Genomic DNA, 1,153,433 nt, shown 5'->3' on the forward strand with positions numbered 1-1,153,433 from the left:
ACTAATTTGCTTATTTGTTTAAAGATTTCTTTAAAGCTTAATACGACTTGTAAAAACTTTGATTAGATTAGCTGTAAATACAATTGTAAGCTGAGGGAATAATTTTTACGTTACAATTTCAGTACAACAGCGCATTCTGATTGCAAGACTTTGATCTACAGACAAAGGCTATTGTCTCGATACATGGACGGTATTCATTTGAAGTATTGTAGTGACGATAAGTACATAGCGCCTTGTTTAAGCCATAATATTTTACGTTACAACAGAGTACGTTTATAGAGTTACAACAGAGAATAAAACGTTTACAACGAACAAAGGCGTTACAAAGGCGAACAAATAACGTAAGAACAAATAACGTTACAAAGGCGAATGTATTCCTGTTGTAACCATTACATATAGCCCTCACACCTGCCCAAATACTTAATTATATCACTTAGGGTGTCCGCCGATAACATCGCGGACGAAAACGTCGCGGAGAAAAAACGCAAGGCGAAAACGTCGCGGAGAAAAAACGCAAGGCGAAAACGTCGTGCTACAAAACATCGTGGGAGAAAACATCGTAGTTCTAAAACATCGTGGTACAAAACATCGTCGTCGAAAATAAAGCGGTCCAAAAACTTCGCAGTTTAAAAACATCGCCGTCGAAAATATCGTGGTAAAAAATAAAGTATCTACAAATCATCGCATGACGATAACATCGCAGACATGCTTTTTTCAGGCTTTAATAACTGTAAATGGATATTCCCATAATGATTGTGTGAGTGTAAGTGATGTAAAAAAGGATAATTTTTACTTTCATATTTTTTTATTAAATATTATATTTTTGATGAGAAAATAAGAAGGAAACTTAAGTATAGAAAATTAATGCAACTTATAGCACTTAATAGAATTTTAAACCGACATAGTTAACTAACAAAGACAATTAATAAATAATTTTTTATAAAGTTTTTACAGGTAATTTTTCATAAAATGTATAATCTATCAAGTTGCATTTAATTTTCTATGCTTAAGTTTCCTTCTTATTTTTTCAACAAAAATTTATTAGTTAATAAAAAAATGTGAAAGTAAAAATTATCCTTCCTTACATCACTTGCGCTCACAAATCATTATGGGAATATCCATTTACAGTTTTTAAAGCCTGAAAAAAGCATGTCTGCGATGTTATCGTCATGCGATGATTTGTAGATACTTTATTTTTTACCACGATATTTTCGACGGCGATGTTTTTAAACTGCGAAGTTTTTGGACCGCTTTATTTTCGACGACGATGTTTTGTACCACGATGTTTTCTCTTTGCGATGTTTTCTCCCACGATGTTTTGTAGCACGACGTTTTCGCCTTGCGTTGTTTTCTCCGCGACGTTTTCGTCCGCGATGTTTATGCCGCGATGTTTTCGGCTGTAACCATCACTTAGACATTAGTTTAATACATTATTATCGTGCAACCACAGTGTATATAAGATTTATAACTCCAAAATCTGTGTAATCCTCTTATAACAATGGCACGTGTACATTACATAAGTAAACAAAATATATGACCATATTTAGGCATAACAATTGTTCACATATAATGAACACTTCAAGTACCAGTGTAGTACTGTTACAGCCTCTGCGTGTATACACTGCGTAAGCTGCATGTCCAGATCTCTTCAGTGTTCAGTGTACGAAAGCAGATTCAGAAATTACCCGCTCCACCTGTTTAGAAATGTCTGTATTCAAATAATAATATTATGATATGATAATCGTTGTGTGTAAATAATATGATTTAAATATTAATGTAATTATAATGTAATCATTGAATGCATATCTTGTACCTGTGAACAAATTGTATGAACTGGTATCTGCATATTTCGTGTTAAAAATTGTTAAATATCCTATGATTTGTACGCAACTGTAGACGACAGATGTTCAATCTGATTAGGTTTGCTATAGTGTAATCTAAATCATGTAACAGCTAAGCAACCATTGAATGTAAATGATGTAGCATAAATGTTTCGGTCGACATCAGACGAGGCGGATATAAGACGGACCTACCAGCGGTGGCAGAGCTCACGATGTCGGTTTCAACAGACAACAGTAGCAACTAGGTACCAGAACGGCATCATGAGCCCCAGGAAGGTGTTCGTCATCTGGATAGCTACAGTTAAGAACCTTTACTTACTTTCTCAGGGTAAATAAGATGTGGCCTCTGCACTTATACCTAAAGTAACTTATGTATCTCAGATTGACCTAAATATAATTTTAATAGAAGGTTTTAAATTTATGCTTCCTCAGTTTTAAATTTCTGGAAGAAGGGGACAATTTAGTCTTTGAAAAATAAAGTGAGCAATCATTTAAATTATTTCAGAAAGCGGAAGGAAACATGATTGATGATAAAGAAAATCAAAATCAAAATACAAAAATTAAAATATCAAATACTGCTATAGGAAATAGGAAATAAAAATACTGCTTACTTCTATAGTAAACAATGTAGTAAATTTCCTAATAATTTTGAGCAATATTTGTTTAAAAACACTTCGAATTTGTATTGATTCATCAGGGAAGTCTGCATAATTACTGGGATGCCCTGACATTTCTCATCAAAAGTTTTTATTACTATGCAGATATTATTTGGTAAATCTTATTGCAAAATAATTGACGTGGTTTATGTTGCACTTATTTTATCATGTTGCCATAGCATTTAGAAATTTTGAGAATATTTTGAAACTATATAGATATAGTCTTGAAATATTATATCACTGTAACTGATGATAAACTGAGTATTATTAAATCTCTGTATTTGATGATACACTGAAAAATTACTTTACTTGAAAGAAATAAAATACGCGGTAATCATATAGTATGCAATGTACTGGGTTTAGTTAAATATATTTCTTAGATGGCGGCAATAAAATTGGCTGTTATTATAATTATTTCTTTTTCTCGCCATTTTACTCTCGTTCGAATTTAAAAGAAGCATTTTAATGGCTCCATCTAAGAAATAATTAAATAACTAAATGTAGTAGATTGCGTAATACATACTTATCAAACACACCCTTTGGAACACTTTCTAATAGAAAAAAGACATGACACCTAAAACTGATGCAATATTTTATTTCTGAGAACGTTTTACAGATATGCTCTTGGTAATATATCCACATAAAGAACATATAAACATAACATAGATGTAACAACAATTGAGACAATATAGGTCGTGGAACTTTGAACGAGATCTGCGGAGCCCCAAAATTCACAGATCTTGCACAAAATGCAGATATTTATTCACTTAAAAAATGCAGTATTTACACAAAAGATAACACAAACATGCATAAAACCTCAGAAAGTCCTTCAAAAAGGAACCTAAATATTTCAATTATTCACATAATTAAATCTTACATCAAAACACACTATTTATTACAGAATAAAATGAAATGTACATTTTGCAACTTGAAGGTTGGCATAAAGTGACGCCTTCCATACATATAAACTGTTATTACAGCCTAACAGTTACGGTAAGTTTACAATATCATGTTTCAAACTTCTTCTGGTAACTTCAAGTAACTTCTTCTAGTTCTAAAATTTTGATACATTGCCTACGAATATATCCACATTTTAACTTATTATTAGAATAATTTATATGAGCCGATATCAGATAGAATTGATATTAGAATAATTTTGTGCCACTGAAGCTAGTGTTTGAATTTTAGTGTTAAACCTAGCTAAGGAAAGGATGCTGTAGCTAGAATCAACATAAAAAATTACATTTAAGCATTCACCTAGAAAAATGAGGCTGTAATGGAAAAATAATACTCATTATTATACTCTATTTTACAATATACATATCATTTAATAAGGAAGCTTATCAAAAGTTTCGAGCTAAAAACCGGAATATATTGCCGTATATGCATTGTTTTATAAAATAAACATTCATTAATGTAATCCTCCTTTATTCGCATTTAGGACATTAATTAAAGTAATAATCTTTCAGCTTTACCAAAATTCATTTAACCTCATTTAGAATTCATAAAGCTTGAGTTATAAATGCAAGTCAAAACTAGGTTTATCACGTATCATTAAATAACACTGTAATTTAATGGCTTGATGAATAGTCATAAAAATGCAACCATTTTCATCTAGTTCCATTAAATGTTCGCATTTTATTTAGCAAATCATTGGATTAGATTTTAAGTTGCAATGATGATTGGATTTGTGTGCTTAATCCTAAATTTGTTGAATATTTTTAGAAGATACAGGTGGGCATTTGAAAAAGAAATTTAACATGTTACACGAAGGATTGGTGATACAGGTGGGCATTTGAAAAAGAAATTTAACATGTTACATGAAGTAACATGAAGGATTGATATTATTTGGTTTATAATTTTGTTATAAAAACTGTTATTTTCAGTAACACATTTGATTTATAATCTTTATAGGTGCGATTTTGACCATGGTTCGAAACTAAGCCACACTAATAAGGTAACTGCTTCAAACTCAGGGCCAGCTAACAAGGTAATAAAACTTGTGATGTACACCATTACCGTTTCAGCAAAAATACTGTTTGAAAGTTGAGTAATAAAGCAGAATATAGAAGTTTAATAACCGAAACTTTAAGCTATGGAAATATTTAAATAGAAATAGTGATTTCTCAAGTAGCAATTATTACACAATTTTTGAAATGCGGTAGCTTCGAAAAATGTGTTACTTATAAAAAACCATGGCTTACTTTAAATACGTTCTATCAAACTGTTTTACTTTAATTTGTGTCTCAGCATGAAACATCATAAAATCTACTGAAAAGAGACGAAAATAATGTTTATAACATTTACTTTTTTTCCAATTTTTCTTTTAAAAACAAGTTATTCCCAATATTAAAGTCTGTCCTTCACATCTACTGTTTCCTCTGATTCACCAAAACATATAAAATAGGAAAATTTTAATTAGGAGAGAAAGGTTTGGCAATATCAATCTTTCGTAGTGATGCTGTTCTGTGATTATTTATAGTCAGCATCGTTACTGCCAGCTCAGATATTTTTTTTTCTTTAAAATTATATTCTTGCCTTCAAATAACAGATATTGGTTGTGATGATTTAAATTTAAATTTTGATTAGGAAATAATGTTTGGAATCATTATTTCTAGCCAGCTTTTTTTTTGCTCAATCCAAAATAACAGTTTTTAGGTTGCTGTATTTAGTTGGTGTTTTGTTACTGACAGGTCGAAACGGGATGAGGATTTCTCTAGCAGTCCAAAAGTTAAGACTACAGTTCACTTTTAAGAGTTTAACCGTCATAAATTAACTTTAATTCTATCGATCTTTTAATAAAAAACATGTATTTAAAAAAATTAAATTCAAATAATTTCTCAGTCTTTTTCTCCATTTTTATTGGTCTACCTAAGCTCATGATGTACAATAGCATATTCTTTGTATCCCAGCATTGTACTGCCAGAATTAAAATTTGCTACACCTGAGAGCGATTTTCAAGCACCGCTCTTTAATAATTTAAGTACAGGCAGTTGCCTATTATTCACAAAGTGTTTACGTTAATCTATAGTTTTTAGACTAAAGAATACATCATTTTATATAAAATGAAAGGATAAGAAGAAACGTAAATGCAGAATTATCATAATATTAATATCTCATGTTATGTTTGTCTGTGATACTTAATTATTAATTGCTAGCAAAAAATACGTGTTTCATTCATTAAAATTTAATATAAATTCAAAATTTTAAAAGGTTTACTTAATTTATTTAAGGATAAGATTCACTATGCAGTGTAATTGTATATATTTTTTTAATTTCATTATTTAGAGTTAGGAAGTATACAGAAGTTTTGGTGTGAAATGAAAATTCAATGAATGTTGTGTCAGAGTAAATTACTTCATGCAGATTCAAAGTTTGTTTCATAAAAGAGCTTTGATGTAATTTAAAAAATATTAGAGATTTTTATTCATAATATAATATGCAACATATATTTTGGGGATGAACTTAAAAAATGGCTTAAAAACAAATTAAAATTTGAGCGAGTATTTTGAGTGGAAATGGTAATATTTTATTTTTTAATTTTCACTGCTTTTAACTTAAAATAAGAAAAATTAAAACTCTGTATAGCTAACGCTTTAATGGTTACATAAGCTTTCCTTGATGTAAATACTCGAGGAAATGGGAAGCTTTTCCATGAAAAAATAGAGTAACTTTATAAATATGACGCATTAAAATTGTTATACGATCTTATTAAAATTGCTTTTAAAAATTTAATACTTTAAGCCCTTTCTCAGAAAATAATTTTTTATATTTACAATTGACAGTTCGACTTTCGAAGGTTAATTCCTTAAAAAGCAAAATTTTGTAACGGAAAGATTTAAAGTACCGTACGTTAAAATGATTTCTCGTTCTGTTTAGTATACAAAGAAATGAAATTTCGTTTTACTAAAACATTTTTGAAAGTTAATTATGTTTATTTTGCTAAAATTTTATGCATGAGTTATTCAAAATTTATTTCTGTATTTTCCGCTCCAGTTCTTGTTCATATTTATGTAAATTCCATCTCAGTAAAAATTCAGCCACTGTTTTCATTTAATAAACGAAATATTTGCAGAAGAAATAATCTGCCTTTGCATTAACTGCTAAGAAAATTTTTTAAAAAATATTTTAAGTTGTCTGTTATATTTCTATACTATTTGGAAAATAACTGAAATCTCTTTTAGATTTCAAAGATTGCCCAACAGGGTTTGTTAATGCTTTTTAAGTTTTGGCTGAGCTCGCTGTCTACCATCTGCTCTTGCACTAAATTTTGCTTTTTATTTATTTATTTTTTTTGGCTTTTTATATCTGATTTAGTTTTTGAATATTGCCTCCGTTTTCCTCCGAAAAGTGCTTCTAATGTATATATAAAATATATCCTAGCTGATGTTATATGATATATATAAAATATATCCTGTATATCCTATCTGATGTTTTAAAAATTTATTTCAAATATCATTTTGGTTACCAAATTACATAAGATTTATTTACATAAAGAATTACATTGTTTTTCTCATTAATTTAACTGATATGTTTATTAAACCCAGCCTTTGAGAAAGTATATTCATGAAAAAATGTCTCTCAGGCATAGTAATAATAATAATAATAATAATAATAACAATAATAATTGTAAAAAGGAAACAAAAGTCTGATAGGTATCAGATTTTAACGAACACTCAAAAGTTTAAGACCTTTTAGCTTTTGCTGTCTATTAATCTGCTCTTTCACGCAGTCTTGCTAACCCATTTTTTTATCTTTTTAGCTATTATTAGATATAGTTTTCTTCGCACTTATGCCATACACACTTCAACAACAAAATCACAACATTTTTAAAAGCTGCATAGTAGCATATGATTAGAATTTCCGAAACAGTGTTAAGTTGGCATACATTTGTATATTTTTTTAGTCTTTTCTTAGTTTATCATATCATTATTTAGTAATCTTAGTAAGATGGCTAACAAATTTTTTTGTCTTTTTATTATTTACTTTTTATCTGTTAACTTTATTTATTAAATATTACGTTCTTCGCAGTTACGCCACATAAAACAGAATTCAGCCGCAAAATCATAAAATATTTAAAAATAACATAACTTCAGATAACTACAGTCTTGCGCGCTAAAGATAGAAAGTTTTATCCCTTGCAGTGTTGTTAATCAAACACAAAGTTGTTAATAAAAAAATTATTAAAGCTTTAGAAAATCTGAAATAAATCATAAAAATATAAAATGATATAATGTGAAAATTTTTAATATTTTTAATTATATAAATAACTTTAAGTGGTTAAACGTATTTTTAACCACTTAAATCAATCCTATTTAAAAGTAAGAAACTGATATTGTTAAGAACTGCATCTTTTGTTTTCAAATAGCCTAATTTGTTAATCACAACAGACAGATTAAATTTTTTATTCTGCGGAATAGCAAGACTAGAATGAAAATTGAATTGACGCATAACGCAAAATATTACTTCGAGAGACTGATCCTTTATGGACTAATATTACTAATAATAATCATGACAAAAATAAGAATAATAATAGCGTTTTTATTTTCTGGTACTATATGAAATAATTTAGTAAATGCTTTAATTCAGCTAAATTTGCCTGCAATATAATTAATTATTTTAACTAATTAAAAATTAGTTAATAAGAAGGTTATATGGTTAATAAAATCTTCAAATTTAGCTGATTATCCATGCGATGTACCTAATAGTTTACTTAGTTAAGAAAAGGCTATGGTGAATGACATTTGCCAGGTTTTAATTACCTCCATTGTTATTCAGATGATCGCATCTAAATTTCGAAAGAGCGTCTTGAAATGTTACTTTATTTATCAGAACCAGTATCTTTTAAATATGTATCAGAATTATACCAGATTTCAATTTATTGCAATTTAATGACTAAGGAACAATAGTTAACACATTTAAGCACTTCAACTTCACACAATTCAGTATATTAAGAATGCATACAAAATTTACAAGAAGTTTGACAAAAAACGATGATAAATTTTACGATTCCTATTCTAAAGTCACACAGCATGCTAAGTGCTTAGCACACAATATACATGTAATAAAGTTTTATTGAAATGTGGCATGTGTTGAAAAGGCAATTCATGTGCATTTGCGTTGCCTTAAATACCAAACACTTTCATTTATTCTAATAAACAATCATTTTCATGAAAGGGATCAGTACATATATCTAATTTTATGAAAGATCTCAAGAAAGTTTTTCATTTAAAGCAAAATATTTATCTTGTTTCATCATTGTGAAGGTACGAAATGTCTTTGCTTTCTTCGAAAATAATATAGCTGTTACCTTGGTATCTGTCTTGTCAAGATGGTTTATTTCAAACAGTATAAAGTTTATCGGAGAGAAAATATATTTTTCTTACCTAATGTGTCTTACAAAGAGAAACCTTTAGAAAGCTCATATGCGTAAATATTTTCATATTGCCATCAAAATGTGTATTTTCTTTGGTCTAGATAACGATGAATAAAACTTGTCTTCCAACACTTAGATTATCCTGTGAATAATTATGTTCACTAAAATTTCGTATATAGTAAAATAGCATATTAAATGTAAATTATAGTACAGTAAATGGTGCCATATATCGTACTAAAAGTCAAGACTAGTAAGTTTTGACAGCACAAAAGTTTTCATAAATATATTATTTGTAGTCAAGTACACGCTGTCTTCTTTCAGCATACTGTTGCAACATCTGCAATAGTTCAATCTTCCTAATTACTAGTAACAAACGTATTCTTGATATGTACAATTATTTTTCATTCTCAAAGGAGGAGTTTTTAGTAAGTGGAGTATGGAGATACACGTGGATGAGAATAAAATAGGGCATTTATTTTTAACTTACTCAAATTTTGGGATTATATTTTTAATGATATGACAGATATTTAATATATTTAGTCCCAAAGCAGTCACACGAACTGAAAATGCCCACACTGGAAAAAAATTACAGTTTCTTAGAAATATTCGAATGGATGCATTTGACATTTCCCATTTCCATAATTTTTGCGCTTTGAGTTTTAGAGAATATCATTTGTAACTTTCGTAGTCTTAGTTGCACACGTACCAGTGTCACGTTCGTTTCTTTCGTAATCCCTGCGCCTGGGGTGATTATTCCTTGGATGGCAAGATATCACTTTTCTGAACGCCTTTCGGAAATTGTCAGATAGGAAGGCGTAAAGTATTGGGTTGACACAAGAATTCATGTAAGCCAGAATGTGCGACGTAATTTGGATGACTATATTTGCCGGATTCAGCTCATATGCACTCACACTCTTGAGTACCAGCACAATCTGTATAGGACACCAGCAGCAAGCAAATATGACTACGACTACCACTACCATTCGGGTGACTCGTTTTTTGGATTTGACACTTTCTGCGCTCACACGACCACCTGGAGCTACACCAAACCATAATCGTTTCAGCATAAGCATATACAAGCAAAATATCGAGCTCAGTGGTATGATGTATGAGGAGAGAAAGAAGCATATTTGGAATGCAGCATAATTATAACCGTTGGTTGCTAAGAAGACGCATACTGAATACTCAGTATATGCAAACATGTAGGTAAGTTCCCCGTGACTCTGAAGCGCTGGAACGCAGCAAAGTAAAATAACTATCCACATGAGACCTATAGCAATGTAGGCGTTTCTTTCTGTTCGTATGGACATAGAAGTAACAGGATGGACTACGGCCAGAAATCGATCCAAGGACATTAGAACTAGGGTATATATACTGGCATATGCACATACAATAACTAGGTATTGCACAACTCTGCACCAAGCATCACCAAAGGGCCAGTAAGGTAGGGCATAGTCCCAAGCAGTAAACGGTACGCAGAAAACTATGAAGAGGAGATCAGCCATAGCCAAGTTGATGATAAGAAGATTGGTGGTAGATCGCATTTGTGGATTACAGGTAACAACGATGACCACAAGCGCATTTCCGAAGAGCCCTACTACCACTATCACTCCAAAAAGGATGGGTACGACGATGCTTAGGATGTGTTCCATGGCGAATGCATCACTGTAATCGTGTCTGCCGTAGTCGTAGGAATCGGACATATTGGCACAATCTATGCTGCTGTTTACTAGAGACCCATTGCAATTTATTAGGGAATTCATGCTTGCATTAGTTGGTTTTAAAATTCCAGTAATATCTTCAAATTCCACCAAAGGTGGTGTTTCTCTGATTTCTGCCTCCATATCTAGATACTCATTTCCGATCATTATGGTATTGGAATAAGGTTAATTAACTTTCAAAAAAGAATTTCCGGAGTAAATATAGCTAACAAAGAGCTATAAACGCTTCTTCATGAAAAGCAATTGTTTTTTATGAGCAAAATATGTTGTATAATGTTTTCTGTTGCAGTTTATACTCAGCAAAGTTTCTCAGATTTTGTTTGCAAACAGGAAGTTCTTCACAAGCAAGACAGTGATTTTAATCTAAAATTTGTTGTGAAAAGTCTTCAGGAAAATTTCTTTCAACGCTTGAAAATGTCCTATAAACAAACAGGTTTTAATGCAAAAGCAAGCTCTTGTTCTTTTATTGCCTTCTTTTTCAAGATTCATCAAACTTAATATGGAAGATAATCACAAAGGTTGCTGATGAGGAAACTGATCTCTTTCTTAGCATACATGCTGTGACACCCTAAAAAAATAAATATTAACATTTAGCTTTTTAATAGTGATACACATATGAAATAAAATTAATATATATTAACATTCATCGTTAATGAATCTTTAAAATATTTTCTTGATTGTTTCACAAAAGACTGCAGAGTGTTAATTTACTTTTACTAACTAATTATTTTGTGACAAAGAGCTTTTCTGCATTTCTCGCTGCAGAGTATTAATTTACTACTAACTAATTATTTTGTGACAAAGAGCTTTTCTGCATTTCTCGCTTTCCCTTTACCTGCCAGAATACTAATTTCCATTTGCACATATCCAAATGAGATAGTATTTAAAGGAAAGTTTTTAAATGGTGGAATCCGAGCGTGGTCCGCCTGCTAAAGGCCACGTTACTAGTTGATTCTCTTGAGAGCAGTTAATCTGCTGTATTGCGTATTATCACCATTAGGCTTGTCACGTCAATATTAGGTCTGAGCCAATTTGCATGTTTTCTGTCTGTAAAGTCTTTGAGCTAAATTACAATTTACTTAGTAAAGTTCAATTCATTCTTTTGATTTAAGCCATAAATGCTGGCTAGTTGCGTAAGCCTCAACAGTGCCTCCTGTTAAATACTGATTTTAACAAAAGGGTCTCTTACACCATTTATAAGCAGCTGTTGTAATTTTCAAGGCATAGAGAGAAGCCACTTATGTCTTTCAGAGTCCTGAGTCAGTTTATGTTACCACAGAGCGAAAAATTCTATGAGGTAAAGTTAAAAATATTTTAGTGATTTAACTTGATATATTTTAATAGGAAGAATATTTATCATTTTGTGTGAAAATACAAAATTACTAATGATTATTATTAGAGAATGTTAAAATACACTCATGTCCATAAATTAAGGATAATACGGAGTCACGCGGAAATCGAACTCTAAAATACATATATCACCTGTAAAATCAATACACACATCTTCAAGAATCATATGCAAATTTCAGGAAGTAACCAGATGACACCGATGGTATGTCACAATGACGAGAGTGTTAGAGAGTGATATATAAGGAATACAGGCAAAGAAGTAAAATTGTTCGCAGGCGCTTTATAAGCATTTCAGTGCAATAACCGTATAGTTATTACACAAAGGACGCATTTGGATGATTTTTTACGGGGTAGAATTATCGGCCGTCTGGAATGTGGGCGTACCCAACTGGAAGTATCAGACGAACTTGGAATTGCCCAGAGTGTCATCTCCAGGCTTTGTCAACGATTCCAAGATGATGGTAATGTGAGTAGACGTTACAGCACAGGTCGCCCCAGAGTTACAACGCCGAATGAGGACCGGTATTTGGCAGTTACTGCCAAAAGAAACAGGCGGAGCACAGCCTCAAACCTGTCTCGTCGGCTCTCTTCAGCCACTGGTACAACAATTTCAAGGCAGACCGTGTACAGACGCTTAGGGCAGATTGGTCTATATGCCCGTAGACCTGTCAGATGCGTTCCACTTACTGCAACTCACTGTCGCCTGCGGTTAGCCTGGTGTAGAGAGCATGCATTGTGGACACCGCAACTGTGGGCTTGTGTGATGTTTTCCGACGAGTCCAGGTTTAGCTTGCAGTCTGATTCTCGCCGGGCCTTCATATGGAGAGCTCCAGGTACCCGTTACCAAAAAGAAAACATCACTAAACGACACCGTTACGGTGGTGCAGGAGTGCTCGTTTGGGGTAGAATTATTCTGGGTTCCAGAACTGACCTGCATGTTCAAATTGGAACCATGACAAGCCAAATCTATCGGGACGTCATTCTGGAGCAAGATGTATGAATTATTTACCTCATAGATTTACCTCATAGAAACGCGTGTTTCGGGGCGCCATGGGCGCACAATTTGTGTTTATAGATGACAACGCCCGTCCTCACCGTGCAAACATCGTAAACGAATGCCTTCAATCGGAGGATATCACCCGTATGGACTGGCCAGCATTCTCACCTGACTTGAATCCAGTAGAGCACGTGTGGGACATGCTTTGCCGACGAGTTGTAGCCCGTCAACCTCCTCCTACATGTCTACCGGAACTTCGGAGAGCATTGGTTTTTGAGTGGTGTAATATCCCCCAAGATCAGATCGATAATTTGATACTCATCATGCCTAGGCGTTGTACGGACTGTATTGCATCGTCTGGGAAACATACAATGTATTAACACTCATACCAACCACTTAATATTGGTTTTTTGTAAATAGGTTTTATTTGTAATTTGCTCCAGGGAATAAAAATCGCTAATATTTTTAATAATATCAAACATATAGCATCCTATTTTGCTCTTTACCTTTTGTTTAATAGGTAAGCTTTACAAATAAGTCAAATTTGTTTTGCTTCTAATTTGTTTTGCTAAACATCCGGTCCTTTGCCTGATTTTGCATTATCCTTAATTTATGGACACGAGTGTATATAGCTACCAAAGGAGAAAATCAGATTCACTTTGTGAATGGTTTGTTTTTATTTAATTTATCCCTAAAAAATTCGGGGTATTTTTTTTTATTCTAATAATTGATCACTTTCATTTTATATGCACTTTTATTGAAGTCCGCAAGAACTAATAACGGTTTCCTTTACTAAAAGTAGAAGAATGCATTGAATGCCTCAGGTGAAAAATGCATTTCTTAGAAACATTTTTAATATTTCCTGACCTAAACTATCTTGTGAAAAAAAGTGGTGCGGTGATAGAATCGCTATTATTATATAACGAAAGTGCAAAGTTCTTTTTAGAATAGATCATTGCTTCCTATAATATGCATCACATAGTAACATCTCTAAAGGCTAAACATCCGGTCGCCTGAAGGATAACAAACTTCTAGCCAATAAAAATAGGAAAGCAAAAATGAGACTTGTAGAAAAATAAACGGATGCTTTGGGCATACTAGACATTCTACAATAACACTGAAAGTCTATTTTATGCATGTAGCTATTTATTCAGCATACATTTTATGGGTTATTGTTATTTCGTAAATGCACAATAGCCATAATATTTATAAAGAATTTCCTAAACATATAGAAAAAGGAAGAATCCTAAATTGTTTTGAACCAGGGTATGAATATTAAAAGCCTGTTGAATTTCTCAAAGTCGATGAAGAATCTTGAAACGTTTACAATTATCTCGAATGATTTTTACAAAAATAATAAAAGAAAAAAAAAGAATATTAAAAACTTAACACTTATTTCAACTCTGAGCTTAAGAACATTTAAAATACAGTTTTTTACATCTGTATTTTTTAAAAGATGCAAATAAAGTACTTATTTAAAATTCTTAAACCTGAAGCTGAATCGCCTATATAATGTTTGACAAAAATATTCGAGTAAAATAAAAACATTTGGTGCTTTAGAATATTTTAGAATTATAGCAAGTGTAGACAAGAAAGGATTAATTGAAGAGTTAACACAGATAAACAATAAATATGACACACATTCTCTACAGAAGATTTAGAGTGTGGCATTTAGGGTGGCCACGAAGTAATGCTGTTCATCAATGTCCACTAAAATTATAAAAATCGCCTTTATTTTTATATTACTCTTCCGCTGGATGTAATAATGCATATCAATGCTTGTTTGAATGCTCATTTGAATATGTGTGAAAAGGATGTTTATAAATGCTTTAGAAAAAAATCTAATGTGAACACCACATGACTTCTTTTTACGGAATATTAAATTATACGGAATATTTTTTCCTGCATTTCATTTACAGGAATATTTTTTCCTGTAAATGAAACAGAATTCCAGAACACAAACAGTAAATGAAAAGAAAATTCCTTTTACGGAATATTTTTCCTGCATTTCATTTAAACTTATTTCCTCGAATTTCATTAGAGATATATTTCTCATTCAATTAATACAGTTCTAACTTCAAGATACGGCAAAAATACATAAAACCCAGAATATGTGTACTAAAAATTGAAAGATATAGAAAAACATAAAACACCAATACAGTTAAAACAATTGGTCTCATTCGGCAAAAAGACACTGAAGGCGTAGAAACTGACTTAACTTGTTGTGGATGCTATGCTGACTCAATATATGGGACAGTTTAATAACTTAAATGATAATTCTAGAATGGATTACGCATAATTCAATTCGCAATAATAAAAGAAGACGTTACTTTATTGTTGCGCAGCTTAGTTTCTCTAGATTGGCAACAAATCCACTACTCTGCTAAGTTTCAAATGCAAACTGCTGTGGTAAACAATATTAGGTTAGCGGCACTTAAAGAACTTTTAAATTGTTGATAATTTTACAACTATAACATGCAGGTTATCTTAAGTCATAAAAACCTTAACAGAAAGATAAGAACGACATAATTCAATCATTTTTAAAGCAAAAAATTCACAATTTACAAATATATAAGAATAAAGAAACTGAGCTGACTGAGCCGAGTAACAGAGTGAATATATAAATACACATATATTTATATACGCAACCCAAACGGGAGCTGCACATCTACATGTTGTAGCAATCGCACATACAAAATTCCAGCGTTCTGAAGCTATTCGGTTTTGAGTTATGCGAATACATACATACATACGTACGCAATCACGTACGTAAATACAGACGCCACGAGAAAATCTCTTTTGAATCCATTTTAAATCAGTTTTATAACTCGTTTGGGGAAAATAAATCTTTTAATCTGTCTTTGCGTATAAAAATAACAGAAAAACATCGTTAAATTGCATTCGATAGTGGTGAAAATGGATATTTTCTTTGAAATATGGTACCCGGAATTTTTCGTGATTACAGTATTTCCTTTATTTCGTACAAGGTAGTAAAAAAAACTATAATGATAATGAATTTTCAAAATAATTAATGAACTGCGTAAAACTTACGACTAAATTTGTTTTAATTTTGAAGAGCTAATATTAAGTAACATTCACATATATTTTTTTCTACCAACTCAATATATATTATTGCTTTTAATGGAAGCAAATTTAAAAATCTTATGATACTTCACATTTTAATCAATGACATGTCAATGAGGAACAGAACTTTATTAATGGCATGATAAATTTCAAATATCAAGTTTCTCAAAAAATACTGTAAAATTAAGCAACAAAGTGTCTTAATAGACATGCTACCATATGATTTTTGCTAAATAGATATTTTGCAACGAGTTGCAGTTTCTTGTTCCTGAACAAACTTATTTTATTATAGATTTGAGTTAGGAACAATTATGATAATAAATTATAATTTCTTACGTAAAATACGGTAAATTTATATTACTGATTTAAGCATAAGGCAGTAATTCAGAAGTATTAACTTCAAAATTAAGTTTATATGTAAAGAAATTAAATTATAATGAATAGTAATAATTGACATATTGAAAGATATACATGTTAAAGTTCATGCAGCGTCTCAGTATTAAAGAAGAGATCGAATGCATCAATATTTGATTTTCTGATTCCTTTAAAGGCAACTAAAACGGAAACGAAGAAAGAAATCGCATATGAAATTGCAGCAAAAAATATTGGCAGAAAAATTAATTGAAAAAAGCAGGAAAATGTTCAGCAAATCTAACACTGACTGCTATTTCACTAGCTATGGGCACTGAAAAATGACGAAAAGAATCCAATAAAAGTTGATAAACAGTGCCACAGTTCACAGCCTTCAGAAATTGGTTTTCACGCTTTGTACTTCTTTTTAAATCAAGAAAAATGGCATTGAGAAAACATCAATCTCCAAAAGTATAATGACAATAAAATAATCTTCCATTGACGAAATTGGCAATTTGGTTTCCTTGAAGAAATGCCTTTCAAAAGAATGAAAACTATAAACCCGTAGCTTTGAACCAGTAATTCCTCTTAAATTTTGTATTTCACGAGAACTGAAAGAAGAATTTCTCAAAAAAGTGAATTATGCTTATGTAATATAATATCGCATCATATCCTTTTATTAAAAAATAATTTTCTCATCCTTCCATCAATTTTGCGTTTATTTGTTTAATAATAATTCTTTAATGCTTGAGATTACAAGAAAACACTGGCTACCAATAATATCTCTATATACAGTATATGTATATAATCTGAAGAGGCAAAGGGTGTATTAACGTTTTTTTATACACTCACTGAGCTCGCAGTCTACCAGTCTGCTGTTCCCTTACTCCTACTAAACCAATTCTTTTTGTCATTTTAGCTTTATTATTTAAACGTAGAAAATTTACCTTAAAACTTTCTCCATGAAACTATCCTCCCTGTGTAGCTCCCCTTGCATGCTTTAATGTAATCCAGCGTATCTAAAAATAAAGAAAGTGTGTATGTCACTCAATTGCTCATCAACAATTTTTTCGTCATCGACAGACCAGCTGATCCATTGGGATAGGTGCTCATCAGCCTGTTTGATCAGGTGGATGGAAAATATATATATATATATATATATATATATATATATATATATGTCAGATAAGTATAGAATATGTAAAAGGTAAATTATAATTTAAATTAGCTGCGTAAATTAATTTCTCCTATTCTAAAAATAGTAATATATTTGCACTGCTTCATTTCGAGACTAATGCATGTCATATAATTCTTACGTAATTTTGGTGATGTAAATGGAACTAAAATTCAAACGGCCGATAATAATTTTACAGCAGTATTAATTATCCAATCAGACTGTATTGAGAACCAAAAGTAACTCGAACTGCGATGAATTAAGATTTCATCTTGAATATAACGCAGTTACTTTCTACGCTTTGGCCTTGCTGGACAGTGTAACGCCGAAAACATAGCGGCAAAACGCATGTGTGCGCTGTTATCGTCATGCGATGATTTGTAGGTGCTTTATTTTTTACCACGACATTTTCTACTACGATGTTTTTGAACTGCGAAGTTTTTGAACCGCTTTATTTTGTACCACGATGTTTTGTACCACGACGTTTTCACCTTGCGCTGTTTTCTCGGCGATGTTTTCAGCTGTAACCCTTCTTGCTGCACGACAAGACTCCCTCTCACGCGGCTAGGGTAGTGTTGCAGTTTCTAGCAAAATAACATGTGCCGATTTTTAACCGCTTTCCATATTCACTTGCTTTGGTGCCAAATGACTTTTTTTATTTCTAAAAATCAAATTTCACTTGAAGAGTCAACACAGACTAACATTAATGTTTTAACAATCAAGTACTATAAATTTAAATAAAATTACCATACCATTAATTGATAGTTTATATACAAATCCATTGTTGTATAACATAAGATTCAATAAATTCCTCATATCATTGATGCGCATTACATTCGCCGACAAACAATTTTTTTATTATTTAAAGTTTTAAAATGGGGATGCGCATTAGATTCGATGGCGCATTAGATTCGCATAAATACGGTATGATATCTAAATTTAAATAAAATTATCATACCATTAATTGATAGTTTATATACAAATCCATTGTTGTATAACATAAGATTCAATAAATTCCTCGTATCATTGATGCGCATTACATTCGCCGACAAACAATTTTTTTATTATTTAAAGTTTTAAAATGGGGATGCGCATTAGATTCGCATAAATACGGTACTTAAAAAGCTTCAAATCTTTAAATCCGTATCTCATTATTATTTAATTACTCAATTTATATCATTATAGTTTGTACCACGATGTTTTCTCTTTGCTTACTTTTCTCCCACGATGTTTTGTACCACGACGTGTTCGCCTTGCGTTGTTTTCTCCGTGACGTTTTCGTCCACGATATTTTTGCCGCGATCTTTTCGACTGTAACCTGCTTGATAGCAGCCTGTCTGCTCCTTCTTTTACTGCAAATGTATCAAAAATGTAAACCTCTTGAAATAGGCACAAATAATATGTCAAGTTGTTTGTGGCCGGAATATGATTACTGAAAATAAAATGAAGATTTAATGTGCCTCAGCTGCCAGTCTTTTATTCATTATAGATTAACATTTATACAACATCAAAATTCTCGCTGTTCATTACGGTTTCAACCGCCTGCGTTCTATACCATAAATAATGTAAAGCCCTTTTTTACGTATATATTATTTGTAAATAATGTAGAATCATTGCGTTTTTTTTTAAAGCAGGAGATATGAAAATTGAACAGTGCTCTCTCCAAGACCCGAACCTGGACCTCTCGAATACGTGCTGTGCTACGTTACACCACGAAGGCATGCTGGAAGGAGGGAGAAATTATATATACTTCCCTTTTAAAGAGCGCCTGGTGATTAGAGCACGTAATCGCCAGATCATGGTAGTGACGAATTAATGTCTAGTACCTTTTAGTTCGGGCGCCACTATAGAGTCATTAATATTTTTTTTTGAAGCAGGGGACATGAAAAATGTGCAGTGCCCTCGATGGGCCTCGAACCTGGACCTCTCGAGTACGCGCTGAATGTGCTAGCGTTACACCACGAAAGCATGCTAGAAGTAGGGAGAAAATACCTTGCAATATATTAAAAAAAAACTAGCATTTAGTATAAAGTTTTCCGGAACATGGCTATATGAAATAAGGAATAATGGAAGTACTGGAATAAAATGATCATCAGCACGTAAAAACTTCAAAATATGTAACTCTTTGAACAGAATTATAAGCTATAGATCAGGCCTTGGAATTTTAAGAGCAACGGGTCACCGACTGACAATTCATAATAAGTGATTCACAATTTTAATTGATCCACTTGAATTTTGAAAATAAAGCATAATATATAAAAAATAAATTATAAAACATAAATATGAAACGAACAGTTGAGGATGCATAAAAATTAAATGAAAATGAATAATAACAATGATATTTTTGTTTTAATACAAAGTTGCAGTAACAAGCATGCCTTTTATTTTTAAAATATAAAAACTGTGACATAATTTCAGGGAGAAATCGATAAGTTTGGCAATGACGATCCATAATTTCTTGACAGACATTTGGCAACACTTATGTCGTTATCTTAGTTCGCTTTAGTTCAGTCTCGGTTATAGCACTTGTTCAAGAACGAGAGAATAATATCAGTAGCGAAAAAAAATTAGCTTTGCCATTTTGTCAGCATTAGGTTCTACTTATAAATGCGAGCAAATACGTTTGCACATGAAATTTATTTAAAATAAGAACAGAAGGAGCTTAACTGTTGAAACTTCAGATGCTTAGGACACAATAACACGCCGAATAAATACTAATTCAGAAGTCAAACAACAAAAATCATCGATATATTTACAAAATTTTCACAGGACTAGTTTCGATGGTTTTTACCGAACCACCATCCTCAGCTGCAAAACCGCAAATGAACAAGATAGGAAATAATTAGTAGATAAGATAAGAAAGCCTGGACAAGAATAAGCAAGTGGCGCCGTCTGTTGGTGAAACCAGAACTAAAACATAATTTCTTTAAAGGCCGAAGGCAAATTTGGATTGGAATTAGGATCGTTAACTAGAACAGAAAGATTTTTATGAATGTGAAATGCCTCTAGAAAATCCAGTTCTCCAATGGAAGATGTTTTTTGAATAATTTTGGCAGCAGAAAAATTGAAAGTGTGGTTTTCGGACCAACAATGTTGAGCAACAGAAGACTTCTGTGTTTCCTTTTTTCTAACATATGCCTCATGTTCCTTGACGCGAAATTTTAAGGCTCTCTTAGTTTTTCCAATGTAAATTAAACCACACTTACAAGGAATCCTATAAATACCCCAGGAATTCATATCCGGAATGGGGTCCTTGAATATGGAACTCGGAATTTTATTGATGGGAGAATAAACAACTCGAAAGTTAAATTTCTGCAAAATATGTGCAACTTTATAGCTAATTGATGGAAAGAAGGGAATGACAACAGAAGTTTTATAATCTCCTAAAACAAGAGTGTGCCTTTTAGTGTGTTTAGATGAGAATTTTTTAACTGCTTGATTAATAATGTTGGGTGAAAAGCCCCTGTCAATAGCTATTGCTTTTAAATAATTTAGTTCTTCATCAAGGGCTAGTTTGGAGGAGCATCGAAATTGATGAGCTAATTTATCTCACTCAACTCTGTTTGAAACAAACAGATTTTTTCCAAAATAAATATTACAAGCAAACTGATGGATTAGCCATGGGAAGCCCCCTCAGTCCCATCCTGGCTGATATCTACATGCATTATTATGAATCAAAATTGTTTGAAACTTTAAACTTCCCGGCATGGTTCCACTACGTAGACGATACTTTTACCCTGTTTGAAGGTAATAAAAATGATTTAAATAAAGTTCTTTCAACAATGAATTCTATTGATCCTGCTATTCAGTTCACTTTTGAACTTGAGACTTGCAATTCTCTTCCGTTTCTCGACATTCTGGTCACACGTAACATATCCAACTTCAGTACTACAGTTTGCCGTAAACCTTCATCGGTTTGCCTTCCACCACACTTAAGATCATGTCATCCGACTAAACAAAAGTTAGCTTCATTTTATTCCTATGTTTTCCGTGCTCTTCAAGTTTGCTGCTCAAAACTAGCCCTTGATGAAGAACTAAATTATTTAAAAGCAATAGCTATTGACAGGAGCTTTTCACCCAACGTTATTAATCAAGCAATTAAAATATTATTCAAAAAACATCTTCCATTGGAGAACTGTATTTTCTAGAGGCATTTCACATTCATAAAAATCTTTCTGTTCTAGTTAACGATCCTAATTCCAATCCAAATTTGCCTTCGGCCTTTAAAGAAATTATGTTTTAGTTCTGGTTTCGCCAACAGATGGCGCCACTTGCTTATTCTTGTCCAGGCTTTCTTATCTTATCTATCTAATCATTATTTCCTATCTTGTTCATTTGCGGTTTTGCAGCTGAGGATGGTGGTTTGGTAAAACCATCGAAACTAGTCCTGTGAAAATTTTGTAAATATAACGCTGATTTTTGTTGTTTGACTTCTGAATTAGTACTTCAGATGCTTGTATTCGTCTTAAGATTACTAACTATAAGCCACATTTGACTAAAATTGATATCTCAAGTTCAGCATCAAAGAAACCACTGATATCAAAGAGAAAACTAAAGTTCGGTCAGTTAAAAATGTTTGCCTTTATAATAATTAGAATTATAATTTAATTTTGATGTTTAAAGTGCATTGTAATTATTTGTCTAGAACATTTATCTTCTTACTCACGAAAAAAAAAAATACTGTTTTAAAATGAAATACCGCTAACCATAAACGTCTTCTTAACACATACATTTTGGTTGTGTTAAGAACCAAAATGTAATTCGCAGCCAAAATGGTTTATAGAACAGTTCGCGGAGGGCTGTTTAATGTTAATGATCCCAATATTTATTATCTTGTGAGTCATAAAATTTAAAAATTGAAAGCAACATAGAGCAAAATGTTTCTTGCACTTAATTTACTGTTAATAACTTTTACATTATACCAACAAAGAGCATTTTATATAAGACAGAAGGAATTTTTTGTTCGAGAAAGAATTTTAATAAATATTAATTTTGTGTGCATCTGCTTGGTTTTAACTAACTTAATTTGAAGTTTCGAGCTTGCTATATTTAAAAATAATGCTCTATATACAGTAAAATCTATATTAATTTTATATATCACGAATTCTTATTGAATCGAACTAACGAATTTATTTAATAATTCTATGATAAATCAAGATATCAAATTATATAATTATTTTATAGTAAGATAAGCAACAATTTGTAACACAATTATTTTAATTATTTTATGATGATATAAACAATCAGATTTATCAGACTTATTTATGGTAATTCATAAAATTATTAAATGGTGTATTCGAATTAGACGTTAATACATAGTTGAAAACTATTTATTCAAACTTTAATAACATGCTTCTTCAATTGGGTGCTAATACCAAGATAATAAAACTTAATGACCTTGCATGATAACAGCGCATATCCATCACTTTCAAAAGAAAAAACTGTAGTTAAAGCATTAGCTTCCATAAATAGGTTGTAAAAGGACATGGCCTTTTGACTTCTTGAATCTTTTACTGGTATAATCTGCTAGCAGAAAATTTCAAGCTTTATGAAATGAGTTTGCACATTAAGATCTAAAATTCGAATGATTAACTAGCAAAGTTTAATCATTATAGAATATCTTAGCCGTTTTTATTCACTAGCTGGAGTGTATTTCAGATAATTTTAAACGGAAAATATCGAAAAATTAAGTCAAAAGCAAAACTAGGAAAGAAAATGAAAGATTTGATTTCTCTTCTTATTCGCAACTAACAAGTGAAATTATAAAAGAAACCCAGAAGTGTTGGAAATTTTAATTCACCTTTTAAATTGAATAAAAGAAGTAATTTTACATTATTCTATTTAGAACTAGATTCAAAAGAATTTCCTTATTCCAAAATAAGAAATATACTTCTTGCATAAAATTATTTAAATTATCTTTTAAGATTAAAAGTACTTTTTTTGACCTGAATTTAGTTGTTCAGTTTCTCGACACTGTTCCCTTATTTATTGAAGAGCATAGCACGCTTTCTCCAAGATCTGTATTTTCGTATACATCAATTCTCCAATTTGTAATTTGGTTCATTATGGCTCATTGCGGTAAAAGTTTAAAATGATGTGGCTTGATCTACTAGGTAATAGTGGCTTGATCTATGACTGAAAGAAGAATGAATCTATTGGTCACAGTTTTTGAACATCAGAACAGACTGTAAAACTGCCCAATTCTTAATAGAGAACATCCCAGGAGATGGAATCCAAGAAATGTTTAACCTATTTCCCGATATCATATACAAAGAAAGTATCTAATAGATATGGATAGTTCATCCTTTCCATAAAGAAACTGCATTCTGAAACATCTAGATCTAGATTATATCCTAAAAACTGAACCTAAACCTATCGTAATAGCAGCCATCTTCGCCAACCAGCCCATAAGCAAGAAGTATCGTAGATAGATAACCATCCTAAAAAATAGCATAAAAATACTTGTTAGAGCTTTAGAAAAATACTTGTTAGATAACGAAATGTCCTTCGAGAATATAGCACTAATTTAAACAATCTCTCCGCATTAAAAAGGTACTTAATCATGTTAAAACAAACACTTAAAATCCAGCTCTACTGAGTTCCGGGACGAATTGTTATTTAAAGCAACGTTTAGCTAATAAATAAGGCAGGAAGGCAACAGAAGAAACAGGAAAAATAACCACTGCGACAGTGATAAATTTCAAGTATAATTTCGAACATTCTTTCAAAAAAGAATCAGACTATTCTATGGTTAAAGCGTGTCGTAGCTTCTTAATTCATTATATATGAGTCTTCTCTTGAACGCACTTTATAAAGCAAATCTTCAAACAGTATCTATCAAAACGTTTTCAAGACATTTAATATGATTGTAAGATATTTGAGACTTTTGGCAAAAAATGAGAAATTTAAAATCATATTAAATAACTGGAAGATATAATATTAGTTATTCGAGATTTCATATATATAATGTACAGATAATACCGTATAGCAGAGGTTCTCAACCTTTTGACAAACGCGTACCTTCTAAAGACAAATTTAAAACACTTTAGTATCATCACTACAGTTTACAATGATTATCTTTCAATCTAATAATAAAAATATTATATATATATATATATATTGCCATTTTTCACAACCTAGTGGCTATTTATATTAAATACGCACACATAAAAATATTAGATAAAAGATTGGTTACAATTTTAATTATCAAAATTTAAGTTATAATGCTTTAATTCTAAAATTTAGTGTGAAAATTGCGCCTGTTTAAGAGAGATCAATTTCTTTATGCCTTGCCTCATTTCACTTAGTTTTAACCGTAAATTAGTAGCATTTTAATATTGTTCTGTATTTAGTTTTCAAATATAACATGGAAGAAAATTCGTGTTCACACAAATAAATTTGCAAAAATGCAATAAAAATTTAATAGCTTTATTTTATACCTTTAATTTCTTTTTTTTTTTTTTTTCAGTCATCCAAAAGTTAACAAGTGTGTTATTTTTAAAATCTTCAATTAAAGTTCGATCACAGGAAATTTCCATCAATTTTTCCTCACGAGATAAAATTTCAGGTACGTTTGATGGATTTCCAATCCAATTTTCCTTTTCATAATTCACGTTACACGTTGAAATTATTTATCAATGGAAAACAATGATTTTTAATGTCGTATGCTAATTCTTCTCTTATTTCCAATAACTAGTTCTTTGATTATTAGCTCGAGTCTTTTTATCAATCTAAATAAACATTTTATCTAATTCACTAAATAGGCATTTTTGCAATTGAAATTTCGAAGTAGAGGAAAATTTGAATATCCCATCGAAGTTCAAAGAGACGATTTAAAATCTTTTCCCTGGATAACCACCTTACTTTGGAATGTAGCAAAAGCGTTTCGTGCTCTCTGTCCAGCTCTTGGCATAAAATCATAAATATTCTTGAATTTAAAGCTCGGCTTTTAATAAAATAGCAATTTTCTCAGCTTAATTCTAAACGATTTCGGGTAGAAAGAGATTAAAGGTATTTCAAATAAACGACTTCGGGAATTGTTTTGACTATTAAAGCTTCACGATGAATACAGCAGTGAGTAAATTTAATTTCAGTTAGCTTTCTTTAATTTGAGAAGTAACACTGAAATGCTTTCCTGTTAAAGTCCGAGCTCCGTCACTTCATATGGCAATGCACGTATTCCAAGAAACATTGTTCTTAGACATAAAATTGTCAATTACTTTGAAAATTTCACTGTAATTTCATTTGCTTTATATTTCATTTGTTTTATCCTGAAAAGATTCACAAAATATTCTTCGGCATTTCGTTTATTTTCTTCGAAACGTATGTAAACTAATAAATGAACAAATAAACTAATAACTGAATTAACGTATGTAAACTAATAAAGTTGGTTACATGAGTATTTTCATCCAGTTGCAATGCGTAGTACTTACTGTGTTTTATTTCTGGGATAAGTGTCACTTTTATGGAATTTGTCATTTCATGAATTACTATATCATAGGTACCATATTATTTGATAACGGGATATTATTATGTTTGTAGGGTTTATATTTATTTTAACTAACATTTATTTTAAATTTAAACTATCTTTCCTGTCAAGCCTTACTTTGCCCTGGAACTGCTAGTGCCAGAGTATGTAAATTTTAGTAGAACGCGCAAGGATTCAAATTATCAGCGGAAGTATTCTGAGTTAAATAGAAAGGAAACGAGTTCGAGGTGTGCTGTTCTTACTTCACGAGCGCGGAGGTAGTTAGCCAGGAATTGAAGAACCCCGCGTTTCGGCCTGTGTGCTTGCCTGGAAGTATTGTTAATCGTTCAACGTGATCTTCAAGTTTGCTGAATTAGCAGCGGTATTGTAAAACGCGGTGAGGTTAGTTACGTTTAGAGAGCCTCGTAGTTAGAGTCTTGGTATTATTTCTTTTCAGGTTCTTATTTTTATTTTATCGCCGGGTCGGCGTAGTTTGTGAGCGTCAAGAGCACGCCATTGTAATTTCTTAAGTTGAATAAAAAGGGACTTAAACCCTTAGCAAGACTCTGTCTATTTTCCAGTTTCAACAGTCACCTCTTGGTTGCGTGCAGGTTGGAGGCGCGCAACTCTACATTGGCGCCCGAACACTTATCGAACTGAAATGGCCGAAAATCGGAAGGAAGCCGCGGGACAACACCAAGAAATGGCAAGCCACTTGGAAGGATTTGGATACCTGGTCCAGACTTTAAGAGCGTCAATCAAGTCAAACGTCAATTTCGACGGAAAAAATTCGGTGGCGATATTTCTAGAAGGCCTAGAAAATCACTTTCAGCTCTACCCTGTGCCTGAAAGACAAAAAGTTGCCATCGCCACATCTGCACTAAGAGGACAGGCCGCGCTATGGTGGAAGAATATAGGCAAATTTTTATTAGGGGAATTTGGAAGCCAGACATATACATTTGCAAATTTCAAAAAATCGTTAGTAAAGGCCTTCCCCATAGTGAAAGATCGAGCAAGGCTGGAAGCCGAACTATATAGTTTCTATCAACGGGATATAGAAGAGTTGAAGGACTTTATTCTACGAAAAATTAAGCTGACGGATATGCTGTATGGGAAGAAACCCGACGCGAAGATTATTGAAATAATCTTACCAAGATTGTTACCTGCTGTTCAAGACTACTTCGAAATTAGAAACCTAAGCACATTGAAGGAGGTCTTCGAATTGGCGGTGAAGTTTCAAAATCGCAGAATAGCGGAAAAAGCTAGAGGGGCATCGTATTCTCAAAGTACCCGAAGGGAATAATCAAATGAGCAAACCAGAAATGCAAACCGCTCTTATGGGGGAAAGAGCTATCAAGCTAACTAATCGAACCTCGAAGGTGAAGGCCCAAAAAGAAAATTCGAAAACAAACATCCGCGTACCCAGAAGGCAGAACTTGAAAGGAAAGCTTTAAACGAGTAGAGGGGCTTGTGAAAGCGAGGGTCCAGACCCCGGAAGTTTTAAAAAAACCCTCAAAAAGACATTTAAATACGGTCATCGTAAAGAACTCACATCTACCAATTATACAAATCCTGGTTGGCGATGTACCAGTAGAAGCCATCATCGATACAGGAGCAGAAGGAAATTTTATGAGTGAAACAATCTTCAAAAAGAATTTTTATAGGTTACGATTATTCAAAACCAAAAATACCGAAATTATAGCGGCACAAGGAAAAACCTGTCACTGCATCGGGAAATTATCATTAAACATACAGGTAAAAGAGGAAAGCCTCAAAGTATTAATTTTTGTAGTGAAGAATCTGCTAAATCCTCTTATTTTAGGTATGGAGTTTTTAAGGGCCGCGAAGGCCAAATTGAAATTTCAAGACAGTTCCGTTGTGCTGGAGATGGACCAGAGGGTGGTGGAACCTGTGGAGCAACCGCAAGTTGACTTTAGCCATCTGATTGACCATGAAAGTCAAGCCATCCAGAAAGTGGTGAGTAATTTTTCTAACTTGTTTTCAGAAAAGCCTCGTAGTTGTCAAATAGTTACGCATCAGATACAGTTAACTGCCGAAAAACCTTGTAGGACTAAACCATATCGTTATGATAAACAAAAAGAAGCAATCATCGAAGAACATATTCAGGAGATGTTAAAGAATAAAATAGTAACGCCCATAAATAGTGAGTACGCGAATCCAGTCGTACTATGTAGGAAAAAGAACGAGTTTCCTCCTTCGGATAAAAGGGCTTGAAGGTTTGCTATCGATTACAGAAAACTCAATAGTATTACTAAAATCCTAGTTTACCCTTTGCCGGTTATAGAGGAAATTATTAGAAAGATCAAATCTACAAGATACATGTCTACTTTGGACTTAACGTCTGGTTACTATCAAATAGCTATGAGACCCGAAGACATATATAAAACCGCGTTTATAACAAAATCGGGCACTTATGCATTTTTACGCATGCCCTTTGGGTTGTGTGGGGCCCCATCAACATTCCAGAGGTCTATGAACATTGTTCTAAAGCCTGCCCTAGGAAAATCAACTTTAATCTATCTAGATTATATAATTATAACGAGTAGTACGTTGGAACAACACATTAAAGATCCAGAAGAAGTTTTTAAATTATTAAAAGAGGCCGGTCTTACAATTAACGTCTCAAAATGCAAGTTCGCAACTAAAGAACTTAAATATCTCGGTTATAAAATTTCGCAAAAGGGTATAGAAATGCAAGATTCAAAAATAAAAGCAATCAAGAATTTCCCACCGCCCAACACCGCCAAGAAACTTTCTTCTTTCCTTGGGTTATGTTCTTACTATCGGTTTTTCATAAAAGATTCGCTAATATTGTTGAACCACTCTTAGTAATTAAAAGAAAGAGAAGTAAATTTACGTGGACAGCGGAAGCAAATACAGCATTTGAAAGATTAAAAGAAGCGCTCATCAATGCCCCTGTTTTGAAATTCCCGGAGGGGGACGAAAACCTGGAAATTGCAGCAGATGCGTCGGACTATGCGGTGGGTGCGGTTTTTATGCAAAATAGCCTTCCTCTGGCATTTTTTAGTAAAACGTTGAATCAGACACAAAGGAATTACACAGCTACAGAGAGAGAAATATTAGCCGTATTAATGGCTGTACACAAATTTCGAGTTTATTTCGGCAAAGCGCCAGTAAAAGTCTTTTCGGATCATGCGGCTTTTGGTAGACTTTACTCGGGGAAAAACCTAACGCCCAGGTTAATAAGATGGGCTTTAAAACTCCAAGAATATAATCTAATAATAAAATATAAACCGGGTAAGGAAAACAATATAGCTGACGCAGTTTCTCGTATAAAACTGGACGATGAAGGAAATGAACTTAAATGCGCTGTGTTGACTTCAAAAATTTTAGATTCTAGAGATACGATTATCACTGAACTGAAAGCTGATCCTGAATTTGGAAATATCTATGCATATTTGAAAGACCCCGAAAGCTTTGAGCACTCAGATATCGATGCGATAAGATATAGAGCAGAAAACTATGAAATAATAGATAATTTATTATTTTATACGAAAACAACAAACGAAAATCTCGAGTACAAACCAGTCATCCCAGCCTCGCTTCGATTAAGCATTTTGAAGGAATTACACGACGCGAAAACAGCGGTTCATTTAGGAGTCAGAAAGACATTAAAAAGGGTACGCGAGGCGGTATATTTCCCGCAATTATACAAAAGAGTAACTGCGTATGTCAGGTCCTGCAATCAATGTCAGTTAATAAATGATAATTATTACAGCCCGGCCGGGTACTTAAATAGCATTCGCGCTACATTTCCGAATGAAATTTTAGGCATAGGTCTTCTTGGTCCCTTCCCCCAGAGTGAGTTAAATAAAAATCGTTTTCTTTTAGTAATAGTAGATCATTTTTCAAATTGGACAGAAATTGTTCCACTTAAACGCGCGTCAGCCAAAACACTCGCAGATGCATTCTTACACAGATACATTTTAAAATACGGTGCACCGATAAAAGTCATTAGCGATAACGGAAAACAATTCATTAGTCAAATATTTGAAAACATATGCACTGGACTTGGCATACGCCATATCAAAATGGTTCCGTATAGACCACAGGCAAACATAGCAGAAAGAGTGAATAAAAACATTGTAAAAATAATTCGCAGTTATGTTAGCACACATCACAAGCGCTGGGATGGCTACATAAATGAATTAGCTTATGCTTTAAGAACGGCAAATCACGATACTACGGGAAAAACCCCAGCAGAATTATTTTTAGGCCGAAAGTTAATTACGCCTTTAGATAAATTATTCTTTGTGCAACAAAGAGAGCAAGAGTTTAAACAGAAAGATGTGCAAAAACTTATTGATCAGGCGCTTAAATGCTCGGATACGGCAAGAAATAAGCAAAAAGTGTATTACGATAGAAAACGCCGTGAAGCAGATTTTAAAGTTGGGGATAAAGCATTGAAGCGGAAATTTTCTTTATCAAGTGCCCCAGACAATTTTACTGCAAAGTTAGCTTCAAAATTTGAAGGCCCCTATGTAATTCAGGAAATCAAAGTAGTCGTATTGTACCTTAAGAACCAGAGAGGGGAGATCTATAAAGGAAGTCCCGACCAGGTGAAAAAATACTATAATCCAAATGATTTTGACATCCTTAAATGTTTCTTGCAGGACTCAAGCCTAAAAGAAGTAGAAGATCCAGAAATAACGACAACCTTTAACCACCCAAGCAGAGAACTGAAGAGAGACCTAGCCCTTCAACAACCCAGACGACGGTACCAAAAAGAAAAAGTGAAAACTTTCAGACTCCAGTATTTAAGAAAAACAAGAATGCAAAGCCACCGCGTAAAGAAACCTTGGTAAAGAGGAAAACACCACCTACAACGTATCGCAGTAGAAATTATACATCAAGGAGAACGCTCCCAGGGCCAGAGAGTCAGGTGCAAACAAGGCTGCCGTTCCGGAAAATAAAACGACAGCAGGAGGAACGAAAATCCCAGCAACAACAGAAGAAATTCAAGAAGGACTCCAGACCGGAGGACGTCAAGACCAGCTGTCCAATGGAAAAACGAAAAACACAACAACCCGGCGATTGCTACGCCAAGAGGCCAGCATGCAGAGGACGCAAGAGAAAAACTAATGTGGAAGACACTCGGAGGTCAGTAAGGAGAAGATTGACGTCCATGAAACCTATAACGTGGGAACAATTTTGCTAGAAAAGAATGACGGAGTTTCAATCATCGAAAACTCAAAGATAAGTTAAAATCTTCTATAAAATTTTTTTTCTTTTGTTCCGAAATGTTATGCATAAGTACGAAGTTCTATGTTTTGACGAAAGTCAATATGTCTCGGTTGAGACTTAGTTTTGTTTTTCTTTATTTAGCTAAGGCAAAAGTATTATTTTCTTTAAGTACAAATCTAAGAACAAGCATTTTCTGTTGGTCGAAAGACTAATTCTGTTATGTTAAAGCCAAAATTTGGCCGAAGATAAAAATAACTTCGTATTCTTGTATTAATAAGAATTTTAGTTTCAGTGCCGCCAGCTTGGCGAAGAATGAGTAAAGTAAAAATTTATTTTCTCTTATTCATTTTATGGTAAATTGTAAAAATCATATGTATTAAAATTTTGTAAATATACGTAAATACTTGAAAGTTATGTAAAAGTAGAATTTAGTCTAGAAGCATAAAATTTTAGATGCTAAAAGTAAATGCTTAAAAGCAATGAATTCGAATTTAAGTATTAAACTGTAGATAAAATCATGCTTTAGAGCGAAAGCCTGCATGTCTAAATATGAATGAGGGGGAAGTTAGAACGAATGTGTTTTGTAGGGTTCTGCACCTACACTTGAATTATTAAGAATGTTAAAGTAGCTCATCGAGTTGTAGAATGTCGAGTAAGGTGTGTCTATTTGGTCGTTGAATTCTAACAAATCATGGTGGTTAGGGGAAGTGTTGTAAGACTGAAACACAAATATTCCCGTTTGACACTGCACATGGTGGAGAGCCAGGGTAAAGTTAAATAAATGTTAGAATAATTGAATGAATGGGAATTAAGCAATAACTAAGGAAAACGAATCGTTTAAAAACAAAAATTTATTCAGTGTCAAGAAAGTGTAAATTATAATGTATTTAGAAAGATACTGATACTTATTCCTTCCAGATGCTGGAAGGAATAGAACAAGATTGATTGATGAAGTCCAGGAAAAGTTGCTGTAAGAAGAGAGAGATTTATATAAGTATCGACAGAAATTTAGTATACATTTTGTTACATAAGATTTTTTTTGTGTAAACGAGGCTCTTGAGAGTTAGTTCAGAATTCTAGAAACCTTACAACAGGTCGTTTGTAGGACCTGCTTCCAAGTTTTCCAAATTCTGGCAGCGGCAAATGTAGGGTTTATATTTATTTTAACTAACATTTATTTTAAGTTTAAACTATCTTTCCTGTCAAGCCTTACTTTAACCTGGAACTGCCAATGCCAGAGTATGTAAATTTTAGTAGAACGCGCAAGGATTCAAATTATCAGCGGAAGTATTCTGAGTTAAATAGAAAGGAAACGAGTTCGAGGTGTGCTGTTCTTACTTCACGAGCGCGGAGGTAGTTAGCCAGGAATTGAAGAACCCCGCGTTTCGGCCTGGGTGCTTGCCTCGGAGAATTGTTAATCGTTCAACGTGATATTCAAAGTTTGCTGAATTAGCAGCGGTATTGTAAAACGCGGTGAGGTTAGTTACGTTTAGAGAACCTCGTAGTTAGAGTCTTGGTATTATTTCTTTTCAGGTTCTTATTTTTATTTTATCGCCGGGTCGGCGTAGTTTGTGAGCGTCAAGAGCACGCCATTGTAATTTCTTAAGTTGAATAAAAAGGGACTTAAACCCTTAGCAAGACTCTGTCTATTTTCCAGTTTCAACAGTCACCTCTTGGTTGCGTGCAGGTTGGAGGCGCGCAACTCTACATGTTCATTAGCCGCTTTTTAATGTTCTTTAATGTTTGTTCAATTTTAAAAATGTTTATGCCTTATTTTATCTTTTTCTATAGATGGCGCTGCCCTCGTGCCAGATGTTTAAGTCGCAATGTATTTTTTTCAATTTTGCCGTGTGTTTGTGGCTACAGATTAAATAAAACCAAACGACTAGTATTAGATGCTAAGAAAGAATAAACTCATGTAAACAATTCTAACAGCTGTTAAAGTCAAAACCTTATTTAATTCTTTGTGTCTTTTTATTATGTCAAATTCAAGTAACAATAAGTTGATGAAAATTCAAGGTAAGCTATTTAATAATTATTAATTATTGAACTTACCAACAAACACTGTTTTTAATGTTAGTTTTTAAATTTCATTAGTCACTTTTTAATGCTAATACGTGATCTTTAGCTGTTGGTAATAAAAGGTTTTCTTCAATAGCGTCAGCCTGCCCAGTCTTGGGAATTCTTGGGCTTTCTAGGTAACTAGCTTCCAAAGCGTTTTCACTTGAAGTAACAACACCTTTCATTATTTGTTTACTGTGATTGAACTCCGAAAATTTCCTCTTAAAATATTCTTCAGATTTATCCTTTAAACTGGTATGCTTAGATTCAAGATGTCTTGTAAGAAACGATAGTTTCATATTTTGATTGGATAATAGTTCACCGCAAACAACACTTTGAGTTTGAGGGTCCATTTCATCTCCATTCCATGTAAGCCCAAATAATAAAGGACTTTCATTATACTTTATATAAACAATTTTTCTTTTCTTTTCAGTATTCTTATTGCTAGAAGATTGTCCTGGATCCATCACCTGTGAATCGTCACTTTTCCGCTTAGTCAATCTTAGCCATTTTTCCATTTTGAAAAATCTACGTTTGTTTTATTATTTTTTCACAAATTTTTAAATGCACAGTATATTACGATTTTTCAAAACCAAAACAAAAAAACAAAAAAAAAATACCTACTGTTAGAGACAGCAGATCGACGTAAAAAATATTCTAATGGAAAATACAGCAATATGAGCCCGGAAAGTGTGGCGACATAAAGTGTAGGCATGCTAATAAATCGATCAACTCTAAAAGAATGGAGATGACTCTAATGAGATACTATTATCTTTTCATAGGCACTTATTTTTATTTTCTATTAAATACAACTTCAATTTCTTTGCTCCTTTTAAAAACATCTTTTATGACAAATTTTGTTATGTATATGGCTAAAAGAATATTTGTGGAAAACTAAAGTGAATTATTTTGCGAAAGCCTATGAGCAGCTAATGATCTTGAACAAAGTAAGCTCAGATCGCATAAATTTCCGAGTATTAGAGAAAAAAAGGAATCAGGATGTTAGAGTATTTCATTTTTTTAATTTAATATTTAAAAATATTTTGTTTCTTTGCGTACCAACTATTTTTTCTCTTGCGTACCACCGGTTGAAAATAGCTGCTATATAGACTATTCCAAATGTGGTTGCACGACAAAGTATACTTATGATCTTCAATACCTGACCGTCAGGTCTGAGAAATGAATATAAATTGTCCCATGACAATATTGTCATACGCTGTTATGACAAACTCAAGTGACATCTTTAAGAAAACATTACTTAAAATTTATATAAGAGACATATTAATAGAAAGCATCAATAAAGGTGTTTTTTACTAAGTAATGGGTCAAAATAAATTCCACCCTCGTATGATAAAAATTATCCGATGTGTAATTAAAATGATTTAGAACTGTACACATGTAAGGATCTTAAGTTTTACTAACGTTTATTTTATTTTAAATCTTTACTATCACTTCTTATTTTCTACTTCCGGCCAGAATTAAAAGCTTTAACTTATTTATGCAAATTTGTCTTGCGAACGCCAAGTACTTAAGTTGTGGCTTTTTGCCAAGCAAGAGAGAGGAAGGAGCTATTAGAAGCAGGCCGCTTCCCATAGTAGGTTTACTCGGTTGCTGGTTGCCTTCAAGGCCAGAGGTTTAATCCTCTTGATAATTTTAAACGTATCGTAGTGTTAGCAGTTCTCTGTACTACATACGGCTTTTTGTTAATATACGGCCAATCTTGGAGTAGGCACTTGTTTGATTAATCCAAAGTTAAGTTTAGTTAGAGTTTAGTTAAAATTTTCATATTCTTACGTTCAGACCACAAGTGGTTGGTCTCTGTATTCCGAAGTCCGGAAATCATTGTAAAGAGAGAAAAATAAAGGGTTTCATATACCCTTCCTGTGTGTATTGTCTACTTCCCAAATTTATTGAACATAGCTTTAGTAAGCTCCCTGTTCCGAGTCAGGGCATTTAATGTTCCCAAAGCAAGTAAGGAGGAACACAGAACCTGATACACAAACTTTGCTAAATATGCTATATTTTGAAGTAAGAATTTCTGAAAAAAAAATCTTTTATAACTTTTCCTAAAATTTCCTAAATTCTATATAAATTTTTCCTAAAATTCTATGCACTTAATGGCCTATAAGTTATATCATAAAATACGGAAATAAAAAGTTGCTTTGACTAAAACTAAGCGTAATGAACTGCAGATTAAAAATCAGCAATTTCGTATTTGACTATAACTTATGGGGGGGGAGGGAGAGACCTGCCCTGCAGACTATGCAAATATCAAAAGCTCTTAAACCAAGATACCTGTCTTTACCTAACCAGCTACAGACGTTTATCTTCATTTAGTGAATGCAGAAGACTCAACGAGATACCCCGCACTACCGGTTTTTCTTTCCAAATCTGGAGCTGACAGCAGTTAAGAAGAGGCTTCAGGAAAGATGACATAAATTACAGCTAACTTTCATTGCATTTAAATTTCATTCTTTTTGCATTCTTCATTTTCTCACTTCATTCGTTTTACTTTGTATTTACATAAACTTATGACCGGGGAGTATATTTGTGATGCAAGTCGAAGAAAAGATAGTATTTATCTCAAATTTTTATTATTAGGTTACAAAAATATTTATATAGAAGCTTTGATTTCAAATTAACCTTTGAACAAATTCTGAAACTTGAAATTTTGCATGGAATAAAGTTTCATAGCATCTCTAAGTTTACGTTTCTCGCCATTCTTTTTATCATACGATAGTGGGTAAAATTATTCAATTCTGACAATTATTTGGATGGTACAGTTGTTGGATGAACAATTACTTAGACTAAAAGGGAATGGAAGTGAAAGTGCTATAAAAAAATTCAAATATATTGAATTTTCATTGAAAGGTTTTCCAGAACTATCTGAATATTTATCGTATTGGAATAAAATTCGAATATGGATCTATGAGACTATGATAAAAAGTTGAAGAGATATTTAATACTAATATGTTTTTGAAACACGTTAGTATTAAATATCGTATAATATCTTATGTTAATTAACCAGTTATTATGGTTTAGGTCTTTTCATATTCATTTCTCATTCCATATTCCTCACTAAAAGGCAAATTAGTTTTTTTTTTTGTGTCTAAATTAGGGTTTAGAATCTTTAGATTAGAGTTTCTAGCAGGTGACAGGTGACGGAGGACGGGGACACCTAGTGTCTAACAAGGGTAAAGCAGGTGTATATCCCACGCTCTCCACTATCTCACACCGGCAACTCCCGAGGCTAAGGAGGCTTGACTCAGGAATACATTTGCTTCTCTGTGAAGTCGCATGAACAAACTGGGACCTGTATGATGTTACATGGATGCGTTAGTTGCATGAATATGTAAACTTAGCTGTCAGAATGCATTGGTGATGATCTTAGGCGCACATTGCCATAATTGTTACGTTCATCAAATCCTTATACTACTACTACTACTAATAATAAAACGTGTTTTGCTGACAAACAACATTTGTTAGCAAGACGTTATTAGACATACTGGTATTTGTTAGCAATTGTTTGTCTTGCTGACAAAAAGAAAATAATATAATATTTGACTTGCTGACAACCGTTTCTTGCTGTAAGCCTTTTTGCCAGCTCTGCTTAAATTATATTCCAGCTTAACATCTCCTAACCGATGTTTTAAAACAGGTAAAATATCTGAGTCACTTAAAATTAATCTACTTTATCTCTAGTCTTTGACCACATTTCTACGTTTGAATTTAATTTTTATGCTAATTTAAATATCCAAAAGTATTGGAAATTCACCTGTAGCACAGTTGTTCCTGTTTTGTTCTATTAAGACTAAATAAAAAGGTTATTTTAACCTACTTCACTGTTTGTGAGTTACTTAAGACGAGGGATGATACTCGTTATTAGACTAGCAGAGTCTGCAGGACTTTAACCCTAGCTTCCAGTTACAGCAGAATTCCTACAGATACAATTTAGATTTGCTGTTGTACATTTAGCACATTTTCAGTCTATGTTTTTCATACTCAAGCCTTGGAAGCCTTATAAGTGACACGCCATTTTTTTAACAATGACCGTTAAAACCATTGTTAAGAAAATGTTCCTAAATGTTTTGCTTTAAGAAGGAAAGAATCTGATTTATAGTTCAATTCTTAAGAATAAACTTTAAATACAATATATTACATTCTCCTGCTATATTCATGTATCGTATTGTAATTCTGATGATGGATTACGGTCCAACGGATTCACATGGACAAGAATCCAGATTTATGATACTTTATTCTTGTTGTAAGCGGGACTGGGGAAGTCAAACTGATTGATCGATTTCCTATATTTCTGAACAAGATTTTGTTTTCACATTACAGATTTTTTTTTTGGCTTGTCATTTTGTGGTTTGCTCAAAAACACTTATCAATCTTCTCAAAATAATGTTTCTGCAATTTAAATTTTTAAAAAGCTTCAACAAATTTATTTATTTATTCATATTTTCAATAAAAAAATCTGATGTGTACACCACGTAATTTCCTTGAACGGAATATTAAATTATACGCAATTTTTCTGCATTTCATTTAAACATATTGAATTAACAGTTAACGAATTTTTAATTGAAGCTACTTAGTCGATAGCGCATAAACCACAATAGAATAAAGGCAATTTTTAAAGTTCACTATATTTATTTACTCTAGGGACACTTCCTCGCTAGGTTCACGTAAGAGCGTTACATCTTATTCATTTCAACTCAGAGAGCACAAAAATTATATCATGTTAAGAATTACCACATGTTCTATTCAAATACTATAATAAATCTAAAACAATGTTTAAAAGAAATTCAACAAAGAATAAAGAAACAGTTTTTCACAGACGATAGCGCCGCTTATCTAATGCGCATGCGCTACTAATTAATTCAGTTCTCATTTCGCGGCAAGGCAAAAATATATAAAAATTCAAAATATTTTCATTAAATATTGAAAGATATAGAAAATCATAAAACACCAAGTATAGTTAAAACAATTAAAAAAAACAATTTTTGCAATTAAAATTACAGTTTCTACGAAAACATTACCTAATACCTTAAGTGATAATTCCAGAATAAATTAAGCATAATTTAATTCGCAATAATAAAAGAAGACATTACTTTGTTGTTGCGAAGCTTAGTTTCTCTAGATTGGTAACAAATCCGCTATTCTCCCAAGTTTCAAATGTAAACAAATATGGCTGACATACTAAACAAAAGTTTGGCTTAGCCGCATTTAAAAAAAACTTTAAATTGTTGATAATTCCACAATTATTGCATGCAGGTTAACTAAAGGTATAAAAACTTTAACGAAAAGGTAAGAGAATAACATAATTGAATAACTGTTTAAGCAAAAATGCACAATGTACAAACATATAAGAATAAAGAAACTGAGCTCACTGAGCCGAGTAACAGAGTGGATATATACATATATTAAGTTATAGCAGTCCTATATACAAAAGTTCAACTTTCTGAGGCTACTCGTTTTCGAGTTATGCGAGATACGTACGTACGTACGTACAGACACCAAGGAAAAAAAACCTCTTCGGAAGTCATTATAAATCAGTTTTATAATTATTTGGGGGTCAATGAGTCCTTTATTCTGTCCTGACGTACAGATTACACGCAAAAATATCGTTAAATTTCATTCGATAGCGGTCAAAATGGATATTTTCGTTAAAATGTGATATACAAAATTTTTGCGATTACAATACTTTCTTTTCACTTCGTACAAGGAAGTAAAAAGAGGACACAAAGAGTGGAGGGGATAGTAAAATAGAATATCGTTACTATTGAACACTGTCTGAGGTTCAAGTTTCTTCATTCTGTGATTAGAATTTCTTGCGAATTCTGTGGTTAGAATTTATCCAAAATTTAACTGCGATAAGTATCATCTCAGTTTGCAGCTGGTAAATTCATTAATCATTCCGAAATCATAAATATAAAAAAAAGTTTCGTACTTCGAAATCCAAAATTAAAGGTAATTATAATTTTATACAACACTGTAAAATTTCCGTTGCTTAAAATTAGAACTATTTTCAGGCTATTTAAATTGCTGAATATTTATGAAATACAGAAAGAAAATGTCTGTTATCCAATTATTATTAATCTTTAATTTTAAATCACTCATTTTTTATTCATGGACAAAATCCCATGTACTCATGACATCACACTTTTTGTAAAATGATGGATCATTTTCTGTCTCTTTAAAAGTGCACGAGTTTCCTTATTATGAAATTTGAGTAGTAGTAAATTATCTCAAGAACTTTCAGCAATCAAACTGCTAATTATACTCATTTCTAACTGTGTTACACGTCATGCCTTTCCCGAAATACATACAGAATTATCATTTCTTTGCTGTATGTTTTAAATTTATTAGATATATATAACCTTTTTACTACACATTTCCTTCCTCATTTTGACATTTACATATCAGTTCATTTAATTTTTATAATAAAATGAAGGAAATTTGTCTCCAAAATTTATTTAGGTTTCTTTTGATGTTAAAACTCTCTAGAGTCATTCGGATTTTTTTTTCTTTGTGGAAGCAAGAGACATGAAAAATGTATAATGCCCTTGCCAAGACTCGAACTTAGACCTCTCAAATACACACAGTGTGTGCTAACGTTACAGCACGAACGCATGCTAGACGGAGGGAGAAAATACCTTTTATACTTCCACTTTTAAAGTGCGATTGAGGATTAGGGGATAAAGTCACCAGTTTCTGGTAATGACGAATTTTTGTTCCCGACCTTCTAGTTCGGGAGCCACAGTAAAGTCATAAGGATTATTGTTTTGAAGCCGTAGACATAAAAACTGTGTAATTCTCTCTTCGGGACTCGAACCGGGACCTTTCAAATACAAACAGAGTGTGCTACCGTTACCCTACGAAGGTATGCTGGAGTTAAGGAGAAAATACCTTATAACAATACGTGCCCTTTGTTTTGATGAATCAGCAAAATATTTGGAAGAAAGTCTTTAAAATTATATTCCAGAGTTTTTACGCTTATTTTATCTTAAAGGTCTATTCTCACCTTCTTGGGAAGCATAGAGAGACTCAAGCTAAAGTTAAGTGATTTATCGCTATGTTCAATAAGAAGACAAATAATTTAAGAAAGGTCAAAAGATCCTTTTATTGGTAATTTAACAGAAGTCTCGTCTTGTGCTTACAAAACCAGCCAGTATTTATCGTGTAACTCAAAAGCAGTGAATTTCAAATTAAACTAAATTAAGTGGTAAATTAGCGAAAGGCTACGCAGAACGAATAATGCGCAATTGGAGTCAAATCTGTGTCGGTGTGACAAACCCTGATATCAAGAATAACGCAAAGCGGCTGATAGACAGTCGTCGTAGAAATTCAACTAGTTACGTGGCTTGCAGCAGGCGGAACACTCTCTGAGTAAACAATCCAAAACTTTTCCTTTAAATGATATCTCTTTCTATGTCATTTGAATACGTGTGAGCTAAAAATTTGTATTCTGGCAGAAAAACGGAAAGAATGACAGTAAAGGTACTGAACATAAAATAACTGGATAGATAAAAATAAATAAATCCTTACACTTATTTCATAAGAAATATTGTAAAATCTAATACAATAATAATTTGTATTAGCGATAATATGGAAATGCAGTTCGTCAATAACTCAACAGAATATTATAGAACAAAAAATTAAACATATAAAGATAATTCTTTAGACAAGATATTTTATGTGAACTTCCATCTTGCAAGTGTATATGTTACATACGTCATATACGTATACTTGTATGTTTATAACGCATCTTGTATACGTTAGTTCTTATTTAAGAAGAATTTACAATGGAATTCTTTAGAGATGATGAAAATACAAGATATAATTCGTTGGCCGATTTCATCTCTTCGGTTTTTAATGAAGAAGCATGTTTAGAGTATTTTAAAGGGGTTGGGTTGGGTTATTCAATTATGGCAAAGCACACGAGGGCTATCTGCCTAAAGAGAGGGATGCCTTCGTGGAGGACTTTCTAAGGGAAACTGGCTCGTATACACGTTACACATGGGGAAAATTTCCAACATCCAACATTAATTAATTCCCAACATCCACAGTCCACCCCCCCCTCCTGAGTATAGAGAAAATCGTGGTGTAAAATTTATATTTTAATCTTGACTTTGAAAATATTGCTTTGCTACAAATTTACCACCACTACACGGCGTATGAAAAATTAACTTGCTTTTGTTTAGAACCGGGAAAATAACGGGGAGTGAGAAGAATATGTAAATGGAAATTAATGGTACAAATAAAATATAAAAATACAAGACATGTTAAAGCATCAAAACTTAAAAAGAAAGATTGCTCAATCTAATGAAAGAACATAAATTATTCGAAAGTTTTAAAAACTAATCCTGATTGAACAGAAAGTGGAAAAGCAAATGAAAAGACTTCAGTATTTCCGTTTTTATAAAAATTAATTACTTTATTAAACCGCTTAAGTTCTAGTAAAGAAGTAAAACTGTACTAATTTCCATACGAGTTTCGTAAATAGCTTTCAAAATTTACTTAAATGCACTCCCAAAAGACACTAATGTAATTCAGATAGTAAAAAGCGAAGATTGATTAAAATAAAGCATCTAGAAAGAAAGTTGAATTACACTGATAGCAGAACAAAAGTTTTGAAATTTGAATGCAAATGATTTACAAAGTTACTTATTATTCCTTAGAAAACAGAAAGCAGAAGAAAGTATGATTAATTTTTTGTTTCTTGTTTTATAGTGCTTTCAATTTTAAACAAACTACAGTTGAAGAAACTAATTGTTATTTTTTCACTTGTCATGCATTAGTCGAATTATCAGCTGCATACCAAAATCACGGATCTACATAATTTTAATCTTTATATTCAGTTATGTTGCTACATGTCAGTGCCTTACATTGCATTAAAATAAAGAGGTGTGCATAACAGATATATCAGAATTATTGTTTAAGAGTCACAAGCCAGTTTTGTTTTGAAAAAAAGTGCTTATTGAATGTTTTCAATAAACTGTTTAAAAATGTTCTCATCATATCGCCAGTTCGTGATTTTGCTGTGAAAGAGATGATACAGTAAACTAAATATTAACGCTGTGTATAACTTTCGCAAAAAGCATTTTTTCCTTTTTCTAATTTTTTCTTTAAAAAAAACTGGAAGTTTTCAGATATTAATGATCACATAAAAGAGTTTGCTAAGGTTTTTCACACTGAGCTCGCAGTCTATCAATTTGCTCTTACGCTTCCTCCTGCTAACCCCCATTTTGTCTCTTTAGTTTTACTATTAAGTTTCTTTTTCGCAGTTAGGCCGCATGCAGTTAAGCAACAAAATCACAATATTTTTAAAGGCTTCTTAGCAACATATGTTTAGAATTCCCGATGAAGTGTTAAGCATATTATTAGTATAGTATATTCTTTCAGTCATTTCTCAATTCATCATATCAATATTCAGTTTTCTTAATAAGTAAGATAACAAAAGATTTCTTTTTGTCCTTTTGTTATGAACCTTTTATGCGTTAACTTTGTTTATTAAATATCATATTCCACATAAAATTCAATTCAGCGGCAAAATCGCAAAGTATTTAAAAACAGCATATTTTTAGAATTACCGATAAAGCGTCTAGAGCGATGGAGATAAATATGTTTTAATTCGTACAATGTGGCCATTGCTGGCTTTTAAACCGCTGAGTTTGCCAATCAAAATTTCATTAAAGTTTCACAAAATATGAAATAAATAATAGAACGTATTAGAAATTCAAAATTCAGGCTTACTGGCGCACATGCTCATGTGGAGAACTATATTATTCAAAATTGGATGGCTCTGAGTAGTGTGTTTTTTCATAATAGTAGGAACGTACATATATGCATATTCTTAATTTCTTTAAAAATAATACAGGGTGGTAATATCTAGTGGCAACAGTTTGGAAAGTGATACGCTGTTTATAGTGAACCGACGCAAAATCCCATTTCGAGACTGATAGAACCTTTTGGCCTGAAATGATGAAAGAGCAAGCTTTTATAAGCAATAATTGCATACTGTATTTCTCCCACCGTCTTAGCGTACCTTCTTGGTGTAGTAGTCTGCATGCTGGGCGCGTATTCCAGAGGTCCGTAATTCGATTCCCAGCGAAGGCGTTGCTCATTTTTCATCACTCTTGCCACAAAAATATCCTAATGTCTGTACAGTGACGACCGAACTAAAAGGGTGGTGGATGATGATTCTCCACACCCAGGATTTGGCGATTGGGTCCCCTAAAAACCCCAGTCATTCTTTAAAAGGGGGAGTATATAAGCTATTTCTCCCGCCTACTTAGCATGGCTTCGGGGTGTAGTGGTCTGCATGCTGAGCACGTATTCCAGAAGTCCGTTGTTCGATTCCCGGCAAAGATGTTGCTCATTTTTCATCTTTCCTGCATTCAAATCACCTAATGCCTCTACAAATGTGAACATGAAAGTACGGAATCAAAATCTAGACTATTATTAATATGACATTTTTAAAAAGTTCATAGTATCTACTCAATTGTAAAGGATTTTAATATTATAGGAAGAGAAAAGCGAAAACCATAAATCACGAGAAATAGTAAAACAAATGAAAAGTAATTAAAAGTGTTTACACGCAATTTAACTTTTAAAACCATAAAATTACCAAGCTATTAGAAAATTAATCTTATGTCACTAAAAATGAAACAAAAAACAGGAAAATTTGCACATAAATAATTTCTTAGAAAATTACAGCTTAAATTTTTGAAGCAATAAAGGATTCTGAGTAGTACATATTTTAATCACCATCATCATCAGTAATGAGATTAAGTTTAACCTCAAATTAAGATACTTGGTCTCATATTTTTATTAAATCCTTGTGTAGTTCCGTTGTGTTAATTTAACCAGTTACAATGACTTAGATCTTTACTATCACTTCTCCTTTCTGTTTCACTATCAGAATGCAAATTTGAGAGTATTTTCAGGACTGTGGAGTCGGAGTCGTGGAGTCGAAATGGGAGTTCCGCAGATTTTGGGGTAAAAGGAGTCGGAGCTGGAATCGCTAGAAACAGGTCGACTCCGACTCCAGTTTTTGTTGGACAGCTTGAATTTGAAATGAAATTAAAATGAATTAAAAAAAAATAATGACAAGCTGAGTTTTCATTTTTATTTATGAACTATATACATTAATAAATAGTTATTTTCTATTTTATTGACATGTTAATAAATAAATATAAGGAGGAGGATAGATGTTATATTTGTCATTCATGATTAAACTGATTTATTTGTTACAAATTTTACTGGTAAATTTACGTAAGCAGCAAGAACTCCCAAAATTGATGCCATTCTTAGGAAGCAAACAGGAAAAGGAGCAATTATTGATCAAGCAACGCAATAAGGAAGCACATATTTGAAGATAAAGAGGTTGTTAGAATTAAGAACTTTTTAGAAGATGTAGATAACCCTAATGTTTCACTAACAGAAAGACTGGAATGATCGCGCAGAATTGGAAACTCTTCTTTCTACACTGTATATAGCCACAAAAAAAGCTGCAATCTGAAGAATTGACAGGAGGCGAGAGTGGAAGAATGGGATGTTTGTTCTTTCTGAAATCGAGGGTGTATTGCAGAAGGAATCATTTCCTCAATGAAGAAAAGAGAAAATAGTTTGCTAGACAATCAGACCTTCATGGGTTCAATATATGTGGATTCGAAACATCGAATTTTCTTGGATGACGAACAAATTAAAAAGGCAAAGAAAGCCATCTATGAAGTTTCATTAAGAATGAAATTATTCCCAGAACAATTGGAGAATTCGAATCAGTACAGTCACACTGATGACATTTAAAATGAGTCTTTATCATCCTCTTTGAGTGATGAATTAGATTTTGAGAAATATTTTTGGATAATATATAAAAGGCTAAGGCAAAGCGAATGAAAATAAAGAACCAAGAGCCTTTAGATATAAAAATGAAAAAATACAAACAATCTACACGGCGTTTGAAGAAATAGAGAAATATGATTGCGCTTGCAAGACACCTCTTTTCGAACTTATAAAATCTATCCTGAAAAGTTAAAAGAAGTGGCCCTAACAATAATAGCTCTTCCTCCTACTCAAGTTAGTGTGGAAAGACTCTTCTCAGCTCTGAAGTTTATCAAATCGGATCTATGGCCCTTCAACAAAGAAGATTTTGCCGAAGCTTTTCTTAGAAATAACTAATGTCAGTTTTTCCATTTCACAAACATTAATTAATATAAATAATTTGCTATGATATCTATCTATTTTGTTTTTCTGTAGCATCTATTACTTCTTTTATTCAAAAAAATAAGCTGAAACCCATGTGTATATGTTTACTTAAATTATGTATGAGGGAATCGGAGTCAGAGTCTTTAAAATTCCAGGAGTCGGAGTCGGTCATTTTCCCTACCGACTCCACAGCCCTGGCAAAGCGAATGGTGAGGTTTTTCGGATTGTCAGACAGGGCGCGTTTCTGCCTGTTGAGGCTATGTTATTAGGTTTCTGCTAGCTTATATAAGGCAGTATTGTTACAAAATGTCCAGGCGCGGTAAGATAGCTTCTCCGCAAAGCAGTTTTAGGGTTGCCATAAAATGCAAGGGAAGGGTTGCCAAATTTGGGGAGAAATCGCCCATTTGGCGACAAAATTGGCGATGTGGCATGGACGCATGGAGAACCTCCTGGAACAAATTCTTACCGGTTTAGCCAAGAATGTTCTCGAACACAAGCCAAAAACTATATAAACCCTGCTGGCACGCGGAGAGTCAGAGTGCGAGATAGTGTCTCGTCAGTTAGTTGTCCGTGCGGAGTCGATCGAGTTGATAGCTGTGAAGCGAGTGCCGTGTGGGTCGTCGAGTGCATAGAAAGAGGCTCTTAGTATACCGCAAGCTCCGGGAACGACACAACCGAAGAGTCGGGAGCTGTGCTCTCTGTGTCGTCGAGTGCATCGCGAGTTGTAGCGTGGAGAGTCTCGAGAGTACGTTTAGTTGCATCGCTAGAATTGTTTTAAGTTGCATCGTTACAAGTGGTGGTTGATTTGTAAGCACGAAACGTGCAGCTTTTGGTCAAATTCTGATTTAATAAAAATGTTTGTTCTTAAACCTTCTTAAGACTTTGCAGCTCTTTCCAGATACAGTGATAATTCGCTTTAAGTCTGTAAGGAGATTGGACTTAGTTTATGCTATCAAAGATTCCAAACTCCATATCCCCAACAACTTAGTGCCGAGGCATTTATTTTACAATCCTCAATAGAATCTGTAAGCTATTGCTCACAGTAAAAACCATAACGGTTAATGAAAAGTAGCTTTTGTTTGCAGTAGTATGTATACCTTGCACACAAAAAAGACAGTTCTATATCCTCGTTCTTCTGGACCGATTGTTAAATTTAACTTGCATTTTCCATGTGTCGAAAGGGCTTATTAGGTTATTTATTAAAACAGAAAGCCCAGGAGTCATACGAAATGAACACTGTTCTAGACATTATAAATTGTAATTTATAATTATTATTATAGAAATTATTGTATTGTTATAAATTATTGTATTGTTATAAATTATTGTATTGTTATTGTAACCATTTCAAAACCAGATGATTGCTAATGAAAACAAATGTTCACGTTCCCCTTGACACGCTCAATTTGCGTTCAGTTGTAAACCATTTCAAAAACAGATGATTGCTAATGCAAGCAAATGCTAACGTTCCCCCTGACACATTCAATTTGCGTTCAGCTGAAAATTCAGTTTAAAATACAATGTCGGAATAAACATTCCCACTTTTCAGCCTGGAAAATGGGGGAAAAAGACATGGCCACTAAAGTGGACAACCCCGTCTTTTCAAAGAGAGGACTCTATGGCCACTATAATGGCCATCCCGTCTTCAAAAGGTTAAAATACAATGTCGGAATAAAATTGGACAAAATTTTAAACTCTTTACGCGAAAGGATATTAAGCATAAGAATTTGCGTAAGTCTACCTGATAGGATGTACTACGCACAACGTGTTAGTTGGTTTCGTCTCTTTTAATTTATCAACGTTTGCAAGTTCCTAGGTAATTCACATGTAAACATACTAAATGCATAATAAGCAACAGTTGTATGAATTCAAAATATTTAAATGCTCTTAAATACCACGATTATTTAATTAAAACAATGATAACTGCATGTATGGTATCAGTGTATATGGACTATTTGAATGCCGTGGCAACTTCACTCCATTGGCTAGTACAGTACGCAAGCAACCAGTGAACTATCGGCGACAAACAGACGCTTAAGCTGCACATAAGAAAGATTTATATATATCACTGCTCTAACATAGGTATTTTGACACAAAATCGGACTTTTTCTGAAATAGCATACCAATAGTTTTCCAAATTTAGATTCTACGACTCATATTATGTCAAGGTGCGAAGTTTTGTAAAAGTCGCACGAGTAGTTTTTAAGAAATGAGCTCCTCCATGTTAATTGAACTTGGTATGTATTTATTAATGTCTTTTTTTATTAAACGTATTTGATTCTTCCCTTCGTATTTCGAAATCTAGGTTCATTCCAATTAAAATTTGTCCATTTTTGATGATTTATTTTTTAAATTTGTATTTTAAAATAATTTTTATAAATTTTTTGAAAATGATTTTGAATTATAACCTATAACATTTTTACCATCATCTTAAAGTATATGTATTTCTACGAATATCTGCAAAAAATTTGAGATTTTCTAATTCAAAATTTTTTATTAATATATACGCGAATTTACATACTGGGGTGTTTTGAAAGTTCGCATAAGCGATAATAACGCCCAATGTGTTTTACGCACTTTGTTGAAATTATTTGAAAGTATGAAAGATGACTTTTTTTCCACTTGTGTACAATGCAAAAAAAAAAAAGAAAAGAAAAGAAAATAGGCTGCTATAAATTAAGAATTTCGCCAAGTGAATTATTGAACCAAACTAAAAAAAATGCGCCAAGAAAAATTTTAAAATTTATCCATAAATTTCTGACGAAAAATTACAACATTTAATCTCTAGACATAATTTGAGTCGTAGAATCTAAATATGAAAAAAACGAGTGGCACGTTATTTTAGAAAAAGTCTGATGTCTGATGTGTCAAAATACTCATGTTAGAACAATGTAGTATTAGTATATAAATCTAATATATATCCTAAATCACGCTTTTGAGGGGGCGAAAACGAAAGTTAAATTTCAACAATCGGTTCAGTAGAACGGGAGAAACAGAACTATCCCCCCCTTTTTTTTTGTGCAATATGCACATATTCCCTATATGCATAAGCGAAAAACACCCAAGTACCCATGTAGCCAACGCACTGGCTGAAATCAGAATCTGTGTCGAACTAACAGTATGCAGGGATTATCAAGAGGCCTTAATGGATGAATTTTTATAAGAAACGGACATACATTCCGATGACACATAGAGAAAGAAGCGAAACAGACCATGCAAGCAATCCGTTCACCAAAATCTGAACCGTGTAGAACAGAACTCAGTGGTTCCTAAGATGAAATGTGTCTTCATAGTGGAATGTTTAACAAAAACTGGTACATTATCCATTTAAACATGGGGCAAAACACGAAATGAACATGTAACCAATCCATTCTCCAAAATCCAAATCCGGGTCGAACTAACAGTATTCAGCGGTTATTGGTGGGTTGCACCATTTAAATCAGTTTATATAATTAGTAGTATAAATCTAATACGAAGGTTTTTCACACATTTTTTAGACGACTTTCATTACAGCTATAGACTTATTTACCTAAAGTTTTACTGTTTTAAATGCTCCATTTGTTAACCCTTATTCCTCACTATCTTCCTACATAGTAAATTCCAAGATAATAAAGTCTTTTGTAGTATCGCAAAAAGTATTTTATCCCATTCCTTTCTTCAACAGCTTTCCAACGTGCAAGGAGGAAGCAGGTCGACGTTTGGACAATTCGGTTTTTAAAAGTCCAAAAGCGCAAAAAACAGTGGATGGTACAACAGGAGATTTAGTAGAAATATGAGTGAAGGGTATGGCATTGACACACGTTTTTTGCTCCATTTATTTCAGGAAATTAACAATGGAGTTTGACGTTTGGCTGCTTCCTTTGTCTTGATGCAGCTCTACTGATTGATGGCCCTGTGGATAAAGAAAAGGTATTTCATGCGTGAAAATTGGGTGTAAAATACATTTCTGATTATATGTGGAGTTGACCTTAATAGATTTTTGCCCTCGCTTTACTTTTTATTTGTCGTTATACCAAAAATCAGCAACAATCATAATTCCCTTTGTAAAACTTCCTTTAGATTTTTTGAACACGTTCTAAGATTTTTCCTCCTCTTTATGATAATAAATGGACCTTATTTTATTGCGGGAGGCTCATTGGCACAGTGGCTAGCGCACCGCGCAGCAGCACCACAGGTCCGGGGTTCGAACCCCGGGCAGGCCAAGGTCGACTCAGCCTTTCATCCCTTGATTTCCATCCCTTGGGTCGGTAAAATGAGTACCAAGTTAGCTCGGGGACTAAACACTGGGGGTCCCGCGACAAGCTGACCATTTGTTCAGGGCATATGCTTACGGATCCCGGGGCCCACTGTCAAGAAAGCAGATTTCGTTGCACTGCAGGTCTTGGGCCATTAGGGCTGTTTGCGCCTTTTAGTTTTAGTTTTTATTTTATTGCGGTCATTTAAATATAACCAAAAGTATTGGGACAACAGTTTTTCATTTTTGACCGAATAATTGTTTCTCATAGAGAATTCTGCAACTCGTTCCGCTTTCGGCGATATGTCATGGAGAAGACGATGCCTATTAAGTTTTTTCGCGTTTTTCAGACTTAAATCACCATTTAATCACTTTAATTGCAGTTCACACTGAGATTTTAATGATACCGGAACTGTCCTTTGACTTCGAATATTTTCTTTTCAAAGTTCTTGCTTTTGCAACATTCGAAACGTTCCGGTTTTTTCCTGGATATGTATTTTGAACAACTTTTCTCATTGAATCCAAATTTTGACGTTTTGTTGCTTTCTTATTGACAATATTATTAATCGCTGCTTTAAATACCGAAAAGTCACGATTTCCCAGCATTTTTTAATAACTGAATTAATAATAATTTTATTTGGAAAGAGCCCAATCATAGCCTTCCGTCCGAGCGCCATTTTTCATGAAAACAAAATTGTCAAATTGTCACTTTTAAATAATTTACAAATAATTTACACTTTTAGGAATGTAGTCAAATAATTTACACTTTTAGGAATATAGCTGCAGTTAAAAAATAATTTACTAAGCAGGCGAATTTTTTATAGCAAAGCAAAGTTGTTTAAAAAGTGTGCGACTCTGTACCAATAGTTCATAAATTACAACTGCAATTAATAACTTTGAAGCACGTTTTGATAGAGAAAAAATAATCTTATAATCTTCATAAGAGGTACTTAACGTTATTGCGAATTTAATGCAGTACAGCAGCTAAAACCACTTCTGGCTGCGAAATTAATCACAATCCAAGCGATGAGATAAATAAGAAGATACTTGACACTTTCGTACTCGCGAGAAAAAAAAAACTAATTGAAAATTTAATATCACAGATATTTTAGAGGATATCTCTTTAAACGAGGCAGTCCAGAAAAGCAAAGAAATAGCTCATCGTTATTTCAACTTTAGCTAACCGTAAGTTTCACTCACCCCATGACATTTTCCAATAATTTCGTTTATATTTGCTTCAATCGCTTCCTTCGCGAATTTGAATTGCAAACTGCAAATTTAATCTCCTCTGGTCCCATTCTAGGCTCGTTTATTGGAGAAAATTGCGGCTTTAGCGCAGCACCAAGATGCAAGGAAATGGATTTGGATGTTCGAAATGGACACATAATAAGCGTTGAAAAAAATGCTATATTTATTTCAGAAGTTTATTTCTCCCATTTGCTTTTATGCCATCGTTTTAAAGAGTGGTAGTTTCATTTCCTAGGAGTAATACATTACTTTTGTAGCATAAAAGTGATCTAAACATAGCAGTTTAACACTTTTCCTTAAACAAAAATGGAAATTGAATTAAAGGAATTTTCAATACATGAAAATTTTTACGATTTCGTTATAAACATTCAAAGGAGAATAATCAATGAAAATTTTAAATTCAAGTATTGGAAAAACTAAAGCATAACGCATCTTATTTAATAAGAAAATCTTTTCCTTTTCATGAGAGCTGTGCTTTAATATATATGCATATAAATAAATTTGTTTGGACTTATGTAGTTCTTTAGAAAGCTTTGTTCGACTACCTGAATGAACTCTAACTTCAAATAAATGTGTATTAATAATGCTTTCGGAAAAAAATTCATGGAGACTCACGTAAGAAACTGCAAACTTGTATTCGGAGAACTTATTCGCATTCGCATTCAATAAAGATGCCAACAAAACTGATTTTTGATTTAAGCATTCGGTATTATTGAATTTTGTTTAACGAAATAGTTTACTTATCGAAGTAAAAGGAAATGTCGATTTTGACGGTGCAGTTATGCATTGTATAAGCAGGTTATCACTGATATTTCATAATGCGTATATATTGGGTCAGTCCATAAATTCATGCGCATTTTTAGTAAATTTTTAGATAATATAAAAAAACAGAATTTAACATTTTAATCAATTACATATTTTCCTCCGTTATCGCCTCACCATCTTACAGGCACATTTTTATGCCATTGCTGTAGAAAGACTCTGGTTTTGACTCAAACGAATTTGAAAGATCATTGTGTACATCCTGTTTAGAATTTTTTTCCCAGTAAAAACTTTTGTAAGGCACGAAATAAGTGAAAATCACTTGGGGCAATATCTGGGGAGTAAGCAGGATATAGCAAAAGCTCCCAATTAAATTCACTATTTTTTTTTTTTTTTTTTTTTTTTTTTTTTTTTTGCAGCGTTGTTCGAGCCGTATACGGTCTAGCGTTATCATGATGAAACAACACTTTCTTGATATTCACAAATCGTGGGCTTTTTTGATGAATTCTGAGTTTAGACGACAAAGTTATTCACTATAAACTTCTGAATTAATCGTTCGATTTGGTTCTAACAGTTCAAAACGTCCTGAATGGGGTTCATCATCAATGCTCCTTTTTCGAACTTTAAATTTTTTAAACCATTTCTGGGCAGTCCTTACACTAATAATGTGTTCACCATGTACCCTATTAATTTTTATTGTTGCAAGCCTGGCAGATTCACCACACGAAAATAAAAAATGTAGCGCAGCACGTTTATACTGATTATCTATATTCATCTTCTGTGGGTACTAAAATGAGTTCGATATTTACGAAAGTTGGTGATGAGCTGAAAAATATGTTAGTCAAACGATGACAAGCTTCAACAGGTTCAAAATTGTATTGTTTTAGTAAATGCGTCATAGTGAATTCCACGCATACTCTTAATGCGCATCAACTATAGACTAACCCGATATATGTAATGACAGCACAATATATTTGAATAGTCGATGGAATCTTTTAGAATGATGAATTTGCAGATACTATTTTACAGAAATGCAACTGAGAAATAAATGTTCCATTGAGGTTAGTAGCATAGCCCAATCCTGTATGACTAATAAGTGTAATATTAGCACAATTATGGAAGCATTGAATTTAAGAACACTACGATGTAGATGGATAGAAATACTAATGGCGTAGATACTTGATGCTTAGGGCGTCCATCCATTTTGATGAATAATAAGTTGAACCGAATTAAATTCCATTATTTATTTAAATTCAGATTTGTGGTCACAATCACTTGGCACTCTATTCGTGCTATTAAATTATTACATTTACAATTTTGATGCTATGGCGATAAAAGAGCGATTGCATCAGCGTCTGTACAGCATGAAAACTTAGTGTCGCAGTACTTTAGAGAAAAAGGGGCGGGAGTCAAGTGATAAGTGATAAGTGACGGTGGACGTGGGCACTGTCCCTTTGCTGTAAAGATTAATCAGTACAGCACCACGTCCACCCTTATCTAAAAGTTGACTAGAGAGGAGCCTCACGAGAGCTATACATTTAACATGTATACTATAATTTGTACTTGGCATTACTGGGTAATACAGGACGGGAGTCAAAAAAAGGTTTTGGTTTGCAATTATTTTGATTGGGCAAGAGATGTCTGCATTAATGGTTACGTAAGATCGCATGATTGAATTGAATGGTGTAGTTTAGATTTATAGCGCTGTTTCTAAGACAGAGAGATGAAAGCTTCCAAATGAAATAAAAATAAAAGGGTTTATAGTGAATTAAATTTAGAAGTTTGTTCATACCTTTTACTTACATATATGTAGATAAAATTAAAAATATGTAACTCAGTTTAATAATTTAATTTAGTAATGGCCTCTTAATTCCTCATTTTTAATTTCGGTTTTTCCTTTGTGTATCTTAAAAATTGTAACAACTTTTCTAGATTGCGCCATTTCTAGATTAATCTATGTCACATGGCTTGCGTAATGCTCACGACGTAGTTAATTACGAACTTGAACTTAAAATTTCGAGAACTGAAACCTTTCGAACCTAAACCATAACCTTCTCCATATCGATTATTGCACAATTGAGGCTTTTACATGTAACTACTGTATTTGAGCATCCCACAGCCATTAGCAGTTCGTTACACTGATTTGCCCCGTAGAGGACCTGCCCATTTTTATCAAAGTTTATTTTATTATTGTGTTCAATTTTGTTACTTTTCTATATAAATTTAGTTCTAAATTCCATTTTACATTGTCTTGGAATTAAGAAATTGTTGATTATTTTGTAAATGTGAAATAATTAATTTTAATACAAATTTCTTGAATATCTAAAAGAAAGTTCTGGTTATATATTGACAACAACAGTTTTTACGAAAGGCTTTCAGGCTAAGGATTGCTGAATATTATGATTATGATATTCAAGCAAGATTTTACAGAACTTTGAACTTTTACAGTCATTTCTTGAAAAATTTAGGACATTCTTTACAGTATTTTTACAGAAAAATGAACTGTCAGACTTTCAAAATTTCATTATAATTTTCAATGTTTTTTGTTAAAAATATAACTACAGGATTTTGTTAGTTAAAAAAATATTTATATTAAAATTTTATGATTTCTTTTTTTACAATTGCATTTACCTTGTTTTTCTAATGCTTTAATGGTTTTCTCTGAAAACGCTTTTGTGTCTTTGAAGGTGGGAATATGCAAGATAAAAAAATTAAGTAAATTAGATTTATAATTTAATTTAGCAATAGCCTATTAATTCCTCATTTTAAATGTGGGTTTTTCCTCTCTGTATTCTAAAAGTAGCAATAACTTTTCTGGACTGCGCCATTTATAGATTAATCTATGTGACATGGCTTGCATAATGCTGATGGCATAGCTAATTAGTAACTTGAACTCAAAATTTTGAGAAATGTAAGCTTTCTAACCTAAACCAAAACCTTTTTTTGATGAACCTCATATGAGATAACTGCGCACTTTAGCTTTTGCCTACATCCTATCGCAACAGTATAAAAAACGTAAATGTCCTTGAATAGGTACGATTAGAATGACAAGTAAATTGTGGCCACAAATGCCATTTGAAATAAAAAATGAATATTTAATATTACTGAGCTGCCAAGTTTTCTGTTCATTACGGATTCAACATTTTAGCATTTTACACAATCAGAATTCTTCCTCTCCAATACGGATCTACGTTCTAAGCTATCTACATGCTACGTTATCAACTGCTCTTTTTCATCGTATATAAACTTAAATAATTTAAGCAAAGGATAAATTAAGCTCAAAAACTAAAAAACTAAAATTTTGCGTTTTAAACTACATTAATTCAGAGGCAGTAATTATAAAGTTCAAAACATAATCTAAGCAAATTCAAATATCATGATCAAATTTGGAATAATAAACTGTCAGAAAAAAATGGTTATAGCAAAATCTTTTGTAAAAAACTAACAAACATACGAGAGCTATTTCAAAATACTAAGACAAACCAACTCTATAACAAAAAGACAAAAAATTACCACATACACAAAATGAAAGAAAAGGATGCAAATGTTAAAACAAAGGTATTTTACATCCCAGTGCGTACATATGCGTCAGGCGTTTGGTATATCAAGAAACGTAAAATAAAAAGCTGGCTTATGAACCGATTATATATGAAATTAATCTTACGTGTGGAATAATATGTGAAATTATAATTAACTCGGGAAAGTATAAATTAAATAAACACGTGCTTTCATCAATGCAACCTCTACAGCGAGGAATCGGAAAGGCCCATACTTAAATAATATAAAAGAATTAAATAGGAAAACTGAAGCGAAAGCTAATCTAAAAGTAGAAAATGCAGTAAAGAAATTTTAAAAAATATAAATTTATTAAAATGTGCAGTGTAAAGAAATACTGTAATTTGGAATGAAATTCCATGTGTTTTGACAAGGAACAGTCGTCTTCAAAGGAATTTACAAGTCTATCGTTTTCATACATTTATATTTTACCAGATACATTATATTTAGTTTGGAAGGCATTAATTTACTTCTGATGCAAGATATTAAACATTTGCCACGTATAAATGAACGGTTTTATTAATCAAAACGAATAAATAAGATAATGAATCAGAATGGATAAAGAGATTCCTTTTCAGAGAGCAAATGATGATGATTTGTTAACATCTTTGTATGCAACTAATCATATTTTCTAATTTACACTAAAAAGCAGTTAAAAAAAAACCTAAAAATTTTCAGATTTTATATTGTGCCCAAATGGGTGTTTTTTTTTAACGTTTGTGTGTTACTTTATTTATTAAATGTTATGTTCTCCGCACTTAAATCAATACAACAATTCAATACAACAGTCAAATCAATACAACATTTCAACAAATAAATTCAATACAACAGAAATTTAAAAAAATAATTTAAAAAGACCACATCTTTGAAATTTCCGATACAAAGTCTCGCGCGTTGGAGGTTAGAAAGATGTTTCTTTTTTCTGTGCAGTGTTACCATTATTCGTTTTGAAATCGTTGCGTTTCTTAATTAGAAATTGGTTTAAACACATTCACATTTTGTGAAACTATATGTGAAATAGAGAATAAAACAAATTCCAAATTTGGACTTCCAGATGCCCATATTCGAGTGGAGGACTACGTTGTTCAAAATTGGATGTCTCTAGGTACAGTTGTTTTTTCACAATGCGAGAAATGTACATACATTCATGCAGATTCTTCATCATTTAATTCGTTTAAATATACTGCAGGGCCCTAATATTTGGTGGCAACAATTTGAAAAGAGAAACTCCGTTTATAATGAACCAATGCAAAATGCCAAAATGAAATAGCCTTCTGGGCAAACTGCCCCGTTAGTCTAATAAATATAATATACACTAAATATGAAGTAAAATTAGATAAATATTGCTTTAGCTTTTATATACCTAACTAATATTGCTTCTCATAATTAATATTACTAAAAATTGGTGCAAAATTAAAACTGGAATTTTACCTTCACTTTCAAATTTTCATTTATATACGGATATCAAATTTCAACGAAATTCAATTATTAATACTCTCCACTTATAACTAAAATCATTACTTGACAAAAAAAAAAAAAAAAAAAAAAAAAAAAAAAAAAACGATTGCTTAAGAAAGACATACGTACTCGTTAAATAAATATCAGAGCAATTAGCATTAATACTTTAAGTTGAACAATTTATTCTGATTCAATTAATTTCAAATCTTAGTGAATCACATTTAACTTTATATAATTCTTTTTTTAAGCTTTTGCACTAAAAAGATCAAATTATTAATATTTTAAAAACTAAATATCTAAATGTTAATAATGTATTTAATAAAACTAAAACGACAAAGCTCGTTTAAAGTAGAATGTTATAGTATGACCTAGTTTTATTTAAATTTATTTAACAATTCATATTTATGTTGATCTTTTTCTTCTTACCTCATTTCATCACGTATCGCTCAGTCCAAAGGTTTATGCAGATTTTAGGGCAAGTGGTGCAGCTTTAATTGAAAGGACCAAACCTATCCGGCAATTGGACTGGCAGGGGTAGAGACTTGGCTTTTGCCGCTGATGTTGCCCGTTTAATTGAAAGGAACCGACATTCGAGACTAGATGTGAATGTCGATATTTGACACGGGTTGGTAAATGTGAACAATAGTTGAATTTTGCTTTTCCCATTCAGTTGGCGTTGTATCTTCATGGCGAGTTATTGATGTTGTAGTCAGTTAATTTATTGTTAATTTCCAAGCTGCAGCAAGTAGTAGAGTAGACTTGAAATTTGTGTTGCACCATAAAATTGAACTCTAACATCATGGTTTAACTCTAACACTTGTGTTGTATATTCTGTTTACAGCTAGCCTGAGTAAAAGGTGATAATTTGCAGACACACAGAGGTAACATTTAAGAAGTGTTAATTAGGTAATTAAATACTCCTAGAAGCTACAATATGATACAGAAGGCATACAAAAAATTGGTCTAGAAAATATTCACGTATATTCAACTATTCATTTCTAACATTATCTCGATTAATGCTGATTTGATACAATGTATTTTCCCCTCGAGTGCTAAAGAAACGCTTGATGTAATATAATTCGTTAAAAAATCCTACATCAATATCCCTCTTCCCATAAAGAAAAACAATGCTAATTTTACATTGTTCCATTAATATCGGAACTATCGAATGATTTGATATATCGATAAATAGTAGCTGAATGGGTTAGAATGTCGAATTATTTCATTCAGTTGAATCAATGAATATATAATGATTTACTGCTGTTCTCGGCGCAAAATTAGCTTTAGTGTAATGAGAATACTAAACACGATGCAAATTGTTAATTAATTTTCCAGAAGACGGTCTTTTAATAAAAACAAAATCGGCTACAGTTGTACTCCAAATGAACGTAAACTCTGAAGGGCTGTTAGTTTCGTAAAGGGATTTTGAGTTGAATCATTGTAAAAGCCTGAATTACGTTTCAAATTGTTGCCACCAAATATTATCGCTCTGTATTATTTCAAAAGAAATAAAATAAAGGAGAATGTACATGAATGTATTTTTGTTTCTCGTTTTGTGAAAAACTGACGGTACCTAAAGCCATCAGCTTTTGAATAACGTAATCTTACATCCCAACATAGAACACTTGGAAGCCAGAATTTTGAATTTCGAATTTCCTTTATTATCTTTTTTATATTTTATAAAACTTTCACAAATTTTAAATTAAAAACTCAACGATTTTAAAGCAAACGATGGCAGCACTGCACGGAGAAAAACATTTTTATATCCAGCCGGAAAGACTGTCTATCATGTTAATTTAATAAATAAAGCGTTACAAAACGCCCCTTTGGACGTAATATAAAATCTGAAAGTGTTCAACTTTTTTTTAAGTATAAACGTGCAACTTTTCTGGGTAAACGGAAAGACTGCTAAGTGAAGAAGTTACAACCATTAATTTATTATGGAGCGCCTATCAAAATCATGCTGCTCTCAAAATCTAAAACGCCATTAAAACAAATAATGGCATGGCAAAATACACAATTCACATAAGTAGAAAAAGTACGTGCAGCAAAACTTAAACTGCCAATAATAGGGAGGGAAAAAAACGTACATTAAAGAGTCTTAACATCATGGGATATGACACCTTTGCGCTAAATCGTCAAAGATACCATGGTAAGAAACAAAAGACGTGCGGTGAAGGAAAGAAAGTATAAAGATAAGCTATTAGTATTTTACCTTTATTTGTATAAGATAAATATGTCTACAGCTTCAAGGCCTCCATGCTGAAATAAGGTAACATACCTGTCTGCGAAGAGTGACGCATTTTTTTTCAATCAAATAAATTTTCACAGGTAGTGGAAATATCTTGTAAAAACTTTCTTAATCTTTTTTATATACTATATAATTACTCGCATGTTTTCGGTATTTGTAACATAGTGAAACCCTGATTCAGTTTTCAATTCTTTGCCTCCCCTTCTAAATAATCAGTAAAAAGGATTATTCGATTTTCACACGGTTAACATAGTGGTAATCATTACTATAAACCCCAAAATTTTATTAAAGTGTTTTAATTATTATAGAAAATATGATGGTAAAACTAGAATGCTACTACAATTTAAGTTTTGATTTATTTTTGATGATACTGTTGAAAACCGTTCTTCTCATCATTCAGGCAAAGTCCAATATTGCAAACTATGCACTGCCATTTTGTGCGATGCTGTTCAGCTTTTGTCGAAATTGCCTCCAAAGAAAAATATAAACATTAACATTTCTGTTTTCACCAGATGGCTCGAGGAGTGAAATGTTATGTTTTTTTATATCATTAACAGACAGATTTAAAAAAAAAATGTAAGACGTCGGCTGTAAATCGTTTTTGATCGCCTGGAATTTTAGCCCAAAGGGCATTAGCCCAGAACGGCTATTAATTTCCTTTTGGGATTTTGCATTGAAAACTTTCGAATTGTTGCCACCAAATATTTTCGCCCTGTGTTATATTTAAAGAAATTAAATAATGAATCGTCTTCATAAATATATGTATGTTTCTCGCAGTGCGATATAACAAAGGTACCTAGAGCCATCAAATTTTGAATAAGGTAATCCTCTCACACGAACATGGACACCTGGAACCCGGAATTTGAATTTCGGATTAGTTTTATTACCTACATCCTGTTTTGTATAACTTAAACGAACTTTTGATTAATAATCTCAACGATTTCAAAGCGAGCAATGGCAACATTGTACGGGAGCAGCCGTACACTGAAGCAATGGCAACATTGTAAAAATTATCTCCAGCGCGCGAGACTGCCTATCATGTTTTTTTTTTACATATTTTGTGATATTGCTGTTGAATTGAATTTTATGTGGTTTAAGTGCGAAGAACGTGGTATTTAATAAATAAAGGTTACACACAAAACGTTATTCCGCTTTCCTACCGTGCCATCGTGGTGTAGTGGTTCTGCACGCTAGGCCGTGAGATCCAGCGGTCCGTGGTTCGATTTCCGGCGAAGACAGTTGCTAATTTTTCATCTCTCCGGCTTTTCCAATTAACCTAATGATTCTACAACGTTAAAAAAGTCTCTTTGGGTGTAATATAAAACCTGAAGGCTTTTGAGATTTTTTAAATTTATTTATTGTTACTTAATATCAATTTGAATCCTAAGCTGTTGTAAGAAAAATGTGTATTTTTATGTAAGTCTATAATTGCTATATTAATTATAAGATATGATAAAATAATCTTCCTTGTGTCTCGTGACATGCTCCCTTAGTTGTTGTTTTTTTGTCTATAAATGACGTCATTTAATAATTTTCATTTCTTCGGTGTTCATCCTAAGTATTATTTATTAGTAAAGTTCCATTTTATAGCCGTGGAATTCATCTAAAATACTTTGAAAGGCAGACTTTTTAGGCAATGTCTAACAAGAATGAAAACTGCCATTTGGTATTCTTTTAGAAAACTTGAAAAAATCTTAAAGAAAATCAATAAAACTATCTGTAGTAGCTATCGAAGGAAAGTGTAACATTAGAATTCTGTAAGGAAAATAAGAAATAAAAATTCCTTCAGCGTTTTTCAAAAATAGTAGCGTAAGGCGACGCAAAAATACCTTCGGAAAATGTTCTGAGCATTCAGAAAAAGAAAAAGATAAAAACTATTATTGTAATCTGGGTTGTGAATTTCTTTTTATTATTTATTTTGCCGTGACAAAGCAGGTAAATGATTTCTAGGCATTTAAAGATTCTTGATAATGGACAAATCAGAGATTTCGAATTAGAAAATTAAACCTTAAAAGACAAATCTAAAAAAAAGTGGGACTACATATATCAGAAATATCTTGCTTAAAAAAACAAAAATAAAAAATTAATATCGCATATGTAAATTGAAAACTTCAGCTATCTTGCAAGGAAAATTTGATAAGAGTATACGATTAATATAATTATAATATAATTACCGTTAAAACGAAATATGTATTTTTTCATAAGAACCATAATATATTCTAAGATCGTGAACTACAATTTGTTCATAAAACTTCAATATTTACTTCTAAAATTCTTTAAAATTTTTTGTTTTAAATTGTAGAGCATTCATTTATTTTTGTTAACCAGTTATTTTACGTTCATTAGCTTTTCTGTCTCTTTCGTTTTATGTTTTCCTGCCAGAATGCTAATTTATAGTTCGCTCGCATTCAAATGAGGTAGAGTTTAAAAGTAGTTTTATATGGTAGAATTGTAGAGCATTCATTTATTTCAGTTATTTTAAGTTAATTAGCTTTTCTGTCTCTCTCACTTTATTTTTTCCTGCCAGAATGCTAATCTATAGTTCGCTCGTATTCAAATGAGGTAGAAAGAGGTAAAAGTAGTTTTATATTGTAGAATTGTAGAGCATTCATTTATTTCTAATAACTAGTTATTTTATGTTAATTAGCTTTTCTGTTTCTCTCACTTTATTTTTTCCTGCCAGAATGCTAATCTATAGTTCGCTCGTATTCAAATGAGGTAGGAAGAGGTAAAAGTAGTTTTATATTGTAGAATTGTAGAGCATTCATTTATTTCCTAAACTAGTTATTTTACGTTGATTAGCTTTTCTGTCTCTTTCGCTTTATGTTTTCCTGCCAGAATGCTAATTTATAGTTCGCTCGCATTCAAATGAGGTAGAGTGTAAAAGTAGTTTTATATGGTAGAATTGTAGAGCATTCATTTATTTCAGTTATTTTAAGTTAATTAGCTTCTCTGTCTCTCTCGCTTTATTTTTTTCTGCTAGAATGCTAATTTATAGTTCGCTCGTATTCAGATGAGGTAGAAAGAGGTAGGGTTTAAAGGTAGTTTTATATGGTAGAATTGTAGAGCATTAATTTATTTCAGTTATTTTATGTTAATTAGCTTTTCTGTCTCTCTCGCTTTATTTTTTTCTGCCAGAATGCTAATTTATAGTTTGCTCGTATTGAATTGAGGTAGAAAGAAGTAGAGTTTAGAAGTAGTTTTATATGGTAGAATCACAGCGTGTTCTGCTTTGAAGGCCACATTGCTATTTGTTACTCTTGAGAACAGTTTATCTGCGGCATTTCGTTATTCTCGCCATTAGGCTTGTCAAGTCGACATTAGGGTTTTGCGCACACTCGCGCGCATTTCATATGTGTAGCCTTTCCGGCTAGCTTACGAGTAACTTAGTGTACTTTCAATTCATGACGTGTTTGATTTCGTCTTTAATACTGGCTTTTGTAAGCACGAGCAGTGCCTTTTTTTAACTTATATGAGATAAATAAAAGAGTCCTTTACACCCTTCCCACGCCTCTGTTGTAATTTCGAAGATATAGCAACAAGTCGCTTATGTTTTAGTTAAAGTTTTTATCTAATTTATGTTACCAAAGAGACTGAGACTATATAAAAAATGTATACTTAAAGAAAGTTTTGATTTATGAAGAAGGGAAAGCTATATCAGATTTCTCAAAACCTTTCTTTTATACAAAGATATACAATTTTTGTGCTGAGAAGTAAAAGATATCGGTCGAACAGAAGTGCACTAACATCAGGTATAAAGTTAGACTAACCTTCCAGCACGCGCGCTGGGCAATTTTACATGGGCACGCGCACGTCGTATTTTTTACGACATCCGTTATTTTACCGTTTTTGGCACGAAAAACAACAGAAATGAGCGAATATTGATAATAAATTAAGAAATAAATTATTAATCTTATTATTGCAAAATACAAATGATATCACATTCAAATATAAGTAAATTATTTTTAAGTTCTTATATTAGTGAGATGGATATGCAATGATGTATTCCATTATAGAAAATTTTAAATTTATTATTTAATAAATTTTATTTTAAAAACGAAGCTAATTTTAATATTCCTCAACGGCAAGTATAGACAATAAATTAGCATTACTTACTTCTGCAAAGAAATTTACTTCTTACTGGTTAAAAAAACGCACTTTAAACTAACTTTAATATTTTTATTTATTTCTAAAAAATATAAATAAAAGAAAATAAGGAATAGAAATCGCTATTGTTCTCCTTCTGCGAGCAAAATCATCTGGTTGCACATATGTTTTTGCCATGAAAACTGGTATAAAATTTACAGAGCCAAATGCATTCAAATTTAAATAATACACGGCAATTAATAACACAAAATTACAAAATATTTGAGAAAAAAATATTTTCCGAATTTTCACCCACGAGCACGCGCGTGTCGTAACTTTTACGAAAAAGTTGCACGTACCACAAATGCCCAGTAAAAAAATCTGATGTGTACACCACATAACTTCCTTGTACAGAATATTAAATTATAAGCATTTTTTTTCTTGCATTTCATTTAAACTTATTGGATTGAATTAAATCTACTTCGCCGACAGCGCATAAACCACAATAGAATAAATGCATTCTTTAAAATTCACTCTAGTATTTGTTTACCATAGCGACACTCTGGCGATAGATTCACTTAACAGTATTAATAATTATATAACAGTTAACTTATATAATAATTATATAACGGAAGCTAAGTTAACTGTCATATAATCCAATAATTATATAACAGTTAACTTATATATTTCGTTCATATTATAACTCATAATGCACAAAATTTATATCATTTAAAGAATAGAATTATCTAATCGTTGCCACATGCTTTATTCAAATACTATAATAAAGCTAAAATGATGTATAAAAAAATTAAGCGAACAAAACAAAAAAGAAACAGTTTTTCACAGACGATTGAGTATTTCTCATTTAATTAATTCAGCTCTCACTTCGCGAGAAGGCAAAAATACATAAAAATTCAAAATATCTATATTAAAAATTACGAAGTAAATCTTAAAAACTTATTTCCTCGAAAAATTACAGAAAGAATTAAGCATGATTTAATTGGCAATAATAAATGAATGCGTTATCTTTGTTGTGGCGAAGCTAAGTTTCTCTAGATTGGCAACAAATCCACTAGTCTTCTGTTTCAAATGTAAACATCAATGGCCACCATCAAGACAAGTATTAGACTTAGCGGCACTTAAACAACTTTAAAATTGTTGATAATTCTAAAAATATTGCATAGAGATTTACTAAAGGCATAAAAAACCTTAACCGGAAGATAAGAACAACATAATTCAATCATTTTTAAAGCAAAAAATGTACAATTTACAAACATATAAGAATAAAAAAACTGAGATCACTGAGCCGGGTAACAGAGTGGATATATATATAAATATATTTATATACGTTTGGTGCGGCCGATTGCAACCAAAATACGAGGTGCACATCTACATGTTATAGCAGTCCTATATACAGAATTTCAACGTTCTGAGGCTACTCGTTTTTGAGTTATGCGAGATACGTACGTAAGTCCGTACGCACGTACGTACATACGTACGTACAGACGCCACGAAAAATTCTCTTCAGAATTAATTTTAAAGCAGTTTTATAATTTTTTTGAAGGAAAAGAGAATTTTATTCTGTCCTTACGTACAGATATCACGCAAAACCATCGTTAAATTGCATTCGATAGCGGTCAAAATGGATATTTTCGTTGAAATATGCTGCCTGAAACTTTTCACGATTACAATACCTCCTTTTTACTTCGTACAAGGAAGTAAAAAAAAATCAAATGACTTCCTGTTGGCACATTCCATGGTGTGGGGAAGGGTAGAAAGGAGGAATAGAAATGACATTCAGGCGTCTCAGCTTCGGTATGCGAAAAATGTGCATTAAAACTGAATTTGTCGTAAATTTTGCTCACGCGTGCTGGAAGGCTAAAGCCAAATTTCAGCAGATTTTATAGGAAAACTCCATCGATACTGTATTTCTAAAAAAACAAACCACAATCTAAATTGATTTTTGCTGAAATTTATATGAATTGTAATTATGTCATAGGAATGCGCTATCATACTTCGAACATCAGGATTTTTAATACAAATGAAATGATGACATATTTCTAAAAATGTTAGATTAGCATTAAATCACAGAGAAGCAAATTGAAGCTATGGACCATAAATGGCGCGTAAGTAGAAAGGGATATACTGATTCGCTTTTCTTTCCGTTAGACTTGAAGAAAGCTATTAATTTCAAATGTAGTTTATCTCTTTTGGATGGAAAAATCACGACAAATATATTTGTATTTGTTACGAATTCTGTACGTAGATAAATAATTTTAGTGAAATTATATGTGAAATTGTTGCATTTCTTTTGTATGTATAATGTAACATGAAAATCTAAAGGAGTGAAGCTTTCCGGAAAGGTAGGAAAACAGGGGCAAGTCTATTTAACATTGAGTAAAGGAATATCTCGCTGATTTAGAGAGATATGCAACAAGGTGGCAACGGTTTTTGTCGCCAAATTTGGCTGGCATTTAGCGACATTTTAGTTCGGTCCCTATATTACCTTAATAGGTACTGCAATTAAACAACTGTAATTGATTTTAGATGAACCGTATCGGCCTGCCTTCCGGCAATTTCGAGAAACAGAAAGTACTAGAAATATATCGGGGGCCGTGTGAAAACTATATAAGAGCGGAGAGTGCATCTGATCTGCTCTTAGTTATTGTTGCGGGTTATTAGTTACTCGGAGCATTGAGATATCTTGGAGTTATCTTCGCTCTTTAGATGCGCTTTGCATTGAATTGGGTTTGAAGCTCATAGTTTTAAGTGTAACTACTGATTGTTCTCTGTGATACTGTGAAGAGTCGTACGACTATTACTGTGGAAAGTTCTAGATATCTGAATTCTTTCTATTAATAAAAGGAATTTTATTAACCTATCATGGGAGCTGTGTGCATTGCTATTGTAAACCCGTACGCAGGCAACAATATGCACATGGTTCTGGGATATTCATCACCAAAGGTTCTATCACGAGAAATTTATAAGTCTATATTAGAAGCTTGTTGACAAGAGGCTTATACAAATATCATCTAATTTTAAGTAGTATAATTTTCCGTTAATTTTTATTCTACTTCAGGAAAAATTTGCGTTTTAAAATGTCCGACAATTTAAATTAAAAAAATAATGATGTGATTATTTAGCAAAACAAGAGAAAAGTATGTAATGAAATTAATGAAAATTCTAAGATAAGTATCATCTTACTAAATGAGAAAAACAAACGAATTGAGAAGTAGCGCAAAATTCAAATTGACATATGTGCATGTCAATTGATTCTGACTTAAAGATTTCTTCTACAAGGAAATATCACATTCATTTGGATTGAATGCAGATTTTCTAGAAATGCAACCTCTCTCTGAAGCTGAGATTTACCTCATTTTAAAATAATAACTTTTATTACTTTGCCTCGTTATTTTATAATTTGTCTGGATTATTAGATATAATTTTCCAAGCGAAATTGTATTTATTAGGATACATTGGCTACCTGTTTTGTGCAAATGAAATAACTTCTGAATTTTTAAAATATTTATAGAAATAAAATTACTTGAGACTTATTTTAATTTACTAATTTCGTATATTTCAATTTATTATATGTATAGAAATAAATATACATATAATAAATTGAAATATACGAACTTTATCTTTTAGTAAACATTATATAATTTTGCAATAAAATCTGGATGGTTAGCTTAGATATGAAAAAAATTGTAAATGAAAATGTCTCGTAAAAAGTAATATGAAGTAGAAATACGTATTATCAAATAAAATATCGCATGAGAGAACGAAAAATAAAGTAGCGATACAATGTTTCAGAATAGTATAACTGGCATTTTCGGTTTCCTTTTTTGCTTACAAAACTACTCAAACATACTTTTTCCATTATGAAACAATGGGGAATTTTTTAATGGAAATATTTATCTTTAAATTGACAATGTATCACGCGACTGCTTATTACTATATTAGAAAATATATTGAAGTGGAAGGTTTTTATTTGCCTATCTTTAAACAGATAATATCACATAACTGCTTATTATTATATTAGAAAGTATATTGAAATGGAAGGTTTTCATGCGATTGTTTTTTCGAGTTTATTTTAATGCATACTTAAGCTGCATGTATTATTTTAAAACTTGAGGATATTTCTTACAGTTACGTAATCCCACAAACGTGGCGTTTAGTGCATTACTGTCTTTTTGTGATTTCTAGTTTATGTACTATAGTTGCCGATGCAGTGAAAGATTTCTTTTCTGTCGCTGCCTCGTACACATTTTATGTAGCATAAAACGAAGCTTTTGAAAATAACTTGCAGACTTTTTTATTTCTTGGAGTCGGAAATACGAACTATCAGGAATGCTCTACACAGGATTCATACCACAGATTCTCCAGTTGCTAGCTGGATGTATTGCAATCTACACTACGAGAGTACAAACGAGGAAAGGCGATAATTCCTCATAAACTGAAATATTAAGGGAAATTTAACATGATTATCTTGTTAAGCAGCAGTAAAACATTTGCATTTTCCTCACAAAAATTCCAACTGTATTTTCGAAAGAGACAATAATTGCTATCGCATAGAAATTAAATTACGAAAGCATTATATATAAATATATTAGGTTTATTAGGTACACTGAAAGTATGTCAGCTTAATAGAGCAAGAAAATTTCTAATCAGTCCGAAAAAATTTGGATTTTCTTTGATTCGAAGAAAAGAACTGTAACCTTGCAGAGACATCAGGTATTTTTGTGGAAACAGGAAACATGAAAATGAGCGACGCTTCCGTCGGAAATCGAACCACGGACCTCTGGAATACGCGCCCAGCGCGCAGACCAACATACAATGGAAGGCATGCTAGGAAGGTGGAAGAAATACCTTATATACTCTTTCTTTTAAAGGTCGACTGGGGTTTTTAGGGGACCCATTTGCCAAATCCTGGGTGTGGAGAATCATCATCCACCACCCTTTTAATTCGGGTGCCACTGTAGAGATATTAGGTATTTTTTTTGGAAGCAGGAAAGGTGAAAAATGAACAACGCCTTCGCCGGGAATCGAACCACGGACCTCTGGAATACGCTTCCAGCGTGCAGACCACCATACCACGAAGGCTGGAGAAATACCTTCTAACCTTTCATATTAAATAACAAAAAACAACGGCATTTGCATTAAAAAATTCTCTATTTAAGATTCGAAAGTCAAGTTCCTTAGTTTCTGCCAGTATTTACCAAGTTAACCCTTTCACTCGTCTATTACAGACCACGTGAGTATTTGTCCCACTCGAGTATTGGACTTTGACTAAAGGTTTTCTCCGAATTTCGTCATGCTCAAAGCACATCCAGCTACAAAGCGAACATGTCCTAACATATACCTTCGACTCTGCTTATCAGTTTTTGATGCTTTTTTTGCTGTAAATCGGAGGCCAAAAGTGCTAATTACTTTTAAAATGGAAAGGTAAGTCAATTATTATATTTTTATTCCCTTTTTTACTGAAAATTTTAACATGGGACATAGACGTTCCTCTGAAATTCTTATTGGGGATAAATGCGTTTCAGTCGGTTTTTGTTGTTTGTGTGCTCAAATATATTCATAAGTATACATTTGTTTCACAGAGTGGAAGATAAACGACAGAGAAATACAACAGCCAGCTGATCGTTTTTGGAATGCGTCTGAAATGACGATGAGGGTCTATGTCAAGCTAGTGGTTCCGAATATTAACTTCCCCCTCAGAGGGGACTTCAGAATGCGATATAGTTGAAAGTAACTTTCTTCAGGAGAATACGGAAAGCTCAAATAGTGATCAAGAAAATACTGAACCAGAATTAGATGGTGGAACCTAAGGAAACATGAAGGGACATTTTATGTCCCATGTGAACTTTTTAAAAATGAAAAATTGAAATAAATAAATAAAAACATTGGTCCTACATATTTGTGTTTTAATTTTATTATTTAATTCAAAAATATTAAATATTTTTATAAATAAAAAATTGGCGTGAAACGGTTAACAAGATACAAGTATTTCATTAATATGTAGCGTCAATAGGTTATTTTAAAGTAGGAGACACGAAAAAAAAGAGACGAAACCTCGCTGGGATTAGAACTTGGACCTTTCTAACACGCATCGAGTGTATTACCATTACACCATGATGACATCTTGGAAGAAGGAGAAAATACCTTTTAAATTTTAAAATGCCTTCAGCCAAATCCTCGTAAGTATTTAGTTGCAGAATTTAGTCTTGTCTTTTAATTTAATATAAAGCTAAAAATTACTTCCCATATTTGCACATTTCTATATTTTGAAATAATTTTACAGAATGACGAAAATAAAAGTGATGAAAACCCCAAACATACATTACTTACCACCAACATATACAAAAAAAGAGGAATAACGAATGATCTTATAATACTATACTGTAACTAACCAGTTTTGATTTTAATTTTTATCTTTCCTTTATGTCTCCTTTCGTCACGTACTCGCTCGCTCCAGAGAATTATGCAGGTTTCAGTAGCGAGCAGGTTTTCAGAAAGTTGCGATATAAGTTGCGAGAAGTAAAAGACGGCATTTCGATTAAATTTAAGCTGTCTAAAGAATGCGTTCGAAGACTGGTCGTGAAGACTAAATTTTAAATTAAAAAAACACTTAAAGCATAGAAAAATATATTTTAATCATTGCATTTTTTTCTTCTATTAGCTAAAATTGTAAGCTTAAATAAAAAGTAAATAATATCAGTGTAATACTTTTTACAATTTTTCAAAAATATGTTTTGTCAAAAAAACTCAGAAATTCCCTCCAATAAGTCTGCGTACACTTTCAAAAAAAGCAAAATATAAGTTTTTTACATTACTTCAATACTTTGTAGGATATCCTTTATTCTTCAAAACAGTTTGCAGACGTCTGGGCATTGACTGAACTAGGTTTTCAGTGTCATACGACGTAAATTTCGCCCATTCTTCCTGCAATTTACAAATTAGCTTATTTCGCGACGTAATATTGTGTTTTCGAATTCGTTTCTCCAATTTTGCCCACAAATGATCGATTGGATTGAGGTCTGGTGACTGTGGAGGAGTACGCAACTGTCTTGGAGTGTGATAGAGGAAATATTCCTTCACAATTTTAGCTGTATGTTTCGGGTCGTTGTCTTGTTGGAAAATAAAGGTATTAGAAAGGTTTAAATTTCGAGCACTGTCTCGTAGATGTTTCTTCAGAATATCCAGATAAACATACTTATCCATGACTTTATCAATAACGTGAAAATTTCCAACTCCTTTCGACGACATACACCCCCATACCATCACAACGCCAACTCCATGTTTGACAGTTGGATTTAAATTTCTCAGATTTAGTTCTGTTCCTGGTTTTCCCCATTCAATAGGGTGGCCATTAACTTTAAATATTGTAAATTTACTTTCATCTGACCAAATTACATTGTTTCAGAAGTCCTGCGAAGAGTTTAAATATGTTTTGGAAAAAGCAATTCTTTTCTTTCTATTTGTCTCGGAAATGTATGGCATAGTCCTAGGTTTGCGTCCATGATAATCGGACTTTCGCAGCATTTTTCGTATAGTTTCAGGAGAAATTTCCTTGTTGCTAGTTAAAAAAATGTCTTTTGCAATGCTTGCAGCAGAAAGTTTAGGATTTTGTTTAATTCGTAAAAGAATTTTTCTTTCTTTTCTCTGCGTTAGCTTCTTCGGTCTCTCACATCTTGATTTTACAGCAAGACTACCAGTGTCAAGATAGTTTTGAATAACTCTTTGCACACTAAAAAATGGTTTTCCAATGGTTTTACCAATATAACGAAGAATTTTACCTTCATCTCTCAATTTAATAATTAGTTGTCTTGTAACTAAAGGAATTTCTTTATTGGTTGTCATTTTCGTCAAAGAAAATAGAAATAGCAACTTCCAATCAACGTGAAATTTGCTTCGGAGGTCAATGACCTTGAAAGTGTAACCTTCTTTGCATTCTCAAATTTGAAGTTTGAAAGTTAGATAAGAAATCCCCCTCCTCCTTCGCGCTGTACGCAAACTTTATTGGCTTTGATTTCTAGCCACTTATCTTTTAAAAATTAGTGCGCATAAATTATTAAATATGAAAATATTACAGTTAAATAATTTCAAAGTCCCTTATTGAAACTAAATATTTAAAAAGCAAAACTTTAAGAAACTACCCTTTTCGCACCTTAAAATTTGGATTTGATATTACTTTTCTTGATGTACGCAGACTTTATTGACTAACTGTATATATACGAGTCAGGTTTCCTTAGAAAGTCCTCCGCAAAAGTCTCCCTCCTCTTAGGCAGAGAGCCGTCGAGTGCTTTACCATAATCAAATAAACCAAATCAAACCAATCGGATAAATTATCAAGATAAACCCTGAGTAAATGTGCTTAGAAATGGCGTGTTACTTTCAACTGTATCGAATTAATAATTATAAAATTACTTTCTTACAGTGATTTTATGTCTATGTTGAAACAATTCTGTTTATGAAAACTGTAAAAATCATTGCTGTATAAAGTATTTATTTCGATACCTAGTGAAACTAACGAAAAGCAAAATGGGACGCATAAACGTAAAATTATTTATCCTTTGCACCCGCTGAGCGCATATTTTTATATTTTCAAGATCATCAAATCATCGTTGTAGATTTGATTTCCCAATATTTACTTGGTAGCATTTTTGTAAGATATCTCATGTAGGCACCACATGACTTCCTTGTACGGCGCGTGCACCTGGAGCCATTGAATTTTGAATAATAGTCCTCCATCCGAATATGGGCACCTGGAAGCCCGAATTTTGAATTTCGAATTTATTTTATTATCTATTTCATGTTTAACGAATTTTAGATTAAGACACTCAACGATTTCAAAGCGAGCAGTGACACCACTATACGTAATAAAGCATTTTTATGTCCAGCGGCGAGACTGTCTATTCGCAATTCCGATGATATGCTGTTTTCAAATATTTTTAGCCCAAAGGAGAGTTAGCCCAACTGCTCTCGAAACATTTATGTGCATGTAAATGAAAAACATAAACGCCTTTTTGGGTGTAATATAAGATTGAAAGCTCTTATGTTTTTTTTAATATTTTTTTTAAATCTTTAAATTTTTTTATGATTTTTTAAACTAATGAATTATAATCCAATGTAAGACTCTATTTTTAAAACGAAATGCATGCTGAAGCATACATTAGCTAGATATTATTATAAAAGTTATCTGAAATGGCAATGGCATTGTTTTCATTTGTTACAGGAATTGCAGGTCAAAGTGTAATAAAAGGGAAACGAATCCAATTAATTCTTGTAGTTAGCGAAATGACACGTGGAAGAATGCGAAACTTAAACACGACCTACACTGTGAACATTTATTAACAGGGAACAGCGAAATACGTTTGGAATATTTAAAGTAGAACGAAGGCAGCGCCATTTCAGGGCTAAAACAGAAAGCAATGGAAAGCGGAACAGTATTTTTGAATGTGACAAAACATTTTTAAATATTTAGAGATGTGAAGAGGTTTTCATAATCTAATTTATAGCTGTACTTTAAAAGCAGGAAAAAAAGTGTAAATACGAGCCAATTTCCCGTAGGAAATTTTCCAAGAAGTTCTACTGATTAAGAGTGCTGCACACTGTCAATCTAGCATGGATTCGACCCCAGGCGAACGGGCTAGTTTCCTGGTTGGTATTTCTAGGCTTTCCCATATGTAATGTGAATACGAGCTGCTTTTCCTTAGAAAGATCACCACGAAGGCATTTCCTTCCTTAAACAGATAGTCTTTGTGAGCGTTTCCCTATTTCAGTGTGTAACTTAACTTCTAAAACGGTATCGTTTTCCTAAAACGTTCTTCTCTAAAAAAGTATTGTTTTCTCTTATGTTTTCCTGTATTCCCGTTTTCCAGTATTAAACAAAGTGAACCAACATGAGGCTTGTCGTCCATCTACCCTCGATAAAGTCCATTTGGAGGAGGAAATTAATCGTGATTAATGAGGAGAATCCTCAAATCCTCAATGAGGAGAATCTTCATTAAACTTGCAAGGAGTTTGCACACAGGTTTGAAGTACCTGAGAAAACCATTCGATCACATCTTCATAACTTTGAAATGACAAAGCTAAACATGTAGGTTCCTCACGTTCTATCCGATGAAAACAAGTTCCAACGGTTGAACATCTGCTTGTCGTTGCTGTCGATAAGTAATTAAGCTTCGTTTGTGGATCAACTCTTGACATGTGATGAAAATTGTATCTTGTATGATAACCGGAAGAGGAAACATCATTGGTCGACTTCTGGTTCGGTTCCATTGGTCGATATACCGGCATTCACCGAAAGAAGATAATGCTGTGTATCTGCTGGGCTAGCGCTGGTATAGTCCACTATGAATATCTAGAAAACGAAACAAACCGTAACAGCCTAGGTATACACGTCATAGTTACAAGTTTTTCTGCTTCACTGCACCATAAGCAGCCGACACTGGTTAGTAGAAGAGGAATTCTCCTCCTCTACAATAATGCTAGACTTCATACGGAAAAAGCGACCAAAGAAGTCATCAAAACAATGGGCTGGAAAGTCGTGCTTCAACCGCTCTATTAGCCGAACATCGGCCTCATGGGATTGTTACCTGTTTTTGGCCATGGATAACCATCTGCGAGAATTCCGAAAACGCGGCAATGTCACGAAGGCTGTATCGCAATTTTTGGACTCCAGATAAAATTATTGTTTTTAAAAAGGGTATTTATAAGCTTGTGTCATGTTGGGAACATGCAATTGAAGTCAATGGGGATTATTTCAAAGAACAAAATGGGCTGTGGACCGTTTTTGATAAGTGATGAAAACCGCACGAACTTTCTTGGTTACCTGGTATGCTTAATACAATAAAATGTTTCTTTGGTTTGCGGATACTCTGAAAATAAGCTTTTAAAGACACCTGAAAATGAAATTAATTTGCTTCCCAATAAATGTTTGAGATTCCTGTTACAAAGGAGAGATAAATCATTCCTAGATGAAAAACTAATGGTGTGTACACATGCTTACATCATTATATTTATGGAAAGTTTTAAAATTCTGGTACAAATCCACTTTCAGAAATATGCATATCGTGTATGGGAAAAATTCATACATTTCTGGTATGACGCAATAAAAATGCTAGCATGAGTGACATTTATTTTGAAAAAGGGGAGATTAAGTACAACAATATTAGAAATTAAGAAAAAGCACAGTTACTCTGAAAAACAGTAAATTATTTCTTGTTCATAGTCAAAAATGTTTTAATGTTTTTTTTTCATAAAAATAAGCCTTTCAGGCGTTATTTAGCTTCTCATACCATGATTAGTTATCATTAAGTTAAAAATGTATGCTGGTAAAAAATTCCTTCTTTAATGTTTCATCCTGATCCACCGTTTTCTTTCTTCCTTTTTCCCTCTTTTTTACAGTATAAAATACTGGGTATGAAGACGGGTTAAATGAGATGAGGGTTTCAAACTAAAAAAGTTCCTCACTTTTATGAAATAAATGAAAGACCTCCAAATTTTTTTTGTAATGCTTGGTTCTTTGGTTAATGATATATTAAGATTTCCCCTTGAATTTTTGAGTTATAATACCCAGAATAAAAACTATATATAATGCATCATTGGGGTAATGAAAATAATAAAAATATTATAGGTGCTGGAGAGAATATAAATCAATTTTCTATTAAGCATTTCTTTTATGTGCCTTGATTATATTTTAAAGCGATTACGAATTTCACCTATTGTATAAAAAATTCACTGCTGTTTAATGTCCTCTTTTGCCTTTCGCTTAATTTAATAGCTGAAATTAATAGGTAAATTTAAGATATTTAACAATCGCATGCATTCGCTAGGTAGCTACTGCATGTTATTTATACTTCCGGCAGCTGAAAGGCATCCGCAGTTTAAACAAATCTTGCACGATTTAATCAAATTAGCTACACCAGTTTAGTCTTCCCTTAACTCTAACGAATTTTCGTTTTCCATTAATAGAATTTCGAATTTAGCACTAACAGAAGTTTAAACGTGAACATACATAGGAAGTAGAATTTAACTGAAAAGTCTATCAAAAACTACGAATTATAATAAAACTAAAAATTAGCAAATACTAGTAGTTATTGCCTAGAAAGTTTCTGAATCTCAAATATGTATACCAATAATAATAGTGAAGCTAACTTTCAACTTCTAATAACCGTTGCTTGCAAAGTTTCTGCAATTCAAATACTTATATAAAATTGTAATATTCCTCACTCTTTTTGTCTATGATAAAATGTTGAGACTTACAACAACCTTTTTAAAGCAAAACATTTAGGAACATGACATTAATAGTCATTTAATAAGCATTAAGAACAAGAATAAGTAATAATAAAGTTAAAAGAAATACACTATAAGTGATAATAATGTGGCATATCACTTATAAGACTTACAAGACTTGAATATGAAAAATATAGATTGGAAATATGTTAAATGTTTTACTAGCAAGTTTAAACTGTTATATGTAGGGTTTCTGTTGTAACTGGAAGCTGAAGTTCTGCAGATCCTGCTAGACTATAATGACCAGTTATCGCTCTTCTTAAGCATTTTATGAAATATTGAAGAAGGTTCGAATAACGTTTCTATTGAGTCTTAAGAAAACAAAAGAGGAATAACTTGCGCTATAGACAAATGTCCAGTACTTGGGGTTATTTAAATTAGCATAAAAAATTAAATTCAAACGTAGAAATGTAGTATAAGACTAGACATAAAGTAGATTACGTTTAGCTGGCTGACGTTAACAAATACAAAAATTTACTTCCCAAAATACAAATTGGCTAACTGGGGGCTTCATGCTGGGGGATTCTGAGAGCCACAGTACTTATCCTAATCACAAATTTGCTTGCTGTTTCAGTTGATTTCTGGTGATAGTTGTCGGAAGGAACAGAGTAATACTAATAGAGTATGCAGAAAAGAATTAACAAAAAAATAATACATTAACTAAGCTGAAGTCTACATTTTATGTAGACATTCACTTTTTTAAGCGCAACAGCATTCAAACAGCAAATGAGACGTTCTAAGTGAAAAAAAAAAAGTGAAAAGTATTTTGAGAAAGCTAACAGGAATGAGAAGACACATTTACAGTCTTCAAAGAAAAAAAATCTAATTTAAAAACTAAAGAAAGCTATTCATAATTTAGAACGTACAGCTGCATGATCAATTTTACAGCATTTTTCGAAAAACTAGATAGAGCAGCTCGCTGCAAATAATAATCTCTAAGGGAATTCGAAGGAAATCTAAAGACTCAGGAGGAAGCCACTACGCCGCATAAATCATAAATTACATACAAGCTACTCTTAACCTGTCCCGCCTAATAAACCTCACTGCATGGAGAAGAAAAGCAATCAGAACCTAAGTAACCGAGAAACTATCCTTCGTACTAGCTAACGTGTAAGATAACTCGATTGCTGAGCTATAGGATGAAGAATTATTACGCGATCAGCCTCCCAACACCACATTTTTTCTGTAGTTCTGTGATTTCCAAAGTGTCGTAAACCTATTGCAGTAAATGGTTTCGCTGATAGTAAATTAAATGAAAATGAACTTGCACAGTTTGTGTAACTAGTCATGAAATACTGAAGTAATTAATGATCTAGTTTTGAGAAGGCGTGAAGAAAGGCATTATATCGATATCTGTTGTTCAGTTAGGCAGATAATGGTTTCGTGCCTTACTCTAATTGATGAAAAAGCGATACTGCTTTTCTTGGAGCAAATGAAGTTTCATTGAAATAACAATAAATGATGACGTTAAAAAACTGGGAAAAATTTCCTTAAAAACAGTGAATAAAATTCTGCTCGAAGATTAAAAAGCGATTTCTTGTCATTATCAGCAATTATGTTTGTCTTGCTCAAATTATCATTAAAAATGAGAATTTAAAGCATTCAGAAAACAAAATTTAACACCAAAATAGTGAAGTGATTGATTTAATAACTGGATTTATGGTATTGATCGATAAATACGCCATGATAAAGCCCATTTACGAATGCCTACCCCATTTACGAAGTTTTACTTTTAAAAGTTGAGAAATATTGAAATCTGGTCTTGAAACTCATTTTCATTGGATGAATGGTTTGAATGCTTGGAAGTTTTGTGGTATTTCCAAGTTTAATGTGAATATTGAGCTTTCTTAAGAAATTTTGAAAATAATTCTTTTATAAAATCATTCGTGAAGGACAATTAGCTTGACAATTAAGCAGTTCTTCTGTTATGCGTTTTTCTTCAGACATATCTCAAATGTCTTTGACAGTTCTTACTATTAAAATTATTATATCTCTTTAACAGTCCTCACTGTATAATACTTGTACTATAATGACCTGATCTGCTTTTCGCTATTCAGTCAAGAAGTATTATGAAAGAAGAAAAGTTAGAAGAACCTCTATGCATTTTCAGCATTGGGAAAAACATTCTGATGAACATCAAGATCAAAGACACGATTACAGATGTCATTATCTTAACTTTCTCCAGTGTTAAGTAAGGGACATTTTCTTTTTCAGAAGAAATGTAAAACACTGACTCAAATTCTTACTTCAATTTAATGCTGGGTTTCAATTTTTATCACGTTCTTAAGAATGAATAAAGAAGCGACTTCCTTTTGAGTTCGAAGCAACAGCAAGTTGATATAATATTCTATTTATCTCTGGCGCGTTGTACATTTATTTATTGCTTGATTTCAATAATGTGCTTTTTAATGGTTCTTAATTTAAGTGATTTTAGAGGCTTTTCTGGCAGTTCAGGCTTTCACGATTTGCACTGCATTGTTTCTAGGTAACACAGAGAGAAATATTCTAACTCTTTAGAATTCAAAAATAGATACAGAAGTAATAAAATATCTTCTATTTAGAGCAAAAATGAAAAAAAAAATATATTCACCACTTTATTTGTTAATTCATGTAAATTGAGCTAGTGCAGAACAATCTAGCAAATAAATCGATTCGAGCTAATAACGAAGTTATGAAAAAAGAAATGAGATCCGAAATAATTACAGTCCAAGTAAGACAAGCACATAAACAAATAAGGTAACAAAAACACAAAAAATAAATTTTTTTACGAATAAAATTTTATAAAGAAATGACTAGAGACACAAAAGATATAAGAAAAATTAAAATTACATGTTTAAAATTTAAAAAAAATCTCTCGTTCTCCTGGGTCGATTGAACTTGCGATTTTCATGTCTCGAACGTGCGACTTACAATGTGCATTAAATTTATATATAGCATTTTTCTGTTGACACAAAATCGGGCTTTTTCTGAAATAACATACTCATTTTTTCCCATATTTCGATTTTACTCTTCAAATTGTACCTAAATATTAATTTTTTAAAAATTTGGTGAGAAACTTACCGAGAAAGTTTAAAATTTGATTTTGCTTCCTTTTTTCAGCTTTCGTCAAGAATAATTCTCTTGGCGAAATTCTTAATTTATGGTAATCAATTTTCGTTTCCCGTTCACCGTGAACGAGCGGAATAAAAGGTGCATCGTTCATTCTTTCAAATAATTTCAATTTAATTTTAACACAGTGCGTAAACCAAATTTGGCGTTATTATCGCTTATAACAAATATACCAATTTTTAAAACGTACTAATATATAAACTCACGTATATCTTCGGAAATTTTAAATAAAAATATTCTATTTTTTTCCAGGTGTGCCTAGAAATAAATTTACTTTAAGATGATAACAAAAACCTTATAGTTCTACTTAAAACGTTTTTTGAAAAATGTAAAGAAATTACTAAAAAATACAAATTTTAAAAACAAATCAGAAAATAACTGCGAATTATATTTGGATTGAACCTAAATTTCGACCTGTGAAAGAAGAAATTCAGTAAGTTAAATAAAAAAAAGAGATATTACTAAATATATAACAAATTCAATTAACATTGAGAAGCTAAAGTTTTGAGATGTAATTTTTTAAAAACAAATCTTACGATTTTTACAACACTCAGAACTTTGGCGTATTTAGAGTCGTATAACCGAACCATGGAAGACAAAATTAGTATATTATTTCAGACAAAGTCCGATTTTGTGTCAAAATAACTAGGTTAGAGCAATACTTTATATAAATATAAATCCTAAATTGTGCTTTCGAGACATGAGAAACTCAAAGTAGATTTTGCCAATCAGCCGAGTAGAAACGGGAGAAATGGAATTGTTCCATTTTTTTTTCTTTTGGGTAAAACGTATACACAGATTAGCCAAAACATTATGACCACCACTGCACTACGTTCCTCACCGGAATAATGTGGAAAGCACGTGACATAGTCAAAATAATAGCGGCTGCCGGGAATTTTAAGGTTTGATTTTATCAACTACATAAACGAGTAATGTAAAGGTTGCTGCTTAAGTGACTTTGATAAAGACCAGATTATGATGGTCCATGAATTTCTACGAAATGGCACCGCATTTTGGCTTTTTATGATCTGGCATTTTAGGTTTTATGAAATGTGAAAAACAATGACACTATTAGTAAACGCCGTGATGTAAGATGTTCGTGCTTGAACAACGAATGTGGTATAATCCCAGACTAATGTGCTTCACGAAGGTACATAGACAGCTGTATCGCAGGACAATACCAACAACATCAGCATTTGATAAAATATTGGTGTCTTATAAACTTACTCCTGTCATGTTATTAGCTAGCGAATGTTTCGTCAAGTCAAATTTAAGGTCAAATTTTTTTGTTTCGTCATGCAACAAACGTGTAACGGATCTTAATGCCCGGTGAAGGTTGGAAAACAAAAATAAGATTATTATATCAATTATTTATCAAAATAAATAATTGTTGGAAATCAACAACAATTATTTATTTTCCTTTTCAAAATTTCAGATATAATGATTATAAGAGATACAATGATGAGAGTTTACAACATCTCTCTAGGATAATTCAATTCTAATGTAAAATAATGTATATTTATTTACGTATTTGTGTTTAGGTAATTAAAGTACGGTATCTTAATTTTATTTGTTGTGAGCATATTTTTTTCTGAGAATGTATATCACTTGTGATATGTACAGTACATAAGTGATGGATATGGTAATTTCATACGTGATGAATATTTGCTTAAGTTCAAAAATCATCTGTCCTTGATTAGAAATTGAAAATTCGGAATCAAGAACATAAATATATAATCATATTCATAAAGAATTTTAAATTTCAATATATATTTATAAGGTACTTCTTCCTCCTTCCTAGCTTGCCTTCGTGGTGTGGTGGTCTGCAAGCTGGGCCAGTATTCCAGAGGTCCGTGGTTCGATTCCCGGCAAAGCCGTTTACTTATTTTTCATCTCTCCGGCTTTTCCAATTAACCTAATGTCTCTACAGTGTCGCCCGAACTGAAAGGGTTATAATACAGGGAAGACTCAATCCTCCTAGTCCCACTGGACCATATGATTATAAACGGTCGACCCCCTCAATAAGAACTAAAAGAGGGTGGGATGATGGTTCTCCTCACCCAGGATATGGCGAATGGGTCGCCTTTTAAAAGGGGGAGTATATAAGGTATTTCTCCCGCCTTCCTAGCGTGCCTTCGTGGTGTAGGGGTTCTGCACGCTGGGCCGGTATTCCAGAGGTCCGTGGTATGATTCGAGGCGAAGTAGTTGCTAATTTTTCATCTTGCCTGCTTCCAAAAATACCTAATGTCTCTACATATTAATCAATTATTATTCGTAAAGAATGCAAATATATGAATATACATTACATAAACAACTAAGAGTACTGATTTTTTAAGCTATTGATAAGATATATTGCAGAACATTTCGCTAGAAGTTACATTCTTAATGCATTAAATTACAAATAATAGTGAATAATTCTATGTAAGTAAACGTCTTGATGTTTTTTGGTAAATAGATTGAAGTTCATTATTTCAGAATTCTTGATAAATATTTTGTTATTCAGAGTTATACTGCATTCGATAGCCCTCTTTTTGTTATTTCAGAGTCTCCATAAGATCTAAAATTTAAGTATAATAAAAGTAAGCATATTTTAAGAATAATGTACTTTATCCAAAAATCAATAGATTAAATTTAAAACAAGAAGTTTAAGAATTTTAGCATGGGAATGTGGAAGGAAGGAATGGAATGTCATATATCTGTGGATTCTTTTCCTGATATTTTCTCTACGACATGCAATTCGGTAATAAAACCTCAGGCAATTATATTAAAATGATTTGAATAACGCAACCTTTTCTTTTCCCTTTCATTTTTCCTAAAAATTGCAATTTGTAATTTCGATATAAAAAATATTCTAATTTGTTCATAAACTGCTGAATTATATATTGAGGAAATATAAACTTTTGGAAAAGTGTAGAAAGTATATATTTCCACATTGTGATGCAAGAAGAAAACTCGAAGAAATTATTTTAATAAGTATTTGTAAAAGGTTAGGTATAAATTTCATCTGTACATTAAAAATTATGCTTCAAATTTTAAAAACTAACCAGTGTACCTGATTTTGAATTAAGTTGCTTAGATACGTATAGCAGAAGGAACCAAACATATTATTGCGAAATACCCATCTGAGGTGAGATAGCTTTCCCGAAAAGTGGACTTAGGGTTGCCAGAAAGTGGCAGAAAAAGACAGGGTTGCCAGATTTGGCGCGAAATTGTTCATTTGACGATGTCCGGCGACAAAACTGGCGCTATGTCATAGGCGGAGCGAGAACGTTTTAGAATACATTTTTAGCGCTTTACTCGAGAATATTCTGGAACGTAGGTTAAAGCTATGTATGCCCTGCCTGTCCTGAGAGAAAGTAGTTTATTTTCAGTTCAGAGATTAACTTGAGAGCAATCGACCGGTTAGAGAGCTGTACTTTAGTGCTTTGCCGCGAAGCTGTCTTCACCGTTATAGCCTGAAAGCTGTGTTGCCGAATGTTTCTGCGTGTGTGTCGTAGTTTCTTAGACGTATGTAAAATGTATCTTTCGAACTGTCTTGTATAATAGTGCTTACTGGCGAATAAAGTGTGTTTGTATTTTTCATCAAGTGTTATCAGCAATTACTCCAAATCTACGAACCCGTAGAAGTCAACAATATAAAAGTATAACGTTTTATTATACTATATCCCATTTAATAACATGAACATCTATTTGCGTTGATCAATAAGTTTCTTAATCACAGTTGCACGGATAAATGAATTTATTCATTGCATGTGTAATCATGCAAAAGAATAAAGATAACATAAAAATTCTTTTTTTTATCATATATAGTTATATATGCAAATATAAAATATTTCTTTACATTTCGAATTAAACAAAGTTGGTAAAATTCTCCTGAACATAGCGTAAATAAACATTAGTTGTCCCCTTATATAGTTATTTTTTAGACATTGAAAATTAATAAATAGTATCAGTGCTAAGAATACTTGCTATTGATTTGTTATTTACTATGCGAATAAGACTCTCTAATGTATATCAAAATGCATTTTGTATTATGGCTACTTTAATAGATACATCATAATTTGACAGGTTTTCTATAATATATTCAGTGGACAAAAATATGGTATAATACAGAATAAGAGATAGAGAAAAAAATGGCTGAATTTTATTCAGCACTTCAAAGAATTTTATATTAATACGCTTAACTATGAGCACCATTAGTTGCTAAGACACAATAAAGTCTGTTCTAGATTTCCCTTCAGAGAATATTAAGAATTTGATGAGTAATAGTAGCTGTTTCTGTGGTAACTCGATTTTTCAGTTCTTCGATGTTCGAATCTCTGCAGCATAAACTCGGTTCTTTAGATATGCACAGAAAAATAAGTCGCGTTAAGGGACGTTTGCAGAACGGGGTGACAATGAAATTGGTCCACCTCTACTAATTGAACGATCTGAGAATGTTTCATCAAGGAACACGAATACATATGTAATAACCCAATGTCAGGGGCCCCCATCCGGTTGGAAAAAGGAATGTTTGGCTGCATTTCTTCTTATCTCGGTACCGAAAATAATCTTAGTATATCGAATTAACCAACCGAATTAATGGCTGACTCTAAGAAAAGAAGAGACAATTCACTTTGTCATGAGGTAATGCGCATGAAACATTAACTTAAAAGCTACTTCATTTCCCTTATAATTGCTTCATCATTGAATACGACCTTCAGAAGAAACTGACCATCATTACTGATACGGGCAAGGATTGACTATAGAAAATTCGTTATGAACGACTTGATTACTAGGATTGAATTGTTGAAAAATCTACAATTTATACGCAATCAGTTTCAACCTTTCATAAACAACTTTATGAAAAGTCGACCTGGAAATTCCCATTTAGAGGCACAGTGAATGGATTTGCTGGGATTGCACACAAACACATCTCAAATGACGGAAAAATTTTCATTACTGACGTATGGCCTACTTGCACTTCTTTTTTACAAAACATTTCCGGTCTCTCAAAAATATTTAACCACCTTTTAACTGATTGTTCCATTGAAGGAAGTTTATTAAATTCATGTCTAAACCGTTTTCACAGATTTCGTGTCCCATAATCAGAGAACACACTGCTTTTTCAATGCATGACGCCATTTTGTCTGCAAACAAACAACTTCCCTATTGCCATTCACAAAAATTAAAATACAGAAAATTTCTTGAGCTAAAGATTACATATTATTTTCTATTATTTCGTGAAATTAGGTTTCAGTTTTCAATGTTTCAAGATATTTTAGGAAACGTTTCAGTTAGTTCGGGTGCAAACGATCGAGAATAAAGTGTTATATTATTATTAGTAATATCATCATAGAATTAGAGAAAAAGGATAGCTTTACTTTATTCTGACGAAATATTCTCCTTTAGTCATCATGAGTAATTCAAGAAGAGGTAATGAACTGCTAGATAGAATAGTTAATATCAGCGAAGATTGCTCTGGTACACGCTCTGTAAGTATGTTAACACTCAAACAAAACTTCTTTCACACCGATGGATACACCTACAGATTCGTCAAACTGGTGGTTATTGGTAGTTCTAGTATTAAGACTGCGTGTGTTTGTAAATTAAATTATTAGTTTTTAAAGAAAATGCGTGGTTTTCTATAGTTATCAATTTGATGGGTGTTCGTAAATACAGGTATATAAAAATGTCCATAAACATAATGCTAATCGTGTCGATTGTATGCTCATAGCTAGGGCCATGTCGACGCAATGCAGTGCTGATATGGTATTTCAGTCACTGCCGGTATATAGGTTGTATACCACGTGTACGCTACACAGAGCCCATCCGATTCAACACAGTGTTGTTCCTTTGTCGTGTTGATTGTATGCTGTGTCGTGTATATAAGAAAACCCTACTCGTTATATTAGCACTTAAAATACTGTCGAGTTTTCAAATCAAGCAGGAGGCTATTTGATGCCAAGCGAAAAAATATAGATTCAGAAATCCATATCTTTTTCTTTGATATTCACGAAAGCAACATTTCTGTGTACTTTCTATCATTATAATAAACATAAAGTTCTCCATAAAAATATTCCGATTTCGATCATTCCCCTTAAACTAGAAAGATGCGTGCAATGAATTTCTTCCTCGGGAATCGAAAATCGATTCAGAAGTTTTCGTTTTCGTTACAATTTATACTAAGCAGTCTTATTAAATGCGAATTAGTATATATAGTTCTCGAAAAATCTTTAACATTATGAAAGAAACCTAATATTTTTTTTGTCTACGCAGAATAATTATATATAATGTAAAATATTCATTATATGATATTCAATTCTGCCATAAGAGTAAACCTTTTTGTAAAGGAATGTAAGATTTTATACGATATAGTTATTTTTTGTGGCGATTTTAATAATTTATATATAATAGTTTGAAAATACATTGATCTAATTACTTATATATAATAAGAAATGCATAAAACGAATAATAGTGTATAATTTTCATTTTATCAAGGTGCAGAGACATAAGGTTATTTCAAAGTAGGAGACATGAGAAATGTTGAATGACCGCTCCGGAACTCGAACCTCGGACCTCTCGAATATGCGCCGAGCGTGATGACCATTACACCACGAAGGCATGCTAAGAAGGCGAGAGAAATATTTTACATACTTCTTCTTTTAAAGGGCAACTGGAGATTAGGGGACTCAATCGCTAAATCCTGTTGGTAGAGAATCATTATCCACCACCTTTTTTAGTTCGGGCGCCACTGCAGAACTATTATGTATTGTTGGAAAGCAGGAGACATGAAAAATGAGCAGAGCCCTCGCCGGGACTCGAACTCGGACCTCTCGAATAGGCGCAGAGCGTGCTGACAATTACACAACGAAGGCATGCTAAGAAGACCTTATAAGAGAATATAAAGTACTTTAAAACAGATCAAGTATTAGCAGTTATTTATTATGAGGGTTACGTTAGGATAGGTTAATTATTAAGTACTCGAGGTTTTCTACCTCAGAAGTGAGGTTTTCACGGGAAATTTCCTAAGGAAAACTAGTTCGAGAAAGGCAATAAAGCCCAAAATATCATATTCATTGGGTATTAGCAGCTGAAAGTGGGGCGAAGGCACACTGTTCAATGGTTTCTAGGGTACCCTAACAGTAGGCAGCCTTCATAATGGCACGTATTAATTATTAATTAATACGTGCTTATTACGTTATTTGGATAAATAATGTTTAATTTGTTAAGAAACGGAATATTTCTTGCTATATAAAAGTAAAAACTAATTATAAAGAAACATATGTGAATTAGTACTTGTTTCAAAGTAATGTTATAATAGCTTAATTACGAAACAGAGCTATTTGGAAGATAAGCTGATTTAACTCTTCAGTACTTCTTTGCCGTTAAATTTTCTGAAATAAAAACAAAACAAAAGACAGAATTTGCTTCATAATATATTTTGTTTGGACTGATGCCTTGAAAACCAATAACAAAAGCAAGAATAGAATTGTTTTTATAACAAATATTTAAACAGGAATTTCATAAAGGTGTCAAAACATCTAGCTCAAAATATTATGTTGAAAAATATGAAAGAAATGAAATTGTAAAGCCTTTTGAGAAGTGTAATGAAGTTTGTAGTATCTGGCGTCCCTAAACTTGTTATTATTATTATTATTTTATTTTCTAAATAATATAAACAGTGAGTAATATAACTGAGGCTATGTTAAATCTATATACTGCTTACTTTATTGGAGAATACCTTTATAGATACATTTTATTGTTGTATTAAAATATTAAATTTATATTACTTCAGTGTAGACAAACTTATAAAAGCATAACAACATATAGTTTTATAATACTTCGCTACACAGTAATGTATAGAAAATATTCCCACAGACACGTAATTTAGGTTATTATTTGATGAATATCAGACTGACAGTTTTCTGCTGTTAAGTGAACAAAATGAAAATTTGCTCATTTTACAGCATCAAATGAAAATATATGAAACTATTTTCATTTTGTTAGAAGTTAAGTAAATCGAGTTGTTCTGGAATTCTGTCTCTACCCGTAAGTTAATGATAGTTCAAAATGCTTCAAATCGGACAGTTTAGTTCCGATTTAAAGATGATAAAAGTAATAGTTAAATTTCGTAGATAAAAGTTTTGCAAATAAAATCATTTTTCTTTTCTAAACGTACTGTAATAATATAGGAAATATTTCTCATCATTTTACAAACAGTTTGTGGATGGAAAAGGAATGGAATTCAGACAGATTTAGATCACTGAAATTCACGAATAGACTTTTAAAGAGCTATAACACTAATTGAAATTAATAGTAACTAATGTAATATTTTATATGGCATTAGTTACGCATGTTAATACCACGTTAATGGTAACACCTGTTAATGTTAATGTAACGTGTTAATAGTAATAGTTATGCTGTTACCCATGTTAATGGTAAAAGCCAAAAATCCTTCTGGATGAATATATTATCGCTATATTCGTCTATATTTTACAAAAAAGTAAAAAATGCACATATACGCATTGGCGTTAATGTTTATAAAATATACGCATTTACATCAATATAAGAATGTACACTTAATCTATTTCAGTAAATTATGATTGAAGCTAATGTTTAAATTCGTCTTTGACTGAAGATTCTTACTTAAAAATGTAAGACATTGAAAACAAGTGTTAAAAAGTAAACCGAATAAATGCTAATGTATGATATTATAATTAATCTTATTTAAAACGCTGTTTACGAATATTCGACATTATTTCGCAAAGAAAATCAGTAGTATTTTAAACGCACTTTGGTACGTTGTACTGCACCTAAATATAGTAATATTTATTCGTTTCAGTTTCGAGACTAAAATATCTGATGTGGACAGAGCACATGATCTCACATCAATTCCACATTTTAAATAACAATGAATTATTTAAAGCTATAATTATAGCTTTAAATTTTTAATTATTTAAAGCTATAATAATAACTTTAAATACTATATTTCTCGTTGCATTTGGCAAAATTCTAGGGATACATTTAATACGTATAAATGTAATACGCTGTTCTCAATCATAAACATGTTTTAAATACCGGATTTTATAAGTTTGGGATTATCTCATTACATACTTGTTCACGAAAATCTGCTTAGAACTTCAAGTAAAGTGTCATTAACATTTTAAACCAAATCTAATATTTGCTCCCATCGAATAAAGCCTTAAAGGTATCCGCCGATAACATCGCGGCAAAAACATCGTGGACGAAAACGTCGCGGAGAAAACAACGCAAGGTGAAAACGTCGTGCTACAAAACATCGTGGGAGAAAACATCGCAGTTCTAAAACATCGTGGTACAAAACATCGTCGTAGAAAATAAAGCGGCTCAAAAACATCGCAGTTTAAAAACATCGTCGTCGAAAATATCGTGGTAAAAAATAAAGTATTTACAAATCATCGCATGACGATAACATCGCAGACATGCTTTTTTCAGGTTTTAATAATTGTAAATGGATATTTCCATAATGATTTGTGAGCGCAAGGTGTAAAGAAGGATAAATTTTATTTTCACATATTTTATTAACTAATAAATTTTTGATGAAAACGTAAGAAGGAAACTTAAGCATAGAAAATTAAATGTAACTTATAGATTATACTTTTCATGAAATATTACCAGTAAAAACTTTATAAAAATGATTTATTAATGGCCTTTGTTAGTTAACTATGTCGGTTTAAAACTCTATTAAGTGCTATAAGTTGCATTAATTTTTTATGCTTAAGTTTCCTTTTTATTTTCTCAGCAAAAATTTATTAATTAATAAAAAATCTGAAAGTAAAAATTATCCTTCTTTCCATCTTGCGCTCACAAATCATTATGGGAATATCCATTTACACTTATTAAAGCATGCCTGAAAAAAGCATGTCTGCGATGTTATCGTCATGCGATGATTTGCAGATACTTTATTTTTTATCACGATATTTTCGATGACGATGTTTTTAAACTGCGATGTTTTTGAACCGCTTTATTTTCGACGACGATGTTTTGTACCACGATGTTTTAGAACTACGATGTTTTCTCTTTGCGATGTTTTCTCCCACGATGTTTTGTAGCACGACGTTTTCGCCTTGCGTTGTTTTCTCCGCGACATTTTCATCTGCGATGTTTTTGCCGCGATGTTTTCGGCTGTAACCGCCTTAAATACTAAAATTGGAAACTTTTAGATCATTAAACTCTTCTATGAACTTCAAATAAAATACTACTTGTGGTTGTCTATTAAAACCTACTATGAGCTTAATATAAAGTACCAATTCTGTTTACTCAGTTTTAATCCAAACCTAATCAACTCTGTATTTCAAAACAGAAAGCTTAAAGGCGGAAAACGGAAATTTTTTTAGATTTCATATAAGAGTTACAGACGTAACAGATTTCACACATGTACATATAAACATATATACATCATTCTAAAAGTAGTAAAAATGCGCTTTAAGGGATACTACGTCGTGCTTATTCACTGAAAACATGCTATCGAAATTTTGGACAGAAAATATTACCTTCCTAGTATATAAATTAGCGAGAGGTTAAAAAGACTATGCTCTTCTTTTGTATGCATTTGATAGGGCAGTTTGCATCTGAGCAATAAAATACAAAGCATACCGGCAATAACAGATAGAAAAAAGAAATAATCTGTAATGATTTAAGCTGTTTTTGCAAATTTTGTTTAACCTTTTTTAAAGCGTTAGTAACTGATCAAAATATTATTTTTGTTTGGTGTTGACATCAATTAAAAAACTCCAGTGTTTTTTAAGAAGATTAAAAACACTAGAAGCAAATAATAAGAGAAATATTTTATATCAAATAGAATTATCTGGGGAGGAGAGGAACAGGAAAGAAAAAAATAAAACAGCTATTTTTTCAAAGCAATGGGAAAAATATTATTTGTTTCCCGTTTCGAAATGCAATGAGTGTTTTCAATTAATATCAGATAGGAAATTGCTTTTTTGGCATTCACTAGCATACCTTTATATTTACTGTTTTCACTCGCGATTAATTTTTCTCATGCTGTTAGTTGCATTACCCTAATGGTAAAATTATTATTCTCATGTCCTGATGGCAATTCGTCTTTCTATCATATTTATTTTCACTTCACTTTTTATACATAAAAGTTTGTTTTATATATGCACTACACCAAAATATAATTTTTTAAAAGTCATTAAAGAGGATCCCGCTATCGTGTGGAACTTGATAGCATGCTATCATAGTAGAAAGCAATCATGCAGAATGTAAACTCTCTAAAGATAGTAATCGCTGTCTTGAAAGTAGAGAAACAGTCATTGTCTACAGCTAAAATAAATAACCTTAATTGTACAAGTTGATTAAAGGTTGAATGGAAGTCCAATTTTGAGTCAAAATAGCTGTGCTAGAATAATACTATATATAAATCTAATACTATATGCCATATATATAAATCGTGCTATCGAGACATGAAAATACGCCAAGTTAAACTTCCTCAATTGGCCCAGTAGAATATAGAACTGTCCCTTTTTTGTGCAGGCTGTACATTCTTAAAAGTAATATATACCAAAGAAATTGTCGAAATGTCCTTCGCAAGCAGTAATTTAGCCCTTACAACTCTGGCGCATGGGATTCAGAATATTCTGAAAGACTGCGAGAATGTACCGGACTTTCCCTGCAGATACTGCGGTGCCTGAAGCCTGTTCCTCAGTACTCTAATAATCCAGTCCAGTGGTTCTCAACCTTTTGACTAACGCGTACCATCTAAATAAAAATTGAAAAGCCTTTAGTACCACCACATCAAAGTACTACTACCACTACCACTTTTGAACAAAGCTCAGATCGCATACATTTACGAGCGTTAAAGAAAAAACTCAGTCAGGATGTTGGAGTTCTATTTTTTGAATTTAATACTTAAAAATACTTTGCTTCTTTGCGTACCACCTATTCTTCTCTTGCGTACCACCAGTGGCATCCGTACCACCGATTGAGAATCCCTGCTCTAGTTCTTTTATATATTCCCAGAAGAAATAATTATGGTAAGATAGTCAAGCCAATCCACCGGGCCATCACGCCTAATCCATTTTTATCCAAATGTACCTACGAAATTGCCTCATTTACCAGATGCATATCTGCTAACTCTACGTTCGTGTAGTCACCCATCCTGTGACCATTGTATAATTAATCATTTTTGATCTTTGACCATGATGATTATAAGCAATTAGACACTGAGGGCTTTTAACTATTGTTCGCAAGTGCTCCAAGGCAATTTTGTAATAAGCGTTAATTAGCGTCCCCAAAGTGTGAAAAATAGGCATATGTTCGAGGTTGTGAGCTATGATGCAGAATTGGGAAAGTTACTGATCTATAAAAATGTTATTTCGAGCGTGGTTTCGGTCCTAGTAAACACACAGAGCTCAGCTGAGGGACAAAATAGAAGACTTGGTATACCAGTCACACTCTTTAAACCTGGAAGACTGCTCATCAAAGATTATTGATGCATCCGCTAGCGCTGCGTCTCTCAAAAGGATTTCTAGCGTGATATTTGTAGAATCAAAAGGCTGGTGATTGAATGTCTGAGGCTATAGAACTCCGGTAGACTTCTCTCATTCGATTTCCAGAATATGTTCAAATTGGTCCTGCTTGAAACACGTGCTCAAAGGGTACTTTGGTAGATTTTACATTTGTAAAGCAACCAGCAAAGTTTGCTCACAAGTTTATTTATGATTATTTTACGCGCTTTCTGCAACTAGTCATCGGTGCTCTGCTCAAACTAGTCATCCAGAGCACCTCTAAGCTGTGACATTATAAATACATTTTAAAATAAAACCATTTTATATGCAATTTTAAAAAAGTGTAATAGCCGATATAGGATTAAGAATTTGTAAACATGCAGTATACATTTTTAATACGAATAATATCGCTAAATCAAGTCTTGTTAAAATGAAGAATTTAACATTTTAGGGAAAAATTTCCAAAAATCTTAGTTTTAAAAAATTTAATAATTATAAATTTAAACCATGAGAAGAATGCGACATGATACAGGAGTTCAAATACTTAATGTTCTAGAAAATAATGAAAGTTTGAAAAGGCTATATGTTTATCGAAATCAGATATTTATATTTCACAAAAGTACCCTTATACATTCTTTGAATTTAAAAGGGCTCAATACGGTTTGAAAATAATTTATATTCCTATCTGTTTTGTGAATTTGTTTAAGCAAAAATTTATGATAAAGGCTAATAATATATTTGCCAATGCTCCGCATACGTAAAGTTTCTTGAAGTTATCTTTTTCCGCTTGATGAAATGCAATTGATTTTCATTATCTGAATATTTTATTTAAAAATTTCAAAAATCCTTTCGTTAGTGGTAGAAATTGGATTTTAATATTTCAGCTTACAAAAATTTCCAACAGATCTTAATGTAAATAGAAAGAAGTTAAGGAAATAACATACTTATACATACTTTTTTAATTGCGCTAATTTCTTTCTTAAGAAGGTAAATTGCAAATTCTGGCAACAACATTGCAAAATTCTCAGTCTAAATTAAAGAGGAAGAATAAGTGAAGAAAAGGTTCTATTCATACTTCAGGTAATATTATATCGACTAAAATATTGAAAATTATATTATATACACTGAAGGGAAAAAAGTCATGGGATAGCAATATGCAAATATACAGACGGCAGTAGTATCGCGTAGAAAATGTATAAATGCGAAGTGCTTTGGCAGGGCTTTCCTTTGTGTTCAAGTTATTCATGTGAAGAGGCTTTGACGTGATTATGGCCGCACGACGAGAATTAACAGATTTCGAACGCGGAATGGTAGTTGGTGCTAGACGCATGGGTCATTCCATTTCGGATATCGTTAGGGAATTCAACATTTCGAGATCCACAGCGTCAAGAGTGTGCCGTGATTATCTAATTTCAGGCATAACATCCCACCATGGACAGCGCAGTGGCCGACCACCTGCACTTAACGACCGAGACCAGCGACGTCTTCGTAGAGTTGTCAATGTTCACAGACAAGCAACACTGCGTCAAATAACCGCAGAAATCAATGTGGGACGTATGAGGGACGTGTCCGATAGGACAGTGCAGCGAAATTTGTCTTCCTTGGTCTATGCCAGCAGAAGACCGACTCGAGTGCCTTTACTGACAGCACGACATCGCCTGCAGCGACTCTCGTGGGCTAGTGAGCATATCGATTGGTCCCTAAACGAATGGAAAACCGTGACTTGGTCAGATGAGTCACGATTTCAGTTAGTAAGAGCTGATGGTAGGGTTCGAGTGTGGCGCAGACCCCACGAAGCCATGGACCCAAGTTGTCAACAAGGCACTGTTCAAGCTGGTGGTGGTTCCATAAAGGTCTGGGCTGTTTTTACATGGCATGGACTCGGTCCTCTGGTGCAACTGAACCGATCATTCACTGGAAATGGATACCTTCAGCTACTTGGAGATCACATACAACCATTCATGGACTTCACGTACTCAAACAACGATGGGATTTTTATGGATGACAATGCGCCATGTCACCGAGCCACAATTGTTCGCGATTGGTTAGAAGAACATTCTGGAAAATTCCAGGGAATGATCTGGCCACCTAGATCGCCCGACATGAATCCCATCGAACATTTATGGGACATCATCGAGAGGTCAGTTCGTGCCCAAAACCCTGCACCGTTAACACTTTCACAATTATGGAAGTCTATAGAGGCAGCATGGCTGAATACTACTGCAGGGGACTTCCAACGAATTGTTGAGTCCATGCACGTCGAGTTGCTGCACTTCGCCGGGCAAAAGGAGGACCGACAAAATATTAGGAGGTATCCCATGACTTTTGTCACTTCAATGTATATATTACCCTATGTTTTAAAAAACATTTGCTTATATTTTCCAAGTGTTCTAAGCGTTTTCAAAGAAAAGATTACTGCATACAAATATTATTCAAGGATCACAGAAAACGAATGTCTACTTCGGCAGTAATACGTTAAATATTTTATATTTCTTTAAAAATAAATCTATAAAATAGTTTTTGTGGAAGACATGCTACAGTATATGCAAAATAAGGATTTTACTTGGAAAAGGAATAACTTCAGTTGACATAAAACTCGACGCTTTCGGATACGTTTATACCGAGAAAAAGGATTTCATATGAAAATTATTCAGAAAAATTTCATTTTGGTAAAATTTTGACAGTTGTCACGATATTAAAAATTTGGGCATAAGAAAGTGTTTACCTGTGACAACAATGGCATGACAGATTCCTCAGAGAATAGTTGTCAAAACACGGTCGCCTTTTAAGAAGTAATTCTTATATATTAAAGTTTTTCAAATATTTATTTTCTCACGCTATGCAAAAACCCCTGTATATTATGAATGTATCTAGGTTTATTTATCTAAATATTCATATACTGTCACAAAATTAAAGCCATAAATTTAAAATCAAAATATTTATAATATATTTCTATTTGTGTAAGTTTTCAAATTCGGAATCTTTGCTTGAGTATATTCTATTTCTGAGTTTCATCTAAGTAGGAAAGCGAGGAAAAAACTATTATTTCCTTACTTTTGCTCACGATTTATACTCCTGTACTTTAGATAGCTTACTTTACAAGCCACGTTTTAATGAATGCCTGATTTTAAGCCTAAAGTAAAATTTTAATTTTTCACTTTCAGTTTAAATAATTATCTAATGTTTCCTCATACATGAAAGTATACTAACTACAATTCCATTGAAGGAAATGTGGTATAAAGTATTTTATCCCTCCTTTATGCATGCCTTCGTGAAGTAACGGTAGCACACTCGACACGTATTCGAGAGATCACGGTTCGAGTCCGGGCGAGGGCATTGCTCATTTTTCATGTCTCCTGCTATAAAATAACTTAATGACTCTGCAGCGGCGCCCGAACTAAAAGGCGGTGGATGATAATTCTTCATCACCAGGATTTGGAGACTGGGTCCCTTAATCCCTAGTCGCCCATTAAAACAGGTAGTGTATAAGGTATTTTCTCTCCCTTTCTGCATAATTTCGTAGTGTAACGGTAGCACATTCTGCGCGTATTCGACAGGTCTATGTTTGAGTCCCGGCAAGGGCATTGCAAATTTTTCACGTCTTCTTCAAAGCACCTAATGATTCTACCGTGAAATAACTTACACTGTCTTCTTTGTTCTCATATTTAGATCATTTATAAAAAAACATGTTTATGCGTAGCAAAATGTATTATTTAAAACTTCTTATTTAGTTTCTTTCCTTTCATAAAAGTTTGCGTGTTTTATGATAATTGCATCGCTACTTGCATTTAAGAGAAAAGAACACTTAACTTATAAATTATTATACAGTTTAATGCAATGAAAATTTACACATGAAATAATAAAATTAATACGTATATATGAGAGTTGCATTTTACCTTATTTTCTATGTTATCTTTCCCTTCTTTCTAAGGATTCGAAAGATACCGGATACCTTGTAGAAATATTAGGACATTTTTTTTGAAGCAGGAGTCATGAAAAATGAGCATTGCCTTCGCCGGGACTCGAACCTCGGGCCTCTCGAACACGCACCGAGCGTTCTGACCATTACACCACGAAGACATACTAAGAAGGCGGGAGAAATATCTTATATACCCCCCTTTTAAAGAGCGACTGGTGATTTAGGGGACCTAATCGCCAAATCCTGTGGCCGAGAATCATCATCTACCACCTTTTTTAGTTCGGGCACCACTGTAGAGATATTAAAATATTTTTACTTGAAGCAAGAGTCATGAAACACGAGAAATGCTCTCACTGGGACTCGAACCTTGGACCTCTCGAATACGCGCCGAGAGTGCTGACGATTACACCACGAAAGAATGCTAAGAAGGCGGGAGGATTACCTTGTAACCTACATCAAAAATTGTATGCAGATAAGGAACAATATGGAATGCAGAGACAGAGAAAGTACGGAACAATGAAAAAATTAAGAAAATTCATTCCTTTAAAAATGCAAGACTAATTTATGAACCTGCTTTACACCTAGGTGATATTTTTGTATATGTAGCTGGATAAGGAACAATAACGAATGCAGAAACAGTACGAAGCAGTGAACACAAGTAAGAAAATTTGTTCCTTTAAATTAATAATTAAGACTAATTTATGACCCTAGTTTACACTTAGGTGATATTTTTGTATACGTCAGCGACCGTTTGTGAAATTAAACCGAATGTAAAAGCCATGTTGCTCGTGATTTTGTTTTGGAGGATTAAGACTCGTAAGACAAATTACAAGATATGATCTGTTGTATCATTCGTTAGGTCCTATTATTATTAAGTTGTAGCGTTGCGCGCCTCCAACTTGCACGCAACCAAGAGGTGACTGTGAAAACTGGATAAAAGACAGAGTCTTGTTAAGGGTTTAAGTCCCTTTTTATTCAACGTAATAAATTACAGGTGCGTGCTCTTGACGCTCACAAACTGCGCCAACTCGGCGGTCAAATAAAAAATAATAACCTGAAAAGAAACTAAAGACAAGACTCTAACTACGAGGCTCTCTAAAAGTAACTAAACTCACCGCGTTTTACAATACCGCTGCTAATTCAGCAAACTTGAAGATCACGTTGAACGATTAACAATACTTCCAGGCAAGCACACAGGCCGAAACGCGGGGTTCTTCAATTTCTGGCTAACTACCTCCGCGCCCATGAAGTAAGAACAGCACACCTTGAACTCGTTTCCTTTCTATTTAACTCAGAATACTTCCGCTGATAATTTGAATCCTTGCGCGTTCTACTAAAATTTACATACTCTGGCATTGGCAGTTCCAGGTTAAAGTAAGGCTTGACAGGAAAGGTAGTTTAAACTTAAAATAAATGTTAGTTAAAATAAATATAAACCCTACAAAGTTATCATTTACCGCAGTTAAAGAACAGTTGATTGGATGAAAGTATATAAAATGTAATGACGGGATAATTTTAGTGATTAATCAGTATCTTTACACTTATTCGCAGTGTTACAAACACTAGGTGTATTAATTAAGTTTACAGCAGGAGCTGGACTGATGTGATCAAGCTTTCAGTTTATTTATAATTTAACATTCATTTTGTTATTGAATTGCTTCGAATTTATTCGTTTGACCGTAATTTGTAATCTGACAAGAATGCAAGAAAAATTTAAGAGTTTCACTAATTTGAAAAACTATACTGCCCGTTTATGCTTATACTTCAGTAATTCCAACTTGTCTTGGAACAAGTTTCCGCCACATGATGCATTAACGACACATTGTATTAAGATAAAAACTAATTAGCAGGAGAAATGTGGGAAAGTAAATACAAGAAAGCACGAAGAAATTATTTTAGAAGGCACTAAAATATAGCTTTTTATCTACTACGATCAATCACGTCATGAAACATTAATTCAACCAGCAATTATTCAAAGATATTTCACCAAATTATTTTCTGACAAATAACCTTTGCATCAATGCATTAAACACTTTAGTGAAGGAGCTAATTGCAGTTCAAGAGTTGATTCCTAAATGAAATTTCCTCAAAACAACTACCATTTATCATGGCCAAATCCGATGACTCAATATCTTGTTTACAGTATAAAGTTTATGCTTTCCATTCGTAACACGTGACAAATCTGTGCTTAAAAAAGAAATCATTTAGCTAGCATTTAAAATAATAAATTTTTAAAAACATTATTCGTCAGTTTCTATACTCGAACAAATATATTCTGATAGTTTAATTAAATAATATATTTAATCGAATAAATATGTAACAATATTAGACATGAATTTGATATTATTTATTCAAGTAATTCGATGCACTTAAATAAATTATTAATAGTGCGCAATCACCAAATACATTTTTATTTGCGATTTATTTTCTATTCCTACAATTGGCATAAATGAAAATGGATCTTAATTGATGTACAGCAGTATTTTTATGCTTAGCATTAATAAATTTCTAATATCATATATATGAAACTAAATACAAGTGAAAACACAAAAACAAAATTAGGATTACTTTCCGCATTTAAAGACATTTAATTTTACATCAAAAGGAAACGAAAATTATGAATCTGACAGATTATTTGCTCACACTTAGAAATCGAAGAGAATAGAAGAAAGAACTAATGTACTATTTTACTCGCATAATTTTCACAAGAAGCATTGCATCTATAGATTTTACACTTTAGATAAGAAATTTAAGAACTCCATTGCTGGTCATCGAGATTGATACAAGAACATCGCAGAGGCAAAAGATTAAAAATAACACTTTTTCATACAAATTACTTATAATAAGAGAGTGAAATGATTAAAATTTCAGGGATTTATAATATGCGGAGTGTACTGAAATCAACAGACATGGGATAATGTTTCGGGATATTGTAGTCCATGCGGTTTCATTTCTATGCCTATCTATCGTAGTTCATCTATCGTAGCAGTTGCTATATGTATGTTGTCGAGAATGTCTCTCTGCAACTACTGACGAGATACTTCCAGTTTGCCAGTTGTTATATGTTGTCGGGAATGTCTCTCTGCAACTACTGACGAGACACTTCCAGTTTGCCAGAGATCTGGAGAGCACATTGTTGAAAGTAGAAATCGGGCACTCTATGTATTTAGAAAACGTACGACAACGTGAAAAAGATGCGCTTTTAAGATTGGGTGAAGTCCCTAATATATGGCACAGCCACAAACATCAAAATCTTAGTAAAGTAATCGGTGACTCGTTACAGTACCAAGATGCCGCCCACAGCTGAATGGTACGTGTTTTCCGTGGCACAATGTTGTTCATCTAGGCCTGTTCACTTGGATAAGGCTTATACGATGCCGCAAGCCATAGCCAGATTCATGAAAAAGGGCAGCACATTCATTAAAAATGGCAACATGGGCCTCAGTAAAGGCTGAATTTTGTTATCCTTACAATATTGCGCAAGCTATCTCATAGTATTCAATCTGTTCCATTGCAACAACACCGCCCGTGCAGTTGAAAGGCCATTTGTACCCATGAACGAAGGCACCCTCCACTGTTGTCCAACTGAAGCACTTATTAAAAAAAATATAATGATACCTCCATATATGCACATAGATTTCTTAATTTTGTTAATACATTTGCTGTGAATTACTTTTTATGGATCTTATTGCTCCTGTTTTGAATTAAAATGGGAAAAAACCTTTTCTTTTAGTTTTTGGAGGACAGCATTATTTTACTTTTTCATTTACTATTAATGCTTTCACTTTAATGAATAATGCAAGCAACAGATAAGAATTTTTATTCCATCCACAAAACCATTTTGCTGTCTTTAACTTTTCGTTTTTTGGTTGAAATTTCAAGCATTAAATAATGAGAAAAATATGAAATAGTAAAACTGCTAATACTCTAAATAAAAGTATTTCTGTGCTTATTAATATTTTACAATAAAATAAGTACTTCATGTTTAAAAAGTATATCAGTTACCATTAATCTTTCAAAACCTTTCAAAATAATACTTATGTTTTTTATAAAGCTCAAATACAGCTTTAAAATAGGCGAGCTAGTTTCAGAAAGAAGTTTAATATCTCGCGTGGGCTTACCAAACAATTTTTCAATCAATATTCTCAGAGTACAAACGTAAATTAAATTGCTCCATCTAAGGATAGAGAAAATGCATACAACCGTCAAGAAGTATTTTTAATAAGTTATAATAAGTTATACACTTGTTAATATTGATGTTACTTCACTAAATTTGAAAGAAATGAGTTTGAGAAAATTTTGTTAACATATGTAAGGGATAAAAATTAGCACTATTTGGTCGTTGCGAGATTAAGTAATTCTTTCTTCCCAAGTACTCGCGGTATCCATCAGCCGTAAATATGTAATGCGAATTGTACTCGTTTGCGGTGCGTAACTAGAATGCAGGCTGAGCTTATTGATGAATAACCAAATGGTTAATATTGAAATATAAATATTTAAAAAATATAAAGTAAACAGATATCTGCAATTTATATTTCCGGACTAACATTCAATACAGAAAAATAGTTGTTTGAAACGAAGATAAGCAATTAACGTTGCTGCATTTATTTAGATGAAATATAGTATTTGCATTATGTCTGTCTAGAATCCGGAATAAGTTTGGTATAGCACAGAGAATAATTAATCCCTGAATTTCTGAATTTAGATACCATACATTAAAACGTAGAAAAACATGGCGATATCTTGGACTTCGGGAACGTGTTTGTATTTAAAGTGATCGTGTCAGGATAAAATTTTAGATGTCAACAATCGCCTTTACTCAAATCTATGTTGGTGAAAAAGTAGGGTGAAATCATCTTAAAAATTAATATTACCAAAATGTAACTTAAAGATTTATTTTTGCAAGCACACGTATTGAAAGCGTTACTTAGTTCTGCATATACTAGTATTTTCAGCTTTTGTTTAAAATCACAGATTTTCTTTGTCTGACCATTAATATTAAAGAAGACAATTATCTACCTAAAAAAGTTGTTTTTATGGCAAACTTTTAAAGGGAACTTCTACATATTTACTTACACAAGAGGTTTGGATAGGTTTAGTTGATTACACATGTGGGAAACAATGAAAATACTATGCAGTCATTTGAAAATGAATACTATTTCATGTCCGTAGCGTCCGACTGTCGTTGGCCTTCAGAGTTTTAGTAGGATAAACAAATCATAATACAAAAAATACTGGTGATTTTGTGGTAAAAGTGGTAATATTTGAAACTCAAAGCATATTCATATATATCCATTTTAATGTATCAGTTCAATTAATATGCAAATTTGTGGTCAATATTTGAAGTTTTCATTTCGTGGAGGAGGGGACGTAGTTAACCGATTTCAAATCACACCGCGACGATTCGCTATTAATGAAAGCCTTCATAAAGAATATTTAGACATCAATCTATTTAGACATCATATATGGCGTGACGTTGTATGCGGCGATTTTATTATACTGTGGTGTCTATCTCTTTGCTCTGGACATCTTACAAGGCTACACATTTGATTTTTATATCCATTGTCGCCAAATATGACCAACAGCTGTCGCCTCAACCTGCATTTTCTATGCCGTACAAAGCAGCGGAACCCTTATATGAAGCAAGTCATAAATTTGTCCGTTTGCTGACAGTGAGTCCGGTGATCTTTAAAAGGCATCATTATCTTTTCTTAGTTCCCCAGACTCCTTGAAGGGGGAATAGGAGGGAAACATTGTGCATAATAGCTACGACTACGCCCAAACTAATGGTTTTTCTTGTTGTTTGGATGAGTATATCTATTTATTAATTTTATGATCTGATTGGTTTACAAAAATTCGTAACCAGCACCACGGCACTTCTGCCGAAATGTTCCATGGCAATGGATTTATTTTTCATGGTGTGACATTTTTCTTTTATCAAACTGTGTAGTTTATCTCAAGATATTTCCGTACTTTAGTGAATTAGACAGTATGCATATTTAGATATATGCTAAGCCGAAATGCATAATTTATGCTTTTAATATTTTGAACTTCTGATAATTGAAAAACTGAACTTTCGATAATTATTTTGGAAAACAGATTTAGAGTTTTCAGAAATGCTTACTTATGCTGTGATTTATTCTAAAAGTAACACTAATTTCTTAGTTATTTAAAATTAAGGAAAATCCATTACTGTTGTCTGCCAAATTGCAATGTGGTTTGTAAGCTAGTGGAAAAACTGTTTGCTACTGAAAATGATACCAGTAACGAAAATATTGACCTTCATTTTTCCTCAAGGTCAACCCTAACGTGAAAAGATCAATAGATCTTCAGTGATTAAATAGAATTTTCAGAAATCCTTTCCCGAAATTCTACTGGTAGTCAACAAGCTACAAATTTGAAGTAATATAATATTTTACTATGCAGAGTGTTTCCTAGATCATGGGACAAACTTTGTAGGGATAGTGAAGCGTAGTAAAACATGCATTTTTTTATTGGAATGTAGGGTCTAAAGTGACGGGTTAAGGCAGGAACGAAAAAAAAAAAAAAAAAAAACGACACGAGAGAAAAATGTGTTTATGTATAAAATCAACGCAAAGTGCTTCTTTGCAGCAATACAGTATTCACAATAAATGTTCAAAAAAGGGAACACTAACAGTAATAGGAACTACAGCTATGATTGGCTGGCAATGCAGCGGTAGAGGGCGGTAATGAGCCGGACAAACCACGATCCGATGCATCAGAGGATCATTCGCAACTCTGATGTCGAGCTTGATGGGTGAGTTAAAGCACAGAGAAAAGGCTGACATGCATCTCATGTATGGTGCTGCTAATGGGAACGGCAGAGCAGCGCTACGGTTGTACCCGGAACGGTTTCTGAACATTCGTATGCCGACGCACACAATGTTCGAGAGGTTGCATCGGTGTCTGCGTGGAAACGGGACATTTGAAGTCACCTCTGACACTAGGAGTGGAAGAAGAAGTGCACAACCTCGCATTGAAGAATCCATCTTGAACATTGTGCATGAATTACCTCAGACAAGTGCAAAACCTTCTTGTTCATTCAAATAATTCGGAAAGAAACTGCGTTATATGTAATTCGCCACATTCTCTTTTTAAATGTAGTAAATTCCTTGATATGAAATTTAGTGAAAGATTCACGCTAGTAAAACGAAATAACTTATGTCTAAACTATTTGGGAGAAAAGCACATTGCGTCGCAATGTCGATCGAATCATTTTTGCAATATTTGCCATTCAAAACATCATACATTGCTTCATAAGGATGAGTCATCGAATTCGTATTCTGTTTCAAATAAACATCCGCAGACGATAGAGCAGCAGACAGCTGGCGGGAAGGATATTCCTCCGACGCCTAATGGGAAAGCGATGAGTCTTTCAAATTGTTTATTAGCTACGAATAAAAGTGTTATCTTGCCATCTGCGATTGTTATGATAAAATCTTCGAAAGGGGCATTCAAGAAAGGAAAGGCTCTTCTTGACAGCTTTTCACAGATTAACTGAGTGTCTACTCATTTTGCAAAAATATTAGGGATTAAAAAAAACAAAGGTTTCCACTCCGATTTCAGGATTAAATGGAACTGATATTACTTTAAATTATAAATTGAGGACTTCAATCGCTAATAAGAAAAAAACATTCTCTAGAGAACTTGATTTTTTTATTGTTCCCAAAATTACAGAAATGACTCCCCTTACCCCCATACCTATTGAAAATATTGACATCCCCAGGGATATTTCCTTAGCTGATTACAGATTTAACACACCTAAGGAAATTGATTTATTATTGGGTGCAGAATGTTTCTTTGACTTGTTAAAATCGGGTCAAGTTCGCAGCGCGACAAAAGACTTATTGTTCCAGGAAACGGTTTTTAGATTCGTAGTTAGTGGTATTGTGCATAATTTACCACTTGAATCACAATACTGTGGTCTGCTTCCGCAAAATGAAAAATTGAAGAAACATTGCAAAAATTCTGGGAGGTAGAAAATATTAATTTTCCGGATTCAGCACTTAGTCCTGAAGAGAAATATTGGGAAAAACATTTTAATGAAACTCATTATCGAACCTCGGAAGCTCAGTACGTCGTATGCATGTCCATGAAAACTCTGAATTGTTGGGCGAGTCTAGATATTTAGCAGAGAAAAGACTTAATCAGGTTTGGCAGCGATTTGGTCATGACTCGAATTTACAACGATTGTATTCTGAATTCATGCAAGAATACAAGAATTTAAAACATATGGAACTAGCTGAGGGATCTGAATCCATAAATGATTCATACTACCTGCCTCACCATGGGGTTTACAGACCAGACAAAAGTAGTACACGTTTAAGAGTGGTTTTTAACGCCTCAACTGCCACGACATCGGGATTGTCTTTAAACGATATTTTGTTGAAGGGAAGAATTCCACAGCAGGAATTATTTTCTATAATGGTTAGATTTAGAAAACATCGCTACGCCTTCACAGTAGATGTACAAAAATGTATCGACAGATTCTAGTACATCCTCCACAAAGAGACTTGCTCAGAATTCTATGGAAGAACAGTTTTGATGCACCAGTGCAAACTTATAAGCTCAACACAGTAACGTATGGGACGTCAAACGTTCCCTATCTAGCAACTCGAGCTCTTAAACAGTTAGCTATAGATGAAAGCCAAAACTTACCTCTAGCATCGTATGTCGCTCTTACTGACTTCTTTGTCGGCGACATAGTTTCTGGAGAATCATTACTCGAAAAGGCTAGAATTCTACAATACCAATTAATAGATTTGTTAAAATTACACTTTTACAGAGCAACAAGAATCTTCGTCCGTGAAAACTCTTGGTGTCCTATGGAATCCTCAGACTGACTGGTTTTTGTTTGAAATGACCATTCCTCACTCTAACAGTTATAGTAAACGAGATGTTCTGTCATTTCGAACATTTCGAAAATGTTCGATCCACTTGGTTTAATTGGCCTACGACTGATAATGACTATGTCAAGGAACTAAAATGTTTATCAGACTCTAATTTTGCAATATTAGAAAATAATTCTAGTTTAACATCTCTCTTAAATCGAACAAATAATTATATGAAATTAATAAAAATTTGTAGTTTTTTATTTTTAGGTTCTTCAGAATCATTAAGAATAAGGAAGGGGTTTCAGAGCCAATATCCTTAGAGGAACGGAAAGGGGCCGAGTTAACATTGATTCGGGAAGTGCAGAAAGGTGAGTTTTATTCTGATATTGAGTCACGTAAGAGGGATACAACAAACTCTTATAACCGCTCCTGCTACTGAAAGCAACTGCGGTGTTTTGTAACTATTCTAATTGTTACAAAACGATTGTTAAAGTGTAACGATTGCTGCCAATAAGTGGGGTTGAATCCACGCTTCTAACCACTCCGTTATCTCACTCCGGATTAGGCAGGAGGAGACAGGGGCTAACTAACAAAGTGGGCAAAAGCCAATAGGCTAAAACAGGGCAAAGCACGTCAACTAAGCAAAAGATCTTACCAAAAAAAAAAAAAAAGCCAAATGGCTAAAAGAGGAGGGGGTGCCTTTCGGCCAGAAAGGAAAGAAACAAAAAGCTAAAAACTAGTTTAAGAAGGGGAGAGCTATTATAGCTAAAAAGAAGGGGAACAGGCGAAATGAAGCAAAGCCTATCGACTAAAAGGGGCTGAGAGGGAAGGCTAAACGGCGAAAGGGAAAGAGAAAGCTTTGTAAATTTAAAACATAAAAGGGGGGGAGTCATGACGGCTAAAACAGGAAGTGAAGGGACAGCCAGTGAAGTTACAATGCTAGCGTAATTTAGGGAAAAAAAAAAAAAAAACTAATTTTTTACATAAATGAACAATTAATTAAAGCAGAGTAAAATTAAAATAAACATATATACAAACAAAATAATAATCATAACAAATAAAATAATAATCATAATCATAACAAATAAATAATAATAATAACAAAAATAAATAAATAACAATAATAACAAAATAATAGAAAAACTCAAATAAACTTATAAACAGATATACAATTTCCTGCAGGTGTATACACTACACCACTACAGTAAACATTACACTACAGTAAACACTACAGTGACTAAATAAATGAGCATTACATTGAAGTGAATGGAAGAAAAATAACAATCAGAATGACATAAACATTTTAGGATTAACGATAAACAATAAAGTCTGAGTCATTTACATGTATAAGTTGCATAATTGACTTCATGGCATTAAGAGTAGAATTACATTTTGCCAATATTTCCAGTGAAGGCAATGGTGATGGAAAAAGAGTTGTTCTTTCTTTTACTGTTAATGGACAAGACGTGATGTAATGGAGAGCTCCTGCAAGCTCTCCACTTGTCCCACAGCCACATCTTGTGTTCTTTTTATGAAATCTTTGAATATATTGCGAAAATTTACCATTATTTGTCAAGACTTGATTTAAAATGTGATCTGATTGTATACGAGAGAGAGAAATTTGGGGAAAAAGGGCATAAGTCGAACGTCCCGTAGAGTCCTCATCCCATCTTTGCTGCCATGTTTTAAGCGATTTTTGCAGGATTTGATGTTTGGCCGAAATCTCTGAAAGTGGCATTTCAACATCTATCTGATCTTGTTGTGTTTCTCTTTTTGCTTCGGAATCTGCTCTTTCGTTCCCTGCGATTCAAATGTGAGCTTTAATCCAATTAAGCTCTAGAGAATGGGAATCTAAAAGAGTTTTTATGATTTCTTTTTAACTAAGAATGCTTCTTTTCGTAATTTTATCGCTATTTAAACTTTGAAGGGAACTACGACTATCTGTAAAAATACGAATAGGAATGTTGTCAGTTATTGTGGAACCTATCCAGATGAGTGCTTTTTTTAAAGAAGGAACCTCTGCTTGGAACACGGAAGCCGTATCATTTAATCTATAAATTTCTGAATGAACTTCGTGCCCATTGTTGTACATAACGAAAGCCGCACCTACATGTTTACCAATCTTAGATCCATCTGTAAAGATTTAGATATTTTCCTGTGATGGAGTATTTTTATGCCAGGGAATTATGTCTTGATGAGCAGGGTGTATGTGGAAGTGCGAGACTTTTTCTTCTAAGGTATTGTACCATATAACAAGATTGCTTATTTCCAAGTTTTCCTTATAATGAATTAGTTTAAAGAATTTTCTCTCCATCTCAGCTTTTATGTCTAAAGGCATAACGCCCGAAAGAACTTGCAGGGCTGATGTGGGAGATGTTGAATAACACTTGGTAATACATAAAAGAACTGACCTTTGTGAAAGTTTTTGCTTTTGACGTACGGTTCCCGTGAACCACAAGGGACATCCATAAAGTATTATCGCTCGATAGCTCTGAGATAAAGTATTTTAAGTAATTTTTCTTTCTTACTCCAGTTTTGAGAAATGATCCGATTTAATTTACGAATTAAATTTTGTGATTACTTTTAAGCTAAGAATGCTTCTTTTCGTAATTTTATCACTATTTAAACTTTGAAGGGAACTACGACTATCTGTAAAAATATGAATAGGAATGTTGTCAGTTATTGTGGAACCTATCCAGATGAGTGCTTTTTTTAAAGAAGGAACCTCTGCTTGGAACACGGAAGCCGTATCATTTAATCTATAAATTTCTGAATGAACTTCGTGCCCATTGTTGTATACAACGAAAGCCGCACCTACATGTTTACCAATCTTAGATCCATCTGTAAAGATTTAGATATTTTCCTGTGATGGAGTATTTTTATGCCAGGGAATTACGTCTTGATGAAGTACCCCTTTCTGATAAGAATGTGAGATATTGACTCCATCTCTTTTATATTGTATTTACCGGTTACTCAAATAACTTCGAATTATGCGAAAAAGATTTCTTGGACATTTGACTTCATTTAACCTTGATAGCAATCCAGGCCACCAAAGGTTATTGAACGCTGATGCAACGTCTAAAGAAATAACACAAGTATGAAGATTGTTTATTCTATTGTTATGAATTCATAGGTTATTTACTGCATCAATTGTGCTACGACCCGTTGTGAAATCATACAGTTGGCTATTGAGTATTTACGTAAGAGGAATAGCCAAGTACCTTGTAGGAGCGAGCTTAAGTCGTTAAATCCATTCATTGATAATGATGGAACCTTACGCGTCGGTAGCAGACTTGCGCAATCTCAGTTAAGTTATGATTGTAAATATCCAATCATTTTGCCAGCTAGACATAGGTTGACTTATTTGATCATGTACTATTATCATCTGAAATATTTGCATCTTGGACCAGAAGTTCTATTGAGTACTGTTAGACAAAAGCTTTGGCCCATCAACGGCAGGAATCTTGCTAGAAAAATAGTACATGAATGCGTACAGTGTTTCACACACAGACCTGTACCAGTAAATCAGATAATGGGTGATCTGCCTGCTGAACGAGTGTCAGTTGAATCAACCTTTAACAAATGTGGACTCGATTTTTGTGGTTCGTATCTTATAAAGGCAAAAAATCAAAGAAAAGGAGTTGTTCTAAAAATGTATGTTGCAATAATTGTGTGCCTTGCTACAAAAGCAATTCACTTAGAAATTGTCTCAAACTTATCTTCGGAAGCATTAATTGCTACCCTACAGAGAAGTTTTGCTAGGAGAGGGAAAAGTTCGACCATATTTAGCGATAACGCTACAAACTTTTGTGGAGCTCGAAATGAATTAAGCAAGCTGTTTAGCCACAGCACCAGAACAAGGATTATCCTACTATTTGTTGTCAGAGGAGATTGAGCGGAAATGTATACCCTCTAGAGCTCCACATTTTGGTGGGCTTTGGGAGGCGGGCGTAAATTGTTCAAACCGCATTTAAAAAAAAAAAAAAAAAAAAAAAAAAAAAAAAAAAAAAAAAACGTTTGGGAATTCAAAATTCATTATGGAAGAATTTTTAACTTTAGTAACACAAATAGAGGGAATATTAAACTCCAGACCAATTTCTCCTCTCTCTTCAGATGCAAGGGATTTTAATGCGTTAACGCCTGGGCATTTTTTAATTGGCCGTTCTATAACAGCCCCATGTAGAACCAGAAATTATAAATAAATCTGACAACAGATTGTATAGATGGGAAAGAGTCACCAAAATGACTCAAAATATTTGGAAAAGGTGGCAACTGGATTATTTATCGCAACTTCATGAGCAAACGAAGTGGCAGTTTAAAAAAGATAACGTTAAATCAGGAAATATGGTGCTTGTGAAGGAAGACAATTTGCCTATTTGTCACTGAATTTTAGGGCGAGTTGAAGAAATTATACCCGGATTGGACAACAGAATTAGAGTAGTTAGTGTACCCACGGCAAAGGGTCTCTTTAAAAGGCATGTCACAAAATTAAGTAGTTTGCCCATACCACACAACTATCAGATATAAAATTTCCATATTATGAATGGACACAATATTCATTTAGTGCAAGTGTAATATTTTTATGTGTGACATTTTTATTTCTTATTATATGATACTGAATTTAATTGTAATTGAAATAATTAGTGTTAAATTGCATTTCATTGTGTATTTCATATGTATGTCTAAATTTGAATTTGATTGCAAAACTTTTATGGCATTATTGAAACTTGTTTCAATGGGGGGCCGGAATGTTCAGTTTAATATAGCGCCGTGAGAGGAGCCAAATTTAGTTGAGTTGGTTGTTGAAGAGTGTACGCAGCGGACCTATGGTGCGTTCGCTTGTTCCACTTTGTGCTAATGGAGCACCTAACATGTAACCTTGTACATTATGTAAATAATTAAATATTTGTGTGGCCTAACTTAGCTTTACTTTGGAACCAGCGCCAATTACATCTCGTAACTCATCGCATTTTATATCAAACACCCGCGCTGCAAATAATTATTGTCCAGATTGACTGTGAGGCCAAAAGACAAGTTTAATACTATGTTGTTGCTATCAGCTACGAGTAAATGGAGAAAAACACTGCTCACAAGGGAAACATCCAGAAAATAAAACTGCAAAGTTCATAATATCATCTGAGGACTTGACTTGACAAAGGTCCTACCTCATTTCTTTTAGTCATAATACTGCCATCAGATGATGAAATTAAGTATGTAGACACATGTTTCCTAACCGAACACGTAATAAATTTATATGATATATTGTTACTAATAATCATATTAACTTTTCTCTATAATGCCTTCTGTACATTTATACTCAATAGCCTTATTATTTATGGCTGAATGCACAAGTAAACGAATCTACATGCTTCCCCTACCAGAATTTAAAAATTTATTCATCCGTCTGAAGGTAATTTTCTGCTATTATTAAAATTTATCTGATCATAAATTCTAAATGTATGAATATTTCCTCGTTTACAAATATTTTTTTAAATTTAATTAACAAATTGATAAAAAAGAAAGTTGAAATTAATGGTGAAGTAAGTTATTTCTAACAAAGATTTCCTTTGAGAAAACATCTGTATTCTGAATCTTTATTTATAATAATGAAGATTAAAGTATTCTTAGTTCGAAGTTTAACTAAAGATCTCTTGAGCTACACTGGGTATAAGGCAAGAATGCGCTGAAACTGTTGGAAAGATCTAATATTTGTTTCAAAAGTCAGGAGCATACAAAGTATTTGGGAAGTGTGTAAAGTATCTGAAACTTTACAAGCCTTATTGAATTACTGCGGTTACATTGAAAACGGCTTGCATTTTATTTAATTAAGCTCTCTAATGAATCGAGCCTGAAAGGCAAATTTTGAATTCTCCCGCTACCTTTAATTATACATAAGTATGCAAGTACTCTATATGATGCAATCAGACATCTTGCTAAGCAAATAGTCAGTTTGTTAAGTAATAAATACATATATTTTAAGCATATTTTCTAGGCATTTACTATATTAAACATTTTATATATCTAAGAAAGTTTTTTCTTTGAAGTTAATACTTTTATTCAAGTTTTAATTCAATAGTTTATAAGGTTTATAATTTTCCCTTACTTCTTTTCATATGCCTTCGCGGTGTAATTGAAAGCATAATCGACGCATGTTCAAGAGGTCCAGGGTTCGAATCCTGGCGAGGGTGCTGCCCAATTTTACGTCTTCTACTTCAAAAGTTCTAATGAACTAAACAGTTGTTGACAAAAATTCGTCACCACTAGGATTTGGCGATCGAGTCCCCTAATCCCCAGTCGCCCTTTAAAAGTGAGGAGTATATAAGGCATTTTCTCCTTTTTTCAGCATACCTTCATGGTGTAAGGGTAGCACATTCGGCGCGGATTCGAGAGGTCCAGGTTCGAGTCCCGGGGAAGGCAATGCACATTTTTCATATCTTCTGCTGCTTCAAAATAATCTAATTACATATCTAAACAAATTACATATCTGTCATGAATTAATGAAAGCTCTTTTTAACCTGATCTACAAGAAGATCTGAAACACCAGAATATTTATAAGAGTTTTTACGATCCTAATGTTTGCAGCTGAATGAAGATATCTCAGAGAAGTAAACTTTTAAATGCCGCAATAGCTACTAATGTAGCTGTTTGTAGTTGCAGTCTAGTGGTTACTGGCCTAGATGTGTCTGGCTTGTCCACAAAGGATAACCTTGCATTATTGATCCCATTTACTATAATTAACTGTAAATCATAACAGTGCTTTCATAATTTATTTTTATGATATGTAATTTTCATTGATATTTGTGACTTTAAATAATAGAATAATAAATATTAATTTAAATAATAGAATTTAAATAATATTAGAATTTCCACTTAAATTATTTTGACTTTCATATCTAATCTGTCTGTTATTCGTTAGCAATCTGAAATGTTTGAAAGCAATGTAGATGAAAAATCTTAAAAATATTTTTTTTTACGTTTTACTTTGATTGATTTAAATTAAATATATACGTAAATAAAAATATTAAATATTTTTATAGAATTGCATTACATATTTGTTTTTCATTTTAAGTGAACGGAAGGTATATAATTTTTTCATGGTAATTTAAATGCATACAATATCCTATAAAATGTTTCTCTGTTCCACTGAGGCATGTCTGTGGATAATAACTACTGATAAACCGTTGAACTTTAAAGAAGCCCTTTTGGGCGTTCGTTAAAATCTAAAATCTTTCAGAATTTTTACCTTTCAGATTTGTAATCTACATATAAATATATGAAATCAGAAAACTTAAGTCTTTTTTTTTTGACTCACGAAAGGAACATTTCCCCTTTATTAGGAAACATACCGTTTATGCGTTTCAGAGGATTTTGTTATGGTACGCAGCATCTGATCGAATATTCAAGCGTGAATCACTGGTGATGCTCGTTGAATGATGGAAGATTCAAACGTGCCGCCTGATGGGAGACTCGAATGTGGTTCACTGGGGTTGCACGCTGGCGTGGACATGTTGGGCAGAGCCCTCGTGTGCTTTGCCATTTTCAAATAACCAAGCAAGACTACCTATAGTCACAATCATTTGGAGAACTGGTTCTGGGATTTTGTTATTATATTTGTCCAGTAATGGCATTTGTTAGTAATAATACGGGGATGTTCTCTAACGGAATATTCTGAGAAAGGTTTTCGCATAAGCGTTCCATTTATGCAATCTTGTATTCGTGAATCTGTAATCAAGAAATTCCTTTACAAGAAAACAAAAGAACTCGTCTACTTTGCAATCGTTTATTCTGCGTTTTCCCCCTAAAAACAGAAACGGCAGAAAATTTATCTCGGATAAAACAAAAACAAAAACAAACAAACAAAAACAAAACAAAAAAAAATTAAATTTAACTTTGTTCTTCTTCGATTATCTAATCTGCATACCTGACTAGAAAGCAATGGCTCTTTTTCTGGCGATCTGATCTTATCATATCTCATCACTTATTAAATTTCGCACAGTAAAAATTATAGTTGCTTTTTGCTTTTAAAGAATTTAATTTCTGAAATAATTTCGGGAGAAACGTGCAAATACATTATAAATACGCATTGAAAATACTACAAATTGTTTTAAGTTACAAATATCTATGAACAATGCTCATAAACACTAAGTAACTTTATAATGTTATACTACGAGTATAATTACACTTAATCTAAATACTGAACAACCTTAAGACCTCTGGACGAATTTTCTTCCTATTCTTAGCTTAAAATGTTTCTAAAAACAACTGGTAACAAACAAATATATAAAAAGCAATTAAAAATTTTATTGGTATTTCGGCTTGAAATTACAACTAAGGAAATTTAAACAAATTAACTTATGCTGCTTGCACTCAGAGAATTAAAACGTAGATAAAATTTATTAATAAACAAAATGTTGAGAGTTAATTCTTTTTAATATTTTATCTGTAAATAAACATTTGCGTTTTGGTAAACACTACTTTTGAATTTTGGTAACTGATCCTTTTAATGAACTTCATACTTTACTCCAAGTGAAAAATTTACTCATCAGCCAGAATGCAAATTCCCTGCCAGAAAGCAAATTTCCAACAAGCCAGATTTTCAAATTAAGTAGAAGGAAGGAAATATTTAAAGCAAGGTTTTGAAGGTGAAATCAGAGAATGTTCTGCCTGCTTGAAGGCCACGCTGATAACATTGATTCTCTAGAGGTTAGATTTCTCTGGCGTTGAGTTATTCTTGCCATTAGGTTTCTTTATGTCAACTTCGAGTCAGAACCAGCTTAAGCGGTAGTTAAACTGTGAAGCCGTTAGGCTGTACTTAACTTATAATTTTTAAGTTATTCATTACCTTTTGATTTAAGCCATAAGCGATGGATTTTGGGATCTTGGTGCGGACTGTTAAACTTTATTCGAATTAATAAAGAGTTATTTACCCTTTTCTTCTGACTTTGTAGTACTTTAAAAGACTTGATGATAATTCAGCAATAGCTTTCATCATCGCGAACTTTTATGATAACTAAACATACGCGGCATTATACATTTCTTAAGTAGAATATGTCCGATACAGAGTCACCGAATTCATCTCGCAAGGTATTCAGGAACGACAAACCACAGGTGCCATCTTCCTCGATGTAGCTAAAGCCTTTGATCGTGTTTGGCTGGAGGGCCTTATGTACAAAATCATCACCCTGGGTTTCCCAGAGTACATCACAGCCATCACCTACTCCTATCTTAAGGACAGACACTTTATCGTTCGTGTAAACAACACACACTCTACCCCATGGGCTATCAGGGCCGGCGTCCCGCAAGGGAGCCTCCTTGGGCCCATCTACTATAATATCTACACGAACGATATCCCACAATCACCACACACCGTTCTGGCAATGTACGCCGATGGCACGGAAATTCTTTCAAAAAATTCATCTCCTGGCCCAGATATACAAGCACTCCAATCACACATCCACACACTTGAGTCCTGGCTCAACGCCTGGAAATTCAAAATCAACGTAGAGAAGTCCGAGGCCATCTGGTTTACGAAAAGGACCAGCATCCATACTGAAGATCGCATATGTATGTACGACATCCCTATCCAGTGGACTAAGCAAGCCCGATACTTTGGTATTACTTTAGATAGGCGACTCACCTGGACCCCACGCATTACACAGCTTATTGCCAAGTTCCGTGCCCGTAAACGGACACTTACCCCCTTAATTTGCCGGAACTCCGTTCTCTGTATAGATAACAAATTGCTCATTTACAAGACCCTTTTGCGTCCCATACTCTCTTATGCATGCCCTGCTTGGGGACATGTAAGCTTTACAAATGAAAAAAAAAATTCAAGTGTTGCCAAATGTTACACTCCGACAAGTAGCGAACTGTCGCTGGTTTATTAGGAACACGGCAGTTCACCAGGAGCTAGAAATTCCTACCATTTACGCCTACTTTGCTCTGCTTTCAGAAACGTTCTATAACAATATTCCTAATGTAAACAATAGTACCATCCCAGTTCTAAATTATTACTTTAATGATGTAACAAATAGCAAACGACGGCTTGCGGTCCTCAGATAGCTTCAATAGTGAATTTCCTAAATTTAAATATTCTTGTACACCCTCCTTTATTGATCTGTGGTTGTTTTGGTGTTGCTTTGCTGTATATATTAAACGCTTTGTAAAAAGCTTTACAAATATGAAATCGATAATAAAACAAATTCCAAATTTCAAATTTGGTCTTCCACATGCCCATATTCATAGGAGGATTACATCATTCAAAATTCGATGGCTCTAGATACCGTTGTTTTATCACAATGCGAGAAATAGACATACATTTCTGCATATTTTTTATTATTTAATTTCTTGAAATATAATGCAGGACTTTAACATTTGGTAGCAACGGTTTGAAAAGTGAAACGGACATTTATAGTGATTCAAAGCAAAATCACAAAACAAAAACAATAGTCCTTCAGGGACAAAGACCATTTGGACTAATAAATAATAAAAGTGAGTGAGTTTTTAAGCTACTTAGCTCGCGCGAACTGTTCCAAGTCCTAACTCTTTAAAGTTCGTTGTCACATAATGTTTAAGAAAAAAGAATGTTTATTATATTTTGGGGAATCTTGCATCACGTGACCTAGAACAGACGCTCCGTTTTAAGAATGACTCACGACATATTTTACATCATCATATTTTATACCTTGCAATTGATATCAAAGTACCAGATGAAATTTTTGCTTCTATGATTTGTTTACCGTGTCTCATGACTTTATCTCTCACATGTCTCAACGTACTGCAGTAATTTACATACACATTCAGTTTCTGGGAATCGATGTAATCCATATCTGATACCCCCACTTGTTTTATGTCTTGCAAAAACAGGGAAGGTGTCAGAGGTACGAGCTCGTCCGAATCATCATAGATGTACGTTAAAGGACGGTTGTTTAATGTGGATTCAACATCACACAGGACGGTCAGTAACTCCTCGAAATTCACCGACGATCTCCGTAGAATTCGCACGAGAAGAGTCTTGGTAGAACGAACTAAGCGCTCCCACCATCCACCCACCGCGCAGCCGTAGGGGGGGGGAATTTCCATTTTATTGGAAAACACTCGTTTTCTGTGATTTTTCTCCAATCCAGGCATCTCAGAGCATTGTCTGCTCCGGTAAAATTGGTTCCGTTATCTAAATACACGGTCGCAGGACGGCTTCGTCCGACAATGAACCGTCTCAGAGCCTGTAGAAACGTTTCGGTACTCAGAGAGGTGATAGGCTCCAGGTGAACTGCCCGGTATACGGCGCAGGTGAACAAGACGATCCAAGCTTTACCCTTTGGTCTCAGAAGTAAAGGTCCACAAAGATCGACTCCAGTTGTTTCAAAGACTGCCGAATCTCTTATTCTGTCAAGGGGTAACTGGATCAGAGGGGTAGATCAAGCCTTAGCGGTAAATCTCCTACATACTACAGATCGACTTACGCAAGATCTTATATTATGTTTCGACGAAATGATCCAGTATCGCTCTCTTAACTTAGCAGCTAATATCTGCACTCCCGCATGACAGTTCTTTTCAATATACTCTCTTATGAGGCATTCAGTTAAATAATACTTGGACGGAAACAACAGGGGATAAAGGAAGCAGAATTCATCATCACGTTCAATGATTTTAGTCTTAACTCTGACGACTCCGTCGTTGTCTCTCACTACCAAACATCCATGGACGGAATCTCCTTTCTCTTGAAAGTGCTTCCTTTGCTCTAAACTCCACAAAAATGTTTCGGCGTTAGTTTTTTCTTCTACTGTTAAGGTATCTCTTTAGGAGTTTATTCGTAAAGCGTAGAACCCAGCAGAATACTCGAACTATTTTAAAAAAACTCGAAAAACGTTTGTACCACTCAGAATCTTCTAATTTTATACTCAAATTGACAATTACTCCCTTCTTAATTTCTGCTGCAACAGAATTTTCGTCTGGAGTAAACTCAAAGTCTGGCCATTCTTTCGGAGAGCTTTTCAGAAATTCGGGGCCCTCCCACCAATTGCATTGCCGCAAATGTTCAGGCGTACAGCCACGAGATGCCACATCTGCCGGATTCAATTTCCCAGGGATATGTATCCAACATTCCTGCTTCGAGAGCTTCCGAATCTCCTTTATTATTCACAAATACTCCCCAGTTTTCCTCTCGTTGTATCCAGCTAAGAGCCACAGTAGCGTCTGTCCAGTAATATATCGGGACATCGACTAAGCACAGGATTTCAACAGTATACCATGCCAAGCGTGCACCTAGAACACAGGCTAGCAACTCCAAACGTCGAATTGTTATTTTCTTTAAGGGCGATACGCGTGATTTTGCTATGACGAATTTCAAGAAAACTTTGTCTTCTTCCTTACTTCGTAAGTAAATGACAGTTGCATAAGCGGCTTGACTGGAATAGCAAAAGACGTTTAGAGTCCATGCATCCTTAATTCCATGACCCATACGACGAGGTAATTTAAGGCTGGAAAGACTAGGCAACCTTTCGTACCATCTCCCAAATCTTGTTTGAAGTTCATCTGGTAATGGCTTATCCCAGTTCGATTTTGTTGCCCAAGCCTCTTGAAGAATTAATTTCGCAGGTAATATGACAGGCACAAAGAAACCTAGCGGGTCAAAAACAGCATGGATTAGAGACAATAGTCTCTTTTTTGATAAGTCTCTTTTAACGATTTCTCTTTGGACGGATATTGTAAGGCTGTCATCTCGTCGGTCCCACTGCAAACCTAGAACTGCGGAGATTGGATCACTATCTTCAACTGCTAGCTCGTGATCACCATATTGATTAAAAGTCCACATTCGAAGATCCATTTTGGCTTTTGCCATAATAGTAATCGACTGGCTCATAAAAATCTTTAGCTCTTCGTTATCATCGACTGACGTCACACAATTGTCAACATAAAATAATTTGGCAAGTTTATGCGCAACAGCTTTGAATTCAGATGAAACGTGGGACAAATGAAATGAAATCACAGCTGCCAATAAATAGGAGCTACTAGTTAACCCAGAAACAACCCTCTTGTGACGAAACACTTTAATTCTATTTTTTACCCACCACAAACTAATTTTTGCAGATGAACTCCTTAACTACACTCATGGACACAATCGTATTTTAGGATATTTTCTACTTCTTTTCCTTTTCTTTCTTTAGGCCCTTTCTTTTTCTTTTTTTTTCCTCTATTATTTCTGGGCCATTTATTTTAAATTTTATTTTGTCCCATCTTTTCTTTCTGGCCTTTTGAACTCGTAAAAAATGTACGAAGTTTCTTTTTACTCTCCTCAAATACGAAATTGCCCCCCTTTCTATATACCTTTCCTTCGCACCTATGCTTGATTTTTCGCTCATCGGTGCAGAAAAACTTAGCGGGTGCAAAACAAGACATCTGTCTACTTTGTCTGTCTGTCTGTACTAGATATTTCTATAGAACTAGATATTTAAAAAATAAATAACCTAAATAAAAAAAAATACTCTCATGAAATTCATAACAGCCTCTTTGATTTTCTTGATTTGTCATATTAAAATTTCTTAGATATAAAAAAATATAACATTATAATAAAATAAAATATTTGCACTTTTTGAGCTTCTACTCTAATTATATTACACAGCGAAATTGATTGCGGGATTTTAAATGATTGAAATCCTCCAAGAGGCCAAGGTTTTTTTTTTTTTTTTTTTTTTTTTTTTTTTTTTTTTTTTTTTAACAAGACCGCATATTTCCCCAACCTGCGAAGAGAAAGAGATATGTTATATGTTTTTTTAATGCTAAATCCGAGTATAAATGCTAAATCCGAGTTTAAATGTAAAACCGGCCTTTTAATGCTGAATCCGAGTTTAAATGCATAAATACAAGTTTTAATGTTAAATCCGAATTTTAATGCTAAATCCGAGTTTAAATGCTTATCAGAGGGTTAAGATGAGTATTAAAGAAAAGTTAAAAGAGTAAAAAACTGTTTAAATGCTCAGAAATGATTTTATTTAGGCCTTCTGATCATACTTGCGATCATCATTACGCTATCCCACTTTGATGCTGACCACAGCTGTAATCGAAGACATAATTAGGATTACGTGGTTCTTGAGTATTAGAAGATTTCACATTTTAACAAATTAACTATTTCTGAACTGTTTAAATTATTATAAAATAATGTTATTTAATTTTCTACGTAATAAAATCATGGAGTGACAAGTTTACACATTTCAAGTAATTTCAAAGAACAAATATTGGAAATTTAAAGTGCGTAATAAGTAAATTTCGCTCACCTTTCAGAAGCACACGGAATTTTTTTCTGAATCTCGAATCTGTTTTCACTAACAATGTAAATAATTTGCAATATCACAACTTTTGCTACACATCTAATTTTTAATTAAAAGTTCCAGATCGAAATCAAATTCTACTGCTATTATCAACACAAATATACAGCAATAAAATAAAATAACTAAACCTTACAGTTATGATCTTTCGATATACGTCACTTGTTTTACTTTGTATAACTAATTTTAGTTTTATCTTCTACTTCCCTTTCAAAGAAGAGGTAAAAGTAATACTTAATACTATGTGAGTATATACGAGGGCTATCCAGAAAGTAGATTACGTTTTGGAATAAAAAAATAAACAAAGTATAGGAAACAAATTTTATTATATACAGATGAAAGCCACACTCAAATACTACTTTTCTACATAGTCACCATACAAATTAAGGCATTTATCGTAGCGATGTACGAGCTTGGAAATTCCTTCGTCGAAAAATTCGGCCGCCTGCGCCTTCAACCACTTCGTTACCTCTTCTTGCAGCTGTGCGTCGTCATCAAAACGCTGCATAGCCAGCCACTTCTTCATTGCTGGGAATAGGTGGAAGTCGCTCGGTGCCAGGTCGGGACTGTACGGCGGATGAGGAAACAACTCCCACTTAAAAGATTCAAGAACTTTACGAGTGACATTTGCCGTGTGGGGCCGGGCGTTGTCGTGAATCAACAAGATCTTAGAGCTCAACATTCCTCTGCGCTTGTTTTGAATTGCTCTTCTGAGTTTTTGGAGAGTTTGGCAATACCTTTGAGAGTTTATTGTAGTGCCTCTTTCCAGGAAGTCCACCAAAATTACACCTTTTCTGTCCCAAAAAACAGTCGCCATCATCTTCCTTGCCGACATTGTTTGCATGCATTTCTTGGGTTTTTGGGGAGAACTTGTGTGCCCCCACTGCATTGATTGCAATTTCGTTTCACAGTTCACATGTTTCACCCATGTTTCGTCACCAGTAACGATGCGATCGAGTAAAGAGTCACCATCCTTATGGTAAGCGTCCAAAAAGTTCAACGCTGCAGCCATTCGCTGATTTTTGTGGTCCTCTGTCAAGATTTTTGGAATCCATCTTGCACAAAACTTGTGGTAACCAAGCTTTTCGCTGATGATTTCGTGCAACAAACTTCGCGAAATTTGTGGAAAACTCAAAGAAAGTTCCGTTATTGTGAAATTTCGATTTTCACGGACTTTAGCATCGACTTTTTCGAGAAGTTCGGCGGTCACTATGCTGGGTCTCCCACTTCGATCTTCGTCGAGAACATTGGTTCGGCCATTTTGAAATCTTATGACCCACTGACGCACTCCACCTTCAGTGATAATGTTGTCCCCATACACTTCACGAAGCTGCCGATAGATTTCTATCGGTTTACAGTTTTTTGCAGTCAGAAACCTTATTACTGAGCGCACCTCGCAGCTCGCGGGATTTTCAATTAACGCAGACATTTCAAACCGTCACAGTATCTGAACGGAGCACAGCACGAACCTCTCACTAGCACGGCTAGATGCAGACTGAGCTGCGCAACGCTCTGACCCCAAGATGGCCGCGCTAGCCCCGCCCCTAGCGGACACAGACGGAAACGTAATCTACTTCCTGGATGGCCCTCGTAGATAAGTTTATTTTATTCTTTCAAAGCTGTTAAGAAGAAAAAAAGCTAAGATTAAAAAAACATCTCATCTGCAATTGCTTTTAAATAGAGATTTCCGCCGGAAGCGACAAGAAAAGATGTCAGGAAATGAGCTTTTCTGTCAATGGATATTTTCTGTATTGATTTCATCGTGGCTAGGAATTAAATGTTTTTTCGTAATACATTACCAGAACTGAAAATATCACATCATCAAAATATGAATGGACATGCATTATTCTTTCTACATAAACAAATAACAGAGCCATTAAAAATTAATTAAAAAAACAACGATTAGATATTTAGATATACAAGGCCTAATAAGATTTTTTTGCCTTATTTCGAGCAACAGATTTCTGTAAGTCTTTATATTGATTCAATAAATATCCGAATTTTATCCTGTATCATCGGAGATGTTTAAATCGCTTAATATCTGGATATGGACCCTTTTCCACTTATTATTGCGAGAGAAATATCTCTTCCTCAGAGAGCAGTTTTGTGGCGAAAAAGGATCTCCAGAACACTACCTCTTCTCATTAACAGAAGCACATCATTGAGTCAGACAAGTTACAAACGAACTCAAGTTTCGTAGATGTATAATAAATGCGAACTCGGCATCTAGGGGATTTCTAGGCTGACGACACACATCTTTAGGTGACTAAATTATTTTATTTAGGTATTGATGGAGATACATTAATACCTATTTACAAAATGGAAATGGAAAAAAAAAGAGTGATGATTGAGAGGTTACATCATTGTTGATACATCATTTAGTCTTAGTCGGAAGATAGCATACTCGGCGCGTATTCGACAAGTCTGAAGTTCGAGTCCTGGCGAGGGCATTGCTCATTTCTCATGTCTCCTGTTTCGAAATAACCTGATTATTTTGCTTTAATTGATATTATAATTGATTTATTTTTTTAAATGAATTTTAGTATTATATTATTATATATATTCCTTATTGCGGAATATGAGGAATTTAGCATTTGTTTTCTTAAATAAATAAAAGTAATATCTTTCCGAATGAATGCAGTGGGTAAAAAAAGGTATGAGTGTATACTAGTTATAGACATCTTTTAATCGTAATAAGCTATAAATAAAAAGTGGCCTCATTTGTTACTCTTTATTAGAGAAAATGGTACATTTCAAACATTGAATTTTAAACATCAGAAGCTTAGCAGAAACAGAAACAAATACGAGTATAAACTAGTGTTTAAAAATATTAAATAATAAGCTTTTTGTGAATTCTGTGTAATGATTTTCAAGAAGACATATTTACGTTATTTTTATTAAGAACAAATTATTCCTACATTTTCTATTTTTGTTGCTTCTTTTACAGTGTTGACACTAAAGGAGTTCAAGAATGATAAAACATTTCCGAATTTCGACTGAAATTTAAGACTCGATTATCCAATATAAACGGTACTGAATAGCACGGAATAACTGAACATCGGTTATTAACTTACTGTACATCAAACCAGCAAGAAATAATCCTTCTGTAATATTATGATAAAAGTATAAATAAAGATTATGTCTATTACGATATTAGAAGAACCTTAGATAAAAGTTATACTAGAAATACAAGTATACTGGGATAAATAACAGAAGAAAGATATATGTGCTCCGTAAAATCCAATAAACTGCTTTGAGAAAAAATTAGTGCCAAAGTTGGGCAATGGACACGGTCCCTGTTCTGAGCATTCGATAAAATACAAGGAGAATAATATGTATTGAATGTGATGCTCACTTCTGCAATATTAATTATATTAATACTAATATAAATCATAACCATAATAACAATATAATAATAATAGATATTATCTCCATAATAATAATTTGACAAGTTTCAATACGGCATATGGAATGAAGCAAAAAATCGGATAACCGAAAGTTAGTACTTCGAGACTTGCATATATTTTGCAGTAGTTGCATTTATTTTGCAGTAGAAAACAAAAAATCAACTATGCCCTCACCAAGAAACTTTGATTGCTAGATGGACGTTCTTCCCAATTACATTCCGAAGGCAAGCTATAAATAAGGAAGGACAAAATTCCTTACATTTTCACTACTTTAAAGGCAAATAGGGAAAAGGGTTCATTTGCCAAATCCTCGCCAAGCACATTTTAATTCGGAGGCCACTACAGTCTGTTATTTTAAAGTAGGCACTACAAATTTGTAGCGAACCTCTCCTCGTTTACGCATGTCGTCATCCCACGTAAAGGAAATTGGGGGATTTGTAGAGACATTAGTTTTTTTTGGAAGCGGGCAAGATGAAAAATTAGCAACTCCTTCGCCGGGAATCGAAACGCGGACCTCTGGAATACGCGCACAGCGTACAGACCACCACAGCACGAAGGCATGCGAAGAAGGTGAGCAAAATACCTTACATACTCCCCCTTTTAAAGGGCGACTGGTGTTCTTAGGGGACCCAATCGCCAAATCCTGCGTGCGGAGAATCTTAATCCAACGCCCTTTTAGTTCGGGCGCCAGTGTAGAGACATTTGGATTTTTTTGGAAGCAGGCAAGATGAAAAATTAGTAACGCCTTCGCCGGGAATCGAACCTTGGGCCTCTGGGAAACGCGCTCAGAGTGCATACCACCACACCATGAAAGGCATGCGAAGAAGGCGGAGAAAATACCTTATAACTTTAGCAAATTAGAGGATTCGACCATTTTTCCGAAGCAATCGTTGAACTGGCTGTGGATCGTGACTTGGGGAAAATAACCTTGGAATGCGTATTTTACAGATAAAAACTATTAAGGACTTAAAGTAAAGGACTTATTAAGGGGAGGAAATTTAAAAATTATAAAGGCTAACACCGAAATTCGAACTCCAGATCTTCCCACTGTTACCCGCACTCGCTTTCTAATCCTTCATTTCCTTACCTCGGCACGCGGTAAAATCGAGGAAAAAATATCTTACAATTATTATGCGATTTATTAACCTTTATTTCCGTTTAATTACTTGAAAAGATATCACTTGCTAGTTATAAGATTTCTTTTAGCTATCACGTTATTTTTATGCTAATTCTTTCTTATGCCTCCCATTTCTTTTGTCAGCCATTACCAAAATGCAAATTAAGTAACATTTAAAATGAAAAAAAATATGGAGAGAGAGAGAGTTCTGGCAACTCGCCAGAAAGCTACTTATTTTCTGAGACGTCCATCTCTGGTCCGATATGGGTTTCACTACTTTTACAAATATGAGGGCTCTGTCTAGAAATCAAATTCATAATACTCAAAATTCAAAATTAATAATATATTATAATAGCAGCGAAACTTAAAACATACTTCATTAGTCTAATTCAAAAGTTACACTTTAGTTTACAATGCGTATTACTTCATTTATATTGATGTAAAGCTTATTTTAACTAACAGGGTTTGTTTACGTTAAAGTCTGTCCTATACGCTACTATTTTGCCCACTTATCCAGACTAAGTAAATAAGAGATGTCATTAATGGAAGTAAATACCTAATAGTTAAAAAAAGGAGACCTTGCATTGTCCACCGGTTATGAGAACTCTTCACGTTGTATCCGTTACGAGTAGTATTTCTCCTAGTTGATGAATTTTCCAATCACTTGTCAAATATTAGGCAATTAGTTCACGAAATCTTACCAAGCCAGAGGCTAGGATAATACTTAATTAGTGAACTGTAAATAGTTTAAGAGCTGTCTGTTATTATCGCGAGCGGGGTGAAATAAATTTGAGTTCGGTAAGTTTAGTTTTGTATATCAAGCCAAAGGCATAATAAATTAGTTATTATTTCCTGTTGTAAACTGTTTAGAGTTTTAGCTCTAAAATAAAGATTGCCATGAAAATTAGTCTTTCAAGTTTAGATGTTAGACTAGTTTTAATTTAAGCATACGTTAATTTAATATTTTTCTCCAACAGTGGTTAAGACAGCTGAATAGGACTTTGACCCGGGATCGATCCCAGGCAAATGGGCAAGCTGCTTAGTTGATTTTCGTGGGTTTTCCTGCTGTAAGCTGAATGCGACACTTTCCTTAGAAAGTCCTTCGTGAAGACATCCCTTTAGTTAGGTAGCTCACGTGTGCTTTGACAAATTCAAGAAAAACCTATAAGGTATCTTCCCCGCTTTCTTAACGTGCCTTCGTAGAGTAGTGGTCTACACGCTGGGCGCGTATTCCAGAGGTCCGTGGCTCAATTAACGGCGAGGGTTTCGTTAAGTTTTCATCTCTCCTGCTTCCAATTAACCTAATGTTTCTACAGTGGTGCTCGAACTAAAACGGGTGGTGGATAATGATTCTTCCCAACCAGGATTTGGTGATTGGGTCCCCTAAAAACACCAGTCGCCCTTTAAAAGGAGGAGTATATAAGGTATTTCTACCGCCTTTTGGCGTGCCTTCGTGGTGTAGTAGTCTGCACTTTGGAAGAGTGTCCAGAGGTCCGTGGTTCGATTTCCGGCGAAGGCGTTGCTCATTTTCATCTCTCCTGCTTCCAATTAACATAATGTCTCTACAAACCTAATTTAATCTTTTAGTATGGTTTAAGTAACTTAAGTTTACATTTATGTGCGAATTTTAAAATAAGTCTTTATAACGAATGTAAGGTCTCTCAGAAAACCTCATATTTGCAAGAATTTTGAAACTGCTGCTAGATTTCGGGGATTCAAGATGGAATATAGAATTTACTACTTAGCAAACGAAGATTTTAGAAACACCTTTTAACTTTTTCTGCCATTTCATTTTTAATATATTCCGCATTAGTAACACCACTTATCAGTTGTCGTGTTACAGTTTTACCGATATCAGAATGACACAGATATTTCCCAAATTATTTTACTATACTGACAAAATGCTAACAGGGTAAGAAATATGAGAGCTGAAATTGAGCGAAAGTGTGAAAATCTTGCTTAATTATTCCTTACATTATCAGCACGAATATTCCAAGACTCACCTTAAAAAAAGTAGGAACATTCTTGTCTTTTAAAATGATTACTGTCCTGACACGGAATTTTCTGCTACATTATTTAACGAAAGCTTTCGGCGAATTAGAGCAAAGAGCGTCTGATATGCATCAGAATCTGAATATTTAACCAGAATCTCCTGAGACATTTTCTATAATTATATCAGCATCCACAGTAATTGAAGGAATCATTTGAAATGCAAATAACTTAATTCTAATAGTTAAGGCTTGTCGCAGTTTCAGTTTAATAATATAATCGTCTGGTGTTAAGATTCTGTGACGTTCGGTAGAAACTGAAACAGATAATTGAATTTCAGTGATCCATTGAAAAGTATAATTTATTTATAGGTGTTAAATTTCTTAAATGATGAACAGGAGGCAGTAAATGCAGCATGGATAGAACTACACACACTTAAATAGCTCTCGTTTGTATTCTTGAACTTCTCAAAAGAGCTTCAAGAAAACAAAGGAGTTAACTTAGGGTGCTTCTCTCATAATTTATTTGAAAAGAATAATAAGTAATCCGATCAGTTAACATGAATCACAATTGAAAATTTTAGTAACGTATATAATTACTTTATAATAGTTTTAAGTTAAGAATTTGGAGTATGAAGACACTTTTACGTAGTTCTAATCACACGTCAAATAACAATTTTTTTAGTTTGAGAACTTTATGTATAATTTCGTTAGTTTTGGGATTTTAGTGAATGAATTTCAAGAATGAAGGCCTTTTTATGTAATTCTAATCACATATTAAATAAATATTTCCTTCTTTTGGGAGACATTAGTCAGTAATACACAACTTTTGGAAATTTTCATAAGCTTTGAGTTATCAAGATCATACACAAACAAGATAACAAGATTTATAGTTACTCGCATTCCTTCATTATTGTATGTAAGGACGTGGGCTGATGGCTTCCTCTCAAAATCAATTTAGTTAATGCAAAAGGAAATGAGTATAGCAAAACGATATGAGCTTTGATTATGTCTTTATCGTGTTATGCTCACTAATTTCCAGTGTGTATTGTTGAGTGAAGTTTTTCTCTCAAAATTCTCGAATTAGATTGATTTAGAAATAATTATGAAATGTATTTCGTTTTCTAAGGAAGAGGATTGATTTAGAAATAATGTATGAAATGTATTTCGTTTTCTCAGGAAGAGGATACACTAGATGACGTAGGTACTTGCCATCGTTTAGTTTTGTTAGCGTGTTTCATATCTTTAATTAAAACATGAGATGTGTAATGTGAATGCGAATGAGGTTTACGAGAAATGGACCTCGGTTGTTTCATTATAATAAACAAACTTTAATTAATTTAACGATGCATTTATAATATAACGCAGCTGGGACAATGTGCCATCGGTAAAAGGTCCGTGTTGCCACTCTACAAAGCATAACGTACTTACGTTTTAAATTTAATCCCCAAAATCAGATATTACCACCATCCAAATTAAAGTAGTTTTATCTTCCACGCGAAAGTGCTTTGTTGCTCAGTAATGGGTAAGGAAATTAATTAAGGGTATAACAGAGGAAATTTAAATTGTCTTACAAATTTATTCTGCTATTAATTAACAAACTAAACAATTTAAAAGAAGCCAAGAAATTATACCATTTGGGTTCATTAAAAATTTCGATATATATAAAGAAGAGTATAGTGTGTCATCGTAAAAAGAGAGAGAGAGAAAAAGGCACTATCTACGTAACAGTTCAAAAAGCCATCTCACAGGCTCCACACTCAGAGCATTGATATCGTAATTTTCCTCTCACATCCCCAATATTAGTTTCACATCAATGAAGTTAACTTTCCACTCTCAGTTTTTAATAAAACCGTCAGATGGAGCCGTGTTCGTTTACTCTTTAGAAAAGTGCACTCTTCAGAGCCCTTAATGCAGAATTTAACTGCCATCTCTATCAGGGTTTCGCGAATGTTTCGAAAACGATGAAGTAATCGGCCAAAGTGGATGGCGATTTTGTTAAAGCTCATTTCCGAAAAAAAAAAAAAAAAAAAAAAAAAAAAAAAAGAACCGATTAAAGAAGGGTAAAATCGTTTTTTATGTCATCAGATCAGAACCATTCACTTACTGAGATTAATCAGTTCTTTTTGTATGACTTTCCGCTCATTAAAAATAGCCTTGATGTTCTCATCAAGGCTATTTTTAATGGCTATGGGAAACGAGGGTATAATTAAGAGCGGTCAGAGAGGGAGCCAATAGCAGAAAGAATCGAACTAGTAGTGGAATAGGTAGAATCAGTTCAATGACATGCTAACTCGATGAGGACTTAGTGCAATACGTCACTTGATTCAAGCTCCTGAGCGATAGTCGCTTCCTGTATAGAACATCGTAGAGCTAGCATAACGTTTTACTCATAACGAACATAACGAACATGAAGTGTTCATGACTGAGAATGAATTTCTCGGGAACGAAATGAACTGATTTCTTTCAGCTGTAGTTTTGGTATTCTCAAATACTATAATAAATATATACTATAATATATATACTATAATATATATATATATATATATATATATATATTCTATAAAGAATTAACAGTTAAATTCTAGACTATAATTTTTACAAAATGCTGATTGGAAAATGATAAAAATTAAATTCACTTTTAATATGCGAGCATGAAAATTCTTTTTTCCCTAAAATGGGTATAAATGGATACACGTTTCCAACAAGTGCCGTGAACGCTCTTAGTAAACTGAATCAGCTCCGTGAACGAAGAGCAAATTTTCATTTTTGGCACGCTTCCAATTACAGCTCTCCTCTCTGAGAACTGTAAATTAGCTATTCTTCCATTTTCTGGAATTGAACCAAATTCGCTAAATAAAGTAAATCGTTTTTTTTTGAATCAGTTCGAGAGTGAATCGTCCAGCTTTTCAATCAATGACAAAACGGTACCAGTTTTTACTAAAGCCGTTACGTGGTTCAGTTTTAGTCTCCACTGTTCTACAATTTTATTAAAACTTGGGAAAGTTTTGCAGAGATTACCTTGAATCAAAATAAGATGAGAAACCACTGTGTAGATTAGACTTTAAAGAAAACTACCCCCATCCCAGAAAATGGAACGGCTTCACTCTGCTTAAATATAGAGCAACCCCGTGTTCTTCACTGTAGCGGCATATTATAATATAACGTAGTATACACTGGTGTGCAAAAATTAAGGACGAGACGGTTTTTTCAATATAACTTTGTACAAAAGCTTTCCAAATCAACACATTTAACACCGTAAGATCCCCAATACGTAAGAACATGAGTAATGTAAGCAACACTTACTAAAAGAGAAATCAGAGGGATAAAAAGAAGCTTTATTGAAAAAGTAGCATGGAGCGCAATGCGTATGAAGGCCGAAACATCCCTGTGATGGGTGTCCAGCAAGAAACATCCGGTCTTTTATAGGGGATATGATCTCCCCTGACTGCTAGGTAGGTTTCACAGCGTCTGCCCATGCTGAGAATGAGGGTGTCAATGAGTTGTTGAGGCATTGCTGCCCATTCGTCTTGCAGCTCCAATCGAAGCTCCGGAATCGTTACTGGTGGTAAGGTACGAGCTGCCAAGAGCGTCTGCCTAGAAAATCCCATACATGCTCGATGGGATTGAGATCCGGAGATCGTGCCGGCCAATCCATACGTTCAATATCCTCACTCTCTAAGAGCTGTTCGGCAGCTACTGTGCGACGACATGGTGCATTGTCGTCCATGAAAAGGAACTGCGGACCCATAGCACCTCTAAAAAGACGCACATATGGAAGAAGAATCTCGTTACAATAACGGGTCCGGTTGACTGAACCTGCGTCGAAGATGTGAAGGTCTGTACGACTACCAAGCATGATGCCTCCCCAAACGAGAACACCGCCACCTCCATACCTGTCCCTTTCAATGATGTTCGAGGGATGATTGCGGCTTCCCCGCTCTCTCCAAATGAGTATGCGATGAGAATCGCTAATAAGACTGAATCTGCTCTCATCTGTAAGGAGTACTCGTACCCATCCATTGTCTCTCCAATTCCGGTGTTCCCGGCACCACAGAGAACGCCTTCTCCGATGTGCAGGCGTTAGAGGTACACACCGTACAGGGCGTCTTGCAAACAGACCACCACCGTGCAGTCTTCTGGCCACGGTAAAACGCGATATCGGTCGTCCAGTCGCCTATGTCGTGTGTCTAGCGATTTCTCCCACTGTCTGCCGCCTGTTTCTTCTGGCCTGTAAGGCAATATACCGGTCATCTGCGGGTGTGGTTCCTTGTGGACGACCACTACTAAACCCCTGGATAGCTGTTCCTGTAGTTTGAAATTATCTCCGAGTCGTGAAACGATGCTGTGAGCAATTCTGAACTCTGCAACCACACTTGTCACACTGCGGCCTTCCTCCAACTTCCCAATGATTCGACCTCGGGTAAAAGCGTCCAGATGTCGTCTAACAGATTGATTATTCGCCATTTCTTGCTGAGGCAGCAACTCGGTGTGATTTTAACTGCTATACGGCGTGCTATCTCTTTGCCAGAAATACTAATCTTACACCGACAACATGCTTTATACTACTCAGACACTTCCCCATTACTTCTAGCTGCATATCTGCGCATGTGCTACCGTACATCACCTTACTTAATCTCCTGATTGGTCTTTCTGTCCGCTCTGCCTCTTCGTTCAGCTGATATGCTAATTTTTCGACTTCGTCCTTAATTTTTGCACACCAGTGTATACAGTGTCACCGGTATGCATATTTCACAAGTGCACATCTGTGTAGCCATCGAGGGAGTGGCTTCTAGGAAGGACCAATGAGCATCCAATAACATTTCTGTCATGTCACATGACCTTTCGCGTGCTTTAATGTTTAAGCAAGATGGTTGAAAATATTCTGCCACGCAATTTTCTGTACTAAATCGAAGTTAGATCATTTATAGGCAATTATGAAGATTGCACTATCTGGTTGAAATAAATACAAGCAAATGTCAGATACTTCGCAAAAATATCGATGTGAACTATTACTTAATAAGTGGGTGAAGAAAGAAATATGTGATAAACATCTGAGCCCAAATGCAATCTTTACATAAAACTATGCGTATGAGAAAAATATTTGCACCAGTTATAAATGTAAATAGAAGTCAGCACTTTTTATTGCAGCCTATATGGAAAAGATCTATAATAATAACCAATGCAGAATTTTATTCAAACTGACCTTTACTTATTCGCATTCGTATACATTTATAGTGTTAAATTTCACATTGAATAACTGCTGACTCTTAAATGTACTTTCTATACAAGGAATACTCATCAAACAGAGTGAATTTATGTAATTCACAACGAATACATTTAATTTATTTACATATAATTTTTCTTTTTAGCAATGGGTATAATCAGATTATATGTATTCTGAATCTTTAAAAAACAAAAGAATGCAAGCACTGAAATAAGAAAACACTAGATTCATTGTAACCGTTTCAGTCATTCTCAGCTCAATTAAAAAAATATACACTTGAATTCTCTTAATCCACATAATATGCCGTGAACATCAATCCAAATATTAATATGTGATAAAAATTGCGAGAGTGAAATGTCAGCGATTAATTAAACTGAAAAAACGAAAGCGCTTCAAGATTTCTACTATTACGCCATATATTTATAAATGTGAAGCAAATGCAAATTAAAACGTAAACAACACATGCTCACATGCACTAACATTTAGCGTCATAAGAGCAATAGCAGCTCATTGGTCCATTTTCGAAACCCCTCCCTCAGTGGCTACGCTGATGTGCACTTGTTAAATATGCCATCGGTATAGGGCGTTGCAGGATAAGTGAATGAGGAGAAAGAATGACTGAAAGGGGAGAAGTGAGGTTGGGAAGCCGGAAAGGGGCAACTGGAAACGCTAGTGTGCCCATTATTTTCTGTGCTTAATTTTATGTGAGTTTTTCCTTGAGCTTTTATTTAAAAAAAAGTTTTTTAAGTTGTAGAAACATTAGGTTAATTGGACAGCCGGAGAAATGAAAAATTAACAACCGCCTTCGTTTTTATTGAGACATTAGGTATTTTTTTTTGGAATCAAGCAAGATGAAAAAATGAGAAATCGCCTTCGCCGGAAATCGAACCACGGACCTCTGGAATACCGACCCAGAGTGCAGAACCACTGCACCACGAAGGCACGTTAAGAAGGTGGGATCAATACTTTATATACTCCTTTTAAAGGGTGACTGGGGTTTTTAGGGGACCCAATCGCCAAATCCTGGGTGTGGAGAATCCGGGCACTTCAGCTAGTTAATGCAGAGAAACAGAACATTACGATTCCGCCTTCTTGTCAGGTAGCACTTTCTTTTGTAGCTAACATTTTACAAGCATTTATGCTGCTTTAAACTAACAAAATGTTTTTCTAAAAATCAGATTCAGCATTGCGATTAGGTTTCCCTAAATCTTGATTCCTAAACCATCCCGAAACAGGCTCTCACTCTTTTGAGCAAATATTTAGGTATCTTTTCCAAATTCTTTTAATTCATTCATTGTGATGAAAACCATTGCTGTAATTTGTCGAGCAATATCTACAAAGTTACTACACTGCTTTAAAATCTTTCTTCTGAAGTTCAATATAATTATTATTATATGGGAAAACTGCATCTTATGACGGCATTTGGGGAACCTGAAGAACTGCTCTGAATTTTGCTTTTCCAAAGTCAATAGAAACAAAATCAAGGGAAAGAGGCGGGGCTATATTTGCATGATGAAACAGTGGATAAGCTAAAAATGTTAATTTTTGAAGTTTTGGGAATTCTTATAGATATACGATTTTTATAGACAGAGAGTATCAGACATTTCTCAGCCAACAAAATGGGAAAATATCATCTCTGTCTTCCCTGATATTCGAACCACCATTCATGATTATGCTAGCAACTTACACCAGGAGAATACGTCTGGGGAATGTAATACTCCGTATATACGTAAGTTAAACGAATGACTTTTAAGCTTTTATTAGAAAAGGATAACACAAAAATAAAATTAAAAAATCATTGATTTTATATATATATCATAGATTCCACCTTCATTACCTAGCAGTCAGTATTTCCTTATGAACTAGAACTGGAAGATTTCAGTTAAATTTTTTAACCTTTTAAACATGGAATGCATACACATTTCATGGGTTCGCATTCAGATGTCATAACTGGTTTTCTAAAAACAGGTAATTGCTTTTGCCCTACAATGAAAGTCCGTATTACTTTGTACAAAAATATAATAATCAGTTAGATTTGATTTTATTCTCAAACTAATACCGAAAATTGCTTTCAAATAGTAATACTTTTTACCCAAACATGCAGCAATTCGGTTGTGACTTTTCTATATTCATGCGGATATTTAAATTTTCGTTCATGTACTTTACGCGTTACACCCCAAATATTATGTGCCACTACGAAGTATATTTCAAACGGATAAAGTTAATCTACCTGAAACGACATTGCGTTTCATGCTGTGCTTAAGAAATACTCAATAAGCAGCCTAGTGTCCATTAGAGCAAAATGCGAGAGTCACAAGAGAGGAATAAAAGAAATTTACTACTCTTTGAGGGCATGACACAATCTCATTCATTAGAAAGTAAAATGAAGCACAATAAAATGAGAAGAAATTGTTCAAAGTGTGGTGATTATGTGAAATAAAAAATTTTATACGCATGTTACATATCACGCATATCCTACCATCCATTTCATACAATTTGCTTTTCTTTTTAAATTTATTGCATCATTGAATACAACAGTTATCTTTTTTATGCGCAATTAAAGTATGTTATTCAAATGTATTTAAAAATTAAATATCTTTAAGCATAAAAAACTATTTAGTTTCGTTTTTAAAATTTCTTATTTTTCACAAATTTCAATTCAACTCTTTCTTTATTATTTTTTTAATGGCGGGCATTAGCCATGTTATACTACTAGGCCACTCCAAAGGCGAGAGTAATCAGGGAGGCACCTAAAAGGTGGCCACCTTTCACCTCCTATGAAGGGACACATAATTTTCTGAATTCGAAACCGAGCCCTTTGGCACAGGAGTCACAAACAGCTTTCCCGTCTGGGCATCTATTCATTTTAACAGTTCTTAATTATTAATTTTAGGACTTATATTCTACACACAATATTTCCCATTTTAGGAAATATTTCCCACTTTAGGTAATGGCATTCTATTCTCAACAAAAATACAAATATTGACGTTAAAAATTTCATTGCTTTTATTCTGTAGCAGTTTTGCTATTTCTTAGATTTTTATATTTTGAAAACTATTAACTTAGTTTATTGCATTTGATTTGACCAATGCCATGTTGATGGATCCAGAGTTCTTTTTCTCTTCGTCATTAATTTCTCGAAAGAATTCCCATATTAATTTTTAAATTAATTCTTTTTTATAATTTTAAGCCTTCTGCTTTCTGAAATATTTCACAATTCAGGGTAATACCATTCTCAAAAGAAAACTATATTTTTCTTTACTTAAATATTGACTTTAAAATTTAAGTTCTTTTAATCTGTAACAGTCATTTCCCACTTTTGAAAAATATTAATCTAACTCATTGCTTCTTATTTGCCGAATTGTTTATCTGATTTCTAATTTCGAAATTCTTTCTCAATATTGTTTAAATTTTATGCAATAATTTTTGTTCTGACATCACGGCGGAGCATCATATCTTGATGATTTATTAAAAAAATTTAAAGAATTTTTTTCTAAATTTATATTTTATTTTTTTGCATATTTTTGCAATAGTTTGTATTATAAACATCTTAACGGCCTTGTGTTATTTTAATTTTACCTGTCTATGTATCTATCTATCTATAAATAACACGAAAACAAAGATCGATAGAAGAATGAAACAAAATATATGTTTATTTGGACAGAAGTAAAAATCTGATGCAGAAGTTTCACGTTTAGTTACAAAAGGTGCCCATTCAGGCGAAAATGTGCTTCAACTGTGAACATATGCAGCCAACATCGTATAAGATGCACCGGCCTATAAGACATAGTCCCTTTTTTATACACATGTTTGAAGAATAAAACTTTATTGCTGATCATTATAATGAATTTACAGTACTTTAAATACAAAGTAATATTTTCTGCAAATATCCAATCTATCTAGGAAAGAACACCTTTTAATCTTCTTCGTCAAAACCCAGACACTCAGCTCCACAACGAAATGAAACCTCCTCTAAATCAAACATCTGAGTTCTCCTACAACAAATTGTTCTCTGTACCATTCAGTGCATTACTAATAGCATCCCATGAAAATCGCGTAACTCCAAAGAGAAAATTTCCAGAGATGAATGTAATCAAAAACTGAATATCGACGTATAAGACGCACCCCATTTTGCAGACCAATTTTCAAAGGAAAAAAGTGATGTGTGTGTGTGTGAGTAAGATAAAAAATGCAAATCAAAATCATAATTTAAAATGCCTCCTTAATTGTTCCTTTTTAATTTGGGTACTTCCTCTCTTTTTCTAAAGTGCGTCATATCTGAAAACTAATTCCGCCTTATGTCGTCTTAAGCTTCTCACCTGGGGCAAGGTCGTCCAAGAGCCACGGCGGCCAGAGAAGATCGCTATTTGTCCATTTTAGCGAGTCCTAACAGTGGGGCTACAGCTTCGGAACCTGTATGCAGCTACAGGAACCCGTGTAATAAAGGTAACTGTTTCCAAAAAAATTGAATGAGAGAGGGTTGTTTGCCAGAAGACCGGCTGTTTGCGTCTTGCTCACGTCTACAGACAGGGGAGTCCGATTAGCATGGTGCTGGCAGCATAGTGATTGGAGTACGGAGCAATGGGCGACCGTTTTGTTCACCGACGAGTCCCGTTTTAGTCTAAATACCGATTCTCGTCGTACTTTAATATGGAGAGAGTCAGGGTCTCCTATGTGCGCGAAATCAACAATTATGGCGGTGGCGGTGTAATGGTCTGGGCAGGCATCATGTTGGATGGCTGCACACCTCTCCGTGTCTTTGACAGAGACTCTGTGAATGGTGTGAGGTATAAGGATGAGGTCTTGGAGCCCTTTGTTTGCCTTTTCCGGGGTGCAGTAGGTTCCGAGTTTATCTTACAGGACAATAACGCGAGGCCACATAGAGCTCTTCTGGTCGACGAATTTCTGGAGAGTGAGGATATTCGCCGAATGGATTGACCAGCCATGGCTTCGGACCTCAACCCTATAGAGCATGTCTGGGATGTTCTGGGGAGGGTAACTCCAACTCGCAACCTCCCTTTGAGAACCATCCAGGAACTGAAAACAGCGTTGCTGAATGAGTGGAACCAACTGCCACAGACATTGATAAACTGCCTTATTTCCAGTATGACATCACGCTGTGAGGCCTGTATGGCTGTAAGAAGGGACCACACCCCCTATTAACCCATTTCTTTTGTGTCTTCTGCAACCACTGTTTCAAACCTTCAGACTCCCATGGGTGTTACACACGAACATGTGTGTCTATTATAACTGAATATTTATTTTGTTTCTATTATATCAACCTATTAGTATTATATCAACATCTGTCCAGTAGCTCTGGAGATCGTAGATCAAATATGAAAATTCTCTTAATTTCTTACACCAGTGTATATAATATATTTAGCAAATTAAAGAGGTTTTTTTCGAATACCAATAATAAAATTAATTATAATAAAATTTCCAGCCTAATAAAATTAATAATAAAATTTCCAGCCTAGCACAAACGCAGATACATAATTTATTGCTTAGCAACTAATTCTTGAGACAAATATTCTAATTCGCACATCATTATGGGCATAATGCAGCCTACAATTTTGGAAGCGTAGCACATCTTCACACACTGGGCGAAGGAAGGAGCGGCGTGCTGGTTTGAAGGAATGAAGAAGAAAATTGTGGACGCATTCAGAATTTAAATCAGTTAAATGTGGATTTCAATAGAAATCTTACTCAGTGACTGGACAAGATGGATCTTAAAATTTTAATTTCAAATTAATTTTGAAATGATGCGGTTGAGACGGTATGGTATAAATAGCTACTTTTTGTAGGACAAGATACTTAAATTACAGCGAAGAATAAAATAAACTATTGCCAATTAAAATTAGAAATTCGATTTTTTTGTGTGCGGTTTATGTGCCTTTTTGTATGTATAGTGTATCACATTACGTAATATTCGTGTATTTGCATGCATTTCATACATACAAATATTTTTAATACCTAAGGTGTGTTGAGATAGCTAATGAACGTATTTAATTTTTCCGAAGAATTTCCGTAAATTATTTTCCAAGAATTAGTCTTGTAATGAAAGCGTACCGATACTCCTGTGAGACCTTCATATAGCTGTTACGATTCGAATTTCATAACGAGTAAATGCGTAAACATTAAAGTAGACGGAAGTCAGACTATTTAAGTAAACAGTTAATATACTAAATTTCTAGACTATACGCATCTAAACAAAGTGTTTCGTCTAGTGCAGTAAAACATGATTGCTGCTGAATGACTGCGAAAATGAAGTATTAGAAATTCAAATTCACTGCATGTTTTGTTTAGATATTCTAAAATAAGTTACGATCTTTTATTTCCTATGCGTAAGAATATATACGATGGCGATTTATAAATTGCCGGCTTTAACTTAAAAATTCATTACTATTAATTGTATTAAAATTTAACATATAATTATGGCCTTTTCATTAATTTTTAAGTTTTAAACGAATATTTGTTGTAAAGAAAAAGTGACTTAAAATTGAAAATTGACAAAGAGCTGGGTCCTTGCGCATAACAAGAAGTGATTTTGATATGGATGTGACATTTGAATCTTAAAATCCTTGCATCTAATGAACCTTCTAAAACATTAGAAACTTGAAAACTCTAATTTATGGCTTTCTCGTTATCTGAACCTTTAGATTCCTAACCTGAAAGAATCATAAACGTTTTAACTCCAAACGTTGGGATGATTAGTGTTAATGACTTCCATAGAATCCTTATTGAAAAATAAATAGATTTTCGTAAAATTTGTGGACTGGATCATCAGTTTCAACTCTTATTTCAACTTTAAATTCTTGAGATCTTCAGTTGTAAGGATCTTAAGTTTTACTAACGTTTATTTTATTTTAAATCTTTACTATGACTTCTTATTTTCTACTTCCGGCCAGAATTATAAGCGTTAATGTATTTATGCAAAGTTTGTCTGGCGAACGCCAAGTATTTAAGTGGTGGCTTTTTGTCAAGCGAGAGAGAGGAAGCAGTTAGTCGAAGCAGGCCGCTTACCTTAGAAGTTTTACTCAGTTGCTGGTTGCCTTCCAGGCCAGAGGTTTAATCCTCTTGATAACTTTAAACGTATTGTAGTGTTCACAGTTCTCTGTACTACATACGGATTCCTGTTAATATAAGGCCAATCTTCCACGTTTATTATTTTAAAGTTAAATTAGAGTTTAGTTTTATTTTTATATTTTTACGTTTAGACCACAAGTAGTGGGTCTTTGTATTCCGAAGTACGGAAGTTATTGTAAATAGAGAAAAATAAAGGGTTTTGTATATCCTTCTTGTGTATCCTGTCTACTTCCAACAGTTATTGAACATAGCTTTAGTAAGCTCTCTGTTCCGAGTCAGGTCCTTGCATGTTCCCGAAGAAAGTAAGACGGAACATTGAACCTGATAGTGGCGCCCAACGAAGAAGAATAACCATGGCCGAGTTTCAAGAAGAACCTGTGCTGCCTGCAGAAGCGGCTCAGAATCCAGAAATGCCAGCTGCCGCCCTGGAAGGATTTGGTTACATCGTCCAGACCATGCGCGCTTCGATGAAACCAGAAGCAACATTTAATGGAAACTCACCGGTAACCAGTTTTTTGGAAAAATTGGATGACCACTTCATGCTCTACCCCGTGCACGAATTTCAAAAAGTTACCTTACCTACCAGCGCTTTGAGGGGCCAAGCGCTTAACTGGTTCAAATGTATAGGCAGTAGTCTCTTGGGTCAAGCAGGAAGTCCCACCTATACTTACGAGAATTTCAAGACTGCCCTAGTAAAAGCCTTCCCTGTTGTAAGAGATCGTGCGAAATTAGAAACGGAACTTTTCAGTATATATCAGCAAAGAATCGAAAACCTCTCAAGCTTTATTTTAAGAAAAATTCACGTCTTCAAACTCTTGTATGGAAACCGTCCGGATCCTGAGATAATTCAAGTGATTTTGCCGAGGTTACTGCCCCAAGTGGAAGACTTTATTGAATTAAGAAATCCGACTACACTGGAAACGTTATTTGAGCTAGCAATCCAGTTTGAAAGTAGAAGAACGGCGGACATTGAAAGAAGACGCCTATATCAACAGCGAAACCAATTTGGTGCGCTAAGACTACAGCAATCTGAAGCACACGGCTACGGAAGCAAAGCGAATCAGTGGGCAAGGAAACCCGAGCATTCAAAAACAGCCGGAGAACGTCGACAGTTCAATAGCAATCCAGGAAAAAAGTCTCAAGGCCAGTGGAAAAAGAAGGAAAGCACGGAAATGAAAAATAATTTAAACTAAAACGGATTTCTGCTGACGGGAGGGTGCGGAAATCCGAAGGCCACGAAAACCCCTCTTCCTTCAAGTTAAATAGAGTAATGGTGAAAAATTTGACTCTTCCGAAGATTGAAGTGTTGGTGAATAATATCCCAGCCACCGCACTCCTGGATAGAGGCGCGCAGTGTTCCTGTGTGGCAGAAGATTTTTTTAGGAAGTATTTTCGGAAATACCGCATATATAATTCGGATAATACGACAGTGTTAGCGGCGCAAGGAGAAAATTGTAAGTGTATAGGTGAATTACCGCTGTATGTCCGTATCAAGGACGAACAAGTAAAGGTGATGTTTTTCATAGTAAAGAATCTGCAAGCACATGTTATTTTAGGAATAGATTTTCTTTCAGATACACAAGCAACGCTGGATTTTAATGAAGCGTCCCTTAAGCTCACGATGAAACCAGTTCGTGGAGAAAAGGCTGAACCGCCGATGTTAAATCTTGACCACCTGCCTAATGAAGAACAGCGAAGAATCCGACAAGTGGTAAGTGAATTTGCTTCGTTATTTAGTGATATTCCAGGATTTACTCAGGTTACTAACCATAGTATTGACACCGGAGATTCAATGCCAGTTCGCCACAAAGCATACCGGTATGATAAGAATAAGCAAAAAAATTATAGAATGGCATATCACCGATATGCTACGTAAAAAGATCATAACGCCCATCTCAAGTAGTTATGCTAGCCCGGTGGTTTTATGTAAGAAAAATAATGACTATCCTCTGACACATCCAAAAAGGTGGAGATTCGCAATTGACTACCGTAAATTAAACTCCATAACAAAATATCCGGTATATCCGTTACCTATTATTGAAGAAATTCTAAGGAACATAACGTCGAACAAATATATGACGACTTTAGACTTAACGACTGGTTATTTTCAAATAGGGGTTAGGCCTGAGGACGTGCCTAAGACTGCTTTTATAACCAAGTCTGGCACTTATGCATTTTTGCGTATGCCGTTTGGCCTTTCAGGGGCGCCGGCAACATTTCAGCGATGTATGGACATTGTGTTAAGACCTGTTCTTGGAAAGTCCACATTTATCTATTTAGACGATATCATTATTACTAGTGATAATCTCGACCATTAGGATTTAAGACAGGTGTTTCCTTTATTAAATGAGGCCGGTCTAAAAGTTAATGTCAAAAAGTGCAAATTTGCAGCCCCTGAATTAAAATATTTAGGTTACAAAATATCTCAGAAATGAATCGAGACAGACGAATCAAAAATAATCGCTGTACAAAAGTATCCGACTCCAAACACGGCGAAGAAGCTCTCTTCTTTTCTAGGCCTTTGTTCATATTATAGGTCCTTTATAAAAGATTTTGCAGCTATTGCTGAACCATTGTTAAAATTAAAAAGGAAAAAGGCAAGATTCTCGTGGACCGCCGAAGCCAATACTGCTTTCGAAAAATTAAAAGAAGCATTAACGCAAGCCTCTGTGTTGAAATTTCCTGAAAAGGATGAGAATTTAGAAATTTCAGCGGATGCTTCGGATTATGCGGTAGGAGTGGTACTTTCGCAAAATCAACAGCCCGTGGCATTTTTTAGCCGAACTTTAAATCAAACACAAAGAAACTATTCCGCGACCGAGAGAGAGGCACTTGCAGTTCTGTTAGCAGTGCAAAAGTTCCGAGTCTATTTTGGAAAGGCGCCAATAACAGTGTACTCTGATCATGCGGCGGTAACTAGATTGTACTCAGGGAAAAATTTATCCCCAAGGTTAATAAGATGGGCACTCAAGCTGCAAGAATATAATCTGGTAATCAAGCATACCCCCGGAAAGGAAAATATCGTAGCAGATGCCCTATCCAGAATTAAAATAGATGAAGAAGGTAATACCGTAAAGGTGGCAATGCTCACAGCATGTACAATAAATTCCCGAGAAACTGTAATAACCGAATTGCGTAAGGATCCTGAGTTTGGAAGCATTTATGAGTATTTAAAGGAACCTGAAAATTTTAGCCACCAAGATATTGTGGCGATAAGAAATAGGGCGGCCCATTACGAACTAATAGATGGTCAATTATTTTATACAAAAACTACGAATTCCAACAACGAATTTAGACCTGTTATCCCAGCTAGTCTTAGATTAACTATCCTGCAGGAGCTCCATGACAGCCCTTTAGCTTCTCATGCTGGTATTCGAAAAACTATCCAACGCGTACGCGAGGCAGTCTATTTTCCTGAACTGCAAGGGCGTATGTCCAGTCCTGCCCAACATGTCAAGCAGTTAATTATATTAATTTCCGCCCGGCCGGGTTTCTAAATAGTATTAAATCCGAATTTCCAAATGAAATAATTGGCATCGATTTATTTTCCTTTCCCAAAATGTCAGTTAAATAAAAGTCGCTATCTCCTTGTTATGGTTGATCATTTTAGTAAGTGGACCGAAATTGTTCCCTTAAAACGAGCCTCCGCGAAATTAGTTACTGATTCTATTTTAAATAAATATATTTTAAAATACGGGGGCGCTCCTAAAAGTTATATCGGATAATGGTCCTCAATTTGTAAGTAATGTATTTGAAGACATGTGCCAAAAACTGGGCATACGTCATTTAAAAATGGTCCCGTATCGGCCGCAATCAAATATAGCGGAACGGGTCAATAGAAATATAGTGAAAATTATCCGTAGTTATGTTAAAAATTTTCATAAAAGCTGGGATAATTATGTCAATGAATTTGCTTTCGCCCTTAGGACCGCAAAACATATTTCAACGGGCAAAACTCCTGCTGAGTTATTTTTAGGCAGAAAGATTATAACGCCGTTAGATAAATTATTTTATGTGTAACAAAGAGCCCCAAATTTAAAATGGGTGATATAGATTAACTAATTAAAGAAGCAAAAAAGAATACGGAAGTAGCACAGAGAAAACAAAAGCTGTATTACGACATGAAACGACGGGGAGTAACTTATAAAGTAGGGGATGAAGTATTAAAAATTAAGCATTGACTTTCTTCAGCACCAGAAGATAAAACTGCTAAATTTTTTCCACGATTTGAAGGACCATATGTCATAGAAAAAATAACTCACGCTGTAGTAGTGTTAAGAGCCAGAAATGGTGAAACCTGCTCCGGAAACATTAATCAAATCAAACTCTACTATGATCGTAATAAAATGCAAATTTTCAAAGATCTTTTGCAGGATCCGGCACGGCAGACACCGCAGGCACAAGCTCCAGAGGTGGAACAACGACAAGCACAAGGGCAAGCCATTAAGAGGCAGGAGCAAGTGAAAAGAAAGTTTCATCGCGGGAAAATTTAAGGTAGCAAGAAAAAGAAGCCGTTCCACCGTCCTGAAAAGAGAGCTCACGAACACACCCAGAATGAAGAAGGGAGAAGGACGACGTACGCAAAGAGAGCCAGGAGAAATGACGGCAACTATAACCCGGCTCTAAAACGGAAGATCTACTCATCCGACAGGACTCTCCGCAGCAAATGTCGAAGAACTGCGGAAGGGGCACCAGCGGCGGAGGAAAAGTTACAAGGAAAATTTGAACGGCCAGCAACGAGGTCCAAGCAGGAACACGAAAGAAGTTTCCCGGTTTCGCCAAGACCAGCTGCCATCAAACGGCCAAGACCACAGGCAGAGGCGAAAAAGAAGGTATTCAAGGGTGACCGAACTGGAAAAAAAAGAAAGCTTCTAGAGGAAGGCGCTGAAGGGCGAGCCCGCACACGAAGGGGGATAAATCAAACAACAATCTACGCTACTTTCCAGGACTGGGCTCAGAAAAGAATGTCCGAATATCACAAAGATAAGTAAAATTTTATGTTACTTTGCAAACTTAAGTTAATCTTTCATTCTTACTGCAAGTGGCAGATTTCAAGAAGTTTTACCTCATGCGAGGTCTACTTTTATCGCCAAAAGGGCGAGAAATGAGTTGTTACCGATTTTGGTATTATGTTTTTCAATTACTCGCGCGTAAAACTAAAGTTGATGTATAATAGCGATGTGTAAATACTTAAATATTGTAAAAGTTATTGTATAAATTTTATTTAAAACTTTCTGGCAAGAAAGAAGTTTTAGTCTGAAAGACTTTTTGAAATGTAGTATTTCAATGTAGAAAGAATTGGCACTTGCTTTGAAAAGAATAGAAGTTAACAATGTACTACTAATGTATGTTGTCAAATGCGTAAAATTAACGGCATGTTAATATGTTCTTATATACAATGTGAACTGTTATTTCAAATGTTAAGAAATACCGTGATATGGTAAATGTGAAAGGAATGTTAAAAAATTTTTTTATTCGTGTGACTGTAAAAAGACTAAATTGTGGTGAATATGTGTTAAAGGTTGAATGAATGTAGTTAGGCTCTCTGACAATACACTTCAGAGTTAGCCACTTTCAGAATAGTACCTCAGGGTTTAGAGTTGAAGTTAGGGTGTGTTACGAGGTCTTGGTATGTTGAATTTTAACACGTTAGTGTTTTGATTGTAGGAGGAAGTGTTGAACACGTAGACATAAACACATTTGTGTTTGGTGTTCTTTTAGAACACATGTCAGAGAGCACGGGGAGAGATAATTAAAATAGTCATGAATGAAATAAGAATGTTAAGAGAAATATAATTATACATGTTACTTGCCATTTCATTGTGTAACATTTCATTAAACTAGTTTTCCTTCCAGATCTCTGGAAGGAACCAGATTTGAATAAAAGCTCCTGTTTAGATGCAGTACAGATGAAAAAATTGCGTGTCCTGGGAGCTGCTATTGTAAAAACAAATTTATTTCTTTTAAATTTCTAGTTTCTAGCGAAAAATGTTTGTAAAAGATTGGCCTCGCGTTAGATTCTAGAGCTAAAAGTTTTCAACAAGGTCGTTTTAGACCTCAGTTTCAAACTAATTAACTCTGGCGGGAAGTATGTAAGGATCTTAAGTTTTACTAACGTTTATTTTATTTTAAATCTTTACTATCACTTCTTATTTTCTACTTCCGGCCAGAATTATAAGCGTTAATGTATTTATGCAAAGTTTGTCTGGCGAACGCCGAGTATTTAAGTGGTGGCTTTTTGCCAAGCGAGAGAGAGGAAGCAGTTAGTCGAAGCAGGCCGCTTACCTTAGAAGTTTTACTCAGTTGCTGGTTGCCTTCCAGGCCAGAGGTTTAATCCTCTTGATAACTTAAACGTATTGTAGTGTTCACAGTTCTCTGTACTACATGCGGCTTCCTGTTAATATAAGGCCAATCTTCCACGTTTATTATTTTAAAGTTAAATTAGAGTTTAGTTTTATTTTTATATTTTTACGTTTAGACCACAAGTAGTGGGTCTTTGTATTCCGAAGTACGGAAGTTATTGTAAATAGAGAAAAATAAAGGGTTTTGTAAACCCTTCTTGTGTATCCTGTCTACTTCCCACAGTTATTGAACATAGCTTTAGTAAGCTCTCTGTTCCGAGTCAGGTCCTTGCATGTTCCCGAAGAAAGTAAGACGGAACATTGAACCTGATACAATGACAGTTGCTTATCATTTTGGAGGTAATTTAGCGTTTGGTATTTATTATTCGTCTATTTTAAATCTTGAAACTACGTCTACCTTTATGCATTTGCTCCCTTCTTTCCCCTTCTTATTCTTTTTTGAAGGATTTGAAGAATTATAGAAACTTTTAAGCTTGGGATACATGGAAATTTACTTTTTTTTCTTTGCCTAGATTTTAGGATACGAGAAGTAAGTTTGATCACCAGCTATATTTATTTACAAAGTTGATTTGTAAATATACTTTGCCATCATATGTAAAGATGTGTACGAGTACCCATTAGTTATGTGAAAACGTTTTGTTTATACGTGAGAGGTTTTGTTTGGAATGCTGAACACACAGGAATCTGTAGACGATTCCTAGGATGAGTAATCAAAGATTCTCATATATACAGAACTCACGTTTTCACCTGGTTAAAAAATCTTTGTCGAACATTCTATGGTATTTTTTAAGTAATGTTTTAAAATTCTGCTATGCTGTTGCCATCATTTTAATACAAAATTGTATCCTAATACAAAAGACTAATTTAAAGTGGATTTAATAGTTGCCACTAAAAATAATAGATATTCTTAGGATGTACACATAGTATGATCATTGGTATGATCATACTAAATGACGGGACTTTAAACAATGATGATGGGGATCGCCTACATTTGTATACATTGTGACGTTATGTTGCACCTGGGTGGTCCCTTACGGGTGGTCATGCTTTCCTGAAGATTGCAACTAAGGGTAGAAATCTTAAAGAAACACGTGGACTCAGTTAGTTGAGTTCACGAGTTTATTTTTCTTGCTCTCTCGTTACTTTTCACGAGAAAAATAATACGGTTATTTTCAAAGCACAAAAAAGTTACTTAGGAACAATTATTTTTGTTGTACTGAATTTCCCTTGATCACTGGTAAGTAATTAATGTATTTATATATTATTTATCCTCATACTGTAATTTGGATGGGTACAATGAACCTAGATATATCGATTCCCATTTGGGGATCATGGCTGATACTGACTAAAATTGTAAAAAAAAAAAATGTTTATCTTTTTTTTCCAGGAAATGTCGCGTAAATGATATCTTTCTTTAGAAGAAATTGTAAATTCTGATGAATTTTTTGCATCTAACGATAATAGCCCCATAGATATTGTTGAAATTCCACCAGAGCGGGTTGATGAGATTTCAGATAATGAGGACATTGGATGACAACGTAATTGATGATGAAGAACCACTTGTTGTTCCCAGGTGTGTTGAAATTCACCGTGTGGCAGGATTTGAGGAATATGTTTTAGTGAATGGAACTGAATCTTCAGCAAATGATGTAACAAAAGGTACCGGCTTACCACCTGATAAAAAGAGAAAAGAAGTGTTGACTTCCAATTGGAAAAAGAAATAACCTAAGTACTCGAAACTATATGAAAATTCTGACGTTATAGAGACAAGGCGAAATGATGTCATTAGAAAACTCAGGGGAAAATCCCAGGTAGAGTGTTTTAAAATACGTTTTGATAATGAAACTGTTACCTATATTGTCCAACAGTCTGTAATATACGCCAGACAGAAAAACAATCATCAATTTCAGCTTTCTAATAAGTGCCTAAAAATTTTATTGGAATAATTCTTTTGACTGGCTATCATTCACTTCCGCAAGAACAATTACGAGTGAATTGGTGTGAAGATGAAGACATGAACATTCTGTGTGTTAGAGCATGCATGAGTCGGAATAGGTATCTGGAAATTAAACGGTTCCTACATATCAGTGACAACTCCGATTTAGAAAGGATTCCACTAGATGAACGTGATAGCCTCTTCAAGATTCGCCCATTGATTGACAAGTTGAATGACGAATTTCAAAAATTTGGGGTGTTTTCTGAAAGTTTGAGCATTAACGAACAAATGGTTCGTTACTATGGACATCACTAGTTCAAACAATTTATACGTGCTAAGCCAGTGCGGTTTGGGTTCAAACAATGGACTATCTGTTGCTCACAGACTGGATATTGTTATCAGACTCAAGTGTATGAAGGCAAATCAAAAAAATTAGGAGATGATGAAAGCATCAGTGGGCTTGGGACATCTGTTGTCCTTCAGATGGTACCTATTATTCAGACACCAAATGCTCATAAAGTTTACTTGGACAATTTTTTCATAGGGTTTTCTCTGATGAAACATTTGCAGGCCATTGGCGTTAGCGCAACAGAAACTGTTCGATTCAACAGAATGAACAAATGCCCTACTGCAACAGACAAAGAGATAAGGAAAACAGAACGCGAGACATATGACTACAGATTTGATTCCTGTAATGAAACTTTAGCTGTCACGTGGAATGACAACAGTTATGTAACGCTTCTGTCTAATCATGAAACTATCGAACCAATATCAGAGGTGAAGCGATGGAGTAGAACAGAGAAGAAAGATATTCAAGAACCACAACCCAAAGTGATATCAGAATATAACAAATACATGGGTAGAGTAGACAAGATGGATTGGAATGTTCAAAAATACAGAATCAGAATAAGGGGGGGAAATGGTATTTCCCTTTGCTTACTAATGCCATCGACGTAACACTGGTTAACGCCCACGCACTGTATTGTATTTCAAATGTTAAAATTCCATTGCTATATTTTAGGAGGATGGTTGCTAGAGGGTATCTTGCTTTATCTTCTGAACTCTCAGATGCAAAAAAGGGTGGAAGGAATTCTTTCACTAAAGCATCAATTAATCGTGTTCCTACTGTTCTCAGAACATCTGGTATACATTATATTGAACGGATCGAAATGGTAAACAAAGAAAATGTGCTGTGTGCAAAACAAATGCAAGAAAACAATGTGGGAAATGTAATGTTGGATTACACGTAGACTGTTTTGAACGCTGACATTAAAAGTAGATAGTATCAACCATGACCCCATTTGGGGATTGGACTTAAATTTAAAATTTCTGAAAAAAAATTGACGCATTTATGAGAAAAACATGTTTTTCTTATTATTTAGATATAAACTAATAGAAATAAAATAAAAATTGATGAAATAAAAATTTGGCTGTTAATGGGTTAATGTAGCATTAAAACTTTCTAGGAATGTGCACTTACGTATTTTAATATAAATGCACTGTTAGTTAAGTTATCAAGAATTCTGTATTCAATGTATCTAAGATTTTAGACTGTAATTTGGCAAGCGTTGCCATCTTGCATTCCGTAGATGTTCATCTAGTGCACACGTGAAGAACGTTCAGTAAAAATCGGTTTTCTTTTGTGAGTTAGAGATTTTAAATTAGTATAATATTTGCATCCTCAACGTGGATTTACAAACATAAATAAAAAAATGGCTACCTGCTTTGCGTAAAATTTGATAAAATCTCTTCAGAAACCACTGAAAAGCTAAAATCTGCCTTCATGAGTGAAGCACGTTTTCATGCTAATGATTTCATTTAGCATCGTTAGTTTGGTGATATGTCGTATATGTCGCCTATGGTTCCAGGAAAGAAGTTTCCTCGGCCTGAGGATAATGTTAAAAAAATTCAACAAAACACAATAAATGCATAATTCTAAAAGATATATGCATAATGCATAATTATACAGGATCTTGCATAATCATAAGGGATTACTGCTATGGAACTTGGTATGCATGAAAATCCATTGCATAAGATCTGTTTGAATCTTGTGGTTGATTGCTGCTGCCCGACAATGCGACATGCGGCAATGCAAAGAGAGTGACACCTCGTTATAAGTTCTCTTTGAAATAAGTACAACGTGATTTACGTCCTATTTGGACGCAAAAAGTTGTGTTTTCTATACAGTATTTGCTTGGAATACGCTTCGAGTTCGATGAGTCAGGACCGGGCGCACTGCTATTATTTACCTTTGCCGAGACAATACCGATTACTCATGAGCGTCAGCTAGCTTGCTGCTATTATTGTATAAACAACTCGGACTTGCATTCTGAATTTTCACGCGATTTTTGTTTTTCGCATAACTGATTTATAACTTTGTTAACAATAAGTTTAAAGTAATTAACTTTTCAAGAAACTTATTGAGAATAGTCAAGCAATGAAAAAATGTTAAGATCTCCATGGAGCTGAAAAAAGAGACTGTTGATAACACGCGTAACCAGGACTTGACTATTGCATACTCTGTGCCAAGAACACTATAGCTACGCTTGTGAAAAACAAATGCGCTATAAAATCGGCTAGCGTTTCGAATGGGGTGAAATCGATTACCATACAAAGCTAAGAGACATTAAAGCATGTTCAGAAATTATTTTAGATCTGGATAACAGAAAACAAATTACCGTATATACCCGCGTATAAGTCGACCCCCCTACTTCGACATAAAAAATTCGTAGAAAATAAGAAACCCGCGTATAAGTCGACCCCCCATTTCCGAAATCGATTGAGAAACTTCGAAAAATTTTTTTTAAGTACTACATTTATTCAAAATCATCTGAGAAAAAAAGTTAATATACGATAAAAATTACCTTGGTAAATAAACAAAATCAAAATCCTTCAACGTCCGATTCATGGTCAGATTCGCCAAACATTTAATAGAACGCTTCTGTCGTCATTGGCTCGTCATCATACATATTTTCAGTCTCTTTTCAGTCATTTGTTACAATCACTACTAGAGCCTTCGTCGTCATTTTCACTTTCAAAAACAGCATTATCTTCCGTGCCGTCTAGTTCGTTGCTAATACAACATTTTTTAGATGATTTACGCGTACGTAAAATCTATCTGCATTTTCCCTTTTTAAAAGTTAAAAGAAACATTCAAAACTGTTCAGTTATTGCGTGGGCTATTTTTTTTAAATTTTGACGTGTACGCCTGTTAACAAAAGTATTTCATGAATGAACAATAACTATTATAAAGACTTATACGTACGTAAAAACTATCTGCATTTCTCTTTTCTTGGCGTGTTGGCGAAACATTTTTATTGCTCGATATTGATCGGTTGTTCGGGGGCCGAAAATTCTTTGGTTTAATCGAAACTTACTCTAGTTAAAGTATGAAACTCTGTGATTAGTTCGTCACATAATTTAAATCATGAAATTACTTCAAGTGACTCATTTGATAAGTCGTCCAATTTGAGTGCGAGAAGAAAACAACTGCATTATATAAAGAAATTTTTGAACTTCCGATTCTTTTAGTTTTTATGGCCCCGCGTATAAGACGACCCCCCCCCCACTTTGAAGTCTTTTTTTTGTCCAAAATATCTCGACTTATACGCGGGTATATACGATACAATATTTTATTTACGTATAGCATATATTTCACTCACAGTATTTCTATTTTAAAATTAGTCAGTATTATAAAAGCAACAATAAGTTTTTTGACAAGAAAGGATTAATTATTTTTCCTTTATTTCTTATTGGAAAAGTTTGTTTGGTATACGTCCAATTTAGTGTAATTCCACGAGTACTCTATTTTCTAAAGCTTTCTGGCAAAGAAACACACAAGTGTGATAAACTATCCAATGTAGCAGTCAAAGTTAGCACAAATGACTATCTTTAATATCAAAATTAAAATCCTGCCTGAATGGCCAACTTTTAAATTCCGTTTAGGGAATCGAAGAAGCTGTAACGAAGCGCTTAACACAGTTATAAAGATATCTAATGAAATTAAAGATCAATTACGTCTGATCATTGTGCATTATTCTTAGGAATAATTCCACGGAAATATCCGCAAAGGCACGATGGTATTTTCCTAGAACTTCGGACTCTCCATTTTTACTATGTCTATGGACTCATTTAGTGATTAAAACATGAACGCATATTATTGCCAAAAGTAATTCCCCACGAATAATCGTAGCATTCCTATGCAAGGTGACTAAGCAACAATAACCTGCCCTGTCCATGAAATTCTTCAGTGACGACGAATAAAGCTACGTCTGTCGGTCCTACCCTGAGATTCTTCGATCGAACAGGCTTCATTCCGCATGGATCTCTAGGACGAAAGCCTGCTCCTTGGCGTACAATAAGTGATGAAAATAGTATGTTGAAAAGTGAACAGCTAAAAGACCTCGGGTTGCCGCCCAGTCCGTATGATGATTGATGACACTTGACTGCCATGCCGATGAGCCCGAGTTCGAGTAGCGGAGAAAAAGTGGATGTTTGTTAGCGTATAATATACGTGGGGCACTCAAAATAGTACAAGGCGAGTCGAAAGTCCTCTCTAGAAATTTGGTAGTAGGGGAAGAAAGATGGGAGACCCTTGGATCGCCTTCTAGGCTGTTCTCCCTAAAAATTGGAGTGGAAGCTTAACAGTTAGCTAAGTTCGAAAATAACTCAATCACTTATGGTACTACGGAGATGATGGCCTGGCTTCTACCTGTACCTGCGCAACCGCGCCACTAATTAGGAATGTTTAGGAAGGGTGTGTATCGAAGATTAATTAAAGTTAAGTCTGACATATTTATACCTTTTTTATACCAGGCTAAAAACGTAATAGATGGGCTATGTATGTTATTTCACTCCTCTATTACTTCTGAAAAGTTTATAAGTACACGTAAATATACGATTTTGTGAATCGTGTATTCGCTTACTATAATTACATTTATACAATGATTATACTACAACTGCAGTTTATATAACATTAGATATAATCATTCCATCATAATGATAACTAAGCGGAATAAATAGTTGCTTGAAATTTGGGTTATTGTTCAGTAAATATAAGCATAATTGTAGACAAACTGTAATCATTTGCAATACTAATTACGATAATTAACATTTACAAATAGTGATAATGTGTTAACTATTTGCAGTGTGCTCATACAGACTGTGCTTCATCAGTAACAAAGAGGTTCCGGTAGAGAACACTAGGACATTTACAGTTTCATAAATTGTATTTTGTATCACTTGTTGAAATTTCCTGAATACGCAAATTATTATCGCATATAGATCCATTTATAATACTAAACCATAAATATTTTAGAATGGAAAGTTACATCCATCAAATCCTTAATCACCCAATTCTGAAACACGGATGCATATCCGATATATCCCATGACTTTTCGAAGCATTTGCAGAACAAAAGACTTCGCAGAATTCACAGAGGAATGTGTCACCTAGTGCTTGACAAATAATCATTTTATGCAGCACATATAGCCGAGCATATGCCTTCCACATCAAAGTGAGATAAATGGAAGCATTATCTATGTTTCAAAATCATTTTCGTTAAGAATATTACGTGCCACAAGTGTTGAATCGATAAAAATATCTAAATTTCGAATCATCAAATCTTATTTTGATCATCTATTATATTTTCATTACATCATTCCGTAAATTACTTAAACGGAAATGTTTCATATTACTTTAATAACATTATTCTAATAAGTTTATGATGTTGAAAACGTCTATTAATATTTTCAGTAACTGGATTTCTTACCTCTAGAAACGTATCGCAACCTGCTGGAAATTTTCTTTGCAAACTTCTTGTACAAACGATTTAAGGAACCCTTTGTTGAATACAAATAATCTAGAGAAGTTAAACGAAAATGTTTGTATTTTTTCTACATAAAATAATCTTAGTAATAATAAAAAATAATTTTATTCACAGTTCGTTTTAAATAATTGCTACAGTTTGTTCACTATACAGTGGACAGCATGCATATGCGTACATGCATACAAATCTCTTCCCAACGATTTACGGTCATTGCATTTGAAATCATTTTTTGCCTTCTTTGCAATGATCATTACCATCTTCTAAATGATAAATCTACAACTGACATGTACATACACATCCCCCAAAACACCTTCATTTCGTCGATTGTGATTGAATTCATTTTGATATGATTTTGTAACCTGTACCTATTAGATTCAAATCTCAAATATTCTAGAAATTCTTCGCCAAACATAAACATTTCCAGTGGTGTTTTGGCTTAATAACCAGTACATTTGGGTTTCAATTCACTCTTTTCGGTAGATCTTTATCTACCCACTCTACAATTTTCTAAAACTGACATTTAAAATAAAATGTCTAAAATTACTAATTATGAATAAGAAATGGAAGTATAAGAAAATGCAAGCAATATTATATAATGTTTACTATGAGAAATTGTACTAACTTGGAAACAGAAGTACAGCCATTTTACAAATAGCTATGCTTTACTTAGTGATGCTATACAGCATCTATGATCGACACTTGAAAGTTCGAATAATATAGAATGAATAAACACAGGAATGGAATCTGTTAAGGCATTTACAGAAAAATAAACAAATTTAAACTTTTGTCTACTAGAGTGGACATGATGCAACAAAGGGTTAAGCTAGTTGGCTTATCATAACTCCTTAAAATTATTTAAGGGATTAATAACTTAAATATGCATACTAAGATATTATTGTAGTCTTCTTTCAATTTTATCATTTTAAAGTTTTAATAATAATTCCTTGATTTTTAAACTTTGAGACATTAGAGAGCAATCTGAAATCTCCGGAGAGCAGTATTTTCAACTCTGGTTTGTCAATGAATTCCGCATATACAAAGATAGCATAAGAAAGTATATTTTCAGTATAAGATTTTAAAATATATACTTTGCGTGGATTTAATATCTTTTCCACCAACAGGCTTTAAACTATATACCATACTGGTCTGAACACAGAAACATTTCAACACATCCAACAAACATATACATAGCTATCTCGTACGAAAGTCTCGTTTTCTTTCCTTGCACTACAAAGGACTTAACGTATATTTTCACAAATACAGAATCTACGTGTACGTGATAACATCTTGTATTGGAATCTTTGAGGTAAAAATTACATCTACATATACTTTTCATAGATAGTGTTCAGGGTAGATTTTAGATACACAGTCCCTTCAGACATAGTTATAAATCATCTCTAAAATGCGGCTTGCAGATTCGAATTCAAAACTAGTAGCTTGAATGTGGATTTATCGGAGCAGAAGTATCATGATCCAATAATCTTTAATAAAATCAATATCTTGTCCACATCAATTCGATGCAGTTAATCCCTTTAGCCGAGACGCAGATACAGATAATCAATTGTCTTATACCAAGATAAATTTTCGTACAGTTTCCTGAATCCGTTCGCACTGTAACACATCAACGAATACATGATATTTAAAGTACATACACGGAGGGATTTATAGGGTTGGGATGGATCCCCAAATAAGTGTAATTTATATATAAAGAAAGTACTGTAATTTCGACTGTCATATTTCAAATGAAATACACATTTTGACTGTTTCCCAATCTATTTGGAAAATTTTTTGTGTGACATCTGTACGTACGGACAGAATAAAGGATTCGTTTTAAGAAAATGGATTATAAAACATATTTAAAATAGATTCAAAAGGATTTTTTTCGTGACATCGGAGCATACGTATGTATATCGCATAACTGAAACAGGATTAACGACAGAACGTTTAAATATTGTACAGGGGACTAGTATAACATCTAGTTATGCAACTCCCTTTTTTTATCGCAATTGGAAGCATCAAACGTACGTATGTATATCCACCCCCTTAGAGAGTTTAAAAAGTCCTTAACCGGTCTTTATTTTCGCAATTGTTGGCCGTTGTCATATATTTCCTGCTACAGAAGTGCTTTAAAATCAACAAAATATTCATGCTTTGGCAATGTCGAATTAAAACGAATAATTTTATACAAAAAAGAAATCTATCTTTCACTGCGGTCTTTTGGTTTCTATATCTATATTTAGGAACGTTTCATGCTCGATATATAAAAAAAATTAAAAACAAATCTGAAAGCATTCAGATTTTACATTACGACTAAAGGAGCGTTTTTTTAAAGTTTTGTGTGTTACCTTTATTTATTAAGTACCATGTTCTTCGCACTTAAACCATAAAATTCAACAGCAATATCGCAAAATAATTTTAAAACGATCATATCTTTAGAATACACAGTCTCGCGCGCTGGAGATAAAAATGTAAAAGAGGGAGTATATAAGGTATTTTTCTCGCCTTCGTAGCTTGCCTCCGTGGTGTAGTGGTCAGCACGCTCGACGCGAATTCGCGTCCTGGCGAGGGCATTCCTCATTTTTCACATTTCCATCATCGAAATAATCTAATGTCTCTACAACTTAAATAATTATTCTGTCTTAAATGTCTTTGAATTTTTGAAAATAGAAGCAGTTCCTGTTACATTTATTAACAAAACAATTTATATCATTTATACAGCTCCAGAGGAGGAGTCGCTAAGACAGCTCACCTCAAGTAGTTCGACTTCGGTTCAAATCTTGTCAGTAAGTCTGGCTGCATCGTTTGGTTTAGTTTAGTTTTATTACGGCAAAGTACACTAGCGCTATCTGCCTAAGGGAAGACATGCCTTCGTGGAGGCCCTTGAAAAGCTCACACGTTACACATGGGGTTTATTTTATTTATTACAAATAAATAAACTGAACGTTATGTTAAAATTTAAAACAAGTTTATTTAGTCTAATTACTCTTCTCTCCTGCACCTAAGGTTAACAATTTGAGGCATCGAAATATACCTGATGTGGTGTATTTAAGTATGGCAAAGCACACTAGGGCTATCTGCCTAAGGGCAGGGATGCCTTCGTGGAGGACTTTCTAAGGGAAACTGGCTCGTATACACATTACACATGGGGAAAACCACGAAAACGCCCATGCCGCCAGCCCGTTCGCGGGATTCGAAACTCGGACCGGACTACCAGTGTTCAGCGACTTTACCGCTCGGCCGCTGGTGGGCCCGAAATATACCTGAACTTGAGTTTGAAGAATTCAACGGCTGTATTATTTCTGTCAAGAAAATATAGTTTTCTTGATATTAAAATCCTCAACAATGGCCGAGCGGTTCGCAGGTTCAAAACTAGGCGAACACATTGGCTGCATAATTGGAATCCGTGATTTTCCCCATGTTAATATGTACTATATGAGCCTGTTTTTCCTCAAAAAATCCTCCACGAAAGCATTCCTAACGTTAGGCTCACAATCTTTGTGTAATTTGTCATCTACAAATAATTCAACTTAATGTTAAAAAATGTATATACACTTTAACAAACCTCTATCGAGGACGGAATTGTGAAATACTTGTTTCAGGCATAAAAACAGAGGGCGAAAAATAAAAACATACCTTAGCAGTATTAATGGGAAAGCAACAAAATAAATTTAGGAATAACAAATCTAAGATTTCTCTCTGATGTTTAAACTTAGTCTACGTGGTTTCGCATTTTGTTACTGAGGAGATTTTAGTAAATTTATTAAATCTCTCGTGTCAAATGCAAGCACAGTTTTTTGTTTTAACTTCTGAAAAGATAAAAATGTTAAAAACTAATGAATTAAATTAAGGATTTACCTTTTTTTTCGTTCAACCCGTCTCGTCAACCAACTTTTTTTTTTTTTTTTTTATTTATTATCCCCAAATACGTTCAGAATTTATGTTTTGCATAAAATGAATATAATTTACTAAATAAATAAATTTAAGAAGATTACAGACCCCATTTTTAAATAAATTGACTGAATTTTTATCTTGCAGTATAGGAAGGAAAAAGAAAGAAAACAAAATTGCGGTCTTACAGAAATAATTCGACAGTTTTGAGTGTTTTAAATGTGTTTGTTGAGTTTAGTTGTTATCTTTCTTTAAATGCTAATTTTTCACTCAACGATTCATTTACAGCATTACTTAAGCGCTTACTGATTACATTAAAAAAACTTAGTATAAAGGGAAGGAATTTAATTTTAATTTTATTTTTAAAAATAATTGCAATTACATGCTGAACTTGGTTTATAAAAATTATGATGTAAATTAAGTTCATACGTTTCTGTAGATTACCTTAATTTTTTTCTTCTCCTGTAACTGTAATGAAAAGCTTTTTTAGTACATAAAACGATTTATAGTTATGTCTGTTGGTATATACTATAATTTGCACTGAATCTAAAATCTTAATTTATGTAGATCAATATTACAGAGCCTGTCGTTTTCCTGTTTATTAGAAAATTTATCTTAAAATAATAAGCTTTAAATAATAATTTATTAGTACAAAGGGGCTTTGTCCCTGAAGGACTATTGTTTTCGTTCTGCGATTTTGCGTTGAATGACTATATATAAATGTCTGTTTCACTTTTCAAACTGTTGCAACAAAATGTTAGAATCCTGTAAAGAAATTAAATAATGAAAAATCTGCATAAATGTATGTATATTTCTCGCATTGCGATAAAACAACAGTACATAGAGCCATCGAATTTTGAATGACGTAATCCTGCTGCGAATATGGGCATGTGGAAGCTCAAATTTGAAATTTGTTTTATTATCTATTTCATATTTTGTAAAACTTTAACGAATTTTTGAGTAACAAACTCAGCGATTTGAAAGCGAGCAATGCAACAATCTACGAGGGAAAAAAACATTTTTATCTCTAGCGCGCGGAACTGTGTATCGGAAATTTTAAAGATAGACTCATTTTAAAATTATTTTGCGACATTGCTATTGATATTGACTATAATATTGAACTGAAATTTATGTTTTAAGTGCGAAGAACATGATATTTAATAAATAAAGGTAACACACAAAACGCCCCTTTGGACGCAATTTAAAATCTGAAACCTTTTAGAGTTTCTTTTTCTTAAAATTTATCTTAAAATAATGAATTTCGTGTTTTCTGCTTCACTATATCAGACATTTTTAATTGAGTCTCTATGATTTGCCCTTGGAATTTGTAGATTTTTAATTACCTTATAGCTGACTGAAAATTGACGTGGAAAAGGAGCACTGAATTTCATTCTACTAAATATGAAAATATCATCAATAGTCTTCCTCGAAATGCTAAAAAGTGCTTTTGGAATAAGTTATAAATTCAGGAAAAAAATGTGCAAACAATTTTTATGCATTTCATTTCGTATGGCTTTCGTGCTTGGGGTCGTCTTCTTGCTAAGAAGATCAAAAGGAATGCAAGAAAGACCCAAACAAGAATTATTTTTCGTATTACCAGTAGGTATTAGGATGATGAATAACAAGGCTGCTTTTGTTCTTGAAGAAATTCTACCTAATTACTTTGAAATTGAATACAGAAATAATATTTTCAAGACAGTGTCAAATCATATTCTTTGTGAATATTCTATTAACTCTTTTGTGATATTTCTCATCCACCTGCTTTTGGACGCATAAATTCCTATGTTTATGAGGAGATTCTTTCAAAATGTTTTCATGCTGTTTTAGAGGTGATAGCAAAACAAGTAATAAGGTTTGCCTGGCATTTAGTGTTTCTAAACACCAGTCTCAAATTTGATATTTCCAGCAACGTATTCAAAATGAATGCATATTTTATCAACTAGAATAACTCTGTATTTATCCCGCAATCAAGTGAATCGAGGATAATACGATTGCGCCCTCAAAGTAGTTTATTTGTACTGATTATTTTTATATTTATCGCATTTTAAACAGTATTGCGAACAAAGGCAAACTGGTAATCGAGGCATTCTTAGCTGCAAGTTCATTTAAAGAAACGGGTTGAAGTTAAAAAAGTAGCACTGATATTTGGTTTGCTTATGCTCATCACAGCATTTATGAAAATGAAAGATTTGGTTTCTTAGCTAGAGGTGCGAGGTGCTTTAAATTTATCCAACGACATCAATATTAATATTCCAAAGATCTTTTGAGAGATCTTTTATTATATAAATTTTTATCTAAGTGGAATAAAGGATGTAATTCAACCTGTAATAATATACACGCTAAAAATTCTTCTAGCAAAACGCACTAATTCGAAGTCATTTTGTTTCTTTGTAAATGTGAAAGCATCAAAATTTAAATCTGGCTGCGGTAAATTTGCAAATTACTTGTTTCGCATGAGTTTAAGGTCAGCTTGTGTGATGCATGTAGTGTTTAATTAATTAATATTTGCAAGCTCCATGTGATATATTTGTTTGAATGTGTTCAAATAAAAAACGCATCTTTTAGTTTTAATAACTGTTCAATTACTGTATTATTTAAAAGCCAAATTAATTGTGGTTAGTAAAACATTGTACCTACCTATGTTATAATTTAAGCTAGTGGTTTGTAAAACCCATACTAAGGGGAGACTAAAAACAGTATAATATATGTAATACAATCTATCAATAAAGAGACAACAACAGCCATTTTCATTCAATTTTCCTAAACGTTCGAGTTTAATTTGCACGAAAACTTTCGGACATAAAAGCAGATTTTTGTTTGAAATGTGAATACAATAATCCCTTTCTTAAGTTGAAACAAAGAAATAAGGATTTTGTTTCAAATATGAATACAGCAATCCCTTTCTTAAATTAATTATTTACATTAATTAACTTTTATGTAATATTTATTCTCTGCCCAAGAAAACCAGAATTTATGTAATTTTTATCTATTTAGGAGATCATTATGTGTAAATGAGTGTTATAAAGTGGGAAATATAATGACCTAAAATAATTATAGAAAATAATTTTGAAAATAACAGCGCCGCCTCTAGGTGTAACCATAATTCAGAAAAGATAGATTGCACCATAATTCAAAAAAATTTAAAACCAGTGTTTAGTTTGAAAACGCTATAACAATTTTCAAATGGAAATAAATATAATTTCATTATTGCGGAAGTCTAATTTATAAACGGAAATAATTATCTGGAATCTGCAAATAACTAAAATTTTCTAACTAAATTTAAAATGAAACATTTCTGACATTACTAGTAGGACCCTTAAGTAAAGGTCATTTTATTTCTGACGTCACTTCAGAGCCCATTTTGAGTTACCGTATTTATTTTAGATGCTAATTATATACGAATGGCTTGAATTAACTTGAATTTTATTTGGAAAATTTAGCACAGGACGAAAACAAAATTACTACTATACCAAGAAGACAAAATATATATTTTATTTACTCATTGGATTTTTTAAACATTCATCTAATTTCTCTTAGTTATCTGCTTTCATGTACGAAGAATTTCAATTTTTATTTCATTAGATATAAATATCTGGACAGTGTGATTAGTGTAAATTGCTTTGAACGCAGTGTACATTTAACATGCTTTGCAGATGTCAAATGCTTATTTTTATAGGACTGAGGTTTAACATCCCTTTGTTTCTGCACTTCCCCACCTAATATTATTGCTGCATGGTGTATGGTATCGTTTAAGTGGAAGTTAATATCTTTTTCCCATTCGCTTCAGACACGTCGCCTTTTTATTAAATTTATGGCTACACTTCTCTTTCCAGATAACTAAAACGAGATCATACTTCCTGCATTTCAAATTACTCAGAGGATTAAGCAAGAGGGCATTTACCCTCGTATGCGATTAAACTCAAACTGCAATTGCATTTAGTTTCTTTTCTTATTGCTGGTCATCACGAGAATCAAAATGGTGGTTTAGAAGTGTAGGTAAAAATAATAAATAGTATTTTGTTTCGATTAAATGAAATGAAAATAGTGCAAATTAAGGATGCTAAAATTTCGATAAACAAAGCAGATTATTTTTCTAACTTACAAGATGAATTTGTAGGCACAAAAGATAATATGAAATAATATCAGCAAAAGCTTAAATATTAAGGTATTTAAAGCCTACAAGTTAACTGAATGCATACATTAAAGTATACATTCAGTTAACTTGTATATGTGGATTTAATCAATATACACTCTTAGACAAAAAAAAAAAAAAAAAAAAAAAAAACGACGCACCGAGAAGATATAAAGCAAGTTGGACACAAATTCATATGCATACAGGTTTCGACCAAAAATGCAAATTTTACATTTTGGCTGCCAATGAATAAACGGTTGTCGCTACAGCGCATCTGATCAGCGCAACTGGCAGGATATTTAAGAGGAGAAATTAGGATCATGAATTTCATTCCCTGTTATTTCTCCCCTCAGAGGAAACTCAATCAGGAATTTTCTAATACCAGGCTCCACATGGAACTCTTTGCATGACTGGGAAGTATTGCTCCGGCAATAGAAACCCAGTACAATACAGTATATCGCAGTATCACGAATTTCATTCCGGATACTCTGATAGACAGTAACTATGCCTCGCATACAGGTGTGCGAACGATATGCGCAGATGTCAGAATTTGTGAGAGGTCGTGTAGTTGGGTTCAAAGAAGCCGGTTGGTTATATCGGCGAATAGCTCGACATTTGAGCAGGAGCGATGCCACATTAGACGATGTTGGCAGGAATGAGTGAACCATGGCAGCACACAGAGTCAATTCTCATCGATTGTACTTGCAACTAGTGCTTCAGTGACCACAAGGACCATTCATAGACGGCTCACGGCGAGATCACGGCGCCCCTTGCGCCGATTATACTATTGACCTCTGTACAACGTCAAGCCCGTTTGCAGTGGTGTCGGGCTCATTCGCACTGGAATGTCACTGACTGGAGTATAATGGTCTTTAGTGATGAGTCCCGCTTTGAACTGAGCCCCGATGACCAGCGAAGGCGAGTCTGGAGACGGTGTGATACCAACTTAACTGTCTTCCAGCAGAAAGCAGTGTAATACCAAACTAACTGTCTTCCAGCAGACAGGCCGACAACCAGGAGTGATGGTCTGGGGTGCCATTTCATTTCATAATAGGACCTCTTTGGTTGTCATCCGTCGCAACCTTATAGCACAGCGGTACGTCGACGAAGTTCTAAGGCCCGTTGTATTTCCCTTGGAGCATTATGGGCAGGGCCCACCAACCAGCTCGGGATGTTGACGATCTAATGCGCCAGTTGTACGAAATTTGGCGCGATATCCCTCAGGAGAACATCTGCAACCTCTATCAATCGATGCCAAGCCGCTTGCATAAGGGCCAGAGGTGGACAAACGCGTTACTGACTTTTTCACTTTGTGAAGCTCTATCACTTCAATAAATTATCCGATTTTTCTCAAACTGTTATCATTTGTTTTTCTGTACATGTACATTACTTCTACTGATTTTCGTCCTATTCGGATAACTCCTTCTTGGTGCGTCGTTTTCTTTGTCTAAGATTGTATGTAAAAAATTGTTATACGTATCTTAAGGTGTAGTAGCATTTTTCTATATTGTTGTGTAATGCCCAGCAGCTATGCGAAGAGATAGCTTTTCCAGAAAGCAGGCGAGTTTGGGGTTGCCAGAAAGTGGGTTGCAAAGGCATGGTAGCCAGAGTTGGCGTGAAATCGACCATTTAGCGACAAAATTGGCGGTATGTTATAGACAGACAGAGAACATTCTAGAACGCATTTTTAGTGGTTTTTTTCGGGAATATTATCGAAGGTAGTTTAAAGCTATATATACACTTCCTGTTCTGAGCGAGAGTAGTGTTTTCAGTTTACAGATTAGCTTGCTCGCGATCGACCGAGTTCGGAGCTGTATTTTAGTGCTTTGTCATTGAAGCTGTCTTCATCGTTGTAGCCTGAGGTTGTGTTGCTGATTGTTTCAGGGTATTTGTGGTAGTTTTTCGACGACTCTAAACCTGTCTTTGGAAATATGCTGTGTAATACTGGCGAATAAATTGTCTTTTAATTCTTCATCAAATGTTGTCATCAACTATTCCAAATCCACGAACCCGTAGAACGCAACATAAAATAGTTGTAAATAAATATATTTAAAATGACGAAAATGTTACTAGAAGTTTTATGTCAGAAACCAAACTGCAAGTCATGACTTAAATTTAGATCTTTTCAATTGCAAACGACTAGCTAGTAAGGTGCAATCTTGCTCTTCTTGCCACTATGAATTTCGTGGATATTTTATGATGTTACTGTCAGACAAATGAGATAAGCCACAACTCAACAACAGCATAATGACCATAATCATACATTTAATTATTTTTGCGATGCAGACTGATTAGCTAATAGTTAACTCAAATTTAATTGATAAAAATGAAAGATTTTAAGTTATACTCGATACAGAAATTCTGTGAGAAAACATTTAAGACACCAGATTAGAAAGTACCTTGCCTTAAGGTATCATGGAGTTAACTGCATCTAAAGTAAGATTTACAAAAAACACGTCAGACATTGTGAAATGTAATGTCAAAGCGATTGCGATTGAAGCATAGCAATGTATTTATTTTCTTGTACTTAAAGTGTCTCGTCCTTGAATTACTAAAATGCATTTAGTTGACTGTTATCCTTGAAATTTGTCATCATTTTAGATATTAATTTGAATTTCTTCTAATTTCTGACATTTTACTGCTTTACGACTCATTCTTGCCTTTCCTTCCTGAATAGGTGAGTATAAGCAATTTCTTCTGACTTTTAAAGGACAGGTAGCGTAATGTAAGAGTTTGTCGAGTTTCCATGTAGTAACTTGTCGCTTGCTGCCAAAAAGGGCAAATCAACTGCTTTCTAAGAGCATCCAACGCTTTTTTTTTTTTTGGTCACGATAAGCAACGTTTACTGTCAATATGATCATTTTCTGCTGAAAATAGTTACCTTGACTATGCCAAAGCAATCAATGGCTATCTGTCTAAGGGTAGGAATGCCTTTGTGGAGGACGTTCTAAAAGAAACTGGTTCGTATACACGTTACACATGAGGAAAACTACGAAAACGCCCATGCAGCCAGTCCGTTCGCCTGGATTTGAAACGGACCGAGCTAACAATGTTCGACGACTTTCCACTCAATCGCTGATGAGTCCTGCTGAATAAATATTACATTATTGTGTACTTTGTATTATTATCAGAAAAAATATAGTGCTAAAAATGTAGTATAGTTATAGAGTTTTCTAAGGAAAAATTTACTTTAAAATGAAATGCGAATACCAAAGCAAATTTCAGTCATCTAGAAAGTAATTTTATTTTTAAATTCGATTTTTAATTTTTTTAAACTAAATTCTTTTGGGCTGGTTAGAATCTATTTTGAATGTCTGTACTGTAGTTGTAAAGGCTAAAAAAATTCTCTCTTTCTCTCTTCCTTAATATTTGTACTAGTCACGAACAAATGATAATTAAATGTTTCCAAAGCTTATTATTTATTTTCAGAGGTAGTATTACGGTTTTGTACTTTGAATTAAATGTAAGCTATTGTAAACGGGTAGAATATAAAAGATGCGGAAAACTATAAACAATACATAATGAAAATTAACCTTATAAAATGTATGATGAATTTTATAATGTTAATGAACGCAAACGTGCAATTTTAAAACATGCTAAGAAAAGAAATTAAAATTGAGATTTAAAACAAGTTACGTAAATCAACTGACTGCAAAAATATTTAATTTACTGCAGACGTGAACGAATACGCTTAGGTGAATTTTAATGACTGCCTTAAATGAAGGTAATTATCATATTCCAAGCATTACATTATGCACAATAAAAGTTGGGGTCACAACAAAAATTGTAAAATAATTGCTTTAGAGTAAAACTCGTAAAGGCTTTGTTCACATTTTAGCTTTAACTCTCAAAATTATGCAAATTAATGATTAAGATAGCCAGCATATACAACTCCAAAATGTTACAGAAAAATTAAATTTTAAAATGCTGTTAGATTTATGTATTGCATTAAAAATAAGCTTTTAAAATCATTAACGCTGAACACAACATCGTTGTTTTTTTACACAAATGCATTAAACAAGGAATGGTAACTACCTCTTACTAATGTATTCTGTTTTCATATTTTGGAGTTAATTAAGTTAATCCAGACTACGTAAAGCCGATAGATGTTTTGTGACGGAGCGTGGAATAAAAATGAGAATGTTTGTTAAAATTCTAACACATAAAGAGATGCATTATTTATTTCAATGCTGTTTAATATTCTGGAATCAAAGAAACATTATCAAAGGAGTATAACACAAATACCGTTACATAAGGCGTAGTATAACCTTATTTAACCGAACATCGGATGCATTTAAAAAGAGAAAGAAACAAAACACGAAAGTAAACTAGAGCATAACAATATCAAATATTTAGATTTTTATGAAAACAATGTAATGATGTTCGAGAAGAGAAATTTACGTTATTTGCATTACAAAAAAAAAGTATATTTTTAATTTTAATTTTTTTTTTGTCCAAATGAACTTTGTCCCTTTCGTTTTGCGATTTTGCGTTGAAAACTTTAAAAGGCTGTATTACTTTTCAAATCGTTGCCACCAAATACTATCGCCTTGTATTATATCTGAAGAAATTAATTAAAGAAGAATCTGCATAAATATGTATATGTTTCTCGTATTGGAATAAAACAACGGTACCTCGAGCCATTCAATTTTGAATGACGTAATCCTATTGCGAATATGTAATATGTCCATTTGAAGGCCCAAGTTTGCAGTTTGGAATTTGTTTTATTATCCATTTCATATTTTGTAAAACTTTAATGAATTTTTGAGTAAGAAACTCAACGATTTGAAAGCGAGTAATGGCAACACTCTACGGGGGTGGTGGTGGTGTATTTAATTATGGCAAAGCACACTAGGGCTATCTGCAAAAGGGCTCGTATACACGTTATACATGGGGAAAACCACGAAAACGCCCATGCAGCCAGCCCGTTCGCGGGATTCGAACCTCGGACCGAACTACCAGTGTTCAGCGACTTTACCGGGGGGGGGGGAAGAACCTTTTCATTTCCAGCTCGCGGAATGTGTATCGGAGATTCTAAAGATAGGCTCATTTTAAAATTATTTTGCGTCATTGCTATTGAACTGAAATTTACGGTTTAAGTGCGAAGAACATGATATTTAATAAATAAAGGTAATACACAAAACATTAGAAAACGCCTCTTTGGACGTAATTTTAAAATCTGAAAACTTTCAGATTTTTTATTTATTTATTTTTTTCTTTGTTTTACAGCGTCGACTACAAAGAAGAGCAAAAATGATAATTCATTCTCGGATTTTTACTCGGATAAATCTCGATTATCCGACACGAATAGGACGAAGCGTAATTGAATAGCATGGAACAACTGACCATCGGTTGTTAACACACTGCACGTCAAAATCAGTAAACAATTAGATTTCTATGCGAATTATTATATAATTTTTTATTACAAAATAAAAATTAGTGCCATTACGGTGTAAGTGCACTTTGTAAAAGTTACATACAAAAGAAAATGAAGTGTATTGGGATGAATACCAAAGGAACGTATATAAGCAAAACTCCGTAAAATTTCCGTCCGGTTAATAAACACTGTTCCTGTTTTGAGTAGTCGACTACAAGCAATCAGGTAAATGCCTATAGACTGAAATACCCAGTCGTCGTAGTAGTAGTAGCAGCAGCAGCAGTGGTAGGAATACTAGTAGTAGCAGTAGTAGTAGTAGTAATAACAATAATAATACTAGAAATCATCATCATAATAATAATCTGAGTGAAGTTTCCATACGGCATATCGGGAAGAATGAAAATAAGATCAGTATTTCGAGACTTCATTAGATTTATACAGTCATTTATTACAGTCAAGTCATTAGATTTATTCTGTAGCAGAAAACAAAAAACCAGCTATGCCCTCTAGGGCAGCGGTTCTCAACCTTTTGACTAACGCGTACCATCTAAACAAAAATTAAAAACCTTTAGTACCACTACTACAAAGTTTCTCTACCACGACCACTGTTGAACAAAGCTCAGATCGCATAAATTTACGAATGTTAGATAAAAAACTCAATCAGAATGCTGGGGTTATAATTTTTTTAATTTAATAGTTTACTATTATACTTTACATCTTTGCGTACCGCCTTGTAAGGATTATGTTAATTTTATGAACAGTTAAATTTCTTTTCCTATCGCTTCTTAATTTCAGCTTTTCACTTCGGGCCCAGAACGTAGTTTGGATCCCGTTTGGATGCAAATTGAGGAAGAATGTTTGATTGTTTTATTTCCCGTGCAGTGCAGGGCGTGAGGAATATTATGAAAAAGCTAAGCCGGAAAAATTAAAAATACAAGAGCACGTGAATGTAACATTCAATAAACAAATTTAACCTCTATATATAATAGAATTCAGAAATATGCAACCGACAAAAACCGGCAACGATGAAAAAACAAATAAAATGAAATAAATAAATATCTTTATTATATGCGGCTTAAGTGTCTGTTCGTCGCTCATAGTTTATTGGTTGCTTGCGTAACTGTACTAGCCACTGGGGTGAAGTTGCCACAGCACAGGGTTGCCGTTTCAATTGAGACGTAGATAAATTCCTGTAAAACTTGCCTATGCTATGACCATCCATAAGTCTCAGGGACAAACGCTTAAGCGTGTTGGCATTTTTTTACCTGAGTCTGCATTTGGACACGGTCAACTTTATGTTGCCTGTTCCAGAGTTTGTGAAAGAACGGACATAAAATTAAAAATAATTGATGGTCCTCTGCAAGGCGAACTTAAAAATGATGGAAAGATCTACACAGGAAATGTTGTGTACAAAGAGATCTTAGACATGTGAATTAACATTTTTTATTATTTATAACACCTTTATTTATTGAGCTAGCGGTGGCTCTTAAAAAATGTACCGCCAGTGGTTTTCTTCATTGCCGTCTACTTTAAGCAATTAAGCAAGTAGAAGGGGGAACCCCGTGGCGCAGCAAGCAAAGAGGCGTCCTCGCCGCCTGCCCTGGGTAATTCAGTTTAAATTAGCAGAAACCTTTGCACAAATCATTTTAATTACAATTTATAATATCTAGAGCATCGGTCATTTCATATGACCGCCGGGCTTTCTAGTATTCTGTAAGCACAAATGAAATAGAAGAAATATAGGAAATAAAATAAAGCTCGCAAACATTACACACCGGTAAGATGTTATTCTTGTTGAAACTACCATTTTTTAACGAGCTGAATGTTACTATTTAAATATGTTTGAAAATGTGAATTTTTCAGAATAATTTATTTTGATTTTGGCATTATTAATGAACCTACCATAGGTTTAAATTTATTGCAACAGACTATAGAGAGGGTGAATTTCTGTTATATATTATATATTTAAATATTCACATTATTAGAATCGATACACTCGGATACTCGTTTATTGTAATAACTAACTTCTTACTTTCTCAGGAAAGAAATAAAAGCTTAATTAATTAAAGCTAAAATTTAATCAACTAAAGCTAATATTTCATTAAAATTAATCACATTTTAAAATTTTTTAACAAAATTACGTCAGTATTTTATTTTGAGTCTTTTAGTTTTTACGTTCTTCAACGGTTTAAAATTTAATTAAAAGTAAGCTGACATTGATTAAATTTTTATCCTTTGGATAGAAAAAACGAATCGATATAAGAAGATCAGTAGAAGGAATTATATAAAGGATTTCATAAATTAAAATTGACAAAATTTGGATAATGTTCAGGGTAATATTATTCTTGGAAGGTGTCATAATTTTATAAAAAAGAAGTCGAAGAAAAATACAATTAGGAACGTTCACTTTTACGAAAGTAAATTTTTACTTTTACCTTACTAGCCATTATAATATTAAAAATTTGTTAAAAAATTTCGGTTATTGGATTATTTGCTAAAACGAATGAATTTCACGAGAGTTAAAGTATCGATCAATAAAAATGATTCTTTTAAGAGGATGAAAAACTTTGAAGAATTGCATTTTAATTTAGATTGGTTTCCTTAAAAAGGCTATTTTTAGTCCTTTCATAAACGGCTTTAACCTTTCACTTACAAAATGAAGAGTTTTACTATTTTCTTCATCGTAAAACTTCCTAAAAAGATAGAAAAATAAAATATTTTTTCCAAAAAAAATTTGCAGTCAGAGATTTTTCAGAATGATTTATTCTGAGTTTGCATAAAACATCTCAGAAGGTACTTTTCAAACAGTATTAGCAACTCCAAGTAGAAATATTTCAGAAAGATACATTGCAAGGTCTTTTTAAGAACCATTTCTTTCCCCTAGGTATGCAAACCCGAAGCAGTGTGTAATTGAAAGGAGTGGTATCATTTTCATTGCAGCTGCGTTATCTACATGTGGGAAATGCAAGCGAAACCTCTTCGTTTTGAACAAATACCATGGATACCAGAGTGTAACTAAGGAAACACAAGGGAGAATTATTAAGAAAAGGTAACATAATTCAATGAAAATACTTCTAGGGTATTCAGGTTGAAGATAAATTTGTCTATTCAAAGCGAGCTATATGATGTTCTATTGTATGACGTTAACTTTAAACATAGTGCTCTACAATTGTGATTGACTCTTCTAATGCAAAAATTTCAGATTCTTCCTGCAGTTTTTATTTAGTTTTGTTATTTTCTTTATTTTATGTGTTGAGTGAAGTATTAGAATCAGGTTTATGCATATATGAGTTTTGAATTTTATACGTAGTATTCCTGCGCCTTTATATGGAAAATATTATACATTTTTTTGCCTTAAAAATGAAAGGCTTTTTTAGACAACCTTTACTAGCTGAGAACTTTTCATTCTCATATGCAATACATAAAAAAGTATAAATTTAAAATTAACAGTTAGGCTCACCAGCGGCCGATCGGTAAAGTCGCTGAACACTGGTAATTCGGTCCGAGGTTCGAATCCCGCGAACAAGCTGGCTGCATGGGTGTTTTCGTGGTTTTCCCCATGTGTAACGTGTATACGAGTCAGTTCCCTTAGAAAGTCCTCGACGAAGGCATCCCTCCTCTCAAGCAGATAGCCCTCGAGGCTTTGCCGTAATTACATAATCTAACCTAACCTAAAATTAACAGTCATAGAATAGTTAACGATGTGTATAATGTAATAAACAAAGTTTTTATAATCTTTCTGGATCAACCAGAAGATTTTGTTTGACAGTTTTTAACAGTTATAAATATAATTTATAAACATAATGATAAATATTTAAGACGGACTATATTAATTGTTGATCATAAAATTTTAAAATTGCTGAAAACAATACATTGTACATGTATTAAAGTAGATAGTTTAATCTATTAGTTTTAGCTTTTTAATGCGAGATAATGGGAAAAAGAAAATATTTTCCCAGTGTTACTTTAAAACACTTTCCTACTTTGTTTATATAATTAAAAAAAAATTGTATATCTTAGACGATAATGAATTCTTTGGAAGCAAAATATGACATAAATAAATAGCTGCAGTTACACATAAGATATTTAGTTGTTTTACATTCCAATAAGTTTAATTATACAACCCTAAAATATACTAGTCTAAATTCGTATATAAATTAAATTATATAGTAGCTTATGCAATATTTGTATATTAGCATATGCACTTGTATAAAGGTGCGTTAATTTATAAGTAGTTGCGTCTTTATGAATAATTTCTGCGTAGAATTGTTTTCATATAATGCTAAAGTTATTATTTGCTTTATCTATTTTCGTAATAGTAAAAAGTTTTTTTAAATTTTTAATATCTGATGTAAGTTGCGACCAAGTCAATGTACTTTTAAACTTGAGGAGATTGATTTCGGTGGATATGCTTTGAATAACTTCATCTTTCCATTTAAAAAAGGTATCTATAAGTAAATTCAGTTGATAGCTTGCTTTGACTATAAATTCATTGAAGTTGTTTTCGAAATCTTGCAACAGTAATTTTTAGTTATATTTCTGACTGGTCTAAATTTTGCACCATAACTCACTAGTGTTTTTAGTTGATGGTTTTGTATGACATTCAGGTTGCCAGCAATTATGTGCTGGTGATGAGAATCTACGTAAGTACTGTAAACTAGTGACTTGCAATGTCATTCTTTGCTGACTCATCTATTATTTCATGGTGGTTAGTTAGCAAGTTGCTTAAGGTTCTTTGATATTTAAATGCAACTATTGGTATGGTGTCTACAGCTGGGAAGTAAACTTTACAATCGTTGATGATTCTAGAGAATGGAATATTGTCAAACTGAGGATACAGAAAATTGACTTTAAAATAAATTTTGCGTTGAGCCAGACAAAGGAGCCAATATTCACCATTCTTGCTTGATTCTTAATTTAACTAATACTACACATGAAAACTCAACACTTTAGATTTACATATTTTTATCACAAAAAGAAATAAATGCATTTGTATATTTGCATAGCTGATCCCAATATATATATATATATGGCTTCTATTTTGAAAAAAATAGAAGTTAATATTTACCATTCTTGCTCTATTCTTAATTAAATAAATACCACGCAAGAATAAAACAACAGTTTATATTTACATATTTTTGATAACAAAAAATTAAACTCTCTGACAAAACAAGACATTTCAATTTTAATACAATAAAATTAATTGATTGGATTCTGGCATTTCTAAGGAAATATTAAAAAAACATAATTCACAAGCAACTGTTTAGGATAAAAAATATTTGTACATATGTTAAAAAACTTTCAAAAAGTGATACTACACTTAGTTAACGCCTTAAAAAATGAACTTCTAAACTCTTTATAAATCTTTCATTTAAAAACGCAGACACTAACAACCAAGTTCAATATCTTATTTTATTGCGATATAATAGCGTTGTTCATCCTTAGAGAGGAGAGTAAAGCATGATTATAACTAAAGTACTGTAATTAATTTTTGATGTAAGTTTCTGTGTAAATATTTCTCGCTCTATACTTTTATTAATATTACCCGATTTTCACTTCATCAGATACACGGAAGCCAACTTGTGTGAAAAACTATATTCTTTCATCTTATTCTTTTCGATTTCCGTTATTTTTCCAGAATATTTTAAAATCATTTTAACAATTTTGTTTCGCTTTCCCTATTTCTACATTCGTTACAGCAACCCTGTTTTTCCACAGGTTCAAATATTCTTCTTCGGAATCAATTAGCTGTCTTCTCTTTTATGCATAATTTGACGCCAACGCATTATAGTAATCAATCTTCGATTAGTTTTTAAAATATGGTTACAATATCAAGGATGCCAATCTCTAACTATAGGTCGTCAAATTTAGTGAAATAATTCTTTATAATTTTGGTAAACCCGTTTGTTTCCCTTCCTCCACATTCTCAGCAAAATGTTAAGAAGTAATTTGCGCTGTTTTCAGTATCCATTGTTTTTATGAACACGGCTTTAAGAAAAATTAGTAAGTTTTGAATATATTTTCAGATTTTTATTTCCCTTTTACTTGTAGTTAGGATATATTCCACAACAAATACTTTAATAAAAAATATGATGTGTACACCACATGATTTCCTTGTACGGAATATTAAATTATACACATTTAAACTTATTTTCTCGAATTTGACTAGAAATATATTTTTCATTCAATTAATTCAGTTCTCACTTCGAGACAAGGTAAAAATATATAAAATCTCAAAATAGCTATACTAAAAATTTAAAGATACAGAACAGCATAAAACACCAAATACAGTTAAAACATTAAAAAAAAATTGCAATTAAAATTACAGTTTCTACTCAAAAACAAGCAATTCACTCAGGAGGCAAGAAGGCAGATCTTTCGATGCATAAGACTGAAAGTTTCTTCTTGATCTCACTCACCCAAAAGACATTGAAGGTGCGAAAAGACTTAATTCACTATTCTGCTAAGTTTCAAATGTAAACAAATGTGACTGCTATGATTAACAAAAATTAGACTTAGCTGCAATGAAACGACTTAAATTGTTGATAATTCTACAGCTATTTCATGCTGATTAATTGACGGCATAAAAAACTTAACCGGAAGCTAACAACAACATAATTCAATCCTTTTTAAAGCAAAAAATATAAGAATAAAGAAAACTGAGCTCAGTTTCTTTATAACTTTCTGAGGCTACTCGTTTTCGAGTTATGCGAGATACATGCATACGTACATACCTACAGACGCCACAAAAACATCTCTTCTGCACCCATTTTAAATCAGTTTTATATGTCGTTTGGGTAAAAGGAGTTCTTTATTCTGTCCTTACGTACAGATGTTATGCAAAAACATCGTTAAATTGTATTCGACATCTGTCAAAATGGATAATTCCCTTGAAATATTGATACACGTAATTTTTCGTGATTACAATACTTCCATTTTGTTTCGTACAAGGAAGTAAAAACAAGTTACCCCTTTAACAGAGTAATTATCATACATTAAAATATTTTTATGCGGATTAGGCTTTCAGTTTCTTACTTTTTTTTTCGTCCACAAGTCAGGCTTATTTGAAAAATAAGTAATTTCATAGTGAATCTTTTTCCTATTTTGGCTTTTTGTACTTTTTATATTTATATTGTAAATTTGACGTGATTTTAAATCTAGAATTTTCATTTCAATTAATTGCATTTTAAAATTTTTTCATGTTTTCCTTTTTGTATAATTTTTATTTCTCAACTTTATTTTCATTCGAGGTCTGAATTCCCGTTGGGATACATATTTGACTGTATGGGAATAGGGTTATGTTTAATGTAAAAATGTCTGCATAATATTTTAAGCTTTTTCACGCAAATGATCAGAAAGGATTAAATGTGTATGCAGAACTCCTTAATTGTTATTGCTTAATGTTTTAATTAATTACCCCCTGATAAGTCACTGAATTTGAACATTGAAAAATAAATAATTATTTTAGAAATTCTCAAATAATTAAAAAAATTTTTAAAAAAAAATTAATGTTTATTTTAAATATTGTTTAAATAATTAAAGCGATACATTCTTGATTTATTTTCAAAACATTTCCTTTTAGAATAGATTTTTCAATTTCCAGGATAGTGTAATCTTTTTCTAGTACAAATGTTTTGTTTTTTAAAATCGATATAGTCTTAAATCTAAGACGCTTAAACCCTAGAATTTCTTATTTTATCCTAATTATTCTCTCTCTCTCTCTCTCTATATATATATATATATATGAGTGTGCATTTTTGCTTGTAAATTAAAAAGTATGTAAAGGAAACTTCTAATTTTAATTCAGCAATAATACTTAAAGATTTATCATCTTAATTTTATTTAGGTAGTTCCTCTTTTCAACATTTATACAGCGCTGAATGATGTAGCTAATTCGGATCTTTATATGTTCCGAATTAGCCCGCTTATTGAAGTCAGTTGACTAATGTTGGCCTATAGACATATTTAGCCAACTAGATAAAAAATAATATTTAGGTGTGCTTAGATCTAAATTTTTCTTTCTAGCTACATGAGTTCAAGTGTATGGATGAACATCTGCGCAATCAACGGCATTTCTGCACAGACACGCACAAATACAAGTATATACGAGCATAATTATAATTTATAAATAATTATTATATAATTAAGTTTTTCATTTTGTTTCTATTTAAAAAATCAAACATTTCTGCTTCCTTTGTATAATTGTAATTTATCATACATTATACTCATAAATAATTTATAAATAATCAATATATATTATAAAAGTAAGTGTATAATGTGCGTGCCGCTAAAACTCAGAAACGAATCTCGGTAAGGTCAAGGGTGTGGTATGCCCTCTATGCCCCACCCATGAAGAAGGTTCCCATTTTTACCTGAAGGGTCTTTTGAAGATATAAGGGCTGGAAGTTTCACTCTCCAGAAATTTCTAGAACAGTTCAAAACATTGGAGAGCATTTCAAAACATTCCAGAACATCCCGGGACGTTGTGGCATGTTCGGGAATAGTCTGGAACTTTCGGGAACATCCTAGATCTTTGCGGAATATTCCAGAACACTTTCGAATGTTGTGGAATGTTCTGGAACACTGGAACATTCGAAACATTTTTTTGTATGGGTGGGGCTGTTCGAACGTCAGTTTCTTTCAGTGAAGTGCACTTGTGAATAAAAACAAACGGTGAAGAGTAAGTAATCAAAATGATACAGTGACTGAATATAAATCGAAAAGAAAGTGTGAAAAGTGTACTTAGTGTATTTCTTAATAAAACGTTCATTTGATTTATATTTTATAGAATGCCTAAACGTAAAAGAGAAGGAGATCTTGCCAGTTCTGAAGCAAAATGGCGAAAGCAAAAAGAACAGCGAAAAATAAAGTTTATCCTTTTATTCCAACAACCACACAATCTCATGTCATCTCCTTAAGTGAAACCGGTTACCCCAGCTAATTATCATATAGCTGTAATTTTTTTTCATTTTGTTCCCATTTAAAAAGTTTTTAACATTCTGTTTCTTTTGTATAATTTTAATGTATCATACATTAGTTCATGCAAACTATAATAGCATTTTATGATTACTATTCTTCAGGCCAATTCGACTTTTCTATTTCACACTTCTAAATTAATTGAGTTGCATATTATTTTTTCTATTTCATTTAAGTTACGATAATATAGAAACACTATTCATAAGAGGTAATATTGCATATATACATACATATTATTGTTTTCTATTATTATTTTTATTCGATTTTAACTTATATATATATGCTCATGTTCATCAGATTTTATATAATTTTCTTTGAAAATTAGGTTATTTTACAATACCAAGTATGACATATTCAAATGCTTCTCTATAGATTTCCTATAACACTCTATCTGTACAACATAATGCAAACGATTTAGAAAATTTCAGTATAGAGTTAGTAATAATAACAAACACTGGAAGCAAATTAAGACAGTATAATAAGACATGGCTTATCAAATCATAAGTAAATAAATAAAAAAAAATATTTACTTGGGATTTACAATAATATTAATTTTCTTTCTCCATATTTCCCTGCGTGTTGTTAACGTAACTGCCTCAAATCCATATATACTTTTCATTTAGTTTCTGGCAACACCAAGTAATTCTGAAATCTGGCAATAAAATAAAACTAGACATATTAAAAGCCTATTTTCTAGTTTGCTGAAAGCATGTGTGATTGTCAAAACGAAAACTATTCAAGCAAATGACAAAGAAGATACCAAGAAAATCTAGAATCACACATTAGAAGGAACCGTAAGTAATTATAATTTTTCTACTTGAAGTGGCAATGCAAATGATTTTGACATCAAATACAAAATGCTTCCAAACTCTTTGCATTTCCTCTTTGAAATAATGCTACTGTTGGAATAACATAGCGCTAATTTTAGGATCAATAACCTAGCTGGCTGTTTATTCAGCATTTTATGGCCCCAGGCCATAGAACAAGGCTGAGCTGAATAAACAGAAAGAGAGAAACAATTGGTTTCTAAGTAATTAATGTGTTTTCCTACCACATCTTTATAGGCATATTTGTCTATCATTTAATCTCTAGCTAGAGACCAAACTTTCAAATATAAAAATTTGCAGCATTCAGTATGTTTCGGTTGTGGCTTTTCCACAAAATGTTTTGTGCCTTATTTACATGCTTAAATGACAAAAAGAATTTTTCACGACCTGATGCTGATCCATAAACAGATATTCCTATATTTTGTACTTCTTAAATTTTATTATTATTCATTAATATTTATCCGAGGAAAATGTTATTAGCCGTAAGCTTTAAAAAGGCCTATTTTACTCTTTCAAATCAGTTTTAAATACCAATTTTTATTTTGTTTAAATTGTTTGACATTTTTATTTGTTTCATCTTCGAAGACGAACTTTTGCAGTCATGAAAAAATTTTTATTACAACTCATTCATTTAATTTGCTGCTTCATTTTTATTTTCTCACTTTCATACATATATATTTGTCTCTACATATTATATGCACGTTTTTAGCAAACTGCGCTGAAGTTTAGTTAGGTTAGTTGATTATAGCAAAGCACAACAGCGTTATCTTTTCTAACAAAGTATGCCTTCGTGAACTAGCTCGCATTAATATTACGCATAGAAAAACTACGGAAACCAGCCATACAAGGTAGCCCATTCGCCTGAAAACAAACTGGGGTAGAATTCCCAATTCAGCGGTTTTGACCACTCGGCCAATAGAGAGGCAACTTATGCTAAGATTAAAAATCATGTATCAAATAATTTCTGTTCCTTCCTACGTTTATATGTTTAAATATATATATAATTTATTTACTAAAGAAATATTGATTATATTATCTTTTAACAATAATTTTAGCAGAATTATCTAAAAAGAGTGAACCCAAAGGTAGTAAGTTTAATTCCGAATATTGTTTTAAAGTAACTCGAATGTAAATTGTTGAAAATCTTTAACGGGGACTTGAATTAAATCATGAATAACAAAATTTCAATTGGAAAAAAAAATTAAATTAAAATCAAGGAATCATTGCCATTGATCCGAAATTAGTTGACTTTTCAAGCGGAACAAACAACTCTCATTCAATGAATAATAATTAATAAATAAATACGAAGGTGTTTCGTCCTTTACTCAAGTAATAAGGCGATGCCAAACTGGCAATTTAATATATATATATATATATTATTCAACATATATAAACATATAAATATATATATATATATATATATATATATATATAAACGTTTATATGTTTAATACTTTTTATACGCTTATATATTAATATATAATCTGAAAAGTTTCAGATTTTATATTACGTCCAAAGGAGCGTTTTTTTAAAGATTTGTGTGTTACCTTTATTTATTAAATATCATGTTATTTGCACTTAAACCATAAAATTAAGTTCAATAACAATGTTGCAAAATAATTTTAAAATGAGCCTATCTTTAGAATTTCCGATACACAGCTCCGCGCGCTGGAGATAAAAAGGTTTTTTTTTTTCCCCCCGTAGAGTGTTGCTATTGCTTGCTTTCAAATCGTTGAGTTTGTTACTCAAAAATTCGTTAAAGTTTTACAAATATGAAATCGGTAATAAAACAAATTCCAAATTTCAAATTTGGTCTTTCACATGCCTATATTCGCAGTAGGATTACGTCAGTCAAAATTCGTTGGCTCTCTATATACCGTTGTTTTATTACAATTCGAGAAATATACCTACATTTATGCAGATTTTTTATTATTTAATTTTTTCAAATATAATGCAGGACTCTAACATTTGGTGGCAACAGCTTGAAAAGTGAAGCGGACATTTATAGTGATTCAACGCAAAATCGCAAAACGAAAACAATACTCCTTCAGGGAGAAAGCCCCTTTGGTTTTGGTTTGGTTTGGTTTATTTAATTATGGCAAAGCACACTAGGGCTGTCTGCCTAAGGAGAGGGATGCCTTCATGGAGGACTTTCTAAGGGAAACTTGCTCGTACACACGTTATACATGGAGAAAACTACGAAAACGCCCATGCAGCCAGCTCGTTCGCGTGATTCGACCTCGGACCGAACTACCAGTGTTCAGCGACTTTACCGCTCGGCCGCTGGTGGGCAAACCCCTTTGGAGTAATAAGAATAAAAATATAAATATGTATATATATATATATATGATTTTATAATCGTATAAAATATTAAATCAAGTGATATTTATAATCGGCATTATTTTAAAAAATTACTTAAATAAGAATTCTTTCTCTATATAACTCTTATTTCTTTTATAATATAAATAACTGTTGTGCATTGAGTTAGGTTAAGTTAGTTTAATATGGCAAGGCAAAGCATAGAAGAGTTATGCATTTATCTAAGGAAGAGAGGACTTCATGAAGGACTTTTTAAGGAAAACTGGCTCGTATTTACGTTCAGTTTCAAAACAAGTGCTCAGCAATTATATAGGGTGTATCATAGATCATGTAACAAATTTGTAGGGTTAGTGAAGCGTACTAAAACATGCATTTTTTTTATAGGAATGTAGGATCTAAAGTGACGGGTTAAGGCAGGAACGAAAAAAAAAAAAAAAAAAAACACGAGATAAAAATGTGTTTATGTAAAAAGTCAACGCAAAGTGCTTCTTTGTAGCAATACAGTATTCACAATAAATGTTCAAAATTGCGACCACCAGCAGTAATACATGCTTGGTAACGTCGCAGAAGGGATTGACGAACTTTTTGAAAAACGACAGGCATTTCGCGCACGCTTGCAGCCGCAATGGATAGTCGTGCAACGAGGTCCTCCAGTGAGTCAACGGGAGTTTCGTAAATGACGCTCTTCAGATGGCCCCATAAAAAAATACAAGCTGGATAAATGTGGCGAACGGGGTGGCCATCGAACGGGTCCACTACGGCCAATCCATCGGCCCGGAAATGTCCCATCCAAGTAATTGCGGATCCGCACGTGTTTATGGGCTGGTGCACCATCATGCTGGAACCACATACGATCACGAACGACAGCCAGAACATCATGTAGCAATTCCGCTAGCACCTCTTGCAGAAAAGTATGATACCATAAGCCATTTATACGTGCAGGTAACAATACCCGCTCACACATTCACGGAGAAGCGAGTTTGGAATGCTTGTGGACGTGTGCTGTGTGGATTATTGGTTGCTCACACGTGCATGTTGTGGCTATTGAAGATGCCGTCCTGTGAGAAAGTTGCTTCATCCGTAAATAGCACATTCGATGGGAACTCCGCCTGCGCAGCACACTGCTGTAAGAACCAATGACAGAAATGAACTCGAAGAGGGTAACCTCTATCTTGCAAGGCTTGAACTCTCTGCAAATAGTATGAGTGCAAACCATTTTCATGCAATACTCTCCAAACGGTGGAATCACTCAGCTGCAGACGACGTGCAATAGCTCTTGTACTTGTCTGAGGCGATGCGAGGTTGTCGGGCACTTCTTCTTCCACTCCTAGTGTCAGAAGTGGCATCAAATGACCCGTTTTCACACAGAAACCGATGCAACCTCTCGAACAATGTGGGCTTCGGCATACGCCTGTTTGGAAACCATTTCTGGTACAACCGTAGCGCTGCTCTGCCGTTCCCATTAGCAGCACCATACATGAGATGCATGTCAGCTTTTTCCCTGTGCGTAAACTCACCCATCACGCTCGACATCAGAGTTGCTAATGTTCCTCTGATGCATCGGATCGTGGTTTTTCCGGCTCACTACCGCCCTCTATCGCTGCATTGACAGCCCAATCACAGCTGTAGTTCCTATTACTGTTAGTGTTCTTTTTTTCGAACATTTATTATGAATACTGTATTGCTGCAAAGAAGCATTTTGCGTTGATTTTGTATATAAACACATTTTCCTCTCGTGTCGTTTTTTTTGCGTTCCTACCTTAAACCGTCACTAAAGACCTTACATTCCTATACAAAAAATGCATGTTTCCTCCAAATTTGTCCCATGATCTATGAAACACCTTGTATATATTCCGAAAATGCATTACACATTTAAAATACAAAACCTGTTTAAAATTTTTAGAAAAGCAAAATTTGAATTTTATACAAATTTTAAATCTTGAACATAAATTCTTCTTTATACAGAATACAGTACCATTCCCCAGTTAGAAAATAAAAAAAATTTAAATTCGTAAAATCTAACCTGGCTGTTTAGTAAAAACATAACATATGTGACATATATAATTATTTAAGAACATAATAAACTGTAGAATGTTTTGTTTTATTAGTTCCAACTATGTTTTTCTATGAAAAGAAATTTCAATATTTTTTAAGCACAGTTTCTATTCATTTTGGTAACCCATAGCCAATCAAACATCCATGGACAAAATTTTATGTGAATTACAAATTTTAGGTTGTTTATAAATTTTATCCAAAAAATGCAAATAATCAGAAATTGAAATTATTTTAAGTATACCGAAATCGTATCTCAGTTTGGTAAAGTACATTTCTGAATTAATATTTAGTAAATTAACCACGTTTTTGGAAGAATCTAATTATCAGCACATTTTTCAGTTGCACAAAGGAGGAAATGTGTCAACACAATTTAAAGAAATTCTAGAAGATTTTATTGTTTGACGCATAATTACTTATCGCAATAGCAAAAGTTTTACCATAAATAATGAGTATAGATAAATGCAGCAAAGAAAATAAAAATTATTTACACTTTGAACTTAATATGCATATTGAGCGATTGGGCGGAAGACGTTTAATAAATTACACACTTTCAAATGGATTGAGATAAAATCGACTCATATTCTAGTTTTTCTCTTCCAGACTTAAGCACCTGTTAGCGCTATTATCTATTAATTTATTATGCTCAGAAGTAAGTGAGAACGGAACTCCAGAAATCCATCTCATACTGTTTAACTACCGCAAAGTCTCTGTTTAAAAACGCACAAATAGTTTTGCACGTTTTTTTCCAATCAACATGCAATTCTTGAATAGTCAAGTAATAATAATCATGAATAGATCGAAAAAAAAGTGTGTTGTCCCATTTCACTGAAATCACTAAAAGGTATGGCGTAATGGATCATAAAATTACCCACGGCATTACGATATTTTCTCCTTCTTTTCCGCATGCTTTCATGTTGTAACTGGAAACACACTCGACTTGTATTCGGAAAGTCCGGATTTCGAATTCCGGTGAGGGCACTGTACATTTTCAAGTCTCATGCACTTGAAAAACTAATTACGCTACAGTGGCGTCTGCACTAAAAGGCGGCGGATGATAATTTGTCACCACCAGGATTTAGTGATTGGTTCCACTCATCCATCTCCAGTCGCTCTTTAAAAGGGAAAGTTTTTTCTTTTTTTTCTAAAAATCCAATGCCCTTGCCTATACAGCATTGGCCACACGTAAGGCTAAGGCCAGAAGTAATGGTCCTTTTATTATGGAAGCACCTAATAGACAGCTACCGTTGCCTTCTGTGAAAGGACAGACAGTTACAACCAAGCCTTCTCCGGGATTAGGACCCGGGTCCTTCGGTACCACAGTAGGCTCCCCTAACCACTATACCGTCTGAACGGTTTAAAAGGGAATGTACATAAAGTATTTTCTCCCCCCTTTCTGCATGCCTTTGTGTGTAAACGAAAGCACACTCAACTCGTATTCAGGAGGTCGGGAGTTGGAATCCTAGAAAAGGCGGTGCACAATTTCACGTCTTTTGCATCGAAATAATTATTGAACGCACATATTCACAGACCTTTTTCTTTGAAATACAGCGTTTTTATCAACCAGAAAATGTACAGGATAGCCCATAAGTCCTTACCCATTCGTATATCGTATGCATCTCTGTGATGCTTAGAATAAACGCTCATAATTTTAGTGACACCATATTCTACGAGACATTTTCTCACCATAGCAGGGCCTCCCATTCAGATGTTATTATGTTATGACATGTTAAGTTATTCAGTTATGTTGCGCTCATTATAAATTTTGTTTACGTTCTTTTCCAGATAACGACCGACTTATGCTCAATTTATGATTATAAAGCTTTTATGAATGAGTAGAAACTTTTGTTTTGTCGTAAGTCTCCTTAGACTCGCTTACTATGGGATGTGTTCTAGACTTTAAAATTATCTAGAAAGTATGAAGACCAGAGTCTATGTTAAGAATAATCACAAGATATGGAGACCAGAGTCACACTATCCACACTTTTCTTATGATTTGCTTTCTGGATTAAAATGTCCGATAATAAAACAATAATATATCAAACCGTTTTGTTAGATTTAAGTATAGTGATTATAATTCAATTAGGTTTTAAACATTTCTTCGGAAAAAACATTTTTATCATACTGTAATTTAAATTAAATCGAACGCGTAATTTGGAAATTTTTCTAAAAGCGTTTGAAGAAGGTCTGAATGTTAAAGGTGAACACAATTTTCTTATCTAGAAATTTGCGTGTTTAATATTTACGGTAGTACAATACATAAAAATGCCAGCCATGTTTTGCATGCATAAGAGTTTAAGGAATTTTGTAAATTACTTTATTCTAATTAAAATTGAAAAGTTTAAACAAAGAATATAAAAATGCAAAACTAATTTTAAAAAGAAAGCTCAAATGTTTTTAGGCAATCAGTACAATACGAAAATTCTTTAAAAACTATTCTCAAAATGCTAAAACAAGCAATTTCATATTAAAATTAAACAGACTTTCCAGACTCATAAAAGCAAAATACTTTCTGGTGAGAGGAAAAACTGCATTATAGAAAATGAAATAAACTCTGAATTTCGAAATTATTTCTTTTTATAAGAAGAAAAACATGCCAGTTTAAAACAAGAGAAAATTTTCTTCCAGGAAGTATAGCTCATTGTTAATCTGAGAGCAAACAAATTTGTTAGAATATAAAACTTTCAATCATGATATTGAAAAAAAATTGTATAGAAATGAAAATGCATAAAAGTATATCAAAGGTAAGTTTTCGACTAAGTATTAAGCAATTATGCTTTTGTTTGAGCTATGTAAATACGTGCTGCACTTGAAAGCCGAAAAATGTATATATCTTCTCTGAAATAAAATGTACAAATTGGTGCAAAAGTCTTACAGAAGCTTGTGTAAATATGCATTCCATGTATCTGAAATCGTTTTAAAAAGTAATGTTTGTTCTTAATGCAGAATATCGTTTATCATTTTGAAGGCGAATTTGTAAGTCATACAAACTCATTTGTTAATTTGAAATATGCGTAAACTTTGCCATATTGTGAAAAGAATATTGTGTGTTAATTAAGAAGAGCACACTATTTGTACCCAGCTCACAAACTTTTCAAGAGCATCATTTTACAATTAAACTATAATTAGTGTTAAATTATTCCTGGGAAAACCCTTGAACTATTAATTAATGAAATATGAACCTGCTTTTTATTATTTTAAGTTGTGAAGGAATCTGCTGGGTGCGTTGACCCAAAAAATGCTTTAACTGTTAGTGCACACATAAGTATGATTTTGTATTGAATAAGGTCAATTAATTAATTTAGAAGTCAATTTTATTTAGTTTTTATCTGGCACACAAATGCAATTCCCCTTTACGTTCTTATGGTTGTCTTCTATATTAGGATTAGAGTCGTTTTGTGGCTTGGGGAGCCTAAAAACAGGATTGTCGGCTACCAGGTGCTTCTGAGTCACCGGTTAGACACCTTTCATATACAGCATACAACATAATTCATAACACAAACAATTGCACATAAGTAACTTAACCATCAAACTAAGAATAGGAAAAAAATGAAAAAAAAAAGATACATTATATTTGTGTTTTATTGTTTTTTGTATTGTTATTATTTTTGATTTTACGAATATAAAAAAATTTTCAGAAACAAAATCATAATATCTAATCATACGAAAGCTCGATTTTTATGAACGTGATGCGTGCGCTTGATGTCTTGATGAATGTTTTTTTTAATATTTCGCATAAATGTATTAAACTGAAGCCAAATAATTTTATTTTTATAGCTTTGCGTTCTTCAGATTTTGTAAAATATTTTCTTGTGTTTTACTTTTTTTATACTGTGGTACTGCTTAAAAATATTAATGAATATTTTCATATATGAAATTTATATATGAAATATATGGAAGAAATACTATTAATTTTTAAAATAAATAATTTTAGTGCATTTTTCATTTATATATCTTTTATACGATTTCTTATTTATATGTGATACAGATTTATATCAATAAACAATTAATTATGAAATTTATTAATATTGTTTTCTTTTTTTCCTTTCCTTTATAATCGTAACCAATGGGATCTTCTTGACTATGCCACTCAGTTACCTATGCATATTCGGCTATCGACTCCTAGATCATCACTGATGCCCACTAAAATTTAATTGACTCCTTGGGGACCCTCTACCGATCCCTCTGGGAGACCTTAAATTAGGTACTGAAATATGTATTAACACAGATGAGTTTCTGGAAAAAGAGAAAGCAACTTAGACAGCAGAGAGTGTTGAAGTTGCTGCATTAGAATGAGATACATTCCGCAAGAGAAGAAGAGGAAGAATGACCTTGTTTGTTTGCATTAGCTGTGCATAAGTCACGTGATCTCTGAGGTCATCTGCATTGTTTGCTTACAAAAGGTATACGTAAGTCACGTGATCAGTGAGGTAATCGGAATGTATCTCATTAACAGCTAAACAAGCTGAACAAATAGCAAAATTTATTGGAATATTTGAAACCTTGTCAAGCTTTTTTCTAAGGCTACTTATGGGAAAAGAATTCACCGGCAATTGAAAAGAAAGACGCATTTTCATTATTATGATCAAGAGTGTCTGCAACAGAAGTGAAGCATAATTTTTCATTAAAGCCTTTAAAAAAATTATAGCCTTAGAAAAAAAGAAAAAAGAAGAAAAATGCGTAACTATTCAATATTGTATTTTTTAGAGAATAAAATCTTACAAAATGTATTTTAAAAATTATTGCTAACAGAGACATTTAAATTTGTTGATCGTGCTTTTATTACTAAAAACCGGAAGAACTAAATTTAAAACCAATTATCAATTTGTGTATGCATTTAGTTACTTTATTATGCTCTTGATTATACTAGTTTCAAACAGGCCAGGATATTAGTGAAACCGATTACACAGACTATGAAATGTTTTGTAGCGTTCAGTTACTTGTACAGATTTTTCGAAATGACTGACATCCTGAAACAACTTGTGAAACAACATCGTGTTTGCAATTTTCTAATGATACAGCTTTAAGAGCGTAATACAGCTTTAAGAGCGTTCTTGATTGTAAACTGTATAATGTTAACAACACACATTGATTATACTCTTCGAAATTTAGATAGCTGAAAAAATACTGTATCAGACTGAGTTGACAGCTATCGAGTTTCATTAGTTATTCTTGCTTTTTTCAAGAAAAATCTTTTTGCATTTCATTTAAAGTGGTTCTGATACTCTAAATTCGTGAAATGTTTTAACTTGAATATAAAATTATCTTCAAACAGATGTATTATTATTACGCTTGGAACGTTTATTGATTTTTTAAATTAATTTAACAGTTTTTTTTTTAATTTTTCCTGCAAATATAATGTGTCATAGGAGTTTCGTATCAGGCAGTACTATATTTGAGTGAAAATAATTAAACATTTGTTCCCTGGTATGTGAAATGGAAAAGTTGTGAATGTATTGTTCTTTGTTTTAATCATGTGTGATCTCATACTTATCACATATTTATCTATAAAATCTCACATTTTTGCCAAGGTGATTTAGTTGACTAAGAAAAATACAATTAGTTCACGCCGGTTCATTTCGTGGAAAACATAATGATTTTTTTAATGTTCCTATATGTAATGTGAATATGATGCCGTTTCTCTCTTAAACACCTTTACAAGGGTATCGTGAAAGCTATCCTAACATTCACAAGTACTATAACTTGCAATGTATCTGAACCCCATGGCAACAACAGGGGCAAACCTACGCTTCTCGCTCAGGTGAAATTCACGAAATTATTCTGATGTTACTATCCTAAAAGTGAGATAAGTCACAACAATAAGTCTAGGATAAACTGGTCTGGCCTACGATAATATATTCTGAAAATCCCACGTACAGCTTTCATCAAACTAAATGCTAACAACTGTATTCAACACCCTCAATGACTTTTTACATATTTTCTAAATTTCCCCACTTCTGGAAAAGGTTGATTAAAGACAATATCACAGAAAGGCAGAACCAAATAAAACCTTAACAGTTAATTTAACTAAAATTTTCTAGTGCTTTAGTTAGAAAGCAAGATTTGCGAAAATTCGGTTGACTTTCAGCCTGTTTATGCTCCGATGTTATCTTTTGTAAAAATTTCTAGAAATATATTGTTGTTGCCATATAGCCAATGTTTAGTGGATTTGAAAATAATTAATAGTTATACTCAGTCAAAAATTTATTAATCTTACAGCAAACAGCACACTAAAAAGCATTGGATTTATTTGACAAATGACCTCATCCAAGCCTCCCTTTGAGTTAGTTCAACAATATATTTTTGCTGTTAATAAATGGTTTTATATAACCATTTGTTACAATGAAATCTGCCCTATTCATCGTAGCAATTATACTTTACTTCTGTTGTAAACATTATTGATCATAATAATGAAAATGTGTCTTTTCTTTCAACTTCCGGTGAATTCTTTTCCTCATAAATAATAATCCACTGTCTATGCGGAAAGGAAATCGTTGAAATATATTATTTAATTGTCGAAACAGGACTTGTAAAAAACTATTGATTTCAAAAAAAGAAGAAAGTTATGTTTTTATTAATAAAATATTGCTTTAGATCTATTACGCTAAAGATAAAAGTCGATAAAAACAAAAAGTGTAAGAAATTAAGTGATAACTGTAATAGTAAAAACTTAAATTAAGCAATTCAGAGACCCGTTTGCAAATAAAACTGAACAAATATCAAAATACATTAATTAACCACCTACTATTTCATTCATAATAGATTACAATATCACACTGCATCCCTTATATCCTGTTGCATAATTTTTTCTAACTTTCCGAAATCTTTGTTATTGAAATAATCTGAACACTAGATATTTTAAATTACCTAAATTTTTCAAATACCGAAACAAATGTACCGTACATCAAATCACGGAATTTTAATTCAGATGGATTTTATATTTAAGTGACTTTATGTATAACAGGCGTAGCCAAACTTCATGTAAGAACCGGATGTTCGAATTCAGGAAAGTTTCAGATCCAGTTCGAATTTAGGAAAGATCAGATTCTAGATATTTGAAATACCATAAGACCCCATTTGCAAATTCACCAGAGGCTTAACGGCAAAATCGCTGAACACTGGTAGTTCCGACCTGGGTTCGATTCCAGGCGAACGAGCTGGCTTCATGGGCGTTTTCATAGTTTTCCCCATGTGAAACATGTATATTAGCCAGTTTCCCTTAGAAATACATCCACGAAGGCATCCCTCTCTTTAGGCAGATAGACCTTGCGAGCTTTGCCATAATTAAACGGTATTTACATCATTTTAAAAGTTGAACTGGAAAGAAACAGATTCTTGAATACCATTCAATGACAATTTTACTTATGACCTTACTTTCTTTTGGGCATTGAATACTTTTAGTCTACCACATTTCATAAATATATTTTAACTGCATAAGCGATGCACCACTCGCCTGCGAGAGCCATAAAAGGCCTTTCAGACTAAGGTTTATCTGATCTAACGGAGACAACTGACGTAACCGACCCATCTCCAAAATCAGGTTTCCCCCATAGCGTAGCGAGTTTAAAAATCTGAACTGCACGCATAGGGAAGCTAGTCGACGCAAGGAACTGACTCCGTTAGGTCAGGTAAATCCCAGTCTGAACAGCCCTTAAAAGGGTCTCTTAAGCCATGCTATTGACACACACCCCGAGACACGATACGGACACCACCTACTCTATATAATATTGAGATATAGAATATATAGAGATATAGAAAGAGCTATAATAAATAGTAAAGAGTAAACTATTAATTATTTCTTTTATTTTCGCTAAATTACACCAGATTTCAGCACATGGTTTAATTGAGTTTCTTTTTAAATGAATAATTACGAATTTCTTTTTTATCAACATATATGTAAAATTAAAAAAAATAGTAAAAAATTCCAATAAAAGGGAAGTTAAATCAGTCGCTGAAAGCAGCTGTAATTTAGTGGTAATAATTTCAAGTGAAATTAAAATTAAAAGCAAATTCAAGTATCATATCCAGATTGAACAACTTGGAATCAAATCCAAATTCGTACAAAAAAGAGTAAGCAATCACTGCAAGAAAATGATATGATTGCAAAAATATTTTAAATTAAATAACTTTGTGGTGATATAAAAAATTGGTTGATATTCCTTTCGATTTTAATTTTACCAAAAAGTAAAAAAATCATTCCGGTTACTAATTTTATGCTGTAATTGTTTACAATGTATTGTACGAATTTCGCTTTGTTTGGTTCTACTTCCATATTACAAATATGACATTGTTACGTGCTCACAGGCTCGTAATGGATTAAATGCCTATAGAACCAATGATAGCTTGATGAAATGTACATTTCCAAAAACATTTTACAATTCTGGAACAATTCAGACAAAGATATCCGTACTGCACTTCTAAGTATAACAGAGCAGGATCAGTACTTTCCACCTCAAACTACTAAGAACGTTGAGCACTTGAAACAAGTGGGACATAAAATAAAGCCCACTTCAAGAATTCAAAAGAATGAATCTATTTTATATACTATAATTTTACCATTACGAAGTAGTCTACTTATTTCGAAGGAGAAACATAGTTTCTTGTCCACTTGCTAAAAATTAATAATAATGATCTTAATAATGCAAGAAGATATACGGAAGTACAACTATAACATCTATTCTTCTTTAGGTTTTTAAAATCTATCTGCATTTAAACTTTAAAAAAAAAATATAAATTAAAAAAAAATCTGAAATCTTTCAGATTTTAGGTTACGCCCAAATGGCCGTTTTGTTAAATTCTTTAATGTCTGAGAAAATATGAAATAAATAATAAAACAAATTCCAAATTCTAAATTAGGTCTTATGATGCCCATATTGGGTGAAGGATTATGTTCAAAATTTGATGTCTCTAGGTACCATTGTTTTATCCCAATGCGAGAAAAATACACACATTTATGCAGATTCTTCATTATTTAATTTCTTTAAATATAATACAGTGCTGTAATATTTGATGGCAACAGTTAGAAATAGGAATCAACGCGAAATGCCAAAATGAAATTAGTAGATCTTCTGGGATTACGCCTTTCGCTCTAAAAAAAATCTGTAAGCTTTCAGATTTTTTTATTGCGCTCAAAGGGGCGTTATTTTCCCTTTACACATACATACACGTTTTAAGAGCATTTGGCCTAACGCCTCTTTGGGCTAAAAATATTTGCAAACAGCATATCTTTCCAGAATTTCCGACAGATAGTCTCGCTCGATGGAGATTAAAATATTTTCCCCCCTACAGTGTGTTGCCACTACTTGCTTTGAAATCGTTCATTTCCTTTTAAATCGTTAAAGTTTAAAAAAAAGTGAAATAGATTAAAAAAAAAAAACTCGAGATTCGGGCTTGTAGGTGCCTATCTTTGGGTGGAGGACTACATTATTCAAAATTTGATGGCTCTAGATACCGCCGTTTTTTCACAATGCGAGAAGCAAAAAATTCATGCAGATTCTTCATTATTTAATTTGTTTAAATATATTACAGGGCGATAATATTTGGTGGACACAATTTGAAAAATGATACAACGCTTTCGACGCAAAATGCTGTTTCGTGGCTGGGCAAACACCCATTTGGAATAATAGTACTTTAATATAGTGTTCTCTAATTTAAAAAAATGTCTTTAAAAATAATTTTATTAATTTTTAAAACTGCAATATTTACTCTTTTAATGAACTCCTCTTATTAGTCTTTATTATTAAATAACGAAAAATTTTCTGTAGGTATGTCTGTATATATTCTTCGCATTGTCGAAAATACTGTAGCACCTAGGACAACCGCATTTTAAGCACACGCAATCTTCTCCTCGAACATGTAAAAGCCGAAGCCCAAATTTTGAATTTTGAATTTCGATTTTACTTATGACACATTTTGTTCTAATTAATTTTAAATAAGAATTCAACGACTGAAAATTTTTGGTTACACTCAGGAAAAATTAAGATTTTTTTTTTTTTTTTTTTTAATGTAATCAGAAATCTCTGGGATGTGTAAGAAAATTGTTGCTACTCGGGAATATCTTCCGAATCGCATTATAGCGAAATAATGACCAACTACAACCACCAAATTTTGAACACACGTAATCTTCTTCGGGAACTTAATTTTTGATTTTCTTAGCCATAGGGAGGTAGCTCAGAACGGATATTAGTCTCAAAACGGCATTTTGTGCCCTACTGCGCTGGCTCCTGAATTAAGGTATAACCAAGCATTGGAATGCCTGCGGCAAATACAAGTTCCAGTAATCAGTGTACATCAGAGTTTCTTAAACTGTGGGTCGCGACTCTCTGGGGGTCACGGGACCTGCAGCAGGGGGTTGCCAAAAATTTTAGCAGTTTTGATATTTCTTTAATTTATTGTAATAATTTTACAATTACCAAATATTTTTACACAATGTATCTGAAAATAGATAAAGATAAGACAATACAGACAAAGAAAAAACAAAAACGTTTCGACGCATTCATTTTATACTATAAACGTTCATTTTATTTGCTTTGCAGGTGACGCTGTCATTTCGTCTGTTACTTATTTAAAATTTTCACATTGTTCTATTTCTTAAAATTAGAAATTAAAGCTAATGACCTAAAACTGCAACAGTATATTACAGTACAAGTGAAAAAATGACAGTTTCACTAACGCATGTGTGGGATTTGCGTAATACTTATGGGGTCCCACAAAATTTTTCTAAATATTATGGGGTCCTGGGGGTCGCGAAAAAATCTCAGTGATAAAAAAGGGTCGCGACTGAAAAACGTTTAGGAAACCCTGGTGTACATAAACGAAACGTAGACATCTTTGCACTATCGTGTGACGTGGGACTAAAGGTATGTTGCTGCACAAGCAAAAGTAATGTTCATGTAATTTGCTACAGCAAAGGCCACCTTCAACTATTTAGAATTAACATCAAAGTATAGTCTTACAAAGGGTCAAAATACTCATTTGTACAATCTTTCAAATACAATAGTACAGTTAATATTCATTAAATCTCTACAAGGTCCAAAAATGTTCATACTAAAAATCTCTACGAAACTTTATATAGTTCGCAAATAACAGTTTTTTGTCTATCAACGTTCATAATTCACAAGATCATAATCATTACGTAGACATGTAAGTCAAATTATATAGTTCGCAAATTGAAATTCTGAGCCTGTCAAAGTTCATAAACTAATAATATAAATCACATAATCACTATCATTATATAGACACCTAAGTCTAATAGAAAAGGTCTTTTGACATCAAAATCAGAATAGTCTTCAGTTAATTGGCAGGCACGTCCCATACGATTAATTCCATATGTCCATTGCACATGTGTATAACAAAAATCATATTGACCTGTAGTATATTTAAAGAAAGTAAACAATGAAGAATCTGCATGAATGTATGTATGATTCTCGGTGACCAGATAAAAGACCACTGGACGAAAGCGCAGGCCACAAAAGCCCGCTAAACAAACCTCACTGTAATAATTGCCCACCCGACAAGTACCCACATCGATGAAAGCGGACATTGATAAAATCCATACCGACAAAACCTTACACCGATGTATATGTTAAGTTGAAATTAATAATTTTTCCCAGTTACACAAAAAAGAATCATAAAAAAGATTAAATAAAAACTTAATTAACTATATTAAGTTAATAATAAATAATTGGAAAATAAATTATAGTAATGGGACATGGTACCTAGAGACATCAAATATTGAATAACGTAATTCTCCGCCCAAGTATGGGCACCTAGAAGCCCGAATTTTGAATTTTGAATTTGTTTTATTATCGATTTCATATTTTGTAAAATTTAACGACTTTTTGATTGACAAACTCAACGATTTAAAAGCGAGAAATGGCAAGACTGTACGGAAAAAACATTTTTATCCGCAGCGCCCGAGATTATCTGTCGAAAAAAGATATGCTGTTTTTAAATATTTTGTGAAATTGCTATTGGATTGAATTTTATGTGTTTTAAGTGAGAAAAAACATGATATTTAATAAATAAAGTAACACACTAAACATTAAGAAAAGTCCTTGTGCGCGTAATATAAAATATGAAAGTTTTTGGATTTTAATTTTCTCCTTTACTTTATTTCGTACTTTGTAGGAATTTAAAACCTCAGTGCTACAAAACCCACTTGACAAAGCGTATGATGTTTTAAGTTTCAAGTTCACCCAGGAAACCCGAGGACTTAAAGAAATTTCTTGCCCGGGTCCTAAATAAAATATTTTGTCCTCCATGCACCAGAGCATTGCCAGTTGACAAAGCATAAAATATTTAATTTTTTTTCAAACCTAATTTCTGTGGTATAAATTAACAAATCAAACCATCTAAAAGCAACAAAAGCAGTTATACATTGCAAGGAATAAATATCTGAAGTTCCAAAGAAAACTGGTTTTAAGAGAAGTTTGTTGTGTAATTTACAGAGAGTAAAATACTTACTATGCACAATTTATTTTAGCTGTATTTTTTAAAATGATAATATATTATCTTTTTTTAAAATAATTATTTTAGTTGTCTGCCCGCGAAGGCGACTAGTTTCTTAAATAAGCAACATTTATCTTCCTTTTGCATTTACAATGTTAAAAAAGATTAATTAATTAAAAATAAAAATTTAAAAAAAAATCTTAGAAATTTGTTATTACAGCCCCTGAAAACCATTTTATTCATAAAAATGTGGATCAAATGAAAAAAGAAAGCAGATCTCTCTTGTCATAGTTTGTAATAAATATGTCGAAAATGGCTTTCTTTGGCCATTAACTTTCTCACTTAGCGAACCATTAACCCAGGAGGCGGTCTCCTACCCCCCCCCCAAAGTCACCCTTCTCATTGACAACAAGACATGCAGTAGACATGGTTTCTAACTTAGAGAACAAGGGAAGCCGTGTTTACGCCATAACTGTTCGATTATTTCTCTTAGCCAGCCGCTGTGACAGAGGATTTCCCCCAGCTTACGTTTCCGACGATGTTTACCAATTCCTATCAAATTTACGAGGGAAGCAAAAAAGGAGATTTAAACGGAAGTTCTAGGCAAACGTAGGCACAACAGAATGTGAAATCCAGCCGTTTGCAATATATTATTTTTTTAGTGTTAAGCATTTCTGCGAAATAAAATGGATCTTCGGAGACAGTGAGCGACATTATAGAAAGCTAGAGTAGCGGTGATATATCGCTTTAATAGTTTTCACTTTAGTATGTAGTTACATAACTATTATTCTTATATATGGTGTTTTGAGCTGGACTGTTTTCTTAACCACATTTTATGTGAAAAAATAGTGCTCAGTTCACAAATACGCAAAACGTGTTCTTTCAGAAAATCTCAGAGTTAGATTTTCTCTGAGGATTTTCGTCTCTATGGATGCAAAATCTGATGTCTACACCACATGACGTCCTTGTACGGAATATTAAATTATACGCATTTTTTCATGCATTTCATTTAAACTCATTCAATTAAATCTACTTCGTCGATAGCGCATAAACCGCAATAGAATAAATGCACTCTTTAAAATTCACTATATTTGTATACTGTAGCGACACTCTGGCGTTAGGTTTACTTACCAGCGTTATATTTCGTTCATATTATAACTCAGAATGTACAAAATTTATATCATTTGAAGAATACTATAATAAAGCTTAAAGCTAGAACGATGTATAAAAGAAATTAAGGAAACAAAACAAAAAAGAAACAGTTTTTCACAGACGATTTAGTATTTCTCATTCAATTAATTCAGTTCTCACTTCGTGACAAGGCAAATATACATGAAAACTGTATTAAAAATTGCGAAGTAAATCTTAAACACTTATTTTCTCGAAAAAATTCCAAAATAATTAAGCATGATTTAATTCGCAATAATAAATGAAGGCGTTATCTTTGTTGTTGCGAAGCTTAGTCTCTCTAGATTGGCAACAAATCTACTATTCTGCTGTTTCAAATGTAAACAAGCAATGGCCGTCATGGCAAAAATTATTAGGCTTAGCGGCACTTAAACACCTTTTAAATTGTTGATAATTATAAAAATATTGCATACAGATTTACTAAAGGCATAAACACCTTAACCGGAAGATAAGAAAAGCATAATTTAATAATTTTTTAATGCAAAAAATGCACAATTTACAAACATATAAGAGTAAAGGAACTGACATCACCGAGCCGGGTAGCAGAGTGGATATAAAAATAAATATATTTATATACAATTGTGCGACCGATTGCAACCAAAATACGAGATGCACATCTACATGTTACAGCAGTCCTATATACAAAATTTCAATGTTCTGAGGCTACTCGTTTTTCAGTTATGCGAGATAAGTACGTATGTACGTACATACGTTGGTACAGACGCCACGAAAAATTCTCTTCAGAGTTCATTTTAAAGCAGTTTTATAATTTTTTTGGAGGAAAAGAATCTTTTATTCTGTCCTTAAGTACAGATGTCAAGCGAAAACATCGTTAAATTGCAGTCGATAGCGGTCAAATGGAGATTTTCATTGAAATATGATGCCTGAAACTTTTCGCGATTACAATACTTCCTTTTTACTTCGTACAAAGTAAAAAAAAAAGCGAAAAAAAAGGAAGTAAAAAAAAAGCGTCAGACAAAAAAAAGGAATTTATTGGTAGTTATTTAATTAAGAGTCATTTATCAGATGATATGTTTAGATGATAGCTTGTAGCTAAGAAATTCAATAACTCAGGGAAACACAATTTTTTTCCGAGAATTAACAAAGGCAGCATGATTTTAGATAAGTGAAGACGAAAAATATAAATCTACTTTGCAAATACTTTTAACAGTTTGAAATCAGTTCAACAAAAGATATAATTTTTTACTTCCCTTTGCGGGTAAATTTCTACATTCTGAATTATTTGTAAGGCAAACATGGAAGCAATTGTTGACTAATACCCTTACTTTATGCAGTTTGCCTTCTTTGTGTTGTCTCAATTATTTATCCACTGGTTAGTCATTCCGTATCTCAAACATTTTCAAACAGCAAGCAGCTTGAAGGTAAAAATGCCCCATAGAATATAACCATATAAAACCCATAGTTTTATGGGTTTCTATCGACGTTTACTGGCTTTTGTTGGTCTCTGTGGGTTTTTCTTACTAGTTTCAAAATGCCCCATAGAAACCAGTAAAACTTTCTACTGATACCTAGAGAATTTTTGTTGGTCCCTACTGATTTTTACTGTTTTTTATTGATCTCTGTGGGTTTTTCTTACTGGTATCAATTGACATCCATACGACCAACATCAATGTCAGAACTTTCTATTGGTTTGGATTGGTTTAAATTGACTTTTACTGGTTTTCTTACTGTTATCAATACAATAATAAATCTTCTGTTGGTTTATATGGGTTTATGCTAATTTTCTATCTGACGTTAATAGACTTGTAAAAAATAAAATTAATAGAATGAAAAGATCTTTTTATGACCATCAGAGTAACCTGGAAGCGCAGGTGGAGGTTTTAGAGAGGGTTTTTACTAAATACGCTTATTTATTTGATTTTAATTTTTTTTCGGAAACAATAACAGTAATCATATACAACACATACAACGAGGTCTCTCTAAGGCGACCAGCCGCAAAAAAATGCATATTTGCAAGTGGTCGCCTTAGAGAGGTGATGCTACATACCAATATACACTCACGTTCTCAGAAATAGGTTTATCTTTTAGAGGTAATCGTCTTAGGGAGGTTGCATCTACGAAATGAATCTCTCTAAGGCGGCCAGCCACACTTGCAGAATTTTCTTTGGGAATGGTCGCCTTACAGAGGGAATGTTCAATACCAAAAAATACTTATGTTTTCAGAAGTACTGGTTTCTTTCAGAGGCGGTCATCTTAGGTAGGTGGTTTTTGCTACGAGTTGGTTCTCTGAATACACACACATATGCACTTACATTTCTGATATTACAAATAAACACCGGTATCAACCAATATCTCTTTAACGCGGCCAAGTTCATTCACAGTCGTAAAACTATTTTCTCCGTGTTAACGCTGACCATGAGGGTAAAAATTTCCCTCCCTTCCCCGCTCTCAGAAGTTTCCCAAACATGCAATGTGGCGCCGTTCTGGTTAATATTGTGCGACGTTTGTGTTATGGTCTTCGTGGATGTAGTAATGCAATATATAATTTACTATTATTTACTATATTACAAATTTTCTATGTTTTACTGTTTAGAAATTAGTAATAAATAATAAAATACCAGCACTGACTATGAATGTGAAAGAAAGTACCACTAAAGCCATGCACGTGTAATCGTGTCTAATGTTTGAGAGAACTTTGCTGATATCTGACTAATTCTGAAATAGAGTTTCTGTGCGGGAAACTGATTTTCCATCTTTACTTTTATCCTAAAAAGCAATGTGCTGAAAGATTGAAAAGTGATAATTTCAGCCTTGATAATTTGGATCATTGTATTTACGCCAGATGCACAATAAATTTTTTGCATTCTACTGAAACTGTATTTTTTAAAATTTGTTTTTTTGATTAAAGTTTAGAAATACTTTTTAAAGCTTGTTCATGTAGATGCTTTATCATTTGAATATTATGTGTTGAATATTTAACGTGTTTATTATTTATTGAATGAGGTAGACAAGACATACAAGCTTAAGGAATCGTTTTTCCTCATTACTAAAATTATGTGAAAAGTTTTCACAGATTAACTGTGAAAATTTAAAAATTTAAAGCTGATTTTTGTTGTTTGACTTTTAAACTAATATGCGTGTTTTGGAGTTACCTCAAACGGAGTGAAAAAGTGCTTCGAAAATTTGGTTTAAACGCATGCAAAAGTTTATTGATCTTCATAGACACTTTGAAAAAGAATAAAATCAATTTCGATCATAATTGCCTTTTTTCATTATAGGGCCAAAAATATAAATAGCAGCCATCCTGTAATTGGTTTATATTAACATTTAATATCTTCATTTTTTTAAATACTAAAAATTTTACAAGCATATCAGAAGGCAGAACTACTAAGGATAGGCTAGTAATACTGGTTTTCAAATTAAAGGATAATTATAAAAGTAATGCTAACTGTACAAAGACTGATTAAAATTCCTGACAGGACCCAAGCTAATTATCTACCGGCTTGATAATGGTTTCTTCATACCACCTTGATAAATGGCATTCCAGTGCTGAAATGAAAGATGATGATTTTGACCGGCAAGACAATTAACTCGCTCCATGTTTAAAAATCAATTTAAAATTCTTTAGATAAGCTTTGGGAATACTCAGGTATTTGGAGACGTTTATCTGTAGTCTATAGGTACTTTACTTCTCGCCTAAATACTATCTTTCTCACAAACATAAGAAATTTTGATCATTTTCAGATGTAGAGCAATTTACGTTCAATAAAATTATATGCGCATATCCGAAACGTAAATTCGGATCCCTTTCTTAAATAATTTGTTCGCTTTCGACTTATTTGCGTATTCTGTTTTGGTATTCAATGGCCTATAATTACCATAAATATTCAGTAGAATTTTAGTCAGGCTTTGTATAATTGGCGTCTCGTCTCAGGATTTACAGATTCTCTTTAATTCTGAACACTTTGAGAAGTGTGTATTTATTCACTTTTCTATCATGAAATAAAAATTACGCATCAGAATAAGTTTAAATTACTTTAGAGCATAAAATGGACTAAAGTTGCTCAGATAGGAAATATTTTAATCTATTAAAAACAAAATATTTATGAAAAGAATGTGATTTTTTGAAGTTATTATCGCTTAGATCATAGAAATGAAGAGAAAAGTACTGAAGACTCAACTCAAAACTTTATTCTAACTGAATACGTCACCACTTGGCGAACGAGCTGGGTCATTCTAGAAAATGGAGAACATTCTCCAATAAATGGAACATAAACTAAATAAAGTAAGAGAAAGAAAAATTATACAAAACCAAATTTTATGTGACTTTCCTTTGACGAATTTCGAAATCATGACGTCCCGTTTCCGAATATGATGTTACCCACAGAGCCACGATGTACACGGCCGAAAGGAACAATTGTCGCTACAATATTATAAAAATTATCCTTAAATTCAGAAATGTCCGACTGAGATCGGAAGATGGGACTGAAACACTATCTAAAATAATTAGTTATATTCAGTCTCATAACACGTTAACAAGGAAATATAAAGTAACCTCAAATATTCCAAACCAAATCCTGTGTTCAATTTAATAACTAGTATGACACTGTATGCTAATCCATTTTTATGTATAAAACATCAGGTAACTCAGCTTTGAAATCAGGTAACACACATAAAGCTATACTAGCAACACATAATTATTCTTTGAAATATTTTTAACGAACAAATTTATGAAATGTAAAAATTACAACCATTCTATAAGTAAACGTATTGATGATAATATTTTCTATTATTTGTAATTTAAGAAATTTACTTTTGAATTGTATTAAAATACAGACATTTGCTGTAATAGTTTAATTTCTATAGTAAATAAACTTACTTCTTTTTTGTTTAAAAGACACATTTATTTTTGATTCCATGCTTCTGGAGTACATAATCCTAGGATGAGATACGTTTATAAGCCAACACTCTGTGTAATGAAAAGACATGATGAAGTCATACAATGATATGCGTATGTCCAGCTCTGTTTAATGAATATAAAACGCTACTGCTTTAAACAACAGTGGTTCCTTGAGATACGAATGCCCAACATACGAGTTTTTTGAGATACGAGCAGTCACTAGGTCCAGTTTTTGGCCAGAATTTCAAATCAAAATTTGAGCGTTGGTGACATCACAGTAGTTTGCGCGAGCAAGAGTCGCTAATCTAAACTTTTAAGGATTTAGACCTGAAGAGGAAGTGCTGGAGAAGATTGTGTATCTCGAAAAGTCGATGGGCCTGGAAGTGGATGAAGGGAGATATTAAAGAGCTTGTCACCGGACAATCCAAAGGACTGACGACGGAAGAGTTGATGGAACTACAGACAAACAGCAAATGGAATTTCTGTAAGAGATTGTAGAGGAGTCAGAAGGAGAAGAGGCTATCTCTTCAAGCGAGATAAAGGATGTGTTGGCAATGTGGAAAAGTGTTTCTGACTTTTTCGAAAAGAAGCACCCCGAAAATGTTGTAATTGTTGGTCGTGCAGCGACGCTATTGAATGACATTTTCTAAACTCATTTCAGAAACATTCTAAAAGAGAGAAAGAAAAAAGCTCTTGGGGCAGGTTTTCTATTGAAACTACCTTCGAATGAAAGTGACGGAAGATGGCAAAAAAGAAATGAACTGCTGTAGAAGAAAATAAAATTAAGCAAACATTAAAGAGTGGGGAATTTTAATACGTATGTCATACACTAATCTAATACGTATGCATCAGTTTATTTCTTTAAATTATATTTTAATAGGTTTTATTAAAAATTATAGTAGTAGGTTTTATTTTTTTATATATAAGATTTGTTCATTATAAATATATTTTTTTATGTTGAAAACATTTACTAAAAAAAAACAGGAAATGATTTTTTTTCGGGGGGGGGCTGGCATGAACTAATCACATTTAATTTTATTTCAATGGGAAAAACTGATTTGGAATATGAGAATTTTAATTTATGAGCTCGAACACGGAAAGAAGTAAACTCGTATCTCAAGGTACTACTGTATTAGCATTAATCTATAAAAATGCTGTGATATTTTATAGCTGTGAAAGGTTTTATGATACTGTGTATTTACATAAACTAGGAAAATTATTATAACATTCCTCCAAAGAGAACATAAAAAATACTTAAAGAAATCTAGCACTGTATAAGATATTGGACAATAGTTTTCAAACGAAAAGTAAGTATCTTATTAAATTTAAAAGTCAAGAAGAGAAAACTACAAACAGTTCATTTCATGATAATAATAACTCTTGGATGATTCAGGGCAAAGTAATTTTTATCCTGCTAAAAAAATTAATGAGCTTAATGAAAGGAAATGATACATGTATCATGAACATGTAAAATATTATTTTGATGTATGAATTAATAATGGAAATTATTAATTGGAAGGAGCAATGAGTGAATGCAAAGCATCGCACGAAAAGGAATAGTATAATCTCTGAAGTCATATTTGTCAGGCGAAGCAACAAAAAACGAACGGGTTTTATGATAATGCGTATTGTTATCATCGACTATAATTCGATAGTATTAAAAATTATTAATGATGACGAATGAAAAGTTTCTTATTTTCGTAAAGTTTAATTTTAAGGATTGGATTAATAAGTTCTGCATTATAAAATTTTCTCGCTATTTCTCATCAAACTATGAAAATAACTATTCAAGAAAAAGATCGTAAATATTAAAAGCACAGCTAAAATATTTAATTTTTTGAGCTCGGATTTGAAGTAAACTTCAATCGAATTAAATAAAAGATGCTGCAGCTTTGAGCGAGAAAAAATACTCTTCTTAAATTAAGACTTTTATGCAAACTTTTCGAAATCCGTAAGAGAGGCAGTTGGAAAGAATGCATTAAGTGTTAAATATGCGTTGAAAAAAATAGAGAATGGATATGCATTTTAAGTTAAGGGTACGTCACGTTCATAAACGGATGCTGCGCGTTAATAATATTTATTCAGTTGCATAAATAATTTAGATTGCTTAGTAAGTATTCTTTCATGTTCCTAAGAGGATTAGAAAATACTTTTTTCCGTTCATTTTCATTTCAAATTTCAGTCAGAATAAGTAATAAATTTATATACGATTTTTTGCAATAATAGCTTCCAACTTAGAACGTAACTAAACTATTTCAGCCAACATATTAGAACAAAGAACGCAAACTAATTAATTCTCTCCATACGAAAATGAAGAATGAAATAATGTATGCTTTACAAATTAGACATGAAAGAATATTTAAAAAAAAGGAAAAAAATCTGAAAGGTTTCAGATTTTAAATTGCTTCTAAAGGGGCACTTTTTCTAACATTTTGTGGGTCATCTTTAATTATTAAATATCATTTTCTTCGCACATAAACCATAAAATTCAGTTCAACAGCAATATAAAAAATAATTTTAAAATGAGCATATTTTTAGAATTTCCGATACACAGTCTCGCGCGCTGGAGATAAAAAAAGCTTTTTCTGTACAAAGTTGCCATAGTTCGCTCTGAAGTCCTTGAGCTTGTTAATCAAAAATTCGTTAAAGTTGTACAAAATAAGAAATCGATAATAAAACAAATTTCGAATTTGGGCTTCCAGATGCTCATATTCGCAGGAGGATTGCGTTATTCAAAATTTGATGGCTTTAGGTACCGTTGTTTTTATCTAAAACATACATACATTTATGCAGATTCTCCATTATTTTATTTCTTTAAATATAATACAAGGCGATAATATTTGGTGACAACTGTTCGAAAAAGGAAACAATGCTTGTAGTGAATCAACGCAAAATTCCAAAACGAAATTAATAATCCTTCTGGGCAAATTGCCCCTTTGATTTAATTATATTTGAAAGTTATATACAAAATAATAGAAAAACTATTATAGAATATATAAATATGTAATATTTTAAAATTTCTAATGTACAGTGCATTAGAAGTTTGTTTTTCTGCGCAGCTTAAGTAGTCATACAAGATGACCTATTCAGAATACTTCCATACTTCCTCTGTCTCTGCAGGACATGATATTCTAGACGTCATTTGCTAAAGGTACTAAATGTAGAAATTTGATAAAAGAGGTAAACTTTACAATTTTTTTTATGTAATTTCCTATCAGAGTGATAATCAGACTTTTGAGCTAAGGATGCCAAAATCTAGGAAAACCCTAGCGTAATTCTGGTGTTGTGCTAAATACAGACTATTCGTGACGTCGGTCTGCCAACAACGCACTCGAAAGCACCCAAGGTAAGCGCAGCTTGGTTTGGTTCGGCTTACTTTGGTTATGGTAAAGCTCTCGAGGCTGTTTGCCTAAGGGAAGCGATGCTTTCGTGAAGGGCTTTCTAAGGGTAATTGGCTTGCATACACATTACCCATGATAAGAAATGACCATCATACATGACCACGAAAATGCTTATGCAGCCCATTCGCCAGGATTCGAACCTTGGACCGAATTACCAGTGTTCAGAGACTTTACTACTCGGCCGCTGTTGTGCTTAGAGGTAGGCGCAGCACATATAGACAATTACGAAGTCGTTGCTTAAAACAAATATTTTTTCTATTTTGCAATTTTTTGTCTCCGTATAAGGCTCTGGAAATGAGTGATGAGTGTCAATTTAATGGATTTAGTGTCACATATGACACATGTGTCATAGGTTTGCCATAACTGTCCTGCCATTAAGCTAAGTTTAATTATATATTCAAATTAATTTAATAATGATGTGTATACTTCATTATTTGAGTAAGCTGTAACATCTCAGTTCTAATAATCCATTAAAAGTCGTAATAACTGCCTCTAAAATACTTCTAACGCAAAAAGGTATGGGAGACATAAAAGTAATTGCTACAGGGGTATGTAGTAACACGCAAGTTATTCAGTGTTTTTATATAAAAAGAAAGTGAATATTAGCATTTTCAACTAAATATGATTCTTAAAATGAGTCCTCTCACATAATGAGCCCGCTGAAGCGGGTAGCGAAAGGTTGCGTGAACATGTTTCATGTTAATGGCAATAAAATGTTTTCTTAAATTTTGATTTAGGGTTAAGTCGATCGTTTTGTAGGATACCTCTTAGTTCACTAAACAATTATTTTAATTTTGGTATCTTTTCTGAATTCTCTATTTTCCCTCGCATTTCCTTGCTAGGATGCAAATTAAGTAGGTGTAGAGAGTATTTAAACGGGTGAAACGAGACTGTTAGACAGAGCGTTATTTCGCTAGTGAACGCACGCTTGCTATTTTATCCTTAGTAGCGGCTACGTATTCTGACCGTCTAGGTAGTCCATCGCTGGTTTAGGTTGCTGAATCAGCCTGTTAGATTAAATTAAATTGTGTAGTCTAGCACTATCTCTTAACTTTTGCATTTGTTGTAAAATAATCATTTAAGTTTTCACCGAAAGTAGTCAGTGCTATTGTAAGCACGAAGTTTGTGCCTCACTGTTAAAGAGATAACTAAAAAAGGGTTAGCACCCTTTCCCAGTTGTAATTCACACCTGTGCGAGAATTCACTAGGTCGAACTTTGAGATTTAGACACATTTTATGATAGCAAAGAAAGTCAGATCTTATAGTTTTAAAATTCGAGTTTACCAATCTGTTTTGTATATATATTAAATTTTAAAATGCTGCTGTAACTTGTTTCTAAACGCAATAATTTTTTTTTAATAAATTAACAAAAATATCCCAAATCATACGATGAAGTAAGTCGTAGCGAAATCTCGGTAGGAATTCGTAACATGTTGCATTTTGCCACGAGATTTTAATTCATGCAGTTATATGTTCTACATTAAATGATTCTAAAAATTACTTCATTCTGTCTAGTTTTCTTTTCCAAAGTAAAAAAAAAAATATTTTTCCTCCTTAAATATTAGACTTCTTAAGACTTCTCCTCCTTCACTTGAAAAACAATCTAACAAAGCCCGATGCAGAATTATCTGCCATGCTAACTGACATGCCCGAATAAGCAGCATTGCAAACAGAATATTGAAAAAGAATAAATAATAAACCAAAACCAACGACAGAAAAATAAAGCAAAGAACTAGGGATAGAAAAGGTTAAAGAAAACATTCGAAAAAGAAAGCTAAGAGATAAAAAGGGTAAAAGAGAGGATTTTGAACGCAGGTTCTGAGATTTTGAAACAGAAAAGCGGTTTTATCTAATTTACAACAATGTCTACAGCAATCTCGATTAAGAAAAATGGGTGTAATTTGCTAATTGTGGGCAAATTTTAAACGTGTGAGAGGAAATAATCTATCATTTGTCTGCGTTAGCTGAAATTCGGATGAAGCCTGTTTGTTATGTTGATCGGTTTAATAATTTTATTTTATTTTAAACGCCTTGATATAATTCATTGTCACTCCACCAACTGATAATTCGAAATGTTTTTTCTCATTTAATTTTTCAAAAAAAGGACAACGAAAAAATATCTTTAACCAATGACGCGTTTATGTTACTATTTCTCCCACATGCGAGGCAAATTGTAAGAGATGAACACTTTTGAAAAAGTGTTTCTGGTGCTAAAATCAACAAATTTGCCTTTTTTATCTGATAAATTAATAGCAATGCAATTAAAGATGAAAACCTCATGTGGTCACCACACGACTTCCTTGTACGGCCTGTTCAATTATACACACTTTTCGTTCCATTTGATTTAACGTAGTTTTAATAAATTTTTAGTAATTTTTTGCATTTAATTGTATTTTCTATACAATTATTTTTCTTGAGTTTAATTAAAGTGAACTTTTATATATATTTAATCGTCTTTTTATAATGAATGTTGTTTGTATATAATTATTCTTATTCCTTTCTCACATTTGAAATTTTATTTTTACATTAACGTATTTTTGTACATTTAGTTTGTATATAATTGATAGTTCTTCACATCTTTGCATTTAATTACATTTTATGTATTTAATTTGTACATAATTATTTCTATTCTGTTAAATTTCGTTTGAATGCTTTCCTTTAAGTTTCCTTAACACTACAGCTATTTTATTACAGCGTTAAGTGTGTGTGTGTGCGTGATTATGGCAAAGCCTCGAGGGCTATCTGCCTAAGAGGAGGGATGCCTTCGTGGAGGACTTTCTAAGGGAAACTGGCTCGTATACACGTTACACATGGGGAAAACCACGAAAACGCCCATGCAGCCAGCCCGTTCGCGGGATTCGAACCTCGGACCGAACTACCAGTGTTCAGCGACTTTACCGCTCGGCCGCTGGTGGGCCATTACAGCGTTAAGTATTCGGCCTCTTCAAAAAGTTATGGAAAGCTTTTATAAAGCTATCCATAAATTTTTCTGTTCTAAATTTCTGGCATTATCGAGGTGCAGTTAATTGCAGTGGCGGCAATAGTCCTAAAACACATTCATTTTATTACCAGTAATTTATTAGAGATCATGAAATAGTGCTCTGTAGCAATCAATCATTGTTCTCCCCTATGAACTCCTTTTGTTACAAGTTCGAATTAAACAAGTAAAGATTTATTTATCAACTAAATTAAGAATCATATAACAATTCTTCTCATCAATTAGCAGCGCCTCTGCATGCGCGTTTCGCATGACAGCTTGCTGCGCACGGCGAGAATGAGTTTGAGATCCTGCCCCTGAAACCTCACTTTTATACTACTTGTAGAAGCCTTTTTAAAACATTTTTATACATAAATCAAAAACGTAAACATTGAGCTGAGCATGGCTTTTAATGGTGAAAGCTTTCATTTATAACGGGAAATCGTTTAAAACTTTCCCTTCAGTATATTAGAAATATCAAAGTATATTTTATCAAAAGAATGAAAAATCAGTACTCATTTTGGGATTGATACATACTAACTGTGTTAAATATCAGATAATGTACAAAATAAATCTATATATATATAACACGGAATGTTTTGAAATATTGAAATATATATTTTGTGACATTTAGTAATAAACTTTTAACATCGAAAGAAAATTAAGACACAAATACATATATCACAAAAGCACTTTTATAAAATATCGGCTTGATCTTTCAGCTTTAAGCGGTTATGAAAGACTTAAAATTCAATAAAAAAGAGCATCAGTATAACTTGAGATATGCTCTCGTTATGTAAACTGAAATAAATCCAGTATGCAATACATAGTTTAAGATCAAGGCATGCATTAAAACGTTAAATATCTTAAATAATTTTTAAAGTATTTTAATGAACAAATTTCTTTCGTTAGTTATATCAGCACAACAAAGAAAGCAGCATATATATAAATTTCGCTATTTGTTTTCAAAAACTGGACTTCGTAATTTTATACCAGAATTTTGTAAGATTAAGAAATACTTCCTGTTCAAGGAAAGAAGGTGAGTTTTGAATATAATATTCATTAATTTGCATTGGAGTTACCAATAATAAAACAGTATGCATAATGTAAAAGTTTTTATTCATGAGTATGGATAACTTCGAAGTTTTCATGTATGAAAACATAAATTTTTAACTTTTGGTAATGAGAAAACTGTTACCTTTCTGAAAGCACAAAATTCTCTAGGCGAACATTTCATGAAAAGTACTTTTACCACAAAATGACTTCAAATTAAGCACACTCTGTAAGAAATAAGAAATTTGAATTTAAAATTAAGGAATTTTATGTTGAAAACAAAAAACAAAATAATTTATAATAGACACAGATAGTATTTACCGCGTTATAACTAAATAATATTTAAACTCATATACCAGTGGAAGTGAGGCATATGGTCTATCTTCGATAGTAATTGTTTAATTGAAATTCCATCTATGTTTAATATTCGATTTATTTCCACTTCACAAACACCCAGAGACTAATGAGACTAGTCACATTTAATATTTAATATAATGATCAAATGATTCACACATCTTAATGTTCAATAACATTCAATATTTTCTGTAGCGTAACTTAAATGCTGCGTAGCTTAGAACAGTAATAAATTATCCCGATCACAACATTTAAAAAAAAGCGTCAGATAAATACAAACAAAGCAACAGAAAAAACTGTTAAATAATATCAGACGGGAAATGCTAACCTTAATAAGAATAGCAGCAGTAGTAAAATTAAAGAGTCAAGAATAAAGAATCACATATACGCAGTTAAAATTTAATTTTTCATCATGCAGCGATTCCGAAAAATAAGCATTGCCCTCGCCGGGATTCTAACACCTCTCGAATACGCGACACGAAGGCAAGCTAGAAGAAGGAAGAAAATACCTTATATAACCCCCCTTTTAAAGGGTGACTGGATTTAGGAGAACCACATACCAAATCCTGGTGGTGCCGAATTATTATCCACCACATTTTAGTTCGAGCGCTACTATAGAGTCGTTAGGTTTTTTTGAAGCAGGAGACAAGAAAAATAAGCAATGCCCTCGCCGGGACTCGAACCCGGACCTCTCAAATACGTTCCGAGTGTGCTACTTTACGCCATGAAGACAAGCTGGAAGGTAGGAGAAAATACCTTAAACCGAAACCCCTAGGAATTAAAATAATTAATTCGTTCTTGAACATACAGATAATACATACTGAATTTTAGCAACTATACCTTTTATGGAAAACACCAAAGAACTTATTACATCTAAGGGAAAAAATAGAAGTATTAAATAGATAAGAATAGACGGAAACTTAATTTAATTTTTCAATAACTGCACGAAAAGGGGCGAATGGGGTAAAGTGATGAGGAAATGGGAGGGAAGAGCTAAGAAATGATGAGGCAATTTCTTTCATTTTTTGTCTCTTGGAGCCAATAGATTGCTTGAGACTCATTGGGCTCCATTTCATTAAAAATTTGTCCCATGTGATTTGTTGTTGCCTATCTTTCAATTTTTGTTTTCTTAAGAGAGTATGGCATTGTCATTAAAAATGCATGTCCTGCACTTGTTACTGGTTCATCAGGGCGATATCGTTAAGCGAAAGCTTTGCAACATGCCTATCCTACAAAATTTCTCGAGTAAAGAAATAGGATTATCTTTTCTTTCTTTCTCTTCCTCCGAAGACATTTCTCTCACAATTGCTTTTCAATGATATTTTTGAAATGGTTAGTTTCTTCTCGTTGAGGTAGTTTATCGATCATTTCCAAGACCAAGCCTAGAAAAACGCTATCGTACTCAGCAAAAAAACGCCCTAAAGCACTCAAAGTCTCTGCCTGCAGTACTATCAGGTTATTTATCAGGTTATCAGGTACTCTTATCAGTGGTTAATGAGACTTAGGCTGCGGAAAATATTAAAATAATGTTTACTGAAGTATTTGAGTTTTAACTGTGCAACAAAGCTACCTCAAAAACTTCTGAAAATTATTTATTGCAAACTCGTTATCAAAGGTTTCGTTCATAACTCGTTATCAAAGGTGTCTTTTGTGAGGTTAATATGTTCGTGAACTGATTTTTTCTTACTGTGAGGCGTTCGTGATTCGAAGTTTCATTGTATGCGCATTTCAAAGTAAATATTTTCTTTATAGTTCAGTACGCATTTTATTTTCTCAGTTACTTACACCTTCATTAAGAATTACACATTATAAACTCCTCTCCACAAATGTGATATAAAATTTCTTTGTCGTTACATTCATGCAGAAAATTTTCCTAATTAAATTAAGAAATGTTTAAAAAATGCGGACATATTATATACAGTTCATCACATTACCTGAAGTTGCAGTAAACTAAAGCGCATAGAAGCAACTGGAATATGATGAAACCAGTTAAATTCTTGCACGCAAGTAGTAATTATCTAGAAAATATGCTTTGCGTTCACATAATCAAAACAAAGGGGATTTTTATCCACGTTTTTCCAAAAACTTCGAAATAAATCCGAAGAAATAAAGGATTGTGAAAAACTGAGCTTCAAACGTTTTTTCTATGAAGCGGGAATGGCGAAACATTAAACTCTTTTATTAAAACTACCTTCTGTTTAATATTTGATGAATTTTCTTTACTGCAAAATCGGGCTTAGGTTTGATGAATTTTCGATCAAACTGCCATAATATGACACTGTTTCCTAAATGTGAAGATGTATTTTTGATGAAGAAAGTATACAAAATAACCCTTATCAGATTAGATTAGATTAGATTAGCTTGTTTGTAATTGAACATAGCAAAGGTATAATTTCCTTGCTGAAACAAAGGTATAATTTCATTATGATTTTTTTATTATTAAGAGTTACAAGTCAAATAAAAGTGCAAAATTAATTATTCAGACAGAATTATGGATTAAAATAAGTGAACCCAAATGAGATTTCCAACTTTCCAATTAAAGAGACACGATAATTAATCATCCAAATAGTGCTTTAATGAATTAGTGAATACTGCTTAAAGCTACAAAGCGCCCTGAGAATAAAATGAATAGTAGGTTTATAAATTCTTCGAATCCTGCTTTATCTATTCTCGATTAAAATTCATATTTCCGCTAAATTCGGTGATATAGCATTTGGATTATATTTTAGGTACCTTTTCACGATAGGAAAGTTGCAGAAAAGAAATTTTCTAAGTAACATTTTTCCATAAGTCAGCAAATGAGTTTCGATCTTCTTTGAACGATTAAAGCTCTGTCTCTTTGTTCTTCTTTAAGACTCAGCAGATTTTTTTGCTTTTATTTCTAGACAGAGGTTACGTTGTGCGCCGTCTTAGAACTCAAAATTTCTTTGCTTTTCATAAGAGGGAATCACGTAGGAAAGGTTTAAGGATTTGGATATTCTATGAAGATTACATATGCATTTTGCTTTCGAAACGAACGTAGAAATCATTGAGTTTGATGCATCACATGATAATATAAAGCCGCTTATAAAACGTGAATAATCAAAAAGCGAAAATAATTAGGAAATATTAAACAGTTTTATTCATTTTCAAACATATTTTCATTTTATCAAACGTATTCTACGTATGGAATAGAGGTTTAATCTAAAAGAAACAGATGTAAATTGATTAATGCTTATAAATAGAAAAGTGTTTGTTTTTTCGAGAAGTATTTAGTACCGGTTTGTAGAATACGTCTCAAGTTTATGATCTTTTCCTTTTGTTTGGCTTTATAACATAAGCGTAATTGACGCCATTAGAACAATACACCTAATAATAAAGTAAATCAATCTTATTGTGTGCTTTAATAACTAAAAGCTGTTTACAACTGCGATCATTGTTATCACTGCGATTTCTGTTTTTGTGGAGATAAATCAAGAACCGTGTATTCGTTCCTCTGCTTTCGTTGGTAATTTGAAGAAAATTTATCATAAAATGTTTTGTGTCTGGTGACATCGGCATTCTGAGATGCGTTTGAGAAGAACCTGAAGAGCGATTTAATATCAATTGTGTTATAAAAGGGTCACACGTAGAACGCGTGTAATTTAATCTTGGAAATTTCTGATCTTATTCTTCTGGTACTGTTTTTCAGGTGTGCTATTAAATTCATTCTACTATAAAGCTTTGAAGGATCCTGTTTCACTTCGCTTAGACGAATCCTAAACTTAAGCTAATCAAGTATTTAATTTCAAGCAATTAAGCATTTATTTTGGTTGCTCAAATATTTATCCAAATATGAATTTAAATTTTAGCTAAGAGTAAAGAATCTACATAAGGTTGATTTAAATTTCAATTCTGTATTTTTGTGTTTATTTGATCGCAAACGCTATTGAGCTTAAATGCAAAAGTGTTGAATAATTTCCATGAAATACGTCTCTTTTGTGGACAAAAGAAAGCGAAAATTATACATATATACTAATCAGAGAAAATGCATGTTTTGAAATTAGTAACATATTTGGTTAAAGGTGATATTTCCATTTTCTTAATAATCATATTATTATAAATATATATAATGCAAATATTTATTTTGGTTTTTATGTACGTTTTTTATACATTTGATTTGTTATCAATTGCTTTTACATTATAAGCCATTAAAATTCCTACAACACAAATGCGGCATTTAACAAATTGTAAATTTGCATGAAAGGTATTAATGCTGGAATATGCAAATGATTGGGATTCTAGCTCATGCGTTCAAAGCAGGTAGGAGTAACGCCATCTATATAGTGTATAAATGGATCACACAGCGGGTTTCTCATTTCGAAATGATATACGGACGTTGGTTATTTGCGTAAAAATCATGTTATGCTTCGTGAAAGAAGAAGACACTCTTAATAGCATATTTCGGAATTGGAAAGGAGAGACAGGATTGTGTACTATTTGGACTGAGTTTACAATACATTCTACAATATTGCTGCTCGTATTGGGCGGGATCTCATGACTGTAAGACAAATATAGGGTCACTGGGTCCAGGAAGAGCATACTGAACGCTTAAGATGACAAACATATTGTCCTCTCAGCATTCCGGGATCGTACAGCCACATTACATATACTGTGTCAGGAGCTTGGCTCAGGTGCAGTTTCCGCATGGACAGTGCAATTATTATTTCTTTTATTTTCGCTAAATTACACCAGATTTCAGCACATGGTTTAATTGAGTTTCTTTTTAAATGAATAATTAAGAATTTCTTTTTTATCAACATATATGTAAAATTAAAAAAAATAGTAAAAAATTCCAATAAAAGGGAAGTTAAATCAGTCGCTGAAAGCAGCTGTAATTTAGTGGTAATAATTTCAAGTGAAATTAAAATTAAAAGCAAATTCAAGTATCATATCCAGATTGAACAACTTGGAATCAAATCCAAATTCGTACAAAAAAGAGTAAGCAATCACTGCAAGAAAATGATATGATTGCAAAAATATTTTAAATTAAATAACTTTGTGGTGATATAAAAAATTGGTTGATATTCCTTTCGATTTTAATTTTACCAAAAAGTAAAAAAATCATTCCGGTTACTAATTTTATGCTGTAATTGTTTACAATGTATTGTACGAATTTCGCTTTGTTTGGTTCTACTTCCATATTACAAATATGACATTGTTACGTGCTCACAGGCTCGTAATGGATTAAATGCCTATAGAACCAATGATAGCTTGATGAAATGTACATTTCCAAAAACATTTTACAATTCTGGAACAATTCAGACAAAGATATCCGTACTGCACTTCTAAGTATAACAGAGCAGGATCAGTACTTTCCACCTCAAACTACTAAGAACGTTGAGCACTTGAAACAAGTGGGACATAAAATAAAGCCCACTTCAAGAATTCAAAAGAATGAATCTATTTTATATACTATAATTTTACCATTACGAAGTAGTCTACTTATTTCGAAGGAGAAACATAGTTTCTTGTCCACTTGCTAAAAATTAATAATAATGATCTTAATAATGCAAGAAGATATACGGAAGTACAACTATAACATCTATTCTTCTTTAGGTTTTTAAAATCTATCTGCATTTAAACTTTAAAAAAAAAATATAAATTAAAAAAAAATCTGAAATCTTTCAGATTTTAGGTTACGCCCAAATGGCCGTTTTGTTAAATTCTTTAATGTCTGAGAAAATATGAAATAAATAATAAAACAAATTCCAAATTCTAAATTAGGTCTTATGATGCCCATATTGGGTGAAGGATTATGTTCAAAATTTGATGTCTCTAGGTACCATTGTTTTATCCCAATGCGAGAAAAATACACACATTTATGCAGATTCTTCATTATTTAATTTCTTTAAATATAATACAGTGCTGTAATATTTGATGGCAACAGTTAGAAATAGGAATCAACGCGAAATGCCAAAATGAAATTAGTAGATCTTCTGGGATTACGCCTTTCGCTCTAAAAAAAATCTGTAAGCTTTCAGATTTTTTTATTGCGCTCAAAGGGGCGTTATTTTCCCTTTACACATACATACACGTTTTAAGAGCATTTGGCCTAACGCCTCTTTGGGCTAAAAATATTTGCAAACAGCATATCTTTCCAGAATTTCCGACAGATAGTCTCGCTCGATGGAGATTAAAATATTTTCCCCCCTACAGTGTGTTGCCACTACTTGCTTTGAAATCGTTCATTTCCTTTTAAATCGTTAAAGTTTAAAAAAAAGTGAAATAGATTAAAAAAAAAAAACTCGAGATTCGGGCTTGTAGGTGCCTATCTTTGGGTGGAGGACTACATTATTCAAAATTTGATGGCTCTAGATACCGCCGTTTTTTCACAATGCGAGAAGCAAAAAATTCATGCAGATTCTTCATTATTTAATTTGTTTAAATATATTACAGGGCGATAATATTTGGTGGACACAATTTGAAAAATGATACAACGCTTTCGACGCAAAATGCTGTTTCGTGGCTGGGCAAACACCCATTTGGAATAATAGTACTTTAATATAGTGTTCTCTAATTTAAAAAAATGTCTTTAAAAATAATTTTATTAATTTTTAAAACTGCAATATTTACTCTTTTAATGAACTCCTCTTATTAGTCTTTATTATTAAATAACGAAAAATTTTCTGTAGGTATGTCTGTATATATTCTTCGCATTGTCGAAAATACTGTAGCACCTAGGACAACCGCATTTTAAGCACACGCAATCTTCTCCTCGAACATGTAAAAGCCGAAGCCCAAATTTTGAATTTTGAATTTCGATTTTACTTATGACACATTTTGTTCTAATTAATTTTAAATAAGAATTCAACGACTGAAAATTTTTGGTTACACTCAGGAAAAATTAAGATTTTTTTTTTTTTTTTTTTAATGTAATCAGAAATCTCTGGGATGTGTAAGAAAATTGTTGCTACTCGGGAATATCTTCCGAATCGCATTATAGCGAAATAATGACCAACTACAACCACCAAATTTTGAACACACGTAATCTTCTTCGGGAACTTAATTTTTGATTTTCTTAGCCATAGGGAGGTAGCTCAGAACGGATATTAGTCTCAAAACGGCATTTTGTGCCCTACTGCGCTGGCTCCTGAATTAAGGTATAACCAAGCATTGGAATGCCTGCGGCAAATACAAGTTCCAGTAATCAGTGTACATCAGAGTTTCTTAAACTGTGGGTCGCGACTCTCTGGGGGTCACGGGACCTGCAGCAGGGGGTTGCCAAAAATTTTAGCAGTTTTGATATTTCTTTAATTTATTGTAATAATTTTACAATTACCAAATATTTTTACACAATGTATCTGAAAATAGATAAAGATAAGACAATACAGACAAAGAAAAAACAAAAACGTTTCGACGCATTCATTTTATACTATAAACGTTCATTTTATTTGCTTTGCAGGTGACGCTGTCATTTCGTCTGTTACTTATTTAAAATTTTCACATTGTTCTATTTCTTAAAATTAGAAATTAAAGCTAATGACCTAAAACTGCAACAGTATATTACAGTACAAGTGAAAAAATGACAGTTTCACTAACGCATGTGTGGGATTTGCGTAATACTTATGGGGTCCCACAAAATTTTTCTAAATATTATGGGGTCCTGGGGGTCGCGAAAAAATCTCAGTGATAAAAAAGGGTCGCGACTGAAAAACGTTTAGGAAACCCTGGTGTACATAAACGAAACGTAGACATCTTTGCACTATCGTGTGACGTGGGACTAAAGGTATGTTGCTGCACAAGCAAAAGTAATGTTCATGTAATTTGCTACAGCAAAGGCCACCTTCAACTATTTAGAATTAACATCAAAGTATAGTCTTACAAAGGGTCAAAATACTCATTTGTACAATCTTTCAAATACAATAGTACAGTTAATATTCATTAAATCTCTACAAGGTCCAAAAATGTTCATACTAAAAATCTCTACGAAACTTTATATAGTTCGCAAATAACAGTTTTTTGTCTATCAACGTTCATAATTCACAAGATCATAATCATTACGTAGACATGTAAGTCAAATTATATAGTTCGCAAATTGAAATTCTGAGCCTGTCAAAGTTCATAAACTAATAATATAAATCACATAATCACTATCATTATATAGACACCTAAGTCTAATAGAAAAGGTCTTTTGACATCAAAATCAGAATAGTCTTCAGTTAATTGGCAGGCACGTCCCATACGATTAATTCCATATGTCCATTGCACATGTGTATAACAAAAATCATATTGACCTGTAGTATATTTAAAGAAAGTAAACAATGAAGAATCTGCATGAATGTATGTATGATTCTCGGTGACCAGATAAAAGACCACTGGACGAAAGCGCAGGCCACAAAAGCCCGCTAAACAAACCTCACTGTAATAATTGCCCACCCGACAAGTACCCACATCGATGAAAGCGGACATTGATAAAATCCATACCGACAAAACCTTACACCGATGTATATGTTAAGTTGAAATTAATAATTTTTCCCAGTTACACAAAAAAGAATCATAAAAAAGATTAAATAAAAACTTAATTAACTATATTAAGTTAATAATAAATAATTGGAAAATAAATTATAGTAATGGGACATGGTACCTAGAGACATCAAATATTGAATAACGTAATTCTCCGCCCAAGTATGGGCACCTAGAAGCCCGAATTTTGAATTTTGAATTTGTTTTATTATCGATTTCATATTTTGTAAAATTTAACGACTTTTTGATTGACAAACTCAACGATTTAAAAGCGAGAAATGGCAAGACTGTACGGAAAAAACATTTTTATCCGCAGCGCCCGAGATTATCTGTCGAAAAAAGATATGCTGTTTTTAAATATTTTGTGAAATTGCTATTGGATTGAATTTTATGTGTTTTAAGTGAGAAAAAACATGATATTTAATAAATAAAGTAACACACTAAACATTAAGAAAAGTCCTTGTGCGCGTAATATAAAATATGAAAGTTTTTGGATTTTAATTTTCTCCTTTACTTTATTTCGTACTTTGTAGGAATTTAAAACCTCAGTGCTACAAAACCCACTTGACAAAGCGTATGATGTTTTAAGTTTCAAGTTCACCCAGGAAACCCGAGGACTTAAAGAAATTTCTTGCCCGGGTCCTAAATAAAATATTTTGTCCTCCATGCACCAGAGCATTGCCAGTTGACAAAGCATAAAATATTTAATTTTTTTTCAAACCTAATTTCTGTGGTATAAATTAACAAATCAAACCATCTAAAAGCAACAAAAGCAGTTATACATTGCAAGGAATAAATATCTGAAGTTCCAAAGAAAACTGGTTTTAAGAGAAGTTTGTTGTGTAATTTACAGAGAGTAAAATACTTACTATGCACAATTTATTTTAGCTGTATTTTTTAAAATGATAATATATTATCTTTTTTTAAAATAATTATTTTAGTTGTCTGCCCGCGAAGGCGACTAGTTTCTTAAATAAGCAACATTTATCTTCCTTTTGCATTTACAATGTTAAAAAAGATTAATTAATTAAAAATAAAAATTTAAAAAAAAATCTTAGAAATTTGTTATTACAGCCCCTGAAAACCATTTTATTCATAAAAATGTGGATCAAATGAAAAAAGAAAGCAGATCTCTCTTGTCATAGTTTGTAATAAATATGTCGAAAATGGCTTTCTTTGGCCATTAACTTTCTCACTTAGCGAACCATTAACCCAGGAGGCGGTCTCCTACCCCCCCCCCAAAGTCACCCTTCTCATTGACAACAAGACATGCAGTAGACATGGTTTCTAACTTAGAGAACAAGGGAAGCCGTGTTTACGCCATAACTGTTCGATTATTTCTCTTAGCCAGCCGCTGTGACAGAGGATTTCCCCCAGCTTACGTTTCCGACGATGTTTACCAATTCCTATCAAATTTACGAGGGAAGCAAAAAAGGAGATTTAAACGGAAGTTCTAGGCAAACGTAGGCACAACAGAATGTGAAATCCAGCCGTTTGCAATATATTATTTTTTTAGTGTTAAGCATTTCTGCGAAATAAAATGGATCTTCGGAGACAGTGAGCGACATTATAGAAAGCTAGAGTAGCGGTGATATATCGCTTTAATAGTTTTCACTTTAGTATGTAGTTACATAACTATTATTCTTATATATGGTGTTTTGAGCTGGACTGTTTTCTTAACCACATTTTATGTGAAAAAATAGTGCTCAGTTCACAAATACGCAAAACGTGTTCTTTCAGAAAATCTCAGAGTTAGATTTTCTCTGAGGATTTTCGTCTCTATGGATGCAAAATCTGATGTCTACACCACATGACGTCCTTGTACGGAATATTAAATTATACGCATTTTTTCATGCATTTCATTTAAACTTATTCAATTAAATCTACTTCGTCGATAGCGCATAAACCGCAATAGAATAAATGCACTCTTTAAAATTCACTATATTTGTATACTGTAGCGACACTCTGGCGTTAGGTTTACTTACCAGCGTTATATTTCGTTCATATTATAACTCAGAATGTACAAAATTTATATCATTTGAAGAATACTATAATAAAGCTTAAAGCTAGAACGATGTATAAAAGAAATTAAGGAAACAAAACAAAAAAGAAACAGTTTTTCACAGACGATTTAGTATTTCTCATTCAATTAATTCAGTTCTCACTTCGTGACAAGGCAAATATACATGAAAACTGTATTAAAAATTGCGAAGTAAATCTTAAACACTTATTTTCTCGAAAAAATTCCAAAATAATTAAGCATGATTTAATTCGCAATAATAAATGAAGGCGTTATCTTTGTTGTTGCGAAGCTTAGTCTCTCTAGATTGGCAACAAATCTACTATTCTGCTGTTTCAAATGTAAACAAGCAATGGCCGTCATGGCAAAAATTATTAGGCTTAGCGGCACTTAAACACCTTTTAAATTGTTGATAATTATAAAAATATTGCATACAGATTTACTAAAGGCATAAACACCTTAACCGGAAGATAAGAAAAGCATAATTTAATAATTTTTTAATGCAAAAAATGCACAATTTACAAACATATAAGAGTAAAGGAACTGACATCACCGAGCCGGGTAGCAGAGTGGATATAAAAATAAATATATTTATATACAATTGTGCGACCGATTGCAACCAAAATACGAGATGCACATCTACATGTTACAGCAGTCCTATATACAAAATTTCAATGTTCTGAGGCTACTCGTTTTTCAGTTATGCGAGATAAGTACGTATGTACGTACATACGTTGGTACAGACGCCACGAAAAATTCTCTTCAGAGTTCATTTTAAAGCAGTTTTATAATTTTTTTGGAGGAAAAGAATCTTTTATTCTGTCCTTAAGTACAGATGTCAAGCGAAAACATCGTTAAATTGCAGTCGATAGCGGTCAAATGGAGATTTTCATTGAAATATGATGCCTGAAACTTTTCGCGATTACAATACTTCCTTTTTACTTCGTACAAAGTAAAAAAAAAAGCGAAAAAAAAGGAAGTAAAAAAAAAAGCGTCAGACAAAAAAAAGGAATTTATTGGTAGTTATTTAATTAAGAGTCATTTATCAGATGATATGTTTAGATGATAGCTTGTAGCTAAGAAATTCAATAACTCAGGGAAACACAATTTTTTTCCGAGAATTAACAAAGGCAGCATGATTTTAGATAAGTGAAGACGAAAAATATAAATCTACTTTGCAAATACTTTTAACAGTTTGAAATCAGTTCAACAAAAGATATAATTTTTTACTTCCCTTTGCGGGTAAATTTCTACATTCTGAATTATTTGTAAGGCAAACATGGAAGCAATTGTTGACTAATACCCTTACTTTATGCAGTTTGCCTTCTTTGTGTTGTCTCAATTATTTATCCACTGGTTAGTCATTCCGTATCTCAAACATTTTCAAACAGCAAGCAGCTTGAAGGTAAAAATGCCCCATAGAATATAACCATATAAAACCCATAGTTTTATGGGTTTCTATCGACGTTTACTGGCTTTTGTTGGTCTCTGTGGGTTTTTCTTACTAGTTTCAAAATGCCCCATAGAAACCAGTAAAACTTTCTACTGATACCTAGAGAATTTTTGTTGGTCCCTACTGATTTTTACTGTTTTTTATTGATCTCTGTGGGTTTTTCTTACTGGTATCAATTGACATCCATACGACCAACATCAATGTCAGAACTTTCTATTGGTTTGGATTGGTTTAAATTGACTTTTACTGGTTTTCTTACTGTTATCAATACAATAATAAATCTTCTGTTGGTTTATATGGGTTTATGCTAATTTTCTATCTGACGTTAATAGACTTGTAAAAAATAAAATTAATAGAATGAAAAGATCTTTTTATGACCATCAGAGTAACCTGGAAGCGCAGGTGGAGGTTTTAGAGAGGGTTTTTACTAAATACGCTTATTTATTTGATTTTAATTTTTTTTCGGAAACAATAACAGTAATCATATACAACACATACAACGAGGTCTCTCTAAGGCGACCAGCCGCAAAAAAATGCATATTTGCAAGTGGTCGCCTTAGAGAGGTGATGCTACATACCAATATACACTCACGTTCTCAGAAATAGGTTTATCTTTTAGAGGTAATCGTCTTAGGGAGGTTGCATCTACGAAATGAATCTCTCTAAGGCGGCCAGCCACACTTGCAGAATTTTCTTTGGGAATGGTCGCCTTACAGAGGGAATGTTCAATACCAAAAAATACTTATGTTTTCAGAAGTACTGGTTTCTTTCAGAGGCGGTCATCTTAGGTAGGTGGTTTTTGCTACGAGTTGGTTCTCTGAATACACACACATATGCACTTACATTTCTGATATTACAAATAAACACCGGTATCAACCAATATCTCTTTAACGCGGCCAAGTTCATTCACAGTCGTAAAACTATTTTCTCCGTGTTAACGCTGACCATGAGGGTAAAAATTTCCCTCCCTTCCCCGCTCTCAGAAGTTTCCCAAACATGCAATGTGGCGCCGTTCTGGTTAATATTGTGCGACGTTTGTGTTATGGTCTTCGTGGATGTAGTAATGCAATATATAATTTACTATTATTTACTATATTACAAATTTTCTATGTTTTACTGTTTAGAAATTAGTAATAAATAATAAAATACCAGCACTGACTATGAATGTGAAAGAAAGTACCACTAAAGCCATGCACGTGTAATCGTGTCTAATGTTTGAGAGAACTTTGCTGATATCTGACTAATTCTGAAATAGAGTTTCTGTGCGGGAAACTGATTTTCCATCTTTACTTTTATCCTAAAAAGCAATGTGCTGAAAGATTGAAAAGTGATAATTTCAGCCTTGATAATTTGGATCATTGTATTTACGCCAGATGCACAATAAATTTTTTGCATTCTACTGAAACTGTATTTTTTAAAATTTGTTTTTTTGATTAAAGTTTAGAAATACTTTTTAAAGCTTGTTCATGTAGATGCTTTATCATTTGAATATTATGTGTTGAATATTTAACGTGTTTATTATTTATTGAATGAGGTAGACAAGACATACAAGCTTAAGGAATCGTTTTTCCTCATTACTAAAATTATGTGAAAAGTTTTCACAGATTAACTGTGAAAATTTAAAAATTTAAAGCTGATTTTTGTTGTTTGACTTTTAAACTAATATGCGTGTTTTGGAGTTACCTCAAACGGAGTGAAAAAGTGCTTCGAAAATTTGGTTTAAACGCATGCAAAAGTTTATTGATCTTCATAGACACTTTGAAAAAGAATAAAATCAATTTCGATCATAATTGCCTTTTTTCATTATAGGGCCAAAAATATAAATAGCAGCCATCCTGTAATTGGTTTATATTAACATTTAATATCTTCATTTTTTTAAATACTAAAAATTTTACAAGCATATCAGAAGGCAGAACTACTAAGGATAGGCTAGTAATACTGGTTTTCAAATTAAAGGATAATTATAAAAGTAATGCTAACTGTACAAAGACTGATTAAAATTCCTGACAGGACCCAAGCTAATTATCTACCGGCTTGATAATGGTTTCTTCATACCACCTTGATAAATGGCATTCCAGTGCTGAAATGAAAGATGATGATTTTGACCGGCAAGACAATTAACTCGCTCCATGTTTAAAAATCAATTTAAAATTCTTTAGATAAGCTTTGGGAATACTCAGGTATTTGGAGACGTTTATCTGTAGTCTATAGGTACTTTACTTCTCGCCTAAATACTATCTTTCTCACAAACATAAGAAATTTTGATCATTTTCAGATGTAGAGCAATTTACGTTCAATAAAATTATATGCGCATATCCGAAACGTAAATTCGGATCCCTTTCTTAAATAATTTGTTCGCTTTCGACTTATTTGCGTATTCTGTTTTGGTATTCAATGGCCTATAATTACCATAAATATTCAGTAGAATTTTAGTCAGGCTTTGTATAATTGGCGTCTCGTCTCAGGATTTACAGATTCTCTTTAATTCTGAACACTTTGAGAAGTGTGTATTTATTCACTTTTCTATCATGAAATAAAAATTACGCATCAGAATAAGTTTAAATTACTTTAGAGCATAAAATGGACTAAAGTTGCTCAGATAGGAAATATTTTAATCTATTAAAAACAAAATATTTATGAAAAGAATGTGATTTTTTGAAGTTATTATCGCTTAGATCATAGAAATGAAGAGAAAAGTACTGAAGACTCAACTCAAAACTTTATTCTAACTGAATACGTCACCACTTGGCGAACGAGCTGGGTCATTCTAGAAAATGGAGAACATTCTCCAATAAATGGAACATAAACTAAATAAAGTAAGAGAAAGAAAAATTATACAAAACCAAATTTTATGTGACTTTCCTTTGACGAATTTCGAAATCATGACGTCCCGTTTCCGAATATGATGTTACCCACAGAGCCACGATGTACACGGCCGAAAGGAACAATTGTCGCTACAATATTATAAAAATTATCCTTAAATTCAGAAATGTCCGACTGAGATCGGAAGATGGGACTGAAACACTATCTAAAATAATTAGTTATATTCAGTCTCATAACACGTTAACAAGGAAATATAAAGTAACCTCAAATATTCCAAACCAAATCCTGTGTTCAATTTAATAACTAGTATGACACTGTATGCTAATCCATTTTTATGTATAAAACATCAGGTAACTCAGCTTTGAAATCAGGTAACACACATAAAGCTATACTAGCAACACATAATTATTCTTTGAAATATTTTTAACGAACAAATTTATGAAATGTAAAAATTACAACCATTCTATAAGTAAACGTATTGATGATAATATTTTCTATTATTTGTAATTTAAGAAATTTACTTTTGAATTGTATTAAAATACAGACATTTGCTGTAATAGTTTAATTTCTATAGTAAATAAACTTACTTCTTTTTTGTTTAAAAGACACATTTATTTTTGATTCCATGCTTCTGGAGTACATAATCCTAGGATGAGATACGTTTATAAGCCAACACTCTGTGTAATGAAAAGACATGATGAAGTCATACAATGATATGCGTATGTCCAGCTCTGTTTAATGAATATAAAACGCTACTGCTTTAAACAACAGTGGTTCCTTGAGATACGAATGCCCAACATACGAGTTTTTTGAGATACGAGCAGTCACTAGGTCCAGTTTTTGGCCAGAATTTCAAATCAAAATTTGAGCGTTGGTGACATCACAGTAGTTTGCGCGAGCAAGAGTCGCTAATCTAAACTTTTAAGGATTTAGACCTGAAGAGGAAGTGCTGGAGAAGATTGTGTATCTCGAAAAGTCGATGGGCCTGGAAGTGGATGAAGGGAGATATTAAAGAGCTTGTCACCGGACAATCCAAAGGACTGACGACGGAAGAGTTGATGGAACTACAGACAAACAGCAAATGGAATTTCTGTAAGAGATTGTAGAGGAGTCAGAAGGAGAAGAGGCTATCTCTTCAAGCGAGATAAAGGATGTGTTGGCAATGTGGAAAAGTGTTTCTGACTTTTTCGAAAAGAAGCACCCCGAAAATGTTGTAATTGTTGGTCGTGCAGCGACGCTATTGAATGACATTTTCTAAACTCATTTCAGAAACATTCTAAAAGAGAGAAAGAAAAAAGCTCTTGGGGCAGGTTTTCTATTGAAACTACCTTCGAATGAAAGTGACGGAAGATGGCAAAAAAGAAATGAACTGCTGTAGAAGAAAATAAAATTAAGCAAACATTAAAGAGTGGGGAATTTTAATACGTATGTCATACACTAATCTAATACGTATGCATCAGTTTATTTCTTTAAATTATATTTTAATAGGTTTTATTAAAAATTATAGTAGTAGGTTTTATTTTTTTATATATAAGATTTGTTCATTATAAACATATTTTTTTATGTTGAAAACATTTACTAAAAAAAAACAGGAAATGATTTTTTTTCGGGGGGGGGGCTGGCATGAACTAATCACATTTAATTTTATTTCAATGGGAAAAACTGATTTGGAATATGAGAATTTTAATTTATGAGCTCGAACACGGAAAGAAGTAAACTCGTATCTCAAGGTACTACTGTATTAGCATTAATCTATAAAAATGCTGTGATATTTTATAGCTGTGAAAGGTTTTATGATACTGTGTATTTACATAAACTAGGAAAATTATTATAACATTCCTCCAAAGAGAACATAAAAAATACTTAAAGAAATCTAGCACTGTATAAGATATTGGACAATAGTTTTCAAACGAAAAGTAAGTATCTTATTAAATTTAAAAGTCAAGAAGAGAAAACTACAAACAGTTCATTTCATGATAATAATAACTCTTGGATGATTCAGGGCAAAGTAATTTTTATCCTGCTAAAAAAATTAATGAGCTTAATGAAAGGAAATGATACATGTATCATGAACATGTAAAATATTATTTTGATGTATGAATTAATAATGGAAATTATTAATTGGAAGGAGCAATGAGTGAATGCAAAGCATCGCACGAAAAGGAATAGTATAATCTCTGAAGTCATATTTGTCAGGCGAAGCAACAAAAAACGAACGGGTTTTATGATAATGCGTATTGTTATCATCGACTATAATTCGATAGTATTAAAAATTATTAATGATGACGAATGAAAAGTTTCTTATTTTCGTAAAGTTTAATTTTAAGGATTGGATTAATAAGTTCTGCATTATAAAATTTTCTCGCTATTTCTCATCAAACTATGAAAATAACTATTCAAGAAAAAGATCGTAAATATTAAAAGCACAGCTAAAATATTTAATTTTTTGAGCTCGGATTTGAAGTAAACTTCAATCGAATTAAATAAAAGATGCTGCAGCTTTGAGCGAGAAAAAATACTCTTCTTAAATTAAGACTTTTATGCAAACTTTTCGAAATCCGTAAGAGAGGCAGTTGGAAAGAATGCATTAAGTGTTAAATATGCGTTGAAAAAAATAGAGAATGGATATGCATTTTAAGTTAAGGGTACGTCACGTTCATAAACGGATGCTGCGCGTTAATAATATTTATTCAGTTGCATAAATAATTTAGATTGCTTAGTAAGTATTCTTTCATGTTCCTAAGAGGATTAGAAAATACTTTTTTCCGTTCATTTTCATTTCAAATTTCAGTCAGAATAAGTAATAAATTTATATACGATTTTTTGCAATAATAGCTTCCAACTTAGAACGTAACTAAACTATTTCAGCCAACATATTAGAACAAAGAACGCAAACTAATTAATTCTCTCCATACGAAAATGAAGAATGAAATAATGTATGCTTTACAAATTAGACATGAAAGAATATTTAAAAAAAAGGAAAAAAATCTGAAAGGTTTCAGATTTTAAATTGCTTCTAAAGGGGCACTTTTTCTAACATTTTGTGGGTCATCTTTAATTATTAAATATCATTTTCTTCGCACATAAACCATAAAATTCAGTTCAACAGCAATATAAAAAATAATTTTAAAATGAGCATATTTTTAGAATTTCCGATACACAGTCTCGCGCGCTGGAGATAAAAAAAGCTTTTTCTGTACAAAGTTGCCATAGTTCGCTCTGAAGTCCTTGAGCTTGTTAATCAAAAATTCGTTAAAGTTGTACAAAATAAGAAATCGATAATAAAACAAATTTCGAATTTGGGCTTCCAGATGCTCATATTCGCAGGAGGATTGCGTTATTCAAAATTTGATGGCTTTAGGTACCGTTGTTTTTATCTAAAACATACATACATTTATGCAGATTCTCCATTATTTTATTTCTTTAAATATAATACAAGGCGATAATATTTGGTGACAACTGTTCGAAAAAGGAAACAATGCTTGTAGTGAATCAACGCAAAATTCCAAAACGAAATTAATAATCCTTCTGGGCAAATTGCCCCTTTGATTTAATTATATTTGAAAGTTATATACAAAATAATAGAAAAACTATTATAGAATATATAAATATGTAATATTTTAAAATTTCTAATGTACAGTGCATTAGAAGTTTGTTTTTCTGCGCAGCTTAAGTAGTCATACAAGATGACCTATTCAGAATACTTCCATACTTCCTCTGTCTCTGCAGGACATGATATTCTAGACGTCATTTGCTAAAGGTACTAAATGTAGAAATTTGATAAAAGAGGTAAACTTTACAATTTTTTTTATGTAATTTCCTATCAGAGTGATAATCAGACTTTTGAGCTAAGGATGCCAAAATCTAGGAAAACCCTAGCGTAATTCTGGTGTTGTGCTAAATACAGACTATTCGTGACGTCGGTCTGCCAACAACGCACTCGAAAGCACCCAAGGTAAGCGCAGCTTGGTTTGGTTCGGCTTACTTTGGTTATGGTAAAGCTCTCGAGGCTGTTTGCCTAAGGGAAGCGATGCTTTCGTGAAGGGCTTTCTAAGGGTAATTGGCTTGCATACACATTACCCATGATAAGAAATGACCATCATACATGACCACGAAAATGCTTATGCAGCCCATTCGCCAGGATTCGAACCTTGGACCGAATTACCAGTGTTCAGAGACTTTACTACTCGGCCGCTGTTGTGCTTAGAGGTAGGCGCAGCACATATAGACAATTACGAAGTCGTTGCTTAAAACAAATATTTTTTCTATTTTGCAATTTTTTGTCTCCGTATAAGGCTCTGGAAATGAGTGATGAGTGTCAATTTAATGGATTTAGTGTCACATATGACACATGTGTCATAGGTTTGCCATAACTGTCCTGCCATTAAGCTAAGTTTAATTATATATTCAAATTAATTTAATAATGATGTGTATACTTCATTATTTGAGTAAGCTGTAACATCTCAGTTCTAATAATCCATTAAAAGTCGTAATAACTGCCTCTAAAATACTTCTAACGCAAAAAGGTATGGGAGACATAAAAGTAATTGCTACAGGGGTATGTAGTAACACGCAAGTTATTCAGTGTTTTTATATAAAAAGAAAGTGAATATTAGCATTTTCAACTAAATATGATTCTTAAAATGAGTCCTCTCACATAATGAGCCCGCTGAAGCGGGTAGCGAAAGGTTGCGTGAACATGTTTCATGTTAATGGCAATAAAATGTTTTCTTAAATTTTGATTTAGGGTTAAGTCGATCGTTTTGTAGGATACCTCTTAGTTCACTAAACAATTATTTTAATTTTGGTATCTTTTCTGAATTCTCTATTTTCCCTCGCATTTCCTTGCTAGGATGCAAATTAAGTAGGTGTAGAGAGTATTTAAACGGGTGAAACGAGACTGTTAGACAGAGCGTTATTTCGCTAGTGAACGCACGCTTGCTATTTTATCCTTAGTAGCGGCTACGTATTCTGACCGTCTAGGTAGTCCATCGCTGGTTTAGGTTGCTGAATCAGCCTGTTAGATTAAATTAAATTGTGTAGTCTAGCACTATCTCTTAACTTTTGCATTTGTTGTAAAATAATCATTTAAGTTTTCACCGAAAGTAGTCAGTGCTATTGTAAGCACGAAGTTTGTGCCTCACTGTTAAAGAGATAACTAAAAAAGGGTTAGCACCCTTTCCCAGTTGTAATTCACACCTGTGCGAGAATTCACTAGGTCGAACTTTGAGATTTAGACACATTTTATGATAGCAAAGAAAGTCAGATCTTATAGTTTTAAAATTCGAGTTTACCAATCTGTTTTGTATATATATTAAATTTTAAAATGCTGCTGTAACTTGTTTCTAAACGCAATAATTTTTTTTTAATAAATTAACAAAAATATCCCAAATCATACGATGAAGTAAGTCGTAGCGAAATCTCGGTAGGAATTCGTAACATGTTGCATTTTGCCACGAGATTTTAATTCATGCAGTTATATGTTCTACATTAAATGATTCTAAAAATTACTTCATTCTGTCTAGTTTTCTTTTCCAAAGTAAAAAAAAAAATATTTTTCCTCCTTAAATATTAGACTTCTTAAGACTTCTCCTCCTTCACTTGAAAAACAATCTAACAAAGCCCGATGCAGAATTATCTGCCATGCTAACTGACATGCCCGAATAAGCAGCATTGCAAACAGAATATTGAAAAAGAATAAATAATAAACCAAAACCAACGACAGAAAAATAAAGCAAAGAACTAGGGATAGAAAAGGTTAAAGAAAACATTCGAAAAAGAAAGCTAAGAGATAAAAAGGGTAAAAGAGAGGATTTTGAACGCAGGTTCTGAGATTTTGAAACAGAAAAGCGGTTTTATCTAATTTACAACAATGTCTACAGCAATCTCGATTAAGAAAAATGGGTGTAATTTGCTAATTGTGGGCAAATTTTAAACGTGTGAGAGGAAATAATCTATCATTTGTCTGCGTTAGCTGAAATTCGGATGAAGCCTGTTTGTTATGTTGATCGGTTTAATAATTTTATTTTATTTTAAACGCCTTGATATAATTCATTGTCACTCCACCAACTGATAATTCGAAATGTTTTTTCTCATTTAATTTTTCAAAAAAAGGACAACGAAAAAATATCTTTAACCAATGACGCGTTTATGTTACTATTTCTCCCACATGCGAGGCAAATTGTAAGAGATGAACACTTTTGAAAAAGTGTTTCTGGTGCTAAAATCAACAAATTTGCCTTTTTTATCTGATAAATTAATAGCAATGCAATTAAAGATGAAAACCTCATGTGGTCACCACACGACTTCCTTGTACGGCCTGTTCAATTATACACACTTTTCGTTCCATTTGATTTAACGTAGTTTTAATAAATTTTTAGTAATTTTTTGCATTTAATTGTATTTTCTATACAATTATTTTTCTTGAGTTTAATTAAAGTGAACTTTTATATATATTTAATCGTCTTTTTATAATGAATGTTGTTTGTATATAATTATTCTTATTCCTTTCTCACATTTGAAATTTTATTTTTACATTAACGTATTTTTGTACATTTAGTTTGTATATAATTGATAGTTCTTCACATCTTTGCATTTAATTACATTTTATGTATTTAATTTGTACATAATTATTTCTATTCTGTTAAATTTCGTTTGAATGCTTTCCTTTAAGTTTCCTTAACACTACAGCTATTTTATTACAGCGTTAAGTGTGTGTGTGTGCGTGATTATGGCAAAGCCTCGAGGGCTATCTGCCTAAGAGGAGGGATGCCTTCGTGGAGGACTTTCTAAGGGAAACTGGCTCGTATACACGTTACACATGGGGAAAACCACGAAAACGCCCATGCAGCCAGCCCGTTCGCGGGATTCGAACCTCGGACCGAACTACCAGTGTTCAGCGACTTTACCGCTCGGCCGCTGGTGGGCCATTACAGCGTTAAGTATTCGGCCTCTTCAAAAAGTTATGGAAAGCTTTTATAAAGCTATCCATAAATTTTTCTGTTCTAAATTTCTGGCATTATCGAGGTGCAGTTAATTGCAGTGGCGGCAATAGTCCTAAAACACATTCATTTTATTACCAGTAATTTATTAGAGATCATGAAATAGTGCTCTGTAGCAATCAATCATTGTTCTCCCCTATGAACTCCTTTTGTTACAAGTTCGAATTAAACAAGTAAAGATTTATTTATCAACTAAATTAAGAATCATATAACAATTCTTCTCATCAATTAGCAGCGCCTCTGCATGCGCGTTTCGCATGACAGCTTGCTGCGCACGGCGAGAATGAGTTTGAGATCCTGCCCCTGAAACCTCACTTTTATACTACTTGTAGAAGCCTTTTTAAAACATTTTTATACATAAATCAAAAACGTAAACATTGAGCTGAGCATGGCTTTTAATGGTGAAAGCTTTCATTTATAACGGGAAATCGTTTAAAACTTTCCCTTCAGTATATTAGAAATATCAAAGTATATTTTATCAAAAGAATGAAAAATCAGTACTCATTTTGGGATTGATACATACTAACTGTGTTAAATATCAGATAATGTACAAAATAAATCTATATATATATAACACGGAATGTTTTGAAATATTGAAATATATATTTTGTGACATTTAGTAATAAACTTTTAACATCGAAAGAAAATTAAGACACAAATACATATATCACAAAAGCACTTTTATAAAATATCGGCTTGATCTTTCAGCTTTAAGCGGTTATGAAAGACTTAAAATTCAATAAAAAAGAGCATCAGTATAACTTGAGATATGCTCTCGTTATGTAAACTGAAATAAATCCAGTATGCAATACATAGTTTAAGATCAAGGCATGCATTAAAACGTTAAATATCTTAAATAATTTTTAAAGTATTTTAATGAACAAATTTCTTTCGTTAGTTATATCAGCACAACAAAGAAAGCAGCATATATATAAATTTCGCTATTTGTTTTCAAAAACTGGACTTCGTAATTTTATACCAGAATTTTGTAAGATTAAGAAATACTTCCTGTTCAAGGAAAGAAGGTGAGTTTTGAATATAATATTCATTAATTTGCATTGGAGTTACCAATAATAAAACAGTATGCATAATGTAAAAGTTTTTATTCATGAGTATGGATAACTTCGAAGTTTTCATGTATGAAAACATAAATTTTTAACTTTTGGTAATGAGAAAACTGTTACCTTTCTGAAAGCACAAAATTCTCTAGGCGAACATTTCATGAAAAGTACTTTTACCACAAAATGACTTCAAATTAAGCACACTCTGTAAGAAATAAGAAATTTGAATTTAAAATTAAGGAATTTTATGTTGAAAACAAAAAACAAAATAATTTATAATAGACACAGATAGTATTTACCGCGTTATAACTAAATAATATTTAAACTCATATACCAGTGGAAGTGAGGGATATGGTCTATCTTCGATAGTAATTGTTTAATTGAAATTCCATCTATGTTTAATATTCGATTTATTTCCACTTCACAAACACCCAGAGACTAATGAGACTAGTCACATTTAATATTTAATATAATGATCAAATGATTCACACATCTTAATGTTCAATAACATTCAATATTTTCTGTAGCGTAACTTAAATGCTGCGTAGCTTAGAACAGTAATAAATTATCCCGATCACAACATTTAAAAAAAAGCGTCAGATAAATACAAACAAAGCAACAGAAAAAACTGTTAAATAATATCAGACGGGAAATGCTAACCTTAATAAGAATAGCAGCAGTAGTAAAATTAAAGAGTCAAGAATAAAGAATCACATATACGCAGTTAAAATTTAATTTTTCATCATGCAGCGATTCCGAAAAATAAGCATTGCCCTCGCCGGGATTCTAACACCTCTCGAATACGCGACACGAAGGCAAGCTAGAAGAAGGAAGAAAATACCTTATATAACCCCCCTTTTAAAGGGTGACTGGATTTAGGAGAACCACATACCAAATCCTGGTGGTGCCGAATTATTATCCACCACATTTTAGTTCGAGCGCTACTATAGAGTCGTTAGGTTTTTTTGAAGCAGGAGACAAGAAAAATAAGCAATGCCCTCGCCGGGACTCGAACCCGGACCTCTCAAATACGTTCCGAGTGTGCTACTTTACGCCATGAAGACAAGCTGGAAGGTAGGAGAAAATACCTTAAACCGAAACCCCTAGGAATTAAAATAATTAATTCGTTCTTGAACATACAGATAATACATACTGAATTTTAGCAACTATACCTTTTATGGAAAACACCAAAGAACTTATTACATCTAAGGGAAAAAATAGAAGTATTAAATAGATAAGAATAGACGGAAACTTAATTTAATTTTTCAATAACTGCACGAAAAGGGGCGAATGGGGTAAAGTGATGAGGAAATGGGAGGGAAGAGCTAAGAAATGATGAGGCAATTTCTTTCATTTTTTGTCTCTTGGAGCCAATAGATTGCTTGAGACTCATTGGGCTCCATTTCATTAAAAATTTGTCCCATGTGATTTGTTGTTGCCTATCTTTCAATTTTTGTTTTCTTAAGAGAGTATGGCATTGTCATTAAAAATGCATGTCCTGCACTTGTTACTGGTTCATCAGGGCGATATCGTTAAGCGAAAGCTTTGCAACATGCCTATCCTACAAAATTTCTCGAGTAAAGAAATAGGATTATCTTTTCTTTCTTTCTCTTCCTCCGAAGACATTTCTCTCACAATTGCTTTTCAATGATATTTTTGAAATGGTTAGTTTCTTCTCGTTGAGGTAGTTTATCGATCATTTCCAAGACCAAGCCTAGAAAAACGCTATCGTACTCAGCAAAAAAACGCCCTAAAGCACTCAAAGTCTCTGCCTGCAGTACTATCAGGTTATTTATCAGGTTATCAGGTACTCTTATCAGTGGTTAATGAGACTTAGGCTGCGGAAAATATTAAAATAATGTTTACTGAAGTATTTGAGTTTTAACTGTGCAACAAAGCTACCTCAAAAACTTCTGAAAATTATTTATTGCAAACTCGTTATCAAAGGTTTCGTTCATAACTCGTTATCAAAGGTGTCTTTTGTGAGGTTAATATGTTCGTGAACTGATTTTTTCTTACTGTGAGGCGTTCGTGATTCGAAGTTTCATTGTATGCGCATTTCAAAGTAAATATTTTCTTTATAGTTCAGTACGCATTTTATTTTCTCAGTTACTTACACCTTCATTAAGAATTACACATTATAAACTCCTCTCCACAAATGTGATATAAAATTTCTTTGTCGTTACATTCATGCAGAAAATTTTCCTAATTAAATTAAGAAATGTTTAAAAAATGCGGACATATTATATACAGTTCATCACATTACCTGAAGTTGCAGTAAACTAAAGCGCATAGAAGCAACTGGAATATGATGAAACCAGTTAAATTCTTGCACGCAAGTAGTAATTATCTAGAAAATATGCTTTGCGTTCACATAATCAAAACAAAGGGGATTTTTATCCACGTTTTTCCAAAAACTTCGAAATAAATCCGAAGAAATAAAGGATTGTGAAAAACTGAGCTTCAAACGTTTTTTCTATGAAGCGGGAATGGCGAAACATTAAACTCTTTTATTAAAACTACCTTCTGTTTAATATTTGATGAATTTTCTTTACTGCAAAATCGGGCTTAGGTTTGATGAATTTTCGATCAAACTGCCATAATATGACACTGTTTCCTAAATGTGAAGATGTATTTTTGATGAAGAAAGTATACAAAATAACCCTTATCAGATTAGATTAGATTAGATTAGCTTGTTTGTAATTGAACATAGCAAAGGTATAATTTCCTTGCTGAAACAAAGGTATAATTTCATTATGATTTTTTTATTATTAAGAGTTACAAGTCAAATAAAAGTGCAAAATTAATTATTCAGACAGAATTATGGATTAAAATAAGTGAACCCAAATGAGATTTCCAACTTTCCAATTAAAGAGACACGATAATTAATCATCCAAATAGTGCTTTAATGAATTAGTGAATACTGCTTAAAGCTACAAAGCGCCCTGAGAATAAAATGAATAGTAGGTTTATAAATTCTTCGAATCCTGCTTTATCTATTCTCGATTAAAATTCATATTTCCGCTAAATTCGGTGATATAGCATTTGGATTATATTTTAGGTACCTTTTCACGATAGGAAAGTTGCAGAAAAGAAATTTTCTAAGTAACATTTTTCCATAAGTCAGCAAATGAGTTTCGATCTTCTTTGAACGATTAAAGCTCTGTCTCTTTGTTCTTCTTTAAGACTCAGCAGATTTTTTTGCTTTTATTTCTAGACAGAGGTTACGTTGTGCGCCGTCTTAGAACTCAAAATTTCTTTGCTTTTCATAAGAGGGAATCACGTAGGAAAGGTTTAAGGATTTGGATATTCTATGAAGATTACATATGCATTTTGCTTTCGAAACGAACGTAGAAATCATTGAGTTTGATGCATCACATGATAATATAAAGCCGCTTATAAAACGTGAATAATCAAAAAGCGAAAATAATTAGGAAATATTAAACAGTTTTATTCATTTTCAAACATATTTTCATTTTATCAAACGTATTCTACGTATGGAATAGAGGTTTAATCTAAAAGAAACAGATGTAAATTGATTAATGCTTATAAATAGAAAAGTGTTTGTTTTTTCGAGAAGTATTTAGTACCGGTTTGTAGAATACGTCTCAAGTTTATGATCTTTTCCTTTTGTTTGGCTTTATAACATAAGCGTAATTGACGCCATTAGAACAATACACCTAATAATAAAGTAAATCAATCTTATTGTGTGCTTTAATAACTAAAAGCTGTTTACAACTGCGATCATTGTTATCACTGCGATTTCTGTTTTTGTGGAGATAAATCAAGAACCGTGTATTCGTTCCTCTGCTTTCGTTGGTAATTTGAAGAAAATTTATCATAAAATGTTTTGTGTCTGGTGACATCGGCATTCTGAGATGCGTTTGAGAAGAACCTGAAGAGCGATTTAATATCAATTGTGTTATAAAAGGGTCACACGTAGAACGCGTGTAATTTAATCTTGGAAATTTCTGATCTTATTCTTCTGGTACTGTTTTTCAGGTGTGCTATTAAATTCATTCTACTATAAAGCTTTGAAGGATCCTGTTTCACTTCGCTTAGACGAATCCTAAACTTAAGCTAATCAAGTATTTAATTTCAAGCAATTAAGCATTTATTTTGGTTGCTCAAATATTTATCCAAATATGAATTTAAATTTTAGCTAAGAGTAAAGAATCTACATAAGGTTGATTTAAATTTCAATTCTGTATTTTTGTGTTTATTTGATCGCAAACGCTATTGAGCTTAAATGCAAAAGTGTTGAATAATTTCCATGAAATACGTCTCTTTTGTGGACAAAAGAAAGCGAAAATTATACATATATACTAATCAGAGAAAATGCATGTTTTGAAATTAGTAACATATTTGGTTAAAGGTGATATTTCCATTTTCTTAATAATCATATTATTATAAATATATATAATGCAAATATTTATTTTGGTTTTTATGTACGTTTATTATACATTTGATTTGTTATCAATTGCTTTTACATTATAAGCCATTAAAATTCCTACAACACAAATGCGGCATTTAACAAATTGTAAATTTGCATGAAAGGTATTAATGCTGGAATATGCAAATGATTGGGATTCTAGCTCATGCGTTCAAAGCAGGTAGGAGTAACGCCATCTATATAGTGTATAAATGGATCACACAGCGGGTTTCTCATTTCGAAATGATATACGGACGTTGGTTATTTGCGTAAAAATCATGTTATGCTTCGTGAAAGAAGAAGACACTCTTAATAGCATATTTCGGAATTGGAAAGGAGAGACAGGATTGTGTACTATTTGGACTGAGTTTACAATACATTCTACAATATTGCTGCTCGTATTGGGCGGGATCTCATGACTGTAAGACAAATATAGGGTCACTGGGTCCAGGAAGAGCATACTGAACGCTTAAGATGACAAACATATTGTCCTCTCAGCATTCCGGGATCGTACAGCCACATTACATATACTGTGTCAGGAGCTTGGCTCAGGTGCAGTTTCCGCATGGACAGTGCAATTATTATTTCTTTTATTTTCGCTAAATTACACCAGATTTCAGCACATGGTTTAATTGAGTTTCTTTTTAAATGAATAATTAAGAATTTCTTTTTTATCAACATATATGTAAAATTAAAAAAAATAGTAAAAAATTCCAATAAAAGGGAAGTTAAATCAGTCGCTGAAAGCAGCTGTAATTTAGTGGTAATAATTTCAAGTGAAATTAAAATTAAAAGCAAATTCAAGTATCATATCCAGATTGAACAACTTGGAATCAAATCCAAATTCGTACAAAAAAGAGTAAGCAATCACTGCAAGAAAATGATATGATTGCAAAAATATTTTAAATTAAATAACTTTGTGGTGATATAAAAAATTGGTTGATATTCCTTTCGATTTTAATTTTACCAAAAAGTAAAAAAATCATTCCGGTTACTAATTTTATGCTGTAATTGTTTACAATGTATTGTACGAATTTCGCTTTGTTTGGTTCTACTTCCATATTACAAATATGACATTGTTACGTGCTCACAGGCTCGTAATGGATTAAATGCCTATAGAACCAATGATAGCTTGATGAAATGTACATTTCCAAAAACATTTTACAATTCTGGAACAATTCAGACAAAGATATCCGTACTGCACTTCTAAGTATAACAGAGCAGGATCAGTACTTTCCACCTCAAACTACTAAGAACGTTGAGCACTTGAAACAAGTGGGACATAAAATAAAGCCCACTTCAAGAATTCAAAAGAATGAATCTATTTTATATACTATAATTTTACCATTACGAAGTAGTCTACTTATTTCGAAGGAGAAACATAGTTTCTTGTCCACTTGCTAAAAATTAATAATAATGATCTTAATAATGCAAGAAGATATACGGAAGTACAACTATAACATCTATTCTTCTTTAGGTTTTTAAAATCTATCTGCATTTAAACTTTAAAAAAAAATATAAATTAAAAAAAAATCTGAAATCTTTCAGATTTTAGGTTACGCCCAAATGGCCGTTTTGTTAAATTCTTTAATGTCTGAGAAAATATGAAATAAATAATAAAACAAATTCCAAATTCTAAATTAGGTCTTATGATGCCCATATTGGGTGAAGGATTATGTTCAAAATTTGATGTCTCTAGGTACCATTGTTTTATCCCAATGCGAGAAAAATACACACATTTATGCAGATTCTTCATTATTTAATTTCTTTAAATATAATACAGTGCTGTAATATTTGATGGCAACAGTTAGAAATAGGAATCAACGCGAAATGCCAAAATGAAATTAGTAGATCTTCTGGGATTACGCCTTTCGCTCTAAAAAAAATCTGTAAGCTTTCAGATTTTTTTATTGCGCTCAAAGGGGCGTTATTTTCCCTTTACACATACATACACGTTTTAAGAGCATTTGGCCTAACGCCTCTTTGGGCTAAAAATATTTGCAAACAGCATATCTTTCCAGAATTTCCGACAGATAGTCTCGCTCGATGGAGATTAAAATATTTTCCCCCCTACAGTGTGTTGCCACTACTTGCTTTGAAATCGTTCATTTCCTTTTAAATCGTTAAAGTTTAAAAAAAAGTGAAATAGATTAAAAAAAAAAAACTCGAGATTCGGGCTTGTAGGTGCCTATCTTTGGGTGGAGGACTACATTATTCAAAATTTGATGGCTCTAGATACCGCCGTTTTTTCACAATGCGAGAAGCAAAAAATTCATGCAGATTCTTCATTATTTAATTTGTTTAAATATATTACAGGGCGATAATATTTGGTGGACACAATTTGAAAAATGATACAACGCTTTCGACGCAAAATGCTGTTTCGTGGCTGGGCAAACACCCATTTGGAATAATAGTACTTTAATATAGTGTTCTCTAATTTAAAAAAATGTCTTTAAAAATAATTTTATTAATTTTTAAAACTGCAATATTTACTCTTTTAATGAACTCCTCTTATTAGTCTTTATTATTAAATAACGAAAAATTTTCTGTAGGTATGTCTGTATATATTCTTCGCATTGTCGAAAATACTGTAGCACCTAGGACAACCGCATTTTAAGCACACGCAATCTTCTCCTCGAACATGTAAAAGCCGAAGCCCAAATTTTGAATTTTGAATTTCGATTTTACTTATGACACATTTTGTTCTAATTAATTTTAAATAAGAATTCAACGACTGAAAATTTTTGGTTACACTCAGGAAAAATTAAGATTTTTTTTTTTTTTTTTTTAATGTAATCAGAAATCTCTGGGATGTGTAAGAAAATTGTTGCTACTCGGGAATATCTTCCGAATCGCATTATAGCGAAATAATGACCAACTACAACCACCAAATTTTGAACACACGTAATCTTCTTCGGGAACTTAATTTTTGATTTTCTTAGCCATAGGGAGGTAGCTCAGAACGGATATTAGTCTCAAAACGGCATTTTGTGCCCTACTGCGCTGGCTCCTGAATTAAGGTATAACCAAGCATTGGAATGCCTGCGGCAAATACAAGTTCCAGTAATCAGTGTACATCAGAGTTTCTTAAACTGTGGGTCGCGACTCTCTGGGGGTCACGGGACCTGCAGCAGGGGGTTGCCAAAAATTTTAGCAGTTTTGATATTTCTTTAATTTATTGTAATAATTTTACAATTACCAAATATTTTTACACAATGTATCTGAAAATAGATAAAGATAAGACAATACAGACAAAGAAAAAACAAAAACGTTTCGACGCATTCATTTTATACTATAAACGTTCATTTTATTTGCTTTGCAGGTGACGCTGTCATTTCGTCTGTTACTTATTTAAAATTTTCACATTGTTCTATTTCTTAAAATTAGAAATTAAAGCTAATGACCTAAAACTGCAACAGTATATTACAGTACAAGTGAAAAAATGACAGTTTCACTAACGCATGTGTGGGATTTGCGTAATACTTATGGGGTCCCACAAAATTTTTCTAAATATTATGGGGTCCTGGGGGTCGCGAAAAAATCTCAGTGATAAAAAAGGGTCGCGACTGAAAAACGTTTAGGAAACCCTGGTGTACATAAACGAAACGTAGACATCTTTGCACTATCGTGTGACGTGGGACTAAAGGTATGTTGCTGCACAAGCAAAAGTAATGTTCATGTAATTTGCTACAGCAAAGGCCACCTTCAACTATTTAGAATTAACATCAAAGTATAGTCTTACAAAGGGTCAAAATACTCATTTGTACAATCTTTCAAATACAATAGTACAGTTAATATTCATTAAATCTCTACAAGGTCCAAAAATGTTCATACTAAAAATCTCTACGAAACTTTATATAGTTCGCAAATAACAGTTTTTTGTCTATCAACGTTCATAATTCACAAGATCATAATCATTACGTAGACATGTAAGTCAAATTATATAGTTCGCAAATTGAAATTCTGAGCCTGTCAAAGTTCATAAACTAATAATATAAATCACATAATCACTATCATTATATAGACACCTAAGTCTAATAGAAAAGGTCTTTTGACATCAAAATCAGAATAGTCTTCAGTTAATTGGCAGGCACGTCCCATACGATTAATTCCATATGTCCATTGCACATGTGTATAACAAAAATCATATTGACCTGTAGTATATTTAAAGAAAGTAAACAATGAAGAATCTGCATGAATGTATGTATGATTCTCGGTGACCAGATAAAAGACCACTGGACGAAAGCGCAGGCCACAAAAGCCCGCTAAACAAACCTCACTGTAATAATTGCCCACCCGACAAGTACCCACATCGATGAAAGCGGACATTGATAAAATCCATACCGACAAAACCTTACACCGATGTATATGTTAAGTTGAAATTAATAATTTTTCCCAGTTACACAAAAAAGAATCATAAAAAAGATTAAATAAAAACTTAATTAACTATATTAAGTTAATAATAAATAATTGGAAAATAAATTATAGTAATGGGACATGGTACCTAGAGACATCAAATATTGAATAACGTAATTCTCCGCCCAAGTATGGGCACCTAGAAGCCCGAATTTTGAATTTTGAATTTGTTTTATTATCGATTTCATATTTTGTAAAATTTAACGACTTTTTGATTGACAAACTCAACGATTTAAAAGCGAGAAATGGCAAGACTGTACGGAAAAAACATTTTTATCCGCAGCGCCCGAGATTATCTGTCGAAAAAAGATATGCTGTTTTTAAATATTTTGTGAAATTGCTATTGGATTGAATTTTATGTGTTTTAAGTGAGAAAAAACATGATATTTAATAAATAAAGTAACACACTAAACATTAAGAAAAGTCCTTGTGCGCGTAATATAAAATATGAAAGTTTTTGGATTTTAATTTTCTCCTTTACTTTATTTCGTACTTTGTAGGAATTTAAAACCTCAGTGCTACAAAACCCACTTGACAAAGCGTATGATGTTTTAAGTTTCAAGTTCACCCAGGAAACCCGAGGACTTAAAGAAATTTCTTGCCCGGGTCCTAAATAAAATATTTTGTCCTCCATGCACCAGAGCATTGCCAGTTGACAAAGCATAAAATATTTAATTTTTTTTCAAACCTAATTTCTGTGGTATAAATTAACAAATCAAACCATCTAAAAGCAACAAAAGCAGTTATACATTGCAAGGAATAAATATCTGAAGTTCCAAAGAAAACTGGTTTTAAGAGAAGTTTGTTGTGTAATTTACAGAGAGTAAAATACTTACTATGCACAATTTATTTTAGCTGTATTTTTTAAAATGATAATATATTATCTTTTTTTAAAATAATTATTTTAGTTGTCTGCCCGCGAAGGCGACTAGTTTCTTAAATAAGCAACATTTATCTTCCTTTTGCATTTACAATGTTAAAAAAGATTAATTAATTAAAAATAAAAATTTAAAAAAAAATCTTAGAAATTTGTTATTTACAGCCCCTGAAAACCATTTTATTCATAAAAATGTGGATCAAATGAAAAAAGAAAGCAGATCTCTCTTGTCATAGTTTGTAATAAATATGTCGAAAATGGCTTTCTTTGGCCATTAACTTTCTCACTTAGCGAACCATTAACCCAGGAGGCGGTCTCCTACCCCCCCCCCCCCAAAGTCACCCTTCTCATTGACAACAAGACATGCAGTAGACATGGTTTCTAACTTAGAGAACAAGGGAAGCCGTGTTTACGCCATAACTGTTCGATTATTTCTCTTAGCCAGCCGCTGTGACAGAGGATTTCCCCCAGCTTACGTTTCCGACGATGTTTACCAATTCCTATCAAATTTACGAGGGAAGCAAAAAAGGAGATTTAAACGGAAGTTCTAGGCAAACGTAGGCACAACAGAATGTGAAATCCAGCCGTTTGCAATATATTATTTTTTTAGTGTTAAGCATTTCTGCGAAATAAAATGGATCTTCGGAGACAGTGAGCGACATTATAGAAAGCTAGAGTAGCGGTGATATATCGCTTTAATAGTTTTCACTTTAGTATGTAGTTACATAACTATTATTCTTATATATGGTGTTTTGAGCTGGACTGTTTTCTTAACCACATTTTATGTGAAAAAATAGTGCTCAGTTCACAAATACGCAAAACGTGTTCTTTCAGAAAATCTCAGAGTTAGATTTTCTCTGAGGATTTTCGTCTCTATGGATGCAAAATCTGATGTCTACACCACATGACGTCCTTGTACGGAATATTAAATTATACGCATTTTTTCATGCATTTCATTTAAACTTATTCAATTAAATCTACTTCGTCGATAGCGCATAAACCGCAATAGAATAAATGCACTCTTTAAAATTCACTATATTTGTATACTGTAGCGACACTCTGGCGTTAGGTTTACTTACCAGCGTTATATTTCGTTCATATTATAACTCAGAATGTACAAAATTTATATCATTTGAAGAATACTATAATAAAGCTTAAAGCTAGAACGATGTATAAAAGAAATTAAGGAAACAAAACAAAAAAGAAACAGTTTTTCACAGACGATTTAGTATTTCTCATTCAATTAATTCAGTTCTCACTTCGTGACAAGGCAAATATACATGAAAACTGTATTAAAAATTGCGAAGTAAATCTTAAACACTTATTTTCTCGAAAAAATTCCAAAATAATTAAGCATGATTTAATTCGCAATAATAAATGAAGGCGTTATCTTTGTTGTTGCGAAGCTTAGTCTCTCTAGATTGGCAACAAATCTACTATTCTGCTGTTTCAAATGTAAACAAGCAATGGCCGTCATGGCAAAAATTATTAGGCTTAGCGGCACTTAAACACCTTTTAAATTGTTGATAATTATAAAAATATTGCATACAGATTTACTAAAGGCATAAACACCTTAACCGGAAGATAAGAAAAGCATAATTTAATAATTTTTTAATGCAAAAAATGCACAATTTACAAACATATAAGAGTAAAGGAACTGACATCACCGAGCCGGGTAGCAGAGTGGATATAAAAATAAATATATTTATATACAATTGTGCGACCGATTGCAACCAAAATACGAGATGCACATCTACATGTTACAGCAGTCCTATATACAAAATTTCAATGTTCTGAGGCTACTCGTTTTTCAGTTATGCGAGATAAGTACGTATGTACGTACATACGTTGGTACAGACGCCACGAAAAATTCTCTTCAGAGTTCATTTTAAAGCAGTTTTATAATTTTTTTGGAGGAAAAGAATCTTTTATTCTGTCCTTAAGTACAGATGTCAAGCGAAAACATCGTTAAATTGCAGTCGATAGCGGTCAAATGGAGATTTTCATTGAAATATGATGCCTGAAACTTTTCGCGATTACAATACTTCCTTTTTACTTCGTACAAAGTAAAAAAAAAAGCGAAAAAAAAGGAAGTAAAAAAAAAAGCGTCAGACAAAAAAAAGGAATTTATTGGTAGTTATTTAATTAAGAGTCATTTATCAGATGATATGTTTAGATGATAGCTTGTAGCTAAGAAATTCAATAACTCAGGGAAACACAATTTTTTTCCGAGAATTAACAAAGGCAGCATGATTTTAGATAAGTGAAGACGAAAAATATAAATCTACTTTGCAAATACTTTTAACAGTTTGAAATCAGTTCAACAAAAGATATAATTTTTTACTTCCCTTTGCGGGTAAATTTCTACATTCTGAATTATTTGTAAGGCAAACATGGAAGCAATTGTTGACTAATACCCTTACTTTATGCAGTTTGCCTTCTTTGTGTTGTCTCAATTATTTATCCACTGGTTAGTCATTCCGTATCTCAAACATTTTCAAACAGCAAGCAGCTTGAAGGTAAAAATGCCCCATAGAATATAACCATATAAAACCCATAGTTTTATGGGTTTCTATCGACGTTTACTGGCTTTTGTTGGTCTCTGTGGGTTTTTCTTACTAGTTTCAAAATGCCCCATAGAAACCAGTAAAACTTTCTACTGATACCTAGAGAATTTTTGTTGGTCCCTACTGATTTTTACTGTTTTTTATTGATCTCTGTGGGTTTTTCTTACTGGTATCAATTGACATCCATACGACCAACATCAATGTCAGAACTTTCTATTGGTTTGGATTGGTTTAAATTGACTTTTACTGGTTTTCTTACTGTTATCAATACAATAATAAATCTTCTGTTGGTTTATATGGGTTTATGCTAATTTTCTATCTGACGTTAATAGACTTGTAAAAAATAAAATTAATAGAATGAAAAGATCTTTTTATGACCATCAGAGTAACCTGGAAGCGCAGGTGGAGGTTTTAGAGAGGGTTTTTACTAAATACGCTTATTTATTTGATTTTAATTTTTTTTCGGAAACAATAACAGTAATCATATACAACACATACAACGAGGTCTCTCTAAGGCGACCAGCCGCAAAAAAATGCATATTTGCAAGTGGTCGCCTTAGAGAGGTGATGCTACATACCAATATACACTCACGTTCTCAGAAATAGGTTTATCTTTTAGAGGTAATCGTCTTAGGGAGGTTGCATCTACGAAATGAATCTCTCTAAGGCGGCCAGCCACACTTGCAGAATTTTCTTTGGGAATGGTCGCCTTACAGAGGGAATGTTCAATACCAAAAAATACTTATGTTTTCAGAAGTACTGGTTTCTTTCAGAGGCGGTCATCTTAGGTAGGTGGTTTTTGCTACGAGTTGGTTCTCTGAATACACACACATATGCACTTACATTTCTGATATTACAAATAAACACCGGTATCAACCAATATCTCTTTAACGCGGCCAAGTTCATTCACAGTCGTAAAACTATTTTCTCCGTGTTAACGCTGACCATGAGGGTAAAAATTTCCCTCCCTTCCCCGCTCTCAGAAGTTTCCCAAACATGCAATGTGGCGCCGTTCTGGTTAATATTGTGCGACGTTTGTGTTATGGTCTTCGTGGATGTAGTAATGCAATATATAATTTACTATTATTTACTATATTACAAATTTTCTATGTTTTACTGTTTAGAAATTAGTAATAAATAATAAAATACCAGCACTGACTATGAATGTGAAAGAAAGTACCACTAAAGCCATGCACGTGTAATCGTGTCTAATGTTTGAGAGAACTTTGCTGATATCTGACTAATTCTGAAATAGAGTTTCTGTGCGGGAAACTGATTTTCCATCTTTACTTTTATCCTAAAAAGCAATGTGCTGAAAGATTGAAAAGTGATAATTTCAGCCTTGATAATTTGGATCATTGTATTTACGCCAGATGCACAATAAATTTTTTGCATTCTACTGAAACTGTATTTTTTAAAATTTGTTTTTTTGATTAAAGTTTAGAAATACTTTTTAAAGCTTGTTCATGTAGATGCTTTATCATTTGAATATTATGTGTTGAATATTTAACGTGTTTATTATTTATTGAATGAGGTAGACAAGACATACAAGCTTAAGGAATCGTTTTTCCTCATTACTAAAATTATGTGAAAAGTTTTCACAGATTAACTGTGAAAATTTAAAAATTTAAAGCTGATTTTTGTTGTTTGACTTTTAAACTAATATGCGTGTTTTGGAGTTACCTCAAACGGAGTGAAAAAGTGCTTCGAAAATTTGGTTTAAACGCATGCAAAAGTTTATTGATCTTCATAGACACTTTGAAAAAGAATAAAATCAATTTCGATCATAATTGCCTTTTTTCATTATAGGGCCAAAAATATAAATAGCAGCCATCCTGTAATTGGTTTATATTAACATTTAATATCTTCATTTTTTTAAATACTAAAAATTTTACAAGCATATCAGAAGGCAGAACTACTAAGGATAGGCTAGTAATACTGGTTTTCAAATTAAAGGATAATTATAAAAGTAATGCTAACTGTACAAAGACTGATTAAAATTCCTGACAGGACCCAAGCTAATTATCTACCGGCTTGATAATGGTTTCTTCATACCACCTTGATAAATGGCATTCCAGTGCTGAAATGAAAGATGATGATTTTGACCGGCAAGACAATTAACTCGCTCCATGTTTAAAAATCAATTTAAAATTCTTTAGATAAGCTTTGGGAATACTCAGGTATTTGGAGACGTTTATCTGTAGTCTATAGGTACTTTACTTCTCGCCTAAATACTATCTTTCTCACAAACATAAGAAATTTTGATCATTTTCAGATGTAGAGCAATTTACGTTCAATAAAATTATATGCGCATATCCGAAACGTAAATTCGGATCCCTTTCTTAAATAATTTGTTCGCTTTCGACTTATTTGCGTATTCTGTTTTGGTATTCAATGGCCTATAATTACCATAAATATTCAGTAGAATTTTAGTCAGGCTTTGTATAATTGGCGTCTCGTCTCAGGATTTACAGATTCTCTTTAATTCTGAACACTTTGAGAAGTGTGTATTTATTCACTTTTCTATCATGAAATAAAAATTACGCATCAGAATAAGTTTAAATTACTTTAGAGCATAAAATGGACTAAAGTTGCTCAGATAGGAAATATTTTAATCTATTAAAAACAAAATATTTATGAAAAGAATGTGATTTTTTGAAGTTATTATCGCTTAGATCATAGAAATGAAGAGAAAAGTACTGAAGACTCAACTCAAAACTTTATTCTAACTGAATACGTCACCACTTGGCGAACGAGCTGGGTCATTCTAGAAAATGGAGAACATTCTCCAATAAATGGAACATAAACTAAATAAAGTAAGAGAAAGAAAAATTATACAAAACCAAATTTTATGTGACTTTCCTTTGACGAATTTCGAAATCATGACGTCCCGTTTCCGAATATGATGTTACCCACAGAGCCACGATGTACACGGCCGAAAGGAACAATTGTCGCTACAATATTATAAAAATTATCCTTAAATTCAGAAATGTCCGACTGAGATCGGAAGATGGGACTGAAACACTATCTAAAATAATTAGTTATATTCAGTCTCATAACACGTTAACAAGGAAATATAAAGTAACCTCAAATATTCCAAACCAAATCCTGTGTTCAATTTAATAACTAGTATGACACTGTATGCTAATCCATTTTTATGTATAAAACATCAGGTAACTCAGCTTTGAAATCAGGTAACACACATAAAGCTATACTAGCAACACATAATTATTCTTTGAAATATTTTTAACGAACAAATTTATGAAATGTAAAAATTACAACCATTCTATAAGTAAACGTATTGATGATAATATTTTCTATTATTTGTAATTTAAGAAATTTACTTTTGAATTGTATTAAAATACAGACATTTGCTGTAATAGTTTAATTTCTATAGTAAATAAACTTACTTCTTTTTTGTTTAAAAGACACATTTATTTTTGATTCCATGCTTCTGGAGTACATAATCCTAGGATGAGATACGTTTATAAGCCAACACTCTGTGTAATGAAAAGACATGATGAAGTCATACAATGATATGCGTATGTCCAGCTCTGTTTAATGAATATAAAACGCTACTGCTTTAAACAACAGTGGTTCCTTGAGATACGAATGCCCAACATACGAGTTTTTTGAGATACGAGCAGTCACTAGGTCCAGTTTTTGGCCAGAATTTCAAATCAAAATTTGAGCGTTGGTGACATCACAGTAGTTTGCGCGAGCAAGAGTCGCTAATCTAAACTTTTAAGGATTTAGACCTGAAGAGGAAGTGCTGGAGAAGATTGTGTATCTCGAAAAGTCGATGGGCCTGGAAGTGGATGAAGGGAGATATTAAAGAGCTTGTCACCGGACAATCCAAAGGACTGACGACGGAAGAGTTGATGGAACTACAGACAAACAGCAAATGGAATTTCTGTAAGAGATTGTAGAGGAGTCAGAAGGAGAAGAGGCTATCTCTTCAAGCGAGATAAAGGATGTGTTGGCAATGTGGAAAAGTGTTTCTGACTTTTTCGAAAAGAAGCACCCCGAAAATGTTGTAATTGTTGGTCGTGCAGCGACGCTATTGAATGACATTTTCTAAACTCATTTCAGAAACATTCTAAAAGAGAGAAAGAAAAAAGCTCTTGGGGCAGGTTTTCTATTGAAACTACCTTCGAATGAAAGTGACGGAAGATGGCAAAAAAGAAATGAACTGCTGTAGAAGAAAATAAAATTAAGCAAACATTAAAGAGTGGGGAATTTTAATACGTATGTCATACACTAATCTAATACGTATGCATCAGTTTATTTCTTTAAATTATATTTTAATAGGTTTTATTAAAAATTATAGTAGTAGGTTTTATTTTTTTATATATAAGATTTGTTCATTATAAACATATTTTTTTATGTTGAAAACATTTACTAAAAAAAAACAGGAAATGATTTTTTTTCGGGGGGGGGGCTGGCATGAACTAATCACATTTAATTTTATTTCAATGGGAAAAACTGATTTGGAATATGAGAATTTTAATTTATGAGCTCGAACACGGAAAGAAGTAAACTCGTATCTCAAGGTACTACTGTATTAGCATTAATCTATAAAAATGCTGTGATATTTTATAGCTGTGAAAGGTTTTATGATACTGTGTATTTACATAAACTAGGAAAATTATTATAACATTCCTCCAAAGAGAACATAAAAAATACTTAAAGAAATCTAGCACTGTATAAGATATTGGACAATAGTTTTCAAACGAAAAGTAAGTATCTTATTAAATTTAAAAGTCAAGAAGAGAAAACTACAAACAGTTCATTTCATGATAATAATAACTCTTGGATGATTCAGGGCAAAGTAATTTTTATCCTGCTAAAAAAATTAATGAGCTTAATGAAAGGAAATGATACATGTATCATGAACATGTAAAATATTATTTTGATGTATGAATTAATAATGGAAATTATTAATTGGAAGGAGCAATGAGTGAATGCAAAGCATCGCACGAAAAGGAATAGTATAATCTCTGAAGTCATATTTGTCAGGCGAAGCAACAAAAAACGAACGGGTTTTATGATAATGCGTATTGTTATCATCGACTATAATTCGATAGTATTAAAAATTATTAATGATGACGAATGAAAAGTTTCTTATTTTCGTAAAGTTTAATTTTAAGGATTGGATTAATAAGTTCTGCATTATAAAATTTTCTCGCTATTTCTCATCAAACTATGAAAATAACTATTCAAGAAAAAGATCGTAAATATTAAAAGCACAGCTAAAATATTTAATTTTTTGAGCTCGGATTTGAAGTAAACTTCAATCGAATTAAATAAAAGATGCTGCAGCTTTGAGCGAGAAAAAATACTCTTCTTAAATTAAGACTTTTATGCAAACTTTTCGAAATCCGTAAGAGAGGCAGTTGGAAAGAATGCATTAAGTGTTAAATATGCGTTGAAAAAAATAGAGAATGGATATGCATTTTAAGTTAAGGGTACGTCACGTTCATAAACGGATGCTGCGCGTTAATAATATTTATTCAGTTGCATAAATAATTTAGATTGCTTAGTAAGTATTCTTTCATGTTCCTAAGAGGATTAGAAAATACTTTTTTCCGTTCATTTTCATTTCAAATTTCAGTCAGAATAAGTAATAAATTTATATACGATTTTTTGCAATAATAGCTTCCAACTTAGAACGTAACTAAACTATTTCAGCCAACATATTAGAACAAAGAACGCAAACTAATTAATTCTCTCCATACGAAAATGAAGAATGAAATAATGTATGCTTTACAAATTAGACATGAAAGAATATTTAAAAAAAAGGAAAAAAATCTGAAAGGTTTCAGATTTTAAATTGCTTCTAAAGGGGCACTTTTTCTAACATTTTGTGGGTCATCTTTAATTATTAAATATCATTTTCTTCGCACATAAACCATAAAATTCAGTTCAACAGCAATATAAAAAATAATTTTAAAATGAGCATATTTTTAGAATTTCCGATACACAGTCTCGCGCGCTGGAGATAAAAAAAGCTTTTTCTGTACAAAGTTGCCATAGTTCGCTCTGAAGTCCTTGAGCTTGTTAATCAAAAATTCGTTAAAGTTGTACAAAATAAGAAATCGATAATAAAACAAATTTCGAATTTGGGCTTCCAGATGCTCATATTCGCAGGAGGATTGCGTTATTCAAAATTTGATGGCTTTAGGTACCGTTGTTTTTATCTAAAACATACATACATTTATGCAGATTCTCCATTATTTTATTTCTTTAAATATAATACAAGGCGATAATATTTGGTGACAACTGTTCGAAAAAGGAAACAATGCTTGTAGTGAATCAACGCAAAATTCCAAAACGAAATTAATAATCCTTCTGGGCAAATTGCCCCTTTGATTTAATTATATTTGAAAGTTATATACAAAATAATAGAAAAACTATTATAGAATATATAAATATGTAATATTTTAAAATTTCTAATGTACAGTGCATTAGAAGTTTGTTTTTCTGCGCAGCTTAAGTAGTCATACAAGATGACCTATTCAGAATACTTCCATACTTCCTCTGTCTCTGCAGGACATGATATTCTAGACGTCATTTGCTAAAGGTACTAAATGTAGAAATTTGATAAAAGAGGTAAACTTTACAATTTTTTTTATGTAATTTCCTATCAGAGTGATAATCAGACTTTTGAGCTAAGGATGCCAAAATCTAGGAAAACCCTAGCGTAATTCTGGTGTTGTGCTAAATACAGACTATTCGTGACGTCGGTCTGCCAACAACGCACTCGAAAGCACCCAAGGTAAGCGCAGCTTGGTTTGGTTCGGCTTACTTTGGTTATGGTAAAGCTCTCGAGGCTGTTTGCCTAAGGGAAGCGATGCTTTCGTGAAGGGCTTTCTAAGGGTAATTGGCTTGCATACACATTACCCATGATAAGAAATGACCATCATACATGACCACGAAAATGCTTATGCAGCCCATTCGCCAGGATTCGAACCTTGGACCGAATTACCAGTGTTCAGAGACTTTACTACTCGGCCGCTGTTGTGCTTAGAGGTAGGCGCAGCACATATAGACAATTACGAAGTCGTTGCTTAAAACAAATATTTTTTCTATTTTGCAATTTTTTGTCTCCGTATAAGGCTCTGGAAATGAGTGATGAGTGTCAATTTAATGGATTTAGTGTCACATATGACACATGTGTCATAGGTTTGCCATAACTGTCCTGCCATTAAGCTAAGTTTAATTATATATTCAAATTAATTTAATAATGATGTGTATACTTCATTATTTGAGTAAGCTGTAACATCTCAGTTCTAATAATCCATTAAAAGTCGTAATAACTGCCTCTAAAATACTTCTAACGCAAAAAGGTATGGGAGACATAAAAGTAATTGCTACAGGGGTATGTAGTAACACGCAAGTTATTCAGTGTTTTTATATAAAAAGAAAGTGAATATTAGCATTTTCAACTAAATATGATTCTTAAAATGAGTCCTCTCACATAATGAGCCCGCTGAAGCGGGTAGCGAAAGGTTGCGTGAACATGTTTCATGTTAATGGCAATAAAATGTTTTCTTAAATTTTGATTTAGGGTTAAGTCGATCGTTTTGTAGGATACCTCTTAGTTCACTAAACAATTATTTTAATTTTGGTATCTTTTCTGAATTCTCTATTTTCCCTCGCATTTCCTTGCTAGGATGCAAATTAAGTAGGTGTAGAGAGTATTTAAACGGGTGAAACGAGACTGTTAGACAGAGCGTTATTTCGCTAGTGAACGCACGCTTGCTATTTTATCCTTAGTAGCGGCTACGTATTCTGACCGTCTAGGTAGTCCATCGCTGGTTTAGGTTGCTGAATCAGCCTGTTAGATTAAATTAAATTGTGTAGTCTAGCACTATCTCTTAACTTTTGCATTTGTTGTAAAATAATCATTTAAGTTTTCACCGAAAGTAGTCAGTGCTATTGTAAGCACGAAGTTTGTGCCTCACTGTTAAAGAGATAACTAAAAAAGGGTTAGCACCCTTTCCCAGTTGTAATTCACACCTGTGCGAGAATTCACTAGGTCGAACTTTGAGATTTAGACACATTTTATGATAGCAAAGAAAGTCAGATCTTATAGTTTTAAAATTCGAGTTTACCAATCTGTTTTGTATATATATTAAATTTTAAAATGCTGCTGTAACTTGTTTCTAAACGCAATAATTTTTTTTTAATAAATTAACAAAAATATCCCAAATCATACGATGAAGTAAGTCGTAGCGAAATCTCGGTAGGAATTCGTAACATGTTGCATTTTGCCACGAGATTTTAATTCATGCAGTTATATGTTCTACATTAAATGATTCTAAAAATTACTTCATTCTGTCTAGTTTTCTTTTCCAAAGTAAAAAAAAAAATATTTTTCCTCCTTAAATATTAGACTTCTTAAGACTTCTCCTCCTTCACTTGAAAAACAATCTAACAAAGCCCGATGCAGAATTATCTGCCATGCTAACTGACATGCCCGAATAAGCAGCATTGCAAACAGAATATTGAAAAAGAATAAATAATAAACCAAAACCAACGACAGAAAAATAAAGCAAAGAACTAGGGATAGAAAAGGTTAAAGAAAACATTCGAAAAAGAAAGCTAAGAGATAAAAAGGGTAAAAGAGAGGATTTTGAACGCAGGTTCTGAGATTTTGAAACAGAAAAGCGGTTTTATCTAATTTACAACAATGTCTACAGCAATCTCGATTAAGAAAAATGGGTGTAATTTGCTAATTGTGGGCAAATTTTAAACGTGTGAGAGGAAATAATCTATCATTTGTCTGCGTTAGCTGAAATTCGGATGAAGCCTGTTTGTTATGTTGATCGGTTTAATAATTTTATTTTATTTTAAACGCCTTGATATAATTCATTGTCACTCCACCAACTGATAATTCGAAATGTTTTTTCTCATTTAATTTTTCAAAAAAAGGACAACGAAAAAATATCTTTAACCAATGACGCGTTTATGTTACTATTTCTCCCACATGCGAGGCAAATTGTAAGAGATGAACACTTTTGAAAAAGTGTTTCTGGTGCTAAAATCAACAAATTTGCCTTTTTTATCTGATAAATTAATAGCAATGCAATTAAAGATGAAAACCTCATGTGGTCACCACACGACTTCCTTGTACGGCCTGTTCAATTATACACACTTTTCGTTCCATTTGATTTAACGTAGTTTTAATAAATTTTTAGTAATTTTTTGCATTTAATTGTATTTTCTATACAATTATTTTTCTTGAGTTTAATTAAAGTGAACTTTTATATATATTTAATCGTCTTTTTATAATGAATGTTGTTTGTATATAATTATTCTTATTCCTTTCTCACATTTGAAATTTTATTTTTACATTAACGTATTTTTGTACATTTAGTTTGTATATAATTGATAGTTCTTCACATCTTTGCATTTAATTACATTTTATGTATTTAATTTGTACATAATTATTTCTATTCTGTTAAATTTCGTTTGAATGCTTTCCTTTAAGTTTCCTTAACACTACAGCTATTTTATTACAGCGTTAAGTGTGTGTGTGTGCGTGATTATGGCAAAGCCTCGAGGGCTATCTGCCTAAGAGGAGGGATGCCTTCGTGGAGGACTTTCTAAGGGAAACTGGCTCGTATACACGTTACACATGGGGAAAACCACGAAAACGCCCATGCAGCCAGCCCGTTCGCGGGATTCGAACCTCGGACCGAACTACCAGTGTTCAGCGACTTTACCGCTCGGCCGCTGGTGGGCCATTACAGCGTTAAGTATTCGGCCTCTTCAAAAAGTTATGGAAAGCTTTTATAAAGCTATCCATAAATTTTTCTGTTCTAAATTTCTGGCATTATCGAGGTGCAGTTAATTGCAGTGGCGGCAATAGTCCTAAAACACATTCATTTTATTACCAGTAATTTATTAGAGATCATGAAATAGTGCTCTGTAGCAATCAATCATTGTTCTCCCCTATGAACTCCTTTTGTTACAAGTTCGAATTAAACAAGTAAAGATTTATTTATCAACTAAATTAAGAATCATATAACAATTCTTCTCATCAATTAGCAGCGCCTCTGCATGCGCGTTTCGCATGACAGCTTGCTGCGCACGGCGAGAATGAGTTTGAGATCCTGCCCCTGAAACCTCACTTTTATACTACTTGTAGAAGCCTTTTTAAAACATTTTTATACATAAATCAAAAACGTAAACATTGAGCTGAGCATGGCTTTTAATGGTGAAAGCTTTCATTTATAACGGGAAATCGTTTAAAACTTTCCCTTCAGTATATTAGAAATATCAAAGTATATTTTATCAAAAGAATGAAAAATCAGTACTCATTTTGGGATTGATACATACTAACTGTGTTAAATATCAGATAATGTACAAAATAAATCTATATATATATAACACGGAATGTTTTGAAATATTGAAATATATATTTTGTGACATTTAGTAATAAACTTTTAACATCGAAAGAAAATTAAGACACAAATACATATATCACAAAAGCACTTTTATAAAATATCGGCTTGATCTTTCAGCTTTAAGCGGTTATGAAAGACTTAAAATTCAATAAAAAAGAGCATCAGTATAACTTGAGATATGCTCTCGTTATGTAAACTGAAATAAATCCAGTATGCAATACATAGTTTAAGATCAAGGCATGCATTAAAACGTTAAATATCTTAAATAATTTTTAAAGTATTTTAATGAACAAATTTCTTTCGTTAGTTATATCAGCACAACAAAGAAAGCAGCATATATATAAATTTCGCTATTTGTTTTCAAAAACTGGACTTCGTAATTTTATACCAGAATTTTGTAAGATTAAGAAATACTTCCTGTTCAAGGAAAGAAGGTGAGTTTTGAATATAATATTCATTAATTTGCATTGGAGTTACCAATAATAAAACAGTATGCATAATGTAAAAGTTTTTATTCATGAGTATGGATAACTTCGAAGTTTTCATGTATGAAAACATAAATTTTTAACTTTTGGTAATGAGAAAACTGTTACCTTTCTGAAAGCACAAAATTCTCTAGGCGAACATTTCATGAAAAGTACTTTTACCACAAAATGACTTCAAATTAAGCACACTCTGTAAGAAATAAGAAATTTGAATTTAAAATTAAGGAATTTTATGTTGAAAACAAAAAACAAAATAATTTATAATAGACACAGATAGTATTTACCGCGTTATAACTAAATAATATTTAAACTCATATACCAGTGGAAGTGAGGGATATGGTCTATCTTCGATAGTAATTGTTTAATTGAAATTCCATCTATGTTTAATATTCGATTTATTTCCACTTCACAAACACCCAGAGACTAATGAGACTAGTCACATTTAATATTTAATATAATGATCAAATGATTCACACATCTTAATGTTCAATAACATTCAATATTTTCTGTAGCGTAACTTAAATGCTGCGTAGCTTAGAACAGTAATAAATTATCCCGATCACAACATTTAAAAAAAAGCGTCAGATAAATACAAACAAAGCAACAGAAAAAACTGTTAAATAATATCAGACGGGAAATGCTAACCTTAATAAGAATAGCAGCAGTAGTAAAATTAAAGAGTCAAGAATAAAGAATCACATATACGCAGTTAAAATTTAATTTTTCATCATGCAGCGATTCCGAAAAATAAGCATTGCCCTCGCCGGGATTCTAACACCTCTCGAATACGCGACACGAAGGCAAGCTAGAAGAAGGAAGAAAATACCTTATATAACCCCCCTTTTAAAGGGTGACTGGATTTAGGAGAACCACATACCAAATCCTGGTGGTGCCGAATTATTATCCACCACATTTTAGTTCGAGCGCTACTATAGAGTCGTTAGGTTTTTTTGAAGCAGGAGACAAGAAAAATAAGCAATGCCCTCGCCGGGACTCGAACCCGGACCTCTCAAATACGTTCCGAGTGTGCTACTTTACGCCATGAAGACAAGCTGGAAGGTAGGAGAAAATACCTTAAACCGAAACCCCTAGGAATTAAAATAATTAATTCGTTCTTGAACATACAGATAATACATACTGAATTTTAGCAACTATACCTTTTATGGAAAACACCAAAGAACTTATTACATCTAAGGGAAAAAATAGAAGTATTAAATAGATAAGAATAGACGGAAACTTAATTTAATTTTTCAATAACTGCACGAAAAGGGGCGAATGGGGTAAAGTGATGAGGAAATGGGAGGGAAGAGCTAAGAAATGATGAGGCAATTTCTTTCATTTTTTGTCTCTTGGAGCCAATAGATTGCTTGAGACTCATTGGGCTCCATTTCATTAAAAATTTGTCCCATGTGATTTGTTGTTGCCTATCTTTCAATTTTTGTTTTCTTAAGAGAGTATGGCATTGTCATTAAAAATGCATGTCCTGCACTTGTTACTGGTTCATCAGGGCGATATCGTTAAGCGAAAGCTTTGCAACATGCCTATCCTACAAAATTTCTCGAGTAAAGAAATAGGATTATCTTTTCTTTCTTTCTCTTCCTCCGAAGACATTTCTCTCACAATTGCTTTTCAATGATATTTTTGAAATGGTTAGTTTCTTCTCGTTGAGGTAGTTTATCGATCATTTCCAAGACCAAGCCTAGAAAAACGCTATCGTACTCAGCAAAAAAACGCCCTAAAGCACTCAAAGTCTCTGCCTGCAGTACTATCAGGTTATTTATCAGGTTATCAGGTACTCTTATCAGTGGTTAATGAGACTTAGGCTGCGGAAAATATTAAAATAATGTTTACTGAAGTATTTGAGTTTTAACTGTGCAACAAAGCTACCTCAAAAACTTCTGAAAATTATTTATTGCAAACTCGTTATCAAAGGTTTCGTTCATAACTCGTTATCAAAGGTGTCTTTTGTGAGGTTAATATGTTCGTGAACTGATTTTTTCTTACTGTGAGGCGTTCGTGATTCGAAGTTTCATTGTATGCGCATTTCAAAGTAAATATTTTCTTTATAGTTCAGTACGCATTTTATTTTCTCAGTTACTTACACCTTCATTAAGAATTACACATTATAAACTCCTCTCCACAAATGTGATATAAAATTTCTTTGTCGTTACATTCATGCAGAAAATTTTCCTAATTAAATTAAGAAATGTTTAAAAAATGCGGACATATTATATACAGTTCATCACATTACCTGAAGTTGCAGTAAACTAAAGCGCATAGAAGCAACTGGAATATGATGAAACCAGTTAAATTCTTGCACGCAAGTAGTAATTATCTAGAAAATATGCTTTGCGTTCACATAATCAAAACAAAGGGGATTTTTATCCACGTTTTTCCAAAAACTTCGAAATAAATCCGAAGAAATAAAGGATTGTGAAAAACTGAGCTTCAAACGTTTTTTCTATGAAGCGGGAATGGCGAAACATTAAACTCTTTTATTAAAACTACCTTCTGTTTAATATTTGATGAATTTTCTTTACTGCAAAATCGGGCTTAGGTTTGATGAATTTTCGATCAAACTGCCATAATATGACACTGTTTCCTAAATGTGAAGATGTATTTTTGATGAAGAAAGTATACAAAATAACCCTTATCAGATTAGATTAGATTAGATTAGCTTGTTTGTAATTGAACATAGCAAAGGTATAATTTCCTTGCTGAAACAAAGGTATAATTTCATTATGATTTTTTTATTATTAAGAGTTACAAGTCAAATAAAAGTGCAAAATTAATTATTCAGACAGAATTATGGATTAAAATAAGTGAACCCAAATGAGATTTCCAACTTTCCAATTAAAGAGACACGATAATTAATCATCCAAATAGTGCTTTAATGAATTAGTGAATACTGCTTAAAGCTACAAAGCGCCCTGAGAATAAAATGAATAGTAGGTTTATAAATTCTTCGAATCCTGCTTTATCTATTCTCGATTAAAATTCATATTTCCGCTAAATTCGGTGATATAGCATTTGGATTATATTTTAGGTACCTTTTCACGATAGGAAAGTTGCAGAAAAGAAATTTTCTAAGTAACATTTTTCCATAAGTCAGCAAATGAGTTTCGATCTTCTTTGAACGATTAAAGCTCTGTCTCTTTGTTCTTCTTTAAGACTCAGCAGATTTTTTTGCTTTTATTTCTAGACAGAGGTTACGTTGTGCGCCGTCTTAGAACTCAAAATTTCTTTGCTTTTCATAAGAGGGAATCACGTAGGAAAGGTTTAAGGATTTGGATATTCTATGAAGATTACATATGCATTTTGCTTTCGAAACGAACGTAGAAATCATTGAGTTTGATGCATCACATGATAATATAAAGCCGCTTATAAAACGTGAATAATCAAAAAGCGAAAATAATTAGGAAATATTAAACAGTTTTATTCATTTTCAAACATATTTTCATTTTATCAAACGTATTCTACGTATGGAATAGAGGTTTAATCTAAAAGAAACAGATGTAAATTGATTAATGCTTATAAATAGAAAAGTGTTTGTTTTTTCGAGAAGTATTTAGTACCGGTTTGTAGAATACGTCTCAAGTTTATGATCTTTTCCTTTTGTTTGGCTTTATAACATAAGCGTAATTGACGCCATTAGAACAATACACCTAATAATAAAGTAAATCAATCTTATTGTGTGCTTTAATAACTAAAAGCTGTTTACAACTGCGATCATTGTTATCACTGCGATTTCTGTTTTTGTGGAGATAAATCAAGAACCGTGTATTCGTTCCTCTGCTTTCGTTGGTAATTTGAAGAAAATTTATCATAAAATGTTTTGTGTCTGGTGACATCGGCATTCTGAGATGCGTTTGAGAAGAACCTGAAGAGCGATTTAATATCAATTGTGTTATAAAAGGGTCACACGTAGAACGCGTGTAATTTAATCTTGGAAATTTCTGATCTTATTCTTCTGGTACTGTTTTTCAGGTGTGCTATTAAATTCATTCTACTATAAAGCTTTGAAGGATCCTGTTTCACTTCGCTTAGACGAATCCTAAACTTAAGCTAATCAAGTATTTAATTTCAAGCAATTAAGCATTTATTTTGGTTGCTCAAATATTTATCCAAATATGAATTTAAATTTTAGCTAAGAGTAAAGAATCTACATAAGGTTGATTTAAATTTCAATTCTGTATTTTTGTGTTTATTTGATCGCAAACGCTATTGAGCTTAAATGCAAAAGTGTTGAATAATTTCCATGAAATACGTCTCTTTTGTGGACAAAAGAAAGCGAAAATTATACATATATACTAATCAGAGAAAATGCATGTTTTGAAATTAGTAACATATTTGGTTAAAGGTGATATTTCCATTTTCTTAATAATCATATTATTATAAATATATATAATGCAAATATTTATTTTGGTTTTTATGTACGTTTTTTATACATTTGATTTGTTATCAATTGCTTTTACATTATAAGCCATTAAAATTCCTACAACACAAATGCGGCATTTAACAAATTGTAAATTTGCATGAAAGGTATTAATGCTGGAATATGCAAATGATTGGGATTCTAGCTCATGCGTTCAAAGCAGGTAGGAGTAACGCCATCTATATAGTGTATAAATGGATCACACAGCGGGTTTCTCATTTCGAAATGATATACGGACGTTGGTTATTTGCGTAAAAATCATGTTATGCTTCGTGAAAGAAGAAGACACTCTTAATAGCATATTTCGGAATTGGAAAGGAGAGACAGGATTGTGTACTATTTGGACTGAGTTTACAATACATTCTACAATATTGCTGCTCGTATTGGGCGGGATCTCATGACTGTAAGACAAATATAGGGTCACTGGGTCCAGGAAGAGCATACTGAACGCTTAAGATGACAAACATATTGTCCTCTCAGCATTCCGGGATCGTACAGCCACATTACATATACTGTGTCAGGAGCTTGGCTCAGGTGCAGTTTCCGCATGGACAGTGCAATGAAGTCGCAGCACCACGGACTGTCAGCAGGGCGAAAATTATTGCAGCCTTCCTTGTAGTTGCAGCAGAGACAGACGCGCCTACAAATGGCGCAACGAATGACGATACTAGACACACAGAAGTGGCATCCCGTCGTCTTTTCAGACAATGCAGCATCATGATTGGTTACAGCATCATGATGCAGTATATATATGTGGAGACATCGAGAAGAACGAGAGCTACCAGCTTGAACACGTCAACGTTATTCGGTCTCAACACGTGGGCGTACTGGTATGGGTGCCACTGTGTACATATCTTAGTCAATTCTTGTTCGCATAGCCCGTGTAGACAGCCGTTGTTGCAGAAGATCCGTAGCAGTGTTCTAGATTCGAAAACTTTGTTACGTCATTCATCAACAAGACAATGAACGACCATATATTTCCTGTACTCTCCTCATATCCCATGACACAGAGGGTTTTCGTTTGCTGCTTTGTCCAACACGTTCTCAAGATCTCTCACCCTTTGAGAACATATGGTTATATGAGAGTTTGGCAAGGAAGTACTCCTGAGCCATTACGACTGAGGAACTCTGCTGCACAGTTGAGGCCACATGGAATAATATAACCCATGTCTGTCATCAAAGCTGAGTTCGACTCGATGCCCAGCCGGATTATAACCGCCGTTGCTGATAGAAGTGAGCTCTATATTCTGAATTCTGCACGGTGCATACCTCAAAACATCTACAAATCTAACCACGACTTACTTCCATTATATTGTATATGAACAATAAATAAGATTCTGCTAGTTTCTTTTCTTCCTGAAGTAGTAATTTTAATGGCTAGCAGTGCATTTATTTGTTTGGGACATTCTATATACAAATTTCACTGCGATTTTTATTTAATCGAAATGACAGTCTGTTTTGTAAGTGTTTATTTCTTTCCTTATGTTATTTATCTTGTGATTTTAAACTGATCAATGTTTGAACAGTATAGTGATGCCTCAGTTAGAACCCAAGATACGGGCAAAAACTTTTCTGATGGACATTAGCGACGAATTTGGTTGATGACATTTAGCGATTTCTCACTAAATATATGCATCTTGTAGACCTTCTGGAAGTTTTCAGAAAATACATTTTCGAAGCACTCCAGGCCATTTACTAGATGCTTCTAGAAATTCCAGGACAATCTTATATTTGTGACCATGTTGGAAAAATCAGTTAGTGAAATTCAATCATGAAAATGCGACTGTATTGAGCACCTTGAATTTCAGATATCGCTCTATGAGTATTCTTGTGATATGCGATATTTATCGTGTCTTAAAAATAATTTTATTTATCTTTGTTTTTTGTTCCTGAGCTATTTATACACGTTAACTTTGAAGGAACTCTTATTTATTTTGACAAAGTATCAATTTCTTCTTGCTCAGTGTCATTTATTTTTAGAGGATCTCGACGAAATCGCAGTTGTCCAACAATATATATATATATATATATATATATATATATATATAATTTATCAAGCATAGCAGTAATAACAATTTTGGTCAAGAAAACATCTTGCGCAATATGCTGCAAAATAAGTAAAAAATAAAAATTGTAGAAAGCTCGCCTAAAAGTTACCAAGAGCTGCTGCTCCAAAAGGTTAAAGACGTTTTCAAAAATTAATGGCCAAGTTTTTATAGTTTAATGGCCAAGTTTTTATAGTTTAAGCTGAATTTGCCATTTTCACTTCGAAAGAATTTTTTCCTTCCTTCTACAAGCCAAACGCCATTTTTTGAGCTCTTCACACGGTTCCCGAGGTTTCCGGCCCCCTCCGATAATAGGAGACGAGTTACAGATAACGAAAATCACTTCATTGGCTAAACGCCCACAACTCTTCGCTCCCCCCTACCTACGTCATCCAAAAATAAGACGCTTGAATTTAGCAGCCATTTTTCTGCATGTTTCCAGAGGGACAGCTTTACATCGCCAAAGGTCAGTTTTTTGTTTCTTTTGTTACAACTTTTTCTTGGTCTTAGCAAGACCCACTGAGTTGTTCTTTTCTCAATTTTATTTTATATTGATTATTAACTACAGGTTTTCTTACAGTTTCATAAAATCTACAGTTTTTAAAAATTAAATTGTTAATCTTTAAGCTTGCAGGCCCAGCCCGAATATATTTGTATTTTTAGGACTAATAGCTCATCGCTATTTATTTTCGTTTTGATTTTAATTCTAGACTAGATTTAGAAAGTTTGATTTTGATTTACATATTTTAACACCTTAATGTGTCTTTCTGAGCGGACGCGTCGGGAAATTGGAAGAGAGAATTGAGACTATTAAAATTTCCAAGACACTTTGTCAAAAAAGTTTTTAGCGAAAAAGTTTCAATTGTCTGTTTCGGCGAAACGCGTAATGGGGTTAGCTTGATTCGACGTTCAAATAATTGAAATTTCCCTTGAAAAGTCTGTTTGGATGTCGAATTGGGCTAATTTACCATTTTCCGCTTACTTTTTAACTTTTTCTGTTATTTAATTTTATTGTATTTATGTTTTACATGTCTAATGATTTGCTTTTCATGTGTATTAATTTTTGAAAACGTCTTTAACCTTTTGGAGCAGCAGCTCTTGGTAACTTTTAGGCGAGCTTTCTACAATTTATATATATATATATATATATATATATATATATATATATATATATATATATATATATATATGCTTCCAAAATATACCTTGTTTGTAACTATTGAAAGGAATCAGTGTTGTAGTGTCATTATTATTTAAATAACCGTAATAAACTTATTTAAATATTTGGTAGTTTTTAATTTCAGTAATTATATCAAATTTTCAATGTTTCATTATGTAAACTTGAAAATTTGTATTTAACTTTAAGAAAAAATTAGGTGAGCATTCAGTGTATATGCCCTGATTCCAGGAATTAAAATAATTATAAAATTACAAAATTATTTAAAAATAATAGTTGATGCACAAAAAGCACAGTAACGGTAGCCTTCACATGTTTTACAAGTAAATAATATAATAGAGCATTATTTTTTACTTGCGAATCCTGATTTTGCCTAGGTAAATATTGCATTCTTACAAACAAAGCCTACCAGTGGCAAGTGGGCAAATACGTTAAACCCTGGTAGTCCGGTTTTTCAAATACCAGCTTTCGAAGTGCCTGCCTGGGAATAGGATTTCCTGATTTGCCAATCTGTAACATGAGCACAAGCCAGTTGGTTTTAAAATATCTTTTAGTTGGTTTTAAAATATCATCCCTCAAGCAGATAACCGCAATGAGCATTATGGTATTAAAATAATCGAATCTTACAATGTTAGATGTACCACTTTAAAATTCATCCTTACTGTTATCCACATTACTACAAGAGAAATTCGTCTCCCATTCCATGCTAAATAAGAAAATTTAATTGTTCCCATTACTTGATTTTCTCAGCTACATATTATATTTCAGTAATGGTAAATGAAGAGTGTAAAGGGCTAAGTATGATGAACAAAGTAATTTAATCTAAAATGGGAATTCTAAACTTTCGAACTGTAGATTAATTAGCTGTTGCTACTGTTTAATACTTAGTTATTGGCATACACGTAATGATCAACGATAATCTGTGAAACTGAGGTGCTGATGTGAGCAACAATTAGTGCATTAAAATTTCCCTTTCAACTTCTTTGAGAAATTAACACTGTCGGAATTGCTTCTCAGAAACTATTCGCAAATTTAGTTAAATTAATTCTGCTTAGTTAAATTAATTTTGAATTAAGCGTTATTTTGGAATAATTTTGAAGTAAATTTTGTGTTATAGAAATTGAACAACCACAGGGATCAAACTGCAAATATTGAAATTTTAAACAAAATACAGAAATAATAATTTCAGGAATGTTTTATGGTCTAGTACTTAGCTTCAGTTCCTAAATTATACGCAAACTGTTAGATGCAGAAAACACCCTAAAACACAGAACCAATATATTTCTAACGTTGATTATTTTAATTAATATGATGGTATGAATCAAACTTTAAAATTAGATAAAAACTAAATATTAGATAGACTTTTGCTGCTGTATGAAATTTTTAAGAATATGAAACCCTTGCAAGCGCAAAAGTATTCTGAGTTCAATCTATAGTGTTGCTTTACCAAGCAATATTCGGCCATTTGTTGAGCCTTGTTTTCCATGCAGTTGATATAATATATCAAAGAGCATCTAAATACTATATAATTTAATTATGTTTTCAATAATTACTGCAAAACACTCAAGAATCACTAAATTAGGCCTATTTCTAATACTATTCTTTTATCTAAAAAGAGGAATTGAAGGTACAAGTAAAAAGTCTTAAGTAACTTAAAAATAAATCAAAATTATGAGTGTCAGCGTATTTGTTCACATGTAATCCTTCGCTAATAATGCTGATACTCCACATTTTTGACTTCGCTTTTAAATTGAAAGCCCATCCATATTGTTTATACGCTATCTACAAACAAGTATTTGAACACCTGTGATAGAAAAGAAAAACAAAATTTATTCATTAGTAGGTAGAGCCTCCACGAGTGGAAATTACTGCCTCAATCCTTCGAGGCATGTTTTCTATAAGTCTTTGTATGACGACCAGTGGTATTTTCTTCCACTTGGCTTCGGAAAGACATGTAAGTTTCTTCACCGATATTGGGCGGTTGTTGCAATCGGCAATATAACTCGTTCCAGAGGTTCTCGATAGGGTCAGGTCTGGGCTCTGTGTAGGTCAGTCCATTTAGTTAACCATGCCAGTTCATGTCGTCCTGAAAATAACATTGTTTTAACCCGTAAAACTGCTACAAAACAGGAAGAATGTCATCCAAAATAGTGCGGTAGGCGTCGGTATTCAGCTTACCATGAATTTGGACAAAAGTTTCAGCCATACCAGGAGAAACACCTCCAGATCATAACTTCACTTCCGCCGAACTTTAGTGTGGGCAAAATGCATTATGGCATAAGGCGTTATCCATGCACACTCCAGAGGCAGACCCCGCCATCTGAACGGCAAAAGGTGAACCTTGATTCGTTGTTCCCGAGAGCCTATTTCCACATTTCATTTTCAAAGTTTGAAATTTTGTTACTCATGATTTAAATCCAAGTCCCCTTAAAAAGTTTTTTTTCATGATTTACATTCAAGTTCCTTTAAAAGACAGTTTTCGGAATATGGGTTCCCTCTTTTTGATATATTCTACTAAATTTATATTAGGAGATAATATAATCAATATTTCTTTATTAAATAAATTATTATTATCTTACTTTGCAGCTATTGTGCAGGTATTAGAAAAACTTGTTTTCGAATTCATTAGTATATATATATATATATATATATATATATATATATATGTATGTATAATAGGAAGAAATTTTTTTGATATCACTAGTCAGTTTCAGCTCCTGATTAAAAGAATGTACATAAAACATAAAAATCTAATAATATGGTAACATAAAAAATCTATTGTGGAGACTGTATGACTTTGTACAGCATATAAAATTATGAAATTTTTTGCTGCACTTCATTTAAACATTTTTGCTCAACGTATTGTAACTTAGCTAACCGATTCCTCAAGGCAAGTTGAAAATGGTTCCAAAAATTGCAAATTTTAAAATTAAATATCTCGATCAATTATTGTCATACTGTGGTGTTGCTGGTCGTGATCGTATAAAGTGACGATACTAAGAATATCAAGTACCAATTAATTTTGCGTAAATACTTCAACTAAACTTTGGTGTTTCGTACATTGCATAATCATTACTAAATAGATTAACAAGACTTACCCACTGATGCATGCATGAGCCGATTATTTTCTTTTTCCAATCACATATTTATTTCAATACACATACTTTCTGGATTAAATAAGACACATTTATCACACACATATACATACTAAAATATCATAACTTAGATACTCGCAATGCGATAACTCAAATGGAATGTCCGTGGAGTGCCGACGCGTGACTATTCGCGCAATCCTGTTCCATCGAATAATTTTGCGGTTGAGACTTGATCCATTCTATCTTCATATTATCGCGCTGTCTGGTTACACACTTATAAGCTCTTCTTTTTTCCTTTTACATTCATATGATTTTTACACACGTCGCACGTGGTGACACATTGCTGGTCAATCACATCTTGAAGTCGAACAGTTACTTATATTCTGCTTGCGCGTTTATTTTATTCACAAATTCCACACACTTGCGCGTATATTATATTATTCACAAATCAAACTTCTACTTTAAGTACTGGATTTCTTCATTCTGCTTCTTTCTCGGCAAAATTAGACAGGAACAAATGGCGACTGCTGAGTGTGTGTGGCCCGAAGGCCCACACACTCGCTAAACTCGACGTCAGGCTCTGAGGGGAAAAACGAAAAAGAGAGAGAGACAAACCAGTCCTTCCAGTATTTATACCTTTCGACGCACGTGCTCGCGCGTGATACCGATACAAGAATCGATGTAGCCACAATGCTCTCACATTCCCTCCGGCCGAAGAAAAAAAAATGTCCCATCACTGGACAAATGAAATCCCTCTCTGCTGGACACACTTGAACTTTCGTCTGCATTTCACACCAATCTTTACATCATTTGCAAAGGCACTGCAGTTCATCATTTCGTTGGCACTCCATACATTCCTCATTCTATGAACACAGTTGAGCTTTGTATGCACTATCACACATATTTCACGTTAATATTTCACATTGTTTGAAAAAAAAAACACAGCATTTTAAACATTTTGTGATATATATTTTTTACATTAGTATTATTATTTTACATACTCATGCATGTCTACTCTTTCCTAAAATATCACCACAGATGCGATTCCAGGCAATGAAAATTTGGCATTTACGACACATAATTTACAATTCACATATGATTAAATATCCAATCAATCACTTAAACTAAGAACATTTGCATTATCAATTTTGATGGAACTCCTCTTAACCATTGTTTACCTTATTTCATTCTTTACATTTTAGAATCACATTCACTATTCCATTACATAGCTACTTTTATCATTTGATCATATTCATTTTACATATACATTTCATATACCAATATGTCATGACATTGTTACAAGCTACATTTGTATTAGATCCACTACTAAATTACATACCTTCAATTTGATTCAGCAGTAAGACAAGGAGATTAGAACCACACTCTTTTTTTTTTTTTTTTGCTACCTAGTAATCAATGAGACCCTGCATAGTACAACTCAATTCTTCTGGTATATGGACCAGCCAACTCTACCAAAATCGTGCAATTAGCGCTTTATTACACTAAATTGACCCATACCACACATGATCATCATTCATTATCTAGCTTGTACACATGCTACATTCTAATCATAATCACGTCTTTACATTTTTTTTTTTTTTTTTTGGATTTGCTGATCTACAATTAACAATTGTGTTACACTCCTAATCCTCATTTTGTGTTGAATCTACTCTTGAAGGCTTTTGTAAAAACAATTTACTTACGTGAACTTTAGTGGTTTTATTCTCTAATTGTATTATATAATTATCATTTCGTAGCTTTTTAATGATCTCATATGGCCCCTTGTATTTTGGATGTAGCACCCTCCGATCAGTAAATTCCTGCATAAAAACTTTATCCCCTGATTTCAATTCTGGAATTTTTCTCCCTTTCAAATATTTTTTTGCACAATTAAAGTATTCATCCTCATTTAATTTTACTTGTTGCTTATCACTACTCAATTGTTCCTTTATTCTTTTGGAATATTCCTGGAAATCTTCTGCTAATTTATGAGGATCATTGCTATCTATGGGAGTATTTAATGTTCTACCAAAAAATAGTTCTGCTGGTGAAAATTGAGTTACAGAATGTTTAGCATTATTATAATACAGTTTAAACATCAGTACTTTTTGTGGCCATTCAAATATTTTGTTTGATATTGCTGCAATTGATTCTTTCATTACCCTGTGAACTCTTTCAATCAACCCATTGGACTGTGGATAATAAATTGAACTTTTTCTGTGTTCTATTTTAAGCGATTTTAAAAATTGAGTAAATTCTGTGGAACAAAAATAGGAACCGTTGTCTGATAACAAAATTTTTGGAATGCCAAATCTGGCAAAATAATCATTTAAAGATTTTATGATGGATTGAGAAGTGCAGTTGTTTAACGGAACTGTTTCCAAATATCTGGAATAATGATCAATGATAGTGAGTACATAAAACTTATTATCTATGGATCTTGGCAGTTTACCAACTATGTCTATAGCTATCATCTCTCCAGGAGCAAGATCTTTCTTAGGAATTAGACGTGGCAGAGTGTTGTGAGGTCTAGACTTATTTTGTAAGCAATCTGAACAATTTTCTACAAAACTTTTCGTATCGCTGTACATACCTTTCCAATAATACTTTGCCTTTACAAACTCGTATGTCTTTTGAATACCAAAGTGAGGCGCATGAACTGTCTGTAATACATCTTTAATTAATGCCTTAGGAATCAGAATTTTATTCTGGATACTTCTGTCTTTCTTTCTCATATTTACAGGTTTTAATTTTATCATTACTACATCTGTATGACTATCAATAAAATATTGTTCTACACTTTCTTTGTGGTTATCCTGTAATTTTTTTATAATTGATTTTATGTCTGGATCACTTTGCTGTTTACTAATTATGTTTTGAATAGACAAATTATCATTGGTCTTAAATATATTTACATTGTTTACCACTACATCCTCTGAAACTCTTGACAAGTAGTCTGCTGGGTTATTTAAACCTAGGAATATGCTCCATCCTGTATTGAAATTCCTGTAAATATAACAACCAACGTGCTACAATATCTGGCTGTTTGTCAAGACTAATATGGAAAGTCAGAGGTTTAGCATCCGTTAATATTATAAATTTTTTCCCATACAGATGTTCGTGAAATTGCTTTACTGATCTGAAGATTGCATAAAGTTCTCTCCTAATTGAAGGATATCTAGCCTCAGCAGGTGTTAAAATTTTTGAGTAAAATTGTACTGGGAAAAACTTTTCATCAGTTTTTTGCATTAATATGCCACAAATGGCTGATCTAGAAGCATCGGTTACTAAATATAAAGGTTTATCATTTTCTATGTTTTTTATTGTGGGTTTTTCTAAAATTAATTCTTGTATTTTATCTAATGCATTTTGGCATCTCTCGTTCCACACGAATGGTATATTCTTTCTTGTTAAATTTACTATTGGCTTGACAATTTCTGCATAATTAAAAATTAAGTGTCGAAAATAATTTACCATGCCTATGAATGTTTGAACCTCTTTCACATTTCTTGGCCTAGGAAATCTGGCTACTTTCTGAATATTCTCCTCTGAAGGAGCAAAACCATTCTTATTAACCGAAAAACCTAAATACGTAATCTCTTGTTTACATAACTGCAATTTGGCTGGGTCTAATGTTAAATTAAATTTTTTTAACTTGTCAAACACCTTTTGTAAAATAATTACTAGTTCATTTATACTGTTAGCTGCAACAATTATGTCATCTAGAAAATATTGTAAATTTGGACCCTGCAATTCACCTAAACATTTTGATATTAGAGTATGGAAATAAGCAGATGAATTTTTTGCACCAAAAGGTAACCGAGTTGGTTGAAAATTGCCAAGTTCCGTGCAAAAGGCTAATTTTTCGTTATCTTTCTGATCTAACTTTATTTGAAAAAATGCTGACTTAAGATTTAGTACACAATAATAACTTTTACCTGCTATATTATGCAAAATATCTGAAATCTTAGGTAGACATATTTGATATGATTCAGTTATGCAATTTAACAATCTATAATCTACTGCCATTCTAAATTTTAATTTGCTAGGATCAGTATTCGGTGGTGCTTTCTTTTTGACAAAAATTACTGGAAAACTGTAACTCGATGTCGATGGCTCTATAATACCTGCTTCTAACAATTTGGCTATCTCCTCTTGGGCATATTTTTTAGCAATGCGAGGAATAGTGTATGGTCTAGTTTGAATTGGAAAGTTGTGTAATAAATTAAATTGTGGCACGACAGCATCAGTCTCACCCAGAGTGGTGTAAGATTTTGAAAACACAGCTGAATTTTTCATGAGCATTTCAATCATCTTATTTTTTTGTTCTGCTTCTAAATGACTTAAATCAAAATCATCTGGGCTTAATTCCTCCTTTCTTAATTGTTTAATTTCTTTTAAAGTTATATGGTTAATCTGCAAATTTTGTTGCTCTCTAGGTTTTTCAAATTGTTTTTCTTCGACTTTATATACCTTACCAATCTTTTCACCCTTTCTTAGAATAATTGCGGCATTGGAATTGTTTTCAATTATGGTGAATATATATTGCCTGTCACTGATCTCATGAATTGAATCAGTCATACCTATCTTGCCCACTTTTCGCCTGTCTGGTGAGAACATTATTTGCTTTTCTTTCTGCATATTAATTGGAATGCTTAACTTTACTATCTCTGCTGTATTTGGCGCAATTCTGGTATTCAATACTACTCTTACAATACCCGACTCCTCTGGTCTACTATTCTTGTCTACCTTTTTTGCATTAATATTAGTACAGTTTTTTCTTTTGTCCAAAAGATCAAAATATGTGTTATCAATGATTAACTGTCTTTTATCTGCATCTATAAGTATCTTATTTTTTTTGAATGAAATCATACCCTAAAATCATTTGATAATTTGTGTTCCAATTATGTTGTGTAACAAAAAATTGGTTGGCAAGCCATTTATTTCCTAAACGAAATTTTAAGTTTACAGCAGATACATACGGGATAGTAGCATTATTTAGCGTATGTATTCTTACAGATCTGCTTAAGTAATGAATCTTTGTGTAATTTTTTATTACTTGCAAGGTGTCTGGCTGTATTAAGCTTAAATTTGCACCTGTATCAAGTAATGCTTCTACCACAAAGTCGCCAAATTTGATTTCTATTACTGGTAATTCTGTGATACTATTAGTCTGGCAAGAAGCTACCAATTTTTGTTCATTACTTTCTTTAATTTTGTGTCGGAATCTTTCATGTGTATTTGGCCTATTTGAGTTCCTTATTTTTTTTTTATTTTGTCTTGTTTCCCCCAAATTTTTTTATGGGCACTTGAGTAATACTTTGTGTATCTGGGAGATCTGCAAGTACCCTTCATTAGTTTAAATTATTTGTACGAGTATTGTATCTTCTGTATTGTGGCCTATTTCTATTACTGTTCTGTAGTCTATTACCTTGCGTGAAAGCATACCGACTATTATATCTATTCCTTCTATTGATAAAGTTACCCCTATAAAAATTTCTTCTGTGGTTGTTTCTAGCCTGTCTATAATATTGAAAATTATTGTTTGAAGGAAAATAAGGACACTCTATAGTCCAATGATTCTGTTGGCAAATATGACAAGACTCTCTATTACTACTACTTTGTGTAGCATTATTTTCTAGGCTAGTTACATTGTTTACACTACCATTAGGTAAAATTTCATTGAATTTTTTTGACAAATCCTCAATGGCTCTATTATTTTGCATTTGTTGCATAATTAATGTATTTAATTCAGGTGAAAAATCATGTGTCTGTGAGCTATTACCAGAATCCTCCAATGCTTTTTCTATGTTCTTTGCCTGTTTAACAGCAGTAGCAAAATCAATAGGTCCTAGTTTTTTAACCTCCAGTCTTAAATCTGGTCTGAGAGCTTCTAAGAATTTTGAAAGCATTGCTTTTTGAGTGAGGTTATGTACCTCTTCACTCGAACTAGGATAGCACCCAAAATATTTTGTGGCATAAGTATTCACTTTTTCCGCTAAGTCCTCGACTGACTGATCTGGGGTCTGTCTAATTGAGTTAAAGTTATTTTGAATTTTGTCAAATGACTGAGATTTTGCAAATTTTTTACTTAGTAATGCTTGTTTCATATCATCAAATGACATATCTTTACACGATTCATTATCAATTACAAATTTTAATGCTTTACCCCTCAATTGAATTTTTAACACCAAACTTTTTCTGTTCTCATTCCAGTTCTCTAAATTTGCCATTTGGCATAACTGATCTAAAAAAAACGTTATATTTTCGTCATGCTCCCCTGAAAAAGTAGGCAGAGCAGTAGCCAGACTCATATTCATTACATTATTTTTCTTAGCCATTCTGAATCAATTTACTATACTTTAGTACCACTCTAAATTACTATTATTATTACTTCTAATGTATAGTACATTCATAAATACACTATTGTAACTTATCGAAATTTTTCACATGGATACAAGTTATTACATACTCCTTACCACACAATATGATATACATTCAGGAATAATTTCTTAAATACTGACCAATTTTGAATTGATATTACCATTTTCACATATCTATTTTTTATCATTAAATTATTTTACATTAGCAGGAAACAGTCACATGGAATTCTATATATATATTTATTTTTTTTTCATATGCAATTTTCAACTTTTTCTTAATGATTCATATCAGATAAACACAAAATTCAAAATTTTATCCAATCATTACTAATGTTCACCTATTTGATATCAGACATCATCACAAAGTTCAAAATATTTAAGCAATTATCAAACTGGAATCACATGTGTAGTTATATTTTTAGGCATAAGCATAAAATGGCTCTCTACCTGAAATGAAACAGTTAATATTTAATTTCCCATTTTTTTTTTTTTTTGTCACGGCACCATAATGTGCCTTTATTATTGTAATCCTGGTCACGGCACCATAAATGTGGTGTTGCTGGTCGTGATCGTATAAAGTGACGATACTAAGAATATCAAGTACCAATTAATTTTGCGTAAATACTTCAACTAAACTTTGGTGTTTCGTACATTGCATAATCATTACTAAATAGATTAACAAGACTTACCCACTGATGCATGCATGAGCCGATTATTTTCTTTTTCCAATCACATATTTATTTCAATACACATACTTTCTGGATTAAATAAGACACATTTATCACACACATATACATACTAAAATATCATAACTTAGATACTCGCAATGCGATAACTCAAATGGAATGTCCGTGGAGTGCCGACGCGTGACTATTCGCGCAATCCTGTTCCATCGAATAATTTTGCGGTTGAGACTTGATCCATTCTATCTTCATATTATCGCGCTGTCTGGTTACACACTTATAAGCTCTTCTTTTTTCCTTTTACATTCATATGATTTTTACACACGTCGCACGTGGTGACACATTGCTGGTCAATCACATCTTGAAGTCGAACAGTTACTTATATTCTGCTTGCGCGTTTATTTTATTCACAAATTCCACACACTTGCGCGTATATTATATTATTCACAAATCAAACTTCTACTTTAAGTACTGGATTTCTTCATTCTGCTTCTTTCTCGGCAAAATTAGACAGGAACAAATGGCGACTGCTGAGTGTGTGTGGCCCGAAGGCCCACACACTCGCTAAACTCGACGTCAGGCTCTGAGGGGAAAAACGAAAAAGAGAGAGAGACAAACCAGTCCTTCCAGTATTTATACCTTTCGACGCACGTGCTCGCGCGTGATACCGATACAAGAATCGATGTAGCCACAATGCTCTCACACATACGGAAGCAAATTTCTTCTTAGTCCAAAGGAGCGTTACCTCAAAAGGGCTATTAATTATGTTTAGGCATTTTGCATTGGTTCACTATGAAAGTTTGAATCACTTTTCAAATTGTTGCCACCAAATATTAGAGCCCTATATTATATTTAAAGAAATGGAATGATGTAGAATCTGCATGAATTTATGCATGTTTCTCGCATTGCGAAAAACAAGGGTACCTTGAAACATGAAATTCTGAATAACGTAGTCCTCCACTCGAATCTAAGCATCTGGAAGCCCTAATTTGGAATTTGGAATTTGCTTTATTATCCATTTCCTATTTTGTATGAATGAATTTTTGATTAACAAATTCAACAGTTTCAAGGTGTTCCATTAACATTAACCTCGCGTGCATCTTCTTTATGCACGAGGTTTCTTTTCGTGTGATATAGCTGTTGTATTGTATTTTATAGTTTAAGTGCATAGAACATGGCATTAAATAAATAAAGGTAACAAACAAAACTTTAAAAAAAGTCCCTTTGTGCGTTACATAAAATCCGAAAGATTTTATTTATTAGTCCAAAGTGGCTTTGCCCGTGAAGAACGTATGTTTTTTATTTGCGATTTTGCGTTGGTTCACAATAAATGTCCGTTTCACTTTTCAAACTGTTGCCACCAAATGTTAGAGTCCTGCGTTATATTTGAAGAAATTAAATAATGAAAAATATGCATAAATGATATGCATAGTTCTCGCATTGTAATAAAACAACGGTACATAGAGCCATCGAATTATGAATGACGTAATCCTACTGCGAATATGGGGATGTGGAAGCCCAAATTTGAAATTTGGAACTTGTTTTATTATCGATCTCATATTTTGTAAAACTTTAACGAATTTTTGATTAACAAACTCAAGGATTTTAAAAGGAACGATGGAAACGTTGTAGAGAAAAAACTTTTTATCTCCAGCGCGCTCGACCCTGTATCGGAGATTCTAAAGATAGCTTAGTTTAAAACTACGCTCATGTCCATAAATTAAGGATAATGCAAAATAAGGCAAAGGAAGAGTTAGAAGCAAAACAAATTTGACTTATTTCTAAAGCTTATTTATTAAGCAAAAGGTAAAGAGCAAAAAAAGATGCTATATGTTTGATATTATTAAAAAAAATAGCGATTTTTTCTCTCTAGAGCAAATTACAAAAAAAACCTATTTACAAAAAACCAATATTACATGCTTGGTATGATAGTTGATACATTGTATGTCTCCCAGACGATGCAATACAGTCCGTACAACACCTAGGCATGGTAAGTATCAAATTATCGATCTGATCTTGGGGGATATTACACCACTCAAAAAGCAATGCTCTCCGAAGTTTCGGTAGACATGTAGGAGGAAGTTGACGGGCTGCAACTCGTCGGCCATGCATGTCACACACGTGCTCTACTGGATTCAAGTCCGGTGAGAATGTTGGCCATTCCATACGGGTGATATCCTCCGATTGAAGGCATTCGCTTACGATGTTTGCACGGTGAGGACGGGCGTTGTCATCTATAAACACAAATTGTGCGCCCCTGGATACCCGAAACAAACGTACATGTTGTTCCAGAATGACGTCTCGATAGATTTGGCTTGTCATGGTTCAAATTTGAACATGCAGGTCACTTCTGGAACCCAGAATAATTCCACCCGAAACGAGAACTCCTGCACCACCGTAACGGTGTCGTTCAGTGATGTTTTCTTGGTGGTAACGGGTACCTGGAGCTCTTCATATGAAAGTCCGACGAGAATCAGACTGCAAGCTAAACCTGGAATCGTCGGAAAACATCACACAAGCCCACTGTTGCGGTGTGCACAATGCTCTCTACTCCAGGCTAACCGCAGGCGACAGTGAGTTGCAGTAAGTGGAACGCATCTGACAGGTCTACGGGCATATAGACCAATCTGCCCTAAGCGTCTGTACACGGTCTGCCTTGAAATTGTCGTACCAGTGGCTGAAGAGAGCCCACGAGACAGGTCTGAGGCTGTGCTCCGCCTGTTGCTTTTGGCATTAACTGCCAAATACCGGTCCTCATTCGGCGTTGTAACTCTGGGGCGACCTGTGCTGTAACGTCTACTCACATTATCATCATCTTGGAATCGTTGACAAAGCCTGGAGATGATACTCTGGGCAATTCCAAGTTCATCTGATACTTCCAGTTGCTTACGCCCACATTCCAGACGGCCAATAATTCTACCACATAAAAAATCATCCAAATGCGTCCTTTGTGTCATAACTATTCGGTTATTGCACTGAAATGCTTATATAGCGCCTGCGAACAATTTTACTTCTTTGTCTGTATTTCTTCTATATCACTCTCTTACACTCTCGTCATTGTGATGTACTATCGGTGCCATCTGGTTACTTCCTGAAATTTGCATATGATTCTTGAAGATGTGTGTAGTGATTTTACAAGTGATATATTTATTTTAGAGTTCGATTTCCGCGTGACTCCGAATTATCCTTAATTTATGGACATGAGTGTATTTTGCGATATAATTCTTGAACTGAGTTTTATGGTTTAAGTGCGAAGAATGTGATATTTAATAAATTAAGGAAACAGACAAAATGTTAAAAAAACGCCGCTTTGGACGTAATTTAGAATCTGAAACCTTTCAGATGTTTCTTTTCTTTCTTTTTTTTATTTTTTCATAACGCTTATGAATTTCCTCAAACATAAGTGTAGGAACCAGGACACAGCATTAATAATTAGACTTCTTTATTTGACAAAATTAATTATTTAACCAAATTTAAATATCAAAACATGATTATTTTCGTCATTTAAAAACTTCTGAAATTTGAAGTATATGACTACGACCACATGAGGAAAACCACGAAAATGCCCATGCGACCAGTCCTTTCACTGAGACTCTAACTCTAAACCGAACTACTAGTATTCAGCAACTTTACTACATTTATTAAAAGTAACTTTTTTACGAGGCAGAATGTATTAATATTATTAAACTTCTTCATTTTCGTTTTTTAGCCTGTTCATTTCTTCATTTAAGCCTTCTTTTCAGAACTGTGTACATTAATATTACGATCCTGATTTCGGAAGGAAAAGACATTAAAAGAAAAAGGAGGGGAAGTATGGAAGTAAATATGCTAACAGTTATAATATGAAAAGTAGCTTGCTTTGAAACTAAAGCAAAGTTCTTTAAAAGCGTTTAAAATTTGTTCTAAATTCTGATAAGTAACAAATTAGCAAATGACATGGATCACAAGAAACAAATTTCTTACTTCCCGAGGATCATTCAGCAGCAAGTGGTAATGTTGCTATCTTGTCTTTCAAGTGATCACAAAGCAATCAGTAACTATACGACGATTTTCTTTTTGTGTTTTTATTTTCTTTTTGTGATATTTGAATTTTTCTTGCTTATTTGTACATTCTACCTATTCCAGAAAAAAGCTATGCAAGTAAAGGAGGAACAAAAAATTTGATCTTAAAAGCAAACTTAGTTTAAAATGAATAAATTTACAATTTAACTCCTAACTTAAGATACAAATTGTCGGCTTTATGTGTTAATGGAAAAAGTTTAAAAAAATCACTTTTGATCAGTTTTTGATGTAAGCTAATTTCGGTATTTTGACTTTATTTTAATCTTTATAACATTTTTTTGTTATGCATTCCTTACATAAAATTGGTTTGGATTTAACGATTTTCAAAAGAGCCTCTAGTCTGTTTTATTAAACTCCATTAACACTAAACATCTACTTTTTCTCATTAGCCTTCATTCGTTATTATGACTTGTCTTGTTATCTTCACCATGAAATTCGAAAATGTCGTTGGCATGGCGTTATGGACGACGTATATATGTTAGGAATTCCTAGTACATTTCCGCCTCAGATTTGAAGGAGAATCACACAGAGCTCGAATCAAAGGTCTTCCATCTGTTTTTCCCTATTACAAAAACCTTTCGACGGAATTTCGGCTTCCCGTCCTCATGCCGCAAGGTTACGATAAACTTAAAAGCAACCTACAGATTCCGTGTTTGCAACAAAGGCCCACGGTACGGCAGACAGCATCATTAATGACTATAACTGGTCAGCATATTGTTTAATTTATTCTATTTATACCGTTCTAATGTCTGAAACGTACTGCAGAATTTAACAGAATATTTTCCTAAACTGATGTTTACAAATTTTATCGCAAATTTATTTATTACCTTAAAATTTTAAGATATGTTACATATTTCAAAATAGTATAGGTATCGTTGCGATGGTATTGATACTCCTCGCCATACCGAACAGGATTTGCAACTATAAACGCAATCTACATGAATATTTGCCGCCCAACCGGTGTAGTGGTTAGCTTCGATGACTATTGCCGAAGGACCTGGGATCGAATCCCGGAGAAGGCATGGATGTTTGTAAATGCATAGTATCCGTGCGGCATAATGACACTCTAAATATGCGGGGAGCCGAAAGTCATCTCGAGAAGTTACCGGTAGGGAAAGAGGGATGGGAGACCCTCGGAACAGTCCCCCCCGGGGTGATCTCCATCAAAATTGGGGGGGACAGAACTGAGCTAAATCACTCTGTCACGTGTAAGGGGTTAAAGGCTGTTGCCAACGGTTGCTTGGGCTGATTATAAATCAGACAAGCGAGCATTCGTCAACAACAACAATATTAATAATTCCAACGTTACTGAAATGATGGGATAAAGTATAGCTGTGATTTTTACGTCAGCACTGCAAGTTACATTCCTCTGATACTGCGGATATCACTTTGTGCTACTATTAATGAATGAATTTATAATAAGCGATGTCTGATCGCGTTATAGAATAATTATTGTTAGTAGTAATTAAGATTTGCTGATAAGTATGTTCCGTACTTTTTCTAATGTATTAGAGTGCATCGAAGATTAATTTATTACGAGAAATCATTCGCAAGGTGGATTATAATAGAAGCAGGTGATATAATTACAGACATTCTATTGCAATAAATATCAGTAAATCTCTAATAAGGCACATATTTGAATAGAAATATATGCTCGAGCAAAAATGTATTCCACTAAGCAATGTAATACAATGGAGGATAATATACTTCTGAATATTTATATGGTAATGAAAAAATAAATGTCTTTACTCTACCACAGTTTCAGCATTTAAAAGTATTATTCTCTTATCTAATGTTTAGTTCCTAGTTACAAAACAAATGCTTTGTCTGTAAATGTAAACATTTAAGTAAAATGCAATTAAGGGATTTCAAATATTTGATTTATTACCTGTAAAGAAAGACAATGAACAATGAATTCTTCGGAACCTGTTGAAAACAGCGACTTTTGAAAAAATTAAAATGCAGGCGTATCATTAAAAACCATTTGAATGCCGTCTAATTGGTAACTTCTGTAACGAAAAGCAACGAACGATGATTTCTTCTTCAAAACCTGTCGAAAACAATGACTTTTGTAATAATACTCCTACAATACAAAATATTTGAATGCCGTGTAATTGATATGTTGCAGTATAGAGATGATTATTCTCCTAGCAAAAGGCGAACATTTGAATTTTCAGTCAGGATAAATAAAGGTACGCTTGCAATAGCAAGAGTAAGTGTCCAATGCTTGTCTGACCAGTATGTCTAAGCAGTTCAACGCTTGTCTAATCAATATAAGATTTCTTAACATCCTTTTACATGAAAGGCTCAGGAAAGTGCTGATTGAAAGTGAAGAACTGCGTAAAATTACAGGATTCCACCACTTGTAAGAAATATCGATGTCAGCTATGTGAAAATGAGCCAATCAGATGGTCATCACTGGAATCTGGACTAAATAAATAAAGGCTTACGCAATCATTGCCTCACCTATTACTGCTCAAGAAACTGCCCTTAGTTTTAAGAAATATGCAAAAGCAACAATCCATCGCAAAGTATTCAGGACTCTGACATGCAGTTAGAAATAGGTATTCTTTCATTATCTAGGGAAATTCATTCATTAAATATTAAAGAGATAGGAATTAATATTTTATCAAAAAATCTAACATAATTTTATTAGCCTGTAATTGAGATTTTCTGTCTTTGGTAGTAAACTTGTAGAGCTGTTAGGTTTTTCGAAGGTGTGAAAATTAGCAGTAACCTCACCACAGTTCAAATCATGGATCTCATAATTGCCAGCAGAATCTGCTACTAGTTACACCAGCAGAGCACGCAATGGAAAGGCAATAATTTTCCATATTCTACCTCATTTAAACTGTGATTGGGGAGAAAGTGATGAGAACCAATCATCGAAATCCAGGTAATGACAAATTAGCGTTCACAACATTTTAATCGAGAGCCAGATAATTAGAATTTTAGGAGAGTAAAAATTTGGTAAACAGCTTGGCTTTCGCTGAGATATTCTCATTTATCTTTCGCATCCAGCCTTTCTTATTACCAGTTACATTACAATCACACGTGCGTGGGAAGGTGATAATTCAATATACTAATGTTCTGAATTTGAAACTTTTTAGAAATCTATGAAAGAAGTAGGAAATTTTGTTCAGAACTACTCACACGTAGTATGCCAAATAAATGTTTAAGAAACCTTGGCACCACTGTATAAAAGTGATTGAAAATACCCTGATACCCATCGTGTAAAATTGATTGTCCGATTGGACGTGCTGGGTTCTTTGCTGCATCATTTTTTTTCTATACTAATTTAACTCGTGAAACCTTAATACGTTTCAATGTGAAATGCAATTATAATTAATGTATATTTTATTTTTGTTTTCTAAATTCCGCATAAATAAAATTCGGAATTAAGAGGAATATGTAAAAATATTTTATTAGCCGCTATCAATTGGAAGATATTGCATTGGTGCATTTTTTTATCGCCTTCCTATTAGAAGTGTTTGCCAAGTATTTACATCCGCTACCTTAAAAATTCTCACGTTTTTACGACAACATTTGAGAATAGTCATAGCTTCAATAAACCCATAAAATTCGGAGCTAAAGTACAGTATATATTTTGCGCGGTGTCTGCTCTTTACAAAATGCACGAAACTGTGTGTCGCTTTCTGCTTTCTGATAAAAATGAGTAAGCGGTGCGAAAAATCCACCTAAACCATTTTATCACAATGACACACATTTCATGTTACCAAACTTTATATCTCTAATACACTTTTTATAGCCTTTTCGAAGACGCACTGAATGTATTGATCACGTATAGGCATTATTCATATGAAGTGAATTTTATCACCATATAAAATGTTTTATTTCTTCAGTCCTCTATAACGCGTTTTTATTTATTGTAATAAAAGGAAACGAAAATTTGACTAAATATTTGCTAAACAAAATGCTATTAGTTCAGTTTAAAAAAGAATTACTTTTGGTATCGATTGATAGTTAAATTTGCTAAGCAAGGACACATGTAACATATAATTCTAAGAATCTATGTGCATTAAAATTATCTGTTTATTCAGTTATTTATCCATTAGTTAGATTTGTTTTTCGATAATAAAAATAATACAGTATTTTCTTAAAAAATAATATTTCAAAAGTAATTCTAGATTTGGCTCGAGATAACATTTTCTCCTTCCTGTATGTTCCTTTATCTTGTATAGAAGTTTAGTATTTGCTACAAATATGTACTAATTTCATATGCAATTAAATAATTTTATATCGGATAAGATTAATTAAATTTATTAAAAATATTTCCAATAATGCGTACTAGAATTTAATTTTGTGCGCACTTATTATTTAATATAAACGAGCTATTTCTCAAAAAATTTTCCTTTTGATAAACTTTCGAATGAAATTTGCTTATATTTTTTATACTCAACAAGTAAATCGAAAATTACGAAATTTTCATCGCAAATAATAATCGCATATAATTTACATATGTGTATATTGTACAAAAATTTAGAAATTTTTATACTTCAAAAAGCTTACTGATTAGAATGAATTAAGACAACGCGTACTAAAATTTGTTTTAGTGCGTACTGTATAGAAACATTAGTTATTTTTTGGAAGTAGGCAAGATGAAAAATGAGCAACGCCTTCACCGGGAATCGAACCACGAACGTCTGGAATACGTGCCCTAGCGTGCAGACCACTACATCACGAAAGCACGCTAAGAAGGCTGGAGAAATACCTTATAACTGTAATAATTATTTTATTGCGAACCATGTTGCAATTTGCTCTGTAGTATGAATAGTCTATTTTCTAACCGAAGATGAACCTTCGAATGAAATTAATGCATTTGCTTGTGAAAACCAATTCCCCTTCTTATGACCAGTTCTTGAAAAGTGTTCTTTATTGCATATAATTATTGTATTTATAGCTGAAGTACCCGATGTTGCCCGGGATTTACACAGAGTGAAGAGATTTAATTGAGGAGTTGGGGGTAGTTTTTCGAAATCTCTGGTAGATAGTTATTGTTCTCTTATTCTGATTCGATGTGAATTGTGAAAAATTTTAGTAAGCTCAAATAAAATTGTAGAAGCTATTTTAGCAGAAAATAAACATTATACTATTCGCACCTATCTTCGCAAATCTTGAGGATACACAATGTTTTGCGTCTGTCCATCCAGAGCCTAAAAAAGATACTATTCGTTTATATCGACTCCTCAGTATAACTGACCATGGAAAAAATATGGTGTTTTAAAGTTACATGGTGCTTCGACGTCAATATCAGCTACACAAAGTGATAATCATAGCAAAAGCAAACCGGAAGGGAAACTGTGATGCTTAAAATTTAAAGGGTGTATTAAAAAATCATGTATCAACGAAATGGGAGCAATGAATACAGTTTGAACTCCAGAACACTGCGTGATGAGATTGGCCTTCCATAACAGAAGGTTTTTTGGTAAAGTTTCCAGGGGTGTTCATTTCCACTCCTCTTCCATAGTTTCCATAGTCGATCGATCGTGATAGTTTTGCGCTTAGAAAAAAGTTCTTTTCAAGAAACCAAAGGCACAACAGTCCATAGGTGAAATGTCAGGGAACGTTGCAGGAGTACGTCGAAAAGGTATATATGCAATATCTAGAGCAATCCTCATTTTTCAAGCAATGCTGTGGTGCTTTCCAAAACATTGATTTGTTGCCTTGTCTTCATGAAGTTTCAGTCTTTGAAAATCATTGGGAAAAAGAAATGGAAATTCTTCTGTAAATATGAAACGCAAAACTTTCTCTTGATAGTACCTTGAGTTAGTTTTAACACTTTTTTCAATCTTCTTATCTTTAACTTCCGATTCTAATATAATCCTGAGCCAATCACATAACTCTTATTGAAACTTTCTTTGCATTGACGGAACTAGGTTTGTACATCTTTTCTCTTTGTTTTCGATAATAAGCAGACCTTTCATAATGCAGTCATTTAGCTGAATCCATATTTCATGAAGAGTCACAACGCATTTCCATTTATCTCCTCCTAAACAGTTTTCATACAGGGTTCTAAATTTTGTTCTGCGTTGAGCAACATACATTGGAGAAAGGTCTTCGACATTATATGTTTTAGCTTTTCTAAGTTGTAAATCTTGGTTTGTTATTTTATTTATTTTTGTTACTTAAAGACTATATTAATTGATTTTCTCTTGCTACCGACGATTTAACTTGAAAAACGTACATTTTGGGTATTCATCTAGAGGTTTCTTTCCATGTAAGAATTAATGATTGATAGTTTTTTTCTTTATTTTGCACTCGTAATTTTAATAACATGCATTTCACATCATTTTAAATTATGGTATGTGAACATCTTCCTTCCGAAAACTGTTAAAGGATATCCTTTTATCCACAGCTTGTTTACATGACAGACATTATGTAAGAATAAATTAAAAAGTAACAGAAAAGATTTCTCATTTAAAATAAAAAGCTGTTGACAAAAAATTTAATTTAAATACATTTGTTTTTTGAACTCTTTTTTCGAAATCGTTCTAAAAGTGTGCAAACAACCTCTGTGATAAAAATGCCGCGAGTGTAGACCCCTGAGTGTGGATTTTGAAAAATGTGAATTTATGTGAATGGCACGCACAAAAAAACAAACGGACACACAGCATTTTATATATGCACATACTTGTAAAGAAATACAAGGAGGGGGGAATACGAAAAGTTAAAGAATTTCAGAATTTATTAAAAATCTGTTGGGGAGTTGGAACTTCAAAATCTTCAAAAAACTGCGATTTCGAATTTTTGCATTTTCAAATTCTCTACACTTTTATCTTTCTAAAAATACCATTCTTTAATCTCTATGAAACATAGAACTTCAAAAGAAATCTGGTTTTAATTTGTCATCTACTGCTTTGATTAATGAGGAATTTTTACATAAAAACGCGTTTTTCTCCAAACGTGATTTTTTTTATATTCGATGTACCTTTTCTCAGGAACTACAGCTCACAGGTATCTAAACTTTTTATGACTTATTTATTAGGTTCCCTAATATTTACTGAAATGGGCTTTTTGTAATAAACTTAGAAAAAAATTAATTTTTTTTTTTGTGTGTGAGAAAAGTGCTAAATTTTACTATGCCTAACAAAATATCCTGTAATTTACTCTAAAATTCAAAATGTTTCAAAAGCTCATTTCAGTATAATCAAATAAGTATACTGTAATTACATAAAAAATTTCAAGCTTGTATCTACAGCAGATTTTGAGAAAAGGTACATAAAAAATGGCCAATTTAACATTGTCGGTATAGGGGTTTCTGATACCCCTTAAAAAGTAAAATTGCTATTGCTGCTAAGATTAAAGCATTTTAATTATAATACAGATAATAAAATTTGAGAAGAAGTATAAGGAGAATTAGAATTAGTAGAATTGCAATTTATTCTACTGTAACAAGTTTCGTTCGAAATTCATCGGAACAAGTAACAAGTGGTATACAGTTCGTAAACAAATACAAGATATATATATATATATAATCTTGTATTTGTTTATATATATATATATATATATATATATATATATATTTGTATATATATATATATTTGTATATATATATATATATATATGTATACAAATTGTATTGTATTTGTTTATATAAAAATATATATATATATATTCTTGTATTTCTACATCTTTCTTGGATCATTCTTGGATATATATAGATATATGATTTTAATGAACCCAGCTAGTGTTATTTCACGGTTTGTGCTAGTAATTAATAATAATTGAAGTGAATCAGCGTTTATTGCTTTTAAATTGATTAGTTTGTTAATAAATAACATAATAAATTTGTAAGAAAAATTAATTATCTTACGCTTTGCTGAATCATAACACACTTCATGCAGTGGCAACACATTACATCTATGACTGAATTGGTTTATTAAATTCGAAAAACAAATATATTGTGATTTTCTAACTGCCAGCATACTTCTTTTATATTGCTGAGTTTTCGGATTAAATCGGAAACGCAAATATTTTACATTTTGCAAAAAATGCAAAACATATCTTACAAATCGCTAAGATTTACTCAAATGTTCATTGAATTAATGTATATAAAGATTGCAAACCCCATGGGGTTGTTTTGGAGAAACTTATGTATATACTGAGCATCTTCTTGTTTTGAAGATCAAATGTGCGAAATATCATCGAGATGAAAATAAAACTATAGAACAGTATGGAACACAAACACAAAGATACTGTTCTTTATTTTTATAGATGATTTTAATATAGCCAGCCAGTGTAATTAAACGGTTTTGGCTAGTAATTAATAATAAACGAAATGAATCGGCTTTTACTGAATTTAAATCGCTTAATTTGACAATTAATAACAGGATAACTGTGAAAACAATATTAAATATCTTACGCTTTGCTAAGCGGTAAACAACGCTTAAAAATATTTTAATTTGGGTTGTGGAAACATATTTCTCGTAAATTCTCGAGTTTCTTTATTAAATTCGAAGCACCGATATATTGCCTTTCTCTTTGTGGCAGTATACTTATATTGTTAAGTTTTCAGATTAAATTTGAAACATAAGTATCTAAATTAATTAAATTTGAAACATAAATATTTGCAAAGTGGCAACACAAAGCTCTGAAATCATGGAGTTTTTAATCAAAAGTTCGTTAAATTAGCACAAAATTTATATATAAAAAGAAGTGCAAACCCCGTATAATAGCTTTGATAAAAAGAACGACCTCTTGTAATTTCGAAGGTCAAGTGTGCCAAATTTCATTAAGATCGGAATAAAACTGTAGATTTCTGTGAAAGACAAACTCACTTATACTCTTCTTTATTTATTGAGTATGTGTACATTTAATATGCAATTAAATATTTTTATTCTTCATAAGGTTAATTAGATTTACTACCACAATTCGTAATAAAACGTGTTTTAATGTGCATTGGGATAATTATTTTAGTGAACACTTTCGTTAAGATTTATTTCTTAAAGTGCATGAGTACCTTTTCAACAGGATACCTGTTCTGATGAATTTCGAACTGCATTTCTATATTAATCGAAAAATAAAACCGAAACTAGTTCACATGGGATATATTTTTTTTTATTTATTTAAAATATGTATCTATTTAATGCGTAGTCAAATGAGTTTTATATTTTATAAGGTCAGTTACATTTATTAAGTGAATCGTGTTAAAGTGCACTAAAACAATTTTTTTAGTATGGTTAAGTAAATCATAATAATAAAGTGATTTATTTTGCATTTTATAAGACAAAAAGGAAAAAGAGATTATCTGGAGATTATCTATGAAAGGGAAAATTTATTCCGATGGGCCAATTCCAATAAATAAAACGGAAAACTAATGTAAAAAATAACAGATAAAGATTTAAATAATTATAAAGCAAAATCGTTGATAAATATAATATGTAACATCAATCATTTAAATGATAATTATAGTACTTAATATGCAGCCCTTAAAAAATGCCGCAAAAAAGGAAAAATAATAGATTTAAGAAAGCTGAAAAAAAATTAAAAAGATAAAATAGAAATAAATTACCGTAATTTCCGGAAGAAAGGCCGCATCATCGTAAACGCCGCACTCGAGAAAAATGGCGGGAAAAAATTTAAAATTACACAGAAACGCCGCAATAGATTAAATTGCGCGTGACATCGTCGTGGGCCGTATAGATGCAAAAACTCAACCTAAGTCCTGATATATGACATACCAGTTAAGAAAAATGCATGAAATGAAACCATAACTCAAAAATAAATTAAAGGTAAGAAATGTATAGCTTCTGTGCCGTTTAGAGACATTTTCAAAAATTTTCCGCTCCCTAATTAAAAACTATCCAAGAAGTACTTGTACCCAAACTGATGGGATCTGTATTTGGCAGAATGCTAAGAAAAATCCATTCATGCTGAAGGGGAAATATTCAGAGTTCGTTATTGCGAGGCAGGTGGAGTCGTGTCCGCCTTTGAAAAAAATTGCAGAAAAGGCAGGGTGGTGAGAGGATGGGTCCTAGAAGATTCATGGAATGGCAGAGGAGAATGTTGATTTGAAAGGGGGAAGAATGTTATTGTTCTGAGATTTCGTTTAGGGTGAATAAGGCATGTAGGTCCGTTCAAGGGAAAGAATGTAAACAAAATAACGTTCGCAAAAAGCAACTGAGTGGTCTTTTGTGTGGGAACAGCACCAGTCTATGCACAATGACAAGGCCATCCAAACAATGTACAATGACCATCATAGGAAATATTTTATTTTTAGTGCACTTAAACGCCGCATGGGTAGAAACGCCGCACCCGCTGAAAATTTAAGTTTTAAACACGTAAACGCCGCGGCGTTTCTTCCGGAAATTACGGTAAATTAAAGATGGAAACTGAATTGGGCATAACTTCTCCCTTTCTTCCCCTTTAATTATTAATTTATTTTTCATGCGTAATGATTTTTTAATGGAATCAACCTCTGCTAAATTTCGGTCTCCATTATTGCTTCCCTATAAGTTTAAACAAATGTATTGTTACTATTATCTATCATTTAAATTAATATTTGCTGGTTGGATAATTATTATTAACATTAACGTTTGTCACATTTATGTGCTAAGTTAACTATATTGATTTAAATTTGATTTGTGTACTTAATTTATATCATTTGCCAATAATGAATGATATTTGTTTCGTTATCTGTTAAGAAAGAGTATTGTAAATCCCTTTATTATTAGAAAAAAAAAGAATAATAATTTTTTTTCACCAGATACAATACGTAATTTAAAAAAAAAAGTTTAAAGAAAATAAATAACTATTTCTTTTAACATTCCTGTAAAAACTTTTCACATCTTTATTCAATTATACTAATTATAAATGTACAAAGTAATTGTTTTAGGAGATGGGAAATCTTGCATAGTTTAAAAGATTATCATTATTTTAGATCGTGATTTTCTAATAGGATTTGATAAATAGACAACTTCGTAATAATGTGTTAGAGTAAAAAATACTCTAACACATTTATGAGCATATTTATAAAGAAAATATTATTTTTTTAAACTGAAAGCTTTCAGATTATTATTACTTCCAAAAGGCTTTTTTATAACGTTTTGTGTAATATTTATTAAATACCATGTCCTTCTCTCTTAAACCATAGAATTCAATTCAACACAATATCACAAATATTTAAAAAGTGCATATCTTTAGAATTTTCGATACACAGTCTCGCGCGTTGGGGATAAAAATGTTCTTGCTTTGGTAGTGTGTTGTGATTGCTCGCTTTGAAATCGTTGAGTTTGTTAATCAACAATTCGTAAAAGTTCTACAAAATATGGAATAGATTATAAAATACATTCTAAATTCCAAATTTGGGCTTCCAGATGCCCATATTCGAGTGGAGGGCTACGGTAGTCAAAATCTGATGTCTCTAGGCACCGTTGTTTTTCACAATGCGAAAAACAAACATAAATTCATGCAGATTCTTCGTTATTTAATTTCCTTAAATATAATACAGTACTTTAATATTTGGTAGTAACAATCTGAAAAGTAAAACGTCGTTTTATAATAGATGAAGCAAAATGCTAAAAAGAAATTAATAGGCAAATTCCAGGCAAATTTCCCCTTTGGGCTAACAAGAAAATATAAATATTATTATTGTTGCATTTATTATAATTTACAATAATGTTTTATTATAAGTTGACAAATATCATCTCAACACAGTTTACAATATTTCTGGCCTCTCGAGAATTAGTAACTCGGGCCGCTCATCATGACGTCATCACAATCACATACTTCTTATAGAAACTTTTTTGCATTGACTGAACCAGGTTTGTACATCTTTTCTCTTCGTTTTCGATAATAAACTGACCTTTTCTGATGGTCAATTATGTCTCTCATGGACTCATCGTTCCCATGTTCGCATTCGAGGGATCTTGACAAACACAAAAACAATATCGCAAGACGAAAAACCGCAATTTCGATAAGCCACAATCCTGCCACGGGTTAATTCAGACAAGTGCTGGCAGGAGTTTTCGGTCTTACACGAGTTATAACACGATCTTTATGCAAACAACCAGCGTTCAAATGCCATTTGCAAATGAGAACTAGACTGTGAAATCGTTCCTTTTATACGCATTATAGATAGTATTACTCATACCTGTAGTGTGGGCAAGTGCTTAGCTAATTATTTGCATTTCCCAGCATGTAGTATCTCTCATGTAAATTTAACACTTGTTTAATGCCGCTTGTATCAATATTGTAGCAATTTTAATGGCCAGCAGTCTTTACATAGAAACGCTTGTCCATTTTCATAATCAGAAGGACCTTAATATGATATAAAGTTCTTTCATTTTCAGTTAAGATAAAAAATGGGTATGCTTGTTCTATTCTAGTTCTTCTCTAATGTAAGTAGAATTGGGGAAGATTAAAATTTTTAAGGCGTCTCTTGAGGCAGTAAAAGAAAGATCAGATTTTTAAAATCAAGAAAAGGAGGTATTCGAACCAAGATTTCATACAAATCTTAGCGTGATAATTTTTCATTTAATGATTTTGGATTGGGAAAAGCTCAACAAATATACTTTATACCGCATTCACTCTTAAAATCATGCTGTAAAATAGAAGTATTAAATTCGACAGATTCATATCTGAAATATTTTTAAAAAAACTGGATTTTTTACATAAAAAGTCTAATAAAATGTGCATAACTTTGTGATTTGAATTTAATAAACACCATTGTTGTAAGCTAATAAAATCCGATACCTTTTCTAGTTAAAGATGTTGCAGAATGGATACTAGTAAATTTTACAAGTAAAATACAAGCAAATGTTTCTCGGAACAGAAATAACAAATTTTTTGTTTTCATATTGTTACTAATTTTCTAAATATGAAAATAATTTTAGAGAAATTATATGTGAAACTGCAGTATCTTTTGTACAATGTAACAAGAAGCGTTTAAAGAGATAAAGCTTTGCAAGAAAAATAAGATTATAGGAGCACGTCTATTTAACATTCGGTTAAATAGCTAACTCGTTAAATTGGCGAGATATCGCAAAGTTGGCGATGGTTTTTGGCAACTACTTTTTGACGGAAACTTAGTGACTATTTGGCGACATTTTGTTTCGGTCCCTGTGTAATTGCAATTGACACTATAATTTAATAACTGTAATTGATCCCTGTATGTAAATGCAACCATATTTATAAGACATTTTAACCGTATATGCCTTTCAGCAATTTCAAGAAATGGAAGGTACTAGGGATTTCTCGGCGGCTGAGGGAAAATTATATAGGACCTGGCAGAGCATTACTTTCGCAGTTGTTTAGTTCAGAATTGAGTTCCGTGTATTGACTCCAAGTGAGCTTCGCCTTTCAGATGCGCTTTGCATTGCGCAGTGTTTAACGTTCTCAGCAGTTAGGTGTAACTACTGATTGTAATCTTTGATATTGAGAAAAGCTATACACGTACTTTTGCGGAAAAGTTATCTCATGGTAAGAATAAATTTTCATTCAAGCCATTACGAACCATTCAAGCCATTACGAACTCATACGCACGCAACAATACTTTTTCCCTATTAAATCCCTAATAATTATGAAGATTGGTTTTGTATGAAGTTTCGTTTGGTATGGCTTATTTAATTAAAGTAAAGCACTGGAGTATCTGCCAAAGGGTATGGAGTCATTCGTGGAGGACTTGCTAAGGGAAACCGGCTTTTATATACGTTACACATGAGGAAAACCAGCAATAACGCCTATTCAGTCAAACAAAGTAACAGTGTTCAGAAACGTTACCGCTCTGCCCTGGTGAGCCGTTTTCATAAAGTAAAACAGAAAGGCCAATTGATTGTAATTAAGAGTTTGAACCTAAATAATTTTTTTTATAAAATGTACAATATTAATATTGTTTTTTCTTAGGCAGTACTTAAATAAATTATTTTAAGTATTTGCACTTAATTAGAAAAATTTCAGAAAAGGGATACTAACCTTTATAAAACAGCAGCAGGGCAAAAAAGAAAATGTTATAAATAATCAATTGAATGTAGTAAAAAATTACAAGAATCTTTCCTTTTATTTAGGTGCGGTATATACTTGTGTTACCAACTGAAAAAGAAATGATGGAAAACATTCATTCTTCTAACGAAGAGAAAAAGTATCTGCTACTGCTCCAGAAAGGATTGGAATGCTTATTATAAAAGAAGTGAAGTTTGAGTTAAACACAAAAAAGATTTTATCTATCTGTATTTTGTTATTGCGCCATAGTCTTGCACAAAATTAAAAAAAAAAAAGTTAGTTTTAAACAATGGATAAATAATATAAAAATATGATGAAGGGATTATGTAACAACGCTATTATCAAAGGAAGAAAATAAAAGAATGATCAATGATAGCATATGTGAGAAAACATTTATGTAGCAAAAGTAATGAGGCAGACTTAGCTTATCCCTTCCATATTGTAATCTAAAATTACAAAAGGTAATCTTAGATCAAAGAAAGCAGAATATATTACTACCACACGTGGCGTAGGTAGAAGAAAAATAATTAAGTTTGCTGGTAATTGTATTGTAGAGACATTAGGATTTTTTGGGAGGCCGGAGAGATGAAAAATTAGCAACGTCTTCGCCGGGAATCGAACCGCGGACCTCTCAATTACGTGCTGAGCGTGCAGACCACTACACCACGGAGGCTCGCTAAGAAGGTGGGAGAAATACCTTATATACTCCCCCTTTTAAAATGCGACTGGGATTTTTAGGGGACCCAATCGCCAAATCCTGGGTGAGGAAAATCATCATCCAGCACCCGTTTAGTTACTAATGTTACTAAAACGTTAGGGCTTTGAATGTTTTAAAACATGAGAAAAATAATTTATCGGATATTCTGTTATTAAATATCGTACTTCAGAAACTAGATTTTGAAACGCGCAAACAATTTGAACTCAGCATTAATGCTACGGAGGTTCCTACGTTTGATGAATTAATTTCATTTTTAGAGAAAAGATGTCAGTTATTGGATAACAATGCTAATAAAATGAAATATCCGTTAGAAAAAAAAATCGAAATCAAAGGCTCTGATGGTTAAAACCGATAGTGTTTCGACTTGTGTTATATGTAAAAATAATAATCATCCACTGCATAAATGTGATTCATTTTTTAAATTAAATCCAAATCAAAGATATGAAATAGTTAAAAGACATAAACTGTGTCTAAACTGTCTCAGTAACGAACATTTAATCGCAAAATGCAATTCTAAGTTCAGGTGTTCGGAATGCCATAAAAAACACCATTCATTAATACATCTCCTGCTCAGAAATGGCGCCATCGAACATAAGTTAGACAAAGCAAAAACGGAAGCATTTCGTTTAAAAATGAAATTATAAACAAGAACGCAGATGTCTCTAATAAAAATCAATCAAGTTGTCTTTTGACACGCAGAAAAAACGCCTTATTGGCGACTGCAATAATATATATTTGCAATTCCGAAGGGAAAAACAAATCCCAGTTCGCGCAATACTTGATAACGGCAGCATGAGTTGTTTCCTGTGTGAAGGAGTTGCTAATTTGTTAAATATAAAGAAAGAAAGAATTTATGCATCTGTATCCGGAATTAATGAGAACGTTATAAATATTAATTATCAACTAGATGTACAGATTTCGAATAAGGATTTAACATATGTAAGATCAGTTAATTGTTTAGTTATTTCTAAAATAACCAATGTAATTCCATCAAGGAATTTAGATGTGCAGTCATTAAATATTCCCATTGATATTGAATTAACGGATCCGCAATTCGGAACACCTAACAAAATAGATATGATACTAGGGTCCGAATTGTTCTTCTAGATTTTAAAACAAGGAAAATTTCAATTAGAAAATCAACCGTTGATATTCCAAGGAACAGTTTTTGGATATATCGCGTCTGGTGCATGCAAGAGTAACTCAGAAGTGAATTATTATGGTTTAGTTCTAAATAGTGAAGAAAGAGTTGAAGAAATTTTGCAAAAATTTTCTGAAGTTTTAATCCATTGAGAATATCGAGGATGCTTTCTTTGAAGAAGAAAAATACTGTGAAGAACATTTCAAGCGTACTCACTATAGACAAAATGATGGAATATATGTAGTTCAGTTACCCATAAGGGAAGGCGTAGAATTAGGAGAATCGAAAACGCTGGCTGAGAAAAGATTGCATCAAGTGTGGAATCGACTAGAAAGTGATTCGAATATGAAAACATTATATAAGAATTTTATCAAGTAATATAAGGATCTGAATCACATGGAAGAAGTTCAAGAAATTGAAACATCGACTTGCAATTATCTTAGTCATCATGAAGTTTATCGGCCAGAGAAAGCCTCTACCAAGCTTCGCGTTGTGTTTAATGCATCAGCGGTTACTAGCGATGGAAAGTCACTGAATTCAATATTAATGCATTAGGAGCTGATGTTCAGAAGATGTACAGACAAATACTTATTGAACCATCTCAACGAAACCTGCAGTTGATCTTGTGGAAGGAATCAGTTGGTAGTCCTGTGCAGACTTATCGTCTAAGGACTATAACATACGGAACAGCAAGTGCACCATTCCTTGCAACAAGTGTCTTGAAGCAGTTAGCAATGGATGAAGCAACTGACTTTCCTCGTGCCTCAAGAGCCATACTGAAGGACTGCTACGTGGACGACATTATCACTGGAGCTAATACGCTGCAAGAAGCCAAGGAGTTGCAGACACAGTTAACCTGTCTTCTAGAACGTGGTGGAATGCAGTTACACAAATGGTGTTCAAATAATCCAGAACTATTGAAGAATAAAGAAAGTGCAAATCAGGATTACTCTTTTCAAGTTACGGATAAGCCTCAGATTACAAAGGCCTTAGGAATGTCATGGAATACATCTACAGACTGTTTTTCTTTTTACGATTTAAAGATACCAGACTTTGAAGAAACAGTAACGAAAAGAGATGTCTTATCAACGATAGGTCGCCTCTTTGATCCGTTAGGTTTAATTGGACCTGTTACGACAAAAGCTAAAATATTTCTACAAAAATTTTGGCTTCTAAAATTAAATTGGAATACACCTCTTCCTAAAAACTACTTTGAAGAATGGAAAGAATTTCTGCATAGTCTAAAAATAGTCAACGATTATCGCATCCCTAGATTTGTTCTAACTAATGGATTACAGCAAATAGAAATTATAGGATTCTGAGATGCTAGTCAGAAAGCCTATGGTGCTGCAATTTATGTGAAATGTATGTCATCTTCGAATGAATGTTCATCAAGACTTCTGTGCAGCAAGTCTCGTGTGTCACCTTTGAAGTCAATTACCATTCCTCGTTTGGAACTTTGTGGTGCAGTTCTATTGGTAAAACTAATGAAAAGAATATTAGAGGCCATTCAGTTGCCTATAGTCAAGGTGTATTTCTTCACTTCGTCAATAGTGTTAGCATGGATTGAGAAGGAACCTTATAAACTAAAGACATTTGTTGCTAATAGAGTATCTGTTATTCGAAGCATGACTGCTGTTCATGAGTGGTACCATGTTAGCACTCACAATAATCCAGCTGATTTGATATCACGTGGAGCTGAACCTAAAGATCTTCTTCATAATGATTTATGGTGGTATGGATCAACGTTTTTGACCAAGTAGAGGTTTTTGACTAATCCTTGTAAAGTAATTTCATCTCATATGGATGATGTGGAATACGTCAAAGAACTCAAATTTAAGGATAATGACTTAGTTAATTTGAATGTGAACTCTAATTCCCTTATTTTAGATCATATACTTAACATCAGTAATAACTATATTCGTATTATTCGTGTATTAAGTATTGTTTGTAGATTTATAGCCAATTGTAAGGGAAAAATTTAATAGGTTCACTAACTGTTAAAGAATTAGATGACGCTGAGAAAATCATGATCAGGTATGTACAGTTACAACATTTTAGCAAGGATATTCTATTTTTAAAAAATAAGAATTGTGTTTCTTCCAAAAGTAAGTTAAAATTTTTATGTCCATTTCTAGATAATGATTCTCTTCTGAGAGTAGGAGGCAGACTTGCCAATAGTAATCTTAATTACAACCAAAAATTTCCTTATGTAATGCCAAAAGATCATGTATTTACTAGATTAATTTTTCAGTATTACCATGTTAAATATTTACATCTTGGTGCTCAAGCACTATTGCATCAGGTTCGTAGTAAATTTTGGGTTATTAATGGTCGAGATATAGCTCGAAAGGTTGTACATGAATGTGTAACATGTTTTAAGGTTAAACCAATTGTATGTGAACAACTTATGGGAAATTTACCTGGTGAGAGAGTTAACCCAGGGTTTGTATTTAATACTTGTGGACTCGATTTTTCTGGTCCATTCCTCATCAAGTACAAAAATCAGAGAAAGGGCAATTATGCAAAAGTGTACGTTGCTATATTCACATGTTTAGCTAAAGCAATACATTTAGAGGTAGTAACTGATTTAACCACCGATTCATTACTTGTTACTATTAAAAGATTTATTGCTAGACGTGGAAAATGTAATACCATAATGTCAGATAACGGTACTAATATGGTTGGTGCAAAATCAGAACTGAAAAAATTGCATAGCTTAGTCCTTAAATCCAATTCTGATATAGCAGATTTCTTAACATCTGAAGGTATAAATTGGAAACTAATTCCACCTAGAGCATCAAATTTTGGTGGTTTATGGGAAGTAGGTATCAAGTCATTTAAATATCATCTTCAACGTACAATCGGCAGTTATAAATTGACTTTAGAAGAATTTTGGACTGTTGTCACACAGATTGAAAGTATTCTCAATTCTCGTCGAATTTTACCTTTATCAACAGATGCGAATGACTTTGAAGCCTTAACGCCAGGTCATGTTTTAATTGGACGTTCCATTACTTCATATCCTGAACCAGATTTGTCTCATCTTACAGACAATAGACTTTCTAAATGGCAAGTTATTACCAAGTTCATTCAAGTTATTTGGAAGCGTTGGCAAACTGATTATTTAAATCATCTACAACAACGCACCAAATGGTTTATTAATAAAGAAAATTTAAAGGCAGGTATGTTAGTTGTGTTAAAGGAAGATAATCTTCCCCCATTTAAATGGTCTTTAGATAGAATTCTAGAAGTTTTACCTGGTAAAGATAATAAGGCCAGAGTTGTTAAAGTGAAAACATCAAATGGTGTGTATATTCGATGTATTAGTAAAATTTGTTTATTGCCTATTAAGGATAATAATGCTTATTACATGCCAGAGCATGTATTACATCTGAATAGCTAATTACTGTAAATAAATTAGTTAGTTCTTTTGCTATACAGTCCACTTATTAGTTTAGAATCATAGTACATAAATGTTTTTGTAGAAGATTTTTATTTAATTAATAAACCATCTATAGGTGCATTTTCCACAATCGTATCGTTGTTATCTCCAAGGAAATTAATACCAGCTATTAATAATCACGCATTTTTATTTTCATTTGTTTTATAACAGTCTCCTGTAATAACTGAGACGTACAATCTGAGAAAATCAAAATAGTATGTAATCCAAAATTCTCTAATCACTTTCACATGAAAATGGAGCCTAACAGGGCCAACCGGTATAATCAATGAACACTGTAGTTCGACATGATTCAACTCTCAGCCAACGACTGACTACTTAACATGATTCTTAGTTTACTCCAGGGCTTCTTAAACGTTTTTCAGTCGCTACCCCTTTTTATCACTGAGATTTTTTCGCGACCCCCAGGACCCATAATATTTAAGAAAATTTTGTCGGACCCCATAAACATTGCACAAATCCGACACACGCATTTGTGAAACTGTAAATTTTTTCACTTGTTCTGTAATATACTATTGCAGTTTTATCTTAACTTTAACTTCTAATTTTAACACATAGAACAATGTGAAAATTTCAAATAAGTAACAGACGAAATGCCAGCGTCACGTGCAAAGCAAGTAAAATAAACGTTTGTATTATAAAAAGAATGTTTCGAAACGTTTTCTTTTTCTTTGTCTGTATTGTCTTATCTTTATATATTTTCAGATACGTTGTGTAAAAATATTTGGTAATTGTAAAATTATTATAATAAGTTAAAGAAATATCAAAACTGCTAACTTTTTGGCGACCCCCTGCTGCAGGTCTAGCGACCACCCTGGGAGTCGCAACCCACAGTTTAAGAAACGCTGGTTTACTCCATATATTACGTGAATACGACTTTACAGAGAGGATTCTTTACTCTTAGGAGGATAACCACCAAGAGTAATATAATGTTATAATGTAAATAATCCAAAATGTACTCAAAAATGTACAGAGTGGTTAAACATGTTTCAACTTCAAAATAGATTTTATTCAACGTCTGTTGTTACTATATTGAAGCATAGACGAAGTAAACATGACACTCTAAACTCTACTTCATGAAATAAGCATTGAACTCAAATATCCTTTAATATACAACTCAGGTACTTTGTTAAGATTCTTCAAAATCCATGCAAGCTCTTTTAGCATCAAAGCAACCAACTTAATAACAATGCACTTATCTTCACTTCCTAAGATCTAACGGCTCAAATTCCACGAAGAAAGTCAGAATTTGGAAAGGTTATTCACTTGATAATAGCGGAGGGCAGTGGTGCATTTCTCGGAAAAGCGTGCATAAAGAGCTAATTGAAAGACACCGGAATTTAAGAAATGCTTCTTCAGTTTCCCTTTCTGCCAATTAATCTATTCCAAATAATGACATAACGTTAATTTAAATCGCTCTCTTTAGATCCGTTTTGAAATGAAGATTGCTATTTTCAAGGAAATAGAAGTATTTCCATGGAAAGCTAATTGCAGACGAAATGCTATCTTTGGAATTTACAGTTCTAATTAAGAAAAACGAAAATATTATGGAAGTAAAATTCAGGAAAGGAATAAAATTTAGCATGCAAACTGATCGTTATAATATGTTTTTCTAGGATTTATCGTAAATGTTATTAATGAAATAATTTCGTAAATCCTGGATAGAAGCGATATTTTCCAAAAGTAATTTCTACTACACATAAATTTATTTCTGATAGAAAGAATAATTCAGCTCTTATTACTTACTTGTATGACGTAATGGAAGTATTATAATCGTGAAAAATTTCGAGTATCATATTTCAAAGGAATATCTATTTCAGGCGGTCTCGAAGGCACTTGTACAATGTTTTTGTGTGATATCTGTACATACGGACAAACTAAAGGACTGTTTTTGCCAAAAAGGACTGTAAAATGGATTTGGATTCCGAAGAGAATTTTTCTAGACACGTACGTAGAGACGTAGGTACGTACATATGTACGTATGTGTATATCTCACATAACTCAAGAACAAGTAGCAGTAGAACGTTGAAATTTTGTATATGAGACTGCTGTAACCTCTCGTTTTCGTTGCGCACCTCTCTTTTTCGTTGCAATTGACTCAATATATATATATATATTACATACATTTTCAATCTGTTACCTGGCTCGGTGAGCTTAGTTTTTTATTTTTTATATGTTGGCAAATAGTGCATTTTTTGCTTTAAAAGGGAATGAATTATGTGTGCTTTATGTTTCTGCATGCAATAGTTGTAGAATTGTTAATAATTTAAGTTTAAGGTGCGAGTGAAACCTAACGAACCGCCATTTGTTTACATTTGAAACTCAATGAAATAGTGAATTAAGTGAGTTTCTGCACCTTCAATGCCTTTTTGCCGAGTGGGACTGAAATTAAACTTTCCGGTTTGTGCAGCGGAAAATCTGCCTTCTCGCCGCTGGACGATTTGCTTTTTTTTGCGTAGAAACTCTAATTTTAATTAAGCGTTTTTTAAACTGTTTAACTGTATTTAGTGGTTTATGTTTTACAATTTTCAAAAAAAGATGCTTTGAGTTTTTTTTTTTTTGTTGTTGTTGTTTTTTTGTTTGTTTCTCTTTTGTGTTGCCGCGAAGTGAAAACTGAATTTTTGAATGAGAAATATATCTCTAATGAAATTCGGGTCAAAAAATTTAAATGAATTGCAGAAAAAAATGTGTATAATTTAATAGGCCGTAGAAGGAAGTTATGGATTGTTTACGTCAGTTTTTCCCCCATGTTCTTAAATTATTAACCAATCCTCTGCTTTTCGTCTCACTTCAAATAATAGGGGGGGGTAAACATATAGTATAGTTCTTTAACACATAAATGTTTTGGGAACAATTCATGGTGAAAGATTCCCTATTTATTCCACCAGACACGCAAGAGGAGCTTTTGCGGATGGGCACTGAACTCAACCACTTTTTCTCCTTCCTGACGTTAACGTATAAACACTATTTTTCGTTAATAGTCACTATTTTGCCAAAAATATGTTAAGGATACTTTCTAATAACGAGCTCATGGGTAACAGGCAGGAAAATACTCACATATCCTCTGACTTTTATTCTCCTTCACCTAACGCATGTGGTATCAATAAACCCGATTAAGATGCCATATTCATAGAATGGAAATGATGCTCATTGTTTGAGGGGTTGTATTCCGTAAGTTATATTCACTCCCGAGTTGTTCGATAAGGGTTCTAATGAAAATATTGACTTAGAAGATCGTCAAAATGACTCTCATCTTGAATGTCATATCGCATAAGTCATATGACCTCGTATAAGTCAGATCGCTTTCGTTTTCGACGTTTCTGATGCGTTTAAAACTTGGTTAAACTTGAAGAACTGAACATTACGAGAATTTCATCCATTTGATACTTGTAGAGAAATCATTTATTTTTATTAGCCAGTTATTTAAGCTTAATGATCTTTACTGTCTTTCCATTTTCCTGCCGGAATGTTAATTTCTAGTTCCAGCATATTCTAATGAGGAAGAAAGAGGTAAAATTTAAAGGAAGTTTTAAATTGTAGAATCAGAACACGTTACGCATTCTAAAAGCCATGTTACTAGTAGAATCTCTTGAGAGTAGTTTATCTGCGAAGTAGCGTTATTCCCGTCATTAGGCTTGTCATGCTGATATGAGGTTTGACACAGCTTCGTGCATTCTTTCTTTATAGCCTTTGGGCCAAGGTTAAAATAACTCAGTTAAATATGAATTCTTTAAATTTGATTTACGCCATAAATGCTGTATGGTTCTGTAAGACCAAGCTGCGCATTCTTTTAATCTATTTATTTTAATAAAAGAGTCTTTTACACCTTTCCAAGTCTTCGTTGTAATTTCAAAGACATAGCGAGAATTCGCTTACATATTCCAGAGCTCTGGCCTAGTAGTTTATGTTACCAAAGAGGATCAGCATATATACATTCAATGAAAATTGTAGAAACATGTTCTTAATTGCAAGAATAAATATCTCAAAATTATAACTTCTGTACCTTTTGATGCTTTTACTTTTAAAATCACAGCATGATAGAATCTACGTTTCTCTTGTAAAGATTTTTATCAGGCTGAAAGCCATTTTCCTAGAAATTTTCCTAAACCGTTTACTCTTTCATTCACAAAATGTAAGCAAAATTATGTTTGACAGCATAGACTGCTTTCTTTTAAGAATTGTAAAAGCAATATTTACAAATAAAAAATTCACATATTTGCCCATTAATACGTTCAGATGGGTGATATAGTAAACAATTTAAACCGAGAACTTGTTTACAGACGGAAGAAATATACCGATGGATCAAAGTATATAGCAATTTTCAAATGGCAGTCTCAGATTTCCGACGTAATCCTATCTCAGTAGAATCTCCTGAATGCAAATTTTAAGTTGCATTATATTTGCTTAATGAAACTAAACCGTAAGAATAATCGCTTTGTGTAAAGACGCATTAGGTCGGCTGCAGAATGAACTGACTGTGTTTTCAATTAGCTGTGACCTTTTGGACATGAATAATAAATGAGTCGGCGAAACACGAGGAAGGCTAATAAATATAAGATGATACGATAATACTGTGTTTAACTAATGGAATTCATAGGCGAATCACTGTGCAATATCATCCTTAGTATAATCTAATTACACCTGTAATGCGGTTTCTTTACGTAACTGCAGTGAGATGCAAAAATTACATTCAAAGAGCATTTATTTATTGGCTTGAGATTATTTCGATGACTACGTGCTCCAATTCCAGCATTTCCGCCATCGATACGCTTCTTACGTTTTTTATGAACCTTTAGATCAGTGTTTCCTAACCTTTTTTGTGCTATGACCCTCCTAATCCTCTCTAAAAATTTTAAGCTTTCCCTAGCATATACATAATTTTTAATATTCAAAAATTGAAATTTTCACGAAAGAACCTTCAATGATAGCTTTTAGGAAGAAATGACTACAAATTTTATGAGCAAACCCAGTAAGTGAACTTTCAAAACATGGAGAAGTGAAATTCAAGAAAAAAACTCATTTTAGGAAAAGTTTTTTTTTTATTTTAAGTATTAGTAATTTTTATTATTTAAATTTAGCGAGTTTCTTGCGCTTGATACTTGCTGCAAAGAATCCAATTTAGAACTTGAGTCTCAAGTCTCCCGGTTTCATTTATATCCAACCGATTTCTTTAAATCCTCATTCAGTAAAAGATGGAGACGGTAACAACAGTTCTCTTGCAAATTTTGTTGCATTTGAATATCTGATTCTGGTTTCCTCACAAAGCTATGTTCTCGCTTCTTTTATAAAGTTTTAATTGACTCATCATTTTGCATTTCTGCGAGTTCTTTTTACTGCATATTTGAAATGTCAGCCAAATCTACTAGCATTGGCTGCATCATCCAAGTTGGAAAATCAATTTGTTTTAAGTTACAGAATCTTTTAAATCAGCCGATAAAATTTTCAGATGATCAACAATAAGAAGTACAGTGGTAGTCGCGTCACATGTTTGGAGCCAATGAGACTTTTCAAACTTTTTGTGGTAAATAATATATGCTTGACATAATTCAACAAAGATAATGAAACCAAATACATTCCTTTTGCATCATAAGTTTTATTTGCTCCTTGAAGTTGTTTATTTAATATATTTAATTTTTCAAAGATATCGGCTAAATAACTCACAATTGCCTTGTTATCATCCGTTAACGGATTTTTCATTTCAGGTTTGTCGCTTAAAATATAACTAAGAGTATTGTTAGTTATATTTTAAGCGACAAACCTGAAATGAAAAATCCGTTAACGGATGATAACAAGGCAATCAAATAGTTCCATAAATCTTTCCAAGCAGTTCCCTTTCGACAGCCTTCTTACTTCAGTGTGAAGTACAAGTCTCATATAGTCTTCATTTTGTTCTTCATAAAATAACTTGAAAAGATGTTCACATTTGTCCCTAACTTTAATAGCATTGATACACTTTATAACTAAATTTAGTACTACATTTAGAACAGGCGAACTGTTTTTAGCTACCAGGTTTTCTCTACGAATAACACAATGCACAAGAAGCAATTCTGGATTCTCATCTTTTATCAGTTTAAAGCAACCCTTTTTCTTATTCCGTGCTTTTCTTTATTTTTCAACTATCATTTTAGGAGCACCATCAGCAGTACAAGAGGTATTATATTTTTAGCTTACTATAAATATCTTTGGAGGTAATGGTGCTTTCTAATGATGTACAGAACATTTCTTCGGCAAAATCCCCTTTATTAATATATCTTACACAAGTTACAAGTACGGCCTCACTGTCTCTTAAAATCGGTTCATCCATTTGCACCGAAACCTTTCTTGTTTTTAGCTTTTCAACAAGTTGTATTTCAATATCCTCACTCATTTAATCTTTCTTCTGCAAACAGTATTGTTATTTAGTGGCATAACTTTAACGTCTTTGTCATCTTTTTCTAGAACAGTTTTAAATGCTGAGATTGATGGTTTGATTAAATTCTGCCCTATAGTACGGCTTTTTCCAGATTAAGCGATGAGCAATGAAATTTGATAAATAGCCTCAAGAGCACGATTAAAAGTTGAATTATGAGCAGAAAATAGACACTTTAATATTACTCTTTCTTCAAAAAATTTTTTTAAAGTGTGAAAATAATTCAAATCTGAATTAATATCAGCATTATGTTTCGCCTTCAAATGTGCCTCAAAACGACCTAGTTTCATTGATTTGCTGGTCAGGCATTATTGGCATAAAAGGACAAAAGGTGACCGTTTATGGACCGGATATGAAACCAAATATTAAACATGCCTCCGAATACTGACAAACGTTTTTTCTTGCTTGCACCCTCATTTCACTAAGGGCTGAAAGAAATAAATATAAGATCAATATAAACAAACCTGAAAGCAGCTACTGTTGTCATTCAAGGAAAGAATAATATACCGGTTGCCATTCCCACAGTAAAAAATAAGGTACATTTGTTGGCTGAAATGTGCGAGAAACGTCTGGAAAGCATAATGTGTCAATTATTTAAATGCCTTTAAAAGCATTTAAATGTCCATGTCTAAAGCGAGAATTCTTTATAAAATATTTAAAATGCACCGCAATTTGAAAACTTTTTTACGTATACATCACTTACATTTTTCTTTATTTTGGGGAATAAAAAATGAAATTTCGAAACATTTTGACTTCATTTAACACGATTAGAAAGTTTTTTGTCTCCTTAAACTCTGTATGAGTCCATTTTCGAATTATCCCCCTTAACAGTCGCATTGCCCCCTTGTGGGGCGTGGGCCTCACGTTGGGAAACAGGGCTTTAGATCCTCTACGCGCAAAACATCTAAACTAAGAAAAAGCACTTTCAACTGCAAAAATCTCTTATAGCCTTAAGCACTGCTTCAAAAGCTGCACCTTTAATATTTTAGATCCAAATGAACACCGTGAGGTAAGATTTCATATAAAGGTGCGTTTTTCTATGATGCCTTTTGTTCGCATTTAGCTAACTCCGCTTTCTGAGCTTTTATTTCCAGAGGATGTGATCCCCAAGTGTAGTCCTGTTGAAAGACTTTCTGAAAGATCTTGTTTCAGAAGATAATACGCTGCGCTTTTATAGCAAATGGATAATATTTTAGTCATGTCGTAGCAAATCCCAGGTTCTCATCTCTTTCTTCATTTTACCTGAGCCGAAAAATAAATATATGTTGTCTATCTGATCTTTAGTCAACAAAATTTTAAAATTAAATCTTTCATAATCTTGCCCAGAAATTTCTGCGGATGACTAAAAATATGAGAAAGAAAAAGCTTCGAATATTTTATTATTTTTAAAAAATTTCACTTATTTTGAACATTATACTGTTATACATTTTCAATCCTTTGAATAGAATACTACTTTTGATAAAAAATTGGCTTTAAAATAAAAAAGTAGTATGGAAATAATATCAAAAAATTCAATTCTGAACATTTTTCGTGTTTTATTATATATGTTTAGCTTTTTATTACTTTGCATATGTTTTAGTTATTATATTAATGGCAATATATAACTTTTACCTTTACAAATGTTATGTATTTAAGAGGCCTATATCTAGTGCATCCACTACAGATATGCCAGAAATTTAGCTTGCCTACTGCTAAAACATAAAAAGGTAAAAATTTTAATTTTTTTAACAAAAAATGGAATATTTTTTTAAAAATTTTATATAATAATTATAATAGGCGATTATTTTGGAAAACATTAAAAAGTATTTTAAGATTCTCTGAATTTTCAATGATAATTGGTTGAACTCTCTTAAGTGACCCACTACTAGTACTTTTGTAAGGATCTTAAGTTTTACTAACGTTTATTTTATTTTAAATCTTTACTATCACTTCTTATTTTCTACTTCCGGCCAGAATTAAAAGCTTTAACTTATTTATGCAAATTTGTCTGGCGAACGCCAAGTACTTAAGTTGTGGCTTTTTGCCAAGCGAGAGAGAGGAACGAGTTAGTATAGCAGGCCGCGTGCCTTAGCAGTTTTACTCTGTTGCTGGTTGCCTTCCAGGACAGAGGTTTAATCCTCTTGATAATTTTAAACGTATTGTAGTGTTAACAGTTCTCTGTATTATATACGGCTTCCTGTTAATATACGGCCAATCTTCCACGTAGGCCCTTGTTTATTATTCCAAAGTTAAGTTAGAGTTTAGTTAATATTTTTATATTCTTACGTTCAGACCACAAGTGGTTGGTCTCTGTATTCCGAAGTCCGGAAATTATTGAAAAGAGTGAAAAATAAAGGGTTTCGTATACCCTTCCTGTGTATCTTGTCTACTTCCCACATTTATTGAACATAGCTTTAGTAAGCTCCCTGTTCCGAGTCAGGTCTTTGCATGTTCCCAAAGCAAATAGGGCGGAACACTGAACCTGATAGTGGCGCCCAACGAAGAAGAATAACCATGGCCGAGTTTCAAGAAGAACCTGTGTTGCCTGCAGAAGCGGCTCAGAATCCAGAAATGCCAGCTGCCGCCCTGGAAGGATTTGGTTACATCGTCCAGACCATGCGAGCAGCGATGAAACCAGAAGCAACATTTAATGGAAACTCATCGGTAACCAGTTTTTTGGAAAAATTGGATGACCACTTCATGCTCTACCCCGTGCACGAGTTCCAGAAAGTTACCTTAGCTACCAGCGCTTTGAGGGGCCAAGCGCTTAACTGGTTCAAATGTATAGGCAGAAGTCTCTTGGGTCAAGCAGGAAGTCCCACCTATACTTACGAAAATTTCAAGACTGCCCCAGTAAAAGCCTTCCCTGTCGTAAGGGATCGTGCGAAATTAGAAACGGAACTTTTCAGCATATATCAGCAAAGAATCGAAAATCTTTCCACCTTTATTTTAAGAAAAATTCACGTCTTCAAACTCTTGTATGGAAACCGTCCGGATCCTGAGATAATTCAAGTGATTTTGCCGAGGTTACTTCCCCAAGTGCAAGACTTTATTGAATTAAGGAATCCGACTACACTGGAAAAGTTATTTGAGCAAGGAATCCAGTTTGAAAGTAGAAGAACGGCGGACATTGAAAGAAGACGCCAGTATGAGCAACGAAGCCAATTTGGTGCGCCAAGACCACAGCAAAGTCAAGAACACGGCTACGGAAGCAAAGCGAATCAGTGGGCAAGGAAAACCGAGTATCCAAAAACAACCGGCGAACGTCGACAGTTCAAAAGTAATCTAGGAAAAAAGAAAAAAGTCTGAAGGCCAGTGGAAAAAGAAGGAAAGCACGGAAAGGAAAAAACAAGATTTAAACTAGAACGGATTTCTGCTGACGGGAGGGTGCGGAAATCCGAAGGCCAAGAAAACCCCTCTTCCTTCAAGTTAAATACAGTAATGGTGAAAAATTTGACTCTTCCGAAGATTGAAGTGTTGGTGAATAACATCCCAGCCACCGCACTCCTGGATACAGGCGCGCAGTGTTCCTGTGTGGCAGAAGCTTTTTTTAGGAAGTATTTTCGGAAATACCGCATATATAATTCGGATAATACGACAGTTTTAGCTGCGCAGGGAGAAAGATGTAAGTGCATAGGTAAATTACCGCTATACGTTCGTATCAAGGACGAACAAGTAAAGGTTATGTTTTTTATAGTAAAGAATCCGCAAGCACATATTATCTTAGGGATAGATTTTCTTTCAGAGGCAGAAGCAACGCTGGATTTTAATGAAACGTCCCTTAAGCTGACGATGAAACCAGTTCGAGAAGAAAAAACGGAACCGCCAATGTTAAAACTTGATCACCTGCCGAAGGAAAAGCAACAAAGAATCCGACAAGTGGTAAGTGAATTTGCTTCGTGATTTAGTGATATTCCAGGATTTACTCAAGTTACTAACCATAGTATCGACACCGGAGATTCAATGCCAGTACGCCATAAAGCATACCGGTATAATAAGAATAAAGAAAAATTATAGAATGGCCCATTAGAGATATGTTACTGAAAAAGATCATAACGCCCATCTCAAGTAGTTATGCTAGCCCGGTGGTTTTATGTAAGAAAAACAATGACTATCTATTAACACATCCAAAAAGATGGCGTTTCGCGATTGACTATCGTAAATTAAACTCCATAACTAAATATCCGGTATATCCGTTACCTATTATTGAAGAAATTCTAAGGAACATAACGTCGACCAAATATATGACGACTTTAGATTTAACGACTGGTTATTTTCAAATAGGGGTTAGACCGGAGGACGTGCCTAAGACTGCTTTTATAACCAAGTCTGGCACTTATGCATTTTTGCGTATGCCGTTTGGCCTTTCAGGGGCGCCGGCAACATTTCAGCGATGTATGGACATTGTGTTAAGACCTGTTCTTGGAAAGTCCACATTTATCTATTTAGACGATATCATTATTACTAGTGATAATCTGGACCAACATGTACAGGATTTAAGACAGGTGTTTTCATTATTAAATGAGGCCGGTATAAAAGTTAATGTCGAAAAGTGCAAATTTGCAGCCCCTGAATTAAAATACTTAGGTTACAAAATATCTCAGAAAGGAATCGAGACAGACGAATCAAAAATAATAGCTGTGCAAAAGTATCCGCCGCCAAATACGGCTAAGAAGCTCTCTTCTTTTCTAGGACTTTGTTCATATTATAGGTCCTTTATAAAAGACTTTGCAGCTATTGCTGAACCATTGTTAAAATTAAAAAGGAAAAAGGCAATACTCTCGTGGACGGCCGAAGCCAATAGTGCTTTCGAAAAATTAAAGCAAGCATTAACGCAAGCCCCTGTGTTGAAATTTCCTGAAAAGGATAAGAATTTAGAAATTTCAGCGGATGCTTCGGATTATGCCGTAGGAGCGGTACTTTCGCAAAATCAGCAGCCCGTGGCATTTTTTAGTCGAACTTTAAATCAAACACAAAGAAATTATTCCGCGACCGAGAGAGAGGCACTTGCAGTTCTGTTAGCAGTGCAAAAGTTCCGAGTCTATTTTGGAAAGGCGCCAATAACAGTGTATTCTGATCATGCGGTGGTAACTAGATTGTACTCAGGGAAAAACTTATCCCCAAGGTTAATAAGATGGGCACTCAAGCTACAAGAATATAATCTGGTAATCAAGCATACCCCCGGAAAGGAAAATATCGTAGCAGATGCCCTATCCAGAATTAAAATAGATGAAGAAGGTAATACTGTAAAGGTGGCAATGCTCACAGCATGTACAATAAATTCCAGAGAAACTGTAATAACCGAACTGGGTAAGGATCCTGAGTTTGAAAACATTTATGAGTATTTAAAGGATCCTGAAAATTTTAGCCACCAACATATTGTGGCGATAAGAAATAGGGCGGTCCATTACGAACTAATAGATGGTCTATTATTTTATACAAAAAGTACAAATTCCAACAACGAATTTCGACCTGTTATCCCAGCTAGTCTTAGATTAAATATCCTGCAGGAGTTACATGACAGCCCTTTAGCTTCTCATGCTGGTATTCGAAAAACTATCCAACGCGTACGCGAGACAGTCTATTTTCCTGAACTGCAAAAGTTAACAAGGGCGTATGTCCAGTCCTGCCCAACATGTGCAGCAGTTCATTATATTAATTTCCGCCCGGCCGGGTTTCTAAATAGTATTAAATCCGATTTTCCAAATGAAATAATTGGCATCGATTTATTGGGCCCCTTCCCAAAAAGTCAGTTAAATAAAAGTCGGTATCTCCTTGTTATGGTTGACCATTTTAGTAAGTGGACCGAAATTGTTCCCTTAAAACGAGCCTCCGCGAAATTAGTTACTGATTCTATTTTAAATAAATATATTTTAAAATACGGGACGCCCCTAAAAGTTATATCGGATAATGGTCCTCAATTTGTAAGTAATATATTTGAAGACATGTGCCAAACACTGGGCATACGTCATTTAAAAATGGTCCCGTATCGGCCGCAATCAAATATAGCGGAACGGGTCAATAGAAATATAGTGAAAATTATCCGTAGTTATGTTAAAAATTTTCATAAAAGCTGGGATAACTATGTCAATGAATTTGCTTTCGCCCTTAGGACCGCAAAACATGATACAACGGGCAAAACTCCTGCTGAGTTATTTTTAGGCAGAAAGATTATAACGCAGTTAGATAAATTATTTTATGTTCAACAAAGATCCCCAGAATTTAAAATGGGTGATATAGAAAAATTAATTAAAGAAGCAAAAAAGAACACTGAAGTAGCACAAAGAAAACAGAAGCTCTATTATGATTCGAAACGACGGGGACTAACTTATAAAGTAGAAGATGAAGTATTAAAAATTAAGCATTCACTTTCTTCAGCACCAGAAGATAAAACCGCCAAATTTTTTCCACGATTTGAAGGACCATATGTCATAGAAAAAATAACTCACGCTGTAGTGGTGTTAAAAGTCAGGAATGGTGAAACATGCTCCGCAAACATTGACCAAATAAAACCCTACTATGATCGTAATAAAATGCAAATATTTAAAGATTTTTTGCAGGATCCGGCACGGCAGGCACAAGCTCCAGAGGTGGAACAACGACAAGCACAAGGACAAGCCATTAGGAGGCAGGAGCAATTGAAAAGAAAGTTTCCCCGTTGGAAAATTGAAGGTAACAAGAAAAAGAAGCCGTTCCACCGACCACAAAAGAGAGCGCACGAACACCCCCAGAATGAAGAAGGGAGAAGGACGACGTATGTTAAGAGAACCAGGAGAAATGACGGCAACTATAACCCGGCTCTAAAACGGAAGATCTACTCATCCGACAGGACTCTCCGCAGCAAATGTCGCCGAACTGCGGAAGGGCCATCAGCGGCGGAGGAAAAAGTACAAGGAAAATTTGAACGGCCAGCAACGAGGTCCAAGCAGGAACACGACAGAAGTTTCCCGGTTCCGCCAAGACTAGCTGCCATCAAACGGTCAAGACCACAAGCAGAGGAGAAAAAGAAGGTATTCAAGGGTGACCGAACTGGTGAAATAAGGAAGCTTCCAGAGGAAGGCACTGAAGGGCGAGCCCGTACAAGAAGGAGGATAAATCAAACTACTATCTGCAATACCTTTAAAGACTGGGCCCAGAAAAGGATGTCCGAATATCACAAAGATAAGTAAAATTTTATGTTACTTTGCAAACTTAAGTTAATCTTTCCTTCTTACTGCAAGTGGCAGATTTCAAGAAGTTTTACCTCATGCGAGGTCTACCTTTATCGCCAAAAGGGCGAGAAATGAGTTGTTACCGATTTTCGTATTATGTTTTTAAATTACTCGCGCGTAAAACTAAAGTTGATGTATAATAGCGTTGTGTAAAGACTTAAATATTGAAAAAAGTTATTGTATAAATTTTATTTAAAACATTCTAGCAAGAGAGAAGTTTTAGTCTGAAAGACTTTTGAAATGTAGTATTTCAATGTAGAAGAATTGGCACTTGCTTGGATAAGAATAGAAGTTAACAATGTACTACTAATGTATGTTTTAAAATGCGTAAAATTAACGGCATGTTAATATGTTCTTATATACAATGTGAACTGTTATTTTAAATGTTAAGAAATACTGTGATATGGTAAAAGTGAAAGTAATGCCAAAAATTTTAAACTTATTCGTGTGACTGAAAAAAAAAAAAAAAAAAAAAAAAGAGAAAAGTATTGTGAATATGTGTTAAAGGTTGAATGAATGTAGTTAGGCTCTCTGACGCTACACTTCAGAGTTAGCCACTTTCAGAATAGTACCTCAGGGTTTAGAGTTGAAGATAAGGTGCGTTACGAGGTCTTGTTATGTTGAATTTTAACACGTTAGTGTTTTGATTGTAGGCGGCAGTGTTGAACACGTATACATAAACACATTCGTGTTTGATGTTTTCTATTACAACACATGTCAGAGAGCACGGGGAGAGATAATTAAAATAAAGTCATGAATGAAATAAGAATGTTAAGAGAAATATAAATATTCATGTTACTTGCCATTTCATTGTGTAACATTTCATTAAACTAGTTTTCCTTCCAGATCTCTGGAAGGAACCAGATTTCAACTAAAAGCTCCTGTTTAGATGCAGTACAGATGAAACGTAATTGTCCATGGAGCTGATAATGTAAAAACAATTTTTTTTTTTAAATTTCTAGTTTCTAGTGAGTAATGTTTGTAAAAGATTGGCCTCACGTTAGATTCTAGAGCTGAATGTTTTCAACAAGGTCGTTTTAGACCTCAGTTTCTAACTAATTAACTCTAGCGGGAAGTATGTAAGGATCTTAAGTTTTACTAACGTTTATTTTATTTTAAATCTTTACTATCACTTCTTATTTTCTACTTCCGGCCAGAATTAAAAGCTTTAACTTATTTATGCAAATTTGTCTGGCGAACGCCAAGTACTTAAGTTGTGGCTTTTTGCCAAGCAAGAGAGAGGAAGGAGTTAGTATAGCAGGCCGCGTGCCTTAGCAGTTTTACTCGGTTGCTGGTTGCCTTCCAGGCCAGAGGTTTAATCCTCTTGATAACTTAAACGTATTGTAGTGTTCACAGTTCTCTGTACTACATACGGCTTCCTGTTAATATACGGCCAATCTTCCACGTAGGCCCTTGTTTATTATTCCAAAGTTAAGTTAGAGTTTAGTTAATATTTTTATATTCTTACGTTCAGACCACAAATGGTTGGTCTCAGTATTCCGAAGTCCGGAAATTATTGTAAAGAGTGAAAAATAAAGGGTTTCGTATACCCTTCCTGTGTATCTTGTCTACTTCCCACATTTATTGAACATAGCTTTAGTAAGCTCGCTGTTCCGAGTCAGGTTCTTGAATGTTCCCCAAGCAAGTAAGGAGAAACACTGAACCTTATACTGTAACCCTAACTAAAAATAATAATTTTATATTTCTATTAAATTCAATATTACCTAGTGAAACATTCATTTGCAATCATATAGCCGAATGTAAAGCAGATAGAAACTCATATTTTTTATTCTTTTTAAAAATATAATTATCCTTAAATGTAATAAATATTTCTCCCTCTTCACAGCATGCCTTTGAAGTGTAATTAAAAGCACACCCGACTAGAAGTCCGAAGGTTGGGATTTCGAATCCCGGTGATGTTATCCCTTAATTACCCGCTTAAAATACCCGTTTAGAAAAAACTAATCGCTTCTACAAACGACATAATTAAAAACAAAAATATATTTGTGTATTGTTCAAGAGTTTGTAAGGGAAATATTATTCAAAATTGATATTTGTTTTGAATGATTTTTCAGTATCATAGCTATTTATTCTACCGCAATTAAAATAACCACTTTTAAGGGTTATTTTGATTTTCTAACAGTTATAAGTTTTGAAACCCTTTCCGTTAAATTCTTGCTGTCCACTTTGCCGCCTACCGGAATGAATTTTGTATCGCGTTGTATGTAAAGGATTTTTTGCTTAGTTCAGCAGAAGCGTTTAGTGGTCGTTAGTGGCGCGTGTTTGCCGTCAGCCTACTTCGTTGTTAAGTTCACTTCGCTTGATCATATTGTACGTCCCTTCTGATATTCGCCGGTTAATGTAGTCAAAGGCGAACTATGTTAAGCAGTTGCGTATAAATTTGGTTTAGTCAGTTTAGTTTAGCACCAGATTAGTTTCTTACTTTATATATTCATTTAAAGCTCAAGTGGAAGTTTTCTTGTAAGCATCAGAAGGTTCCGACTGACGTTATTATCGAGAGTGAATAAAAGGGTATTTTAGCGATAAGTCGCTGCATAATTCAGTAAGTTCCGCTACATTCAGCATACGCAATGTTGTTAGGAACGTTACCCACAAAACATGCACAGTTAATTTCATAAAAAGATGTGTGACATTAATTCCCCCCTTGAAATAAATCATAGAATGCAGTTAGCTGTAGTTGATAATGAAATGCGACAGAAAAATTCTGAAGCACTATTTTAATAAGTCAAATGTATCAATATGAAGTTTCCGATTTTAGGTTCAAAAACTCTTTACTTTAAGCCATATAATATACTCCTACGTATATTTCTGATACGTTGTAAATGAAACAGAAACGGTATCACTAACGGAAGGAAAATATGAAAGGTTTAATTAAAACCGTCAATCATAGACGAATTCATTTAGAATTCATTAAAATTATCTTGCTTTTCAAACCTAAAAACGTTTCCCTCACAAGAATTACACTGTGAATGTTTATTTTTAACACGAATCTTTCTAATGTAATGCAATACATTTACACACTTTTAAGCAGTACCGTTCCTAGACTGTCAGCCGCTTACGTGCAAATTAACCGGCCGCCTTTTTTTACAGAAATATAATATATAAGGTATTTCTTCCGCCTTCCTAGCGTGCCTTTGTGGTGTAGTGGTTCTGCACGTTGGCCCGGTCTTCCAGAAGTCCGTGTTTCGATTCCCGGCGAAGACGTTTGCTCCTTCATCATGTTTCCTGCTTCAAAAAAAAATCCTAATGTCTCTAGAAATATGTTTCATAATAACTTCGCTGCCCTTAAATTTTGCCGCCCACGTGCTGTGCACCATCTTGCCCCCCCCCCACTAGCATTGGCCCTGCCCTTAAGTGTTCAGTAAACTTCCAATTTACTGTTACAATATTGGAGGCAAAGTCTATTTTCACTGAGAATTACTGTATTACTATGCTAACATGAATTATACTGTGAATCTTTCATTTTACTCCAATTTTTCTAATGTAACATTTAAATGTAAATCTTTCTAATGTGCGAACATATTTGCACACTGCCCACTTTAGACCCTGAAGTATACAGTATATTTCCTATTACTGGTATAATATGGAAGACAAAGTCTACTTTCACTGAGAATTACTTTATATCTTCGCTAATATGATTACACTGTGAATCTTATATTCTTACTACGAACTTTCTAATGTACTGTAATATATTTACACACTGCCCACATTATATCTTTAAGTATTCAGTATACTTCCGATTTGCTGTTATAACATGGCAGATAAGGTTTACTTTCACTCAGAATTACGGTTAAGTTTCTATGTAGTAACAACACAAATAAAGAGCAGTAATTCACGGGTGAAATTTAAAAGAAAGATATTGTTAACAATTTACCTTGTATTTTCAAGCAGTTTAATTTGGAGGATAAATTCTTTTGGCGTCAAGCCATTCGCTATTAAAATGTTTTGTGTCTCATACCGTTTGCATTACCCCCCTCGCAGATGGTTTTCTTTCTTTGTTTCTTCCTCAAATGCACCGCGCATCTGCTGCTTGTTTTTGTTTCTATTATTCTTGTATTTCGATAGGAATCAGTTTGAAAGAGAAGATTAATGATTGTACATTTCATTTATTTTTGGTATTGAGTAATTTACTTTTAACGGATGATCTCATAATATTCATACATTGCAGGTTACGTACAGTAAATTTACATAGTTTTGCGGATAACTCAACTCCCAAATAATATCACATTATCTGCTATCACTACCTCTTATCTCATACATTTTTATTTCATTGCATTTTTCCTAGAAAGCTGTTTTTTGGCCCAACGGAGCGTTAACTCAGAAGGACTATTAGTCTCGAAACGAGCTTTTGCGTTGAAACACTTTTCAAATTGTTGCCACCAAATATTACCGCTCTGTATTATTTTAAACGAAATTAAATACAGCCATCAAATTTTAATTAACGTAATCCTCCGCCCGAACATGGGTACCTGGAAACCAGAATTTTGAATTTCGAATTTGTTGTATTATCTGTTTTACATTTTGTAAAACTTTACAGAATGTTTGTTCAACAAACTCACCGGTTTCACAGCAAGGAATGGAAACACTATACAGGAAAAAAAAATATTTCCAGCGAGAGAGACCGTCTGTCGGAAATTCCATAGATATTAGATATGTTGTTTTAAAATATTGCTATGGTATGCTGTTTCTGATATTGCAGTTAAATTGAATTTTATGTGGTTAAGTGCAAAGAACAGACTATTTAAATAATGTAGCACACAAAACGTAAAAAAAAAAAAAAAAAAAAAAAAAAAAAAAACTTTGGGCATAATATAAAATTTGAAAGCTTTCAGATTTTTTTTATTATTATCATTTATTATTATTATTATTATTCAGGCCCGGTATCGCAGTGGCTAGCATCGCGCAGCAGCACCACAGGTCCCGGGTTCGAATCCCGGGCTGGGCAAGGTCGACTCAGCCTTTCATCCCTTGATTTACATCCTTTGTGTCGATAAAATGAGTACCAAGTTCGCTTGGGGACTAAACACTGGGGGTCCTGCGACAAACTGACCACTTGTTCAAGGCATATTCTTACGCACACCGGGGCCCACGGTCAAGAAAGAAGATTTCGGGGCACTGCAGGGCTTGGCCCATTAGGGCTGTTTGCTCCAGAGTTTAGTTATATTATTATTATTATTATTATTTTACGTTTTCTGTTATGATAGTAATTTTTCATGTATGCGCAATAAACATACTTAAATTTTTAAATTGGGCCGGCTTAATGCGCGGTCCCTGTTAAATGGGGGTTGATTATAATCGTTTTTGTTAAAAACATTAACCGAGAATAGATCTAATTAACGAATATCAAGTAAATAAATGCTTCACTCTGGTAATTCGTTACACACATTTCGTTACTTACATTTAAAAGCAAATCGCTTGTATTAATAGGGAAATACTGTTAGAATGAGAAGTTAAAAATAGAACTAATTAACAAATATTAATTATAGAAATATTTAATTATAATAATCTTTGACTCACTATTTATTTCTTATATTTAAGTATACATCCTATTTCGTAAGCAGGAAATATTATTAGAAACTGAAAAATAAAGAATAGGGGTAATTAACAAATATTAGTTAAATAAATGTTTAATTACAAGAATCCTTTGATCACTGTTCGTTTCTTCTACTTAATAAATGCGAATTGTTTTTGGAGAATAAAAAAATAAGAAACTAAGGAGCTAATCAACATAATACCAGTTTAAATAGTAGAATAACAGTCTTAGCTTTTAAAAACTTAGCATTATGATGGTAATCAAAAAATTATATTTTCTCTTCAAATCCCAAAATAATTTACATTTTGAACGTTTTATTTCACTTAGGAACACTTAAAATTAGTTAATTACAAATTACAAAAATTAGGGAAATATATTTGCATATGGTATATGTATATAAACGTAACCGACACTTCCTGAAAAATTACTGGTTCATTCGCAAGATTAACGTCGAAACATCATAGCTACTCTCTTGAACAACTTTGCTGCTGCTCCACCAGTTATTAATTTCATGTAATACTGAATATTTTAGATTATATCTGAACAACAGTTCGATATTTAACATATGATTCGTCCTCTCACAAAGGACTTTCAGAAACGCACTTTTTTTGACGTAACAAGTTTACATAACTCAAAACAGATCACATCAAATTCGCCCTTTGAGTACTTAGGCGAAGCAGAATAACTGCTTTCCCCAGACAAACAAATTTTAAGTACTTCCGGAAAAACAGCGTAGTAAATGTGGATCTTTTCAAGAAAAACAGGATATACGGCTGGGTGTCGATGACACATCCTCATCATTATAGTACTAAAGTTATAAATAGGTCACGCTTTGTTAGTCGTATAAATTTAGGTTTTTTCCTTCTTCCCTGTCGACGACAGAAGGAGACATTTGACAATGCAATCCAGCTGCAAGTAACATTCATCATAACAAAAAGCTCCTTTGCGATTCTCTTAAAAAATAGAATAATACTGAACTGAATTTAGGCATTTTTTTAATAAATCAAAGCAGTCTCTGTATTTCGTAATGTATTATAATCAATATAATTTAATGAAAGGCTTAATATCAATTCTTTGATTTGTTTTGCATATTTTGGCTTATTTGATTATGACAAAGCAAGCTAGGGCAATCTAGCCTAAGGGAAGTGATGCCTTCGGGGAGGACTTTCTAACATATACAGGCTAGTAGGCACGTTACACGTGGGTAAAGCCACGAAATCGCGTATGTAGACAGTTCGTTCACTTGGACTCGAACTCAGGGAGAGCAACCAGTGTTTAGGACTTTAACTGTCCTGCAGTTAAAGAGCACTTCAGTTCCGTGAGTTGATAGTACTTCACTACATAGAGAATATCTTAAAACAATGTAAGCAATATCTTAAAACTATGTAATAAAATATCAATGAAAACATTTGATTGCATAATTAAAAATATATTTCAGAAGATTATTGTAATAATAATCAACTTCGTAATTTATAGGATATCAACTTAAGTCGGTCAATCAGCTTAGTTATTTATGTCGCAGATCAAGTCAGACAAGTCCACTTCAACGTTATAGGAAACCTAAGCGAAAACTACAATTGGCGGCCTGTATAATTTTAGATTGCTATTAATTAAAAGGGAAGTATACCTTTGTTTTATAATTTTTTTAAAAAGAAGGAAGATGGCGTCCTCCGAAAAATCAGCGTTTTAGCTTGTGTCGTTCATGCTTATAAGTAAAGGTAACTAAAAAAATGTTTAGCCGGTAGCTAAAGAAAATCACATGCAAGTTTTATTTTTTTTTCAATCGAAAAGTTCCGTTCAGAATGAAGATATTTATAACCGTTTAATTCAGAATAGCTCTGAAAGTAGAATACAAATGCAGAATCTAGGTAAAAATTATCTAGCCGCTTTAGGATGTAAGGTGAAGAAGTTAAATGTGCAATCTACAATAATAAATGTGCAATAACGTCTATTTGTCCACTTTTACTCATCTAAGATCTTCGCTAATAATGCTTAGTACAGAGATCAGTTAAAACAAAGTGACGAAATGGAATCTAATCGAATTGCCTTCATAGCGCTGGGAGAATTTAAGATATTGTTAAGTTATTTATTTATTTATTTATTTATTTTTTTTTTTTTTTGCCTTCACGTACGTACGCGGTTCGTAGATTTGTAGTGAATAACGACGGTACTTGATGATGAAGTATCGAAACACACTTTATTGGCCAATATTGTCAGGACAGCTCCAAAACACGTTTACAGTCGTCGAAGATCTACTATACACTTGCTGGAACAATCAGCGACACAGCCTTCAGGCTATCACAGTGAAGACAGCTTCACTGCAAAGCACCAGAGTACAGCTCCCGACTCTACACGGTCTTTCTCGGAACTCCACGTACTCTCGAGACTCTCGACGCCACAACTCGCGATGTACTCGACGACACACAGAGCACAGCTTCTGACTCTTCGGTTCAGTCGTTCCCGGAGCTCAACTCGCTCTCTCGACGATGCACTAGCCGCGATACACTACAAGACTCTCTCGGAGCACTCGACGACCCACTCGGCACTCGCTGCCCGGCTGTAAACTCGATTCACTCCGCAGGGATTGACTCGCTAGATGAGATACGAACTCGATACTAACTATCTCGCACTCGACGAGGCACACTCTCTCGCCCTCTCGACGAAGCACACTAATTGACTGCGGACTAGCAGGCTTTATATAGCTTTCGGCTTGTGTTCGAGCACATTCTGGGCTAAACCGGTAAGAATTCGTTCCAGAAGGTTCTCCATCCGTCCATGGCACACCGCCATTTTTGTCGCCAAATTGGCGATTTCTCGCCAAATATGGCAACCCTGCCTTCCTTTGCCATTTATGGCAAAACTAAGACTGCTTTGCGGGAAAGCTATCCCACCGCGCCTGTACATTTCGCAACAATATGCTACCACTTCTGTATAGATTTCCTCATATCTTCAGAAATAGTAATAACTTTAAAAAAGTTAAGCGGCAAATTTCATTGGATTTTGTGGAGTTACCAGTAATGAGCAACTCAGCTTTTAATGTGAAAAGATGAAGAATATCTCTGGATTTCATATTATTTATATTTAACTTAAACTTTTCTTCTGTAACTCTTTTGCACCGTCTCAATATATCCGTATTTTCGATTTGCAAAGATGTGCTGCTGAATGCATTTAATGCATAATTAGAACGATCAAAGCTCAAAAGTAACTTTGAGTGTGAAACCTGACAGTTAAAATACAAAAACATGTTTTTTCTAAAATTTATCTTTCTATTACGATTGAAATCCGCATAACACATTTTGACCTATTTATTCCTGATTTTCCAGAAAGAAAACAAGTAATAAAATTAAATTGTTAATTTTTACGTTCTTGTAAGAAGTAAAGGAACTATCAGGATTGCAAAAATCTTCGGAATTTCAACTAAGTTCGAAACATTTTTTGGCATATTTCAATGAAATATTCTTTTTGGCCATCCCGAATCAGTTTAGACGATTTGGTTTTGTGTGACATTTCTACGTACAAACAGAATAAAGCACTTGTTTCTCAAAATGGATTGTAAAATGGATTTAAAATAGATTCAGAAGAGAATGTTTCGTCACGTCTGAACGTAGATACCTTCGTTTCGTACATACTACGTTTTATGTATCTATCTCACATTTCAAAAGCGATTAGCCATAGAACGTTGAAATTTCGTATATGACATTGCTATAAAATCTTGTTGTGCACTCCATTTTTATTGTAGTTAGCAGTTTTTATTTAATTATTTCTTTTAATTTCAATTTTTTGAATATTAATTTTTAGTTTTTTCTGATAAATTGGTTCTAAATTTATTTCTTTATGTATTTACTGATCAATTTTCAGCAGCATTATGGGCTAAAATTCTTGAAATGATTTTATATTTCTCTTTATAATCCTTTTGCGTTTATATATACTTGTATAGAGATATATCCATTTATATATATATATATATGTGTGTGTGTGGGTGTCTTTATATGCATTAATTTATATATATATAATTACAATATATGTTTCAAATCTAATATAACCGTATCTAGTATTTTGGCGCATTAAGCTGCCGAAAAATATCAGTAAAGACATAAAGTAAGAAATTTAGAACCAATTTTACAAAGACCAAAATTTGAAATTCGTAAGTAATAAATTTCATAAAATCCAATAAATGCAAAAAAGAATTTCATCAATGTTAAAACTAAAACTTTTAAACAAGTAATACCCTAATTAAAAGAAAAGAACATAGTAGAAGAGGAATTCAATCAACTGCGATGCTACTTCGTCAGCAGGAAGAACACTGAAATCAATTGGAATCTCACTTCTACAAAAAATCCTTTCTTTTCTGTATCCAGAATTATCCGATGAACCATTCTAACCTATTTTAATTATAATAGTTCACTCGAAACTTCTGGCCTCTCCCGAAAGCAAGTTAAACAGAGTAAATTCTAAACATAATTCTACTTCGAAACAAAGAGTTCAATCCAAAGAATTGAAACCGAAAAAGAAGAAATAAATTTATATATGTTTTTGTGTTTCTATATTTATAGTTTTGGTTCTCAACGTATTTTGATTAGATAACTAACAGCGCTGTAAAGTTATTATTGGTTGCTTGAATTTTAGTTCCATTTACATCATCAGAATAATGTAAGCGTCGTATTACATGCATTAGTCTCGAAATGACGCAGTGCAAACAGAGATTGCTATTTTTAGAATTATCTTTCACATATTCTTTATTTTTGTTAGACATATATATATATATTGTTAAACATATATATATATATTCTACTAAAATTTTGAAGACAAGTTTGCTAGTTTTAACTTACTAGTTATAACTTTAATTTTGAGGTTGTATAATTTTTTATCTTCTTTTGACTTTGAATTAACTTTTAATGTTCTTAATTGTTTACTTCTGTTTTTGAAATTGAAAGGAGAGTGTAGGGAATATGTCTTCTAAAGAAAGCATCTCATTCAGATTAATTGTGTTCTTAATAGAAACTTTAATTTTAAGATTATTTGCTATTTTGTTTAACAAGATTCTTGGCTTAAATGGACTAATGTCTTTATTTGGATTGAGTATTAATTTTGACTTAAGGTTTGAATCTAGCAAATAATTTGATGCTTACTTAGAATTAAGATGAAGCACTTTCTTAATTTAGATTTTAATTGATGGTAGATTGGTTTATCCTCTTGATAAGTCGATTAATCTACGATTAACGACAATAAATACTTCCTCAATATTTAGAATTTACTTTTGGTTTTGGTATTTTTCCGGGTTTATATTTTTATCTGCAGATTTTTTTAAACAAGATGAAGTTACTATTTAAAATATTAATTTAAATTCTGACTATTTTTTCTTCTTTTCTTTTCATGTTTTTAAATTGAGTTTGTGTTCCTTGGAGCTGGTATCTGGAAAGTTTTCTTATTATAAATTATTATGAATTATGAGTTTATTACTTTGTAGTTTCAGCGCAAGTCACATGCTTTTTAATTTATTTTGAGTTTATATAGATTAACTCAACATTTTACTCGGCTTGAAAGTCCTTGCCTGGCTTTTATTTTCTCAATCGTTGGTCGTGCTCATATACTTGCAATTACAGAAGTGTTTTAAATGATGAAAATATTTCTGCTTTGACAATGTCAAATTTTGAAAAAAAGTAATTTTCGACAACAAAAATCTAACTTTTAATGCAATCTCACGGTTTCTCTAATTATGTTTGGGAAAGTTTTATATTCATTATGAAAAAAATAATTATGACACGTTTGACTTCCATGCGGCAATAATTGATCGGGATACATAACTTAAAATTTGCAGGTTTTGATTTCGTTTTCAACTTGCCTTGAGGGAATTGTTAACTAAAGTAGACCAGTTTGAGAGAATAAGTTTAAATGATGCCTAGAAAAAATAAATATTATTTAATAGACTGTACAAGGATGTCATGTGGTGGCCACACCAAGTATTTTTTTTATCATTCTGGAAGCTGTAGCACTTTTTAAATTGTTGCCACCAAATATTATAGCTCTGTATTATATTTTAAGAAATTAAATAATGAAGAATCTGCATGCATGTATGTATGTTCCTCGAACTGTGAAAAAATAATGATATCTAGATCAATCAAATGTTGAATAACATAGTCCTCGACCCGAATATGAGCACCTGGAAGTCTAAAACTTGAATTTCGAATTTGTGTTATTATCTCTTTCATATTTTTAAAACTTTTAATATATAAAAATAAATTTAAATGAAATTTTTGATTAAGGAACTCATAGGTTTCAAAGCGAGCAGTGGCAACACATTATATTGAATAAAATAGTGTTATCTCCAGTGAGCAATACTGTCTATCGGAAATTCTAAAGATATGCTGTTTTTAAATACTTGTAGCCCAATGGGGCGCTAATAAAAATGCTCTCTAAATGTGCATGTAAATGTAAACGAAAGAGATGCCCCTTTGTGAGTAATATAAAATGTGAAATCTTCCAGTTTTTTTAATAAAACATTTTATTGACCTAAAAATAATCCACTTTTTCGCTTATTAAATATCTGTCGAAATACACATAAATAATAATTATAAGATCGCAAAGGAAAAAAATTAAAACTTACATTTATTTTCTAATACGAAATCTGATGTTTGGTACCCTCAAGACATTCTTGTTGGTTAGACTTTGTAATTAATATATGCAGACAGCTAAATGTTAAATTTTCAAATTAACATTTATTTCAAATAATAGTAGCATGTTTAAGCAAATCATTAACTAATTTACTTTTAAATTAAACCAAAATTACGCAAATTATTAATTATTAAACAAATTCAGGGTTTTCAAAGAACATTTTCTTTGTGGGCGCAAAATTTGAGAACAAATAATGATAACCATGTTTATTTGTCTTATTTATTAAAATTTTCTTCGACGCATAAATAAAAATGCATATATTTTTAAGTAAATACTAATTATAAACTTCTTTATTTCGTACTACAACTTGACACATGATGGCGTTTCGGTTTCGATAAAGTTAGTATTTATCCTCATCATGGACTGTTGATGCTCCGCTGTCAATCATTTTCATTTCTTATTAATTTTGAAATACGAAAAAAAGCTATTCTGATGTGAAAATATTCCCGAATAAAGTGATTTTTTTAGTGCAAAAATTCGCAGTAGAACTTATACAGTTTTTGGCTATTGATAATAAATGTGAATAAAATTTGTATTTTCACATATTTGAATAAGATTTATATCATATTGTACATTAATGAGCTTCATTTATAAATTTTCTGGTGAGTTATTTATGTTGGTTTTTAATGGTAATGTAAATACTCTAAACTCGGAATTTAAGTAACTAAAATCCTGATATATTTGGAACAAGTGCATGATTGAAATTTATTTGTGAGCCCACATAAAACTGCTTTGCGCTAGTTTGAGATTACTGTACTAGGTAATCAAAATGGCGAACACAGCGGTAAAAAAATAAAAGAAAATAAAGGAAATTTCGAAATAGATTTCAATGGCATATTGCTTCAATGGATGGACACGCATATACTATCGCAAGAAATACATTTTTAGTTGCAGTTTATGCTGTTAGATTTGAAAAAGTTTGCTTGGTGCAAGGTGGAGATGAATTTTTCCCAAGTATAAAACTGTTTTATGACTTGAGTATTTTTCATCACATTTTCGCACAAACTGTTTTATGACTTGAGTAATTTTCATCACATTTTCGTAATGGAAAGTTCTTGAAACATTTAAAAATACCTTTCCAAATGTTTGATCCTAATAAGACAACAGTGTTTTGCTTGGTAACATGATTTCAAGAAATTAGAAACGTTGACCATAAGAAATGATAGATACACTACACTAAATTTGATTGCGGTGTCAGTTTTCTCGCATTCTTCGTAAGGGGATGAAATATGTCAATTCAGATTTCTTTTATTTCGCCCGAATTAAGAAAAGACAAGAGTCAATCTTCTAGGCTCTAAAATCAGGTTGCCGAGAAATATTTCGAAATATGTCTTCAACAATTCATTCGCTTCAACAATTCATTCGTATAAAGGTGTTGCGAAGTAATGCTCAATCATAAAAATACTTTCTGATGTTTAAAACTAATCTGCATCTTGCACTAAACAAACAACTTTAAAGCATTCGGAATGAATTACATTTGAAATGTCAAGTCCTATATTACTTCTCGCAGTATAAGGATGGCATCTATTGAAATAATTTGCCGGTAATATCCATTTTGGAATTTCCAAAAGTTTTGGCAATTTGATGTATGCGAGACTTACTGATCGGCCAGAATTTCTATATGTAATGCCTTAACAGGGAAAGACGATTACACACAAGTGAACACCAAACTCTAGGAACAACGTTATAGAGACAGGTTATTTCAAAGCAGGAGACATGAAAAATGATCAATGCTCTCGCCGAGACGAGAACGTCGGTCCTCTCGAATACGCGCCGAGTGTGTTGACCATTACACCACCAAGGCATGCTGAGAGAGCTGAAAAAATACATTATAACGTCTGTTCAACTCATTGCAGAATGTTTAGAGTTGTAATGCCAGATATTTGGATCAGCATACAATTAGGAGTTGGAACATCTGAAGCTACAAATTTTGCGTATCCTGAAAAAACATGCGAGATTCAAAACTCGAATATTCGCTCCTTTTAAATCATTCGAATTCTTAAAATCCTAATCTTTACATAAGATGTTAAATTCGTTAAATTAAAATTTTGGAAAGACTAGTTTTATTGATGTCTCTTAGAAGCATTAATTCCAGAAAATAACTTGATTTTTGCAATTTCAGTGGTACTGGCAATTCCATTACAAATATTACCACGTGACACCTGCAAGTCCAATACTTTTTCTGCATGACATCTAGCGGAATATGTTGTAAATTTCAAGTTATCGGTTTACTAATCTTTCTGGAAATAAAATGTTGAATCTTCTTGACAGTTATGAACATAGATGGTATAGTATTTATAGGTACTAGATGGTACAGTATGCCATGATATATAAATTTCGTCTCGCATACTTGATTTCATTTGTTTACTCAGCCTGGCGTTGTGAATTTTGAACGTTTCACGGAGATTTGACCTGTTAATTAAGATACAACAACACGCCGAGCGAGTATTAGAAGTCAAACAACAAAAATCAGCGTTATATTTTAAATTTATTTAAATTATAACGCTGATTTTTGTTGTTTGACTTCTAAATTTATGACCTGTCAGTTAAATATTTTCTGTCCAGTTATGTTCAGTAAATGAGCCTTAAAATCCAAGAATTTGAATGAAGTTCTTCATTTGTAGCTTGTAAGTTACATAGGTGAACTTCAAGGACGTGTATTTGGACACTTGGTTTCTAATAACCACAGATTCCGAATTTTGTTTTCATTAACATTAAAAAAACAAGTAAACTTATGTTTTCCTTTCTTATTTTAATTTGAAAAATTCCAAGTTCATCAGAATCGAGAATCATTTAGGATTCAAATCGTACAAAATTAAGAATTCATCATTTCTAAAAACAAATTCATTAGATTATATTATACTAATGCATATTCAAACAAAAATACCATTTGTATTTAATTTGAGGAGATAAGAACAATAAATCATTTTGACTCAGAAAAGAGGCTAGTAATAATTGTAATCTAAGAACTCAGTCAGCTAAAAGAATACTGCTATCCTAGATATGACTTTTGTTATTAATATAAATGCGATTCTGAAGGAAAAGAGCAAGAGAAAAAAAAGAAGTTATAATACATTGATATCTTCATTTAAACATTATTTTCCTTTTGACGGTAATCGTAATTAGGTGCTTTAGCGATCTATCAATCTCCTGGTTAATACTTCTCTTTGATAATTATTAACGATCTATCATTCTGACATGTTTATGTATTCAGTTTAATAAATCTCTCAGACTAGAAGCATTATGAATGATGATCTGCAACGAAAATGTATGATTGGAAAAAAAATTCTGAAAGCGCTGAATTATTTTTAATATAATTACTCCTGAAACAGCTTCATTAAAAATATACTTTCTTTAATTGTTCTATATTTTTTTAGAAATTCAGAGGATAGCGTTGTTAATTAATTCAAATAGCACAATTTGTTATATAAGATTAAACAAAAATATTTCTTTCAATTTACCTAAAGTCAGAAGGAAATTCCAAAACACGTGTAAGATATTTGAAAACACATACAGCAACACTTCGAATCCAAAATGTGGTCGTTATAACGAAAGCTGGATATAATTCTAACCGCTCTTGAAAAAGACAGAGTTCTATTATAGACATCTCCAAACTTATGACTGTACTTTAGCATAATTTTAAATACGCTTATCGGTCGATAAGACTGAGCACTGGTCAGTACAATAGAATAATCGTTATAATGAGCAATCATTCTAACGACAGCAAACTTCCTTATGTTATGCAACGTGTGAATATATCATCAGAACCATGAAAAATGAATCTACAAATTCGTTTAAACGTTTTCCTTTAGGAAAATTCGATTTATGACCTTTAGTCATCATTCTCTTACAAGAAATTTAGAAATTATATATATTTTCAATTTGCAATGCATGAATTATTGAAATAAACCTGTAAAACACATTTATGTGTAACCAATAGAAAATACAAAGTAGCTATTTCGTCGTTGTCCTGACGATTTATGCATAAATATTTATCTAAATTCCGTTTTTAATATCTCAAGTTAAACAAGCTACTATACATTTTTTGACAAGATAAAAGTTACGTAGAGGAACTGATATATATGTATCGAGGGAGCAGGACTTCTTGTTTTCCGTTTATATCGACTTCACATTAAATGCCATACTGCACATATACTGTTAGAGTTGATGTGTAATTTTCCTTAAACATAATTACATTTTATGAGTGAGAAGTGTTGAGAATTGCTAAAATATTTCTTTGGTAAAACTAGTGTAACACATTTCTTATTAAGCATATTAAAATAATTTTTTGGGTAGACATTTATAAAAATTAAATAAATAAAACAAAAAGGACTCTTAAGAAGGTAAATATTTTAGTAAGAAATGTGCAAGAAAGTTTATAATCGAAGGGCAAGTGTTGTGTATTTTAACATTGGTCAAGAACTTCAAAAAGGCATTAAAATGTTTGATCAACGTTTTTCACAGCGTATTAGAATAACGCTCATTTCTACACCAAGAAGTCCCAGCATTCAAAGCATTTCTGAACAGAGTTTTTGAAATATATGCAGTACCAATCCTAGATCATAGTCTGCCCACTAACAAATTAAAATTGGTTTCCCGTATTTACAGAAATATAAATATGTTTAATAATCGATTCGCCGCCCTTATATTTGGCCTCCCACGGGCTGTGCATCATCTTGCTCCCACCCCCGCTAGAATCCGCCCTGGGTTTATGACTATATGATAGTTTTGAAGACTAATCCATGTTGCATATAATCTTATCAATTCTTCCTTCAAAAAGAAGGTGGTAACGCAGTTTACGAACATTAAGTGAAATTACGAACAATCAGGCAATAATTTCACTAGCGGTGTACGTAAATCGCGGCATATGTGGACTCTATTTACTTTCTATGGGGCAGCATTTTCGAGTTTTCGTTGAAGAATAATTTTACTATACATAAGATTTTCAAACATTTTACGTAGCTTAACTTATGTGGATTTTGTTTTACTATACTTATTGAAGTTTTACTTAATTTTAAATGCTCTTTACATTTTAATTATCTCATCTTCCATTTCCGACTGATAATTAGTAAGTGTGTGAAGGCAAGACATTGCTTGCTTCACACACTTACTAATTATCAGTTATGTCTTTATTCTTAGGGATATTTATATGCTTTTGATGCTTGTAGAGACATTAGGTATTTTTTGGAAGCAGGAAATGTGAAAAATGAGCAACGCCTTCGCCGGGAATCGAACCACGGACTTCTGGAATACGCGCCCAGCATGCAGACCGCTACATCACGAAGGCACGCTAAGAAGGTGGGAGACTTTACATGCTTACCAGAGAAGGAAAATACAGCAGTTAGTTTAGCACAAGGTGATCAGAATATTTTTCCAAACAAATTTTCATCAAGGCAATGTTTAGTACAGGAAAACCCCTCGGTTTGGAACATACTGAAAGAGTAATATATTTCGTTAGATGCTTTTTAACTATTCAAACACTGCAGTGAAACATTTTAAACAGATGTTTGGAATTTCATTTCTGAAACCCCAAATTTCTGAATTTAAAGTTCCGAACTAGTTTGGTCTTCAGCAGATGTGCTCGCCTCAGAAAATGTAACATCGGATATGTTGACTACTAAAGTTTATTTATGCTTTTACATAAACTGTCCATCTTTAAAGGATTCACTTTGACAGATTTCACTGCATTTTTTTATCGAAATAAGAAGATGCTGTATTGCCGCAGTTTTTCTTATAGAGCGAATTTAAATTCTTAATGTTACATGTTTGAAGAAAGTGTATTGTTCTAATTATTAGAAAGTACACTTACTTCCAAACGTTTAGCATGCAATGATAAAATCAACGAAAATGGGAAAAGTGAAAGCTTTATTAACACCAAACTGCACATGACGTCAGCGAATGCATTCATGGATAAAAGAAAACAAACATCGTGAATAAAGATTGGAGCAATATTTAATTTTGGTAAATTGTATGAGGACCTCATGCTTCGATCATTAACTAATTGATGGTATATGCTACAAATAAACAAACTAAACAGACATTTATATGGCATGTGACCACATCCCGACTTTCAGATAAATTCACAGATATTTACCGTGCTAGAATTTCCTTAGCTGGTGAGGTGATCAAACCTTGCAGATGCCAGAATTAGTGATTCTTTCATTAGGGCAGTTTTTAACTAACAGGTACTGACTGAAGGAAGTAGACACGCGGAGAGAGCATCCTAAAGATTTTCAATGGAAGTAGGGGGAATTCTACAGGTACTCTTTAACGATATTGGCACGACTGCGATGCACATTAGCATCCATAAGAACAAAATCAGGAGCAATTGCTACAGTTTAGAATCTCAAACTGGGATGTAGAACTTCATCCCGATACCATGCAGCAGTCACAGAACGAGTCTTTAAAGATATGCAGTTGGTGCGATATGCCACAATGTCTCCACTTCTTAATACGTGATGTTTGCTTATGCGTGACCTTCTTAGGCTTGATTCCGTGTACTTTGTTCTGTTCACACACTTACACGCCTATCAACAGATTCTGGAATAAATATGGACTCGTCTGTAAACAGGAGTTGGCGCCAATCCGACACAGTCCCATTGAGATATCGACAACACCACTTTAATCGTACCCATCTGGAGAGGACGGTTAGTGGAACACAAAAACTTGCTACTTGGGTGTACAATCCTTTCATGTGCGGCTTTTGCAAAGTACTGGCAGATATTACCTTACCACATGACGCCGCAAATCAGATGTATCATTTTCTTGCCTACTTTTGTTTTACTCTTACGCTGCAGAAGAGGACTGCTGATCCTACGGCTAAAATATTTGCCTCACAGCATTATTGTCCACCTTGCAGAAACGATCTAATGCTGCTGCGCCCTCTCCACAGGAAAGCCAGCAGAATAGACTGCTACAAACACGCGAAGAATAAGAAGTTCACAAGGCTATTTACAGCAATGCATAAGTCCTCGGAGGCTACACAGTATTGTGCTAATCACCGACTAAGTGAGATCACTGATGGTCCTCTGTTCAGATAGAGATTAAATTTAGGACTTAACGAGCATCGTTCGAATTTTTCAATCTAAGATACATGAGGCTGAATTACAGATATATGACTTAAAGTCTAGAATACTTATCATATATTATTCCACTTTCAGGCTAACTTCACAGAGTGCTACTGAACAATGCATTGACGGTGCTATTAAAATGACTTGCTCTGTTGAATGAATCAATTATGATTTTAGGATTGAACAAGGTAATAATCATAATACAATTAAAGCAGATTGAATTCCGTTGTTACAATAAGCAGCAAAACGAAACAAGGATTATACATAGATGCAGAGTGTATATAATTGCAGTTACAATTAAACACACACAAAAAACAGCATTGTATGCAGGAACTATTGAAGGAGGTGTTTATACTACTAATGAAACTTTATGTAATGAGGCCTAGTGTTGTGCTTCTGCTTTCCAGAGTGTCATTACATTACAAAAAGCATAGAGACTTATGATGTTCTGAGAAAAAGGTGCACATAGCTATTGGTTAATTTCTGACAGAGCAAGATGCCAAGTGCTAGGTTGCCCTGTTGTGGCCACTTGCAGTTAGTTCTTTGTTGCGCAGTACATAATAAGTTTTCTCAGCTTTACTCTATGTTATTCTTAATCAAACTTTCCGCCCATTGGGGCCGAAATTACTGGCTTAGTTTCTTTTAATGAAGATGAACAATGTCGGGGCAAGAGAAGAGATAATGATCTGGATCACCCACTTCTCCACAGCCACAAGTATTTGTTTCACTTAGGTCGAAGTGATGTAGATAAGAGTCAAAAGGGACATGACATGTGAATTAGCGGGTTAATTCACCAATATTGACTCGGAGTGCTTCCCTCACTTTCGTATAAAAATCGTATGTTCGTCTGCCCGTTGTTGCTATTTCCCACCTCTGTTGCCACTGTGCAATGACCTGTTGATGTGTGACTCTTTTAATTTGGTAGAATGGAAGTTTCACTGGATGTTCAAGTAGACTCACATCATTTTGCTGCCTACTTCGCTGTCCTGTCTGCTTCTTCATTGCTTTTGATCCTATTGTGGGCCGGGACCCAATGAAGACTGGAACGGACTGCTTGTGGCTCCTGAAGGAGCAGACGGCAGATTTCCTCTACTTGTGGACTCCGACTTTTATGTCCTCTTATGGCCTCCAGGCTGGAGGTAGAATCACTAAAAATGGCTATTTTTCTGTCTGTATTATTTCTCACATATACTAAGGCTGCCTTTCGTGCGACTAATTCAGCCTGATATACTGAGTTGGATTCGTTCAGTCGTCTTCTCCACTCATACAGGATCACTCCATCCTTTATAGCACAGACGGCACTTCCTGTACCTTTTGCAGCCTTGGATCCATCTGTGTACAGTGAGGGTGCCGCCCTGCGTGGAGTAAAGTAATTAAGAAAGATGGCAGCACTCAGATCAATGTCCGCTGTGTGACCCAATAGCTCCGGCCTGTGTTTTTCATAATCCCTAGCTAAGTAGGTTTTTGCCAAAGTGTACCATCCTCCTCAAGGCGGTGCACTCTCAAAATTAATGACTCTCTTACTGCAATTAGATCTAGCAGCGGGAGTCCTGCTAGAACCTGCAGTACCGTGGTTGGCGTAGTTCTATATCCCTTGCAGATCAATAGCAGCTACATTCTTTGCATGTTTAGAAGTGCCTTTCTCATACATTTGTGACCTTTTTGCCACATACTGCGACTCCATACAGGATAATCTTTTCAGTATTAGTTTTGTACCATGCTTTCAGAATTCGGGGTGGTGTGCCCCACTGTACCCCCCTTTGTACGGAGCACGGAGTTTGTTAATCGGGCACAACGTTTCTTCAACTTCTGGAGGTGAGGCATGCATGAAAGATTTTTAGTGAGTGTGAAACCTAAATACTTTAAAGATAAAACACAGTTTAATGGGACTCCCCTGAGCTTGACTGTGGGGTTTCTTTGTGGGATACCCTTAAGTCCAATGAAAAGTAGTTTCGTCTTCGTCGAAGACATTTCCAGTTTATGTTCTTTGGCTCATTCCATGAAGTAATCAATTGCATTTTGGGCTTTGCTCTCTGTGTCCGTTCTTCCTGTCATGACTATCAGAAAGTTCTCTGCAAACGCCCAGAGCTTGATTTGACATTGTATTTCTAAACGTTAGAAGGCTGTATTTGCTACAAGGTTCCATAAAGTGGGCCCCATACATGAGCCTTGAGGACACCCTCTTTCAAGATCTAGCTCCCCCATCCGTTGTAATCTGTACCATCTTCCCTCCAGGTAACTTCTCATAAGTATTATGATTTCTTGTGAGCAATTAATTGCGTTCATGCATTCGATTACGTCAGGCCACTACAACATGTCGAACGCCCCTTTGATGTCTATAGAGATAATTAAAGTGTGGAGGCCTACTTCTCTACTTGCCTGTATATTGTTAATGAGGATATTGACCACGTGTACTGTAGAGCTCTCCTTCCTGAATCCAAGCTGTAATTCACTTATAATGCTGTTTCCTCTAAGTAATTTAAACGATTCAGGATAACCTTCTCCATGACTTTACTAAGAGAGGGCAGGAGACTGACCGGTCTGTAGGATTCTGGGTCTGCTGGGTCCCTTCCTACTTTAAGAAAGAGAGCCATTTCGGTAGCTTTCATTTGATCAGGGAAAGTACCCACTCTCCAGCAGGCTTGACATAATGTGAGTAAGAGCTCTGGGAAATCTGACTCTAGCACTTTCAGCATTGTATTGTCAATGCCGTCTGGACCTGGAGCCTTGTCATTAGAAATATTGTGTATAATTCTATTTAGTTCCGAAAGTGTTGGTGGTACCTTGTCTCTGTTACTGCTGCTCCTACTTCGGGTATAGAACTTATGTCTTATTCTTTTCTGTGCCTACTATAGCAAGATACCGTTCTTTGAAAGGGGTAGTGACTCTTGATTGACTAGGCATACATCTCCGGACAACTCTTTGATTTTTAAATTTTTTTTTTCACATTCGAGAAATTACCGAATGAACGACACCAAAGAAATGAGAGACATCTTTAATTGGCTGTTTTGTTAAAATGCGTCTGACATCACACCACCCCTTACTATCTCCTGCTTTTTTTCAGCGATAGAAACTCAAATGTCATATAAAATTATCCTTATAGAAGTCATAAACATTTGATGTCGTCATTTAAATTAATCTCTTCAAACCTTTCAGTAGGCTGGAGTCTTTATTCTTGAATGGCTGCAACGTACGATATTTGAATACTGCTATCCACATTCGCAGCAATTTTCAGCTACTCAATTTCAAAAATTGAGTAGTTAAAAATACTATCTTGTATTGCCTGCTTAACGTTAGGGCATCAGTGTACTTCGGTCAATATACTATATTCGGACAAATGTGACATAATTTGGATTTTCCTACTCCTTATTAAAACATTGTATTAAATAATATTTATTACATAATTATTATTAGTCAAAGCATTTGATTCTGGAATTTAAGCTTCTCTTCATATGTATAATTTCAATAACAGTTTCAAAAGAAAAAGTTCTTCGGTTTACTAAATTCCGCTACCTATTTTTAAGCTAGAAAAGCAGCTGGAATAGAAATCTAGAAATTCTTCTTTCGCAAACCTTTTCTTTCTTTTCTCCATCGACAGAGCAGCTGGGTTCAGACTGCTGGATATCGTCGATGGAATAAGTAATAAAAAAATTGCCGATTTAAAACATAAATCTAAAATGTACGATTATTTGGCAAATGAATGCATTTCTGATTCCACATAAAACTGTAGCCATATGAAACGATACTAAAACTTCTTACCATTTATATTTATAGAAAATGCACGAATATTTTGTGGAATACATAACAATTCCTGAACCAGAACATCGTATTGAAATTTAAGATTGACCCACAAAAGCAGGTCGTCGAGATACTTGATATTAGCGCAATAATTGCTAAATGATATAATAATTTTAAAAATGCTCCCCGATGCATTTGCAGTTAATGTTGGTGTTTTGTGAAGAGTGTATTAGTAATAAATATCATAAGTTGTATAACCTCTGAACGAGGCAAGGAGGAGATATGAAAGTTTAAATAATTGCTGTTTATAAGTTGCCGTTGAATTAAGAATGACAAAACTTATTTCAAAAGGGACAGAATAGAGAATACAGCATCAGGCTAAATTTGTTAAATAATTATTAAGTTTATTAATGCTAAATTTGGTTAAATAATTACTTGTATCGAATTTTACCTTCCGCTTTAGGACAAGCGATAGCGAATATTCCGGATTTTGTAAATATGGACTTTTGGAATTAATTCACCGAAATTTAGTCAGTACGTTCCACTAGGATTCGGAGACGCTTTTTTATGAACTAAAAACACATCATCTAATCAAATAATTATGCGTTACGTATTTATGCTTAGGAAGCTTAAGATATATGTAAAATGAATGGTTCAGGGAAGCGTTTAAGAATTTCTTATTAGATTAGGTTAAATAATTAAGGTAAAGCACTCTAGGACTACCTGCTTAAGAAGAGATTTGCCTTAATTATGGATTTTCTAGATTGGTATTTATGTTACACATAAAGAAATCCCAGAAATTCTCAAAAGCTAGTCAACCAGTTTGCTGGGATATTAAAACGAGTTGAACCAGCATGGCTCAGTGGCCTTAGCTGCTCAGCCGCTGATGCGTATGATTTTCTGTTCCAATGGCATTTCGTGTTAGCGAATATGGGTAATAACGCTAAATTATTTGCACAATTTAAATGGCTGAACTTTGGAAAACATTGTAGAAAGATAAATCGTAAAAGCTTAATTTTTGAGAGAAAATATTTTGACTCACCAATACAAATTCCTCAATAAATTTTATCCTTAGAAAAATACAGAAGTTCTGAAAAATTAAGAAAAACTCATGTATAGAGCTAAAAACTAAGCATAATGGACTGAAGGTTTTCCATTTTCAAACTGTAGGTACATATTTCAAACTGTAAGCATATCTTACAACACGTATTGAAAGAAAATTTGTTTCGATAATTGTTGAAACGAAACTCTTACTAAAAATTATTTCCCGTAGATTACGGCATCTAAAAATTGACACATTTTTAAGGCTTTGCATTAATATTATAAATTAGTATTGGTATTGAACAGGAATGAATGAGAGTACCCGGTGTTTCATTCATTACGCGTATCTTCTTTTTAAATAAAAAAAATATTGGGAAGTTGCATGTAATTATCTTCGACATGTCATTCGAAAGATGACCTTTTGAGCAACTTCTAACGCATGATTCAATATTTTCATTTCCGGAACCAAAGCTAACTTCATCAATAATTAAATTACCTTCCGGAAATAGAAAATTGGAATTTACGTTTTGCACACGAAGCAACTACCTCGGGTATTCCATGCCATTTTTTGACAGCAATCATAGTGTTTCTAAACTTCTTGAAGTTCCGAAAATGGTAATATAGAACGCATAAACTGAAAATTGTAGTTCTGCACAGAATAGGAACCTCAAAATAAATTAAATTAATCCTAAGCAATGATACATTCATTTCTACGTATAGCAGTTAATAGAATTTTAAATGTATTCATGTTCCTCCTTCTTTCATACCATAATTTTTCCATGAAAATCTACTAACACATCTTTACAAAAGAAGTTAATTAAATGATGAGTTTTAATAGTTATCAACATATGTTTAGAACTCTAATTACGTGCTACACGTAGCATTATATTTCAATTTGAATATTTGAATGTTTTGTTCTTGCTCTTTCATTAAAAAATATAAATTAATACAAAAAGATGAAAAAGAAGTTTAAGTTAAAAATATTCCACCATTTTTTCTTGCCCTCACAAATCATTATATGAATATGAATTTAAAAATTTTAAAACTTAAAAATACACGTCCGCGATGATGCGATGATTTGTAGATGCTTTAATATTTTAGCACAATATATTTCATGAAGATGTTTTAAAACTTGCAAAATGTTTGCACTGCTTTATTTTCTACTCTGATGTTTTAGAGATGCAATATTTTATCTTTGCTTTCTTATTTTCCGCGACCGTTTTTTCCCTTCAGTTGATTTTTTCGCGATCTTTTACCAGCAATGTTTTCCGAGGACACATATCTAAATCAAAATGGTGATGAGTTATTATAAAGCAAGCAGGAACAAAATTTAAAATCCTGTTGAATATTATTAAAAACTAAGAATATCATTAGTTTGGCAGCAAAAAATCTCAATTGCAAAGATGCGATAATCTCCTGTACCAATCTTTTTCTGTCATTATTCGATTCTACAGTACAGCACATAATAATAATAATAATAATAATAATAATAATAATAATAATAATAATAATAATAATAATAATAATAATAATAATAATAATAATAATAATAATAATAATAATAATAATGATGATGATAATAATATTAATAATAATGATAAAGACAATGATAATAATTATATTAATGATACTTTTGCATGTGTACGAGTTCGTAATAGATTGATAAAAATTATTCTTATCAAAAAATTATAACAACACGCTGGAATTTTCCAGTATCCTAATATCACGCAATATAATCAGTAGCTATAATTTAAACTATTGAATCGTTAAATAAAACGCAATCCGCAGTACAGAGAAAGCTAATCCAATCAACAATAATAACAGCAGTTAACTAAACAACAGTTGATATTAAATATTCTCCGTCTGGATTTTTATAGCTTTAAATTGGTAGCGAGAGATTCTAATAATTTTTGGCCTCTCGAGATTTATGGAAAGTAAGTGTAGAATTAAGGTTAAAGCTAACATAGTAGTCAATTTCAATTATTCCAATTAAATATAAATTATCAAGATAAACTTTTGTTCAATGTTAAATACATGTGCTCCTGGATTTAGCTGTGCCTTAACTGTTGCTCTATTGCTCTTGCTATTTGCATTCAACGCAACTTCGACACCAAAAAATGTTGCGTACTACGGCTTCTTAATAGATTGAATGCACAAGTCCAATAAAAGATTAATAAAATTTATTCTTATCAAAAGAAATATAACAGAACGCTGAAGGTTTCCTCAGAGATATTCGTACAATATCACGCAATATAATCAGTAGTGATACTTTAAACTACTAAAACGTTAAATAGAACGCAATCCATAGCGCAGAGAAAGCTAATCTGATCAACAATAATAACAGCAGCTAACGAAGCATTAACTGAGGTGAGATGTTCTCTGTTCAAATATTTACATAGGTATTTTGTAGAAATTATATAAATACCTATATTTACATAAATTCAAATACTTACATAGATATGCAACAATATTGTACAGACTATTAGCAAAACATCGACCAACCTTTGAAATCTTAACTTCCACTGTGAAACTATTTTCAAATTAAGGATGAAAATCTTTGCCTATTACTAATAGCCCAAGTGAAATTTTCGTGTAAATAAAGACATGTACACTTCTAAATAAATTTTAAATCTCTTTCATTTGAAAGTACATTCCTAAGTTTATTAGGAGGCCTTTTTACGCTAAGTAACGTTATTAAGTAATCATTTCATACTTAAGTATAATAAACCTCTACCTCAATGAAGGCTAAGATTTTATTGTTTGCTACCACGAGGATAAAACTGCATTCAAATTTAATCGTTGCTCCTTGTGCAATATTTAATTAGTTTTCACCATACACATATGGTTCTAGTGACTGTGTATATTTGCATTTATTTAATTTATTGGTCGATCTGTTGTCTCAGATAACTTAAAAAGCCAAAAGTAAACAAGTCTATTTGTTTAAATCAAAAATTCTTTAAAACAAATAAATCTGTTCGCTTTGTTGAGATTTTCATTATCGAAAATCGTCTGGATCGAAGCGTGAAGTTTGTTGTTTTATATTATACAAGTATTTTCTTGTTTGTTTTGTGAAAGGCAATTTTCCAATAAAAATATTTTTATGATTTTGATTTTACTGTGAATCCAATATCGATAGCGATACTGACACCGTTGTAGCAACCTTATTTTTAAACCTCTGTAGAACACTGCAAGTCCATTATCGGTAGTATCGAATAGTTTTAATTTGGCCTTTAAAGTATGAAAGTAATGAAAAATAAATGGACTTCCAAAACGACAATGAATTTCTTTTATCAAAGTGATAGTGAATAGCAATAGCAAAGTTTTCGAAGAGTAAAACAATCCTATATGGTTTTTGTTTATGAATAGTCTTCTAAATCTCTTCCGAAAATGCTTTAAGAAATTTTAAAACTATCTTTTTAATGTTTCATTTCCTTCTTACATTACAGAAGCGTACATATTTATCGAAATTCCAGACATAGTTAATGTCAAATTTCATGTAAGTCATTAAAAAATAGACCAGAACGTCATCTGTTTGTGCTTAATTTGGTGGATTATCGTAATGGAATTTAGTCAAAATTTTCCTTTCCTTAGAGACCCAAACGTTTTACGGTTTACAGTTTCCAGAAGGCATATCAGACAATATTAGGTAATTTAATAATTTCGAAAAAATAAATAATTTTAATTTTAGGGTTGGAAATAAATAAAACGCAGTTGCTGAGAAGGTCGACGTTGCATTTGAAAAAGCATATCTGATCAGCGAAATTTTACGTTTTCAATGCCAGCGAGAGAGAAAAAGTATTTAAGGAACAACATATAAAATAAATTCAATTTTGAGATATACTGAATAAACATTATGAAAATTCTATTTCGAAATTTCCTACTGTTGAGAAACTACGGAACGCATTGTGCTGAATATTTATCTTAAGTTCAGATGCATCTATTGTTCAATCCCTTTTGGAAACTGGGGCCTTTGTAGTATGCGAACTACCATTTTTTAGTTATATATTTATATTTTTATATGCAAAGACTAAAATTCATTGTAGTTTTAATCATTTCCTTTGCTGCCAGTTATTGCACTTTTGAATACGACAGCTGTTGAATTTTGTATTTAATGAGGGTATTTGACTACTGAATTAGGAAGTCGTTGAACTTCACGATACTAAATTAAGTAATGACAATAAGAATGGCCTTTTTATACAGGACTGTACCAATTAAGAAACGATTATGAAACCATGAACCACCAAAAGAAATTATTCGGTCCTGCAGACCGTACTAATAATCAAATGAATTTTGCTGGGGGTCTCTGAAGCTAAAGGTTCCACACAACATACGGAATAGACTGTATATACTTCTGTATTATTGCGCAGAAATTAAATCAGTAAATAAAAGTGATGACTTTTTAGCAATGCTGCGCGACATTCGTAATGTATATGGTTGACCGTTTTATAAAAACTCTCCTTTTCAGGATATTAGTTTTGTAAAATTGGAAGGTTTATAATATTAATGAAATTAAATCTTAATGGGTTATTAGATTTATAAGGTAATTCTCCCACCTTCTTGTCGTGCCTTCGTAGTGTGAGGGGTCTGCGGTTCGATTCCCGGTGAAGGTGTTGCTAATTTTTCATCTTGCCTGCTTCCAAAAAATTTCTAATGTCTCTACAGGTTAATAAATGATATATTTTTGTTAGATGTACGCTTAATTATTTGTATTAATTTACATATTTAAAAAAAGTTTTAGTGGTGTCCTCTAAGAAAAAAGAATTATTTAAAAGTAGTAGATCGCATCATTCTTTGTAACGCTTACATATGCATTACAAGGGAAAAAATCATGTCATTAAGAAAGTACTGGAGTACTATTAAGTTACGATTACGAAAGTACTGAAGCGTCTTGAAATCTTGTAAGATGATATTATGGGGGTTGATCTCACTACTGAATGCAGCCTTCCGTTGATATGCAATTCGTTGAAATGCATATCGACGGAATGCATTTCATTACATGCATTTCGATGAGAAACAATGCATTTCTTGTATTTCTTTGTATGAAAATATCAAAGAATAAAAATGTGCAGACCTGAATATTGCAATGTTTAGAGATAATGAATTATGCAAAATCTGCATTTTAAAAATTATTTTAAGCATATGAATTTATTGATCGATTTTTTAATCAAATAATATTTAATATTTTAATATTTTTGAACTTATTATTTTCAACGTACGTTTATATCACAGTCCAGGATGTTGGCAGAACTGATAACCCGGACTATACGAAGTATAGATTGATTTTTACATTAAAGGGTATACTGGGTATTAAAGTATACTGATATTACATTAAGGTTATTAAAGCATATACAAGTCATTGTTTTTTACATTAAAGGGCATGGTTTTAGAAAGTCCAAATAAATTCATTGCTTCTACTCTAATATGTCAAAAGTTTCAATGTGCGTTAAATAATGTATTATAAGTTCTATTACATATTGGTTATCTAGTATTCGCCGATAAATCACGAAAAATGTCACCTGTGACTCTAATTATTGCAAGTGTTCAGGAGAACTAAATCATATTCCCGATCCTTCTTTAGACTTTTTACTTCTTTTAGAGTTAAAGTTTTCCTTCTCTTTTATCTTTTGTTTGGAGAGGGTAGGTTGGAGAGCGCTAGAGAAGTAAATGGTGATTTTCATGTATTATAGCGACAACTTCCGTCCCTAGCCTAGTGTCGATATGTAGAAAATGGAACGCGTGTGGAGATCAGCAAAACAGGGCAATTGCTATCACTTATTCTTCTTACCAGATATGAAGGCAGAGACAAACTTACGATAATTACTATTGTTTTGATGACACTTTGAATGCGACTTTGAAACAATAATCTTTTTAAATCAAAAAACTGTATTTCATCGCCAATGTATTTTCTTAATACTATAACTCCATACCGGGCAAGTAAACAAGTACTGAATTTTTAAGCATGAGAATCAAACGCGATGGACTTGATTTAATGATTTATACATGAAGCATCCTTTTAATTACAGATTCTATCCTTTTACACACTTAATGCCTTCTTCCTCTTAATTAGTTTTGTATACAACTTTCGTTTCCGTTTTACAATCTTTTAAAGTCCGTTTCTGCTTCTGTTGCGCTTGTTTTTGTTTCTGCTTTCAAGGCAGGAAAGCTTTTTCATAAATATCTTTATGCTCATAAAATGAAATATTTTTAATCATATGAAGGTAAATAGTTGCTCTGAAAAGTCTTTCGTAAAAGAAAATAATCGTTGCGAAAATAATGTTATGCGAAGCCAATTTTTATTTTCCTTTAAAGTGTGCTACAAATAATTAAAGTTTGCATAGCTAAAAAATTTCTCTCTGTTAGGAAGTAACTATTAGTTGAATAACTGAAATGAATTTTTTATCGGTATAGTTAAAAAATCAGTATTTTTAAATCCTCAGTACATTTAAAACTTCTAAGGTACACATTTATAAAATGACTGATAATTTTTCTATATAGCTAACGAAATATGAAATGATTATTTTTACCTGACTTAAGGGCAAAAGTTTACCCGAAGTTAATTTGAAATATTTTTCGATTTCGAATATATAGAGTCTTTTCAGAAATATTCTTTAGAAAACAAAATTTGCTACTACTGCTTTTCAGGTCTATGTTTATTTTACCCCAAGCCAGGAAAGAAAACGAACTCTAATTTCAAACCAGGTTTCTTATTCGATCGATATTTATTTATCTTTCTTTCAAAATTGTTCAGGTGATGATGAAATCCATTTATTTCTACGCAGCAGGGGTAAAATAAACAGATTGTTTATTTTTGTAGTATATGGAATTATTCAATATATGCGAAGTAAAGAAATTTCTAGTAATGGAAAACAACTTTTAAAGCTAACAGTTTCCAAATATAAATATTATGACAAACGTGGAATATATGAAATTATTAAAATGCGCCAACATTACTACGTTTCTCTTATGATATTAAAGTGATTCTACTAAAAATGATAACATAATATATATAAATTATAAAAATTTTGGAAAGTAAATGTTTGTTTTCCATAACTTTTAACCATTGACAATTTAATGACAATTGACAATTGTCATTAAATTATTTGACAATTTGCATAATAAGTAATTTCTTTTTTTCATTAAAAAATTAAGAACGGAATGGGGCTTTTCTAGAGCTTTAAATGAATAAAGTATTTATTTGGGGGGGGGGACAATCTTTTCCTAGAAATACAAAAATAAATTAATAATAAAAATGTAAATAAATAAATCAGAATTTAAAAAGCATTACGTTAAAAAGTAAATTATCTTTCATGAAATAACACTTCTAGTTAAGAAATTGATGTCAACAAAGGAAAATAATTTTGTCTCGACAGATAATTCAGTTTTTAACAGAAGTTCTCCATTTCAAAATGTGTCTGATTTCTTTCCAGCATGAAAGTAGCAAACTGCTAACTCGAATTTGCATTCATACTGTGAATTCTGCCTTAGAAGAAAGCAATGGTTTTCGCCAACGTGTGAAAGAGAGTAGTTGAAGCATATGTAACCGCATACATTTGAAATAGAGACTTCAAGGTGCTTCCATGAATAAATGATTTACTTCCATGGTAAAATATTCAAAGTAGCTAATTGTATACTCATTCAAGGGAACTTGCATTCATGCAGTAAATTTTGTTATACACTGGTGAAATAAATTAAGAGAATTTGCATATTTTATCGAATTGCATGAAAAGAACTGAACTGAAGGAAAAATCACTGCTTCTAGATAAAAATGCAAATCTTGTACGGCAAATACGTAAGCTTACACTTGTGTCTAGGCGGAGCCAACAGAAAAACAGGCTTTATAAGCGCGTGGAAGGCAAGACGAATTGCATTCGCTAGCATCCCTCGGCGAATTTCTTGGTATTATCTTGCAGCCATCGGTTAAATTCACATCGGAACAGTAAAAATGAGTAACCACCAATGTTCAGATGATGAAATGAGGTGACGAACTGTGGGGAGGCTAGAGGCAGTCGAATCGCAAGTCCAGATATGCAGAGAAGTTTAGTTTAACGCCCAGCATCGTGTGTAACCTATAGAAACAGTTCCAGGATACTGGATCCATCGAGAAAAGGCCTGGGCAAGGTCTCGGGACCTGTATGCAGCCACAGGAACCCGCGTAACAAGAATGACTGTTTCCAAAAGACTGAATGAGTGAGAGTTGTTTGCCAGAAGAACGGCTGTTTGCGTCTCGCTCACATCTACGGGCAGGAGAGTCTGATTAGCATGGTGCAGGGAGCATAGTGATTGGAGAACGAAGCAATGGGCGACCATTCTTTTCACCGACATGTCCCGTTTTAGCCTAAACACCGATTCGTGACGTACGTTCATATGGAGAGAGCCAGGGATACGCTACCTACCCTCTAATGTCCGCGAAATCAACAATTGGGGCGGTGGTGGTGTAATGTTCTGGGAAGGCATCATGTTGGATGGCCGCCCACCTCTCCACGTCTTTGACAAAGGTGCTGTGACTGGTGTAAAGAATAGCGATGAGGACATGGAGCCAGATATTTGCCTTTTCTGTGTTCACTGCCCCCCCCCGCGAGTTCATCTTACAGGACAATAACGCGAGGCCACATAGAGCTCTTCTGTTCGACGAATTTCTCGAGAGTGAGAATATGCGTCGAATGAATTGGCAAGCCAGGTTTCTAGACCTCAACCCTATAGACCAAGTCTGGGACGCTCTGGGGAGGGCAATTGCAACTCGCAACACTCCTCCGAGAATCATCCAGGAACTGAGAACAGCGTTGCTGAATAAGTGGGACTAATTGCCACAGGCACTGATAAATTGCCTTATTTCCAGTATGAAATCACGTTGCGAGGCCTGTATAACTGTAAGAGGCGATCATACCCCCTATTAAACCATTTCTTTTGTGTCTTCTGCAACTGCTTTTCAGACCTTTAGACTCCCATGAGTGTTACACACTAACATGTGTGTCTGTTATAAATGTTGAATATTTATTTTGTTTGTATTATATCAACCTATGTTCACACCAAATTTTATTAAACTCTGTCTAGTAGTTCTGGAGATCGTAGATCAAATATGAAAATTATCTTAATTTATTTCACGAGTGTAGAAGAAACGGTTTCCACCAGCGGACTGGCCGAAGAAAAGAACTGTAAGTATCTGTAATCTATTACTTTAAAATGGGCCCTTCAAGGCCTTTCTTATACTTCTCCGTCTGCGATCATAACACGTATCATCATCATAACACAGCATTTGTTTTCTCCACCGCATTTTAGGTCAGCTTTCATTCGTTCGAATTTCATTCTTTCATTTTTCACGACGTGAAACACTAAACGGGGAGGGGAATAGAAAAATTGATTATTTGGCTGTCGTTATCATGGTTATGAGGCCCGCTAAGCAGCGATAAATGACTCTGAAGTGCCTAATTTAAAGTAAGAGACAATCTAATGTTCCAGGACATGCATGATTGGGATGTTTACCTCTGCTGCAGGATCAAAGGAATTCTTATCAATATTGAAGTAAGCAGTATAATGATGTTTATCTTATTACTTATTTTGTTTCATGAAGATGCTTATCTTAGTTAATGTTTATTAAATTTATAGTATGATTTTTGGATGTTAAAATGAAAGAATCCAAATGAACTAGTGGGTTTTTTCAAACAAGGCAGTGATGAGCTAAGTACAGCTATCACAGTTCATTGAGAAATTATTTCCGACAAAATGAAAGATATTCTTAGAAATTGGCAGTACGTTTCCTTTACACAGTTTCTCTCGGGAGCAAAGAATAGTATTATCATTCAAATAAATATTTAGTTTATATATATATATATATATATATATATATATATATACGCATGACGTAGATAACTTACGCAAGGTTTTATTGAAATAATAATTTTAGACAGTTAAGGTTATCCAATCAAATTACAGCTTAAACAAAACTATTGTAAATCATTCTGAATTGAGTTTTGAACTGGAATACGCCGCATTTGGTCTCCGGTTCTGTTGCTAACTGGACATGTTATTTTTCATTTCTTTAAAAAATGCGAAAAATTCTAGAGCACGCATTTATTGCGACATTTTATTTGTGCTGATTAAATCATTTAGACGACAAGAATAAAAAGAACATTAAATTAACCACATAATTGCAAGCTTTATTTTTATGCATCAACACATATGATTTCAAAATTCTAAATTATTATAATACTTATCTCATTATATTTATATATATGTATAATCTCTTTATCTTTTCTGTTCTTTCGAATTTAATGGCTTACCAGTTTCATTTATTGTGACCCAAAATAAGTATATTTTTTATGAACAATTTTGTATTAAAATTTATTACATGATTTCAAATGAGCAGTCAAAACTGCTTCAAGTGTTGCATTTATTAATTTTAAGTTAACTTTTAAATACGGAAGAGAATAAGCGTTTTTGCATTAAGTTGCCTTTTTTTATCTGACGAAGCTGCAGAACAAGATGGAAAACTTTACAAGATATAAATATTAAAAAAAATGTATTTTTTAAATACTCACATTTTTACTTCTTTTTTAAAATTCAGCTTTAGTACGATATATTTTAAAACATGGAAATCAGCAAAGCCAAATATCAAAATCGGGACAAAAATATGTGGTTTCTTTATTGACAAGTTTTCTGCTATGTTTGCTTTTCGAGCAACAATCAGTAAAATACCCGTCTTTGAACTTGTTTTACAACCCAATCTCTCCTGGATTACTAGAGACATAAAAAACAGGCAAATAAGCTGATTGGTCTAGGAAAATATACAGCCCGAGCGATGTACAGGCAAATCAGAGAAGTCGCTTTTCGCGGAAACCGAACCGTGCTCAAACAAAATTGTGTAAGCGGTTAACTTCCGAAGAATAACCTTCGTGAAGAGCCTTTTAAGTGTGATTAGCATATATTTAAAACGCTATTAAAGGAGAAAGAAGTATTAAGAAATATGAACAAATTCCCTCTCTCATATGTTACCGTCAAACTAGCGATAACAAACTTCCAGTACGTTAACCTAAATATAAGTTTTAAATCTCAAAATGACAAATGAGCAGCAAGCATTTACACTTCTAAAAGAGACATTTACAGATGATTTTTATATAATTTTGGTTCACTACCCATAAGAATCAGTAGTAGCATGGGGAAAAGGAAAATATTGTTACGAAATGTAAAGGCGCGGTGAGATCGCTTCCCCGCAAAGCAGTATCAGGGTTGCCATAAAATGGCAAAGTAAGGTTGCCGAATTTGGCGAGAAATCGCCCATTTGGCAACATTTGGCGATATACAAAATTGGCGATATGCCATGGACTGATGGAGAACCTTCTGGAACGAATTCTTAACGGTTTAGACCAGCATGTTCCCGAACATAAACCGAAAGCTATATAAACCCTGCTGGCCCGCAGTAGTATTGAATGTGTGTCTCTCATCTTTTAGGGTTGCCGGCAACCCTAAAACTGCTTTGCGGGGAAGCCATCTCACCGCGCCTTTACATTTTGTAACAATATTAAAAACGACATTTTCACTCTCGAATCTGACGACGGACTAAGATAACTGTACTAGAAGGAATGTGATGGATAATCAATCATCCCTTTGTTTTAATGCTATTTGCTCACACTATAACGGATTAGTTATCAGCTTAAATGTAGAACTCCTATCGTGTCATTTTGGCTTAGGCAATGCAAGCATAATAAAAGGAATATCATGCGAGTATAATAAAAGGAATGTTGATAAGTCAGCTTCAGACTTATCTTTTCAACTGCTAACAATACAGGAATAAGAATGATGAACAAATTGTCCTCGTTGTAAACGTTGGTTTTTCTACGAATCCTAGAAGAGAAAGTTTTCAAGTTATTTGTTTATGCGTAAATTAATTAATTTTTTCCCTTTGCTTTTTAGAAATGAGTTGTTTTGCCTTTAAGATTACATTCCATACCATCACATATTTTATATATAAATATTAGGTATTTTCTCCCTTTCTGTATGCCTACGTGCTGTAAGGCTGTACATTCGGTGCGTATTCGAAAGCCAAGTTTCGATTTTCATTGAGGCCATTGCATATTTTTCACAGCTCCTGCTTTAAACTAATGACTCTACAATGGTGCCCGAATTAAAAGGTGGTGGATGATCATTGTTCACCACCAAAATTTGGCGACTTGGTCCCCTAATCACCAGCCGCCCCTTAAAAGGGGGAGTACGTAATGTATTTTCTCCCTCCTTTCTGCATGCCTTTGTGGTGTAATGGTAGCACACTCATAGCGTATTCGAGGAGTCCAAGGTCGAGCGTCATTGTAGAGTCATGTTGGAATATTTTTGAATGCAGAAATTATGACAAATGAGCAATACTCTGATAGGGGATCGAACATGGACCATTGTTGTCAGAGGTGAATACTCTGTGTGTTCTGTACCTCGAAATTACTTGAACATTTAATCATTACATCCTCGTGCTCTAATATAATTTAAAACAAATATGACTCTGTTTAGTGGTTTTCTTCCGAGTTACGTAATTTTACTAGCCAGCATGTACTTACTTAACAGTAAAAGTAAAAAATGAGAATACTTACATGATTGCATAAGCGAAAGTAAGATGTTTTAAGCAATTATATTCAACCATTACTATATCAGTGATGATCAGGTGATTTATGCCACGCCATTCGACATTAAAGTAACTTCAGCATTCTTAATTGTCTGTAGTCATATTCTTCGCCATGCGAATATGCAGTCTGCAAGCTGCGAAAATTACCGTATTTATTACGACTGCCTCTTGTGGAAATTCAGCTTTACTTGCTTCAATAATGTGACAGAATTCAGAGGAATGTTTCTCGAAGTTTCTGATGAGGGATGTTATACAAGACACAATGTCTAAAATTTGGATGGAAGACACAAACGAAATCTTTTCCCATCTTACCTATGGCAGAAAAATATTAATTACATTCGCTTACTGCAAAATAAAATTGTAATAGCTCTGGAAATAAAAGAGCAATATTCAAGCTAGGAACGCCATCCTGGCATTTCTCTGGCTACATTCATTTTTTCTCACCGTTGCAGAAACAAAGATTTTTTGAACGTATGCATAAGTGATGAGACAATAAAGTATAACAACAGCGTTTTTAGTATTTTAGAATCACATATATGCGAGTATGGTCTTCTCAGAAAGGAAATTGACGAATAATTAAATGATCTGTAGCTTCTCTATGACAAATAATTAGATAATGTTAATATTTTAGGGAATATCCGTTAATAATATGAAAAATATCAATGCTTGAAACTGATACATGGTGCAAACAGTACTAATTTTATATAGTGTTCATCCTTTGAAAGATTAAAAGACTGAGTTTACTTGTAACTGAAACAGCACTTCGAAGATAGAGGAAACTAAAAAATATGTAACTGATAAAAAACATTTGTATCTATTATGCCATTAGAAATTTTATGCCAATAAATTTGAGTATCAATATACTTAATTTGAAGATATTAGAAATTGGCTATTCCTGATGAAATTGCTGTAACACTTTGAATAATATAAGAAGGTATAAAACATGAAGCTTGGCTCACTATTGATTGGTATACATCTACAGATCACGAAGTACATCTGATGACGCCACAAACTTCCATCTCTCTAGTTATGTGACATTTCTCGCATACAAATGGATTTTAGAAGATATTTATGCAAGATAAGAATAATAATAACATTCGTCAAATTAAAAAATTTTTACGAAATATGATTGTATGAACTTTAAAATTTTCAGTGAGAGATAATATTTTTTATTATCTACTAATTATTATCAAACGAAAATTGTCTTTTTAATCATTGGTGCAGATGTAGTACTTAGTATTACTCAAGGCTTTTAAAAATGAATAACCAACGATAAGTTTCCAAAGAAATGAATTCCCTTGCTGAGCCTTTAAGCGTTTCTGTGACATATTTCAGTTACTTACTATTTTATCCATACGAAAAATGAAAAAATGTACGAGAAACGTTACGTGATCTTTTTTTTTCTGGTTTTTAGCGTATCTTTTTTAAAGTTTAAATACAATATAAAATTAAAATAACCCTCAGTCGTATTTTCAATTCGCATTAACTAAATTGAAGCCTCTTGAAAGATAAATTAACTGTCTATTGATGCGGAAAATCACTTTCGAAAAGCTAAAAGTAAATTTCAAAAGTTATCGAATGTACTTCAAAAGCTTATAGTTGACATAAATATAAATTGAAAAAAATTAACTCTGAATATAATCTAATGAGAAACTTTCGTTACTTTCATAGAAACACTTTCTCATCACATCACATTCCGATATTTCACTAGAATACCATCAGAGTGCATAGTTTAGAAAATATATTAAAATTTATTCAATGGCAGGTATCAGCTTTAATGACTTTATTATTCGAAATTTCATTTACTCGTACTGATGTGATACATCTGAATTCGATTCTTGAAATCATAATAATTCGCAGAATAAATAAATAATAATAAATATAATATGGCAATTTAGGTATCACCACTTCTTGCTGTCTGTTGCATTTTAAAATGTAAAAATTCGAATATGTTAATTTAATAAAGGATATTTACATATTTGGGAAATGTAAGCAATAATTTGAAATGAAAACAAACTAAACTGCTATTTTTCCCCTTTCTAATTTTTCATACTATGATAACAAGTGTTTATTTATTCGTGTTATTTTAAATTATTTTCTAACCTCTTCCGGAATTGTAATTTAAAGGAAGTTCAAAATATGATTAGTAACTAACGTTTTTAATCAAAATATTGTCGCAGTGTGCTTCAGTCTGATCTTAAAAAAATTAAATGCAAAAAAAATGTAAATCTGAATTTTTGTTAAATGCGGTACGTGTGATAATAACAATACATTTATTTATTAACTATGTTACTGAAATTTATAAGAATACATGATATGGACTTTAAAAACATATATAATATGGTTATTTAAATTATTTCGGCTCTGCATTTCTAATGTACTTCTGCTCTATCTCGTGCAGTTTTATTACGGAAATCCAAAATTCTGAATGTACATTTACAAAAGAGAGGCAAAATTTTGCGGAAAACGTTCATATAGTACATATAATATATATATATATTAACATATGTTACTGTGAAAGACCGAAACTTGAGAATGTCGACATTCTCCGGTGAATGCCAACACATTCCAAATAAGAAGGTGAAAGACCGAATATTTGGTTATACTTTGGACATTCGGACCATCACCGATGTATGTCGACAATCACAGATTTACCGTGGTGGAGGTCAAAAAGAGAAATCGACTTCAAAAGAGGGGCGACTGTCTGTCGCAAAATCCTTTGCTCTGCTGCTATGTAGCATGTATTGTTATACTCTGGAACACTGTTTGTCAGTCTCATGCTAGGTTTGATGGTACGCGCAACGTTTTCTTAATTTTTTTTTCATCCGATACTCTCATTTATTTTGAATGGATACTGCAGTGAATCGTGAACTTTTCCTTGAAAGGTTAAATGCATTAATTGCGTATAAACGAGAAGAGAAATGTTTTTATTTTTCAAACACATCTCTCCTCACTGGGATTGATTACTCCTTATGAAGCTATGTTTGGCATTAAACGAAGAAGAGGCATATCATCGTCTTTTTTGTCTGGCTAACAAATTGCAAATATTGAAACCGAATAACAACTCTTAACAAATTGCTAATACTTTTGAAACCGAAGAACAGCTTGAAGGAACTGCTAATACTTTTGAAGAAAATTTGAGCAGTGGCCATACCGAAAATCATATTCCAAAGAAAAATATTGAGGAGGACCTGCAACCTACCACGTCTTCGTATCAAGCCTGGACTGAGCAACACGAGTTAATTTCTGTGAAAAGATCGGTCGCGAAACAGAATCTTTTACTGCAAGCAACTAAAATGTTAGGAATCTAAAAAAAAATTTTCTCCTGCTGAAATTGGTGATACCGTACGAATGCCTGATGTCGACCGTGGTTGTACAGATGGCCGAAATGTGTTGACATTTGTTGTTGGAATAAGACTCCGGCTTTTATAAACTAGCAAATAAAAATGACACCTTCAAGCAGCTTTATACCTGTAATCAGTTCGTAATTTCTAAAGAAAGGTTACTTTCCGTAGATGAGATTCCTTCTCAAGTAAAATCTCTGAGAGAAGCAGCTGCAGCTATTTCGAGAAGTAGAGGACAAGGCTATATACGCTGTCACAGCAAAAGGAAGTGTTCCACAACTAAATGCAGTCGTAAAAGCAAGGAACTCTTGTGCAATTCAAAATGTCATAAAAGTTTATGTTGTTGCAATAAATAAGATTTCAATCACATAATTAAGTATTTTTTGTATTATTTTCTTTTCTCATTTAGAATATACTGTTTAAGTTCAAAAGTTTATTTACATGTGCTGTTGCTTAAGCTTTTTCATATTTTGACATATAATGTGTAAAAGTAAAATACAAAAGTTCTTTATTGACTAAATTTAGAACTAAATGCTTAACATTTATCCAAGAACGACTGCTGTCATTATTAAGAAGTCAAGTAATATCGAGTAGTCCTTCTCGCGTTAGAATCAAACGTTACATGTAACGCAGTGAAAACACCACTATAGAGTTACGAACAACTCTTCTCACAGGGATTGGTTACTCCTCTCAGCAAGACAGGCGAAAACGTTACGTCACCCTTGAAGTTTTATGGCGCCTGAAATACGGAGAACAAAAAGCTAATCTCCGACGTATTCAGAATTCACCATTAGTGCATGGTGAATGTCGGCATTTGCCGGCGTAAATCAGAAATAAGGATATGTGGCAAATATTTTGGACATGCACCAAGCGACTATGTGAATGTTAACATTCACCGGTGAATGCCGACATTCTCCAAATCTTGGTCTTTCCCAGTAACATATACATGTAATATGCATATGATTATCAATATAATAAATAGCTGGCTAAAACAGTTTCAAACAAAACAATCACACAATTTCCAAAAAAAAATAATAATAATATTGTTAATAAGCTTACACTTCAACTGAAGATCTGGTTACGTTATCAAATTTAATTTTCCTTCTACCTTACTCAATGTGACTAACTTGGGAAAAAAATTACCCAAATATTTAATTAATGGAAACATGTAGGAAATGGTTTCCGACGAGGCAAAAAAATAAGGGAAATGCTGTGCAATCTACCCTCAGTTTAGTGCTATTGATTTTGACTCTTTAAGTCGTTATTACTAAATTCCAATGGTACATTACCAGGAATGATGATTCTTTTCTAGGAGAGTGACAGATAAATTCGGTTATTAGTATTACCAAAACATGATCTATATAAAATATTTTGATAAGCTTGTCGGTACTCTGAATTTGATTTCAGAATTCATGTCGTTGTTGTTCAGATCTAACAAACATATTTTAATATACGTTAATTCTTCTGATCAAAAGTTTACTTCTAATTATTTTACCTATCATGGTTTTTTGTATATAATATTACCTAAAATATTTCGAGCTTTTAATATTCATCATAAAATTCTAACTTTATTGTATTTTCGTGATGATTTGCATCGACATAGACATGTTAACGCAATTGTGCTTCTAAGCTATTCATATAATTATCATACACATAGAAATTTCCATTTAACGTAGAGAAAGAAATTTACCAAAATTCACACATTTTATTAATGCCAAACACAATATAAAATGAAAAATTAAATGCGATTAAAATTAAATTTTAAATAATGATCATCATTTAAGATTTTGACATCTATTCACAAACTACAGAATCTCTAATGTTGTTTTTAGCAAAGTATTATATTTCAAACTTATTAAATTTCTAATCTTAATAGTGTAGACTAAGGTGATTTTTTGCCACTAGATGGCAGGCGTTCTTCCCTTTCTCTTCGTATTTTTTTTTCGGACGTGCTCTGAATAGGCTTGAAAAAAACCGCTGAGTTAAAATACCATTAATGTGACAGCTACCTTAAAATGTTTGATACCATTTATGTACATAGTTTAGTTCCTTCCTTTGAATAAATTATACATAAAGACAAATTTGACTCTCATTAAAAAGAAAGCAATTTTTTTTTTTTTTTTTTTTTTTTTTTTTTGTAGCGCTTGGCAGAAAATCATAAAGACGTATCAGGTAAGAGAATTTTATATTACATTTTTATATGATGAAGATAATGATGCAACATTTTATGATCCCCGAAAAAGGGATAACAAGTTTTGAGATATGTAATAAACTCAATTAGAACGCTCAATATTAAATTTGAAAATTTTAATTCTGTTCTTGAAATATTCAGCAGAAGAATAATTTTCTTTTCGAAGAGAAAGTACATTATTTCTTGTTCTAAACGTATTCTAAGAAGAAAATGTCAGGAAAAAAAATTGGTTAATTTAAAAAGAAAAGAACAGTTTTAAGAGCTGCAATACTGTACTATTTCAGACAATCGGATGTGAATCAGATAAATCAGAAGTTTGTGCTAATGAGTCCTCAAGCCTTAATTACGATTCAGCAAATCAAATCTTAAATCATTGTTTTGACAGGAAGCACATTCTTATTAATAATTTGACGAATTCAGACGCATAAAAAGTGCAAATGATACAAAAGGATTTCGCTAATGATAAAATACAAACAGAGATGTGTCGAAGCGTTGGATGCTGTATTGGATTCTTACAGGACTTTGCCTTATCAGATTATTCAGAAATTATTACCTTCGGCGTTGAATGAATTTAATAGCATGTAAAACACCAGCGCCAATTACGATAGAAAATATGCAATGGAAATTTTACATAGAGAGTTGTCATCCCGCGAACGCAGATGGTCAACGATTTCGCAACAGCAAACTGAACCTAGAGTCCATTTATTGATTTCAATAGCAATCCCTTATAGGCTTGTTGTTAAAGAAAACGAACCAGAGGGATAGTTAAGTAAGGTAAAGTGATCTAAACCTCTACAGACACGTTCTCATAAGAGATTATATTTCCTGATGATACAGAGGCTTCAAGGAATAGCTTGTTGCTCAGGTTTTAACAAATTTTCTACAGTCAAATACATAAGATGATGAACATAGATCATAGAACATAATGTACGCGGCCGTACCTTTATAGGAAAGAAATAAACACCGTAATCCATATGAAGTACAAAATAGGTCACTCCCAAGTAGGGTAAGGGGCTCCTATCTGTTTACTTTAGGTAAACAACATATGACCCCTACATTTCTATGTAACATAAGGTCACATTACCTGATAAGTGAACACATATAATAAATAACCAGCATTCAGTTGGTTATTTATTATATGTATGCATTATTTATTATAAGTATCAACAATGTAATGTATCATAGTATATAATTCATGTAAACTAATTATTGTAAAAACACACTTAATTGCATACAATGAACTGACAAAAATAAGTTGGCAATGTATTAGCAAACGTATGCAGATATATCTAAAAGTGCGTAGTACGCATTCGTATGCAGATGAAGCTATTTTTTTTCTTTTGTTTTCAGACTTATTTATTTATGCCTTTTTTTACTATTTTATATTTTCTATTTTTGACAGCTGTTTGTAAACAAAATATGTAAACAAGTCATGATTGTAGGCATGATCTATATACTAGAAATAAGTTGCTTCTAGCCACCTCAATTTATAATGTCATGATCAATTTTTACATGCAAATAACAATGTACTACTAGACAATAATGTAATTTCTGAAAATCAATTAACACAAACACATACGTAACAGCACATAATGAATCGTCAAAATTGAGCTGTTAAAGTTTCAGCACAACTTTACAACAGTACTTAAATGTAAGCTTTGTAAACAATTTTTTAGTTCTTAATTAATTCTGATAGTAAACAGATCATGTTTACAAAAAATGATTTGAAACGTGAGAACATTCCGCCTGTTTCTAATGCAATATATAATGTCCTGGAAACATGTTGCCTGTACCCACTACAGTAGATAACATCTTCAAAATATGCAAAAAAAAAAAAAAAAAGGAAAAACTTTTCCTTTCATATTGATCGAATGCTTTCTTTGTTTAACAATACAAAATGAGGTACTTCTTTTAAATTAAAATATTGAATATATGACAAGAATTCCTCAGAACACCCTAAATATACCTTTTTGAAAAAGTAATTATCATAACTCTAATATTTTTATATTAACTGATTGTAAAGCACATTTAGCAAGCATCTGTGTATGCTGTCTGAAATTATAATGGATGAACCTATAATATAATATTTAAGAAGACTTTTTTTTAATTTAACCACACGCTGAAGAAACGGATTGAAAAAAAGAAAACTTTAGAATCTATTCTAATTCTTCATTTTTTTTTTCATTATATCTTGCATTTATTCTGTTTTTAAAGTAATGAGGTAAAGCATCCGACTTTGTGGTAAAAAAAGAAAAATATAATTAAGTAGACAACCAAAAAAAAAAAAAAAAAAAAAAAAAGCTCCTTTTGGATTACTCTCCTCTTATATGTTTTGAATTAAAAAAATGATAATAGACCATTTATTCTTCTTGAAATAATCCGTTTTTTACCTTATCGCATTTTGTAATTCTTTTTTTAACATACATGTATTATTGAGAGAGAACCTTAAAAAGAAATGTATAATAAACTGGAAAAAATAATTACATTTCGAAGGGTATTTTTTCCCTAATTTAAATGCAATTTGCTTTCTTGTACTTTAAAGTAATTTAAGACTTTATTCATTGCCAACTTGGTAATTTTTCGTTACTTTTCTCATTTTATTGATATTGCAGGAGTGTTATGAGTTTATGATAAGTACTACTAAATAACTGACATTCTCTTTATGTTTGCATTAGTTAATATCGTTTCCACTGATCTTATCATTTTGGAAATTAGTCCAAAAGTGACCGGTCGTATCTCTTTCTTTTAAAGGAAAATGCATAATTTAATATTTTTTCTGTTTGCATTAGCTTTTGGTTAAATTTAGAGTATAATGTTAACTTAAATTCATTTACGAGCAGCTAAATATTACTGTAAATGTTTGTTTCTATTGACTATATTTTTGTTTTGGGGAATTTTCATAGCTTATGTTATTGTTTTTAATCAATTATTTTTTATTTATCGCATTTTATGCAATACTTTTGCTATATATATTTGCTTAAGCAAGTCTGTATACAATTTTTGCATTTAAAAGTTTTATTTTTTGTATTATGTAACTTCGCAATTATGAACTGGCCGATGTTTGAATTGTGAATACATGTCGATTAAAAACTGGGATATGGTTAAAAACTCCTTTTTAGGGCAAATTTTGACGCTTTGTTTTCAATTTGGCGACAATCTGGAAGTTTACAGAATACATACCTTTTGAAGAAATATTTTCTGAAGATTTCAGAATGGCTGTGGAAACTTATATATACAAGTATATTTAGCTCGTAAGGTGTATGATTTCTCAAAATGAGTTAAGAATTCCGCGATTGAAAATTAAGCTCTTGCTGAGTAATTATTGCGAATTTACTTTGTGAGTGATAGTTGAATTGGTGGACTAAAACTGAAAGATAAGTAACTAATGGCAACAATCTGTCGCCCTAGAGATAAAAATGCTTTATTCTGCTGCATGTATTGCTACTGCCACTTCTCGTTTTCAGATCGCTGAGTTTGTTAAAAAATTTCATTAAATTTGTAGAAAGTGTGGAATAAATAAATAAAAAAAAAACGAAATTTAAAACTCAGTCCATGTAAAAAATAAGGGGTCCATGTTTAGAGGGTAGAAACTCTAATTTTAATTGTAAAATTTTTTAACTGTATTTGGTGTTTTATGTTTTTCTGTATTTTACACTTTTTAATGATGATATTTTGAGATGTTATGTGTTTTTCCTTGGCCGCGAAGTGATGCAATGATGCAATTTAGATGAAATGCAGTAAAAAATGTGCATAATTTAATCGGCCATACAAGGAAGTCATATGGTGTCCTTATCAGATTAAAAAAATATATTGCGATATCCTTTGGTGGCAAGAACTTGAAACGTGATTCGGAGACAAGAGTGATATGGACAGAAATTGAGTTTTGAGACACCTCTTGTGCTAAAAATCAGTCGATTTTTAAAAGCAATCAGGCACTAGACTCTCTTGCTCAGTAGAAAAAAAAAAAAAAAAAAAAAAAAAAAAACTTTGTAGCAGTGGGGAAGGAGTGAAATGATTTATATGGAAAGTATTGGGCGAACCACAACAAAAAGGTATGTAGCGTCATCCGTCGAGGATGGAACAGTAAAGAAACATGAACAAGTTAAAATGTTAGAACTTTGAAAGACTTGAGAAGATTTAGATTGTAATAATTTCAATAAAAAGAAAACTTTTTGTTAATGTATTGTGAAGCCCATCAGCGGCCGAGCGGTAAAGTCCCTGAACACTGGTATTTCGGTCCAAGGTTCGAATGCCGCGAAAGGGCTGTTTGCATGGGCGCTTTTGTTGTTTTCCCCATGTGTAACGTGTTAATACTAGCTAGTTCTCTTTAGAAGATCCTCCACGAAGGCATCTATCCTTTCCGTGCAGTACATTAGGGCGCAACACGTAAGTAATAATAATGCATTGTCAAAAAGTCATATCCTTATAATTATAAAAGTTGGCTGATGAATTTTATTATTCGTGATGTAAAATTTTAAATTAATTTTGTAAAGAAAAAGAATTATTTGATCTCTTGTTATCATTAAGTATAAAATACATTATTTTTCTGCTTTTAGATAATTAATCAAGCTTATTTTATAAATTAAATAGAAAAGTACTTTATTTGTATTGCTAGAAAAGAATCCCAAGAAGAATGCTCTTGGAAATATGTTGTTGCGTATTTTTTTTCTTCTGACACCAAGTGTTGGGTTATTTTCATCCTTCACGTTCTTACCGGGTACGTGTGGATTTGGTGTGAATAACGACGACAGAACTTGATGGAATATCGAAACACACTTTATTTACCAATATTAATCAGGACAGCTCGAAAACACTTTTACAGTCGTCGAACTGTTATAAACACGCTGACACGTTCAGCGACACAGCCTTCACAATCTCGGGCAATAACGGTGGAGACAGCTTCACTGCAAGGCACCAGAGTAAAGTTCCCGACTCTGCTCGGTTGTTCTGGGAACTTCACGTGCTCTCGAGACTCTCCACGCTACAACTCGCGATGCACTCGACGACACACAGAGCACAGCTCCCGACTCTTCGGTTCAGTCGTTCTCGCTGAGCTTAACACAATCTCTCGACGATGCACTAACCGCGATACACTAAGAGGTTCTTCGATGCACTCGACAACCCACTCGGCACTCGTTGCCCGGCTGTCAACTCGATCGACTCCGCACGGACTGACTATCTCGGCTTTCGAGGCACACTGATTCGCCCTCTCAATGAAACACACACACACACCCACTGAGACAGACACTTCCGGACTGATGACCAGCAGGGTTTATATAGCTTTCGGCTTGTGTTCGAGAATATTCTGGGCTAAACCGGTAAGAATTCGTTCCAGAAGGTTCTCTATCCGTCTGAGCGATTTCTCGCCAAATGTGGCAACTCATCCGTCCCTTACCATTTTATGGGAACCCTAAAACTGCTTTGCGGGGAAACTACCTAACCGCGCCCTGATATTTCGTAACAATATTATGTTATAATCTCCTAAATTTATTTGTCCCCAACGTCTAGTATTAAGTGAGTTTTCAGACATCAAGATAAAATGAAGTCTGAATGTTAGTACTGTTACGAAATGTGCAGGCGCGGTAAGATAGCTTCCCTTCAAAGCAGTTTTAGGGCTGCCATTAAAATGGCAAGGGAAGGAAAGGTTGCCACATTTGGCGAGAAATCGCCCATTTGGAGACAAAATTGGCGATGTGCCATGGACGGATGGAGAACCTTCTGGAACGGATTCTTACCGGCTTAGCCCAGAATGTTCTCGAACACTAGACGAAAGCTATATAAACCGTGCTGGTTCGCAGTCAGTTAGTGTGTCCTTAATTGCTCAAAATAGCGTTTTGCCTATAGATAACAAATTGATCATTTATAAATCCATATTGCGACCATTACTTTGTTATGCTTGCCCTGTATGGGCGTACTCTAATAGTAACGATAGAAAAAGATTGCAAACTGCTCAAAATAGCACACTGAGACAAATTACAAATGCACAATGGTACATAAGAAATCAACGCATTCACGAAGAGCTAAGGATCTGCCAACTTAGATCCCATTACTATAATATTGCCAAGAAATTTCATGCCAAACAGAAAAACAATAACAACTCTGTTATTAAAATTGCCAACTACAACTCCAATGATCTTGCTAACATTAACCGTCGTTTGGCCATCTTCAACCCCTGGATCATGTAACTCTCTCACTAATATCTGCTTTTGTTTGTGCTTTGCCACTGATTATTTTTGTGCTTATGTTATAACTTATTTTATACTGCAACCCATGCCTCTGAACTTCTTTTGAAATTGTTTATTGTTTTTGTAACTATGCTTGTATAACAATTGTGTAATATTTCCTTTAATCTCTCATGTTTGTTATCATGGATTCGAGATGCCATTACTCACACTTAACCTTACTAAAAACAGTTATGAAAATATTTAATAATACAAATATATGGTATATAAACATAATAATAATAATTAAAAAAACTTCTCTATACCTTTTACCGGTTATTTACTATTACTGTTCGAAAAGATAGTTAATATTCTACACGGGGTAAGGTTTTTAGCCTAGGTACCCAGGTGTCCAGAAGCACCGTCTCACTGTTGAAGTTAGTTAGTGTGTATCTCGTCGAGAGGGCGAGTGAGAGTGCCTCACATAGAGTGCGAGTTAGTTAGTATCGAGTTAATTTCTCCTCTAGCAAGTCAATCCCTTCGGAGTTGATCAAGTTGACAGCTGGACAGCGAGTGCCGAGTGGGTCTTCGAGTGCACCGAAAGAGTCTCGTATTGTATCGCGGTTACTGCATCGTCGAGAGAACGTGTTGAACTCCAGGAATGACTGAGTCAAAGAGTCGGGAACTGTGTTCTGTGTGTCGTCGAGTGCATCGCGAGTTGCAGCGTGGAGAGTCTCGAGAGTACGTGAAGTTCCGAGAACCACCAAGCAGAGTAGGGAGCTGTACTCTGGTGCTTTGCCATGAAGCTGTCTCCGTGATAGCCTGATAACCTGAAGGCTGTGTCGCTGAACGTGTCAGCGTGTTTATAGTAGATCATCGACGACTGTAAAACGTGTTTTGGAGCTGTCCTGACAATACTGGCTAATAAAGTGTGTTTCAATACTTCATCAAGTAGTGTCGTCATTATTCACTCCAAATCCACACGAATCCCGTACGAACGTGAAAGAAGAAAATAAAGTAACAACTGGTGGCAAAAGTGGGATAGAACGCAACAACACTAAGAAAAATTAAGTCGGCAGGTTATTTATTCCTCAATTCTTAACGTTTTCTTGAATAAAACAAATTATAATTTCTGTAAAGATATTTTTTTTACTCTTAGAAAACCTCCCCATATAATTTTTTAAGCATTTGCAATTAAGTCTTTGCGTATGAGAAGGTCATAAGACAAATGGGAGCAAAGCAATCAAGAGAAAGCATCCCTTCCGCGTTCTTGCTAAGAAATCTAAAAATAAAGTGTCTTGAATGCTTTCTTCACGCACTTGTGGAGATTTGTCACTAAAAGCGTTAACGGTAATTGATGTTCCTTCTGCTGTTGCTTTAGTTTCTGGTTACTTACGCTACAAGGTAGCGGAGGTATTTATATTGAGGCGAGTTTTTCTTTTCCCTTTAAATCATTTACAGTTGTAGCTTTTGCAGCTTTATGTAAACATTTATAGTATGGAGCCACACACATTAATTTAATTATGTTTTAAAAATATTCATTGTACTGAAAAATCTTAAATATCAAGAGGGAAATTATTCTGAAATTACTCTTACAATTACTCTGTGGTTTTAATGCAAGTTACCGAGGAAATGGGATCAGATGTAAAGTTGCATTATAATAAAGAAAGAAATAAACTTCGATTAAGTAAATCTTAAAATATTTATGTATTCATTTTATTAGCCTATATTTTAGGAAATAAGTATTGAAATAAATTCATGTTAAATTAGAATATATATATATATATATATATATTATATATAATATTTTGACCCAACAATAAATTTGTAATCAAGAAAGTCACAATTCAGTCCAGTATTTTGCAAAACTACTTAGTCCAATTATAAGGTATTTCTCCCACCTTCTTGGAGTGCGTTCGTGGTGTGGTGTTCTGCAGGCTGGGCGCGTATTTCAGAGGTCCGCGGTTCGATTCCAGGTGAAGGCGTTGCTATTTTTCATCTCTCCTGCTTCCCCCCCCCAAAAAAAATAAACTTATATCTCTGCAGAATAAATTACGGTAAAATGTATTTAGCAGCAAAATATTTTCTTGGTAAGAGGGATTTTTTTTTCTCTCCACCATCTATATTATTAAAATGTGCACGCGTATGTCCGTTCGTTTGTTTTTATGTGGCATCATTTCCTCGGGAACGGCGAGGAGTTGAGTTTCGAGGGAGGTACTTCCAGATTCCAAATATTCGTGAGAAGCCATTTCTAACATTCTCATTCACTACCTTATATTATTGAAATATGTGCGCGTATGTCTGTTCGTTTGTTTTTATGTGGTATCATTTCCTCCGGACATTCCAAAATTCGTGGGAAGCCATTTCGAACATTCTCATTTTGTACGACTTTAGTCAGGTATGATATTAATTAACAACTGAAAACGTTAATTTTCGCACTTATTTTTCCGAATGGCAACAATCTCGTGCGCTGGAGATAAAAATGCTTTATTTCGAAAAGTGTTGCCACTGCTCGCTTTCAAATCGTAGATTTTGTTAATCAAAAATTTGTAAAAAATTGTACATTTTACGAAATATGAAATAAAAATAGCACTGCCGAGTATTAAATATGATATATTATATAACGTCATATTCTGACGTTGAAGAAAGCACGCGGTTGCATGTGACGTTATTTGTATATCGAAAATGTTGCATATGACGTCATTGTATGTTAAATGTGACATCATTATATATCGAAAATGTTTCCCAAGATCAGCATTTTAAATAAAGAGCTGCTGTTAGCAATTTGTTTGTTTCAGGTTATGATAATTCATACGGTATATTGTTGCCACGTTAAGTTTTTTTATTGATGTTGAGAAAGCTGTTACATTACATTAAATGAAAATTATAAATTACGTATACGTATTAATCTGAGGAGTTAAAAGTTTTTGTTTCCTGGTTTGGCAGCAAAAAATTTAGTTACGAAATGGTTGTTGCTTGGAAACAATGAACTGATTTCATTCACACTGAAATGCATTTTCAGCTGTATAGTATAGAACTTAAAAAATTTGCTTTGGCCGCAACCCGCTAGTATTTATATAAAAGATGACCTAAAGCTATATACAAATGTATTAGTGATCATTCTCGAGCACTGACCAAATATGAACTAAGATGCATAGATAGCAGAATTGATGTGCAGGAAACAATTATTACATGCCATTCCATAGCGCATTTTCACGATTCCAAATGACTGTTGAGTCTTGATTGAGGACGAGATTACTGTCTTTTGTCCTACGTTCGCCACAATCCAGTGAGAGAACACCCCGCAGAGACCACAACATTTATTAGCATGTTATACACTTAGGAATCACCGTTATGCTACAAAATATATGCTATTATATCTGTTATGGCTTGAGTTCCATTGTTATCTAATGTAATACACAGTGCCTCTTCGTGTTGAGGGGACACATTACTTGCAGATTTTCTGTATTATGTGCTGTTTCTGAATTAGATATCTATTGAATACTCAAAGACTGTTGCTCGAAAACTTAACATGGAAACCTAACGTTATTTGGAAGCTTGTAAAGCAATGTTGTGGTGTACCTTGCTCGCCATATGTGAAAAATTCAGTATTTGATATCCTGAATTTTTAGAAATATGCTGGAAATGGTCCGTGCCCTATGGTATATATTTACTTTTGGCATCAAGAATATTAAATACTAGACTTCGGCAGACACAGAGGTTAACAAATGCCTCTAGTAGATGATATCTGTAATCCCTTAGTAAGCCCAAAATAAAAACTATTCTCAGAATATTTCAGTACTTCTGTAGTTCTTGATCACCCTTCCCATGGGAAAGCGAATTAGAAATATGATTGAAATGTGACAGAAATGAGGTTTGTATTCGTTTGTGAAATGCGATTTTGAGCTATAAGCTTTGTTTCCACTGTGAGGCTAAGGCCAGGTCAGTGGTCTTCCTTAGTGGCGCTCACTCACTCACTCACTCACTTTCTAGTATAATATTGATTTCCCAATACTCGGGTACCTTGGCGTGATCGGGTGTTCCCTCACAAAAGACAGTTCAAAGCCTGAGCAGAAGAGCCTATTACTATACTGACTTGGTGTGAACCTCAGGTTACTGCAACGTCTGAACACCCGTGATGGGTGAAAAGAAAGAACAGCTATCTTTTAAATATTTATTTAAAAAAAAATCTTAATAAGAATTTCTTGAATACTAAGTAAAATAATCAAATCGTTACAGCCACAATGCATACAATGGCCGCTGGACGCGGCCACGACGCTGGCAGCGTATGATTTTAACTCGTTCACAGCATAAAAAGTTCACACAAAAAGCCCTCTCTTTGGTTTTGTTAAAAGTCTTATCGGAAATACTTGGAATGTGGTAATTACTAAGTCGAGCACTGGCCAAATATGAGCTAAGTCTTATCGGAAATACTTGGGAAGCGTATGAAGTGTTCTCCCAAAATAATTGCATATGATATCCCAAAGGATATTACAATGGACGAGGTTAAACAAGCAATCATTGCTCAAAATGACGGATTAAACGGGAATGGACTAATAGTTAAGTTCCCCATAAAGCAAAGGAACGCTAACCATTGGGGTTGCGAAACTTCTCCGGTAGTTTTTAAGCCCGGAAACCGTACTAGAGGATTTTCGTCAAAGTTCTAACTGAATTAGAGACAAAACAGGAAGTTCTTCTCATTAAGCACCTGTGTATCAGCAGTGTACATATGTTACAATACCAAGTCGGTAAACACCCTAGTGGCTTATTTGTATATAATAAAGTGATCTGATTAAAAACCAAAATGGACTCAAAGACATTGTAAAAGAAGGTCAGGCCTATATAGCCAACCTAGAGACAATCTTAAAGAACAAGACATCTGGTCTTAACAGATCAGTTACTGCAGACATCAGACATGAGTTCCAACTGATGTTTAACATGCTATCTGAACAATGTGTCGAAACGGCACATCTAGAAGGTCAAATACATTCCATAAAAGATAAAGATAAGGACTCATATGCGGATGTTTTAAAACGTCCTCCTCAAGAGAGATTGAAATCTCGTAAGAGACCAGAGAAACAATTTGTTGCAATAATATGACCTTCAAAAGAAAGGATAAAGCCCGAAATGATTGAAAGGAAATTGCTTAAAACAATCGATCCATCTAAACACCTAATCGGAGTTAAAAGGGTCAAGCAGGTCTTCAAGGGAGGCCTCCTCATTGAAACAAACAAAGAAACAGATTTAGAAATACTTGAAAAGGAAATAAGCTCTGTCCTAGAGCTTAAAGAAGAAATACAAGACCTATGAAGCGTGCGTTCTCCCAAAATACTTGTATATGATATCCCAAAGGATAATCACAAAGGACGAAGTTAAAGAAGCAATCATTGCTCAGAATGACGGATTAGACGGGAACGGTCTAATAGTAAAGTTCCCCATAAAGCAAAAGAACGCTAACCATTGGGGTTGCGAAACTTCTCCGGAAGATTTTAAGCATCTAATTAAAACTCGTAAAGTATGTATAAACTGGGAACAGTTTATCCTTAAAGAATATAGTCGCCCTACACAATGATTTAAATGTTTCTACTTTAGGCAGATTTCAAAACGATGTCAAACTGAGGAAGCTTGTGGACATTGTGGAGAAGTGGATCATAGCCACAGAAGCTGCGAGAGCACTTACCAGAGATGTATAAACTGCGTAGAAAGAAACGCGAATAACGATCAGCAACTAAATGACCAACATTCTAGCTTTACAAAAGACTCTCCCAGTCGAACTTTGGAAATAGAAAAGCTCAGAAAAAGAATTAATTATGGATAATAATTCGAATAATCGACAAATAAATGTAATTCAAATAAACGTAGCAAGATCACACGTAGTAACTGCACAGTTAAAAACATGCATTTTTGATTATGACATAATTTTCGTACAAATCCCGTACTGTATTGATGGAAAACTAGAAGGTTTCCCAATACAGTCTAAGATATTATAATCGTGTAGCCAACTTCCAGAAACGGCCACTATGGTGGTAAGCCCACAAATCATTGTATTAAATACTATTTCAACGCCGAACTTAATCAAAACAAAGAACTCTAACAATCTTTAATTGTTATAGCCGACCAATAACGGATTTGACGGACTTATTAAATCTCTTAGATTTGATGGAGAGGACCTCATAACCAAGATATAATCATCTTGGGAGATTTAAATACAAAAGGGAATTATGGGGCTCTCCTTTCGAGGAGCCAAGAGGCCGAACAATAAAAGAATTCTTAACATCTCAAAGATTTGTATCTCAATGTAAACATAAGTTGGAAAAAATGGAGTAGTTCTTCCTTAAGGAAACGCTTAGCAATTACTTTGGCAAGTTAAATCCACAATTAATAAAGGACACAGGGGATTTAAATGAGCTCATAGTCAAATGGACTAAAAAGTACAAGAATTGTGTGATTTGGCAATTAAAGCCAAACGAAAAACATTAAATACTTAGCATAAAGGTGTCCAATGGTGGACTACTATCAGGAAAAGAATAACAGCAGAGAGCAAGAGATACTAGAAATGTACTCAAGATGAAGAATTCAGAGAAATCTACAAAGGGATTTATAAAAAGGACCTTGCGAAATACAAACGAGATTTATTAAAGGCAAAAACAAACTCATGGAGAACGCACCTGAATAAAATATGTCCAAGTTCTCCTTTTGGCATTCATTATGATATTGCTAAGGGCAACATACAATCTCCCCTACAATTTAAAACTCTAATAAACCAGACAATACAAAGATCTAAACTATAGAAGAAACAATTCAGTTACTATTGGACCATCACTTTCCGAAGGATCGCCGAAAGGGCGATCGAATAGAACATACTCAAATTCGAGATAACCTACTGAGGAGGTATGGAGCACCAGAGGACATTCCTTTTTCCAGACAAGAGGTTGAATTTACTATTCGATCTCTAAATCCTGGAAAAGCTCCAGGAATAGGTAACCTGCGAAGAAAAATCATACTTGAAATGTATTACGCTATCCCATCCCTCCAAACTGCATTGTTCAGTTAACTTTTCATAAGAGGCATCTTCCCAGAATGCTGGAAAATAGCTAAACTAGTATTTTTCTCTAAAGAAGGGAAAAATGGAGAGCTACCAGAGGCCTATAGGCCCGTTTGTTTCCTAAACTCATGGAGCAACGTCTACGATAATTTAATTGCAAACATTAAAGTTTCTTCCTGCATTCAAACGGGAAATTAAGTAATAAACAATATGGATTAGCTGCTGACATCAGATGCGATAAAGGACATAATAGCTACGATTGAAGAAAATAGAAGAAATAACTGCTATCCAAACATAATATCATTAGACATAAAAAGTGCGTTTAAGCCGTTCTTACTACAAGAACTTCAAAACCTAAAATGCCCTATAAATATATATAAAGTAATATAAAATCTACTGGAAAATCGACATATAATGTGAAATTGATAAAGTACATTATAATGAAGGTCAAGGAAAGGGATGCGTTCATGGTTCAAACTCTGCACCTCTCTTTTGGAACATAGTAATGAACACCGCCCTACAGATAGATTATGGAGAATGTATTCAAATTCAAGCTTATACAGATGACGCGTTACTCCCAGTAACTGGATCAACACATCTGCAAGTTCAAAATAGAGCTAAAACAGCATTACAAAAACTATCTGATTGTCCAAGCAGATGTAAATTACAATTCTCAACAGAGAAATCAACTTCAATGTTCGTAACAACTAAGAAACGAGGTTCGGCATACTCCGCCCCAACGATTCAGTGACCATCAAAAGGCAAAAACATTTTAAATATCTTGGCGTAGTAATAGATGAATGCTTAACATGGCTACCACACCTGGACTACATAAAGTCCAAGGTGTGTAAAATAATAAATAATGTAATGAAAATGTCTGGACTTTCTAAATTAGTTATAAAGGAGTTATACAAGTGAGCTATAGAAAGAGTAGCTGTTTATGTTAGTTTAGCCTGCTGCACCCATCCACTGTTAAATTGAGAAACAAAGCCAATACAACCCAACGTATTGTTTATTAGCTGTGACCAAAAGGTACAAAACAGCGTCAGCATCGTCATTACAAATAATAGCGGATTAATCCCACTAGATATTAAACTAGATCTTGAATATACAATACAAAGAACGAAAAGAGCTTGGACGGAATTTGATGAAATTCATGTTCCAGGAGATGAAATAGACTTCCAAATGAATAGATGGTATCGACACCCAGCGCAGATTAAAATATTCCACTAAGACGATCAACCTCCAGTAAATAAATAACTAGAAATATATACAGATGGATCTAAGAACGACGACGGAACGGGCGCAGGATTTTGTATATTTTGAAATGGGGAGCTCAAAAAGAATATTCGTTTCAACTGGACAAAAACTGCTCGGTATACCAAGCCGAAATTCAAGCAATGAAATCACCATTATCTTGGCTTATGTCTCACAAAACGTGGACAAATATTTATACCGGCAGTCAAACAGTATTGAAATCGGTTGACAAATATGATATTTACAACAAATATATAATTGATGTTAAAAAGCTCTTATCTGACACTAAGGCTAAGCTACACTGGATTAGGGGTCATCAGGGCTCCTTAGGAAATGAAAAAGCCGATGAATTAGCTAAGAAGGGCATATATTATACGGATAAAGTGGACTGTAAACTTCCGTTGAATTACGTAGCAAGAATAGCCAAGGAGAAAGCCCTTGCAATCTGGCAAAAAAGATGGTAGGAGGAGGAAACTGGTAGAAACACGTACAGAATTCTACCAAAAGTCGGCATTATTGTGACTTCTTCCTCAATCAAGTTTATACTAATCATGTTGCATTTCTCTCTTATATCAACAGATTTAAGCTGAAAGTTTCAATATGCAAGTGTCGATGTGGCTTAACAAAAGCAGATGTTATTCACAAGGTAGTTGAATGCCCAAGCGTTGATTCATAACGTAAAGAACTTTTTCCTCAAACTTTAACATCTGGCCTATTATTTAAACTTGTTACAAACGATAAAGGTCGGAAATTATTGTCAAAAATAATGGAATTTATCTGTGTTAATGAAGTATTATTTGTATAAATTCACAACTGTATAATCGAATGTATAATATGTTTGAAAATCGTAATGGCTGTATTATGTAAAATCTATCTTTAAATGAAGAATTGTTATCTGCATATTTTCATACTTGTATTTCCTGTATTTATCTTGAAACGCATTTGTGAATATTTATGATTACTTTTCCCTATGTTAGAAAATTTTACAATTGTATAATGAATAATACACAAATGCGAATTCTCATTCAATTCCTTATCCTGTGTCTGTATGTAATGTATCATTGTATAATGTTATATCAACGTTTGTTTGATTTGTAGCGATGTAAATAATGTAAATAGTTAGAATTCTAGTTAGAATAAATCAAAATTTAATGCTAGAATACTAAAAATTTTTCTAAATTAGAAACTCTTTAGCATATTGCTGGAAAGATAAGATATTATAACTTAGCCTATGGCTCCGATGATGCCCTCTGAGGTGCGGACTGGATATTCCATTTTTATATTGCAGTTCTTGATTATCCGATCTCAGTGTCTTCAGCACAGGGTTTATTGGTTGATACTTCATTCCGTTTGAATAAGGCATAAACGCAGATCTCTTTTCCTGTCGTTGTTTCATAGTTAAAATAATTTTGGTGTATCAAAATCAGAGTCATAATTTCATTCCAAATTCGTAAGCACAACAATGTTTGTTGCAGATTATTATAGTTGAAGTAATTATACATAAGAAATATTTTTTAAGTCACAGCCCTGTTTACATTAGTATACCCTGAAAAAGAGATGAAATATATAAAATTTTTTAAGTTTATAAAACTTTTATATTAGTACTTCTCTTGCTCTCACTCTCTATATATAGTGACGTGAAAGTTTATATATATATATATATATATATAATGCATATTAAGTAATACTTTTAAAATTCATTCCATATTCAATCAGAGATAAACCATCCACATAAAAGCAAAAAGCAGTAGCGCAGCGGCAAACTGCAATAAAAAGGGTGGCAAAACATCCCCAAGCAAAAAATGAAAAAAAGAAATTTACAGCTTTCGCTACATCATAGTATAACGAAACAAATAAATAAATCAGTATATTTCTGAGCCAGTAAAGGTATAAATTAAATTTAAAACTTAAAATAATTTGTGTCTTTATCAATCCAGCTGCTACAAGCCGAAGTAATCAGTATAAAAATAAAATTACAGCAGCAAAAACGAAAAAAAAAGAAAGTAGATAAGGTAAAAATATGATTTTGAAACTGTACTGGCAGGGTTAATTTTTTTTTTAATTTACAGAAACGAAATCATAAATATATAGAAATTTTTAAAATCTAATTCTTCTCAATTTAAAGAGACCGAATATAGTAAAAGAGAAGCAAACCAACATACGAAAAAATAATAAATGGGAATTTGATCTAAAAAAACTTATATAAAAATAAAAAAAACAACAAAAAAGGAATTTGTTCTTAAAGTTTGCAACATTAAAGCAATAAAAGTTTATATTCGTACTGTTTAGAAGCAAAATAGAGTTTCCGAGTCTATAATGAGCCAAATAATGAATTTAGATAAGGTACCAATTTTAAACTGATTATTAATGATGTTAAATAAGAAAAACCTATGTTTTGATTCTATACTTTGCCGAAAAATCATGGGCACTAATGCTGTGTTACAACTTCCTCTTAGGGAGGAAACTAATGCAGAAACAGACAGGTGAAACCGCAACTAGCTAAATATCAACTGAGAAACTAAACTCTTAAGAGTTTCCCAATTACCAAACTTTTAGTGATCGTATAGGTAAAACGGTAATGCATTGCATTGTGAAAATGCATCCGGGACCGCGCCATGAGAGGATCGAATAAACAACATGTAAAATCAATAAATATATAAGAAAAACACATAAAAGATAAAAAGAAACATAAGTAATAGGTTTCCAGATTAAATACCAGTTTATTCAAATTCTTCACAATTAAAAATTAATCTTATCCTAATCAGAGAGTCAACTTCTTATTTTTGTTACAGTTACAATTTACTTATTTTAGACACAGGGGAATTCTTCAATTTGTCATTTACTTTTTGTTACATTTAAATTCATGATTTGCAAATCTATTACATGACTCTTTTAATTTAACGGGTACCCGTTCTATAATTTCTAAGAGGTTAAGGAAAACATATTATTTGCAATTCACATCTGTTCTAAGGAAGATTACACAAACAACTTAAATTATTACATCCTAATTCATATAAAAACCTTAAGGTTTGTCTCGGTAATTTAGAAGGGGAAAGGGAAACAATTGAAAGCCTGAAAATTAATTTAAGATTCGACGTTGTTATTTTACATTCCAAGGAAGTCGTTGAAACCTTACTTAAAGTTCAAACACAAAAAAATATAACTTATCTTGTAAGGACGTCTTGAAGTGGAGGACTCGTATCCTAATAAGCGTTGACGTCGGCGGGGCTGATTTTTACGGTCACAAATGGAAGTTTCAGAAGACATCGTCCTGTTCTGGCACTATTGGCGAAACACACACGCAGGTAACTGGTTTTCATAACGACGAAGCTATTTTTACTCTGGAAAACAGAAACAGGAGCACTGCTGCCCAGCACGGCTGTCCGCCTGGTCTTGAAAGTCTTAAGTCACTCGCCCGGTTCAATTTCGCCTTTTAACCAGAACGCGGCAGGGGAGCATCTCTCTTCGTAAATTACATCGTTTCGAACACTCAATCCCAGAGCAAGTTTCAAGAGTAACGTCCAAAGTAAGTTCCGCAAGCAAGTCTTGCCAAGTCTCGCACGAAAAAGAAGGTTAAAACTCGAATTTTCTTCCTCTCCTCCACAAAACGCGGGCTCCCACTATGGCTTCAATTATCGCCCCCTTAATTTTGGCAAAATTTGCGTTTTCAACCCCTGAATGCGGAAATAAGGGTGATCGCTCATGCTCGCCCTTCATCACTTAGCCAACAACCGGACCCTCATTCGCCAAAACCTGAATGACTTACATCGAAAGTCATGTGGCAACCTCTGGCTCTTCTGTCACGTACTTCCTGTCCTAAGGTCAACTGCACAATGAAATTCCTTCTAGAACATTCTAAAGGACAAAGCGCGCGAAATCATGACTTAGCAAAATTGCCTCCCTTTCCCTGCTTCTTTTCACAATGAATCAAAGCTTGTACAAAAATTGCAAATAAAAGAAAAATAAATAATATTTTTTTAAACTAAATAATATTCCCAGAAGCATCTGTTTTTCCCCAAGATTAAAGCATTAAAATAAATAATTCAGAATCAAATAAAATTAAGATTTCCATAAATCAGAAAATCATTCACCTAGTTTTTATAACGCGATCAGACAAATTCTCTACACAACAATGATAAAAATAATTAGAAAAAACTCCTATTCTAAAATTAAATATAATGTAGTAAAAATGAATAATTTGTAAAAGGAAAAAATACATCTGTAGGAAAAGATGTAACTTTAATCCAGTTAAATTCAAAGGTGAGACACATCTGTAGAAGAATTACATCATCTGATGAATTATATCACCTGATGAAGAATTACATCAGGTGAGACACATCTGTAGAAGAATTACATCTGTAGAAAAAGATGTAACTTTAATCCATTTAAATCCAAAGGTGAGACAATCCTTAAGAATTTGAAGGAAGTGTTATTTTTATGGATTTAACATTTGTAAAACGACATAGGATAGTTAAAAAAATAATTTATGTAAATAATATACTAAATATATAAAACAATATATTTTTATCAATGAAGTATGCACTTAAATGGTTAAAGCTATGTTTAAATTAAAATTATATGTATTTTGCAAATTATGTTTGAGTAAGTGCTGATAATGTACTTCAAGCGCACTAACCAAAAAAAAAAAAAAAAAAAAAAAAAAAAAAACAGCCTTTAACCTTTTCCCCCAAAGAGTATGCGTTAATCAGTTTATTCGTAATAATTGCAATCAAATGCTTTTAAATGCCAAATCAAATGCTCCATCTGCCTATTGAATTATATATTTTCATTTAAAAATAAAGAATAAGAACGTAAGAATGGAAAGCAATAAGTCTCACTCTTTAAGCTTAGTTGTAATAAGCGTCCTAAGGGGCACAACGTTTAACATTTGAATTTAATATTTTGTCACATGTATGTGTCCCATGCATATTTACTTATACATTTAAGTATATTTCGTTTATTCTTATTTTTATTTTATTTATAATAGCTTTTTTAAAAATAAAGTGAACCTGAAAGTTTAAAAATTAATTCGTCTTTGGGATACAGACTAAGAATTTTAATAAAGACTTTAATAGGAGCTTCTTGTGATATTTTATTTTTAATATTTCATAAAACGAATAATTATTTATACTTCATTGCCTTTAATATGAGTGATACTTTCATTTTTATTATATTTAATATTTAATTTTTTCATTCATTGCACAAGAACATAAATCCACACTTCTATACCAGTTTAGCTCATCCTAACAAATGTGTTCATGCATTTTTTGCTCAGTATGGTAAATAAAGCATCATTACTTTAGCATGCTACAAAGACAGAAACATAAAACATAAACTTAATTCTACCGAAAGGAAAAAAAAATGAACTTTTCTTTGTCCTGTGACAGCAGTTTAAGGGGTAAAATGGAAATCTGTATATGCTACATCAACAGTATAATAATAAAACAACAAGTTTTATCTTGCAACAGCAAATTTATCTTTTTTATCTACATTGTATGGCCTGTTTTAAATTAGCAAACACTGAATATTTCTTCGAATGGAAGATAAAAAATATTTAACAAAAGAAGAATGCGACTCGATACTCGTAAAAAAATGAGTAAAACGTGTTGACACGTGAAGAAAGCTTCCTCTGCAGCTAGATGCAAAGCTGCATCAAGCTCTGTCTTAATCTAAAACCAATCAAAATATAAATTTTAAATTCATAAGAACGTAAATTGTTTTTTAAGCGTAACATCGGAAAAAAATACACAGGAATCTTTGAAATACTCTTCTACGTTAAAGAAATTAATATATTTGAAGTGCCTTAAATGCCTGTAAAAGATAGCTAATACATTTTGTATCGTTGATATAAAAGTGAAACAAAGATAGGGCAAAAAATGGCCTAGATTTAAAAAAATACTCAAATTTCTATTGAAGAAAAGTATGGGAATCTATGTAAAAAACAATTTAATTTCTTTTACTTTAGAAAGATCTTTTCTGTTTAACTTTTTCATTTAATTAAATATAAAGCTTTGGCTGTATTCATAAAAACTGGATTGGTAAAAATGTAAAGTCGTAGGTAAAGGAATTTAATTAAATATAATACGCTTTTACAATTACACTAGAAACCTATGAAAAAATGTTTTTGTTCATTTTTCAGTAATCCTATTATATTTTACATCGAATTTTGAATTATGCTCATAAAATTGCTCCTCGTTTACCTTTAAGAGTATTAAAGCTAATTCCCATTTAATTATAAATCTACGTAAATTGCATTTCTACTTCTGTTTTCATTTTATTTACATTGCGTAAGTAATGCATTCAAAATCTGAACTTTTGCATAGTAAAATTCTAATTAAATTCAAGTGATTCGAGATATAAATTATGTAAGATTGTAAATGAAAGAAATCATAATTAAATCACTGTTAAATAAATATGTCTTTAGAAAATAATCCAATTAGTGAATAGGATGATGGTGTACGTTATAAGGAATCTGCTAAATAGTTATCAGAATATATAAATAGTCGAGTTTTTAAAAATAATTCATATTAAATTTAAACTAATTTGCGAGACATATAATTTTTTTCAAAAGAAGTTAATATAAAATTTAAATTATTTGGATACGTACCGGATAACAACTCTTTTGGCCTCTAAAACTAGAATCTGAGATAAAATAGTACTTGATGACATCAAAATTAACTTAAAGAGCACTTGCATAAACCTTTTACAGGAAGAAGATTAATGCACTGGAAATTGATTAGAGAAGACTAAAAGTTTTTCCCTAAAAACTGGATAATTTTTACTACCAATAATTTAAAGTATACTAACATATATTAGATTACATAAATTATCAAGGAGAATGTGATTATGAAAGAGATAAATTTAGTTTTCAAAAAATATTTTGAAGTTACATTGTAAACGAAATTAATGAGTTATGATACCAATTACTCTGTAACTTGCATGTTTGGAATGTTATTGTAGAAGTGTCGATGACCCTTGACTAAACGTTGATGAATGAGTTTTAAAATACACTTTTTTATAATAATTCTACACTTACATTCTAATCAAACACTATTAAGTGTTCTCTGCCTCCTTTCTGCTTGCCTTCGTAGTGTAACGGTAACACACTCGGTGCGCATTCAGGAGGGCCAGGTTCGAGTCCCGGTGACGGTATTGCACATTTTACACATGTCTTGCTTTAAAATAACCTAATCACTCTACAGTGCGCCCGAACTAAAAGCTGGTAGATGACGATTCTTCACCACCAGGATTTGGTGACTGGGTCCCTTAATCCCCAGTCGCCCCTTAAAAGGGGGGTATATAAGGTATTTTTTCCTCCTTTCTGCATGCCTTGGTAGTGTAACAGTATTACACTCGGTGGGTACTCGAGAGGTTGAGGTTCGAGTACCGCCGAGGGCATTGCACATTTTTCATGTCTCCCGCTTCAAAATAACATAATGTCTCCACAGTCGTGCCCGAAGTAAGAGGTGGTAGTTGATGATTCTTCACCACAAGGATTTGGCTATTGGGTCTTCCAATCCCCACCTTCTCTTTTAAAGGAGGAGTATATAAAGTATTTCCTCATTCCTGTCTGCATGCTTTCGTGGTGTAACGGTAGAACAGTCGTGGCGTATTCATGAGGTTCACGTTCGAGTCCCGGCGAGGGCACTATTTATTTTTCACGTTCTTTGAAAAAAAAAAAAAAAAAAAAAAAAAAAAAAATATTACTCTACAGCGTTAAGCAAATTTAAGGCAATTAAGCAAATTTTTAGGCTTGCTCTACCCTGTTATTAATATTACCTGGAAACTTTCCAACGATCACATATTTGCCTATAATAAAATTAATAATTTTGTAAAATTAAAGATAAAGTTATTGGAAAATTACTTTTATCGAAAAGCGGTTGGTTCTTTAGAATGAAGGAAGTTTTACAATTCGGTGTTCTGATAGTTTTCTATTTCCTTCAATATGACATTTTACTTGGAAGTAAAATACTTGGAAACGTCACTGACATTTTACTTGGAAGTAAAATTTACTTGGAAGCGTCACTGACATTTTACTTGGAAGTAAAGACGCCTCTTTTTTTGAGGAAATGCGTGGCGTGGTTCTGCTATTCAAACTGTCAGCGTGACGGCTGAGAGGTAAGCTGATATGGTACAAAATCTCATCATCTCTAATCTGACTGATAAACATTTGTTGGAAGGCAGGAATTTTATGCAGGAGCCGCTCCACCCCGTATTTCTTAAACGGGCGAAAGTTCTCTTGCACACATCGTTTGGTTAGGATTGCGTGCTGAGCCTCCACTTCGTCATGCTTGGCCTCTCACATTCGTATTCATCTAAACTCTCTAAGAGCTCCAGGGAGTTGCACTTTCAGCCAGAAGACGACGTTGGACGTATATCTGCTTGCCTTTGTTAGAGGCTAGGTGTCTCCGCTCTCCATCACTTGTCTATAAAATGCACTTTCATACTGTACTAATGTTTCATTGCACTACTTATTTATTTTATTATGTGATACTTATGTACATTTATATTGCACTACTATTTATCGCATTACTTTTACGCTTTATGTTCTCTGTTTTATATTCTCGCATTCAAATCTGCGGCCATTTTACAACCACCTAACCCCTGTAAGGCCATGGTACATCCTTAAATTCTTCAATAACCTACATCCTTAAATTCTTCAATAACCGCTGGATAATGGAGGAGGAGGGGCATGCACCTGCTTAGGTCTGATAGACGCCAGGTGCTTCCTTTCTCCGTCACCTTCACTTGGTCTCTCAGGTCCCCAGATCTCAATCCGCGTGATTATTGGTTATGGGGTTACCTGAAAACTCAGGTCTACCGCAATCGTCCGACCTCCTTACGGATGCTAAAATACAACATCCGACGGCAGTTTCCCACCATATCTACAGATATGCTGTACACAACATTGTCCCTCACCAAAGAACGTCTATGTAAAGAAGGAAAGGCTCTATAGACGTAATGTAAACCAGTTTGTCTTCTACGCCGCTAGAAAGAAGAGGAAAAATTCGCCAAGGGATTTGACGACGGAACCTGTTGGCGAGAATTTCCCACTCTGTGATGTACCCGAACTGGCCGACATTTTCCTCCTTCGCAACGTGCACCGGAAATTGACGAACACGGGTTAAGATGAATAAGAAAATTAAGTGAAGTTTCACTTTCACTGGCTGTTGAACTTATCCATATCGCAGTTTGATATCGGATTTTATGTCCGTCAATATGGAGGAACAAAAAATGGAGTCGCACAGATTTAAACTCTTCATAAACGTGACCGTCGAACCTATTCGAACTTCGACATCAGCTTTGAGCTTTGGCGGATTTTGGCGACATATATTTCACGCATGCGCAGCTGTTTCCATTTTCGTTCGAACGGGGCCACTCCTGATGCGAAGTTTTCCTTCTAAACAATGCATATTCTTTGCCTCGACTACAGGTATTGTTGATGAATGACGGCCAACGTGATGAACGTTTAAAGTAATATATTTATGCTTAGAAAAACTCAGCATATATATCCGCATGACTGGAAAGAATCATATGGATTCACACTAGGAAAGAATCACATGTAAAATGTACAAAAATCTAAGGACATTACATTGAATCAATGCTTACGATTTTTAATTATAATAACAAATGTGTCGTAGGAAGTTTATTTTTGTGGAAAGAAAGGTCGACCGACTATAACTGTTTTTGTGACATGAATGTATTCATGTCCTAGAAATTAAAAGCGATAATCTCGCAGTAGCTTAAATTATTTTTAGAATTCACGGTTTTTAAATCCCACTATGATGATATGTTGCTTATACACTTAAAGATGTTGTAATGAGGACACTTTTCTAATTAACTCCCCTTAGTATTTTCGTTTTATTCATAGCTAATCTTCTATACTAACAATTTGTTTAAAATGCGAAGAAGATTTCGAGTAAGTATACAGGATCTGCTGCTAACATAATTAAAAACAGCATTACATGAATGTTGGTAATTACAGTGGAAATACTAGTGTACTTGAGTTTTCATAACTGATGAAAACATACAATTGAATAAATTATAACATTATAAGATATTCATAATGCAAAACTGAAGAAAATCCATTTAGTTTAAAATTTCATGCATGTTTACTGTTTCCAGGAAAAGCCTGGAAACAATTATCGTCACCTTTTCATAAGAATAGTGTCGCATAATCAGAATTATACAGTATTATAATATGAATTTTTTATATGCTACTTTTCCATCTAGTTAAAAATTTATGCATCAGCAACATACTAGAGCCCCTTTACAAACAAAACTAAGGTTTCGTAATTTGAGCGTAGAAAGTCTATCAAATATTGCGAAATGAAAAGTCTGGGAAAATGGTACAATTTTATATGATAAAAGCATAAAACAACTTTCGTTTTTCTTCAGAAAACTCATTTTTCTTGTGGTAAAAAGTAATTACTTCGCTAATGTATGAAGTATAATATAATTAATTTACTAATTTAATTCGCAGCAAATTGTGTAAAAACTAGTTAAAGCTGACGTACCTAAACTGATGTAGTAGATGTTATGTTTTTCAAAGCTCGTTTAAAGAATAACGATATGCTAATAAGTAAAGCTTCTTTGCTTTTATAAATAATTTGGTCATTTTCCAAAAAAACTTAACTTTTGAATTCTGTAAATGCGGTGGATAAGAGTACCTAATTTTTGTAATGGGTTCAGATAAAAATACCCTTAAATTATGAGCTCTTATCGTGAACTGAATATGTTTTAAATAAATCAATAGGAAAACATTTTGAATTCTAGAAAATGTAGAGTAAAAGCAATATAATGTAACAAGAATCGCAAAGTGTAAAAATGAAAAAGTTTGAGGAGGCTTTTGAGAGTTAATCTAACATTTACATGTGCAATATCCGTAGAAATACGTATTTATTATTTAAATCAATGCGATTCAAACTAAGAAAGGAATATGCTTAAGAACTGTATCTATTGCTTTCAAATAGCTTAGTTTTCTAATCCTTAACAGAGAGATTCAATAAGATAGATAAATATTTTGAATTTTGCCAAATGGGAACAAACTCGAATGAAACGTGGAACCACGCAAAATCGTATTTAGAGACTAATAAGCTCTTTTGGGATAAAAATTACGTTTGCATATAATTTATTTACGTATAGAGTATTTCTCCCGCCTCCTTAGCCTTCGTGATGTAACGTTCAGCACGTTCGGCGCGTACTCGAGTGTCCGTGGTTCAAGTCCCGGCGAGGGCATTGTTCAGTTTTCATACTTTCTGTTTCAAAATAACCTTATGACTCTACACACGTATTTCTAATTTTTAGTTGTAATTTAAATAATGTACGTTTACCACTGTAAACTGCGACCAAACCTTTAGTAGAGTTCAAGCGAATTATCTAGTTGTCTAAAAATTAAGTACAGAAATTTGAGACGGGTGTAAAAGACCCTTTTATTTTAGACTCGCGTAAATTTAACTCTCGACAAGCATAATGCAAGTAAGACAAGTTATCTACAATAGCAAAACTCGTAATGTAGTCATCAAAAGGTAGAACGAGCTCTGACGTAAAAGTTTCAAATATTCACATGAATACACTCGAGCTAATTTGCATTCTGGCTGAAGAACAAAAGAAGAGAGGTCAAAGTAAAGATTCAAAGCATAAACTCTGCGGTTAAACAAATTAACTAAACTTGATATGTTCATGGAAACAAATTATTGTTTCGTTGGTTCATATTAATGTTATACGTAAATGCTTTTTATATTTTGTTATAGGGAAAAAGAAATATTAAGCATTTTAACGTTTTTCGTGCTTATAAGTATCAATTTTAACTTCAAAAAGGTTAAAGCATTTATTCGACATTATTATAAATATTTTATAAATTATTTTCATAACAAGTGCTTTTATATTCGGTTAGCTTTAATTTTAATTTCCAAAAAAGGAAAATAATTGTCAAAAACCTAAATAAATCTTCTAGCGTCAGAATTAAAACATAGCACTTGTTTTGCTAAATTTGAAGGCAAAGGTATTTATTTAATGCTGAGTAATTGAGCGATACATAGACTTGACAAAAGTAATAATGTTTCGAGTTTCCAATTCTGTAGGACATCTAAAGATGTGTTTACCTGCCTGTGACAACATATTAACTCAATTCATTATATTCATGATATGCAGCTAACAAACTGCGTGATAAATCATCAAATAGCTCTCATTTTACAGCTATATCGAAATATGTCATGCTTCAGATGCAGTCTCTGAAGGGCAAATAGCGAATATCTCTAATCGTACTCGATTAGACACGAAAACTGTGCAATTACGGGTAGAATATATGCTGGACAGAAGCTCTAAACTAAGACTATGAATTCGGCCATGACAGTACGAGATTTATAAATCTAGGAACAAATCTTTAAGTATATTTTATTAACATTATAATTTAAGGGACTGTACCAACCTACTGAAAGCAGTTGCAAATATTTTCGCAGTGCCGTTTCAAAATGTGATTAATTAATCTCTGTCAGAAATTGATTAGTAGGAAACGGAATGATCCTTAATATACTGGGAGTTAATCTATTAATGAAGTATAAATATTAATTCGTAACATTAACTCTATTTTATATAGTAAATATCTTACTTTAATGTTGCTCACATGATATATCTTACCATGAAAGCCAATTTAGTAATGCAATATTCAATGAAATTCACAACTTAAAGTGCTAAGAAAAACGCACACATAAAATATTTGTTAAAAACATTGAGTTAAAAGTACGCTGGGTGAAAAAGATATTAATTTTAGTTTGCTATTTGCACTAAAAACTAGATTCTAATAGAAGTTGAAACTATAGCTGAAACTTTTATGAACAAACAGTCAGTCATAACATGCTTTCTAAATATCCAAAAAGCCTTCGATCGTGTCTGGCATTCTTAAATTATTATTAATATATCACGCAAGTTAGTTTGGGCATATTTCATTAAAAGTGTCATCTCTTATGTAAAGTGTCAAAATTTGTTATTTAAAATCGGTGCTGCGCCGTCTACCAACTGCGCAGAAAAATCATTCCTGCCGTTGTCCACTAAAGATCACACACTTTAACATTTACGTAGTTGACTTTCACTGCGACTCTTAAGCAATATGGCAGTTTATGCGGATGACAGGTTCAACTAAAATAAATCTGTGAATCTACAGAGAGCAGTGTTGAAACTGTATTTCGAAATCATGTGAATATAGCTATTAACTACTGAACTATTTGGCGTATCATGTTAAAATGTGACGGAATATTGTTCTGTAGTATTTAGAACATAAATCCAAGAAAAATTATCAAGTTGATCCGCTCATAATATTAACAATGAATATATCACAGTGAATGAAAATTTTAAGTAACTTAAAATTAAGTTAAAAAACTAACTTAGAAAACCAAGTAAAGATACTTTTCAGAAAGCTAATTCACCTATTCTGCTACCTCCCGTCTAACGGCAGAAAGCCGAAATTAAATCTTTGTCCTCAAAGGACTTAGAGTTAACCTCAATAATCAATGTACTTTCGGAAACTAAGTAAAATACATTCTTCAGATAGCTAATGTTACTTATACGATTACCCTCAGTTTAAAACGTTTAGAAAGCCAAACTTGAGTCTTTCCCCTCAAAGGATAGTAATTTTTACCACTTAAAAGATCGACTCTTTTTCACTCAGCCACCACATAGGCAACTGATCCAATAACGTGTAGGGAGAAAATTGATGTTTTCCATAATAAATTAATACCAGGAATGGAAAACACACCGTGATTTGTGAAACATTTATGAATCAATACAAACATTAATATTCTAAATTTTTATGATTGATTGTGAGCCCTAATATTTTAAAGAAGATTAAGAAGTCCAGTTATCGTGCGATAGCAAACTCACAGATTATGATCTAACAATAGATATCCCACACAAGATGAGAACGGTGTCCGTCGAAAACGTCGCGGCAAAAGCATCGCGGACGAAAACGTCGCGGAGAAAACAACGCGAGACGAAACCATCGTGGGAGAAAATAAAGCAAAGAGAAAACATCTTGGTACAATATATCGTGGTCGATGTATACATGAGTTATTCGACTAATGGCTTTGTGGTGGAAATTGATGGTATAAGATTGATATACCAGCAATTTGATTGCTGAATATCGGGGTCGAAAATAAAGCATTTCAGGAACTTCGCAATATAAAAATATCGTATTCGAAAATATCGTGGTAAAAAATAAACTACCTGCAAATCATCATATGACGATAACATCACATAAACGTGTTTTTCAGGTTCTAAAAGCTGTGAATTCATATTCGCATAATGATTTGGGAGCGCAAGAAAAAAAAAGAGGAATATTTTTATTTCTGTATTTCGTATTTTTTAATAAACTAATATATTTTTGTTCAAAAATAAGAAGGAAACTTAAGTATATAAAAATTGAAAACGAGTATAAAATTAATGTAACATATAACATTTAATAGAAATTTAAATTTATATAGTTAATTAACAAATGTCATTAATAAATCAATCTTTTTTAATAAAGTTTTACTGGTAATTTTTCATGAAAAATACAGTCTGAAAATGTTTACAAAAAGGAAGATAAGTAACAGCATCAGATTACCTCTATAAAAATTGCTTAGTTAATTATCAAATTATTTTTTCACGTTTTTTAATATGATTTTGATTTAGTGAAAATTATATCTTGTTTCCACTTATTCTTAAACATTTTCATGTATAGCGTGGAATTAATTATTTGAATGTCCATTTATTAGTTATGATGAAATTCAATTACATAATATGCCAGTATGGAATTTGGATTAATTGGTTTATGCCAAGGCGCACTAGGGCTATCTGCGGAAGAGGAGGGATGCGTGTGTAGCATATTTTATCAGGAACTTGCACGTGTTTGCGCTATAGATTAGGAAAATCACGAAAATCTCATGCAACCATCTCGCTCGCCTGATCGACATAGCAGTGATCAGCGACTTTACCGCTCGGGAACTAATTTTCAGTTTTTAAATACTTAAGTTTCCTTCTTACTCTTTCAAGAAAAAATTATTAGTTCCTTCAAAAATATGAAATATAGAAGTAACAATTTTCACTTTCCTTCTTGCGCTCCCAAATTATTATGCAAATATGCATTTAAAGCTTTTAAAACCTGAAAAACGCATGTGTGCGATGTTATCGTCATGCGATGATTTCTAGATACTTTAGATTTTTACCACGATATTTTCAAACACGATGTTTTTGAACTGCTTTATTTCCGACCGCCATATTTTTTCCACGATTTTTCTTTTGCTTTTTTTCTCCTACGATTTTTTTAAACTGCGAAGTTTTTGAACTGCTTTATTTCCGATCACCATATTTTGTACCACGATGTTCTCTTTTCTTTTTTTCTCTCGCGATGTTTTGTACCACGACGTTTTCACTTTGCGTTGTTTTCTCTGCGACGTTTTCGTCCGCGATGTTTTCAGTCGTAACCATGCGAACAAATATGCACCCCGGCACAACTCAAATGAGGAAAATGAATAACTAATAAAAACATTCGTATTTATTTAGTTTCATACACCTTTTACAAACACTCCTAGCCGAAACCAGAAAGTAGAAAAAAAAAATTCTACTCAGGCAGCAATCCTCGGAATCTCTGCTTGGGTGGAAACTATAGAAATTGAAAGCAAGCTAAAACTACCAACCCAGAAATCTGCTACCTGTCAAAATCTTATTTCTTCCCTGAATAATCTTATCTCTTAATGATAGTGCTTTTGCCTTTTGATTTATTTACAACTGCGAAAGGTAAAACAAAACAGCACAGGCTCAGACTTAAAAGAATTAATACTTTTACCAAAAATAAGATCCAAAATGTCAGTATTTCGTAAAAATAAAGTGTACGTTAGTTTAAGCTTGAACTTAGAAAGCTCCAACTCCAAATGTTTTAAGCATATTGCCATGATTATACTCTGACATACTTTGGTTTCACGATTTTTTTTTTAATTTTTCAATTTAGGAATGACTTTTTACCTCTAAAGTTCAGCTTTTAAGGATTTGAGTTTTTAGCTGAAAACTTTAACAGGGATTATCGCGTGAGACTTCAAAATAATATATCTATCAGAAACTGCTGCTTTTTTCAAGTGAAAAGTAGTATGTATGCTATCTATTTGAAAAAGGGAAGGTTTTATCATTAATAAAGTCATTTTTTTTGAAGAAAATAGAATCCTAAAATATAAACAGGGCTTTAAAAATATTTTATTTATTTATTATTTTTTTCGCGAAGTAGAAGGTGGGTTGATTTGACAGACGTTAATGTAATGACAACACAAAAACGAAACAAAGTTTCTTTAAGATTTTCTCTACTATTATTCAGGTCGTAGATTATAACTGACAGTTAGTGAAATTATAAATGACGCTAGAAACATTAATCACTCTCAAATCTTTTTCATAATCTTTCCAGGATTACGTCATTACTTCTTAGCAACAAAAGAAGTGATCAATTGTTCTAGTTCTCATCTCAACAATAAATCTTTTAAACAGTCATAAGAATTCTGTGTTTGTAAGTGTGATTTATTGCTCTAGTAAAAACAGTTTTTCAATTTCAATTTATTCTGCTAAACCAAAAGTATTATCATTATTAAATTTCAAAAATTAACAGAATATCCAGGCAGGAAGATTATTCATCTATAAAAAGTTTCTAAAGGCTATATTTAAGGAATTCTAATATGGTTGTCCGGTTGTAAAACCGAACTCTCTCGGGCATCATCCACTGTTAAACTCCATGCAGACGTTACGCGACTTATCGCTAAATATAAAGAAAGTGAGAATGATGTTAAAGGCCCTTTATTTAAAATTAAATAAGACGAATAGAAGGCACTTCTTGTGCTTTGAACTATGCTAGCATTTATCGCGAGAAATTCAAAAGTAGTAGATCAAAGATAAAGCATAAACTCAAATAAACTTATAGCTAAAGAATACACAAAGAAAATTAACGCGAAGTTGGCTCAGAACTTCACAGGCGTGAATTTTCAACTTCGGCAACTGCAATGCATGGCCGAAGACAAGAACTCTTATATAAAACAACAAACCTTGTAACTTGGCCATAACAGGTAGAACAAGCTCTCTCAACTATCTCAAAACATCACTAAAACACAAGCGAAGCAATACACATTCTTTCGGGAAAATGGGAATAGAGATGTGATAGTACACATTTAAAACACAAAATAAAGGGTTATTCAAATTAAAGGAATCTCACATAGTTCCAAGCACATGGGAATACATGCATTATCGAATAAAAGATTCTGCCCTTATATATTCTTACTCATGATCTCAAAAGAAAATCAAAATACTTAGCGGCATTTTATTGAATTAGAAAAAAAAAACAATTAACTACTCAGAGGTTTATTGAGGAGCCCATCAACATTAGGAATTGATATATCGTGAAGCAGTCAGTTGAATATAGTTCCGAAAATTAAACAGAACCTTTCAAGTTCAGCGGTAGAAGGGACGTCCCTGTTAATACTCCTTATGTTTAGCAGATTTATTATTATACTTAACATTTGTTTCCAGGCAAGTTCTTTCTTATTATATTTTCTGACAGCTTTTTTATGAAGTACTCGTGATTAAGTGCCTGAACAAAAATTATTGATAAAAAGTGCATAGCATAATCTATAGCATTTATATCAATAGTATAAATGTATAGCATTTATCTCAATTCTAAGTGATTTAAAAATTAAAGAAGTGACCTGATACATGGTGTCCGCAAAAGTCCTTACCCTGCCCTTTTTTCCGCAAACGTTGGTCATAGACAAAATAATATGTTACAAAAATGGGGTCAATTTGGGAGTCGGGTACCCCTTGATTTGGCACCACGTTCTGGCAATAATTTCGATTTTCTGGTATCCCTGATGTAGCTGTTTCTGGCCAATGTTATGGCATCTTCACGAGACTTATTTCTGTTGTTGCTAGTGCTCATTTGTCTGACTTATAGTAAGCCCAAGCCCATGAAATTCCTTGTGGCAAGGAGCGCAAGGTTACACCTGTCGTTGGCAACAGCCTTCCCCACCTTACCGGTGACGGTACGATTTCGTCCAGTTCCGCCCCCAATTTTGATGAAGAGCATCCCCGGAGGGGACGGGTCGGAGGGTCTCCCACCCCTCTTCCTCTACCAACAACCCCTCGAGAGGACTTTCGGCTTGTCAAATATTTAGAGTGCCCGCATGCAGCATGGACACTATAGTACATTTACAAACATCCGTGCCATCTCCGGAATTCGATCCCGGGCCCTTCGGCACGGCAGTAAGCGACGCTAACCACTATACCGATTGGGCGGCTGACTTATTCCTTTCTATTTGATTGGAATTTTTGAGTTTCGCCTGGGAGTACGTGGTAGAAGTTTGAAATTTTAGCTCTACCGCCGTTAATTTTAGTTCACTTTTGGTGTTGTATGTTTGTTCACATTAGCTGTGGCATCATATCCTCAAAGAATAATGTCTAGGGAAAAAGTATGCATTTTTTACATGAGTAAGAGAGCAATAACTGTTTGGTATAATGCAATGTAATATCCGAGTGTGATGCAAACACACTCGTATAACAATCAGCCTCATGGTTTCAGCGGCACACTCAACAGTTTAAAAGTCTGTAAGGAAGGGTACTTGCTTTGAACATAGTTATATGAGTTTAATTGATATTTTGATATTTTCTTATTTTTGGGTGTATGAGGCCGGTACTTATCTGATTATGAACGAGGTGAATGTTTGTAATAATACTGTGGTTTATACTAGAAATTATTTTTAGAGAAGTGTGTATGGATATATGAGCAGAAAAAAGTGAAATGGTTGGTGATTATATTGTGGAAGTGGGAATTTGGGAAAAGAAAGTATTATAGGTGTACAAGAGTGAATAGAAAATGGGTATTTTAAATCGGTCGAAAAGAGGAAGCGGAAGGTGATTTTTTGAAGTTGTGAGAGATTGTACGAAAAAAAAAATTTCCTGTATTTGATGACTCGGTAAAATTTTACCAGGGACTACTTTTTTTTCCGATTGCTAGAAATCGTACCATAAACATATGATAGTTAATCATTCTCCATAACTTTTAAGGATCACGAAACTGGCGCCCACACAAATACTCTTGAGAGACAGTAGGGACAGATTAAAGAAATAATTTCGAAGTAAAGTTTCACGACAGTCTACCTGCAATATTTTTATTTGTATTTTGCTGAATTTATGTGGTGTCGCCGGTACATAGACGAAAAAAAATATACCGCGAATTTTTTAAACCTGTTAACTAAATGCACATTTCGGGTTCATCCGATGCTGTTAGAAATATATAGGTGAGTAGTTTTATAGTTGTTTCATGTACATTTAATATTTTTTCACGGATATTTTGCTCCATTATTTCATACGATATTTCTTTATTTCAAATTTGGAATCTGGAGATTTTCGTATGTTTTATATGTGTTTATAATTCTCTAATAACCTAAAATGAATACATAATTTAAATTCGAGTGTATGCATAATAAAATTATGGCTAATATAAATGAAATTTAGTATTTAAGATAAAAATTTAAATTTCACTTTTACAGCTCATATTTTCGTATATAGTTTACTGTAATGCACTTGCGATTCGAAATGGCGGAAACGTTTGATAAAAAGCCTTCTTTTCAGTACCACCCATCTTGGAAACACTGCTTCTTTACGCTATTTATGATGTCAAGAAACAAAATGCCAAAAACCAGGGGATAGTTGACTCTTAATTTTTATCCAAAAATGTCTTAAACGACATCAATATTCATGTTTTGTAATTTTAAATTTTAAAATAAAGTTTTCTAAGAAATATGGATACTAACTTTTTTACACCATTCTTTGTCTGTATGCGTCTTCTCTTCATACAGTATCCCAAAACTATTTATTTAGAAACATCATCACTATAAGTATTTCCACGTATTATGCTGCTGAAAATATGCTTTTCTATACCTTTTCACTGCAATATGCTTGTCTATACTTTCTCTGTAGAATTATACACCGACTACCAATAAGTATTTGGACACCTATGCGAAAGACGATATCTGTGGTCCTAAGGTACGTCACGGACTCCGCCGGTATATATCGTGTAGGAAACAGCATCGGCTTTAGTCGCATGCAAAATGCCTCGCAGTTTGGAGCTTTCTGATTTCGAGAAAGATATAATTATCGGGTATCACAAATGAGGCCGATCCTTAAGGGACATATCTAGCAATCTGAAGTATCCAAAATCGACAGTAGCCTATGTGGTTAAGAAGTTTCAGGTGATCGGTGATTTTCGGAATGTGCTCCAAGTCGGCAGACCAACGAAACTGCGAGATAGAGACCGACGAGTGCTGTCCAGAGAAATTCGGAAGAACCACACCCAACCGATGGCCCTCATCCGCGACGAGTTTCAGCAGGCATCCGGGAGTATTCTTTCAATGAATACCATCCGTAAGGAAGCACATCTGCTTGGTTTTCATGGTCGTGCTGCTGCCCATAAGCCTTTGATCACAAAGTCCAACCGCGCTGCTCGGTTAATGTGGTGCAAAGCACATCGAAAGTGGACCGTAGATCAGTGGAAACGGGTTCTTTGGAGTCACGAATCAAGGTTCACCCTTTACCGTTCAGACGGCAGGGTCTGGGTCTGGCGTCTACCTGGAGAACGCCTCCTGCCAGAATACATTGTGCCAACAGTCAAGTTCTGGAGGTGAAATTAGGGTCTGGGGTGTTTCTCCTGGTATGGGCTGGGACCCTTGATCCCCATTCATGGTAAGCTGAACTCCGATGCCTACTGCACTATTTTGGATGACAATGGCAGTTTTACGGGTTGGACCCCTGTTACGTTCAGGACGATAATGGCAGATGTCATGTTTCGACGTTAACCAAAGCTTGCTATGGTGCCAATGGAGTTCATTGAATTGACTGGCCTGCCCAGTATCCAGACCTGAACCGTATCGAGAACCTCTGGGACGAGTTGCATCGCCTAATTCAGGGGTGCACTACCCGTGTAAAATCGGTGAATGAACTTCTATTCCTTCTCCAAGCCGAGTGGAAGAAAATACCACTAGCTGTCATACAAAGACTTGTGGAAAGTATGCCCCGGAGGATCCACGCTGTTATTACCTCTCGTGGAGGCTCTGCCAACTATTGATTTTGAATAAAGTTAGATTTTCTTTTCTATAGCAGGTGTCCAAATACTTATTGGTAGTCAGTGTATTTAGGAAAATGGTTCAGTAGTTATAGGTATCCTTGTTTCTTTACAATGTACTTTCGGTCTCCATACACTTATATTTAAGAAAATGGTTCAGTAGTTGTATAGTATTTTTTGTTCCCAAACGATTTACTAGTGTGTATTTGCAACAATAGATGGTGTTGCTGCCTGATGGTTCAATTCTGGTTTCTATGGTAACGAACTTTCAACTCATAATTTATGTGATTTGTATTCTATTCATTTTTGTTTTATTAATTGCTAGAGTGCTTGGAGTGATGTGAGCTGTGTCGTCACGTGGACGGCATTCCTTCTATTTCAAAGTGTTATGTAAAATAAATTAGTGATATATTACAGTCCGCTTACCTTTTTTGTGAAATTATTCTTAAGATTCCTGGTCCTAGCGACCGGAGAGAAGAGTTAGCGATCTTTGGATATGATGTGATTTATTCAAATATTAGCAAGTTAGATCACTTCCAATTTGTGGATTAATAAACAGCTTAGTGTTCTTTCGAGTCGATTTGTGGATTATGCGTGTGTCATCTGTGGTGAAATCAGTTTCGTTTTGTGGAATATTCCCGTGGTATGGTGTAGCGTAGAAACCTCAAAATTGGGGTGAGTACGTTCCAATATTTCATCTTATTTTGCTAGAGTTGTTAGTATAATATTTATTGTTATTCATAATGGTTGATTTGAAACCAGTTTTAACTAAAAAGAAGGTTCTAAAAAGCAATATAACAACGTTTAAAAGCAAGGTAAATTCGAATTTAGAACAAGCAGAAATTTTAGAGCTAAAGTTGTTCGAAACGAAACTAAATGCTTTTAACAGTGAGCTTCGTTCTATTCATGAGGAGATATTTTTGTTGTGTCCTGTAAAAGATTGTGATACATTCATTACGGAACAACAAACAATACAAGAAACTTTAGCTGAATTATGGATAACTATAAATAAAAAGTTACAGAAACTTTCCAGTGACTCTGTTACCGAAACAAATAGTGTAGCAAAAGTAAATTCGTCTGACGTTCGATCACCAAAATTAGAACTTTCTACCTTTACAGGGGAAAATATAGAAGAGTGGATTAGTTTCTATGATCTTTTTAAGGCTAGTGTAGATAACAATTCGACTATTTCTAAATGTCAGAAGTTTCAATATTTAAAGGCTTCTTGTAAAAAAAAAAGGCTCTGTCTATTATTGAGTCAATTCCTATTTCTGATGCTAATTATGATATAGCGTTGGAACTTTTACAGGAACGTTATTCTAATAAAAGAGAATTAACTAATGCATTAATCCGTAAAATGTTTAATTCGCCAAATGTTTCTGATTCAGCTCAAGCTATTTTATATTGTGTTGATGTAGTGAATGAATGTGTACGCTCTTTGAAAACTCTTAAGCTAGAAGTTTCTGATCTTTCTGATGTTCTTTTTGTTTATCTGATAACTGAGAAAATAGATAAAAACATAAAATTTTGGTGGTAAAGAACTTTGAAAAAAGATGAATTAGGTACTTTAGATAATTTACTCGAGTTTCTAAAAGACCACGCCAGAATAGTAGAAAACAATCTAAAGATTTTAGGAAATTTTCTAATTCCAAATTAACTTCTTTAGTGCGAGTAAAAACAGTTGTATAATGTGCAAGGAAGATCATTCTCTTCACAAATGTGGTAAGTTTTTAAAATTAAGTGTCCAAAAAAGAATCGAATTTGTTAAGAAACACAAACTTTGTTTTAATTGTTTATCTTCTTAGCCTCATTTAGTGAAAAACTGTCGTAGTTTACATAAATGTATGACGTGTAAGTTACCTCATCATACTGTTCATTTTGATCGAAATATCAAAACTAGTGAAAATGAGAAACCAAAACAAACGTCCTCACTCTCCCCCAAAGCCGAAGTGTTCTTACCAAAGAATGAAGCCGTTACAAATGCCACAACATGTACAGGACAATTTAGTTATTCTAAAGGTGAATCAAAACGTGTATTACTCTGTACTGCTCTCATTAAAGTTAGTGATTCCAATGGTAAAGCCATCCCTTGAAGGGCTTTACTAGACTGTGGCAGTGAAGCCAGCTTTATAAGTGAAGAGTGTGTCAGAAAACTAAAGTTAGGTAGATTTAACAAAAAAATTGAAATATCGTGCCTTGGTTCGTTCAACACTGTAACAAGTGGAGAAGTGGAATTAATCTTTACCCCGCACTTTGAGTCAAATTCCAAATTTCGAACATATGCATTCGTGATTCCAAGGATAACTTCAGATGTGCCTAACGTGTCTGTCGCTTCCTTCAAAAATTGCGAATCATTTTGACGATCTAGTCTTAGCTGATCCTAAGTTCTATGAAAGAAAACCAATAGATATTTTGTTAGGTGTAAATGTATTTTTTACTATGCTTAAGGGATATATCATAAAGAGAGGAGAATGATTACCCTTTGCACTTTGTTCTTAGTTGGGTTGTATAATTTCCGGGAACACTATTACTGATGATACGAATCTAACCAACACTTTTACAGTGAATAATCTTCAGTTAAATACAAACGAATTAGTTGAAAGATTTTGGTCTTTAGACTCCATTCCGGAAGTCAAACGTATTTCAAGTGAAGATAAAAAATGTGAAGAGTTCTTTAAAACAACACACTTCCGTGATCAAAATGGTCGTTATGTAGTGAAACTTCCATTTAAAGATAACCCTTCAAGGTTGAGTAATTCTAAAGATCTTGCTTTACAAAGATTTAAATCTTTAGAGAGAAATCTCTTAAGATCTCCTGATACATATGATATGTATAAACATTTCATGAAGGAATACTTAGATCTCGGGCACATTGAAACAGTCCGTAGTTCAGAGTCCCCAAGTCAGGCATACTACATGCCACAGCATGCAGTAATTAAGGAATCTAGCTCTACGAGTAAAATACGTGTGGTATTTAATGCTACTAGTAAGACTTCATCAGGACTTACTACTACTTCAGTAGTCATACGTATCCTTGTTCCTTTCGGTGTCCATACACTTATATTTAAGAAAGTGGTTCAGTAGTTAAACGTATCCTTGTTTCTTTACAATGTCCTTTCGTTCTCCATACACTTATATTTAAGAAAATTGTTCAGTAATTATACGTATCCTTGTTTCTTTACAATGTCCTTTCGGTGTCCATACACTTATATTTAAGAAAATGGTTCAGTAATTATACGTATCCTTGTTTCTTTACAATGTCCTTTCGGTGTCCATACACTTATATTTATAAAATTGTTCAGTAGTTATACGTATCCTTGTTTCTTTACAATGTCCTTTCGGTCCCCATACACTTATATTTAAGAAAATGGTTCAGTAGTTATACGTATCCTTGTTTCTTTACAATGTCCTTTCGGTCTCCATACACTTATATTTAAGGAAATGGTTCAGTAGTTATACGTGTCCTTGTTTCTTCACAATGTGCTTTCGGTCTCCATACACTTATATTTAAGAAAATGGATCAGTAGTTATACGTATTTTTGTTTATTTACAATGTCCTTTCGGTGTCCATACACTTATATTTAAGAAAATGGATCAGTAGTTATACGTATCCTTCTTTCTTTAAATGTCCTTTCAGTCTCCATACACTTATATTTAAGAAAATGGTTCAGTAGTTATACTTATCCTTGTTTCTTTACAATGTCCTTTCGGTCTCCATACACTTATATTTAAGAAAATGGTTCAGTAGTTATACGTGTCCTTGTTTCTTCACAATGTGCTTTCGGTCTCCATACACTTATATTTAAGAAAATGGTTCAGTATTTATACGTAACCTTGTTTCTTCACAATGTGCTTTCGGTCTCCATACACTTATATTAAAGAAAATGGATCAGTAGTTATACGTATCCTTGTTTCTTTACAATGTCCTTTCGGTGTCCATACACTTATATTTAAGAAAATGGATCAGTAGTTATACGTATCCTTGTTTATTTACAATGTCCTTTCGGTGTCCATACACTTATATTTAAGAAAATAGATCAGTAGTTATACGTATCCTTGTTTCTTTACAATGTACTTTCGGTCTCCATACACTTATATTTAAGAAAATGGTTCAGTAGTTATACGTATCCTTGTTTCTTCACAATGTCCTTTCGGTCTCCATACACTTATATTTAAGAAAATGGTTCAGTAGTTATACGTATCCTTGTTTCTTTACAATGTCGTTTCGGTCTCCATACACTTATATTTAAGAAAATGTTTCAGTAGTTATACGTATCATTGTTTCTTCACAATGTGCTTTCGGTCTCCATACACATATATTTAAGAAAATGGTTCATTAGTTATACGTATCATTGTTTCTTTACAATGTCCTTTCAGTCTCCATACACTTATATTTAAGAAAATGGTTCAGTAGTTATAGGTATCCTTGTTTTTTTACAATGTCCTTTCGGTCTCCATACACTTATATTTAAGAAAATGGTTCAGTAGTTATACGTATCCTTGTTTCTTCACAATGTGCTTTGGGTCTCCATACACTTATATTTAAGAAAATGGTTCAGTAGTTATACGTATCCTTGTTTCTTTACAATGTCGTTTCGGTCTCCATACACATATATTTAAGAAAATGGTTCATTAGTTATACGTATCATTGTTTCTTTACAATGTCCTTTCAGTCTCCATACACTTATATTTAAGAAAATGGATCAGTAGTTATACGTATTTTTGTTTATTTACAATGTCCTTTCGGTGTCCATACACTTATATTTAAGAAAATGGATCAGTAGTTATACGTATCCTTGCTTATTCACAATGTACTTTCGGTGTCCATACACTTATATTTAAGAAAATCATTCAGTAGTTATACGTATCCTTCTTTCTTTAAATGTCCTTTCAGTCTCCATACACTTATATTTAAGAAAATGGTTCAGTAGTTATACTTATCCTTGTTTCTTTACAATGTCCTTTCGGTCTCCATACACTTATATTTAAGAAAATGGTTCAGTAGTTATACGTGTCCTTGTTTCTTCACAATGTGCTTTCGGTCTCCATACACTTATATTTAAGAAAATGGTTCAGTATTTATACGTAACCTTGTTTCTTCACAATGTGCTTTCGGTCTCCATACACTTATATTAAAGAAAATGGATCAGTAGTTATACGTATCCTTGTTTCTTTACAATGTCCTTTCGGTGTCCATACACTTATATTTAAGAAAATGGATCAGTAGTTATACGTATCCTTGTTTATTTACAATGTCCTTTCGGTGTCCATACACTTATATTTAAGAAAATAGATCAGTAGTTATACGTATCCTTGTTTCTTTACAATGTACTTTCGGTCTCCATACACTTATATTTAAGAAAATGGTTCAGTAGTTATACGTATCCTTGTTTCTTCACAATGTCCTTTCGGTCTCCATACACTTATATTTAAGAAAATGGTTCAGTAGTTATACGTATCCTTGTTTCTTTTCAATGTCCTTTCGGTCTCCATACACTTATATTTAAGAAAATAGCTCAGTAGTTATACGTATCCTTGTTTCTTCACAATGTCCTTTCGGTCTCCATACACTTATATTTAAGAAAATGGTTCAGTAGTTATACGTATCCTTGTTTCTTCACAATGTGCTTTGGGTCTCCATACACTTATATTTAAGAAAATGGTTCAGTAGTTATACGTATCCTTGTTTCTTTACAATGTCGTTTCGGTCTCCATACACTTATATTTAAGAAAATGTTTCAGTAGTTATACGTATCCTTGTTTCTTTTCAATGTCCTTTCGGTCTCCATACACTTATATTTAAGAAAATGTTTCAGTAGTTATATGTATCCTTGTTTCTTTACAATGTCCTTTCGTTCTCCATACACTTATATTTAAGAAAATTGTTCAGTAATTATACGTATCCTTGTTTCTTTACAATGTCCTTTCGGTGTCCATACACTTATATTTAAGAAAATGGTTCAGTAGTTATACGTATCCTTGTTTCTTTACAATGTCCTTTCGGTGTCCATACACTTATATTTATAAAATTGTTCAGTAGTTATACGTATCCTTGTTTCTTTACAATGTCCTTTCGGTCCCCATACACTTATATTTAAGAAAATGGTTCAGTAGTTATACGTATCCTTGTTTCTTTACAATGTCCTTTCGGTCTCCATACACTTATATTTAAGAAAATGGTTCAGTAGTTATACGTGTCCTTGTTTCTTCACAATGTGCTTTCGGTCTCCATATACTTATATTTAAGAAAATGGATCAGTAGTTATACGTATTTTTGTTTATTTACAATGTCCTTTCGGTGTCCATACACTTATATTTAAGAAAATGGTTCAGTAGTTATACGTATCCTTGTTTCTTTACAATGTCCTTTCGGTCTCCATACATTTATATTTAAGAAAATTTTTGACTAGTTATAAAAAGAAACCAAAAAAAATTGACACCAGTACAGCAAAAAGTGGCCGAGGTGTTTGATATTGAAATCGGAGATGATATATATGTACACAAACTGAAGAGCAAAATGTTTGAAATTGTACGTCATTAAGAACAAAATATCAGTAAAAAAAATTTTAATGTTAGGAGATTAAATGATGAGCACTTCAATACAGATTACTGAAACATATTTCTATACAGATTAGTGAAACATAATTTATTATTATTTATTTATATATTTTTTATAAATCTTCATTCAAAATGAAGATCTTATTCACAGTATTTTAAATAGTATATTTTCTAGGAAACATTAACAGGCTTCAATATTAGCTCGTAGCCAACTCGTAGTATTATTTGAATTAATTATTTCTACTTTAATTTTTTAAATGACTACCAGATAACGATTATTAAATAAGAGAACTTCGTGAGAAGATTGACGACGTACTTTTAGACATTTAGACGTTTAAAAAAAACGTAAAATATTTGCGGAAAATTTATTTCGTCATTACAAAAGAATATATATATATATATATATAATAAAGACTAGTAAATCACAAAAAAATATTTATAGGCATAAAAACCTTAACCGGAAGAACAACATTAACTCAACCACTTTTAAAGCAAAAAATTCACAATTTATCAATATATAAGAATAAAAATACTGCGCTCATCTAGTGGTGTAACAGGGTTGGAATATATATGTATATATATATACATTTCGTGAGGCATGTGGCAAGGAAAAAATGAAGTACACAACCACATATTAGAGCAGTCCCATACACAAAATTTCAATGCTCAACGGCTACTCGTTTTTGAGGTACTCGAGATACATACGTGTGTACATACAGACGTCACGAAAAAAAATCTCTTTTGAATCCATTTTACAATTATTATTCTTGTATTCTGTCCGTGTATAGACATGTCACACAAAAAGCTTTCAAATGGATTCGCGAATGGTCAAAATGCATATTTTTGTTGACACATGATACCTGAAATTTTTTGCGATTCCAATAATTCCTTTAATTCGTGAAGAAAGTTGAAAGAACGAGTCGTAAGTATTTGGCAACGAAATTAAAAAACAGAAAAAAAAATTACTTTACCAATATCTCTAATTAAATTTAACACAACCATTCTTTTAAAAAATGTAAATTTAAAACTTAAATTTATGATTAATTCATTTCCTTTTTTAAAATCAGATCAAGAATGATTTAAAAAAATCTCTGATACTGCCATAGGGAAAATTTAAAGTGTCTAAGGTTTATCATACGTTTTTAACAGTTATCTTTGGTTAAAGCTACTTTCCTGTCTTTCCTAATCTAAGCTTACAATTTCCTACCAGAATGTGTTTTTAGAATCGCGGTTAATGCAAATGAGTAAGAGCGATATATAAGTCGAAGTTCCACTGACTTCGTTAGAGAGCCAGAGATTCTGACTAGCGCGCGCTCGCCTTTTGGCTACACACTCTCTAAGCTATTACTACACTCGGTCGTATTTCAGGCCCTTGATAGCTTCGTCAGCTTAGTTGATATTTAAAGGCCACTTTAAGTTCAAGCCCAAGTGGTGGCTTTGCTGTATGCTCTGTAGGAGCCATTTGTTAATATTTTATTTTGAGAAATAAAGGACATTTAACCCTTCCTGAGTTTTACGTATCTGTTTCTGAACTAAAGCATTTATTCGCTCGAGTGTTCACGAGGTTCCTACGCACTTAGCTGTTAGATAAAAGGTTGGAACCCCACAAGTTCATGGAAGTATTAAAATTTCTTTAGCACGCCCTTGGAGGTGTACACCGAAAAACACTTATTATTAACAATTTCAAATATGAGGCACTTAAAACGTGTTCGTATTTGAAATTATGAATAGTGAAATGATTTGGGATAAAAACTGCTATACATTTCCGTATCATAATCATTAGCTCTCTAAATAATAATAAAAAAAATTGCGAGCTTTTAACAAATGAAAGCATATAAATTGTTACAAAGCTCTTTATTGTCACTTTAAAAATTTCGTTTTTACGTATTAAAAAATGAAACACTCAGTTAAAGCAAAGAGTTTGATAAGTTTTTATGAGAAAAGAAACTGCTAAAAAACATAAAAGTGAGACTTTCTGTTACAAATGCAATTCCAATGTCTTATTTAATCTTAACACCAAGAAGGCATACATAAAAGAAGGAAGGGGGAAAATCTACATTTTTTAAAGGAAACATAGCGTATATTATATATTATTTTTTAATTAATGAATAATAATTATTAGCTATTTAAACGTTATAAACACTTACAGTAATGGTATCTTCTTTTCCAAATTAAAGCTATTTTTTCACGCACAATTTTTAAAGTTGTTTTTCCAAAACGTTTATTTCTTTGCTGTTTGCTGCGAGTTAATTCTTTGCAGTCAATGTTAACATGACTACACCATCACTCCTGAATTCCTCTTTCGGGGGGGGGAAAGCTCAATAAACTAACCCTTCTCTTCTAAGTCATGTAGTATAGGGCCTCTGGAACCTTATATAATCCCCCTTTTAAAGCGAGACTGGCGATTAAGGGATCCAGTCGCCAAATTCCTGTGGTGAAGAATAATCATCCACCACTTTTTATTCGGGCGCCACTGTAGAGATATTAGGTTATTTTGAACCACTGGACATCAAAAATGAGTAATTAACCCTTTTTATCTCTTTAGCTTTATTATTGAACATCTTCGCACCGACAACTTATACAATTCAAACGAAAGATCACAAAATACTTAACAACAGAATAGCAGCATATGTTTAGAATTCCCAAAGATGGGTTAAGTGCCGCCATAACAATTTTTGTATGTTCTTTAGTTTCTCGGTTTATCTCACTTATTCTCAGTTTATCATATCAATGCTCAATTTTTACAATTTTTTTGTGTTTTATTATTAACGTTTTTGTGTGCTAAAATTATTTATTAAATATTTTTGCTACATAAAACTCAGTTCAACCGCAAACTCACTAAATATTCAAAAACAACATATCTTTATAATTTTCGATAGACAGTCTCGTTCGCTGAAGATAAAAATGTTTTATTTCGTAAAGTGTGTCACTGCTCATTTTGAAATTGTTGAGTTTTCAAATCAAAAATTCGTTTTAGTTTTAGAAACTATGAAATAAATAATAAAAAAATAAAATTACCCTAGAATAATTGAATTCTATGACAATGAATACTTTTAATTGGATAGATCATGAATTAAATGCGTTTTTATTACTTAAATCAATCCTCTTCAAAAGTAAGAAACGAGAATTTTCAAGAACATTTATTGCTTTTAAACAGCATACTTCGTTAATCCTCAACAGACAGATTGAGTTTTAAAGATAAATCTTACATTTTGTCGGATGGCAACAGATTCGAATGAAAAGTGAAAAGATGCTTTTATAGTGATTCGACGCAAAATCCCAATTTGAGACAATAGTTCTTTGGGGATAATAAATAAATCCAAGCTCAAACCGCTAAAAGTATCTTATAGCAAAATCTGAAAGCTTTTAGATTTTATATTACGCCCAAAGGGGCCCTTTTTAACGTTTTTTATGCTACGTTTATTTATTAAATATCATGTTCTTTGCACTTAAACCATAAAATTCATTTCAACAGCAATATCAGGAAATATTTAAAAGAGCATATCTTTAAAATTTCCGACACACAGTCTCGCGCGCTGGAGATAAAAATTTTTTTTTTTTTCCTCTGTACAGTGTTGCCATTGCTCGCTTTGAAATCGTTGAGTTTCTTAATCAAAAACTTATAAATTCTTTACAAAATATGAAATAGCTAATAAGTCAAATTCCAAATTTGGGCTTCCAGATTCCGATATTCGGGTGGAGACGTACGTTATTCAAAATGTGATGGATTTATCTATTTTGATGTATATAAGTACGATTATTTTATCACAATGCGAGAAAGATACATGTATACATTTATAGACATTCTTCATTATTTAATTTCTTTAAATATAATACAGGGCTCTAATATTTGGTGGCAACAATTTAAACAGTGGTTCGCCGTTTATAGTGTATCAATGCAAAATGCCAAAACAAAATTAATAGCACTTCTGGGCAAATTGCCCCTTTGGGCTAAAATAAATATATGTTTATCTTTTACGAACTCTTAGGAAAGGAAACTGTGATTTTTCTCCTTTTCTAAACATGATAAATTGTATAATTTTTCAGTGGAACTTTACAGCATCAGTCAAATGCATCAGAAACGCAGAATGCAAATACTATACAAAGATAAGAATTTTCTTTTTCGCTTTTTCATTTTATAAAGGTTGATTTGGGCTGAGAATTTGTTGCTTCCTATAAATTTCCATTTTTCTATTTGAACGAGGTGGATAATATAGATAATAAGAGTTACAGTGGCAATGCAACACGTATAGTTCATACGATTCAGGATTTTTCACCTGCAGCGTAGGTAATGGGATTAATTCAAAATGGACCTTAAAAACTTTCTTATAGGACAGTTCTGTATCTCCCGTTTTACGATCCGATTGGCGAAATTCAAATTACGTTTTCCATGTCTCGACAGCGCGACTTGGGATATATATTAGATTTATATATAGCATTTTTTAACTTAGGTATTTTGATATAAAATCGGACTTTTTCTAAAATAACATGTATTTTTTTCCATATTTCGGTTCTACGATTCAAATTATGCCTAGATATTTTGGCGAGAAATTTATGGAGTAATTTAAAAATTACCTTGGCTAATTTTGTTCATTTTGGGGCAAAACATTTTCATTTGGCGGAATTCTTTATTTATAGCAACCTATTTACTTTATATTTTTTCATTAATGCACGAGAGGAAAAATGGTCCATCATTCTTTCTTTCAAACAATTACAAATGACTGCGTACACAACTATTTTGTTATTATCGCTTACATTATATACACCAAATTTCGAAACGCGCCAAAATTAAAATTCAAGTATATATTAGGAAATTTTGAATAAATAAACTATAATTTTGGCAGATATGCTTATAAATACATAAATTTTAAGGTGATGTTAAAACGTTTATAGGTTATAGTACAAAAATATTTTCGAAAAATGTATAAAAAATTTTTAAAAATACAAATTTTTAAAATTAATAATAAAAAATGTGCGAATTATACTTGGATTAAGCCTAAAGTTCGAATTCTGGAAGAAGAAATCAAGTAAGTTTAATTAAAAAGAGGTATTAATAAATATGTATCAAATTCAATTAACATTGGGGAGCTAGAATTTTGAGAGCTAATTTTGAAAAACTAACTACTCGTGCGATTTAAACAAAACTTGGCAGTTTGGCATAACTTGAGTCGTAGAATCGAAATACGGAAAAAATTGGCAAGTCATTTCAGAAAAAGTCCGATTTTGTGTCAAAATACCTATATTAAAACAATGTTATATATAAATCTAATACATACCCTAAGTCGCTCTTTCGCGACATGAAAAATGCAAGTTTAATTTCGTCAATCGGTCCAGTTGAACGGTAGATGTAGAACTGTTTTTGTGCAGTGTACATTAGCAATAACGGATACTAATGACTTGACAGCTATAAAACGTATGGTAGGGTACATTTTACAAAAACTACATGACATTAGGGCTTTATTATAGATCAATAACCTTAGAAACTGTGAAAATGTTCCAGAAAATATTAACAGCTGTCAATATTTTTGTTCCATGAATGCAAGGCACATTCGTAAAAGCATTAATTTTGATGAGTTTAAGATTATTTTCATACTTGATCAAGCCTATGATAGAGGCAAATTACAAATTACTTTTCACCTCTTTACCAACATGGAAGGTCTGAAAGAGAATGGGAATTCTCTCTTTGAAGCGTTTAAAGACTGACTAGAAGTTGAAGCGTTTAAAGACTAGTTAGAGAAATATCATTTCTCAGGTCTCGTTAGAGGTCTTTGTGTTCAATGGAAGTTGAATTATTTGAATATGTCACACACAAGCCTGGGGGAGTTTGCTATAAGCGAATTTAAACATGAAGGAAAACACTAAACTTTTCCTGCGGCTAGGTCCGCTCACTAGTCTGTAGAGAAAAACAGTACACTAAATTCGTAAAATGGAAAAAAATATATGCAATTTCAATTCTTTAAAGGGCGTTGAAGGATAAAAATTTTCAAAAAATGATGATTTGGGATTTTTGCATTTTATAAGCCTTTACACTTTTAGCTTTCTAAAAATAACCATACTTTATGAAAATTCAAATAAAAAAATCAAGTTTAATTTATCACAGAATTCTTTGATAAATGAGAATTTTTAAATTTTTACATAAAAATGAGTTTTTCTCCAAATGTGATTGTTTTTACACTTGAGGTACCTTTTCTCAGGAACTCCTGCTCATACGTATATAAATGTTTCATGGCTTATTTATTATGTGTCCTAAAGTTCACTGAAATGAGCTTTTTGTGATAAACTAAGAAAACATGAATTAACAAATTTGTTTTTGTGATAAAGCCGCAAAATTTTACTCTGCCTAATGCCATATTCTATAAATTAATAAGAGATTATTCCGATTCCCCTTAATAAGAGAAAAATATAAAATGTTTTATAGAAGACTTTATGTAACAAAGAAATTGATCAATTTTGTAAAATTCTGCGTAGACTGCAAAAAATTGTACAAATTTCAAAAATATTCGTATTTTTAAAACTGCATACTCATAATCAGTAATAATTTCATAATGATGTTAACATACTGAAAGTTCTCAACATTTGCAAATAACAATAATGACTGCATTTAAGTCAAATTTATATTTTATCTATATTGAAGAACATGACAAAAAATTTAAAAAAATATTTCAGTAGAAATTATATACTGTAAATGTCCTTTAAAAATTATGATTTTTTACACTCCGTCACAAGTAATGCTTTGTTTGGGTTAAAAGAGATTTAAATCACTGGTCTCGGGGACGAAATGGAAATAGAGTTTTTGTGGACCTTTCTGCTCTCTATGCTTTTAGAAAACGAAAGGACAAAAGCCATCGTTTAGTTTGAAAGAACTTCTATACTATTCATTTAAATTCAGTTTAGAAAAATCTACAGCTACAGACAAGTTTCGAATTCCAACGAGACTCGAAGAGTCTTTGTAATCTGGAATACTCCCGTTTTTCATTTGAAAGCTAGAAGCACTTTAGTTTCTCTATCTGGACCATGAGATGTGAAGCTTCAACTGACAAGTATAGATTTCACTGAGAGGACACCAATATCCTTTGAAATGATATCAGAAACGTTAATCTTTTATTATCCTAATAGCTGAAAAAGTTTAAAAATGGGTAACTGATTTCATGTTCTGCATATTTTCTGCATATTCTAGCAACGCCTTAAATTCTTATGTAAGAGCCCAAAGGTTTAAAGTTTAATGTTTATTTACCATATGATCCAAAATATTGGTGAGGAATAAAGCATTTGCTTGGTTTACCTTTTAGTGCATCTAACTAAAATCGTTTAATTTCAAAAATGAATATACAGTTTCATATATATTTTATTTTATAACTTTTTAATATGCAGAAAATAAGAATAATTAGAAATAATTTAGTCAAAATTTCGATGGCTTAAAACTTAAAAACATTATTCCTTCTAATCACGTTGCAATAAAGTACATGTGATATTAGATTTCTTCGAGATCTTCCAGTTTACCTGATGATGTAAGAATACATTTAATGTATTTAAATTTCTCTTCGCTTAAAATTTTGATCTCATTATTACTTAAAACTGAGAGGCTTCTAAAAATAGAAAATTAAATTTTTGATTTAAACTTGATTTTTCATTTTTATTACACTCAGTTAAAAAAAAAGATTTCTGAAGAACAGCCAAAGGTCCGGAAATATTAACATTTGCGATTTCAAGAAACCTTCATTTGAAAGGTCATTTTACTCCTTATTTGATGGTGTCGAAATGAAAACTTTGGAATACTTTGTTTGATTTTTAAGGAAAGTCATGTAACAGAAAATCAACAATAAGTTATGTAATGGAAATTCAACAACAAGCTACCGGCATCCAACTGAGAAAATAAAAAAAGGGACAAAATACATTTTTGCAACTATCTATGGAGAGGAATATTTCTAGGAATATCGACTAAATAACAAAAATTTAAACTTAAGTAATAATTTTTCACTTGACATCCTTTATGAAGATTATAAGCAATCTGTGGTCAGCGCTTACCAATCTGTTGGGGGTCAGCGAAAATCTAGTATTTATCAATGAGTTATTAAATTATCACTGATGGCACTAATTTCGAAAATTATCACTAGTAGCAAAAATATAAAGTATTTCAACGAATGCTGACCAAAAACAAAATATTAAAAAAAAACTTGAATATGTCTTTGAATAAAAGGGGAAGAAGTTGCAAAATTTAAGACTTAATTGATCATAATGTTAGTTGAAACTAACTCTACATATACTATAATATTCTTACGCATCGTATGTGGCTACTTCCTTTTCTGCTCTGTTATTGTGCCACCACATTGGTACACACAATTAAAAGCCCACCACATTTTCAGCGCTGATTGAACATCAAGTTACGTAACCTCTTTCTTTACATAGTACTCAAAAGAGTCTGAATATAGATCTTGGTTTTAAAATAGTTTACCCTCCTTTGAAATTTGTAAATATAAAATATAGGCAAGGGGATAAAATGTGTATCTTTTGCAGATCTTAAACCATTGTTGGTAAAGGCTCTGGTTCGGTGTTCGCACCGAGCATTTTTTGAGGAAATCCTATCCAGTTAAGCCTGAAATTTCACAGTGATCTGATATTTGATTCAAAAATACATAAACTCAGTTTAGGATTAAAGAAAGGTTTCATAATAGTTTTCAAATTGCTTCACAGAACTGTTTCTACTATACAATAGTTTTAAAAAAAATCAGACAGATATATTAGTGACAAGTTGTGGCATTATGTTTGAGTTTCATGAATAAGTTTTTATGTAATTTTCATCTTTTGTTCCGTTTCGTGAAGTGAGATAAAATAAATTTAAATTTAAAGCAGATATGTGTCTGTTTACTTTAAGTGTTTAGTTATCCTATTAACGATAACTTATCCACAAAATCTGCGTAACACCTTGTAACATTCACTCCTGTGTACTTTAAAGTTACAGTTGAATGGTGTATGGTGTATTTAGTTATGGCAAAAAGCACACTAGGGCTATCTGCCAAAGGGGAGGGATGCCTTTCGTGGAGGACTTTCTAAGGGAAACTGGTTCGTATACACGTTACACATGGGAAAAACCACGAAAACGCCCATGCAGCCAGCCCGTTTGCGGGATTCGAACCTCGGACCGAACTACCTGCGTTCAGCGACTTCACCGCTCGGCCGCTGGTGGGCTTACAGTTGAATGTGGAGAATCTGAACAACTGATAAGCGAATAATCGCTTGAGTTTGTGGTACAGGAAACAACATTTAAGAAAGGTGAAATAACCCTTTATTATTGCAATAAGTTGTAAAAGAACTCCGTCTTGTAGTTATACAATAAAGCCGACACTCGGTCTTGAACTTAAAGGACTAACTAAACTAATCTTAACTAAAAAGATATAGCCGAAGCTATCAAACTTCTAACGGAGTTGCCCCCTTTACGCTAATAAACTGCGAATCTATCAAGGGCCTAAAGTGCGGCCGAGCGTAATAATAGCTTAGAGTAGCCTGAAAAGGCGGAAGCGTGCTACCCAGAATATCTGCTTCTCTCTGACTAAGACAGTAGAACTTCGCGGTTGAATACCCTTCTTCTTCATTTGCATTCAAACGTGATTCTAAAACTACGTTCTGGTCGGAAGTTGTAAGTTGAAATTCAGAAAAAATAGGAAAGGAAGTTTAAATCAAATTTTAACTATTAGATAAATTAATATAACCCTTACAACCTAATTTACATTTAAATGAACTCGTTGAGATTAGTTGTAACCCAAACGTCAGAAAATAAGCTTCAGCTTAAAAAGAAACTAAGAGAGCATAATACGTAACTTAAAAGGACTGTAAGGGTTATCTAGATTTACACATAAGTATAATAATACTCACATTTGAGGAGGATAGCTGAATTTCAGATCACTTCTTAGAATACAATGTTAAAGCAGCCCCCAATTTATTTGGAGACCACTACTTTTGAAGAAAAATGATAATATTTTCTGACTTTATTCTTGTTTATCACTTTTACGATATTCAGTAATATTTATTATAGTTATTAATTTTATGATATTAAAATAATAGTGAGCTATATTGTGAGGAAAATGGAGAGGATCATAGCTCTGAAGGGCTGTTGGGGATATTCTATAATTAATTATGAAGACTTATTAAAAGACACGCAAAAGGAAAAAGTTTGGGATTCGCTGATCTAAGAGTTTATGATCTCTGTGAAAACTTTTATGGCTCAAATACAAATCATCTCATTTCTTAAAGCGCAAACGAATTCTAACTAATAACAAATATAATGACAGCCTCTTTTGCCATTTCGAAATGAAGTAGCGAAGCATGAAATTCTGCTTTCAAGAAATATTCTGCAAACTCTCTTTCCACAATGATTACAATGCATACACGTCTTTCTTGAAATACGACAAAAGCAGGCCAGTAATTTCTAGCCAATAATAACGAGTTTCATTTCAAATGGTTTATAATAAAACTGCATTCCTCGCTATTTCAGAACTTGAAAGGAAAGTTATCGCAACATGACTTTGGCGTCAAAGGAAGCAAATATATTTGCAATGTAAAGTTTTAAAAGTAATTTTCTTCCTCAATGCTTACTAAATAAACTCATGCTTTTCTGATCTATATCAAACTGCACAAGTAAGCGGGTTAGATTTGTTGCCTTTAGCAACTTGGTATCGTATTAACGAAGGAAACTATTTAAGAAAGTTTATCTTTCATATTATCAAAGCAAATTCAAATAAAGTTTATCTTTCATATTTCAAATCAAAGTGAAAAGCGTAATGGTTAGAAAGTCTCAATGAAAGTAATTTGAATAAAATTCAACAGAGAAAGTGAATTTAAGCATGAGTTTATTTAATCATTAAGAATATTGATTACTTTCAGTATTTCGCGTCCTGAATATACTGTTTAAAATATAAATATTATAATTGTCTAAGGTCACAGAAGTTCAGTGAAACTTTTTGTTTGAATGAAATATGGTTTGACTGTATTTCTCCTCTGATATTTTTTTCAGTTTAGCCCTATCTCTGTTTGTTGCATAAGAATATTAATTTAAATGCATATGTAGAATATTAACCGTAGCAGAGAGACAAGTGCAATAAATGTTATCTTGAAAATCGCAGGGAGCTTTGCTTAAAATTATTGCTCACAGAATGAGGAATTCCGGTTAACATTTTCTATGTTAGGTAACTTGACATAAACTGATAACATTGAAAAACTAGTGGAGGACATCCACCCAAATATTAAATAAATATTCATACTAATCACATCGGAGGTAAGTATGAACTCGAAGGTTCGGGAAATTGATAATATTTTTAAATAGAAAATAATATTTTCGCAGCCGCTAAACCGGGATAGTGGTTAGCGATCAGGATAGAATAGTGGTTAAAGGAGTCTACTGCCGTACCAATATACTGTTACGAAATGAACAGGCGCGGTAAGATAACTTCCCCGCAAAGCAGTTTTAGAGTTGCCGTAAAATAGCAAGGAAGGAAGGGTTGCCACATTTGGCGAGAAATCGCCCATTTGGCGACAAATTTGCGACAGAATTGGCGATATGCCATGGATGGATGGAGAATCTTCTGGAACGAATTCTTATCGGTTTAGCCCAGAATGTTCTCGAACACAAGGCGAAAGCTATATAAACCTGCTGGTCCTCAGTGTGTTAGAGTGCCTCGTCTAGAGTGCGAGATAATTAGTCTCGAGTTAGTCAGTCCGTGCGGAGTCGATCGAGTTGACAGCCGGGCAGCGAGTGCCGAGTGGGTCGTCGATTGCACCGAAGAGTATCGCGGTTAGTGCATCGTCGAGAGAGTGTGTTAAGCTCCGGCAACGACTGAACCGAAGAGTCGGGAGCTGTGCTCTGTGTGTCGTCGATTGCATCGAGAGTTGTAGAGTGGAGAGTCTCGAGAGTACGTGGAGTTCTGAGAACGACCAAGCAGAGTTGGGAGCTGAACTCTGGAGCTTTGCAGTGAAGCTGTCTCCACCGTTATTGCCTGACAGTGTGAATGTTGTGTCGCTGATTGTTCCAGCGTGTTTATAGTAGATCTTCGACGACTGCAGAAGTGTTTTGGACCTGCCATGGATGGATGGAGAATCTTCTGGAACGAATTCTTATCGGTTTAGCCCAGAATGTTCTCGAACACAAGGCGAAAGCTATATAAACCTGCTGGTCCTCAGTGTGTTAGAGTGCCTCGTCTAGAGTGCGAGATAATTAGTCTCGAGTTAGTCAGTCCGTGCGGAGTCGATCGAGTTGACAGCCGGGCAGCGAGTGCCGAGTGGGTCGTCGATTGCACCGAAGAGTATCGCGGTTAGTGCATCGTCGAGAGAGTGTGTTAAGCTCCGGCAACGACTGAACCGAAGAGTCGGGAGCTGTGCTCTGTGTGTCGTCGATTGCATCGAGAGTTGTAGAGTGGAGAGTCTCGAGAGTACGTGGAGTTCTGAGAACGACCAAGCAGAGTTGGGAGCTGAACTCTGGCGCTTTGCAGTGAAGCTGTCTCCACCGTTATTGCCTGACAGTGTGAATGTTGTGTCGCTGATTGTTCCAGCGTGTTTATAGTAGATCTTCGACGACTGCAGAAGTGTTTTGGACCTGTCATGATTAATATTGGTAAACAAAGTGTGTTTCGATACTTCATCATCAAGGGTCGTCATTATTCACTCCAAATCCTCATGAACACCGTACGAACGTGAAGGAAGTAAATAACGAGCAACTGGTGTCAGAAAGAAAAAAAAAAGCAACAATATCGAAGGGTCCGGTTTTGAATCCCGGAGAAGACATGGATGTTTGTAAATGTATAGTGTCGGTGCGGCATGGGGGGCAGTCCAAATATACGGCGAGACGAAAATCCACTTGAGAGGTTGGTGGCAGGGGACGAGTGGAAAGAGACCCTAGGACCCGTTCCACCGGGGTCCTCTCATTCGAAATTGGGGAGGAGACTGAGCAAATTCGTACTATCACTTGTATGGTGCTCGTGCTCCAGGTTCGAGCACCAACGGCAAGCTCAATCTTGCACTCCTTGCCACGATGAATTTCGTGGGCTTGTTCTGATGTTGCTGTCAGGCAAGTGAGTTAAATTATGGCAAGTGAGCATGGTTAAATTCAAAACAATAAACAATAACAATAAATTTTCTCCAATCGTTAACTCCGTATCTTGTATAGAGTATCGAATACATCTTATCTTTGAGGGCGCACTAGAAGAAAACACAATATTTAGAGCATATATGTGATACCATATAATGTTTAAGAACCGTGTATATAATGTTTAATAACCGTGAAGCCATATTTGACCTAGAAAATTTTAAATAATTGAGTTTAGATGAATAGCGTAATTTGGCGTTCACGATATCAACAGAAGTGCGTTTACTGATAATTATTTGTCATTAACGATGTCAAATATCTATTTCAAGGAATTTCATCTATCCCATTTTTGAACATATTAATTTAATATAGCTCTGAGCTCATAATTTATCACAAAATATAAATCTACCTACGTTTCTTAATCACATTAAATAATAGCTTGTCTGTATATCGTTGAGAGGGTTACAGTGTCAGCAGTTGTATCTAGATTCTTCAATATTATATAGTAATAAAATGAATATTTCAAAAAAAATCTCTCTCTCTCTATATATATACATATTGAATATATATTTGCGAGAGCATGTTTAAGAAGCACGGAGGTATTTACTTGTAAAAAAGTCAGCTAGTTATGAGGCTGGGAAAGAATGATGAGAGCACTTTATCATACTTCTCCTTTCATTCCTTTATAGCATTCCTTATGAGGTTATGAAGATCGGTTTTTGTTGAAGAATTTTAAGGAAACGTATCTGAATTTGCATTATACACGAAAAAAAGAAGAAGAAAAAAAAAAAAAAAAAAAAAAAAAAAAAAAAACACGGATTCAGCATCGTACAATTATTTATCGATCACGCTACTTAAAGATAAGTGTTTGTCATTCGCAAGTTTCTGCATGAATCATGGAAATAATTAGTAAACAAAATTATCTCACTAATACAATCTTAGAATTTGATTATTTTATTAAATAAAGTTAAAGATAATAAATGTTTGTTAAAGAAGAAGAAGGAAGGGAATCATGTATTGCAATTAAAATTAGCAAAATGTATAATTGCATATTTATAGTTCTTTATGATTATTGAGTTAGCCTTGTTTTATCAGCGCAATTGTTTCAAACATATTTCCTTTATACAAATATGTTTCCTTTCTTTCTCTCTTTGTGCAATAAATTGTGAACATAGGTTTTTAATTATAGAAGACATCATTAAAATTTCATTTCTAAGTTAATTTTAATTTAATTAAAATAGAGAACTGACATGATATCTTTTTAAATCTTTTTACAAATTACAAATTATTTTATTAGCTGATTGAGAAAACTACTAGCGATGCTTTCTGTGATTTACTATTTGCTCATTAAAATTAATTTGAAAACCTCGATTACTTATATTACCTTAATAACTGTATTAGTTGCATTATAATTCTATGAATTTTCTCTAATGATTTCAGAAAAATGAGAAAAGAAAAGGCGGTGTCTTCTTAAAACAGATGTTTTTGAGAAGAAGCGATTAAATAAAACGAGGTAATTAAATTTAAATTTAATAATTAATGGGGAATAAAGCTAAATGTCTGTAGATAATAAAATTTTAATCCTGGTGAATGATGTAGCATAAAAAAGTATTCTGTACCATTAAATCGCACTAATGTGTCATTAATAAAAGTTTAAGCAATAGTGCTCTCAAAATACTGAATTCTTCACTCTCACATGTAAATTAATACGCGGAGCTCGGACATGATTTAGTAATTTTTCTTAGCTAAATTTATGGTTTGTCAGCTGTGTTTATAACAAAAAAGGAACCCATTTTGGAAACTGAAAACAATTTTTTCCAGTATTTTATTTACTTACAAACCACGTATCTGCATTTATTTGTTTCACAGAATTAGTTATACAAATGCGTTCTGTAATTTTGTACTGTTAAAATGCTCAGCTAATGTAAAATCAGCTGTTTGTCAACTGTTGTGTCATCATTTTATTGATTGATTCAAAAAGTATAAGACTTCATTTAGACTACTTTTCTAAATTTTATTGTTTCATACCGTTTTTGCTAATGTATTAGACAAGCTCATAGTCTTATTAAATATCTCCATATCGAATAAAAGCCTAATATAACGTAATATACGAGTGAACTGCAACCTTCCTGGTTTATAATAATGTCTTATGGTTAACGCAGCACACCCAACACAGATTAAAACAAAAATACTGTTAAAAACATGAAATCAAAATTCCGTATATTGTTCTATTACAATTTAAAAGTTCATCAAAAACTTTTACTAATCTAAACACTTTCCTGCTGCAATTGAATTTCATTACGTTGCTATGTTTTTTCCTTACATGCCGAAATAATACACGGTCTTCAACGAAATGTAGTGCATTGCCTTCAAACACTACAGCCGTAAAAGATTATCAGTATACCAAAACTCTCTGAGGTAATCAATTCCATATGGATGTAGAACATATATCTCTATCAGGAGCTAACTCAGCGGCTTAGGGTTTACGGGTATACCGAATGACTGAGTGGCAGAATAACGAACTTTTGTTGTACTTTGAAATCTCTAAATTGCAATCGCCTAAAGTTCCAAACAATTTCCGTATGTTATCGAAATGATTAGCTGCAGATTGTATCTATTGGTGATGCATAAGAGCTTTATTTAATAGTGTCTTAAATATATTGGTTGTTCTTAGAATTCTGATTGGAAAGTGAATGTTGTGAAAGATTTAACTGCAGGATCTATAACGTTGTTTCCGAAGGACAAATCAATAATACATTCAAGGAAATAGGCATTTAAAAAGTTTTTCTTACAATTATTTTGTAAAGTAAATCCCAAGAAAAATATTTTTTTCTTATTCCTATGAAAACTAAAACTAAGGATGTTAAGTTCTTTAAATTATGTAATGTTATGAGATATAAGTACTTATTCATGTTTCCTACTTTACAATTTCTAAGATAGAAATTATATTAGATATTTTTACTTTTTTGTGTTTGAAAAGAGTGGCACTTTAAGGGCATCCCGTTTTCAGAAAAATGCCAGACAATTTATAGCTGCAGATATAATACCATTCACAGACTAAGGAATGAGGCTTGTTTGAACATGATGCGATCCAAATCTCTGACACATGGCTTTCTAATGCCACATATCAAGAACACTAACAGAGCTCTCTCGACAGGAAATTGACACTTTTGACATATATCTTTTTCCTTGGGAAAAGGGACCTAAAAATAAATAGATTTCATCGTAGACATTTCAGTTTCCTCTTAATTGTTACTGAAATCTAGAAATACATATTGCTGAAGAAGAACATATGTCACGTTTGTTGATATTACCAAAGTGGGGTGTGGATATATATATAAATCATTATTATATAATTTTTTGAATAATGATAGATTACAAGGTATCGAAATATACTCCATTCAAAACTCGCAGAAAATATCGAAGTGATAATTTTACTTAAAATATAAAGAACATATATATTACCTAACCACTGTCGAAGTAATATTCACGGAGATCACTTGTCTGCTATAGCGCTCCTGCTGTTCTTCGAACCATGAATAAAAAGATGTCTTCTTTTAGTACATATCGTAGACTGACCCTCGCATCGCTTTTAATAGCTTTAATTATCTGGAAATGTTCTCCACCTCAATAAGAGGGAATAAAGATATCTAATAGTTAGAAATCCAGCAAATACTTGTTTGGAACATGTCACAGATTTGTTTTCTGATCTTAGAAGGGCATTGATCGTTTATTAAAATGTTATTTAAAAAAATTTACATTGCGCCGAATGATCGAAATATACTTTAACCCAATTTGCCTGAAACATAAACTTCGCTGCATTAAGTGAGGTTATTTTATTCATTTTTTTATACTGGGAGTATACTACCGTCCTTTAATATATAAATTAGAGTATTTCCGGTTATGCACATACATGCTATTTCGGCGAGCATTTTGAACTGGTAGGTACACATACTTGTGTAAATTTGCGTATTTAATATAAAGTTAGGGTTTCGAAGTTTTGAATGCATTCGTTCATCGCGCATTTAAAGATTTATGAGCTCTCCTAAATGACACTTAGATAACGTAAAATCATATCTTTTTCGAAATACAAATGAGATAATTCTATAAAGGAAAGAAAGAAACTAGTTGGAATTAATAACTCAGTCATAGATATAGATATATTATATATTCGGATAACAGCTTAGGTATAGAAATAAAACAACTATATCATTAGATGAAATGACTAAAAATGGGAAGTCATTAGTAAACAAAACAGAATATACTATACCAACAAAGAATATAGTGTATTCAGTTTAAATTTCAGTTGTGCCTTTGATCATACGGAAGATGAGAGCATTAATAATGGTAATTGTTTGTTGCTGCTAATGCATTTTTAGCAGCCGAAAGCTTGTTGCTCTTAAAAAATTCAGAAGTGCTATGACATATTTTAATTCCATATACTAGATTTTTGTTGCTATTAACTTCCATTTAAATGCATATGCATTAGAAGGTCTTACGATTGTCGGAAACTGAGACACATCAATATATATAAATACACACTTCTAATAGAGTGTTTATCAAACAAACGTACAGCTGTGGTTGACTTTGGAATGCTAAATAACTTGCTTCTTCGAAGGCCCAGTGGGCAAAGAAGTTTTTCGCAAAGGTTTTTCAACGATTTAAGTGTAAAGTATTCAACCGGATTATTAATGAACTCAAATTTTAATAGATCATGATAATTTAAAAAATTACATATTTAGTTTTAACATCGTAGCCAATGCTCTTTGTGCTTAAGGCGGTGCTGTAGACGATGTAGAGCATACCTTATTGCATTGCAGATGCAAGTGACAAAACTACGTAAAGTTAAACCATCTCCTTATTTCCTTGCCTGCTGTTTTCTCTTATCTGAGTTCTGAAGCTCTTGCTGTCTTGCGTAAATTTATTTATTGTTTAAAACTTTTAGTGTTATTTTTTATACATTACTGCATTATTATATTTTTCTGTGTCATTGTATTGTTATTGTATTTTATATATGAATGATAACGTGACGTATTAATGTATTGTATTATTGTTATATCACACTTCCTCTGTATTATTAGTACTCATTTTACGTATTATTAGTTATTATTACTGTATTATTATTCTCATGATTATTAATTTTTAATAGTAATATTATCCTCTCGGGGAAGCATGTAATCCCGAGATAGCGCATCCTCAGGTGGCGGACAGGAGAGTATCTCTATTGGTTTTTCCTTTGAGTGGTCAGAAGGCATATAAGATATCCCTCCCCGTTCAATAGGCAAACGTTCAACCTTTCAAGAAACGGAATTACTTTCTAATAATGAGACTAGAGGCACTTGATACGTATAGTGCCTCTAGTATAGTGCACCTTCCCATTTCTGAGCAAGCAAAAGGACTCGTCTTCTGTGACTCAAAAACAGCTAGCTCTGCAAGCAGATCCAGATGGACGCTCGCTGATCATCAATAGGATTCACATTCTCTTAACGAGATTCAAAAGTTAGATAAGGTCTACATTCTTTAGTCGTTGCCAGTACATATCAACCTCACAGGTAACGAAAACGCAGATAAACTGACAAAGAGGCTCAAAATCTCAACAATAATAATAGTGTACATGTCACCCTCTCAGGCGTAAATGCAAAGGCCAAATACAGATTGAAAAAGCATTCAATCCCAATAAAGCGCCAGCTTCATAATATCAGTGGAGATTGACTTATAACTAAAAGCATAGTCAAGTTTAGAACTGGCCATCACAGAGGATTGAAAATTGACAGAGAAGATAGAAAACCTACAGGAACTGTGATAACTGCCCGGACAACATTTCTGATTGTCCAGCTATCCTTGCTGAGTTGTTAACAACCGAGTTCTTGTTTAAGAGTCCGCACCTTCTACGATGATAAAATTTTGCAGATTGCCAGGGCTGTCCTTTTCACTCATGGCACTATTTGAATAGACTTCATCATAGTCGCGACAACAACAATAACAGTAGTAATATCACAGTTTTATTATTTATAGTATACTTCAGAATTCCTGTTGTAGCAGTGTTTGTATTATTATGTTTTTTCTCTTCCTTTCTTCCTTCAGAGATATATATTATGCATTATTGATGTATTATATCGCCTATGTATTACCGAGTTATTATTTCTGTAAGCCTCGTGGCATACAAGGAGTTTTGCATTTGTTTTTTCAATAACTGAAAAAAGTACAATTCTTTATAAAATAACAAAATTAATATTTTCAATAATTTAAAAAACTTATTTTTTACAGGATGAACTTATGCCCGCCAGCCAAATACAAGAAAGATAGTGATACAAATATAACTATCTTTCCTGTTTTTTTTTTTTTTTTTTTTTTAGTGAGTAACTAGATTAAGAGCTTTGAGCTTCGCAAGAATTTTATTGAAATTTGACTTTAACTATTTTGATTCAAACTAATTTTTGATAAATTTGTCGTTGGAAAGAGCATAATAATATTCCCATATTTAAACTTTTCGATTTTGAATGCTAAATTTCATAATAAATTCAGTGTATGATGATGTTCGAAGACACTCTAAACATTACATAAAGCATATGCGCTTGACCTTTAAACATAAATACCATTATCAAATCAAGAATTGAAATTCTTGATTTGATAATGGTATATGGGCTTTATCTATTCTTGCCTACATTCTGTGCATTGATTTAACTCAAGTTTTGTCAATACATTCGCTAGAAGAATTGGGTTTCAATGATACCTTTGTTCCTCTTATTACATTGGAAACGTATTTGACAAATATTCCACGAATAATAAATTTTCTTGAACTCGCTATTCAATTTACTTTCCCATTAGAATCGAGCAGTTCAGGTTTTTTTCTTAACTTTTCAGTAAGGTGTATTTAACTTAAACTACTATAATAAAATGACTTGGAATAATTGACCCGTTTGCTTTGGCTCCTCTGCTGTATCTTTACTCTTATGAACAAAAATAAAATTACTTCTTTTTAGGCTTTTTAATTCCTTTATCTAATGTTTGTTTTGCTTCAAAGTCAACTTGATTCAGGAACTCGTAACCAAATTAATTGGTTGGTTATTCAATTATGGTAAAACTTTCAACACTATCCTTTTTAAAGAGAATTTGCGGACTCCCTAAGGAAATTAACTCGTATTTGTGTTGCACCTGGGAAAAACATGAATCAACTCATGCGCTATCCTGTTCCACTACCGGAAATCTAACCCAAGTGTTAAGCTTTAGATACACGATTATCGGTGAACCTTTCAGGCATGCTTACAAATACAGTGCTTTGTAAGTGAACGCGAAGTTAATATCTCTGAATTCTGTTTACGCTCTCTGTTTTTTCAGGGTACGCTAAATTTTTACTTCGTCCGAAGTATTCAGCATATAGTTTTCAACTGAGGAATTAAATTTCGAAGGAGATTTCTATTTTTAAAGACATATGTTAGTTTATCTAGGAATTTTTCTTTAATTCTCACCAGTACCAGTAACATGGAATTTTATCTACTTTTTGCTTTTTTTTTTTAATTCAATATATAAACTAAACGCCATCTATTTAACTGCGGATTATGTGAAGCTTGAATTCTTTTAATAGTTTTTATACTAGCGAATGGAAGGTAAGAAATCTTCCCAGATACTATATGAATTCTGGCAGGTGGTTTCGAGCATAAAAATCAGAAAATTTGAAAGTTAACTAATTGATATTTTTAACATCTATTATAATGCCAAAGAGCTATATTTCTTGTGCATAATTGTCAAGTTTTTAAATAACGTGACATATTCATGCGTCATCTTTCGTATGTTTAGTTACTTTTGGAGTTATGGGAAATATTAATCATTGTGTTTCTGTGCTTAATAAAGTTTTTCCTGACAAGTATATAAGAAACAAATTAATAAAACTTAGTCATTTATCTTTTAATTTAATAAATAATTTAGTACTAATCAAAAGCACATCTTTTTGTCGAATAATGCATCTTTGTTTATAGTTTTCTTTTTTCCTTCATTCGTCAGAATTTCGTTAGCGAACGAAGTTGTAAAACATCATGAGATTGTTACAAAAATTTATTATAATACGTCATGTGATGTATTAGGTTTGGTTTGGTTTGGTTTATTAGATTACGGCAAAGCACTCGAGGGCTATCTGCCTTAAAGGAGGGATGCCTTCATGGAGGACTTTTATAAGGGAAACTGGCTCGTATACACGTTACACATGGGAAAAACCACGAAAACACCCATGCAGCCAGCCCGTTCGCGGGATTCGAACCTCGGACCGAACTACCAGTGTTCAGCGACGTTACCGCTCGGCCGCTGGTGGGCACTGTGATGTATTAGTTGAGTATGCGGTAGGTAATATATTATCTTCAATTCCACTACTGCTTGAATTTCACATGTATAGATGCCAAGAGGTAGGTAGGTGTGGTGTATTTAATTATGGCAAAGCAAACTAGGGCTATCTATCTAAGGGGAGGGATGCCTTCGTGGACGACTTTCTAAGGGAAACTGGCTCGTATACACGTTCACATGCGGAAAACCACGAAAACGCTCATGCAGCCAGCCCGTTCGCGAGATTCGAACCTCGGACCGAACTACCAGTGTTCAGCAACTTTACCGCTCTGCCGCTGGTGAGCAGAGGTAGGTAGGATTCTAGGTATTGTAAATTTCTGTAAGCATTTAAATTCGTTGGACTGCTATGTTGCTTGTAGGTACTCTTGTAATATTTTGTATTGCTTTATTTATTTGTTGCTTTTAGAGTATTAGTGTTTTTTGCATGTCACTAAATTTATGGTTTTGTTTATAAGTACGTATTCTTTATATATAATAATAGAGCATGCATTCTGAATCAAAGAACGTTTAAACTGTAAAGTTGCAAGTTAGCTTGGCTACTTTGTCGGAGATTTTGAAAAATTTGTTTTCGAAGACCTACGACGTACTTATTAGAGACTTTTTTATTTAAAATATGTTGTACATACAGCACAGTTTTTACGATTACTTCACAAAAATTAGCATGTCTACTCCATTAGAATGGTCATAAAACGTTAAAGCTATTGCACGTAAAATTCAACTACTACATATTACTCTCTTGTGGCAACACAAGTATATATACAGCGATCATGAACATCTTGATAGTGAACCTCGATTATATAACCTGCACTCTTCGATATTAACTGCAGTTTAAGCTGCGAACCTCTTGTCTGGACTTCCGAAGGTCTTTTTACAGGTTGCTTTAAAACTGGTAACGGAACAGAACTGTGGTTTTTGGCTTACGTAGTTGACAGAAAAGTGCACAAATGGAAAATGAAACTCAGAGATTCCTACACTATACATCAGGCAAAACTGCACGCTATAATTTACACCCAGAGTTCGCAATTGCGCATCTTACTATTTTATAAATCTGTTTCTAGTCTCGCTATAAATACGAATTCGAAAAATACCCCGGCAGTTAAAAATATCCAAAGGTTCTTTCCTTCATTCACTGGACGGACTACACCACAGCTTTTTCGAGTGGCATCACATACTAGGATCGTCGACAATGAAGCTGCAAACTTCACAGAACCCTCAAAGCAAGCTTCAGTTCTGACTTCTGTGTCATACAACATACCACTACTAGCATTCTGTATGAAGAACACAAACTTCTTGAAAAGTGGCACGAAACATGGAATTCGGACTTGCCTTGTCGGAGAACTTACTGGTTTATTCTTTCGATCAAAGAAAGAAACATAGATTCTAGGATCTGCACATTCCTTATGGACCGATGCGATGCATCCGGTAACCCAGATCATTATAACTTTAGCCATTCATGCATGGCGTTACTCATCTGCGAGTATCAGCTGCTGAGCACTGTGGAGCGTGTATGGAGAATACTAACAGCACCATAGCAGCGATGAGAAAAATAATCTAAGCTATTACTTATCCTGCATAATATATTCATGTAGAAAAACTGCACGTAGTTACAAATGATTTTTACACGCATGAAACTCTGCTTTTAATGTGAACTCAATATGGACCTCTTATCCCCATTAATCGCTGATATTGCCCATTTTTGTAAATTGCGTAAATTATTTTTGATATTGTATACATATTTTTTTCCTCGCGCTCAGTCTTACAATATAACGTTGACTTTTAGTCGGTAGCAACTATTCTTACATGATAGATGATACATTTGTTGTATATCCACTATGTGAACATATGCATTATTTTTTTCTTTTCACGCAATACTCATTTACCGCCTTATGTTTCCCCTCATACCACATCTGGTTACCGGCCTAAGAACTAGCTTGACTGGTCTGCTGGAATTTTCGCACTGGTTGGGTAATTGAGCTGTTTGCTGCTCTTCCTAGCGGTGCAACGAAGCTTCCAGAAGCCGGTGCTACAGCCCGTGCAACACTATACAAATACGGCACTGAGAGCAAGGACGAGTTGGTTCATAAACACTTGTGAGATTTAACATTTCAAAGAGAATTAGTTAGCTGAATTGCATTTTAAAATGAGGAATTTGGGGAAATCATTTATGGTGAGGTATGAAGGAATAGCTTAATATGAGCTATTTAGAGCTATTATTTTTACTCTGTGACATAATTATTTATAATAAATTTTCCATTTCTTGCTCTTCATCAAGAACGAGTATTTAGAGACAGTCACAGACCCGTAACCCATAATAATATGTACAGAAGATAAATCTACAATTTCCTCTGTGCATATATAACATATAATACGACATATAACACTCATCTATAATTTAAAACTATATCTTTTTTTAATTGCTAGTTATACTCACTGTATAACGAGCACTAATCTAATTTTCGCGTGCTCATCGTTTCGATATTTTTAAATCTATAGCATTTATATTCATTACATTCCTTTGTATAATGCGCATCCGTATTCGATCTTATTTAAGTATGCGTTATACGACGGAATATGCGGTAATAATCTGTGACAAAAATATTAAAATAGGATTTAGTAGAGATTGCTGATGAATCATACATCAGACATTATCTGTTTCCCGTGCTCTTCTTTCTAGGTAAGGCAAAATGTGCTTACTTCTCGTCGTTTTAAAGTTTCCACTGGTATGAATAAATGTATGAAAAGACAATACAGTATCATATCAATTATTAAAAATGAAAAATATGATATAATATATAATTACTTTTATTATTTTATACCTAGTGTAAAAGGAATAATATAATTTAAGTTTAATTTGAGCTTAGCACTTAAAGTCATTTCATTGAGAGACTTTAAATTTTTGCCTCAGGCGTTATTTAATTAACAAATAAAACTACATTTAGTCTTAGCAAACTTAGCAATGAGTTCTTCTTGAGTCTAGATTGGATTTTTTGGATAAGTACATAAGTACATAAGATACTACTTATTTAGGGATACGACGCCTTCATGGAGGAAATTTCAAGAAAAACGGGCTTATTTTTACTTTATATACGTTATGTATAAACAAAACTACAAAATCTCCAGTAGCGACAGGCATTTCAGCAGAACTTGTACCAGTATCCAGCCTTTAATTTCGTAACTGTGAGCCTGAGACATATACCTCTCATTACAAAATAAAAATCTCAAAACGAAAATATTCATGTGTTGGTAATTTCAAATTAAAAAAAAAATGAACAAATTATGAACATTTACGAAAATGGTTCATGCTATACATCTGTAACTATACTAATATTTAGGAAACGTTTTTACTCATTATAAAAAGTACACTGCGCAATAAATAAATAAATAAATAAAAACAAAAACAAAATAAAATAAATAACAACAAAAAAATCTGAAAGTTTTTAGATTTTATGTTACACCCAAAGGGACATTTTTTTAACGTTTTATGTGTTTGTTACCTTTGTTTATTAAATAGCATGCTATTTGCACTTAAACCATAAAATTCAATTCAACAAGAGTATCGCAAAATAATTTAATAATAAAATTGAGCATATCTTTAGAATTTCTCAAACTTGTCTCGCGCGGTGGAGATAAAAACGTTTTCCCCGTACAGTGTTGCCATTACTCGCCTTGAAATCGTTGAGTTTGTTAATCAAAAATTCTTTAAAATATTACGAAATATGAAATCAATAATAAAACAAATTTCAAATTCCAAATTAGGGCTTCCACATGCCCATATTCAGTGGAAGATTACGTTATTCAAAATTGGATGGCTCTAGGTACCGTTGTTTAGTGAAACAACACAAAATGCCAAAACGAAATTAATAGTCCATCTGGGTTAACTCCTTTTGGGTTAAAAAAGGAACAGTTCTATATCTTCCGTTCCTCTAGGCCGAATGAGGAAATTCAACTTGCATGTTTCAGGTCTCGAAAGCCTGGCTCAGGATATGTATTAGATTTATATATAGAATTGTTTTAATATAGGTATTTCGACACAAAATCGGATATTTCTAAAATGGAATAACAATGTTTTTCCATATTTCGATTCCACTACTCAAATTATACTAAACTGCCAAGTTTTGTAAACATCACACCAGTCATTTTTTAAAAATTAGCTCTCAAAAATTTAGGTCCTCAATGTTAATTGAATTTGATATATATTTATTAATATATCTTTTTTTAACAAACTCAATTGATTCCTTCTTCCAGAACTCGAAATTTAGATTTAATCCAAAAATAATGCGCACATTTTTACGATTTATTTTTAGAAGTTGCCTCTTTAAATTCTTTTATAAAATTTCGAAAAAATTAATTAATTAATAATAAAATTATAACCTATAAAATTTTTAAAATCATCTTAACGTAGACGAATTTCTAGGCACTACAACAAAAAGTTAGAGCTTTTTATTAAAAATTTCTAAGATATACATTAATTTACATATTGGCGCGTTTTGAAATTTAGCATATTTGTTTTCTGTGACACTAACGCAAAATGTGGTTTACGCACGTTGTTAAAATTACTTGGAAGTATGAACGATGACGTTTTTTGCGCTCCACTACAATGAAAAAAAATCTGATGTGCACAATACATGACTTCCTTGTACGGAATATTAAATTATACGCATTTTTCCTTGAATTTCATTTAAATTGATTGGATTGAATTAAATCTACTTCGTCGACAGCGCATAAACCACAATGGAATAAATGCACTCTTTAAAATTCACTATATTTGTTTACTATAACGACACTCTGAATGCGCAAAATTTATATCATTTGAAGAATTATCGTTGCCACATGTTCTATTCAAATACTATAATAAACATAAAACGATGTATGAAAGAAATTAAGCAAACAAAACAAAAAAGAAACAGTTTTTCATAGACGATTATGATTTCTCATTCAATTAATTCATCTCTCATTCGCGACAAGGCAAAAATACATAAAAACTCAAAATATCTGCATTAAAAATTACGAAGTAAATCTTAAGCACTTATTTCCTCGAAAAAATTCCAGAAAGGATTAAGCATGATTTAATTCGCATAATATTATAATAATTAATGAAGGCGTTATTTTTGTGTTGCGAGCGATGATTAGTCTCTCTAGATTGGCAACAAACCTACAATTCTGCTGTTTCAAATGTAAACAAATATGTCCGCCATGTTATTTAAAATTTAAACGCACTCAAACAGCTTTTAAATTGTTGATTAATTGTACAAATATTGCTTCCAGAATTACGAAAGGCATAAAAACTTTAACCGGAAGACAAAAACAACATAATTCAATCATTTTTAAAGCTCAGAATGTACAATTTACAAACATATAAGAGTAAAGAAACTGAGATTACTGAGCCGGGTAACAGAGTGGATATATATATAAATATATTTATATACGTTTGGTGCGGCCGATTGCAACCAAAATACGAGATGCACATCTACATGTTATAGCAGTCCTATATACAAAATTTCAACGTTCTGAGGCTTCTCGTTTTTGAGTTATGCGAGATACGTTCGTACGTACGTACGTTCGTACAGACGCCACGAAAAATTCTCTTCAGAATTAATTTTAAAGCAGTTTATAATTTTTTTGGAGGAAAGGTGTCTTTTATTCTGTCCTTACGCACAGATATCACGCAAAAACATCGTTAAATTGCATTTGATAGCAGTCAGAATGGATATTTTCGTTGAAATATGTTGCCTGAAACTTTTCGCGATTACAATACTTCCTTCTTACTTCGTACAAGGAAGTAAAAAGGAAAGAAAAATGGTATAAATTAAGAAGTTAGCCAAGGTAATTATTCTTGGCGCAAACTGAAAATCTAATGCACCAAGATAAATTTTGAATTTCTCTTTAAATTTCGCACCAAATTTTACAAAATTTAATATTTAGCCATGATTTGAGTCGTAGAGTCGAAATATGAAAAAAAAAAGTGATATGTCATTTCAGAAAATTCCGATTTTGTGTCAAAATACCTATTTTAGAGTAATGTTATATATAAATTTAATATGTATCCTAAGTCGCACATTCGAGACATGTAAAACGCAATTTGAATTTTGTCAATCGGCCTAGTAAAACGACCTCAATTTTTTTTTTTTTTTTGCAGTGTGCACTACAGTAGGTTTGATTTGCCTATGACAAAAACTTAACACGATTTAATTTTTCAATTTGCGATTTTTTACACTATCCACTTGCCTTGAAAAGTCAATAAATAAATTAATTGATATTATTCGAGAGTACATTTCCCTCTTATATTCCATTGCGAAAATGTTTTTGGTGGTTTGCTAATTGTGACTTTGGTTTTTCTACAGTTGTTTTGCAAAAGCTATGTAGAAAGAATGATCGCATACTGAATTTAAATTCTGAAATGTAGGAAATACGTCGATAATAATCTAATGCAATTTTATTACATTATTCATAAATTCATTAAATTAGAAATAATTTTAATTTTTAATATATGCAGATAATATTTACGATTTGGCAGCATCACAGTAGTAAATTCTGCCACTGTTTTCCAGAACAAGTATTCTATAAGATCTTGTGAATAAGATATATTTTTTTTAAATAATTTTATTCGTGGATGTTTCTCAGTAATATGCTCGTCACTTTATTTATTAACTTCAGAAATCGATTCCTAAACTGACGTTTTATTGTTAGTTAAGTGCAAATATTTAGTGTCTTTACTGTTAAATTTGTGTATAGAATTATTGTCATACGGGAGCCACATTTTTGTATTGGGTTTTCATACTGTGTGTTATATTTTCATATACACTGGTGTGCAAAAATTAAGGACGAGACGTTTTTTTCAATATAACTTTGTACAAAAGCTTTCCAAATCAACACATTTAATACCGTATGATCCCCAATACGTAAGGACATGAGTAATGTAAGCAACACTTACTAAAAGAGAAATCAGAGGGATAAAAAGAAGCTTTATTGAAAAAGTAGCATAGAGCGCAATGCGACTGAAGGCCGAAACATCCCTGTGATGGGTGTCCAACAAGAAACATCCGGTCATTAATAGGGGATATGATCTTCCCTGACTGCTAGGCAGGTTTCACAGCGTCTGCCCATGCTGAGAATGAGGGTGTCAACGAGTTGTTGAGGCATTGCTGCCCATTCGTCTTGCAACGCCAATCGAAGTTCCGGAATCGTTATTGGTGGTAAGGTACGAGCTTGCCAAGCGTCTGCCTAGAAAATCCCATACATGCTCGATGGGATTGAGATCCGGAGATCGTGCCGGCCAATCCATACGTTCAATATCCTCACTCTCTAAGAGCTGTTCGGCAGCTACTGTGCGACGACATGGTGCATTGTCGTCCATGAAAAGGAACTGCGGACCCATAGCACCTCTAAAAAGACGCACATATGGAAGAAGAATCTCGTTACAATAACGGGTCCCGTTGACTGAACCTGCGTCGAAGATGTGAAGGTCTGTACGACTACCAAGCATGATGCCTCCCCAAACGAGAACACCGCCACCTCCATACCTGTCCCTTTCAATGATGTTCGAGGGATGATTGCGGCTCCCCCGCTCTCTCCAGATGAGTATGCGATGAGAATCGCTACTCAGACTGAATCTGCTCTCATCTGTAAAGAGTACTCGTCCCCATTCATTGTCTCTCCAATTCCGGTGTTCCGGGCACCACAGAGAACGCCTTCTCCGATGAACAGGCGTTAGAGATACACACCGTACAGGGCGTCTTCAAAACAGACCACCACCGTGCAGTCTTCTGGCCACGGTAAAACGAGATATCGGTCGTCCAGTCGCCTGTGTCGTGTGCCTAGCGATTTCTCTTGCTGTCTGCCGCCTGTTTCTTCTGGCCTGTAAGGCAATATACCGGTCATCTGCGGGTGTGGTTCCTCGTGGACGACCACTACTAAACCCCTGGATAGCTGTTTCTGTAGTTTGAAATTGTCTCCAAAGTCGTGAAACGATGCTGTGAACAATTCCGAACTCTGCAGCCACACTTGTCACACTGCGGCCTTCCTCCAACTTCCCAATGATTCGACCTCGGGTAAAAGCATCCAGATGTCGTCTAACAGATTGATTATTCGCCATTTCTCGCTGAGGCAGCAACTCGGTGTGATTTTAGCTGCTATACGGCGTGCAATCTCTTTGCCAGAAATACTGATCTTACACCGACAACATGCTTTATACTACTCAGACACTCCCCCATTACGTCTACCTGCATATCTGCACATGTGCTACCGTACATCACCTTACTTAATCTCCTGATTGGTCTTTCTGTCCGCTCTGTCTCTTTGTTCAGCTGATATGCTAATTTTTCGACTTCATCCTTAATTTTTGCATACCAGTGTATAAGTACAGGGATAGGGTATAAAACGTTTTACAAACTCACTTTTTTAAAATGACAAAATATGAAAACTTGCCTTATTTAAAACATTTTTATAATAGAAAATTTCTGTCTGCCACCAAGGACTTCGAAAATAAAGACTCTGTAAGTACTTATTATGGACAAAATCTATCAATACATTCATATGAAAATGCATATCTTCGGAGTTTATAACTTAAAACTGTATGATGGTAATCATTCAAAAAGAAGTTTGAACGTTTTTGAGCAAAATTCATCAGTAATCATTTGTCTATGTTATGTTTGCATTATAAGCAAAATTTTATTACAAAATATGAGATGTAAAAGAAAATCAAAGGCATAAGTAATAAAAATGTTATTGTAGTAGATTCTGAGTCATAAGAGCCACTGTCGATATGGATTGTCCGGGAAAGACAAATAACAGTTCTTGCCAGCCAAAACAACTCAAAGGTAAAACGAAAGTGAGGCAAAAGATAGAAGTGTTCTTCAAATAAAATGAAGAATATCTGCCAAAGCCCACAGAATTTGACACATATTACATTTTTGCTGATTTGCTTCTCAAAATTTAAAAGCTTTTGTTTTCTTTTATTCTACTTAAGCAAAATGTTAGGTGAAAGCTATTGCTTTTTATGCACTTATTCATTGAAAACATATCGGAACATAATGAAGTTCTTCTTCCAGCATTTGGAAGTATGGTGTATAAAATACCCAGATTATACTGAGAGATTTTCCCATATTTGCTCGGTGACGTACTTAGCAATGACCAATTTGTAGGAAATAACTAGATGGTCATTTTTTTCATTTTATGTTTTTAGATTATTTTTAACTGTTACATAAAATGATCAAGAATTAACAAATTAACAAGCAAAATAAAGTCTTTAAAATATAGATAAGGTATATATTTTAGTCCGCAATACCATGCAGATATTCTACAGTCGAATTATAATATTTCCTTCTTTCTATATGTTTCTCATTTATGAGATTTGCTCTTTTGTCTTGCATTAATAAACAGGACAATTGATTGAATGATCCGAGGAATGGCCTAATCATCTACTCAAATCAATGCTTATTCATAGCGTTGTAAAAGAAGCCATAATGTCGTAATTATCATAACAAAAACAGTATAGAAAGTGGGATTAGCAAGGTAAAACTAAGTGTAAAAAAGCAGTGTTAAATCCCAGAGATTTTTGTTTTAGCAGAGGCGATTTCAACGATTTTCATGTGAATGACTTCTTCAGGTGTAATTAAATGAAAATCACACAAGAAAAATAAAGATTCATTTAATTTAACTAATTTAATTAATTAACATATAAACTAATCTTCACACCTTTGTAATGAAGTGAAGAAGAAAGTTATGATCTATTGCTATAAACCTTACATACAGATGTAAGCTCCTTTGTATACAAATTACATGCGTTTAGCTTATTTTTTCGGATATGTATTTTTTAAAATATATTAAAATAAAACTTAAAATTGCAGAATGCAGGAATAATAAATCCGGAATGTCTTCTTAGGACTTTCTAAAGGCTACTTGCAGAAAAAGCTTTCTCATTATCGCTTGCCTTCGTTGTATAATTTGAAATACATCTGTGTGGGAGACAGAAGGTCTGGATTTCGAATTCCGAGTAGGGCAGTACGGATGTTTTATGCTCCCATTATTATAAAAATCAATAGATTCTGCAGACTAATCTCATATATTTAGATGTGAAAATTATTACATAAATTAGGAGCGAAGGCGGAGTCGAAAATAAATTACCAGAGGTCTACAACTATGATTACTCAAAATTAATAAATCCATGAACGTTTTATGAAGCAAACTTTTAGAGTCTGTACTCTAAACTTTTGCTTCGGAATGAATACCGCCCTGCATTTAGAAATTTTATTAAAAGAGAAATTCTATTGATTTTTCTTATCTTCATCATAGAAGAAGAACAGCAGATTTAATCCTAAAAGCAGTTTTTAAGTGAACAGTATTTTTACTCAAACTTCCTTACGGTTCTATTGTTTTTAGAAAGGATTAAATTTGCCAAGGGCAAAAACAGATCGCTTCGTATAGGCATTTATCGATAGTTTTATGAGGATTAGTAAAACGGATCTACAGATTTTGAAAAGGATTTTTGTTTTCCGTTTTCTGTAACGTTAACTAATGATTAAACCAGTGAAGAAATTACTTTTTCTAATATTTTTCGTGTTTAACCACCGAAATTCTGATCTAGTATTAGGCTTCGCTGTTTTTGGTGAAGTGAGTTAAAGTAAGAACTGTAAAATTGGAAATGGTCATTATTCACAGATATTAAAAATTTTAATTTGCTTGCTTTTCACGTCTTTCTTCCAATTAATATTTTTTCCATTTTCGGGCTCACGGAGTCACAAGGAAATTTGAAATTTATTAGTGATTATTTGATGGAGCCAGTTTCCGAAAATGGGAAATGGGAGGTGTTTTTTTTTTTTTTTTTTCAAAAATACTGTGATTATTAAATTCACTACTTTGTCAAATATTTCTCTGTCTGATTTTTAATACATTATGTATGCAAGATTATTTCTTTCTATATTAAGAAAGTAAGCTGTTAAGATTAACTAAAAAGCTATTTTTTCTTTTCTTTCATTTCTGCTGTTTTGCTCACTTCATCAGAAAATGTAAATAAAGCGAGTTTGAGCGAAGTCCAAATTTAGGAGGGAGGACCGGGAACCTCAGCATTCAGTGCTAAAAGTTTTCTGTTCCTTTTGCCTTTGTATAATAATCCTTTGTATAATTTGAAATACATCTGTGTGGGAGACGGAAGGTCTGGATTTCGAATTTCGAGTAGGGCAGTACTGATGTTTTATGCTCCCATTATTATAAAAATCAATAGACTCTGCAGACTAATCTCATATATTTAGATGTGAAAATTATTACATAAATTAGGAGCGAAGGCGGAGTCGAAAATAAATTACCAGAGGTCTACAACTATGATTCCTCAAAATTAATAAATCCATGAACGTATTGTGCTATAAGCTAGTGATTTGGTCTTTTATTACAGTTTAGCTATTAGTCACACGTATCTTAGCCAGATTGTTAACTTTTAAATTTTAACTGTGACTTTATAAATAATTTGTCATTGTTATCAATCTAGCTCTCAAGAAGTGCTAGTTAATTTTAACGCTTTAGTTTCTGCAACTTGTAGAGGAATTAAAAATAAATATTTAGCAAAATTTTTATTTTGTGGTACCGGTTTTAGTTCGTTGTAGCTCGACAGTAAAGACTGGACGATAATTCATCCGATAATCTAAGAAAGAAGACAGTGTTTAGACGTATCCAAATTGAGTTTAACCTTACAAATAAAAAGATGTAACTAAACCAAAATGGGGTAGATATGCAAAGTACTTAAATATCACCATTTTATTGAAAAATATTTCTGAGTACTCCTAACGTTCCAGACGACGTATCAAATCACGTGAAATGTATAGAGCCGAAAATAACGCTAAAATAAGAAAATAATAATAAATACATAGCAGATGCAAATGGAAGTAACTTATGCATATTTGTCTGTATATTGGGTGACGTGAAGCATTTACTTTTATAAGGTATTTCTTCCGTCTTCTTAGCATGCCTTCGTAGTGTAGTGGTCAACACGCTCGACGCGAAATCGAGAGGTCCGTGGTTCGAGCCCCGGCAAGGAAATTGCTCATTTTTCATCTTTCCTGCTTCGAAATAAGCTAATAGCTCTAAACTTTCTCCTCGCACCACCTGGGAGAACTATAAAGGAGTTATCACATCTAGCTACAGTCCCCGTTAGACAGGACGTTTCAGGACTTTTCTGAGAACCAAGATTATGGTAGCATTGGTTTAAACGGGAGAAGTCCTAGAAGAAAAAGCTCCGCTGGAAGTGAAGTTCCGCCTAGCTAGGGAAACGATGTCCCGGTTACGTCGGATATTCTGAAACTTCGCCGAAAATGTTCTGTCTGCAGGTCTGTCCCGATTAGAGATCAACCAATCAGACGAAAGTTCTGCTTCTGAATAATCACGCGATCCCAATCTGAGCGATAATCAATTACTGTTTGGCGTTAAATTCTGTTTAATAAGTGAAAATGTTAACCTAGCTACTTAGGTTTCGTGGAAATGCGCGGGTTTTGAGAAATGACCTTTTCAACGTCCAATCCCGCGTAGCGGAAGCATATGTGATAGAGACTTAAATGTACTAGAAAGTATAGATGTGATCTTGCATACGCTGGAGATTAAATTGATGTCATCGCAGGTAAGATGTAGGAAATGAAACGTAATGATAAAGAACAGATCTGATGAAGGTTATCTAGTAATATTTTATTGTCTTTGTTATATTTCAGGTCATTACAGCTCTTACATTTATGCCCCCAGTTTCAAGCTATGAGATCTGTCCTCTTCGGTGGCTGACGTAAGAAGCTCCAACGAAACTATGCTTATCTGTTTAATATGGCACGTTCTTACTGTCATGCAGTTTTCTGCAGACCATCAAGATATCTTTCAAAATTACCTTAAACTTGTGGATGTTTTCAGAACTGAAGACATACATTTCTTCATTGCTTGCATGAACTATTACCGAAACGTAACGTTCATACAAATGATTCAAAATGCACAGATTTAAATTATGTTTTACTGTAGTATTATTTGCTTTTATACCTGGATTTATATATTAAAATCTAAAATTGAATCAGTAAGAGGTGTTCTAAATAATCTTTCTTTCATCAATTTTTCCAACACAAAGTTTAGACTCATTTAAAAGTGTTATAAATTAAAACTTCAAAAATCCGTCAAACGTTTTTCTTATAGAATATCAATAACTGTTTAACAGACAAAAACACAGTCCTTTGAAATCAGTTTTAAAATATAGATGAAACGAAAAACAAGTATAGCTTTTTATTTCTTGCGATGAATTTTGACTCATTTAAAATTGAAAATGTCTTTAAATCAAATACTATTGCAATCACAGATTTCTACTTTTAGTAACATTCAGAAGAATTTCCCGTATTTAATCAAGTACTGAAAGTTTTTATTACCAAAATTTTTGTATATTCTTCGAAGCGATTCGCCAGCATACATATTCATTATGCAAATAGCAGTTCTCAATACTATATCTCGGTATATATATCAGCCTATATCTATATCATCCTAAATCTAGGCACTAAAGATCTTTTTAATGATCTTTAAACAACAACTTGTTTTTCATAAACAAAAAAGTCATTTATTAATGCTTTCAAAATTTTTCACTTCCTCGGCTTTACTTGTAAAATTAATAATTTTAACTTTTTAGCATTTAAACTATTCGCTCAAAATATATCATTTTAAATCTTTTTGAAAATTTTGGAAAATATTTGATGAAGGAAAAAATAGAATAGCATACTTATAACTGTCGTTTTCAACTTAAACTTTAATAACGTAAGTGTATAAAGCAATTATATTTAATACCATAAGTTTTCCTTCACTCCCTGTGATTTTCGAAGGAAAACCTGACAAATACGAACCTTTTGGAATGCTTTTTCAAATAGCTTTCGGTACTATGCTTGCTAATGGCTATAAAATATAACGGTTATACGAAAACAAATCTAAAAGCTATATGAAAAGGAATTATCCTTATTTTATTAATTCTACCACATGTTATATTCAATTTAGAAAGAATTACGCATCACAGTTGGAAAAGGAAATACTCAAATATTTCTCTACAGCTAAACATTCTAATTAAGCTTATTATTTAAATAATAGTTTGAAATGGATTTGAAGGTTTAGTTTATAAGAATCAAATATTTATACAGAGTTAGTTTTAAAATAACAAGATTTGAATCACTGTAGCTCTCTTCCGATCGTAATAGTTAATGAACAAACGTGGGTAGAAGAATCACTGCATAATTCCAAGCAAATGAAGAAATATATGTATTGAAATGTTCTGACGGTAGTACTTTGAAAGAGGTAAAATATTTTCTCATGATAGGTATTTAATCGAAGTTTACATAACTCTTTACCCACTGTTTCATTATCATTTCTGCAAATATTACAAGAGTTGGAGGATACAGTGCTTGTTTTTGTCTTTATTTCTGTCCATAATTTCCATTTCCAAACTAACTAATGATGGAAATTGGTGTTTGATTTACAGTTTTGATCTTTGAAACTTTACGCTCTATGGATAATTAATTAATTCTTTCTTTTACCAATTTAAAAAAAAAGTTTCTGAATATTTACGTGTTTCCAATACTTGCTTCGCTTGCATTTTATGGAGCATTAATCATCAAATTAATTAAACAGAAAAAAAAATCATTTGTCTTATGTTTCACATAACTTACCTTTCATTATAATGGTAAAATTAGGCATGAAACTTACACATCACTCCCACTCACTATGACGAAATTATTATATTAGTTTTTAATAAAGCATAAATACTCATTTAATTGAGTTTTAAGGGATTAACAAAGAGTTATAGAATATTTTACAGAAACATTTGACTGTGAAATGAATAAATTTGTTATTAGAATTCTGCACTCCAGGATTTAACAATGCAACTAATTCTAAATGAATAATAAGATATTGCTGATGAAAATTCAATCATTGGCGAATTAACTATACGTTTGGTTGTTTGCACTGGAATTCAGCCACCGAATTGCAGAGTGAATAATTATATTTAAAGTTAAAATGAAAGGTGTTCATCTGTGTAGTGATCAATTATATATTCATGGAATCCTTTATGGGATAAAAAATTATTCTATTACTGGAGAATAAATACTACTATAACTGAAATACACCTCTGTATTAATATTCAAATTTAAATTAATGAAATCTTAGTTACCACCGTTTTCTTTAAATTTTCAATGTTATGTGTATATAGCGACAGTACATCTCTGCACGTGTGTCTGTGTATATGCGATAAAAATTGTAAATTAAAAATTCAAACTTTAAATTCATTTTGCAGTAGTTCTACAATCCTTTTTTTCATCTTGATTATTTTCGCTGTTTTGTACTCAAAAAAGCATTTGCTTATATTAAATAACTCTAAACTGAGTCATTTCGAAATTCCTTTCCATTAGATTCTTGCATGAAGTTAATAATGCAGAAACTTGTGTATTGAATATTTCATTTCACAGTCTGCAACCAATAACAATTTATGTTTAAAATCGAAACTGAATATTATCCAATTAAAATAAAGCTAAATCACTCTAAACTAGAGATTAGCGATATGGTCGTGAACTGATTCAAGGACCAGGAGCAAATGGTAAGATACACTGATGGACAATTTCTACGGATGTATCACAAATCGCTATATAGTGCGTATAAAAGTAATTGTGGTTGCATGTCAAGTGAAATAAAATAATGCCAGAATACTAGGACATAACAATAAAAATAATTTCCTCTCATCTAGAATCCAGAAGGCTTTAAATAATGCTCAAGAGACAAACTGGTGATTTTGGGCTGAATACGTTAAGTTGAAAAAATGCAGTTACCGTCCGCAGGGATTCTGCCGTAAGATGTCAAATACGGGAAACGGTCACTATGGACTGCGATGCAAGATTCCAAACGTCGTGTCAGCTTTTGGCTCCACCAATTGAGTACAAATGCTAATAGTCATATAACAGGCGGTACAGCAACTCAGCTGGTGGTAAGTAAGTAATCAGCTGTTGGAGTAATTTATCCAATTCCTCTGTCATGAACGGATGAGGGTATCCTTGTTTATTGGTGACCATTGTCGACAAGCAAGACTTCTCCCCAAAGCATTTAAACATTTTCAGTGGGATTCAAATATGGAGAACATGCTGGTGATATCCTCCTTCGCTAGACGCTCCTAAACAGCGATATTTCGACAATATCTTGCGTTGTCTTCCATGTAAACTACTTTACACCGACAGCACCATGGTACACGCGAACATGAGGGAGTAAGAACATCATTAATGTATAGTTTGCCAATCTTAGTCCCAGATGGAAGCACATAGAGCGACGTACAGCGGTTGATCATGATCTCAGCCCATACCATGACACTATATGTAGGATATTGGTCCATTTCCTGTATGTTTGCAACAGTATATGAATTACCACTCGCATGCCACATCAGCTGTCGTCCACACGAGAGACTAAATCTACTTTCATCTGAGGTTAGTACATAAGTTCAATCTTCTTCCCTCCAACTGCGATGCTGATGACACCATTGCAAACTGGAGGGGGGAACAGTGACATCTAGATAATATACACAAAACGACTGCGGACGTATAGTTCTCCTTGATGAAAATGTCTGGCAACAGCTTTCCGGGAGATTTGCTTGCAAGTAGTAGTAAGCAACTGATTTGCTACCTTAGTAGCTGATCTCATCCGTTTCGTTTTGGTCAAGAACCCTATGTTCCTATCTTTTGAGACGTCATAGTGAAAACACGATCTCTACGTGACGTTTGCTACACATTTCATTTGTTTGAAATAATTTCCAAAGCCTGGAAACAACACTGTTGCTAACGAACACTGTTATTCCCCCCTTCAGCCTTCCAGTAATAACAGCCACACGTAAAATCATTTAAGCGATGCCGGGAAGGCATACTGAAAATTGCTAGTTCGTCAACTGATTCTTTGCCATTACATTTTGCTTTTGAACAACGGTCAATACGCATCATATCCATTATTTCTCTTATCAGTGCTATCACGTGACGAACAACTTCGGCAATTCAAAATCTTCATATATACAAGACGTCTTCCTGTATTGTGCACTTATCTAATTTTCATATTTTCCTGCCTTCCATTTTGTGGTTGCTGTGGCTGCTAGTGTCATCCGTCCTTGGCAGTTGTTCGTCAGCGTATATAAGTAATGACAATAAAATTAAAATAAGAAAATAAGTTTTTGCAACATATGCAAAAGCAAAAAAACCCCAAGCACACTGATAAACTGCAAGAAAATCGGTGGCAAAAGTGTAGAAACCAAAAATAAAATAAATAATTTCAATCCTTCGCTGCATCATTATCAGGAGTTAGTGCAACGGGAAAAGTAAGTAAATCAGCCTGTTTCGGAACCTAAAAGACACAAGTTTAAAACATAAAATAATCTAAGAAAACCCAATAAATTATTTTGTGTCTTTATTAGTCCAACCCCTATAGGCCAAAGTAAGCAGTGTAAAATATTTGCTAAATTATAGGATTTAAAACTTAAACAATTTTTCAAAATATTAATATTTTGAGTATACTGAGTCTGAAAAAAGAAAAGTGAAAATATAAGGTTTTCAATACAAGATGAGATAAAAATATATGCAAATTTTGAATCCATGCAGATCGGGGAGTATAAAAATCTAAAAATTATAATATTAATTTAAATGGACCAAGTTTTTTAAAAAATTAAAAAAAAGTTTCGAATATTTCGAAAATATGAATATTTTTTCATATAAAACTTTTATTCTCCTGTGTTACAGATTTTAAGAATTTACTCTTCTATTTCTAATTTTGATGTTTGATTTTGCATTTTTTTATCAAATTTTCATTTATTTTAACGCATGTTGGATTAATTATGTTTTACATGTTTTAGAACTAGGTCCAGTAAAATTGCAAATTTTTATTTTTTAAACTTTATTGCTTGTAAACGACATATAAATTTGACCATTCTATCGCAATTGTTTTTAATTTGTCTCTGTTTCTATACTATAATTTTGTGATGTCTTACACTGTTTACTTTGGTTTGTAGGGATTGAACTGATAAATACACCGATTCATTTTATTTTTATTCTAAAACGCTCTATTCTATTTTTTAATTTTAAACTTTAAATTATGTCTTTGGTGACTCAGAAACAGACTTTTTTCTTTCTTTCTTTCTTTAGTTGCCCCAAACACCTGATGACAATGTAGCGAAAGACGTAAATTTCATATTTAATTTTTGATTTAGGCATATTTTATCCCCCCTCCATTTCTTGCAGTTTGCGACTGTGCTTCTGTTTATTTGGTTTTTTGCATGTGGTTTATTTGGAATTAAATATGCCACCACTTTTGCAGCAATCACCACCCAATTGGATTATGTTTAGAAATGTTTATACTTTGTATTTATCCATTTATAAATGTATGTTGCTTAGAAGACTTAGATTTAATGGCTTAGAAATATTGATAATATAGATTTTCAGACGTTGAGATCTTTAATGAAGAACAAACTGACAGTCGACGCTGATTATATATTCCTTCTTATTTCAACTGACATTCGCAGCAACAATTAATTTGGCACTGTAATATTGCCTATTTCGAACAATTTACAGTTTTGTTATAGCTTTATCCAAAAACGATAAGCAGCAAGATGCGTCACCTAAGCTGAGGTACAGAAAGCAATTGCGTAGTAGTCCCGTATGTAAGTTTATTAATTTCGGTTTCGGCTTAATATCTAGTTAGCTGTTCCATCATTTTTATGTTAAAGTCATACCGAGGATTAATCTAGAAAAGACGTTGTACAAAAACGTTATTATTATTTTTATAATACAGTCATGTCCATAAATTAAGGAAAATGCAAAATCAGGCAAAGGAAGAGTTAGAAGCAAAACAAATTTGACTTATTTATAAAGCTTATTTATTAAACAAAAGGTAAAGAGCAAAGATGCTAAGAGAGTGGCCCGCCACCCCTCTCCAGCTAATACGGTTGATGAAGTGTGGCATAGATTTGAAACAGCATGGAATAAATTGCCCGTTTCGGTCATCCAAGCCCAGTTCTACTCCATGCTTAACCGGGTAAGGGCTGTTTTAGATGCCAAGGGTGGCAGCTGTTTCTAGTAATTTCACGCCCCTGTAAACCGCCAACTTCTTACAAATTTAATCATTTTATCTTCATGCCATAGTGCTTACGTATAATAAATATCTTTTTCGCATTTGCTTTCCTTCATAGTGTTGCAATTTTAATGGCCAGCAGTGTATAATTTATATCTGAAAATAAACTTTATTTGCTATTGAAGAAATATTTTTTAATAGCGGCTACAGAAAACAAATTTTGAAGCCCTTAATATCCAGAAGCGTCTCATATTGGCCCTCGTGCAAATATTAGCCTTCGCTCTCTTAAACGCTAAATAATATTATTTAAATCTCACATATATTTCTTTTTTGTCATGAACGTAGTCGCCGTTAGTAATAAGTAGAAGACGCGCTTCCCCATACAGTAGGAAATAAATACACTCATGTCCATAAATTAAGGATAATGCAAAATCAGGCAAAAGAAGAGTTAGAAGCAAAACAAATTTTACTTATTTGTAAAGATTATTTATTAAACAAAAGGTAAAAAGCAAAAAAAGATGCTATATGTTTGATATTATTAAAAAAATAGCCATTTTTTCTCTCTAGAGCAAATTACAAAAAAAAACCTATTTACAAAAAACCAATATTACATGGTTGGTATGATTGTTAATACATTGTATGTCTCCCAGGCGATGCAATATAGTCCGTACAACGCCTAGGCATGCTGGGTATCAATTATCGATCTGATCTTGGGGGATATTACATCACTCAAAAAGCAATGCTCTCCGAAGTTCCGGTAGACATGTAGGAGGAGGGTGATGGGCTGCAACACGTCGGCCAAACATGTCCCACACGTGCTCTACTGGATTCAAGTCCGGTGAGAAGGCTGGCCAGTCCATACGGGTGATATCCTCCGATTGAAGGCATTCGCTTACGATATTTGTACGGTGAGGACGGGCGTTGTCATCCATAAATACATATTGTGCGCCCATGGCGCCCCGAAACAAACCTACATGTTGTTCCAGAAAGACGTCCAGAAAGATTCGTCGGAAAACATCACACAAGCCCACTGTTGCGGTGTCCACAATGCATGCTCTCTACTCCAGGCTAACCGCAGACGACAGTGAGTTGCAGTAAGTGGAACGCATCTGACAGGTGTACGAGCATATAGACCAATCTGCGCTAAGCGTCTGTACACGGTCTGCCTTGAAATTGTCGTACCAGTCGTACCAGACGATGCAATACTGTCCGTACAACGCCTACGCATGCTGAGTATCAAGAGTATCAAATTAGCGATCTGATCTTGGGGGATACTACACCACTCAAAAAGCAATGCTCTCCGAAGTTCCGGTAGACATGTAGGAGGAGGTTGACGGTCTGCAACTGAAGGCCAAGTATGTCCCACACGTGCTCTACTGGATTAAAGTCCGGTGAGAATGCTGGCCAGTCCATACGGGTGATATCCTCCGATTGAAGGCATTCGCTTACAATGTTTGCAAAGTGAGGAAGGGCGTTGTCATCCATAAACACAAATTGTGCGCCCATGGCGCCCCGAAACAAACGTACATGTTGTTCCAAAATGACGTCCCGAAAGATTTGGCTTGTCTTGGTTCCAATTTAAGGGGACTCATACACCTTAAACCCCTTATGATCTTCGAATATGTGACTGTTGCAAGAATTGGGATATTTTATTTATTTTAAAAGCAATTACTTCCAACTTCTTACGCTGACTACATAATATAGCTGCTTTGGAAAATAGTAACCAGAAAGTTTGTGTTGCCACAAATATTTTTGTAATTTAATCCTCTTTGTGACAAAATATTTCGCCATGTTTCCACCTTGCGCGCATGCTATTTTAAAAATGGCTGATGGTACATACTTGAAATTGGATGGAATTCTTTATATGGGCACTACTTTCTAACTGAACCAACAATCTGATGAATATTTTAATATTGAAAAATTTTATGGACGAAAACATTAAAAATTTTGTTAATAAAATACATTTTATAAACTTAACTCAAAATAAAATAAAAATTTAACATGAAATTTTTAGAATTTTAGGTTCACAGTAGTTTCCAAGTGTTATAAAATCTATATATTAATTATGGAATTAAATTATGAAACAGAATGTTTTAAACTGTGCGCGCAAGTTGGAAACATGACGAAAATGTTGTCACAAACCGGATTAAATTATAAAAATATTTATGGCAACACAAACTTTCTGATTACTATTTCAGAAAGCAGCTATATTATGTAGTCAGCTGTAAAAAGTTGGTAGTAATTGCTTTTAAAATAAATAAGTTATCCCAATTCTTGCAACAGTCACCTATTCGAACATCTTATGGATTTTAAGGTGCATGAGTCCCCTTAAACAAGCAGGTCGGTTCTGGAATCCAGAATAATTCCACCCCAAACGAGCACTCCTGCACCACCGTAACTGTGTCGTTCAATGATGTTTTCTTGGTGGCAACGGGTACCTGGAGCTCTCCATGTGAAAGTCCGGAGAGAATTAGACTGCAAGCTAAACCTGGACTCGTCGGAGAACATCACACAAGCCCATTGTTGCGGTGTCCACAATGCATGCTCTCTACTCCAGGCTAACGGCAGGCGACAATGAGTTGCAGTAAGTGGAACGCATCTGACAGGTCTACGAGCATATAGACCAATCTGCCCTAAGCGTCTGTACACGGTCTGCCTTGAAATTGTCGTACTAGTGGCTGAAGAGAGCTGACGAGACAGGTCTGAGGCTGTGCTCCGCCTGTTTCTTTTGGCAGTAACTGCCAGACACCTGTCCTCATTCGGCGTTGTAACTCTGGGGCGACCTGTGCTGTAACGTCTACTCACATTACCATTATCTTGGAATCGTTGCCAAAGCCTGGAGATGACACTCTGGGCAATTCCAAGTTCGTCTGATACTTCCAGTATGGTACGCCCACATTCCAGACGGCCAATAATTCTACCACGTAAAAATTCATCCAAATTCGTCCTTTGTGTCATAACTATTCGTTTATTGCACTGAAATGCTTATAAAGCGCCTGCGAACACTTTTACTTCTTTGCCTGTATTCCTTATATATCACTCTCTTACACTTTCGTCATTGTGACGTACCATCGGTGTCATCTGGTTACTTACTGAGATTTGCATATGATTCTTGAAGATGTGTGTAGTGATTTTACAGGTGATATATTTATTTTAGAGTTCGAATTCCGCTTGACTCCGAATTATCCTTAATTTATGGACATGAGTGTATATAGATAGAAACACAAAGTAATTAAGTGGCTATTGCTAATTGTAGTTATAATTTCGATTTACATATTCTTTATCTTATTTCTGTATCTTACACACACACATACATAGATACATATATATAAACATATATACTAAATTAATTAGTATATAGATCGTGGTCAATCTAGGAGTTTCCATTTTTGTTTCTTACTAAACAATTCGCAATACTTATTTATTCCTAGAAAGATATAGCTACTATGTTAATCGATTAAGTTCTCACAATAATCCGAATAATTTTGTTAATTCAGAAAAATTTTACGAATCGAAATAGAGAGTTTGTAAATATTAGAATTTCAATACATCATTTGTCGTAAAACTTCAGACTATTGCTCAATTGTATTGTCAATACGGGCTCTGAAAGATTAGAGAAACAAAGTTCGCAATTTCCTCGTTATTCAGAATGCTGTATTTCACAAGTTCCTAACAAGATTTATACCTTAAATTTTCGCTTCGCGTAACTTAGTGGGATTAATCTTGGACTGACATTTCGCACTTTATTAACTGCTTGAGGGATTCAATTAAGTTTGGACTAAGATTATAAAATGATTCACTTTATAATGATTTGGGAATTATGTTTAATGTGTTTAAAATCTGTAATTTAAATTGCATTGTGCATATTCGTTTATATGAATTATTCAACAACAAAAGAGAGCGTAATTTTCGTGTCTAAAAAATTTATTTCTCATGGAAATATTCCCTATTTACTGTGTAACAAAATGCTTTTCTTAAAGTGGTTATAAATATATCACGAAGCACGTACAATAAGTTCTTTTCTGGGTTCTGGAAAAGTCCACGTCCACCTTTTTCCCAAAAAAGTAGCTAAAATCAGAGATATTAATTAAAACTCGGACAAACGATAATTTTCGCCCTCATCTTCTCCACTGGCAACATTCTTGCAAGTTAGATAGGAAAATCTACTTTATTTCGAAAGTTGTTTCCAACGCTCGCTTTCAAATTCTAGAATTTGTTAATAAAAAAATTTCTAAATTTTATGATGAAATAAAAATTTCATTCCCAAACATTACATACATTATTTCCGATTCTAAAAATTCGTGGGAAGTTATTTCGACTATTCCCATCTTCGTATGATTTTAATGAGCCAAAATATTAATTAAAATCTATGAAAGCGTTAATTTCTCCGAGTGGCAACAGTATGGCGCGTTGGAGATAAAATGCTTTATTTCGAAAAGTGTTGCTACTGCTAGCTTTCAAATCGTAGAGTTTGTTAATCAAAATTTTGTAAGTTTTACAGAAATCTATGCATATAACGAAGAAGGTCTGTTTGTGTGTTTATTTGTTTGTTCTCGTTATAGATTTCTGATCAATTATGATAACTATTTTGTCACATTTTATCGACTAAAATTGAACATAGGTGAAATATTGAATGGAACTTGAGCTTTTACTACCATTTGATTAAAAGGACGAAAATCATTAAAAACTGCGTGCCATTGTTACTGATATAATGAGAAAGCTTACTTTTCTATGGAAATTTTTATGTGAGTTCCCTATCGCATCAAACTGAAAAATGTATGACTCTGAATCGTGTTTTTTGCATCATTATTAGAGAAGTATTACAGCGGTACTGTTCTCTCTCTGGTGTTAGATGCATTACTCTCAATCTAAATTAACTGGCATCAGGTACTTCCGCTTGTTAATATATAATCATAAATATAACAGCATGATCGATATCCTTACTTGAACTTTTAAAATACGTTTTCAGCGTATGTTAATTGATAATGAAATGTAGTGAGTTTCGGTATACAAAGCATAAAATAATCATAATTTTGCAGAATCTCTTTAAAAGTTCTAATTCAATTGCTGTTATATTAGGCAACATTTCCTGATTCCCTTTTATTTTCCTCTATTTAGTGTGTATTTTAAACAGATTATCTAGACAACATATTGTTGCTTTCTACGGGTTCGGGTATGTGGATTGATTGACGATAACACTTGATGAAGAATCAAAATTCAGTTTATTCGTCAGTATTACACAGTATAGTTCCAAAGACGCGTTACAGTCCTTGGAAAACTATGATAAACTTGCTGAAACAATCAGCAACACAGCCTGCAGGCTATCAGAGTAAAACGGTATAGCTTCACGACTAAGCACTAAACTAGAGCTCCCATCTCCGTTGACACTCAAGACACTCGATGCACTGCTACTCCGCGTACGAGCTAATATAATAGCTTTTGACCTGCCTTCGAGAACATTCTGGAGTAAACCGGTAGGAATTCGTTCTAGAATGTTTTCGCTTACTCATGTCATATTGCCAAATGGGCCCTTTCGATCCAAATATGGCAACCCTGCATGTCCTTTGCCGTTTTCTGGAAACCTTAAACCCGCTTTGCGCGTAAGCTATTTTATAGCAGCTGGGTATTTTGTAACAATATATTTTCAGGTTAGAAAGAATTTACTGTAACTTATTTGTGAGCACAGCTGCCAAAAGTAGAAATTAAAGTCAGGTCTATTTTCAGCTACGAGTTTCGAAATAGAAGAGAACGCAATAAGTATTCGACTTATCTCACTTGTCTGACAGCAACATCAGAACTAGGCCAAGAAATTCGTCGTGGCAAGAGGCTTGAACAGCGTGCAGTGAGAATAAGACTTCGCTCCGTTCTATCCCCCCAATTTTAATGGAAATCACATAAGAGGGACGGGTCCAGGGTCTCCCACTATGTTTTCCCTACCAACAACCTCTCTAGAGGACTTTCGGCTCGCCGTATATCACATCGCACGGACAATATACATTTACAAACATCCATACCTTCTCCGGGATCGGAACTCGAGCCCTTCGGTACTCCAGTAGACTGCCCTAACCACTATACCGTTTCGGCGCCTACACAATAAGTATAAAACTTCCAACAGCAGAATTCATGAAAGTAAAATAAAGTTCAGATAAACTCATTTGAATAGTAAGCATTCATTTTCGAATGCATAAATCGCTTAAGAACTAGGATGAATTTTATCGCAATTTGTTTAATTCGTTTGAGATGAGGCCCACCAGCGGCCGAGCGGTAAAGTCGCTGAACATTGGTAGTTCGGTCCGAGGTTCGAATCCCGCGAACGGGCTGGCTGCATGGGCGTTTTCGTGGTTTTCCCCATGTGTAATGTGTATACGAGCCAGTTTCCCTTAGAAAGTCCTCCACGAAGGCATCCCTCCTCTTAGGCAGATAGCCCTCGAGGCTTTGCCATAATCACACACACACACACACGTCTGAGATGAATGGAAGTTCAAATTATGTGTTTCAATAGCTTAAACTATAATTCACAAAGAAATTAAATCAATGTGTAATTGAATGAAAATATTAGTCGTCTAAATTCGGTTATCTTTACCAAATATGCACACATAAATAGTCAGGGTGTTCTAGTATTTTATGGCAATATTTACTAACATTAAAAGCTTGTAACAGCAAAGTAATCTAATTAATTCGATTTAATTATAGTTTAAAAATGTGTTATGAATATTCATCTGCGGCAACATTTTACTGTTGCTCTAAATGAATTTTATATTAGTTTTATGAAATTTACATATTGGTTCAGATATAACTGAAACAGAAATGGAACCGAAATTAAACAAATTAAAGTGATTAATTTAGATTATCCACAAAAAGAAAAAATCATAGCTACCAAAATAATTCACAAATATGGGCTTTGGAATTCAGAAGAAAATGACCAAAGTAACTTTAAAAAATTTTAACTGACTGGTTGTAGAGGTAATATAAATTTATCTCATAGAAGCACGGAAAAACTTTTCTTATAACATCTCAAAATCTCCTTCTCAGTTCCTGCGATGATACAGTTTTCAACTAAAAACGAAATTACTTTTCCCATTCAATTTTCTCTTTTCACCCAAAATTACAATAGTCTTCCTTTTCTTTTCAAAATCTAAATTGAATTTAAGGTGAGGCTATAACCAAACTATTACAGAGGCATGAAAAACAGAAGGACTTCGAGGAAGAATATTAAGATTTCCTCCGCTTTTCAAAAACAAATTACTGGAACTAAACTCACGTACAGTTTATATATATATATATATATATATATATATATATATATTTAAAAAAAAACTTATTAAATTCACGGTTATTTGGTTATACCCTTGAAATTATTGTTTGGCTGCTTAATCAGCAAGATAAAGAAGATTCTAATAATATTATAGGAAAAATGAAATAGAGTAAATTTAATTAAGAAAATATGTAGTTTCATTTATGTTCTTCTTTTAAAATACTTAACAAAATCATTACGATTAAACTATTTGGGAGAAATTTTATCTTGAACATTTCAGATACTTTTTCACAAAAATTTAAATTGAAACCAAATAAAATAAAAATTAACTTTTGAGTAATCTTGTTAAAAGAGATTATACACGATGTCAATTCCAAAAGTGCAATACGCATATTTTATAATTTCAATGTTCATTTGGAATTCAGTATCAGGTTTTTGCACTTATTTTTGTAATTAAAACAAACTGAAATTGAAATTCAGTATTCTAAGCATGTCTAGCCTTTGAAGATATATTTTTCTAGCATTCTTAGAAATTTTAATTAAATTCATTTTTTTAATTTTTATCCTGTAGTCTGAATCATAAGAAATAGCCGAAGTAATAACAGAAAATAGAAGTAATAGAAGAGAAACATTTTTCTGGATTTATTTTTCAAACAATTAAAAAAAATTGTATAACTATTTAAAATATTTTAAGATTAAAAATGAAAAATTAAAACTAACATTTATCGTCGAAACAAGTCTTCTGGAACATACAGTATCAACATGTAATATCGAACTTGAAAATAAATGAGAAAAATTAACTCCATCGGCTAGAATTTGGCAAAAACATTCCAGATTTAAACAAAAAATATACATTATATATTCCCGACAAAAGGAATGACGTATGTTATAAGATTAAAAAACTTCACGATATCTGCAGCGTATAATACAGTAGATACAACAGGGGTTCTCAACCAAAAAATGATTCCTCCTTTAAGGGAAATTTCATAGTTTTAGGGGCGAGGAATGCAGCCAGCCTTTTATTTAGTTTTTAAGTACTTAGTTTTTGTTTATGAATATAAAAAAACTACTTGAAATCAAGTTTTGGTATTTATTATTATTTTTATACATTTTGTTGTTTAATTTATTAAACAAGTTAAAAATAATCTAAATCTAAATACATGTATATGCAGTTTTGAAATTTCTGAAAAGGGGGAGGGACAATGATGTTATTGCAAGAGCAAAAGGGACACATGGAGCAAAAGAGGTTGAGAATCGCTGATATAAAATGTATATACTTTCAAGATATTGACAAGTTATGATATATAGTGTTCAATATCTACAGCGTTTTTATTCCAAATAGCTACAGATTTTTTTTTTGTTTTAATTTTGTAAAAAAAAATGCTGTTTTATTTCTGAGAAGATTAAGAAAAAAATCAAATGACTGAATAGATAACTTACTAGATGATAAGTGACAATAAAAACATTATTAAAGCATTAACATAAACAATAATGCAACTATTTAAATTATTATGACTTTGAAAATTAATGTACATCATTACTGTTCAATAAAATGTTCGTCAGGCTTAGGTCATTGCGAAATACCTTTCCTGGGCTTAGTAAAATTAAAGACGATGAAATATGAAATTTCGAATTCGTGTCCAAAAACATGAAGCATTCAATAACTACTCAAAATTCAATAACAATGTTTGTCTTGAGTATAAAGGAATATCTATTGGAACAAAAATTATTCGGATATTATCTGCATTCATATTCTTTCTTTCTTTTTCTTAAACGAATGCATTTTTATGCATAGCTTTTATGCAAAACATAATTTACACATAAATATACAGCTGAAATTATTGCCATGAATAATGAAGGCTTAATTGAATCGAATTTACTTACATACTCTAAACTCGATAAAAGTAATAATAACAGCCACAGTGTTCAATTTCGTAAGCATTGCGGTAGGACTCATGCGGATGTATTGTTTTCTTAAGTGACATATTCCACATGTCTCATAACTATGTTACATTTGTATAGTTCCAGGAAAAATATTTACAACATTTTTACAAATAAAAAGGTTATTTACAGCAATATGTAACATATAATTTCTAACATAAAAGATTCTTTTTCTTCTTATATAATTTAAAAAAAAATTAACTTCTATTCAATGAAGTTAAATATCATGCATTTCGAAGGAAAGTAAAGTGGTATCCGTAGGTATAAACGTGAGCATACGCATCAGTGATTCTATCTTTTAAGTAAAATTTAATAGCTTCCATGATATGGAACGTAACTGGATAAATCACTTTACATATATAAACTTTAGTATAACTTAGAACACTTATGTTAACTAATTACATATATAGAATGTTATATGAGTGAAATACTCAATTCACTTAGCTAATATTATTGAAGACATGTATTTATCACAGATAAAAATAATTAGGTTATTTCTCTATCATCCCAGAAACATAATTCAAGATACTTCATTGCTTTGTTCTGGATACTTTTTCAAAGATTATACATTTTTGAAGAAAATATAGTGATAAGGTGTCAGGAAACTCTAAACATTACCTTCCTAAAATCAGTTAATAGAATCGAAATCAGTCCTAGCTTAATTTTGCAAAGCAAGTTTTTAAATTATTCATGTAACGAAACCAGAAACTTCACAATTTAATCATTTCAAAAATACATAAGATACTTTACAGAGACGGCCTGGGAATTTAAAGTGATTTTCTCATTCTGAGACTACATGGATATTAACAGCGGATACAAAACATCACACTGAAACATTTCTAAAAATGCATTTTCAAATACTATTCCTACAGTTTACATTATGAAACTTCTGCTTCATGTGCAGTGACTAGTATGTAATATGTAGCAATTGTGTATGACCTTAAGGCTTTGGTAGAAGGGATCATGTACTCATAAGACCTAACTTTTGCATAATTTAGAAAGGAATATTTATAATGCAAAAATTGCGAAAACTTTAAATCAGACTGAATAAATTATCAAAAGTTTCTACTATATAACAACAGTTGTATGTATATATATGTATATATGTATACATAAATGGATCTATATATAGAGAGAGAAAAAGAGACAGGTGGATAGATAGATAGATATAGATGCAGAATTTTGTAAACCTAAACGAAGAAATATCTTATGATTCCCAAAAAACATAATTAGTAAAATTCGTAGAAATGCTTTACGCACTCATATATGCGATCTGTAAAGTATTTTATTTTGCAGGAATACGATAATAAATTTCCTGAAGTTTCATAAGCTATGTAAAAACACCTCTAACTATTACTGATATGTCTTAATACAAAACTAGTATTATGTGAGAAATATACTTTAACAAGACTTAGAAGAATACTGATGATATTTGTAACCCATTACTCTGTAAGTACAAATCGAATAGGATTCAAAATCTGGACAGTTTAAGTATAAAAACAAATTTTCATTGGAGATTTAGTGCCTACCCAAGTTAAACATTTATGTACAAACATTCGTAATAATTGTTTAAAATGCTTTTAGTTCAAAAGATATTATTTTTGTCATTTTAAATCTTCAAAATGTATTAAAAACTTCTTAATAGTTAAAAGTTTATTAAAAATGTATAAATTTAATAATAGTCATTAAAATAAAATTATTTTATACAGATAAATTTTGCTGAAAAAAAAACTAAGTTAAAAGTAAGAAATAAAAATATAATCACGAAGAATTACGAAGAATAAATAAAGACAACAAAAATTAACTATTTCAACAATAAATTTAATTATGTCAGAGAAAATTTCATAGTCCATAGCCCATGCATTTCTGTAGAAAATCTAATAAACAATATTTACCCTTCCACTAGCTTTTGAAAACTTCCAATGTATTTTATATCAACATAACCTAGAAAAAGAAATGCCATTAATGTAATTAAACATAATTATGTATAGAAAAAACATTAAAAGCTTAAATTCAGCAAAACTAATTTTATCCCATCTTCGATAAAAATTAAAAGAAATTTCAATGAAATATATTTAATAAAAACATGGAAATGTACGAAACATTTATAATCTGATATCTCTTAACAATAGATGTAATGTTTCTAGAGAAATTGTACAGCACAATAGAATCTAATTTTCTAACTAATAATAGGAAACGCAGACGAGATATTACAGCTTTTTGTAAAAGAAGATGAAATAAGAGTAGCAAGCACATCACCCAATAATACAAAATTAATTATAAGCTGGACTGATTTCATTTCTCTAAGATAATTGAATTTCTAGAATTACACTGAAACCATAAGAGTACTGCTAAATTTCCAATAAAAATAAACTGTTCTGTGTTAATCAGATTATTTTCTTCTGTTCTTTGAAAAAAAATATCTAAAAAAGGAACTATAGCAATTTGAAAAAGAAAATTATATGAAAAGAAGAAATTATCACAAATGTTTCATGATACGCGACCTTAAAAACCGTAAAACAAGTAACTGAATTATTGATATTATTTGCTAAAACACCCAAAGGATCACAAGTTATTAAAATTAAGTTGCGTGTTCAGCATATTATTTACGCCAGCTACATGTTGAACTTAAAGTTATGGATAATTTCAAACTAATTAATTTTTTAATATTTTGAATTATTTATTTTAACTGCAAAAGAAACTCGTATATTTCAAAGGAAAAACTTATAATTTCTTATGAATTTTAAATCAGAAAGAAATTACTACATAATTAACAATTAAAAATATAATTAATTGAATATTTTATTTTTAGCATAATATTCCGAAAAGAAAAATATATGCTAAAAGTGTTGCTTTAAAAGTACCTTTTTGCCCTAGATCTTAATTAGGACTCAAGTTAAATATTATCACAATCCTGGAGCCTATAAAATTATTATTAGAATACTTTCTCAGGAGGTTTTGAACTTTCAGAAGTCCGGTCACATTTCAGAATCACCCATCGTTAAGCGTAGATGTCTTTCTGAAATGGTAAGCGATTAGAGCATTGGAGTTGAGATTAAAACTGAACATGGTAGATGTTAAAAATGGTTTAGTATGTCGTTTCGGTTTATGAAAAGCATGTCATGAGGCTAGGTTTATAAAAGAGTTATATATGTCGCAAGAAAGAAAGCAAAGCTCATTTCCCGTACCTAAAACAGGATAGAGACATCTAATAATGTGTATCCAGAAGTTTTTATTATTATTATTATTATTACTGTTGCTGTTGTTGTTATTCTTCTATTAACCTTTCCAAACTGCTGGTAATAAGGGGGCTGCTAAAACATTTAAAGTTTTGTAATAACTAATACACGTTGCACAAAAGTATGCAAGATCTGTTTATTCTTATTGAAACAGAAATAGCGAATAAAGTAATAAATCCATTTTGATCAGGAATATTATTAGATGATGTTTTTTAGAAGAAGTTCTTATTCATTTGCAAAGCTATATTGAACTGAAATTGAAGCTTAAATTTCCAAACTTAAGTTTTAATTTCAGATAGTATAATAAGAACAGGTAAATTTATATATAATAAGAACAGGTAAATTTATATATAATAAGAACAGGTAAATATCGTAATAAGATGACTTAGAGAAAGCTGCACTAGATTGATGATGGTTGTTCTCTGCGTTGTCTCCTGGAGAGACCTTACTGGGTAATTAGAAAAATGACTCTCGAAGGAAAGACTTGTAAACAGACGTGGCTGATTTGAATATTACTTTTATTGGTGAATACGAAGTAACTGTCAAAAATATATGTTTCATCAGACATGATCATGGGCACAATACGAACCCCACAATTTAATATAGACTATAACATTTTAGATAATGGCATAGTTAGTAGCAAAGCAAAAAAAGCGAAGAATGTCTTGACTGAAAGAGAGCTGAAGCAATAAGTGCGCAATTATCCAGTATGGAGGTTAACCAAGAGAAGGTTTGGGTTTATATTAGAAAGGTTTCATTTCCAAAAATTTTTTAAGTTCCCAATCATCAGCGCTACGCAAGCCATGCAAGGTGGATTGATCTAGAAATGACGCAGTCCAGAAATATTACTAATTTTTTTTTTTTTTTACCTTTGAATTTCGATCATTTAATCACTATCGACGCAGTGCTGTTTTGAATAAAACATCTTGTTTGACTAGTTTTTCCCGCTGTTAAACGGCAAATGCCGCTCCAGTGTCCCCCCCTTCGCATGTCGTGTGCGATTGATATTAAGATGCTCTTCAATTTTTCGTATTTTTTCCGTAGCGAGAAGTTTCTAAAAAGTCTGCAAACAATGTCGGCGAATACTATTTATTCTCTGGAGCCTGCATTTCATTTTCTACAAAGTATAAAATAATTGAGCGACTACGAGAAAGTGCCATACTTTTGGCCAAGCAACCAGGCCTAAGGACTACTTACTTTTCCGTTTAAGAATTTTCCTTTTTTGTGATAAATAACTGACCATTTTACAACTACGATATTTCTTTAATATGATTTCATTCATCGGGTACTGATAAAAAATTATTCTAATAGTAATATATCAGGATAGCCGCTTGAGTTTTAATTCTTTCGATTAAGAATCTTCCCAATTGATTGGCAGCTTTATCTCTGCCGTAGTGATTATTAATAAGTGGATAAAAGTAAGAAATAAAATTCACTTGTAAAATGTAGTTTGATTTTCTTTTGGCACTATGCAATGTGAAGAGTAAGTAATTATTTTTCTATCTTTTATCATTGGGTTATTGCATCAACAATACGCAATAAAGTCTTCATTATTATTTCCATCTAAAACGTTTCTTTTATTAAAACACAATAGATTTTCAGATAATTTTTGCACAGCTTGTTATTTTGACATTTTTACGGTATTATATCACTGCACTACATTTTACAGCAAGTAGATATACTAAGTTTGAGCATAAGAGGAAACATAGGAGCTTTTTTTTTTTAAATTGTAAAAAGGCTTTTTCAGCGTATTTAATTAAGAATACGTAATAATAATATTAATTATCAATTAAATTTTCATCAAGATCATTCACCTATACGATAAAATATTAACATATTTTCGTTTCTATTATACTACCAACTAGCCTGCATGGTTATTATACCGTATTATACATTATAAGCACTTAGTTATTTCTTTGAATAAAATTAATAATTATATCGAATGTATAGTAGTTTCTTACAAAGTAATAAATGTTAATTAAATAAATATTTTTATATATACATATACACATACAAGGTTTGCCAGGAAAGCAGTAGAACTAAATTAAAAAAAAATATTCACAATTTTGACACATCGACTTAATAGTTTTCAAAATATGTCCCTTCTGCGTCAACACAGCATCTTCAGCTCTGAAGGAGCGATGTCAAAGCTGTAGGGTGGCTGGGGAGTCGTGTGATGCCAGTTTGGTCAGGAAGTCCATGACAGCAAAGGCGGTGTCGCTTGACGCATTGCCATGACGGAACGTCCACGATCCAGCGATTGCTGGACAGAAACGGGAGACTCGAGTCTTTCAAGTACAGGATGGGCCATTCCCACTTGAGTATATGTAAGCTAACGGAGTCAGTTCCATGTGTCGACTAGCTCTACTATGCCTGCAGTTCAGATTTTTGAACTTGCTGCCCTATTGGAAAAAACTGGTTTGGAGATGGGTCTGCTACATTAGTTGTCCCCGTTAGCTCAGATAAACCCAAAGGGGGAACGGGCCTGAACAGCCCAGATGCCGCCCTTTCAGATTTCTTCCTCTTCCTTTGACTGAAAGGGTTCCTAAAATGATGGCATTACGGCCAATACCAACTACATATATGTAGGTGGTATTTCCACGTGTCGGTCCAGGCCATTCAAGAGGCCCTAAAGAGGGAGCTGAAGAGCATTCCAGTTTCAGCGTTCCAGGGAGCCTTCAGCGATTGGCAGAATCGCTGAAATAGCTGTGTAAATGGCATAGTTTGAAAACTGCTAAATCGATGCGTCAAAAACGTGAATATTTAAAAAAAAAAAAAAAAATTAATTTCTACTACTTCCCGGACAAATCCTGTATAAGGGAAGGTAAAAATTAAATATTGAATACTCACACCTTTCTGCTTCTTTTATAAACTGCACATTTTAATACAGTTAAAGCGTTCCCTAATTCTTTTTTCGTATGCATTATGTATATAATTAAGAAACATAGAGATAAACAACAAAAAAGTTCCATCAAATACACGGTAACTTATATTGCAAATAATGTAAATAAGTAAGAAAATAATTAGAAAAAAAATGCTAGTATCAATTTTATACACCACGAGAAACAAGTAAAAGAAGCCTTAATTTGGAAGCATAAAAATAGAATGTCCCAGATTACACATGAATGGGAGAAAGAAAAATGAGGGAATGATTTTGATATGCGCCTTAATAACTGTCGTTCCCTGCTGACTTACTTTTCGTCATCAAGGAACGGACAGATGTGGACGGTCTCTGATAATGAGCAACATCATATTGTAATAGGGATCTGAGGAATTAATTTGAAATTTTGAAAATAAAACTTATTGATTGTACTGAAACACTTAAATGTAGTTCTATAATACACATTGACCTCATCTTTCATTACACTAATTAGGGAATATAATTGGATAATAAATTTCATATTCTCCGTAGGACGAATTTATTTCCTTTGCAATAGTCGTCCCCAACATAAATATGTATTTTATCTCACAAGATTGCTCAGTAATTTATACTGGATAACGAAATGAATTTACAAACTATAACTATATTTTCTCAGTATATTATAGATTCCTGTAGTATATCTTTAATTCCTTTTTTGTACCAGCTTTTTAAATATATCCAATTTCTGTTAGAAATTTCTTTAATGAATATAAAAGGGTTATTACATGTTTTAAAGTTGAAATGGAATTGAAGAGAAAATAAAGATGTATTCAAATTATGCACGAATGATAATAACGACTGTAAAGTTGTTATAGAAGAAGTGAGCGTGATTGTTTTACTTTCACATAAGGAACTGAAGTAAAAATCTTAGAATTAAAAAAATAAAAATAAATATTTTGATATAAATTGGAATGGATTTTCCATTAAAATATCAAACCCACTGAGAAACAGTACTGCATTCCGGGCTGTTTAATGGAAATAACTTATATTTTCTAACATTAGGAAGGTTTTTATTGAAGCGATCATTATTTTATAAATATGGCTCAGGTACTACAACTTCAAATATTCATATTACTGTAAATGAAGCCTGTAGCTTGACAACTTTTAAATATTATTTAATAAAACAAAATTAGATAATGAACAGCGTAGAATGAGGATATGAAAACATCTACGTATTTCCCTAGCAATATATACAGGTGAACAGAAAAATAAATACGATAATTTTTTTTAAAACCATGAAAAATTATTAAAATTTTTGCATATCATCATATTAAGTTTTTAAAATGACAATATCACTCGATAAAGTTTTATTCAGAACAATACCATGTAAATAGGCAAAGAACAGGTAGTGGTTTCGAATGTTAACATAAAACAGAAAAATGCACTGGGCAAGAATGATGTACCAACATTTAAGCACTCGAATACATTAGTACGCAGCTTCTTGTTCGCATTAGGTAAACTGTTCACATTTTTTATCAATTCAATTCATCGAAGAGTGGGTTTTAATTGCATACCTACAATTCTTTGAAAAGAAACTTACAGAATTCAGCTTGAAAATAAATTATGAAATGAGACTTTAGGTTCTGTATCAAACAGGAATTAACGCAAAAAACAAAATGTGCTGTAAGCGTAGTTCATAAAACTTGGTTTTTCTGAATCACGATTTGATGCGAGTTGCAGAGGAAAGTATATGATATGGAGATTATGTTTGATCTTGAATAAAATTTAAGAGATCGTCCAAAATATGAGATAAGACTGGATAACAGCCTGACACTCCAAAACTAATATTTACGCAAAATCAAATCTGAATGGAATGGTTATCGCAGTTCTAAAATGATTTTCCTCAGTGAAAATTTAAAATTCGGCCATTAATACATCAATGGCTTCTTACTTAGAAGACTAAGCTTCGCATATTTTGTGCTATGAAATGCTTTTTTGAAATGGGTTTAAAAAGAAAATTCATCGTTTTAGAAAAATCTGCAAAATACAAAAAAAAAAAAAAAAAAAAAAAAAAAAAAAAAAAAAAAGGTGTAAATTTTCTATCCTTTAAGACAGGATGATGTAAGAATTCTGTTCCTTTAGAAATCTCGAATTATAGCTATAAATGCGGATCCATACCAAACACAGTTTAAACTGCAATATTTTTTCCTTATGACATACAAAACTAGCAGCAATATTCTCGATATTATGATTCAAAAGGCAGGGTATTTTGGATCCCCAGAAAACATACATATATGTCCGTCTAACAGCAGCAAAATACATATTAAGGTGAAAGCCATTTGCTATCAGTTTTATATCAGAGAGATTATTAGTGTTATTACACCTTGTGGGTTGAAGAGGCTGTTTTTTCCTAAATAAACTGATCAACACGTAAACTGCAAAATTTGAGAAATACAAAAGCCAAAAACACGTAACGAAAATCTTCCTTGGTTATATTTGGCGATTTATCGTCAGGATCCGAGGATTCTGTGTCTATAAGACATGTTCCAGGCAGACCTAGAGTACACACCTGCGAGACACCGTTATTTAACTCTTTCGGCCCGAATTAGGAGTAACATTACTGTGTCTCAGCTGTTGGCAGATCATTTAGTGGCAACAGAAGCAAGAATCACAGCTACTACAGTGCACAGATGCTTCAAAATACAGGTCTGCATGCAAGACGACCAGATGTTTGTGTCCCCTTGACCCGAGGACACAGAGGTGCCTGTTTATGTTGGGCAAGAGAACATGTCTCCTGGACGAGTCAACAATTTGATACCGTTCTCTTCACAGACGCATCCAGGTTCACATTGGAGAGTGATTCTACTCATCAGCTGATCTGGAGGGAACAACGCACCAGATACAGCCAATCCCACATTGTAGAAAGACAGAAAGACACAGTTACAGAGGTGGTGGAATAATGGTTTGGGCTGGGACCTCTTTCGGTGGTCACACTGACCTGCATGTGTTCCATGGAGGAACTTTGGCCGATGAGAGATATCCATAAGTGATACTTGATCAATTTGTCCGCCCATATGGCCTCTGGTATTGGTCCTGGATTTCTTCTGATGGACGACAGTGAGCGACCGCACACACCTCGGTTTGCTAAAGAATATCTTGAGGACCATGGTATGGAGGGGATGGAATAGCCAACTCAATACTTAAACATAAATCCGATATAGCATCTTTGGGATTACCTTTTGAGACAATTTGCTGCTTTAAGTCCTCCTCCAAGCTCGCTAGATGAGCTTGAACAAGGATTACTCCGCGTCTGGTCATCTGGTCACCGCTCATTTCACTGACCGACAACTTCATTGACAACATAGAAGTCTCTACCGCCAATCTATTTCAGCTAGTGGTGAATACATTCCTTATTAGAACCCATTTTAGTAATATTACCACCCCATTTTTCCTCATAAAACTGCGGTATACTGTTTCTCCAAGACTGGATTTCTCTGGCCAAGAGTGCGATTTTTTTGTTGTAATTCATGTTTGTATTAATCTTTAGAAATAGTTTATGTCGCTTTCATTAAAGAACTGTTTAGTGAACATGTCCTGTAAGTCTCTTTTTCTATGTTGCTTCAGTCTCAAGTTAGACTAAGAAAACGTGCTGTTCCTTAACTTTTGGAGAACAGTGTATTTGCTACAATACAAATTGAACAAATTCAATAGATTATTTTTTAACTAAATGAGAATGTTAAAAATAATACTTGAATTAAAAAGAAGAACAAAGAAACTAATAGCACAAAAATACCAACTAGGAATTGCTTAAGTGTATTGAGTATGCCAAATACGTACCTGAATACCAACTAGGTATATGAGTTTAAATGCGGTATTGGGGCTTTTGTTAATATAGAAGCTTTGTTAATATATGCGTATAAAGTTTGAATCACTCTTAAAAATCATTCTTGTGTTTTTCGGAAGCATAAAATACACGAAAATTTTGAAGACATAGAAATGAATTATCATTACGTCTTGGAAGTATCAAAGACACATGGGTAAGGATTAAAGGATCCATTCATTTGATTCAAATGGAAGTTAATATCAGGCACCAATCAGTAAATATAGCCAGCAGTCACGGCTTAAATTAAATGCATTAAGTAGGAAATAGTAATTTAATTACTTAAAGGAATTAAGTAGTTAATTAATTGATTAACTAAAGGAATTAAGTAGGAAATAGTAATTTAGCCTAAAGGCTACAGAATAAAAGTAATGCGCAAGTTAGCTCTGACCTAAAAGTCGGCGTGACAAGCATAATGGAGAGAATATAACAACATCACAAAATACTGCTCGCAAGAGAAGAAATTTAATAACGTGGCTTTCAGCAGGTAGAACACGCTCCGATTCTACCTTCTAAAACCTTTCTTTAAATACTGTCTACTTTCTATCTCATCTGAATATCACGCGAGCTAGAAATTTACATTTTGGCAAGAAAGTGAGAAGCGAGGAGAATAAGAAAAAAATTAACATAAAATGACTGGTTGATAAACTATACAAGACCTTACAAAGTTAAAATTAATGTTTTTTATAAAACATTTGTGAGAATTGCCGATTTGGGTAAGAAATAAATGAACAAACATTATTTTTTGGAATAAATTAAAATTGTTATTCAATACATGTAATTTTACACTATATTCAGTTCGAAAAACAAAAGTTCATTAGCTTTTTACTGATTTTAGGCGTAAAAGGAAGGATTTGTTAATTAACTCCGTTATTTCTTTATATCTCATATTTTAAACAAGCAGTTACATATATATTATAAGCAACCTGCATTACGTATTTTAACTATATCTGACAGCAAGGTGCCCAATAGCGAATAAGTTGCCGACGGACTGGCATGTTGGCGAAAAAGCGACAGCGAAAGCCAAACGGCGACAGCCGAAAGTTCCAGACCCACCACGAAACCCTAGCTCCCTTCAGTGTTATTTACTGGCCTAAATGTTAATTATTAGTTTATTATTGCGTTGTGGAGATGGGCGAAAAATTGTGGCAAAAGTTAAGTTTAATATATACGATAGAATCTCCAATATTAATTGCTTAAGTTTACTGAGTATGCCAGATAAGTACCTGAATACCAACTAGAAATACGCGTTTAAATGCGGTATTAGAGGCAATAACCCAGTTGTTCAAAAATACCAGAATTATCGTTTTTAACATTTAATAATATTGAAATAGTTTTCCTTATATGCATAGTGTTCCTTATATGCATAGTTAAAGACACATTAAACATATTATACCTGTTGCTAATTTTATTTATTAGTAGCCACTAACTTAAACTTACTAATTTTTTTATTATATTTTTCGCTTCCATCGTTATACCAAAAAATATTATTCATAAGAAAAGGAAATACCAGGCATTTTAATCGTTCCTTATCGCGTCACTTCATAAAGCAGGACACCTGCATACTAACTAATCATAATTTATCCTCAATAATTAATTATGATGACACTAAACTATATTGCATAATTACGTTGAAGGATATGTTCTTTAAAGCACTTGTAATATTTTCGGGAAGCGTGAAAGAATTTCTCGGCATTAATACTGCAACAGTTCACCCTCAGCACGTGGTGATGGACAGATGATGCTGTTCAAAGACGTCGTTAGGAAGACATAATATTTTTATGCAAATGAAGCTATACAGTTACTCGCTGGCAATTCTTTGAATTTTCTGTCTCATACATACAGGATAATTTTGCCGAAAAATTGTAATTTTAAGAGCTCGACGACACATTCGCTGCTACAACGTACGAAAAAAAGTGGCGGCGGGGTCGAGGCCAAGCGCGTCGTCCCTTACAGCGCTCGAGGGGAAAATGCGTCACAAAACCGGTTCAGTCAGACTTTATGATCTCGTGCTCAGCAATTAATATCATTTCATAACAAGTAACAGTGTATAAGCTTGCTTTTACATACTGAAAATAAGGTTTTGCTTTATGATCAACTTGTGATATGATTATCTCACCATATAATATTATTAAATATTCACGGCTTATTCTCTAAAATGAAAACAAATGTTGATGAAACTTCAAAACTGGAGCTTAAGGAACTGTTCAGTATATTCATGTGCTAACCCCCTCATTCCGAAATTTTTGAAACTGTTTAATAAGGTCTCTCCTCAAAGTTGAGGTAGGTATTAAATATACGTTATTGTAGAATTATCAGTGCTCGTTTACAAGATCGATAAGTTGAGAACTTAATTATGCTTAGAACCAACCTCTTTACTGTGTTGCTAATTAGAGGTGGGACGCGTGAAATAGCAGACAGTGTTCATCACTGAGGATGTACTTGGAGCCAGACAAGAAGGGAATAGTTGAAAGGTTGATTGGAAATTCAGACAAAAATTAAGTAGCCCTAATGGTTTTGAATTCGCCAGTATTACGAATTGCTATGGAATTCTTTTTTTAATTAATCGACGAATTACAGGTTTGAAAGCAGTTATATCAGCAGTTTTGCACGTGCATGGAATTAAGAAGGTGCAACTAAGGAGGTTGCTGGTAAATTTTAACTGTCCTTATCCTGGTTCAAAAGCTCCTAACAGACGTTTTGCTTAAATTTTAGCATTTAATTATATTTGAATATTAAAACTTTTAATTGTAAGGAATGTAACATCGTTCACGAAATGTAAATATCGCTTTACAAAGAATTAAATCAAACTCAAACAGTTTTTACAGATAGGTAGACAAATTTATTTGCCATTCTTTTTAAATTGTTTACGATGCGCGGTAACAAAAGGCGATGTTTAAAAATAGCCTTCGTTAGAAACTTCTTAGCTAGAAACATTAAAGTACTTCGTTAGAAACGTTTAAGTGTTAAAGTAATTTTGAGACTTTTTTAATATTAATTCCAACTAGATTGATATAATACGTTTTCTCTGGAATATTTGAGCAATGCTAGTAACTAATATGTAAAATTATAAACCTTGTAATTCCATAGAGCAATTTTAACTAAATATAATATTTTCAAAACCTGAAGAGTTATTCTTACAAATAATTTTGAAACAATCTGAAATTTCATTCATAGAGTTGCAACTTCGTTAAATGAATAGCAGTATGGATTTATATTCTACGTCATTAATCTTACTTCTAAGCATATTTTTTACTTAAACCAAATAAGAGATATGAAAACATCAACTATTCACTGCGTCGTAATTCATTTAAATCACTAATTTCGTCCTCCAGAGAAATACCAAGACCATTATTTGTTGGACTGACTTTCGCATTTCGTTCAAGGATTTTGATTGTTGATTTTAATTTAAGTTGATTTTAATTCATTTTGCACAGCAACTCAGCTAATTTTCACTTTCAAAATTTAAATTTTTTAACAAAACACTCTGAAATTTACTGAACACTTTATTCAATTCCAGTACTGAGAGTATATTTTATTCAATTCTAGTTCAAAAGCACTACTTAGAAAAATAAATTTTTTAATGACTCCTAAGAGTTCTTCTCCCATTTTTTGAAGAAATGATTGTTTTAGATTTAGATATTCTGATAGTGTCCATTTCTGTGAGTAATCATTAATATTTCATTTTCGTTCATTTATTTTTACTTAAAATAATCTGTTAAGTTATATGAATGAAACAAGTGAAGATTGGGTATGGATGAAATAGGCGCTATTTTCAAGAAGATACTCGAAATAAACAGTAGAGACAACGTAATTAATTGTAATTTAATAAGAAAAGAAACATATCAATATAAAACTTCAAAATAGGCTAAGCAGCAAACTTTTTTGACGTAGATTTTAAATAAAATTCTATCGATTCCAATGGCCATCTAAGGAGAAATGATTGTATTGATTTTCAAAAACAATGGAAGCAAAGTTTTATTTAAAATCCACACCAAAATGAAGTTGCTGTTTTTTCCTGAGCTGTAGTCAGTATGATCAAAAACAATCCCTCCAGTAGCCTAGTAATTCAAACCGCTCAAAGTTGGATGTTTGAAACCAGGCGAACGTGCTTGTTGTATGTTTCGTTTTGCATAGCTTTCTCTATGTGAAAAAGAAAAAGAGAAAGAGTACGAGTTACTTTTGCTTAGAAGTCTAATACGAAGGCATCCATTCTCTTAGGATGATATAGCTTTCATGTAAATACGCTCTGACATATTTAAATACCGAACATTTGACAAAGATGTGCTTCTGCTTTTTTTTACTTCTGCATTGTATAAACATACCTAAAATATTCTACCAACTCATCACACATACAAAAACACATACACTAACATACACACAAAAATAAATAAATAAAGATGAACCAGTTTCTATGTTAATTTATAAGTCAAACAACAAAAATCAGCGTTATATTTTCAAATTTCCACAGGACTAGTTTCCATGGTTTTACCGAACCATCATCCTCAGCTGCAAAAGAGCAAAAGAACTGAGGATGATTGTTCGGTAAAAACATCGAAACTAGCCCTGTGAAAATTTGAAAATATATAACGCTGATTTTTGTTGTATGACTTCTAAATTAATATTTTTCGGCGTGTTGTTGTATCTTAACCAGTTTCTATGCATTTGCAATTTTGTATAAATTGAGTTGGAGCTGAGGAAATAATTTGAGGACAACCGAGGATAGGAACTTTAGCACTCTTTATCTCCAAGTTATTAAATGTTGTCAAAATGAAAGCACCTATGGTATGAGGTTTTTGCCCCTGAAGAAGAGGAACATCTATTTGATCACCTTCGAAATCGAGTTTTGTTCAAAATCTGTATCAAAATAAATCTGTTGTTTTGTCTAATTTTAAACCTGGTCAACAGTGCAGAAATATGAAAAATTTCAGAAAACTAGTTCACAAAAGTTTAGGGATAATATATTATTCAGTTGTCTTTTCCCTTTCTACCCCTTTCCCCATTCGAACACGAGTTTAAATAATATCGTTGTTAGTAGTGATGTCTAGTTGGTTGAAAGATAATTGATACTGCATACTGATTGATTTCACCCTTTTGAGCAAGTAGTTTGGTAATTTATGGTATTTGTTTTGTGCTAAGAAACTATTTCTCTTCATTCGTAAAAGTCCTTACTGATTGAGCTGTAGTAATAATTCAAGTTTTTCTTTTCATTTGGTCTACTTATTTAGGAAATCTTCACGATTCCATTAAATCTCACAATATTTTCTAATATAGAAAAGGTTGTGAAAGAGTGGATATATTTTGTATCCCTCAAATTATAATCCTAACCATCAACTTCAATTTACGAAGCTTCTCAAAATAAGTAACATCATATTATGAAAGCACTTAACGCGCTAGAGAAAGTAGCATTTCATAAGTGGTGGTGTGATGGTGGTGTATTTAATTATGGCAAAGCACACTAGGGCTATCTGCCTAAGGGGAGGGATGCCTTTCGTGGAGGACTTTCTAAGGGAAACTGGCTCGTATACACGTTACACACGGGGAAAACCACGAAAACGCTCATGCAGCCAGCCCGTTCGCGGGATTCGAACCTCGGACCGAACTACCAGTGTTCAGCGACTTTACCGCTCGGCCGCTGGTGGGCAGCATTTCATAAGTATAAATCATGACTTTGTGTATGATAATCGTAAAGAGAAAAGTACAAAGTACGAGTATTCAACGGGCTTTAATATACATTAAATGCATAATATTCTGTACTTTTATGTGACAAATTCTCAAAGGCATTTGTTTGCTAAATAGTATTTTTTCGGAGGTATCTTGAAATTTAAAAATTAGTATTATTTTACTAATTACGAAACTCGATATTTTACAAGAATAATTAAGTACTGGTTTACTAAATTGCTGTAATCTAAAGAACAAAGAATTTTTATTATGCGGATTTTCGCTAAATATATTGTTCATAGAAAAATGTCAACACACTTTGACTGAAGAAAATTCTTTATTGTGTGTCCGTACACACTTAATTATAGATTAATATAATCCTACATAGGTTAAATTACGTTAAATATAATCGTTCTGAACCCGTAAACTGCACAGTTACATAGAATGCTGAAAGTGTTAGTGTATTGGATATTAACGAACAGACACATAGCAGCACGGCAAGCGGTTTCTTGAAGAATGTTTGTCAATATATCCTGAGAGGGGATTGCTCAATATGCCGCTGTATTTTCTTGATGAAAGCCTTCAACCTAAGGGACTTCCTGCGATACGGGAAGTCCTTCAATGTCCTCCAAGGTCATTTTGATTCAGTATCATACGTCATATGTCACATATTACACTCATCAGAGTGCTCTATATGTTGAGCGAGCAACCTAACGTATTGTAAAGATAACTCAACCAACTTCGATCTGTTAAACGAGGTTCGTCTGTGAAAGTGTATGTACATTTTTCTCATTGTCCTTGTATGACTTTTTAATTTTCATTAACAATATGCGTAACTGAGTAACATTTTTGCATAATTGGAGTTATTCCCTCTCCCGTGGAGGTCAATGGACACTTTCTCGTCTAACATTTTTTTTGGAAATACCAAACCCAATAATCATTTAGCCGTTCCTTCAAGGATGCTTTCGAATGTGCATAACAATGTAGGCAGGTATTACGCCCACGGGAAGGGGCAAAGGATATATATGCAAACAACTAGTCGCCCATCCGATGTAACGATTACTGACGCTGACTGCCATACAGATAAGACCGGCTTCGAATCCTGGAGAAGGAGTGAAGATTTGTATATGCATAATTCCGATGCAGTAAGGGAGCACTCAAAATATAGGGCGAGAGAAAGTCCTCTCGAGGGAGTGGTGTTATTCGAAGAGGTGTGAGAGACCCTCGGACAGTCTTCAACCGGGGTGTTCTCTCTAAATATTGCAAACTTAGTGAGGCGCAACTACACAGGAGTAAAGCAGAACTATGCCTGTATCATCAATAGTGAATTTCTTTTGTCCCGCCTGCTTCTTTTCCGTTGCTAACCCGTGCAGTTACGAGCGCAGACTTGTATGCAAACAATTTTGCATTATATGCGATTTGAAACTACATCCTTGATTTCGGACTAGTAATCAGTTTCCGATAACATTGTTCCTATCTAGGGTGGCACTGCAGCTAGAAAGTAGATCAGAATTCATACTTACGTAACTGTTTTCAAAGGTTTTTCATATAAAATAATCTTCCTTAGTTTGATAAATTTGTAGTAGGAGCTATATGGTAGATGAATATTTAAAGACACAAAGCCCGCAATTACCATTAACGAATATCTTGCGAGGAGTGGTCAGGTTATTATCAATAATAGAATAATTTGTTTTTGGAAAGCAGTTCCTTTATTAAGTTTAATACACATTATGAGAGTGTAAACTTTGTATTTGATATGCAAAGACTGGAAGCGTAAAATGCAAATGGCGTGTGATTTAAAGCAATTTGAATTCAGCGCTAATTAATTACTGCTCCTCACTTTTCAAACATTCAATTAATTTTCCGGATAACAATGAAGTGTTACTTTATTAGGCAAAGAGATGGGATTCATCTGACACAATATACAATCATGTCTAATCTGATGTGATTAATCAGGTGTTTCGAACAGACATTGCCTAACGACGCAGTTATCTTTCGTGTGCCATATAAAGTTTCGAATTGAAAGAGCCTAAGTAAAAATAAGATTTCTGAGCATTGTGATGGAATTGCGAAGTAAATTGCAAAACGTATTAATAGATTCGGAATTGTAACGCTTAGCTAGGATTCTCGTAATTAGATCAGAAGTATTGTATGCAATGTTACCAAGAAGTCAAACTTCTTAGAAACGTGAATTTCCCATTATGATTTTAAATTTCTTTAGCTGCCCCTGTAAAATTTATTTCTAGCACCAGAAAGAATAAAAGTCTTGATCTTCAGTTGTACGTCCGTATCATTTTTGTATCCGTATCACTTTTCATATGAAAGGATGCTGCCACCAAATGTCATAGTCATGTGTCCAAAATTTAAGCATAACTGATGCTTATGTTAATATATAAGGGAATCTATGTTAGTGTGGCGGGAAACATGGAAAGCAAGTGTAAAACGGTAATACCGTAAGAAAATAATGCAAAAGAAGAATATTAATCACTTTTATAATCCAAAGAAACCGTTTAAAAGAAAACATAGCAGTTTGTAATTTAGTGAAAAAATTAAAATAAAAAGGTTATTTAATAGTTTAATAAGCTGTGTGGTCGCCTCTGGTAAGCCACGCATGCGGCACAACGATTGCCCATATGTGCTATATCCATATGCCCACATTGCCATATGCCACATCCATATTGCCCATATTCATATCCTCAGTACGATTAAGATCATGAAAGAGAGTGAACCATTGCATGCAATGGCTATTTTCCCTTTCAAGGAAGTTGTCGACCAGGATCGCACAGTTACAAGGCGCGTTATCATCCGTGAATACGAATCCAGGACCGACAGCACTTCGAAACAGGCGAACGTTAGGATTAAAGGAACTCCCTCTCTGTACCTTTTAGCAGTGACAGATCCCGTGTCAAAGACGTAGAGGTCTGAGTGGCCATCCAAAATTATGCCTGCCCACACCATGACTCTATTTGAAGGAAAGTCATGCTTTTACTTGATGTTTCTTCGGTGAAAACGAGTTCCACATTCTCTCCATATCGTTATCGACAAGAAACAGCGTCAAGAATAAGCAACGACTCGTCACTAAGCATCACATCGGCCCACTCTTGCAAACTCCAGTGATGATGTTTCAAACTCCAGTTCAATAGAGCGCGTTTATGAGCAAGAGTGAAAGGAATGCAAACGGCTGGTCGTCCGGTATACAGACCAGCATGACACAGTCTCCTATAAACAGTTTACCTCGAAAATCGTACTCCCATGGCGGCTGTAGGCGTTGAACGGAGTTCTCTGGCACAACTGTGCCTCTGACACCGCGCAGTTATTGCCAAACACTCCAGCATTCCGATAATTCTTCTTTCCAAAAGTATGTTCATTTGGCGTCTTTGTGCCATCCTTTCAGCTTTCAATCGTTTAACTCCTTTGGTTTGTTAAATCCAGTCTTTAATCCTAAATTATCCTTTAAATCTTTTGGCCTTTTGATCGCTCCTCATCAGCGCAGCTACTGCACATAACCTGCCTGATGCTCGCATGGCACATGAAACAATTTTATTCTTTTTCTGACGTGTCCACATGTTTTGCGCATGCCGATCACTACTCATGCATTTTGCATATGCACACTGTTTAACCTTCAAACAATGAATATCCACAAGGGAGTTTGAACAATTTAATTAATATTTACTCACGTTTCGTTTTACGAATTATGCTTAACTTTCGGACACCAGTGTATTTTGAAAGAAATAGTATAGTGAATCTATGCTAATCAATATATGTATTAATGTATCTAACTGACGGATCATATTCAATGTAGCATTGCAAGCGTTGATATATTTAATAATAATATTTATTATTATTATTAGTAGTAGTATTTGATGTATGTAAGAATTATTGCAATGTACGCCTAAGAGTATCACCAAGGCAGTTAAAGCATATATAACAGTTCAACAGTTATTACAGCAGTTAAAGCTTATATACATGCAGCTAACGCATTCATGTAACATCATCCTGGTCCCAGTTTGTTCATGCGACTTCACAGAGAAGCAAATGCATTCCCGAGGCCTCGGGAGCTGTCGGTTTAAGATCTTGGAGGGCGTGAGACATATACCTGCTTACCTATATTAGATACCAGGTGTCCCCGTTCTCGGTCACCTGTCACCTGTGGTCATGTAATAATGAAAGTTTACTGAAATTTTCTCATTCATAATCTCGGAAAATGTTAGTCCACTAATTGAAAACTGATTAAAAATAAATTTTCACATAAGCAGAGAACTATTACTAAACCATCTTTCGGAAACTGCTTTTAGAGAAATAGTCAATTGCTTATCTGTTAGCATAAATTCAGGTATTTTGCGTAATGAAGCTCGAAAGACATACGAAACGAAAGTGCGCCAAGATATATATTGGCGAGAGAAAGTAAAGTTCGCGAGCAATGCAGTATATTTGACTTTCACCTTAGTTACGTGGAGTGCATTCGATTCTCACCTTATAAGCTATTTGCACCTGGCCCAAAGGTCTAATTCAGTTAGTGCTTTATCTTTCAGGTACTGTGTCAACGTATGTTCCTGTTCCTTGTTTTATTGCCTAAATAGGTAAGCCTGATGATATTTAGGACTGATGATGATTCTATGTAAGTTATCTCCTTTTCGATAATTCAGTGTTTTAATGTCCGTGTGTGTAATGTGTTATTACTTTTTGTTATGCTTAAGTTAAGCAAAATTATCCTATTTTATTAAATAAAGATTTCTTAGTTAATTTTTTGACTTATGATTCTTTAATGAAAACTGAGATTGAGGAAACTTACTCATTACGCCTTCAGTGGTAATGCACAAACCAACATTATCACTTAACATGAGTAACTTTTAATAAAGGTAATGATTAATATTAATACATATAATATTAAACTCTGAATGCATTCCTTAAGATTTTTAAAGGATGTTTCTACACCTTATTTGGCACACTGCGTCTTTTAATGACCAAAACAAGCAACATGTTATGTCAATGTCGGTACTGTAAAATACTTTTTCACGTAGAGATTATTTTGAAAATATTTTAAACAATATGCGATATATCGATCATCAGTGCTTACAACGTTGTCAAACCCTGCCATAACGAACTTCAACAGACCACAAGTTTGGTTCAGTTTATTTACTCCGATAAGAAAGAAACACAATAGTTTCACAAAAAAGTAAAAATTTATTGCAGAAAAAAATATCAAATAATAGCAATAAAGGAAAAATCCTGAAATGGTTAAGATTTCAGTGGTTAATTTGAATAGTTGCCTAAAAGGGGTGTTTTAAAATTTAGAACTTCATGTTATATCAGTCCTATACACAAAATTTCAATGTTCTGAGGCTACTCTTTTTTGAGATATGCTAGATACGTACGTACAGACGCACGGGGAAAAATCTTTTCTGAATCAATTTTAAATCAGTTTTATAATTCGTTTTGGGGAAATGAGTCCTTTGTTCTGCCCTTACGTACAGGTGACACGATTTGCGCAGCCGATTGCAACGTAAAAAGGAAGTGCACAATTAAATGTTATAGCAGTTGTTCCGGTTTGTTAGAAACAAACTTTTCTCTGCCTCAGAATGGCAACAGGGAGAACTTGACTTTCGATTTGTTATGACGCAGCTAGAACGCTGCTCCTGGGATGTAACATTCGATTCGATTCTAGATTCGATTAATTTTAGTATTTTAATAAATCCTTTTAAAATTAGATTGAGTATTTGATCATAGAATTATAGCTGAACCACAGCTTGCAGAAATTTAGATACGTCGTTAGATAGTTAGATGCGTAGGCAGCGACATTCGTGATTCGAATAGTGTACATTAGTGCGTACATAAACATTTTTGGTGCTATAGGCCGGGAAGTCGGCTAATATTCGAAAATATGGATTCGTAAGTATATTCGGATCCTAATGAAAATTCGGATCCTAATGAAAATTCGGATCCTAATGAAAATTCGGATCCTAATGAAACCGCTATAGATTCCAAACTTGAAAATAATAAAATTATTCGCCTTCCAAAATTTACTATCGCTAAATTTTTTGGTGATTCTAGCAATTGGCAGGAATTTTGGAGTCAATTCGAGGCAGCCATCCATAACAATAACTCATTATCGAAAGTAAATAAGTTCAGTTACTTAAAGTCATTACTAGGTGGGGTAGCTTATAATGCTGTTTCCGGACTCTCGCTTACAAATGAGAACTACGATTCAGCTGTAGAATTGTTAACTAGCAGGTTTGGGAGGAAAGAAATATTTTAAAATCTCAAGCCCGGTGTTTTTTGTGCCTAAAATCTCAGCATAAAATTAAGCAGTGTAAGGAAAGAAAAATGTGCGAAATATGTAATAAAAAACACAATAAATCTATTTGTTTCCAACTCGAGACCAAATCCGAGACAAACAAGGTCGTGTCGACAATTCCATCCAGTAAAGAAGATGTTCAGATTAGTCAATTAAAAACCGAAACTTTCCGCAGTGCATTGCTACAAACGTGTACTGTGATGATACGTCCATTTTCTGAGAAGGATAATTTAGAACCAGTTCGTATGCTATTAGACAATGGATCAATGAGAAGTTTTATAATTCGGGACATTTCAGAGAAGTGTAAATTACCTGCTATTCGAAAGAAGACTTTGTCCGTATTTGCCTTTGGGGTTAACCAAGCAACAGAACAAACTTACAATGTTGTTAAAGTCAAACTAGAAAACAGAAGTAAACCATCCCTAAATATAGAAATTGAAGCTTTAGAAACTAACCAAATATGTGCATCTAATTTAGCTTTCCCTGATATCTCAGTTTCCAAAATTAACAAAGACATAATAGGACTACAATTAGCTGATTTTTGTGAATTCAGTGATAAAAATATTGCTGTTTTGATCGGAGAAGATTACTATCATGAAGTAATAACTGGTAGACTTAAACGTTTTAAAAATAAACTTATAGCTTCCGAAACAATATTTGGATGGTGCCTTCAAGGCCGGACTGATTCTAACGGTAAATTGTTAAACATGGACATTATTGTTGACGACAAATTGCTCTCAACACAGTTAAAGCAGTTTTGGAAATTAGAAACATTGGGAATAGAACAAGGGAAGGAAATTAGTAAAATAGATCATGACATTTTAGAGAATTTTAACAGAACTATCAAATTTAAAGAAAAGCGATATGAGGTTAAACTCCCTTGGAATGAAAATTCTTCTGAATTAAAAACGAATTACGTAAATGCAGAAGTTCGCTTTAAAAAACTGGTTAAAGGGTTGAGAAAGTATCCACAGCTTCATCAGCAGTATCAGTCAGTTATAGAACAGCATTTAAAAATGGGTATAGCTGAGGAAATTGATCCAAGTTCTGAAGAAACAGGAAGAATTTATTACATGCCTCAATAGCCAGTTATCCGACCTGACAAGCCCGTGAGAGTTGTATTTGATGCATCCAGCCATTCGAAAAATGAATACTCTTTAAACGATTGTCTCTATTCCGGTCCTAATTTAAATCCACCATTGTTAGAGATATTAATACTATTTCGTACACATAGCATAGCATTTACTGCCAACATTCAACAGGCCTTTCTACAGATTTCTCTGTCACCTGAAGATAGGGATGCTGTAAGATTTTTGTGGGCAAATAACCTTACAGATAAGGAACCTAACAAGAAAATACTTAGGATGACTCGCGTTTTGTTTGGAGCTACATCCAGCCCATTTTTGCTTGCCGCTACTATCAAACATTACATAAATACCTTTAAAGAAACAAATCAGAAAGCAGTTAAACTATTGAACGAATGTTTATACGTAGACGATTTAATAGGTGGAGATGAAGACGAAAACGAAGCCAAACTCATATATGAAGATATTAGATATATATTGAAGGCTGTTGGTTTCAACATGCGAAAATGGAAAACAAATTGTGGGAATCTGCAGGAAGTTTTTGACGAATACGAAAATGGTGAAATCCAGAAAGTTCTGGAACAGAAACTATTGGGATATAAATGGAATTACAAGGAAGACCTTCTGAAGATAGAATCACAAAATCTAACTAATCAAGGGAAAACAAAGTTAATGAAAAAAAGAGTTCTTAAAACCATTGGAAAGCTTTACGATCCCATTGGGTTCATAAGTCCATTCACTATTAGGGCAAAAATACTAATGCAGGAAATTTGGCAACTTGGGGTAGATTGGGATGATCCGTTGTAGGGTTTATATTTATTTTAACTAACATTTATTTTAAGTTTAAACTATCTTTCTTGTCAAACCTTGCTTTCCCCTGGATTTGCTAATGCCAGAGTATGTAAATCTTAGTAGAACGCGCAAGGATTCAAATTGTCTGCGGAAGAAATCTGAGTTAAATAGAAGGGAAACGAGTTCGAAAGTGTGCTTTCTTGCTTCACGAGCGTGGAGGTGGCTAGTTAGAAATTGAAGAACCACGCGTTTCGGCCTCTGTGTTTGCCTCGGCAGTTTGTTAATCTTTCAACGTAATATTCAGAAGTTTTCTGAATTATCAGCGGTATCTTAGAACGCGGTGAGGTTAGTTACGTTTAGAGAGCCTCGTAGTTAGTCACTTGTTATTATCTCTTTTCAGTTTCTTATTTTTATTTTACCGCCGGGTCGGCGTAGTTTGTGAGCGTCAAGAACACGCATTTGTAATTTCTAAAGTTGAATAAAAAGGGACTTAAACCCTTCTCAAGACTTTGTCTACTTTCCAGTTCTGCGCAGTCACCACTATTGTTGCGTGCAGGTTGGAAGCGCGCAACATTACACCGTTACCATTGGACTTTGAAAACAGAATGAAAAAATGGATTAATGAACTGTCAGCGATTCATGATGTAAACATTCCGCGACATTACTTTCGAAAGACTAACAAGTCTGAATTGATAGATATTCAAATGCATTGCTTTACCGACGCAAGTCAGAAGGCATATGGAGCTGTAATATACCTGCGATACGTCACGACGGACAGTGAAATAGGAAATAGTTTTGTCATTTCCAAAACCAGAGTAGCTCCACTGAAGAAGCTATCCCTTCCAAGATTAGAGCTGATGGGGGCGCTCAGCGGAGCAAGATTAGCCTCGAATGTCAAAGAACAGTTAGAGAAAAGACTCCAGATGAATGTATATTTTTGGTCAGACTCTTCTGATACGTTACACTGGATAAAGGGCGATTTAAATAAATGGAAGCCATTCATCCAACATCGAGTAATGGAAATACGAGAGAAAACATCACCTGAGTTCTGGAATTATTGCCCTGGAGATGAAAATCCGGCTGATATGCTGACCAGAGGAACAAAGAGAAATTCCACGAAAGGAATAACGTTGTCTGAACTACGAAATAGTGACATGTGGTGGCATGGACCTAAGTGGCTATTACAGGGCATCGATTCGTGGCCTAAACTTGCAGAATCAGTAAGAGATTTCAAGGATAATGAAGAGCTTGAACTTCGAAAGGGAGCTGTAGTGAACTCAACAGTCACAGGTGAAAATTCCATTGAGAACGAATTCATTAAAAGGTATTCGTCGTTCAGCAAATTGATTAGAACTACTGCGTGGTGTTTAAGGTTTGAGAACAACTGTAGAACCAATCCACCATTAAGAAAAGAAAGTTTTTTGAGTGCTTCTGAACTACAGAATGCAACAAAGGTGCTAGTCAATTGTGTACAACATTCTGAATTTCAACCTGAAATTAAGTGCCTGCAGTCGAAACGATCAGTTCCAAGTAATAGTAAGGTTTTATTCTTAAATGTATTTCTTGATGAAGATGATCTTTTACGAGTTTGTGGGAGACTACGTTACTCCAATCTTTCAGAAGACCACAAATATCAACTTCTTTTACCCAAAAGACATCATTTCACTGAATTACTCATAGATTATTATCACAAAAAATCTCTTCATTCGGGCTTTCAAACAACACTTTCTCTTATTAGACAAGTATACTGGATACCTTCCGGGCAAGATAGAGTTAGACGCGTTATAAGTAAATGCATGACGTGCTTTCGAACAAGGAACCAAACCATAAACCAAATGATGGGAGACTTACCGAGAGATAGAGTTGTAATAACTAGACCATTCGAGAAAATAGGACTGGACTTTGCAGGTCCAGTTATCACCAAGCCTAATTTGAAAAGATCTAGTGTTACGTTTAAAATCATACATCGCGATATTTATTTGCTTTATTACAAAGGCTATTCATTTAGATGTAGTATCGGATTTGTCTACTGAAGCATTTCTAGGATGCCTTAGAAGGTTTATTGCCAGACGATCTAAACCATCCATTGTTTGGAGTGATAACTCTACGAACTTCAAGGGAACGAAGAATGTTCTTGACAAACTCTTTAGAATTTGTAGATCGGATCCTGTTCAGCGCTTTAGTTCCGAAGAAGGTATAACATGGAGATTTATTCCTCCTTCTTCCCTTTCCTTTATTCTGGCGGGTTATGGGAGGCTAATATAAAATCAATGAAGAGAAATTTGACAAATATCGCGAAAACGACAATTTTAAACTTTGAATGGCTGTATACATTAATTACACAACTAGAAGCCTGCTTGAACTCTCGACCTCTATCACCTATTTCGGCTGATCCAACAGATCTTCAGCCTTTGACTCCAGGTCATTTCCTAATAGGAGCTTCACTCTTGTTGATACCAGAACCGAATGATTCTGTAGATTCTTTGACCTTGCCTTCTAGATGGACCTTAATTCAAAAACTTAGAGCTAATTTCTGGAAGCGTTGGAGCGTGGAATATCTTAATCATTTGCAGAACCGCTCAAAATGGAATCAAGTGAGATCCAATCTCAAGGCAGGACAACAAGTCTTGTTAAAGGATAAAAACAAGACACCCATGAAGTGGACACTAGCTCGCATCGAGGAGACCTTTCCTGGTCCAGATGGACTAGTACGAGTCGTAGACGTCAGAACTCCAGATGGAATCTTTCGCCGAGCCGTCTCCAATATCAGTCCACTCCCATTTCCAAATGATGATAGACAATCGTTCAACAGGGGCCGGGATGTTCCGGTTTGACTAGAAACTTTCACTATGCCGATGTTCCGGTTTGATTAGAAACAAACTTTTCTCTGCCTCAGAATGGCAACAGGGAGAACTTGACTTTCGATTTGTTATGACGCAGCTAGAACGCTGCTCCTGAGATGTAACATTCGATTCAATTCTAGATTCTAGATTAGATTAATTTTAGTATTTTAATAAATCCTTTTAAAACTAGATTGAGTATTTGATCATAGAATTATAGCTGAACCACCGCTTGGAGAAATTTTTAGATGTGGCCTTTAGATACGTCGTTAGACAGTTAGATGCGTAAGCAGCGACATTCGTGATTCAAATAATGTACATTAGTGCGTACATAAACAGCAATCCCATAAGGAAAATTTCAACGTTCTACGGCTACCTGTCTTGAGTTATGCGAGGTACGTATGTATGTATTGTAGGTCAAGATCATATAAATGCATTTTAAATCCATTCTGCAATACGTTTTGGCAAAAACGTCTTTTATTTTGTCCGTAAGTACAGATGTCACGCAAAAACATCGTTTAAATGGTTTTGAGAGCAGTCGAAATTGATATTTTCCTTGAAATATGACACGCGAAATTTTCCGTGATTACAATACTCACTTTATTTCGTGAAAGGATGTAAAAATATGCAAAAGAGCACAAAAATAAGAATTATCTATATAAGAACCTATAATAACCACTGGGCAAATTAAAGCGAGGGTAAAATCCGTGTTATGGAGAATTCTGCGTCTTTACCGATTACATGATATAACTTGCAAATAGTATGATGTCCCCCACTTTATTTTTTTTTATGTAAGCTATAGATTTCCCCCCTCCCGCAAAAACAACGGGAACTCAGCTAGCATGTAGTTATTAGCGGAGTTGAAAATTAGGTTTTACCAGAGTATATGTATATAAAGTTTATAAATTGCCTTGTATTCAAGTTAGCAAAGGAAAATTACGAAATACCTCATTTTTGCTTTTCAGTGGAAACAAAACTACCAGTGATCAGCTGTCTTTTCCACTCGATCATATGTATCGAAAGCCAGGTATAGATTTATTGAAACACCTGTTAGTATTCTGAAGTAAGAACATTTATAAAAGAGCTACTTTCTTGGGTTCCTTCCCTCTATATTTTTATTAATACATCTAATTTTTTGCTAATCCATCCATCTAATTTGTGTTTGGCCAAAATATCACACGCTGTTATTTATTACCATTCTAACATTCTTTTTTGTTACCTTTTTAACATTCTTTCTTTATACCTTTTGCCACGGAAATCCGAAAGAAGCATAGATTAAATTTTTACAAAAAAATTATCTAAAAATAATTTTGGGTATTTTCTGGATCAAATTTCTTTGCCTTCAATACATGTGAGTTTAGGTTTTATTATGAGACTGCATATGAGCCCAATGTTAGTGTTCTCAGCTGAAACACACTAATAAAAAATTATATACGGATTTTTCCTCTGAAAGTAATGATGTAAGATTCTCTTACTAAAACTATATATAACAGAAAATTTCAGCAATTATGAAATGAATATGAATGAATTCTGCAACTAAATTATAAATAATATTAATGAGATTAACATCATTTGAATTAGAAAGATATAATTTTACTTTGTTAGAATACTTTAGTTTAGATAACCTTTGTGAAATTTATATATTATGTGTTTTAAGTAATTAATTATTCATTGGGGAAAAAAGTATATTTTCAGGAAGCATGCTTTATAATAATAATAACTCACGATGAAAGTGAATATTGATTGAAACTATTTCTGCTTTCTTGTTTTATTTTATCACTGTTTTGCTTTTGTTTTTTGAATCCTCAATGCATTTAAAATTTTACCAGGAATAAGCAGACGTACATGCCTTGTTAATAAACTGCAACAGCTCAGTTTGAATGAATACTCATTGCAAATCGGTCTTTTGAGAAAACTTTAATCACATAAAAGTCAAAACTTTCAACGTCATCGATCCATTTTCTAAGAAACGTGAAGGGAATTAAAGCTGGATTCATTAAATTATATTCTTTCTGGGAAAGGTTTCAATATTGCTTTTACATTATTAAAATTATTAGTTTTCCATTTAATATCTTTCATATTTTCCGAAATCCCTCCAGTTATCAAGAGAAATTATTTAGCTGCTTAATGAACAGTATTCCTGATTAAATGACTTCAAAAATATATATTTCTCTGGCTCATTAAAACGGACATTTTTAGAAATTTGAGCTGATTCCTAAATAATCTGCATTTGAATTGCTAATTTTATATTTTTAAAGAGGTAAAAAGTTTGCCTTTTTAAAATTTTGTTCTCCCTTTATAAATGATATTTTACTCTCATTATAAACCTATTATTGGTGATAAAGCGACCTTGATAGTCATTACTTTGTGGCATCAAATATCAAACATTTTGCAATGAATTACTATAATTTCTCTGTGCTGTATATTTTAATTAGAAGAATATAACAGTTTCATAAATGGAATCATGTAATTATATTTAACCAAAGAATAATTAACATTTTATTAAATAATGTACATTTTAAAACACTGTATGAGAAAAAATGCAATTCACTGCTAAGACCGTTTCAATTCTCCCCGGGGGGGGGAGAATTGAAACATTTAAGTTTATGATATGTTACGAATATATTTACGTCATTATGATTATGAATATCAGCCATTTTTCATGCATAGTATTCTTAGTTTAAAAACTTTCGCTGAAACTCCTTGCAAAGTATCTGTTTCCAATGCAGGTTCAAATCATTAATTAAGTGGCTCAATGGTCATTATGTCAGCTTTTCGGTATTAATCACAATCATCAATAATAAGACTAATTTAATTAATAATCCACGTATCACAGTCTGATGATCTACATGTCTCCTCAGGCATGTCTCGTAGCTCTGCGCGAACAAAATTGAATGACGCCCTTAGCGCCCTCTAGCGGTGAATGGGTTTATTCGGTTGCTCTATTTGAAATGTAAAATATTATATTGTGAAAGTAACATCTATAAGAGCGCAGACTAAGTGCTTCTAAAACTCCTACACGCATTGAGAAAATGCTTATTTTGTATTTGTTAGAGACTGGCCATCAAATCCAAATGAACAGTTTCAGCTGTTTGAAAACATTAACTGTACAGAACTATGTGATAAGAAAGACCAAAGGATTTAGAGGATAACAAATGCGAAAATTAGGAAGTTGTGACAAGACAGGGATCTATTTATGAGCAAAAAAAAATCAAGCTTCTCTCCTGAAATGTATTTTACTCAAAATGCAGCATCAGGACGAATGATCGTCAGTTAAATTGACCATATTATTTATACAAGGTGTACCGTAAATGTTGCGACAAACTCCTAGGGAAGGTAGGGCACATCATAAGTATTAAGAATTGTATAGGAACCCATACCCGGAAATGTCAGAGGTAACTGGTAGCAGAAGCCAAATATGCCTGACACCGACGGACCATTTAGTGCCGGACATGTTCAAAAACACCGGGAGTTTCTTTAATTGTAGCAGCTTCCCAGGCGAGTCTTGTCACGAGATCCATTTCAGACAGAACAGCATCGTTATACACGACACTTTTGATGGCTCGATAAATCCGGTGAGCGTGGGAGCCAGGGAACTGGTCCACCACGCCCAATCCATCGATTCGGGAATGATCTGTTAAATGGCTACACACATCCAGTCCAAAATGAGCAGGGGCCCCATCATCTTGGATTCAAATGTTGGTCACATTTGGTGGGACATCGTCAAGCAAATCGGGAAGAACCTGCTTCAGAGAGATCAAATAATTCGCATGATTCGAATGGTCCGTCGGTGTCAGGCATGTTTGGCATTTGATGGTGCAAACCTCGAGCATCTTTTGTAACATTCAAGCTGTCGTACACCATTTGTATTTATGTCCAATAAATGTTCCAATTTAATCACTCTTGCTTCTTCGCCATAGGCAAAAGTGATATCGCCCCACTGCACTAACAATCTATAGAACTGCACTCTCACGGGGTACACTAACGTCAAGCTCGGGCATTTGTTTACATTGCAAAATTAATAATCCTTGCTTATGACATTGCGCATAGTTTGCATTGCAGAAAACATTGACACAGTTTAAAAGCAATTTTGCTTTCCAATTTAAAAGCAATTCTCTTATTTAAGCCGAAAGATATTTCCCCCTCTTTTGACATAAATAACTTGCCTTATAAACCAGTTGGTAGATCAAAATGCAACAAACAATTTTCAATATATATATGTGTGTGTGTGTGTATGTATATATGTATGTATGTATGTATGTGTGTGTGTGTTAATGTAAAATAAAACTATACGAAACTTAAATTTACTCTTTTTAATTTGGGTACTTCCGCTCTCTATTCTAAAAATGGTAATAACTTTTTCTAAACTGTCCCACAGAAAACCTCCCCCACATTATATCATCTGCACTGCCAGAGGATCTTGTTTAATCGCAATTTATTAGTCAATAAAGAACTGTGAAAATAAAAATTATCCTTTTTTACATCTTGCTCTCACAAATCATTATGAAAATATCCATTTACAATTATTAAAACTTGAAAAAAGCATGTCTGCGATGTTATCGTCATGCGATGATTTATAGATACTTTATTTTTTACCACGATATTTTCGACCACGATGTTTTTAAATTGCGAAGTTTTTGAACCGCTTTATTTTCGACGACGATGTTTTGGGACTGCGATGTTTTCTCCCACGATGTTTTGTAGCACAGCGCTTTCGCCCTGCGTTGTTTTCTTCCCGACGTTTCCGTCCGCTATGTTTTTGCCGGGATGTTATCGGTGGACACCAATTTTAGTATGGCAATGTTACATTATTTACGAAACTAATTAAATTTATTTTCAGTTTTTAATAGCAAATCGTCTTGTTCACTCTGCTTTTCAAAAATTTTAATTTCAATATATTGCACAATATTTTCTCATATGTTGGTAAACCCTTTTTACGTGCCTGTCGCTTCATTCGTCATGATAAACTAGGGTTAAGGATTTTAGATTCAACATTATGACAGAGAGTATCAATAAATGAAATTACACCAACTATTGTATGTAATAATATGGATGCTTAAGAAATTCTCAGTTCAAAGTTTATTAATTGCATTAATAAACAAGGGTTACATGCACTCTTGCATTAATAAACTGAGAAAACGTATTCACTGTAATTTTTATAGTATTTTGCTATTTTTTCCCTACTTCAGTATTCTCGTTTGTCTGATTAAATATATAATTTCTCCAGGAACCATAATGTATGCTGTAAGGTTGCGTAAGTCTTACACCTAAGAAAAAATAGGTATAAATCATCGTATGTACGAAAAAGTAAAATTTATTTGTGGTAATAATATCTTATGTTGTTGTTGCTAGTATTTATGGCAATAAATTTCCATGCGATACACTCTCTTGGATAAAATTAATAAAATTTACGAACAAAAGCTTAATACGACTTAGACAACCAGTATTTTAAATCGAATCACCTACAGCTTAAGTCGTAATGCGTTTAGAATTGGACAATTGTAATCAAATCATCTTTGTCCAACTAACTTACTTATACAGTTAATTACAACAATGTATACAATTAATTACAACAATGTATACAGTTAATTACATCAATGTATACAGTTAATAACAGCAACGCATTTAAGGTTTTTGAAATGACTTGAAATCAGAAGTCCGTTACACTTGTTATTCTCTACTATTTACCCGATCTTGGAAATTCAGCATTTGACTGGCATTTATTTGTTATCTACTTCTTAATTCTTCCATTTTTATCCTTTTATAAGCTTTGCATCCAAGATGTTTCTTAATGTTGTAAGGTACTTTCTTCCTTTTTTCAGCATGCCTTCTTGGTGTAATGGTTAGCATACTCGGCGCGTATTCGAGGGGTCAAAGTTCGAATCGCGGCTAGGGCATTGCACATTTTTTATAACTTCAAACGAATCCTAATGTTTCTACAAAGTTCTAAAATTACTGTGGCATTCATTTTAATCCCAAAGGAAGTGCTCTGGAACTTTAAGTATACTTTCTGTACAGAATTTTAAGCAATTAAGGCAATTTTATATGTTTGCCTAATTGCCTTATCCTTCTATTGAACTGTAACAAAAATTTAATTTTGCATTTGGTTTCTATTAAATGCGAAAGTAAAGTATCCTATAATTTTTATTATCTTAAAATTTGAGAGTATTTCAGTTTCTTTCTACTTTTTAAAATTCACTAAACAACTGTCACGTTTGCTTACAGATGAAGCAACAAATGCGGAAGCTCTCTGGTGGACAAAAGAAAAAGAATTGTGCTTTTCCAGAATGGCAACACAAATATGATATTCTAAAGATATTTTCATATAAGCAATTGAACATTTATGATGAAACAGCTAATATTTTTATGCTTTTGAAAGTTTAAATAAAATTTTTAATATTGACAAATATGGTTTTGTTTATTTTGAAAAACCTTTTAAAACTTTCTTTTCAAGAGCCGCTGTTAAGTGAAATTTCATAAAGAGCGGAAATAAAATATATCTCGGCATGGAATGTGGAATAGAATATGAGTATGGCTGATTAACCGAACAGCGACAGTTTCCAGGGCAGTCGTTTAGAAGGTAAGTGAATATTTCACTTATCCTTTTAGAGTAATAAATTTTAAACACCCTAAAAGTTAAAACATAACAACGACCTCAGAATTAAGATGTTTAATTGTCATATCATAGTTCCACAGATGCTAACTAACTGTGAAAGTAATATTTTGAATGTGTTTTCTTCTGAAAAGTTTCTTATATTATTTAGAAGCTTTTTCTCCTAGCGGAAAATGGTCTTCTCTGTGTCATTTTTATCTTCCTATACAGAGGCTATTCGCACATTTTTAGATGATTTTGCTTTGCTGTTAAAAAAAAAAACCACCCCTGCTTGGAATTTTTTTAACTGCAGCTGTATTTTTGAAAGTATAAATTATTGTCAGCTACTTGACAGTTTTTGTTTTCATGCAAAATGTCGCTTTTAAAGAAGCAATGGATGAAGGACTCTTTTTGTGTTCTTTCTGTTCTTTCTGAAAAAAATTATCCGTTTCTAGTTATTGAAAATCGTTTTGAAAGCCATGTTTTTTTTTATATCTAAAGCTAAGATAGGTAATGTTACCAACAACGAAGGACCAACAGGTCAAAATTAAGCTTCAGTTCTAAGAATTGTTCCAAATACGTATCCAAGGGAAAAAACGCAATGTTTCGAATATTGTAAAAGATGTTTAATGTTAAAAGAAAATGCGCCAATTCAAAAGACAGTCATAAAATCATTAAAATGCTAAGTGTCAACTGTAAACAAAGTGATGGATGCTTATTTGAATCTTAAAGAGACGAAAAAACAAAATGTGTATCGCTTTTCTTTACGAAATATCGTCGAACGCAGAGCGTGCTGCAGAGTTCTTTATGAGAAACATTTATACGGACAAAAGTGGAAAAATATCATAATAGATGAATCTTGAAGTACTTAAGGGATCTAACCTCGTTTGAGTATCATATTTTTAAAAATGGTATTTATTTTAACTATAAACATATTAATTTGAAGATAAGCATATTAATGAGTGAAAACAGCTTAAAACGTAATGCTAAGTAATTTTAATTTTGAAAAAAATAATCAAAAAAGGATAATTTTTGCTTAAATTTTCCCTTAACGGCAACAACCACAGTGCACAACAATGTATACATAAATATGCAGTTTTTTCATTTGTAATTATGTTTACACTTGTTCTGTATGCAATGAAGCAAAATAATTAAGAAATATTTATATATTCTTGAGGATATGTCAAAATGTATAGTATTTACAGTATATTTTCCTATTATTGCATCCAAATTCTAAAATTAGTAAAAAAAAGTAACAATTCAACTTCTAATTAATATTTCTAAAATCTTCCAATTCAGAGCATGCATCAGATTATATGAAACATGTATAGAAAGTATCATTTAATTGTATCCACAAAATTTTGAGTTATGGCTGTTACCATTGGCAATATTTACAGAAAAATCATTTTTCAGAAAGCAGGTTTAAAGTTTTCATAAAACAATTTCTTACTGAAAGAAGCATCCTGATAATTAAAATTCCCTTGTTTTGTAACTGACAACTTGTCTTTTTCACACACATTGCACTTTTTCTTTCGGACGTTTTCTTTGGGTTTTTGTTAAACTTATGGAATGCCGTTTTTTGTTAAACTTATGGAATGCCAATCATGGGAGTCATGATTTTGCTCTATGTCAAATTTTCGAATTCCCTGGTCAGTGTAAAATTCAGGTCACATAATTAACCTTGAAAATGTATCAAGCAAACCTATAAATCCATCGTTAAATAACATTAAATAGCACAACACTTACATTTGCTCCAAACATCAATGTTCGCAAGTTTATGAATGTTTCTTTCGGAACAATTTGCAATAAAATGCCATTAAAACGTTCCTTGATATTTTGAGTGTTTCCATGTATGCACATTTTAATAACTCTTGTTTATGTAGTGAACTCCATATATGTAGGTTGAATTAAATTCAAAATATATGTTGATATACCAGAGGTTTTTGCCTGATTTTTTTTTCTTTTCTGCAATCGCAGATTGATAGTTGCACCAACTCATTGATTGAGGAGAGCATTGGCTTCAAAGAAGAGCTATAATGGAACAAGCAGCTAGTACAGCCTGCTGCATCTCAATTAAGTTTCCAACATTACTTCTAATTGCAATTCCTAATTCTGCAGTTTATCAATAAAAGAATCAGTCAGTTTACCTTTTCCTGTCAATTCAGGAGCGGAGTTTTTTACTTTACTTAGTCTACTATCAACCCTTTTCTGTACATGTCCAATGCATTCCGGTTTCTTGACCGAATCCTTACCATATATATATCTTTCACAATTAAAACCCCTTCGAATACCCATCCTCATAATACGCCGTGCACTTCAGCTTTTGTAATGTAATAGATCATTCAAAAAGCGGATAAGCACCAACTGCTTCCATACCCGAAGCTGCTTTTTATAATTTTCAGAACAATTATGTTACGCTTTACTTATGTCGTGCTGAAGATTGCATTCCATTCTGTTTATTTTGTTGTAAATGATGCAAAAATGTGACATAGCTTTCAAATCAAGCACTTTGTCAAGTCTAATCGACAAAGCAGCAACACATCCATTCAACATCGAATACCCTCTGCGCCAAACTAAATACAAAATTTCGGGAAAAAACTATCGCCAGATTCTTAAAATGTATTCCAAAATATCTAAACTCAGTACAAAGGTTTATAATTTACAAAATCTTGATGATAAATAAGGTTTCTAAATAGGTATGTCTATTTAAACGCTCCCTTCCGCCCCAGAATATTGGAACTTCCGGTTTATTCCGCTAAAGATGTATTCTTTAAGATATTTCTTCATAATGCAATAAAGTAAAAATCGAAATTTTGACCGAAAATTGTCTTTTGTACGAATACCTTAAATGACAATAAAAAAGAAATCCATTTATTATCACCAAAGATGGAAAAAGAATCTTAAAACATGTTTTCAGGAATCTAAAGAAAATTTTTCTAATAGATTTATGATTGTTGTTGGTTTTTGATATAACGGCAAATTAAAAATAAAGAGAGTTCGAAAAAACGCTAAGATCAACTCCACATATTATTAAAAACATATTTTATGCCAAATTTTCAAATATGAAATGCATTCTATTTACACACAGTGTGATTAATCAATAGAACCGTAGCAAGATAAAGTAAGAAGCAATACGTGACAAGCTACTTTTCATTTCCTGGAAAACATGGAACTAGAAACGAGTATCGGAGCCACACCCTTCACTCATATCTCTACTAAATCTCCTGATTTATCACCAATGTACTTTTGCACTTTTGGACATGCGCGGTTGTCCAAAAAGAGGGTTGCCCAAACGTAGACCTACAACTTCCTTAGATTTTGGAAAGTTGTTAGAGAGCAATGGAAAAAATACCTATTCCTATACTACAAAAGACTTTATTGTCTTCGAAATTACTTTGCAGAAAGATAGTGAAGAATGAGGGTTATCAAATAGAGCATTTAAAAATAAAAATTTTAGTAAAATATTTTAGTAATTACAATAAAAATCGTCTACATACCATATCATATATAGTACGTCTACACCAATCGTCTACACTAGGGGTCTTCAACTCGTGGCCCAGAAATTTTAGTGGCCCACATTTGAATTTGAAGAAAAATTGCAGAATTTTAAGAAACTGATTTGAGAAAAACTTGTCAGCTATTTTTTCTCTTATTCTTGATAATTAAAACATATTATTGACATGCGTGTTATTATTTGAAGTAAACTTTTCTGAAAATGATGAATTTTTAAAAACTTCATTTTATTTTATGTAATTTTAAAAATAAAAAATTTGACTACGCATAAAATCTGAATTCCATAAAAAGGGTAGATCTCTGTTCTAAAAGTGGTTAATTTCATTCCGTCTAAAGGACTTAATCACAGGCAATTTCAACAGTTGAGTGATCGCCGGGAAAAGATGCTTCAGCGCCTGTTTTATTTGAAGAGCGAAGTTCAACAATTCGTAGAATCTAAAGGGAAATTTATTCACCAGTTCAGTGATGAGAAATGGTTCAGAGATTTTGCACTTCTTTTCGATATTACAGGTCACCTCAGTGATTTGAGCTACTGCTTATTGGGAAAAGATCTACTTGTTCATAATCTTTATTACTTTGTGAAAGCTTTTGAAACAAAATTAATTCTGTGGAAAAGTAAGTTGCTAAATAAGAACTCCACTCACTTTCCAAAATTGATGGAGTGTGTGAAGGACTCACCAACATGGAATTCAAGTAGGTATACACAATACATTTCAAATTTGAAAGAGGAATTCAAAAGCAGATTTTTCGATTTTTGTGAAAAGAAAGTTTTTATGAGGATGTTCTCCTCGCCATTTTCAATAGACGTTGGAAGTGTTCCAGCTGAGCTTCAAACAATGTGACTCTGTAGTAAAATGCAAGTTTCTTGAAAATCCTACATTAATTGATTTTTAGTACGTGACCACAGAAGTACTTGGTTTTAGTACGTGATCAAAACGAAGTACGTGACCAAAGAAAAATATCCAGGAATTCGTAAACATGTACTCTTCATATGTTTTAACTTTGGAAGTAGATACATATGTGAACAGCTTTTTAGTAAAATGAAAATCCTAAAATCAAAAACAAGAACATGGTTGACAGACAGACATTTGAAGGAAACTTTACGAATTGCAACAACACCGATTAAATTGATTTTGAAGCTTTAATCAAGCAAAAACAATGTCAAATTTCACATTAAAAGTAAAGTAACTACCATCTCCCGCCAGTAATGTGCTTTTTTTATTGTAATGTGCTTTTTTATTTCATAGTTTACAAAATGTTGCAAAACATTTTTAACTCGATTTCCATTTGAATTTTTGGAACTAACGCATATATATATATATATATATATATATATATATATATATATATGTAGCATTATCTCTTCGCTTAGAATAAATTGTAGTCTTGCAAAACAAACCTCGCTTTTTTATATAAGTTTTCTTACTACACTATTTTTTCACAGATATGTAGCCCGCGGATATTCGTGAATTTATTGATGTGGCCCTCGGGGATGAGAAGTTGAAGAACCTAGTCTACACCATACATAGTAATATTAGAATAAAATAAAACGTGGTCTTTTAAAAGCACAGTACATTTAACTAGAATTCCGGAAATTATTAAGTATTACAGTAAATTTCTGCCTCGATATTGGATTAATTGTCTTTATATGTGAGTATAAAAGGAAAAATAATATCAGCACGTAATCATATTGCATGTTCTTCTATTATAGGGCGTTTTTAGAATGCCTATTATTACCTATCTTATTTTTACAGCTGAATTTCGAAAGTATAAGTAATAAAATGGTTCATATGAAGAAATTCCATGATCACTTGAATGTTGGTCATATCCTGAAGGAATTATTTCTGAAGCTGAGATTGAAATAAGTGACCTTTTGGGTTCAGATATGCACCACTGTGACATTTTAAAGTGTGATTTGGATTAGAGCAAAGCACAGGACACCTTCGTGAGGAAGTTTCTAAAGGAAAGCGCTCATATACATGCAACAAATAGGGAATCACGAAAGCTGCCCTACCGCAGCCCGTTTACCGAATCGTAAATCAGTTTAAACTACCAGTATTGAGGAATCTTACCGCTTAGCCACTTGTGAGGGGTCCTTCGTATTCTCTCATTACTTCAAAATTCACAGCGAAATTTTCAAGCATCTAACAGATGGTAGCTGGAGTTAGATACCTGACAAGTACTTAATGTAATCATAACGATTTATGATAGTGTTATGTCCCTTTTTCCCCTCAATGTATAATTCTGTAGACGTAATTTCAGTATCTACCTCATATGCAGAGGGAGGCAAAACGGGATAACGTTTCCAGATTCTATAGATTTAAATTTTAATTTTATAAACTTAAGATATTGGAAAAGATTTACACTTCACAGAATATCTTTAGCTCTGTATTTACAGTTTTCAAACTCAAATTTTTGCTTTCCTTTTGAAGAGGGAAGGGGAACTAGAGTAAGACTTGCTCTTGCTGCATAAAGTTCCAGGAATTTAAATAATGCTTGATTTAAGATCAAGGATTATTTAAACTCCTGGAATCAAACTCAGAGGGTTAAGAAAATAGGATTCAGAATTTCAATAACACAGTCGTTGCTTTCTAATATGCAGACTAAGAAGTTTAAATTTGCTTTTTGGTCAAAGGAAACTCTTACAATGCATTAAAAAATAATGTTAAAATAGAAAAATTACAGAAAAATTATAATTTTAGCTAGATTTATCGAGAATAGAAAAACATAAGTAGAATACATTACTCCGTCAGAAAATTTTGAATTTTTTCTGCCGTTAATAACTTAGAAAAACCTTTCTGACGAAATATACGTTATTCAAAGTTTTAAAAGTTAATCGGTTAACAAATATTTACTTTGGATGTTTAATTACTTTCGTGTCCTTTGTTTAAATGTAACGTTAAATTCCCCAACTAATATCGACCTCAAAGATATTTTAAACTACTTTTGTATCTGGCTAGAAACCCAACACTATTTCTGAAAAATAAAGTTTGCCCTTTGAAAATTTATTCTAAAAAGTTTGAAAAGAAAAAAAGGATCAAGCAGCAAATATTTGATTAGAGTAAAGTAAATATTTTTTGCAACATAATCATCTTTCCAAACTTGATAATGTTTCAGAGCAAACTTTGCGAAACGTTATTTACTGTTTCCTATGTCAGTGTTTTTCATCTTCGTACCTCAGAAAGGTAATTACTCGTATTTCGAAAATGCGTGAATACCACCATTACGATCCCTAATGACATAGAAAGCAAATTTGACATAGAAAGTAGATGTCTTGGAATTTCTTTTGTAACTCGCAAGGAGAATAAATGATGCAGTTCTACCAATACTGCTTATAACTCCGAAAATCTTTATCCGATGATTTATGTTTCAGTACTAGTATTTCTCCATCTGTACTGCTCGTGCCGTTGATTTGTGGTATTCTATTGCAGTTACAAGGTATGGTAATTAAAAAGCAAGAACTTTCTTGTAGAGAAACTCTTTTAGAAATTAACTGGGAAAAGAATTTTACATTCCCTTATCCATTGTACTTGCAATATATTTTCTCCCATTACAAAACAAAGGTGCGAATGTCGCGCGAAATTGTAAAGTTCAAAAACAGAGTTATGTTTCTTTTAGTATGTTATAGATGAGCAAATAGGTATTCTTTTTTTTAAGATTTCAGTTTTGTGAAAATGTGGCATGGTGTGAAATCTGGATTGCAAGGCCAAAGCGAAAGGATGGGATTCTTTTGTGAAATATTCAATTACCAAGAGTTATCGTGTTCGTACCGCGCACGATAATGCGATAATGCGATCGTCATTGCACAAAATTTCACATTTTTATATGTCATCATATGCTATCCTGCTATCATACGTCTAGTATTGCAGGGTGTTATCATATGTAATTGCGTACGATTACTCGATAATGTGAGCGTATCGTGTTATCGTAATTATCTATACGCATGATAAGCGTTCACTCTGAACATGATGAAATTTGTCAAAAAATTCATGTAGGGTTTTTACTTTATTTCACAAAAACTGAATAATAGTTTTCTACTTAATTTTTCTATCAGATATTTCCGTAACAAGCATGCCAGCAATACGAGGTTTTACGTATTTTTAATTCCGCACTTCTGAATTTGTTCCTTTGCTTAACTTAATATGCAGGTACTGTGATGTACTTGTTTTACTACCATATGATTTTGTTTCAATGTGGTGGGTTAGAATTCAGTGTTCGTTAGTTCGTAAAATACATTAGTAATTCTTTAACATGCTTTCACATATAGAAACGATGTTTAATCTCAGGTTCTAAGTAGGTATAATAGTTGATATTCAGTTTCTAATATTCTAAATAGTTATTAGTAATTTGCAAAACAATTATTCATGAAAACGATTCCACAGGTGAACAGCAAAAGAAGGCTTTTTGGCAATTACTTTCATTTCTGTGCTATGGTTTTGTTACATAAATTTACTAGAATTTTCCTCCGATTTCTGTCTGATTAAAAATGGAAGTATTTGTAAATGGTTTGAAAAATCACTGGTAGTCTTCATATAAGTTTTAATGTCAGATTTATTTACTCCTAAGTCTTCCATGTATGACTATGAAAAAGCGTAATTTTAAGGTAAAACTGCACACATGCTGTATAAAAAAATCCTTAGTTCGAATGCCTGTAATTATTTCCCTCAGTTCAATAAAGCTATAGAATTTTTACTGGATGTTCAAAAGCATAACTTCTTGAATGGTTAATCGTGAGTACATGATTCCAGCTTAAGAAAGGAATTAAATAATGGAGGCTTTTATCGAATGGCATGATTGGTTATGCGACATTTTTTGATATGCTTATATGTTATTTTAATATTTATATGGCTAGCTGAAAAGAATGTTCCCTATAGGAAGCCATTCTTTAATTTAATAAACGTATTTCAAAAGAAAAAAAAACTGATTAGGAATTGATATTAAACAAATTTGTGAAATTATACGATTTAAACCACTTTTAGACCATGAAAAAAAACTGTTTTAGGGTTCATATAGAACTGAATCAATGAAATACAAAGGGAGGAGTTTCAGTACAAAAGGATGACTTTTAAAAGCGAAATTTTTATATCTTTCGGAGAAAATGTATGGCGTGATCAAAGTGCTATATTCTAAAATGTTTCTTAAATTTATTCTGTTTCTTAATTTGGAAACTCGACTCTACAAAAATCATAGAAGAAAGGTTTAGCCAGGAAATCTTTATGAAATACTTTATGTGTAGTTGGGTTGCAGCTTTCTTATGCTTTATTTCTTCTGGATTGTGTATTAACTTAGGAAAATATTTCGAAATCTGATGAACTGCGCTTACTTAGCTACTTTAGCTATATACTCGTAGTATAGGAAAACTCTAGTTCCTGAAAGTTATTAAAATTTTTACTGCTATTTATTGCGACAACAGTCGGGAAATTTATTTAAAGAAATCTAGGAGAGGATTTTTCAAAATAGGATTCGCATTTTTTTAGGGACTTGAGGAAAACTTGTATTTTTCATCAATATATGGATAAATTTTAACAAGAAATTTCGTTAAAATCTTATGATGTTACATTTGTAATATAAGGTTTTTATGCATATTAACGAATTGACTGTTTTCTTTATTGACTTTTCTATTTTCGTCGGGGTGCAAATTAATTAACGTATACTATAACATCAGAGTTTTTGAATTTAAAAGAGAGCTTTTCGCAGTCTCTACTGCTTACGTCCAGCTCTTATCGGCCTTAGCGATTCACTCGCCGTGTCGGCTTGCGCAATTAGCAAAAGCAAAAGTTAGAATGTGACTTAGCCGTGTGAATTGCATATTTTAAATTACTTAGTTTTATGTTAGTTTAAACCCCTGAAGCAGCGACAGCTAAATCTCTGAAGCTTAAATCCCTGAAGCAAAGGCGGCTAGTTTTGCAATACTTGACCTATTTAGTTGGTTGCGTTGAAATTCTAATAAAAAAACTTATTTTAAACCCACGTCTGTATTCATAGGTACTTTCACTGCAAGTTTAAAACGGAGCGATGTGTCGCATAATTGTTTGCGCAAAGCCATAAGTTAGCTTAAAGTACGCAGGGTTTAGCAGAATTTAGTAGAATTAGCTCACTAATATTATCCAACGACAAGTTATGTGAAATTGTTTGTAAGACAAATAACATATCCTGCAACATATAGTTAAATCAGTGTGCAACTTAATTAATAGTCAGCTAAAATTATATTACAATTATCCATGGTTTTTATATAGAAGACAATACAATAATAAATACTACCTGTTACACATCAAATGTACAAACGAAACAATGACATAAAATGAAACAAATTCTTCTAGAAGCGCCTGCAACTGTTCTGTATTTGTCTGTAGTATAAATGTGATAGCGAAATTGAAGGAGAACGTAATTATCGCAATAATTCATTTTGCAGTCTGAATCACACAATATCCATCATAATTAACACACTCATTTATTATCCGCCTCTAAACTTCTCTTCGCATTAAACTAAATGATATTTTCTTCTGGGGTGAGCTTTTCTCCATATGCCATTAGAAAAGACAAAGTACAATAGATGTTAAATATAACTTGCCAGGGAATAATAATAACGTTGCACTTGCACTTTACAAAGTATCTCAAATCTGCTCACAGTATGCTTTTAATTACATAATATATTACATATACGTGATTGTTTATAGCTATTTCTCCACTTTACAAAGTAAACCTCCTTATAATTGATGATGCTGCGTAATAATAGAAGGACCGGAAAGTAATGTCGCTTTCTTAAATTCAAACGAATAAATTTGTAATATTTTTATATTTTTTAATCAATAATATAATAAATTTCGTTGTCAGCAACCTTTTGCCATCTAGTATGCCGATTTCAATCCCAGACCGTTAAAAATCAATTGGTTTTCAGTAAAATATCTCGAGATGGCATTTTGGACTTCATTCAAATTTTCAAATTTTTTGTCACTAAGAAAATGTTGTAGGGATCGTAATAAATGGAAATCCGAAGATGCGATATTGGGCGAATATGGTGGGTGAGGCAGTACCTCCCACCCCAATTCATTAGATTTTTCCAGTGTTCGTCTTGCACAGTGCGGTCTTGCATTGTCGTGTTGCAGAATGACGCCTGTTCCGTTAACAATCGCCAGATATTTTTCGATTAAATATTAGTTTGCCAGATCCAATTGTTCACAATAAAGGTCTACATTAACAGTTTTTCCAGGTTTCAGCAATTCAAAATGAGCAATTCCGCGAATACTCCATCAAACACCCAAAAGCACCTTTTCGGGATGTAAACCCTTTGTAACCCCTATTAAAACTGCCTTTTGAGTTTTGGATTATCATATAGGACTCATTCTTTTGTCTCCACTAATCAAACGATCAAAAACGATTCTGTATGGTGCTGTTGAAGCAATACGTTGCATGTGATGGATAGGTTGGCTTTGTTCATTTCGGACAGATTATGGGAGACTTAAACACCTGCTTTGCTTATTTTTCCATTCTGCTTTAAATGTTCTTGGATGGTTGACCAAGGTTAGTTAAGAATGTTTAACATGGATTTGCTTCCACTTCTGCCCTTAGCGTGTTGTTGTCGACATGCGCAGAAATGACATTACTTTCCGGTACCTCTATTGTGTAACAGATTAATAATTACTCAAGCAAAGAATTTGCCCAAACTATCTGATCAGTAAGGGCCGGCATTGGAAAAACATTTCCGAAAGTTTGCTGTAGATGCCTTTAAGCATTTAGTTAAATAGCATCAATAGCTGCTTTTAGCTTCTTCAGGCTTTCAAAATGTATTGCTCACACGAGTCTACGTGGCATTAAACATAAAGTATACCACATTATAATTTGCTATCATTGATACATAAAAATAAGACAAGAAACGAAAGCATTCATCATGACTGAAAATGGCATAAACGGCGCCACATATTACACTCATTCAAAGCAAAAGATGTAAAACCTGGGTTTAAATAAGCGGTAGGCCTGTAGAACCATCTGCTTGAGTGTTCCAGATGCCTGCAAGAAGAGATAAATGAATTTCTAGCTAAACGAATCTAGTGAAAACATGAGAGTGTATTTAATATATGGTTATGAATAAATTGATAATGCTATGTGCTTGCTACGTAATACCTTACTGAATATTAAGCATCAATTGAATTATCACTGGAAACTTTGGCGGATATAACACTGATGTAGCTTTTGATGAATATGTCATTAATTATATATTACTGTGTAACGAACGTTATAATAAATTAACAATTTACTTCCAATTTTAGACCAGACAGTGAAAGTTTAGTTACAGATAATATTAACTAATAACTGAAGGCATTTAAATTACATTACAGGAATGTGGAACACATATGTAGTCAAGTTACTAAAAACTGAATTGAAGAAATATTAATCAGACATATAATTTCTATGATTTATAATATAAATTTCTTAAAAATATTTATGTACGAATAGAAAATTCTGAAAGTACAATAGAGGAATAAGAAAAGTTTACCTCTTTCTTGATGAATTAAATAGCTGGTTATTTACTTCACACTAAAATTTAAAGATCCTTTTATTGTAACGCCACATCCTTTTTTCCCTTCTTTCAGCGGAAATTAAATGATATCAACATAACAAACTTATTGTTGTTCGAGTATTTCTATGAGATTAATGGCATGAGTATTTCTAAGAAATTGATGACAGACTTACGAGACTAGTATAAAAGTATTTTATGTACGCATTTTGAAAATGTTTTTGTTCTCACAAAAGAATCCATAAAGGAAAGCACCTTCTTGTATTTTAAAATTCATTTTGTTGCTATGATTTATGTTATTTGCATCACAGTAAAATTAGAGTTAAGTCCACGAATTTGATCGTGACGAGGAATGCAAGACTGCATTTGTCGTTGGCAGGGACCTCAAAAACCTTATAGATGAAATTAGAACTTTGCCCCATTCCGTCTCATATTCGAAGAAGAATATCCCAGGGAACGAATTCTATCCCTCTTCTACAAAACGTCTAAAAAAAGCTTTCATTTTACTGTGTATTTTAAGTGTTCCTATACCACATTATAGAGTCTGTAGGTATTTTTTGGTAGCATATAACTTGGACTCTATGTAAAAGACGAAGTAGCGAATTCTCGCTATGTCTTGAAGAATATATACTTCAGAAGAAAGGTTTTAAATAACCTTGACAGCTTAGTTTAATGAAATGTTAAATCGACTGCACACAGCCGAGCCGAAAAATATCAGTGTAAATTGAAAGCCGACTAGAGAGCTAATTTCAAACGAGCAGCATAAACTCGGAACTAAGTCCGCTACTACTATTTTTGGACTCTTGAAACGCAGCGTAAACAACACGTTTGCTTCTGAAACACGTTTAGATTTGCATCTACGTCAGAACAAATTTGCATTCCGTCAGGAAACTGAATTTAGGATTGAAAGGAAAGGAAAACTAAAAATAATTTGTTAGAAGAAAATAAACACCTTACAGCGTATACACTACACACTTATAAACATCCAAGCCTTTTCCAGTATTCGAACCTATGGCCAATGATACAACAGCCAACATAGCTAACAAATTTACCGATTAAGCGGCAGTTCATTCTGTAATAATAGCAATGCATTTTTATATCTGTATGAAAATTTAATACATTTCAAATTCATTATTATTTCTATTCATCAGAAGCGTAACATTTCGACAAAGCTATCCTTCCCTCCCTCTTTTTTTGTTAAGAGTAATTTTGTGGAGAGACAGAAAAAAATAGATTTCAGAATTTTATTATGCAACCTATAACCCTATGTTTCACTGTTGGATTTATAATATTTCATTGATTTGAGTTTGACATGTGCAAGCAAATTAGAATAAATGTGCATAATAACGACAAACAGCTGGTGTACTACAGATAAATTATTTTACTACTTCAGGTAAATTAAGTATGCAATTAATTAGATAAATTACAATATTTGCCGGGGTATAAGACACATTTTCTTTCTTTAAAAAAGATATGAAAACCGGGGTGCGTCTTACACGTCAATAATCAGTTTTAGATACATTCATTTCTGTAGGAATATTACAGTTACGCAGGGTTTGTGAATGCGCATCCGCTGCCATCAACGATCACAGGTGGGTTCGTTTAAACTTTCCAATTTTTGAGACCGACTTTTAAGTGCGTGAAATTTCGACTGTTCAGTTTTCTTAAATTTTTTGGCAATTTACGGCTCTAAAACAACGTCAGTATTGTTACAATATAGCGTACAAGCTACGTGTGATTGTGTATTCTAATGATCATTGAAACAGGGCTGCAGAGAGGCATTTCGGGCCACCCCCAACTGAGAAAATGATAAGAGCTTGGCGGAATCAGGATGAGGATCTAAAAATGGCGACTCACAGCAAACGTAACATAAGAAGGGAAACAAATGACTCTTCATATTAGTTCTGGAGAAGAGCGTCTGGGTTTTGACGAAGATGATTAAAAGGTGTTTTTTCCAAGATAGATTGGGTATTTGCAGAAAGTATTACTTTGTATTTCTATTACTTTATATTTAAAATACTCTAAATTTATTATAATGATTAGTAATGAAGTTTTATACTTCAAAAATGTGTATAAAAAAGGGGTTGCTTCTTATACGAATGCGGTAATTATATTGGTTTAATATTTTGGTTAAGGTTTCAGAAACCAATGTGTATTGCACGTAAGTTTTAGCATAGGAAATGCTAAATCATTTTATCTGCGCTTGTGCAGACATTAGGTTATTTCGAAAAGAATGAACAATACCCTCTCCGGGGCTCGAACCACGTACCTCTCGAATACGTGTCGAGCATGCTGACCATTTCACCACGAAGGCATGCTAAGAAAGCGGCTTATAAGCTAATAAGACAGCTTCTTATCTATTAAAAATTAACTATTAATCATCTGGCTGATCATACCGCCATTTCCACGGGCAACTCAAATGCAGCAGAATTTGCTCATCCCGCGATTTCTGCGGGCATATGTTTTTCTTCCTTTATTGAGGAGCGGATCCCGTTTTTTCCCGTTTAACCATTGAAATAAATTATGTACAGTATTAGGCGTTTAGTTTACGTTTTGGCCAAAAGATATCGTTAGTTGTCCACTAAACTGCGGCAATTGAAAGGAACGTGGTATTAGCGCTCAAACTTCACTTTTTGCAGCTTTTTTCTTACAGAAATGGCTGCTAGAAAACGTTCAGCGATTATCTTGATTATTTAATTAAATTATTGAATTATTAATTAGATTAATAATTATATTGATTATTAATTAGATTTATTGAATCTGGTGCAAAGATTGTGAAGTTGGACTTTACCTTGAACACTGTTTTGAACTCTATCGTGATAAACTGCATTTTTAAGGTATTTTTCCCTCAGCACTTTATATTTTCTTAAATTTTATACATTTTACTTTTTTATATTATGCAATAAATAGAAATTTTTTAATTGCTATTCATTGCATTCATTTTAAATTCATTTTAAATTTTCTGGCAACTTAGTTTCTCATGATAAAAATCTATATAAAAAATATTTTCTAGAAAGAAGAAGTGTATTTTTTAATTCTCCAATATATATAGATTTTAAATATATAAAAAATACACAATTTTGGAAGCGATTTCGGTCCACAAATTGGACAGTCAGAGGGTTAAACTATTACTACGGAACCTAGGGTTAGTTGTAAGAGGGGCAAGTAGTAATACGCACGTTACGCAGTGGTTTTTAAAATTTCTTATTAGAATTTTCAATAAACATGACTTTATGGCGGGTCTATTAAGTTAGCAAAGTCAGTGACGCGCCGAAATGGATAGTGAGAGATTGTCTACACATGCTCCATCTTAGCTACTTAACAGAAAAAAAAATAATTCGCAAATTTTAATTTCAATGGGGTAATAGATATATTTAAGAATGGTTTCTAAATTAATGGTATTACCTCTTTTAGTCATCTATGTGGTTGGTTGGTTGGTTGGTTGGTAACGGAGGACGGGGACGCCTGATGTCTAACAGAGGTAAACAGGCATGTGTTCCGCGCCCTCCACTAACCAGGAACAACTCCCTGGGGCCTCAAGAGGCCGCCTCGGGAGCTTTTTAGGATGTTAACAAGAGCATTTACATGGCCATACAAGGGCAGATTGCATTCGTTTTACCGTTTTGTCATTTGTTGTTGTAATTTGCTATGGTAATTTTGCACATTCATAATAAAATTCAAATAAAAATACAAATTAAATATACAGATACAAAAATACAGTTACAAAATAATAGGATTAAAATACAGGCTCATAGGAAAAAAAATAAACATAAAATAAAATAAATAAATAAATAAAAATAAAAAATTAAGTATTATGGATATACAGAAGAGGAAATGCTAAATACATTTGATTGTACATTATTTGAAAGGTGTCTGTAATAGGGACTTATGTAAGTTTTAGGAGTAGACTTATGTGTCTGAGAATGTGGAACTGCATGCTGACTTAGTTAGTGTATCATGCCTTGAGAGATTTGGTTAATGAGGAGAGCACAAATCTTGGCCCATTCTCTTGAGCTTGTTAACAACTTTGCAAATTGTATTTACTGCCGGTTTGTGCTTTATAAGAAAGCGGTGATAAGCTTCACTATTGTTGATGGGAAGAGGGAGGTGATTTCCTGCTGTCAGATGGCACTCAAAAACATAGTGGTCTGGGGAGCCTTCCGCTCCGCAGGCGCATATGTCCGTGGTTGTTATGCCATGTCTATTGAAGTAGGTCGGGAATGGGCCGTGTCCCGTAATATAAGCCGTAAGAGGAGCTATTGCAATGTTGCGTTCAGTGCTGACTTTCGGGAGGTAGCTGTATGTACGTCTTCCAGTTGTGCAGTGCGTCCAGTCTTCCTGCCAAAGATTTAGGCCTTGACCCCGTAATAGCCCTTTCAGGTAGGAAGGAGGGGCTGGGATTGTGATTTTTTCAGCTTCTGGATCAGTGACTGCTTGCTTGGCCAGGCTATCAGCTGCTTCATTCCCCTCATTTTCTGCATGTGCCTTGATCCATGTTAAGGAGAGATGTTTCTGCGGGTTGCGCTGTAAAAGTTGTTGTAATTTGATGATCAAGGGCGAGGTGTGGTTGTGATTATCTAGTGCTAGAAGCGTTGACATACTGTCAGTGAAAATTTTCGCCCGTTCTATATTATTATTGAAAATGTAATCTACCGCGGTTATAATTGCCTGCACCTCCGCCTGGAACACACTGTTGTTTAAGTCAAGGCGTCCTTTCCATACATGGATGATTCTTCCTTTGTCATAGTGTGCAAAGGCGCTGCCTACTCCGTCTTCCTGCTTAGAGCCGTCGGTGTATATTTGCGTATCCCTTGAAACTCGCGTCATTGACAGTGGCTGTATCCGTGAGATGTTAATTCTTATTCCTGTGCCTTTACGTGCAGGATGGGTGTGAAGAGTGTTACCTGGGCTTTGAAATTGCAGAGGGCTGTATGTTATGTTGCCAAATGTTGCATCTTTACGGAGGTATATGAGGGTGGTGTAGACTGCCTCTTGTTAATGTCATCTATGTGTTAAGCTTAAAAATGTGGCTTTAGTTCTTTTACTAATCAGATTATTTTTTTATAAATCATCAAAATATCCGAAATGTTTCGAGGGCCAAATTTGTAACAAATTCTCGGATCAGGTTGCACTATTTTGTCATGTTCTAGGGTCACGTTGTACCATGTTAACTTGCCCCGCTATTTTGATTCATGTAGTTATACTTTGTTCTTTAAATGTTATAATGAAAATTACTTTTTCTATTTAATTTTCTCTCCCAAAATATAAAATTCGATAATTCACCTGCAAAGATTAGACCTTTACTTTAAGGTTTCACTAATGAATTCGAAGAAGCAAATCTAACAGAGGCCGATGCAAAAGAAAATTTGCCATCTAACTGACACACCCGATAAAGGAATACTGGGAGTAAGAATACGAAGAGATACTTAATAAAAAATGAAAAAAGAAGAGAAAAATAAAGGCTAGTGAAAAAGAAAAATTCAGAAAGGAAACAAAAAAATAAAGTGAGCGAAAAAGAGAATTTTGAGCTCAGGTACAGATTTTGAACAGGAAAGTGGTTTTTCTTCTTAACTTCTGAAGATGCTTATAATCCTGAAGAAGAAGACTGGGTGCATTGCTTTATTTGTACAATGTGTGAGAGGAAACAATCTACTACTTGTTTGCGTTAATTAAAATTATTGACTTTTATATTGATAAGTTAATTATCTTCAATAATTATCTTTAGTAACTAAACGATGTCCAGCAGTTTTACTAAAAATAACTGGATATCATTTAGTACCACCATATCAAGTATTAACAATCACCAAATGTTTTTTAAATATTGGTAATTTTATCGTTAGTGTCTGTCCAGGTTTTATGACAATTAGCCAAAATTCGGGCAAATTGTCCCAGACGATAAGTTGGAATAAAATATTTTTTGTTCTAAACCCCCAAAAATTGCCACATGTTTAGTGATGAAAGGATAGTTTAAGTTATGAAAAACAGCAATTATAATCAAGGAATTGTAAATACATTTAAAAATACAATCATTTTTCCAAAATGTATTTCAACTAGCCCCTAACTACCCTATACCATATAAATCTAAAATAAACCTAATCAAACCCAAAAGAAATTATTATACAACAAAATAAATAAATAAAAAAAAAATAAATAAAAATAAAAAAAAATAAATAAATAAAAATAAAAAAAAAAAAACCTCCAAGCTTTCAGATTTTATATTACGCCCAAAAGTTTTTTTTTGTTTTCTTTTACATTGTGCTATCTTTTTTTTTTTTTTTTTTTTTTTTTTTTTTGTGTGTGTTTGTGTGTTATATTTATTTACAAAATATCATGTTCTTCGCACTTAAACCATAAAAATTCCATTCAAAAGTCATATCACAAAATATTTAAAAGAGCATATCTTTAGAATTTCCGATACACAGTCTCGCGCTGGAGATAAAAATGTTTTTTTTTCGTACAGTGTTGCCATTGCTAGCTTGGAAATCATTGAGTTTCTTAACCAAAAACTCATAGATGCTTTACAAAATATGAAAAAGATAATGAAATAGAATCCAAATTCCAAATTTGGGCTTCGAGATGCCCTTATTCGGGAGGAGACGTACGTTATTCAAAATTTGATGGCTCTAGGTACCGTTGTTTTATCGGAATGCGAGAAACATACATACATTTATGCAGAATCTTCATTATTTTGTAGAAACATTAGGTTATTTTTTGAAAGCAGGAAGGATGAAAAATGAGAAATGCCTTCGCCGGGAATCGAACCACAGACCTCTGGAATACGCGCCCATTTTAAAGGGCGACTGGTGTGTTTAAGGCACCCAATTGCCAAATCCTGGGAGTGGAGAATCATCATCCACGACATTTTGATTTCGGGCACCACTGTAGAGATATTAGGTTATTTTTTGAAAGCAGGACGGATGAAAAATGAGAAACGCCTTCGCCAGGAATCGAACCACGGACCTCTGGAGTGCGCGCTCAGTGGGCTGTGCACTACGAAGGCATGCTAAGAAGGAGGAAGAAATACCTTATAATTTAATTTCTTTAAATATAACACAGGGCTCTAATATTTGGTGGCAACAAATTAAAAAGGAATTCGCCGTTTATATGGAATCAACGCAAAATGCCAAAACGAAATAAAGAGCCTTTCTGAGCAAATTACCCCTTTGGGCTAATAAATAGAACTAGTAAATTATTCATGAATTAAATACACATTTGCAGCTTATATTCACCCAGACGGTAAAAATGTACAGAATTCACACGTTAGATGATCGAACTACAAATCTGAATAATACAGCAATTGTAAACATTTTTGTTTGTCTTTAAATAATACACTTTATTAATAATGAATTAATTATAACACTGTTTTATAATTTGCCAGTTACAATTTGCGTTTCAGTTTGCCTCAGATATTTTTGTATAGTTTTACTTCTATTATTCCTCTCTGAAATATCTTGTAACAATTATACAGTTATTTGGCTTACAAAACTTTACATCGATCATAAGAATTTACAAAACCAGATATATATTCTTCCTTTTAAAACTCGCATTGTAGAAAAGCAATAAAGCTTAGTTAGGAAATGGGCAGAAATAAAAACAGCTCAAAACCTCACTGAAAATACAGCGATATATGAAGCAATGTGCCAAAATCGATTGCTTTTGACAGGAGCACTGAACCACGAAGTGAAATCACGCAAAAATACGAATCAGTGTAGGATTCATAGAGGTTGGGGCGGGCAAATAGAACGTAAAGAAGTCCAAAACTTGTTATTTTTATATTTTGATAAAAAAAAAAAAAAGTTTTTTGAGAGGGAAAAGTGAGGAAATAGGGAAAATTTTCCTGATATCCTCCAGATGCATATTATTCGAAACAAAGTTCTTACATTCATCAAGAAATGATTACGTATACATGTATATTAGTCTTTTTGCTGCACAATTTCAGTTATAAATAAATTCGTCAAGTGTTCCTTAAGCTAACAAATTTCAACTCTAAATATTTATGACAAAATGCATTGTTACATTTGTTCAAAGTTTATGAAAATTAAGAATATAAATAGAATAGTAAACAATATCTCAAAAAGATTCAACTAGTTTCTAATAAAGCATTAAAGCACATAATTTACCCATTTTGCTTACAAATCACTTCTTTTCACACTACTTTCTTTTACGATGCTATTATTTTCATTCACTATAGTATTTTCTAATTTTCATGAGATTAAGATATTAAATGTCAAGTCTTTTGCTGTATGACGATCGATGACCTTCCGATTAGCATCGGAAATGAGTTCTTTCATATGAAGCTTAACATAAGCACTTTTTACTTATTTTTCCTTCTTGCAGTACTATATAGAGGTTATAAAATTAGTTTGATTCTTTTATAGCTAACACAATTGAAAGGAAATTCGGTAATTACTGCATATATTTCTGCATATTGAAACTAAAATTTTAAATTTTAACCATGATTTGGGATAGATATCCATTGCTTGCCACATTCATTACGTATAGAAAAAAATCAAGTTGCTTTAGTAATGATTTAGATTTACTTTTTTTAAAAATTAATTCATACGAAAATCATTTTCTGTTACTAACTTCATAAAAGTAACTGAAATATATTTATAATTTAATATCAGCTGACATGGCTCGTTTTGCTGCTGAATGCAGAAATAATCATCCTCAACACAATCTTCATGACAAATGTTGAGCATTTCTTTCTTTCACCAGCATATTTGCCTTCTTAATTTCCGCTTCTTACTCACAAATACTTTTCAGAAGCAGTGGTAAAAAGCCTCATGTTGTAAAAGGCCTCATTCTTATGAGCACTAAAATTGTTAATCCGGCTTCAAATAACTAGACTTTCATCTCTGTGCAAACAGAAGCGCGTTAATCATCAGCAGTTCGAGTGTAAGTTAAGTGTAAGTTAAGTTCGAGTGTAAGTTAAGTTCGAGTGTAAGCTGAGTTAATCATCAGCAGTTCATATTAATATTACCAATTTACCAAAACTTTATCGTTCAATACTGTAAAATATATATACAATAATCTAATCAGTTAAGCTTCAAATTATATGGTTGTAATTTACTAGCGTTTTTCATAACAATTACTAAAAATAATAACACTCGAATAAATTTAGCTATTTTTACTATGTTTAAATAAGAATATGCTTCAGCCTTGCTTATTAAAATTTTCTTTAATTGATTTTTATTAATGATGAAATTAATTTCTTGATAGCTTCAAGGACGTATTCGTGATCTAAATAAAAGTGAAACAGTTTAATTACTTCGCTTTGCTTAACTGCTATTATATTTTGATAGTTTGACAATTTTGAACAACTTCATGAGTAGATGCATATTATATATTAAAGAGTTGGTAATCACATTAACAGCTAAAAATACTTCAGTATTCTATTAATTAATTTTAAATAAAAGCAATCAGATCACAAAACCAAATATTTAAAATTTTGAAAATTATTCGATTTTTTTATCGAAATAGTGATATGTAGCCTGATATTTATAAAATTGACTGGATAATGAGCTATGACAAACATAGCACTTTTATTTGCTAAGTGAAGGATTTTCTGTGGAAATACTATTCAAATTTACGTCACGTATGCAAGATAGTTACAGACACTATTTGCACCCATTAGGTTTAGACATTTGTAGTCAGATCCAAGATAAGTTCCCAAAATAAGCCTATTCAAATTTTATTTACTATTTGTTCTGCTGCTACTATGCTTATTAATTAAATTATAAATGATTTAGCTATTACGTTTGTTTACATAAGTGCAGATGTAAGTAAAAATATGTTTTTTGGCATGTATGCGTATGCTTTACGAAGCTTTTGTGTTTCTATTATTTCATCAAAATGCTAAGGTGATTGGAAAATTATACGGGGTTTTAACTTGCCGCGATTACAATGAATAAGTTAAAGTGACTCTGCAACCATAGTTTTGATGTTATTATGATCTGTTTACTAAATTCTTTCATTTCGCCTCTACTACATTAATATTTCATTAATTTTATTTATGGAAAAAGAACGTCACCTGATAAGTTGGATATTCTTTATATCATGCTTTATAATTTCGCCAGCAACGTTCTACCTTTCTCAGTCTACCTAGATACTGCAGCTAAGTATCGATGCCAAGAGCGGTTTAGAAAGTTGCGAAGTGGAATTTATGTCTTTAAGAAAAGAATAAAATAGGGCGCATGAAGCAGCTGGACGGTGAGGATTTGAAAACGCTGAAAGGGTCAAATATGGTACCATTAGTATAGAAACAGAGGACAGGCCTTTTATGCACAAACAACAGCAACAGAAACAGAGCAGAGACTTCATTTCTTCATTTTGCTCAGCCAACTGAAAAGATAACTTCAAATGAAAAGGGGAAGCTTACTCGTTCTGGTGCTTTTGGGTCCGTTTGAATAGAATAAAACAATCACCTATACATATTTGCTAGCCGTTTTCTTTGCTCATAAAAAAAGACTTCTTAAGACGCATAGTGAATAGAAATGAGTAGCAAACTATACCAACAACACAAACAAATTCCTAGAAATCACAGTATTGCATCCAAAGAATATTTTATAGTGTATGCAGAAGAATACGTCAAGTATGATTCATATTATAGTGCTGGAAAAATAATCAACTCCGTAATGCAGTTATATGTTCTCATCAATTAGGTAATCTTAAATGTTTTTTTTTTTTATCAGCAAGTGATTTTTATAATCAGCAGTTCGTGAACACAAGTTCCTGTGCGGGATAAACACAAGCTTACATGGCGACATTTTTACTCATACAGCTGTTATGCATTAATTGTTTATTAATTTTGGGTTACAAGTAATTTGCTTTTTAATTCAGTTTTGTCAGTGAGTAAATTTTCGGGACTAGCAATGCCTGGTGTGTAATGGAGGGTGACCACATAATCCATTCCTGGGCTAAGAAGCTTCATCCCAGTAACTCGGTGTTTCAGGCAGAACTTACAGCCCTAAAGGCAGCTCTGGACTTTACTGCTAACAATGACAGGTATGAAGTTATTTACACAGACCTCAATGTCAAGCTTGCAGGCCATCCAAGGTGGCCGCAGTAGACATCGCACTGTCAGAGACATACAAAAACTATTAATTTCGATTCCTGCAAGTCTGAGGCCCCAGCTACAATGGGTTCCGGCCCATACGGGGATTAAAGGGAATGAAGCAGCGGATATGATTGTGAAGGTCGCAGCCAACGAACCCCACGTGAGTAGCATTGGTGAGCCCCTTCCGCACTGCTATCTGAAAACTACTCTCAAATGTGAACTAATGAAGCAGTGGCAAAACTACTGGGAAACAAGCACCACAGGCAGAAGACTGTATGATTTCCAACCAAAAGTTAACCACAATTTAAATAGCACTTCTTCGCACCTCACACAGTATCTGACAGGGCATGGCCCATATATGTCCAATCTTCACAGACTTCGCCTACGAGACAGTGACCAATGTATTTGTGGCAGTACTGGTGACCCAGATCACTATCTGTTTGGCTGCTTGCACACAGGGAATTCACATTTGAAAAGACCAACTGCAATCAATATGCCAGCATGGTTCAAGAACATACTTATGAATAAATATGCGCTCAGCCGCATTAGAGACTGCACTACTATTGCTAAGAGCATTGCTGACAACCTGGAGTGACTTCTTTCCTTGGACACCATGCCGTCAGCAACCTCCTCTGTACATATATTAATTTACTTAATGTCTTGTGGTTTTTTTTTGTTTGTTTTGCTTTTTTAATTATATTTAATATTGTGACTAATCCAGAACTCATTTAATGTATTCCACAATTTGTAATGTATTTGGTCATCTTTACATATGTACCTGATTTTTATAGCACATCCTTAACATAACTGTATGCCTAACATGTACGATAATAGTGAAAAGTGTTCCGATTAGTCTCAGCAGTCCCCACCATGCACCTTATTTCCATGTTCTGGTCCTTACTTCAATGTTCCTCGTTTCGTGGCCAATCCCTGGAGGACACAGTAATAAGCTTTTTATTTATATTTATTCATGTAATTTTTTTTAATTCCATCGACGGGATCCAACAGGCTGAAAAGCACCTAACCCAGTTTGCCAGCTGTTCCGTCGATGGAGAAAAGAAAAGAAGGTGAGTAAAGTTTACTAATTTGTTTTTTTAGTTCTGGGTTAAGTAATGGTTTTGAGTTTTGTAAGCTGTAAACTTTTGGTAATCTTTAAATTTAAGTTTGGAAGTTTTAAAAGTTTTCTCTTTATTCTTAAAGCGAAGTTGTTTAGCTTTTAATTTGGTTTAGGAACTTAAATTTTATTTATTTATTTTTTGTTCTGATAGTTTTGACCGTTAAGGTTATTTAACTTTTAATTTAACGCCTAATGCTTTAATCTTTACGTCTGACATGGTCAGAGTGTGTAATCGAACTGGTTTCTTCCGAAGAATCCTGGTAGGCGAGTTGTCCAGGGGTGACAGCAGTGCTTCACGACCTCTACAACTAACTAAATATTTGTTTACTCCTTTTCCAGAAACGTTACTTTATGAGTCGTTCTTTCCAGTGTGTGAACCAGTGCTTGGGGTATCCCTCCAGTGGTAAACATCTATTTCAGGTTTTGCTTGTTACAGTAAAAATGTTAAGTGTATAATTGGCTGTGTTATATAAAACTGAATGGTAAAACAAAATTTTCACTCCCGGTGTATACTGGTTTTGTTTGTTAACTTCCCTGAATAAGTCTTTTTAGTATATGAGTTTGCTGTTAATTTAATTTTTCCTTTATTTTTTTACTTTTCAGTTGAGTGAAAGTTCAAATTGTGTTGTAATGCAAAATTTTGGAGCTGGGCCCTCCGCTCGTGGTTATGTCAATAATTTTAAAGGTATATTTTATTTCTTATTTGTTTCTTCAGCTAATGTTGTTGACCAGCCACTACCAAATTTACCTCAAAATTGTAACCTGTTTTTCAATCATATCTCTAACAAAAAAACTTAGATGTTATTCTTTCACAAACGTGTTTGTTTAATTATAACTAGTTTTAACACCGGGGCATTAAATTTTAGAATGGGTTTTTGCACATATACTTACACAACACACTTCCACCTGAAGTATTAGAAAGAATGTTTATATTTTGTTCACTCTGGTTACACAATAGCCTATGTCCATGAACTGTTTTCACCTTGATTTTTACACATTATAAATTCTGAAGTATTACAGTATGTTTATTGTTTTCATGTTTATAATTAACGAAGGGATTGAATGTTTATACATTTATATTAAACAAAAATTTTATATTGAACACAAAGTCCAGATAAAGCTCCTCCTGATAATAACATGTTCCAATCACTGCAGAATTGCGTTTTGGCAAAAATTCGAACAGTTGACTGGAAGTCAAAGATAAAAAGGAAATGAGCATTTTAGAGCAAATATGCATAAATAATTCTCTATAAAGGATATTCAAAAGTTGGCAGATATCACAGAAAATGATAGATGCCTTTAATTAGTCAACACATTTTCATTTGAAGCTACGAAGCTGTCTGTCTCAATTTGCCATTATTTTCTGACTAATAATATATATTTGTCAAATATTTGTTGCTGTAAAAGAATTGAATCCTTTCGTCATAAAGTCAGACAATTAATTAAGATATAAAGGTTTCTAGTACTTTCGAATTTAAATAACGTTAAGAAAGTACTAGAATTGCATGTAAATTTTAAATTCAGATAAACAATGACGCCACACTGAGGTTTTTCGCCCTGCCCTTTTGTGCACGCGATATCAAGAATTCTATAACAATGAATATATAATCTGGACAATATGTAAGTTCTGTAAAATGTTTGTTTCTTGGATATCAAAAATACCAGTTTTAAAATTAATAATTCTTTGAAAAGAATCGACTGCATTGAAATAGCATATGCTTTACTTGCATGATCATATAATGATGTAAAAATAATTGGTAAGCATAATGCCGCTAAAAAAGTTAATTCCGTTCAAATATAGTACTTAAAAATGTTTAAAAAAATAAATGAATTCATTTTAACTATAAAACTTTAATCTAAAGCTCCATACTTCAGGAAAAATATTAAACGAATTCATTTTAACTGTAAAACTATAATCTGTATTTCTTTGAAAATCCGTGGATGTCGGACAGTCATTTTGCAAAAAGCTTTTAGCTTTGTTTTATCTTTATTTATCATAAAATTGCTTCATCTTTCCATCTTAATTTAACATTTTCGAAATAATCATTGATTAAAGTGGTAAGAATATTAATGTATTCATCGTGAAATTTACAGCATAAAAATAAATTGGCTACTATTAATAAGAAAAAAAACGCGCTATAATAGGCAAAGCCAGTTACAAAGGAGATAAATCTGATCATGGCTGCCATATTTTTACCTTATTCCGAAAGAAACGAAATGTCATACAGGAACATTATTAGAAGACATTACATGGAAATAATGTGGTTTGTGATGAAAATCATTGTCTATCACTCCTTCAATCAACGAAGTGGTTAATCTTTAAATCCTTTCTAATTTGAAAATGTATTCTAGCATTTTACTCATCATGATAATGGAATTTCATTTTGTATGTAATGCATAAAATATAAACCTTTTAAAATGTAAGAAATACTATACCTATTTTACCTTTTAAACCTTTTTGTGTTTGATGCATTGACTGCGAGCCTGGAATAGTTGATATTATTTCAGTTCAAATATGAAGCATGATGTTGAAATACATTCTTTTGGATGCATAATATATCAAATTATTTATTATGTGTTACTTTTCTATTTCTATTATATGAGAAGACGCTAATGGATTTAATTAAAATCATCATTAGGCTTTTCATTTAACACTTTAAATAAAGCGTTTAATCGGTTTAAAATACTGTTTTTTATCATTACTTTCTTCAGTAATTCCTTATCAATTCCGATCTCAAAAATACCCATCCTTGGCACGATGTGGAGAATTTCTATACGAAACATAAAGTATTAAAATATTCATAGAAGGACTAAGGATAAATATAAATACAAACACAAAGTTTTAATTCATATTGTTTTTAGATAAATGTAATAAATAGTTGTTACTGTAAGCGTTTCCTCGGCAATGGCCAGTACTCAATATCAGTCATTTAATGTCTTATCATGGAGAACACTGGCCAGTCTGCATCACAAGGCAACAGAATCCTACCGTGAGAAAAAGAGAAGCTCTGTCTCATCTTTGGATGGGGAACACATCCAGGGTACCGCTACCACCAAGCTCCTTCAAAGGACTTTTGCCTCAGCAGTATTTTAAGAGTATCCATGACTCTGTACACATCTATATGCCCAACCTTTCGCCAGAAATTCAGTCGAGCTCAAACCCGCGGCAGCAAGCATCGTTAAACACTATGCCAAACAAGGCAGTTAGTTACAATATGAGCGCAGCCCGGCTCGCCTAGCGAATATGAATTCACTTGCTAGTCAAAAATGGGCTGCGCCCGAGATAGCATACACACACAAAAATGACATACGAAAACAACAAAAAAAGGAAATAAGAAAACAAACACAAAAATATAATGAAATAAAACAAAGCAAAAGGAAAACATATAATCGTAAGCACGGACAAATCACACATGTTACATACACACACCCACATGCGGATTAAAAAAAAAGGAAAAGTCCACTAATTTTGGATTTTGATCTTATTCTTATTGTTACTTTTGATTTCATAACATGCTTTGCGTTTTTATATTTCTCCTAATGTAATAATCACGTTCACTGGCAGTTTCAAATTCATCTCTGAAACCAACAGTTAGTTCACATAATTCCAGAAAATGCATATTATCATCTACTACGATTCGAATTTTATAGAATGGATTGTCCTGGACACTAAATCTTGATAAATATTGTGGGAAGAGGACATAGACCGTAACAAGCTGATATCATTCATGATTTTCATTTTCTTTTTCCCTTTAGAAAAACGTAAGAGATCTTTATTTTTGTTAGCTTTTATCCAACTTATGTTTCAGGCCTTTTGTCTTTATCCCGAAGCATTGATCTTATAATCACAATCAGCATGTGCCGTCTTCTTGTCCAAAGCATCCACTCTTTCTTTGCTCTGTGAACCTTTGTGTGTCTCAATCCATGAAAAATCAAAATCATTATACTCTTTTAATTTCACATGTAAATGCATAATGTCACCGAAGACTTGATTATAGTTATCCGAGCGGAAGAGAGCCTGAAGTACAGAAAGACAATCCTAGTATGTAAAAATTTTATGCCCCTATTTCAAGTTTCTGTCTATCCATCGCAAGGCATAAAGAATGGCCTGTACAATCAAGTCTAGATGAAATGTCTCGAAGGCAACTCTTGCTACTAACGAATCTCCATATAATTCATTTTCAGGCGACGAGATGTTAATAACTGCTTGTCATAAAAGGACTGAAAGAGTACCGAGAGGGGTGGAAAGCCAGCAAACACTTGTTCCATTCCGTTGATGTAGTTCTAAATAATCTCGTGATTAACAGCTTCCAGCCTCTTTATATAATATTGAGTTTTAATTGTATTGTTAATAATTCTGCCGCTCTAGCCTTCAGGCACCTATACTATACATTAGTGGGGAAATAATTACATTTCTATAAGTCTATAAAAGGTAAAACTTTAAAGCAAGGATGTCTGAACCAAAATTATTTTTATATCTGTTTAAAATCGTGTCTGTTCTCTATGCTGTCCAAGTAAACACCCAACTAAGTCAAATAATAAATAGATTTCATTTTATGATCTCTATATTTTAAATTTGGCTTTCTTATCTCCGTTGGAAGAATACCACATTAGTCTTCTCTAAATTAACAGTAAGCCCCCCTCACGCCATCGTTCAAAAATAATAACAATTTCCTGTAGTTTTGTTTTTCTCTAGCTTCTCCAAAGAAGAATCAAACATGCATATCATGAGATTATTGGCATAAGGAGAAGATTGCGTTATCGATTCCTTTATAATAACATTCCATAATAGTTTCCAGCTGCTGAATGCCTGAGGGCATCCTTTCCTAATGTCCAAGTAAGTCATACAAGTTTCAGATGAGATAGATACTAAAAGTAATCTTTCTGTTGTGAAAAAAAATCATTCAATAGTTGAAAAATTTGCATACGGATTTTAGATCAAGCAATGTACCCATGAGGAAGAACCAGCGATCTCTGTCAAAAGCTTTACTGATATCGATTCAAATCAGTACAACGTGATTGACTTGTTTCACATAGTTCACCATAGTTCACACATTTCATAAAATAAAGCATCGTCGAACGAGCGCTCCATAATAAACCATATATTCCAGTGGAGAGTTTTTCATTAATAATCAAAAAATGAGTCAATCTTTTAGACAACATTTTATTAAGAATTTTTCCAAAAACGTTTAGTATACATATGTGTAAGTTTGAATTTACATTTCTGCTCTGGAATAATGGTAACCCCATTGAATTCCCAACTGTGTGGGAAAACTTTAAATTTCACGCACAAATGTACTAAAAAAGTACTGTATAAATTAAATAAACATTTTACGACAGCCGCCGAAACACCACCCAATCCTGGCGCATATTTAAGTTTAAAATCATCAACAATAGATACAATTTCATTAAGCACAAACTGACCCCCCCGAGAGCACTATAATTTTCTTTGTTAAAGCTATCCAAATTTTCTTCCTTTTCATCCTTAAGATGGATTCTACAACCATTTCTATAGAAACAATAGAGAAGAAGACATAATTAGTCATCAGAGTGTCCTCTCACAATTTTGAGGTCTAAAATACAGTGTTATCTTTTTAAATTAGTTGGAAGCAGTGTTATAGATTCCCTCATAATAATGCTTGTTTTGCGAAGAAGGACTGCATCTTAACCTATTTTTTTTGTCTTAATGAGAGTTTTCCTATAGAGAGCCAGTTCGTTTTTAAAATTGAGTCTTCTTACGAGTTTTGTATTTCACTTCAGCCCTTAGCTTGAACATTTTTTCTTAAGGATTGAATTCTTCATTTGTAACTTTCATGAGATATATTCCACCAATTATTTTTTTATATTAACCTTCTTAATTTTGAAATACTTATTAATAACATTTATAAAGACAGTTTCAAATTCTTTAACCAAATAATTTACATCAACTTTGAATCTAAAAGAGCCTCATCCCTTTTCAAAGCTTCTTATATTAATAACAATTTTCTCTCATAGTCTCATCTTCAAAACACTTTTTGAATGTCTCACCTCATCATTTCCCAAAATCTCAAATATTTTCATTTTAAGAGCAAATAATTATGGTCATTTTAGGTATCCAGCTCCAGTATATTTAAATCAAACGGGTTTCAAATCAAAGCAAAATCAGCAGAGCATATAACTAAACCAGCGTATTCCATCCCCACAATTGAAGAAAACGTAGTCGATGAGTCAGGCCTATTCAATAAAATCAAAGTATTCTCATGCAGAGAACCTTGGATTAGAGATCCCCTATCAATGGTTAAAAAGAGGTCCTCAATTCAAACGTTTTCCGTTAAAATCTCCAACAACGATAAAATATGTATATTAGTTAAAAATATTCTGAAGCCGAAGGAGGTAGGCCTAAAGATCTTCCACTGAGTAAAACAAACTGTATTAATGCTCAGAGAACAGGCCTGCATACTCAGCGAACTGTCGCTATTATCTAAATTCTCTAATACTTTACCTCTAGTCTATGCAATATCAACTTCTATTACCTTTAAATTATGAGCAACAGTTAACTCCGTAATGTTTTTTGGGCTTCGTGGTAAGTCGTCTTTCTCAGTATCCGTTTTTGTTTATCTTTTTATCCGATTAATGAATTTTTAAAGTTCCTTAAAAATTACAAGAATATCATTTCGCTGATTACATAACATTTACAGTTCCATAAGAACAATAATCCACTATACAGTCTATAGATTCAAGCGTAATATCAATTGCTGTCCGTCTCTCTTCCCCATGTATCAATCTCCAAGGATAGATTAAATAAGCAATTGTTTTTCTATGCAATATTGTTCTTTCATTGTAACAACTCTAGGGGCCTAGACTAAAACATTCTCATAAGCAGAAAGCTGGATTGCTGCCAGTTTACTGTAATTTAATTAGTAATTAATAAATTCATATTATGAACTGCCTGTCTTGATTCCACCTAAAAATTAAAAGCAACACTTTATGTGTAAGTAAATCTCCAGGATGAAAAAAAATTAAAATTAATAATAAAAATTAAAATAAAAAAAAATTTCTATCTCTTGAAGATAATCAAGATCTTCTTCAGCCCAAAATAGAATGAAATTAAAATTCAAATAAAACTCCAAGTTTTCCTATAATAATCCAATAAAAAGTAAGAATAGGTTAAAATCCGGGCAATAGCTTTAATTATGCACAGATTAAGATCGAATCAAGAAAACCTTGACTAAGGGAGGAACACAAAAGAGTAAAACAGAAAATTGTGAGCCTAAAACACAGTGAAGCAACTTCCATTTACACAATTCAGTCCATATAGTTTAGTATATATTTAATCTCCTTCAAAATAAATGGAAAGTTTCTATCAAATGCATCGAGAAACACATCACAATTCATTCCAAACTTATTAATTATTACAGTTCTTAGAATTAGTACAACTAAAAGGTATTTCGCCAGCATTGTCAGCATGACTTCGTGATGTAGTGGCCAGAAGGTTATTACGTAATCGAGAAGGTTATTGCGTCAGAGAAGGACAGAAGATTAGAAGGTTGTTACGTATTCGAGAGGTCAGTGGTTCGAGTCCCGTCGAAGGCATTGCTCATTTTTCATGTATCCTGCTTCTACACTACAAAGGGGACCTTCACACTAAAGGAGATTTACATCTATCCTATGCCAGCCTAGCAAGCTTCCAAGATCCTCCTGTCTTACACCCAAGAGGTCTACCCATCCTTCCCTGGTGCAAATCGCCACTCTCAGGACAGCAAAGAGAAATTTTCAGGACGCGTATGAGCAGCGTTCACGGTCTTTTCGATCAACGAAAAAATCTATCAAGCACAATACAGTCTAAGCAACCAATCTTCAGGCTTCCAAACCGAGTCCCTCGCTCTCAAAGAAGCAGCACTATGGTTAGGTACGCAACCAGCAGCTCACACTTCAATCTTCACACATAACATGAGCGTTCTGAATACGCTGAATTCTTTTCCTCCAAAACATCTGCACACGGCAGCACTTAGAGAGATCCTCTTGAAGTTAGGCTCCTCCATCCCTTTAAAGATCAACTGGATAAAAGGACATTTCGGACAGAAAGGCAACGAACGAGCTGGCGAACTAGCTAAGTCCGCAACTCTTAAATCAGAAATTAACAAGGAAGTTACTCTTTCCGCAGAAGTTGCAAAAACTCTCCTCAAAACAACATTCCAACGACTTGGTCATCACGACGGCAGGAAGAAGAGACTGGAAGATTTACAAACATCACCTTCCCAATACCTATTCTCAAGAAGCTCAAATGTAACCGACTGTTTCTCCCCGCCTGTACCAACCACGGGAAATTCATAGAGTATTACAGACGATTCCTCAGATGGGGCGTCAACTGTTCTTGCGGTCTTCACGTAGAAGACGCGGACGCGTCTTTATTTTAATTTATCTCTTAGGTAAAATGTTTTGGAAATGTGCTTTACTGGTACAAAATTATAGGATATTACCCCAAAAGAATTATATGTATATTTTTTCTTGGAGCCCAAAAAAAAAAAAAAAAAAAAAAAAACTATGAGGTATTTCTCCCGATTTCTTGGTATGCCTTCGTGCTGTGGTGATCTGCACGCTGAGCGCGTATTCCAGAGGTCCTTGGTTAGGTTCCAGGCGAGGCCGTTGCTCATTTTTCAAGTCTCTTACTTCCAAAAAAATATACCTAATGTCTCTACAAACTTGTACATTGAAAACAAATGAGGAAAAAATCTGCAAAAATCCCCATTTAAAAAATTTATAAAATATATCTAAATTAATTTTAACTTGCGATAAAGACAAATATATATATTTAAAGGAATCTTAAATACTAAATCGTTTTTAATTTAAAGTAAAATATTTCAAAGATTTTATACAAAGAGCATTTATGTGTGCTGTCCTAATTTTAGGACAATGAGGAAATATGGGTTAACGTCACTCTACATCATACGTCAAACATTTATCATTTGTGTAGTGATGGGAATCGTCCTTGGTCAGTAAGAATTTGAATTAAGTTCGTGCTATTCATTATCTTTATTTCCTTTCTTACATAAATATTTTTTACTAAGCTGATATTCCCACTGGACGACACTCTGCTATCATTCCCTTCCTTGTACATAAATTTTTCCTTTTAGATAATATTTTGTCCCATGACTGGCACTAGCAGTCGTAGTCGTTGACTCGAATCCGGGCCTTTTAGTGCAGCAGTTAGACTCACTAATCCCTTCCAGTCTGTGAGACCGGCTGCCTGGGGTACATAATATTGTACGTAATATAAAACTCAAACATGATTGTGCATAATACCATCTCTGAGATATTATTTTTCGCCAAACAGGGCTGTATGCAATAAATAGTAAAAACTAGTTATCGCAATGTTCTTAATCATAGCAGCTTGATTAAGTATAAAATCTTAATGCTTTGCTGAATAGAAGCATATTAAGAAAAAAACTATGCACAAGAGAGCATCAAAGATAAACTGAAAATCTTATCCGTGCCAATGAATGTAGAACATAAATACTGCTTCTTCCGTTCTTCCAGACTTTGTTTTGGTAGGTTGCATCAACTTTTATCTGTAAAAACACACCTCTATATGAAACAAACATGAAGTATTAAAACGTTATAAAACATGTAATGAAATTGTAAAAAATGTTACCAAAAAATAATAAATATAGCGAAAAAGCGAAAAAAATACCATACCTTTCGCTAGCAACAAAGCAATTATGTTGAGCGGTATAACAGATCTTTTTAGGAAATGCCCTTCAGTTGTTAATTAAAAAAAAAAAAAACTTATCTTGAATGCACTGAGGAAAATTCTTGTTCTTGACATTGATAGCATTAGATAAAATGAAATATGTGAAAACAAAATACAATTTATAAGGAAGTGTATAATGAAATAAAAAGAAAACTTCATTGTTTGATTTTAATTTAAAAATAAATTGAAAATTTGCTACCATTTTAATCCTTAAATCCTTTATTATTATTGTTTTCAAAAAATCTTTTGTAATAATTTTTTGAAATAAAATGCTAGAAAGAATAGATTAAATGGAAATTGATTAGATTTCTAAATTTCCTTGAAAATAATTCAGATAACTAAATTCAAATTCTCTTTATATACTAAATTGATACCTGCAGCAAGAAAAATATGATATTATTATAGCAAATTATACTCATCAAAATATATCTTGGGTAAAAAATATCATTACCTATAAATATAAAATTAAGAAATTTGCTGCAAAATATTCTTGACGCATTTTATTCGTTTTACACCCAGACGATTCTCCCAAATATATACCTTCCTTACGTAGCAGTCTTCTTGTGCTGTGCCATATTAAACTAACCATCCCGTCGTGTTACTGTTCCATACGAAGAAAATGGAGCTTTGTAGTCTTGATATTTCCGTTATGGATCTTTACAATGTATCAAATGCACTGTAACATATGTAAATAATTTAATGCAAATCTTTAATGAAGTAATGTATGCTCCTAATGTAGAGTATTCTTCTAATGTATGATATGTCTCTAATGTAACCATGAATCCTACCAGAATTGTATAACTATAACTGTGCAAGATCGAAACGCATAAAATTCGTACAATGTACCAAATGTGGTGTATGCACTGTAACATATGTAAATAATGTAATGCAAGTCTCTAATGAAGTAATGTATGTTCCTAATGTATTTATCCAATGTATTGTATGTAACCATGATCTAATGTAACCATACATCCTTCCAGAATTGTATAACTGTAACTATCCAAGATATTCGTATAATATACCAAATGTAGAGTATGCACCGTATCTTATGTAAATAATACAATGAAAGTCTCTAATAAAGTAATGTATGTTCCTACTGTATTTATTCAATGTATTGTATGTCTCTAATGTAACCATGAATCCTTCCAGAATTGTATAACTGTAACTATCCAAGATATTCGTATAATATACCAAATGTAGAGTATGCACCGTATCATATGTAAATAATACAATGAAAGTCTCTAATGATGTAATGTATGTTCCTAATGCAGTGTATTTGTCCAATGTATTGTATGTCTCTAATGTAACCATGAATCCTTCCAAAATTGTATAAGTGTAATTATCCCAGATCAAAATGCATAATATCCGTACAATGCACCAGTGTAGTGTATGCAACGAAACATATGTAAATCATGCAACAGACGCCTCTAATGAAAGTATGTATATTATGAATTATGCATATTGAGCGTATTTCCGCATAGCGCTTCTGCTTTATGCACAACTTGCTATGTCTCATATGTTTCTTATTGTGCAATAATTGCATTTATGAGCTCTAGGTGTTTCTGTATGTGTCATGTAATGTATTCTCGTGTGAGTTTTTATGTCTTTATGTTATGTAATTATGAGTGTGTTTTTATGCTTTTATGTATGTTTATTTTTGAGTATCTATCTATGTGTTTCAGCTTATATGTGTGTTTTGGTGTTTTAATGCTATCCTTTACATTCTTTTTAAGTTACTTTGTTTTATAAACAACGTCCTATGTAAAATCTACTTGACATGTACTTGACTCGCGGTGCAGCCTCATGGGGCTCCAGCGAGTTGTTTCTTCGAGATAATGGAGGACGTGAGACATATGCCTGTTTATCTATGTTATACGCTAGGCGTCCCCGTCTTCCATCCCCTGTCACCTGTGTCCATATTTCCACGGCTACAGCTGGAGAAACAGTGGTTACAGATAATGAGTCTGGTACTTCAGAATAGGGAATCACTTAAGGGTAATTTTTTCCCGTCCCGAATTGCCACGTGACCATTGTAATGACCGCTGTGACAGATCTTAATTATCCCATAACTGCTTTCTTCCCACTTCATTTAACGCGTTGCGATAGCGCATACACATCTTAGGTACATATCCTTTGTGTGTTTTGTCATATTCAACTTAACCAACTAACCAATCTGTCATATCACTTTTCCATAGACAGAAAGTGGAGCTTTCCCAGCTCTTTTTGTACTCGTGACATTTCCGTCATGAATCTCATGTCCAATTTTGCCCTGCTATAGCGGGAGAAACACTTGTCACAGATGAAGTGTCTTATAGTGTGTTGCTTTAGAATAGGCGATGTCCTCCTTTCCCTCCCGAAATGAATCATAACCATTGTAATGCCCACTCCTGCAGGTATCGGAGTCCCATAATTGCTTTCTTAACACATTTCTATTTAACATGTTTTCTTCGTGAAAAGCGCGTTAATAACAGCAGACGTGAAATACAATTTCAGATCATATGGAGAAAATGTGGTGATGAAGACTTGTTTTACGACAGGAAATGAGATATGGTCAGAAAGGGCTTGAAGTGCTTATTTTAAAGAAACCAACTACAGTGGTGAACTACTTATACAACATATTCTGAGAAAATATAGAAAATCTTTCAATTAATGTTTTCTGATTATTTTTGTTTCAAATAAAGCGAAGAGTTTATTTCATAATTTGAAATATGTAAAATTTTACGAATGATGCATTTATAGTATGAGAAATTTAAATGTGAAAAAAATTGCATTGGTCGAAAAATATATCCAAAGCTTTTAAAAAAAAACTGCCTGAAATCAGTAAAGGAACAAAGACTGTTATCCGTTCTAACCGGCAGCGCAAAAGTTGAAAATTTGATATTATTACTTAGCTAAGCGAAGATATGTTAAAAAAGTGCACAAAAATCATTTTAATGTTAGATTATAAAATCTAAATCAAATTTTAAAAATACTTCGAGGCGCACTCCTTAAACATTCGAGTATCATCTGTGCAGAAATTCATAGCTCTGCATCTACCTATCCGTCTTAGCGTTAGCGATATGTACATATATGTACGCACAGACAATTACTTAGTTTTATTATCGCAGATAAATAGGTTTAAAACTTACTTTCTTCTGAAGTAGTTCTACAACTAATGAAACGTTTGTTAAGTTAATAATATTAGCAAGTAAAACAAGCTTTTGAAATGCTGGTCTCTCAATGCTTGTATTTATCAATGGATTTACACAAATAATAACAATATTTTTCCTCATACGAAAAGTTACGAAATCATTAAAACTAATTATTAAACAAGTCCTAAAATAACATAATGTTATTTTGTACCATAACTACGCTCTTAAGACTATTTTTCTTTACCATTACTTGGGCTGGCTGCATGGGAGTTTTTGTGGTTTTCCTCCTGTGTAACGTGTATACGAGCCAGTTTCCCTTAGAAAGTCCTCCACGAAGGCATCTTTCCCTTAGGCAGATAGCCCTCGAGGTTTTGCCTATTTATCACAGCATTATGATAACATCAAATGTGATACCTCTTTATTTAATTAAAACGTGCAGATGCCTACTATAGTCTTTTTTTAGTAGGCACTTTAAGGCCGTTCCCAACCTCCAATGGACGATCGAAACTCCTTTCGTCATCGCGTCACGCATTTATTTTCCCCACGTTAATTGAGACTGTAGTTCAAGTTAACCTTCTGTACCATGCTTTTCATGAAAGGAAAGACGCTAACCGTAAACTAAGCGGGGAAAAGCGTTAAGCAACTCCACGCTTTTTTGATAGCTCTTGTTTCTATGGTTACGAGTTAAAGCTGGCGGCGGAGAATGACCTTTCTCAATTTCTCAATTTCACATGACAGGTATCATACAGTAGTTAATTTGAATGCACTTGTTAAGACTGTTTCCATAATGTGCATATAATTTTTTAAACGGCTTTTATTAAGGGTTTCAGATTAACTTATCATTTTTAAAGGATTCTTGTCATCATCTGCCTAATGCTGCACCTTGAAAAGACAAATAAAAATTAGCCTACTACGTGGTTTGATAACAACAACATTGTTGTTCCAAATATCAGATCATGAAGCAACTGAAATGGACATAGTAACATCTGAAACACAGGGTTTAATTTTTAAAATATAAACTTTCAACGGTGAACTAGCGATATTTTCCACCAGAACATTAATTTCGCTTTCAGTGCTATCAGAAAAGACAACGTTCTGCAGATAATAATAATTGCGGTAGCGAAGCTATTATTTCATATAAAATCCCAGATAAATTTATGTTTATTACATTAAGCTTATGTATATTATGTTTATTTCCTTGTGGAGAAAAAACTTCTTAAGGGGTAATGAAATTCGCACTGCGTTAGGCCTTATCATTGAAATCACTCTCGTAGCTTCGTAAATAATTGAGTCAATAATTCTTCGTAAAAATGCTACTGTCCTTAGGCAGATTATAAAGCAAGCTTAGAGACAGACTTTCCTAGCAATAAAGTAGCCTTTCTCACATTGAGTCGTTATTCTGAGACAGTTTTATGTTACTCTTTTAGTGGTATGTAGGCAGTATATTACTCCTCTGTCTCTTTCCAAATGAAGAACCGTTTCATCTCACTATAAAATAAATTCAAAAATTGCATTATTTGTGACTACCTTTTAGCAATTCTTGTTAAGTATGCCATCTTTTAAAAAGAAGACACAATTATTTGAAACACCAGTTACTATGCAGAGTTATAAGGTTTTTTATCGAAGCAGAAAACTTGAAAATTCAGACGTGTCCTCGACGATGTTCGAACTATGAACCTTCGAATTACAGAGGGTGGTGTTTTCAATTAGGTAAGAAGTATGCAGTTCCCTGCATTTTTTTCCATTTAAAAGCAACTAGGGAGGAAGCGACCCAGTTGTCAAATTTAGACGATAAAAAACTATCGTCCAGCAAATTTTAGTTTATGTATCACTTGTAGAGTGACAAGGCATTCATCGAAGTATGACATGAAACATGAGCACTCGCCTCGTCGCGATTTGAACTCCAGATATTCTGTTGCTAACCAGACGAACTGCCAATTGCATCGATAAGGGTGGCAATAAGAAAGAAAGAGAATCCTTACAATTATAAAGTTTTATGTTTTCTTTATATAACACTAGCGGAAGTACCCGATGCCAGTTAAGTTAGACTGAGAGTAATGTATCTAACAACACCGCTGTAATTCTTCTCTAATAACTATGAAAAAAATACGATTCATAGTCATGCATTTTTCAGTCTCATACGATATGGAACCCGCATAAAACATTTCGTCACAAAAATAAACTAATTCTCTCTCACTATATCAGCCACATCATATCAGCATATATTTTTAATGATTTTTGTCTTTCTAAACATAAACGCTCGAGTTTTATCCAATATTTCCCAAATATTAAATTTTAGTCGATTAAATGTGTCAAAATTTAATCCTAATTGATCAGAAGTGAATAACGCGAACAAACAAACACACGGACATATATACATTTTGTAAAACTTACAACTTTTTCATTAACAAACTCTGCGAAAGCAAGCAGTAGCAGCGTTTTTCGAAAGAAAGAATTTTTATATCTAACGTGCAAGACTATTGCCACTCGGAAAAATGAGTGCGAAAATTAGTGTTTTCGGAGTTTTTAATTAATATTTCCACCGATTAAAATCGTACGAAGGTTGGAACAGTCGAAATGGCTTTCCTTTTTGGAATCGGGAATAATGTATTTAATATTTGGCAATGCTATTTTTATTTCGTTGTAATACTCAGAAATTTTTTATTAAAAAACTCCGCAGTTTGAAAGCGAACAAACAAACCGTTAATCGTGAACAAACAAACTCGCAAACACACAGATATTCTTCTTTTATTTATATATATATAGAGAGAGAGATTTTGCTAATCCTTTGTTTGCGTCTGCCTAAAATTATTCTTTGCATTAAATGATTGCATTACTGAAATTATTTAAAACAACAGATTGCATTTCAAAATTATGAAAATATTATTTCGCCTTTTTTTATTATGGTGCATGTATTTAATTTTCTTGCATAAGTATTCATTATATTTCATAAATATGCCATAAATATTTAATTATATTTATACATGAATTTGTTATGTTCGTTTAGGGAGGTTTTGCGTACTGTAAATAAATCTGATAGAGTAAGAGGTATCCCAGCTTGAAATTTATCTAACTGGACAATAACTTTACTTTAGAAAGTACGAAAAAATTTCTTTTGGTAAGCTGGGACATTTTCTCTAGGACACAAATTTCTTTTTTGTCTAAATTAATTTAAACAAAAGATAATTTTCCTTTTGCAAATGTAACCAAAACATCGCAAATTTTTCGAGTGTTGTTGAATCATTCATCTTTAACATTTAATAGAAACAAAAATAATCGAATGTACTAGACATCTTTCCCTTTGTTTCGAATATCTCTGTGTTATACAATCTGCCATCGTTAGCGATCAGATAAGGAAAATCAAAGGGCATGTTTATTCCTTAGTGAGAAACTTGAGACTTTTTTCCTCTTGTATTCTTAAGTAAATTATCATATGTTGTTATTTCACGTGTTCTGTAATTTGGAACTGACTAAACAAAGTTGTCAAGGGCTAATTTATCCCTTTCTATTGCTAAAGTTATTGGAATTAATACAAGAGATAAAAGCAGTACTTGGTTATTGCTAGGGCAAACAGAGGACATACTCCGCGCCTCCATTTTTACGGGGACCCTAGATCCTTGTATAGTATTTCAAACATATAATAAATTAGGCATTTGTGTTTCAAATCTAGATTTTAAAAATCATCTGTCTATGAAATAAAGTGCAAAAAAGATCAGTAATGGATTTTAATTAAGATTATAGAATATTAAATTCTGATTTATACCGAGCGAGGAAATATGATATTTGAATTGATATAAAATTAATTTCTAAGATAGCAGAACGTAAATAGTATTTAGTGATGCATTAAAAGAAATTATTTCTTCCACCGTTAAAAAGGCCCACCAACAACCGAGCGATAAAGATGTTAACACTAGCAGTTTGAATTGCAATCGAGGTTTGGCAAACAAGTCGTCTCCAGGGTTGGATTTTGTAGTTTTCATGGATGTTAGTCAGATTCTCTTAAGAAGTCCTCCATGAAGGCGTTCTGGTAAGCAGATATACCTCGAGTTGCTTTGTCTTAATCAATTTATAGTGTATTTTGTCCCTCCTTCCAGCATGCTTTCATGGTTTAACGGTAGCACACTCGGTGCGTCTTCAAAATAGCCTAATGACTCTACAAATTAACCTAAGTCACCTTTGAAGAAAACTGATTTTTTTAGTTCTATTGTAGAGACATTAGATATTTTGGAAGCTGGAAAGATGAAAAATATGCAACACCTTCGGCGGGAATCGAACTGCGGACCTCTGGAATAAGCGCCCAGCATGCAGTCAACCACACCACTAAGGCGGGCCAAGAATACTGGGTGCGGAGAATCATCACCCAACACCATTTTAGTTCGGGCGCCACTGTAGAGACATTAGGAATTTTTTGGAAGCAAGAGGGATTGAAAAATCAGCAACGCCTTCGCCGGGAATCGAACCGCAGATCTCTGGAATACGCCCTCAGCGTGCATACCACCACACTAGGAAGGCATGCCAAGAAGACGGGAGAAACACCTTATACTATATTTTATTTACATTTTATAAATGTTATTGATTATTCAATTTATAATCAATTTAATCGCATTGATTTCGTCAAACATAAGTATCGTGATTGCGAAGACGTAAAATGAAAAAAAATTCTTTAAACTTGTTTTAAATTTCGTTCATTAAAAAAGTTAATAAATTAAAAATATATGCTCTATACATAAGCTTCTACTGTCAGGAGATGAATTCGCTGAGATTTTCAAAAAACACGTATTAATTTACACTATTGTTATCAGGTGATAAATTTAATAATAATATTTAATGATAATCTTGGTTAATTAATGCAAAACTTTTCAGAAGCCATTTAGGATTATAGACCACTAAATGTCAATATTAATTGTTTTATTGTTTCGTCATGGATGAAACGGAATTCACTAAATTCGGAGAGGTGAATTTAGTTTACGTGAAAATGTTTATTAACTCTTTCGTGACCTACATCACATAAAATATATGGAGTGGCGTTAACCTTCCAAATAACTACGGTTAAATAACTGGGTTATTGGTTTATCAAACTTAAATACGTTACGTTTGCTTATCACTGAAAGACGCAAAAATTACATTTTATCGAAAAAATGCAGATACAGAAAAGGGAAGCACGTGGAATAACAGCTGAGTTCGGAGAGATGTCTGCTCGTATGAACTCTCAAAAATAAAACTGGGAACTAGCGACACTTTTACGCGAGTTTAAGTTCCGTTGTAAATAGTCCTCTTTAAATGCCGTTTTATAACATAGTTTTTTCATTTTTAATGTTTATTTCTTCCGCTATCTGTACTGAGATCTTTTTACTTTGAATGATGATTAATTTATGTAATCAATCGAAGTTATTTTTCAGATTATACTGTTTGTTTTTACTGTTACAGTTTTTGTATTTAGTTGCTATTTTTAGTAAAATTGATATTAAAATTGTTTTATTTCCCCGTGTAATGCAGAGCGTGACGAGTTTTAAGAGAAAGCTACGCCGAAAAATTAAAAATACAGTAGCACGCACATTTAACATTTAATAAGCAGATATCTCAAAATTGTACTCTTTTGCTTTCCAGAATGTGAGAATGGAAATTTCTCACACCACGCAGTTCATCAGCATGGGCACTATCGTAACATTAATCGGAATCGAAGAATTACACGTGCATATAAATACCCGCCAAACAGGTTTTATCCCTCTCTTTCCTGACTACGGTTCGCACGAGTATGCGGGGTTGCGGCCTTTGCATCGCTCTCATTCAAGAAAATGTTGTCGTCTTTTTGATGAAAAATAAAGAGCGAAGGTGCCTGAAAATTTGCAAGAAATATCTGGACGATTATGCTGGAAATTAATCTATAACTCTTACTTAATACTATAATCTAAGTAACGTTGTACTATATGGTTTTGCTCAAAAGAATGCTGCCATTGATCATCGGATTATTTACTCGTGGCGCATATGCTCAGGCCGTGTGTATTGAAGGAACTTGTGAGTAGAGCAGATATCATCAGGCTGAAATAGGAGATGAGTTATTTAAAGAAATAATCTACGAATCATGTGAAAAACAACGTCCGGACTGTGTGTACGAAACGTAGTAATATTTTCCAATATGGAAAATTAACGATGTTTCCTGATTTAGATTTGTTTTCTAGTTTTCCCAGGGCTGTGCAGTTTCTTTTATATTTTCAATGTTTTGATATTAATATGATGTGTTTAATCAAGATAATGCTTAAGTGATTAAATAAAGTAAGATTAAGAAAGGAAAATATGTATCCGCAAGTCTCATGCATGTGTTTTTGGGTAAGTGAAGCATTCTTATTATTCTCTATTTTAGGGTTATTAACGCGATGTACTACCTATCGTTTTTCAGGCCATCAAATATTGGGCACATGTATTTGGATTTGATACTTGTAAGTATCTAAATATCCATGAGGAAAATTTTCAGATTTTATTTTATTTATTGTGATAAGAATAAATTGTATTAACTTTTCATCAGACTTGTGCATTCAATCTATTACGAATAGTACAATCTTATCTGAGCAAGCGAAACCTAATGTAGCCTCGAGAGGGAGAAACACGCTTTGTCTTACAATTCGAAAACCTACCCTTATGTATTCTCGAACTAATATGCGTTCTGGTAGAGAAACGGAAAGAGAACTGACAATAAAGATCTAAATCGTAAAATAACTTATCATTAAAAATTATAATAACTTGACAACTGCTCGAAATTTTCCGATGTATGGATCATATAAAAGATTTTTTTACTTCTAAATTTTCATCAACCATTAATGTTTTTTTCGAATGGTAGGAAGCTTGCATTGGGCAATATAGATCGGCCATTTAGCCATCTTATTATCAAAAACGTTGCCGAAGGTGCTCCACAGAGGACAACTGATTTTATATCCGCGAGAGTGGGAAATTTCTCTGCGAGTTTTAATGTAGAACATCCCAAGAATAGGTACCGTGGTCTCTAAGCCCTCTCTCCCTACCACAAAAAAACACTCTTCGGTTCACTGTCTATTTTTAAATACTCCCTGCGACACAGCCACTGTGCATTTACAAACATTCAATCCTTCTACAGGATTCAAATACGAGCCTAACCGTGCAGCAGCTAATGACACTAACCCGCTGTACCTATCACAGCAACGTGTGATAGGTACAGCGGTTATTTACAGCGGTTTACACATAAATTTTAATAGAAATCTTCAATTAATTTTAAGAAACTTCATAACTGGGAATAACATTCGTACCAGTAATGTTAGTATTTTAAGAAATGATTCCCTAGCTACTTTGATCAAAGGCATATCAGTTCTGAAGAAGCTCTTAGTTGTTGGGAACACCATGAATATTTTTTAGTTGCATGTACATTTCTGTTTTATTTTCTGTACCTATTTATAAATTTATCTATGTAAATTGCGACATTTCACTTAATGTATAATTTACGATTATTTATTTACTAATATTTTATGCATTAATGTTATTATTTGCAGTGATACTTAATAACATACAAAAGAAGGAGACATAAGGTTAAACCTTCATGAGATATGTAGGTTCCTTTATTAAAGAAATATGAAAAATATTCAAAACCTTTTCTTTCTTGCAAAGATATAGAAGACCCCGTTATTATTGATGACATATGTATGAATGCATTATAATAAAATCCATTTATGTTGTATTCTAACAAGAGGTTCTTGGGTATTACATAAAATTTAAGAAATGCTTGAAAGCTCCGTGTTGCCTTCCGTCATTCCATATCATTCTTCCTCTCATGATATCAGAGCATTTTACATTTACAATTACTTCTTTTCATGAGAATGAGAGTCACAAAACGTATAAAAGTCGCAATACATTTTAGAGCGCGTCTGCCATGTCTGAATAAATTATGAGTGAAGTGGATGATTATTTTGTCTGGAACGAAATAGTTCTATGCAGATAAACTTTGAAAAGAAAAAAAAATGTTTTTATATCAAGTAAATTTTACGGTGCTGTTAGCATATGAGGAAATGATATATAAAACATTAACTACTTCAAAACATTTCGAAATTTCATCAACTATACGAATACATGTATCCAGTTTGCTTTAATAAATTTTAAAATTAAAAGATCACTTATCAAAAATTCTTTTATTCTGAGAATTAAATTCTGAGCACAACTATAAGTGCATTAATATTTTAATTACTATTATGCCAAACTCATTGAATATTTAGCCTTTCCTAGTTATTTGTTTTTGAAATTTGTGTCACTTTAAAAAATGGAAACTAATAAAATTTGGTTCTGAGGTAATTTTGCTAACTCTGAATAAATATTCACTTTAAAAATTATTAATTAATTCATAGTAAGAAAATCGCTTCGCAAATTTCATGACATTTATCTTATTTGACTGGCGTAAGTTCTAAATATAAACAATGAAAATGCGTATGAATTATTTTGAACTAGTAAGGAATTGCCAAATTTTACCTTTTTATTCTGCCAACAACTTACATATCGTGGGGAAATTTAGGTATTCTGTTTACGCCTTCAAAATATATCTAGAAAATTTGTTCGATCGTGATGAAAACAGACAAAATTGAAAGAAAGGTGAAATTGTGGTGCTATGACATTGAATTAATATAGAGCCAGAGCCGTTAGCTATTAAATACGACATCTCGACATCTAGAAATGTCTTTATGAACTCGTCAAGACATTTCTTCGACATATTATGCAATCATCGAATGCTGTCCCACGAAATCTGATGCCAGGCATTCTGTACTTGCTTCAAAAGTTTTTACGAGTAGTGAAATAGCTGTAATTAGCATCCTAATATGTTCCATAGAAGTTCCATTAGCGAGAGATCTGCAAATATAGTTAGCGAAATTACAAACTATGAAATGACTGCAATCAGCATCATAAGATGTCAAATACAAGCTCCATTAGTGAGTAGTCTGCTAGTCTGTTTCACAACGAACTTTGTGACGCTGTACCATCTTGCACTGATGACATTATCTTGATGAAAGAGGGTCCTTAATAAAAACGATAGCATTGGCAATATAAAGGTTAACAGGATATCTCCAACATATTTGTGGCAACGAATTGGAAATAAGAAACAGTACTCAAAACAGGTTCTCAAAACATATATGGTTAAGTACGATGAGTATATGCCACTCCGCAATGACATGGGATAAGGAATACTGGCCAGAACTTGTCCATACGTATATTAATAATCATCCAAGCCAAGCAAAATTCTTGATTCTCAGCGGAACGTGAAATGGGTCCAGTTTGATTCACTACAAGATTTGTAACCGTTATACCAGATTCAGTACTGCTGTCCAACCCAAGTAATTCGCAAGAGGCTTGACAGCGGACATTGTCAATGTAAGCCAGCCAATGGCAACCTTGCTTGCTGAAACTGTATGACCAGGACGTAGTGGCAAATAGTTCTCAATGGTAGATTACTGTAAGATGACAGTACACCTGTGGCAACTTTCGCTATTGAAAAAGGTTTATCAGGAGCTCTCATTTTAGGCTTGACACAGTTCTCATGATGATTGGAGATGCTCTGTCCAAACTGTTGTTAACAACGTCACTTGAAATTGCCATAGTTCCTGTCGTTGAATTTCCCACCCTTGTTCTCTGAACAGAGGATATTGGCCTCAAACGATTCACCTGTGCAATGATGGAGACTGGTTATTTAGCATCAGTTCTCAAGCAAAGCAATTGGTTTTACCTCGTAGGAAACTCACCTCGTCCCACCACCTTCTAAGTCTGATTTAGATTCTAAGACTTCTCCCCCGCCAAAAAAAAAAAAAAAAAAAAAAAAAAAATCATCAGCTAACAGGTTTAAATATACACCGTTAAAACAACATTTGTAACATCGAGAAACAATCGCGAACAGGAATAAATGCAATTAAAACAATTTCAGAGTGCATTCCAAGCATGATTACTCAAGTGCTGATGCGCAAATATAATATGTAACGTATTCGAAAGGTGTACAAAAATATTTAAGTAAATTGTCAAAATTTGGTTTGTTTAACTGAAATGGATAGACGTAATAGTAGAAACTTTACACAAACATAGGCAAAGTCTTGTATTAATTAAGAACACAGCTCTCCTAGAATGAATGATATGAGGTATGAAGCCATTTATAGTAAAAATAATTTCTTAGGCGCATAGAATAGTTAACCATATATTTCAAAATTTAAAATAATATGTAGAAGGCAACAGAAAAAATACGAATAAAACAACAGAAAATATTATTTATGTACAAAATTTTATACAAACTGCAAAGAACGGTCATCGTTAAGGGATTAACCAGAGAGGTTTCAGAGTCAGATGTTTTCCCGCATGTAAATTCTCTTGATGTATGTCTTTAGGTCAAAGAAAACAGTTGAGAATTGATTAACGGAAAAAATGGACCCATGTAAAAGCAAATGCAGAACTGTAACAAAATTATTGATGATGTATATAATTTGTAAATAGACTGTAATAAAGTTTGTTCTAATAGCTTCACATTATTGGATTTATGAAGATCTACCAGGCAGTCAGACTGAACATAGTACAAAGTAAATTCGATTTATTAATTTGATATTTTGTATTTTTACGTAACGTAACACCGCAATTCGCGTGGTTTAATTATTGTGACTCTATTTATTTTATACCTTTCTTTGTTTATCTTATAACATTTGGAATAGGTAACTTAAATAATAAATAGTTGCATTCTCTATAAATAATTTTGTTACCATTATTTCATTGCATTGTATTTAAATATTACATTATTCGTGATTATGATTAAATAATTCGTTTTTTATTCGGTTACCTCACAGTAAGACACATGCATTCCAATTGCTTTGAGAAAGCACATAATCTTAGCATGGACACTTCTACTTACGACACCTGAAATATCGTTCTTAATATCTTGCTTTCCATAAATAATATCTTGCTTTCCATTTCCATGCTTTATTATTCTTTTCCTAACTTACGCATCAGCATAATATTTCAGTTCATTAAGTGAAGTGAAAAAGTGCATAAAAAGATAATAAAGGCGGGAACAGACCTCATTACGGAAGCGAAGGGTTAATGACACTCATGGTTTTTAAATATTGATTAGCAATTAGTAATAGTAAGTCTGATGCCTGCAGCAAGCATCGACTGTCCCTAAATACAAAATTCTAATTATCATGCATTGGAAAAACCACAAATACTACTTAGCATATTTTTTTAAATACTAATTAGCATTAGAGTAAAAAAATGTTTAAATTTTGCACACAATTATTATTATTTTTTCTTTCTTATTATTATGCAGTTGTTTCAGTCAATGTCTGCTTTTTCTAATGGATTTCCTCTCTCCGACATCTAAATGTTCGATCATGTGTCGTGCTTAGGTTTTTAACTTGTAAACTAAGTGTCTGGGAACATTGTTGCATATATATGAATTATTGATTTATATGATGAATAATATTACATAAAATAGTTTTCCAACATACTTTCGGAAGATATATAACGTCTACATAAAAAATAGTAATTAGCATTTTGTAAAATAATTAATATTATTTTAAATAATTTCTGAAATATATATTTCACAAGTTGGAATATCTAAATATAGAACAGTTCATACATGCTTTGCTTAAAAATAAGGAACAAACACTAAAAGAAAAAGTACGAATTCACTCTCTTTGGGAGCATAAAATCATGAATTTTAGAACGTCTGTGGGGAAATAATCCTCTGGCCTCTTGTTTTAACCTGTAGACAGACAAAGTTAGAAGAAGGGTGTATAAGACCCTTTTATTCAAACACAAAGATCTTCATAGACAGCTCGACGTTCGCTTACATAAGCCAACATTTCTGGCTTAACTTAAGTAATGTTAAACTAAATGTAAATGTAGTTAGATTATCCTAGTGGTTCACAGGATGAAGTAGCACACAGGAAGTAGAAAACCGGCGAGACAAACCTAATAGCTACACTGCCACAGAATCAAATATTTGTTAGATCACAATAACAACGTAGCCTCAAGGAGCCTCCCGTTTTAGAGCATGCTCTAAAATGAACTTGCGAAACCTTCGCTTAAATAGCACTTCTTTCTCCCTGGATTTGAATAAACGCTTGCCATTTCATTTACATTCTGGCATGAAAATGATAGCGACATAAAAGCACTTTAATAACTCAGAATTAGCCATTACTCAAAAATAAATAGATAAATCCCCACAACGTAGAAAGAGGAATTTATACAATTAAATATATATGAGATAGCAGTGTATCGTCGAATGCAAATAGGCAACCAGAATTATCATAAAACGCAATCTCGCAGTCACACCACAACACCTGAAAAAAAGGCATGCGAGACCTATGTCTTGGTTCTTAAACAATGATAATTACGTATAATCCGAGATAATAAGAGCGGAAAGCATGAGCCGGAGACACCATTTGCACTATGAAATGCTTTGGAGGGCTGTTGGGATATTGCAGCTGGTGCAAGAAAATTCGCTGTTGCAAGAGAGATGAGTGTGCATCGTAATGTCAACAGAAGGCCGTGGAATCGTTACGGGGTCAAAATCCCTGTAAAAGACGTGGGTTTAGACGCCGGAGTATTACCACAACGCCAGATGATCGCTGATCGCTTTTTACTACTAAGTTGTTGTAGATCACAAATCGCATGTCAGCTGGCGTCGCACCTTTCTGTTGCTCGTGGACAGCCCATATCTCACCAAATTCTTCGCCTCAACTACATGAAGGTGGACTGTACGCCCGACGACCAGTGTTCCTTTGTCCCTCTGTACATGTTAAAGCGCATTTGAACTAGATCTGTGAACATCGCAGCAGGACACCAGAGCAATGTGTCCACGCAGGCTGAACAGATGAGTCTCGATTTAACATCTAGAACGATTTCTGAAGTGCATTGATATAGCGAGAGCCAGGGACACGCTGCTGAGCGTCAGACATCGTCGAAAGAGACCATTACAGTGTAGGAGGCTTACTTGTATAGGTTGGAATAGCAACGAACGACGTGACATTTATGAACCATAACGACTGCTCGTATAGAGCTCGAGTGGTGCGGAGTTATCTGTAAGTGAAACCATTCCACATTTGCCGTGAGCTGCTAGATCCCTGGACCTGAATCCCATACAGCATTGTATGGGATATGTCCGGACGACGGATAGCAGGTCGCCATGTGCCGCAAAGCAGAGTCCGCGAGCGCCGACATGTATTACTAGAGGAATGAGTTCTACAACCCCTCCAAGCGATCAATCATTTACCAACTTGCCTCACCGTTGTCAAGCCTGTATTTCATCTAGAGGGTATCATATCCATTATTAGTGTGATGTTTCCATTTCGCATTCTTCCGACCTATTTGGTTTTTCAAAATGTGACGGCCGTAATACACGTGTTTTTGTAAATACACGTGCTTTATTCTTTACTGTGTGATCTAATAACACGACAACAAACTCTTGGATAAATTTCACGCATATTCTTTAAATACATATTTTTTTATCCCGTGTTTTACCTTTGTTGCTTATCTTTCGAGCAGGAGTGCATTGATAATATTATTAGTTATTTTAGCAAGCATAAATTATATTTAAATTTGTGAAAATTAATTAGTAAAATTTTTGACACTGCAGAAATTATAGAATTAGCCCTTTTATTTTGATGCTGATTATACGCGATATGTATATCAAATTAATTCTCGCTTTAAACTGTTTTGTCGCAGAGATGCTATTGTGGTCAGAGTTTCGGTTGAGTAGATTCATGATATTGGATATAAATACGAGTCTTGACTTAGACACGAAAGTTTGTGATTGTAGTGTCTTTGCGGAATAAGGGTCCATAATATTTTGTCAGTCTGAAAATTCTTTTGAGACTTTGATAGCAAGGAAAACGGGACGCGCGATCCACAAACTCAGTCGCTGGAAGTGCTTTCGGTCAAAAATAAAAAAAAACTGTAATGCAGTATGTCTGACTTCTTTTGCTTAAACTGAATAATCCAAAAGATTCCATTAAAATTAATTTAGCCCAAAAGGCGTTAGCCCAGAACGGCTTTTATTTTCGTTTTGGCATTTTGCGTCGATTTACTTTCTGAGTTGATTCACTTTTCAAACTGCTGCCACCAAATATTACAGCCCTGTATTATATTTAATGAAATTAAAAAATGAAGAATCTGCATAAATGTATATTTCTTGCATTGTGATAAAACAACGGTACCTAGAGCCATCAAATTTTGAACAACGTAATCTTTCACCGAATCTGGGCATCTGGAAGCCCTAATTTGGAATTTGTTTTATTACCGATTTTATATTTTGTAACTTTTTAACGAATGCTTGACTAACAAACTCTAGGATTTTAAAGCGAGCAATGGCAATACTGTATGGAAAAAAAAATCATTTTTATATCCAGCTCGCGAGACTGTGTATCGGATATTTTAAAGATATGCTCATTTTAAAATTATTTTGCGATATTTCGGTTGAATTGAATTATATGGTGTAAGTGCAAAGAACATGATATTTCAAAAATAAAGGTAACAGACGTTAAAAAAAGTCACTTTGGGCGTAATGTAAAACAGAAAGCTTTTATATTTTTAGCTATTGTTTTTTATTTATTTTGCGAGATTTGAAATTTAAAGCATTCCTTTGGAAATTTCCAGTTCTATGCTGTCAAGTTGAAATAACTGATTAACTGACAAGTCTTTGAAATAAATATATTCTCGTTTATCAAACTAGGCTAGGTCTGATGCAGTTTTAAGTATCGTTTGTATCTGTTGAGATATTTGTAATAGCATTCTTACTGTTAAAAGGAAGTATAGCTTTCTCTCACGTCCGATACATTCATTAGCTTTCAGCCAGGTCCGAGTTATTCTGAAACTTAATCCCATTCTTTATGTTATTTTTGATTTGTTATTTATTGTGTCTAGTTTATGATTTGTTAAACCATGATCTGTTATAAAGTTATATATATGACCTCTGTAACTGCTTGTATTATTCTCTCGCCTCAAGCCGGCCAGAACGGTGCTCTATCCAAATTACTTTGTCTACAGATGTGATAGACTCTCAGTCGGCGGGGTCATTACATATGTTAAAAGCAGTATCTCACACTTCAACAAACCAGTGCTCACAAACAGCTGTGAAAACGTCAATGACATTATCACATTAGGCAATACCTCATTTACAATTACCAATATTTACATACCACCCACAAATCATCTGAACATCACAGAGCTCAATAATTTGCTCACTTCACACCCCAAATCTATAGTAGGAGGTGATTATAATGCAAATCACCCTAGCTGGATGGCAATTTACTCTTTGATCTTATTAATCAAAATTGTTACACACTGCTAGCACCAGAAGAACCCACGCATTTCTCTCTAAACAGATCGACTACCATTGACTTCTTCGCAGCAAGGGATTTTCCATATCAGTACGAAATTACCTCCATCCCAGCACTCTCTTCAGATCATAATCCGGTACTAATGAAAATATTTACAAATGCTAGCCCTCCTTCACTACTACGCACAGTTGGAGTTACAAACTGGTCCAAATTTACTAATATTATTTCCAGTACAATCTCAGGCAACCCCCTCATTAATAATAAAGAGGATATAGATAAAGAAGTAGAACGATTCACTAATCAGATTAAAGCAGCTATTAATGATGCTACAAATAAATTCTATGTCAATAGGCGTTTCCAACCCCTTCCACGTAACATAAGGGAGCAGATAATCATAAAAAACAGAGTACGCAAGCATTGGCAAAGCACCCGAGACCCTCAGGCCAAACGTAGACTCAACTCACTTCAAAATAGCATCAAAAGAGCAATCTAGGAGTATAGAAACAGCAAATGGACAAATTTTCTAAATACATTAGCCACTGAAGATAACTCACTGTACAACATCTCTCGTAAACTCAAAAACGCCTATAAGCAAATGCCCCCTTACATGGACCGTCGGGAATGGCTTACTCTGACCTAGACAAGGCCAACGGCCAACACAATTGCAGATGTCATTCAAGACTCATTTACTCCAAATCCAGCCCCTTATGACAATGATTATATTGCACACGTCAACTCAGTGGTTGATAACTATCTTGGCATTCCGGCTCCACTTAATTTCACCTTTCTTGCCACACCAACACTTGTTGCCCAATTTATCAGTGCGCTTAAAAATAAAAAGGCTTCTGGCCAAGACAGCATACTAAACAAAGCATTAAAAATCTCCCCATAAATGGGATTACTTATCTTACTAAACTTATCAATGCTATTATTAAATACTCGTATTTCCCACCAGCTTGGAAAAAAGCTTCTATCACAGTTTTCCCCAAACCCAAGCAAAATAATACATTTCCACAGAACTACAGGCCAATAAGCCTGCTAAGCAGTCTATCCAAAATCACGGAAAAAATTATTTTGTATTATATTCACAAAAACCTTCCAGTCAGCCATTATACACCCTCAGAACAGTTTGGTTTTCGTCACTCACACAGTATTAAGCATCAACTTCTCAGAGTCATCAATTATATCACGGATGGTTTCAATGCCAAAACTCCCACTGGAGCAATTTTCTTAGACGTGTCAAAAGCCTTTGACAGAGTATGGCACAAAGGTCTCATTTACAAACTTATCAAATTGGACTTTCCCGATCATCTTATTCGACTAATAGCTTCCTATCTTAGAAATCGCACATTTACTATCAAAATTCGCAATACGCACTCCTCCACGCGACCCATCACAGCTGAAGTGCCCCAGGGCGCAGTTCTTCCCCCCTACTTTATAATATTTTCACATATGACATACCCAAAGATGCCACTATAACACTGGCACTCTTTGCTGACGCTACGGCCATTCTCACGAGGGCAATATATACAAATCACATTCGACTTCAATTACAGCATTATCTATTAGAACTCGAGCACTGGTTCACGCTTTGGAAAATTGCCATAAATACTAATAAATCAAAAGCAATAACTTTCGCAAAGGTACCTCCAATTATACCCCAGCCCCTCCCCAAAGTTTTCATGATGACATTGAATGGGTCCCCGAGGTGAAATACCTTGGGATCCCTTACCTTTAGGCAACACTTCGGTGCCGTCACGGAAAAATTTAAAATGACAACGGCCACTATGCGACCACTCTTAGGCAGACACAGTGTACTCTCAATACCCAACAAAATTATACTATACTAAATGATACTCAGACCAGCTCTTCTCTATGCTTGCCCTATCTGGGGACAAGCGGCAAAAATGCACATTAAAAAATTACAAATTTTCCAAAATAAAATGCCTCGTGAGATAGTAAACGCACCATGGTTCATTCCAAATAACACCATTCACACTGATCTCAAAATCAATACCATAGCAGAATATATACGCCTGCTTTCCACCAACTTCTTTCAATCAGTTCAATTCCAACTTAACTCAGAAATTTCAAGCCTTCGATTTATCCAATCCCTCTTGAAAAACACAAGTATCCAGCACACATACTTGCCTCTTAAAGCTGGCATTAATACGGATACCGTCACTACTGCTACCACTCAACAAAAATACTACAATAGCTCACACTTCGCTGCTAAAATAGTGTGGCTTTGCCATCACCGCCTCGCCGATTGAAGAACGGCCTACCTCAATTCAAAACTCAATCACCAGTCTCGAACAGCTCACCAACGAAATCTAGTTCCTTATATCCCTGCATATTATTATTTACATTTTAATGTCTTTGCCAAAAGAATATGAAAATATTAAGGCATCTCTAGAAAATCAGCCAAGTGATAATTTGAGTTTGGATTTTGTTACAAGTAGACTTATTGATTGGGAATCTCTTATGTTTGATTACAAAAGTGAAAATAAGAATTCTAAACCAAATACGGATAACTCTGTTTTTATTAGTGCTCGTAAAGAATTGTTTTGTACTTATTGTAAAAGAAAAAAAAATATTCTGTTAAATTTTGTAGAGAAAAGAACTGTGTTTGTCATAACTGTGGGAAAACTGGTCATTTCAAAAGTGAATGTTTTGATAATTCTAAAAAGCAGGCAAATTCAAATAGTAATAAGTTATGCATCCCCTGCAATATCTTTTATGGCTGGAAATCTTGTCCATGATCAATTTATTATTGATTCTGGTGCAACTTCTCATATGTCTTTTCACAAGGAATGGTTTACCTCAATTAAGCCTAAGACTGGAACTGTTAAGTGCGCGTCTAAGTCGGCGGTTTTAGAAGTGGAAGGAATTGGTGATATTTGCGGTAAAACTAAGAGTGGTGTTGAAATAATGTCAAAAGATGTTCTTTACGTTCCAAAATTAAACGGACAATTAATTTCTGTAAAAAATATTGAAGCAGCAGGTTTGAGCGTAATTTTTAAAAATGAAATAGTTTATATTGAAAACAAAAACAGGCGTTTTAGATTTGGATATTTGGCCAAATGCGGACAATATTTTAGTGATTTTTCACCAAATCTATGTACAGCTTTAGCAGTAAAGAATGATGATTGATGGCAAAGAAGATTAGGACACTGCTGTGATCAAAAATTAAAACTAATGAATCTTCCTGCAAAAGAATCCTTTTGTAAAGTATGTGTTCGTACCAAACAAAGGTTTTTGCCAATAGGAAAGGGTCCTCGAATAAAAGAATCCAAACCGCTTATAACTATACACACTGATATATGTGGTCCAATAGAACCTCAAACACTCCATGGGGAAACGTATTTCATGACTATAATTGATGACTACTCGCGATTTATTGAAATCAGACTGCTCAAAAGAAAAAGTGACATTGCTGATGAACCCAAGCTATTCTTTAAATTGAATCCAACTGTTACAAAACTGCGCTGTGACAATGCTAAAAAATATGTCAGTGGAGAATTGCATGAAGTTGCTAAAAGAGCAGGTGTAAAAATAGATCTGCACTTCCCTATACCCCTTTTTTAAATGGTGTTACATAACGAGCAAATAGAACTGTACAGGAAAAATCTAGAGCAATGATACTAGAGGCACAATTACCAAAATTCCTTTGGGGTGAAGCAGTACTTACGGCTACTTACATAAATAATCGACTCCCAAATAGTTCAATTGACAATCGTGATCCTTATTTTCTGAAGTATGGTGAAAATCCTGATTTAACAAACATTCGTGTATTTGGCTGTGATGCTTATACTCTTGTGCCACCATCGCAAAGAAAGAAACTAGATGAAAAATCTGTCAGAATGATATTTGTATGTTATTCCACAATGGGATATCGTTTAATGATTCCGGAAACAAGACGCATCATTGTTCCAGAAATGTTAAATTTAATGAAGAAAAGAAGAAAGTAGAAAATCAAAAATATATTTCCGATAGTTCTGATTTGAGTGAACATGACAATGATGACATTAAAAATGAAGACAAATCAATTTCAGACACTGATAACGGCGAATTAAATGCTGCAAATAAGAAGGAGGAACAAAGAAAATCTTTAAGAGAAAAGAAACAGCCAGTTAGGTATCCTGATCCTGAGATTTACCAAGAAATGTTTGCACAACAAGACACTCTGACATTTGAAGATATTGTAAATCTACCACAAGTAGAACAAGAACTATGGAAAAAAGCTATGGATGAGGAAATGAAATCTATGGAAGATAACGACGTCTGGGATCTACAAAGTTTACCCCCTGATAAAAGAGCCATTTCCTGCAAATGGGTTCTACGTAAAAAACGAGATGGAACTTACAAAGCCAGGCTTATTGCTCGCGGCTTTATGCAAAAGGAAGGCATAGATTATATAGACACGTTTTTTCCAGTGATTAGTATGTGCTCTTTACGTTTAATCCTGGCAATTATCAATAATGAAGGTTTGCAAACTTTTACTTTAGATGTTAAGACAGCTTTCTTGAACGGTAAGTTAGATGAAATCCTCTACATGGACCAGCCAAAAGGATATGATGATATGAGTGTTAAGAAATGTAAACTTGAAAAGAGTTTATATGGTCTTAAACAGTCTCCTCGAAAATGGTATCAGAAATTTCTTAATTTTGTTATTAAATTAGATTTTAAGCAATTGGACTCTGAACCATGTATTTTCATCAGAAATTTAAATTGTAAGAAGGTAATTATGGATCTTTATGTAGATGACTTATTAATTGCGGGTTCGGATGTAAAAGAAACAAATATTATAATATCATTGTTGTCTAGTGAATTTCAAATGTCAAAATCTGAAAGGGTCTCAGGAATTTTAGGCTTTAGGCATTAGACTGAAATTTGAGTCTGGTTGTTTATCTTTAGATCAGAAACCATATATAGAAAAATTACTTCATAAATTTAAAATGTCTGATTGTAAAACAGCCCAAACTCCCATTGAACCAAAATCTACAGCAGCTGATTTTCAGAAAGGAAATGCATTTCATGGCCCATACAAAGAATTAATTGGATCTTTACTTTACTTAGCATATATCACAAGGCCAGATATTATATTTGCAGTAAATTGCTTAAGCCAACTGCAGGAGCATCCTACTGATGTTGCCTGGTGTGCTCTAAGGATACTCAAGATAGGAAATCAATTACTGGTTATTTTATAATGTTTTCAAACTGTCCTATTATGTGGTGCTGTAACAAGCAAAAGTGTATTGCACTTTCATCAACAGAAGCTGAAATAATTGTTTTTTGTAAAGGTATTCAAGATGTTTTATGGATAAAAAATGTAGTAAATGAAATTTCCAGTGTTAAAAATGTTTATATTTTTGAGGATAACCAGTCATGTATTAAAAGTATTGTTAATGAAAACTTTTCAGGTAGGTTGAAACATATAGATATAAAATTAAAGTTCACTCGTAAGACTGTTAAGGAAAATAATATTAGAATCGAATATGTACACTTAGGTTTACAAATTGCAGATATGTTAACTAAGGCTTTGTCCAAAACAAAATTCTATGAACTGTTATCATTGAGTTGTTTAAAAATTGTGTAATTCTTTTATGTTTTGTATAATGGGCGATTAGGGGGAAGTGTTGAGATATTTTTAATTGCATTCTTACTGGTTAAAAGGAAGTATAGCTTTCTGTCACGTCCGATACATTCATTAGCTTTCAGCCAGGTCCAAGTTATTCTGAAACTTAATCGCATTCTTTATGTTATTTTTGATTGGTTATTTATTGTGTCTTGTTTATGATTTTTTAAACCATGATCAGTTATAAAGTTATATATATGACCTCTGTAACTGCTTGTATTATTCGAGTGTGGCACGCAGGACTTATCCATAAGCTCAGCAATTTCCTGCTCCCGGTCAGCTTTATTCAACTTATGATCTCATATCTTTACCATAGAACATTCCAAGTAAAGTGTGGAAATGCAATTTGCATGAAAAAGATAATTTACAGTAGTGTCCCGCAAGGAGCAATTCTCGCTCCCTGTCTTTTCAATATATTTATAAATGACCTCCCAAATCCCTTGGATTCCAAGATTCTAAAATACGCCGACGACACGGTCATACTTACGGATTCTGTCAGCCCGCCTCTTGCAATGGAAAAACTGCAATTCAAAGTAAATATCGTTACGAAATGGTGCGAGGATTGGAAAATCAATTTAAATTCTAGTAAATGCTGTGATGTGCTTTACAGACGCTACAGGCAGAATGTAATTGTTAATACGGATACCAAAGTTAAAAACGATACAGTTCCGATGGCTGACTCCTATAAGTATTTAGGAGTTATTATAGATAGCAAGCTTACCTTTAAATACCATGTTACAGCCGTAGCGGAAAAAGCGAATGCTGCGTTCTGTGCCCTTTACAGCTTGATTGGCAGGAAGTCTAACTTATCGAGAAAAATCAAAAGAACACTGTATCTATCCTTAATCAGACCGATTATGTTATACGCAGTGCCAGCATGGGCGACAGCCAACAAGACTGAGCGTGCTAAACTAGACATAATACAAAATAAAATACTTAGAGCGATTGTGAACTCACCGTGGTTTGTGAGGAACTCTCAAATTCAGGAGGATCTGAATGTGAAGGCCATGCATGAACAAATTTTGATCACTTCACATAATTTCTTTGAAAGCCTTAGAACCTCTTCCCACGCTTCTAGAAGCCTGTGCGACTATGACCCTACTGTTGAATATGTGGTCAAAAGACATCGTACCATACATCACAACCCGTCTTGGTAGTTGTATTTATGTAAATTGTTTTCAGCTTTTTTCTATGTTTTATAATTACGACTTTTGTGATTTTTGAATGCAACATTTGCCACCACGACCAGGAATGCCAGTCCCAAGCTCTGAAAGTTTTTTACGCCTCCGGGTGACAGATGTACCAAAGTACATCTCTTTTATTTTACTACCGTGATTGGCCTTTGGCAACTCTGAACGTTTGGTAATAACTCTGTGTAGTTGAAACCAAGTGCGAGCGGAATCAATTGGGAATTGAATTGGGCTTGTATTATTCTGCTTGTACTTATCGTTGCTTGTATTTCTTTGCATGTAACTCTGCGTGTATCTTTGCATATCTCAGTAATAAATATTTGTTTTGCGAACCACGGCATTTTCTATGTTTAACAGTACCTAATAGTGAAGAGCAAACTTCTGTCATTATCAATCACAAAATGTATATATGATTGGTAGAACAAAATAAGGAGCTAACGCTCAGGTTAGAGATTTTCACAAAATAATACCATAAGCATACATATTTTAGGTGAGAGCAATTTTGTATTTTTAGCTCATGAACATAAATCAGTTGCTTATACTAAGAAAACTGAGCATTATCGGTAAATTTTAATCGTAAGAACTTCATATTTGAATTAAGCATTAAAAAAATTTAGGTTTTAACTCCAACTAATTAACTGATAATTTTATTTAATCAACTGTGTCGTATATATAATATTGATACATATTTATGATTCAAAAATTACTCATTATCTTAAATTATGTACATAACACTTTCATGCTCTTTCAAAAACTAACCTGTACATCGTACATTTATATAGTTAATTCTAAAACTAGTGAAAAGAAGTTCTTAAATTTTATTATCTTAGACTATTCTCAACTAGAGAGTTTTGAAAATATCCATACATATTTTTTCCCTTTCAATATATACATACAGACACTTCGATCTTGACATCTTCGACATTTTCTTTCGATCAACATCAACATTCAGCATTTCATCATATATTCTACGACGAGAAGATATTAATATTTCTCTCTTGAGGCGATATGAAAACACTCCACAGTGAATTTTTAAAACATATTTGATAATTTATGTAAGTAGCATATCTCAGAAGATGGTAGTAGTAAATGGAAATTCTAAACTGATATAACTACAGCCATGTTTAATTTTTAGACCATCATACCGAGTTTCGAAGAGATTTAGAAAGAAATCACACGCCCCGTTTAAAGTTAACATAAGACATAAACGCATTTAATAAATCACCCTTCACATTATAAATCTGAAATGTAATATTAGGTAAATTAACTTGGCAGGGACTGAGGTTATCTACTTTAAACTTTGTATATTCTTTCGTGATATATTAATAAAAGAAAAGATGATATTTATTCTAATATATGAATTAATTTCAATTGCGAATAAAAATTAACAAGAGTTTATTTTCATTTTTGAAGCTATAAATTTAAAATTGTGTAAGTCTTGAAGGGGGGAGAAAAAAAGAAATTTAAGTTTTCAAAAATGAAATGTTTTTTAGGAATTTGTACCATGAAATTCCTTATTTCAATTCCTTCTCATATTATTCTACTTAACTATTAAATTCCTGTTTCGCTAACGAATCGAATAAGGGAACACCCTTTACAGTGCAGGTACAGTTCGAAGTAGGGCGGGGCAACTGGAATTTCACCATGGATCTTAGAGATATAGTTCGGGCGCACTAACTCTTTAATTCCGCCCAAATGTTGAGGGAGAACAACCCGGGTGAAAGACCAAGGTCTTTCACCCCTCTTTCCCTACCATCAGCCTCTTGGGAGGACTTTCGGCTTCCTGTGTATTTTGTGTGCCCCCTTGCCGTACAGACACTGTACTCTTACAAAGAACCATGTCTCCTCCTGGACCCATCGGTTCGGCACTCACCGTCAATAACCACTATACCAGCTGGGTGGCTAATGTTTTTCTATATCAGGTGCATGGAAATGAGATAATTGAAATGTAGAAAATAAATCCAACTTAAATTTGCATATACTATTTGAAACTGTGCCATAAGATTAAACGAAACTGAATAATAAATAAATAATATTAAATTAAAATAAAACGAAAGCGGATAAATTATTTCATTGTTTTGTTTGAAAACATAACTAAAAAAAATCTCACATTACACGATATTTCAAATAAAAACATTGTTAAGCATTGATCATCTTCAAGACATTGGAGTACGTCTGAGGTAAACTAACTTTACTTTATTTTATTCTTCTGTTCGCATTTTTCAATATGTTATTTGAATATATTCATATAATTTCACATTATTCTGGAAGCCAGTAGGTTACAGAGAAAACAAATCTGTAAATAAATGTTTCACTGCTATAGACACTTTTTTTTCTTTGTAAATTTAGGAAGTTTTTAAGCATTTTGCATATATTTATGTGTGTGTGTATGTGTATGGAAGAAAAGTGTGTAAGGAAGAAAATGGATATCTGCATAACATTTAAAGGAAATTTATAAAAAATTATTAAAAAAATAGTATAATATTGAAATAAAATGCATAGTGATAAATAGCCCCATTTGAAAGCGATCATTCTCCGGGTTTTATCAGCTATTCTGAAAGGTAATTTAACAAAGTCTCTTCGTTTATTACATGAGCTTTATCCATTGTTATAGGACAATTGTCTGCAACAGAAGCACAGAAAGCAACTACAGAAGGAATTGCAAATAATATGCCCATTACACAATCCCAGAAGAGCTTATCTTTGTCGGGGTTACCTAAGACACCCATTCGAAAGAAAGAGAACCTAAGACTGCTGGAAAAACTTGCATATCACCCGGCAGATTTATGTCCAGTGTAGTAGCTGGAAAAGCCTATACAAATGATAAAGAATAGAGATTCTCAACTGGGGACAGCAATTCTCCCAGGAAGCTTTTTATGATTCCAAGTGGTATTGCGATCAGCCTCCTATTTAGCTGTTAGTTATTTAGCTGTTAGTTTATGAATATAAAAAGCGATGTTTATTAAATTTTTGATATATATCAATATTTTCTATACTTTGTTGTTTAAGAAAAACACGATAAATAATTTAAATGAAAATAAAAGTGCATTTTTCGAAGTTTGGAAGGGGCAGGGAATGATCTTCCAGCAATGATGAAAAGAGTGCATGATGCAAAACATGTTGAAGGTTGATAACCACGAATGTCTAAGCAAATGTTAAAAAGATTCCTTATGTCAATGGCGATATTGCAACCTAAATAAAGTGGTACATACTAAGAAGTTTGTGGGTGGAAGTAATATGCATATTAGTCGCAAAATTTACAATATACTTAAAAGAATATTGACGTTTTTCACTATGGAATTTCTATTATTCTGTGGTCTTTTCATATTTATGAGTTATTTCCTTTTATTTATTTTCCAGAGGGGTTGTGTCTATTATTTTCTGCAAGACGGAATGCTATGAATATTTATGAGGACTTAAGAACAGGACGCATAATTATAATATCACATTCACTTGCGTTTTGTAATGGAAGCTTTTGTTTCAAGTTTAGTGCTGAAATAACTACATTAATGGTGAATTTGTTGCCTTTTCCAGCATTTCATTATAAAATTAACTTGCTTTATTAATTAGTACAGTCTCTTCTATTACTTTGTAAGGAATATACTTTTTTTTACCATATTTATCGATAATCAAGGCTTTGCTGCTTTTATCTTATTTGCAACCACAACAAAATTCAAGATAAATTCAATTTAATTTTATAGTAAAAAATACAAACGACGCTTTTGAAGTCCATTTGAAAACGGCCAGAATTTGCAAAGTCTTATGGTAAGTATAGTTGACAACTGAGACACCAACATTTTTTCAAGAGGATAGGCAGTTATTGTCCTTCGTACCCGCATATCTAGTGTTAGCAGATACTATATCAAATAACTTTGTAAAGTATTGTTTCCGTTGTGGTTTACTCAACTACATAAAAATTTACGTAATTATTACAGTATTTCCGGTACTCAAATTACTTTACAGCAGAACATACACGTTCAACATTACACATTATAAATGCACTTTACAATCTTTACAAAAAATTATAAACGTATATTACTAGACATAAAAATACATTCGTAGTACAGAAATGTAAACTTCTAGAAACATAGAAACAAAAGAAACAAACTCAATGTGTATTAAACTCTAGGCACTATTCCTATTACCCTTCTCGTCCTCCTCCCCTCCAAAAAAAGGTTAAAAAATTACATAACAAGACATAGGTTGACTCAGAGATGTGCAAGCATGTGCAGAGTCTCCGGAACTTTGTTTAGACCTGTATTAATTTTAACATACATACACTGGCCACGTACACTGATGACACAGCGAATATGAGCCAACATGCAATATTTGATTTCAGTTGTTCAAATTTCACAATGAAATGTACAATGCACTGATGTCTTGGCTTCAGAAATGGAAAATTGCTATAAATGTGGATACGTCTGAAAACATTATAGTTGCAAGAAAAAGTACACCTGGATGAGAATCAAAATGTTGCCATGTACATTACAGTTATTCCATGGGCCAGGTGCATTAAATACCTTGGTGTTATTCTAGATCAAACGCTAACATGGAAAACGCACATTACATGCATTATTTCCAACTTCCGGGCTACTGTAGCTAAACTATTCGCGTGATTTCCGAACTCAGTCTTATCTGTAGATAATAAATTACTAGCGTGTTAAGACCATGTTGTGTCCCATTATCACTATTGCTTGTCCTGTTTGTGATGACGTATGCAAAACAAAGATACATAAAATTCGATAGTACAAAATAAAACTCTTAGGCAAATAACAGGAAATAGGTGGTTTATCACGGGCAGTGCTATTCATGATGCAAAATTGCAGCCAAACTGAGAGTGAAAAATGCAAAAAATTATTTAGCAGTATTGAAAAAGTGTATAATTAATGTATACTCAACTTGACTGTGATTTCCATGACAATGGTAATAGAAAAAGACCCGGAGGTGTGGTCCTTCATTTAAATCAATCTATTTTATTTCGCCCTTTCACATCATCGATGGTAGCTGTCGATCGAACGAAGTACGCAGCATGAGTGGATTTAACACAGGACTGTGGACCAATTAAGTCAACAGATAGAATTCAAGTTGATAAACTTCAATCAATATTTATGTATTTGCTCTAACTTTTATTTATTATGGTCGCTCTAACTTTAATATATCCTCCCAATTCTCTCTAGTATTTTCTTCTCATCCCACACATTTTATTTTCGGCTTTTTTATTTTGTATTCTAAATGAAGTATGGTTCTGAAAATTAGATCCTCCTGCTTAACACATCCACTGATCCAAAGTATATATAATCCAGAGTATGTTAATTTCCTATTCTTAGCCAATAGGAAGCATCTACTATTGACGTCCACCACAGCTCCTCGTCCTTCTTTTTTTTTTTTTTTTTTCCTTTAAATTAAGAAAGCTCCTCGTGTTTCACGAAGTATTCCACAAGGCTTATAGATGTAAGTATCTAGCTAATAATACAAGGGGCCCCAATTCAAAGTTAAAAACATAATATGTAGGTCTGGAAAGACCAAAGAGAGCAAAGAAAAAATATTAAATACAAATAATTCTATAATAAAAACACTAAAATGTACCATGAATAATTAAACTATGTTAATAATCCTATAAAAGAAAATAAACCAATTTCATACCAATACAATAATAATAAAAATGAAGAAATACTAAAAATAAAATTTATAAAAAGGAAAAAGGACACAACAACAATGCAATACATCAATACGTATCGTAATCATGCACAGACAAAACGCAAAATAATACAATGATATAACAAAGATTAAAAGCCATTCATATAAATACTAAAATTTCAAACAATAAATAAAGTTGCGCAAGACTACAAAAGCTTCGGTATTCCTAACAAGACCATAAAAAACAGAAGGCTAGTAAATAAAGAGTTGCCCTGAACTCATTTGAAATGCATTTCTGGGAGCCGTATGCAATAAAATATGTTGCAAATCTTCCACAGCATTGCTGCAAGCGCAAAGTCACAATATTGAAACGAAGTACATTCCAGGTAAATTCCAAAATTCCCATGATTGGTCAAAATCCGAGTAAGTTTACAATTCGGTTTGAAACGCTTACACTTTAGCCGTTGAAAAATACTCGAGAAAAATCTCTATGCCTTCGAAGAAGAAAGATATTCAGCACACCAATCAACCACATTTTTCTCTCAAGCCACATGCTTTCAATAAGACATGGGAGGAGACAAGATTAAATTAATATAACGATATGACGCTTGCTTAGTTAAATTTCCAGGCTTGTCATTAGCGAGAGCAACACTGTGTCCTCGAAAGTAGGCGAAATGAATATCTGCAGTTTGTCCAATCGCATTTAATGTAGAGTGAATGTCCACCATCAATTTTTCAGTCGGTAGTGTATTACGTAGAATGTGAATATGCGTAAATAAGATATTTAAATGTGACATTCTTATGATAAGTGTTTTGCAGCCGTTTAGCAGCAAGATTTAAGCCCAGAAGCTCGGCTTCAAAAACATAACATACATCTGGTATCCTACTCGCTTCGATTTCCTGAATTGACTTAATGTTTGCTTCATCATCTAGAACAGTGGTCGCCAACCGGTGGTCCACGGACCACTGGTGGTCCGTAAAAACGTTTTAATGGTCCGCAGAAAAATTGGGACCTTATTTATATTTTTATGAAGATTCAGTTTAAAAAATGACGAGTAACCAAACCTATTATGGAATATGAATTATACGTTTTTTTTTTTTTAATTTTAGCTACTTCTTTTAGCGAAATTCCTTCTGCATTTAGCGATCTTTTAGCTACTTTTGCCGGTGTATCTAGAGACATTTGAAAGTGAGAGTTAGCATCCATAGATATACTGCTGTTATCAATAATAGCGCGAACTGGGATTCTTTTACCTTTATAATTACAAACATATGCTATTGTGGTCGTTAATAAAACAGTTTTTCTCCGTGAGAATAGACAACTTGATGGACTTTTATGAGAACCATCTGCATTCTTGTTAATAATTGCATCACTGGAAGTTTCCGTTTTTGTTTTGTCTAACTCTTGATCTATGGAGACATTGCTGAGTAAGCGATGATTATTATGTTTACAATAACTGAAAATTGGTGGCATAAGACTTTCAGTTTATTGATATTGTTTTGCGTTTGCCGGTTTATTCTTGCTTTTTGTGAAGTTCCTTTTCACTGATATGGAAATGCGAAGTTTTCTGTACAAGAAGGTAAAATTTTTGTATTTTTTCATATAATCTTTCAATGTGAACGAAATATGTATAGTTTGGTGATTATTATTGTATAAATGTATTTACCTTTTTTATAATTCATATACAAAAATAATAATAATAATTCCGTCAAATATAAAATTATATATGTAGTTGTCCGTGAAGTTCTAAGCGTTGACGACCTCTGATCTAGAGGATTAAATCATTAAGTCAGAATTAAAGTCATTCAATAACCCAACGATTACAATATTTTACACTTCTGAGACTGTATTTAATAGTACACTATTCAAGAAAGATAAGCCCTCAGTCGTGAGTCATTTTCACGAAATGTTCTCTTTAAGATAAAATTCAGTAAAATGCAGCACATGCTAATATTAATAAAATATGTTTTTTCATACTGAAATAAGTACCAAAAGTCAATTTTTTGCTCTAATATTCTCATTTTATTCCCCATTTCCTTGTTTCAGAAAATAAATACGTTTTATTCCAGTTTCTAGGGGTTTTTTTTTTCGTCCCGAAAAACTGATATACGATACACTAACAAGATAGATAAAGTGAGCCAAGACATATCTGAACCGAGTGGACGTTTTTGGATGCCAAATTTTGTCATCAATAACACCTTTCGCGACAAGATTCTGCCCAGGGGAGATGCTTCATTTGATACTACGATTGTTTATGAAAAGTGTTTCGAGGTGCATGAATCTTATCTTTCACGATGTTTCGAGTCCTGCAGGCATATCTTAGAAGTTTTAAAGTAATACTTTCAGGATTTAAGGAAATCATAGAAAGTTTTAAATTATGCTTAGTCTTTTTCGTCTGAAATATTGTTGTACTTTTGTAGAGCTCGCATGGTCTTATAGAATGCTGTTCTCTGCAGGCTACATAACTGTTCTTAAAGTTATTTCAAAAGAAATACTACCAGGAAAGAAAACAAAATATTTTAGGCATTTTTTAGAATTACAGATAGTTTTATTATGCACTTGAAGCAGACAGGAGTACGTTTTATCGCTCAGGATATTAGTGGATTCCTTAAAAGGAGACAAAATTACAAGTAGCTATATATATATATATATATAGCTATATATATATATATATATATATATATATATATATATAAATATATATATATATATATATATAGCTATATATATATATATATATATATGTATATATATATATGGGAGCTATATATATTTCAATACGGTTAATTCATCAGAACTGCCTGAGAAGTCTGATTTGTTTTCCTAACCCTTACCGCATAAAATAAATAGTTTAAAAGAAATTCAGCCTGAAGGAGAGAAATAAAACAAAATACCTAAGTTATGTCTAATTATTTATGCATTTGTACGGAATATTTAAAAAATTTTTTCCAAATTAAACTACTTTGCTCTGCTAAATTCACACATATATTTCAAAGCATTTAAATTATATGCATGTGAAATAGCTTCATATACATCTCACGATAAGTACATTGCAACGTAATATCGGTGAAGCGAGTGAGAAAATAGAATTATAATGAACGGGAAATCTAGGAAATGTTTAAGATAAATTTATCTACAAGCCGCTTTGAAAATGTGAATTTAAAAAAAAAAATTAAAGCTTTCAGATTTTATATTACTCCCAAAGGGGCGTTTTTCTTAACTTTTCGTGAGTTACATTTATTTTTTGAATATCATATTCTTCGCACTTAAACCATGGAATTCAATTCAGCAGTAATATCACAAAATATTTGAAACAGCATATTTTTAGAATTTCCGATACATAGTCTCGCGCGTTCGAGATAAAAAATGTTTTTTTTTTCGTACAGTGTTGCCATTTGTCGCCTTGAAATCGTTGAGTTTCTTAATTAAAAACTCATAAATGCTTTATCAAATATGAAAGAGACAATAAAACATATTTCAAATTCCGAATTCGTGCTTCCAGATGTTCATATTCGTGTGGACACGCACGTTATTCAAAATTGGATGGCTCTAGGTACCGTTGTATTATCACAATGCGAGAAACATACATACATTTATGCAGAATTTTCATTACTTAATTTCTTTAAATATAATACAGGGCTTTAATATTTGGTGACAGGAATTTAAAAAGTGACTCGCCGTTTACAGTGAATCAAAGCAAAATTCCAAAACGGAATTAATAGTCCTTCTGGGAAAATTGCCCCTTTGGGCTAATAATTAATTATTTGCTTGAAGGGCACAGTTAACAATTACATAAGAATTTGTAACATAGGTTATTACGCTGCTGTTCGTTTGTCTGAACCCGGTAAAACATAAGATCGCTTTCTAGTTATGCCTTCTTAGGAGATTTCCTTAAGGAAGAAGACTTCATTTATTAACACACATGAGTGAGACACCGGTGCAGGCAGACTGTTTCCCAGGATTAACTGGAAAGCTGAAAATCTTCCTAATTGTTATAGGGAATTAAATTATTTGCACGCTTGTTACGACAGATAAATAAATAATTGAGATTAAGTGCAATTATAGAAACATTTTGGTATTTTATAATTTCCTTTAACTCATATAAAAGTAAACATGCTCAAATAATCTTTAGAAGGTAAATCTATGAATCAGTATACTACCCCTGGAGAAAACAAGTAGCTAGAAAATTCGCATCTAACATTTAACTTTGATAAGCTTTCCTAAACTTTCAAAGTTTAGTAACTTTTGCAAACTTCACTTGACGCTAAACTCTTTCACGATGCGGCTTCAAAAATTCAATATTTTCCCCATTGTAATTGATGAGTCTTGTTCTGGACAGAATGAAAAGGAATAGGAAGAACAAATAAAGTGAAAGGCATTCTGAAACACATGAAAACAAATTATTTAACATTATTTAACATTAGGTTATGGCAAGCCATTATAGATTGTTATCAATTATACATTTCGTGTAACTAAAATAGTCGCAAAAGCACATTCAATAACTTTTCTTACAAATATAAAGTAAATTATAATGAATACCAGATGATTAAATTGAGCTGAATCAAAATCATTTTGACCTATTCAAACACGCCTGCTAATAAATAATTCACTTCGTTTAGCTCATTAGTATAGTATAGATTTCTTGCATTAAAACTTCTAGGTTTTTACAAAGTTCTAATACGATTATTTTAATCACTTTTTCCGTCGTACATTACCACTTAATTAAACATACATCCTAAATCTTACTTTAAAGTCTTGCTTTCTACAGTCAGTGGAGGATGTGGTTAAAATCGCTGAACACCGTTAGTTTGCTCTAAGTTAATATTTTGATAAACAGGCTGTCTGCAGGAGGTTTCATGCATTTTTTATTTTTTTTTCTGTTTATAAAATACATAAGGACCAGTGTTCTTAGAAATTCTTTTCGCGCTGTCATCCCTTTCCTTGCACAGATAGTCTTGACGTACTTTGTCTTAACCAAGCAACCAATCACAATCTTTTGGAGAGGATTATTTAATGCATGTATCTATAACAAAGGCATAAATGCATAAAGATTAGAAGTTCAAGATTTTTAACGATTAAGGAATGATGAAGTTTTTAAGGTTTAGCTCCTTAAAAACATTCATCGCCCCTGAGATAAAATATGTAATTTCCAAACAACCATTTTGATATGCTAACTTTTGCAGTACAAATATTTTTGTTTAATTTGATAAGATAAAACATATTATGTCTATCTAATTAAAAATAGAGATGCTTTCATGGAGGATTTTATAAAAGAAATAGTATCACATTTATATTAAACACGAGGAAATAACCTGATAAAAACCTATATGTCTTTTCCATTTCTGGGATTTAAAACCGAATCGAATTACTAGTGTTCAGAGGTTGTTCTTTCGGCCACTGTTACGTGATGCATCATAGCAGGTAATGACAAGAATATATTAATTCCTGTAGCAAAGGATTACTTTTTCTCTATTTAAAACTTTTTAAAAGCAATGGTAAAATATTCTTTTTAATTTCTTAAAAGATTGTTTAATTTTTAGCATCAAACTAAATGTCAAAAAATAGAAATTTCTCAATGAATTCGTTAAACATACTATTGCCTTTACAAAGCTAATAGGAAATTTAATTTTAATTCCCTTTTCTTTAAAGATATAGTCAACTTTAAAGGTGTATAAAATGCTTGCTGGCCCTTCAAAATGAAATGGCGTGAAAGAAGCATACAAACAGCATAAAAAAAGCATGATGTGTATTCCGCAATAGAAGGTTCAAATGATTAGGATTTCAGCGCATACACATTAGCGACTGCAGAGCTCCTTACAATCCGAGCATAAAGGGGGATGATTGTCGTATTTCCGTTTTGAATAACGTGAATAATTTTCTCGTGAATTTTTTTTTTTCGTGCACAATATCAGTATATCTCGCAGAAAAACATGAGCATCATTGGAGCATGTTTCTGAGTTTAACAGAGGCGGAATCACTGCATGCAGAGATTTCGGATTATCCTTCTGAGAAATAGGTCATCGTGTCGGACATAGCCAAATAACAGGCATGCGAATGTTGAATAGCTGGATGCAATAGGGAAAGACTGACGGACAGGAGTAGTTGAAATCATCTTGTCGCACCACTCCATGGAGAAACAGGTGTACTGTGCCCATGGCGCTGATGGAGCGCACTGCCAAATCCGCTACCATATCACAACGAATGCGCCCTGTAATAAAACAATCGGTGTCTACATTAACAATGCGATGTCGTTACAATGGCCTGTCGGCTATGCTTCCATTGCTTCGCTTACCTTTAAACTCCACGCATTTGCATTTGCATTGGTGCACTGAATGGCGGCGACAGACAATCGAATACCGTGACATTGTGTTTTCGGACGAATAATGCTTCTCCCTGGAGTACCGCAATGATCGGATCAGTGTTTGAAGACACCGAGAACAAAGGTTGCTCGACTGTTTTGTTATACGTTGTCATTTGTTAGGCATTTTTTTCTGCACCTGGAGATATGGCGTGGATCGTTCTGGATTCCCCTCCCCCCCCCCGATACGCATCATCGGTACACTTACCAACCAATGTTATATCTGAGGTTTGACAGCCTGTTCCCCTTCCTTATCTTCAGGGCTTGCAGGCGGCCACATTTCAACAGGACAATGCACAACTGCAGGCTGCGCACAATGTTCAAGCGTTCTTCGTACCGAAATCATATTGCATTGTTGCCTTGGCCTGTCCATTCTCCACATCTATCACCCATCAAACAGGTTAAATATCGTAGAACTCCCAGCCTGGCATGCTGCACCTGCGGGTACTACAGTCAAAATTTGGCTACGTGTGAAGGCAGCATCGGCTATCTCTTTGGCTGAAAGCCACTGCGTGAAGCAGCGGTTATTGAGAAACGTAGAGGCAACACTTATTGCTGATTTTCTCGTCTTTCTCACCTAAAATTATGATTTATTTCAAATGAATTCATTGATATTACGTATAATCTTTAAAATGAAAACGTTTGGCTGTATATTTCTTGCCCTTCTTCGTGTTGCATTATGGATAGCTAAAAGTCAGTGTAGTTCTTGCAGAAATAAAAAACGAATCACACTTTAGTCACGGCCTGGAAGCCTGTTGCGTAGATGACGACTGGAGCGAAAATCAAAACTGTCTTGATGTTAAAAATATAATTTTTATTTTGCAAAGGAAACATTATTCAGAAATACATCTTTGCTTAAAACAGATAGAATATTAGAGGTGCTAAACGGGTTCCACAATTTCGATATACGTAGTTTACATGTTAAATAAACGACAAGGAAGTAGAAGAGAGAGACGTAGTAAACTCAAAAACAGCTTCGTTTGTATTTTTAGACGGAAAGTCTTTGCGTTAATCCTGAGCAGCGATGGGCTAAAGATGTCGCAGTACAGATAAATTGTAGGGAACGAGTGACGTAACATGCGGCAGAATGACACAAAATGATGCGAAGCGAATCTGAATCTCTGAAGCGGAGATAAAATTTATGAATTGGAAGTTTTATTTCCAATTGATTACGGTTACGTTAAATAACTTTATGTTGAGAATTTCCATTCCTCCTGTTCGCGACTGCGCTGAATAGAAAAGGTGAACTATATAATTGCGCGGAAGAGTCCTCCCGACGGAGAGAGAAATGGTTGTGTGTCTTCCTGGTTCTGATGGTGCTAAAGACTCTCCTTCCTTCCATGCTTATCCTAGGTGTTTGTCGACGTTGCCAGTATCCTTGTTTCTCTAGAGCGAGGTGCAGAAATGTGATGCATAGAGTCCTAACATGGAACAACGCACTACAAGAAATATCACGCTCTGATACTATCAAATCATGTTGTACCAGTCAAGTGCATTCGTATGTTATCCATCATATAATGACCCTAATGTGTTATGGTCTTACACGACATGTTCACCTAGTTTGTTAAACGGAAAGAAAATAACCGATTAAATTTTGTTTTCAACTTAGTACAATTTATGCTTCTGTAGCAGAGAACCTCGGTTCTACACATAATACTGAGAGGGTACTATGTGAAGTAATTTTATTTACTTCATTTAAATAACAATATTTTGAAATACTGTTCCTAGCATGGAAGAATTAGATTATAATATAAGTATACATATACATATACATACAGGGGTTGAACAACGTCAACTCACAAGGTTAACTCTCAAGGGTTAATTCTCAAGGTTTTTTAACGAACAAAAATTTCAAAAACAACAGTTTGTACCCCGTTTTATATTTTACGTAAAGATATAAAATACTATTAAACATTTATTACCAAATTAAGTTTAATTGAAACAAACTGACAACATACCTTTAGATGACTCATTTTTAATTAAAGTACAACACATTCAAGTCGTCTGTTCTTTCCTGCTATATCTGCATTGTGCTAAATTTTTGCCCTATCGCTCTTTATAACTAATAGGAAAGTTTTATAAGTTTTATAACGTAACTGACCACGCATCCCCTTTCGCCTACCTGCTGGCAACGTGTCGCTTAACATATGTTAGCTATTCTTCGCTGTTTAAGATGTAATTTGTTAAACTGTGAGGCACATTTTGTACCCTTAGTATTCTATAAATTAAGCGGTTGTGTGCTAGGGAATTTCTCATACAGAAATAAATGATGTTAACTACAAAGCTGGTCGTGCTTCATCCAAAATTCCATTCGGTCATCCGCTACACAGCTATTTCCAGTTACCTATGCAGCAGTTTTCTCTGCCATGATTAAAACGTGAATCTGTGCTTTTCCTAATCTAGCTGTCATGTAATATCAAATTGCCTGCAGCGAACTACGTTATCATCACATACATTATATCATCACATACATCATATATTTGAAAATAAGCATTTAAAAAGATATATGATACAGATATGTTTGCGCTTAAGAAGCTTCATTTGCCTTATAAATATGCATTATGATTCAATAATTTCATTCTCAATTAAAAAAACATAATTACAACGTAGGTACTAAATATTATAAGTGAATAATACAAAATCATAATAATGATTATTTTTACAGGGATAAAAGTTTTCAAAAATGTCATTTCAATTTTTCTTTAAGTAAGGTATATTAAAAATGTTTCACGAAATCAGCATTGTCATATTAGTCTAAATTATCTGAACTAGAATTATGATATTTTACTTATACTTTATGTTTTGTAGGTAAGTATCGATTAAAATAAGTAAACAAAAAATATATTTATATATATTTTCCGAAGAAAATCGAAAAATTAAAATGGTATGCTTAAAATGTGTATAACTAAAAATCAAATATAGAAGATATGCTAATTTTATTTGCCTTTCATCAAGTATATTTCTGCATAAATAGTAAAATTAAATTTTTATCAGGAAAATTTGTATAGTAAATGTATACGTAATTACGTGTAACATGCCGATACATGGGAAAAAAGACAAGGTTTAGCGTTTGCTTTTAATAGTGTATTCTTGTTTCTTATGTTTATACGCATTCAGAATTCTTTAATTTAAAAGTAAGTCTTAAGTTTATGAAACAAAAAATATATTGTGTATTTTTAGGATAAGTTAAAGATTTCTACAGGATTTCCTTCCCCAACGCCTAGAAAAAAAAAATAAATAAATAAAAAGAAACTCGTCCTTCGATTCATTTAAAATCAATATGACTGTAGAGACATTAGGATTTATTCGAAAGAAACAAATATTGAAAAATTAGCAACGCCTTCGCCGGGAATCGAACCACGGACCTCTGGAATACCGGCCCGCCGTGCAGAACCACCACTCCTCGAAGGCACGCTAGGAAGGCGGGAGAAATACCTTATATACTCTCCGTTTTAAAGGGCGACTGGGGTTTGTAGGGGATTCAATCACCAAATCCTGGGGGAGGAGAATCATCTTCCAACACCCTAATAGTTCGGGTGCCACTGTAGAGACATTAGGTATTTTTGGAAGCAGGCAAGATGAAAAATTAGCAACGCATTTGCCGGGAAACGAACCACGGAGTTTCTTGAATACCGGCCCAGCGTGCAGAACCGCTACACCACGAACGCACGCTAGAAAGCCGTGAGAAATACCTTATTTGATAACTTTTAATTGTATTTATTACAAGAACCAAAGAAGCGATAAAAATGGCCGGTTCAACATCTCTTGTCTGCATGTCTTGAGATGTATTATAGTTTGAAGCTCAATTTATACGATTTTCCCTAAAAGGACCTTAATATGAGGCCATGAAACTTCAAGAACCTTAATAGTTGAGAAGCGAGTTCGCAAATGTTTACACCTAGATCGACGACAACAATTTGACCGCCGTACCGACAGAGTAGTACAAACTTACAAAACATTTTTACCGTAAATGTTCTATATAATATTGATTTAAAAATATATATAATTGAAGAATATTTTCTTGTAATATGCGTGATTGGTATTAAAAGAAAGTTCGTCTGCGAGCCAAACAAGTGGAGAATTTAAGTAAACGAAATACTGTCTTTTCAGTGGACATGCATCTAACATTTATGAGTAAAAAAGAAATAAAAAACGAGTCTTTTAGAGAAAATTATTTTTTTCCGCACACAACGCAAAATGACGCAAAATACGTATTAACAGAAGAAACATTCTGAATTCTGAAATTTGCTTGGAAATAAGATCAGAAACATCAAGTTTCCTAAACGGAAATATGCAGAGATATCTAAATTATGATAAAAACTTTACTATTCCAAAAATTTAATACAAGTTTTCCATTTTAAGTTCCGTTTTACGGAAATAAACATATTTTCAGATTCCAGTGTTAAAAGTTGAGAAAAATGCGGACGTTTATCAGAAAAAAAAAAGGTTCATGTATATTTTATTTGTTTTTGCTGCGAACTATTTTCGTTTACAGAAGTAAAATATATATTAAAAGCAGGACTTTTTTTCAAGTGTACATGTGCTTTGAATTTAAATAAAAATTCAGAGGCACATGGAAAACGCAATATAGTAAATTGATGTATTAAAACTATTTATGCATGGTTAAAAATAGATATATGGGTAGGAACAAGTATTTGTAATTGAGAAAAGCTTTAAGTAAAGGTACACGTTCCTTGCTTAAATAATATTGCAAGTTTCTTCTATATTTTCCTTGCTATTTTTAATTTTTTGTTAAATACACAAAAATAATTATTAAACTACCTGTCTAGAGAAACCATTACATATTTTGGAATACAAATCGTGAAATATTATCTACCCTTCTTGCTGGGATTTCAGCTACGGATCTCCTATTTGCTAGCTGGACGAGAATACTAATTATACCACAAAAGCACATACAAGGGAATGCGATTATTTCTTTTATCTCCTAATTAAGCAATGGCTGGAAAGAGGCACGAGACCCAGTAGACATAAATCCTGATGGTGATGAATTATTGTTCATCACATGTTTTCCGTTCGGATGTACTACGGGAGCCGGACATTCTAATACGAGTTCAGATAATGCTTTACAAGTTTAAATATATATAAGTATAAACAGATATTTAACACGGTTAGGAATGTGTAATTACACACACATATTATTCATTACAAGTAAAGTATATATACGTACGAACACACACATATATACAGGTATATATTTCTCACACATCTAAACTAGTTTAGTTGCAAATTAATTTAATTTACTTTATTTAAATACCAATATTTTGAAATACTGTTCTAGCATGTAAGAATTAGATTATAATATAAGTATGTAAGGATTAAGTTAATTTTATTAACAGTTAAAGTTTAAGTTCCTTTCCTGTCAAATTCTTAACTTGAACTTACTACTTCCGGCCAGAACGTAGTTTTGGAATTTTGCTAAATATTTAATGAGGAGGAGCGGTATTTAAACCACGAAGTTACTTTTAGAGTGTCAGAGAGACTCAGAGTTTCTGATTTACGTTCGTCTGCCTTTTTGGCCACTCTCTCTCTCAAAGCTGTTATTACGCTCGACTGTACTCAGGCCCTTGCTAAACTTCGTAGTCAAATATGTTAAGGGGCCAACTCGATTTGAATCTCTATAGCTTCGGCTATATTTCTTTAGTTAATCTTAGTTTTAGTTTAATCCTTAGTCTCTTAAGTTCAAGCCCAAGTGTCGGCTTTGTTTGCACACTCCCAGGCGGAGTTTTATTAAATCTTATTGGAATAATAAAGGTTAGTTACCCTTTTATCTTGTTGTTTCTTGTCACCCGAACTTAAGCGATTATTCGCTATCTAGCTCTTAACCCCTTCGCGCCGACTGTCACGTATACGTGCCAGCAACGAACGCACTTACCTACCGGCCGACAAGCAGGCGTGCCAGAGGATTGTTCCATTCTCTACCGACTGTCACGTATTTGTGCCAGTACTTTGGAACGTTTTTCAGACTGTAATTTCTGCCACAAGATGACACTGTATGTCCATATTGTTTCGGATACATGTAAATTAGACCTTCTACTCGAAATGAGAGAAGCATGACTCACATACACGTGTTTTTGATTATATAAACAAACGGGGAAATAAATGTTTCCGAATGGCGTGATTTATGACATCTCTTTAAATCGCACTTTATTCGCGTGGTAGTTGGTACTGTAAGTAGAGTTGTTTACTGTAAGTAGTTGTTTACTGTAAGTAGTGGTAGTTGTTTACTGTAAGTAGAGAAGTTTTATTTGCTCTAAAGCGTTGGGTATTTCGGTTTGCAGTTCAGTTTTTAGAAAATAATTAGATCTTGTTAGACGTGAATTCTTTGTTTTTACCGTTGCAATGCCGAAGCGTCGAAAATGTTTAACAGAGCATGAAATAGAAATGATGCAAAATATTTCAGGTATTGATTCTGAAATTCTGATATTCTGATATTGATTCTGAAAGATTAACTGAAAGACATTTTCCAAAACTTTGTTGAGAAGAGACTGATAAGAAAATGAGACGACGATGCTTCGTTTGTTCACATTCCCGGAAAAATCCTCCAAAACGGCAAATGAGTTATTACGAGTGCAAGGAATGTAACGTAGGACTGTGTGTAGATCCCTGTTTTCAAATTTTTCATACGAAAAGAGAATTTTAAGTAATATATTTAGTTTTCAGATGTATAATGTTAAAATTCATAAAATGGTGAGTAATTAAAATAAAATGTGTAAAATATGCATTTAAACAAGAAATAAGGTAATTAAAGTATATATATATAAATATTTATAAAGCATAAGCCGTTTAAATACTCTATAGAGCATTATTAAACAATGCGTTGATACTTCGGAAATTTCATGGATTTAGGCTTAGTAGCAAAAAAACCCCCGGCCCTGGAGAGACGCTCGCGTAAGACACTGCCGGCCTCAGCGATAAGCGCGCGTTTTCGCTACCCGGCTCGAAGGGGTTAAGACAAGTCACTTTCTACAGTAACTGAGATTTACACAGTGAAAGTCTTAGAAGTATACACAAACAATATACATACAGGGGTTGAACAATGAAGCTGAAACAACTGCATCTACGATGCATTATATTCAAGATGCAGGTCCTTCAATTCCAGTGTTATTTATATGCATTTATTTCTCTTCGTCTAGAGCTATAATCGCACTCTAGACCAAAAGATGTTACCTTTATTGTGGTAAATGCAACTCCAGTTTCTTTACTATAATAAGATATGTATGTAAATGTAAATGCAGTTTAGAAAGGTCTTCCGCTAAGGATGTTAAAGGTTCATTTTTAGGTATTTAAATTCATAGGTGTTTAAAATTTGTACCTCTACGTATAATACAGGAAACTATATACGTAGTAACGTGTATTTGCAGCTATTATTAACGAATCTATTCTATCCATTTTCATAAAAAACGATTCATAGTTTTTGAGCAGCATATTATATTTACATAATTTTTTGGAATGCAAGTATTTACGAAGTAACATCTTCTTCTAATAGTCTTCGCTCTGTAGCAAAGTTTTAGTCAAGAAAATTCATCAAAATGTATTTTGCAATTGTGAACAGTTTTATACAAATCTGGCTAAGTGGAAGAAATATAGATTTTTTTAAATAACGTGTTAAAAGAATGTTTACTTGAATTTTAAACTTGCTTAAAATTTCAGGAACGTTTCATCCGATTATAAATATGTTGAAGAATTCACAAGAAACTTTATCCGATTTTTAAATGCTTCAAAGCGTTAACGGATCAGATGCAGAAACGGATTACATGTATACATCAAACATCTCGTTATTTTTTTGACACATTCATTCGAAGCTATTTCCGAAAACTTTTTTAATTCACATAATTCCTAAATTGTAAACATACATGTTTTTCTTTGTAATATTTTTTTAAAATTTCTTCGTTTTAATTTTATTCTTCGTTTCAAAAACTTACTTTTCTGATAAATTTGAGCAGACAGACTTAGCTATCTTTCTGTTTCGAAATTAAATGCAGAAACGGTTTCATAAAGCATATATTACAATTTTAATCCTTTAAGACGTACAAAATGAAGAATAGTTACATAAATTATAGCAAATGAAGAAATTTAAAATAGTAAGATTAAAATGTTTCTTTTTTATGTTTCATAATAAAGCAAAATAGCAATATATGTACACTTAGAACATATATTCATTAAGGCAATGCGTTGAGAAGCATAGATGAGTTGAAAATAGTATAAAATCAGTTCAGAAGCATAAACAGAATCCCTTCTGGAACATATATAATTTGCGTATCTTAGTGCAAAGAAGATATTTTCAATGAAGAAGTAAAATCCCCAACTGTAAGAAATGCGATTGCGGGTTTTCAATGCAAGTCAACAACACATTATTTACTAATTAATCCATTAATTTTGTTCATAGTTTCTCTTTAACAATAAAAACTTTTTAAACTGATGTCATTATGCTTCGATTGCTGCACACAGGGAAAAGCGATTATTGAAAGACGATACCGAATACCATATATTCAGACTTACCGCTGTTGGTTTTAGTGCAATACTAACAGTCAATATTTTATGCTTCAGATGGAAAATTAGTTACCTAATCTCTAAATGAGCATCGGAATCTTTATATGTAATGTTTTTACATTACATTATATGTTTTTACATTATATGTAATGTTTTTACATTATATATATATATATATATATCTTTTGAGATTTGGCACCTGACACTTTCGGTTTCTATAGAAATAAATCCCGTGTACTTGTGTTTACAACTACTAGTTTTCGGTCAGTTTTAATACGAGGTACAAAAATAAACATTTTCGTCATATTTTACTTTTTTATTTTCCTAATGGCAAGAAAGAGGCCGAGGTTCACAGATTTGTGTTGATTATTTAATAGAATGCATGAGTCAGAATTGGTGTAACAACTTTCGTTCGGGAGATTTTTCAGATTTCCTGAAGATTGAAGCTGACCGACATTCTGGCAGACCTTCGGAAATTGATGATATCAAAATGAAAACATGAATTAAATCGAATTTCGAAAACGCCATATAACTGAGCGAGAGATTGCAAAAAAGTTAAATGTATCACACACAACAAGTGAAAATCACGTACGATATCTTGGACTCGTTAAGAAGCTCGATATTTAAATTACATAAGAGTTGAAAGAAATGCACTTAACACAATGAATCAATATTTGCGATACGCATTTCAAAGGTCTTGCATTCGACCCTTTTTTCGAAATAATTATCACTGGTGATGAAAAATAGATCTTCTATATTAACATTAATAGCAAAAGCAAAAGATCATGGTCCAAGCATAATGAATCAGCACAAATCCTATCGGTAGCTAAATTGGATCAGAAAAAGTTCAAAGTTCATGCTGTCAGTTTGGTGGGATTATAAAAGTGCTGTGTATTTTGAGCTGCTTTCAAGCAAACAAATGATCAACTTAACTGCTTATTGCCAACAATTATGAAAATGAAGAAAGCAGTCAAAGAGAAAATGTCAGAATTGACAAATGGCCTCACATAATTTCAGCAACATCCAGGAAATTATCTGGCGTTGGTTGGAAAATGATGTTGAATGTCTCATACAGCAATGATCCTGCAAATCAGATTATCATTCATTTCGAAGTTTACAAAACTTTTTAAATGATAAAAATTCCAGTAATAACAATTACCTCAAATCACACTTGGTTAAGATTTTACTAATAAAGACCAAAATTCTATTAGCGTGGAATCATGAAGTTACCAGAATGATGGGAAAAGGTCATCTAGCGTAATGGAAAATATTTGACTGATTAAAGTTTCTTGTATAGAAAAAATTTAAGTTTAATTAAAACAAGGAAAATCGAAATTATGTTTTCGCCAACCGGATACATAGTGCAGGCAAAAGCTAACTTAAATTTTTGTGGATGTTTTCAGGGCTCAGTCTAATTTAATCAGAAGGCGGTTCTCCTATTTTGCTAATAGGAGCCATACTGCAATCTACATAAATATGACTGTGTTAGCTGTTTCCATTAAATCGCGTTGAAGAAAATTTACTGTTATGTGCATTGCTAATAAATATATTTTTCACAATATTACTAGGCAGTGTAGTTTTATTGTCATCATCGTTTCTTTGCCTACTCTTATCACATCTGTATTACTGCATTTAGTATGAATGTTATAACATGAGTATGCCTTTGATATGAGTGTTAAAATAAGATTTGTTCTGGAGTCCATATTTCATGGAAGATTGGTTACCACAGCCTGAAGGAGGTTTGTCTTGTACATCCACCCAGTTTTGATGAAAGCACCCTGGGGGAGTCCAGGGGTCTCGCACCCCTCTCCCCTACCACCAAACTACATGAAATGACCTTCGGCTTCCCATATACAGGGATTTTATAAAGTCCCGGACCCATTTTGATGTTTAATAACTCATAAAATAATGAAGATCTAAACAAACTTATGGCATTTATTGATGGAATAACTTACATACTTTTCTTTTCAGGTTTGAATATCTTTACTTCTGTAAATATCTTCTGCGCGTGTGGTAATTTTCAGATAATTTCATTTTCCGGTCTAAATATCTGTACTTTTCTAAATATCGTCTATAATATCGTCGTAAACATCCTTTCATCTTTCTGGCATTGTTAATCGCCATAATGTGCACATATGGGGATCTGAAAACCCCCATGAAGACCATGAGGCACAAAGGGATTCCCCAAAGGTTAATGTGTGGTGTGGACTAATGCACGATCGAGTCATTGGCGCTTTTTTTTTTTTTTTTTGACAGAAAAGACGGTCTCGTCAGTCGTATACTTAGACATGTTGGAAAACTTCGTATTTCCACAACTAGAAGAGTTTCAGCAACATGTCTTTATGCAACAAGATGGTGCACGACCTCATTGGGTACCATCGTTCGTAGTTGCTTGAATGACCATTTTACAGGAAGATGGATTGGGCGAGGAGGTCCAATTCCTTAGCCACCCAGATCATATACTCAGATGATATAACGCCGTTGGACATTTTCCTTTGGGTATTTGTAAAGGACAACGTTTACAGGAGGAGAATGTCGAACATTCATGTCTTAAAAGCCAGAATTACAACCGCAATAACCTCTGTGTATGCCGACATGCTTGCCGGTACCTGGCGCGAAATTAAATATCGACTTGATATTCTCCGTGCGACGAAGGGGGCACACGTGGATGTTCATTGACAAGACTCATGAAACTTGAGTCTATCTAACCATTTATGTTATTAATTTGAATCTATCTTTATTATTTTATGAGTTATTAAACATCAAAATGGGTCCGTGACTTTATATACACCCTGTATTTAGAGTGTCCCGATGTTGCAAAGGCACTATACATTTACAAACGTCTGTGTCTTCTCAATTAAAACCCGGGTCTTTCGGTACCGCAGTAAGCTTACATAACTACTATACCTTATGCGGGGCTATAATATGTGTGTTGTACTGTAAACCTTTCCAGTATATGTAATACAGCATAATTAGCATAATGAATGGAATATATTGCGAGCTGCAAGAAACTGTGCTCTAATGGTTTGAAATTATTAATTTTTGGTAGATGAAAAAAGATAAATTATAACTCAAACAAAATGAATAATTGATTAAAAACAAGAATTATTGCCATACTTAATTTAATTTTCTATCAGGTATGTACATAATTTAGTTTACAAGCGTTCTGAAATGCATATGACATTAGGATTATTGACATTATACTTCTGTTAGAAATAACAGAAAAATAAAAATTTTATTCTGTTAGAAATAAAAATGCTTTAGACAGAGCGTTATAACAGAAGTATATTTTTCTAGAGTTATTTCTAACGCTCTGTCTAAAGCATTTTTTTGTAGAAATTTATTAAACCTTAAAGTAAGGACCTATTCAATGCACTCTGCACAAGCACTAAGATACCAGTGCTAAAACTAAATAAGCAAAACATAACTCATTTTGAGTTAGCATACAGAATATTGAAACTCAAAAACGAAAATTGGTAAGTTATATTATTCCTCTACATGATTAACAATAAAATCTTATTAAACAACACCGAATGAAGAACAATAAATTATTCATCAACAAAAGAAAAGAAAATTCTGGAAGCAATCTATCAAACAAAAGTATATTGAATAAGTTCACTTACATTGGCGTATCTAAAGTATTAAAATATGAGTAAAGGCAGAAAGTTTTAAATATCGAAGTTACCTGTTACTTGTTCTGGCAGTTGAAATACTTTTGCGTTAAAATATTGATTGATGATAATGAACACTGCTTCACTGCAGCAAACTTTCGAAATCTTTTGCTTTACTGAGCTATTATTCGGAAAGCATGGCCATTAAATTAAGAAAATAAATGTAAGCATTTCGTTCTTTAGACAGTAATTTAGAATACATTTCGCGCCTATTTGAATTCTTTTGCATTTGAAAATGAAATCCGAGTATTAAGAACATTTTAGTAACTCAAAGATTAAAAACATTTATATAATTAAATTGAAAGATTGGTTTATATTAGATCTATACATTATTATATAAGATCTATTAATATATCGATATTTTTTAAGTATATGTTAATAATCTATTAATATATATCGATTGCATTAGATAATTAAATTTCCATTAAATATATTGATTTATATTTTTAAACTGAAAGGGAAAATTTTGTAAAGAAAAATAAACTGTTAAATAATTATCAATTTATAACCCACACCATTGCGACTCGAAAGAAAATATTTGCTTTCCACTTTAAATACAGGTAAATCCACAGTAAAACGAATAATTATATAAAAAAGGCAATTAGTCTAAATTTTTAAAAACAAAAACAAAATGTTTGTGGATGCATGATAATAAACAATATATATATATATATATAAACAAAAGTTAAGAAGTTTCAAATTAAGATAGTAACTATTACTATTATCGCGCAGTAGGCTGTGAAATTAATTAAATAATGAAGAGAAAATTATTAAAGCAAAAGTAAAGCAAAGCGGACAACTTCCCAATAGGAGATATTCAAATGAAATTCAGAGCGAAAACAATTCAACTAATTTCGATCCCTCTCTCATGATGTAATTATTTTATGTACGTGTCTGTGCATGTTTGTATGATATAATATATGGGAAAAAATACTAACTATACTTTATCCCTTAAATTCCTGATTTTAATTTGGCTACATCCCTTTTAAGTTGCGTCACTTAAAAATTTCGCACTATGTATCTGCAATGTGGTTAGCTCTTGTAGAATCAATGTTCAAAGCATATACAAAGAACTTGGATTCTTATAAACACATCTTTATTAAATGTGAAGGCATTTTTCTTGTCGCTCTTGTCCTGCGAGCGCGTCATTGCCGCTCTGCTTTGTGTCCATTATCTGAGAGTGTAAGCTTTCAAGATTTGCTTATCGCACCAGCGATAGTATGTGACATTGCTTAATTACGAAATAAAACTGCGTATGAATCAATGTCATCTCGGCTTTTTTTGTCGCCTAAACTAATTGGTAAAAATTTCATCGATTCGTTAGACATCTTTTCAGATTTTATAATGCTCCATTTTGAAGAACACTGATAATTCTTTTCTTAAACATTTTCAGATTAAAAATCCTTGAAGATGTCACAACGACTTGAACGAATTATAATGCGAAATCCAGGGACTCCGTCTTCTAAAACTTACTCTTCATCGATTCATTAATTCCTTTTCCGTTTCTATGCCAAGGATTTCTCTCTCAGACAAAAATCATAAACATTCAGGCAACGAGCGAACATGCAGAAAGATAAGCGGACATAATCGATTTTTGAATGTAAATATGAAAAGGCCAGAAATAACAGGGTAAACCGTTATACCGAATGTTCTTAAAAAGGCCTATTCAACGAGAAGGGATATCAGAAAAAGTGCTAAAAAATAGTTTCTGTGTTGCATGATTTAAGCGCATCCTTAAAAACAAGGCGCGTAACCAATATTGTGTTATATTATTGTGTTGAAATTTTGCTCGAATCGGATAAAATTCAGTGTGCAATTCAAATAAACTTACATATGGGAAAAAATTACCAGATTCTCAGTTTCTTTCCGTTTATTTAGCTGTTGGAGTAACACTTTTTAAATTTTTTTCAAGAAGAGTCCTTTGACTGCACATCTCTGCTAACTGGCACATACAACAGTTTGGAGTTTTCTGATTTGGCTCAACTTTTGAGGTGTTTGACTCTGTAAGATTAATTATTCTGAGATTTTCCCTTAAAATCGAGAAAATGCTGATCTCCCAATCACTTAAGCTTTTGTACTGTTACTAAAATCCCTAATTCCAATATACTAGAGAAGATTTTTTTAAATATTATAAGGAATAACAGCTAAGGCACTACACATAAGAAATTCAGCAATGCTCTGCTTATATAAATAGAATTTCATAAAATGGACAATAATCAACCACCAATAAAATTATATTATAAAACATTTATAATTTAAATAATAGTTGTTTATTATATGTACCAATTTAATCACAAAAAAAGGCTACATTTTTTATTAGAGTTATTAGAATGAAATACAGCGGTTTGACACTGTAATGTGGTTAGCAAGTTTAACAAGGTCATCGGGTTGGTGTATAAAATGGACATTAATCAACTACCAATAAAATTATATTATAAAACATTTATGATTTAAATAATAGTTGTTTATTATATGTACCAATTTAATCACAAAAAAAGAATACATATTTTATTAGAGTTATTAGAATGAAATATAGAGGTTTGACACTGTAATGTGGTTAGCAAGGTTAACAAGGTGATCGGATTGGTGTATGTTTTCTAGAAAGCAGCAACAAAAATCAGTAAATAAAATTTGCGATGAGCCAGCAAGTTTGAAAAAGGAAAAAAAAATGACTGCACAGTGTAGAAAATACAAAGCATGCTTAAATGAGCTCTGTTTGTATTTATTATAAATAAACTGCTTAAAGCATTATAAATTTTAGATAAATAAGAAAATTTCCCTTGCGCTTTGAGTTTTGAGAAAATACATCAGACTTTGCCTATCTTTATAGCAATCCTAGTGAATTACAGAATTATTTTCCTATCTGTAATAAAAACTGGAAAATATACAAAATAAAGAACACATAACAGCCTTTACGACAAAGCGTATGTACAAGGAAGTATAAAGAACTCAAATAAATTTCTTTGCTATGGGGTGGAAAAACTACTCGAGGACTTTTCTAATAACCATTTGGAAAAGAGGTAGTTCCACAGTTTTCCACTTGTGATGGTATAAAAAACATTTTTATTCAGATTATTTTAATGTATTATGCTAAGGTTTAGGTAATTTATGTTACGTTCTGATCGTCAGTTTTGATGGCAACTTTTCAAAAACTTGTTATTATTTTATTTTAAAAAGCTTTTACAATAAGTTTAACAAAACTATTTTTATTTTGTCTCTCCGAGTAGAATTATAGCTGCTCCTGTGCTACGCCGTGAACCGAATGTTTCTGTTTAAGAACCCGGAAGCTAATGTCTAATGTTACTCAAGCTACTCTAAATAACTTTAAAATGAGAATATTTCATTTGAATGCCTTTGGTGATGTTCAAAAGATGACTTTGAACCTTTCTATTTGTTATTAAGAGCTTGGAAACCAGATTAGTTTTGCAAGTACATTTCCGTGCTTGGCAAAATTTTCTTTCTCTTCTGTTAATGTTTGCATTATATTATTTGTTGAAAAGCTTGATTTTTTCTACTTTTTTGCTACGAATAAAATTTACGAAATCAATGAAATTATAGATTTCATAAGTTTTAGTAAATGGACTAAAGTTTAGAATTATGTACACTGAAAACAAAAGAGACAGTTCTATATCTACTGTTCTGCTGGGCCGATTGACAAAATTCAAATTGCGTTTTTCATGTCTCGAAAGCGCGACTTAAGATATATATTGGATTTATATATAGCATTGTTCTAACCTAGGTATTTTGACACAAAATCGGATTTTTTCTGAAATAACATAGCAATTGTTTTCCAGATTTCGATTCTACGACTCAAATTATGCCTAGATCTTAAATTTTGTAAAATTTGGTGCAAAATTTTCGGAGAAATTCAAAAATTTATTTTGGGAAAATTTTTTCAGTTTGGCCAAGAATAATTCACTTGGAGAACTTCTTAATACATGGCAACGAATATTCCTTCCCCTTCCAATATGCCGGAGCGGAAAAAAAGGCACCTCGTTCCACTCTTTTTACGTTGTGCATGGGCGGAAAAAAAGCCACATCATTTCTACTTCCAAATAATTTTAGCAAAGTGTTTAAATCACATCTAATGTTTTATCTCTTTCAACAAATATGCCAAATTTCAAAACGCGCCAATATATAAATTCACGTATATATCTTCGGAAATTTTGAATAAACAATTGTAATTTTTTGTAGACATGCTTAGAAATACGTCTACTTTAATATGATGGTAAAAGTTTTATAGATTCTAATACAAAATTGTTTTGGAAAATTTATAAAAAATATTTTAAAATACAAATTTTTAAAGTAAATCATAAAAAATGAGTGAATTTTATTTGGAATGAACCTGAATTTCGAAATGTGAACGGAAGAATCAAATAAGCTTAATAAAAAAGAGAGATTTATATATACCAAACTCAATTAACATTGAGGAGCTAAAATTTTGAGGACTAAGTTTTTAAAACCTACCCGTGCGATCTTTACAAAACTTGGCAGTTTGGCGTAATTTGAGTCGTAGAATTGAAATACGGAAAAAAATTGGTATGTTATTTCAGAAAAAGTCCGATTTTGTATCAAAATACGTATATTAGAACAATTCTATATATAAATGTAATACATATCCTAAGTCGCGCCTTCGAGTCATGAAAAACGGAAGCCCAATAGGCAATCGTCAATCGGCCCAATAAAACGGGAGATATAGATTTTTTTTTTTTTTTAATGAAAGAGGAAAATTTCTCAAAAATTGTTAGTGCACGTACTCAAAGACGTATATTTAATAAACATTTTACTTTAGCAATTTAGATTTTGGTTCATTTAATTCCTTATACCGTAATAAGCATAAGTGAAAAATGTAGAAGTAAAGTAATGATAAGTAGTTTTGTGGTATTATATTTATAGTAACCCTGAAATTTAATATATTTTTAACCCAAAATGTAAGAAAAAAATCAAAATTTCTACTTTGACAACATGCTTCTGCCATTTTACGTAGTTATTCTGGTAAAACTAATACCTATAATAGAATTATTGGTACTATTTTTCGCAATTTGGGTGTCGAGTGTAGTTGGTTAAAGCGAGTGTAGTACCTTTCGCATGGTACCTGGGTAGAGTCGCTATCTCGGAATTACAAAACTAGTCGATAAGGAATTTAAAAAAAAAATGGTACTTTTCCGTTTTGCCGGCGCAAACGATAAAGTCGCCAATAATGGTTTAACTGATGCCAAACGGAATATCTTCGCTGGTAACCTTTTACGCCTCAGTTTCAAAACAAGTTGCAGCCATTTCTTATCAGATTGTTTCTTTCAATACTGGCATACAACAATATAGAATTTTTACACGATATTTAAATTTTATCCCTCTAAGACAATTCACGGTAATTAAGTCAATTAGAACGCAATTACACCGCTCATCAAGTGCCACTCGAAATCAAGTGTTAAACTCATCAATTCTAACGAGAATGCATTAGCGAAGTAAAGCACTGCAGTTTACATAATTTCTGAGTAAGCTATTCGTACGAATTGAAATAATTCTTGCATTTAAACTTGTATTCCAAATTAAGATTTAACATGAAATTAATGTAGATAATTACTGAGAGAATTAGACTTTTGTAGCGTAGTTTACGTGACATGAGATCACTTGGGGTCACGTGATACGAACCGGCGAATCAGGATTTTGAACCAGAAATCATAGTAAATTCTTAAATTAATGTCTTTTTACAAATTTATTGTCTTTATTTATTGGCTTTTTACAAAATTTTAAACCATATTAAAATATTTATGCCTTCAAAATAAAAAAAAATAAAAAAAATTCTTAGAATTAGCATTTTTTATGTGTATACTGTATGTTGTCGCCAACAAAGTCTGCTTGGCGAGATTTGCGCCGGCGAAACGGAAAAGTACCAAAAATATTATAGTCAAAAAAGTAGTTGCAAGGCAAAGGACAAATGCTATTCCAGGAATGCGTGAGTTTGATTTTCACTAAATGGCATTTATTTTAAAAAATATGTATACAATTTATTTCAGGCAAATTCTTTCTAAACGTAAAGAGACATATGGATCACTTATTATATAAGCAATGTAAAACCAGTTTTACTCGTATCAGAATACTTGAATTAATACTTCTTTGCATATTCAGATGTCCTTATAACGTCTCTAAAATCGCAGCGTTTTGTGAATTTTAATAAATGCAAATCTAAAATAGATTATAATTTATGAAAATTAAATTAACTAAATGTTGTTTTCCAGTTCCTAAATACCTAAGTAATTTTTAGTAAACTTTGCGTTATTGAATTTCCTCATCATTGGACATATATTTAGTGTTACATAACCTTATACTTCATAAAATTGCTTAAATTAGTAAACTTGAATACGTTTCAATTTTATCGACATACAAATTGGTTATTAACTCAAATAAATTTATAGAGACATTAGATTATTTCGAAGTAGGAGACATGAAAAATGAGCAATGCCGTCGCTGGGACTTGTACCATGAACCTCTTGAATACGGGCCGAGTATGCTGACCGCTACACCACGAATATATACTAAGAAGGCGAGAGAAATACCTTATAAATTTTTAATTAAATGTATTATTAAATCTGTTTTTAATTTACTCAGATCAACTTGATTTCTTTGGTTTTTTGTTTCTGAAAAGAATACGAAGTTTGTTGCTTGTAAAAGTTAAACATTTAAAAATCATGCTGGATATCTGTTCAATATGTATGTTTCGGGAATACAACAGATTTATATATGAAAATTTGTAAGTTTACATTTTACTGCATTAAGTGCTAAATTACTTAAAGCGAAAATAAATTCTTTCTGTGATTTATGTTCCAAATGCAGCTCACTTCGTTTCTTCCAATTTTTTATTCATACTTTCGTGATCCAATAACACAAATTCACATTTGCTTGATGATTCGATGAAGGTTTTTTTTCTTAATTATTTCGGTCTTCTGTTTTCCGCTTAATGAATAATAATTATTAAATAAAATCAAAACCATATTTATAGGTCTAGAAAATATTATTAAATTTCATTTTGTTTGCTAGATAAAAGTAAATGAAATTCGATGTATAGAAACTTGAGTTTAACCCTTAAATTTTTTTTCCAGAATTTGATCAAAAATATCACATTTTATTGCATTTTTTAATAATTTTGCAATTTTAAATAGGAAAATGTTATTAAAATTAACAGTTCTAATATTTTAAGCATTTAATATAACGTTTTTTACTTTATGAAAGTAATAGGGTTTACCTGTAAGTTGTCTTCTCTTCCTACATGATTGCCTAACAGGGAAGTTACATTTACGGTTGCAAATATAAACAAATAAAAACGTACAATTACTTACAGTTTTTTTTTTTTTTTCGATTACAAATGTATTTACTTACTTTTTTCAAAAATCTGATTTAATGTGGTAAATCTTAAAGCGAGGGGGAAAGACAGAGTCCAGCATCACAATCCGGGCAAAAATACCTCATTTTTTTCTTCAATAAAATTGCATCACACTGAGTTCCACGTCTTAGCTTTTTTTCTGTAGGTGGAATATCCTCAAATGCCTTTTTGTTAGTCTTAGCGGAATTAGTAAATATCCAGAACGACCTTTTTTATCTTCTACTGCTCCATGCCTTTCAATAAGTTGGTCGATAATATATACAATCGAAACTGTAAATTAGTATATACACTGACATGCTATTTTGTACAAAACATAAGCGTTAAGTAAACATATATCTAGAAGGTGAAAACATATTTTTTGTAGTATTTTCCCCCATTTTTATGACAGTATAATTACTTAAATTCTGGTCCATTCGATCTACACCACCCATTGTGTTATTTATATTCCATAACTGCTTTCGGCTTTCGCTTCATTTCATTTTTCGTGATGGATGCTGAAATCATTTCCAGGTTATGGATTGTAGATATAAGAGACGCGGCGGTTTTGCACATCCATTTCATAATACACACTTTTCCTCTTCGGTAAGCAAGTATTTGTCCTTTTTGAAGTTTTTTTTTTTTTTTTTTTTTTTGTGTGTGTGTGTGTGTCAACAGCGCTTTAGGAACCTCCTTTCTTCTTCTTCTTTTCCTTTCTTTAATGGTCCGTACATATCTATGGAGTAAATAATAAGGATATCTGCTATTTCGGAACATGAATAAAAGTTGTCAGGCAGTATCCTCTATAAAAACGTTGTTGCAAAAGTGTCATTACAACTTGCGACGATTATTTCAAATGTTTGTAACTGTCATCAAACACTGTTCCATTTTCCGTATATATTACCACAGACCATACATACTGAGACTTTGATTCGCAAAGCATGTATATTTTTCCCCAAAGCGTAATCGCTTTAGTAGAATATACCGTTTCCAGCTTAGCCTTACATGGAACAACATATGTCTATGGTAACATCTAGTACAGGGGTAATACTTTCTTGGAAATGAGTTTCTAACTGCTACAGAACAGACCAGATTCTTACTAACTTTGGGCACTCATGAGAATTTATGTCAAATTCGTCGTTATCTGAAAAATGCATATATCTGTAAATTAATTGAAAATGACAATATAACATCACTTTGGAAATAATCAGCGTACATGTAGAATGTCTTTTACAATACCACTAACTGTTTTGACTTCTCAACTTTTTCAGTGCTTTTAAATTCGGAAATGTCTATGAATTCAACATTCTAACTCAATATACACAAATAATTTTTTAAAGAGAGAGAGAGAAAATCAACACAAGCCTTATAATAAACGGCTAGTATAGTATTTCATTGGACGTCATCTAACCTTAAATTCAGAACCACTACATATGAACTTTTCCTTTTTACAACCCTTTGTTGCATTTTAATGTTCTTAAAATTCAAAAGAAAATTAATAACTATATTTTGGAGTAAATAAGAAAATCTTTATTTGCTCCCTATTTGTTTCTTACATTTTTCTTACATTGAATTAGATATTGTACATTTAAATGATGTATTTTAAGTCAAATTAAAAAAGATCATACCAGTGCGCACGCACTAAAAACGTTCGTTACCTAGGTTACTAAAATCGTTAAAAGAAATATCTCTTGTTAGTGTCACACATTTGGCGAACAGAAAGACATAAATGCGATTTCCAGCGTGTCACATTCTGTCTATTCTGGTAACACTCTTGACACAATGTCATTTAGCCAGAGATAATTATGTAATACCCAAGGATTTTCGAGTAATGAGTAAGCATTCTGACGCTCCGTATTTAGCACGTATACATGTCGAGTGGGAGGACATTTTTCAAGTTTCAGTGAAGTGACAATTTAAGGTTTCACTCGAAGGAAAATTAATGACCACCAAAACTCTGCAAAATATCTTTCGTTGGTTCACGTTTTGAAGAATAAATTTAACAATTTAATCATGATAATGAATTAAGTATCCGCAACCGATGATACATTAATCAAATAATTTTTCAAGAACTATTATTAGAACAAGTAAAGGAGCACTTAGTAAAAAATCAGTAGTATTCAAGATGACATTTAAATGAGTGTTTTATTTATAGTCTGACGGAAGATATTATTTTTAAAACGTAGAATTCTATGGATTTTGATGCAGAGCAATGCCATTTTTAATCTAAAATGATTAATTTTGAAACTTAACGAAAACGTTATGTCTCTTTGCTACTATGTTTTATTGATTTAAGTAACATGATTATGGAGTTACAGCACTTCCTCGCCACGCGCTTCTTTGGGGTTTAATGGTATTCAAATAGCAACTAAAACCTGGATGATTCTGCTTCTACAATGTAGTTCATTTTAAGTTTTTTGAGTTCTGGAAAACGTAAGAGTAACCGGATTGTGGTATCCACAGGTCACAGGTGACAGCAAGTCCGGACACCAGGGCGGCTGGCATAGACTAACCGGATATCGTCTGGAACCTGCAGCTATATAAAGCTAGGGTTTCATAGCCAAGGATCAAGAAATCAAGACAGTACATAGCCATACAAGGGCAAAGTGACATATTTTTCTATGTGCGCTATTAAACATTATCCTGGTTATATCGCATGTTAATGATCTATCAAATCATGTGGACAGTGTAGGAAGTTACGGCGTACTGCGTGTGCGCTCTAGATATGTAGCGGTTTACACAATCAGCTAGCAAATGGAAGGTACATGGTTCATTCCTGACAACGAACTTGATATTTAATGCTTTACCATGCAAAGAATTTATTAGTCGCTACAGGCGTTTTAAAGAACGCAAACTCATTTTGCAAAACAAAGGCAATACTTCCCCAAAGAAAAATATTCTTCAACATTTGTGAACCAATATTTGCATTACTTAATTTTATCTCACTTACGGAATAATGGTAAAACCGCATGTCACATTCTTGCCACTAGATGGCGGGCATCTCTTCTTTTACTTTTTCTGTAATTGAGTTCCGGGAACGAGACTAGATTGGAACCGCTTTGAGAAGCGTAAAGACGAAACTTCAGACTCAGAATTAAAATGTACTGTTTTAAAATAATTATGACCTACCTTGTAAATAGTGTATATTAGTGTTTTATTTAAATAAATAAGAAAAAGACAAGATGGCCTGTTAATTCTAATAGAAACTCTTACTGGAAAAGTGATTATTAGAAGTATGGCGTCGAGAATACTGAAGATGCAGCAGGTAAGGAATTTTACATTAATTTTATTGTAAATAGAATAACCTGATGCAACACCGCAGGCAGTTCGATCCGATGGAAAATCTAAGTGACGGGCTTGGCTACAAAGGAGACTTTTAAGATTTACTCCATGTGTAATGTAAATGCATTCCACTATTTCTTAGAAAGTTTCCCACAAGCGCTTAGTCATAGGCAAATAGCCCTCTCGTGTTTTCCCATATTTAAACCTACTTTACTCTCAATTTAGACTTGGAAATAATGTATGTATCTTAACGAATTTCTTCACCTTGGATTAATTTTCTCAGAACTCAATAGCTTTTTATTAGAGAGCTCAATAATTGTTACACATCCTGTTGTTACCAATCTCACTTACTTTGCTCAGCACAAGCCCAGGACTTCCATCACGGCGAGGAGTCAAATGCGCTAGTCATTGGCACAGCATTACGACTATTATAGTTGACATTATTACTTTGTTCAATTCTGCTCCTAATTTTCAAGAAAATTTCGGGGGAAAAGCATCCGAGATCTCCCACCCATCTTTCCCTGCCATCAATCTCATGAGAGGACTTTTGATTCGCATATTTAGAGCGCATATTGCGGGATTTGAAGCCGGGCGCATATAAGCATTCTGTATCGCGCCACGCACATACGGAAAAATCCCTCCTCGTGATTGGATATGGCTCCCAATGACATCATTTCCTCTACGCTTAAGACTGCCTTCGCTTGGGCTTGAGATATATCTCCATAAAATTTGTTTAAATTTTGATAGCAGAACCAAAAAGATTAATACGTGCTTTGTATTTTTCTGCTATGAGATTACACTTCTTACAACGCCTTACTCTGGCAAATTTAATATAAAAAAGCTGATGTGTACACCACATGACTTCCTTGTACAGAATATTAAATTATACGCATTTTGTCTTGCATTTCATTTAAACTTATTGGATTGAATTAAATCTACTTCGCCGACAGCGCATAAACCACAATAGAATAAATGCATTCTTTAAAAGTTCACTCTAGTATTTGTTTACCATAGTGACTCTCTGGCGCTAGATTCACTTAACAGTATTATATTTCGTTCATATTATAACTCAGAATGCACAAACTTTATATCATTTAAAGAATAGAATTATCTAATCGTTGCCACATGTTCTATTCAAATACTATAATAAAGCTAGAATGATGTATAAAAGAAATTAAGAAAACTAAACAAAAAAGAAACAGTTTTTCATAGACGACTGAGTATTTCTCATTCAATTAATTCAGTTCTCACTTCGCGAGAAGGCAAGAATACATAAAAACTCAAAATATCTATATTAAAAATTACGAAGTGAATCTTAAACACTTATTTCCTCGAAAAAATTCCAGAAAGGATTAAGCATGATTTAATTGGCAATAATAAATGAAGGCGTTATCTTTGTGGTTGGGAAACTAAGCTTCCCTAGATTGGCAACAAATCCACTAGTCTGCTGTTTCAAATGTAAACAATCAATGGCCGCCATCAAAAAAGGCTTAGCGGCACTTAAGGAACTTTAAAATTGTTCATAATTCTAAAAATATTGCATACAGATTTACTAAAGGCATAAAAACCTTAACCGGAAGATAAAAACAACATAATTCAATCATTTTTAAAGAAAAAAATGTACAATTTACAAACATATAAGAGTAAAGAAACTGAGATCACTGAGCCGGGTAATAGAGTGGATATATATATAAATATATTTACTATATACGTTTAGTGCGACCGATTGCAACCAAAATATGAGGTGCACATCTACATGTTATAGCTGTGCTATATACAAAATTTCAACGTTCTGAGGCTACTCGTTTTTGAGTTATGCGAGATACGTACGTACATACGTTCGTACAGACGCCACGAATAATTCTCTTCAGAATTAATTCTAAAGCAGTTTTATAATTTTTTTTGGAGGAAACGTGTCTTTAATTTTGTCCTTATGTACAGATATCATGCAAAAACATCGCTAAATTGCATTCGACAGCGGCCAAAATGGATATTTTCGTTGAAATATGTTGCCTGAAACTTTTCGCGATTAGAATACTTCCTTTTTACTTCGTACAAGGAAGTAAAAATGTAATGATTTATTTCCTAGAGAGAAAATATTTTATTTCTTCTTGTGCTAACTCCGTAAATGTGCATTAAGTACAGAGATTGTTAATAAATGTACTTTTAGTTTAAAACACTTCATATTAAAGATGTTATCCTTATTTCATGTTCATTATATATCCATTTTCTGCAGATGCAATGTCCGAAAACATGGTTCAAGTCATTTTCGGAAGTGGTAACAACGTCTTTGGGAGCTAACATAGTAAATTCACAATATTTATAATCAATCTAAAAGAGTAAAATTTAAGTTTTAAGTTACACTAATATAGATTAGGAACAGAGTAAATTCACAATATTTGTAATCAATCTAAAAGAGTAAAATTTAATTTTTAAGTTACACTAATCTAGATTTGGAACAGAGAAAGAGAGATATGTATTTAAAGCTTAAAAATATTACTTTATGAATATTACCCATTTTTTAATGTGTAACATCTTTTGTACCTTTGCATAAAATTAGTGTTTATCAGGTAAGGAAGTTTCTTTTCTTATACACATATATCAAATTCAGCGACAATACTGAATGCGCTTTTTCTTTCATCTAAGGCAACAAAACTTTAGAAATGACATAGATGTTGACAAGGAAATAATGTAACATTTGCAGAGGTTCTCCAATGTGAAAAAAACATAATGCAACAAAACTGCAATAATGATAATATACTTAATGGCACACAATGCCCTTATAATTGGACCGAGATCGTAGCGCTTTAATTTTTGCACTACATTCATAAACTCAGCTATTTATATAATCTAAACGTTTAAGATTGCTTCTGATATCAACAGCATCTTTGAAATATTTTATAATTTTACTATTTCATGAAACAGGAAGCCATCTGCAGAACGCTGCGGTTAATTTTTTTTTTTCGTTTCAAAGAAAATAAACGATAATTTCCAGACTTCTGTTTAACTCATGCATGTCATTCAACGAAAACAAAACCGTATGAATCCTGCCGAAACGTCATTACGCCAAGAGAAAATGATGTCATCGGAAAGTATGTCCAATCACAAGTACGAATTTTTCCCTATGCACGTGGCGCGGTACAGAATGCTTATATACAACCTGGGCCATTCGGTACGACAGTCAGAATCATTAACTACTGTACCGGTTAAATGGCTTTCAAATCTTTCGTGCAGGATGAGGATGAAACCTTTAAATGATTTTTAAATTTAGCTGGCATTCTTATAATTAACGCATAGTAAAACACAACACTGAGTAAAGCAGGTTAAAGCCTTTAGTTATTATGCAGAGTACTTAGTTATTGCTTAGTTTTCGATGAAAGTGCTCATGTTTAGTTATTAACCGTCCAATTACTTTTGCCTTTTCCTAAGCATAAAAATAACATGAAGAAAAATGAGGAAATAAACAGAAAACACTTAATGTTTTATTTAAAGCAACATTTGCTATTTGAATTCATGAAACTCGAACTGTAGAATATAGGTTTTTTAAAACTAATTTATGTTTATTAAGAAGAAGCAAATTAAACTAAAAGAAATCTGTAATATTAAAACTCTTGAGTCTTAAATTTGGTTTTCTCCACTACAATTTGACAATATTTTATTGACTTAATAAATAAGTTTTGCTTTTTATTTTCAAAAAAACTCTTAAAATTTAAGTAGGACCTGTGGGCAGAAGATTACATCAAGAGTTATCCTAGATAAACTCTGGAATATAAAGCTAAATTCACTTCAGAAAATGGCATTCAAAGCTGCCTGGAAATGCTGTGTGTGAGCCAAGCCCACAAAACTTTCGAGAAATTATCTCTTTTTATAACGAGCGTTTTTATTACATGTCATTAAGATTAGCATTTCTAAAGTTTTGAGTTAGAATATTAAACGGATTTTTAATTCAGTATTTCCAAGAACGTAAATGACGAAAGAAAATGCAGATATTTGAGTTATTGAAGCTGGACTCATTTTTAAGTTCGCAAAATCTGAAAGCTCCAATTACTCACCTCTATTTTAAATTCCATATACCTCTTTCATTTGAAAAACTGTGACCTTTTCAAGATTATTTATTTCCTGCACTTTAAGGAAATGACACTTTTAATTCAGTTGCTCCCTTTGAAAATTCATCGGGATGAAATGGATACCCATCAAGAATTATATTAAAAATTCCAGATTCACAAACTCAATGTGCAGCTTTTGTTTCTTTCTTTTTCCTTCGGCCTTTCTAAGTCTAGAAGTATCTCTCGCGTAAAAAATATACTTTGCTTTGGCAGATCTGATATATAATTTTGAGAGACGCAATATGAACGTATTAATGAATCTTCACTTCTTTACTCTCTAAATCCTTTCCACCTAGATATAAGTAAATATTCTTTCTTCATACCATTTGTGATCCTTAATTAACTTTCATAGCGGAGCTGAGCGCTCTATTATGATTGTAGTCTTTGCGATAAAAGTTCTTTTCCTAGAAGTCAAGCAAGAAATTTTCCCAAAGGGACCAACAGATGCTGTAACCTTATTTCTATATTTTTGCCTTTCTCTCTCTCTCTCTCTCTATATATATATATAGTATATATGTTACCGTGAAAGACCGAAATTGGAGAATGTCGACTTTCACCGGAGAATGTTAACATTCACCAAATACGTTGGTGAAAGATCGAATATTGCACTACATTCTTGTATATTCGGACCCTCACCGGTGTATGTCGACAATCACAGATATGCTCTGGTGTAAGTCGAAAAGAGAGTTCATAAAGTGCCATAATAGTTTAAGTTGTTGCAATAAATAAGATTTGAATCACATAATTTAGTAAGTTTTTTATTACTGTTATTTTATTTTCTCATTTAGAACGTAATGTATAAATAAGTAAGTTTTTAACTTCTATTATTTTCCTTTCTCATTTTGAATGTATTGTGTGTTTTAGGTTCTCATGTTCTTAAGTTCTTATTTCAAGTCTCAAGTGCGTTTATTCGCGACTGAATAACGGAGAAGAAAATATAATATTGTTATATGTTCAACATCCACCATTAAGTACATGGTCAATGTCGACATTCACCGGTTAAGTCAGAAATAAGAGTATTTGGAAAATATTTCGGACATACACCAAGAGACTATGTGAATGTTGACATTCACCGGTGAAAGTCGACATTCTCCAGATTTCGGTGTTTCACCCTAACATATATGTATAATCAGTAGAAATCTTTCGGCATAACCACCGATATGGTACAGTATGTTTCTTCTCCGTAGCCATCACTGACTACATATATAAATAAAATTGATGGTAACCTTCCAAAATAATCCTTGATATCAGAGTCGTGATTTATTCAATCCGTTTGCAAACTATGCCTGTATTCATTTCCGTTTTCGCACGGAAATGAAATGTTTATTGTGAGTTCCAATACCTTACTGTTAAGCACTGCTAGAAAAATAAGGATTTTTGTTTTTTCCGGCATATAGTTGAGAAAGAAGAAATTTCACTGGTACTAAGCTTATTTACTTTTATTGTATTAACGTTTTTAAGGAAAAATTGCAGTTTGCTTGGTAGACCTTAATAAGATTTTCTGGAATTCAGGCCTACCTAGGATGATTTGCGCTTAGGGTGACAACAAAATTCCATTAGGTGTAAGAACTTGATCTTGTTTCTTTAGTCTATCTACGACTTACATTTCACTAAGCAAAGAAGGAATTTAAGGGACGAGAATTGGAATAAAAAGATTAAATAGAATAAAATCTTCCTCCAAAGATCCGTTGTGCGTGTTAGTTGCATGGCAGTATCTAATTTGAAATACCCTGGTGCATTCATACGGCGTATTTAAATTGCAAAAGAATTGCAAAAGTTTTGAAATATCTTGATGCATTCATATGGCGTATTTAATATTGTAAAATGACTGAAAAGTTGAAAAGTAAAATTTTATATTCTCGGGTCTCCATTACATTTTATAGAAACGAAAAATGAATTAAAACGATGCTTGCATCCACTGTCTGAATATGCGAAATTTTAAAGGACAGAAAAAGATCACGCTCAGAAATCCTCGATAAGGTATTCGTTAGGTGTTTTTACCTTGCCTTTTCAGATAGACCAAACGTTACCCTTTCTTTAATGTTTGAGATATTAAGTTTACTTACTTCACTCATTCACACCTTAATCTACTATTAAATAATGCGCTACCTAGACTGTATAATAGTTAAGAAAACTACTACGGTATCAAAAGGCCCGCATATGAATCTCGGAAAAAGCATGGTTGCAAATGTCCGTCTCTTCAAAAGACAGTGACTCTTCCAAAATAAAATGGCCACCACTTCTGGCCTTAAAAATAGCCAATGCATTGGCTATTTCCATTAATTAGATATTAGATATCAGATGCGCCATTAGATTTTAATATAAAAACGAAACTATTAAATTATGCGCGTCTACTGATTTATTTTCAAACAGTGTCATGCATAATACATCATTATATCTTACAGCGTATGGATTCTCAACTTTATTTGCTCTTTGCACCCCTTTTACCATTACTAGACTATCATTCCCCTCTATGCAAAAACTCGAAAAATACATATATGTTTATTTAAATTTAGATTATTTTTAATGTGCTTTATAAATTAAACCAAAAAAAAAGTATAGAAAATGATAAAAATTCCAAAATGTGAATTAAAGTTGTTTCTTATAATCATAAAATATAAATTTTTATAATCATAAATAGTTAATAGGTAATTAAAAGGTTCACTACATTCCCCGTCCTGAAATTATGAAATTTCCCCTCTGGTTGAGAACTATTCTATTTAGTAATCAAAACTGTTCAGTTGATTTAAAAATAAGCAGCTATTCAAGAATCAAACCTGGATGGATTGGGTGGCAAAATTTAAGTTATTAGAAGTGTGATTTGTTTTCTAAATTTTGGTTTATTCTGCCCTATCTTATTTTCAAAATAACCGCAGGTGTGCTGAGAATGCATAAAATAATTGGCAGAAAAAGAGTGGGGCATTTAATTGCCGTGTTAATGATGCATACAGTTATTATTGAGTTATTGCCATGCAGGGACATAACTACTGAATTAACTTTATCCTGACATCCGAACATATGAGTGCTGACAGCATGGCATAAGTGTCCAAATGCCCTGTCAGGAGATGATCATTAAAATTTATCGATGACTAAGATTAATGTTAAATTCAAACTTATATTTAGTAGGAAATATATGGTGATAGAAATAGGGAGTGGGGTTTTGGAGTACTCATTACAGAAGTTTTCAACAATGATTTAATTTTCGGTATTACGAAGACACTTCTCTAACAATTACCACATTTTTCAATATATTGAAAACTGCAGTTTTTAATATATCATTACTGCTTTCGTTCCTTTCTCTACAGCTTTCAAGCTGTTAATCAGTTAGAGAAGATAAGTATCGTTGACGTGGTAAACCACTAGAAGCAGAAAGTCAGAAATCTTAGCCGGAAATATTGTATTTATTTTCAAACCATAAATTTTAAGGTAATGTAAAACGAATGTACGAATGCATATGCAGACTTCTGAAAACAAATAAAGTTATTAAATGCTTACCTTTTTCTAACCCCATCTTCAGAAGATGATAACGTACTTTGTAGAATTTTAGAGTAAGAAATCTTATCAAATCTGTAACATGCGATCTATTTTTGTGAATCATAAAATGCCTCTCTTGAACCAAACTTCTGTTCTCCCTTTTTTTTACCTTAGACATTTCTACCGGGGGAAATCTACATACAGATTCGATATCTTCCAGTTTCCCCAGACACGGCCAAAAATAGACTTCATTTGGTTATTTTGCATAATCTCTGCTATAATATCTCAAATGAAGCAGACAAACGTGTAATAAATAAGTAAACAAATCGGCTTGTTTTGATTGCAGGTCAGTTGCTACTCAGCTCTCAGAATAGAAGTATTATATATTCCAGAATTTATTAGAAACGTAATTCAAATTTCATGATAAGATGATAGCTTAATATTGAGTTCAATTAATTCAATACTACATATTAATGAATTATGGTTTCTGTAAACCTCTTGTAGAAAACATGAACTGAAGACAACTTTTTACTGGAATTTGAAATACTTTTAGTAAATGAAGAAACTGTATAATAATAGCTCAAACAGAAACATAATTTATTGTTATTTTTCTATAAAATTTACTGTGTTTACTCTTGTAATAGTCGAACTTGTTTTGCCAGTTTTTCATTGTGAAAGTCTAAGTGTGATTATTATGCGGGGAAATCCACTACACAATATTGTACACGTTTGCCATTTTTTTTGCTCCAAAATGCAGACGACTATTACGCGAGTAAACATGGTATTTTCCGAAAATGCAATACTGTTTGAACTCAAACAGGTCTCCAACGATGGCGTAACTAATAACTCTCAACTAACCGCAGGGTCTCGCAACGGGCTAAGATTCATACCCCCGTTCAAATGGCAGGGAACGAAAATAGCTTTTCTAACATATTCTCGATAACTCAGTTCTATGCTTTCGAAGCGGCGTTTTTTGAAAACTTCAAAATTTGGCAAATTAGCTTGCTGTTGTCTGGTAAGTCCCAGTAGATTTTGCAAGCTATATCCTCAGTTTGTAGGGAAATTAGTTAATTTCGAAGCAAGAGAGATGAAAAATGAGCAACGCTTCGCCGGGAATCGAACCACGGACCTCTGGAATATGCGCCCAGCGTGCGGACCACCAAACTACGAAGGCATGCTAAAAAGTCGATAGAAATACCTCTTATACTCTCACTTTTAAAGGGCGACTGGTGTTTTAGGGGAACCAATCGCCAAATCCTGGGTGTGGAGAATCATAATCCGACACCCTTTTAGTTCGGGTGCCACTGTAGAGACATTAGGTACTTTTTGGAAGCGGGAGAAGTAAAAAATGAGCAAACCCTCCCCGGGAATTGATCCACGGAACTTTGGAATACGCGCCCAGCGCGCAGACCACTACACTACGAAGGTATTTAAGAAGGCGGGAGAAATAAGTTCACTTTCAATGTGTAGGGTTTAAATTTATTTTAACTAACATTTATTTTAAGCTATCTTTCCTGTCAAGCCTTTACTTTCCCCTAGAATTGCCAATGCCAGAGTATGTAAATTGTAGTAGAACGTGCAGAGTATTCAAATTCTGGCAGAAGTAAATTGAGTTTAAATAGAAGGGAAACGAGATTGTAAGTGTGCTTCTTGAATCGCGAGCGTGAAGGACGCTAGGTAGAAATTTAAGAACTGCGCGTTTCGGCCTGTGTGCCTATTTCGGCAGTTCGTTGAATCTTTCAACATCTTAATCAGTAAGTTTGATGAATCTCAGCTGTATCTTAGAACGCGGTTAAGTTAGTTACGATTATAGAGCCTCGTACATAGTGATTTCGTCATTTTTTCATCCTATCATTTACTTTTAGGTGTACTTTTCTGTTTTGTTTAACCGCCGGGTCGGCGTAGTTTGTGAGCGTCAAGTGAACGCAACAGTAATTTCTAAAGTGAAATAGAAAGGGATTTAAACCCTTCTTACGAGTTTGTGTAATTTACAGTTCATAGCAGTCACTACTACTGTTGCGGACAAGTTGGGTCCATGCAACATTATATTGGCGCCCGAACACCTTACGAAGAGATGGCCGAAAACTGGATGGAAGCTCCTGAACAACACCAATAACAATAAATGGCGAACCAATTAGAAGGATTTGGATACCTGGTCCAAACGATGAGAGCATCTATAAAGTCAAACGTCAATTTCGACGGAAAAAATTCGGTGGCGATATTTTTAGAAGGCCTCGAAAATCACTTCCAGCTATACCCTGTGCCTAAAAGACAAAAAGTTGCCATTGCCACGTCTGCACTAAAAGAAGAGGCCTCACTATGGTGGAAGAGTATAGGGAAATTTTTATTAGGAGAATTCGGAGGCCAAACATATATCTTTGAAAATTTTAAAATATCATTATTAAAGGCCTTCCCCATAGTGAAAGACCGAGCAAAGCTAGCAGCCGAACTGCATAGTTTTTATCAACGTAATATGGAAGATTTGACGGACTTCATTCTGCGAAAAGTTAAGCTGAAAAACATGCTGTATGCGAAGAAACCGGACACGGAGATAATTGAAATAATCTTACCAAGATTGCTACCTGCTATCCAAGATTACTTCAAAATCTGAAACCCAAGCACCTTGCAGGAACTCTCCGAGTTGGCGGTCAAGTTCCAAAACCGAAGAATAGCGGAAACATCTAGAGGGGCATCGTATTCTCAAGGTCTCCGAAGGCAATCCTCAAATCAACAGACCGGAAACACAAACCGCTCTTATGAGGGAAAGAGCTATCAAGCTAACTCATCGAAGCTCGAAGGTCAAGGCCCAAAAAGGAAATTTGAAAACAACCGTCCGCGTACCCAGAAGACTGAAGTTGAAAGGAAAGCTTTAAACGAGTAGAAAGGCCTGTAAAAGCGAGGGTCCAGACCCCGGAAGTTTCGAAAAAACACTCAAGACGATACCTAAATACTTTCGTGTTAAGGAATTCACAATTACCAATTATACAAGTCTTGGTTGGCGATGTACCAGTAGAAGCCCTCATTGATAAATGGGCAGAAGGTTATTTTATGATTGATACATTTTTCAAGAAGAATTTTAATAGTTTACAATTATTTAAAAATAAAAACACAGAAATTATAGCGGCGCAAGGAGAAACCTGTCAGTGTATCGGGAAATTATCATTAAAAATACAGGTAAAAGATGAGAGCCTCAAAGTATTAATTTTTGTGGTGAAAAATTTGCAGAGTCCAGTCATCTTAGGCATGGAGTTTGTAAAGGCGGCGAAAGCCAAACTAAATTTTCAGGAGAATTAGATCATGCTGGAAATGGATCGGAGGGTGGTGGAGCAAGTGAAACAACCACAGGTATACCTTAGCCATTTGAATGTCCATGAAAGCCAAGCCATCCAGCAATAGGTGAGTACCTTTTCAAACTTGTTTTCAGAACGGCCTGGTAATTGTCAAATTGTAACGCATGATATACAACTAACTGCCGAAAAACCCTGTAGGACTAAGCCCTACCGGTATGATAAACAGAAAGAGCAAATTATCGAAGAACACATTCAGGAAATGCTGCACAACCAGATAATAACGCCCATAAATAGTGAGTACGCGAGTCCAGTTGTACTATGTAGGAAAAAGAATGATTTCCCTCCTTCGGATAAAAGGGCTTGGAGGTTTGCTATCTACTACAGAAAGCTTAATAGTATTACTAAGTTCCCAGTTTACCCTTTGCCGGTAATAGAGGAAATTTTTAGAAAGATTAAGTCTACGAGATACATGACTACGTTGGATTTAACGTCTGGCTTCTATCAAATAGCTATGAGACCGGAAGATATACATAAAACCGCGTTTATCACAAAATCGGGCACTTATGCATTTTTACGCATGCTCTTTGGGTTGTGTGGGGCCCCGTCAACATTCCAGAGAGCTATGGACATTTTTCTAAAGCCTGGCCTAAGAAAATCGACTTTAATCTATCTAGATGATATAATTATAACGAGTACTACGTTGGAACAACATATTAAAGATATGGAAGAGGTTTTTAAATTATTAAAAGAGTCCGGTCTTACAATTAACGCATCAAAATGCAAGTTCGCAACTAAAGAACTTAAATATCTAGGTTATAAAATTTCGCTAAAGGGTATAGAAACACAGGATTCAAAAATAAAGCCATCAAGAATTTCCCACCTCCCAATACCGCCAAGAAACTTTCTTCTTTCCTTGTGTTATGTTCTTATTATCGGTCGTTCATAAAAGATTTCGCGGACATTGTTGAACAGTTGCTAGTAATTAAAAGAAAAAAAAGTAAGTTTACGTGGACAGAAGAAGCAAATACAGCATTTGAAAGGTTAAACGAAGCACTCATCAATGCCCCTGTTTTGAAATTCCTGGAAGCTGACGAAAACCTGGAAATTGCAGCAGATGCGTCGGACTATGCCGTAGGTGCGGTCCCCATGCAGAATGGCCATCCTCTGGCATTTTTAAATAAAACTTTAAATTCTACGCAAAGGAATGATACAGCTACAGAGAGAGAAAAATTAGCCGTGTTAATGGCTGTACACAAATTTCGAGTTTATTTCGGCAAAGCGCCAGTAACAGTATTTTCATATCATGCGGCTGTTGGTAGACTTTACTCGGGGAAAAACCTAACGCCTAGGTTAATTAGATGGGCTTTAAAACCTCAAGAATATAATCTAATAATTAAATATAAACCGGGTAAGGAAAACAATGTTGCTGACGCGCTATCTCGAATAAAACTGGACGATGAAGGTAATGAACTCAAATGCGCCGTGTTGACTTCAAAAATTTTAGATTCCAGAGAAACAATTATTGCTGAATTGAAAGCTGATCCTGAATTTGGAAGTGTCTATGCGTATTTGAAAGACCCCGAAAGCTTTGAACACACAGATATCGATGCAATAAAAAGTAGAGCAGAAAACTATGAAATAATAGATAATTTATTATTTTATACGAAAACAACAAACGAAAATCTCGAGTACAAACAAGTCATCCCAGCCTCGCTTCGATTAAGCATTTTGAAGGAATTACACGACGCGAAAACAGTGGGTCATTTAGGGGTCAGAAAGACTGTAAAAAGGGTACGCGAGGCAGCATATTTCCCGCAATTATACAAAATAGTAACTGCGTATGTCAGGTCCTGCAATCAATGTCAATTGATAAATGATATTAATTACAGCCCGGCCGGGTACTTAAATAGCATTCACACTACATTTCCGAATGAAATTTTAGGCATAGATCTTCTTGGTCCTTTCCCCCAGAGTGAGTTAAATAAAAATCGTTTTCTTTTAGTAAATGTAGATCATTTTTCAAAATGGACAGAAATTGTTCCACTTAAACGCGCGTCAGCCAAAACAGTCGCAGATGCATTCTTACACAGATACATTTTAAAATACGGTGCACCGATAAAAGTCATTAGCGATAACGGTAAACAATTCGTTAGCCAAATATTTGAAAACATTTGCACTGGACTTGGCACACGCCATATCAAAATGGTTCCGTATAAACCACAGGCAAACATCGCAGAAAGAGTTTAAAAAATATTGTAAAAATAATTCAAAGTTATGTTAGGACACATCACAAGCGCTGGGATGACTACATTAATGAGTTAGCTTATGCTTTAAGAACAGCAAATCAGGATGCTACGGGAAAAACTCCAGCAGAATTATTTTTAGGACGGAAGTTAATTACGCCACTAGATAAATTATTCTTTGTGCAACAAAGAGAAGAAGAATTCAAACAAAAATATATACAGAAAATTATTGATCAGGCGGTTAAAAGTTCGGATACGGCAAGAAATAGACAGAAACTTTACTATGATCGAAAACGCCGTGAAGCAGATTTTAAAGTAGGGGATAAAGTGTTAAAGCGGAAATTTTCTTTATCAAGTGCCCCAGATAATTTCACTGCAAAATTTGCTCCAAAGTTTGAAGGCCCCTACGTAATACAGGTAATCAAGGGAGTCGTATTGTACCTTAAGAACGAGAGAGGGGAAATCTGTAAAGCAAGTCCCGACCAGGTGAAAAAATATTATAATCAAAATGATTTTGAAATCCTTAAAAGTTTCTTTCAGGACTCAAGCGCAAAAGAAGTGGAAATTCCAGAATTAACGCCACCCGCTCCACCAGCCAAGAAGCAGAGAACAGAAGAGGAACCTAGCCCTTCTACAAGTCATTCTAGGGTCCCGAAAAGAAGGAAGGAAAATGGTCAGACTCCAGCATTCAAAAGTGCAAGAAATCAACGCCGCCGCGTAAAGAATCTGTGGTAAATAGGAAAAGACCAGATACAACTTTCCACAGTAGAAATTCTGCGTCGAGGAAATCAGTTCCAGGGCCAGATAGTCAGGGGCAAACAAGGCCGCCGTTCACGAGAAGAAAAAGACAGAAGGAGGAACGAAAAGATTGGCACGAATTGAAAAAATTCAAGCAAAAATCCAGACCGGAATCCAGACCGGAAGACCAGCAGTCCAGGGGCCAAACGGAAAAGACATGAAACCGATGACTACCACCCCAGGAGGCCGGTGTACAGAGGGCGAAAATGAAAAGTCACCATGGAGGAAACTCGAAGAACCCAAAGGCGGAGATTGACGTCCATGAATTCTATAATTTGGGATCAATTTTGCCAGAAGAGGATGTCGGAGTTCCAAGCATCGAAAGGTCAAAGTTAAAATTTCTTATATTTTTTTTCTTTTATTCTGAAACGTTATGCGTAAATACGAAGTTCTATGTGTTGACGGAAGTCAGTTTGTCTCGGTTGAGACTTAGTTTTGTTTTACTTTATTTAGGTAACGCAAAAGCATTATTTTCTTTAAGTGTAAAATCTAACAGCAAGCAGTTCCTGTTGGTCGAAAGACTGGTTCTGTTATGTTAAATCCAAAATTTGGCCTAAAGTAAAATAACTTCGTATTCTTGTATTAATGAAAAATTTAGTTTCAGTGCCGCCAGCTTGGCGAAGAAAGTGTGAAGTAAAACTTTATTTTTATCTTATTCATTTTATGGTAAATTGTAAAAATCATATGTATTAAAATTTTCTAAATATAGGTAAATACTTGAAAGTTATGTAAAAGAATTTAGTCTAGAAGCATAACATTTTAGATGCTAAAAGTAAATGCTCAAAAGAAACGAATTCAAATCTAAGTATTAAACTGTGGATAAAATCATGCTTTAGAGCGAAAGCCTGCATGTCTATAGATGAATGAGGGGGAATTTAGAATGAATGCGTTTTGCAGGGTTCTCCACCTACACTTGAATTTTAAGAATGTTAAACATAGCTCATCGAGTTTAAGTATGTCGGATAAGGTGTGTTATATTTGGTCGTTTGTATGCTAACAAATCATTGTGGTTAGGGGAAGTGTTGTAATACAAAAACACGAAGATTCCCGTTTGACACCACACATGGTGGAGAACCAGGATAAAGTTAAATTCATGTTTGAATATTTGAATGTGAATGTAACAGTTAAATAAGGAAAAGAAAAGGATCGAAAATGAAAATGTATCGAGTGTTAAGAAAGTGTAAATCATAATGTATTTCGAATATACTGGCTGGAAGGAAGATAAAAACGTTGAGTAATGAAGACCAAATTCCTGTAAGAAGATATGGTAATTTAACATCTACAGAAAGGATTATAATTGTTGTAGGAAACAGTTTGTTTTATGTAAACGGAGCTCTTGAGTTTTAGGTTAGAATATGGAAACTTTTTCAACAGGTCGTTTCTAGGACCTGCTTTCAAATTTACCAAATTCTGGCAGCGACAAATGTAGGGTTTATATTTATTTTAACTAACATTTATTTTAAGCTATCTTTCCTGTCAAGCCTTTACTTTCCCCTAGAATTGCCAATGCCAGAGTATGTAAATTGTAGTAGAACGTGCAGATTATTCAAATTTTGGCAGAAGTAAATTGAGTTTAAATAGAAGGGAAACGAGATTGTAAGTGTGCTTCTTGAATCGCGAGCGTGAAGGTTGCTAGGTAGAAATTTAAGAACCGCCCGTTTCGGCCTGTGTGCCTATTTCGGAAGTTCATTGAATCTTTCAACTTCGTAATCAGTAAGTTTGCTGAATCTCAGCTGTATCTTGGAACGCGGTTAAGTTAGTTACAATTATAGAGCCTCGTAGACAGTGATTTCGTCATTTATTCATCCTGTCATTTATTTTTAGTTGTACTTTTCTATTTTGTTTAACCGCCGGGTCGGCGTAGTTTGTGAGCGTCAAGTGAACGCAACTGTGATTTCTAAAGTGAAATAAAAAGGGATTTAAGCCCTTCTTATGAGTTTGTGTAATTTACAGTTCATAGCAGTCACTACTACTGTTGCTGACATGTTGGGGCCACGCAACATTATAAATGATTGACACAGTTCAAATGCGTATCCACGCAGAATTATTAACTTGTTATTAAGTATATAGAATACAGATGTAAATTACAAACTAAAGATTATTCAAAATGTGCAAATGTACACAAATGCAATGAATTTATGAGATTTAATCTTCTTAGTTCTTATCAACGCGACTAGATCTATTTAGATGTGAAACCTTTGCGAATTGTCGCACTGGCGGAAAAATTAACACAGCAAGGAAAGGGTGTAAAATACCAACTCTTTAATAGAAAGGCACGTACGTCCGTATAACAGCACTGACAACTTGCGGTGAGAGCTTAAAGATAACTTAACAATGAATTTAAAGATAACAGTAGTGCTATACTAGACAATTCATGTTTAACCCTAACAGGCTGACTCATAAATCTACACCGTCGATATACTAACTAGACGGATGCGTCGAAGCTACTAAGATTAATATTGTTAAATAAAAAGTTTTCACGGGACCTATAATGTTTAATATAAACTTGTATTATAAAATGGAGTAATACTGTAATTCAGTACAGACTATTAACTAATTCTAAATTACTAAAATTAATCACGCGGTCGGCAAAGATAATTAGGGAAGGAACCCTTATAGGTGATCTGATAGTTCTGATAGCACTAGAAGCGTTGTATACCCACACCCGGGATCTACCGCTGGAAATGGCTTTGTTAGAAATCAGATTCCCTGCTAATTTTACTTGAAATCCCTTTTCCATAGTAATACATAATTTTCAAATATAACAAAATTCAAATAATACACACACACACACGCACGCATACACCCCCCCCCGAAAAAAAAAACAACTTGCATAATCCTTTAAACTGCATTTCTGTTTATTACAACTGTTCTAATTCATAACAAAGCAATTTCTTAATTCATTTAATCTCTTTTACTCTGGCCAAATAGGCGAAATTAGGCGAAGTGGATATTTAGGTTAGAATACATTAAAGTACAGCAACATTCTTTTTCCTTGTTTTTTTTTTTTTTTTTTTTTTTTTTTTTTTAATATTAATTTAGACCTTATACATTACTAAATTTTCGATATTCATTGCATTGATACTTGTACTTCAAAAATCTACAAACACTATTTCGAATGAACGCAAATTAAAGGAAAAATTCTTTAAAATGATAAGAGAAACAGGGCTCCTGGAGACCTTTGATTAAACTCCTGTATCTTCAAATAATTCGACCGAGAAATCATGGGATTCTCCGTTTATGATACGATATGTTGTTCTATAATGTTATTTAAATTTATACAACCATATAGTCTAAAACCAGTCGCTCTTCACTTTAGTCCGCAATGATATCGTTTTTGTCTTTTCTGTTAACATAAGCTCAATTGATGGTATTTGCTGGTGTACACGTCCAAATATTTTCTCTTTGAACACCTAAATTCTTTGAAGTATCCTGAAAGTATATTCAAAAGCGTCCAACTTTTTAAAACAACTTGGTATGTCTGACAGCCAAATTTCCTTGCAAATTTTTGCTTACTTTTCTCTCTAATTATCTTCTTTCCTTCTACAGTTATTTTCAGTGCTCACACAAGAAAATTAAGATTTTTCAATTGCTATACTTCCATAAATTTGGCATTCTTGTCAATTTCTTTAGAACATCAATTACATGAATTACATATCAGCTGAAGACAGCTTTTCATTTTCTAGTCATTTTAATTATAAATAAAGTTTAAAGCGAAGTCCAAAGGATAAATATTTTAATTAAAATATTTTTCCTAAAACTCTCCAGCAGTATTTATTATGTATCACCGAGTGACCCGATTCTTATATCTGCTGAAACAATCTAAATCATATTAAAGATCATGCTTTTTTATACAATCTTTAACGCGAGAGAAAAATTAGCTTCTTAAAACATTCTTTCTAAGAGGATTAATATACAAAATTTATATTTCTATACATATTTTAAAGCTGAGACTTGAACCAAACTGTTAAAATTTTAAAGTTTAATTTACATGGTGGTTATAATTAAAGTTCCGTTTTGAAATGGTCATAAAAGAAAAACTACCGGACCAAATGGTTATCGAACTTGAGAATCGTGTAAAAGAGGTTACGGGAATTTATTTTCCGCGGGAAAAAAAAAAAAGAGTTCAAAATCTCATCACCAGGGGAAATGTGGCGCTATATGCAATATTGTTAAATGAAATAAGACATGAAAACATCGGTTTAAAATGTGTTTAATATTTTCCGAAACGTGTTACAAAGCATGTTCAATGTAGCATCCAGCATTTTCCGAAAGCAAGTTAAATCCTGTTACTGCATTCTCAGCAGCAGCTCTTAGCATATCAGGAGCAATATTACGGGCATGTCGGTGTACCACATTTTTCATTTCTGCGAAATTGTTTAGATTATCACCATAAACAGTGCTTTTGTGCTTTTTTGCCCATAGCCAAAAGTCACAGAGTTTGAGTTTTGGATGAAAGAGGGGAAGTGTTGGCCTATAAGACGTTCATTCGTGAAATGTTGCATAAGTAACTGTGCGACACATGTGAGGTGGGGCCCAGCCCTGCATAACAATCGTAGTATCTAAAATGCCACGTTACTGCAGTTCATGTATCACGAAACATTTTAACATTGACTCTAAGCGAGCTGCAATTGCATTGGTCCAGCTGTCGACTGCTCTTCAGAGAAAAATGGTTCAGTTATAAAACTAGCTGTCATTCAACACTAAACGGTGTGTAATGACTGCTATGGAATCAATAGCAGTAGGAGAATGCAATGGAACTAGATAGATAACATGAGGAATTTCTTTGGCCCAAACAGATTAAAAGCGTTTTGAATAAGTATCTTCATGTTTTAGTGCCGAATTCAGGCTTAAAAAATTACAAATTAAAATTCTGTAAGATAACGATTTACAGATTGTATGCACTTGTGAGAGTGAATTGCGATCTCACATTTTCTAATCGCTAATTCGTGGTTTTCACGGACGAATTTCTCACTTACAGTTATGGCGCACTCGACATTTATCGAATTTAACGCCTTTAAATGGTAATTTGCCTACTTCAAAGTTTCTTAAGGGTATACAACATATTAAACCCGTGTAACAAAAGGTTAAGTTATATTCCGACCCATATTTCGTTTAACAATATTGCATACAGCGCCATTTTTCCCCTGGTGGTGAGGTTTCGAACTTCCTTTTTTTCGCGGAAAATAAATTCCCATGACCTCCTTTACACGATTTCCAAGTTTGATAAAATTTGATTAAGTAGTTTTCCTTTTATGACCGTTTCAATGTGGAACTTTAATTATAATCACTCTGTATATTATTAAATTTTAATTTGAAGCTATTTGTTATATGTATACCATGCGTAAGATTTTCGTTTTTATGGAAAAATAAAGAATCGAAGCAAATATACTTAGGAAATTGAACCAAAACTAAAAAATCTTTCCCTCCCTCCGAAAATAAAATATTGAAACTGCGACCTTGATTTTATTTGGATTATCAAAATATTCAATTTGACTTATCTTTTAAGTCTTACTTCCGACAACAATTCAGTGAAAAATTCTGAATTACTGAAGCTGAAGTAAAAGAATTAGTATATATCCACTGTATGTTTATAAAGTAATCAGAGTGTAATAAAAATAGATTATAGAATTTACGCTGATGCAACTTTTTGTCTGAATGCACAACGTGTAATGGAAGAGAAGCCTTGTAGAGATCTGCTTTCGACATGCCTCTAAAAGTAGATGTCATACTCCTTTTGTCTCTTCAATGTCAAAAAACGTTCTTTTGAGGGGCAACTTTAGTTTTTGGGAAAGGAAAACAAATCACAAGAAGACAAATTTGAAGAACATACAGGGCGATTGAGTACACATACTTATTTTCGGAACACAAGCGGTTCTCCGATTGGTTATTGAATAATGAAAAGATGCATTGTCATGCAATACAAAACATTTGGAATACCTTTTCTGACTGAATAACGTAAGATTAAAAAAGTCATCTGCTTAATTCACAGCCATTTACAAGTCAACTACTCGGGCAATTGCAGAATTGTTTTGATTCTGAGCTTGTAAGACAAACCTAATACCACTGCATTTAAACACTTCTTTAATCTTCCGAGAACATTCCTTCTTTAGCTCATATTCCAAGAATATTAAGCGAATACAATTATTGCAAAAGAAATTGAATATTCATTTGCACTACGGCTTGGTAGTTTACTTAAATTCTGCTTTTTGTGTTTAAGAATGCAACAATATTTTAAATATTTACAAATAAAATATTAAATTGGATATTTAATTGGAGCCTCACCAGTTGCCTAGCATTTGAAGATTGTTAAATACTAATTGTTTGTTGCGAAGTCTAACCCAGGCTGCATGATTAGGTTTCGTAGTTTTTTAGGTTCTCTATGAAAGCATCTTAACCAAATCGCTCCCATGTCCTTTCTATGTTCAAATAACCAAATATTCTAGTTTAAGCGTGATTTCCAAGTGAATTACTAGCAAAACTCGAATACTCATTAAAAATCATTTAGCTTGCCAATCAGGAGTAACATGAAAGATACGCCAATAACTGAATCGATGTTACGGTACGCTGTTTCTAAACTTAGATGGTCATTCCTTAATTAAATATAATTGATTTGTAACTTCTACTAGAGCTTATGATAAGAATTGAAGTGCAAATAAATAATATCGTGTGCAATCTTGATTAATTTAAAATTAGAAATATTTGCATAGAAAAATGTTTGCATTCAGACAGAAAGTTTTTTGAAATATTTACAATCTAAGAAGGATTTATTAATAACCATAATAATTACTTATTATATTACTGATGATTAGAATTCAGTTCTTGACAGTTACATTCTGAATTAGAATTTTAAGGATATAATGAAAATACGCTAAGCATAAAAATACATTTTAGGGTAAAAAATGAGTGGATTTTTTATGTCTAAAAACTTATTAAATTCATTTTATAAACATCGTACCCTACTTGTTAATTTAATCCAGAATGTTGAGTGTCGTTTATATAATTATTCTTACTCGTCCACAGAACCTGCTGACTTATACAGCCATTATGTATCTGCAGATCATTTCTACATAACCATTGAACTTCCATCAATTCGGTCTCTAGAGGGCTGTATGTTTATATTGTTGTATCATAAATTATAATACGACGTTTAGCTTAAGAAAGCTTCTCCTGACGCATGCGCCGTTCGCGTTTATCCGCGCGGTGATGATGATGACGTAACTGTTTATTATGTATGTATGTATGTATATGTATACCATTCTTACTTTTTCATCCTTTTTTCTCTGCTGTATGCAACTATGTTTAAGTTAATCTCTGTCATTAAAAATGTTCATTGATATTACAATCTATTTAGGCCCATTTATTTCTTGAATGGTTATGGGCCCAGGAACGTCTCAACTGTGCCTAATTAGCAAAATACTTATTTTAAAATGAACATTTTGAAGTTTTCGAGCATTGAACTCTTAAGCCTAATTCAGTGCAAGAACTGTTACGTCTAATCAACGGTAAGAACTGATCAGCGTTCAGTTAAGCCTATTTTTATAGCGCTCAATCTTGTTTTTTTTTTGGCTGTGAGAGACTGTATTACATTATGTCGCATTTGACTACTATAGAAAAGATCGGAAAAGATAATTTTGACAGTTGGAAATTACAAATAGAAGCAGTATTGATTAAAAACGAACATTGGGATTATGTAACCGGTAAAGCGCTAAAACCTGCTGAAGGAACCGAGGACGAAAAGAAATGGCTCCAAGCTGATCAAAAAGCTCGCACAGATATAATTTTTGCTATTAATCCTAGTGAACTGTGTCATATAAAGCATTGTGTGACATCAAATGCTGTGTGGAATAAACTCAAAGCCGTATATGAATCGAAAGGACCTGCGAAGAAGGCTACATTATTAAAACAGCTTTTATTTAGAAAAATGGCGGAAAGCGAAACGATGTCTGAACATTTGAATAATTTCTTCGAAATAGTTGATAAGCTTAAACAAATGGAAATTGACATAGTTGATGATTTATTATCGATTCTTCTGCTCTATAGTATTCCAGAAAATTTTGAAAATTTTAGATGCGCCATCGAATCAAGAGATCAGTTACCTAGTCCCGAATCTTTGAAAATCAAAATGTTAGGAGAATGGGAAGCAAGAAAAGGGAAATCGTCTCAAGATTCACAGAATGCATACTATACTGATTATAAAAGAAGAAATCAAGAACAATAGAAAAAGGAAAAATGGAATGTAAATTCAAACAAAAATTTTCCAGCTGAAAGAAATTATCGAAACTTGAAATGTAATTACTGTTCGAAAATTGGGCACAAGGCATCTGAATGCAGAAAGAAAATAGCTGATAGAAAATATGCGCAATCAAATAAGGGAAATCAAGGTTCTATGATGGCTTCTAATTATGAAGAGCAGATTAGTTTAGCTGTAAACAATGCTTATCAGAAGACCACCTCATGGTGCTTAGATAGTGGCTGTACATCTCTCATGTGCAATGACAGAAGTTTATTTTCAGAATTTCACCCTCGAACGAATTCAACCATAAAGTTAGCAGTTAACAAAACATCAAAAATTACAGGAATTGGAAATGTCCTTATAACAGTACCTAACGGAAATAAGACAATTAAACTTACTCTCAAAAATGTGTTATGTGTTCCGGAATTAAAATGTAATTTGCTGTCAACATCTAAAGCTACTTCAAATAATCGTTCAGTGATTTTTACAGAACGACATGCTAGAATAATAGAACCAAATGGCTCTATACTAGTGCAGGCTATTCGTCATGGTGATCTTTATTATATACATCCAAGCACTGAAACAGCTGAAATAGTACAGGTAAGTGATTTTGTAAAGTGGCATCTTAAATTAGGTCATTTAAATGAGTCTGATTTGAAAAGACTTAAGTCTGATAACATTGTTAGAAATTTAAATTTTAATAACACTGAATCTCTAAAAGACTGCAAAGTCTGTATCAGAGGTAAACAAACTGTGCAACCTTTTCAAAAAGAATCAAAATTTCAAAGTGATGAATTACTGAACTTGATTCACTTAGATTTGTGTGGACCTATGAGAGTCCCATCCCATGCTGGTTCGCGTTATTTTGTTACTTTTATAGATGACAAATCGCGTTATATCGAAGTCAGTTTTCTTAAAACTAAAGATGAAGTGAAAAATGCATTCATTAAATACAAAGCTGCGGTCGAAAATCGTCTAGGAAAGAAAATAAAAATCCTTCAGACTGATAACGGTCTCGAATATCTCGGAGAAGAATTTAATAAATATATTCAAGAATGTGGGATTAAACGAGAATTCTCTGCACCAATGACTCTTCAACAGAATTCGAGAGCTGAACGCATGAACAGCACTTTAACTGAAATGGCCAGATGTTTGTTACTACAAAGTAATCTTCCCCAATCCTTTTGGGCTGAAGCCTTGAACTGTGCTGTTTATATTCGTAATCGTTGCCCGAATCGAAGCCTGGGAGTAAACAAAACACCTTATGAGTTATTTTTTGGCATCAAGCCAACTGTATCTCACTTCAAAGTATTCGGACAGAAATGTTTTGTACTTAATAAAAGGTCTAAAGGGAAATTCGATCCTCGTTCAGAAGAACATATATTTGTAGGATACTCAAATGAATCGAAAGCATACAGGCTGTGGAATAAAAATTCCAGAAAAATCGTTTTAAGCCGAGATTCATTGATGAATTTAAAAACTATACTTATTATGATAAAGATTTAGAAGTTTTATTTCTCGAAAATATTCCTGATAAAAAGAAGGAAGAACCTCTGAATGTAAAGCAAATATCGGCTGATGAAATAACAGAAGACCCCTCAAATGTGGCAGAATCATCTGCTGAATCATCTGATAATGAAGATTCTGATTCCGAAGCACTACCTGAAATGCAGATTAAAAGGGGGCCAGGTCGTCCAAAGAAAGTCAAGACTGGGAAGCCAGGAAGACCAAAAAAGGAGTACCACAATATAAACATTGAAAAGGAAGAAGCACAAATTGCTGAAGAAGATACAAATCCGACATTAGAAGAAGCATTAAATGGAAGTTATGCTGAAGAATGGCATAAGGCTATGCAAAGTAAGTATGAAGCACTTGTTAAAAATGGAGCATGGAAATTAGTAAAGCGACCACACAACAAAAAGGTAATAGGATGTCGCTGGGTTCTTAGAACGAAATATAATGCAGATGGAACAGTTCAAAAGAGAAAAGCTCGATTGGTTGCTAGAGGATTTGCACAGGAACCTGGAATTGATTTTAATGAAACCTTTGCTCCAGTAGCCAGAGCAAGTTCTATAAGAACGGTGATTGCATACAGTGCTGAACAAGACCTTATGTTATATCAACTAGATTTTGTTATGGCTTATGTTAACGGAGATTTAAAAGAAGAAATTTTCATCGAACAAGCTAAAGGTTTTGAAGACCAAAATAATCCTGATTATGTTTATGCTTTGCAAAAGTCTCTTTATGGTTTGAAACAAAGTGGACGACAGTGGTATGAAAAATTAGACAAAAAAACTCAAAAACTTTGGATTACAACCATTACAATCAGATAAGTGTGTATACAGGACGAAAACATCTCAAGGTGAGTTAATTCTAATTTTATATGTGGATGACTTAATAATAGCAACAAATAGCTGTGATTTATATACTGAACTTAAGAATTATCTTTCTAAAGAATTTCATGTTAAAGATTTAGGCAAACTTCATTATTGTCTTGGAATAGAATTTAATCAAGATGTAAATAAAAATTCTATTAGTTTATCTCAGCAGAAATATTTTGATAATATTCTACGAAGGTTTAATATGCAAGATGCAAAACCAGTAGCAACTCCTTTAGATCCTAGTGTAAAATTATGTAAAGAAATGTGTCCTTCTGAAACTGAAAAGGAAGAAATGAACAATGCACCTTATCGCCGTCTAATTGGTTCGCTTATGTATCTTTCTGTGTTTACTAGGCCGGATATTACATATGCCGTCAGTCACCTGAGCCAATTTAATAACAATCCTGGAAAACTACACTGGTTGGCTGCAAAGCGCGTTCTTCGATACTTAAAAGGAACTAAAAATTATTGTTTAAAATTTCGAAAGACTGGAAAAGCACTTATTGGATATACCGATGCCGACTGGGCGTCTGATGTTAATACTAGAAAATCGTATACAGGTTACCTATTCAAGCTAGCTGGAAATCCAATAACATGGGAATCACGAAAGCAACAAACTGTCGCATTATCAAGTACTGAGGCAGAGTACATCAGTCTTTCAGAAAGTGCCAAAGAAGCAGTTTATTTACGTCGTTTTCTTAAAGAATTAAATTTTACTGCTGATTATCCAACCATTATATATTGTGATAATCAAGGTGCACAGAAGCTTATGAAAAATGCTGTTTATCACTCACGCACTAAACACATAGATATTAGACATCATTTCATTCGTGAAATTTATGAAAGAAATGAAATAGACGTTAAATATGTGCCAACAGAGAAAATGCCTGCTGATGTACTGACAAAAACATTGACTGCTTCGAAACATTCTAAGTGCTGTAAATTAATTGGAATAACTGTAAATAATTAATGTTTATTTATTTTTTTTCAGTCGCGAAACGTCGAAAGGGGGATTGTTGTATCATAAATTATAATACGACGTTTAGCTTAAGAGAGATTCTCCTGACGCATGCGCCGTTCGCGTTTATCCGCGCGGTGATGATGATGTCGTAACTGTTTATTACGTATGTATGTATATGTATATCATTCTTAATTTTTCGCCCTTTTTTCTCTGCTGTATGCAACTATGTTTAAGTTAATCTCTGTCATTAAAAATGTTCATTGATATTACAATCTATTTAGGCCCATTTATTTCTTCATATATCTTAATTTGACTTTTATAAAAATTATTATTCTAAATCTTATGTTTCTATAAAAATATACTGTGGTTTAAAAATATGGATGATAGTATCAGCCGTTCTTTCAGCCACTTCATAAGCAACATCTTGTTTAGAAATAAATTATGCAGTTAATTTCATAAAATTCAACGAACGAAGTTAAAATAAAGTAGCAGACGATAAAACGCCGAAGATAAAAATTTACTCTTATAAATACTTTTTTAAAAAAAGGAAGAAAGAGATGTGTGTATTTAATGTGCGTGTGTTTAATTATGGCAAAGAACACTAGGGCTATCTGCCTAAAGGGAGGGATGGCTTCGTGGAGGACTTTCTGAGGGAAACTGGCTCGTATACACGTTACACATGGGGAAAACCACGAAAACACCCATGCAACCAGCCCGTCCTCGGGATTCGAACCTCGGACCGAACTACCACTGTTCAGCGACTTTACCGCTCGGCCGCTGGCGGGCGGAAAAACGAGAGCAATTTAAAAAGAAAGTTAAAAATTTGAATAATATCATGTATAATTTAAAAAATATATAGCTTTTTAGTATTTATAAATATTTATTACACATCATTGAGGGAAAATTTCATATATAATTAATTCTCCGTAAAATTTTATTTGAAATTTAAGGTTAAAAATAGCTCTGGCAATTCACTGCAACAAAAATCCATAAACCACATTTGCCGTTATTATCTCTAAAAAAAATTTCAAAACGCAAATATATGTAAATTCGTGTATATCTTAGAACATTTTGAATAAAAAAGTCTAATTTTTTGCAGGTATTCTTAGAAATACACATACGTTAAGATGATGGTAAACATTTTATGGGTTATAATTCAAATGTTTTTCGAAAAATTTATAAAAATTATTTAAAAATAGAAATTAAAAAAATAAAACACAAAAAATGGGTAAAATTTATTTGGAATGAACCTAAATTTCGAAATGTGAAAGGAAGAATCAAAAAAGTTTAATAAAAAAGAGATATTAAAATATATTTGCCAAATTCAATTAACATTGAGGAGCTAATATTTTAAAAAACTACTCGTGTGATTTTTACAAAAGTTGGCATTCTGGCATAATTTGAGTCGGAGAATCGAAATATGGAAAAAAGTTGGTATGTTATTTCAGTAAAAGGTCCGATTTTGTGTCAAAATACCTATGTTAGAATAGTGCTATATATAAATCTAATATATATCTTAAGTCGCGCTTTCGAGACATGAAAAACGCAGTGTTTGAATTTTGTCAATCGGCCCAGTAGAACGGGAGTTAAAGCACTGTCCTTTTTTTTTTTTTTTTTTTTTTTTTTTGAGCAGTGTACGTTGTCTGCCCTTGTAGAAATCTGGCTCTACTCATGATTTCCAAAAATGCACTTTAGACTTTTGTTTCAGCGATGAAAAACAAATTCCCTAGACAATTTTTAAACATACCAATATTTTGCTACCACAAACCTCCGCAAAGGCATCCCTCCCTTTAGGCAGATAGATATTGAGGCTTTAACGTAATCACATAAACCAAATCAAAATTATTCATACACTTTGAAAAGTAATATTCTAGCTTGTGTTGTATGATATTTTCATCCTTTTTCAATGATTTTACAGTTTCTGTTTACGATTAGGAAATTATCACTGTCAAAAGATAAAAATAGACGTATTTCATCACACTGTTATATTTTATTCGCATTAATTTTAAAACACGTTCAAGACTTTAATATGAGTAATAAGAGTTTTTTTCACATTTAATTATTTGCTTTACATTAGAAAGCTAAATAGAACATTTGTACTTTCTACATCTATACAGGAAGCACAGATATTTAAAACATACCTTTCTAATGATGAGATATTCAATATACCTACATCGCATACAGATTTACAGATCTGCAACCTGCATGAACAGACATTCAACAGACAGTCAGTAGATATATACGAATATAATAATTACAAAAAATTGCCAGAAAGAAGAGCAGCGTTAGAATTTTGATTAGATATTAGTAAAATAAAACATTTAAAGATTACCGAACTCCTAGCACCAAAGGTATCTGAGAAACGCAACGCGTAGAGTTTAATGTAAAATAAAATCCCGCTCAGAAGAACAAAGAAAGTTTTTGCATAAAATTGATGTCCTTATGCATTCTCTATATAATAGATCGCACTGTTTTTAGCATATCTATAAACGTAAAACCTCTAGGTCAATTATAAATAAAATGTCAAATATTTATATCACCTTGCGGTTCTTTACACACTTTGAAAGGGAATGTTTGTATTATTATTCAGCATTTCATTCTCTCACATACTCAGCTATATCTTTTATTTGTATTCGTGAATTATTCATCTTACCTATTGCATTATTATGCAAAATTCCTATTTATGCTTATTTGTTTTATAGCGTAACTGTCTCGCCGTTTGGAAATAAACGAATAGAAGCGGGAAATGCTTTTTCAGTATAAGAAAGAGCTTTCAGAGGTACAAAAAACATAGCCCTATTTTCTCAGTATAAGAAATGGTTTTATGTGTTAGGTATATACTTATTTCCAGACTAGTTTGTGGCTTAATTGGAGACTAATGCGAGTCCAAAGAGCCTCCCCGTAATTTTGCCGAGAATAGTGAACTCTTTTACTGTTTTGTAGTTTCAGCCATCATGCCATTTCACACTGTGGAAGAGAAAGAGCAAAAGATTACGAAGTTTTGCTAAACGAATTGCCATAAATTGTAGAAAGTGGTGAGCTATCCAACTCGAGTCCTGAGTATAACAGTTTGGGAATTTCCACGAATAGTATTAAGATCTTCAATGGAACTTCCTTGTTTTTCGAGAAAAGAAATATATTTTAATGTCTAAAATCTGTAGCGGACCCACTTATAGTTTATATTTTCTTGATTCATAGTAAACTGGACTAATACAGGGTGTTCCGAAAACCACACTCATCAAAATAAAAAAATAAAAAAAAAAAAAAAAAAAAGCAGGAAATTCCAAGATGGATATTAATTTTAATTTGTTTCAGTAAATGATAACTTTATACTGTTACACGCAATATGGTCATTCGAAATTTCACTTGTAGTGTAGGTTGTTAGATTTAAATATTGTCTGTTTACTGCAAGAGGAAAATGAGTTTCTCTCATGCACAACAATCTTTTATGACTGGAGAACGCTTCGAAACTCATTCTTGAGAAAATATTGTTAAAGAGCTTATGTTCGTGTGCAGGCAAGCCTCCACATTTATTCAACGTCAAGTGTGTTCACTGCGACTGCTGAATGACAAGGCGAAATTGACGGGTACAACCGGTTTCTCTTCCTCCTGCTGGTGGGCTCCGAGGGTGTAAGACGGCTTCTGGCTGTCCTCCCCCCCGGGTGACGCGTGTGCCATTTTTGTTCTTTTTTCCTCCTTTTTTTAGACTGCCATCTCCGTACTAGATGTAGAGCAATGTGTTCCTCCTAGTAAAGAAATTGGTACTGAAAATTCAACCAAATAAATTATTATACTAACTACTGCCGTAAATTAACGATGTTCTACAATTTAAAAATCTTCGAAAGGATTTCATGTGCACGTGCTTTACTTTCCGGATGATATGAGTGTTCCCCTTGTGCTTCTTAAAAAAATATATTTAAACAACCATTCAACTCAATTTCCGTCGTTAAAAAATTTGACTCTTTTTGTCACGAAACTTTGCTTTACGTTGATGGAATGAGATCTACTTTGATTGGAATATTACGTACATCTCGTACGAGAGGTTAGGATTCAAAATGGTAGGAGTATTATTCTTCTATAATTAAGACACAATAACATGCCTAATGAATACTAATTCAGAAGTCAAACAACAAAAATCAGCGTTATATTTACAAAATTTTTACAGGACTAGTTTCGATGGTTTTACCGAACCACCATTCTCAGCTGCAAAACCGCAAATCGAAACTAGTCCAGTGAAAATTTTGTAAATATAACCCTGATTTTTGTTGTTTGACTTCTGAATTAGTATTATTCTTCTGTCTGGCGATATCTACTTAATTTATGCTGGTACTGATTCAAAATATAACGATGTCAAGATATAATAAATATTAATTGAATTGTATTATTGAATTGTCATCCTTTAATGGTAAATTACTTTAATTTTATATTTCTTTCAGATCACACATTTCATCCTGCACGTTATCAAGTATTTCTGGCTTATTGCGTTATTTTTTGCTACATTTCGTCAACATAACAAGACAATCATTTTATGATTTTGAGAAAGCAGAAGTGTTCATCATAGAAAATGTCGTGGCCACTCGCCTGTTTTGAATTCGAATAAACTGGACGAATTCAGGAATAACTGTTGCAATCACCAATAAACAATGTCAGGAAGATTGCATCGCAATCAAATGCACGCATTGCGAAGTAAAACTCAGTCATAAAAATTCGTTCTGCTTTCGAGATCTCATCTCCACCTTGCACAAAAGAAATGATTTTTAAAGCTAATCACATAAACTGCAACTCAGATTTTAACTGACATAATATCTTTAACAGTATAGGGATGTAATTTGTTACCGCTGATATTCATTTTGGAATTCCCACTAGTTTCGAAAGTTGCATACGACTTTTGGATCATGATGTAGTTTTTTTCCTGCCGATCAAATCAGAAATGAAATGAGTTTTCTGTATTGTCCTATGGATCAGGTATGCTGAAAGTAACAACCGATAAAATAAATAAAAATAGGCTTTCAATGTGTACTGTATTGAGCCTGACCACAGAGGCACGGTAATGTGCTAATGGAAAACGAAAGGAAACTCATCATGATTACAACAAGGGAACCCGATTCGCATGCTATGTTTCCTTTCTGAGAAAATGATTATTTTCAGAATTAAAATGGTGTGCGCAAGTTCTAGATTCACAGCCACTTGTAGAGAAGGTTACTGGTATTTGACAATAAGGCGGGGAAGGAAGAAAAATTATTATTTGAGGATAACATGGAATGTTAACTACAGTTGTCCTAATATATGTTAGCTGTCACTGAAATCGTCTAGTAAGAATCAGCCATTTTCAAAATATTTCCACGTTGAATTCTTAGTTAGAAATTACTCAGATTCCGGACTTTCTAAAAATTAGTTTCATATTCTACGGAAGATTTAATCCAAAGAGAAATGTCCATAGACGTTGGTACGTACTTATTGAAAAGTTACCAGATCTTCAGGTCGAGCTCATCGGATTTGATTGCTTAAAATATGAATTGATGGAATTATAAAGCTATAAGTCGTAAAGATTTTAAGTAAGCGTTTATCATGTTTTCACGGCAGCATGGAAGATGATTGTTTTATGATGAACATTTAGTGTTAAGAGCGCAAAACGTTTTAGCGGCTTGTATTAAAAATTAGTTAATACAGCTAAGTCCATCCAACCAACCATCAGTATGCAACCAAGGCATACTCATGTCAGTATGCCTTGGTTGCATACTGACATGAGAATAGCTATAGAAATCATACCTGTATTTCCATTTTTGAGCCTAATGGTACTTTGCAAGTCTGAAGGAATTCTGGAAAAGTATAGAAGGAAACCAAACCTCCTTGCTTTCTTAAGTGGAATCCAGTCTTTTTAGCTATCATGCAGTGCAACTAGATCTACTTAAGTGTTAATTCTTGCGACTTCTCGTAAAGACTTGAAATTGAACACAACAGAAGAACTTTCTATTGAACACAACAGAAGAAATTTCTATTGAACACAATATTTTCCAGATGGCGCGGGCTTGCGTGCTTACACTCACCTGTCACTTGCGCTGAGAAATTTAAAAGATAATGTAACACCAAACAGAAAGATAAAGAAGAATGCAAAACTGCACAATTCAGTTTAATCAACAAGTTGACTCAGAACTTACACCGGGAGGATAAAAATTTGGCAGCAAGAATGCGAATCCGATATTCAAAGTAAATAACTGGTAGAAATAACAAAGTGTGCTCACAGTAGCGAAATCACTCTAACTAAACTTTTCGCTACATCAATTTAAATACTCTAATTCACCCTAACTAAATTATATTCTGGCGAGGAAACGCGAGGGGAAACAGAAAATGCTAACAAATAAAAATAACTATTAGTAAAAATAAATGAAACCCTACAAAGATATTTTACATATTTATCGTTCTTGGATGCTATGAAGGAAATGCATGCTAGTAAAATAAATCTCATATTCAAGAAAAACTTCACTTGCCTTTTTTATAAACTGTTATGGGTAGATTCAGTCCTGAGTTACAGTAAAAGTTTCTTTTATGTAATTTAAAGGTAAGTTGGCCCAAAATAATTTCGGAAGTAAATAATGTAGATAATGGCTTTTGTTTCGTTAGTTACATTTTCATTGTTCTCTAACAATTTGACATTTGGATATAAAAAAGATCGGCATAACGAATTAACTGGATTTGTAATTCTGATATTCGTATCTGTTAAGAGCAGAAATTATCAATCTTATCAAAATAATTGTGATATATTTGTAGCCCTTTAAGGAATGATGTATAGTTTCCACAAGATTTATGTCATTAGCATTTCTCAAGTTCTTAACAATGCTTAATTTATAAGTGCTTAGTGTGTTTTGGATAAAACAGAAGTTTTCCCTTCAAAACTCTTAGCACAATGCATTTATAATCCTTCAAAGATTAATTATGTATTTCTAATGCATAAAAGACCATAAGAATTCGACGAATCAAAGAAAAAAATCTGATGTGTACACCACATGACTTCCTTGTACGGAATATTAAATTATACGCATTTTTTCTTGCATTTCATTTAAACTTATTGGATTGAATTAAATCTACTTCGCCGACAGCGCATAAACCACAATAGAATAAATGCATTCATTAAAATTCACTCTAGTATTTCTTTACCATAGCGACACTCTGGCGCTAGATTCACATAACAGTATTAATAATTATATGACAGTTAACTTATATAATAATTATATAACGGAAACTAAGTTAACTGTTATATAATCCAATATTTATATAACAGTTAACTTATATATTTTGTTCACATTATAACTCATAATGCACAAAATTTATATCATTTAAAGAATAGAATTATCTAATCGTTGCCACATGTTCTATTCAAATACTATAATAAAGCTAGAATGATGTAGAAAAGAAATTAAGCAAACAAAACAAAAAAGAAACAGTTTTTTACAGACGATTGAGTATTTCTCATTTAATTAATTCAGTTCTCACTTCGCGAGAAGGCAAAAATGCATAAAAACTCAAAATATCTATATTAAAAATTATGGTGTGGTGTGTATTTAATTATGGCAAAGCACACTAGGGCTATCTGCCTCAGGGGAGGGATGCCTTTCGTGGAGGACTTTCTAAGGGAAACCGGCTCGTATACACGTTACACATGGGGAAAACCACGAAAACGCCCATGCAGCCAGCCCGTTCGCGGGATTCGAACCTCGGACCGAACTACCAGTGTTCAGCGTCTTTACCGCTCGGCCGCTGGTGGGCTCTATTAAAAATTATGAAGTAAATCTTAAACACTTATTTCCTCCAAAAAATTCCAGAAAGAATTAAGCATGATTTAATTGGCAATAATAAATGAATGCGTTACCTTTGTTGTTGCGAAGCGAAGTTTCTCTAGATTGGCAACAAATCCACTAGACTCTGTTTCAAATGTAAACATCAATGGCTGCCATATCAAAAAGGCTTAGCGGCATTTAGACATCTTTAAAATTGTTGATAATTCTAAAACTATTGCATACAGATTTACTAAAGGCATAACAACCTTAACCGGAAGATAAAAACAACATATTACAATCATTTTTAAAGCAAAAAATGTACAATTTACAAACATATAAGAGTAAAGAAACTGAGATTACTGAGCCGGGTAACAGAGTGGATATATATATAAATATATTTATATACGTTTGGTGCGGCCGATTGCAACCAAAATACTAGGTGCACATCTACATGTTATAGCAGTCCTATATACAAAATTTCAACGTTCTGAGTCTACTCGGTTTTGAGTTGTGCGAGATACGTTCGTACGTACTTACATACGTTCGTACAGACGCCACGAAATATTCTCTTCAGAATTAATTTTAAAGCAGTTTTATAATTTTTTTGAAGGAAAAGTGTATTTTATTCTGTCCTTACGTACAGATATCACGCAAAAACATCGTTAAATTGCATTCGATAGCGGTCAAAATGGATATTTTCGTTGAAATATGCTGTCTCATACTTTTCGCGATTACAATACTTCCTTTTTACTTCGTACAAGGAAGTAAAAAAAAGGTGCTAAATTGTGTATGCATTTCGTGGCTGATATTCTAGAGCTGATTAACTAAAATCGTTTGTTCCGAGTTCTGTTCCTGGTGACTATACTTACTAGCTTCATTACGTTTCTGATCTTTTCCTACCTATATAATACAGCATAGGTTACTTGCTTATTACAGTAATGCACTGTAATAAGCAACTGAGCTGCAACTCGCTGGCCGATAATAATCGGCCTCATAGTTAAGCAGCACCCGCAACTCAGTTTAGAATAGCTTTCCTTCACAACTTCTTATAAACATAACTTGTTGGAGTCCATGATTAATTAATCAATTTGAGTTTAATTTAATTAATGCAACGTTATGCATATAGTTCATTGCCATCATTGCTGAAACAAACTTCAACTTGGTTTCAAATTTACAAATAAATAATTAAAACAAAAAGCTGAAAAAGTCTTCTTCAACTCATTCAGCTGAGATCTGAAAAATGTATCACCTGAATGTAGGGGCGCTAACTAACATTAATCTTATTCATGCTGGGGAAATCTTTTTAGATATTTCCGAATTCTTAATGACTGATAATTGAAAAAATAAGATGCAATAATTATAAATTTAAGAAAGAATGCAATTTTAATCATTTCATTTATAAAATAATTTACTACAAATAAATATCATACTTTAACTTTTAAATAAGGAATTTAATCATAATAAAAGTACATAATCTTCCTTCAGTGATTTATTATTGAGAATTAAATTTTTACTGAAATATCGTATTTTTATTATAAAATATTCGGCCGCAATAATTAATTTTTGAAGTGAACAGACATGGTTTCTCATCATTATTAAAATTTATAAACCTTGTCAAAGGTTTGGTTCTTTAATTAATTTGTAAAAAATAAAGGAGCGAATTCTTTAATACAATTATGTATATTTTTAAAGAGGAGAAATTCACTTGGGAAATAATTTTAAAAACAACTATCGATTTTTCATAAAATTCCAGTGTTGGAATGGTCTTTAATTTAATATGTGGTTGCTTCATAAAGTTAACCGAATTATGAATGACTTGTCCAAAGAAAAACCTTCTGGCAATAAAAACTTAGCAAATACGTTGTTTAAAGCTAATTTTCTTCAAATGCATAAAAGAAAGCTGACCAAACTTAATATCAGCAGGAGTCGTGAATTGGAATTCAGAAAAACTGAAAAGCCGCAGGGAATTATCAATAGTGCCGTAACTAAATATTTGTACAATTTAAAAACAATACAGCAACTTTTGAATATAATGAATAGTTTCAATTAATTTTACAATGTATTACTTAATTATTTTTAATCCCAATTTATAGCTAATGCAATTGTAAATATAGTTATAAATATATATTCATTGTTATTCTTGTGTAATATTTGAGAAAATATATTTCTAGGACACCCAGATTTATAATTTGTACTGTGTAGAGACTAAAAATGTGCATCTACTCTTGGGGAAAATTCTTTTCCTCCGATTTTTATTGTAATTGTCTACTGGCTTTAACCATGGATGAAGTGAAAAATAACGAAGATGACGTAGCATTCTTTACAATAATACAGAGACTGTTCGGACAATCTTAGACGACATTACTTCGGTATAAAAAAATCGCCTGCTTTAATTTTTTTATTGAAACTAAATTTTTGAAAATGTAAATTATCGTCTTTTTCTTGACAATTTTGTTTTCATGCAAAATTTTGCTTTTAAAGACGCAATGGACGAAAGTCGTTGTTTGTGTTTGTTCCGAAGAAAATTATTCGTATTTAATTGTTAAAAAGCCATGATTTTTTCGGTATAAGGAAGGATAGATATTATTGTCAATAATAAAGGAATAAACGTCAACGTTTGGCTTCAACGAAAACAGTGGTTTAAAGTACATAACGGACGAAAACCGTAATTTTTCGAATGTTGCAAATGTAAGATATTTAATGCTAAAAGTAAATCCAAATTAGAGGATTGTTGCATACTAAATAAAAATGCTTAGTGTCAAATGCAAAGAAAGTGATTAATGCTGATTTTGATCTTTAAAAGGCGAAAAAAACGTAATGTACGCCGTCTTTCTCCGTTGCATATCGCCGAAAGTAGAACGCGCTGCAGAATTTTCAATGAGACACAATTATTCGGAACAAAAATAGAAAATGTACGTAAATGACCGTAATAAAAGAGATCCATTTATTACAATCAAAAAGAAGAAAAATAATCTTAGATCCTGATTCAAAGTATCTAAATAAAGTTTTTCAAAGGTATTTATGATTGCCGCTGGTTTTTGATATAACGCCACATAAAAATTAAAGAGAGTGCAGAAAACTCTTAAAGTCAATTCCACGTATTATCAGAAACATATCTAGTAGCCAGTTTGAAAATATAAAATAGATTCTTCTTACCCACAGTGCCATCCATCAGTAGAACTGCATAAAGACAAAACAAGCATTCGCATGTCAAAATCTACTGTTAATCTCCTCGAAGAAATGGAACAAGAAACGTGTATCAAGGCCATACTCTCCACTAATATTCCATTAAATCTCCTGATGTAACATTCACAGATTTTTGGGCTTTTGGACTTTAAAAAAAAAAAATTGTCGAAATGTCAACCGACAGCCCTCCTTGGACTTTGAAAAGCTGTTCGAGAGGAAGGGGATCAATTACATATTTCGATACTAAACGCTTTGTTATCTTTGAAATTACTATGTAGATAGATAGCGAAAAATAAGGGGTTATCAAATGCAACAATTAAAACACAAAACGTTTAGTAAACTATTTCTATAAATATAACGAAAATCGTTTAAAAATGTGCAAACAGCCTCTCTGGTGAAATATGAGTGAAAGGCATTCTATAATGATTTGAAAATATAACTCAAGATTTTTTTTTACCAAAATCTAAAAGATGAGAGCAAAAAACATAAATCAAGTTATTAGTCAGCTCGCTATTATGTTACCATAAAAATGTCGTTAATTTTATACTAAAAATGTCAATAAACATAAATTATGCTTATTATCAGTTTAATAATACTAATAATGGTATTTGTAGTTCGAAACATTAATGATTAAAAGAGTTGGTATTTAATTATTAACCCATCAGTGGAAATGTTGGCTGTCTTGTTTAGTGATATTGTAACAATCATTGCTTATTTAATTTCTATAGGGCGAAAGTTTTATAAGTACTCTTTGATCTTGTGACATTTGATTTAATTTTTGCTAAGGGTTAGGTTCATGCTAATATGTTGATTCCTACCTTATTTAGTCAGACACTCGCTTAGTTCAGAGGATTATGCAGATTGTTTTGGCAAGCAAGAAAGCAATCGTATTGATTGCTGATGCTCCTTCTTGATTAGGGGGAACCGCTCATCAGAGTAGAAGTGAACCCTTGATACTGTTGCTGGTTTTTAAATGCTGAAAGTTAAATGTGTTTTGTCTGTGTGACTCAGTTAGTATTCTAGCATCACGTGGAGATGCTGCAAATATAACTCAGCCAATAAATTGGTAATATCCAGCGGTCAGTTTACCAGGGCTTGTGGTTTTCTTGATCTGCTTTGGGAACATGACGTATCCTGAATGGCAACAGGGAGCTTATTCAAGCTATGCTAAAATGTGTGTGGAATGGACGAAACAAGCAGAAAGGGTTAACTTTACCCTTTATTGTTCGCAATGGTACAGCTGCTCCCGCACTCCGCGATACAGAGACCAACTACTTGTGGTATGAACGTAAAGATATAAAACTACTAACTAAAATTTTAATTAAGAGCTAACTTTGAGTTAGTTTACACAGTAGCCTAAAACTAAGACTGGTCTATTAAATTATTACGTATGTAGTACGCAAACTGCCGAAAACTACGTTTTAAATATTAGGAGGTCTAAAGCTGTGGCCTTAAAGGCAGACAGCAACTGATTGAAAGCTCGCGTGAAGTACAGTGGCAAGGCGGCTCACTTTCTCTTTATCTAACTCTGCTCTTGTCAAAAAACCCCAACTTAAATACTTGGGCGTTAGCAAAGTACAATTTGCATAAAAAAATTAACACGTTTATTCTGGCCGGAAGTGGAAAATAAGAAAGGATAGTACAATTTGAAAATGAAATAAATGTTATTAAAATTTAAGATCTTTACAAACTATCCAAAATTTCAAGAATTTCTACAGTGAACTAAAAAACACTCTACACGATTCTACAAACTAAAAAAAAAAAGTGATGGATGATGATTCTTCACCACCAGGATTTGACGATTGGGTCTCCTAATAAACAATCGTCCTTGAAAAGGGGAAGCCCATAAAATATTTCTCCTCATATACATTTTAAGGTTATTTCTACTTATTAGCATGCCTTCGTGGTGCAGTGGTCAACACATTCGGCGCACATTCGAGAAGTTCGTGGTTCGAGTCCCGGTGAGGGTATTGCTAATTTTTTCTCTCCTTCCTCGAAATAACCTAATGTATTTACCCCGAATTTTTTAAAATTTTGGAAGGAAATTGAAAAATTATTTTTTTAATTCAGTTAGAATTGTGTTTACCAGCATTTTGACTTTAAAATTTGTTGGAGATAAAAACAATGAAAAATAATGTAACTGAATTTAAATAATTCTAAATACGTCATTACTCATGGATCTTGCGTTTACGCAAGCAACGGTTAAGAGAACCAAACACCGCGTGATAAATTCTTTTGCTCTCTGGAAATCAGGATATATTTTGATACTTTTATTATTTATGATATACTACATCGGGGAGATAATGAGGTCAGTATATCAATATGTCAAAAATAGCATAAATGTATTTTTACTTTAGTTTTAGCTCCCAAATTGCAAAATAATTACTACTTACTTAATATATGTCAAATAAATAAATAAATAGAGATAAAATGTACTGGTAGGGTACGAACTGCGTCAAATTTGATCGAAATCCCCGTCCCCCTCTTTTCTAATCCACGAACTGAGCAACGTTTCCTGACCCCCATTTCTTTCAAAGAAGATTGGGTGCTACAAAAAGTCGTTTATCGCCATTAATGGGACATTCTATTGAGACTGCAAGCCTTTGTTTTCGTTTATCAATATTGTAAAAATTGTGCATGTAAAACAAATATTAATTTAAAGTCTGGCGTGTGCTAAAAAATAAATTTCTTTTACACTCATTTTAAAGTTTTATGATGCTTAAAGAAATGATGAGCCACATCTTTTTTATTCTCTGTAAGAATTAAAAACTTTCCAAGTTGTAGATTTTAGTCGCTGATATATATATATATATATATATATATCAGTTTTGAATACTAAAATTGAATAGATTAATGATATACACAAAACTGATACATAATCAACGTATCAAATATCGGATTTGTAGCTGTCCTTAAATAAGTTTCTTGTCTAGATAAATATTAACAAATCTTCTTAGAAAGCAGGATGGTTTTAACTTTCAAATTTACCATTTTAGGTAAACATTTCTAATTTAATTATAAAAATTATCTTTAATAAATCTAAAAATTGGACTTCTTAATTCGTTCTAAATTCACACTAATATTATTGCAATATATTCCCGTATTAAGCTTTCCATTTTTAATCATTGAAGTTATTTAACTTTCTTAACATGTTACAAATTCCATATTTTAATACTAGAAACGTTTAAATATCTATTCTGCTTTCCAACTGATGTACTTTGGCATACATTTAATTTCTAATACACATTTAATTAATAAAGTAATCATTATGAGCGTCAGCAGATTTTTCATAATTAACAAAAAAGTATATTATATCCTGGTTATATTCATATATATATAAAAGTTATATTCATCTCCTGGGATTTTCAGTTCCCTCTTAATGCATTCCTTTTTCACATATTGTTGCATTGTACTCAAGTTTTCATTTATGTAGAATTTATATACTTTGTATTGTATTTATGCCAATTTCTATTTAAATGATAATTTTTACAAATTCTTTCATCACAACTCTAGTTAACAGAAGATGTTTCTAACACCTTGGCAAAGCTTAATCTTCAGCACGTAGCTTATTTTCCAACCTAGTTTCAGGTCGAATTATTTGTAAATTTAATGACTTGTAATTATTTGTTAACAAAGATTGTCGCTAAATCAGGCTAATAATATTTCTAACTGTTGTAATTTATAATGCAACGAGTTCATGTGATTTATAATATAATTCATTTATAATTTTTTCAGCAGTATTGAAACTAATAGCAGATACTGATAATGATATACATTTAGATTACAATGATTTAGATTGTCACTGCCTTCTTCACTCATGCTTTTATGCTACATTCCTAATATTTCTTAATGGCATACAGGTAAGTTTAACTCATTCACCAAACATGTAAATCTCTAATTCAGCCCACTTTTGTTCTTACGTGTGCTGTATCTTCTATTTTCTTTAATATATTGTTCAGCCTAATTTCTAAAGGTCTTGTGGAAAAGTCACTAAACATTTTTAGTTCGATTCGAGTTTCTAATCTCAAAGATCCTCCAGCTTCTTCTTTTTTTTTTTTTTTTTTTTTTTTTTTTTTTTGTACTTATTTAGCGTAAAAATTTCAGTTCATGAAGTAAAAATACTTTTTAAATTTATTCTTTAAAAATATTGCAAAAATTTTCACCTTTACCTTAGCATATCTTTTCACAAATCCCTCTAATAAGAAAAAATAAGGAAAGAAATTAACTCGGTTTCGGTGATTGATACCTCGGTGGAAATTATATGTAACATTTTTCCAAAAGCATGCAGTTTATATGGATATCAATAAATTAAGGATTATTTCTCCGTCTAATTTTCTTAACATGTTTATTCCAGAATTTTCTTTTCACACTGTAGTGCTTAACTTTATGAGTTTTCTATAATCATTCAATTTTTCTAGCCATGGCAACTTTGCATACCTTCTAGCAAGTAGTTATATTTTAACCACTGTATTTTAATTCCTGTTGGCTATCAGTACATTATTCACTTGTTTCACAAGTGCAACTTTTATTTTATACGCAAATCTACGTAAAATAGCATTAAAACTTCAGTTATGCGGAGCTCCTGATCGATTGCTTGTTTTAGATTGAATGAAATTAAGCTTAATGTTACTGTTAACTAGCTTGTTATTAATTTAATCGTATGTTTCTAACTAATTATATGTTCAGATATTTCCAAGTATATTTCACAAACTTTTGCATCCTAATTTTTAGTTTTTAATTAAAATAATAAGCTTTTATTTATTGAGAGGCCTGATTGATTATATTACTTTGCAGTACTGATTATCTAATTCTTTTCTTCTAGATAAATAACATTGTAATAATATATTTCATGTTAAGCTTTTTTTATATTTAACTAAATTTAATTTCTGCAAACATTTACATGATTACTTTAATTAACAAAAATATTTTAGCACACTTTAAGACACTTTGATATGGAATAATTTTTTTGCACGCTAGTGAACTCTATTAAATTTTCCAGTCTAGTTCAGACACCTTGACTATTATTGATGTAATTTATTAAAAATATAATTTGTATGCTATATAATTATTTAATTTATGATATTATTATCATAAATGAAAGATGTTTGTAATGCTAATATGTATGTTTACCAATACCTTTTATTTTCTTTGTTAGCTCTCGCATTTATTACTGTTATTCAAATAATTAGCCTGCTTGTTAGAGATTTTTTACTTGTTCCTGTGATATGTAATTCTATTTATTTATTTTTATTTTTCTCTTGGCTACAATTGGCTTCGAAAAGTTAAATTGTAACCCTGTAGGCAGCAGGGGGAAAGAAATTTTGATTGGCGCAGTTGGACTATAGCTCGACCCGGGGGGGATTTTCATTAGCGCAGTTGAAGTACACCCAATGTACTAACGTGCACCTGACGAATTTTTTTTTCAATCAAAATGATGAATGTGTTTATTTTAGATTCTTATCAAAAAAGGACTTGTAGTATCCTCTGATTATAAGCTTGGCATGTCACCAAATACTGTTGAGAAAAGTATCTTGTACTAAAATATTTATCTGTGTATTATTTTTGATACATAAATTGAGTTCAGTGCGGACTAACCTTGACTGATTAATGATTCTGGAACTGGAAGCCGGAGTTGAGAGCTAATATTGAATACTTCCTTGTAAACAAACCTTCCGGTAATTTCCGGCAGAAAAGAACAATAGGGTACCTGAATTAGTGATTTCAAACATGTCGTTAGGATAACACAGTTACAAATCCTTTAAAAATAAAATATTTTGTCATAATTGATATAAAGGATAAGTTTTACTTTCAAACATCATCCTGGGATTAATTTTTCAATTATGATGTAGAGTCATTAGGTTATTTTAAAGCAGGAGACATGAAAAATGAACAGTGTCCTCGCCGTGAATCGAACTTTGGACCTCTCGAATATGCGCCATATGTGCTGGCCATTACACCACGAAGGCATGCTAAGAAGGCGAGAGCAATACCTCATATATTCCCCTGTTAAAGGGCGACTTGGGATTAGGGGAAACTATCGCCAAATCCTGGTGGTGGAGAATCATCATTAACCACCTTTGTCCCTGCTCGGGCGTCACTGTAAAGACATTAGTTTATTTTGAAGCAGGAGACATGAAAAATGTGCAATGCCCTCGCCGGGACTCGAACCTCTCGATTAAGCGCCGACCCTGCTGGCAATTCCACCACGAGGACATGCTCAAAAGGCGGGAGAAGTAGCTTATAATGTATAAACTGTTAGTCATGCGAATACGAACCATGTTAAATAGGAATTCTGAAATGCCGAACTTAAATCATTTCAAAACACTAAAAATGAGAAGGGATGAATCATATTTCAAGTTAATTCTTAGTTCAATTACCCATGATTCAAAGCTTTTAAACTCATCTATGGCATTTCTTAAATGCATATTTGCAATTTTTTATATCGTTGGGCTTGCAAATTAGTTCATTCATACATTAATCATTTATCATATGCTACTTAAATTTCAGTGAAGAGAGATGCCTCCACTTTGAAAGAAGGCTAATTATCAATTTATTTCAAATAATAATTTTTGAATGCAAGAGTAACTACAACCCAAGTGGAAACAGTCAAAATATAAAAAATAAACTTCTAAGATTTATTTTATTAAACACGCTTTTTATTTATGCTATATCTTTACTCATATTTGCCTTTCAGCATCTTATTTGGCATCCTTTACTCTTATTTGCCTCACCTCCATCAGATATATAAACTAAGTGGGATTTTAATTGAGTGTAAATCAGAAAAAAGTGTTTTGGCAACATTCCTGAGTTTTCATTCAAATTCTTGACATATTTGGGAAGTCCTTTGGCTTTGAGCATAGTATTTAGAGATCGTGTTCACTTTTTATAAGCAAGACTGTTAGTGTTTTCATATAATGTTTGCTTTCACCTACTCCTATTTAATCAGGAGAATTTTCAGATGCCTTCAGTAGCTGTGACCTACGTTGCTACAATTTTAGTTGTAATCTGTAAGCTGCATGTTAATAAACATTTTATTCGAATTTTATTTACGTTAATTCAAGTCAGCTAAGACTTAAAAGTAACATCAATAAGTAGACGATCGATGATACTTTCATACGAGACTGTTAAACTGTTAAACATGATTAGAGAAATGAATCGGTTTAAGAGAGAAATATGTTTGAAGCTCACAAACTTGCTTTTGAATACCCCCTATCATACATAAAGACTTTTTTAAACGTTTTATAAGCCACATATTGTAAGGAGTATTTTTTATTAACAATACATTATTTTTTCTAAAGAATGCTTTCTAAAGCATAACATTTAAGGCAAAGCTCCTAGAAATCTTAAATGCTTATCATTCTGGATTTTCCATTTATGCGTCCGAAATATTGAAAATGAACACGCTTTGCTTAATTTTGTTTACCTAAATATTTCCAATAACTTACATTATCATAAGGTATCAAACTGAAAGTAATGAATATGCTTGTAATTTTATTGTCACAGTACTCATGAATAAATACGTACTTACCTGGGGTGAACTCAATAAGACAGCCACGCACTGATTTTTCAAATCAGCTGGATTTCTGACGAATAAGCTGAAACATTTCGTTTTCGTACCATCTTCGATGTGCATTGTGAATACAATGAAATTTCTCTTAAAATCTCCCAGAATGCACCCCAACTTTAAGCAAACAACATTTTCGTGCTTTTTCATAATTGTTTGAATAACTTCCGATCAACAAAATATAATAACTAATGCAATAGAAATATTATATAATAACTAATGCAATAGAAATATTATTTGCATATTTTTGAACAACCGTTCATAACCTTCATAAACATAAACCATATCATGAAGGTTTCAATAAACCTTCATGATGTGCATTCAGACTGTTAAATTCATATAGCAAAGCAATACAGACTATGATTTTTGTCTAAGTAACTACTCAAAACTATGATATTTTACAGAACTGTGTTTCTTAATCCAAAACCGCAAGACCAAGGCCTTACCGTCACATATTCCGTGCTATAAATTAAGGCTACCAGCTGTTAGACTGAGCATCAGACATCCTAACGTTTCGGAATAAATTCTGATATTTTGAGTATGAAGAAGCCAGTTACAGATCTAATTCTTGCTGTAAAAATATGCAGCTTAGTTAATAAAGTCCACATATTTGCATGCAAAATTCACTAATTTCTTTGTTAAAAGAAATACGCGCCCAGTGTGCAGACCATCACACCACGAAAACATACCAAGAAGGCGGGATAATTACCTTATAAACATATGCAATGTAATTAACGGTATCTTAGAATGCATTTAATTATTGTTAAATTGAAATAAAGCTTTTATGACAAATGGCTTTAAAATTTGAAATTAAGTCCATATACGTACATAGTGGGAAGGTATTTTAATCTTTTATTACTTACTCTTCCATAGATTATATTAAACACTATTGATATAAATTCAATACTATAATAAGCATTGTAAGAAAGTGGTTATATTTCTGTTTAATGCAGCATAGAAGGTTGTTAAATTACATTATCAATGAATGCATTTCCAAATCCGGAGGTAAGTAATACAAAGCATGTTCTTCGATACTGTCTCGTACGTAATAAACGTTGACTTATGATGGATCGTATTTAGAATTAGTTTCAAATATGCATTTAGCGTTATTTCCTTGACTTTGGGTTTCAGTCTTTGCGAAACTGCATTCAAATGATAAAGGACGAAAATTCATATATCATTCAGAAAATGAGCGACATATACTGTTGTTGAACAGGCGAAATTATTGATGCATTAATTTACTAAGATATTAAAATTAGCCTTTTGACTTAGTTATAATATTCATCCAGAACTTTGTTTTAAGCTAATACTAACAATGTATTTCTCTTATGTTTAGTTTCCTGAAGCAGGTATAGGAGTGCACACAGTAACAGCATTGTTTTGACAATTCATTTGAGCTTAGTAATTTTAATTATAGAAATAATTCAGTGTTTCTCATTATATATTTCCCAAGCCTCTTAAGTTAAACCCAGATCCTAATATGTGTCTTTAAAATTGAAAAATTCGTTCTCGGATGCTACAACGATCTTTTGATATTTTGATATGTATTAATAATGCACACATTAATCGTTCCGAACGTATTTAAAATCCTTATAGTAACGATGATTTATTATGGGTTTCAAATGCTAAATGCAAGTAATGAAATTTTAAAAATATTCTACTACTAAAAATAAATGTTCTTCATTAATTCCTGTATATTTCAATCAACGAAAAATAAATTTTGACTGTGATTACGTCAATATATATATACAGTACAAAGTATTTAATCCGGACTCGACGGGAGTTCCGCGATTCCAGATCAGGTGATTTTACGGATTATAGATCATCAATTTAAATCTGGTAAGATGGCATGCAGAAATTAAAAAAAATAAAAATATGAAACCGTAATTTATGAAATAAAGAGCAATTATGATCTAAAGGGTATCAAAGTTTACAAAAAAAAGCTTAATATTTATTTGCATACTTTATTAAACATTTCTTTCAATGTAAGTTGTTTAAGTTGCTTCGTTTTATGTGCTAATACTTTCTCTTTAATTCCTATAAACAGAGATAATTTCTTGTTCAGTTACAAAGTTCCGCTGTTCAAGTCCTGTAATTGCTGTGCCGAGAATACCGACTAACTTGTCAATCGGAATTTTTTCGTTTTCACTAACCTCTCTGTCACTTTCTGTCATGCATTTATCCATTTTTTTCAGCAATTCCACTTTTCGTTTGATGGACATCGAAACATGCTTTCGCTTTGTAGATCCTTTGGCAGCTCCAGAATCGGAAACTCTTTTTGACATAATCGAAAGTTTCAGCTTACTTTTTATAAAATTGCTCTAACATACTGCAAAAAATAATAACCCAGATCCAATTAGAAGATTTAGGAACAATGCAATCTGCAACATTAACTGAAATAGATAATTAGATAATTTCAGCCTAGCTTAAACCTTCCGTTATAGATTAAACGCGCATAAAGCCCTACGCATGTGCAGAAAGTTTGTAGCTTTGAGGTCCGTATTATAGATCATTCCGGATTATGGACGTCCGGATTAAAGACTTTGTACTGTATATATATTTTAAATTTGTATGGGAAGATAAAGCCACAATGCACGATTTCAACAGTAATATTTTAATAGATGTTGAAAGTAAACATGCAAATAGTGCTTGAAATTCAATTGAATAATTAGATATATTCATTTATAATTGATTCCTTAATCTATTTCCCAGAAGGGTCCATTATTTAAATTTCATCATTTGGATTTCATGTTTTATCTCACAATTCAGTTCATGTTTCTCATATCATCAGAACTCACCTACCGTATTGATTTCTATGAGTTTCAAGCATCTATTTGCAGCCTATAAATATCAAAACATTCAATTATCTGCGTTATTTCGCCTTTAATCGTAACTGAAATTCTAAAGTAATAGCAAATATTCAAATAGATAAAGGCAGACAATGGTTTTCATTTGAACGTAGTTACAGAACATTTAATTGCATTTTCTTGTATGTAAATGCAATTTTAAATAGTTTACTACAAAATTAACTAATAAATGAAATTGCATATAAAAATTGTTTTTATATACTATAAGAATGGCTTTATTGAAGATTTCATATACAGAATATATTTTTGATGAATTATGTAACTGACATAACTGAGCCATAAATGATTTCTCTTACTTTAGAAACAGAAAATTTCACAATGCAAGCAAATAACAATAAAAGCAGCCATTGTTTCATGCAACTGCAATAGAGTCAATCATCCAGATATCAGACATTGTAAATCTTAGCTGTTCGAATCGCCTGCCCTTTGGTCTGTGTAGGTAAAATGAAGTTTACTGTAAATCTGCTATTTGAATCATTTGCTATTTCTTCTGTGTAGGTAAAATGATGTTTACTGGAAATCTAGTTGTTCGAATTCTGCCCTTTCTTCTCTGAAGATAAAATGAAGTTTGTTATTGATTTATATTAGAATACTTTGCTTGTTTTGTATTCTCTTATCTTATACTCAGTTCAGATTATTTTGAGTATTAACTGTAAAATGAAGAGCTGATAAAAAATCATTACCGATATATTTCAAAACTTTTGAATAATTTCAAACGGTAGCGTCATTATAACCACATTCCTTTTAAAAAAATGTTTGAAGCGTCGATAATACGTTTAAGTTCTACGTTTAAGGTACAGTGCAAGATTTACGTATAAGCTACACAAGCTATAGCTTAGGGCCCCCCTTTTTTGGGGATTAAAGGCCCCATATCTCAAATTGCTTAAGGTCTTATCAAGTTTAAATGGTATGCCTTATTAAAACATAATTCATTATTAGCTTTTCCTTAAAGAGATACATTTATTCGAAGAGTTGTTTAGATACTCGAGGTAGTTTCCATTTACAGAAAAATCCGCGGCTTGCTACATGGTTACGAATTGTAGGTAGGAAGAAAAGAACGAATTGTAGAATTTTAGCTTACCAGAATTATCCTGCTAAAATCCACGTAAAGCAATAATGACTCAACAAAAGTTTAGAATTTCTGGACTGGAAATTATTCCTCATCTGATTCAGAGTTCAAGTATTGGCCTTTCAGATTTTTACCTATTCAGATTACTGTAGAAAGCTCTTGATAGCAAAGTATTCACTCTAGAAAGGCAGTTGAAAATGCAATATTTGAATATTTTACGAAAAAAATAGGAACATTATCCAATAAACTGCAAGTAAGATGCACGAGTCGTATTAATTTATCAACAAACATAAGTTTCTTTCATTTGAAATTTTAATATAGTATATCTCGACCTATTATTATCTATTAGGCCTTTTCTTCTGGTAGATATTGGTAAGATACATAAGAACAAAATCCACCAAACTACCAACATCCTGTTAAATGGATAATTTTAGAAGTAGACTACAGGTATACCATATTTAATGATGTTTATGAAGTATTATAAGATTATTAGTCGCGATAAAACAATCAACTGACATCGGGTTCAGGAACAATGATGTCGAAAGCAAATATGCGGAAGCAAATAGTATCACGCTAATGTTATACGCCGGGAAAGCATTAAAGCACGCATAAAAGCAGTCCAATCATCTCTAGAAAACTGAATTCATAACAGTGTTTTCTGGTATTGATTAGATGATTGTTAGTGGTTCTGTGTATATTTCCTTCCTAGGTATTCGTTTAACTCAAATTAAAAGTTTTATTTAAATATTGATGTCATTTGTATTAAGGAAATACTTTGAATTAATAGATATTGTAATATGTACTATAAAATTTTAAAGCTTAATTTTGTACCATGTATGATAACATTTTATTTTTGGTCCAAAGGGGTTTTTCACTGAGGGACTATTATTTTCATTTTACGATTTTACGTCGAATCACTCTGAATGTCCGTTTCACTTTTCAAATTATTGCCTCCAAATATTATCGCCATCTATTATATTTGAAGAAATTAAATAATGAAGAATCTGTGTAAATAAATGTATGTTTCTCACATTATGATAAAGCAACGCTACTTAGAGCCATCGACTTTTGAATGACGTAAATCTACTATGAGTGTGGAAATCTGAAATTCCAAATTTGAAATGTTTGAGACATTCCTGTTTATATTACACGTTGGAATACGCACTGGTTTTCCTACTTTAGAAAATTTAACTAAGCTATTAATAGTTTTATGCTTTCGCTTTTAGCTGCGTTTTTTTTTTTTTTTTGAAGTGAATCACAAAGTTCTTACATTATAAAAAGATTGTCTAGAAAGCAATTGAGTGTGTAAGCGTGATTCTTGCCTAAAATAAAGCAGTGTTTCTTTAGAAAATCAGGATGTTCGAAGTAAGATTTATAGCATAATTTCACTTTTTATTATTTCTTTGTTTCTATTGTAAAACTGACGACATGTTTATCTACAGTTTTTATTATCTTTAATTTTTTATGCAATTATGTTCTTTTTAGTCCAAAGGGGCTTTTACCGTGAAGGACTATTGTCTTCGTTTTGCGATTTTGCGTTGAATTACTATAAATATCCATTTCACATTTCATACTGTTGCCACCAAATATTATCGCCCTGTAATATATTTGGAGAAATTAAATTATGAAGAATCTGCCTAAATGTACGTATGTTTCTCGCATTGTGATAAAACAACGCTACTTAGAGCCATTGAATTTTGAATGATGTAATTCTACTAGAGTGTGGACATTCGGAAGTCCAAATTTGGAATTTGTTTTATTATCGATTTCATATTTTGTAAAACTTTAACGAATTTTTGATTAATAATGTCAGGGATTTCAAAGCGAGCAATGGCAACGTTGTAGAAAAACATAATGTTTATCTTCAGCACTCGAGACTGTGTATCGGAAATTCTAAAGACATGCTCAATTTAAAATTATTTTGCGATATTGCTCTTGAACTGAATTTTATGGTTTAAATGCGAAGAACGTGATATTTAATAAAGGTGACACACACAATGTTGAAAAACGCCCCTTTGGTCTAATTTAATATCTGAAAATTTTCAGCGTTTTTGGGGGTTTCTTTTATGTTATTTTTAATTTGAAGAGTGTATGCTATTTTATTTCAAATTTTCAAATATGTTGCAGAATATATGATATTTTTTTTTCAAGATTAATTTAATTTCTGAGTGTAGTGATTTAGACACTTTGGCTAAACAATTTATGATTAATTGATACTAAATTTTGATTAATGCAATAAATTCGGATTTTTTTATAACTAGGATGCAATAGTTTCCGAAACCTTAAATTTACTGCATGCGGTACAATCCTCGCATAAGCCCTCTCTGGCGAAAAACTGTTGAAAATTGAAATAAAATGGAAAACCACTGACGGGAATATTCTTGGTTTAACATTAAGGAAAAATAAGGGCATCACTACATCGTACAAATCAAATAAATTTACTTCTTGCAAAAGTAAGAAATGGAATTTATTATAAATGTTGTTTGGAATGAATCAGAACATACGAATATTTATTATAAGGGTTTTACTTATTCATTCAGATTATGTGATATTTTTCATTCAAGAATATCTTTGCAAACAAATTCAGCATGTAAAAATACTTACAGAAATCGTCATTGGGAACACATAATATTCCCAAATTGAATTAAAAAAAAAAAAATGCGAATTTGAATTTCAGAACCATTGTTGTTGTGACTAATCTCTCTTGTCTGAGTCAGAAACAAGCTCACGGATTTCATCCGGGTGAGGAGTACAAGATAACGCCAGTCGTTGACAAGAGCCTTGGATATCATATAGGTGACAGTACGATTTTGCCCAGTTCCACCCACAGCTTTGCGACAAAGAACTTTGGTGGGGGTGTCCAAGGGTCTCCCTCTCATCTTTCCCTACCAGCAAACCATACGACAAGACTTTTTTCTTGCCAGAGAGTCCTATGCCGCAAAGACTCTATACATTTACAAATTTCCATACCTCTTCCGGGATTCGAATCAGGGTCATTTTGTAGGAAAGTCAAAGTCACCAACCACTATCCCATTTAATGCATTTCAGAACTAATTGTGACATATTTATATTCTTTTGATAAAATAAATTTAAAATAATTTCCCTTGGTAACAAACGCACGCCTTAGCAGAAATATGGTCCTTATAATATCCAATGAGTGGAAGAGCATAAATATGTACTTTTATTTTTATTTTACCAGAAATTCAATGCATAATATAGAAAAACGGAATATTTTATACTCAATATACAATTTCATGTAAAGAAAATTATCTTAATTAAGCTTGTTTGAGACTAAATGAAGAAAATTCTAGTTAAAACCGGAGCAAAAGAAAATTTAAAGATTCGAGAAACAAGTTAACTTTCCGTGTTTTCATAAGCATTCATAGGAAGATTTAAATATTGTTTTTATTCATATGCTTTGTTCCAATTCTAATTATTTTATAGCACAAATTTATGTGAGTAAACGCAGCTATGCGAAAGATAATTTAAAAGTACTGGAAATGAATGCAAATGACAACCTGTAAAGGAATCCTTGGATTCCTTTAAAATTTATCGAACAAAAAAGAATCTTTTTAATTAAAGAAAACCTGGTTGAATTATAAAGCACGAGGAAATGAAAAAAATATATTAGAATTACATTATTTTTTTCTCACTTTATGTATGTATGCTGGACATAAGGCTTGATTTGCATGAGTTTGTATTCCAGGAAATTATATTTTGTGAAAAAGTAATAAATACTGCAGTTTCATTTTTATAGTTCTAGCATATACCAGCTGTTTCTCATTTAATAAATTTGTTAGTCATTAATCAAATCTTCTTTACTGCTCTCGTAGTGTTGCTCTCATTTAACGATTTCAGGTAACAACTAAAACATCCGTGACTATTGTGTCAGCGACGATATAGCTGATTTCCCCCGATTTCGTTCCAAAGATCTTAATAATCCCTATAGCGCCTGTAAGGATTATGCTCATTTTATTAACAGTTAAGTTTTAAGTTAAAGTTCCTCTCCTGTCAGATTCTTAACTTCAACTTACTACTTCCGATAAGAACGTAGTTTTGCATTCACTCTGAATACTTAATGATGAGGAGCGGTATTTAAACCGCGAAGTCTACTTGCTGAGTTAGAGAGAATCAGAGTTTCCGATTTGCGCGCGTCTGTATTTTGGCTACTCTCTCTCTCAAAGCTGTTTTAACGCTCGGCCGTACTCAGGCCCTTGTAAACCTTCGTAGTCAAATAGAGTTAAGGGGCCAACTCGATTAGAATCTTGATACCTTCGGCTTTATCTTATCAGGTTCAATGTTCCTTCTTACTTTCTTCGGGAACATGCAAGGACCTGACTCGGAACAGAGAGCTTACTAAAGCTATGTTCAATAACTGTGGGAAGTAGACAGGATACACAAGAAGGGTATACAAAACCCTTTATTTTTCTCTATTTACAATAACTTCCGTACTTCGGAATACAAAGACCCACTACTTGTGGTCTAAAAGTAAAAATATAAAAATAAAACTAAACTCTTAACTTTGAAATAATAAACGTGGAAGATTGGCCTTATATTAACAGGAAGCCGTATGTAGTACAGAGAACTGTGAACACTACAATACGTTTAAAGTTATCAAGAGGATTAAACCTCTGGCCTGGAAGGCAACCAGCAACTGAGTAAAACTTCTAAGGTAAGCGGCCTGCTTCGACTAACTGCTTCCTCTCTTTCGCTTGGCAAAAAGCCACAACTTAAATACTTGGCGTTCGCCAGACAAACTTTGCATAAATACTTTAACGCTTATAATTCTGGCCGGAAGTAGAAAATAAGAAGTGATAGTAAAGATTTAAAATAAAATATACCTTAGTAAAACTTAAGGACCTTACAATCTCTTTAGTTAATCTTAGTTTTAGTTTATTTCTTAGTCTCTTACATTCAAGCCCAAGTGTCGGCTTTTATTGTACTTTCCAACACGGAGTTTTGTTAAATCTTATTGTAACAATAAAGGGCTAGTTACCCTTCCATATTATTGTTTCTAGTCACGCGAACTTAAGCGATTATTCGCTAACTAGTTCTTAAGGTTACTCACTTTCTACAGTAACTGAGAAATACACAAGTGAAAATCTTACACGCCAACCAAATTATGATGTGTGAGCAATAATCGCCAATGACTGCATTTGGTCGACTGGAACTTGTGCCTTTCCCCAACTGCTCTTTACGTGGAAGAGCTTGTAATAACATAACTTTCCATGGATTTCATGATGAAAATTGTCCTTATTCCAAGTGGGAGATCTAGAGTTTGAATCTCGGTAATGGAAGAGATGATTTTTCACAAAGTCTATCGAACCTTTCAAGTTTCCTAACAAGAATTACACGTGTTTGAGATTACCGAGTCATCGAGCACAATGTGTTATCTTAAGTAATACAAGCTATTTTTAAACATACTTAATTACATGTACACCCTTCCATTTTTTTGGAAGTTGAACATTTCTGAGAAATGTGTCGTAGGTTGAGATTGAAACATCTCACCTTAAAACAGGTGAAAAAATTGTTACTACCAAATTTCAAGTAAGAGCTTTATGCGTGTTTTTAGATATTCCCCCATTCGTTGCAAACATACAAAATCAAACGATAAAAGTAATGAAAATAAATCAGCACAGAAATCAAGAACATTATTGTAAACATCCCATCCCAAATTACTTCTGATTTATATGATTATCGCAAAATGCGCGGGGGCTATCTGCCTAAGGGAAGAAATGCCGTCACGGAGCACTTTCTAAGGAAACTGTCTCAAAATTGCGTTATACTATATAGGAAGGAATATCCTCAAAACGCCCATATAGCCAGTCAGTTCGCCGGCATTTAAATCAACATCGAAGAAGAGCGTAAAAGTATTTTATTTCTTGGTCACTGGTGAGCCTTCAAATAAATAGAAGTAAAGTGTGTACGCTATTGCTTTACTTTCCAAAACTGGAAATATGGCACTTTAGATGGCAAAAAGGGGATTGCAAGCGATAACTTAAAGCACCGTTCTCGCGTGGTGCAGGAAAGAAAAGCCTTGTTGGTAGTCCCAAGTTGTTTCATCCACAATTTCTTAGCTTAGTTGTCCCAAGATCGAAAGTGTCGAAGTCTAACATTTAACTGTTTAACTCTCAATTTTCAGATTTTTCAAATTGGTGATATACAGAATTCAATACTTGTGATCTTGCAAATTTTTAAATATTATTTTTATTATCAGCCACAAAGGACGTTAGCACGAATGGTCTTTTAGTCTAATAACGGGAATTGGTATCGTCAAATATAAAAGACTATATGGCATTTGAAATTATTGCCACCAAATATTTTCGACTTTTATTATTTTTAAAAAATTAAATAACGAAGGATCTGCATATATGTGTATAGCTATAATTCTCGCATTGTGAAAAATGACGGTATCTAGGGCCATCAAATTTTAAAAAACGTAATCCTCCTCCCGAGCATGTGTACCTGGAATAACGAAACTGAATTTCGAGTTTTATATTTCATATTTTGTAAAATATTAATGAATTTTCGATTAACAAACTGCACAATCTGAACGTTAGCAATGGCCAAAATGTACGGAATAAAACATTTTTATCTCCGGCGCTCGGGTTTGTACATTGGAACCTCTAAAGATATGCTGTTTTTAAATATTTCTTGATTTTGCTGCCGAATCGAATTTTATCTGGAGTAAGTGAGAAGAATATGATATTTAATTAATAAAAACACAAAAGTTAATAATAATAATAACATATAAGCCATCTTACTGAAGAAACTGAACAAATACGCTAAATTGAGAAAAGACTGAAAAAAATGAGAAAATGTATGCGAACATTTAACATTGCAATCCGAGTCTTAAAAAAAATCTCTACTATGTTGCTTTTAAAATTTGTAATTTTGCTGTTACATTGTATATGACTTAAGCGGGCAGAAATGATATTTAATAATAAAGCCAAAAAGACAAAAAGAAATGAGTTAGCAGGAGTGATGGCAACAGCAGACTGATAGACTGCGAACACAGCAAGAGCGTAAAACACTTTAACAAAACCTGTTGTGGGACCGTTAAAATCTAAATCCTTTCAGATTTTTCTTTTTTTATAATACTTTTGTTTACTTTTCGCTCACTTTTATTTTTTTAAATATTAACCTTGTTTATTGGCCCCGGCATTTATGCGATTAAACTGGAGTCTAGTTTAGTCTAGAATGACATAATCCAAATCCAAGATTAAAATGTTTTTTTAAACTCGAAAAATTCACTACAGATCCGTTAGAAAGCACTAGATTTGACAAATGCAATCTCCCATTTCTTCATAGATTCATAGATTCACATTTCTCTACATTACTTCATAGCAATCATTTCTACATTCTACATTCATTTTTCATTCAATTGACAAATGCAATCTCACATTTCTTCAATGATTCATAGATTCACATTTCTCTACATTACTTCATAGCAATCATTTCTGCATTCTACATTCATTTCTACATTCAATTGACAAATGCAATATCACATTTCTTAATAGGCTTTTCTACATTACTTCATAGCAATCATTTTTACATTCTATATTCATTTCTACATTCAATTGACATATGCAATCTCACATTTCTCCATAGGATTTTCTTTCGTAGATTTAAGGCTTTTCTATGAAATGTGACATTTCGTAGAAAAGCCTTAAATCTACGAACACGTTTGTAATTTAAACTGTAAATTTTTCACAAACTGGATAAATTTAAATGACATTTTTATAGTTCGTATTTTTTATCTGGCAGATGTTCTTCAGGTTATGAAGGTGTTTTAGTTTTAGTCTTTCTTTAGATGTTTATATAATGTGATAATTTAGAGGTTCGTAATCATGGTACGTGTATGGAATCTAACAAATAGGTGACTAGAGAAAATGAAGCCAATCAACTTACTAATCATGATCGAAGTGGTAATCGATGTGGCATATGCAGATCGCGTAGTAGATATATTGAACACTTAGAAGAAATATAAAATCATTGAATTATCACAATATAACTTTATTCAATTAAATATGCACGCATATTTTTTAACCAATAGATAAAGAAGGCGAAGCGAGAGATGTAATTTATTCGAGCAGGTGAAAAAGGATGATGCGTACTAATAGCAGTTGTATTTATAAGCTGGAAAGTCTTTGTTTTAATCATGAGCAGCGGTCGGGCTAAACATTTCGCTATGCAGAGAAAGTACGATGAAAGAATCACGTAACATACTACAGAGTGACATAAAATGGTGCAAAGCATATGTTTGAAGGGATGTGTTTAATTAAAATTTATGAATTTAAAGATCCATTGCCATTTAGTTCTAATTAGGTTTAATAATTTTGTTTTATTATTTATACTTTACATTTATACATGTAAAATTTGAGTTTATGATAAAAGTAATATAAATTCTCTTGATGAAAGAGGAATAACTTGAGTCTAATGTATTGTTCTAGAGAAAAGTATTTATTTTAGCTACTAAGTGCAACACAGTAATATTAAATATGAAACTAAATATCGAAACATTCATATACACTTGCTTAACACGTACTTAAATTTTCGATAAAAATTTCAAATAAAAAAATATTTGCTTCGAAAATTTAGTTTTAAAATTTGTAAGTCATTAAAAAATAAAAAAATAAAAATATTCAAAATGGCATTTATTGTTCTAACGTATTTATTCTAGGACACATTTTGAATTTAATATTGTGTATTAAATGCTTTACGGGGAAATATTTTTACACAACTCTTTTTAATCACTTTTCTGAATTCGCAAATCTACCAAAATGCAGATATCTACCCAGATTCTGCAAATATAATATGTAGAATTCAAGGAATGAAGTACATTTTTTGTCCCCAAAACATTCAGCAAATAGAAGTAATTAACTCACCGCAAATGAATGTGAAGTAAGAAAAATCGCTGGAATTCCTTCTGTTTCTTTATGTTTAGAAAAAATTAGATTAATGTTATTCTGACTGCGAATTTAATTAAATAATGTCGGGAATAATTAAACTATTCATCAGCTTAATGTCTTAAAAGGCGTAAAAGAGAGAGGAGTGCTTATTAATTAATTTTTAGCTATTTAATAGAAAAAAATTGGAAAAAACAAATTCTAGTTAAATCAAGGAAAATCTAATAAGGCAGAAATCAAATGCTAATTAAATTCTTTTTTTAGAATCAGATGAATGAAAATCGTATATTCCCGTAAGAAAATGGAATTTTAGGAAGTTCTGTACTTATAGATCACTTCTCCCTGTTGCGGAAGGAATATAAATTGAAGGTAAATACCGAGGTTAACAGGTGTTGAGCTTATTCAACGTATGAGACGGTCTAATTAGAAATTTCGCACTTTGTTATTTTAATATTTGAATAACATTATTCGATGCTGCCAGATACCGTGGATTTGATTACTAATCACAATAACAGTGGAAAAGGTGTTTATTAAAATGAACATACAGTTATGGCCAACTGTAACTCTAAAGGCAACATGTAGCGTCTGAAATCCATTTCTGGAACTGGCTAGGTTAAGGTTATGTACTATTGCTTACGTCGTATATCCTAATGCTCATATATTTTCATACTTTTAATCTTTTTAATAAGTTATGCGCACTGAAGAAATTCTCGTAAACAGCTTTGTACCACTGCGTAAAGTTGGAACATGTGCGCATTTCAGTTTTATTTTGTAAGCGTGTTTGAATCGCATAGAACAAGTTCTTCTGACAATGGACCAAATAGTTCCCGTTTTATGAGCTGCTTTATATGCAGCATATTATGTTATTTCCTTATGATATTGTGCTTATAAAATTACATCACATTATTATTCGCTTCAGTTTTGCGTGACATTGTTTATCTGATATTTATGTTCACATGTGAAGATATATTTCAATTATTATAGGTTTTATAAGTCCGCAAAAAGCCGCCCAGCCAGTATTGTGGTTAGTGACCCTGAGTGCCGTAGCGATGGGCCCGGATTCGAATCCCAGAGAAAGCATGGTTGTCCGTCCTTTCATAGGAGGCAACGGTGGTCATCCATTAGGTGCTTCCATAATAAAATGGCCACCACTTCCGGCCCTTCAATGGCGCAAGGCTTATGACTATTAAACAAAGCAGTCGGCCATTTAAAAAAATCTACATAATGGTAGTTTAAACTATGTAACAGATCATCACATAGATCTCACACTCTTGGGTAATACTTTAATGTGAAGTAGCAAAAGGTTTTCCCGCTTTGAGCATTTTTCTGGAATTTTAGGGTACTTTGCTCTTTTAGCAGCTCTGTGCTATTCTAAACTCAAACGTTTTTAGCATCTAATTTATTTTTAGATAGTAATATCATGACAATATCAATAGCAACACCTCCAGGAACTGTGCTTTAGATCAGCTGCGGTACAGGATTCCTCACAGCTTTAACATCTAACACCGCATATAGGTTACCTTTATTTGAAGATTACTTCAATATCTATACTTTATAATAAGAGGTTCTTTATACTGTACTATTATGGTTCAAGTATGCCAGTTATCATTTCGCATATTTAAATGTGTTGCATTCTAGAATGTTACATTTTTTTTATCTTGGCTTTAAAGTAACGATATAATTTAAAAACAGCTTTTACAAAGCCATTCATAGAAAGCATCAGATCACAACTCATCAGAAAGCAAATATATACTTATTGCTGAAAACTTCAGAACATTTACTGGGTTGCGAGTGGTTTTCTCAGTCATCAATATATATGAACCCACAGCGGTCTTACATTACACAGCTATATACAGACATTATTATATCCATCCATTTTAAAGGTGTGATACACACTGTGACCTGAAAAACAATAATTAGTGCGAGAGCAATAACGATCGCTAAAATAGGCAACCTTTCCCACACTATTTATTTGTATATTTTCTAACTGAAGAATCTTTTCTTTACAGAACTATCTTATTCTTTACTATCTAAACATAATACGATAATTTGGAGATTTATGATTGCCGGAAAAACCAGGGCATTTCATGCAGCACTGAAGTTTAATTAAGTATGCCAAAAAGAATTACAATGATTGCTGATGGAAAAGTGTTAACTCTAACCCCAAATGAGGTAATATGTGCGAATTATTGCAGCAGATATGCCAATAAATTGTTCTTGTTAATTCAGTTCATTTTACCTAATATAATAATAGAATGAATAAGCTAAGTCCTTTCAAGTGTTAAACGATATGACTACACATTATTACCAGAGACTGAAGTTATAAGATGTAATCTTTGTTAGATTTTGTTTTAAGGGAATGAGGGATTCAGAGTGAGGAAGGGTATAACAGTTTGGTATATTATTCCCTCAATATCAATTATGTAAGAAGAAGATCAGCTATGTAATCTGGAAATTAAAAATTAACACGTATATAATTAGACAGACTTGAATTTGAAAAATTTTTAAGTTAATTACCTTTTAGCTAGTAATTAATTGTTAGTATTTCCCTATGTTTAAGTGCATTTTTGGAACACACATTTTTTAGAACATACGTTTTTAGAACATTTGTTTTTACAAGTGAAACATTCATTTGATAATATAAATCCAGCTTAATTATTATATGCTTTATTTAAAATAATGCTCAGATTTAGTAAAATGCAAATGTTCTATATGAAAAAAATCTCAGCTGTATACGAAATTTTGGTAGCATTTTGTACTAAAATACACATATATTTTAGAACAACATCCTACAGATATTCATGGTTGAGGGGTACAGAACAAATCCTGGTTGGGGAGGTACAGAACAAAGATAGGAATAATATTCACATAGGAAACCCAAGTCTAACACGTTCTTTAAATGCCATCAGAACAGGATGCTATTCGAAGACGAACTGTACACAATCCAAGAATTGAAGAAAGCATCTTGAACATTGTAACTAATTGACACGAGCAGGGCAGTGGAGTCGGAGTCGGGTAGATTTTTGAATAAAAGGAGTCGGAGTTGGAGTCGCTAAAAACACGTCGACTCCGACTCCAGTTTTTGTTGAACAGCTTGAATTTAAAATGAAATTAAACAGAGTTGAAAAACAATTAATGACAAACTGAGTTAATATTTTTATTTATGGACTATATACATTAATAAATAGTTATTTTCTATTTTATTGACATATTAGTAAATAAATATAAGGGAGCAGGATGGATGTGATATTTGCCATTATTTATTAAACTGATTCATTTAGTTATACTAATCTCATTGATGAATTGAGGTAAGCAGCAAGAACTCCCAAAATTTATGCCATTCTTAGGAAACGAGCAGGAAAAGGAGCAACATAATGACGAAGTACATATTTGATGATATAGTGGTTGTTAGAATTAAGAGCTTTTTCAGAAGATATAAATAACCTTAATATTTCACTAGCATAAAGACTGTGGAATGAGCTTGCAGAACTGGAAATCCTTCTTTCAACACCGTATATAGCCACAAAAAAGCTACAGTTTGAAGAATTAACAAGAGGCAAGACTGGAAGAATGCGATGTTTGTTCTTTCTGAAATGGAGGGTTTATTGCAGAAGGAATCATTTCTTCAATGTAGAAAAGAGAAACTAGTTTGCTAGACAATAAGATTGCGCTGTGTTCAATATATGTATATCCAAAACGCCGAATTTTGTTGGATGACAAACAAATTAAAAAGGCAAAGAAAGCCATCTATGAACTTTCATTAAGAATGAAATTATTATCAGAACAACTGGAGTATTCAAATTAGGACAGTAAAACTCAGATATTGCAACTGAGTCTCTATCGTCTTCCTACACTGATGAATTATATTTTGAGAAATATTTCGATACTATTGAAAAGGCTAAGGCAAAGCGAATGAAAATAAAGAACCAAGAGCCTTTAGATATAAAAATGAAAAAATACAAACAAGATTTATAAACGGCCTTTGAAGAAATAGATGAATAAGTTTGCTCTTGCAAGACACTTTTTTTAAACTTACAAAAAGCTATACTGAAAAGTTAAAGGAAGAAGCAGTAACAATAACAGCTCTTCTTCCTACTCAAGTGAGTATGGAGAGACTCTTCTCAATTCTGAAGTTTATCAAATCGGATCTATGATCCTCTAACAAAGAAAATCTTGACGAAGTTTTACTGTTTCTTAGAAATTACTAATGCCAGTTTTTCCATTTCATAATAAATGCTAATTAACCTTTTACACGTCAATGTTCCATAAATGGAACATCGAATTTAAAATTTCATAAAAAACACAATTTTATTAATATTGCTTTGTATAAATTATTACATGGAGAGTAAATATGGATTGATGTTTTAGTAGCAATATAATTCTTCTAAAAGAAAAATTATCTTAAAAAATTCATTATTTCACCTTTTTTCCTTCTTTTCTAAGAACAAAATTCAAAAATTCATATAAAATTAAAAATTCAACAAATGTTTTCAAAGCACAATGAGGATATTTAAAAAGAATTATTTTATGCATAGACAGTAAGTTATCATAGAAACATGATTATTATTTTTTACTATGAGGTAAGAAATGTAGATATTCCAGAAAGGGAACATTGGCGTGTAAAGGTATATTTTTTAACATGATGAAATTACTTTGATTGCGTGAATAGAGGCACGGAGAAAGATTTTCCAAATGTAAAAAATTCCAATAAGTGTGGAAAGCAGATGTTTATGACTGTTAATCTGTTTTCGACTCCCGTATATTCTCCTACTCTCCTTTCACACATTTCCATAAGGATTTGAAGTGAGTTACTCACAGCTGCTAGAGAAAAGCACGTGGCGTTTCTTGATAGGCTAAACGCTACAGATTGTTTATAACTCAGTGAAAAAGGCGTATATTTTGGAGTGTGGATTTCATTATTTTTCCATTGTTTGCATTTATTTTCAGTTCGTGAAGATACGCTACGCTGATAAGATTGCTCACTCAAAACCATTTCAGACTATTGAAGAAGCATTGGAATATTTATATACATTATCAGATGATGATGAGTGTATTGATATTTGTCAACTGCCTCCAGAAGAAACTGGATGATTGACAGATGAGGAAGATGTAAATGAAGATATTTTTGAGCCTGTTCTGCCAGCGGATGTATGTGGAAAAATCGAAATTTCTAATAAAATAGATGATGACGCTCAAGAACCTTCATCTTCAAAGGGAAGGAATAATTTTAAGCGAAAACTAAATGCAAAAGAAAAAAACATTGAACATAGGTGGGGGAAAAATTTAAATTTTAACAAAATTCTAAAAACTGGCAGCATTGAAAATATTTGCGAAGTTTTTCCTGAACTAGTTACTTTATCTCCAGTTGAGATTTTTCACAAGTTCCTAACTAGAGAAATGGCAGGTCTTTACGCAATGCAGAAAGAAGTTTTAGCTGTAGATGAAAACGATATTGGACAGTTTTGGGATTACTGTTGTTTAGCGGGTATCATCGAGTACCGGGCGAAGATTTATAATGGAGCACTCAAGAAGATTTATCTGTCCCAGTAGTTTCTTCTTTAATGCCAAGAAATAGATTTCGAAAATTGAACAAAAATATTTTCATAATATAGATAATACCAAGTTTACATTAGAAGATAAAATAGGAAAAGTTTCTACTTTTTATGAAGAACTAGAAAAAAACTTTCAATAGTTCGGTATCTTCCATTCCTGCAGTGTGAATTTTTGTATGGAGATTATTTATTACTTATTTCTACAACTCTTTTTCTTGTTTCAGTATAAACTGCTAACAATTAATGTAAAATTCTTTTATAAATTATTGCTTATCAACTACGTAATTTTTGTTTTAATTTATTACGAAAGCTTTTTCCTGTGGAAGCTTCATATCTTCTCCTAAGAAATTTTGGTGGAGTAGCTTTGCGGTTATAAAGGTGTAGGCTCCCTGTTTTTCTGCTTATTCTATGTTACTTCCGAATAACGTTGAAAAATTCACTTGCTAATGCTGAAAAAGTGAAGACAAAAATTAACCTTCGAATTAAAATGTTGATAATCATGTTTTACAAAAAAAATCGCGTAAAAAAACTAACTGTTTCCCGCCAATGTTCCATTTATGGAACATGTTATAAATCCTGAAATTTAAAAAAAAATTTTTTTTCTTTTTCATAATTCTTATATTTGAGTTTTAAATCGATTTTTCACAACAAAACGTTTATTTTACTTTCGCATCATAATTTGGCGTGTAAAAGGTTAATATAAAAAATTGCTATGCATCAATTTTTATCTATAGCATCTACTACATTTATATATTAAAAAAATAAGCTGTACCCATGTTTATATGTTTAGATATATATGTCGGAGTCGGAGTCAGACTTAAATTAAAGTCATTAAAGTTCCACGAGTCGGAGTGGGTCATTTTCCCTACCGATTCCACAGCCCTGGACACGAGTTGCTGTTGCACAAAACGTAGATGTGAGTCCACATACCATTTGGAGAGCGTTAAACGAAAATCGTTTTCATACTTAGCTTTTAACCCGCAAGGATTATCCTCTGTGCCTAAACATTTGCCAATGGCTTTTGCAGCAATCTGCATTGCAATCGTACTTTACAGCTCATTTTTACAGATAAGGCGACATATACCTGCAAGTGTGTATTTAATGCGCTCAATCCTCATGTGCGGGAAACTGAGAATGCAAACAAAACGTGACCACGTGTGCGTCTCAAAAACAAATCAGTGGGAATGTGTGGACAAGCATCGTCCACGAAGATTTAATTGGCTTATATCTACCGCCACAGCGACCCAATAGTCGTTGTCGTACTTTTCTGGACAGGTGTTAGCAGAATTGCTGCTAGATGTTCCTATCTCCATTCGTAACCGCATGTGGTTCCAGGACGATGGCGGCCCAAGCTCACTTCAGTACTAATGTTCACAGTCTCTGAATGCCACTTTTGGGGCGCGATGGCTTGGCTGTGGTAGACCAATCCCTTGGCCACCCCGATCCGCAAATTATCAAGCTTCGATTGGTTTTCTTGTGGTCATTTCTTGTGGACTACGTTTCTTGTGGACATTCTGAAGAGTCTTGTTAATGCGATTCCAGTTCACTCAGTTGATCAGATCTCGTTGCTCGAATATCAGTAGCTGCTGCATGTGTGCATGAAATAAGCGGCATCTTTGCCAGTGTATGAGATACATTCTTATAGATGCTGTCAAGCATGTGTTTTTATTAGTGGAGGAAATTCGAACAGTTACTTTAAATATCTTGTTTCATCTGAAGTGAAACACCTTGTATTTATGACTAAATAAATGAAATTGTGACATGGATTTATTCGTATCTTTGTTCTGTATTTCCCCTTCAAGTATGAACCATGAATATGGAATCACCCTGTATTTAAGAAGCAGAAAATTAGTTGAGGTGTTTGGTTTTCTTTTATCCAACATCTGATTTAACTGTACTATTACAGTCGATTCCGCTTAATTGGGACACCGCTTAATCGAGACAGCCGCTTATTTGGGACTAATCTCAAAGAACAGATACCAAACTAAGAAGCCAATAGAAAATTTATATGTTAATTGGGACATCATTCCGCTTAACTGGGACAGTAAATTTAAGATCACAGTACATATTACGAATTTGTTACGGAGCGTTGTTTTACAGCTTATTGCGCATGCGTTGCCTTACAGCTGATTGTGTATGCGTTGCATCACAGGCGAGCGCAAGGGCGTTCTTATTCAGTTACCATTACACCTCGTACGTGATGACTGTTTCGATTGTGGTATATTTATTCACTCACAATACACATCGCGCGTGAACAGTGCATAAACTCATTGTTCAAAAATTTAACCCTTGCCAAAATGCCAAGAAATGATTTGACACTTTCTGGCAAAATTGCTTTGCTAGATAAAATAAAAAGCCAGCCACCTAATACAAGTTATCGCCGGCTCGCTGAGATAACTGGAGTACCAAAATCGACCATATCGCGTGTCTTACGACAAGAAAGTCAACTGCATGAGGAATTGGTTTTACAAGAATGACAAGCAGGAGCATCTAAAAGGAAACGCGAGGGGAAGGACCCAGACGTCGAAGAAGCACTATATAAATGGTTTTTTATTGTTAGTGGCAGAGGCGTAAATATCAACGGCCCGATATTGAAGGCGAAGCCAAAGGAGTTGGCTAAAAAACTGGGCCGTAATGATTTCAATACAACTAACGGGTGGTTATCGCGACGGAAAACAGGACACAACATTAAATTTAAAAAAGCGCACGGTGAAAAGGGCAGTGTCGACAAGGAAAGTTCAGAACAGTGGAAAACTACGAAAATTCCTCCTTTTTTAGAGAATTTTTGTGCTGATGACATATACAATGCTGATGAAACCGGCCTCTATTATCGTGCTACGCCAGACGTTTCCTTATGCTATAAACACATTGCACTGACTAGTTATAAAAAGGCGATGGACCGCATTACTGTGTTACGCTGTACAAATATGTCAGGTACTGACAAACGAACGCTACTGATCATAGGAAAAAGTGCTAGACCTCGATGTTTTAAGGGGTTGAGCATAGAGGGTTTACCAGTGGAGTACCATGCAAACAAAAATGCGTGGATTACTTCTGAAATTTTTCGAAATTGGCTTACCAGTTGGGACCGAAATTTACAACATAAAAAAAGAAAACTTTTGCTGATTATTGAGAATTGTGCGGCACACCCTCATTTAGACAATCTACAAAATATACAGCTGGAATTTCTTCCTCCTAATACCACATCTTTAATGCAACCAATGGACATGGGGGTAATAAAAGATTTTAAGACTTTGTATCGTGGGAAATTGATTAATTACATATTAGAATCCGTTGATGAAAATTTATTAACAACTTCCACAACAGCCAGAGAGATAAGTTCAAAAATTTCCCTTTTGCAAGCAATACAGTTTGTCTCTGATAGTTGGCAAGCTATAAAAGCCACTACAATACAGAACTGTTTTACTAATTGTGGCTTTAAACCCCTAGAAATTTCCAAAAATTTAAGCAACGAAGAAAATGAGGATATGTTGCAAGTTCCTATTTGTATTAACTATGAAGAATTCAACAATAGATAACAATTTACCATGTTACGATGATAATGAAAACTGTGAGGATTCAATCGTAGAAGGTATTAAATCGAAACATGGAAATTAGACGAAGATGACGATGACGATGATAAGTCACCTGTGCCTGTGACTAACCATGAAGCAAAAAATTTTATTGCCAAGTTACAGCGTTATTTTATGTAGGAAGGAAATGAAGGGAGGCCTGTATCCGCACTGAATATCTGCGCTAATTTTGTAGAAAAGAAATGCTACAAAAACAAAAAACAGACTGCACTTGACTCATTTTTGTAATTTTAATTTAGAATTTTAGATTCATATTAATTTTAGATAAATATTTATACATAATTTTCCCATTTTTAATTTACATTTATTAAAATTATTGAAAAAATATGTATTGTTTAGTTTATTACCGGTTATTCGCCTTAGTATACCAAATAAATTTATTTAAAAAACTGTGAAATTCCCTTACCTGGGACATCCGCTTAATTATGACAAAATGCCGGTTCCGATGTGTCCCAATTAAGCGGAATCGACTGTATATGCATATAAATGTACATATAATTAATTTTAAATGAAAAAAAACAACATTCATAACTATTTGAACTTCATGGAACCATTTCCATTTATTTCTTACAGCTATTAGAATTTGTGTCAAATTTGACAAAATTCTACAATTTCCAAGAGGAATACATTATTTTCTACTTACAAATAACGACCCCAATATACTATATACGAATAAATATAACTGGATGTTATAAAATGCTTGTTACGGACCTAGAACAGTATTCTGTGATCAATGGCTTTCCTTCTTAAAAAAGAAATCTTTGTATTAAAACAAAATACGAACGATTTATTCTCAAAAAAAGAATATACAAAAACGCGAAAAGGCCTGATGACGATGCTTTGTGTAAAGATAAAGATGATTGAAATGTGATTTCCTCTTCGATGAATTTCAGATGTATTCATCTATTTTCGAAAGCAAATATTTGATTTGAATACATGCATATCGAATTATGTTTGGTAACACAATTTCGGTATACTGAAAAACAAAATCGTTCTTGCGAAAAGCGAAGCAATCTATAACGCGATCCAGTTTTCCGCTGGAATATATCTTAAATTGGGTACTTCCATTTCCTTCAAAAGATACTCTATGCATAATCTAATTCCTCCTTATTTCGCGCAACGGTATTTGCATGTTTTTATTGGTTCAGGATATGAATAACTGCCCACTTATACTATTTCATATTAATTGCTAGTATAGCAACAAAGAGGAACTTTAGTGATGTTCATAAAATCGTTGAGTTATTGTGAATATTAGTATTGTAAATAAATGTAAATTGCGTAATATTGCTAAAATGTTTTCTATAAGAATACCTGATACTTTAAAATTTTAAGAGATCACTTAAAATGAGGTTGTTACCGACAGCTAAAAAGATCAATATTATTAAACATTTAAACAAACAGGCTAATTAATTTTGATATGTATTATATTTTGTCTTCTTTTTCTGCCAGATTTCTACTACAGTAAAAGCATGAAGTAGAGGTATGATTAGAAGTCAATAGGTCAATAATACAGATTTCTAATTTTCGAGTCATTTTTATTTGAAAAAATTAGACTTCCTACTTTGGAAAGGGAATATAAACAATTTCCAAATATGAAGTTACAGAGGTTTCATTTTAGCACAAAGTGGCGTTAGATTCAAAGGGCTATTAGTCTCAAAACGGCATTTTGCGTCGTTTCACTTTCTGCGTTAGTTCCCTTTTCAGACTGTTGCCACCAAATATTATCGCCATGTAATATGTTTAACGAAACTAGATAATGACGTATATGCATGAATGCATGGGTGTTCCTCGCATTGTGTAAACACATAGATACCTAGAACCATCAAAGTTTGAATACATGGTCCTTCACCCGAATAAGGGCACTTAAAAGCCAGAATTTGCAATTTGCTTCATTGCCTATTTCATATTTTGTAAACTTTTAACAAATTTTTGATAAACAAACTTATAGATTTCAAAGCGAGAAATGGCAAAATTGTAAGGAAAAAAACAAAACATTTTTATCTCCAACGCGCGAGACTGTGTCGGAAATTCTAAACGTTTGCAGTTTTAAAATATTATATGATATTGCTGTTTAATTGAATTTTATGTGGTTTAAGTGCGAAGTAAATGATATTTAATCAATAAAGTTTAAACACAAAACGTTTAAAAAACGCCCTTTTGGGCGTATTATGAAATCTGAAAGCTTTTTTCAGATTTTTTTTTTCCAAGTATAGAAGAAAATGAAACATCTCATAACGTGTAGACATAGTTGAATTGAAGTAACACGGTGAATAACAATTAGCGCAGATGGTAAAGCACAAGAGTCAGTGTGATATTCATGAACTTGCAGAATTAATTTCGAAGGTTCTGTATTTATACTTTCGAAACAGTCCTACAAATTTATGAATATTATGTTGATTCTTGTTTTCTTAGCACCTTTAATAGTATAGATATGTGGTAAATGATAACGTAAACAGACAGAGATTCACGCAAATTTCTTCTCCACGCTTAAAAGAAAAATGGCTGAAATCGTTGAGAAATATTCTACTGTTATATATTTAAAATGCCAATCATAAAAGGTTATTACGCCCATTTCGATTAAACCCAAGCTATTCTTTTCATCACAAGATAATATAACAAAACTCACACCTCTTCAAATTTTTGTGGTTTTCTACGTTTTGTGAGGATTTTGCAGAGTCACATATGTATTTACAAGACCCAAACGGAGTAATAATTAATAAGATTCATAATATAGAAAGCAGTGGTAGAGAACTTCTAAAACTAAAAAAAAAAAATTTTCCCCAAAGCTCTTTCTGCGAAATACACGGAAGCGAACATTTCAAGGAGAAGAACACATCTCACGATTTTATGTGACCAGGAACCGTCCAGAGATTGTCATAAAAAACTTACAGTGATAGCGAACAGAGGAATAAAATCGTTGATTTGTTCTTCTGTTAATATACCATGTCATAAAAAACTTACAGTGATAGCGAACAGAGGAATAAAATCGTTGATTTGTTCTTCTGTTAATATACCATCATATAAAGTGAACGAAATTAAAGACGCCTTTATAAATATTTCTTCACATATTTCAATGGCAACTAGATCAGTTGTAGGGTTTATATTTATTTTAACTAACATTTATTTTAAGTTTAAACTATCTTTCCTGTCAAGCCCTACTTTCCCCTGGAACTGCCAATGCCAGAATATGTAAATTTTAGTAGAACGTGCAAGGATTCAAATTATCAGCGGAAGTATTATGATTTAAATAGAAGGAAACAAGTTCGGTGTGGGATATTCTTACTTCACGAGCGCGGGGGTAGTTAGCGAGAAATTGAAGAACCCCGCGTTTCGGCCTATGTGCTTGGCGGGAAGTAGTGTTAATCCTTCAAGTGAGCTTCAAGTCTGCTGAATTAGCAGCGGTATTGTAAAACGCGGTGAGTTAAGTATTTTAGAGAGCCTCGTAGTTAGAGTCTTGTCTTTAGTTTCTTTTCAGGTTATTATTTTTATTTGACTGCCGAGTTGGCATAGTCTGTGAGCGTCAAGAGCACGCAATTGTAATTTTTACGTTGAATAAAAAGGGACTTAAACCCTTCACAAGACTCTGTGTTTTATACAGTTTTCACAGTCACCTCTTGGTTGCGTGCAAGTTGGAGGCGCGCAACGTTACATTGGCGCCCGAACAATTATCGAACTGAAATGGCCGAAAATTGGATGGAAGCCGCTGGACAACACCAAGAAATGACAAGCCAGTTAGAAGGATTTGGATACCTGGTCCAGACTTTGAGAGCATCAATCAAGCCAAACGTCTATTTCGACGGAAAAAATTCGGTGTCCGTATTTTTAGAAGGTATAGAAAACCACTTTCAGCTCTATCCTGTGCCTGAAAGACAAAAAGTTGCTATTGCCACATCAGCACTAAGAGGACAGGCCGCGCTATGGTGGAAAAATATAGGCAAATTTCTTCTAGGTGAATTTGGAAGCCCGACGTATACATTTGAAAATTTCAAAAAATCGTTAGTAAAGGCCTTCCCCATAGTGAAAGATCGCGCACGGCTGGAAGCCGAACTATCTAGTTTCTATCAACGGGATACAGCAGAATTGACGGACTTTATTCTACGAAAAATCAAGCTAACGGATATGCTGTATGGAAAGAAACCCGATGCGGAGATTATTGAAATAATATTACCAAGATTGTTACCCGCTGTTCAAGACTACTTTGAAATTAGAAACCCAAGCACATTGCAGGAACTTTTCGCAAGGAAAAACATGTCACTGCATCGGGAAATTATCATTAAACTTACAGGTAAAAGAGGAAAGTCTCAAAGTATTAATTTTTGTGGTGAAAGATCTGCAACACTCTCTTATTTTAGGTATCGACTTTTTAAGGGCCGCGAGGGCCAAATTAAATTTTCAAGATAGTTCCGTAGTGTTGGAGATGGACCAGAGGGTGGTGGAACCAGTGGAGACACCGCAATTGGACCTTAGCCATCTGAATGACCATGAAAGGAAAGCAATACAGCAAGTGGTGAGTAATTTTTCTCATTTATTTTCAGAAAACCAGGAAACTGCCAAATAGTGACGCACAAGATTCAATTAAATGCCGAAAAACCTTGTAGGACTAAACCTTACCGCTATGACAAACAAAAAGACGTAATCATCGAAGAACATATTCAGGAGATGTTAAAGAATAAAATAATAACGCCCATGAATAGTGAGTACGCGAGTCCAGTCGTACTATGTAGGAAAAAGAACGAGTTTCCTCCTTCGGATAAAAGGGCTTGGAGGTTTGCTATTGATTACAGAAAACTAAATAGTATTACCAAATTTCCAGTTTACCCTTTGCCGGTTATAGACGAGATCATTAGACAGATCAAATCGACAAGATATATGTCTACTTTGGACTTAACGTCTGGCTACTATCAAATAGCTATGAGACCCGAAGATATACATAAAACCGCGTTTATAACAAAATCGAGCACTTATGCATTTTTACGCATGCCCTTTGGGTTGTGTGGGGCCCCATCAACATTCCAGAGAGCTATGGACATTGTTCTAAAGCCTGTCCTAGGAAAATCAACTTTAATTTATCTAGATGATATAATTATAACGAGTAGTACGTTGGAACAACATATGAATGATCTAGAACAAGTTTTTAAATTATTAAAAGAGGCCGGTCTTACAATTAACGCCTCAAAATGCAAGTTCGCAACTAAAGAACTTAAATATCTCGGTTATAAAATTTCGCAAAAGGGTATAGAAACGCAAGATTCAAAAATAAAAGCTATTAAGAATTTCCCACCGCCCAACACCGCCAAGAAACTTTCTTCTTTCCTTGGATTATGTTCTTACTATCGATCTTTCATAAAAGATTTCGCTAATATTGTTGAACCACTCTTAGTAATCAAAAGAAAAAGGGCAAAATTTACGTGGACAGCGGAAGCTAACACAGCTTTTGAAAGATTAAAAGAAGCGCTTATTAATGCCCCTGTTTTAAAATTCCCGGAGGGGGACGAAAACCTGGAAATTGCAGCAGATGCGTCAGACTATGCGGTGGGTGAGGTTCTTATGCAAAATAACCATCCGCTGGCATTTTTTAGTAAAACATTGAATCAGACACAAAGGAATTATACAGCTACAGAAAGAGAAACATTAGCCGTATTAATGGCTGTACACAAATTTCGAGTTTATTTCGGCAAATCGCCAGTAACAGTCTTTTCGAATCAGGCGGCTGTTGGTAGACTTTACTCGGGGAAAAACCTAACGCCCGGGTTAATAAGATGGGCTTTAAAACTCCAAGAATATAATATCACAATAAAATATAAACCGGGTAAGGAAAACAATGTAGCTGACGCACTTTCTCGTATAAAACTGGACGATGAAGGAAATGAACTTAAATGCGCTGTGTTGACTTCAAAAATTTTAGATTCTAGAGATACGGTTATTACTGAACTGAAAGCTGATCCTGAATTTGGAAATATCTATGCTTATTTGAAAGACCCCGAAAGCTTTGAGCATACAGATATCGATGCGATAAGAAATAGAGCAAAAAACTATGAAATAATAGATAATTTATTATTCTATACGAAAACAACAAACGAAAATCTTGAGTATAAGCCAGTCATCCCAGCCTCGCTTCGATTAAGCATTTTGAAGGAGTTGCACGAAGCAAAAATGGCCGGCCACCTAGGGGTCAGAAAGACTTTAAAAAGGGTACGCGAGGCGGTATATTTCCCGCAATTATACAAAATAGTAACGGCGTATGTCAGGTCCTGCAATCAATGTCAGTTAATAAATGATATTAATTACAGCCCGGCCGGGTACTTAAATAGCATTCGCGCTACATTTCCGAATGAAATTTTAGGCATAGATCTTCTTGGTCCCTTCCCCCAGAGCGAGTTAAATAAAAATCGTTTTCTTTTAGTAATAGTAGATCATTTTTCAAAATGGACAGAAATTGTTCCATTTAAACGCGCGTCAGCCAAAACAGTCGCAGATGCATTCTTACACAGATACATTTTAAAATACGGTGCACCGATAAAAGTCATTAGCGATAACGGAAAACAATTCATTAGTCAAATATTTGAAAACATATGCAATGGACTTCATATACACCATATCAAAATGGTTCCGTATAGACCAAAGGCTAACATAGCAGAAAGAGTTAATAAAAACATTGTAAAAATAATTCGCAGTTACGTTAGCACACATCACAAGCGCTGGGATGGCTACATAAATGAATTAGCTTATGCTTTAAGAACGGCACATCATGATACTACGGGAAAAACTCCAGCAGAATTATTTTTAGGCAGAAAGTTAATTACGCCTTTAGATAAATTATTCTTTGTGCAACAAAGAGAGCAGGAATTTAGACAAAAGGACGTGCAAAAGCTAATTGATCAGGCGCTTAAAACATCGGATACGGCAAGAAATAGGCAGAAAATTTATTATGATAAAAATCGCCGTGAAGCAGATTTTAAAGTTGGGGATAAAGTATTGAAACGGAAATTTTCTTTATCAAGTGCCCCAGACAATTTTATGGCAAAGCTAGCTCCAAAGTTTGAAGGCCCCTATGTAATTCAGGAAATCAAAGGGGTAGTATTATATCTTAAGAACGAGAGAGGGGAATTCTGTAAAGCAAGTCCCGACCAGGTGAAAAAACACTATAATCCAAATGACTTTGAAATCCTTAAAAGTTTCTTGCAGGACTCAAGTCTAAACGAAATAGAAGGTCCAGAGACAACAACAACTATTCCACCACCCAAGAAAAAGAGAACTGAAGAGAGACCTAGCACTTCTACAACCCGGACGTCGGTATCAAAAAGAAAAAATGATTTTCAAACTCCGGCGTTTAAGAAAAACAAAAATACAGATGCACCGGGTAAAGAAACCGTGGTAGAGAGATAAACACCACCTACAAAGGATAGCAGGAGAAATTACACATCAAGGAGAACGCGCACACGGCCACGGAGTCAGGTGCCAGCAAGGCCGCCGTTCCGGAAACTGAAACGGCAACAGGAGGCACAAAAATACGAGGAACAGAAGAAATTCAAGAAGGACTCCAGACCGGAGGACGTCAAGACCAGCCGTCCGAGGGAAAAACGGAAAGGCCAACAACCAGACGATTACTCCGCCAAGAGGCCAGCATGTAGAGGACGCAAAAGAAAAAGCAACGTGGACGACACTCGGAGATCAATAAGGAGAAGATTGACATCCATGAAACCTCTAACTTGGGATCAATTTTGCCAAAAACGGATGACGGAGTTTCAAGCATCGAAAACTCAAAGATAAGTTAAAACCTTCTATAAATTTTTTTCTCTTTTGTTCCGAAATGTTATGCATAAGTACGAAGTTCTATGTTTTGACGAAAGTCAATACGTCTCGGTTGAGACTTAGTTTTGTTTTACTTTATTTAGCTAAGGCAAAAGTATTATTTTCTTTAAGTGTAAAAGCTAAAAACAAGCATTTCCTGTTGGTCGAAAGACTAATTCTGTTATGTTAAAGCCAAAATTTGGCCGAAGATAAAAATAACTTCGTATTCTTGTACTAATAAGAATTTTAGTTTCAGTGCCGCCAGCTTGGCGAAGAATGAGTAAAGTAAAAATTTATTTTCTCTTATTCATTTTATGGTAAATTGTAAAAATCATATGTATTAAAATCTTGTAAATGTACGTAAATACTTGAATGTTATGTAAAAGTAGAATTTAGTCTAGAAGCATAAAATTGTAGATGCTAAAAGTGAATGCTTAAAAGCAATGAAGTCAAAATTTAAGTATTAAACTGTAAAGTCATGCTTTAGAGCGAAAGCCTGCATGTTTAAAGATGAATGAGGGGGAAGTTAGAATGAATGTGTTTTGTAGGGTTCTCCACCTACATTTGAATTTTTAAGAATATTAAAGTAGCTTATTGAGTTGTAGAATGTCGAGTAAGTTGTGTCTATTTGGTCGTTGAATTCTAACAAATCATGGTGGTTAGGGGAAGTGTTGTAAGACTAAAACACGAATATTCCCGTTTGACACCACACACGGTGGAGGGCCAGGGTAAAGTTAAATTAATGCTTGAAAAATTGAATGAATGTGAATTAAGCAATAACTAAGAAAAACGAATCGTTTAAAAACAAAAATTTATTGTGTCAAGAAAGTGTAAATTATAATGTATGTAGAAAGATACTGATACTTATTCCTTCCAGATGCTGGAAGGAAAGACCAAGATTGATTGATGAAGTCCAGGAAAAGTTGCTGTAAGAAGAGAGCTTTATAACTATCAACAAAATTTTAGATACAATTTGTTACATAAGATTTTTTTTTTTTTTTTTTTTTTTTTTTTTTGTGTAAACGAGGTTCTCGCCAGTTAGTTCAGAATTAGTGAAACTTACAACAGGTTGTTTGTAGGACCTGCTTCCAAGTTTTCCAAATTCTGGCAGCGACAAATGTAGGGTTTATATTTATTTTAACTAACATTTATTTTAAGTTTAAACTATCTTTCCTGTCAAGCCTTACTTTCCCCTGGAAATGCCAATGCCAGAATATATAAATTTTAGTAGAACGCGCAAGGATTCAATTTATCAGCGGAAGTATTATGATTTAAATAGAAGGAAACAAGTTCGGTGTGGGATATTCTTACTTCACGAGCGCGGAGGTAGTTAGCGAGAAATTGAAGAACCCCGCGTTTCGGCCTATGTGCTTGGCGGGAAGTAGTGTTAATCGTTCAAGTGAGCTTCAAGTCTGCTGAATTAGCAGCGGTATTGTAAAACGCGGTCAGTAAAGTATTTTAGAGAGCCTCGTAGTTAGAGTCTTGTCTTTAGTTTCTTTTCAGGTTATTATTTTTATTTGACTGCCGAGTTGGCATAGTCTGTGAACGTCAAGAGCACGCAATTGTAATTTTTACGTTGAATAAAAAGGGACTTAAACCCTTCACAAGACTCTGTGTTTTATACAGTTTTCACAGTCACCTCTTGGTTGCGTGCAAGTTGGAGGCGCGCAACGTTACACAGTACTTGCTAGAATGGTAGGCTTTAAGATTCTGAATATATCAGAAATTGTGTTTAAGATTATGGCTCTTGAAATTATATTTTATGGATCTAAAGAATGTCTTAAAAGTATTGCATGTTCAACAATGACATTTTGGGAAGAATCCCTGAATTATTGACCTTTTTTGATAACCTACATTCAAATTTCATAGTAAAATCGAAAAGCAAATGGTCATGTGTTATGTAAATAACTACATAATGTGAACAACCTTTATTCTGCGCTAATGTCAGTGTGTACGTAAGATTATACTGTACATTATTTTCTGTTACCAGGCCCTTCATCTTCCCTAATAGTCTACTCTACCGGAAACATTTGATAATACTTCCATTTACTTTAATAAATAACACTAGAAACTGCGCTACTAGCTGCTTCTGGTAATGAAGTTTTAAGATATACTGCTTTGCAATTTTCCATGCGTTTGTGTATTCATTGGACCGGTGTGCATGATATATACTGTAATCCATATTTCGATTAACTGAGCATTTCTGCAGGGCGCATTGCTTGTAGCTAATCTTTCATGCGTGCGAAATTAACGATTTTCATAATAATGAGTCCGTACCTAGTACATATTATAACCGTACATATTATAAATTTAGTATAATCCAAGAAACAAGAACATAACCAAATATTCATAATGGGAGAGGTATACAAAGAAGCATCACAAATGTAATCACAACAATTTCTTAACCAAATATAATCACCTCCAAATCCATGGTAAATTATGGATTTTCTTTAATAAATTGGTATACTAATTTTTAAGCAAATTGAATACTAATAAATGACAGAATTGCTATCAGATATGTACCGAAAACATTTAGTGCATTTCGAAAGGTAAAATAAGCGACTTATCTTCTTAAAAAATAAGCAGAGTCTCAAGTGTAGAAATTGCCATGTTTGTCCTGCAAAATTTACAGAAAGTCTCCAATAGATATATATGCTAAAAAAGTATGAAATGCATGCGTATCCATAATATTCTGCTTAAAGCATAAAATGTTATTAATAATAGTAAGTTTACTAGAGATTTTAACCCAGATGAAACAAAACTTTGCTATATACATAATACTTTCTAGTAATTCATGTTTTACAATATGCTTTTCAGTAATTTATATAAACTAATGTAAGATTTATATGTATTATTTAGAGTATTATTATGGAATGTAACTATTTCATAAATTTAAATATGTATGCTATTAAATTTATTGATAAATCATATTTCTAATACCATAACATTTTTGCTATTACTCGAAGGGCGTATGTTGACGAAAGCAACTTTAGTATTCTCGAAAAACGGAATAAATTTACAAAAGTTTCGACATGATTTATATAATGCCATGAGCTTGTACGCTCTTCTCATTTCGTTGCTAAATAGACTATTTATACGATGAATGTCAATATTTTCGGTCGTACGAGTGAATTTGACATATTGCAGTATGAAGAATGATTAATTATATGTGTCCCATTCTTGCCACTAGATGGAGGGCATCTCTTCCTTTTCTTTTTCTCTAATTGAGTTCTGAGAACGAGGCTAGATTGGAATCGCTCTGAGGAGCGTAAAGACGAAACTTCATACTCAGAAAAACAATTAAAATGTACTGTCTTAAAATAATTATCACTTACCTCGTAAATAGTGTACATTAGTATTTTATTTGAATAAATAAGTAAAAGACAAGATGGCCTGTTAATTCTAATAGAAACTCTTACTGGAAAACGTGCTTATTAGAAGCCTGACGTCGCGAACACTGAAGATGCAGCAGGTAAGGAATTTTACATTAATTTTATTTTAAATAGAAGAACCTGATGCAACGGTATGCATCAGCCTCAGAATCAGAGTTGTTACTGTAAATGTTTCTCACCTGAGGCAAAGAGATAAATACACACCCCCTCGTATGGCCATTTTAAAAAGAAATCTATTGTGGATAACACGTGACCTCCTTGTACGGTATATTAAATTATACACATTTGTTTGCATCTCATTTAAACTTATCTCCTCGATTTATTCTAACTTAGCTAACAGATCCCTCAAGGCAAGTTGAAAATGATATTAAAAACTGTAAATTTTGAAATTAAACATCCCGGTCAATTTCGCTGAAATCAAACTTTTTATAAATTTATTTTGTCCTAACGAGTATAAAACTTCGGAAAATATACGTATAGGAACTGAAAGACGACATGAAAAGTTGGTATTCGCTATTTGTCCAAAATTAATTTTATTTAAAATTTACATAATCAAAATATGAATATTTTCGTCATTTAAAATACTTCTGTAGCTGTACGTACATGACTACGACCAAAGACTGTGAAAATAAAAATCGGATAAGGACCGTTAAGCTGAGTAATGGGGGTGGACAATTTTTGGTGCTGCCGATTGCAATAAAAAAATAAACATACGACGAGATTGTATAGCAATCCCATATACAAAATTTCAGTGTTCTACAGCTAACGTTTTCGAGTTATGCGAGGTACATGCGTGCAATTGCACGCACGTACGTATGTTCTTACGTATGTATATATGTTTATGTACCTGCGTATAGACGTCAAGAAAAAATACAATTTTAAAAATCTGTTTTACAATCCGTTCTGGAGAAAATGAGATAAGTCCTTTATCCCGTCCGTATGTACAGATGTCAAGCAAAAAATAAACACAATGCATTAAAAAAATTCACAATTTAGTTTTCCATCTAAGTATGATATCCGGAATTTTTCGCAATTGCAGTACTTCAGTACTTCCTTTGCGTAAGGCCGTAATAAGTAGAAATTTTAAAAATATCAATCAATTAGGTTTTAATATTCATACGTTTTTTATAAATGAATTTATGTTTTAAGAAAGGCTCTTTACCTTGAGTAGAACTTTATATGTCAGCTAATTCTAATTTAAATATGGACCCTAAATCGCTTATTAGGTGATATTTTTACAGTTTATCATTTTCGTCATATTCCTACAACTTAAGTATAGTTTTAAAATTAATAAGTTTTAATGATATTTTGTGTTTTATCTTTACTTTTATCTCCCTTCATCAGTTCACTCACGGGGCTTCAAAGCGTTAAATTTCGCGAATATGATACGTGCTTGTAATTAACATATATTCATTGCAATAAACAAGTTTGCCACTCCTATTAATTTCGAACCATGCGTCTCATCCAATGACATATTTAGACATAAATGAAGCACAAAAATTTAATAATCTGATAATTTCATTTTCAAAAATGCATCTTTATTCTCCTACTATGTCGATTGTTCTTACGCGTTAAAACTACTACAACAAATTGTAGGCAATAGCTCTGACGTCCATACTCACTGTGTGGACTTTTAAAAGCTTGCTATGGCGATATAAGTATGATACTTCAAATTAAAGGTAGATAATAGAGAATTACTAATATTGGCAGTGCTTTCTAAATAAATTTAGTCTATGCTGCTGATTATAGGAAGAATTATTAAACATCAGAGGTTAGTTTTTACAATAAAATTTAATGTTATGAAACAGTACGTACAGTCTGGTGCAACCTCGCCACTTTTGAAATATATTTAATGTTAAAATTTCATATCTTAATTTAGCTAAATAATATAAATTACGCGATTAAAGAAAATTTATCAAACAAAATTGATTGCGATAAGGCAATAAAATAAATCAGTTAATTTATATTTAAATGCAGAAATGTTTCTGATTATTATAATGACACAGCGTTGCATCAAACAAGTGCTGAGAGGTTCCATCTTGACTGAGCAGAGAGATACGAAAAATATTAACGGAAGTCAAATATCAAAGTCAAACATTACTTTAAAATTCAAAGTCGTTCAAAATCAAACATTACTTTACAATGAAATTTAAAAACAAGCATAACAGATTTTTTTCAGTTGCATTTTTAGTTTTCCAAAAAACTTATACAACTTTTGTAAAAGTTTTACAATCATAAACGATAATCAGCAGTTTAATTATACATAGTTTAACGCTTCAAACAGACTTAATCAGGGTGTAATTATTTAAAACATTAAACCAGAACAATTTAGAGTTCTCGACATACTTTGTCAACCCTCAACATTTCAGTGAACAAAAACAAAAAATCAAATATAATTGAATATATACAGAAAACAATTTTTACAAAATTTACCTTCCCCTGGTCAAATAGTGAAGAATATACTTCAATACGAATTCTGACCTCGAAAGAAACTAAATAAGAAACTAAAAAAAAAAAAAAAAAAAAGAATTAAAAAAAAAACTGAAAGGTTTTAGATTTTAAATTACGTCCAAAGGGGCCTTTTTAACGTTTTGTGTGTTTCGTTTATTTATTAAATATCTTGGTCTTTGCACTTAAACCATAAAATTCATTTCAATAGCAGTGTCGCAAAATAATTTTAAAATGAGCATATCTTTAAAATTTCCGATGCACAGTTCCGGGCGCTAGAGATAAAAAGGTTCACCCCCCTCCGTAGAGTGTTGCCGTTGCTCGCTTTCAAATCGTTGAGTTTGTTACTCAAAAATTCGTTAAAGTTTTTACAAAATATGAAATCGATAATAAAACAATTTCCAAGTTTCAAATTTGGGCTTCCAGATGCCCATATTCGCAGTAGGATTACGTCATTCTAAATTCGATGGCTCTATGTACCGTTTTTTTTTATCACAATGAGAGAAATAAACATACATTTATGCAGATTTTTCATTATTTAATTTCTTCAAATATAATACAGGACTCTAACATTCGGTAGTAACAGTTTAAAAAGTGAAACGGGCATTTATAGTGATTCAACATAAAATCGGAAAACGAAAACAATAGTCCGTCAGGGACAAAGCCTCTTTGGACTAATGATGTAATTATTTCATTCATTACAGTAAACAATTTTGGCTTAGTTTATATGAAGTAAGTACAAAGTCAAGGACGCCAATCTTAATCTTAAAGTCATATTTTTGGGCCATTAATGGTAATTGTGTATTACTCTCTTCCCACATTCTCAATAAGGTGCTAAGAGAAATTCTGGTGACAAGAGTGAAACAGTGACAAAAATGAAACAGACATTCATAGTGATTCAACGCAAAATCCCTAAACGAAAACAATAGTCCTTCAGGGACAAAGCCCCTTTGGACTAAAAAAGAACAATACTGCATAAAAAATAAAAATAATAAAAACTGTAGATAAACATGTCATCAGTTCTACAATTAAAGAAATAATAAAAAACGAAATTATGCTATAATCGTATTTCGAATATCCTTATTTTCTAAAGAAACACAGCTTGTTTTCAGGCGAAAATCATGTTTACACACTCAATTGCTTTCTACACATTTTTTTTTTTAATAAAGTAAGAACTCTGTAATTCACATCGAAAAAAACTAAGAAATCATTTTTTAGGATACTATTGTCAAAGTGTTATTTGCAATATAAATCCTAAAAGCAACTAAAAGAAAAACCATAAATTTATTAAGAGGTTAGTTAATTTTCTAAAGTAGCAAAAGCTGTGCTCATTACAATGCGTAATATAAACACGAATGGCACAAAAAGTTCTCTTAGCACCTTATGTGCTAAGAGAATGTGGAAGAAGGTGGAAAGAGAATGTGGAAGAGAGTAATACACAAGTTTACCATTAATGGCCCAAAAGTGTGACTTTAAAGTTAAGATTGGCGTCTTTGGCTTTGTACTTACTTCATATAAAGTAAGCCAAAATTGTTTACTGCAATGTGTTTGGGATAAAATTGTCATAAAATTAGAAGCCTTTTAAGTTATTCTAAAACAAGCATTTTCAGACTGGTATAAACAGGATTGCCAAAATAGTATGGTGAAGCTTGGGCAGATTGGTTAAATAAAAGAAATAATAAATATTATGGCAAAAGTGTACTAAAATCGAAAAAGGAAGATTAAAATCTTCATACGTTAAAGTCATTTATGCAGATTTTTTTTTCTTTTTTACAAATTTCTTATTTTAAGACTAATTATGTTTACTCTCCTTTTTAAAGTTTGGAATATAATCACTTAGTAATAAAATGAAAATTAAATTTGGTAGTTAATGTCTTATTTTTTAAGAGAAATCTTAATTAAATATTTTGAAATTTTATTTCCTGTTAAAGCATTGGTTAAAAGCAGGATATATGTGTATTAGTACTTTTTTTACGCTAAATATTTATTTAGATGATTACGGGGTATTTATTACATGTAAACATGAATTAAATTAAAAAATTTTACCCATATCCTTTCAAATAGAATATTACACAATTAATTTATGATTTAAACATAACATTTTGCGTGTTTTAAGCATAACCTTTTGTGTATTTTGAAATTCAATTTTAAATTACGTGTCTAAATTACATGTAGATTATTCATGAGTAAATATTAAGTAGTACCTTAGATTTTACCTTATTAACTGAGCAAATTCAATTAGTGCTTAACTCTTTTTTTTTCTACAAGAAGTCGACTCAATTCCACTTCCATCAACATGTCAACATTTAATATCAGAAGATTTCAATGCGCATAGTTCAGTGTGGGGTTCAATTTTTAAAGAAATCAATAGAGGATCAATATTAATGGAATTTATTCAACAGAGATATCTAAGCAATAAGAAACACTCCAAGTACTCCACCTAACTTTTTCACTCCTACGGCACAAGTTGGATTGTTCTAACAATAGCAATTCCAGAACTGGCATTAAGAATTACAAACTGGAAAGTCCTTGAGCAAATATCACTAAGCGATCACCAATATATAAATAACTGAATCAAATAGTAACTAAATCATATTATACGGTTAAAAGAAGATACAAAACTTCATATGGAGGCCATAGCACTTTCAAATCGAAACTAGGAGAAAACTCGCAAGGTCTTATAAATAATTTTAATTCTTTAAATACAAAAGAGGAAGTAAATACAACTACAGAACATCTCATCAGTACAATAATAGATATCTGTAATACTTCTTATAATTTCTAAAAATTTTAAACTAAGCTGGTGGAACCAAAATCTGTCATTAGAAAAAAAGCAAAGTTAGAACCTTAAAAAGAAGATACAAATCAAGAAAGCTCCCTGAAGAAAGTACAATATGTAAAATAGAAGTCAACAAAGCAAGATCCATTTATAAAAGAAATATTAGCATAGCAAAAATTACAAGTTGGAGAAATTTCTGTTCAAATACCTCAGAACTCTATGGAACAGTTTTTAAAATAGCACACAATAAAGTCCATGCTGCGCCTCACCTCTCTATATCAGGGTTTCCACTCCTGGACCAGTTGTTATAGATAATATCATTTTAAAACAAATTTTGAAAGCTAACAATTATATCTTATATTCTTTTGTTACTGCATGCTAGAAAACAGCCTCTTTTCCTATAATATTAAAGCAAGCATAAATAGTTCTCTTTTTAAAGAAAAATAAGCCTCCAAACAACCCAATATATTTTAGACCACTTTGCTTGTTACCCACACTTGGAAAACTTCTGGAAAAAGTTATACTTTCAAGACTGTAGTATTATCTTTATACCAACGATATCATCCATCCACACCAATTTGGATTTTACATTAATAAATTTGTATATCATGCTTTTAAAATTTTGCTTCAGATAATTCAAACAAACAGAAATCAAAACTATTAATCTTTAGTAACTTCACTTGATATCCAAGCAGCATTTGACACAATACGCTGGAAAGATGCATTAAATACACTCAACTCTATTCATTGTCCATACCAATTAGTCCTACTATTAAAGGTATGCTTCCATAATAGAACGCTTCAATATACTTCAAATTCTGCAATCAATACATTTAACATCGCAAGAGGATGCCCACAAGGATCTTGCGTGGGCCCAACAATCTGGAACTTAATAGCAAATGAAATCTTAATAACCTTCGATAATATCCCTCACACCGATGCACAAGCCTACGCTGACAATTTCTTACTAGTAGTCCGCTGCAATAATCGCAATAAAATAGAAGAAAATTCGAAGCACTTTCTACAAATTTCCAAGAACTGGACAGACAACTTTTAGTTAAAAATCTCAATCCTCAAAAGCAAACCTCTGTACATACCAAAACCGGGTACCAAGATTAGAAACCTCCAAAATCTAATTATTAAAATAGCACAAGAAATAAATATCAAAAAATAACTCATTACCATATCTTGGTATCATGCTCGATAATAGACTCTCATGGCATCCTCATATCAAATACATCAAAAACAAACTTCTCACACTAGCAAACGCAATCAAAATAACAACTGCGAAAACTTGGGGAGTATCTTCACAATTTCAAAAAATATGGTATACAACTCTCATAGAAAAGATTCTTCTTTATGGCGCGTCTGCGGGGACGTAAAACTCAATGTACAAGCAATAAGATAGTTAACCTCAGTTCAACATCTTTTTCTACTTACAATCAGCAAAACATATAGAACTACATCGACCAGTGCTCTACAGATTATCTCAGGCATTCCTCCAAAAATTTTAACCCTACAAAAAGAAGAAACTAAAATGCAAGTCTCACGTCTATGAGAAAAAGTACCTACAATTCCAATACCTTCCTTCCAGAAGATTATGAGGAACTTAAACGAAATATAAAACTTCAGCCGAATCAATTTCATTCAGAAAATATAATATCAAATTCAAACATAAATAGTTTTCAAATCAAAATTTATACAGACGGATTAAAAACGGAAATAGGAGTTGGTAGTGTCTACTGTGAATTTTATAACAATAAACTCCTACATACCTGGAAATCAAAGATGATTCAAACTAATTCAATATTCCAAGCTGAATTACTAGCAATACGGGAAGCCATTGTATTTGCAAAGCAACTTTCAATAGCCAGCATCATAATATCTGACAGCCTTAAGGATATAAGCAATAACAGGTAAAAATAAATCACCTTTAGTCCAAAACATACAACTCCTACTTACTAATTTTCATAAAGAATACATACCAAAACTCCACTCGACACGAGCTCGCAAAGAAACATTTGGAAACGAATTAGGAGATGCTTTAGCAAGAGAGGCAACACTACTATTACAATTCATTTCCACTTCCAAATCCTATTTCATTATTAAAATCAAGACTGTAAAAAGATTTAATAACACAATAGAATGCAAATTAGTCAAGAGACAATACAAGCAGACGAACATACTTATCCTTACCAAAACCATCAAGCAATTTAATAACTTCAAATAATGCAATAATGTATTTCCATACCTCACATGGACCTTTTATTTCTTATTTCCATCGTTTTGGCTTCCATCATATTGACATCTGCATCTGTGGCTCAATAGGACAATATATCATTATATGTTCAAATGTTCAATTAACCAAAGATCTCCAATTTCACCCCTCCACAGCTGACAACGCACAAATCTAGTTGAAACAACTTCTTAAAAGTGATCTCCTTCGTAATAAACTGCATAACGTAATCAAATATCTAATAGAAAACTGTGAACATTTAAAGGGAACATAAAGTTAATCCAAATTCAAGATATTTCCTGTTTCAATATATTTCATCTCATTAGCTGTTACAGAAGTTTCATATTAGAATTAATTAATTTTTAGGTATATTTTTAAAACTATTTATTATAACTTTATTTAATGTATATTTTTATGAATAATGATTTAATGTATATATATCCAAATTTCATTGTTATCAATTTTAAATAAACATGGTCCCACTGAGTGAGCAATAAAGCTAAAAGTCTTCTTGGCGGCACAGCTGCTCACCGAGTGATATCTTGTCTCTTGTCTGAAACTTAAAGCTACGTGAAAAGCATATTTGACAAAAACAAAGCAGCACTAAAGACATACTTCCAACGTGGAATAGCAACTAGTAACATGGCCTTCAGCAGGTGGAACACGCTTTGACTAACCAATCTATAACTTTTCTTAATATTATCTCTTTGTACGTCACTTAACTATGCGTGAGCTAACATTTGAATTCTGGCATTAAAATGGGAAGGGAGAATTGACATTGTAGATATTGAACAATAAATAATATTATAATTGATAATAAATTATAATTGAATAAAATAAGTACCATACAATAAATAATAATTGAATAAAATAAGTACCATACACTCTTGTAATAAGCATCCATCACGAGCCGAAAAGTGGAACGAAAGGATAAGTGTAATAAAATAAATCCATTTTTTTAGTTCAGTGGAAACGTTTCTGAATATCAAGATTCAACGTAAAGTTTGCTTTGGTTTATTTTATTACGTAAAATCACTCTAGGGCAACCTATTCTAAGGGAAAGGATGCTTCCGTGGAGGACATTCTAAGAGAAACTGACTCGTATAAATGTATACGTAGAGAAAACCATCGCCCATGCAACCAGCCTGTTCGCGGGATTCGAAACGTGATTCAGCGTAAGAAAGTTTAGAATACGGTATTTTATGCATTTTTATTTCAGTTCATGCAAGCAGAAGAACTATCATTGAAACAGTACATGATTTTCTGATTTATTTCAAAAGCAGATCATTTTATCTTGCACAATAAATTTGCATCCATAGCCCTCTAATTTCCTCCCAACAAAAATTGTTTTTTTTTTTTTTTTTTTTTTTTTTTTTTTTTGTTGGAAAATTTGCTAACGAGCTTGCACACCAAATGTATAATTAGTCAGTTGATGAAAATTTTTGAATAAAATATTTATTCGTATTCCAAGAATAATTTTCCAAATTCCGATATAATAAAGCGGATTTTTTAAAATTTGAAATTTGTAAATAATTACGAAAGAAAAATTGCATTATCCCTCGGTAAGTTTAAAAGTAATTCTGCTTTAGCAGCAACTAAATTAAATAAATACTTATTGGATATAAAGTATAACATATGTAAGCAAAATAGAATATCTGAGGAAAACGTATGCATTAGAAGGGGTAACAAAGGTTTTGTGCATGCATAATCAACTCGATTTACATATTTTAGAGAATATAATCTTTCTTTAAAATAATGCTAAATCAAATTAAAAATAAAAACAATAATTTAATTTCAACTTGACATAAGCTCTTAAAACTTTTCTTATATTATCGTACTTATAATGTCTATGCTTTAGAACACATAAAAATATCTATAACCAACTGAATCCGGACGATGCCTTATCTATTCGTTATTTTTAATTTTGTTCCCAGTAAATTACCATTCCATTGCTAGCTGTGCTCACTCATTGATCCACTTCTGCCGAAATTTTAAAGGTCAGATTAAAATAAAAATACTACGTTTGCAATTAGAATTGTTGGAGGAATGAGAAACTTTATACTTTAATTTGAGAACAGAGTATCTGAATCCACATTAAAATTCTGTATGCAAAGAATGGCTGATGAACAAACTAATTTCGCACGTGGGGTATAATTAGAAATTTTATGAAAGAATACTTCTTTACAATTACTTTCCCTTCTTTTATCAATTTAAGATGCTTACCTTGAAGCTTGAATACTTTAATTCTACGCTAAAAATATTAGAACTTCGTCTTCGCCTGCTTGTTAATGAGGCTTCGTTTACTGAAGCTGGGATATTTGAAATTCATTATTGATAACATTATCTCAGAAGGAATGATTTTAAAATTAAAAACTAAAAATTGTTTTAAACATGAGAGAAAAGATTAAAAGATTAAAAGAAACAAAAATTACATTATTTGAATTAATATTAGTTCTCCATATCATCATGTGTACCGGAAAGAACGTCGGACATCTGGTAACCCCAATTGTAATGCAATAAAATCTGAATTTTTCAGCTAAATATTATTTGTCAGTTCTGTAAAAAAATAAAAATAAAAAAGAAAGTTTTTAATTTTAAAATACCTGAAAGCTTTCATATTTTACATTACGCCCAAAGGAGCGTTTTTTTTAGCTAAAGGAGCGTCTGTTACCTTTATTTAGATATTAAAATATATCTTATTATCTTTAATATTTTAGACAGACAGTTTCGCGCGCTGGGGATAAAAATGATTTTTTCGTTCGATGTTGTCATTCCTCGCTTTGTAATCGTTGAATTTGTTAATTAAAAATTCGTTAAAGTTTTACAAAATATGAAATGGATAATAAAACGAATTCGTAATTAAAAATTGGGCGTCCAGGTCTCTGTGTTCGAGTGGAGGATTACGTTATTCAAAATTTGATGGCTCTAGGCTTTCTCGTTTTTTCACAATCCGGGAAACATACATACATTCATGCAGCTTCTCATTATTTAATTTCTTTAAGTATAATGCAGAGAGATAATACTTGGTGAAAAAAATTATGTAAAATGGTCCAGTGTTTAGTGGTTCAACGCAAAATTCCGTTTTGAAATTAATAGTTACCGCGCCTTACGTTTTTAGCGTAGCAAAGATGATAAATAATATATAAACTATATCAATTAACACATATTCTTTTTTTTAATTTTACATAGGTAATAGTTTGCTAGTTTTAAGAATGTATTGTTGACTTTGCATCTTAGTATTTTCAAAATATACTAATTATTTTACCGTAAAGAGTTATTATATATTCAGTGAGATAGAAATCAATCTTTGCAAATTACATAAGGCTTTTAATTACACACAATTTGAGCAGTTTTAAAATTGCATAATTACGTCCGTACCAGATTTGTGCAACTTCTGCCTATTCCGATTATCCTTCCATAACAGGGGATTAGAATACATATCATGTTCACCCATTATAAGGCTTTCGATAAGAGGTTTCAATTAACACATTCATCCCTCGATTAGATGTATTGGCAAGGACTTGATTAGATTTGTAGTCTGCTCTGAATCAAATAGCAATGAGGTCTGATTAATGGGAAGCTTTCTGATTAAGTCAGCTTTATGTATGCCATCTTATATGATTACCTATTACAGCAAGATTTGGGACTGAATGCATGAAGAGGTTGTGTTTCCATGAACAAGCACCCTTGCGAAAGAAAATGGGAATATTATTAAGAAGAAATCAAACAATTTCTCAAATTAATGTATATATAAATCTATTTTCAACGCATTTAGCATTATACTAAAATTTATGCAGGAGACGTAAATAACAATAATATTATATTACTACTAAAAATTCATAAGAAATGATAATATATAATGAAGAGATGTATCATTAAAGTTCTTTGTTATTTGAGGAATGACAGAGATGGTCTATAACCGAGTTTCGACGTGCTCTGGTATATGAGTATTTTGTAATATTTGTAATAAAAGATATAAAAACTATACCATTTGAGATGTATGTGTCGATATGAAATTAAAAGTCTTAGGAATAGTTTAACCATTTTTCCCTAGCTGTTGCATACATACACGCGAATATATTTGTAATGTCTATTTGAGGAGGGGATATATATATTTTGATGAATCTCTGGGTTTCATTATCAAGAAAGTACTTACGTATTAACGCAACCACCTTGGCGCCATTTGGCGATTTGTTACAGATGAAAAAGTAAAAGTTACGTGTTTTGTGCAAACTGGTGGATTTTTTCCTTATGTCCTTTAGAAAGATTCCCAAATTATTGATATTTATTGAAAATCGGTGAACATCATAAATATATGAAAAGATAATATACTTTAGCTATTTAAAATACAAATTTTAATTATTAAATAAGGATTACGTGATACATTAAAAAATAAAACACTTACATTTTTCTTCAAATCTTTATGTAAATTTCCTGCGTGTCTCTTCTCCCGAAATGCACAGCGATCTGTTTTCGCTTAAAAAAACATCAAAGAATTACAGAGATTCGGAGCGGCGTCCAAGGAACCTATTTCTTCGGTTTTTCCTTTAGAAAATTTTTAGCAAAATTCTGTAATCTTGCAGAAATTTTACAGCAGTTTCTTCCATTGCTGGCAAATTCCTCAAACTCATATTTTAAAACTAAGTTTAATGTAAAAAAAGTATCACGATTTGTTTATAAAATCCATTGGAATTTGGAATACAGCAAAAGAAAAAAAAAAGCATTCGAAAATGGCGGCGTTCTTTCACTGAAGGAATTTTATGGACATGGTTGCCAGAAGAAAGGTTATGCGCATGGTTATCAGAGTTTAGAACATTTTGAGAAACTTCTCGCTTTTAACTAAGGCAGTTGCGTTGATACGTAAGTATCCTCAAGAGCGGAAAACTAAATTGTTTTGAAGAAAATTGCAAGAGTGCTAAAATTGCAATATATTAATGATTAAAAGCGGTTGTAACGTCCCCAGATTTATTTTGAAACTGAAAAAGAGATTTCAAATTTATAGCCCACTTGTTTTATCTTATACTACTTATTTTGAATTGAATAAATTAAAACAGCTATAACACCCATTTTCAACTCAGAATCGAATAGAAAAGACAATTATAAACATACGGGATTTGAGTTTTATTGCTGCGCTATTTCTGTATGAGTCTATTCTCGACCTATTCCATAGGTCAAATACAATAGAGAGAATAACATGCGATATAAAATAATAAAGTTATCAAAACAAAAAAACTCAATATTCATAGTTAAGCATACCGAAAATAAGAAATAAATCCATTTGCTCAAAATTAACCTGAATTTATAAATTTTTATGGCATTGAGATAAGAAGCCGGTAAAATATTTATATACGTTTGCAGATTTAAAATAACCTTGTATTCTTTAAATGTTTCAAAAACTGCCTGAGTTTATAAAGAAAGCGGTTTCCTTTCTGAAATTCATCAAAATGAAGCAATTATAAACATTTTTTATTTCTTCCGAAGTATTTCTTTGAAACCATGATTTATTGCAGTTCGAAAAAAAACCTACTTAAGTAATCAAAACTAGAAAACGAATGAAATTGATCTGAACTCTCGTAACAAATACAACACCATTTGAGAAAGTTTAAATAAAAACGTTTAAAACATAAAACACGTCTTGACTAGATGTGTTTATTATAAAAAGCAAAATAAAATATTAAGGAAAGATAAAAGTAACTTTATTAAACTCAGAATCTAAAAACTAGAAAGATTCTTAGATTCCTAGAATATAGTTTCAAGGTTTCTAGATAGGTAAAATTTACATATCCTTTTTTTTTGTCTTTAGAAGCAGAAGACATGAACTCAAAATAAAATATTTCATAATATATGTTTCTAGGAAAGGCCTAATTTCAATGCATAACATAGTAATGCCTAGCATTAAAGCTTCACATTGTATAATTTAATATTAGTATTAGAGGAATTGTTAGCAGAAAGAGCAGGTGTATTTTTCTTTTTTTTTTTTTTTTGTAAAATATTTTTATCTTTCAAGATTAGAAATGTAGATTGCATTTTCTGAAATGTAATGTTGCAAATTGCGATCCACTATCGATAATTTTAGATTGATTAATAAATATATATATCTCTAATTTTCTATCTTCCTTACATTTTCTGTTACCTATTTTGTCTTTAAAAAGCAGTGTTTTTACTCTGACGTTTGTTACTACCTAGTGTAATTAGATAGTACACATATCAGAAGGTAATAGAAGTTAATAAATTTATGGTGAAATCAACACATTCGCGAGATAAATCTTTTTTTCAACATATGTATATATTATAAATTAAAGAACTAATTTGTTTTTTATTCTCAGCAACACTCTAAATTTTAGTTCACATATGAAACCATTTGAAAAACTCGAATTGGCATAAACATAATTGCAGTTTAATACAGAATGAATTAACACAAGAAGAAATAATTAAAAACAAAACATATTAAAACAAAACAGAACACATTAAAATTAGTAAAAAATTAACAAAAATAGATAAACTTTTTACACAAATGCATAATATATTTTTACTCTAGCTACATTTGTCATTGTCTTTTTATTTTATTTCTTGCTTTCTTATTGATTTGATACTATATTAATATTAGACGATCGCTTATTTTCTGCTTTTTATTTCTATTTTGTCATCCTGTTTATGTCCTTTTGTCTTAATTTATTGCTCAGTGTTTCTTGTCAACAACTGAATACGAGATAATGCTAGCATGACGCCGCTTTCTTGTGGAACGTGAGACCATGTGATCCCATTCGATTGCCTGCCAGGTAAACAAGAAATGGACCTGACAGGAAACTCAATACTAATGAAGAAATGAAGTAAGCCAAATACCCTTATATATAACTTCATTTATCTCAAAACATTTTTCCGGAAGTCTACAACCTTTCACTCTGACAATATGAAATACCGTAACTATACCTGATTTAAGAATAGTAGTGTAATAACTTTGATGAAGGTTAAAAAAAAAACACTAGGTTGTCTTGTTTTTGTTCAAATGAAAGTTTCCTTGCCTCTGGTTTACTGATGTTGCTCAAATAAAACTTGAATTGTAAAAGACAAACATATAACCATGCATCAAAGACAAAGTAAAAGCACAAAGTTACATTTAATTTTTTTTTTTATGCAAATACGAAGTTTCGCAATTCAGACTTAAGCTTAATGTACAATGCAAACATCAACTGTTTAACCAAACTTAAATGTGCATTATTTACCTATTTGCAGAATGATGAGAAGTCACCTGAATATTCTAGGAAGATATTATTTATAGGAAACGAACAAGGACCTGTAAAAATAAAGCAGAAATTAGCAAAAATAAAATTAATTAATAAAAAATAAAATATTACTTTTAGCGCAAAATGTATCAGAGTAAGGAGCTGACAAGAAAACCTATTACTTTTTCTGGATAATTTTCTTAACACATTCTTAGGTTAGGTTATTTGAATATGGCGGAGCGCATGAGGGCTATCTGCTAACTTAACCGATGTATAAATTCTCAATGACATTTATTATTTATTCCTAATGATATGTATTTATTTGTTCAAACATATGAAAAACTTGACAAATATTTATTAACTTGGTTAAATGAGATATAAATTTTAAATAAGAAACAGAAAATACAAGTTCTTATGACTGAAAAGTAGTTCATAAAGTATTTAAATGATTAGCTTTTTTTAAATTTTAATTATCGCGATACCATTATAGGAATTTTCACAATGATTCTAGCCGAGCTCAAAACTTCTCACTCAATCAGTTACTCGTAATTCTAACATAATCATTGAGCCTAAATATAAGAACATGAAACAACATAACAAAGAAAAGATTTGCTTTCGACATAAAAGAGAAAATTATTCTGCATAATGAATTATGCAGAATAACACATGAAATCGTGTTATAACGAACACGATTCTCTAAATATAAATTGATATGTTTAACACGCTGGAAAAATCTGTCTCTGATTTAATAACGCTTCTGCTTACGGTTTAAAAGATAAATTGGAGACTACAATTTGCGGCGAAACAATTCTAAATAAACAAATACTAATATATATGTAAAATTGATTTCTAAACAGCTTGCTCTTGATTTATTAGTGCGCGGTTAAGAAATTAAGTTCATTTGCAAAAGTGTTCGCACAGTTTCACCTTTCAACGAAAATAATGAATAAATACAACGAAATCTAAGCAATACATTGTCAGTAAGGTTTAATTATATTAATTATTTACGGCTAGGCTGTCGAGGGCTATCTTCATAAGAGAAAGAACATTTTGGCACAGAATAACGTACAACATTAACAAGAACTAGTTCGAAGGTAACCTCATTATTATTTACGCATTATTACCTTATAACCATGAAAGCATTTAAACAACCAGAACCTATTGCTGCGAGAGTAAGTTAAAAGCGTTTTCCAGTTTATGCTACACAGACATTAATGTTTCAGACGGAGTAGTAAAATGAATTCAACATGCCTTAGCATCTCGATACGAGATGTTATATTCTTTCAAGTAAATAAGTGCAACTATTCCGCTATCAACTTATTTCCCAAAACAAATATTTGATTAATTTATGTTTAATGTGCAATATCATCTGAAAAGTAAAACATCGGATTTTAAGTCTATGTGCTATTTCTATATTGTGGTTAGTTTTTGAAAGAGAACAAATTAACGCAGTGATCACTTTCCAATAGAATACTTAGTTTTCCAATAGAATACTTACTTCTGAATTATAGGAGAAAACAATAAATCACAAAGAGAAACATACTATATTTTAAATTTTTTTGTTCGTATGATTTAGGAAAAATTCACTAAAATGCTCCCATAATATACAAGTTCAAAGTACAATTACTAAATTAAAACACATGCTCAACACATAACAAGGAAAAGAGAAAGACACATTTCACCGCACTGCAGTCGTCTATGAATCCAAATGCTGGGCAGCAACAATTTTTCATAACGAAAATTTCAGCTGCCTCCAACTATTACATGCATAATAAAACACCATATTTTCATTTGTTCTTATTTAATATACTATTTATAAATATTCTTACAAAGAACAAAATATTCGAATTATTTATTCATCGTTTTAACATCCCTTTTATAAATTAATTCCTTTTCCATAAACAGTAAAATCAGTAAATAATTCTTATATAGTATTTTTAAAAACATTTATAATAACGTGAATTTATCATCCTAAAATTTTCTTTCTCTTAAAGCAGTCGATTTATCTAAGATGTTTAAGACTGTTTTCTCTTTTATTTTAATCTATTCCAAATGTTAAAAATAATTAAGTTGCGATAAGCGAATTGCATAATCAGTGGCTTAGTTAGAATTTAAGCCACCGGGGACGATCCCTGAATTTCCACCCCTTGCAATCCACAAGCAAATATCGGACAACTGTCAAAATAAATATAGAAAAATAAATTAAAAGTTTTGTGTGTTTATTTTTGAAGTGAAACTCTAATTGTAATTTTTGAAAGTTACATTAGTATTTTGTTTCCATTTTTGTTCCAAAAACCATGACACTGGAGAGTTTGCTATAATATTATCAATATTTGAAACTTTTTTCTGAATATTATATTTTAGGAAAATCTGGGTAATTCCAAACGACAGGCCTTTAACTTCTCTGTCTTGTTTCCTCTCACAATAATAGAAATGAGAGTACAAAATAATTTTTTCTTAACGAAAAATTCTTCATTATTAATATCATCTTGATAATAATTTTGCCCTATATTCGTATTTTTTATTCAAACGCTCCGATGGGTTAAAGAAATTATAAGATTCAGTAGCTTTCTAAAATCTCATAGTAATTTCTTTAAACACTACATCTAGTGTAAAATCAGGATTTTAGTTTAACAGTTTAATTCCATATGATTACACAGAATCTCGTTTTTCTGCACATGTTTCTTCACCCACATGACTTTCTTTAATATGTTTCAGGCGAGTAGTACTACAATCAAGACTAAGTCGCCGGGACGTCCCCCACCCCCGTTAAGCAGCTTTATTTTGGACAGTGTCCACACATCTCTGTTAAATCGTCGAGTTAGCTGATTAAATAAATTTGAAACATAAATATCTGACTCTTTGCAGACTAACAACAAACGTCTTTTAAATTCCCAAATTTGCTGATTGACAACTAACAACTATTATACTCTTTGCCGAGAGACAACACATGGCTTTAAAATTGTCCGTTGTGTTAATCAAAAGTCATTAAATTATCCAAAATTCGCATAAATTATCAAAAAGAAAATAGGAAACAAATTAGAAATTTAAAATCCTTGCTTCGAGACTCATGTGCTCGGGTTAAGTACTATGTATGTTTAAAATTTAGTGAATCTGTATGCCGCAATTTTATAGCAATGCTGAGAACATGCATGCATACATACATATTATTAATTATTTAGTAATAATGCATGTCTGAAATTTATTCGTTTAGAAAATTGCGCAGAGCTTAACAGAGGGACTAATATTGCATATTAAAAGGTATTAAATCTACTTCTAGAATTTTAATATGCAAACTCATTTTAAAAGGACTTCGGCTTTTGCCACTATTACTAAAGATATCGTAGGGTACATTATAATCCAGATATCGTATAGATAATTAGAGATCCAGATATCGCAGAGATAAGAGAGTTCGCCACTATGATATACTAATTATATCAGCCGGGTGTGGTCAAAAAAGTAATGATCGTAGGGTACATCTATTTTTTTCAGTTGTTACAATTTTAAAATATTCACATTTCTAAAAATGTATCAAGATCATTTTAATTTCATCTGTTACTAACTAATTAGAAGGTAAAGAGGACATTCATCACCTTGGTAATTCAAATTTATATTTACTAGTGTTCTAAGAAAAATTAAAAAGAAAGGTTTTGCTTTAAATACACAAGTATGGTATTAAGTAATGAAATTAAATATGAATTGGCCTGCTCATTAGCCTCTTCCAAAGAAGCGATCTCAAACTGGCTTTTGTCGGAACAATTTTATGTGGTCTTCTATCGCATTTCCCATAAATAAATTATCATCATGGTAACATTATTTATTATGACAAGAATCTGAAGAAAGATTTAACATTTAATGATTTTATATCCAGTTTTACATTATTTCAATTATCATAAAAATTAATGTGAGTTACAGCCCAAAAAAGGTATTCAAATTGAGCTAATTAATGTAATCAGTAGTATAAATCTTATTCAAAGATTTGAAGATACAGCTCTGAATAAAATTTTACGTACTCATAAAAAGATAAATACTCTCTAAAACTTTTGAAATAAGAATAATCTCTTTGTTAAAGAACGCATATATATTTGAACAATTTATTTTCACAGCTGAAAATTAATAAGTCTGAAATAAAGAATCAGGCTGTGAATGAGCATTTGTAATTCGTTTTAAAGATACTTTCTAATAATGTTTCTAATAAGTTGAAATTTATCGAAACTGAAGCCCCATGATATTTGAAATGAGTAGTAAGAAATAAATACCGTATTTACGCGAATCTAATGCGCATCGTTTTTGGCCAAATGTAGTATTCAAAATTGGGGTGCGCATTAGATTCGAGTGCAAAGTTCGCCGATGACGTCAACCAAATTTCTCGACCACATTTACCGTTACATTTATCGTTGACATATTATTGCATAGAGGATACAAACTGCAGAGTACGTCGTCACGAAATGGAGGGCAAACAGAGAAGAATGTCATATGACGCTACTTTCAAACGTAAAGTAATTCTTTATGCTGAAAAAAATGGCAATAGAAAGGCAGGGAGAGAGTTCAACGTAGCTGAGAGCAATGTTCGCTTGTGGCGGCAACAGAAATTGGCACTGTTTGCAACTAAAGCTAGTAGAAAGAAATTCACTGGCCCTCGCAAAGGAAGACACCCTAAAATTGAAAAAAAAGTTTTGGAATTTGTACGTGAAAGGAGGAAGAATGGACAACCTGTGACTAGTGACACCATAAGAAATAAAGCAAAAGAGGAGGCTGAAGTTCTTGGAATACCGAAACAAGAGTTTAAGGCTAGCCATGGATGGGTGGATCGGTTTATGAAGCGGATGGGTTTATCTCTAAGACGCCGTACAACAATATGCCAAAAGCTTCCTCCAGATTTTGAGGGAAAACTACTAACATTTCAGCGGTATGTCATCACACTTCGGAAGGAAAAGAATTTTTCAATGGGGCAAATTGGCAACGCTGACGAGACGGCAATTTGGTTTGATATGCCTCGTAACTAAACCACTACGGAGAAGGGGACTAAGGAAGTTATCATCAAAACTTCGGGATGTGAAAAATAACGCGTAACAGTGATGCTGGCAATAACAGCAGACGGGTGCAAACTTCCCCCTTTCTTAATCTTCAAACGGAAAACATGCCCTAAAACGCCTAAGAGTGAAACGCTGTTCCCAGATGATGTCCTGATTCGAAACCAAGAGAAGGGGTGGATGACGGAATCATTAGTGCTTGATTGGCTCCGAAATGGATGGAAACGCCGTCCCGGTGGGCTCTCTAATCCACCATCAATGCTTTTTCTAGACGCATTTCGTGGTCATCTCACCGACGACGTAAAAAAGAAGATGCGTAGCCTTGGCAGTGATCTTGTTATCATTCCTGGAGGGATGACGTCTGTGTTACAACCCCTGGACGTTAGTATAAATAAAACTTTTAAGGGGTACGTTCAGGCGGAGTACGAAAAATGGTTTTGTGAGCCAAACCGTTTATTGACCCCGACAGGAAAAATTAAGCGTGCTGCACCGCACATTGTTGCACACTGGGTTTCTGCTGCCTGGAAAAGCATCGAAGCACCAATGATTGTGAAATCTTTCAAGAAATGCTGCATTTCAAATTCATTGAATGACAGTGACAATGACGTGGCAGTGGAACGCCGAGGATGACGATGACGATGATAAAGAAAGAAGAAATGAATCTGCTTCTGACGAAGAGAGCTGCGAGGATTCCAGTCATGAAAACATTAGTGAATAAAGACGTTTACTATTAATCCCTGATTGTAGAAACTGTTAGCTAGATAGATATGTTACGATTTATTTTATGTTCATATTTTACGATAGGTACCGTATATACGGTAGTGCTAATTAACAATGATTGATTCACATGACAATAGCCCACTAATAGGTTAATTCTATTAGTGGGCTATTGTCACTAATAGAATACTGCTACTTTATGTATAAATCCATTGTTGTATAAAATATGGTATCTAAATTTAAATAAAATTATCATACCATTAATTCATAGTTTATATACAAATCCATTGTTGTATAAAATAAGATTCAATAAATTCCTCATATCATTGATGTGCATTACATTCGCCGACAAAATTTTTTTATTATTTAAAGTTTTAAAATGGGGATGCGCATTAGATTCGATGGCGCTTTAGATTCGCATAAATACGGTAAGTCTTTAAAATTATTTATTTGCAAATAAATAAATATTTTCCTAAATAATTCAAAGAAAAATGAATGAATAAAAGAAAGATGACTAGAAATTACAGAAAACATGCGGACTATGATTTATGTTTATACTTTATAACAGATAATGTTTTTAGATATTTTGAATTTTTGACGTTTTTTTGGAATTCATTACAAGTCTATTATATAATACATATACAAAAATGCAAAATATTTAAAAATAACTGTTCCTTAAATACACAGTCAGTATAATTCAGCAGGATATATTCTTTAAAGTCACTAAGCTAATTTATAAGTAATGATAAAAATGCGTCTAAAACTAAATTAACTAGCGTTCGTTAAATTTATAACAAAGATATTTTTCATATATTTCTAACGGATTTCATATACAAGTTACAGTTAAAGGTTGTATACTCCTGTGAATAATTATTCAAAAACAGACAAATGAGACAAAATTAATTTCCTATAAGAAGACAGTAAAAAATAATTCTTAAAAAATTACTGTGATGTGTGATTTAATATTTTAAAAATCTTTTTGTAGAATAAGCTAAGTTAATAATGTCTGAATGCATATGTCTCATTAATATTTAAGTCTTTTTAAAATATTATAAAAGCTGCCCAAACTTTATATCTTAATTAATGAATAGTATTTTTCTAATGCAAGAAACTTCTTATATTTTTCCCATTATTACATATTTATTATGCTCATCGACTTTAATTTTTGTGATATTTTGAATACGTATTAGTAAAACCTTATTAATTCATAACAGTAGCTATTTTAGACCAGAAGGATTTAAATGAAGTATTAAAAACCAACTCATATTAAATCAGGCATCCTATGAATAACAAAAATTTTAATGCAAATATTTTTGCAGTAAGTAAAAACTTTCTATTGACGTAAATCATTATTCCCTTTGCGGATATAAGTGTATAATGCCATAATTTAATGCGTAGTCGTGATGACAATATGGCAAGACGGGAATAAAATGTTGATAACGAACCAAGTTCAACTAATTACTATCTCTATTTCTAGTCACAATAGAATAATTTTTCGTAGACAATATACCTTTTGTCCATAAACAATTATAACAATTTCTAGTATACACAAGTTAACGAGGGGGCATCATTTTAGACGCACAAGCAGAGCAGCCGGTACAGGTTAGCCAGTCGCGAAGCTACGAAAAGAATGACATAATTTCATGCGAGCTGTATTTACACCGAAGTAGATGGAATTGTACAGATAAGCTATGATTGGTTTACTTTTAGTTAACTTTTCCAAGCTATGTTATATAACATGGAAAGATCTCGAATTTGGGAGAACACATGAATTTAGGAGGAGAGCATAACATCTAATATAGTTATTTTGAGGTCGCCAATTATTTCTTAAATCAGCTATCGTATTTCGTTATATCTTACACACACACATTTATATTATATATATTAACATATATATATTAACAAAAATGTATATACGTAAAAGAGCAAATTTAAAGTTAAAATAATGTTCAAACAAAATAATGTTTGCACATTATTTTAACTTTAAATTTGCTTTTTTACGTATGTACATTTTTGTTAAAATTTTAATTTCATTCCTTGCAGCAACGGCGCAAAGAATTAGTTAAATTTGTATTTATTCAATGCATTTATTCAATATATATATATATATATATATTTATATATCAAAATTCTAACTTGAATTTGCAATAAACTCTTAACTCATTTTAAATTGGTTATTTCCGTTTTGCATCCTAAAGATCGCAGCTTCTAAAAATAAATCATCTAGATCTGGACTACGTAAGTCAAAATTAACCCCTGTCATTTGATTTTGTACCAGGCATTTATATTACGCTTAAATCAGTAATAATATTAAAGTATACATACTAAAACGTTTGTAAACCAATGCAATTATGTGCTTTTTTTTTCCTAGGTATATCAAACTTGTTTGGAGCACTACGAAGTAAGAACTTGCATCTATATTTTATCTCTTGGTCACTATGGCAAAGGTAAATAAGCTTAATATAGGATCAAGTAAGAAGACGACTTTTTCTTCAAATTTAAAGTCGCTTTGCTACGATGAAACATTATTTTTCATGAACTTCACGTCTGTCCATGCGAGAAAATTAATTTTATTTTTCAAAAGATAAGTTCCCAGGAATTTTTGCCATTTGCCTTTGACCCCTAAAAAATGTATTTTTTGATAGGTTATCCAATTAGAATTCGAAGTATGATATCTTATATAATCGTCTTCAAACCTGGTCCTGCTTCAGCAGTTTTACCCGTTAAAGTAGTCTGTCCCATTATTAGATATTATGGATTACATACTAAGAGATATTATGAATTAACTATTTGATGAGCACTATACATATTGTTACGTTCTACGAGTTCGTGGAGTTGGAGCGATTGAAGGCAACACTTGACGAAGAATTAAAACACAATTTATTTAGATAGTATTACTCAGAAAAGTTCCAAAATCACATTTACAGTTGTCGAAAGCTACGACAAACTCCCTGAAACAATCAGCAACACAGCCTTCAGGCTATCAGGCTATAGCGGTGCAGACAGCTTCAAGGCAAAACACTCTCGGAGCTCAACACACTCAAGATAAAACTTGACGATACACTCGACGACACACTGACGATACAGTAGCACTTCCGCGTAGGGGAGGTTTATATAGCTTTTGGCCTGTCTTGGAGAACATTCTGGGCAAAACCGGTAAGAATTCGTTCTAGAATGTTCTCCATCCGTCTATGCCATATCAGTAATTGTGTCGCTAAATGGGCGATTTCTTACTAAATCTGGCACCCTTGCCTTTCCTTGCCATTTTCTGGCAACCCTAACCCACTTTGGGGTAAAGCTATATTACCGCAGCTAAGCATTTCGTAACAATATCATCAGATCTTTGCATCAGAACCTCCAGCCAGCATTTAGACTGACACTTAAAACATTGACTAGACAAAGAGGCAAACATGTATCTTTTACTATTTTGTAAAGGAAGAATATATGTAGTTTAGAAAATAATAAATATTTCTGCCTTCTCACATCCCTTTCATTAGTTTTACACTTTCTGCCACATTTTCTAAGCGGATCATGTAGATATATTTCGTTATTTTGTCTACATGTAATCTTCAGATAATATAATTACCTTAGTGAAACAATTTTTTTATCCATAACCAAAGCAAAAGTGCTTTAGTTTTTATCAAGTTGGGAATTAAAAGAAATAACGACAAGTAATGGGGGAAAATGAGTGTAACAGTTAAAAGTCTGCAAATGTATTGTGAAATTTTAGAGAAAGCTACCATGCAATTATAAAACCTAAAGAAGTATAAAAGTACCTACTTAAGTGTACCAAAGCATAATTAACAAAATTTGTTTTCAATACTCTGTTTTTAGCAAAATGTAGCAGAAATAGCTTATTTTAAGTACATAGAGACATGAAACTAAAAATTATGCACAAAAGCATCCTGCAAATTCATGACCAAAAAAAAATCGTAATTGCATGTTACCTATAAAAATGTAAACTAATTTCTTGAAATAACTTTTTAAGCTCTATATTTAAAATTATCACGGAGATTCTAAAGTGAAGGCATCATTAATTTATGTGTCAACATTTTCACTCTCGTGAGTATTTCGTAACATTTAGACAGTATTGAGAAATCAACATTGTAGCTATAGTAATTTCACAAGTTTTGTGAGTTCTTGCTTAAGTAATTTATTTAATTTATCAGTTCTTTTCCCAATAACGTCTATTTGACAGTAATTATAGAATCCAAAAGTATGAAACAGAAGCATATTATACCACTTGAGAGTAATTTACGATATTTAACTCTGATCACTCACTCTCTTTTCTATTTTGGTCAATGACAGCTACTTCCTTTTTAAACAATGAAGTGATGATTCCTACACTGCGCTCTATTGTAAGTAATGTAGCAGATACGTTTGAATCATTAAAATTTACATCACTTACAAAATTTCACTTCGTCATATGCGTCGTTTATCAAAATGGATTCCTCAATGTGGGTTTCTAGACAATTTCCTTTCTCTGTTTTAATGAACATTTCCTTTTTACTGAGTCAGAGTTTTGTAAATGTTTTGAGCAATAGCATATTGCATCCTTTCTCGCATTCTCGTGACGCTGAGATTTTCTTTCTTAACTACTTTGCTAGTCCTGTCAGGAAAGATGAGTAGCATCAAAAATTGAAGTTAATGGAATGGCAACACGGCAAGTTCCTTTTCCGACATGAGTGAAAGATGAGGCCTACGCAAGATTTGTTCAGTACACAAATGAGATATCTTTCTGCAATAAATCACTTCACAAAGGAGAATCAGACATTCTCTTTCTGAACTGTTTCTCTAAAACAGCATTGTCTAATCTTTATTCTATATGCTACTATATTTTACAAAGGAATGCATTTAGAATTTAATGATAATTTTCTATTTTAAACGCCTTTTAAAGTAATAATAATAATAATAATAATAATAATAATAATAATAATAATTTAAGAAATAAAAAAATCATATGCAAGTTTTTTAATAATTAACTTTTTTATATTCTTTAATAAAACACAACAAAATAAAATAAGTCTGAATCTTAGAATGTGCACTATTCAAATATGTGCGCATTTGTTTGCTTGAGACATTATCTCTTTCGGAACGGCGAGAAGTTGAATTTCGATAGAGGTATCCCCGGAATCTAAAACTTCGTGTGCAGCCATTTCGACCATTCTCATCTTTGTACGACTTTAATTAGCTGAATATTAATTAAAAATCTGAAACTACTGATTTCCGTCCTCATTTTTTCAAGTGGAAATAGCTTTACATGCTGGAAATATAAATCTGCTGTTTTTCGAGAATTGTTGCTACGGCTCGCTTTCAAATCGTAGAGCTTGTGAATAAAAGATTTCAAAGTTTTATAACATATGAAATAAAAAAAAGCATTGACTAACATTAAATATATTATTCCTGATTTTAAAAGCTCGTGGGAAGCTATTTCGACTGTTCCCATATTCGTGCGACTTTAATCATTAGAGATATTAACTAAAAACTCTTAAAACACTAATTTCCGCACTCATTTTCCGAGTGGTAACAGTCCCGCGCGTTGGAGATAAAAATGCTTTATTTCGAAAAGCGTTGCCACTGCTAGCTTTCAAATCAGAGAATTTTTTATCAAAAATGTGTACATTTTACAAATTTCTTTCATACTGACATGTCTCCATACATTTGTTTTTTAGGGGTAGATAGAACTTACAAATTTTGCATGGGTTGCAGCCCACTAATCTGGCTTGTTTGCTGCTAGTTTGCAATTATACTAATATGTGAAATTTCCTCTGAAAGCGTTTGGAAATACTATAGCATGGCATCGTCCACAACAATCAGATGGTTTTCCAAGCTATATGAAAGAACGTTTCTTTTTTTTCTGGTGATAGAATTCATACGATTCCACCATTAAGACTATGACTCCATTAAGATGAAAGACGGTGTTCATTCTAAAAGACGTTAGCTTCACTGCATCTGTAAATAATCTCATCTATTTCCCTCTAATAATGTAATCATTTCATAGTTCGTAGTAACTATTAATGTTTTCATTAAATCTTCATGTCATTTATAAATCCGACTAGTTTATCAGCCCCTTGACAGCCATCTATGAATTAAAAGCACACACTTCAAGATAGTAAGTGCGATCCCATAATAATAATAATTTAAGAAATAAAAAATCATAAAATCATATCCGTGCCTTTTTCAATAACTAACTTTTTCATATTCCTTAACAAAACACAGTTAACTAAAATAAGCATGAATTTTGGAATTTGCAATTATAATATGTGAATTTTGTCCGGGAAACATTTGGAAATGTTTGACTATTTTAGTAATAAAGAATAAATTTGAAAATAAATGTGACGAATATCATGCAGTAGTAGGCTTGATTAAAATTTCATGCATAAGACTGGATACCTCAATTATTTATTTGAAGGTTCATAACTTTCTTTATAGTATTAGTTCGTCTGCATCTCTCTATTATCAAACTCTTATCTAACGCACTGAATTCAAAACACCAGCTCAGAAAACTCGGATTTTTCTTTCATATTAATTAGGTAATAAAATGCCAATAAAATATAAAAACAAAAATCTACAGTCAGCTACATTTGATGATTGTCAAATTTTAAAGTACTTTTTTAATAAATAAAATAGCAATTTCATATGAAATATGTCAATGGATATGAAAATTCCAGTTTTAATTTACTTGTTAATCATTTGACTGCATGTTTTTATAAGATTGTGTTGATGAGGATTACAGTTTCATTACATTTCCAGGGTTCAGTTAATAATTATTTGAACTATAACTAACTTCTAACTCATTAAAAGCTTAAATGCATTTACAAGGAACTGCATACGATCAATAAATTTAACACATTTCTTTACAACTGCAACAAAAAAAAAGGAATTTGAGCTTCATATGAGCTTCCAATTTGAATTGTTATCAGAAACTGCAAATGATTTCAAAGTGATGAAAAACACACATATTTCAGAAATTAATTCAAGCAATTTTAACACTTGTTACGAAATCTTGCATCTAACGAGGTTATACATTAAACGGAACACATAGTATGAGTACTTTATTTTACATGTCTTTTTATAGAAATGTATTTTATAGAACTATTTTGTTTTAAGAAACTTTATCTTACTTTCTGAGCAGTAAATGTTTTCAGAGATGAGACAATTGATAAAGCATTAAACTTATACATTTCAAGACAAACGACAAAATACATTTTAAATTTATACATTTCAGGAATATATATTCATGTAAATGTTGCAATCAACATAATATATACTGATATAATTATATATATGTCATGATTTTAAAATGCGTAGATGAAAACACTGGAACTTTTTCTTGACGTGACTTTATATTATATTTTAAATACGTTAGAGGGTAAAACCCGATATTTTTTAGTATATTTCGATATTCATTATGGCTGAGAAGACCGTAGGGGCTGAAGGTAGGGCTGAGAGAAAAAGCATGATGACGCATTTAGTAGAACTGAGCTGGAAGAATTACAATCTTTATTTTTTCACGCATGTCAAATCATTCTTTTGCAAAACAAGATATTTCTTAATTACAGTAGAATACAAAAAGTTCCATCTTGAAGTACGACGTCATCTTAGGCAAATAAGCAGCTGCGTGGAACAGCAGCGTCTTGCCAGCAGGAAAGTGTAAGCAAAATAGAACGCAGCAGTTCAAAAGAAGAAGGGAGGAAGTCAAATAGTTTCAATTCGAGTTAGGAAACGTTTTGGCTTACAATTATCGGATTGGGGAGGCGGTATCTGCATCAAGCATTACGTAACATGGAAAGATCTCGAATTTGAGAGAACAGATGAATTTAGGAAGAGAGCACCAAATTTAGGATGTCAATTTTGAGGTCGCCAATTATTTTTTTAAAACATCTATCGTATTTTGTTATATCATACACATGCATACATGTTATATATATATATATTATTTGTATATGTTATAGAAATTATGCTCTCTCTATATATATATATATATATATGTAGCATAATTTCTAAAACATATACAAATAATAAATATATATAGTGTAGAGAATATATAAATTCTTAAAAGATAATTTTTCATTTATATATTGTCTATTGAACTAAATTGTTAATCTTTGCAGCGATAGCGGAGGATTTTACTTCTTAAGACTTTTTTAAATAAATTTTCCTCTTGTGTTTCCTCTTTATAAGTCATATATATGTAATAAAAGTGACATTTCACTTTTATTACATATATATATATGACATTGGTAATGTCATCTAAACATTACCAATGTCAATATTGGTTGCATAGAATGCTTACCCATACTGAAAAGCAAACTGGGCTGTCGAGGCAGATTAAATATTCATTTTTATTTCAATTGACATTTGGTGGCCGCAATTCACTTGGCACTCTGACCGTACTTATTCAACAACATTAACTTTTTTCATACTATTGCAGTAGGAAGAAAAACAGCAGTACAGCGTGTTAATGTCAAAAGAGCTAGAAGCACAATTTTTAAGCTATCCAGTACGTCAGCCTATTAAGAGAAAGTTTTGGTTTAAGTTCCAAATTTCCTACGTTGTCAGAGTTATGCAAGTCGTATGATATGGATTGATCTAGAAGTAAAATAGTGCAGAAAAAGGAATTACTACTTTAAAATAGAGAGGGGGAATTAAATGGTTTTTGCTAGTTTAAATTATAATTTTGATTAACACACACACATATATATATATATATATATACACGGACCTAGGTAGATATGTACACGTAGCGAGAGAACGCAATTAAATAAAGCATTCTAGGTATTTGTAAAACACGCCAATATTCTAAGGCTGTGCAAAAGCAAATACCAAATGTGCCTAAACCTCATTATTAGAAGGCTTCTTGCAGAGATGAGGATTTTAAATTTTTATTGAAATAACACAGCTTGAAATAAACGACTGATAGTTACCCATTTGCAGATTTCATTGCCTCATTCCTCCAACTCTCCTTTTGTGGAATACGTTTTCATTCTTATACTAAGCTTTTCTCGCATACAGTAAATTGTTCGAAAACCATTTTTGTGATGCAAATAAAAGCATCGTGGTTTCTGTACTATTCCCACTACAATTTTAGGGCTGTATTTTATCTCGCAATTTGAATAAATGCATAACATTTTCTCAAGTTCGGAAGTGAAAAGACTTTGAGCATATTTAAGTCTGGTAATACGTATTCAATTCCGTAGATGTGTGGTTTGAAACAAACTCAAAATTCTGAATTGTGTATGAAGAATAATTCTCAGGCAAAATTATTGCTAAAAGGTAAATGTTTATGACACTTAATAACTTAAAGAGCATTTTAATGCAAATTAATAATTATTTACGTAACAAGTCTTCTAACCTTTTCTTTTGCCAAGTTTTACGTTCCAATATCAAATGTTAATAGAAAAAATGCCAAACGAAGACTACGCTTTGAATTTTAAGATCTGGTACCATTAGATAAAACTTTTCATTTTTCATCTGCTATTATTCTAATTGCATCTTAGGCGTTTGACAGGGTTTCTCTGCCCTCATAAAGTCATCCAAACAAATAAACCTAGGCTTATGTTGAAAGTTTCAAACTGCATGTAGTGCCAATATTGCGCAGAGAAATTATTAGCAGAAAGTTTATATTTTTTTTTTTTAATTTCAAGGTTTTTACATTTGTTGTAACTTTTATCTTATTAAATAAAAATTAAATGAATATTGATATTCACATTAATAAAAAAATATTGATATTCACATAAATCAAACGGATTTTTGCATAGTCATTCTATTTTTGGATGCGTGCAGATAAGAAGCATGTCATTGGAAGATAAACACCAGAAAGAAAATTTAAAATTGGACAAAAGAAGCTTTAGTTTGAGGGTAATATTAAATGCTAAGAAAAAGCTACATAAGTTTGCTTTTTCTCTGATTTAAAGTTATTTTTCTACACTGTAAATATATTTGTTTAGCTCATAGGGTTTTATCATTTTTCACAAATCCATTTTCCACATTTTCCTCATTTAAAATATAATTCCCATGTGATAAATATGATTGCATTTTAAAGACTACAGATCATGTTTGAGTCTATCGCTTTATAACGTATTTCTACCACCTTCTTAGCATGCCTTCATGGTGCAGTTGTCAGCACGTTCGGGGCGTATTCGAGAGGTTCGTGCTTCGAGTTCCGGCGAGGATATTGCTCATTTTTCATCTCTTTCAAAAATTCATCCTTCTCTCATCCTGCTTTCAAAAAATACCTAATGTCTCTACAGTACGCCCAAACTAAAAAAGGTGGTGGATGATGATTCTTCATCACCATGATTTGGCGATTGGGTTCTCTAATCCACAGTCGCCCTTTAAAAGGGGGAGGATATAAGATATTTCTCCCGCCTTCTTAGCATCCCTTAGGGGTTTAGTGGTCAGCGTATTGGAGGGTTCCGTGATTCGAATCCCGGCGAGGGCATTGCTCATTTTTCAAATCTCCTGCTTTCAAAAAAATACCTAATGTCTCTACAACTAATCCAGAAATTATATTATACCGTTCAGTGCAAATAGAATTAGCTATTTTCTGTTGTTTATAATTTCTACATATTCATTTATAATACTCAGTCTACTTTAGGTCTTGGCGTAGGAGCATTGATGATTTAGATTGAGAAATGTGACTCTTCATTCACTGTAAAGATGAAGACTCTCATTGTCGAAAAAGAACTTATCAGTATTAATGGCGCAGTATCTACATTGTTGATCCATAATGAAAAGCAAATTAGGGAGAAGGGGTTTAATAAATATTCATCTTAATTTCATTCAGAAAAAATGCATATTTCGGCCACAAACAACTTGATACAGTACTAGTGATTATTTCAAAATTTTTACTATTTTGTTAGTTTGCAGTAAAGAAGAGAGCAACTGACTGCAGTCCAGCCTAGCCGAATTTTAATTCCGAATGAGTTACTTTTGGTTCTCAATGCATTTGATTGGATAAGTAGTACTGCTGTAAACTTATTATTGGCTGTTAAAGTATTAGTTACACTCACATCGCCAGAGCAATGCCAGAGTTATGAGATATGTATTAGTCTCGAAGTTACGCAGTACAGAAAAAGATTAATATTTTTAGAGTAAAAAGCGTGTAAAGTGGCTATTGCTAAATTAAATTATAATTTATATTTTAATTTTCGCATTCAGAGAGATAAAAGAGTAGCGACAAAGAAGAGTTTTTAAAGAAAAAGCTCCAAAAAAAAAAGCAAATCAAGCAAAATTTAAATCAAATTTTGAGCATTGTAATTTATTAAATAATTGTGAAATATAATATTTGAATATCAAAATTTTAAAACATAAATGCATTTTTTGAAGTCCTATTAAATATTTGGGTATTTCAGTCCCAAAGTCATTTCGTATTCGAGTCCACATAGTAATAAATCTTGAGGGAAGGTATTTGTTCTTACAGAGCATCGCTAAGTACTTCTACGTAATTATTACTTATTCTAATTAACTGTAACACATATAAAATTTTCTGACACTAATTTTCATTTTGATCGAAAATACAGAAGCTATAATATTACAGAAATTATGGTTTCACTGTTATTATCTTTCATTTACAACGCCTTATTTTATCAAACTGGAACGCACCGCGTTAGTTTTAAACACACATGTCCATCAATAAGATATATCCACTTGAGCTAACTAGTGTTCTGCACTACTCCCTCAGAGTGGTATGGCAGTTACTTGAAAGGGCTTCAGTTATAATATAGCTAGTCTTTCTTAACTGTATTAATATATTCTATAATAAAAACTATAATATAATAATAATATATAAAAAATTGTCCTCGTTCATAAAATGAGAGCCTTCAACATTATCTTATATCAATAGCGTAAAAGGAACAACTGTACAGAGGTAACATTAGGCCTCTTTTTGAGAACCAGTACTCCCTCAACACATTCTATACTTAAAATGCAATCATCCATAAGTTTTAACTGGCATTTACAATAATTTCGTATTTCTTTTCTGTGTTAATTTCTCTTATTTTTGTATTCGCTTCATTCTCAGAATAATTATAAATTTTTGTAACATTCTTTCAAGTATTTTTAAAATAGCTCAAAAATATAATTATTAATGACATTGCAATTTAATAATCTTCCCGAATAAAATTATTGAAATTCTTTGCTCAATTAATTTAAAATAGTAATTTAATTATAATAATACACAAATTTTAAATTAATAAATTATTTAGTTCATAATTATGAAAAAAATTAAACATACTCAACCCAATATATAAAATAAAATGCAGAAGTAAAATTAGTAAAGGTAAAATCATTTAATGGAAATGTCAGAATGCTTGTGTTTCCATTCTTTCAACACAATATTTTTTGCTCCAAATAATAAAATCACATTGCAAAAATTTTAATTTAGACACTTCATACAAAATTAAAACCTGCTGCACCAGCATCAGGTTTGATCACTGAAACAAACAGAATGTAAAACACTTTGACCAGAAGAAAGTAATTTGATAAACATCTATGAAGCTGGATATTACAACGCAGAAATCAGATGTGATTGGAAAGCATTTTACAGTTTGTAATCAAGGTGTTTTGTGTTTTTATGTACTTCTGCCATGTCCCTAAATGAGAACAAAATATACTGAATGAGAAATATATCTGTAAGAAAATTCCATGTAATTAGTTTAAATGAAATGCAGCAAAAGATGTGTATAATTTAATAGGCCGTACAAGGAAATCATGTGCAGTCCACAAATATTTTTAATTGATTTTATTGTACGAAAATTGAGGGGAAATAATTTAATTTTCGAACTAGATGTATGCAGTAAGAACATAAAAAATGAAAAGTATACATGTATTAGCTACTGGTATCTATCACGATATTACTCATTCTGACGAAGACTACATTCCAGCAAGAATACATAGTAACATTGACATAATTCTATCTAAAAGCATATATTCATTTCTTCTTCCTTATATCTTGAATCACGTGCGCTTTTATTGTTTTCCACTGCTAATCCCTAGGCCTCAAATCATCCAATGCTGCTGTAACTACTCCCTAAGACACCCTGCCCGTCAGTCTGTCGTTCCATGTGCAGTGTAATTCAAAACACTCTTGCAAAATAAATTTCCTTTTTTATTTTAAAAGGTTTACTTTATTTATTAAATATCACGTTCTTCACTCCTACACCACCTAAATTCAATTTAGCAGCAAAAATCACGAAGTATGTAAAACAGTTAGAGAAGTTCCGATATACAGTTTCGCCTCTGTAGATAAAAATATTTTATTCTGTACAGTGTTGCCACTACTACGGTTTGTTCATAAAACATTCATTTAAGTTTTATAAAATATGAAACATAAAATTTGAAATTGAAATTCTGGCTTTCAGTTGCACATGTTCAGGTGGAGGACTACGTTAATTAAAATTTGATTGCTGTAGGAGCCGTTGTTTTCTCAGAATAAGAGGAACATGCATACAGATCAGATCCTTCTTTATTTAATTTTATCAAAAATAATACCGGATGATAATATTTAGCAGCAACAATTTGAAGAGTGATTGTCCGTTTATACTGAACACACTCTAATCTCATTTCGAGGCTATTAGCCCGTTTTAAGCTTTAAATATAAATAAATAAATAAATAAATAAATAAATAAAAAACTTTTCGGCATAGAAGTGTCAGAATGCAATTCCCAGACTTAAAATAACCGCTTCGTAAGTTTTTGTTGTATGATTAAATATTTTATGTGCTTTTTTCAGAGTGTAAACAATTACTAAACGAAGCAATATGGACAGAGCTTTATATATAATAAATATATATATAATATAAAATATTAATATTTTATTTATATTTATAAAATATTAAGTTTTGTAATTTCTTTCAAAGTCGATTGCTTAAATTTAAAATTACTATAATACAAATAGTGCTTTCGTTTAAAATACGTTTTGTGAAATACACGTTTACGATCAATAAATAAAGGGAATTTATAGACATTTTCATATGTACTTAATATTTTTAATTATTTATTATTTTATTGATAATATTAATACGAACATGAAATATCGAAGTGATGCTTGAATGACAAAAAAACATGATAGGAGTTTGTAACTTCTAAAGAAGGATCAAAATCTTTTTTTGAAATAATCCCAGCAGTTTTCTGAAGCTCTAAAATCTTTAACCAAGTAAATAAGTAACTATTTCACCAACTTATAAGTAATAAGATAGCTGATTTCCCATTTGGAGTTTAAATTCGTTTAGAAAAATCGAGAAGCGTTAGCTATATGGTTAGCTAAATTTCGGATTCAAAGACAGACACCCTTGAACATATACGTATAAGTAATAAATGTGTTTACAATCATTAAACATTAGATAAAACCTACTGACAATATTTCCTCTGTAATATTTTTTTAATATTAATTGTTTACACTATTTAAAAAAATAGGATGCAATTTTTAATTTGGGAGGGGGGCCTACAGTATTCGCTCCTTATCTTTGTATTTTATTCTTAATTAATTAATATAAGATTTATTATATTTTTAATTAATTAATATAAGATTTATTATTAAACAATAAGTGCAGTATTTGCTTTTCTCTTTAATTAAAAAAATCTGATGTGTACACCACATAACTTCTTTGTATGGAATATTAAATTATACGCAATTTTTCTTGTATTTCACTTACATTTATTGTATTGAAATGAATTTACTTCGACGATAGCGCATAAACCACAATAGAATAAATGCACACTTTAAAATTGACTATATTTGTTTACAACTCCCACACTCTGGTCCTAGGCTCATTTAACAGCATTACTTTTCATTCACTTTTTAACCTAATCATAATCCTAATAGTCTCTGCTATACTGGTACACAATCACATTAGTATTTTAATGAGTTTGTTTTACATACGACTTAGGCCAATTGCGTATGTAAATAAATCCAGGTGCGAATGCACCCACACAAAGACAAAGATACTACGGCCGTGGAAAGGAGAGTCAAGGTTTCGAGAAAACAACTAAGTTGCATGAGCCATTTTTTAACTCAGAATGCACACGATTTATATTATCTGAAGAATTATCTAATCGTTGCCACATGTTCTATTCCAGTACTATATAATAAACCTAAAACGATGTATAAAAGAATTTAAACAAACATTAACAACAAAAGAAACAGTTTTCTACAGGCAATTCAGTATTTATCATTTAATTAATTCAGTTTTTACTTCGCGACAAGACAAAAATCTATAACAACTCAAAATATCTGTAATGAAAATTATGAAGTAAATCTTAAACACTTATTTCGTCAAATGAATTCCAGAATGGGTTAAGCATAATTTAATTCGCAACAATAAAAGAAAGCATTATATTATTGCAAAGCTTACTTTCTGTAGATTGGCAACAAATCTACTATTCTGCTGTTTCAGATGTAAAAAAAAAACATGGCCGCTATGGCAAAAATAATTAGGCTTAGCGGTATTTATACAACATTTAAATTCTTGATAATTCTAAAAGTATTGCATGCAGATTTACAAAAGGCATAAAAATCTTAACCGGAAGATAAGAACAACATAATTCAATCATTTTTAAAGCAAAAAATGCACAATATACAAACATATAAGGATAAAGAAAGTGAGATCATTGAGACGAGTAACAAAGTGGTATATATATGTATATATCCATATAATTTATATACTGTTTGTGCGGCTGATTGGAACCAAAATATGAGGTGCCCATCTAAATGTTATAGCAATCCTATAAACAAAATTTTAACGTTCTGAAGCTATTCGTGTTTCAGTTATGCGAGATACGTACGTACTCACAGACGCCAGGAAACGTTCTCTTTAGAATTCATTTTAAATCAGTTTTATATTTTTTTGGGGGAAAAGAGTGCTTTATTCCGTCCTTACATACAGATGTCGCGCAAAAACATTGTTAAATTGCTTTCGTTAGCGGTCAAAATGGATATGTTCGTTGAAATATGGTACTTGAAATTTTTCGCGATTACAATACTTCCTTTTTACTTCGGAAATTTTTTCGCGATTACAATATCTTTTTGCTTCGTACAAGGAAGTAAAAAGAAAATTTATGTTGAGTTCATTCTGCGACGCTCATCAGTTTCCTGATAGACATTTTAACTGTAACATGGGAATAAATAACGATGGCTACTCAAGACGGGGGGAAATCTATTTCGAAATTGCAATGAGTTATTATTCCCAACATTACTCATTTTAAGATTGGTAATCAGTAAACGTTTCGACCTACTTAAGCATTCATCTTTGTAAGAGGAGAAACAAGCAATCTTTTATATTAATTGCAAGCTGTTGGAGAATATGATCATGCCTCTATCCATGATGCAAATATTTAAAGATATTTCCCCCATAACCGAAAAGATAAACATACTATCGATTTTCTGTTCTTTCATCTCAAAGCAGTAATCCATCGTCCGATATAATGTCAGAGAGTAAAAAAGTAAAAATAAACCTTCTTCCGTACATCGTGTTTAAGACAAGAAATAATGATGTAAAACAAAGACTTTAGAAGTTATTGAAGAAGGGCTGCTCATGTAACTTTAAATACAGGACTTAGAGTGAAAGCAAACAGGCTGTAGGTCATTATAACAATAAATAAACGTAAATGGTTCTTGTTTTAAAAAGCCATTTCCATTTCAGAGGCTTATTGGTGTTAATAGGATATTTGAAGGAATTATCGGTTTTAATTGCTATCTTCAGAATGATTGTAGTTCATTGTTTTATCATCATCAGAACTCTCAGCATATCAGTAATTAGAAGAAAGGGAATCCATAAAGTAATGTCATTAGTACGCCGCTAAATATTTGGGCATAGTATTTATTAGAAAATTGTTGCAGCACAAAAATACAAAGGTAATACAGTTGTGATGTACCTGCTGATCTGCTTAATCAAGGCTATAGCTATAGTTTTCTAGCTATAAATGAGACATCAAATGTAACTACGTTTATAAGGCATTCAATATATTAACTCTGGACATGTTCATATTTTCTAATGTATTCTTATGAAATTTTCAGACTACAAAATAGCATAGAAACGGGCGCAATTTCAAAACTTGCGAAATACCTAAAAGGTGAGTGATTCAGTCAGTGCTCAAAAATGCATAGTTATTAATATTCAAATTTTGAGTAATATGGAAGGTTTTCTTTGTGAACAACTGGCATTTATGTCAAAATATCTTAGTCCAATATATAAATATATGTCAAAAGAATTAATTTAGAAAAGCCCATAAGCGCAGTTCATTATAAAAAGTAAAAGTTGCAAACAAGTTAATAAAATTACCATGGATTACTTATTAGTTGTGATACTAATACACTCTATGATATAAAAAAGCGACGCACCAAGAAGTAATGATCCGAATGGTAGGAAACTGCGTATTACAGAATCCTACGATGGAATATGCAACTGATTACGAATTGGCGGCCATGACTGACTAGCTGGAGTTCCAGCGCACTGCAACGGACCATCTGGATAGTATATAAAATACAGACATTACTAAGTCGTATCTAAGTCTTAGCTTCCGTGTGGAATGTGGCTCTATTGACCTACCTCGCAATGTGTCAAAGACAGCTTCGCGAACAGTATGAGCAGATGTCACCATTTGGAAGAACACATTGAATTGGATTAAAGGACTTAGGATGATTAATGCCAGATCACGAATATTCACGTATACTGTAATGAGATACCACTGGATGTTTTCCTAGTAAGAATACAACAGATCTCTGTTCTCCTTACCTCAGGAATGATCAGAAAACCTTTAGTTTAACCCTAACAGATATGGTTTGAAACACCGAAGAGAGAGAGGAAATATAGGAAATTACCACTGATGCTTCAACACTTCTTCCTACGTATTATGTCTAGCTAGAACAAAAGAAAAGCATGTAGGAGTGATAGTGCTTTCACTACAGTTTTACATCACGAACAGTAGAGGAAATATTATTCTATGACAAATTTTGCCCCCCCCCCCCGAAGCAATCAAGTGACTTTGGAAGATGATCGGCAGTCCGCAATAAACATCATAGAATAACTTTAAAACAGAATTATATAATAAATATTCTCTAATAACATATTTTCGTTCACAATTAAATGTAATTTTATGTGAAATTGGGTAACTAAACATCATTCAAAGCTGTAAAACTTGCTGAAGCGGAAAAGAGAGAGGAAAATTGGAATATTTTTTTAAAAGGTCTGTATATCACACTAAGATAATTTCGTGAAAACTAAAGCTCAGTAACTAACAGAAAGAAGAATACTGTGAAGCTTTAAAATATATATTGAATTGCTTATAAGTTTTTAATAGTTGAGAGTTCCAACTATAGAGGAGAAAATATTCTTAAAATTAAATATTTTTTAAGTGTTTCTTCAATGATTCGAAACAGGAGATTTTTGCAATGAGCAAAGAGGAATAATTTAAGGAATTAAATTTTAGATTCATTAAGCTTTTAAATAAAGATCTTATCTCATTGAATTATCCACAAGAACAGTGCTGGATTCCTCTCAGATGAAAAGTCTAATGCATTTTCTTGACAGGCAAGAGCGAAATTAATGGAGAGAATTTTCAAAGGAATATTTATAAGTATGTATGGAACTATGGGTGCTATTTGCATCACATTGTTGTAAAAAAAAAGGTCTATGCCAAGCAAATCTTACAAACTGAACTGAAGTAAATCTCTTGTCTGAAGTTACCTGAAGTGAATCGCTTTTCTACTTCGTTCAAAATAATCACTCTATATAATCACACACTGATTTCACACTGATCACAGTGGATTCGTCTTGATTGAAAAGCTTCTTGGAAATTAAGTCTGTCTAGCATCCTTAGTGGTTTTGATCTGAATATAACTTATTAGCAATATTTCAAGTAGTTGTAATGACATCCATCAATAGCTATGACTCAGAGGCGAAGCAAACAGCTTCAAAACATCTTAAGGTAAAAGAAAATATGTAAAGGTTGGGAGAAAAATTATTTTAATAATAAATCTTGGATGTTAGTTATATTTTTCGACGTTAAAAGGAATTAGTCGTGGAGAATTCGTACTCTCAATTTATTCAGACTTACTATCCTGTTTTCTATGATCTGGTCTTCTGAGAAATTTTTCTTATTGCACGTCCAAGATCAAAATCCAATATAATACGGAGCTATTGTGATTTTAAATCGTACATGTAAGGGAATTCACAAACCAGACTAAACGCATCTCTTTCAGTTGGTCAAAAAATCAAATGGTCTATCATTCAGCTGGTTCAAAAATGCAGTAAAGCATTTTGAATAAAATGCAGACAAAAATGAATTTGTATTTTCAAAATCTGTAATCACCAAGTTCTGTTCTTTTTCATCAATCTAATGTTTAACGTTACTTCTCTATAACGCTCTATTGCTCAAAATATATAACACAACTATTTTAACCAAATATTTTTGTTTCTTGATTGACTTTTGCTGTAACTTCAAAAACTAACTATTGTTCCAAGGAATAAAAGACACATGTACATCTATAAAGTATATTTAGCATACCGCTCAGTAACTAAATGTCCCGATATGGCTAAAATTCGTCTCCCACTTCATTTCTTTGAGTTAATAAAATTTAATCCTATTGCACTGGTCGTCTGAGCATCGATGACGCGAAGGATAAAGACAGTCCTCTCATCTGTTACGGTGCAGTAGTAAAAATTTGAGATTGATAATTAGAAAACACAGCGCTGATTCGCAGTTTGACTAGATGAATTTCTCCTTGACGAGGATTCTCAAGATTGCTAATATCCTTAAAGTATGACGTTACAGATCCATTCGGTCTCCCGACATTCGATCTCTCAAAGCACGAAACATGAAAAATGAGCAATATCCTAGATGAGATTCGAACTTCCTGATTTTGCTAGCCAGGTGCGCATACTGTAAGAGATGAAAATACCTTACATTCTCCCTCGCATAAAGGGCGGTTAGGATGATGGTGACTAGTAGTGAGGAAGCAAGAAAAACGAACAATGCTTTTCCCGGGATTCAATCACTGGTCTCCCCACTGCCGGACGGACCTGATTTCAATTACGCCATAACAGCACGATAAACAGGGATAAAAGACTTTACAATGTTTTGCTTTGTATTCTCATTCTATAGCAGCTGCTTTTAAATTCTATCTCAGTCTTATAGCAGCTGCTTTCAATTTAGAAAATGTAGTATGCTTTTCAGTCATCTAATAGTGTCGAAAAGCTTGGTAGACGTTAAGACAATTATCGTTACGACTAAAATAACTTAACAACGAAGCATGAGAAGAATGTAATATACTCTTATTTAAAATTAAGAAAAACAGAAGGCTGCTTTGAAATCAGCCAACCACTTGTAGTGATGCAACTTTGTTTAATAGTCCGTCAAATGTAAATTAAATAATAAAAATTATTAAATTAAATAAATGTAATTTAAATTAAATAAGCTGGTAGCCAACGGCTACATAAATCAGGTTATCGCGAAGCTGGATCACTTATATAACTAATATGGCGATTCAATATCGGCAATTATATTGCAAGGCCAAACTTATCTGATCTAGAAATCTAGTAACATGGCCTCGAGAGGCAGAACACGTCTGTATAACAATTTAAAATTCTCAGTATCACGAGCTAATTTGCATTCTGGCGACGAAACGGAAGGAAGAAGTGATAATAAAGGTTCAAAACATAGAATAACTGGATAATAAACATAAAGGAACCTTAAAAAATTATGCAAGAAGTTAGTTTTCAATGCATTTATATATTTCTTCTAAACTACTATGCTTGTACTGTTCTGTATATATGAATATATTACAGTATTTATTAAAAAAATATTACATGATTTGTTTGTTTCTCATCGCTAGGCAAAACAAATTACTTCAATTCCTAAAACCTGTTAGACTAACAATAACAAATGAGATCTTAGTCATGAAAAGAGATGACTACACTAAAATCGAATAACATAAACAGGGAAATATCCGAGAATTGAAGACCGGTGTCTGCTTGTGTAATGATGGCAGGAGAAGACAAAAATTTGTGGTCGAGGAAAGAAGATAACTCTGGGAATGAACAGCTATGGTATCCGAACCTAGCTTTCGCTTGTCATTATATCAAAAAATTTTGTGCCGACAGCTTAGATGATATGCAACACTTGTTATCGTATTTTCTAGTATTCTTGCAAATAACATTTCGCACAAAATGACAATATTAGCAATTGCTGTGTATGTTTGCTGATGCTATTCTCGTTATAATATGTATTATTTCCCAACACCTATTACGACAACAAAGACTCAGATGAAATCATGTCTCAATTTCTAATGAAAGATGCAGTTTCTTTCACCAGACAGTTGCATTTGTATTTCTGACATCTGTAATTCTAATTGCTTTATTTTCCTGTTCACACAAATAGCGACGCAGTCGAAAAGAAAATTGTTTTAATCAGCTATAAACATGCAGATTGAGAAAAGGTATAGTTTAAAACTGGTTAGTTAAAAATATAATTCAATGGTATTAACATACATTTGGTAATTTTAATTTCCTAAAACGTTCGCTTACTTTTTTATAGTATGTACAGTTAAAGATTTATGCAGTTGAAAAAAGTTTAACAAAAATGTTACATTCTCAAAATTTATTAAAATATGAAAATCGAGACTGATTAATCGACTTGGACTCTTTTTTACTTCTTTGTAGAACATAAAGGAAGTATTGTAATCAAGAAAAATTCCGGGTACCATATTGCAACGAAAATATCCATTTTTGACCAATATCGAATGCAATTTAACAATGCTTTTGCGTGACATCTGAGCGTAAGGACAGAGCAAAGGACTCTTCTTCTCTAAACGAATTACAAAACTGATTTAAAAGGGATTCAGAAGAGATTTTTTTCGTGGCGTCAGTAGGTACGGACGTATATATCTCACATAACTCAAAAACAAGTAGCCTCAGACACTTTGAAATTTTGTATATAGGCTAGCTATAATACTGCTATACGTCTTTATGCAACTCCCTTTTTGGTTGCAATTGGCCACACCAAACATGTATAAATATATGTATATATATGTAAAAAATTTAAATTCTCATTTTGTGGCCACAATTCACTTGGCATGATAAAAAAATATGAAAGCAAACTCTACATTTAATTCACTATAACCTCTTTTATTTTCAATTTCATTTGGAAACTGCATCGCTCTGTCCTACAAATAGCAGTGTATGTCTAAACTGCGTAATTCAAATCAATCATGCCACCTTACGTAACCTTTAATGCAGATGCCTCTTAACCAACCACCAAGTTGTAAACCAAAACTAAAAACTGAAACTATTGACTCCCCCCTTCTTTCTGTGAACTGACGAGTCACTTTTGCTTGTGTTTTTCTCTTGGCCAGACGTCTTTCTGCACTCATGTGTGTGCTGCTACTTTCGCTTCTATGACAATAATAATATCAAAATTGTAAATGTTCTTTAATAGATACGAGTGGAGTGTCAAGTGAATTGTGGCCACAAAATGAGAATTTAAATAAAAAAAAAAGTATTTAATCCGGCTCGACTGTTTCTTCTTCAAAATGGATGAACGTCCTAAGCATCAAGTATCTACCCAATTAGTATTTCTACGCATTTACGTCTCAGCGTTGGTAATTCAATGCCTCCAAAATTGTTCTGCCATTACATTCTTCGTGAAATCTACACGAGTTTGTTATTCTATGTTCACAGTGAATCATGGGAGAAGTCATGTTTCACCGAAAATTTTAATGCAAGTTTGTATCTCATTCACGATCAAATCATTCATGTCGTGTCATCGAACCACAGTTTAAATACATATATATATATATATATATGGGATGGCATCGTTCATTATAATCGGATGACGCGACAAGCTGTGAGAATAAATCTCTTACTTTTTCGATGATGGAAGTTTGACGATTCCGCCATTAAGACGATGATGCTGTAAGGATCTTAAGTTTTATTAACGTTTATTTTACTTTAAATCTTTACTATCACTTCTTATTTTCTACTTCCGGCCAGAATTAAAAGCGTTAACTTATTTATGCAAAATAATAAATAAATACTGGCGAACGCCAAGTACTTAAGTTGTGGCTTTTTGCCAAGCGAGAGAGAGGAAGGAGTTAGTCGAAGCAGGCCGCTTGCCTTAAAAGTTTTACTCGGTTGCTGTTTGCCTTCCAGGCCAGAGGTTTAATCCTCTTGATAATTTTAAACGTATTGTAGTGTTAACAGTTCTCTGTACTACATACGGCTTCCTGTTAATATAAGGCCAATCTTCCACGTTTATTATTCTAAAGTTAAATTAGAGTTTAGTTTTATTTTTATACTTTTACGTTAGACCCCGAGTAGCGGGTCGGTGTATTCCGAAGTATTATTTCAAATTTAAGTTAGAGTTTAGTTATAGTTTTATATTCTTACGTTCAGACCACAAGTAGTTGGTCTCTGTATTCCGAAGTACGGAAATTATTGTAAAGAGTGAAAAATAAAGGGTTTTGTATACCCTTCTTGTGTATCCTGTCTACTTCCCACAGTTATTGAACATAGCTTTAGTAAGCTCCCTGTTCCGAGTCAGGTCTGTGCATGCTCCCAAAAAAAGTAAGGCGGAACATTGAACCTGATAATGCGACTGAAGAAAGATGTTTACATGTAGACGATCGATTCTCTTCATCTGTAAATATCATCAATGTAAATTTATCCTTCTACACATGCAATCATTTTGTACTGTCTGTCTACGGTAAGAACAGCCTCCCGCCACGGTGTCTGGCGAGTGGCGGTCGCTATAGCAACAGGGCTAGTATATTTCAAATAGGGACGAACCAAGGGTTGCTTTATTGTTATTTTGTTTTTGGCGACTGTTGGCTTAAGGGAAGTTTATCATTCGTCTTCTCGGCTTCATTCCAGCTGCACGCATCTTTTCTTAAGCCTTATATTATTACTATTAGCTCTTTTTATTCTCGTTGTTATATCATTTGTGCTAGCATTTGCTCAAATTCGCTTCTATTTAGCTTGATTTTCGTAGTGCTTTGTTAATCGCCAATTTTTTAAAATGCCCTTCCAGTTTAAGAAAGGTCAACCTTTGAAGTCTCAGTCACGTCAAATCGTGTATAGTGTCGCAGAATTTTGCGCTTCTGAAGTTTCGGCGAACTCTTTAGTAGTTCCTCTTCCTTAAGTTTTGAAGAGCAAAGTATCAACAATGGGTGAAAATAAACTTCTGAATACACTTGGAAAGAAATGTAAAAGCCCTGCTAATCATAAATGTGAAATTTACGATTTTGACAAATGCGTTCTACGGCAGACAATACAAGACTTTTACATCAAAGAAAAGAAAGTGCCATCTGTGCGGAAATTACTGCCTGTCTTGAGGCAAAAATTAGACTTCCCGTGGCAAAAAGACTCTTTGTGCAAAGTTTTGTGTTCAATGAATTTTCGTTGGAATGCGTAGAAAAAAAAAAAAAAAAATCTTATCGAAAGACCTCACATTGTATTTTGGAGGAACAATTATTTACGCGAAATGAGAAAACTCAGAGCAAGTTAACGAACGCCACATCGTTTACATCGATGAAACATGGATTGACAGCAATTTAACTTTTAAGAAATTTTGGCAACATGATACGGTTTTGGGCGCACAGCCAGTTTCCCTTAGCAAGCCCTCCATGGAGGCATCCCTCCTCTTAGGCCTGGAGGCTTTCCGTAATCATATAAACCAACCCAAACCACTGGTAATTAAGGAAAAAGCAGTTTTGATTTTAATTCACCTTCGCTTCCTTCCGCCATTAAATTAACCAGCTTTTGGTTTAGTTTAAAGGTATGAGAAAAGAAGAAATGTTCGCAAAAAGTATTTATTGAGAGCATGGGTATGTAAAAAAATGCTTTTACTTTCAAGATGATTCTATATACATTTAATGATGAAATTTTTAGTCATTATTAAAGCACAAGCAATAAATTAACAGAAAATTTTGAAATAAAAACATAGCAGAACGTCATTTAAAGACTGAAGAAATTGCTTTGAATGTTCACGGTAGATCAGCTAGAGGGGAGAACTATAAAAATTAAATTTATTTTATATTTATGAAGTGCGTCTATACTATATAAAGAGAATGGGGCAATCAAGTAGATTTCTAAGATGTCATCTATGATTTTGCAAGCAAACAAATAAACAAAAAAGAAGCAAAATAATAGCATGATTTTTTTAAATGTCGAAATTAAAATTTTTCTTCAAAAATAAACACGGATTTTTAAATTTATTTCCCTACAAGTTTATTTTTACTCATTGTACATCTAGAGGGATTGCAAATTTAGCGACTTGTACCTCACACGGCAAAATCAAAGACCGTTTCTTGACTGCAAAAGCTTTATCTACGCCATCGAATTTCATTTTCGGAAATTGGATGTCGGGGTCGACGCAAAGGGTCAACAAGCATTTTACTTGAAACTAAAACAAAATGTGAATATCGCCAAATCATCTTTAAATGCGCCAAGGTGGCAAACTCAGAAGTAAGTCTTCAAGACACCCCTACGAAAAATGGGTTAGGGCTCGTTTCTACGGCAACAGACAGCTGCAGGCAAACTGGCGAGAGCTGTTCTTACCATAGACAGACAGTAGTCTGTAGCAACTATTTATGTTTCATTAAATATTCGAGTTATTCATAAGTCGAATTAGCCATTTTAAGCCCAAGTGCGGCTAAGTCTAATCTTGTCTTTTTTTTTTTTTTTTTTTTTTTTTTTTGCCATAGCAGCTATATTTGTTTACATCTGAAATTTAGCAGAATAGTGAATCAATTCTTTCTGCGTCTTCAGTCTTCAGTGTATTTTTACCGAGTGAGACCGGTAGGAAACTGTTAGTTTTGCGCACCGAAAAGTCTCCCTTCTTAGCTGCTGGCCAAATCGCTTGTTTTGAAAAATTGTTTTTTAACTGTTTGTATTTAATTATTGTATTTGGTGTTTAATGTTTTTCTATATCTTTTGATTTTTAATGAAAATATGTTGAGTTTTTATGTGTTTTAGCCTCCCCGCAAAATTAGAACTGAAATGAGAAATATATCCCTTATGAAATTCGAGGAAATAAGTTTAAATGAAATGCAGGAAAAATGCGTTACATTTAATATTCCGTACAAGGAAGTCATGTGGTGTACACATTAGCTTTTTTATTTGATTAATATTTTATGTATTAAATCTTAAAAGCATCCTGACGCTTGACGCGATGGGTATTCTATGAAAACTAATGTATCCTAAAATGTAATATCAAAACTGTAACGCTAATCAATTTTAGTACGTGAAATCAACTGGCATTTAAAATTTTAATTCAAAGTTTCATATAAGAAAAGTAAGACATGCTGTAAATATAACATTTTATCACTCCAGTTGTATGATATTAACTCAAATGCCGTTCGGGTTCTTGTAGATCGACAAGAAAGTTATCACTCTGTCTACTGCGAATACGTTAAATTCTTATGGAGGTTTAAAATTTAATCTTTCCGTTTAACTTTTAATGGGCTGCATTTGTTTTTAAAACAGATGGCATCTGTTTCCACACACAAGACTCAGCTTTTTACGTGTAGTAAAATTAAACTTACGATTTAAAAGTTCATGTAGCCGGAGAATACACAGATTTGGCTTGCTAATCTGGATGAACTTCAGTGGATCGAATTAACATCGACAAACGATATGGCTAATGTCGAAATACTAACTTGCACAGCTCAGATAGAAAACTGCGAGTGCCGCTGACAAAAGCTTTATACCTGAAACGTTCAAACTCTCGCTTTAAATAGTCTTCAGTCTCATTTGCACTTTGATGAAAGCTAACGGAAAGTAGTAAAGATTTAAATCATAAAAACTGGTTAACTATCATAATATACCGTATAAGAGCTGTCACAGTAAAGGCGTGTTAGACTGTTAGAAGAAAGGTTAATGATATTTTCCTCTATTTTAATTTTCTCGTAGCTAAACAGCTACTTCGTTTTAAAATAAAACTCCACATTTATTATATGTCAGAGATCATGTAATAGTGGTCCTTTTATGCAGAAGATGAAGGTCGAAACTTAAGATAAAAGAAACGCGGTTATAGATTTTATATTTGTTCAAAATGTTTCTTTAATATACAGAGAATAAACTGTAGCAAAAACTACGATGCTTTTCTTGATGACTGCATTACCGTATCTCCTCGTTTTCCCAACTTTTTTTGTTAATTTAATCGTCTAGAAATAAATTAGTGAAAATTATGCGACTTATTTTATTTCTTAACGTCGCAGGTCCAGTAGGACCATAATAAAAGATAAATGGACATGGATAAACTACAGACAATAATCATAATATATTTCTCCAATAAGAATATATAGTAATATTTACGTGACAATATATAATAAGATATTTTAATTTTTGCTTCCCTGTAATTTGAATATCACCCTTTTCATTGTTTTCTTTGCTACTCCTAAAGCCTCGTAGCATCAATAAATAATTTGAGAAGTTGAACGTGCAGCTGACTTCGTGTAATAGTAGACTGTATGTGAGTTCATGTTTGCTTCGCTGTGATGGGTCGGTCCTTGTATTAGACTGGCACAAAATTCAACAGTCAGAAGGGAACGATTCAGCTTGCTTTCCAAATAGTCTGCAAATGCTTTGTTGGCAAGATAAAACAATCCTGAATCCGTTGTAAAATTTAGGCGAGAACGTTCTTTCAACGCGGTGAGAAGGAGGTAAATTGTGCGGATACTTAAAAAATGTTCAGAACATGGCTCTAAAACTCTAGGGAATAACACGCTGGATGCATTATGCGAGAAAAAACGGTATTAAGAAGCATTAATGTTTTAAAATAAAATATCTGTTTAAGGAATTTTAAAATTTTGTAACAAAATGTAAAAAATGTAGAACTCTTATTTAAATGAATACTTTTCTAATAAATAAAACCAGTTTCTGCGAAAGTGTTTTTCCTTAACTTGCGAATGCTACTCCAACAGCTTTCATCCTTCTTCACATTCAATATTGATGCAGAAGTTTTCAGTGCAAGTAGAAATAGCATATATAAATGCATTATTACTTTCAATTTACAATAACCGCATTTCATATTCTTTGGAATGTCTTGCAATCGTGCCAAATAATACTTTTAGACTAAGTAATATTTCTGGGACTTTATTATCTCTAAAATACACATAGAAAATATGAGCTGCTTCCCTTTGGAATATAAAATCTGGCCACAATGAAGTAAATTGGAGTAACTTAAAGGTGCTCATACACCTTAAACCCCCTTATGATCTTATAATATGTGACTGTTGCAAGAATTGGGATATTTGATTTATTTTAAAAGCAATTACTTGCAACTTTTTAGAGCTGACTACATAATCTAGCTGCTTTCTTAAATAGTAACCAGAAAGATTGTGTTGTCACAAATAATTTTGTAATTTAATCCGCTTTGTGACAACATTTTTCGTCATGTTTCCACATTGCGCGCATGATATTTTAAAAATGGCTAATGGAACATACTTGAAATTTGATAGAATTCTTTATATGGGCACTATTTTTTAACTGAACCCAAAACCTGATAAATATTTTAATATTAAAAAATTTTGTGCACGAAACTATTACAGATTTTTTAATAAAATAGATTTTATAAACTCAACTCCAAATGTTATAAAAATTTAACATGAAATTCTTAGAATTTTTGGTTCAAAGTAGTTTGTTCTAAAAGCTTGTAGTATGTTATAAAAGCTATATATTAAATATGGAATTAAAATATGCAACAGAGTGTTTTAAATTGTGCGTGCAAGGTGGAAACATGACGAAAAGTTTTGTCACAAAGCGGATTAAATTACAAAAATATTTGCCTCCTTAAACGAAGCAGAAGCTTTTCAACAACTTCTGTCAAAATTTTACAAAAAGCTGTCAAAATTATGGCTGTACGGAGATCTGCTATTCGTGAAATTAAAATCTCTTTACATTTAATATTTTTCTGGCTTTCAAAAACTGTAGCGTAACACAGTTTATGATTTTAAATTCGCTAATCAAAACGTTTAACAACATTCCTTACTTTACATCTACTTAACACCAGCTTTTTTAGAGCATTAGATATAAGAACCAGATAAAAAAAAAAAAAAAAAAAAAAACTCGAAAAACGTTATTTTTTTTCAAAGGCCGTCATAAATATAATGATCTGTTTTGCTTTTTTTCTTTGCTGTTTCCTCTGCCTCCTGAAAGTGATGGATGAGGGCTTCAAAGTTCTACTACACTGTAGAAACAATTCGTACAGGAAGGACAGGTGACAAATTAGAGCAGGCTTACAAGAATTATTCGGGCATCGTCCGGAATTCGCCACTGTATGTCGCAAAAATTCTCTGGCACCCCAGGACCCCACCGTCGGGAGCTTCGTAGGAACTGCTGTCTGTACACCACCATACAGGGCCAAGATATAAGACAATAGCTTCATTAGAAGATACAAAATGCTATTACACTGGCATTGTATGTGTACACTGACAATGCTGCTACGCTGATAGTGCTGTTATACTGACACTCTACACTGATTTTTAAAAATTGCACTACTAACATTTAGGCATTTTAAACTGATTTTAATCTGAAATATATAAATTTCTCACTGTTGCACATTTACAAACCGTGGTGCGTTTTATGCGCCCATAGGTTTAGTTTTTGAGAATACACAAATACAAAACATATATTTTACACCGATGCATACGCACATTACACAGATTTTTTGCTATGATATTTAAATGTTTTATAAAGTATTTCTCCCGCCTAACTGGCATGCCTTTGTGGTGTGTGTTCTGCACGCTGGGTGTGTATTCTAGAGATCCGTGGTTCGATTCCCGGAGGAGGCTTTGCTATTTTTTCCTTTTTCCTGCTTCCAAAAGAATCCTAATGGCTTTACAGTTGCGCCCGAACTAAAAGGGTGATGGATGATGATCCCCAATCGCTCTTTAAAAGGGAGAGTATATAAGATATTTCTTCTGCCTTCTTGGTATGCTTTCGTGGTGTGGTGGTCTGGAAATGGGCGCGTATTCCAGAGGTCCGCGGTTCGATTCCCGGCGAAGGCGGTTGCTCATTTTTCATCTTGCCTGCTTCCAAAATAACCAATGTCTCTACAGTGACACCCGAACTAAAAGCGTTGTGGATGATGATTCTCCTCACCCAGTATTTGGCGACTGGGTCCACTAAAAACCTCAGTCGTCCCTTAAAAGGGGAGTATATAAGGTACTTCTTCCGCCTTCGTGGTGTGGTGGTCTGCACGCTTGGTGCATATTCCAGAGCTCTATGGTTCCATTCCCGAGAAGATATTGCTATTTTTCATCTTTCCTTCTTCCAAAATACTTAATGTCTACTAGAGTGGCGCCCGAACTAAAAGGGTGTTGGATGATGATTCTCCTCACCCAGGATTTGGCGATTGGATTCGCTAAAGCCCAGTCTGTCTTTAACAGGGGGAGTATATAAGAAAATTCTCCCGTCTTCTTGGCATGCCTTCATGGTGTGGTGGTTTGCACGCTGGGCGCGTATTCCAGAGATCCGTGGTTCGATTCCCGGCGAACGCGTTGCATATTTTTCATCTTTCCTGTTTCAAATTAACCTAATGTCTCTACAGTTTTATCCTGAACTACTGAGCTTACTATGATGTATACAAAAGTCTGCATTAGCGTCTGTATTTTAACATATAGTTATTACCCTTGTGCATTTTATCGGTATTTAGGTTATAGATCACTGTGAATACACTCAATGTAAATTCTGCTTGACACTGTTTCTTACATTGTTGTGTGTACATAAGCATTTACACTGATATTTAACATGGATATTTAAACAATTTCTGCTGGGAGGCACAGAAATTCTACACTGATACACACAAACAAAAATTGCCCTTGTGTTTTTATTGCGCATGGTTTAGACAGTGAGGAGAGACTGATATGTACACAGCAGCATATACATAAATATTTTACGCTAATATTTAAGCATTGTATACTGATTTTACTCTGATATATGCACAAAATTCTACGCTGATACATATATTTAAATACAAATTACCTGGGTGCATTTCATGCGCAGATATAGCTTTAGAAACTGAGGACACACGTATAAGAAAACGTCTATTTTGTAACTGTTGTATGCACATGAAAGTGTTGCACTTTTACACTGATATTTAAAAATTTTGTGGTGATTTTATTCCGAGGCACACGCAAATTTTACACTGTAGCTCAAATATTAAGAAAATTTACCCTCGATCATTTTTATGTGCATATAGATTTAGACACTGAGGTTGCACTGATACAATAATTTTACATTGTACATAAATATTATACACTTATAGTTAAGCATTTATGCTTGAAACATGAGGATAGTACTGATAGGATAACGTCTATTATACTCTGATGTATGCAGTGTTGCATTTACATAAATATATTACTTTAATATTTTTCACTGGTATTTAAACATTTTTACGCTGATTTTGCTATTACATCTATAAATTCTTTGCTATAATAGTGCTTAAAATGTCCTCATTGTTAAACCTGAAATTCACATTCCTTTGGCATTCTCAAGTTCAACGTGATGAGTGACATGAAGTTAATCCATAAAATTCTTAAAACTATTCCCTTCTGTCACGTTGTTTACTGCATCACTAATATAAATTTCAACCTGATTACTAGCAGAACGCCAGAAAATAACATTAGGCAAGTTCTTTTGTTTTGCCTTCCGTACTTCCTTACGCATGCCAAACAGCATACACTGCACTAGTCTCAGAAGACAAATACTCTTGTATGTAATCGTCAGCTAACCTTAAACTCTACAGATGACTAATTATAAAATCGATTTATGTTTTCTCCATTTGTTATGCGAGACGGCTTGCAATGTTAATGTAGGTTTTTGAAAATGTCGAATATATTTCATGTCCTTTAAGTTCCTGTAAGTTTATATCATTTTCGAAGTTGCTGAATAATTTGTTTTCATAATGGCAAATTTGAAAGCAGTTCAGAACACGTTTTCTGCTTTTTATTATGAGATAAAGCATTTTAGAAAACTTCTAATGTTTCATTTTTTGTTATGCATCGCAAATCATCTTTTTTCATAAAATTATTTATTATATCCGGACTGCTTCAAAGAGCCATTTCACTGAGTTTTAATTCTCATTTTTAACAGTGCCAAAACTTCCTCTTTTATGATAAATACAACAAAACGCTGGGAACAATTCATTAAATTACAGTACGCATTTATAAAAACAAACATGTGTCAATATTAATTTTATAAGAAATAAAAATAATTGCAATGTATCTCATCATATTCATGTTTATGATCATTTTTATACTCCGTTCAAGTAATGAATATATTTTTAGATAATATAATACAAACTCAAGAGAAACACAACGCGGTAATTGATTTGATATATCTTTGTGATTGTTTTTTCATACCTCAACAAAACACTATTCTTTTAAACACAAGCTATAATTTAGGAATCTATGAAAGCAGTAAATTTTAATTCTTTTCGGTTTGTAAATTAGACGCTTTTGTAGCTCATTTCATTAATTGCTTTTATGACTTTTCCTACTAGAGTACATTTCTCTCTGTCGGTTCTTAACTAGTAACTTAAATTGAAAAGAATAACTCAATTTTGTTTAGTTTATAGCAGTTCGTTTGGCTTAAAGTGACTTGATTTCTTTCCATTAATTGAGGCGTTTTCATAACTTGTGATCTAGCTCTAAGAAATTAATAATTTAGTCCTTACTTGGAAAAAATAAGAAATACTTTTACTTGTATTATTGTTGATTAATAGTAGATTGGTTCGTTCCTCTTGACAAGTCAATTAATCTGCGAAAAATGGCATTTACGACTTTTTCAAAACTCAAAGTTTTTTATTTTTGAATATGCTAATTTTGCAATTCAGGATTTTTCTTTGGAAATTTTAAACATTTTTTATTGAAATACAGGGCTAGATTATATTGACTTAAAATAATTAAAATAACTACTAAAATGATGGTTTTAATTGAATTTCTGTTCCTACGAGATAATATATAAAAAACTTTTTTTAATAATAAAAATCGAGTAAATCCGCCAGATGCTAGCGGGCTGCGGCCAAAGCAGAATTCAGAATTTATAAGTTCTATGTACACCTGAAAAGCAAGTGTATGAAAACATTTCAGTATTAATGAAATCAGTTCATTATTTCCAAGGAAAAACCTGTTCGTAAATAATATTTTTATTGCCACATCAGTAATAAAAATCTTTTCACACATCAGGCTAATACGTATACGTATGACATCAAGATTAGAATTTAATGTAATATAATAACTTTATCTCAGCCCTAACACGAAACAAAAACGTTACCAACATCAGTTATTTATTTAAAATGCTGACTTTAAAGTAACCTTTTCAACTTAAATGACGTCACATGCAAAATCGCGTGCTTTCTTTAACGTCAGAATATGACCTTATATAATAATAATATATTTAAATGTTTGGCAATGTTATTTTTAATTCATATTTTGTAAAACTTAAAAAAAAATTATAACAAAGTCTATGATTTGAAAGCGAGCACAACACTTTTCGAAATAAAGTAGATTTTGATTTCCAGGGAGTGAGACTGTTGTCTCTCGGAAAAATGAGCGCGAAAATTAACGTTTTTAGAATTTTTAATTAGTATATAGGCTGACTAAATTCGTTCGGAGATGAAATTGAATGAAACATAGCTATATAAATCAATTTTTGGAATCCGGGGTACCGCTCTCGAAACTCATCTCCCCGTTGTTCCGGAGGAGATGATGCCACAAACAAACAGACAGACGTGCCAGGATTTTAATAGTATAGATTAATGTAAATATATATATCTATATATATAAAGAGAATACATTAATGAAAAAGTATCTCCTAGGAAATGTGAAGTATAATTTAAAAAGTAAATGTGTACTACTGCGGATATCTGAATTTGTAATTAATGAACTGGGATTTCTAATTAAAATTCTAAATTAAAAAAAATAATTTAAACATTTAAATTAAGACAGTCATTGTTTATTCCACAGAAAGATCCTGAAATTGCAAGGGAAATCTGAATCCCTCTATACACTCACCAAAAATTCATAAGGATAACATTTGGTCTTTTCGTATTTCTGAGCAAAATCGCTATTCCAATTTAAAAGTTTCCAATCAATTTTATAAAAATCTGAATTTAAGTCTTAACTAAGTTAAAAAATGTGAAAGAATTCCCCGACACAATGATTGACAAATCAGTACAATTATTTCAAAAATAAATAGAAATAAGGAGAGTATCCATGCAGAATAATACTTCAATTTAAAACTAAAAATAAAGGAAAATATATACGAAAAGCTGAAAAAAAATTAAAATCAAATGAAATGAAAGAAATATGCAAATAAAACAATGATAAATAGTCTAATAAACAGTGTGTATTTACATATTATCAGGCTAAAATTTATCGTACAATTTACTTATCTTTTACCCTAACCAAAGGTTAAGGTAAACAAACGTTAGGGTAAAATGAATACTATCTTAGTTTTTATTTATTATTTTAAATTGTAGCGAGATTAAGAATTTTTGGAAGCAGGTAAGATGAAAAATTAGCAACGCCTTCACCGGGAATAGCACCGCGGACCTCTGAAATACACGCCCAGCGTGCAGACCACCACACCACGAAGCCATACCAAGAAGGCGGGATAAATACCTTATACACTCCCCCTTTTAAAGTGCGACTGGGGTTTTTAAGGGACCAAATCGCCAAATCCTGTGTGTGGAGAACCATCATCCCCCCTCCCCCCTTTTGGTTCGGGTGCCAGTGTAGAGACAGTAGGATTGTTTTTTTTTTTTTTTGGAAGCAAAAGAGATTGAAAAATGAGCAACGACTTCGCCGGGAATCGAACCACGGGCCTCTGGAATACGCTCCCAGCGTGCAGACCACCACACCATAAAGGCATGCTAAGAAGACCGGAGAAATACCTTATAAAATTAATTGTAATTTATTGTCTAGCATCGCGTTGGGGAACGTATTCACATTTCTCAACTTATTAAAATTTGCATTCAGATTTTATAAAACTGGTTAAAAAATTTTATTTTGGAATAGTTCCCCCCCCCCCCCGAAAAAAAAAATGCGGAAAGACTAGAAACGATGCTCCATAAGTTGCTGGTGATGTCGAGAGGGATTCTGATTCCCCTTGGGATATTTCTGCGCAATCAAGAATGATTCTCTTGTTTCTGTTTTTTAAGTTTCCTTTTTATTAATTTAGCATTTTAATTGCCAATTCCAGTTCAATTAGTTAAAAATACTGATTTTTGATACTATAATAGCACACATTTACTTTATAAATCATATTTTGTATTTCTTAGGAGACAATTTTTCAGTAATACACTCTCTATTAAATTATATTTTTAATCATAACAGCGGTAGCGCAGGATTTTACCTTTTAAGTCCTTTTTAAATAAATTTTGAAATTCATATTTTTTCCCTTATACACACACATATATATGTATGTATATATGTTGTTGTTGTGACTTATCTCACTTGTCTGACAATAACATCAGTACAAGCCCAAGAATTTCATCATGGTATAGGCAATGATAGCAGAACTGCACCTATCGTTGGCAAGAACCTTGAACATCATGCAGATGACCGTGTGATCAGTTCCGCCCCCCCAACTTTGATGGAAAGCACCCCGCGAAGACATGTCTGAGTGTCTCCCAACCCTCTTTCCCTACCACCATCGTCAGAAGAGGACTTTCGGCTCGCTATACGTTTTGAGTGCTCCCATGCCGCAAAGACATTATATATTTACAAACATGCATGCCTTCTCCGGGATTTGAACCAGGGCCCTTCGTTACTGCAGTAGGCTACCCTAACCAGGCTGATATATATATATATATATACCCTAACCAGGCTGATATATATATATATATATATATATATACACATTTTAAACCTTCAAACTGAAAATAATTTAAACGATTAATAGCAAAACTATTAAATCAGAAAAACTGAATTAAAAATTAGCTTTTCATAAAATTTCAGTTTTTAAAATGCAGGATGGGTTTGATTACTGTGCTGAGGTACATAAATTTTCCGTAAATTAAAAACCATTTACTTTTGGTTTAAATTTATATAAAACTCTTTCATATTACAGAAACTAAGTGCATACACAGCTCTTTATATCAAAGTTAAATTAGGTAAATAAATTCTTATAAAACTTGATTTATTTATTAATATTTTTATTGTAAATTGTGCTTCTATAGGATTAATTCTATAGGACTTAATTGAAAAATAATTCTATAGGATGGTACGAATAATAAAATGCAAGTATTTGCCGTAAACTTTCGTTTTTCCAACTCATCTGTTGCCTGAGATTTCAGCATCAAACCACACTTATTTGTAGTAATATCATAGCGTTATGGATGCTGGTCACCATAGACGAAATTAAGCTCCTTCCTTAAATTTATTGATGAAGCTTCATATAGATAAACACCCCCCCAAGCTGAAAGAAAATTTCTTTAGGTATAAGCACAGACGGATTTTCATTTTGTAAATAAGTTGCGGCAAAATCCGTTTGAGAAATATATTTGTTTAAAAGAGTTCTGTAAAAGTTAATTTAAGAAATATCTCAAATGTATTCGACTTAAAATTGTAATCACATACTTTTAACACCTCGAAACATATATAATATGTTCCACAGAATCTTGTGGTTTGAAACTTCCGAAAATTATTCTTTAACTGGTGTTACTCCAAATATTTCTAAGAATATAGAAAAGCCCATTACATAGTCTCGGAAAATAGCTCCTCCCCCTTTATAACATATTGCAAGCATATTGCGTAAGAAATCACTACTGTTAGTCAGCTTAATACCTTAATTGCAAATACCGTTCATGTTAGCTATTATTTAGAGATTTAATGTATTTCAGCAACAGAGAATAAAGGAGCTGAAAACATTTCGGAATTTTGTTATTCTAAGAAGCTTATTTTCTTATCACACGCGCTATTCAGTAGATTCCCAAATGGGTTTGATACCGCTCCACGTAATGGAAGTTTAGGTCGAAGGCTAATTTTGTAATCAGTGTTCGCCATTACGTTAGGAGGAAACACAGGTCTAGTTTTCTTTGTTTCGTTTCGCGTCACTGAGCAACCCTATGCATCGGGTTGAATTTACTTTTTATTACAATATTTTCTAAATACTTTAAACATTACTATTGCGAATGCCTCTTTTCTCAGTTTATACGCTTTTAAATTGAGAAGCTGGTGTGTGGATGTACCTGTCTTTATAAATATATGTTACATATGAAAATTAAATTAATCAAAAACAGAAAATCACATCCCTGTCCCTTAAAACTGCGTCTGCATATACTGAGCAATAACGAACGCATAGTTTTGAAATTTAAATATTTTTCTATGTGTATGCATGTATCTCTGTGTGTGTATATATATATTCGTATACACACATACACCTATAAAAGAAATTATAGTTTCTTAGATGAAAATTTTGATTATTATGTACTTTGGCATGTATTTAGATTCTTGCACTTAATTTACTTATGCTTTCTAAATTTGAATGATATTACAAATTAGTTCGCAGCAATAATAAATAATTTTATTTTGTTGACAATTTAAAATTTGTTAGATTTATATGAATGTTGTAATGATTTTGTATCTACTAATCTACTATATATATATATTACAGTTCCGTTTAAACTACATTAATGAATAATTAGTATTAATATTTCTGAAATTAATTTAGCAATTATTGATTCATTAATTTTGTCTTGAATATAGTATTAAAATATCAAATTCTGCCACTATTAATTTTTTTTTAGTTTTTTTCTTTATAATAGTTTCGAAACATGGTTTTGGGTTATTTCATTTTTATTAGTGGCTGTTGCTATTCAGAAAAACATAAGATATTAATTACTCTTTTTATTTTATTTATTTTTCTCTTTAATAAATCTGTATGTTATAAGTAACAAAGTTAGCTATTTAAAAGCAATAGATGCATATCTTAAAAATATTTTTTTTTTACTTCCTCGTACGAAGTAATCGCGAAAATTTTTGTGTTTCAGTTTGCGATGAAAATATCAATTTTCACCTTTTTTTAGTTCCATTTTGAGTATTGTTTACCGTGAAATCTGCACTTATTAACAGAACAAAGTATGTTCAAAATGGATTTTTTCGTGACATCATGAGTATATATGTACGTATGTATCACGCATAACTTTAAAAACGATTAGCCGTCGTATGTTCAAATTTTGTGAAAGACTGTTACAATATCTAGATTTCTGTATCTATATTTGCGAAACTTTTATACTCATTATGAAAAACAAAAATACCGGAAATGCAACTGCCGCACCACAAAAACTGCCGTATGACGGGATATTTAATTTCAGAAATTGCGAAATTCGTAATTTACTGAAAGTGTAACTAGAAAATGTTGTCAAGCCCCCTACCTCGATCATCTACTCTGGAATTTGGTCGCCAACTCAGCACTTAGTGGGTGTCGTACAATCGAATCCTTTGATCAATTCATCTTTGTCGGTTCGTTTTCCATCCACTTATGAATGTTATTAGTCAACTCTATTTGCAGGAAGTAAACTGGGACACACTAATTTTGTAAATACGGTTTAACTTTTCACAAAGTATTGCTTTTATTCACATTACATCAAACGCACAAGTAATATATTGCATCTCTCAGCTCTTAACAAAAAAAAAAAAAAAAAAAAAAAAAAAAAAAAAAAAAAAACAAGCTAACTTTTCTCTCGGAATACAGCCAAACTAATTTTCAAATTTTTTTCTCACGAGCATGCCGTCCTTCTCGCATCAAGCACGTTTCTTCTTCTCGTTGCCAGATTTTCCCCTCTCCTTTCAGATAAACTGTTTTTTCTCACGAGCATGCCGTCCTTCTCGCATCAAGCACGTTTCTTCTTCTCGTTGCCAGATTTTCCCCTCTCCTTTCAGATAAACTGATTTTTCACACGAGCATGCCGTCCTTCTCGCATCAAGCACGCTTCTTCTTTTCGTTGCCAGATTTTCTTCTCTTTCCTTTCAGCTATAAGTCGTTGGCTTTCAGCTATAAGTCTGTTCTTCCGGCAGGTTTGGTCGGTAGCATAGAGTATGTGCATGACAGTGGGTTTGAAGATGATACCAATACTGAACGACTTCGTGATAGTGCCCAGGGAAGACTCTTGCAGCACTTATGAAAATAGAACATAAGCAACATTAGATGGAATATCAAAGTAGACCAACAAGTGCATGAAAAACGAGTTCTGCTATTATGCCACGGTAAAATACATTGAAAGAATCCACTGAGTCAGTCTACAAGGCAAGAACATACAAACAGAAAGGGAACTCAAGCATATGAATGCTCTCGTACATAATAAACTATCATAAATTACAAATATCCAAGATTCAGACGTAAACTGCACAGGATCTCTAGATCGATGTTGAGGACAGCTGCGCCTAACTGGGGAGTATCCTCACAGATTATGGAAGTTTGGTATGTCACTCTAACGGAGCGTATTGCCCTACACGGTCTTGAGTGTGGGGTGTAAATAGCACCATAAAAATAGGAACTTGTTAAACTTTACGCAAAGATAATTTCATTAAAATATCTGTTAATTTGTCATTAAAATATCTTGTTAGCAATGTTCGGGGAAACCGAACATTGCTAACAAGCACACTCAACGCATTGGAAAGAACTCCACCAACTGCAGCTTAGCGTATAGTCGAAAAGCACTACTTTTCATGTATTAAGATAAAGAAAAGACTCCATAACATGGAATATCTCATTAGCTTGTTTGGAATGTAAGCGGACTTTAGACAATCGTCTACGAATTTGACATAAATATCATCTACAGCTCTCCAGCCACACTGGATATCTCGGCAATTTATACTGGTGGATCTAAAGGAGAACAAGGCACGGGTACTCTCTTTTCTGTTACGAATGATGATACAATGGTAACTTCCTGAGCAAAGAAACCCAGCATCAAGAACTTCGTCTCTTAGGCTGAAACCTACACAGCGCTCAAGACCGCATTAGGTTTCTCATCATTTGGTAGCCACCGCTATATCATTTACACAGATTCTGCTTCTAGTCTGCAAGCCATCATGGGCCACAAAAGCAGAAATACTATCGTAAGAAAGATTTAGAAGTAACTCATTGCCATGCCATTCAGTATAAGGCCGAAATTTTAGAGGGTTCTTGATCATATAGGAATAACTGGAAACCAAAACTCGCACATCATCATGAAAAAAGGAACCACTGAACCTCACGCATGCACACAAGATGTGCCATTTCCAGACGGGGACCTGAAGGAAACACTCAATGAAAACTTCGACACTGTGAAGAAAGGCACATAAACTCTTACCCCCAAGTTAGAAAACAACTATATAATGGCTCTTCACACTCAGTATTTAATCTGTCATGGTCTATTTATCATCTGTTTGCATCGGTTCAACCGACGTGATAAGGATCAATATGTTTGTAGTACGGTCGAAGATCTTGATCCACTGTCTCTACAATTGCTCAAAAACCCGCTAATCATCATCTCAAATCTGCGGATGCAAGTACAAGAGCTTATGTAGATAATACATTTAAAAGTACTCTTGCTCTCCAAGGCATACCAAAATTTGTAAACACACTTGGGTTCTTTCTCACACCCCTGAATATATTTTTTTTAGATCTGTCCGTTTCATTAGTATTTAATCATTTACTGTGTAATACCGGTTAAATTCCAATACTGAAATTAAGTTTTGTATTGTTTTATGTAGCATTAATTAATGAAATTTATTACATTTTCTCTATCACTGATTTACTATTTTTTAATACTCTATGTATTTTGCAGATCTCTGCTGTCTTTTGCACCCCGTTATTGATTGAAAAACATCTGCAAAATTTTGACCACTGCGATTTCTTTCTATAATTTGTGTGTTTCTTCCCCTGAGTTATGTTGTGCATACATATTTCTAATTTTATTCCTTCTGCATTTACTATATTTCATTAAGGTCCCGATTTAACGCATCCGTTTGTATACTTGTAAATATAATGTCTTCACAGAGTCTTAAGAGCCAGTATGTTATGTAATCAAATGCTCTTCCATATTCACTGAGTTCTGCTTTTTAAACTGCATTTTGTTCAACTACTATCAGTATGACAACATCACTACTGTATTTTTATAAAAATGCATTGTTTTATGTACACATGTACACACTAATTAGTTTAACGTAACATACCACTTACATTTTCCTTTTATTTTTTAATATATTTATTCATTATTTTATTTGTTCATTCCTGCATTTATTTATTTATTTATTTCTGTTATATCTGCCTATCCGCACTTTCGACTATTAATTGTCAGAAATCTGTACAAATCTTACTTAGTTTTTTGCTCTATCTTTGTGTAACAAAATGGGGGGCCTGTGCTACAGTTAAGAGCATTAAAATGTAATCAAATATTTTAATTCCTGAATAGTTCGCAGTTGGGGTATATATGTAAACATGTGCATCCCTAATTGTTTATCATTGTATTTTCGGCCAGTATGTTAATGTTCATTTGACCCGCAGCCCTTCTGTTGGAAAGATTTTTTTAAAATTGTGTTTTGTTTAATTCTTATTTAATCATTAATTCTACATTCTAAACTTATTGGTTTAAACTTAATGCTTATATTCTACTTTTGTGCTTAATAAAAATATAATTTAGAAACGTGGATCCATAGAAAATTCTTTCGGTTTCTTCTTGACAAAGGCCAAAGACGTTTCAATTATTTCTAATATGGTGGGAATTTTCCTTATTACATTAACATATTTTTGTTTCAGCTTTGATTCAATTATGTATAAATACTCGCTATGTGACGACATAACAAATTCTATGCAATTTATATTCTTCTCTGCCCTATACAATTTTAATTTCGAAACTACAGGCCTATGAAAATCCATTTATAACTTTTTTTATCCAGGTAAGCAATACTGGAATATTAGAATTATTATCTTCGTGGCTCCCTCAAAGATTCTTATCTTGCAAAATAAAGATTAATTTCCTAGAAAAGGATGAAAATTTGCTTAAAACATGTTTAAGCAAGCAGAAATGTTTTTGCACTCGTTCGGTTCCCATTTCCGGAAACATGGCTAAAATTTCATAAGCGGGGTAAGTTGGCGCCAAACTATTTTGGCCTTCAAAATTTGGCAAGTATTTTGGGCGCAATAAATGAAAGCACTAAAATGTGATTTTTAAACATAAACAGAATAGTAAATTTTAAGTTTTGCAGTAGTGAAACGCCGTTATTTTATGTAAATTGAATAGTAAAATGAGATGATAAAATACTAGGTGAGTAAAACAAAGTCCAACAGCTTTGCAAGTAAAAGCAATCCTATATATATGAAATTCATCATAAAATATTAGAATGACCAATTCTTGTAAATAATTATTGAGTAAATAAATGTATACTCTTATCAGATCAGAGCACTGCGAAGTCAGTTTTAAACGTAAACAGAATAGCAAATTATGCGTATTCAGCACCATAAACTAACTAAAATATTCAAGTTACTATCGTCGTGGAATTCAAACACTAAACAACTGTCGTTTAAAGCTATAAATATTCCACATCTTTCGATTGCCGCATGCAAGAAACAAAACTAAAAAAAAAATTAACTAAATAAAATTAAATGAAAACATTCATAAATTATAAACTTCATGTCATATGAAATCCAACATTCTCTCACCAACAACAGCTTAACCTTCTGCAAATATTTATATAAATATAATATTAAACATATACATTAATATTAAACAGTAAAACTCTTAAAAACAAACACAGTATTTCAAAAGTAAATTTAAAAAAAAAATTCTGGCTACACTAAATTCGCGCTCTTACAGTTACCGAAATAAAGCTCTAGGTTTGTCACAAGAAAACATACAGCCGGAATTAAAATAGCGCCAAATAAAAAACTCTCGCCAAGCTTGGCGCTCACCCCGATTATGGAATTTTAACCCGAAACATTATTAAAAAGGTCCTCTTTTCTTTTACTAGTATTGTTAGTTAAATCTCTTTTTACTTTAATTTCCATTATTCTTTGTAGCATCGCCATATTCATAGTAACTATTATGTCAAGTAATTTATGAACATGGTATTGTTTAGCATCTAATTAAAATTCAGATTGTATTTATATTTTACAACTATGCATACATCTCGGTGAAAATACTTTGAAAAACTTCATGGAAGGTTGTACATTTCATTTAACCACATTTTTAAAAGCATTATTGAAAATATGAAGTTGAAAATAACGCATGAAACTAAACAAATTTTTACAAAGAAGTTAGAAGAATTTTCAGAGTTAAACTTGCAGTGTTATTTTAAAGATTGCGCACGAGAAAGTGGGAAGAAATTCTAAAACTAGTATACAAATTATAATACTACAAAAGCACCTTAGGTCCTCATTTAATTTGGGTATTTCATTTTCTGCACGCAAATTGTAACGGCTTATAAAACTCTCTAAAATGAGTCATTTCAAAATCAGTCCATGTCATATGATTCTTACGATGATATATGATTGATGATGATGATTCGTACGTAACTCAGATGACGCAGATACGTACGTAAAGCTTCAACCAATAAAAGGTTTAGAAGCAGTTCTGTTTCTAATATATAACATTATAAGATACCAATGCAGTTTTGCAAGAGCAGACGCGCCTTTTACGGCAAATTACGTTAGCTCTATATATCACGAATAAAAATTAATGTTAAACCGTTCTTGATGAGTGCAGGCATTTTGTTTATGCAACGAAACGCCATCAGTTTCCAAATTACTTCACATGTGTGTCAATTAGCTATTTATCTTTTGTGCTTATTCCTGTGTTTGCATATATAAATATGTAAGATGAAGAATATGTAAAATGAATTCTAACTTTAATTTGTAATAGTTTCGCAAGTCTCCTATTTAACTAAAATTTTTCTCCTTCCTCTCTTAAAGATTGTAATATGCTTGTTGTATAATTCTCATATAAAGTGCAGAAGCAGCTTTTTTTAGGTTAGTGAATAATATGATCTGAAAAACGTAACAACAAATTTATATTATTAATAAAAAATTATGTATGGGTTCAAACGTTACGTTAAGAGGGGTGCCTTCTTAGAGACAGTCAGGTCAGTTATTTAAAAGGAAAATCTTGCCTGGAGTTTATGCAGCGAGTGATGTTCCTTTGACTTATAAAAGCGTGCGTCTGTGTTAAAATGCATTCTTGACAAGCTTATTCCTCCCTTGCATATCTCTTCATGCCGTACGTGGTAGACATTTCCAGCACTTAAAAATTGTATTAAGACTACCAAAAAGAAATTACATAATGATTTCTAATTAAAATTTCGAATCATATGATGAAGCAAGTAAAGTATTTAGTTAGCAATTTTTTCTGAGTCATTTAACATTCTATTAGAAAAGGCGGGACCCACCAACGGCTGAGCAGTAAAGTCACTGAACAATTTTATATAGACCTAGCTTCGAACGGGCTAACTGCATGAGCAGTTTCGTGGTTTCCTCCATTTTGTTAACGTGGACAGGATACAACACAGTAACGTAACACAGTTTTCCTTAGAAAGTCCTGCACAAAGGAACTCCTCGACTTACGGAGATAAACACAATGTGCTTTTCCGTAATTCAATAAACCAAACACGGCCATTCCAAAAATAGCTTCTATGCTACCACTAACTTATAGAACCTCATGTTAAAAACTTGGCTCTGTCACTGCCTGAATAATCTGCAGAACGTTAGCATTGTTTTCAAAAAAATTTCTCTTCGGAGTTTCAAATATTGTTTTATTTTGTTAGACCTAAAACTTGCAGCATCTAAATAGTTTAGCATTATACTATTAAAATCTCTAACGCTTTTAAAGCCACATTGAGCTTTTCTTATAAAAAATAATTGATATTTAAAATGTCTACTTGTATTATCTCTCTTCTTACCGCGTGTTTTCGTAGTGTAGTATTTGTAAGCACCCCTGTGGGTGTTGGTAGAGGGGGGAGGCAAAGCTTTCCCGGACTTTAAGTGGCTAACAGGTCTGCTTTCAAGTTCTGAATGACATGACCGTGATACATCTGCGTTGGTGCCCTCTGCTTGAGCTTGGGTATGTAATGCTGCTCCGGTTTGAGTCATCGGATGTGCGTAATGGGCTTGTTCTGTTGAGCATGTTTGAGTGGGCTTTACAGACCAGTAATATTACGAGAAGAGACTTAAGACCGGATAATATCCAGTAGAATGGAATTGGAAAAACGTAGTTTGAAGGCTTCGGAAGTCCGTAGTCCGAATCCCGATGACGATATTGCTAATTTCTTCAGATTCCAAGATTTAAAAGAATTCCAAATCGCTCTACAATAGCACATGGAGTAAAATGTGGTGTACGATAATTTGTCACCATCAGGATTTCGCGAATGTCTTTCCTACTCCCCAGTCCCTCCTTAATTGAAAAAGAATGAAAGGTATTTTCTTCCTTTTTTTAGTTTTCCTTCGTGCTGCAATTGGAGGGAAGTTCGCCTAACATTCGAAAGATCTGGTGTTCCAATCCCGCGAGAGCATATTCTGCACGTTTCCTGTATGAAAAAACCTGACAGACCCTAAAGGGGCGTTTAAGCTAACACGTAATGGATGCTCATTCGTCACCACCAAGATCTGGTGACTGGTTTCTCTTTCTTCACTCGTTCTTTAAATTCGAAAAAAAGTAAGATATTTTTTCTCTCCTTACTATGCGCTTCAGGTGTAATTAGAAAAACTTTCGGTCAGCTTGGGAAGATCCAAAGTTCTAATCTCGTGAAGGAACTGCTTATTTTTCATGTTTCCTACTCCCGAATAAAGTTTATGACTTTATTATTGAAATTAATTTCTGGTATATAAAATCATGTTCCACATAATAATGTATCTGGGTTGCTTCTTCAAATACTTCTGAATCAGAAAAAGGTTTCATTTAAAAAACGATTTCAAAACATTTTAGAGACGGAGAAATTTAAAAATATAAGCCTTCTTTTGCTTAAGCAAAGTAAACTATAATAACCCGCTCAACAATTTATAAAACCTTCTTTTATAATATTTTAATAGTATATTATTGTCATCTTAATAAAATAAGTAACACACTTTGTAGCGTCATTAGGTTAATTGGAAGCAGAAAAGATGAAAAATATGCAACCGTCTTCGCCGGGAATCGAACAACGGACCTTTGGAATACCGGCCCAGCGTGCTACCGTTACACCACGAAGTCATGTTAGGGAAGTGTGAGAAATACCTTATAACTTCTGAGTATGACAAAATGTCGAGGTTGTATAAAAAGGAATTTAAAGTTTATAAAGGAAGTGAAAATTTAGTCTTGTAGAGCTCTTATTATGTTATGCATAAAAGTTTTGGCACTTTATATATTCCCAAATTTTAATAAAAAAACAAAATACAAACATGCTTTAGCGTTAAATGCAACACACTAACTAAAGTCTTTTTTTTACGTAACCAGTGTTAACTTTAATACTTAGACTGATCTTAGTAATACTGGATATGTAGGTTGATTACAGTATATGACATTATACATAAGATTTCTATCCTTTCATCAGGATGTAGTCATTTATTCCTTTATTTCATAGCAGATAATATATTTCATAGCAGATTCGATGTATAGAAGTCATGTGTTATTTGCTCACTAGATATTGTATTACTTATTGTAGTATTCGAGAAGAAGAAATGATAATGGTTGGTAATATCATTTCTGCAGTTCTGTTATTGTTCATAAAGGGATTACAGCCTTTCTCCAACTTGCGGTATAGTCTATTTTGCAAAGCCAGCTATCCGAAAGCCCAGGAAATGTGATGAAGAAATCAATAAGCTAGTCTGAGGTCATGAGGGCATTTATTCTTCATCTGAGAAATTATATACTGTGTAAACAATGACGTGGAAATTATTTTCGTTTAGTGTCTTAATTAGCTCATATATTTTCCTTTCACTCTGAAATGTTGTTTCCTTATTAATGACCATGGTAACAGGCAGAGAAAATGAAATGTTCATTCAAACAAAGAAATTATTTTATCCTAAAGTAGTATATTCCAAAGTGAAATAAATAAATGTAAGTAAGACAAGAAATAAATAAGATAAAAGTAATAACTGTAACTTGTAATAGACTACTATTTCTTCTTTTAATATAGTTATTTTACTTTTCTATTCTAAAACTAGTAGAATATTCATATTAATTTATACTCTGCATCCTAGAGTCAAAATTAAATTATCGCATATAACTTTTATGTAATATAAATGGCTCATGTACATACATTACGGAGGTAGGAAGTTAAAATCGATCACCTTGCCGAGTCATTATTATTATTATTATTATTATTATTTTTAAAGCAGGAGACGACACTCAAAATTCGGACCTGGGATCAATTCCAGATAAACGGGCTGGCCACATGTGCGTTTTTTTGTATACGAACCAGTTTTCCTTACAAAGTCTATTGGCTCCTGGCTCCAAATTAATCTTTATAACTAAAACTACGTCTCTTGAAATATCTTAAATCCACATTATAAATAAAAAATAATCTTTATTAAGGCTTTTAGCAACAGTAAACAATGTTTTAGACCAAAAACACGTTCGTTACAACTGTGCAATAACAAACGATGAGTAATCTATTTGTTGCCATTCTAAAAAATAAATAAAAGTAAATAAAACGATATTAATCATTATTTAATATTTTTGTATAAGCCACAAAATGTCCTCAGCGAAGGCATGCCTCCCTTAGATAGCCATAGTATGCTTTACCATAATCACTAAAGGAAAACAACAACAACAAAAAAAAAAAAAAAAAAAAAACAAGGAACTGTGAAAAATGTGCAGTTCCGTCGCCGGGACTAGAACTCTGGACCTCTTGAACGCGCTTCTAGTATGCTTCCAAACTACATCACGACGGCATGCAGAAAGGAGGAAGAAAATACCTTATACATTTTCCCCTTTTAAAGGACGACTGGGGATCAGAGAACCTCGTTGCTAAATCCTGGTGGTGACGAATTATCGTCCACCACCTTTTAATTCTTGCGCCAAATTTTGGATTTTTTTCCTTTCAAATTACCTATTTTCTCTGTAATTTGAAAAGCAATGTAACTTTTTTTTTTCAAATGCTCCATGTGTGATGATAATATGAACCATGTTCCTTTAAAAAGTCCTACAATAAAATATTGCTTTGCTTAGATATATAACGCTGGTGAACGTTCTGTGAATATTAATTTTTCAAGCGCAACTCGGGAGAACTTTTGAATTCGTGATGAGAGAGATATTGGTATTAACAAGCAATGAATCAACTTCAGCTGGATTTGCAGTGAAGCTACGTATACATATAATTATGGATGCTTGGTGTCTCGAAGAAAATAAATGAATAATTAAGGTCAAGAATTTGATTACTCAGTGAAGAAACAGATTAAAGTATAACTCTGATAAGAGAAGTGAGATTTATTGTTAACGCGAAGTTTTGAAAAACAAAACATGCAGTTAGAATTTTGTTTTCATTTTAGAGTTTGAAAAGTTTAAATTCAACGCTTTTGCCAAAATTAAGATAAAACTATTAGAAAACTCGCGATATATTACTTGCATATAGTTACTAACAAGGAATATAGTATATAGCAGCTCACATTTAGTTTCGAACATTTATTTTTTCAGCTTTATTTGCCAATATCAATTACTAAGTATTAGTGTCATATCTTTATTTTTTTCGTATATATTATTGATCGCCATTTCTAAAACCTGCTTGTTTCGAAAAAAAAGTTATTGAACAAAGTTTTTATAAAAAATAATGTACGCTGAAAGTTCTGAAAATAAATTAATGCAAGTATTCGGACATTTTGAATGAACAGTTTATATTTAATAAAAACATGAAAATAACGAGACATGCAATGTTTAGTTGTTTATTCTTTAGTTAAAATTATATTTTTCTTGCACTTTGGTTTAAATCTAACTATTTTTTGTGTTTGTGAATTTTCCATTTGTTCCATTCTTCCGTGAGAATTGCTGTTAGATGAGCTATCGAAGAAACATCATATTTAATTAGTGCGTTTCTCCAACCCACTCCATATATGTTCGATAGGAGTCAATCCTGTAACATGGCGCAGTTTTGATAACTTTGGGAGAATTGTATAATAACCGCAAACAAACATTTAGGATTATGTATTTAGGATCGTCATCCTTATAGAACTTGAAAGTATTTTGATTTCCTATTTTCTTGCACATGCTTTTACGTTTTAACTAACAGTATTTATATATTTATACCCATCCATATTATTTTCTATAAAAATTATATTTCCTATTCCAGAGGCTCCAGCATATCCCTAAACTATATGCTTCCATGCAGATGCTTACAATAGAAAATACGTTTTTTGGATTAAATTTTTTATTCGGCTTTTGCCACACCGCATACCAGACCTGAATGTATTAAACTGCGTTTCGCTTCCAAATGTAATGTTGTTTTAGCATAATCAATCTTTGGTTACCAAAATTTTTGCAAACTTCAGGCGTATAATTAATGTTTTCTTGTTGATCGGCCGTTGTAGCCGTACGTTCTAATTATTCTTCTAACATTTCCAACGGAAACTTTTATTTGAAAATATTCTTTTAAATTGCAGTTAATTTTGAAGTATTAAAATTTATTTAGTCTTCAGTTGGGGACATCTTGAATCTATAATTTTAGCTTGCGATGTGAAAAAGACTTCAATGCATTTTAATAGTTCCCCTCAGTTTCTATCATTTTACAACATCAAAGTAGTTGAAGGCTTTACATCTAGGATGTCTTGAATATGATAAAAAGACATCTAGGATGTCTCTTTTGTGCGAAATAGAACTTTCAAAGAACTAATGGAAGGAAGGCTGTGTCTTTGCTCTTTTCAAATACAACTGCGTAGTAATTTTAACTTTTAAAATATAATTTCTGTACAGAAATTTGTGCAACCATTTTTAACAGAAGAATGTAAATAGGAGAATCCCATTTTCTCACCTGTTTCTCCCACATGCTGCATAATGATAGGGATCATAAAATAAAAATATGGGGAGTATCTTTGAAAAAAAAAAAAAAAGTAAGGTTAAGAATTGAAGTAATGTTCGCATTTTAATTCCCCTCTTGCGAATAAGCCCACATAGTTTGCATGGAGCTACAAATAGGGCTACAAATAGAGAGCTACAAATAATTTTTTTTGAAAGTGCAAATTATCGTCTGCTACTTAGCAATTTTTTTTCGTGCAAAATAAAACTTTCAAAGAACTAATGGAAGGAAGGCTATGTCTGTGTTCGTTTCGAAGAAAACTGATGGAACTTAGTTATTAAAAATGCCGTGAAAGCCATGATGTTTCGGTATCTAACACAACGATAGAGAGTATTACCTATAAAGAAGGAAAACAACATCACGGTTTGGCTTCAAGGAGAAAAAATGTTCAAAATACATATCTAAGAACAAAACGTAATGCTTAGAATGCTGCAAAGGTAAGCATTTGCAAAGATAAGAATGTCTACCAAATTTTTTTTTTAAAGAATGTCTACGAAGACAAAGGACAGTGACATAATAATTAAAATCCTCAGTGTTAACTGAAAACAAATTGATTACTGTTGATTTGAATCTTAAAAAATCTGATGTGTACACCACATGACTTCCTTGTACGGAATATTAAATTATACGCATTTTTTCTTGCATTTAATTTAAACTTATTGGATTGAATTAGATGTACTTCGCAGACAGCGCATAAACCACAATAGAATAAATGCATTCTTTAAAATTCACTCTACTATTTGTTAATCATAACGACACTCTGGCGTTATATTCACTTAACAGTATTATATTTCGTTTATAACTCATAATGTGCAAAATGTATATCATTTAAAGACTAGAATTATCTAATCGTTACCACTTCTATTCAAATACTATAATAAAGCTAGAATGATGTATAAAAGAAATTAAGCAAACAAAACAAAAAAAGAAACAGTTTTTCACAAACGATTGAGTATTTCTCATTCAATTAATTCAGTTCTCACTTCTCGAGAAGGCAAAAATACATAAAAACTCAAAATATCTGTATTAAAAATTACGAAGTAAATCTTAAACTCTTATTTCCTCGAAAAAATTCCAGAAAGTATTAAGCATGATTTAATTGGCAGTAATAAATTAAGGCGTTATCTTTGTAGTTGGGAAGCTAGGTTTCTCTAAATTGGCAACAAATCCACTAGTCTGCTGTTTCAAATGTAAACAATTAATGCCCGCCATCAAAAAAGTCATAGCGGCACTTAAAGAACTTTACATCATAACATATAAGAGTAAAGAAACTGAGATCACTGAGCCGGGTAACAGAGTGGATAAATATATAAGTATATTTATATACGTTTAGTACGGCCGATTGCAATCAAACCACGAGGTGCACATCTACATGTTATAGCAGTCCTATATACAAAATTTCAACGTTCTGAGGCTACTCATTTTTGAGTTATGCGAGATACGTACGTACGTACGTACACGGACGTACGTACATACGTTCATACACGGACGTACGTACATACGTTCGTACAGACGCCACGAAAAATTCTCTTCAGAATTAATTTTAAAGCAGTTTTATAATTTTTTTGGAGGAAAAGAGTCTTTTATTTTGTTCTTACGTACAGATATCACGCAAAAACATCGCAAATAAATTGCATTCGATAGCGGTCAAAATGGATATTTTCGTTGAAATATGCTGCCTGAATCTTTTCGCGATTACAATACTTCCTTTTTACTTCGAACAAGGAAGTAAAAAGGAAAAAAAAAGAATGTGTATCATCTTTCGTTACGATATATTTCCAAAAACAGAACTCGCTGCAGAATTCTCTATGAGAAACAATTACTTGGACAAAATAGAAAATTATTGTCACAAGCGATGGATCTTTATATTAAGTGACCGCATTAAAGAGATACATTTGTGATCATCAAGGAGAAGAAAACAAATCTTAGAACATGGTTCAAAGAATCTAAAGGAAGTTTTTCAAAGTGATTTATGTTTGTTGCTGGTTTTTGATATAACGCCAAACATAATTAAAGTGCAGAAAAGTGTTAAGGTCAACTCCACATATTATCAGAAATATATTTTACACCCAAGTTTCAAATATGGAACATCTTCGCTTTACCCGCAGTGGCATCAACCAGTAGAACTGCATAAAGACAAAAGAAGGAGCCGCACATCAAAATCCACTGTTAATTTCCTGGGAAAAAGAAACATGAAACGTGTATCAAGGGCATAAGCTTCACTCATATCAATAGTAGATCCCCTGATATATGACACACTGACTTTTGCTCTATTGGACTTTCACAAAGCGAAATGTCCAGATGTCGACCTACAACCCTCTTTGGTCTTTGGAAATCTGTTTAAGAGGAATCGGATAAAATATCTCTTATACTACTAAAAAAAGGTTTTATTGTCTCCGAAATTCACTGTTAATTTCCTGGAAAAATGGAACACAAAACGTGTTTCAAGGCTCTTGATTCATATACCTATTAAACGTTTCTCATATATCATCCATTGACCTTTGCACTTTTTAACTTTTAAAAAGTGGATTGTCAAAACGTTGACCTAGAACGCTCCTTGGACGTTTGAAAACTGTTCAAGAGATATGGGATAAAATATCTATTTCGATACAAAAACAAGCTTTATCATCTTTGAAATTACGGTGTAGAAATATAGTGAAGAATAAGGATTATCAAAAAGAACATTTATAGTACAAAACATTTAGCTAAAACCTTTCTGTAACTACAATTAACATAGTCTAAAGAATGTGGGAACAATCTCTGTATATGTAAAAATCTGAAGTAAAAACCAGAAAGATTTAATAGTGGTAAAACATATTCAGAAATCTGTTCGCACTAATTTTCTTCCATTTGTTTGCAGAATCAGATGGCAAATTTTAAGTTACAGCCTTTAAAATATTAAGAGTGAACTTTTAGTTCACTTATCAGGTTCTGTTTTTTCTTCTCTTTACAATGATTTCCGGACTTCGGAATACAGAGACCAACCACTTGTGGTCTGAACGTAAGAATATAAAAATATTAACTAAACTCTAACTAAACTAACTTTGGATTAATCAAACAAGTGCCTACTCCAAGATTGGCCGTATATTAGCAAAAAGAATATGTAGTACAGAGAACTGCTAACACTAAGATACGTTTAAAATTATCAAGAGGATTAAACCTCTTGCCTTGAAGGCAACCAGCAACCGAGTAAAACTACTATGGCAAGCGGCCTGCTTCTAATAGCTCCTTCCTCTCTCTTGCTTGGCAAAAAGCCACAACTTAAGTACTTGGCGTTCGCAAGACAAATTTGCATAAATAAGTTAAAGCTTTTAATTCTGGCCGGAAGTAGAAAATAAGAAGTGATAGTAAAGATTTAAAATAAAATAAACGTTAGTAAAACTTAAGATCCTTACACACTCTCTTACAAATATCATTTTTATCTCTCTAAGTTATTCATAAGTTGGAAGTATAGGACTTGATAAATAACTTTTGACTGCATTAAATTTCTGATCATATTGTTTCTTCATTACGAATTCGTAACAAAGTATTAAGAATTCTTAAGAGTATTTAATCATCTTTCTTAAGAATATTTAATATTTTTCTCTCAGGTGAATCCTCAAAATGTCGGCAAAATATTACTTTATGAGAAACATCTGGTCCTAAAATATTTTACACTTTCTTCAAACGTATGATAAAAAATTCAGTTTCATCATATTTTATCCGATTCCTCTTCATTCCGTAATACAAATATTTTTGAGAACTCTAAGCTCGAAATTTCAATTAAATGACTTATGATTCCTTTAAAAATAGATGACTTTCGTCATAACATAAGGATAAAATGTGAAAGTAAATCGGAATATAAAATTGTAACACATGCAGTAAGTCATAAAAATTTCAAATACCGAAAGATTCACTTGTCTTTCATTAAATAAAACTTCTGAAGTTTCTTCCTTTTAACTGCTGTTCAGCATGCTGCAATAAAGTTGATCTATTCGATATTACTAAAATGTTTTCCGTTTTTCACAAAGATATCTTCATAAAACGACATATTAACTTCTCTCAGTAACTGATATAAGATTCGTTTCTCTTGAAATAAGTTTTTATAGTTGAAATTTCCCCATAAAACTACATTTAAATGAAGCGTGAATTTTTTATGCATCAATCAAGAATTTGAAGAATATTTCCTTAGAGACTCTAAGCAAGAATATTTGATATTTAAAGCAATGGAAAAAAAGCAAAACAAAAACTGGAGTAATAAAAAAAGTTCTGGAAAAATTAACAAAATTTGCTTTGCATGGGAAGCGAATCGTCTTTCAGAAATTTAGTTTAGGTTTTGTATAAATCTTGATTCAATGTGTTTCTTAATCATTTCTTAAATAGTATATGTCATTTATCTTTAAATATCTTGTTTTGAGTAAAATGTTCTTTAATTTGTTAAGATTTGGGACTGGAACTATGATATCCATATCATTTAGTACCTTGCCTGATGTAGTAGTACAGGGCAGACTTGATTTATAGGTTATACGAACAATGAGAAAAACTAAACATCAATATAAAAAAAAATAATAATTTAAATTTTAAATATCAGATGAAATAGTGTTGCATAAAGGCCAAGAAACCAGAAGCATGAAACTTTATTTAATCATTGCATTTATGCAAACCTTCCGTTTTTCAGTCATATATTCAAAGACCGTTATAGCACATTCAACAATGGAGCCAAAGACATCTTGAGAAATTGAAACAAATTAACCGTTTAATCCTGTTTTCAATTCAGACAAAATCCGCATGCTTCTTCTGTAGGCATAATCTTTCAGAAATTCACGTAATTAAAAGTTACAGAGACTCAAGGCAGGAAAATGGCCAGACATTTTTAAAAAATCTCGAGTTTACCCTACCGTTTCTAAACAGAGCACAAAGAAGTCGCTTCATTCCTCGGCAAATATGGAATGTTCCACCATCTTGTATGAAGTCAGTAGTCTCTAAACATTTTCACTCTTGTAAGGCAGGTATAGTATCTTGCAGGCATTGTTCACAGCAGCGAGCACTCGTGAGAATGCACCTCTTACAGTCTTGAAAAATACTTCTAGTCCTAGAGAAAAAGAGGAAAAGGCAAAAAACGGTCTCAGCACTAAATCTGCACCATTTAGACACCTTTAACTAGAATGCAGAGGCACAACACTGAAACTTGCACTGTACTATATGCGACAGCTCGTAATGATGCGATTTATTGGCGCATTATTCTTAATTTAAATTTTCTAGAAAAACCAGAAATCAAAATCTGAGTGTTGATGCGGTTCTTGAGGTACCCATGTGGATCTTGTACGGATATTACTTTGAAATAAATCGCACAGCATTTCGTATCTTAGACAAAGGAGAGACAAATTAACCACAATAACATAGATTTCTTCCACAGTTTCATTTGAAATCTATTTCTATCTTCTTTTTGGCAGCACAGCTAACTACTGTCTCATCTGTACAAATGAGTCGTAGCCATCTTTTTGGAACGATTCTTAGGCACAGGCGCTTTTCGCAAGCCTCTCCAACGTCGATACTATTATCCTAATGCTACTAAACTACTAAGGATGTTCGCCTTTTTTTTAGACGATTTTCATTGTATTTACAGAAACATTTTATATGTATTTTCCTGTCTTACATCTTCCATTTGTTAACCCTTATTCTTCACTATCTTTCTGGACTGTAATTTCCAAGACAATAAAGCTTTTTTTAGTAGTGTAAGAGGTACGTTATCCAATTCCTCTAAAACAGCTTTCCAAAGTCCAAGGAGGGTTATAGGTCGACGTCTGGACATTCCGCTTTTTAGAAGTCCAAAAGTGCAAAAATCAGTGGATCATACGTCAGCAGATCTATTATTGATATGAGTGAAGGGTATGGTACCATACACGTTTCTTGTTACATTTTTCCCGGAAATTAACAGTGGACTATTATGTGCGGCTGCTTGTTTTGTCTTGATGCAGTTCTGCTGATTGATGGTACTGTGGGTAAAGCGAAGTTATTTCATATTTGAAAATTGGGTGCAAAATGTGTTCCTGATAATGCGTGAAGTTGAACGTAGCAGTTTTCTGCACTCTCTTTCATTTTAAATTTGCCTTTATATGAAAAACAAGCAACAGTCTAAAATCCCTTTGAGAAACTTTCCTTAGATTCTTTAAACCATGTTTTAGCACTCTTTCTTTTCTTTGACTGTAATAAATTTATCTCTTGTTATTGCGATCATTTAAATATATCCAAGATACTTCTACTTTGACAAAATTGCTCAGTTTTGTCCGGATAGATATCCATTCCAATAGGCAATTCTGCAGCGTGTTCTGCTTTCGGCGATATGTCGTGGAAAAAGACGATGTACATTACGTTTTCTCTCTCTTTTAAGATTCATATTACCATTAATCACTTTCTTTATAGTTGATACTGAACATTTAAGTGATTATGCAACTGTCCTTTGACTTCGAAGTTTTTCTTTTAAAAGAAGACTCATCCACCTTAAAACCCATAAGATCTTCGAATACGTGACTGTTGCAAGATTGGGATACCTTATTTATTTTAAAAGCAATTACTTCAAACTTTTTACTACTGACTACATAATATAGCTGCATTCTGAAATAGTAATCAGAAAATTTGTGTTGGCACAAATATGTTTATAATTTTATCCGCTTTGTGACAAAAGTTTTCGTCATGCTTCCACTTTGCGCGCACAGTTTAAAACATTATGTTGCATAATTTGATTCCATATTTTATATGCAGCTTTCATAACATTTGCAAACTGTTGTGAACCAAAAATTCTAAAAATTTCATGTTAAATTTTTATTTAATTTGAAGTTGAAATTATAAACTGTATTTTATTAAAAAAATCTGTAATGTTTTTGCGCATAAATTTTTTAATTTTAAAATATTCATCACAATTTTGCTTCAGGTAGAAGATAGTGCCCATATAAAGAATTCCATTAAATTTCAAGTATGTACCATTAGCCATTTTTAAAATATCATGCGCTCAAGATGGAAATATGACGAAATATTTTGTCACAAAGTGGATTCAATTACAAAAATATTTGCGACAACACAAACTTTCTGGTTACTAGTTCCGAAAGCAGCTATATTATGTAGTGAGCTGTAAAACGTTGGAAGTAATTGCTTTTAAAATAAATAAAATATCACAATTCTTGCAACAGTCACATATTCGAAGATCGTAAGGGGTTTAAGGTGTATGAGCCCTCTTAACATTAAAGTTCTTTACAACATTCGAAATATTCAGTTTTTCCTTTTATATGTATTTTGAATTATTGTTTTCCTTGAAGCCTAACCTTGGCCTTTTTGTTTTCCTTTCTTATTGACAATATTATGTATAGTGTGTTAGATACAGTGTGTTTAGATACAGAAAAACCACGGATTCACAGCAATTTTAATAATTAAATACGAATAAATTTCTTCAGAAATAGCACAAATATAGTCTTTAGTCCATTGCTTTATTAAAAGCATCTTTTTGCATAAAAACAAGATTCTCAAATAGCATACGATAAATTACATTTTCGAAAATATAAACTGCAGTGAAAATGTTTTCTTCCAAGCAGGCGAAGATTTTTATAGCAAAGTTGTCTAAAAAATGTGGGAGTAGCCATTACTGGCGGTTTTGATAAAAAAAAAACTTGACCGAAAGAGCTCGATATTTCTTCTTTAAAAACATGACAAATACTGAGTTTACAGAATATTGAGAAATATTGAGTTTACAGATATGTGTTTTAAACAACTCTTAACTCGCCTAATGTCTTTTCTTCACTGAGCGCTGCCTGAGATAACCACTGACCTGACTTTGTTGTAAAAGTCTTACAGTGTTAAAAGTCATCCTGGCAGAAGGGAATATTTCCTCCGTCTAAATATAAATATATTACATGGGCATACAAGGCCTATGTATAATCATAGATATGTTGATTACAAACATTGTCTTGTACAAGTTACATATGATAGTTACATAAATGCATGACAGCTATGTGTACATTTAAACATTATCTGAATTCATATTTACAATACTTTTACTGATATAATCAAATTATGTAATTCATTTACATATTGACTGGATTTTCAGTATCATTTAAACTGCTTTACAATATTATTTTATCAAGTACATACAAACTGGATAGTAATATACTTACATTACAATAGTTTTGCTCTTACAGTCCTGTTACTATTCTGCGGGGTGAGCTATTTTTCTAGGGTTGATTTTCAGTTGTTGCAGTATTTTGAATTGCTATTAAAATTATGCTGCGAAGATACAATTCTCAAGGGAGGGGGAGAATTTCTTAGTACATTGCTGAGCATAGCCTGATTAGCTCCTATTTTTTAGTTCAGGTGTTCTCCGCCCATTGCGGCCAGTATTCACAGCTTAGCATTTTTAAATGCAGTTTATCGGTTTGTGGGCAGCTGAAGAGAAAGTGATCTGAATCACCCACATTCACATAATTCTGATGCTCGTTTTCTTTTAAGATAATGTGGGAAGGGACCATGGCCAGTGTAGAATTGAGTTTGTGCTCCGCTGTATGTATTAACTGAGCATGTAATTTTCGGAAAGAACTTTCCTTTCTTCACTGGATGAAAATCGCCATTGAGTGGTCGAAATTAAAATTATTATTATTACTAAGTTATTTTTTCCAACCAACATTTAATGACATATGTTTAACTAGAATGAGTTTTTGTTTAAGTATGAGCAGGCTCACATTAATTATATCCACATGTACATTTATTTCACTACATTGCGATGTAATTCTCGGCATTCCCTCCTGTCCAGATGTAAAGAGTATATATGTTGAGAAAGAAAGCTTCGCGAAAATAGGAATGGCTCCATAGGATAGCAGAAGGGGATAGACAATCCAAGTTTCTGTACAGGTGCTAGCCATTCATCCGTTGGTTTTCGCATATGCGCGAAATAGTTGTCTAACCAGTATCGAAGCAAATGCAGCCTTAATACCTTTTCGCAAGCCCACCAGTGGCTGAGCGGTAAAAGCCCGCTGAATGCTGCTGCATCGGTCTGGAGTTCGAGTCCCGGCGAACGGGCTGGCTGCATGGACGTTTTTGTAGATTTCTCCATGCGTAGCGTGGTAACGAGCCCATTTTCCATAAAAAGGAAAACCATTTCATCCCTCCTTTTCCGTGTAGTTTTCCATAAAAAGGAAAACCATTTCATCCCTCCTTTTCCGTGTAGTTTTTCATAAAAAGGAAAACCATTTCATCCCTCCTTTTCCGTGTAGTGCCTAAGGGCAGAGCACTTAATAAGCAAAAACAAAACAAAACAAAAAAAATAATAAATAAAATGCATTGCGCGAAGCGCGAAATAGTTGCCCAGCCGGTGTCGAGGTACGAAGGACACGTTTGTCAAGAGTTTAAAGCTCCACGGTAATTTTTTTTCCTTGCCGTATCATTGTTAAATAAAATCGGTGATCCGCGCAAGAAAGTTAATTAATGGATTATTTATTTTGATTATCAAAATCTACGAAGATTAAAATTTAAATTATCGAGAAATGTTTTGTTAAAATCCTATAAGTTCTTCACTTTTGTACCGTATGCCTCATATTCCTGTATACTTGGTTATTTTGCGACGAGAATTTGCCCCTCCACGATTTAAGTAGTAGACAAACAGGTCCTCCACGCTGTAGCCAATCAGATTTACATTACGTCTGTGCAAGCTTTCTTTCTTTAAATACAAGTTCTTTGCAGATAGGTACAACAACTGCTAACTTACGAAAGTCATTAATTAGGTTTTTTACTTTCTGCTTCGAGCACTCATTGGTTCTCAAATGATTACTTCAAGCTATTAGCTTCAACGTTATTGGTAAGCGTTTTTGGCCACTTATACTCTTTAATAAGCGGTTTTTTAAATTAGTTATTTAAACAGTCTTCAGATTGCAGAAGGTGTTCTACTTCCTTAAAACACATAAAAGGTCCGAATAGTTTAAAATGTAAGGCCATTAATTTTGTTATAGCCTTCGAAAAGTTTATATCATTCAATGTATTAGCGAAAAAATGAACTAAAAACTGTGGCTGCTGCATGGTTTGTTTCCAAAGTCTTTTTTTCTAATTTTGTGTCCCTAAGTATGTATCAATTTATAAATTTCATGAATACAAATCAAATATTAAATCTTTAAAGAGACACATCGATTAAAATACTTAATTTAATTCAAATTAATCTACACTGTGAATTGGTAAAGATAATAATGCATTTAGAGTCGATATATGGTTCTAATGTCAATGCACCTTTTAAAATGAAAACATGAAAGCTCAATATATTCTATGCTAGAAGCCACTAATGCAGAAATTTTAATGATGATGCATTGCCTGTACTCTGGATGATTACTGTATTTGAAACTGAAATGTATATGGAATTATTACAGTAAAAGTTTCTCATCTCGGTAATTATATATATATATATATATATATTAGCAGACTTATTATTGATGTTGGTCACTCAGATATATTTTTCCCTACTTCCTTTTCTTAATTTGAAATAAAATTTCACTATTATTCATTTTGAAAGGTTACTCATCTTAAAAGTTAGTTCATTTTAAAATTTAATGGCATTAATTGAAACTTTATAAATTTTCATGTGCCACCCAGCTGGGATAGGGAATCGTGACTGACGTACAGAAGGACAGAGTTTGAGAGAAGGAATGATGTTGTTAAATGTGTAGTACCTGTGTGGCATGGAGGCACACTAAATATTCGGCGAGCCGAAAGTCCTCAGGATACGTTAATGGTAAGGGAAGAGGGAAAACCCTCAGTTTCATCCCTCCGGCGTTTTCTCTCTCAGAATTGGGGGTAGAATTGAGCTAAATTCGGCCTATCACCTATATGGCGCTCAAGGCTTTCGTCAACGATATGCGCATTTGATGCTTTGCCACGATGAATGACGTAGTATAGTGCTGACCATTATCAGATAAGTGTGATTGTAGCAACACAGATTTTAATATTTTTCTGTCTGTTTGCATCATTAGGAAAAAATATGAAGCCCTCATTTTCTGGTTTTAAAGTAATAGATTGTTTTTTGCTAACTGACTTGAGAATATTTAGTTTGTAGGGTTTATATTTATTTTAACTAACACTTATTTTAAGTTTAAACTATCTTTCCTGTCAAGCCTTACTTTCCCCTGGAACTGCCAATGCCAGAATATGTAAATTTGAGTAGAACGCGCAAACATTCAAATTATCAGCGGAAGTAGTATGATTTAAATAGAAGGAAACAAGTTCGGTGAGAGAGAGTTATACTTACTTCGCGAGCGCGGAGGTAGAAATCGAGAATTAAAGAACCCCGCGTTGCGGCCTATGTGCTTGGCGGGAAGTAGTTGCAATTGTTCCAGTGAGCTTCAAGTCTGCTGAATTAGCTGCGGCTTCTGTAAAACGCGGTGAGTTAGCTATTTTAGAGAGCCTCGTAGTTAGAATATTGTCTTTATTTTCTTTTCAGGTTATTATTTTTATTTTGACTGCCTAGTTGGCACAGTTTGTAAGCGTCAAGAGAACGCAATTGTAATTTAGTACGTTGAATAAAAAGGGACTTAAACCCTTTATAAGACTCTGTGGTTTATACAAGCTTTCACAGTCACCTCTTGGTTGCGTGCTAGTTAGAGGCGCGCAACGTTATATTGGCGCCCGAACACTTATCGAACTGAAATGGCCGAAAATTGGATGGAAGCCGCTGGACAACACCAAGAAATGACAACTCAGTTAGAAGGATTTGGATACCTGGTCCAGACTTTGAGAGCATCAATCAAGCCAAACGTCTATTTCGACGGAAAAAATTCGGTGTCCGTATTTTTAGAAGGTATAGAAAACCACTTTCAGCTCTATCCTGTGCCTGAAAGACAAAAAGTTGCTATTGCCACATCAGCACTAAGAGGACAGGCCGCGCTATGGTGGAAAAATATAGGCAAATTTCTTCTAGGTGAATTTGGAAGCCCGACGTATACATTTGAAAATTTCAAAAAATCGTTAGTAAAGGCCTTCCCCATAGTGAAAGATCGCGCACGGCTGGAAGCCGAACTATATAGTTTCTATCAACGGGATACAGCAGAATTGACGGACTTTATTCTACGAAAAATCAAGCTAACGGATATGCTGTATGGAAAGAAACCCGATGCGGAGATTATTGAAATAATATTACCAAGATTGTTACCCGCTGTTCAAGACTACTTTGAAATTAGAAACCCAAGCACATTGCAGGAACTTTTCGCAAGGAAAAACATGTCACTGCATCGGGAAAGTATCATTAAACATACAGGTAAAAGAGGAAAATCTCAAAGTATTAATTTTTGTGGTGAAACACCTCCAACACTCTCTTATTTTAGGTATGGACTTTTTAAGGGCTGCGAGGGCCAAATTAAATTTTCAAGATAGTTCCGTGGTGCTGGAGATGGACCAGAGGGTGGTGGAACCGGTGGAGACACCTGAATTGGGCCTTAGCCATTTGAATGACCAGGAAAGTAAAGCAATACAGCAAGTGGTGAGTAATTTTTCTCATTTGTTTTCAGAAAAACCGGGAAACTGTCAGATCGTGACTCACAAGATTCAACTAAATGCCGAAAAACCTTGTAGGACTAAAACTTACCGCTATGACAAACAAAAAGACGCAATCATCGAAGAACATATTCAGGAGATGTTAAAGAATAAAATAATAACGCCCATAAATAGTGAATACGCGAGTCCAGTCGTATTATGTAGGAAAAAGAACGAGTTTCCTCCTTCGGATAAAAGGGCTTGGAGGTTTGCTATCGATTATAGAAAACTAAATAGCATAACTAAATTCCCAGTTTACCCTTTGCCGGTTACAGACGAGATCATTAGACAGATCAAATCGACAAGATATATGTCTACTTTGGACTTAACGTCTGGCTACTATCAAATAGCTATGAGACCCGAAGATATACATAAAACCGCGTTTATAACAAAATCGGGCACTTATACATTTTTACGCATGCCTTTTGGGTTGTGTGGGGCCCCATCAACATTCCAGAGAGCTGTGGACATTGTTCTAAAGCCTGTCCTAGGAAAATCAACTTTAATTTATCTAGATGATATAATTATAACGAGTAGTACGTTGGAACAACACGTTAATGACCTCGAACAAGTTTTTAAATTATTAAAAGAGGCCGGTCTTACAATTAACGCCTCAAAATGCAAGTTCGCAACTAAAGAACTTAAATATCTCGGTTATAAAATTTCGCAAAAGGGTATAGAAACGCAAGATTCAAAAATAAAAGCTATTAAGAATTTCCCACCGCCCAACACCGCCAAGAAACTTTCGTCTTTCCTTGGACTATGTTCTTACTATCGATCTTTCATAAAAGATTTCGCTAATATTGTTGAACCACTCTTAGTAATCAAAAGAAAAAAGAGTAAATTTACGTGGACAGTGGAAGCTAACACGGCTTTTCAAAGATTAAAAGAAGCGCTTATTAATGCCCCTGTTTTAAAATTCCCTGAGGGGGACGAAAACCTGGAAATTGCGGCAGACGCATCAGACTATGCGGTGGGTGCGGTTCTTATGCAAAATAACCATCCCCTGACATTTTTTAGTAAAACATTGAATCAAACACAAAGGAATTATACAGCTCCAGAAAGAGAAACATTAGCCGTATTAATGGCTGTACACAAATTTCGAGTTTATTTCGGCAAATCGCCAGTAACAGTCTTTTCGGATCATGCGGCGGTTGGTAGACTTTACTCGGGAAAAAACCTAACGCCCAGGTTAATAAGATGGGCTTTAAAACTCCAAGAATATAATATCACAATAAAATATAAACCGGGTAAGGAAAACAATGTAGCTGACGCACTTTCTCGTATAAAACTGGACGATGAAGGTAATGAACTTAAATGCGCTGTGTTGACTTCAAAAATTTTAGATTCTAGAGATACGGTTATTACTGAACTGAAAGCTGATCCTGAATTTGGAAATATCTATGCTTATTTGAAAGACCCCGAAAGCTTTGAGCATACAGATATCGATGCGATAAGAAATAGAGCAAAAAACTATGAAATAATAGATAATTTATTATTCTATACGAAAACAACGAACAAAAATCTTGAGTATAAGCCAGTCATCCCAGCCTCCCTTCGATTAAGCATTTTGAAGGAGTTGCACGAAAAAAAAACAGCGGGCCACCTCGGGGTCAGAAAGACTTTAAAAAGGGTACGCGAGGCGGTATATTTCCCGCAATTATACAAAATAGTAACGGCGTATGTCAGGTCCTGCAATCAATGTCAGTTAATAAATGATATTAATTACAGCCCGGCCGGGTACTTAAATAGCATTCGCGCTACATTTCCGAATGAAATTTTAGGCATAGATCTCCTTGGTCCCTTCCCCCAGAGCGAGTTAAATAAAAATCGTTTTCTTTTAGTAATAGTAGATCATTTTTCAAAATGGATAGAAATTGTTCCACTTAAACGCGCGTCAGCCAAAACAGTCGCAGATGCATTCTTACACAGATACATTTTAAAATACGGTGCACCGATAAAAGTCATTAGCGATAACGGAAAACAATTCATTAGTCAAATATTTGAAAACATATGCAATGGACTTCATATACACCATATCAAAATGGTTCCGTATAGACCAAAGGCTAACATAGCAGAAAGAGTTAATAAAAACATTGTAAAAATAATTCGCAGTTACGTTAGCACACATCACAAGCGCTGGGATGGCTACATAAATGAATTAGCTTATGCTTTAAGAACGGCACATCATGATACTACGGGAAAAACTCCAGCAGAATTATTTTTAGGCAGAAAGTTAATTACGCCTTTAGATAAATTATTCTTTGTGCAACAAAGAGAGCAGGAATTTAGACAAAAGGACGTGCAAAAGCTAATTGATCAGGCGCTTAAAACATCGGATACGGCAAGAAATAGGCAGAAAATTTATTACGATAAAAATCGCCGTGAAGCAGATTTTAAAGTTGGGGATAAAGTATTGAAACGGAAATTTTCTTTATCAAGTGCCCCAGACAATTTTATGGCAAAGCTAGCTCCAAAGTTTGAAGGCCCCTATGTAATTCAGGAAATCAAAGGAGTAGTCTTATATCTTAAAAACGAGAGAGGGAAAATCTGTAAAGCAAGTCCCAACCAGGTGAAAAAATACTATAATCCAAATGATTTTGAAATCCTTAAAAGTTTCTTGCAGGACTCAAGTCTAAACGAAATAGAAGGGTCAGAGACTGCAACAAGTATTCCACCACCCAAGAAACGGAGAACTGAAGAGAGACCTAGCACTTCTACAACCCGGACGTCGGTATCAAAAAGAAAAAATGAGTTTCAAACTCCGGCGTTTAAGAAAAACAAAAATACAGATGAACCGGGTAAAGAAACCGTGGTAAAGACGAAAACACCACCTACAAAAGATGGCAGGAGAAATTACACATCAAGGAGAACGCGCACACGGCCACAGAGTCAGGTGCCAGCAAGGCCGCCGTTCCGGAAACTGAAACGCCAACAGGAGGCACAGAAGTACGAGGAACAGAAGAAATTCAAGGACTCCAGACCGGAGGACGTCAAGACCAGCCGTCCCAGGCAGAAACGCAAAGGCCAACAACCAGACGATTACTCCGTCAAGAGGCCAGCATGTAGAGGACGCAAAAGAAAGATCAACGGGGACGACACGCGGAGATCAACAAGGAGAAGATTGACATCCATGACACCTCTAACTTGGGATCAATTTTGTCAAAAACGGATGACGGAGTTTCAAGCATCGAAAACTCAAAGATAAGTTAAAACCTTCTATAAATTTTTTTTCTCTTTTGTTCCGAAATGTTATGCATAAGTACGAAGTTCTATGTTTTGACGAAAGTCAATATGTCTCGGTTGAGACTTAGTTTTGTTTTACTTTATTTAGCTAAGGCAAAAGTATTATTTTCTTTAAGTGTAAAAGCTAAAAACAAGCATTTTCTGTTGGTCGAAAGACTAATTCTGTTATGTTAAAGCCAAAATTTGGCCGGAGATAAAAATAACTTCGTATTCTTGTACTAATAAGAATTTTAGTTCCAGTGCCGCCAGCTTGGCGAAGAATGAGTAAAGTAAAAATTTATTTTCTCTTATTCATTTTATGGTAAATTGTAAAAAGCATATGTATTAAACTTTTGTAAATGTATGTAAATACTTGCATGTTATGTAAAAGTAGAATTTAGTCTAGAAGCATAAAATTGTAGATGCTAAAAGTGAATGCTTAAAAGCAATGAAGTCAAAATTTAAGTATTAAACTGTAAAGTCATGCTTTAGAGCGAAAGCCTGCATGTTTAAAGATGAATGAGGGGGAAGTTAGAATGAATGTGTTTTGTAGGGTTCTCCACCTACATTTGAATTTTTAAGACTATTAAAGTAGCTCATTGAGTTGTAGAATATCGAATAAGATGTGTCTATTTGGTTGTTGAATTCTAACAAATCATGGTGGTTAGGGGAAGTGTTGTAAGACTAAAACACGAATATTCCCGTTTGACACCACACACGGTGGAGAGCCAGGGTAAAGTTAAATTAATGCTTGAAAAATTGAATGAATGTGAAATAAGCAATAACTAAGAAAAACGAAACGTTAAAAACAAAAATTTATTGTGTCAAGAAAGTGTAAATTATAATGTATGTAGAAAGATACTGATACTTATTCCTTCCAGATGCTGGAAGGAAAGACCAAGATTGATTGATGAAGTCCAGGAAAAGTTGCTGTAAGAAGAAAGCTTTGTAACGACTAACAGAATTTTAATTGTTACATAAGATTTTTTTTTTTTGTGTAAACGAGGCTTTCGCCAGTTAGTTCAGAATTAGATAAACTTACAACAGGTCGTTTGTAGGACCTGCTTCCAAGTTTTCCAAATTCTGGCAGCGGCAAATGTAGGGTTTATATTTATTTTAACTAACATTTATTTTAAGTTTAAACTATCTTTCCTGTCAAGCCTTACTTTCCCCTGGAACTGCCAATGCCAGAATATGTAAATTTGAGTAGAACGCGCAAGCATTCAAATTATCAGCGGAAGTAGTATGATTTAAATAGAAGGAAACAAGTTCGGTGAGAGAGAGTTATTCTTACTTCGCGAGCGCGGAGGTAGAAATCGAGAATTAAAGAACCCCGCGTTGCGGCCTATGTGCTTGGCGGGAAGTAGTTGCAATTGTTCCAGTGAGCTTCAAGTCTGCTGAATTAGCTGCGGCTTTTGTAAAACGCGGTGAGTTAGCTATTTTAGAGAGCCTCGTAGTTAGAATAGTGTCTTTATTTTCTTTTCAGGTTATTATTTTTATTTTGACTGCCTAGTTGGCACAGTTTGTAAGCGTCAAGAGGACGCAATTGTAATTTAGTACGTTGAATAAAAAGGGACTTAAACCCTTTATAAGACTCTGTGGTTTATACAAGCTTTCACAGTCACCTCTTGGTTGCGTGCTAGTTAGAGGCGCGCAACGTTATAAGTTATACTTATTCAACGTCTACTTGAATACTATAAGACAACTGAAGATAATTAACTTATCGAATTTGGTAATTCTAGCAATCATTTGATTCTATGAGGAATAATGTTCAATTTGAAAATACATTTGTACGGAATATTAAATTATACGCATTTTTTCTTGCATTTCATTTAAACTTACTGGATTGAATTAAATCTACTTCGCCGACCGCGCATAAACTACAATAGAATAAATGAATTCTTTAAAACTCACTCTATTTGTTTACCATAGCGACACTCTGGCGTTAGGTTCACTTAACAGTAATATATTTCGTTCATATTATAACTCAGAATGCACAAAATGTATATCATTTAAAGAATTATCTAATCGTTGCGACATGAGCTATTCAAATATTATAATAAATCTAGAACGATTTATAAAAGAAATTAAGCAAATAATAAAAAAAAATTCCACAGACGATTGAGTATTTCTCATTCATTTAATTCAGTTCTCACTTCAGGAGAAGGCAAGAATACATAAAAACTCAAAATATCTATATTAAAAATTACGAAGTAAATCTTGAACACTTATTTCCTCGAAAACATTGAATGTAAACAAGCAATGGCTGCCATCAAAAAAATTATTAGTCTTAGCGGCAATTTAACAACTTTAAAATTGTTGATAATTTTAAAACTATTGCATACAGATTTACTAAAGGCATAAAACCTTAACCGGAAAATAAGAACAACATAATTCAATCATTTTTAAAGCAAAAAATGTACAATTTACAAACATATAAGGGTAAAGAAACTGAGATCACTGAGCCGGGTAACAGAGTGGATATATATATATAAATATATTTATATACGTTTGGTGCGGCCGATTGCAACCAAAATACGAGGTGCACATCTCCATGTTATAGCAGTCCTATATACAAAATTTCAACGTCCTGAAGTTGCTGGTTTTTGAGTTATGCGAGATACGTACGTACGTACATACGCTCGTACAGACGCCACGAAAAATTCTCTTCAGAATTCATTTTAAAGCAGTTTTATAATTTTTTTGGAGGAAAAGGGTATTTTATTCTGTCCTTACGTACAGATATCACGCAAAAACATCGTTATATTGCATTCGATAGCTGTCAAAATGGATATTTTCGTTGAAATATGCTGCATGAAACTTTTCGTACAAGGAAGTAAAAAGAAGAGGACAATAGGTTGCTATTGAAAATTCGCCAATTAAATTATTCTTGGCGAAAACTGAAAAAAAAATGCACCAAGAACTGTGATATTTATCATAATTAAATATAAATACCTCCAAATTTGTAATCATTTTTCAATTAAAACTAAGAGTTCAGTCGATGGGCGACATATAATAACTAAAAATTTGAAGACGTTTCGAATCATTTAGATTCATTTACGAATAAAAGACTCAGAATTAAAAGAACATCCATTCATTTGGAAGTCCCTTATGACCGCTTGAAAGCTCCGATAAAGTGTTTTTCTCTCATGAATGCCACCACACGATAGTGTAGGAATTAAATAATTAAATTCTACAAAACACAACAGTTCCTGATCAGCTCTATAGTGGTAAAGAAATAATGGACACCCTCTCAAGGATTTAACCATTTACAATACATGTCATTTTAAAATGGTATGGAGCTCTAAGAAGGAGAATATTTCTTTTCATTATTACTAACTCATTTTCAACTGCTCTGGCTTAAGACGACAGTAACTAAAGGGCATAAAGTTTCTATTGTAAAATTTAAATAAAAATTTGAGTCCTAAATTGAGGTATTATAGGAGGATTCAAAACTACCGCAATCAAAATTTCAAGAATTATGGAAATTTCGAAATGTGTCTTAATGACAAGTTCTTTCAGTGGATGATTCCTCAAAACTGTTACAAATAATACAACGTGCGAAAAAAATACGCAACAAACGCTAAAGGGTAATTAACACATATGGGGTAGAGGTTGCATCTTGGCTTACAAATTGGTAACCAAAATTAGCATAAAACGTTATCCCGCAGTCACACCACCAAACTTGAAAAAATGGCATGTTGGACTTTGCACCAGTTTGCAAGCAGTGATAATTCCGTGTAATCCGCTATAGCCAAAGCGAAAAGCATGAGCCGAAGTCACAGTTTTCTTGATGGAATGCGTTGGAGGGTTATCGGGATGGTGCAGACTGGTACCGCTGTTTTAGAGAGTTAAATGCGCATCTTAGTGTCATCAGTAATCTGTATAATCGTTAGCAAAGGGATCCGAAGTGGATAAGACCTGAATTTGGACGCCGAAAGATAATCACAACGTCAGACGATCGCTTCCTGTTTGCTATGTCCAAGACGTCGTAGATCACTAACAGTACTATTTTGATTTTATTTACCGAACGGTAATACTTGCAAAAAGGAGGAGAAAAAATATCGTTCAATATAGCAAAAGGATAATTGTAATTTGGAAAATACAAAAGTTTATTTTCCTAAAGCTATTTGTACATAATGTCTCTAATGAAAACGATCATTCATGAACATTTTATAACGTTCCTAGAAATCGTCTTACCGATGCTACACCCCTAATCTTAAAACTAGGAAGGCCTTCCTTAGAACAGCATTCGCCAGTTTCAAATTTACGTTCTTCAGAAAGTTTATTTCACGATGTATTTGGATTTGTTTCAGAAAGCACTGATGAAACAAATCCAAGAAGTTCAAAATCCAAGTTTCAGAAAGCACTGAGCATTTTGGTAACTTAATCCTCTTGATGACATTTTTCAGTTGTTTGGTAATTTTTGAAATTTATTTTGACTTTATTTGGAAACTTTACTTGAGTGTTAAAAATTCTCACTATAAAATTTTGTATACAATAACGGAATTGTTAAACACAATATGGGATGCATTTTCAATGCTTTCGTATATTGGGACCACGGTAATTCAACAACATTATTCGAATGAAAGTGTTAACGGCGACTACATTAAGCTGCGACGTCTACTGTACTGAGATACATTTTGCCACTAGTAAAATGATTGTTGGAAATGTACGTTAAAGATGCTACGTAGTAAAATATAAATCACGGTTTTTCGCTAACATTACGCTATTTTAATTTTCTTTGTTATACATAAAAGTGATATAAAATTTTTAAACTAACAATATCCTCCTCCAGCCGCTAGTATTCAAGCTGCTGAATACTATCCCGCAACGCGGATTGATATGTCGCTGAACAGCAATTTAGCTTTCATGGTTATTGCCAATTGTAAATACGAGCCATTTATCTGTAAAAGTTCTTCATAATGGCATTCTTTCCCTTAGGCAGATATACCTCAAATACTTTCCTATAATCTAAATATTCCGAAACCGATACATTTTATACACAGAATAATCATAAAAAAACTTTCCTGATATATGAATTCCTAGCACTCAACCAATCGAAATGAAATTTCACATATTGTTATTTGAATGTATGCGTTCGATATTACGATGATTTAAAACAACAACCACATTTTTTCCTGCGCAAACTGATCAGCGCATTAAAAAACTATAAATGACTTTGAAATCATAAATATATGATAACAATGTCCAGCTTAAACATTTTTAAAAAGGAGCATTGTAAAAGCCCACTGTCAGCACAAGAGCGGAAAAGGAAAAGAAAAACTTTTATTAGAATCATAAGTTTGCAAATTGTCCACCTTCGCAAAAGACAGCGCATTGCGTGAGGGAGATTGTTGTCAACAATGCCGAAAGCAACATCCCAGGAGGAATCTGTGTAACTTCATAATTTATGGAACTTCTCAATTTTGACAGATCTCCTAGATTTGATGTTTGTATCTTAGATGACAAATAACCCTAGAATCTGAAATCAATAGGAATGAGGTCGGAAGGAATTGACCATGAAATTGCAAAGTTACGGGAGATAACTCTTATCTCCAAATCGCTGTTGCAGCATTTCCGGAACACACTTGACAACGTGTGGAGGAGCACTATGCATCCATAGTATTATTAACGACATTTCGCTGCTGTCGTTCTGAAATTGCCCAATTCTGCAACATTGTTGTGTACCGAACTCTTGCGAGCAGTTTTCGTACCTATGAAAGTGATCTCTTCAAAGAAATACGGACCGAGAACGAATTCGCTTGCGATGCCGCATAGCAAAGTATCTTGAGCTTTGTGTAAAGGCGCTCGTGCCACATCGTGCGGAATTTTGTTAGTCTAGCAAACGCTCCTACTGTCTGTCCCCCTCAATTATTTTAAGTCTGTCAATGCCTCTTTTTTACGTTGTCATTGGTGCCTTACAATGTTCTTCTCTTCAAAGGTATTACGCTCGCAGTTTTTTTTTTTTAGACCTGTATAGTTTCAAGGCCATTTATGGTTTTTGAATGTGCTTATAAATTTGCGCAGGAAAAAGGTGGGTATTGGCAATGAAATTTCGAAATATTTTCATTGTAACCGTAACCGTGAGAGTTTTATTCTTTTAAATCATCACAATCTGGATCGCATATGTTTAAATAGCAATACCTAAAATTTCATTTCGATTGGTTCCACGGACAGATCCCTAGGGATTCATTCATTACGGAAGGCTATTTTTGACCACCCACTGTAAACAGATATAGAATTCGGCTGTGAATCAAATAGCAACTAGATTGTTTTGAACATATTTATTTTAACTAAAATGAGATTTGGGAAAGAAAATTAACGCAGACATATGCTTTAAAAATTAAGAACATTGAATCCTTTTCATTTATATTAATTTGTAAGAATATACGGTGATTAATTTGTAATTTCTGATTTTAAATAATTGAGAAAGATTAATTTGACATTTCCGGTTTTTAAAGAAATTCAAAATATAAATTTGACATTTCCACATTTCAACAAAATGAAACAAAATGAAAATGATTGTTTCTTAGCAAAGACATTTCAGTGACAGACAGATTATGTATTCATAAAAATGAAAAATTCTAAAGCTTATAAAATTCTTCAAGCATTCATAACACTACCCAAGAGAAATTATAAAAGCGTGAAATTCTTTCGGTGTAAATTAGTTACGCAAAATTCATATTCAGTAGGATCTAAAAACGTTTTGTTAACTTTTTACGAACTAAGACCATCATCTCGAAACTTCCATCCCTATATTTCAATAAAAAGGAAGCCAAAATAGTTTGACAGTGTGTCATATATCGGAATTATTGACATTTATTCTAGGACGGTTTTATATATCCCGCTTTTGAAGGATGCACAGATGGCATTGGCATATCAGACTTTGTGTATGACTGAATAACATCCTCCTTTTGTTGAGTAATGATAAAAGTGAATTTTTATCGCTGAAAGGAAGAAGCCATAAATAAGAAATGTTTGGAGGATTAAAATCTAATCATACAATTTCAACGGTGGAAAAGCGTGTATTTGAAAACAACGTCTTTCAAATGATAAATAACATTTACTCTTTTTTCGATGTCGCATGGTTATTCGTTTTTTCTTACATCACACAAGTGCTTTCAGCGATTTTAATCCATTTTATCCCAATTTATTTATTTTGTTCAAATTCGAAAAGAATATTTTCTAAGGTTAATTAAACCTAAACAAACTAAATGTAATAAAATTAGAAAATTTTTTATATTTTATATAAGAAATCTGGCCCGTTCTCTAAATAGGACACTGGGATAGAGGGGATAAAAATGTGCACTTACATGTTTTTAGTGTTCTCTTCAATGATGAAAAGTGATTTCTGTGTAAACATTTTATTTTATTCGACTAATACTTCCTTATTTACAAGATAGCTCACTTTTCAGATAAATTTCACTCTAATCTTGGTGGAAAGGTCCAAAGCAAATCTGACAAAGTGTTTTGTCACATTTGCCACAGTATGTTTTTGGTTTTCCTTTGCAGCCCTCCCTTTGACAACGATGCTGTTTTTCTTGCTTTAGTAAAAAATGACCAACACTATCTTTAAGGATGTCTTCTTTTGCATCAGAAGGTACAGTCCAGATCCTAGGTCTACCTTTTGTTCTTATAACAGTTTTTTTTAGATAAACTGTTGTTACATGCGACATGCGACGGAGGACGTGGGCACCATTCCTCTACCATTAGGGTTAATTGGTATAGCGCCACATCCACCTGTGTCTAGTGAAACGTGCCAATGTCACTGAGGCCACAAAAACGCCTCGCACCGACCACCGAAACCCAGCGCCTGATGCAGGTCACATTGCATCAGCTATACCCTTGCGGCCACTGGGAAATTCTTTTACAAATATTGTAGAAAATGACATGGCTAAACAAGGGTCATCACTGCTGCTGCAGGCTGAATTATCAGACATTAGTATGCACAAGTTGCTGAATTATATACCAGATTACTAAATTATATATTGGAGTACAATATAGTATAGAATCATGTAATGCATAGTAAGATTATGCTAATGCTCAAAATACATATTGAAACAGGAAGTATTATACATATTGAATTATGACACTTACTGTATCTGAACATACTAAGATATGATATACATGATGAGGTTATACAGATATTTCTGAGACTTAAAATACTTGATGAAAAATTAAATACTGTACATATTGAACATGAGCATACTGAAACATGAAATACATAGTGAGATAATACTGATTACGCTAATTACACAAATTACCTAATGAAACATGAAATACTGTACGTACTGAGACAGAAAACATACTATAACTGAGCATACCGGAACGTGAAATGCATGGTAAGATTATACTGATATAAGATACTGAATTATATACAGGATTGCTGCACTATATACAAGAGAGATATTCGTATGACAAACATAGAATGCATAATGAGATTGTACTGAGACTTGAAAAACATGTTGGAACAGGAAATGCTGAACATTACTATAATTACTGAAACATTACTATAATTGTACAATCTAAGTCCTGAAATACATAATGTACTGCTACAAAGTACTGAGTTACATACGGAATACTTAATTATATCCAGGAGAGATATACATATGTCAATATTGAGCTGTATAGAAAGGTTATACTGGTGCTTGAGGTACATAGTAAAGCACATTGTAACTGAGCATTCTGAAACACGAGGGTAACATAATGAGGATATACTGAAATAAGATACTGTTACTAATTGTATACTGATATTTGAAAGACAGAGAAACATGGGGAAATGAACATACTGAAACATGAAAATGCTGTTACTGAATAAAATGTGACATGAAGTACCTTGTGAGTTTATACTGATGCAAGATGCTAAATTAGATACCGGATTACTGAGTTATACAAGGAGGATATATGAATTACAGATTTGAAATACATAGTAAGGTAATTGATACATAGAAAGGGTGATATTATGCTGATATAAGATAATAAATTATATACAGGATTACTGAATTAAATATGGGAGAGAAATACGTATTATAATGTTAAATACGTAGCAAGATATGCAGACAGACGCTACAAGAATACATAAACAAAACAGTTCACTTGGTGACAGGATATAGGAGTGTGTAATAATGGCGTATATAGATTACAGACTTGAGATGCATAGTGCAGTGATATTGAAACATAGAGAGGGTGAGATTATACTGATGAGAGATAGTGAGTTATATACATGATTACTGAATTAAATACCGGGGAAAAATACGCATTACAAATTTAATATGTATAGTGAAATTGCAGACAGGCGTTACAAAAATACGAAAATAACAGTGCATTGGTGGCAGAATATAGGAGTACATAAAGCATACATTTGGTACTTCATGTGTAGATATGGATGCTGCTGACTGTGATTACAGATGCTGCCATTACTGAGTTTTATGATGACAAAGTACTTGTATACTACTGCTGCATACATAATAAGTTAGAGCCATTCATATGTGCAGTTACAATTATATAATGCTGCCAGTGAGCTCCCTTTAGCTGGTATGGGAATGTTGCATGATGCACTAAGTACTCTTAAATGGTTTACACTTGATATAGGTCTGTTCCTAAGCCCATAAGCTTGTCAACAATTTTTGTAATGCTGCGTTTGAGATGTCGCTGCTTAATTATGAACCTGCTGAAGGCTAATCTGTTTGTCTCTGGGAACGGGATGTGTAGATTCTCCGTTGAGCATTTTTCGACATAGTGTTCTGGCGTTCCCAGTTCACCGCAGCAACATATGGAGGTCGTCGTCTTGCCGAATCTTTCAAAGTAGAGTGGGAATGGGCCATGCCCTGTAATATAGTAGACCAGTTGTGGATTTACTATAAGACGTTCTGGATCAACCTTTGGCAGATGTGCATACGCACGTCGTCCTGTCTCATCGTTGTTCCATGACTCTTGCCACAGTGTGAAAGCGACCTGTTTCAAGCTCTTTTTTAGATATGAGGTGGGCCATGGAATTTGCAGTGTTTCTGCATCATTATTTTGGGCTGCTTCTTTTGCGAGCCGATCTGCGGCCTCATTCCCAAGGTTGCCAATATGCGCTTTTGTCCATTCTAGGTTGATTTTTAAGGTCTTTAAGAGAGTTGTTCTTGAATTGATGCAATTATGGGGGAGCCGTGCATAGGATTTAATATAGCATATAATGTTGACAGACTGTCTGTTATTATAAAACTGTTTTGATGTCGATATTGAGGAATAGTGTTTATTGCGTGATAAATGGCTGTGGCTTCGCTTTGAAAAACACTGTTTCTGGATTCCAAGTGTCCTTTCCATTGGCGTATTGGTTGCTGTTGCCGAAATGCGATGTATGCACAGCCAACATTCTCGTCAGGTTTTGAGCCATCTGTGTAGAATACGATATCATTGTCCGTAGCTCTTGTGTTTTGCTTAATATTAATGTGCACGCCTTGGCCTTGCGTTGACGGGTGTGTGTGGAGGCGATTGGACTCCCGTTCTAGGTTATCTGCCGTAAAAGTATGGTCACCAAGCACCGCAGGGCGGCTAAGCTGCTTCACCAACTGGTAGGCTGCCTCTTTTTCCACATTTATGTAAAGAGGGGGCAATCCGGCCAGGACATTGAGTGCATTCGTTGGAGATGTTCTAAAAGCTTTAGTAATGTTGAGCAGGAACGGCCTTTGTATACTCTGTAGATATTTTATTTTGCGTCCTTGCATCGGAGAGGCCCATATTGCAGCTCTATATGTTACTATTTTCTCAGTGACTGTCATATACAGGATCTTGAGTAAATGGGGGTTAAGTCCCCATCTGTAACCATTCATCAACTTGAGCTTGAGGGCAATCTGTGCTGTTCGTTTCCTAAGCTCCAGCACGTGAGGGATCCAGTTTAGTTTATCATCAAAAGTTATGCCCAGGTACTTTAGTTCTCGCTTAATGCGGAGTCTTTGGCCGTTGAGCGTTATTCTTGGTTGGCGTGCGAGTGTGCCCCCCTTTTTTAGGAATCAGCAGTATTTGAGATTTTGTCTCAGCTATTTGGAGTTTTATTGCTGTGCATCGCTCCTGGAAGAAGTTGCACGATTCCTTGGAATTTGCTTGCAACTGTTCCCTGGTGTTTCCTTTCACAATTAGAGCTGTATCGTCCGCGTATGCAATTATTTTTGTGTGTTCCGGCCACGGCTGTGTGAGTATGATGTTGTACGTTACGTTCCATAGAAACAGCCCTGCGCAGGAACCTTGCGTACATCCTTGGGTTTGGTCTTGCTGGATGACACCGCTGTTATGCGGTAGAATCAATTTTCGCTCTGAAAGGTAACTCTCCAGGGTGTGGTAAATATTCCGTGGACATTTCGCCTCTCTCAGGTCATGTTGTATGGCCGGCCACCACAGAGTGTCAAAGGCACTCTTTAGGTCTAATAATATGAATGCTGTGAGGTGGCCGGTAAATTTGTTCCCTAAAATGCTCTCCTTGACTTCCATGAGTGCGTGGATTGCTGAACTTCCTGCTCTAAATCCGTATTGGTTTCCGCTTAAGTATTTGGTAGTATGCAGGTGGTGTCACAATCTGTTCATGAGTAACTTTTCAAATGTCTTGCCAAGCGCTGATAGTAGGCATATTGGACGATAGGAGTCCGCTCTTTTTGGGTCTTTATTCTTTTTGAGGAAAAGAATAACTTGGCCAATTTTGAAGCACCTGGGGAATGTGCCAGTGGAAAGCAGTTTGTTGAAAAGGGTACGAAAGAGGTTGACGTGCGACCGTATTGCAATCTTAAATATTCGATAGTTTATTCCGTCTGGCCCCGGTGCTTTCTTTTGCGGTAGCTGTCGCAGGACATGTAGGATTTCTTAATTTGTGAAAAGAGCATCGTTCACGGCATCTGTAGCCAGGGTTTGGTTACGCATGGTTGCTTGTGTCGTTGTGTCATCTGTAGTATCATCCTTCGTAAAGACCGTGTTGAGCACTTCTGTCAATGTAGCTTCAGTGAGGTGTTCATTGGTGTTAGGTATGGGCAGGAGATGAAAGGAGGCCTGTTTGAACAGCTTTCCCGCCACTATCTTGTGATGTATGCCGTAAGTATTTGTAGTTTCTGTACAGAACATTCTCCAGCTGTCCAGTTTGGCGGTAATGATCATTTTTTTTTGTATTGGGCCCTTTCCTTCTGATATATAGTGAGTGTGTTAGCGGTAATGCTCAGTCATCGCTCACTTTTTAGCCGTCGTCTTAAGGCACGACACTTTTGCTGTTGCGCGCGTAATTGGCTATTCCACCAGTTTAATGTGGTGACCCGTCGTATTGTTCGTACTGGTAGGATGTCGTCACAAGTCGTCCTAATGGTTGACATCAGTTCACTCGTGAGTACATGTAGTTCCTCTCTAGTGGTTGCTTGCTCAGTTCGATTGCTAAAGGGTGCCAGGCGTGATTTCATAGCTGTAACGAATGACCTGACCTTGCGACCTGGTAGGCTGTACCTTCTAATGATAGTTGTTTCTGTGGCTCTGGCAATGGTGAATCGTATGTAATTGTGGTCGGAAAGGCTTACTCCTTCTAAGACCATCCAATCTTGTACTAGTTGTGCAATTTGAAGGGTCGAGACTGTAAGGTCCGGCCACCCTCTTGAGTGGACGCGATCAAAAGTCGGTGGCGTATTTTGCTGGTTATGCAAGATCAGATTGTTGCTTGAAGTAAAATCCTCCAGGGTACGTCCCTTTGGCTCTGTGGTAGCATATCCCCATGTTGTACTATGACAGTTAAAGTCTCCCGCAAACAACACGTTGTCTATTTTTTGCTCTCGCATCAGTTGTTGCATTTGCAAGATATTGTTTTCGATATCTGCCTCTGGTGGAGAGTACACGGAGACTAGGATTGCTGTCAGATTGTGCACCTCTAGCAGGATGACCACTATGTCCCTTTCCGCAATGATTACAGTAGGGGTCCACATAGGGTTGCAATTTACTATAATGGCTCTTGGCGGCTCGTTGGTATCTTAATTTTGGAAAACAGTCCACTGTAAGGGGTAGCCCACAGCTTTGCCATGTAAACAATAAGGTTCTTGTCCTAGTAGGAAGTCGATCTGTTCTGTGGAGGCGTATATGACTGCCTGTGCCGTTGCTGCACGAGAGCGTTGCAGATTTATCTGCAAACATTGTATTGCGTCCTGTCTGCGCGATTGCGTACCGTTGATGTCCAACTGTGTATTGTTATGCTGTACATTTGGGGGTTGCTGATTCTGTCTGCTTCTTGTAGTATTTTCCATTGTCTGATTGTTAGTATTCCGTATTGTTACGGATGTTCTGCACGTTTCGCTGGTATTGCGGGCAGTCTGAATGGTACGCTGGGTGGTGAATGTTGTATCTGTCCCCGTAGCGGTAGTTAGCTTCTCTACAGTTGATACATTGTGGCATCTGAGCGTTGCATTCTCTAACTCCGTGATTGCCTGCGGAGAAGGAGCAGAATTGCTTGCGGCTTTTGCAGTCGACCTGTGTGTGTCCGAACTGCTGGCATCTGTAGCATCGTTTGATGCCAATATGCTCAGTGATTCGGTGGGCCTGCCAGCCAAGGAAGATTACAGCTCTTCGAAACTCCTTCAAGTTTAGAGCTTCATTTTTGTTCAGAGTTTTGTGAATTATCCAGGCGTTTACCATAGCCATATCCAGCGAACATATAAAAAGTAGCTAGTACCACTTTTTTCTACGAATTTTAATAGAATAAAGTCTAGCCAACCAGTCGTGGTGATCCACACCGCCCATATATTTGTTGTAATAATTAATCAAATTCGTCATCTTTACGTTAACTTTATCTTTGTGTCCTCTCACTCGCCTCTTCAGATCAAAGAATGGTTCTAAAGTGCTGAAATTTGTAGCAACAGTGACTATTATTATTCCATCGCACCAGGGAAATCTCAGATGTCTCGTCAAATGCAAAATCAGACGTGTCTCTTTCTTTCTTCCGCATAGACTTAGATTCTTCTAAAGGAAACTCGTGGTTTATGCGATTTTCTCGTATGGTTACTGTAGCTCGAAAACCCTGTTCACTAAGACTTTTCAAAAGATAAATGCTAGTAAAAGAGTTATCAAAATATAAAGTGTAGCTTGAAGGATTTACAATATTCTGTGTTAGTTTCATCACAAACTGAGTACCAAGAGGAGTATCATTTCTCGCATCAGATTTTTTACGGCATCTGACCACCAGTCACGTTCGCAGGTATTTGAATGATAACCAGTTAGAAGCAAAATTCCGATAAAAACACGTATTTCGTTGGCAGTGGTCAAGAAATCGTGTTCGTTTTTTTACATCTGTTGCATATCGCACAGTTTCTTTTACAATGAGATCGTAGACTTCACTGGAATAAAACTGCTCAAAAAGCTCTGATGAAGTTTTATCTTTCAATGCAGTTTCCATCTGCTTGAACAAGTCACTTGCAATTGATTCATCCTGTGTTTTCCATTTTGTATATTGTGGTGATTTATTCTTTATCCAAGATGACTGGTGTCTTTTAGCTTTTTTTCTACTCTTTGTTGTGGAAATACTAGAGCTTGTGGACAGATCAGGCTGGAAACTATCTTCAGCTATAACCTACAGAGACCCAGGAATATCGGTTACAATAATCTCACCAGTATTTACTTCATTCTTATACCCTTCATCTTCGTCAGTTAGTTCACTGGCATCTGGTGGTAACACAGCAATTTAAACTTCGCCCTCGTCTGATGATTCTAACCTATTGAATAGTTCTAATACTTCCTCTAACTTCAGAAACCTTTGCACTGACATAACTCAGCAGGGGTGAAACACTAGAAAGTTTTTTTTTACTCTTCTTTATAAAGAGGGAAAGAACGCGTCAATTGCATATTTATCGTCCCATTGTCCTATTTAGAAGACAGTTAAAAAACAATGCGCTAAAAATCACCTAATAACAATAAAGCTTTCATTAACCACCAGGATGATAAGGAAAGAGTATTTCCACATACAAAATGCCAGCCGAGTGTCCAAAGTAAACTGAAAATGAATTCTGCAACCACAAAGAGATGATACAAACCACAACTACTAATGCGATGAATAATCAAAATGTCCAGAGGAAGTAGGAGGGGGCGAGACACATAACTCAAGCTAGCAGATGCTAATACATATCCCTACATATTCCAGCTGGCAAAATATTCGCACCAAGCAAATACTGATTTCTACATGCTATTTTTCAGCTGCCCTTTAAATAGGACAGTGGGATAAAATGGGTTAAAATATTATAGAAGTTATAATTTAGAACAAAACCTTAAACAGCAAATTTTATTGAAATATAATCTAATACTAACCTGTATTAAAGTTTTGTGTTATCCAGCGATCTGTACGTTTAGGAAATGATATAAAGTATTGGAATGAAGTTGAGAGCGGCAAGGCTTATTGGTTGCAATTTAATGCTTTTCAGAGATATAGAAATAGATAAGGTCTTCATCTCTGACAGCTCTAAATTGTTTTTGTTATTTGTTGATTATCCAGTATACATGAATACACCGCAAACAATCTATTAGTATATTTCGCGAATTTTATTTTATTTTATTTTATTTTATTTATTTATTTATTTATTTATTTTTTGTTGATGCACCTTGGCAATCGCATTCAAAATTCACAGTCGGTCAGAAAATGTCAACACACTTTAAAGACGGAAAGATTTTTACTATGTGATGGTACTGAACTTAGTTATATGTTAACACGCGAACGTGCGCACTAGCTCCAAGGGAACCGCGCGATTAAACAAACCTTTTTCAAAACACGCTTCTTTTTCGCAAGTTGTTCAGGGCCTGTGGAGTTGTGTCTGAGGTCGACCTCTTCATGTTCCCGAAGTTGTTTCGCTGGGGCTTTAATTCGGAGGCTTGATTTTGATCGTATCGAGTCTTTTAGACCCAGTGCGCCTGTTCGTATTACTGTTACATAGTTGATTTCCAATAGTATAGAAAGCGGCAATAATATCGCGTTATTTATTTTACAAGGAAGAAATGTTGCAAAAGTTATTAGATGTACCAACTTACGGAGAATGTATTGAACAAAATGAAGATGGAAGTGGTTATGAATTATTAGTTCACATAATACTGATTCTGAAAACGAGAGTGAGAATGGCATAAATTGCTTTACTGGAGAAAAGAATTATTGGAAAAAAAGATGCAGTATTTGAGCATCGAAAAGGCACAGAAAAACGAAAACGCTTTGCACCGAATGAGAAATATGTGTGTATTTGGAACACACGACAAGACTTTGTTCAATGTGCTGCTAACATATGTTGTCGCATTTTTTGTCTGTTTATAGTGCTAATAAAGAAAATAAAGATTCGATGCAAAGTAAGAGTATACTCTCTATAAGAAAAAGGAGAAGAAATAATAATAATAGAGAATAAATAAAGTTTTTTTTTCCTATGCAAATATGTAATACGATTTTTTATTCCTTTAAGATATTTTATTTCATAAAAGCATTTGGAGAAATTAATATTAATGATCAATCTTTTTTTAGTTTGGTCATAAAATTTATTATTGACATAAATGTAACACTTTTTCTGAAGATTTACAATTTTTCCTCCCCCCCCTAAAAAAACAAAAACCTGAACCGGGTTTCTTGGACCCAGTGCGCGCGCCCGTGTAACTCATATGAACAGGCGTGCTCCCCGGTTCATATAATCATACATGTCATGGCTTAGGTAAGTTTGAATACCCCAATCGTATTAAACCTGCATCTATGCAATTACTTATAGTGCTCAAAGTGTCAGATTGGTGACCGCTAGCCACCAGTTACATAGGAAAATTGCGAAAGGTTGCTTCAAAAACGTAGATCATGGGACTTCTGTATACATCGCTATCATTTTTTAATGAACGACCTTCAGCATAACTCATTTCCTTTTCTACATGATGTCGCTTGAGGTTCGCCAAGACAATTTTGATTCATAATCATACGCCATACGACAGATATTACCGTCCTACATCACACGCCCACATTACACATCATACGCCCATATTACAATCATGCAATGACACTCCCATATTAGTCATAAGAATGTTGACATGTGTAAAACACCGCACTACGCATTGTAAAGATAATTCATTTCGACATCAAAACCAATACGCAGGTACTTCTTGTTAAAGTGAATATACAGTTTTCTAATGGACCATGCAATATCAAAGAGACAGCTATTTTAAGCAGTCTGCTAATCTCTTCCTCCATTTGAATTCTGATCAGTAAGAAGGAAAATGTTGACAATTTGTTCTACTTCGATTCCTTCTGCTTCCTTCATTTTGCTGATCCTCACACGACTTCCATTATTTTCTTGCGAACGCTAGTCTCAGGATGAGAAATAATTTTGAAATAAAAAGTGAAACTTTTGTTTCACTATTAGCCCACCCACCTTTAGCCCTCCATGGCTAAAAAAAGGCGAAGAACATTAACTTGGAAATAAAAAATAAAATGAATTAAAAAATCTCATCTTCGCAAAGGAATTCGTAAAATCTTCTACGGTTGCGATTGCTAGAAACAGGGTCACAGCTGGTATTTTGGAGAGATATCCGATAACCAACGAGTATCATGCTTTGTCTTAGTAAGATGCAATGTTTAAAAGCTAAACTCCAAATCAATATCAGTTGCAATTTCTCATTTGTTACTCAGATTTGAAGGGAAAAAAACTGCTTTTCTTAAGAGTTTATATGTAGCTGAACTGATAGAAGAATGGTAGGTTTATTTGTTTTTGCTATTATTTACTAAATGCAATACATTTACCAGATATTAAGAAGGTTTAAATTAATGTCACATTTATTAAATAGTTGGTACCTGGTGTATAAGAGAAATTTTAGTTTTAAATTTCGTAAACACTAAGCCATTGACCTAGATTCGGAAGCCTGCAAAATAAAAAGTAAATGCATGAAGTGTTGTATCATAATTAAAAGTTATTAAAGAAAACTGGCGGTCTATTCAAAAATTCGGAAAAGTATGGTACATGTTTTACTATCACAAAATAATGAATCTGATATATGAATATTAAAATGTTTCGGAAAATAAGGGATAATAGAGGAAAATCAAGTACGCAGGCTTCATAGAAAGAATGCCATAAAATGCGGCGAGTGCTTTTGAAATTGGTAAACGAAATTTATAGTTTAAAGAATATTTTATTTATTTATTATTCTTTGCGGACTTCTGTAATCTTTAATTTTATGACCAAGTTAAAATAATTAGGTCCTAATTTAGAAATTATACTATGGGGAACATAGCAGAGAACTCCATAGTAATGGCTCGGCAAATAAGTTTAAAATATTTGCTTATTTGCTATAGAAACATAAAGCATTTACAGAGAATGTAAGATTGCAGCTCGGATACAATAAACATTTTTATGCCATCGCGGCTGCAACCTCGCTGCGTAACCAGTTAGTTGTCTTTTTTGTTTACATCAAACGGTACTACAGCCCAAGTTTAAAAAACTAGGGGGAAGAGAGCAAGGTCCTTTCAAAGAATCCTTCCTCAAATGAGGGAAGATGTTTATACAGCATTTTTTGTTTTGTTTGTTTGGTTGCTTGGTTTGTTGCAGCGTTTGATGCTCTAGAATTGATTAGGCAAAGAGGAAACTTGCGTGAGCAGACTTCCTCGGATAAGTATTTTAATAATAAGGAATGTTTTTGAACATGTGAACAACATTTATAATTCAGACTTTTATATGACTTCCCTTTTATACAAGAAATATTTTTTCAATGTTTTAGAATACTAACATTCGCTTAACAGCACTTCAAAAAGTTAAATACAAGATATATTTCTCCTAAGTTTTCTCTTCAAGCTACATTATTCGCTGCTTGTCTTCGCAATCAGTTCTATGTCTCATTAACTTAACAGTTTTAATACTAACTCTGCATGAGTTTTTTGAAAGACCCCAGGAGTCTTCAAACAGTGAATCACTAATGCAAACTGATAATAGCTATCATCGTAATCATCTCTAAAATAACTGCAACAACACATGATTAAAATTGCCTGGAAATGTGAGTGGTCGTCTTCGAGAAGGCACACTGTATATTTTATATTGAGGGGAAGAAATCGCAGCAACCGCCGATTGAGTTACAAATGTGCTCTATATGTAAATCGAGGTTGTCCTGAAAATGTTAAAAAGAAAAAAAAAATCATTATAACACTTTGAAGGATGCGCCTTGTGCTTTGATGCTTTTTATTTTCGATAAGCGAATTTAGCTTCCTTGCAAAATCAGATGTAAAGGATTTGTGTAAAGGATCATCATATTACCCTGGGCGCGATTTTAAATTATAACTGTTAACACATCTGTTGATATGTTATGTTATGTTATGTAGAAGTGAGGGGGGCACATAATATTTACCCTAGATAATCAAGTGTTAGCTCCACATACTAGCTAGAAAACTAACAACATTCTGGCATCATTTTCGTCGAGTCTTGATGGAAATTGTGACTCAAGTGAGGACTACAAGTACTGCTACCAGAGCGGCAAATCAACGGACCTTTCACATCCTGTTGATACAGGAAAATCAACAATTTGAAAGCATTTTTGGTTTTTAGCCCAGAGGGGCGTTAGACCCAAAGCGCTATTAGTCTCAAACTCATTGCGTTGTTTCACTTTCTGCGTCGATTCACCGTTCAGACTGGTATCACCAACATTTGTCGCCATGTATTATATTTAAAGAAACTAAATAATGAAGAATCTGCATGAATGCATAAATGCTTATCGCAATGGTAAAAAAAAAAAAAAAAAAAAAAAAAAAAAAAACAGCAACAGTACCTAGAGCGATCAAAGTTTGAATAATGTAATTCTCCAACCAAACATGGGCACTTAAAAACCCTAAATTTGAATTTAAAATTTGTTTTATTATATGTTTTAAATTTTGTAAACATTTAATGAATTTTTGATTAACAAACTAAACGATTTCAAAGCTGTTGAACTGAATTTACGTGGTTGAAGTAAGAAAAGCATGATATTTAATAAATAAAGGTAATTCACAAAACATTAAAAAACGCGGTCTTAGGCTAGTCTAAAATCTGAAACCTTCAAGATTTTTTTTTTTTTTTTTTTTATAATTTTTTTATTTTCCTTTGTTGAAAAATATCTGTATTATGTTTATTAGAATTAACTTTTTTGTAGCGGAATGTAAGTTTGTACATTAGTAAGGAATAACGCTAATATACATTAGTAAGGATTAAGCTAATTTTTCATTAGTAGGGAATAACCATAATTCGCGCCATAAGTTACGTTAAAAAAGTTAGATAAAATTATATCACCGAAAATGCACTGTAAATTTGAAAAAAACAATTCACGAAGTTAAATATTGCCAGATCTGTTTATATTTTTTTCATTATCACTGAGTATATAATAATATCAAATTCAAAATATTTTTCCTAGGAATTTAGTAACTAATCAATTCAAACTTTTCAACTACCATTCAATGAAATAATAATAACATATATTCAAGATTTTATAACAACAACCCATATTTTTCAATTTCCTATTATAATTGAACTCAAATATATCAAAACTAACTTTCATTTTCAGGACAGAAGGCCCGCAGAGGAAAACCTGAAATGCCATTGGTTGCAACCGAACTATTCTACTAGCTTTCTACATTTTATACTTTAAAAAAGGACTTAAAGGGAAAATGTTTCCGAAAAAATGAACTCTGTTCCATTAATAGGAATAGTAAGCAGTAAAAGATTTTTCTAGGAAAACTATAAAAAGTATAATTGTACTGATTCTAAAAATTCTGTAATTGTACTGCTTCCGAAGCTTTTCTGATCACGCCTATTAGAGCCTCAGGTTTTCTAAATAAAATTCCAGAAGTTGGAAATTTTTTTTTCCAATTTTGGCAATAATAATAATAAGAATTTTTTATTATAGCTTTAAAATTTCCTTTATTGAAAAAACTAACTTTTTGTGTAAATATTACGGCGGTTTCTCATGAATGGTCAACTTGTAAAATGCATAGATCTATTTAAATATTTTTTAGAACTACGAATGTGTTAAATTTTAATATATAAACTCATAATTGTTTAAAATTTTCTTTATCATCAATGCCGCCCAGACGGTATAGTGGTTAGGGGAGCCGACCGCCATACCAAAAGGCAAGGGTTCGAATCCCGGAGAAGACATGGTTGTAAGTGCCCCTTAATAGGAGGCAAATGTGGTCCACCTATTGGGTGCCACAATAATAAAGTGGCAACCACTTCTGACCTTAATAGTGGCCAAGCCGAAGTCGGTTGACGGTCCGCCATTGGATTAAAAAAAGTAATTTTCTTTCATTTCTTAAGAAAATAACAGAAGAATATCGTTCTGGATGTTTATGTAATAAATAACAGTAATTATAATTAATTAATTGAGAAAAAAACATCGCATATTGCACCCTACTACATTTCAGAATTTTTATCCGTTTTAAGCATGTAACAATAATGTTTAACGTATCAATAAAATAACTCAAATTGCAGTAACGTCTCTCTATCAAATCCCTTTATTCATGGTAGGCATTTGTAATATTTTACAGTATTTCGAGTTTAGTAACAGCAGCTGAACCTCAATTGAATTATGGATTGAAAATTACATCGATTTTTAATTCCTTATCTGCCTACGTTAAAAACACGATTTCGGCGAAAAAATTCGATTTTTTTTAATTGTCCAATTTGAGAGGTCAGTTTTGTAGGATTCCGAAAATGGTTCATTTTTACGTTTGTGATAATTGGAAGAGAAGATATAGCCAATTAACTGCACTGGAAGTGCAAGCAGAAAGACCGGAAGTGCCATTTAAAAGGCTCAACTTAAAGGTAAACGATGTTGTTATCCGAGTTTTTTTTTAACCTGTTTGTGTGTAAAATTGTGCTAAAACATTTCATTTTAATTCTGGGTACTTTTTTTTTGTTTCTGGCAATAATTATTTGGCTTAATGTTTTCAACTGGGACTGGCAACATTGCGGGTTTTTGAACTAGGTCAGGAACATGCGTCAGGCAACATTGCGATTAGGTATAAAGACTATGTTGCTGGGTGCATATATAGCAGTTTTAATTTTTAATACAGGGTATCTTGGACTACTTCCTGTGTTTGAACATTTAGGCATATGAATTGAACAAGAAATGATTAAAAATTACTTTGGAATTGATAACGAAAGAATAAAGAACACGAAACGTCATTCGTCGCTCATTTCGAAAATAGCCAGAAAAAAAATTTAAATCAAATAGGAAATCAAAATTACTTAAGTATAAAGATATGGAGGGTGTGATGTGCAAATGTGGAGAATTTTAAATGTGTAAATACAACAGAACAGTTTTTATGTTAATGTGAAATCTTTAAATGCGTTTTCTGGAAAATTAATTTTTCTAGTGTTTTTACATACAAGAAATGTAATTACTCAAAATGTTCTAAAGGTATCTCTATTAAATTTCACTATAGTGTTTTCTATATTATTTACTAGGTTTTAAGCTACAATCTAAGTTATATTTATTAATTTGATTTTTTATAAGTATTTCTATATAAAACGATAAGAAATATTTTACAAAAAACTGTGTTTTTTCATGTAATTACACATATTTTAGTAAAATTTAGAAATATCATAAACATTTTAGTTCATAACACAGATGAGTGTTGTAGTAGTATACAGTATAAATAAAATTGAAATATATGATGTGGAAAAAAATATACGACATTTAACGTAAGTGTTAAATTCTAAAAATGTGCATAAAATTGCATATATTTCAAAAATTTATGAAAATATTCCTAAACATTTACCTATTTTTATGATTTGATATCATATTTTGATTAAATAAATATATATTTCATAAGAATTCCATGTTTTTTAAAAAACGTGCTCCGAATGTAGGCAGATACCTTAAATTAGAGAACGACAGCAATTTGGAGTTAACGCAGAATATGAAGTTCCGCAAATTCCCAGTGTTTTGCATGTAAAATATGATATTATTACGCTGATATTTGCGCTGTTCGCCTCGTAAATTATTCGCGTTCTTTAATGAGCGACGTGTATATACATTTATGACATTTCCTGACTGGTATTTATATAGTTATCATAATAAAATGGGCTAAAGGAATTTACAAGTTGTAAGTAGTGCATATTTTAACTAAACAATTAAATATATTTTCTAGATTAATATTTGTTTCAATTTTAAAAGCGGTGGTTAAAACTAAGATAAATGCTTCGTCTTCATGGTTGAATTAAGAAAACATTGAAAAGCTCTTAACAAGCGCCACCGAAACTTATCTCGCATATATATGTAATTGAGTTTCGTGTAAATGGTAATTGAGTGTGATGTATCCTTCCCTTGATAACGTTGTTTAAGATTTGATTGAATTTCTCTTCTTTAACATTTTTTCTCGTTTTGGTATATTATTTCAGTTAAAAAAATAGGTTTTAGTTTCGCATTTCTTTAATTCTTATTTTGCATATTTTTAGGATATTTTTTTTAATTTATTAATATTTGTTTTCACTTCTTGTGGGTCTTTGTGTAAATCTAGTTCTAAATTTCTTACTTTTGTATATATATATATATATATATATATGTGTGTGTGTGTATAAGACAAAAAATATGTAAATCAAAATTATAATTAAGACTAACGGTAGCCCTTTAATTCTCCCTCTCTGTTTTAAAAATCGTAATAACTTCTTTGGATTGCGTCATTTCTAGATCATTTCATTTCGCATGGTCTGAGCAGCGCTAATGACGTAATTATTAGGAAATGAAACTCTAACTCAAGCTAAAACTTTTCCCTCGTGTACTTCCAAATCGGATAACTATACGCACTTCGGCTTCGCTCTCTACCCTGCTGTGATGTAATTTTCCCGTTCTTGCTTCCTATCGCTATAATATCAAAAATGTATATGTTCTTGAATAGGCACTACTAGAGTGCCAAGTGAATTGTGGCCACAAAACGTCAACTGAAATATAAATGAAATTAAAAGTGGCTCGATAGTCAAGTTTATCAGATATTACGAACTCAACATATTAGCAAACTACGCAATCAGAATTCTTCCTCTTCAATATGGATCTACTTACGCATCAACAGTGTTCCGGCTTTTCCTTTGTTTTAATGAATGACACTGTGAATGCAAGCGTTGAACTTCTATTATTTAATCGTCATCGGAGGCGTAAGAGAGTTTTTAAATTATCATTGAACCGGTTTTTCTTTTGCGTAAATGGTGAACAGCACGGAAAAGGAGACTTCGGCTTGTCTCTCCCCCGCTAATTTATATTAGATCGTCTGTTGAGTTCTTCAGGCTTTCATTTTGTCATGATAAAAATTAGTTACCGAGCAATTACTATCTTCGAATTAAAAACTATCTTCAAATGTGCTCATTCCTCCGTAAAGGAACTGTATTCACCACGACAGTCAATATTTTTCCGAGACGACCACATTTTGCAATCTGCAACTTTGTCACGTGCTGATGTCTTATTTCGAATGTGCTTCTAAGGCTACAAGAACTCTCTTCTTGTGTGAAAAATGACCCGCGTTCTTTCAGCAACATGATTTCCTCAACTAATTTTTCATTATTGAAATTTTTGTAAATGCAGTATTTAGAAGAGATAAAACAGATATGTAGACTACTTCATAATCTCCAGTGTAGAACTTCATTGTGTTCGAACTCACAAGGACTGTTAACAATGCAATAAATATTGACAATTTCTCCGCCCATCCGGGATAGTTGTTAGCGACTCTGACTGCAGTACCGAAGGGCCTGGGTTCGAATCCCGGAAAATACATGGATGTAAATGTATAATATCTGTGCGGCATGGGGGACACACTAAATATGTGGCAAGCCAAAAGTCCTCTCGATGGATTAGTGGTAGAGAAAGAGGGCAGGGAGACCCTGAGTCCCGTCCTCTCGGGGTGCACTGTATGAAAACTGGGGGCGAAACTGAAGAAAATCGTACTGTCACCCATATGGTGTTCAAGGCAATTGTCAACGATATGTGTAAAATTGCTCTCCTTGCCCCGATGTATATCGTGAGCTTGTTGTGAGACAAATTAGATAAGTCAAAACAACAACATGCTTGACATTTCTTTTTTAGTTATCTCTTACAGAGCCAGCGTAATGAATTTTAAGTAGATACTAGTAAATAAATAATCACTTGCTTAACTTGCTTGTGTTTCCATTTGCCAGTACAACCTTATGTACTGGCAGCAGGTTAAGGAAGATTAATTTTCATTATTCTTTAAATTTTAGGTTGTGGAATTAATACAATGTTATATACTAGTTTCTATCTAAGAAATGTGTGTTTATTAGGTGCTTACATTCTTTACATGATTCAGCTTTATCATAACTTTTATATAACAGATATTTTATAAAAAAATATAGATATTATCTTATTTTTAATAATTATATTAACATTCTGATCTATTTCCGCCAAATTATGTAAAATTTAATATTGATATAAATTTTTGTATTTAGACAGCTAATTTTAGTAAAATTATAATTAAAATTGTTTTATTACCCCGTGCAATTCAGCGGGTGACATAACATTGAATAAACGGATATCTCAGTAATTTGTACATAAATTGAATAAATGTAATTGACTAGTGTGTTAGTTGCAACCGTGATTTCATCCTTCTATTGCTTTCCAAAAATCTCGAGAAGCAGAAAAAGTTATCTATCTCGCGCGGCCGGTTAAAACTATTTAAAGCCGGAAAAAAACACCTCAGATATATATATATATATATATATATATATATATATATATAAAAAACATACAATCTGAGTTATAAAATCATGACGACTGTACTTATTGTTTTCCTATGCGACTTTCCAGCTACAATGTTGAGGCCGAATTCAGCAGATAGGGATGCCTACTCCCACGATAACTCGCGAACTTCTACTGAGAATAATTAGGACCACCTTGATCAAATGAAAGTTATTTTAAAGCGACTTGATGAGCTAAAGATAGTATTACGAAAATCGAAAGAGAACTTGATCGAAATGCTTCGAAAAGAATGGAAAACTCAAACTTAAAAATGTATTGCAAGAACTCCGAAGTCTACTATTAATGCAAGTCTTACTCACAATAATCAAGTCTCAACCAGTAATTCAGATAAGATATCTAAAAATAAAAACGTAGAATGGACTACCGTTAAACGGGCTAAACGTTCACGCAGAGATAGACATCCATAATCCATAGACATAGAGAGCAGACATAGAGACATAGACATAGCGATCCAGAGACGCAGAGATCCACAGACGCAGATATAGACATAGATGTCCAGACATTATACATTTTAATGTCCAGAAACTAAAGAATTCCACTTCAATAAGTCAGCTGATGCAAATTAGTCAGCCTGGCTCAGTGCCACTCTAAAAAACAGAATTATACTAGCAAAGTTGGCAAAGACCCTCATGCATTGCCGTCAGCGTTACCGTGCGATGTCACAATAGAATATTGTTCGTTAGTTGCTAGTTATAGATTGAGATCTAACTTATAATGAGCAAAAAGGAACTATAATCTGTAAACTAACATTAACTGCGATAGACCTCAGTGACGCAACAATCGTAGACGCATGACTTGGCTCATTACAGAAACTACTAGTTGACTACTAAACTGTAGCGAAATTATTTGAGGATTTACCTTTCCCCAAAGTCTCATATTTATGTTTTCTTCTGTTCTTATTATTATTTACTTTAAATATTTTATTTAATCAAGCTCTTTCCCTTCGTCTTTCATAAATTTTAATTATTTTCCCTTTTTTTGTTTGTTTTAATATAAGTTGTGATATAATATATATATATATATATATATATACATATACATATATCCTTTTAAACATTAATGTTGTAATATGCTAAACACGCAGCATAGCATAATAAACCATTGTAAATAGTCTTGTAAATAGCCATTGTAAAGTCTAAAGAAGCACTAATTTGTGCACCATGTGATGTTGTATACAACTTAATAAAAGTCACTCTACAGATTAAGTATATTCCGATTGGTTTCACCTTAGGATGGGAGCCTGATCTGTAGTATAGTAGTAGTAATTATTTAACAGATCGTCATGTTCAAGTTACCACAAGCAGCTCGATATCTAAGAAGAACGTCTCAAGACTCTACCCGCAGGGATCCTGCCTGGGACTTCTACTGCGGAGTATAATAGGCAAAACAGCATTTCGCGAATTTGAAGGTAAAATTTCAGGGCAATCTATCAAGTTTGTAAGCAATTTTAAATACTTGGAAATTGTAATAACGTTCGTGGCTTTCGCATCTCAGGTAAATTAAATTAATTTAATTTACCTGAGAATAATTATGTATATAACATAATTATGTATATAACATAATTGTGTATATAAATAATTATGTATATAACATAATTATGTATATAACATAATTGTGTATATGAATAATTATGTATATAACATAATTGTGTATATGAATAATTATGTATATAACATAATTGTGTGTAATCTGAAATGCTAGAAGTTATCATTGTTAATAATGAATGTAATAGCCTAACGAAGCATGTCCTTGTGAGCCATGTAATACTTTATGCAATTTAACAGTATGTAACTTGCAGCGCTTAGAGAGCATTTATGGTGTTGTGATAACTTGCTACCTATTTAGTAGGGTCTGTAAGATATAAACTACAGCTTCAGTTACAAAGGAAACCCTACAAGATATCATGTAATACATATGCAATAATATTTCAGAAATTTATGTTTTAAATGTATATATTGCTTTAGGAATCTTTGCAAACCTTGACAGCATTTTCATATTTGGTTTTGAAATAGAACCTTATAAAATAGCATTTTCCTGCAATGAAGAGTTCAGTACTACTCAGTTAAAATCTGTAAAACCAGTAGAATATGAAATTGCATATGCAATCCACATAGCTGCATTGATTTAAAAGGATATAATGTAACTAGAGTACACTAGGAATAATAATAAATATATATACAAATATATCAGTTAATGAAATTTCTTTAAATATCCATCACTATATTATTTTTGTAAATACCCATATATGAGGGTATATGTGCGTGCTTGTACGCATAATGTATAGAATAATCTGCATTTTCTTTTTTCAAGGTTTCCAGATTATCTTTTGCTTCTCCCCAAATACCAGACGCATATTAAAGCTTATCCAAAACGACTACTAGACATAAAGACAAAAGATTTCCTATCTTGAATAAACCGATCTCGATTATTTCGATTTTAAGTATGTTTATATGTATTAAGAGACTGTAGAACGTCACAGAAATGCGTGAAAAGAGAAATCCATTTTTAAATATAGTTTATATGTACTACAGGCATTTCAGCTTCAAAAATCTTTCCAACCTCTGTAGCTATAATATATTTTTTGGAATTTCCAGTCCTTTTCTCATCGAAAATTCCAATAGCCCTAGATTCATACTATTTTGATTAAACGTGAGAGACGTTCTAAGAAGATAAAAATCATGGAATCAAGAAGACATTTCCTCAAGAAATAGATATTGGATTAAGATTCTTAGATTAAATCTAAAAAAATCTATCATTCATAAAGATTCAAAATCAGCTTATGAAAATTCTCTGAAAAAGTGGTTTTTTTTTTTTTTTTTTTCTTATTTTCTACAGCATTCATTTTTTTGGTCTTTGATCTCTTTCTAAAATATGCTTAGAAAAGTAAATCTCATGAATATTTATGGCGTATTTTGACTTAAGAAAAGGTGCAAAAATATATTTGGAAATCTCGATATTAGTTATAAAAGTGAATACCTCTTGAAAATGAATACTATTAAGTGCTTTTATGTAAAGAAGTAGACTCCGTAAGCTATACTCTATTCAAAACGGTCGGAAATGATTTAAAAGACCATGATCTATTGAGAATTTTAAAGCAGAAGGCATTGTTGAAAGACGTTTATTTGCTATTATGAAAATAGCTGTTTTGAAAAGTATTTCAAAACATTTTGACTAACATATTATGTTACGTTACACTACGTTATATAAAAGTATCATCTCATGCCTTGGCAACTGTTGCCACTGCATGGAACATTAAGTTTTTAATTTGTTTTCACGTAGATTCACACTTAATCATTTGCTAAGTTATTATCATTCGGCAAAGACAATATGTTTATCTTCCGTTTTAATCGATCTACAGTTGCGTTCTAAATTCAGCGATTTAATGTATATTAGAGGAATTTCTTATTAATTAAAATCTCTATTTTAATTTTAAATATATATATCACAGATATAAATTAGAATATATCGTGTGATATTTTAATTACTAAAAGATATTTTACATGCATGGTGTTTCTTTTTTTTTTTTTTTAAATTTTTGTTTTAGTTGCTTAACTTAGAATAACTAATTCGCTATTTTTCTGGAGAATAGTAAATACGTCATAGGAAAGAATGTCACGCCATGTAAAACTGCCTCTAAGGAAGACCTAGAACTTTTAACTGTTCGGACACTAATACTTTCTGCGAATGCAAACTGAGTTCTTAAAAGTCTCCGACAATCAACGTTGCTTTCTTGTAGCAATCAACATTTGTTTCAGTGTGAAATGCGTTAAAATTTCAATTGATATTAATCATTTAAAAATGCAACACAAATGCTTGTTTACTGTAAAATGAACAAGAATAACGGATTAAATATAAATTCGAAATTCACAAAATAATTTGCTTTTACACAAACTTTGTACCGCTAAATATTAATCACAAATACTGCCAAAATTTTCAATTGATATTTTTCAAAACTCGGTTTCCAGAGAGGGGTTTTGAAGGTATATTGCGGGAATCGATTGGAAAAAGGGTCAAGTCATTTTTGATATCTAGACGCGAGAAATCAAATCTAATCATCTGACCAATTAAGCAACATACAATGAAATATCCGCTTTTTTCCTAATATACGACAGAATCTAAGGTTTCCTATTAAGTGGCAAATATAGAAATATGCCTTTTCCCGCATATTGCAGAAAATAATTAAAATCTTTCCTATTAAAAACTAATGTAGAATTATTTCTTTTAGAATTGTGAGATAGAATCAAATTAAGGAACTATAATGATCTTTACTTCTAGCAGTTAACAATAAAATTGAAACCATTAGAAGAATGAAGTTAAATTGTGGGGTCTTTTATCAACACGCCGCTCCATACAGTATGTTAGTTAGGGCAGGCTGATGTATTCATATACCGTGGTATCAGGATGGGACTCCCGAATAATGCATAATTACTGGAGTGTCTTTATGATAAAGAAGCAGTTGAAATTTTACAAGCTGGAATTCCTCTCCACAAGTTGTCGAAGATGATGGATACTAAATACTCGGATTTTATGCTCCCGGGGAACCCTTCGGATAGAACTGGAACGTAAACTAGGCAGATATCATTTGTTACGTTAACTTATATTAAATTAAATGATGCAGTCCTCATATCATTGCAGATATTACATTTGCATAATAAACGATTTTACAATTATAGATACTTCAAATGAATATTGTTTAAACTCAGAAATTCATTATGAAATTACTTAATGTTACAGAAATTAGTACGTCCAATCACGCTCAGTGCAGAAGAGGACAAGTTCGGAATAAATGGCACTAAATCAATAAAATATTTTACACTAATAATGCCATTGAATTGTTACAGGTAAAGTTCTTGCTTATGCTTTACTGAAAGACAGAAAGAAAAGACCGAATTTCAATCTAAATCTGCTTAACTAAAAAACAAACTTTCAACAAATGCATTTTAAAATTATTTCGAAGAAATTGCTATCATAATGAAAATAAACCTCATTAAATGAATAAATGCAATATTGAATTTCGTAGTTATTTGTAAATATTTCGATCTAACACATTATTCTGCCTCTAGGCTCAAAATGTTTTAAAACCAATGTTTCTAGTATCATAAATAACTACGAATATGTAATGATCGACACACCTTTAAAACACCGTTTGCGTTAAAATCATGATTCAAAATAAAATAACTAACCAATGTCACAATATAATTTAAAAAAAAAATGCTTTCGGTTTGAATGCAGTATTCTTATTCCTCATTGAATTAAAGTCTTAACGTCCATGCTATATGTCAATAAATATAAACCTACAACAAATTTTATTTTAACAGCGATGTGGGTTTACCGTAAATAGGTGACGTACATTTCGTCGAACAAATACACCAACTGCTCTTCTACGCTACAAATCTAATAAAGTAGTTCATTTCATTTGGCAGCATTTGTTATACGTTCAGATTCAATCCGCAGTATAGCCTTCAATCAAATTACGAAAAAAGACTATTTGCTGTTATTGGACGACGAATGAATAGGTCCAGACATCTTTATGTGGAATAGAATAAATCTCTGCTCATATCTCGGCTTTGGAATGTAATATAAATTCTGTATTACACCTGGGCATAACGTTGTTTGTATTTTTTAACTTAAAATCTTGACAGTAGTCGAAGATAAAGTCATATGAAATTGACTATTCTCTCTGGAGACCAAATTATTCCATCGAGGTTGCTAAGTGTCACTTGGAATCCTCATTTCTACATTATCGAATAAGAACAAGAATGCATTTATCCAATCAAACTCCCAAGAAACTGAAAATCTTGATATAAAGGTGAAAATGCATTTATTTTCTTCTGTAGAAATGTTGAAATCGAAGAAGACAAACATTTCAACGCAGTTTTGGTTTATATGATCTCGATTTACTTTATCAGAATTTTGTTCTTATTGTAGTTGCTTCGATGAAACATGAAAAAAGTAAATTGTATATTGATTTATTGATATTTTTTAAAATTCACATTTATATTCTTTGTCAAAATTTGATTGGATAACGATCCAAAAGTACATATTCTAATTGGACTGTAATGGAAGCTATCATCCCAGCACCTATAGCCTGTATCTTATACGCTGCCATATAATATAGGGTTCAAATTAATTGGGATAAAGTTATTTTTTTCCGAAAATTTTACGTTTTTGTCCCTCAGGTCCGTAAAAGCAATTTTATCTGTCTTAATATCGTGTGAGTATCTACTTTTGACAACTTAAAAAGAGTTTAGATAATAAATTAGTATTACTGCACTATTATTAAGCTTGTTTCTGTGAGGAGAGGAAGTTACTTTTTGCATATTTTTTAAAAAAAAGTTTTGCATTCGTTCATTTTCATTTATTAAAAATGGATATAGAGCCTATAAAGGGAGAAAATATTATAGCACTTAACAGTCATCCATCGATGGCTGTAAGAAATAACGATTCTGAGTTTGGTTTTGAAAAACAGAGTATTTCACGAATTTTAAGGAGTCACAATCAAACTGGATCATGAAGGAAGGCCAAATGTGAATATAACTAGAGATAAGCAAAACCGCTTCTTTAATGGGATCAGACCTGAATTGTGAAGTGACTGAATCACTGCAATGAATCAATTCTTTTTAACGATTCACCGCCAACTAACAATGACGTAATGAATTCCGCTCTTACAATTTCCTTACCAATTTTTCCCAAGTGTTGTCGATTGGTCTTTCTTTGACCTATTGACTTATGCCTTAAGAATATATATTGGGGAATGTGATACTTCCTTACATTCTTCTCCGCTTAAAGGGGAACTAGTGAGAAATACGAAATGCAGTAGAATAAGTTTTCCTAAATTACCTTCCACGATATCTCAGTTCGTACGTTAATGCAGCAACCAAGAAATGTTTAGGAAAGATATTAGAACATTTAACTGTGCTCTCATCGGAATTTGAGCCAAGGATTTCTCAGCAGCTAGCTATTCTTCTCTCAAAGATCTTGCTTGAAATAGTTCCTAATTTGTAATGTATAAATATCTGTATAGATTTTCTCTTTACACATGTACCTGTATCTGCACCCTGTCCTTATTATATCTGTGTGCCTGGCATATAAAGTAAAAAGTATCTAAAATATGTGTTGAATTAGCAGACGTACATAACATATCTGCAAAGCTCTTGGTAATGTGGTAACTACAACATCATTTTTTAAAATTTAATTGTATATTTAAGTGCTAGTACGCACTACAACTATTAGCATATTGTACTTGACAATGTCAATACCTCGTTGCAAGTATCAGCAACTTTCCAGTGCTCAAGATTAGCGTTCATCACAATTCTTTCTTATTCTCAACAGCATTGTCTCCACTATGCACTTTCTTTCCATGTTCTAGTCCTTCTTTGAGTCTTTCTCACTTTATGTAGTCAATTGAAAGAGGATATATAGTACAAAGTTCGAGTTTTTTATTTTTTATTTTAATTTAATTAATATTTTCTTAATTCTATCGATGGGATGCAAAAGTTACTGAAAAGTTACTAACCCAGGGGTCAGCTGCTCTGCCGATGAGTATAAAAAAGAATGAAAAAGGCCGCCCAATCTGGATAGTGGCTGTCGTACCGAAGGTCCCGGATTCGAATCCCGGAGAATGCATGGATGTTTATAAATGTATAGTGTCTGTGTGGCATGTAGGCACTCTAAATATGTGGCGATCCGAAAGTCCTTTAGAGAGGTTTGTGGTAGGGGAAGAGGGGTGGGAGACCTTTGAATTCGTCCCTCCCGGGTGCTCTCCTTCAAAATTGGGGGCGGAACTGAGAAACGTCGTACTGTCACCTCTATGGAGTTCAAGGCTCTTGCCAACGACAGGGGAAATCTTTTGCTCCATACGATAACGAATTTCCTGGGCTTATTCTGAGGTTACAGTCAAACAAGTGAGATAAGTCACAGCAACAATAAAAACAAGTAAGGAAGAATGCCTGAAAGCATAATTAGGAGAATGTAATAAATTCCTTACGTACTTACAGATATTTAAATAATTTAAATTAACTGAAATTTAATATGCAGTGTATAAATAGTTTAGACTGCATCAAATAAAAAACTTAATAAATAATTTAAATGATGAATGATTTTTATTTATTTAAACAGAAATACTTTGTTTGAAATATTTTTATTGAATTCAAAGGACTAAAATCTTTAACTTATTTCTTGATTTAAAATTCTTTAAGTTCTATGAAAAATATTCCCTTCATCATTTATTTCATCACCTATGTTCCTATTCATCATCTATGTTATATTCATCATTTTTTAAGAAATATGCTGTCTGTCTTACTGGTGAAAATGCTTCATGAAGACGTTTATTTCGTTTTGCTTTTTTTTAATAGAATGCATATGTTACTGTGAAAGACCGAAAATTAGAAATTGGAGAATGTCGACATTCACCGGTGAATGTCAACTCATACCAAATACGTCGGTGAAAGACCGAATATTTGCTTATATTCTTGTACATTCGGACCATCACCGGTGTATGTCGACAATCACAGATATACTATGGTGGAGTTCGAAAAGAGAAGTCGAGTTCAACAGAGAGGCGACTGTCTGTCGCCAAATCCTTTGCTCTGCTGCGACTGAAGTTATGTAGCATGTATTTGTTCTACTCTGGAATACTGTTTGTCAGTCTTATGCTAGTTTTGATGGTACGCGCAACGTTGTCTTAATTTTTTTTATCCGATACACTAATTTATGTTGAATGGATACTCCAGTAAATCGTAAACTTTCCCTTGAAACGTTAAATGCATTAATTGCGAGTAAACGAGAAGACAATTGTTTTTATTTTTCAAACACATCTCTCCTCACCGGTATTGATTACTCCTTATGAAGCTATGTTTGGCATTAAACGAAGAAGAGGCATAGCATCGTCTTTTTTGCCTGGCGAACAAATCGCAAATATTGAAACCGAAGAATAGCTCTTAAGAAATTGTTAATACTTTTGAAACCGAAGAACAGCTTGAAGATACTGTTAGTACGTTTGAAGAAAATCTGAGCAGTGGTCATACCGAAAACCATATTCCAAAGGAAAATATTGAGGAGGACCTGCAACCTACCACGTCTTCGTATCAAGCCTTGACAGAGCAACACGAGTTAATTTCTGTAAAAAGATCGGTCGCGCTCTTTTACTGCAAGCAACAAAAATGTTACGAATCTAAAAAAAAAAAAAAAAAAAAAAAAATTCTGCTCAAAATGGTGATACCGTATGAATCCCTGATCTCGACCGTGGTCGTACAGATGGCCGAAACGTGTTGACAGTTGTTGGAATAAGACTCCGGCTTTTATAAACTAGCAAATAAAAATGACACCTTCAAGCAGCTTTATACCCGTAATCAGTTCGTAATTTGTAAAGAACAGTTACTTTCCGTAGATGAGATTCCTTCTCAAGTAATGTCGCTGAGAGAAGCAGTCGCAGCTAATTCGAGAAGTAGAGGGCAAGGCTATACACTCTGTCACTGCAAAAGGAAGTGTTCCACAACTAAATGCAATCGTAAAAGCAAGGGACTTTTGTGCAATTCAAAATGTCATAAAAGTTTATGTTGTTGAAATAAATAAGATTTCAATCACATAATTAAGATTTTTGTATTATTTTCTTTTCTCATTTAGAACGTATTGTAAGTTCAAAAGTTTATTTACATGTGCTGTTACTTATGCTTTTTCATATTTTGACATATACGGTATAAATGCAAAAGTAAAAAAAAAAAATCTTTATTGACTAAATTTAAAACTAAATGCTTGACATTTATCCAAGCACGACTGCTGTCATTATTAAAAAGTCAAGTAATATCGAGTAGCCCTTCTCGCGTTAGAATCAATAGCTACATGTCACGCAGTGAAAACGACTCCAACTGGTGAGAAGAGTTACCAACAACTCTTCTCACTCGTTACTGCTCTCAGCAAGACAGACGAAAACGTTAAGTCACGCCTGAAGTTTTATGGCGCCTCAAATACGGAGAACAAAATGCAAATCTCCGACGTATTCAAGATTTACCATTAGTGCATGATGAATGTCGGTATTTGCCGGTGTAAGTCAGAAATAAGGATATTTGGCAAATATTTTGGACATGCACCAAGCGACTATGTGAATGTTGACATTCACGGGTAAATGTCGACATTCTCCAAATCTCGGTCTTTCACAGAAACACATATATGGTCTGGGCGAGGTCGACTCAGCCTTTCATCCCTTGATTTCCATCCTTTGGGTCGATGAAATGAGTAGCAAGTTCGCTTGGGGACTAAACACTGGGGGTCATGCGACAAGCTGACCACTTTTTCAGGACATATGCTTACGCACCCCGGGGCCTACGGTCAAGAAAGCAGATTTCTGGTCGCTGCAGGCATGGGCTCGTTAGGGCTGTTACGTCACTGAGTTTAGTTTTATATATATATATCTAAGATATATTAAAATACGATGGCTACGTTAAGAAAAAACTGGCAACCTCAAAATTGACTATTCTAAATTTTATGTTCTTCCCCTAAATTCATCTTTTCTTCCAAATTCGAAACCTTTCCACGTTACATAACGCTGCTTGCAAAGGGCTTGTCCTAAAATTAACCAATCGCAGGTTAACTGTACATATGCACCTACGTAGTATAAATAGCTACTAAGTGCGTAGTCTTTCTCTCCTTTCGCCTCTACGCCTGCCTGCTAAACGCGTGTCGGTCAGCCTTTGCTAGCTGTAACCCATTATTTAAAATGTAATTGCATATTTAAATTATGGGGCGCTTTTAGCGCCCCTAATCTTCTACCACATATGAAGATATGTGCTAAGAAAGTCGTCATCCAATAGCAAATGATGTTTAACTAAAATAAGTGGGTGAGTCGTGCTTCTTCCAAAATTTCAGCCGGTCATTTCACGACGTCGCAATTTCCATTCATCTAAGTAGCACTATTTTCGGCCATGACTAGAAAGTGATTGTTTTTATCTTCCGCCACAAGAAAAACATTACAGTTACATATACATGTGTGTTTGTCTGTATGTGTATGCATGTATAAACTTGATCATTTCACATTTTATACCGACATAGATTTCTTTCACCTTAAAATACGTATTTTCTTTATTACAAAAATAAGCTTTATGTCAAATTAAAAACATTGTGTAGAAAGAGGAAAACAGAAAATCTTTGTATTAAAATTTAATACAGGACCAAATATTATTCTAAGAAATTCTAGTTTGGTGTGACCACACAACAGTGTTTTTGTATTTTGAAAATTATAATTAATTATTACTTCATTTATATTGTTAGTTAATATTTTTATTTCTAGGCCTTGAAATATTTATAAGCTCCTAAATGAAATTTTTTCTATTATGTTTATTTCAGATAATATGCTTAAACTTATTATACGGTCATAATGTTTAACTAAATATCCGTCTTAAAACATTACATCATTATTCTTCTGTTTGTAGATTTCAGCATCTTTTCCAAGCTTACTAATATGAAAATGTCGTTCGTATGTTTAATAGGAATACTGCAAGACAGATAAATTAAGGACAGCTATTGCGTAAATTATGATAATGTGCATAATTCTCATCTTATTCATTATAAACAATTATGCTTTCATATTCATAACAAATAAATTCTTATTTAAACAGACAATATAATTCGTGAAAACATACAATTAGATTTTGTTTTCATACACAAATATTTTCGCAAAGCCATCTCCAGTAATTTGGAGGAGAAACAAATTCTATCAATGTGAATAACACATCAAAAGTGTAATATTTGACAAGATAAATTTCGTAATTTTCTCTGGGGGCAGTAACTTGTAACCTTCCTCTATACCAGTTTTTCATGTTAGAATAAATATGTGTTTATTAAATGGAGTATTAAAAGCAGCTGGTTTTCAAAAACGAAACGGGCATAAATAAATTAAAGTTCACCTTCGCGTTAAAGATGCCGTGTAAGTTGTCTCTCGAGAAAAATCTTTATTGATTTTTAAAAGATTAAAGATTTTCTACTTTTAAGGATATGATAAAAATTACTCATTGCTGCTGTAAAAAGAGCTGCATAAACGTGTTTCGGTATGTTCTAATTAAGATTTATGGGGTTATTAATTGATTCACCGCAGCAGAATTAATTGCATCTTCCACGGTGCTATAGATGTATTATTTTAATATCATCTAATTATCAATTTGCATGCAACGCAAATTCATCAAGTATTTGACTAAGCGTACTTGATTAATTATTAAAACACTATTTACTAAAGACCAGAAACATAAACATGGGACCTCTGTCATGAACGGAAATGCCCTTTTTCTATGGCTAATGAATCCAAATTTTAAGTTGATTAACTTATAGTTTGGATCCATTGGCCAAATAGTAGATTATAGATATGTATTTTGTGTACCGTAAGTAAACTCTGTGCGTAAGCATACACCTGTGATTGTTTAGCCCTTTCCCAGTTCCAACACCTTGGGAAGTAAAGGCAATCTTGAAAGACAATGCACAGAAATAACATATAATCAATAATCTTGAAATACAATACACAGAGTAACTATATCATATAGGTATGTTCTAGAATTATTTATAATAGTTTCAAACTATAAAATTTGACGTGTTTATTAGAGATTACACACACGGAAATCTATTTCTTTGTTGGTTTATTTATATTTCTTCTTTATTAATATAATATTTATTAATATATATTTATTTGTTTACAGAGAAATGTATTAACCACATTAGGCAAACATATTTAGGGAATGTTATCAGTAACCTCAAACAATTAAAAAGATTAATGAAAGATTTTACGAAGATCATATGTTACTTTTTTTTTTACTTTGTTTTCTTTATAAGTCAAACTTCCAATCAAACTATACGTATACATATATCTAACAGAATAAACTTTATAAACAAACCGAAAGGAATATTTTGACAGTTCGGGTAAAAACTAATTTCAGCTCTTGTTGGTCAACATTAATATTTCTCTTACCAGTAATGATCTGTTTGAGCTTCATGGAGAAATGGTTTCCAAAATGATATATATTTTTTGTTGATAAATTATTAAACTTATGGCTAAGTTAGGGGTCGGCAACCTGCGGCTCGCGAGCCGCGTGCGGCTCTCCAGTTTCATACGGAAAAATTAATAATTTACTATCAAACCCTTAAAAATAAGAAAATATATTTTAAGTACCTAATTTCTCAATAGCTTCTGTTTTCATAATCGTTAATTACAAATAGCTATGCTTAACATGACCGTAATAAGATACATTTGAACCATTGTTACTGTAGTGTTAATTTGAACTATTGTTTCAGTTAAGCCCTCAGCGCGGCCTTTAGTAAAAAAGAGAAGAACTGAAGAAGAAAACCGAGAATTGAATCAGGATTGGGCGGAGTCGTTTGCATTCATGTGCAACATTTATCCGACTTTTCTCATTAGCCACCAAAACTCGCACACAATAAGAAGTCGAATTTGAAAAGACACTTCACTACAAAACATATCCAGTTTGCTGGTAAATATCCAACCGGGGACGCACGAAGAAAGCTCTTGAAGAGCTCCAAAAAAGAAAACAACAGTCAAGTTCCATGCTAAGTAAATGGGGACAAACTTCCAATTATGTAAATCTGCCAAGCTCTGCAGTATCATTAGAAATTTCAAAAACAGTAAAACCATTCGCAGATGGTGAATACGTCAAAGATTGTTTTATACGTGCATCTGAATAACTGTTTCATGATCGTAAAATTTTTTCGTAAAATCCGTTTCGTAAAATAAAGCAGAAATCATGAAAAAAAAAACAAAGATTTGCCATTATCTGCAAAAACAGTACAAGATAGAACTGCTAAGATGTAACACATATGCAAGTGGAAGACATTCAGCTGGCTTTTGCCTTATCACTTGCTATAGATGAGCCTTGTGGCATAAAAGACACGGCACAAGTTATCCTTTTCGTAGGGTATATGTCCTCCCAAGGTCCAAACGAAGAACTGTAGAATTGCTATCGCTCTCAGGGCAAACTCGTGGAGAAAATATAGCAAATGTTTGGGCAAAAATTTCTGGAAGACAATGAAATTGATATAAATAAAATGGTTTCCATAGCAACTGATAGAAAAGTATGACAGAAATACATAGAGGGGAAACATCAATTCTTCACAAAAAATAAACCGTGAAATTCTAACTTTCACGGTATAATTAACCAAGAAGTGCTTTGTGCCCAAACATTTCTGGCCGAAATAGTTGAGGTCATGAACTTGGTAATTAAGATTATTAACAACATTTTGCAAAAGCGCACTACCATCACCAGTTTGAAGATTTCCTTGATAGATAGCCAGTTTTCTGACCTACTTCAGCACAATAAAGTATGATGGCTTTCCAGAGGTAATGTATTGCAACGTTTTGCTTTGTGCTTGAGTGAAATAAAAACATTCCTCAATGAAGAAAAGCATTGACCATCCCGAATCGGAAGACGACAGACGGCTGCAAAAATTCTACTTCATGGTAGATACCAAGAAGTCGACTCTACCTTGCCCAGCCCAGGAATCAAACCCCGAGCCTGTGGTGCTGCTGCGCGATGCGCTAGGCAGTGCGCCACCGGGCCTCACCACAATGAAACTAAATGAACTAAATATAAAACTGCAAGGAAAGGGAAACCCAGCCTACGCCTTGCTTGAATAAGTAGTTTTTTTTCGAAAACAAATTACTTATTTTTGGACATGGACAGCGGTAAATTAATTAATTTTAAAACTCTGAAGCATATCGCAATGAGACCAATGCAACTATTGACACGAATTACTTCAACATAGCTTTAAAAACATGAAGGAACGATTCGCTGAGACATTCGAGCAATTCAAAACAAACAAACGTTGCGTTCATACTAAATCCTCTCAACGCAAATATAAATGATATCGACACTGAGACCTTTGAAATTGATGCTGGATCGCTTCAAATGCAACTGTTATATTTGAAAACCAAAGATTTGTAGAGTGGCAAGTGAGGTGAAGGAGTTGGCATATGGAGTACTGACGATCTTCGGGTCAACATATTCGTGCGAGCAAGTGTTCTCTTGCATGTGTATAATAAAAAGTAATGTTTGAAGTCAACTAACAAATAAAATTTTAACTCGTGCTTGAAACTTAAATCAACAAGTTATAAGCCAGATTTAGTCAATCATTCAAAAGGCATGCAAATCCAATGCTCCCATTCAGGTATTTATCTATATTTGTGTTTATATATATGTATACATATATATATTATTATTCCGTATTTAAAGCTGTTTATTTCAAGTCAAAAATCAAATATATATAAGCAAAACTATAATACTGAAACGAAACGTTTTAGTGGCTCTTTAAAAACTGGGAAATTTTGTAAACTCTTAACGTTTGACTCTTCCGTGCCAATAGTTTGCCGACCCCTGGGCTAAGTAAATAATACTTTTTACAATTAATTAGCTTTTAGAAATATTCAGAGCACTAAACGAATAAGCATAGATGAATAGTTTAAAATCGGGTTACTTCTCCTGCTGATTAATCTCCATTTATCTTTTATAAGTTTATATAAAGTTTATATATAGTTTATATAAATTATTTATTGAAATCCATTTATAACAAACAAATTATATTAATAACAAGTTATATAACAAACAATGAAAGAACGTTTGGTGCATTAATATGCAGATAAAGAAGGGGCTGATAAAAACGATATATGAAGCAGAATTTAGAAGCTTGATAAAAACATGCTGGGCACATTTATGGTGCTTGTTTTTTAAAAAACGAAATTAAGTGATATTTAAAATGTAGTGCATTTAAATGTTTAAGGGTATTTCAAATTAATATTTCTTAAACATGAAATAGTAAAATGTATTTTTGCGTATATTCACAGCCATAATATTACATAATCTTCTCAGGGATTTAGAGAACATAATTTGTTTTCAGCAATTTTGAAACCAGAAGTGAAGGCGAAAATGGAAACAAATGGATTTTGACTTCTTTGACCCATGACTTGTCCAAAGAGCTTTCAATATTTCATCATACATTTGAATTGTGTTATTTTATATTTTAGAAAATCTTTTATTCGTTTTGAAAATACTAAAAATACGTCTTATTATTTCTGTAAATTGGAATATTTAGCCGAGATTTGAGACATCTCCAGAGTATGAAAAAACAGCAGACTAAAAGCGCAAATAATTCATTCTTTGTAAGAAACTAAATGTAAAATTTCCCTATTAGTTAAAAGATAATAGAAGACGGACTTTAAAAGACGAAACAAAATTTGGATAATAATCTAAAATGAACTGACGAGCTTTAAGACTTCTGGCGTTAACGTATGAGACAATCCATCTGAAGGGTCTACGTAAGCTTCATCTACTAGATGCTATATCTCCCATCAAATGTGTTGTCGAGAAAACTGAATTGGACAAAAGTTCCTAAATTTTTACTGTAATCAAAGAAAATCTATGCACTATATTATTTATATTTAATTCATTCACATATTTTACGCCCAGTAATATTTAATTAATAAAATAAAATTTTATTTCAAAAGAATCCATAAATTTAATTGAGAAATCTATCTAACCAGGGAATAATTGCTCTTACTTAACTTCCAGAATTATAATCCCTTCCTCCACACTGATTCAGTGAAGCTTAATTTTCATACGTGTTTGCCAGATAGAAATAAGCAAAAAATCTGATAGGACTCAATTACATTGTCACCAAACGATTATTAATTGCAATCGATTTTAGTCTTGAAAGAAAACAAATTGTCAAATGCCTCGGTCAACTTTACTTAAGCGGAAGAACAATTAACTTTCGAAATGGGAAAACCAAGATGTTGAGCTGTGTTACCTGAGAGATTTTTTGTTTCCACCCTACCATCAACAAAGTTATTTCTTAATCAAACGTATCATGTTCGAGCTAAGTGGTCTAATCAATGGCAGATTTATTACCAAAAGTCAGCAAAACTATCTGCGAAAAACATCTTGAAGAGTTCGAAGAATAATTATATTTAATAGATTGAACATCGCTTAGATGAACATGTCATAAATGCGTTAAACTTTCTCTTCCTTCAGGTTATATATAAATTAATGAATAAATAATTTGTCAGAAAATACATTAGATGGTAAATTTAAATGCTGTGTTTAATTAATTAGAGGTAAATTTAAATGCTATGTTTATTTATTTTGCTTTTGATTTAATATATTGTTAAACATAAGATGCAGCATACTGAAGTTAAGTTGAAGCTACTTTCAAAGACTTTATTGGAAACTTTTTTATTCATTTCTATGTTTAAATCAATATTTTGTTTATTATTAAATGTTTGATTAGATGTATTGATATGATTTTTTTCGACTTTTGATATTTTTATGATATTTATATTGTTCGCAGACTTTGGAGAATTTCTAATTTATTAAACATTAAAACATTTTCATGAAGGGTTTCACAGGGCAATATGTATTCGAAAGTACATTAATCAAACCGAAATTACAGATCCAGAGAAAAAAAATAATATTTACTAGCGAAAATATCTTAGTCACATATTTAATAAAATTTTATGTTTTTTTACATTCTTGTATTAACTAAAAGGACCTATTGGAACTGTGAAAAATGTGAGGTATCATATTTGAACGGAAATCTCCATTTTGAGTTTTCATTAATCTCTTTTGGCTATTTTTTTTTCTGACATCGGTACCTAGGGGCAGAAAAGAGACGCTTTTTTTTTCAAAGTGGCTTAAAAATGGATTAAAAAATGGATTTAGAGAGGATATTTTGGTAAAGTTTGCACGTACGTATCGCGCATACCACAAAAAATCTTTAGTCCTAAAATGTTGAAATTCTGTATATGGGACAGCTATAAAATCTAGTTTTATAGCTTTCTTTTTTATTGCAATCGGCAGTACCAAAAAGCATGTACATATACACACCTTTTTTACCAGGCTTAAACGTCTTTAACCCACTTTTAATTTCGCAGTCGTTGGTCGTAGTCAGACATTTCGAATTACATAAGTGTTTTAAATGACGAAAATATTCGTGTTTGGACGATATAAAAAAAGTGTGTAGAGACATTAGGTAATTTAGAAGCAGGAAAGATGAAAAATGAGCAAAGCCTTCGTCAGTAATCGAACAGAGGACCTCTGGAATATGCACCCAGCGTGGACACCACCACACCATGAAGTCATGCTAGAAAGGCGGAGAAATACCTTACATACTCCCCCTTTTAAAGGGCGACTGGGGTTTTTAGGGGACCTAATAGCCAAATCCTGGGTGGGGAGAATCATCACCCACCACTCTTTTAGTTCGGACGCCACTGTAGGCACATTAGGTACATTTTGGAAGCAAGCAAGGTGAAAAGTATGCAACGTCTTCCCCGGGAATTGAACCACGGGCCTCAGGAATACGCGCAGACCACGAAGGCATGCTAGGAAGGTATGAGAAGTACCTTATACGTAAAAAAAAAACAATATAATTTTAAAGCTTTCACATTTTAAATTACGTCCAAAAGGACTTTTTTAATTTCGCAGCATACTGTGTGTTATCATATTGTGTGTTACCTTTATTTATATTTTAAATATCATGTTCTTCGCACATAAAACATAAAATTAAGTTCAAGAGTAATATCGCAAAATAATTTTAAATTGAGCTGTCCAATTCTTGCCACTAGATGGCGGGCATCTCTTCCTATTCTTTTTCTCTAATTGAGTTCTGAGAACGAGGCTAGATTGGAACGGCACTGAGGAGCGTAAAGACGAAACTTCTCACTCAGAAAACAGTTAAAATGTAGTGCCTTAAAATAATTATCACCTACCTTGTAAATAGTGTATATTAGTGTTTTATTTGAATAAATAAGTAAAAGAAAAGATGACGTGTTAATTCTAATAGAAACTCTTACTGAAAAATTATTAGAAGCCTGGCGTCGAGAACACTGAAGATGCAGCAGGTAAGGAATTTTACATAAATTTTATTGTAAATAGAAGAATGAGATGCAGCATTTTTATAGCGTCCGAACAGGGACCCCAGGTTTTTTGAGACGTTCTAATAAAGTGAATTCAAAAGCTGGAAATTGAAATTGAAGATTTTAATACTTGGTCTTGAAGTATTCAGCAGAAGAAAAATTCTGTTTTCTAAGTAAGAGTTAAATATTTCTTTTCATGAGACGTATATTTTGTGTAAGTGTTTGAATGTAAGAAGATAATGGCAGAAGAAAAAGTAGATAAATTAAAAAAGAAAAGAAGTATCTTAAGAACTGCCTTTATAAAACTATTTAGGAAAATCGAAAGTGAATTAAATAAATCTGAAGGTAGTATTAATGAGCTCGAAGAATTGTTAGAACAGCTTAATGCAAAACCGAAACACTATCTAATGCCGATGTAGAAGTTAAACGAATTCTGAGTGTAGATGAATTCGAAATTACAGAACAATATCGCGAGAAGATAACGTTATGGAAAATCAGGCTTAAGAAACGATCCGTGAGAAGATTTCAGCAGTTTCGGTCCAGGATAATGACTTAAATGCACTGAACACTCAGCAAAATATAAAAGATACTCCTAATTGTTAATTACCAAAAGCTTCGGTTCCCATATTTTATGGGAACAGTAGTCAATGGCTTACTTTTTGCAATAGTTTTGAGTCCTCATTACATAATAAAGAATCATTGAACAAAGTAGACAAATTTAATTACCTGAAAGCATATTTAGGAGGAACAGCTGCTAGTTGCGTTCAACGACTTCCGCTATCGCCAAAACATTATGATTCAGCAATTCAAATCTTACACGACCGTTTTGGAAGGAGAGACGTTCTTATTAATGCGCACATGAATGATTTGCTGAATGTTGAATCATTAAAAAATACGAATGACAAAAACATTTCGTAACTTGTATGATAAAGTACAAACACAGATTAGATGGCTCGAAACGTTAGATGTTGTATCGGAATCTTACAGCGCTTTGCTGTGTCTGATGATTTTGAAGTTATTGCCTTCAGAATTAACGCTTGAATTTAATAGAACACAAAATGTTGGCACCGATTATAACGTAAAAGATTTAATGTCATTTTTACACGCAGAACTTTCATCCCGCGAACGCACGAGGTCAACGGTTTCGCAACAGCAAAACGTATCCGATGGGCGACAGTCTTCTTCCCCCCTGCAAAGAAAAGCGCATGTGGTCTCACAAATAGACATAATAAACCGAAGATTCCGGCCGCTACAGATTTTTTTACAAAATTCGAATGCAGGGAGGAAAATATGAATTGCGTCTTCTGTAATCAATTCCACAAGATTTATGACTGTAGTTTCGTTTCCGGCTTATCACTACATGAAAAAAGGGACATTTTAAGAAAAAAATGTGCTTGCTATAAATGTCTAAAACCACATCATTTAGCGCGAAATAGCAGAACAAAAATAACTTGTTCTATTTGTAAAAAACAACATGCAACTATTATATGTGATAAACAAAATCCTTCTGTCGCGCTTTCGAGAATTAAAAAAGACGAAGAGATAGAAAATAAAGTACTTTCAAATTAAGCAGGATGTTCAGAAGTATATTTGCAAACTTTAGTTGTTCTCATATATGGAAGAGGGAATAACCAATTTCTTCGAGCGCTAATTGACACCGGAATTCAGAACTCATACATAAGCATGTGTTAACTTCATTTAGTAGTTAAATTAATCACTCGTAAAATGGTTGTAAAAGACAAACATTTATTTGAAGATAAATCTTAATAACCTATACGTAACGTATTCGTAAACGTACATAACATAACAAACGTTTTTACTGCATCGTACCGTTAAACATTTGAAGCGTACATCATCTGAAAGAGTATTTTTTAAAATCATAAATAGAACGACATCCAGAAATTAGCTGTTGCCATTTTCTCAGTAGATATTTTGTCTAATAACAATTAAATAATTTACAATCGTTCTTACACGTGTATGCAGCAGAAAGGTTACAATTAAGAAGCTTAGGCGAACAAAGAGTAACCCACGGATTTTTCGGTGGCATAGAAGTTTCGGAAAAACATAAACGTTATAGAATAGAATTGGGTAGCGTAGATAAACGATATATTTGCGAAATCAATGTATTGGATGAAAGAAAAATATGTTCTTCGGTTCCTAAAGTCAAAAATGTACACTGGATCGGGGAACTTAGAAGAAGAGGAATTTACGTCAGTGATGTATTTCAAAATGGAAATTACAGATTATTCCAGGAGAAAAATTAACAGATTCATTTGTTCTTAGGGGCAGATGTTGCTGCAAATTTATTTACAGGTAAAATCGAAGCTTTTCCTTGGGAAAGATTAGTTGCTGTAAGTACAAGACATGGGTGGACAGTCATGGGGAAAGCGAACACTGACAATTATGAAATAGAAAATTCTTTTTCCACGCTTTCGTTATCTTTACATATTTCTGATGCCATGATGTCAGAGCTGTGGAGGCTTGATGTTATCGGAATAACAGATCCAGTTACAAAGAAGGCTAGAGAGGAAAGGGATTTTCAAGCAAAATTACAGTTCCAAAATTCTGTATCTCTAAACGAAGAGGGGCGTTATGAAGTCGCACTTCCGTGGGCGGAGAATCATATACCACTCTCCACCCACAAGGATTTAGCTTTTAAAGGTCTACAATATACCACCCAGAAACTCCTATCTCAAAATTTATTTTCTTCATACAATGCAGTTTTTAATGACTGGTGTAACTTAGGAGTGATCGAATAAATTAAAGAAAATATAGCGGTTGACTATGGACATTATTTGCAGCATACAGCGGTGATCAAAGAAAATAGCTCAACACCAATTCGACCGGTGTTTGATGTGTCTGCGAGGAAACATTCGTCTCCTTCTCTAAATCAGTGTTTGGAGTGTGGACCAAATTCGATAGAACTAATTCCTTCTCTTTTGTTGAGATTTCGTGAAGGCAAGTTTGCTGCTATAGCAGACATTGATAAAGCTTTCTTACAGATCAGTGTAAAGCTCAAGATAGAGACTGGCTTCGGTTTTTCTAGTGGAATAATGTGGAAGAAAAGAAAACGAAAATATTTCGTCATACTAGAGTAGTATTTGTGGTTAAGAGTAGTCCTTTCCTTTTGGAAGCTGTTATAGAATTCCATCTACAAAAGTACATGAAAATTTCTTCATATGATACGGAGATGATAGCTAAACTGTTGCGTAGCTTCTATGTAGATAACGTTGTTGCCAGTTTTCACAAAGAATCCGAAATGATCCAGTTCATCGAAAAATCTCGAGAAATAATGTATGAAGGAAAGTTTAATCTTCGAGGTTGGTTACATAATGGAGATAACTTGAAACAGGAAACTATTTCAGCCGATTTGGGTCCGTAATGGAACTCTCAAAAAGATAATTTAACTTTGAATTGGCTAGAAGATTTTGAAATGGATATAATAACGAAGAGAACAATTCTCGCTGTAACACACAAAATATTTGATCCTAATGGAATTTTGAATCCTGTTCTCTTGTATCCTAAAATATTGTTGCAGAGCCTATGGAAAACAGGAATTTATTGGGATACTGAAGTCGACGAGAGTACAAAAAAAATTTTGTGAATTGGTATAAAAGCCTTTTTCTCTTAAAAGAAATATCCCTCCTACGTTGGATACATTCCAGCAAGGACAATAGGAAGTTCTGCAGCATTCACACATTCTGTGATGCCAGTAGTAATACGTATGCTGCTGCAGTTTTCTTGAGAACTGTGACGAATTCTGGAGTTGAAGTTTATCTGTTGGCATCGAAGTCTAGAGTAGCTCCCTGAAGAGATTGTCTGGGATGTCTTTGTGGAAAACAGAGTCAGGGAGATTAGGAAACTGTCGGATCCAAAAACGTGGAAACATATTGCTGGAACAAAAAAGCCAGATGACCTCCCATCAGGAGGTTGCACCGCCAAACAACTTTTAGTAGTTAGATGGTGGGAGGGCCCTGACTGGCTGAAGAAAAATCAGGAAGAATGGTATAGACAAAGGGAAATACCGGACATGGAAATAGTGAATTCAGAAAAAAAGGAAATCAGTCATTTCTGCACTAAATACGCAAAGGGTAGAACATTTTTTTTTGAGAAATATTCATCTTACCACAAAATGTTAAGAATAACTGCTTGGATATGCAGATTTATCAACAACTGCAGAAGACCAGATTCTAAACAATCAGGAGAACTCACTGTCCCTGAAATAGAAGCCGTAGAAAAGAAAATTTGCAAGATAATACAGATAGAAGCATTTGGCAAAGAACTTAAAGTTAGAAACCTTTGTACCTTTTTTACTCAGATGGCCTTATTCGGTTAAAGACCAAGATTACTAGAATACAGGAACAAGAAAATTTTCTCTGTCCAGTTGTATTGCCCTCAAATCATGACTTAGTTCAGAGATTAATTTTAGATTACCATTTGCAACTATCCCACGCTGGTGTGCAATTCGTATTAGCCAATATTCGAGAGAAATTCTGGGTCCTGAGAGGAAGAAAAACAGTACGTAAAGTTCTTAAGAAGTGTGTTCGCTGTAGAAGATATAGCGCAAAGAATATAGAGACTGTTCCAGCACCTCTTCCTGAAGATCGAGTTAGAGATGCTCTGGTGTTAGAAGTGACCGGAGCCGATGTAGCCGGTCCTCTTTATTTAAGGAAAGAAAAAAAGGCATTTATCTTGCTCTTTACTTGCGCAGTCTATCGCGCGATTAAGAAGATTTATTGCCAGAAAAGGTTGTCCAAGTATTATTTACAGCGACAATGGCACTATTTTCGTTGGAACTGAAAATCTGTTAAAGTCGATAGATCGGAAAGAAATAGAATGTCATTCAACTAGTATGAGAATACAGTGGAAGGTTAATCCCCCAACTGGCTTTATGGTGGAGCGGTATGTGGGAGAAGTTGGTAAAAACATTGACGAAGATGTTGAGAAATGTTCTCGGAAAGTCCTGTGTCTCTTACGAGGATATGTTGACTATACTTTGTGATATCGAATCAGTGATTACCTTACGTACCTTTCAGAAGATCCAAATGATCCTACGGCACTAACTCCTTCAATGTTTCTACAAGATGTGCACGACTTCGGAGTGCCAGACTTAGACTACCTGGATACCATCAATCTGACAAAAAGATACAAGTTCTTGCAGAACTTAAGAGAACACTTTCGCAAAAGATTTCGTGATGAATATTTAGCTATCCTAGTACAAAAGCCATCTAAATGATCTACTCGGACTATCAACAAAAATGACTTGGTGTTTGTCGACAGGGACAACAAGAAGAGAATAGATTGGCCAATAGGTCGTGTTGTAGAAATATATCCTGGGAAAGACAACGAAGTACGTGTTGTCAAAGTGAAAACTGCAACCGGTGAACTCCTAAGACCTGTGAAACGTATTTATCCTTTCGAACTTGATAGACCTAACTTGTTTAGTGACTTCACCATGAACAGAAAGAGCTCTGCCGATAAGTGTGACAGTGATATGAACTATCAAACTAGATACGGACGTAAAACTGTAAAACCTGTTACATATTTTTAAATTGCTGTAATAATTTTTGTTTCTTTTCAGTATTTCAGAAATTTAATTGTAGTAACAGTAGTTAATTGAAATAACAGTAGTTAATTGGAACATGTTATCTGGATGTGGTATGAATGGAATGCAGAAAATGTTTAGATGTGTAATACTTCTTTGTAAGTATTAATTTTAGATCATTAGTTACTTTTCATATTTGTGAAAGAGGCCCACCAGCGGCCGAGCGGTAAAGTCGCTGAACACAGGTAGTTCGGTCCGAGGTTCGAATCCCGCGAACGGGCTGGCTGCATGGGCGTTTTCGTGGTTTTCCCCATGTGTAACGTGTATACGAGCCAGTTACCCTTAGAAAGTCCTCCACGAAAGGCATCCCTCCCCTTAGGCAGATAGCCCTAGTGTGCTTTGCCATAATTAAATACACCACACCACACCATATTTGTGAAAGTTGTACTTGAATTTTTGTTTGATTATTGATAAATTTTGTTTTGATTTTCCCATCTTATCGAGGTAAAATCAAAAGGTGGGAGGATGTCACATTCTTGCCACTAGGTGGCGGGCATCTCTTCCTTTACTTTTGCTGTAATTAAGTTCCGAGAAGCAGTCGAGATTGGAACCGCTTTGAGGAGCGTAAAGACTCAGAGTTAAAAATGTACTGTCTTAAAATAATTATCACTTACCTTGTAAATAGTGTATATTAGTGTTTTATTTGAATAAATAAGTAAAAGACAAGATGGCCTGTTAATTCTAATAGAAACTCTTACAGGAAAACGTGATTATTAAAAGCCTGGCGTCACGAAAACTGAAGATGCATCAGTTAAGGAATTTTACATTAATTTTATTGTAAATAGAAGAACCTTATGCAACATGAGCTATATTTATAATTTCCGATGCACAGTCTCACGCGCTGGAGATAAAAAAAAATGTTTTTTTTCTGTACAACAATGCCATTGCTCGATCTGAAATCCTTGAGTTTATTAATTAACATTAGAAGCGCTAAGATATCTCCCTAACGAGAAGCGCCAACGGCAGTCAAATTAACTGCTCAACGAATTAATGTATATATTCAAATGTAAATGCTTTATAATGCTTTTAAGAATATTAATTACAGTTGTTGAAGAACTTTAAAGAATAACAGATTATTTTAATGAAAAATAGAGGATATTTTATTATAAATTTCAGCCTACCCTTAATAAAACACATTTTACAGCTTTTCGCAATGTTTACAAAACACAACTTTTTCAATATTGGAAGTGCATTTTCCACATACATAATATGAACATTTTTTACACACATCACTTGTTTTGTTTCTGTTACAAAGTCCAATCTAGCATTGATGTCTTTTCTTCGAGAGTCTATTGCTAGATTTGGAAATTTCCTGGGGCAATTTTGCGGTTTTTCTTCTGTTTAAATAAAGCTCTCTTAATTCCTCTGCTAATTGAAATAGGAAGTCGTGCCTTGTAATATTTTTATCACTCAATTTACGGTAGATAATGTAGGCATTCGTCCCTGCTAAATCCAGCATATTTTAGAAAACATGCACAGGCCATCTACGTGAAGCAGCGCGAACAGAATATTTACGTGTCATCTTGTCAACGATATCAACTCCACATTTGGTTTTGTTGTAGAACTCTACTGTCTCTGGAAGCTTTTTCTTATTTTGTGAGTCTATATTTACACTTTGGAAGTAAGGTACTTAGTAGTAGGACATTTTTATTCCTTTTTCCCTGATAGACAGTGAGCGTATTTCACCATTCTTTAGCAAAACTGTTTCAAATAGCCGGGTTTCTGATTTCCTTACTTCATGCGGAATTTCTTGTCGATGTCTTCTTACTGTGCGGGCAAAATTTGTGTTTTTCATTTTAAGTCTTCTAGCTAATGATAGTGAGGAAAAATAATTGTCCGTTGTCAAATTTCGACCTGAATTCAGATAATGACTCAGAAGACGCATTACTACATTTTCAGGAAGACTTTCAGTTTCACTTCTCGATGTATTTTTTCCAAGATATGGAAAAGCATTGCACATATACTTCGAGTCTACATCGACTAACATCCAAAATTTGATACCGAATTTATCCGGTTTAATCGGCATATACTGTATAAACTTACACCTGGCTTTGGATGGAAATAACTGCTCATTTACAACTAGATTTTCTCCTGGTTTATAGGAAATCGCACAGTTCTGTATAAATTTATTCCAAATATCGGAAAAAAGTGCAAACTTATAACTTTCTAAACGCTGAGTCCTAGTTGACTTCAAGTCAAATCTTAGATATTTCATAATGTCTCGAAAATGATTGCAAGAAATTGTTTCTCGGAAAATAATGTAATTCTTCTGTAAAATAATGCAATTCCTTCTGTAAATAATCAGTGAATGAAAAGAATGCATATGTACGCCAGATGTTTTTCCAAAAAAAAAAATATTTTCTGAGCGAGAATACCATATAAATCTACCCAATATTACTAGCAGTCATTATGACTGTTCGTGGCGCTTTTAGGTATAACTAATAATATCTCCGTTAATTTTAATTTCATTCGATTTATATTTGGTACCAATAATTTTCGACATATTTTAGGAAAATACCAAAATTTCTGATTTTTTAAGATAAAGGGGTTTTTAGGAATCCAAGGTCAAATGACGAAAGCAGTCAAAATGACTGCTCTGGCGCTTCTAGTGTTAAAAATTCGTTAAAATTTTACAAAATACGAAATCGATAATAAAACAAATTCAAATTTCAAATTTAGGCTACCAGATGCCCATATTCGCAGTATGATTACGTCTTTAAAACTGGATGGCTTTAGGTACCGTTTTTTTATAACAATACGAGAAACATACATACACATTTATGCAGATTCTTCATTATTTAATTTCTTCAAATATAATACAGGGCAATAATATTTGGTGGCAACAGTTTGAAACATGAAACGGACATTCTTAGATATTTCATAATGTGATTCGGCGCAAAATCACGGAACGAAAACTATAGTCCCTCATGGACAAATACCTTTGGACTAATAAAAATCGTACAAATTACGAAATTTAACTTTGAATGCGGTCTTTCATTTCCTATACGTGTATTTAGGAAAAATTTATGTTACTAAAAAAAATTAAAAAAAGGTTTTGCCTTCCGTGTGACAAACATTGGCTGGTATATTAAATTAAAACGCGTAATCGGGGTTCCAAGCGCCCACGTTCGAGACAAGGACTATGTTATTCAAAATTTGATGACTCTCTGTAACGTTGTTTTTTCACAGTGCAGGAAACATACGCACATTCATGTATATTCTTCATTATTTAATTTCTTTAAATATAATACAGGGCAATAATATTTGTTGGCGACAATCTGAAAAGTGATTGAGATAGTTAAAGTAATTCAAGGCAAAATGCCTTTTTGAGACTTTTAGCCTTTTTGGTCTAATAATAACAATAAGAATAACACAGGGAAAAGTTGTAAATGGCATCGTACAGAGAAAATTGAACATTAAAGTGATAATCTGAGAAAAGAGTGAAACAATAGAAGAATATATGGCTACATTTAACACTCTAGTTGAAATTCTATAAATATTCTACTTTTATAGTTTTACTGTTAAATTTTTTGTGGCGTGTATGCGGAGAAAGCGATATTCAGTAAAGTAAAGCTGAAAAGGCCAAAGGTGATGTGTTAGCAGGAGTGAGTTCTAGAGCATATTGGTAAACTGATAGCTCAGAGAAATCTTTGCAAACCTTAACAAACTTCTGGTGCGACGTTGAGATTCCAATCCTTTCAGATATTCTTTTGTTATAATTTTTTTTACTTATTGTATTTTATTTGTTTTATTTAGTTTTTTAAGTTCTATTTTGTATTAGAGGTTATTCTAAGTTATTTTCCCGACAAAAGAAGCGCTCTTTGATATAGTAGAAATGTTCCTCATTTTGAACATGACAGAAATGTAAGTATACAGTAATGCATAGTTTTGTTTCTCTTGTAACAAATTGCCGGTTTATAAAAAATAGCTTTGAAGATTTTTCCCCTTTCGTCGTAGTTGAGCAGAAATTGATTAAACGCTCTCTTACACAAAAGGCTGTTTTATACCGTAGAACGGGTTGCAATTTTTAGGGGCTCGCGTCTCAGGGAGCTCCAAACCATTAATACTACTACTACTACTATTACTACTACTACTAATAATAATAATAGCGAACAATTTACTCTGTGTCAAATGCTAATGGGGGAGGGGATTTCAGAAATTAAAAATGTATCGATTCTCCAATGTCAGAAATTTGCCACTGCTGTACAAGATTGCTTAAGACTACCACCATATAAGACTACGCTTTTGTATAAGATTACAGTATAAGGCAATATAATATTATTGTATAAGCTAGTATTTATGTATAAGATCACTGAATACGAATGCGCTGTTGTGGATTGCGTCCGGCAAGCTTGTGAGGTGCTAATGTTTACCATTTGTAATCTTCATAAAGAAAATCGATAGAATAATAAAATTCTTTAAATATAAAATGTAAATGAACAATAAGAATATTCTGAGTTCCTTCAACTATGCCTTATAAAAAAATTATCAAATTCAGAAATTTCAAAATTTATCTCCATTTCTTTATCAAATTTATTGCCCCCTTTTTAAAATGAAGGAAATGACATTTGCTGTACACATTTAAAACATTTTAAATTATGTATGTAACTACACGATTTATACATAAAATACTTTAAATACATAAAATACTTTCAATACATTAAATACTTTCAATACATAAAAATACTTTCAATACATAAAAATACTTTCAATACATAAAATACTTTTCGCGAATCAATATCTAGTACAGTCCTTTTATTCATTTTGTATTTGGTTACACTATCAAACAGTTTGCTTTTTTGCATTAAATTTGTGTACTTTATCTGAGAGATCGATCGTTTATCGAAATTAAGCAGACCGTACCTATAGTGTTTTCTTTCGTTCGATATAGGTACGAAAGTTCGAATGCATTATAGATATAGAAAATGAGAGCTCCGTATATATATTGCAGAAGCAGTGAAAAAAATAGGAATACCGAATTCATATTTTTCTACTCGTTATAACGAAATATTGAAGCTCTAACGAGTACATTTGGGATTAGCTTTCCTAAATTTTATGCAATCAGTTAAGAAATAAATAATTTAGTTATAAAATATCATAACGTTTAAAATGTAGTTGGTGATGGCATCGGGAGGTTTCGAAACACCTGATAACTTTAAAGAAAGATTAATAAGAAAGAGATAGAAGGAAAAATTATTTAAAATCGTCGATAAACGTAACACGGTAACAGTCTTTCAAACTCATTGCATATAATTTACACTTTTAATATATTTTGTAGTAATAGTAATAATACTGTATTAATTTAGTACAAAAAGTTCTCAAAGTAATTCTGATTAGAAGGAATCCCCTCAGCTGACATGCTGGATATTTTGCTTTTTATTACATTAATGGTAGAACTATGTATAAATAAATGGGCTCTAGATTTAAATAATGATGGTTTGTAAATTTCAGACTGCCATCCCCAAACCTCAAAGAATGGTTTAGCATTAAAGTTTCAAAAATTCAAAAAATATTTAAAAACTTCCAGAACATAAAAGTTATAATAATAAAAGCAAATCACAGCCAAATCGGGGTCTCCAGACATCAGTTTTAACGTAATCAGTTACGATAGGCCTATTCGTTTAAGTAATAATCTACTAGAAATTAAAGATCTAAAACTCAAAATCTTATATTTAATATGAGCTATTCAAAGTCTCAAATCCAAACGGTAGAAAAATAATTTCTTTAATAAAGAAGGGACTTAATTATTCATGACGTCACTGTCATTCATACTGTTAACTGTGATACATTTTTTACAGAATCTGAAATTTATTTATTGAAAATAATAGTCTGCTTACTGAATTAAAAAAAATTATTACTAATGAAATTACGCCATCTCCTAAATGGTACATGTTTTGAATAACGCAGCAAGTATCGCATCTTCAAAAAAATTAAAAAATTTGAACCTATTATGTTATTATGCTTGCAAAAAGAAGTACTGAGAATAATAAAATATGTACTAGTAGTTTTAGAGCTGAGGTTTCTATTTTATATGGTCAGGGGATATCTGATACTCCAAAGACTATGGGCTTAAATGCTTCTGGAACTAATGCTTATTAATGTCACAAAAGTAAAAGTAATTTAATGCTCTTTATTCATTCTAGATTGGTCCACAACCATTGAAATGCCTGTTTGCCTGATGTTTTTCGTTGATTTCTCTTTGCTTCTTGTAAGGCTGAAAGATTATAAGATGGCCAAACCTATTCTTAAAAAGGTTTTAAAAAACCTTTAAAATAACCTTAATAATAACCTTAAAAAGGTTATTAAGCGGCCCAAACCATCCTTCCATGGCTTCATATTAGAATATTAAACTGAACCTTTGCATTTTAGTACTCGCCGTTCGTCAACAAAGACATTGTTGAGTAAGATAGGAAATGGAGGGTGAATCAAGAATGGTCTGCTAAGCCGGAGCAAAGAGCTAAAAGAATCAGATGAGCAACGGTATCAAGAGACCCATTCAAACCGCTAACTCACTGGAGAAGTGCAGTTTTGAAATTATTTAAAACCTTCTTCCTACATAGAAATAACAAACAAATTATAGGATAAAAATGTTCAAAAAATTAGAAAATTATAAAAAAAAAAAAAAATCCAAATTTAACACTGGGAGGATAAATATCCTTTTTTTTTTTCCTTAAATAGGGATTGAACTTTCCTGTCAAGCTTTCTACAACAGCTTTCGGTGGACGAACTCTGAAAGAGCTACTCTTTTCTTTTTTTGCGAATCTCCGATTGCTTGCTTAGTAAAATGAATCCGTTCTATGAATCATACCTAAGGCAGACTTAGCCGCTGTGCGATACGCGATAAATAATTTGGTTTCAATATTTCTCTAGATTAATTAATTGCCTTGAGAGGTAGAATATTCAGTGATTATATTTGAGTTTTAAATGTTAAATTAAAACTTCCGGTTTTCGGACATTTATTTGAAAAAATCTGAAAATCATGTGCGAACTATCTTTATTGATATCAGATTTATTCTTTGCCTAATTATATATATATATATATATATATATATATATATATTTATATTACATTCCATGATTTTGATTTATATGTGTTTAGACAAACTGGAAAAACAGCCAAACGCTGGACATATTGTATAATTATCAACTGCATTTTCTGAAGATATTAGCAATTTATGAGATTAGGCTAACACAAAATGAGAGCAGGCAAAATGCTGAATTAATACTTGTAACCGTTCCTGTGTGCTCTGTTAACAAATCCTTTTAAAGCTAGCCGGCTTTAAAATTAGCATTGAGCTTGAATAACGATAGACGTTGGAAAACTTGATCTAAGTCAGAAAGGTGCTTTTCGAAGCTAGATGACAGCACGATGATATCATCTAAATATGCCAAAGCAAACACATTATTAAGTCCAGAACGGAACCTATCTATCAATCTAGAAAAAGTGGCAGGAGCGTTTCTCAATCCGAAGGGCATTCGGGTAAATTTATATGTACCAAAAGGGCAAACAAAAGCAGTCTTATTTTGATCTTCTTCAGCTACTCTCACCTGATGATAACCGGATCTTAAATCAATAGTTGACATATAAGGTGTCGGTTTTGCTTCACTCAACAAATCATCTATACGTGGCAAAGGATGAGTGTCTGGAACGGTTTGAGCATTTAGGTTACGATAATCAATGCATAACCGTACTTTTCCATTTGCCTTGGGAATCAGAACCACAGGAGAGGCATAGGGGCTTTCACATTCTTTTATGATACCTTGTTTTAGAAGGGAATCAAGTTCCTTTTTCAACAGTTCTTTCTTACTTGGGCTAATCCGATATGGAGGGACTGAAACAGGGGGGCTGTTTCTTGTGATAATATGGTGTTCAATGAATGGAGTGGCTTCTCCCCCTACTTTGAAGACAGTGTGATATTTGTTAAGCAATGCATCAGTTGCAAGCCGTTGGGCTGTAGTTAATTGTTGTCCTTCGTTTTCTCGTAGTTGGCAGTTGTTTACAACAACTGGGCTTTCTTCCAGTACTTGGGATTGATGAGGTTTCACGAAGCTATATTTTCTTCGAGGTTCATCAGAAAAGTTCCACTTATTTTCAGCGAGATTTAAAACAATTTTAGCTTTTTGAAGAAAGTCAGTTCCTAACAGAGTCGAGTTATTTTTGGCATCAGGCAACACAAGGAGCGGAGTTTTGAACTCTCTGCCTTCGAGAAGAATGATTTGTTCGGTGCGAAGTACCTCTTTTTCAGATACCAAACCATCAGCGAAAGACACCTGTAGTATTGTCTTTTCAAATACTGCATCTTGTTTTTGCAGAATATGATAGAGGGATTCACTTGCAATTGAGTGACTAGCACCAGTGTCGGCGAAAGCTGTCCCGGAAACACCACCAATACTAATTGGAAATACAGCAGTCCGAGTGGAAGATAAACAGGATCGGATTTGGATAGTGCCAAAATTTGATGAATTTGAACTCTTTGGGGGGTTACAGTCTGAACATTTAAACTTGATAAAACTAGTTTTTCCGCACCCATAGCATGTTAAAGGAGGTCGCTTTTCCTCTGTTTGTTGCTGACTACGATTTAAAAAGGTTTTATGAGTTCCCTGTATGTCACTTGTTCGATTTTCTACTTTGTGTTTGGATGGATTAGTCGGTTTGTAAGAATAGTTCCGCCTGCCAGGAAGTTCAGTTTTATAGTTCGTATTTTTAACACGTACAGCTTCATAATCATCCAATTTCTTTACTAATTCAGATGAACTCTTTATTTTTCCCCAAGTATCAATAAAATGCTCCTTAACGTCACTACTGACTCTTCTTTTAAGCTGATCCGTCAGGACCAAGTCTTTGAGTGATTCAAAGTCTGTAACATCGAGACTATGGAGCCAATCTTCGAGATAATTGTTTAATTCGTAAGTAAAATCTTTCCATAAAGACCCAGGGTGTTTTTGGTGTGTAGTAAGTTTAATTCGAAATGATTCAGCATTTAATTTGAATTTTTGTAGCAGAATCTTCTTGATGTAAGAATAATCTTCTAATTTGTCTTTTGGTTCTCTTAAAATAATTTGCGAAATGTCTATAGGCAGAAGAGGTAGGAGATGAGTGATGTAATCTATTTGTTTTATATTAACTTTCTCACATTGTCTTTCAAAAATTTGCAGGTAGGTTGCAATGTCAGAAGTTCCTGTAAATTTAGGGATTAGGTGTTGAATATTTGTTCCAAAAGCTGCATTTGAAGCAAAGGCGGCATAGTTAGGGTTTGAGCTAGCAGCTGCCAGGTTTAATTTTAAACGTTCCAATTCTAATAAAAGTTCTTGTTCTTTTCTTTGACGTGTCTCCAGATCGTTGCTTTCACGTTGTTTTTGTTGTCTAGTTTCGATTAAAGTTTCCAGAAGATTCCTGGTAAAAGCCTCATCATAACTGTCAGAATTGACAATAAGATCTTTAAGGTCTATTACTCGCATAGTGTCGTTTACAGTGAAACCCAGTTCTGCAGCGAGAGTTTTTAAATCCTCTTTTCGTGCTTTGGCAAGGTAAGCCATAATTATATGAGAGGTCAGGGGGGAGGGAAAAGATGAAGTTGAATTTGTTGCTATTTCGATTTTATTCACAATACAGTATTTTAGAATTAATAATTATACCTTTAAGTAAAATGTATATACCCCTATTAAACAGCATGTATGAATGTAAACAATATTACTCGTACATTTATATACCACAATTAAACAGTATTTATAAATGTAAACAATAATAATCACAAAGTTTATTATTTCGGAGTCGTAAAAATATCATAAAATGCCCTCATAAATTCAACTTGTATCAAGAAAATAACATATAATAAATTGCTCAAAAATTGTTTACTAGTTAGCAAAACATACAAAACATACATAAATGTCTTACCATAAGCTTTTATATTTAAGCTGAATTCTTCGAAATCTTAATCTTAACAAAATATTAAGCTGATTAAGCAATACACATTTAGTAACTCTTTTACTTTATTTAAATAGTCATTCGATTTTATTCATAATTATTTTCTTTCGCTTCAAGAAATATTTTCAAGACATACATTCATTAAAGGAAAACAATCGTATTTTCTTAAAGTATTATACTATAATCATTTTCTCAAAATGTTCGTCGAAAGATAAATCAACAAGTACAATATTTTATTTTATGTAGAATAAAACATTTAATAAGGAACAACAGCACTCAAAGGAAATAAAAATAATAAAAGATTTGACGTAAACACATCATAAATCATCGCTAGTCTAAACATTTCCGCGGGGGGGAAAACATCTGCTGCTGTATGCAGAAGCGAAACTAATAAATTCTAATGAACAACGTCCATGAATATATTCAAACTTTAACATCAAAACATGTATTCAGTGAAACAATATTATCTACAAATTAATTTACTATGCGCATTGACATTTTAAAATAACAAATTACAATTCAAGAAATAACGTTTGGTTAACAGAAAGCCGTTTGCTTTCGTTTAATACTCTTATGTAGTATCAATAAATGAGATTTCAGTAAAGAATTTACATTTGCTTTAAGAAGCAGCTTATAATAAATAATCAGTTTAAAAGAACTTTAAACTCAGATTAAACGATAATGTAAACGAAACTTATCTTTTCCGTTGAAATTGTCCAGTTGATGATTCGATGTGCTAGCAGCACGGTATGACAATTTTAATTCCAGAATTGGTTTCTAGAATTTTTGACCAGCAGTCCAAACCTGAAAAGAAACTGAGCCGATCTCCAGCAACTAAAAGTTAAATTCGGGAGTAAGAACTTGTTAAAGCCAAACAGAAATTCTAAACATTTTGTTGCGCCATTTTGGATTCAAATTTAGTTGGGCGCCAATGTGATGTAGCCGTTCCTCAATAGACACTAATGCCGGCTAGCTTTAAAAGGATTTATTAACAGAGCACACTGGAACGGTTACAAACAAAAGAAATATATATAAAAATGAAATATAAACGAAATGGAACATCAAACATTGAGAATAACATAACATAGTAAGCTATCATCATGGCGGCTGGAGGTCGACTTACGTTTTTTCATATCGCCACGAGATGGCGTTTAAATAAAATAGTTCGGTTACAGTTCATGAGGTGAATAAAATAGTTCAATTACACTTAAATAGGTCTGTTACATCCTTAGCTAAACTTTCAGTCAGTAAATTAATGTAGTAAAATAAGAAATGAAGTATAATTTACCATTATATAGAGAACAGAAGTATAATTTACCAGATATTTAAAAATCCAACAAAACTTTGAAAACTGTAACAAAAACATTATTTAAATAAGATATGTTGAATATCATTTAAAATAAGATATATACTTGTATCTAGAAAACAAATTAATTCATTTAACGTTTAACATTTTCGATTTTCTATGCAATCTAGTATTATTTCGGAATTAATTTTGCACACAAAATTAAATATTTGTGATAAGAAACTAATCATTTTCATTTCTGATTAAGTGCCTCATTGCTGCTTTGAAGAAAAATTGTCCACTTGTTAAAGATGACATGCTCGTAATCGCTGTTTCAGTATACATATTATTTTTTCGTCAAGGCATTTCAATATTGTGACTTAGCTCCACTAAGCGCAGGGAAATGAGGCAAATCTCGCTAAAAGCCTTTCTCCGTAAAATCGTAAGTGCTGCAAAATGTCTTCAGCTTACCCCCATATAATGCACAGTTTCATTCTACATTAAAATGTATCTTGACATGAGTATCATGTTAACAAGAGCTGACACTGTACTGAAATTCCAGTGATTCGGTATGCTGTTTGGGTAATCTTTGTTGCTATCCAAGAACTGGAAGATGCGGCCAAACTTCAGAACAGGATGATCATACATTCCCCAGATACTTTGATTCATAACATTTGTGAAACGTATATTCACAGGAAATAAAGTACTGGAAACTCGTAAAATTTTCCAGGTAGTGGGATAGAGTACTTTCCAGTTAATGAATGGAAAATTCTGAAAGAAATGTAGGTGAGAAAGCTTGACATTTGACCGATTAATATCTGTGCCAGCACTTTCGAATAAATATCTATACATGAGCTGCCATGAGATTAAGGTGTTTCGCTTTAACTGAATATTAAATATTGCGTTCAATTTTAAATTGGTATGGAGGTAGTCTAGAAGCAATTTGTTTTTGCTTTTATTTCGTGTGTGTTTCATTGGCGATTTCAAGCGAAAGTACTAAACAATCTATGCAAATGTTAATATACCTTGAGCTGCCACAACATTAAGATGATTTGAGTGGATTTCACATTCTAAATTGCATTTGATTTTAGATTGCTAGGAACTCATTTCAAAGAAATTTATTTCTGTTTTCATTGCGTGTGTATTCCTTCGGCGATTTATGACGAAAGCAAATAATCCAGGAAAATGTCAGTATATGTCTTGAGCTACTATGAAATTAAGATGCCTTACGTGGATTGCACATTCTAAATTGCATTTGATTTTAAATTGGTTTAGTACTCCTTTAAAAGCAATTTATTCTTGTTTTCATCTTTGTGTGTGTTCTGTTGGCTATTTAAGGCGAAAGAAGATAATCCAAGTGAACTTTATATGTCTTGTGTTACTAAGATGTGTTGCGTGAATTCCACATTGTATATTACAATCAATTTTAAACTGGTTTGAAATTCTTTTAAAACAATTTATTCTTGTTTTCAACTTAAATTCGTTCGGTTGACAATGTAATAAAGAAAATAATCCAGGTAGATGACAGTATTTGTCTTGAGCTATCATGAATTTAAGATGAGTTAAACACTGTAATTTGCATTCGATTATAAATAGTTTTGAACTCATTTAAGAGCAGTTTATTCTTGTTTTCATCTTATGTATATTCTTTTGGCTATCTATAGCGAAAAAAATAATGAAAGAAAATATCAATATATATCTTGAGCTCTCATGAAATTAAAGTGGTGCATAAATTGCATATTGTATACTGAATTCAACTTTAAACTAATATGGAACACCTACGAAAAGCAATTTATTCTAAAAATTGCATTAGATTTTGAATTTGCTTGGGTTCATTAAAATCAACTTATTCCTGTTTTGTAGCACATAAATCATATTAAGTGTTTTATTGCTTAGAATGACTAGCAACGTTCTCTAAACATAAATACATGGAAAAATGGATAATGGAATGGAAATGAACGTTGATAAGGGAAGAGGTAAAGGTAAAGGTAAAGGTAAAAGTATGGGGGACACCAGCGATGTACCATAGGACAACTGGTAATGCCTTCCCATACTAACTCTTTAAGAGGAAAAAAAACAAAAAAAACAAAAAAAAAAGGGGGGGTAATTGCAAGTTTTATAAGATTTTGCATAGACTGAAGCTTTTCAAAAGGTCTAAAGTTTGCCTATTATGGTACATCGTGCAATTCCACAGTACGCCCCGCATCCAGTATTTATTAAAAATAATAGTGTAGGGCATAAGTAGATTACAAAATAGTAGGAATACAATTTGAGATTAACAAGATAAATTGAACATCTGATTTGGTGCAACAAAAATAGGAGATAAACATAATTAATAAACAAATAAACATAATGAGATAATTATAATTATTACTGGCAACATAATGTTCAATGAATTGTTATAATAATGCTAAAGAGGTAGGTGTCCATGGGTTATTTCAGATATATTGGTTTATTGCAGTTTATAAAGTTCAGTTTGTAAGGATCTTAAGTTTTACTAAAGTTTATTTTATTTTAAATCTTTACTATCACTTCTTATTTTCTACTTCCGGCCAGAATTAAAAGCTTTAACTTATTTATGCAAATTTGTCTTGCGAACGCCAAGTACTTAAGTTGTGGCTTTTTGCCAAGCAAGATAGAGGAAGGTGCTATTAGAAGCAGGCCGCTTGCCATAGTAGTTTTACTCGGTTGCTGGTTGCCTTCAAGGCCAGAGGTTTAATCCTCTTGATAATTTTAAACGTATTGTAGTGTTAGCAGTTCTCCGTACTACATACGGCTATATGCTAATATACGGCCAATCTTGGAGTAGGCACTTGTTTGATTAATCCAAAGTTAAGTTTAGTTAGAGTTTAGTTAATATTTTTATATTCTTACGTTCAGACCACAAGTGGTTGGTCTCTGTATTCCGAAGTCCGGAAATCATTGTAAAGAGAGAAAAATAAAGGGTTTCGTATACCCTTCCTGTGTGTATTGTCTACTTCCCAAATTTATTGAACATAGCTTTAGTAAGCTCCCTGTTCCGAGTCAGGACATTTAATGTTCTCAAAGCAAGTAAGGAAAAAAACAGAACCTGATAAGTTCACGAGCGGATCCATTTTGGCCATAATTATAGCATGTAAAAGTTCACTAAGTTTAAACTGTATGTGGACTTACACTTGACAGAGATCTAGGCCGTAGGAAGAGAGTCGTTGCATAATTTTCTGAAACTTTGGATATTGATGTTTATCTTTAATTAAAAATCTTTGGAATGCCAGGAGGTCAGTTCTTGGGAATTTTATGTGGATTTATGTGGAAAACGTAGTGATCAGGAGTTCCCTGTTCCCCACATATGCAGATGTCAGAATTTGCCAAATTCCAGGGTCCATGTCCTGTTATAAAGTAATTTAGAGAAGGATTCGAGTACAGAGATGCTAATCTTACATTGGGCATCAAGTTATATGTGCGTCTCATTGTTCCACACATCTTGCCAAGATTTTGAAGCAAGTTGTTTTAGTTGGTACTTGAAATTAGAGCGAGGCCACGGAAATGCAAATGGATAAAAATTTATGTTTTGTAATTTTTACAAATTTAATTATTTCATTTGCGTGCATTCCTTTGACAAGTTGTGGCGAAAGTATATGTCTTGCACGGTGTTGCACAGTGTAAATTGCATTAGATTTATTATTAGTTTGGAACTCATTTAAAAGAGCTTATTTTGCATGTATTCCGTTGGCGATTTAATTCGAAAATAATTAATATATATATACATGGTGTTTCGAAACTCATGGGCAAATATTTAAGGGTTGATAGAAAGCATCTAAACAAGAAATTTTCTGCATGCAATGCATGGACCGAGAGCAAGCGGTGAACCGCTAGACGACGTTATAATGGAAAGCATAACGAGGGAGTTCATTACACATCGACATTTATAGCGTGTATTTAAGAAGACATGTCGACGTACACTAATGAGGAAAAGGAAAGGCATTTCATGTAATGTGAATTTAATGAATGGGAATGCTGTGGAAGCCGAAAATCTGTACAGGCAGCTTTTCCTGAGAATACACGTGCCAGATCGAAAAATATTCGAGCAATTGCACGGTGCCTGTTTGAAACGGGATACTTTGCCACCGGCATGCATCTTACAGGACGTGGCAGGAGTGTGCGGACGCCACAAGTTATAGAGGACAATCTGCAAGGAGTTTAAGATGGTCCGGATATTAGCACATGTTTGGCGTCTATTACGGGAGAAGGTGGAATAAATATATGTTCATGAATTTCGAAAAAACCTGTAGACTTAGAAAATGGAAAGTTTTCTTCCAGTATCTTTACAAAATTAAGTATTAACATTTAATAATTATTATTAATTCGCAATTTATAATCAAAATAAAATTGTACGCTGATTTTCATCATTGCTCCTAACTTACATTTAATTACTTATACGAGCATGCTTTTAAAAGTCTTTTGTGTTTAGTCATTTGGTCGTAGGCATATATAATTTCAATCAATTTTTTTAATCAGGCTGCCATTCATACTGTGGCATTTCCAATTGGCAAAAATAAAATTTTCAAAAATCGCGAAATCGAACTTTTTATATGGTCCTTATTCCATATGTGATAATCTTATATTATTATATGGACATAGAAAACCAAACACGTTGCATCGGCGCATGTTGAAAACTGAGAAAAATGTTTTTTTTCGGAATTTTTATAGATTTTTTACAGAAGGAAAACCATTTTTTCGGTTTTTTTCCAGGAATCAGTTTAAGGATAAATTAGAATAATTCGAAGCTGATGATATTTTACTTTTTAAGTTATATATAGTGATATTCTTGTGTGATTTATTATACAGTATTTTTAGTGTAGAATTGCGTTACATTTAGTATGGCGAAAGTTCTTTCACATATGTAATATATTAATATTCAGATGCTTAAGAATGCTCTAATACTATTCATATTGAGTTTTGTTGGTTTGGAAGCTTAATCTAATAGTCATACACAAAATAATTCATAGGAGCACAAAATTTTTCTTTCTCATTTATGCAAATAGCGTTTCGAGTTGGCCATGTGCCAGTACTGAAACCCAGAATTGCTTTCTACAGCACGAATTATCTAAAGTACTGTGAATTGGATCTGGTTTTGAAAATAATTACCTTAATGAAAAATTGTCATGAAAGTCTGATAACTAATGCTCTCATTTAATTTATTAACATCGGGACTTTTACATAAATTGATATTACATTTTCAGTGAAGAGTGTGTGTGTCATTATTGCAAAGCCTCGAGGGCTATCTGCTTAAGGGGAGAGATGCCTTCGTGGAGGACTTTCTAAGGGAAACTGGCTCATATACACGTAACACACGGGGAAAACCACGAAAACGCCCATGCAGCCAGTCTGTTCGTGGGATTCGAACCTCGGACCGAACTACCATTATTCATCGACTTTACCGCTCGGCCGCTGGTGGGCCTTTTTCAGTGAAGAACAAACTTGAAAATTTAACTCTTCAATTAAAATTTTCGTCGTAAATTATTTCAAATATGTAAATTAACTTTTCGTTGCACAGCAATCAATATTTTTGTGTTTTATTTCTTAGAATGTGTATAAACGGTCACTAAATATAATTACATAAACCTTGGAATCGGATAGTGCATTTCGTAGTTTTTACAAATTTGATATTTTTAGTTATGAAAATCCCGCAATATGTGCATTTGCCTTAAGTAAAACATTTCTGATTTGAAAATATATACATTTACCACCAACAGTTGCGAAATCAAAGGCACGTAAAAGCTTTCATGGGTATGATGACATAGATATCCATGAAATGAGTACATGACGACATGAATGATGATATGGATTTCATGGATATTCCAGATCAGACATATCAAGGAACCTGAGCAAAACTGTTTCATTACAAGATAATATCCAAAATTGTGGAAATATTACGTAGGGAAAATGTCTTCTAAGCTGTACCAGAAAAACAAAAAGAGTTAAAAATTTTTAAAGTATCCTTGTTCAACTTCTACAAGCCAGTGAGCGGTCTACCAAAATCACAGCCATAAAAAAAGTTTTTACTCTACACTATTTCAAAATATGAGTATATGATGTGAGTTTTATTATTCTTGATAAATATACCATATAAGGTCCGTTTTGACTGGTGAGTGAGAATATTTAAACTCATAAGAATGCTTAAAATTACTAATGACGTGTGACTCATAAACTCTGAGACATAATATGAAAAAAATGCTAAAAGCTTTTATTAATGGGAGTTTCTTTCCTGTTTTTATTAAAATTTTGATTCGAACTGTAGTATATATAAAATACATTTTTAATGATAGCAAATATTTCACTTCCATATCTCAATTTAAATTGCTTATTAACTATCAAAAACCCTAAAAGCACTCGACCCTTTTTTATAACATCGAAATATAACAAAGCTCATAATAGCATTTAGTCAATATAATGTTTCAAATTATATATTTTAAAACTATTGTCTATTGTCAAACATACGCTTCTTCTACCACACTTTATTAATAACGATATAGTGAAGATAATATATGAAACTACTCTTTGTCTCGTCTAACGAGGTGAATAAAAGTATTAGAATAAATTATGATATTTTACCTCGTTTCCAAATAAATGAAAAATGTTAGCTTAAATTTCTTCTAGTATTTCGTAAAAGGTTTTCAGAGAAAATAAGAATTGGAAACCTTTATATTAAGAATGAAATAATGCGAATTGTTTTTTCATTATTAACTACCAGTCTGGTCGCAAATAAATGTCCTCGATAATTTGATATTACGGGCTCTTTATAATGCACTTCACTGAAAATTCATACTAGAATGATGAATCCAATGCATCTGTTGAACTCTCAGAAATCTTAGTCAGCATTATATATCAAAGTTTAGGGACTAATTAAAATCGTGTGCTGTTTAGAAAATAAAAAGGCTAATATTTTAGCTCAAGAAAGCGCTTTTCAAATTGTCGTTGTTTTACTAAAGTTTAAACAACAAATAATATTAAGTCTGTAAAGTCCTTAGTGTTCTTCGAAGCAGAACATGTGAAACATACGCATTGCTCTCGCCGGGTTTCAAACCTCGAACTTTCCAATATGCGCCGAGTGTGCTACCGTTACACCACGAAGACATGCTGGAAGCAGGGAGAAAATACCTTATAAGGTTAAACAGCATAAAATTATCTGATGAAGCTAAAATTATTATTCAAAATTAGTTCAATGATTTAACTGTCATAATTTATGACATTAACACAAGGATACTATGAAAAGTATCTTCTCAATATTTAGAAAAAATTAAAATAAATAAAACGTTTCAGAACTTAATTCAATAACATGATCTCACCGGTGGCCACTGAAAAGTAATAGTTAGACACGGATTAGAACTTAAGTAATGTGCTGGCTGCATGGAGGTTTTCCATGGTTTTGCATGTGTTTTCCAAAGTCACGCATGTTTTCCATGTGTGTATGAATACAAGATCCAGCTTCAGTTAGAAATCCCTCCACGAAGATTTCCCTTCTCTTATGCACATAATGCGTCCTTATTCTTTATTATATTCAAATAATCTAACCTAACCTAATGATTCACCAAAATATTTTAATCACAAAATTTACCTCAGTGTGTTTTCAAATTTTTGTTTTAAAATATCCAATTATTGAAAATTTCATTTAAATAAAAAATAAATATGTTCCTTCCAGGTTCTAGAAATTATAAATATCAAATCATTAAATACGTTTTAACTTTTCAGGATTTGTGACAAAATAAGAGGTTTCTGTTCTGTCGTAATGATAGATTAATAAAATTTACGACTTATCATATAAAAATAATTATTTCTTTCCAAATAAATTAGTGCGAAGTAAAACGAGATTGTCGATAATAAACATTAACTGATAATAATCATCAGTTTATGCCAGATAATATATTCAAATTAATTTGTCCTTTCATATTTACTTTAAAAATTATTTAATGCTTTGTAAAATTCTCTAAGACGTATGATCCATTTCAAACTTCTTTTAATAAAATACGATATGAATTTTAATTTCCTGATTACTTCATTATTTAAGAACACTAATGTATATTTTTGAAATGTGTATAATTTATTTCAATACTATCAAGAACGCATGGCTAAGGTTACCATAATTAAAGCAAAATAATTTTTTTTCTATGGAATTATGCTGTACCTAAATCTCCTTTAATGAACAAAATATCTTTTACTAATTTTTGAACAACTAAGACTTTGAAATATCTTTCACCACGATGTAATGTTCTTTTCCTTCTTTCAATTGAATTGAAATTTTATCATTACACTCCGCAAATTTACTAGCGATGCTAAAGTATTTTCATTATTTAAAAGATATTAATTTGATTAATTTTTAGTAAGTTAACTGTACTGAAAATATAGACGAGAACGAAAATATGTGAAAAGGCTTACTAATTTCAGTCTATGAGTTTTCAGTAACTATTGAAATTTACAGTTCTTAAATAAATAGTGCAATAGTAGCTGAACATTATTACAAAGCTTAGGGCAAATTATCAGACACAAATAAAAATAATAATAATAGAAGAAAAAACTTTTGATAAATAATAAACTTTAAGAAACATTATTTTAATTATTTTAAGATACTATTGACAATTATTTGACAAAATATATATTTTTCTTATTATGCGGAATTTAATTATGAAACCCCTTAACTGGTAGTTATAAGTTTTAGTCCTCGATTTACAAATACTTTTGTGCATGTTAATTCCATTTAATGTATCTTTTCTTTTCGGAAGTTATTATTTTGATAAAATTTTAATTTAATTCAGTCTCCCTTCCTCTATCTCTACACACACACACATGTAGTACATATATATATATATATATATATATACATGTGTGTGAGATAAAAATATGCAAATGTAAATTATAATTTAAATTAGCAACAACCACTTAATTCCTCATTTTAATGTGAGTAATTTCCCTCTTTCCTCTAAAAGAACTTCTTCCAAACTTACGTCTGCGATGATGCCGTATAATTCTTAACCATTGTTCATAATTCACTAGTCACCAGTCACCACTTAAAACGTATACAAAGCATTCGGATCTAATATATAGACCATGTTAAATGCCAATTCGCTATTTCTAATCTTGTATTGCCTAACTAACAACAGACTCGTCGATTTTTATTCTGTTGTATAAAGATGTTATATTCGTATATGAATAATTTGGGCGCTTATAACATCCATAGTGTTGTGTAAGCAAAGAAGATATATCTTAAGATATCTCCAAGAAATTATTCATCACAAAAAATATAAAGAGTGGTTACGACTATCAAGCTAGCTGTGTTTCTGAAGTTCCAGTCATCTGAAGGCCAGGCTGTAGGTCTGCCATGTTTATCTCTATTCCAGCCATGATTAGAAAGTTAATGGTTGTCTTCCCTTATCCCAAACTACACAGGCTATCATCATTACCCTTTCGTGGGCCATTTATTTCTCTTTTGAACTTCTCCCGTTTTTTTACGTTTTATTATCAATTAAACAATAGCATTTAAGGAAATATACTTTATTTTGCCAAATTTTTTGTTTACATTTAAATTCTAGGGGTGGGAAGTATACTTCCCACGGGACCTTTTATGGCCATAGAGAAAATTAAATTTAAAGGCGATTATTTGCCGTGAAAAGATGAGAAACATGTCGCAATGCGCAAGGGTACTTCAGATACTGCACACATATAGCGGGTCCTCTTTTCTTGGGCCTTTGTGCTACATTTTTTACATCGTCTATAGTTGAAAACCATCTTACATCAGCGTACATCATCCGGAACTGCACACCTTTTTTCTTGGAAGCTAGCAGGACGGCTTTTCCTTTTTCGAGGAGTATCCGTCTATTGGTTGACGAGCTAATGCTATACGGAATTTTAGCTGGTCTAAACTTCTCTTTCTCTTCTTCTTCTTTTTCCAACATACCTATTGCACGTGGCTTTTATACATGATGCAATAACATTTTTACTTTTCACCCATTATTTATTATTCAATATCAGATAGTTACTGCAGAAATATACAAAATAAGAAAACGTTATTATAATAAAAACAGTGTTTTCCTGACATTTGTAGCAGAATCGTATAGCAATGCAGATGTCAAATCAAAACAGGTGTCGCAGTATCTCACACAACGCGTTCGAACTTTCAAAACAAATGTCGTAATTCTGTTTTCAATCGATTGAACACAGATGGCAGTACAATACTGAAGTGGGAATTAGAGTTCCCAACGTTATAATAGCAAAACCAATATATTATAGTGGGTTTTGCCCTTCCCACAGGTGTATTTCCCAGGAACATGTAGGTGGGAAGTAAACTTTCCACGGCCCACGAAAGGGTTAAGGGAAATTCGCAAAAATGACGATTACTCAAAATGTCACATGTAGAATTTATTGCCACCGCATTAAGAGCGCACATGCGCATCAGGCATGTCATCTCTATAGGCCTGACCATTCACGGCTCCAAGTGGAAAGACATGGAGGTCTGTGCACAAAGAAATACGACTCCAAATACAGACACTGCATCTTGTTTCCTTCCCACAGTATAAAACTATTTACGATGCCAATATCAATAAGAAAATAAAAAATACGATGCCACCATTCTACAGATCTTCTTCCTATTTGGTACCTTTCTTTTCTTTGATCGAAGCAATCAACCCCTCCCATGATATTGTTATATACGGCAACAGCTTTAGGGCAAGATACTTCTGTTTTAGTACCATCCTTTTTTTGTACGATTTACAGATGTAATAATCGCTGAATTATGTGCAGTAGTCAACAATGTAACAGCTTTTTTGTCCATCCACTTTATTGCAGCAACAGCTTTTTTGTCCATCCACTTTATTGCAGCAACACCTTCCTTAATTAAGAACACTGATTCCCCTCTTTGTAGTTTGTTATTAACCTTCAAGTTTTGGTGGAAGATCCTTCCTTTGCGGCCTCACAGTCCCCACAGAAAACAGACCACTTATAAGTAGACTTTTTGCAAGCCTAAAAGATGTCAAATAGTTATCATAGGCTATTACATGTCTGTTTCACATCTTCCGTTAGTTTAGTTATTACTGTTTCCCCTAAGCTCAATATTTTAACCTTATTATCAGAAGTTTCTTTTCCACAATAAATTACAAATTTTGGAATATAGCCAGTCTTAGAGTCTGCTAAACACCACACCTTGTAACCTCTTTTTATAAGCTTCATTGGCATATACTGCTTCAATGAAGTTCGCCCTTTGAAAGCTATCATACATTCATCTATTCATAATGTTGACGAAGGTTCGTAGACTTTAGGTATGGAGTCATTGAACTATGAAAGGAGGCCTGATTTTATGGAGTTTATCATGTCCAAATTGCCCACATGGATTTGTGCTGTTATCGTTTACATGTAAAGTCTCAGTTATTTTTTTGAACCTCTTTGCGATTATTATTCTTGCTACTGATTGAACATTGAGAATAGGGTCTGTGCTCCAGTAGTTTTTCAGTTCACGCAATTGATGTATACCCATAAGTATATGCATACCTACCCATCTTTTCAATTCTTCTGATGTGATTTCTTTCCAGTTCATGATATCATCTTTTGTGGTATGACCCAATCTCTTCCTTTTCTTAGGCTGATTTGCATATGAGTTTGTTTCGTCAACAATATTCTGTAAAATTTCCTCGGTAAAAATCATGCCGAAATAATCCCTTTTTTCTCAGTACAATTGAATGATATTTTCAAATGTATTTTCAAAAATATTCTAATTTTTCCAACATACCTATTGCACGTGGCTTTTATACATGATGCAATAACATTTTTACTTTTCACCCATTATTTATTATTCAATATCAGATAGTTACTGCAGAAATATACAAAATAAGAAAACGTTATTATAATAAAAACAGTGTTTTCCTGACATTTGTAGCAGAATCGTATAGCAATGCAGATGTCAAATCAAAACAGGTGTCGCAGTATCTCACACAACGCGTTCGAACTTTCAAAACAAATGTCGTAATTCTGTTTTCAATCGATTGAACACAGATGGCAGTACAATACTGAAGTGAGAATTAGAGTTCCCAACGTTATAATAGCAAAACCAATATATTATAGTGGGTTTTGCCCTTCCCACAGGTGTATTTCCCAGGAACATGTAGGTGGGAAGTAAAATTTCCACGGCCCACGAAAGGGTTAAGGGAAATTCGCAAAAATGACGATTACTCAAAATGTCACATGTAGAATTTATTGCCACCGCATTAAGAGCGCACATGCGCATCAGGCATGTCATCTCTATAGGCCTGACCATTCACGGCTCCAAGTGGAAAGACATGGAGGTCTGTGCACAAAGAAATACGACTCCAAATACAGACACTGCATCTTTCGTATGCATCTACTTAACGGATGTTTAATGGATGATAACAGATTCTAGGTTTTCTCCAAATCAAATAACTCCTACTATCGTTTTGGAGGCTAAACCTGGACTCATCCATAAAGAGAGTAACCCGCGATTGATCAGTCGTCCAGAGTCCTTTCTGTGATGTGGCTTTAGCGACACGGAAATAGCTGGCTGCCTCGCGTACAGACCTCCTTCGGGAGACGTTCTACACACGTCTATCAAACGGTTGACGTTAGTACCAACATCCCCGTGGCTGCAGCAAATGAGAAGCTGAGTTGAGTTGGATTTGCAGCTCGTCCGCATAACAACACATTTCGGTCATCTGTGCTCGTCGTAGCGGTTGGCTGTCCTTGGCTGAAGCTCCTGAATTTCGAATCAGAGGTTAGAAATTGCGTCCAAAGTCTGAACCACGGAAGATCTCATATTTAGCTATCTGGCTACCACTCTCCACTCTCTAGCCTCCCATTAGCTATCTGGCTACCACTCTCCACTCTCTAGCTCCCACAGTTCCTCAGGCAAATGATACCTGGAGTTGATTGTTATTAATTGGCTATCCTAGATTTTTTTTTCTCAGGGTAACAGCGAAATTAAGAGGCTTGCTCTCAAACATGTAATTTTGTGCTCCTGGCAGATGACGCATTCCAATTGCAGCGCCACTAATTTGCATATCGAAATTTTACACAACTCTCGTTTGATAACCTTCAGATTTTTTATAAGATATGATTATTTTTGAAGGCGTTATCCTTACTTTTGTAGTTTTGCTTAATTTTTGGAAGCCAGTGTAAATTATTACACACTCTCACACACACATATATAAATATATATATATATGTGTGCGCATAAATGAATCATTTATGTAAATAAATAAATACAAAGCAGTTCGAAAGGTAATCCGTTTGCGAGCTGAAAGTAGAAGCAACAAGTAGTGGTAATAATGTATTCAAAATAAATTAAAATAAGTAATATGTTTCGCTGAATCGTCATCAGGGTTTGGTAAACCAAAGAAATAAATAAAATAGCCCATTCCTGGCGTGCAAAGACAAATATAAAAATTTAATACTTAAAATAATTTCAGAAGATAATTAAAATAATCTGTGTATTTATCCACTTAACTATATGAGTATGAAACACAATCACAAGAAGAAATTTACAGATATTGTCACACTTAATACTACTGTTATTCTTTCAACATCTAAAACAAGCAACAGGAGTTAAAACTAAATTCAAGGTTTTATGAAAATTTTATTTTGTTCAGTTTACTCAACGATCTAATTAAAATGGAGATTTCATTTCTTTTAGGTAAATAAATCGTTCTGTATTATACAAATTCGGCCTGCCTCTGATAAAGGGACGTGATATATCGAATGAAACAACTGCAGACCCTCTAGAAGAAATTTATCAAAGTACCAAACTTTACTTCGCAAACGAGAAAATTAAAAAAGGGTCGGTACATATTTGTTTATCAGCATATATTAAATATGACTTAATATACAAAATAGGATAACCAGGATATAATTACAGTTTATATTTAATCAGAATCTAGATGAGAAAATATACAGTAGTAATCTTCAACGGAAGTCTTAAAAGCATAACACCATTCTCATCTGCCACAAGCGCTCTTAGGCTATTATATAATGTGCAAAGCACTTATATTATTATACAGTGATTGGGAGATTATGAGGTAAACTGTGATTACACTCCTACGCGCAGCACTTAAACCTATGCAAAGTAAGCTCAACACTTATTCTCTGAATTATACAAATCACTTGAAAGCTTCGAGCTCGGACTACCAATTTGTTAACTGTAAAACGGTAATAATTTATGGCGACTGCACGTTTAGTTATATGAAACTCAGTATTTCCTTTTCGATCAAAACGCAGCTTATGAATAATTTTTAAACACAGTTTTCAGCTTCAAACAGACAAGGAGCGGAATACAATTGCGGACAAACTTGGGCAATTCCAAGGTTCCAGGCGGAACATAAAGCCACAGCTACATAAATTTGTCAACAAAATCATAACTTACGCAACAGCGGTCTAGTTCAAAGCAGAAAGTATGACGGCAAACGGTCATTGGGTGCTGGTTGCTTAGATGGTTAACTTTTCTGCTTTGCACTTATGTTAAACCAGTGCAAGGGAGGGAAACATCCGGCATCCAGTGAATGCTTGCTATCAATATAGTTGTGCTTACATTAAAAATTCTATAGCTGCAACAAATATCCTGGCAGAACTCACGCACGTGTAAATACAGAGAGAAATAGTGGCTATATTGGAGAATGTTTTCCAGTTACGGAAGCAAATGCATTCAATTCCACAGTACATGATTCCACTCGGATATAACGCCTCATGCAACAACTAGCACATTTAGCCAGCTATCAGATGAGTCTGCAATAGAGGCATAGATCTCCAAAAACAGTTTACCACATCCGATACAATCCAAAGTTTCAATATTACACAGATGAATTAATAAGAAAAAAATCGGAAATGTTTTAGATTTTAAATTACGTCCAAAAGAGCAGTTGTTTAACATTTTGTGTGTTACCTTTGTTAATTAAATATCATGTTCTTCGCACTTAAACCAAAACTCAGTTCAAGAGAAATATCGCTAAATAACTTTTAAGTGAGAATAGCTTTAGCATTTCCGAACAAAGTCTCCCGCAGCGGAGATATAAATGTTTTTTTCTGTACAACCGTTGCCATTGCTCGCTTTGAAATCCTTGAGTTGTAAATCAAAAATTCGTCGAAAATTTACAAAATATGAAATCTAGAATAAAACAAATTACAAATTTGGCCTTCTAGATGTCCATATTCGCAGGAGGATTACATTATTCAAAATATGATGGATCAAGATACCGTTTTTTGTCGCAATGCGAGAAACATACATACATTTATGCAGATTCTTCATTATTTCTTTAAATATAATACAGGGAGATAAAATTTGGTGGCAACAGTTTGATGAGGAAAACAACGCTTGTAGTGAATCAACGCAAAATACCACAACGAATAGTCTTTTTGGGCAAATTGTCCCTTTGGACTAATAATGAAACTAGGTTCAGCTTTGCATCTTAAACCAGTGAATACAAATTTCACGCACGGAAACCACTTCTTTCACCCACCATCAGAATTTTCCAGATAGAAGTGCTGTTATTTATATCTCGTGCAATAGGTAATAACTCATGCGAAAGCAATAGACACTAGCCAATTAATATAGAAGTAATTTCTCATTGCTGCAGGCCATCCTAACACCAGTTCACATTTCTTATATCAGCATTATAAAAGGACGATTGCACTGCGGATACCTTAATTTTTACATCCAATGGATAGAAGTGGCATATGTTTGAAATTTAAGAAATGAGGGACCAGCTACACTGGCAAAGAAGGCAGCTTACAGCATTTGAGGGAATTCATATCTATCCCTATCATACTTTCATATTAGATGAGTTTTCGATCATTTGTTTAAAGCCAGGTAACAAGAGGAATGGGGTATACATCAAAAGGTCGTATATATTTTTTCCTTAAGTCAGCAACAATAGATGCATTTCCACTGTTCGGTTAACGCTCTATATTACATGTCACAACACATTTCTAGTCTATTTTCGTAAATGCTGCCTAAGTGACAAAGATAAATGCATTCGCGATAGTACGGAGTTCAAAAACGCGTTCCCTGATGATCTGTCCGCTGACATTCAGTCACCACATTAGACTTCTGGGTAGAATTCGCTAGCAATGCTATCCCGGACATATTATCAGTACACGGGCTGGATCTGTGTTGTAGTTACATTATTCCTCCTTTATGCAATTGCACGGCTCACCTCATAGCAATATGTAGTCTTATACATTACACCTTCTATGATTCCTTTGGATTCTTTGTCATCCCGCAGCGTGATAGTTATTCTAGCACAGATGGAAGCGTGGGACTACGCCTGCCTAATCATAAAAGATGAAGAAAAAGTACTCGTGTCCCCGTCTTCCGTCACCTTTGATATAGCAGACTTGTACAGTCGGGTATTCCTGTCATTCCACAAGGTGTGTCATGGTAAGGAACAAGGCGATAAAAAGAGGCACGTAAATTAGCATGTCAATATTTTAATTAGTATATATACAGATCATCATACATGACAGAAATTTTCTCAAATAGTTCATATTATAATCTAAAACGCTGTTTGTCCAAATGAGTGTATTTGTAATCGATTAATAGATGTCAAATTGGAAATATTATGCGTCTCCCTCTATATATATGTTTTATAAGGTATTTCTCCCATCTTCTTAGCGATCTTCTTCTTCACATCTTTGTAGTGAAGGGGTCTGCACGCTCAGCTCGTAATTGAGAGTTACACGATTCGATTCCCGGCGAAGGCGTTGCATATTTTTCATATTGTCCCCTTCCATAAAATACCTAATGTCTCTACAGTATATATCAGTTCATGGTAATTTGCGGCTATTACGAACGTTTTCCTCTGTTTATTGATATGCAAATTGAAATGTTCTCTAACTTCTTAGATGCTCTGAAATTTCTTTCATCTGATAGGATGTATTTACTTTACTAGTATATGCTGGTTTGACGTGTATAACCTCGGAGCGTTCATGAAAGAGTGCTAATGAATTCTCTTTGATTCCTGTATTATGTATGCACGAATTACTTTATCAAGCAGAGATACTTTTTAGATTACATAAGTACATAAAACACATTTTTATTTTTCTTTATTTATATGTATCAAAATTTCAAACTAATCTAATAAAATGCTTCTACAGTGAAGTGAAATTTTATTAAAGAAATGAAGAATTAAATTATGTGAATAATATTAGTTTTTCAACATCTTCAGACCTCCACTGTATCTTAATTTTTAGACATAAAAGGATTTTAATCAAACTTGAGCAATCCTAAGAAAAGCTGCACTGCTAAAGTGACTAACCCTATTTAAATGTTAGTTTGCTATCTGTTAAAAATGGGAATTAACTATAAATACGTCGAGGCATTTTACAACAAAAACATTAAGAAGCAGTAATTAACCTAGAAAGAGAAGAAATTTAGATAAAAATATATATTTTCTTTTATATTATATGTGCCTGATTAAAAGACGAAGCTCCTAGAAATCGTCCACAAAATTTTGAAATTTAGTTAATGAAATCTCGTAAATTTGTTTATACAGAAATTTTTGAATGTTCTGAAATTGATTCTGTGAATGAGAATTGAGATTAGAGAGCTTACAAATTAAAATCAACTAAAGATTATTCAGTTTATCGATGTTAATGATTTATTTAAGTTACAAATTTTAACAAGAATTAAAGGATACTTTTCTGAAAATGCTGTTTGTTATATATTATTTTTATTTACGAATGAGTTCCCTATCTTTTATGAGAAATGTAATACGAAAAGCGCACGCAAACCAAAATAATAATAATAATAATTTCTCGTAAAAAAGAATTTTCTTTAAGATGTCACGCTGGGAAGACCATTCGATATTTTATTTTAGAGCAAGATGTAAAACACTTTGTAATGCTCTCAGGATTCGAAATCTGGATCTTTTGATGGCCTGGAGGATATGCTTCCAATTACACCCCGAAGACACGCGGTAAGAAGTGAGAAAACGCTTTACATTCTCCTCCATTCAAAGGACAAATGGAAAGGAGAGGACGTAATCGCAACATGTTGGAGGTGGCAAAATATTTGCACCATATGTTTGGTTCGAAAGACACTTGTCAGGGTACTAAGCTTACTTCAGAGCAAGAAACGTTAGCCATGCCTTCGCCGAATTTCATACACCAGAACTTCCGACTAATGGCTGAATGTGCTTCTAATTACGCTCTGAAAGCACCTCGGTAAAGAGGAAAACAATACCTTATAACACATAAAATGAAATATGTCTTTGAAACAGTTAAGTTTTCGTCACTGAGCATGTACAAGCATATAAACTGATCAAATGTACACACGGTAAGCATTTATAAGTTCCAATGAACTTTACAATAAGTCGAGTACATTTGACTATTGCCAAATGAAAGGAATAAAAAACAGTAACACGTATTTCAGTTAAAGCTTAAATTAAGTAACTGAAGAGAGGGATTTTAAGTTCACGTTTTTGAAGCCCACGTGTGTTCTTTCTGAGCAAAAAGTTCTAATCCCTATTCGAACGAAAGAAAACCAAAATAATTCGCTTTAAGCTCTTTTCAGTTCTTAACTTTCGCATGAATTGTATCGGTAAATGTGAAGAAGCGTATTATTTGTTTTAGTTTTACTCTAATCACGAACGAAATCGTATTTTGCAGCCTTACAGTAATTTTTTTTTTTTTTTTTTTAAGTTTACTCACTAGCTTTTTTCAGGCAAATATGTTGTTGCGTGCGTACGAGTTCGTAAAAGATTGAATGCACAAGTCCGGGTTCGGTAATAGGTTAATAAAGTTTATTCTTATCAAAATAAATATATCAGAACACTGGAATTTTCCTCAGAGATATTCGTACAAGTGTTCACAATATCACGCAATATAGTCAGTAGTTATACTTCAAACACTAAAAACGTTAAATAGAACACTTAATGATAAGCGCATCTAAAAGAGAAAGTTAACTCGGATTCCTTAATTCACGCGAAAATAACAACTCGCAACAAGAGTAACTAAGCAACTAACTGGGACGTAATAAATTACTCGCATCGCCGCGTGTAACATGTAAAAATACATGTTGTTTTCCTGCTATTTTGAATTTGTTGCCTCTACGGACGCTTGACCGAAGTTCAGGAGAACAGTATTAAAGATAGAGAGGGGCTTGACTCTTGTCAGGTGTGCCGGGAAAGGCTTCTAACTGGTTGAGAGAATTCCAGTGTAGTTGGCTGAAAAGGCATAATTAAGCAAAAGAGACGCAGAAAACTGTTAATCATTCATAATAAAGGCGCAGGAGATGTTCGTTAATGATAATATTATAAGGTATTTCTCCCGCCTTCTTAGCATGTCTTTGGGGTATAATGGTCAGCATACTCGGCACGTATTCGAGAGTTCCATGGTTCGAGTCCCGGCGAGGACATTGCAAATATTTCATGTTTCCTGCTTTTAAAATAACCTTAAGTCTGTACTATATTAAACCTTTCAATAGTAAATCAGTAATACTGCTGTGTCATAATTAGACTAACTGAGACACCTTCTCTCCGGCCTTTTATAGTTTTCAACCGGTGAGAGGAATTTCCAGTATTTTCTGATTCTCAAGATTTCTGAAAAAATAAGAGTATGGAATTACGGTTACAGCTATCGTAGTGGTCAATTACATTTATTCAATTTCAGTAGAAAGTAAAGAGATACCTATTTATTAAATGTTAAATGCACGTGCTCCTATATTTTTACTTTCCGACATAGTTTTCTCTCACAATTTGTCTCATGCTGAGTTGCACAGGGAAATACAACAATTTTAATTATAATTCTAGTAAAATTATCTATTTAAATACAAAATTCGTAACAATATGAATGCAGCGCTCTAGATGTTGTGAACTTGCTTCGCTAGCCAGTTTAAAGAAATAAGAGCAAAACTTTGATTAATTGTATTTATGTTGCCTTAAAAGCATGGTTGACAGTAACATAATGTACAGTATATTATTCAAAACATAAGAAATTCACAAATTAAATAAATAGGATTTTAAAAATCAAATTATGTTGAAAATATCTAAACCACCAGAGTTCATTTTAATTTGAACCAAGAAAGTAATCGTTCAGAATTTTTATTTAATTTTATAAAAATTCATAAAGCATACTTTTTTTGTGTTTTATTAGACATTCTGTTTTAAAAAAATTTGGCAGAGAATGTTTCAGAAAATGATCAAGTTTTGCAAAAAATAAAGTAAAAACAAAGAAAAAAAAAAAAAAAAAAAAAAAAAAACGGATATTTAACTTCTGTAATATTTATTTGAAAAGCAGTTAGAAACCAGTACTGGAAATCTGCTTCCAAAAGTACTTATAGTATTTTGCTTATTTAGCATAAAATAGATTTGTTTCATTATTGTCTCCTTTGCTACCGTATTTCCATAATACTTTTTTCCGTTTGATTTCCCAATTTAATAATCATTAAGATCTGCAGCAACATTTTTCGCTTTTTTCTCGTCTTTAGAAACGTGAGTATGGCGCTATGAAATTTTAAAAGGCATTGTGTGATTAAAATTTGAATTTTTATAGATTTCAGTCTTCAACTATACACTATGAAAATACTTAGGTACACTATAATAATATTTACATTTTTTGTTAAGCATCACCAGCTTGACATTATAAAGTATTTTCTCCCTCCTTTCTGCATGCCTGCATAGTGTAACGATAGCACACTCGACGCGTTTTCGAGAGATCCCGAATCAAGTCCCAGCTAGGCCGTTGCTCATTTTTCACGTCTTCTGCTTTAAAATAACCTAAAGACTCTGCAGTGACTAAAAGGTGATGGATGATGATTCTTCACCACCAGGATTTTACAAGTGAGTTCCCTAATCCCCAATCGCCCTTTAAAAGGGGGAGTATATAAAGTATTTTCTCCCTCCTTTCTGCATGCCTTTGAGGTGCAAGGGTAGCACACTCGGCTCGCGTTCGAGAGGTCCAAGTTCGAGTCCCAGTGAGGGCGTTTCTCATTTTTCACGTCTCCTGCTTCAGATAACGTAACGACTCTAGAAAAAAAGCGCTATTACTTAAAGTAAGATATCTTCTTTTTGTATGTGTTTCTTCTTGATTCTTAGGAAAAGGATATACTGAAATTCTGTAATTTATGATGAAAATCTACATCACATAGTAAAATTAATTTATGACTTCGATCTGTGATTTGTGTATTGTGATAAGTATAAGCCTGTGTTGCATTTTTCTGTAACTGTGAGCCATTTCGTTGAAAATAAATTCCGTATTTATTTTGCCTAAAGGACATATAAAATAAAGAATTACTTTTCTTTTAAACTTTATATTTCTTATTTGTAAAATCATCTAATATTTCTTATCAGAATATCAGGAAAACATCTTTCTCAGCTGCTTTCAGAAATACTCGGGGCTCAAAACACAGTGCTTATATTTTTTATTTATTAAAAATTGACTAAACACAATTCCAGTTCTTTATAGCTGCTCTATTTTATTAAAACTGTGTTGTTGATAACATAGATACATAAGTATCCAGTTTAAAATTTTATATGATCCCTGTGGTGCAAAATGTGGGATTAGAAAATATTCATTTGGTTTTTTAGTAAGTTAAAATTGTCCCAAGCATTTAAAAGCTAATTCCGTGTTGATGCCTACGAAACGAACAAATACATTGAATTTTATCAGCTTTCATTGCCTATATCTAACCTTGATCTTAACGAGGGCCCAACTATAAATAAAATTTAAAACACATCATTCTGGCTATTAATAGCTCTGTATTGAATAAACAATTCTATATTGAACACGTACACAAAACGGGATGCTCCTTCAGCGGCTGAGCGGTAAATTCGCTGAACACTAGTAGTTCGGGACGCCGATCGAATCTCGGCAAACGGGCTAAACTGCATGAGCGTTTTCGTAGTTTACCCCCTTGTATAACATGTGCTTGAGCCAGTTTTCCTTAGAAAGTCCTCCACGAAGGCATTCCTTGCCTTAAGCTGATATCCCTTGAGTGCTTTGTCATAATTAAATAAACCAACTCAAAAAAAAAAGTACAAAAATAGTTTGTAAGAGCTCGTAACAAAATGGTAAAATTTACTGTAAAAATAACATAAAATAACAGTTAAAGCATTAATTACGCATATGTACGCGTAATTAGGTCCGGGAAGTATGGACATTTTTCTATTTATAAGACTAAGATAAAATTTCTTCATTTTGAGGAATGTCACGAATTTAGATCTTCGATTTACGAGGCTCGATCGTGTCCCTAGTGGAAAACTGTTTTAAGAAAGTATTTTTTGTAGTCTGATGAATTTTACTGTTAAACTTTTAAATTTAGTCCATATTTTTGGATTTCGGAATAAAATTGCCAGAAAAATCCAGATAAAATGTCGTGGAATTAAACCTTTAGTTTATGCATTGAGGGCATGAATCATTCTTCTGAAAACACCACAGAATTAGTGACAAAGAAATAAAGTTGTAATCGCAACTCAAACGTTGACTGTTACATATGAGTTCTTTGCAATTTTCGCGATAAAAGAACAACCTTAACAAACTTTTGTAACTTTTTTTATTCAAAACACGAACTACAGACTTAAGAGCAGCATCAGTGTCATGGCACTATAAGACAACTATCTATGACACTATATAACAACAGGTAACCATCCTTATAAAGCACACTAAATTACTAGGGTTCTTGCGATGTTGTCGGATGGACGCTCAAAATACATACCTCCGTTCCACTATTGCGAAAATTTGCGCTTTTATTTATTTCTTTATTTATTGTTTTTTTTTGGTGGAGGATACAGATTGTTTTGTATGAAGGAAAATGTATATTCATTGTTAACAGAAGCTGAAACTTTGAAAACTGCACAATTAAAAGAAATCGAACAGAATTCTTTTTTAACTATAAATCAACTACGTAAATGGTACAAGAAATACGTAAAACACGAAATTATATACTGAGTATAAGAAATTTATTGAGTAGTATATTGCGTACTGTATATTGAGTAGATTTATTACAGTATACTGAATGTACTGAGTAGTTTTAGTATGGTAAATTGTGTATACTGCATAGTTTTATTATAGTATATTGAGTATATGGAGTAGTTTTAGTGTAGTATATTGAATTTATTGAGTACCAGTTAAGTATATTGAACTGAAGTGCAATAAACATAGAGATAATTTGAATGTACTTTAAAGAGAGTGTTTGCGACAGCCACTTGCCCTAGTCGTATTCCTTTGTTTCTACATGATTTGAGTGTTGTTGCTATCTATTGGTGAATTTGTTTTGGATTGAAAAATTAAATTAATCGCACAATTTTAAATTTTTATTTGCGTAGAATATGAGTTCGTCAGCAGTTAATTTTTTAATTAACTTAAATTCTCTATCTTAAAGTTCAAAAAATCATTTAATAATTTTGCATTATCGTATAATTCCGATATTGAAAGTTAACTAGCTGTTCAGTTCTACAATCCTTAACTGACCACGAATGTTATATAAGGACGGTTTATAGACAGTAAGTAGTCTATGGAGGTTAAAATAATGTTTAGATTAAGCCAACTTAAGTTAAATGTTATGAATATATCAAACGTCTTATAACCTCGTGATAAATTTGCATATAACAGTTAAAAAAGAGAATGATATAGATAACTACACAGTAAAGAAAATAGCTTTTTAAGAAGTTTTTGTAACCAAATAAAATTGTCTCACGCTCCTATGTTGAGAAAACGTGTAGGCAATAAAATAACATGACAGGTACAGGAAAATGACAAATTGACTCTCAAGAAGTTTTCTCTAACCCTTGATGTTTTTAATGATGAATTTTTATCTACTTACCGAAAACAAGATTAGGGCACTCCCTTTTGTCTTTCGATTAAACAGTAATCGATGAAGACTTTATACAAGAGCCCCTAGCTGGTAATTTATCTTACTTGTACGTAACGTAAACACTTGAAAACCAAGAAACTACTTAAATTGCTTTCAAATTCTTAGTCTACTGGGAATTTTCTTAAATTCTTTGGAAGCAATTTAGATCCATTTTATTTACATTTACGTTGAATAAAATGAATATAAACTACTTTGAAAATTTAATGAGAAGTTTCTAGATTTATATAAATGCTTTAATTTACTTTTAAATGTAATTTAAATTATCAGAGAAGTGGCACCAGAGTCCACTTTTACCTAGCAAACTGGAAATGAACTTGAATGGAATGAATGAAATGAATGGAAACGCATGCAACAAGTGAAAGGAATTAAGGAATTAACCTTTAAAGGCAATTAATAACATATGGATGTTTAGTAACCTTAATGAATATTCTATTATTATCTTCAGTAAAAGTGATCAAACGATGTATTTACACTAAATGTTTAGTTTTTATTTCTATAATGCAAGAAATTTTCAGAATCTTTATAATGCTTCTGAATTTTTCCATGGGAGTGTGAGAAGTGTAGTAAAGGAGAAAGGAAAATGATGATGAGTAAAATATGACAGAATGTTGAATTTTAGAGCTGCAGAATTTTCACAGAAGGTACGTAAGGGAAAATCAATAAATTTAAAATAGAAATTGTAATAATATTGCTTGATATTAGTTTTAATGTTCTCTATTCTTAAAGCTTTCTTCAAACTCTAAATGGTGGACATCATAAGAAAACTGCAAATTCGACTTTCATGATGATTTTTTTTAAGAAAGCAAAGGCACTTTTCATTAATACACACATAAAAAAGTTATCCCTTATTCTTATGTAATATTACATTTTCATCAGAGAGCTAAGCAATTATCTAAATATAACTTTGTAATATACGAGACCAAGAGGCATTTTTGACACCAACAAATTTATTTTTTGTTAATGTTTAAATAATTAAGAAAACAAAAACAAGAATAAGAACAATGAAAAGCTTAATTTTTTGATAGCTCATTTCAGCAATTGTTAAAATCATGAATTTAGAAGTAATATATATAAGCATATATAATATTACAGAAATGTTTACAATAAAAATATCCCAGATCATTTTCGTGCAAAATGTTGCAGAAATATTAGTTAATTATAAACAGAAAAATAATAAACTTAAAATCAAAACAAGATATGAAAGAAATGAAATATGAAACCAGTGCAATTCCAAAATTTCCCGAAGTTCGCCAATTGTTAGTTCAACCAGCACTTGGCACTTCGCGAACCTTTCAGATTGAACCAAATTCTTGGCTCAAGCTGAAAAAAATGCGGTAAGATAAAGTTTTGAATTTCTGCGTAAATTTCGCACCATATTTTATGAAGTTTAATATTTAGGCATAATTTGATTCGTAGAAGCGATATATGGAAACAAAAATTGGCATGTCATTTCACAAAATGTCCAATTTTGTGTCAAAATACCTATAGTAGAACAATGCTATAGTTAAATCTGATATGTATCTTAAGCCGCGCTTTCGAGACAGGAAAAACGCAATTTGAATTTTGTCAATCGGCCCAGTAGAACGGGAGATGTCGAACTGACTGTTTTTTTTTTTTTCGCAGTGTACATATGTGAGTATGCATGTTTGGATTCGGTATTATTAAAGTAATGTTATTTTAGAACATACCATCATGATAATATTTATTCTTAGTGTTCCTATAAAAACAGAATTTGGAATTAATAAAATAAACGTTTCAATAGTGTTTATTGTTTTCAATGCCAATTTTAACCCTTTATTTCAATGACCAGATCATTAAAGAGTAGAAACTGTTTCTGTATTATGTGAAAGTATTTATGAAAACATATGGTTTGCTTCTTTAAAACTGAATTCTTAAGTGAGACTCATACGTTATTTCAATTGCACTGCGTGCCTAGTTATGGGATATTTTGATCTATAAAGATAAATTGTTGCACAGCTCTGGAGATAACTAAGTAACAACATTTCAAAACAAAGTCTAGATAGAATCCGGATAAAACATAAGGAATTTAATTGAAATAAGGACTTAATAATTAATATTTTGGACCTCAAATATCTGGTCTCGCTTCGATGAATTCCACTTTCGAGAGCTTCGTAGCTGCGATGAAAATATCTTTAATTATTTATATTTTAAGCTCGGTTTCTTCATGTTTCTTACTGCTTTTTAAAGCTTTTATTACATTTCAGTCCGCTGCATTTCAATTCCTAAATGTCTGTTTCTTATATGTTTACCTAGTAACAGGAAATTGCCACAAGATTTAATATTTCGCAATTCATTCCATAGCAACGTAAGTTTAATTATAATCGTTGGTCCATTAGTTCTTGAGCAGAAGAAAATATTCTTAATGAGATGTGAAAATGAGTTCTTTCATTAAAATAAAACTATTTCCCTTTAATATGAAAGTTAAGACACTGCACTTGATGAAATTTATATTAATTATTAGCTCTTAATTTCTCTCTCTCTATCTTTTTTTTTAATTCACTGCAGCATATAAATATTTTTCTTAAAATTTGACCGAAATGAGCATACATTCATATGTTTAAGTGTGGTACTATGATGGAGAAGGAAAAATATTAGGAAATGATATCCAAAGAGTCGTATAAAATCTTGCATTTTTTACATCGACATATTTTCGTTTATATTTGAAAAACTCTTATTAAATGATGAAATGAAAAAAGATCATGAAAACAATACCGTCTATTGGTGGACTTCTGGCATAAAAAATATAATTATATTTTTCTCAATGTCTCTTTTTTTCTCAAGAAGGTTACTTTTTTCGATTTATACCTTAATATAATTTAATAAGGCAATCTTCACTTTTTGGTACTAGCTGAAATTCAACGGATATTGTTTCTTCCCTTCGCTTACAAAAATAATACTTTTTTCTGTTCTACTACAAAACTAGAAATTTTTCCTGTTATTTATTCCTGTCACGCTGCTGATAATGTGGGGAAGAGCTTTTAAGAAAAAAAAAAAAAAAAAAAAGAAAATATAAATTTTTTAGGTACTTATTCATAGCATAATGGTTCCTGAATATGATTCAAGTTACTAAATTTTTGAATTAGGATATCTATAGGAAATACAGACCATTCTAAACGAAGGAAGAAATGTGGACTTCCATTAAGCCAACTTATTTCTCGCCCTTTCTTTGCCAGTATCGCGGTCTTTTATTTCTTGCTTCCCTTATAGTTTATTTTCTTTAACTAAGGATATTACAGTACAGCACTTGACAAGAAACATATAAAAACAATTTAATTGTGTATTGTTACATTAACTTGAAGTTCACAAATAAAGGGAATAACAAACTAAGAATCCAGTAATTGCATATTTATCAATCAAAATATTAAAGATTAAGGATCTGGCTCCTGGTGTAACGGGCCTTTCCACGTAACACAATTGCACAAAATAACTCACTAATATTCCAGGGAGAAATAAACAAGATAACAGCGTTCCAAAAACAGACTTCCAGAGCCCTTTTTCTCTAAATTCACACTTTATAAATTTCTTGAAACAGAAGAAGATAAACTGTGAACAATCAAATGGCTATTATTTAGTGATATAAAGGTCTGCTTAATAATTAAGATCATTTAGATTTTTACCATGATAATAAATGAACACAATTTAGAAACGCTGTTTAATTTGTTTTATAACTCTGCAAAAGTACTTGTATTGAACAGTATTTGTTTAAGCAATAAGAAATTTTAGTTGGTAGTCATCCTTTGCACTATATAGCATTTCCGTCTGATTATCAGTTGTATATAGACAAAGCTATGTCCTTTATGTTGATAGTAAGATTTTATACCATTCTTCTTCCTCAGCTTGAGGATTTTGCTGTTACATTATTCGAGGTGTATAATTCTCTGGATCCCGAGTATATAATATTGGAATCTGGTGATTGACAGGACAATGGAAGATGGGAAACTTCAACAGCCTGCTTAGTAAAACACTCAATGTTTGAAAGGCTGTTATTCAGCTCAGCAATTATTGTGTAACTGATATTTACTTAATTTTAATCACAGTCCTCCTACAATGCCATTTTCTCTGTCATTCAGTGAACACTTTGTTTCATGCCTGGGTTTCGAAAATTTTTACCAGAAGGAAAATGTTATATCATTATAGCATATTAGAAATTCATACGTGATATTTACTACTGAACATCATTCTGTGAAATAACATTTGTCAATGTCCATACTAGATTATGAGGTAGGTAACTGTGTGTTATAGGTAACATAACAGAACATTTCAACCAATATTGCATCAATAATATACTAAGTATGTGAGCAGTTACCATAGTGTAACATAAGAACAAAATATGCAAACAATTCTAAATTTCAAAGATGCGTTGTGTAAAAACAAAACCCATTCTAGTTTAAGGTCCAGTGTAAGGAATTAAATACAATAATTACAAGGCTAGGTAGGTAAAATCAATCTAACGTTTATTTAGGAGTAAATAGTATGTATATAGTTACATTTCAAAATCTTGGCGACTAGTCAGCCTTATATCTGAAGAAACAACTGAAGTTTACATACCTTCTTTACAAATTTAACAATTCACCTTTCCCGTTTGGGAGGCATCAAACAAAATTTTGGGTACTTGATACAGGCGACAACTCAGATGGACACTTTCACGAAGCAGGTAATAACAATTTTTCGTTGCAGATTACTTCTGTAAAAAAAAACAATATGGGAATTAATAATGTGCAACCTCTTCGGAGGCCCACAGCCTCTCTGCCCCACAGCCGCTTCCGTCCGGCAGGACTCCGGTCATCACCAAGATGTTGGCCATTCTACAATTCAGGTGCTACCACTGCGTCCATCGGGCAAGTTGTCTAATTTCTTAGTCTGCCATGGCACGCCGTCGGCTGGACCCCTCTCTGCTTCTTGGGAAGTCATCGGAAACAGCAAAAATAATCTTCTTTGGACCCTTCCTTCAAAAGTAAGGTGATATTCAAAATGGTTTCCTCGTCTTCTTCTCTCAAAAACACTGCGCAACCACTTTAATAGCTGGCGCGTTTTTTTTTTTTTTTTTTTTTTTTTTTTTAAACTTGACGTAGATGTTGAACAGCAAGGAAGCCAAAACCAGCAACCCAACGCTAGGAATCTTCACGGGAAGGGGTTTCCCGACTACCAGAAGAGTCTTTTTTTTTGTTATTCCACCATTCAACTTCCAAGGCCACACCAATGTGTCATCAGATCAGCAGACGAAAACAAGGGGGATGGGAGAAACTAGCCTCGCTCGAGGTCCCAGTCGATAATGCAAATCTCTAACTCAACAAATATTTTCCCCCACTATAAAATATGCTTTAGAATATCTTCCTGCTCGCCTGTCCAGCAAAACAGGGTCCTCTTTTCGTGAAACACCACATGGCGAATCCATCCAGCACTTCACCCCCCACATGTGTTTTTTTCGTTTAGAAGGAAGGAATTTTGGGGTGCAGTAAAACCGCTGATAAGAGTTTCCGAGAAAGAAATCTAAGCCGAGGGCAATGGGTGAAAACCTCTGAACCAAAGTTAATACAAAAATGACTTTGGGAAATTAAAAAATGAAGCTACTAATTACACAACATTATGATTCATAATAAAAATGTCAGCACTGTAATAATTGTTTCTTCAGCCACAATTAAAGTATACACACATATTATCCAAATTGAAATACAAATACAATAAATTTATCCTACCGCCAGTCAGAAAATATGTATTCGTTTAACTTTAAAAGAAAGAGGGATACAAATTAAGTTACTTAAGGTTAAGAAAAAAATTAACACACCAAAAGTGCAGCAACAATGCTTTAAAAAATTAAAATTAAAAGTTAAACAACCTTAAGGGTCAAAACAACAAGATGGCAAAACCAAAAATCTTAAGTCCCTAAACTCAAATTAAAATTAAACAACTTCAACTCAAGAAAACTTTTAAAGCAATCTAATCAAAATTTAAAGTTTACAAAAGTTACAATTTAAACTTACAACCAACTTTAAACAACAAAAAAATTAGAACTTCAATTACAAATCAAAACTGAAATTATAAGCAAAACAACTTAAGCTTGAAAATAAAACGATTATTATGTATCTGAAAATTTGGGATTTTAATAGTTTTTATAAACTTTGAACTTAACTGACTGTGGTGCCGCGACGGGAAAAAAAATAATAATAACTCAAATCAAAGAAAAATCAAATTCATAATATATCAAAGATGAATAAAATAAACAATCTTATATCATATATATCAATCAATCAATCAATCGTATAGTGGTAGTACAATTTAACTTTTAGGTTAGCTTTGTGAGTAACGTAAAAGTTAAATAAGATCTAAGATTGTTTATTTGATTGATCTTTGATATATTATGAATTTGATTTTTCTTTGATTTGAGTTATTATTATTTTTTTTCCCTCGCGGCACCACAGTCAGTTAAGTTTAAAGTTTATAAAAACTATTAAAATCCCAAATTTTCAGATACATAACAAAAAAATAATGTTATAACCTCATTTAGTATCTCACATACACAGGAAATTATGTACAAAACACTGTGGACACGGATATGCACGCAGATTGGCATGTCAGGTATCGACAGGGATATCTAACTGCTATGTTTCCTCCCGAATGAGAATTTCAAGAGAGAACACCCCAGAAGCAGTTCAAAGGTCCCTCACCTCTCTTTCCTCAACACTTAGCCTCTCGAAAGAATTTCGGCTAGCCTTGTATTTTGAATGCTTTCTCCAGCACAGATGTTCATACATTCTGTGGGACTCAAAACCGGGCCCTTCGGCAAGGCAGTCTTCACAATACCAAAATATCTACTACTTGTCATAGAAAGATCCAGCTTATAGTTTGCATCAATTTATTCATATGAACTCCGTAAAGCTCGGGCGTATTTATTTGCACCTACGCAGAAAAATATCCTAAAAAACGTTATGACTTCTTATCAGTTACAAGTTATCTTATCAAACAAGAAATATAGACAATGAGAACACGATCTACATTTTCAAGTAGAAATCTTTTACCGTTTTACACATACATATTGTCAGCTGTTTCCATATTTTATCCGACACTTCATTCTAGTTCCGATTTGAGGAAGTACAAACACACTCATCTCAGACAATAATATATATATATATATATATATGACTTTGTATGCAATAAAATAAGAATACTTTGTTTAGAGTCACGTAGTAGTTGGTAGGTAAGAGGTAGCAAATGGTATGGAATGGTTGACAATAGGTATGACCAACCCATGGCATAACGGAATATTAACATTTCTTTCTGCGCTCTGTTCGTGGCTATTTAAAGGATAATACTGCATAACTTTTTCTAATTTACTCACATTAACGTAAATGCTGATCGATTCCTGTCCATCTCCGTGAAGGTGTGTCTTCCTATAGACAAGAGAGTTGTTGTTTGATTTGTCAAAACTAAATAATCTAATTTACTGCAAATAATAGTTTGATAAATTATCTTTGTATAAATTATTTTCAGGTAAATGTTATTATAAATAATTAATTTTCTCTCATAAAGTTTTGAAGAACATCAGAAAACGTTTAAAAGCGCTTTCTTTTCAGCTAAATCTATTTTATATTTAGCTAGAACACAGACGACATAGAGCAGAAAATGTAAAAGTATGGGTAAAATAGTTTACCTAATTAAAAGATTTGAAATGTGTCTGGATTTTAGTTAACATCGTTAAGAATCAAAGTTTTATGTAGAATGTTGTTTATCAGTTTCTTTTCTTAATACTTAAAAATATTTAATACAATTTCCGTTTTACTTGCTAAAACTTAAAGAGCTATTTAGGATATCATCATGCAAGTTTAAATTTTATGAATTTAAGAAAGAAAAATTAATTTTAGTGTTTATATTTTTAAGGAAAATAAAAGCATTATACAAAGTCCCCGACAGCCTGAACATAACTTCAATTACTCCTTTTGAGGTAACGTATATAATGGACAAAAACAATATCTGAAAACCAGTTATCTTGAAACTAATTATATTTTTTTATTATAAATGTACTTTTTAGGAACCAAGACTTAAATAATTGCGAAAAAATTAAATTTTAACACTTGTTTTTTTAAGTGCAGATATAGTACATTGTTTTTCTTCATGTGATAAATCTGAAAGTATAATGTTATTAGAAGGGAAACTCTAAAGTTTATTTTATGAAAAATATGGGAAATGGTCAATATTTTTGGTACATTTTTACGATCACTTGAACATACAATTATAGCTTTTCTTCGCTTTGCAAAATAAACGGCTGCCTGAAATCACCGTGAAATGAAATGGTGTAAAAAGAAAAAACAATAAATGTTAATATCTAAGAAAACAATTTTTGAGCTTTCCTAAACCTTCCCCAAAACTTATCAGATTATGCCTGACAGCATTTAATACTTAAAAGAATACAGTCAGTGCATTGAGATACTTGGTGGCAGAGGAAATATGGCTTTAAACTGAGCTGATGGAGATTTAGTAGTAAAGGATATAAATCTAGCGGTATGAAACAGAAAAGATGGAGATAATAGCAATATCGTATCCTCGCGTAATATGTACTTCTTCTGTCGAGGCATCTACAGATAGCCTTCTTAGATTAGTATCGAAGTTCGTCCTTATATCTGGCTTATGTGTGAGACTTGAAATAAGGATGTACACTTAAAATTAACCAAAACATTGTTATTAAAATCTATTTAGGTTACAGTTTTGCCTAATTTTAAGTTTGACATTGGCTTGTGTTTTTGTTATATTAATTAAGGACACTGGTCCTTAACATATTTTGTCTGCTGTAGTACTTTTCGAAAGTAATTAAGAAAAACTGTAAAACTGCCTTAAGCGTGCGTATTTAATCTCTCTGCTATCATTGCACAAATCAAATAATCAAAGTTTATTTTATTTATTTATTTACTATTGCATCAAATTCAAATTAATGGTTAGATTCTTGAGTCTGTGGCTGAAAGCGAATTTTTGTAAAACAAGTTGCACATATAGTATTTTTTTTTTTTTAAATCAGGCGCATTTTAGATCACGCTTGCTTTCATAAAAAATATCTTTAGATTTTTTAATGAACTCTTTCAGATCAAGACATGAGAGATGCTATAATTTACCTGCTGTAGTGAAAGGCCAAAGAGGATGTCATGCCTCGCGCTCGTTCAAACACGAGGTGGGTTCTTCTGTGTAAACTTACCATAGTGGGAAAATAACAGTTGTCCGCTTTGACATTTTCTTCACTAATTTATTACACAAACTGCACTATGGATACACCATACAACGAGTACACTGTAACATAAACTATATACAATATATATATACAAGGCGCGCAAAAAAAATTAAAACATATTTCTTTTCTCTACGTTCTCACACGGCATGCTAGCCGGTCCAACTCCCAGTGCCCTCTCCTTCCAGTCTTTCTTCCCCCCACCAGCCTGCCTCGACCGGTTTTTCCGGGGTAAGTCACTTCCGTTCTTCCTCTTTCATCAGGGGAAGGAACTTCACACCTCCCCTCTGGTTTGTAAATATTTACGACTGAGTCGAAAAATTTGAAACCCATATTATTTTGGCACTTACCAGGTAGTCCCTCTTTTCCGGGACACAGCACAAGGAATCACAGTAAAATCAGAGAGCAAAAAAAAAAAGGGTCATGCTACAGTTATAAACACTAACACAAAAAAGAACACTTAAAACACATAAACATAAAAACTGCACATGTCCAAATTTCTACAGCGATACAAACAAAACATTGCAATATCAACTCACTGACACTTCTTTAAGGAATAATTCGTTTACTAATATACCCTAATAACACAATCTTTTCTAGAGTAACCACAATAATACAAAAAAAATAATAAATGAAAATTACAATATCTATATACTTTTTGCCATACTAGCATTGAACATTATCCTTTCTAGTGTTACAATAATAAACAAACACACACAAAAAAAATATATGATACCAACATTAGTTTCTTTTTTTTTTTTTTTCAATTTAGTTCAGATTATTGGTCACTTATACATTCGTGAGGGATCCTCGACAATGCGTCTGCATCGGAGTTTTTAGCTCCTGGTTTATGCATTACAGTGACTTGGAAGCGGGATAGAGCTAATGCCCATCTCTGTAATCTAGCATTCCGGGGTATCCCTTCGGTTAAGTACTTTAGTGGGTTATGGTCTGTATGCAACAAAATTTTATTTCCGTATGTCCAAGTTTCGAACTTGTCGAGAGCCCAAATAATTGCATACGCCTCTCTTTCTATAGTGCTCCATTTAGACTGAGCGCTAGTTAATTTCTGGCTAGCAAATGTTATCGGTCTAGCTTTCCCCTACTCATCTCGTTGAAGTAAACACGCTCCAATACCTATTAGTAAGGCGTCTGTGTTAATTTCAAAAGGTTTTCGTATATCCGGCGTATATAAAGACGATGCCGTGCACAAAGCATCCTTTAATTCTTTGAATGCCTTCTCGGCTTCAGACCCCCAAGGTATATCATTAGGTATAGATTTTCTCGTGAGATCAGTTAACGGCCTAGCTACTTTTGCATAATTCGGAACATACTCTCGATAGTAATTATATAATCCCAAAACTGATCTTAATGCCTTTTTGGTTCTAGGTGGCTTCAAATTTTTAATGACCTGCAATTTCTCTGGATCTGGGCCATGTCTGCCTGAGCCTACTATGTGACCTAAATACTTTACCTCCGACTTGCCAAAAGAGCATTTCTCTAAATTAGCCGTAAAGTTCAATGTCTGTAAAGTACTGAGTACGGCTCTTAAATGTTTAAGATGTTCTTCCCACGTTGACGAATAGACAATTATATTATCGATGAAACTTTCAGCATAATCACTATGTGGTCTAAGAGCTTGATTCATAACTCTTTGGAAAGTTGCGGCAGCACCTGACAAACCGAACGGCATCACTTTCCACTGATACTGACCCTTCGGAGAAACAAAACTCGTCAGATGTCTACTTTCCTTCTCCATGGGGATTTCCCAATACCCCTTAAGAATATCTAGCGTAGACAAATAACGTGCTGCCCCTGCCTTATACCGAAGCTCTTCTGCGTTTTGCATAGGAAATGGGATGATCTGACTTTCTGCATTAAGCCCTCAATAATCACAACATAAACGTACGCTTCCGTCCCGTTTAGCTACACACACAATAGGGTAAGCAATCTCTTCTGTGGAAGGTTCAATTAAACCTCTTCCTAACAAATCAGCAATTTGTTTTTCCACCTGTGGCCTCAACGCCTCAGGTACCTTATAAACATGAGGTTGCTTTCTTTCAACTCCCGTTTTTAACCTGATACTGTGGGATCCTACCTTCGCACATTTAATCTCCCCGTCAAACACTACATGGAAAGATTTGATTAATCTGCTCAACTGATCCCTTTGTGACTTATCTAAATGTTCCCATTCCTCTGAAATACAGATCCTATCTAAAAGTTTGTCTACTTTAGGGTTTCTTTGAATAGGCGCGTGCTGCACCTCCCCAAATTCTGTGTCAACTTCATAGATTATCCCTACTGCATTCATAGGCTGTATATATTTCCGTAACTTATTTTGATGCAAATGTCTAACAGATTCATCTGGCAATTTTACCAAATATGAAGATGGATACTTTTTCGCAACTAGTTCTCCAGGTCCTGTCCATTTCGAGCAAAGTGTATTTGTTGACGTTGGTATCAGTACTACTACCTCATCTCCTATCTCGAATTCATTTTCCTTAGACCTCAAATTATGATGATGAACATATTTCTGCTGTTTAGCTTCCGAATTTTCTTTAGCGAATTTCTCTGCCTCCTGTAACCTATTTCGAAGAGAAATTAAATATTCAGTAACTGATTCCCCAACTCCTTGTGGTAATACCGTCTCATCTACCCAACTTGATTTAAGTATCGCCAGTGGCCCCACTGGCACCCGACCATACATCAGCAAAAATGGTGAGACTCCGGTAGTTGAATTCGGTATCTCCCTATAAGCCCATAACAAATATGGTAGCTGCTTATCCCAGTTTCTTCCTTGAGTATTTATCGCGTGATGCAACATTGACTTCATTGTTCCTATCCACCTTTCCACTAGCCCGTTTGACTGCGGATACCCTGGCGTAGAAAATTTTGGCGAGGCCCCTAACTTAGTTAAAAACTCTTGTGTTAGCCTAGCCTTAAAGTTCGTTCCGTTATCCATGGCTATCATTCTCGGAACTCCTGTTCGCATGAAAATATCAATGAAAGCGTCACATGTAGCTTTCGCTGTTATCGCCTTTAGTGGAATTGCCTCCGGCCATCTGCTACGTTGATCAACAATACATAACACATACTGGTGCCCTCTTGAAGATTTCGGCTCAATCGGCCCTAAAACGTCCGCATTAACCACTTGAAATGGAAGTTCTGGCCTCCCTACTGCTGTAATTGGAGCCCTATCCTTCACTTTAACTTTCCTTCGTAGCTGGCATTCCTTGCAAGCTTCACACCACTTCTGCACCTCCTTTGACAATCCTTCCCACCAAAACGACATTTTAATCCTTTCCGCCGTCTTATTTGCTGCGAAGTGCCCCCCTTGTAAGCTTTCGTGAGCCAATTTCACAATTTCTTTCCTGCGGCTTTGAGGAACAACTAACTGACTACATCGCTGCCCATTGACACTTCCCGTATGGTACAAAATTCCTGACTCCAGCCAATACCCATTCTTGTTATTACGTGCATCCATGAACGCGCTTTTCAGCGAAATACATTCCGCTTGCTCCTGTCTAAAACGTTGAGTTTGCGATAAGGGTGGGTTATCAGCTGACACTTGCTCACTGCCTCCCACTTCTACTTCCCCCTCATCTTTACTCCTTACCAACGGTGTAGTACGAGCTATTTCCGCTTCACCTTCGACCTCGTGACTGGCTTTTTCTGTCGATTCCTTTCCGTCCAAGTTATTCGATACCTGACCAACTCCCAATACTAGTTTTTCTTCCTTATTTTCTCCCCAATAAATATCTCCTTGTTCCCTGAGAAGTCTAAAATCTCGAGGTGTCACCAGCGCCTCCTCGTTCAAATTATGCACTACTGCTGCATGAACGTTTACATAAGGCTGTACCTCCTCTTCTCCTGACCAGATACTGATAGGTACTGTAACTAATTGGGCTTCTACCTGGGGTCCCACGGAGGGTTGTAACCATATCTTCCCTCCAGACTCCAAATATTTCTGTGGAACTACCGATTTCCGGATTACAGTAACTTCTGCTCCGCTATCAATCACTCCTTTGAATCTAGCGTTGCCTATCTGCAGTTCTATCCTAGGTAATTCCCCACTTGCCCTAGTTAACGGAATTTCTTCTGCATAGTTAGCTAACTTCAACCCTACGCATATTTTTTTTAATCCCTTTGCCTCCACCTCATCCGTATCCTCTTTTTCGCTTCCTCTCTTGGGTTTCGCTATCAGGTTTATCGCTGGACAAAAACGCTTTATGTGTCCTTCACCCTGACCACTGAAAACATTTTAGAACTTTCTTATTTGCCTGCATCATTCCTTGAGGTTCTAAAGTTTTTACCCCTTTGTACTTCTCCTTATCAACCCTGTAATCAGAAATGAAATTCCCCTTACTCTTATTTGGTCGTCCTAATTTTTCCCCTTGTCTTATCGGTTCCTGTTTTGGTCCCACTTTATTTACTTCCTGAGCACTCGTATTGTAATTTCTAGGCATTGCTGCAACGTAATTATCCAAATCATTTGCAAGCTCTGACGGAGATAACCAGTTTTCTACCTCTTTTAACAGTATATGCGCCTTAACATTTGCGGGTAATTGATCTTTTACTTGATCGACAATCAATAGTTCTCTTAATTTATCAAAAGTCTTAACTTTTCTGGATTCTAAGTAGAAATCAAGTGCTGCCTCAACCCTCGCTATGTGCTGAGTATACGTTTCCTCATATCTTTTTACACATTCTTCTAAATTCTTTTTATGTTGCAATGGGGTAATCTGGAATTCTTTTAATACTGTATCTTTAATCTTAATATAATTATCCAAATCCCTTTCACCCAGAGTTGAAATCAAACTTTTAACTTTAGTTTTTAAACTCTGCAAAATAATTTTCCCCTTAAGTTCTTCAGGAATTTTATAGAGATTAAACATCATTTCCGCATGATGGAAAAAGAACGGCCATTCCTCAGCTTTAAATGGCGGGTCAATCATAACTCCTTTCATTATTTTTAAATGTTTCAAGAAATCATTTCCCTTGCTCTCAGCATCTGAAACCCCTTCATCCTCTGAGCCGGATTTATTTCCTCCTTTATCTATTTTCCTACTCCGAATTTCTAATTCTTTAATTTTTATCTCGTGTTCTCTCTCTAATTGCCTTTCCCGAAATTCCATCTCTTTTAATCGGTCTTTAGCCGCATCTGCCTCTAACTTACACTTTTCTAGCTGCAGCTCCATTTCCTTTAACTTAATTTGAGCCTGCATGTTCTTAATAATTTCATCAGATTCTTCTGACACCCTATTTCTCCTTTTAGGACCCATATTAACTTCTGGTATTTCTTTTCACAGCTTTACCCATACAACACATAAATAACACTTAATTTTACAGGCAAACATACATATTTCACTACTACTGAATACTACCATTATTCATTTAGCAAACATTATCATTAGTGAACACAATCATGAATACCTTTCTCATATTACTATTAACATATATTACTATTAACATACATTTCACCATATATTGTTAACACATAAATACCAAAAATTATATTAGCTTTTGAATTAGTACAAAAAAAAATAGTTCTGAATACTTTGGCCTTATACCGTAATACCTTACATATTCTGGAAATGAAACAAACATTTACTTATTGTTCTCAAATCAATAAACTAATTAATTTTTTATCAACCTATTAACTTTAATGATTAAAACATTTTGTCAAAATACGGCAACAACAAAAATAGATAATCATTTCTACCTTAATTAGTAACATAAGCACACAATTAAATGTTTCAAAATTACTGCTGACATATTTTTGAACTATTTTAACATTCATTTAGCATACATTATCTCCTTAATAACAAAATTAATCATAATTCCTTATTTGCATATAAAATATACTTTCTAAGTGTCTACTGGCTTTAACGCCTGGCATTCTCATCATGTTATTAACCGACATTAACACAATTTAAATTTTCTCCGTTACTATAGTAATTATAGGGAGGGAGTTCTCTTCATTTATATATTGTGCTTCCCAAGAAATTAAGAGGGACTTACCTTTGATCCCGATAGTAGAAAATGACGAGTTGTGCTCAATTCTGTACAATTTCCTCATCGCGCTGCATAACACTTCACTTAATAATATCACCACGGTAATACTGATGATCACTTTTACCATCCACTGTTTCAACACTGCACGAACATTTCAATTAATAATATCACCACGGTAATACGGATGATCACTTTTACCAGCCACTGTTTCAACACTGCACGAACTTTTCAATTAATAATATCACCACGGTAATACTGATGATCACTTTTCACACGACGAGGTTTCATACACCCTTTCGTTTATTTGCACGTGTAGGCTTACGCGCGCCACTTTCCGTCTTTCACGACCATCTTTTGTCATCTTCCTTGCTTTCGTGAATTATTTCCTTCATTTAAACCACGTTCACTCAAATCACTTTTTACGATCTTATTTCCTTCGTATTTTTGGTGATTTCTTTTTTCCCACTATCCTACCGGCTGCGCCATTTGTCATGCCTCGCGCTCGTTCAAACACGAGGTGGGTTCTTCTGTGTAAACTTACCATAGTGGGAAAATAACAGTTGTCCGCTTTGACATTTTCTTCACTAATTTATTACACAAACTGCACTATGGATACACCATACAACGAGTACACTGTAACATAAACTATATGCAATATATATATACAAGGCGCGCAAAAAAAATTAAAACATATTTCTTTTCTCTACGTTCTCACACGGCATGCTAGCCGGTCCAACTCCCAGTGCCCTCTCCTTCCAGTCTTTCTTCCCCCCACCAGCCTGCCTCGACCGGTTTTTCCGGGGTAAGTCACTTCCGTTCTTCCTCTTTCATCAGGGGAAGGAACTTCACAGAGGAGCTAAAATAATCAAATGGTGAGTAAATGTATTAAGTAATTTATTTTGAAGTTAGTATAGTACAGTACATATCTTGGTTTAATGATGTTAGATTACGCCGAATTCTGAATTTCTAAGTGTATGAGTTCTGTATCTCATATCCACAGACAGTTATGATATGTCTTTTAGTAAAAGTTATATTCGTAAAGCTGTTTCTCAGTTATTTAGAATAAACGAGATTCTGTTATACTCAGTTAGTAAAATGTATATTAATGCTTGAAAAATTTCACTTTGCGTCACGCCCCAGATGCAGCTTAGCGTTGCGTGATACCTCTAAAGACTCCTCTACTGACAAGAAAATAAACGCACTTTTCTAAAACAAATATGCAAATTATTAGTTGTGCAGCAACCAGTCCATGAAATTATAAATACCTTAGCAAATTATAATCATCAGGAAAAATTAAAGTGTTTAATAAAGAAAAGTAGTTTTTTATAATCATAATTTATAACCATTTAAAGACTAAACCAGTTACTAAAAATAACTATGATCACTCAACTGAACCCTTTTCAAATTACACGCTCACAATAATGTTTTCACTTGAACAATAACTATTTACATGTTGTCAAGAGAGCTAACTTTTCAAAATGAACTCGGGCTTTATCAAGAACAAAATACATGACAATTTCATGAATGGATTTACTCAAAATCTCCTTAAAACTGCTGCCGCTATCCAATGGGTGCTTGTCTCATTACTGTCTGAAGAATTTGAATAAGCAGGTAATTCTAAATCTTTAGCGATTTATCCAAAGCTTTGTTGGCTATTTGCTGCTCATCTTGCATTCATAGACGTATAAAATCTTAAGTATTCACGAGTTACATGTAATTTCTGGTACTCTAAAACTGAACACTGGACTACTAATGACACATTGCAGCTTTAGGCTGTAAGGCTAATAAGAGTCATAAATATGGAAATTCATAGAGTCTCGAATTACTATAGATCATCACCTCGTTTGATTTTGCTTAAAAATACCATTTTCTCTGAAGGTCTGTAAGACTAATCGTTCATTTAGTATTTTTTAATTGCCATCAATCGCTTTCTAAATTATTCCAGTTCCTTACTTGGAAGATTTTGTCATGAGTGCTTGTGAAAGTTGTAAAAATGTAATAAAAATTTGGAACAGAGCGTTGCATGATTATTTTTTCTTGCCCGTCATACTTAAAAATGCATTACGTTTTGCCTAACTATGATATACAGAGAAACAGAGGATATCCATAGAGGTTTACCTTGTTGCAAAGCATGATAACTCGTGATTGTGCACATGCACCAGAACATTCATTGTATCTCTATTCAATATAATTAGAAACTCACAGAATCTAAATTATTTGATAAACTTCCCCCCATGTGCACCTTTAGTAAAACACAAAAGAAGAACACAAAGATAGAACACAAAGATAGAAACACAAAGATAGAACATGTCCTCACTTTCATGCCACACATTTATTGACATACCATCCCCCACCAGTTCCTTATTTTGGGTTATGTGGAAGTCATTGTGAACCGAACAATGGATTTTGTGAAGTTGTAGCAGCGTAGTCTTGCTAGATGCTATTCACACAGTAGTGTTGCCAGATCGTGCGATTTTGCGAAAATTTGCGATGTTTAATAAACTTGTGCTACTAAAATTTTAATATTTGCGATTTTGCAAAATTTTTGCGATCTGCATCATTTCCTTATGCTACTTTTCGAGACTTCAAAAATTTTTTTATTATATCGTAAATTGCTTATACGTTAAAACAATGTATAAATTAAAAATAATTTATAATTAAAAAGTCCTATGTGTACACCACAATAGTCCCTTGTACGGAATATTAAATTATACGCAATTTTTCTTGCATTTCATTCAATCTTATTGGATTGAATTAAATCTACTTCGTCGATAGCTCATAAACCACACTAGAATAAATACACTCTTTAAAATTCACTATACTTGTTTATCATAGCGACACTCTGGCGCTAGGTTCACTTAACAGCAATAAATTATGTTCATATTATAACTCAGAATGCACAAAATTTATATCATTTGAAGAATTATCTAATCGTTGCCACATGTTCTATTCAAATACTATAATAAATCTAGAACGATGTATAAAAGAAATTAAGCAAACAAAAAAAGAAACAGTTTTTCACAGAAGATTTAGTATTCCTCATTCAATTAATTCAGTTCTCAATTTGCGACAAAACAAAAATACATAAAAATTCAAATATGTACATTAAAAATTACGAAGTAAATCTTAAACACTTACTTCCTCGAAAAAATTCCAGAAAGGATTAAGCATGATTTAATTCGCAATAATAAATGAAGGCATTTTCTTTGTTGATGCGAAGCTTAGTCTCTCTAGCTCTTTCGCATCGAGAGACGACCAAATCTGTTTTCAACAAACATCGAAAGCGCCCGTGTTTACGAATTTGTCTTGGAATAGTTTTCCTTTCCCCCTTGCTGCTCTTGGAGGTTTTTCTGCGGTTTCTTCCATTGTGTGCAGTTTCACCTTAGGGCCGGATTGCACCTGCGAACGTCATTGTACCTGCGAACTTCAATAGCTTCCCGTGTTTCTCCTTTATTTGCTTCAAAAGAATGATTGACATGTCTTTTAACAACTCGCGAAACCAATGAGCCATACACTAAAGTGGAGGAGAAAGAACTAGGTAGAAAATAAACGAGACGTTGGGGCGGTTTGCCGTTGCCTGAATGAACGGGCGTTACGGGCGGCTTCGATGCGAAAGAACTAGATTGGCAACAAATCTACTATTCTGCTGTTTCAAATGTAAACAAATATGTCAGCCATATTATTTAAAAATTAGGCTTAACCGCACTTAAACAGCTTTTAAATTGTTGATAATTGTACAAATATTGCATGCAGATTTACTAAAGGCAAAAAACCCTTAACCGGAAGATAAGAACAACAAAATTCAATTATTTCTGAAACAAAAAATACACACTTCACAAACATATAAGAGTAAAGAAACTGAGATCATTGAGCCGGGTAACAGAGTGGATAAATATATAAATATATTTATATACTTTTGGTGAGACTGATTGCAACCAAAATACCAGGTGCACATCTAATACATATTTATAGCAGTCCTATGTACAAAATTTCGACGTTCTGAATTTACTTGTTTTTGAGTTATGTGAGATACGTACATACGTACGTACGCACAGACGCCAGGAGAAATTCTCTTCAAAATTCATTTTAAAGCAGGAAAAAGCATTTTTTGGAGGAAAATAGTCTTTTATTCTGTCCTTACGTACAAATGTCACGCAAAACATCGTTAGATTGCATTCGATAGGAGTCGAAATGGATATCTTCGTTGAAATATGCTGCCGAAACTTTTCGCGATTACAATACTTCCTTCTTACTTCACACAAGGAAAGTACTCGCTGCCGCTAGGTTTCACTTCAGTCGATCAAAGAACAGGTGCAAACAATTTCCATCGCTACTCGCTAGTGTTATCGCGCGTTTGATTACTTTGTCTAATCTTTTGGTGATCTGTGGGTAGTTTAAAATTAATGTCTGTTAATAAGCTGCTGTGTTAATGAAAGTATGAAATATGAGTGGCGTTAAAAATTTCAACATCACCTTCCAAAATGTTTGGTTTAAGATGCCCATGTTTGAGAACTGGCTCGAAAGAATGAAAATAGACAAGACTAAAGATTTCTGCAATTTACATAAATGTGAACTAAGGGCACACAAGGCTGATTTAACGAAGTACAGTACTTCTTTAAAGCATAAGCAAACCTCTCAACAAGCCTTTCCCCAGATTAATATCAAAACTGCATTTGAAAAAGTGAACATCATAAATGTGTTTCAATTGAAAATTGTCTGTATTTGTTGCTTTTCATGCATCCATACGATCAATCCACCATTTGAGTGAAATTTTTAACAAATAAATATCATGAAATTCATCAGCCGAGACTTTACGTTTACATAGAACAAAGTTCAAAATTTTGCTGCAATATTGCATTTTTCAAAAACTTTTTTTTTTAAACTCATGAAACAAAGATTGTATTATATTTTTGATAGATATGCCAATTCTGTATAAAAAATAGCAATAAATGAAAAAATATTGCTAAGGAAGGTAAAACAGAGAATTATGTACCCTTAATACTAATGTTCATGATTTTAGTATTCTACAAATTTCAATTCAGCTCCCTATCCCCAGTTCTATGATGATAACGAATCGAACAAAATAACTTGTAACTTGCGCGCCATATATCGGGAACCCAAACAGAAAAAGAAATGAAATTCATTCTCCTGAATATAAGATTTATAAGAACTAAGCAATTGAAATGACTTAAAAATCAAAACAACGGTATCTTTCTAAATAACAAATTAAAGCTTTCTTAACTAATCAGAATATAAAATAAGTCCACCACGCAAAACGGAAAACTCACTGAAAATAATACATCAATAAAATGTTCACAATCAAGCAAAAAACAATGAGTAAAAAAAAATTAACTGCCAACTCAAAAAATGTAGTACAAAAGCAATAACAATCTAAACATAACTCCACCTTAAGAATGGATGTGCACAAATTAATTTCGAAAAATAGAAACCTAAATTAAATGAGAATAAATTAAAAAATAAATGGATAGTTAAACAATTCATAATGAGCAATATAGTTTTAAAAGTTTCGTTAAAGCTAAGGTGAAAGGACTAAGAATCGAATGCAGTCCTTTAACTTACGGAATCAATAAACAGTAAATCCGTGATGACGTCAGAATTCATGAGACATGCTTTTTTATGACGTCGCAAAAATCACGTGACCCATGACGGTCGTTTGCTATTTGTTGCGACTTTCTGAGTCTTCTTTTGCTACTTTAGTTGAAAAATTTCTGGCAACAATTTCTTTGTTAAATGTTATCACTATGATTATAAACTTTGAGAGTTTGTGCATTTCATGTTTAACACAGGTCTCGTTATGTATGCAAAAACATGAGCTATCATATTTTGTAATCAGAGTAAACTTTTATGATCACCTGCATGTTTTTGCCACGAACTGCATTATAATGAACCGCCCAAGATTGAAAACTCAATACTTGCAGTAAACAACAGCTCTAAAAATTCAATTTAGTGATATGAATAGTTTATTGTAAACATTATTTTATCTATGGTTTGGGAGAGAGCAATTACCTTTTTATGTTAAAATAAATGAAAATTGAATATAACTCTTTTGGGGATAGTCTTCCGTAATATCGGAAACTTTCTTAATATAAAAGCTGGTATTAGTACGGTGATGCTTTACACAACGAACGTAATCTGTTCCCCGAAGGCATTTGTTATTTAAAAAAAAACGTTCTTTATACAGATATTATAACAATGTGAAGCCGTCCCAACCCTGGTATAAAATCCTGAAACGGATGGATGGATTTTATAAAACGTTTCATTAATTTTTTAAATATAGGCAATATTTAGTAAAATTTTAATGAAAATTTTCATTTACGCCAGATTTCTTATAATAGATTCTAATGAATATACTTCAATAATTTTTACACAGTATATAAATAACATACTTTCCTGTGTTTTGTAGCAAAATATTTGCTGTACTTATAAAATTTTTTGAAATATTCAAAACTTAGTACAAAAACTCAAAATTAAAACAATAAAAATCCTCTTTTCTTCAAAATACTGTCAATAAAATCAATAAATAAATACAAAGAGGTCAGATTTTTGTTACAGAACACAGATAAAGATGAATAAAACAATTCAATAGAAAATAATAAAACAAACAATAAAATTTTAGCAAATTTCATTTCAATATTCTAAACACATTTTGAGAAATTAACGTAATCGCAATCAAAAGTAACGAAAAACACAATTTTTCAGAAAATGCATTTAAAGATTTTAATACAGCACAAAGACTTTTGTAGCCACTTTAGACCCTTAAAACTCGCCATATTTGTATATTAGGCCCTCTTTTACTTCATTCTTAACTAATTTTGACTTTCTTTTAGCATTTTTCTGGATAAATTTGTTGCTTGTAGAGATTGGCTTTTCGATTTCTGAATTCGCTGTTTGTCAATTCCCATGTAGCTTTCAAGCATAATGGGATTAATTTCTATTTCTATATACCTGAAAATAGGTAAAAGTCTTAAATATCTTGAATTAAATAATAATACAGCAATATGGGCACCTAAAAGCAATGTTTTCAGTTTGAAAAAAGTTTCTTTACGTAAAATAGTCCTCAAAAGTTTCTTTACGTAAAATAGTCCTCAAAAGTTTATTAAAACACTCATTATTGTTTTGAGTCTTCCCATGTAGGCATTTTATCAGCAAAGTGTTACACAGTGAAAGATGTGTTGCTTTTACAGCTTTTATGTTGTTTAATAATTAGAAAATAGTTGTTTAAACTTATTGTTTACATTTTTACGACCATTTAAATGCCAATTTCCGGCATCCAAAAATTCACTTTCGGTTTATTTTTTATACTATAACTTTTCTTCTAGTTATCGTAAAAACAAAAATAAAGCAATTTTGGAAACCTAAATGTATGGCCTAGAAAATGAATAAATAAAACAAATTTCCAAAAAATTTCAACAAAACGACAAATTTAGGGTAGGCACATACCTTAAAATTATGCACATACATAGCTTCATAGCTTATTAGATATCTTTAATCTAAGTGTTCCCAATATTTTGCTTAAAATGTAGAGCCCAGAAATTTGACCTTCTGTTCGTGGGTATTCGTTTCTGCGAAAACCATATTTTACAGAGTTGATTAAAGAATTCTTTTGTTCGGTCAGATTTTTTGAAGCAGTGCATGGACTGTCATTGGGTAAGTAAATTATTTCGGTCAGTTCAATTTATTGAAGTATCACTCTCGACATCTTCCTTCTTCTAATTAAAAAGATTTTGGTTGTAACACGGGCCCTCTATATTCTCTTCATTCTCACTACAGTAAATTTTTCTCTTTTATTCATAAGCTTCCTAATTAAAAAAAGGACTCAATCCCTCGGTAAGAGTATAATGTTACGAAATGTTTTTATTTGCCCTCTCCTGTACTCGCCATCTTTATTTATGCGCAGGCCATTTTTATTTATTTATTTACTGTCGGTTAAAAAGCATGCAAAAAAAAAAAAAAAAAAAAAAAAAAAAAAAAAAATTAGATCTTCATTTTATGTGCGACGACATTTGCTTGTGATTAGAAATACGAGACGGAGCTCACTTTACGGGACGTATCTTATGTGAGGCATTCGCTACAATATGCATAACTGTAATTTGTTTTCCCAAGAGTATTACTTAATCTTATTCACGTTTACTGCTCGTCATGCATTACAATGAGAATCTGAAAAATAAATTTGAAATATTTAAATATTTTAAAGTTGAATAAATATAACCGAGGTAATAATTATGCCCTGATTTTTTTTTTCAATTTAATTTTCAAAATGTTTCTTCTTTTGAATTTCTTCATCTGATAATAAAAATTTTAAATTACTTTTCCGTTTCGCCGGCAAAAATGTCGCCAAGCAGGTTTTAATGGTGACAGGACATAGTATACACATAAAAAAGGTTATCAAATGTTATTTCTAAGAATTGTTTATTTTGAAGGCATAAACATTTTCATATCATTTAAAATTTTGTTAAAAGGACAATAAATTTGTAAAAAGACATTGATTTAAGAATTTACTATGCTTTCATGGTACAGCATCGTGATTCTCCGGTTCATAACTTGTGACCCAAGTGATCTCATCTCAGGTAAACTACGCTGCAAAAATCTAATTCTTTCAGTAATTATCTAAATTAATTTCAAGTTAAATCGTAATATGGCATAGATAGAAGTTTAAATGCAAGAATCATTTTAATTCGTACGTATAGCTTACTCAGAAATTATGTAAAAACGCAGTGCTTTACTTCGCTAGTGCATTCTCATTAGAATTGATGAATTTAATCCCTTACTTTGAATTTGAATTTTCTTTCGCCTTCGGGGGAGCGGTGTGATTGCATCCTAATTGACTTAATTACCGCGAATGACCGTAGAGCATAAAAGGAAACTATCTGGTAAAAATTCTATGTAATTGCGTGCCAGTATTAAAAGAAAGAATCTGATAAGAAATGACTGCGACTTGTTTTGAAAACGAGGCATAAAAGGTTACCAACGAGGATATTCCATTTAGCATCAGTTGTACCATTTTGGCGACTTTATCGCCTGCGCCGGCAAAATGGAAAAGTACCAATTTGAAATTCGCGAAAAGTATTATAGGTATTTTACATGGTTAAAATACTATAATTGGCGTTATATAGCGTTTTTTTCTCTATAACTGGGAATTCATTATCAGTTAGAATGAACTGGGAACCTATAACTGGGAACTATCAGTTATTCCCTTCTGATAATGCAGAGTACAGATAACTAAAAAACTTTAAGAAAGTATAGCTTTCGTATACCAGTGGGAAAAAAAAAATCTTTTTTTGAATTGGTGTTCTTTTCATTTTTCGGACTTTCTTTTAACATTAAAGATCTTACCTTATAAACATTCGAAACATTCGTTTCTTTTCTTGGATATGTATTTGGAACACTTTTCGTCTTGAAGCCAGATTTTGACGCATTTTTCTTTCTTGTTCACAATATTACCTATCGTAGCTTTAAATATCGAAAAATCACGGCTTTCAAAGTGTTTTTTAATAGCTAGATATAAGTAATTTCTTGGGAAAGAGCACAAACATAGCCTTCCATCCGTTCCTTCTCTAAAAGCGCCATTTCGCATGGAAAAAACTGTAAAGCAGGACAGGAACAAGTACAGGGGGCACCACGCCATCGCCATTGACAAAAATGGTATAACCCCCATGCACTACCTCTCTAGCGTACCGCCCCTTCCACAGGGAACCTGATTACGGTATACATAGGACATAGTAATAACAACAAATAAGACATAGCACATCATACTGTTACAACATACTTCGACACATAGGACATAGCATTAACATATTGTTACAGATTATTTACAATGCAAGAAGTTATGTTCATTATAGAGATTGTTGGTTTTGGCACCTGCCCTTCCACAGGGGACCTGATTACAATAAACATATGACATCGCACTAACAACGTATAGGACATAGCGCAACATACTGTTACAGCATACTTCAACACATAGGACATAGCATTATCATACTATTACGGATTATTTACAATGCAAGAAGTTATGTTCACAGGATATAGCATTATCATTCTATTACAGATTATTTACAATGCAAGAAGTTATGTTCATTATAGAGCTTGTTAGTTTTGGCATAGCATATGCTTTATGATACCTAGGGTTTTATATTTGAATTTTGTATTTAATGTTGTATTGCGGTAATTAGGTAGGTAGTGTTCCATTTGGTCCAAGTTCAATGTTCAGAGTTTAGCGGTCCATGGGTGCACTACTTTAACATGTACTTTGATGAATTATTGCATTTGATGCATTGGTCAGCTGTTTCAGTACCACATGTGAAATTGGTACGTTCTACTTGGCGTAGATTCTGTTACCTGTTTAAGGTGGAGTTTGACGAGTTGTAGGCAACCCTGTGAGGATACACTTCTCCTCTTGTGGAGTATGTAAACACTTTACCAGTGACACAATGGCATAGTACCAGTGGACGCAAGCACAGGTAAAATATAAATTGTTAGCTCGCATTATAGCTAGTCCTTTTGGAGGACAGTTATGAGATACAGTCTTTGAGATCACGTTTGTTTCGGCCACCAGAGCTCTCTGCCTGTCTGTGAGATATTATTTCGCAATGCGCAGATTGTATGCGTAGCTCGCATTTTGTTCTTGCATTCTTAAAACCGCTCATTGTAACTCTGTCGTTTTACTTTTGCGCTGTGTTGTGTTCGAAAGTTCAAACCGCCGAATAAAGGTTAATTTACAGTCCACTCGCAGTGATGTATTCTTAGGTTTATTAATTAAAAGTTAAGATACCGCTTCGCTACATTATTTGGTCGTCCGTCGAGCCGGAGCTTCGAGAAAATCCCGCGCTTGTGAAAAAGAATTCTACGTGACCGTATTGGTGTTGATAATGCAATTTCGGCTTAGAAATCTCAAGAGTTACGGAATGGATACAGTGTACAAGGTGAGTGAAATAGTTAACGCATTTTAATTGCATTTGACATTTCGTTATTGCTGCTATTTTTGTGTTTAAAGTATTAGTAAAATCGTGAATTTAGAATATTTTCAAAATGTCAGATATAGAGAAAAAGCGAAAGAGAATTTTGAAAACACAGGTAATGAAATTCATCGAGAGAATAGATTATGATAACTTAGATAATGCTGAAGCTGAATTAATCTTAGAAAAATGTAAAATCTTTAAGGAAGATTTTAAATCTCTATTTAAAGAAATTTATACAAATTGTGATGATGATAAAATAGAAACTTTCATTGAGGAAGAACAGTCGATTTTAGAGAAAACTGAGGAGGTTCACTTAAAAAGTATTCGTAAGTTAAAGATTTACAAGGTCGTAAATGCAAATGCGACAAACTTGTCGTACCTGAACCAAAATCTGAAAGTTTAAAGTTACCGAAATTATCTTTACCCACATTTAGCGGAAATTTAACTGAATGGATAACATTTAAAGATTTATTTAACGCTAGTGTTCGCAACAATCCAAATCTTTCTGGAGCTCAAAAATTACAATATTTAAAGAGTTCTTTGAAAAATGATGCTTATCGCATTATTCAGTCAATTCCCATAGCTGATCAAAATTTCAGTATTGCTTGGAATTTACTAGAAGAGAGATTTTCTAATAAGAGAGAACAGATATTTGCTTTTATTAAAAGAATTCTTAACGTTTCTCAAATACAAACGGAATCTGCATCCTCGATATTAAGTTTAGTAGATAACGTAAACGAAATAACTCGCTCATTGGAAATATTAGATCAAAGGATAGATAATTTTAGTGATACTTTGTTGTTGTATATTATTTTACAAAAACTTGATGTTTCGACAAAGTTGTGGTGGGAGCGTCAATTAAAAAAAGACGAAATACCAAAGTTGAATGACTTGATAGAATTTTTGAAGAATTACGCTAGAACATTACAGAACAGTAAACCTTTAATTAGTAAAACGCATAAATCAGATAAACCAGTGTATAATAGGGTTACTTCTCTGATTACTAATTCTACCTGCTTATTTTGTAAAGAAGATCATTTTTTATACAGGTGTTCTAATTTTTTTTAATTTACTAGTGCAAAAACGAATAGAGTTTTTTAATACTAATAAACTTTGTTTTAATTGCTTGTCTAATGTCCATAAAGTTAAAATGTGTAAGAGTGCAAACACCTGCAAGCATTGTCTTAAGCATCATCATAGCATTTTGCATTTAGAAAATAATTTCAAACCAAAAAAATGTATCTAGATTCCCTTCACCGAACGCACAAGTGTTTGTTCCGAAATCGCAAATTAAACCAGAAAACAACTTGAGTGAGGTTTCTCCAACTGCTTGTGCTAACAACTATGAAAATAAACATTTTGGAGCTTTTCATGCTAATGGTAAACGTAGTCATGTACTTTTGTGTACTGCTTTAATTAAGGTTCAAAACTCAAAAAATGAATTCATAAATTGTGGATGTTTACTAGATTCAGGTAGTGAAAAATCATTCATTCGTCGAAAAACAGCTATCAATTTAGGATTGAGCATAAAGGATTCGAAGATATTAGTGTCATGCTTAGGTACTTTCAATACAACTGCTACTGGAGAAGTCAAGTTGTTGTTTACACCTCATTTTAATACTAATTACAGAATTTCAACGTCCGCTTACGTAATAGACAAAATTACAGGAAACATTCCAAGTGTAACATTACCTTTGAATTTATATGAAAGTTTCGAAGATTTAACTTTAGCAGATCCTACATTTCATGAATCGGGAGAAATTGATATTTTACTTGGAGTTAATGTATTCCTTACTTTAATAAATGGCGAGGTAATTAAAAGGGGCAAAAATCTTCCATTTGCATGTTGTTCTAAGTTAGGATGAGTAATTGCTGGAACTACACATTTTGAATTCCCAAACCGTAAGCAGGTTTCAGTCAATACGCTAAACGTAAACACGGAGGAATTAGTTAAATCATTTTGGGATTTGGAACAAATTCCCACATCGAAACCTTTAACTAAAGAGGAAAGATTGTGTGAAAATCATTTCGTGGAAAATCACGTGCGTAGTGAAAATGGTCGTTACTCAGTAAAACTGCCATTCAAGCCTAAAAGAAATGAGTTAGGTAATTCCAGACCATCAGCCTTTCGCAACTTTCTTAGTCTAGAACAAAAATTAATAAAAACTCCAGAACTATATCAACAGTATAAAGACTTCATGTCCGAATATTTATCACTTGGACACATGGAAGAATTATCCGATGATAATCCAGATAAAGTAAATTTTCATTATTATATACCTCATCATCACGTGCTAAAAGAATCCAGTCTTACCACAAAACTACGCGACGTTTTCAATGCTAGTGCCAAAACTACATCATGGATATCGCTTAATGATACGCTAATGAATGGTCCCAAGGTACAAGACGACTTATTTACTATTCTTTTGAGGTTTAGATGCTATCCCATAGCCATTACTAGCGACTTATTGAAAATGAATCGACAAGTTCAAATTCATGATGAAGATCGCGATTTCCAAAACATATTTTGAAGAGATGATCCATCGAAGCCGATTAAAACTTACAGGTTGTGCACAGTTACGTACGGCACTACTTCCGCTTCATACCTGGCTACTCGCGTACTCAAACAACTAACAATTGACGAAGGAGCTAAATTCCCAAAGGTAGCTGAAATAATATTACATAATTGTTATATTTATGATGTCCTATTTGGTTCAGACACAGTAGAAGACGCAGTAGAGTTAATTTCACAACTGAGTGAATTTTTACAAAAAGGTGGCTTTCAATTGCATAAATGGTGTACAATAATCGCTCGATTTTGGAAACTGCTTTGAGTGCTCGGAACTCAAATTCTTCATGTACAGTAGCTGATACTAAATCAATAAAATTATTGGGTTTGGAGTGGTATCCAACGCAAGACGAGTTTACTTGTCACGTAGGAAATCTCGAAAACAGATTCTACTAAAAGAATGATTTTATCTTCTATTTCGAAAATCTTTGATCCACTTGGTTGGTTAGCACCTTTTATAGTTGCAGCAAAAATCTTGCTTCAAGATATATGGAAATTACAAATCTCGTGGGATGATCCCTTGCCAGATGAAATCAATCAAAGATGGAAAATCTATTGTGAAGATATCGCAAATCTTAAATGCATTCATATTCCTAGGAGAGTATTATTGCCCAAATCTACAAATGTAGAACTTCATTGTTTCTGTGACGCATCAGAGAAAGCTTACGCCGCAGTGATTTATTTCTTCGCCGCAGTGATTTAAGTCTTCAAACAATTCTTCAGTTTCGGTGCAGCTACTAAAATCAAAAACTCGCGTAGCTCCCCTGAAAGTAATCTCTATTCCTCGTTTAGAACTCTGCTCTGCAGTTCTATTAGTGCATTTGGTTCAAGCTGTGCAGAATTCATTGCAAATTCATGTTGACGATATTTACGCATGGAGTGATTCAATGGTAGTTTTGTCCTGGATACAATCAGAACCAACACGCTGGCAAACCTTCGTAGCCAACCGCGTTTCAGAAATTCAATCAGTCTTACCTTCATCGCATTGGAATCACATAAAAGGAAAGGAGAATCCAGCTGATTGCGCATCAAGAGGTCTTTTGCCTTCAGATCTTTCTACTCATGACTTGTGGTGGACAGGTCCTCAGTGGCTTAATTCAAATAATATTCCGTTATCTATCAACTTACCATTTTCAGAAGAGTCTTTAAGGGAACAACGGAAAAATATTTCTTGTTCAATTGGAACAGTCGCTTCGCAAATTCCAGTCCCTAATGAAGTTTCATCATTTTTGAAACTTAAAAGAATCATCGCATGGTATTTTCGGTTTGCGAATAATTCAGCTAAATCTACCGCAACAAGGATTAAGGGTTACCTTAAAACCGAAGAATTTCAATACGCTAGAAATGCAATTGTTAGAGTAGTTCAAATGGATGAGTTTTTTAATGAGTATAATCTTCTGAAAAAGAATCAACCGTTAAACTCAAGTAGTTTCTTTGAGCCCGTTTATCGATAAGAATGGACTTATACGCGTCGGAGGAAGATTAAGACAATCCAACATCGCGCAGGACAGAAAATATCCTATTTTGTTGCCCAAGAAACATCACATAACACAGATTATAGTGAATCATTTTCATATATCCCATCTTCATGCTGGCCCCCTGCTATTGCTATCAGTAATTAGAAGAGAATATTGGATAATCCACGCTAGGTCAGTTGTAAGACAACAGATTTGGAAATGTGTGAAATGTCATCGTGTACGAGCTAAAACAGCTACCCAGATAATGTCTGATTTATCATCGTCTAGAGTCGTTCCGTCAAAGGTTTTCTCCAAAGTTGGAATTGACTACGCAGGGCCATTTCAAGTGAAGCCCAGGCAAGGTCGAGGAGTAAAACCAAAGAAATGCTACGTTTGTGTATTCGTGTGGTTTACTACAAGAGCTATACATATTGAATTAGTAGGTAATCTAACATCAGAATCATTTATTGCCGCTTTGAAGCGCTTTGTATCTCGAAGAGGAAAACCAATAGAAGTGCATAGCGATTGTGGCACAAATTTTATTGCTGCAGATTAGGAATTGAAAAGAGTAATAAACTACTTGAATGAAAATGAATTGGTTAACAAATATTGCTCTACTGAAGGTATTAAGTGGATATTTAATCCTGCCGCAGCGCCACATTTTGGAGGATTATGGGAAGCTGCAGTCAAATCTACAAAGTTACATCTCAAGCGAACCATAGGTGACCAACTTCTAACGCAAGAAGAATTTACGACATTGCTAGCTCAAATTGAAGCTTGTTTAAATTCGCGACCTTTGTGTCCACTGTCTGAAGATCCATCAGAATTTTCTGCACTTACGCCAGGCCATTTTTTAATTGGTACCCCGCTAACTGCCTTACCAGAAGAAAGTTTACACGATCAAAAAATTCCTATATTGCAACGTTGTAAGCTTGTTGAGAAAATGTTTCAAAGCTTTTGGAAAAGATGGTCCAATGAATACATTTATAATTTGCAACGACTTTCAAAATGGTTGAAAGTGCAACCTAATTTAAAGGTTAATGATTTAGTTATCATAAAGGAAGACAATTTACCCCCACTACGATGGAAATTAGGAAGAGTGCTGGAAGTTTTCCTAGCTCAGATAATATTGTGCGTATCGTGAAGATCAAACCTGCTAACGGAGTTTTCAAAAGGCCAATTCACAAACTTAGTGTTTTTCCTATCAATGATTAAGTTTTTTTCCCTAAAGCATTATAACATTGTACTTTGCTTTAGCTATAATTAAGTTCCTGAATTGTATCAAGGCTTCTGTGCATCTGTTTTGAGAACAATTTAGTTTCATTGCATAATTTCATATTATGTTTTCTTGTGAATATTAACACTTTTGCATAATTTAATATTATGATAATTTAATTTTGTTAAAGCTATTTAGTTTGAAACGATGTTTCAACGCCGGGCGGAATGTTTCGGCCACCAGAGTTCTCTGCATGTCTGTGAGATATTATTTCGCAATGCGCAGATTGTATGCGTAGCTCGCATTTTTTTCTTGCATTCTTAAAACCGCTCATTGTAACTCTGTTGTTTTACTTTTGCGCTGTGTTGTGTTCGAAAGTTCAAACCGCCGAATAAAGGTTAATTTACAGTCCACTCGCAGTGATGTATTCTTAGGTTTATTAATTTAAAGTTAAGATAACGCTTCGCTACAACGTTGCCGTTAGGTGGTCTGTGCTTGTTTCTCAATCTGTGGAGCACAGCTCGAGTCCATATTGTTGTAGTGTGTCTATTAACCTTCGAAGGTTCTCATAAACATTTCTCCGCTTGATTAAGAATTTTATTCCGGGGTTCGTGGGATGGCGCACACGGTAAGTTGTAGTCAGGGGACATTGTAGGATGTAGTGATCGGGGTCGCCCATCTCCCCACGTAAGCACACATTTGTTGAAGAGATATTTCTTTCGCAGAAATATGTGGGGAATGGACCATTACCGGAGATAAATTGTGGGAGGAAATAGTTGGAGATTATGCGTTCTTCATTAACCTTGGGTAGCAGACTGTGTGTCCGATGTCCAGTATGTCCATTCCATTTGCCAAGCCTCGTTGGCAAGTTGTTTTAGCTTTAGTTTGATTGCTAATTGGGGCCATGGGACGAGGAAAAGGTCGTCTCGCTGTACTTGTTTTGCAAGGGTGTCTGCGCTCTCATTGCCATAGCAGTTGCTGTGACCCCTTGTCCATGTGATGATAAAAGTTTTATTGCTGGATGAAATGATATTTTGAATTTCATGTGCTGAAGGAGAGCTGGAGATTTCATTGCATATATTGATGATTGGCTGTCCGTAATAATATGAACTACGTTGGTACGTGCTTGGAGATAAGTTATGCTGTGTTTTATTGCTTCCAGTTCTGCTTGGGAAACGCTATTGTCCGGTCGTAGGTGCCCCTGCCATTAAATTGTAAAGCAACAGAATAATTTATAGCTTAATAAGAGGCTATTTCTATTTGCGTACGACTTTAATCAGCCGAAATACTAATAAAAAAACTCTGAAGGCGCTGTTTTTCGCAATCATTTTTCCGAGTGGCAATAGTCTCGGCCGTTGGAGATAAAAATGCTTTATTTCGAAAAGTGTTTCTACTGCTCGCTTTGAAATCGTAGAGTTTGTTAATAAAAATTTTGTACGTTTTTACAAAATCCATATATATATATTATATATATATATATGTGAGTAGCAGGAGTGCAACAACTCAATACAACGAACGGCATTGCAGTGAGACGAGAGATGGACGATGGAAGCGAAAGAGAATAGTCATGTTTTCGACTAAGACGTATTAACAGATGGCGAAGGTGTTAACTTCTCAATTATAACTCTTTTTTTCATTTGTAAATATTCATCACTGTATCTCCATCAATAACTAAATAAATACTTAATCACCTAAATGTGTGTCGTCAGAGTAGAAATCCCTTAGACGCCGAGTTTACATGGGAGCTTCGACCGGTTCTTCTTCAGTCAAGGTAAGCTGTTCTTTAAGACTCAAATAAAGAATATTTTGAATTCAATTTTGATGAAGTGCACTTAAGGAATATTTTGAATTCAATTTTGATGAACTGCAACTATATTTTTACCAGTACAACGTATTGTGTGAAAAACCAGAACTTTTGCTTTCGAAATCGAAACTCAATTTTCATTTTATTGTATTGACCTGTTTCTCACTTGTGTTCTATGAAATAGTTATGTAAACGCAACGTATTAATTTTATTTAAAATGTATTTTCCCGATTGGCAACCACAGGTTTTTTCAGAACGATAATATTTTGAGCTGTATGTTTCTTAGCAGTAATGTTGACGGTAATGTTTCTGAATAAAGCAAGTATTTAACAATTAATGTTTTGACGGAATGTGTTTTTAAAAAAGGAACGTATTAATTGCTAACATTTCAGAAGTGGGATAAACTAGAATTATTATCTAGATTTAACAACGTATTGCCTTAACGTACGCTAAGCCTAAACTGAATGCGGAAGCTCGCCAAAACTGAAAGTAGAAAGGTGCGTGAATTTATAAACTGTTTATGTTATGTCTAAGTATTAAATGGAAAGAACTTAAGTATAATTATTGTATTATTATTTGAAAATTTAAGTCTAAGATGGCTTATTTGGCAAAAGGCAAAAAAGGTGATTTAAAAGAACTTGCTTTGGAACTTGATGTAGATGTCCCTTCTGATATTAAAATTGTAGGCCTAAGAGATATGATTTTGAATAGTAAGAATTATAACGAAGACTGTACTAAACAAATGCTAGATAGAATTATAAATGATCGTTTAGACAGCGAAAAGTTAGAAAGTTTAGAAAAAGAAAAAGATAAGCAAAGAGCATTTGAAATGGAAATTATACAAAAAGATAAGCAAAGAGCATTTGAAATGGAAATTATACAAAAAGATAAGCAAAGAGCATTTGAAATGGAAGAAAAAGATAAGCAAAGAACATTTGAACTTGAAAAATTGAAAATAGAAGCGGAAATCAGAAGTAGTAATGTAAATGATTCTGTTCCTTCTAATGTTAGTAGAAGTAATATTTGTGATATGAGTAAATTAATGCATAAGTATGATTTCAATGAAGGTGATATAAGTTTTTATCTAGTTTTATTTGAGAGACAGGCACGACGTATTGGGTTAGAAGAACAAAACTGGGTTTCTCAGCTGTTGGGTCTATTACCTTATGAAATAACTCAATTAATTGCCCGTGAATCAGAAGAGAAAGCTAACGACTATAAGCACGTTAAGCAACTGCTGAGAAAATTTAAGTTAAGCCCTGAACAGTTTCGGCAAAAGTTCGTTGATCATATTAAAACTTTGCGTAATACGTGGAAGGATTTCACGTTTGAATGAAAAAATTATTTTGAAGAGTGGCTTGCTGGATTAAATGTAACAGATTTTGACTCTTTAAAACAACTTATTATTACTGATCAATTAAAGAAGAGGGTCCCCGCTGCTATCCGAGACCATTTCATTGATGATTGGTCTAAATTCATTAATCCTGAAGAGTTAGCTGAAAAACTAGATGAATATGAAAATATTCGGGCAGGGATAAAAGTACTTCAAGTAGAAAATAAAACTTTTAGGCATAATTCTAAGCCCAAATCTGGTTCTAAATTTTATGAAGGATCCTATAATCAGTATTCATGACAAAGAAATGTTAACGATTCCATGCAGACAGATGGTAATTTCAAAGTGGGTTTTAAAAACAGTTTTGATAATAAATACAATCTGAGAGATAAGTTTTATAAAACAGACGAAAGGAAAAGAGAATATAATTCTGGCATCCGCAATGAAAAGGGTGAGCCGAAATGCTTCAATTGTGATGATTATAGACATATAGCGACGGATTGTCCACAGCCTAAAAAAGAAATTATTTGCAGGAAATGTAATGAAAAGGGTCATACTTTGAAAACGTGTACGTCTAAGAATCCAGACTTGACAAATGTTAAAAATAATTTATCCGTGAACCAGAATTCAGGTGTTTCACCAGCTGTATATTTAAAGTATGCTCGCATCAATAATGGAGAAGAAATTACTTCAATCATAGATACGTGTTCTAGTTCGTGTTTATTGAAACAGTCTGCGGCTAAGAGACTGAATCTTATTGTAAAACCTGATGTGGAGGAATTGTTTGGCTTTGGGAACCAGAATAAACCAGCCGCTAGAACATTGGGAAAAGTAACTGTTAACTTAGAGATTGATAATGTGGAAGGAAAGAACATTACAGTTCTAATTGTAGGAGATGAAACGCAACCATGCGACTTATTAGTTGGTCGAACATGGATTGATTTACCGCATATTGCATACGCCAGGATAGGAAATACCTTGCACATACGCTATGCTAATGACTGCCCATTTTCACAGTTGCAAAATGATAGCAACACTCCGCGAATTAAACTGAAGGTTTCCCAAGAAACTCAAATCGAAAGTAATACGGTTAATTTCGTGAAAGTTAAAACTGATGAAATAAATAACGGTTATGTTTTAATAAGTGGATCGGAAGATGAGTTAGGCTCATTATTGGAAGTAATACAGGGAGAAACAGTGATACCAGTCACTAACTACAGCAATCGAAAACTAATTTTGAAAGAGAATCAATGTATCGGTAAAGCGGAAGTAGCAGAATTAGTTGAACCCAGTTCAGATCAGAAAACTGAAAATTCAAGTCAAAAGGAAATACTGATAATAAATGAAATTAAGAAGTTTAGGAGACCGATTACTTTAGAAGAAATTAAAGTTAATAACAATACTACGCCAGAAAGAAAACAGGAAGTTTTACATTTGATAAATGAGTATCGAGATTGTTTTGCATTAAATATCGAGGAATTAGGGTGTACAAACTTAACAAAAATGGATATTAAAGAAATTGAAGGGAGTAAGCCTATTTGCATGAAGTGGTATAAAACCAATGCCGAAGAGCGTGCTTCTATAAAGAAGATAATAAATGAATGGATGAAATATGGAATTGTTACTGAAACAAGATCTCCGTATGCTAGTCCAGTTTTACTCGTAAAGAAAAAAACAGGTGAATTACGATTAGTGATAGATTATAGAAAGTTGAATTCGCAAACTGTTAAAGATAAATTTCCACTCCCTAGGATAGATGATCTTCTTGAATGTGAGTGTAATGTTTTCACTACATTGGATTCAGCTCATGGATATTTGCAGATTCCTTTAACTGAAGAAGCGAAACTGAAAACAGCTTTCATCACTCCAGATGATACTGGTCAATTTGAACGTATGATCTTTGGGTTAGCTAATGCACCTGCAGAATTTCAGAGACTTATGAATCAAGTTTTAGGTCCATTGCTTAATAAAAAAGTTTTGTGCTATTTGGACGACATATTAATTCCGGCTAAATCTTGGGAAGAAATGATGAAAAAACTTAGGAAAGTGTTTGATAGATTGAGAGAAGCAATGCTGACATTGAAACTGACAAAATGCGAATTTGGAAAAGATGAAGTTGAGTATTTGGGATTTCTAATAAAATCAAATGATATGCAACCTGGACCAAGAAAAGTACGAGCCATATTAAACTTTCCTAAACCAACCAATGAACATGAAGTTAAAAAATTTTTAGATCTTACAAGTTTCTTTAGAAGGTTTGTACCGAAATACGCAGAGAAAGCTGAGCCGCTAACGAGACTGACGAGGAAGGATGAAACATTTCGTTGGAACGAAAATCAGCAAGAAGCATTCAGTACTTTAAAGGATCATTTAACTAATGAACCAATACTAGCATTATATAATCCCGAAGCAGAGACTGAAGTGCACACAGACGCGAGCAACAAAGGACTGGCAGGAATGCTGTTGCAAAAAGGTGAAGATAGAAAGTGGCATTTAGTTTATTGTGTAAGTAAAGGAACAACAGAAACAGAAAAGAATTATCATTCAAGCAAATTACAATTAATGGCTATAGTTTGGACTTTGACACGAATTCGACAATTTTTAATTGGGATCCAATTTATGGTAATTACGGACTGCCAAGCTTTAGTTTATTTAAACAGGAAGAAAACTTCAAATCCTCAGATAGCAAGGTGGAGTAATCTGATCCAGGAATACAATCTTGAAATAAAGCACAGGCAAGGCAAAAGAATGAGTCACATAGATGCATTGAGCCAATCGCCAGTTGATCAGCCAGAAGAAACTTTAGACTCTATAATTGAAAACAACTTAAAAGTTTGTTTAACGCTAACGATAGATGAACAAATTCTTATGATTCAGCATTCAAATCCAGAATTACGCAAATTAATAGACATTTTAAAGAAAACGATAAATGATAGAACGAATGCAGAGAAATATGTAACTGAAAATTACGTCTTGAAGAATAATCGATTGTTTCGTAAAGTAAAAGATCAGGAAAAGTAGAAATTGTTATATGTCATACCTAAATCGATGAGAAAATGTATTGTAGTAAAATTTCACGATCTTTTGGGACATTTTTCAGCAGACAGAACTGTTGCCAAAATCAAGGAATCATACTGGTTTAAAGGAATGAAACGATATGTTATGCGTCACATTTCGATGTGTTTCGAATGCCTAGTAAATAAAATGCCTAGTGGTAAGAAACAAGGAGTACTGCATCCAATTAGACCTGGTAGAAGACCTTTTGCAATTATACATATAAATCATTTAGGACCATTCGTAAAACGTTCAAGAGGAAATACAGAATTATTTGTAATAATTGATAATTTTACGAGATTTACACGCTTATATCCTATGAAAAGTACTGCAACCAAGTATGTTTTAGTTGCATTGAAGAGTTTTGTAGATGATTTTGGGTTACCAGAAAAAATTATCAGTGATAGAGGAACATGTTTCACAGCGAAGGAATTTCGAGAGTACTGTCAAAATAATGGAATCAGTCATACACTCAATTCAACTCAGCATCCAAGTGGTAATGGAATGGTGGAAATAGCAAATCGAACAATTTTGGCTACGATTAAAACGAGTATGGAAAATCCGAATCAGAGAGTCTGGGACAAAAAGATTAAGGAATGCAAAAGAAATCTAAACAATATGATAAATAAGACTGCAAATAAAACTCCTTTCGAAATGCTTCACGGTTATTCACCCAAATTTAACGACGGATTGATGAGGATGATTACAGATGAAGACGCAGATGAATGGGAGAATCCAGTATTCTTACAGAATGAAGCTAGAAAGAGAATTGAAGATATGCAGATGAAAATGAAAGCAAATTATGACAAGAAGAAAATCAATTCTTTAACATTCGAACGAGGAGAAATAGTAGTTTGAGTTTATAGTAGTTATGAGAAGAGTACCTAAATCAACTGGAGAATCAACCAAAACACAACAAAAGTATCGAGGACCTTTAGTAGTTACAGAAGTTTTACCAAGTGATACCTATAGAGTGACTCAATTAGAAGAGAAGGTGAAAGGACATTTCTTTAGTACGACAGCTCATGTGAGCCAATTAAAGTCATGCCAGTGTCAAGCTGAATCAGAAGAAGACGATGATGATGGTGATGACATTAGTGTTACTGGGGATAACGATAACAACACGCCGCATATTACTAAAACTAGGACACGGAAAAAGAATAGAAAACGACGGTGAATCTATATGACAGCTAAAGACTTTCGAACTATAAACATTAATATTAGAGATTTAATTTTTTAAATATAAGTTCTTAAATGTTCCGATGTTTTAACTAAGTCAGGATGCCCGAATGTAAACGCAACGTATTAATTTTATTTAAAATGTATTTTCCCGATTGGCAACAACAGTTTTTTTCAGAACGATAATATTTTGAACTGTAAGTTTCTTAGCAGTAATGTTGACGGTAATGTTTCTGAATAAAGCAAGTATTTAACAATTAATGTTTTGACGGAATGTGTTTTTAATAAAGGAACTAATTAATTGCTAACAGTTAAGTTGTCACAATGTCAACTCTAAATGATATACCGCATATTGCTAAATCCTTAAAATCAGCTCCCACGAAAGCAATTAAGCTACTACATAAATTTGTGATCGCAAACGACTTCGTGAATTCACAGGACCAGACAACTCTTTTCACACTGCCGAAGTTAAGGAACGTTTATTAAATGTTTTCACTCTGGCTGATCTAATTTCGATTCTTAATGTTCTAAATTTAGACTATGCCATTTCCGCTGATGAATGTTATACTACACTTGTGAATGTTTTAACTAATTTCGATTTGCTATTAGAAACTGCTATTTCCGATTCTGATTCTGACAACGAATTAGAAAACGCAGAACAAAAATTAATTGCCGAAAATCAAACAGATTTTGAAACTACTATGCAGTCAATTACTTGTTCGAACTTGCCAGCTAGCCAAAACGCGCAGACTTCCAGCTCCGGTATTTGTTTACATAAGCATCGAACACTTCATACTCCTGACATGTCATCGATGGTAAATCAACAACAATTGAGCATAACGTTTCGTGATTTATACGAATGTATTAAACCTTTTGATGGTTCTGATAATTTTATTGAATCTTTTTTAACTGACATAGAAGAATTATTTGAACTGAATAGAATTACAAATGATGTTCACAAGATTATATTCACCAAAAAATGCTTATCAGGCTCTCCTAAAACTTTCGTAAATTCTTTACATGGTGTCAAAACTTTTACTACGTTAAAAGAATAATTGTTAGAAGAATTTTCCTCTAAACTTAACAGTGCAGATTTGCATAAACTGATGTTTAAAAGACGTTTAAAGCCAAACGAATCCTTATTCGATTATTTTATTGCTATGAGAGAAATTGGTTCTAGAGGTCAAATTGATATGTCTTCTATTTTTGATTATGTGATAAATCATATTCCAGAAAATCCTAACAAAATTTTATTATATGCTTGTAAAACTGTAAGGGAATTCAAAGATAAGTTAAAAATTTATGAGAATCTTGTGTCTGCTTCCAAACGTGCTAAATTTTCTAGTAATCTTAAATTAAAACAGAATAATTCTCATCCCTTAGACAGCAAAATCTCACAGAGGCCTACTCAAACTATAGTTTGCAACAATTGTGGGTCTAAAGGCCATAAAAGTTCTAATTGTTATCATAAAAAACCTAAATATTTTTCCTGCGATTCATTTGGCCATAAATCGTCTACTTGTACTTAGAAACCAAGTCGTGCATCACCTCCATCGTCACAAAAATCAGAGACAATTTTCAATCAAGTTGTCGTACAGTCACACCCTCTACATTCTATGATGATTCACATCAATATTTCTGACGTTATCCTTCCAGCATTAATTTACACTGCCATTCAAGTTACTATAATTAACACATCAACATATCAAAAAATTAGTTCTCCAGCGCTTCAAAAATTATCAGGACATAACATTATCAGGACTTGGTGATCGCATTGTACACCCAGTAGGATATTTCACAGGTTGTTTCAAAATTCAAAATACAAATTTTAAAACAGACATTCATGTTATTGAAGATAATCTCCTATCTGTTGACGCAATTATTGGAAGTGATTGTATCCAGCAAGCTGAATTTTCTATTGGAAAGCATGGTATTAAACTAATAGAAGCAGAAACGCCTGACCATAATTTTCTAATTAATATTGTAAATATTTTCGATGAACCTGATTCTCCTGATTTAACGCATCTTACCAATCCAGATCATCGCTCACAAATCAAACACCTAGTTTCGGCTTACAAACCTAATAAAACCAAAACAACTGATTTGCAAATGTCTTTAATCTTAACGGATGAAATCGGTGTTAGTCAACGTCCTCGCCGCTTATCTATCGCCGAACAAGGTATTGTAGAAGCTCAAATCCAGTAGTGGCTGAACGAAGGAATTATAAAACCTAGTTGCTCCGATTTTCCTGCCCCTATTGTCCTCTGCAAAAGGCGGAATGGATCTTACCGACTATGTATAGATTACAGATGTCTTAAAAAGAAAATAGTGAAAGACAAATTTCCTTTACCCCTTATAGAGCAAATTCTTGATAATTTACAGAATTCTAAGGTCTTTACATCTCTTGACTTGAATAACGGCTTTTTTCATGTTCCCATGAATCCCCAAAGCAGCAAATACACTGCATTTGTTACTCATGAAGGCCAGTATGAATTCCTTAAAGTTCTCTTTGGACTGTGCAAGTCTCCTAGCGTTTTTCAAAGATTTATCAATACCATATTCAGACCTCTTATTAGTAATCAGACTGTTATAATTTATACGGATGATATAATTATTACATTTAAGGACGAAGACGACGGAATTAAAAAATTACGACGGGTCCTTCAACTTGCCTCAGACTATGGTCTAGAAATAAACTTTCAGAAATGCCACTTTCTAAAGAAAAAAATTGAATTCCTAGGTTATGTTATTCAAGATAGCACCATTCGGCCCTCACCATTCAAAACACACGCTGTACAGTCATTTCCTGAACCCAAAACAGCTAAACAGGTTCAAAGTTTTCTTGGCCTAACAGGTTACTTTCGAAAATTCATTCAACATTATGCCAAAATTGCAAAACCCCTCAGTGACATACCACGTGAGTCCACTCCTTTTGAGTTTGGTCCTGCGCAACAGCACGCTTTTATAAAACTGAAAGATGCACTTTCCAGTGATCCTGTTTTGCACCTTTACCAACAAGGTTTACCGCTTCAACTTCATTGTGACGCAAGTAAATACGGTTACGGATCTGTTCTTTTGCAACAAAGCACTGATGGTTCCTTCCACCCAATTTACTATATGAGCAAGAAAACTACCCCCCCCAAGAATTGAAATACTCGAGCTCTGAACTAGAAATCCCAGCCATCATTGAAGCCCTTAAAAATTTAGGCATTATTTAGCCGGAACAAAATTTGATATTGATATAGATTGCGCTGCTTTTGAAAAAACTATGTCTAAAAAGGACATAACACCCAGAATTGCTCGATGGGCTCTTTACCTTGAAGACTTTGATTACACAATAAAACACCGCTCTGGACAGCTTATGAAACATGTAGATGTTCTGAGTCGTTTCCCTGTCATGTTAATTGCCATCGACAGTGTCACTCAAAAGATTATTGACGCACAATCATCTGATGACTTCATTACGGGGATAAAACATACTTTAGAAAAAAACCTCTTTAGATGACTACTCCCTAATGAACAGTCTTCTGTATAAAATAGTTGAAGACCAAGAACTGTTAGTTGTACCTCAGGCAATGCAAACTGACATAGTGCACTCTAAAGGTCATTTTTCTGCTCTCAAAACGGAATCCATTATTAAACGTGGATATTACATACCTAATTTATCTGCGATTGTTAAAAAAATCATTTTGAACTGTGTACCCTGAATTCTTTCCTCCAGAAAGGCTGGCAAAGCGGAAAGTTTTCTTCATCCGATTCCAAAAGGCGATACACCACTTGATACTTATCATATCGACTATCTGGGATCTGCCGTCAACAAACAAGAATTACAAATATTTTTTTACAGTTGTTGATGCATTCTCAAAGTTTCTTTGGCTTTATCCTGTCAAATCAACAACCACTCAAGCTGCTGTCGACAAACTGAAATTACAGCAAACAACTTTTGGTAATCCCCGACGCATTATCTCAGACAAGGGTACAGCTTTTAATTCAACTGAATTTCAAACCTATTGTCTTGACGGGAAATTTGAAAACATCACAATAACTACGGATGTTCCACGTGCAAATGGACAGATTGAACGCATCCATGGTATTTTGCTTCCCTTCTTAACTAAGTTATCTTTAGAAGATCCCGAAAAGTGGTTTAAGCATGTTGCTTCTGTGCAGAGAATCATAAATAGCACTACATCTCAAGCCACTAAGTTCACGCCTTTTGAATTACTTTTTGGAATAAAGATGAAAAACAAAGACGATATCAAAATTAAGCAAATACTTGAAGAGGAACACTTCCAATCCACTTTGCAAGAAAAAGAAAGATTACGCGACGAAGCGAAAAACAATATTCTCAGACTTCAAGGAAAAAATAGACGTCAATATAACAAACGCCGCAAACAGCCAAAGTTATACAAAGTTGGTGATCAAGTCGCACTTCAATGTACTCAATTTGGAACTGGAATCAAACTCCGTCCCCGATTTTTTGGACCTTACAAAGTCACAGCTGTTAAGCCAAATGATCGCTATGAGGTAGAGGAAGTCGGAATACATGAAGGTTCGAATACAACTTCCACAGCTGCTGATTTAGAATTGCTATACTCTTCAATTGGGCATTCTATTTAGTATTTACTACCTTTCATTTTTTTTTTCTCTTCATTATTTTTTTAATCAGTTGAAAAGTTTTTTTTCCTCTCTACAAAGAATTTTTATATATACAAGATTTATTAAAAAGTTAATTTTTTTTTGTCTCGCCAAGATATCCCTCTCAGATATGCTCCTAAAGACGCTTGCGCATTCAAGACAGTCTGGAGGAATAACATTAGATTATATATTAGATATTATTATATTAGATGTATCTGCCAATCTAACTGTTATATTAGATGTATCTGCCAATCTAACTTAACTGGCATCGGGTACTTCCGCTAGTAATAATTAAATGAAAAATTATTTACAAAACCTCATAACAATCTAATTTCTTAATAACTCAATACGAATTTATAAAACTGATGAGTTGTATTTTGACTTTGGCTTTTCCTTTTTATGCAAATTTTAACAAGTTTTTTCAGATTTATCTTGTAAATATTATTGTATAATATTCAGAAATACTATATTAATATTAATGTATAATAAAGTAATACATTTTCAGTATATAGTACTATAGTATTAATATTTTAAAATACCCGAAATATAATATTTTTATATCAGATACGTAATGGATATATATATAATTAATACTACGTATATCCATTATATCTGTATTATCCATAGTAGTCGAAAAACCGATAGGAATTGTTTCTGCTATAGATTTTCTTACTTGGCTTTCCTGTTGTATCGAGGTATAGTTTTGCTTTTGAAAGAAATAGACTCTCAATAAATAGCTTTCCCTGCTGCTGAAAGTGGTCAAGAACACAATAAAGGGAGAAGAAATATATTTTATACGTCTGGTGGAAGCGAGAGCAACCAAAGTCCGCTCTAGTCTTGAGTGTTTTTTGGTATATCCTGGAAATGTTAACGGCCTGTCCCTTATGGCAGGAAATGCCGTTAGTAGTTTTGGAAAGTTCGTTACGGTATGTCCCATTTTACCTGAACATGAAGAACAGAGAAGAATAAAGGCATGCTTTCAGTTCTAGAACTACGATTAAAACTTTCGAAAGGAATTTATTTGGGAGGAACATTTTACTTTATTTTGTAAATAGTGAAGAGTTAAAAACATTGAAAGACAAATGTTATCTGATGGAATATAATGCAACAACTCTTGAAATGACTTCATCTGTATAAATTTCAAAACAATTCTTTCTTAGTAGTAGAGAGTGAGGGTTAATGCTCCTAAGTTTTGAAACCAATACAAATTTAGAAGCAAAGCATATTTAATTATTTATTTATTTTCCAAATATTTGATTTTCTGTCATTATACCATGCGGTTATTTAACTAAAGTGACTTGTCTAATAACTGTAAAAATTCTAAATGAACCTGTAGAGACATTAGTTTATTTGGAAGCAGGAGGCATGAAAAATAAGCAATGTCATTGCCGGGGCACGAATCACGGACCTCTCGAATACCTATCGAGCGTGCTGACCACTACACCACGAAAACACGTTAAGAAGGGGGAGAAAAACGTAATATACTCCCCCATTTAAAGAACGACTGGGGGTTAGGGGACCAAATCTCCAAATCCTGGTGTTAGAGAATCATAATCCATCACCATTTTTAGTTCGGGAAGCCACTGTAGACACAATAGGTTAGTTGGAAGAGGGAGACAAGAAAAATGAGCAATGCTCTCGCCGGGACTCGAACCACGAACCTCTCGAATACGCGTCGAGCACTACATCATGAAGGCACCTTAAAATGACGGGAAAATACCTTATAAACTCATTCTTTAAAATATTTCCTTAATTCTTTATGTCATAACAACCGTTGAGTTAAGCATATCCTGTTACTTCCCTGGTATGATTTCTAAGGATGAGACAAACTGAAGGACAAATACTTTTTAGTTGTTTGTATAGTAAAATATCTGATGTGTACCTCCTTGTACGGAAATTATACGCATTTTTTCTTGCACTTCATTTAAACTTATTGGATTGAATTAAATCTACTTCGTCGACAGCGCATAAACCACAATAGAATAAATGCATTCTTTAAAATTCCCTCTAGTATTTGTTTAGCATAGTGACACTCTGGCGCTAGATACACTTAACAGTATTAATAATTATACAACAGTTAACTTGTATAATAATTATATAACGGAAACTAAGTTAACAGTTATAAAATCCAAAAATTATATAACAATTAACTTATATATTTCGTTCATATTATAACTCATAATGCACAAAATTTATATCATTTAAAGAATAGAATTATCTAATCGTTGCCACATGTTCTATTCAAATACTATAATAGAGCTAGAAGGATGTATAAAAGAAATTAAGCAAACAAAGCAAAAAAAGAAACAGTTTTTCACAAACGATTGAGTATTTCTCATTCAATTAATTCAGTTCTCACTTCGCGAAAAGGCAAAAACACAAAAAAACTCAAAATATATATATTAAAAATTACGAAGTAGATCTTAAACGCTTATTTCCTCGAAAAAATTCCAGAAAGGATTAAGCATGATTTAATTGGCAATAATAAATGAAGGCGTTATCTTTGTTGTTGCGAAGCTAAGTTTCTCTAGATTGGCAACAAATCCACTAGTCTGCTGTTTCAAATATAAACAATCAATGCCCGCCATCAAAAAAATTATTAGGCTTAGCGGCACTTAAACAACTTTAAAATTGTTGATAATTTTAAAAATATTGCATACATATTTACTAAAGGCATAAAAACCTTAACCGGAAGATAAAAACAACATAATACAATCATGTTTAAAGCAAAAAATGTAAAATTTACAAGCATATAAGAGTAAAGAAACTGAGATCACTGAGCCGGGTAACAGAGTGGATATATGTAAAATATATAAAGAAAAAAAAAAAAAAAATACGATGGCTTTACTCTTTGCGAACCAGCAACCTTTAATTAATTTTCTGCAATTCAGGATCGTCCCCTAACCCAGTGCCTTCTAGAACATTCGCACCTATTACATAACCTCCTCATATAAATGCTGCGTCATAAGTTTTTCTACATCTTTCTAGAAACTACTCTGTTACATAACCTTTCATATAAATGCTGCGTCATAAGTTCTACACAGATGCCTTCTCGCCTTCGTCCTGCTAACGCTTCCGCTATGCTCCTCTTCATTTGTTAGAATGTTATGACGTCTGAAAGTTTAAAGTCAGTCGTATGTAATAGTTCAATTACTGAATACGTTATTTGATTAACTTCATCTGGAAAAAGGTCATCTGCTCTAAATTAAAATAAAGATATGCTTGCTGTTAAAAGTGAAAAGTCCTGAGTCGTCATTTTTCTCCGCGTCTCAATCATCCCAGCTTCGTCAACCATCTGCCAGAACGTGTAATGGAATAGCCTCACCATTCGTCCACGATGTGTTGGAATAACTGAAAACATTACAGTTATTAATTAGCCGGCAGGATTTATCCTCTACGTGTGAAAATAGCTTCTGGATTTATTTCTAACGCGGTTCTAAATTCAACAGTGGGTCAAAGGATAGCGAGTGATCGTCTGATGCTTTTGCTTACTTTTCCGGCGATTCTTAAGTGCTTTCCCTCATCCCCAAAGTTATGCGTTTTATCAAGTGCTTCTAAAGTGATTGATTTTAGTGTTCAAATTTATGTGTATGCGAACTCTTAAATTCAAGATTTTGTGATTGGAATACTAACGATGAAAACGGCAAAAATGTCAACTGATAAGCAAGAATCCGTAGCTATTGTGGATACAGTGAAATTTCAATTCCCTATTTTTGATGGCACAGGTACAAATTTTCCAATAGACAAATATCTTCTATTGTTTGAAGAGAAATGTGCCGCAAAGAACATTCCAGAAAAGAAAAAGAAATTTGCTTTCTCAGAGTGTATTAGAGGAGAGGCTTTAGCCCTCTATTTACGTGATTGTTTAGATAAAGACTGGAACAAAATAAAGGATATTTTCGAGACATACTTCACAACATCGGAATCTGTTACTTTTAGTGATTTTGTGACTTTAAAATACGAGAAATTTAAAAACGTTGATGTTTATTTTCGTAATAAGTTGAAATTAGGAGCCAGCTTGAAACTAACTGATTCCACAATGGTGGAAGCACTTACGGAAGGACTTCCTGAGTCTCAAAGAATGCTGTTAACAGTGCAAGAAATAGACACACCGAAAGACTGGATTATTCTTGCTAGGAAACTGTTTCCAGTTCAGATGCCGTTGGATGGTCTACGAAATAGTAATTACCAATTTGTTTCTCCAAGGCAAACTGTTCCGAGGTGCTATTATCCCAGACCAGTGCAAACCACTCCTTATCAAAGTTTTCGTAGTGTGAGACCTTTTAATTATCAACAAGCGCAATACCGACCTCTACAGTATGCGTATCGGCCAATTCGATATCCACAATTACCAGCTATTAATTATAACACGGTTCCTAAAAGAGAAGTTACAAAATGATATTACTTTAAAGTGAATGTCCAAATTGGACAGGAAAATATTCCCAGTATTATTGATACGGGATCGCAAACTAACGTTTTACCGTTAAAAAGTTTTAAAAAAATTGGTGATCAATTTAGAGAAATTTCAGTGAAACACCGTGATAAAATATTTTCAATATCTAGTCAAGTTCATATACAAAAAATAATCAAAGTATTGTGTAAAGTAGGTAAAATAGAAAATAATGTGATATTTTATGTAGTAGATTCAAATTTGAATTATTTATTGCTTTCATCATCATGTGTTTCATTATTTAATTGATTAATTTTTTAATTAAATAATTTAAATTACAATTGAATTTTTATAATTATGAAGTGTATCAGCTTGGAAAACAGGTAAGGTAAACATGTTATATCAGGTTCAGTGTTTCTCCTTACTTGCTTGGGGAACATTGAGGAACCTGACTCGGAAATGGGAGCTTACTAAAGCTATGTTCAATAAATGTGGGAAGTAGACAAGATACACGGGAAGGTATACGAAACCCTTTATTTTTCACTCTTTACAATAATTTCCGTACTTCGGAATACAGAGACCAACTACTTGTGGTCTGAACGTAAGAATATAAAAATATTAACTAAATTTTAACTTAACTTTGGAATAACAAACAAGGGTCTAAGTGGAAGATTGGCTGTATATTAACAGGAAGCCGTATGTAGTACAGAGAACTGTTAACACTACAATACGTTTAAAATTATCAAGAGGATTAAACCTCTGGTCTGGAAGACAACAAGCAACCGAGTAAAACTGCTAAGGTAAGCGGCCTACTTCGACTAACTCCTTCCTCTCTCTCGCTTGGCAAAAAGCCACAATTTAAGTACTTGGTGTTCGCCAGACAAATTTGCATAAAATAAGTTAAAGCTTTTAATTCTGGCCGGAAGTAGAAAATAAGAAGTGATAGTAAAGATTTAAAATAAAAATAAACGTTAGTAAAACTTAAGATCCTTACATACTTCCCGCCAGAGTTAATTAGTTTGAAACTGAGGTCTAAAACGACCTTGTTGAAAACTTTTAGCTCTAGAATCTAACGCGAGGCCAATCTTTCACAAACATTTCTCACTAGAAACTAGAAATTTAAAAAAAAAAATTGTTTTTACAATATCAGCTCCATGGACAACCAATTTTTCATCTGTACTTCATCTAAACAGGAGCTTTTATTCAAATCTGGTTCCTTCCAGATCTCTGGAAGGAAAACTAGTTTAATGAAATGTTACACAATTAAATGGCAGGTAACATGAATATTTATATTTCTCTTAACATTCTTATTTCATTCATGACTTTATTTTAATTATCTCTCCCCGTGCTCTCTGACATGTGTTGTAAAAGAACACCAAACACATATGTGTTTATGTATACGTGTTCAACACTGCCTCCTACAATCAAAACACTGATGTGTTAAAATTCAACATAACAAGACCTCGTAACACACCCTATCTTCAACTCTAAACCCTGAGGTATTATTCTGAAAGTGGCTAACTCTGAAGTGTAGCGTCAGAGAGCCTAACTACATTCATTCAACCTTTAACACATATTCACCATAATTTGGTCTTTTTACAGTCACACGAATAAGTTTAAAATTTTTTGGCATTACTTTCACTTTTACCATATCACGGTATTTCTTAACATTTAAAATAACAGTTCACATTGTATATAAGAACATATTAACATGCCGTTAATTTTACGCATTTTAAAACATACATTAGTAGTACATTGTTAACTTCTATTCTTTTCCAAGCAAGTGCCAATTCTTCTACATTGAAATACTACATTTCCAAAAGTCTTTCAGACTAAAACTTCTTTCTTGCCAGAATGTTTTAAATAAAATTTATACAATAACTTTTTCAATATTCAAGTATTTACACATTCCTACTATACATCAACTTTAGTTTTACTCGCGATTAATTGAAAAACATAATACCAAAATAGGTAACAACTCATTTCTCGCCTTTTTGGCGATAAAGGTAGACTTCACATGAGGTAAAACTTCTTGAAATCTGCCACTTGCAGTAAGAATGAAAGATTAACTTAAGTTTGCAAAGTAACATAAAATTTTACTTATCTTTGTGATATTCGGACATACTTTTCTCAGCCCAGTCCTGGAAGGTAGCGAAGACTCTAGTTTGATTTATCCTCCTTCTTGTGCGGGCTCGCCCTTCAGTGCCTTCCTCTAGAAGCTTTCTTTTTCCTCCATTTCGGTCACCCTTGAATACCTTCTTTTTCGCCTCTGCCTGTGGTCTTGGCCGTTTGATGGCAGCTGGTCTTGGCGGAACCGGGATACTTCTCGCTCGTTCCTGCTTGGACCTCGTTGCTGGCCGTTCAAATTTTCCTTGTATCTTTTCCTCCGCCCCTAGTGGCCCTTCCGCAGTTCGGCGACATTTGCTGCGGAGAGTCTTGTCCGATGAGTAGATCTTCCGTTTGGGAGCCGGGTTATAGTTGCCGTTATTTCTCCTGGCTTTCTTTGCATTTGTCGTACTTCTCCCTTCTTCATTCTGGGGGTGTTCGTGAGCTCTCTTTTCTGGACGGTGGAACGGCTTCTTTCTCTTGTTACTTTCAATTTTCCAGTGGGGAAACTTTCTTTTCAATTGCTCCTGCCTCCTAATGGCTTGCCCTTGTACTTGTCGTTGTTCCACCTCTGGAGCTCGTGCCTGCCGTGCCGGATCCTGCAAAAGATCTTTGAAAATTTGCATTTTATTACGATCATAGTAGGGTTTTATTTGATCAATGTTTGCGGAGCATGTTTCACCATTCCTGGCTTTTAACACCACTACAGCGTGAGTTATTTTTTCTATGACATATGGTCCTTCAAATCGTGGAAAAAATTTGGCGTTTTTATCTTCTGGTGCTGAAGAAAGTGAATGCTTAATTTTCAATACTTCATCTCCTACTTTATAAGTTATTCCCCGTCGTTTCAAGTCGTAATAAAGTTTTTGTTTTCTCTGTGCTACTTCAGTATTCTTTTTTGCTTCTTTAATTAATTTTTCTATATCACCCATTTTAAATTCTGGGGCTCTTTGTTGCACATAAAATAATTTATCTAACGGCGTTATAATCTTTCTGCCTAAAAATAACTCAGCAAGAGTTTTGCCCGTTGTATCATGTTTTGCGGTCCTAAGGGCGAAAGCAAATTCATTGACATAGTTATCCCAGCTTTTATGAAAATGTTTAGCATAACTACGGATAATTTTCACTATTTCTATTGACCCGTTCCGCTATATTTGATTGCGGCCGAAACGGGACCATTTTTAAAAGACGTATGCCCAGTTTTTGGCACATGTCTTCAAATACATTACTTACAAATTGAGGACCATTATCCGATATAACTTTTATGGACGCCCCGTATTTTAAAATATATTTATTTAAAATAGAATCAGTAACTAATTTCGCGGAGGCTCGTTTTAAGGGAACAATTTCGGTCCACTTACTAAAATGATCAACCATAACAAGGAGATAGCGACTTTTATTTAACTGACTTTTTGGGAAAGGGTCCAATAAATCGATGCCAATTATTTCATTTGGAAATTCGGATTTAATACTATTTAGAAACCCGGCCGGGCGGAAATTAATATAATTAACTGCTTGACATGTTGGGCAGGACTGGACATACGTCCTTGTTAACTTTTGCAGTTCAGGAAAATAGACTGCCTCGCGTACGCGTTGTATAGTTTTTCGAATACCAGCATGAGAAGCTAAAGGGCTATCATGCAACTCATGCAGGATATTTAATCTAAGATTAGCTGGGTTAACAGGTCGAAATTCGTTGTTGCAATTTGTAATTTTTGTATAAAATAATAGACCATCTATTGGTTCGTAATGGGCCGCCCTATTTCTTATCGCCACAATATCTTAGTGGCTAAAATTTTCAGGATTTTCAGAAAAATTTCAGGATTTCCTTTAAATACTCATAAATGCTTCCAAACTGAGGATCCTTAACCAGTTCGGTTATTACAGTTTCTCGGGAATTTATTGTACATGCTGTGAGCATTGCCACCTTTACAGTATTACCTTCTTCGTCTATTTCATTCTGGATAGGGCATCTGCTACGATATTTTCCTTTCCGGTGGTATATATTTATTCCACCTTCTCCCGTAATAGACGCCAAACATGTGCTAATATCCGGACCATCTTAAACTCCTTGCAGATTGTCCTCTATAACTTGTGGCGTCCGCACACTCCTGCCACGTCCTGTAAGATGCATGCCGGTGGCAAAGTATCCCGTTTCAAACAGGCACCGTGCAATTGCTCGAATATTTTTCGATCTGGCACGTGTATTCTCAGGAAAAGCTGCCTGTACAGATTTTCGGCTTCCACAGCATTCCCATTCATTAAATTCACATTACATGAAATGCCTTTCCTTTTCCTCATTAGTGTACGTCGACATGTCTTCTTAAATACACGCTATAAATGTCGATGTGTAATGAACTCCCTCGTTATCCTTTCCATTATAACGTCGTCTAGCGGTTCACCGCTTGCTCTCGGTCCATGCATTGCATGCAGAAAATTTCTTGTTTAGATGCTTTCTATCAACCCTTAAATATTTGCCCATGAGTTTCGAAACACCATGTATATATATATATATATATATATATATATATTAATTATTTTCGAATTAAATCGCCAACGGAATACATGCAAAATAAGCTCTTTTAAATGAGTTCCAAACTAATAATAAATCTAATGCAATTTACACTGTGCAACACCGTGCAAGACATATACTTTCGCCACAACTTGTCAAAGCAATGCACGCAAATGAAATAATTAAATTTGTAAAAATTACAAAACATAAATTTTTATCCATTTGCATTTCCGTCGCCTCGCTCGAATTTCAAGTACCAACTAAAACAACTTGCTTCAAAATCTTGGCAAGATGTGTGGAACAATGAGACGCACATATAACTTGATGCCCAATGTAAGCTTAGCATCTCTGTACTCGAATCCTTCCCTAAATTACTTTATAACAGGACATGGACCCTGGAATTTGGCAAATTCTGACATCTGCATATGTGGGGAACAGGGAACTCCTGATCACTACGTTTTCTCATGCCCCTTAACTGAGGAAATCCACATAAAATTCCCAAGAACTGACCTCCTGGCATTCCAAAGATTTTTAATTAAAGATAAACATCAATATCCAAAGTTTCAGAAAATTATGCAACGACTCTCTTCCTACGGCCTAGATCTCTGTCAAGTGTAAGTCCACATACAGTTTAAACTTAGTGAACTTTTACATGCTATAAATATGGCCAAAATGGATCCGCTCGTGAACTTATCAGGTTCTGTTTTTTTCCTTACTTGCTTTGAGAACATTAAATGTCCTGACTCGGAACAGGGAGCTTACTAAAGCTATGTTCAATAAATTTGGGAAGTAGACAATACACACAGGAAGGGTATACGAAATCCTTTATTTTTCTCTCTTTACAATGATTTCCGGACTTCGGAATACAGAGACCAACCAGTTGTGGTCTGAACGTAAGAATATAAAAATATTAACTAAACTCTAACTAAACTTAACTTTGGATTAATAAAACAAGTGCCTACTCCAAGATTGGCCGTATATTAGCATATAGCCGTATGTAGTACAGAGAACTGCTAACACTACAATACGTTTAAAATTATCAAGAGGATTAAACCTCTGGCCTTGAAGGCAACCAGCAACCGAGTAAAACTACTATGGCAAGCGGCCTGCTTCTAATAGCTCCTTCCTCTATCTTGCTTGGCAAAAAGCCACAACTTAAGTACTTGGCGTTCGCAAGACAAATTTGCATAAATAAGTTAAAGCTTTTAATTCTGGCAGGAAGTAGAAAATAAGAAGTGATAGTAAAGATTTAAAATAAAAATAAACGTTAGTAAAACTTAAGATCCTTACAGTTAAAGTAGACAAGTTTTTCCAAAATAATTATGTATGTAAAAATGATATCAGTGCTGAAACAATCTAGTAAATATTTTGATAATAGCGTAAATTGTGTATGTAAAAATGATCTTAGTACTAAAAATTGTGGTAATTATTTTGATAATAGTAAAAATTCTGATAGTAAATTACAGAAATTGTTGAATGATTATAATCATATATTTGCAAAAAGTAAATATGATGTTGGTTGTATAAGGGTTGAACCTCCCAGAGTTATATTAACTTCTGAATTACCAATAGCCTATAGACCATATAGAGCATCTCCTAAAGATAATAGTGAAATTAAAAAACAAATAGATGAATTGCTAAAAGCTGGAATTATTAAACCTCCTTATAGTTCTTATGCTGCTCCTGTAACTTTAACTTATAAGCGAGATAAGCAGTCCAGAAGCAGATTGTGTATTGATTTCAGGAAGCTTAACCAAATTACTAAAACTGATTCTGAACCTATTCATAGAATTGATGCTGTATTAGATCAATTAACAAACGCAAAAATCTTTTCTACATTGGAATTGGCATCAGGCTATTGGCATGTAAAATTAAATGAAAAGGATACTGAAAAATTGGCATTCACTAGAAATTTTGGACTGTATGAGTTTACTAGATTACCTTTTGGTTCTAAAAATTCCCCAGCTGTTTTCCAACGAGCTCTTAGACAAGTTTTAAACAAATATCAGATTCAATTTGCTTTAAATTATTTTGATGATATTATAGTATTCTCTCCAAATTTTGATGAACATTTAAATCATCTTAAAATAATATTTGATATATATGAGAAATAGAATATAAAATTAAAACAATCTAAATGTAATTTTGCTAAAGAAAAAATAAATTTTCTAGGATATGAAATTCAAGCAGGTAAATACCAGCCCAGTAATGCAAATATAGAGGTTATTAAGAAATTGCAACCCCCTAAAAATATCAAAGAATTACAAAGTTTTTTAGGAAGTATTCCTGTTATCATAAATTTATTCAAAATTATGCTAAAATTAGAGCCCCATTAACAAATTTACTTAAGAAAGATACTCCTTATAATTGGACTGATGAATGTCAAAAAGCTTTTCAAAAATTAAAAGATGCATTGATTTTTTAGACCTATTTTAACTTTGTTTAATCCTAAATATCCCTGTCATGTATTTGTTGATGCGTCCAAAGAAGCTGTTGGTGCTGTTTTAAAACAAGAACATCCTGATGGTAGTTTACATCCAATTGCTTTTCATTCTAGAAAATTAAGATCTTATGAACAAAATTATGTCATTACTGAGCTGGAATGTTTATCTATTATTGATGCAATCGACAAATTTTATTATCATTTACATGGTAACCATTTTACTGTACATACTGATCATGCTGCTTTAGTTTGGCTTAAAAATATAAAACACCCTACAGGTCGTCTATTTAGGTGGTCTTTAAAATTATCTATGTATGATTTTGATATAAAATACATAAAAAAGGATCTACTAATGTTGAAGCTGACATGCTCCCTAGAAATCTTATGTGTCAACATTTAAGATTGCAAGTTAATTTATTACCATTAGAAGAAATAAAAGAATATCAAAATTTAGATAATGTTTGTAATACTAAGTATAGGAAAATGAATGACGTCTTAACTATCAAAAAACAGGGATTGTACAAAATTGTGATACCCATGTCTCTACGTACGAAATTACTTGAAAAGGCCCATATACAATTTGGTCATATTGGTGTATCATATATGCTAAATTTGTTATCTCCACAATATTATTGGCCAGGAATTGTTCAAGATGTTAGAAATTATTTTAAACACTGCGAAGTATGTCAGTTTAATAAGAAAAGTAAACAAAAGAAATTTGGTTTAATGCAAAATTTACCATCAGTTAGTGAACCTTTTGAAATATTATCTATTGATACTGTAGGTGGTTTAAATTATTATAATTCTACTAAAAAGTATATTCACATAATTATTGATCATGCAACTAGATCTATCTGGACTTTTGCTTCTAAAAATGTAACTACAGATACTTATATAAATTGCTTAAAACAAATTTTCCAAATTCAGGTCCCTAAAAAGATTTTAAGTGATAGGAACGCTGCTTTTACATCTTCAAAATTTAAGCACTTTTTAAGGAATCATAATGTAAAACAATTGCTAACTACTGCAAATAGACCCCAAACTAATGGTAAAATTGAACGTGCTAATCAAACTATTATAACTATATTTTAAACTATATTTTTGTTGTTTAACTTCTGAATTAGTATTATAACTAGACTAAAATGTAAACTAAATTCTTATCAAGGTAATATAGCATGGACAAAATTATTACCCCAAGTAACTGAAGGGTATAATAATACCTCTCATTCTGTAACAAAATTCCCTCCATCATATTTAATGTATGGACAATTTACTTATGATTCTTTAATTCAAAATCAAGAATTGTATCCGTCAATAGAAGAAGCCAGAAAAATAGCTCAAAAGAGATGTGATAATTATCATAATGTAAATAAAGAAAGATATGATATTCATTTTAAACCTAGTAATTTTAAAATTGGTGATTTAGTAATGTATGAAGAATTTCAATACCCTAATACACGTAAATTATCTCCTTCATTCTCAGGACCTTTAAATTTTAAAACAATATTCTGAAGTTACTTATGAAATAGATAAACCTAATCCTTTAACTAAAAAGAAATTAGAAATTGTTCATTCAACTAGATTAAGACCTTTTAATCCAGCAAGTGAGTTTAAGTTACCTGTCAGAAATAGTAGAATTCCTATCTCTGTTCAAAATAAAAATTAATTTTTTCAAAATTCTCTTTTAAACATTTTCCTGATATGACTTTTAATACCTGATTTAGACTTAAACCCTAACTATGACAAGTTATTTTCCCGACTATGACAAATTATTCTCCCGATCTTGACCTTTTATATTTTTCACATCATTTGAATTATTTTGTAGCAAAAATTTTCTTCTTATTGTAGGATAATATTTGTTTCTAATTTACAAAATTATAAAAAAGACTTTAACTTGATTATACAAGTTATCTGTCTTATAATTTTGATTTTATATGATCTTTTATTTTTCTCAAACCACTTTGAGGTAATGTACAATGCAAAAAACCTTGTATTAGGCATCGGAGGTTTTTCGATATTTGTACCTAGGACCCCCCCCCCCAACCATCAGCAAGTAATCACGCTGATCTGTTGGCGAGGACATACCATAGTTTTAAAATCAAAGTGTTCATGTTCGAGTGTGTAATTGTATTATTTATATTGAATTGTTTTTTGAATAATTATAATATTTTGTATTGAAGTGTAAAATATGCAAATCTTTAATTGCCTACGATGAGAGGAAAAAATGCACATAATATATTATTCATAAATTGTATAATCTATTTCTTTTCTAAGTTTTATCTGAAGGAAGAAAAGTTTAAAATATTTTCTAATCTAAGCTTATTATTATGAAAATATATTCAGCGGAAAAAAACCATCATATTTGTGAACTATTAACATGCATCATATTTGTTAACTATTAACATGCATCATATTTGTGGACTATCTGGCATTTAGAGATTTTACAGATATTTTCATTCTATTCGAACTCTTTTTATGAAAAGGACTTTCAAAAAACCAAAATGGACATTTTTAACAAAATTGAGGAGTTTTGTAATTATAACTTATTTATTTATCAGTATTCCATATTTATTATGTTATAGTCTTAAAATTAGTCATATATTGTATATTTATTTATAGCTCATTGTTTTAATGTTCAAAATTTCATATGCTATAAAGTCAAAATTTTATAGGAGAAAGTCATGAACTATGATAGGCCATAGTTAAAGCTTGTACGCTATGTTCTGGATGTTTTCATGTCTTTTCTCATACTTTTGCTTCACTCCTGTACTAATGCTTTTCTCACTCCGGCTTTTCTTTTTGAAGGGGGGGGAAGGAAAGATGTAAAATATAAAAAAAAAATACGATGGCTTTGCTCTTTGCGAACCAGCAAACTTTAATTAATTTTCTGCAGTTCAGGATCGTCCCCTAACCTAGTAACTTCTAGAACATTCGCACCTATTACATAACCTCCTCATATAAATGCTGCGTCATAAGTTTTTCTACATTTTTCTAGAAGCTATACTGTTACATAACCTTTCATATGAATGTTGCGTCATAATTTCTCCTACACAGATGCCTTCTCGCCTTGGTCCTGCTAACGCTTCCGCTATGCTCTTCTTTATTTGTTAGAACGTTATGACGTCTTAAAGTTTAAAGTTAGTTGTATGTAATAGTTCAATTACTGAATACGTTATTTGATTAACTTCATCTGGAAAAAGTCATCTGCTCTAAATTAAAATAAAGATATGCTTGCTGTTAAAAATGAAAAGTCCTGAGTCGTCATTTTTCTCCACGTCTCAATCATCCCAGCTTCGTCAACCATCTGCCAGAACATGAAATGTAATAGCCTCAGCATTCGTTCACGATCTGTTGGAATAACTGAAAACATTACATATATATATATATATTTATATACGTTTGGTGCGGCCGAATGCTACCAAAATACGAGGTGCACATCCACATGTTATAGAAGTCCTATATACAAAATTTCAACATCCTGAGGCTACACGTTTTTGAGTTATGCGAGATACGTACGTACGCAACGAAAATTTCTCTTCAGAATTAATTTTAAAGCAGTTTTATAATTTTTTGAAGGAAAAGAGTATTTTATTCTGTCCTTACGTACAGATATCACGCAAAAACATCGTTAAATTACATTCGATAGCTGTCAAAATGGATATTTTCGTTGAAATATGCTGCCTGATACTTCTCGCGATTACAATACTTCCTTTTTACTTCGTAAAAGGAAGTAAAAAAGAAACTGTTTTTAACAGACGATTGAGTATTTCTCATTCAATTAATTCAGTTTTCATATCGCGAGAAGGCAAAAATACATAAAATCTCAATATCTTTAGTAAAAATTACGAAGTAAATCTTAAACACTTATTTCCTGGAAAAAATTCCAGAAAAATTAAGCATGATTTAATTCGCAATAATAAATGAAGGCGTTATCTTTGTTGTTGCGAAGCTAAGTTTCTCTAGATTGGCAACAAATCCACTAGTCTGCTGTTTCAAATGTAAACAACCAATGGCCGCCATAAAAAAGGCTTAGCGCCACTTAAACAACTTTAAAATTGTTGATAATTCTAAAATTATTGCATACAGATTTACTAATGGCATAAAAAACCTTAACTGGAAGATAAAAACAACATAATTCAAGAATTTTTAAAGCAAAAAAAAAAAAAAAAAAAAAGTACAATTTACAAACATACAAGAGTAAAGAAACTGAGATCACTGAGCCGGGTAACAGAGTGTATATATATATAAATACATTTATATATGTTTGGTGCGGCCGATTGCAACCAAAATACGAGGTGCACATCTGCATGTTATAGCAGTCCTATATACAAAATTTCAACGTTATGAGGCTACTCGTTTTTGAGTTATGCGAGATACGTACGTACGCCACGAAAAATTCTCTTCAGAATTAATTTTAAAGCAGTTTTATAATTTTTTTGGAAGAAACGAGTTTTTATTCTGTCCTTATGTACAGATATCAGACAAAAACATCGTTAAATAGCATTCGATAGCGGTCAAAATGGATATTTTCGTTGAAACATGCTGCCTGAAACTTTTCGCGATTACAATACTCATTTTTTACTTCGTACAAGGAAGTAAAAAGCATGCTCTATGTTTTCGTGGAACAAGTGTCTGATCCATTCTTGTTTCACAAACGTCCCCATGAAAATATCCTTTTCAAATAGTCAAATCTAACGCATTTCGGTTGCATGAAACTATTCCTTTTCTTTTTAGTGTGAAATGAAACTTATTTTTTTGTGTACAAAAAACGAACCTTAATAAGTCAAATATAATATTTTCTATTCAATAAATTTCTAATGTGGTGGAGGATTTTCTGAAACGTGAGATATTATCTGGATGGATTTTTAAACCAGATCTTTAACCCTTAATTTAATAAAACATGTCTGGGATGCTTCCGGGAAGACAACTGCAATTCAGCCTCCTCTGCGCAGAAACCTAAGTACCTAACACCAGTATTAGCATTGCTTCAGGAGTGGAACTGACTTCTACAGGGATTCATAAACTGCGTCGTTTCCAGTATGAAGTCACATTTTGAGATTTATAATTACTAAAATGTACTATTTTCCTCTTTATTCAATTTGTACCTTCGGATTTTGTGCTTTCTGCACAAATGAGCCGTATGTAAGAGTCATGGTATATCCATCGGTCATAGTATTACATATATTTGTTACAGGCACTTTAAAAGTTAAAAGCTCTTTCTGAAATTCACGAAAAATATCATATACCGTTGTAGTTCCCTTTAAAGAACGCATGCATGCCAGTTCCTCGGTAATTTCAAAGTTGTCATCAGCATTATTTATAAAAATAATAATTGAGCAGTATCATCTGTATAGTCTCTATAGTTTCTTCAAAGACTTTCTGCATTTTTTTTTCATATTCGGACATTGCTCTGTAATTGGAATTCTTATGCTTAAATGTGAAGTAACGGGAAATGTTATATTCTTTAAAGACTGCTACAGCTTCATTGCAGATGAGACGCACTGGTTTATCTTTTACAATTGTAAAAATGTATTTCCAGGTCCATTAATCATTAAAAGCATGGCACTCTGAATCAACTTTACGTTTTTAGCAGCCATTTTGGGGTTGAAATAATTTACAAACAAGCCAAACGAGCATTAGCTACGTTATATTTTTAATATTTTCACTGCTATTCACAATGATGCAGTATGTCCGTAATATTTCCATATTCAATCAATAATTTTAGAACTCGCGCCAAAAGAAAAAGCCGCTGGCTGAAACTTAAAATGCGCAGTCTGCCACAGGTGAGGTCTAATTCACTATTAGATTCTAATATGTCTGCTTCCCGAGAAAGAGACAACGCTTGTTGGCGCCAATATACAGCTATAACTAACAAAGAACTTCCGCTTTTAACACTTTACCGATTGAAAGCTAACTGGGCTTGCTATTTCCGTCAATTTATGTTTAGTAGAACAAAAATAGATAAAGTAAATAGATCACCAATCCTTTGGAAAAAAAATAGCAAGAAAAAAAATAATGTTTGAACGAATTAGAAAAGATGATGAATATATAGATAATATATAAATATATATATTTTTAATTTGCCTCCGACCCGCAAATTAGAATTATACCCGCGGGCCGGATAGAACCTTCCGGTCGTAGTTTGCCCATCCGTGTTTTAAATAACCAATTTAGTTTAATTTTACGTTCTTTTGTATAAGTTCTCATTCCCGAAATTGTCAATGCCAAAGTATTTAAGTTTGGTAGCGTGCGTGAAGTAATGCAAATTCTGCATTCAGGAGAATAGGTTTAAATACCGAGTTCTAGCACGGCAAGTTAGAGAGTTTAGGCAAACGTCATTATCTCTGTAGCGTGAGCTTCTATTTCTGCAGGTTAGCGTGGCATAACAGCTATAACTTTGCTTCCACTAGATTTAGACGCGGTTTTAAGTAACAGGAGTATCTGAGTCCTGTAGAGTAATTTCTACTACTTGTTAATATCTTTGAATTTTAGTTTAGTTCTTCTTATTTGAATTACCGCCAGAGTGAGGCTTAGTGTGTTAGCGTCAAGTCATTGTGAATTTTAAAGAGTTAAAGTAATAAAGGGTAAGCTTAACCTTTCTCCTCTGTGATTTCTACGCATACTTCAATTCTCACTTTAGAAGATAGATAGACAAGTAGATCTTACAAGTCAAAAACCTGTAAATAATTCCTTCACCAGGGGCTCACCTGGCTCACCAGGGGCTGGGCGGAACCTCTGATGAAGAGATAGGTAATAACGCCGTCTCTGGTGTGGTTGGCCCATCGGGTATGGATTCTAGTCCGCGTAGTACTGGAGGAAACAAATTGATGACTAGTCAGATATTAAGGTTTCCATCTTTTAGCACCATTGTAGTTTCTGAGCCCCAGAATTGGCGATTCTGGTTGCCCAGTGCAGCAGTGGTTTAGAGAATTACTCTTTAAAGTTTGCCATCATGGGATTGGAATTGACCCCCGGAATGGTAGCATGGGGACTTTGACTGAAATCTCATCTTTCGCCTAATATGGATGTTTTCAGATGGGCACAGTCCATGTAGTGCTTGGACTAAAGATAGCAGAATACGTACAGAAGTGCATTACATTACATTCACCAGTGTACTTGGCATCATATATGAAGAAAATTAAATTATTGGAACCATTATGTTGACATTAAAACATACATTTAAAGATAAAACAAAACAGTAACTTACATATGACATAACTAAAAATTATTATATTCTGTTCTTTTAAATTTTCCTTTTAAAGTTTTACTTAAAAAAATTTTGTCAATTTTTGCGCTCAAGTTTTTACTTCCTTGTACGACGTAAAAAGGAAGTATTGTAATCGCGAAAAATTTCGGGCAGCATATTTCAACGAAAATATCCATTTTGAACACTATCGAATGCAATTTAAATATGTTTTTGCGTGACATCCGTACGTAAGAACAGAATAAAGGAATCTTCTTCCCCTAAAAAATTATAGAACTGCTTTAAAATTAATTCTGAAGAGATTTTTTCGTGGCGTCTGTACGTACGTATCTCGCATAAATGAAAAACATCTAGCCTCAGAACGCTGAAATTTTGTACTTAGGACTGCTATAACATGTAGATATGCACCTCGTATTTTGGTTGCAATCGGCGGCACCAAACGTATGTAAATATATTAATATATACTATATCCACTCTGTTATTTGGCTAGGTGATATCAGTTTCTTTATTCTTATATGTTTGTAAATTGTGCATTTTTTGGTTTAAAAATGATTGAATTATGTTATTCTGGCTAAGATTTGTATGCCTTTAGTTAACCTGCCTGCAATAATTGTAGAATTATCCACAATTTAAAAGTATTTTAAGTGCGACTAAGCCTAATTTTTGATTACCATGGCCGTCATGTTTGTTTACATTTAAAACTTGCAGAATATTGGATTTTTTGCCAATCTAGAGAAACTAAACTTCGCAACAACAAAGTAACGTCTTCTTTTATTATTGCGAATTGAATTATGCCTTATTCATTTTGGAATTAACATTTAAGTTATTAGTTTGTTTTTGGGTTGAAACTGTAATTTTTATTGTAAAAATTGTTTTTAATTGTTTAAAATTTACTTGGGTTTTTATGTTTTGCTATAGCTTCAAATTTTAATGAAAATATTTTGAACTTCTATGTATTTGTGCCTTGGCGCGAAGTCAGAACTGAATTAATAAGTAGCGCATGCGCATTAGGTAATCGGCGCTGAATTGTCTGCGAAAAACTATTTCTTTTTTATTTGTTTAATTTCTTTTATATATCGTTTTAGATTTATTATAGTATTTGAATAGAAGTTGTGGTAATTTTTCAGATGATCTCACTTTTGTGCACCCTGAGTTACAAAATGAATGTTAAAGATGTCAAGTGAACCTAGCGTCGAAGTGTCGCTATGGTAAATAAATATAGTGAACTTTAAAGAGCGCATTTATTGTATTGTGGTTTATTCGCTATCGAAGACGTAGATTTAACTGAAAATTCATCAACTGTTAATGCAAAAGTTTAAATGGAATGCAGAAAAAAAATGCGTATAATTTAATATTCCGTATAAGGAAATCATGTGGTGTACACATCAGATTTTTAAAATTTACTTTACGATATACGGAAAATTTGCGGACTTAATAATATAATGTTATTGTGTGACAAGTGAGATAAATCCCGTATCATTTTATTATACTTTTACCAAAATATCGTTTCATCCCTCTATAAAACTCGAGGCATATTTTTCGAAAGGCAGTGAAATTGTGTTAGAACAATGTTTCTCAAACGGTTTTCACGGGCGAACCACTTTTATAAAGTAGAATTTTGTGGCGACCATCTTACAGCTGTTCCTTTCCAAATGATATTTTAGCATAAGTTACTGTACTTAAATTTTTATACGCATACTTAAATTTTTGAAATACAATTAACCAATATCCATTTAATTTTATATTTCTGTTATGCAATTAAGCGAGTAGAAGAAAATTTATATTTGCTTTTAATAATTCAAGGCTATTAGAATTTGGATAAACTTTACCTTATTAACTAAAATTTAATACATATCGGCACTCAGATTAATGAGACAGATGATCCTAATAGTTCTTCCACTAACTCTGTTATGGATATACACGATAAATTTGAGATGGGGTCATTCATAAAGCTGAGTTCGGTACTTTGATTTTATTTGAGTTGGTGCTGAAAGCTGTTTCTCGCATAGATATGTAGAATTAAACATAATTATATATCTTGAAGCAGGTTACTATACTCTGTTTACACTAGTAATGAGGTTTAGATATAAACCATAGCTTATGCTTGAAATTTAATTAAGTCCGGTGTCATTTTAGAATTAAATTAACTGTTCTCTTTCATTTTGTGACCAGTTTGTTATATTCAGTATTGCCTTGTTTAAAATTTAGGAGGAGCGCAATGGCAGGCTTCAAGTACCATTTGTGATCCGCGGACCATTGACTGAGAAACAATTCGTTAGGGTACTTGGTTAGAAAAGGCTGATAACCAATTTGTCACATTTACCTGGCTTATACGTTCTCTATCCGTAGCCCATATGCGGTGAAGCTTGGATTTAGCTACGCACAGAAAATATTTTAATACGTTTTGTGACATTTGTAAGGTATACAGAAAGAGACATAACAATGTATTACTTAGGAATGTTAATTAACTGCATGATTAATAGCTTTATACCGTGGACAACGGCCAGGATCTACTCAGAACCATGCTTTATCCGAAGGCAATATAAAATACAGGGGATACGAATATCCTCTATTGAAACTAACATAAAGAAGTGTTAACAATTTGCCTTCATTTTCAAGAAATTTATTCTGGAAAATAAAGTCATTTAATTGCGTAAATTAACTCATTGAAGGCCAAAACGGCAGAGGCGTTCTTTTATTCAAACGACAACAACAGCCCGAAACGGCCGAGGACGACGATATTTTTCCCTCTCCCTAAGGTATCAGTAGCATGTGCAGTTCCCCAAAAGCATTGTGTTAGTTTATTGCAGACAGCGTGTCCTAAAAGTATAACGAAAGCTTCTTTATTAGGAAGTAGAAAGAATGTTGTTTTATATCTTGACACCTTTTTGTGTGTTGATGGACGGAGATGTGAGGAAGCGGAGGGGACGTGTCTTCGACAGGAGTTTCGTTTCTTTTAGCATACAGGTTAGCGAAGGCTTCGGTTTTCTAAGTGTTGCATCAGTATTCAGGACAAGGCAAGAATAACACGTTGTAGTCAGCGGAAGAATGAACTCTTTTAGAATTGAAGAAGCTAAATGATAAATGACTATGCATCATGTTCTGTCACTGTTGATGTCCTACACATATTAGATTTTAAAAAAAATTCTTAATTATTTTTAATAATTAAAATTACTGTCACAGGCTGATTAATTATGATAATAATTTTTCCATTATTTCGCTCTAAACAAATATTAAATTTTTTTAGGCACTGCCGGTTTAGTTGGAAAACGACTGTATAATAAACGTATCTAACGTGCATTTTTTCCCTAAACAATAAACATGATTTATGAAATGTGTCAAAGGCATCTTTCAATTATTTTACGTAAGATGAGTTTTTTTTTTCATGTTATGACATGCATTGGTAGCATATTCAGCCGAATTTATCATCAGGATTCATTTTTGGCTAATATTCGACATAAACAACAATAATATATATATAGTAATTGAAAAGGTATATATATTTATAGGCTGCTTAAGAACTCTCTGTTAACATATCCGCATATAAAAATCTCAAGTATTAGCTATTAAATAATCTATATACTATAATGCACTCATTGTAGCTTTGCTTCCGAATAGTACAATCCACTTGTTAGAAAATTGCCAGTATTATTAAAGCATTAATTTTTTTAATTAATATTCTATAAATAAAGAGAAATGAAAGATAAATGAAAGTGCGAATTTAGGAACATCTGCTGACTAAGAAAGCATTTAATAAACGATTCTAGTGGTATTTGGGGCATTGGGAGTGAATAAACACACGCGCGTAAATATCACGGGGAATGCGTGGGCAAGTCATAGATGTGGGAGTGGGTGTAGAAGTTTGCATTAATATTTGCGAAAAAGAGTTGTTTCCCGGTGAAAAATCTTATGATGAACTAAAGTAATATTATGGTGTTTACCCTTGGATTGACAGCTGAAGATTTACTTCGAGTAAAATCATAATGATGAAGTTGAAATCATTTCCATTTATTGCAAAGAGAATTTTATTCTAAGTGAGGAACTTATATTTAATAATGTAAATTTTATACATAATGTTTTATTTAATAATGTAAAATAGCACACACACATACACCTAGATATATATATATAATAAAATATTTAAAAATTTGTTGTAGATGATGATTACTTTTGTGTCATAAGTTTTTGAGCATATCATAAACATTAGTTGTGGTAGTACGGATGCTGGAGAATATTTTTAAGCTGACGGAATAAAATATCATAAGAAAATAATAATACGCGCTCATATTTCATATGTTTACACCAAAAGACAATAGGTCTGCATCACGTGAGAAACACAGAGAAACTTTAGAAAAGCGTGAAGATTACGATATTAAAACAGATGAAGAACAGTAATAATTTCTTTTAACTTCTATTGATTAATTAATTTTGTTTAGCTGTTAGGTTTACAATTTTATAATTATTATTGAATACAAGAATCGATTTCATATTTTTTCTTATGTAAGTATATAGCCTAATACCTTATTACAAGAATCATATGGCAACGTTTAGTTCGCGGTTCAGAAGGATTCATTATAAGCAAATTATAATTTTTAGGATATAATAATTTAAGAAGAGAACACAAAAGTTATTTTTAGTCATAGTCGAGATGGTTGTAGATGGTGCTGGTATATAGATAGAATGCTTAATAGAAGTTGGTAATTAAGGGACCAAAAGTAGTTTTAGATTCACCACATAATTTTATTCCTTGATGAATAATTTTTAGGACACATATCATCAATTACACACCATTTTGGCACCACAAGCACATCATAATTGATGTATAACTGATCACATCGCTAGACAAGGCTTAAGTGGAGAAGTACTCAACGCACGTTAGCACAGTGACAGGAATACAAGTAAAAAGTAGAGTATATTTCAGCAATAAGGGTATTTATAGAGTTGGCTTCTTTGTTTAAATTCTGGTCTGCCTTTGGATAAAAAATATCCGCAATGCTGTTCTTGCGTGATTGCGCAATCAGGAGTAAATTTTCACATGATGCAATTTAGAATCAAGAAAGGGAACGTAGCCAATTTAGAATGAGGAATTAAACAAAGTATTATCAAATTCAAGTTAGTAGTTTGCTTTCTTTCTCCTTTCATACATATCTAACTCTGCCTAACGCACACACACATTTGGAATAATGTCGAATACAAGAATAAATCACTAAGTCAAAATTCTCTTAGAGAATAAAACACTTCTATTCAAAATTTCTATATCTTTAAAGAAAGCTGGTATCAACTACTTTTAATTTAAATTTCCTATCTAAAGTGAAATAATTACTACTTAAACCTTAATCGAAGGTAACAGTTGGATAACTTCGATAAGAAATGTAAGGTAAATATGTATGTATAAAGATCTTCTTTCTTTCCTTTTTAATTATTATTTATCTAATCATCCTCTATTCTGTAAATGTAAAGGTAAACTTGCAAATCTTTCTTTTACTAAAAAAGGGGCTTCTAATTTCAAAGACAATACGTCTTTGAAAGTAGAAGCCCTTTGGAAGTAGTACCCCCATTACGTGAAGACTTGTATCTTTTATAACTTATATTTTTCATTTTCCTTATCTTTGATCCAGTTCTGTTTTCGTGTTTTATGATTTTACAGAGGTCAGCATCATTTAGAAGTTTCTTACGGAGTACATTTTAGAGTTGACGATCACCCTGCTCATCGGTAATAATTTTTTCAGACTCCACCCAACGTTTGGCATTCTCCATGCACAACGTTTAACAGGAAGGAACATTTTAAACACACATTAAAATACTTAGTTCTGCTATTGGACAATTTAAACTATATCGCATATTCTTTCATACTTTTTCAAAGAACTAGAAAATTTTTCTTCTCCAAGTAGTCCCGAATTCAACTTTCTTTTGTAAGGAACACAGTTTCGTCGTCTTAAGAATTCAGTAATTTTATGTTAATATGGTCGTCCTAAGAATTCAGTAAGTTAGCTTTTATTTATTTATTTATTTGTTTATTTGTTTATTTTGTTTCAAAAAGATTTTCAGTTTTTAGCTCAGATTAGATTTTATTATTTACAGAAATCTCTATGAAAAGGTTATCGTTTTCTTAGTGCTAAAGGTTTAGGCTAACATAATCGGGGACCACCCAATTTTTGAGTGTTGCTTAAGTGAGAATTTGATTTAAAGTACATTTGTTTTGCTTTTGAATATCGGATTTACATATAATGTTATTAGACCAATTTGTTTTTTGAATGGCCAATTTGCATAGAATTTTATAATTTTTTGGGTAGTCAGTTTGGCACAATGCATTATTTCACACTTTTTATCCAATAATTTAATGCATTAAAACCTGAACAGTTAACGAGTATTGAATTCACGTTTCGTTCCATTTGACTGTTTGAGAAAATAATTATAAAAATGAAATAAAATAAAAGGAAAAAGAATAAAAAAGATTTTTATACAATAGCATTTGCATCCACTCTCAAAAATTCCATTTTGCTGAAGAATGTTGCGAAGGTAAACAAATTGACCACTTCGAATGACAGAGCTGCGCTTCCTAAAGAGAAAAAAAAGTTTTACTTAACGCTACAGAGAAACCAAAGTGGTGCCTTGTCATCTCTTAATGAAAGGTAATAATTTTCACCCGTATTCAAGAGTACAGACCTTTTTGTAGCTTGATGAAGGAAGCAATAATTATTGCTGATGCAGCTAGCATTAATATGTTAAACTATAGCTAAAGGTAACAAATGTTTCCTTTCCTTCTTGAATTTTCTTTCAGTTAGTGAAAGGAGCATTTTACTTTCAACAAAGTAACCACCCATTCAGTTTTTCAAAAAAGATGGTTTCTTCTGAAACTTATAGAATGCTAAATTTTGAAGTAAGACTCAAATCAACAATCCATATGGTTTTAAAATCAAAATCAAAATAATGCATAATAATAAAAGACTAATAAAAATATTCAGTATATTTGCAAAAGGGGGTCAATTGCCTGAGTAAGAGGGCGACTCTGTTTATTTCCGAAAAAAGTATGCAAATATAATTGTGGAAGCAAAAACTTTCTAGTTCTGTCAGCTTAATAAGAAAATGAGCTCAGATAAAATACATTACATATATTCAAAATATTCGAAATATTTTTAATTAAGTTTACAATGAAAAATGTATTAAAAGTTTCTGATTTTAAAATTGAAATTGCTCAAAATTGTTCGTTAAGATTTCTTACGTTGATCTTGCAGCCTTCTGTTCTGCTATTGTGCTCACGTCTGCTAAGGCATTTTTTTTTTACTTTTTAACTTTATTATTAAACAATTAAACATATTTTTGTTTCAGTTAAGCCATACGCAATTCAACAGCAAAATCAAAAATATTTTAAAAGCAGCGAAGCAGCACATGTTTAGAATTCCCAGTGTAGTGTTAAGTGCTGGTATATATATATATATATATATATATATATATACAAAATTGAAGACGTAAAAGACGGAATATATATATATATATATATATATATATTCCGTCTTTTACGTCTTCAATTTTGTATGCTAACTTCATTTATTAAATACCACGTTCTTCTCAATTAACGCCACATAATATTCAGTTCAAAAACAAAATTGCAAAATATCTAAAAACCGCATATATTTAGAACTTTCGATAGAAATTTCGCACAGGAGATAAAAACCTTTTATTATGTAAAGTAATGCCACTGTTGAGTTTATTGACCTCTTCTTCGTCCGTTACGCGTCTAGCGTTCAAGTAAAACTTCCGCAGGGCGGCCGTAACGCGCCTGATGCGTTCTTCTACATTTTAAAACTTTTAAACGTTTAAAACGCTTTCTAAATGTTTACTTGTTTGAGTTCTTATTTTTGTTTGTTCTAATACCTCCTAAAGGGTAGCACTAATCAGGCATTCTAGTTCTAATTGAATTTACCCCGCGTTTTATGAATATTCACGCCATTTTACATAAGTTACAAGACAGTTAGCTTCAGAGTCTACTGAGCAGAAAAAGAGAAAAAAATGAGGTTGTGAACTGGAAAGACAAGAAGGATATACGCTTGATGTGTACAGTACGTAATAAATCGATGATTGATGTTGTAACACGGAAAAGAACTGTAAAAAAAAACAATAATTGTAAACGATTACAAAAACAGAATGGGAGGAGTGGACCGCCTGGATCAGATGTTATCAAATTATCCTGCTGTTAGAAATAAGCAGAGATATTATTATTTTTTCAATATGCTTTATTTCCTTATAATTTTACTTAATATTCATTGACATTCATCCACTACGAAAGTCATGTATGGAAAATTATGATGTACGGAGCAAACAACATTACACGCTACAAAAAAACAGACGGAAACAACAGGGAAAATTTTCGCGGACAAGAGAGGAAGGCGAAAGGGTTAATAAAAAATTCATTAAATGTTTACAAAATAAATAAATTATAAAAAATATATAACGTCATCCTGTGAAAATACTGAATATTTTTAATTAGATAGAAGAATAATATGTATGAAATGCATATTATTTAAATAATTCTGATTCAAAAACAAGAAACTCATGTTCTTAAGAACTGCAAGCATTCAGATAAGAGTTTGTTAATCCGCAACAGGTAGATTCAGTCTGAGGTACACAGTGAAAAAAAAAAAGGTACAGTTCTATATCGCCCGTTCTACTGAACCGATTGACGAAATTCAGTTTGCGTTTTTCATGCCTCGAAAGATATATATTAAATTTATATCTCCCATCTTTCTAATATAAGTGTTTTGAAAAAATCGGACTTTTTCTGAAATGACATGCTTATTTTTTTCCATATTTCTATTCTACGACTCAAATTAGGCCTACATATTAAATGTTATAAAATTCTGTGCGAAATTTGCGGGTAAATTCAAAAATTTATTTTGGCGTATTTTTTTCATTTTTCACCAAGGATAATTTACTTGGCAAACTTCTTAATTTATCTTTTCTTTTTTTCATTGTAAACCACGGGAAAAAATCATCCTTAATACTTTCAAATAATTTTAACAAAGTGCATATTATTGTTTGGCGTTATTATCGTTTAAAAGAAAAGATGCCATATTTCAAAACGCTCCAATATGTAAATTCATGAACATCTTAATAAATTTCGAATAAAAAAAATCTAATTTTTTGCAGGTGTGCCTAAAAAATGTACCTTAAGATGATGTTAAAAATTTTGTAGGTTATAAACGAAATTTTTTCGAAAAATTTATAAAAAATGCAAATTTTATTAATAAACAATTAAAAATGGGCGACCTGTATTTGGATTGAGCCTGAATTTTGAATTCTGCAGAAATGAATCAAATAAGTTTAATAAAAAAAAGATGTATTAATAAATATATACTAGAGGAGCTGAAATTTGAGATCTAATGTTTTAAAAACTACTCGTGCGATTTCTACAAAACTTGGCAGTTTGGCATAATTTGAGTCTTAAAATCGAAGTATGGGAAAAAATTGGCATGCCATTTCAGAAAAAGTCCGATTTTGTGTCAAAACTCCTATATTAGAACAACGCTATATATAAACGTAATACATATCCTAAATCGCGCTTTCAAGACATGAAAAACGCAATTTGAATTTCGTTAATCGGCCCAGTAAAACGGAAGATATAGAAATGTCTCCCTCTTTTTTATTAATTAATTAATTTTTTTTTTTTTTTTTTTTTTTTTTTTTTTTTGCAGGATACATTTTTAAGGAATAGCTTACATTTTGTCGAATGAAAAGTGAAAAGACTATGCTTAAAGAGAGGAATGAAGTAATCAAATTTATATCAAAATCACTGAAATCAAAAGTGAAGTGACGCATTTATAGTGATTCGGTACAGAATCTCATTTCGAGACTCTTTTGAGCTAATAATTTATGTAGAAATAAATAAAACTGAACTTTTAAAGTTTGCTTCCAATGAAATTAATATGTATGTATTTAAACACACTGAAATGATGGTGAATAATTTCTGGTATTAAGATATTCAGCTCCGTTCTCGTGCTCATAATTTTGGCGAAACATTTCAATTGTTTTCTCCTTAATGTACTAGAAAATTAGTATTTACATATGACATAATTAATAAAATTTTCAATATTTAAGTTAGCATGTTAGAAATAAAAAACTACCATGCTAACCATAAAAATAAATAACGGTATTTTAAAATATATATTGCTCAGTTTAAAAAAGAAGAACAGCTTGACGCAGAGTAATAAAATAATGACATAATTAATATGTCATATATAGCATAATTTATAATATATGACATAATTAAAATTAATTAATAATTTATAACATAATTATTATGTCCTGTGCCTATATGTAATCTGCTTATGGGCCAGTTTCCTTCAGAAAAGCCTCCACGAAAGCCCCCCTCTCTTTAGGCATATAGCCCTCGAGTGCTATGCGATAATCGAATTAACCAAATCAAACCTATAACCTTTACCTTATCTCTTTTCTGTATTTTTTTAATAATTATTCAATTATCCTTCAAAACTTGCTTCTAGTTTCCTTAAATTTTGAAATATTTAGCGATTTACTGACCTTACATGCAGAATTAGGAAAATGAGATACACTTACGTATTTTGGTATTTCTAGCTGCATTTCTGAGTCAATAAAAATATAAACGTTTATTACACTGTTGTAAAATAGAGTATGCCGGTAAGAATGTTTTCCGGCAAATTTCATACTAAATAAATACATAAATAAGTAAAATAACATTTTACTTTAGTGATATAAGTATGCAGGTCAAACACTCACACATTTATGACAAAAATATTCAGTAACTTCGAAAGCAGGATGAAGCAACGCAGTGGCATGTTCTGAGAAGTCTCATTCTCTGACAGATACAGTAACGATTAATATTATCGCAAGTATTGGATTAGGGAAGAAAGAATACCACAGACGAACTATAAAATTTAATTTCCAAAAACATTTTGAAGGACAGAACATTTATTAACATCGTGCTTCAACATACCAGAACACGCCACGACAGAAAACCTTTAGCATTATTGTTAGGAATTGATACAGCTACATAAAGGGAATTTTTCTTTGGAGCTTATGCTTTCAAATATCTTTACAATAGCAATATTTAAGAAGTAAATCATTCCTGAAAATATCTGGAATATTGGCCTTATACGTTTGCTGTACACATGTAACTTGGGTTATGTGAGAATGGAAATTTCTCACACCACGCAGTTCATTCTTCAAGGTCAATATCGTAAGATCATTCGTAATCGCAAAACTGCACGTGCATATACGAGTATAAACATCCGCCAAACGGGGTTTTCCTCTCCCTCCCTCTCTTGGCTGACTTCGGCCTTGTACGAGTATGCGGGGGTGCGTGCTGACATACCTCACGCTCATGGAATGATGTTTCTTTTGATCAAAAGGAAAGAATGAAAAAGGCTGAAAATTGCACAAATTAGCTGAAAATGATTAAGTTAAAATTTAATTCATATTGGAGAATCATACTAAATTTAACTTGCACAGACGTAACGTGTTAATGTGTGTTTCGCATCAAGAAACTGTTACCATTTTGTCATCAGTTCTCCTCATGATAACCACATTGTGTTGACCAGAAGAATGTGTGTAAAAAAAGTGTCTGCACGTATGGAAAGCACCATTAGCAATGTGTATAGTTAAAGTGAAAATAATTTTCATTACGCTAAGTGAACGATGTTAACAGATTTAAAATCCATGTTCTATCTTCAATAAACGGCGTAATCTGGCGTTCTTCCGTCTTTCCGTATTCATGTTCTTCCGTTTCTAGTGTTCTTGTATTTCCAGTGTTCTTGCATTTGTGTGCTATGTTAGCAAGTTGAATATCTAATCGATATTGCATATTAATAATTAATTCAATAAAGTGAGGTTGAGCAAACAAGTTGTTCTCTGAAGTCCTTTTGACATGTTTATGGGTAAGTGAAGTGTAAGTGAAGTATTTTATTACTATTTCAACGCAATGTACTGCTACCTATCGTTTTCCAGGCCAGACAAATATTGGGCACATGTGTTAACTTCCTTTTGTAGTTAAATTAATCACTCTAAAAATGGTTTTAAAAGACAAACAAACATTTATTTAAAGATAAATCTTAATGACTTACACGTAACGTATTCGTAAACGTACATAACATAACAAACGTACTTACTGCATCGTACCGTTAAACATTTCAAGCGTACAGCATCTCAATATCTTTTTTAAAATTATTAATAGAACGACATCCAGAAATTAGCTGTTGCCATTTTCTCAATAGATATTTTGTCTAATAATAATTAAATAATTTACTATCGTGCTTACACATGTAAATTGATTTGTTACTTATAGGTATCTAATTAAGATAGATTGTCACACACAGCATCGCAGGTTAATACCATTAAATCATATGATTGTTTGTCTTTGTCGTAGCCGACTCAATGTTCAGTAGAAAACTTCTAATTTTAATCGGCTATAATCTCGTTTAGTTTTATTTCAGTTGGGAACTTCTTATCTCTGTCTAAAAATAGCGCTGAGTCTAAACTGCGTCATTCAAAGTAATCATGCGATCTTACGTAACGCTAATGCGGATGACTCTTGCCCAATCAAAATACGTGTAAGCCAGAACTATCTCCAACTGAAACGTTTTTGATTCTTTACCCTCCTTCTCTGCATTACTACTGCCACACTCTTCCCTTTTTCGCTTTTACAGTGGATGGACAAAAATATGGAAACACCTTGTGAAATGCATGTTTGAAAAGAAAGATTGATTTTAATGAAATATGTAGGTGGTGCTGGCGTTTTTGACTACTGACGCCACCTATACAACTTCGTAAATGTGCTAAACAGTTCAGTTGTTGTCGGAGTACTGTTATGTGAGGTTGTCATTGCATTATGTCAGAGTTAACAGACTTCGAACGTGGGCAAATTGTTGGAGCACGTATGGTAGGTGCTTCCGTAAGCAAGGTAGCCGAGGTGTTTAGTGTTTCAAGAGGTACTGTATCGAAGATTTATTCCGCATATTTGAAAAGCGGAAAAACATCATCTGATAAATCACAGCGCGGACGAAAGTGTGTCCTGAATGATCGTGACAGACTATCATTAAGGGCAATTGTGACGAAAAATAAGAAGACCACAGCTGCAAAAGTTACTGCTGAAATGAATGTTGTGTTACCGAACCCTGTGAGTACCAAAACAATTAGAAGGGAGCTTCATAAACAGGGAATTGCTGGCCGTGCTGCAATTGAGAAGCCACTCATCAATGATGCTAATGCCCGTAACAGGAAAAGGTGGTGTTTAAGTCATAAAGCCTGGACTATAGAGCAGTGGAAGCGAGTAATATGGTCTGACGAGTCTTCTTTCACATTGTTTCCCACTTCTGGCCGAGTTTACGTCTGGAGAACGCCGTCTCAAGCCTATAATACAGACTGCTTGTTCCCAAGAGTGAAACATGGTGGGGGGGGTTCTGTTATGGTCTGGGCAGCCATATCGTGGTTCTCTGCTAGCCCCATGATAACTGTGTCAGGGCATATGACTGCCAAGACTTATGTGAACATTTTGACCGATCAAGTTTATTCCATGGTACAAACTTTTTCCCCGATGGTGATGGTGTCTTCCAAGACGACAAAGCCCCTGTTCACGCAGCTCTCATTGTCCAGGACTAGTTTTCTGAGCACGAGGATGAGTTGTCCCATCTTCCCTGGCCACCACAGTCACCAAACCTGAATATTATCGAACCTTTGTGGTCTACATTGGAACGGAAAGTGCGTTCTCGTTATCTACCGCCAACATCGTTATCTGAACTTGCCACCGTTTTGCAGGAAGAATGCTATAATATTCTCTTGGCAAACATACAGGATCTGTATTTATCCATTCCGAGAAGACTGCAAGCTGTTTTGGATGCCAACGGGTTTCCTACACCATATTAAGCAAAGAAACATGTCTTTTTAAAGGTGTTTCCATATTTTTGCCCAACCCCTGTATTTTCCTCGTGGCCAGACGCTTTGCTGCAAAATTCTGTGTGCTGCAATGATGGCTTATATCATAATACTATTAAAATTTTTGTGGAAATATGCACGATTGGAGTGCCAAGTTAATCGTTGCCAGAAAATAGGAATATAAATAAATATGGAATTTAATGGGGCTCGAATGTTTTTTCATCACGCTCTAAGCATCAAGTATCTACGCCATCAGTATTTCTTCGGACTTACATCTCACTGTTACTATATCACTACTTCCAAAATTTGTGCTATTACACTGACTACCAATAAGTATTTGGACACCTGTGATAGAAAAGAAAAACTATATTCAAAATCAATAGAGTCTCCACGAGAGGTAATTACAGAGTGGACCCTCTGGAGCATACTTTCCACAAGTCTTTGTACGACAGCTAGTGGTATTTTCTTCCACTCGGCTTGGAGAAGACATAGAAGTTCCTTCACCGATTTTGCACGGGTAGTGCACACCTGAATTCGGCGATGCAACTCGTCCCAGAGTTTCTCAATAGGGTTCAGGTCTGGACTCTGGGCACGCCAGTCCATTCGATGAACTTCATTGGCACCATACCAAGACTTGGTTAACGTCGAAACATGACAACTGGCATGTCGTCCTGAAAGTAACAGGGGTCCAACCCGTAAAACTGCCACAACGTAGGAAGCACATTATCATCCAAAATAAGGCAGTAGGTATCGGAGTTGAGTTTACCATGAATGGGGACCAAGGGTCCCAGCCCATACCAGGAGAAACACCCCAATACCATAATTCCACCTTCGCCGAACGTGACTGTTGGCACAATGCATTCTGGAAGGAGACATTCTCCAAGTAGTCGCCAGACCCAGACCCTGCCATCCGAACGGTAAAGGGTGAACCTTGATTCGTCACTACAAAGAACCCGTTTCCACTTAGCTACGGTCCAATTTCGATGTGCTTTGTACCACATTAACCGAGCAGCGCGGTTGGACTTTGTGATCAAAGGCTTATGGGCAGCAGCACGACCATGAAAACCAAGCAGATGTGCTTCCTTACGGATGGTATTCATTGAAACAATACTCCCGGATGCCTGTTGAAACTCCTCGCGGATGAGGGCTATCGGTTGGGTGCAGTTCTTCCGAATTCCTCGGAACAGCACTCTTCGGTCTCTATCCCCCAGTCTGGTTGGTCTGCCGACTCAGGCACATTCCGACAATCACTCCTCACCTTCCACTTCTTAATAACAGCAGGACACTGTCGATATTAGGTACTTAAGATCGCTAGATATGTCCCTTAAGGATCGGCCACATTTGTGATACCCGATAATTATACCTTTCTCGAAATCAGAGAGCTCCGAACTGCGAGGCATCTTGCATGCGACTAAAGCCGATGCTGTGTCCTACACGATATATACCAGCGGAGTCCGTGGCGTACCTTGTGGCCGCAGATATCGTCATTTGCATAGGAGTCCAAATACTTATTGGTAGTCAGTGTATTACATATACATATTTTTGTTAATAAAATGCTAAAAGTTAACATAAAATAGTAATGAAGTCAATAATTGGAACTATTTTCGTTTCAATGTCAATTCTTAATTAAAATATTATATGAAGAAATGTGCAGTTCTCAGTTTGAATCTTATTAAAGCGAATGTGAATGATATCAAACTAAAGGGTGGCCGTATAAAATTCCATTTTGAAGATTCGCATTTCTTCACTTTTTTTTTTTTTTTTCTTTTAAAGAACTTACCCCTTTATGACTTACTGAATTCGACAAACAACTTGGCTACACATATCAGGAATCCTAATTTGGCCGAAAATTTCAAATTAAAGATGTCTTTGTGTAGAACATGGTCGTAAGATGTAGGTCTCATGAATATTTAGTTGTTCTTTCCTCGTGGAAAAAAATGATAGTTCCCTAAACGTTTCGTCTAACAGCTAAGTTGTTTCTATTCAGCTTCTCCTAACATTGGGATAATCATAGATTAAGAATTATTTGAATATGGTCTACACCACTTGCTTATACTGAAATTGTTAAATGTGTATTGCAGTTAAGCAACATTGTGTTATTAATTAAATCTTCGCATGGAAATGGGTAACGATATGGAAATGGATAACGAAATGGGCTGATACTTATGATATGCGTTTCAAAATATTTATAGTTATGAACATGAAAATCACAATTAATGCACAGAACCCTGCCACGGTATAAGCAGCGACGTATTTTGAAAGATTAGTCTACTTCCATGCACTGGGCATTACGGCAATTAATGTTTTCCGCACTGATGGTTAGAAATTAAGAGAATTGTCACACTTAATCCATTATCTCCAAAACAGATAGGCAGATTTTAATGAAATTTGTTATGGACATAGGTTGATATAATAATAATAATAATAACTTCCTAACTGCAATTATCATCCTTTCGCTTGATTGTGAATAAAGCTCTTGGGTTTGGGAAGGTTCAAAACACAGGTTGCCAAGAATAAACCAAAAAGGATGCCAGTAGCTGGTACGGTTATTTCCAGCAATTATACAGTTCTAAACATGATTTCATATTAGAAATGATCTAGCTTATGAATCCCTGATGAGATCGATACTTATCAGGAAATGGAAGTTTCTGGAAACAGCAAAGCGATTTGCAATTCTCCACGTAAGAGCATAACAGATATATTCTGTAGAGATGATGCAGGGAGATTTGGATGGTCAGTTCATCTGGTTAACATTCTCACTTTCCAAAAACACATCCACATTTTTCGGGCGGATGAGCTTGTCCATCATAATATTAAGCTGATGGCAGACTGTGCCCTTGAAATGGCGAACATCGGGTCTTAGAATATCTTCGATACATGTAAGTCACATAACATCTTTCAAAAATAAGAAAATATATCCAGCTCTTTAACAGGATGCCTGCCGAAACCATCAAACATAATCTGACACATTGCTGTCTTAATCTTATGTTAGAGTACAGGTACTGAGTCCTTGGTTCTACCCAGATGGAGATACGCTGAGAGTCTGTGCTTAAGTTGGGTCGGGACTCGTCCATGCAATGACTACATATCAGAATTCATTCATGTAATATCTACTTGTAGGAATTCATCCATGTAAGCTGAGCCGGGATTCATCTCTGTCTTCTACAACATATTAAACATTCCTTGAGCTCAATAAAGAGCGGTCGCAAAAAGCAGAATAGAACAAATTTTCGAATCCTACTATCACCGTTTTAGAGATATACTTAGTTATTAGTTCATTACTGTGGACTATACTCTACACTTGCTACTCTAGTGGATATTTTTCTGGAAAGTGAGGATATTAACAGCTTAGGTTAGGAAAACGGATTCTGGATCTAAACGCGATCGAACATGTATGGGATGAATTATGGAGACCTGCAGTCCGCCATTCCTCTCCCAGAATCCACCAGAACATGAAATGTGTGCTGGTGTAGGAGTACAACTGACTGCCAAAGAGACTATAAAGTGCTTTCCGAATATTCCCATTTTGAGGAGCTGCATGACTTTTTAAAGAAATTAAAGTCCCTATTAACCTAATTTTGTGTTCGATCTTTCATCTGTTTTAGATTTTCCTTCCTTGATGCACTTTATACACCATAATTTATATGGACCATGACTGTTATGAGGTATATATTTTTGCATTGTATAAGCCCATTTCTTTACGAAAATTCATTAAAATCTCTCCGGGAGTTCTGGAGAACTTACAGTTCCAGCTCTGCATTTTCTATGCTCTCTTGACATTAAATGGAAACTTAACATAATTATCACGGGGTGTAACATTGCAAAAAAGTCTCCTCTCATAATTTATTATAATGTTATAAACACGATTGACTGCGATGTTTGTACAGCATACAAATTAAACATCAAATTAATATTTAAATATTTATTTAAAACGAGTTAAATCATCCAAAATTTCGATGTTAATGTCCATTCCTTTCCTTAACGCTTCCTTACTGCAGCTTAAACCAGACAGGACTTCCCTAAATCTCTTCAGGGCCCACGTAGTGAAATTATACGTTGAATAAGGAAAGATTCCTGTTTCTCAAATAGTTAGTAAAGTAACTGTTTGTCACTGTCTTGGAGAATAGATCTCTGAAACGGAACAGTAGCTGACTGTTGGAAAGACAGTATTTGCAAGGATAAAAGCAGGATTAATGTAAGCCTTCATGCCGCTATAAAGTTTGGACTTGGATTTAACTTTAATGTTATTCACTAAACCCATGTAAATTATATTTAAATCTAATTTCACACCAAAACGCCAAAGCAACTTGCAGTCACGTACAGCAAATGCAAAATAGGTTTAAATCCTCTGTTTTCCTAATTACTGATGACTGCATGAATTTCTATTTATTTCAGCATTTTGTACATTAAGACTTTTCAGTTAGATTATTAATTTATTTGATGGCTATTATTGCTTTCATGGGTCAGTGGTGAGTTCGCTGTTCTTTCTTTATTTTTCTGTTTTTATCTTTTACATGCATTTTTTTTTCTTGTTGCTTAATCATTATTTATTTAGATTCAGTGATTTCAAACAGCTCAAATATATTTTGCATAAACATTTTCCTTGTTTACAACAACATATAATATAGGCGATGGGCATCATAGAAATTAGACAGAAAAAATTATAGAGAACATTATAGCCGATGTTAGTGATAAACTTTTCTTCTACAAAACCATAGTGAACATATATATTATTACGAATTTTGTATTTAAAGATCTAATTAAAAAATATAATTAAAATTGTTGTTTTACTGTGTGCAATGCAGCGCGAGACAAATTTTTAAGAGAAAGCTATGCCGGAAAATTAAAAATACAGGAACACGAGGATTTAACATTCAGTAAAAGTTTATCTCGGCAATTTATATTTATATTGAATAAATGTAATTGACCACTGTATTAGCTGTAACCGTAATTACATCATCTTTTTTATTTCCAAAATTCTCGAGACGCAAAATTTACTAGAAAGATCTTACGAGGCCGGCTAAAAACTATTTAAAGCCGAAGAAAAAGCGTTTTGGTCCAAATGATGAAGAAGATTCTTTCTATAAGAAGAAAACAATTTTGAATCTACCTGTTAAAATGCGCTGAATCAGATTGAATCGAATTACAATGATCTGCTTCCGATGCCAAAGATTTGGCAACGGACAGTTACTTTGCAACAGTGTGCCGAAATATCTTAACTTGATCATTTTTCCTACACTTGAGATTTATCGAAATTATTATCCACCTGTGTAAGGTGCAAAAAATCACATATTGCTTCTTATAAGGGTTGCGAAATTTATGCAAAAATTAGCAATAGTTCGACTGATCATAAGACCGCGTCTCGGCTGTCGAAAGAAAATAAGAAGATTGTCAAAAAGTCTACAAAGCCTGTTCCTGATGACTTTATAAATTTTGGACTTTTGGATAAATTTACTGATGTGCAATTTAAAAGTTTTATGGACAATTTCGCTGGTTTCTTTGACAACATTTTATAAATTTTGGACTTTTGGATAAATTTACTAATGTGCAATTTAAAAGTTTTATGGACAATTCCGCTGGTTTCTTTGACAACATTTTACATTTTGCTAAGATAATTAAAGACTTGAACTCTCAGGAAGATAAATTTCAGCTAGCTGTATAGTTTATTGAATTAATTGAAAAGCAGAACATTTATTTTTTTCTATTTTCAGCTTCACTGAAAGGTGACTGACTGTGTATATTTTCATCGTATGGTTTTCTTTTAGTTAGTTCACTAATGTATTATGTAATGTTCTAACGTAATTTTTTGTCATGATTGTGTCACTTTCAGCGCTATTAAGGTACAATTACTAAACAGAGACGGAACACAGCTAGCAAGTAAGCTAGCTAATCGCGGCATAATAATGTTAATTTTAATTTCTCAGTTCAGTTGTTTTGTTAGTTGCTTAGTTACTCTTGTTGCGATTTGTAGTTCCGCGTCAACTGAGATAAATTAGAGTTAGTTTTATCTTTAAATATACGCTTTACATTTCGTGTTTTAAAATTTTTAGTAGTTTGAAATGTAACTACTCACTATACTGCGTGATACTGTGAAAAATTGTGCGAATACCTTTGAGGAAAATTCCGACTATCTGATATATTCCGTTTCATGAGAATAAATTTTATTAAACTTTTATCGGACTCGTGCATTTAATATATTACGAACCTGTAGGCACACAACAGTATATATATATATATATATATATATATATATATATGTGTGTGTGTGTGTGTGTGTGCGTGTACGTGTGTGTGTGTAATATACAAAATGTGAAAGAAAAGTGATTACGTTAATTTATCAATAGTCTTCTATGATCTCTCTTTAATTTGGCTGCGACCCAATCTTGCTCTAAAACTACTAATATATTAATCTAAAGTGCATCATTTCAAAATTAATCCGGATCATGATATTATGTAAGAGATGAATTTCTGATATTTTTAATCTAATCAAAATTTCAACAAAGAACCAACTCTATAAATATCGCTTGGCTTAAATGTGCACTTATTTTTCCTGTTTTCCTCTCCCTGTGCTAACACGTGATGCTCATCTCTCCGCTTTATCAATTGTCTGAAAATGTGACAAGTTATATGAAATTTTGGGGTGCTTATATCACTCATAATGATAATATTGAAAGAATATGTGTCCATAAATTAATTATAAAAATAAAATCATAATTTCGTAGAAGAACATCACTAATGTGCATGCAGTTGTTACTAAACTACGATTAATTTGCATGATTTACAAATATTTAAGAGAAAAGAAAAACTGAGAATAGTTAAATCATCATACGTCTGTATCGATCATCGTCTGATACTCGTCCGCGCCTTCATCTAGATGACGCGCTACAATTACACCTGCATGGCCATTTCCAACGTATATACAGGGTGATGCGCTACCAGACGACAAACTTGCAGGGTTTGTTGGGGGTACAGAGTCGACTTGGAATCACATAGGAATGAAAAGTCGCAAATGCCGTAGTTATGAGCTAGGGTGCAAAGAAGCAGGGAAAAAGAACAGAAACAGTAACACATTAATGGAATAGAAGACATTTTATTGAAAGGTTGTACTACCACAGGTGTTCAAAATTACGACCAGAAGCCGTCTGGCAGGCTTGAAAGCAGCGCTGCATGGAATTCCTTACGTTCTGGAAGATGCCTCACGTGACACGTACCCTCCCGGTAGATACAGATATTCCAGCGATAAGGTCTTCAACTGAAGGAATGGGCGTCTTGTACACCAAACTCTTCATGTGACCTCTGAAGAAGAAGTCCATGCATGATATAGATCCATGCGGTACCAGCATGGCGGGCTCCTCTACATGACACGATTGGCATCCGCCGACACCTCGACAAAACCTTTGGACAGCGTGGCTAAGTCGTGGTGGCCTGCCAGTTCACTGGATCTATCATGCATGGACATAATCTTCTAGGATCAAATTACGAATTTGGTGTACGCAATGCCCGTTACATAAGTTGAAGATCTCGCCGTTCGAATATCTCTAGCTGGAAGGAGTTTACAGGAAATCTCAGGAATCTTTCAGAACGTAAGGAGTTCCATGCAGTGCCGCTCTCAGGCCTGCCAGATAACTTGTGATCGTAATTTCGAACACTCGTTCTAGTACAAACTTTCAGTAAAATGTTTTCTGTAACATTAATGTGGTATTGTTTCTGTTCTTTTCCTCTGCGTCTTTGCGACATAGCTCGCAATTACGGCCCTGCATTCCACTACAGCTCTGCATTTGCGACCCTGTGTTTCTATGTGATTCCGAGTTGTCTCTGTACCTTTCATACGCCCTGCAAATCTGTTGATCTGGTAGCGTACCACTCCGTATACATATAGAGAGAAAGAGCTTTTTCAACTCTCATTCCCTAGTATTAAAATATTAATTGATTTGGAAAAATTGGACTCTTAATATGACATCTGATATGTACACTTTTTCACAATTTTATAAAATATCAATATAAAATTTTTCTATAAGAAATATAATTTTATTAACAATTTCCATAAACAAGAACTATTGAAATTTACCTACATATATAAAGATGGCGTCATCGTTTTTAATAACTACAGTGAAATTGAAAAACAAGATATTTATCCTAAATCCCTTAAATGTAATAAAATTAACAAAGACAGTGAAGCAGTTGATCTTGATTTACAAATCCACAGTCCCAACAATATTAAAATATCTGTAATATATCAATGATTTTGGAAAAAGGCTTAGTTTATTAATTGAAATGCTAAAAGTTTCAAAATTCATCAAGAAACAGCTAGCTAATCAAGCATTGATCAAGAAACAGCTAGCTACAGTCCTCTATCTAAACATTATTTTCTCTACTAAACTGCAGTTTCTCATGATAGGCTAAACCTAAACCATTATGGTAGTATAGAGCAAATGCTGTTAACTGAGTTGAATTTAGCATTCTTTTCAAAAGTCTTATATTAGTTTTAATTTAGATTAGACGATCTGTCACTTTTATTAAGTAATGAACCTACTTTGTCTTCTATGTCTCTGTCTTGAGTGAGTTCTATATTCTACAACACTGAACAAAATTTTTCTTTTTTTCCTTTTTTTTTTTTCTCTTTTAGTTTCTCAGATTTTAGAAGGTTTCTGCTAAATTCCTCATTTAAATAATCTTAGAGAACTCAGAACTTTGTTCAAGGTTTACTGGAAATTATTGCCATGTTTTCGTCACATTCTTAATACAACCCGCTTCTTTTCATGGCTACAATTATTTTTTAAAATTTTTTTCGAATTTATTTATTTATTCTTCAGAATTTATTTTAAATTCTTCAAAAATATATTTACACTAAGCACCCATTTTCCGAAGCATTTCAGTTTTTTACCATTCGTTTTAATGAAGCGAACTAAAAATTCAATTTACTTAATACGTGTTCCGCCCTTAGGCACTGCACGGAAAGGGAGGGATGCCCGTGGAGGTCTTTTAAGAGACACGCGCTCCTATCTACTACGTTACATGTGGGAAAACCACGAAAACGCCATTGCAGCCAAGCCCGTTCTCAGGGACTCGAACCCATTGTTGAGCGGACAGAACTACCAGTGTTCAGAGGAGCATGGTGGACTAAAACTTCACTTGTATTTAATTTTTTGGCAGGTAACATCATAAAATTCGAATTTTTTTTAAATTTTTTTTTTAATTTTTTTTTTTTTTACAAAATACTCATTTTTACTACTCCATATTTAATGCTAAACGAGAATATTATTCTAATTAATTTTATTATTATTTCTCAAGTTAAATTTAAAAATTTCGCTGTTAAGCATTAATAAATTTAAGTAAAAACGAACTCATTATATTTAATGTATTCGACTGCATTTATGAATATAGTTATGTTTATAAATTTTCCGTCTTAAATGCGAAATAAACATAAATTAACAGTTTAAAGAGGAGAGCTTTAATGGAAAGGGAATTTTAAAAGAGAAAAAAGATGGAAATCTTAAGTGTTTTTGTATTGCCTGATACTGCTTAAACTCTATTGCAGCGGATCTCAACCTTTTGACTAACGCGTACCATCTAAACAAAAATTAAAAGCATTTAGTACAACTACAAAGTACTACTACCGCCGCTACTCTTAAACAAAGCTCAGATCGCATAAATTTACGAGTGTTAGAGAAAAAAACTCAATCAGGATGTCGGGGTTTTAATTTCTGAATTTATTAATTAGAAATATCTTGCTCCTTTGCGTACCACATTTTTCTCTTGGATACCAACAGTGGGACGCTTACCACAGGTTGAGAGCCCCTGTAGAGCACACGTGATGTGCTTGTGGAAGCATCTACATATAATTCTTATTCTCCATTGTTGATATTGAAATATTTCAGTTTTAGTTTCTTAAGAGGGAAACGATAGAGATTAAATATATACCTCAAAGTTTTAAAATTTGATCTTTCCATGTTAGCAATATACTTGTATGATGCGAGGTATGCAAAACACGTAAGCTGCTAGAAAAGACGAAATGCTATCTTGGATGCTCTCGATAAATACATAAAGAAAAAAAAAAAAAAAAAAAAAAAAAAAAAACAATGTGTCTCTGTCTGAAATGAAGAATGTCTTTTTAACCGCACAAAGGAGGAAGGCGTGTCTGTATTTCACTACACCTAACAACAATTTTACATACCAGATCAGCTACAAAGGGTTCAAATAGTGGTTGTAACATCTACAGCATCCAGGAACTAAGGTGCTTCAAACATTATGCCTAGTGCACTGGTGTGCAAAAATTAAGGACGAGACAGTTTTTTCAATATAACTTTGTACAAAAGCTTTCCAAATCAACACATTTACTACCGTAAGATCCCCAATAAGTAAGGACATGAGTAATGTAAGCAACACTTACTAAAAGAGAAATCAGAGGGAAAAAATAAGCTCTATTGAAAAAGTAGCATGGAGCGCAATGCGACTGAAGGCCGAAACATCCCTGTGATGGGTTTCCACAAGAAACATCCGGTCTTTAATAGGGGATATGATCTTCCCTGAATGCTAGGCAGGTTTCACAGCGTCTGCCCATGCTGAGAATGGGGGTGTCAATGAGTTGTTGAGGCATTGCTACCCATTCGTCTTGCAGGGCCAATCGAAGCTCCGGAATCGTTACTGGTGGTAAGGTATGAGCTGCCAAGCGTCTGCCTAGAAAATCCCATACATGCGCCATGGGATTGAGATCCAGAGATCGTACCGGAAAAATCCATACGTTCAATATCCTCACACTCTAAGAGCTGTTCGGCAGCTACTGTGCGCTGACATGGTGCATTGTCGTCCATAAAAAGGAACTGCGGACCCATAGCTCCTCTAAAAAGACGCACATATGGAAGAAGAATCTCGTTACAATAACGGGTCCCGTTGACTGAACCTGCGTCGAAGATGTGAAGGTCTGTACGACTACCAAGCATGATGCCTTCCCAAACGAGAACACCGCCACCTCCATACCTGTCCCTTTCAATGATGTTCGAGGGATGATTGCGGCTTCCCCGTTCTCTCCAGATGTGTATGCGATGAGAATCGCTACTCAGACTGAATCTGCTCTCATCTATAAAGAGTACTCGTCCCTATTCATTGTCTCTCCAATTCCGGTGTTCCCGGCACCACAGAGAACGCCTTCTCTGATGGGCAGGCGCTAGAGGTACACACCGTACAGGACGTCGTGCAAACAGACCACCACCGTGCAGTCTTCTGGCCACGGTAAAACGCGATATCGGTCGTCCAGTCGTATGTGTCGTGTGTCCTGCGATTTTTCTCGCTGTCTGCCGCCTGTTTCTTCTGGCCTGTAAGGCAATACACCGGTCATCTGCGGGTGTGGTTCCTCGTGGACGACCACTACTAAACCCCCGGATAGCTGTTCCTGTAGTTTGAAATTGTCTCCAAAGTCATGAAACGACGCTGTGAGCAATTCCGAACTCTGCAGCCACACTTGTCACACTGCGGCCTTCCTCCAACTTCCCAATGATTCGACCTCGGGTAAAAGCATCCAGATGTCGTCTAACAGATTGATTATTCGCCATTTCTTGCTGAGGCAGCAACTCGGTGTGATTTTAACTGCTATACGGCGTGCAATCTCTTTGCCAAAAATACCGATCTTACACCGACAACATGCTTTATACTACTCAGACACTCCCCCATTACGTCTACCTGCATATCTTCGCATGTGCTACCGTACATCACCTTACTTAATCTCCTGATTGGTCTTTCTGTCCACTCTGCCTCTTCGTTCAGCTGATATGCTAATTTTTCGACTTCGTCCTTAATTTTTGCCCACCAGTGTATATTTTGGGGTAGTCGCCCAGACAGTATAGTGGTTAGAACAGCCTGCTGCGGTGCCAAAGCAAAGAACGTCTATGTAAATAAAAAAAGGCTCCATAGACGTAATATAAACCAGACGCCGCTAGAAAGAAGAGTTAAAATTCGCCAAGGGATTTGGCGACGGAACTTGTTGGCGAGAATTTCCCCCTCTGTGATGTACCGGACCTGGCCGAGAATCCTCCGCGACGTAGGAAATTGAGGAACACGGGTTAAGATGAATAAGAATAGTAGGTGAAGTTTCACTTTCACAGGCTGTTGAACTTGCATTTTCCGTATCGCAGTTTGATGTCTGATTTTATATCCGTCGATATGGAGGGGAAAAATTGGAGTCACACAGCTTTAAACTCTTGATAAACGCTACCGTCGAACCTGTTCGAACTTCGAGATTTGGCGCTTTTTGATGACAGATATTTTACGCATGCGCATCTGTTTCCCTTTTTGTTTGAAGGAAGCCACTCCTGCTGCTGCGAAGTTTTCCTTCTTAACAATACATATTCTTTGGCCAAAGGGCCCGGATTCGAATCACGAAGAAAGCATGGATGTTTGTTAACGTATATTGCTGAGCTACATGGAGACACTCTAAATAGACGGCGAGCCGATAGTCCTCTTGAGTAGTTCGAGGCAGGGGAAGATGGATGGGAAACCCTTGGACACCCCCTCCGAGGTTCTCTTCATCAAAATTCGAGGTTGAACTGTCACTCGTATGGTTCTCAAGTCTCTTCTGTCCGACGACAAGAACATTCTTGCTCTCTTTGCCAAAATGAAGTTCGTGGGCTTGTTCTGATGTTTACCGTAACCGCAATGTTACCGTTTTCATGAGTTACAACATCAATAGCATATTTTTAGGTCATATGTCAATAGTTATTTCTGGTATGCTGAGTCTGTGTTTCGTTTTTGTGTTAATAATTTCGCTTTGCTAAATGAAAAACTTTATTAATCCTCGTGTTAATAAAAGTTTTCTAAACCTGGTTAGTTTAGTTTCGGCTGTGTGTTTGCTAATTGAAATTATTTTTGAGATTAGAAGTTTTGAGGTTTACCCGGATATATACATCAACCGCAAGTTTAAAATAATTTTTATACAGATAGAAGGTGAGATCGAAATTGCGGCTACGCGTTTGCTATAAATACTGTGCTTTTATATATTTAAGAGAGAAATTAAAAATTATATAGTTAGATTTAAAATTCTTTTTTTTTTTGGAGGGGGAGGGGTAACCAGATTTGATTCACGTAGTCAAGTTTACGTCATCAGCGAAGAAGACGCTCAACATGAAAAAGCATAATAGATAAGCATTTGTAATAGGAGCAGAGTGATCAGTTAAAATTGCAGATTACGTACTCATGGAAAGATACGATTTAAACGGAGCACGTTAGTTTGCAATAACCTAACTGCTTGCAATAAGAAACTTGAAAAACTTACAGCTTTGAAAGTTTTCGTCAACAATCCGTTCAAAACACAATAAAATAAACAGGCTGTAATTATTTGCTGTTGTTCATATTAAAGAATTGACTTCACTTCTCGTAATCTTAAAACTCTCATCGCTCGATTTGATAAAATATGCAACCATAGTTCTTTCTTGTCTTGAATATCATTAAGTATCAGCATCGAAAAAGACATTATGAAACGATGCGGAACTATTTAATGGTAACTTTAGGCGCACTTACGTTATGCAAATTTATTAATAATCGTTGAAGAAAAATTGAAGAAGAACGATATATTTCATTAATAATATAATAATATATTTAATTTATTTAAATTGAAGAAGAAAGAGGTATTTTACTTTCAGTGGTTTGTAATGAAGTTATTTTACTTTTCAAATGTTCCTCAAATATCCATTATGGTCAACAAAATGTGCATTACCTGATAAACGTGAAATGCATTCCTAGTCTCTTTGCTTCATGGCTTGGTATATATATAAATGCATTTATTGTGGAATTAAGCAAAACGATTTTTGTTGCATATTATCGTCACTTGACCTAAATAAAATACTGCGTGCATCCATAAAATTTCGTAGCAGTAAAAGTCTTGTTTACGTTTCAATGCTGAGCAACTTACGCTGAAACATATACATTTAACGAATTGCTATGATATACAGAATAATGCTTAACACTTTAAACTGTTTCTATTTTCCGTATAGTTCTTTGTGTCTTATTCCGACCTGTTTCTCATAGATAATGTTTTTAGCAAAACATAAATTGCTGTTGCGTAGCTCTACGTTCTTCCTAAGTTACATTTTAATAGCAAACTGAGCGTATTAATTAAGATAATGCATTAAAAGTAATTTTTCTTCGTTATTCTGTTGTTGCTTTTTAATGATATAATTTCCATTTTTTTGCACAAATAGCATGCTTTTTTATTTGTAAAACTTTATTTTCTATGTTTGTTTTTATAAGAATAAAATATTGGTAATCTTACGAATAACTCCTTGAACATATTTTATACAACACAAATTGGTTGGTTCTTTTAAAGAAATCCCTATGACCAAGCCTTTATACGTACAAGCTAGAATATTGTTTGTGACGACTTTAATAAAGTTTGAGCATGCATCTTTAATAAGTTTATAGCATGTATCTTAAAGTATGACCAAGAAATTAAGGTAACTAAGACACCAAGAATTTAAGTACATAAATCCCTGTAAAAATAGCAGAGACATTTTATCATTAAAATCAAGGAAATAATCCTTTCGTATGGATATTTTGGGAAATTTGGGGTTTATTAGAGAATTGTCGTGTCAGTCAGAGGGCTTGAAGTCAGTTTTCTCCTCAAAGGAGAGGGGAAGTAAAAAAAAGAATAATACGTTCAACTTGAAAAGAATGCTGAATCGTATGACTATTATAAAAATATCGTTTGCACATAAATAAGCATGCACGCGGTGTGAATGAGACAGAAGTTATCTTTAACAATTATATTGTCATTTTCGCTGCAAAATATTACAGCAGCCAAGTGGATAAAGCTGCAGTTTTGTATGGCTTAACTTTCCGGCCAACAGAAGATTTCACGGTATTTCCGTAATTTCCACAAAATACAATATGAATCAAGAAAGCAAACCTTCTCTTAGGCAGATAGGATTGGATTATTTAGAAAGCACACTTGGGCTGTCTATAGAAAGGAAATGTAAGACTTTGTGAAAGAAAATTCGTTCGGATTCAGATTACATGTACGGGTGATATTTGGTTATTTGAATATGGCAAAGTTCATGAGGGCTATGTGTCTTCGTGAAAGACTTTATAAGATAAGCTCGCTGGTATTCACATTCCATATATAAAGAAATCCACGAAAATATTTCATCGAAGTCGAGCTGAATGAACGATCTTCACCATTCTATCACTATAGACACCTACACAATGGCAAAACCACGAAAATGCCTATGCAAATTACTAGTGGTGAGACTGAGTGAGACTAGTGTTCAGTAGTAATTTCTTAGTCTCAATCTCACTACTAGTAATTTCTTAGACTGAGAGCTCTCTCGCACCTTGCTACTGCTGACAAAATAAATTCGTATAATATCCTTAACGGAAGCATCCCTCAAATCAGACTCACACATGCTTTGGCTCTACATATTAACAAACTAATAATGAGAATAAAATCATTAAAATGAAAAACAAAATATGGTTTCAAATACATTGTATTAACGAAAAACGTTACACACTCGCTAAAGTGATTTCCTTGGTTTACTAATAATGATTGAATGAAAACGGTAATTAGCATATCCTTCTTATACAATTTTTGTAGACGCAATAAACATTATTTCCGTCTTTTGGAATTTCTAAAGACGTACGTGTACAGGTCTAAGTTAAATGTTTTGCGTACCACTCTACGTTATACCTAATGAGTGGACTCAGTATCAATAAGCTAGTCTCAGTATCAATAAGCTTTATCGCTAATAATAAAACAAAAATTTATATAAAGCAATTTTATTGGCGGAATATTAAATTGCTTGTTTATTTGCCATTACCTGTAGTTTACATCTTCAATGAGTTGCCACGCAAAATAGAAGAGTCACCCGTTTGCAGACAATTGCAGCCAGTCTGCTTAAACAGTTAATAATTCAAGTCTGCTGAAACGTTGTCCATCAAAAATCTAACTTGCTAAGGACGACAATCTTATTATCTTTCCACATTAAAAAAAAAAAAAAAATGTTGCAATCACTTCGAAACATTTCAATGGAAACCACTCTTTCATTTGCACAGTTATGATGATGATGATAATCTGAATTTTAAAATGAATATATACATTGAAATCATGTCTTGCATTTCTTAATCATGAAAATGTTAGTACTAACGATTAAGGTACAGCGATTTTTATCAAGGGGTTTAAAATAATTATTTTGACTGTTAATTGAATATAAAGGTTTGAAAGAACTGAAAAAGAGGTGATTTCGTTGTCCACTATTCATAAAGAATATTTAAAAAGGGATATATATTACAATAAAAACAAGTAAGTGGATGTAAGTACAAATAATGTTCAGCTGCTGATACATATAAAAATTATTTTAAACGTTTTTGCAATTTAATTTCTGAAAAAACGATATATTTCTGAAACTATTCTGCCATATTTAAAATATATAATACACTTAATAAAAAATCACTTCTAAAAATATAGTTTAATTTAATCCCGAACACAGCAATAATGCATTTTTCTTTTACGTAAATGATATGTGGTAAAAGTAAATCTCAGTAAAGCAGGATAAAATTTCGAATATATTGCATACTTTACGAAATTTCTTCAAAAGAAATTGTCATTTGGAAGTTGAAAATAGTTATTGATCCTGAAACTGGTTCTAAGTAATTCTTTGTAAATATGGCATTTATTAAATCTCATAAGAAGCTCGCAAGCTACAGGAAAATTAGATGAATTCTTAACTATGTCAAAAAATCTTAATATTTCTATTTCAGTTTTGTCATCTAAAACAATTTTAAAAGATCTTTACTAGCCGTTATTACTCAAGAAAAATAATTCGGTTGCAAAATTTCACATTCTTTATTACCTTTCTCTTAATCCTGAGACTTGGAAAATAAATTATTAATTATTTATTTACTACTATAGTAAAAACCTCAGATTTTTTTATTATCCGTTTTCATGTGTTTCCCGTTTTCCTAATATTTGATGTAGGATTTAATTAGTATAATTTATAAGAAATATTAATTACTATAAATGTCATTAATGCATCTGTCAGTGTGGATATTTGGGAACTAATTTGCTCCATTCATTACAGTATTGAAATAATATCTCAAAGATCATCACGCCTACTGAAGGGGTAGTTACAAAATAAAACTGACTGAAAAAAATGAAATATATCTTATGACAGTTTTTTAATCCCTATTTAAAGGTTTTCCTTCAAAGGTATTAAAATCAAATAAAGCAATATCTTCCCAGGATTTAATTGAAAATATCTAAACTAAAAAAATTAGTTGTTAATGTACGTAAGGTTATACATGTTTAATTTTCTTTGAAATCAATAACACGAATATTGCTTATTAGGAAGATATTTCTATTTAAAATTTACTTACTATAACGTAAGAGAACGATCATATTCTTACCTGTGCAGCGAAGTTCTTGAACTTTTAGCGACGTGCCGAAATTGTGCCCGTGTTTAGAAATGTTTCTTGTTTAGAAGTAGCAGATGATCAATGCATAACTATAAGATAAACGGAAAGCTTCTATAACTTAAAAGAGTCTCGTACAATGAAGTGTTACTCTGGCGCTACTTCGTGGTGAGTCCAGAAACTGGATGAAGAAGTTAGTCAAGAGAAACCTGCTCTTCCGCCTCCTTTTCGAGACCCCGATAGGAAGCAAATGTCCGTCTTTCTTCGCGACGTGCGTCGTTCAGAGTGTGGAGCGCTCCCTCACGAGCGCAGCACTCCACCCACCTCTCCCACACCGAAATGTGGTAACCAATGAAAAGTGAATTTCGGCAGCTGTTGCACTCTAGTAAAATAGAGGAGAGAAAGAGTTTTGGGAGGATGTTATGAGTTCATAAAACAAAGCAATAAGAGTTTATTTCAAACTTTGCCATTTCTGGGAAGCTTTATTTGCATCAAAGGCGGGTTTGAACAAGGTGATTATTTGAATAATTTTCAAAAATATTTTGGCACGCTGCTAGATAATCTCATAACATGCACTTTCTGCAGATTAGTACTAATTAATTTATAAAGTAAAAATGCGTTTTCCTGAGATTAAAACTCTGGGAAGCCAATAATTTAATGGTATTGGAACTTATTGTTTATAGATAAAAGATAATTGTCTCGATTTTTTATTTAGATTCGGCCGTACTTTTATATGTATAAATGTTTGTACGTATAGCAATGCATATATATTTAAAAATGCAGTGCCTGAATACGCGAATGCATAGATAGTTAAAACTCGCAGAATAAAATTTAATTTTTAAGATTGTTTTCAGATTTAGTTTTTTTTTTTTTTTTTTTTTTTTTTTTTTTTTTTTTTTTTTTTCGTAAATAATAATTTTATTACAGTTTGTGTGAAAAGAAGTTATATTGATCAAACCTTTTCACGACACTTTGCATATCGGTGTTCGCCGAAACCTATGAAACCTTTTCCTAACTGATATTTTATTTTTAATTACATTCAAATTTAAATATTGTTTCCTCCAATTAGTGTACCATCCGAACTGTCTAAAAACTTAACCTAAAAATTTTAAAATAAATATCTCGATAGATTTTTGGTGAATGCAAAATTTTTTAATTCGTTGTACGAAGTAAAGGAAATATTGTAATTGTAATAAATTTCGAATAACATATTTCAACGTAAATATCTCTTTTGACATTCCAGAATTCATTTGGACAATTTTTTTCCTCACTTCTGTACGTATCTGTAAGGCATAAGAACGAAGAATGAATTACCCTTTTTTCCAAAAGCGATTGTAAAATAGATTTGAAATCGACTCAAAAAGGAATTTTTCCTATGCGGGATTTTTGTATCTGCGTACGTATATATGTATGCATCTCTCAAAACACAAACTAGTTAGTAGTAGAACGGTTATTTCTGTATATTGGTCTGCTATACCATCTAATTGTATTGCGCGAATCATTTTTAATGCAATCGGTAGTACCACATACACACACATACGTATATATACACACATACGTATATATATATAAAAATTGTAGTAAGCGGAAAATTTTCCGCTTACTTTTTAACTTTTTCTGTTATTTAATTTTATTGTATTTATGTTTTACATGCCTAATGATTTGCTTTTCATGTGTATTAATTTTTGAAAACGTCTTTAACCTTTTGGAGCAGCAGCTCTTGGTAACTTTCAGGCGAGCTTTCTACAATTTTTATTTTTTACTTATTTTGCAGCATATTGCGCAAGATGTTTTCTTGACCAAAATTGTTATTACTGCTTTGCTTGATAAATTAAATATATATATATATGTATACTAGATAGATAGATAGATAGATTGAGAGATGCATATATGCATATACCTCACCCCCTTACCCGGTTTTCAAGTCATTGCCCGGCCTTTATTTTCGCAATAGTTGCTCACAGTCATATACTTCCAATCACAGAACTGTTTTAATGAACGAACATATTCATGTTTGAGCAATTCCAAATATTGGAAAAAATAAATTTTAACTAAATGTAATCTTAGATGCGATCTCCCGATTCTGGAACTTTTATTTGGAGAAGTTTTATAATACAGGAAATTTAATTTCCTTAAGACAAAAATTGACTCGGACATTTAAATTCAAATGTGCAGTCAGATCAGTTGATTAGGTTAGAATAGTTCCAGGAAATAAATTTAAGTGTAGTGCAGGAAAAAGTGTGTGATATTTACTATGTGGTACAAGGAAGCTATGTGGTGTCCACATCAGATTTTTTTTTAACTTTTATTTTCGCAGCAGTTTGTAGTAGACATGCAATTCGAATTCCAAAAATGTTTGAAATGGCCCAAGAGTTGATGCTTTTTGTTTCTAAACTAATTAAAAATTCTATAAGAAACGAAATCTATCTTATCACGCAATATATATGTACAGGAAAAATTGTATACGATTATAATGAACTGTAATAATAATACTGAGGTAGGTATCCGTGTGGTTATTTGAGTTATAAAAAGTTATTACAATTTATAAAGTTCACAAGTGCAGTCGATTTGTACATATTTACAGGATGTAAAAGTTTACTAAAATTGTGCAGCATGAGAACTTACACTTGAGAAAGATCTAGGCTGTAAGAAGTTTTGACTGATTAATTTTTTAAACTTCGAATACTGACATTTATCTCTGGGAGATCAGTTCGTCGGGATTTTATTTGAATATCATCAATTAAGGGAAATGAGAAAGTTTAATGATCAGTAAAATTCCCTGTTCCCGACATATGCAGATATCGGAATTCTCCATATTTCTTGCGCATAAATATGTGGGGACGAGTCTGTGTTCTGCTATACATTGGGCATCAAGTTATATGTGCGTCTTTACTGTGGAACAATACTCCAGAAATCTTGCCAAGACTTTGAAGCAAGTTGTTTTCGTTAGTTTTTGAAATTTCAGCGAGGCCATGGAAGTGTGATTTCAATACCATCTTAATTAAGAGCTGCTTCTTTGGCTAATTCATCTGCCTGATCATTACCAAAATAGCCACTATGTCTTTTGATTCACGAATTTGAATTTTGTGGTTTGGAAGTAAAGCAAGAAGAGAATTTATGCCGGAAATCAATGGAGAGGAATGTAAAGGATTCTTAATCGCTAAAATAGCTGCTTGGAAGTCAGACTGCGTGGTACATTCATTGAAGTTCAAGAGAATGACTATTTCTGTCGCTGCTTTTACGGTTTCCCCTTCCGCTTGGAAAATACTATTATTATTACGGAAATGACTCTTCTGTTTGATGATATTTGAAGGGAAAATTTGAAAATAGACTCCTGAAACAACTTTTCTTGCAAACGCAGGATTCCTAAATCTCTCTCTCTCGAAGTAAGTTGAATTTTCCTTTACTACTATTTCTTCCTCATTTGCTTTCAACGCGATTCTAAAATCTAATTCTCAGTAAAGAGTTGTAAGTAAAAACGTGGCAAGATATAAAAGATTAACTAAATTAAAATAACTGTATTAAAATTAAAATATAACTTACACAATATTTTTCATACTAATTTGTATAAGAATTCTCATCACGTAATCTCTTAACATCACAAAACGTTTCTTAAAGTATATTTTATTTTCTTTTTGATTCAAATGCAAACATATCGCTCTTCAGTTTGTATACAGCTCCTGGAAATGATTTCCGATTTTAATAAAGATTCCCGAGTAAAAAGTTAGATTTCATAGTTTTTACGAAACTGGGTCCTTTAAATTTGATAAAGCAAAAATATGAATCTTTGCCTCATTTAAAACATTTTTTTGAGTGGTAAAAATGTCTGTGACCAACGGTTATGAAAATAAAGAACGCAAATAAAAGGACTTTTGTGGGCACGGTATACATAAATGGGCATATTTTAGGAAGTGGGCATATCTAACGTACCCTTATAGTACAACACTGGATTAGTAAAAGATAAACCATACCATAAATGATTATATAAAAAAGTCTAATCTTTTCGCACAAAATTTGGGGAGTCATTTTAAAGCGAATCTGCTATCTCAAGTCAATTTTGCTTATTTGTTATTATTTAGTCGCTTAATTATTATTTGCAGGGTGTATCAGTACAGCGTTGGCAAACTTTCAGGAGAAACAGAGTACACTTAGACGATAGGAAATCATACAGGAATGCATGGTCGGAAATGCTTTCCTGGGGTGGTAGTCATGACACAAAAGTCAAGAAAGGAAGGACACGAACGGGTGGGAAAACATGTTTATTATTCGAAGTGCAGCAAAAACAAAGAAAAAACAACATAAAGCGACAACGATCATCAAAGAAGGTAAATTACAACCCAGACCGTGATGCAGGAACCGCACGTCATTCATCTTCCGTGCGATCTTCCATTCGTGATATAGATTTTCCATGCGCCAGAGAAATGAGGCCTCCATCAATGTCCGGGATGGCAATTTCAAACACCTTCATTAATGACGATCGCTATTTATTTTTGTTCTTATTTGTAAGTTTCTGATGTACTAAACCTAATAAAACATGTTTTGTCTCACTGCTTGTGTCCATTCTTTCTTGACTGTGTCTTCCTATGTGTTTCCCATGTGAGCATCCCTATGCGATTTCCAATCGTATAGGTGTACTCAATCTCTCCTGAAAGTTTGCCAACGCTGTACTGATATACCCTGTATATTCCAGAAATTTCAGTAAACATGCATGAAGTAGGTATAATGAGAGATAGTTGGATTTATCTACAAATGGAAGCTTAAATGACAGAATTTACTAGATGGAACAATTTAATTTCAGCTGGGGGCATATTTTGCATTGAATATGTTAATTAACTGTGGTACTAAAACATCTGCACCAAAATAAATGCAAAGTATTTCTTCTCGACAAGAAAGAGTTACACATACTTTACTACATTTTGTTACTTTAAAGTAGGCACTTCAAGGTCGCTGTTAACCCCCCCCCCGCCAATTCGTGATCGTAATTCGTGTTGTCATGAGTGCAGAGAATTTATTTTCTCTACATCATTTGGGGCTGTAGCTCAAGTCTGCCTTCATTAGTTCTGCTTTTAGGTAGAGAAACGCGTTAAACAGAAATTAATGGACTAAAAAAATAAAGTAATGCGATTTTGTTTTCTTCTCAGCTATTGTCATCGTGGTTAAGATTTAAATTCAACAGCGAAAAATAACCCTGAATTTCCAATTTTAGAGTGACAGTTTTTATAATAGCAAATTTTGTTGTGCGTATTTTTATTGTACTTTTGTTTTATTCTATTCTGCATCGCTCTCTACATGCGCAGATAAGCGTTATGTATATTATATGTGTATATGAAAATAACTTTTGTTATCTCCACATTTGTTGAAGTTTTCTTGCAATACACTGAAAGCTTGAATGTCAATTCATTCAAAAATCAGTGCAGAAAAACTACTTTTTGTTTTGCGTCATTAATTTTACCAAATAAAAAAATTGTTTCATAATATTGCATGTATTATTTTAATGTGAGAATTCTGATAATAAATATTAATAACTTGACAAGTATGTATTTTAGTCAGCTATACCAGATAGTTTGGTCAGCGCTATATCGACTGCTGATATATTAAATAGCAGAACAAATTAAACATTTGTATTGAAGAAGAATGTTCTAAAATAGCAAATGCTCTGCTTCAGTCACATATTTTATAATAAAAAGTTATAAGCTCAAACTTTAAATCTATTTTACTGAAAAGAAAAATATATGTAAGTGCACTTAAAGAGCGATTTCTCCTATAATATAGTATTTGGAAGCGGAAAACATTTGACAAAAAGCTTTAAATTCCCTAAGAGGTCTGAATTCGTCTTTTACATTTTAAATATATTTTCACTAAACTATAAATCGAGTTGCATGCATTACGTGCAAGGGCTCAGCAGAAAAATGTCTCTGCTTAAAAAGAAAATAAAAAGCACCATAGATATTATTCGAAATTTTATTTGTTTCATGCAGAACATGGAACTCTGTTCAATTTTGCTCTAAAGAATAATTTCGCACAAATGTTTGTTATCACAAGATATGCATTTAGGAAGACAGACTGAAAAGTTCTACAGTGCAAGCCTTCGCATCAGCTATTGCTGTAACTGCCTGTGTTTAATGATTAACGCTTTTTAGTGTCTAAACAGAAAAAAGGCAGTTCTGCATTAAGTTCTTTATGGCATTTTATGTTACAATGTCATGACGTTCAATCATTCAAACATTTTTTATCTGCGTACTTCGCTTACACAAAGAACACTGCAGATCTTAGATATTATATCATCGATATGTTTAATTCTGTTACACATAATTTGAAAATATTGCAATATTAATACAACTATAAGAGCTACTGAACATAAATATATAAAAACATAAAAACACATAGATGCAGTTCAAGTATTATTTTTCTACATGACATCACAATAAGGTATTTTTTCACTCCTTTCTGATAACAACGTGGTACAACAGTAGCACCTTCGGCACGTACACATATTCGAGAGTTCCCGGTTCGAGTCCTGGAGAGAAAACTGCACAGTTTTCAGGTCTTCCTGCTTCAAAATAATTTAATGAATCTACAACACAGCAACAATTATACTGGGCAAGAGGTCATACTCATCCAACATTCAGAAACTGTAGCATTCCAAATTAGATATTAATGGCAATTCGCTTCGATATACAAGTAAACAAAAAATCACCTGAAATACCAATACCTAAGATACTACAAGTAAACTGCCATTTGAAATTTCAGTTGCAGTTTATGCTAATCATTTGGTTGGTGCAGTATGGGGGTAAAGAACGAATTTTATGATTGAATATTACTTTGCGAACTATAGAAAGGTTTAAAAATGTTTTCTAAATTTTCGAGAATTGAACAACGATTCTTCTCTTGGTAACGTACCCTCTAGAAACTGGAATTGTTCATCGTATGAAACAAAGCGATCACTCGTCTCATCTAAATTCGGGCAAAATGAATAAAGTTGGAAATAAAATATTGTAGTCATCAACAAAGACACAACATATCGTTTCTTGTGAAGAACGCTTCGATTTTCTCTAAGTAAGGTTTCCAAGCGCAAAAATTGTTGTCATGTTAGGTTTACGAATACGTGCGAAGGTCGTTTCAAAATCTTCCACACATTTTCCGTTAGAATAAGATTCGAAGTAATGCTCATTCACATTAATAATTTTATTTGGGGGAAATCTCATCTTCATCTTACAGCAAAAGGACCTATTTTAAAGCGAATAGCATAAACCCAAATGAAATTTCAAAAGATACATTCCTTCTAATAGGATAACCACTGAAACACTTTTCCATTAGCTTACTGAGGAAACGTTTCGCTGCATTACGTCCATTACATTAGTTGCTTGGCCAACTGGAGGATTCTAGATCTGGCTTCTCATGGACCCTTGCTCTAACTGATCCTAAAAATATATCAAATGGATTCGACCCATTTGATATATTTTTAGCTTTGGGCAGCGGAGCTTAGTACCTTCGATTTACACCAGACTTTCGTTTTGGTTATATTTCTTATAAAAACAGAAATTGTAACATTGAAATGATAAAGGCTAATTGTTAACTGTTGCCGTAGAGCCTTGTACAAACAATCTCATAGGCTTCGGCGTTTTGGTTTCGAGGCGCAAACAATAATGGATCAAAGAACGGAAAACAGGCCAACCCCATTAATAATTCTCAAATTCCACAATAAGAAAATTTTAATATATATTCCTTAAGAACTAAATCTCTGTTGTAAGAAAAAGAATAATTCGTTTATATCTTTAGAAGAAACGGAAGATGAATATCTGTCATTAGTAACAGCTTTCAAACAAATGAATTCTTGAACAAAAATAATTGCAGTTTATTAAGTTAAGCGCAGGGAAGACGGAACAGTAGTGGGAAACCTTTTGCTATTTAAACTGCTAGAAGTAATATATTCTGACAGAGGTTAAAGATCTTATTTAAATTATAGGATTAAAATTAAGTTCACTGAGAGGTTTGAATATTTTTTTCCCAATGGCTGATAGTAGTCATTATAGGCGTTCGCCACTGAAGGTCAGAAGCGGTGGTCACTTAATTATGGAGGTACAACTTTCTCCTATGAAGGGTCATACAATTTACATCCATACCTTCTTCGGGACTCGGTTTCTGACCCTGCGGTACATCAGTCAGCGTTACTAACCACTTTCTCGTCTGGGCATCTGTTTTGAATATCAAGAAATTAATAGATCTGAGAGTTTTAATTTTATTAACGAATTGAATGATGGAAAAGTACACTTCATAAAAACGACACATTTGTTTCCTGGTATCAGAAAAGGCTAAGTACTCATGAAAATGTTTAACCGAAGCATGAGAATTTGCATATAAACAGGAGTAAGAAGCATAGTAAAGATTTTCCAAGAGTTAACGCAAATCCCAAAGGTAACTGTTACGAAAAAAATGCTAATTTATTTTGATGTACGAAACTACATTACTTGCTATAAAACTATAAAAACAACTAACTGAAGCTTTCATAAAATATGCTAAAAAAAGAAAATATGGGAGAGAAAATTTTGTAGGTGACTTTGAATGAAATATCCTAGTAATAAATAGCTTTAGAATAAGGGCAGCGAAGCAGCATATTATGTTAGAAAACGTTGAGGATAATGTAGCAGCTTTTTATGTTCCTCAAACTTTCAAGGTTTAAAAGAATTTAAGCTTTATCGGATGTTTCCAGTTTCTTTTGAAATATTATTTCGTGTGAAGTTTTAAATAGATGCCGCGGAAAAATTATTACAAAAAATCTAGTTTACAAATTATACTCTAATTAGATTAATCGACAAGTGTTATAATGAAGAAATGTTTTAAATAAATAACGTTATTCTAAATGTTACGGCAGTATCCAGAAATAATTAATGATGCCAATTATCATGCCCATTCTGCATGTGATCTTAATATAAAATAACTACATCGGATAGATCACCCGATTAATTCCGATTTTAAAATTATCATCAAATTAATCTTTTTTAATTACCTGATTACCCCATATTATAATTATGATCAAATTTATCTTTTTTTAATCTCTTACCAGGGAATCAGAATAAAAATTGTACTTACGTCTTACTTTGTAGAGTCACTAGGCAATTTTGGTTATTTGAAGCAGGAGACTTGAAGAATGAGCAGTGCGCTTGCCGGGACTCGAACCTTGAAACCTCAAATACGTGCCGAGTGTACTACCGTTACACCATGAAAGACTGAGAAAATACCTTACCTACTGCCACTTTTAAAGGGCTACTTGGGATTAAAGGACCCAATAGCCAAATACTGGTGGTGACGAATTATTGTCCGCTACATTTCATTTTGGGCAGCACTGTAGAGATTAACTTCTTTTTTTAAGCAGGTGGCGCGAAAAATGAGCACTGCCATCGCCGGGATTCGCACCTGGACCTTTCGAATACGCGCTGAATGTGCTCCCGTTACAGAATGAAGGCATGCTAGAAGGAGGGAGAAAATGCATTATAACTTATGTTATGCCAATAAGCCACACTTCAGATAATAAGACTACTTTCACATGTGATTACTTTATGTCATTTTTTTACCAGTTACTAAATTAATTTTCATGATTATGTGACTAGTTTCTAAAGGAACAATACAGATTCCACAGTCATTTTTACAGTCCCTTTGAGAGTTCTATTCGTAGTCAGTTAATACACGATAATGAGACACGTGTCTATCCGTAAAGATCCTCCTAAATAAACGTTCGACGAAACAATGTAGACGGTAAAATCACTGCTGCTGATCTATTCTTGAATTTATGCAGATTATTTTGTAGGTATGAAGAGGCAGCAATGAATTACGTCCGCTTTATTTAGAGGAAAGTATACGGCACTCGCACACAATATCAGTACGAATTCTTACCCAAAAAGCATTGTTCTTTGAAAAATGAAGATACTTACTGCAAACGGAAGTTTACCGAACTATTCTCTGTTGTTGGAGAGTTATCTTGAGTATACCAATGAAATTTCGCTAAGTGGAATCTATTCACTGTATTATCACTGAAGGCATAGCGCGAAGAAGAGTAGCAGGGGATTGAAGACGAAATCTCCTAGTGTAGTAGCATACCGTAGAGAAAGCAGGGGGAGGGGGAGCCCCTGCATTCGAATCCAGGTCGGATCTATCAGTGCTCAGGCCACTGGGCCACTGGTGCCCCGCAGTTACACATGGAATGACTGTTCAAATCAGTAACTGGAGAAACTCGCTTGTCAGCGACGCGCGCATGTAAATGTGATGTAAGGTGTGATAAATATTCCCAATGTCATCCTGTGAAACATTCTGCTAGGCATTCCTCAATTGTTGCTCCAGAAGTGCGAAATTTTGCTGTGCCCAAACCTGGCGGCGTAATATATAGCATATATATTTAGATTGGCTAAAGCTCTGGTGACCTTGCTGGCCAATGAAATAAAGAAGTAATAAAAAAGTTGTTTATCCGCCCTCCCGAATATAAATACATAAGAAAGTTTCAATTCATAAACTAACGCATTCAGAAATAAGCATTGAAATTTCAAAATTTTAACATTTTCAAAATTTTAACAATTTACATAAAAATTACAATTTACATTCAAAATTTTAACAATTTAACATAAGCATTGAATTTTTCAAAATTAAGTATCTACATAATAATAAAAAATAAGAAATCGTGTTAATAGATTAGGTAATAAAATCCTTCCATGTGAACAAATCTTCCTGTTACTTACAATTTCTGCCTAGGGACTAGCAAATGACATCACCATTTTAATGCCACCGGTAGACGGCACACATGTAGTGTAAATGTTGAGAAATATCAGCTCTGAGTGCGGCGTGCAATAAAGGCAATATTGTATTTTTTTCCCCTTTACAGTATGTGTTCGTGGTTTAAAGGTAGCACTTTCGGCAAGTATTCGAAAGGTCCGAGTTCACCTCCCAGCGAAAGCTTTGCTCATTTCATTCTGCTTCAGAATGCCTAATTATTCTGTAGTGGCGTCCGAATGAAAAGGTTGTGAATAACAATTCGCCATCTCTAGGATTTGACCAGATTGGGTCACTTATTCCCAGTCGCCCTTTAAAAGAGGGTATATGTATATCTCCCTCCTTCCATCATGTGTTGGTGAGGTAACGATAGCACAATCGGCGCGTATTCGAGAGGTCCGGGTTCATTTCCCGCCGACAACACATTTTTTTTGTCTCCTGCTTCAAAGTAGTAGCCTAATGTCTACAAATCTTCTGCGTCTAAAGCGAACCTCACAAAAGAAAATCCATAGTCGATTTGTTGAAATGTTTTGTGTTAATGCCTTGTAAAATGCATTATATCCCTAATAAGGCCGTACAGACCTAAAGCATTATTTTTATTATCTCTAAGTAGATATACGCTGGTTATCATAAATTAAGGAAAATCACAATCACTGAAAAAGTTAATGTAAAATTTTATGAAACTTACTCGCAATATACAACATATAGTAAGGTATCAAATAACATAAAAATAAATTACCAGACAATTATGGTAGTATAGAAATTAGCCATGTATAAAATGAACAAATCGAAGGTGTCAGTTTGCTATAGGAAAATAACCTTCAATATGGAATATGGTCGTCTCTAAAGCAATACAGCACATACAGCGATGCGTAATGCTTTTAATTATGCGGTCTATCAGTTCCACAGGAAGCGAGAGCCATTGCTGTTGCAAAGCACTTGCAATCGCGGTAAGGGTCTGAGGGGGCGTATTGAGAGCAGCTAGACGTCTCTCTAAAGCATCCCAAACGTGCTCGATAGGATTCAAGTCCGGGGATCGAGCTGGCCACTTTATGCGCATAAGTGTTTCCTGTTGAAGATAATCATGTAGGATGCGAGCCCTATGTGGTCTTGCGTTATCATCCTGTAACAGGAAAGCATCATCTATTGCCCCGGCACAAAGGCGCACATAAGCATCAAAGATGTCATCTCTATAAACCGGAGCATTCACGGTTTCCGTTGGAAAGACATGGAGGTCTGTGCGTCCACCCAAAGAGATGCCTTTCCAAACACAGACACTGCCTCTTTCGTATGCAGCTCTTTAACGGATGTTTGATAAATGATAACGGTTCCAGGTTCTCTCCATATCAAATAACGCCTACTATCGCTTTCTAGACTAAACCTGGACTCATCCGTAAAGCGAACAGCCCTCCACTGATCAGTCGTCCAGTGGACATGTTGTCGTGCCTACTGCAAACGGCTCCTATGGCGTGACGTGAGCGGCACGCAAATGGCTGGTCGTCTCGCATACAGACCACCTTTGTGAAGCCTTCTACGCACAGTTGACGTTGACACCAACCTTCCGGTGGCTGCAGCAAAGGAGGATCTAAGAAGAGTCGGAGTAGCGGTTCTATTCCTGCGTACACATAATGTCAAATATCGGTCATCGGCGCTCGTCGTAGCAGTTGGCAGTCCTTGGCTTAACCTCCTAGATGCCGAATCTGTGGTTTTAAAATCGCCTTCGAAGTCTATGAACCACAGAAGGACTGACATTTAGCCATCTGGTCACTTCTGTTTGACTTTATCTTGCCTCTATTCTCCCAATGGCTTTCCATCGTAGTTCTGCAGGCAAATGATGCCTGGAGGTCACTGTTACGAATTGACTTCTCACATTTCTGATGTCACTGTGATGCAGTAAAACATGTGGGCTTACTCTCAAACATGTACTTTTATGCTCCTCGCAGATGACGTATTCCGAGTGCAGCGCCGCTAATTTGCATATTGCAGTTTTACTCAGCTACTCTCACTCGGCAACATATTCAAATTTTGCACGGTTTGGCTTATTTTGAGGGAGTTATCGCTATTTTTGTGATTTTTCCTTAATTTATGATAACCAGTGTATGTGCATCTTGAAATATCTCCAAGTAATGAAATCAAGCTATTAAAAGCACATAAATTTGGGTTTAAAGTTATGAGGGAATTTTGATTTTAAATTCAAAATATCTCTTTATCATGGCAGTTTGTGCTTTCTTAGCGAAATACCGTGCCGATGAGAAGGATATACGAGTAGTAAGCCACCGCAAATTGCCAAAAGAAATAACGTCACAGAAAAGAAGCGTGGCCTATACTGGTTTACCCATTACAAGAAACTCGCATCATACTCGTCATAAAAAAAAAAAAAAAAAAAAATATCATATTGTAAAAAACTGATAATCTTCAAAATTTCAAAATTTCTGCTAATAACATTTCGAGTTTTTAGCATTATATGTACAATCCTTATTCACCGCTGCAATATTTCTTTTACCATACCGATAGCGTTTCCGTACAAACAAGATAACTACTTACCGCTACCACATGTCTGGACGAGAGATCTGCAGATTATTAATGCACAAAAAAGCAGGCGAAAAGCTGTCTTTTATGATCAGTGTTTTTGTGATTTTTCTTTCTTTTTTTTTTTTTTTTTTTTTTTTTTTTTTTAAAGACCACTGTTATAACTTTGCCGCAATAAAATTCCTTTAAGTGACAAATTTTCTAAAAATTTCACTTTTTACAATTAATTCTAGTAAAAACATAGAGAAGCAGAATATCGAGGTGGCCTCGCGTTTGTAGAATTTTAGGATTACAATTGTAGAAAATTAAGACTTTGTTAATTATTATGAATTTGAAACATTTTAGAGAAATTAGTACGCCGTCTGTTTACTTCTGATAACTGAAGATTTTGTTTAATAAATGTAACTAAATTTCCTTCAAACAGTTGTTATTAAATTAAAAACACATATTCCTAAAAACTACTTTTTTCTTTGTTACTATGAGGCAATTTGTCAGAAATATTGAATCAAATTCAATCCAGAATTGAATATATTCTATATGACAGCAAATAGGTTTCCTTTACTGTGTTAGTTCTTTGGGCACTACACGGAAAGGCAGGGAGGGCCTGTGGAAGACATTTTAAGAGAAACTGGCGGGTTCGTATCAACGTTACACATGAGAGGACCGCGAGAACACCCAGGCAGCCAGCCAGTTCGCCGGGAGTCGAACCCACAACAGAACTACCAGTGTTCAACGCCTATCATCGCTGTGTCACTGGTGAGCCCTAGCAAATAGCTTGTGCTAAAATTAATAAAATCCTATAAGTATATAATAGTATCTGGATTTGAAAATTACCCTTTTATTTCTCTTTCTTCGCAACAAGCAAATTTGTAAGCAGTTTTTATTCGCGACATGATAACATATTTTATTCATAAAAAAGGAAATGTTCTGATAATTTTTTGCGAAGTATGTTAAAATAATAAATTCCCTACTCTAAACTAGCTAGAAGTTATTGAGTGAGTATATTGCTGAGCTAAATTTATCATTCTAAATTCCCATTTTATTCCGTTCGCAAAAAAAATCAATTTAGTTTAACATTTCTTAAAGTATTCTGCTTATATTACCTCCGAAAATTAACTTAGAATATTATCTTCGTAGTAAAGAATGCAAATTTTGTTTTAGTTTTTTTTTTCTTTCTTGGAAAAAATGAGAAAAAGATAAAGCAACGCTTCCATTAATGGATTATACTGAACTTCATTAAAAACCATTGTTATTCCAACGAAAAACTCCGTAACTAAATTTAAGCTGCTTCATCAATTTGTACAGGATTTACTGAATATTAGATAAAAATAGACTGAACGGTCTGTAATTTATCCTTTTGTATAACCGTTGCTTTGTTTATACGCTTTGTAAGCTTTGGACAAAACACAAGGCTGCTGTTTCTGGAGGATTATAATGTGTATGATGCTTAAGAGGAAAATTATTCATTAGAAAATTTACGTTGGAAGAATTTGCGTAATTAAAAACAAAATGATGAAACTTAAATAAGATTACTAGAAAATGCACATTATTAAAAATTAAAGTAATGTTTTGACCCTCGCAATTCAGACGCTATCACAGTTTAATTTTTAGAAGATACCTCAGATAATATTTAGAATGACATCAGTATTTTTTCACAACTAAAATATGAATATTTGACTATGAGTTTTTATTAAATTTCAACTTTGTTGTTGCAATGCATTTGAACTGTCTTTGTGTTATTGCAGCTTTAATTTTTCTACCCTAGTGAATTTCTGAAAATGATTTATTAGTTCATTCTATTAACCTCAATTTATATTAATTTATAAGTATGTAACTGCTATTAAATCAGTGCTTTCATTATTGAGTTAATACTAAGCATACAAAGCTTTAAAACGTGCTCTTCAGCTTCTTTGCTTGTTACTCATTGTGCATGTAGAAATGACAATCGTTGAAAAATTCAATGGAACGTAGAAAGAACGAATTAAATCCATTGTGATCGATTAGAACACTTTTACATTTGCCGACAGATCGCACTTTAATTTTGATTGTGTTTTTATTATCTGAGTGACTCTCGCCACTTTGACGCTAACACCTGTGCCGTCTGCCAGTGACATGCTGACGTCACTGGCAGACGGAATGCTGAAATGCTGATGTCATTTGCTTCTTCCCAGGCAGAAAATGTAAGAGAGACGTTTTCTAGGCTAACAAGGTCACTAGAACTTTCGCCAATCGAACATACACTCATGTCCGTAAATTAAGGATAATTCGGAATCACGCGGAAATCGAACTCTAAAATAAATATATCCCCTGTAAAATCACTACACACATCTTCAAGAATCATATGCAAATTTCAGGAAGTAACCAGATGACACCAATGGTACGTCACAATGACGAGAGTGTAAGAGAGTGATATATAAGGAATACAGGCAGAAAAGTAAAATCGTTCGCAGGCGCTTTATAAGCATTTCAGTGCAATAACCGAACAGTTATGACACAAAGGACGCATTTTGATGATTTTTTACGTGGTAAAATTATCGGCCGTCTGGAATGTGGGCGTACCCAACTGGAAGTATCAGACGAACTTGGAATTGCCCAGAGTGTCATCTCCAGGCTTTGGCAACGATTCCAAGAGGATGATAATGTGAGTAGACGTTACAGCACAGGTCGCCCTAGAGTTACAACGCCGAATGAGGACCGGTATTTGTCAGTTACTGCCAAAAGAAACAGACGGAGCACAGCCTCAGACCTGTCTCGTCAGCTCTCTTCAGCCACTGGTACGACAATTTCAAAGCAGACCGTGTACAGATGCTTAGGGCAGATTGGTCTATATGTTCGTAGACCTGCCAGATGCGTTCCACGTACTGTAACTCACTGTCGCCTTCAGTTAGCCTAGAGTAGAGAGCATGCATTGTGGACACAGCAACAGTGGGCTTGTGTGATGTTTTCCGACGAGTCCACGTTTAGCTTGCAGTCTGATTCTCGCCGTACTTTCATATGGAGAGCTCCAGGTACCCGTTACCACCAAGAAAACATCATTGAACGACACCGTTACGGTGGTGCAGGAGTGCTCGTTTGGGGTGGAATCATTCTGGGTTCCAGAACTGACCTGCATGTTCAAATTCGAACCATGACAAGCCAAATCTATCAGGATGTCATTCTGGAACAACATGTAGGTTTGTTTCGGGTAGCCAGGGGCGAACAATTTGTGTTTATGGATGACAACGCCCGTCCTCACCGTGCAAACATCGTAAGCGAATGCCTTCAATCGGAGGATATCACATGTATGGACTCGCCAGCATTCTCACCGGACTTGAATCCAGTAGAGCACGTGTGAGACATGCTTGGCCGACGAGTTGCAGCCCGTCAACCTCCTCCTACATGTCTACCGGAACTTCGGAGAGCATTGCTTTTTGAGTGGTGTAATATCCCCCAAAATCAGATCGATAATTTGATACTCAGCATGCCTAAGCGTTGTACGGACAGTATTGCAACCTCTGGGAGACATGCAATGTATTAACTATCATACCAACCATGTAATATTTTTTTTTTGTAAATAGTTTTTTTTTTTTTTTTTTTTTTTGTAATTTTCTCCAGGGAGAAAAAAATCGCTATTTTTTTTAATAATATCAAACATATAGCATCTTTTTTTTGCTCTTTACCTTTTTTTTAATAAATAAGCTTTACGAATAAGTCAAATGTGTTTTGATTCTAACTCTTCCTTTTCCTGATTTTGCATTATCTTTATTTTACGGACATGAGTGTATATTGGATATGGTAGACCAGCAGACTCGCGTATCATCACAAAATGTCTCAGATCTGGAGCAACAATTGATTACCATCCAAGCGGAGATCATTTTTGATCAATCAAAATTATCTTGGTAATTCATTTCTAAATTAGACTGGATATTGGATGTTTTACCAATAAAGTTGACTCCACATTCATTTGTAGGTTTTCCCTTAGTTTGAGTAACCAATTATACAAATTATTGTTATCTTTCCTGAACTTCTTAACTTTTCTCGCATTTCCTCGGCAGAATACTAATTTAGAGTTAAGTGAAGTAAGTATTTAAACGGTTAAATCTTGGAGTTGATTCAGAGCTTGTTTTCGTTAGCCTCGCACGTTTCGTTTCTGGTCTTGTTGTTACGTGGAGTTGCTGATACGCCTTTTTGGCCATTTAAATAATTATCACGCCTGTAAGGTTGTCGAGTTAACCTAGTTAACCGTAACTTAAAGTTCTAGTCCAGCATTACTCTGTTTAGACTTGGATTAATTTGTGTAACAACGCTTAGGTTCTACGGTTAGTTGTCGGTCTTATCGTAAAGAACAAGGCTTAGGTTCTACCGCATCTTGTCGGTCTTATTGTAAAGAATAAGGCTTAGGTTCTACCGCAAGTTGTCGGTCTTATTATAAAGCACGAAGTACATGTCATTCTCTTCATATCTCAAAATAATAAAAGGTTATTTTCATCCTTCTTCTGTGCTGATATTATTTCACGCCTGTGCAAAAGGCGCTGAGTTCATTAGTAGGATTTAGATTAGTTTATGTGAACAAAGAGAGTTAGATCCTATACATTCACTTAACAACTCTTGATTCTTTGACTCAATGAAAGACATGCGCAAATTTATGCAGAGGACCTTCGAAATTTGTCATTCAAAATCTGGGAAAAAACTTATGTCATATAGAGTAAAAAAGTGTTTCAGGTCAATTCAGGAGAGTGGGACGATATCCAGAGGATAGGAAGAATAATAACAATTAAATCTAGATAACCTACTCGAGACCCGTATATTTTTTTAATGCGGAAATATGTTTTCCATTGGAGAGAGTCTTTTAAAATTCTGTGTATTTCACAAAAGTACATCGCATGTACTATCATTTCGCTGATTTTTTTTTTTCTTGCTTGAAGTATACTGTATTTGTATAAGTGTGTTGAAGTTGAATCATTACCTCGTTATATGAAACAGTAATAAGAAAGAAGTACGAAAACGTTTGAAAGTATAAAAGTTAGTAATATACTTCCTACGCATAATAATGCTTTAACATGATATTAAAAGAAGGAACTCGCCAGAAAACATATTACTCGTATTTGAGAAAATTATTTTTGGACAGAATTTTAACAGTTCTTAATAATTAAAGTAATGTTTAAATCTTCAATTTAAATATTTCTCAAGTTTTATGAGGCTATGTTTAAGGTTTATTTTAAATTTCACTTCCTTCATGAATTTACGTATATATTACCACCATAATGATAATTATAATCTTCAAACATGTAATTATCCAGATTTCTTAATTATTTTAAGACTCCAGTCTAACTACATTTAAAAGAAGAATCTATGTGAATGAAATTCAACAGATCGCAACGCGACATCGCCTGATGCCTGAAATTTCGTTTTAGTTCTATTAAAGTGTAAAGGAGCAAACAGTTTCCGGACGGCTTGCCCTGAAACTTTATTCACTCAAGCGATAAGTAATACCTTTTGAAACTTTACTCTGGAGAGGCATTATTTAAGTTTGACTTACGAGATAAAGTCCTCAGTTTTATGGCTTAGTTTAATTCAAGTTAAGTCATCTTCGAATAACATCTGCAACGCATTTATACAGAATATATTCTATTAAGTTTATTTCAATATAAGTAAGTGAAGTCTTTATTTAGAAGTTTTTGTTTTGAAGTGTAAAATGGATTTTAATTTTTCGTTCATTGATATACTCCAATAAACACATGTAACTCACTGTTTTGTACGTAGAGATAAACGTCCAGACATAGTGATTAAAATCTAGTATATAAGTCTTTAGAAAACGTGATGTTATTGATCGATTAAAAAACTTAACGTTAACATTTGAGAAATATACGTCTCGTTTCAACAAATACTAAGAGCTTATTTTCAGTTCAAGGAAGTATTACAAACTCGAAACAGTTTGGGTATCATATTTTAACGAAAATATACATTTCAACCCTCCAAAATTAACTGAACATTATTTCTGAGTAACGTACAGACGGCATAAAAGACTGGTTTTCCCAAACATAATTGTCAAATGGATTTAAAATTGATTCAGAAGAGATACTTTTCTTTACGTCTGTACGTAGGTATGTATCTCGCATAACTCAAGAACGAGTATCCGTAGAATGTTGCAATTTTGTATATAGAACCTCTTGTTGTGAACCTCTTGTTTTCGTTGCAATCGGCTGCACCAATTGTATATATATACATTCCCACACTTTTACTTAGCTTGGCAAGCTTTTATTTTCATATGTTGGTAAACTGCACATTTTGTTGCTTTAAAAGTGACTGAATAATGTGGTTTTATGTTTTAGATAAGATTTTTATGCCTTTTCTTAATCTGCATGCGATAGTTGCAGAATTATCAACAGTTTAAGTGGCCAATTAAGTCTAATGTACCGCCATTTGTTTACACTTGAATCGCATTAGAATAGTGCATTAAGTCAGTTTCTGCGCCTTAAATGTCTTTTTGCCGAGTGGGACCAAAATTAAACTTTCATTTTATGCATCGAATAACACTGCCTCCTTGTCGTCTGGCCGAATTGCTTTCCTTGCGTAGAAACACTAATTTTAACTGTGTAAATAGTTTTTTTAATTGTTTTAACTGTATTTGGTGTTGTATGTTTTACAAATTCTACTGAAGATGATTTGTATTTTTAAGTATTTTTGCTTTGCCGCGAAGTGAGAACTGAATTTATTGAATGAGAATCATATCTTGAATTAAATTCGAGGAAATAAGTTTAAATGAAATGCAGTGAAAAATGCTTATAACTTAATAGGTCATACAAGGAAGCCATGTTTAGTCCACATCAGATTCTTTTTAAATGCAAAACATTGGAATTCATACATCTTAAAAAAATACATTGGCCAAGTAAAAAGTCTTTCCTAACTAATATACGACCTGAATTAAGAAATGTCTGGTATATTTCATGATCATCTCTCATGGGAAAGAATAGGATTTCATAGTCTCAAGGTATTTTACAAAATTTGTTCAAAGCTCTGAAGACAAGGACTTTAAATCTTCTTACAAATGTGTGTCTTTCTGAAAAATTGCCTAAAGCTGCTCCGTGGAGACACAACGTTAAATTGCAACAAGCAGAGATTATATAGTTAAAAAAAAAAGCTTTTCCTGGCTCACGGAGATAACAACGTTACGGAAGAGCGCTGAAAAAATGTATTGTAGACAGGTAATAGAGATAAATATGTTATTACGCAAAACTTAAATATACAAAAAATTAGTTATTTACGATTGAATATATTACCAGCTTCAAAAATTACTAAAATGAGGTAAAAAAACCTTTTGTCATAAACAAATACATATCTATTTGTTTTATAATTTTATTATGTGCTATTAATTTTATTTTATTGAATTGTTTTTGATTTAATTTCAGTATTTCCTGTTGGAAATTTTGTCAGCCTTTTTCGGTATCGAATTTTGATTTAATTTTGATTTAATAACATAATTGATTATTTAATTCTACACCTTGATCATTCATTTATTATTATTTCGCAGCATACTGCTCCAATTTAATATCATCGCAATTTAAAATTTCTCAACTAATATATATAATTAAATTTACATAAAGGCGACCTGATGCATGTTATTGAATTTTTGAAGTGTAGTTTGATAATTTATTTGATTGAATTGATCTAAGATTCGTTATTCTTCGGGGAATTTCTATAAATATATGTATAATTTGAAGACTTTATATATATATATATATATATATATATCGACTGCAATGCACACATAGGTATACTGATGTAGGAATTTGATTGCGTAGGTACTAAGAATGAAGAATGAATGTTGATATATAATGAATAGGAAACCTGGCATTCGAGGCAGATTAAATATTCATTTTTATTTCATTTGATTCATATACTGGCCAATGAATTAGAAACTCAAGATCACTATTTTATTGGACCCCCTTTTTCAGGAATCACTGCTCTGATTCGTTTGGGCATCGAGTCTACATGCTTCCGGAGTGCATTGACATCCAGAGAATATCATGCATTGGCTATGCATCTTTTTAGATCTTGTAAATTAGATGGAAGAGGAGATTGCTGTCGGATGCGCCTTTCCAATATCCCAAACATTTTCCATGGGGATAAGATCCGAGCTATGCGGTGCTCAGGGAATCTGCTGGAAGTCAGGCTGACGTTCGGCGAATAAATTCTGAACACTTTTGGCACGATGTATAGTTGGGTTGTCGTCCATAAATTATCCGTTGCCATCAGGCGAAAAAAAACATTGCAGGGTGCACTTGATTTCGTAGTATATCTAGGTATTTTATGGCTGTTTGTTTACTCTCAAGGAACACCAAGGCACCACTTTCATCCCAGCAGAACATATCACGATACTCCCACCAGACGGACACCATACTGCACCATACATACACCATACTAAAGATGGTCTGCGCAGGTTGTCTGCCATGTTGTTTGGTGATTTGAAGTGTGATTCTTAAATTGCTTATTTTCCAGTGTGTTTTGATTTTTACGTGGTGAAAGTGCTCTTACATGATTGCTTACGAGTTCCGGTTTATGGAAAAGTGCTACTTTGTGCATGATGTTGGATTTCTACAAGGTTTGAAGAAGTTTAAAATTTCAAGTCCACGTTGCAGCTCATTTGCATACGGGAGTGCTGTTTTCGGTCACTTTGGTATTAAAAGTCCGTGCAAATGGTATTTTTTTACCGTGCTTTTGATCTAAATGCTTGAACTTTTGGATACTCTTAGTTACATGTTTCGAAGATAGGCTTAGCGTGGCTGCCAAGTGTTTATATTTTTATATATTTTGTTTTGCACTTGTAATTTTAGACCTTTTGCCAGGTGATTAAAATTTTTTTTAATTATCTTATTACAAGAAGTAACTGCCCAACATTTGATGTTTCGAAGTATTGAGGAATTGTTTTAAGATGTCTCATTGCAAGTTATTTGAATTATATTTAAAAAAAATAAAATAAAAAAAAAATTTTGGTGCTCCATCAACTGAAGACTTTCCTCCCGTTGAAGGAGAGTTGAACCAATTTTGATGCACCAAAAATCTGAGTTTTCCTGCCCGTTGGGAAACTTTTTTATTTCTTGCGCTAGAACTCTAGTTTTTGCTTTAAAATTTTTATTATCATTAATGCTGTAGGATTTTACTGTCTGGGTGTTTTGTATTATAGAATTTTTTTATTTAGTTTTAAGATATTGAATTCATGAAATTTTGATTTTATAATATAGTCCACTTATCGTAGTGCTTTACCAAGATTTAAAAAGTGTAAAATATGTCTCTATTAACGACAAAAGATATTCTTAGTCAACGTTACAGAAAATCTGAACAAGATGTTGGAAAGTCCGATATTTTAGGAGTAATTCAGGGTCTTTTCGACACTATTGAAACTATGAGAGATAAACGAATTGCCAAGAATATCATACATGATTTGTCTTCTGGCCTGACATTTATTGCTAAATGGATAGAGAGATGTTCTACAAATGAAATTGACTTTGAGAATTCCAGAAGGAGAGATGGAGGAATGAGCCAGGTCTTAGAAGAGATTAGAGAGATTAAGGACCTGATTTCAATAAGAAATGCTGATAGAGCAGCTGGTGAGTGTAAGATGGAGGAGGAGGAAGTAAGAGTAATTGCAGAAAAAGAGAATAAAGATATGGCAAAAAAGATTAAAAGGGATAGAAGAAAAGATAACGAAATTTTACTTAGACCAATTGATAAACAGATTGATATTTACGAAGAAATAACCCATCAGCTGGATCCTGGTAGATTGGGTATTGGAGTGGTCAATTCGTTTACTCGAAAGAACGGAGATGTAATCGTAAAATTAAAGGCTAAGTACGAGGTTGCTATTCTGGAGAAGGCTATTCTAAAAGAAGAGAAATTGAAAACTATTGTAATCCCCAGAAAATACAAATTTATTAAATCTAAGATCATTTTATATAATGTGGGAGATCATGTTGAGGATGGAGATATTATGAAGAAATTGAAAGAAGAATATCATTGTTCTGGAGAATGTGCCAGAGCGCTGTTTTGAATTCCTGCAGAGGAGAAAGGTGTTACTCACCGTATTTATGTTATTTTCTGAGATTGCCAAAGCACAGTTCTCGAAGAAGAGAGACTGGCACTCGGTTGGAAATCTTACGCCGCGCGTCTCTACCTGAACCCTAAGAGATGTTCTAAATGCCTACGTTTTGGGCATACTATAAAAAATTGCAAATTTGAATTACGTTGTTCAACTTGCTCTCTTAACCATGAGAAAAAAGACTGTAAAAATGACAATCTTGGTTGCGGTAATTGTTTAGAGTATAACGAGAGATACGGTACTAACTATGATTGTGCTCCCAATTCCTTTTCACGCTCTTGTCCGGTTTATAAAGAAGCAGTTAGGTTTTTAAAGGATCACCTTGACATTTGATCTCTGTTTTATTGAACAGGTACACTGCGATGGGGACTTAAATATTGTAATTTTTTATTTTTGTTTATTTTGTCTGAATACTGTTCCTGCTCAAGATTTTTCTAGAAAGATTGAATGCTCTGATTCCCTCCCGGTTGCGAGTAACTACATTTTGTATATAGCTGTTTTTACTTGTATATAGAAATTTTAATTTTGAATTGGAGTTTTAACTGTATATAGAGATTTGGATATTAGTTAATGAATTTTATTGTAAACTGTTTTATTTTGATCCATATCATCTTAAATTACATTGATTTTACTATGAAGATCTTAAACATTAACCTCAATCATTGTGCTGTTGCATCTGCCCAGCTTACATGTTTAGAAAAGATTATACAATGCATGCCTGATATCCTGACTTTGCAGGAGCCTTATTATATTGGGGACAACCTGGCATATCAGAAAAATGAATGGAGATCAGTGAACGTCAAAAACGGCAGGTCTGCTATTATCATTACCAATACAAATATAAATTTCTATGTCAACTATGCTTCTGACATTATTACTTGTATTACCTGTGTCAAACAAGGGAAAATGTTCTCTATTATCTCGGTCTACTTTTCTCCTGCGGAAAATATCAGTGAACACTTAATTCAATTGGAGAACGTGTTGAGAGATTTTAACAATAGTTTTTTAATTCTTGGTGATTTTAACTCAAAACATTTTAATTGGGGGCTTCTATTAATGATCAACGGGGTGTTTTAACTACGGAATTTATTTTACAGTTGGAGTTGATTCTTTTTAATGAAAGTGATTCACCGCCTACTTTCGTTTCTCCTGTTGGAACAGGCTGGACAGACCTGGTTCTGGGCTCAGCTGACTTAAGCATGGGAAATATTAATATGGAGATTCTAGACTGTGAATCTTTGAGTGACCATCTCTATGTTTCAATCAATTTGGAGAGTAATTATGAATCAACAGAAAGTCGTGTTATCTACTCTAGACATAAAGGAAGAGTTGGGAGGTTCATAAAGGGTCTACTTCCATTTTTCCAGGATTTGGAGGATAATATTAACAACTGTCAAGATGCTGAGGAGTTGAATAAAATCATTTTTGATATGGAATTGCGTATTCAGAGGGAGATGGCAAGAAGATTAGTTGCGAAAACCAGGAGAAAAGACAGTGATGTTACATGGTGGACTCCGACTCTTCAGAACTTGAAACGTCAGGTTAGAGCCTTTAGGAAAAGCAGTCAGGTTCCGGGTCTGTCAGAGTCCTTGAGATCAAAACGGAAAGTCAATTATAAAAAAAATACTTGGCATTATCAATTATACAAAAAGACCATATAAAGGACAAAGTACGAATTTAGGCAGAGATTATTTTTGCGAAGCCAAGAATATTATGATCAGTTCTACAAAATTCCCGCAGGAAAAAGGAGAAAAAAGACCATCCACTATTAAAAGACAGGAAGATATCACATTGGAAGACCGCTGTAGAGGACTTGTAAAAGACATATTGAATTTGGATGAAAACTTTAGTGACACTGAGTTTGAAAGTATTCTACATGAATCCCAGGTTAATAAAGAACAGGACTTTACATACACTGAAATTGATATTGCTATTGCCTCTTTTCGTGACAATTTGCCCCTGGGCCGGACGGGATCGGGGTTACTATTGTTAAGACATTATATTCATTCTGCCCTTCTTTATTGTTATTTCTTTACAATAAATGTCTAAATCTAAATGCATTTCCTAAAGCATGGAAAACTGGAGAGCTGATTCTTATACCAAAAACAAATTATAAATTTAGACCGATATGTTTAATGAATATTATGGGTAAGTCACTTGAAAAACTGATAACTAATAGACTTCAATTTGTTATTTATAGGAAAAATTATATCTCAGACTCTCAATATGGCTTTCGTAAGGGCAGAAGTGCAGATCTTGCGCTTTATAAAGTAGTTGAAGAAATAAGATATAAACGAGCACTTTATCATGTGACCCTGGTCTCGTTTGATGTCCAGGGTGCATTCGACACAGTAAAATGGTCTTCTGTTTTGTACACATTAAAGAAGCTTGATGTGTCAAGTCAAATGTTTGACACAGTCAAGGATTACTTCAGAAACAGGTATTTGGTTTACAAGGGAGAACTTGGAGAATTAAACATTAAGTATGCCATGAATAAAGGTTGTCCCCAGGGCTCCTGTAGCGCTCCCCTGTTCTGGGGTCTTATTGTAAATATTTTGCTCAAGGATGTAAATATACCTAATATTTCCACTTATTGTTACGCAGACGACTTATTATTTTTAATCTATGATGTTTCTTTGGATAAAATTGAGTCCCATTTCAGGAAATTGGGTTGCGTTCTAAATAGTTGGACTAAAGAAGAAAATATTTTATTTAACATGGATAAAACTTGTGGAATTTTTTTTTCCCAAAAGAAGGGGAAAAGTAAGGAATCCAAGACTTAAATTTCTTGACAAAAACATTTTCTTGACAAAACAACAAATTTTATAGTACAATTAAATATCTGGGTGAAAAACACTGAATGAAAAACTGACTTTTATAGAACATTTTAAGAATATCTATAGAGCAACCGAGAAGATCTTAAATTTCTACAGGACTAAGTTTAACGTAAATACTTTACAGGTCAAGAGTGATAGTCTGAAAAATCTGTATGACAATTTTATTATACCTAAGATTATGTACGGTATCGGAGCTTGGGGTCGCCGGGCAGGGGAACCTGTCAGGTTGAGAACTAAGCTTGATTCAATACAAAGAGGATGGCTTCTGATTATTACTAGATGCTTTAGAACAGTTTCATCTGAATTCGCATGTATTTTGGCCGGGGTTCCCCCTCTCTCCATTCATTATAAATTTTTCTACAATAAATTCCTATTACAATATTCAATAGAAAGCTCTCTTATTCTGGATGGAATCCAGGTTGAAAGCAACTCATTTGCCCAAATTGACAATAATTCGATTCATCCAAGACAGAGACATGGTATTTTATTTGATTGCAATGTATTGCCTACAAGCGAATATGAAATCTATACAGATGGGTCCGGTTTCGAGGGAGGTGTGGGATGTGCGTTTGTCGTATATTTTTATGGTTTGGAGATCCATTATCAAAAATACATATTGGATAAACATAATTCAGTTTATCAATCAGAGCTATACGCCATTTATAAAGCCTTGGAATGGATTGAATCCAATTTGATCTATAAATGTACAGTTCATATATACTCGGATGCTTATTCAGCACTCATTGCCCTCTCTCGGCCGGATCATAAAAATGATATCATGAATAAAATTAAAAATGATTATATGAATTTAAAATATAAAATGTCAATCAATATTCATTGGGTAAAGGCCCATATTGGTATCATTGGGAATGAGAGGGTGGATTCCCTGGCAAAGGAGGCTGCCCTGGGGGATGGGATCTCTGATGGTGATCTACAACATTCTAAAACAGTTACAATTAGAAAAATGAAAGATCACATGTATAAAACCTGGTCTGATCAATGGAATGTGTCTCCTAGAAGATCGGAGGCCTTGTCAAATATAATAATTAAGAAGAATATGCCTATATTTTGCGATGAAGAACTATAATCAATTAGTAACAGGGCATGGACGCTTTCCTATGTACTTACAGAGATTCTACCTCCATGGGGTAAATAAATGTGATAAACAATGTGATCTACATGGGCCTTAAATGTGATACTGCTGGTGACTGCATTCATTTTATTGAAAGTTGTACACTCACCGGGGGGGGGGGTAAGAGCCTTACATGGAATCGGAAATGTAAGAGAAATGATACAAAATTATAAAAAAGGAGTAAAATTTGCACAAGACATTATTAAAGTCATCAATTCTCATAAACATGTCATCGGTATCTCTGATTGATCGAGCTAACATACTGAAAGCGCTCAACTTATGGAAACTACCCTTAAAGGGAGAAAAAGACTTTATATGCAAAGGTGCAGGGACAGCTTGAATGTTTTTATGTGCGGTGTTATTCTTTTTAGTATACTAACTTAATCTTGTTTTCTTTTTGTTAAGCTGCTAAATTGATTTTGTTTTTATTTCGATCAGCCGGCTCGCCGGCTCGTGTCATTTGTTGTTGGAAGGGTTGCGCCTGCTTTTCTTCATAAGGTTCAGCAAACCAGGCGGAAGGGCTGCGCCCGTATAAAACAAAACAAAACTCCCACCAGACGCATGCACAGTGCGAATAAAGCAAAATGGATTCATGGGGTTATCGCCAAACTCAACGTCTTAATAATAAAAAGCCAAATTCAACGTCAAAATAAGGTGTAGCGTGATTCATGCGACCACATAACCTGTTTCCAATCCTCAGATGACCAATGTCTTTTTTTTCCGACACCACTGCAAGCGAATTCTTGCAAATGTCGGGCAGAAATGAGTGTTTTTCTCACAGGCACCCGAAATTACTGCTCTGCAGTTCTCTGCGCATGGTTCGAGCTGAAATCTGTTGGAATGAGTCTTGGTTAGAGACGACGTCGATCGCTGTCTTGTAAAATTGTGCTCGAAACGTATTTACGTATTTTAGAGAAGGAATCTGGGTTCTGATTCCAATTTTTGAAAGCCTTTGATATAGCAGCTCTTGAGAACGAATTGAGATTTACGGTCTTCGAAATCGAGGCCCCTGCTGAACGAGCACCAACAACAAGCCCTTTTTCAAATGGTGAACGATGTGCGTTTTTACCATTTTACTTCAGTCATCGTGAAAAGCAATTTTACACATTACTTATACTAGCATTTTAACTACGCGTTACCGACGTCATAAAAAATTGTATACTTCGTCCCTACCACGCATTCAAATGAAAATCTCAAAGTTTTCCAATTCTTTGGCCAGTGTGTGTATTGGCGGCCACAATTCGGCTCGCACTCTAGTTGTGTTCCATACAGAATATCTATATCTTTGATATATTTAGGAAAGAAGGGAACAACAGTCTATCTAGGGTGACCTGCAGAAAGACTTTGGCTTGTGCTCGAAATGAAAGCTGATGAGGCGCGGATCCTAGAGATGCAGGTTCTTCGTCTCCTGCTTCGGAAATAATACCTAATGACTCTATAATTGACGTCCGAAATAAAGCAAAAGTTGTGGACGATGATTCATAACTACCGGGATTTCGACGACTATGTCCCTTAGTTTCCCAGTCGCCCTTTACGAGGGGGAGAATGTAATATTTCTCCCTCCTTTCTGCGTGCCTTCTTGGTGTAATTGGAAGTATAATCGACGTGTATTCGAGAGGCTTGGCATTTGAATCCCTCCAAGGGTGTTGCATATTTTTCACGTCTCCTGTTTCAAAAGCGTCTTATTAACTCTGAAAGTAGCATCCAAACTAAACGGCTGTGGATGATAATTCGACACAACCAGGATTCCGCGACTGGGTCCCCTAATTTTCAGTCGCCCTTTAGACGGGAGAGTATACAAGGTATTTTCTCCCTCCTTCTAGCATGCCTTCGTGGTGTAACGGTAGCACAGACGTTGCATATTCCAGAGGTCCAGGTTCGAGTTTCGGCGAGGGCATTGCACATTTTTCACATCTAGTGCTTCAAAATAACCTAATAACTTCACATATTAATTAACAATTAATGCAATAATTAATATCCAATTTATTAATTAAAATTAATATTCAAATTTAAACATTCGCGAAACTTGAATTTTTTTCATAAAGCATTGTAATAATATATTTGATGAAATTTTAAAGTTTTGCTGAACTGCTGTATCCTTATTTGTTTTGCACAGTTTGTCAACAGGTTTTGAATTGTTTTTTTAAGTTTGTAGAACTCTTGGTAGCTTTTGTGATTCGTTGTTCTTAGAGTTTTTAGTTTCATTTCTCGATTCAGCTGAGGATGGCATGTAGACATTTTCTTCCGTACCACTTTCACTGCCAGTTTAAATTTCTGCAGCTCTTTTAACACTTTCTGTAATATCGTAGTCAACGTTTTCAGATGTGTTCTGAATATCATCATGAATTGCAACGCATTCTCAAATCTTTTTAAATCTCAAATTTTTGTAACTTCCCTCAATCATGTCTGAAATCGAGACAATTTCCAATTCCTTTGTAGCCTCTTCTAAATAAAAGCCACATTTTCCTAAACGATTTCCAACTGCGTTTTGGGAGACTGTTTCCAATGAGTTGAGTATGATACACACAGCCTCTAGCAAAGCTTCTAAAAATTTATGGACTTAGTTATTTCATTTGAAGTGCTTAAAATTTCAAAAGATTCAATTTCGTTTGCTTTTTTTGAACGACACCTTTTCTGTAATTACATTTGAAGATATTATAATACCTTGGTCTAAGAGCTGAACGACAGAACTCGTATTTGCAGGAAGAGACAATAATTTAATATTTTTCAGAACGATATCATATGATTGTGCAACACAGTTATCTAACATTAAAGCTATTTTTTTCGTGTGTCAGTTCTCTGTTCCATTTCGAAAGGAACTCCATGAAAATACTGCTTGCCCTCTGTGAGTTCTTCAAAAGTCAAAGGTTTTTCATAGTCAAAGATAAATTCTCAACTCTTTTCCAACATCGAGATTTTCTACTCTTTCCATTAATCAATGCGTCTTTTCAATAGTTGCATCCATACTAAACTTTACTAACGCAGGAACGCTTTTCTTTTAATTTCTTAAAACCAGTTGCTGTTTCACATTTAAACATTAACGTGTGCTTCGGTTTTCGATGTAAAACAGACTAGTTTCGTCCTGTGTTATAAATTTCGTGTTTCTTGTATTCTTTAAAAGCCAGGGTAATCTGCCTTTTATCCATTCCTCATTCAAATGATGATCTGTTCTTTGTTCTCATCTTGGTGGTGTTGGTGTATTTAATTATGGCAAAGCACACTAGGGCTATCTGCCTAAGAGGAGGGATGCCTTTCGTGGAGGACTTTCTAAGGGAAACTGGCTCGTATACACGTTACACATCTGGAAAACCACGAAAATGCCCATGCAGCCAGCCCGTTCGCGGGATTCGAACCTCGGACCGAACTACCAGTGCTCAGCGTCTTTACCGCTCGGCCGCTGGTGGGCTTGTTCTCATCTTGGAGTTACCGATAAACAATGTTCTTTCTCTTTTTCCATTTTGTGAGCCATTCATCATCTGGAAAAATATTCTTTTAGCATTATAAATCCTTTGATTTTGCTGTCAAAAGAGCTTTAGAAAATGGAATATTGTTTAATCTTATAGCTTTAAACCATTCTGGAAGAGTGGCTTCATTATCTCATGATTTTCCATCTCGTTTGCGATTGCCTTTGCCGTTTTGCAAATGCGAGCATCAATAGCGGAACTTTAAAGCTACACAAATTACATTCAAATAAAAGTGCTACTTTAATCGCTTCAAAAAATGACTGACATATTATTTAATAACTTCAGAAACCTATGAGTCATGTACTAACGCGATGAGGGAAAGCACCAGGTAGAAAATGGATGTAGGCAATTCGAACGACCTGCCGATGTCTGAATACATGGACGAAACGGATGACTTCGCTGTGAAAGGGTTAGGCAAATTGCAAAATGCTGTTTCGGAAGTTACAATTTTAAAAGTTATTTGTATTTGGTTGGATTTATCAAACGAATCATGCTCTTTCAACAGTTTATTCTGTTCTTTCAGGTTTAACTAATTTTGCTTAAACGTTGTTAACATGTTACAAATTACGCACATAGCAAATAAAAAATTCCACACATAGCAAACAAAGTATGTCCAGTGGTTTGTTCAAATAAAAACTTCACCTTTCTTGCCCACAAGAAGACTGCACCTTTGTCTGTCAAGTCAGCCTGTATGCATAATTAATGCTTCCTTTACTTTTCCCTTCATTCTAAAATGTCTACTCTCCTTTTTCAATGAAAGGCTGATAATATAGGATAGTGAAAGAAAGCATTTTATGATGCTTTCTGAGAACATCTTGCGAACTTAATGTTGGCGTACACATCCATTCGCTATCAGCTGGCATTCGACAAAGACAAGCACAACTCACTTACGTACCATCAAATCATCATGTTATAATCAAAGGACATGCTTTTCAATACCTTCGGAGGACTGCTTTTGTTAATCATAAGATAAATGTAATCTGTCGCTCGAAGCCGTAGTCCGGACAAAGAGATTTGCGAACCGTGCCTGACAGGAATTACATAAGTGTTAGCAATATTCCAGGGATTCTTAGTTCTAGCAGCTCTAAGAGGTTCTACGCTTCGACTGCGATCTTTTATCAGTAAAACTTCTTTTTATGATGCAAACCTTCAGCATCAGCGCGTGAGATTAAATACAACGAGTTGTAGTAGATTTGTTAGAACGAATTGATGGTATACGTGCGACTCACCTTGCGTTTTCTATGAGAATTTGTAAAACAAAAGCTAATGACTTAGTGCATTTTATGCGTGCAAAAATTTGAAGAAAAGAGTAGAAAAAATAAAGCTTTTGGCTTATTGGAACTTTTCTTTGGTTACAAAAGGTTTTTTATCAAGGTTGACAAAAATATCTGTTTATGTTTTATGTTATATTTATTATTTTGATTAGAGTTCTTCCGTGCACTTTCTTTTTATGATAAAAGTTACATATTTTGAAGTTATTTGTGATGGGAAATGAATGTGAAAGCCTTTGATAATAGTCACTTGAACAATTTATCTGGACAGTCTCTTAAGTCATTGAAGATCCAGGTATCCGTTGATGAAATGCATCTGGATTAAAGATAAGTTAGAAATGTTTCTTGGTATGAAAGAACCTAATATATTTATGGACTGGCTATTTGTATATTATTATCAAATTTGAAAATACTACACTGAAAGTCTTCCTTCCTTTTTGTATGACATCCCACTGATGCTGTCGCATGGGCGTTGACCTTTACTACAGATTGGTAGAAAGATGATTCCTTAGTCATTCTGCTATTTATTGTTTCTTTGTCTTGCGCAGATACTTTTGCAATTTTTTCCTTAAGATTCATTGTACTTATTAATCAATGAGATAATAATAATGTGCTGATATTTCAGCTTGTTAGTATTTATTATATTTTTGTCCGTGCTGGTTAATTTTTTTTATGTTTAATGACATGAAACACTAATTGGCATGTAATTTATTAATGTGAGTTGTTCTTGCATATTTCAATATCTTTTATCTTGCTATTAACCCTGCTTAGACGGCCGTACCGATGGGCCCTTTTTCGAATCCAGAAGATGGCATGGATGTTTATAACCTACAGTGTCTATGCGGCAAGGAACATTCAAAACACAAAACGAGCCAAATGTCCTCTCGAAAGATTGCTGGTAGGAGAAGAGCTGTGAAAGACCCTCGAACCGCTCCCTGGAGTGTTCCCTCTCAAAACTGAGACGGGATTTTACACTTAGTGCAGCGGGTTTATAGTACCCATTTGTACCATTAACAGGTTATTCACAAGAATATTGATAGAGATGATTAAGAATCATATGGATTGAATCTCATTTGCTCGAAGATAGACTTTATATAACTTAAAGATCACCGTTTAGTGAAATGTATTTTCATTACTGCATAAAACAAATCTTCCACGTCGAACTTTGATTAAGCATGCTAATCCCATCGCATCCTTTTGCGCTTATAATTTGTCGAGAACCCATAGTTTACATTGCTGAATCACATCAATAGGTGGTTAGCCCTATAAACAGGAAAGCATATGTCTGACAGTTAATTCTCATTCACATGTTCGGTAGGTGAAAGAAATAGTTCAATGTAGCTTCTATGGACTTTCGGAAACACTTTTTAAAAGCCGTTTTCCATTGTCCTCAAAAAACATTCCCACTAATGTTAGCCATATCTGGATCTTTGCTCGAGTAAATTACACACTACCTGAAAATATACTTAATGAGTGATTATTTGAAGAAAGCTTTCAGTTTTAAAATGAAGACTTTGAGTTGAAAATTAAAACGGTGAGTAGCATTTATTTCTAAGATTACAACAGTATATAAGGTTGTAGGACCTATATAAGGTTGTAGGTTGTAGGGCCTGTCGACTCAAGCATAAAAAATATGAATGCTTTCAAAGGGATTCGAACTCCAGTCCTTCCGATCAGGCGACGGAAGTACTTCCAGTTATACGCGGCATACGGAAAGGAAGGAGAACTTACCTTATATATTTCCTTTCTAAAGGGTGCCTGGAGATGAGGGGACCCAATTGCCAAATTTTGGTAGCGACGAAATACCATCCACCATTTTTTCAGTTCGAGCCCCACATCTAGAGTTATTAGTTTACATGGATGCAGTAAACATGAAATGTGTGCAATACTTTCGTCGGAATTCGAACCGCGTACCTATCGATTGCGTGTTGGACTTGCGTGCCTACAGTGACACCGCAAAGGCACGCGAAAAGGACTATGGAAATACCTCATGAAGTAACAAACATAAACAACTTATCTCAAATTACGACAATATAAGTAGTAGTTTTATAACGTTTCTCAAACTGCATATAAAGAACCTGGCCATTGCGAAACATTTTATTACTCTGAAACACTTTTTATCCTTAAATGATTTAGAAATGTTTAATTTGCATTTAAGAATTTCTCAGATTTACACGTTTCATGCTGTTAAATTGAATAGTCATTGTGTAAACGAGACGAGAAATATCTCCTGCCCTTTTATGGTAAGCAGATGGATATATAATGTGCTCACTACTTAAAACATTTCTTGAATCTCATTGGCCGCTAATGCACCTATATTCCTAAGAGAAGCTTATGCATTCCTATTCCGGAAGCTGTAGTCATAAAGCTTAACAACGGTTAATCTATGTGGTTCCTAGAAGGCTTATGTCTGATAAATAACCATATATAACCTATGCCAGACAGTCCATCAAGTCTATTATGCGGAGGATTACATACATTGGATTTGGTAATTTCGAGCTGATTGACACTCAGGCATGTAGGACTTACTGAATGCATCCGATGCAACTGATCAAAGATATTTCACGGATATGAATTCGATCGCATATATATATATATATATATATATGTATATATATATATATGTATATATATATATATATTAAAAATAAATAATACATATAGCAGAGAATTCAAATTGCTATTCTACTGTATAAAAATAATTCTGTGAATCAAAGTAATACCGTCAGAGGCAAAATTTATATAAATATTACATAACACTGATTATCAAATTTATCAGCGGACGATAAATCTATACTTATGACCACTTTTACTTTCGTTGTTAAGTGATTGTCTCTTTTAAGTTTTAAAATGTTCCTACTTATACGATATATTTCAAATTGTTCATAATTGCTATCTATTGCAATAATTAGAGGACATGGCATAAAACAATTCTTTGATAAGAGATCTTTCCATTTAACGATTAAACATAGATTAAATATTATCAATATAAATAAACAAACATTATGCTTTTAAAGTTGTAGGATTCTCCACCGTGTATTTCTAACTTGCACTTGAAAGTGAAGAACTAGTAAGCGAATAATCGCTTAACTTCGTGTAGAGAGAACAAAGTAAGAAGGATCAAATAACCCTTTACTATTCCAACTAAAGTTTAACTAAACTCCCTCTTGGAGTCGTACAATAAACCGACACTTGGGCTTGAACTTAAGAAACTAAGAATTAAATTAAATTAAACTTAACTAAAGAGATATAGCCGAAGCTATCAAACTTCTAACAGAGTTGGCCCCTTAACGCTAATTGACTGCGAAGCTATCAAAGGCCTCAAGTACGGCCGAGCGTAATAATAGCTTACGAGGGAGTAGCCTAAAAGGCCGGACGCGTGCAGCCAGAATAGCTGGTATCTCTCTCACTAAGACTTCGCGGTTAAATACCGCTCTTCCTCAAGGGCATTCAGACGTGATTCTAAAACTGCGTTCTGGCTGGAAGTGGTAAGTTGAACTTAAGAATCGATAGGAAAGGAAGTTTAACTCAAATTTTAACTGTTAATAAAATCAACATAATCCTTACGAAATTGTATAGCTTCAATTCGCATTTCTTACATACTAAATCATAGAGTTGCTGTTTATACAACAAATTTAAGGACTTCACTCAAACCATATTAAAATAATGCATTTCAGTCAAATTTTAGCATTCGCATCTAGCATTTCAGTGTTAACATACATAGACATTATGCCAACAAGACATAAGTTTTGTATATAGGTTTGGAAAGAAACTTAACTATTACAATACCTGTCCTGCGTTCTGGCTGGAAGTGGTAAGTTGAACTTAAGAATCGATAGGAAAGGAAGTTTAACTCAAATTTTAACTGTTAATAAAATCAACATAATCCTTACGAAATTGTATAGCTTCAATTCGCATTTCTTACATACTAAATCATAGAGTTGCTGTTTATACAACAAATTTAAGGACTTCACTCAAACCATATTAAAATAATGCATTTCAGTCAAATTTTAGCATTCGCATCTAGCATTTCAGTGTTAACATACATAGACATTATGCCAACAAGACATAAGTTTTGTATATAGGTTTGGAAAGAAACTTAACTATTACAATACCTGTCCTAGATCATTAGGAACTTTGGAACAGGAGATACGAAAAGTTGATTCTGTATAGGAACGGGAGATTCTGTATTTCCCAGGATTCGCGGTGAACCTTCTTTATTTATAATAGATAGCAGGCAGAGTAACCTATAGTAACCTATAAATCCCTTTTTATTCAATTTTTCTCTGCGTACAAGAAGGAAATTTTTGGATATGTAGGAAATTTTTAGAACACACTGTGCCACAAAGGGTTAAACAACAGAAACAATGCCAAATAATTAAAGAATATAAAATTAATCCTGATTTCTAGCAATATCTGTGAGTAGACATGATAATGGTATTTACATTAGAGATTGATTAACAAAGATAAGAACGCCAGTCACACTGGAGGTGGGTAGATTACTTGAAGTATCCTTAAAATGTAGGATCAATAAAATGAGCCAACAAAAACTGTGTTTCTCCAACTTTGACAAAACTTAGTTGCAACTAAAAAGGCATTACGCGGTACAGCGCTGGAAAGCGCAGGTCATTATAGAACATATTTTTCAAATTCATTAACTGTATATCACTTCCCTTAACATTGTAACAATTGTCACAGTGTTTTCGATTTTATCATATAATTTTTATTTTTCAATGCGCAATATTAAACAATGTATTTGTAGTTATTTTAATATGGATATGTAAATATAAAAGAAATTTAAATTTAAATTTTAACAAACACGTAGAAAGTAAAAAAGCAAATTTAAAGCCCAAAAAAATTTTTTTAATTAAAAAAATGTGTAAAAATATAAAAGATTTAATTCTCGAACTAATCTACAATATTATTTAAATTCAGAAGCATAAGCAAATCAAGTTGCAAAATCATTCCATGAAAATAAATTCACTAATTTAGCAAATTAAAATTAATCCAAACAATTTAATTTCATGGAATGAAAGCTGTTATAAAGGAATTATACAAACGTGCAATTGGAAGAGCTGCGGTTTATGCATGTGCAGCATGGTGGTACCCAACAACAGTGAAAATGAAAAACAAGGCTAGCACCATTTAAAATGACGGAGAAAAAAGGGCAATGACGAAGAGCTACAAAACAGTTCCAACTTCGGCGTTACACGTATTGGCAGGTCTGATTCCACTAGATATCAAACTAGACCAGTAAAGTGCCATACAACGAACCAAAAGAGGCTAGTCGGATTTTAATTTCGAAGACATAACTTTTCCTAAAGAAGAACTTGATTTTCAACTTAATAAATGGTATACACACCCAGATTGCATTAAGATATGCAAATGCGAAAAACGAAGATGGTACCGGAGCTGGGTTTTGCGTTTTCTGGAATAGAATGCTGAAAGAAGAAAACTCCTATCAATTAGACAAGAATTGTTCAGTGTACCAGCAGAAACACAGGCTTTGTACCTATTATCCGCCTTACTATGGCTGCAAACTCATAAACAGACAGCACAGGTTTACACATATAGTCAAGCCGTATTAAAATCTTTGTAAAAATTTGATATTCTAAATGCAGAAATTATAGAGGTTAAAAAGCTCCTCTTTATAACAAAAGCAAACCTTCACTGGATACTTGGTCATTGTGGCTACCGAGGCCTACCAAGGCACAGAGGTAAAGGCGAATGAACTGGCGAAAAATGGCATCTACGCATCCAGTAAAATAAACTGCAAGATTCCAATCAGCTGCATTGTACGTAAAGCCAAGGAGAAAACTCTAGTGCTATGGCAACATCGCTGGCAAGAAGAAAATACTGGAAGATCAACTTATAAGATCCTTCCTAAAGTCTCCGAAAAAAGACATCTCAATGATTTCTTCAACAATCAAATCTTCTCTAATCACGGTGTCTTTCCCTGCTATTTCAATAGGTTCAAGATCAAAGGATCACAATGTCGATGTCCATGCGGATTAGATTCGGCTGACGCAATCCATATGATTACAGACTGCCCTAGCTTGGACTATTTCCTCAATCATTGAATTTCGAACTTGTTTGTAAACTTGTATCTTTGAAAAAAGGTCGTTCTCAATTGTCAAAACTTATGGAATATCTCTATGTTAATGAAAACTCTATTTATGTTTCTACTTAATATATGTATTCAAAGCGTTTGAATTATGCAATCTCTGAAAATTGTTCATGAATATCTACTTTTTGAATTCTTTGTGAGCAATACCATTTCTAATCTCTTTCAATGTTTGTACCAATTATTGATTGTAATACTTAACTTAATAAGTAATAATGTTCATGAGGTGAGGACCGGATATTCCACTTTCATGTTGCAATTTGAGTGGCCAACAGTGTAGTTATAGATTGATTAAATTCGAAGAACAAATCAATCTTTTTCACAGAATGGCAACACTGTGAGAACCGTTTAAATTCAACGACAAGTGAAAAGTAAAATAAAGACTTTATACTTCGCTTAGTAACACTTACCTAAGTGAAGGGATGACATGATCATCGTGCCATAACGTAGAGTACAAACGTTTCTGAAAGACTACGTTTAATTCGTTTCTGGCGTCAAAATATAACATTCCATATAACATCAAAATACGAAAATGCTAATTTTTATTAATATTTCAAGTATGCTTTATTTGCTTTATTTTTATTTATCACAATTAAATAAATTAAACGTGAGATAAGGAGTTGTGCTCATTTTTCTTAACTTTGTTATAGCTCTGGTTTTTATTTTCTGTTGCTCAAGGGATGAAAACCTTTTCGAAAAATTCTAAAAGGCTCCCCAGTTGCATATAAAAGGCAGCTCAATAATTTTGGTTCCACTTTTTTATGGTCACTAAAATTTGTTCGAGAAAATAGTATTCTTTTCTGTCAAGCTCATTTTTGAAAGAATGTTGAAAATCCCATCAGTGCTTCGAAGCCTAAAGCGGGATACTTTCTAATTGGGCATGTGATAAGAAAAAAAAAACTTGTTAGTCTAGGCAGGAAGTTTATTAAATTATACAGATGATAGCTAAGCTGTGAAGAAAAGGAAGAGTTACCCTATTATTTTCACGTTTTCTTTAATAAACTTAACGCAAAAAGTTGATAACGAGAAACAGGAAAAAAAAAAAACTGTAAGATTTTCTGCTGATCTCAGCTACAAATTGCATAGAATTTATTAAAAGAAATACAATTTGGATATATATATATATATATATATATATAGGAAAACAAGTTAGAAGTATGTCTTGTAGGGTTTATATTTATTTTAACTAACATTTATTTTAAGTTTAAACTATCTTTCCTGTCAAGCCTTACTTTCCCCTGGAACTGCCAATGCCAGAGTATGTAAATTTTTAGTACAACGCGCAAGGATTCAAATTATCAGCGGAAGTATTCTGAGTTAAATAGAAAGGAAACGAGTTCGAAGTGTACTGTTCTTACTTCACGAGCGCGGAGGTAGTTAGCCAGAAATTGAAGAACCACGCGTTTCGGCCTGTTTGCTTGTGCCGGCCAATTGTTAATCGTTCAACGTGATATTCAAAGTTTGCTGAATTAGCAGCGGTATTGTAAAACGCGGTGAGGTTAGTTACGTTTAGAGAGCCTCGTAGTTAGTCTCTTGTTATTATTTCTTTTCAGGTTCTTATTTTTTATTTTAACCGCCGGGTCGGCGTAGTTTGTAAGCGTAAAGAGCACGCATTTGTAAATTCTAAAGTTTAATAAAAAGGGACTTAAACCCTCCGCAGGCCTCTGTCTAATTTCCAGTTTCAGCTGTCACCACTTGGTTGCAAGCAGGTTGGAGGCACGCAACTGTACATTGGCGCCCGAACTCTTGTCGAACGGAAATGGCCGAAAATCTGATGGAAGTCGCAGGACAACAACAAGAAATGGCAAGCTAATTGGAAGGATTTGGATACCTGGTCCAGACGTTGAGAGCGTCAATCAAGCCAAACGTTAATTTTGACGGAAAAAATTCGGTGGCGATATTTATAGAAAAGCTTGACAATCACTTTCAGCTTCACCCTGTGCCTGAAAGACAAAAAGTTGCCATCGCCACATCTGCACTAAGAGGACAGGCCGCGCTATGGTGGAAGAATATAGGCAAAATTTTATTAGGGTAATTTGGAGGCCACACATATACATTTGAAAATTTCAAAAAATCGTTAGTAAAGGCATTCCCCATAGTGAAAGATCGAGCAAGGCTAGAAGCCGAACTATATAGTTTCTATCAACGGGATATAGAAGAGTTGACGGACTGCCGCGCTATGGTGGAAGAATATAGGCAAAATTTTATTAGGGTAATTTGGAAGCCAGACATATACCTTTGAAAATTTCAAAAAATCGTTAGTAAAGGCATTCCCCATAGTGAAAGATCGAGCAAGGCTAGAAGCCGAACTATATAGTTTCTATCAACGGGATATAGAAGAGTTGATGGACTTATTCTGCGAAAAATTAAGCTGACGGATATGCTGTATGGGAAGAAACCCGACGCGGAGATTATTGAAATAATCTTACCAAGATTGTTACCTGCTGTTCAAGACTACTTCGAAATTAGAAGCCCAAGCACATTGCAGGAGCTCTTCGAATCGCGGGTGAAGTTTCAAAATCACAGAATAGCGGAAAAAGCTAGAAGGGCATCGTAATTTCAATGTACCCGAAAGCAATCTTCAAATGAGGAGACCAGAAAGGCAAACCGCTCTTATGGGGGAAAGAGCTATCAAGCTAACTCATCGAACCTCGAAGGTCAAGGCCCAAAAAAGAAAATTCGAAAACAAACGTCCGCGTACCCAGAAGGCAGAGGTTGAAAGGAAAGCTTTAAACGAGTAGAGCGGCCTGTGAAAACGAGGGTCCAGACCCCGGAAGTTTTAGAAAAACCCTCAAAAAGACATTTAAATACGGTCATCGTAAAAAACTCACATCTACCAGTTATACAAGTCCTGGTTGGCGATGTACCAGTAGAAGCCCTCATCGATACAGGAGCAGAAGGTAATTTTATGAGTGAGACATTCTTCAAAAGGAATTTTTATAGGTTACGATTATTTAAAAACAAAAACACAGAAATTATAGCGGCGCAAGGAAAACCTGTCACTGCGTCGGGAAAGTATCATTAAACATACAGGTAAAAGAGGAAAGCCTCAAGGTATTAATTTTTGTGGTAAAACATCTGCAAAATCCTCTTATTTTAGGTATGGAGTTTTTAAGGGCCGCGAGGGCAAAACTGAATTTTCAGAACAGTTCTATTGTGCTGGAGATGGACCAGAGGGTGATGGAACCTGTGGAACAACCGCAAGTTGAACTTAGCCATTTGAATGACCATGAAAGTCAAGCCATCCAGCAAGTGGTGAGTAATTTTTCTAACTTGTTTTCAGAAAACCCTGGTAGTTGTCAAATAGTTACGCATCAGATACAGTTAACTTCCGAAAAACCTTGTAGGACTAAACCGTATCGTTATGATAAACAAAAAGACCTAATCATCGAAGAACATATTCAGGAAATGATAAAGAACAAAATAATAACGCCCATAAATAGTGAGTACGCGAGTCCAGTCGTACTATGTAGGAAAAAGAACGAGTTTCCTTCTTCGGATAAAAGGGCTTGGAGGTTTGCTATCGATTACAGAAAACTGAATACTATTACAAAATTCCCAGTTTACCCTTTGCCGGTTATAGAGGAAATTATTAGAAACATTAAATCTACTAGATACATGACTACTTTGGACTTAACGTCTGGCTACTATGAAATAACTATGAAACACGAAGACATACATAAAACCGCGTTTATAACAAAATCGGGCACTTATGCATTTTTACGCATGCCCTTTGGGTTGTGTGGAGCCCCATCGATATTCCAGAGTGCTATGGACATTGTTCTAAAGCCTGTCCTAGGAAAATCTATCCAGATGATATAATTATAACGAGTAGTACGTTGGAACAACATATTAAAGATCTAGAAGAAGTTTTTAAATTATTAAAAGAGGCCGGTCTTACAATTAACGCCTCAAAATACAAGTTCGCAACTAAAGAACGTAAATATCTGGGTTATAAAATTTCGCAAAAGGGTATAGAAACTCAAGATTCAAAAATAAAAGCAATCAAGAATTTCCCACCGCCCAACACCGCCAAGGAACTTTCCTTGGGTTATGTACTTATTATCGGTCATTCATAAAAGATTTCGCTAATATTGTTGAACCCCTGTTACTAAATAAAAGAAAGAAAACTAAATTTACGTGGACAGCGGAAGCAAATACCGCATTTGAAAGTTTAAAAGAAGCGCTCATCAATGCCCCTGTTTTGAAATTCCCGGAGGGGAACGAAAACCTGGAAATTGCAGCAGATGCGTCGGACTATGCGGTGGGTGCGGTTTTTATGCAAAATAGCCATCCTCTGGCACTTTTTAGTAAAACGTTGAATCACACACAAAGGAATTATACAGCTACAGAGAGAGAAACATTAGCCGTATTAATGGCTGTACACAAATTTCGAGTTTATTTCGGCAAAGCGCCAGTAACAGTCTTTTCGGATCGTGCGGCTGTTGGTAGACTTTACTCGGGTAAAAACCTAACGCCCAGGTGAATATGATGGGCTTTAAAACTGGAAGAATATAATCTAATAATAAAATATAAACCGGGTAAGGAAAGCAATGTAGCTGACGCACTTTCTCGTATAAAACTGGACGATGAAGGTAATGAACTTAAATGTGCTGTGTTGACTTCAAAAATTTCAGATTCTAGAGATACAATTATCGTTGAACTGAAAGCTGATCCTGAATTTGGAAGTATCTATGCATATTTGAAAGACCCCGAAAACTTCGAGCACACAGATATCGATGCGATAAGAAATAGAGCAGAAAACTATGAAATAATAGATAATTTCATATTTTATACGAAAACAAAAAACGAAAATCTTGAGTACAAACCAGTCATCCCAGCCTCGCTTCGATTAAGCATTTTGAAGGAATTACACGACGCGAAAACAGCGGGTCATTTAGAGGTCAGAAAGACTTTAAAAAGGGTACGCGAGGCGGTATATTTCCCGCAATTATACAAAATAGTAACGGCGTATGTCAGGTCCTGCAATCAATGTCAGTTAATAAATGATATTAATTACAGCCCGGCCGGGTACTTAAATAGCATTCACGCTACATTTCCGAATGAAATTTTAGGCATAGATCTTCTTGGTCCCTTCCCCCAGAGCGAGTTAAATAAGAATCGTTTTCTTTTAGTAATAGTTGATCATTTTTCAAAATGGACAGAAATTGTTCCACTTAAACGCGCGTCAGCCAAAACAGTCGCAGATGCATTCTTACACAGATACATTTTAAAATACGGTGCACCGATAAAAGTCATTAGCAATAACGGAAAACAATTCATTAGTCAAATATTTGAAAACATATGCACTGGACTTGGCATAAACCATATCAAAATGGTTCCGTATAGACCACAGGCAAACATAGCAGAAAGAGTTAATAAAAACATCGTAAAAATAATTCGCAGTTACGTTAGCACACATCACAAGCGCTGGGATGGCTACATAAATAAGTTAGCTTATGCTTTAAGAACGGCAAATCACGATACTACGGGAAAAACTCCAGCAGAATTATTTTTAGGCCGAACGTTAATTACGCCATTCGATAAATTATTCTTTGTGCAACAAAGAGAGCAAGAGTTTAAACTGAAAGATGTGCAAAAACTTATTGATCAGGCGCTTAAAAGCTCGGATACGGCAAGAAAAAAGCAAAACATATATTACGATAGAAAACGCCGTGAAGCAGATTTTAAAGTTGGGGATAAAGTATTGAAGCGGAAATTTACTTTATCAAGTGCCCCAGACAATTTTATTGCAAAGTTAGCTCCGAAATTTGAGGGCCCCTATGTAATTCAGGAAATCAAAGCAGTAGTATTGTACCTTAAGAACGAGAGAGGGAAATCTGTAAAGCAAGTCCCGACCAGGTGAAAAAATACTATAATCAAAATGATTTTGAAATCCTTAAACTTTCTTGCAGGACTCAAGCGTAAAAGAAGTAGAAGGTCCCGAAATAACGTCACCCGTTCCACCACCCAAGAAGCACAGAACTGAAGAGAGACCTAGCCCTTCTACAAACCAGGCGACGGTACCGAAAAGAAAAAAACGAAAATTTTCAGACTCCAGCAATTAAGAAAAACAAGAATGCAAAGCCATTGCGTAAAGAAACCTTGCTAAAGAGGAAAACACCACCTACAACGTATCGCAGTAGAAATTATACATCAAGGAGAACGCTCCCAGTGCCGGAGAGTCAGGTGCAAACAAGGCCGCCGTTCCGGAAAACAAAAAGACAACAGGAGAAACGAAAAGACCAGCAACAACAGAAGAAATTCAAGAATGACTCCAGACCGGAGGACGCCAAGACCAGCCGTCCAGGGGAGAAACGAAAAAGACAGCAACCCGACGACTACGACGCCAAGAGGCCAGCATGCAGAGGACGCAAAAGAAAAACTAATGTGGACGACACTCGGAGGTCAGTAAGGAGAAGATTGACGTCCATGAAACCTATAACGTGGGAACGGTTCTGCCAGAAAAGAATGACGGAGTTCCAATCATCGAAAACTCAAAGATAAGTTAAAATCTCTATAAAATTTTTCTTTTGTTCCAAAATGTTATGCGTAAATACGAAGTTCTATGTTTTGACGAAAGTCAATGTGTCTCGGTTGAGACTTAGTTTTGTTTTACTTATTTAGCTAAGGCAAAAGTATAATTTTCTTTAAGTATAAAATCTAAAAACAAGCAGTTTCTGTTGGTCGAAAGACTAATTCTGTTATGTTAAAGCCAAAATTTGGCCGAAGATAAAAATAACTTCGTATTCTTGTATTAATAAAAACTTTAGTTTCAGTGCCGCCAGCTTGGCGAAGAATGAGTAAAGTAAAAATTTATTTTTCTCTTATTCATTTTATGGTAAATTGTAAAAATCATATGTATTAGAATTTTGTAAATATACGTAAATACTTGAAAGTTATGTAAAAGTAGAATTTAGTCTAGAAGCATAAAATTTTAGATGCTAAAAGTAAATGCTCAAAAGCAATGAATTCAAATTTCAGTATTAAACTGAAGATAAAATCATGCGAAAGCCTGCATGTCTAAAGATGAATGAGGGAGAAGTTAGAATGAATGTGTTTTGTAGGGTTCTCCACCTACACTTGAATTTTAAGAATGTTAAAGTAGCTCATCGAGTTGTAGAATGTCGAGTAAGATGTGTCTATTTGGTTGTTGAATTCTAACAAATCATGATGGTTAGGGGAAGTGTTGCAATACTAAAACACGAATATTCCCGTTTGACACAACACATGGTGGAGAGCCAGGGTAAAGTTAAATTCATGTTTGGATACTTGAATGAATTTGAATTAAGCAGTAACTAAGGAAAATAAATCGTTTAAAAACAAAAATTTATTCAGTGTCAAGAAAGTGTAAATTATAATGTATTTAGAAAGATACTGATACTTTTTCCTTCCAGATGCTGGAAGGAAAAGAACAAGATTGATTGCTGAAAGTTGCTGTAAGAAGAGAGATTTAATTAAGGATACTCAGAAATTTTATTACCTTTTGTGAGATAAGATTTTTTTATGTAAACGAGGCTTATAAAAGTTAGTTCAGAATTGTAGAAACTTTACAACAGGTCGTTTGTAGGACCTGCTTCCAAGTTTTCCAAATTCTGGCAGCGGCAAATGTAGGGTTTATATTTATTTTAACTAACATTTATTTTAAGTTTAAACTATCTTTCCTGTCAAGCCTTACTTTCCCCTGGAACTGCCAATGCCAGAGTATGTAAATTTTAGTACAACGCGCAAGGATTCAAATTATCAGCGGAAGTATTCTGAGTTAAATAGAAAGGAAACGAGTTCGAAGTGTGCTGTTCTTACTTCACGAGCGCGGAGGTAGTTAGCCAGAAATTGAAGAACCACGCGTTTCGGCCTGTGTGCTTGTCTCGGCCAATTGTTAATCGTTCAACGTGATATTCTAAGTTTGCTGAATTAGCAGCGGTATTGTAAAACGCGGTGAGGTTAGTTACGTTTAGAGAGCCTCGTAGTTAGTCTCTTGATGTTATTTTTTTTCAGGTTCTTATTTTTTATTTTGACCGCCGGGTCGGCGTAGTTTGTGAGCGTCAAGAGCACGCATTTGTAAATTCTAAAGTTGAATAAAAAGGGACTTAAACCCTTCGCAGGACTCTGTCTAATTTCCATTTTCAGCTGTCACCACTTGGTTGCGTGCAGGTTGGAGGCGCGCAACTGTATAGTCTATAAGTTCTTAGGAAACACGAATAATAAATAAGGTATGCAGAAAAATATTTCGATAAAATTATTAATTTCTAATATTGAATAACTTTCTCATTGAAAATAAAATATATTTTTATAAATGTAGAATATTTTTATAATATTATTGCTTTAGTTGTTAGGATAATAAACTTAATCTATAGGCATTAGGAAATAAAGAAGCATAACTGCAATACGTACTGCAATATAGAATTTAACTCGTGAGTGCAAGAATAGAAAAAAGTATCGTAAATGCACGGGTTGGGTTTGTAAACCCGGTATACTTTACATTACATATATTGCACTCTCCTCATTTTTAAATTAAAAGAACTTTATCTTCATTTAGTTAAACATATTTATACCACTAAAATCTCTAAAATAGATCAACAATGAAAATCTTTTATATTCTTGTGAAATTTGTTTTACTACAAAGTTATCTTTTTACACACATTATAGTAAACTTTAACACGGAACTAAGTAGTTAAAATAAAATAAGCATTTGATAAAGGTATTTTGCATTATTGACGAATAGCTAACTCAAAACGATGATTCTTATTTCATTTTTACATTCATTAAAAAAATACAGCATGCTCTAAACAAAGATATTTCTTGCACTGCTCACACATGTATTGAGTTTTTCTCTCTTTACATTAGGCACATCGGCTCCATTTTGCTGTTCCATTTCGATGTTCCATCTCTACAACTATTACTGACAATTTTTGTGCAGTAATTTGAATGTTTCTTGGAATGTTTTTTGACAGTGCTCTTTCTTTCATACGGTCTTTTGTCAAATCGAACTTGAGTTTTTAAAAAAAGACCTTCTGGTTTTAGCTTTAGCTTTATCAAGTGCATTGGATTTCAAAATTAAATATGAATTATAAGCTGCTACATTTAGTACTGCATAAGAAACGATCATTGATCAACCTCTTGTGTTTCGAGCAACATTACAAAATGTCACACTCTCGTCGACGCAGTTAGCACCACGTTTTGTTTCATCACAAAAAGTTAAAATTTTAGGTTTCGCGTCAACTTTCGTCAGTTTGGTCATCATTATTTATGGATGACAAGAGGATCTCCGCTTTGGAACATATGAAACTAAAATCATATCATCTTGGAATCCGAACAAACTCCTCAAACAAAGGTAGCGCTGCGGGCAATTCATCAGGGTTATTGAGATTTAAATTTCCTTGAAGTCCTGCAAATAAATAAAACAGAAACTGAGTAACACACACTTGTCTAAATTCTAAAATTTAGAAAAATAAAATAACATGCAATTTTGAAAAATCTTATATATTTGGACGATTAATACGATGAAATAACTCCCGTCTGAAAGAATCTGCTTTATTGGAAATGCACGTGTTAAACGATGTACTAAAGATTGGAAAGTAGATGGACCATCAGCATTACAGATGCTGCCTCTGTCTGAAGTAATAAAAGGCCCACCAGCGGCCGAGCGTTAAAGTAGCTGAACACTGGTAGTTCGGTCCGAGGTTCGAATCCCGCGAACAGGCTGGCTGCATGGGCATTTTCGTGGTTTTCCCCATGTGTAACGTGTATAAGAGCCAGTTTCCCTTAGAAAGTCCGCCTCGAAGGCATCCCCCTCCTTAGGCAGATAGCCCTAGTGTGCTTTGCTGAAATTAAATAAACCAAACAAAAGTAATAAAAAACGCGTTTGCCTGGGTCTCACACACCCGACTCGTGCAGTGGCGGGTTAAGAAAACAAATTTTTAAATATCTCATTTAGCGTCGGGTTTTATTCGTTTCAGAATTGAAGTAAGTAATTTCTAAAGTTTACAGAAACAAACAAATTTTTTAAAAAAAGTATGTTAATGCAAAATATCCCTTTGACTCCTTGATATATGTATAATATATGTATAAAAACAAATCAGCTAGTATAAATACACTTATACATACATACATACATATATATTTTATAACATTTTTGCTAAATTCATTTTTTACGTTCTTTAAGATTGATCGCAACTTAGCTGACAGTTCACTAGACACAGGCCTAACTTCATTACAATTATTTAGCTTCATAGAACTTATTTATTCGTCTTCAATTTTTTTAACTTTTTAAAAATATTTGTTTTGCAATGTACTACAGCTTGCTTACAACTTTCTTAATTGTTGGACTTAAAAAGTTAAACTTTGGTATTAAATTGTACAACTTTTCCATTCGTTAAACTGAAGCTAGCTGATACTACCCTTGTACTTAATTTTATAGCGGTTCTTTTTGGAGTTCTTTTTGTTAGAATAAATTATTGTCACTTTTTAATAATGAAACTCAGCAACGTCAAAAACAAACAAGCGCCAAACGATATATTAGCAAGAGAGGATGATACTGATGCAAAGAAGTCTTAAATGAATTTGTTCTTGCATTGTATTTGTGCTTTATACTTTTCAGCTTGTTACCTTCTTTTATGAAATGTACTCCTGATAATATATCCTAATAGGTAAGGCTGAAGCTATTTGAAATTTATAAATAAGTTTTTTCTAAGTTCTTTATTTCAACATTTCGATTTAAATGTTTGTAAAGACTTTAACTTTGATTAACTTTGATTTGTATTTTATTTGTGTTATATCTGAGTTAAACAAACTCTCTAACGTGTTAAATACAGATTTCATTGTTATTCTAACTTACGATTCTTTAATAAAGCTGTGCTAAATAGTGGATAGGTTATTGTATTAAATGCAGGACACATCAGAAGTTTAGAAACCATATTATTCGGTGATTTTTCCCTTTAATATTTTTCATTTTTCTACATCATAATATTGTTACAATGAAGGTTTCTTCAAATTCTTTTCATTAATATTTTTCAGTTTTATATGTAGTTTTAAATTCTTAGACTATCTAAATTCATTACTTGTAGAGACATTAGGTATTTTTGGAAGCAGGCAAGATGAAAAATTAGCAACGCCTCCGCCGGGAACCGAACCACGGACTCCCGGAATATCGGCCCAGTGTTCAGAACCACTACACCACGAAGGCACGCTAGGAAGGAAGGCGCGAGAAATTCCTTATATACTCACCCTTTTAAAGGGCGACTGGGGTTTTTAGGGGACCCAATCGCCAAATCCTTGGTGAAGAGATTAAGCATCCAACACCCTTTTAGTTCGGGCGGCACTATAGAGACATTAAGTTAAATGGAAAAGCAGGTAAGATGAACAATTAGAAAAGGCTTCTCCGTCTATTGTAAAAGTCGGAGAGATGAAAAATGGGCAAACGCTTTTGCCGGGAATCGAACCACGGACCTCTGGAATACCGGCCCAGCGTGCAGAACCACTACACCACGAAGGCACGCTAGGAAGGCTGGAGAAATACTTTATATACTTAGTACATTTCAGGCTTAGCAACAAAACAGGTCTAATATATTTTTTCATTTCTAAACTTTGCTGCTCCAAAATATTTTTTCATTTCTAAACTTTGCTGCTCTAAAATATTTTTTCATTTCAAATCTTTGCTGTTCTAGCGTAATAAATTTCAAGAACTAACACTTCTCAATTATTTTTTTATTTTTATTTATCAAATTTCTATTTTTTTATATGCTGGATTACTTTTGTTTAACATGCTTTTAGACTGGATCCTCTTAAAATCGGAATTATTATTGTTATATGTTTAATTTTGTTTTTGCTTGTTTTTGAATCTGATGCTACTATTTTCTTTAAAAAGATGGTTAACCCGATTTTGGGGAATTTCTGAATTTTTATTTTTTTTGTCTTTTTTTTTACATATCTTGGATTGCTTGTATTTGCAAATTTTCTTTTTTGAACGCTGTCGAAGTAATATGTGTAAGCATTTGTTTATATAAATTTGATGATATAATTTTGCAATTTTTGCACTGCTTATTATGACCTGTAGGAGTATGATTCATTAATAAAGAGATTTCTTTGATTTTATTCCTAGATGTTTTTAATTCTTAACTTTCATTTGTGTTATATTGGTTCAAAAAAAGGCTCATTTATTTACTTATTATTAACTGCAGCAATCCCGTGAAGAATTCGCGGCTAATGATATAAATGTCTTTAACCATTTCTGGTCTTTGTATGTTTTGTCTCCTTTTTCTTGCAGTTTGCCACTGTGCTTCTAGACTTTTTGCCCCATATGTTTATTCCGAACTGAACATTGGATGATTTTTAACAGTAATATTTTAGAATTTATTGTGCATTTCGCACGCGCACACAGACACGCACACACACCATCACTATATATATTATTAATAATTTTATATTTATGATTATCTCTCTATTTTCGATTATTTATAATTATTAAGTTTAAGTACTACTGCAAATTAAAATTAGGAGATATAATACTTAAGAGAATTGAGTTAAAAACATTGAAAACTTCTAATAAAATTTAAATAGTAAATTTTTAATTGCATGTATCAAAAATGGACAATTTAAATACGAAAAAGAACAGTACATACATAAAAAAGTAAATAAATCTTTGCCGATTTCTCCGGAGAGGGCTGACTTATAAATGAGAATTACCTTGCCCCAAAAAATCCGCAGTAATTTGGGTATGGTTCTGTTTCATCTCTTCTGTATGTTTGAATAAATTCTTTTAACTGCAAAAATTAATTTGTAAAATTTGTATTAAAAGAAATAACTGATAATTTTCAAACATGAAAGTAATTCCCCGATGCGATCACAAAAGAACATATTTACTAAAGCATTGCACAAAAATTCATCGGAAATTTAAAAGTAGCAATGTTTATAAAACAAATGTAAGAATACTAAGCAATTTAAAATGTTACATAATTTCTTAATTACAAACATGTACAAAAATATACGCCAAAAGGTTCATAAATTTAATTCTAACTTACAGCTGAAATACGAAGACTGTTGTTTTTAAGTTTTTAATGAAAAAAAGATATTCGCTGGAAGAACGTGTTAAAAATTTGTATACGTAGAATTGCGAGAAATAAATTCGATGATGCAGACTTTTTGGCTGTAGCTCAAAATAACCTAAGCGCATTTTATAATTATAATTTCTGTGGCCGAAAGTCAAGGAAATATTAAACAATAAGAATAACAGTCAAAAGTCTTTCCTCAGAACCAGCAATATTTGAATATTTAAGAAAATAAATGACCTTTTGTTAATAAGAGGAAAGTAACTACAGCTATGTACATTAAACATCTTTGCAGAATATAAAGTTCATCAGAGCTAAAAAGCGTACAGTCTCATTCTCCGTAGAGGTTTGTAGATAAGCCCATCGTAACTTGTTAGTTAAAGATTTAATTTGAAATTTAAAGTCTGCTTTATTAATTGAATAATTAATAAAATAGGAAGGAATTTGACTGTATGTAAGAGCTTTTGTGAGTAAAATATGTTTATGTTCTAAGTTGGTTATGTCTGCACAAATATTTTTTATTTGGTTAATTTGATTGATTATTGTGTTGTAAATAGCTTTCTTTTGATAAGTCGGTTTGCCAGTTAATTTGTTTAATAGTAGTAAATTTAAATTCTCTTCGTTCATTATACAGTTTTATTTTATTGTATTAAATAATCTGAAGATCAAGAAATTCTATTTCTTGTTGACTTGTATTACTTTTTTTAAGTATTAAGCAAGAAGGGTAAGCATCAAATTTCTCAAAAAATCCAAAATTATTGAGAGTAATAATACGATTTATGTACCTGTACCATATATATTGTTACGAATTTGGTATTTAAAAAGCTAATATTAGTTTAATTATAAATTAAATGGTTTTATTTCTCGCGCAGTGCACCGCGTGACGAATATTAAAAGAAAGCTAAGCTGGAAAATTGAAAATACAAGAGCGCGTGCATTAAATAAATAAATATCTCCTTTTGATTTCGAGAAAGTACTGGAAAATTCTAGCGCGTGATTTTAAAATCTTATAAAAGGAGGAAAACATCTCAGTTCGTAGTAGTTGCTTAGTTTGTTGTTGTTTAGAAAACTGCTCTTGTTGATTGTAGCGAATTCGCGGATTAGCGTTCTTTAGCTGTTTTGAATTACGTTCTATTGGACATTTGAGTAGTTAAAAGATAACTACTGTGAGATATTGTAATACTGCATGATAAATTGAGAAAATTTAAGCATTTTTGTTGTGATAATAATAAATTTTTGTTCATTTTTCATCGGACTTGTGCATTCATTTCATAACGAACCCGTACGCACGCAACAAGTTTTGGTGTCAGAAGTGGGATTTGAATGCCAATAACAAGAGCGATGGAAGAGCAATTAAGGCAGTTAATATCAGCCTTTGCCTCATTTAAAGAAGAAATGAAATTGGGCCAGGAATCCGTTAAGGACGAAATGAAAGCCGTTCAAGCTGGTCAAGAAAAGATTGAAGCATGTCAAGAAGAAATGAAAAGAGAAATTACCTGCATAATAGAAAATAAATTTGAAGCTATGGAAGGCAGAATTCACACAGTTGAAAATAAATTTGGACAAATTGAAGAAAAAGTTTCTTTCGTAAAAGATCAAACTGAAGAAAGAGTTTCTTCGGTGAAAGAAGAAATAGAAAAAAAAAAGTTTCTTCTGTAAAAGAACATATAGAAGGGAGAGTTTCGGCTGTGGAGGAACGAATTGAAGGAAGAGTTTGTGCCGTCCAACACCAAGTCGAACAACAAATTGATGAGAGAGTTTCTGCAGTTGCCAAAGAAATGGAAACTTTAAAGAAATTCGTAGCGACGGCAGTGAGCAAGAATGATGATTTTAAATTATTACCGATGCCTGCTCGTCCATTTCTGAAGCTATCCACATATGATGGGAAGACATCCTGGCAAGTGCACAAGACCCAGTTTTCTATCGTTGCGGATGCGAATGGATGGGATTCCCAAGCTAAGGCCTGTCATCTCGCCGCTTCCTTAAGAGCCGACGCAGCGGATATCCTTCAGACTCTTCCCGAAAACAAAAGGTTAGATTTCGAAGCTCTGTCCGGCGCTTTGGAGCTGCGCTTTGGCGAGAAATGTTTAAAAGACTACAGCAGTCTTCAATTAAAATCCCGTCAACAGAAGCCCACTGAATCACTTCAGGAGCTCGCCACGGATGTTGAAAGGCTGTCCCATCTCGCCTTTTCGGAATGCCCGACAGAAACAAGGGAAATCCTGTCCCTGCAATATTTCATCGATGGGATCCGGGATCCCGAAATACAGAAGGCCCTACGAATGGCAGATGTAAAGGATGTAAAAAGCGCTCTGTTGTACGCCGTGAAATTGGAGGCAGCCCAGCAGGCAACTCTTAGAGATCGCTACCCAGTCAGAGCTGTGCGAGTCCACGACCCAGGGGACCAATTGATGGCTCGTTTAGATGATTTATCCAGACAAGTCGATGCTTTGATACGGAGTAGCAGTGAGAACAAAGTGGCTGTAAGATGTTGGAGATGTGGTTCTGAAGGTCACCTACGACGGCATTGCAGAACACCCCAGGGCACGGATAATAAAACGGATGAGTTGACAAGACCAGTGAATGCTTTAAGACGGAATAGTGGTGAAACGAAACCGAATCTAAAGTGCTGGAATTGCGGTGTTGAAGGCCACCTACGAAGGAACTGCAGAACTCCCCAGAGCACGGAAAATAAGGCATACGATTTAAGCAGACAATTAAATGCCACGGGAAGGAAAAGGACTGACAAGAAACCAAAGTGCTGGAACTGTGGAGCTGAAGGCCACGTACGAAAGAATTGCAGAACACCCCAGGGTACGAAAATTGAGACAATTTCTGAGCAACGACGCAGGAAAGAAATTAATGACCATATCAAGGAACGGAGGTTGCCAGATAATGAAAAACCCTGTTTTAAAGCGCTTAAGATCTCTATAGTGAGTGGCAACAATAACGGACTGTCCATCAATGGGAATATCGATGGAGTTCCTTGCAATATGATCATTGACACGGGAGCTAATGTTACCATCATTAGGAAAGATTTAGCTGAGCATTTTAAAGATAAACTTATTTGGACGCCATCCTGTGTTACCCTTCAGACTGCGTCTGGTGACAAGATCGACATAACTGGGAAGTTAAACGTAAACATCACGTTTGGAAGTGCCGCCTACCATCACACGGCATATGTGGCGGATATCATAGATCCATGCATACTCGGATTGGACTTTTTAAAGAAATACAATTTTTCCTTAGACTTGAAAAACAACAAACTGCTTTCAGCATCTGATGGCATGACTATCCATCCTCAAAAAGGATCCTCGCCTGGAATTGCCGACGCCTTGTCCGAAAGATCCAGCTCGGGAAGCTGCCGAAATCATACTAGGGTCGAAAAGAAACGCAAGACTACCAGCTCTTCTCCAGCCCAGATGCTCTTCGGTCGAGACATTCGTGTGCCTTGTGACCGCCTGTTTGATCGCCGTACGGATGCGCCTTCATCGCCTGAGAAACACATCCAAGATGTCCAGGCCCGTTTTGAAGTGATGCCCCGTTTCGCACGAAAGCGAGTGAACTTGGCGACGGAGAAAGTGAAGACCAGATACAACACGAGAGCTACTGGACATAGATCCAACAAAGGAGACAAGATGAGGTTCTGGAACCCGATTCAACGAAAAGGACTCAGTCCTAAACTACAGTCACCTTCGGATGGTCCATGTACAGTGCGGAACAGACTGAATGACGTCTCCGTAAGTCTTCGAACTCTAAACCTAAAGTCGGTCATTACGACAGGTTAGCTCATTACTATGGCCATAGTACGTAATGTAAATAATTGTAAATAGTATAAGACCATGGTCCTTTTTGTTTTTAAATGTGTATTTGATTTGTTTTATTTATTGCATTTATTGTTCATGTTGTTTATTATTGTAATGTAATGCTTATTAATGCATTTATGCCACAGTTATAAGTTTAGCTTCCTGTCCAGGGATTGTACTACCCGGGACGTGCAGTTCTTGGGAACGGGGCAGTGTTACGAATTTGGTATTTAAAAAGCTAATATTAGTTCAATTATAAATTAAATGGTTTTATTTCTCGCGCAGTGCAGCGTGTGACGAATATTAAAAGAAAGCTAAGCTGGAAAATTGAAAATACAAGAGCGCGTGCATTAAATAAATAAATATCACCTTTTGATTTCGAGAAAGTACTGGAAAATTCTAGCGCGTGATTTTAAAATCTTATAAAAGGAGGAAAACATCTCAGTTCGTAGTAGTTGCTTAGTTTGTTGTTGTTTAGAAAACTGCTCTTGTTGATTGTAGCGAATTCGCGGATTAGCGTTCTTTAGCTGTTTTGAATTACGTTCTATTGGACATTTGAGTAGTTAAAAGATAACTACTGTGAGATATTGTAATACTGCATGATAATTTGAGAAAATTTAAGCATTTTTGTTGTGATAATAATAAATTTTTGTTCATTTTTCGTCGGACTTGTGCATTCATTTCATAACGAACCCGTACGCACGCAACAATATGTATATATACGTACTATGCATACATATATGGAAGTTCCACTTCCAATAAAGTTTTTACGGACGAATTTCTTTTTGTATATTAATAATATTTTTTAAGCTTTCATAGTATTCAATTTCATAGTATAGTGCAGTAATTATTAAAATTAATTAAAATTAGTTTTAGTAAGGCATTTTTTTAAATTTTTAACATACTCTATGAATTCTTTTCTCACTAACGTAGAGGTCCTTTGTTATTCCTTCCAATTCTTTTTCTCTTAATAATTAATAATTTTCATTAAATATTAAAATTTATTATCAAAATTCATATCGACCGAGTACTATATTCGATAAATTTTGTTTCCTTTGTAAAGTTTTCTCACATATTTTTAAAAATAGTTTCACTATAAATAAAGCATAAGTTATAACGAGATTTTCCTAATTAATAACATTTATTCTTATAATATGTGTTCATTTTAATACGTGTGTGTATTCCTTTAAATATATGTGTGTATTCCTTTAATAATGTTTATTTTTGAATTGCACGCAAATATTATTTGCAAATTTCAAATTCCGAAATATGAAATAAATTTATTTTAAAAATAATTGACAGGCATTTTTTACGATTACATTAATTCAAGTGAAGAGTTTTAGAAAAAGCTAACGCATCAGTATTTATTAAACTTCTTATTCTTACACTTTGAATAACAAGTTATTAAGTGTTTCTAAATTAATGTCTTACTTTATTTCATTCATTCTTGGTGCATTATTATTTTACAGCAAAATAAATTCATATATTCTCGAAATTAATTGTCCCTTGTCTTTTTGTTAAAAAAGTACAGTTAATGTACGGCCAATTAATATTTAATGGTTCACTAACAGAATGCCAGATAATAAAAATGTTTTCTACATTGGTATGTTAATGTTTCTGAGGACCAATATTTTTAAAACATCCTGCCAGTTATTTTTATTTTAGGTAAAACTTTATTCGATATTTTGAAAAAGATATCTGCGGTTTCATTATAATTTATTTTAAAAATACATATAAACCAAAGTTGAAATTGAAAGACCACTAAAATCCATTTAATATATTATTATATCCAAATGTGTGATATTTTTTTCTATTCCAGCCATTAACTAAAACTATTTTCTACTCCAACGTATTTTGAACATATTCAATCATCACCAGAAAGCTGAACAATTTTTCATTATGCCACTTAAAAAGAATGAAATATTAAATACTGATTTTAAATCAGCTTGATTATGTGTAATAGATTATATTTATGTTTCATTTGGGGAAAAATATAATAGCAGTGTTATTTTGTTTCACTTTACGTTATAAAATTTTCGTTGCATGACTGTAAATCCTCGTTCACAAGCTAACCACTTAATAGTATTCCACTGCGCACTTTAGTTTTAATGCAAATAAGTTATATTTATAAAAAAAGATATATCTGGTAATATAGTAAAAATACATAAACAAACGTGCCCAAAATAGTATACTTATAATATTTTCTGTCATTAAAACCCCATTCGAAAATGTAAGTTTTTCTCTATTTATCCATAAGAAAATTCGAAAATTTTATTCACATTTCATTAAAAATAGGATTCTGCAAATTTTAAATACATCTATTAGTTAATTACATACGTACTATATATTTTTATTACAGCTGCTGTTTTTCTGAAAATAATAATATGCCATTGAAGCTGTTGTTCACATAAGTTTCGAGACTTACCATTTATTTATTTTATATATATGTGCAGAAATAAGCAGAAGTTGAAGTCACATTCCAGATCAAAATCAAATTAAAATTAAGAGAAATTAAAAAATATATATTTTGCATCTTATGGTGAGATCTATTCTCCCAAAATTCAGGTGTAAGAATCTTCCTAGTCTATAGATCCAGGTGAATTGAAGTAAACCCATCTATAGTTGGTTATACCATGTTCTCACCAAAATTGTGAAATTTTAAAGATTTGTTTTTATCCAGCTGCGCATAAGTTAATGACTTTTACTGCCGTACCGATGGGCCCGAGTTCGAATCCCGAAGAACACATGGAAGTAAATTGTCTGTTCCTTCATAAGAGGTACGGTGACCGATTATTAGGTGCAGTGTCCGAAGAGTAAACTGGCTAATGCTCGCAGTACAAAAAATCAAATACTAATGAATGTAAACTTTATCAAATAATCAATCAAATTTATGACATTTTACGAAATACGTATATCTCTATTGAAATAGAGCAGAAAAATATTCAAATATAAAGATGTTGCTATTTAGTATTATAAATAATTATAAAAAGTTTTGTCCTTGCTTATAATGTAATCTTTCAGATTTAGTGCTGCAGCATCATTCTTATATTTTGCTATGTATTTTTTAAGAGAATTCTGCCTATTTAAAGAACAGTCGTAAGTAACGGAAATGAATTTTGCAATAAGGGATATAAATTAGGAAATACTTCCATTAACAACATTTTCTGTAATTTAAATAAGACCTTCTAGAAATAATTTCGACTTTAGGAATTACTTTAACGTTTCAAGACTGAAACGATCCTTGAAATGACTATCAGCATTACTTTCCTACTTTTATTATCAGTTTTTATTGTTGTCACAAAACTTGGAAGACTTGTGAAATTTCAGATATTACCTTCATCCATTATCTGATAAACAGAAGTGACGTGGATAGAGAAAATTGGAAATTTTCGTTCTTTAATTTTACATCAGATTTAGAGGTGACTTTATGGAAAATTAGATTCCTTTCTTCTTAGTCACAAAATCGTTTTATTGATTTTGAGTACTGTTCTATTGCCGCATGTAGAGTTATCAAGGCACTTCGATTCGCATCATTTATTACTTCATTCAAAGCATATATATTGCAGCTTCCGGATCTAAAACTTTTCCAATTAAGATAGATTTCCGTTTCTTGCCTTCTTTTATTCAGATAGAAAATTCGGTTTTTTTTTCTGATATCGTTAAATCCATGCTTGTCAGTTCCTCGTACTCCAAAGTAAAATAAAAGGAACATCCTATGGAAGAATTTCGAAAGTAGTTGATGAGATTGCATACATTTATTCATTCTCTTGATAACAAAGAACTAATTTGTTTCCTACAATTTTTGCATAAAATGCTAACGTAACAGTTTATTTTTTGTGGGCAGTAACTGCATAATATTTTCAGTATATCATATAGTGGATTTTGTTAATGCAATGTCTGCTAGTTACGCTACTATTACCCTGAGTATATCTCCTCAATATGATTACTTTCAAAGGATCAGAAGATTTTATTTTTCCAGTTGGGTAAAATTATATATAGGAATTGGATTCAACTTTTGACTGTTTTTATGAAAAATTGTCTAAATTTCTTAATTGAATGAAAATACTTTTTGTTTTCGAGTTTTTTACTATTTTGCCGTAAGGGTCACCCTAAATATGTTTAATCTAGATGGAAGCATTCTAATTACATCTTTTTCTGCAACCAGCTTTGCGATGTTTTCAGACATGCTGCTCAAATTAGCGGCTTCAGAACAGTGTTCACATTATTATTAACTATTAACATGGATCCCGCTACGGACTTGTTTCCCTTTCATAAGTCAAAAAAGTTGATCATACCGATATGTACTGCATAACATGAAATCATATGCTATGAAAATTTGAAGTTGTCTAAGGAACAGTTGCTTTATAGATACAGGAATGCTCACATAACTGAATATTTTATGATTTACTTTCCACTGAATTTCTGTTAACTTGATTTGCAAATGGGCTGCTAAGCTCGAAATGTCGCTCGAAAAAAGGGCACAAGTCAAGAATTCTTCTTTGAATATATCTGAAGGGCAGCCTACGATTCGTCGACCACGAGTTTGGCAATTTATTCTGTACAAATATCTGAAATATCTCAGAGATTGAACAAAAATACATTTTCTATTTCATCCTCATTTTGCTATTGGTTCATTAAAAATCTAATGCCGTACTACATATTAAAGGAAAATTTAACGATTAGGGACCATTTATTTATGTTCAAGTCAGATGCTCATTTTTACAGTATGCGCCCAATATGCCTGAAATGTCTCGAGTTAAATTTTCAATTGCTGCAGATATGGACTCAAAATATATGCTAAAAGCATTATGCAGAATTCTGACTTTAGAAAAGGCTAAATAAAACTTCTGTTGTTAGGATTCCATGGAAGAAAATCAGAGTGATTTTTATTGAGATAAGCACCAGGAAAACTGAATAAATAAGGGTATCGGAATAAAAGCTTCTTTTTCATATTACAAGAGAGAAATCTTTGACTTTCATGTCATAATAAGAGAGACTCTTCCTGTCGTGTCAGTGAGCCAAATCCTTTCAGAGCCACAAGAGCTCAGTGCGAAGGAAAGGACGATGCCTTAAAAGAAAATGTTTTCCTTCGCGTGTTTGTCGATACAGCTAGAAGCAAAAATTAAGACAATTTTTAATATATATTCAAGAACTCATTGTAGGAGGTTAAAGGTAAGCGATATGTTTAAAAAAATGTGTCCCTAATTAATTATGGCGACATTTTTAGTGTTGAAGAGCATATAGGCAGATAAATGTAGACGGACAGTTTAATAAACCTATTATCCTTAACAGTCGCTCGATTAATTTTCTAGGTCTTTCGCTGTGCGAAGGAAAGTTTAAAAATATGTTAATCGCCTTTCTAGAGGAATGAAAAAATGGGCATAAATATAACTTCAACAGACATCTAATTGTTTTGTAAAAAGTGATGTGATTTACTCTTCGAGGATGAGGGGCATGCATTTGCTTACCTCTGGTAGACGCTAGTTGCCCCCTTTATCCATCACCTGTTACTTGCTGACCGACCTAGCTATCACAAAACAAAAAAGCCCGAAGAGCTTCTTCGATATCCCTATTTTTGTTCGACAGTGGTCAAAATGTGATTGCTGTGTGAGTTCAAATGGCCTGTACTTATACTGGTATACTGTATCACTTTTCCTGCATGTGAGTCACTTCATTTCTTCTTTATGAGTGTTTTATTAAGTGGGGCACCAAAAACACAAAGAACAATTTTGTTAACCTTGCATATTTAAATTTTTAATTTCTTTTCTATATAGGGTTTTAAGCAGCAGCGCATCTAATAGTCCCAGTGAAATGCAGCACAGCTCATACTTGCGAATTTTGAGACAGCCCGTATCTACGAATTGTGAGACAATTTGCACCTCTAATACTCCCGACTAATTGTGAGAAAGTGCGTACTTACATAAAAATAAATAATAAAAAATTTAAATCCCCCCGTTGCAAATACCTTTCTAGAAGCATCTTACCTTATAGTATGTAATCCTACTAAAGAGGAACAGCTTCTAGTCTCCCAGGTTCTTTTGCCACTTCATATCAAAGATGTCTTCAACTGAGCACTATCTCTTGCCAGTATATGATATACTCATAGCTGCTCCCCCACTAGTGCTCTTTATAATTTCAATAGTTCGGTGTCTGTGTAGGTTACGGATGAATGTTGCATGGGTTACGGATGATGGCGAATCCATGATTCTACGGAATGTCTGTATGCATACTCTAAAGCTCTTACGACAGGAACAAATCTCATGCTTGCTGAAAGTTTTCCTGTTATTCTGTATTACAAAACTCCTCGCAGCAAAAAACGAACCATATTTTCCACAAACCATTTGCAACAGTAAAACTGTAAAATCCTTTAAAAGCTTACACTTCCTAGATATAGATTGCATGAAATCCAATCTTCAATAAATTTGAAAATGATTGTTAACTAATACATCTTAGTCTTTTTTTTTTTTTTTGAGTTAAGTTTTAAATGCTATTAATTCATATTTTTGTTAATATTATGTATATATTATATATATATATAGTATATTAATTCATATTTTTGTTAATATTATGTATATATATATGTATATCGTTTTATGTTACAAATCAATGTAGTTCAAGATATTTTCCTTGTTTCAAAAATTTATGCTATCCACATTTGTTTTACTCGAATAATTTATTTAAGAAAATTTATTCTATATTTGATAACCATTAAATTATGCTTCCTTGACTCTGGCTAGTTTTCCTCTTCTTGAGAACATTATTCATAAAACATAATGTTAAAAAAATGATTTCGTGATGTTCCACATTTATGTGATATAAATCCGCAGAGAAAGCTGCACTTAAGTACATGCTCGTTAGCGAAAATTTTTACAAAGAAAACGTTTACGTGCTCTATGATAATGAATGCATGAAAGTAATCACAGAGTAATTTGCGTAAAATAAATCAAATAAAAAGTGTACGAAGCTGATTCGTCAAACATAAACAACAGCTGGGCTAAATACGCATTAATGTTTATTCAGTATTTGTGCATTCCGTCTGCGATCACGGCTTTTAAATAGAGACATGAAAAAGTATTTCGGAATATTTTAACGAAGCAACTTTTTTATAATTTTTGAAATTTAAAAGCGGTAACTTCCTTTAACGTTTGAGTGCTCAGCTCCTGTACGGTAAATTTATAAGCCATTACTCCTTATTACGTTTCCTAAAATCTTTTAGATATATATACTATGATTATAGTATAAAATAAATAATAAACCTACTACTTAAAATATGTTACAAATAATCAAAATTTCGCCATTACTGAAACATTTATTTATGGTTTTTGTCTAATTTGTAGCAGGGATTCTAAAATGCTTTGAAACCAAAATGCATTGCATTTTATTACAAATAAAAACAGTAAGTTTAGTGTAATGTGATAACTATCTTGAACTCGAGATTAGGTTAAATAATTGCTTTAGCAGAATATGTTTTTCCTTTTGAAAGACTTTTTAATAAACTCTCTCAAATTATACACATTATATATGAAATAAATCAATAAATATAAAAAGGAGTTAATAAAAATAATTTATTAAGGAATGTATTATTGGAAATCGATCTGTAGATAAAATAACAGATTTTAGTAATTTACTTCGTCAGTTAATGCCTCCTCAGTAATGCTGTTTGGAATGGCTTGTTTAATAATTATTTTATCCCCTGGATTTAAAAAATAAAAATAAATGTGCTCCGGAAAAATAAAATGAAATTTTATATGTAAGGCGATGGTGGATAAATTATAGAAAATGTCGGGAAATCGGTCTATTCATTTTTACTGTTTTGTTAATGAATAATTCTTTCACTGAATATCTTTAATTAAAAATATGGGAAGCATTAGTTTTTCCCAAGCATTAGTGTTTCGAAGGATCACTTTGATTAAATTAAACATTCTCATAATTTTTCGGCTATTTTATTTTGATTGTAATGTATCCCTTTAAGAGAAATTTCAGATTACTTTTAACATGATACGATATAAAAGAACAATGAATTAATTCATTAAATTGAACTTTGAAAGCAAATAATAAATATATAAGCCTTTATATAAAGTATACGGAAATTTATTTATTACTTTGTTACGATAACAAAGCTTTTTGTTATCAAAAGAGATAAGGGCTTACAAAAATAGTTCAAATTTATTATTAAATGTGAAATACTGAAATGCTTCTTTTTTACTTTTAACGTGGATATTGAAAGAAATTAATCTAAAAACGTACTGGAGTTCGACGGAAGCTATTTTCAGGAATCTTATTTATTATTATTGTTGCTTTCAATTAGAATATTATTACATGCAATACTTGAAAAAGTAATGCTTTTATGTTATTGTTATTATTTCGAAGTCAGAAATGTTTTCTCGAGGAAATGATTTTTTTCAATAAAATAAGTCAGATAAGCGAACTATATGGAATTGGGCATAAATAATTAGAATTTTTTTTAAAAATTATTATTTCATAGTACATGACTGAAACTTTTACCCCCATACTTTTATTTATTTGTAAAACATATTGCGGAACATTTATTTAATTAGTGCGAAACTTATAATGACTTAATTGAAGACTTATATATATAATTGCTTTTAGAAGACTTGTATGTGAAGCAGTGTCATCTGGGACATCGTAGTTTGCATTCTGGGGTAAACATCTTTCAATAATTTATCACATCGTCGCATTTTGAGCAATGGACCATTGAACAAAGAAATGTACCATGTCATAATAACATTTCCCACTCACTATTGAAATAAGATTATATGCTATATTTCTCACTCACTATTAAAATAACATTATATTCTATATTTCTCACTCATTATTAAAATAACATTATATGCTATATTTCTCACTCACTATTAAAATAACATTATATGCTATATTTCTAACTCGCTATTAAAATAACATTATATGCTATATTAAATTATTATTATTATTATTATGATACTATTAAAATAACATTATCGTGTAAATAACAATATATGCTATATTTCTCACTCACTATTAAAATAAAATTATAACATTATATGTTATATTTTTCACTCACTATTAAAATAACATTATAACATTATATGTTATATTTCTCACTCACTATTAAAATAACATTATATGCTATATTTCTCACTCACTATTAAGTCTATTCTCTCTTTTATTCTACAGGATCAAAGATTTTAGCTGATTCAAGCTATACGAAACGACGCGATGGACAAAGATAAAAACAGCCATCCTTCCAGTGCTTCCAGAATTGTAGAAAGACTGGAACAAAAGTGTGTGATCCGATGGATGTTATTTCGAAGGTGTCTAGGTAATAGCTTCTCGCTATTTTGAATAGAGGTGTTTTATATGCACTTTCCGCGCGCAAACTGTCTAAATTAGCTGCAGATTAAAAAAAAAATGTAAATGTCATTCAAATGTTCTAAAAAAAAGGTTAGCAGTACCGTTTATTGGAAAACAGGACTGTTTCTCAAATATCCCCGTATAAAAGAGCATCTTAAGATTCGATGTTCTTTAGCTCCAGATTAACATTATAAAGATTTTCTCCCTCCTTCCAGCATAGTTTCGAGGTGTAACGGTAAAACACTCGCCCATATTCAAGAGGTCCAAGTTCGAGTCCCAGCAAGGGCATTGCACATTTTTCACAAATCCCGCTTCAAATAACCTAATGACTGCACACTGGTGCCCAAACTAAAAGATGGTAGACAGTAATTCATCACTAGCACGATTACGTGATTGGATCCCCTAACTCCTAGTCTCCCTTTAAAAGGGGGGGATATATAAGGTATTTTTCCCACCTCCCAGTATGCCTTCGTGGTGTAACAGTAGCGTACTCGGTGCGCATTCGAGAGGTCTAAATTCGAATACTGGCAGGGGCAATGCTCATTTTCACGTCTCCTGCATCAAAACTCCTAATGACTCTACAACATAAAAAAAAAAAAAAAAAAGTATTTTTCCTCACAAGGATGCCCACCAGCAGCTGATCGGTTAAGCCAATTGAACACTGGGTTCGATTCTACTCGCATTTAGAGTTGCACGGTCGTTTGCGTGGTTTTCCCTATATGTAACAGGTATATGAGAAAACAGGTATATGAGACCTTTAGAAAGTCCTCCACGAAGCCATCCCTTCTCCTAGGCAGATAACCGCAGTGCGCTTCGATGTAATCATATAAACAAAATAAACAAACAAAACGTTTTCGTACAAGATTAACATAACAATCATTGCAATGTAATGTAGAAAAAAGTGTTAGCTCATTAATCGGTTCTGTAACTCAATGTTTAATGCAGCGTTTAATGCTAACACTATTTCTGAAAGCAAATACTTGACAACCGTATATTTAATCTCTGTCACTAAAATAAATGGTATTTAGAGTGATGCATACTGCAGCACGGGGTCTGTAAAAGTAATGAAGCATTTTGACCGCGCATGTTAGAGGAAAAGCATTGAGACCCTCACATTGAGAAGAGCTGTCCTTGCTTATGAAGATGTATATGTTAACTCAAATTATAAAGTACTTAGAAGTGTCGCTAAGAACATAAGGATTCTATTTATAGTCCACACAAATGTTTTGGAAAATCAATACTTCGTTATGTATTATATATACATTCTTACAAAACCTCTGTAAATATCTTTCTTTAAAAATAACGTACATTTTTTAAAGAGAGTTTTTATTTAATTTAGTTTGAAGTCGTTATTTTTATCCATTAAATTCCTTTCCGCCCATTCTGAAAATACCCAGCGCATATTTTCTCGCAGTCGATTAAGTGGGGATTTGATGATATTGATATTATAGTTGCTGCATGGTCTATTACATATTAATACAAAGGCTATAACACATCTATGCATAATAGTTACAGCCTATGGATAACAAACATACATATCTGCAACGGATATTCAATTATATAGATACTCAATTAATAAATATTAATTTAAATACATACTCTATTAAATAGGCATTCAATTAATAGATTTTCAATTACTAATATAATAAAAATAATAATAGCACTAATTTTCAGTAGCATTATGCTTATTTTGAAACAAACAATGAAACGCATAATTTATTTTACATATCTTCCGAGCAGTTGTGCACATAACAAAGCAATGCTTGGAAACTAAAACGTACCATGATATTACAGCTAAAATTAGTTTCGCGTGTTTAATGAAATCTTATATAACCTGAAATCTTATTATGATGACTGCTGTTCCTTTATTATTCTCAAACATAGAAGCTTGCATTCCTACCATTAAAGCGGAAGCTCTTTAATTTTCAGCTTTGGCTGAGAACATCTGCTATTGAGACTTACTCACATGGAAACTTATTCCCAAGAAACAAATTAAATTCTCAACATTTTGTTGGATGCACGACATAGGAAATTGTACCATTTAAAATAAACCTTATTTTACGTTACCAAAATATGTCATAATGAAGTCGTTACAATATTATATAGCTACAATTGCTTAGGAAACATGAAAATATTCCTAGCATTCCTATTGGAGTTTAAACGGAAAGGGAAGAGTACGTCTCTGTCATTTTTCAAGAAAAATGTTTTCTTTAATCGAAATGTATGAAGCTAATTTGGAAATTCCAGAGTTTCGTGACATTATTACGTTTACGATATCGGAAGACAATTTGAATGATCCGGTATAATGCACCAGTCACTATAGCTCTCTAGTCAGTCACTGATAATGTTACTGAATATAACTATATATATTAACAAAGTGAGTCCAGAAGCACTTACTTAGTACAAAAATAATATAATTAATTCGGATTTTTAAGATATGTAGGAACATTACAAACGACAATCTATTGCACGCAATGACGATTGATCGCAACAAGAATTCATAAATTTTTATCTAATAAGCGACTTAGAAAAGAGTTTTTTTTTAGAATACCTACGTTTCATGAAATGAGATACAGATTATAAAGGTCAAGAGGAGTTCACGCTTGAATCACTTGTGTATTTTAGTTCCGTGTGTCCAAATTATTTTAGCTCCATTTATTCCACTAGTCCACCAGTGGCAGAGGTGCAAAATCTTTGAACATTAGTAGTTTGACCTGGGATGAATCCTTTGGAACGGGCTGGCTTCATCGACGTTTTTATGGTTTTTCTTAGGTAAGACTTGAATGCGAGCCAGCCTGTCTTAGAAATTCATCCATGATAGCGATCCTGCCCTTAGGCAATGAGACCTATTGCGCTTTGCTGTAATCTACAAAACCAAATCTATCACTCCATAACCGTTGGTTATACCTTAGATGTAAAGAATCAAAATACATATAAAACTGCAGATTAAGTTTATTGTTATTTACACACCTTAACAAACCTTAAATAACTGCAGAGTCATTAGGATTTTTTTGAATCAAAAGACGTCAAAAATGTGCAATGGCCTCCCCGGGACTCGAACCGGAAATCTCTCGAATACGCGCCGAATGCGCTAACCGTTGCACCACGTAGGCATGCCGAATGATTGAGAAAATACCACTCCCTTTTAAAGGGCGACTGGGGATTAGGGGACCCAATCGCCAATTCCTGGTGGTGGAAAATCATCATCCAACACTTTTTCGTTCGGGCGCCACTGTAGCGCCGTTAGGTTATTTTGAAGCAGGAAATATGAAAAATGAGCAATACCTTCGTCGGGACTCGAACCAGGACCTCTCGAATACGCGCCGTGTGTGCTAACCGTTACACCATGAAGGTATGCTGAAAGGAGGGAGACTTAAAAATAATTTGGGATAATGGGATAAAAATGTTATGAGCACAGAGACTATTTTATGTTTTCGAGCAAGAAACATGATATATACAAATGTATCCTTGTCAAGTATTCGATCCCTGGATATTCTAAACCCTAGTTAGATACGCTAACTATTTACAACATGACACCTTAATTAGGAACATGCAATAATTCCGCACGTAGTATCCTTTTATGACATCGGTGTTGTTAACGCTAATTAAAAATAAATTGTTTTTATTGTGAACTATATAATACTTTTGACATGCGTAATACATTGTGAATCCCATGTCTCATTGCATCTAAAGCTTCAAGTAAAAAATGGCATACATGTATATATGATGCAATATATATGTTGCTACATATGTGTTGTTTATAGTCCTTCAATAATTAGTAGAATTTTGCTGGATTCATTAACAAAAACTAGAAGTATATTTTATGATGAATATTTTTAAAAATATGAGTAACTAGATTAAGCTATTTTTTAAAGTTATCTACGATGTACACATATATGTAATTATACATATTAAAATAATATTTCTTATAAATAAAATTAACTATTACATGTTTTCTTTAATTAAACTTATTTATTTATTTATTTCAAAAGAGATTTAAAAATTTAGTTAAATATAATATTGTGTTAGATTTAGTTAAAAATTTATCTTGTTTTTAAAAATAAATTCTTTAATTAATCCCCTATTTTAAAAATGTTTTAAAATAATACAGATATCACTCTAATGGGTTGATTTTATAGTAGAAATTAATTTTAAACTTCCTTTCGAGAGAATAAATTTCTCCTGCATGTCGAAATCGGCAATCATCTGACATTTATCCGATATAAAATTTTACACTTCGTTACAGCTATGTAATGCGTAAGCGTTTCAAGCATATAATTCTCTTAAATTAATTTTCTTCTGGCAGGAATGACTTCAACATGTCTTCACTTTCTCTTTGTCCTAGCATCGAGAAAGTTATGCAGATATATGTTACAGAAACCACTCAACTGATAATCTAATGATTCCATAATAATCAGCATTTAGGCCTATTATTTCTATGTATATCCATCAGTGGCCTAACATTTCGACGTAAACATGCCTTGGTATCGATTGACACTTAAATGATGACAATATAAATTACTGCATGCTACGGCCCCGCACAGTCACCTTAGTTGGGTCTTTATACCAACCTGAGTTAAATAATGTAACAAATAGAGAAAATCAATCAAGAAAAACAAATAGATAAGAAATTTTCTTTAACTTGCGAATAACATAGCAGACCGCCGAACAAACTCGTTGAGCTAGGCGTCTAGGACTTTTCGCCGTCGCCATTTCACCATGGCCATTTCGCCGTAGCCGCTTCGCCGTCGGGATGTTTCGCCGTCCGTACCTTTCGCCGTCAAGACATATTTGTCTTTGCATGAATGTATTTCATCTTGCCGTATTATACTCGTATTAAATTTATTTAGTTTAATAATTGTGTTTACCTTTTGTATACTTAATAAAGGTTGTTTTTAATATATATAGTTAGCAGTATGAGATATAAAGAAATTACACATAGTTAGTTGGAAAATTATGTCAGTCAATGAGAACTGGAGCTAAACTTCTGATATAACAAAAGTTGCATTATCGATTTTAAAATTATGCGGGTACAATATTTATATGATTCGTCAAACTTTCTTGAAATTTTAATCGGCTAGTTCAGAGAAATCACTCATACAAGCAGGAAATTCATATTTTTATGAAATCCGAATGGAAAACGGTTTTACTACGGAATCTTATCAGCACCTTACTCTCATAAAATTAATATGTGTAACGGTGTCATGTGTAAAGGAAATGGCCACGGCAAATAGTCCCATTCCCTTGAGCTATAACAGCTCTCAATGTGTAAAACAGTAATCACTAACCTAAATAGTTTTGGGCGTTTTATTTATATAATTGGTCAAAAAGAGGAAAGTTAACAAGTGGAATCCTGTATGTGCTGTGCTAAATAAAGCAGATTTCGAGCAAACGGAAATAAGCGTATAGCTTATTTTCTGCATCAGTAGAAGAAATTGAGAACTGGAGTGGCATGTAACACAGACTCAGAATTATGTAATAGGCGATTATATTACTTACTACTAAACGTCATATGTTTGCACTGAGAGACACATAAAGTATATTATATGATAGAGGCATGAAGTAAATATACAAGGTGTGACACAAAGAAAAGCGAGACTGGTCCAATAAATCACTCTACTTACAGAATTAGTTCTCCGTTTGCTCGAACCTCTTCAGCTGAGGTAGAATGGGTTCCTTTAAATAATATTTAACTTTAGAAAAAAACGTCGCATGGAGCCAAATCAGGTGAATAAGGGGCATGCCCCACCACAGCAATGTTTTTGCTGGTTATAAACTGCTTGACAGATAGGGGCGTGTGAACGGGAGCATTGTCCTGGTGCAACAACCATCCATCACTCCACAACTGTGGCTTTCTTTTCCTATTTTTTCAAGAAGTCTTTTTAGTAATTCTATAAGGCATTTCTCGCACCATCCTAGCGTGCCTTCGGGGTGTAGTGGTTCTATACGCTGGGTCAGTATTCCAGAGATCTGTGGTTCGATTTCCGGCGAAAGCGGGTGCTAATTTTTCATATCTCTGGCTTCCAAAAAATTACCTAATGTGTCTACATTTCAATGTAGTAGTATGGATTAACAGTCTGACCCTTGAGAAACCTTTCAACATAATGAACGCGTTGGGCGGCCCTTGGGCGTTCATAATCTTTCACACTGTCTCTTCGCCCTAAAAACCGCTTATGCATTCAAGCACACGTTCATGAGACAAAGTTTCATCTCCATAAGCCTCGGTTAACATTTGAAATGTTTCCTCCGTGGCTCATTTAAGTTTCACAAGAAACTTGATGTTGATTCGCTGTTCGGTTTTTACATTAGACATTTTTACGGCAGAATTCAGTTTCACTTGTTCACTAAATGACGCAGTGCTCCGCAACGGCGTGGTCCGTTAAGTCAAAATTGACCGCTTTTAAAGAGGAGGTGTGTAGCATGACGTCACCAAAACAGTTGTTGCCAACTCCACTCTGTTTTCCAGCTACACACTTAGTCTCGTTTTTTTGTGTCACACCACGTATGCAGGTTGTCATCTACAGCTATGGAAAAATATTTGTTATGTACACTAATGCAGGATAAGTAAACGTTGCGATCAATTTTCTGATCGTCTTTGTGTTTCGAATTGCATTGATCGCTTAAGTCCGTTAACTTATGACATGGATTGACACAGTCTGTCCATCCCAATTACAGGGACGGCTCAGAAAATAGTGATTTGTATTGCCGAATGCACTGAAACGGCAGAGGCCTTTAATGTTGAAACGATGTACGGCATATTTTGAGGTATAATGCGTACCTGGAATTTCAAACAGTATTTTTTTAATTTTTAGCCGCCGTATACCGCGTATCTTTCCATTTACGAAAAATCAGAAAGATACATGTGCGATCGTTTTATTTTTTGAAGTAATACACTCAAAGATTGTTCTTAGGCTTTTGAATCACGGTATACTGAATTTACAAGTTATATAGGGAACAAAACGTGTGGGGGAAATATTTGAAGGAGTAAATAATTTGTAAAGAAAGTAGATTGTATTTAATGCAGGTGTTCCGTAGAATGGGGATGAAATTTGGGGTAAAACTGCACTTCCGAGGCGAATGAAGTCGCGGAATTAGGAATCAAATGTTCTCTATTTGTATCCATTTGAAGCCGTGATTTTCAAGTGAACGTCGAAGACTATAGTAAATCTCATTTGCTTTAGTTGAAATGCAGTTGATCTACTGTGTTCCTTTCAGTGGAAAATATGGCTCCTGCCAGAGAAAACAAACACAGTGCTGGTTTCAAATGCAAAGTTATTCAATCTGCGAAAGAAAATGGAAAGCCTGCCCCAGCAAGGATGCCTTGTTGTTGATGAAATCTCCACACCTGAATGGACGGTTATTCTACGCTACGAGAGTCGACAGCAAGTTGTGGCCCGCCAGATGTCGCTGCTAGTAAGAAACAGGTCTGCTCGACATCCTATATTCTCTGGAGTAGGGAAGTTGTCGAAAGCGCGTGAAAAAGTGTTGCCGCGTCATTAATCAGGGTTGTGCAGTTGACGTACTAAGTAGACAATGGCTTTATATGTGTTTCCGCCGCTGATTTTTTCATATTTAAACGAAGTATACGGTCGTAGATCTCTGAATCGGTGGCGAATTATAGAAAATATGTTGATGCTTTTGCTCTGCCAAAAGATGTTTTCATTGCGTATTTCACATTGCCAAAATTTATAGTTATTTTAATTTGCGATGAACTGAGAGAGTATTTGGAGCCACATTCAGAAAACAAGAATGCAATTTCTACTGAAAGAAAGGTTATACTATTCCTGAAATTATAGATATAAATTGTAATTGTACGCTTTAAAAGTGTAGAAGATAATAAGTTTATCAAGCACATAAACATTCATTTAATACAAATATAGACATCCGATAAGCTTCTACTCGATTTATGTACAGGAAGAATTACGTTTACTTTAAAATCTAACAGTTGAATACCTTACGAATAATACTGTGAACACAAAAATGTCGTTCATTATTACGCGAAATTCACACTACTCTAAAATAATAATAATAATAATAATAATAATAATAATAATAATAATAATAATAATAATAATAATAATAATAGTAATAATTATAAAACTATAAAATAGCTTTATAATATTCTTTTCAGTAGCTTTACTAATACTAGTGTGATACTTTTAAAAATAAGGTTTAGCCCAGGGGGCATTTCGTTTTGCCATTTTGTGGCGTTTCACGATAAATGGCGTTTCACTTTTAAAATCGTTGCCACCAAGTATTATCGCACTCTATTATATTTAAAGAAATTAAATAATGACGAATCTGCAGAATGTATGAATATTTCTCGCACTGTGATAAAACAACGGTACTTGGAGCCATGAAATTCGGAATAACGTAATCCTCCATCCTAATATAGACATCTGGAGGCACAAATTTCGAACTGGGAATTTGTATTATTATCCATTTCATATATCATATTTTGTAAAACATTTATGAGTTTTTGATTAAGAAACCCAACGATGTCAAAGCGAGCAATGGTAACATTGTACGGAAAAAAACATTTTCATCTCTAGCGCGCGAGACTATGTATCGGAAATTCTAAAGATATGCTTTTTTTAAAATTATATGATATTGCTGTTGAATTGAATGTTATGGTTTAAGTGCGGAAAACATGATATTTAATAAATAAAGGTAACACGCAAAACGTTAAAAAAATGCCCCTTTGGGAGTAATATAAAACCTGAAGGCTTTCAGTTTTTTTTTTTTTTTTTTTTTTTTTTTGTGTGTGTGTGTGTGTGTGTGTGTGTATGTGTGTGTAATTTTAATACGTTTTAAAACTGGTTTCTAAGTGAGGACTTTCTAAGGGAAACTTGCTGGTATACACGTTACACATGAGGAAAGCCACGAAAACGCCGGCCAGCTCGTTCGCGGGATTCGAACCTCGGACCAAACTACCTGCGTTCAGCGACTCTACCGCTCGGCGGATGGTGGGCTTGTTAGTAGAATTATACTGTATTATTATTGTATTATACTATAAAGTAACAATGCTATAAGACTGAGGGTTTGTTCATAATAGTACTTTTGTAACCTATTATAGTATTAAAAAATCATTGATTCTTTGCAAACTTAAAAATAAAATAAAATAAAATAAAATAAAATAATACTGTTCATAGCATTCTCATTTTTATATTGTAAAACAGATATTGATTATTATTAGTTTTCTATTTAAAATGTGTCGAAACGCTGGTTTGACAGGGACATCAACTGCAGGAGACCTACACTGATTATTTTTACTTTTGTACTTCCATTGTGAAAATATTACTATCGTTAATTATTTTCACAGAAGAAAATCTTTTGAGAAGGGAGAATATTTAAACTGAGCAGTTCTTATATATATACAAAATTAAAGTAACAGCAATGTATTATTGAAAAAAAGGTATTAGTAATTGTGTGACAAAAATTGCAAAACGAATTAATCACACATACAGGATAGATTAGTTTAATTTTGGTTATAAATTTTATATTAAAAAAAAATATTTTCTTTCATGTTAATTATAGAAATTATTTAAAATAAAGCATTCTGATGCGTGTGTGATAATTGAATGCAGCAGCAATCGGCCATACTGTAATAGCGAATGAATTTTATTTCTTTTCCTATGAAATAATTTTCATAGGAAAAGAAAAGAAAAAAAAAGGAAGAAATATTAAGAAAGAAATATCTTCTTTCTAATTTCTTATTTAAAGAAATATTTTTCCAATAGTAACTGTTAAATAAATTGCGGGAAAACAGTTTTAATATAAACAAGGAGAAAAAAAAAAAAAAAAAAAAAAAAACTTAGTTTGCTATTAGATAGTAATGCAAATTAATTATATTATAAATTTAAATGATTAAAACAGTTTATTTCTAAAAGGATTTGAAGTAAGCTTAATTCGTTTACTCTTATCTATTTACCATTGCTTTCATGGTATCCCATATCACTCTGTATATCTTAGCTCTAAATTCCTGCGTTAACTTTCCCATTAAAAAACGGGATTTTATTTCACATAACACATCAGCATATTCTACTGCGTGTTGGTCATAATACTGTTTTGTGAATTCTTTTTTTCGAACTACAAATGGAGCGTGTGGGTTAGTGAAATAATGGGAGAATATTCCTAGAACTTCAGCCAGCGCGCACTATAAATTTTGTCACTCGCCTGTACTGCGATTGGTCTAAAGCTCCTTGAAGCCTTGTCCCCTTTCAGTAAAGTTAAATGGACCCACCCGCCCACCAACTGAGGACCACAGAATGGCTTTCTCCGATAAGTTGTGATGGCTGTCCATACCGGTTTTTTTGAGTCAATATTGTTCGCTCAAGTTGTAGACAGATCCAGTGATCATAGAATAGGCGTCCTGAATGGAAGAAAAATGAAATCACAATAACTAATATGCCAGAAAATAAATGAACTTTGCGTAAAGGAGTAATAAAATAGCTTATCTTAAAAATGTATTACAAACTGAATCTGAGGAAATCGCCAGAATGAATTAATTGTAACCAGAAACAAACGTGGATGTTATGTCGCGAATTTTAATTAATGATATGTGTTTTAAGTTATTATTATTATAATATTTTTATTTGTATTCATGTGCATTTTAATCTGGAAAAAAGTATTCTTAAGTTGTTAAGGCTTTATTTAACTTGTTATTCTTGAGTAGGAAGTGTAACAAAGGCGAGAGCCGGTTGCGAGGAAACACATCAGGTTTATTGTTTTATGGCCTTTCTACTAACAATGTAGGCAGTAGAGTGCTATGTTGTAGCGTTTTACTAATGGCGTTTGAAACGAAAATCGTCTTCTCTTTGTTATAGTTGCAGTTTTGCTTACTTCAAGACAATGGGGGTGTACAAAGTTTAGGTAATTGGATTCTCGTAAAGCTTAGTTCTGCTTGTTAGTTTGGGGGGGTCCAGATTAGTTCTCACGTTGTGAGATGATTGATGTTTTTTTTTGCACTGCATTATCAGATTTTCTGGTGTTTGATTCGTCATGGGTGTGTCATTTTCTCAGTTTAGATAACGTAAAATTTAATTTCACGATTTTTTGTAGACCTATAAACTTACAGAGGCGGGGAAACCGAGATTTCCTGGGTGCTTGCACCAGACTAGAGTTCATTCTGATTCTGATTCTGATTTTCAAGCTAAGAGAAAGAGTGGGGGCTTGACCACTTGCGGGTCTTGCTTTCGCGAGCGCCGGCTATTGCGTCGGATTTGGAGTCTAATTTGAGTCCTGCTATGTGAAGTTAAGCTGAAAAAAATGATCGGGACGTTTGCCCTGTTACGGCCCTGCCTTGCAGTGGGAAGCGTGAACCAGCGAGTAGCGGATATGATAGTCTCTCGGCGTTTAGCTGGCGAAAATTTGCGCTGGCATAAGGCGTACAGCTTAGCATATAATTTCGATTCTCTTGTTCCAAGAATTGTAATGCAGATTCTTGTGGTGATCCTGATGCAGTATTCCTATTTTTCCCGACTTTGACTTTCTGATTAGATTTTATTCCAAAGGTGCTCTACGTTTTTCATGGGTTTCGAGGCTTCCAGAATGAAAGAGACTCGTGTAGGATCCGTCTAAGGTGTGCGGTGCTTTTTATTCTGCCTGTGTCAGCTGCGTGGATTTTTTCAGCTTTCCGTGCTCTGGAATTTATTAATTGTAAGGACAGCTTCAGTGGTGCTTCAACCAAGTCATCTTTAAAATTCGCAAGAAATATCTGTCTCCATTAACGAGGATTTTGTGAATAAAGTACAGCAGGAATAATGTGGTGCTTGAGTAAACATTGGAAGCTGCACGATTTGTGGAGCTGTCAAATCGCCTTACTAATCAGTATACGAAGGTATTCCCGAGTAATGGGAGTGTGCGGTATGGACTTCACCCCGTGAGTGATTTTTTTATTTGTTTTACTTTAACAATTATCCTAATACTCAAGCAAGAGTCGTCATTTTAATGTTTGTTGAAATTTGAGTATTTACTTAAATTAATTAATCGATGTGGAAATTATCAGTGTTCTTAAAGGGAATTACCATGATAATACTTAAAGCTAGAAGATGAAATGGGAGAAATAATAGTGTTACACTTAAGATACAGTAGGATTTGATAATGTTAATCTTAATTAACGTAAGTTGTAATTTGGTGTGGTATTATGTGTTATTTTGCATAGAAAAATATGTGGTAGGGGATACTGATCAGTTAACCCACGTATTTACTAATAATACAATATATTCAAGAATTTAATAAATGTGTGTTTAAAATTTAATTGCATTTGTGTATTTATCTTGTGTGTAATTTACTGTGGTCTGTCATGTTCCTGCATTTGTTTGAGCCAGGAGGCTTTTAAGAAACATGGAGTTTTATTGAATTGGAGTTATTCCCTAGTGGGCTTCACAAAGCGCCCTATTGTATTAACTTGTACTACCACTATATGATTGATAAATGTGATATACGATTGTTTATTTGATTGATCTTTTGATATATTATGAATTAGATTGGTTTTGATTATGTTATCTTTTTTTTTTTTTTTTTAGTTAATTTGTCCGGCACCAGAAGTTGAGTCAAAGTTAAAAAGTTAAAGTTTAAAAAAATATATAAAACACCTAATTTTCAGATATTCAACATGGGCATAAATGAGTTTAAATGAAAGTGCAAATTTTGAACATCTTAGAGGTGATATAGTCGGTTTATGGCACTGGATAATTTAGTTCTACAAGAAAAGCAAAAATTTTGCAATGGTTTCCAAAAAATCTGCATAGCAAATTGATAAGTTTCCAGAAGTATACTTTTGAAATACGTAATAATTATAATAACTAGGAAATAAAACAGTTGATGTGAAAGGAACAGAAAAGGTAATTCCCACTACACCATAGTGCTTTCCTGCTTGGCAGATGCTTCAAAATTAAAACCCATAGTTATTTTTGAAAGAAAGACGATGACGAAATGTAAATTCCAAAATTGTGTTTTCATCCATGTTCACGAGAAAGGATGGATGGACGAATACAATGTGAAATTGTGGATAAGTAATGTTTGGCTTAACAGTTCTGTTGATTTTACTAGCCCAGAAAGTCCTTATGTTCGGGAAATATTTAGATCTCATTTAACGGATAATATGAAGAAATTGTTGAACGAGTGCAATACATACATGACAGTTATTCTAGGCAGAGTAACGCCATTAGTTCAGCTTATCTGTGTGTATCGATAAAGCATTCAAAGAAAATTCAACACTATAGTAGAATACGTGCATGTCACAAGGTCTAGACAAGTCACAAGGTACAATAATCTAGACAGAACGGAAGATGATTATTTATTGTTGAATCAGAGTAAAAGTGATGCTAAAGATGAAACAGAATTCGATGATACGCCTGAAGATATAACGAAAATGAATATGACATACTTTTTATTTATCCGATAATGGAAAATTTTAACCCCATAAAATATGTCATTTCTTATAAATAAAGAGCATTTATATACATGCAAAAATCTAATTACTTTATATGCTCATCCTTACTTTTAAGTACACTCATGTCCATAAATTAAGGATAATTCGGAGTCACGCGGAAATCGAACTCTAAAATAAATATATCACCTTTAAAATCACTACACACATCTTCAAGAATCATATGCAAATATCAGGAAGTAACCAGATGACACCGAAGGTACGTCACAATGACGAGAGTGTAAGAGAGTGATATATATATAAGGAATACAGGCAAAGAAGTAAAATTGTTCGCAGGCGCTGTATAAGCATTTCAGTGCAATAACCGAATAGTTATGACACAAAGTACGCATTTGGATGATTTTTTACGTGGTAGAATTATCGATTGTCTGAAATGTGGGCGTACCCAACTGGAAGTATCAGACGAACTTGGAGTTTCCCAGAGTGTCATCTCAGGCTTTGGCAATGATTCCAAGATGATTGTAATGTGAGTAAACGTTACAGCACAGGTCGTCCCAGAGTTACAACGCCGAATGAGGACCGGTATTTGGCAGCTACTGTCAAAAGAAACAGGCGGAGCACAGTCTCTGGCCTGTCTCGTCAGCTCTCTTCAGAGATTCGTCTATATGCTCGTAGACCTGTCAGATGCGTTCCACTTACTGCAACTCACTGTCGCCTGCGGTTAGCCTGGAGTAGAGAGCATGCATTGTGCACACCGCAACAGTGGGCTTGTGTGATGTTTTCCGACGAGTCCAGGTTTAGCTTGCAGTCTGATTCTCGTCGGACGTTCATATGGAGAGCTCCAGGTACCCGTTACCACCAAGAAAACATCACTGAACGACACCGTTACGGTGGTGCAGGAGTTCTCGTTTCGGGTGGAATTATTCTGGGTTCCAGAACTGACCTGCATGTTCAAATTTGAACCATGACAAGCCAAATCTATCGGGACGTCATTCTAGAACAACATGTAGGTTTGTTTCGGGTAGCCAGGGGCGCAAAATTTGTGTTTATGGATGACAACGCCCGTCCTCACCCTGCAAACATCGTAAGCGAATGCCTTCAATCGGAGGATATCACCCGTATGGAATGGCCAACATTCTCACCGGACTTGAATCCAGTAGAGCACGTGTGTGACATGCATGGCCGACGAGTTGCAGCCCGTCAACTTCCTCCTACATGTCTACCGGAACTTCGGAGAGCATTTCTTTTTGAGTGGTGTAATATCCCCCAAGATCAGATCGATAATTTGATACTTACCATGCCTAGGTGTTGTACGGACTGTATTGCATCGTCTGGGAGACATACAATGTATCAACTATCATACCAACCATGTAATATTGTTTTTTTGTAAATAGGTTTTTTTTTGTAATTTGCTCCAGGGAGAAAAAAATCGCTAATTTTTTTAACAATATCTCTCATATAGCATCTTTTTTTATCTTTACCTTTTGTTTAATAAATAAGCTTTACAAATAAGTCAAATTTGTTTTGCTTCTAACTCATGCCTGATTTTGCATTATCCTTAATTTATGGACATGAGTGTATGTCGGTTTTCTATTCGATGTATAAGGTGCACCCATAATTTCCGATCTTATTTTTTGCATTAAAATGCGCATTACACGACGGGATATACGATACTTGTCATGGGAATTAACCAGAGTTAGGAAGACTGAGCAGATTTTTGAATCGATATTCTTGGTCACCGATGGAAAGATTTTGAAATAAACACATATGTCAATCCGTTTTAACCTGGATAGCATATTTCTTGTTACTTTTCTAGAAGTCTACAGAATATCTTCTTCTCAAAATTAGGATTAAACTAATGGTGTATAATGCAGAATTCAGAGCTGCTTCCTTTGAGAGTTTGTCTGCTATCTTACTATTAACGTTAATAACACCAGTTGTTCCCCAAAGGAACAATGATCTGATCTGTCCAATGCAAAAGGTATGAGTTTGTATATATTTTAATAGGTGAGATTTTATTTTTCATCAAATCTAAACAAAATCCAGAGAAAAAGCCTCAACAATACTGTACTGCTTGTAATAAAAAAATGTTTTCTGTAATGGCGTACAACTTGCCCTGCTATCCTTGAGCCTCTTTGTCTACTCTACACGTCTCTGTCATCTATTTAGGCACGAAAGGTACTTTTGCTTTTACAGTAATCTGTAAGAATCCGTATAACAAACTGCCACATTCCTATTTGAAGAGTTCAGTAATAAAGTTAAAATATCAAGATGCTCAATATTGTTGTAATGAACCGCCACAGTGCTCTTAGTTTGCTTAAATCTAGTTGTCCGTGTAACGGTTGTTTCGAGTTTTATCGCAAAGACTTACGAAGCTATTAATGTTAAAAATGCACAGGAAGTATGATTTCGATAGGCATAATATATTCTTGGTAAAAAGAGTTTCTAACATGGTTACGAATGTTTGTTACTGTAGGGTGGATGCGCTATAGAGTTGCATCGTGGAAGACTGTCTATTCTATTACCGTATTGATCAGCTACTGTGCAAACTTCTGTACCCCATTTTCAATTCCCAATATTAGGCCATTAATATTGTTTCATCCCACGAATTAAAAAGATTTTTTAACATTACTTTACGTATATGACTTAGGGAAGACATTTCAGTAGATCATCAGTGATGACACATCGATAATTTAGGGCATGAACGGTCTTTACAGATAGTATATTATTAAATCAGATGATTTCCTGGGGAACGGAGTATCACGACTTATTGCTAAAGATCATGGTGCTGCTTGGCCCAATCTGCAAAATCCAGTCCCAGCACCTGAATTCTATTCCTAACTATTCTAGATTAATGACTCTGTTAAGAATCTAACTTATAGATCGGTATGTATGAAAATGTGTAAGAATATTTCCTTGCTTAAGAAACAGGGTCTCTTCTTCATTATACGTGGCAGCTGCGAAATGCCTAATTCTTTAATAGATAATAATGAATGCACAAAATATTTCTGGTTACACTTAATGCAGGATACTTAATATAATGTTGTTCAGCGCACACAAACTCGGTGGGTCCTTACACCAAGTGCATTAAACTATCCTTTTCAGCTCTGTATATGTGGGAGCTAGTTCATTACTTTCGGCTAATATTCGCTAAGTGCTGAATTTATGCATTTGATTTGTGGTGTTACATGCTGTAAAAGACCTTGCGCTTGGTTATCTAGAAGAAAAATATCACACAGATTCGTAAAATTCTGTTTATAACATCATTGCTGGATTTGGCATATGATTTGAAAGAATATTTATTATTAATATCCTAGGTCTGAAGGTCTAATTACAAGCTACGTGAAAAGCAGTATCATAAATTTACACACTTTTAATTAAGGAAGATTTTCAGGCCTCATAGTATTTAGTGAAGGTACCTAAATACTTATAGTAGCCGCTATATGCTGTCGATAATAAGAAGACATTCCTTTCCTATTTTCAGTATCTCCAGTTTGCGCTCTTCCTTTCAGAGCGTGCATTCTATTACGGGTTGCGAATTATTATGTCGATTTCTCTTCTAACTGGCTTGAACCTGAAAGTAACGTAAGAGCCCAATCTGAGGATCTAGCGTAGGAATAATCGTAATTTTCCAATCGTTTATAATCGTGTTTCCCGCCTAGTATTATCGTGTTTTTGAAATCTTTTTGATTTTTAGGCAAATATACAGTTTGAGAGGTCAGAGAGGAATTTTATATACATTTATAAATAATTTATTCCATTTTACAAGGAAGAATTTTCTTCTCAAGCGGAAGTTGTAATCTAGTAGACGTCGAACTATATAACTCATTTTTAAACAACCCGTAAGGAGTTAATACCGAACTAAAAATATATTGCATAACAACATTTTTATTAATTATATTAATGGTGAAAATGTTGTTAAAAGTAATCAATAAATCAATTAATTATGTCAGAACGTATATCAGTTTCCGAAAAAAATTTAGAAACAAAAAATAGATATAATTAAAACTGGGTTATCAAACACGTATAAATTACGCATGCGTACTATTCAAAAATAAGTATGTGACATTTAAATTGCTCACTAAAATAGGCATGGGGCATTTAAATTGCTCACTAAAATAAGCATGGGGCATTTAAATTGCTCAATAAAATAAGTATGTGGCATTTAAATTGCTCACCTAGATTCGAAACATTTTTTTTTTTTTTTTATTTGTTGCAAAAATTTAAGATATTATGAATTGTACCATCTATGATATTAGGCTGCGTTGATAATATCTACGTTGATAATATCTACGTTGCGTTGATAATATCTACGTTGGTACGCAAGCAAACATAACGTGACATAAATTTAGACAAACTCTTCTAAAAACCTTTTAAACGTCAAAGCGTTCATTTTGTCTACAAAGTTTTATGACTCTGAAGCGAGAATTCTAACTCTGGCTAGCGTTTTAACTATCGGAAGAAAAATACAAGGAAAATTTCTGTCCTTAAAGAATTTCGTAATTGCATGGGATCGATAATTTCGAAACTGAACGTCTGGTCATTAGGAAATAAAGACTCTCGTAGCTGTTCCTAAATAGCTTCTTAAAAAGACATTCAACTTTAAGTCTGTACAGAAGGCAGTCAATTTTAAGTCTTACAGAACCTCTTCTAAAAATTCATTTTTTTTCCATTTTTCTTTTATGTTAATAGTTAGAACACTAAGCAAAAGAAGGTATATTAATGGATTTAGTTTTAAGAGAAAGTACAGAGATTTTAATATTTAAGTAAGGTAATGGGAAAAAATTAAATATGGGTTTTGTACTCCAAGGTAGGATAAAGTTTGATTCCAATGGAAAATTCAATATAAAATGTAATATCTTTGGAATAAAAGTTCCAAGTGTTTAGCATTGCAAAGAGATCACGTGTCGACTCCTTGATTTAAATTGTGTAATTATTGCATAAACATATAATTGCTTTAGTCGTTCAGATTTGCAGAGCTATTCTTCAGTCAGATTTTATTTAGGTATGCTTCATCTAGGAAGGTCTTTTAACAGAACTTTGATATCAGAGTTTCCCCAAATAAGGTATTTCTCCTGCTTTCCTAGCGTGCCTTTCTGGTGTAGTGGTTCTGCACGCTAGGCCGGTATTCCAGGGGTCCGTGGTTCCATTCCCGGTGAAAGCGATTGCTCATTTTTCATCTCTCCGGCTTTTTTAATTAACCTAATGTCTCCACACCCCTTCCGATCATGTTCACTACCCAGCAAAAATATATTGTACTATATAAACCCCAAAAATGTGCTAGATCTGTAAACGGTACCAAGTTTATATTTGATATTATTTTGCATTTTTAGGGCGTTTTACGATGTATTAACCTTCTCACAAGTAAACTCAAACTAAAAGTGATAAAATAATACTTTAAAATAGATTAATAGATCTATGAAGATTACATATTTTTATTTACTAATATTCTTGTCTCTTCAGTTTACAAGGCAGCTGCTTTTATATTGTAAGCGTGAATACTCGTAAAATTTTTCAGAATTAATATGAATAACGTTTTAACGTTTTCGGAGTATTTATGTAGAGTTCTGGTACTTTTTCTTTCAGTGAACTATAATTTAGCAGTTTATATGTTTTAATTTTATTTTGTTTATTTTGTGCATTTTTACTTTAATTCGGTATGTTTTAATTTACTGTAATTTTAATTGAAGAAGTGGCCAATAGCATGTAGATGTGGCTCTTCAAAAGTGCAGCACTATTTGGGAAATAATATTTCATGAAGGAAATTAATTTACAATCATTATGAGTTTCACAGTCTCGAGATGAAAGAAACATATTCTGCAGCACTTATTAATCGACCCAATTTAATTTTTTAAATACTTACCCCTTGACCAGTTCTGTTTAAAGTATTAAAAAGGGTTGAGTTATTTATTACTTTTCTATGTGTTGTTTAATTTTAATTATTACACTACTGTCTAAACTTTACAAACTACTATTAACTTCCTTTACAAAACATTTCGTTATCCAAATTTGACTACAATTAATTTTCATTTTTAACATTAAGTCATAGCTAATTTTCCTATAAATTTTTTCCTCAGACAGAATAATCATATCTTCTTGAACTCAATATTTTATTTCAATCCTTTGCAGCTTAAATTCAAGAATTTTATATTAAGGTGTTTTTTAATCCCATTTGAACATTTTAAGAATTTATAAAGATATTTCTCTGCATATACACATTCGCGCTCAAAAAGTAAAAACAAACAAACAAACAAACAAAAAAAAAATAAACACGTTAAAAGGAATTTTACGAATGTGAAATGGGTGATTAGAACATAGAATTTACCTATGAAGTAGAGGCAACCAAATTAGCCTAAGGCACAATTCCGAAGTCTCACTATAACGTCTTTTAAAGGATCATGCTGGACACACGTGTCAGTTTGTAAGCAGCGATAGCTCCGTGTGATACTATACAGTTAAAGTCGGAAACATGAGCCGAAGACATCATTTTCACGATTAAATGTGTTGGCGGGATGTCGCAAGCTATTATACGACAATCCATTTTTGATTACAGATTTTTGTACCGAGAGATTACCATAAGTGACAAGTGATAAGTGACAGTGGACGTGGGCCGTGTCCCGTTACCGTAGCGATTAATCAGTACAGCACCACGTCCAGCATTGTTTAGAGCTGGCTAGATGGAAAGGCACACAAATGCCTCACACGGAGCACCCAGGCTCGGCGCCTGATGCATCCGGAGGCCAGTCCAACTGACCAAAGCGACCCCCGGGAATTCACTGTCATCCAATTGCCCGTAACTCAGTATATATTGAAATAAAATATTCAATATTACAAGGCCATACAAGGTGTGAGCATCATTACATAGGATAAACTTACAAGAGTTGCTGAAAGGTAATACTATTAAAATTTACATACTTAGTATATACAAACAGGCAGTACATTTAAATAGGTAGATATACAGCGAATTCACTTACGGTTAATAAACTAATGTCCCCATGCTGAAAGTACTTACCGTGCAGTACTTATAAGACAGAAGATCGCTTTCTGTTGATATGTGCAAGATCACTAACAGTACAGTAGTTGGCGTGGCATCTCTCTACTTTTGGAGGACTGATCACATCCCGCCAAACTGCGCCGTCCAATAATGTGACTAAATTCTATACCCTCTTGTCCTTTTACCGTCCATACATATTGCGATATGTATGGACGATAACACCCGCCCGCATACAGCTCAAGTTGTGCAGTCTGAATAGTGAAACTTGGCCTGTTAGATGGGGATATGTTTGGACGATGGATAGCTAGTATCTGTATCCTCTACGAGTTTCGACAGGCATTACTACAGGAATGGGCGCTACTGCCACAACAAGCGTTCAGTGACGCTAATGCCAGCTTGCCTCTCGCCTCTCAAGGATAAAGTTCAGATGGAGGTTATACCCGTTATGAGCATGCTGTTTCCATTACATATTCTTCCGATCCATTTGATCTTTTGCTATGTGATGGTATACATGTTGTATGTCTTTACTTGCTTACTGTTTGCTACGTCGTCTAGTAATGTCCCACCAATCTCTTGGATCAGTTTCACGCATATCCATTAAACAATTTTTGTTTTATTTCGTGTTTTGCCGTTGCTCCTCATTTATAAGCAGGATTATATATATATATATATATATATATATATATTAATATAATATTATATATGAAATATTAAATATATGAAATGTGTCATATATATATATATATATATTTGTAATGTTTTCAGTTATTCCATCAGATCGTGGGCGAATGGTGAGACTATTCCATTACACGTTCTGGCAGATGGTTGACGAAGCTGGGATGATTGAAGTACGGAGAAAAATGACGACTCAGGACTTTTCACTTTTAACAGCAAGCATATCTTTATTTTAATTTATAGCAGATGACTTTTTCCAGATGAAGTTAATCAAATAACGTTCTAACAAAGAAAGAGGAGCATAGCGGAAGCGTTAGCAGGACGAAGGCGAGAAGGCATCTGTGTAGGAGAACTTATGACGCAGCATTTATATGAAAGGTTATGTAACAGAGTAGCTTCCAGAAAAATGTAGAAAAACTTATGACGCAGCATTTATATGAGGAGGTTATGTAATAGGTGCGAATGTTCTAGAAGGTACTGGGTTAGGGGACGATCCTGAATTGCAGAAAATTAATTAAAGGTTGCTGGTTCGCAAAGAGCAAAGCCATCGTATTTTTTTTTATATTTTACATCTTCCCACCCCCGTCAAAAAGAGAGGCAGGGGTGAGAAAAGCATTAGTACAGGAGTGAAGCAAAAGTATGAGAAAAGACATGAAAACATCCAGAACATAGCGTACAAGCTTTAACTATGGCCTATCATAGTTCATGACTTCCTCATATAAAATTTTGACTTTATAGCATATGAAATTTTGAACATTAAAACTATGAGTTATAAATAAATATACAATATATGACTAATTTTAAAACTATAACATAATAAATATGAAATACTGATAAATAAATAAGTTATAATTACAAAAGTCCTCAATTTTGTTAAAAATGTCCATTTTGGTTTTTTGAAAGTCCTTTTCATAAAAAGTGTTCGAATAAAATGAAAATATCTGGTAAACTCTCTGGATGCCAGATAGTCCACAAATATGATGCATGTTGATAGTTCACAAATATGATGGTTTTTTTCCCGCTGAATATGTTTTCATAATAAGCTGTGATTTGAAAATATTTTAAATTTTTCTTCCTTCAGATAAAACTTAGAAAAGAAATAGATTATAAAATTTATGAATAATGTATTATGTGCATTTTTTCCTCTCATACTAGGCAATTAAAGATTGACATTAATTGTCATAATAAAAGCACAAGGAAAAGACGGAACACTGTAGATACGTGATTAGACCCATACTGAAGAAGAATTTGATTGCGTAGTATGTTAGTAATGCTAATTTGGTAATATCTAAAGAACTTGGCAGTCCAAGCAGTTTTAATTCCATTTTTATTTCCAATTGATATTTGTGGCCACAATCACTTGGCACTCTAATCATGCCTTTACACAGAAGATTTACATTTTTAATATTGTTGGGATAGAAAGCAAGCCAGCGAAATTACATCTTAGCACAGTAGAGAGCTAAAGCTGAAGTGCGTAGTTATGCAAGATGGAAGCACGCGAAGAGAAAAGTTTTTGTTTGCAATTCGGTGATTGGTCGTCAAGAGGCATCTGGTATTAACGGTTACGTAAGATCGCATGATTAATTTGAATGACGCAAAATGCAGATAAGTTATTACGATTTTAGAATAGAGAGGAAGAATTAATGTTTATAGTTATATTACAATTATGATTCATACAATTTATCTTACATAGATTTTAGAATAGAGAGGAAGAATGAATGTTTATAGTTATATTATAATTCTGATTCATACAATTTATCTTACATATCCCCCCTTCAAAAAGAAAGATGCGTAGTGACAGAGAAGCCTTTTTAAAGAGAAAAAGCACTAGCAAATGAAAAATGAAAAAAAAAAAAAAAAAAAAAAAAACATAAATCATAAAATTTTTGTCCTGTAAAGTATAATTTATAAATATCAATTTTCTTAAATATTTTTTTTAATTTTTAGAGTCCTATTGACTTTTTCAGCATTTCAGTCCAAAAGTCTTTTTGTTTGAGAGTTCACATAATCATAATTCTTCAGGGAAGGTTCTTGTTATCGCAGAATATCACAAAATAAACTTTTACATAATCATTACTTATGATTAAATGTAATGCACATAAATATTTATGATATTAATTTTCATATTGATAAATTATATTTTAATACCATATAATAATAGGAGTAAGCTTCAGAAATTATGGTTTCACCGTTATCAACTTTCATTTACAATTCCTGTATTTTACGAAACTGGAAGCCTCGCAATACTTCTAAACAAACATATCCATCAATAGGGCTGTCCTCTTGAGCTAACCAGTGTGTTCTATGCACTGGTGGCCCAGGGTGCCTAGGCAGTTACTTGAAAAGGCCTCCGTTCCTTGCATTAAGGTAACTGACCTTTGAGAACTGCATTAATACATTCCATAATAAAAAATATAATAATAATATAAAAAAATTACAAACACTCATAAAATGAGAGCCTCCAATATTATCTTACTTGAAGAGGGTGAAGGGAACAACTGTACAGAGGTAATTACAGGCCTCTGTTGAAGGAACCAGTACACCCTCATCATACTTTACTTAACACACAATAACCCATAAATTTTAACATGCATTTACCATAATTTTATATTACGTATCTGTAACAATTTCACTAATTTTTTACACCTACTTCATTTTTAGAATAATTATAAAATTCGTATTCAAAATTCTCAACAAAATTTCAAAAACATAAAAATTTATCCTTCCCTATGAATAATTTAAATAGCTTAAATTTCGTTACTTAATTTGCTCACACATAATTATGAAAAATTAGAAAAATTAATGAACAAGAATTTCAGATTTTCTCAAAACAAATTGCAGAAATTTTAACCAAAGTCGAAATGAAAACTATAGAATTCGCAGCATATTAAATGATTTAGTTCCTGAGTTAAATTCACACGAATGTAACAATTTTGATCTGTTGAAAAAGCAGAAGCGCAAATAATTTTCTGTCGCACATACTTGCAAACACTAACTCAGATCGACCTTGAACCCACTGTAATGCTGAATCCCTAAACGGTAATCCACTGATGATTTCCTTTTCACTAAGCATTCGAACTTCTCAATTTATCGAGAGATTACTTTCAATCTGTAAACACTACGCGTGATTATTTTTTGAAGCACTTGTAAAACACCACAGCAGAAGAATGATCTGTTATTTTTTTAAACACTGAAAACACAAACTTTATGATTCACTTCTTTCATATTATCTTGGATTTATCAAAAAACGATGATTTGAAGAGCTGAATTAAATTTTCCATTGAGGTTTCAGGCTGCAGGAAACTATCCTGCCGGCTTAATTGTCATAATAAAAGCACAAGGAAAAGACGAAACACTGTAGATGCGTGATTAGTCCCATACTGAAGAGGAATTTGATTGTGTAGTATGCTAGTAATGCTAACTTGGCAATATCTAAAGAACTTGGCAGTCGAAGCAGTTTTAATTCCATTTTTATTTCCAGTTGATATTTGTGGCCACAATCACTTGGCACTCTAATCGTGCCTTTACACAGAAGATTTACATTTCTAATATTGTTGAGATAGAAAGCAAGCCAGCGAAATTACATCTTAGCACAGTAGAGAGCTAAAGCTGAAGTGCGTAGTTATGCAAGATGGAAGCACGCGAAGAGAAAAGTTTTTGTTTGCATTTCGGTGATTGGTCGTCAAGAGGCATCTGGTATTAACGGTTACGTAAGATCGCATGATTAATTTGAATGACGCAATGCAGATAAGTTATTACGATTTTAGAATAGAGAGGAAGAATTAATGTTTATAGTTCTATTATAATTCAGATTCATACAGTTTATCTTACACAGATTTTAGAATAGAGAGGAAGAATGAATGTTTATAGTTATATTATAATTATGATTCTTACAATTTATCTTACATATATATATATATATATATATATATATATATATATATATATTTTAGCTGTATAATTTCGAAATTGCATGCAAACATTTCATATATTTAATATCCCTGCTAAAAATGCCCTGTAGAAACCCATAAAATGTTTTTACGGGGAATTGGCCTACGACGGGTACCCGTACGCCAAATCCCAGTAGAAACCCACATACAGAAACCCGTACAACTGTACGGGTACCCGCAGGCCAAATCCTCGTAAAAAACCATAGAAAGAAACCCGTAAGGTTGTACGGGTACCCGTAGGCCAAACACCCGTAAGCACCCATATAAAGAAATCTGTACAAGGTACCCATAGGCCAAATACCCGCAAAAAACCTTTGTACGGATACGAGTAGGCCAAATCTCTGTAGAAACCTGTAGAACTGTAGGCACTATAAACAAAATCTCAGTAAAAACCCATAGCCAAAAATCAGAACGTTATATGCATATCCATTGGGCAAATTTCCATTAAAAAATGGATATTCCGTAGGTCTATGCCTTGTAAAAACCAGTAGACGAAAGCATGTACACCTATACAGGCACCCATACGCCAAATCCTGTAAAAACCACTACACAAATATCCACAGACCAATAAAGGTACCTCTTGGAAAAATCGCTGCACAAAACAGTAAACAAAAACCCATAAACAGAACCAATAGCATTATACCATAGGGGAGTATCATACATAGAATCGTACATAGAACGGGTATCCATGTACAGAATCCCTATAAAAAATACACAAAAATAGAACTGTAAATCAAATTTCCATAAAAACATAAGCCAGAAGAAGTACATAATTAGCGCTGATGAAATGTACAGAACTAAATGGCGGAGAAAGTACGTAAAGTAATTTTAAATAAAATTCAATGTGAATAAATAAAAAATTTTAAATATCTAGAAGCCTACGAGCCCCTGTCCTTCTTAATGCACATCAATATCTATAAACATGTTACAAAATATTTGTATAAATTCTCTTTACAAAATTTTAAACTACCTTTATATAATTTTGAAAATAAAATGAATAGAAAGATAATAACCAAAATCATGATTCACAACCATCGAATGATATATGCACATATATATACGTAAGAAAAATAAGGAATAAGCAAAAGATTAAATTAGCAGCGTAAAATTAATTTTCCTTCTCTATTCTAAAAACAGTAATCTTTCTGCACTGCATCATTTCGAGATTAATCCATGTTATATGACTCTTACATAATTTGATGTTGTAAAAGTAACTAAAACTCAAACAGCCAATAGTAATTTTACAGCAGTATTAACTATCAAATACGAGTAAAAATGCATCGAGAACCAAATTTAACTCGGTCTGAATTAAGATTTCACTCTTAACATAACGCATTTGCTTTTTACGCTTTCGCCTAGCTGGATTGCAGTCTGTCTTCTCCTTGTTTCTTACTACACATTTATTACACATTACACATTACATATATATATATATATATATATATATATATATACATATCATTTCATTTGATGGTTGCGAATCATTACTTTGACTGTATATATATATATATATATTATTGATTTCATTATAAATATATACATATAGTATCTCACTGCATATATTTGTATTTCAGTTCTTTAATTGGGAAATTAAACAATTGTATTTAATCACATCAGCTTGTTTAACCATTTGATACCTAATGAGAAATGTATTTTTATGTAATGAGAAATGTATTGTCAAAGGATAGTAAAACCCTGCAGTTAATTATGACACGCATACACATAGATGTTTTGCGTGGAAGAAAGGAGGAATCCTAGAATATAATGTAGTGAAGAAATAATAATATACAAACACTGTGTCGACCCCTTTTACAATACTTTGAATGTTACCTGTATCTCTCAAAAGATAAATGAAACATGAAGATAACATATAATAAACTTAATAATACCCAAAATACAATAAATTATATTGTAACAAAACGAATTTAAAAAAAAAAATTACAAGTCTCAACAAATACCAATTCTCAAAGCACAGTTCGGGAATTAAGGAAATATCTCATAGCGTATAATGTTTTATTCCCTATCTCACATTTAGTGCTATATAATCTTCCACAGATTTTATATAAATAAAATCTATAACATAATGGGTATTTATACTATATGTAGTTCTTGATGTAAAAAAGATCAACTTTCGTACTGTAAAAATTCCATCTATGTGAATAAGTATGAATATACTCATATACACATAATTATACTAAATAACTAATTTAATGAAACTAAATTCCTATAGAAAAATGGGGAAGTGTAAAATCGCCCACTGCTTGGCGTGTTTTTAAGAATTGCACATACTCGGTATCTATGTACACATCGACGTATTTTCACTTAAAAAAAATCCCAGAATTGCACAATAATGTCATTGCGCACTCCTTTGACTTTTTCCATGTACACAACGACCTATTTTCACTTAAAAAGTGAAAAGAAAATTGTCAAAAATCCAATTCTTTTTTACTTTAGTAAAAAGTGCCAAATAAATAAGTGGACGATTCTGCACTTTACCCTAAAAATATATATAAAAATACCATTTACCTATATATATTAATAATTTATTATTACACAAGGTTTTTCATATATCATCTCAAAGGAACATAAATTTAATTAAAGCGATGCATTATTGGAATAAATTTAGTCAGTGTTTTAGGTGTAAGTTATTTAGATTTCTATTGTAGAAAGAATACTTTAGAAAATGTATAGAAATATTATTTTGAACCATAAAAATTCTGTGTGTGTATGTGTGTGTATTTAATTATGGGAAAGCACACGAGGGCTATCTGCCTAAGGGGAGGGATGCCTTCGTGGAGGACTTTCTAAGAAAAACTGGCTCGTATACACGTTACACATGAGGAAAACCACGAAAACGCCCATGCAGCCAGCCCCCATAAAAATTCTAAATAGTAAAAGTTAAAGTACTGAAAAGGTAGACATTGTTTTTGACAATAGATTATATAATATAAAAATACCTCATTCTGAGCATTTTCTGAAATTACAATGCCAAATGAAATTTATGTAGTGCAGTATTTAGCAATAATAACTTTTTGTTAACAAATGTAGCTATATTCGCTTAATTGTAATGACAGTAATTGTAACTGCATTTGTATAAGATGGGTTTTCATCCACAGAGAACAACCGGATTCTCTGTGGATGTGCTTCCGAAAATAATGTTTAAATATTACTCTAACTATATTTGAAAGCAATGCTATAACAGTGCCCTTATAAGACTCATGATCCGAAAAGCTTTGGTTTTAAATGTCTCGTAAAAACTTTCAATTACTTTTGCAAAATTCATACCCACGTAAAAATTACTACACCGAAGTCAATTGATTGTACAGCAAAACGTTCCTAAAACAATCAACTCCACAATTCAAGATAATGCCAGTTTCCTGTAGCCTGACAAAACTGTGAGTGATTTTTTTTTTAAGTCCTGTTATTTAATTATCGTCCTGACAAATGTGCCATTATCAGAGGTGGTCATTTAAGGAAATAACCACTATATGAGGTTTCAACTTAATGTAATTTTTTCAAATAAATAATTCACTTTTTATACTCCCAAGACTAGAACAGTTAATATTACATAAATCTTATTCACAAATCTATTTCTATTTCAAAAACAATTTATGAAAAACACATTTGAAATTTTCTTCATCAAACTAATAATAATGAAAATTAAAGTATGCATAAAAATGATTATATGTGTTTTAACAAAATAGCACAAAATATTTAATGCAAAAATGTGATTCTAGTCTCATACTTGTAAAAAAAATAGACCAAAAAGAAAAAAACAATGTAAGCTACTATGATCATCTAAATTTTCACACAATTTTAGTAGTGGAAAAAAAAAGATTCCTTAAGCTTGTATGTCTTGTCTACCCCATTTAATAAGTAATAAACACATTAAATATTTCAGTGTTTATTTCATTAATAAAACTTACCTTTTTTGCTCGCGAAATATAATTAGTACATTTTTTAGAACGTAAAAAAACATTCTTTTTGCTCGGCCACAACACATTAGTCGAAAAACTGAAAATTGAATCATGCAAGATCATTTTTAAGCTAGGTATGCTCAAATTTATTAGTACATAATATTCAAATGATAAAACATCTACATGAACAAGCTTTAAAAAAGTATTTCTATACTGTAATCAAAAAAATAAATTTTCCAAAATACAGTTTCAGTAGAATGCAAAAACTATATTTCTGCATCTGATCACATCTGCATCTGCACACTGAACCAAATTATCAAGTCTGAAATTATCACTTTTCAGTCTTTAAGCACATTGTTTTTCAGGATAAAAGTAAAGATGGAAAATCAATTTCACGCTCAGAAACTCCATTTCACAACTAGTCAGTTATCAGCAACGTTCTCTCAAACATTAGACACGATTACACGTGCATGGCTTTAGTGGTATATTCATAGTCAGTGCTGGTATTTTATTATTTATTACTAATTTCTAAACAGTAAAACATAGTAAATTTGTAATACAGTAAATAATATATTGCATTACTACAACCACGAAGAAAATAACACCACCATCGCATAACAATAACTAGAGCGGCGCCATATTGCTTGTTTGGGAAACTTCTGAGAGTGGGGGAGGGAGCATGTGAGGGAGGGAGAATTTTTTTCCTCGCGTCAGCGTTAACAGGGAGAAAAGTTTTGCGATTGTGAATGAACTTGTTCGCGTTAAAGAGATGTTGGTTGATGCCGGTGTTTATTTGTAATATCAGAAATGTAAGTGCTTATGTGTGTGTATTCAGAGAACCAACTCGTAGCAAAAACCACCTCCCTAAGACGACCGCCTCTGAATAAGACCAGTATTTCTGAAAACATAAGTATACTTTGGTATTGAATATTCCCTCTGTAAGGCGACCATTCGCAAAGAAAATTCTGCGAGTGTGGCTGGTCGACTTAGAGGGATTCATTCCGTAGATGCAATCTCCCTAAGACGACCACCTCTAAAAGATAAACGTATCTCTGAGAACGTGAGTATATATTGGTATTAAGCATCACCTCTCTAAGGCGACCACTTGCAAAGATGAATTTTTATTTGCCGCTGGTCGCCTTAGAGAGACCTCGTTGTGTGTGGTGTATATGATTACTGTTATTGTTTCCGAAAAAAAATAAATCAAATAAATAAGCATATTTAGTAAAAACCCTCTCTAAAACGACCACCTGCGTTTCCAGGTTACTCTGATGGTCTTAAAGAGATCATATTTTCAATCTGTTAATTTTATTGTTTACAAGAAGTCCATTAACGTCAGATAAAAAAATAGCATAAACCCATATAAACCAACAGAAGATTTATTATTATATTGATACCAGTAAGAAAAATAAAGTCAATATAAACCTATACAAACCAGTGCAAAATTCTGCCCTTGAGATGTTGATTGCATGGGTGTCAAGTGATACCAGTAAAAAAAAGTACACAGAGATCAATAGAAACCAGTAAAAGTCAGTCGAGACCATCAAAAATTCTATAGGTACCAGTAGAAAGTTTTACTGGTTTCTATGGGTCATTTTGAAACCAGTAAGAAAAACCCACAGAGACCAACAGAAACCAGTAAAAGTCAATAGAAACCCTATTTGTACCTCATCAAGTGTCGTCGTTATTCACTCCAAATCTACGAACCCCATACGAACATGAAGGAAGAAAATAACGCAACAACCGGTGTCAGAAAAAAAAAAAATATCGCAACAATTGGTGTCAGAAGTGGAATTTGCGAGTGAACGCCAGTAACCCGCCTGAAGATGAAAGCCATGGCAGAGGAAAGGAAGACTTTGGTGGACTTTTTAGCGGAGATAAAAGCCGAATATGATGAGATAAGAGCCGGATGTGCTGAGATAAAAGCCGGGTACGCTGAGATAAAAAGCCGACTATGATAGGATGAAAGCTGGATGGGAAGAGATAAAAGCTGGATATAAAGAGATGAGAGCTGAAATCAAAGCCTGACTGAAAGAGTTGAAAGCCGGACTGGAAATAAAGAAAGCCCGACGAGAAGAAATAAATATTGGCCAAGAAATGGTGCGTGGGCAAACCCGGTAGGTGAAAGTGGAGCTTTCAGAAGAAACTGGAGCCATAAAAGACGATGTGGAAATGAGAGAAGTGGCATCTAAAGAATCAAAGGATGAAGAAAAGAAGGAAATAACTAATGAATTGTCTGAGAAAGATCACGAAATTAAGGATGAAGCATCTAACGGGATTAACAAAAAAGAACGAAAACACGAAGAAATAAAAGACGGGAAAGAAGCTTTCGATTCTCAAGTGCCTGAATTGAAAGTGAAAATAGGACTATTAAGTTCTTCGAAACTGATAGTGAAGGTATGAAAACGCAGGCAGCAAGTGTTGAACCATCTGAAAGTTCATGTGATACTAAGATTAAAAAAGCTGATGTACTGCATAAGCAGTGTGTTCCAGTATTGCAAGAATATTCACCCACCTCACAAATTGTGTGTATGCCTCATAGTGCAGGTTTTGCAGACAAGGACTTGATTTTGATTCTAAACAAGGATACTTACGTTTTTAAAGTATCGAGTTCCGTTCATGACTCTGATGCAGAATTTGGAGCTGTTTCTCAGGAAATGGAGGAAAATGTGCATGCACTCGTCTGGGGTGCGAGTTAGTTAGATCGAGTGTGTGTTTCGTCTAGCGAGTCAGTCCGCGCGGAGTCGATCGAGTTGACTGCCGGGCAGCGAGTGCCGAGTGTGTCGTCGAGTGCACCGAAGGAGTCTGTTAGTGTATCGTGGTTAGTGCATCGTCGAGAGAGTGTGTTGAGCTCCGGGAACGACTGAACTGAAGAGTCGTGAGCTGTACTCTTGTGTCGTCGAGTGCATCGCGAGTTGTAGCGTTTAGAGTCTCGAGAGTACAGAGAGTTTCGAGAATGACCAAGCAGAGTCTGGAGCTGTACTGTAGTGCTTTGCAGCAAGCTGTCTCTACCGTTATTGCCTGGCAGTGTGAAGGCTGTGTCGCTGATTGTTCCAGCGGGTTTATAGTATATCTTCGAAGACTGTAAAAAGTGATGTTGGAGCTGTCCTGATTTTTATTGGTTAAATAAAGTGTATTTCGAGACTTCATCAAGTGTGGTCGTTATTCACTCCAAATCTACGAACCCCGTACGAACGTGGAGGAAGAAAATAACGAAAGAACTGGTGTCAGAAAAGAAAACGCAACAATATAAAAAGAATTTGAAATGTTCACTTCAGAATTCAGTATCGCTAAACCATTTAATGCAAGATCTTTAATATATAAATTGTGGAAAATATTGCTCAGATTTCCACATTAGTGGATAAATAATTCATTTTGGTGCTTTTTCCTAAAACTTCTCTTTTATCTAAAGTCATTTCAAAAGATCCTTCACCCGCGACTGTAGATAAACTACGTTTGTAAACCTAGCATTGTCAAGTAGATTTATCTTTCAAGTGTTGCTATTTTTAACAGGTTAAAATATCTCAAGATCATTTTAATTTTATTTCCCATTGATCAGAGAATAAATGGCGTGATATTCAACCAAAAATATTAAGCTAAATTTAAGATGTGCTATTTTTGGTAGAGTGAATATTAAAAGGAAACATATTGACCTTAATGTAGGAATTTGTTAAAATCGTTTTCTAATACACACATGATAAGGTATAACTTCATATGCATCTAACTTTCTTAAAGAACATTTATTGTTATTACTCAAAAGAAAAACAAGTACCACATTTCATGTAAATATACAAGAAACTAAAAATTTACAAAATGAATTAGCTCAGGCTTGTGCATCTTGTTTATCATTGTGCATGCAGGGTTAGGTTAGTTTATCTGAATATGGGAATGTATGCGAAAGTTTTTTTTTTAATGAGGAGAGATGACTTCCTGAAAGACTTTCTAAGGAAAACTGGCTCGTAGGCCTGTATTCTCCTTGTACATGGGATAAACCTAGAGAACCAATCCAGTTCTTCGGTTGAACTACTAGTATTGAGCAGTATTAAACAGTCGGCTACTGGGGGGGGGGGAGTTTCGGAATTAGTAACTGACTTCTGACATAATTAACACTTAATGAAAATGCTTTAACATGATTGCTTGAAATATTCTTAGAAGTATGCAAAAGTCTAGTTTACATTTATTGTCTCTATAAATGCATTTTGGTTTTATATTTTCTATATTTTAGTTATGAACATAATATTAGCAATATATATTCTTAGTTTAACTTTTACATTCAGCGTACTTACTTGTTAAAGTTGGTAGTTGTGAAATAAAATGCTGATCAAAACGTTTAAAGCAAACCTAAAAATTTCTTAATTTCAAGATAGCATATAATTAATAATTAACTTAATACTTTGAAATTTTTTACAAAGCTTAGTTAACTCAAAATGTTCTTGTGGTCTTTAGTTATCATACTATTATTCATCGAATCGCTAGTTATAACTTAAGCAATTTAAGGCAATGAAATTGTCAAAATTAGTATTCCGATCTGTACACAGCTTTCTGAACGGTATCCTGACAAATCGACAGATGGGATGAGATGGATCAAATGATCTGCATTTTGCCAATGGCTACCGAGGTTACCGGATTTGACTGTGTGTGTTTTTTTTTTTTATTTTTAAGGGTTTACCAAGGGCAAGTTTTACATACGTTCACTACTCACAACCCTACACCAGGACATCCTTTATTGCACTAACAGACACCTATAATCTGGCAATATTATGTAACTGAGGTATAAAATGCACGTGCCTGACTCCTTCTATGCAAAAGAACAGGCTGTGCTGCCCCGGAAGATAGTGGCGTCAGCCATCCGAGTCAGTAATATTCTCTTCACCGGATTATTGTTGCCCCGCCCTACGTGGCACATTGAGAGATAAATCCCAGTGCCCAGAAATTCGGCCTGCTTCTAAAGGCGTTAGAAATTGTAGTCCGCTTTCCTAGGAATGGAACATCAAGGATGGTGCAGCGTAACTGATGTTGTGCTGTTTTTTCACAGTAGGAAGCTTAGGAACTCGCTTTTCCGCCTTATAAGAGAGCCAGACTGCGGGTTAGAGGCCGCAGTTAAATTCATGTTAAAGATTAGTGTATAAAATTTCACTGATTACCCAAAACCCTGAATAATATTCAGCCGTGTAGCTGTAGCTGTCAACTACATGACACTGCATAGGTTTCAGAATGTGTGACGGGAGATAGTTAGATTACCCTCTCAATACTTGTCGCGTAAAGCGTCGTCTAAATGAGGAGACGTATCTCTGAACAAGTATCTCTTCACGTCTGAGACACGTACACCAACGGCGTGATTACTGCACATAACGAGACACATTTTCTCCGAAGATATAATTGGCGGAGAGTAATAACATTGCGCAAAGCAATGGCGGCAATTCTCAACGTTTAGTTTACTACATGATATATAGCGTGGATAGCTTGGAGTTTTTATTATTTTTTCAAGAAAATTAATTTATGATGGGATATTTTTTCGAATCATAATTTCCAATTGATTTCTTTGTAAACAGAATATTTTTTTCACCTTGATATAAGTGGATATGCTATTGTAAGCTGCGAGACGATGTATTTTTTGCTTCATTTGTTAGCATTAACTACATCTGCTGGAATATTTTTTTCAATTTAAGGGGATTATTATATTTTTATGTTTCCAGAACGGATGTTATTAATGCGTGTAGTTGAAATAAATACATAAATTAGCTGCGTAGTGCTGAAACAATGCGTTAAAAATATACTAAAAATTTTAATGTATAATTTACGCTACGTATCAGAAAGGCTGAAGCAAAGCTCAGTCAAAAAACGGTTAAAGAAGGAAGACCAAAAATTGCTGTTTAATCATCGGCTCTTTGTCTGTTGATAAAATACAATTTTTAAAACCCAGCAGATCTGCTCTCTCTTGTCTACTGGTCAACTCAAGCATTATTTTTTGTCTGTTATGGCATCCGAGTGCAGGTGGAAGGAATTTCTAGAGTTTTCCCGTATCTTCGCTTCTGTTCACTCTAAAAATTCAAAATATTTCTAAAATTCAGTCATTTGGGAACGTTTCTTTAGCTATCACAAATTTTAAACAACTTTTCCGAATTCTGGTATATGATGAACAAGTTGCAGTCATTTGCAAATTTCAAACAATTAGAGAACCAAAATTTCATAAGCTAAATCATAAAGAAATTATAATTGCAAATACCAACCAAATACAATCAAATTGATAGCTATGTAAACCATATTTTCGACATAACAATCAAATATAAATATTATTGCGGTACTTAACAGGAAGATGAGCGTAATGGCGGTGCACGCATATTTATCACAATGTGCCTATAATGCTCCGGTGTTAATTACAACAGTTTCCCAGTACTCATAATCTATATTCTAAGTATGATCACATTACAATGCTTTTAATTTTATTATAATAATAACAGGTATTTCTTAAATAAGTTTCTTTATTTGAGTATTAGTTTAATGTGGATGCGCTGCAGTCAATAGATTATGTATATTTATATTATATGTAAAATTTTGTTTATCACAAGCTAAATGTAACTGACAAATAGGCTAACTATTACTTTTGAATAAGATTAATTGCTTATTTCAAGGAATGGAAAGCATGGTGAGTCTTTCTACTAATTAATTCGGTGTCGGTAATGATAATTATATTTTTTTTTCAGATTTAGGAGTATATCATAGGGATATGCAAAATTTAATATTCCACTGTAAAATGTCATTTGGAATAACAGGGCGTTGCCCGTTAGGGAATCAAATGACCTAATATCTCCAGAACATAGTACACTTTCCTTATCGAATTTTGAAAGCTGTAAACAGTTTTTGGAATCGTGCAGTATTAATTGATTTCACATTGTTCACTTGCAAATGTTTAGATAACTTTCGTATGATCTATACAATGAGTTAAGAAAAATGGCGACAGTTCTTAACATTTAAAGGCAAATTTAGTGCTTGATTATTGTATAGTAAAATGGATTAAACTGAATTTCATCATGCCAATGTGATAGTGTGATGGCATCGTCATGCTGTGCAACTGAACTATGATGACACTCGTAAATATAGGTCAAAAATCAACTTATTATAAGGTGCATTCAAATTAAACTTTAAGGAGAAACAAATTTCATAGAAATAATTTACTAAAGTAACAGTTACCGAGGGAGTGAAACGTATTTTCAAAACAGTGATAAGACACTCTAATATTATTTACTAAAAGGTAAAAGTAACTCTGGAAACATATAGCTCAAAGTAGCAATATTTGGCACAGAGATTAGATGAACTTCTAAAGCCTGGATTGCGTTCAGAATTTATTCCTGTGATAAGTAAGAAAAACTATTTACTGTGGTACGTGTCTACCAATAGGAAAATCCTGCATAGAACAGCATTTGTGGCTTTCTAGGGGCCGTACAGGCAAGTATTTGTACAATTAATGGCTACCGTACCCATTTTACTGAATGTTGGCATTTAGATTTAAATCGAACTGAATTTCTTATAATTCCAACTCTTTGTGCGCTGCAGTTTCTCAGCATGAGCTCAGAAAATGTTTTTGTAAAAGAACCATCACAATAAATCGCTTAGCACCCAAAGTTGTATATACACCTCAATATTCTGTGGAATTCCAATATTTATTAATACATTATATATATATATATATATATATATAATGTACATTATTTTCTCAGGGTAAACGGCAAGCCAAAAAAAAAATGTCTCAGTGGCAAAATGTTACTACCGGGCTGCAATTTAACCATGACTGATCTAGGGTCTTGTCGATAAATATATAAAGGAAAGCTTATTCATAATTTTCTTTTTAATTGTTAAAAAATAATTCACAAAATAAGACGAGAAGAGAGAACATCATATGACCAGTAATTTCCTAACACAATAACCCGGTGATTTACTCAATTTCAGAACTCACGTTTCTAGCCAACAGAAAGCTTGTAGTTTGGAATATCATTTAAGATTGTCTCATTTAATCATTTAAGTTTGTCTATTAAGTCAATCTGACTCTTCATGATTACAGGCATGACTAATATTTTTCTGTGATTTTTCTTCTGCCTACACCTATCACTCTCTTACGATTCAAAGACAGTTAATATAAACAAACATACATGGAATGATGGAAAGCCTTTCGTGAACGTCTCCGAGAACTCTTGTGAACATAATGTGTATATCCCGAAGGATAAACAATTTACCATTTTTTTAAACCTTTACGCTTGCCATTGCTGACATGTTATAAGTTAATGATTTAAGATTTTAAATGGTAGCACACAACAGGTAAAAAATTGCTTCTCCCAGTGATCTATTAAAATTATAAAAATTACGTGTCTAGCCAGCAGAAATATTGCCCTTTATCTGTTTAGTCCATCGGCCACTTCATGATGACATGTATGACAATACTTTCTCTGCTTTTTCTTCAGTCTAAAATTATTAAATATTATTAACTTCTTTGTATTCAGACAATCTTAAGTGTACAGTAAAGCTAAGAAGTTTTTCATAAACAATTTTGTAACTCTGTGTGAACATAATGTGTCTATCCAAAAGAGAAATTTTGATATGGAAGACGGGGTACAGAAGTTAAAATTTCACCTCCTATCAGCTAGAATTCTAAGAAAGAACACACACTCATTTACAGTGTCTCTACTTTAGAGGGTTGGTTTTGTTAACCTTAACAATTTCATCGTTGTTGACGGTATATCTCATGGAAGAAAAGTCTGAGTCTCTGAAATACAGGGAGGACAAAAAATTCTGAGTACAATGTCTCACAGGTAATGGAACAAAGGGATTAACATTTGCAGTCACACCCGTTTATTGAAGCATTATATACCTTAACGAAAAAGCCAGACTCCAGAATACGTTAAATGGATGAAGTATAGAAAGCTTTGACGGGTTCAAGCATAATATTTTGCCACTGAAGAATCCACCTGTTGCCAAAATGAGTATAATAAAAACCGAAGATGAGTTCAGTAAAAGGCGATACTTCTGCTTATTATGTTGTTTCTGATTTATTTCCTGGATATTAATAAATAATACACGGCTGAATTAATTAACCAGTGAGTTTAATAAGCTGTGGTTACTGTATATTCTAACAGTGAAGCAAATGATCTTTAAATATGATTAAAGTTTGCTTTTGAATAAGAATGTGTTTTGATCAGAATATTTCTTAAAGAAAAAAATCCAAACATTAATAAAAATAAAATATGTTTTTATTATTGTATTTTTGGAACAGAAACGACTTAATACTGCAGAAAAACATTTTTAAAAATAAAAGCAATTACTTAGTTAAAATCTTGAATTACATAATGAGTTAAAAGATACGATAAATTTAGTAGAAATCATAATTAAAATTTAAAAAAATCATAAATTTTTAATTAGTTTGGAACAGCAAGAACATAGCAAACTCTCTTTTTCTCCTCTCTCTCTCTCTCTATATATATATAATGTTGTATTTGGCTAAAATTCTTCATAGGAATAAGTTCTTTGAATATCAGCATTGGTTCATAATCCCTTCTATTCACGGAAATATTTGGCCTGACTTGAATTGCCGGTTTGACTTAGCCTTATTGCTCGAGTAAAGACGAAACACCTTCGTATTTATTTATTAATTATTGTTCATTGAACGGGAGTTGGTTTGTTACCCTTGAAAAGTCAACTAATTTCTGATTAATGACAATGATTACATGCATTTAATTTAATTCTTGCCTTTAATTTATTCCTTTTACAATTGAAATGTTGTTCTTCATGATGATTTAATTTCAGTCCCCGTTGAAACAATATTAACATTTTACTTTCAAGTTACATCAAAACATCTTTCAAAATATAACATACTAGTATGGATTCACTCTTTTAAGATAATTCTACTTTAATTAAACTTAGGAGATAATATAATCAATTAATTAATATTATTTAGTATATATATATATATATATATGTATGTATAGATGTACTTGCACATATATAAGATTTCTGTTTAGCTTCATCATCTTACGAGGTATTTCTCCCGTCTTCCTAGCGTGCTTTCGTGGTGTAATGGTTCTGCACGTTGGGCTGGTATTCCAGAGGTCCATGGTTAGATTCCCGGCGAAGGCGTTGCACATTTTTCATTTTGCCTGCTTCAAAGAAAAAACCTAATGTCTCTCTAGTGGCGTACGAACTAAAAGGGTTATTGGATGATGATTCTCCGCACCCAGATTTGGCGATTGGGTCCCCTAAAAGCCCCAGTCGCCCTTTAAAAGGGGGAGTGTATAAGGTATTTCTCCCGCCTTCCTAGAGTGCCATCGTGCTGTAGGGGTTCTGCACGCTGCGCCGTTAATCCAGTCATCCGTGGTTCGATTCCCGGGAAAGGCATTGTTCATTTTTCATTCTGCCTGCTTCAAATAAAAAATAACTAATGCTCTACAATGCTTAATTAAAGAAGACCTTTGCGTAAAGCGCATTTATTTTAATAAAAAATTCTAAATATTTAATATGTCATTAATGTGAAGAAGCAAAATTTATAAATACTGATCAAAAAGTCTAAGACTTCTAAGTTTGTGCTTTAGTTAATATATTTTTCATATAATAAATTTAAATACTTATTATATGTCAACTGCTTTTAAAAATAAATTCTAAGAAAATTTTTTCGAAGCAATCTATTGACTTTACTTCCATTTCTTGATCTAAGATTCTACAAGGATTAAAAGATCGGACCGATGTAAAGGAGATTACATTCAACGGTTCGTAAAAAATCAAATATTTTACATAAATAAGATAAGATAATTTTACTATGATGTAAGTTTCGTTAAGAAAAACAAATATAACTTTATTTTAAATTTTATGTGGAAATTATTAATTTTTTCAGTCATTCTACTCAAAATGCTTAAAAGAAAATATAGGCATTGTAAACAGATTTTGAACTATTCCCTTGTTATTAAGTTAGGATTATAAAAAATGAAAAAACTGATTCCACTGTTATTAAATTATAAATGCTCAATGGGAACTGTGATAAATAAATGAAATTTTAAAACTCTTTTGATCTTGGAATAATATTGCAAGAGGAATTAATTAGTTTCGAAGAATCACAACACGGATTATTTTATGTTATCTTTCTTGCTGAAAAAGAATTATCTTCTCATTTACCTGATCATAAATATTTCTCTTTTATTCATGTCTCGTCGAAACTTCTGGAATTAGTTTAGTATTTCGTTATTTCATTATTCAAAAAATTTAGAAATTTCTTTTTTTCTTTTTCAGTTTTCCTTACAAATGCATTTATGATTGACAAATTTCATGTATGAGCCTTAGTCGAAAATATACCAAAATAACCTGAGGACAAAAAGTGAAGAAGAGACAAAATTATTTAAATGTATAATTTTGTTAGAGAATATTTAATGCAACATATGAATTATAAATACTGTCTACATATTCGACCTGATTCAGTAAACAGTATCTCAATGAACATTTAACTATAATTGACAATAATTAGATGTTTTCACGTCACATTAGGAAGCAGATGTATCAGATAGATGAACCCTGTGCAATCAGTAATATCTAGTAGCAAAAAAAATGTGACTGAACGTTTATATAGCTAGCTCCCTTCACCTCGTCAAATTAGAGGTAATTCTTTGAATGATGGGTTATTTGAGTTATTTGGACAAGTCTGTACTAAAAATAATGAGCATTTCAATCAAGCGCTACTTAATACAAAAATGGATTTGCTATTAATAGGAAACTGTCAAAGAGATTTTTCCAAAATCTTCAACTCAGAGCCAAAGATTTTGGAAGAGAAAAATAATTCTTTAAATGCAAAGTTGGTGAATTTAAAAACAGATATAACTTATCTGATAGGTTTGATTTAATAAACTAAATGAATCAAATTTTCAGCTCCGTGGTGATAACCTGAATCTAATAACATCAATAACAGAGATTTATGCTTTTGTGGCAAAGCTTCAAATGCACAACAGAAATTTGGGGTGAACAGAAAATAGCTACTTTTCAAGTTTATCAAATGAGGAACAAATCGACGAAAATATATTTAAATATTGCTAAAATATGAAAGCCCTGAAATTACACTTTAAGAAACGATTTCAAGATATTTTAGTAATGAATGTATTCGATTAGCTTTTGGATCTGTTATACAGCGCAATTTCAGAAGCGTCTCAAGATTTAAAAGAATAATTTATTCAGCAGATGAAAAATGTTTGTTTAAATTTAGATATGGGGTATTAGCAGTTTTGCGTGAAGAAACAGATATCTAAATATTATCCTAGTCTATGAGTAAATGTTCAAAAATGGCATTACCCTCTTCTAATATAATTTAACGCTAGGTAAGTGTAATAAGGACTCTACTAACAAAAACGGAATTCTGAAGCAGACCATTAATCGCGAAGATTTCAGTCTTGTTTGGTTATTGGAATATGACAAAGCACACAAGTAGAGGGATGCTTTTGTGGTACTGCCTAAGGGAAGGAATCTTTTCGTGGAGGACTTTATTAGGTAAAGTGACTCATATCCATGTAATGCATAAGGAAAAGCGCGAAAACCAGCCATGCAGCCACTCCTTTCACCTGGTATCCGCAAAGATTTCAGAATGTTGTTAACAAAAATGGAGCCGAATTTTTAATATGACTTTGTATTCATTATTGATTCATGAATATACAAATAGTTTTACCTCAGGTTTACTGCTTTATTTTATTACATATATCTATAAAACATGTAGATGTAACTTCCTTGGAGCTTTGAGCATTCAGCTTTTTTTAAAGCTAAGTGGTAAACCAAACATATGAGAAACATTGTTTAGGCTTTTATTTTCTAGCACAGTTTTGAAACACATTACAACGAACTCTGTATTTATTTAAGCTAATGAGAACATAATATTCGTATAAAAAGTAAGAAAGTAAACTTTAAATATGAACTCTTTGATGTGTGCTTTAAAACTAAACACACGGCTAATGCTTTTGAGAGCGTAGTCTGCATCTAGCGCAGTTATAAAAATAACCACAAGCCATAACAACTATGATTTCCTCATGTAATAACTAAGACAATTTTACTGAAAACTTTTGCTTGATAATTCAGCAAACTTAAACATTTCAAATTTAAATGTTGAGAAATTTGAAATACACTAATACAATCTTCTGGTTATCACTCTTACAAACTAGGCGACATTTTCACTGCATGATTATTTCCCAAAGATGAGAACTAAAGTGACTGAGAAAATGCAAAATGACTAAGACACTGGCTGAGACAGGGGTACAAGTACAGGATTAATACTGCCACGTCAATTTATACTGTGGAGCACGTTCGATCCATGTTTCCGAGTTTCATTATGCAAAAAAGAATCTAAACTATACCAACACAACTATTTATTTAAGTAAAACAATTGTTCTCATAATATCCTCAAATTTGCTATTTAGAATTTAACATTTAAACTATTACTTTATTAAGATTGCTAATTTAGTGATTTAATACACGAACGTAATGCCATTGTTTCAGATTTGACAGCATTTTCGAAGTTATAAAAGCACTCAATTTTATTTATTTTTTTTTAATGTGCCCCGTTTTAACAAGGCAAAATACCATGGAAATAAGTTGTGTTGTAAAATCTTTCAGAAGGTTATTTTAACAAGAGAATTTCGTGTCTTCTCATCAGTTATTGTATTGAAGTATTTGTCTTACTCTAGTTCTCATCTGCAAATATTTATTTCTAAAACGCCAAAGGAGATGTGTATCAACTGTATTTCAATGCTTAGTAAAAAGCATCAATACTGCAAGCAATCTATTTTTCTGCTGAATTTTTCTGTAAGATTCACTAGATATTCAAAATGAAACCGCACTCGGAAAATTCGATATATCTAAAGGTTTTTGAGAGATTTTGAATCGCAAAATGTATGGATTAATCAATAATTCAAAATTGATTTTATCCAAGTGAAGAAACATTTCTTGCTCTCACTGAAGAAAGAAACAGACAAATTATTAAAAAGAAAGGGGGAGGGTAAAAACTATGCACAATATTCCATCTAACCTTTCTTATGAATTGCGCTGCGCAGATATTTTCCAATGCAAAAATATTCTTTTAATACAGCATCTTCATGAATGTTCTATGTGTATCTGTATACAGATGATCCATAACCGGTTCCGTGAGCGAAAAAGGAAAATCACCTTTAGGGTTTTGTAGAAATCAATTTCTTATCGCGGATTGGTGAAGCTTATAATGAACGTTGGCGCTATTTGTATTACTTGCTCAAAAGCCTATACTAATACTACAAACCATAATTTTTTCAAAATAAGAAGTAATTGCATTTTTTTTTCATAATGTTGTAAAATGGGAGCTTTCCTAAGCTCACAACGTAAATAAGAAACAGACCGAAACTTATTTAGTAATTTGAGGGGAGTCGGAACCTCCTATATCAATGTTAAATTGGCCATTTTTGGTGTACCTTTCCTCAAGATCTGCTGTAGATACACGCTTGAAATTTTTTGAGTAATTAAAGGTACACCTATCTAATTATACTGAAATGAGCAGTTAAAATATTTTGAATTTTAGAGTAATTTATAGAATATTGTATTCAATTTTTTTCTCCGTTTATCCCAAAAAGCTCATTTTAGTAGATATTAGGAAACAATAAATAAGCCATAAAACTGTTGCATACCTGTGAGTAGTAGTTCCTTAGAAAAGCTGCATCAAGTACAAAAAAATCACGTTTGGAGAAAAAACGCGTTTTTATGTAAAAATCTTCGTTTATCAAACATTTGATGATAAATTTAAACTAGATATTTTACAGTTATAATTTTCATAAAGATTAAACTATGGTATTTTTAGGAAGCTATAAGTGTAGAGAATTTTAAAATGTAAAAATCCCAAATCACCATTTTTTGAAGATTTTTGGTTTCCAACAGCTTTTAAGGCCTATCTTTACCTTCCAGCATGCCTTCGTGCCAGTTATCCTTTAAAAGACTTAGTATGTAAGGTGTCTTATTCCACATTTCCGCATGCCTTCGGGTGTAACTGGAAGCATACTGAGCGCGTATTCGGCAGGACTGGAGTTTGAATCTCGGCGAGTAAAATTCTGTCCCGAGATGAGATTGTGAAAGAAAAAAGAAAGTTTTGAACGCGGCAGTTACACTTATCAACATCGAATCTAATAAATTTCAGTATTTCTGTTATTTTTAAATTAAAAAACAGGAACAGGTCTTCATTTCAAATGATATTCAAACCCCTTGTTGCAGCGGACTAAACGATGTGTCAAAATAGTGCACTTACATGTGGGTTTGAACATTGGACATGGTTTGAACATGGACATTGGAAAATGCCATGGAATGTGTAGGAAATAAAGAAATGAGAAAACGTCGCACAGTACCAAAACTCAAGACTATGTAATAGATAGAAGATTTTTTAAGCCACAAATTCACATTTACTTCGTAATTTTTAATAGGGATATTTTGGGTTTTTATATATTTTTGCCTTGTTGCGAAGGGAGAAATGAATTAATTGAATGAGAAATACTGGATCGTCTGTGAAAAAGTGTTTCTTTTTTGTTTTATTTGCTTAATTTCTTTTATACATCGTTCTAGCTTTATTATAGTATTTGAATAGAACACGTGGCAACGATTAGATAATTCTTTAAATGATGTAAATTTTGTGCATTCTGAGTTATAATATGAACGAAATATAATACTGTTAAGTGAACCTAGCGCCAGAGTGTCGCTATGGTAAACAAATAGAGTAAATTTTAAGGATTGCATTTATTCTATTGGGGTTCACTGTCGGCGAAGTAGATTTAATTCATCCAATATGTTTAAAAGAAATGCAAGAAAATGCGTATAATCTAATATTCCGTACAAGGAAGTCATGTGGTATACACATCAGATTTTTTATTTCATAAAGGAAAGACAGAGGCTGTGGCTCACAACGAGATATGTTAAGTTTGTGGCGTTGATTGTTTCATATCCTATGTGTCAGGACTGGTTTAAAATATTAGTTCTGCAGATTTTTTACTTGAAGATGACCAACGCTTTGCCGGCCCTCTGAAGTTGATAGCAAAATTAAAGCCATAATTGAATCGAATCTTCATACAACTGTTCGAAAGATTGTAAAACGGTTAAATGTATCACACACAGCAAATCACGTAACATGCTAGAGACATTAGAATTCTTTTTTGGAAGCAGACAAGATAAAAAATGAGCAATCGCCTTCGCCGGGAATCGAACCACGGAACTCTGGAATATCGGCCCAGCGTGCAGAACCACTACAACACGAAGACACACTAGAAAGGCGGGAGAAATACCTTATATACTCCCCAATTTTAAAGGGCGACTGGGGTTTTATGGTACCCAATTGCCGAATTCTGGGTGAGGAGAATCATGATCCAACACCCTTTTAATTCGAAAGCCACTGTAGAGACATTAGGTATTTTTTTGGAAGCAGGCAAGATAAAAAATGAGCAATCGACTGCGCCAGGAATGGAAACACGCACCTCTGGATTACAGGCCCAGCATGCAGGACAACTACACCACGAAGGCTCGCTAGGAAGGCGGCAGAAATACCTTATAACATGTCTTGGACTCGTTAAGAAGCTCGATATTTGATTTCGCAAGAATTGAAAAAAAATTCACTTAACATAACTAATCAATATTTGCTATACGCATTTGAAACGTAATGCAACAGATCCTCATCTGAAACGAATTATCACTGGTGATGAAAAATTGATCTTGTACAACAACATTAATCGAAAACGGTCGTCGTCCAAACATGATGAATCAGCACAAGCAAATTGCATCTGAAAAAGATCGTGCTGTCAGTTCGGTGAGATAAAAAAAAGGTTTTATGTATTTTGAGCTGCTTCCAATCAACCAAACGATCAGCTCAGATGTTTGCTGCGAACAACTTGCGAAACTGAAGGAAGTAATCAAAGAAAAATGCCCAGATTGGCAAACTGCTAAGAAATCATTCTCCACTACGACAATGCAAGGCCTCACAGATCTTTAGCAGCATATACGAAATTAATGGTGCTTCGTTGGGAAATGCTGTTTCATCCTCCATATGGCCCGGAAATTGCATCATTAGATTATGGTTTATTTCGAAGTTTACAAAATTTCTTTAATGGCCAAATTTTCAATAGTAACAATGACCTCAAATTTCACTTTTTTCTGATAGAAACCAGAACAGCATGGAATCATGGAGTTACCATATGATGGAAAAATGTCATCAGACTGATTGCAAGATATTTAACTGATTAAAGTTCACTTTTTGTACAGAGTAATTGAGTTTCACATTAAGAAATTGAAATTACTTTATTGCCAACCTTATATTTTTAACATCTTCATAAAAATTATGAAAAAAAAAATAAACATTCAGATTAAATTTTGCTTCTGTTGTTATATTCTTATTAAAGGCAAAACTGATATTTCTATTTTGAAAATAGAATTAATGATGATTTATAAATATATTTATCTCCTTGGGCAATAGATACCTTTTGCTTAGTCTATAAGTTACTAGACAGTTATAATTTTTGTCTGATATTCATGAAACATTTTGTAAATTACAATACATAATTTCTCAAATATATATTTTCTTACTTTTGCGAATGATATTTCGACTTCGAGAATACAGATAATATTTATTAAACGGGTATTATTATAAGAAATGTTTGTCGTCTTGATCTTGAGGCCTTAATTGCATTACTAACATTAGGAGTTTCGAAAACCTGAGAGTGTTTTAAAACACAAAAGCTCTTTAATAGAAGTTTGTCGGTGACCATAACAACGGTTATAGCAGTTTTATTCATTAAGGCGAAATTTGTAGTCTTTATTGATGGTCGTTAGTAGTCTTGTTGTTCCAAAACATGAATGGTTGCATTAAAATCAGAAAGCTGGTACTCTTAAATTTTAATTTTTGAAGGTTGACCACTTACTGAAGTAAAACATATAAAACCTAACCGGAATTTAAATTTTCTTCAATTATAAAAATATAAATATTTGTCAATAAAAGACGTTATTGTTTGTTCTTTACTTTTGATATGGGAGTCAAAAAATGCTAATTATTATGTTTTAATCATATTCAAAATCTTCGAATCGTTTAAGGAAAGTCATAAATTTTCCATGTTTTTGAAAGTGTAGTTATGGTATCTTCCAGTTACATTGAATACATTAATAATTCCAATAAAAATAAATATTTCTTAATGAAATGCATGTTAATTTATACAGAATAATGCACAATTATATATCATACTATTCTGGACTATTCTAAATGAAATGACCTAGGTCACAAATGATTTTAAACAATTAGAAAGGAAAGCACCGTACTAGTTTCGTCAAAATAATCACCAGCAGGATCAAAACTTTTATTTGCCATGGCGGGTTTTTTGTATAATACTTTAAAAACGTAGTTTTTCTATAATTGATAAACTGTTCTACTAATAAATAGATAAAAACACCATTAATAGCGTGTTTCCGTGGAAAGCAGTCGCTCAAGTACCTATGAAAATGGTTAATAGTTGGTGAAAGAGACAAATAATGCATCGAATGAGCCACATAGCATAAGGAAGACATCCCAAGAAGTTTCTCCGGAACAGAACATCCAACTGTTCTTTCTAAGAAAAAAGACATCATATCCGTTGACAAATTCTACTTGCTTATTGGACAGTTTATGGTTAAATTTGTCTAAATACTTTTGTTGCATTTCGTGTATAAATGTATGGGTGAGTCTCCTGCGTCACTATGTATCGTTTGCTTACTGCAAAAAATTATGAAAGTAACATGAAAAAATGTGTCATTTTTTCTTTAAAAGGTTGCCTAACATTTAGTGAATTTTCAAAGTTTCTTTCTTTTAAAAAATTTATAATTCGATTTTTAATCACCATACTACCAGTTTCATACAGGGCACTTTTAAGATTTCAAAGAGTGCGTGAATCTTTTTTTCGATCCTTTATCACATTTGGCAGGAGAGTTTATCTCTGCACATTCTTTAATAATATTCATTGCTCTTTATGAAGAGGCCTATCAGAGGCCGAGATGTAAATCCGCTGAACACTGGGATATTAATCCGGATTTTGAATTTCGACGAATGGGTTGGCTGCATGCCCGATTTTTTTTTTTTTTTTTCAAATGTAACGTATATACGAGCCAGTTTCCCTTAGGAAGTCCTCTACGAAGGCATCCTTTGACAGATAGCAATATATGCTTTGCTATAATTAAATAAGCCAAACCAGACATATTCTAAATTAAGCGTCTATAGTTTTCTGTGGCACAGTTTCTTGTATTTAGGTAAAATATATTTTAACTAGATTTGGCATTTTCATTACCAGAACTGTAGTTTTAAGTATTTTTAAGTATTACCGTAGGTAATGGATTTTTTGTTTTCTTTACAGGTTTCATAAGTTATTAAATAGTTTCCATAACTTCATTTGTGCAAGTAATGTGTTTAATCTGTTATTTTTTTTTTTTTAAATATTACTGATTAAAAAAGAACTTAGGTTACGATATTGTAAACTAGGGCTGAAATCAGTATGAATTCATATTTCATTAACATTTAGAAATTACAGGTTATTAAGGTTACTTACCTCATTATTAAGGTTACTACATGTACTTCTATTCATCAGGCGGAATAATTTGTTCCCTCTATATTCGTTGCATAAACAATCGCTTTCTTCTAAAGCAGTGCTAAGTAATGCAATTTCCTTTCGAAACAACACCTCACACATAAGTTGATAATTTTACTTTAAGTACCTTTTTACTCTGAATTTCTTGAAACACAGAAAATTTAAAATTAATCGTCTAGTATTTTTAAATTTATAATTTCCTTGCAATTTTTTAAAAGGGGTGGATCGTTTATTAATGCAGATTAGAAAATTTAAACGAGTAATGTAGCAGCAGACAGGTTATTCAGAATATAGAACAATATTTTTACTCTTCCTTTCATAGAGATGGATAAATTCAGAGAATTTGTGGGAGTTATTAAATTATAAGAATAATAAATGTGGAAATTCCACAACTTAACAAAATGCAGCCAGACGTTTATTGATGATCCTATATTTTAAGCATGCTAACATTTTTAAGTTTCTGAACTGAAAAAAAAGAAAAAAAAATATTAAATTTATCAACAAGATTTAATGATGCATAAAATCTCAAAACTTGTCTTGAGAATTTAGGAGTAATGATAGATTTCTTTTTCTTATCATTCAGCTTTTCTGTGATGCAAATGTAGCATTAAATAACTCTTTTTCTGTTATTCAAACGATCTCATTACGTTTCAGGGTAAAATTGTCATGGATGATATTTTTTTCCAATCTGCTTAAATACATTCAATTTCAAAAACTGTTTCTGTTTAATTGTAATATAAACCTAAAAGTATACTGCTGATCAAATTATTAATACAAACACTACACATATAAGTAAGGCACTAAGCGTACATGTCACAATACTGTCTTTAATTTGAAATTAATCCTTATATCTCCATTTTAATTTGGGTATCCCTCCTTTTCATCCTATACATAGTAACTTCTTATAATAAATTTCTATATACAGAGTCATTTCGAAATTAATTCATGCCATATGATTTTTACATAACTTTAATGAAGTATATATGTACGCAAGGATTCAGCGAATAAGAGTTTAAAAAGTTGCTATTAATTAATTAAAATTAAGCTAAATCAAATTCAAACCGTTCTGAACCAAGATTTGGAGGTGAACTATTCAAATTGAATGTAGTAATTATTAACATATTTGATTATAGTGAAAATATTTGAGCTATTTTGAGAATGAAATATATATGAAATAAGATTCACAATAATATGAATATTGGTATGGAAAACGATATAAAAATTGTGCTTTTGGGTATTAATATCGGAAATGTTAAATACTGTGCCGTTGAATATGTTACGATGGCTTCAAAAATTAGTAATGAAGTATGAATTAGTAATTAGTATTGTTGCGTGCGTACGGGTTCGTTATGAAATGAACGCACAAGTCCGATGAAAAATGAACAAAAATTTATTATTATCACAACAAAAATGCTTAAATTTTCTCAAATTATCATGCAGTATTACAATATCTCACAGTAGTTTTCTTTTAACTACTCAAATGTCAATAGAACGTAATTCAAAACAGCTAAAGAACGCTAATCCGCGAATTCGCTACAATCAACAACAGTAGTTTTCTAAACAACAACAAACTAAGCAACTACTACAAACTGAGATGTTTTCCTCCTTTTATAAGATTTTAAAATCACGCGCTAGAATTTTCCAGTACTTTCTCGAAATCAAAAGGAGATATTTATTTATTTAACGCACGCGCTCTTGTATTTTTAATTTTTCCGGCTTAGCTTTCTTTTAATATTCGTCACGCGCTGCACTGCGCGAGAAATAAAACCATTTAATTTATAATTGAACTAACATTAGCTTTTTTAAATAGCAAATTCGTAACAGTATGAAGCTTAATTATTGCTTTAAATTTGAATTTAAAAGTGAATTAATAATTTAATAGACGTTTAATAGAATTTAAAAGTGAAATTTATAAAAATGTAAGTTGATTTATTGCGAATGACTTATAGTTATATGATGAATGACTGAATGTAAACATTTGAGTATGTTCTAAGTAGTATTGGTTCAAAATTGCAGAGGAACATATTTTCTCTGCGAAATAAATTGTTCCCTTTGCACTGGCATGCAAGTACAAGGCTACTTGTTTTTAGAATGAGTGCAGTATTTTTTGTGGACATTTGTGTCTATTTTTGTAGAATGTTTTATCTAGTTGTCAAAGGCCAGTTACCTAATGCCAGCTAAAGGAGGCCTTTTCAAATAATTACTCGAGTAGCCCTCAACTATTGGTGCTGTAACACACCAATCAGGTAAAGAGGATTTGCCCAGTTTTTGTATGGAAGTGTTGTCTTTAGAGAATTGTGAAGCATTCAGTTTGTGTAAAATAAAGAAATTGTAAAAAAGAAATGTAACGATGATTTTAATAAAATATTACAATATTTATCATGTTAAAATCAGTTAAGTTGTAACTATGAAAATTATTGTGTTTAAAGTTTTGTAATTTGTTATAATATTTAGAAATAAATTTTGGTTTTGTAAAATAATTTTATATTTACGGTACTGGAAAAGAAAACTTAGGAAAACATTCCCTGCAAATTATAATTGTCTTTACTATAATAGACTTTGCTAAAACAATAAGAAACTTTTAATTGGGCTGAAAACTGAAATTTCAATACAACTCTAAAAACTGCATGTATGTATTTATTTTTCAAAATGTTTTCACACTCAGACTTCATATTTTGCAATTGTTTATTTTTTTAGTTCGGAACTTAATCATATTTTGTATTATATTTTCTTCACTTACAACTTAAAATGTTCTTTCTCTATACAGGACATTCCACTTTTTCTCTTTGAATGGAGGGGGGGGGTGATATGTAAGATAAAGATATATAAGTTAAAACACCAACTTTGATTTGCAGTAGTCACCTTTTTCAATTAATCATTTCCAATTTCCAGCCTAAAATAGTAACTGCTTATAATAAGTCATTCTAAATGCCACCAATTCAAAATTAATCCATGTGATGATTCTTTCATAACGCTAACGACGTAGATACTTACAATGTGTTTTGCAACAATGTTACAATGTGTTTTGCAACAATGTTACAATGTGTTTACGATACCAAACTTATTGAAGTACAACAGTAACCACCAAATCATTACGATGTATTAACAACGTAAATTAGTTTCATTTATTAAATATACTAGGAAATCCAGCGTTAAAGGAATAAAGTGTGAGAATTAAATTAGTTTGTTTCAATCTTCTTCCTTCTACAGCTTCTACAGAGATAATATGTCTTATTAAAAGAATCCCAAATTTATCTTTATTAAGGTGTACGAAATTACAGTTATAACTGCAATAACTAGAAATTATCTAAAATTATATCAGCCGTTTCATAAAAGAGCATGAAAAGATTGAAATCTTTATAGCTTTCTATATGAAATAATAATATCTAGGAAACAAATATTTTTATTTTATCACAAAATTGCATATATATTGCATCTAAATTTTGGCGGAGACTTAACTTGCTTTTAGACTAATTGTTGCTCCATTTAGAACAGTGTTGTCAGTCTGTTTTGTCCATGCGTCTCTTTCACCATTACTAGATAATCAATCCTGCCCTCATTTTCCAAATTCAAAAAATGCATACAAGCACTTATTTAGATTTAGATTATTTTTAATGCGTTCCATAAATTATAGAACCAAGTACATAGAAAATAGTGATAGATAACAAAACGTGAATAAAATAGTTTTTCATATTAATAAACTAAAACTAAAATATATAACACCTAACTAAAATTCTGAACACGTTCCCCCTCCCCTGAAGCAATGATATTGCAAATATTGCAGTGTTACTATTACCTTAAAACATACTTAAAAATTGTCTGACGTCTTGCTAACAAAAAACAATATTGTAGTTTTTGCTCTGAAAATCAATAGAAGTTTCTTCAAATTTAAATACCAAGTCTTCTGTGGACTGCAAAAATAAATGTTAAAAGTTCTAGTAATATATATTCAATATTTAGTTATCAATACTTGAGTCTTCATATCATTTGCTTTTGCTGTAAATTATTTGAACAACACATTATTTACAGTTCGCAGCTTCTTATTTAATACCATTAAGGGGACTCTAGGACTCTTCACTAATCATTAACTTAAATATCGTTGTTTGCTTAAATTTATTACGTGCAATCATTTAAAACCTCTAAAATGTTTTCTTAGATAGAAACTTTGTAGGAATTTGATGGGGAAGCGCAAATATTTATATTTAATAATGTGGTACTTTGAACAGTTCAAAGCAATGCACATTATATTTTTTGAAAGAAAAAAAAAAAAACAAATGAAAAGTTTATTACTTCAAAATACTCCTCTCAGAAACGAAAACAGAAACTAATAATAATCGTTTTCTCATCTAATGGCAATGGACCGTCAGAAAGAATCCATTTGTATTGAATTTGTATTCACCATTAGCGATAACAACGCTTACGTTTTTGCATCATTAAATAAAGTAGTTTTGAACATTTTGGTCGTTTCAGTTTTGGGCTGCAGGATATAAACAATGTTCTCAAGATTTAGTAAAATGGATTTAGGTGTGAGTCATTTTAAATGGAACTGGTGTAACTGATATAACGCAGTAATCACATTATTATAGTATTCACATTTGATAAAGACAAAGATGGGAAAATATGTTTATCTGTATTTCTGTCAAGTATCAAATCATACAGGGAATTTTTACGTTTCCTTTCATTATTTCTTATAATGTTAAATTCTCTCAAGTTTACTTATCATTTAGTTAAATCTTTACATTCGAAACACTTTCTTACGACACAAAAAGTAATATTAGAACTAACTTCACAATTGTTTTAGCAATCAGAGAGACGAAAAGTGTCTTTGTATCGTGTAATCATACTGTGATAAAATATCGTAATTTGTAATTTTTCTTTGAATAAAGCTTTGTAAACCGATCACTTGAAAAAGAGAAATCATAGTTAATTAAAATAACGAAAAAAATGTATAATTAAAATAATAATTGTATGTTCTTTGTATTGTAACATACATTACATTTATAAGCGACAGACCGGGTTATTAATATAATTAGAGAACCTCCAGAGAACTATTGAAATTGTATTGACAGAAATATATTAATGTAAGACTTTGAAGTTAGTGCCACATTATCATAAACATAAGTCGACTTCACATGCAAGAACCTGAGTGTTTATATGACTTACGAGCAAAAAAAAATACTTTAAAACTTCGTCACATGAGTGGGACGTGTTGCAGGTAATTTACAAGAAAGGTAACTAAATATAATTGTCTGAGTTGAAATAAAAGGAATACTGTTACGAATTTTGCACATGAATAGATTATTTTAGTGCAATTTTATGTGAAATTGTTGTACTTTTCTGTGTAATGCAACGTGAAAAATCTAAAGATAGAAGCTATGCCGATAAATTTAGCATATAACGGCAAGTGCATTTAACACTGAGTAACTGGGTATTTTGGTAACTTGGCGAGATATGGCCAAGCTGACAACGATTTTGGCGACTTATTTTGTCGGCAAATTTAACGAGAAATCGCATTTTTGTCCCGCTCCTGTATCACTGTATTTGGTATTGTAATTGGATAAATGTAACTGCAGAAATATACGGAATAGAAGCAGAAAGTACTAGAAATATCTCGGCGGCTTGTTGAAAACTATGACGCTGGAGAGAGCATTTGGTCTCAGTTACTTGTTGTTGGTGTTATTTATGCGAGTTGTTATTTCAGGGCGAGATCGGACATATTTCTCGGTAATTCTGTCTTTAGATGTGAGCATTGCGTTGTGTTTAAAGTTCTTAGTTGTTTCAAGAATAATTACTGATCGTATTATGTGATACTGTGGAAAACTGTACGAGTATTTCTGCGGAAAATTCCATAATTTCATTTATTTTCAAGATTAATACGAGTTTTTAGTTTAAAAACGTAAGTTCATTAAATTGAAAAACGTTGATTCTCCTCTCTAAATTCGTTCTCAATAGCACTATTTTTCGCAGTAACCTCAATAGCTTGGCATTATCTCCTCAACATGTTCATTAGGTCTGAGAATCGGTTATTATTTGTGCATTAATTTAACTCTTTTTATCTTCAAAAGCAGACCCGTTCCAGACAGGATATAATTTAATGAGAATGTTGAGAAATAGTGTGTCAAAAATTATTAGTTACATCTTTCTGTTGCATCGTTTGTTTCTTTAAGATACCTCTCTATACTAATATGGTGAACATATACAGCCTACTAGTCTACATTTTTATACCCCTCATATTTTCTGGTGTAGTGCTGACTCACAAACTTTGCGACAATGGTGCTCTCGTCACTATGATTGTACAAATGTTCAAACTTATAGCTGTAGTTATCTTTGTTCAAACATTCTTTTCGTTTATTGGCGCTAAAGAATTAAGCGCGCGTTAATATTTTTAATTACGGCAAAACACGCTACCGCTATCTACTCAGAGTGAAGTATGCCTTCGTACGGAAAGCTCTATTTGGCAGACTGATTCGTATTCACTGTACGCATGGAGAAATCTAGAAAAACACATGTAGCCAGCCCATTCGTTAGGGTTTGAGCCTCGGTTGAAATGTTAGTGTTTAACCCGCGAGCACGAGCGCCAAAATTACGAACACGAGAAGGCGCGCTGGGTATGTCATACCCGAAAGCAATTAACACGTTTTAAATTACATTAATAATATAAATATGAGTATAAATGTGGATTAACATAAAAAAATGAACTTTAGAACATTGTAAAGAATATAATAAATGAAGTACTTAACATAAAATTATTTTGCACATCTCGAGCAGACTGAACACATATGCTCTATACAAATACTGATATTACATTTCTCGCACAGAAAACGTGTCTTTCTGTCCTTGATTTTAGGGCACTCAGAGCATCTTCTGTAAACGTTTTTCATCTTTTTAGATGGTGTTTCCATGTTGCAATCTCCTGAAATTATTTTTTCTTTTAGTTTCAAAGGGAGCATGATTTGCTGCCGCCGTTGATTTCAGTAATCTTCCACTTTCGAATAACTAGTATTTCCTAGAATTTTAAAGATAATGCTTTTAGAACTAATCTCAACATTCTGTCGGAATGGTGTCCGCCGATAACATCGCGGCAAAAACATCGCAGACGAAAACGTCGCGGAGAAAACAACGCAAGGCGAAAACATCGTGCTACAAAACATCGTGGGAGAAATCATCGCAGTCCTAAAACATCGTGGTACAAAACATCGTCGTCGAAAATAAAGCGGCTCAAAAACTTCGCAGTTTAAAAACATCGTCGTCGAAAATATCGTGGTAAAAAATAAAGTATCTACAAATCATCGCATGGCGATAACATCGCAGACATGCTTTTTCCATACATGCTTTAATAACTGTAAATGGATATTCCCATAATGATTTGTGAGCGCAAAATGGAAAGAAGGATAATTTTTACTTTCACATTTTTTATTAACTAATAATTTTTTTCTGAAAAAGTAAGAAGGAAACTTAAGCATAGAAAATTAAATGCAACTTATAGATTATACTTTTCACGAAAAATTACCAGTAAAAACTTTATCAAAAATTATTTATTAATGGCCTTTGTTAGTTAACTATGTCGGTTTAAAATTCTATTAATTGCTATAAGTTGCATTAATTTGCTATGCTTAAGTTTCCTTCTTACTTTTTCAGAAAAAAATTATTAGTTAATAAAAAATGTGAAAGTAAAAATTATCCTTCTTTCCATTTTGCGCTCACAAATCATTATGGGAATATCCATTTACAGTTATTAACGCATGTTTGCGAAAAGCATGTATGAAAAAAGCATGTCTGCGATGTTATCGTCAAGCGATGATTTGTAGATACTTTATTTTTTACTACGATATTTTCGACGACGATGTTTTTAAATTGCGAAGTTTTTGAACCGCTTTATTTTCGACGACGATGTTTTGTACCACGATGTTTTAGAACTGCGATGTTTTCTCCCACGATGTTTTGTAGCACGACGTTTTCGCCTTGCGTTGTTTTCTCCGCGACGTTATCGTCCGCGATGTTTTCGGCTGTAACCGTCGGAATTTGTTTTTCTTCCATACCATAATTTTCATCATTTCATTGATTTTCTAATTCACTATCTAATTCAGTGTCTGTATCACTGTCTATTGATGAATTATAAATGTTTTGTGTTCTTCATCTATTAATTCTTCCTCCTCTTTCCTAAACGTTTCATCATCTGTTGAAATGGTTTCTAGCATATTTCTGAACCTTTTCTATTTCTTTATAATAACTTAAATGCCACGCCATGCTGACTAACTAAGAAAGTGAGGATGAAAATCTGAAAGACGCGAGAAGGCGCGCGGGTGTCACATACCCAAACAGTACAATTCCTGGAAAAGTATTCGAAGAATCACTCCACGGATTTCCCAGCTTCATGAATGTGACCTTGAATTCAGCTACAAAAGGTTTTGTCCATTTCCAGCAAAGGGGTTTTGAGATAAGGGACATAGAACATGCCCCCCGGTATGAGATACCCGGCATGCGTGCTCGCGGTTTAAACACTTTATCATTCAGCCCCTGATTAGCTTGTATGATAAATTCTGTCTGTTATTATACCTGAATTTCGCTAACTCCTTTGATATTTGGATAGGTGTATGTGCCTGCATGGAAGGATTGGGGCAATTAGGACTACACTCCTCTGAGTCCTTAATTCCTCATATTGCCATGGAATCACTGCATGTTGCTAAGTTTTCATTCGGAGTATACGGTAATTATTCATCCGTTTTACCACACTTCTCCCAAGCTTGCAGAATGTAAAATATAACTTAAATCTGAGTGACTGACAGAAAGAGAAGCTTGTTCAAACATTCCGAGAAAAGTGTTAGAAATTCTTTTGAATATTACAGAATTATGTATAAGGTTGTAAATTTACATACAACTGTCGTAAAATGATACTTGTGGATATGCTAATTCTAACGATAGTCTAAAGATTCAGAAGTCTAAAACATAGAACTAGAAAGATAAGTCTAAAGATTCAGAACTCTAAAACATAGAACTAGAAAGATAAGTCTAAAGATTCAGAAGTCTAAAACATAGAACTAGAAAGATAAGTCTAAAGATTCAGAAGTCTAAAACATAGAACTAGAAAGATAAGTCTAAAGATTCAGAAACGAAAACGGTGCCTTAACTACTACCAGAACCAAGCCTTTATATGTATTTTAAATACTTACGTTTTTCATCGCACATAGAAGTCAACGACGTATATATTACAGACGCCACGGTACAGTCGGTTAAAACACACTGAAATTTAAAGGTAACAGAATTCCGTAGAATCAATGCATATATTCACCATAATTACAGACCAACATAACTAAATTCAGTAGAAAAGCATATAATCTGTTGTTGTGAATTTTATATTATGTAAATAATGTCAATGAAATTATATGTGAAATTGTCGCATCTTTTGTCTAATATAACATTAAATGCTTGAAAGAAACGAAGCTTTGTGGGAAAAATTAGATTACAGAGACAAGTCTATTTAACATTGACATAAATGAATATATCGCTTAATTGGCGAAATATCGCCAAGCTGGCAACGCTTTTGGCGACAAAAAATAGTGCAGCCTTCCAGGGATTTCGAGAAAGGAAAAGTACAATAAATTCCTTGCTGCTGGGATAAAACTATATAAGACCTAGAGGGAGCATCACCTTTTACTTTTCCGTTCAGAGTTGACTAAGAATATTGAGAGTATTGCGAGCTTCGCTTTATAGACGCAGTTTGCATTGCATTGCATTAGTAGTTTGAGGTAGTGATTCTAAGACTGAGGACAGCTATACGAATACTTTTATGGAAAGTTACAGAACTGTAAAGTGTTTCTTTTGAGAAAATATATTTTTTTCTAGCTATCTTCGGTTTTGTGTGCGTTCAAACCATTACAAAGTCGTACGCACGTAACGCTGTTAATAGTCTCAATTGTTTATAAAAGTAATTCATTTAAGGAAATATATGATTTACATTTTCATGCTGAAATACATTGTATAGGATAGTTTAAATTATTTATCGCATATTAAACTAAAACCTTAAGCAAACAAGACTGTAGTCCTTGATTTAACACATTAGAATTACACTAACTTGTTAAACTTTCAGTTAACATTCATAGCTTTATAATGCAGAATACTGCTACTGTATTGAAATATGATATAACAGGAAATTTTTAAAGCACGCTTCATATAAACTTCGACTTTAAAGCTAACTATTCAAAGAAGTAAAACTTTATTTCTTATTTTTTATAAGTTAAATTTTATGCAAAGAGCAAAATACAAATTTCTACAGTTCGAAAGTCTAACTTCAGGAATTTAAAGTTAAAAAATTCTTCTTCAAGGAATATTTGATAGAGATGAAAAATGATATTTTATTTACGACTGCACATTCTTTACATGAATAATGATCATCTTCTCATGACCTTACGTATAGCCATTGCATATTACGCAGTGAACGACTCTTCGAAATAAGTAAAAGGAAAAGAGAATTGGAAGATCTTTGCATGAAACTCTAAGGATTTGAAGATGTAAAAAACGTATATGTGAAAAGAAGTATTCTTTCACAGTAATGGATAAGCTTGAAGGATTTTTGCATATTTTATTTAAAATTTTGGAAGCAAAGGGATACATATTTATTTATTCTCTCCTTCATTAATATGTTTCGAAATTCATCAAAAAGTAATAACTCACAGGAATTTCGATGAAAAAATTTCTTTTTCATTCGATTGTAATAAAAAGAAAATTTTCTATGTTCAGCCTTCCTCCTAATTCCATTATTATTTCCATAACGATAATTTTACGATTGTCCCTATTGCAAAACCTTCTTTTGTTCGGTGTTTGGGAGCGTAACTTAAGAGGAATATTGTCCCCTTTGTTTAATAAAACTAACCGCTTATGCAGTCATCCACTTAAAACAGTTATTACAATACGAAAAACAAGTAAAAATCATTTTAATGCGTTCATTGTAATACCACGTGTCCAGCTTTAAATACAGTCTTCACAGAAATGTCTTTGGTAATGAATTAACTGAAAGTTTCCAACAACAACGCACAAACAGATGACCAAACAACGAGAATAATCCAATCAACTCAAAAACAGTGTGAAAATTCCTTTAAAATCAGCAATGCTAATAATATCAAAAACTAAACTGGTGGACTACTTCACTGCCGTGTGAAATCAATGAAACTAGAGCTCTCAAAAGAACAATAACGCAAGAGAAACAAAAGCAGAAAGAACAGCGTCATATATCATTTACGTCAAACACACAGAACTCTATATAAGGGTACTTACATATGCAAAAATAAACTGCTGGAAAATTATGTATCAAATAGTAAATACTTTTGTGGCCCCACCTAAAATTCTGCTGCAAAAAATGTTCAGAACTTTGTAGGGTTTATATTTATTTTAACTAACATTTATTTTAAGTTTAAACTATCTTTTCTGTCAAGCCTTACTTTCCCCTGGAATTCCCAATGCCAGAGTATGTAAATTTTAGTAGAACGCGCAAAGATTCAAATTATCAGCGGAAGTATTCCGAGTTAAATAGAAAGGAAACGAGTTCGAGGTGTGCTGTTCGTACTTCACGAGCGCGGAGGTAGTTAGACAGAAATTGAAGAACCCCGCGTTTCGGCCTGTGTGCTTGCCTCGGCAGTTTGTTAATCTTTCAACGTAATATTCAGAGGTTTGCTGAATTATCAGCGGTATCTTAGAACGCGGTGAGGTTAGTTACGTTTAGAGAGCCTCGTAGTTATTCACATGTTATTATCTCTTTTCAGTTTCTTATTTTTATTTTACCGCCGGGTCGGCGTAGTTTGTGAGCGTCAAGAGGACGCATTTGTAATTTCTAAAGTTGAATAAAAAGGGATTTAAACACTTCTCAAGACTTTGTCTACTTTCCAGTTCTCAGCAGTCACCACTATTGTTGCGTGCAGGTTGGAAGCGCGCAACATTACATTGGCGCCCGAACACTTGTCGAACTGAAATGGCCGAAAATTGTATGGAAGTTGCTGGACAACAACAAGAAATGGCAAGCCAATTGGAAGGATTTGGATACCTGGTCCAGACGATGAGAGCGTCAATTAAGCCAAACGTCAATTTCGACGGAAAAAATTCGGTAGCGATATTTCTAGAAGGCCTAGATAATCACTTCCAGCTCTACCCTGTGCCTGAAACACAAAAAGTTGCCATCGCCAAATCTGAACTAAGAGGACAGGCCGCGCTATATGTGGAAGAATATAGGCAAATTTTTATTAGGGGAATTCGGAGGCCAGACATATACATTTGAAAATTTCAAAAAATCGTTATTAAAGGCCTTCCCCATAGTGAAAGATCGAGCAAGGCTAGAAGCCGAACTGTATAGTTTTTATCAACGGAATATAGAAGAGTTGACGGACTTTATTCTACGAAAAATTAAGCTAACGGATATGCTGTATGGGAAGAAACCCGATGCGGAGATTATTGAAATAATATTACCAAGATTGTTACCCGCTGTTCAAGACTACTTTGAAGTTAGAAACCCAAGCACATTGCAGGAACTCTTCGAATGGGCGGTCAAGTTTCAAAATCGCAGAATAGCGGAAAAAGCTAGAGGGGCATCGTATTCTCAAAGTATCCGAAGGCAATCTTCAAATGAGCAGACCAGAAATGCAAACCGCTCTTATGGGGAAAAGAGCTATCAAGCTAACTCATCGAAGCTCGAAGGTCAAGGCCAAAAAAGGAAATTTGAAAACAAACGTTCGCGTACCCAGAAGGCAGAATTTGAAAGGAAAGTTTTAACGAGTAGAGTGGCCTGTGAAAGCGAGGGTCCAGACCCCGGACGTTTTAAAAAAACCCTCAAGAAGACATTTAAATACGGTCATCGTAAAGAACTCACAGTTACCAACTATACAAGTCCTGGTTGGCGATGTACTAGTAGAAGCCCTCATCGATACAGGAGCAGAAGGTAATTTTATAAGTGATATTTTTTTAAGAAGAACTTTAATAGGTTTCGATTATTTAAAAATAAAAACACAGAAATCATAGCATCGCAAAGACAAACTTGTCAATGTATCGGAAAACTATCTTTAAAGATACATGTTCAATATGAAAGCCTTAAAGTATTAATTTTTGTAGTAAAAAATTTGCAAAATCCACTTATTTTAGGTATGAGTTTTTAAAAGCCGCGAAGGCCAAACTGAATTTTCAGGACAGTTCTATTTTGCTGGAGATGGACCGGAGGGTGGTGGAACCAGTGGAACTACCACAAGTCGACCTTAGCCATTTGAATGACCATGAAAGTCAAGCCATCCAGCAAGTGGTGAGTACTTTTTCAAACTTCTTTACAGAACGGCCTGGTAGCTGTCAAATAGTTACGCATGAGATACAGTTAACTGCCGAAAAACCCTGTAATAGTAAACCCTATCGCTATGACAAACAGAAAGAGCTAATCATAGAAGAACATATTCAGGAAATGTTAAAGAACAAAATAATAACGCCCATAAATAGTGAGTACGCAGTCGTACTATGTAGGAAAAAGAACGAGTTTCCTCCTTCGGATAAAAGGGCTTGGAGGTTTGCTATCGATTACAGAAAACTGAATAGTATTACTAAATTCCCAGTTTACCCTTTGCCGGTTATAGAGGAAATTATTAGAAAGATTAAATGTACAAGATATATGACTACTTTGGACTTAACGTCTGGCTACTATCAAATAGCTATGAGACCCGAAGACATACATAAAACCGCGTTTATAACAAAATCGGGCACTTATGCATTTTTACGCATGCCCTTTGGGTTGTGTGGGGCCCCATCAACATTCCAGAGAGCTATGGACATTGTTCTAAAGCCTGTCCTAGGAAAATCGACTTTAATCTATCTAGATGATATAATTATAACGAGTAGTACGTTGGAACGACATATTAATGATCTAGAAGAAATTTTTAAATTATTAAAAGAGGCCGATCTTACAATTAACGCCTCAAAATGCAAGTTCGCAACTAAAGAACTTAAATATCTGGGTTATAAAATTTCGCAAAAGGGTATAGAAACTCATTCAAAAATAAAAGCAATCAAGAATTTCCCACCGCCCAACACCGCCAAGAAACTTTTTCTTTCCTTGGGTTATGTTCTTACAATCGGTCTTTCATAAAAGATTTTGCTAATATTGTTGAACCCTTGTTAGTAATTAAAAGAAAGAAAAGTAAATTCACGTGGACAGCAGAAGCAAATACCGCATTCGAAAGGCTAAAAGAAGCGCTTATCAATGCCCCTGTTTTGAAACTCCCGGAGGAGGACGAAAACCTGGAAATTGCAACAGATGCGTCGGACTATGCTGTGGGTGCGGTTCTTATGCAAAATGGCCATCCTTTGGCATTTTTTAGTAAAACGTTGAATCATACACAAAGGAATTATACAGCTACAGAGAGAGAAACAATAGGCGTATTAATCGCTGTACACAAATTTCGAGTTTATTTCGGCAAAGCGCCAGTAACAGGCTTTTCGGATCATGCGGCTTTTGGTAGAATTAACTCGGGGAAAAACCTAACGCCCAGGTTAATAAGATGGGCTTTAAAACTTAAAGAATATAATCTGATAATCAAATATAAACCGGGTAAGGGAAACAATGTATCTGACGCACTTTCTCGTATAAAACTGGACGATGAAGGCAATGAACTTAAATGCGCTGTGTTGACTTCAAAACTTTTAGATTCTAGAGACACAATTTTTGCTGAATTGAAAGCTGATCCTGAATTTGGAAGTATCTATGCATATTTGAAAGACCACGAAAGCTTTGAGCACACTGATATCGATGCGATAAGAAATAGAGAAGAAAACTATGAAATAATAGATAATTTATTATTTTATACGACAACAACAAACAAAAATCTCGAGTACAAACCAGTCATCCCAGCCTCGCTTCGATTAAGCATTTTGAAGGAATTACACGACGCGAAAACAGCGGGACATTTAGGGGTCAGAAAGACTTTAAAAAGGGTACGCGAAGTGGTATATTTCCCGCAATTATACAAAATAGAAACTGCGTATGTCAGGTCCTGCAATCAACGTTAGTTAATAAATGATATTAATTACAGCCCGGCCGGGGACTTAAATAGCATTCGCGCTACATTTCCGAATCAAATTTTAGGCATAGATCTTCTTGGTCCTTTCTCCCAGAGTGAGTTAAATAAAAATCGTTTTCTTTTAGTAATTGTAGATCATTTTTCAAAATGGGCAGAAATTGTTCCACTTAAACGCTCGTCAGCCAAAAGTCGCAAATGCTTTCTTACACAGATACATTTTCAAATACGGTGCACCGATAAAAGTCATTAGCGATAACGGTAAACAATTCGTTAGTCAAATATTTGAAAACATATGCACTGGACTTGGCATACGCCTTATCAAAATGTTTCCGTATAGACCACAGGCAAACATAGCAGAAAGAGTTAATAAAAACATTGTAAAAATAATTCGAAGTTATCTTAGCACCCATCACAAGCGCTGGTATGGCTACATAAATGAGTTAGCTTATGCTTTAAGAACGGCAAGTCATGATACTACTGGAAAAACTCCAGCATAATTATTTTTAGGACCTAAGTTAATTACGCCACTAGACAAATTATTCTTTGTGAAACAAAGAGAAGAAGAATTTAAACAAAAAGATATACAGAAACTTATTGATCAGGCGGTTAAAAGTTCGGATACGGCAAGAAATAGACAGAAACTTTACTATGATCGAAAACGCCGTGAAGTAGATTTTAAAGTAGGGAATAAAGTGTTAAAGCGGAAATTTTCTTTATCAAGTGTCCCAGATATTTTCACAGCAAAATTGGCTCCAAAATTTGAAGGCCCCTATGTAATTCAGGAAATCAAGGGAGTCGTATTGTACCTTAAGAACGAGAGAGGGGAAATCTGTAAAGCAAGTCCCGACCAGGTGAAAAAAATTATAATCAAAATGATTTTGAAATCCTTAAAATTTCTTGCAGGAGTCAAGTGTAAAAGAAGTAGAAGGTCCAGAAGTAACGTCACCCGTTCCACCACCCAAGAAGCAGAGAACTGAAGAGAAACCTAGCCCTTCTACAACCCATGCGACGGTACCGAAAAGAAGAAATGAAAACTTTCCGACTCCAGCATTTAAGAAATACAAGAAAGCAAAGCCGCCGCGTAAAGAAACCTTGGTAAAGAGGAAAGCACCACTTACAACATATCGCAGTAGAAATTCTACATCGAGGAACACGCTTCCAGGGCCAGAGAGTCAGGTGCAAACAAGGCCGCCGTTCCCGAGAACGAAAAGACAGCAGGAGGAACGAAAAGACAACCACCAACAGAAGAAATTCAAGTATGATTCCAGATCGGAGGTCGCCAAGACCAGCCGTCCAGGGGAAAAACGGAAAAGACAACAACCCGACGACTACCACTCCAAGAGACTAGCATGCAGAGGGTGAAAAAGAAAAAGCAACGTGGACGACACTCGGAGGACACTAAGGAGAAGACTGACGTCGATGAAACCTATAACGTGGGAGCAGTTCTGCCACAACAGGATGTCGGAGTTCCAATCATCGAAAACTCAAAGATAAGTTAAAATCTTCTATATTTTTTTCTTCTTTTTTTCCGAAATGTTGTGCGTAAATACGAAGTTCTATGTTTTGACGGAAGTCAATGTGTCTCGGTTGAGACTTAGTTTTCTTTTATTTTCTTTAGCTAAGGCAAAAGTATTATTTTCTTTAAGTATAAAATCTAAAAACAAGCAGTTTCTGTTGGTCGAAAGACTAATTCTGTTATGTTAAAGCCAAAATTTGGCCGAAGATAAAAATAACTTCGTATTCTTGTATTAATAAGATCTTTAGTTTCAGTGCCGACAGCTTGGCGAAGAATGAGTAAAGTAAAAATTTATTTTTCTCTTATTCATTTTATGGTAAATTGTAAAAATCATATGTATTAGAATTTTGTAAATATACGTAAATACATGAAAGTTATGTAAAAGCAGAATTTAGTTTAGAAGCATAAAATTTTAGATGCTAAAAGTAAATGCTCAAAAGAAACGAGTTCAAATTTAAGTATTAAACTGTAGATAAAATCATGCTTTAGAGCGAAAGCCTGCATGTCTAAAGATGAATGAGGGGGAATTTAAATGAATGTGTTTTGTAGGGTTCTCCACCTACACTTGAATTTTAAGAATCTTAAAGTAGCTCATCGATGTTAGAATGTCGAGTAAGGTATTTGGTCGTTGAATTCTAACAAATCATTGTGGTTAGGGGAAGTGTTGCAATACTAAAACACGAATATTCAAGTTTGAGACCACACATGGTGGAGAGCCAGGGTAAAGTTGTGATGTAGCCGTTCCTCAGTAGAGACTAATGCCGACTAGCTTTAAGGATTTATTAACAGAGCACACAGGAACGGTTACAAACAAAAGAAATACACATAAAAATGAAACATATACCAAAAAGAACATCAAACATTTGAATAACATGACATAACTTAGTAAACTATCATCATGGCGGATGAAACCGCAGAAGGGGGAAAGGAAAACTATTCCAAGACAAATTCGTAAATACGGGCGTTTTCGATGTTTGTTGAAAACAGATTTGGTCGTCTCTCGATGCGAAAGAGTTAAGCAGTAACTAAGGAAAATAAATCGTTCAAAAACAAAAACTTATTCAGTGGCAAGAAAGTGTAAATTATAATGTATTTAGAAAGATACTGATACTTATTCCTTCCAGATGCTGAAAGGTAGAGAACAGATTGATTGCTGAAGTCCAGGAAAGGTTGCTGTAAGAAGAGGGAATTAAATCAGTATTTACAGAAATTTATTCTAAATTTTGTGAGATAACAGATTTTTTTTTTATGTAAACGAGGCTCTTAAAATTTATTTCAGAATTGTGGACACTTTTCAACAGGTCGTTTCTAGGACCTGCTTCCAAGTTTACCAAATTCTGGCAGCGGCAAATGTAGGGTTTATATTTATTTTAACTAACATTTATTTTAAGTTTAAACTATCTTTCCTGTCAAGCCTTACTTTACCCTGGAATTGCCAATGCCAGAGTATGTAAATTTTAGTAGAACGCGCAAGGATTTAAATTGTCAGCGGAAGTATTCTGAGTTAAATAGAAGGCAAACGAGTTTGAAAGTTTGCTTCTTGCTTCACAAGCGTGGAGGTGGCTAGTTAGAAATTGAAGAACCACGCGTTTCGGCCTGTGTGCTTGCCTCGGCAGTTTGTTAATCTTTCAAAGTAATATTCAGAAGTTTGCTGAATTATCAGCGGTATCATAAACCCGGTGAGGTTAGTTACGTTTAAAGAGCCTCGTAGTTAGTCACTTGTTATTATCTCTTTTCAGTTTCTTATTTTTATTTTACCGCCGGGTTGGCGTAGTTTGTGAGTGTCAAGAGCACGCATTTGTAATTTCTAAAATTGATTAAAAAGGGATTTAAGCTCTTCTCAAGACTTTGTCTACTTTCCAGTTCTTAGCAGTCACCACTATTGTTGCGTGCAGGTTGGAAGCGCGCAACATTACAACTTCACAAATAATAATCTCCTATCAATACCCCATGCATTAGGACCAGAAGATACCGCATTAATTCCAATAGAAAAATAATGGACGCCATTTCTGATGGGCTATGCAAAAGATGATGCAACAATATAAAATCTGAGAAGCGAAAATACTTGGGCACCCTGCGCACAATTTGGTATTCCCTTTACAGAAAACGAAATTAATAATAATACTTTAAATTTCCAATGAAAGTACCTCAATGCCCAGAGGGATAGATAATAACATAACAAAAATAATGACATCCACTTACTTTCACTTATCCCGGTAATAATAAACAAAATTCTAGCATCTTGTTTAAGACAGGATAGATAGATATGTTCAACGAGAAAGGACAAAATCCGTCTGGTCTTAGCTCGTATAAGGTAAGACACCTTTCCCAGCGCTGGGGAAAATTCCTGAAAGAGCCCTTGCAAATCGCTTCTGGCAGCACATGAAAAAAATCAAAGTCTATTAGTTATGTCTGTTTGCATTCGTATCTAATAGAAATGCAGCACACGCAACGAGGCAACAAAGTTCAGAACCTGCATTGTACACTACTGTGCCAAAACCTCAGAATAATCTTTTACATGCAGTACTAAGATTCTTAAAGAACTCGAGTGTCCTAGGAGCTTTTATGGAATTTCTAAAACTTCTTTTCAAGCAAGAAAAGTGCAAAGATATCATATAATTAAATATTTAAAAAAAGTCATAAAAGAGCCTTCCCTCAGGAATCTTACCTCAGCGTACACTTAAACTGTCCTTTCACCAATGACCGTTGCAGTCATGCGAGGCGCAGAAGCAGGATGTTTGCTAAAGATGAAGCTTTCTTAATCAATTGGCATTCCATGAAAATACTTTCAATCGACATGAATAGCACATTGAAAACATTCAATAATCTATGCAATCAAGAAAAACTAACCTTTTCCTAGGACAATCTCAGATAAGCTTTTTTCTTATTCTCACACAACCATTTAATGAATTATCAAGATTCCACATGAGAAAAATAAAATTAAAGAAGTAAAACCATTAAAATATCTAGCAGTATTCCCGATATTTTCTTGGTACTACTCGAGCGAATCGCACAACTTCAAATATAGCTCGTGATACTTTAGCCGGACTCTTTCATTATCAAACAGTGCAGATATGGATAGCACCTACATGGAAGCGGATGGTTCCATTATCAATCAGTGCAGAAGCGAATAGCACCTACATAGAAGTCTTTAAGTTTAAGCAGCAGAATTTAAGATGCAAACCTTTCTGCCCTTCAACTATGAAATCGAAAGTAATATCAATCTTTTTCATCCAACGCTGCGCTTCAGCAAAAGAAAATTATACATGTCTGACAACAATTCAAGTAGTTCATCTCCAAATGCGTATAGTGACAGATCAAAAATTGACGAAACGTTGCTTCAATAATCTATTTTCAAAATGCCAGTTTAAACATCGTGAAATGACAAGAACATCTCCATAACAATGATAGCGTTTTCCGAGCGGAATGTCAGTGATAAAAACAGCGATGGAAATAGCCATTCTTTTTTTTTTTCACTCAAAAATCTAACTAAACAACTAAAAAATTTGCTTCAAAGTCTTGTCACGATTTTTGGAATAATGCTTCTCAGGGAAGACGCACATATAACTTGATCTCCAATATAGGCTTCACATCTCTGTACGGGAATCTTTCATTAAATTAATGTATATCAGGACACGAACCCTTTCCCACATATTTCTGCGCAAGAAATATGACATACCTCCGACATCTGCATATGTGGGGAACAGAAAATTCCTTATCATTACACTTTCTTATGCCCCTCAACTGAGGATATTCACATAAAATCCCCACAAATTGATATCCTGGTACTTCAAAGGTTTTTAATTAAAGATAAACATCGGTATCCGAAGTTGCAAAAAATAATGCCTGACTCTCGTTTTACAGCTTAGACCTTTGTGAATTATAACTTCTACTACTGCATAAATTTAATGAACTGTTACGTGCTGTGAATATGTACAAATGGACTCTACTAGCAAACTTTATAAACTGTAATTAACTTTTATAACTGCAATAAACCCATGGAAACCTCTTTAGCATTGTTATTACAGTTCGTTACAACATTGTGTTCCCAATACTTATTCTATTTATCTCATTATGTTTATGTGTATATGTATTATGATTATATATTATTTTTTACAACAAAGGAGACACTCAATTTAATTTGTGAAGTTCAAATTGCATTGAAACTACACTGCAACCTTTTTACGTCCTAAACCTTATTTTTAATAAGTACTGTATGCAGGACGTATGGTGTGATTGTACGATGCCTCATAATAGGTAAACTCTAGGACCTTTGGAAAGCTTCAGTTGCTCATTTCCTTAAACTTTCTTTGTGAATTTTTATAAAGTTTGCAATTTTTTCTTTCATTCTTTAAATAGCTAGTATGGGAAGGAATTACCAGTAGACCCATAGAATATCTCTGGTGTCTCCATATTTTTCTCTGTATCTGATTCCCAAATTTGGCAGTTGTGAATATTCTCTGCACATCTTCAAGTGAAAATGCGCTTCGTGTGGGCAGAGGATATGCTAAGGCCGTTCTTAATCTATCTCAAAATGAGTAAGGATCTGAAGCAAGAAGCAGAGTTGAGCAACAAAATCATGTGGAAGCAACCGCGGCACAAGCGAAACTTTGTAAGGATAATATCTGAGGATATTCTGTAAGACCTTTTGGGCATTTGAACCTGTTCTGTATGCAATGTCTTTGCTACAGGACGGACACTAGTGCTAACCTGAAAGATTGAAGCTGTGCCCTCTACCAGCTAAAGCACAACCTCCTATAATAATTCTGCAGAAACGGGTTCCTTTCCTCTTCCAGAACGAAAAAACGATCTTCTTTCTTCAAATTTCGTAACTCCCAAAGTTTCTAACATTTATCAGAATTCTTCGAATCCCCTTCAAAGTCCGAAATTTTCTTACAGCAGCTCCCAAAGTTTCATAGAGCAGCTGCTGTGCTTACAAAGATTAATTTTTTTAAGGGTTTTCAAAGTAAAACACACTCTGGTATCACTAGTTCTAACTAATCTCCTTTTTCGCTGAACGATATTCCCATTCCTGCATGACCGAATTTAACCATTTCCTGAAAAACGGTTTCGCCAGCAGACATCATTGAAGTAGAGTTCCTTAATTCTATACAACCTGCATTTGAAACTGTTTTAAATTTGACTTCATAATTTAAAAATTCACCAGCCTGCTATATTTTATTGTCTTATCACATAATCTTTTAGCAGACTCAATTTCAGATTAAGTATTTGAATGTCAGATCAATAGGGGCTTTTCTGGGAAAAAAGGAAAACTTGAATGTATTCATTGGGACCAATAAAAAATACTATCAAAAACAAAAAATACAACACAATTTCTATAGGAAATGCAAAAGGCAGAAGAAAATTCATGAGCTAATAGAAATTTTTCAATTTATGCCATCGTAATTAGGAATTTGTTTTTCCACAGGACTGCATAATTAATTTTTTATGATCTGGAATGTTTTCAGATGAATATTTTCAGATCATCCATTCAATACTTTTAGAAACACGATAATTGTGAACTAAGATTACATGTTTAATTAAACTTGATTGATTGACACTGGTTAAAATATTTTATACAAGACTAATTTTCTAAGAGACTACAGGCGTGAAGAAATTATAGTATTCAATTAATTTAAATGTTTTTGTTTGCTACATGTTCTAATTTTAACCAAATTCGGATTTCTGAATATAAAAAATAACAGTATTGTTAGCATGTATAGAAAGTGTTTACACATTTTTAGAACAATTTTGATAAATAATATAAAGAAAGGCAATATTTCGGCACGAAATATCTGTCAACAGTTTTTTACTTAAAGTAAGAAATGTCATCTGCACTTTTAAATTTATTGTAGGTTCAAACTATCGCATGTAAACAAGCCGTGTGTCGAAAGATATAATTTTGCGTTTCGGAAATGAAATATTTACCGTTTACAAACTCAAAAAATTGTGGGATACATGATATTAAAATTTCTACAGCAAAATAAGCAACATTATTAATCGAAAAGAGAAACACCGTCAATCATTCCTTCTACATGTAAGAAAGACTCCAAACGAATACCCAAAAGAGGTATCTACTGTTTCTAAACCTTCTAAAGTTAAATCATTGTTAATAGAGGAAACAGTCATAGAAATAGGTCAGTCCTACTAGAACAGAAAGAAGCAGATGAAGCTCCATTTATTGAAGTTACAGAGAGAATGAGAAGAGCACATAACGTGAAGCAAATTAAGCAGTTTTCGGAGCATGTCCTCCTGTTAAAAACAAAAGAAGCAGAAAGGAGTAGTCTTGAACAAATCAGAACTGTCTCAACTTAATGCCAGGGAATGGGGTATAGCTGCTGAAGAAGTGCAGTCCACACCTTCAAACGAACATTCAACTAGGTGTAGAAAAAGAAAAAAAAACATAGAAACATCCAGGAAAGCAATTCAGAAAAAAGTTTTCTCTCTCAGCAGCAAACAAACTCAGACAGCCCTTATTCAGAAAGTCATAAGTTATCGTATTTGGTACTCCCCGGCCATAACAGCAGACCACATACGTGAGGCTTTCACTGGTCTGGTGCCGTCAGCGAGTGAAGAACAAATACATCTTACACCTCTTAGCACAATTGAGCACAACAACAAGCTTTTAATGCGAAACTGCTCAGAATGAAAACAGCTGTGCCGTGGTAACTATAAAGCAAGCTTTCGCATTCTCAAAATCATTACATGGCTGCGATGTACTTCACAAAAACTTTCGCTGATCACGAAGCACAAGTTGTTCTAGAAAATAACGTAGACATAACCCTACTACAAAAGTATCACTCTACAAATAACAGGACGCACACGGTTCAGCATCATTGAAACTTACTAATCCAAAAGCAATCAAGCAGCTATCGCCTACAGTAGAACACCTACGTCCCTACTTTTGTAAAAACGGAGATTACACAGTTACTGTGTAGTTCGGAAGGGCCCTTATGACCAGATTATCATTACCATCGTATGCTTTCCTCCCTCACACAATATAGCCTTATCACTCCATGATCTGCATCATGTCATGCAGATTCCGTTCAGGAAAAAAGATATTTACGGACACTCTGCTATCCGTCTGTCGGTCCCCCTGAGCAAATTAAGCGTGTTTCTTCTGTTCTTGATTTCCTCAGTACTCACAGACTTGCGGTAGTGAACTCCGTCAACAGTTATGTTACATACTGAACATGTAGGGTGCAGGGGGCCCTAATATCACATTAGACGCCACCGGTATATTTAATAAAATTCATAACTGGAAGGCTAGTGATAAACACTCGTTCAGCGACCATCGCTAAACTGAGTTCAGTATTGATTGAGAACACCAGTTTATATCAAAGTACAGATAGAGAAACAAATATATTAATATCAAATTTTTTAATTTTAAAGACACACCGCTTTCATGCCATGGGGAAGACCTCGTCGCACAATGTGACATTTGGAATAGTACAGAAGACATCGACGCAATGCACGATTATCTTATGAAAACACTACTTATGATGTGGGAAAGAGTTTTGAAAAGAAAGAAATAATATGCTGCACAGAAACGCACTCAGTGGTGGAATTTCACCCTAACCGTAAAACACAGCAAGATCCGGTCACAAATGCGCCGTATTCAATGCTGAAACAAACCTGCTGTGATAAGGTTGCATAAAGGAAGAAGAAACTGAAGATTAATATGGACAAGGATGTCTCGTGAGCATAAGATGAAAATTATTATTATTTATCTTCCGAATACGTTTTCAATAGTTGTTATTAAAATAATTAAATTGTTGGCAATGTTGGCAAATGGCTCGAGAGGCACGTATTGCTCTCGCAGTAAAATGTATAGAATTTGATTTTAAGAAAAAAGATTTAGGTTTTTCTGTTGTTGACTGCATGTAGCCATTTCTTTTTAGCGTTCAATACAATTTTTATACTGTTTTCCTTTCAACCTGATATCACAACTCAGGGTTTGCATAACGGTTTCGGCCACTACACCACACTGCAGAAAAAGACACAATTTCGCTAATGTTTCGAAAGAGCAGAGCTACCTACAAAAGATAGATTTCGAAAGCCAGGTTCTCATCTTAGAAAGAATACTGCACGAACGCTGTGAACAAATTTGGAACTTTCTTCCATATCGCACGTGATAAGGTGTTTACAACTAATAGGCTATCGGCCACAATAAGCAGAGCAGTAACTAAGAGCAGCAACTCACACAAATATAATCGCGCAGAGTCTGGATAATATGTTCAGAGCTGATAAGGCAGACAATGATAATCCAGCAGAAAAACACATCATAGATAGCATTGAGCAATATTAGGAAACCAGGAAAATAGTTTTAGAACCTCCGCCAGCCACCTAAAACGTGAGTGACATAGTGGTGTTGTTTTTATTGTTGTGACTTATCTTACCTGATCGAGAGTTATATCAGATCAGGTCTCTGAAATCAAAGCAAGCTCACGTGGCAGGGTTACGTTGCATCTGCCGTTTGCAAGAGCCTGGGGCACGAATCAGGTGACAGCAATATTTTGCCCACTTCTGCCTTTAAGTTTGATGGTGACCCTCCCAGAAACCCGTCCAAGATTATCCTAATCGTCATCTTACACTACAACCTTTCAAGAGGACTTCCGGCTCGCCGCATATTTAGAATGCTCGCATGCCACACATACACTATACATTTAAAATCATTAATACCTTTTCCGGATTTCGAACTCGAGCCCGTTGGTATGGCAGTCAGCGTCGCTAATTACTATGGCGGTTGGGTGGCAACAGTGGCATTCTGCAAGCCATAATCAGCCCACATCTAGTGTTACTGTTCGCCTATGTAAAGGTTTTTGCGCAACAAGCGTTTCCAGACAGGCACGAACTTGCCGAAGGGGTGCTTTTCCTAAAAGCGAACAAAGATGCTATGTTGCCGCATCCTATCGGCCTATTTGCCTCCTGCCCACCTTGAGAAAACTATAGCATGTGTTTTTCTCTAAAGCCTAAATCACTATCCTATATGAACAAAATGTAAGTGAAAAAATATGGCTTCCTTTCTGGGAGATCGGTGGATGAAGCCCGTAGGCCCAACCTCCGCTGGGTACCCGCTTTGAAAGCAATATTGGTTAAAGAAATTGCATATGCAACAGGTAAGAGAGTAGCGACTAAGAGAGAAGCGGCCCACATACGCACACTTGTTAAGGCTCTTCCTGGCTCGCTCTTAAAGGCCGAGCTTAAAAGAGAATTATTGAAACGATAGCAACATATGTGAAAAGCAAGAAAATAACTGGAAGAAGAATTTACAGATTTTTTTGGTAAAGTAGGTCAGCTTTTAAGAAGTAGCTCTCCTCAATTTACTGAGTTTCTAACAAAGCATGGGCCCTTGATGGCTTATCTGCATGACTTTAGACGATGTAAAAATGACCAGTGTACATGCGGTGGGGTAGGAAGTCTGGATCACTATGTGTTCGATTGTAGAGAGACTGTAGAGGAGCAGTTACTGAAGTTACTTAAAAAAAAAAAAAAAAAAAAAAAAAAATTCGCTATGCTTTGAAACGCATGCGCGATTGCTTCAATATCGCATATAATATCTGAAATAGGTTAGAGTAACTTTCAGCTGCCAATCTCGTCGCTAGCAAAGCTCCTTTGTATTCTATACTTGCGTTGAATATATCTTATTTAAGATAGCATTTTGTGTTATTTACTATCCATTTTAATTTGCATTTGTCTTATTTCTTTCTTATGAGTTTTCAATTTCATAAATACTTGTGAATATGTATTCGGACATATATAAATATAGTAATTATCTTTTCTAATTTAACCTTGAATAGTGCATATTGCGTTCGTTAATATTTTTTTAAAAACTTTTATATCAGTATTTATGTTAAATGTTCGTAATCACACTCAATATGTTAATTCGGTCAACGGACCACCTGGCCGATTTGATAACTGCCCCAATGGATAGGCTGCTCTATCGTTAGTAGAAAAAAAGGAAAAGGTAACAGAAGAAAACTCTCAGACGCAAAAATCAAACGCATTAAATACATCTGTAGCAAAAACCAAGATTTATAACTTGAAAAAGCTAAAACACTAATGTTCACCGACTTTTGCCGAAGCATGTGCCTCAATGTAGAACAATTTTTAGAATTTGGAACTCTGTATGGAAACAGTTTAACAGGAGACGAACTGAAGTGCATTGTGTCCCTTGATGAAGCACAGGTTTACATAAATTACTGCAACAAAAAAGGTCAATTTTGAAAAATACAACTCTGTTTGCATCAATGCAAAAGAAGATTCAGTAAGGGGTTTCTAACTGACGCATTAATTTACCATAAGAAATTACGATATATATATACAATAAAATTAATAATAACAAAAAAAAAACCTGAAGGCTTTCAGATTTTATATTATGGCCAAAGGGGCGTTCTTGTAACGTTTTGTATGTTAATTTTATTTATTAAATACCATGCTCTTTGCATTTACACCACATAAAATTCAATTCAACAGCAATTTCGCAAAATATTTAAAATCAATATATGTTTAAAATTTCTGCTAGACAGTCTCGCCCTGAACATAAAACTTAATTTTTCCGTACAGAATTTCCATTGCTCGTTTTGGAATTGTTAAGTGTGTTAGTCAAAAATGTGTAATCGTTCTACAAAATATGAAATAGATAATGAAAGACATTCGAAAGATCTAGATGTCCATGTTCAGGTAGAGTCATTAAAGTACTGTCATTTTTCACAATGCTAGAAACATGCCTACTTTCATGCAGATTCTTCATTACGTAATTTCTCTAAATATAATAGAGGACTATAATATTTGGTAACTACAATTTGGAAAGTGAAACGGATATTTATAGCGAAACAACGCAAAATGCCGTTTCGAAGCTAATAGCCCTTCTGGGCTATTAGCCCGTTTGGGCTTAAAAATGGTAGAAAAAATGTTAAAATCAACTCTACGTATTATCAAGAGAAAGTTTTATGTCCGATATTTACAGATGAAATTCCATTTTCTTTATTCCTATGAATTCTAAAGAGAGAAGCTAATACATCTACGCAAAAATAAAACGTGTCATACTTGGAAAAGCACCACTGCAGTTCTTGAAAAATATGAAGTCTGACAGAAGCGATTGAAAGCAGCTCTTTCTGAGCACAGACCCATCACGACTGATGGACTCTGGAAAGTAGTGGAGGAGGAATGGAGATCAATAACCCTGGAAATTTTATGAAAGCATTTTGTAATGGGAAGTACGAGGCAAACTTATAGCACAGAAAAATGTTATCGAATTGAGTGATTAAAATACTCTTTACACTTTAAACATTAATTAAATAGCTCCGAATTCGTTCTAAAATTTGCAAATATCCTTTGCAAATTAAAAAATGTTCCCTAGATTTAACATCCCGTTAACATCTATGGCTCTGGAAGTGCATATGGTACAAAAACAGGAACATCGTTTAACATCGAAACAAATACTTATAAGCGTGGAGAAAAGAGTAAAATAGATAGATATCATGTAATTCGGATATACATGATGGGATGTATAAGTATGTTTGAATGCATTACACATTTGGTGATATTGAAGGAAAGGTTAACCATTTCCGGCACGCTAACTTTTAAAGTTGGAGTTTTGATTAAAAAAAAAAAAGTAGGCAGTCTAATTAGGCCTAGAGGAGTACACAAGTAAAATTCACTCAAGATAGCACTTATATTTTAATTCTGTGGGTGTGCCCAATGTGGGCACACTGATTGAATATAGCTTCGAAAAGAGTGCTGAAACAAGCATTGTTGTCAATGAACTCACCGATGAGATGCGAAGATGTAAAGAATACAGACTCTTAGTTGTCCTAGATTAACGGTGAGCCCGTTCTGGGCACACGTAGAGTACGCCGTTTGATTTTAGGCAAGATTACAAGGTAAATATTTATAACTAATATAGAATAAGAAGATTAGCATACAGCCAAAAAATAACATAGAAATTTCTTTTCAAACAATTCCTTTTATACCCTAAAATAATCTGGAAGTTTTTCTGAAAAATGAAGGTCTTAAAAAACTAAACATGGCTAAAATATATGGACTGGTTTGTGTTGAGCTGCCATCTACTATAAATAAAGAAGGTTCGGAGTAACCTATAGTAACCTATAAATCTTTTTTCATTAAATTTCTCTGTGCGTACAGAAGGAAAATTTTAGGCGTGTCCAGAACGGACACACTGTGCTGCAAAGGGTTAAAGAATAGGCTATTACAGAATAAAGTAAAGCATGCCACAGTTCATTGATATTTTTCTTCATTTGAATGATTATTATTCAACTTAAGTTTTAGCTAAAAAGAGACGTTAGTCCCGAATATGATATTAATCTCGAAACTATATTTTGCGTAGAAAAACTTAAATGAGCTTTATCACTTTTCAAACTGTTGACAAGAAATATTACCGCCTTGTATCATATTTAAAGATATTAAATAATGAAGAATAAATCTGAATCAGTGTTTTTCGCATTGTGAAAAAACAACGGTATCTAGAGCCATGAAATTTTAATTAACGTACTCTGCCACTCGAACATGGGCAAGCTCGAATTTTGAGTTTTGAATTTGGTTTATTATCTATTTCCTATTTCAGTGTTTCTTAACCAATGTGTCTTGACCCGAAATGGGGTCCTAAATCGAAATTTTGGGGTCACGAAAATTCAATTCGATAGTTGAATTTAAAGAAACTGCATTCATAAGACTTTTAAAGGAATTATATTATTAATGGAAATATACTTATAAAGGCATTACATTGATTGATATCAATTAGATTTATTACCTGTTATATAAAGTACAAAAGTAATTCAAAAAGCTATCTAGCGATTCAAACCTAAAACGTGAGCTTTCACAAAAGTGCTTAATGATTTCTGGATCCGAGTTAGAACTAGATTTCTAATTATTTCTAAAATGGCAGTACTTTTTTTCTCTCATTCAGCAAAACATATTTTTATGAAACTACTTTTTCAGCTTTATCGCTAATTGAAATCAAATATCGTTCAATGTTGAAACATATGAAGATGCTTTATGCCTAGCAGTGCCAGATATCTGACCAATATTTAATTTGTTAGTTATGCAGCAGAAATCGAACACATCTGTCTCATTAAAATTTTCTTTAATAAATAAATCCTAAAATACTTCTTTTTATATGTGTATTGTTTACCAAAGAAGTAAATTATTTAACAGGGGATATTTATTGTTATATATTTTATATTTAATATCTGGGGTTGCGAAAATATTCTCAGTGATAAAAAGTTGTCGCGATTGGAAAACGTTTAAGAAGCCCTGTCCTTTCTTGTAAACTTTTAACAAATTTTTGATTAACAAACTTAATGCTTTCAAAGCGAGCTGTGGGAACACTGTACCGGAATAAAACATTTTTATTTCTAGTGCGCGAGAGTGTCTATCTGAAATTCTAAAGATATGCTGGTGTTAAAAATTTTATTATTTTGCTCTTGAATCAATTATTATGCCTTAAGCTCCAATAACGTGATATTTAAAAAATAAAGTAAACACACGAAACATTAATAATAATAAAAAACGTTTTGTTAGCAATCTTGCTAAGAAAAATGTATATTGATATGATAAAATGTTTATTTATTTTTGGCAACCGAAAAACCTAATGCTAATTAATTATCAATTAATAATTAATTTGCATACTAAATGGGAATTACAAATATCTTGAATACATTTTACTGTACATTAGTCTCATTTTATTTTGGGTATAATGGTTTGCAATTTGCTTTAAATCCAAAGCTAAAATGTAGGAGTTTATGTTTATTAACCAGTTTTCTTATTATTTTTATCTATATCTTACTTCTACTTTCGACGGCTCTCACCAGGACGCAAATTAGGTACCTTATAAAAGAACAGAGATCTCTAAGTTAAGAGAGGGCTTTAGGTATTGACCGCTGACAAAACCAATTTCACTTTGCTCTTGTAGCTAGCTATGTTTTGCTAGACGTTTAGTTCGTATACTTCGAGCCTGAGGCAAAACGTAACGAGTTTTCATTAAACGTTGCATATTTAATTTGCTTAAGTTTTTTTTTCCACTCTTATGTTTTGATATATCTTGCACGAGCAGGTGCCTTAGTTTGTCCCATACGAGCTGCGTGGTTTATTAAGTTAAAATTTTAATAAAAAGGTGTAAATAATTCCTTGGTAACAGTTAACCCTTTCGCCGTACTCTCCTATCCGCGAAAATTTTCCCCAGCGGGTCGTCTGTTTTTCTTAGCGTGTAATGTTGTTTTCTCTATACATCATAACTTTCCATACATGACTTTCGTAGTGGATGAAAGTCAATGAATATTAAGTAAAATTATAAGGAAATAAAGCATAACGGAAAAATAATATCTCTGCTTATTTCTAACATTAGAATGGAATATCCAGTCCTCACCTCAGTGTTGAGGAATCACCGGAGCCATAGGCTAAAAATATTTAATAATCCAGCAATAGCTAAAGATTCTGTACTGACAATTTTAAAAATTAAAACCTAGCATAAATGTTGAAGTCCGCTTACTAGAAGATGTATTAGCCTCGCCAACATCTTTATTGAGATTTAAATACGTGCAAAAATTACAATGATCAATTGATACATCAAAGAAAGAGATAATAATTATATATTAATGCAAAGGGAATACAGATTCAATAATACTGTAAGATCAGAAGTACAAATATTACAATTCAATACATTTTGAATAATACAATTTATAGAAATATATAAAGCATTTATAAGCCATTACATTATAATATTAGACATAGATTATGTTTTCATTAGAATATAAATATTCCATAAGTTTAGATAATTGAATTCGACCTTTTCCCAATAACATTAGTTTACACAGAAGATCAAAATTTAGAGTATAGTTTTTGTCTTTTACTGTCCAAACTCGCGCAGTCTAAAATCATATGAAGTGCATCTGCTGTATCTAAGCCGCAGGAACAGCGACTTGGTGGATTTTTGATCTTGAATCTGTGAAAATAACAGGGAAAGAATCCGTGATTCCAGAGTATCTGATTTACAAAGAAATCATTGAAGTGTCTTCTCTCAGAAATCTTAGGAAGGATCTCCAAGGTAGATCTACTAGTTTCTTCTTCTTGCCATCGACGTTGCCACAGAATGAGAGCTTGTTCTTTTGCTTTACGCACTATACTACTGAGTGGAATTTTGCAATTAATTCTCTCCGTAGAGGATATTCCTTTTTTAGCAAGTTCATCTGCTTTCTCGTTTCCTCTGTAACCGCGATGGCCTCTTATCCAATGTAGTTTTGCTTTAGTAATGAAGGCGAGCTTTTTAACTTCGAAGATGTCAAACTTTGCCAATGATTTCAATACCGCTTGGCTATCCGTGCATAAGTGGGCTTTATACTTGTGGTCTTTTAGCCATTGAAGAGCTGATTTCATTGCTTGTGTTTCTGCTTGATATACGGAACAATTTTGATCCAACTTATATGAATATTCAGCTTCTAGAGTGCCATTCCAATAGACACAGAATCCTGCTCCTGTGCCTTCATCATTTTTAGATCCATCCGTGAATACTTCATAATTTTTATTAGTTGGTAGATGGTCATTCCATTCACAAGTCTTAATCCGTGCTGGGTGAGTATACCATCTATGCTCTGGGAAGTCGAGAGCTCCTTGAGGAAAGTTAAGATTTTCGAAAGAGAAGTCCGACCATCCTCTTTTAGTCCTTTGAATTGCACTTTCCTGGTCTAATTTGATGTCCAGTAGTATTAGGCCTGCTAGAATCTGCAGGGCCGAGGTTGGAACAGTTTTATAACATTTGGTCATGGCTAATAAAGCCACTCGTTGTATAGTATTTGCTTTGTTACGCATTTTAACTGTTGGTGGAAACCACCAGGCTGCACAAGCATAAACTGCAGTCCTTTCGATTGCTCGTTTATAAAGTTCTTTCATAACTGCTTTAGATAAGCCAGGAAATTTCATTAATCTATTAATTATTTTGCAAACCTTGGTTTTTACGTAATATAGATGGGGAAGCCAAGTCAGGCACTCATCTATAATTATTCCTAAATATTTGATATATTTGTGACGTTTAATTGTAATGTCATTCAGTTTAATTGTAGGGGCAGAATAAGCTGAGCCCCTCTTTTTAATTGCGATAAACATTGAACTCAACTTCTCCGGAGAAAAGCTAAGTTTGCTTGTCTTTGCCCATTCTGTAATTCGAATTAGGGCGTTGTTAGCTCTAGTTTGAATCTGTTGATGAATTGATCCGGTCACTATGAACAAAACATCATCCGCATATGCTTCGATCTGAAAACCTTCCCCATAGTCTATTCTTAATGCTGTGTTCATTACAATGTTCCAAAATAAGGGTCCAGAATTTGAACCCTGAACACATCCTTTTTATTGAACATGATGGAAATGTTCATTGTTGATTTCATAGACTATTTGACGATAATCCAGCATTGATTCAATGACCTTGTATAGGTTAATAGGATATGAGATAGATCTTAGTTCATTTAATAAGTGAGGCCACCAAATATTATTGAACGCACTTTTAATATCAAGTAATATAATACTCGTGCAACAATTATTTCTTCTATTCTCTTGGACCGTATTTATAATATCTTTGATTGCATCCGTGGAACATACTCCAACTGTAAATCCATATTGTTTTTGGCTAATTCTGCCATTAGGACAAGAGCTAGTAATTTAATCTGTTAGTAATAAACTTATCGTATACTTTGATCCACGTATTTAATAAGCAAATTGGTTTGTATGCTTCGGGTAATTCTGAGTTCTTTCCTTCTTTTCGGAACAGAACACGTTTTGCTGTTTTATAGCATTCTGGAAAGATGCCACGTCGTAAGAGTTCATTATAAAGTTCAGTATTCAACGTTGGATTAGCATAGAATGCTTCTAAGATGATCTCTTTAGGAAGATTATCCAAACCTGGAGCTTTACCAGAGTTTAAGGGTTTAATTGTATATTCTACCTCCTGTCTAGTAAACGGGAGGTCATTTTTGGCTCCGTATCGGCTTTTTAATTGAGTTCTGATTAACGTGTGCTCCGAAGAATCCTCACTACGGTCGTCTGCTGGAAAATGATGCTCCAGAGAAGTTTGATGGTCTCGTCAATTGTTTGAGTTTTGGTATTGTCCGGTTTTTGTAACGCTTTTATTTGAAATGGTAAGGAAATACTTCCTTTTGCCATATCGTAGTGCATTCCAAATGGAGACTTAGGATCGATATTTTCGAGATAGTTTTCCCAGCATGTTCTTTTAGAACGTAGTAGTTCACGATTGTATTTTGTTAGTCCTTTTTGTAGATTTGCTTATATTGGGCTCGTAGGTTGTCATCTTGGGTGCAGCGCTGATAACGCTTTCTTTCCGCCAGTATTCTTTTTCTCATTATAGATAGGTTTTATGTCCACCATGGGACTCCTTTATGCTTTGTGTTAAGGAATTTTCCTTTGGCTTTTATTGCCATCTCACATATTTCTTATATTTTTTGAGTCCAAATTTTAATAAGTTCGTTTAAGTTAACCGTATCTTTTATGTACTGCGATTTTATAGTTGAGAAATAATTTCCAAGTTTCTCTTTTAACAGTAGCCAGTCCATTTTTTCCAACTTATACTTTCTTCGTATAAGAGGATCTGTTGTTTTGTCGTATGAGATTTCAAAGTGGACATAGCAATGGTCACTTAACGAGGGATCATCTAAGACCCGCCAGTCACGAATCACGTTTCCCCGACAAGCTGTGATATCAATCCAGCTTTTACCTCGAGAGCAGTTATGAGTCGGTGGACCATTTGGATCATTTTCAACTATAAATTGTCTTAAAACTAAAAATTCTCGGACCATTCTTCGTCTAGGGTCTTCAAATGGAGAACCCTAGTTCACTCTTAGCATTGAGGTCACCTAAAATGATATTATCTTTATTATCCGATAAGTTTCTTTCGACTAAGTCTAATGGGGAAGTTAAATCTGTGAGGTCAGTGACTGGCGGGCTATAACAGTTGAAGATCCATAATGATCTTTGTTCTATTTTTAGAGTTATAATGTTCAAAGTTGGAGTGGTCATCGTATTTAGAACCGTTAGGCGGGGATTCACGACCATTGTGGCCGTCTTCGGTAGTCCCTCAGATGTTGAGATAACTTTAGTTTGCATTGGGAAACCGACTGGTTTATTATTAATGCAGTACGGTTCTTGCCCGAAAACCAGATCATAATCCAAGATGTGCGTTTTTAGTTGTGCAGTTGCAACATGAAATCTGGCTAATTTTATTTATAAAGCTCTTATGAAATTGTGTTGATTGGAATTAGCCATAATTGATGCGCCTCTTAAGTTCTTCTATTTCTAGTATGTGACATGGACAATTTTTATCGAAACTTGAAAGTCCTTCGTCATATTGCTGCTCGTTGTTAGCATTTCTTTCTGCACAATTTATGCACTTTAGAATTGAGCTATCACACTCCTTGTGTGAGTGGCCCACTTCTCCGCAGTGGCCACAAGCTTCTTCCGCTTGACATTATTTCGAGATATGCCGGAATTGGCAACACTTGAAACATTGAGTTGGTCTGAGATATTCTTTTAAACTAAATCTTTCCCAATTATTACAGACCTTTTTGACTTGTTGCTTGAATATTTCTGGGGTGGTCTCGCACACCCAATGACTCTTGTGTTTTTGTTTGATTGGAAATTTTACTTGTAATCCATCACCGTCAAGTCCTTCGTTTTGAGCATGTAGAGCTTCCAGAAGCTCTTCTTTGGTGATATCCTTTGGTATATCATAAATGATTATTTTTGGAGATCGTTTTAGTGGTCTCACAAGTTGGATTCCTCCTTTAATTCTGGAGCGGAACTGATTTCTTTCTCTAGTATTTCTAGGTCATTTTCTTTATTCGTTTCTATTAATAGTCCTCCTTTAGAAACTTGTTTAACTCTTTTAACTCCAATGTGGAGTTTGGATGGATCAATAGATTTCAATACTTTTTTCTTAAGCGATTCAGATTTATCTCCTTCCTTTGTGGGATAAAGAATGGTTACAAACTGTTTTTAAGCTCTTTATCTTGACCTAGATCGATCTCGTACGGGACGTTTTAAAACGTCCGCATTATGAGTCATTTTCTTTTTCTTTATTTGCCGAGGCTTGTATTTGACCTTTTAAGTGGGCCATCTCGACACATTGCTCCGTGAGTAAATTGAACATCAGTTGGAACTGATGCCTAATATCTGCGGCCACATTTCTGTTTAGTCCACTGGCCTTATTTTTGAGAATCGTTTCAAGGTTGGCTACATAAGCCTGACCTTCTTTAAGAATGTCTTTTGAGTCCATGATTTTAGATTGATCACTAAAATTGTACAAATATAACAAAGTTCGAATGCTAGGGTGGCTACTGACTTGGTACCCTGAGGTTTACAGCAAGTCAGCAAAGTAGTAGGCTAGTAAGCTCAGGATTTCGACCCTCTTTGACGAGGGAAGCCACCCCACCATGCCAAGGTACCCGAGCTCCTGGGAAAGCACAAGAATCAAATATCAGAATAGTATGAATTCTAATCGCAATAATCACGATTTTATTCACGAATCATTCATATATAAATCACATTTCTAATCGCTTTCCCCCGGGAGGTGCTTATTTCTAACAACAGGATAATTTGATAACATCTGATCCAGGTGGTCCACTCCTCCCATTTTGTTGTTGTAATCTTTTACAATTATTGTTTTTTTTTTTTTTTTTTTTTTTTTTTTTTATTCTTTTCCGTGTTCAAACATCAATCATCGAGTTATTATGGACTGTACTCATCAAACGTATATCCTCCTTATCTTTCCAATTCACAACCTCATTTTTTCTCTTTTTCTGCTGAGTAGACGTTTAAGCCATCTCTCACTGTAGAAGATCGCTTGAGGCGCGTTACGGCCGCCCTGCGGAAGTTTCACTTGAACGCGCTAGGCGTGTTATGGACGACGAAGAGGTTGAAGAGACCGAGACCGTAATAGACATTAAGCCAACTATCGCTATGCCTGAAATAACTGCAGAGAAATGGAGAAGTTTAAAACAAACTCTATTATTTATGCATAACTTAAAACATAAGTGCACACTCTTGTACTAAGAGTAAGAACCACAACTTCTGGCGATGCAACTAAAGCAACAGTGAATTTCAAATTTAAAACGCAGACTATTAGTCAAAGGCTATACATTTTAATTTTAATTTAAGCTGGCTGGTAAACTCTAACTGGTATACCAAACTCTAATATTATCATCAATAACGCAATGCAGAATAATTACAAACTTATCACAGCTGGCAGGAACTAACGCAACATGCTCACAAAAGGAAAAAAAAACCGCTGTCGTACAATCTAAAAACCTCAGCTGAAATAGTCTCTAATCTCAATTACATTCTGGTGAGGAAGCGAAAAGGTGAAATTATAGTAAAGGTAGAAATTATAAAGTAACTGATTACTTAAATAACAGTAACCGCAGAAAGGTTTGTTTTAACCCATTAACCGCCAAAACTACAAGGAATGTTTCTTTTTTCATGAAAATAATAACAAATATTAAATTAAACATTTATAACATAAATTTACATTGAAAATTTAAAAAAAATGCTCTTACCTGTGGAAAACGCGAGTGTTGCGTTCGCGCAACGTCAGCGGAATAAGACTACGGATGTTTAGTGAGTAAGATTGTACTCGTGTGATGTTTCTTTTGAGTGGAACGCAGGACTACTTTTTAGCTGTATAACGTTTTATAAATCTACAAATCACTTTACTTGTAATTAATTTAATATTAAAATATACATTATATTTATTTTACAAATACAAATTATTTCAATTGAAAGATTCAAGCATTACAATCATGATGTAAAACTACATTACATACTTTGCATCTATAAACAGTCTGGCTATGGTACTCTTTACAACAAAGTTTTTTGTTATCAACGGACTTTACGATAAAATGTCTACCATCTCCATGCAATGGTTTCTGAATGCTGAATTTACTAGGTCTTCCTGTTGCTGACCTATTTCTGGCTGATTATACACTCTCAATAGGAGTTTGCAAAAGGAATAATGCATTCTCGCGTCTGAAATTTAAAAGAGACTTTATATTTCCAGTAGTAAAAAGTGGTGATATTTAGTAAGTTATGATACGGTCTCACCTCATATAATTTATCAGTATTGTCAATTTGACTATTGTCAAATGCAAATTCTGTTTCATATTCCTGTACTGCAAACGTGATATCGATTCTCGCTCGTACAACAGGAACAGAAATGTCCTTATCAAAAGACCAATACATTTTTTCTTGAGGTAAAGAATGATATCCTGTAAGCAATAATATTCTAATAAATCTTCTCATATAGGTTTCAGATGCAATAAATTCTGGGCCTTTTTTTTTTTTTTTTTTTTCCTGAGCGTATATATTTGTCTGTTCAACGAGAAGAGAGTAAATGTCTAACTCTGTGCACTAGTTTTACCTTGTATTTTGTCTTTTATAATTTCTCTTCTATCTCTTTCGTCATGTTCTTCCTGAGACATAACTAACAGTTCCCTTTTTTATCCACTTCAAGATTTCAGTCTTCTGCTTTTTAAACGTTTTAGTATGACTATAACTGCTTCTAGAAGGCTGAAACTTACTTCTTACGTGAATTTCAACTTCCCCAGCAGTATCATTTGGTAAAATATCATTATCATTATTTAAACCACTGCCATTCCTCTCTTCTTCGTCACTAGATTCTGCAATTTCTGGGGGAACAACAACAATATCAGTTTCATTCTGGTCATTATTAACATTATCATCATCTGTTTCTTCATCAAAAAATTTTTGAAGGGCTTCTTCTAATGTAAGATACCTCGTTCTAGGCATTTTTGGACAACCTGAACATGAACCAGAACATCGAGAGGAATGAGTGAAAAAGGAGATTGACTACCCGTTTCCTGCTGACGTTGCGTCAGCGCAACACTTGTTTTTCCTTCATTCTCAAAGCAAATATAAACATCTGACTGATGTAATGTACTGATAAACGGTGACCTTGACAAAAAATAGATCACTCATAAAAACGGCGATCCTTTCGTTAAATATTTTTAGCAAAAACACCCGGTCGAAAATTTTGCTTAAATTTTGCTTAAAGTATGAGATTGATTATTATAAATAAAATGATTGTTGAAGGTAAATATTTTTTTACAGATATAATCTTCATAATATTCCCTACACAAAATCATCTCCTGGTATAAAATATCTTAGGTAGTTATATTCATATACGCATTTATTTTGACGTTGCGTCAATGCAACACCAGCGGCTAATGGGTTAAACTTTCTTTTTAGTTCACACTTTTTCTATGGGAGATTATTATGGAACGAAAAATCACCTTGCTATCTACACGGAGCCGGAAGGTACTTTTGAAGCATATAAGTTCCGCATTAATATATACAATTCCTTACAATTTATCTGATTCCGGGCTTACGAACATTTATAGTAACACTGATGCGGTCGCTTTAGTGTTTATATACGTAGATTGTGTGTACATTTAATGGAAACTTCTCTAGAAGGGAAGGTTGCTAGCAGTTATTTTCTCTTCGGAAAAAAAAAATAAATAAATAAAATCAATTTTAAACCAAAACATCTCTCTCATAGAGCAGAAAATCATGATTCTGAAAGCTGTTTATTTCAGCCGAAATATTTTGAAATAGAATCATAGAATATCGAATATCAAAACGTTTTTGGAAGGGAGAAATACAGCCGGTCGTTTCTCTCCCTAGTGCTACATTCGAAGGTTTTGATGGGTTTTGTGAGGATGAGAAACACTTCAGAAAATTGATTCCTTATACTTCTTTTAAATGTTTCCCTTCTTATGTATGCATGGGTTTTCTTGGAACAGAAACAGACTGGATTCCAGACATGACGAGGACTTGAATGTTACACGCAAGGGAAATCTGCCTTAAATTACGGAGTCAAGAAGAGAGCGGATATAGCAAGGCAATAAAGCTGTGCTTTTATATGCAGTAGCGAACTTTACGTGCTTCAAAAAGATCTTACAACTATTTTGAAAATGGCTGAAGTTGATTAGGTGAATTTTAAGAGTGCAGCCACATCTTCAGGTTCTCCTAATGAGTTTCTTTGAGAAAAAAAATTGGATGTAAATCGTAACAAATAACTAAATCCCAAACAGCTACGCAAGAAAAATTAGACACATTGACACATTCCTAACGTTTAAATTTATTACTTACTTATTTATTTTGATATGCTGCTAATTATTTTCTTCTTGTTTTAAAAGAAGTGGTTCACATACTCGATCAAATATGGTCTGCAAAAATTAAAGCATTCGGCATTTTAAAGTCATATGAATATCTTCTAACTAGTACAATAACAGATTTTATAAATTCTCGTTTTACGGCTACAGGAATTTGCTCAGATAAATTACACATAGAGTACAAACACATAAAGTACATAAAAAGTATACATAAAGTACATACAAAGTAAATGGCAATTTCAAATTTAAAACGGAAATCATTAGTCAAAAGCTACAGAATAAAATTTTGAATTAAGCTGGCTGAAAAACTATAACCGGCGGTAAGATGCAGGCAAGATCTGGCTTGCGCCGTTTAAAACGAGGAAGGGTCAAGGATTAGTGCCCAACAGAAATAGCTTTTTTTAACTCTTCGATTTCGATGAGTAACGTCTACTTTGATTATACTTAATTACTTTTTTCGAGGGAATGACCATGAGCGTCAGTACACTTGTTGCTTTTATTCAGTAAACATTCTGCGACATTAAATTTTCAATTAAATGTGTGTTTTTTTAAATTCATTAAGGTTGCTTTAGTAAAGTTAGTGAAAAGTGTCAAGCAACGAAGAAAACTGTGACAATCAACATGGAGAAGAAAAAACAGAGTGTTGAAAAGTATGAACATGGCATGCTTACCGGAGATTTGATTACTGCATGCCGTATGTCGAGTGCGATGGTATCTACGATTATGGAAAACAAAGACACTATTAAATAGGCTAACGTTGTGAAAAGAGGATAAATCGATTACTAGACAAGAACAGAGACATTAGAGAATGCTGAAAAACTGTTTTTTATCTGAACAGCAAAAAAAGTCTATGTACACTACCATGTGTAGTTCTTCCTTTATGTACAGTATATATACATTTAAACTGCTGAGTTTCTATTTTAGATTAACCCATTGCCTTCTATGGTTCTCATTTGGAGATCATTAATGTTTTTATTATTCCTCCTGCTTAACTTCGATTTCGTGTTTATTTATAAAGTTACGTGTTCACATATGAGTCTTCTCTTAATCTATAGTCATACTTGCTTGTGTTATTTAAATATATGCATGTATAGCTGACAAGTATTTGCTTCTAAATGATGATTTTTCATATATATCTATTTAGTAAGTGAATATCGATTAATTTATATCAAAATGAATTATTTTTCCTTATAGAGGTTCTACATGTGTATTCTGAACAGCACATACAAACACTGTTAAACAAGCTAAACATTGCTAAAACAAGCTGAAAGAAAAAAAAATTAATTCATGGTTTTAAGTGAATTTCTGTTTCTCGGAAATATATAAAAGTTTTGTAATTATAAATTATTGGTTACAACAGCATATATATATTCAGATTTGAGCAAATTGTTAACCTTATAGCTCGAACATTTAAAAAATATTGGGTAAACATTTTGGGTACCCATATTCCAATTCTGAGCTCAAGGTAATTGTAATTTAAAGTTATTTACTACTTGCACTACAAACAGGAATTTCGTTTCATCTGATGAAATACCGTTTTGGAATATTTCCAAAAAATCAGAAGAATTTATTACATTAATATTATTTATTAATTATTATTAGAGGTATCTATAAGATTTTATTTATTATTATTTTCCTGAACCAATTTATTAAAGCCTCTTCGCTTTGATTTCAAGCAATGAACAATGTGTTATAGTGTGACAAAATATTGCTATATTATTAAAATCTATGAAGGTCACCTAACTAGTAATTCTGAAATGATAGGTATGTGTTACGGATGTTGGGTATAGTAAATAAGACAGCACGCATAGACAAACCAAAAGAACATTGCTTTTATTTCGATAATTTTTTCACAAGTTTTGATTTAATGAAAAATCTAGCAGAGAGAAATATACGTGCCATTGTAACGGTGACATATAACGGATGGAAAAGTGTCCTATAGAAATAGATAGCGAAATGAAGAAAGTATTTCGTGAAATTTGGATTATAGACGTGATAAATTAAATAGAATACTTGGCTTTGTCTGGAAATATAACAGCATTGTTAAGATGTCAAATCACTTGGAAGTTTTAGTTTCGGGACGTATGCAAAGATGGTTTAGAACTGAGAAAAAGCATATGTTAATTCCACAGCTTAATGTCATTGAAAACTATAATATCATAGGTGGTGTAGACAAAATTGACTAGAATATACAAAAATACAGAACAAAAATTGAAGGCAAAAAGTGGGACTTTCCCATTTTTACCAGTGTTGTAACACTTCTCTACCTAATCCTCATACAGTATATTCCCTTGCTAATGAACAAATGCTAATGAATAAATTTCAGAAGAGAAGTTGCAAGTGTTGGAAAATTTGCATTCTTGCTTGTAGCGGCGCGGCATGAAAAGGGGAAACGTTTAACGCTAGATGAAGTTCCGGGGTAAAAGCGAAGAAATATGTGAAGATTATGTGTCCTTCCCGATATGTTTGGCCCGAATATATGTTGACCTAGTTATCGACGTGGCCAGTAGCCGTGATTCTCTCCAGTGTGGTGCGGCGATGTGACTCGTAGAATCCTGACACAGAGCTGCTGAAGACTGAAATAGGAAAGGAAATCTGAATCTAGCAGAATGACCCGGACAGCATTTATATGAAGTATTGCATAAAACTGTTGTAGTCAAGTACCCGCCGACGTAAATAAACAGCCAAGTAGACTCTACTGACCTAGCAATTTATACCAGTCAAGTTAACCACATATTCTTTATGATATGTTTTTCTTGCATGTCATAGGCTGACATATCATGTCCATCTGTTTTGTTAAACTCAATGAAAATACCTAAAGTTTATGTTTTACTTACTCAAGTATGCTCCTTTGGTAAGCAATTAAGTTTTACACTATGCATTGCTCACAACAACACCAAAGTCTAAACAACAGCAAGGACCTGTTTGAGTTTACACTCTGTATATGAAACAAAAAATTAGTGGAAGACCATCCTACAATGTGAGCTCGCAGAAACGAATAACGGAAAATGTAAGATTAATTCCTGAACGATATTATTTAGAAAGAATATTAGAAATAAAACAAAGAAGATATGCAGTTTTGAAAAAAAAAATTCGGAAACAATGTATGATGCTGAATTACATTTCGAAGCATTATTGCATGGCACTAATAAAAACATTATGCAATTATTTTCATTGAATGCAATTATTACATTAAAATTATTTACAATCCAAATTCCGGAATCACGGGACATATATAACATGTAATGTACTTCGATCCCAGAATTGGGAATAATTTTTAAATCAATAAAAATCATACATTTATATGTATGCTATTCTGTAAACATTAGTGGTATGTGTTTCTTTACATCCAAAAACGTAATTTTATATGAAAGAACTATTAAAAAATTCTGGCAGTCAATAGATTTAACAAAATGTAGTGTTATGAAAAAAAAATGGAATTTTTTATAAGAACTGTTAATTATTTCTCCTCTATTTATTATAGGAAATGTTCATTTGGTATATGCCCATTTCAATATATGTCCGAAAATCTGGAACCATTTAATTACGTATACTGAAATATCACTCTCATTTCAAAACAAAAAATATCTGGCATTTGTTTAGTGCGAACTGAATGATATGTATTGTTGTGCTTGCTAAAAGATTTTAATTTTTCCTGTTCAGACTGCCCATGGCGTTTCTATTCACGAGACCTAAAATTGATTTCAAACTCAATTAATTCTGAACGTTACTTAGCGTATTTGTTAAATAAAACATATTTATTATTTTCCGTAAAATATCAAATCAACACTTTTAATTAAATTAATTTAAAAATTAATTAATTTAAAATTATAGTACAATTATGAAACGCTCAATATAAGTGTAATTCCAGAATAGTAATAATTCTGAAGCATAACAAGCTGCATGCAAAAGTTTCTAAGGGCGATAACTAATCAGGTATGTACTATGAATTTGGAGAACGCAAATTCCATTTGATGGACAGTTTACATGAGAAGCAATCTCGTGTATTACAATAGTAGACATTCTAGTACACTCTAGTGGTCAAATTGAACACCGTGTTTGCCAACAGTTCCACCCAACATTGCAAATCGGGTTATTCAATTGCAATCGTTACACTCAGGGTGTACCGCGAGTTAGCACACAGTACCTTTGCGTATAACGAATCTAATTTACTGTATAAATTATTATTTTACGAATTGGAAACAAAACAACAAAAATAACTTAAACGAATATAAAAGTACTAAAGTTGTATCTATCTTCCTGATAAATGAGTAAAATAAATTTTCAATCGAAAATTAACAATCCCTTTTGTACTGCGTCATTAATTTGGTCAATGCATTTGATAATCTTACTACTCAACTGTAATGATTAATCTACGCTAATATTACTCTCATTTGTTAAATTACGTAAATGGCAATGTTGGCTTAAATTTTACACGTTTCGTCCTCTTCGTTACCTGCTATTTTAAGTATATCTGATACTAATACGATTGTTGAGAATCTGATTCATGTTGTTAAAATATTCAAAGGAACAACAAATGTGGCAATATTTTCCAAATATTTCCAAGTTATGATATATCTAGTATAAAAACTCAAAGTAAAAGCAATTGTGAATAAAAGTACACTTATTTACATAGAACAAAGAATTTTGATAAAAAAAACTGTAAACATTTTAAGAGAAATCTGAAGATTTCAGATTTTATATTACTCCCAAAGGAGCGTTTTTTCATTTACACAGATGTATACGTTTCAAGAGCACTTGGACTATCGTCACTTTGGGATAAAAATATTTAAAAACAGCATATCTTTATAATTTCCGATAGACGGTCTCTCGCGCTGAGATTAAAATGTTGTATTCCGTAGAATGTTGCCCCTGATCACTTTGAAGTCTTTGAGGTTTTAAATAAAATTTCATTTATGTTTTACAAAATGTGAAATACACTCTTTTGCAAAAAAATTCGAAGTACCAAGAAGGACTTTTGCGATCGTGACGAATTTGGTATGCGAAAACATCTTGATCGAACATGCAAATGATCAACGTTTTAAGACAAATGAACAGAAATCGCGATCATAGCACGCATTTCTAGTGTGCTATTCGAAAAGTATAAAACCAGTAACAGAGGAGGAAAATTTAACCATTTTTGTTGCTGTCATCGTAATTCCGTAAAGAAGCAACTAAAGATGCCATTACGACGATACTAAGACCTTGCAGACAACTTAACGACTTCAGACGTGCTCACATTGTAGGGTTGTGTAAAGATGGGTGGTCATACCGAGCAATAGGCTTCCAACTATAGCGTTCAGACACTACTGTGCAAAGATGTTGGCAGCAATGGTTGCTACAAACAAATTGCCGACGAAATGAAGGCTCTGGAAGGCCAAGGATCACAAGTGCGAGGCAAGATAGGATGATTATTCGCCAGGCCCGAACCGCCCCAACGGTATCTTGTGGATTATTCAAAGCAGCCATGTCTGTATCTCCCGTGGTACCGTCCACCATCTCACGGCGCTTGTCTGAGGCGGGGTTACCCTCACAGAGGCCTTTACCTCTTAAGGACCAGCTCACGGAGAATGAAGCACAGTCACTTGACCGGAGCGCTGAAACGGATCGTCGTCACCGGCCCGCGCATTTTCAGCAGTTAAGCCTTATTTTACAAACAAATTAATATAAAATCAGTATTTAGATATAATGACTTCAATTTTTGAAGTTGCGTATTTAATGTACTTGTTTTTAATGTGCATTGATATAAAGAATATCATATTAATAGAAATAAATTAAACCAGAAAAATACTAAAATCATAACTATAGACACAGAAATAAATCCTATAAACATGAAAAGAAAATTACAAATACAAAATAAAAATAAAAAAAAAAAAAAAACTGAACAAGAAATACATGTAGCTAATTAAATTCCAATTTAAAAATTCTGCTGTGTGGAAAATAATTCAAAACAGGGATCGACACACAGTCCTAAATTGTATATTTTGCACTCAAAATATACGTTGTTCGCTTTCGCTTTTCCTTGTTTTTAGCGCACACAACGCATCTTCTCCTACCTTTATTACCTGCTCGTCAACGTAAATTTTCGGAAAAATGTATTCCAGTTAGAAGGTGGAAGGTCCGGTGATTTTGGACAAATTTTTAAGTTTTTAAGTAAGGTCTCTTAGCCATGGCTAATTGAATGAAACTGAATATAACCCCACTACATGTCCCAAAACTTCTTCGAAAGATATCCAGAAATAATTCATCCTCAAACCCTGTGTGACATCAGGTTTATATTAGAAAACTGCCTGTTTCTCCAGATCGAAAAGCAGTGTCCACCACGATGTTTGGAAAGTAATCAAGGAAAGACCCCTTTGGCGGGATATCTTTTACTGATCACGTCAATATATACATTATATATAATTACATTATATGTAAAGAGAATACATTATATACCATAATGTAATGCCTGAGTCATTATATATAATGACCATTCCAGACATTATATATAATGAAATATTAAATCGAGCAAGAAAAACGAAAATGCTAGCTCTTTCTTGAGAAATGCGAGCGAGAAAGACGCATTACACGCCGAGAAAGCTGATGGTCTCTCGCCTTCTGTAATAATGTTGCAATGTTACTTTTTAGCTTATTATAAGTTTCAAAATAAATGGAAAAAAGGGCAACTGCTCTTGATGTTTTCCATCATAGAAGTTCGGCGACGTTACACCTGCTATAGTCAGCTGAATGCACCTTCCTAACAAAAAAGCAAATAACATAAACGAAAATAAGGAGCTGGATGATCTGTCATATATGTTCCGCTCAGAGCAACTCACTGTCGCCAGCGTTTAGCCTGAAATAGAGAACTTCAGTGGAGATTGTTACAGTAGGCTTGTGTGATGTTTTCCAACGATCCGATGTTTAGCTTGAAGTCTCCTTCAAATAAGACCTTCATATGGAGAACTCCAGGTACCCGTTACCAGAAAGACAACATCATGGAACGACACCGTTATAGTGGTGCAGGATTGCTCGTTTGAGGTGGAATTATACTGGGCTCCAGAACATATCTGCATCTTCAAAATGAAACCATAGCAGGCCACATTTATCCGGACATCATTCTGGAACATGTATGTTTGTTTAGGGGTGCCATGGGCGCAGAATTTGTGTTTATGGATGATAACTCCCGTCCTCACCGTGTAAATGTTGTAAAAGAATGCTTTCAATCTGAGGATATCCCCCGTGTGGAATGGATAGCATTTTTACCTGACTTGAATCCGAGACAACATGTGTGGGACAGGCTTAACCGACGATTTGCAGCCTGTAAAGCACTTCCTACCTATGTGCCGGAACTTCGGAGAGCACTGCTTGCTAAGAGGAGTAATTTTGCCCAGGATCAGCTCGATAATTTGATACTCAGCTTGCCTAAGCATTTTACAGACTCTATTTCATGGTCTGAGAGGCAAACAACGTAACAACCATCATACCAACTATGTTTTTGTAAAGGAGGTATTTTTTGTAATTGTTTCCGGGAGCAAAATTCGTAGTTTTTATGAATGGTATGATAGATACACCTTCCTTTCTGTTTATCCTTTTTTTAATAATTAGGGTTTATGAATAAGTCGTGTTTGTTTTGTTTCTGAAGCTTTATTTGCCGGAGCTGGCATTATCCTTAATTTATCGACATGAGTGTATTATTCATTTTTTACTTAGGGAAGATATAAGGAAAGTATTTATTTAATTAATTCAAGATTTTGTGTAATACTAAATTTTTTTTTCGAAATTGTTTACGCTTTTAATCATTAAGATACATTATTTAATCACTAGATTTTCAATAATTTTACTGCAATTTTGTCAATAAATGCTAAAAGTACGAATATATTTGAAGGCGACCTTGATTTTTGGAAATTCAAAATGCTGCGTTTTATTCAGAAATTAAAAACTTAAAAATTTAGGAAATATTCATTTTTAGTATAAAATAAAATGGAATATTTTTCGCAATCTTTCTCCATATATCCAAGTATTCGAAGTCTTATCATAGCTAATTTCGCATCCTTATTATTTCTCAGACATCTTCGTCAGCAGTTTGATTTATAGTTTTTCAAAACCATTCTCTATGAGATGCTTTTTCCCCCTTTTTATAGCTCTAAATTTTTATTATCTTAAAATTTCTTCCATTTCTCCAATCACTTATTTGACTTCGCATTGACCGTTCTATTATTTTTGCCAGATATGGTAGAATGATTAAAATCGAAGCCAAAATTAAATGAAAGAAAATCGTCCTGTTTTAACGACGTATATTGTGTTACGAAACTTAACCTCTCAATAAATAATAATTTCAGAAATATAGCATTTGCAGCACTTGGGAAAGACATTAAAACCAAATGAGTTACAGTTTGTTTTACGTGTTTATTTCTTAATTTAAATAACTTAATCAAAATTTGCAAAGTTGCAAGACTTGCTAACTAAATGAGTAAATAATGTTTTCGTAATTTAAGTCGTGACAATAAAATTATTTTTAATATGAGGATATTAAATACGTAGATTACAATTTAAATGTACGTACGCTTGATTATAAAATTTTATATAAATTTCATAAATTAATAGATTTTTCAGACAAGTTATAAACATTGTTTACTGTTATTTTTATCATAACTTATATAAATATATTTTAATATTTAATATAACAATGCAAAGTAAAATTTTAAAACTACTTTTAAATATTCTATGAAAGTTTATTTCAGTCTTGATTGTTAATTTATACTTTTACTTACGTTCTTTTCAAATTCAAAATCGAAAAAAATCTACAAAGAATTGAAGCTTATATTGCAAGGTTCAACCTAACTAGCTTTTTAACTAAATCTATATAATGTTTCTTTAGACTAAATTTTGTCTTCGTATACAACAGAAGTCTAGAAACTTTCTATAAGAAATTCATATATTTAGAAGATGTTCTAAAAATTAATAAATTATGAAGATAATCTAAGAAAGACACAGAGAAGAGATAAAACGTAAATATTTAATAAAAGCTTTGCTTTACAGTGTACAACTTAATACATCATAGCCACCGTTACTTAACGGTGAGTAAGAGAAATATTGCAATTATTTCAAGATGTAAAGGATGTACATGTTAAATATTTGTATTTCTGGTTACTTCACAAGAAAACAGATAACTTTCAATATCTTCCAGTTTCAGCTAAAGCAACCTGGCTCCATCTAGCGTGAGTCCACAATCTATGTTGTAACTAATAAAACATCAGTTGCCTCATGCACATAAGCACAAATATGGACGACTCAAGAAATACACAGATTTCTGGAAGATGTAAAACTATTTTCTGAAAGCAGCAATTTCGCGAGCTGTTAGATTTACGCTTAACCCAATCTGCGTTATTCTGAGGATGACTGGTAAAAAAAAAAATAAAAGTTGCAGGAAGCAATTGATATAAAAATATATTATTACCTAAACTCAAACTTTAATGTTTATATTTTTCTATAAATTCTGTTTTAAAAACAGAAATTTGCAACATTAATGAAAAACCCGAGAAATAATATGAAAGTTAGGTGTTTATATCATCATTACATAAAGTAGAATTTTAGCAGGCTGATAATTCAAAAATTGAGATATGTAGGAAGTTGACGAATTTCAAAATAAACTAGAACAAAAGTGGACGAGGGTGTAATTCTGGAAATGTGATGCATATTCTCTTGTTAACAAAAATATAGCGAATAATTTTCATTGATTAAGTTCTATATATCTGAAAAAACCCTTAGTGCTACTAATCATACTATTCATTGTCTCATTTCTTCCTATAAGCTTTAAATATAAAGCATTTTGACTTAAATTAAAGTCCATTATAAACCTGTAAGAAAAAGCCAAATTTAAATACCCAACTTTTCGCAGTCGTCATTTCGTTGTTATAAAATTTATTATTTTATTTAACAAATTAAAAATAGTCGGGTGCGTTTGCTTTGACAAAGATATATTACTGCGATAGTAACTACCCATTGAGATCATGATGAAGGAAGATTTAGAATATATTTATTGGCTTACCTACTGATTTATCTAAAGTTTCCTTTAATGCTCGGCTTCTGATGACTTATTTATGTTAGTGAAGCGTAAGTTAATTTCTCAAAATTCGAAAAAAATTAGTCATTTTGATGGAGTACTGTAATCTCTTCCAAAGAGGAAGCTTGTTTAATCGTTGTAAAGAAATAACTGCATTAGTGTTCGGGTTTTCATGCATAGTCGATGTCTCCGGAATTGATGGATGGATTTTTAATGAAATCTATGATATGAACATAGGTTGATATGACGCAAAACACTGTACCATAAACAGTTAGTCTAGGTCCTAGACTATTATGGAGAAAGGTAAATTGCAATAATCTTCAAAGATAGTTCCAGAGGTTTTTACAAGGTTTATATCTGACATTTGACTGTCCAATTCATATATTCTCACCAGTTCAAAAATTTTCCATCAGATTACCCTATGTGGTCGAGTCTTATCGTTTGTATAAATTACCCAAGGCCATTTGCTTTCTGAAAAGGCAACATACAGATCTAGGATATCTGCCTTATCCGTCGGTATAGTAAGAATCGCTCTGTCAAACATATGAAATTCTCTGCGGGGAATCAGAAAGACTCGCAGCAAATTATCAAACCTCGGATGTTGGAGAACAGGTAGCGTTTTCCTGGTTCTCCCCAGATTAAGCTTCATTGAGATTCAGTGGTTAAGTTGAATCAGAACTCATTTGTGAACGGTCTCTGTTGCACTGTTGCCTGGCCAAACTAAATTTTCTCTGCATCATGCTAGACATGCTGTCTTGAGCAAGCAATTAGGCTGCACGAATACAGTATTGAGACAGTACAAACGAGATCTTAGAAACTTATGTTCACTTTTTCAAGGGGTACAACTGACCTCAGTTCACGTCTATGAACTGCAACATTCGTCCACATAGGGTTAATAGAGTAGACTGGTTGCCAGATATCCAAACCTAAACCCTGCGGAACATGTTTGGAACGCTCTTGAGGGAGCAACAGCAAATGACCTTGAACATCTCGGAATCGCCAGATAATGAGTCGCAGCTTTGTCCTAGGAAGGTGATCGACTGCCCAAGATTAAAAAATGTCCTAATTTCTAGTATCAAGTTACGTTGTGAGAGTTGTATGAGTATTTGAAGGGGAAAATAAGCCTCATCTTTTATTTGATGTTATTCTGTTGTATACTTCTTTCGATGATGAAATGCGTTTGTACGATCATGCATATGTATTATGACTGTGCTATGTTAGAATGCTTCTTATGTCTATACCAATCTTCATGAACGTTTATTCACCAGCTCTGGGAATAATCTACAAAATGTGAAACTTGTACTGCATGACAGTGAACAATTAAAGATCTAGGAATCTAGAAGTATCTAGTAAGTTATCCACGAACTTTCATTTTTTGTTCTCTCCAAACAACGCGTTATGTTATTTAGTGATAATGACAAGTTGTTAATTTTAGCTTACGTTAATTTCTTTATTTTTTTATTCTAGAAATCTTCAAAACCAGGACCTTTTATTATCAAGGATTCATTTTTATAATTGTCAATTAGAACAACAATTAATCATCTAATTAAGACACAATAACACGCTGAATAAATACTAATTCAGAAGTCAAACAACAAAAATCAGCGTTATATTCACAAAATTTTCACAGGACTAGTTTCGATGGTTTTACCGAAACATCATCTTCAGCTGCAAAACCGCAAATGAACAAGATAGGAAATAATGATTAGATAAGATAAGAAAGCCTGGACAAGAATAAGCAAGTGGCGCCATCTGTTGGCGAAACCAGAACTAAAACATAATTTCTCTTCTATAATTAAGCCGAAGGCAAATTTGGATTGGAATTAGGATCGTTAACTAGAACAGAAAGATTTTTATGAATGTGAAATGCCTCTAGAAAATCCAGTTCTCCAATGGAAGATGTTTTTTGAATAATTTTGGCAGCAGAAAAATTGAAAGTGTGATTTTCGGACCAACAATGTTGAGCAACAGAAGACTTCTGTGTTTCCTTTTTTCTAACATATGCCTCATGTTCTTTGACGCGAAATTTTAAGGCTCTCTTAGTTTGACCAATGTAAATTAAACTACACTGGCAAGGAATCCTATAAATACCCCAGGAATTCATATCCGGAATGGGGTCCTTGAGTATAGAAGTTGGAATTTTATTGATGGGAGAATAAACAACCCGAAAGTTAAATTTCTGCAAAATATGTACAACTTTATAGCTAATTGATGGAAAGAAGGGAATGACAACAGAAATTTTATAATCTCCTAAAATAAGAGTGTGGCTTTTAGTGTGTTGAGATGACAATTTTTTAACTGCTTGATTAATAATGTTGGGTGAAAAGCCCCTGTCAATAGCTATTGCTTTTAAATAATTTAGTTCTTCATCAAGGGCTAGTTTGGAGGAGCAAACTTGAAGAGCACGGAAAACATAGGAATAAAATGAAGCTAACTTTTGTTTAGTCGGATGACATGATTTAAAGTGTGGTGGAAGGCAAACCGATGAAGGTTTACGATAAACTGTAGTACTGAAGTTGGATGTGTTACGTGTGACCAGAATATCGAGAAACGGAAGAGAATTGCAAGTCTCAAGTTCAAAAGCGAACTGAATATCAGGATCAATAGAATTCATTGTTGAAAGAACTTTATTTAAATCATCTTTATTACCTTCAAACACTACCGCTACGTAGACGATACTTTTACCCTGTTTGAAGGTAATAAAGATGATTTAAATAAAGTTCTTTCAACAATGAATTCTATTGATCCTGCTATTCAGTTCACTTTTGAACTTGAGACTTGCAATTCTCTTCCGTTTCTCGATATTCTGGTCACACGTAACACATCCAACTTCAGTACTACAGTTTACCGTAAACCTTCATCGGTTTGCCTTCCACCACACTTTAAATCATGTCATCCGACTAAACAAAAGTTAGCTTCATTTTATTCCTATGTTTTTCGTGCTCTTCAAGTTTGCTCCTCCAAACTAGCCCTTGATGAAGAACTAAAGTATTTAAAAGCAATAGCTATTGACAGGGGCTTTCCACCCAACATTATTAATCAAGCAGTTAAAAAATTCTCATCTCAACACACTAAAAGGCACAATCTTGTTTTAGGAGATTATAAAATTTCTGTTGTCATTCCCTTCTTTCCATCAATTAGCTATAAAGTTGCACATATTTTGCAGAAATTTAACTTTCGGGTTGTTTATTCTCCCATCAATAAAATTCCAACTTCTATACTCAAGGACCCCATTCCGGATATGAATTCCTGGGGTATTTATAGGATTCCTTGCCAGTGTGGTTTAACGTACATTGGTCAAACTAAGAGAGCCTAAAAATTTCGCGTCAAAGAACATGAGGCATATGTTAGAAAAAAGGAAACACAGAAGTCTTCTGTTGCTCAACATTGTTGGTCCGAAAATCACACTTTCAATTTTTCTGCTGCCAAAATTATTCAAAAAACATCTTCCATTGGAGAACTGGATTTTCTAGAGGCATTTCACATTCATAAAAATTTTTCTGTTCTAGTTAACGATCCTAATTCCAATCCAAATTTGCCTTCGGCTTTTAGAGAAATTATGTTTTAGTTCTGGTTTCGCCAACAGATGGCGCCACTTGCTTATTCTTGTCCAGGCTTTCTTATCTTATCTAATCATTATTTCCTATCTTGTTCATTTGCGGTTTTGCAGCTGAAGATGATGGTTCTGTAAAACCATCGAAACTAGTCCTGTGAAAATTTTGTGAATATAACGCTGATTTTTGTTGTTTGACTTCTGAATTAATCATCTGTTTGATCAAAGAAATTATTTTTCATGATACGTTTGTCAAAACAGCGATATAAAAATAGGATTGATTAGCATACGTTCTCTCTACCTTTATTTCTTCATTGCTTAATTCAATATATATGCGATACTGAGATACAGTCTTTACTAATTACGTATCTGATTTTGACTATATATAGTTTATATTGATAGCTATAGAGAAATGACATGTTAAGCAAAGAAGCTTTTTTAAGCAGAATTGCTTTCATTTTCATTCAAAATTTCTAATCCTTTTTTTGAAATGACTTTATCAGTGTTTGTCTAGATTCAAATATCAAACTGTACGTTCATTGGGAAATAATAATATAAGAAGCAAAAGAAAAAATCATTCTAAATGCCAAAAAATTGGCCATTACATTTATAAGTATATACGTGGAACTTGATCAATGCTCTTTAACGCATTATCAAATTACGCATACAGACGCTTTTTTGTTTTAAAAGATGCGTTTCAAGTTTATTCTTTAAAGACAAAACAAAAATAGGTAGAAATACTTGTTTTTAGGCAACTTTAATTTTAATTATATTTTTTGCACCATACTCATTTACACAATCAAGCATGTATAATTTTATGGTAGTGGAATGTTGCCTTTTGCGGTAATAGGAAACAGGGAAACTTCTACTCGAATGTAATAAATAAATGATTGATCGAACGCTTATTCGTTATCAACGATTGCGATAAAATTGTTGGCCTTATATTATGTATATGTGAAGAGAATGCATGCAATGTTTTCACTGAACATGAAAAACGGTTTTTGAAAATATATATTAACCTCTACCTTTACTTTTAAGGGTTCTAATCTTGGTTTTGACAGCTACGTTTTCTTGAAAATCTCTTACCAGAACAAGAATATTACTGAGTAAGATGAGAGCATAGTCTCTCAAAGACAACAGAAATATTCCCCATGTCGCAAACAAAAATAATTCAAAGAAAGCAAGAGAAACACTCATGATGTAAATTGATTGATGTGTTTTAATTCTGAAATGCTTGTAAACATATACACTTAAAGGCAATTTCTTTTCAAGAGCTTTGAGTAGATGTGGCGAGCTGGGAAATAACACGAAAGCTTTAAAAAATTTACAAGTAATTCTTCAAAGGCGTAGCAACGAGAAAATAGGCAACGAGTATATTTAAAGGATTAAGTAACAAATGAAGTACAAATCTGTTTGCTACTTTTGCCAGTTAAAAAATTATCAGCAAGGAATAGAGAGAAATTATGATTATAACTTCGCACTTCAGACAAATTCATTAATAATATACATATGATAAATTATTAGAAATGCATTTTCGATAAATAAAGTAATAAGCTGTTTCACTATGTTGGAATGCTTTCAGAACAGAATTGCAGACATGAAACTGAGACGTAGATGCTGCATTAAAATTTGCTATATACAGCTCTCACAAATAAGTTTGATTTCGGCTTAGAAGAAGCTGCAGAAATAAAAGAGATAAAGTTATTTATTATCAGCTATATTGCCGAATTAAGGATTTACTTATAGAGTGGGGATTGGGTTAAATTAATTTAGTCAAGATAATACATATGGAAGGTCTCTTCCAAAGTATAGGGATAGATTTGTGTGGGGGTCTTTTAAAAGAAACTAGCTATTGTTTCTGTTATACAAGAGGAAATCTGAGACACCTTCCACGAACACAGCTTTATTCATCGGAATTTAGAGCTATGTCGAACTACAAATGATTATTATTTACGTGTTCCTCTCTAAGGCACTACACGGAAAGGATGGATGCTTTCGTGGATGACGTTCTAAGGGAAACTGGCTCGTATTAACCCCTTGCACATGGCAAAACCACGAAAATGCCCGTGAAGCCGAGTTTTTTTGCAGATTTTGAGCCTCGGATCGAACTACCAGTGCTCTGGGGTTTTACCGTTCGGCCACTGGTGGGCCTCTGAACTACCAATGTTCATCAATCTTATCGATCCGCAACTGGTAGGGCTTTTTATCTATTCAATAATTTGTTGTCTTCTGAGTAGCTGAATAATTTGTCATCTTCTCACTTTGGAAATCAGATCACTCACTCCAGCAAGAAAACAAGTTTATATCAATCTCCGAAGTCATACAAGCTTTAACCAAAGCTCGCTCAAATTTTTAACTTTTGATACTTTCAAACAGGCTAGATTTAAGTCTAGATATAAAAAAAAAATCTATGTTTCTGTTAATTCTAATATTCCTAGAAGCTACACATCTGGATATATTTTCATTCATATTGAGAATACGTTATTATAGCTGAAATAATATATTTGAGTTAAAAATACTTCATTCGTATCTACATTCCGGTAGTGTTAAATAGAAAGTAAAGTGTAAACAACAAGGAATTAGTGCGAACAGTAAAGCCAAGTTGCTATAGCTTACAGTTCAAATTTTGTAGTTCTGAATTTATTTAATAAAAAGAGCTGATTGCAAGGGCGCTACAACTGTGAGCTAAATCCACCAATTCAAATTCGACTTTTGGTTCACAATGATGGATGAAATTATTAGTCTGGATTCCTTCTCTGCGAAACAAATAGCAAATTTTGAAACAAGTTATAATGTTCCTGACTACTTCGTCTATTCTTAACGTAAAGGAAAGTAATGAATTGTGTAGCGACTTATCGCTGAGTTGAAGCATGTAACAAAAAAGAGGAGGGTTAATATATCCTTTTATTCACTCAAAAAATAACAACAGTTGGTTCCTTTTCAGGCTTACAGGAAAGCCCCCACTTGGGGTTTAAATCAACATAAGAAAATAAAAAACCAATCTAACACTAAACTAAACTAATTTAGCCGAAGCTAGACATAATTACCTAATGTAGTTGGCCCTTAATTAAATTAACCGCTAATAATCAAAGGCACGTACAATACGGCCGAGCTCAGTTAGCTTAGTAACAAAGACGACTTGTAGAGACATTAGGCATTTTTGAAAGCAGGAGAAGAGCAAAATGGGCAATGCTTTTGCCGGGAATCGAACCACGGGCCTCTCGAATTCGTATCGAACCTGCTGACCACTACACTACGAAAGGATGCTAAGAAGGCGGGAAAAATATATCTTATATACTCCCCCTTTTAAAAGGTGACTGGAGTTTTAGGGGACCCAATCGCCAAATACTTGTGATGAAGAATCTTCATTCACCACGTTTTAGTTCTGGCGCCACTGTAGAGACATCAGGTATATTTGAAAGCAGGAGAAGAGAAAAATGAGCAACGCCCTCGCCGAAAATCGAACCACGGACCTCTGGAATTCGCGTCGAGCGTGCTGACCACTACACTATGAAGACAAGTTAAGAAGGTGGAAGAAATACTTATCTTATAGCCCGACCTACTTATTTTATAGCCCGACCGGAAACACGCGCCACTAAGCACTCCGCTCTCCTATTGAAGTAAGCTGAATTTTTCTTAAATACTCCTTCTACTAAAATTACATGCAACGCGATACTAAAAATTTATTTTGGTAGGGAGTTGTAAATGGCATACAAGACTAAAAAAGAAACGGTTTTAAAATTAAAAATGGCTGTTATAAAATTTAAATAAACCTTTTTTAATAAAATGAATAAAAAAATTTAATAAACCTTTTTAATAAAATTACCAAAAAATTTAAATAAACCTTTTTAAGAAAATTTAAATAAACCTAAAAATTGAAGCTATAATTTAAATGAAATTAGAAGGGTCAACTGCCATTGCCCGTTCTAATTTCAATTTATTCTGATTATGCACATTATTAATTTAAATATTTTAAAAATCCTTAAAGATGAAACATTTCAGTTTTTCATTTCTTCTATAAGAAGGCTACCGAGCCAATTGCTCGTCAAGTTTCTTGTAAAGGAGAATTAAATTATAGAGTAAGATTATGTAGAAATATTAATCATAACTTGTTCCTATGCATATGCCTTTCTTACTTCTTTTCAATCTTCATAAATGATTCAGCGGACTCAAATAGAAATTTTAATTCTGATAATAATACTTCAGTGAAACTGGAAATGACTGTCTTCGAGATGAATAGATTGAATTTAAAAAACTACATATGATTAGATATGCCGAAAGTTTTACGGTTGAAATAGTGAGCGAAGTGCCTCCTCATTCAAATTTGCTAAAAATATTAAGAATTCGTTCTTTTTTAATTTTAGATAAATTTGCGTTCCTTTGGGACATATTTGTTACACAGAAATGCATTACTTATTTATATAACATTAAAGAATGTAAGAATATTTTTCCTTATATAAATATAATGTAATGTAACAAGAATTAATAAAATTTAAAAGCAAATTGGTAATGTTACGTATCTGAAATTTTATGTTTTAAATATTTTTTTTTACTTTAACTTAAACTGATGGTGCCGGACAAAACTAATTAAAAAATCAAATAATTCAAAACATTCAAATTCATAATATTCATATATCATATCTAAATTCTTATAAACATTCGTATAGTGTTAGTACAATTTAACTTTTAGGTTCGCGTTGTGAGTAACCTATGCAAAAGGAAATATTTATATAATAAATAATCAATAACCCCAAATTCAGTTAAACTCCATGTTTCTTAAAAGCTTCCCGGCTCAAACAAATGGAGGGACATGACAGACCACAGTAACTTATACACTAAATTAAACAAATGAAACATAGAATATATATCAAACTAACTGACGTTTAAACTTTACGTCTTGAAGTTAATGTATAGTGTAATACTAGAAAACAGAATTGCCATGCTACATTTATTTCTGATTACGATTTCTGATTACGTTCAAATTTATTTATACATCTTTATAATATCCAAACTAAGAAGCTTACCTTAACATTGGGACTGAAGCCGTTCCGTTTGGTGTAGTTGTCAGCGCTGCTGGTTCTTGTATCATTGGACGCGGGTTTGAAACACAGAAGACACTTTGATGTCTGTGCCTGGTGGCACGACAGCTCAAAAAATACTTCCAAGCGGAATGTTCTCTTGAGAAGTTTCGAGTTGGTGAAGAGGGCTGGTTGATCCTAGTGTCCGCCCAACAAATTGTTCTCCATGAAAATGGAATGAGAAATGCCCACCAAATTGTTCTCCATGAAAATGGAGAACAATTTTAAAAAAGGATGGGAGGTTTTCATTGTCACGTGTGTAAAAGCGATCACCCTGTGTGATGCAACTTGGGGAACATGCTCATTGATCAGATGCCTAAATGACCGATTAGCAGACAGTTGCAGTAATTTGGAAGTGTTTAGCCATCCGAAATCACACTGGAATCGATGGCATAGCTTTCTAAAGTATCCACTTTATGCTACGTTTATTATTGTAAATGTATCTTTGTAGCTTTTTATTATTTTTAGATCTAATCATAAACGTATTTAAGTACTTTGTAGAGTTACTAGGCTGTTTTGAAGCAGGAGACATGAAATATGTCCTCGCCAGGACTCGAATCTGGACCTCTTAAATATGAGTGTGACACCCTTACACAGAGAAGGCATCCTGGAAGGACGGAGAAAATACCCTTTTAACCCTTTGCGGCATGGTGGGTCAATATATGTCCCACCTAATTAATATTTATTTTCTCAGTTAGCAGTTTCCGTTAGATATTTTCTAATCTTTTAAAAATAATGTATTTTAGTTATTATTTTTCTCAGTAGATGTTACTACTATACCAGGGCTTAAGTTTATAAGCAAAAAATATTCAAAATAGGATCACAAGAGTGATATCCATGTATCTCGCATTTTTCAATATTTTAAAAATTTTTGTATACAGTTTATGATATGTATGATTCTTTTTAATATTCAAAGGTATTTTATTTTCAAAAATCTTAATTGAATTCAATATTTTATAACATTAATTTTGCAGTTGAAATAAGTGGGTTAAAATTTGTCCCACCACACACTTGAATTTTCGCTCAATAGATGGCAGCACTCACGATTATTTTTTTTTTCTTTTTTCCATCTACTTTTTTTTGTGATTGTGCGCATTTTTACATCCGTTGTATGCTCTGATGTGCTAAAATGTCTAGAAAAAAATTAACAACTCAGGAAACTTTGGATCTTTTTGCTGAACTGCCATCTGATTGCGACTCGTATGCTTCAGATGCAAGTTCTGATTCAGATGAAATTGAAATCCAAGAGAGAATAACTGAGGTTGAATTTATTGCTGAAGAAGAAAGGGAAGTAGTTATAATTTGTTTCACTTTTTAAAGACACAGACCCATCTATGCATGTGGCACTGTAAATATGAATCGGAAGTATCTACCCCAAAATTTAAAAGACAAATGTATGTCGAGAATATATAGACTTTTCAGTTAGCGATGTTTCAATTTATTGCATAAAATGGAAGGATAAAAGATCTGTTTCTATCCTGTCTTGCTTGGAAAAGGCAACTGAAATGAAAGAAATTAATAGAAAAGAACGAGATGGAAAGACAAAAAAAAAGTACTGTGCCCAAACAGCATTATTTCATACAATAAGAATATGGGATATGTCGACTGATTGATCAACTGAAAGTACTATATGAAATAGATCGCAAAAGCAAGAAATGGTGGCACATATGATTTGTTTTTTAAAATTTTTAGATGCGAGTATAGTAAAGTTTGTTCGTGAGCCCTATCATGATGTAAAAACAATGAAAGGTTTTCTTCTCTCATTTATAGAAAGTCTAATGGCACTTGCAGGCAAGAAAGAGCTGAAAAGCAAACTGAAATCCCCAGTTCAAATAAAAACTAAAACCCCGTTCGTACAACCAGAAAAGAGACTAAAAAATGTAATTCACATGCCAAAGAGAACGAGCAGGAGAAGATGTGCATATTGCAGCACATCGAAAGAAGAACGACGAACATTTTGGATGTGTGAAACATGTGAAGTGCCTCCATGCTTACAAAAGAATGAAACAACATGTTTTTCAAAGTTTCATGAAAAATGACTTTTTTTTTTCAATTTTAATCATATATAAATGTTTTTGAATCAAGTGCCAATTTTAATATTTTATTTAGTATCATATGTACAAGTATCAAATTTTAATCTTAAAATAATATTCAAGAAAATATTTTCTTTTGTTCCTAAAATTTAAAAATATTAAATATATATATGCAAAATGTGCATATGCAAAATTTTACAAGTCATGCATATATGCAATAAGTACAAAATGCATTTTAGTGTGTTTATTATGAATATTTTAGAATGCACGCTTTATTTTGTTTATTCATTCCATATATGATTTTTTTTTCCTGCTATACACCAATATGCTATAAGACATGTGCTAGTTGCATGGTGGGACGAACGGTATCCCACCTTCCCCCGTAAAAAATAAAAGCGCAGAATTTTTTTCAAGCCTTAAAGGCACTTAAGTAAGTCCATCTGACTTATTCTAAGGCATTTTTTTAAAGATTAAAATATATTTTAAATATGCGTGTCGCAAAGGGTTTTAAAGGGAGACTGAGGATGAGAGAACAGAATCGCCAAATTCTAGTGGTGAAGTATCATCATCCACCGTCTGTTTTTAGTTCGGACAACATGGTAGAGCCATTAGGGTTTTCGCAGAAGGAAACACGAAAATGAGTAATGCTCTCGCCGGGCCTCGAAACTGGACCTCTCGAATACGGACCGAGTGTGCTACCGTTACACCATGAAGGATCCCAGAAAGGACGAAGAAAATACCCTATAAGTTAAACAAGTAAAAAAAATTATACCTCAATAAGAGTTATCACATTCATGAGCGTGTTAACACAAAAATAGATATGTTTGAACGTTTATCAGTAAAACAATTATGAAATTTGTCCATTTAGACATGAAAAGCTGATTTTAAGTATCTAATTTAAAACCGTGTATAAGGAAAACTCACCGATATTTCTATTACGAATGCTGATAATACACGTTGCGATTAAACTGATTCATAAATATTAGAATAATTCATTTTGCGTTTTTTCCATTAAGGAATTTATTGAAGCCATTGATGTTTCTGAGAAACTTCAGGTTTAAACTTTCTTAAATCAATCTAAAATTTTAATGAAGTGTACATATAAAGGAAAACGAAATTTACTATTGGTGTTCAAAAAGATTGTTAAGAAAAAGAATTTTTTTATTGTATTTTTAGTTTATTCCCTACAGTTATCAACAAATATTGTTTACCAAGAGGAATTTATTATTTGGATAAACATATGTTGACTAAATTCCTAGAGAAAAGTTTCATTAACAAGCAGCATAGTTAGAAAGCTGGAGATACTGTATTATGGTCCTAATAACCACTGTACTGGCAGAATTCAATAAGAACAATCGAAACTTACAAATAAGACTGCGAGTCAATAGCATTAAGCTTGTCATGCGGGTGTGTTCTCTTTTAATTGACTGAAAATTGTTAGACGAATTAAAAATAGCATTGTTACATTGGCTACTGCTCCATTCAAATCAGTCCCGGATCCATTATGTTTCTTTTGAAATCGCACGAATATTCAACCAGAAATACATCTCGTGCCTTGGAACAGTGAATAATTTGAATTTTAGAATAGTGTTTCTAGCGTTGTGTATAAGAAGTTACCCCATATAATAAACCCATAAAATTAAAAAAAAATGGTAATGAAATTGAATGAAAGGTGGTTCACGATGACCCAGGGTAACTTTAGCAGAACACTCTTATGGATCTCTCTACATGAGTTTAAAAGATATGCTATTACGTGAGAAAATACTTCATGCCATTACAACCATTATGAACACATCATTGTCTTAAGCAAAAGCAGAATTAATTTGCGGTACTTTATATTGTTGATATCACAGCCGTTAGGAACAAACATCTTCGGCTTCTTAACTCAGATCCTGAAACCTTTTGCTGTACTGTCAGTTCATTAAAGATAGTTGAATCTGCACTATTGGACTTAGCCATTGTTTTCCCCTTTTCTTGGGTCCTCTTCTGTTTTATGTATTTAGGCCGATCTTAGGAATCATGTGTCATGTGCAGTCATGTGGCGAATTTTGTAAACTATGCCTGATCGCTGTATTCTGCCATTTTCGTCAGAGGTATACCTATACAAATAGATTACTGATGATGAGACTTGCCAAATGAGCATGCTCTTACTTGGTCGTATCAGATGTAAAATTCCGTCGGTCTGAGGTCTCATATCCCGTTCGCCGAGAAGCGTACCCCTTAGTCACTCGAGGGTACCCTTCGAGAAGTCGCTCAAGGAGAGACGATGCTAAAAAAAAAGGCAGTAGATTTTACCAAGAGCCGCAACCTCAGAATAATAATGAAATATATACATGATACTTTATATGCAAAAAGAACCAGAGTCAACAAGTTACATAATCAATCTGAATGCAAATGAGCATTACAGCAAAAATTTTCATTATAACTCATCAAAAATTTTGAGTCGTGACGCGCTGCATATAAACAAATTATTCATTTCTACAAATCTGCTTCAGTCATTAAGGCTGAAGAAGTATTCCGGCGTGAAAAGCATGACACTCACGAACAGGTACATTCAAAGACAAACATCTGCTACCCCACGGCAATATACTTTTTATCCAGGTTTTAGCCATAATCCTGTTTTAAAGATAATCACAATTTTTCACTTCAGCACATTTATAACATGCTTTCGGATAGTTCATATATAATCCATCTTTTAAGTAGTAGTATTTGCATCCTATACAGGGCAGGGAGCTGTGTGTACTCAACTTCCATACATAAGCACAGCTGTTTGACGTGTGCAGCCAGTCGTCATTCGGCTAGGTGACTTTGCAGAAGTAACATGAACCGGTATACGTGGAATGAACTTGAAGATATGCATGTAAATGCCAGGCATATTAGTAATGTAATGTAAATGCCAGGTCCGGTTGTCCATGCAACGCCGTTGTGAGTCATGCATTCTAGACATGGTCAGCACTTCGAGCACCTCTTGTATGTCTGTAAAACCGATACAAAGAAATGTCACATGTAATATAATAAATGTTTTTTTTCCTTACCACTTCCTTTTTATGTGATCTTTCCATCATTGAATTGAAGTCATTTTGCCCTACTGCACCGCATATGCGCCCATGCATTCCTATGTGAAATCTCCTTCTTTTCCTATTCTCTACCTCCCCACCAAATATAAATGATGAATTCTGAATCACCTAGTTTGGCAATATTCCATTTTGTTTGTAGGTTAGTATTTTAAATTTACCATTGAAGTGATGCCTTCGTCAAGATTTTCAGAATTTTAAGCCAAAGAAAAAACATTCCCTAACAAAGATATACTTTTTTTGTTAAAAGTTAACAAAAAATGTAAGCTAATTTCTTTAATTACAATTAACTATTTAACTTCAATAACGTATTGATTTATTAAAAGTATTCGTAAAAGTGTCCAATAATGTAGGTATTTTTATTTAAATCCAGTTTAAAATTTATATAAGTTCAAATTAAATTCTATTTAAATTTTTTTTACTTAAAAGTACTGAATTACTTCTTTCAATTGCAACTGGAGAAAGCCATTTTGATAAATTTTGTTCTGGATTTAATTGGTTTGAACATTTCAAAGTTACGGTCTAAAATGAAATGCAGACTGTTTATAAATGAATGGTGTGATTTAAAAATTTATTAATAAATCTATGTAGTACTTTATATGGGCAAACCTTACAGCATAAACAGTGGAAACTGTCCATGTTTCTGATGCATTAATCACAATCCTTCAACATGTGCAGCTTTTGGTCACACGATACACATTTAGATGTTAATCAAATTCTTCTTATACTCGGTGTAGCATGTCAGCCGTGACGGTCTGCAGTGCATTCGTTACCGATCACGAACTTCCTTAAGGCACACGGACATTTGCGGTACATAAACTCGGTCTTTAACAAATCCCAAAAGAAATCGCATGCTGTCAAATCCAGCAAACGGGGTGAACAGGGAAGAACGTGGTTGTCTGCTGTTGCGGCGTGTTCAATCCAGCATTGGAGAGAATACGACTAAGAAACTCTCGTACATTCCTGTGAAAATTGGGCAGAGCACTAAGTTAAAAAGCAGGTTTCCAACATATTTAGAAATGTGTGACATGTAACAGTTTCTTTTTCGAAGAAAAATGGATCTTGCGCTAACTCGCGGGACACCGCAGAGAAAACGTACGAGAAACTCATGCTGTAGTGAAACCACAGATCTGGACATCTTAAAGCGGAGCGCATCGAAAGCATTTTCCTATTGCGGCGCTATCTTGGAAAGTGACGCTGTGGCTGCGCAGTAAGCATGACAAGTAGACAGAAAGAAAGTAGCGTGTGAGAAACTTGGACACCATTCATTTATAAACAAACTGTGCAGTATCATTCCCCTTTTCAGTATAGAATATTATTAATACACCATACTTATTTCCGAGTTTTAGGAATCAATTCTTAGAACTGGTAATGAAAGCAAAAGCTTTATTTTAAAGTACGTTTATCTCCAATTTTCAGGCAGTCCTTTTTTTTTCGTTCTTTTAACCCGGCGGATGTCGCACCAAGAAAAGTTACTAGAGTGGGCACGTGGGGTATCACATACCCCAATATTTAAAATACAATAAAAACAGTATTATTTAGTTTTAAAACTTTTTTCTTCTCGTGTATTATAAATAAGTGAATAATATTTGGGTTTCAAAAACATTAATTTCCGAAATAATATTAGGGTTAAAATTAAGATAAATGAAAATAATAAAAAATAAACATCATGCCTCTAAGTTTCATTACATCTGTAATACACCATGCTTATTTTATTTCTTCACAATTTGAACGAAATACATTCATGTGTTTTTGGCACGGAATATTTTCACATTTTAAACATTGCATTCACGTTCTTCTGCCCTTGGCGCGTGGGCAAAAATTTATCACATCTTTCATACTTAGTTGTTTCTAATTTCATGTATTCGTTTTAATTCCTCGTCGAAACGTCTGCTCTTGTTTTGCATGCAGTACGTCAATTTCTTGGAAAAGTATTAATCTCTGATCTTTGTTCAATACTTTTTTTCATTAATTGTAATGCTAAGTCCTTCAATATGTACTTCTGTTTCTGGTTGGTGGCTTAGCATTTGAATGTAATATAATTCAAGCATTTATTACGGCAACATTCAGTGCAGGAAAGAAAATTACCATTGGCCACATCCTTATTATTCTGGCAATTGAATAATTGGCTGGCATTTCATCCCCCGTATCCACTGCTCCTTTAGTCATATTATTAAAACATATAATTCCTGACGTTTTATTTTCTCCAATAGTATCATCTATAGTACGATCGTTATATAATGTTGATTGCATAAGAACAGTTTTTCCTTTTTTAGGAATATTAGGAATTAATGTTTTATCTTTTTGGAAACCAAAGCATTGTAGAAAATATTCTTAGTCTCATATTCAGTTTCCGAAATGCAATCTTCATCGCTTTCAAGTATTTCTAATAAATCTCACATGCGTTGCATTTCCAGTTTATAGGAACTCATTCTTTTTACCATAATTCAGTTAGAAATTTTTAAGAATTTAATGTCAAGTACTTTAAAATCACTTGCGAGTAGAAATATCTACTGTCACACTCTAGAAATAAATTTCTGAACTAAATATTCAGTCAGAAAAACACTTACACGGACAGGCGCGTGGGGTGTGTCATACCCCAGTTCAAACAAAATACCGATAAATATTTTTCTGAAACACGCAGGCAAGGAAAAAGCTGCTCTGAAAGTCAACCACGACTAGAAACTCAGCTACTGAAAGCAGCACAGAATTTCAGTTTCACAAGTTAGGAATATTCCACTTTTATGTAGGGTTGGGGTATGATACACCCCACGCGCTTTCCCGCGGGTTAAAGCATAGTTAAAACACAAGCAATCAATATTTGGCCAGCACATGCAACCTGTTGTACAGTGTGCCTATAATTAAAGAAACCTATTTAAAAGCTGACTGCAAACGAAACCAGTGCTCAGAATATTGCGAAATTTTGTCGAGGACCTAATGAAGGGATGAGAATGTCTTCCAGCGAAAAATTAATTAATTACCAATACTATCAGCCAAGACCGTTTTACTTTAAAAACCTGTAGCAAAAATGTAAATTTTTGTCGACGTCATGCAGCAGCACCTAGAAACATTGCGGAGACTTTGTTTTCAATGTGCTTCCTGCTCAAAATGACGATAAGTTTACGAGATCACGCTTTGTTAGTAAAACTGTTTTACCAAAACAACCAACACTTTCGTAATGTGCTCCCCCTCCGATTCCAGAGCTCGATTCATGCAATTTTTGGCTTTGAGGATATTTTAGCACCCGGTAAGTCGTGCTAATACAAGAACATTATCTGATCTTAAACCCAGTATTTTACGTGACGTATCGGACGTCTCCCAGCACACACTTCTGTCAACTGTGGAATATGCCATCTTGCGATTTCAAATGGTAGCTAAAAATGATTAAAAATGATGTCCATCATGTGGAACATGTTTTTTTCTGGTAAAAAAAATTGCAAAATTATAAAACTACTGTTAATTTGTAGCTAAATGTATATTTTTTAATATAATGAATGCCCTCTAGTGACGCTATTCGTAACTAATTTTTTTTTAGCTGGAAGATCCCTTGGTTAAGTCCGCCACAAAATGTCACAATTTTCTGATCACTGGTTTTGCTCGTAGGCAGATTTGAAGTAGGGTTCTTTAGATATATACCAATGTTTCCCGTTCTCCCTCTACAATTGCTACTTCTTAAGAATCCAAATTAATAAGTTATTAAGAATCCAAATTGACTAAGCCTGTACCAAGGTTCATGTGCTGAACCGCGACATGATTTCTAAAGTCTAGCTATATTTCGTTGTCTCTTTTGCCTAACAAAAACTATAATTTTACAAACATTATTCTTTTATAAATGGTAAAATCTTATATTACATGCTTATGATACTTCATATATGAACTTCGCGTTGTAACAGTTCACCAGCAGTCGAGTGAGTAACTCCGTGGGATACTAACAGCTCGATTTTGGCTCGAATCACGAGGAGACCTCTCGATTAAGCTTTGGACCTGTATGCTGTCACATAATGAAGAGACGCCGAAGCAAGACAGAAAACAACTTATATACTCACCGTTTTAAAGGGCAGCTGGGGACGAGGGGACTCAGTCGTCAAATTCTGGTGGTAAAGAATTAACCTCTAGCACCTTTTAGTTCAGCTGCCACTTGAAATGTCGTTTCGGAATTTTTTGAAGCAAGAAAAATCGAAGAAATATAGAATGCCTTTCCCGGGATTCGAAAACCAGAGTTCCCGACTACACGTCGAACGTATTTCCAATTACACCAAAGCAAACGGAAAGGAGGGAATAAACACTGCATAAGCTGTAGGGATATTTTTGTGGCTTTTCACTCATGTTATGTGAATACGAGTCAGTTTTTCTCAAAATACCCTCTACAAATCCTTAATTTCTCCTAAGGTGATTGCTCTCAGTGTTTTGCTATAACATATTAAACACAAATGCGTAAATGCAAAGAACAAGCTATTATCCATTGATAAATAAATTGCTGAATTTGATGAATGAACGAATAATTGAATGACTTGCTGACTTTTATTCAAGTGATTGTTTGAATCTTAAGTTGCCAAGCATAAAAATCAGCCTTGTGCATTTATGTTTACTTGTCTGCCTTAATTTCCGTTAAAAACTATGAATAGCTCTCATATGTATTTCTCAAGGAAAGAACAATAACATAATGCTTGTAAACTTAAAATCCTCAATTTACTGATGAATTCTAAGAAAAGCATAATAAAAAAAAGTAAATTTATTGGCATAGCCGGAGCGTAATCACATCTCGCACAGAGCAAAGAAGAAAATCCTCATCCTTTATTTTTTACAATGGAGTGAGATTTGTGGATGTACTTAAGTCAAATGTAAGTCAATAGTTATGCGTTTCCATGCAAGCAAATTATATTTCCGATACTCACATTCTTACTCTGAAGGCCAGGGAAACACGAATACGAAATCCGTATATCTCTTTTCACAAATTCCATCTCCTATCCAACGGACATTTGCGTTATTCCGCTTCGAAATAATTGGAGAAGGCTGAAATTTTCATTCAATGGTTCCTGCTTCATATGAGGGTAATAAATCTGGGTATAAGTATCAAAGTAACAAAGAAAAACGAAATGGAAAAGAAAATGGAACTACTGCAGAGCTCCAGTAGCTTAAGAACGACAAGTTGCGCGCATAATCCAAATTCGTTTTTATGAGAATTGCTTATATATTTTCTCCTTTCATTTCTTTTCTTAATCTTTAGTGGCTTCTCATTTTACGTTTAAAACGTTTAGCATTGGAAGACATTTTTCAAAAAGAAATGTTGAATGGTATTCAAATAAAGCTTTTCTCCAAAATCCTCACAATTTACAATAATATAAGAATTAGTGTGCAGCTTTGATTTCAACCACAAATATATTTAATAAAATAAAATTTATGTTTATATTTAAATAGTTCGTGTAACATATTAAGAACTGTTAATATATATTATTTAAAACCATGTTTGGGTATTATTTTATGCTGAAATTATTGGGTTTACAAAATAAATACAAGTCATTTACTTTACAGCTTTTATTTCAAATTATGTAAAAGTATTGAAAAAACATATTGTGTCTTAATACTCATTGTAGAAAAGTCCAGAGAATAGGGGAAGAATTTTTCTCTTTTCTGAAAACATTAGTTTAACGATGGATAAAATTAGCTTAAGGTTATGCCTGATTATAGTTAAATGTTACCAATAAAACATTTCAGTACTATCGTAAATAAAAGTAACTATTTAAATGTAACTTTTTCATAAAGTACAAACAGAAGTTTGCACTGAATATAAAGAGCGGAGGAGAAAATTAAATCAGTTTGATTAATTAATAAACAGAGACATATAATCATCATTACTTCCACATATTTTTCCTCTCTACTAACAAAAAGAGACAGACACACCTATTTTAAGCTATAAAACAAAATGCAATTTAATTATTAAGTAATTGAAACAACTTCTGAAGTTGTATTTCCCCTTCTCCGCCGAAAACGCATTTCATAATGAATGGGAATTATTTTAAGCAAAAAATTTCCATAAATAAAACCCATTTAGATAATTAAATTATAAGAACAATTAGGAAATCTGGAATCGTAAAAATGTTTTAATTGAGATATCAAATGTTTAACGTTAATAATGATTTAATTAAAATATTCGCAGACGTAGCCATTAAAATTGTCTAGAGATGATTTCGTTTTTATTTCATTAAATTTTGTTTTAACGTATTTGTAATCGACGTTTTGATTCTATACAATAGCAATTACGTTTCTGAATGTTAAGTCAAACATTTTGCTTGATATAATCAAAAAGCCATTTCGGTTCTGCGGTCTACATTTTTCAGGGATTAATATTTAAAAAATACAACATATTTAGTGACTCTAAAACAATCGCTTGTATAAATACGATTTTCTTACCGAGAAGTATAAATTGATGCACACTCATTGAATGATACACTAAATGTACTAAAATTCACTTTATTCTGTCTATTTGATTAGTTTTAGAATAACGCACATATATATGTAATATATTCAGACTCAGAAGCAGTGACCAGGAAATTGGAGGCGAATTCAGATTAAATCTCCAATTTTTATTTTAAATCTTCAGGTTTATTTTTAGCAACAGGTTGCGGCTACACACAAGTCGGCACTTGCCTGTTCCGAAAGGCTTACATTTTTGATAACTTTGTAGCAAGAAAGCATCAGCAGAGAGACAGCCGTCTAGCTAGGCCAAAGCTTGGAAAACAAGTGCGTTTTTTCAGGTTGGCTGATTGAGTTTTAGTTCCATTTACATCATCATAATTACATAAGGATCATACGACATAAATTTTTCTCGAAATGACAGAGTGCAAATAGATGTTGCTATTTTTAGAATACAGAAGGGAAATTAATTTACGCTGCTAATTTAATATTTTACATATTCTTTATTTTTCTTACATATATGTATGTATGTGTGTGTGTGTGTGTGTGTGTGCATTCTATAATATACTATAATATGATTTGAGGATTTACAATATATGTATGACTCCTCTCAACCTTCTTATCCTCTTCTTAGGAGGATGCAAATAATGATATCGTGATAGCCTATGAATACTCCTAATATCCAAATTTAATTATTTTCTTTATTTTATTAGGAAAGTCAGATGTGGTCATGAGCTTACTGAGTATTAGTATATTTCACCAGTCGCATTCCTCTGCCATAGTTTCAGCACAAAATTCTACCGCGTATACACACTCACATTTTAATTTTTATTGCTATTAATTATTGCATGGCAATACAAATTGTATTTACTAAATTTCTAAAACATTGCTGAATATACAAGTTATTCGCTAAGCCAAACCGCTAAAGATATTTTGATTATTAATATAAATTTTCCCCGTTACTGAAACTTTTTACCTTAATGTGCGGGTGTGCAGAACGAATGTCATCTGATCTTACTATTTAATAAATTACATTTTGAGAAGTAAAGCATAAAATGAAATCCAGTCAGGATATAACAAGTGTGTAAAATTGACACAATTATACTGTGTAAAATAAAAAATTTTAAAAAAATAATTCTAGCCTATTTTAATAATTACACTACAGGTACAGGTAAATGTACCGGGGACACCAACGATGCATGTGGGTCAATTGGTAATACCTTCTCTTCAGAAAATCAAGTTTTATAAGAATTTGCAAAGAAACGTTGAGAAAATGAGCAAATGAAACTTCCCAAAGGATCTAGAGTTTACTTATCATGATACGTACATCTCGCAATCCCGTCGTACACCTCGCATCGAGTACTTATACAAAATAGTGATTCAGGACATACAGGGATTACAGTATGGTTTCAATACAATTTGAAACGTTACAAATTAAACGGAACATGTGTTTTAGTGTAACAAAAATAACAGATAAACATAATAAGTAACGGATAAATATAGTAAGTGCTAGGAACACAATCTTGTAATGAGGTGTAATAAAAAGGCTAAAGATGTGTCCACTGGGTTATTACAGTTATTAAAGTTTAGTACAGTTTATGGAGTTCACAAGTGGACTCCTTTTGAACATAATCACAGCATGTTAAATTTCATCAAATTTATGCAGTAGAACTTTACTTGACAAAGGTCTAAGCCGTAGGAAAAGAGTCATTATATAATTTTTTAAACTTCGGATACTGATGTTTATGTTTAATTAGACTCCTCTGGAATACCAGGGATGCATTGTAGGGATTTTATGTGAATATCCTCAGCTAAGCGGCACTGAAAAAGTGTAATGATTAGGTGTTCCCTTTTCCCCAAATATGCAGATGTCAGTTTAATTTAATAATGGATTCAAGCACAGAGATGCGAAGCTTAGGTTGGAGATCAAGTTATATGTGCGTCTTCCCTGTGAAGCCTTATTCAACAAGTCTTGCCAATATTTTGAAGCAAGTTATTTCAGATGGTTACTTGAAATTTGATCCAGGCCCTGGAAGGGTGATTTCATTACCATCTTGATTAAGGCTGCTGTTTACTTCATCTGCTTTGTCATTACCAGCATGGCCACTATATCCTTTGATCCATGAAATCTGAATTTTGTAGTTTGGAATTAAAGCAAGAAGGGAATTAATTTATGTAGGAAATCAATGGAGAGAAAGGTAAGGGATCTCTAATCTTTAAAATAGCTTTCTGGGAGTCAGATTTTATGACATATTCGTTGAAAAATTTTAAAAAGGCTATTTTAATCGCTGCTGTCATGTTTGACATTTCCGTTTGGAAAACGCTATTATTATTATGGAGATGACATTTTCATTTGATGATATCTGGAGGGGCTGTTTAAAAATAGACTGCTGAACCAACAGTTCCTTCACTTTTTGCTCCATCATTTTATGCAATTGGAGATGATCTACTTGAATTTTCGGCAAACATGGGGAATTTTATTTTGCTGAAGAGAAGCGCTAGATGAATAAGATTGGGTTTTGGGATTAGTTTTCTTTTCATAGTTGTATTGCGGAAAGGTTTGGTTGTTAAATTCTGCAGCTTAGGCTGAAGGACTTTCATGTAGGTGTTTTCCATTTCTGCACTGATTGATAGTGGAAGAGTACTAGCTAAAGAATTAAGATCTATATTTAGAGTTGTGCGATACGCGTGAGTAATGTAAAGCGTAAAATACCTTTGAACTGAATTTAAAGGTTTAATCTTTCTCATTGTTATTGGTTGTCCCCAAATTTCGGCTCACTAATTTACCATTTTAATAATTATACTAACGTTATATAACATATAATAATTTTATAGCAGTGATGTAACATATAATAGTTATTCTGCAGTTAATAATTATACTATATAATCCACGTTTGACATCAGATATGTATATTAAAATTGATTAATTTTACATTTATTTATTATCTGTGCATTTTCCTACTTGCCCTAATAAATTACTCCGAATATTAAATTTTTAGCTGTTTCTGTATCGTTTATATTAAAATGGAGTAATTTTTATGGTTCTTCCCTTTTCTAGTAGTATTAACTTTTCTAAATGTGTCTAGTAGTATTAACTTTTCTAGTAGTATTAACATTTCTAAATGTGTGCTTATGCAACAGAAACGGTTTAAGAAAAAAAGTTACTTAAGCTGATATATATTTTTAATCTCCAATCCAAGTTGAACCCTAAATATGAGGCTGTAGGGTTTATATTTATTTTAACTAACATTTATTTTAAGTTTAAACTATCTTTCCTGTCAAGCCTTACTTTCCCCTGGAACAGCCAATGCCAGGATATGTAAATTTGAGTAGAACGCGCAAGGATTCAAATTATCAGCGGAAGTATTATGATTTAAATAGGAAGGAAACGAGTTCGGTGTGTGATATTCTTACTTCAAGAGCGCGGAGGTAGTGAGCGAGAAATTGAAGAACCCCGCGTTTCGGCCTATGTGCTTGGCGGGAAGTAGTGTTAATCGTTCAAGTGAGCTTCAAGTCTGCTGAATTAGCAGCGGTATTGTAAAACGCGGTGAGTTAGTTATTTTAGAGAGCCTCGTAGTTAGAGTCTTGTCTTTAGTTTCTTTTCAGGTTATTAATTTTATTTGACCGCCGAGTTGGCGCAGTCTGTGAGCGTCAAGAGCACGCAATTGTAATTTATTACGTTGAATAAAAAGGGACTTAAACCCTTCACAAGACTCTGTGTTTTATCCAGTTTCCACAGTCACCCCTTGGTTGCGTGCAAGTTGGAGGCGCGCAACGTTACATTGGCGCCCGAACACTTAACGAACTGAAATGGCCGAAAATTGGATGGAAGCCGCTGGACAACACCAAGAAATGACAACTCAGTTGGAAGGATTTGGATACCTGGTCCAGGCTTTGAGAGCGTCAATCAAGCCAAACGTCCATTTCGACGGAAAAAATTCGCTGGCGGTATTTCTAGAAGGTCTAGAAAACCACTTTCAGCTCTACCCTGTTCCTGAAAGACAAAAAGTTGCCATCGCCACATCAGCACTAAGAGGACAGGCCGCGCTATGGTGGAAAATATAGGCAAATTTTTATTAGGGGAATTTGGAAGCCAGACATATATATTTGAAAATTTCAAAAAATCGTTAGTAAAGGCCTTCCCCATAGTGAAAGATCGCGCACGGCTGGAAGCCGAACTATATAGTTTCTATCAACGGGATATAGCAGAATTGACGGACTTTATTCTACGAAAAATTAAGCTAACGGATATGTTGTATGGGAAGAAACCCGATGCGGAGATTATTGAAATAATATTACCAAGATTGTTACCCGCTGTTCAAGACTACTTTGAAGTTAGAAACCCAAGCACATTGCAGGAACTCTTCGAATGGGCGGTGAAGTTTCAAAACCGAAGAATAGCGGAAAAAGCGAGAGGGGAAACATATTCTCAAAGTACCCGAAGGAAATCTTCAAATGATGAAACCAGAAATGGAAATCGCTCTTATGGGGGAAAGAACAATCAAGCTAACGCATCGAAACTCGAAGGTCAAGGCCCAAAAAGAAAATTTGAAAATAAATATCCGCGTACCTAGAAGACACAGATTGAAAGGAAAGCTTTAAACGAGTAGAGGGGCCTGTGAAAGGGAGGGTCCAGACCCCGGAAGTTTTAAAAAAACCCTCAAATACACATTTAAATACGGTCATCGTAAATAACTCACAGCTACCAATTATACAAGTCCTGGTTGGCGATGTACCAGTAGAAGCCCTCATCGATACAGGAGCAGAAGGAAATTTTATGAGTGAAAATTTCTTCAAAAATAATTTTTATAGGGTACGATTATTTAAAACCAAAAATACGGAAATGATAGCGGCGCAAGGAAAAAGATGTCACTGCATCGGGAAATTATCATTAAACTTACAGGTAAAAGAGGAAAGTCTCAAAGTATTAATTTTTGTAGTGAAAGACCTGCAAACTCTCTTATTTTAGGTATGGAGTTTTTAAGGGCCGCGAGAGCCAAATTAAATTTTCAATATAGTTCCGTGGTGTTGGAAATGGACCAGAGGGTGGTGGAACCTGTGGAGACACCTCAAGTGGACCTTAGCCATCTGAATGACCATGAAAGGAAAGCAATACAGCAAGTGGTGAGTAATTTTTCTCATTTATTTTCAGAAAAAACAGGAAACTGCCAAATAGTCACGGACAAGATTCAATTAAATGCCGAAAACCCTTGTAGGACTAAACCTTATCGGTATGACAAACAAAAAGACGTAATCATCGAAGAACATATTCAGGAGATGTTAAAGAATAAAATAATAACGCCCATAAATAGTGAGTACGCGAGTCCAGTCGTACTATGTAGGAAAAAGAACGAGTTTCCTCCTTCGGATAAAAGGGCTTGGAGGTTTGCTATTGATTACAGAAAACTAAATAGTAATACCAAATTTCCAGTTTATCCTTTGCCAGTTATAGAGGAGATCATTAGACAGATCAAATCGACAAGATACATGTCTACTTTGGACTTAACGTCTGGCTACTATCAAATAGCTATGAGACCCGAAAATATACATAAAACCGCGTTTATAACAAAATCGGGCACTTATGCATTTTTACGCATGCCTTTTGGGTTGTGTGGGGCCCCATCAACATTCCAGAGAGCTATGGACATTGTTCTAAAGCCTGTCCTAGGAAAATCAACTTTAATTTATCTAGATGATATAATTATAACGAGTAGTACGTTGGAACAACACATTAATGATCTAGAACAAGTTTTTAAATTATTAAAAGAGGCCGGTCTTACAATTAACGCCTCAAAATGCAAGTTCGCAACTAAAGAACTTAAATATCTCGGTTATAAAATTTCGCAAAAGTGTATAGAAACGCAAGACTCAAAAATAAAAGCTATTAAGAATTTCCCACCGCCCAACACCGCCAAGAAACTTTCTTCCATCCTTGGGTTATGTTCTTACTATCGATCTTTCATAAAAGATTTCGCTAATATTGTTGAACCACTCTTAGTAATCAAAAGAAAAAGGGGTAAATTTACGTGGACAGCTAACACAGCATTTGAAAGATTAAAAGAAGCGCTCATTAATGCCCCTGTTTTAAAATTCCCGGAGGGGGACGAAAACCTGGAAATTGCAGCAGATGCGTCAGACTATGCGGTGGGTTCGGTTCTTATGCAAAATAACCATCCTCTGGCATTTTTTAGTAAAACATTGAATCAGACTCAAAGGAATTATACAGCTACAGAAAGAGAAACATTAGCCGTATTAATGGCTGTACACAAATTTCGAGTTTATTTCGGCAAATCGCCAGTAACAGTCTTTTCGGATCATGCGGCTGTTGGTAGAATTAACTCGGGGAAAATCCTAACGCCCAGGTTAATAAGATGGGATTTAAAACTTCAAGAATATAATCTAATAATTAAATATAAACCGGGTAAGGAAAACAATGTAGCTGACGCACTTTCTCGTATAAAACTGGACGATGAAGGCAATGAACTTAAATCCGCTGTGTTGACTTCAAAAATTTTAGATTCTAGAGATACGGTTATTACTGAACTGAAAGCTGATCCTGAATTTGGAAATATCTATGCTTATTTGAAAGACCCCGAAAGCTTCGAGCACACAGATATCGATGCGATAAGAAATAGAGCAAAAACTATGAAATAATATATTATTTATTATTCTATACGAAAACAACAAACGAAAATCTTGAGTATAAACCAGTCATCCCAGCCTCGCTTCGATTAAGCATTTTGAAGGAATTACACGAAGCAAAAACAGCGGGCCATTTAGGGGTCAGAAAGACTATAAAAAGGGTACGCGAGGCGGTATATTTCCCGCAATTATACAAAAGAGTAACGGCGTATGTCAGGTCCTGCAATCAATGTCAGTTAATAAATGAGATTAATTACAGCCCGGCCGGGTACTTAAATAGCATTCGCGCTACATTTCCGAATGAAATTTTAGGCATAGATCTTCTTGGTCCCTTCCCCCAGAGCGAGTTAAATAAAAATCGTTTTCTTTTAGTAATAGTAGATCATTTTTCAAAATGGATAGAAATTGTTCCACTTAAACGCGCGTCAGCCAAAACAGTCGCAGATGCATTCTTACACAGATACATTTTAAAATACGGTGCACCGATAAAAGTCATTAGCGATAACGGAAAACAATTCATTAGTCAAATATTTGAAAACATATGCAATGGACTTGGCATACGCCATATCAAAATGTTTCCGTATAGACCACAGGCTAACATAGCAGAAAGAGTTAATAAAAATATAGTAAAAATAATTCGCAGTTACGTGAGCACACATCACAAGCGCTGGAATTGCTACATAAATGAATTAGCTTATCCTTTAAGAACGGCAAATCATGATACTACGGGAAAAACTCCAGCAGAATTATTTTTAGGCAGAAAGTTAATTACGCCTTTAGATAAATTATTCTTTGTGCAACAAAGAGAGCAGGAGTTTAAACAAAAAGATGTGCAAAAGCTGATTGATCAGGCGCTTAAAATCTCGGATACGGCAAGAAATAGGCAGAAAATATATTATGATAGAAAACGCCGGGAAGCAGATTTTAAAGTTTGGGATAAAGTATTGAAGCGGAAATTTTCTTTATCAAGTGCCCCAGACAATTTTACGGCAAAGCTAGCTCCAAAGTTTGAAGGCCCCTATGTAATTCAGGAAATCAAAGGAGTAGTATTATATCTTAAGAACGAGAGAGGGGAAATCTGTAAAGCAAGTCCCGACCAGGTGAAAAAATACTATAATCCAAATTATTTTGAAATCCTTAAAAGTTTCTTGCAGGACTCAAGTCTAAACGAAGTAGAAGGTCCAGAGACAACAACTATTCCACCACCCAAGAAACAGAGAACTGAAGAGAGACCTAGCCTTTTCTACAACCCGGACGTCGGTATCAAAAAGAAAAAATAACTTTCAGACTCCAGCGTTTAAGAAAAACACAAATACAGATGCACCGGGTAAAGAAACCGTGGTAAAGAGTAAAACACCACCTACAAAGGTTTGCAGGAAAAATTATACATCAAGGAGAACGCGCACTCGGCCACAGAGTCAGGTGCCAGCAAGGCCGCCGTTCCGGAAACTGAAACGCCAGCAGGAGGCACAAAAATACGAGGAACAGAAGAAATTCAAGAAGGACTCCAGACCGGAGGACGTCAAGACCAGCCGTTGCAGGCAGAAACGCAAAGGCCAACAACCAGACGATTACTCCGTCAAGAGGCCAGCATGTAGAGGACGCAAAAGAAAGAGCAACGTGGACGACACTCGGAGATCAATAAGGAGAAGATTGACATCCATGAAACCTCTAACTTGGGATCAATTTTGCCAAAAACGGATGACGGAGTTTCAAGCATCGAAAACTCAAAGATAAGTTAAAACCTTCTATATTTTTTTTTTCTCTTTTGTTCCGAAATGTTATGCATAAGTACGAAGTTCTATGTTTTGTCGAAAGTCAATATGTCTCGGTTGAGACTTAGTTTTGTTTTACTTTATTTAGCTAAGGCAAAAGTATTATTTTCTTTAAGTGTAAAAGCTAAAAACAAGCATTTTCTGTTGGTCGAAAGGCTAATTCTGTTATGTTAAAGCCAAAATTTGGCCGAAGATAAAAATAACTTCGTATTCTTGTATTAATAAGAATTTTAGTTTCAGTGCCGCCAGCTTGGCGAAGAATGAGTAAAGTAAAAATTTATTTTCTCTTATTCATTTTATGGTAAATTGTAAAAAGCATATGTATTAAAAATTTGTAAATGTATGTAAATACTTGAAGGTTATGTAAAAGTAGAATTTAGTCTAGAAGCATAAAATTGTAGATGCTAAAAGTGAATGCTTAAAAGCAATGAAGTCAAAATTTAAGTATTAAATTGTAGATAAAGTCATGCTTTAGAGCGAAAGCCTGCATGTTTAAAGATGAATGAGGGGGAAGTTAGAATGAATGTGTTTTGAAGGGTTCTCCACCTACATTTGAATTTTTAAGAATATTAAAGTAGCTCATTGAGTTGTAGAATGTCGAGTAAGGTGTGTCTATTTGGTCGTTGAATTCTAACAAATCATGGTGGTTAGGGGAAGTGTTGTAAGACTAAAACACGAAGATTCCCGTTTGACACCACACACGGTGGAGAGCCAGGGTAAAGTTAAATTAATGCTTGAAAAATTGAATGAATGTGAAGTAAGCAATAACTAAGAAAAACGAATCGTTAAAAACAAAAATTTATTGTGTCAAGAAAGTGTAAATTATAATGTATGTAGAAAGATACTGATAGTTATTCCTTCCAGATGCTGGAAGGAAAGACCAAGATTGATTGATGAAGTCCAGGAAAAGTTGCTGTAAGAAGAGAGAGTTAAAACGAGCAACAGAATTTTAGTATACAAACTGTTACATAAGATTTTTTTGTGTAAACGAGGTTCTCGCCAGTTAGTTCAGAATTAGAGAAACTTACAACAGGTCGTTTGTAGGACCTGCTTCCAAGTTTTCCAAATTCTGGCAGCGGCAAATGTAGGGTTTATATTTATTTTAACTAACATTTATTTTAAGTTTAAACTATCTTTCCTGTCAAGCCTTACTTTCCCCTGGAACTGCCAATGCCAGAATATGTAAATTTGAGTAGAACGCGCAAGGATTCAAATTATCAGCGGAAGTATTATGATTTAAATAGGAAGGAAACGAGTTCGGTGTGTGATATTCTTACTTCACGAGCGCGGAGGTAGTGAGCGAGAAATTGAAGAACCCCGCGTTTCGGCCTATGTGCTTGACGGGAAGTAGTGTTAATCGTTCAAGTGAGCTTCAAGTCTGCTGAATTAGCAGCGGTATTGTAAAACGCGGTGAGTTAGTTATTTTAGAGAGCCTCGTAGTTAGAGTCTTGTCTTTAGTTTCTTTTCAGGTTATTATTTTTATTTGACCGCCGAGTTGGCGCAGTCTGTGAGCGTCAAGAGCACGCAATTGTAATTTATTACGTTGAATAAAAAGGGACTTAAACCCTTCACAAGACTCTGTGTTTTATCCAGTTTCCACAGTCACCTCTTGGTTGCGTGCAAGTTGGAGGCGCGCAACGTTACAAGGCTTAAGTTTATTTTACTAAATATTTATATTTTGCAGTTTTAAACATATATATATTTTTAAATTTCAATCCCTGTTGAACCCTAAATATAAGACTTCAGTTTACTTTAATCAATGTTTATATTATATATTTCGAGTACTGGGGTCCATGAGACTTAACCGAAACGTAACGCCGAGACTTAACCAACGCGGAGATTTACCCAACATGGACATTTAACCGACAGGACACTTAACCGACAAGACATTTAACCGACATGGAATATTATCCGAGAGGAAAGTTAGCCGACAGGGACATTTAGCTGAATGGGCACTTAACAGATGCGGATATTTAGCCGTCAGGATATTTAACCGACATGGACATTTTGCCGATTACGGACATTTAGCTGACAAGACATTTAATCAACATGTATATTTATCCGACAGGGACATTTAGCCGAGAGGCATTTAGTCGACAGGTTATTTATAGGACAAGATATTTTGGCCTATAGGAAGATTAGTTGACAACACGTACATATAGGAAAAAAAATGCAACAATGTTGTAGTAAAATTTGTCCATATTTATTTGAAAAAGGGCTGTTTCCAAAATAGCGAAAGAGAAGGTTTATGAATAAGTACCATATGTGGTACTTTAATATTTAAGATTCTGGAAAAGAAAGGGACAGGTATCGCCTGCTTCGATTTAAGAGCTCTTCGTGGTCTTACAAGAAGAGTCGAGATGTTGGGAGGCAAGAACGCTCATAAGCAATGATTTCTGTCTTTTTGTTCGAAGTTCTATTCTTTGTAACTTCTGTTTATAAGATTTGAGCTCTTTGCAACTTTTTGCCTAGCCGTTGGAAATGAAAAAATATTAAAGAAACTCTAAAATTTAAAATTAAGCAGACGACTAACTTTCTTTCGGCTTAGATTTTGAAATCAATTTTCAGAACACTCAGACATATTTCGGTCTGGTTTGGTTTATTTAATTATGACAAAGACTACTATCGAAGACTATCTGCTTAAGAGAAGGGATACCTACATGTAGAACTTTCTAAGTAAAACTGTCTCATAAACATGTACGAAAAGCAACGAAAGCGCCCAGCCAGCCTGTCCGCCTGGATTCGAACGCCGAACCGAGCTTCTAATTTTCTGTGGCATTACCGCTCAGCGGTTGGTGTACTCGTACTTCTATATTTCATAAAAACGGGGATAGAAGATTTCAGCAGTCAAAAACGAGAAACGATTTTACATTTTAAGAAATGATTGGAGCAAAGCGAAAACAAATGTAACGTAATCTGTCGTTGAAAATAGCAATGAAACATGAAAAACTATAGTAAGCTATAAGATAATAGAAATTTGAAAGCGTTGAAAAATTAATATCCTTTACTAAAAAAATAATATGAAAGGGTTTAGAGAAATCCAAATTACATTTGTTTTCGCTTTGCTCTGCTCATTCTTTCCATGTAAAATCGTTCCACACTTTTGATTGCTGCAATTTTTCCCACTTCTAAAATATACAGACGTATGTTTGATTAGTCTCTACTTTAAAATTTACGCCAAAATAAGGTGGCTTTCGTGCTCAGTTTTAAAAATCACAGTTTTTTTAATACTGCTGTCCAGTACAGGCCGAGCGGTAAAGTCTCCGAACACTGGTAGTTCGGTCTGAGTTTCCAATCCCGCAAATGGGCTGGCTGCTTTCCTGGTTTCTTTCTATGTGTAATGTGTACAAGAGCCAGTTTTCCTTAGAAAGTTATCTACAAAGGCATCTCTCTCCTTAGGCAGATAGCTCTCGTGGCTTTGCCGTAATCACATAAACCAAACCAAATTCTTTAACAGTGCAATCAGTGATTTCTAATGCAATTAGAAACCCTCTCTTTTGTGTTTGTATTTGAAAAATAGCTTTGCAACCTATGATATAGTACGTATATTTAATGAGTTCTTTTAGTTTCCTTATACTAACTTTAGTGTTACTCGTCCCCTCGCATTGGTGTTTCTCTGTGGCTTTATTTAATTTAAACTTAATTTTTTAATGTTTTGGCTGTTAGGCGGGCACGGCTGGACTGCTGGCTGCCGCCGTTTGTGGCAAATAAGAGGGGACCCTTGATGACCAGGAGGCGTTGTTGCCAGGCGGGTCGGTCCCACTCTGGACTCTTACCCTCTCATTAGGTAGCCTAGAATCCTCCTTTTAAATTCCAAATAAATGTGAACAAATTTTACTAAAATATTGTTATATGTTTTTTGTCTAGATGTACGCGTTCTCAGCTAAACGTGCTGTCGGCTAAACGTCTGTTGGCTAGTGTCGGGAAAATGGATAAGTCTGTTAAATTTCCTGTCGGCAAGTGTCTTGTCGGATAAATGGCCGTTACTGCTAGTAGTACTGTATTCGTATTTTCTTGTTTCCATAAATAGTGAATATTTACCGAAACCAGACCCTTAATTTTGTAAGAGACATAATTATCTTTAGATTTACTCTAAAATTTCAAACTGAAAGTAAGAATGCATCAAAATATTTTCTATTATGTTTTACTGAGTTGTTTTTACTTTTTTAATACCACTCTTGACATATGGAATAACTATTAATGTACGTAAATGCGTATACCGTAAATGAGATTGTCAATATATTGCGTAAATGATAAGTGTCAGAATTTTTTAACGTGAACTTATAACTCTGGGAAAAATTTTCGAAGTATGTTCAGTTTACATCATTTGGAGGAGAGTTGCACATGAATTACCGGCGAGTTATTTGTCAGACAACTTATTTTGAAATATTTCAAGTCCCAAATTTAGTTTTTTTTAAACAAGATAATTAGCTGTTTCTTCAGTAAATCACTATAAAAGCACTATAAACCTCGAGCGAAAAGTATAATTTCTGTGAACTCCAATAGATACTGCCTGTTCTCAAACAGGCTGATAATAGCTCTATCTTTGAAAATGTTGGCTTTCTATATGGCATGAGTTGCAGTTAACTAGATTTTAAACTCTTTATCTTATGCTGTTATTTTGCCTAAGTTTTTCGGGCGAGGGAATATATGTGAAATAAACTAAATGGAAAACACATAAGGGGATTAACTAGATTTTTGCTAAACATTATTACCGCAAACCTGAATGAAATTTAAACATTTCTGTTTATTCTCTTCCATTTTCATTAGAAAGCAAAATTTAAATATCTCTCCGCTACAAATATGACTATGAACATATTATGAGTAAGTATTAAAATAAGTCATTCACAGTAATTTTATATGCTACGCAGATATTAAATTACTGCATACTCTTAAAGTCAGGAATCAAGACCCAGTTTTCATTAATCCTTAAAGTCACAATGATAAAGAATGTAGCAAGTAAATATTTTGATGGCCAAATACATGATGTGCGTTTTCAGGTATGTATGCATGCACGTGCAAGCAATACACTATGTTTAATTATTTCGAAATGGGAAGAATATTTCGTCCTTTACTTGGAATGCTTTTCATTTAGCTTTAGGGATAGAGAATTTAGAATATCCCTCTCTGGAGTCCAATTAATTCTATCTCAACCAGGGTCATTACTAAAAGCCGATCACTTCAATTCTCGAAGTGTTGCCGAGTGAAAATAGTCCGTTGAGACCTCTGCACCGTTGGATCATAGATTCACTCTTTAATCAGTTCCAGCAGGCCAACTAAAAGTAGAATAAAGGAAGAAGCCTCTGGTATCGCTATTTGCTTCAGGCAGAAGTTGATGAAATAGATTTGAGAATACTCTCTTACGTTACTTGAATACGCTAAAATGACACTTTCAGTCAAACAGTGCAAAGTAAATGAGGCTCTAGAGACATTAGCTAATATGTGTAATAATGTAAGCGCGACTATTCCAATACTTAAAAATATAATACTTTATTTTAAATGTTATACTACATTTAGGTAATTGAAAAAAAAACGGTATAATTTAATCATTACGTATTTAAAGTGTAAGGAAATGTCTCATTTCTTTATGTGTGAACTTCTGATATAAATGGTTAGCTGGTTCAGTACTGTAAGTTAAACATAAAACGTATTGTTTTGATGAAAAATGTTTTAAAATTTTGCATATAAAATTTTCTGATATACATCTTTTTATCTTATCGTATTCTTTATCTTATTCATCTTTTATCTTATCGTATTCTTTATCTTATTCATATTTATATCTTATCGTGTTTTGCATTTAACTTATAATATTATGAAAATATTATTAACTGAAAATGTTCTATGAAAAGTAAAATGAATATAAAAATTAAAAAATAACCTATGGCTGTCTTTTACGGATAACAACTATAGAAAGCTTCTTAAAATAACTGCTCAATGTTTCAGGTTGTTTTGATTAATTTGGAGCTTGGTCACCCAAAGGAATTACGGCTTTTAAAGATATTATGTAATACAAATTACATTTGCTGGGATATTTTCAAAGAAACAGTTATATTGAAAAGATGATAGCCTAGTTTTTAGTACTAATGTAAATCACTCGACGGCTATCTACCTAATAGGAAGAAAGATTCCATGGAAGACATCTAAGTGAGCTGTTTCATATTCTGCCTCACAATCGCATTATACACAGGGAAACCACGAACATGATTATGCAACCAGCTTGTTCACTGCGATTTGCTCCCAAGTCGAACTACCGGTATTTAGTAGTTTCCTTACTCAGCCGCTGGTAGATAGAATTTGGAATGGGAAGGTTTTACATTCTCTATACGTATATGGAGCAAAAGATCCTGTCCAAAAATGTCCTTAACCGGCCTTTATTTTGGAAATCATTAATCCTAGATATATACATCCAATTACCAATGATTTTTTAAATTATGTAAGTTATATCGAAACGCGGATGAATATTGTCGAGAATTGGTCTCAGTCAGAGAAGAACGTTGCGGAGCGGCGCATGCACGTTTCTTGTATTGCTGAATCGTCTGTGAAACCATTTTTATATTTGTTTAATTTCTATTTTATTATGTTATTTACATCGAATATGTGGCAACGATCAGATAACTCATCAAGTGATATATTTTGTTCTTGTACATTCTTATTCTGTAATGTATTTGAGAAGTTGCATATGTTTTGAGAATAGGGTTTGAGTGTAAAATAAACGTAATAAAAGTCAAATAATGATTACATTTATTCGGAAATGAACTAATGATTACATACATTACAACGGAGTTGATTCACTTAACGTGGCCCGATATGAGCTATAGTGGATATAAATTTCAAAGAATAAGATTATACTTGACCTTCTATTTTGGGGCTGAAGTCTGAAGAATTGGTTATGATACTTCGACATTGAAGTTCTACTAAAACAAAAAGGGTAAGTAACCTTATTTAAAGCACTTTATTTTTAATGACTTTATTCAAAATATTGCTGAGAGAGTTTTTGGCGAAAAAAAACATACATCAAACACCCACTTAATGAATTTAAAGATAAAATTAGTGGACGGAAATTCCTAAAGAAGTGGTTCAGAAATACAAAAAGTAAATTTCAATTATTTACAAACAGTCTAATTCATTATTTTAATTTCGATTCTCTGTTTGGGGTATGTACTGATGAAAATATTGTTACTAATATAAAAGAAAAGATAATGACAATGTACTCTTAAATATATAAGTCGAATTAAATCGTAAATTAGCTTGCTAAGGAAAATAAATAGTAAATAAAAATAAATCAAAAGCATATTGTTGTATGTATACTAAGAACAATGTTAAATCACCCAAAATTAGTCCGCCACCATTTCAGATAACTTTTCGGGTGCATCAATGACTTTCTTTTAAAGTTAATTTTTAGCTACGTAGATTCAAGTTCCACTTTAACAAGTGAGGTAAAACTACAATACTTCAAATCTGCCCAAAACGAAGATGTTATCATATTGTGCAATCATTATCCATTGTTGACTCGAATTACAAGTTAACGTTCTTTTTAATAGATGTTCTCATATCACGGCGAACACGTATATGCTCATCTGGAACGATTTATGATTGTACAAAATATACAAAATAAGCCTGCCTCAGCGATAGTAAATTTAATTGATATTACACTTGAATGTGTGAGCTCATTGCAAATTTTAAACCAAAGTGTTAAAGATATTTCTTCCAACGTATTTGAGCCCACCAGCGGCCGAGCGGTAAAGTCGCTGAACACTGGTAGTTCGGTCCGAGGTTCGAATTCCGCCAACGGGCTGGCTGCATGGGCGTTTTCGTGGTTTTCCCCATGTGTAACATGTATACGAGCCAGTTTCCCTTAGAACGTCCTCCACGAAGGCATCCCTCCCCTTAGGCTGATTGCCCTCGTGTGCTTTGCCATAATTAAATACACCAACTCCAACGTATTTGAATACATTTCAGGCAAAAATTAGATCCTAATGCCAAAAGCAGGTGGAAGAGGAAATTATAATAAGAGAATTCCTCAAAGATAATGCAAGGAACCTCAACTCTTCCAAGAGAGTGATTAATGATAAAAGAATAAAGAAAAAAAGGAAAATAAATACACGTAGAGTAATCGCTGTCGTTTCCAATGCAAATGAAAACACACATACAATTCGTGAAAAAAAATTAAAACACACAATTTGAGCAATCATAAGCTTTTTAATTGTACTATAGTTCAACAATAATGTAAAAGAAAGGAATGTGTAATCCAGCTTTTCACAGTTTGAGATTGAAAAATTTTATCATTGCCGTCTTGTAATATATCACTGCTTTCAAGAAAGAAAATATTTATTTTTAAAACTTTTGCAGTAATTGCTAAAACAAGATTATTCACTAGTGTGAAGAAAAATACATCATAATTACATTGGAAACATGCAAAATGAATTTTAAATACAAATAAAATTTAAAAGCCTAACAAAAGAAACAAAAAGCATTAAAGTAAGCTGAACTAATTCAATTGAGGTTAATAGTAAACCACGTCCATAAGGTCTGAATCAAGTTCCGAACACACCAGTATATTTATTATTACATAGAATCTTTTGCAAAAAAAATCGAAGCAGGACTTTTGCAGTCGTGACGAAATTTGTTATGCAAAACCATTTTGATAGAACATCCAAATGATCAAAGTTTCAAGGCAAATGAACAGGAATTGGGATTATAGCGCTCATTTCTAGTGAGCAATTAAGTATAAAACCGATAACAGAGGAGGGAAATTTGCCTTTTTTTTTTTTTTTCTGCTGCCATTGTAATTCCGTTAAGATGCAACTAAAGATGCCATTACGACAACATCGAAGACCTTGCAGACAACGTCTGGTCGCATTGTAGGGTTGTGTAAAGCTGGGTGGTCATACCGAGCAATAGGCCGCCACCTGTAGCGAGACACTGCTGTGCAAATAAGTTGACAGTAGTGGTTGGTACAAGGGAATTGTCGACGAAACGAACGCTCTAGAAGGTCAACGAACACAAATACGAGGCAAGATAGGATGACTGTTCGCGAGACCCAAACCGTCCCAACAGTATAATTATCGACTATTCAACGTACTACAGCCACGTGTATACCTCCCTTGGTACCGTCCACCATCTCACGGTGCTTGTCTGAGGCGGAATTACGCTCACAGAGGCATTTACGTCGGTTGCCTTTGACCCCACAACATCGGAGGAGGAGTCGTCTGGAGTGGTGTCTCAGCAGATCATCATGTTCTGCCATCAGACTGGTATCGTATAGTGTTGAGCGATGAATCCCGCTTTACTCTTGAAGCAGATGACCATCGTGTTCGTGTTGGAGAGGACGGAATCAGCGGTGCCAATTAGCCTTTGTTTTACAAAGGCATACAACCATAACACCTGGTGTGATGGTGTGAGGCGCTATTTCTTATGACAACAGTTCATTTTTAGTCATCCTCCGTACATCTTTAACAACTCAATGATATTGTTACGAATTTGGTATTCAAAAAGCTAATGTTAGTTCAATTATAAATTAAATGGTTTTATTTCTCGCGCAGTGCAGCGCGTGACGAATATTAAAACAAAGCTAAGCCGGAAAAATTAAAAATACAAGAGCGCGTGCGTTAAATAAATAAATATCTCTTTTTGATTTCGAGAAAGTGCTGAAAAATTCTAGCGCATGATTTTAAAATCTTATAAAAGGAGGAAAACATCTCAGTTTGTAGTAGTTGCTTAGTTTGTTGTTGTTTAGAAAACTACTGTTGTTGATTGTAGCGAATTCGCGGATTAGCGTTCTTTAGCTGTTTTGAATTACGTTCTATTGGACATTTGAGTAGTTAAAAGATAACTACTGTGAGATATTGTAATACTGCATGATAATTTGAGAAAATTTAAGCATTTTTGTTGTGATAATAATAAATTTTTGTTTATTTTTCATCGGACTTATGCATTCATTTCATAATGAACCCGTACGCACGCAACAATTTTTGGTGTCAGAAGTGGGATTTAAATGCCAATAACAAGAGCGATGGAAGAACAATTCAGGCAAATGATGACTGCATTTGCTGCTTTCCAAGAAAAGATGGAAGGGGCCGTCAACTCCGTTAAGGAAGAAATGAAATTGGGCCAAGATTCCGTTAAAGGAGAGATGAGATCCGTTAAAAAGAAAATGGAAGCCGTTCACGAAAAGTTGGAAGCTGGTCAAGTAACTTTTAAAGAAGACATAAAAGCTGTACAAGAAAAGATTGAAGCAGGTCAAGACGAAATGAAAAGAGAAATAACCTGCGTAATAGAAAGTAAATTTGAGGCTATGGAAGACAGAATAGGAGCTGTCGAAAATAAAGTCGGGCAAATTGAAGAAAAGGTTTCTTCTGTCAAAGATGAAATTGAAGAAAGAGTTTCTGCCGTCGAACAACAAATTGATGATAGGGTTTCTGCTGCCGTCGCCAAAGAAGTTGACAGCCTAAAGAAGTGCATAGCGACGGTAGGAAAAAATTCTGAAGGTTTCAAATTTTTATCGATGCCTGCTCGTTCCGTTCTGAAACTATCTACATATGATGGGAAGACCTCCTGGCAGGTGTATAGGACACAATTTTCTATCGTTGCGGATGCGAATGGATGGGATTCCCAAGCTAAGGCCTGTCATCTCGCCGCTTCTCTGAGAGCAGACGCAGCGGATATCCTGCAGACGCTTCCCGAAAATCAAAGGCTAGATTTCGAAGCTCTATCCGGCGCTTTGGAGTTGCGCTTCGGCGAGAAATGTTTAAAAGACTACAGCAGGCTCCAATTAAAATCTCGTCAACAGAAGCTCACCGAAACGCTTCAGGAGCTCGCCACGGATGTTGAAAGGCTGTCACATCACGCCTTTTCGGAGTGCCCGACAGAAACAAGGGAAATCCTGTCCCTGCAATATTTCATCGATGGCATCCGGGACCCTGAAATACAGAAAGCACTGCGAATGGCGGATGTTAAAGATCTGAAAAGCGCTTTAGTGTATGCCATGAAATTTGAGGCAGCCCAGCAAGCCACCTGTCGAGACCGCCATCCAGTCAGAGCTGCTCAAGTCCAGGAGCCAGGGGATCAAGTCACTGCTCGTCTAGACGATTTAACTAGACAACTGAACGCCTTGAGACAGAATATTGGTGACAAGAAACCGACCGTAAAGTGCTGGAACTGCGGTGCTGAAGGACACATACGACGAAACTGCAGAACACCACAGGGCACGGATGCTAAGACCGCTCCTAACAAACAGCAGGGAAACTAATTAGTGGCCATCTCGCGGGGCGGAGGTTGCCAGATCATGAAAAGCCCCAGTTTAAAGCGCTTCAGATTTCTGCAGTGAGAGGCGGTAGTAATGGACTTTTCATAATAGGACATATTAATGGAGTTCCCTGCAATATGACGATAGATACAGAAGCCAACGTTACCATCATCCGAAAAGATTTGGCTCAACAACTGGGAAGCAAACTTATCTGGACGCCGCCCTGCGTTACCCTACAGACTGTGTCCGGTGAGAAGATCAACATCGATGGAAAAGTAAATGCTAACATCATGTTTGGAAGTGCCGCTTACCATCACACGGCATATGTAGCAGAGATCACTGATTCTTGCATACTCGGATTGGACTTTCTAAGGAAATACAATTTTTCCTTGGACTTTAAAAATAACGAATTGCATTCTACATCTGAGGACATAGCGTTATTTGGAGTCAATGATGAAGTTAAATCTGTCCATAAAATCATAGCACAAGACAATATCACAATACCGGCAAGAACAGAAAGTTTACTTCCTGGATCCATAGCCGAAAACAGAAATTTCCGCTACGGCATCATAGAATATCCCAGTAACTGTAATAGCCCAAAAGGAGTACTAGTAGCCTCAACACTCGTCGACCTATCCAGAACGCTTATCCCGGTGAGAGTCGCCAATGTAACTGAGAAGGCGAGAGTTATTAAGAAAGGTGAAGTGGTTGCAACATGTACTCCAGTAACCACCGTTGAAAGAAAGAGTAACATCCAAGAATCCGTGTCTTCAGAAAGCATTATATCAGAGTTACTTCAGAATGCGCAATTAAACGATGAAGAGAAGAATGCTGCCGATCGCGTCGTTAAAGATCTTCAAGTTGTTTTCTCTAGCTCGTATTCTGACGTGGGTCGAACTAGTTTGATACAACATAGAATAGATACCGGTGATCATCCCCCGATCAAGCAACATCCAAGACGTCTACCGTTTGCTAAACAGGAAGAGGTGCGAACACTGTTAAAAGATATGGAAGAAGGCGATGTCATCGAGCCTTCAGTAAGTCCATGGGCATCTCCCATCGTCCTAGTCAGAAAGAAAGACGGCTCAACAAGATTTTGCGTTGACTATCGCCGGTTGAATGAGGTTACGAAGAAAGACAGTTACCCTCTTCCTAGAATTAACGACATTCTAGACACTCTTTCTGGAAGCAAGTGGTTCTCAACACTTGATTTAAAGAGTGGGTATTGGCAGGTAGAAATACAGCCTGAAGATCGAGAAAAGACGGCATATACTACGGGACAAGGGCTTTGGCAATTCAAGGTGATGCCATTTGGACTGTGTAATGCGCCGGCAACATTCGAACGTCTTATGGAAACTGTTTTGAAAGGCCTTTCCTACGAAGCCTGCCTCATATACCTGGACGACATCATCATCGTCGGAAAGAGTTTTGAAGAACATTTAGAAAATCTTAGGAAGGTGCTTCAGAAACTGAAAGAAGCCAATCTGAAGCTGAGTCCCGCTAAATGCAAATTGTTCCGAAAGGAAGTGACTTACCTGGGACATGTCATCTCTGCAGAAGGTGTGCGCACGGATCCTGAAAAGGTATCAGCCGTTAAATCCTGGAAACGTCCCGAAAATGTCCATCAGCTGAGAAGCTTCCTAGGGCTTTGCACCTACTATAGGAAATTCGTGAAGGACTTTTCTTCCATTGCAAGACACCTACACAAGCTGACAGAGAGCAACCAGAAGTTCTTGTGGACAAAAGAATGCGAGGATGCATTTAACAACTTAAAGGAGGCTTTAACATCTGCTCCAATCCTGACGTATCCTCAGCTTGAACGACCATTTATTCTCGACACCGACGCGAGTAATGAAAGTGTTGGTGCTGTTTTGTCCCAAGAAATAGACGGCCAAGAACGTATAGTGGCATACTGGAGCAAGTGCCTGTCTAAACCGGAGAGGAATTATTGTGTCACCAGGAAAGAGTTGCTAGCCATAGTCAAAGCTGTAGAACAGTTCCATCACTATCTATACGGCAGAAAATTCCTGCTCCGCACCGATCATGCATCATTGACCTGGCTTTTAAATTTCAAGAATCCTGAGGTCAAATAGCCAGGTGGATACAGAGACTCCAAGAATATGACATCACTATCCGTCATCGTAAGGGATCATCACACGGAAACGCCGACGCCCTGTCTAGAAGACCTTGCCAAGAAAGCTGCCGATATTGTTCCAGGGTGGAAGCGAAATACGAGCTGCTGACTCCGGTCGCAAGACAAATTACAACATCAACATCGGCTGATCGAGAACCGTGGAGTGATGATGAAGTCAGGAAAGACCAGCTGGAAGACCGCGACATTAAACCCATAATTGATTTAATGGAGTCATCAAACAGAAAACCTACCTGGCAGGACATTTCTATCTGTAGTCCTACAACCAAACAATATTGGGCGAAGGCAAATGCACATTACGCTCAAAATCTGAACTTCAAATAATGGAAAGCAACCACTGAACGGTTGAAGTTCAGATTTTGAGCGTAATGTGCATTTGCCCTCGCTCCCTATTTTAACTTCGCTAATATTTCTTTATGCTTGATCAGACAGCCTGGCTCAGTAAAAGTAGGCGGCCAGTGCAACTCTGATTAAAAATCTAGTTATAACCACGTGCAGTGCTGATAAGCACCACGTGTTTCTGTGATTCCTATTTTCTTCTTTCTATGTATTTCTTTCTCCTGATGAGGAGGGACCTTTAGCTGCCCTCGAAATCGATTGAGTGTTTCATTATACCTACGCTAAATATAAGGTTGTTTTTTACGATTTTGATTGTCACATTAGCGTGTTTCTCTTCTAGTCCATTCTTTCTTATTCTTGTTTTCGTGCTTGAGATATTATTATTATACTTGTTTGTGCTTGAAATATCTATTAACTTTTTGAAATAATAATATCTCCTTCTTTTCTCGATCTTTCAGATACATTTCTTGCATTCTTCGCATTAACTTGAAGCTTTTTAAATATTCGCTCCAGAAAGATTTGTGCAGTTTCGTTTTAGAAATTGGAATAGGAGCATCCAGGATTGAGCAGCCTTCAGTATGATCTAAAATTACAATTTTATACACTGTTTTGGTAAAACTAATCGTTTAAATTACTCTGGAATAAATTACAGAAATCCTCCCGTCTTGCTTTTTCCAAATTCCACGATGTACGGCAAAATTTTCGGAAGAATGTCTTCCCTGTGTCCTTACCTTTGTTATATATATTCCCCAAACTGGATCTCCTAGATTTTGGCTGTATATATCTTGCGCGAGGTCTTACAAAACCAACACTAAATCTGAATTAGTAGATAACCTATTGCAGTGTAGTAGGTTTGGTTAATTTTTGGTATTATACTAGATGCCAAATGAATCAAAAACTCCCTCCAACATGGTTTCCCTCTAATACGATGATTCAAGGCAATGAAGCCGCAGATCTTAGATCCGCGACTTCATTCATTCCATACAGCAAAAAATGTAAGTCTGAAGCGTTTGTCTCAAGTACTCAGGAAGTGTATTAATGTGAACAAACTTTCGACTAGTAAGACTTTGTAAAATGTAGAAACTACTATTTGTGCATAATATTCAACACTGTAACGTAAATAATTCAGTACTTAGTAGAATATGTATATAATTTAATTAGTAATATACAATAACATAACGTTCTTTCAGCACTAGAGTATTAGTACATAATATATTAATATTTATAGTTAACTATGGATTGGTTTTATTAGGATATTCGAATAATAGTCTATACGTTTATTATCACAATTTTTATTTATTAGCTGAAAGAGGCTTTATCCCAGAAGGCCCGTTACTCTCAAAACGGCATTTAGCGTAGGATCACTATAAGCGGCTGCATCACTTTTCAAATTGTTGCCACCAAATAATATCGCCCTGTATTATATTTAAAGAGAATTAATAATGAAAAATATGCAGGAATCTATGCATGTTTCTTCTATTGTGTAAAAAAGAAAGATACCTAGAGCCATAAAGTTTAGTACCTAGAATATAGTTTTAATTTATAAAATTCCACAATGTGCAGTGGGCTGCAATTCAAGCTGTAATGTTGCATTTGTCATGCTGAAAAAGCTTAAATCTGAATATGATGTTCATCAAACTATACAATATTTCTCCAGTTGCTCTATTCGTCATGTTTCTTGACATATTGAAGTCTTTTTTTTTTTTTTCGAATATTCTTACCAACATGTTTCTTGTCTTTTGCAACGTAACTATTTAAAATCTGTATGTTAATGCATCTAAATCATTTTAAAATTAAATAGTTGAATACTTAAACATTTATCTCTGGGACCTGAACGTCACGATATACTAACAACCTGAAAAATATAATTGTTTTGAATCTCAAAATTACTCTTTTATCAGTAGAAAGACGATGAAAGAAAACTGCTACCCTACCGATTCTCCAAACAAATACTCAACAAACAAATAGAGATGTATTGTAGTTGAATACCAACCAAAATTCTATCTCTGTTACAAATGTCTTCCGGACTAGAGGACTGATAGCTTTACATTTTTCATTGTCACACTGTATCTGAGAAAGGAGTCCCTTTGAGACATCAAAACAATGGTATCTATTTTATTGGATCTATTTTATTTGTACGTTTTTTCCTTGTTACCTTTAATATTATTGTTTCTGTACAACAATTTATGGTAATAGACTTGTAGAAATGCGAGAGGAACTACCATCAGTTTGAACACTATTACATTTGAGATTTTGAATCTTATAGAATTTCAAATATTTCTACATAGACGGAATGAAAATTCTATAGCGATGCAAGATTTCAAAATTAAACAGCGAGTTCCACTATTCATTTTTATTTAGTTTTGAGAATTAAAACTGGAAATAAAATATCTTAAGCAGGCAACAGCGTAATTGATGGAAATTGTATTCTTTTTCTGCTGTAAATTTCTTAAAAAGAATACTTAATCCAAGCCTAAAATAATTCAATTACAGTTTTACAATATATTAAGAACAATTCAGCAGAATATTTCATGATATCTCTCTTAGTTGAATTATCGCGTATCTATAGAATTCTTTAATATTTAAGAAATTGTTATATTCGGTCTCAACAGGAAATATTGTTTATGTGACATGCCAAGTTTTAAAAGTTTAAATAGCTTTTCTTCTGTATTTTAAAATTTTTCTTTTTCCATGCCGCCTTTTTGCATTTTGTGATGCACTCTCCGATGTTAAACCCATATGGAACATTTATTTTTTTATTATTCGACCCCAGCTTTATCATTAAACCATGGCAATAAATACCGAAATTTTTACTTCATTCCTTCCTTCTCTAAAATATTTCTCCTAAATTTCACATAATTTTTATACATAGCTTCAACAGACAGTTTAATGACCAATTTTAAGTGAAATTAAAGTACATAAATCGTTTTCATATTCAATAAGTTTCATATTCAATAAGCCATATATTTTTGTCACTTTAAGTAAAGGTAGCTGATTTTTCTCATTATATAGCATTTGTCTTCTCAACTAGACAGTTTTCATTAAACCAAAAAGGGGGTACAATTTATTAGCAGTTCTATCAGTAACATCCTAGCCTATAGATCAACACAAAAAGTTGATTTGTTACCTTCATTTTTCAGATTTTGAAGAAAGGCTGCGATGTGCAGTAACACGCATTCATGTTTATAGCATAAGCTTTATGAATAAAAAATATTCTTTTGCATTAGGTAGTAAAATTATTCTGGATGATTCGATGGAAAGTCTGCTGCTTCTCGAGTTATATGAAGTTATTCAAACATCCATTTTCAGTAACATTTACCAAGTGTGTTTGCTGAGAGGCTTTAAATCAGTTTTTATCTTGGTGTTGTTTCGTATTTTATGGCCGCTATGTGATTTCAAGAGAAATATATTTTAAAATTATTTATGATACAATTTACTAACAGTAGCTCTCACAAAAAGATTTAATTTTTTTCATTAAAAAGCTTATTTACCTTCTTCTGGTTCTTTCATCTTATTATTAATGGGTGATACAGAACTTTGAGGCCACTTTAAAACAAACAAAGCCTGTATGATGTAGCATGAAAAGGATATCGGTTTTGTATGAAATTTTACTACTGAAGAGAACTTAAAAACACAGAACCTTCAAACGACAGTCTGGCAACATTTCATAGTGGTGAAGAATGGCAAGATATCAAACATGGTAAATATTTAACTTTGGAAATTATTAAAGAAATGTGTAAAATATATTGAAGTAACTTTTCTTCATTCTGTTTAGCTACTATGTTTTATTATGGATAGTTTTAAAACTAATAATATTTTAGTTAATATATTATTTTGAGTGACTACAATCAAATATTAAAAGTAGTACGATAGTAGAACGTGTGATGTAATTTTTTAAGGTATGCATGTTAGAAGATTATCGCTGTTGAGTAATTTGCCTTAGGGAGTTAAACTGGTTTATTGGTATCAGAATAATATAAAAAATATTATCAACATGAAAAAATTATAACTTTCAGAAGATGATACGAAGAAATTTCGGAAGTCAACAGGCTGCCACAATCAAAAGAAAGAAGTATAATTCAGTCTGGATGATGAAAGCATCATCTCAGAAAGTTTACCACATCGGATTTGGTCACCTATCTAATCATAGAGTTTCTGCCGAAAAGCCCAATTTTATTATGATCCTGTGCTTTTATAGCATGCAGAAGCGGATAGCTAAATTAGTTGAGAAACAAGGAGAAATATCACAAGATCTGATAAATCAAAGATTTTCTTTTACCTTTTATGGCTAGAAACTGTGTCAGTCGTAACACACCCCCTATAGTATCAATGGCGTCACTGATATTATTTGGTGATAGCACAATGAAATAAACCAATATTTTTTTTTATTAGAGTGGCGTATAAAAATTAAAGAGAGACGATCTGAGGTAAAAACTAACTTTTTACTACAGTATTCTCGCGTTATTTCTTTGAAGGTATTGTTTCTTCCTCCGGATGCAGCAATTTACAATATGATATAATATTGTGTCTCGTATTTTGATAGTTATGGAATAGTCTGGCTGTGAATTTGAATAACCTTTCCAGCGCTTTATTATCACTGAACATGTCTTTGATTTAAAAGCGAAAAGCATATTATCTTGAGAATAAGAATTTGGAATTTCTTGACAAGGCAGATTGTACGCTATTCAAGGCCTTCAAAACAAACTTTAAATGATTTAAAGAACTGTGTGATTTAGAAGCAAAATATTTACTTCTTATTACATTGTTATTTTATTTTTAATGTTGATGATTTATGATACCTCTAATATATTTTAATTCATAATTTATAATATATATGATGATTATTTAGTCATTTATAGTAATACTGTAATTAGCAGAAGTTGCTTTTTTTGCCATATGTTACATAATTCGATGTCGAATAACCATTTGCATGTCATGAAAAGAGTTTTTAACCCTCCAAGTTAGAGAGTCGCTTAAGAGTCATTCATTGTATCTTAGGTATTTTTATACAGCTGCTGATCAGGTTGTTCCACTACATAAAGCGGATATCAACATTATTACTCAACGAAAAATTATTTAATAACTGTTTCAATAAATGCGTTTGTGAATTACGTAATATATGCTATGTTAATATATTTCTTTATCAACTACATTTAATGCAATAAATTCTGAATTAAAAGCAACCTAAATTTAACAGCGAATTCATTAGAAAATCTTCAGCAAATGTCTTAAATTAGATAGTAGGAAACACTCTCATTTAGTTATATCTATATTAGGGGGAACGGGAATTTTTAACAAGCGGAACAGTCTAAATTCTAACTTGTACAGCATTAACTAGATGTGAGCTCTGTTCTACTTTACGCGCTACTAGAAACGTCACGATTACAGTACAAGGCCTTGTTCTTTCGGTAGTGACGCTGAGGGCACTGAGTGTGATGATTTGCTCTCGATATACAGAAAGTTGTCTTCGGTTTAAGAACTAGCTGTAATCTCAAGTTATCAGTATAAGTTTTTAATTTAATTTAACTCCTATTTTTTTTTGCGTGAAGTACAAAATGAAATTCACTGCGATCTGTTTAGATTTAAAATTCGTTAGAATTTTAAATCTAAACAGTTTTATTCGTTAGAATTTAAAAAAATATGAAATATATATCTAACAGTAAAATTCGTTAGAATTTTAAAAATATGAAATAGCCAATAAAACAAACTTCGAATTCCAAATTTGGGACCACTTTCGGGTGGAGGACTATGTTATTGATAATTCGATGAATCCATGTATCGCTGTTTTTTCACAGTGCCAGAAACTTATATAAGTTCATGAAGATTCTTCATTGATTAGTTTCTTTAAATATAATACAGGGGGGGTTAATGTTTAGCGTCAACAATTTGAAAAGCGAAACAACGCATAAATAATTCAATACAAAACGCCGTTTTGAGATTAATAGCCCTTCTTGGTTAACGACCGTGTGGGATAAAAATGAATAGCTTATTTTAGTTTCGAATCCTAATTATATTTAATATTACTGCCATTATAAAAGTGCATGTTTAGGCATTTAAGACGTATTTATGGCTTATCGGTATAATGGTGTAATTTATTAAAATATGTCTTCAGAAAAGCAGTTTTACAACGAATTTATGATTTCGTGATAATCTAAAAATGCATTTATCTCAGCGATGTGAGACACTAAATACGAAGCTAGCACCCGGCTTATAAATTACTACAAACAAATTTTGAAAATGCAGTTTTTTGTAGAAGCAAAGAAACTTCAAAAAGTTTTGTATAATTATAGCATATTGATTATGCAATGCACGTTACTAAGCAATGCCCGCCCTGTAATACTGTACGTGAGCAGAATAACTGCTTAAACAGAATGTGTTAAAACCTTTATTATATTACTATGTCCTTTTTTATGTTTAAGTAAAAAATAGCTATTATAATGTTCTAGATGGAGCTAGTTTTAACAGCTCCATCTCTCTGGGTAGCATTACCACGTTCCTTCTTAAATTCTTAAATTAAGATGTTTTATCATTATTAAAAATCGCAACTACTCAGTACTTACCAATGCAGAAAGCGTTTCATATTAAAGTTTTTAAAAAATCGGATATTTGAGGGAACTGCATTCTTATCACCTGCACGAAATTGAAAGTTTCATGAATATATATAAGAAAAATGTAACACTGCTAAAAGAAATATTATTCAAAAATTGTTTTTCCTGCATTTGCTCACAAGTCCAGTTAATACACGAAGAACGTAAGAATCAAAATACCTCATTGTGGTGTAGTGTTCATGCTTTAACGGTGTGATGTTGAACTCCAATGAAAACGCTAATGATAGAACACCACATGAAAATTTTATTGAACGCCCCCAAGGAATACATACCATCAACAAGAGAAAAACCTAAATGTTTTTCTTAAAATCAAATTCTATACATTTTACGTGCGAGAGCAATACGTGGCTCTCGAGCCTGCGTTTTTAACATTGACAACAATTTAATTGTTTTAATAACAACTTTTGAAACGTATTATTAGTTAAATAATAATAATTTTCCCCTTATGCTCACGAAACGTCCTTGTCCATATTAATCTTCGGTTCTTTCTTGCTTTATGCGACCTTATCACAACTCCTCCCCTCATAAAGGAATTTTTCTTGACTATGGAAGGAAAAATTCTAAATACTTTTCACTGCTTTCAAAACACAAGTGGTAACCATTTAAGTGATAATAGAGAAGCCAGTTACATTACCCTGACTTATTTCTAGATAACAAAACGCAAAAATACAACAAAAAGATTTAAACTACTCCTAATGTCTGCCTCATGCAAAGTACATTCCTCAAATTTTACAAAATGCTAAACATAAAACATTTGATTCTAATCATTTTGAATAAGAAACACACAATGCAAACAATTTTGAATCTACAAAAATATAATAATAAAAATTTAATTTTTCAAACAACAGTTTACAGAACAAAAAGGATTGGCTCCTGCATATAATTCATATGCTAAAGTTCCTGCTGTCCATAGATCTGATCTCGAATAATCAATCACTGAGATAGGACAACCTTCAGCATTTACAACTTGTGGTGCCATTAATGCTATATTTCCAACTTTCTCAGAATCATATGAATTGTAAACCAAATAGAGGCCTTCATGACAGCACCCAAAGTCAATTATTGCAAGTCTAGGAGAGGAGGGTCTATACTGGAAATCTAATAAAATACTGTCAGTCTGTAAATCCCGATGAGTAATATCATTTTGAAGCAAATGTACTAAAGCTTCCAAAAGCTGAGTAAACGGTAGCAATGCTGTGTGACCAGAAACATCTATTCTTTTCAAATATTCTTTTAAATTGCAATTGTATCTCTTCATAACAAGAAATAGAGTCATATTTCTACCACATCCATCACTCAGAAGACGGACGGGAAGGGCGTGTGGATAGTGAAGTCACCAGGAAGCAGAGATGTTTGATCAGAAAAAGCAAAATACATTTCAACTATATTTGGATGAGGTCCCAATTTCTTTTTCCTGACTTTATGTTTTGTCTGTTAACCCAAAGAAAACTCGCCAATGGCTAGTAATGTATCCTTATACATTGCACGCCATATAGCAGATGCATTTCATTCAGTATTATAATTGAACATCACTTTTACAGCAAGGCTATTTGGGAGCAATTTCTCAGAAGAAAACGTCTTGATAGAAGTGAGTTTTTCGAACATCGAATTCTGGAAATCTTGTGTTCCTTCAGTATGCGATATAATAAATTTTGTCCGGTGTTGAACATTATCGTGAGTTTCAGTTGCTTATGCTTCCGAGAATTCTGCTGACGAAACATCCGCAAGGATAGACTTTTCTTCTAAACTTATGTCTGAAAGTTTAATGGCCTCCTCCGTATTACTGGTTAACTTCCTTTGGTGCTACTTTGGTAGACGCCTGCACGGATTTTGGCGAATTTTTGGCGATTTTTCTTTTGGCGAGTAATACGACTTATAGTAAACCCATTGCTGGATAAGTTATTTATGGTAAACGATATTTTGTTGTCATCTTATTTAAAAAATAATGCGTTTTATTTTGAATAAATTCCGTGTTTTAAATATTATTTATGACTTCTAAATGTAAAAAATCAATTTAATTTTGCATTTTTTATTTGAAATAAAAATTTTATTGTTTATGAAATTTTATGTTGTAGATGATGTAATCAATGACGTCACCATACTTTAAAAGTTATTAGTTTTAATATCTATAAATTTAATCTAATGTTTTAAACATTATTTATGGCTGTTAAATATTAAAATACAATTTAATTTTGCATTTTTTTAAAAATTATTTTATTATGTATGATTATTTAAATAATTTTAATTCTAGGCGTGATGTAATCAGCTGTCTGATTGGTTATATAATATTTGGGCATTAACGAGCTGTAATCAGCTCCCTGATTCGTTACTGAAATTTTGTGCATTACCGCGCCATTTTAAAATTTAATTCATTTCGAATTCTTTCAAAAATGTCTGTTTCAAAGATGAATGTTGTTATTGGTAAGTACCCAGAATTATTGGTATCGGCTTAAAAAAATTGTCCTTTGAGACCTTATTTTGGCCAGCCTGGCTTTCCTAATCAAAGATTTATTTATAAATTGTTACAGGAGTCAGAGGAAATTTATTTTAAATTTTTGGAGGAAACCTCGCTAAACGTTGGCACAATGTTTTTATAGCGGTGTGTATATTCTCTTCTTTGCTATATGAAAGTAATAACAACCTTACTTTAGTATTTCACACTCATAGTAAATGTATTTATTTACACTTGCCTGCCATCTTAAAAAACGATATTTTCAACAAAAATTTAATCCATTACTTTTAACGATATTTATTTTTTTTAAGTTTCGAATAATTTACTATGCGTAAAAACAGCGTTTTTCAAGATGGCTGACGATTGTAAAAACCGTGCCAACAATTGCGTCAACGTAAATCGCCAAATATCCGTGCAACCGTCTACCAAAGTAGCATCCTTCGTTTCTTCCGAATGCTCATTATTCACAGCCCTTTCACTTTCTATCTCTCTCCCTTCTTCCGATCTGGAATCTAAGTCTTCTGCACTCGCTGTCTCTAAACTCCTGGGCGCATGCGCCTGACTGCGATTCTTTATAATATTCAAGAGAACCGGTCGTTCCCTAATTTCCTCTATCAACTGTGCAGTGTGGTGTAGTGTTAATGCTTCAACGATGAGGTGTTGAACTCCAAAGAAAACGCTAATTATGGAACACCACATGAAAATTTTACTGAACGCCCAAAAAAAAACAGCTACATACCATCAACAAGAGAAAATCCTAAATCTTTTTCTTAAAATCAAATTCTATACATTTTACGTGTAAGAGCAATATGTGGCTCTCGAGCCTACATTTTTAACATTGACAACAATTTAATTGTTTTAATAACAACTATTGAAACGTATTATTAGTTAAATAATAATAATTTTCCCCTTATGCTCACGAAACGTCCTTGTCCATATTAATCTTCGGTTCTTTCTTGCTTTATGCGACCTTATCATATCATCTTTTGTTATCATGAATGATATAATATATAGATAGTTACTTTAAAAGGAAAACTGAATCCTTGGTTGACCTATAACTGTTTCTAAAATTAGAGTAACTGTGCAATTACTAGGGCCAAAATAGATTGCTTCGAAAAATGAAATTTACGAAGGTCTAGAATTTGAAAGGGAGATGTTTACAAGTTACTACTCTGAGATTAATCTCTTGTAAATTCAAGAAACGAAGAGTTAGATATAAATATCATAGTTAAGAAAGTACAGAGAGATGAGTATTTGAAGTTAACTCATAGCTCATTATAATATAAGGCAAAAATACCAATATAGTATTTTTTGTTATTAATCTGTTCATTATCACTTTTGCGTTATTTTGCGTTTGCATTACCACATTAACCCCTTTCTTAACTTTTAGAGAATAAAAGAATTTCAAGCAAAGAATGAAAAAAAGAGCAATGAAATTGGTATTATTATCTTAATACATATGTTATTACGTATTTTATACATAGATAGATGATCTTAGATCAGTAATATGTGAAATTGATATATTTTTCCTGTGTAATGTTATGCGAAAAATTTAAAAAGAAAAGATGTGCCGAAAATGTAAGAATACCCCGACATGTGCATTTAACATTGACTAAATGTAATTTGGCGAGATTTCGTCAAGCTAAAACGGTTCGGGCGACTTATTTTGTCGCCAAATTTGGCGAGCGGTTGGCGACATTTTAGTCCGGTCCCTGTATTACCGTAATAATTATTATAACTGAATAAATGTAATTAATCACTATATTATTTGAAATCGACCCTTATATTGTATTCCAATAATTTTTAGAAGGCGAAAGTACTAGAAATATCTCGACCACCAGGGAAAACTATGTAAGGCAATTAGATAAACAACGAGAGCAGATGTTTAGTATTGTAATTTGTTAGTTCAGCGTGAGATTGAGATACTTCCAGGTTATCTTTCTCTTTAGAAGCACTTTGCATTGCGTTATGTTTAACGTTCTTAGCGGAACTACTGATTGTAATCTGTAATCCTGCGAACATCTGTACGAGTATTTCTGTGAAAAGTTCAAGAACTTAGAAGTGTTTATATTAAGAAAATGCATTTTATCAACCTATCACCCGATCTGTTCGCATACAATCTATAACGAATCAATACGCACGCAAATATTTACAGGGTGATTCTAAATTGTTTTTAGATATAAGAGGGGTGATAGTACCTATCCGGGCGAGCAATAATTATCATAGAACATAGGGTTTCATTCCACTCTGAGAGGTAGAAAAGAGCAATAGAATTCCAACCTCAACTTACAACACCGTTGGGAAAGCGAATGAACGAGACCAAAAGTTGCAGAATCAATATTTATTATTTAGTGAAAACCTCACAGTGCTCAAAATGCCGACCACGCTTGCCTTCCCCAGTTGACATCGGCGAAGGAACGACTGGGCTACCCTCTCGAAGATTCCTAGTGTGTGTCGTATTAATTTTATTCGCGGCAATAACGATTTTCGCCACGAAAACTTCAGCTGAGTCCACAGGCGTCTCGTACTTACACTAGAGATTTCATATATCCCCAGAAGGAAATGTCCAGCGGGATGAGATCCGATGAGCCGAAGAGGCCAAGCCACAGGTTCACCACGTCCGATCCATCGTGCGGGATATGAGACATTCAAAATGTTACAGACCATCACGGAAAAATGTACTGGGGTTAGATCGTGCTTAGACCATATGACTCTCTGGATGGGAAGCACAACAGCCTGCAATAAACTGGGAAGAACTTGTTCAAAGAATATACGGTATGTTGTGCCTGTCAAACGATCTGGTATGATGTAAGGACCTACCAGGTAATCACCTAGGATAACTGCACAGACGTTCACGGAAACTTTCTGCTGGTGTTTATGAGGAGTAGTGCAGGGGGGGGGATTGCTGTCAGACCAAACGTTTTGATTGGGAATGTTGAAAATGCCTTGATTGGGCATGTTGAAAATGTTCAATGCTCCCTCATCACTTAATAATATTAATGCAGGAAATCGTGGATCGTTATTCCTCATTCGAGGCATTCACTGCATAAAGCCTGTCCGGCAAAGATCTGTTCCAAGGATAAAAAAAAAAACAGAAAAAGGAACTATTACATTTTCATTAATGATGCTAAAATTCATATAAAACCAAAAAGTCGAATCTCAAATGTATCATAATTTTACATTTTTTTTTTTATTATTATTATTTTAGGAAAAATGCTGGTACATTTCAGGTTCGGTTTTTGATCTCAAGTGAACCAGGAGAACGAAACACGTTTTCGAAATATTCTTTATGAAGCTCTTTTCTTTTATGAAGCTTTAATTCATTTTTCCCTAGGGAGTTCTGAATTGGAGTATCAGTAAACGATTAATTTTAATTTTTATTTTCTTCTATATATTTTTTCCCTTTTGCATTTTTATTTTTCGAGTTTATGAATTCTTATATTAATTTCGACTAGTGTTGATATTGTGTTAACCTTTTATACACGGCTGGAATTATAATTATTGCTGAGGAATTGCCTTGTTTTGACTCCAATTTACTTTTAACGTTAGACGCTTTAAGTTTATTAGCGCAAGATGGGTACAAAATTTTGTTTTAAATTTTTAGCCTCTTATTGTGTTTCTTTATGTTCTCTTATTGTTCTTATTAGATAATAATTTATAATAAGAAAACTTTCCATATACCATCTCCAATATATACTCTAGCCATTATCAGAACCATATAAATCATCTAAACATCACCTATAATATTTTCCATCATCTCCAGTTTTTCTCCTAAAATAAATAAGAGCACGTTATATTCACAGTTCAAAACTTATTACAGAGATATTTTTTCTAATTGTATTCCTTCAGTATCAATTCAGAAACTTAAGCTAAAATATAATTTTTGCATGTTAAAAGTGAGTTATAGCTTATACAAACTTGTTTACTTTTTAAGAAAACTTCAGATTGAAATTATACGATTTAAGAAGTTTAGGATTGAAAATTATATGCTTTTCAAACCTGAAATTGCCGTTATTAAACGTTAGAACCATGGTAGTAGGGAAAACTCACTTTAGCAAAATTTATGGCTTTATACCTTATAAAGTTATACTTGGTCTAGTACTGCTACTTTAGTCTTATAACCCTAACAGATATATAGCGAGTTGTGACAGTGTCTGTGACTAATCGGCAAAGTCTTAGGAAGGTTGTAAATCAAACTTTTACTTTAAACATAGCTTTGAACATAGGGCATGTCTTTGTGTTACAATAGCAATAGCTCATGGAAATAAGTAAGAACAGTCAATTAAATTTAAACTTTCAGCAGCAATCTAATATTTCAGGATTACACAGTTAAATACTAAGCTATAAACTGGCTCTATAAACTACTGGCGCATCATGTTAACACTAGAACGGTGGGAAAATCTTACCTACTGGAATTGCCGTAAGGGATCATTTTGACCCCTCGATAAGAGTGCTGAAATAACAATGGCAAAACAATTTTAAATGCCATACTTTTGGCACAAATACTTACTTTATATATATTTCATAATTTATATTTAATATCACATGATAATTTATTGACTTTTTAAAATAATGTAAATGTATACCGTACATGGCGATCAACTGGCTCATACTACAGTTACTCAAATAACTCAGTAATTCAATATAAGAATTGATTTGAAATAAATGGTTTCACAAATTAAAACTAATGTTAACTAAAATAAAAGACAATTTATACAATAATATTTTTATGTATTTACTCGGAGGAGGATTCACTCTCAAAATCCAGAAATGAGAAATGTTTTCTGATGTTTCACTTATATCATTACATGTGTAGCTAAATGGAATATATAAATCATTTCGTTTCATTTCTAGTTAATGTTTAAAATATTAGAGATTACACATACGTATTAAAATTAATGCAGCTAATAAAAAAATAATCTTTAACAATTTTCAATGTGCATTTTCCGCACACAACTTTGGAACAAGATGCACAATATTCTTGAGATTTGTTTCCATTGCAAGTCTGTACTTGACACTTTTTTCCGCTTTATGTATCTTTGGGAGTTTTGAAGCTATATGTACCACTCTTAACTCCTCTCCTAATTTTAGTAAAAATCTCTCCTGTTAATAGTGTTTCCTGTTACACTTTTATAAATTATCGAGGCGTTCGAAGCTGCGTGATCTAAAATATTGAAAAAGATATATACAGGCCGGCCATCGTCTAGAAGCCGATTTAACTGAATACACTCATGCCCATAAATTAAGGATAATTCGGAGTCATGCCGAAGTAGAATAAAAAGGGATTTAAACTCTTCTTACGAGTTTGTGTAATTTACAGTTCATAGCATTCACTACCATCGTTGCTGACAAGTTGGGGCCACGCAACACTAAATTAGCGCCCGAACATCTTACGACCTTAGATGGCTGAATGGAAGCTCCTGTACACCTCCAACAGCAAGAAATGGCGAACCAGTTAGAAGGATTTGGATACCTGGTGCAAACGATGAGAGCATCTATCAAGCTAAACGTCAATTTCGACGGAAAAAATTCGGTGGCGATATTCTTAGAAGGCCTCGAAAATCACGTCCAGATATACCCTGTGCTTGAAAGACAAAAAGTTGCCATTGCCACGTCTGCACTAAGAGGATAGGCCTCACTATGGTGGAAGAGTACTATAATATAGTACTATTATCACTATGGGAAATTTTTATTAGGAGAATTCGGAGGCCAAATATATACCTTTGAAAATTTTAAAATATCATTATTAAAGGCCTCCCCCATAGTGAAAGACCGAGCAAAGCTAGAAGCGGAACTGTATAGTTTTTATCAACGTAACATGGAAGATTTGACTGATTTATTCTGCGAAAATTTAAGCTGACAGACATGCTGTATGGAAAGAACCCCGTCACGGAGATAATTGAAATCATTTTACCAAGATTGCTACCTGCTGTCCAAGATTATTTGGAAATCCGAAATCCAAGCACCTTGCAGGAACTCTTCGAGTTGGCGGTCAAGTTCCAAAACCGAAGAATAGCGGAAAAATCTAGAGGGGCATCGTATTCTCAAGGTCCCCGAAGGCAGTTCTCAAATCAGCAGACCGGAAACACAAATCGTTCTTATGGGGGAAAGAGCTATCAAGCCAACTCATCGAAGCTAGAAGGTCAAGGCGCAAAAAGGAAATTTGAAAAAAAAAAAAAAAAAAAAAACCGTCCGCGTACCCAAAAGCCTGAAGTTGAAAAGAAAGCTTTAAACGATTAGAGGGGTCTGTAAAAGCGAGGGTCCAGACCCCAGAAGTTTGAAAAAACCCTCAAGAAGATACCTAAATACGGTCGTGGCAAAGAATTCACAATTACCAATTATACAAGTCTTGGGTGGCGATGTACCAGTGGAAGCCGTCATTGATACAGGGTCAGAAGGTAATTTTATGACTGAAAAATTTTTCAATAAGAATTTTAATAGATTATAGTTATTTAAAAATAAAAACACAGAAATTATAGCGGCACAAGGAAAAATCTGTCAATAGATCGGGAAATTATCATTAAAAATACAGATAAAAGATGAGAGCCTTAAAGTATTAATTTTTGTGGTGAAAAATTTACAGAATCCAGTCATCTTAGGCATGGAGTTTTTAAAGGCGGCGAAAGCCAAACTAAATTTTCAGGAGAATTCGATCATGCTGGAAATGGATCGGAGGGTGGTGGAGCCAGTGAAACAACCGCAGGTAGACCTTAGCCATTTGAGAGTCCATGAAAGCCAAGCCATCCGGCAAGTGGTGAGTACTTTTTCAAAAGTGTTTTCAGAACGGCCTGGTATCTGTCAAATTGTAAAGCATGATATACAACTACCTGCCAATAAACCCTGTAGGACTAAACCCTACCGGTATGATAAACAGAAAGAACAAATTATTGAGGAACACATTCAGAAAATGCTGCAGAACCAGATAATAACACCCATAAATAGTGAGTACGCGAGTCCAATCGTACTATGTTGGAAAAAGAGCGATTTCCCTCCTTCGGATAAAAGGGCTTCGAGGTTAGCTATCGATTACAGAAAGCTTAATAGTATTACTAAGTTCCCGGTTTACGCTTTGCCGGTAATAGAGGAAATTATTAGAAAGATTAAGTCTACGAGATACATGACTACGTTGGACTTAACGTCTGGCTACTATCAAATGGCTATGAGACCTGAAGATATACATAAAAACGCGTTTATCACAAAATCGGGCACTTATGCATTTTTACGCATGCCTTTTGGGATGTGTGGGGCCCCGTCAACATTCCAGAGAGCTATGGACATTGTTCTAAAGCCTGTCCTAGGAAAATCGACTTTAATCTATCTAGATGATATAATTATAACGAGTAGTACGTTGGAGAAACATATTAAAGATTTGGAAGAGGTTTTTAAATTATTAAAAGAGGCCGGTCTTACAATTATCGCATCAAAATGCAAGTTTGCGATTAAAGAACTTAAATATCTGGGTTATAAAAATGCGCAAAATGGTATAGAAACTCAGGATTCAAAAATAAAAGCCATCAAGAATTTCCTACCTCCCAATACCACCAAGAAATTTTCTTCTTTCCTTGGGTTATGTTCTTATTCTCGGTCTTTCATAAAAGATTTTGCGCATATTGTTGAACCGTTGTTAGTAATTAAAAGGAAAAAAAAGTATGTTTACGTGGACAGCAGAAGCAAATACAGCATTTGAAAGGTTAAAAGAAGCACTCATCAATGCCCCTGTTTTGAAATTCCCGGAAGGGGACGAAAACCTGGAAATTGCGGCAGATGCGTCGGACTATGCCGTAGCTGCGGTTCTCATGCAGAATGGATATCCTTTGGCATTTTTATGTAAAACTTTAAATTATACGCAAAGGAATTATATAGCTAAAGAGAGAGAAACATTAGTCGTATTAATCGCTGTACACAAATTTCGAGTTTATTTCGGCAAAGCGCCAGTAACAGTCCTTTCGGATCAATCGGCTGTTGGTAGAATTAACTCGGGGAAAATCCTAACGCCCAGGTTAATAAGATGGGATTTAAAACTTCAAGAATATAATCTAATAATTAAATATAAACCAGGGAAAGAAGATAATGTATCTGACGCACTATCCCGAATAAAACCGGACGATGAAGGGAATGAACTCAAATGCGCTGTCTTGATTTCTAAAATTTTAGATTCTAGAGAAACAATTATTGCTGAATTGAAAGCTGATCCTGAATTCGGAAGTATTTATGCTTATTTAAAAGACCCCGAAATCTTTGAACATACTGATGTCGCCGCAATAAGAAGTAGAGCAGAAAACTATGAAATAATACATCATTTATTATTTTATACGAAAACAACAAACGAAAATTTCGAATACAAACCAGTCATCCCAGCGTCGCTTCGATTAAGCATTTTGAAGGAATTACACGACTCGAAAACAGCGATTCATTTATGGGTCAGAAAGACTTTAAAAGAGGGACGCGAGGCGGTGTATTTCCCGCAATTATACAAAATAGTATCTTCGTATGTCAGGTCTTCCAATCAATGTCAATTAATAAATGATATTAATTACAGACGGCCGGGTACTTAAATAGCATTCGCGATACATTTTCGATTGAAATTTTAGGCATAGATCTTCTTGGTCCTTTTCCCCAGAGTGAGTTAAGTAAAAATCGTTTTCTTTTAGTAATTGTAGATCATTTTTCAAAGTGGACAGAAATTGTTGTACTTAAACGCGCGTCAGCCAAAACAGTTGCAGATGCATTCTTATACAGATACATTTTAAAATACGGTGAACCGATAAAAGTCATTAGCGATAACGGTAGACAATTCGTTAGCCAAATTTTTGAAATCATTTGCTCTGGACTTGGCATACGCCTTATCAAAATGGTTCCGTATAGACCACAGGCAAACATCGCAGAAAGAGTTAATAAAAACATTGTAAAAATAATTCAAAGCTATGTTAGCACACATCACAAGCGCTGGGATGGCTACATAAATGAGTTAGCTTATGCTTTAAGAACAACAAATCATGATACTACTGGAAAAACCCCAGCATAATTATTTTTAGGACCTAAGTTAATTACGCCACTAGACAAATTATTCTTTGTGAAACAAAGGGAAGAAGAATATAAACAAAAAGATATACAGAAACTTATTGATCAGGCGGTTAAAAGTTCGGATACGGCAAGAAATAGACAGAAACTTTACTATGATCGAAAACGCCGTGAAGCAGATTTTAAAGTAGGGAATAAAGTGTTAAAACGGAAATTTTCTTTATCAAGTGTCCCAGATATTTTCACAGCAAAATTGGCTCCAAAGTTTGAAGGACCCTATGTAATACAGGAAATCAAAAGAGTCGTATTGTACCTTAAGAACGAGAGAGGGGAAACCTGTAAAGCAAGTCCCGACCAGGTGAAAAAATATTATAATCAAAATGATTTTGAAATCCTTAAAAGTTTCTTGCAGGAGTCAAGCGTAAAAGAAGTAGAAGGTCCAGAAGTAACGTCACCCGTTCCACCACCCAAGAAGCAGAGAACAGAAGAGGAACCTAGCCCTTCTACAAGTCATTCTAGGGTCCCGAAAAGAAGGAAGGAAAATGTTCAAACTCCAGCATTCAAGAAGTGCAGGAAATCAACGCCGCTTCGTAAAGAATCTTAAAGAATCTTTGGTAAACAGGAAAAGACCAAGTACAACTTCCCACAGTAGAAAATCTGAGTCGAGAAAACCACGTCCAGGGCCAGATAGTCAGGACCAAACAAGGTCGCCGTTCACTAGAAGAAAAAGACAGCAAGAGGAAAGAAAAGATTGGCACCAGCAGAAAAAAATTCAAGCAAGAATCCAGACCGGAAGCCGCCAAGACCAGTTGTCCAGGGGCAAAATGGAAAAGACAGGAACCCGAAGACTACCACCCCAAGAGGCCGGCGTACAGAGGGCAAAAAAGTAACGTCACCATGGAGGAAACTCGAAGAAACCAAAAGGGGAGATTAACTTCCATGAACTCTGTAACTAGGAATCAATTTTGCAAAGAGGATGTTGGAGTTCCAAGCATCGAAAACTCAAAGATAAGTTAAAATCTTCTATAAATTTTTCTTTTGTTCTGAAATGTTATGCGTAAACACGAAGTTCTATGTGTTGACGGAAGTCAATTTGTCTCGGTTGAGACTTAGTTTTGTTTTATTTTATTTATCTAAGGCAGAAGCATTATTTTCTTTAAGTGTAAAATCTAAGAGCAAGCAGTTCGAGTTGGTCGAAAGACTGGTTCTGTTATGTTAAAGCCAAAATTTGGCCGAAAGTAAAATAACTTCGTATTCGTGAATTAATGTAAAATTTAGTTTCAGTGCCGCCAACTTGGCGAAGTAAATTTTTATTTTCTCTTATTCATTTTATGGTAAATTGTAAAAATCATATATATTAGAATTTTGTAAATATAGGTAAATACTTGAAAGTTACGTAAAAGTAGAATTTAGTCTAGAAGCATAAAAGTTTAGATGCTAGAAGTAAATGCTCAAAAGAAACGAGTTCAAATCTAATATTAAACAGTAGATAAAATCATGCTTTAGAGCGAAAGCCTGCATGTCTAAAGATGAATGAGGGGGAATTTAGAATGAATGTGTTTTGTAGGGTTCTCCACCTACACTTGAATTTTAAGAATGTTAAACATAGCTCATTGAGTTTCAGTATTTTGGATTAAGGTGTGTCATATTTGGTCGTTTGAATTCTAACAAATCATTGTGGTTACGGAAAGTGTTGTAATACAAAAACACGAAGATTCCCGTTTGACACCACACATGGTGGAGAACCAGTATAAAATTAAATTCATGTTTGAATATTTGAATGAATGTGAATGTAAGCAGTTAATTAAGGAAAAGAAAATTATCAAAAACGAAAACTTTATCGAGTGTTAAGAAAGTGTAAATCATAATGTATTTAGAATATACTGATACTTATTCCTTCCAGATGCTGGAAGGAAGAGAAAAAGATTGATTGATGAAGACAGAAACGATCCGGTAAGAAGAAAGAATGAAGCAGAAAGGATCTGGTAAGAAGATATTGTATTCAAATCTTCTACAGAAATGATTTTAAAGGTTTTTAGATAAAAGTTTGTCTTATGTAAACGGAGCTCTTGAGTTTTAGGTTAGAATATGGAAACTTTACCACAGGTCGTTTCTAGGACCTGCTTCCAAGTTTACCAAATTCTGGCAGCGGCAAATGTAGGATTTATATTTATTTTAACTAACATTTATTTTAAGTTTAAGCTATCTTTCCTGTCAAGCCTTTACTTTCCCCTAGAATTGCCAATGCCAGAGTATGTAAATTGTAGTAGAACGCGCAGTATATTCATATTTTAGCAGAAGTAAGTTGAGTTTAAATAGAAGGGAAACGATATTGTATGTGTGCTTCTTGAATCGCTAACGTGAAGGTTGCTAGGTAGAAATTTAAGAACCGCGCGTTTTGGCCTGTTTGCCTATCTCGGCAGTTTGCTGAATATTTCAACTGCTTAATCAGTAAGCTCGCTGAATCTCAGCTGTATTTTATAACGCGGTTAAGTTAGTTACGATTTCAAAGCCTCGTAGGTAGTGATCTAGTTGTTTATTCACCCTGTCATTAATTTTTAGTTTCACAGTTCTGTTTTTTTGCTAAACCGCCGGGTCGGCGTAGTTTGTGAGCGTCAAGTGAATGCAGCTGTTATTTCTAAAGTGGAATAAAAAGGGATTTAAACCGTTCTTACGAGTTTGTGTAATTTACAGTTCATAGCAGTTACTACCATAGTTGCTGACAAGTTGGGGCCACGCAACACTACACAGTAGAATGTAAATGAGCTCAGTAGAAAAACGCTTTTGTTTCTTTTGCCTTCATAGATGGTAAATGTGATATTACCATGTTCCACTATTGTCGATGAATAAAGATTACTACGCATATTTTTCAAAGATATAGGAATTTCTCTTCTGTTCTTTTTCAGTGTGCGCACCAAAGTTCTACTTTTTTATTTTAGCATTTCTGCTAATTTAATGCTAGTGAAATAGTTATTCCTGGTAATATTCCTCCCTTTGTTTAGATGTGGCTCCGTTAAATTTATGACAACATTTTCAGACAAACGTAATCGAGGATTTGCTGTTTGATCTTTTCTTAGAGAAGGAAATCTATTCAAGAGGTATTTAGTATCAACGTCGACAGATAACCAAAATTTTATTTCAAATTTGTCAGTATATCATGCATATATTTGTTTATCATGCAAAAATTTGTTTATCATACATATATTGTGTAAATCTACACTTAGCTTTAGATGGGAATAATTTTTCATCAAGTGTAATATTTTCTTCTCGCCAGTAGCACGTTTTGCAGTTTTCAATAAATTTGTTCCACACGTCTGATGCAAGAGCAAAATTATCAGTCTGTAATCGAGCAGATCTTGTTGTCTTTTCATCGAACCTTAAAAATTGTTTTATTTCTTTGAATCTATCTCTTGATATAGTTTCATTGCAAAATGGTATTCCCCACGCTTCAGACCATAAGGAATATAATGCTAAGCAATTTGCACCTATTTCTCCTCGAACATACAATATAGCGACAAAAGCACCTAACTCAGCCAGAGATAACTTCCAGTCTTTATTTCCAAGTTACCGATGAGCTTCGGATTCTGTACATTTCTTTTTATGCAACAAGATAACATAATCAACATAAAAAGTTTGAAAGCACTAGACACTGTGTTCTCAGAAACACGACTCTTTGCAAAACATGTTAGTCCTGATGTTTCATTTAGAACATTATAAGCAGGAACACGGTCGCAGACTGAATTTTTAGAATTTATTTCGTTCCATATAGTGTTATCAGGAGCTGTAAAAACAGTTTTGAAAATACCCTGATCCGTTTTTGCCCGTTTATTTCTACTGAGTTCTTCTTTTACTTCGCTGTCCTCGGATTTACTAATAGTTTGTGTCTGGAATTCATCTTCAGTTTCTACAGAAAAATTACCAATTTCACCTCCATTAGACTCATTTTCAGATAGCTCCTGCAACATTTTTTTTAATTTTTTCCTCCGTAAGACCTCTTTTCCGCTTATTAGATATATTTTGTAAAAGTTGAAAAAGTAGAAAAATACCAGACTATCAAAAAATGATAGGGATGGTTAGCATATGATTCTCACAGCGTAAAGGAAAGGCGATAATGAACTTGACGTCAGAAGTCATAGGTACTGAAATACTGATTTGGGATTACGAAGAAAACATCTCTCCTAACTGTTATCATCTGCAGTAAGTAAAATATATCTGTAAAATAAGCTACTTCTGAAAAGAAATGTAAGCATGAAAAACCCTGCATCTACCTTCCTTGCAGTATTTTCTTCAGACGAACAGATAATTGCAAACAAAGGAATAACAACTTATGTAGACATTACAAAGTAGTGAAACCACCCAGGTTTTTATCCCTCTGGGAGATTGTATGAATGCAATCGAAAAATCCTTAACTGTGAATGTTTTTCATGGGTTATTTGACAATGCTTCCGGCAGAAAGAGGGATAAAAGTAAAGGTGTCAAAATCACCCCCCGTCCGCCGTTCTAGGAATACATGCCATTATTTCAAAAACTAACAAACCTAGAATACTGAATTTATTTTATAAATATTTGTTATCTATTTAGGAAAAGTCGAAAATTTTCAAACGGTTTCTTCCAATAAAACAAAAGTAATCAACGCAGAAACTAAGCACTCTACGCCAGTGCCAGGAAATCTCTCTAGAAGAACCTAAACTTAAATTCACAAACAAAATTAATTTGTATTCTGGTTAGGAATACGGAAAACGTTTAAAGTACAGATCCAAATAGTAATATTTGGTTAGTTTAAAACAATATCTTTCAGTTTTGAAAAGCAAACATCAGTTTATTCGTACCTTCCGGCGAGATGAAGGAGATCCAAAGATTTTCCCAGACACTTATAGAATAATAAAAATCAATATTTTTTGCCATTACAGCACGTAACGGATTTTTTCGACTACTTTTCTCAGTTTACGTAATTTAAGAAACACTGAATAATTTCCATCGTATCCGACAATCTAAATAAATTACGCAATAAAAGACACATTTTTCACCCTAGAAAGCAACTTCGATTCATCCGCTCAGGCTCTCAAACAAGCTCTCATTAGGAGCCCTAGGATGTAAACCTCTTTTTCTATAGTAACTAAAAGGGAAAGCTTCATTTATTTTACTGAAGGCTCCTTTGTTTCGAATGTGTTGCTTAAACCACTTTTATGGTGTCCGTGAACCTATCTTCTACCAAACAACGAAATTAGTGGCCTTTCGTTTCATTGAATCCAAAATAGAATGTTTTAATTAACATTTAACATTAATTACTTTATTTTTCCCAAGATAAAATGCTACGTAGCACATTTTAGTTTTGCGGTTGCAATTGGATGAGTTTTCAATAACTACCCAATTTTGTGTACATGAGAAAATACGATTTAAATTCGCGCTTGCATAGAGCTATTTTCTACAGTTATCTTTAGAAACAGTTGTACTTAGACATTTATTTTTAGACATTTAGTTATATTTCTGAGAGTTATATTTAGAAACGATACAGCGGCCATTTGACCACTTTATGAATATGTTTCAATGAGTATATAAAATTAATATAGCCACCGCAACTAATGTCTGTAATAATATTAAAGAAAAAACATCTCTCAAAACACCACCGAACATATACCTATAAATTCAGAACCATTACATCCGAAAATATGATTTTTTTTTGGACGAAGTATGACAAAGAGAAATGCCATTTAAATGCCTTATTTAGGACGCACTTTGATAAAACATTTTCTCAGTATGTTTCTGAAAGAAAATGTACTTAATGTTTGCATATCACAGTAGAGAATATATGAAAACTAATTTACATATTTATAAAAGCGAATCTTTAGGAAAGAAAATTCTTTTGGGATCTCTATGAAGTTTATAAATCATTTTCACGGTAGGGAAAGAAATACCAAAAAATGCTGAAAATTCTCTTATTTTTCAAATGAGGAATCTGATTCAAGAAACTTTGCATAAAAGAATCGTTCCAAAAGAAAAAAAAACCGCTAAAATATATTACAATACTATTAATACAGTATGACAATTATGGAGCTATATGGGGAAAACATTGATAACTTTTGAACCGTTAGAGAAATTCATTTAACTATTGGCGGTTAATGCAGGCCATGCTGGGAATGTGCTTGAGCATTGTGTACTCGTTTTGATGTTATTGTTTATTTGCCGTTGAAAATGCTAAAATACAGCGTTTCTGAGCGTATATTCAGCACCAATGCCTATTATTCGAGCAATAACAGACCGATTACGGCTCAAAGGAAATTTGCGACCAAGTACAAGTTAATGACCGGTCAAAAATCTAATTAAATCATTCGAGAGAACAGGTAGTGTTTGTGATAAGCGTGTTGGTAATGTTGGTTGTCAGCATGAAATCGCCTGATCATATCGAGAAAACACGAACTGTGTTTTAAAATACCCCAATTTGATCGGACGGGCTTCGCAGGGATTTTGATCGGACGAGCTTCACAGGTTGGAATCAACCGAGAGACTCCGAGACAAATTCTTGTTCAAGGTGTGCAGCTCTTTCCATACAAAATTCAAACTCATCAGCCACTGAGCAACATTGCCATTGAACAATTAGTGTTTCGCCAACACTATTGTCGATATGATTGACAAACAAGAATTTGCTGTGAGTTTGGTTTGGCTTAGCGACGAAACTCCCTTTCAATTGGATGGGTACGTCATTAAGCAGAACTGCCGCATTTGGAGGACTAAAAATCCCCATTTCGCGATCGAGAATTATCTCCAAACTAAAAATGAAATGTTAAGTAACAGAATAGTCCGTGTTATGTTTATTACAGACACGGTGACTGCTGAACGTTATGTCACGATTTTAGAAAAACGTGTAATCCTTCTCACCCATGATGACCCAGATTTCATACAGATGTAGTTCATGCAGCACGGAGCAGGACCGTATAAGATAGACAGAGGATGTGAGGTCCTGGAAGATCACTTGGAGAGTATATACTGGCTTTGAGGTACCCTGAGGCCATGGGAATGAGAATCCTTATTAGCCATATTTTGCTCCTTTCTACTCATTTTTGTGGGACAGTATCAAAACAAAATTGATTGAAAAAAAATCCTATAATCATCATAAAACACAAAACAGCCATTAGGTAAGTCATCGAATGCATCGACGTCTCGATACTTCAGCGAGTTTCCAGAATTTTGCTCTTCGTCCGCGTAACATCATAGCCACTGATGGCAAGCGCATCGAGCATGGCATAAACTAAATCCGAATATTTGTAGTTAGTTTTCAAATATGAATAATTTTTTTTTAACTCAGTACTTTTTGAAAACTTAATATTTTTGTTTCATTTATATCAATAATTGTCCTCCTTCACAATGTGACAATTGAGTCTTGCAGACAGTCAAATTTAATTTACTCATTTTTATATATTTTCTGTGAGACCTGTCACACATGATTAGTCATACCTGACCGTTACTCGAAATAAGAACAGGGAAAGGAGAAAACGTACGCCAAAATATTTAAACAGTAGGAATCAGTGTAACGTGAGCAACTATTTAGAACTATGATTTTATAGGTTAAATAAAATTTTCCTCTTCAGCAACGGGGAGAAAAATCATTATAAAAGAAACATATGTGCCTAAGGTGAGAATAACAAAAAAAATGTTCGAAAAAGAGGTAATTAAAGTTAAAAGCTGAAATGATTGGCCCCATTTACTGGCAGAAAAGTGAATGAAAGACATCTATGAAACAAATTCTAGAAATTTGACTGTAAAAAGAGAATTGAGACCGTTAACAGGAATGCAGAGATTTTTATGGAAGTATAATGCTTGAAGGAAATGAAGCATTCAACTAGGATTTGTAATTCAAAGTGAAAAAAATAATAAAAATCCTAAGATCACAAATGAAATTTCTCTAAATTACTGATCACCAGTAAGTTAGATGAATTGCACTTTTTAAATGTAAAACGCCACAGACACAATTTTCTTCATTATTGGGAAAAATTCCTAGAAGGGATTGGGAAAAATAGTTAACAGTAAGTGAGGATTCCTAGAAGGAAGTAAGGAATATTTTTTTCTGCAGATTTCACTTGGATATTTAGAAACCCTTATCAGACTAGATCAGGGGTGGCCAAGCTCCTTGATAGTCCGAGCCATTTTTCAAAATTTGACATTTTTCGTGAGCCGCAATTAAATACGTATTTAAAATTTATGCAAAAAGATATTAAATTTTTATTTTACGGAAATTATATTTATTGAAAACATGTAAATAAAAGTATAAAATATGAATTTAAATATTAAAAATTAAACACATTTTTTGGTTCTTGGATGATGACAAAATGTTTTATTTTTAATGTCCTTTTGAAAAAGGTGTAATTTAGTTTCAAACTTAAATATATACTGTGAGAGGTCAGATATTATTTTATCTTTCCTCTGCAATTTTAAATTCAGTTTTTGCAAATGTCCCATGACATCAGTCAAAAACATTAAGTCTAGTTACCAATCGTAATCGCCTAATTCTGAATAGGATTTTCCCTTTCCTTTTATAAATGCAATTATTGGATCAAACAAATCTACAAATCGATGTAATACGTTGTAGCTAGATAACCATCTAACAATCGAAAAGAAATTAATGTCATTTGTAAGTTCCTTTAATTCTTCAAAGAAATTTTTGAATTGTTGATGATTTTTGCATTGGTGCGAATGTAATTTACAATGTATAACACTGTTTTCATAACATCAATATTTTTTAAATACTTTGTAACGAGATGTTCTCTGTGAATTATGTGGTGAATCGGTATGATTTGTGCAATGTGGTATGAATTAGGGCCAATAAGACCGATTTTTTTACCCATCATTGCCGGAGCTCCATCAGTTGCAATGCTTACGAGTTTATTAAAAGGCATATCAAAAGTTTTCATAATGGAATCTAATGCCTTTGCAAGATCGACACCGTGGGTTGACCCTTGAAGTGCTACTAAATCTAATAAATATTCTTAAACAATGAAGTCAGGTGAAACAAAATTTATGAAAACTGCCAATTGCGGAAGATCTGTGATATCTGTCGATTCTTTAAGGGCTAAGATGAACGCAATACAGTTCTTCAAATCATTTTTTAATTAATATTCAAGATATGTATTGATTACAGTTATGTTCGGTTGTATGTCTCGAGATGGGAATTTGAGAAGCCACTTTGTGCAATGCTGCGTTAGTTGGATCTAAAACTTTAAATACATCTTCCAAGTTTTTTTTTTTTTTAATTAAATAAACTCTCCCTCTCCACACGGGCGTTTTGCATTAGCAATATTCCAGGCAACAATAAAATTCGCTTCAGTCACATTATTAGCTTGATTGCTCAAGGTCATCAAAATTGACTGTTGTGTGTTTAAATTTGATTTTAAAGAAACAAGTTTATCTGATCTTAAGGACCACCAGCGGCCGAGCGGTAAAGTCCCTGAACACTGGTAGTTCGGTCCAACGTTCGAATCTCGCGAACGGGCTGGCTGTATGGGCGTTTTCGTGGTTTTCCCCATGTGTAACGTGTATACGAGCCAGTTTTCCTTAGAAAGTCCTCCACGAAGGCACACCTCCCCTTAGGCAGACAGCCCTCGTGTGCTTTGCCATAATTAAATACACCAAATACACCTTATCTGATCTTAATTTAGAATTTGGTGAATACTGATTAGAAAACTGAGGATGTTTGGCTTCATAACGGCGACGTAAATTGCTAGCTGTATACTTTTTGAACGTAGAATTACAAATAACTCATAATGTTTTTCCGTTATTGTCAATAAAAAAGAAATTCTCCTCCTACACATTATTAAGACTCCTATTTTCTTTTTTTATTTCCATTCTCTGTCATCATATTTTAAAAGAACTAGAAAAAAATACAGAAACTTAGAAAATACAAGTTTTGTGTTACTAAAACAATAACAATACGTGTTACATACTACGAAACAAATTATAGTTAACTTACCAAAAATTTCAGATTACAAATTATATCCGTAGCAAGAATGATACAAATTGTTTCCTCCAGATCACAATGTCAACTGTCCGTTGCAATTAAAGTTCAAAAATTCAAAATCGGTCTGGAATCGGTCTATGACGTGGATCGTATATCGTCATTCGTCGAGAAGCAATATGTTTCTCACAGTGGCATGCGGTAGGTTTTCATGCAAGGTGTGCAAAGAACAAAAACAACAATAATAATAAAACCATAAAAATGTGCACTAAACACTTCTTTAACTTTTTATTATTCATTTGTACACAAAATCCGTACGTCTATCCGTATTACTAACAACATCATCAATTACATGATCATAAAATTCTGGTTTTGACTGTAATACTCGTAAGTGCAACATTTCTTTTTCTATTGTTATTAGAGATAAATTGCTTAACCTATCCTAGCTCATTGTAAATTGCGTGCATAATTTTTTACTCTTTTCAATTCTGAAAATGATCTCTCCACCGAAGCAGTTGAAAATGGAATTGTACAAATTAAATGTGCCAATTTATTTAGTTCGCTGTCAAATCTTGTCAAATCATTGGCATCTGTCAAATCATTCAGCATTATATGCTGAATATATTATTCAACGTTATATGCTTATTCATTATTATATACTCATTATTCATCATTATTATATATTCATTATTCATCATTATTATATTATATTATTATATACTTATTCAGCATTATATGCTGAATAAGTTCCGATAAATTCATTTCGTGGTATGACTCACTACGATAAAGAACGCATAATTCATTGGTTAGCTTTACAAAATCGAAATGTTTTGTATAAACGTGCTTTAACAAATTAAGGCATTCATCCGGAAATTTACTTTGATATTTCTTAAAAAAACTGAAATTCAATAGTTCAAAAAATTGAGCGAATTTTATTTTTTCAAAGAAAGAGTAAGAAACAGCGTCCATTATTTCATAATATAAATTTTTAAAATGTTGGTCTTGGTCTACACTTAAATTTTGTAAATTTACACGATGATTTTTTTTTTTTTTTTTTTTTTTTTTAATTTGGGGGACACACTACAGAAATAGTCTCTTCATAAACTTCATGAAATGTAACAGAAGTTCGCATATTTTGAATTGCATCTTTTACTTCCTCTACTTTTTGACTATAATATGCTATATCTAAGTTAGTTTTTTGTAAAATATCAAATAGAACATTAGTACAACTAAACACTTTGGCAAAAATATTTAGGAGAAAATTACCGTTAAGTTCTTCAAAAACATGTGATAACTCTTTGCAATATTAATTGCATCGTTATCCCAGCCTTCTGGATTCTCAATAATATTTTCAAATAAATCAGAGAAGCCTTGCCTTTCGCTTTTTATGGTATTTACCAAACAAGATGAATAGTTCCAATGTGTTGTAGCTAATTTTGGAAAATTTCTTTTAATAATTTCGTTTAAAACATGATTTCTTTTTGTAGAAACCGAAAAAAATTAGGCTATGCCAGAAATTGTTGCAAAAAATAATTTACAATCTTTTATAAACAATACAGATTGCGACAGAACTAAATTAAGTACATGTGCACAACAATGCACAAACATAGTGTTAGCAATTAATTAGTTCCTTTATCAGAAACACATTCCGTCAAGCATTAATTGTTAGATACTTGCTTTATTCAGAAACAGTTCTAGCGGCTGGTTTACTCTGGTTCCCAAAGCCAAACAATTCCTCCACATCAGGTATTATAATAAGATTCAGTCTCTTAGCCGCAGACTGTTTTAATAAACACGAACTAGAACCCGTATCTATGATTGCAGGCCCACCAGCGGCCGAGCGGTAAAGTCGCTGAACACTGGTAGTTCGGTCCGAGGTTCGAATCCCGCGAACTGGCTGGCTGCATGGGCGTTTTCGTGGTTTTCCCCATGTGTAACGTGTATGGCAGCCAGTTTCCCTTAGAACGTCCTCCACGAAGGCATCCCTCCCCTTAGGCAGATAGCCCTAGTGTGCTTTGCCATAATTAAATACACCACCACCATCAATAGTAATTTGTTCTCCATTATTGATGCGAGCATACTAGAGCCCCGTTCACAAGAGCAGATTCGACCGGTAGCGAAAACCGGTTCTTCCAACGTGTCCCGTTCACATGGGACAAGCATTAACTGCCTCCCCGAATTGGAGGAAGAACTTGGTTGAATGTTCAAGGATCAAGGAAGTTAATTTACGGAGTGCGCTAGGCTAGGCCTTTAACTCCACATCATCAGAGATAAAATAATTACATCAAAAGAGGGGTTCATCTAATAAGGGAAAATTTTGAAGCCTAATTATAAAAATAAAAGCTTTTCAGATGATGCCTTCCGCATGAGGAAAAAAAAAAAGGGGGGGAACTCTTAGAAAGTCTTTAAATTAAATTTCGTGTTTAAAAAGGGCCAGGAATAAATTTTGAGAGAGGATTCAAAAAGTTTTGAAAAGAATAAAAAGGTGCAAATGGGGAGATTTTCCGTACTATACTGCGCGGTTCACTTCATTTTAGTTACTGCTCGCTGATAGATGTCTGGGGATGTGATAGCATGCCCCACAAATACAGACAATGTTATCTGATACTAGGTATTCCAGAAATATCGTTCAAATTAAAACTAAAGTTAAGACAAGTGCATATCGGCTTCAACGCAACAAGGGACTCGGAACCTTTTGAATGATTTTTTTTTTTTTAATTTAATCATTTTCATCTACTCTTTATGAATGTTATTAAATGGTTTTGTGAGACAAATAATTTTAAGCTGAAAAAAAAAGTTTTTGCTAGTATATTTTTAATTAAAATTTTTGAAGAAACATTTTACAAATAAAATGTCTTTCTTCTTCTACAATTTTCAATGTCTCCCCCTAGTTTTTTATTGTATTTATTAGTGTTCTTAATAACTTCAAGGAATGATTTTGCAATTAATAAATTAGTTTCTGAGGGGAAAAAATACACTTTTATCTAAAATCTTTAAAACAAATATGATCTCAGTCACATTTTCATTTCAAATAATTTTTCCTTTCAGTATTTTGCAAAACCCATCCTTGTTTCTATAAAGTATATAATTTTAAGTAAGCAGTAAAAATAATAAAAAATTTAGTTCCTACGTGTATATGTTTTAGGAATTTAAGTAAAAGCATTTATTGAAAAAAAATGCAAAAGGTTTCTCAGTTTGCATTTGCGGTTTAAAGAATACAAACTGTCTAAATAGACATTTAATCATTTCAAATCTTTAAAATTTTATTACTGAATTTCAATACACACATATGTATATAAATCAAACCTAGTGCTATTTATTCAATTGATATATATAAACATAACTTACAAACCTTTTTTTAAAACCTTATGTCGCCAAAAAATTGCAAAAACTCATAAATTAATAAAGCAGAATTTTTCTTTACCTGTTTTTGTTTTGTAAAACACGTTCAAAAAATTTTAATACATTAATTAATTATAATATTGTTGCATGCGTACGGGTTTGTAATAGATTGATAATAGTTCGTAAATGATTGTCATTGCACTCAAATCCGATGATAGCTTAATTAAATTTATTTTATCAACATAAACACTTCAAAGTTCTGGAATTTTTCACAGAAATACTCGCACAAGTATTTAGAATATCACTAAGTATAATCAGTAGTTATGCTTCAATCTAATAAACACAATAGAACGTTAAACACAACGGAATGCAAAAAGCATCTTAAGAGAAAGTTAACTCAGAAATATCTCCAATCTCTCGCTGAACTAACAACTGGCAACAATAACAACTTATATGGCATAAATAATGTCATAAAAATAGTGTGGTATAATGAGATTATTACTTTGAAATCAATGTTTCGAATTGATGCCTTAGAAGAATCAATATTTCCCATTCTGCTTCATTGCATATCTTTCAAAAAAGTAAAAAAATCATCCAAATAATTTCGTTTATAATTTTTTTAAATGCGAAAAGTTTGTTTTATAAGTGTGAAAATGTCGGAAAATTTGTAATCGATATATTTTTAGATATGAAATTTTGAAATTAATGGGCGTCAAAAAGTCTAAAAATATGAACGATTTTCAAAAGTTCTCCCAAAATATTTTAAAAACAATTATGCTAAAAATTTCATTTAATTTTTTTTTTCTCCACAGCGTGTTATGGGGCAAACTATAATATTCTGAGATTCTCAGTTTATTTGTTAATATTTGCAGAAAATCGTTTCAACTTTAAATTTGAAAAAAATCTAATCCTCTAAAAATCAAAAGCGTGGCACCACATACACAAGCAGTGTATGTACAAAGTTTGAGTTCTATATCTTATCGGGAAGCAGTTTAAAAATCCATGACCATCTTTTAACCATAGCGACAAGCACAAAGAGTGAACTAAATAACAGCTTATACAAATATAATAATAATAATAATTCAAAAACATATATTTTTCAGGAACCATTACGAAATTCCAGGTACCAGTTGCGAAAGTACAGATTACAAAAGTAACAACAGTAAACAGCGTTAAAAATGTGTAAACAGTATTAGAAATCTGCCAATTCGGAGACGTGATTGTTCACAGAGGCTTAGGCGTAAAGGAGAAGGAAGACGGTGGTCTTCTGAACGGGTCCTAAAGACGAAACTCTTTCATATCTCCTTTTTCTCCCCTTGATAATGGCAGCTGTGCGAAGGAGCGTTGCATGTGAACGAGGCTTTTAAATATACAGCTGGTGAAACACCTGAATTCTGGTCCACGGATAAATTATTTTTAACATTTGTCAAGTCTGGATTCTTAGTCGTACACTTTTTAAAAGTGTGACCCTTTTCAGTACATTTCCTGCAAATAATTTCTTTTTTAGGTTGATCCATAATCATCACAATTGAAGCATGTTTTATAAAATTTATCTCTGAGATTGTATTTATTATCAAAACTGTTTTTAAAACCCACTTTGAAATTACCATCCGTCTGCATGGAATCGTTAATATTTCTGTGTCTTGAATACTGATTATAGGATCCTTCATAAAATTTAGAACCAAATTTGGGCTTAGAATTATGGCTAAAAGTTTTATTTTCTACTTGAAGTACTTTTATTCCTGCCCGAATATTTTCATATTCATCTAGTTTTTCAGCCAACTCTTCAGGGTTAATGAATTTAGACCAATCATCAATGAAATGGTCTCGGATAGCAGCGGAGACCCTTTTCTTTAATTGATCCGTAATAATAAGCTGTTTTAAAGAGTCAAAATCTGTTACATTTAATCCAGCAAGCCACTCTTCAAAATAATTTTTTAATTCAAACGTGAAGTTCTTCCACGTATTACGCAACGTTTTAATATGATCAACGATTATTTGCCAAAACTGTTCAGGGCTTAAATTAAATTTTCTCAGTAGCAGTTTTTTAACGTGCTTATAGTCGTTATCTTTTTCTTCTGATTCACAGGCAATTAATTGAGTTATTTCATAAGGCAATAGACCCAACAGCTGAGAAACCCAGTTTTGTTCTTCTAACCCAATACGTCGTGCCTGTCTTTCAAATAAAACTAAATAAAAACTTATATCACCTTCATTCAAATCATACTTATGAATTAATTTACTCATATCACAAATATTACTTCTATTAACATTAGAAGGAACAGAATCATTTACATTACTACTTCTGATTTCCGCTTCTATTTTCAATTTTTTAAGTTCAAAAGTTCTTTGCTTATCTCTTTCTATAATTTTCATTTCAAATGCTCTTTGCTTATCTTTTTCTAAATGTTCCGTTTTTTCCTTTTCAAATGTTGTTTGCTTATCTTTTTCTTTTTCTAAAGTTTCTAACTTTTCCCTGTCTAAATGATCATTTATAATTCTATCTAGCATTTGTTTAGTAAAGTCTTCATAATAATTCTTACTATTCAAAATCATATCTCTTAAAGCCTACAATTTTAATATCAGAAGGGACATCTTCATCAACTTCCAAAGCAAGCTCTTTTAAGTCACATTTCTTGCCTCTTGCCAAATAAGCCGTCTTAGGCTTCAATTTTAAAATAATAATAAAATAATTATACTTCTTTCTGTTTAATACTTAGACATAACATAAACAGTTTATAAATTCACGTACCTTTCTACTTTCAGTTTTGGCGAGCTTCCGCATTCATTTTAGGCTTTACGTACATTAAGGCAATGCATTGATAAATCCTAGATAATAATTCTAGTTGATCTCACTTCTGAAATGTTAGCAATTAATTAGTTCCTTTATTAAAAACACATTCCGTCAAACATTACCGTTCAAACATTAATTGTTAGATACTTGCTTTATTCAGAAACATTACCGTCAACATTACTGCTCAAAAATATTACAGTTCAAATCATTGCCGTTCTAAAAAAACTATTGTTACCAATCAGGAAAATACATTTTAAATAAAATTAATACGTTGCGTTTACAATAGCTTCTGGAAAAATTTCTTTTACTTCTTTCTGCGTCCCATTCAACGCTCCTGCCATGACTGCCGCCCCATCTTACGTTTGAGCAATCAGTTTATTCTCCCACCCCCAACTCAAAATAGTTTCTTGCACAACATTACACAAAGCTTCCGCTGAACGATACCACTAATATCTTTAAAAAACAAAAAATCTTTCCACTGGTGCACTACAATTATTAACATATCGTAGCACAACCGATAATTGCGATTTGTGAGATATGTCAGATGTTTCATCCAGCATAATAGTAACGAATGGCGTTTCTTTTACCTCATTTCTAATTTCTGAAATTACAATATTTTTTATCGATGCAATAATATCATTTTGTATTCTATTAGAGATTCCACAAAATACAGTTGCAGTTCTGAGATGGGTTGCTAAAAGGTCATTATATTTACTGATTAAAGTTATTAGTTACATATAATTTACTCGATTAAGGGAATTTATATTCTCATTGTGTCCACGAAATGCATCTTCTTGTTTTGCTAAGTAACAAACTATCTATTAATCTTTTGAGAATATTTCTATTTTTGTTACTTTTTCATTGTGTTGAACAATCGATGGAGCCTTTTGTCGATCTAACATTAAATTTATTCTGGCGGTACAAATGTTTTTAATAGTATTACGGCATTTATGTGAGATTGGATTATTTCATGTTTCTTTGCAGCTTCGTGGAGATGATTTAAATCACTGTAGCCTTGTTTTGTCCAAATATTCTTGTCCTTTTCAATTGCAACAAAGAGTAAACACGGCCAACAGTACAACTTTCCAATTCACAACAACCGGTTAACCATTTAAATTTGTCATGCATATATTTTTGAAAAGGTCGTGCCCACTGTTATCCTTTAATCTTAACGATAATAAGAATAGAATAATTACCGGCATCGGTCTACTTAATTTAACTATTGCGTTTTTTGTAGTAACGTCTCGTCTCGAAAATAGATTTTCCAATAAATCTTTAATTATTGAGACATCTGAGTTCTCCATTCTGAAATGGGTTATTTATTATGAATATAAATTTAGAGAATACAATAAACAAAACATTTACCTACGAGTATTCGAGGTATAACTATAAAAACAGCTAATCTTACGAGAATTTTACTAGCACTGAAGCAAAAATCAGGCCTTGTGTTGTATGGTGTCATCTAATCTAATCTAATCTAAGAAAATAAGCCGTACCGCCAAAATTGGCACAACCGGCAATTTAAAAGAAACAAACTGAAAGATAACTGGATAAACACTACAAAAGAATAAGGACTACTTATCCAAAAACTCATCCTCCGCTGGAGATGTGTCGGCGCCGCCAACGGGTCATCTCAACCTTCATTCAGAATAGAAACCAGCTATTTCTTAACATAAAATGACTAATGACTAATGACTAATGACTCAAGACAACTGCTAATCTAAACAACAATTATAAAATACAAATATTGCCTAGCTTAACGAACAATAAGCATTTACAGTTTTCAGTAAATTATACATTGTATGTATACAAAATACATTATAATTTATGCAATTCAACTCAAAAATTTAAGCAATTAAACAAAAGGATCGAAATATACATAATTATTCAAATTGGTAATAATTTTATAAGTCCTAATTTAGCTTTATTATTGCTATATAGATATTTTTCATTATTTATAGATATATTTCGGAAATATTCTCCTCTAATTTCCTTCGTTAAGGCACAGTCCCAAATGTAATGTCCATTAGATGCTCCAGATGCATCCTGACCACATCGGCAATGAATATCTTTCCCATGAAACCTTTTTAGATATTCTGGAAATTGGCCATGTCCTGTTATCAATTGATTTAGCAATCTATTGTAACTTAATCTTTGCTCTTTGACAACAGGAAATATTTTATAAACCTTTCGTCCACTTTTGTCATAATGCCATCTTTGTTGCCATGTGTGGAGAATCTTGTCATGTAGTACACTCTTAATATAATTAAGAGATAAAGGAACCGTGATATCAATATCTGTATTATAGCATGCTTCCTTAGCAGCAGAATCTGCTGCTTCATTTCCATAAATATTCGAATGTCCTTTTATCCAATTTATATGTAATTTCATTTTTGAATTAATATTGTGAATATAATTTCTGACTTTATCTACTTTTGCAGATAAACATTTTCTAGAATTAAGAGCTCTAAGGATGCTCTGGGAATCTGTGAACAACGAAATCTCCCAATTTGTAATATATTTCTCATTTTCTTCCTCATTAGCCCATCTTATGGCGTATTCAAAGGCAATAAGTTCTGCATCAAAAATAGTTGAATTATTATTCAATCTTAATTTAGATTTATATACAAATTTATTATTTGCAAAAAATTTGTATGGTGTCATATCGGCGGTGAAAAAGCAACGCTTTGGGCTTCCACGGAAAACTTGTATTTTCAGCAAACGTAACACCACACGGCGCCTGGCGCTGCAGTTCCTCATAATCAGCCTGATGATATCAGGATGCTCAATGGTGCCGACAAACCGAACGTCTATTCCACGTGCAGAGGATTTCACTGCACGCTGGCACAATAGAACGAACTGTTTCTTGTTCGGTCAGTGGATTAAATTATATTTAATTATTGTTTTTAACATTTAGAAATCATATAATCTGCGAAAAACATCTTGACAATTTTTAAAACCAAAACCAGAGATATGGTGTTAGACAGATAATAACTTATATACTATCCGTAAGAATATATACAATGAATGGTAAAATTTGGACTGTTCTGTTAAAATTCGTTACTTTTTTGTCTAACAAAACAAAATTGTTTTTCAGCGAATTATTTCTATAAATATAATACATCACCGAAATTACTGTACCACACTAAAACATTCCCCGTTATATTGATAAAATACTTCTTTTATATTTCCATAAAAACAAAATCTTACAATATATAAATTTAATCATTAACCGTCTGCAAAATCGTATGGCCATCTAATCAGTTCAAAAACGAAAGCGCTTCAGCACGTAAGTCCCCGCTCTAATACAACGCTTAATAAACCGTACCTTCGGATGATTCTGAATGCCAAGTGGAGGAAAAATAGCTGCACTTGCCTCAGTGTTGTGCTTCTCCAGTAGCCCATACATATAAAGTGCGATTTTCTATTAGGGCGTAGTGCGTATACATCAAAACTTCCTATGTTCGTTTGCTTTTGAACCCTCTACGTGGTGCAGCACCTAGTACCGCACGCACTGAGGGAATACAAGCAAGCAAATCAACATAATATTTGTATATTTTATAAATAATATTTTTATATACCATATAAAGATAGGGCCAGAAAATTATTGTCTCTCATAATTTTGCCAGGGTGTGCAGTGCAGTGCACATTCTGCACATATGGACCGCACGCCACTGGTTTCTAATAATTCACGAAGCAGTCGAAGGGAAAGAAATTCTGACGAACCGGAACTGTTACGCCACTGTTTATGTTTGTTCGCGCAGTTTTCGTTGAGTTATATAATTCTTAACTTGGACGGAAATGAAATTTGTTACAACGTTGCATTTAGTCTTTAATATTTATTATCAATTATTTAAAAGACATTTTGAAACACATACGGAACAATAATCATTTTTAAAAATATAATAACACAAAAAAGAAAAGGGAACTCGGGCACATTTATCGAGAGCCACAAATAATCCTTCAAAGAGCCGCATGCGGCTCGCTAGCCACAGGTTGGCTATTCCTGGACTAGATAAAATATTCTTGGTATTACAGTTGGGCCATATTTCAACAATGGTCCCCAGCGTTTTCTTAACTTACAGGTAAGTTTCTATGTATAGCAAAGCTGGTTTTAGTTAAATAATTATTCATACTTATCAAGACACAATTTGTATGAATGTCACTTCAAGTTAGCAATAACTGATGACGAAATACATTCTTTAAATGTTAATGTGTTCCATAACATATAACGATAAATATAAATCATAGATATAGAACGTTAAATAGTATTTTAATAAATAATATAAACAATATTAAAAATGCTGATGCAACAAAATGAAAAATATCTGTTCTTCACAAACAAGTATAAGATTTATTTTACGATGCTATGTTACCGAAATTGATTGTTGAGCACTAGAAGCTGGTATAAAAACATTTATATGTATTAAAATATTTTTAACAGCCAAGAGCGTTAAAAAAGTAAATGGATTGCTTATTTATATGATTAGTGTTTTGGGATGTTTGAGATTTATTGTTCAAATCGCAATAAAAATTAGTGAGTCCTAAATATAAAATATTTTTATGTGATAAAGTGATCTTAGAAATAACAGTGGAACACCAGATATGAAAATCGCGTCATTTTCTCTCTGAGTTTGCTTGGTTTCTTATCTCCGAGTTTATTTATCTCTTGCATTCATAGTATAAAATGTGTATTTATTGAATATATTGATGTGTGGGAAAGAAAAAGGGATGCCGTTTACCCATGTGCAAAAAATATGATAACAAACTCGACTGAATTTTCAGACGGAAGGTATCTTCCTAGATTATAAACATAACCATGTTTCTCATGCTTAATAAACTTTATTCGGAATTTTTTTGTAATTTACAATTTTAAAAATAAGTTATTTTCTAATAAAATAGTTATTTTCTATCTCATTTTTATTTAGATTATCTATTATTCACACTGGATTTGTGTCGGTTTCCTAAGATTAGAATCTCGTGAATCGATTTCCCGATTACTTGACCTGCCATGAAATCCTTTGGCACAACAGTTTTGAAATTATCGGATTTATGTATATTACTAAAATGATTTTTTTTTAGTTATCGTAAAAAATCATACTGTCGCAAATATCACTATCAAACTATTTTTGAGAGAACGCTGCCGAACAATGTAAGAACTTTTAGCAGTTTTAATATGTCTTTAACTTTTTATAATAA

At 33.3% G+C, this 1,153,433-nt stretch overlaps 1 long non-coding RNA gene and 1 pseudogene across 3 annotated transcripts; both read right to left on the reverse strand.

Annotated features, from left to right (window-relative positions):
- Positions 1–3,081: 3,081 nt before the first annotated feature.
- On the reverse strand, positions 3,082–204,797 carry LOC118192642 (allatostatin-A receptor pseudogene; annotated as a pseudogene). 2 transcript variants are annotated; one of them, XR_015040385.1, is made up of 2 exons: positions 204,696–204,797; positions 3,082–11,162 (listed from the first exon to the last, which is right to left on the reverse strand). The product of XR_015040385.1 is annotated as an allatostatin-A receptor pseudogene, transcript variant X1 (transcript). The 2 variants fall into 2 exon arrangements; XR_015040386.1 differs by lacking the exon at positions 204,696–204,797 and adding an exon at positions 17,324–17,397.
- Positions 204,798–251,045: 46,248 nt separating this feature from the next.
- Positions 251,046–909,342, reverse strand: LOC146998233 (uncharacterized). The gene is made up of 4 exons (XR_015040043.1): positions 909,023–909,342; positions 658,878–658,948; positions 441,626–441,674; positions 251,046–251,128 (listed from the first exon to the last, which is right to left on the reverse strand). It is a non-coding gene; the product is annotated as an uncharacterized LOC146998233 (long non-coding RNA).
- Between the last annotated feature and the right edge of the window lie 244,091 nt (positions 909,343–1,153,433).

This window comes from Stegodyphus dumicola, chromosome 3, assembly GCF_044657685.1.
Source record: "Stegodyphus dumicola isolate Sdum_Otavi_A_Nest chromosome 3, ASM4465768v1".
In the NCBI taxonomy this organism is placed as follows: Eukaryota; Metazoa; Arthropoda; class Arachnida; order Araneae; family Eresidae; genus Stegodyphus; species Stegodyphus dumicola.